The sequence below is a fragment of the Lontra canadensis genome, unplaced genomic scaffold (assembly GCF_010015895.1).
Source record: "Lontra canadensis isolate GAN:19392208 unplaced genomic scaffold, GSC_riverotter_1.0 scaffold62, whole genome shotgun sequence".
In the NCBI taxonomy this organism is placed as follows: domain Eukaryota; kingdom Metazoa; phylum Chordata; class Mammalia; order Carnivora; family Mustelidae; genus Lontra; species Lontra canadensis.
This window is the reverse complement of record NW_022631056.1, coordinates 355,495-1,294,097: the sequence shown is the minus strand read 5'-3', so window position 1 is coordinate 1,294,097 and position 938,603 is coordinate 355,495. Positions and strand designations below refer to the sequence as shown.

The following is a 938,603-nucleotide window of genomic DNA, read 5'->3' as shown; positions in this document are numbered from 1 at the left end:
TGTCCAAAATCTATAAAGAACTTAGCAAACTCAACACCCAAAGAACAAATAATCCAATCAAGAAATGGGCAGAAGACATGAACAGACATTTCTTCAAAGAAGACATCCAGATGGCCAACAGACACATGAAAAAGTGTTCCATATCACTCGCCATCAGGGAAATACAAATCAAAACCACAATGAGATATCACCTCACACCAGTCAGAATGGCTAAAATGAACAAGTCAGGAAATGACAGATGCTGGCGAGGATGAGGAGAAAGGAGAACCCTCCTACACTCTTGGTGGGAATGCAAGCTGGTGCAACCACTCTGGAAAACAGCATGGAGGTTCCTCAAAATGTTGAAAATAGAACTACCCTATGACCCAGCAATTGCACTGCTGGGTATTTACCCTAAAGATACAAACGTAGTGATCCGAAGGGGCACGTGCACCCAAATGTTTATAGCAGCAATGTCCACAATAGCCAAACTATGGAAAGAACCTAGATGTCCATCCACAGATGAATGGATAAAGAAGAAGTGGTATATATACACAATGGAATACTATGCAGACATCAAAAGAAATGAAATCTTGCCATTTGCAACGACGTGGATGGAAGTAGAGGGTATCATGCTTAGTGAAATAAATCAATCGGAGAAAGACAACTATCATATGATCTCCCTGATATGAGGGAGAGGAGATGCAACATGGGGGATTAATGGGGTAGGAGAAGAGTAAATGAAACAAGATGGGATTGGGAGGGAGACAAACCATAAGTGACTCTTTATCTCACAAAACAAACTGAGGGTTGATGGGTGGAGGGGGGTTGGGGTGTGGGGTGGGGTTATGGACATTGGGGAGGTTATGTGCTATGGTGAGTGCTGTGAAGTGTGTAAACCTGTACCCCTGGGGATAAAAATATATTATATGTTTATAAAAAAAAATTTAAAATGAGGAAAAAAAAAAGAAGTTCAACACCATTAGCTTGTAGGAAATTGTGAAGTAAAATTACAATGAGCTAATACTACATTTGGAAGTGCACAAAGAGCTTGTCCTATGGTTTCTTCTAGAAATTTTAGAATGTCGGCTTTTAAATTTAAGTTTATGATCCATTTGAGTTAATTATTTTATATGAGTTTTTGTTTGGAGTTTGGTTTTGGTGCCTTGCCTATGATATCACCTTGTCCCAGTTCCACCTGTTGAAAAGACTATTCTTTCTCCATTTTGCAAAATGGTTGAGATAATTTTATTTTTTTAAGATTTTATTTCTTTATTTGTCAGACCGAGATCACAAGTAGGCAGAGAGGCAGGCAGAGGAAGAGGGGGAAGCAGGCTCCCTGCTGAGCTGAGAGACTGAAGTGGGGCTAAATCCCAGGACCCCAAGATTATGACCTGAGCCAAAGGCAGAGGCTTAACCCACTGAGCCAACCGGGGGCCCCAGAATGGTTGAGTTTATATGTGTTGATCTCTTCCTAGAATCTCTACTCTGTTCTGTTGATCTAAGTTTCAGTCTTTTTATTAACACCACACTCTCCTGATTATAGCAGCTTCATAAGTGTTGGAATCAATTAATGTGAGTCCTTCAACTTTGTTTTAAAATTTTATTTATTTTTATCTCTTATGCTAAAATATAAAATCCACGATTACAAAGTCAGACATAGTCTATTTTTTTTTCTAGTCACTAGAAAAATACTAGGCAAATGTCAGATGCTCAGAGTCTCTGTTGAATGAAGGGTAACATCTGAAAAGTCTTTATTAATTGGCATCACCTTAGGAATAAAGATTCTTATTATCATTGCAATTCCTTAGGTATATCAAGAGTCTAAAATTTCTTAAACTTCTGAGATTTTGCACTGGGTGTTTTGAAGCTTTTGTTTATTCATTTTTTATAGGATTCTTTTGGCAGTCCCTATGACACCTTTGGTTTCCTTCTCAGAATATTTTTAAATTCCTAAACTATAATATTAAGAATAAATAGGAACACAGATATATTGAAATAAGAGTCTAAAATAATTTTTAAATTGCAAGGTTTAGAGACTCCTGGGTGGCTCAGTGGGTTAAGCCTCTGCCTTCAGCTCAGGTCATGATCTCAGGGTCCTGGGATAGAGCCCTGCATCAGGCTCTCTGCTCAGCAGGGAGCCTGCTTCCCCCTGCCCCTCTGCCTACCTCTCTGCCTACTTGTGATCTCTGTCTGTTAAGTAAATAAATAAAATCTTTAAACAAATTGTCAGGTTTATTAATTAGTACCTCATTATTAAATATATTAACATGCTTTAGCAGAAAGATTCTAATAATTATAATTACAAATTAGCAGTAACTATAAAATAAAGTATATATACAATATCTCTAATGGGATAGGAATAGAAAAAATATGTATGATTTCTTTTGGTAGCAAAGTATTGCAAATACTGCTAATTTTTGCTATCCATGCTTACAATTGAAAAAAATAGTATAAAATATCACTTGGGGACTAGTGAAAACAAATATGTAATCCACTCCCCCATCTAAGTTCCTGGATTCCTTATTTTCTAACCGTGAAGCTCTTGAACAACTGAAGACACCAAATTAAGAAACTCTCCTTAAAAGACTTTTTTTTTCCAAATGCTACTCATTTTCAGTAGTAGAGAATAGTCTGTAAAAATTTAGTCAGCAACAATGAAACAAATGAGCAAACAAACCAGAAACAAAATCATCAATATAGAGAACAAATTGGTAGTTGCCACAGGGGTGGGGGCTGGGAGAAGAGAAAAGGTGAAGAGATTTAAAAGGTACAAACTGCCATTTATAAAATAAATAAGTCACAAGGATGAAAAGTGCAGTGTAGGGAGTATAGCCAATAACATTGTAATAACGTTTTATAGTGGCAGATGATGACTATATTTATTGTGGTAAGCATAACATTATGTTTAGAATTGTCAAAATCACTGTGATGTACACCTAAAACTAATGCAACATTTTATGCTACCTCTATTTCAAATAAAATTTTAAAAAAATAGCAACAATGATTAAATGATCTTAATGAGTATATGTATATCTCTCTACCTCTATATTTCTCTCTCTCTTTATATTCATGTAACACTCTATAGGAATTTTGCAAAAGAACACAAATTAGCAAAAATAAAATTTATAGAAAATTTTCTTATCATGAGTGAATCAAAGAGAGTTTTCTGCTTCTACAAAATGATGTTTGCTTTTAAAATAAGTATCTTGGGACCCTTAGCTATTTCACAGAAAAAAGATCTGAGACAGTCTAGTACTCAGGTTCCTCAAGTTGGCTGCAAAATAGTTCTCTTTAAAGCATCTGATAGGATGCAGAGATAAAGAGCCAAAGGTAAGGGGAAGGTCTGCCAAAAGAGTCTATAGAATTCAAAGTATTTGCAGAGAAGTGCCCCTTAGGTAATTGATAAAAACTAGAGATATAGTACACGGAGATAAGAAACTACCAAACATAAGAGAATAAAAAATTTCTGCTGGGAAATACTGAGTTAATCCATCAGCTTGATTTTTTTTTATGCCTTTTCTATTTCACTTTCCTTCACTAAAGTCTTTATTTTGACAATGTAGAAAGGTTTACACAAACAACATGTAATGGAAAAAGTATACTAATTCCAACATTCATTTTCTAGGACAAGTTTACTTGTTACAAAGAAGGGAGAAAGTTAGCAATTTTTAGCACATTTGCACTAACCATAAGCAAACAGGCCTTTACAAAAACGTAGAAAGTTAATTCGTTTGGTTAGTTGAATGGAACTCTGGCTTTTAGTGGGAAGAAAGTAAAGGTTACAATAAACAGACAAAATGCATTTCTGCTTCCCCCCTCTATGTGAGGCTCCATGCAGGTGAAAACTCTTGCTTTAATAAAAATGTGTACACTAAAACCATTTTCTTAGTTATACAGAATGGGTTATCGAGTTGTCAGGGAAGGAACGGGTATTTGATGATTCAAATATTTACCAGATGTTTTACTTGGTATAAACAAATGTGTCCTGAATCATATTACCTTTAGGATCATAGGAAAGACACTATAAGCAGTTTACCCCAATTTCTTGGATCACTAGGCATCACAAACACACACACACACACACACACACACGCACAAAGTCTCAGGCCACTACTCTTGCTTGTGAGCCTAGGAATCCCCAAAGAAGTGCAACAAAAATCTAATTTACTACCTGGTTGCCTCTAGTTCTCTGAAGTTTCCCCGTACTGTCCGTTGCCTTGCTGTCTATGTCACTTCTGCTCTGCATGAACCCACCTGCCGTGGTGAGCTCACTTCTGCTCTGCATGAACCCACCTGCAGTGAGGAGCTCACTTCTGTCCTGCCTAAACCCATCTGCAGTAGTCTGCTCCATGAACAGAGCTTTCCTTGAGCAGACTTGGGTATTGCTGGACCTTGACAACCTTAGGGAAACTATTCCCTCTGCAGTCACAACTCTTGAGTTCATCATCATCTCTGCCTATTTCTATGTTCCATCTCTCTCTGGAAGACAGGAAAATATATTCCCTTCAATGTATATGAACTTTTTATTAAAAAATATATTTAATTAATTTATTTATTTGACAGAGAGAGAGAGAGAGAGAGAGAGAGAGAGAAGAGAGAACACAAGAAGGGGCGCTGCAGGTAGAAGGAGAGGAAGAAGCACGCAGCTCCCTGATATGGGAAGCTCAGTTCCAGGACTCTGGGATCCTACCTGCGTGGATGGCAAATGCTCAACTGACTGAGCCACCCAGGTGCCCCATATATGACTTTTGTAAAAAGAGATTACAGAGCAGAATTGTTTGCCACCTCCGCCCCCTCCCTGGTGATACAGTCTTTTTACCCTATCACGTAGTCTTCTCGTCCCCAAGATGCCAGAAGTTAGAATATTGACATGTTAATGAACAGCCTTGCATTCTACCCAAAATGACTGTTTCATTCTACCAGGTAGACCTTCTGCTCAGTCTGGGCCCCAGACCATTAATTTTTCATTAGTGATTTTTTTTCCTAAGGTATCTCATGATCTTTTCCTATAATGTGTGTTTTACAACATTCTATAATCACCATTCTGTCAGATGGGATTTGTGTCTTTTTCTCCTGTATTCCATGGACATTTGTGACTTTAAATCTGAGGAAATAGATAAAAGTTTATAAAAATATTAAGCATTTATAATAATTAAGGAATTTGTGCTTGCCCAGAAAATCATTTGCTAACCCTTAGCAGTACGATCCCATTGACAGTGGGGCCAGCATATCCCAAACTCAACGAAAGCTCAGAAAGAGCAACATGGTACACAGCCCCCTTGCACATACATCATCTCCCTAATGCTCACTATATGTTAGTCATGTTTAGAATTACTGATTTATATTTTATAATAGATCAGGATAAATTGAAGTCACATAGGAAATAGCAAAGTTGGAGTAAAACAGGTATCTATAAACCCCCAAACAGATATATCACTACTCAAAATGTCATTGGAGACTATCAAGACTGGTACAGTGTGGCAGATCCTTTTTCCTTTTTAGCCCCAGCATATGGATAAACACTGTCGAATGAACTCAAGTCTGAGAGATTTCTTTCCTGTGTGAAAATCAACAGCTCTTCATTTTGGAAACTGAGAAGGAAATATAACCTTCCTTATTCCTCTTACCTCTTAGACAGACTGTTCACACTCTTTTCAGGATGTTGTGGGAAACAAGGTATATGGTTAGACCATAGTCTCTCACGACTACCATCAACCCCTCTCCAAATCCCACATTTATTGCTGACTGACTGTGTCATTTGAGATCAAGTATTTAACATCTTTGCCTACATTTCCTTATCTGAAACTGGGGATCATGATAGGGAGTAATTTTTTATTTAATTTTTCATTTATTTAATTTAATTATTTAAATACAATTAATTTTATTTAGTTATTTAATTTATTTAATTTTGAAAATTAAGTGAGATATTACCTATAGCAGGCACTCAAGAAATAATAGGTATCTTACATTTGAAAAAATACATAATGCATTGGTTAAGTCAGAAAGTCAAAGAAGAGGCTGAAGAGTGTGTTTTAACTCCAGATATGTTTATTAAGTCATTACGGTAACAATGATCACAAACTGTGATTGATCTCTAGCTTTAATGAGCTAATACTATTTTTTCTAGTAGTGTCATTACTTACAACTATAGACGAAGATGTTTGAGGACAGAAGAGAAAGTGATTTATAGTTGCTTGTGAGTGAGCGGATAGACAGACTAGGAAAATAGGGCTGGATTGCAGGGCGGCATTAAGAGGTCACATGCTGTTAGAAGTCCTGAATTTAAAGTCAGATCAGCCAGCAAGGCTTTTTATTCTTTTTCAGCCACATTCAGCTGCATGCTTATAGTTATCATAAAGAAGAGAATTGAACCAAAGTAGACCTTTTACTATCAGGGAGCAAAGAATGGAGAGACCAGGTGCATCAGTTAAATAAGCGAGGTCATGCTATTGAAAATAAAATAAATATGACTCAGCAGCTTAAAATATCCAGTTAAAAAAAATTCATGTTTATTTCTTTCTCTTGTTTTGGTTCCATCATTGTCAAGATGATTAGTTATATTCATGGAGGCTGAACTTGATAGTTTCAAGGGTCACTCAGGACTCATTGACCAGAGCTAAGCCAAAGGCTCCACCTCATGGCAAAGCAACCAGAAAATGAAATCCTACCTGAACAGGAGAAAATCAGAGTGTCTGGTAATGGCACTGACGCTTGTCACACTTTACAAGTGGAGGGATCATCAGTATACGTGTTGCTATTAAAAAAGAAAAAAAATAAAAAAACAAAAAACAAAAAACCACCACCACCAACAACAACAACAACAAAAACTATGATAGGATCTGTAGAGGACTAAGGTTCAGTTAGAGAAGAGTTAAAGAAACAAAGGGTAAGTGATCACAGAATCTATAAAAAAAAGTTTTTTAAAGAGATGGGGGGCGAGTAGTGAAATCTAATAAATGTTTTAAGGGGAAAAAAGTGGTTTAAGGCAGAGATCAAGAGGTGGGTTCAGTCTGAGAAAACGAGGAGCAAGAAACATAATTGTCCCTTTTCCTGTTCAGTTTATAAGAACTACAGGTAAAAGATCTTAGGTTAAAGCCAGATATCATCTGAACCAAAAAGGCAAGTAAAATGATGAAGGAAGAGTTTAGGGTTAGAAAAGTTTTAACTGCTAAGGGATCATGTGATTTAGAGGACACAATGGCAGGATTTCAGAAATTGGGGAGAACAGCAGACAGAGTCAGATTAAGCAATGTGCAGATCCATATGGGAATGTGTTTCCAGGGGATGAGGCATGACTGTGGATTTCTGGGCATCTTATGATGCTTGATGAACAAAGAAAAAGGGCATAATGAGATTTGTGTTTATGTTCTCCAAGACTGATTATAGTGGTGATATTTTGGAGAGAGAAGAAAGAGACTCCAGGAGCACTTGTTGGCTCCATCTATATCTGTAACATCTTCACCACTGGAAGTGTTGAAGAAGTCAATGGAGTCACAGGATCGTACTGACAATTGTTTAAAAGATTTGCACAGTAGCAGCAACAAATTCAGACAGTAAAAATCCTAGAATGCATTTAGTGTCCCATGTAAGGTAGCCTTTCAGTTTACTAGGAAATCTGATCTGAGTTTAATTTTCTATATGGATGAAGACCCTAATAAAAGTCCTAATTAGCTTGACATTCACTTCTGTGAAATAAGTAATGGGTATATACATAATTAGATGTTGAACCAGAGAAATTGCTGGAATTGTGTGTATGATTTCATTGCTAAAGATTTGTTACAGTGATGAGGTTTTTGCCTGTGTGGTTTATCTAGCAGCATTGTTGAGTAGGTAATTATTTTAAAAAATAGATCTATTCGACTAAGGGATTAGAATGAAAAGCTATTAAAGAAGATAGTGATACAATTGGTTTCTGACCCAATAAATGGTAACTTGATAAAATAAAAATTTTAAATCACTTAATTTATCACATACCTTTTTTTTAGTTTCCTGTAATTTAAAAGCATCATTTTCCCCATCTTTACTTTTAATGAACACCCTACCGATTAGATCAACCTGAGTGCTTTCTCTAAATTTGAATTAATAGATGTTTATACAATAAACTTCTCTATTGCATATTTCATATGACCAATTAAAAAGTCTGCTCTAAAAATAAAAGGTTTGAATTAAGCAACTTATAAAAGACCAACATTTTTATAGTAGCATGAAGCAGAAGTAGTATGTTAGTTTAAAATTAAGTTTAAAACTTTCCCTATAAATAATATAGAAAGGGATATGTTTTATTAATATGCAGAAATGGATATCCAGAAAATGTTTCTAAAACTAATAGTAAAAGAACAAAACAATGAATAGCAATCATCCTGGCTTTATAGGGAACTGATGTATTCAAGTCACTTTCTATTTACCACTAAACATCAAGCCACAGTGAGGTTGTGGTTAGCAGTAAGAAATCAAGGGATAGCACCTCTTTTGTACTTCCAAACCCAAGATGAGATTAAACCTAACAAGCATTCTGGGAAGAAATTTAATCTGCATTACCTCTATGTTCAACCTTTTTATTTTTATTAAGTATGTTTTCCCTGATGAACTAGTTTAGCTTATAGAGTATACCTTAATCACCTTTAAGTAAAGAGTATAAAATTTGAAGCCTAAGTTCATAGACAGCTCAAATGGAGCATCTGAAATGTGCAAGAAAAGAAAGTTCTGGTCAAGAGGGTCCATGTACCAGGCTTCCAATCTATTCTTTATTATGGAAGTTTGTGCTCTAAATTTGTAAATGAGATTCACTGCTAGAAGTGATGATGAAATTTGAAAAGCAATAAATATTTTGACATTCACACTCTCAAAAATCAATTGGAGAATTTTAAGAGGATTCTAAAGATTTTATTTATTTTGATATATGCTCCTCAGCCGTGGTTAACGTGGTTGCCATCTCTTTCCTCTGGGACAGGAGCCATCAAGCCAATGAACCTGCAATTGCAGAGAAAAAACTGCTTTGCTGATTTTGTTTAGGAGAATAAATATCTTCAGCCTTAGACTTGATTAAGCTGTAGATAGTTTCAGAATGGAACAGTTCTCCTTGGCTGAAATGCCTTCAATGCAATAAAATCATGATTTCAAGAGTTGCTGGGCCATTTGTTGATTATTAAGTCACAATTTCAAAAGCGATTCACTGATTTAGATGAGAAAAACTCCTTAGGATACATACGAATTACAAAACTTCTCCCCTACAGGTGTAGTTCAGATTCAAGTGAAACTAATTGGACTAAAAGAAAATGTTTTCCTCAAAACTGATGACATATTCTTAAGGCTTAAGTTTTGGGGTGGGGAGGAGGGGAGCTTATGAATTCAAGAACTACCTGGAAATTTTTATGAACAATTCTGGCCCATTTTGGTATGCTTTGACTCTGTCTAACCACTGGTTATATGGATAGAAGTCAGAAATACATTCCTGATTTTAAATTCCTCAGATTCTTAAACACTCCAATTCTTCAACAGAGATACTGGCAAGTACTTTTATTCTCATTGGCTTAACAACAACAACAACAACAACAAAATCCATCAGTAATTGGCAATAGGCCTAAAACTATATCACTGCTAAAAGAGTACACATTTTGAAGAGTAAAAATTATATTTAACATTATATCCCACATAATTTATTTCAAGTTCTGCAACATGGCATTCCAAGCCCATCATGATCTTTTCCCTTGTTTTCCGAACTTGTGTCTTCTATACCTTACCTTATAGTTTATATTCTAGCAATTCAAGTTTAAATGGGTCCTGGAATCCAATCCACCCTGCTATTTTCTATTCCTATATACACACACACACACACACACACATACATATACATACACACACACATATATACATATATATGTATGTATATATTCATATATAAATAGAAAATTATATTTATACATTTATATTCATGAAATATAGAATATAATATATAATTATATATTATTTATCATATATTAAAATATATTTACACATGTATATTTATAAAATATTACATTATGAATTAATGTTTAAAATACTATATTTATAACAATATTAGATCTATAATATATAATATTATATATTAATCAGGCTTGGAAGATACACTCAACTCCAATCAATAAAACATAAACTACAGAAAAGACATGAGGCACAAAAACCAATGAAGACAAAGCCTTACCGAAAATACCAAATTAAGGCAGAGAGGAAAGATTATCATCCAGCTGTTTGCTAAGACTTTTCACTGACTTGCCAGATTAAAGCAACCACATGTGTGGTCCCAAAGAAGCCTGGTAAGATCAAAATACCTATGGAGAAGTCTAGACAAAAGATGTGTCTCAAAAAGAATTGTGGGTGTGACTATTGACACAAGGAGCTGATCGAAATCAAATAGCTAAATGCCACCAAGTTTTTGGAAGTTGTATTCTGAAAGTGTCACCAGCTAGGTTTAAAAGATACTGTAACTAACCCGTGAAACAATCCTTAAGCTCTCAATCTTCCAATGGCGGAAACGGAAAATTACACAACTGCCATGATGGACATACTCTGTGATGTGCCTTTCTGATGGGGCTAAGAAGAGGGAAGGAAAAAGAGAGAAAAAGAGGGCAGGGTCAAATAAGAAACAAGGAGGGGCGCCTGAGTGACTCAGTTGGTTGAGCATCTGAGATCGTGATCTCAGGGTCACCCTGCGTCCAGCTCCCCATGCAGCTGGGAGTCTGCTTCTCCCTTTGCTCCCTCACCCACTCATGCTCCCACGCTCTCTCTTGATGGATAAACAAAATCTTAAAAAAAAAAATGAGAAACAAGGGTCGGCGATTTACTACACAGGAATGAGTAGAATGTGGGTCTAATCAGGAAACATTCTGTTTGTCTAGTAACGATGGACTTGCAATACTGTGACACAGAGATTAAGTCCTCTTCTTTCTCTATCTAAATGGGTAGGTTTATTTGGTTACAGTACTCCAGTTTCACCATAAAATATTGGGTGTGGATGAGGAATATACTTGTGTTATTTGTTCATTTGTCTTTAGATCAAAAGGAACTTTATCAGGAAGTGATTTAAATCATGAGATATAGACCTTTGCATCTTATGCCTTAATTAAACTCTTTTGGGGAAGTATTGAGTACATTTTTCATGCAGGAGAAAAGCCCAGTATATGGCATCAAAGTGGAAATTGAAATAGTTGGTGTTATTTTTTGAATATGTGCTTTTTACCCTCTAACAGTAGTAACCCTATCTTCCAGAAAGTGAAGTACACTTTCCCACTCCAGTGTAAGGTATGAATAGGTAATTTGTTTTAGCCAATGGAATGAGCATAGACATGACACACAAGATGACGGTTCAAATTGAATCTTCAGGTACATCTCTGCAGTATATTTGAGACCCCTCTTCCTTTAAAAACAAATTATCCCAGTAGCTGGTCAGTCTTCACACTGTGTTCTGGAACTAGAAGATGCATGGAGCTAATCTGAGTCCAGTCAAGTCTGGCTTAATAGAGCAGAGCTCAATTAACCCAGAGTTGACCTTACCTCCAGCAAACCTGTAGAGCCGATGTTATTGTAGTAAAAACAAATGTTTCGTATTACAATAAAGAAACAATAATCAGGAAAAGCCTTAACAAACAGGTGCCATCTATATAAATAAAAGCGTGAAGCAAAATATATTTGAAGCAAATTTAAGAGAAATTGCAAAGTCAAGGTAGTAGGAATAAAGTTGGCTTGTTGCAGAAAAAATAAAAGAGTTATTCTGATTACAGAACAAATTGTATGATAAAGAAAAACAAGATATGGACTGAAACTCTATGTAGATTGGTAAGATCCACCATCTCTGGGGCTTTGTTGTTTTTTTTTTTTAAGATTTTATTTATTTATTTGACAGATAGAGATCACAGGTAGGCAGAGAGGCAGGCAGAGAGAGAGGAGGAAGCAGGCTCCCTGCTGAGCAGAGAGCCCGATGTGGGGCTCGATCCCATGACCCTGGGACCATGACCTGAGCCGAAGGCAGAGGCTTTAACCCACTGAGCCACCCAGGTGCCCCTCTCTGGGACTTTCTGACTGGCATAATAATTTAACCCAGCTCAGCCAGTCTATGTTATAGCAATGTGTTCTAGTTTCTGTCGTGTCTATGCTGTGAGAGCTGTCCTCCCAGAGTGCACCCAATTTTCATAAGTAGGCTCTAAAAAAGCAAGGATATTTCCAAGACTCTTACATTCACATTATGATTTGTTAAAAAAATATTAAAATCTTTATTTGTTAAAACATATTCATATCTTAATCTGTTAATGTGAAATCCTTTAAACTTTCATTGACTCTGAGTTCACTACCTATAAGAATTGGTCTCAACATTAATCTGAATGTAGAAAAAAAGCAATCAAATGGCAAAAAGCAACATTTTAGTTACTTCCCTTACATAATTGGATTTTTACTGCAAAATACTAATATATATTAATTTGTGTAAAACAGTAGTAGTTGTAGTAGTATTTTATTCAATAAGAGAATAGCACTGTCAGCTACTGAGAAAGGTTATCTTTGAACTATGTGACCTAATGAACTGTGGTCCAGAGGGTAGAGCCATCAGTAACATTTCTTTCAGTCTTGAGTCATCAGAGCCAGTGTTTTGGGGACATGAGTTTATTTCAAAATGACAGGTGAGCTTTGTAACAATTTTTCTTTTTCTGTTTCTTAGAAATGGTGATTTTTCAGTATAGTTAGTATTTTTTTATCTTTTCTAAATGGTAAGTAATTGGCAATAGTGAAATTGATGCTCGTTTTTATTTAACCTATGAACTCTCTGTGTCAATAGGTGACTGAACTATCTTCCACATAATGCAGTTTTGTCTGTTGCCACAGAGTTTTAACATGAGCAGATATAAAAGTATTCAACAGTGTGCCTCAATTCAGTAATCAGTGATTCATTGATTCAATTTGGTATTTTATTTTTTAATCCCAACTGAATGGCATCAGTTCCTTTGATTAAGATGTCACTTTACAGAAAAATGAGGCATTCATATTTTCTTTCCCTGAACAGTATAATTTTGAGATTGGCTTAGCAACCACATTCATAAACCAGTCATATTTCTTTAACGTTAAATCTCATACTTACATCGTTATGCATTTAAAGTAATTTGTTGAGCATTTACCTAAACACTGAAAGTTGAAAATGTCACTTGGTTAGTTTATTTGACTTAGTAATATAAGTTAATATTTTCATTCCCTAATAGCTGTAGGAATGCTGACAATACTGACTCCATCTTTGGCCCTCCATCTTGTTCGTGTTTGCTCAATACCTCTCTTGCGACTACTGTTTTGGGCCCCTTGGAGATTAATACACATACCTTAGAAACATCTACCAGGGTCAGATGAGGGATGCTTGCTTGGACCCTGCATAAATTTGTTAAGGTTTATATAGACTCTCCCCTTCCATGCACAGAAGGTGCCATAAGATCTGATTAAGAATTAGCTGTCAGGTGCATTCAAGCTTTTGGAGAAGCATGTGAATCCTTTGATCTCACAACAGTGCTCTTTTGTATGTCTCCTCACTGTATAAAATTTGTGGACTAAGGTCTGGACTTGTAGAGAATAGTTGTGCAGCTACCTAGATCGTCACCAACCCTATCCCTCCATTAGCAAATTAAGTAAATTACCCTGAATAAAGTTCTGTGTAACATGTATGGAATCACCTGTTTCATTTTCTGGTCTCAAAGTGTCTTTCTTTTCATTTTTGAGGTTACCTTACTGCCCCTCTTCTGACTAGACAAAGTGACATTAAAGTTTTCAGGAGACTTTCTGCAAATGCAAGAATGCTGCTGACTCAAAAAAGATGTTTCCAGGTACCTGCTCAATTTTCTTTCCCTTTATCCCATTTCTGTTTCCTTGGAGGAAATATATGGAACTCCAAGTATTATTATTCCTATTTAGAGTCTGGATGCTTGGAAATTTAAAAAATTATAACCTTATCCTAATACTTGTCATATACTTTAGAACTTCTCAAATGCTATTTAGACCCTTTAAAGTCTTTCCTTACTTGTAGCATATATTATGTAATCTCAAAGTTCCTTTAGAGATTGCTCCTTGTATTACTCTGCAATTCCATAATTACATTCCACACCCCACAGCTGCATCCAGTCCCTTTGATCTTCTTTTGATTTCCTCTAAATTTCATGCATCACAGATCCTCCAAGTACTTGAAAACCTTCCTACCCTACCCCTCTTTGTCTAGACTATGTCCCCTCAATCTGTGTTTCTCAGGACTTACATCATTTTTGTTCTGAAAATTTTTCTGAAGTTCTGGACTAGATTAGATGCCTCTGCTAATGCTCTCCCAAAAAGAGTATATCCTCATATTATATATTCTCATATATAACTATATATATATAGTTATATATATATATATACATATATATACTCATATATAACTATATGAGAATATATTCTCATATTAATTCTCATATTCATATTCATTCTCATATATTCTCATATTAACTCATGCATTTATCTTTAAAACTATAATACAGGATAACCTATTCTTTTTGCCAATTCCTTCTTATTTATTTAAATTTGGGAAAAATCATGTTTCTAATTAATTCACCTGGTACTAGTTATTCAAGTTGGAGAAAAAGTGTCTATGGCCAAATAAAAAGATGACTGAATTCTAGAATTACAAAACCAAACATGACTCAGGAGAAGGTCTAACATGTAGAAAAGAGACATGTGATAAACTCTCCCGAGTATTTTTAGAATGTCTTACTCCGTTTGAGAATTATATTTGCACTGAGTGCAAGCTCTTCACTAGCCCACTTTAATTGCCTCTCTCAGAAGATATTTGGTAATTGCAATGCATAGGTCAAATAAACTCCCTAGTACATTCTTCAGCACTTTTAGCAGGCTTCCTGCAAGTTAAATACAAGTATCAAATAAGAAATTGCAGTATCAGGCTTTCTTTTTTTTCCTAATTAGAGAAGAACTTTTTATGACCATTTTAAGTATTGCTATTTCATTTGTGATCTTGAGTTAGCTATTGCTTGATAACTCTGGTAGAAGGAAAAAGGTCATGGCTAACTTTGTATTGGCATTTAGCCTTTGTCTTGTCACAGCAGGAGCCATTGCTCTCTGCAATGCTTAAAGAAAAGAAATCTGTGGCTTTTATGATGATTGAGAAACTATAAAATGCCTAGGTGGAGGAGTTAATTGGGAATGAAAGGGTTTAAAATCTCTCAAAGCAGATCTCTTTGGGGAGGTCATTTTCAGAAGGTTATAGATTTATAGATCTCTGAAGTGGTTTTTGTTTTGTTTTGTTTTTTAGAAACATATTCTTTTAGAGGTACCTGGGTGGTTCAATCAATTAAGGATCTGACTCTTGATTTTAGCTCAGGTCATGATTTCAGGATCCTGAGATGGAGCTCTGCATTGGGCTCCTGCTGGGCACAGAGACTACTTAAGATTCTCTCTTCCTCTCTCCCTGCCCCTCCCCCTGCTCCCACCCCTTGCTCATACAGGCTGTCTCTCTCTAAGAAATAATAGTAATAATAATAATAAATTAAAATAAATTTAAAAATAAAAGCATATTCTTTTAGAAAATAGAGAACCAGCTAAAAATCCTGAGGATCAGAATTACAAGGGATCTATTAATGAATAAGAAGTAATTTCAAAAGTTCATTAGGAAATCTAACAACTTCTGTTAAAATAGTGTTATTTGCATGTATTTTACTGAAGATATGATGAAATAATACTAATTTATAGCAGGCATTTTGTATTTGGTTGTTTCAGTCATTTTTCTCAGTTTATATTAAATAGACAGTTATTATTACATTTTTGTTTGTGATTAAATAGTATTCAGAGTAGTTATATAGATTATCTTCCAGGGAGAGTCAGTTAATTTTGTTCCATTCTCAACTCAAAATGTGAACAAGATATCGTTGAAACGATAAAACAAAATTCAATTCATTGAGTAGTCCAATAACTGTAGGATCTTATGCTAACCACAGAGAAAAGAAAAAGAAAAAATAAATTTACGTAAATATTTTCTACTTTCTGGTAGCTTATCATCTACTAGAGTATAAGTGGCAGTTTCAAAAATTAGTTTGCAATAATAGGTGTCTACTGCCATGTCTGGAAAAATGCCACCAAAATAACCTGCAGATAAAGCAAAGCCCAAGTTTATCACAACTGCAGTATAGGGAGCCACCGATTGCACAGAGTTCTAGGAGCATCTCAGAAGGAGATATCCACGGTAGTATATTCAAAAGGTTTTGGAGATCTCATTTAGAACAGGTCTTCTGTAAGACAAATATAAATTAAAAATAGAGGCTTAATTGGCCCTGCTGAAAATAAGGAAAGAGATCTCACTCCCCCCCTCTTTTTCTTGGACAATTTATGTTAGAAACTTAGAAACTTGTTATTTGAAGTACTTTCTTCTCTCTTTGACATGTATATAAATCCCCTTGAAGACTAGATTGTCATTTTGTTAGTATATGACCTAGAAATGTCTTTCTCAAGGAGCTGGGAACTATCTCTTTAAAATGTGATGATCAGGGCAGATAGCACCTCTATCTCTGTAGGACTGTAGAAGCTCAACTTCTGTGGCATCTCATTACGAGTTGCAAAACTATTTCCTATCATAAAGATATTAGACATTTGTTTTTCTTCTGGATAAAGCAAATTAACTCACACAGATGGTCATCCTGATTATAAGGAAAGGTTAAGAACTATGTGTGACAATGCTGTTAAGTCCTCTGACTTGAGGGTCAATCATTGCTTATCTTGAAAACATATAAGTAATGGCTTGTATCTGCATGGGTGTATAAAAGAGTGAGATTTATTTTTGTCTTCACAATCTCTTAGCAGATTAATTGTAATCCATAATAGGTTCTGATTTAATTAGTGTTTTTTCAATAATGAATGTGTTTTGTTCTCCTCTATCTTTGTAGAAAAGATTTCCAGGTTGGGACATTTTGTTTGTACTTATATTTGCCCAACACTTCCAGTGCAGGGGTTCTGTTTGGGGCTGGGTAGAGATTGTGTTATAGTAGTTTAGGATTTGTGGGCACAGTGAAAGAATGGTTTTACGTGAGTCTTGATGAGTAAAGATTTGTTTGTTCAGCTGACTTGGGCATTATTATACTGAGAAGGAGCTATTTACTCTCACAGGGGCAAGTAAACTAGCCCGTTTTTCAGTAAATGGATATCCAATAAATTCCCTAACCAATTAATAAAGTTGTTACAATATCCTCTCTCTGGGTAAAATATTTCTGAAGTATTAAATTCATATTAATTGCAGGCAGTAGAATATTAAATTCACATTAGTGTAGACAACAAGCTGTGTGGCTATAAATGATTTCGATTCTCATGTAGGAAATTGCCATTTAAATGGTATAAGCCAAATGTCATTAGTGTTCAGACTAAAGGGACATCATATTTCAGTTATGATGAGAGAAAGCATGTTCACAGTTCTGTTGGAGATATGACTATTCTTGAAGACAAGAAAAAATTTCAATAGGAAGGCATGAGTAGTAAAGATGTTCTAACTAGAATTAATTGAAAGCATGTGAAGCTATAATCTGGGGAGAGAAAATGGATATTTAGCTCCATTGATTAGTAGCCAGATGAGGCTAGAAAAAGAGATTGTGAAAATTCTGTTGACCTTAGGGCTTCGGTTTTTACTTGATAAGAATTGGGGGCTGGGGGTGGGAATCAATCAACAAATGATTTAATAAGACTTTCCAATTCAGTAATATCACTGGAGAAAGTATCCCAGCTAGAATGTTTTAGGTGCAGGATACATTATTATCAACTCTTTTTTTTTTTTTTTTTTTAGATTTTATTTATTTATCTGAGAGAGAGAGAGAGAACAAGACAAAGAGCACAAGTCTAGGGAAAGGAGGAGAGGCAGAGGGCAAGGGAGAAGCACATTCCCTGGTAAGCAGGGAGCCCAGAGGCAGAGCTAGATCCCAGGACCCTGGGATCATGTCCTGAGCTAAAGGCAGATGCTTAACCAACTGAGCCACCCAGGCGCCCTTTTATTGACTTTAATTATCCAGTATTTACAGATGTCTGGAGCAGGTGGTTCAAGGGTTATTTAACCTTTTTACTATTCTCTTGTTGACAAAATCGTTTTCCTGAGGATTAAACCCCACATGCTTATATGGCCAAGTCCAATCTTAGACATAAGAAGGTGGTTTTCTGTTTGTTCATCTCTTTCTATCTCTTTCTCTTTTTTAATCAGAAAAGCACACCTTTCCAGAAATCCCCTCAGAAGACTTCACTCCAGATTATAGGATTGGAACACATGCTCACACTTTTGCTACAAAGGAAGGAAAATGAAAATAAGTGGAAAGAAAAAAAGAAGAGTGAGGGCAAGAAACTTCTTCCACAAATATCAAATTACATTACACAAATCTGCAAAAACATTAAGAAACATCATTTTGCCTGAAGAACAGACAGAATGGATGACAGACAACTTAAAGTGACAGTCAAGAAAAAATAGAACAAATGATAATGATTATATAAAATGTCAAAAGAGTTGTGATGATAAGCTAACTAATTAAAAAAAGGTATAACCCAATCTCAAATTATATTATGGCATAAATTCCAGAATGATTAATATAATTAATTATAAAAATGAAGTTAAAAGCTGGATATAAGAATATATTTTCAATTTTAGGATCAGTTTATGTCACAATATAAAAATGATATCATAAAGGAAAAGAGAAATCACAAATAATTTAAACTACATGACCAAAATAAAGCACCAGAAAAAATGTAGATGAAAATGCTCTTGAAATACTTGCCATTTATTTTATGAATACTTATATATCATTGCTAATTTAAAAATCATTTTCAGAATTACTTTTAAAAACACATATAGTTGCCCCCTGAATGGGTAAAAAGGAGAAAGAAAAATGTAAAAGAAAAAAATGTGAAAAGAAAATTACTAATAATCAATAATTGTAAATTTGAGCACAATGATGTTTTCTACCATATCGTCAAAGAAGAATAAAAATATACAAGAAATGTTAAGAATGTTGGAAAGTTGGTCTTTTATATCTTGCTTGTTGAAGCAAAAAATTAAAGTATGCCTCATTTCTAGAAGATGGTTTGGTAATATATATTGAATTATTAAAATATGACTTGACTTATTATTATGGTCCATGGGTACTGAGTAATACTGTGTAAAAAGTACTATTTGATGTACTTTATTTTTTTTTTTAAGATTTTATTTATTTATTTATTTATTTATTTGACAGAGAAAGAGAGAACAAGCAGGAAGAATAGCAGAGGGAGAAGTAGACTTGCAGGCTGAGCAGGGATGTTGTAGGTCTCAATCCCAGGACCCTGGGATCGTGACCTGAGTACAAGGCAGATGCTTAACAGACTGAGCCACCCAGGTACCCCTATGTATTTTCCATATAGTAACCTGCATCATGTTTACAAGTCTATAAAATAGGAATCATTCTTATTCACTTTTACAGATGAGGAAACTAGCATTAAGTGGTGGAACAAATTCAGGTGACAAGTTGACAAGTGTTGGAGCCAGATTTTAAAACCACGGTGTCTGTCTCAAGTGCTTCATACAAATAAATGTCATATTACTCTGCTTCTGTAATTTTAAGAATCTTAAACAAAAGAAATTATAAAGATGTCTGTAGAATATATTTATATAAGCAATTTTTTAAGTAGTTTAACCTCTGATATGAAATAACTGCCCAAACAGAAGAATTTTGCTTAAAATGTTTACATTTCTCAGGGTGCCTGACAGGCTCAGTTGGTAGAATGTGTGGCACTTGATCTTGGGGTCATGAGTTTAAACCTCACATTGGGTGTAGAGATTACTTAACAAAATGTTTACATTTCTCAAAACTGTTAGTAGTGATCCTTTTCTTCTGGCTGATGATTAAACCCACTCATATCCTTCACTTTTAAGATCTTAGGGAAATGACAAAATTCAAGTTCTGAGAATGTCTGATTTGTAGTCTGTTTTTCTTTCTCTCTTTCTTTTTCTTTTTTAAACAACAGTTTGGCAAATTCTTGACAGTATGTGGAGAACCATGGATCTCTGGGACAGAGGAAGTAAACTATAGGAACATAGATTGTTCAAATTGTATGATTCTATGCCCTACTTTCAATCTTCCTTCTTTTCTCTCCTCACCAGCCAAAATATTTCATTACAAGTTTTGTTTCTGTGGTGTTTTCCATTCAGCAAGCATTAGGATTTGTGTTACATTTGTTATTTTGGGTAGAGATCATAGACTGAGTCTGTCTGTCTATTCTGTGTTAGGCTAACCTCCTCTTAGAGGATGGTTAGACAGATGAGAGATGATACTTAGATATAGATAGATAGATGATAGCTAGCTGGATAGAAAGATGATAGAGGAGACATGAAGACAAAGAGAGAGAGAGTCTCTGTGTCTCTATCCTCAGCTTAACTTATCCAAAAACAAACCAAGAGATGAGAGAACAGAACTAACAATTCTGGTCACTTGTTTTCACTCTTTTTTTCTTCTATTTTCTCTTTTCTTAATCCACATGAAAGGGGAAAAGCATTATTTCTGCCTTTTCTCAAGAACAAACATTATATAACCCAACTGATACAGGTTTTGTACTCTGCTGGAATTCTCTACTCTGAATTTTTCAGACTGGTTCTTCAGGAATTTGGAATATCCTTTTTTTTTTTTTTTTCTGTCTGAACGTGGATTTCAAACTGTTTCCTCACTAAAGGGATCAAGTACCCCATGTGTTTTGGGATGTTATGCTCAAGATTCAGCCACCAGTGGGATAAACTTTAGAAGGGAAATTGTACTTATTTCTGTTATACAGATGTATTAATAGTAGACAGACATCAAAGCAACAATATTTTTTTTTCTCTTAAGTACTTTTGGGGGGTTAAGTAAAAATTTTTAAAATGGCATGCAAAATATGTTAAATCAGAACAATTAAAAATCTTATGATATATATTTGAAACTGGGAAGAAGAGGGGGAGCCTATAAAATTACACTACAAGTCATGCAATAGTATTTTCATAAGGATTAAGTAGAAATTCAGATAATAGACTAATTAGCAAATAAGGAATGGAAGATGTGGTTACAGCAAAATGAAATGGACTCACACACTAAAATTTGTCTAAGAGTTTTAACCACAGACAAGGGAGAAGAGTTGTGTAAGAGAAATGTTGTGCCAAATGTCCACTTTCTCTAAACCTAAACTAATCACTGTTTTTACTTTTGTCTTCAAGGAAAAAAAAAAAAAAGAAAAGAAAACATTTGTTCAAAAGCATTAGGATTTGTGTTACATAAAATAGCCATTCTTTCTAATTTTTATAATTTTTATTCTTAGTCCTATCACTAAAAAATCTGATGAAATTGGAAATATGGTATTTGAATATTTACATTTAAATGATATCTTATTCTTGATGAATGGATAAAAAGATATGGTACAGATATACAGTGGAATATTATGCATTCATAAAAAATGAAATCTTGCCATTTGCAATGACATGGATGGATCTAGAGAGTATTTTCCTATGTGAAATAAATCAATCAGAGAAAGACATTTATCAGTGATTTCATTGATACATTAAATTTAAGAAACAAGGCAGAGGATCATAAGGGAAGAGAAGAGAGGAAAAAATGAAAAAAGACAAAACCGTAAAGGGAGAAAAATCATAAGATACTCAAAATCTTAGGAAACAAACTGAGGGTTAAGGGAATGGAGAGGAATGGGAGGGATCGGGTGGCTGAATGATGGACATTGGGAAGGTATGTGCTATGGTGAGCACTGTGAATTGTGTAAGACTGATGAATCACAGACATTTACCCTTGAAACAAATAACCCATTACATGTTAATTAAAAAATAAGTTAAAAAAATAAATGATAATTTATACCGTTAAACCGATATATTTCTCTCATACGTGGAACTTGATATCAACATGTGAAATGGACTCTATGGGATGTTGAAGATTAATGGTATAGAAGATAATCTGAAAAATAGAATTCTGCAGTTTAATTTTATGTTGAAGGACTTTCTGAATCTAGTCTTGTTTGTGTTTTAGTTGAGAAGTGGCATTATATTCTACACATGTGGAGCACATTTTAGAGCAATATTTTCCTTTAAAACAGTAAGAGATACATAGAAATCTATGAATCATTGATATATGAACATGGTTAAGGAAATTAAATTGTCCATGACTAAATAATTATTTAAAAGTGTGCTTTTAGAAAAATCAGAACATGACAAGTTGTAATTATTACCTTTTAAAAATATCACTGTATTTAGAAAAATATACTATGGTAAAATAACCATTAGTTTTACAGACAAAAAAGAACTAATGCTAATAAAATATATATGTAGACATGTTATTTCTAACTAGATATTTTCTTAATTACCTTTCTTAATGACAACTTTGGATTAATTCAATTACTCTTTCTATTTCAAATGATGTCTTTTGATCTTTTTAAGTCTAGAGATGAAGTGGCTTCCTTTGAGATATCAGTATCAATAAATATATGCCACAACTTATTAACTCAAATTAAGTGAAAGAAGAAGCAGACAAATGGAAATTTAAAAATTCAAAGATATCTCCCAGTTCATCTATGCATATCTTACTGATTTATATTGAAGAAACTCAGGCATCTATCTGCTCTTAACTCACAAATACTAACAAAAATAAACATAGAACACGAGTTTAAATTATACAGATGAGGAAGCTGAGCTATATAAGAAAGAAGAATGTGAATGTCAGAGAAAAAAATCAAAGCTAGAAGTACTTATCTACTATCATTGCTCCAGAGAGTAGAGTGGTGGCTGCCAGGGACTAAGGGGTGAGACAAATAGGAGATGATTGTCAGAGGACTAACTTTTAGTTATAAGGTGAGTAAGTTCTGGGCATCTAAGGTACAGCATGGGAGTATGGTTAATTCTGTATAATTGAAAGTTTCTATGAGAGTAGAGCCCCAATGTTCTCACCATAACAACAGAATGGTAATTATGTGAGGTGATAGCTCTGTTAACTAACTTTGTTGTGGTAAACATTTCCTGATATATATGTGTATCAATTCATCACACTGTATAGCTTACACACACAACATCATACGTCAGTTACATCTCAGTAACACTGGGGGAAAAGCTAAGGAGATAGCAGTTTCAAGAATCTCCTCAGGTTGTTGGTGCATAAATCAAAAGAATAGACATACTTGATATTTGGATTCTTAATTCATTTAAGCTAAAAAAGAAACCACTTCTATAGGGGGAGGAAAGTGTTTTGTTTGTTTGCTTGTCTGTTTTCCTGATACTTATACTTGAATGATATGTCTCTAAAGAATCCCTTGGGACATAGAGACATAAGTCCTGAAAATACTGTATTGAGTTCCAATTACATTTTTAAAATAACTTTCCTCAATGAAAGACAATTTTCCAAAGGACGAAATCACTTATCAGCACTCCAGTTGTCTGATTTAAGTGTAAAACTAAGACCACCTGGAGAAGTGGTTATTTGATGAAGACCAGACAACTGTTTCAGAACTAACCCCACTATCAAATTTTATAAGTAATACGTAATTTCCTGGTCAAATGCGTGGATTCAATCTGATTTCTCTTCCATTTTTCTTTATACACTTATTTTTCAGTACAGTCTCTGATAGATTTTTTACTTTGGAATGTTTATTCCTTCTTATTCTTCAAAGGTGCTTATAGATTTCCCAAGTTACAGATGAGGAAATAGATGTCATCTGAAAAATAAATTACCTGAATATTCAGTCAAACAACTGCATGTGGACAAAGCTTGAAAGAATCCATTTCCAGAGAATAAATATACAAGTTCTTTGCATTACCAATTTTTTAAAAAAATACTTTATTTATTTATTTGAGAGAGCGCAAGCATGAGAGCAGGGAGAGGGATAGTTGGAGATGGAGAAACAGACTCCCCACTGAGCAGAAAGCCTGACCTGGGAACTGAACTTAGGACCCCGGGATAATGACCTGAACCAAAGGCAGACACTTAACCCACTGAGCCACCCAGATGCCCCTATACTACCAATTTGAGGCCAAGTTTACCCGCAGCTCCAATACTCCTTGGTTATAATTTTACAATCTCATTTGATCATGCTTTAGGCAGAAACAATTTATTTTTTAATATTTTGTGATTTATGGTACTTTAAATAATGTGTAACAGTACACATTTAATGAATTTTATATGAATATATAAATGGTATGACTTAAATCAATCACTATCTAACTGCCTATAATTTGGTTCATCCATTACTTAATTATTAATAACCCATTCATGTAAGATTTCAGCAATCAGAATAAGTCTTCTGAATGGGTATGTTTTGTCAATGAGGATGACTTCAGGTATAAGTAACAAGAAAAAAAAAAAATGGATGAAAGAGTAAGACGACTTTTTATCTTGAGTAACAAGAGCCATCCAGGGAAGGATGGTTTTTCTAGTGATTAATTTATTGGCTTAGTGATATTATTAAAGACCTGATATAATTCTTCTCTGTCATTCCTAGTATATTTCTGGAAAACTTTATGGATATGAGAGAAGCAAGGAACCTCCAAGTAATGCATACCAACATTCCAATGTGTAGAATGCCATGATGTGTCCAATCCCTGGCAAAGGGAATGGTATATAGATCATAAATCATCCCTGAGTTTGGGGCTTGATATTGGCTAACATAAAGAATAGCAAGATAAAACTTTTTTGCTGGAAACATAACTAAAAGAATCTGCTGCCCATATTTACATTGTATTAATTAGGAAAATATTTTAATTTTCATGGAATAATAGAATTCAGAACCATTGATAACATTTTTTATAGATAGAACAACCTGCCTTTTGAAAATGTATCCATAGTTCTATTGCTACTCTTCTATGTCCTGTTGGTTTGGAGTTATCTAAAACTCATGTTTGAGTGTTTCAAATTTTTTTTTAAATGATCATTTTTTATTTCTACTGCATTGATTTCTGCTCTGATCTTTTTATTTCTCTTCTCCTGCAGGGTTTAGGCTTTATTTGCTGTTCTTTCTCAGGTTCCTTTAGGTGTAGGGTTAGGTAGTGTATTTGAGACCTTTCTTGGTTCTCGAGAAAGTCTTGTATTACTATATACTTTCTTCTCAGGGCTGCCGTTGCTGCATTCCAAGGATTTTGAACAGTTGTGTTTTCATTTTCATTTGTTTCCATGATTTTTTTTTTCATTCTTCTTTAATTTCCTGGTTGACCCATTCATTCTTTAACAAATCAATGAAAGTAGGAGCTTGTTCTTTGAAAGAATTGATAAGATTGATAAACCTCTAGCCAGACTTATCAAAAAGAAAAGAAAAAAAGGACCCAAATTAATAAAATCATGAATGAAAGAGGGGAGATCACAACCAACACCAAAAAAAATACAATTATAAGAACATATTATGAGCAACTATATGCCAGCAAATTTGACAATCTCGAAGAAATGGATCCATTCCTATAAACCACCAAAACTGAACCAGGAAGAAATAGAACACCTGAACAGACCCATAACCAGTTAGGAGATTGAAGCAATCATCAAAAATCTCCAAACAAACAAGAGCCCAGAGCCAGGCGGTTTCCCAGGGGAATTCTACCAAACATTTAAAGAAGAATTTATACCTATTCTCCTAAAACTGTTTCAAAAAATAGAAATGCAAGAAAAACTTCCAAACTCATTATATGAGGCGAGCATTACCTTGATCCTAAAACCAGACAAAGACCCCATCAAAAAGGAGAATTACCGACTAATAACCCTGAACATGGATGCAAAAATTATCACCAAAATACTAGCCAATAGGATTTAATAGCATATTAAAAGTATTATTCACCATGACCAAGTGGGATTTATTCCCGGGCTGCAAGGTTGGTAACATCTGCAAATTAATCAATGTGATGCAATACATTAATGAAAGAAAGAACAAGAACCATATTATACCCTCAATAGATACTGAAAAAGCACTTGACAAAACTCTTTCATGACCAAAACCCTTCAAAGTGTAGGGATAGAGGATACATAGCTCAATACTATAAAAACCAAGTATGAAAAACCCACAGTGAATATTATTCTCAATGGGGAAGAACTGAGAGCTTTTCCCTTAAGGTCAGGAACATAGCAAGGATCTCCACTATCACCGCTGTTATTCAGCATAGTACTATGGAGTCCTAGCCTTAGCAATCAGACAACAAAAAGAAATAAAACACATCTGAATCAGCAAAGAAGAAGTCAAACTCTCACTCATTACAGATGATATGATACTTTATGTGGAAAACCCAAAAAACTCCACTCCAAAACTGCTAGAACTTGTACAGGAATTCAATAAAGTGTCAGGATATAATATCAATGCACAGAAATCAGTTGTTTGAAACCAACAACAAGACAGAAGAAAGAGAAATTAAGTATTCAATCCCGTTTACAAACATAAGATACCTAGGAATAAATCTAACGAAAGAGGCTACGAATCCGTACTCAGAAAACTATAGAGTATTCATGAAAAAAATTGAGGAAGACACAAAGAAATGGAAAAATGTCCCATGCTCATGGATTGGATGAACAACTAATGTGAAAATGTCTATGCTAACTAGAGAAATCTACACATTTAATACAATCCCTATCAAAACACCATCAACTTTTTCAAAGAAATGGAAGAAATATTCCTAAAATTTATATGGAGCCAGAACAGACCCCAAATAGCCAGAGGGATGTTGAAAAAGAAAGTCAAATTTGGTGACATCACAATTCCAGACTTCAAGCTCTATTACAAAGCTGTAATCATCAAGACAGTATGTTACTGGCACAAAAACAGACACATAGACCAATGGAACAGAACAGAGAGCTCAGAAATGGACCTTCAACTCTATGGTCAACTAATCTTTTACAAAGCAGGAAAGAAAGTCCAATGGAAAAAAAGAGAGTCTCTTCAACAAATGGCGTTGGGAAATTTGGACAGCCACATGCAGAAAACTGAAACTGGGCCATTTCCTTATACCACACGGACTCAAAATGGATGAAAGACTTCAATATTAGACAGGAATCCATCAAAATTCTTGAGAAAAACACAGGCAGCAACCTCTTTGACCTCAGCCATAGCAACTTCTTCCTGGAAACATCTCCAAAGTCAAGGGAAGAAAGGGCAAAAATGAACTACTGGGACTTCATCAAAATCAAAATCTTTTGCACAGCAAAGGAAACAGTCAACAAAACAGAAAGACAACTGACAGAATAGGAGAAGATATTTGCAAATGACATATCAAATAAAGGGCTAGTATCCAAAATACATAAAGAACTTATCAAGCTCAACACCCAAAGAACAAATAATCCAATCAAGAAATGGCTGAAGACATGAACAGACATTTCTGCAAAAAGGACATCCAAATGGCCCACAGACCCATGAAAAAGTGTTACACATCAGTTGGCATCAGGGAAATACGAATCAAAAGCACAATGAGATACCACCTTACACCAGTCTGATTGGCTAAAATTGACGAGTCAGGAAAGGACAGGTGTTGACAAGGATGCAGAGAAAAGGGGGACCTCCTACACTATTGATGGGAATGCAAGTTGGTGCAGCCACTCTGGAAAACAGTATAGAGGTTCCTTAAAAAGTTGAAAATAGAGCTACCCTCAACCCAGCAACTGCACTACTGGGTATTTACCCTAAAGATACAAATGTGAACTGAAGGGGCACATGCACCCAGATGTTTACAGCAGCAAAGTCCACAATAACCAAACTATGGAAAGAACCTAGATGTCCATCAACAGATGAATAGCCATCAAAAAACTCGAAATTTTGCCATTTGGAATGATGTGGATGGAACCAGAGGGTATTATTCTAAGTGAAATAAGTCAATCATAGACAATTATCATATGATCTCATTGATATGAGGAATTTGAGAAAGACAGAGGACCATAGGGGAAGGGAGGAGAAAATGAAACAAGATGAAACCAGAGAGGTAGACAAACCACAAGACACTCTCAATCTCAGGAAACAAACTAAGAGTTCCTGGAGGGGAAGGGGGTGCAGGGGGCATGCCTGGATGAGGTACATTGGGGAGGGTATGTGCTATGGTGAGTGCTATGAATTATGTGAGACTGATGAATCACAGACCTGTACCCCTGAAACAAATAATACATTATATGTGAAAATAAATAAAATAAAATAATCAGTTTTTTAGGTCCAACTTTCTAGATTATGGAAACCAATTCCAAGCCTTCCTTAATTGAGTCCATCAAGGTTATTTTCCTATCAGCTTTTCATGTAAGGGGTTAAAGGGAATCATCACAAATGCTTTTATAAAATACAAAGAAGGAAAGAGAGAGAGAAAGAATGAGAGAGAGAAAGTGAGGAAGGGAAGGAGGGAAATAACTAAATTGCAGGAAATTTTGTCTTTTTTATTTTTTTGCTAGAAAAGGATATTTAAAATAAAAAGTTAAAATCATTACAGAAATCATATGTACATTCTTTTTACCTATTTAATCATTCTGCCACTATAACTGAGTGCACATTAAATGCTTACCATGTGCCAAGCTAGTGTTTTGACTAAAATGATTAAGATATATTTGCTTCTCAAATCCTTTAGCTATTTTAACATTTATTTCAGTAGAAGCTATATTTTATTTTAAGAAGACAATGATTATTTAATGAGGGGGATCTTCAAGTATTTTTTTTTTAACCAATGTTATCACAATCTAGGAAAAAATGTTTATAAATAAGAGAACACACATATCTTGTTTTGGGCAGTATCTACCAGCTATGCATTATCCCAAAAGAATGAGATATGAATTTAGAATACCTACATTATGTCTAAATAGAAAGCAAGGATGTTGTCTCATTGCCAACAGAAGTAACTTAAAAGTGAAATAATTTTTAAAAAATACAGAGGACATATACACTAGCCAATTCTATGTCTTTGTTATCAAAAATGTCTTTGAGGATATTAATTACTTTCCCTGCTCCATTTACCCCACCCCCAGTGAAATATAATGATGGTTGGTATAAGGCAAAAGGATCATTGACACAAATCTAAATTTCATGAAGAAATAACATTTTATTATGGCAAAAATAAAAATAACAAAGGTATTGCTATAAGACAGAATAATTGGTTACAGTGTGACTGAAATATGAGGCACTTGGTGGAGAGTTGAGGATACATGGGATTCCATTAGAATTGGTAGACAGATTAAATTATGTGTTATCTTTTGTCATGAGTCATGTAAGAAACAATGAAGTGTGTAGTGTGGATTACTTCCAAGAGATTTGGAGTAGGAATTGGAATAGTGCTTTGAATCCTGGTGCTTCGATTCACTCATTTATTTCTTATTTATCTTTTATCAATATATCTATTTATTTATTACAATGAGGTTACATGGTTATATAATGAGGTTATAATGAGATTTTAACACATTTTTAAATGGAATATGTTTAATCTAATTTTGAGTTATTATTTGCAGGTCAAATTTTCTTTATTAGCTATTTTATTTATTATCATCAGCAATAATTTTTTCAGGTGAAAGCAAAACTCTGATACTACTAAAAAATAATGCGTAAGTCTTTTGGGAGAATCTTGTTGGGAAATTTGTTTCCTAACCACAGCACCTCTTCCTTGAGATTCAGGATATTGCTGATATGCTAATTTTGAATGATTATCACTCACAGAAAGATTGAAGTCTCTGAATTACTAACTGTTCACCACTGACCCTGGGGCTTGAGTTTCATATGTAGGTTTAGGCACTCTTTTTTTTTTTTTTTTAAGATTTTATTTATTTATTTGACAGAGAGAAAGATCACAAGTAGGCAGAGAGAGAGGCAGAAAGAGAGGAAGGAAAGCAGTCTCCCTGCCTAACAGAGAGCCCGATGCGGGGCTTGATCCCAGGACCCTGGGATCATGACCTGAGCAGAAGGCAGAGGCCTTCACCCACTGAACCAACCAGGTGCCCCAGGCACTCTTTTATCCTGTGTATTTCTCAATACTATCAGTGAGTATAGTCCACTGGTTCCCATTTCAGGCTCCTTGGCCTCTGTCAGGCTATCTCTGGGGATGACCATACTTATAGTTTCTGAAGGCTTTTCAGGCCCTGTTCCACCACAACACCAAAGGGCTCTTCTAGACAATGCCATTTATTTCCCTCCGATTGATGTGATGTCATGCTCTCCCAGGTAGTTCATAAGCTGAGCTAGAGCAGGGATGGACATTACTTGGGTGATTTGGAACATTCTTCTAACTCAATTCAGAGCCCTCACCTGGTCTCCATTCCCCCTCCTACATGATGATTTGTGCAAAAGTAGTGTGGAATGTCAGCATTGAAAGAGATTACAGTTTAAAAATGCCATGATCATTGCCTAAAAAAAAAAAAAAACTAAGAAAATGAATATGTCATTGAAGATGTATTCTTCTACTTGTACTCTGTAATATCCCAGTGGTAAATATAACTTGACCAAAAAACTGTTTTTCATTCAAATTGTCCTGCAGATTCTGAATAAGATTATATGTGAGATCATTATCAGTGAACCAAAGTCACATATCTTTATTCTATTAGTTATTTTATTTAATTATTTGAGGGAGTCTTTTGAAACCATTATGCATGGATGTCACAATGAATGATACAGTATCAAAAGTAATGATGTAGGCATCATTAAATAAATGGCATTCAAGTACTGCAGAGGTGAAAAGATCCATATAGTTTTCATTCAAAGAGACTGAGAAGAGCCATTCCATTAGGTGTAGTAATAACATTGCTACCTTTTTTTCTTACAGTGGAAGCAATGAAATTAGCAAGACATGGCACAAAATACAATAAAGAATGAGAATAGATGGTCTCTGAGCCTGAATAAGAAAAGATGGTTTAGTACCATACAAAGAATCTTCCTGTGCACTATGGAAAAATACATAAATACCTCACTTCTGTCCTATTTCAACTCTTCATTAATAAATTACTTTACCTCACATGGGTTTGTTCATTTTTTACATATCTTTAAAAATCAAACTATTTGTAGAAATATAGGGTCTCTGTAAAAATTATCTGCTTATAGCTTCACATACCCTTGGGCCAGCCCAGAAATATGGTATCAGTATAGTATACCAGAATAATCAAATGATCTGGAATCTACTTTCTAATGTCTAGTCCATTCTTCACTGCCATGAGATTTGAGGAAAATTAATCCCTTTGTGTTTCTTTTTACCTCTTCAGAATGTATTTCTTTTGACTTCCCTTATATCATTAGTATGGTGTGAACAATAATTACCCACATAGAGCAAACGTTTACTAATTGTTGGCTATTATTATTACTACTAGTCTAGTGCTCCATAAGTATACTGCTAATACTATACTACTGCTACCATATTAGTAGAAGATTGTTCCTTGAATTAGAGAGATAATAAGGGAAAATTTCCTGGAGGCAGAAATGTTTGAGAGAATTTTAAGAATGCATTCTGAAGTATTTAATATTAATTGCTGTTTTTGAAACTCCTCTATTGTCCTTCATGTTCAATAACCTCTGGTATGCACACAGCCTTGAAGGGTCCATGATTCCTGAAAAAAGATGGCTTGTGGGAAGTGGCACAATATGGAGATGAATTACTTCTGGGGAATGACATCACTTAGAAGGTGAACTACAGGTACAGAAGAAGAAGGGGGAAAAAAAAATACAGAAGAGTAAAAGAAAACTTGAAGTAGGAATTTAGAGCTTGAGGCCCTGAGGAGAAATATGTAGGCAACCTTTCCTCCACCTCCAGGAATCTCTAAGGACTTTGGAAACGAGTATCTTCCCTTGCACCCACCATATATGGAGAGTCGATTTATGACAATTTTACCTAAATAGAAGAAAAGGTGACAAACAACTTGGAGAACTTGGGAATGCACAACAACTTAACATCTAGTTATAAAGAGAGTTTCCTGTGTTATAGGAGTGAAGAAGTCTGCTTAACTCAAGTCTCCACTCTGAAAATCAATGAGGCACATTATATTCTACTCACTGGAATAACATTTTACTCATATTGAAGATGGAGTCGTAAATTCACTTAAGCTTTTTTAAATAATTAAATCTGATATTTAACCACATCTTTGTTTCATTAGTGCTAATTTGTTCCTTCAGTAAAATCTCCCAGAACATTATTATGTGGCTACCACATCCAAGCTTCAGCATTTCAAGGTTTTAAGGTTTTAAAAGAGTTCATCCCTAAACAAGGTTTTCATTATAGCGCCTACATGTAAATTAACACTTTTGACCCAGCTGCAACCTGTCTTCTGACTACCAGCATTTTACACACCATTCATTGCCGATTCACAATCTCTAGTCTCTGATCAGCATTTCCATGTATGGTCTCTCACCTTGACATTCTATCCTGGTGGAATCTCTTCAGTCATCTACCCTCCTCCATACTACTTCTGTGCTTAAAGGGCACTTCCAGTCTTTCTTCATCAGACGATATTTTGTAAAATTTTGGTGTAATAATTTAGTATAAACTCATAGCACTTATTCTCTAAAATGCTACTGGAACTCATATTCAAAATATTTTCTAAGGAGAACAGATAGTGCTGACTTGTGTCATCATTATTTTTTCTGTGCCTAAACATAGTGTATTCCTTACTAGATCCTGATCTCAGGAGGATTATGTCCTTGTCATATACTCCTTTGCTTTGCACTGTGCTCAGCACATAACAACAATAATGAAGGCCTCATCTGATGTTTTCAAAAAAATTAGCAATATCATACACATTTAGGATAGAGATAAGCAATAGGGTCACTGAAGAAATTTTAGTGATACATAATTTAGATCTAATTTTTAGAAAATGAAATATAAATTGGAAGTTATGATACAACACAAGTATATTTTAGATTAACTATAAGTTCTTTAATAATTAAACTGTATAAACACTCTCCAGACATTTCACAGTTGACATGATAAATGCCTGGCTAAATCAATTAATAAATAAACAACCTAATAAAATGCTGATGAACAAATATTAATCAACTGGAATACAGATTAGAAAAAATACTGGTAGTCACTTAACTGTGAAAGAGTGCAATTTTGAGCCTGGAATCTGAGCTGTTGGCTATGAAGCATTTACAAAATATGTCAAATATAAATATGAGTAACAATATTTTGGGAAAAAAAAGTTCCATATTTGCTGAATTTTTCCTATGATGACAAAGGGCTGGTAAGTATCAATTTAACTTAAAAATGTTTTCTTTAATATATAAGTAATACCTTCAAAGCAAATAAAGAAGAAATACCTCTGAAAGAGACTTATGCTATGGAGAGATCATTTTAATAACCAAATTAGGAAATTTTTCATTGCATGTATTTTGTTATTGAAAATGATGTGTGTGTCAAATGTATCACTTACTAAAACTCTCATTTATCTAAACTTTAAAACCATATTATATAGACTGGTGAAATTCTAGTGCCTTAAGAGTTTCAATGTGTTTTGCATATTTTTATAAAATGTAATAATATAAATGCATAGTAGCAAAATAACTCACACCATTAGCTATTTAAAGTATCTGATACACATTAGGGAAAGTAAGAAATTCCATAGTTAAATTAAAACTGGAGCCTTTGTTGAATATTATGTGGTTTAAAATGAATATCTTGGGGCACCTGGGTGGCTCAATAGGTTAAACATCTGCCTTTGGCTTGGGTAATGATCTCATGCTGGGATAGAGCCCATGTCCCACTCCCAGCTCAGTGGGGAGTCTGCTTCTCCTTCACTTTCTGGGCTCTCTCTCTTTCTCCCTCATTCTCACTCTCTCTCAAATAAATAAATAAACTCTTAAAAAAAAAAAAAAAGAACACTTGCTTTACCATGGGCAGAGAGTAGTAAATTGTTTATTTATCTCTGTATGTAATTCCAACATTTATTTCTGAACTATCACAACCATTAGGATAAAATACCCAAATAATCTGAATTTAGAACCTGATTTTTTACTCTCTGCATCACAAATTCTTAAACAAATTCTTAACTTTAAGTTCTAGTAATAACAAAGCACATTATTTCTTACAAAACATATTATCATTCATTCATTCATTAGCTGATTAATATATAACTTAGTAATACATTTAGAACAAACTACTTAATTGCATTAATAAAGTAAAAATTTGAAGCAAGCATATTTCATCTTGACCTGACACTTTAACATTTTTATTTTATTCTCTTTCTATTCATGGCAATAGTAGTCCCCACTTTTTAGAATAATAGCACCTCTTTATATATGGGAAGAAACATTCCAAGATCCCCACGGATGCCTGAAACTGTGGATAATACTGAACTTTATGTATACTATATTTTTTTCCTAAACATACATACCTATGATTAAGTTTAATTTTTATATTAAGCAAAGTAAGACATTAACTCAATAAAACAGAATAATTATAACATCATACTGTAGTAAAAGTTATGTGAATGTAGTCTTCTCCTCTCAGAATATTTTATTGGATTGTACTCACCATTTTTCTCCAGATGAGGTGAGATGATAAAATGCCTACATGAAGGGATGAAATGAGGTGAATGATATAGGAATTGTGATGTAGTAGTGTTAGGTTACCATTGAACTTCTGAGAATACATCAGAAGGAGGCTCATCTCTTTCCAGACTGCAGTTGACCTTGGGTAAGTGGAACCCCAGAAAGCCATGGATAAGGAGGAACAACTGTGTATAATAAAACCTTATGTTATATACATACATAAATGCACAGTGAACTGCAAAGATTTTCTGTCAATCATCCATATTCTGAAATAATGTTTAGCACCCCCAATATATCACAGAAGATAATGTTTATGGAGTGTACTGTTTTATACAACTTGATACACAAATCTGAAGAAAATTCCTTGCATGGAATTATATTCCAGTTTTAGCTCATTGTAAAGCTCTTGCTTACCCCAGAATCTTGAGGATTTCCAAGCAAAGTTCAGGTACTCCATTAACATATTTTTTCAACTGTACTTTCTTGAAAGCCTGCTTATATTATTACTAGCAACAATGAAAGGAGCTAAAGCATGATAAGTGTGATCTTAAAGAAATAACTTTCCCTGTTTCCAACCTACATGTCTTTAAGAAAAATCTAGTATTTAGAGATAAAACGGAATAAAAATTTTATAAATTTGACCTTTTCTTTCACTAACTCTCTTTGATAATGATGGCCTCGCTCTGTTGGGCCCCATTGTCCTTAGGATTTGACAGAAAATTGTTGTCTGAATTATGTGGTATTGATTCTAAGATACCAGTTGATACTTTTAAGAAATAGAGATACAATGCTTTGGCTAAATAAGAGGATTTTTTTTTCCCCAAATATCTCAGATGATGTAAAAAAAAAAAAACAAAAAAAAAACAAAAAAAAAACCACAATCCCTGTAAGTGCCTAGCTGCCATCACAAATAATTCAGTCATTACATTTGTCCATGATTCTGTAGGTTTGGGAGCTATGTCAATACCATAAATCTATTTATGATAAAAATCATTGTATCTCCTGTTATGGATAGAAAAGAAATCAGAATAAAAGTACAATGACCACTGACTGAACAATCATATTGGCAAAACTGAGAGTTAGAATCATGTATGATACCCTAAAGTAAAAAATGTTCGTTCATTATTTAATATACTTTTGACTGCGAGTAACACAAACTTCAACTTAAATTATGTCTTAATGAAAAGATTTACCATCAGAACAGGAAATGTCATGGTCAGAGTGTAGTGACACCCATAGGGTATGCATGGTCCTGGGAAAATATTTTGGCAGGGAACACATCAGTATGAACAATTTGATTTTTTTTACAACTGTGTTAAACTGTCATGGCGTGTGTGAGGTATAGTGATTTACTGATGACTGTTTATCTTAATGGTAGAGAAGAGGACCATAAATATCTGTTCATTGTCCAAGAGTGCACTTGAAGATTTTTTAGTGTCCAGCCACTATCTCTTCCTGGGCAAGGCCATCAACCATCTCTTTATGTACTTTGTTGTCATTTGTGCCCTTTCTGGGTGTATTAGGTCTCTACTGCTGCAAAACTGGCACAAACTTAGCAGCTTAAAAATCAAATTTATGATCTCTCAGTTTCTAAAAATCACAAGTCAAGACACAATATGATTTGATTCTCTGCTGAAAGCCTGGATGGAATGAAGGTGTGAGCAGGGACTGTCATTCCCATCTGGGCTCTGGGTTGTCTTTCAAGCTCACTAAACAATGATGGCAGAGTCATTTCTTTGTGATTGTAGGACTGAGATCCCCATGGTCCTGCCAGTTGTTGTCTACAGGCTGCTCTTAACTCTTGGAGAACCCCTGGATGGAAATCATTACCATATAGCTCCCAGACAGTTCATAGAATAGATGTTTGTTTGCTTTTTTCCATCTCTTCTTCAGCCAGCCAGATAAAACATTCAGCTTTTAAAAGCTCACCTGGTGATGCCTGGCCTACCCAGGATAGTTTCCCTTTTGCTTTAAATGTATCATTATCACAGGAATGATATCTCCGTATTTCCATAAGTTCTATCCACATGTAAAACTGAGGGATGATAAAAGGACAAGAGTCACTGAGGACCATCTTAGCATTCTGCCTGCCTCACTGTCTAACTTTACATCCAACACGATGAAAAAAAGTAGAGAAAAATATGACAGAACTACCACTCACACCCCTGTGACTCTTCAGAAGTGATTTGTATTAAAACAACATAGATTTTTTTGCCCTGTAGATCCCTAAAACCATTTACTTAATGTTGGCTTAACCAGGACCCATGATGTTGCACCATCTGTGTGTTACCCACAAATCCTGGCCTGAATGCCTCCTTCAAAAGTTGTTACTGGGCTTTGTTGAAGATGACCCCAAAGATGTCTCACCAAGATTATGTAGAAAGAATATATGATGGTTCATTTTTTGGTCATGTTAAATATATATTACCCTGAATTCTGTAACAGTAAATCAAAACAGTACATTTTTCATCTGTATCTTCTCTTGAACTCTTCAAGCCATAATCAATGTAGTTTTAGAATTTTATGTCTTTCAATCTTGACCCTCCCTTATCTGCCTTCCATGTACAATCACCAGTGGAGAGGATTGGATAAGAGAGGATTGTCTGACCCTTATCCACATCTTGTACATGTTAGGTCCCCTTTTCATTGGAGCAATGATCTCAAAAACTCAGAGGATACAGGTGCAGCCACCCCTGGAGGATTGGTGGATACATGCCAGGGCTTGCAGCTATGGTGCAGCAATTACCAGGGTGCCTACATAAGGTGTCACACAGAGTAAGGGATTCCCATTACCCCTATAGTCATCCAACGCTAGCCAGAGGCAGTGCTTTGTTGAACACATGCTCTCTCACTCACAGCTCAAGCCAAACCTCAAAGGTGAAAGTAACTAGTTCAGAGCCCCACATTTGGAGAGTCGGACACATGATCCATGTCACCCCCTCTCCAGTGAATCTGTAGAAAAATAGAGCCCTAACCAGTGGGAGTGACTGACTCCTGCGTTACCCATCTGGAACCCAGCCAGCCATAGGACTCCTTATGATCTCAAAGGGAGGAACCCTGGAGCTCCTCCAGGCATCTGGTTGACCCCACTAAAAGGTTTGTAAAAGTGTCAGAGAAGACTTTAAGGGGAGAAAAGGACTCTGGACTCATGAAAATCCTTTTCAGCGTCCATGGTGCTGAAGGAAGACCATTGAAGACCCTGGCACATCCTAGGCACTGGAGAGGCTTTACAAAATTTCAATGAGGGGGCAAGAGGCTGAGGCCAGGGCTGGAGCAGATAACTCAAATGCTCTGGCCCTGGGATGGTGAATGGCTTATTTTCTCCTCTACTGGCCCTTTTCTTGCCACTTTTGGTTCGTCCTAGAAATATCTTCCTGACAATCTATGTAATTACCTCATTGCTGACCTTAGGGAAAAACCTGCATGTTAATTTTCTATAACCAAATGGACCATCAAAATATTTTGCTAAACAAAGCCAATCTTTCTCCATTTCTCCAATTCTGTTGTCACTTTTTAATCTCCTGGCTATATTCACTTGAACGTTTCCCACAATATTTCATGAGTGTTACGGGAATGCAAAATTTTTGTTTTGTATATGGCAGAGACTGACTGCATAACATGAAGTAGCCAATTTCCTGTCATTTTACTTGTTCAAAAATATCTCAAAATCAAATTTCTTCCCTAGCTGGATTTCGTAATGACATATGACTCTTAAATCGGATTTTATCATAGCCTCCAACATAAATCTGAAACCCATATTAGTAGCAAATTCCATTTGTATTCATTGGGTCTATTATTTTACCTTTAGTCATAATCTCACCCAAATCATTACCTAGAATATACATAGGGAAATATTTGAGGTTCTAAAGTCCTCCAATTCTATAAAATCCTTTAGGAGCTTATTCATATTTTTAACAACCTCTCTTGTCAAGAAATTCATTTTACTTTCTCACACTTTGTTGAACTTGTCATTTTCTCCTTTAAAAACCTCTATAAACCTTTGCCTTGGTCATTTTTTTGTTTTTGTCCTTTAGTTGAACTACACATATATGAAGTACAGTTAAATAGAAGAAGGAATTATCAATTTTAAATGTCTTCAGATTTGGTTTAATGATAGTAACCTGAATAAAAATGAAAAAAAAAAAAAGTTCAGGATTTATGATGTTAGGAAAGTTCCTGCTCTCCATTATTATTCTTCCCCTTGAAAACTAACATCGTATTAAATAGCTGCAAAAAATTTATGTTAAAATTGCATTATACTTTAAATCAGAAAATTATGAAGCTATAATAAATTTTAAGAGTTGTATATATCTAAGATAAGCTAAAATATGCAATTGTTTACATTGTTTACATTTATATTCTAAAATAATATTTCCTAATTTTTCTTGATTAAAATTGACACAATCTGGGGCACCTGGGTGGCTCAGTTGTTTAGAGCCTCTGCCTTCTGCTCAGGTCACAATCCCCGACTCCTGGGATCAGGCCCTGCATTGGGCTCTCTGCTGAGCGGGGATCCTGCTTCCTTCTCTTTCTGCCTGCCTACTTGTGATCTCTGTCAAATAAATAAATAAAATATTTTTTAAAAAATTGACACAATCTGTCTTAAATAAATAAAAAAGATTAAGTGAATATGTATTGGCTGCTTGGATTTACTTCTTATTAAAACTAAATGAGAAGGAAGTTTTCAAATCCAAAGATCTTGTTCAATAAGAGAAACAAATTAAAATCCTGAGATCTTATGTGATTTGTGCCCTTGATTTTAGATGTAATTCAAATCAAAGAAAAACCCAAAAGTCTAATATTTCTGTCATGACCAAATAAATCCAATTATCTAAATAAATATGTGCACAGATGGTGTCTAAATATATATGTTGAATAAAAAAAGGAATTAATGTATCATTTTCTGCTATATTGACAAAAATATTATTACTGGAGTTAATGGAAAGAGCATGACATTCCTAGTTCTCTTTGTTCCCCAAGATTATTTACTTGTATAATTATAACAACCATGACATTATGATCTAATTTCTAAAAGAACTGAAGCAAGATTAGTATATTTGCATGAGAAATGGGAAATCTAAAGTCTTTAGGGTGAGAATAGAGGGCTAGAATACAGCAAGGGATATGAGTGAAGCAGAGTCATGAATGTGGGAGATGCCACAGGACAACTAGGTCTACTCCCCACAATGTTGTCCAGCCTTGGTATACATCGAGGAAGATTGGGAATAAATTCAGTTTCTATAAATTTGTACATGTCAATGACCAAGTTAGGAATACCACGTGTTGATTATAACTTTTCCTGTTAGGAAGAAAAGAATGCCTTTCATTATAATGACTGAGCTATAAATAAGCATTTGTTACTGTTGTGACTCCTCATTCTGCCTGGGTCCCTAGTCCTAAGTTTACCATCACCGTGTACAAATAAGGAAAAGAAAGATAAATAAAAACAAAACAACAAAAATCCTTAAAACTTAGGTAAACTAGAACATCTCATGGGTAACTCTCAATTTCCTGGAACAAAATAATTACCCAAACAGGAATTGCTATTTTTGCTATAGAAAGCTCTTGAGAATTAACTGTGAGAGAGGTAAGATACATACCTTAAAACAAGATTTAATTGGAAAGTTCTGAGTCAAGTTGCTAGGGGTTGTGCATAATTCATGGAGTTGATACCTTATTAAGACTGTTTGCAACAAGTTCTATGTGTTTCTTCTCTCAGTGTAGTGGTAGAAAAATTTCTTTTATTATTGCTATTATTGGTTTGGAGCCTTAGAAGACTGCATTGGGGTTTTTTGGTGTTTTGCTGTTTGTTTTGTTTCTGTTTTGTTTTGGTCTACATATTTTCTCTCTTCACCTGACTATTGAAGGTGTGAAAAAATGGGAGGGCGACAGTCTAAAAAACAGAGTGTTTGGAAAGGAAAGGGAATAGAGTTAGCTAGAGAGGTAATCAGGAACACATCTAACAAAGGTTTATTAGAAACTTATTAAACAAATAAACATATTTGAAATTATTGTGATACCAAAACCAACAATAATAAAACAATAATAAAAATAAATAAATAAAACAAGGAAAGATGAAACCTGGACTTCGTCTACGAAGAGCTATTTTACTGGTGAGAAAGGAAAAAAAAAAAAAGCTTAGTCTGTGGAGAAGTACAGGGATATTGTCAAATCTGTTACATTAAAAAAAAAATCTGTTACATTGCTGATGTGAAATGTTGGGATTTCAAGAGAGCAAGGCATCGGACAAGTCAAGCAGGAATTCTTAGCAGCGAAAGTTAGGTGATTATTGAAGGAATCACTCCCAGCAGTTCCATGGGGAACATGATCATATAATTCATGGTTCAAAGTAGGTTTTGAAAGTGAAAGGAGTATTATATGTTAGGATAAGAATAAACCACAAATATCTGTGCAAACTGCAAACTTATCACATAGCAAAGTGTCAGGGCCTCAGCAGTAGTGGTAATAATTGAAATTATATTATCATCATGTCATCATTGCCATCTTCACCATCATCATCATCATATCTTGTATTGCCTTAATTTAGATGTTGCAGTCATCTGTTTTATTTGTTATATACTTTAACCTTCATAGCTACCTGATGATAGGCATAATTATTACTATTCTTCTTCTTTTCCCGGGAAGAAAATAGTGACATTGGGAGAATAAATAAATTTGGCAAATGTCATACAGCGGAAAAGTGATAGAGCCAGAATCCAGGTCTCCATTACCCCCAAGGTCTAGTTAACACTGTGTCATATAACCCAACTCCAGCAAGGGAGTCAGCTGAAACTTATTTACAAATTCCATGCTACAAAGAATAGAGGCAGATAGAAAAACTGCTCTAAGGCAGGGGTGGGAGGAGTGTTACAAAATTAAGAACTGAATATGCACAAATAGAAACACAGTTCTCAGTTCATCAGACATAATAGTTTCACTGAACTCTGCAATGAATTTTTTGCCAAAATAAAGAAGACTAGTGAAAAGTTTTCTTAGAAAAAGAAATAGTCCAAGTAATCATAGGCCATTATTTTGGGCCAAGGCCCAGAATAGCTGCAAAGAATACTACCTTGAAATTGTATCTTCTTTCTCAATCAAAGAGATCTCATTGATCAGTAATAGTACTACCCAACTACTGATTTTCCCAAATACTTCTTGAATGCTTCTTTCTAGCCAAGGTAGTATATCAAAAGTTTACCAAACATTTCTACTCATTTTATTTCTCTATTTTCTTGTAAACAATGGTTCATCTTTTATACAATGTTTCATCAGACAGTGTCTCCCCAAACCCCTGTCTTGCTCCCATCCTTGTCATTTCCTAGTGTCTTGTGTGTTCTCCCTCATAGGCCTTTTCTGACCACCTTCTACTTTCACGTACCAATAATTGTCTTAACTATGATTATGATTGTAACCATATAACCTTATTGCATTCTCTCTTTTTTTTCCAATTTATACCTCCAATTTGAATTTGTGATATCTGTTTAAATATGTTAAATTATTGCAGGGCTGGGAATATTTTACCCATCTTTGTACTTCCATCACCATCCCCACCAAATCCAAACATTAGAGCATACATAGTAATCATTCGGTAAATATTTGTTGCTTTCATTTGTGGGTGTCCCTTTCATTAAGGATGTTCCTTTGGTTTATTTTCTGCACTGTTTTCTTTGGTTCCTCTTGTTCTATCACACACACACACACACACATATATATACATATATATATATTATATATACACACATATATATAATATATATGCACATATATATATTTCATATGTATAAATGCCATATTTATGCAACACAGATGAATTAGGGAGTCTTTATAGCAGGAGTAACAACCATTAATGTGAATGTTTCAGAAGCAATGAAATGAAAAGAGTGCATTATCCTCATTGAACAGGGGCGGATTTACAAGTAGCACTTTCCAACTCATCATTGTGAGATTTGCATTTGCATTACATGACCCTGGATGTTTGGTAGGAATAATTTCCTATTCATTGCCTTCTCTTCATTCGTGTGTCCATTCAATAAAACTAAGCATGCATCTGGATTAAGCTTTGCGTTTGGAAACCAACAATGCCCGCGTAAAAGCTCAAGTGGACAGACATTCCCCAACAAACTCTTTTTTATGAAAAGATCAATGACATATTAGGCTGTACAGAGCTGAAGGGTCTTAGTATATTCTGGTTTTTAACAAGCAACAGGAAAATTACAAACTAAATCAATATGTCCAACAAAATGCCTGCTCATTTGCTACTGACATAGGCTATTCCTGGAGATCCTTGTACAGCTCTTTTTTCCTACATTTTGTTTTCAGAACTGACACATGGAAACTTAAGGACTGAAATACTAAGACTTCAAAGCTCCCACTCTGTGTGGGAAGCATCTTTCACCAGCATCAGGGATGACACAATCACTTTCATCATTGGACTGAATAATAAGCTTTCCTCCAGGGGGCAACTCCTTGGAGGAAGCTCCCTGCACCCATTATGTCAGACTACAATTTAGCAACTTGAGGGATTATGGCCCACTGGCACATAAGGCATTCGTATTTTTCTAAGGCTTTTGTCCAAGTGATAATTTTAAGGCTATATTTTGAGATTAAAAAAGAAATTGTCACTGAAATTTATATTCTGAACACTTGAAAAACACTGAGTCCTATAAAATAATATTGTTTTCATGCTAAAATGTTGCTTTAAATACAGATTTTCCTACAGAGAATATAACAACAGCCATAGAAAAAGCAAACTGTGTCCCAAGTATTTGAAACTAAAAGGAACATTTAAAATTTTGCTTTTAGCTGAATACAATAGAAAAAAAATGATACAGTACTGCTTTTAAACATATTTACCTCACAAACAGCCATTAGGGAAATTAAGAGAATTTTCTGGATGTTGTATTAGGTACACATTTTTGAATTACACAAATACAGTTACTGCCTTTAAACAGCTACTTTCAAATATATTATTAGCCAAAGTTCTCAATAATGTAGTCTTTTATGGACATTGTGATACATGCTTTCAATTAAGCCTTTTATTCAGTCTACCAAAGCATTGCAATCTTTGGTATAAGCTTGTAATCTTTGGTATAAGCTTAAATCATTAAGAAATTGGTTTCCTTTACTTTCTTGCAACATAAGCCTACTGCCCGCAAACCACCCTGTCAAACTGGAGAACCTGACAGAAATGGTAACTATAATACAAGTAAGAGTGAAAAGTCACCTACTCCCTGGCATGAATGGGTATTTTGACAGTGATACAAAGTATGAAAAGGAAAAAAAAAAGTAATAATTCATATAATTTTGGGTGTTGAAGCTGATTTTTTTTATGTTATGTTAGTTACCATACAGTACACTAGGTTTTGATGTAATGTTCCATGATTCATTATTTGCATATAACACCCAGAGCTCCATGCAATGCATGCCCTCCTTAATACCCATCAGTGGACTAACCCATCTTCCTACCACCCTCCTCTCTGAAACCCTCAGTTTGTTTCCCATAGTTCATAGTCTCTCATGGTTCATCTCCCCCTCTGATTTCCCTGCCCCCATTCATTTTTCCCTTCCTTCTAATGTCCCCCATGCTATTCTTAATGTTCCACATATAAGTGAAACTATATGATAATTATCTTTCTCTGCTTGACTTAATTCATTTAGCATAATCCCCTCTAGTTCCAACCATGTAAATGCAAATGGTGGGTGTTCATCCTTTCTGATGGCTAGTACTCCATTGTATATATGGACCACATCTTCTTTATTCATTCATCTATTGAAGGGCATCTTGGCTCCTTCCACAGTTTGGCTATTGTGGACATTTCTACTATGAACATTGGGGGGTGCATGTGGCCCTTCTTTTCAATACCTCTGTATCTTTGGGGTAAATACCCAGGATTGCAATTGCTGGGTCATAGGGTTGCACTATTTTTAACTTTTTGAGGAAACTCCATCCTGTTTTCCAAAGTGACTATACCAACTTGCATTCTCACCAAAAGTATAAGATGATTTAAATAGAATGTCACTGAGTTGATGCATAGAGTTTATGGCTGGTGTATGTAGTAGTAGCAGTAGCAGTAGCAACCATAGTACTACAAATATCATGGTAATAATAACCACAATAAAAATTATTTTTTCATCCATCAGTGTTACCATCATCAAAATCATCACCATAACCAAACTGAAGACATTTTCCATAAGCCTATGAAACCACTTACTCAATAAATTTAAGAAGGCCTTGATATTCAAATATTCTTACTATCTTATATTAAATTCACTCCAATTGAATATAACATTTGAAATTGTTAAGTACTCGGTATCTGATTGTGATGGGAATGAGCTAGCTCTGAGCATGAGATGACACTAAGGGGAGGAACCATGAAGACTTCAAAGTTTTGCTTAGAATTTTAGATCAAAATTTAGACCCGGTATGTGTGACTTCCCCTTTGTCCCTACCATAGCTTCCTCTACAGGCTTCCAGTGTATGAGATTTGAATATTTTTAGATTAGGCAAACTTTTATGAGACTGCTATACTTAATGGTTTTATATACATACATTTTACATACATACACATATTTATCCCTAATAATAGAAAGACTGAAATAAAAAAAAAAAAAAACACCTTGAAGGTTCCTTTCCATTTATGTAAATCTTATTGAAATAAAACTATATAAAAAACAAACTGCAAATTTTGACACGATGAAAGCTCTGGTGAGATAATTTCTCAGTGGTTAGACCTTGTTCTATTGTCCATATTATCAATGAACAATAAGAACCTGGTTTCAGAGTCTGTCTTTATCAACTGCTTTATGTCTAACACCTGGCCTGTAATAGTACTTAAGGTAGAACTATTTAATGAACAAATAGATGCATGCATTTTCCTTTTAACAGACTCGTGAACTATTTTCAGGCATAGTTCTAAATGCTTTACTACAATGTTACTATTTAATTCTTGTAACAACTTTATGTGAAATGAAACAACCTTGCCAACACCTTGCTTTCAGATGAAGGGTTTTGTGAGTCATGAGAGAGTAGTTTCCTTTGTTAAGTCCCCCATTTTGTTTTGGCAGGATTTGGAAACTCATACACATACAAGCAAGGTTAAGTTTAAAAAGAACCAATCTAGGAACCTAAATATAAACAAGTGCATCTAAACAGTAACAAAATACAACTGCTCACAGTGACTACTAAAATCTGTCACTCAGTAATGTCACAGTTTTGTTAGTTTCTCTTTTAACACTGACCATTTGAGTGTACTCCTTAATTAAGATGTTTAAGTGTGAAAATAACAAGTTATTCCAAAGGTAAACCATTATGTTTGGCAATAGTTTTATTTTGATAGGCATTGAAGTTTGGAGTTAGCAAGGAACTTAGTAGCCTATCTATTCCAAACACCTACACAATTTTGGAAAAACTTCAATGACTTATTTGAAAACCCCACATCTAGGGGCACTTGGGTGGTTCAGTTGGTTAACCGTCTGCCTTCAGCTCAAGTCATGATCCCAGGACCCTGGGATGGAGCCCAGTGTTGGGCTCGCTGCTCAGGGTGGAGCCTGCTTCTCCTACCTGCCGCTCTCCCTGCTTGCACACTCCCTCACTCTCTCTCTCTCTCTCACTCTCTTTCTCCATCAAATAAATAAAAATCTACTAGAAATAAATAAATATAAAGCAAAAACCACACATCCGGTTGTAGTATCTTGTTATGAGTCCCCCAAATCCCAGGCCTATAACCTCATCAATTAAAATATTCTTGGAAAATTGTTAATGTCTACTTAGCAGCTAATGACTGCCTTCTATTTGTCTATTACGAAACAACTTTCTTATTTATTTATTTATTTATTACTTTGGAAACGTAAGTTTCCTGGGATTTTTTTTCTTTTTAATTTTTGCATCTTATTGGTTTTTTCTTCTCTCTCTGTCTCTATCTCTCTATCTCATTTTAGATTTCTCTCTCTACTCCTGGGAACAGTGTACCCTATACTTTCAAAACTACTAACACTGCTATGTTAGTTTGTCTGGTCGGCGACCCTTCAATCTTAGAGATGTGGGCAGAAAAAGGAACCAGTAAGAAGCGGTCAAGACCAAGCATCACCTATATATTGATGTGAGGCTTCACATCTCTAGTGAACCAAGGGCTTTAGCTAACATTAGAGTTTTTGGAGCCCAACAGAAAGTCCTCTGAAGAGGTACTACCACTGAGTTCTATAGACATTGTCACAGATTTCTATTCTCATTCAAATTGAAAGCTTACTGATTTCTAGCTAACTGGCTATTAAAATGGCAATTCAGAATACACTCTGCTAGTTGTGTTAAATGGAACCAACTACAGGTGACCCTGCCCCCTCCTCCAGCTCCAACAAAGAAAAAGATTTTTATTACCTTGTCATTTTTTTTTAAGCTTTTTAAAATTCATTTGACAGAGAAAGACACAGCGAGAGAGGGAACACAAGCAGGGGAAGTGGAAGAGGGAGAAGCAGTCTTCCCACCGAGCAGGGAGCCCCATGCGGGGTTCAATCCCAGGACCCTGGGATCCTGACCTGAGCCGAAGGCAGACACCCAACAACTGAGCCACCCAGATGCCCCTACCTTGATTTTTATCTTTGAAAATATGTGTTTTCCTTATTGTAATACTTTCTATTCATCAGATAAATAAAGTTAAATGCAACATAGATTAAACAAAGGTTTTATATTAAAAAATGGTCAAAGTTAGCAAAATCATTTACTCTCAAGTTTTCTAGCCACCATATTTATGGATGTTTTTTCTGATTTTGTTTCAGTCTAAAAGAAGCATGATAGTTTTTTTTATTTATCATTTATACAATGACTGCTGTTTTGAATCAATCATTACCATTCTTGGTAACAGATTGAAAACAGATTGTTGTGTATGAATAATATTCAAATTTAATATTTTAGATAAGCCTCATTTTGTCTAAAAGCTGATAACTAGGGAAGTTATAATTAGAATATAAGAAAAAAAGTGTCTTATAATTAAGGTTAGGCTGTCCTTTAAATTCATATCCATAATATTCACATGCATTTATTAATTTCAGATGTAATTGGAAGGCACATAATTAATGCAATGGCTCTGAATATTTATCAAACTACCACCAATCATCATAGTTTCTTGATGATGCTCTACAACACACTGCATGGACATCAATAAGATACTAATTACGAATTACTAATTATAATGACTCCACAAGGCCTAAAAAACAGCATTACCGTTTACATTAAATTTAGTTTTATTGACTTAATTATTAAAGGATGAGCTGTTTCAAGCTGTAAAATTTTGAACTGATATTTTAAATTACTTCTGTTATAATTAATGCCAATTCCTCCAAAAGTAGGAAACACAAACAAAAAGATGCTAAGGATAAAAAGGTCGCACAAATTAACACATGCTTGCTTACTAGATGCCATGAAGTGAGATAAATGTTAAAATACATTCATACATTTTTATTTCAGCTCTTAATTAAAAAACACACACAGGCACAAAGAAATATGGAAGTAATGACCTTTCAAGAATTTCTCAGAAAACCTTTTTACATTCCATAAATGCAAACATACCTAAAATGTATTAAAACAATAATAAAGACCACCTCTGATTTTTCTACTGGTATTATGTAAAACACTGTTGTAATTAATCTGCTTCTCTCCAAGCTTGAAGTCCCCTGCTATGCATCAGCAAGGTGATCATTCTCTAATAAGTCTTTTCACATTATAAACTCTAGAAGAGTAATCTTTTAATCAATTAAATTATGTATTTAAGGAACAATTCAAACTTAATTAATTTCAGAACTCATCAGATGAAACTTGGTTCAGAAACACAGGCGAATCCAAATTGTTTCCAACTTCAAAACATTACTTTTAGCTGGAAACACATGTTAATTACTTAGGCATGCCATAATTAATATCTTAATTAATTTTTTTCACATTCGCACTGACAAGTGGTATACATTTGTAAATGTAGACTTTGTGTTAAAGGACGCTTATGTCAATTCACATATTCAAGCCCCTTTCAAGGGTGATTAATTCAGGGGATCTCCAGCTAGGAAACCCTAAAAGGCTGTGGGTGGAAAGCAAAAGCAAAATAACAAAACAACTTCAGTACTGACCATATTTCCTGACTTTATTGTTGGTAGTTCTATCACTATCAAATTTAACAAATATTTTCCAGAACTTGTGAAATAAAAGAGGCCTTCCAGTTAATTTGGAAGGTGCCAGTGCCCTTCATCATCCACAAAATGGAGGAAAGTTGGAAAAAAGGCAGACAGAGGCAAGGCACACCGCCCCAACCCCCCACTCCCCTACCACCATCCAAAGAGGAAACTACCCTTAAAATGAAAAAGACCCCATCCTGTATTCTACAATACCCTGAAAAGAGCCCTCCACCCTTTCCCAAGTAAACAACTATGTGGTAAGTAGATAAACACAAGGGCAAAAACTGGATTGGGTGACAGGCACATGGAGGTTTAATCAGATTAAAATAGCCTGCCAACATTCTCATAAAAGTCCTAGACTTAGAAACTCCACCAGCAACTCTCTAGGGTCCCCTTCCTCTTCAAGAGCTTTGTACTATTGCTCAATATATTTTGCTTTGCTGCCCACCCCACTTCATCTCTTCATCTGGTCTACCTCTTCAGTCTTTGAATCATCCTGACCAAGAACTGCAGGCACTAAAGGAAAAGAAATCCTGAAAGATACATAGTTCTGACATTGCAACAAAAGCTACATTATCTATTGCCTGTTTGTGTTCTTAGTGATGAACTCAGACTAAGAATAACAGTGTCCTGTATTTTGGATTGAAATAAACAAGTTTAGTTAAAGCTGAACTCACTAAATACTAGATTATAATATAGATTATTTTTTTTAAAGCTTCACTGAAAATTTTCCAAGGAAACTAGTTTTTCCCAATAAATGTCACTGATATCACCTTTCAAAGCATAAAATGCTTCAACTTCATATACTCTTTGAATCCTATATTGCCTATTTTTTTTTAATTTCTTATCTCTCTCCCATATGGAAAATTTTACTTTATTTGAGGTCAGTACTGGAAAACTTCTAGAACAGTACTTTCTGAGAAGTTCTGAATATACCTTTATTTTACCCTAGAAAATCTTTCCTGCTGTCTCTGAGGGCAATTTAGGATGAATGGTGTTGATCAAGATGTCCTTAATATCCTCCACAGTTTAACTAAAATTTAGACAGGCTTCTTCCTGCCTTTAGATCCCTGACCTTTTCACAATGGACCTTACAGAATAGAGGTAGCCTAAACACAGAGAAAAACATTCCATATCCAATGGCCCTAATCACAAACTCAATAAACAACCCATCAGCACACTCATTGATCAACATTCCCTAAGACCCTCTGAAACCCTGCCCCATAAGGTTAATGAGGTTGAAACTAGCAGAAAATTTCAAGCTTTTTTTTTTTTTTTTTCCTTCAGGAAACTACTTCTCCTTTAGCAGCTAGTATATCTTTTCAGACCCCACTAACAAATCCACTAGCTGTCTCTGCAGAAGCCCGAACTCAAGGTCAGCCAATATACTTCCAGCCTATGAACAAGCAAGGCCCTGCATTCCCTACCAGAGATAATCAGCCCAAGACCTGTTCCAGTTTATACGGGCTCTTGGAGCAGGCCTTAGCTCCTCTCCTTATCCTAAGATAACCTCCTGAAATCAGGCACTAACTCTGCCTAGTTCTAATGTCTCCAAACCAAAGTGAACATGGGATGTACATTATATATATGTTTGCTCAATGTACATGCTCCATCTTTTCTCATGACTAGTCATAAGTTTCCCTGCCCCTTTCAACAATATACACGTAATCTCAACCCCTTATAAAAACTTGTTTTCTCCCTTTTCTGGGAAGCAGAGTTGAGAGTCACCCTCCTGTCTCCTTTGGCTGCCTCTCAAATAAAGCTTTTCCTTGCTGGATTCTTGGTGTCTCAGTGACTGGCTTTGCTGCACACCAGGCAAATGGACTTAGGTTCAGTTCCCCTAGTTCCTTTCCATCTAGCTCATCCCAGTCCTTAAAAATTTGATCATTCGTTGTTCCAGCAGAAATGAGCTCAGACTTAGTTATGGCCTCTCTCCCCTACTACAATAGTCTCAGATAAATTCATCCTTGCCAGGTTAACATTGTCTGGTGTAATTTTCTTTGACAACCTTGTAAAAAAGGCAGTGATGTTACTGTACTTATGCATACAATGTTTGAACTAGGATGTACAATATGAGAATTTGAGGACTTCTCGGTGGTCTATAGTTATAAACAATGATGGCTTCTAAGGGTGAAGGCTTATGCATTCTAACGATCTGAGTTGTATTAGTTGTTGATACTGAAAGAATGAGACTGAGAAATATAGTAAAAGATAACAGAGATGGTCACAAAGTAATAAATATGTCAATTAATAGAAATTATCTGCATTAAATTCTCATAGGACATTTAAAATCTGATGAATGTGAGCTTAACAGAGACATGTATGTCAGATAAAAGGGCCTGGCTTTAAACTAATTAACTGGTCTATTCAGTTACTGTAAATTACTACACGGTAACAACCCTTCTTTGCACTATATTGTTGATAAATGGGTGCTTATAACTAATTATTTTTGAAATTAGACGCTTGTCCAATGTTTCTTTTCAACAAACTACTCCTAGCCTATATGGACCTGTTCCCCCTCTCCTACCCTATGTTTATAAATGCAATTACATCTAAGATTTCATTTTCTCTTTCAAATTGTAGGACCCATTGTATTCTGATGTTAGTACTAGTAAAGAATTTTGCTCTGTTGGCTCTGCAAAGGTCATAGAGATGCCCATGGGTAGAAAAAGAAGAATCTTCAATGCATCTATATATAGTTTTGAGGTTATCTGTTTGTTTGTTTTACATCCAATAACATCTATATCTCCTAAAATAATTAGAACATTAAATTACAATTTGCTCCAAAGTCCTATAAAAATATTGTTCTATTTACTACATTATGTCCTTGTATCTGTACATTTATTTTTCCAGAATGACTTAATTTATTCCTCTTACAATCATATTGAAGAACAAAGTGATTTTTGAGCCTATAACAAGTCAATGCATAATTCCTAAAGACATCCTCACGTGATTATTTTTTTATCACCTAAGTATAAACTATCTTCCACAGAAATTCAGCAAAGAATTAGGATAAAATATTAATGAAAACCCCAAGGAAAATATATACCAAAATATTACAATAAATAAAATATTGGAATCAAAATATCAAACTGAAATGTCTGACTCCAGATCTCTTATTCTTAACCATTCTTTTCAGGAAAGAGGAGTAAGAAAATGGACTTTCCTTCAAAAAACTTAGCAGTATGAGATGAAGATAATGTGTAGAGGTTAGTGATTCAGGCTATTTACAGTTTAGGAAACAGTAATAACAAACTAACAACAGTGGTAACATCATCAAGACTAATAGTTGTGAAAATAACAATAGCTAATATTTGCTTTGCACATGTATGCAGGGTGTTTTACTAAACACTTTCCTAAAATATTTAACTTATTTTTTTAATTTAATCCTTCTAAAATCCATATGAGGCTTACAGATGATAAAATGGAGAAAATATAATGTAGTTTGCCAAAAGTCCTAACTGTGGTAAGTGATGAAGACAGCCAGTATTTTTTTTTTAACAAGATATTGATCTTAGGCAGGGGAAATGTCTATCTTTATCACGTTTTTCCTCAAGAGTTCATATTTGGTTGGGCAAACCACCCTTTTATGTGTAATTATTTTTTTTCTAGTAGAGAAAAACAAGAATTCATGAACTTGTGGAATGCTATAGACACAGGCTATCACCAAAAGTATAAGGAATTCTTCTGATCTTGCCACACACACACACACACACACACAGACACACACTCACTCACTCATTCAGAGTGTTAATTTTATGGGTTAACTTGCCTGGACACAAGATGACCAAATTAATCATTATTTCTGGATTTGTCTGTCAGGGCTTCTCAGAATGAGATTTACATTGGAATCTGTGAACTCAACTCAGCAAAGTGGACTATCCTCCCCGATGTGGGTGGTCATCATGGGATCCAATGAGGACCTGAACAAAACAAAAAAGCTGAGGAAGAAGGGATTAATTCCTTTTCTTTTCCTGCATCACTGGTGAAGTGGGACTTTTCATTTCATCTCTGACCTGGACCTGCAGACTAGAATTTACACCATCAGTTTCCTAGTTTGCAGACTCAGACTGAGTGATAGTACTGGCTTTCCTGGGCTTCCAAGTACACACAGCCGATCATGAGACTTTTCAGCTTCCATAATCATGTGAGCCAATCCCTCATGTCTAATCTCTATCTATCAGCTACCTATTTGTCTGCTCTTCCATCTCTTATTGATTCTATTTCACTGCAGAATCTTGACTAATACTTTCAGGCACACATACAACATAGCAACACACACAGACACACGTTTGGTATGGATTCTTATATCTCCACACTTGAAGAATTTAATTTTTAACGTGTAGCACCTACCAAAGTGACATTCAATAAATACAAGTGCAGATAGAAAAAGGCAGCTGAAGACCAAACATAACTCAGTCAAGACTAAAACACCCTCAGTGACTCTATGAATTGCAGGTTTGTGATGCTCATCACATACTCTTTCCCCTTAAATGTTTTGGAATGTTCTTTTAAAGATTTTATTTATTTATTTGTCAGGGAAAGATAATGAGAGAGAGCATAAGCAGGGGAGCTGCAGAGGGAGAGGGAGAAGTGTGCTCCCTGCTGAGTAAGGAACCCATTGTGGATTCAATCCCAGGACCCTGAGATCATGACCTAAGCTGAAGACAGAGGCTTAATCAACTGAGCCACCTTGGCACTCAAATGTTTTGGAATTTGTTCTGAAAATATGCAGATAATATAGGCTACAAAAATTTCTTCAACAGTCAAGTGTTTAACTTGATCCAGTGCATTTTAGGTCCTGTTTCAGTTTTAGTTGTCTTGTGTAATGTTAGAGAAGGAACTACTATTTTTTTTCTTTCTTATGAGAGATCTATGACAACTGTATTTTGAACTGCTTCTTTCTTACTGTTAGAAATGCTTTTTTTGTCTTAAAGAGGAGTTATAACTTCCCTTTCCTATTCTAAAGGTACAGACTTTGATGCACTGTGTTAGTTAGGGCAGATCTTTCAGAAGTGGAGCTTTCTTTTGAACAAGCACGAGCTGAAGGGGCATGACCATGTGTCCTCAGGAAAAATGGTCAGATATGCAGCTGATGGTTTTCATTTTAGTGGTCCAGCTCTGCAGCTCTTCCTTAGAAAATTATTCTCTGAAAGCTTGACTGATTGTTACTTTTTATTTATCTCACCCTAATTCAATAGAATTCTAAGAGTATTTACTCTCTTCTCCACGAGGTTAAATAAAGCAGACCTTATATTAACTGCACATGTCTAGGAAAATATCAAGTAAGCACAATCCATGAAAATTAAGACTAAACATCTTGTTTTAAAGTATATGTAAATAGTTATTGGAGTCAGTATATACTTAGGCTCAAAAAATCTTCTAAATAATTTTGTCTCTGGTTTAATTTGTAATTGCAATTAAAAATAATGGTTGTTCTCCATAGCTTCCCACTTAATAGCCTCATTTTTTCTTTTATACTAGAGAGAAGCGAACAGAGAAATCCTGTTTTACAAAATGAGCTACCAAATGCCAGCTTCTCCACACTGTATACTCTTGTCACCTTCGTATGCTGGGAGTGATGTGAGCAGCAGTGGTTTAAGAAATGTTGATACAATTACACTTCATTTTCAAGTACATATTACAGTTCTTTGTGGGGACAAGTTTTTCTTATTTGAAAATGCTTGAAGATAGCCAGGCTGGCCAAAATGGTAAAGGTTCATTGATAATAAAACAATGTAAAGAACACCTGCAGATCTATGGCAAAAAAGGGTAGGGAGGGAGGAAGAAAAAATTAAGAATTTTACAGAGAAGGATTTAGTGTAGAGTTTTAATTTGGAAGCAATAAATGTCATACTTTCAAGCAAGGATTAATTTTATTAAAAGATTTTTACATATAGTAATTTCCTTCCTGACTAGAAAATATGAATATAATAATTATATAAAAGTAAAAACATACAAATAAAACTCCCAATTCATAAGCAGATTTCAGAATCCTTTAACATACAAGACATTTCTTTACCTATTACATATAAACTAATCTGACCTTTCTAACCTCTCAATGAATGTTCTTCATATTCTTATCTAATTCATGACCCTAATTTAGTCCTAATATGAGTTGAGTCCTAATATGAGTTTACCATGTTAGAAAGTCAGTTGTTTTTTTACTGGTGTTGTTTTATTTTTGTTTGTTTGTTTGTTTTGTTTTCGTGACCAGCCATGCAGAGTGAACTGTCTATGAAATATGTCTTACATTTAAAACTTCAGATTAGAATTTACTAAGGAATAATAGAATCTTAGCAGAATAGCTTTGGAATATATATTTATTCTTCTTATCAAGGTCAATTTTCTCAAGGTCTTATGAACAGATGAAATTCAACTTACAATGGCACAGACAGAAAGTTATCCTATTTTTTGAGATTTTGTTATTCAATTTTTGAACAGGCACAAATGTACATGGAATAAAAATCAAAGGCACAAAAGGGTCTACAGCAAATATTGAATTCCCCTTATTTATATCCTACAGCCTCCAGGTCCTAGTATCTGAGATAACTATTATTACCAATTCTTTATTATTTTACTTGAGATAGGATGGGAATATATAAACCTAAGTACGATCTTATTTTACATGCTTTTTAAAACCTAGAATCATAGCTTAGATATTGTTTGTTATCAGTATATAGAGACCTATTTCATTTGTTTGAAAGGAAACATCCTACTCTGTTAAAATGATGTACTTTAATGTGCTCAGCCATTCTTTACAGAGAAGCATTTAAATGTTTCCCAAATTCTTTCCCTTTAGAGACAAGGTTGCAGTGAATCTTTCCCAATTTGGGTTCCACCAGAAACAGAACCTGAGAAAAGTTCTTAAGTCAAATAGTTTGTTTGATAGGGATGCCAGAAACACAGAACAAGAAGTAACAAAAAAGAATCCGTGTTTTAGGAAACTGGCTGTTGTGGGCCATTGAAACTCAGTCTTGCTGGGAATTCTGGTGCAGGGAGTAGAACATTCCTTAGTTATTCCAAATCAGGGGCTGGGAAGCCATAGCACAACTCCTCATCCAGCCCATCACCTTATCTCTCTAGCACTTTTGGATTTCCTTATATATGGTCTGAGCATGCTCTTAAAGATGTAGAGAAGATATAAAGAAGGAACTGAAATGATCTTCAACATTATTCTTATTGATACCTTTTTGTACAAGGACTGGGGGTATGTCTGCTTTTAGTTCGCAAATGACCAATATACCAGCAATGTGTGAATCTTTCACACATATTGTCCACCTATAAAATTTTATGATATTTGACATCATATTTGCATATTTATTATATTTGACATCATATTTTCTAATAACTCAAAAAAAATGGTATTTTACTTCTGTTTTTGTTTTCTATAGTTCCATTAAGGTTAAGATTAAGCTTAAAAAAAAAAAAAAGCAGCCTGAGTCATTTTATTTGACTTTCTATGAACTATCTATTCACATACTTACCAATTTTAAAAATCACATCATTGATCTTTATCGTTTATGACAAGATCACCACATATTGAAGAAATAAAGTATTTGTTATATAAGAATTATATTTGATAGGATGTACTCAAGTATTTTGAGTTTCAGGTATTTAATACTGTGCAGAAAAATAGGATGATTTTTCAGAAATTGATAAGTTCATGGAAATTTTTCAGTTTTGGACAGAAATAATCAAATCTATACTATAGAAAGTCTTTTTTTTAAGACTTTATTTATCTATTTGACAGACAGAGATTATAAGTAGGCAGAGAGGCAGGCAGAGAGAGAGGAGGAAGCAGGCTCCCTGCTGAGCAGAGAGCCCGATGTGGGGCTTGATCCCAGGACTCTGAGATCATGACCTGAGCCAAAGGCAGAGGCTTTAACCCACTGAGCCACCCAGGCGCCCTATATTATAGAAGGTCTTATCTATTCGAATTGTCTCCAACTTCCATGATTTTTTAATATACAATAAGATTTTCCATGCTATAATTTTTAATATTAAAAATATTTGGCAATTTAACAGCAGGCTATTATAATAAAGGCCTATAAGCAGGATGAAAGCATAAATATCACTGGAGACAAACTCAACACAACAAAAGAAAAGAGGATGGATAGAGGGTTGTGGCCTACAGAAACCTTAGAAATCTCCATGAAACTTATAAGAATTCAACCATGGCTTGGTTGGAATAACATTTAATGATCAGGAAAAAGTTAATTAGGGCATTTCTGGTCTAGGAATGACATGAGCAAAACCATGGCACTAGAGATAAATATTTTGTGCCTCTGGATCAGTGAGGAGACCAGTATTGACCAATCTTGACTATATTTATGTTTTGGGCAAGAAAAGGTCATTGGAGATTCTAGGGTCAGGCAAGAGAAAGGTGACTAAAGAAAAGCTTCTCAACTCTAACCTGGTATATGTATACAGTTATGATGAGTTATACTCATCAGATAATGATGAGTAAAGTTTGGCAAATAATCTGCTTGAAAGAATCACTGAAGTTCAAGTTGCTCTGTAATACACATACAAAACAATAAAATTGGTGCCTTTTGAGAACCAAGAACCATCATAAAGGATCACATATGGGGATGATCACTGTATAACTGTATTTTCCAGCATTACTTGCAAGGAGTACTTGAAGAACATATTCATAGAAGAGAAGAATATTAAATATATATTTGTCAGCCTTTAATTATTTCAGTATCTCATTGTAAGTGGAAGAAACTTGTTAAAAACTTAATACCAAAGCTTAGATTTAGTACCTTTATACTGCTTTGTTTTTGCAGACAAAGAAGTGCAAAACTTTATAACGCAGATTTTGAGATGAATGGTTTTTGAATCTAATTTTGCCTCTACAACATCCAATCTGCAGTGAGATTTTAGGAAAATTTTAGTAAGTTCTTTTCATTAGAAGATGAAATATTAACAAGAACATTAAAGGAAATCATAGTACTCCTCCCCTGACAAGAGGCAGAAGTCAACCACATTGGTCCTAAATGGCTAAATGAACAGATCTCCTTCTCTTTACTGAAGTAGCTGTGACTGACATTAACTCCTCTTGCCTTAAAACAAAATCATGGAGATGTGATTTCCAGGGAATCTCAATTTGCTGTCTCATTAATTCTCATTTTTATTTGATGAGTTCCTAGGAACTAGTTCCTCTGCTCTGTTCAACAATACTATTCTCACTTTTGTTTGGCACTAGTGTTAGCACTTAAAACTTTATGCCACATGAGCATTGATGAATGCTCATGGAAATAAATCAATTCATCAGACCTGTAGCAATTGGATACTCAGCATCAATTTTCTCTGTGGAAAACTACTGGGTTTGGTAACGAAGGACTACAAGAGGCAATGTAATGAGATTTACAGTTTATTTTTCTCATTCAACCCATGACTTCTCTTGACATAGAAGTCACAATATTGAGAGACAGTGTTTAATATAAAAGTGACTTTATCATAATATCGTATGGATACTCAGGTCAAAGTTCTATTGACAATGCAATAATTGGAGAGAAACAGTGATAAGATTTCTTTATTTCTAGATAATAAACTTCATAAACTTGAATTAAGAAATATTACAGCTAATATACATCACTTAAAATCAAACAGTTGTAGGCAATTAGTTTGATATCAAATAAGATCGAAGAACTTTTATACAATCCTGGTATGACACATATTGTTTAGTAATCATCAAACCCATTTTCTCTTCTTTCTGGGCAAGCTGACAATTTTCCTGCTTTTCTTGTAGTTAAGAAGAGTAATATGACTAAGTTCGAGCCAATGGGATGAGATCTGATGTGACACACCAATAAACTTCCCACAAAGTATCAGCCATGGACACACTTCCATCCCTTCATCATGACCTTGGTCCTGATACACTTTCATTTACTTCTTTTTTCTCTTATGACATAGCTATCTGCAGCCGATGAGGCAGATGTGCAGTGATACTAATCCCCAGTGAAGTTTCAGCAGCACTCTCCTGGGTAAAATCCTAGTGAGTCCACCCCAGTGATCCCAGAGGTCATTTTTGATGGTTCACTCACCTGTACCTTAGAGGCGTGTTTCCTGTTTGCCTCTTCCGACCTCAGTTTTCCAACTGCCTGTACCAAGAAGGTATGTTACTTGCTTGCCGGTTTTGGCTATGGTTCCCTGCCCACCAGACTCAGCCACCTATACCCCAGAAGTATGTTTTCCTGTTTGGCCAGCAACTGTAAATTAGTTCTGGCCTAGAGCAAATCAAATTCTCCATTATCCAGTAGGGCTGCAACCATACTGTCTCCAACGAGATATGAACTCCAGACTTGACAAGGGGCCCATCTTCCAAGTTTGTCCCTTCCTTGGGTCTCTCCTTCTGCCAAAGGATATTCTTTGGAATTTTCTTTACCCTTTGTAGTGAATAATTAATTATATATTACATACCCTGTTCAGATTACTCTGTGGTTTCTGTCTCCTAATTAGGCTCTATTGATACAGTAGGATTAAGTATCTAATTAAGTATTCCATTTTCTGAAATACCCAGACACAATTCTACACAATCCCCCAATTGGCAGCAAACATATCTTTTCTCTACAGATAGGAAATTGCCAAATTCTCCACTGGGATATCTAATGAGCTCCAAAGACACAAAGACCCCGATAGGTGCATTTCCCCAACTAAATAGGCCAATCACATTACCCTAGAGTGAGGCTCTCAGAAGACAAGATACATCCACAAGCTCAGAGTTTAAAATCCGTTATTTATCCCTCACTTTAAATGCAAGCAAACAATGAAGGATTACCAGATATCTGAGGGAAACCTCTAAAGGAAAGAGAATAAAACAAAAAGAAAACAATTTGGATGAAGTAGAAATTATTCAAAGAATGGAAAGACTTAAAAAAAATAACATTGATAACAGAGTCAAAAGATATTGTATTGCAACCATGCAACAAATTTATTATTTAAAAGATAAAAAGACACTCTGATAATTGAACCAACCATAGAAAATTAGAGCAGGGATGGCAGAATTAATAAAAGTAACAGATATATTAGAATATAAAGTTGGAGAAATCTCCTTGAAAGAGAGCAAATTATAAAAATAAGGAACGTAAGGACATGGTATGATCATTAGAGGTCTACTCCAGGAAACCCAATAGCTGCATATATGCCATTTCTGGGGAAAAACAAAACAAAACAAACAAACAAACAAAAAAACCCCAAGAATAAAAGAACCCAGAATATCACACATAAAATAATTAAAACAAAATTTTCCCCAAACAAATACATAATTTGGCATGCCCAGCACATGTTTGAAAGTAAAATCACATCAAAGCACATGAAATTTCAGATCATTATGGACAAAGAGAAAATTCTATAAGATGTGGGAAAAAATAGTAACATACAAATGATAAGGAAACACAATGGCTACAGTTTCCTTCATTGTTACAGCAGAAGCCAAAAGCAATGAGACAGTGCCTTCAAAATGTTGAATAAAAATTATCTTCAACTGAGAATATTTTTGAAAACATTAATACCCCAACATGCATCAGGAAGGAATGACATTTTTATCTAACATCCTCAATTTTTTTTTTTTTACGATTTGCCCTTTTTTAGATGGTTCTGACAAATGTTTTCCACTAACACAAAGGAACAAAGGAAAGAAAAGGCTACCTTAGGATACATAAACTAGAGATCTAATTGAGGCCCCAGGAAATTTCAAGATGCCATCTGTGCAGTTGGTGTAGAGAACTCGTCCAGAACAGGGCAGCCCAAGTGTTCCAAGAGAGGACTTTAAAAGATGAAATTGATGGAATATGTGATTGTTTCCATGGTTTAAGAAGTGATTTTGACCTGAGTGAGTGTAGTAGAAAGTATACTTTGAAAACTGAGTGAAAAAAAAATAAAGAAGGGTACTAAAAAATTACAGGAATAATGGGAAAATGTTTAGTAAAAAGTCAAAGTAAGCATTCTTTGCTACATAGTTATTTAGAAATAAGATTTGCATTGTGTTCATAAAGTAAACATTGGTCTACCACAAATTATCATGTAATTGAATTGAAAGGATGAGAGCATTAAAGTAGGTGTTGGGAGGGAAACATGGAATTAATTCTTCATCTTCTACGTTAGAAATCAGTAATATTTAAACCTAAGAAAATCAAAATACAATCACATAATTTAGACATAAAGAGATATAGTCAAAAAAATAGGGAGCTAAATGAAATGAGACCTTAGAAGAGAGGGACAGAGGGAGTGGGTGGCAGAGACGACTTTTTTTCATAAGAAATTTTATAGTTATTTTACTTTTAAACTGTATGTATAAAATAACTGCCATATAAGACAGTTTAAAGTATTAGTGTCACTGTTTTAATGGATTGAATTTTAAAAGCATGTATGAGCTACCTTTTTAGTTTATTTCATTTTTCTTTTTTTCATAAATTATGTAGTAGTGGTTTAGAGAAATGAAGCTTTGATTATGTTGATAAACTAACTTGAAATACCATGTAAAATGAAATATTGAGAGAAAAATATGTGTGGTATAGGGACATTTTTGTTATTTATTATAAACCTTCTTTTCTCTATAATGCAAATAAAAATTTATTTAGAGCATGAGGTTCCTTAAAGTGTTATCTGCATGATTAAAAAAACCTCTTAATTTTCCCTAGAAAATATTCAACTTTACTGGAGTTTTAGTTTTTGTAACAAATGTCTCCATCATTTTATTATTGGTGAAATCTAGTTTCTTGATAAACCACATATTGTTTTCAAAGAGTTTTCTTTCCAATAAAGATTTCATGTCTTTGCCTAAGTGCTCTGGTTTGAATGAAATGTTGATGGTGTTTCATAAATTGGAACCATAAAGATTCCTTAAGAGTTCAGCTTAATGTGTTTTCACGTCCATTAGATAAGTCAGTAAATAATAATTCTGTAAGGGATTAATGGGCGTAGCGGGTAAACCAGCATACTATTTGCTAATCTCCTGAAATTGCTGATCTAGAATTCTATTTATATATTGTCTCTAAAATTACTCATGTCTTTGAGTTTTTATGTTGTCTGGCCTATGAATTAGTAGACTGTAGTTGAAAGTTTTATTTTTTGGGGGAGACAATGTCAGGAGGCGATAATTTAAACATTACAGACATAAATGCTACACTTGTCAAGATACTATTTGATATTGTGTTCCATCTATTTCACTTTTCTTTCAAAAACAATGAAAGGGCTCTCAACGTGTTACTTCAAATTTAAATGTGACTGTAGACTAAAAAAATAAAGAGGTAGTTTAACTGAATTCACTTTTATATGTTACACTTAACTTATGAAATGGACCTAATTAAGATGACTATAGGAAAACAAAAGGTGTGGCTTTTGCCAATTGTTCTCTTTATAGCTTCCTGAACATAAACTTTTTGTCTCTTCCCTGGCTATATATTTTCTATCAAGTGGGTATGCAATTATAGCCCCAATCATGTTCTATATTTTGTATAGAACAATCATGTTCTATATTTCCCTTTCCTAAATTCTGGAAATGACTATCTTATGCAAGTCTGACAAGGATATCTTTTTATAATCTCATTTTAATTTTTCTACCAATCTATGCATTGATAGCACTGATATATAGAACCAAAATATGAGCTTACTCAGCTATCTACACACAAGTTTGGTGTAAACATTTTAATATAATTAACATGAAATATATAATAAATATTTTTTAGAAAACCATACCAATTTGTCCATCAACAGTTTATGAATGCTTATTTCCTATAGTCACAAGACACTAATAGTTATAATATTTAAACATATTTCTAACATGATAGAACAGACCATTGAACCCCAGCATTGTTCTAATTTGTAATATTATACATTTAACCATTATATTCTTAACTTTATTTCAAATGAAGGTTAATATAATGCAAAGTAGAGGTGGTAAAACTGAATCCCAGAAGTAGAACATCAAGTTCAGAGCAGGTAAAAATCTTTCTATACTTACACTGTTTATCATATCCTAACATAGTATTTGGCATATAAAAATTTCATTTTATTGCTATCTTCACAATGTTCAGTACATTTCTGAAGATAATGATGTAACACAGAGTTTAATACCATTGAGTCAGAATATGAATTCATAAACTTCTTTAAAGGTTGTTTGATTTCTCTAAAACTCAGCTTCATCTATAAAATGTTATAAATATTATATATAATATTTAAAAACTCATGAATATCCTAGATTTATAGGACTGAAGGAAAGTAATAATATGAAAAATTCTGGGCATGATGCCTTAGCCAATGTTGATTAAGACTGGAAGTCATAATATATAGAGTACATGATACTTAAAGCAGAGAAGTATTATTCCAAACATTGGAAAGACAAGCAAATCAAAAAGGAAACAAATATTCCAGATTCCTTCAAGGGACTTCTCTAAGGCCAATGGTCATAAATTTCAAAGATTTTAGAATAATAAAATGAAAATGATTCTAGAAATGTGAACTTTTTTACAATTTAAGAGACCTAAAATATTTCTGCTTTCCTTTTCATTTGATTTATTTAAGAGGTTGGATATGTTTTTGTCAGGAATCTTCAATGTGGATTTCCCATATATGAAAGGAGACTGCATCAGAGTAACTCCAAGAAATTTTAAGTTGATTATGTTTTTGAAGTCTGCTAAATTCTTTTAAATATCTCTGTACATAGATGTACCCCATATATCAGTTCAGGGTGGAGATTAAGTTGGGAATAGATGGATGTGCGTGACAAATGGCTACATTACAAAATGGTTTTGCAAGATAAAATTATGTATTCTGTGTTTCCAGATTTTTAAGTCTATTCTCTTTAAATAAAAATAAACATTTAATTTTATCCAATTAATACCACATAGAATACAGAATTCCAAATTCTCTGTCATTATACTTGGATTTATACTACATGAAATGTAGGTATTTACAACTTTTGGCTAATGATAACTGTGACAATTCAATTTTGAACACAATTGTCCATGTAAGGCATTTCAGAAAGAGATAATGGATCTTGAGATTTCAGAAGCTGTTGGTCAAATTTGCTGAAAATTCCGATTTAATAGTACTAATCACTATAAGCAAGAGTTGGAGGTTTGGAGTTCTCTTGAATGACGTATATATGTCTCAGAGGTTTATCTGAATAGGGAATCAAATACAGTTTAGGTCCAAATTCTGTAGACCCAAATATGAAAAGGTCTGGCTGTTCACTAGAGAATGGGCAAAATAAACACACCTGCTAGCAGAGATTAAAGGGCATGTCGCTTTGAGAAATGAGTATTAAGGACCTGGAAAGTTTTCTGAAGATGTTAAAATGTATACATTATGAAATTTGGAGATAAGCCTACCTTTTGGGTTTTCTTTTAAAACATAGCTAATTTTGCACTGTTCCTTCTGAGAAATTTGTTGGGAGTGTGGCTAACGAAGGTGCAGAGGGAGCACAGGAATGTCCTACTGTTCACTGGATAGAACCGTTTATTTACTAACTCCACTCCCAGGACGGCTAATATACTTGTATTACCATTTGGGAGACACGTTCACTTCATAATCTGCCTGCAAGATTTTTTTTTTAAATTTTTTTGGTTTATTATTACTATTTTTTTTTTTATGGTGAAGAAAATGTGTGAGTTGTTCCTTTAATTCATGCTTTTTTTTTTTTTAATCCAAAAGAACAGGTCTCTCAATTTGGTACTCAAAGACTCTTTTATCGACCCATGATTTATTTTTTTTCCCCGTACTACAGATGTTCTTGTTTTTCTATAATGTTTCTTTCAGCAACCCCCCCCCGCACTATTTCACTCATTCTGTACTCTTTCAGCTCTCATATTGATCCTTAGTCGTTCTCAAAGGTAAATCATCTGAAATCTAAAACTTGTTGGCAGCAGAGACAGCATTTTTTAAATCTACAAGAGTAGCACTTTAAATTTTAGAGGCTTCCCTCCCCTTTTGAGTAAGAGTAAATCTGGTTGATGTCAGTTTTAGACTGCTCATGTTAAAGTAACTTGGAGAACTGCATTCAGTAAGCATTTTTGATGAGAATGGAGTTTTCTTAAATCCATTTTCACAATGGATAACTTGCAATGTACTCAAACAGCAGAAACTAAGTGTTATTCTCTAGAGGAAATTAATTATTTAGGTTGGAAGAACATGTAAAAATATTGGAACAAAATTGGTTTCAAAAAAGAGAAAGAGAGAGAGAGAGAAAATGATGATGTAGTCAGATCCCAGACCGCATCTAGAATAGAGCTTGACTCTGGGACATTTTTCTCTAATTCTCCAAGCTTTAATATTTCCAGCTTTAGAATTGAGAGTCAGATCTGCTAATTAACAAAAGTTCTTCCAATTCAAAACAATCTAGAATTCCAGGAAATAATCACAAAACTTGTGTTGATATTGATTCATTATTGGAAATGATGAATATTATAAATTATGTTTACTTACAGAAATTCATTATATTAGTGTTAAAAATAAAACAAAATATACCACTTAAATTCATTTTTAGTACAGCAAATGTTCAAAGTTAGCTGAACCTTCTAATATGTATACCTATCTGTATAGTCATGCATATGTGGGAAAGTAGCCCCCCAAGAAATCATTAATTAAATTATATTACAGTTAAAAGGAGAGGCAAAATATACCCCAAGACACTGATATTTTTTAAAGTAGTATTGAATACCATAAATTCTAAAAGATGTTTGATTTATGTTTTAGGTATCCACTGTCAAAAATAATTTAATGTTTCAGAATGGAAAAATGGTAGTGGATAATTAAAGCAGATAAGTACTTCTAGTTTCTTGAAAAATACCTGAATGTAAAGATACATCTAATATAAAATGGAATCCCAAATGGTAATTTTACAGACCTGTAAAGGAGGTCTGTAGAAGAACAACTGTTTCTCTATAATACCATGTATGACATTTATAATTCAAAAGATTTCATGTAAATTTTGATTCTGAAGCATTGAGAAGCCTCACAGGAAATTTGAACTTGTTATTTTACACCCAGACTTCATAGATCTACAGCTCTCACTCAAGCAAACTTTGCTTAAGCCAATCTTCAACGAGTATTCACTTAAGTAGGAGTATATCTGTGCTTCTGTTTTAAAGTGTAATATTTACTCAAACTATAGACATTATCTCTGATATACAACTCTAACCTCTGAAATCTTAAGCAGTCACCGTCATGCAGCTGATATATTATCAAAGGATATATATGAACATAAGCATCTTAACCTCCATGCTCTTCTTCACTGAGCTGCACTGCTTCCGATGCACAGATCTAAGAAGAGCAGAATTTTCAGCATATATAACTAGGAATCCATATTGAAGTATAGCTTGGTATAGGTCATAGATGAGTTTATAAAATGTAAAGATGCATCAAGTGAAAGGTATCTCATTTAATGATTGTTTTTTCTGTCCCCAGACCCTCTCTCCCCTGTGAGAAAGGTAAGGGAAGTTTCCCCACGCAGAGTACCAACCATTTCTCAGATATCAGCAAGTGTGCAAACATATGGCTCAATTCTAACACTATCTACTCAGAGATACTATCAGAATCAATAGGTTAAGGGTTCAGTCCTACAAGGCTGACCTGCACCCAACCCGACTTCAGAGGCCAGTCACAAGCCCCAGGCTATCACCGGTGCTTCTGATCGACTGGAGGTTCCAAGGGCCTTCTCCTTAGGTTCTTTTAATTTAATGGAGACACACAGAACTCAGGGAATCACTTTAACACATTTACCAGTTAATTAAAGAATATGGTTAAAAAATACAAATCAACACCCAGGAGAAGAGATGCACAGGAAAGGGGATGGGGAAATGGCACAGAGCATCCATGCCCTCTCTAGGCAGGCCACTCTCCCTGAATCTCCACGTGTTCTCCAATCCAGAAGTTCTCTAAACCCAGTTCTTTGGGGCTTTTATGGAGGCTTCACTGTATAGTCATCACTGATCAAATCATTAGCCATTGGTGATTGATTTCTCAGAGTTCAGGGAGGTGGGACTTAGGGTTCCAACCCTGTAGTCACTTGGTTAGATCTTCTGGCAACCAGCCTCCATCCTTTGGTTACCCAAGGGGTTCCAAAAGGTCACTCATTAAAATAACAAAAGACAACATTATGGTCCATATCACAGGAATTTTCAAGGGTTTTAGGAGCTGTGAACCTGGAACTATGGACCAAGACCAGATACATATGAGAAATATATTTTGGTCATCTGAATGGCCAAATATAGATTTCTTATGAGTCACAAAATCACAGATGGAAAACTCAGAAGCTCTGGAAATAATGGAAGGCATGTAAAGGAGCAACTAAAACAGAAAAGAACATCAAGTATATTTTCTCCTTCCTCTTTCAGGTACAGTTTAAAATGAGCCATGTAATAAATGAAATGTAAGAATGAAGGAAAGATCAGTGCTAACATATAGTCCAGTCAGTGGTTATTTTTACAGCTGATGATATTACTCTGAATTCTACAAATGATGTTGAAGGTGTGTTCTTTGAGAAACAGATAAAGCCAAAGGGTGACTTCTTCTTCAATTTAGAATAGGAAGGCAATGGAACAGGGATTAAAAATATAAGAGAGGGAGGAAAAAATTGACGCACAATTTCCCAGAGCAGGCATTAACATCCAGAACTTCGGTTTCTGGATCTATTTTTAGGGGAGTAACATGGAAGGAAAACATGAGTGAGAACTGGTGAGATAAAGGGGAGCAAATTCTGAATTGTTTGCACTTGCTGTGGGTGACTCTGTTCCATTATTTAAAGCAGTGTCTTTTGTTATGTGAAATTGTCATGACAGTGTATTGAGTAATCCTTCACAAATGAAGAAAACTCTCTCAATGAATATTTAATATTTCCCTTGAAAAATGGAAAATCCTTCTGAAATACATTGTTTTGATTAAACCAACAAGTAACCATCACAAGAAAAAAAAAAATAGGAGCGTCAAATTTCCATTTGATGTTTGCTTTAAAAAATGTGAGGGTATAAACTACCAAATAACAGATATGTTAGCATGGGTGTCATTTTGTTTCCATGATTATGCTAAGAAGGTTAAATGAGGTGTTCACTTTATTTGATAATTACCAGCAGTAAACATGACATAGTTATTAAAAAGTCAGGAAGATTATACATTAAATCTGACATGCTTATGGAATACTAAAAGCATTTTCACCCTATATCTGAAATGTGTTTCTCTTGTATAAAAGTTTTTTAAAAATACACCGCCTAATCTTGTTTTAAATGACAATATGTGTTCTACAACAATCTTTCTCATTTTTCCTTGATCTAAGAATTAAAGTATTTATGTACATAAATCAATGGCACAGTGTCATGCAGTAAAGTTCTGAACAGAGGAAAAGAAATGTGCTTTTATCCTTAGTAATTGCTACACGTAGGTGCTTTGGACCCATACAGGTTCATCCTTGGATAGTGACCCTCATTGAGTTCTAAGAGAGCTAGATCCATGAAAAGAAATCATCTATTGCCAGAGCCACAATGGATTGTCCTAGGTAGTTGGAACAAGCCAGAGGTGAGTAGCTATGGGCTGACATTATCATATCAGTGCTTTCTCTCATAGTGTTGTAAGAATATGGAGCTCATAATTAATAGGACTCGAAAGAGTCATTGAAAATTCTCCATGTAAAGAACATTGGTAGGGCAAGATGGTGTGGTCAGTCAGCACAGGCCTTTAACACATACAGTGCTGAAGAGCTTCCCTGGGGTTCTGTGAGGTCTCTTCTTGTTCTATAGCTTGAGGCTAGGAATTGTGCTGATTGTGCTGCTAAAGCCATACATTCTTTTCTGCATTACATTGGTTTCCTTGCACTGAATTAAAAAAGGTAATCCTATTGTGTTTCTTCCTCTTGGCCTGAAAAATCTAACCAATTATATCAAAAATATCAAAAAAGTTGAATTAAGAATCAGAAGAGCTAATGTATAACCTTTTCTCTACTATTGAGTAAGGAGGTAGCATGAAGTAAGTCATTAAAATCCTTTTGCCTCAGTTTTCTTACTTATAAAATAGGGCTAATAGTAAATGCCTTCCTTACCTGCCCTATGGAAATGATGCAAATAAAGTATCATATGAAAAAATGTTTTTTAAATTGAACATATTAAAAGGAAATTAGCTGAACTATTTTATGGAACTAGAAAGGACTATATAGTAATTTCACCATCAGATCAAGAAACTTTTTTGTATAACGACAAGAGAGTAAGAAGTTATTTATTTTGTTTTCTATTTAAAATGCATATGATTTGTTTACGTGACAAATTTTTGAAAGATAAAACATAAGATAAATTTTAGGAAAGAAAATCTTCTCCAACATAAATTCTAACCAGACTCATTTTTAAGCAAAAATAAAAAGAATGTACATATAGAATTTAATTTTATAGTTTGAATTAGGAACACATTATAAATTGTACATTTCACAAATAAATTTAGACTTTTGATCTTGGGTGACCTTACAACTCTGGCTTATACAATGGCATCCTACTTCTTTACAGGGAAACTTTATCTCCATTCAGATGAAAAATGAGCTAATACAATTTGGATCAAAATTTCCAAGGCTTTGAAGCTCTGGGCCTATTGGAACAGGTAAGACAGAGTCATGTAGACTTTATGTGTTCCACTATGTAAGCCATTGTTATGTTTACTGAGAAACCATAATGGAATAAGTTAGTAATCATAGATTATTTAGAACAAAATTGTGATTTAGAGACATGCAATCATTATAGATAATAAAAGTGAACACATTAATGCTTCCTGTGTAACAGACATTCTTCCTAAATGCTTTACATATATTAACTCAATTCTCATAGCAATCCAATGAGATAATACATTAGTTCCCTATTGCTACTATAATAAATTACCATAATCTTGATGGCCTAAAATAACACAAATTTATCTCTTAAAGTTCTGGAGATCAGAAACCTGAAGTGAGTCCCATGAGACTAAAATCAAGATGTCAGCAAGGCCAATACCTTCTGGGAGCTCCAGAAAAGAATCCCTTCTTTGCCTCTTCCAAATTCTAGGAGGTACTGGCATTCCTTGGCTTCTGGTCACACCACTCTAATATCTGCTTCCCTTATCATATCACCTTCTCCTCTTCAATAGTCAAAATCTCCTTCTTAGAAGAGTGCTTGTGATTGCATTGGACCTACTCAAATAATCCAGTATAATCTTGATATCTCAAAATACTTAATCACATTTGTAACATTTTGTTTAACATGTAAGGTAACATATTCACAGGTTCTGAGGATTCAGAATTCAATATATGTTGGGGGAGGGCATTATACTGTCTACCACAGATAACTTACTTTATAAATAAATGAGAATACTGAGGTTTAGAAAGAGATCAAATAATTTGTGTAAGGTTATTTAGCTAGTGAAATGGTAAAGTTTGAAATCCAGTACAAGTTCTCAGGTTCTTGACTACCATGTCATTCTGGCTAATATTTTATTTATTTATTTGACAGACAGAGATCACAAGTAGGCAGAGAGGCAGGCAGAGGCGGGGATTGGGGGGAAGCAGGCTCCCTGCTGAGCAGAGAGCCTGATGTGGGGCTTGATCCCAAGACCCTGGGATCATGACCTGAGCTGAAGGCAGAGGCCTTAATCCACTGAGTCACCCAGACGTCCCCATAATCATCACTTCTAAACAAGGCTCTATGTCACAATCTTGGGTCATGCCTGAAATGGTCTCACTGAGGGTGGATGAGCTAACTGTTTTTTCCTGTCTGCCCTCATTAGTGTGTATGTCAGCAGTCCCTAGACTTCGTTGGTGGCACAAATATCTCCCTGGCTCAGGTGTCCTTGACAATGCGGAGCAACCCAGCCAGACTTCCTGTGATGCCTTTGCCACTGAGAGTCTATTTTTGTGTTCCTCTAATAGCGGAGCCACATGTTCCATATTCTCTGCGATGTTGTTTCTCTGTCTTGTGTGTGTGTCCAAATCACCTGGGGATTAGTATAAAAGTGACTGTGTGGACCCACAGCAGTCCCACTCAATCAGAATCTCCCAATGGTGGGCCCAGCTAGAGTTGTTTGATCATTTTTTTCTGCTTATTCTGACACACACCAAATTTTAAAAATCACTTTAGGTTTAATCTTGAATCATAATCTAAAGTATTTTCTCATCATTTTGTTTCAGAGGGGACATTTGCAAAGATTTTAGAAGGCTTTTTTTTGTTGTCACAAGTGAGGAAGGCTACCATCACTTAGTGCATGGAAGCCAGGGTTATTACTAAACAACCTACAGTGCACCAAACAGCCCCCTTATGACAAATAATTATCTAGCCCCAAAGAAATCTGTTTGAAAAGGATGTGAAGAGATGATGAGGTATCTATTTTTTAACCTAGATCCAGTCTTCTCTGCAAATGTACTTCTTCACATTGGTATTTTCATTTAGCTTTGACTTTGAAGTTAAAAAAAAAAAAGGGTGAGAACAGGGACACAAAAAGTTGAAAAATATTTTTATATGTATAGGGTTAGAGATAATAAGCTGTCCATATTAATATTTTAAACATATTTTATAAAGAGTAATACTATACTCATTTCTCCCCCAAGAGCAAAAAACCCTCTAGGAAATAGTTGAGCAATCCACGCTTCCCTGATTATAGTTCACTGCCATTGTCTGAGTGGTTTCCAGTCTCTTAAGATGATAAACAGCAGATTGAGCGTGAGCATCACCAACTTTTATAACCATTAGTCATTGCCAGAATACCGAAGCTTGACTTTTAGTCCTGATTCTGTTTATTCCCTACAAGCTGTATGTCCCTGAGAAAGTTAACTAACCTCTCCAATCCGCAATTCCCTCATCTTTGAATGACTGGTGATTGTGAACTCCAATATTATATATATTCTTGTATCTCCAAATAGCAAGAGACTGATAAATGCATGGAACTCCCTCTGTTTCAAGGGAACTTGTTTTATTGAGAACTTACTAGGCACATGGGCACTGTGTGAGTATTTTATAAATATTGTCCCATAACCCCACATTTTTACAACAAATCTAAGAAGAAAACAATATTTTGTTTGTTTGTTTGTTTGTGTCTGTTTTAAAAGGTCTATACATGTTCTTACCTTCTACATTGCGAGAGGACAATCTGTAACAGTAAGAAAAGAAATCTTTGTACTGCCGACATTCCTGTGATAAGACAGAAGACACTGGGATTTTATGTCCTTTGCCACTTATACTGTTAAATGCTGAGAATCTCCATAATGATTATTTTTATTTTGAACAGCAGAGTTTAAAGAACCTAGACATATAAGGAGGGTAAAGCTATTAATTAACTCATTCAATAAAAATTCAATTATTGATTTGCAGTATTTGGGAGACTGGAAATAAACAGCCAACAGAGCAGAAGAAGCCCAGGTTTTCTGAGTACTAATATTCTGGTGGCGAGAAACATTCATTCTCCTGGAACCAGAAAACAAGAGTCACCTCACATCCCAGGTATGTGTGGGAGCCTGGGAAGGAACTTGAATAGAGTGTGGATTAGGTTGATTGAGTCTGTTTATTCTATTTTATTTTATTTTATTTCTTTTCAGTATTCCAGCATTCATTGTTTTGGCACCTCACTCAGTGCTCCATGCAATATGTGCCCTCCATAATACCCATCATCAGGCTCACCCAACCCCCCATCCAACCCCCTCCAAAACTCTCAGTTTGTTTCTCAGAGTCCACAGTCTCTCATGGTTTGTCTCCCCCAATTTTCCCCAACTCACTTCTTCTCTCCATCTCCCAGTGTCCTCCGTGTTATTCCTTATGCTCCACAAGTAAGCGAAACAATATGATAATTGACTCTCTGTGCTTGACTTATTTCACTTAGCATAATCTCCTCCAGTCCCATCCATGTTGATACAAAAGTTGGGTATTCATCCTTTCTGATGGAGGCATAATACTCTATAGTGTATATGGACCACATCTTCCTTACCCATTCATCTGTTGAAGGGCATCTGTGTTCTTTCCACAGTTTGGTGACTATGGCTCTTGCTGCTATGAACATTGGTGTACAGATGACCCTTCTTTTCACTACATCTGTATCTTTGGGGTAAATACCCAGTAGTGCAATTGTAGGGTCATAGGATAGCTCTAATTTTAACTTCCTAAGGAATCTTTACACTGTTTTCCAAAGTGGCTGCACCAACTTGCATTTGGTCTGGATTATATACATAGATTTGTGTTGGGTTTAATTGTCCAAACATTATAGCTGAGGGAATGGAGTTTTGGTAATTGTGGATTATGAAATTTGCCCATGGATGCCCAGTTATTATTCAATTCTGTCTGATCCCCAAATCAGGGTCCTAATGACCTTGCTGCACTATATTGAATTGTGATGAGGAATAAAAGTGGAAGTTAAACTGATTGTCTCAATATTACTTTGCATATCAAAAGATGGTCTGTGCTTAAAGAGATGTAGTATGGTTTGTAATTAGAAAGTTCATTATTAATTGAATAGTACATTTCATTGTGGGTTCCATTACATATTTCAGCTTTCTCCTTAGTTGATTTTAACTACCGAGTGTGTTTTAAATGAAAGAAAACCAAATGAATAATCCACAAAAATAACTGTAATGCCTAAAGTTAAGTAGTACCTACCAAATTTCAGGTACCATCATAGATACTGCATATATATTTTTATTAAATTTTACAGGAAACCTGAAAGGCAGTATAATTGGTTTAATGTTTTTGTTTGAGATAATTGATATTTTCTCCAAGTTTTTACAAATAATACCAGAATTAAGATCCGTTCCTAGGTCTATAGTTTGCAAAAGTCAAGAACTGAAGTTTTAGATGTTGAAATATCTGTGTTTTTTTTTTTTAATTTGTATTTTTTAGATAATGTCACCACTTTCAATCTGAGGGACAAAAATGAAAATTAATAATAATGAAAATATAATTTTTATTAGAAATTTACAAAAATAAATGAATACTCAATAAAATGAAATATCACTTTTCAATTTTGTTTAAGGTTATACTGTTTATATATCTGAAGTTACCAAAGCTTAAACTTACACTGAGAATTTCGGGACAAGTGTGCTACTGCGTCTTCTTAATGGCCAGAGTAATTAAATAATGATCAAGCATTGTTATTGACAGAAGTAGAATTCAAAATAATATATAAATACAAATATATATATATATATGTGTGTGTGTGTGTGTGTGTGTGTGTGTATGTGTATGTGTGTGTACATATATATATGTATATATATATATATATATACATATATATATATATGTAAAAAGTGTCAAGGTGCATACAGCCTGGTCACTTAACTTCCCTAAAGATTACTTCCTGTGTATGACTTGATTTTGACATTCGATTCAAAATCATCTTATTTTTAGACATAGCATTGGTGGTTGTTTTAATGGAAGTAATGATAAATTACTCTTATTCGCCTTATTTTTAATTCTTTTAGGTTTATAGAAAATCTGGATACCTGCAATACGTAACTTTTTCTTTTTTTTTTTAAATAAAGCAGTAGCTGCAATTCATTCTTTGCAAAAAGATGCCACAGGCAAAGCTATTAAAAATCTCTGTAACTCCACACACTATACCTGTTTGTAAGGTAGATCATTAAAAGGCAATTTGCTAGATGTGAGTTGAATTGCAAGACAAATAATGTTTACAAATATGAGCCATTAAATTGAAAACCACTCATAGTGTTCTGCCATATGACATTGAATCTATAAATATAAAACTTAAATTGCTTTTAAAGTATAACCAAATTTTGGGGGATGAAGGGGCAATCCCCTGCAATGTAATTGAAGGCAAAAATTTATAAGAGTCAATAGGAAAATAGACTTGGGGAAAACTATTACTTAAGAAAAATACTTTAAAGAGGAAACTGTATTTATAGTTTGCAAGTGTGGACTTTTAGTGAATTTCAAGTAGTCTTAGAATAAACGTTTTCACAAGTCATGTCTCTATATTCTAAATACTAAGGTGGGGAAAAGGAGCTAAAATAAAAATCACAGGAAATTGTATGTATGTATGTATTATTTTTAAATCAGGAGAAATTTTTAAATGCATGATTTTATTAACAAACTTTCTTTCAGTTGTGGATACTCTCTTCAAGGAAAATATATATTTATCTTTATATACTGGAATATCATTTAATAATTATGACACATTGAATGAGCAAAAGAAGTATTGAGGAGAAAAAAATACAGGTATGAAAAATCTTATCCCATTTTCCCCACATGTTTCCCATCAAATTAGTTATCAGTTTAAAGTGTTTTTATTTCCATGTTTTTAAATTCAAAAGTATCCTTTTCATTACAATGGTTGTTTGTATGATCAAAATTGTTGGGAGGATAGAAACGGGGATGCTGGGGGGCTGTAGTAGGAGCATCTGGTTTCCACAAGGACCATGACCTCATTTGCACACTATTCTCCACACAGAGCAATCTATATACAGTCACCTGCTTGTTCTGTGTTGGAGAGGAAGAATTTTTCTCTACTCCTCAAGATTCTTCTGGCTATTTTAAGAATTAAATTGATATGGAAGACATGAACAGGAGAAAATCACATTTAATTACTTACATATAGGGCTCCACAGGAATATGAAGCCCATGGGCAGTCACGCAGTTGAGGCTTTTATATGTCATCCTGAGCTAAGGGGAAGAGAGCAGGGGTTTGGGACTTCAAAGGGAAGGAGGACAATTTACAGGAAGAAGAAAAGAGTGAATGTTTGGTAAACATATTTAGCTGGGCCATACAGAAACAATGGGACATACAGAAAAATGGAACATAGAGAGAAATTTTAATAGTTTGCCAAGTTCTTCCTCATCTACCACAACTAGTTGATATTGCACTGTAGCTATTTGCAGTGATTGCTCCCTTCTTGGAACAGGTCTTCTATCTAATTCTTTTAGGCAGTTGGTAGTGAAGGCAAAATGAAAACCATCTTGAGACTTCTGTTTCTCTTCTTTCCTTTTTTTTTTTTTTAATATTATGTTACTCACCATACAGTACATCTTTTTTTTTTTAATATTTTATTTATCCCTTTGATTAACAGAGACCACAAGCAGTCAGAGAGGCAAGCAGGGAGAGAGGAGGAAGCAGGCTCCCCACTGAGCAGAGAGCCAGATGCAGGGCTCAATCCCAGAACCCTGAGACCAGGGCCTGAGTCAGATACAGAGGCTTTAACCCACTGAGCCACCCAGGCGCCCCTCATTTGTTTTTGATGTAGTATTGAGACTTCTATTTCTTAAAGATGACTGGCCCCAATTACCATATGATCTCACTGATATGAGGAATTTGAGAAATAAGGCAGAGGATCATAGGGGAAGGGAGGGAAAAATGAAACAAGATGAAACGAGACAGGGAGACAAACCGTAAGAGACTCTTAATCTCAGGAAAAAAACTGAGGGTTGCTGGAGGGGTGAGGGTGGGAGGGATGGCATGGCTAGATGAGGGACACTGGGGAGGGTATGTGCTATGGTGAGAAAAAATAAACAAAAATAAATATATAAAAATTAAAAAAAAATAAATAAAATGGTTGACCCCAAATAATCCACATGCCAAAGAGACACAGTGTGAGGCAACAAATTCAGTTCACCTACACTTTCTCTTTGCACAGGCATTTCTGTTGTATGTTGAAATAGCCTAAGCCTGTGTGCATTTCTCTATCTCCTGTTTAGAGTTCAAGATAATCTCAAAATTATCCACTTTAAAAATCTTACCTCTTCCAGTCTCTTCCCATATCAGACCTGGTTAAATGCCTCTTACCAGAAATTGCATAATACCCAGTTTTTAGACGTATGATAACAGTTATCACACTGAAGTACAACAACTTTTTTTGTGAATTAAAATCAAAAGCCTTCTAAAATGAAAAATTTCTTGAAGATGAAGACTACTTTATATCAGAATCACCAGCCTGGCATAATAATTGACATTTTGAAGATACTTGTAATTTTAAGATTAGTGACATTTATTTCTGCCATGAATGTTGTTGCTTTGAAATGCCTTTAATAATATACAGTTGTATATATAGACAGACATCTATTTGCACATTATCAATTGTATAAGCAATACATATTTACTATATATATGCACCCACATATACATACTGCATATATAGTTACATATATTTACATGTATATGCATACATATGTTTCTGTGTTTATATAAAATTAAATGAGTATATTTCTTCCAAACTGGATATTTTTTTTTATTTAAATTAGAATATCTAGCATATTCTTGTTCTTTGAAAGGAGTCCACGTGACAGAAGAAATCAAAGCTATGGTTAAAATTCATTTCTAAAATGTTAAATAAATTTTTAAAATGCACCATGACTAAAATAAAGATTGAGTACTCACCTAGATGAAGCATTATATGAATTATTGTTTTGTGTTAATGAACAAATTTATTCAGTAGGATGAGATGTGTGGGAAATTGCCATTCACTATAAAATTAATGAAACAAAAAATTTCCCTTTGCAATCTAATGCATCTTAAAACTCAACATAGATATTGAGATTCAAGTTTTTATTAAGTGCAGCTTGATCAAGTTTCAGCATGCATACATCACTGTTGTCCAGCAGTAATTGAAGATTTTGTTGCCTACACTACTATTATCAGGAATTTCATGTGAATAAGAAAATGAAAAGAATGAATATGAGGATTGATATAGGACCTCTGGAGGGTGCCAAGCTCTTCCTTTTCATAAGAACTTATTTTCAGATGCCTCATGAAGGTTAAATGCTTTTCAAAACTTCATTACAATTTGGATTTTGGAAAGCTGATCCTGGAAATAAATGTATAAATCAGATCTTCTTAAGCCCCACGGTAAAGGAGATCTCTGTGAGTATCCTGTGCCTCGTGATTGTGGAAGCTAACACTGACTTATAGGTAGGTGCTGAGAAGGAAATCCTCATTAAACATATTCAATGAAGTAAGATTTGCTTATATGAAAGAAAATGGTTGAGATTTCTTTGTTCTATTCTTTGAATGTGTGTGTAAGTTTAAGTGTGTGTGTGTGAGTGTGTGTGTGTGTTTGTCTCCATGGGCTTCATGTTTGGGTTAATATGTATAGAAAAGACTGAATTTGATTTTCAAAGAGCTGGAACAAATAATCCTAAAATTTTTATGGAAATAAAAGAGACCCTGAATTGCTAAGGAAATGTTGAAAAAGAAAAACAAAACTGGGGGCATCATGTTGCCTCATTTCAAGCTTTACTACAAAGCTATGATCACCAAGACAACATGGTACTGACACAAAAACAGACACCTAGACCAGTGGAACAGAGTAGAGAGCCCAGATATGGACCCTCAACTCTATAGTCAAATAATCTCTGTCAAAGCAGGAAGAATATTCAGTAGAAAAAAGGCAGTCTCTTCAATAAATGGTGCTGGGAAAATTGGACAGCTACGTCTAAAAGAATGAAACTTGACCATTTTCTTACACCATACACAAAGATAAGCTCGAAATGGGTAAAAGACCTCAATGTGAGGCAGAAATCTATCAAAATCCTAGAGAAGAACATAAGCAGTAATCTCTTTGACATAGGCCACAGCAACTTCTTTCAAGACATGTCCCCAAAGACAAAGGAAACAAAAGTGGAAATGAACTTTTGGGACTTCATCAAGATCAAAAGTTTCTGCACAGCAAAGGAAACAGTAAACAAAACAAAGAGGCAACCCGTGGAATGGGAGAAGATATTCACAAATGACACTACAAAGGGCTGGTATCCAAGGTCTATAAAGAACCCCTCAAACTCAACACACACAAAACAGATAATCACATTAAAAAATGGGCAGAAGACATGAACAGCCACTTCTCCAAAGAAGACATACAAATGGCTAACAGACACATGAAAATATGTTCTTCATCACTAGCCATCAAGGAGATTCAAATCAAAACCACATTGAGATACCACCTTAAACAAGTTAGAATGGCCAAAATCAACAAGACAGTAAATAATAAGTGTTGGAGAGGATGTGGAGAAAGGAGAACCCTCTTACACTGCTGGTGGGAAGGCAAGTTGGTGCAGCCACTTTGGAAAACAGTGTGAAGACTTAAGAAATTAATTTCTTAATTTCCTTAAGAAATTAAAAATAGAGCTACCCTATGACCCTGCAATTGCACTACTGGGTATTTATCCCAAAGATACAGATGTAGTGAAAAGAAGGGCCATACGTACACCAATTTTCATAGCAGCAATAGCCACAGTCACCAAACTGTGGAAAGAAGCAAGATGCCCTTCAACGGATGAATGGGTAAGGAAGATATGGTCCATATACACTATGGAGTATTATGCCTCCATCAGAAAGGTTGAATACCCAACTTTTGTATCAACATGGTTGGGACTGGTGGAGATTATGCTAAGTGAAATAAGTCAAGCACAGAGAGTTAACTATCATAGTGTTTCACTTACTTGTGGAGCATAAGGAATATGGATGACATTGGGAGAAGGGGAGGAGAAGTGAGTTGGGGGAAATTGGAGGGGAGACAAACCATGAGAGACTGTGGACTCTAAGAAAAAAACTAAGGGTTTTGGAGGGGGTGGGGGGTTTTGGGTGAGTCTGGTTATGGGTATTATGGAAGGCACGTATTGCATGGAGCACTGGGTGTGGTGCATAAGCAATGAATTTTGGAACACTGGAAAAAATTAAATTAAATTAAATTTAAAAAAAGAAAAGACTGGATTTGATCTTATATTAAACACACAAATTAAAGATAGGGATAAAAGTATGATTTATTTACCACATGCAAGTATTTGGATATTTGTACTAAAATGGTAGTGGATTTTACTGAGTATATATGGAAGATAAAGGCTAAATTGGTGTCAGAAAAAATCTGATTGCTTATAAAAAATGGTTGGTATTTCAGCATTGCTCCACGAAGTTAAGCAAGAGTTCAGCTTGTACTCTGGAAAACAGCATGGCGGTTCCTCAAAAAGTTGAAAATAGAGCTACCTTATGACCCAGCAATTGCACTACTGGATATTTACACTAAAGATATAAATGTAGTGATCCAAAGGGGCATGTGCACCCAAATATTTATAGCAGCAATGTCCACAATAGCCAAACTATAGAAAGAACCTAGATGTCCATCCACAGATGAATGGATAAAGAAGATGTGGTATATATATACAATGGAATACTATGAAGCCATCAAAAGAAAAGAAATATTGGGTGCCTGGGTGGCTCAGTGGGTTAAAGCCTCTGCCTTCGGCTCAGATCATGATCCCAGGGTCCTGGGATCGATCCCCACATTGGGCTCTCTGCTCAGCAGGGAGCCTGCTTCCCCTCTTCTCTCTCTGCCTGCCTCTCTGCCTACTTGTGATCGCTGTCAATTAAATAAATAAAATCTTTAAAAAAAATGAAATCTTGCCACTTGCAATGACATGGATGGAACTAAAGGGTATTACACTTAGCGAAATAAGTCATTCAGAGGAAGACAACTATCATATGATCTCCCTGATATGAGGAAGTGGAGATGCAACGTGGGGGTTTGGTGGGTAGGAAAAGAATAAATGAAACAAGATGGGATCCTGAGGGAGACAAACCATAAAAGACTCATACTGTCACAAAACAAACTGAGGGTGACTGGGGGGAGGGGAGTAGGTGGGGCTATGAACATTGGGGAGGGTATGTGAGTGCTGTGAAGTGTGTAAACCTGGTGATTCACAGACCTGTACCCCTGGGGCTAATAATATATTATATGTTTATAAAAACATAAAAAAATTTTAAAAAGAGTTCAGCTTGTTGCTCTCCATCATGTAGGCCATGATCTTCTTCTGCATCAGTAAGAATGAGCCTTTCATTTTCTTGTGCCAACCCACAGTAAAGAAATAAAAGAGAGAATGGGTTACCTCATTAATATTCTGTCCATTTCCAATGTGTGGGTTTTTTCTTCCCAAACCACCAAGCAATTCTCAGACAGTGGGTGGGTGTCTTACAATTCAACTCAATTCTGATTCTATCTACTTGGAGATATCATCAGATTCCACAGCAGGGGCTCAGTCCTACAAGATGTCCCCACACACTCTCAGACAACAATCATAAGTCCAGATTACCACCTGTGTTTCTGACCAACTGGCTACAGATTTCAGTTTTGCATGGCCCCATCCTTAGGTTTAATTTGCTAGAGTGATTCAAAGAACTCAGGGAAACATTCTTCTTACTAGATTACCAGATTATTATAAAAGGATATAGCTCAGGAACAGCCAGATAGAAGAGATGCATAGAACAAGGTTTGGGGAAAGGGTACAGAATTTCATGTCCTCGCCAAGTGTGCCACTCTCCCAGCACCTCTACATCTTTACCAGCCTGGAAGTCTCCAAATGTCACACTTTGGGGCTTTATAGATATTTCCTTACAAGGGCATGATTGAATAAATCATTGGTAGTTGATTCAACTTCCATCTCCTTCCCTGGAGGTCTAGGGAGGGACTGAAATTTCTAACCCTCTAATCATGTGTTTGGGCTCTGGGCAACCAACTCACAAACTTGGGTGGAATCCAAAAGTCACTTTATTAACATAATAAAGGACACCTTTGCCCCTCTCCTCACTTAGGAAATTCCAAGAGTTTTTGAAGCTGGTGCTGGGGACTGGAATGAAGACCAAATATGTATTTCTTATTATAAGTCACAATATCACGCTCATACATAACACTTCAATGCGAAGGCCTGGAAGTGAAATGATCATTTCGGTCCACCCCCAGTTGGCCTGAACTCATTTATGTGACCATTCTTAACAGCAAGGAAAGTTGTGAAGTGCCCAGTTTAAACTCCAGATGGGAGGTTCATTGATTAAAAGGAAGAAATGGAGAATGCATGCTGGAAGGTATGTCACTGTAATGTCTGGCCGTTTTAAAAGTCTCTGATTTTTGTATGTGTGGGTTTTGTTTTGTTTTGTTTTGTTTTGTTTTGTTTGCACTCTTTTAGCCTGTAGTCTGTTCCCACTCAGAATCTCTTGGAAGAGATTAAAGAATATCACTCCAAATCGAATCCAGAATGTTATTATCTGATTATGCTACAGTCAGTAATCTAAAACACTGTTTCTAACTGTACTTCTGTTGTCTTGTGTGACTCAAGTCTTAGAGACTGGCCACGTTTAATTGCCTTTTCAGAGTTACCAGTTACAATGTTAAACGTATTATCCAGAATGAACTTGTTATACTTTCTATTATGTTTGGACAGTTAGTATTAGTATTATAATCAGGATTTATAGAAAAGATAAACTGGTATAGAGGATACACTGTTTCTAATATGTTATATGTAATATATAAAAATATATATGTAATACCTATATCTAACACATAAGAAATAGTGTATCCTCTACATCAGTTTATCTCTTTTGCAAATCCTCAATGTATTGCTGTTATATATAATTAATGTTTATAATATTAATATTAACTAATAGTTAAATATCAATGCATTAATAATTATGCAATTAAAATGATACATAATAATTATAAATATAATATTATATTAGACAAAGAATGAGAGAAAGAGACAGAAAGATAGATTCTGGGAGATTGAGAGAGAGACTATCATAGATGCAGACATAGAAATAGACATATCTGTGAAATTAGAGTCAGGTTAAAAATATCCCACTTAACTAAATAACTTACAAACACCTTTTTGCAAATATTCTACTGAAAGCTACTAGTTTACTCAAATGTAGCCACTAATTAGTGTTATTCTATGTTACTCTTATAGTGATTTAGTTTTCTACATCCTTAAACCCCCAAGTGTCTATGTTTTGTGTTCAAACATTTTAATTAGTTTTAGCTAAAAACATCCAGTGTCCTAGAAAGCTGGAGTTTGAAGAAGGGCTTATGAATGTGGTTGGCAGAACAAGATTTAAGGCTCAAGGACCCTTGAGGAGACTGGAACCTGAACTAAGCCAATAAGGAATGATAATTGTGGCAAGAAAAGAAGAAAAAAATGAAAGAAAGGAATGGTGATAGTGAGGTTCAATGCAAATCCAAACCATTTGTAATGCTTCTTGCTGTGACAGAAAAGTCTTCTCTAACTTAAATTATAAGAAAAATTTCCTATTCCTAGAAGTGCAGCTGTACGTGTTGAGATAATTTAGGTTTTGAGGATTAACTCATTTAGTCCTGTAGTGGCTCTAGTTCTACTCCTCTAAGTTTCTCTTCATGAGGCTACTTTATTTTTAGGTGGAACAACAACAACAAAATAACAGCTTTTAAAAGTTCTACATGGGGTGCAGGAAGATCCTGTCCAAAGTAGGATGATAAAGAAGGACTTCCTTAAAACCCCCAGCAAATACCTTCACAACGCACTGCCACAAACTGGACCATGAGCTCATTCTTGAACCAAACATGCCCAACTGTGACCTTACATCCCAGTTTCCCCAAAAATGTTACCTGTTTTCTTTCATAATTAAATAGTGTCCCCTTTAATTCTTAAAAATGCCTTATTTTGGATAATAAATTATGTTGTTGTTCTACCTAAAGTCATACTGGTCAAATCCTGAAATTTGAGATGTGATCAGGTTTTATTGGGGCGTATGTGCAATATAAAGAAGGGAGGGATACCCTGTGAAATCAGGGTTCTTGATGAAAGAGGAAAAATATGAGTGTCTGCAAGAAATCCACAGTGTCCTATAAGGTATATTTTACTGGGTTATGGGCTGAATTGTGTCCCTCCCAAAACACAGATTGATATGATGAAGCCCCAACTCCCAATGTGACTGTTTTTGGAAATTGGGGCACTAGGAGGTAATAAAGGTGAAGTGAGGTCTTGAAGATGTGACCTTAATTCAAAAAGACTAGTGTTCTTGTAAGAAGAGGAATAGACACCAGGAATCCCTCTCTGCTCACCGTAGTAGAAGCTCTTTGAGGATGAGAAGTTGGCTGTCTGCAAGCCAGGAAGAGTTCACCAGAAACCAACCCTGATGGCACTTTGATCTTAGACTCCAGAACTGAGAGAAAACAAATTTTTGTTGTTTAAGCTACCCAGTCTCTTGTGTTTTGTTAGGGAAATCTAAGCAGGTTAATATATCTGCTATATATTTTTTTCTCTACTAAGAATATGGAAATTTACCTATGGTGCTGGGCACTTTCAACTGTGAATGCTTAGGGGGAACATGGGTTCTTCTTTTCTACTTTTCCCCCTTCATCTACCTCTGCATTTAGAATTCTTTGGTTCTTTAATTACAGAGCTAAATCCTCAATTCTGCATGAAAAGGCTAAATGTACACTTGACCCATAGTCCCCAAACTTATAAAATGCCATATGCCGTGTATATATTCTGGAATAATTGTGACCCATTTTTGATTTCCCCTATGGCCCACTTATGAGTTGACTGAGGTGTGGTAACTTGGATGGGCTTGGCATAAATTTCATCTGACTTATAAAAACAAAATTAAAACAAGCAAACAAAAAAATCCAAGAAAAGGAAAGTGGGTTTTTTTTTTTTTTGGAGGAAAGCTTCTAATATGAGATCAAAGAATATTAAGGAGAGTTAAAAGAGGTATGTTTAATCAGAATTATAGTGAAATTCATGGTGCACATTTTAGAGAGAGTTTTTTTTTTAAGATTTTATTTATTCATTTGACAGACAGAGATCACAAGTAGGCAGAGAGGCAGGCAGGGAGAGAAGAAGGGAAGCAGGCTCCCTGCTGAGCAGAGAGCCCAATGCAGGGCTCCATACCAGGACCCTGAGATCACGACCTGACCGAAGGCAGAGGCTTTAACCCACTGAGCCACCCATGCACCCTAGAGAAAGATTTTATTTTATTTTTTTTAACCTAACCTCAACTTGGGTCTTCCTTATGTTTGTTCAAATGTACCTACTTCTCTCATTTTTTCCCTTCCTAGTTGGAAATCCTTTTTGATAAAGAACAGGATTTCCTATATGCTGTATTTGTCCTTAAATAAACAGAACTTCAGGTTAAATTCCCTTAAAGCTGTATTAGATTTGCTCTACATCAAGTTTGTTATTAAGACACATTTACCAAGATAGTAACTATCTAATCTAGGCATTCATTTTAAATTTAATGTACAAGTTCTAAAAAATGCAAGGCATGAGTGGGTAGAAGATTTATGCTGGATATATACAATGAGACTGGACTGGGACTGTCACCATCTAATTGTTAAGACAGCAGTTCATTGGTTTCTAAACATTTTGTTTACACACCGCTATTGAGGATACAGAAAAGTATTTTTAACATGCCCAGGAGGATCTGAGAGAGCAACTTGGAATGAAATACTTCTGGAGTAAAATGTGAATATTCACACTAAGTATTATGAAGATTGTAAGGTTAATTCAAGTCAGCTTTAGCTTCTGAAACCACTTGGATCAGGTTGAATTTGTAGCTGTCTGAGTTAACAGAAGTTGTTTTTACTTTCTGGAGAGTTTTGGATTTCAAAATAGGACGAGAGGTTAGAGACCTGTAATAATCTTCACAACTCAGTTTTATGAGGAGGAGATTGAGATACAGAGAGTAAAAACAAAAACAAAAAAACAAACAAAAACAAACAAACAAACAAACTCAGGGTTCCACAGCTGGTCCCTGACAGAGGCACAATTCAAGTCCCTGCATTTCAGATTCTTTAAGTCATCTCTGTGAGACAGGTAACAAACCAAGAGAAATCCTACTGTCTCATGGGGTGAGGAAGGTGTCTTAGTGGAGGTGGCATTTGAGCTTTACTGTGTTGGATGTTTTTAAGTGCTTTACTGACTCAGTATTTTTCCTCACCAAGTAAATAAAAACACAGTCAGTATGGGAAAGAAATTCAACGTGATCTAGACTTTTGGATGAGTTTGGAGGTGACAGACAGTTGGAAATGGGACGAGAAAGGATGAGGGACCAAGTCATAGACTCTATACATTCAACTCTTGCTTGGAAATCTGACACAATCCTGAAAGTAGCAGAAATATGATTGAATGATGAAATGGCATGTTCGGAGTTTTGGAGGATTAATGAGTTAACAATACATGGATAGAGAGAAAGGAAGGAATTAACTGAACACCTTCATATACCTAATTCCAAAACAAAGCAAATGAGTAATGTACAGTCCCCATTAAACCCTGCCCCCCCAAAATCAATGCATAAGTTTACATGAATTTTTTTTTCTATTCCCTTTAACAAATCCTATCCGTACTAAGCTTCCAAATATTAAATTATGACATGATCTTGTCCTCGTAAAGCTGGGTACAGTGTGTAGTACAGATTGTGGTACAAACATGGCATGTCCTCCTTTAAACTGTAAGTTTGGAGCTAATTTGAAAGAAATTTTTATAAAATTCTAGTCAATGTTTGGTATTTAGTTAATACTTTGGTTAGTTTAAGAATTCACTATTAAAGATTTTAGAAATGATATTATGGGGAAGTGTCTTGAGATAACTGGTTATCTTATATCTGGTTATATTATAAGCTCCAGGTTGTAATCACAGGGCATAAACGCAACCAGTTGGATTGATTGGAGGAACTTATGTAAAGCTATCACTCACTGAGTCAAAACAATACACTGAGTTACCTAAAAATGTAGTGTTTGTTTATATTTACAAAGTAAATAGTAAATATCCTTTCTCAATATATTGAAGTAAATCAAGATTGAGTACAGAAAGGGAGTCAGGCAAAATAAGGTGCCAAAATCTATAATGAAATATCAAAATTGTAGGAGTTAATAAAAATGTGTTAGCTGCAGGTTACAAGTCACTGTTGCTTTTGTTATCGGTATATGAGAAAATTGAATATAGTAGCACTCAAATAACACCAGGATAATTAAAGTTCTGTCAGGATCCGTATTATAAAGCCCCATCTTTTATTCTCAACCATGTAACTTGCCCCAACGAAATTTAGGGCACAGCTGAAGGCTAAGAAACTAGCTTCTAAACGGACACCTTGGGTAAAAGTGCACACATTACATATGTTGTGTGTGCATTTATCTATATATATGAATCTCTGTGTGTGCATATCTATGCATGTATATACATATATTCTAAAAAATAAAAAAATAATTTATTTAATATAATATTTTTGAAAGTTAATTTACTGTGAAAACTTCAGGAAGTTTAGTCAGTTAACTAGTAGTCATCCATTTGTCTATGAGCTACTCATACTGAGCTACATACTGAGCTACTGTTTTTTTCCTAGAAGCATTTATTTTTTTGTGTGACATCACTTCCCTCAAATATTAAGTTTATTTGCAGAAATTCATCTTACCTAGTTTGTAATTATGTTTTATCGGATTCTACATTTAGCTTCTATTTATCTCTTACTTTCCCCACCAACTCTAAAGAGTGTTTTGAATTTAAATATTAAATTGCAAGGGCTGTTCAACATTTTAAAGGTGCAGAAAACATGCCAATCATCCACAAAGGCTAACAGACCTTTATTAAACATAGAACTGACCCATCTCATAAGTCATGCTTATGTATAACTCATTAAAGGATTTTTTTCCTAAGTCTCAAGTTTATTTTCATGTTTCCAGTCTTCTTTATTGCTCTTTATTTTACTGATTAAAAAAAAGAAATGCCTGGAGTATAAAAAATATAAATTTTGTGATAAAAATTGATATGGACATACAAGGTAAAAGACAAGTTATAGGCTAAGATTTTTTTTTTTAACTTTTTTATCTTCTGTCTCAGCCTTTACAAGGGAATGATTGGAAAGGGAAGAGTAGGAGATTTTTCTTGCAACGTCTTAGAGTCATAATGTGTTTTTGCAAAGTTAAACTGCTTGACTATGTTGAAATTTAAGTGTTAACTAAATATAATTTCCAAATGAGCATATTTATACATACTATCCATTACTAACTGATGTACATTATTAAATAAAAAGCATTTCCAGGCACCCTGGCATGAATTAAAAATATGAATGCTACCCTACTATTTGTTATTGTTCTAAATGGTTACATAAATACGCTAAAAATCTTTCAATGATACACCTTGTTCTTCTGAAAATGTTTCAGTTTTGTACAAAATTCATAAACTATGTCTACTGTTAGAAGAATAAGAGTTTGTAAAACAGTCTATTTCAAAGATGGTTCTCTATCACAATAGTAACAAGATTTCTGTCATAGAGAATGTATCTCACTACTATTAATAATAACAGTCTCTACTGTAAATCACATTACTGTGTGAGAATTTAACATTTACTATCTCTAATTTTCACAGAAGTGTCCTGTTTACTAAACAAGTTCAATAATTTCAATCATGATACTATTGTTGAAAATCCATTAATACACAAGCTATTGTGCCAGGTTCAGGAAAAACTAAGTGATGGCACAAATATTTCAGAATTCTTTGACCTCAAAAAACCTATCAACTAAAGGAGATAGACAAAAAGGATGTCTACCAATTCAAAACACTCTCCTTATGATGCATTAAATATTTTAGTATCCTCCTAGCTAATTATTTCACTTTTATTTATCAAAAAATACAGTTTACATGATATATATGTATAAATGTGTCCAAATTTATACACAAACTTAAAATTATTTTAATTACTTTTAATATAATCAACAGAAGGATCTATATTACCCAAAAAATGGTAATTTAATTATATTTAATATCAAAGTTTTAAAATTCCATATGATTTTCTTAGAGAAAACAGGGCACCAACATTCATGGTCTATAATTAGGGTTGCTAAGATAAAGAATCACGATTGAAAAGGAACTATATCAAATATAATGACCCTTATTTCCACTCAGAAAGTAATCATTATTTCCAAGCTACATTGGGCTGAATTTTTTGCTAACAAATGTGATAATATAGAACTCTATGAAAATTAATGTTGCAAAGAGAGCTTCAAAAATGATCTCCTCAAAAAATAATATTAGTGCATTAAAATAAAAAAATTACACATTAAGTTCCAAGTTAAGCCCTCATAGCATTAATACAAAAATAGGCTGTGATATATATTTTTTTTCCTTTTAAACCTTTTTTCAAGTGTTGGAAGATGTTTAGAGTAATGTATCTATATACCAAGATTAAGATCACAATGAAGCTCATTTATCAGAAATGTTTAGAGGGATTTCAAACAAATAAAGCAAAGAATTTCAGAAATAATATTTAATTTCCATTACCAATATAATACATCCTTTTTTATTGCTATTGATTATTTCACAATTTTTTTTTTTTAATTTGAGTGTTCAGACCATTATGGGACTCGGTTTGATTTTACTTGCCATCATGTTGTGCTGGTAACTTGCTTTTCTTTGTTTTAGAACCACTGTTTTCTTGTTCTTAATTTCTTTTTTAAAATTTTACTTTAGGGGTACCTAGGTGGCTCAGTGGTTCAAGCCTCTGCCTTTGGCTCGGGTCATGATCTCAGGGTCCTGGGATCGAGCCCCACATCAGGCTCTCTGCTCAGCAGGGAACCTGCTTCCCCCTCTCTCTCTGTCTGCCTCTCTGCCTACTTGTGATCTCTCTCTCTGTCAAATAAATAAATAAGAAATCTTTTAAAAAATTTTACTTTAAATACTTATTAAATTTCGTTTGGAATATTCTGTTTGATTTGGAAATGAGCCAGAAAGATACCACTCTGGAAAACAAATACCTTTCCATATTCTTTACTACATAACTTCCCACCTGTATACATAAACTTTTGTACAGGTGGTTCCTGCTCTTAGATTATTCTAGAAGAAATGAAGTATAAAGTAGTGAATGTTTTGCATTAAAGACACCAGTTTTATTTATTTTATAAATATGCAGAAAAGGGGGAGGCAGAGAAGAGGCCATGGTGGTACATAATCAGCAGCATCATGAGCTGTTGGGATATGATAGTCTCTGCTGTAAGGTCTGTATTTACTCTCCATGCACTAGCATAGCTGTGCTCAGTGACCAGTGTTCATTCTGATTTATTGATGCTCCATTCTAACTGGTTGGTACCCAGCTGTACAAGTTGTTAAATATTTTAAATATCACCCTTCCTCTGCTGGTGAACTTGGGCAAACTAATCCTTTCTCAGCTTCAACTGTGAAACAAGAAATTTGAACTGATTAGTCCTCCAAATCCCTTTCAGTCCTTACAGTCTATCACTTGGGACTTAACTCTACATGATGAGTAGAAGTCATGATGCAAAGTGAGAATGCCATAGAGCAAAATTTTGAGAACACTGCAACTTGACCACTGGGTTAAAATATATAACATCAATTGTTAAAATAGAAATTGAGAGTAGGCACTTCAGGGTCTTGTGGAGATGATTTTCTCAATTAAACAACATGGGCCTGTATGGAGATGGAAGCCAGCTGGTTTTGTAAAACTAAGCCTCTAGAGTATAAAGACTAATGTTAAGTATGCTCTTCTTCTAGAAGCTTGCCTAGCAACTGCAGCTTTCTTGAACAGAACTACAGAGCCAGAAATTTCCAAAATACTAAATCTACACATTTCTCTTTGTGGTTTATTAAAATTTTTGTTTTAGTTAAAAGGTGGACAATGACTCTAACTGCCTTGATTAATACAGTGGATATAAAAACACTTCAATAATGGAAGTATACTAAACAAATATTAGTAAGTTGTTATTTATCATAAAGTATCATGCTTTTGTTCATACATATATGAGATACAGCCTTTACAATATCACAAGCATTGTGATAATGAACTACTTGTACTCAAATCTTTTTGGCAAGTTCTGCCTCTGGGAAAATCTAGCCTAAGTCAGGTCAGTGTGTGTGTGTGTATGTGTGTGTGTGTGTGTGTCTGTGTATGCATGCTCATATGTACATGCTAATATGTTAGAGCAGGTTGGGAGGTGAGATGTAATACATTCCAGATGGCTGGAATACCATACACAAAATGATGGAGATAGAAAACAAAGAGAAGAATTCTAACAATACCTAATAATTCACAGAATAACAGAAGGACATAACATACAGAGTGGTAAGAGAACATCCCTGTAGTGGATGTTAGAAGCAAGAATATAAATAGCCTTCTATGGAACAGTGAAAGGAATCTGTACTTGCTCATGAAGACCACTGGGAACTTGCTTGGGTAGAAGGGAGTGGGTACAGAGGAATTTGTTTGGGTACAAATCCTATTAAAGAAGTTTTGTGTATTCTTTTACAATAACAAAGAAGTCTAAATGAGTTAATGAGAAGATGATAAAAGAGTAAGATACAGACACAATAGTTACAGAGTTTTTTAATGTCCAGTTATTTTATGTTGATGAACACATATTGGTTACCAATGGGAGAAAAGCAAAACTGAACTTCTGCTCTTCCATCATGCAACAATAGAGTAATATGACTTATACTGCCCTGTCCTCCATTTAACTGATCCTTTCTTCTGTTTGGTCTAGTGTGTTGTTGAACTGCTCTACTGAGCTTTTCCTCTACTATACTGTTGAACTTCTCTACTGAGATTTTTGTTTAGCTCTTGTATTCTTCTGCACTATGATTTCTGTCTGATACTTTCTAATATATATATTTTTAAAGATTTTATTTATTTATTTATTTGACAGACAGATATCACAAGTAGGCAGAGAGGCAGGCAGAAAGAGAGAGGGAAGCAGGCTCCCTGCTGTGCAGAAAGCCTGATGTGGGGCTCAATTCCAGGACTATAGGATCATGACCTGAGCCGAAGGCAGAGGCTTTAACCCACTGAGCCACCCAGACACCCCTATATTTTTATTTCTTTGATGAAATTATCACTTTGTACATTTATTGCTCTCCTGACCTTGGTGAGCATCTTTATGACCCTTATTTTGAACTCTCTATTGAGTGAATTGTCTATCTCCATTTCATTTAGGTTAGTCTCTGAATAGTGGTATTGTTCTTTTGTTTGGAACATATTTCCCTATTTATTCTTTTTGACTCTCTATGTTGGTTTCCATGCAGTAGGTAAAAGAGTTATCTCTCCTAGTCTTGACAGAATGGTCTTGTGTAGGAGTTGAATCTTGTCCATCAGCTTGGCCTGAGATTTTGATTGTCTCTCAAACCTTGGTGATTTGTCCAAGCCATTTTTTTTTGTTTGTTTGTTATCAGAAGTTTCTGATAGTTGAGATGTACTAAAACCCATCATTGTCCCAAAACCATAAGAAATGCCCATCTGCTTGGTCAAGATTCCAGACATAATTGTCTCATCCTTTGGTTTTCCAATGCAGGCAAATTGGAAACCTGACTTTCAAGCAGCAGTGGACATGAGATAATGCAATCTAGCTCCTTTTCAGGGAGAAACTAAAACTGGGTGTGTGTTCACTCATACTGAGCTGACCCAGAGGGAATAGTTGCAAAAAATTTTTGTGCTCCATAATAGAACCACCTCTTGGTTTGGGTGATCCTGGGAGACTGTGGCTGCTGAACCTCATCAGCTTCCAGAGCTCAGTGATTTGGAATACAGTTTCTCTGATTAGGTGAAAATTGGGGTGCTATATATGTGGACAAGCTTCTTCTAGGGAGAAACTGAAGACTTGGTTATATTGTTGGATAAATGTGTATGTAGGGTAAGGAAGAGACAATGGGGGACATGTCCACAGCTCATCCAGGCTCCAGGGAAGATCCCAGCCAGGTCCTATGTGCAGGGTGATTAGAAACTCGAACTTTTGCCAGCAGCTGGGAAAGTATTCAGTCCACTCATTTCAAGAAAAATTGGGAGATGGAGCTTTTTGCCTTTGTCCTCTGTGCTGAGCCTGGGTGGGTAGTTGCAGAGAGTGTTTGTGCACTCATTTAAAACTGCCTCTTTTTTGTTCTGTGTGACTCAGGAATGCATGCCCCACTGCCCATCAGAGATAGGTAATTGTGGGGAAGGCATCATTTGGGTGACAGTCCCAAGTGTTGCATTACTGAATTATTAAATGTATGAATGAGATCTTCCTAGGATGAACCTGAAGATTCAGTCTTACTGTTGAGCAAGACAGAGGGAAGATGGGGCCAATTGGCTCCTTTGCATTCTTGGAAGGATATCAATCAGCAATAAGTTCAGGCTAATTAGAAGCTGAACCCTCAAACAATAGCTAGTAAGGTATGCACTCAAACTCTCCCATGGAAAAACTGAGAGATGGCTTTTTCTGTCAGCTCCCTCTGCACGGATTCTGGAAGCAACAGCCAGAGGTAGTGCTTGTGTGTCCCTTTAACAACTGTTTATGTGTTTGTCATTTTCCTGTGACACTCATGAATACAATCCTCACTGGCTAAGAGAGCTGGGTGATTTGGGGACCTGTCCCTTAGATGGCAGCCTTAAAAGTTGGGGAGTTATATGTGTGGTCCAAACCCTTTGCTTGTCAGGAGTTGGGAGGGCCAGGTTGTAAGGCACTGTGCTGGGGTAGGGTTTATGGAGAGAATGTCTTATTTATTTCTACTTGTTTCAATGTGGGCATTTTCTCAGTGTCAGTGTGTAGGAGCCATTCAAATCTGGCTTCCGGATTTCTCTCTGTGGAAATTGCACCATGTGTATCTGTGTATTCTGTGCATCTATGGGAGGAGGGAAATTCAGGAACCTCCTATGTTACCAACTTAATGGCATCACTCTCTTCCCCTTTTATTGAATACATTTGGAAAACTGTGGAATATTGTTTCCTTTATTTCAGTAGATTTTCCAGGGAAATATGAAAAGAAAAGGAAGAAAATCCTCACCCTACTAGGATGCCCAATGCTATTAATAGTCCCCCTAATTGCAGCCTTGCAGCCTGTACTGTAATTATTGTTCATAACTCTCCCCTGCATCATCAAGATAGGTTCGTGGCAATTCTTATCTACCTAGTTTGCCATGGCCACAGGTCAGCCTCCATTCTGCATATTTTACTACTTTTCCAACAAACTGTAAACTAAAGTGCAGTAAGCTTTTAATATTTCTTTTTTTTTAATGTTGTGCATACTTTGTCAGTGTAAAGATGTACAAGAGCATGGCTTTCCTCCAGAAACCAAGAAAGAATACCCTTCCTCTCATATCAGCTACACCACACTGTCTCCTTCGAATTGGGACTCATCAAAGAGTACTGGATGGAGATCCTTGGTATAAAATGTCTAGTTGAAATTCAGATATCTACTTAGTTCTGAAAAATTACTGGGACAGAGCTGACACTTAAATTTTTGTGAACAATTCCATTATATCATTAAGATATTTTTAGGCTGAGATTATTTTTTTCTTAAATGAGGCAGTAAGCAAAAATCTTAGTGTGCCGTGTAAAAATGTATTAATTTTAACATGGCCCTTTGTCTCTATTTAAATATTATATCCATTTATAAATGGGTTACTGAACTGATGAGAGAATAAGAAATGGCCTCCCAGATATTCAGACATATAACCAAGAATGAAAATCAGTGGTGAAATCAGGGGTGCCTGGGTGGCTCAGTGAGTTAAAGCCTCTGTCTTCAGCTCAGGTCATGATCTCAGGGTCCTGGGATCAAGCCCCACATCTGGCTCTCTGCTCAGCAGGGAGCCTGCTTCCTCCTCTCTCTTCGCCTGCCTCTCTGCCTACTTGTGATCTCTCTCTCTCTGTGTTGAATAAATAAATAAAATCTTTAAAAAATATATGGTGAAATCAAGATAATTTCAAAATTTAGCGTGAAAAATAATTGTTTTAAAGATTTTGAATCAAATATTCAAAGTCTTTGGAGTCATATTGAACTCATATTTTGGGTAAGCCTAAAATTATAATGTAGCAGATATAGTATTACTTGATTTTTTTTTCTTCAGAGTCTCTCTGTCACACCCTTAAATCTCCAAGTCTGACATTTCTGCAGGGAGAATACATTAAAGTCCCAGAGTAACATCTATATAGAAGAAAGAGAGCCTGCTTCGAACACAATGCTAATAAACTCGACATTTCGCTTGTCCATTTTTCGGGAACACTCCATTCCCAAATCTCCTGTTCATAATGTCTTCATTCTAAAATAGTTGATACTCTACTTCTGCCATTCACTTCCCACTTTTCTCTTAATTATCTAACCATTAAAAATTTGATTGAACAATTATGCATAGCTTCAAGGGAAGTGCGCATGCGTGTGCGCACACACACACACACACACACACACACGCACATGCACACCAGCACCCTTAGATAAAACAAACATTTGAAATAATTATGTTATTCTCTCAGCGTGTAAAACTGAAATTAAAACTCTATTGGTTTGCTATTCTTTCTCAGTTTTTTTCCCCAGAGTGTTTAGCATCTCATTCAAATTTATGAGCCCAATATTATTTATGTTATAAGAATTATGCTAAATATCAGTGATTGAAGGTACCACAGTCAATGTTGGAATTCTGGGATAATATCCTGTCAAGTTATCTTTAAGGTACTCATGATATTAAGAAAATCCATCCTATCTTTATTTTTATACTTCTCAGAAAGATCTAATATAGAATCCAAAACTTCTACTATTATCTTTCACTTACTGGTATTATTTCTACCTATGGGCCACACAAAACAAGTCTCCTTCTGAAAAATGTTATCTGTTCAGATATTTTCAAGGTACTATGATTTCTTATACTAACATTTTCTTTTCAAGATGATATCCACAATTCCGTGAACTATTCTCATGAAATACTTTCCATACTACTTGTGATCCCTTATGCCATGTTCATTCTTTATGGTCTCATATTTTTCCCCTAACATTACAGTACCTACAACCATGTTAGTTTTCTTACCACTTATTCATTGTCTGTTTTCAAACATTGAAATAAGTTCCCTGCTAAATGAAACATATCTGCCATCTTCATTATTAAAGTCTTAAAATATACCACAATTCTTGGCACATAGTATATTCAATAAATATCTCTTATATGAATAAATAAAAGGATGACTCTTGTAGCTCTAAATGATCTTAGAAAATAAGCACTGAGTTTAAGCCTGTTGCTTGAGATATGGTTCTGAGCTACAAGAAGATGTGTGAATTGCTTTAAATCATACAGTTTGCAGTCAGGTTTGTAATAAAATGCAGGTCAGTTAATTCATTCCAGGGCTTATTGCTATTTTAACAGATGTCTTTACCCTGACAACTGGAATCTGCATAATCTCGCTTATATTGTGACATTTCTAATTAGACATGATTTTTACATATTATTCCATGCAGCCTGCATAGGAATTATAAAACAGTTCTCATGATTGAAATATTTTAAATGTAGTCCTCTAAAATTATGTCAATTTTTAAAGCAATTGATGTCCTTGTTGCCTCATACTTGTGACTAGCAAGCACTCCACAATTTTTAACATCAATTGGAGTTTGTGCGTTTTCACACTTCATTTATCCCCATTAAGATGATAGCTGTTGGTTTCATCCCATGTTTCCAGAATATTGAGATAATTCTAAATCTTTAATGCTGACATCTATGATATTAACTAGCAATTTCACATTTGTGTTTACCACAAATTTGATTAAAGTGCATCTATGCTTAAGAATGCAAAACAAGGTCTCCAGGGCTGAATTTGATTCATGTAAGTATCTTCATTAGCCAGTACAGTTATTTTTTAAATGCACAGGAAAGTATATTAGTTTTCTAGGGCTGTTGAACCAAAATGCCAAAAAGCTGGGAGGCTTAAAACAACAGAAATCTCTTCTCTCCTAGAGGCTGCAAGTCTGAAATCAAGAGGCTGGCAGGGCAGTGCTCTCTCTGATGACTCTAGGGGAGAATCCTTACTTATTTCTTCTAACTTCTGCTATTTGTCTGTGTAGAGGCGAAGGATAAGTTGCCCTAAGTGTATCACTTTGGCATATTGATTATTTTAAATAAAAGTTATCTAAGAGACATCTGTGAAGAAGGAATACTCAGACCCTCCTCAATCCCCCTGAAAGAAGGAAATAAATCTCCATGTGAAGTTACCCTCCCTGAACCAGGACGTAAGGAAGAGATGGATCCCTTACCATTAGAGACAGGGACTTTAAAACAGAGAAGGCTATATATGCACTTTTCACTTTTACCAATTTTCTTCCACAGCCTAAATTCTGTTTAGAATTCCTTACTAATTGAAGTCCAAAGTTAAGTTTTTATTATCCTATCTATTCCTCACAGATTTAGTGTCTCTGTTTAAAAAAGCATAAGAACTGCCTGTCTTGGTCCATTTCTTTAGGTCTTGGTGTCATTGTTGGACTTCCATGGACACATATAAAACTTTGATTTATTTCTCCTGTTAATCTGCCCCGTGTAAATTTGATTCTTAATCCAGCTAGAGGAACTATGGACAGCATAACTTTTATCCTTCCCTGACATCTGCAATCCTTGTTGCCTCATGGCTCATTAAATACATCTCTCTAGTCACATGGCCATCTTTTCCCTATGTGGCTTTACTTTGTCTTTCCTCATGGTGTGTCTGTCCCTGTGCTCAAATTTCTCCTTTTGAAAAGTATGCAGGACATATTGGATTGGGGCCAAATCTAATGACTTCCTTTTAATGTAACTACCTCTGTAAACCCTATTTCCAAATAAAGTCACATTCTGAAGTACTAGAATTAAGGACTTTAACATATTTTCGTGAAAGGGACACAATTCAACTTATAACAGAAAGCATTTAGATTTGTGATCTCTACTCATAGTTGTGGATATATATTATGCTATTCATCATATTATACAGATTATGTCATGCAAAACATACATGTCATACATGAAAGTCCTAAGTGGATATATGTCCAAACATAGACTAAGTATGGTGTGTTCTTGTATATGGTATGGGTATGTATATGTGTGTGGGGGTGTATATATATATATATATATATATATATATATATATATAAAAGCATCAAGTCACAAACTTTTTGGTCTACATAAAAAAAAATCTGCTTTGACAAAAGCTAGTGGTTAGCAATTTAAGGTAGTTTTTCAGCACATAGGATTTTTATCTGATCAACTTAATTGTGAAGTTAGTTTATAGGACTTCATTTTACACACAATAATATCACAAGTCCTCATTCTTCTTTTCAGTATGATAGCAGATTTTAAAATGGAGCAAAAAGAAGAACCTGTTATCATCACCATGCTGAAGTGCTGAGATGACATAATGCCAAGCAATATTTCTATAGATCTAATAACATCCAAGAGAAAACACAAATTTCCTTTAAATGTCTCTGAGGTTGACAGAAAATAGTTCATACATGAATGTGACCAAATTCAGATATTTTCCAGCTAAAGTAATTTTCGTATTTCTCTTATTTATAGCTTAATATTCAAAATAGCAGAGGTCATCAACTTGCATATATGTCACAGATAAAAAGATAGAACGACAGTATATTCAATTAAGAGATTTATATTCTTACCAGTGATAGACATGGGAAAATAGAGCAAGAGGGATCATCAAATTCTAATTTTTTAAACATAACTATACATTTGTCTAATCAATCTGTGGAAAGTATTTTAAATAACATATGGGTTACCATGGGATTTGTTATGATAGGATGAGATATAATATATAGTGGAATTCTTATTCGCTAAAATCGCTAAATTCCAGACTTACTTTCTTACTTCATGATCCATTAAAATCAAAGTGTCAATCTGATTTTACTCCTGGAAAATGGTTCCCAATTCACATTGTTCAACAGCAGCCTCTGCTGGCTGCAAAGGTCACCACTAACTTCATGTTGGTTGGATTTCTGCCACCTTGTAGAATCTAATCATCATTCTAGAGTGTGGTGTTCAGATGGAGGGTTGGATATTATGGGAAGAAATAATGGATAATCTAAAGGGCTTGAGTGAAGATTTCTTTAATAGTTCTAGTTTAATTTCACACCTAGAGAAAAATGAGGTCTTTCCATTCAGGGTTTCTGTAGTATTGCTTATGTCACATACAGTAACCGGCTTGTGGATGGCTGTATGTTAGAAAGCCATTTATGACCGTTGTCTCAGAAACGGCTACATTATTTATAGATATGAAACATAGTTTTATATGATGAAATAACAGGCTTTATAAAAATGATTATAAGAAAGAAAAATGCTCTATTGTGTACATCAGTATTTAAAAGGTACACTTTACAGGGCGCCTGGGTGGCTCAGTGGGTTAAGCCTCTGCTTTCGGCTCAGGTCAGATCTCAGAGTCATGGGATCAAGCCCCGCATTGCACTCTCTGCTCAGCGGGGAGCCTGCTTCCCCGCCTCTCTCTCTGCCTGCCTCTCTGCCTACTTGTGCTCTCTTTCTGTCAAATAAATAAATAAAATCTTTTAAAAAAAAAGTACACTTTACAACTAATGGTGGTTATCACACAAAGAGTAGAAAATTTGAAAAGATGTCTTGAATCTCTTTCTTATTTTCAACACATTAACTTTGAATTCCAAATACAAAGTCTTAAGTATTATCCTAAGGCACAAATGATGTTTTTGATGTGGTATCTCTCAATGTAAGTAATAACTATACAGCTTACTGATAGGGATTCCTTGCCAACATTTTCTGACATAGACGATTGGTTTTCTAATAGGGATGTTCAGCTTGCCATATTTAAAATTTTGCCTCAGTAACACTTTTTCTACAATGAAGTTACATTTATTTTAAGGAAGCTGAACTTGAAGATTTACTTTAGTCTTGGGAATTTTTATTTAAGGAAAACAAATTTAAGCATTCAGTATTCAGGAAAAGAATTTCTTCTTAATGCAGCATAATATTCATATTGCAGAGATTAAAACTTTTCTAGCTCTATCAAGTTATCATCTGGTTAGTTACTTCTGATAGTTTGAAGAGTTATAGTAGTAGAATCATTGTTTCTTTTAGTACCAGGGAGATATATATATATATATATATATATATATATATATATATATATATGTAAATTTTGTTCAGCAAATATTCATTCTCTCTTCCATCAATTGTGGGTGAATTTATTACCTTGCCCAGTGAAGTATGATTTGGACTTGAGCCTTACTTTTGCCAATGGATGGGTTTATATGCCTACAAAAATGTGAATACATTTGATCAGAGCAGAGTTCTTCAGTAAGTTCACATATTTTGGCTTACTTCTTATGCTTTTAGGATATATTAAGCACTGTTCCTTTAGCCAAAATAACACATTGTGAGGACCTGAACCCAACCTCTAACTTCAGAACCTAGCCAAGCAAAACTTCCCAGACAAACCCTTTCTAGGTCAACTGAATTTTTCTTAGGGTTTCGCTAAATCTATCTTTATTGGTGCTGTTTGGTCATTTCCTATCCACCTGACAGCAAATCAGCAAGCACCATTCAGAGTTAATATTCTTACAGGGGTAATTGATTCTGGTTTTCATGGAAGGGTGGGTAGTTGCAACACAGTAGGAACAGGAAGGTGTATGGCTAGACCTGAGCTGACTCTTTGGGTCTTTTCTTGGCATATTTACATTGGGTAACAATCATAGTAACCATAGATTGACAATGGTATGGAAACCAGGGTCTCAATCCCTTGAGAATGAAGGTCTGGTTTATCCCATGCAGTGAGCAAACTACACCTGACCAAATAGTAGAAGAGAACATGATGAGTATTATTTGTAGCCTCAGTACCAATTGCAACAGCGACTACTATGGATTTTCTATTATTTTTTCTCTTATAAGGTTTTTTTTTCCCCCTAAAGAAATTATGCTTCACTGCCATCATGAAAAAGAAGCATTGTTAGCACAGAGAGAATTTATTGTGAGAAACATGTGGATCTGAGTGGCACAAAGGATGAACTTCTACAAACACTGTCAGCACCCTTCCACTAGTGTGGTACATTTATCATAATTGATGAACAAATAGTGATATACTTTTAGCTCCAGAGTCCACATTATATTTGTATTGTATATTCTATGGGTTTTGACAAATGTATAATGACATGTGTTCACCATTACAGTATCATACAGAATAGTTCCCCTGCCCTAAAAATCCCCTCTTCGCCATCTATTCATTTCCCCACCCACCGCCCCATTACTGACAACTGGTCTTCTTACTGTCTCATAGTTTTCTTTTTTTCCAGAATGTCATATAGTAGGACCCACATTCCCCTTTTATTAAATGCTGAGGCTGTTATCACAACGAGCTCAGAGACTTGAGGAGTGCTGCATTTTATCTTGGGATGTAGAGTTAGTCCCTCAGGCTGAGTCTTTGGGTTCTTGGTATGAACCTTTGTTGAAAACTACAAGTGGTAGGAGAACCTTTCTCGTACTTCCAGCAAGTAAGTTATTCATAGATTTTCAACTGTTTTCTATTTACCTTCAAGAGATACTTCAGCAGCAGTTGAAAACATGAACAGCTTGCCCCAGACAGAACAAAAATTGAAAAAAATATATATATATAGCCGGGGCGCCTGGGTGGCTCAGTGGGTTAAACCTCTGCCTTCGGCTTGGGTCATGGTCTCAGGGTCCTGGATCGAGCCCAGCATCGGGCTTTCTGCTCAGCAGGGAGCCTGCTTCCCTTCCTCTCTCTCTCTCTCTGCCTGCCTCTCTGCCTACTTGTGATCTCTGTCTGTCAAATAAATAAATAAATAAATAAAATCTTTAAAAAAATATATATATATAGCCATAAATCTACCAAAAATTATGTGTAGAAAGTCACAATTGAGAGTTAGAGTTAGGTAGTAGGCATAGGAGCTATAATTAAACAGGTCTTTAGGTTTGCTTTCAAATTCAACCTTTTCATTACTCTGCAAGTTAAATATTGTGATTAACCATACTATTTCTCCTAAAAGGTATTTTCCATTAATCTTTTCTGGAGTAGTTTTCCAATATACCCTGTAGCCACCAACTTGAATTGGCCATAGTTGTTCTGCTACATATGAGGCACTTCCATTTTTTAAGGGATTACATGTTGCACTACTTGAAAACATGATCACTATTTTTATTATTACTTCATCTTTGGAAAAATATAACCACCAAATTGCTATCTCTCTCTCACTTCTTTCTCTTGGTATTATAACCACAAGCAAAGCAAACAGATGTTTAGCTCACAAAAACATGTAGAAAATATGCTAGGCCAAGAGAAACAACAACAAACATAAAATGCAGTTAACATTATTTTCTCTAATCCATTGAAGGTGATTACCTCAAAAGGGACCTGTTAATGCTACTGCTACATTTCTAGGAAGTTGCTGATTGATTACTTATTATATAGAAAAATTGCTTTTCTTTGGTCATACTGAATCTAGCATAGCACCAGTTATAGATCAATGACCGACTTTCTGTGATACCCTAGCTAATATGGAATAGTGTGTGATTTGAAATTCAGTTACTTATAACATTGTCATCAGTATTATCTGTTATTTCCGCAAGAAAAAAAATACTGCATTTAATACTACTAATTTCTGAAATGAGTCAAGTTTAAAATAATCCTGAACACAGTTTAAAAAAAAAATTAGAGGTAGTCACAAAAATGAACAATTTTATACACTCTGATCTTGTTAGGGGATTAATGTTGTCTATCTCATTTAGATTGCTTTTGGGTAATTATTGTGTTAGCATGCAAGACCTAAAGTCTAAGTTTAGAAGGTCTGTTATTGATAAAGGAAATATTGTGAGATAATTATTTGAATAAAAACTTAAAGTATGAATATCAGCTATTTTTTAAAGATTTTATTTATTTATTTATTTGGCAGAGAAACAGAAAGAGAGATACAGCACAAGTAGGGGGAGCAGCAGGCAGAGGGAAAGGGAGAAGCGGGCTCCCCACTGAGCAAGAAGCCTGATGTGGGGCTCGATCCCAGGACCCTGATATCATGACCTGAGCCAAAGGCAGATGCTTAACCCACTGAACCACCCAGGAGCCCCAAGTTTTGCATTTGTTTAAATAATATTTTCTTCCATTAGTATTTTTTTCAGTGTCTTTTTCTTATGATTATAACTGTGTCTCTATCATCTCTATCCATGTACATATGTATGTATATATCATCTTCATTGCAAATTGCATGATATATCATCTCTATCCATGTACATATGTATGTATATATCATCTTCATTGCAAATCACTCATATGTTGAGGTATTCATTTTTTACTACTGATTTAAATTAACCCCTTTAGTAATTATTAAAGCTTTGTACATTATAAATGCTGACTGTTTTCTCCATTTTTATTTACTTTTCAAGTTTGCTCATTCATCAGTATTTAAAGCACAGAAGTTAAAATGTTTGTGTGGTCCAACCAATCAATCTTTTCCTTTATGGTTTCTGTGTTTGGTGGTAAAAAGTGGTTTTGAGGCAAGAGTTTTCATTTTCAATAAACTTTTATTGAAATTAAGTGCTTGTCCTGTTTGAAATTTCAATCCAGTTGTGGAGATAAAAAAATAAATGTACATTCACACAACATTAAGAAATGTTTTACCAACAGCAATCTACAAATAAATGCAAATTGATACAGTGCAAATTGAGAACATATGTGCTAAGAATAAAGGAATGGGTAATTGAATAGAATTTTACAAAAGAGGGAAAATGGAGATAATAAAATGCACAGGGCTTTCAAAATTTTCATGACATCTTTTTCAGTGCTTTTTCTATGCATGTATGAATTATTCCACTTTGCCTATCTTGAAACAAGCTGGACATTGTTGAACAAATTTTGTATACTTTCTGCTAGGACACAAAGAGTTGCAATGCTATAAATACTTAAGTAGAAATGTTATTTTAAGCATTCTTCTATGAGAAATTGAGAGAGTTGAATATGGACAGAAAAGAAAAATTATTTCTCTTACCAACCATGAACACACTCCACACCACCTAATGCAATTATACCTACCTGTCTGCAATTCACCACTCTAGAAGCTTAGTTTCAAAGGTAAACATATAAGAGAGAAAATTGTGAAGGTGATGATAGTATTATGAAATCACCAATGGAATAAAAGCCACAAAATAAGAAAACAGAACTGCTTACTTTTACTTCCAAAAATATACATGATAATCTAGTTGTCATCATTGGTGTCTGATGCTCATTTGACTGGGAAAAAAAGAATTGCAATTTTGGAGAACTATGTTGGTGAAATCTTCTCAGTACTTTCTAGTTATCACTTGATTTTGTTCTAATGTCTTCCAATGATTTCCTGGGGGTTGTCTGTGCTCTGCCTCCCTCCAGCAGTCTCCATTGCCCACTGCTAATGCCAAATGAAGCAGGAAGAGGTAATGACATTGTTGACAGTGGCTTATTTTCAGTTTCTGTGCCTGCTGTATACTTTACCTTTTAATTTTCCTACACTTGGACTTTGAATGATTCTATTCAAAGCCATAATTTTTATTCTTGATTAGAGTTTCTGCCATGAAGACCTAAATTCCATAAGGTGAGCAGGACAGGGCCAACCTGGGGGAAAAAAATCTCATGATGGCGCATTCATGTTATTTCTTTAAACCAAAGAAATTAAAATTATGCTTCTCCTTCTTATTAGCTAATTAGAACACTTGATAATGAATTGAACCCACCAATCATAGTCATTGGGCTCTCTGATCACCGTGGAATATGCTTCTCACGCTGACCTCTCTCCTCTCATACTCTCTCTCTCTATCAAATAAGGAAAATCTTAAAAAAAAAAAAAAAGATACTATTAAAAAAAAAAAGATAAAAATTCTCCTAAACCACAATATACAGTTTTGTGGTATTCTTCTCAAAAGCAGGATGGGAAACAGAGTATGAAAGGACATCTGCTTTCTTTCTTAGAGTAACATGTTTTGGTTCCACTGATTGTCCTTTTTTTTTAAGATTTTATTTATTTATTTGACAGACAGAGATCAAAAGTAGGCAGAGAGGCAGGCAGAGAGAGAGGGGTGGGGAAGCAGGCTCCCTGCTGAGCAGAGAGCCCGATGCAGGGCTCAATCCCAGGACCCTAAGATCATGACCCGAGCTGAAGCCAGAGGCTTAACCCACTGAAATACCCAGGCACCCCCTGATTGTCCATTTCTAAGATGTGTAACTATTATATCAGAGTTCAGGGTTTCTGACAATTCTATGAAAGCTGCTTATTTCTTTCTTTATAATCCTTCTTCATACAGTATATATGTTTTTTATGACCCCACCCCTACCCCTTGACAGAACTGCATTTAAAAGGGAAATATGGATCCACCAAAATCTCTTACAGTCATGTAAGGTGATAACTTACTTTCAAGAAGCAACATACCATAAAATTTGTCTCATTGTCTTGTGTGTTCAATTAGAAATGTATCTTATTTTAGAATTTAAAAAAAAGTGTATTGTGTTTGTTTTTGCAAAATTATTTTTTTGACTCATACTATTTATCTAATTTAACCGTGTATGTTTTAAGATTTTGTTCTCTTATTCATTTTGACTCAGGAATTTCTTCTGAAAAATGTTTCCCATTTTGATAATGTCAATGAGAGCATAATATCTTACTACATTGTGATAGGATAAAAATGAAGGAAGAAGGGAAAATCTTTTCTGGACCGAATATTTCATGTAGTTTATACTCATAAAAATAAACCTCAGAGGACCTTAATGTTGCTAAAACCATTGTGAAATTATAATTGGTCACAATTCTTTATTCTTAAAAATCTTCCATGCCATCTTGTTTGTTGTAACCGTGCAATGTGACTCCAAGTAGAGTAAAGAAAATTAAAAACTCAAAACAAATGCTTGGTAAATTAAAAAAAAATATATCCTTAAGGGCCTTGGAAATATTTGGAAGAGGAAGAAACATGAACTATTAAGTAGAGGTAACAAAACCATTACGTTACAAATTTATTAAAAAACTACTAAATTGCTATCCTTTCCAACATTTCTGTTTTGTCATGATTAATATACACCATCCCCTCATTACCCATAAGCATTGGTCTCACCTTGAACCAAGTCTCACATAGGACACTATGGAATAATAAAAAGTTATTCACCGTTAAGGGGACAGAAGACTGAAATAAATATAAATAAACTTTATAACAGTAACTCCAAATTTTGAAATTCATGTTAGTGTAGGATAGTCATTGTATGGAGTTAAAGAATCAGTTGTGCTGGAATTGTTATTTGGGATCAGATACAAATAGAGCCCTTAGGAAATTTAAACATTCTTATACTTGATTCTTTGTGATTAAACTTAACCTGTCTTTTTGGTCTTATTTCTGGAAACTATACTCTTGAAATCAAAGTTCCATTTAAATTGAAGTCCCGTCTATTCCTGGAAAAACTCTATGCCTGCCCCCACCATTTTCCTGTGCTGCATTTTCTACAGGCAACTCTTTCTTTCACTCCCTACAACCCTGTAGTTCCTACTTAAGCTACCAGTCTGGTATTTCAGAATGTTTCTTGAGCCTCCAAAGCCAGGAAGTTGCCATTCCCACTGCACCCTCTGATGGTCATTTCCATATCCACCTTAGTTGATTAATTTAAGCCAACCCCAGTATATTCCATACTCTACATCATGTGCAGTTTCAGAAAAAGACATGTGATCTGATTCTAGACAACAGAACCAGAAGTAATTCTATTGAAAGACTTCTAATAAAAGTTTCCTCATTCACAAAAGAAAGTCACAGGAAAATAAGAGTATCTCTTCCATTTTTAAAACTCACTCTTTTTGCTTCTGCCATTACTGTTGTTGATGTTATTTTTTTTACATGATTTCTGGGACTTCTGTACTATCTTTTTTAATAGCTTGAGGTTGAAATCAACCAAAATGGTGGAATAATGAAGACATGAGAAGAAATTAAGTTTCTGTCCACATCGTGGTGCCAATACATCAGCCACATTTTAGGTCATTTTTAGAAGTTATTATTCCTCTTGTTTATCCAGCATCTGACTTGCTCTGCATATTTGCAGAATCTTCCACTTTTTTTAAAGAAGAGCCCCAAAACTCACTACCAAATCCAAAAATGCCTTATGTTCTTTTCCTTAGCCTTCCTTGTGTTGGAAGATTTTTTCCATGGATTTCATCCCTGAGCAGCTGGAGTCCCTTGAGCCAAAGTATATAGTCAATTTTTGTGTATGGAAACAGTCCAGGATATTTAAGTTTTTTTCCCCTTTTTTGGAGGAGATTTGCTTATATCCCAAGACAATATATATAGATATGTTTTCTCCCTCACTCTCATATCTCCTTATATTCTGCAATAAAGATAATATTCCTGTTGCTCTTTCTTTCTCTGGAGGGGAGGATAGACAGGTCATGAGCAGTCCTACATAAGATCAGAATTTTCTCATTCTCACATTTCCTTCCTGTGATGCACCTCACAGCATATGCAGATAACTTCTGGCTCTCATTATATTTCCCTGTGGGAACTGATGTATAGGGAACAAATATGAGTGATAAATGGTGCTTGTCTCTGACCAAGGAGTCATCTGCATTTTAATTAGCCTGCCACAGGTATGAATTCAACATTCTGTCCCAACACTCAACAAAAAGAATGGACTCAGCATGGCAGCATGGTCCTTGACATTTTTTCTTTAATATTTATTTATTTATTTGAGAGAGCATGAGTTGCCCCCCTCCCCCAGAAGGGACAGAAGAAGGGACAGAATCTCAAGCAGACTCGCAGCTGAGTGTGGAGCCTAATGTGGGGCTCCATCCCAGGAGCCTGAGATCATGACCTGAGCTGAAATCAAGAGTCTAATGCTTAATCCACTGAGCCACCCAGGCACACCCCGGTCCTTGACTTTCTATGGCAGGCTAACTTGTTAGTTGGCAAATGGGGTAAATGTACAGACGCTTTATTGTTTTCCGCATCCTTGACATCTTATGGTTAGGGTTTAGTCGCATGACTAAATCCAACAATTTGATACCTTATCCATTTTCAACTGGAAATGTTCATATGAAAATCAGGTACCGTACTGAATTTCTAGACACAGCAGTTGCATTTTCCAGCATCCGTTGGTAGTTGTGTCAACAATGTGAGGTGTCAGAACTCTGCCTGTTGGTGTTGGCAGCCTTGGGATCCTACTAAAACATAAGTCAGCTCATATCACACAGAACTTTCTCCTCCTGCCAGACGATTTGTTATTCTCCATGATACTCTATGATAAACCAAAGTCTGGTTTACTTCATCGTTTACTTTCTATGTCCCCACTCTGGAATGTAATATACATGAGGGAAAGCCTTTTATATGTTATTACCTCCATCTGCACGTGATAGACTCTCAAAAATATTTCTGAGGGAATGAATACCAAGAATTTGGAAGAAATTAACATTGACACACTATTTTTCTCTTGAGGAAATCATCCATTGTGTGGAGTGAGTAGTTTTTTTTCTAACATCTATAAATGTAAAATAAAATTAAAATACCTAGAAAACAAGTGGAAATGTGACCATAAAGAATAAAATATACTGATACATACAATTTGTAAACAAATTTTAGTATGCAAATTGCCACTATGATTAGCAATTGTGTTAGTTACCTAGCTGCACAATGAATTATCCAAAAACTTAATGGTTTAAAACGATAAACATCATCTCACACATTGTCTGTGGGTGGGGAATCCTGGAGTAGCTTAGTTCATGGTTCTGGTTCTGAATTTCTCACAAGGTTCCTATTAGGATTGTGGCTGTGGCTGCGGAGATCTGAAGGCTTGATTATGGCTGGAGGATCTGTTTTTGTGATGGGCTCATTTCCAGAACTGGCAAACTGATCAGGCTGTCGGCAGTTTTCAGTTTTTCACCATTCAGTGCTATCCTTAGGGGTGTTAGGGATGACTTAAAATGAAGCAGCTGAATTCTCCCCAAAGGGAGGGATGCAATAAGCAAAGACATCAACATCCCTTTTATGATTTAGCATTGAAGTCATATTCTGAGCATTACTGGGGCAATACTGGAGGCTGGCTTCCACAGCAATAATGAAGTCCTACAAAAGGCTTACCTTCCTTCAAGGAAAGTATAGATATTTAGAACATTTGTAAGATCTGTAAAACATTTTTATTAATAGACAAAGGAAATGACCAGGCAGGCGAAATAAAATAAAGTGTGTAGCTTTGTGATGTTATAAGAGATTCTTAATTTCTCTAGGCATCATTTTTTCTTTAGGCACAATTTAACCAACAGAGAGATTGAATTAGTGATATATTCCTGCTGCTATTGGTGGGTGCTGGAAGGTTATATAACAAACTGACCGAAACTTGAGACTTCCTCACACACAGTGAGTGCTCATGTTATTATTTACTAATTTCAATCCCTGGCAGATGCTTTTTTTTTTTTTTTAAAGGAATTGTAAGCTCTAGTGGAGCCTAAATGTATGACCATTTATTAGATGGCATCCATCGTATCTTTACACTTTGATGTGTCCAAAGAATTATGTAGATCCTTAGAGAATGTATTGAAGAGACCTTAAAGTGTTGTGTAAAGTAACATATATTATGAAAGTAATAAATGCTCTAAATTGTATATAGTAAATTATGAAAGTACTTTTCTTCTCAATATATAGAAGGACTGTGAAGAAAGAATATGTTGGCTAGAGCAGCATTTATTTTGGCCCACCCTCTATCCGACCAATATTTATCTGCCATTTTTACCTCTTATATACTGCATTACTTAGCACCTGCTAACCTGAAGATAAAGAACCACACAATGAGAGGTAAATGGAGGTTTCCCTGGGATCAGAGAACTGCATTTCAGGGAGCACAGATTCAGGTAGAAACCCAGTGTCCAGCTGACAGAAAGAAAGTAAGGGGTTTTTATGAGGAAAAAGAAGGGGGACAATTCTAGGAGTTGAAGAAATGGAAAATTTTTTTCTATGGGTGTTAAAAAGCTTAATTACTCTGCGTTATACATTGATTGACTACCGATTCTCTCTTTAGAAAGTCCGCAAACATCACCCTTGTGATCAGGATGTCCCTCTTCCCTCTGACTTCTCCAGCAGTTGCTTTAGACAATTGTCATTTTGCCCAATCCAAAGATTTTGGCCCAATTCAAACAAAGATGGCTATGGCTACAGAAGTTTCTTGGCAGGTGTAGCTCTGACTCTGTTTGAAAATGGCTTGTCATGTCAGTATTTCACACTCTACCTAGTGCCTACTGAGACTATTACAAAACCTTGTATGCATTCCCATTAATTAATTAATTAGTTAATTAATTTGTACCACACCCCCCATGGGGCTTAAACTCAAGACCCTGAGATCAAGAGTCCCACGCTCTACCAACTGAGCCAGGCAAATGCCTCTGCATTTCCTTTTAATTTTCTGTTGTCAGACTTTTTTTTTTCCTTGCTTTGTTAATTCCTTTTTTATTAAATTATAATGTATTATTTGCCCCAGAGGTACAGGTCTGAGAATCATGTCAGACTTCTTAAAACTTGCATTTGTTACTATCATTCTGAATTCTTACTGAGAGAATTGCTCTATATGGTTAACCAAAATTTAAATTTGTACCCTCATTTATGCTTAGTATGGTATATATTGTTCTCTAAGCTATTCTCACTTGTGTCCTAATGTGCTTAAATGTTCCAAAATATTATAAATATTTTTAAAACAATTGAATGTCTTTAATTTTACTATTATTAAAAAATGTGGTTCTTGTGTTTTCAATAATAAGAACAATTTTTAAGTTGCTATGATTTGTAATAAGAAAGATATGTTGAGTCTTTATCCCTTCTGGCATAGAGCTCCAAAAATCCTTGGAATTTCTGAATTTGTGAGAGAGACAAAAAAAGTCTTTTGTTATGTTAATGAGACAACTTTTAGATCTCCCAAGGATGAGGGCTTTGAGGAAGCAACCAACTGATTAAATGGCTGGAACTTTGAGTGCCATTCTCCTAACCTCTGGGGAGGGGAGAGGGTCTGGGCGTTGAGTCAGTGGCCAATGGCCAATGATTTAATTAATCATGCCAATGTAATGAAGCTTTTATAAAAACCCCAAGGTATGGAATTTGGAGGGCTTCCAGGTTGATGAACATGTGAAGATTTGGGGAGAGTGGCACTACCAGAGAACACAGAAGCTCTGTGCCCTTTCACCATACCTTGCAATATGCATTTCTTCCATCTGGCTGTTCCTAAGATGTATTTTTTGTAATAAATCAGTAATCTAGTAAGCAAAATGTTGATGTTGTGTGATCCTCTCTAGCAAATCAATAGAATCCAAAGAGGAAGTGATGATGGAAATCTGCAATCTATAGTCAGTTGGTCAGAAATACCAAGGAGCAACTTGGACTTGTGACTAGTGTTTGAAATTGGAGAGAGGGGAGTCTTGTGGGGATCTGCTGTCTGTGGAATCTGATGCTATCCCTGGGTAGATAGTGTCAGAGTTGAGCTGAACTGCAGGACACCGAGCCAATATCTTGAGCACTGCTTGTTGGTGTGGGGAGCCCTTCCCCTACCACACACACACATTGAAATTTGTGGTGAAAATCCAAGACAGCTGTCTTAAAATAAAACAGATAATCTAGACTTTTTGTGTCATTTTCCCTCCTCAAGAAAGGGGCCTCCTCAGTTTGAATGGGTACCTTCATTTGAATCAACAGTCTATGCGAATGAACAGTATTTTATAGATTTATGACTTCTCTTAGCCCTACACAAAATCATGCAATTGAATTGAAAATTCTACATGCTTCAAAATAAAGTGAATAGAAAATTCAAAACTTTAAGGCTTTAAAAAAAAATTAAAAAGCATTCACATTATAGGGGCACCTGTGTGGCTCAGTTGGTTAAACGTGGCTCTTGATTCTGGCTCAGTTCATGATCTCAAGACCTGGGATCAAGCCCTGCTATGGGCTCTGTACTCAGTGGGGAATCTGCTTGAGGATTCTTTCTCTTCCTCTCCCTTTGCCCTTCCCCCTGCTTGTGCACCTGCTCTCTCTCTAAAATAAACAAATCTTAAAAAATTTTTTCACATTATATTTGATGTCTAATCCACTGCCTGTGACTATTAGATATCTTCTGGCAGTAAAATATTCCAGGTTGTTCCTTCCCACTGGAAATCTATTCTTATATTATTTCCCTAAGATTGCATTTTTCAAAGTTTAATCTTGTTAAATTTTTCCCAAACATTTTTAAATAAAATTTACTCGTTATAAAATTACTTAATATTTTATGAAGTCTGTTTTACACACCTATAATATTAATCAAAATAAAATTTGACTGGAATTAACAAGAAAGGGGCCAAATATTTTCCTTTTCTTAGAAACAAATAGAAGAAATGAGGTTTATGTCATTCCCTATGTACTCATGAAATGCTGCCCTACACAACTAATCATACAGTTCACACCACACCCTTTCTTTTTGGATTGAATCCATATACCTGGAGATTAAACTGGTCAAGCATTCAAAGGTGCTTGGAAAAAAACACGACATTAAGCTATGATTGTCCACACAAATAAGCAATTCATGAAACCAAATAAAGAAATAAATCTACTTTATAAAACACATTGCTAAAAAAGACTTTCTTAGTTTTATATAATAGATATTTATTTTGTGTTCAAATTTAGGTTCACTTGGAAGTTCTCAATATCCTGAATATAATTCAGGTTTTAAAGTTTTGCATACAAAGAGCCAATATCTTTTTTTTTAAACCATTAAGTTGTTTAGTTTTTTTAAGATTTATTTAGTTATTTATTTTGAGAGAGAGAGAGCATGAACAGGAAAGGCAGAGGGAAAGATAGAATCCCCAGAAGACATTCCGCAGACAGGGAACCGGATGTAGGACTCAGCCCCACCACCCTGAGATCATGACTTGAATGGAAACCAAGAGTTGGTCGCTCTACTGACTGCACCACCCAGGTGCCCCAAGAGCCAACATCTGTTTTAAAAAGGTGGTAAATATGCTTTATATGACATTCTTAGATTCCATGCTCTTTCATTTATAAAATATATTGCAATTATCTATTTTCTTTTTCCTCAGCTAAACGTTCAGCTCCATGATGTCCAGTATATATAGCTATTCATTTGTTATTTCTGTATTAAAAGTGCAAAGTAGTTATAAGTAGTTGGTAACATTATAGTATTCTAAACTTTCTACAGAGTGATTTCCAAGCATTTGAGGTTATGAAAGAATAGTAGACATTTGGGACTAGAAATGGATTATGAGATTCAATGGACTTTCTAACTTACACAGGATGCCAATTGTATCAGATATTTTCCAAGGTCATACAGCTTATTAATAAAAGGCAAGGTGAAAATGCAGCTCACTTATTCAACAAATGTGCAGAAAGTGCTATGCAACAGGTACCCTGAATTGGTAGCACTCATGGGGTGTAGTTATAAATTAACATCATTCTTTCTTCTATTTTTTAAACCTTCCAAAAGTGAATATCCTCCCCTTAATCCTGATTGAAAAACTAGAATGATTCCATGACATTTTTTATCACTATTAAAGAGCAGAAAGTCAGTTGCTTTATAATGAAAATACACCTTCAATTCACTAATTAAAACCATCCAATACATAGATCAATACTGTAAGCATCATTCAATGATGATTTTTTTTTCCCCAACTAAAGCCAGCTGTGGTGGGTTTCCAGCTGCCTTGAAGTAGAACTATGGTTCTTCGACTGCCAGTTATCATTCACCAATTTCCCTTTCTTTTTCTGCTATTTTAACCCTTCAAGAACAAAGAGGTTGGAGAGATAAGAGGTGAAGAAATCAAAAAGAGTTAATTCATTGGTACTATGAAGGATGGCTTTGTATTCTCATGAATAATAAATGTTTAAAGCTTCTCCTTCATAGATATTATCTGAGTTCTCTGCTAGTTCCCTCAGTTTTCGTGATATGGGCTTGGTTTTTCTTTAAACCAGTCACCCAGATGTACACACATTAGCATATTCTCCCTGTGAAACAGGCTACAACCTCCTACTGTTGGTATCCTGTCTCCCTGTAGACTATCTCTTGTGCTGACTTCCTTATGGTGGTTGCCTCACCTGGCCCCAGAAATCCACATATTTGTTTTGCCACTGGTGTGTAGTTACTTTCAAGGTTTAGATCTTCTTCCTATTGCCATTGGTCCCTACTTTTCTCATGTATGAGTCAGAATCTCATTCTCTGTGCCTTTCCAATGACATAAAGTATATAATAAGCTCCAGGAAGGACCTAGTTGAAACCCCTTCTAACTAAGCATGAAGTTAAAAAAAGAATCCCATCCTTATATCACTTTTTACTTTGGTAGAGAACAGATTAAGACTCAAAACAATTCCTATCAATCTGGCTCAAAAATCTTCCCTCAATATGTACTCCCTCAAATACTTTGCATCACAGATAGGAGTAATCAACAACTTACCAGTAACCCATTTTAAAAATCCATATGAACCAGCAAATATTTCAAGATACAAAAAATGTACTTACCGTAAGTTTGAGTTTAACTTTTTGTTATAGCAGTTGTACGTTAAACATTGCCATGGAGAGGTAATGGTGAACTAAAAGATTTCTGGTCCCTGTACCCACGGAGCTTAGTTTATAGAAGGGGAATTACCATTATTCAAATGATAGTAGTAACAACTGCAATAATAAAGTGTGAAATTAGATCTGAGTAAGTGCTTGGAAGGGGAGGTAAATGTTGCTGTAAGTCACCCCCTAAAGGCTGTTTGGACCAATAAAGAGGTTGGTTTAGGCTTCTGTAAGTAAGAGGCCATTTAGTGGAGGTCTGAAAGTTGAGTACAAATGAACTTGATGAGAGAGAGTGGAATTTGGGGAGAATTAGGGAAAACATCTTGGGCAGAGAGAATTTCTCATTCAATGGTTTAGTACTGGGACAGACAGAAACAGGCCAGTGGGCCTGGTTTTGGAGTGAGGATTCCTGAGAGCAAAACTTGAGGTGAGAGATTCTTACAGGGAACAGAATATGCAAGGCCTGATAGGGTATGTTAAACATTAATTTTTAATTTTAAATGTAATGTTAATCCATTAAAGAGTTCTAAACTGAGAGTAGAAGTGGATGTTAAAACTGCTGTTTTAAAAAGACTATTTTTTAAAAATATTTTATTTATTTATTTATTTGACAGAGAGAGATCACAAGTAGGCAGATAGGCAGGCAGAGAGAGAGGGGGAAGCAGGCTCCCTGCCAAGCAGAGAGCCCGATGTGGAACTCGATCCCAGGACCCCGAGACCATGACCTGAGCTGACGGCAGAGGCTTAACCCACTGAGCCACCCAGGTGCCCTAAAAAGATAAAGTTTCAAAAAGGTCTTGTGGGGAAAAGCATACAGACATAGATGACAGATTAAGGAGGTAATCTCCATGTGAGATTTGTTTCAATGAGAGTGAGTTAGAAAGATCTTCCAAAAACAAAACAAAACAAAACAAAAAATTGGGGGAGTCGGGGAGAAAGAAAGAAAGATCTTCCAACTTTACGGTAAAGCTTATACCCTCATTTTTCCAGCATTAATTTCCAGACTACTTGGTGGCATGAATGCTAGACTGGTTATAATTTTGGCCAAGTTCAAAAGACAGATTTTATAAAATAATAGGTTATGAATGTAACCCACCAGTGAAACTTGCTTAATGACAATGCAGAAATTTCCACTGATTCTACACTTTTCAGGTTCAAGTATTATCTATAATACTTACTAAATTCAATGTTACTTAAATATTGAAGGAGGCTCACCTTAGATAACTAAAAACAAACTGAAAGGGTTCTAACTTTATGTCTTTATTACTAAATGTTTGCACAGCATATGATAAGGCAATAACATGCATCTTTGTGCAAAACACTGTTTCTACAGTGATATTTTAGGAAGCCTCAGCCACCCACTCTTAATCCTTGCAGACAAGGACTTCCATGACATGGATGCTTTCTCTCACTGAAAAAAGATGTAATCTTCCACTGGTCCCCATCTCAGAATTTATATTCCAACCTTGATGATCTGCTTTTGGTTCCCAGACTTACCAATTAGTTTCAAGCTTCTGCAACTTCACAAGTCCATTGGTTTGAAAAAAGACTGTTTCCTTTTCATTCTCTTGGATTCAGGCTTCTCATTCTTCAGCATGTGGTGTAGATCTACCTTAACCAGAAAGCCTCTGTATTTCTTATCGCTATCCCAACTCCAATCTTCAAGGCAGGATTATATATCCTCCTCTTTTCTTCCCTAAAGTCCTTTTTCTTCCCTAAAGCACTTGTCATATGTAATTACAATTTTATTTTTGAATATCTAATTTTCCAACTATAAACTCTTTGATGAGATTGTTTTTAATTCATTTCTGTCTGCCTAGAACTTAGTACATTGTGCACATGATAAAGTCTCAGGAAATATTTGTTGGAGTGAACTAAACTGACATCCCATAACATCTTTCCAGGAACCCTCAAAATGAAAACATTTCTTTGAAAAACATTTCTTATTATGTGTATTTTGATCCTAATGGTTATTGTTGAATGCGATCTTACATTTAGGACTTGTAACTTGCCTTTGACACTAATTAGATTAAATCAGTTAATAAGGCTGCCATGGCATATTTATAGCAAAACACTGGAAATAAGTTATTACCCCAGTAGAGCTATTTCGAATTAATCTTATATTTTCTTTAGCTTGTTCTTCTTTGGAAATGCCAAATAAGGCAATTGAGTGTTCACATTTTTCAGAATGCATTTTAGGAGCAATTCTAAAGTGTGAAGTGCTGAAATAATATACATTTATCTTTTTTCTCTTATCTCAGATCTCAAAATGCTAATTTACCATATTGAGTTCTTGGGAGGTAGCACTATGGAAATGTATAAAAAATAAAGAATATAAAATTTTTCTAATAATTTGCTCTTTGGCAAACACAGTTGAAATTATCTTGAAATCCTGAAAGTATGTTTTGAACAACAAACCTCACAATATCAATATCCTATATTAGTGTACATTTTATAACTGGCAAAGTCCTTTCAAATATATTATTATTTCATTTGTAATAATATTTTGGGTGCTTTGGGTTATGCTAAGAACTGAAACTACAAAGATAAATGTGACACAGTCTCTACTTTTCTGGAGCTTTCACTCTCATTGGAAGAACAGATAATGGATGATTAGAATTAAGGACAGTAAGTGTATTGAGTAAAGGGAGGTGACACTAAGTTTTCTGTAAGAAATTCAAGGTAAGGTAAACAACATTACTTTCTGAGTGATAAATGAATTCATGAAAAAAACAATAGTCTCAAAGCCTGAAGACATAAGCAATATATTTACTGAATGTAAGTATCAGACCTGAAGAAAGAAAATGTTACTCAGAAGAAAGGTCAGCCAATGGAAAAAATTAAGATACAAGGGGATCATAGAAGCTAATGCAGACAGTTTTTTATTTTTGTTTTTTAGAGAGAGACAGTGAGAGCACACAGGTCTCTATATAGGGTTCAATCTCATGACTCAGTTCATGACCCTGAGATCATGACTCGAACCAAAATCAAGGGTCATATGCTTAACTGACTGAGCCACCCAGACATCCCAAATGTAGACAGTTTTAATCAAATACCTATCCATGGGAGTGGGCTTACCTAAATTAAAAAAAAAAAAAATTACTCTAGTTCTATTGTTAAAATTTATTATATCATTAGGAGTTGTACAAGAAGTTAAAGTCAAATAACTTCCAAGAATCCACCTCCATATATAAGACCACACCTCTTACGGGTATGGGTATGGAAGCCATTAAATGTTTTATTCCTTTAATTTTTTTTATTATTATTTGAAGATTGCCAAGCAAACTTTAATTATGATGTTGTTTCTCTCATAGATATATACAGGACAGAAAAAATAGTGCTAGTTAGGCTGAATTAAACATTTCCATCTATGTGGAAAGGACATCTCTTTGTGTTAACAGATGGCATTCTGATGTGACTTCCTTTAATGTAAATCTACCACTAGGAATGGAATTCCAAAATGTTCTAAAGAAATCAAGTTCCAATGCCTGCAAGACAGGACTGTGGCAAATTTTGCAATATAGAAGAAAGTCTAGATGTAGAAGTTTGAGCAGAATTTGGGAGAGAATGCAGGAGTTCATATTCTGGATTCACTGCCTGCTGTCTGTGTAACCTTGGAAGATTTACTATCTGGAGCTCAGTTTCTTTATCTATTAAATGAAAAACAATTATGTTATTTACCTGATAGAATTGTTGTGAAGATATTCAGCTGCTTAAGTAGAATGGGATTTAAGATAGGGATCAGTGCATTTCACAATCACTGATAAATCCAAAGCAGAGTGTTCTAAGGTCTGGTTAGGACTTCCAGAAAAATTTTAAGAATGGGTGCCTCTGTGTCACAATCAGGATGTTGGGGAATCAATAAACCATCAGTGTAAACATTGGGGTACAGATGGCCCTTCTTTTCACTACATCTGTATCTTTGGGGTAAATACCCAGTAGTGCAATTGCAGGGTCATAGGGAAGCTCTATTTTTAATTTCTTGAGGAATCTCCACAGTGTTCTCCAAAGTGGCTGCACCAACTTGCATTCCCACCAACAGCGTAAGAGGGTTCCCCTTTCTCCACATCCTCTCCAACACACACTGTTTCCTGACTTGCTAATTTTGGCCATTCTAACTGGTGTAAGGTGGTATCTCAATGTGGTTTTAATTTGAATCTCCCTGATGGCCAGTGATGATGAACATTTTTTCACGTGTCTGATAGCCATTTGTATGTCTTCATTGGAGAAGTGTCTGTTCATATTTTCTGCCCATTTTTTTTATATGATTGTCTGTTTTGTGTGTGTTGAGTATGAGGAGTTCTTTATAGATCCTGGATATCAACCTTTTGTCTGTACTGTCATTTGCAAATATCTTCTCCCATTCCATGGGTTGCCTCTTTGTTTTGTTGACTGTTTCCTTTGCTTTGCAGAAGCTGTTGATCTTGATGAAGTCCCAAAAGTTTATCTTCACTTTTGTTTCCTTTGCCTTTGGAGATATATCTTGAAAGAAGTTGCTGTGGCTGATATCGAAGAGGTTACTCCCTATGTTCTCCTCTAGGATTCTGATGGATTCCTGTCTCACGTTGAGGTCTTTTATCCATTTTGAGTTTATCTTTGTGTATGGTGTAAGAGAATGGTCGAGTTTCATTCTTCTACATATAGCTGTCCAGTTTTCCCAGCACCATTTATTGAAGAGACTGTCTTTTTTCCACTGTATATTTTTTCCTGTTTTGTCGAAGATTAATTGCCCATAGAGTTGAGGGTCCATATCTGGGCTCTCTACTCTGTTCCACTGGTCTATGTGTCTGTTTTTATGCCAGTACCATGCTGTCTTGGTGATCACAGCTTTGTAGTAAAGCTTGTTTTATTTTTTATTTTTGTTTTATTTTTTTATTTTTATTTTTGTTTTTATTTTTGTTTTATTTTTGTTTTTCAACATTTCCTTAGCGATTCAGGGTCTCTTCTGATTCCATACAAATTTTAGAATTATTTGCTCTGGCTCTTTGAAAAATACTGGTGGAATTTTTATCGGAATAGCATTAAAAGTATAGATTGCTCTAGGCAGTAAAGACATTTTAACAATGTTTATTCTTCTTATCCAAGAGCATGGAATGGCCTTCCATCTCTTTGTGTCTTCTTCAGTTTCCTTCCTGAGTGTTCTGTAGTTCCTCGAGTACAGTTCCTTTACCTCTTTGGTTAGGTTTATTCCCAGGTATCTTATGGTTCTTGGTGCTATAGTAAATAGAATCGATTCTCTAATTTCCCTTTCTGTATTTTCATTGTTAGTGTATAAGAAAGCCACTGATTTTTGTACATTGACTTTGTATCCTGCCATGTTGCTGAATGGCTGTATGAATTCTAGTAGTTTGGGGGTGCAGTCTTTTGGGTTTTTCATTTAAGAATCATGTCATCTGTGAAGAGAGAGAGTTTGACTCCTTCCTTGCCAATTTGGATACCTTTTATTTCTCTTTGTTATCTGATTGCTGTTGTTAGGACTTCTAATACTATGTTGAACAAGAGTGGTGAGAGTGGGCATCCTTGTCATGTTCCTGATCTCAACGGGAAGGCTGCAAGCTTTTTCCCATTGAGGATGATATAGCAGCAATGGCCACAGTTGCCAAACTGTGGAAAGAACCAAGATGCCCTTCAACAGACAAATGGATAAGAAAGATGTAGTCCATATACACTATGGAGTATTATGCCTCCATCAGAAAAGATGAATACCCAACTTTTGTAACAACATAGACGGGACTGGAAGAGATTATGCTGAGTGAAATAAGTCAAGCAGAGAGAGTCAATTATCATATGATTTCACTTATTTGTGGAGCATAACAAATAGCATGGAGGACAAAGGGGAGATGGAGAGGAGAAGGGAGTTGAGGGAAATTGGAAGGGGAGGTGAACCATGAAAGAATATGGACTCTGAAAAACAATCTGAGGGTTTTGAAGGGGCAGAGGATGGGAGGTTGGGGGAACCAGGTGGTGGGTATTAGAGAGGGCACGGATTGCATGGAGCACTGGGTGTGGTGCAAAAACAATGAATACTGTTACTCTAAAAAGAAATAGAAAAAAAAAACAAACCATCAGTATAGCTCTTGTCTCCAGAAATATACCATTGCCACTTCTGTCAATGGATTAGGGACACACTGCTTCCACATTTCATTCTAGAACCACACCTTCTCTGTTAGATCATTAATTGTGAATGGATAGCCCATGTAGTACCAAGTGGTGGCATTCTGTCTTTTCATAAATAAACTCTAAATTTAGATTTTATGAGATTGGATCTGATTGACAGAACCTCAATATATCAATAACCCTAGTTACAACGTGGTCTGGGGAAGGCAATTTAGCAAGACATAGGTTATTGCTATAGAGTATGCCAATCTAATGTAGTAGATGACACTGTTCTATCTTCTTTTAATTTAAAAAATTTATACATATTAGGTAAGCAAAAGAGGTCTCCTAACAGTGGATGCATACAAATGGATTTTTAAAAAAACACATGAACAAACAAAAATACTGATTGGAGCTAGTAGCGCAAAAAAAAAAAAAAAAAAAAAAGTTGTTAGGAGATCCCCAACAGTGAGGAGAACTGTAATTAAATTGCTGAATGGAGATCTTATGGCATATTTATTTATTCCCAAGCTACTTCTGTTTTCTAGAAGCTACTTCTCTTTGCTACTTCTGTTTGTATAGCTTGAGGGCAGAATTTAAAACATGAAATGATGAACTAGAAATTCTGTGAAGAAATCAAGGCACAGTGAATCTTATAACCATAGTAAGAACATAAATTTTATCCTGTGCCATTATTGAGTTACTAGAATTATTTTAAGTACATAGAACTAATCATGTCTGTGTTTATAGAAGGACAGTCCACAACTATATGAAACATGATATGGGTGGGAATGGGTGCTCCAAGCAGAAGGCAGACAAGACAATGAACAGGAAGATGAGCTGGGTACTTGTAAATCACTAAATAAAAATGATGAGAATATGAGGAAATTTTATAGCAATGTTAATGGAAAGAAGATAGTTTATGTATTTAGAGGGTATAATTGTATATCTAAAAATACTTAAGAGTATTGGGAGTAGATAATTTAGATTTAGAAAAATATTTTGCATTATAGAACAATTCATAGCTATAGGGACAGGTTTGGGGAGAACATGATGAGTTCAAGTCCACATATTTAATATACTGACCTTCCTGAGGGTCTTCCACTAGCATATATTTCACATATAGTTAATTACATGGACAAGTGGTACCTGAAGAAAAGATCTGCTTCAGACATAAGTATTTTGTAAACCTTTACACAGAGGCAATAAATGATGCTATAACTGTAGTTATTATTTAGATAATTTAAGAAAGGTCTTACATATCAAGCTGTGTAGAGGCAGTAAAATACAGGATAGAAACTTCCAGAAAACCAACTTTTCAGTCCACTAAAGGAGCCTGCAAAAAGACATAAGTCATGACCAAAGCTTTGGCAGAAAATATAAGAAAAACCCCCAGTTCAGTGACTGAGAATGCTGAACATATAGAAAGGTCAAAGATCATATTGACAAGCTATTTATGGGAATACTCCCTAAGTCATTGGAAACATTGGTAAGAGTATTTAGAATAAAATGACAAGTGAAAAAACTGGAATTTATTGAGTTGAGGATGGAATAATTGATAAGGGAGTAAGAACGGTGAAAATAAATCACTTTCCCAGAAAGTCTGGGAGTAAAGCAAGAGATATTTGGTGACATCTGGTTAAAATCCAGGATCATAGAAGCAAAAGCAAAAGAGCTGTCTGGTTGTGTGTGTGTGTGTTTTCTTTGCCTGTTTGTTGATTTACTTGTTTGTTATGCTGGGAGGTAATGAGTATACTTACACAATTACACTATAGGGACAAAAATGGTAAAGTATATTTTTCATGGTGTGTTTTGCTGGGTTGATGCTGCTTTGTCTCTGGATTCATACTTTGGATGATCATGGGTTGGAGGAAAAAATACTTGGAAGGAGGAGGAGAATCTAAGCATTTGATTTTCATTGGAGAATGGATTGAGCAAACAGTAAAATCACCAGAAAGATCAAGAGAAAGGGAAAAAAGAATAAGCTGCTTCAATTTTGAGAATTATTTTTGCAGACAGAAGCCAGCAGCCAGGTTACACAGTAGAAATTATGAAGTGAAATATCAAAAGGCTATATTAATAAAAACTCTTTGTGGTGTAATCTTTTTTTTTTTTTTTGCCAAATTTTAAACCTTTGGGGGTAAGATTTTATTCACATTTTAAAAACATGACATAATGAGATTTCTCTAAGGGAGGGCAAAATTTAGTCAAGTTATAAAAATATGATGATAAGAAAAAGACAAGAAAGGAGTGAGATTGAAAGAGCAACTCACATTTAATCTTTGCATGAAATTTCAAGTGGGATATGGTCCTGTCTGAACTACAGATGAGAAAGTGGTGACTAGCACAGTTGTAAAAAAGCACAACTAGAATGAAAACACAGATTTTTAAAACCTGTGAAAACTCCCACATGTTAACTCATTCATCACTGTAAAAGAAAAAAAAAAAATACCTCTTTTTAGAAGTAACAGAGCAAAGACTATAATGGGGCCCAGAAAACCTGTTCTGTTCTTTTTTTTTTTTTTAATTTTGAAAAATAAAACAAAATTTTTCAAGCTTTACTCTAAATCTTTGGTTTTCAGAAACAATAATTTATCAAAAAGAGAAGTAAAAACAAATAACAAAGAGCTTGAGTAGAGCAACTTTAAAATGTGTATGTGCTATGGTGAGTGCTGTGAAGTGTGTAAACCTGGCGACTCACAGAGCTGTACCCCTGGGGATAAAAATATAATATATGTTTATAAAAAATAAAATTTAAAAAATATATAAAGTAAAATGTGTATAAAGTAAATTTTCTGTGAAATGAAGAAGTTGCACAAAGGTCTTTCATAGAATGAGGAAATATTGTTCATTTATTAAAACACATGCATGGAGCTTATTATCCTATGTTCTCCTGACTTTGCAAACATTGATTCATTTACTCCTTATCTGTATCTATTTATTTATTTTCTTTTATAGGAAAGGAGATTCAGCTGTATTTGAAACTAAGAAAATTTAATCGAGGGAATTGAATAAGAGCGGAACAACTAAACAAGGGAAGGTAGAATATCCCAATTAACAAAAACAGAAACCTGTACCAGTTTTCAAGTGGAAGGAAAAATGAGAGGAACAGGGATTGTCAGAGCACCTGGCCCAAGTCACCAACAGAAGCTGGAAAAACAGATCCCTCCAGTGGTAGCTAGTATCCCTGGAAAGCTGTAGACATCCAGGAAGCGATGAACTCAGGGAGGGTACACATTGGTTCTTAGGGAAACCACAGAAGCAGAGGGAGTGTTGTGGGCTCAATTATGTCCCCAGCTGCCCCCCCCCCAATTCATATGTTGAAGTCCTAGGCCTCGGTTCCTCAGAATGTGACAATATTTGAAGATAGGGCCTTTAAAGCAGTAATTAGGTAAATGACATCATACAGGTGTCCATATGAGAAGAGAAGATTGGGACACACAAAAGAGATACGACGAGTGTGTACATATGGAGGAGAGTTCATATAAGACACTGTGCAAAGGCAGCCATCTACATGCAAGGAGAAAGGCCTCAGAGAAAATAAACCTGCTGACACCTTGATCTTAGACTTCTCACCTCCAGAACTGAGAGAAAAATCTGTTGTTTAAATTGCCCAGTCTGTGGTATTTCGTTATGGCAGTCCTGGCTGACTAATATAGAAGGCCTAGACATGTACTCTGACAACTTCTTTCCTCTAGCTGGAAGGCCCCTGTCTCTTCTTCCCATGGGCCAATATTGCTGGAGAATGAATGTGAGGCCTTCAGGAATAGCGCACTTGTGATATAAAGCAGAAAAACTGAAAGCACAGGGATAGCATGTGTTGAAGCAACCCTAAGTATTATTCTAGCTTCTTATCCCATTTTAAAGGGAAGACAGCGCTTCAAAGGCTCAAATGCACCAACCTACTCACCTGAAATCACAGCTCACTATGGTTCCAAAACCCCTGCTGTAACCAGTCGCTATGCCGACTCTTGGTTGATTTATGGGTAACAACCTTCCTTTGCTACCCATTTCACCATTTTCAGTGAGAACTTGGGCTGTGGCAAGGAATATAGTAATTGCACAACACTAATGGTAACACAGAGAGAGCGTCAGGGTTTTGTGTGTGTGTGTGAGAGAGAGAGAGAGAGAGAGAGAGAGAAATAAACCCTTTGGAAGGTAGTCCTAAACTGATTCAATTAAGCTAAGTGTTTCCAAGTGTTTGAAATTATAGTATCACATTTAATCTTATGCTTTGTTTCTTTCTAATCCTTTTTTAGTATGTACCATGGTAGTATGCATTTATTTAAATTGAAATTGTGCGGGAAGGGCTGAGCAACAGCATACAAGACTATTGAAATTAGACATGCTGTGGGGATAAAAATTATATTGTTTAAATTGTATTGAAAGACATTTCATCATTTCTTTCGACATTTCTTTCATTGGTTAACCAGATATCCATTCTTTTGCTTCTGTAGACCCATCTGACTGAAATTCATCAGCCTTAGTTTTGCCAAAATAATTTAAGGGAAAAACTAATAAACTGGAGAGGATTATATATATATATATATATATATATATATATATATATATATATAAACACTGACAACCTAGTTTCGCTACATCTAGTCCAAGAATTTGGATGGCTTACAAACAAGGCACCTGTTCTAAGTGTTAAATCCATTAGCTTGCTCATAACAGACCATCTGAACCCACTCTTCTGTGATTTCTCAGAATTAATCAGTCTCCTAAGTCATGCTTGAGTGGCAGTGTTATTATCAATAACACCAATAATTTGGCAATCATACTTTAAAGTATTAAAAAAGACATCTAAAATATGCTGAATTTTGCCAGACAAATAAATATAAATTTTCATTGGAAGGTATGTTGTGCATATTAATGGAGACTTCTTCAAAGCCCATGTTCCAACCAGTTATATCACTGTGGGCATCAGGATATTGCTTTATAAATTGTGCTCTTGAGCAAATCAGTAGCCTACTAAATAAATGATTTTTATTACTTCATCAAAAATCATTTTTTTCTGCAGTGTTTCTCTTCTACCAGTATATAATTTGCAATATATTCTTACATCCATTTAAAACTTTCAGACTCTGAGGATTTCTGATAACTGTAATAACCTTGAGAGGAAAGCTCAAATGGTCTTTCATGTCTTAGGATCCTGAAGATGTATCGCCTTTTTAATAGGATCTCTTGGCTGTTTTGCATAATTCATGGCTCACATAAGACTTTAACAAGGAAAAATGCATAGTTTATATGATGTTTTGCTGGCATCCTGCATATTGATTGTCTATTATATTTCATGTCTTGATTGCAATATTTTTCTGAAATAATTCACTTTTAAGTGGTAGAACTATAATACCAAGAGTGACTCAGGAATCTGTATGCTAGAGGTTTTCCTATTTGCATACTATTATCCTTTTTCATTTTGTATTACAAGGTAGAGGCATTTCTAGATGCTATACCAATATAAGATATTAAGGGAGTCCCCTTTCAACAGAGTTTCATGGTCTTCTGTTACCAATACTGGAAAATCAATGTTTTACTAAATCTTACTCAAGAAACTCCCTGGAATATAAACATCATTTAAAGCAAAGCTCAGACTTAGTGAATTATTAATCATGTTTAGTAAACCGTTGTTACCTCCTCTTAAATTTTAATTACAGTGTGATGCAAAAAAAAAAAAATCATGCAACAAAAGTCAAGATAGAGAAATAATTTTTTCACTGATAGTTTAAAAGTGTATCATTTCTCGTTTTCAATTTAAGCAATCAACAAGTAAAAATACAAGTAGAAAAAGTTTTTAAATAAACTTAAAGTTTCTATAATCTAATTTTACTAGTTTAAAAACTTAAGCTTACTAGTTTGTGGTTGAAGTAACTATTCTTTCCTAATCATTTTATTTATTCCCATTAGTAGAAAATATGTAAAAACAATGTTAAATCCATAATTGTCTGTCCTGCTCTAGCTCTTTGAGTTCTGTGGAATTCTGTTTTCAGAAAAATTTATCCTGAGTGACAGAAAATAGGGAGATGTTAAATAAAGGCTAATTATTAGGAGATTTTTTTAAAATAGGGAAATTAACTGTGTAGATGTATGTAATTCAGTCTTCATTGAAATATATCTAAGTATATTTTCTAGGTCAGCCAATTGAATTGAATCTATCCAAATGGCCAGTTAATTCATCCTTTATCTATACTCTTCAAGTACAACAGTGCAATTGCTTCATCCTTTGGAGGTAAAGACAATCATAAACATAAGAGATCCAGGGAATCTGTGCAACGAGACAGTTAAAAAAAAATCACTGAAAACAGTTATGGGTTCATCTTTTATGCAGCTGTTTGATTTTCTTCTTTGTTCAAATGGTTGTATTGTTAAGTAGAGACAGCCTGAGATGACATGATTATATGAAAATGTGTGAGAAGTGAACAAATGTTCAGAGCCAAAGACAATGCTGCCTTTCTTCCCCTGTTTTGGCATATAAGAAGAGCACATTTTGACCTCAGTACAATTTTTGAGATTAGTACAATGACAGTGGAGGTAATATGCAAGCTTAACATGTCGAGGAACAATTCCAGGCCAATCATTTTAAAAGTAACTCTTTTTAAATTTAATATAAAAAAAATTAAAACATTCATTGGATTGGGAAGATTAGTTATTATATCAATATAATAGAATCTCTATTTCATTTGTCTAATATGCTTTCCCAGGGTAGCTTTATGGATTATCACATGAAAATTCACTGAGCTCCTTTGGGAAGTATAAAGGGAAATTCAGCCTGAAAATCTGATATAGTTATTTTAGATCTGTTTTAAAGCTGTGGTTCTCCACCAGGGGTGATTTTTCCCTCCAGGGGACATTTTACCATTTCTACAAATATTTTTGGATTTTGCACCTAGGAAGGTGTTACTGCCATTAGTAGGTAACAGCCAGAGATGCTAATCTACATCCCACGGTGCACAGAAGAGCCTTTCCATGATTATTCAGCACAGGAGATTGAGAAACCCTGTTTAAATGAATTAAAAGTGGAGGTGCTGCCTATCTTTACAGAAGGAAAAGTTGCTCTGTGGAATATGAAAACCTGTCTCCCCTCAAAAACCTTGTTATAGAATGTGCTCCGGTGTCTATATAATTTCTAAATCAAAACTGTATCTCTGAAAAATGTCTATGGATATGGACTTGAGAAAACAAATGATTATATGACTTTTTCTTTCATCTGTGACCAAATTATGATTTAGAGGTAAGGTTGAAAATTTCTGAATTATTGCTGCCAACCAAATATAAAGAAAGCATACTTGTAAAAAGGACACTATTTATGATAGGATAAGGTAGGGTGGGTTAATGTAAGTGGAAGAAGGAAAAAATAGTAGATAAAACAAGACATTGGAGAAGTATATCCTTAACATTTTGAAATAAATGACAATGATGGCAAGCATGCCTTTTGACAATGCCCAGTCTGGAAATACCGTGAAGATTTTTTTTTCTTTTTTTACAGAAGTTAACGGTACCTCAATCCAATATCTTAAGCCTTAATGTTTGAAGTGGTAAAAGTAAGTGTATCTACTAGCTAATGTAGATATGCTTTGTCACATGAAGGAGAACAACTATGTTAATTATTTCTAACTTTCAGTATTCTAACAACATGTTTGTGGAGCACTAATGTAAATGTCGCCAAAGGATATACTTAACAGTCTACATGACGTGTTCTAACTTTGATGGACCAGAGGAGATAATGAAGCAAGTGTGTATTTGTACATTAGGTAATTTTTAGGTTAAATATCATTATGGGTTTTCCTCTCCTTAAAAGTAGAAGGACATTTTAACAATATCAATTCTTCTAATCTATGAACATCGAATATCTTCCTATTTGTTTGTGTCATCTTTAATTTCTTTCATCAGTGTTTTATAGCTTTCAGAGTATAGGACTTTCACCTCCTTAGCTAAGTTTATCCTTAGGTATTTTATTCTTTTTGGTGAGGTTGTAAATGGAATTATTTTCTTAATTTCTCTTTCTGCAACTTCATTATTAGTGTACAAATATGCTACAAATTTCTGGGCATGAATCTTGCATCCTGAAACTTTGATGGATTCATTTACTACTTCTATGTTTACTATCATGTTATCTGCAAATAGTCACAGTTTAATGTCTTTATCAGTATGGATGTCTCTTGTTTCTTTTTCTCATTTGATTGTTGTGCCTGGGACTTCCAGTACTATGTTGAATAAAACTGGTAAATGTGGACATCCTTGTTAAAAAGTCCACAAGAGACAAAACAATCCACAGAGTCAGTGTAATTCTTTGTCAAAGCACTAACATCAATTTTCACAAAACTAGAAAAAATAATACTAAAATTTGTATGGGACCACAAAAGACCTGAAATAGCCAAAGCAATCATGAGAAAGGAAAACAAACCTGATTAGAGATAAACTACAAGTCTGTAGTAATCAAAACAGTATAGTACCAGTACAAAAATAGACACTTAGATCATTGAAACAGAATACAGAGCACAGAAACAAACTCATGCATATATGTCTAATTAATCTATGAAAAAGGAGGCAAGAATATACAATGGAGAGAAGGCAGTCTCTTCAACAAATGGTGCTGGGAAAACTGGACATTTGCATGCAAAAGAGTGAAGCTGGACCACTTTCTAATGCCATACAAAAAACAAACTCAAAATGAATTAAAGACCTGAATGTGAGACCCAACACCATAAAAATCCTATAACACAGGCAATAATTTTTGTCACATTGGCTGTGGCAACATTTTTCCAGATATGTCACCTAAGACAAGGCAAGCTAAAGCAAAATTAAACAATTGGAACTAGGTCAAAAATTAAAAAAAAAAAAAAACGTTTGCACAATGAAAGAAACCATTAATGACAAAAAAGGCAAATTAATGACATATCCAACAAAGGGTTAATACCCCAAATTTGTATAGAACTCAGACAACTCAAAAAAACAAGCAATCCGAATACTCTGTAATATATACATATATGTTGTAACTTTAAGAAAAGATAGTTTTTCTCAATAAAACAGGAGAACTATTTTTTTTAAATTTAAAATGAGGTCTTTTATGTTCATGAAGTGTTCCGGAATAAAAAGAAAGTTCTAAGTCAGCCTTTCCAAGGCTCTGGTGTCCCAAGATAGACTCTTGATCAATAAACTCTGTATATATTTACCCAAAACTGTGGGGAAAAAAAAAAAAACAAGCAATCCAATTTAAAAATGAGCAGGAGATATTTTTCCAAAGAAGACATACAGATCAACTTACAGGTGTCAGAGTGGGGGAAAAAACAAACAAACAAACAAACAAAAACAAGACAAAAACAAGTGAGGTGAGGATGTGGAGAAAAAAGAACTCTCATACTGTTGGTGGGTATGTAAATTGGGGCAACCACTAAACATTAAAAATGAAATACCATATGATCCAATAACTTTGTTACCAGGTTTTCTATCTACCCAAAGAAAATGAAAACACTAATTCAAAAAAATATATGTAACCCTATGTTTCTTGAAGCATTATTTATAGTAGCAGCCAAAATCTGGAAGTAACCCAAGTCTTCATTGATAGATGAATAGACACACACACACACACACACACACACACACACATCAACATATATATATCATCTATGTAAATATATATGTATATATACATATATGTGTATATATAATAGAATATTATGCAGCCATATATTATGCAGCCATAAAAAGGACAAAATTCTGCTATCTGTGACAACATGGATGGACCTGGAAGATATTATGTTAAGTAAAATGCTAAGTAAAATAAGTCACACTAAGAAAGATAAATACCATATTATTTCACTCATATGTGGAATCTAAAAACAAAACAAACAAACAAACAAAAAAAACCAAAATGAATAAAGAAGCAAAAAGCAGAATCAGACCTGTAAATACCGAGAAGAAACTGAAGGTTATCAGAAGTGAGTTAGGTGGGGATATTGGCAAAATGGGTGAAGGAGAGTGGGAGAGAGAAGTTTCCATTTATGGAATGAGTAAGTCACAGGAATACAAGGCACAGCATAGAGAATATAGCCAATGATATTGTAATACCGTTGCATAGTGACAGATGGTACTACACTTGTGCTGAGCATAGCATAAGCTATAGAGAAGCTGAACCACTATATGGTACACCTGAAACTAATGTAACATTTTGTCAACTATACTCAAATTAAAAAAAAAAAATTAAGACATAAGAAGAAAGAAGAAAGCCACATTATTGCTTTCAGTTTTCAAAATGTTTCAGCTTTTTTTTTTTTTTTTTTTTTAAGTAGGCTCCACACCCGGTGTGAGGCTTGAATTCACAACATCGAGATCGAGAGTCACATCCTTTACTGATTGAGCCTGCCAGGCACCCCTCAGCAATGTTTTTATTTTAAAAAAATAAGAATATGTAACTGGCCAAGTTAACCCAATTGGCAGAATGTTTTAAATTTACAAAGTCATCTCTTTAAATAACACTACCATTGAATCAAATATAGTTAGCCATTCAACCTTTTGATTACTTCTTCATAAAATTAAATCATTAGAAATTAACTTCCTACTGCTGATGGGGCATCAGCACCCGAAACATGTGTGTGTAACCTCTGCCATCCCTCTGCCATACTAAACATTAAGCTTGGTTTAGTATGTTACTCTCATTGTCTTGAAGTTTGTAACAATTGATTTTCGGACAAGCGGCCCTGCATTTTCACTTTCCATCAGACCCTACACACTTATATAGCCGGTCCTAAGGGTCACCCTGGGAGAAAGGAGCCAGGGAAGAGCTGTCTTTGCTGTAAAGGACACTAGCAGAGAAGCATCCATAAGGAGAGGTCCTCATCCTGGTGGCAGAGAGTGACTACCATAGATGGCGTTAACACTCATCCTGTTAAAACATAACCTCCACACGATTGTAAATTTAGGTCAGAAAATTCCCTGTTAAGGATACTGTCCTGAACACTGAAGGATGTTTAGAAACATTCATGGCCAGGGCGGCTGGGTGGCTCAGTCGGTTAAGCACCTGCCTTCAGGTCAGGTCATGATCTTGGGGTCCTGGGATCGATCGAGCTCTGTGTTGGGATCTCTGCTCAGTGGGCAGTCTGCCTGTCCTTCTCCCTCTGCCCCTCTCCACTGCTCATGCTCTCTCTCAAATAAATTAATAAGATTTTTTTAAAAAGAAACATTCATGTCCTTTTCTGATTTGATTCAAGTAACAGCAGCCTCATCTCCTACTCTTAATTTGTAACCACCAAAAAAATCTATCATCCATCTATCATCTATCTATCTATCTATCTATCTATCATCTATCTATCTTCAGGCATTACCAAATGTCCCTTGGGAAGCAAAATGCTGTTAATTGTGAAGTAGTGTCTTCTATGTTACAAGACCCTTGTATTCCTCATCTTATCCCCAGACAGGAAAGAAAGCCAGGTGCATAGCAAACTCCTGACACCCTTTTCAATTTATTATTCAAACCAAACCAGTTCTGGAGTTAGAAGGATGCTGTTAATAATTACACTGGGAAAACAGATTTAAATCAACACTGTGTTGGTCAGTGGGGAAAATCAGTCACATGACCTATAAGCCACACACAACCGAAGATGACCTGAGAAAGCCTTTTACCTGAGCTGAGTGCCAAAGTAGAGACTGAGTGAAAAGGACAATTTACAACTTTTTTTTTTCTTTTTATGCTCATATATTAAGTAACTGGATCCAGTTTCAATTTCAAAGTGTTAAGAGTACTTACTTGAACTGTAGTGTATTAGAGAGTTGGAGAGCATAACAGGAAGTAATCTTCAAAATCTTGTCATTAGCTTGTAGAAGCCATTCTAGTACAACAGGATCTGAGGTTTTCACAGGACATAACCAGAAGTCATTTGATTCCCAGGTTCACACATATGGGCAACATGCTTCTCTGGCAAACATTTACCTTAATTTCTCTCCGACCGTCGAGAAGTTGGTAGCAACTTTGGACATACTATTTTCTTGTAATTCTCCTTACCTCTTCATATTGGCAAATATATTTATTGTTGTTTTGTTTTGTTTTCCTGAAGACTCATTTCTAGGGCTTAATTATCCCTTTTCCCACCCCACATCTCTTTAGGGGCTAAATAGTATTGCCAGCAGAGGTGAAATATTATGTTGCAGGAAAATGTTATTGATTTTCACAATATCCATTGAATAAAAAATAGTATTTGACAAAGAAAGCAGATGTCTGCATAAAGTTAGAGCAGTGACAAAGCAGTGAGAATTTTATCAAAAATAAGATACTAGGGGTGCCTGGGTGGCTTAGTCTTTTGGGCTTCTGTCTTCAGCTCAGGTCCCTGTTTAATGGGGAGTCTGCTTCTTCCTCTGCCCCTCACCCTTCTTGGACTCTCTATCTCTCTCCCCCATGCTCTCTCAAATAAATAAAATATTTAAAAAAATACGATACTAGACATCAGTTTCCTTTATTTGCATACCTTCTTTTGCCTCGATAATTTAAAGCATGAATAGAATTCTTTTCTACTCAAACAGTTCTTTATCCTGGTCAGCAGAGAGTGATGTCAGAAGTTCAGTAGTAAGAAAATAATAGTGTAGGGGCACCTGTGTGTCTCAGTGGGTTAAGCCTCTGCCTTCGGCTCAGGTCATGATCTCAGGGTCCTGGAATCGAGCCCTGCATCGGGCTCTCTGCTCAGCGGGGAGCCTGCTTCCCCCCTCCCCACTCTTTGCCTGCCTCTCTGCCTACTTTTGATATCTGTCAAATGAATAAATAAAATCTTTAAAAAATTTAAAAAAAGAAAATAATAGTGTAACATTGTTCTTTTGTATAAAATTATCTTGATAATTTTATATTTCAAGTAGTGAAAAAAATGTCTTAAAAGATTGTTATTTTAGTGTAATTAGAATTCTTTGTTTATCACAGTAATAAAATTATTTTTAGTTTACTATAATTTTAACTTATTTTTTCAGTTTTACCTTACTATAGTTTATACTAAAAATAAATTACTCATTCTAATTACTATCATATTTGTTTTTTAGGGCAATGGATTTTTTACATGTTGAACCTTCAAAAATAAAATTAAATCTTGACAATATTCATTTTTATTTTGTTGTTCTTCATCTAATCATAAATGGTAACTATCAAATGGCTTGAAAATTAAGGCTTTGCTTAATTTTTTAAAGAAAACTTGATTTTTTTAACAGGAGAGGTACAGGCAATGTGCAATATTTTTAATCAATCAGTAGACTTGAAAAAAAACATATTTTTAGCCCAAATCAGGTGATTGATTTTCTTTCCAGTTATAGGTATCCCCTGCTTTCTGAGAGTTTGCTTTATGCCACTTGCCTTTTACAAAGTACCCACATTAATATAGTAATAGCTTTTTTTTTTCAAAAGCAGAAATCCTTTTTGTATTTCTTTTGATTAGTAAAAAATAGGTATTCATAAAAATGAAGCAGCATAATGTGAACTTCCAGAAAGTGGGGGTTATCTTTCAGTTTAGGAACATTTCATTGGATCACTCTACTTTGCTCAACTTTCAGATAACGTGAGAAACCTGTTAAAGCTATAAAACTCAAGTGAGCTTATCCTAACCCCCACAAACTCTATTTTATTCACTCTAGTCTATTCCTACTCTTAACTCCTCAAGTGACAATTTCTAACTCTTCCAAGTTCCACTTCAATATGTTCGAACTCTACCTATGCCTAAATCCACCCTTCTTTCTTCTTCTTGCTCTACTTCTTTTTCTTCTTTTTTTTTTAGTTTTGTTTTTATTGTTTCTCTTGTGGACAAGTTTGGCTGTCCCCACCCTCAAACTTTTTATGGTACATTTATATGGTAGATTTGACAATTCCTTTTAAAAATTTCATGTTTAGTTGGATTTTACCTGTCCTATTTGCAGGATATTTAGAGAAGGGGGCATTGGAAGGGGTCAGGTAGACCTCAGGATTTTCCAGTTAATGCCTCCCTTTCTGTTGCTACACTGATGGACTGTTTCAGTAAACCATGATGCACCCATGTAGTCCTCCTTCCTCTCTTCCCACCTCCCCTGGTTGAGGACAGCTTCTTGTCCAGTTCAGAGTTACCTATGATTCCCCTTGCTCCTGACTCCAAGGCACAGACCATGCTTATCTTTAGGGTGAATAGATGTGCTGGTACAAGCTGGGATTTTCCATCTCCAGGCTACATGTGTCCTTTAGGAGCCTTCTCACTCTACCTTGTCCAGTGTTCCTACTCTGGTTGACTTTGGCCCCATTCAAAATGATTTCCACTTTGGGTGAGATTCTTCCCTTCTGGGGAATATGTTTTTACTAACTTTTTCTGAGATCTGCCACTGCTAAGACCTCCTGACCATTCCTATTCTTCCTTGCTGCTTTCGTCATAGTTTTGAAAGTCTTCCCACAAGGGCTCTACTACTCTGGGTGGATATGGGATGACTCAAAATTAATGTGAATCATGAGGACAATCTCAGTCTTCTAGTTTTGCTGAAAAGAAGCTCAGCTTATAAAGCTTTGATTTTCTGTATTTTTTAAATTATTCTGTTCAATTTAAAGGAAGAAAATCAAGAAGCATCAGAAACAAATTTTCTCTGTAATTACACCCTTAATGGCTTTTTAAAGTCAACCACATAATAAATTCAATTTTTATATCAATAAATGTAAAGATCATGTTCACTGTGAAAGTGAATGTAATCTTTCTTTCTCTTTTTCCCTCTCTATGTGTGTGTCTCTCTCTCACTACCTCTCTATTTCTCAAGGATGGCTTGTACATTGCAAAGAACGATAAACAACGAGATAATAAATACTGAAGATTTAGATATCCCAACAAAAAAAAATCAAGAATGTTAAAAATGCAATAAATTTAAATGTCATTGAGCATTATTAAACCAGAAAAATCTAAACATTCATATTTTAGCTATGGAAAAAAGAAAATTTTTCAATATTCTCTGTTTCATAAGTATTATAAAATTATTTTTATTGTGTGTATCTTTTAAAATGTTTTCTAATTTGGCTTAATTTAAAATGTCATTTAAATTTACTTCTCAAACATATTTTCAAGTCAATGTGCAAAGCACTGAGTTAGATGCACTAAATATTAATAAACTGTGCCAAACCTCAAAATGAATTACCAATATGAGAACATATACAGGATGTAGGAGATAGTATATGGATTATTTTTTCACTGTATATTTTCTCTGCTCCACAGAAACAGACTCTACATAATCTGAATTACTTAGAAGAAGATTTTTATTGTTAGAATTCTTATTAAACTACTGAATCTGAAAAATTCTTTTATGTTTTCTAAAAAAGAGGTTCAGATTCACCATGCTAGGAATTATTTTGGTCCAATATACTGCAGATTTTATTTGCTTCTTTTTTTTTTTTTATCAATTGCTTGTATATGCACACTTCTGAGAAAGTGTGGCCTCCAATATGTGGTCAATAAATAGTACAGATTTGCAATCCCTTACTCAAAATCTTTGGGGTTGAATGTGTTTCAAAATTCAGGGTTTCTATATTTTAGTAAGATAGATTGTCAGAGATATGATATTTACTGCTTGACACATCAGTAGGGTCTTGGCAGTACACAGTAATGTTTCTGAAAGGAAGTGGGTGAAACATACACACATTAATTGGAATTAAAAATAGCAACACAACACAAAGAAAACCTTCTAAATAGCTTCATTATAATTCCAACCATATTTTGTCATTCAAATGAGTTATAGGAAAATTCTGATTGCAAAGGTTTTGGATTTCAGAATGGCAGATGAAAGTTAAGACCTGAGGTGGGAGACCATCTTTGCAGTTCAAAACACCTTTTGACACAAGACTAAAGAGTTATTGGAGCATTTTAAGTGCCACCCATATGTCAGGAAAGAGTACTTCGCTATAGATGTGATAAGAATCTTATAAGAGGAGATGAAGAGGAGAAGGGAGTTGAGGGAAATTGGAAGGGGAGGTGAACCATGAGAGACTATGGACTCTGAAAACCAATCTGAGGGTTTTGAAGGGGAGGGGGGTGGGAGGTTGGGGGAACCAGGTGGTGGGTATTGGAGAGGGCACGGATTGCATGGAGAACTGGGTGTGGTGCAAAAACAATGACTATTGTTACGCTGAAAATAAATTTAAAAAAATTTTTAAAAAAGAATCTTATAATTCTATATATGAGATTTGGGCTGTTTAAGCTCTGCCTTTGACTTGGGAATTTGCTTTTGCTGAAACTGCAAGTCTTCTAAGCAGCCAAAACTAAGTATACCCACTAAGTATAAAGTGGTGTTTCATCCCTTGCAATTAGGTTTATTTTTTGCAAAGGAAGTTTGGTTAATAGAAATAAAACAATTTACACCAGCATGAAGCTGTATGTATTTGAAGTGTCAAATGAGTGGTAAGGATGATGAATTTTAGAAGAGTTTAGAGATTTAGAAAAGATAGAGACACCAGTTCTTCCAGTCACCTTCTCTGCTCCCTCATAGCCCTCAAGAAATGTTTAAGTCTGAGGTAGAGAAGCATTTGGTTATGGTAATAGTTCTCAAAGTTCTGTAGTTATAGCAATATTTGTCTTTGCTGATTTTATAAGGATGCATATGGGGTGAGTGTGTTTCACACAAATATATGTGAGAGAAAGAGAAAGAAAGAGGACAGAGAGAGAGAGAAGGTCGTGAGTCTTTTGCACACATCCTAGGAGATTTAAAAAATAATGCTATGTTAAATGATTATGATATACATTGTGGACATATTGAACATTTTCCTCTCTTCCACTTATTAATTCATTAATGCATTTATTCATTTATCATTTAATTGCTTATTGTGTGTCAGATATGGTGCTAGGCACACAATAAATCCTGGAAAAATATGCTGACTATTTTTTGAATATCCCACATGCCTTTTAGATCAAATTGCTGTGTAACAGCAAATAGCATTTGAGTAGTATATCCAGAAAGAGTCAAATTAAGTTCAATTTATGGCAGAAGGAATATTCAATACAAGACAGTTATTTGTCATTTTTATGCTTTCCAATTTTCTCATAAGACATAAGTTCAAGAAGTCTATGTCCATTAATATTGCAATTCCTAATTATCTATTCTTTTCTTGCCAGAAAAACAACTAACTTTTCCTTATGGAATGTACTTGACAGCAAGTTAGGTGTTTATGCTGAAAAACAGCATCTGTTCATTTTGCCAAATGAAAGCTATAGCTAAATTTCCTTTAGTTACAGACATCCATGTTAATTTCTTTTATACCCTATATCCTGTGTGATATCTTTTATGCTGTGATTATATGTTACATGTTTTGTTTATTATATACATTCTGATTCAAACAAAAAGTTAGCTTAAAAAACTCCTCTTAAAATTAAAATACTGCTCACATAGTATTTGTTTCAAAAATACCTATATTTCATATTTTAGGACTTTCCGTATTTTGAGCCCCAAATGAACAACACACTTAAGAGGGTTTAAAGAAGAACAATGCTGGTGCTATGTTACTCAAAGGTCTATAGTTTTCAGCAAAAGATCTGTAGGAACCCACAGGTTCCATCAATACTCCTCCAGGGCTTAAGTGGAATACAAGGCTCTCTTAGCTGGGCTTACTTACAAAAGTTTTCAAACATTACTAATAAAATAGCATAATCTTCTAAAAACAACTATATCTGCATATTTTAAAACATATTTTTTTTTTACTTTCTTTACTTACTGTTTTGACTGAGGACAATATACTGTGAATATGTATCCTTTTTCTAAAGATACCTGGTACAATTGTGATTTGCCATCTCTACTAGTCCAGTAATCCCTCAGCAGTATCATTGGAGCAGGATTAGAATTCCTGTGGAAAATGGCTAGCTCCATATCCTCCATTCTGAGCTTTCAACTTGCTTCATTTCAAAATCATAAGTAGGCACACACGTCATGTATGCATGGATGTACACAAGTATACTAGTATTTTATGTTTTGCATAAATATTAAAAAGATTACAATGTTAATAAAAGTTTAAATATATATTGCAATGTAATTTCAAATTGAGTCATTATATGAATATTTTAAATTTTTTCAAGTCAATCCAAAATCACTAGAGATAGTTGGTTTTCCAGCCAATGCTATAATAAATAAAGCTGCTATAAACTGGACTCCTGAATTCTTGACTGTGTATACATGATAACCTTGAAGTTGAATTAGTGAATATTAAGCATTTATATACAATGCTGAATAATCTTCCTGTAACACTGCAAAAATCACAGTTATGGATACATTTTTTTTTTAAAAAGAATAGAGTGTACAACACTGAGTTAAATTCTGAAGAATGGACTTTGGTGATAATGATGTCAATGGAGCAACATCAACAGTCACAAACGGTAGGTAATGTTGTTAACAAAAGTTGCTATTTATGTATCAGGGCCGGAGGTACATGGGAAACCACTGCATCTCCTGCTCAATTTTGTTATGAACCTAAAATTGTTCTAAAAATAAAGTCTATTAAAAAATAGCAAAAGTGAAAATATTACCAATAAAAAAATTAGGAATGTAACCAAAGCCATGTGAAAATAACAACCATTATCCTTAAAATATCTTATTTTAAAAAAAGAAAAACTGAAGACATCTATCTCAAGAAAGTAAAATGAATAATAAAATTAATAGTAGAAAGCCAGTGGTCAGGATGAAACTTTTAAAAATGTGTAATACAATGAAGTTGCAAACTGGAAAAATTGAGGAATGACACTATCCTTAATTTCCTGAACTCTTCTCAGTGTCAGACCTTGTTCAGTGTTCTGAATACCTATTGCTTTGAATCCTCAAAACAGCTCTATGAGGCTGACACTTATTTCCATTTTACATAAAGAACTAAGACTTAGAGAAAGGAGGGAGTGCCAAGGTCAAACAGAAAGTAAATAGTGGATGTGGAATTTCAACCAGTTCTACTTGAGCACGTGCTCTTAATAATTAAATCATAATGTCTATAATATACAAATCTAGTGCCAATTTTTTTGACTTTTTTTTTACTTATTTTTAGTGTTCCAGAATTCATTGTTTATGCATCACACCCAGTGCTCCATGCAATACATGCCTTCCATAATACCCACCAACACGCTCACCCAAACTCCTACGCCCCGCCCCTCTAAAATGCTTAGATTGTTTTTTGAAGTCCACAGTCTCTCATTGTTTGTCTCCCCCTCCAATTTCCCCCAACTAATGCCAATTCTTAAGGCAATCAGTGAAATTCAATAGTTTCTGGATAGGTAGATGGGAGAAGTGTATAAAACTTTTCTGTGAAGGATTACATAACTCCAAAGTATAGACAAAAATTTGACATAATATGAAAGGGAAAATAGATACACTTCACCATTTTAAAAATATATTTCTCTCTGATTAAGCAGATAAAAAAACTAACAAAGGCATGTATATTAAATTCAACATAATTAGAAAACAATTCCGTTATCTAATAAATATAAGTAGATTATTATACCCAACAATTTAAGACTCTTTATTCTCAAGCAAAGTTAGAATAATTTTTTTAAAGATCTATTTATTTATTTATTCAAGAGGGAGCACAGAGGGAGTGGGACAGAGAGAATCTCAAGCAGGCTCCCTTCTGAGTGCAGAGCCCAGTACTCAATATCGGGAACTCAATCCCACCACCCTGAGACCATGTCCTAAGCTGAAATCAAGAGTCCAATGCTTAACAAATTGAGTCACCCAGGCCCCCAGAAAAATTATTTTTTTTAAAAGGCCCTACTTCAGAAAAAAAATATATGAAGTACATATATATTAAAAAGAATATGTCAATGGTGAGATATAGCACATTCTTAAATAAGAACTACAAAAATCAAATTAAATCTCATAGTTCATCATAATACTGGACAAGATAATTCTAAACTTTATATGGGACAGTGAAAACAGCTAAAGGCCATGAACAGAGAGCTCCTGAAGGGGCAGAAACAGCATGGCTGGCTTCTTTGAAAATTTTTTTGGTTCATCATGGAAATAAAGGTCCAATTTATTAGAGGCACATTAGGAAGTCAAAAAGGTAACCTAGAGTTTGACTGTCTAACCAACATAGGAAACCTAGAAGCTATACTAGGAAAAACAAACAAACAAACAAACAAACATATGTAGCTATGTAAAATATAAAACTTTTGTAAGACAAAAATATATGACAGACAAACCCAGGATATAAAAATAAGAGGAAAGTTTGACATTCAGCATATAAAGGGTTAACAGCTCTTTTGTACATAGGCATGTGTATCTTGATAACAAAATTAAATCCAATATAATATAAACAAAAAAATCATATGAAAAAAATTACTAATAGGAAAACCAAATAACCAATTAACATATGATGGCAAATAGTGTGTAATCTTCTTAATGGGTCAAGGAAATAAAAATTAAATTCACAATGGAATACACCTGTGCAACCAGCTGATTACTAAAAAACAAACAGTACAATAGCTTCCACATTTGGAAGAGCTGGTGGGGGTGGAGTTGTTCTAAATAAGTGTAAAGCAACAAATTTTATACCCAAACGCTTAAAATTTGTATCAAAGGACTACACAAATCTCTATGCGACTCATAACACAGCATTTGTATTCATAATAACCACAATGGACAAAACAGAAAGACAAATGGAGACAGAATGTAGGAAGAAAACACTTTACTACACCTCCATAAGTCTATGGTAAACCAAATGAGATAATGTAAAGACTTAACAGCAAGTCAGATCTAATCCTAATATATTGTATTATATTTCTTGAAAACATAAATTAGACATTCTTTTCACTTATACACAGAGCATTTAAACAATGTTATCTATTTCTACAAAGAAATTTTCAACAAATTCTGAAAAGAAGAAATAGTACAGAGAACATTCTTTAATCTCAATAAAATAAAACTACTCACAGATAACAAATCAGAATTTTAAAAGCCTACCACACATAAAAATTAAAAAAAAAAAAAAAACAAAGCAACAACAACAAAATTTGTCTTCAAACAACTCCTAGTTCAAAAAGAAATCAAAAGTACATTTTTACTTGGGATATAACTATGGTAATTATTATGAGATCAATGAATAATTCTAAATTTTATATTAAATTAAAAAGAAAGTTTAATATTTTAACATATATCACAAAAGCTTAAGGAAAAACCATAAAATAAAGAAAGAAGATGGAAGAAAAATATTAAATTGCAGAAAGTAACAGATAAGGGGAAGAATAGTGTTACACTTAGTAATTAAATCTTTAAGCCAATTCTCTGGATAAAATATTTAAAATATGTAAACAGCAATAATCAGAAATAAGGAGGAACATATACAGTACACATATAGAATTAAAAAGGGAAAATAACCACTGGTACATTGAAAATTTGAAGAAACTAAGGAAAGACTTTGCTCAAAACTATGAAAATAAATGAGATTAGGAATGAGACAGACAATTGAGTGTAAACATTTATCACTATAAACATTACCAGTGCAGATAAAACACCAAATAAACAAGTAGTCCATTGGAAAAAAAAGATAAATTTGTTCCCAAATCTTCAAAAACCCCAAGGGCCATAGAGTATTAATGGGGAATTCAAATTTTAGAGAACAGAAATTTCCACAGATATTGAAATTATTTCTGAACAGAAAAAGAAAAGTTTGTTTCATTGTTTTCTGAAATTTGCATGGTGCCATGCCTCAACTCTTCATAGATGTTGCATAAAAGGAAGACAACAAGCCAATCTAATTTGTTAACAGCCAAGGAAAAATACCATGTATTAGCAAACATAATCCTGAAATATATGAAAATAATAATAATGAAACATGACAAAAAGCAGTTTTTCCATCCTTAAGAAGGCAAAATCATCTATTTAGTGAGGAGTACATATATTATTCTATAAGTATTATTCATAGATATATATACATACATACATGAATACTTATTTGATATATAATTTAATATTTATATTATGAATAGATGTTAAATATATAACATGTTAAGTAAACAAAGTTGTTAATAGGAAATCAGGAAAAATTATTAACAAAATATGAATAGATAAATATTTCTGCAACAAAATAAAATTAGAAAAATATGATAGTAGTGTGTGGGCAGACAGATAAAACAATGGAATGTCCAGAAATGTACTTAAACACCTATAAAAATTTAGTATGTGTCGGTCAGGAAGTAGTCATTTGATTTATAGAGTGACAGTCATCTGGGAAAAAAAATGTTTGAATCCACATTCATTGTAAATGGAAAATAAGTTTAAAGACAGAAAATAGATTCATAAAAGTGACAGAAGAAGCCATATGATGACTGTTTTAAAATGACGTAGTGGATGAGATCTTACTATGAGCAAAACTGAAAAAAACTTTTTTTGTATTATTTGCTTACATGCAAAGAAAATATTTTTGACCTAACAAATATCACAAAATCTCCTAGATCAGAAAACAAATACCATAAGAAAGACAATTTTTTCAAATGGGGAAAAGCATTTACAACACATAGCTAAAACAATATATAGTTGTCAAAATGTCCTTCAAAATACCAAGAAAAAAAACTTGGTAGAAAAACTAGACAAACTGGTAAAGAGTTCTGAAAAAAGGAGCTACAATACATTCAGTAACAATTGACTGGAACAAAAATCACTGAAGTATGGTTTTCTACTGGTCACATGGGCCAAGATGCTAATGTTGAATAATATGGGTCAGCAGGATGGGAAATAAGAGTCACCCCCGCCCCCATGCTGCTGGGGAGATTGCAAAGTATCAAAACTGCATGGGCAATTCTCTTTCAAAATAACAAATATACACTTTTAATCAGGAAGATCCAACTGTGGAGTGTTTAGTTCCAATATATTTACACATTTTGAAATGATATATAAGCAAATAAACAAAAATCAGGACAAAGTGATAAGGATTTAGGGATATGCTGTGCATAGTCCCAGAAAAGATAGAGGAAAGTGAAGAGAAAATTGGAAGAAAGGAATTCTAAAAATATCATTAAAGAAAATAGTAAAGTGAAAACTACTCTGTTATGCTTGTTTCCATAACAAAAAAAAAGAAGAAATATCTAGCTAGGTTGTTAGCTCTTCTTGCATGCACATAAAATATCTCTGAAAAAAATATGAAAGACTAATAGGATGGGTTCAGTAGTTAGTGTGGGGAAAACTGAGTAGCTAGGGTCTGAGAGGGGACTACCCCACCTAAGGTAGGAAGAACTGCCATGATAGATTATTTTTTTAATCTTTGAATTTAATGTGTTACCTCATTAAAATGGGGGGGGAGCCCAAGTAGTTGTCAAAAGATTTTATCTATCATCACTTCTTTATTTTTCTAGATTGATGGCTAATGAAATGTAATAGAGAGGATCCCCATTTAGGTGACATTGAAGATTAATTATTGTTTGATGATATGGTATGCATTCATTTTAATAAGAATATGTTCCTAGTATTTCAATTGCTTTATTTTGAAAAAATAACGTGCGGATTGGAGAAGAGGTAGAAAACAGCACCTGCAGATGTTGGGTCATGTAAGGAGACCCAAAGTCACTTGGAGACACATGAGCCCAAGGGTAGGCAGGCTGACCTCTAGGTCTCAAAGCCTTCTCACCACGTGGAGGACACACCCAAGCTCATGGACTGCAGCAGCCAGAGGACTTGAGAAAGGAGGCAGAGAAGAGCACAGCAGAGCTGAACCTGAAAGCTAGGAACTCTCTGGGCAGTGGAAGCTGAAGAAATTTAGAGCCAGAGTTGGAAAAACAATCTGAAACTCCTGATCAACTGACAGGCATATAATAATCAGATCTAAAAGTCATATTTCTTAAGGAATGATGTTCGTAGTGACCAACCATCCACTCATTCATCCTTTTGAGCAAAGACTTGTGTGCCAATAAGACTTTACATTCTGGCTAATTAAGTAAAAATTGACTTTTTAAAAATAGTTTATTTATTTGGCAGACGGAGATCACAAATAAGCAGAGAGGCAGGCAGAGAGAGAGGGAGAAGCAGGCTCCCTACTGAGCAGAGAGCTTGATGCCCGGCTGCATCCCAAGACCCTGAGATCATGACATGAGCCAAAGGCAGAGGCTCATCCCACTGAGCCACCCAGATGCCCCTAAAAAATGACTTTTAAAAAATATTTTTAAAACCCTTTTTTAATAGCTTAATATTTCATAGCTTTTCAGACTTGGCCTCTAATACAGATTCCCCTGTGATTTTAGCTATAAGTTCCCTAAGTTGATACTATTTTTTTTAATACTCAAGTGGAAGAAAAATCACTAAATCTTTCTTATATCATGTGACTATTTTTTTTTTCAATGCACGTATTTTTTTTCACTGTTCGTTTTTTGTTCTTGATATAAATATACTGTTCTATAGTAAGCTGTTAGTTGTTTGGCGGGATATTTGAAGGCTAACTTCTTTGTTTTCTCTATCACGTGAATTAATACAACATACACCAATCTGGGGTATAATATGTTAAGAGAATTACATTTATTACCTAAGAAATGTTTTGTGACTATGTGCATGTATGAGCCCCATATTTTGTATATTGAGAAGCAAGTGTTAATTCCTGAAAGGCAGACAGCTGTGAAAACATTTCCTTGCTGTGATCAAGTTCTCTTCACATCACTGATTTATCTGTAAAGATAAAAAGGAATTCCAAATCTATAGAAGATAGGAATCAAATGGATATGTTTAAAGCTAAAAACAAACAAACAAACAAACAAACAAAAAGAAGCCTCATAAATACATTGTTTCAAGGGTGCACTTGAAAGAAACAGAGGTATCTTCCCTAAGACTTCCTCCTCTGCTTCATTTGATAGACTGCTTCTCAGAATATCCTTTCCTCAGGAAAGAGCTGTTTGGTTTTTCCAAGTTCCCTTTATTTGTCCCAAGTTGCTCATTGTTTGTTTGTTTGTTTGTTTTTTATTTTTATGAAATGCTCTTTATCATAGGCAGTTGATAGAGTGTTCACAGCCATATTTGCAAGGTCACAAAGTTTCCATTCTCTTCTGAAGAACCTATCCAAAAAGAAAGGAAGGGGTTTTTTTGTTTGTTTTTGTTTCTGTTTTAATACAAACATTTCTAACCTGTTTATTTGTAATAACAAAACAAGCCATAGTGAAATAACTTTTCTTACCCATAGTTTTGATTATAAAAATTGTGACTTTGTAATAGCCTAGCGTCCCCTTTGAATTGCTATACAATTTAGAAATAAACTTGCCTTTCACAGTTCTCTTAATACTTCTTTTTTGAGCTAAAATATACCCTAAAATCTGTGATTCAAAGATGCTGAGTATTAAATTTTAGTTGAAAGTTTTTAAGAGTATTTATGAAAATCTTCTTAAAGAGATTTAATAAATTCAATAGCCAAAATGAATAAGATTGCAAAACAAAGAATTTAAATGTTCATTTAAAGGCTAATTTTAGCTACTTCTGCTTAGTTATATTTCAAGTATCATTTTGTGATACTCAGCATTTCATTTTGGTATAGTTTTTATTGGTAATTATTTATTGATTTAGCAAAGTGGAAAACCAGGTAGGTTCTTCACTTATAAAGAATTTGGCTAAGTCACAAAATAGTATTCTCACAGGATAATTATTATCAGCCGTATTAGCCTGATACATTTATGGAAAACTCTGTCTCATGTCTGAAGTTTTACAGATGATCATTCTCACATAGGAGATTCTATGAAACATGCGTGGCTGAGCATGGTATAAGGGCACTACTTGGGTTATGGGAACAGGTATAGGGATATTAGCTATTTTAATGAATCATCACAGATTATCTGGTGTATTTCAACATGTTTTACTGACAAATTTTTACATATGGAATGAAATAACAAACCAATATACATTTCTGATTTTTTTTTTAAGGTTTAGGTATTTATTTGAGAGAGAAAGAGAGAGAGAGAGTTGAGGGAAGGGCAGAGGGAGAGGGAGAAACTGAAGCAGACTGTACACTGAGTGGGGAGCCCAACACAGATGTGGATCGTTCCCACAACCACAAGATCATGACCTGGTTTGCATAAGATAATTCTCGGATTACTAAAAAAATACATATGTAGTAATATAAAATAAGAAGTACAATACTGTCAAAGACTTTCCAAAATGATTTTTCCCCAGATGTGATATATTCAGGGAGATATTTTCTCCCTAAAATCCAGGTATATTGAATTTCCTCACACATTTACCATTTGTAAAGATCTCTTCATCCTACTTACTTCCAAAGATGATATTTGTGAAGATAACTGGAACATCAATGTATTCATACTAACAAAAACATCTTTTTGAGTAAAATAAGAATCTATGAGTCTACACTGATTTAAATAAACAAGTTAATTATAAATGGAAAGAGTAAAGTTATTTCTTAAGATAAAATAAGTAATAAGTATAGAAGGAATGACTGAAATAGCAAATCTCCATTTGGCAATTGTCATAGTTATAATTAGCTACTATATGAAAGTTAGATGAGCATTGGGATACTTGAATAGTCTAAAAGAACTTTTCAACAGATTTCTTATTAATTATAAGAAGGAAGAGTAGATAAAGCTAACACACAAACTTAACATAGTGATAACAGTTAATATTCCCAGAAATGTTATAGATTGCCATGCAATGAGAGTAACACATCATCAGTTCTATGATATTCCTGCCAAAAATGCATAACCTGCATCTAATCATGAGGAAATATCAGACAAATTCAAATTCAGGAACATTTTTACAAAATGACTGACCTATATTCTTCAAGAATTTAAGGCTGTGATGATCAAAGTAGCCCTGAGGACATATTTTAAAATGAGAAAAACTAAAGAAACATGGTGATCAATGCAAGGACTGATCAAGGATTAGATTTTTTCCCCAAACAGCATCGATGAGAAAGTGGGTGAACTTGAGTGGGATGTCTTGGTGAAGGGTTTATGGGACTATTTTCATACTATACTTGCAATGTTTTATTTACTTTTTAAAATATTTATGTATTTATGTATTTATTTATTTTAGAGAGTTGAGGGGAGGGAGAGAATCTCAAGCAGACTCCCTGCTGAGCATGGAGCCCCATGTGGGGCTCCATCAAATGACTCATGAGATGATGACCTGAGCCAAAATCACTAGTTAGACACTTAACTGACTGAGCCACCAGGGCAGACCCCAGCTTTTTATTAAGTTTGAAATTTCACCAAGACAAAAAGAAAAACATTGTACTGATAACTGCTACTAATATATAAAGTTACTCCTAGCCCCTTGGAGAATATATTATTAAAATAAAATTAGAAGATTAAGGTCTCATTGTTATTTATCTATCAATCTTTTGTCATACATACCTGTGTTCTAAATAAAATATGTATTCTAATTTCTTGACTAGATTAACAGACACTCTTACTGAGGAAAATTAGAATTTTTCTGTGATTAACTACAGAGCCAAGAATCCAAAGGAAAATGTATCAAATTCATTTCTGCAAAGTATATTTTAATGAACTAGTCATCTGTATCATGATGCTATCAGACTGTATGTCTATTATACATGAAATAGACTTAATTATTTTTTCTTTAAAATTTTGAAAGATTCAAGCATCATTGGCCAAATAATTATCTATCATGACAACATTCTTTTAAAAAGCATGAAGTAGATTTTATTGCATCACATTTAAAACAGATTTTGAGACAGATGACATGATACATAGTGTCATTGCTCTAATTTTGATAATGAGATAAGAGAGGTTATCCGACACAAACTTAAATTATCTCATAGCAAATAAATGACCCTTATGTTTCCAACAGGTCATCAGTTATTAACTTTAAGATAAATATGAAATTATAGGAGATTTGTCATATTACTTTCTTATGGACTACCTCAAGTATAGAGACCTGTAACAACTTAAAAGGACACAATAACATTTAGGTGTGTGTGTTTATTGTATAATAAGCTTCACCCCATGAAATTTTACTCAGATCACAATGAAATGTATTTTATTCACCATATCAGAAAAAGAAATCACCACTAAACAGCTTGAATGTTATGGTCATTCAAATTTGTTATGGCTGAAAAGAAAAGGAAAGAGGTTTTCTATGCAGTCATGTTTTTCAATTTCAGTAAAACAAAATGAGATTATATTAGTTTTATGAAAACACCTGAGTTCTGGGCTACAGGTCTTGTTTTCAAGCTTAAGCATAGGTGGGAAGTCATTTACAGAATATCGTTATCTTATGCAGTCTACCAAAAATTGTGAATAAAAGGCTGTGCAACAATTTAGCTTTAGAAATCTGAACTGTCCACTTCTTGCTGAAGTTTGAGATGAACATCTGGCAAAGGAATTACAAGTCAAAAATTCCAGTGATTTCTTCCATTAATTTGTAAATATATAGCAACCAAATGGAAGGTATTTATTTAGAGAACATCTCAGTTATTGATAGTGACGAACTGTATGTACTTTCCAAAAATCCATGTATAGTCATAGTAATGAGCTTCCATGCTAAAGGCAAAGCTATAACTTGTTTGGACTATCTCAGTTTCCCCTGTGCATGTGAGAAGACTCCATTTCATCACTCCCCTATCAACAAGATGGGGCCAAATGGCAAGTTCTGGGCAACCTAATATGGGCAGATGGGCTGTAGCAAGCTTTCACTCTTAGCCATAAAATATCACACATTCTTACATTCTATCTCTTCGTTTACAGTGGCAGGGTGGCAAGAGCCAATATTCCATAGACCCAAAAAGTGGAAGAAATTTCCTTCCCTGAATCATCCCTTGAAGAGAGAGAGGCCCAGGAAAATTGTCTGACCAAGAACATCTATATTGGACTATGATGTAAACTTAAATTATGTTAATCCATTGATATTTGGGGTTATTTTTTTATAGCACTCATCTAACTAATACAGCTTTTTTATTTTAATGATAAGGTTATCTTGAAACAAATGATATACAAGTATGTGTGTGTATTTGTGTGTGTGTGTCTCCATGAGTGTGCAAAAGTAAGCCAAATTGTATAAATTCCCCATTGTCAAACAGAGTAAATGGATTTTCCCTTCCATTTGTGTGGTTAATTTTTTTTATTATTTTTTAAAGATTTTATTTATTTATTTAACAGAGAGAGACAGTGAGAGAGGGAACACAAGCAGGGGGAGCAGGAGAGGGAGAAGTAGGCTTCCCATAGAGCAGGGAGCCCGATGCAGGACTCGATCCCAGGACCCTGGGATCGAGTCCTTGATCATGACTTGAGCCGAAGGAATCATGACTTGAGCTGAAGGCAGACGTTTAACGACTGAGCCACCCAGGCACCCTGCAGTTAATTTTATAAGAAAGAAATGCAGTCTATGCAAAATATCCTGATTGTGATTTTTTTAAATTTTTTTTAAAGAAACTGAAATTCAACACAGATTTGGCTAAGCTTTCTGACCATCTGTATCACTAGTGCCATGTAATCAGTGGTCCTAATGTTCATAACAATGGCTCTGGGAAGGTACAAGATGCTTAACCCTTGGGCCAAGATTTTATCCCAGGGATAAACTACAAAAATTGTAAATCCAATGGACCAAATATTATTTTTAGATATGAATGCCCACGTGGAGGATATAGAATTTAATCTGTAGTGGGAGAGACTTGGCAGGTCCCCTCTACACACTGGTCATTCGGAGAACAACTTCAGGTCTGTTACCACACTAAAAGAACAGACAGCAAGTATGTAGAAAGCTTGGCAGTACAAAAAACACTTTACATGAACCATCTGACTGAATCCCCGTAACCAATCCAGGACTAAGAAATCTGATTATTATTCCTGGTTTATGAGTTAGGAAACTAGCCAGAAGGCCACTATTCTGAGACTAACCTAGAGGGAGAAGTTGTATTGAAGGTATCCTCAATACTTCATTCATGTCTGATAAACAATAATCACCTGGAAGGTCTTCTTTGCAGAGCAACGTAAGCAAGGATTTCTCATGTGTCCTCTGATTCCAAGCTTGTCCTGTTTGCCAATAGCACAGATGTCTCCAACAGGGAGACCCCCATACTACTATTCTAGTAGTATCTCCTTCCTGGGTCTCTTGCTGTGCTCCTTCCCTGCACCTCCAAAAAATGATAGCCAAAGATACACCCTATAATGAATAACTATCGTACTTCTGAACTGAGGAAACTGGAACCCAAATACACTCTTATTAACTTGTTGTAAGTACATACTGGAAGAACCCAAGCTCACAGATAAAATAAGCCAGTGCTTTGCACTTTAGAAGATGTATCTTGGCTTTCAAACCTTCCTACTCTATCCCAACCCCATGGGAGTATGGATTATATTCTAATAGTAAAAGATTAAAGTAAGAAAAATTAAGAGTTGACCTCAGCTGTCAGTTCCAAAAATCAATGTTCACACCCACCCAATCTCAAAATGCTGCTTCAGCCTGGTGAGGAGAAATGGTGATCTCAGTGGAAACTTCAAGATAAAAAGAACACTATGTTGTGGGAGCTAATCGATAGCTTTCTGAGGAGGAGTAAGTCATTCAGCTGAGCTTTAAGCAGGATCCTTCTTCCTGTCAAAGTTTTAAGAAAGGGGATTGAGGATTATAAGTAAAAGTTATACCTTAAATGCAGCATCTCAAGACTTTGGGCATGTGGTAGCTCCCTTTGCTTTGATAATTAGGGAGAGAATGACAGGATGCAATTCTTTTTCAGCTCTGTTTATGGAAATAAAGAAAAGAGGGTTATGCTGTTAGTAATTAGGGGACACCAAAAAGAATTGAAATAAATCTAATGGCTATATCAATATAAATTACACATGGGGGATTTTGACTTACAGATCAAGTGTTATATTTCTTTTGACACATTATAAGTATTAATTTGTGTTCGTTAGTTTTGACAATAACTTTATTTTTATATTACCATCCTTTCTACAATATAGAAAATGGTCTTCAGCCTTATTCTCATCCAATGAATTCAACATCCAATTACTTACAGTATCTTATTTTCCTTGTGTTAGAAATGGATGGGCATATATTTCTACATCAATATTAAACTGTATCAGAAGGTGAGGTGTTCAATTCAAATTGGAAGGATTTCCATTATTAGTTTATTTCCATTTGAAGGGTGGAGAAAAGTTGGAAAGAAGTTAAAATTTATTTTGACTTTGAGAATTTTATAAATGTTACCTAATTTAATTCCGATGATAACACCATATACGATAGATATTGGTGTCTTCTCTCTCTTTTTCCTCCCTACCCCAAAATTTTAGTTTAACTTTAGGAAAATAAAACTTTAATAATTTAATTATTATGTCCATTGTGACTCAGAACTCTGTCTGATTCCAAAGCTACTGCTTTATTTTTCTTTATTTAAAATAAATAAATAAGAGCATTCATCTGGGAGCTATTCCTTACAGGATAATATTGAGAGAAATTGTCCAATCTGCTTAGAAGGGGTAACTTTCCTTAAATGTAACTAATGAAATATTCTTCTTATGAATACAAAGCAGGGTGCTGGGATCAAGCTCTGCATCAAGGTATCAGGCTCTCTGCTTCTCCCTCTCCCACTCTGCCTGTTTGTGTTCCCTCTCTTATTGCGTCTCCTCTGTCAAATAAATTTACAAAATCTTAAAAAAAAAAAAAAGATGCAACGGGATTTTGATAATTTCTTAGAGTTTTTTGCTCCTCCAATTTTTGTCAAAATGCTCCTGTTTGCCATTATGGATATACAATATGTAATTAAATTGTACCTGCACAATGTGGGTGACCTGAATTCTGATCACAATTCTATGAATTGTGATCCAAATTCTGATTCAGCCTTGTCTCCCATTATCTCTTTAAGCAGTGTTCCAGAGAGTGTAATCTGACTTGCCCCTGCCTGAAAACCTATAGATTTTTTGCTCTCCCAGAGGAAATAGTTACATATATGGTTTCTCATTGTCTTAACACATCTTAGTTCAGGAAATGGAATGTCCAATCCAAGACATTAGCTAGTACTGTGAACCTGATTTAGTTTCAGATCTTCCTCCTTTTGAGATTAGGGCCTGGTGGAGGGTAAGAGACGGCTGAGTGATGTAGGCAGACACGACAGCTTCTTGTGTTTCATCTTCCATGAGCTGATCCTCCTCTCTGCCCTCTCCTCCACAAAAGCTAACTAGTTAGTTTACCTGTGCATCAGTCTTGGGTGAGTGGGAGCAGGGACTGGCCAGTGGATAGCAAAGATCTTATCTGAACAGATGCTGTTATGAATTGGTTTCTCCTTCTCTGGATCTGGCAAAGGTTTCTTTGGATGTTGCCTGCTCGTGCTCCTTTCTTTTGCAATTATCTTACTTTGAGTGGTGGTATCTCCACACATTAATAAAGGTGGCCACTTGTGACAGTTTCCTTAGAAACTGGTGGCTACCTGTGGTTTCTTTTGGCTGAGATTTCCGCATCCACCTGGATAGCCATCTTGAACATGACATAAAGCAAATGCTTACCAAATTGCTTTCACCAACATGGGATGCATCTGAATCATAGGAAATGCATACCCTTTGCCTCAATACTCTGGAGAATTAGTCCAGTCTTGGGTACTAGGACTCTCTTGGCTCTGCCCTATAGAAGGCCAATGTGTGGGAGTGAGCCCAGGGAAAGAGACAGGAGTTTAGGTGAAGCCCCTCCACCCTTGTACTTTGAGCTGAAGGAAGGAGTAGCAATCGCTTCTCTTTCATGGGAGATCAAAATGGGATTAACAGCATATCTTTCCACCAAATACCTTCCTCAAAAGACCCTGCTGAACTTTAAAATGTTATTTGAACAAAAGAAATGTGTTCGAGGGTCATGAAATAAGTTGTTAGACATTTCCTTTAAAACTCTGAGTGTGTTGACTAATTTTGAACTCTTATAACTGATGTTAGCTCCTCAGTTTTAAACTCAGGCTGGAAGTTTTGAATTTATGCACTATGTTACAAGCAATTGAAGATCTTCCCATTTGTCAAAATACCACAGCTATCCATAAAAATTTAGATCATAAATAGGAAAAGCAGAGAGTAAACACATCTGATACCTGCTCTATATTAATGTGAAGGGCAATTAGATATTAGATCTCAACAGCACACATAAATACAAAGTGTGCAGGTCAGGAAAACAAAGAACACTCTGGGTACATTTAACAGGAGGGAATATAATGTAGGGAATTTTACACTTACACAGTATTTTGGAAGAAATTGGGGTCCCAAGATCTGAAAAACACTCTGGCATATTATCTCAACTTCCTATGGAATTAAAATGAGTACTTTGCTTATCTGGAAACAGATAGGAAAACCTCAGATTTCCATGCACTTACCTGCAGAACCCACTGAAGAAGAATGGCTTTTCACTTAAGGCTACTCAACCAACAGGGTCTCAACTTAGAGCGTTCCTAAACTGATTAGCCTGTGTTTACAGGGAAAAGTACAGAAGGGGTTGGGAAAGGTGTAAGTAAAGAGCCGAAATCCCTGCACAGAGATATGCATATGATTTCAGTTGCTAGAACATCCCAAAGATAAAGTAGAAAATATTCTTAAATGTAAAATGACAGTAGTTGTGAAAAACTATAACAATCTCAGAAATATATGCAACCTCAAATAAATGTACTACAATGCCTGTAAAAATAATGCCACGTAATATGAAAGAATAAAATTGAGTTCAAAGAAACTAAGTACCTTGGTTTTTCTGAAGGAGAACTGATGATGTTGGGAAACTGTTCTTTCCAAAAACATGCACATTGATTAACCTATTGTAAAAGCACTTATTTCTCTAGTAAAAGTGACCTTCCGAGAAAACACATTTTCAAACTGAAGTTTTACCCATCTGAGAGATGATAAAGATGGAGGCTTTGTAACATTTTTTTATACTCAACAAATACATCAGGAAGGCTCTCAAATAAGAGGCAATAAAACCCCTTAGCAGAAAATGACAAGAAACTTCACCCTGTGTGTGTAGCCCAGTGATTCTGTAGACTAGCAACACTTGGCAGAGAGTCATTAAGGAGCTCCAAAGTGGAAGGTAGCAAAGGAAGGTGTTACAAGCTAGCCCAGTGCACACTTCATTCACTGGATCACTAGGGGTACACAGAGGAGCTCCTGATGTACATCAGAGTATAGTTCCAAAGAGTTTATTTCACACACACACACACATATACACACACCATATGGCATTTTAGAATTAAGAAATCCAGATTTTTAAAAGTTATTGCCCTGAAAGCTAGAACATTTTGTATTCTGTTATTCATAATATTAAACTGAGAAACTGGAATTAGCAAGTATAAAGCCAAGTGAAGCATATTATTTATTGCTCTCTTTGAATGGTAAAAGGACTTAGATTTCACCCAAGATTCTAATAGTACCATTTCTTCAAAGAATGTGAAAAGAGCTTTCAAATACAAAAATGTGGTTTTTCTTGGGCTGCTGTTATCTTTTTTTTTTTTTCCCCCAGCATGGATATATAGCTGAGATTGGGGGAAAAAAAAAAAAAAAGGAAAGAAAGAAAGAAAGAAAAAGCATTGATTCTGACAGATTTTAAATATTTTTGCCAAGAGCTATATTTTATAACAACATGTATGCAAAATAACAAATATTATAAGAGTTAACATAATAAATATTCTTTGCAGCTGTGCTTTTAACCAATGGCAATTTCAAAGTAGAGTAGATGACCACAAAAACAAGATTTCAAGTACAGGGTGCTCACTTGTTCTGTCTTCTCATCTTACTGGTTTCTTCTGTTTGTTACTAGTTTCCATAACTCACTTTCAGTTAGTTCTTTCTTTCTTTTACTCCATTCCTTCCTTTCGTTCTCCCTTCCTCCCTCTCTCCCTCCTTCCTTCCTTCCTTCCTTTCTTTCCTTCCTTCCTTCCTTTTCTGTAAGCTAGATCTTTGTGAAAGTGTTGGGATTTTTCTAGGATTGCCCACATAAAGAGGCTTGCATTTCCTGGAAGAACACTGAATATTAAAATTCAAGTTTTCAAGAAAAGTCTGCCTGTCTGGTAGCTGATTAAATGTTATTTGTGAACTCAGGCACCTTGTTCTCCTTTTGGTGGGTAGATTGAGAGCTGGCATCATTTATGATAAGATCAAGTGTGATATTGCCACTCTGCGACTGAACACTGCAGCTCTTACAGAATCCTGTACATTTAAATTCCCTATGTTCTCAGAATGTCCTGGAGATAATAAACTTAATAATTTTATTAGAAGGACCTGTCTGAAGCTGATATACAGTCTAAGGACACATTATTCAATAAATATTCAGTGAGGGACTGGTCTGCTCCAGAATCCGTACTGCGACCTAGACATAGTATGGCCTAGAATAAGAGATGGTTTTGAGGAGATTAGCATCCTCACATAAATTTCCTCTACTGAAACAAATTTAATGGACTTGACAAAGACCACAACCATCACGTATTCTCCTGAGTTGGCAATTCTGCAATAGAGGCTCATTTATTCATTCTTCTGACCAATACTATCTTATCAATGTCAGGTTTTAGAATAATCCTAATTCGAATAGTCTTCTCTTTTATATTGTGGGAGGGGCAGTAAATCACATGTTCTTTCTAGACCTTTTAATTTGATCACTGTACTTTCTTCTACTACTTAAGGGTTACTTAATATTTTTAGGGGTTATATCTATGGATATTTTTTAAAGTAACATATAATGTATTATTTGCCCCAGGGGTAAGGTTTGTGAATCATCAGTCTTACACAATTCACAGCACTCACCATAGCACACACCCTCCTAATGCCCATAAACCTCCCACCCCGCAACATCCCTCAGTTTGTTTTGTGAGATTAAGAGTCTCTTATAGTTTGTCTCCCTCCTGATCCCATCTTGTTTCATTTTTTTCCTTCCCTACCCTCCACGACCCCCCACCCTACCTCTCAAATTCCTCATATCAGAGAGATCATATGATTATTGTCTTTCTCTGATTGACTTATTTCGCTCAGCACAATACCCTCTAGTTCCATCCACATCATTGCAAGTGGTAAGGTCACTTAATTTTAAAACACCAAGGGCCTTTTCTGTCATAAACACGTCCCCTAAATCCCAGTGTGGGGTGTTCTGTATCCATCATCTTTCCATCTTGTGACTCAAACCTATTTAACGATACATGAGGAAGTTTGGCCCTGTGCTAAATCAACACTTCCTGACAAGGGAATAAATAAATTCTGGGATTGGAAAGCTTTGTCAGCTCCTACACAGCGTGGATTACAGTAGGGACAAGGAGAGCCTTGTCAGCAATTTGCCTGACCTAGCCCATTCAGATGTGACGCTCCTTCCTCAGCTTATCTACAAGAAGGGGGCATTCAGACCAGGTAAAGGTATATTTACAATCAGAAATTCTATTACCAGATATTGCATAGGACCCAGGCAGGGAGAAATGGCACTTTTGTTGGTATGAAATGAAGAGCAGGTCAGCAGGTCTCCCAGTGTGACAAGGCACTCTCTTATGACATTGAAGAGGTGATGGCCAGGTGCTTGAAGTTATCAGATGGGAAACAAACCCAGCTCTGGAATATTTATTTCAGCAGCACAGACATACTTAAAACCAGTTTCTTCTTCTCACAGGAAGAGAGCCAACTAGCATAGATATCTGCTTAAAGTAATTTTTGTTTGGTGAGCCTGGATGGTGGGGTCAGTTAAGCGTCCCACTCTTGCTTTCGGCTCAGGTCTGGTCTCCATGTCCTAGGATCAATCCCCACCTCGGGCTCCTCGCTTCGTGGGGAGTCTGCTTCTGATTCTCTCTCTCCTTTTCCCTCTTTCCCTCCCCACTGCTCTTGATCTCTCTCTAAAATAAATAAATAAATCTTTAAAACAAAATAAAGTGATTTTAGGTTCTGTATACCAGCGATTAAAGAATGAACTCAGTTCTATCCTCAAACCTCAAGGCTAATGTGCTAACAGTCTCTTCCCTTATATAAACTATGTCCCAAATTCAGATAAAATGTTGTTCTTACTTTCATTTTTATACATAAACACACACACACACACACACACACACATATATATTTACTCATACATATACACATTCATAAGCAACAATTCACATATTCAAAATATGTTATCTGCACCAATATCCCAGAACCCAAAAAATGAATTATAATTTACTTAATTCTACATGAATAATTATAGTTGGATTTCAAATATTATGGCATTATTTTCATACCAGATGACATTTTCATTGTATTAGGAGTAGCCCTCTTCAGACTGTTAGGAATCTGTGTAATGTATCTGCAGTTAAAAACCAAGTTATTTCAGGTTTTTTCAAATATATTTCAGGACTCCTCTCTGGTTCCCTTGCTGTTTATGAGGTTTTGGCCTTGTCTGGTTCTGTTTTGTCTTTGTGGCCAACTGACTTATCCAGCTTCATGAAGCAGGTGTCTATGTGTTTACTCTATATTGACCCACAGCTGAAGGATGGCAAAGAGAGGGTGGAATAAAAGCATTTTTCATATATTGATGAAGATATGGACTGGAGAAACAATAGCGTACAGATCAATTTGTGGCTGAGAAATCTAGAATTGTGTTTCTATTGTTAAGCAGGCAAAGAAGAGAGAGTTTTTCAGAATGTTTTGTCAATAAAAAGGGATCATGACCCAAATCAAACAATGCTTCATATTTTCAACTAAAGCTGTTTGGCCTTTAAAATATTAGCATTAAATACATCTGTTGCTATTTTCCAGTTATTAACATTTTGGGGGGCCATGTGCACTAAGGGTTAAAAATACTAGAACGTATGCATTCTCAGAAGGAATAGGGGTCTTGACTGTGTGGTTCACACTGACTTCATGATGTAATTGGCCTGGGCGTGCATCCCAGGCATGGCTAATTTTTCAAAACTCCCCAGAGTCTTCCAGTGTGGTGGAGTCAAGGTTGAGAACCACTAGAATAATGTTTCCAAACTTTAAATGTGCATCTCAATCTCCTGGATATCTTGATGTACTGCCAATTCTGATGTAGTAGGTATTGCGTGGGTCCTGAAAGGATGTCTTTCCACAAAGTCCCTATAGGATGTGGTTGCCAGTGTGGCAGGAACTACGTGTTCTGTAGCCAGGGGTGAGATGATGTGGCAGCTGTGATTGCAAAGTCAGCAAAATGCCAGTTTTAACAGTGGTTATAAGGCCTAATCTCTCTCTCTCTCTCTCTAAGATTTATTAATTTATTTGAAAGAGAGAGGTGGGGAGGGGCAGAGGGAGAAGGAAACTTTAGCAGACTCTGTGCCCCACTGAGTGCAGAGCCTCTCGTGGGGCCCAATCTCATGACCCCGAGATCATGACCTGAGATGAAACCAAGAGCTGGCAGCTGAACTGACTCCACCAGCCCAGCACCCATCTAATCTTTTTCAACAATGTTATACAGAAGCCTCAAAAGTTCCAATTGCCAATTTTTGTTTGTTTCTCGAATGGACATTTACATTGTTTTGCCACATTGGTCCACAACTGGTTATGTGATTTTCATTCATGTTTCTAGGATCCAATGATGAACAAATAATGCTTTCTGAATCAAGTCACATGTCTACCTAGACATTTTGGAAGATATTATAAGGCTCCACATACTGAATGTGCTGTCAAGTAATAATAGGATGAAAATTGATTGGTACATCTTAATAGAAGCCAGTCTATTAGGACATTGTTGGGGAGCATACTCCCTAAATAATCATTACATGGAACACCGGAAAACATTACTAACCAGGATGTTTATTATTTTCTCTTTTAAAAATATTTTCTAAAATATACAACGAAAATACTAATCTTATTAAATTCTGAAGCATTTCAAACACTCTATGAATGAACAAACACCAGTCACCATATTATTGAGTTCAGAATTTTATCTGATAGTTTCATGGTCATAACCTTTCAAATACATCAGAGATTTACTTTGGATTCATATTGTGAGACTATGTGGTTTAATATAAGCAATAACAAATATGGTAGTTCTTCATCCATCTCTTTAAACACTTTTTTAACCTATGTTATGTTTTTCTAGGAGCAAGACCTAGGTTCATATTTGTTGTACTTTGGCAAGTTGCATCTTGGCAAGTTCTTTTTGCTACTTGATTCAAATAAGATGTGTTCAGAAAGTGAAGTTTCATGCTATCTGTGCAGAATTCCTTCTTTGTTAGTGGTGTGTGCAAAGCCATCTGTTCTCTTTAGAGCAGCAGTGATGACTTGTGTGGGACAGTGAGTGCTTGTCAGCGCCTGGAAGATGGTCCTCTGCATAAATCATTATCCTGTCTTTATGTCTCACAAGCAGTGAACCCTTTTTAGGCTGCATTTCTGGCTGAGGTTGGCATGCACTGGGGGAAGAGTATCAGAGTCAAGGAGAGTTGCTTATTAAATTACTCATCTCACTTTTACAGAACAGCTGCTAAACCAAACTGGCTAAAATATCTTAGTAGTTATCCATGGCATATGTTTGAATACAGATGCTCAGTCTAAGCAATTCAAAGAGCCAAGGCTGTGGAGGTTGATAAATGCTCAGCTTTTAGATACAAAGTAGAGGTTAAATGGATATGTCAAGATGCTTACTTAGCTTGCTTGCTACCTTCCGCTGAAGAATAAATGGTGGCAAGCTTACCACTAAGCTATTTCCAAACCTAGCATGTGAAAAAAAAATTAATGAAAATATTCATCTACTGCTTTTAATAATGCTTTGGCCCCATTTTATTTGATTAGTTTTTAAGAAGTAAAAACAAACAAACAAACAAAAGAACCTCTTTAAATTCTATTCAAATCAAGGCAAATCATAGAATGATATGTTTATTCATGCAATAAGATGGGCAAATGCATAAATCCCTAGTATTTCCTATGGGATTTACGTTATTGGAGGCAGACAGTTCACTCCAAAGAACTATTTATTAAAGGTTGATGCATTAAATTATGACTTTCATGTGCATGGCCTTGAGATATGACAGTTTGCCTTCCAGAACTTGAAATCAGACCACTAGCCAATTCTCATGGGTCGCTTAGCATCCATTAAATTACAGCAACTTTTAGTCACAACTAATCTTGAGGTGTTTGAATTAGTAACCTAGACATGAAATGTTTCATAACTCATTACAAGTCTCTAATCAATGAAGTGACTCTGATTCGAGGAAGGAAGCATTGTTTTTTTGTTTTTTTTGGTTTTTTGGGGGGGGGGTCAGTTCCTATGTGATTCCTAAGTTGATTTTAGCTACAAAAAAGAAAGAGTATTTAAGAAAACCTAGTTTTCTCTTTGAACTGTTCCTTCCTGCATAAAGAATTGGCTCCATTAAAGTCATTATTATTTTTAGCAAATTAAGAAAATATTGATGATGATGCTGGCATCGACTGTCTCAGTTTGAGTTTGAATTCGATTTCCTGAAGGGTCTTTATTAGGAATTCTATTTCCTGCTGCCAACTAGATGATAGGCATTTGATAGAAAGTCCTGTTTTTTTTTAAGATTTTTTAAATTTATTTGACAGAGAGAGACAAAGTGAGAGAGAGAACACAAGCAGGGGGCGTAGGAAAAGGAGAAGCTGGCTCCCCGCTGAATAGGGAACCTGATGCAGGGCTTGATCCCAGGACACTGGGATCGTGACCTGAGCCAAAGGCAGACTTCTAACGATTGAACCACCCAGGCACTACAGTCCTTATTTTTAATACTAAACACACACAAACATGTTCAAAGCTGCAGCAATTCCCTAGGCAGATATAAGCCCATGCAGCCTTTAATATATTCGTTGATAAGCTGGATAATTAATCACTTTTATTCATATGCTCAGTACCACATTTACCACTCAATCCACAATACCACTACTAATTTAAACAAAATTCTGCATCTGACATCTTTTTCATATGCAGATTCAGTTCATCCTCAATACTTTATATCAAGAAGGAGAATAAAATAAAGCTCAGGAAAAAGTTAAAATAATCCATGACTGCATTATTCTTCAAAGGAATTCTTAAGCCATCCTTTGAAACATTGTGAGAAATCCCTTTGTGGAGAGTGGATTCATCATATCTTCAGGTTACTGAGATGACAGAATGTGTGGAAATGTGACCCTAATATTAGCAAGAAAGATCAAAGTAGAAAATTAGAGTCACGATGGTCCACTCTTCTGCTAAAATATTAAAAAACATGATCACTTTCAAGCACTAACATTATGATCTAAGTTGTTAGAAAGTAGGCAACACGTAAGACATAAAAAGGCATAAAGCCTTGTCAAAGTTTGTTTGTTTGTTTTTTAATTATCCTATGCAATTTGGAAAATGTCACCTGGAAACATACGGTGTCCAAGACTGCCTCATCTTTTCCATTTGTTAGGACTGTTGAATGAAGAAGGCCAGGTATTTGTGAAGGAAGCACTTTCAAGTTTTAAATTATCTACGAATTGGAAGAATGTTCCCTACTCCACACCTAACTCTATTTCTTAATGTTATGTAGACATAAGCTGAATGGCTAAGTGATGGACTTGGCCATTCCGTCCCCTATTCTTTTCTCAAGACCAGAGAAATGTCTTTGCCAGCTATTAACAATGTCTGTTTAGCTTATTCTCTGAATTTCTTTTAGTTCCAACTCTTCTCTCAATTACTAAGAGGTCTACAGTCTATTCTCTGAAGTCTGCAGTTTTATGCTTTATACAAAGCTATTTATTTCTCCCTTAGCTTACATGCACTTATTATTTAAAGCAATTTTTAAAATATAAATATTTCCTTTACATTCTGTGCAACTTATTATTTTCTTTATTATTAAAATTCATAAGTCTATGGATTATATCCACTCTGTTTCCATATAAAATATTGTATGATTACAAAAATAACTTTTCTAAAATTTATTGTATAATTCAGTCTATGGATGTACCATAGTTTAAAGTATCACTTTTCTGTTGTTGAAGGGTTTTTTTTTCTTTTTTATTTTGAACTTTCATACTTTGAAATGTTGGAATTATGAGCAATGTGAGGCAATGTGTCTCAATCTTCATCTATCTCTCCAAAGATTATCTATAGCGTTTCTTTTAAATTAGTTTGTGCTTTCATTAGTTCATCGAATCTACCATTGCCAAGATGACCAAGAAATTATTTCAGATCAGTTAAACATCCTTACTTGAAACCGCGATTTAACTGACTTTTCTGAAGAATGGATTCCATTCACTTAATTTGTCTTCTTGAATCTCCCTATTCTTCTGAATATTCAATGACTATTATTTGCTCTAAGTGTGCATAGTTCATTTAAACACATAGATGCAACCACAGACTTATTTTCTTCTCCTCAACTATTGAGGTTTCTTTCCATTTAGAAGAAAGCAAAAGATTCTGACTGCATTAAATATCACCTCAAGATGTTATCACCCTAGAACTGCTTCTTTCCTAGTAATCCCCTTTCTCTGGTCCTCCATATTCTAGAGTGTCTGGTTATCAAGTATCTCTTGCTCAGTCTTATATCTACTCATAGCTACCCTATGGCATCTGATTGAGTCTTTATCTTCTGGCTTGCTTTACTAGTTTCTTTTCCATTTTAAGGTAAAACATACAGGACATATAGAAATGTGTGTGTATCATAAACATATAGCTTGATGAATTTTCACAGTGAACACAACTGTGGCAGGCAAAATGTCAATTTGTCCCTGCGATTCCTGCCTCTAGTCAACAGGACTGTATAATTCCCTCACCTTGAGCATGAACAAGACTCAAGCAAGGGAATTTGATGGGATTCACTCCTATGATTAGGTTACTTAGTTGATGTGATTAAGGTCCAAAATCAGTTGTCTTTGAGCTAATCCAAAAGGAGATTACCTGGGTAAATCATGGGTAAATACCCATTCAGAAAGGCATCTAAAAAGGATCCAAGCCTTCTCTGAAGGGAGAGATTTTAAGTTAGACTTATTTCTCTACAACCTTAAAGAACTGAGTCAAGTCACCATATTGTAACAGGGCCTGTGGGCAACCTCTAAAAGGCCCCAGCAGACAGCCGAGAAAGAAGAGACTCCATGCTGTACCCCAGGTAACTGAATGCTGCCGACATCCCCAGTACCTGAGAAGAGGATCTTGAGCTCCAGAAAGGAACACAGGCCTGCCAACACCTTGACTGCATCCTGAGCCCTAGAGTGTGGACCCTGTTAGGCCCTGCTCTACCCATGGAAATCATGTGATAAGAAAAATTTGTGGGAATTTATTACACTAAACTTATTTGTGAAAATTTATTACACTAAAATGGAAGACTACTACAACACCCCTATGAAAAACAGCCTCATCAAGCACAACAGATTCATCACTACAGGAGTTCCCAACATGCCCCCATTTAGCCACCACACCCTGAAATAGTGTGATGATGATCCTGATTAACACTATGGGGGAATGTTTCCTATTTTTGAACTTCTAGTGATCACAACTACTCACTGTCACTATTTATACCAAACTTCTTTCACTCAACATTATACTGATGAAATTCACGTTTTCCTTGTAGTGATAGTTCAAGTATTCTCACTTTTCATGGTATTTCATTTTATGAATACACTACAATTTATCCATTTGACAACTGACAGGAATTTTGGTTTATTCTAATTTTGGGCTGTTAGGCATAGAATTCTTCTACGTGTCTTTTTGTGAATATGTGTGCCTTCTGGGTGTACATCTAGGAGTGAAATGGTTTGTTACAGAGTTTACACATTTTAAGCTTAATAGAGGATGATTTAATTTTCACTGCCCAAAGCCAATGATCATCAGGGACCAGAGATTAAACTTGCCTCTGAGACTTCTGAAAACATGGAGGAGAAATAATTATTTACTGGGAAATGATGGTTAGACAACGAGGAGGGAAAGATGGGTTAAGTGTGACAAAGAGTAAGGCCCAAAAGATGTATTTATGTTGAAATTCAGGTATAGATAATGCCCATTTAGTTTCTGGACTTAAATTCATCTCAACAAGGAGGTCCAGCAAAATAAATCATAAATATTTTAAAATTCTTATCTTAATTCTTATTTTTGATCAATTCTGAGCCACCCACGACAGTTTCTTACGATTCTTTATTCTTGTTACCCCTCTCAACCAGGCAAATATTGAAAACTGTTAGTCCAATAATGTATCTGACATTTCTACTGATTTAACATTTTCAACAGTAACTGTTTTCCTATTCCCCTAAAAATAAATTCATATGCAGTATCTATTCTAGTCAAATATTGTAAATTTCTGAATGCATGTGTCTTATTGATCAGCAATATTACTTATTGTATTTAAATTACTTTAATGATCATCCTGAACTTATCTATAATGGAAATTCCAATATTTTGAAATACAGAATAGTAGCTAAGGGGATACACTCTTTAATGGTTGTGGTGGTAAATGTTTGATTTCCATAATTTATTATAAAAAATCTGACTTCTTATATTTTGAAGTTTTACTGGTATTTCAAAATTTTCTTTGTATTTACTTGAATTTACTTGTATTTAAAAATTCTAAAGTTCTCCTCTTAAAGTAAAAATATGGTTGGAGACCAAGAACAGATTACTAATACTTAGTGAATCTCACAAAATCAGCCACACTAAGCTTTCAGGCTTACTTTTCTAACAAGTTATGGAAAAATAGATTCAATATTCCAAATGCTATCCTAGTTTAAAACTTGAGTATATCTGAATTTGTGTCAGGTACTAATTTTATCTCTCAACTCTGGATCCTGACTATGCCAATTATCTTTCTTGTTCTTAGTATGAATCTATAAAAAATTTCCCCCAATAATATAATATTTCTGTAAAAAATTTCTCATTAAATAAAACTTGTGTGTACTTTGAATCTTTAGTAAGTTAAGATGAAAGTATAATAGAATATCTGCAATCGGGGCACCTGGGTGGCTCAGTGGGTTAAAGCCTTTGCCTTTGGCTCAGGTCATGATCCCAGGGTCCTAGGATCAAGCCCCACATAAGGCTCTCTGCTCAGCAGGGAGCCTGCTTCCTCCTCTCTCTCTGCCTGCCTCTCAGCCTACTTGTGATCTCTGCTTATCAAATAAACAAATAAAATCTTTAAAAAAAAAAAAAAGAGTATCTGCAATTGATGTTAAAAACAAGTTCATTAAAGCCATTTTTCTTATCCCAAAACAAACTAAAAGTGGCTTCCACTGGCAAAATAACAAACAACATCTTATAGCGAAAGAATTGAAGATTGCAATGACTGTGAAAGAGAATTCAATTTGCTTTCATCTGACATTTATAGATTTATTATATTAAAACATTTTGTGATTTTTGTGAAAAAACACAAAGACTATAACTATAACAAAACATTTGCCAAGATATTTACATATAAAATCTCAGTTTCTCTCAATTGTAATAAATTATCATGAATTTAATAAATTCAAATTTTTCCTCTCTGTAGGAATTTTTTTAAGTTTTCCATAACCTTTCTAAGATAAAAACATTAATTATTAGTCAAAATGGCAATTAAAATCCATAGCATATCATATCATTGACATGGCTCAATATACATTGTGGGATGAAAACTTACCCCTATTTTTACAATAAAAGTAACTAGGATAATATCCTGCATCTGACTTTTGATTTTGGCTCAGGTGACAATCTCCAGGTCCTGAGACCCAATCTGCATCAGACTACTTGCTGGGCTGAGCATTGAGCCTGCTTAAAATCTCTCTCACCCTTTGGCCCTCCCACACCACCCCCTCACTCAAAAGAAAGAAAGGAAGGAAGGAAGGAAGGAAGGAAGGAAGGAAGGAAGGAAGAGAAAGAATTCTGTAAACATATACCAACTTTTACACGTAGGCCTCAAGTCACTAATTTCCCACTTTGACTTAGATCAGTTTTTCTTATTTGTTCTAAATCTCAATGAATTTGGGGAGGAATTTTTGATCCTTTCTAGCAAAATGGAACACTGGAAAATAACAGAATTGTGTCTCATAGTACAGGTCTAATTTCATCAGTTTCAATGACTTTCTCATTGGATCTCAAGATAGGACTTGCATTTGACTCTGCCTAAGTCTGTCCTTTTCACAATCTATGGAATTATTTATTTTTGCACTGTTTTGGAGAAACAAACAAAAAAATCCTAGTTACCTAAACTTATAAACAATAAAAAGTGTGAGTTAGCATCTATGGCACAAAGGGTTTCCCTTTACTTAAGCCTTTAGAGACATTCGAAGGCGCCTGGGTGGCTCAGTTGGTTAAGCGACTGCCTTTGGCCCAGGTCATGATCCCAGCGTCCCAAGATCAAGTCCTGCATCTGGCTCCCAGCTCGGCGGGGAGTCTGCCTCTTCTGCTGACCTTCTCCCCTCTCATGTTCTCTCTTTCTCTCAAATAAATAAATAAAACAAAAACAAAAACAAAACAAAACAAAAAACACCCTTTAGAGACATTTGAATTTGTCAGGAAGAAACTGTTCTATAATAGATAAAGGGGTAGGATGGCCCCCCATTAATTTAAGTGTTCACAACAAAGTTAGATTCCCTTTATGTTTTAAAATGTACAGCTGCCCAAGGAAACATATCCATTTTCTATATTCCTACCTTCATCTTAATACGGTAGAGAAGAAGGAAGGTGTGATGTGTTATTATTGAGGATATTACACTTACTATTTTTTAAAAGAACCTTAAAGTGTCCATTGTTGTAACAAATGCCACTGCTCTTTGTTTTCCTACTTGCTTGTTTGTTTTGCAAGGGAATAATCAAAGAAGGATGGGTACTGGGCTATCATCTGTTTATTGCATAATGTAATTTACAATTTAGGACTTTTTATAATCTTGATTTAGAGAAATATGTGTAACCATGACTTGAGAGCCACTAAGGTCCTAATTTTAAGGTGCTACTTTTATTTTATGAAGTGATACAGAAGTTCAGGCTGGGTCTGGGCACTGGGTCTTCACTTCTCCAACCTAGGGTTATTATTTGCATCCCTTCTGGGATATCCTATTCCAAAACAAAATCCTTTCATTAGGAATGTCTTTCTGATGTCACTCCTAGAAGGACCCATCCACATTGTGTGTGTTCAAATCTTTCTCTCTCTCTCAGCAACCACTTACCCCTTTTTCTTATTCATCTTTGTTTGTTCTTGTTTTCCAATGTAGTGCAAAATTCTTCACTTAAAGTACGTTGACTCTGGAAGACATTGTTTGAATCCTGGTTCTCCAAATTATTAGACAAGTGTTCTGTAAGAGCATCTGACACTTGTTTTCTCATCTGTAGGAGCATGATACAAAATATGACCTATAATGTTGCTTCGAGGGACAGATGTCCAGATGTTCAGTGCATTGTCCCTAGCATGTGGCTTAAATTCGAAGAATGCTTAGCAAATGGTACATTCATTTCTTACTACTTCCTTGTCTTATATTCCAATTATCTGAACTTTTGTTATTATCTCCTTTATCTTATATATGTTATATGGTTAAAAATTGTAACAAAATGGTATAAAATATAGTAAGGGGATTTTTGTTTTGTTTTGTTTTTACATTTGTTTTGTTTTGTTTTAGTTTGGTTTTGGACAATTTTTTTTTGTTTCTACATTCAGAGACTTAGCCCCTAGGATTGTTCTGGAATGACTGACAGAGTTTTCAGTTAATTTCAGGAGATAGCAATTTAAGCCTCTTAGCTGCAAGATATTCTTTAACCCTTTGGAACAGCCTTTTGAAATTAAAGATCAGATTGTTGCCAGAATATGATTTTTTCAATTTTGGAAAGAAGGATATAAGAAGAATTTAAAGGATTCAGTTACCTTTATTCTACCCTTTATTCTACACATTTAGAGTAGGGTGTAGAGAGCTATGAGAAAAACTAGACGGGTAAATAAGTAAGGGAAGATGATATAAACAGTTTTCAAAGTAATATCAGGGAAATGTCTCACTAAAGTAAAAATTTTAAAAAGGGAACAAGAGAGAGTCAGATAGTAGCCCCGAAGGAAATAAATTTGCTATCAACAAATTTCACCTTGTATTTTACAGATGATCAAACTGAAGATTAGAGAGTTTAAATTGTTTGCACAGAGTAATTACAGCAGATAATATCAGAGCTAGATCTGTAACTCGAGTTTCTTAATAAATTATCCTTTGTCTTTCTTATCCGTTCATGACAGGATCAGCAAAAGCCAAAAGCCCTTCAGTTATTACCCTTATTGCTAAAACTGGAGAATGCAGGACTATGAAATACAGACTGAAATGATGACCTATCAATAATTTCTCTAAGTCTGTTCCAAGTGATAGCAGGTCCAATGAGAAGTTTAATGGGAAAAAAAAAAAAAGTATCTTTGGCATCTAAAACATTTAGAAACACAGTCCTTGGCAAGATTCTCTCCTTGGCCAAATTTTTGGACAGGCTCTTCTGAGCTCTCTCTCTCTCTCTCTTTTTTTTTTTAATATTTTATTTATTTATTTGACAGAGATCACAAGTAGGCAGAGAGGCAGGCAGAGAAAGAGAGGAGGAAGCAGGCTCTCTGCTGAGCAGAGAGCCCGATGTGGGGCTCGATCCCAGGACCCTGGGATCATGACCTGAGCAGAAGGCAGAGGCTTAACCCTCTGAGCCACCCAGGTGCCCCTGAGCTCTCTTTTTGATGAGGGCTTCCATGCACTTCATTGTAGAGTTTAGTTCTACCAAGAATCCTGTTAAGTAAGTTTTGTAAAAATATCAACGCCTCCATCCTTGGTATCTGATCTCCCAGACAGGCCTTGAGGAAGAATCCTGTTAGGTAACTATTGTCAGAATGCCTCCATAACTCTGATGCTTCCTGTCAGTAATTTTCCATCCAGCATCCCCACCCTGCTCCCTGTGTGCGCATTCCCACTTGTTCATGCTGTATTCAGTGCAATACTAAAGTCGCTGTCTCCCAATTACTATAGTACTTATAAATAATATCTGCTTTCACAACTTGAACATCTATCCTCCTCTGGTTTTCTTTGACATCCCAGTCCTTATTTGTGTTAGTGTGTTAAGGGATCAGAGATCCCCAATGTAAATAAACCATTCAAATTGATATAACCCCTTGACTATTATAATTAACACATTTTTGTCTATTTTATGCAAATATTTAATTGATCTAGATATTTTTGTATTACAGAACATGTTTTGATCATTGCAGTTCTGTGTCCATGCCTCGTGATTTGTTAGTTTTTTTTTTAATATATTTATTTATTTGACAGAGAGAGGGGTTTTTGTTTTGTTTTGTTTCATGCCTCGTGATTTGTGGGAGTCAAACAGGAGCTAAGATTCAGAGTAAGTTACCATTTGTCTGAATTTTGGTCCTGGTAATGCTTTCCTTAACATACTTGGAGTTTTCCTTGAACCCATAAACTAGAGGATTAGGGTCCTAGATTTTAAATTTTATTTACTGAAATATTTTCATTGCAAATATTCATATAATTTATTATGAATAAAATATACCCTCTCAAAATCATTTAACAAGTCAACCCTAAAGTACATGGGTAGTGATTTGTATATTATAGTTAGAGGCAACATTTTAAAGCAAGTCTATGGGGAGTTATAAATGTGTAGAACCTCCAGGCTGACCCATAAAGCTAATCTTCACTGATTTTAAAAATACATTTTCCATTGGAGCCATTAATATTTAGAGTTTATTTTCAAATGGTCCCATTTATCTGAGTATTTTCAAGTGTCTCTGAGATCACTCTGTAATAATTCAAAATCATTCAAATACAGGCCCTCTAGTGTAGAAATAGTGACATTACTTCTGGTTTAACCTTGTATTGGTGCAGTGGAAGGAATCTTAGATTAAAAGCAGGACATGGTCCAAGTTCTTGCTTCCTGTGTCATCAATTAATGACTTGGAGTCTCAATTTCCTCACTCGTTAATGTTTTTCTTGACTCACTAAATTATGGATTTCAAAATCAACCAAACATGTAAAAGTTCTTTTAAATCCCACAATAGTCTATAAACTTCGGTTGGCATTTTCGTTATAGTGCTACATGTACATGCCCCTTCTATACTCTGTGAATACCTTAAGAGACATTCTGCTTTGAGCAACATATATCCCACATTTTATCCCCAGCATCTGAAGGGATATTAAACATACCAACAGAAAGTGAGTTAGAATTGAAACAAAAGTGATTAAAATACATTTCCCAGGACACACACACTACAAAAGAAGTATATCCCATGAATATCTGTATCTCCACTGAGATTCAAACAAAATGACATCCGTTAGAATATGCTCAGTGAATTCAAGTTGAACTGAGTTGTGAAAGGAACACAGACAAGAGACAATGAAAATGGTGTGGTATTAGCAATTGTGGTGACTTTTTGATATTTCTTACCTTCTTTAAAACCCAGGTCAACTATTCTTTATTTCCAATTGTAGAGGTCTCACCAAAGGAACAAATAAACACTCATAGATGCTTTGTCATTTTAAAGTTATTAAAATAGGTACAAGGTTCAGAATTCATATAGGGAGTGAGATTGTTTTTGAGAACATAGATATTAAGGATCTGATCACTCCTGGGTGTCATAAGTATCCAGAGGGTGGTTATCTCATTTCCATTTGGATAGCTTTTTGAAAACATAAATAATATGTATCCTTAACTAGAGGAAAAATACAGCTATCTAGATATGCATTGTCCTATATGAGAGCCAATAGTTACGTGAGGCTCTTTGAATTTAAAGTATTGGAAATTAAATAAAGTGTAAAAATCAGTTCTTCATTTCAAGTACTCAATAGCCACATGTGGCTAGTGGCTACTGTTTTGGATGGCAGCAATTCTAGAACATTTCTATCATTGAAGAAAGTTCTGGAAGACAGTGCTTGTCTATTTTTTTTTAAAAAGGTAAAAAACACATACAGTACCTCATGTCCATTCTTTAATCAGGTTGTAAAATTTTAATAATCCCACCCAGAATTTTAGTTCTTAAAATCTTAATCATTTAACTTTCTAGTCATTTATTGATCCTATATATTGTGCATTGTTTTGTGAAAAAAAAAAGAAAAATGTGAGACATATTTATATTATTACATACAAAAACCATAGGCTCCGTTCTTCTCTATGTATTTTACATCTGGGTATTCAAAGTTGTTTTTTTTTTTCCTAAAAACTGAGATAAATTTTGTTAAAAAATGCCTAGAGAAGTCATTAGTACAATACTGTAATTCAATAAACATTTTCTTCCCTTTAATCTCAAAGGAAACCAGCACCATCACCAACAACCAATGAAACTAACAATACACACCTGAAGGTTAAATATCGAATATCCATTCTTTTAAAGTCTTTTCTTCCATAAATTTTGCTATATTTTCATAATTTTGATGCCTTGAATGTATACCTAGGAAAACAAAACAATTTAAATTCATTTGAAAGGGTTTACGTAATATCCTCCTTAGAGTTTGTTTCCTGTCTTACTATCTGCCTTTACCAAATACCGATCTTTTCTTTATTAGCTTTGGTATTTGTCTGCAACTATCTGTTCAATTATCAAACTGTTTGAAATAGCCCGATGATCAGCTAACTGAAGACCCTTCCATACTCAGAAATTCTCTCTTAAAAACATTGAGGATATACAGCAATTTCAGTTTGGTTGCTTATTGCCACATTCATGATTTCTGCATACTTTTTATTACTATATCCTGTTCTGCTAAAACAAATAGACAGCTTTCTGTTGAGATTTGAAATGATGACATCAGCTCATCTGGTTCCGGTAAAAAGGTAAAGGACACTATAAAAAATTATCCTATTACATGTCTGCATGAGAATACACAGACACATGCACATACACACACACTACACACCCAACATATTTTTTTCTTTTTTAAATATATTTTAATCTTGAAGAATTGGACATTATCTTTTCTCTCCTTTTCAGTGGCTTAATTGTCCCAGTCTTACTACAACGAATAAGCTGCAAGTCATTGGTCTGTTAAAATCAATGTTCAACACAGTGTTGCCAAATCTTTGAAAAGTTAGTGACCTTAATCTTTGAGTGAATTGCTGACTTTAGACTCAAAGTTTTTTCAAATGAACACTTGTTTATCTTGGCGAGTATTCTGCCTTTCACATCACCGGTATCTACCTTTCTACAATTGGAACTAATGTGGGTCTTTGATACATCACACTTGCCACTCTTATCCAGGCGAAGGTTTTTCTTCTTTTGTTATCATTTGTCTTCATTCTTCAAGACAGTTCTTTATCCAGGTAGCTGTCTTCCACATCCCTCCATAACAGCTGACCTTGTAGATTTAGTTTTCTATCTGGTCATTTAGGGAACGATTTGTACTGTAGGAAAATTATGTCCCCAGTTTTCTCTGACAACTGTATTATTTTATCAAGCAAAATACTATCAGGTTTGTCAGGTGTGGTTGTCTTCCTGTGATCCAGGCTGATTTTCTTTAAACAATTCATCACTCTTTGAATGCTGCTTTCTCAGCTCTGATCAGCATTTCCTGTTATTTTCAGTGTACCTGAATTTATTATGACAGAGAAATAAAATTTGCAATTCCCTTTCTACTGAAAATACTGGATTTTTCTCCAATAAGATATTTCTTATATCCCTTTAATTTGTTATTGTAATAACTCTATGTTTTGTTCTCTAAGGGTTTCAGAACTGGCAGACCATTTTCACATACATTATCTCATTTAAATTTACATATTTAATATGGGTTACAAGATAGTAGTAAATGAATCAATTTTGTTAAAAAATCATTTTCAGGAAAAAATAAACATCGTTACATGTTCTTTATTTAATGAAGGACCTGGGTGGATGTTACATTTGGTTAAAAAGAGAATGCAAAAAGTAAACACATTTATAGATCAGGAATATTCAAATTATTATGTATTTGGAGGCAAAGTTGGGTTTCCCTAGGGTGGAAGAGAAAAGTCAATTGAACCTCTTCTAGCTATGGTGGAATTTGCATGCTAAACAGTGACTTACAAGTTATGATTATAAAATAGCTCTAAGGTAATAAAACACTAGAATCAAATAACTCAGAAGGGTATGCTGTAGACAGTGCATAGTTTTCCACCAGAGCACAAATATTTTTCTATACTTTTCATAAATTAAATAACAGTGCTTGGTAATAATACTAACTTCCTATTGAACACACATAGGAGTAAATCAAAATAACTGCTAATATGGCACAAACTAAATTTTATCCTGAGTTTTAGGTGCAAAGCAAATATTCATTAACCTGTGTTTTTAATTTAATTTACTGTTTTCATTAACAGAGGTCAGAATAACAATGGGATTCCAGAAAATGCTCATGGGGAGAGCTTTCTAGATGATGTACAGCTGCATCCTTATGTGTCCCAAATGAGTAACAGATGGCACATGAAGAAATTGATAACTTTAGCTTATAAGGCATCATGGTAGAGACTGGGCAACAGGGATTGTGGGTAGTCACTGCTCCTCATAAGCAACCCCATTTGTATCTCCAAGTGTGACCCCAAGGAGCAAGGTCTGAGGTTTCCCTCCTCCAGATCGTGCAGGCAGTGTGTACATTAGGAAGATCCAAAATCTGATGTTCTGTGCACTTGTGGCCAAAAACGTGCTCAATTGTAGTATCTTTTTCAGCAACTACTTGCCACACTTAGTTCTACCCTTTCGAAACAAGAGGCCTGTGTGGAGCTATAGGGAGATTCTGGGGTCCCAGTACACAAGTAGCACTGTGTACAACTGAAGCGGCAGGAGTGTACTGGGGAGAGAGGTGGGGCAAAGCCAGCCATGATCTCAACTCTGTGCCTTCATTGTGTAGTACTTCCGTTCACTTGCAGCTATTCTATTTTTTTTTAAAGATTATTTATTTGACAGAGAGAGAGAGAGGTCACAGTAGGCAGAGAGGCAGGCAGAGAGAGGGGGGGAAGGAGGCTCCCCGCCGAGTGGAGAGCCCGATGTGGGGCTCGATCCCAGGACCTTGAGACCATGACCTGAGCTGAAGGCAGAGGCTTAAACCACTGAGCCACCCAGGTGCCCCACAGCTATTCTATTTTTAAACGGTACACAACTCAACCTCGTGATAACTTCTTTATTTCCATATGCATATTGTCCTTGATTAATTTTGAATTCTTGACTTGTTAAAGTTTCATTTGACTTGAAAATAATCCACATTACCATGAAAAATTTTGGCATGTCCTTGGTGTGTAAGAGAAATGCAAAAGCTAGAGATTGTGTAAATATAATGTCAACTAATTTACACTGTTCAAATTAAGTTTCTTATCAGTGGGTTTTACCAAGTCACCTCACTACCTGATGTCCACCTCGCATGATACTGTCAGACTGACGGAGTCAAATATGGTCATTCACCTATTATGAAAACCATCCATTAATTTTATTATTATATAATATGGAATTGTAGTGAAGAATACAGTTCATAGAATCTTGCTGCTACAATTTAATATCTATATGACTCTGGGCAAGGCATTTAATGTTTATAAGACTTACATTTCTCATACATGAAATGGGAGTAAAAATAATATCTGCTTTAGAGATTTAAGACAGTTGAATGAGTAATGTATGCAAAGCACAATAACTTAGAAAGTTAAATTAGAAAAAAAAAACAAAACTTTGCTCTGTAAATTAAGTATAATTTCATTTACTTGTTTCCTAAATCTAGTCAGCTTCAGGCACTTAAAAAGAGGCTGGCATTTTAAAGACTTATATGAAAGGGCACTGTGTTTAATCTTTCTCTTAATAGGCACCCTGTTACACTTAGATGAATAGCTGATATGAAGTTTGACAAAATTAAGTTTCAAAAATCTCTAGGCAGTTAATTGATGATCATAGATAGTCAGTGCACTCACTAGGAGCAAAAAGAAAAGACACTCTTGGAATAAAGACCAAATGTTTCTTATAAATAAAAAAGGAATGACAGAGGGAATGATCAATTCCTATTGCTACCAACCCTTTATGAACAGAGAATTGACAAATTTCTAAAATCCCTTCACCTCTGGTCTTTTAAAACTGGGTTTTGAAAGCATAAATTCCTCAAGTCAAAACAACAATGGAATGGTGAAACCTCTAATACACCTAAGAGGAGTTTAGGCCAATCCTCATCCTCCATTTTTTTTACGAGGTGATGAATGGGGACCTGCTTAATTGTCAGGTACAGAGCATTTTCAGAAGCCTTTGATACATGGAAGGGTCCCCAAGGTCTTGGTCAAAGGATGGGACAAAAAGGGAGGTTACATTGTGTTACCCGTTGCGAAATCATTTTCCAAACAAACAATTAAGTTCCTAGGTGTTACCATTGATTAATTTTTAATAAAATTTCTGAACTCTGTGATGAACTAAATGAAAGTATAATAATATGCCCTAGAAATCCCACAGACATAGGACCTCTGAGATCTACACAAAGTTAAAGACCAGAGGATGAATCCAGGGTCTACGGAGACATTGTTCCATTGAATAAAATTTGGTACCCAGTGTAATACTGCATTTTTGACAGATAAATTCAGTCTATGTCATGTTTCCCATAAGATCAGTATGCACATTTTTAGAAAGTAGACTTTAGCATCACAGAACAAAACAGTCTCTAAGTTTACAATTCTATTTTCCATTTGAAACTTATACAGGCTTTCTCACACAAAGGAGAAATATACGCTTCACAATCTTTTAATCTTGGTTGACTTTTATTGCAAATGTTTTCATTTCTGCCATTAAAATTTTTCATCATTCTATGCACTTTCTTTTGTGTTTTCACATTTTATACTTTAATGAATCTTAACTGTTCTTTAAAATAGTCTGAGTCATCATTTAAATTTGGCCCCTGTGTTTATTGATATGCTGCTGCTCTTTCAAATTTAGTCTGTTTTCTAAATGGTAGTCATAACTTGTGACCACATACCTGCTTCTTAATAAAATTTCTTTAGTTTTGCGTTATTTCTTGCAACCCACATTGTTTTTTTTCTTTCCAGCAAATTATTTTCATTTTTATGTTATGATTTGCCATGTGTTTTTGATAAAGTTCAATTTCTTTATTTTCTTAGTTTTGCTGTTAATTTATCCCTTAATCCAAACATATAATAAAAGATCATATACTTTAACCTGTTCCACAAGTTTTTTTTTTTTTTTCCCCTTTTGGAGTCTCTGCAGCTTAAAAACAAGCTGATATCTTTATTTCCATGAGAAGCAAGCATTAAAGAAACATGTATATTTCCATGTTTGATTATAAACCGAAGAAGCTAGAGCTCTTGGTATGCTAGTTATGATCATAACAAGAGAGAAATTTTATACTAAGAAATACATGGAGTGCCTGGGTGGTTCAGTTGATTAAGTGTCTCCCAGGGCCCTGGGATCAAGCCCTGCATGGGACTCCCTGCTCAGTGGGGAGTCCATCCTCCCTCTGCCCCTCTTCCCACTCATGCTCTCTCTCTCTCTGTCTGAAATAAACAAATAAAGTCTTAAAAAAATATATTCAAACTACTTTTCAGACTTAGAGCTTAAAATGTTCCATTTGTATAGAACTTGTTGTAAGGAATAACTCTGGCAAACTCAATTTTGTTATTTAAACTCTTCAATTCTTTACATATATTATCCACCTTTTTGATATTCTTTACACTAGTGACATAAATATATATGTAGGCATTTTACCCTCAATTTATCAAAGTTATCCCACTTCCTCCTATTTTTCATTATTCCCATAAAAAATATGTGTCTTACTTACATAATTGCACATTTTTTAATAATTGCACATTTTTCAGAAATGTCAAATGCTCACTCACAATCAGCTCCAGTTGCTGAATTATAGGGTGAAATGCCTCAAAGGAAGCCCCAGAGATCCCCCTGTTTATGCTTGAGCCCATCATTTCATGGTGGGAAAATGCGTCAAGGGAAAGCATATCAGATTCAATAGCTAGTACTGGAAGATTTTAGAGTTATCTTTAATATTATCTAACAATTCTCAACATGTCTATAACTGAGAGAACCTAGAGACAAATATTTAATCTGCTTTCAAATTCCTATAAAACCACTAAACAAACAACTCTATAACTGAAGTTCTGACATTGATAATGTCTCAGGCTATATGTGGTATGCCTTCATTCTTGTTTTGCAGTTTTGTTTCCATATATATGTATTTTTTTCTGAAATAGAGTTGTAACGTATTAAGACAGAGAAAGTATTTTTTTGAAGGAGTGATGGTTGAGAATTTCCGGTTGGAATAGGTGGGACAAAAGAAATAATTGAAGAAGGTTATAATGTTGGGAATTATTTTAGGAAGTTGGAAATAAATACGTGTATGTGTATTTGCATGTATCTAAAATATAACATGTGGTATAACATGTCATAATGTTTAGAATGTTCAAATTGGTTACTGGAAATAACTTAGTTTTGTAAACTATAAATAAACAAAAGGAAGAATGATGCCAGATTAATTTTTTAATTACAAATGTGAAGCTAACTTTAATTTAAAATTAAATAGTTTGGCATTATTCATCACTTTGGATTACCTATGTTCTGGTTACACTCCATTCCTTCTGATAAACAAAATTTTACTGAATGCTGAATTTTGGAGTAATTGCTTATCAGTCAAAACAATTGAAAAGGAATGTAATCTATTACATGGAGAGATGAATTAGCTGTTCCTTGACAAACCATTTCATGCAGGTATATTGAAAGCATAATACAAACCACAAAAGAAATTAAAAAGAGAGAAAGAAAAACTCTATTTAGTTTTTGTGTAATGACTTCACATTACTGATTGCTTCCAAATTAAGTTTTTGGTACCCCCTACCTTCCCCACTTTCCCCACCTTCCCCACATGGAAAAGCTGGCTAAACTTCTCAGGAGGTGGGGGGCGACGGGAACCACTGAGGGTGGTGGGAGGTGGGGAGAGTGGAGGGTTGAGGGAATGAGGGGTGGGGCTGGGGGAAGTGGGAGGTACCGTGGGGAGGGATCTTTTGGAAAGCAGGTCTTTTCCAGTTGTCCAGGCATAAATAGTTCTAGTATTTTAATTCTGAAAGTAAACGCAGAGACTCAAGTCCTGGTGGACTGCAGTGGCTCATACAATCAGCAGTCACTAAACGATCACGCCTTCTCTAATGTTGGCTGCCCATGGCAACCACCTGTTCTGTCTGAATGATGGAACATCTAGGAGCATGAACGGGCAACTCCCAAGCACAACTTGCGCAAAGGGAATTGGCTCTCCAGCTCTCTTCACTATAATTGAATGCCCTGTCTCTAAGTCAGTATGTAGCAAATGCACCACCTGAATGTCATGAAGACAGAGAAACACCTCTTCACTAGTAATCTGCTGTACATTTTGTAAAATGGTTCAAGTACACCAATATAATTTTTCAGCAGGATTTTAAAAATAGAGCACTGGCAAAATGGTGTTCAAATTATGGGGACCCTTCCTTGATGCTTGATATAGGTAGTACTGTATTTGAAACTTTTTCTGTCTTTTTAAGTATGTACAATAGTTAATTTGAGAGCAAGCTGTTACATTTAAAAAATTAAGAATATACTTCTTATTCCTGCTTTCTTGTATCTAGGTCATAGTGAATAAGTATTTTTTTTTTTTTTCAGTAAATTGCAACTCCAATCAATGGTTTTCGGTATTTATTGCATACCCACTCTGTGCCTAGGATTTTTTCCTAGGTAATACTGAAGAAGATAGCTGTGTTTTTCATCTTGACTCTATTTTCAACAGTCATGGCACTGCACTATATATTTATTCATCAACTATTTAAATTCAACTAAGACATATGCTGCTGACAGAAACTAGTAATCCCCTTTATCAATTCTTTGACATGTTTTTGAACGTTCACTTAATATTTTTCACGGATGTACTTTTAAATCCCAAGCAAGTAATCAGAAAATGCTTATAAACTTAGACCAGCTATACTGGGAAAGGTGCTTTGAGCTATGAAAGGAATGCTCAGCTGGCAGACTGGCTGCTTGGTATCTTGAGCTGAAGTGAAAACAGGGCTGAGACCAGGTATGTCATGGAGGCTTGCTGAAGCGCAAATCCCGGGTTAGGGTGTTTCTTTCCTACGTAAAAGGGATAGAGCACAAACGGTCCATTACAACAGAAAACACTTTTGATGAGCTCCTGCTTTTTGTTTGTTTGCTTGTTATTTTTTCAATAAAGAGCTCAGTGTCATGAGAGAAACCCCAGAATTCAGGCAAAGCTGCTTGCTGTAAGGCAGAGGGATGTGTAGGGACAGGACAGGCGAGACAGGAGGATGAGAAGTGGACTCTAGTTACCCATTGGAACTAGAAACTCAGGATTTAAGTTAGCACAGAATGTATTTTGCAGACCCTAGGTGGATTTATTTTTATTTTTTAATTATTTTTAAAGGTTTTATTTATTTGAGAAAGTGCGCAAGAGGGAGAGAGCACACAAGTTGGGATGAGGTAGGAGGAGAGGGAGAAGCCGATCCCGGCTGAGCAGGAAACCCTAAGCAGGGCTCCATCCCAGAACTCTGGAATCATGGCCTGTAGCAGAAGGCAGGCATTTAACCTACTAAGCTACCCAGACACCCCTAGAAGTAGATAAAAATGTCTACCCCCTATTGACTTATAAACAAGAAAAAAATATACATATATGAGAGATGGGGGGGGAGAAGGACATGTAATATACATTCTGATTGATTTGTAATATCTTCTTCCGTACATTTCAATATAATGTCTCTATCTCTCTATCTCTCTACCTATTTAGGTAAAAGTTCAATACAGTATGCTGGAGGAAAAACTTATGAAGGTGACAATTTATTTCCAGTATAATTAGTATATTCATTTAGAGTACAGTGTGAAGTTATCTCGCATTTATTCAGGGGATACTAAGAAATATAATTTCATATAAATTATCCATTATATTCTGATAGTATTTTAATGAGATACATTAGAATTTTACAAACATGGAAACTGAGAATACGAGGCTCTAAGAAATGATATTAAGATCATATGGTTGGGGTGCCTGTGTGGCTCACTGGGTTAAGCCTCTGCCTTCGGCTCAGGTCATGATCTCAGGGTCCTGGGATTGAGCCCCGCATCAGGCTCTCTGCTCAGTGGGGAGCCTGCTTCCCCCTCTCTCTGCCTGCCCCTCTGCCTACTTGTGATCTCTCTCTCTCTGTCAAATAAATAAATAAAATCTTAAAAAAATTAAATAAAAAATCACATGGTTAATAGTAAGTGGTATTCATAGGAATTAAGAAAAATATTATCACTGAATGATAGAAAAACCAGAAGGGAAGATGGATTCATGAAAAGGATCAGAGATATGCAATATAACTATTTCAAAAGAAGTATTATAATTATCATAAAATTGATTTTTGAAAGGTGTATTCAAATAATTTACCTTTTTTAAATCACTCACAAAATTATTTTTTGAGAAGGTTTTAATAACATTAATTGAAAGTTCTTTGGGAAGGGATGCCTGGGTAGCTCAGTCAACCACCTGCTTTCCACTCAGGTCATGATCCAGGAGTCCCCGGATTGAGCCCCTCATCAGGCTCCGTGCTCAGTGGGGAGTCTGCTTCTCCCTCTGACTTCCCCCTCCATCTCATGCTCTCTCTCTCTCTCTCTCTCACAAACAAATAAATAAAATCTTAAAAGAAATTAAAAAACCATCTTGAGGAATTTGGAAGAATGATTTCCAAAAGGGGTTCTGAGAGTCTCATATCTGGATTAATTCTAAATAAACCAGAGTTCTTGTTTTTTGTTTTGTTTTGTTTTGTTTCTGTACCACTGTGAAACATACGATCTATCTGTTCTGACAGAATATGCCAAAAACAAAAACAACAACAAAAACAAAGAGCAATTAACCTTCATGACACATAAGATATTATTTTCATAAGGTGTGGCGTTAGAATTATTTTAAAAACATGAAATCGATAAGCACCTTTTAGAAACTGTTAAAGGGAATTTAGAAATTCTTTTTATTGTTCAATGGCTGAAGCTCGTGAAAGCAACAAACCAAACAAACACAGGCTTTCCCTGTCTTTTGCCTGGCTTAATACTAAATTATGAGTATAGTAAAATGTTGCAATTTCTATTTTGTTATACCCCAAGGCAGGGATAAAAAGTGAATTGCCTGAGTGCTAGGTATTGTTTTTTACATACATTTGATTTAGGGAAAAAATAAAGTCTGGATAGTGAGTGCCCTTTGCAGAAGTGACAAAGGGGCTTAAAGGAGGGTTTCATCACCTCTAAAACAATAAAGCCAAATGATAGCCTGGGAATACTGCAAACCAATATGTTCTTACAACAGGGCAGGGAGATAAGCCCTATGTCCCAACCACACTGAAATTCAAACCCTAGCGGAGCTGACTTTACCCCTCAAATCTCTTTCTCTCACTCTAGATTCCAAGCGGTTTAGAAATTGCTCATGCCTTTGCATTTTACTGGAAACATTCAAAGTAATTACATTCAAAGTGAATTTTTAAATGAGAGTGTTAAGGAGTGAAGATATATGGCACAGTTTATTTTTTAAAAACCTCAATAAGCTAAGCTATTTGTTGTTGTTGTTGTTGTTGTTGTTGTTTTCCATTCTTAGGTGTTGGGCTGAGTCTGAATATTAAATCTACTACTTATAAATAGGATGAAGAATGATGTCACTTTCGTTCCTGAGATAGGTGGGTAACTTGGGCTCCCTCTGGTGTCTGCCTAGTTCCTTCTTAGGTACCTAAAAGGGACAGAAGAAAAGATCAAAGTTTTAAAATATCAACTTCTATAACAAAGACAATGATAAAAAGAGCAAGAATAACATACATTTTTATAAAGCCTTCCATAAGAAGTGAGCATGACTTTTAGATTAATTTGAAATAAGGAAATAGGCATTCTTATGATAGACACTTATGCACAGACTGCTATTTAGTGAAAATGAAAACAGAGACCAATGTGATTTAGGAATGGTCTTCAGAAATTTTGCCATCAAGTCTGAAAACTGTAGAAACAAGTTGTTCAATGCTGAAGGAGTCAGCGCTTAAATTTATATTTAATATATAAATAATAACAGAGCTCATTAATATCACCTATATTCAATCAAAATTATTTTTACAAAAAACCACCGATGTTTATGTCCAGAAAAGCCTTTATTTAAAAATAGAGACAATTGGGGCGCCTGGGTGGCTCAGTGGGTTAAAGCCTCTGCCTTCAGCTCGGGTCATAGTTGGGTTAAAGCCTCTGCCTTCAGCTCGGGTTGTGGTCCTGGGGTCCTGGGATGGAGCCCAGCGTCGGGCTCTCTGCTAAGCAGAGAGCCTGCTTCCTCTTCTCTCTCTGCCTGCCTCTCTGCCTACTTGTGATCTCTCTCTGTCAAATAATCTTAATAAAATCTTAATAAAATCTTAAAAAAATTAAAATTAAAATTAAAATAGAGACAATTTCAGGAAACATTAGAAAAAATTCACAAGTTTTACGAACTTTATAAAAGGCTGTTATGTGACTTAAGAAAGGTAAAAAAGAGAAGATGTGATCAGTTATAATTATATGGAAGACACTCCATATCCTGATATTTTACCTTGTTAATTTCATTAAATTCTGGTGTGTATAAGTACATTTAAATCTACTTGACTTTGATTTACCAGTTACACAGTGCTAGGACTCTTTGCTCCATGTGTGTGTGTGTGTGTGTGTATATATATAATTATAAATACATGTAATATGAATTACATATATCTATGTGATCATGTTATATATTAATAAAATTATGCAACTTTATATAGATTAATAATGTTATTATGTGTATAAATTATACATTAAAAATATATATAGCCACTGATATTTTCTCACATGTGATTATAAATTAGATTCTTGGGTCCAATTTCAACATGTTTGTTGGGGTGGGGGGCTTCCCACACAACACCAAGCATTTCTCAGAAATAAGCAAGTCATCTAAGAATTCAAGTCCCTTCTGACTTTACACTGTGAAGATAACATCAGATTCCACAAGTTGAAGTTTCAGTCCTATAAGACTTCCCTTCCTCCACAACCTCAGGTGCCATCACAAGCCTGAGATGTCACCTGTGCTTCTAACTGACCAGCCACAGATCGAAGGTTCCCACAACTTCCTCCCTGGGTTCAGTCAATTTGCTAAAGCCTCAGAGAACTCATAGAAACATATTACTTTCTAGTTTACAGGTTCATTAAGAAGGATATAACTCAGAAACAGCCAGATGAAAGAGATGCATAGGGCAAGGTATAGGAAAAGGGCACAGAACTTCCATACCCTCTGCAGGGCCCACTCTCTCTAGAGTTCCACGGGTTCATCATCCCAGAACCTCTCTGAACCCTGTCCTCTCGGGTTTTTATGGTGGCTTCATTACATTGGCAGGACTGATTAAATCACCACCTACTGGTTATTGATTCAAACTTTCAGGTTTTTCTCCTCTCCCCAGATTTTGGGGTCAGGAGTGGGACTAAAAGTTCCAATCCTCTGGTCATAGTTGGTTCTTCTGGCAAACAACCCGCACTTTAGGCAGATTCTAAAAGTCACCACTTTAACAGAACAAGAGACACCTTAATCCAATTTCAAAGGTTTCAGTGCTAGAAACAAAACAATGACAAAGACCTAATATATATATTTCTTATTACACATAGTAATATCACTGATTATCATTTTTGTAGTGCTATTTCAAAAGTAAATAATTAGGGGTTCCTGGGTGCCTCAGTTGTTAAGAATCTGCCTTTGGCTCAGGTCATGATCCCAGGACCCTGGGATCTAGCCCTGGAGCCCTGCATCAGGCTGCCTGCTTTGCAGGAAGCCTGCTTCCCCCTCTCCCACTGCCCCTGTTTATGTTCTCTGTCTCTCCTGTCTCTCTCTCTGTCAAATAAATAAATAAAATCTTTTAAAAAAGTAAATAATTGAAGTTGGATAAAATATGCAGGAAACAAAATATACTTTTCTAAATACAAATACAATTCTAGAAATAAATATACTATTCCTGCAAGAATCAGGAAATCATTAGTTTAAAAAATTATTCAGCTCCAAAATAGAAAGCACCTATAGGAAAATAATGATTGGGTGATGACTATCCTGTGATTAGGTAAACTATGCTGTGGTTTCACTGCCTTAGCATTACAGGACTAACACCCTGCTGGGACCTTAAACTGAGGCTAGTCTCCTCAGGCAAGAACTCATCCTAGGTAACAATCTGCAGTGGCGAAGAAAGATAAATTCCAGGTATCACTCCCCAGCACCCCCTATGATCAACAGTCTCCTTTGCCTTCTGTAGTGACTCCTTTTATCTCCACATAGATAAGTCCTTTGTGTAACTTACCAAAACTCTGTTCTTTTGGTTTGATTCAACCAATCTGGCCATAGCCTGGGAACCCCAAACCACTCCATGGTTAATAAATAAAGGGACCTTAATAAAGGCATGTGCTCCATATATGTATTTATAAGTACATACCTTCATCTTTCATAATTACATCTCATATTACTATAACTTACTTGACTGCCATATTAGATATATAGAACCTCTTCCTGAAAGAAGGGTCAAGCATATGCAGAAATTGTTTGATATGATAGAAATAATCCACCAGTCGAGTCCTCTAATCAAGGTTAGGGAAATTTTGAAATTAAAAAAAAACAAGCAAGAAAACAAAATAAAACAAAAAAATCAACAACAGAAAAGCCCAGAATCTGCACTTTTGTCAACCCTTGTCAAATATGCTTCAAGACAGAAATCTATAGCTCCTTTGTACAACAGTGACATTTTTATCTTTTATTGTTGCCTTTAAGTCACCTTATAAGAAACACAGACACAGACACACACACACACACACACACACACACACACACACAGGAGGAGTGTCCTTTCTTCCTTTGAGAATATAGTGTATTATGTATTAAAAAAAAAAAAAAAAACACAAGTTTTCCTCCATGAGATCTGTTTGCTTCTGACGTTGAGTGAGAAAATCAACTCTGTTAAGGGCCTATTTAGCTAGAGCGATTCCATTCGGTTGAACAGCCATTTTGTTGTTTATGCAGTAAAACTTAAACTGCCCCCCGCCCAGGAGACTTACTTAAAAACTTACTTAAAAGCAAGTCTGGGAAACCAGTCCCAGGTAACAGAGCCCAAATACAAGAGCAGGTCAGGCCAGTTGGAGACATCCAATCAGTGGGGGCACATACTGTCCCCCTAGCTACCAAGGAGTGTGGGCCCCGCCTTTTGGGTGCCTTTTGGGCACCCATTCTGACCAAGGTGATAGGCTAGTTCAAATAGCTACTATAGGGTAAATTGTAATTCAATTGACCACCCGTGTGTGACCTAGTATGACTGTGCAACTTTCTCTGTGTGTTACAATCTCATTGGCCACCTGTGCCTGGCCAGACTCAACCGCATGGCCTTTGCCCTTCAAAAGTTAGTCTGTAAGGCAGGGAGGGGTCGCCCTCTCTATAAGAGGCGGCCCCGAATGGTCGGTTTGATTCTGGATGCTTGGTGCGAAATAAAACTTTGTTTGACCTTCGCTTTGTATCAGTCTCGCTCCTTTGACCACGGACCTATCAACTCTAGATCTCTCTAGCGGGAAGAATTGATCTGAGTGTTGGCTTTGGTCCTCCCTTTTCCTATGGCTGCAGCACATAGGGACAGAGAGGAGCTCTTCTTAGCATCAGGCCCAAGTCTGTGGTGTTCCCACTGACAGGGAGATACAGTGAGAGATGTGAAAAAAGAGTTTTGGAAAGAGGGAGCACCTGGTTGATGATCAATCTTTTTAAAAAGCCCAGCTCTAAAAGCTTTTATCCTTTTATGGTAAAAGGAACTAGTCTGTTGGAAGGAGCTGCAAACTATAATCTCAAATCCCCACACTTTCTTTTGCTCATTTGAAATCCACGTGACACGCAGTGTACAACTTCATGTACTGGGACTCAATTTCTGTATGTGTGTAGATTGGAGAAGTTGTATAAGACATTAGATTCTCAGGGAAGGAAAGGAACGGAAAGGTAATTTATTCATCTTTCATGGACCACAGATAAGATAAATCCTTTCTGCTTTCACTCTAGGTTACCATGTGGAATCAACAGGGGCCATGACAGCAGAGAAAGGACTAGAGGAGAAATTATCACCCTTGCAATTCTTCTCCTGTGCCCAGGTGTGAGAGACAGGAATACAAATATAGAAATAAGTTTCCCTGACAATTAGTAAAAAACCACCATTCAGGCAGAAAGCTAAGGGCCTTATCATTCTCCATCTAGATGTTGACATAAATTGGCAGTTATTTTTGCCTCTTTGAAAAAAAAAACATAAATTATGAATTGAATATATGCCATATTTAGTTGTATTACTTTTGGTAGCTCCATCTGTCAGGATAATACTGCCTTTTACTTCTAAATTAAAGTTTTGTACTTTGTAATTCTATTTAGAAAAAAACTGCTTTTTATCAGACATAAACACATTTCAAGGGAGAAGTATGAATTTTCATATAAACTGTCATGGTGTTTTCTCTAAATTTAAGAAAAGAAAAAGTGCAAAAAAGTAAAATAATGTGTGTTAAGTTCAATAAATCTTCAGGTATTGATCAAGTGATGGCATGCCCATTTAAAGGAGGATATGTATAACTCCTAAAAGTAGATTTAGTATAGAAGCAAAAAAGGTGGCATCACTAATTATTCTAATTATTTTTATTTCAAAAGGGCATGAGAAAAGGTCCAGAAGGTTAGATAGGCAAATAAATGGTGAACCAGAATGCATTTTTCTTTCTAAGTAGATAACCCATCTTCTCCAAAAGTCATAGTTATGTACGATCCCAAACTATAAAATCACATCCAATTGTTTGTTCCAAAGTGTTACCTATAATTCAGCAATCAGCACAGGTTGCAGATGACTTTTATCCACATAGCAAATAACACCCAAGGAATAGTTTTCAGTGTGTATGGATTACCAAGATTTTTAAAAGATATTACTTCATTTGTATCATAATTTTGTTGAAAGGGTAAAAGACCCAGTGGGTCCCATAATATAGGATATAGATCAAAGCACTCTGTCCTGAGTCCATTACCCAAAGATAAAAGTGTTGAAATGCAGTTGTTAATGTATCCAATGCTACTATCATTCTGATATTTCAGATATCAGAGTAATGGGTCTGGAAAACCAAACCAATTATGAGCCTTGGATGGGCAATCAACATCCCACTGGGAAGAATACAGGGTAGAAATCGCTTCAGGTAAGTGTTCAAAATAGCAGAGGAGAAAAGGCAGGTACATGCAAGTCACAACAAAATACCAGATTTTCTAGCAAATGCTTGAAAGGTATCCAGTGATCAATAACACCATGACGTTACTCTCAACACTAAAGAGTGGGCTAGCAGTCTTTGACTTACTTTCTCTCTAACAAATTACGAATATAGAAAAAGTTTATTTTTAAGAGCAATGTATAAAATACCATTTGAAGCATGGAGGTTTCTGCTTATGCCCATGTCAGAAAAATATGTTTATTATTTTTGGTTTAGGAGGGGGTAGGTAGCATTGTAAAAACGGTACCACACACTATGGGCGTGATTCTGAGCACGCCACTTCATATCTCCGGGCTTCTGTTTCAAGCTTCCTGTCTTGTCTCAGTCCTGCTGAAGGTCTTGCAGCACTAGAATCCTATAATCCTAGGGCACGCTCTTTAAGTACTCTCAATGGCCACAAGGATTTAGGAAGACAACACAGGGCACATGCATTGCCTAGAGGGCTGGATCTGCTTCGTGAGTCTCCACGCCAGCCTTTTTGGGGAACAAAACAAAAGAATATGGCATGGGAAGCATGTCTTTCCTTCTACCATTTGCACCTCCTTCATTTCAGAGTTCACTGCTTTGTTCTTGTCTGTTATAGACAGAACGCAAACTCTGGAGACACATGGCATTTCTGTGTAGGACAGAATGACCCCAAGTATAGCACATTCTTTGCCAAGCTAGAATTGTTCCTAATAATTCTTCAAGATTAAAAAGAATCTCACTGCACAGAGGCCCATTTTGCTAATATTAAATTGATTTCTGTAGATGATTATTCAACACTTAGTGGAAATCCAACTGTGCACCAGGTGCTGTCGGAATACAAAGTTAGTCACATTCCCCACCCAGTGGGCATAATTACAATCCAAATTAGACAGGTAAATCAAACCAACACAAACAATGACAGCTTTCCTAAATGCAGTGGTCATTTCTGAGAATGAAGGGAGCTTTAAGGTCAAAGGATGGAGAACCCCACCTCCTGTCACTTTATCAGGCCAAGCATATCTTGAACGCCACTGCTTTTTAAAGATGTTAGAACAAAAAGAGAACCAATAACAGATCTGTGGCCGTATTCAAGATTTTTTTTACCAAGTGAAAAAATACAAGGGATAGAGTGGTCCACTGGAACATAATTTATGTTAGTGCCTCTTTAATTTTGTTTGCAGTATTCACAAGGAAGCATTCTGTTTGGATAATTACTCATCTTCATGAAGATCGGTAATTTGGTTCATGAACACTTCAGAAAATTACTCAAAATGTTGCAAGGAGAGAATTTCCTACAAACACTCAGACCTATAAAGTATAAATAAGTGCTTCTTTCATCCTCTTTCTACCAGAATATTTTAAGAAATTTCTTCTAAGCTTTTCTGTGGTTTTAAGTTGTTCATAAGAGTTTCTTTTTTTTTTTGGCAAAAAGAAAGCCAGGGATTTTCCTTCTTTTATGTGTATAATTTATTATACCTCACACTAAAAAAATTATAAATGTTATGACTAAGGGGAAATTAAGTATATGCCAAAGATACTTATAAGTGATAAATGTCTCCAACATGCATAATAAATAAAATTTCTTAATCTCATGTCTCTACATATATACAGATGTGTTGTCATTAACACTTATTTAACAGCACATTGGGTATTATTTATTTGTAAGTTATTTTATTCTTTCTAATTGTTGACAACCAATAAAATAATAGTTTTAAAAATTATAAATCCTATATAAGTTTATGTATGTATATATCTATTGTATATGCCATAATTAGTCTGTCAAAACTTGATAATTACGATTAGAAATCAACAAGACAAATATTGTCAACCTTTTTGATGTTAACTTCTCCACCTAGTATTTTTGTTAATTTAATTCAATTGTTTTCTCATTTAGGTCATCTAAGTAATCAAAATTGTACTTCATGTGGAGAATTTTGAAAATTTTCTACTTTTTCCCTTTTACAACATCTCTGTTTTTCTGAGTCTTTAGTAAATGGCTTAGAAGTTCATTATATCTAAAGGAGATGGGGGCGCCTGGGTGGCTCAGTGGGTTAAGCCTCTGCCTTCGGCTCAGGTCATGATCTCAGGGTCCTGGGATAGAGACCCGCATCGGGCTTTCTGCTCAGCAGGGAGCCTGCTTCTTCCTCTCTCTCTGCCTGCCTCTCTGCCTACTTGTGATCTCTGTCAAATAAATAAATAAAATCTTAAAAAAAAATAAAGAAAGAAGAGGTTGTAAACGGATTGAAATACAGACCTATGCAGTCAGGTATGAGTCCAAACCATAGTTCTGACACTTCATGACCCTGATCTTCTCCTGTTGCCAGAGCTTTCCATCCTCTAGCTTCTCATATATAAAATGGGAATAATAATGTGTGTCATGATGTTTCTGTGAGGAATAAATTGTGCGATGCATATCAAGGGCTTACCTCAGTACCTAGGGCATATTAAGTGTTCAAAGTTTACCAAATTGCTAATGGATCTTGTCGGAGGAGCTCATGGAAAGGACATGACCTCTAGTTGATACTCGGTCTGGACTGGGCAGTCTGAGGCTCCACACCCTCTCCCCTGTCCTTGGAGTATATATTCTACTCACCATTATCATGGTGGGGGCCAATTTCAAGGATGCAGTCTTGAGAGAGCAATATGATGTTGAGACTATCTGAGTGATATATGCGATAGAACCCTGTTAAAGATGCTACATTAGGGGCGCCTGGGTGGCTCAGTGGGTTAAGCCGTTGCCTTCGGCTCAGGTCATGATCTCGGAGTCCTGGGATCGAGCCCCGCCTCGGGCTCTCTGCTCAGCAGGGAGCCTGCTTCCTCCTCTCTCTCTGCCTGCCTCTCTGCCTGCTTGTGATCTCTCTCTGTCAAATAAAAAAAAAAAAAAACTTAAAAAAAAGATGCTACATTAAACTTTTAATATTCTGGCATGAGTGGGTGTAGAGATCTGCTCATCTTGTAGTCACCAAAGATAAGCCTCATATATACATCCCCTTGTTTATTAAACCTGCCACCTACCAATCTGAAGTGGCCTCTTTCTTTGTTTCTCCCTGCCCTGCATGGGGGAGAGTGGGGGGAGGGTTGGTTTCAGACTTCAGCTGGGAAATCCCCAAGGTTGCAAAACAACACATGTCAATATTAGCATATTCTCTAGTGCAGATAGGATACATACTTCATATTATACTAGAAAACACAATTAATGGGTATTTTCCTTCTATAACAATCTCTACTCTATGCTATTTTTCTCATTACATTATAGCCATCATGCTAAGGGTTTAGTCATTTAAATTATAGGCAAATCAAAATTTTCTTTTTAATAGATATCTAGTAAGCACTTACAATAAAAAAAACAATACTTTTTAAAAAAAGATTTTATTTATTTGAGAGAGAGAGAGAGAATAAGCACATGCAGAGGAGGGGCAGAGGGAGAAGGAGAGAGAGAATCTCAAGCAGACTCCCCACTGAGTGCGTAGACCTGATGAGGGGCTTGATCTCACAATCTCATGACCCTGAGATTATGACCTGAGTCCAAACAAAGAGTTAGACACTTAACCAACAGAGCCAATCAGGTCCGTATGCTACAGACAGCACAGAAAAAGGGGTCTACTGTTGAAAGCTGATAGTACAATGCTTTCTGAACTATCTATGTTAAATAAATCTTACTCTAACTTGTGTATTCTCTCTTTGCATTATACTTAAAGAGTTGATTATAGCCAATTACCTGTTATTTATTGAGCATCGATTTTGTTGATCACACACATGTAGAAAAAAATATATAAACTAGTTATTTGGGAATTTTAGCCAATAAATTGTCATCCTGTGATGATTTGGCTCGGGTTTGCACTTTTAAATCAGTTTTTGGCATTGGTAGCTATAGTCACTTTGGTAATTAGAGATGAAAGTTGAATTAAGAAGAAAGAATCTATTAATATATAATAATGGCATCAGAGTAACCAATAAATAAAACTGTTCCTCTGAAATCATTACAGTGGAATATAACTTTTAAAAAATATCTTAACAGGCAATACTCTCACACTTCATTTAGGAAATAAATTATAGAATTATATTATGTAGTGATTAGGAAATTGATCTTGCATTTTTCCATTTTTAAGCATTCTGTAGCAGAAAAATTATTACTCTGGATTCTAGATAGGGTTTTGCTCTAGAAGCTCAATGAAATTGGGCCAGTCATTTAATCTTAGTATCAATATTTTTCATTTGTAAATTTAGAGAGTCAGACTCATACATTTCATCCAAACTTTCTCATCTTTTTCACTGAGTATGGAATACACATGATGATGGTGTGTAGAACAAAATGTTTAGTTTACCACTTGTTTGTAAGTAAAAGGAAATCCAGGCCTAACAGGCTTATAAACAAATTACGTTTAGTAGGTCTTCTGATTTTTAAAGAAGAAAAATGTCTTATAAATCTACCAAATAATATATACAAGTAAATGGAGTTAAGACAGAAACATTGAATTAAACATCACTTTGGCCTTTCTAATATGGAATGAACCTGATTTTACTATATTGTACTTAGGTGTTACTGTGATACTTTCTTGAGACACCACCTGTAATTTGAAGAAGATCTACTTAAAGGTCAAATTTTCTGAACATTGATTTTCTATCTTGTATGAACAATGAATTTTGAAGTTACATTTTATGACTACTCTTTAATATTGCCATTTGCTAATTTCAAGGTGCATTAGGTATAATTATTTTTTTAATAAGGGCAGCAGTATAAAGTGTATTCAAGTATCAGGCTTCATGGAAGTTGTCGTATTCCTGCTTCCTCCCTACAGCATTTTCCCCTCTGCACCCCTTATTAACACCAGTTTCTCAATATCACAAAGATTCTTAAACATGACTGCTCCATTTCAGGGGTGAGTTAAAGAACAGATTCTCCAGTGTTTTAGGACACTGTTGCTTCAATTCTGATGAATTAAATAATTCCAATATTCATTTCAGAATGACCCCAGACCTTCAGGACAAGGATTGTAGCTTAAGTAGGAGCACTTGCTATATTCCCCTTTCTGGGAGCTGGTCTTGATAGCTATTCATCAGTATTATTATGGAAACAGTTATGAAGTCAGGGGAGGGATGGAGCCCTAAACTGGTGGGTGAATCCAGGCAAGGGGTAGTTTCCATGGTAGGAGGCATGAGATGATTGTGAATTCTCAGAAGATCTGATTTGAAGTGATAAAGAAGGGATGGAGTCAATACCAAAGCTGAGAAAGACAGTATAAAACGGGCCTGCAAAGCTGACATGCTAAAAGGAGAGAGGTAACTGTAAGCCAGAGTAGAGAAAGCAAGAAAGACACTAAGGTTGTGGGTGAGTCTGGAGTAATTCTATAGAAAGATCAGAAGCCACCAGGCACATCTCCATTCTGGTTTACCTGGGTTCATTTTCTTTTCTTTTTTCATTTGTCAGAGAGAGAGAGATCATAAGCAGGCAGAGAGGCAGGCAGAGAGAGAGGGAGAAGCGGGCTTCCTGCTGAGCAGAGAGCCCTATGCAGGGCTGGATCCCAGGAACCTGAGATCATGACCTGAGCTGAAGGCAGAGGCTCAACCCACTGAGCCACCCAGGCACCCCACCTGGGATCATTTTTAATGATCACAAGGGACCTACATCCCTGATGTTACTTGAATGGCTATAAATCGGTATGAATGACATTATTCTCAGTTTTGTTTAATATAGGGCAGAGTATTAAGTATATTGAAGCAGGGCTCATATCAATTAATGGTAAAATACTTTTCAAATAATAACTCATTGTAGAAAAATAAAATTTCTCCAAAAGATGATTAAAGAAACTTTGAATTTCGCTTTGATCTTAAATGTGGGCTACAATCAAAAAGCAACAGATATACAAATAGTGCTTATCGTCATTGTCCTTCTCTTTAGTTATCAGTTCTTCTCCACTGTTTTTACTTTTACACATTCATTCAACATACGCTTACTGATTCCATGTCACTCTCTGGGTTCTAAGCCTTGGAAATCTAACAGTAAACAAAATAAATGATTTCTTCATGCTTTTTATCTTCAGAAATGTCTCTGATGGGTCCTTCTGGAAACCAAACCAAGTTTTTACTTTTTCTTGATGCATTTTCTTATCTATGGGTTATTTCCTCAACAGCTTAGTAATCGAAATAAAAAAACTGATAAAATTATCTTAGCATTCTGGACATATTAACAGTTTGTTAAATGAGGTCCAGATCATAATGTAAGTAGCCATGTCAGCAAACTGCTAGCAATTTCTGCATTTTTGAGCATGGGCCAGACATGTTTTTGTTCTTATTTTATTTATTTCATTTTATTTATTTATTTTTAATTTAATTTAATTTTTTTTCATGTTTTCATTCTTGAAGGGATTCTGATGATGAATCTATTTCAATATGGAGATATAAGGCACATATACATCTGTTTTTCTGGGATATCTCTGACTTAATGAAGTCATCTCTGTGTAAGTTATTTTCATCTTAAATGTTGAAGACATTTTAAAGAGTAAATTGAGTACATAATTAGCAAACTAGATGTTTCCAGAAATATAATGTTTGTCTTTTTGCTTTTTTAAAAGAGATTTATTTATTTTAGAGGGATACTGAGAAAGAGAGAGAGAGGGAGAGTAGGGGAGAGGGGCAAAGGAAGAGGGAGAGAATCTCAAGCGGATTCTTCACTGAGTGTGGAGCCTGATCCCACAACCCTGAGATCATGACCTTATCTAAAACCAAGAGGAGGCTTAACCAACTGAACCACCTAGGTGCTCCTGTCTTTTTGTTTTAATGAAGATGTACTGTGCTGACTTTATTACAATAGTTGGTTCTTAGAAGTTGTTTTCCCTGTGTCCCAAAATCATGCCATTCCAAGACATTAGTTTATAGGGAGACTGAAGGACAATGTGTCAAGTCAGTAGGACTTGCCAGACTGAGCTTCTTATAGGTTGTTTTGCTCATAGAGTTATATTTAAATAAAGACATTTTATGTAATGAATATGGAGCCCCCTTGGGGTTGCTTTATTAAATGCATTTTTCCCTTTGGGGTCCAGCATATAATATCATTTAAATTGAGGGAAAAAACTTTGGAAATTAATTTTCCATTATAGTTACTGCCTTTTTTTGGACCACAAAAGGTCACATTATATCTAGGGTCAAATTTTGTTCTGGAAGATGAAAATTTCACTCAGAAGTATTACAAATACTTCTGAGAAGAAAATGGGACAGGCTTTTGTTTTAAAGAAGCAAATAGATTGCTCTTTTTCTGGGGATGCAGGCAGTCTAAGAAAGACAGTTTATTTTATTTATTTTTATTTTCATTTATTTATTTGAGAGCGGGAGTGCATGAGCAGGAAGTGGGGAAGAGGGAGAGGGAGAAGCAGACTCCCCAGTGACCAGAAAGCCCAGTGCAGGGTTCAATCCCAGAACCCGGAGATCATGACTTGAGCCAGAGGCAGACGCTTAATCAACTGAGCCACACAGGCACCCCGAGAAGGACAGTTTAGAGCAGGATTTCTCACCCTGACATTTTCGATAACTATTCACTGTGGAGGGCAGTTCTGTACATTGCAGAATGATAGTGGATGCCAATAGCACTGTCCTCCCAATCACGATCATGAAAAGGGCTCCAGACATTTGTCAAATGTTCCCTGGAGATCTAAATAGTCCTCAGCTGTGAAGGACTGGGTTAGAGAAATTCTTGGGAAAGTAACTGGTGCCTAAAACAACTCACAGCGCTAAGAAAGAGAATCCATTAAGGGGACTCAATTGGAGAGAAGTGTCCCATAGTCTCTAGAATGGGTATCTATTTTTTCAAGATACACCTTTTTTCAGAATGGTTTAAGTTGATAACAAAATAGAGAATGAAGTAATGATTTCCCATTTACTCCCTCCACCCATATATGCGGAGACTCCCCTGTTATAAATACCAGTCATGAGAATTGTACCTTTTTTTTTTTGTTTTTGAGAATTGTACATTTTGACCAAGGATGAAGCTACACTGTCACATCATAATCACTCAAAGCCCATAGTATACCTGAGCGGTCATTCTTGGTGTTGTACAGTCTATGGTTGTGGAAAACGTATAATAACATATAACCATCATTATACTATCACACAGAGTATTTTCATTACCTTAAAATGAAATTTGTGGTCCACCTTTTCATCTCTCCCTTAACTGCTGATCTTTTTTCATCATCTCCATAATTTTGCTTTTTCTAAAAAGTCATATCATTGAAATCTGAACAAGAGAAATTAAAACTATTTGGTTACTGACAATTAAAGAGTTTTTCAATACTTACTCTAATAAAGAAAATGAGAATCTGTGAATCCTGAAGGAGAAAAATAGCATTAAAAGGACCTAGGATATTAAGGAGAAGTCCTTCAGTTCACCTTAAATTGGACAGTTTTTCTAGAGTCTGGTATTTTAATTGAAGATGATTAAAGAAACCATAGAATAGAAACTCTCAAGAAATTCACAAACAAAATATAAAATATAAATATAATAAAGTTATGATAATGTGAGTGAAGTGTTTTTAGGTTTTCTTGATCAGAGGATAAAGTATACATTTAAGAAAACAGTGTATGCAATATAAATCCAGTACCTACAAATGGTCATTTATTTTTATTTTTATTTTTTTTTAACATATAATGTATTATTTGCTTCAGGGGTGCCGGCCTGTGACTCATCAGTCTTATACAATTCATAGCAGTCACCATAGCACATACCCACCCCAATGTCCATCACCCAGCCACCCCATCGATCTCACACTCCTCCTCTCCAGCAACCCTCAGTTGGTTTCCTGAGATTAAGAATCTCTTATGGTTTGTCTCCCTCCCTGGTTCCATCTTGTTTCTTTTCTTTTTTTTTTTTTTAACTGAGTTATACAACTTCTAGCAGGCTATGGATTATAACCTGAACTGTGTTCAAAGCTTTATGGGCAACGATATTCACACTGCAGTGTTTTTCATTAGAATAAAAATTATAGAAAAACACTAAATGCCTGTGTAGGAAAATTGTTAAATATATTAGGGTGTAGTTCATGCAATCAAATAATTAAATTTATATTCACAAAAATTAATGACAATGTAAAATACTAATTTCCAATATGAAACAAGGTGAAATATGACATGTTAAGAAAAAAATTTTGTATGAAATATTGAACAAAATGGGCCAATGTGTTCAAAGGTAGTGTCTGTCCGGTTGATAGGGTATAGACATTTCTAATTTTTTAATTATCAGAATGTAGGAAGTTGGGAATAGTAAATGAATATTAATTGGCAGTAAAACATGTACAGATGTATTGTTTCGTTTCTCTATCTTATTTATATATTGCCAGGTCAATTTCTTCCTTAGGTGTTGAGTTCCTCAGTTTTAGGTAGGTTATCAAATCTGTAACAGATATTAAGTACATATTCATTTAAATATGAGGACTAATGATTAAAAACAGTTGTAGGGAAAATGCATCATTACTTTTTAATGAGTGAGGATCATCTCATTAACATAAAATACAAGTGTTTTTAACCTAAATAATTCACATTAAAATAAAAGAATGTGTATATTCAAATAATGTGCATTGGTTAATTATTAGGGACACTAGTAATGGTTTGTGGACATACAAGAGGGAATCTTGTTGCTACCAGTATTTTGCCTATTAGTAGCAGAATTGCTTATCTAACTTGAAAATTAACAGAAACATAATTCTATTAAGGAAACAACCAAATAATCCTATGCAGTGAGAGATTTTCAAATTTAACTACCTATTGTATTTGTCCTGCCAAAATACATTTGGTTAATGTTCTGTTTCCTTTCAAACCTATACCTGTATGGGATCACTTGCCAGATATGAAGGATTTGCTGTTATCTAGGATGTAATAACTGCCCTCCATAGGATAGGATTTGTGTAGACATCACCTTGGTAAATACTACCTACGGACAAAAAATATGATTTCTGAGTGCTGTGATCAATATTTGGGCAACCAGCTCTTCCCATTATGATCCTTGTCATATCAAGCAGGTTCATTGCTAGCTACTGCTTGATTCCTTTTTCCTGACTCATTTTGTCCCAACTCTATTCTCAAAGTTGTGTCAATCACTGCTTTGTCAAGGTGTTACAGGTCTGTTACCGTATCTGCTTTGTCCATCATTATATTTGCCAGGAATGCCCTGGCAGAGAAAAATATAATACTCCTTGGAGTTAAGAAAATATTATTCTGGCAAGTGGCAAATTATAGGCAATTATTGCATAATTTCAGAGCGAAGTGAGCAGTTATTTGCCCAGAGGGAACATGAAGTAGCCATGAAGGAAAATGACCCCATGTATCTTGAAAGAAATTAAAAAGTAAGAATCAGTGACAATTAGGGTGCCTCAAGTGTCATAAATCTCTCCCTTCTGTTTCTTAATTTCAAATAGGATGGCTAAGAAAGTAAAGCATTTACAAAGGAAGGTGTTAAAAATCTAAATTCTACTGCTACAGTAGCTACCGTCAGATGCTCACAAATAGCCTGGCAAACCATCTAAAGTGCTGTTGAATCAAGAAAGTTGAAATTATTTTCAAAGCCATGACTGTTAGAAAAAGTGGCGTTAATGGAGAAGGAAAAGCAGTAGCAGGATAATCTATTTATAGAGGTTTCAGGCTATCTGCCTACATATACAGTGATTTTTTTTTTTTCCTTTGTGGTAATAAAAAAAAGTCAAAACAGGCAATTTTCTAGACAAGTAAATGAATGGGTATAATGGTTTATGACATTTCAAAAATACAAATGAACACACAGAATGTCCCATTTGCTCATAGTATGATCTTAACACATGTGAATTCTGTTAACAGAGACTAAACAAAAATGACATCAGAAATATGCAAACCAAAACAATGTTTAGATCCTGCCCACAACCCACCATTCATGCCTGGGATCTATGTGTGGATTGAAGACCTGCATGCCTTTTGCAAGAACCGGTTACAGATGGAAGAGGTAGACTCTCCCAGAGAAGATAATTTCCACACATAATGTGCCTTATTGTTTTCTATCTCTCTGCTACTCCTTCATGTTCATTTTATTGATTCCTTTAAAACAAATTTATCTGCTTTCATTTAACCATGCATCCAGTCCTGTTGATATTTCTTATTACTCGCTCTTCATAGCTTCCTGAATCCTGTTCAACTTTCTCTTACTTTTATAAATGGAATAACGAAACCCCCAGCTAAACCTCTGAAACACTTCCTCAGGTAGATGGACACTATGATCATTTGTCTTCAGTGTAATTATAAGTCACATAAAGGAGGGAGGATGCATTCCTAGACCTTTTATCTCCTGCCCAGTACACATAGCTTAGTCATGTTCAGAGATTTGGTACATTAGGTAATTAGCACTCAGTGTCTGCACGCGAGAAGCAAGTGTCTGCGGTGGGGAGGAGGACAGTGGGCGAAGGTAATTTTTCTACAAGTTGTCCTCACACTGGCAATCTGTTGTGGAGCAGACCTGATCAAGGCAAATGTCGGGTTGTGCATCATTTTGTCAGTGCATTGGGGAATGGGTGTGCTTCTGATGGAGTCCTGGAGGGGTACTTCTTCTTTTGGCTAAGAAGCAGTTTAAGCAAATGTGGGAAGGTTTTCTTTGAGTGTGTGTCACCCTGCTATCGAGACCTCTTGGCAACATAAATTCAGGGTAACTGTGCATACAACTCCTGAGAGCCTGTGTTGATAATCTTCCCGTGGGTTCACAACTCACAGCTTACGCCTCAGGGATGGAGGGACAGCCATTCTGGCTCTTCCTGATCATGCATGTCCGGGCTTCTATTCTGAGAGGTTGTAATTTCTATTATGCTATTTTAGCATAACATGGTCCCAGACCCCTTTTCCAACTCCACCCAATATTTATATTTTACACTGTACTTTTTTCAAATTAGACTTCTCTCTGTTCTCCACACAAGCTGTGTGCTTTCACATCCCCAGGCTCTGTTTAAGCTCCTCTCTGTCCTACCCATGTCTCTACCCATCTAATTTCTCCTCTTTCTTCAAAGCTTCCTAAAGCCTTTCTCAATCCTCTATTCAGAAATGATTGCCTCCTCTTGTGCCCCAATAACAGTTTTTCTCTTATGACATTTTCACAGCCTGATTTATATGATCGAATCTTGTGTTTATTCTTGATCTATTCACTAACACTATTAGCAAATTGAGGGTAGGACCAATACCTACATTGCCTTTGTATATTCCTGAGTACCAGTGCTTTATTTTTTTCATTGTTTCCATACACACAGGTACACACACACCTATACACACACATACTTACTTTCCCTTTCTTTCCCATTCTCTCTCACATATAGTTTGTACATGGTCTTATAAATCTCTACTCAGAAATTTCATTAATATCTGATAGATCATTGCTACCTTCTCTCCTCCCTCCACCATATTCTAAGAAGAATTAAGAGCTAAATTAACTTAAAGGGTACCAGTGAAATTCTCCTCTGGCATGGTTCAACTCTTTGTCTGAAGTAAATGTAATTCGACTTCCAAAAATAAAGAGGGAAATCTAACCGTCAAGATTGACCGGTGTTTGTGTGTGTGTGTGTGTGTGTGTGTGTGTGTATTTGTATGTCTTGCACTCTTGACCACTCCTGGTGTCACACTGAAAATTTCAGGTTTTGTAGTGAAGAGGCTATTTGGCACAAGTAGTATGCATTCAAATTTCTTCAGCGACCCCGTGTGTGTGTGTGTGTGTGTGTGTGTGAGTGTTTGTGTGTGTAGCATGTCTTGACTCCTTACAGAAATCAAGAACTGGTGAGAATAAAGGAGTCATTTTCACACCTATAAATGTGCTGTTTCCACCCTTTTCTGCAAAGAGCTGACAATGACCTTACTTAAGTACAGTTGGTGCCTCTCAGATTGAGGAAAGGGTGTGAGGAGGGAGCTTTGACAAAAGAACTTCCTAAACGCATTTTCCTAAATATACTACTATAAAACCAAAGGAAAGAGGAGGTTCTCAAACCGAGAGGTTCTGAGAGAGCCATTGGTTACACTTCAGCCGTCACGGATGTTGACAGCTGCCTTTGCCTCCACTCATCTCAAAAACCCATTCTAGATGCCAAGTAAGTGAATCTTCTGGGTAAGAAGATTGCATTCTGCCTGAGGAACACAAATAGCAGACAGTAACTCCTCTGTCCCTGTTAGCTCCTTTCTATCCCTTTGGACTCCCTGAAGCAAGAAAACCTGCATTTCAGCATCAAATCCCGGTGTGTGTGTGTCTGTGTGTGTGTGTGTGTGTGTGTGTGGCAGGACGGTTCGCGCCGAGGGGGGGGGGGGGGGGGGGCTGGATTCTGAGCTCTACAGTATTTCTATTTCCTCCTACTTCCCACTTCTGCATCCTCACTAATAAGGAAATGGCCAGTGGTCTCGCGGGGTGAGAGGTGAGGCAGTTGAGCACCCTAAGGAACCAGAACAACTGTACAGAAGAAAGGATCCATTGTCAGTTCCAGCCCGGCGCTCTGACCCAGGCCGACCCACCAGGGCCCCGGGGCCAGGGAGTGTCTGCCGCTTTCTCGCTCTTACCGCAGGCCTTGACATCGCACTGACAAACCTTTTTTAGCCTTCCAGGAGAAATAAGGGTACACCCCAACCTTCAGAGGAGGAGAGTTAGTTCTGGGAGCTCGCCACGGCTCCATCACTCCAATTCACACGCGCGCACACGCAGGTGTGTGCACGGGTGCTAGGCGGGCTGGGGACGAATCCCCCCGCGCAACTCATCTTTGCACATTTCCAGGACCTCCCTCGTCGCACTCCTCTCGGGGACCTGGCCGGTGCTGTGCTCTGGGGACCCAAGGCGGAGCTCGCAGAGAGGGTCTAGGGGAGACTTCGGACGTGTCCAAGGACGCGGCTAACGCCGACAGCCGAGTTTAACGCAGCCGCTCCAACATCTCGCCCCCTCCCCAATCTCTCTCCCTTAAGTACCTGCTCTTAACGGCAGTGGGTCGACGTGGATGAGAAACACCATACACATCCTTCTCCCTACCCTCTACCACCGGAGGAGACAGGCAGTGTAGACACTAGAGGACCACTGCTTCCCCTTCACCGCGGCGGAGTGGAAAGCGTGGGAAGCGGGCAGCCTGCTGAAGGGTTCAGCGAGAGGGAAGGCCTGGGAGAGACAGACTCTTTCCCCTCCCACGCCCGTGGAGAAATGAAAGCGGCAGCATACACCCCCGCCCTCAGATTCCCCACTCCCGCTAAATCCGGGCGCGCGTAGAGCCCGGGGCAGGCTGGCCGCCCGCAGCACCAGCATCAGCTCCAGCTGCCCACTTCCGCGAACCGGCCGGCGGCGGTGCGGGCGCTCCAGGCTGCCCTCCCTCCTCGGCCCAGGGGCGTCTGCCAACGCGCGGGTCTCCGTCAGGCTGAGCGTGCCGTCGCCACTCGCAGACGTGCTCGTGCCAGCCCGACCGCGGCGGCCACTCCAGCTGGAGGCACCGGGACCCGAACCCGCTTTTCCGAGCTCGACTGCGGACGAATCCTGGGGCCGCGCGTCTCGGGAGAAGCGGCCGCCGTGCGGCGCGGAGGGATACACCTCGGCCGCACCTCCCCTCCCCGCGCCCCCGCCCCCGCCTCCCTCCCCGCCCGGCTCTGCTGCCGCCGCGGCGGCCGCTGCTGCTGTTGCTGCTGCCGCCGCCGCCGCCGCCGCCGCCGCTGCTGCCTGGATATAGTGCGGCAAGGAGCGGAGCTTGCAGTCACTTTGCGAGGAGGAGCGCGCGGGCTGCGGGCGGCTGGGGCACCCCGGGAGCGGCGGCGGCTCTAGCTGAGGCGGCCGTGGCAGCGGAAGGTTCTCTCTCCAGGGCTGGACTTAATAACTTTGGAACTGTCCTCCAGTGCCACGTCCTGAACATGAGCCTCCTCCTCTCCTTCTACCTGCTCGGGTTGCTTGTCAGTAGCGGGCAAGGTAGGAGTGTGGTGCTTGATTGCATTTACTTTCCCTCCCCCTTCCACCCGACCGAGAGGGGCAGAGGGAGGCACAGGAAGAATGAAATGAACGAACTAAAGTTACAGTTACGGTCGTTGTTAGGATTATTTTCACTGTTTATTTTAGCTGCCGCTAAAAATTGTATCTGTTCTGTGGAACCCTTAAATTAGAGAAAACACAGAATTGGAGATTGGCATCGGTGAGCAGGAGATCGAGGCAAACTGCTTCTTTTTCTGGGATCTTGGCTTGCTCTGATTTTCATGATCAAAAATTGGATGAGTATGTTGGTGTGTATTAACAGTTAAATATATGAGGCTGAGGAGGGAAAGGGAACGACGATGTTTTACAGAAGCAGCAAAAACTATCAGCATTAAACTCGTTTGTGATATATCTCTCGTGTGCAAGAAATTGAATTCTTAGAGACTCTTTTTTTCCCCTTTCCCAAGACCCCAATCCCTGACTAGGAAGTGAACGATGATGGTTTATTTCTATTGAAACTAAGAGAGGGGCCATGGATGTTGTGTGTAAGACGGCAAATGGATAAAACTAGGCATGTGTTGCAGTCATTCATTTTCAGCACCCTCCACCCTTGTTAATCCATCAAGGTTGAAAATTTTTATAGCGTCAGATTGTAATTACACCTGTAAGGGATGTTTTAGCTTGTGGAGAACTGGTGAGATTTTTATCTCTTGAGGGGGGGGGGAATGAATAGCTTACTAGAAAAACCTGAGAGAATTTGTGGAAGCTACCTCTATCTCTATAGAGGTAGATCTGAATTTATCTTGCTTTGTTTGGATAGTTCACGTTCACATGAAATATATTTATAGTAAATGGAAACATTTTCAACTGTCCAGACAAGTTTGGACATTTAATTGGGAACACAAAATGCTAAAACATGCTTTGGTGGAAGTCTTTAAAGAAAAAAGAAAATAGCTGTAATTTTGTGATGTGTAATAATTGCATAGAGTGTTATATTATTAGTATGGCATGAAAATTGTTTTTTGAGAAAACATAAATTACAAGACAAGTTAAAATATCTCTCTCCACTATATTCAATTCTAAGCATTTTCTAGCCTCTTCGGTGTTGCTCCTTTGGTCCAGCAGGGGGTGGTAGAACTCCATTTTAAAGTCAGAAATGGTTGTTTCTGTTCTTCCACACTCACTGGGTCCTTCTATCATTCTTCAGCAGGGCTTGACATTTTGGATATGAAGCCTTCCTTTCTCTGCCCTCACCTCCCTAAAGCTATATAGTGTTAATGGCTGATGAAACATGATTGGATGCAGATTTTATGCTCAGAAATCAGAATGCAAATACTGAATGTTGCTGTAGTTTATAAAGTGTCTTGGTAAGATGCTGCTCATTTCCCCTTGATAATATAGAGTATGCAAAATTTCAGTCATAGAAAAATTGCAGATATATCCATCTGAAGCTGATAGTAGCCCAGTTAATTAAATCACTATTATAGCAAAGATCAACATATACTTTATGCCCTACAGATATGTTGCTTTCATTTTTGCAGAGCTGCTGATTATGTTTAACTGTTCATTTATAACATAGACAGGTATTAGTGAATCCTAAGAAGCAGTTCCTGAAAATTGCAGTTAAAATACCACTGCAATTAACTGAGTGTAGCTAGTGTGGAGTAAGATGGGGACATAATAGAAAGCAAGTTTATGCAGACTTATGATTACATTAGGGCTGGTTTGGAGAAGAAATATATCTCAGTGGTGGAGTCTGTGAATTTATATTTATAGACACTAAGTGTGTTGGAATTTGGGGGACAAAAGAGAAATCTAGGAATGTTTAAATATTATACGCAGGCACAATTTAATTTAGATCTGTATATGTGACATACCTGAAATTTGTGATTCCCCTAATTTATAATTCAGAAAGCAGGGTAATTGTAAAGAAGGGCTCTAAAACTAAAGCATGCTTGAAAGGGAGCCTGTATTCACTGTCATGAAACAGGGAAGGAGGGGAACATCATTCGGAAGATCTCTCTATCTAGTGTGATTTAAAAATGCATGGCACTCATAGAGGCATAGATGCACATCAGAGAAACTTAGCTTTTGTGAAACTGAACATGTCGTACTTCTGTGCCATGTCTCTTAATGAAGTCAGAGATGCCGGGAAACAGCAATCCTGATCTTGGAGTCTGATTCTCCTATGCCAGTATTTTGTCCTCCAATTAAGGATGCAGAAGCAAGTATCAGACACACCACTGGAGCAGTTTTTGAAAAAAAGGGATCTAGTGTAACTCATAATTTTGTTTATTCTCTTATAAATGGGGCCATGGAAAAGCCTCCAGTTCGTGATCCCTGGGCTTACCTTAGAAATACTAAAATCCCAGCTTGCTGATTTATGTTTCCAACAATATACTCGCAGGGGATTTTATGAAGCATGATTGAAGCTATTGCTTTGGAAAGTGGTGTGCAGTTAGACTGGGGAAAGGCAATGATGATGTATTCCCTTTTAAGTAGTCAAAACGTTTTGAACTGCAGCAGTTGAGCAGCAGAAAATGACAGAAGTGAAAAACTGAGCAACTTAAGTGGATGCCAATACCATAATTAGCTAACAAGGTCTAATAGTTCTAACTTTCAACACAACATTATTGTTCTACTGTAGTGAAAGCCTTTTTTTATTACAGCAGGAATACGCCTTTAAAAGTCTCTCATTTCCACTGCAAGATTAATATCTAATGAAGTAAGGTTGGGATTTAATTGTCAAGTCTGAATTTAATTGTCAACTGAAAGGAGATTCTATAAATCTTAACTTCTGCTATTATTTTTCTTTGTATTCAAAACTTGTTCACAGTCTCCGTCATCATAAATCTCAAGTAATAACCTGAGTCTGTGATTCACAGTGTATTTGCTGTTTGGATCTATGTAAACCCAATTGCCAAACTGTAATACGTATGTTGCTGCTTTCCTGAAGCTTTATCACTTTCTAAATTTATTGTCCTCTCTTTTTAAAAAATTACTCAAGTGTGATTAATAAACATCTATTAGTGGATGCTTATTCATCCAGTATGATGAATGCTTCTGTATCAAACATAAATAGGATTTTTGTATGACACTGTAAGGTAAGAACAGAGCTCTTCATCTCTTTTGCAATCCAGTTCAACCATACAGTTAGAATACTTACCTAAGCCAAAATCATGGGGAGGGGGAGGTGGATTGCCCAGTTAATTAGTTGAACTTAAGGCTCTCTGCTTACATTTTCTCTTTCTGGTGAAGTATTAGTAAGTCATTGTTCGTTAGAGACCTGTACCTTCTAAAAATAAAGTGTGGGGGTGTGTATGTGTGGGTGTGTGGGTGACTGCTAGTTTCACTTCTACAGGAAGTGTGGGTGTGTGGGTGACTCCTAGTGTGTGGGTGACCGTGAGTTTCATTTCTATAGGAAGGTCTCCACGAACCTGTCTTCAGTATAGGCTGTTCACAGACAGCCTCTCTCACGTCCGTTTTAATCTACTCTGCTCGAATTCTTTGATATCAGCCTCTTTTGGAACATTTCTATTGAATCAACCCATATGCATTTGCACTTAGAGAAGACAGGCTGTGTGAATTAATACTGTTATTGTCAATGAGCCACCCAGAGGATTTCCTTTCCTGCTTTATGTCAAAGGAGTTAAACAGTGCATTTGGCCACTTCAGTTTCTAATGCTGAATTGGAGCCCAGGAGAAGAGCAAGAAGGGAAGGTGGTGGGCCCCTAGGGGGTCCAGGGAGTCTTTTCAATGACACAGTGGGCTAATGTTCTTCCAGAGGTAATGTCCCATCAGAGAAGCAATTAATGGAAGAAAATAACCTCATTCAGTACAAAAAGAAAGTCAAACTTCATATAATTTAGTAAATAAAATGGCTTTCTTTCATACACAGAGCTAGTTTGTAATGGGACTGAGAAATGCGCTATAGAAATCGAGGCTGATAACCAAGCCTAACAGTGTCATTTGTTTTTGTCTATTTCCTTGGGAGGCAGGAATGTGAATGGAAACAAGGTTGCCAATCAGAAGGCCCCAAGGAACTAGTCTGTTGCTCTCTCTGGCTTTTGACATTTGGGAAATGATTTTAATTTTTGTTTTCAGAGTCACTCTCATAGCAGTGAACTTTCGAAAGCGTGAAGAAAGGGATTGATAAGTGGTAGCACAAGTTTGAATTGCTTTTGTTTTTGTTTGTTTGTTTTTGTTTTGGTCCAGAATTAAATGAGTCCTCTGGGTGTTGGTGTATGCAAAATTAATTTAATAATTTTAATATTCTGATAAAGGGGTATCATTGTTTTTCAAATTTTATTAATCTAGATTCTAAATTCCCTGTGCCCTTAATACTCTCCCAATTATGCTGAAGATGGACCTATTTAAAATATTATAAAATAGCTTTAATTTTCCAAATCGTATGCTATGAGAACACTTTGAGATACCCCCAGTGCTTGTATGCTTTCATTAAATGTAATCTTCCTGAGCTTCATAGAGCCAAGGTATCTTTAATTGTTCAGCAAATAAAAGTGCTTCTATATGGCATTATTTAAAATATTTTAATAATTTTTAACTATTTACAAAGTTATAGTTATAATAGTGCTGATTCCAAATGCCTATCAACGTACTTCCTGATGTCACATATGCACTTGGGCCACTAACAGTTCATCAACCATTACAAGGCATTTTAGAAAGCCTTGATCTAATGCAACAGACTTGTCTGAGTTTAAATAGTTAAGAGGTATGATAAGGAAGTTTAAGAGTATTTACAAGCATAACAATCAATAGATGACAGTTTTAAGGATTTCAGGTCAGTTGGTCAGAATTTTCTTGGCTCCATTTTGTTATTAAAAATAGCACGAAAGCGGAGAGAACGTTGGATTTGAAATCAGAAGATTTAGACCATTAAGTCTCTTGACTTTGAAAGAGTAACTTAAATTCTCAGAGCCATCATGTGCTTATTTGAAAATCTGACATAATTATCTCCGATAGTTGCTATACTGCCATGAGAGCAATTGTGATAATAGATATGTGTAGGGCTCCTATAAAATGTCAACCCTGTTATGCCAGAGGTATATTATAAATACAGACAAATCTGTTGTGGTTTAAAAACATTCCATTTATTCAATTTTTTAAAGTCATCACAAACTTCTCTATGAATAAAAACAAATATTGAGGGGGGCAGAGATAATTTAATTCATTGATAATGGTGGCTCATTCATCATTTACTCATTTATCAAACATTTATTGAATGCCTATAGTGCCTCAGACACCTTATTCAGCAGCATTCCTAAGAATGGTTATATAGATTGTGCGGTGAACAACTCCAGGGGGCGCCACTCATGGTTGTGGTGATAGAATGCATATTTATTTTCACAATTTTCCAGCAGATGGCAGTAAAGAGTCTTGAGGAATGGGTTTCTTATTGTATCGCAGATCCCTTTTATGGGCCAGCACCAGGTTGATATGAGTCTGGAGAGGCTTAGGGTGGGCACACAATTAGGATAAGTGATTTACTAAAGATCCGAATAGTAGCGAGAGCTCTGGTCTCTAAACTCTTACTTCAGTTCTCTGAACACCAAACTTCTGCAGCGGTTTAAAAATATTAACATTTCTTCAGCTCAAAATAATAATAATATTTAAATTTTGTGCCATTTTGTCAGTTAATCAATTAACAAATACTTGTTCAGGGCTTACAATGAGTATAATGCCACCATTTTGTAACCCCATAGACCACTGGCTCAAAGTGCGTTCACTTCCTTGTAAGCAACGATCAGCAAGAATCCAAGGGACTATTAACTATTTTATGGTGGAAGAAATTGAAATGCAGAAGAATTACCTGATTTGCCTATATCAGTTATAGTTGGGAGTTATCTGGATTTAAGATTAGATTTTCTCATTTCTAGTTCAATGCCTATCTTTTAACGTATTTAATATTTTGTTTGAAAATTTGCAGGTGTGTGGAAGGGGTCGTGCATAGAATCCAATGCTGATAGTTGAGAAGGCAAAAAATATAAAAGCCAATTAAGCATACGAGGTATCAATAAACTGGTCAACAAAATGTTGCAAAATGAGAAAAGATATATAATTAATTAAAAATTAAGGGGTTTAAAGAAGCCCTTAAGAATTCGACACCTAGAAAGAGCTAAACTTTGTTGAATGTTTGCTAAGTGCCAGGGTCTATTGTAAGCATATTACATTGGTTTAAGTAGCTTAAAATGTACAACAGCCCTCTAGTTATTATCATCTTACTACTCCCCTTTTACACTTGAGGGCTGTGAGGCACAGAAAATTTCAATAACTGTCTAAGGTTGCATAGCCAGGAAAGAAACATGGGAACTCAGGACATGTACAAAAGACTTGCCCTTTTAACCAGGGCACTACCTTGCCATTCACTGAAGCAGAAGGGGATTCAACATGGAAGAGGGAGAAGATAAGACAAAGAGTTCACAACAGGTGAGCATATTGTGAGAAAGGATGTCCTAAGTGTTCAGAGGACAGAAATAATCCCATTCATTAAGAGTTCGGAAAGGTGAGTTGTTGGACTTGATTATGGAAATATTGATGGGACTTAGCGGCATGAAGGCCTTGAGTCAGGCTAGGTGTAGATCGTCAGGAGCCATTGTTTCGGCAGGAAAAGAACATGCTTAACATTTTGTTCTGTTTTGAAGTCTCCTGGCCAGGCATGGGGCCTACCAGAGGGAAATGAAAAAAAGGAGTTGAGGGTTCATGTCTTATGTTTCTTTGGAAAAAATTAATGAATCTTAATAAGGCATTCAATTTGGGAGGTTGAGAGGCAGGTGGTACCTGAAATTTTAAGCCTTTTCATGGAAAGAATGGTTATCTTAATAGAAATAGGGAAATAGATAAGTAAGACCACTTCTTTTAGGTGAGAACTGTTTTGTTTTGCTTGTTTGTAATTTTCTACATTGATATGTTGAGTTTTAGGTACAAATGGAGTCTAGATGGAAATGTCATCAGTAACTTTGGAAAGGCCAACTGTTGATCTTTTCATTTCAGAATATTTCTCCACTTTTATTTAACTTTGTTCTCTTGTTCTTCCATCGCTGTTTGTGCTAATATTATTTGATAGGTGTGTGTCTGGAATTTTGAGTAAAATTTCAAAAGCATTTAGGTCAAATTTACTTTTATTATATATTCTTCATTCATTTTCACTGCTTATGTGTAGCTCCCCCCCCCTTTTTTCTCAATTCTGGGGAAACAAAAGAAAACATGAAGAAATAAGAAAATAAAAAAAGAAATGAAAATCGCTATACTAAAATCAAAAACCAAAAAAAGTTTGATATGAAATATACAGACGTGGACAATCTTTCCGTTCATCTTCAAGGGAACTAATATTTCTGAGTGCCTCCTGTGTGCCAGGTGGACATTCTCACTCATTGTCTCCCTTGGTCCTGATAAAAATCACCTTTGATAGATGATGTCTTGAGACGGAGAGTGTCGGATTGGCCTTGCGCTATTATGTATGTTCTGTGGCTGACACCCAAAGTTGCCGCTAATGTGCATCCTATGTATTGAAGATACAATTCTGTTTCTTTGTGTGTTTCTTGGATACAGGATTGGTTAATAGGGGGCTAATGCAGGAACTGTGTTGTTCTGTGTACCACTTCTTAGCCCATTCATTTTTGAAGTGATCAAGAGCAAGCTTTTTCACTATTAAAGAGAAGGCCTTAGCTTTCTCTGAAGATGTTAATAAAAAATATGAGAAATCAACTCAAATGCTTTCCTTTACTGAGAGGATTTGTTTAACAGTTTAAGAACCATCTTGATTTCCAGTGTAGTACATATCTGGGAATACTGAGAATGCTGCTAAGAAAACTGGAAATCACTTTCTCCTTTGTTAAAATGATGTATTTGTTTTTACCTTTTTAAGGGCTACACCCTGGATCATAGTTTTCATTTTAAAGTGAATGCCCTTCAGGCCTTGTATCTCGAAAGAAGATGCAAGTACTAGATACAAGCATCGTTAGAGCTTTGACTGTGCTAGTATTTTCATTAAGATTGTTATGTAGTTGTTAGTGCTTGGTTACACATTTCTGTAGGTTTGGAATGTTCTGACCTCTAATCCTGTCTTTTCCTATAAGCCATGATATTTTTTACTGCATAATTTTGCAGACACCAGCGTTTTCCAGGGATGCAAATATGGTGTTAGCATAGAAATGCATGCCACCACTTGTAAAATAAACTGATGTAATAAAGCTAAGACTTACAGTAGAGTACATCCTAATTTAAGAAAATAAGCACACATATACTTTGTTTTAAGTATTAATGAGTGTTGTGGACAGTTTTTCTAATATTGTAGCTTGTCCATTCTCAACCATTTGTTTAATAACTACGGTACTACTTTTTTCTGATTACTTTTATATTTATTGCCCTCCTTAATTTATCTCTGATTATTATCATTGACCAATGACAAATATTGAATATACTGTCTGAGCGGAGCAGTTGCAACTTTATATTATAGTAATAGCATTCTGTCATCAATGAGAGAAATGTGAAACACAGATTATGTAAAAATTAAAATATAACATCAAGTATATGCCATAATCTGTCAAAGTACAGATTACAATATTGAAGTAAGTACAAATACAATATTGTACAAAGTACAAATACAATATTGACCTGTTTTATTTAAATTTTCTGTATTTACTTATGTAAACCATTTATAATTCTCTAATGTTTCTAATGCCAGCTGAAATTACGTACATTTTCAATCCTGTTCATTTTTTTTAAATGCACTTTATCTCACAGAATCACTGGTTTCGTCCTACCTGTTGGATAGATTATATACTAATATTTTAAACTAGGTTAAACTTTGGAATTATCAAAGGGTTAGAGTTACATTGTAGAATTTAATGATTTCAAATGTATATATTACATACTAAGACGTACTAGGTAACAACAACTTTGATGGTCAACTTAAATTTACCTACTTAAAGTCCCACAATTACCCTGAAATGAAGGTAGTATTCCTGATTTAGAGAAGAAGAAAATGAACCTCTAAGAGGTCAAATTACTTGTCCAAGAAGAAAGACTTGAAAAATGGTTGGCTTAGGACTTGATACAAATATTTTATTCTAGATGCAGCATTTTTCCTATAACAATGTCTGTGCTTTTACAGAAATATATTTTACTCCTATTAATTGAGCAGTTTTCATAAATAACTTAGTCGTACAGTAGATAATTTATGTTACTCTGCTCTTCAAAGTTCCTTTTGGACTGTATTTACAGGATACATGCCGTTCATTTTAGAGGACTCCCTTTCACTTGACTTATTTGGGAGTTCCTGACTTAGAACTGTTAAGACTTCTACCTTTTATACACTTGCAGGATCCTGTTTTCTTAGCCTCATTCTTGTTACTATGTACACCAAACACTTTTGCACCATTTCTGAAATTCCCAGATTTGGGCCCTGTGTCAACAAAGCTCATGTATTTTACAGTTTTCCTAACTTTCTTTGCTTGGACAATTCCTATTGTTTTTCTTCAAAACTCAGCTTAGCCATTTCATCACTGAAGACATCTTTCTTACTCTCAACAAATATACAGTAATCCCTGTAAGTGAAAAGTAAAAAATACACACACACACACACACACACGCACACACACACACATATACACACACACACAGAGTAATCCCTGGCCAGTGTGCAAGACACGAAACACCCAGTCATGGATGGTAATATACCCGAATTCTGCATGTCAGACTTTACTGTAACTGTACGTGACCTTCTGTCTGAACTCTCTGAGAGCAAGAACACCTTTCCATGCTGGCTTGCCATTAAATACAATGTACTTGGTTAGAGAGTTCCCTGTAAATTCTTATGTGTATTCCTGAAACATAGTAGATGTTTAGTAAATATGTGCTAAATGAATATTTAAATATTATCCAGCAGGAGTAAAACAAACTATTTAAAAATATATTTAGTTTTGACTGCTGAGAATATATTATCTGTCGGTTTGGGTATTTGTTTTAAAAATTTTGTTTATATCACTACTGCATGTGATAGGCCTTCAATAAATATTTGAGTATCTATAAAATAATCCAGTCAGAAGGAAAGAAACGATGACCTGTTTTACCTCCTGAACTAAAAATAAATTAGGGAATAAAGCAGACTTTTAAATCTTGGTATAAGATTTCTTATTTTGAAGCCTTATCTGGGATATAGGAGACCATTACATTGTTGAGGTTTCAGAGTCTTCACTACATAGAAATAAATGAGGGAGATATAATATGTTGATAAGGGTATAATTAAACGGATTAGATATTGTCAATAGTAAATGTCTGATATGTCAATAGAGCAAGTATTTAAAGTCCTCAAAAATCAAGATAATCCCTGGGGTTAATTAAAAGTTGATTATTCAGTCAATGATTATTGGAAGCCAATTCTAAACTGTATGTATGGGAAGACAAGCACGATAAGAGTATTTTGCCTTATTTTTTCATAGGCACTTGGATTTTGTTTCTTTAAAAAAAAATGAAATTCAGTTTAACCTAAAAACATGCTCTCTTGTCTGTTAGCCATGTTTTGTCATGATTTTATGATATTTTCTATGTCAGACTTCAGTGGTAAGAGCGTTTAAGTTAATTGGACAGAATACATTTTCAGGTACTCCTGAATGTCTTTATCACATATTTATTTGTCTCCCTTCCATTAGCCTACTAATGTTGCCAGTATTTTGTAAGCCACTTCTGACTTGAAACACAGTTTGTAATTAGAGATATGACCACTGCTTCTGATTCATCCATGTTTTACTTTCATTTCCCTCCTCAAATTTCACATAATTTATAAACACTTTAATTGGTTATCCATTTGAGTCCTTTTATTTCATAGCCCCCTCATAAGCCCCAAGGTAATGCATTTTACCTCTGTGGGCATTGTGCGTGGTCTGCAGTTTAGCAACAAAACTCAGCACAGGTTATTAAAGGATATTATGCCATTCTCTGTGCTTTACTAAAAACTTACACAGCCATATCCAAAGTGGATAGGAAGTGTTCAACTCTAGTATTCTCATGATAGTTAAATAATACTTTGTACAGAATACTTAGTACAGAATCCTGAATAATTATGAAGTACCCTAAGTTGCTAATGCATTTTCTTTCTAGTCCTTGTTCCGTTTCTATTGCATGAAACATTTTATTAAAAATACCCTCCATCCTACCCTGTGCATTAATAGATTATTTGGTGAAAGATGACTTCTCAAGGAGAATGTCCCTCCGTCTTGCTAGGAAAATCAAAGGATTGACATCATTGGGGTGCCTGGGTGGCTCAGTGGGTTAAGCCTCTGCCTTCGACTCAGGTCATCATCTCAGGGTCCTGGGATGGAGCCCTGCATCGGGCTCTCTGTTCAGCAGGGATCCTGCTTTCCCCCTCTCTCTGCCTGCCTCTTTGCCTGCTTGTGCTCTCTCTCTGTCAAATAAATAAATAAAATCTTTTAAAAAAATAAAAAAAAAAAGATTGACATTATTGACTATGGTGGGGAAGGGGACTTACTTGTTAGTTACCTTTTCCTTCTCTCTTCCTGTTTAGCTGCCTCTCAGAAGGCATCTCATTTAGATGTCTCCACGTCTCAGGTGATGTACCTAAACGTGGATGTGTGATAGGAGAAGGGAGGTTGTCCTAAGAAGTATAAATTGTCTTTGACTAATAGTGATTCCAGAACACATTCTGACTCCTGAGCAGAAAAGCATACAGGGAGCTAAGAATGAGAAAGGAGAGTAAATACTGTTAGTAAAGATCAATCCCTGTTTTATTTCAAGGGTAATTCATCAGCTAAACAGTAATGAGAGAAGGGGTGGTAGGGTCAGACTTTGAAGAGCTGGGATAAAGTGTGACATGCCTGCAGAGGAGAAGGAGATGCCCAACAAAACAAAGAAGGACTACAGACATCCTTGTGTCCTCAGTAAACACTGTCTGTTTGTAAATATTGAATGAATTAATTGAATGAAGGAAGCATAAGAGATAAACAAAGCCAGACACTAGTTACAATGGTTAAGGACAGATTTTAATCGGTAATATACCATATTGGAAAGGAAGTTTATTACTGTATTCAATAAGGTAAAGAGCCTAGTGTGGCCTGAACTTAACTTTGCTTTGTACAGAGGTGACCCAGCATTCTAAAGGCACAATGAGGGAGTAGGGAGGAAGGTGCAGGGGGGCTCAGTGGAGGCAGGGAAGTGAAAAATTACAGAAAGCAGGAAGGAGTGGTTTGGTCTGTTTGAAACCCACCTGGGTTTTTTAACTGATGGTTAGCAAAGTTAGGATCCTACCCTCCCACAGAGGTTGGGAGATAAGAGTCCCATCTTGAGGTATGGACTGAAACAAACAGAAGGTCTTTTTGCAGCCTTGAGTTTTCTCAGGCACTTTAAGTCATCCCAGGGATGCCCCCTTGAACTGTTAAAAATTATGTTAGTACTTCATTCAAATCTTTATAGGTAAGGGTTGAGACCTAGTTGAGAAGAGAGCTCAGTGGAGCCTGGTTACAGTTTGGCAAAGGGGAGAATGTCAGAAAAAAAAAAAAAAATCTGTTAGTCACCCTGCCAAGTACTGGGTTATCTCATTTTTATATTGACTACATATATAGGATTTCTGAAAATTATTTTACAGATGAGGGAACTGAATTTCATAAAATTTAAGTGGCATCTAATAAGTCAAGGACTTGAAATTTAAATTTAGTTAATATTTGGTTCTAAAACTTTACTCATTTCTGTGACTGAAACATGGTGCCTTTGAAGCGGCTAGGGATAGCTGAAGGGAAAATAGAAGTACTAGGAGTAGCTTTAGTTTCAGTTTTTTACCACTCTTTCTGGCTATTTCTTTTGAATAGCTAAACTCTAGGTGAGTGACTACCAATTAGCAAATGAGTAAATCTTTTAGGGACCTTAAACATTAATAAGCACAGAGAACCAACAGGATTTAGAAATACAGGGTTCATGGTGGTTGTAAGGTGGGGCAGTTTGATTGTTCAGGTTAGTGTAATTCTTTAAGGACTATATAACTTAATATTTAAATATAAGCTATGTTTTTAAATGGCTTCTTTTATTATAAAAACTGGAGTCATGAATAATTCAGTAAGTCATCTGTTTGTGGTTGACTTACTGAATACTTTCATAATAAAATTACATCAGTTCAGGATGTTTTTCTGGTCAAAGAAGAAAAGGATATGTTTAAACGGACTTAAAAATAAAAATCTGTGATAGCATGTAAGAAATCATCCGGAGGCAGGTTGGGACTGCATGTTTCTCTTTAGTTTTGGGTATTTTTCCTTGACTTCATGGAAGAAAGTTATCTGCAACAGTTTCATGTATCACGTTCTTCTCAATAAAATCTGAAGTTAGGAAGGATAATTAAATATGTCACTGGCCTTGTATTATGAAAAAAGGTTAAATTCTCCTGTATGATCCAGGAGACTTTCCTCAGTTCTCATTGGCTAGAATTGTGTCATAGGATCTCCCTGAAACTAATGGCTGGTGAAGAGAATACCATCACCATGATTTCACCTGATGAATCAGCTCCTTTCTGTTGCTGAGGAGAAGGTCAACCTCCCTTGAAGTATCTGATCCTTCCATCAAACTCAGTGTTCATTTACTGAAGAACGAGGGAGAGGAAATAGGGTGCAGTGTGTGGTCTGGTGTGACTGCCACAGAAGAGTTGAGGGGCCCTTTTTGACAAGGAATGTAAACTGTGTCACAGGTCAGTATTTATTAAGCAGTTACAGTGTGCCATGTCAGTGTACTTTGTATGTGTGATCTGATATAATTCTTCAGACTTACTTGTGAGGATGATTCTGTTTTAGAGAAGGGGATGGGAACAGATTTTGAAGTGTTTGAATGACCTGTCAATCTCACAAAGCTGCCCAGTGGTGACGTTGGGATTGGAACACTGGCTGGCTGGCAAGAGTCCTCTTTCCCTGCCAGGTCCCTGTAAAAGGAAACCGCTAACATTGGGCATAGTTTTACTATTGTTAAGGTGAAGAATGGTAGGTAAGGATACTAACTTCCTTTGTGAACAGGGTGTATCTTGGGAAATCCTGAGAAAGCTGTTACACTTGATCTTACTTAATATCTGTGTTTACACATCTTTTACTATCTATCATTTTCTTTTTAAATTGTACAGATAATGAAATTAAGAGAAAGTGTGATAAAACAGTTTACCCAAAGTCACATAGCTATGAAGGAGCTTAGTGGGATTTGAATAAAGGCATACTTTGACTCTGAGGGCTCAAGTACTTTCCACTATACAGTGTTTAAGGACTGTGTATATGTATGGCAGGGCTGGGGTAGCAGATTTGGGATAAAACAAATTACATAAACATCACTGGTCTTCCAGAATCTTATGATATAAAATAAGCTAATTTTTTAAAGGAAATCTATTTCATTTTCATTGTTTCCCCCCTCCCCCACCCTAAACCCGACAGGTGGATAATGTTCTCAAATTTAAGGGGGCCAAGGAAAAGTATTCTTTGAATTCTGGAAGAGATGAATAAAAAAATAGAAATAGAGGCTAGGATCTCCTTTAGAAAGAGAAGTGGAAACTGAAAACAAAGAATATTGGTTTGATATTGACTGATGAGACCGGCTAACTATGAGTAGAAATAACACTAATCAGGGTGTTAATCTACTATATGCCTAGACCAAGATATGAACCACACCAGTTCCTGACCTCTAGATGGTTTCTTCCTGAGACTACACAGTGAATTAAAAGGCAGGATAGTGATTAAGATGCTTGGGGTATAAAACCCTGTGCGTGCTCTGCAATTACTTTTTCTTAGAAAGCCATTCTGCTTCTTCCCACCCCTCACCCCCATGCCATGTACTCTCACCAGCACTCTTTTTTATGAATGGCCAAATATATAAAACTATATATATCTATATATCTATATATCTATATATATATATATATATATAGTGTGTGTGTGTGTGTGTCAGAGTGTGTGTGTGTGTGTATATCTACATATACATATATATGTAAAAACTTAGGAAAATCATTTCATCATTCCATGCTGAGTCAAAATGCTTGCTACATTTATTCCATTATTTTCATTAGGGCTGAAATTCATGAATATTTTAAGCGATTTGTTCTTTGCTGCTTTTTGCCTCTAAGAAGGAAATGTACTCCACAATAAAACATTGGACTTATTATTCACACTTAGTGTAACTGAAGACTAATTAGCTAGTGTTTAATTTCTCAAGACTACAAAACAATATCTGTTACACAAAATGAACAGCTAAACAGCTCTCCCACCTTATTTTTTTAAACAAACTCTCAGCACACAAACATTCATAATTTATGATGTTTTCCATCAAAACATATTCCCTGAATATAGATAAAATCAGCATTTGGAGCATGGATGCTTTGGTTCCAGCTCAGGGACTGTGATTGAAATGCATGCACATGCTTGAAAAATTCTTCATTTTCATTTTCCCCAATTTCTAACTGAAGACATGAAGGCTGCTAAGTTTCTAGCAGTGTTATGCTCTCTTTTACATTGCATTGTACAACTGAGTTACAACATCTGTTTCAAAGCTGCTGAACAAATTGTTTAAATTAATTTGTAATATCACAATGAGGACTGGATCGTAAAATTGTAGATACACATTTTCTTGTATCTGTGTTTGATTGCCATGTCCCTTTTGAGGATTACTAAGTAGATAATCTGCTTCTATTTCTGATGACAGAGAACAAATTCATTTGTGTAAAGAGCTTTTGTGAGATATGTTGCTGATGTTTTTCATATAAAGAATTTCTGTATTTGCAGGTATTCAAGACAACCGAGTTTACTTATTTGCAGCCAAGTAATAGTGTTCAAATTAAATAGTTTCTGTTAACTTTATCATTGACTGGTTTATGGTTTTATGGAAATAAAAAGTATTTTGAGAGGAGCTTTCCTTTTTCAATAAATGGTATTGAATGGTCCCATTTTAAAAGATGTCTTTGATATTCTTTTAGTCCTTATGGTTTGGTGACAGCAGTCAAAATTGTTTCTAAAGTGTTCAGAATTCACATCGCGTGGCTGGTTGTTGAAACGTTCTGCCTGAATGGTTGGGTACTAAATGAATTCATGCCAGCCCATGGCAGTTCCAGTCATTGAGGCCAATGGCTGCTTAGTGCTGGGGCAAAACTCTTTCCCATGCACAAGTTGATAGTGGTTTCCTGCGAATAAATTTGGATCCTGTGGCCCAAATGATGTCTTCAAGAAATAACTCAACATCTGTGTTTTATTTCCAGCTCTGTTCCATACTCAGTGAAGCCCAGATCTCTACTTAGAGCTAAATATCTTTACATTCCCTTTCGCGTCAAAGCAAAAGTTTTGTTAATTTTACTTGCAAACATTTTTACTTTGATTTGTGGGCATGCAAATGCTTTGAGCCCTCAAAATAGCCTTTCGTTTCGGAGGCTGTGTGGTGAAAAGCACAGAGTCTGAACTCTGGCAGATTTGAATTCAAATCCCACTCACCCACTTGTTTAATAAGAGATCACAAACAAGTGATTCATTTCTCTATCCCTTCATATTCTCATCTGTAAAATGGGAATAATAATAGCACTACTTACATAGTAAATGTTCAATTAATATTAGCTATCATTATTAATATTACTATAAAGCCAAGGTTATAATTATACATTTTTTATAATTTATTAACCAGCCTTCCTTAAAAGGCTTCTAAAGCATTTGGCTCTATGGAAAACAATGCTGTGGTAAAATGTCAGATTTTTTTTTTTTTTTGAGCTAATTATTAGTTTTGGAGAGCTGTGTTACCACTGTGCCATTGATTACATTCTGTTTAGTTTTCCCACCCATTGCAAAGAATGGATGGAGTCAGTTTGGCATTTGGGACTTTTATGGTATCTAGGGCCTCTTCTTCTTCTTCTTTTTTTTTTTTTTTAAGATTTTATTTATTTATTTGACAGACAGAGATCACAAGTAGGCAGAGCAGCAAGCAGAGAGAGAGAGGAGGAAGCAGGCTCCCCATTGAGCAGAGAGCCCCATGTGAGGCTCGATTCCAGGACCCTGGGATCATGACCTGAGCTGAAGCCAGAGGCTTTAACCCACTGAGCCACCCAGGTCCCCCCAGGTCTCTTCTTTTCTTTGTCAGCTGTTTGTTATTGTGGTGTAGGGCCTCACAACTGAGGTAGAACGAGGAATTAAAGATAATTACACCATTTATTATGTGACCAACTCAGAACTGTTTAAATCCTGTATCTAGTGCCAAGCTCTGTCTTGCTCTCTAGGAGTTTCCTCCTCTTCCCATAACCCTACTCAGACTCATGTCTGGGGTTAGCTGGAGGTTTATTGTCCTTGTTTGTTTCTCTACTCTTATCCATCACCTGTTTTCATCTTTCCCAAAAACTAGCTGCAGTTAATCTCTTTTAAGGGAATGGGAAACTGTCCGTAGAGCAGGTGCACTCTTTCCTTCTCCGTGGATCATGTTTTATAACCTCTTTGTTCTGAGTCATCAGTAATTGATATTTAAAGGGACACTTGTTGTGAAATACTCTTTTCTTTCAAGTGACTGGATTTTAACTCTCAAGTCCTTGCATTGAAAGCTACCGATTCTGCCATGCTCTACTTAGAAGTGCTATTTGAAAATCAAAGCTGATGGTGACATGTTGGCTCTCCACTCTTGAACTCCATGTCAAGGGCTGGATGGCTCAGCAGACCGAGGGCAAAGCCCTGGGCAGCAAGTTCAGAGAGCTGCAAGGTGATACTCAGTGGGTAGACATATCAGAAGGAAATGGAAACATGACAGAAGGGACAATGAGCAAATTATGATCATTGTGTTTACATAAAGTAGAAGGATTGATTTGATCCCCAACTAGAAATTCCAGAATAATTTTCTAGAGGTAGTTTTTAGACCCTTTATAAGATGATAGTTTTGAATTCTCTCAGTTTATCATATAAAATGAAGCTCAAACCTTCTTTCATTTGTGAACCCTTTCTTGGTCATTCCAAACTACCTTTCTCCATTATAAATTACCAGAATATAGATTAGTACCACCCATTTATAATCTCATATAGTTCTGGGTTGTAAATGTTTTGATTTCACTAATCTTACCTTCTAATCAGATTCTAAGCTTATAGACAAAGGCTTTATGTTATGTGATGCACATACTGGATGCTCATTAAAGGCTGTTGAAAATAAATGAATGATGCTCTTACAGTGCTATCTATATTTATAATAAAAGTAGAGATTTAAAACCGTGACAAAATGAATTTGTGTTAAATGAAAAAGACAAGTATCTGGCTTGAAATTAGTACACCTTACTGATAAATGTTAATAGAATATTTGCTCTTTTTTAAAAGAGTATTCTTTAAGAAGGTATATATATATACATATATATATATTTAAAGATTTATAAAATAAATATATTCATAGCCTCAAAAAATATTTATTGACTTAGTGAGAGAGAGTGAGCATGAGCATGTGGAGGGGTGGAGGGAGAGAGAATTCTCAAGTCCTGCTAAGTTCAGAACCCAATACAGGGTTTGATCCCATGACCCTGAGATCATGGCTTGAGCCAAAATCAAGAGTCAGGAGCTTAACCTACTGAACCACCCAGGTGCCCCAAACATATACTTTTATCTGCTTGGAACAGTTTTGGTGGGAATATAATTAAACAATCCAAGTTGTCTCTAAGTTCTCTCAAAATATATACTGAAATATTAAACTCATGTCTTTTTCCTCTTCATATTAATTCAGTAGTTTAAGTTAGCAATTTAATAAGGAATATTTATACTTTTCCTGCTCAGTGATCTCTCTTACAAATTTTTATAGAAGATAGCAAGTAAATATAAACCCAGAGCCTTATCTTCTGGTATATACCTTAGTTACTTATGTGCATTTCCTACCTACCTGTTTCTCCCCCACCCCTGACTTTTAATATTCCATACCAAAAGTCTATTTCACTTATAAAAAATATGGACTGACTTTTCAAATAGCACCATCCAGATAAATATTTGAATTATTTTGTTACTTAAAACTATTATATTAGTAACACTTACACCCAAGTGAATTCATTCTACTAAATGTGTCCAAAGAATACTCTGTAACACATATAGTTTGAAATAATTGTAAAATATTTAAACATCATTTTTTTTCTAAATAGTCCATTTGTGTTCATGTAATGTTATAGAGTATTGACAATTTCTCAGTAATCCATTTTTGATTATTTTTAATGTTTCACTCTGATGAAACAAATGTCAAAACTCTTATAATCTCTTTTCAATTTGATTTCAACGGGAAAAAGTTTAGAAAATTAAAAGTTTTTTTTTTAATTTGTATATGATTTGTATATAAACATATAACTTAGGATAATTACATAAGCAAAACTGCAATAACAGAAGCACACTGAAAGTTAAGTAGGAGAAACTAGCTATTCTAAAATGTCTGTGATTTAAAATAAAATATACCTAAATATTTAATTTACTTTAAAATGTGTTAGAATTTATAGCCTGCAAGTGTGAAAATTGATCTGTGGTCACACTGAGAGATACACGCACAATGGTACTCCTAAAAACCTAAATAAGAACATAAGAGGGAAGAAAGGTAATAGAATAAAAATCAAAACTAGCTATGTTAGTGCACTTAAAGTTACATTTTAATTCAGAGTTTTATAGGTAAAGGGCAAGATAGGATATGTGATTTTTTATTATTAAATTATCAAATTATACCATATTGTTTATTCAGAAGAATGATTACAATTGATTTAATGTATACTGTTTATTCAGAAGAATGATTAAAATTGATTTAATGTATGACTTTTGAGGTCAGATAGTTTTAAACAATTTAATAGATGATGAGTCCCATAATAGTGTTAGGAAAGATCCACATATTTTTTAACAGTACCATTTCATATAGCCAACCTTGGAAAGAGCCTAGGGCAGACCAGATTTTATTAATCTTATATCATTTTCTTTTACTCGTAACGTTCAGTGATTCATTAGTTGCATATAACACCCAGTACTCAACACCACACATGCCCTCCTTAACACCCATCACCTGTTTATGCCATCCCCTCATCCCCACCCCCTTCTATAACTCTCAGTTTGATTCCTGGAGTCCAGATTCTCTATGGTTTGTCTCCCTCTCTGATTTCTTCTCATTCAGATTTCCCTCCCTTCCCCTATGGTCCTCCATACTATTCCTTATGTTCCACATATGAGTGAAACCATATTATAATTGTCTTTGCTTGACTTATTTCACTTAACATAATCCTCTCTAGTTCCATCCATGTCAATGCAAATGGTGGGTATTCATCCTTTCTGATGGCTGAGTAATAGTCCATTGTATACATGAACCACATCTTCTTTATCTATTCATCTTTTGAAGGGCATCTTGGCTCCTTCCACAGTTTGGCTATCATGGACGTTGCTACTATGAACATTGGAGTGCATGTGCCCCTTCTTTTCACTATGTCTATATCTTTGGGGTAAATACCTTGTAGTGCAATTGCTGGGTCATAGGGTAGCTCTATTTTTAAGGAATAAAAATAAACTCCATAATGTTTTCCAGAGTGGCTGTACCAGCTCCCATTCCCACCAAAGTATAAGAGAGTTCCCTTTTCTCCACATCCTCACCAACACTTTTTGTTTCCTGTCTTGTTAATTTTTGCCATTCTGACTGGTGTAAAATGATATCTCATTGTGGTTTTGATTTGTATTTCGTGTCTCTCTTAGCCATTTGTATGTCTTCTTTAGAGAAGTATCTGTTCGTATCTTTTATGTTTATTGACTGGATTATTTGTTTTGTTTATTGACTGGATTATTTATTGACTGGATTATTTGTTTTTTGGGTTGCTTCTTAGTTTTCTTGACTGTTTCCTTTGCTGTGCAAAAACTTTTTATCTTGATGAAGTCCCAAAAGTTCATTTTTGCTTTTGTGTCCCTTGCCTTTAGAGACGTGTCTTGAAAAATGTCGCTGTGGCCATTGTCAAAAGAGGTTACTGCCTGTGTTCTCCTCTAGGATTTTGATAGATTCCTATGTCACATTGAGGTCTTTCATCCATTTTGAGTTTATCTTTGTTTATGGTCTAAGAGAAGGTCCAGGGTTCCACCTGCAAATTACTAGAACTCATACAGCAATTCAGCAACACGGTGGGACACAAAATCAATGCACAGAAATCAGTTGCATTTCTAAACACTAACAATGTGACTGATGAAATCTATATCATTTGTGTATATATAATATAAATAAAAGAGATAAGCATTTTTTAGTGTTTATTGTTTAGTTTTTATTTTTAGACAGTTCAGGGATACTAGATTTTTTACATTAAAGCAAGGTGTTAAAACATAAGTTTGAGTGATAAATAATGAAAAGAAAAAATCACAAAGGCATTTTTTAGGATTGGGCTTGTATATCTTGTACTCATTCCTATTTGTCAAATCCTTGCAGCCACGGAAAGCCTATGGGTAATAAAAAGATATATAAGCCCTGGATCATTTTCTCAAGGGATTTACCATCTAGCATCCGTAATAATACACTTATTCCCAAAGCAATAATACAAGGAATATGTGATATTTCCATATAAGTGACAAAATGTGATATCAGCCTGTGAATGCAATTTGATTATATGGGTGCCTACCAAGTGCTGAGAATTTGATTGAAATAATACCATGCAATGAAACTCTGACTCAGGAAATCAACCAGTTTTATTCTGCCACCCACAGCATACTTGTTCCTTTATGGGACCATTATTGCTGGGGTCAGGTACCTTGCTTTTTGCTCATGCACTTCTCCCTGGAGCAAAGAAGATGGTTAGGTTTTATGTTTTCCAAGAATTCCTATTTAAAAAAAAAAATAGACCAACTTGAAATATTTATTGATAAGAGAAAGAGTTGCAAATTATTTTTATCAATAATCTGATTTTACAAGTGGAAAGAATAAAAACATCCCTTAAAGGGATAAGTGACTTGTTCAATTATTGGCAGCCAGCAAGTAACATGGCTTGATCTACTTTGACTGTCAACGTAAGTAGAAAAAGTTTAAATAGTTCGTATTAGGGGATAAACTGTGTTTGGCCAAAATTTTCTAGGCTTTTAAAAATTATTTTAAATGTGTCAGATTGTTTCCACTGTTTTATCCAAATATCCATGATAGTCTCTTATTCCAAAGGGAAAGGATTTAAAAGTTAAAGAGTAGAACTCTTGTAATATGTTCTTTCTCTCCAAGAGTGGCAATACCTTTATATCAGAGAAGACGTTTCCAGGATACTGAGTATCCCACTATTTCTTTAATATTTTATGAATAATTAGAGGAATTCAATTCCTATCTTTTTAAATACTAAAATCACTGTTAATAAAGATAAAAGTCTCTACTGCACCTGAAGTAAGTGTGTTAATTTTACTTGGAATCAAACCAGTATATTTTATCTTCCAGGAATTCTGTGATGTAAATGTTTATTTTCTCACAAAAGGGGACATTTTAAAAGAAAAATAACAGAAATACTGCCACACTTCCAAGGCAGAGAAGGTTATGTTGGTAGGATGGAGCCAATGAACTGGGTGGGTATACTAGAGGTGTGAGCTACTGTGAGTCAGAATGAGAGAGCAGATCAAGAGGGAATTAATTTGTGAAGTGCATCCATGGGTATATATGAAGTCCTGGCCAAACAATGTTGATCAAATTGATAAATGTCTTTGGGCAAATTATGTGAAAATAGAGTTGAGGAACTTCAAGAGCAGTCACTATTTTTTACTAAATTGTGAATGATAACAGGAGATTGGGAAGAACATAAGCCGATTTCTATTGTGGAGTCATTTAAAAGGTTAAAGTCCAGAAATAAGTTTAATGAGAGCATTGAGAACTTGGGAAATGTTGGTGTAACATGGACTCATCCTGAAAACATGGTGATGACGGTTCAGAGAGGGACTCATGGAATGCTTGGAAGTAAGCCAAATTCAGGCTGACCGTTTCTTAACATTGTATTAAAGGCCAACAGAAGAATACTTACCTGGAGATAGCTAGGGTCTGTTTGAGAAAAGCAAGAGGTTGGAGAAGAAGGTGTAAAAACATTTTGAAGTTTGAAATTAAATGCTCAGAATGTAAAAATCTCTTGAAATCTTAGGAAATCCAAGATCAAGACACCAGCAGATTCAATGTTTGGTGACACCCCACTTCCTAGTTCATTGACAGCTGTCTTCATGCTGTGTCCTTATTGTTAAAAGGGACTAGGAAGCTCACTTCAGCCTTATCTATTAGGGCACTAATCCCATTAATGAGGACTCCACCTTCATGATCTGACCAAGTCTCAAAGGTCTCACCTGTTAATCTCATCATGTTGGGGTTTAGGATTTCAACACACAAATTTGAGGCAGAAAGCTCTGGGGGAGGGTCACAAACATTCATTCTATAGCCCTGTTTAAGCATGACAACTTTCTTTTTTGAGTCCTGTGGGTTTTGTTTTTTTGCTTTTTTGTTTTTTTGTTTTTTTTTAATTGACTATAGGCAGTCTGGGGTATTACTGTATATTTTTCCATTGTTAGATATTGTGAGTTTCCTTATGTGTTTACTTACTTTAAGACATCTTTGGAGAATCAAGTGTTTACCAGTCATTTTGATAAGCATTATGACATAAATTAGTTTAGAGAGATGATTAAATAAATAAAACTTTTGTCTTTTCCCTCAGGGAGCTTTAAGTTTTCAGTAGAGAAAACAGTTAAGCAAACACCTCCAATAAATTATTCTAATTATAACCAAACTCTCAAATATGGAAACTATTTTTGAACATGAAATAATCTTGAAACGTAATTTCATCATATTATTTGACTAGTCTGCTTTCAACTTTAGAATTATTTCTTCAAATGTGGAAATGAGAATGTAGCTTTATTTCAAGCTTTGTAGCAAGGGAAGAACTGTGAATAAAAATACTTTTTCTAGCTTAACACATATAGTGAGTTCACATTACAGATGTGTCACATTCCAGATGTGTCAGAAAATGGACACATTGTTTGAGCCCTCTGTTCTTCCTTTTAATTACTCTAGACCATATTTTGTGTTATGTATATCACTTCCCTAATTATTCCCATAATTTTACTATACCAAAGTGAGTTCTGAATATAAATATGTAATTCTTTATGATGACCTTTTCTCTGAATTATATTTATTTCTTGTTTCTAGAATGAATGAGGTTGTTGCTAAAATATCTCCTATGCTCATTGGCTTGTTGATTGCTTGATGATTTTGACATTTTTCATAGGTAACAAATTTGTTGTTTTGATTCTTTAGAAATGATATGAGTCTCCCAATTCCAATTGAACAAATAACGTTAAACTCCTAATCCTACTCAAAAATTTATTTTGTGTTAGACTATTTACTTATTAGGTTCTTTAATGAAGCCTGGCCAGCTCTTTGGAGTGAAAACCAAATACAGTGATTCACATTTCCCAAACAGACCTTCAGTCTAAATGATTTTGAGTCATATTTGAGGTCACTTTGTTGTTGTCATTGTACTTAATCTTCCCAGCATCTCATTGTTATTGCCAGAAAACTTTGGTGTGCAGCCTGCATGTAATCAGGGACAGAAAACTGCAGCATAGACTACTTTAACTGAATTAAAATGAGGCAGGGCCATACGATATGCAGACTTACACAGGACAAACATTAAATTTGTATACAAAATGCCCTAATAGTCTGTCTTTGGTAATGCATACATATGTATATATATCTATAATATACTGATAATTTTAATTAAAAATCAGTATTGCATATGAGGATACCTGATGGTACTTGATATTCTCCTGGAGCATAGGGAAACAAAATGTGTGTGTGTGTGTGTGTGTGTGCAGGATGTTTAATGTTGTCATACAATTTTTTAAATTATCTAATCTACAATCAGATATATAATCCATGTTTTTCATAGGGACAAATGTTAAAAATTACTTTTAGTATTGAAATCAAGTATGGGAGAAACTAATTTCTGAGAGAATTCATTTGAATGAAAATATAGATCCTCTTGGGCTGCCTTGGAGTATGGGCTTAGGGGAATGAGTAACACGTAGCTTCTTTAGAAAGGTTGTGGTTGTCACCCATAAATACAAATCAACATGCTTTGATTTTAAAAACAGAAATTGTTCATTAACCAAAGGTATGCTATTGTACAAATGTTTACAGTTTGCTTTCCCCATCTATTTTGACTTCCTACATTGCTTCAAACTTTGTTATATTTTTCAGACGAAATCTGTGATAGTGGTTAAGGTATATTTTAACTTCATCAGAAGCATTTAATGCAATCAGAGAACAATAGATTCTTTCTGATGTAAAATTCTTAGTTGTCATGTTGCTAGTGTGCTGTTTGTGACTAGAATGCAAAGTAGTTTTAATCCATACATCCTTTTTTCTGTGCTGGGATGCCCGCCAAATCTATGTCTGCGATTAACTTTTGAGGTTGTCAGCTCTAAACCAATGTGGGGCAGGAGATCTCAGGACAGTGGATTTGTATCTAATGCATATTGAACCATAGTGTTCGCTTTCAGAATGAGAAAACAAATAATTATCTTCGTAGGCTAAAAGTTTGCTTGACACCACATTTCCTTTTTTAAATTGTCCTATGCTTTTAATCTGAATATTCAATAAATTTCATGTAAAATGGTGGAATTTAATAAAAATTATGTGTTAAAATTGTATTATGTAATTATACATGTTATTAGAGTAGCTAGAACTCCCTCCTTTTTAGCTGGAGGTGAAAGTCCGCAACATTTAAGAACAATGTTACCTGATTTGCTTTAATTCTTTGAATGATTAGTTAATATTCTAATTTGAATGTTAGTTGCTTTAATTCTTTGAATGATTAGTTAATATTCCAATTGTCACTTAGTGAAAAAATAACGGTTGGGTTCAAGACAATATTCCTGGGTTCATATCCAACATTGACTTAATTTCTCCGGGCTTCCATGTTTTCATCTATATAAATCTACTTCCTTTTGTTCCATGCTTTGGGGGTATTCACCTCATTAGTACTGAGTAGGGATGGAAGGTAAGAAAATTCACATTAAACGAATACAACTACTATATCCTAGTTTCTGTCAGACACGTTGAATGAATCCTAGTAGCCAATCTATGAGGAATGTTCATTTTATATAAATTCCCAATTAAGAAACTAAGTCTCAGAAAAGGCAAATCACTTTTCCAAGGTTGTCCAATTAATAAGGGAAGAATCTAAAATTCAAAAACTGTGATTGTCTTATCTGCTTTCAACAATCTTGTTCATATGACTGCAGATAGCCTTGACTCTATGTACCTCCGGCCACAGCTTCAATTCTCATTTCTTACTGCCTTCATGATGATGGAAGGGAGGAAGTGATATTGAACATTTGGTCAAAGGTCTGTAAAAATACAGTTATTGTTGTTGTTTGGGGGGGGGCATTAACTATCCCAGATCCTATAGTAAGAATTAGACATATATAATCTCTCTAGAGACTAAACATAAACTTATAGTGTAAATACTATTACTGAGCAATTTTCAGAATGTGAAAACAGTGCCCAGAAGCTTTAAGTGACTTTTCTAAATTTCAAGACAAGGTAGCCTAACTTCAAAGGCCATGTCTTTGACTACATGGTGTTAGTTTCCTTTCACTGCTGTAAAAGATTACCACAGAGTTAATGGCCTAAGCAATACAGATTTTTTAAAATTTCAATTCAATTTAGTTAACACAAACTGCATTATTAGTTTCAGGGATAGAATTTTGTGATTTATCATTTGCATATAATACTCAGTGCTCATTATATCACATGCCCTCCTTGATGGCCATCACCCTGTTACCCCATCGATGCCTCCATCCCCCCCCCCCAGTAACCCTTAGTTTATTCCCTATGGTTAAGAGTCTCTTATGGTTTGCCTCCCTCTGTTTTTATCCAATTTTATTTTTCTTTTCCTGCCCCTATGTTCATCTGTTCTTTTTTCTTAAATTCCCCATATGAATGAAATCATATGGTATTTGTCTTTCTCTAACTGACTTATTTCAATTAGCATAGTACCTTTTAGTTCCATCCGTGTTGTTGCAAATGGCAAGATTTCATTCTTTTTGATGGCTGAGTCATATTCTATTGTTTGTTTCTACACGTGTGTGTATCTGTGTATATACCAAACATCTTCTTTATCCATTGCTCTGTTGATAGACATCTGGACTCTTTCCATATTTTGGCTACAACTATTGTGGATATGGCTGATGTGAACACTGGGGTGCACGTGCCCTTCACATCACTATGTTTGCATCCTTTGGGTAAATACCTAGTAGTGCAATTGCTGGATAGTAGGGTAGTTCTAGTTTTACCTTCTTGAGTATCCTCCATTCTGTTTCCCAGAGTGGCTGCTCCCGGTCACATTCCCACCGATAGTGCAAGAAAGTTCCCCTTTCTCCACATCCTTGCTAACCTCTGTTGTTTTCTGAGTTGTTAATTTTAGCCACTCTGACCCATGTGAGGTGATATCTCTTTGTGGTTTTGATTTGTATTTCCCTGATGCTGAATGATGTTGAGCATTTTTTCATGTTTCTGTTATTAAGGAATGTAGATTTATTATCTCACTGTTTTGGAGGTCAGAAGTCTCCGTGGGCTAAATCCAGGTGTCGGCAGGTCTGTGTTCTTTTTTGAGGCTCTAAGTGAGAACCTGTGTCCTTTCCTTTCCCAGATACTAAAGGCCATCTGCAGGTCGTTGGCTCATGGTCCCTTCTTCCATTGTCAAAGCCAGTGGTGTGGAATGTTCACATTTCTCCCTTTCCTTCTGTCTCTCTGTCATTGTATTTTTATCTGAATCACCAACCCCCCCCCTTTTTTTTTAATAAGGGCCCTTGCTATTATTATGAGTCCATGTAGAGAACTCAGGGTTATCTGCCCATCTAAAGATGTTTAATCATTTCTGCAAATTCTCTTTTGCCATATAAGGCAGCATTCATAGGTCCTGGGGATTAGGATGAGGAAATCTTCAAGGGCCATTTTTTTCTGACCACAAGTATATTTTAGAATGCGTGATGTTAAAACAGATAAACTGAAGAACATAGTAGTCCTCTCTATGAGGAGCTTAAAAGAGATTATCCAGTATTAATTGATTAGTAAGGGAAATGTTAACACATTTGAATTCTGCATCCAATGTTGTTTAAAATAATGCACAAATATAAAGATACAGTGGACTTCAAAAGCTATATAAATTGTATGACAAGAAATTCATCACAATGATTTTAATTGATAAAATTAATATCAATACATTAATTAATTAATACACCAGTACACATGAATTACCTCTCTTGAGGCGTGGCAACTAATATGTATCATTAGTTTTACCATGTATTTTTTCAGTCATTTTTAATTTTGTATTTGCCATTTTATATTGAGTTGTTTTATAATCTGCTGTAATGATTTTTAAGGACTAGACAGGGTATTCATCCTAATGAAGAAAATGCCATTCTGGGACATGGTGAGTTTTAGTACATTCCCCAGAATCACGCAGCTAATTGGTAATAGAGCCTCACCTGCTCTCTTATTCACTGGACTCTCACTCTTACATGATTGCTGCTGGGTCCAAACACTTCCCAAATTCTGAAAGAACTTAATGAGCCCTTAGGCTTCTAATGTTATACCTATTTAGGTTCATTTGTATAATATAGTAACTGGCAAGAGTTAGTCATCTTTGTTGTGATCTAGATCATCTTGATTTTGGTGGGAGAAATCTGCATCGTATGATACTCTTTTTTTTTTTAAGATTTTATTTATTTGACAGAGCGAGAGAGAGAGATCACAAGGAGGCAAAGAGACAAGCAGAGAGAGGGGGAAGCGGGCTCCCTGCGGAGCCGATGCAGGACTCAGTCCCAACACCCTGAGATCATGACCTGAGCCCAAGGCAGAGGCTTAACCCACTGAGCCACCCAGGTGTTTGTCCTATGACACTCTTAAAGTAGGCCTTTCATATACAGGCAGTGCTGGTCTATGGAACTGGCAAGTGAACTAGAGTCATATTTAATGGTCCCAAAAAAGCTTTTGCTAAGTTAACTGATCAGTGTTACCTCAATACGTATTAACATACTTTTTATTAAATATATTCTCCCTCTGTCCCTCTCTCTGTCTTTCTCTGTCTCTGTCTCTCTCTCTCTCTCACACACACACATAACACACACAATTTCATTGTCTTTATTTGTAAAAGTACATTTTGGCTGTCATCATACAGTCTGTGTATGGTTTCAGTAGATTTTTTGTTTTTGTAGTCTTCATACAGAGATCTTATTTTAGATTGTGCTTCATAGTGGAGGAACATTAAGGTAAAAGTGGTTTGCTAAATTTCAGTATTGACTAGATATTTTTAAACTTAGCAAAGATAAATTTTAGTCTATTACTCTCTTTGATGTGATGTCGGTGTAATATTGAGCGTACTAATTTAGGAAAATATCAAGCTGTTTTTGACCCTTCTAAATTAATTTATTTAACAAAATTTGTTTCATTCCATTTCTCTCCATAGATAATTTTCTGTAGGAAGTGATTTTCACCTAGGGGCAATACATCCTAGCCAGTGATTATGGAAATGGAAATAAAACTACAGCAGTTAAAATATTTTTTATTTATTATTTAGTAAGGAAATTAAATTACAAGTTATATTTACTTAAGCATAATATATAAAATGGATATTTTAAAGTCAAAGTTTTCTATGTGATTTCCTTTGTTCATATAGGCTAATGCATCTCTATGATTCCTTCTTCCAGAAAACCACTGGCATTAGTCTATGAATTATAGGGTGGCTACATATTAACACCAGAAAATGTTATTGTAACTACTAGAAACAACATCAGCAAATAATCCTAATGTCTATAGTTCCTCAGTTTGAATAGAAAAATATGTGTCAACTATAGCAGATCAAAATAAACCTCTCAGTACTTCACATCCACATTCTGTATTTTGCCTTAGTTCTAAAATATGGATTAGCTCTTAGTGGTTTTTTTTTTTTGAGGAATATAATTACAGTGTATTATGAAACTATAACAGAATGTTATTTCACTGAAGTAGTCAAGTACTAATTTACTGAAACAATAGAATAGTCAGAGACACAGTTATTAACTTATTTCATGAGGTAAATTAACTGTTATTGGTAGCTAGGAACAAATTCATCAGTACTGTATTGTGACTTGAATTTCTTTTTCATAAAATACATTTAGAAATGTATCCATGCACCTTGGCAAAATTCTGTTCTGTTGTGTTTCTGGTAGTAACTTTAATTCCTAACAAACCATTTGTTAGTTTCCTTGTTTTTTTAATACAAAATTCATAATGTACACCACATTGTGTTCAGGCACATGGGATGATAAACTGTTAAGTGAGCATAGCTAAGATCATGGTATCAGAAAAAGAAATGTTCTTATCTTTCTTACATGTAGAATGATAGTGATTATAGAATGTAATTTTCAGTAGTAGTCCATGCCTTCTTGTAACTTTGTAGGTACGCATTCTCCTAAAAGCTACTAAACCAGTTAAAAATATCCAAGCAAATGATTTTAAGGATGACATTTAAACTCTTCAAAATGGGAGCGTGAAATTGAATGATTTATAACTGATTATTCACTTCAAGTTGTTTCTGTTCCATGTATTTCTTAAATAATAAGAAATGTGAGGGATTTATTGGTATTTACAGGCTCTGTGTTAGGCTATGTGTCCAATAAGGTACGACAGGAAAAGCACTGATTTACTGATTTGCAACCTAAGATTAACTGTTAAATCTTTATGATTCCCATAAATGAAAGTGTAAGAGAACATTATGGAGATATTACTAGAGCTTGGATTTTGTCAATTAGAAGTTCTAATCTAAAAGTGGGGTGGGTGGAGGAGAATTTTGGTTTGAGGGACTGATTCATTTTGACACATAGTTCTTTATATACCATATACTTGAAGTTGGTACTTCATGTTTACTTGATTAAAATTGGAAACCATGTAGTAGAAGGATTCAATTTTCTGATAATTTAGATCTTGTGATAATAGAACTTCTCTATTTGAAAAGCAGAATGCCCATTTTAAAGACATATTAATGCAGATAATATCATTTGTCTTGGGATATCTTATGAATTGTTCTGCTTCTGCTTGTAAGATTATAAAAAATGGGAGGAAAAGATGTTGAAGAGGGTCTCTCCTGTTTTTTAGCTTTAATTTATGGTTTATTTTGAGTTGTTTCTGTTCACAATTGTTCACAATTGTTATAAGATTTTTCCTGCTGCTACTGTTGAATTACCGATCGGCATGGTCCAAATCTGAATTTGTTTTAGTGGCTGACAAGATTGATTTTTATTAAGAATACAAAGATTAAGACACAGATCAATCAGCATGCTAAGAACCATTTAGTCATTTCCCCCCAAAAAGAGTATGTACAGATCTACAGAAGTTGTTTCAGCTGAAATTTTTGTGTATGAAAGAAACTCATGGATTAATTCAATATTTTAAATGATTTTATTGTCTGAAAGAAATAAAAATTATAAATTGCTCTTTGCCGAGAGAACCCAAATCCCGATCTTCTACTATCACTTCTGAAATTTCCTGATTTATTTAATCCCATTTTGACTGTGGAGTGAATGCACAAGCGATCTTCATGCTCAGTAGGTTTCAATTAGGATGGCTCTGCACAGGGAACACTCTGACAAGGCAGAACATCTTTCTTCTCCTGGAAGACATTCTTTCAATATTTATCATCTTACAATGTTAACCAGACCACTCACCTTTCCAGCCACACAATCAGCGTATGTTTCTTGGTCAGAGAAACTAAGACCTATCACTATGAAGTTTGTTTATGCCATTCTTCTCCATAAAGAAATGTGCCCCAGACTTGTTCTTTTGCAGTTTCTGACAGTTCCTTTAATTAAGAAAGCAGATGTAACAGGTGCATTAATATAAATTTCTTCTTCAACAATAATGGTTTAGTAAGGGATTTTTTTTTTTTTTAGAGGGAACAGGAAATCTTGTAGATAAGTAATGTAACTTGAGGAGAAACTCAGGGTTATAGTAAAATATATGCATATGTTAAATTAATATTTTAATAATCATTTTGGTTTTTGATGTGTGAGCACATTAAAAATTAAAATGAGAATATTTTCCCAGCCACTCCATAACTTTCTGCTGTGGACATATGCAAATCACTGAGTTGCCAGAGGGTCACTTATGGTATTTTTCTCTCAAGTGCAGCACTAAATGTTAGGATTGCTTGTTGATATCTAATCCTCAGTTAACATCATAAATCAGCACTTGTCAGATCAGGGAAGCATATTAACTAGAGTTATTATATTTCAAAACAGTTAGGAGTGTTTTTTATTCTGACAGCTTCCCAGAGAGGAGAGTCTGTGATGAGTAGCTGTAGATATTTTACACCGGTAAGGAGGCTACACATTGCCAGTTATTACTGTTAAGGGCAACCTCAGCTAGCACATCGTAATTCTCTCTAGAGTCCTCCATTTTAATTCTTGTCACGCCACAAAGTTATTTACTCCTTTTACCAAGCTAAAAGCTGCCAGCCGAGTGCAGTTTTATGGAGTTATAGAATTTTAGAAAGGGTCTGGGTGGGGAGAGGAAACCTACGGGTACCTTATGAGTCTTCCCTTTCCTGTTGAAGATGCTGATCCCTTTTCATTATTGAGGACTTACTACGCTCTCGCTGCTCTGGCCGCTAGAAGATGTTTAATTTGCTTCCTTCAGATTATACAACTGACTTCTGTTCTAGCTTCCAATTCATTCACTTTCTGTCTCTGTCTCTTTCAGTGTGCTGGTACCTACAAAAAAAAAATTGCTTTTGCAATTTTAATGTATTATTTTGCGATAAGCCAATGGAAACCTCTCCATAGAAATAGTGCCATATTGTACAAAAAGTATTCACAAAAATTAATGTAATTTATCCAGATTAAAAAAAAGAGAGAACTATCAATTGAAAAACAGTTTTCTTTCTTTTTTTTTTTTGAAAAAACGTTTTCTGATAGATGCATATTTACAAAGGGCTGTAACAGTAAGAGAGGCAATGGCTGCAGAACACCATTCTCTTTCTATAAGAATATTACAAAATTACTATAGCCAAGAATAAGGTGAGGCTTCTGGAAAATTATGACAATAATAAAAAGTCACTTGGTGAAGCTATGCTGTGATGTAAAAAGATGCTGTCACTCACTCTTATGTAAATAAATGGCTTTAAATAAAACAACTGTATGCTTAGCTAATGACAGAGAGAAAGTAGATACATAATTCTTTTTCAATTCTTTGAGAATGATTTTCAGAAGAGATAGCTTAGGAGCACTGACGGTAGAGTGAGGTGAGTAGTCTTTAAGAAAACAATTACCCTAAATGCTTTTCATCTTCCTTATTCCAATAGATTATTATCACAGAATAATACCTGAACCTAGGTGAGAGCATTTTATTCTGCAGTCTTTGATGTAGTGAAAGTTGCTACGAAGGTGTGAACTTCTTGAGTTTTTCACAAAGTAGATACAACAAACTCTATGTATGTGAACTTGACTTGGATTCTGGAAAAGACTTCAAAGGACATGAGATAGCATGCACGCATGTGCATGTGTGCACACCTGTACATAACATGTACAATCAAACATTTAAGCTGGAAGAGGGAAAATGGTGATTGTTCAGAAGTTGTTTGACTTTGTGGTTAGTCATTGGACTGATTGAGTACGGGAAGTTTTTAAACCTGATGTATCTGAATGTGAGCTCACCATTTAGTAGCAGCTTACCTTGTGGGTAATATGGCGAAATTGGACAGAAGAATTTATTTGTAACAGGTTAAATGACTGTGTCAACCTTCATTAATTTTAAGCACAGTGGAACAACTTTTGAAGATATTTACACATTTTTTTCTTAAACAGTAACACATATACAAAGATAAAATCTGTTTAAACAGATTAAAAATCTAAAATTTGGAAAGTGACTGGAGATTGTTCAACCTGACCCTTGTAGGGGGGATAAATAGACATAAAACTCTCCTTATCTCATGGGGTAAGCATTTGCTATTTCTTGGAATTAGAAGGAAAGTGAGGTTTATCTCTCTAAACTTAGAAGTAAATGTTAATGTACAAAAATCTCAGGGATTCATCTTTTCATGTATCTTAAATTATTTGAGCTTGAAGTTTTTTATCTATAAATGAGGAATGTTGCCAACTACAAAATGAAGTGTGAATTATTCCCATCAGATCCTTCATCTCATATAGCAGCTGTTATATAGGTTGACATTAGGTACCAGAAATCAGCTAGGTTCTAGAGAATGAGAAATTAAGTTGGGTAGGTAAAAGGAATGCAAGCTCTATATAGATCTTACTTTCTGCAAGAGCTGTCCTTGATCAATAAGTTTAAATAACAACAAACTTAATTTTCCTAGAGAACGCATTACTACATTTTTTCTCTTTAAAAACTTTATAAAAAGGCAAGAGAAACAAAATAAAATGCCTGCAATCCAGATGTCAATATCAGTATTCAGATTTATTTTAACACCTGCCATCAACATAACTTATCCACAATTAATGTTTGTGACATCATTACGCCAAGAAATGGCAGGCATCCTTTTCATTAAGAGATAGAGTGAAGCACATTAAAATTTTCCAGAGTCAGAACGTACGTTGATTCAAATTGGGCAGCACAGACTCAACGTGGGGTTAGGAGGACTCTACTAATGAGAAGGGAGAGGTTTTTGTAGAGAAGATGTGGAAACAAAGCATGGACATTGTTTGACTGGCTACAGTTTTGAACAGGTCCCTTATTTGGGAAAGCCTAGTTGGCTATTTGTGACTGTGACTGGGTGTTCTTAATTTTAATTTTCTGAGATTTAAGTTCATTGACTCTGGCTTTGGTTTTGATTTACTAGGCTACCAAAGGCTTTTAGAACCACCTCAGCCTCCTGGCTTCCTTGTTTAACTACTTTAATATTTTTGAACATGTCAAATGGTAATAAACTTACACATATGAATTATACCCAAGTAGACAGTTGTATATGAAGCCACAGTCTGATTAAGGAAACCGATTCTTCCTTTCCCTATCTCATGCCCTCTATAAATGGCTAAATTAAAGTCCATGAATATCACAAACACAGTAATTGGATTTATATGGGAAGTATAGTTCAGTGGTTAAAAACGAGGGCTTGGGGCACCTGGGTGGCTCAGTCATTTAAGCATCTGACTCTTGATTTGGGCTCGGGTCATGATCTAGGGTCATGAGTTGGAGCTCCTTCTTGGGCTCTGTGGTGAATGTGGAGACTGCTTAAGATTCTCTCCCTTCTCCTCTCCTCCTCCCTTCCCCTCTCTAAAAAGCAAAACAAAATGAAATAAAAACCAGGGCTCTGGACTCAGTATAGAAGTCTAGTGACACACAGTAGAATCTAGGATGAATAATTCAATTTTCTGTAAAATAAGAGTGATTATAATATTTATCCCATGGGATTATTTTGAGAATTAAATGAGATAATGTAGATAAATTGGATGGTACACTTCTGGCATCTAGTAAGTAGATTTTGTTTTAAAAAAAAATTGCTTAGAAGAAAAGTATTATATGCAATGTTAGTAATTTGTCTTATTAGGGTGATGCTGTCAAATTATATTTTAATTTAAAAGGTAAAATATGCCTATCAGTCTTTGAAAAGTTAGAAATAATATAAAACCGTAAGTCATGGAACTTAAGAACAGGTTGTACTGGAACATGCTAATTAAGTATTTTGGATTAATTGATAATTTTGGCTATTTTAGCCATAGGAAGAGTGTTTTTTTCCAAGTATTTTATTAAAAAACTGCATGTGTGTGTGTTGTGTGTGTGTGTGTGTGAGAGAGAGAGAGAAGAGTGTGCTTATTAATGTGAAATTTCACTGCAAAATATATTAGTACATTTTACCTACTAAAATGTGAATTTTAGTATGCCCTAAGGGTATACTTTATAACTGCTACAATCTTAAAAAAAAATGTAAACTTGTTGCAGATTTATGCTGGAAGGACTTGATCTTTCTTTTCAAGGCTGTGAAATAGCTTGAATAGCAATAGAAAACCAGGGTTTGTAATAGATGGTCCCCATTACTCTGCTGGTTTATCTGATATTTCTGTATTACATTTAAGATCTGTAAGCTTATGATGACGACCGGAGTGAGGAAATGCAAGCCCACTCCATCCCACTGTGAATGCCACTTCAATCTCCTATTAGATGTTGTGTGCCTTTAAAACACAGACAAAGGTGAGAGAAATGCCATAGAACCAGTGCTTCCTTTTGTGTAAAAAAGAACATAATAGTACTTGCTGTATGGAATTATTATGGATATTAACGGATTTAATATAAATCAAAGTCAATATACAAGACTTGTCTTCTAGCAGGTAGAATTAAATGTTAGTAGCAATGAATAAATCAGTGTTTCTGTCATCAGATTGGCTTGCGCTGAAAATCGACAAGTAGGTTTTAGGGCAATGATCATCTGAGACATCAATTTATTTCAATTTAACATTGCCACATATATCACAAAGTATCAGCCACGTTCTCTTCTTCCTTGCCTATCTGCAGAAGTACTGCATTTTTTCAAGAGCATGACCATTCTCTTTGAGCTATTTGGTATACCAGCAGTGAGAACATTCATACCAGTTAGATAGTCTTTACAACCACTGGATCCACATTGTCTAAGTTTAAATTTTGGTAGTATCGCTTACTAGTTGTCTACCTTTGGAACAATTACTTAGCCTCTCTTTTGTTCATTTTCTTGCCTGGAAAAGAAGGATAGCTATGGGTCCTCTCTCCTAGGATAGGCATGAGGACTAAAGGTAATGTGTAATGAGTAAAGCACTTAGAAAAACTCAGATCTCAATAGATATTATCTATTGTTTTCTGCATCATGTAGAGCTATATCTCATGATACTAGTTTGTACGTCTGTCTTCTACAGGAGACTCTGAACTCCTGAACAGTAAGGAAAATGTTAGTTATCTTTCTGTATTTCAAGTCTATCCTAATTTCAAGCAAATGGCAGAAAGTTAATATTTTGACAGTTGTTAGACTTAATTTTACAAGAGTTTTCTCAAATGCAAATTCCCTGGTTTTGTTTTGTTATTAAATTCTAAAAAGCTTTTATGTATTTATTTGAGAGAGACACCACCAGCTGGGGGAGGGGAGCACAGAGGGAGAGGAAGAGGGCCAAGCTCAGTTTCTTTACTTAGCTTATGCCCTTATAGATATTATTTTTAATTAAACTGAAAAAATCAATAAGAATAAAGTGTCCCTGAACTATAGTATCATGCAGACATAGAACTAAGAAATGAGCTACAATCACTTTTTGATGCTGGCAAAAAGTCTAAACCAAGAGATGAAGCAGAATTAGTTAGAAAGGGAAATCTGTATCACAGAAGACTGAACTATGCTAATAAGAAGTGGAAAGGAGGAAGAAAGCATATTTTAAAAGTTGCCTTAAGTGAAAAGATATAGGGGCGCCTGGGTGGCTCAGTGGATTAAGCTTTTCTGCCTTGGGTTTAGATCATGATCTCAGGGTGCTGGGATCGAGCCCCACATCGGGCTCTCTGCTCAGCAGGGAGCCTGCTTACCCCCCCTTTCTCTGCCTGCCTCTCTGCCTACTTGTGATCTCTCTCTCTCTGTAAAATAAATGAATAAAATCTTAAAAAAAAAAAGAAAAGATATATATATATATATATAATTTTATGTGGCATGATTTGAAATTTAAATATTTAGATTTGTGAAGAGAGAATCTAATGGCATTTTGGATAAAATTTAATTCTGGTCCTCTGGTGGGGGGAGAAATTTATAAACACATTTTAACAGGGAATTTATCCATTCCTGAGTGGCTCAGTTAGTTAAGCATCTGCCTTCAGCTCAGGTCATGATCCCAAGGTTCTGGGATCAAGCCCCACTTCGGGCTTCCTGCTCAGCAGGGAGTCTTTTTCTACCTCTGCCTCTGCCCCTCTCCAGAATCCTGCTCTCACTCTCTCTCTCTCACAAATAAATAAAATCCTTGAAAAAAAGTAAACTAACCTCTAAAGGAATTGAGTTGGTATTTGCTTCCAAAACATACTACAACTTCCTAAATACCATTTGAAATAATCTATCTGCATTTGTATAGCTGCTTTATGAAACAGTCTGTGTCCTTTTACAGAAAGGTTTTGTGTTATCACTTGTTTGTGCAAGTTAGAGAAGCTGTCACTAAATAGTTTTGTTAGATTTGCTTTAAATGATAATGATTATATACTTTAAAATGCACTGAGGAAATTTCTATTTTTTATTGGGGTATTTAAGACAAAGCTTGTAATTCTTCAGTAATTTCTTTGATATGATTACATGAATTTTGGTTAAATAAATATTTTTTCTAAATAAAAACTATTTGAAAAAATAGAAAAATATGCTTGAAAACAAAACTAGTTTTGCTAATGGGTTGTCATTTGGATTCTAAGTATTCATTAACCAGGAGGTGGCTAATGAGCAGCTGTTTAATGAGCAACAAAAATGAATAGACAGGTTTTTTTGGCTTGTTTATTTTACACTGACTGAAGGTATAGTTAATGAAATAAAAAAACCTAAAAAATATCCAACTTGATATGACTCAATGGAAAGATATTCTAATAATAGAATTTAATATGGTTTGGAGACTTTCATTAGAATTTCAGGAAATTATTGATACAATTTTAGAGATAAATGAAAGTAATACACAAATAACATCTAAAGTCATAGAAACAAATGTAATCAGCTCATTTCAATATATTATGCAATGTTTTCTTGTCCTTCTTTGTATCTCATTAGGTCATTGCCATGTTACTGCTCCTTTACTGGGGTAGGAAATTCTATATATCCGTGGATTCCTCCATCTTGGGTTCAAGTTTACTTACCTGATATTTCTTATACACTATGCATCTCTTATAAGATAATCATAAGGCTACTAGAAAAGCAATAGAAACATTTTCACACACATTTAATAGTAAAATATTTGGAAGATCGATTAAATGGGTTTGCATTTTATAAAACGGAAAATCCCAATCTTCAGATAACTTTTCCATTTTGAAACAATGATTTCTTTCACTTTCTTCTATTTGGTCTATCACTTAGAACTAATTTTCAGATATAGATCTCTTAAATTTTGGTTTCCTAAGTGAAATTTTTAAAAGAAGGAAGTTGTTATCCCTATACCTTAATAAAATTTCATTTTCTGGTCCATTTGGGCAAATATTTTCCTCTTATTGGCCATTAAACACTACATTTTATTAATGATCAGTTGTAATTTTACTTTACTTCCCTACAGTAATCACCAAAGCAAAAATTACAGCTTTTCTCTGAATTTTACCTCATACCTGCTGGTCAAATCAAATTGTTTTATTTAATCCCCTCCTCAATCTAAATATGAACAATTTGGGGAGTAACACAGTTGAATTAATCATAGTTTATCTCTAATCATTAAGGAAATTTTACAGTATTAGGGTAATATATTTTTTCTTTATATTTAATTTATATACCGATGCAGCTAAATGATACAGATTAAATACCCTATAATGATCAAATTCAAATGTAATTTTTCATGTCCATAAAATACCACAACATTAGGTTTCTAATTACATGTTTGATTCTTTTTAATGGATTTATAATTGATGGCAAAGACCCTTCTGAATTGCCTAATAAAAAGAGCATGAGAATTGGAATTAGCTACTGAGTATCACAGCCACTTCTTCCTCTGTGTTACTGTAAAGAATTTATCTGTGTGTTACTATAAGGAATTTATACCCTGAAGTCTTCATTTAATATTGTAGTTACTATTACATGAAATTATACATAGAAATGAGCTTTTGAAAAGTATAAGTTAGTGTATGCAAGTGTAGGTATTAATATTGGGGTAGGAGTGTTTGAAGACTGATTATTACTCTAGATTATTAGATACACAGTAATCTTACAGGTCTGTTTCAGGTCAAGTGACTGATTGAATGACTCCTTGCATTGACTGACAAGAACTTGCAAAATTTGGATGTTTATCTAATTCACACTGAGTACTGTAAAATGCAGAACTGGGTTTATTCCTCATGAATCCATTTTAATATGATCATTGCTTAATTTGTATTTCACAAACTTTCCCAATTTATGACAGAGGTACAAAAGGGAAAGTTACAAATTTTTTTAAGGATACTCTGGAGAAACTATCATTTTAGAATCCATGTAATTTAATTATGCCAAAATCTGCTTTTAGCAGGATTTAAGATTTACGAGATTATGTGCTACTTGGGTAACTATTTTTTTTGGGGGGGGTGAGGGGGAAGATTATGAACAGTCAACAGAACTTTAGGGTCTCAAATACTACCAGTTTGGCCAAAATAAAGAATATGCATTGATTCATATTGCTTTCTGTGTTCTTCCTTGACCCCATTTGGTTCCTTCTTTTTTATTCCAGCTCTGTGTTATGCCAACCCCACTTAGTCTAGTATATCACTCTTGGATTTGTAACATGTTTATTTGTCTTACTAGAATGCAAGATATCAAAGTGAGAGACTATGTCTTTTTTTTTTAATATTTTATTTATTTATTTGACAGAGATCCCAAATAGGCAGAGAGGCAGGTAGATAGAGAGGAGGAAGCAGACTCCCTACAGAGCAGAGAACCTGATGTGGGGCTCGATCCCAGGACCCTGGGATCATGACCTGAGCTGAAGACAGAGGCTTTAACCCACTGAGCCACCTAAGCGCCCGAGACTATGTCTTTTTGATCTTTGGATTCTCTATAGTAAGGGACTGAAAGATCTTTTAATACTAGGTGTATTACCTTTTTGGTGCCTCACTCTCTTGATCAGGGAAATGAAAATGAACACATTTTGGAAGTCCCTCTGTGATTGTAAGAATTAATCGGTCAATTTCCTAAGTCACTGGTTGGCATACATAGGCATTAAAAATGTGAGTTATTATTGGTTATCATTATTGTTCTTTTCTTGCAAGTTGTAGAAACTCTGATAGTGCTATCCAAAATGAATCTGGCTGGGAAAATTGTTAAATATTTATTGGTAATAGTATGAGAAACTTGATTTCTTTTTATCAAGTGACTTTAAATTTGTCAGTCTTCATACCAAGTAATCTGGGCCCAGCATCACTTTGTCTCCACTGAAAGGAGAATTTGTACCAGCTGCAGAGAGGGCTGTTATTTTTAATTTTTTTTAATTTAAATTCCAGTTAGTTAACATACAGTGGAATCTTAATTTTAGGTTTACAGTTTAGTGAGTGAGCACTTCCACACAATACCTGGTACTCATCACAAGTGCCCTCCTTAATTCCCACCACTTATTTAACCCGTCCCCACTGACCTCCTCTCTGATAACCACCAGTTTGTTCTCTAGATTTTTGTCTCTTCAGAACTGTTTCAGTTGTAGATGGTCCCATGCCTAAGGTCACTCCCTTTTTCTGGATCTGTCTATCGCCTATAACCAGTGGAGGTGGTATATGAAGGTTTGGCCTTTATTTCCCAGCTTCAGAAACAGTCTAAAATACCCCTCTAACTCCAGAAATTCCTATGGGTTTAGCTGAAGCTGTCATTAGGTCCACATTGCAGTTTGATATCTCTCTCTTCTATTTATTTATTTAGAGAGAGCGAGAACTTGTAAGCAAGGAGGGAAGGAGCAGAGGAAGACAGAGAATCTTAAACACCCTCCATGCCCAGTGTAGAGCCGAACGCGGGGCTCAGTCTCACAACCTGGGAGATCATGACCTGAGCTGAAATCAAGAGTCAAATGCTTAATCCACTGAGCCACCAGGTGCCCCAGTATCTCCTTCTTCTTAATCCTGTACCTCTTCCTCCATTTTCACAAGTGTTGATCCCAAGAGCACTCCATAATAAACATCCTAAATAAACACCCTAAAGCACCTCAGAGGCTGTTTCCAGAAAATCCAGCCTGAGATACCCAGTGTTATAACTTTTCACATAGTGGATGTTTAAGAAACAGATATAAAATCAAGCTGGAGAACAAAATTAAAGCATTCTATCTTCAGCATCCAAAGTTTTTGCAACTCAGCTTTCTTAGGGCATGAGGCTGGGCATAAAGACTGGGCATAGGAGTTTTGCTCAGTGTTGTAGCTTTGGTGGTACCTAGCACAGGGTCTGATGCCCTAACAGGCTCCTGGCAAATACCGCTGTGTGAAAGAACAGGCAGAATAATTCTTTGACTTTGTAACATTTGCTGTTTAACAACTTCTGTTGCCCACTCTTCTTCCAAGTCAACCCTTTGGGTTCTCAGAAAAGTGTAAGAATATCTTTATCTCTGTTACTGCAAGACAGTTACTAGTTTCCTGTTTTGCTGCTCTTATGGCAAAGATGTAACAGAAACAGCGGCTCAGGTAATCAGCCTCAAAGATAGTTCTCCATTATTGTTATTGCCGATATCAGGCTAGCCTCTCCAATGAAAGGACAGAATCTTTTAACCATGATCTTAGCAAGCTCTCTAACTGGGCACTCTAACCCATGATGCCTTTTTCTTCAGGGCATTCCAGAGATTTTTGTCCAAGTCCTAAAGTAGGGGTGACTTATAGCATCTTTCTGTCTAGCACAAAGAGATTCTGTGGGGCCTCTGCTGGACAGAGTCTAAGGAGTCGTAGTTTATAGGGAGCATTGAAAACCTTACCTTCCCCCAAAACTGTAAACTCCATCTTCCTTAGAATGAATTTCTTCCCTGGAAGACTTTTTGTCCCTTAGGCAAATAGACCTCTGGTGGCCCACACAATAATCCTGCCAACCAGACAGGCTCAGACAGGTTAGAAACCCTATAATGAACCTAATTTAGGTTCCAGCTGGAGTTTCCACTATAATTAGAAAGTAAATGATTGTATAGTATCTTGCTTATTCTTTTCCTTTAAAGCAAAAATTAAAAAAATAGATAATATTAGACTATTTAGCACAGAACTCTTGGCTTTCTAAGGAAGTTTAGAGAAAATAAAGGGTTCATAAGCTTCAGATGGTCAATTCTGATTTTTTTTTTTGTATTTTGTTGTGCTTCACTATTCTCTACCATTTTTCACAATTTACTTACCTTTAAGGGTATGCATATAATTTCTTTTACTTAGAGCAGACACTTTATTGAATAGCAGCAAAAAAAGAAAGCAAAAAGCAAAAAAAAATGTGATGTTTGTGTGTGTGTTCTATTGTGAAGATGTTGAGAATCGATTATTATAATTTTATAGAATTAACAAGTTATATTGATAGGCCTAATTTAAAATTTAAACTTTGCTTCTGAGTATTTATATGGTGGTTATATATTTGAAAGTTGAAACAGAAAGTAAATCTGTAATATAAAAATTGGGGGTGGGCATCAGGGTATATTCTTTCATGTTATGTGTATTTCCAATAATTTTTTCTTACAAATTCTGATGAAACTCAGCTGTGAAGTATGTGGATAAGAAACTGTTTTAAATAGTTGACTTTTAATAATTTCCAGTTCTTTTTATGTGTTTTTCCCTGCTTAGATTTTATTTATTTGTTTGACAGAGGTCACAAGTAGGCAGAGAGGCAGGCAGAGAGAAAGGAAGGGAAGCAGGCTCCCTGCTGAGCAGAGAGCCTGATGCGGGGCTGGATCCCAGGACCCTAGGATCATGACCTGAGCTGAAGACAGAGACTTTAACCCACTGAGCCACCCACGTGCCCCTCATTTTAACTTTTTTACTTAATTTGTACATCTTACTACTAATATATCCCTGTGGTCTAACTTCTTAGATTAATATAAAATGTTAAGATTATAACTTTGATTCAGTACATGAAGATATACTACTCATATATACTAGCTTATGATGAGTATCACAAAATATTTAGGGGCATGGTTTGTTAAATCCAAACACTAAGTTTGGATCATTTTCTTTTAAGATCCTCAGGAAAATGTGTATCACCAGCACTTTAATGTAAAATGAAACAAAGATACCAGCTACAGGAAAGAAATTCATGTATCATATTTCTTTCTCTAGCATTTCTTAAATTTTGGACAACCCAGCATTGTTACCTGTTATGTTTGGTATATATTTGATATGTCTAGATAAACAGAGAAAAGAGTTAAAACAGGGAGGCTGGGGCACCTGGGTGGCTCAGTGTGTTAAGCCTCTGCCTTCAGCTCAGGTCATGATCTCAGGGTTCTGGGATCGAGCCCCACATTGGGCTCTCTCCTCGGTGGAGAGCCTGCTTCCCCATCTCTCTCTCTGTCTGTTGCTCTGCCTACTTGTGATCTCTCTCTCTCTATGTCAAATAAATAAATAAAATAAAATAAAATAAAATAAAATAAAATAAAAAAACAGGGAGGCCACTGGGGCATCTGGGTGGCATAGCTAGAGTGTCTAACTCTTGATTTCAGCTCAGGTCATGATCTCAGGATAGTGACATCGAACCCCACTTTGGGCTCTGGGCTGAGTGTGGAACCTGCTGAAGAGTCTCTCTCCTCCCTCTCTCCTCTCTCTCCTCTGTATATGTGTATATATATACACATATACACACATACATACTATACATACATACACATACATACATACACACATACATACACATACACACACACATATATAATATGTAAAATAATAAAACAAAAAATAAAAAAAGAGAAGCCACTGAAGTAAGCTAAATTACCTTCCAAACACTTAGACATCATCTGTGTAATCACCCTATGAAACCACTCAAATAATGTGTGTGTGTGTGTGTGGTTATGTCCACTGGGCAACTTAGTAGGATAGTTTAAAAAAACTTTATCATCTCTCTTGATCTGGCAAGAAATTATCTGATAGGTCATGAGCAGGAAACTATACTGATGATTCCCTTTACTAAAAATAATGATAGTTTCAATGTATTAATAAGATATGTTTTAGGTAGAGGATAATGATGGGGAACCTGAGGATAATTTGAGAGCAGTCCTGCTTGACCAGTGTCGTCTTAGTCTATGTTCATTAATTTGAAGTAGAATGAACTCTCGGAAGGACAGATGTTTCCTTAACTGTGCATAAGTACGAAAGCCTATCACATCTCAAAACAAAATGGGAAACACTGTGGGAAATGCTGGTAGAGGTTAGTGGTTATGAGAAGGCTCAGGAGCCCCCCACGTGGAATTAGACTAATAACCTCATCACTCTGTGCCTGTTAGTTACACTTCCTAAGCCTTAATTTCCTCATTTGTAAAATCATTATAAGAAGCCTAACTCACAGACTTGATAGAAGAATTGAAAGAGAAAATCCAAGTTAATACAATATCTGGACTATCCCATGCTCAGTAATAATAAGCTCTTATCACCATTATTATTATACTTACACATCCCTAAATGTGTATTACACATTTCTATGGGACTAGAAATCCATTACAGTGAATAAAAGATAAAATAGTCCACCTGTTTTTAAAGTACCTCATTTTAAGACTATAATAGTTTATATCCAATAAACTATTTTCTCTCTGGGGATAGAAATTCTGGCTTAGGCATTTTTAATTACACTGTATCAACTACTGCCTGTGCCCATAGTTTAAAAACAAAACAAAACAAAACAAGAACAAAACAATAACAAAAGCCAGTGTGTATATATTAGAAACCATACAAAGGCTGACAGGATTCATTTTAAGATTTAAACATGGAGTCAGGTTTTTGTATTTATTGACGAAACTTCCCAATAGTATATACCTTGATCAACAACATGTATTGAATATATTTGTGAAGAAAAATGGCAGAAACATTGTGGAATTCCAATAGAAATTAATGAGGAAGTAGATTTTATTTGACTTTCTTATTTTCTCCTATGGTGTAATTTTATTTTACATTTGTAGAACTACGTTACCCATTCTTCTAGCTCATTTATCAAGTTGCAAAAATTCCTCAAGAGACAAATGAAAATAAATAGGTAATTGCTAGTGGAGAGCAAGTGACAGGGATATGTGTTGTTTTTATCACAGAAGACTTCTCTATTGCTACTTCTCCTATAGAAAAAACTGATCTGAAAGGCAAACAGGAGTCTGTCCTGTTCAAGGTAACTAAACTCACCAAATTGTTGCTGCTATAGAAAGTTGGAGGGTAGCTTTGATTTATACCTTTAAAAATTGAGAATAAACAGAGATAGAAAAGGATATCATGATGAAAAGGCCAAGGGCAACCTGCAGATTTGGGAAGGGAACACTTCAGTAATTGGAGCTGGAATCATGTAACAGTAAAAACACCAAACAGTAGACTCTTTGTACTTTTTTTTCCTCTTCCATCTATTTTTTTTTGGCATTATATAACCTCTCGAATAATATGTTGGAATGAATACTTTTTATTATCAATAATCCTACTCCTTTGAGAAATACCTTTGAAGGAAAGTTTCCTTGCTATATATTTTTCCCTAAGGGGGAAAAAAAAAACTTAAATATAATTGTTGCCTCACTATGTTGTACACTTGGAACTAATATAATACTGTATGTGAAATATACTGGAATCAAAAAAAAAACCTTAATAAGGACAACCTTAAAGAGCAAAATTTATAGAATTAAACTTAGGATAAACATATATATATATACATATATATATATATATATATAAAAGATGTATAAATATACAATATTTAAACTTATAACTATTGGAAAAGATGTAAGTATCTAAAACCAGATTTAAAAGCATACTTCTAGAAGGAGTTAAAAGGCTCTCTTTGTAAGCACTTTAAACTTCACCTTTTAAATGTTGATGAAAATATACAGAATTTACAACAGCAGTTATGTGAAAGCCAAAAGATGGCAGGGAAGAGGAGAGGGTGTGATTGCAACAAGTACAAAAAAACTAGAGATGTAATAAAACAATGGAATTATTTGTCAGTGGATAAACCAGTTATATATTCTGCTTGCATAGTTTGAATGGTTTATCACATAATAGCAGTTCCATTTGGAAGATATCCTATATATAACCTGAATGTAATCAAGGTTTCCAAACTTCAGAGGAGTAATCTCTATGTTTATTGTACAGTACTTGAACACTTATATTCCACAAGTGTAAGTGATCCCCAATCAGGACAAAATATTTACACATTCCACAAATTGTGATTGTTACTTGTCATCTCTCATCTGAACTTGCTTGTAATTTCTCCCCAATTATAACTGGTCTTCTTGGGAACATCTCCAAGCAATTGATGCTTTTACATTAACCAAGGCATTTCTGAAGTTGTCATTTTTAAAAGACTCTTTCCTAAGGGTTGAAGATAATATAATGCAGTGACAACATTAACTAGCAAAAAAAAATAGGGTCACTTGCCTCTGCTCCTAGAAGCTTTAGGCCTTTCGCTTCCCTAGGGCTTTTTGGGTTTGCTTTTTTGTTTGTGTGTGTGTGTGTGTGTGTGTGTGTGTGTGTGGTATTGTTTGTTTTGTTTGTTTGTTTGTTTTACAGCCATTTCTCTCATGTGACCCTCATCTTCATTATGTGATACTCCCCATATGGTAGCCTTACCTACACCAGACCAGAAACTCCCAACTCCTCTCTCCTCTCTCTATCCAGACCTCAGCCACTGGGAAGAGAACATGATATTCCTGCGAAGAATTTCCTGTTCCCAGTCAAAAAGACTTCTCTATAATTGGATGTAATGCTTAACACTTCATCAAAAACCACCTGCACCAGAGATCAGTAATGCTCAGGAACTCTTCTTGGTGGATTGATGACAAATGCTTAAGTAAGAGAATGTAACAAAGTGGTCCCCAAGTACCTTTCTCTCCTACCCCAAAAAATCTAGCTTTCCAAAGGAAAAAGAAAAAAAAAAGATAAACTATTAAATAGCACTTTATTCCCATTTTCGGTAGTTCCTTTTCTTTTAAAAAAAAATACCATTGACTCTATTCCCTATGCTATATTCCCACTTTCAATAGTTTAAATTTCAGAAATACATGTAGTTGAGTGTGTGTGTGTGTGTGTGTGTATTCTGTGATGTTATTTCATTGTGCTCATGGATACCTAAGAGTATTCACATTATTATGCTGAGAACTCCTCAAATACCCATCTAATCTATAATAAAACAAATTATATTTTATTGTCAATTTATATTAAGGGCATCACCAAACATTTGTTGATACACTCAAAGAAAAATTGAGAAACATATAGCAGTTGGCTATAGGGTTAAATTATGTCAAGGATATGGTTTCCAGAGATTTTGAAACACTATTTTGTCAGCCATACATTCAGGTGTTTGTGGAAGCAGGCTTACAGTGAAATTCACAGGAATTATTATTTTTTAAAATTTCACTTGTATATTGACTCACTAGGTCATGTTTTTCCATGTTCACTAAAAACAACAAAAAATCATTTTTTTTTGTTTTATAGTCCATTTTTAGTGTTTGTTATAGGAAAATAGCTTTTCCATTCTTCACTGCATTTCTTACTACAGCCAGCCAAATACAGATGTCTTTGTATTAATTTGCATTACACTAAAGATTATACTGTTCAGACTCTCTCATACCTTGTCTGAAGGACCATCCAAGTCATTGGTTTCCAATAATTGTTTAAAATATGACATTCAAACTTGACTTTAATAACCCAGATATTCCTTGACTATGGGTGAGTTATTTTTCCCTCTCCTCTTCTACCTCCCTCTCTTGCAGGTGACTTGCCCATTCTCCCTACCTTCCTTTGGCATGGACATTATTTCTTTTACAGCAACTTCAGTTTTCATTAGCTATTTCATTTACCATATCACACATTTGAGTCTTTTCATGTTTGAAATGAAGAACTTTTTATCTTACAAATGTCAGCTTCTTTGCATTTTTGTATTTTTTGATCTAGTGCACAGCATTTGAAATGTAAGGGAAATATAGATGGAGGCAGGGAAAGAACCTTATACTATGTCAGTTGATTCAGAAGAGAATATTTAAAGTCAAAGTTTGAAGCTAAATAAGTCAGAAATTTGGGGATATTAATAAGATATGGTATTGGAAGAAAATAGTGTGAGCAGAGATAGAGTGTTTCAGAATTTCAGATTTGACTTTGGTTAGCTTAATTTAAAACTTCAATGAGATATCACCTCTCCCCTATTAAGATGGCTATTATTAAAAAAAAATACATTTGTTGGGCAGGATGTGGAGAAATTGAAACCATTGTGTACTGTTGGTAGGGATGCAAAATGGTACAACTGCTACAGAAAACAGTATGGCGGTCACTCAAAAATAGAACTACCATATGACCCAGCAATCTCCCTTCTGGGTATTTATCCAAAAGACATGCAATTAGGATCTCAAAGAGATACTAATATGCCACTGTTTATTGCAGTGATATTCTAAATATGTAGAAACAGCATATATGTCCATCAAAAGATGAATGGGTAAGGGATATATAACGAAAGATCATTCTGCTTTAATAAAGTAACAAATTCCGCAAACATGCGACAACATGGGTGAACCTCATGGAAAGACAAACACTACATGATTCCATTTACATGAGGTATCTAAGATTGTCAAACTCATAGAATTTAAAAAAAAATGGAATGGTGGTTTCTGGGAGCTGAGACAAGGGGGAAATTGAGAGCTACTAATCCAAGAGCATAAAGTTTCAGTTAAAGAAGATGAGTAAGTTCTAGAAATCTGCTGTACAACACTGCACCTACAGTGAACAATACTGTACTGTAGTATTAAACATTGTTAGGAGGGTAGATCTTATACTAAGTGTTCTTTAAAAAATCTATTACTTTTAAAAAGTTTAAGTGAAATTAATATTTCATTCTAGACTTTGAGATGATATATATGGGAGTGTTTTGTAAATAGGGACAGAATTAAATGATCATACTATTAGGGAACATTTTTAACCTAAGAACCTTTTTATATTTAGAATACAGTGGTCTGTTGTGTGTATTAATGCAGTCTTTATCTTTTACATAGCATTTATGATACAAGCCATATTTTATTGAGAAGTTAAAAATGGTTTTGCACAGTATCCTCTTTGATTTTAAATTAACCTATTATCAAACTCTAAAGTAGTGGTTCTTAGAGATGTTTTGTTCCCCAGATGTAATGCCTAGAGATATTTTTGGTTGTCACAATCGTGCAAGAGTGTGGGGATGTTGCTAGTATTTAGTGTATGGAGACCAACAATGCTGCTAATCTTCTGTCTTGAATGGCACCACCACCATCAACCAAGAATTATCCAATGTAGATTGTCAGTAGAGTGGAGGTTGAGAAATTCTGTTGTAGAAGCTAAAAGGTTGTAATGTCTAAATGATTATTTTTGGTGGTGTGTTTGTTCAGATGTGGAAATGCTCAACTTAATGGATTTTGCATAATTATAATTGATTATGTGAAATATACTATACACATGTCTGAACTATAACCTGATTATAAAATTAGGGTTGAATTTGTACATGCTTGACATATATTTGTAAAGAGTTACTATTACAGATACACTGATAATGGTATATTTATTTCATTGGTCTTAAATTTAATAAGATTTCTTAGGCAATACCCAGTTTAAAGAAGTAATAGTTTGATATATTTCAACTTACCACATCACTGAAAATGAACAAAAGGATCACATCATCAGTGAAAATCGTTACCATAGTCAAACAGTTTTAATACCTATTCCAGCGTTTAATGACACATAAAGGTATTGTGTTATAAATGCATTATTGTATCTGTGTATGTATGTCTACACATATTTTTCATCTAAATCCCCTAGGTTTAGAACATTTTCCTTAAAAAGTTTTATCTGAAGAAAAAAAGTCAGTTGATATATGTTTAATTGCCCCTTTTAAGTTTCTATCCAGATGTTTAAATTTATTCTGAAGAAAGCAGTTTCAGGCATTAAAAGATCGGAAACATTAGTTTCAAGACACACAGGAACATTAGCAATATTAAGTGCCAAGTAAAACTGCCTATCAGGAAAGATGTAATCTATCACACCAATATTAAGAAGAGATAGAAAGTGACAAAATTGAAATACTGTGATATGTCTGTTTTCTCGTATCCACACCTTAATGGGGGAGGGGAGTGAGTAGTGTATATATATGTACATGTACATCTGTGGATACAGGTATCCACTACTTTTGGAAAGCTCATATTAAGCCATTTAACTTTTACAAAAGACCTACATTATACCTGTTTTTGCTAACTGAAAAATCCAAAAAGGATTCTCACTGTTATAAAAAAATTTTTTTTTTGAAAACCAGAAATATCTTTCAGCATATGTTTTGCAGCAAGTCCTTTGTTATCAGAGGCAGCGCATACCTCAAGCAGCAAGAGTGGCCTCGCCAACCTCCTTCCCTGGAAACTACACTCAGCATCTCAGCATCAAGCAGCCATAGCTTGAATTGTGTCTGTGAGCATCTATGTTCTATCTCAATTTATTTTGTGCATCTGTTAGCAAGATGCATCCTAAGGCATTGGAAAAGCCTAAGAAAGGTTATTTTTTGGCCTGGGAAACATAAGAAAAAAATTTTTTTTTCCATTTTAAAATTAATGGTAATTGCGTCTTTGCTTTATATCATTTTGGCTTATGGAAGAGTTCATAGAAATGCCCTACTTTCAGAGAGCAGGGGAGACAAAGATAGAGATATAGATGTATGTATGCTTTCTTATTAGGAAAAGAAAGAAGGTTTTTTGCCTGTTCAGTGGAAAACTTCAGTGTGACAAACTTGAGCACTAGGACAAACAGAGGGGAAGACATGGGAGCTATAAAATGATGAGGAACTGCTTGACGGAGTGTGCTCATGAATGGAGGCAAGTCATCTAGGGTCCTGGTGAGATTTGTGGGTAATAGACATGTGGCAAGAAATGCTAAGAGGGTTGGGAAAGATCCAAATGAAGATGGACCTAAAATTGAGTTTTTTTCAAGTTTTTATTTAAATTCCAGTTAGCTAACATACAATGTAACGTTAGATTTAAGTGTAGAATTTAGTGATTCATCAACTTGCATATAATGCCTGGTGCTTATCACAAGTGCCCTCCTCAATCCCCATCACCCTTCTAGCCCATATCCCACCCACCTTGCCTCCAGCAGCCCTCCCTTTGTTCTCTATAGTTAAGAGACTATTTTTTGGTTTGCATCTCTGCTTTTCTGCCCCTATGTTCTTTCCAAGGGATCTTCTTGGCTGACTTCTCCCTCTTCTTTCCAAGGTATAAAGATGCTTACTGGAAAAAGAGGAAGGAATAAGTATAAGGTTTGAAAAGATGGGAAGGTTCAGAATAGCTATGAATAGAAAAGATACCAGCTATAGGACCTAAGCTGGGCTCTGAAGAGTTCTGCTGAATGGTACCAATCTACATAATATGCAGCTACTGTGATATTTCTGTCCTAAAAGAGAGTTAAAGGCCATATTAAATATTAAACAGTCTCTTTCAGAGTGTTCTTGAAAATATAGTCTTAGTGTCATTTCATGTTATTGCTGAGGCTTGGCTTGATTATTAGTTGGCTGCTGTTAACAACCACAGTTTTAGATACATCATTTTTTCTATTGTAAGGCATACTTTTTTCCCCCCAAGTTCTAAAGATAAAGAACATAAAGAACAAGATCATTTAAATTTAGATGCATTTTATACTACTAGACTTAGTAAATGTTGATGATTCCCTTCTTAACTGAGCTGAAGGAGAGCTTTCTTATATTAAAAAGATGAAACTCTCAATAGATAATCTGACTAGAAACATTTAATTCATTCATTCAGTGATGAGTTAGAATTTAGGCAGATAATTTCCCTGATGCTGGAAGAATGAAATATTTTTAACCTTTTATTTCTTTGAAATGTATACTAACTGGCAAAATAATAGAAATTAAGTAGTTACTGGTATTGATTGGATTTTAAAACACAAATTTGGTTTGATGTGTGGTTGTGCCTTAAAGATCTATTTATAGTCCTCTATTTGGGTCTGGACTACTGTTATTTAATTCTGTTAATTTATTAAATATTCATGATGTATTTAAAATAATCTTTGTTTACAGTGTTCTGATACTCAATTATAATAATATCACAGATATAATAGTAGCACTTTACTGTAATAGCAATTATCATCACATTATATGTTCTGTATTGGAAAGCAGGGATAATAGAGAGTAGAGGGTGGGGGAGAACCTACTTTACAAAATAAGGATTGTCCAGACACCTTTACTCTAGATGTTCCCACTCTCCTCACTCAAATGATAAAGCAGAATATCACTGATATGTTTACTTGGTTATCAGAAGTGGTCAAATGTAAAGTTAAAACATTAATTGAGGGAGGCATTTTTGTTTGTTTGTTTGAAGTGAGGAACATATCTCGAAGGAAAGAGAGGGCTTTTTTATTTTTAATTATCAGTATATACATAAATGTAAAGAAAGCTGAAGGATGGTAGTTGGGTATACATAAAATTGTCACCATCTGCAAAACACTCATGGCAACATCTCAAAATATTTTTTGTTTTTTGGTTATTTTTTCTTCAATATACAGAAATCATCATCCCCATGTAGAATGTCATAGCCATAGAACATCTATTTTAAAAACATCAATAAATCACAAAAAATAACATCTGACGGTAAATCACAATGTATACACAGTTTCATTATCCCACTATAATACTTACCCAACAAACAGTTGGCGTCCACTCAGTGCTGTATCTTAGTCAGGGATACAACATGCCTGCCCTTTCAGGACTTGATGACTACAAAAGAAGCAGAATGGAGACAATTACATAAATAGGAAGAGCATTGTGATAAGTAGGAGTAGAGACGGTATTATTTTATTTATAATGATACTGAGACTCAAGAGAAAGCATTTGGCTCCAGCTAGGTTGTTAGACTGGTAAAAAGTAGAATTTAAGTTCATATGTATTTTATTTCTGGTTTTATAGCCCATACTCTTTTGGAGATTTCATAGTATTTACATTTATTTAACTATGTTTTAACATATTTAGTGACATTTTTTTCTTTTAATGAGTGTGCCATAGGTCTGTCAATTGAGAATTTTTTTTTCCAAAATTATTTTACAATGATCTGGTTTACTTTGTATAATGTTTACTTGCAATATCTTTTATATTTACTATAAATGAATTTAGTTGGAACATTTCTTTGATTGATGGCCTGTGAAGTTATGTGATGTCTTAAAACAGAGGCTGTTGCTATATCAAACCAACAGTGAGAGATTGATTTGTATCCCTCCTTAAATTCCTATGTTGAAGATACCTGACTACCAATATCTCAGCATGTGACCTCCTGTGGAGACAAGGTAGTTATGGAGCTCATTGTGTGAAAATGAGATAATTAGAGTGGGCCCTGATTCCAGTGTGACTATACCGCTATAAAAAGGGGGAAATTTGAAGATAAACACCCAAGGAGAATCCCTTGTGAAGATGAAGGCAGAAATGGAGGTGATTCAGCAAAATCCAGGGGCCACCAAAGCTTGCCAGTGAACTGTCAGAAGCTAGGAAAAAGGCGTGGAACAGATTCTCCCTCAGAGACCTCAGAAGGAACCAGTTTCTTGATCTCAGACTTTTGGCCTCCAGAACTGTGAGACAAGTTGCTGTTGTTCAAACCACTAAGTTAGTAGTATTTTGTAACAGCAGCCCTGGCAAACTAATACATCAACTAATAAGCAGATGTTTTGAATGGGAAAAATATATTGTTTGTTTTTATATTTATACTAATAAAAAGGTCAATTGTAGCTTGCCTAGAAAAGAAAGCCCTCATATCGGTGATTGAAAATAATCTTGTAATCATTTTCAGAGAACAAAAATAGTATGCTTATTTGGATTTGAAAAGCTTACTCTATGTCAGACAGAACAATGATTATATATAACACACATATGAAGGAATATGTACGAAGGAAACAATACTGTTTTGAGTTCTCAGAATGTGAGGCATTTATATTTTCAGATCCTTGCAGTGACTGTTAACCTTACATTATAATTTATCACAATGAAATCTAACCTATGAAAAGAGAGCATGAACATTGGCATAAAATAATAAAACTTCAGTATTTTTTTTCTAGTCCAAAGTTATCCTACTTAACTATTTCCTTTTACCCACTGCTGGCAAAGCTAGTTCTATAGTACATACAAGTAAATAGATTTATAATCTCTGTGAATCACCGTTGAATCTTAAACTTGCCCGTCAAGTCAGAAAGCTATCTATCCTTACAGTCTTAATACTGTGGAAAGGATGAAATGTATAAGTGTGAGGTTTAAAAATCACATATAAATTTAAGTGTGTGAGGAAACAATAAATTTCCCAGTTAATAAAATAGCTACCTTAATATGTGTCAGGGGCTCCAAAAGGAAAAAAGAAACAACATAACAAAAATAAGCCAAACAAAACAAAAACCAAATCTCATGCAATAAAATGTGCTTTGTAAATTATTATCAATGCTTTTTATAATATTTATTAATGGTAGTATCCATTCTAATTACTATATTTGCATTTTAATAGCTTTAAGAACTTAATAATTATGAGGCACATTGTTAAGTTTTGGAGATAAAATAACTAAAAAAAGCTTTTTATATCAGTGGAGTTTTTGGTCTGCAGTGGGCATGGGATATTTGCATAAATAATTATATTTTGATTACAGCCAGGAAGAAAGCAAAATTGAAGGATACAATGAGAAATAATAACAGGCAATTTTTTTGGTTTAGACGTGTAGGAAGAGACATGTTGTTATCTGAGATGTGAGTGATGCTAGAGATTCCTGGCGAAGACTTGGGGAGCACAGATGTCCATAGAAGGAATAGGACCTGTGAAAACAATGAGCTGTGAGATTTTTAACACATGCTGGTGATAAAGATCAGTGTGACTATAGTCTAGTGGATGTGGATTGCTTTGAGCTGGAGATATAGACAGGGATAAGACTACACTGGTCTCTGAAGGACATGTTAAAAACTTTGCTACTAATCCAAGCACATAACCTTAATCATCCTTCAGGTCTCAGTTTAAGCTTTGAATATAATAAAAGAAGACCCAGTGTGTTTGTCCCAAAGAACGATGTTAGTCTTTATTCTGCTTCTTAAAAAGACTGACCTAGCACTTTCATGGAATGTACTGTGTGGAAGACTTCTCAGATATCATTTCCCCAGAGTTTCTCAGTCACAGCATTCATTAAAAATTGCACTCCTCCTCTCTCATTGATGTATTGATGCAGTTCCCACCTTATGGTCTCCTGTCATTTATTTCCTTTTTCTCCACCCAAAGCATCCTGGCTTCCACCTACAAAGCCACACTAGTCATTTTAGGAATTGCTTTAGGTTCAGAACCCTCTGAGAAGTGTGGTTTCTCTGTCACTTTGATTGCTTGTTTATTAGAAATTCATATGGACAGTTTCTGATAAAATTCTGCATCCTATGAGAAATGTTAATCTCAGGTCTCCAGACATCATTTTTAGTTTATTGTAACTTTGTATAGTGGTGGAGCTGTTACTGTATTTTCCCTTATGTTAACTTAGGCATCAAATCTGTAAGATCTCCTTCAGTTGACTGCCTGATTACCCACCATCACCTCTTTTTTATTATTCCCTTTTAGAAATAATAGAATAATATAGAAATTATAGGCCAACAGTACTTCTGTACCTTGAGTTTCATTTAATACAGACATTAACTTGAAAATCCCAAGTCCCATGTACCCTGGTTTTTCATTTTAATCATATGAACACCAAACACTGTAAGAATTTAAGCTTTACTGCTTCCATTTATATCTGAGAATCACAAACACCCCCTAATTAACAACAAAATAAATGCTTTAAACAAGTCCACAGCTGAAGCATCATAAACTTGTATGCATACTGGCATTACATGAACGTTTTTGTTCACTTTTGAATGGGTGAATCTTCTTTACAGAGTGTTTCTACTCATGTAAATAGTTCTTGTTATTAAAAATGGTGGCTTAAAAGGTTATTCCTTTATTCTTGTATGACAGGGTGTCCAGAATCCCAAATCTTTGAGGATGGCTATTACTAGTTAATTCAATATTCATAGTTTAAAATTGGAAAGTGTTAATTATTATTCAAGGTCATAAAGTATTTGTTACTTTGATGGAAATATGTGCTATGACTAATATATTTGTTATTAGACGTTTATAAAATGGTTTATATGGAAGAGTTGTATGTCAATAAATTTGGGCAAATTAGACAAAGGAGTGTTCTATTTCATTTCAAAGATAATTTTAATTCACTAACTCTTAGCTAGATTAATGCTCCTAATAAAAATTAAGCACTCCCCAATGCATGGCATGTGTACCAAATGACCTCATTAAATAGGTATATGGAGAACAGATGCCTCTATGACCTGTCTCCAGATTTACTGAGGAGGGAGTGTCCTTGCTTTAGTGTCCCTATGATCAGTGAATGAATCTCCAATTAGAGACACAAGGACGACATTTCCTCACGGGATGTTCTCTATGCAGTTTAGCAAAATTTGAAATGTTAAACAAGATTCATCTTTTGCTGATGAATTTATCATCTTCTTTCCAAGTCAATAAATGCTTGATTAATAAGCAGATTTTAGTCTTTGAATATGTTTTTTCAGTCAGATACCCTTTTCAGGCAATGGGCATGAGTCTTTAGGTTCATTTTTGTAAATATTACCACATTTTAAAACGATATAGGATTTGAATTATTCTGTACATAATATTGATCACTGTGAATGCACTGTTTTCCATAACATACATATGCCCTTAAGGTGTCTAATCAAACCATTATTTGTTTGTTGTTACTGTAATTGCTTCTGCTACCGTGATTAGTTTTATAGGTTTCTGTTAGCTACAAAATAATATGGCTGTTAAACCAATTCTTGACTTTGTGTCGTACTATGGATGGCACCTCCATGTATAGGAAAATTCAATGTAGATATAAAAATCGTAACATTGTAAAATTAATTTTTCTAATGGTGTATTTTAGGTTGTTGGCTTTTCTGTTGTTCTGCCTTCTACTTAAAAATCAAAAGGAAGGGATGCCTGGGTGGCTCAGTCGGCTAAGTGTCTGCCTTCGGCTCGGGTCATGGTCCCAGGATCCTGGGATAGAGTCCCACATTGACCTCTCTACTCGGCAGGGAGCCTGCTTCTCCCTCTGCCTGCTCTGGCTGCTGCTCCCCCCGCTTGTTCTCTCTCTGACAAATAAGTAAATGAAATCCTTAACAACAACAACAACAACAACAAAGTAACCAAAAGGAAATGTAGCGTGATTTTAGAGTCCGTTATACATTTAAAGTATTACAGGTGTATTCACATCGAAAGCTCTAACAGATACATGAAATGGGAGCTAAGTTTGATGATAAGGATTTAATGTGCCCACAGCATTGTTAGGTGGTCTTAATGTTCCTATAGAAATCCCAAATTACTCTGTTGATTGAAAGTGCTCATTTAGTCTTAGCACTTTGAGAGAACCACAACATAAGTTACCCATCTACTGAGCATGTTACTTAATGTTATCTAAATGTTACCTTGCTATTGGAAAGCTTTAGAAATAGGTACATTAGCTAAGTAGGCTTATATACACTTGGAGCATACATTATTAAGAAAGGAGCTGTCTGCATAAACAACTCCTTAGTAAAATTGTTTGGTATGTTTATCAGCTCAAAAATTTTTAAATATGAAAATTTACTAGGCAGCACATGTAAATTTGTTAAGACTTGTCAAATGTAATTAACTACCTTTAAAGCTGGCATGTGAGGGAGAATAATACTTCAATTAAAAATGCATTACTGAAAAATCCTTCTTTAGGGAAAGATAAACTCTTTATAAATGTATGTCAGGAAGGAAAGTATGCTATATTTTTATATAAAATAAGAGAACTAAGTAAATGAATATTATGAGTATACATTTTATAATATATTTGTGATACACATAGAGAAAGAAGAATGTTGATCTTAAAATATAGATACTTGTTTAACATGGGAATGATGGGAATTGCCTTAAGAATGTGCATTTTCTAATAATAGGTCACTCTTAATACATGTGGAAACCTTTTGGGAAATCTGAACCTTGATATTACTCATAAATTAAAATCCAGAACATTCTGTGTACTCCTTTGCATCATAATATTTTTCTACAGGCCATTCTTCAAACACCGGCAAATGCTTTACATAATATAACACAGTTTTCTTATTTATATTAATTATATAAGATTATCTTATATTACTTGGAAGAAAGAAAAAAGTAGACTTCCATAAGTTACTTGAGAAATTAACATGATATATAGCGAACAATTAAAGGCAAGGAACATATCTATAGAATAATTCTATTTTGATAAACCCAAAATTAATATATGTATTTGTATATATGTTTGTATAATGATAGGAATTTTGGAATGTACCACATTGACTTGTGAATTAATCTTGGCTATAATAGGGAGCTAGGATTGTGTATATTGGGATATAGGGTGAGGAGTTGTTTCAGGAATACATAAAGGATAAATAATTTCTTCAAAAATGAGATGTATTTGTCAAGCTTGCTTTCTTGATGAAAGAAGTAACTGAGGAACTTGGCTTTCATGTATCTAATATATTACTTTAACTTTTCAGGTTATAATAAGTTTCTATAAAAACAATGTCTATATGTATTTAGACACCCTTCACTTCATCATCCTGGTAAGAAAGGATTCCAATATAAGCATCTTAACTAAATCCTAGCAAGATGAAATGTATATTTCTATCATCCACCTACTGGTGCTTCATTTTCAAGAAGATTAAGGTGAATTAAGTATTAGTGATGAGGAGTTTACATAGTATTGATATGTAAAGATCTCCACAAAAGTTATTGTTTTATTTCCTTTCTTTCAGTTCATCTATAGTAGCCATCCTTAGAGGTCAGCAGTGATCTGATTTTTAAGGTCAATATGAATGAAATCATATGACCTCTCTTGGTAGCTTATTACATTTGCAAAGTTAACTTTGCTTTCCATAATATGGGTTATTAAGTGAAGAGTGAACTCTCTGTCTCTTAATTATAATGTCCCTAAGTGTATATATATGCACTTAGACAAGTAGTGATTCACCTTAAGTCATTATGTTGAGGATAATGTGTAACAAACTTGACATATTTCAGAAAATATAGAAGAATCTTTTTCCTTTTGGCTTTTAGTTTAAATCATGCTTTCAATTTTAAAGAATTTGATTTTATTAGTACTACTTAGGATTCTTTTTATCAGAAAAATACTAAATATTACAATTCAATACAACTTTGGTTTGAACTAAGAACCTCTAATAATTTTGGAGAAAAGTAGATGGAAGAGATCTTAAAAAAAAAGGCATTTAAAATTTATTAGATACTATTTTCTCTCCTGGGAGGTAAGAATTTGGATATCTGACTCTCTGTTTCTTCTTAAAAAATAATGAAAAATCATTGGTTGTAACAACTATGATTGATTTTTATTTCAACTTTTTTAAAAGTAAGTTTTAATTTGACTCTTTAGGAAGGGGATCAAAATGACTCCTATCATTCAGTGAACTGAATGGATCAAAACAGAGTGTTTCCCAGATGCATATAGAAACATTCTACTCCACATTCTTGAATTATTATATAACATATGCTGGAGAATAGGCACTCAGTTATAAGTCGAATGAACGATAAATGGTACCAAGCTAGAGTGGGTGTTGAGAAATATTGGATTAGATAGATATATGAGATTTATGTCTAATTTTATTTTCACTGTATCACTTTAAATGATTTCCTTTTTAATATCTAATTTCCTTTCAGCCATTTCAACTAGAAATAGAATATATCCTATAAAATTATAGATTTATAGATATTTGGGTTTTGTGATGGCTTATCTCATTTAATCTAATGTCTTCAAGGCACATCTATATTGTAGCATATGTCAGAATTTCCTTCATTTTATGACTGAGTAATATTTCTGTGTGTGTGTGTGTGTGTATAATCTATATATACACACATATATTGTATGTATTTACACATATTGTTTATCCTTTCAAATTTTATCCATAAATTTTTGAAGTTTTTTGACATTGCATTAAAACCTGTCATATCCAGGGCGCCTGGGTGGCTCAGTGGGTTAGAAGCCTCTGCCTTCAGCTCGGATCTTGATCCCAGGGTCCTGGGATTGAGCCCTGCATCAGGCTTTCTGCTCAGTGCGGAGCCTGCTTCCCCCTCTCTCTCTGCCTGCCTCTCTGCCTACTTGTGATCTCTATCTGTCAAATAAAAAAATAAAAGTAAATAAAAAAAAATTTAAAAAACCCTGTCATATCCAATTTGTTATTCCTCAATCAGAATGCATAACTCAGTGAGTGTATAATACAAAATTACAGTGAATATGGTATGATAACTCAGCATTTCCTTGAGAACCTGCACATGCTTACTTATGTACCACAGAAGGGTTGGGTCTCTGATATTCTTTTTTTTTCTTTTTAAAGATTTTATTTATTTATTTATTTATTTGACAGGTCAGAAGTAGGCAGAGAGGCAGGCAGAGAGAGAGAGTGGGGAAAGCAGGTTCCTGAGCTGAAGGCAGAGGCTTTAACCCACTGAGCCACCCAGGCGCCCCATCTTAGGGTCTCTGATTTTCACTGCACATTTAGTATACCCGAATTGAACAAGTATTTAAGAGATTCATATTTATCCCACTTAGTTTTGTAAATTATCATTCAACAGTTCTCTCCCCACTCTGGCATAATAGAATGGCAGCCATTTTGTTGGCACCACTCCAGGTGATCTTCCCCTAGTCTGTCAAGTGCAGGCATTTATAGGTTACTTAACATGATCAATAAGTTCAATATGTGCTTATATTTCTAGTGTTTGTGACCACAGCGTGTTTTAAGCAGGTTCATCTTTCCTATTTTATAGAAAAGGGATCTAATTGAAACTTTGAGTATTTAAGTGACTTGCTTAGGGTCAAGTGCTTTTATTGGAGTCAAGAATAGAACTAAGACCTCTTGGTTCTCTAGCCATAGCCCTTTCTCCAATATAGTGTTCTTTGTGGTTTCTCATGTATTATTTTTATTACAAGTTTGTTTGCTTAGTCTTGGTTTGATATAATCACACTTCCATAATTTTGTCTTGAAATTGTCACGTAGCTAAAGCTATGTTTAATGCCTTATCTCCCTAGAAAAATATCCAAGTATTCCTGTCTGAGATATATGATACATACAGAAATAGAATTACTTGTCGTAAATTTGCTGATATTACAGAAAAGATAACATATAATTTAAAATATTTTTAAATAATTAATACAGAGATAACTTGAGGATATGCTTTAATATTCAGTATCAGGTGGAATGCAGTTTTCATCATAGACTCCAGCTCAGTTGACTGGAACTTCTTCCAGTGGGTCAGGATCTGGACTTCATCAGTGGGTCAGGGTCTGGTAGATGGAGAAGGTGAGAAGCATGAGTCACTGTTTGCTTCTGGAGAACCATCCCTCCGATTAGATGGAGTTTAGCTAACAGGTGTTCTTTGCTGCTTCCTCCCTCTTTACTCTCTCTTCATTTTGGTATTAATAAAATCAGATTAAAGACATTTTCTGTGACAGGATTGATTTGGGGGAAGCACTAAAGAATCATGTGCTATCTTTGTTGGTGATGGTGATTGTTTTATGTGTGTATATTACATATAAGTTCTCATTTTAACAATTGCTAATAGAGCCACATTCTCTTACCTGAGTCATGTCTTAGTGACAGCATGGGGGCAGATTCATTATATACTGAGATAGACTGATATATAACCAAGAGCTCAATCCTACAAATGTTTGTTCAGATGACTAGAATCAGTAAGTTTTGTGGGCAGTAGCTGATAGGTAGTACCCAGTGAACATAAGCAGGTACCATACAGGATTACATGGATAGGTTTAAAGCCTAGGAGACACAATAATTCTGTGTCAACCATGATGGCAATTGACAGCTTCCATTAATTCATAATCAGTTCTGAGTGTGGTGCCTTTGGATCTACCCGTGTTACTGCCCAAATGAAATCAGAGGCTTACAGATAAGCCTTACTTTGCTGCAATGTAGAGAGATTTTGGTCAATATGAATGGCAGTTCCTTGAATCTTCAGCATGTTGTTCAAGTAAACCTCTACTTTATCCCAAAGTCACAATAATCTGGTATAATTGCTCATGTTCTAAATGCATGTAGATTTTCCTTTTTGCAGGATTCATTCTTTAAATCCCATATGAACACAATTCAATATAGAAATATAAAATGAGAGAAACTTAACTAAAAAAAGTGAAAACCTTCTCTAGAGATAAACTGAGAAACATGTTTAAAAAAGTGAAAAACTTTGTTGCTTATGATGATGTAGTTTAAGGATATGATCATGAAGATCAGCATTTTCAAAAGAATTTCGATAAAAGTGTAATTTGTATTACAAGGGAAATGGACTGAAAACATTCTTCTATAGTGCTTTTATGGGATTTTTAAAAGCTGACTATGCATTTAATGCTGCACATAGTGAAACTTGGGCTCTTATAATTTACTGAAAAGAAAAAAAAACAAACAAAAAAACTTAAACAAAAAGGATGCTTTTAGTTTCTGTTCTAATCTTTTTGAGTGCTTTGCTAAGTAATTATTTCAGACTTATACTTGCAAAAATTTGTTAGAAAATTAGAGCCATTTTTTTTTACGTTTTCTTTTGTGCACATTTCGCTTTGCCTAGTTTTTTCTATTAAAGATCTTTATAGCTCTGTCAGTTAAGTTTGAGACATGCCATTCCCTCTTCCTTCCTTTCTTTCCTAAATATCATTTGTTTTAAAACTGGGTCAGTCTGCTTTGATTTCATTTCCTTGCTTTCTGAAGATTATTGATCCCAAAATGAAGAAGCTCCCTGACATTCAGTATTATATATGATTCGTAAAATAGCTTTTAGTGTCCTCACAACTGGCCATGTGGTATGTAATGTTCTCCAGGTCCTAATTTTCTCCTTTTTTTTTTCATGCACAGTGCGGGGAAAACCTGCTCAAAAGGGTTCCTTTTCCAGGAGCAAAATGGGCAGAATCCCATAAGACACAAATTTCTTTTCAGCTCTCTTCTTCCATCTGGTTAGGGAGGCTCAGAGAATTAAAGGAGGAGGACTCCTTTGCAGTGAGTGTATTAACGGAGAGTGTGAGGTGACCATAACCTTGGCCGTATTGTTAAGGCTAATTTCTTTCCATAATTAGAGATTGTCAGGGAAAAGGCAGCAGCGTTGAGTAGAGAAGTCATAAAAAGGAGATCTCAAATCCTAGTACTCAACTTCTCTTAGTTTCAGATTCTTATTTAGAAAAAAGAGGGAAAACCCCTACCTTTTTTTTTTTCCTAATAAATATATATTTATTAGAATGGCTAAAATCCAGAATACTACCAACACCAAATGCCAGCCCCTTCCTTTTAAGGAAAATTGGTGAGAAGATATTGTAGATAAAGTGCAACTCATAGATTAGTTTTTCCATAATTTGCAACTCAGGTGATGATTACTAAAGATAGATTCCATGTAGCACTGGAATTGACTTAGTGCTTTATTTCATCCCAGTTTTTCCACATTAGATGATTTAAACCTAAGCAAAGAACACTTCGGCCTTCTGTTGCAGATTCTAGGTTGGATTTTTTTTTTTTTTTAATTTTTCTTAATAGAGTAGGCCCTCAGTTACCTTTCAAAGATAATTGAAGAATTATTGAAAAGGAATCATCTGCTGGTTCTTGTACAAAAATAAAAAAGACAAACCCCTGTTTTGCTCCCCTCCAAGTACTAACCAGGCCTGACCCTGCTTAGCTTCCACAATTGGACAAGATCGGGCGTGTTCAGGGTGGTACCTTGTTTCTCAATTTGTATCTATCTTCTTTCTCAATTTCAGATTATTAAGACTCATTACATTTTGAGACTATAACTTTTTTTTAAAGGATAATTCCCATATGTTATCAATGTTATATAACCCAAAAAGGGAATAAGAACCTTTGCTTTCATATACAAATTTTATAAGTAAAAACGAAAGAGAATTACAGGAAAAAAATCCCTTTCCTCCTGTATAAAAAATAAAATAGTTCAAATACTATTTGAAGTATTTGAAAAATATATTTGAAGGAGCAGGCACAAAAATGTTAAGATAAGTTTGAGATGAGCTTTCACTGATCCCATTGCAAAGGAGCTACAGGTGTACTTTAACTGACCTTTACTAATAGACCACAGGTCAATATTTTATGGCATACAGCCTTATTCATTTACTGGAGCACGATTTTATTCATTTACTTGATTTAGAGAGAGAAAATGTTCATGTGATTTTCATAGGCCAAATTGCAACTAACTTCTTAAGGTTTTGATGAGGTCCAACAGTGAATTTTGAAGATTATAATTTAGAGAATACTGTAATCAAATGTTGGTTTTAAGGGAACAGGAATGGTAGCAGAATTATCTTATAGTGATAGTAAAATTGAAGTCAGTAAACTTCTAATTCATATCACTTTATAAACAGGGCTTAATTTTCAGTCAAGATGTATCTCATGTAAGGGGAGTGTATTGTTCTATGTTAACATACAATAAAATAGAAGTATTTAGTATTACTACCTCTTGTTTAGACTCGGTTATTTTTAGGGCCACATATAATGTGCTTGTGTATTTTAGTGTTTCTGTATGAAGTTGAGGCTTGGCTATATCTGTGTTTTATCATGTAAAACAGCATGGTGCTATATGGATTCAGCCTACTTTTATTCTGAATAATTAATTGTAACTTCTGACTTTTTTTTTTTTTAATCTTGGATCATCGTCTGACCATTGACATAAGTGGCACTTTTCTTAAGTGTCCTGTTTCACAGAATATTTAATCTCTCACCATAATGGTAGCTAAATTTAATTTGAAAAGTAGCTAGCTCAATTAGTTTTTAGTAAAGACTTCATTAAAAGTGATACTAGATGTTACTACTACTTTCACTACTCTGATTATTACACCTAATGATACTGCAGTTAACAATAGTTAAAGGGCTTTGTATTTGCCATGCAATGTTAATAGTACTTTTGGGTCTTATCTGAGTCTCTGCTGTCACCTGAAGGAGTCACTGGACTGATTTGTTAATGTCATCTTTATACCCCATGCTCCATTGTAGTAGAACCGTAGTTTGTCCATCTCCTTCCCTGCATTCCAGCTCTACTAGATGCCTTAGATTTTCACAATTCACCAGTCTCTTCGGCCTCTGAGCTTTTGTACTTTGCTTCGACTGCCTGATAAGCCCTTCCACTTTCCCTGGACCTCTTTCTCATGATAAGGGACAAATATCCAAGCATATGCAGTACAGAAGTCTCCCTAGCTTCTCCTAAAAGTCTGAATGGGAAGCCTACTGTTTGCTCCTTCCAGTGTTTTCCTTCTGCCATCAAAGCAGGGCATCTGTTGATTTGGCTGTCTGATTGGCTCCTTTATTCCCTGAGGTCAGGAGTCTCCATTATAATCAGTAGTAGTGACGGTAGTAGTGGCAGCAGTCCTGGTAATAATAGTGGTAGTGGTAGTAGTAGTAGCAGTTTTAACCGTAGTAGCATTTGTATTTCCAACTTTTTAGTATAGCACCTGGAACTCAGTGCAGACCTAACGTTTGAATGGATGAATGAATGGAAGAATCGGTAAAGTGTTATCTTTGTGGTAATTATCATTTTCATTTTATTGGGGAGAAAGCTGAGGTTTAGAGAGGTGAAACTTTTTGCAGATTTATCAGCTGAACTTGGAATCTAGATTCCTATGAACTCTAAAATCCGTTTTTTTATTTAGTTGAGATTTTGATTGAGATAATTGTAGATTCAGTGTTGTATTTGGGTTTTCCAGAGAAACAGGACCAGGGAGAGGTGGATGGACAGATGGATGGGTAGGTAAGAGTTATAGCTAGAAAAGATTTATTATAAGATACTACCTCACCTGGTGATAAGGCTGAGAGGTGTCATGATCTGCATATTGCAAGCTGGAGACTCAGGAGATCTTGGTATTATTTAAAGGCCCGAGAGCTGGAAAGGCAATGATGTAGATTCCAGTCCAGGATGAAAACCTAAGAGCCAAGAATATCAAGGGTAGGAGAAGATCAGTGTCCGGCTAAACAAGCAGAGAGGAAATTTAACCCTTCTTTGCCTTTTCATCTGTTCAGGCCCTGGAAGGACTGGATGGTGCCCACCATATGGAGGAGGGCCATCTGCTTTACTGAGTCTGCCAATTCAAATGCCAGTCGCTTCTAGAATCCCCCTCACAGACACACCCAGATATAATGTCTAACTAGCTATCTGGGGATCCCTTTGGACCCAGTCAAACTGACACATAAAATTAACCATTGTAAGAAATTAGAGAAATTCCTTGTAAATTTTGTCCAGTTTTTCTCAATGGTAAGATTTTCCAAAACTCTGGTATTATTATAACTGGGATATTGACATTGGTGCACCTAGATGATTCAAATTTCTGTTTTACTTTTACTCATTTGTGTGTATTCTGGGTGTAATGAGTTTTATACAATTTTATCACCTGTGTAATTTCCTATGTCAACCAGCCTGATGGAAATACTGAATGGTTCCAGTACCACAAGGATTTTCATATTATACTTTTAAACCACACATATTTTCCTTCCCCTCGTCCCTGGTTCCTAACTCCTTGCAATCACTAATCTGCCTTCATTCCTAAAATTCTGTTATTTCAAAAGTGCTATATATATGGAATTATATAGCATGTAATCTAAGATTCTTCACTTTAAAATACTGGTCATCAATAAAGTAGTTATAATAATATTATTAATGATTAACTCTCATCTGTGCATGTTATGTATTTATCACTGATTAAAAGGTTATATCATATCTGGATACTTCCTCTCCATGTCATAAAGACAGGGACTGTCATTCCCCACCTCCCCACCCCTCATTCTGCTGCTTCCCAGGTGACTTGTACAGCACACATCATGTAGTTGATATTCAATAAGTATTTGTCTAAAAGAAAGAATAAATTTGTAGTTAAAATGGTAGAGTTTTATACTCTGGGTTTATATAGTAATAAAAAGGACCTTTTCATCTTTGATAATCATTGCTCATGTAATTAAAATATTTTTATATTGAGTTAAAATAGTTGGTCACTGTGCTGGTGTGATTTCACAGATATTAGAGAAACCAATGCACTATGCTCCTATGTCCACTTCTACTTCAGTCAATGGTTAAAGTTCTTCCATTATCACATTATTATAGGATTCAGAAGGCTAAAATTTAATCTTTTTAAAAAACTGAATGCTGATTGACATACAGTATTATATTAGTTTCAGGTATACAATATAGTGATTCAACATTTGTATGCATTGCAAAATGACTGCTATGGAAAGTCTAGTTGCCATTCATCATTGTACAGTATTAATACAGTATTACTGACTGTTCTCCATGCTTCACATTGTATCCCCATGATATTTCTTTTACAACTAGAAGTTTGTACTTCTTGATCTCCTTCATGCATTTTGCCCTTCCTCAACCCCCTTCCCTCCGGCAATCACCGATCTGTCTTCTGTATCTAAGAGTCTGAGTTTTGTCTTGTTTTTATTGGTTGTTTTGATTTTAGATTCTACATGTAAGTGTGGTATTTGTCTTTCTCTGTATGACTTATTTCATTCTTTTTTATGTCTGAGTAGTAATCCATTGTGTATATATATGTGTATATGTAAACATCACAACTTCTTATATTGGTTGTATGATTTGCAAATATATTCTTCCATTCAGTTGGTTGCTTTTTCATTTTGTTGACAGTTTTCTTTGCTGTTTAGAAGCTTTTAAGTTTGATGCAGTCCTATTGTTTACTTTTGCTTGTTTTCCTTGCCTTTATAGTCAGATTAAAAAAAAAGTCACTAAAACCAAGCTTATAGCCTATGTTTTCTTCTATAAGTTTTATAGTTTAAGGTCTTCCTTTAAGTCTTTAACCTTTTCTGAGTTAATTTTTGTATATGGTATAAGATAATGATCTATTTTTATTCTTTTATATGCATCTGTCTAGCTTTCCCAGCACCATTTATTGAAGGGATTGTCTTTTCTCTGTTGTGTATTCTTGCCTCCTTTTTCAGATATTAGTTGACCTCATGTAATGGGCAGTATGGGCATTTTAATAAGATTAATTATTCTGAGTTATGAGCACAGAATCTCTTTCCATTTATTTATGTCTTCTTCAATTTCTTTCATCTATGTCTTACAGCATTCAATGTACACACCTTTCACTTCCTTTGTTAAGTTTATTCCTAGGTATTTTATTATTTTTGATGCATTTGTAAGTGGAATTGTTTTCTTGACTTCTCTTTTTGATAGTTTGTTCATGGTGTATAGAAATGCAAAGGATTTCTGTATATTAGTTTTGTATCTTACAAATTCACTAAATTCGTTTATTAGTCCTAACAGTTTTTTGGCGGCATCTTTAGTGTTTTCTATATGTGGTACCATGTCATCCACAAATAGTGAAAGTTTTATGTCTTTCTTTCCTATTTGTATGCTTTTTATTTCTTTTTCTTGCCTAGTTGATATGCCTAGAACTTCCAATACTGTGTTGAATAAAATTGGGTAGGATGAGAATCCTTGTATTTTTCCTGATCTTAGAAGAAAAGCTTTCATCTTTTCACACTTGAGTATGGTATTAGCTATAAGTTTGTCATATATGGCCTTTCTTATATTGAGGTATGTTCCCTTTATTCCCAGTTTCTTGAGATTGGGTACATTGATGTTGAATTTTATCAAATTCCTTTTCTGTATCTATTAAACAATCATGTTATTTTAATATTTTGTTATTGTGGTGTATCACATTGGTTGATTTCCAAGAATGTTGAACCATCCTTGCATCCCAGGAATGAATTCCACTTGATCATGGTGTGTGATTCATTATATTGTTGAATTCAGTTTAATAATATTCTATTGACATTTTCTGTGTCTATGTTCCTCAGAGATATTGGCCTGAAATTATCTTTTTTGTTGTTGTTGTATTCTTGTTTGGTCTTGGTAATAGGGCAATGCTAACCTTATAAAATGAATTAGGAAGCATTCTCTCCTCTTCAGTTTTTGGAAGACCTTGAGAAAGATAGGTATTAAATCTTTGAGTGTTTAGCAGATTCACCAGTGAAGTTGTCTCATCCTGGACTTTTGTTTGTTGGGAAGTTTTTTTATTATTGATTCAATCTCCTTACTAGCAATCTGTCTATTTGGATTTTCTGTTTCCTCTTGATTTTGTCTTAGAACACTGTACATTTCTGAGAATTTATCCATTTCTTCTGGGTTGTCAAATTTATTGGCATGTAACTATTTATAGTAGTCTCTTATGTTCCTTTGTATTTCTGTGGTATAATTTGTAGCTTCTCTCTTATTTCTGATTTTATTTATTTGAAGCTTCTCTTTTTTCTTGGTGAGTCTAGCCAAAGATTTGTCTATTTTGTTTATGTCTTCAAAGAATCAACACTTAATTTCATTCCTTTTTTTCTATTCTCTTTTTATTTTCTTTATTTTCATTCTGATCTTTATTATTTCCTTCCTTCTACTAAATCTGGGCTTCATTTGTTTTTCTTCTTCTAGTTCCTTCAGATGTAAAATTAAACTGTTTAAGATTTCTCTTATTTCCTGAGGTAGGCCTATATTGCTATGAATTTCCCTTTTAGGATCACTTTTTGCTGCATCCCGTAGATTTTGGTGTGTTGTATTTACACTTCATTTATCTTTAGGTATTTTATATTTTTTCTTTGATTTCTTCTATGATCTAGTAGATGTTCACTAACATTTTTAATCTCCATGTGCTTGTAGTTTTTTTTTTTTTTTTCAGTTTTCTACTAGTAATTTATTTCTAGTTTCATGCCATCATGTTTGGAAAAGATGCTTGATGTGTTTTCAGGCTTGCATTTATTGAGACTTGTTTTGTGGCCTCACATGTGACCTAACCTGGAGAATGTTCCATGTACACTTGAGAAGAATGTATATTCTGCTTCTGTATTCTATGGAGTTCTGTCTGATCTAATGGGTAATTTAAGGCTGGTGTTTCTGATTTTCTATCTGGATGCTCTATCCATTGATGTAATTGGGATCTTAAAATCCCCTTTTACTGTATTGCTGTCAATTTCTTCCCTTAGGTCTGTTAATATTTGCTTTATATATCTTGGTGTTTCTATGCTGAGGATATAAATATAAATATAAATATATATATATATATATGCATATATTTATAAATGTTATAACTTCTTTCTGAATTGAACCCTTTATCATTATGTAGTGACCCTCTTTGTCTTATCCACTTCTATAGTCATTTTTTTTTAAATTTTTAAATAATCTCTACATCCAGTGTGGGCCTCAGACTCACAACCCTGAGATCAAGATTTACACAATGCTCTGAATGACCCAGCCAGGTTCCCCTCTACAGTCCTTTTTAAAGTCTATTTTGACATATTATAGGTACCCCAGCTTCTTTTTGTTTCCATTTGCATGTAATATTTTTTCCACCTCTTTACTTTCAGTCTGTGTGTATTCTTACTTCTGAAGTGAGTCTCTTAAATTTAGACAATATATGGATATGAGATGTGCCTTTCTTTCTTAATCCATTCACCCATTCTATCTTTTGGGAGTCTATTTATATTTAAAATAATTATTGATAGGTAGATAGGTACTTGCTGTCATTTTGTTAATTGTTTTCTGGCTGTTTTTGTAGTTTCTCTCTGTTCCTCTCTTTATCTCCTACCTTATGGTTTGATAATTTTCTTTATGGTTATATTTTGATTCTTTTTGTTTTCATTTTCCCTTATGTATTTACTGTAAGTTTTTGTTTTGTGGTTATTGTGAGGTTCACATATATCATCCTAGGTATAGAAGAGTTTATTTCAAGTGATAGCAACTTAAATTTCAACATATTCCAAAACTCTACCTTTTTATTTTCCTTCCACATTTTATGTTTTGATGTCACATTTCATATGTTTTTATTTTGTGTTTCTTAACTAATTATTGTATTAACTTTACTACTTTTGTGTTTTAACCTTCATAATAGCTTTATAAGTGATTAATGTACTACTTTGGCTATATATTTACCTTTTCCAGTAAGATTTTTACTTTCATATATTTTCTTGTTATTAATTATGGCAACTCCTTTTCAGCTTAAAGAAGTCCCTTCAATATCTCTTGTAAGATTGGTTTAGCAGTGATAGACTCCTTTAGCTTTTTCTTGTCTAGAAAACTCTTTGTCTTTCCTATGATTCTGACCTTGCTGGGTAGAGTATTCATGGTCGGAAGTTTTGTTTCTTTGGTTTGTTTGTTTGTTTGTTTGTTTGTTTGTTTTTTCCTTTCAGCCTTGGGAATATGCCATGCCTTTCTCTTCTGGCCTGCAAAATTTATGTTAAGCAATCTGTTGGTGACCTTATGGGGTTCCTTTTGTATATAGCAATTCCTTTTTCTTTTTTTTTTTTTTTTACATTTTTTTTTAATTTTATTTTTTATAAACATATATATTTTTTTTTCCCCAGGGGTACAGGTCTGTGAATCTCCAGGTTTACACACTTCACAGCACTCACCATAGCACATACCCTACCCAATGTCCATAACCCCACCCCCCCTCTCCCAACCCCCCTCCCCCCAGCAACCCTCAGTTTGTTTTGTGAGATTAAGAGTCACTTATGGTTTGTCTCCCTCCCAATCCCAACTTGTTTCATTTACTCTTCTCCTACCCCATTAACCCCCCATGTTGCATCTCCTTTCCCTCATATCAGGGAGATCATATGATAGTTGTCTTTCTCTGACTGACTTATTTCGCTAAGCATGATACCCTCTAGTTCCATCCACGTTTTCGCAAATGGCAAGATTTCGTTTCTTTTGATGGCTGCATAGTATTCCATTGTATATATATACCACCTCTTCTTTATCCATTCATCTGTTGATGGACATCTAGGTTCTTTCCATAGTTTGGCTATTGTAGACATTGCTGCTATAAACATTCGGGTGCACGTGCCCCTTCGGATCACTACGTTTGTATCTTTAGGGTAAATACCCAGGCAGTGCAATTGCTGGGTCATAGGGTAGTTCTATTTTCAACATTTTGAGGAACCTCCATGCTGTTTTCCAGAGTGGTTGCACCAGCTTGCATTCCCACCAACAGTGTAGGAGGGTTCCCCTTTCTCCGCATCCTCGCCAGCATCTGTCATTTCCGGACTTGTTAATTTTAGCCATTCTGACTGGTGTGAGGTGGTATCTCATTGTGGTTTTGATTTGTATTTCCCTGATGCCGAGTGATATGGAGCACTTTTTCATGTGTCTGTTGGCCATCTGGATGTCTTCTTTGCAGAAATGTCTGTTCATGTCTTCTGCCCATTTCTTGATTGGATTATTTGTTCTTTGGGTGTTGAGTTTGCTAAGTTCTTTATAGATTCTGGACACTAGCCCTTTATCTGATATGTCGTTTGCAAATATCTTCTCCCATTCTGTCAGTTGTCTTTTGGTTTTGTTGACTCTTTCCTTGGCTGTGCAAAAGCTTTTGATATTGATGAAGTCCCAAGAGTTCATTTTTGCCCTTGCTTCTCTTGCCTTTGGCGATGTTCCTAGGAAGATGTTGCTGCGGCTGAGGTCGAAGAGGTTGCTGCCTGTGTTCTTCTCAAGGATGTTGATGGATTCCTTTCTCACATTGAGGTCCTTCATCCATTTTGAGTCTATTTTTGTGTGTGGTGTAAGGAAATGATCCAATTTCATTTTTCTGCATGTGGCTGTCCAATTTTCCCAACACCATTTATTGAAGAGGCTGTCTTTTTTCCATTGGACATTCTTTCCTGCTTTGTCGAAGATTAGTTGACCATAGAGTTGAGGGTCTAGTTCTGGGCTCTCTATTCTGTTCCATTGATCTATGTGTCTGTTTTTGTGCCAGTACCATGCTGTCTTGATGATGACAGCTTTGTAATAGAGCTTGAAGTCCGGAAAGCAATTCCTTTTTCTACTTGTTGCCTTTAAGGTTCTCTTTTTATCTTTAACTTTTGACATTTTAATTATAGTGTGTGTTGGTATGGATCTCTTTGGGTTGTTCTTATTTGGAACTCTCTGGGCTTCTTAGATCTAGATATCTGTTTTTGTAGGTAGTTTTCAGTCATTATTTCTTCAAATAAATTTTCTGCCCCTTTCTCTCACTTCTCCTTCTGGGACCCACATAATGTGAATGTTATTCTGCCTGATATTGTCCTATTGGTCCCTTAAGATATCTTCATTTAAGTATTTGTTTCGTGCTCTCTCTGGGTCACTTCCATTGCTTTGTCTTACAGATTACTGATTTTTTTCTCCTTTGTCATCTAGTCTGCTGGTGAACCCCTTTATGTATTTTTATTAAAGATTTTATTTATTTATTAGAAAGAGAGAATGAGCCGGGGTGCGGGGAAGAGGGAGAGGGAAAAAACAGACTTCCCACTGAGCAAGGAGCCCCATGCAGGGCTCTATCCCAGGACTCTGGGATTATGACCTTAGCCAAAAGCAGATACTTAACCAACTGAGCCACCCAGGCAGCCCCTCTAGTGTACTTTTTAATTCAGTTATTATTTTCTTCAGTCCTATTACTTCTGCTTGTTAGTTTCTTATATTTTCTATGTCTTCGTTGAAATTCTCTCTGTGCTCATCCATTGTTCTCTCAAGTTTGGTGAGCACCTTTATGACCATTACTTTGAATTATTTATCAAATAAATTAGTAATATCTGTATCAATAAGATTTTTTTACTGAGGTTTATCTTGTTCTTTCATTGGGAACATACTCCTTTGTAACCTTATTTTGCTTGACTCTCTGTGTTTGCTTCTATATGTAGACAAAAAATCTATGTCTCTCAATCTTAAATGAGTGGACCTTCTATAGGTGATGAAACTTTGTTGAACTTTATGGTAGTTGTAAGTTGACCCTTGAATCTTTGTGATTGTCTAAAGTGCCTAATTTATTCCTGATATGTCCCCATTGTTGGGTCTTCCAATACCCGTCAGTCTTCCAAGGTGAGGAGTCTTTTACCATGAACTTGCTATTTATAAGGAAATGCCTAGTGGTAGAATTGTATGTGCACAGCAGACCACTGTTCAAAATGCATACTGCATCTTCAATGGTCAGGAAGGGTTTATCCCATTTTCCTATGCTACTTCATTTGTTTGTACTACAAGCCTGAGGATGCATAAGGTGGCTTTGGAGGTGCTGCAATGATCAGAGCTATCAAAGAACAATGCAGGATGCTTTAGTGTTGCAGCATGTCACCACCTCAAAAACTTTAATTAGCCATTTTGAAAGATTTACATAACAAGATGTGTAATGGGGGTTGTGGTAGTGCTTAAATATGAGTCCTAAATAAAATGGACAGTTAATTCAACTAGAATAGTGAATAGAGCAGTTTAATTTGGTTTAAAATATCACACTCTATGCCTCAAGAAGTTCCCAGTTCAAGTGTATGTATGTTTGTGTGTAATTTTCTTCCTATTCTTAGTCTTTTAGTTTTAGTAAAAACTAAGTTTTTACTAAATTTTATTCAATGTGCTTATGTTATACTGATTTTTTTTTAATTTAAAAGATTTTATTCTTAATTTTTTTCAAATACAAAAATAAATCCATCCTTTTAATAATGATATTTACCCTTTTATGTACATATCTAACATTGTAGTGTCTTCCTGGCAAGACAAGTATTTATTGTATGACAATTTAGGTTGCCACTGACATTTAGATTATGCATTGCTGTGTTTTCCCTCTTAAATTCTTTCCTGATAATTGCAAGGATTAGAAAGGAAATTTCAGGTTTGAAAAGAAAGTATACTTTTTGTATTCCTTTGAGGGTTTGTGTTGCTATCTTTTATTTACTTCCTCAGGTCCCCTCTACACTTCTGTACCCTTCTCTCCCCCAGAAACTATTTTAGTCTGTTGGGATTGGCCAATAAGGACTCCTTTCAAGAGACAGAAGGAAAGGGGGTCTGAGTATTATATATTCCTTGACTTATTCTTTGAGACCGTGTCCTACCCTAATGCCACTGTTTCCCTTCAAACAACTCATCCCCACATCTCTTCTGGATTTGGATAGCTTCTTCTCCATTGAGGAGACAACTAGTAGCAACCACTCCACCCCGGCTAGCCCTGGTCCTTGAACTTTCCCTTATTGTTCCCCTATTCCTTGTCCACATCTTTGTAATTAGTCCCATTGCAAATAAAGTGTTACCTTAATTTGAGTGTACCAGCTGTATCCTGTGGGGACCATTGGGAGATACAGCATTTTGGGTAGCATAGACAGGATGTGGAATCCACTGAGACAGGAAATTGTGAGATTATTGCATAAGGTACTAAGAATGCATCTGTTTGGATTCTGGACTGAAAAATCAAATGAGAGTCTTCTGTTTGTTTTTGCCCTTTGTCTTTGGCTTTTGCATCATTTCTGACAAATCTGATCTGTGTGTAATCAATAATTGTGCGATCACATAAGGACTCAATATAACTAAGAGTAGTATGTCAGAAATCAGTCGTGTCCTCAAATTTATCCTATCTGAGTATCATTTTTCAAATACATTTAAATAATCTAAATTTATATTAAAATAAATATCTCCTCATTTGTTTTATATGTTGACATTCTTTAAAGTGATGTGGAACTGTAATTATATTGCAGCAAGAATATGACACTATATTAAATAATAATTAATACTTTATTTTGTATATGAAGTTAATAGCTTTCAAACAGATAAATAAGATCCGTATTAGCAGTCAATACAGATATTAAGTGTATTACCCAGATCACTTTAGAAGAAGCTTTATCTTTTTTTCAAGCTAAGCAGATATCAATAAAAATTTAAATAATGCAAAGCCAATATAATAAATATTAAGTTATGCCAAATTTTTAAATTCATGTTTCATTGTTTAATGAACTAATATCCCAGTATCAAATAAAATAATCTTCAAGAACTATATTTAAACTATAATTCCTTTTATCAACTCTAAATTTTCAAGAAAGAGTTATGTTGTAATTCTTCACATTTGAAACTGAATTAAAAACAGAATGTCCATGTTGTTACCTCATACTTTCATATTAGAGGAAAACTCCAAATCACGTATAACAACCCTTGTGATCAATCATGTTGTATTCAGACAACTATTAAGATAATCTGATATTGCAGGGGTTCATTTTGTGATTAAATTTTTTCCTTCAGGATCAGCTTTGGGGATTTTTTTTTAATTGAGATATAATTTACATGTAATTTTATGTAAGTTTAAGGTGTATATGTGCTGATTTGATACATTTATGTATTGCAATATGATGACAACCATAGCATTACTTAATACCTTTATCATGTCACACAATTATCATTTCTTTTTTGTGGTGAGAACAATTTAGATCTGGTCTCTTAGCAGCTTTGAAGTTTATAATATAGTATTGTTGGGCGCCTGGGTGGCTCAGTCAGTTTAGCGTCTGCCTTCAGCTCAGGTCATGATCCCAGGGTCCTGGGATTGAGCCCTGCATCAGGCTTCTAGGATGCCTGATTCTCTCCCTTCCTACCCGCTTATGCTCTCTCTCTTTCTCAAATAAATAAAACTCTTTAAAAAAATAATATAGTATTGTTGACTATAATCGCTATGCTATGCACTAGATCTGCAGAACGTATATATGATTTTAACAATAAGTGTTCAGTGTAACTGTTAGTTGAACACATGCATTCATGGCCAGAGACCTTATAAGTAGTGGTTTTTAAGCTTTAGGGATCATAGACTTACAATTGGGGTAGCTAGCCATATTATCGTCATCTTTTGTTTTTTGTTTGTTTTGTTTTGCTTTTTAGCAAAAACTGGCTGTTCAAAGCCTTCCACTCAATACAAGGAGTTTAGAACTAGAGGCATTATGCTTTGGAAGAAAATGGAATCTTTATTTGAAAATACAATAAAAAAATTACCCCAATAGAGAAGTATTTGGAACAATTACTGTTAATAAAGGAACCTACCTTTAAAAATAATTTTGTTTTCTGAAAAACTATCCCCAATAGCAGTTTGCTATTCTCAAAGTTATGGTGCAATTTAGAATATAACTGCTTATTTTGGCCAGAAAACTTCTATGAGGTTTTTTTTCTCCCTCATGTATCTATCCCATCTGCTGGCTATTAGTGGCAATCAAACCCACAATAAAGAATCACATTAGAAACCACTACTTTTTTTTTTTTTCTGTTAGTTTTCTGAAATTCTCACACTGTTGGTAATGATGCAGACTGAATATTTCTCTGAACATCTATTTGTAATTGAAGCTGGATACCTACATCAGAATGAATTGTCTGAAACTGAGATTTGAGCATGGATGCCCATGACATCTAAAACAACTGTTCTCTGCTTGCTTTCTTTTTCTCTACATTAATGTTATTCAGTTATTATGCCCCTCCCCTCTCCCCCAGCATTCCTCACTGTGATCTGTCATTGCTGTTTACATAGCATATTTAAGCTGACTGTCCATGTGTTCCTGAAAGTCAACTGACTTTATATTTCAATGTGAAACATGCTACTAATTATTTTTCTTTTGAGTTTATAAGTGTATCACCTGTGTGCATTGCAACTCCTAGTTTATTTTTAAATATTTTATTTATTTGAGAGAGAGAGAGAGAGAGAGAGCATGAGCAGGGAGAGAAGAGGGAGAAGCAGGCTCCTCACTCAGTAGGGAGCCTGATGTGGGACTTGATCCCAGGACCTTGGGATCATGACCTGAGCCAAAGGCAGTTGCTTCATCAACTGAGCCACCCAGGTGCCCCCCAATTCCTAGTTTAAAAAACTTGCCATCCTCTTTACTTATTTCATCCAAGAGACCATATTCTAAATCAGGGGATAAATATTCAGAAGGCAACAGGCATCAATGTAGTAACTGATGGGGTCCATGATCAAAGGAGCAAGACTCGTACAAAGCGAAGGTCAAGCAAAGCTTTATTTCGTGCCAGCACCGAGAATCAAACGACCGGCCGTGGCTGTCTCTTACAGAGGGAGCAATCCCCGCCTGACCTCACAGACTAGCTTTTATAGAGCAAAGGCCATGTGGTTGAGCCTGGCCTATGAGATTGTAACACACAGAGAAAGTTGCACAGTCATGCTAGGTCACACACAGGTGGCCAGTTGAATTACAATTTACCCTATAGTAGCTGTTTGAACTAGCCTATCACCTTGGTCAGAATTGACGCCCACGTTTGATGCCCAAAAGGCGGGATTTACATTTTTGGTGGTTAGGGAGGTTTTATGTGTGCTTTACTGATTGGCTGTCTCCCCCTGGCCTGACTCGTCCTTGCATTCTGGGCTCTGTTATCTCCACCTGACCTGACCCACCCTTGTATTTGGGCTCTCTTGTCAGGGACTGGCCGACCATATTTTACTGGTTTCCCAGACTTGTTCCTAAGTAAGTTTCTCTGGGGGGACAGGGTCAATTTAAGTTTACTGCATAAACAACAAAATGGCTGTTTTACCGAGATGGAGTCGCTCTGGCTAAATAGGCCCCCTACAGTAACAATAACAACTTGAGCAACAACAGTGAATGGGCTGGAATGTGGGGATTGGAGGAGAGGGTGTGAACTGTTACTACCCTCTTGCCCCTTTCTACTCCAGGTCTGGTCTGGACCTGCATCATTAGCAGCCCCTGGAAGGCTGTTGGAAATGCACTCTCAGGTCCTACTCCAGACATTTTCAGTCACAATCTGCCAACCACAATTTCCCAAGTGATGTATATACACATTAAAGGTCCAGAAGTACTGCTTTTCCCTCCCTTCTGAAACTTTCTTTGTGTCTTTCTATCTGCTGTTGTCAGATCTGCTATCGTTTTTTGAGGTATGTGGATTTGTAATGTGAAAGTTCTTAATTTTCAAAAATTATATAATTTGCTTTTTGTTGTTACTGTCATTTTTTTTTTTTTTTTTTTACCCCTCTACTTTCTGGGACCAATAGAACAAACTGAAAATATCATTAGGTTTGAGAGGTTACCAGTTTGCAAACTGTTCCAAAACATGAAATGTCAGAAGTGAATATGGGCAGCCTTATGATATTTTCAGGAAACATTAGCACCTAAATAACCAAACAAAACTATTAATAGCAAAAAAAAAAAAAAAAAAAAAAAATCAAGTGTTGCCATCACTAGATATGCCAACTTTTATTTAGTTTTTAATAAATGGCCCACATTTATGTTATCTGTAATGCTGCCTGCTTTCACTCTTCTACCCTGTGTATTGTAGTCTTATAGCAGCTAGAGTGACCCTATTAGAAATGAAGTCAAAACTATCAGTTTCTTCAGTGGCCTCTGTCTTACTCAGGAATAAAAGTCAGCACCTTGCAAGCCTTTTGAAAGACTCTTGGTCCAGTTTCTCTTGTTTAAAATTATGTCCAGTCACCCTGGCAAGCTTGCTACTCCCTCGGCCACCTAGAAAACTCTGCCCCAGTGCCGTCTACCCAGATATGTGAGTGCCTTCCTCTTCAGCTACGTGAGTGCTGCCTCAAATGCAGTTTTCACAATGAGGCCTTCTCTGATGAAAACTGGAAACGGAAAGCCCCTCACCTTCCCTTTAGCCCCTGGCCTTCTTTGGTTCTTTCCTTGAGAGCATTCACCACCATCAGACTTCTGCAAATTGGTTTATTTTATTTGTTCATTCTCTGCCTCTCACCACTTGAATGTTCATCCTTTGGGGAGGGACTTTCGGACTTTTGTTCATAGGGTAGCCATGGTGTGAGTACAAGACTTGGCACATGTGTGGTAGGCTCTTAATAAGAGGCCCACGTGCTGTGAATGGATTACACCCTTGCTTAAAATTTATGTGATACTACTCCCTTGTCTATAGGTTTTAGTTTGTTTGGTAATAGTACACAGTTGAAGATTTTATTAAGAAAGTGTGTAGTGCAGGTATAACACGCTTAGAATCTTTTTTATTCTATAGGTTATATGTATCTGTGAGTTATTTATTCCTCTGTTATGCTGAAAGTTTTATGACGATATTACTTTACTTTTAAATGTGTCCATAACATAATATCTTCTTTAATAAAATTCCTTCAAATTGTGAGTTCTAAATTCACAATAACATCTCTATTCTAAGTTGCATATTTGAGCTCTATTATTTGTTTTGAACAAAATGCAACTTCAAATAAAATAGGAACTCTCATACAGTATAATGAAACAAGTCCAGTTATCCTTAAGAAAAGTGTTTTTTTTCCCCCTAAATCAGAATGGCAATGAAACAATCTTATATAATTCTTCCTTGAAATATTTTACATTTTACTGAGAATAACAAGTGTGATTCCAAGTGCTATTCAGGGATCATCCTAAGAAAGATTTGAAACTGTATATTACTTTTCTCAAGTGCACTAACTAGCCTCATAATTATCTGACACTGAACAGGTTACCCTAGATAGAATATCTTAAAAGGCACAGTGTGATTTATTACTATAATTAAATTTCAACGTTCAAGAAATGATGCTTTTAAAAATAAAGATTTTTTATTTTTCTTTCTTTCTTTCTTTCTTTTTTTTTTTTTTTTTTTTTTTACTTTTTATAAAATCCTCCAAAGATGTACATAGGAACACCTTGAAAGCTAATATTCATTTATGTATTCTCCATCAATTAAGGCATTGGTCTTCAAAACCTTTGTTTTTAATGCATAAATGAAGCCCTCACAAACTAGATGTTTTATAAATATTTGATAAGTAACAAATGAATTCACTGAAAAATGAATTCGTGATCAACATATGTATTTGTCTATAGAATAGTTAAGTTCTTGCACTGAGTTCTCAGTGATAGGTGGGGAACTTGCCTGTCATGAGAAGGGTCATGAGGCTCTTTATATAAAATGGGTGGTTGGTAGAGCGTCTCTTGACTGAAGAGTTCATTGAAATGTACTCTCTGAAACATTGTCAAATGTTTCCACTGTGATAGATAAAATAACCTTAAAGGGAAGAATATTTTGAGTTTACATCCAATCTACTTTAATGACAGAAGATTTTTAGTAGCCTTTTTACAGTTTCTTTTGAATTGAATTTCAATTTATGTATTAAAAATAATTTTAAATATTTATTTTACCCTTATATGCTGCAAAATAGATGGTGATGCTAGAGGAATTTTCTGCACTAACAATTTAATAAATTTTAGCTTTTAATTTTGGTAGAACTATCCATTAGCATGTATAGGTATTTTTATTATATAAATAATGGCAACACATAGTAGCTACCTGCTTTGATGCTAGTAAGAAGATAAATGCGTAGCATTTCTCAGAATACTTATAGAGTTGCTAGGTTAAATGAATATCAAATTAATTGATTGAATATTTCTATTTTAACGTGGAAAAGAAAATGTGAGACAAAGGAGTGATACAAATTGGGAAATTTGGATAGGAACTTGAATCCCTTGATTCTCATCTAAGCCATGTATATACATGTAATACATAGTTACATATTGCACACATGCTCTAGAGACATTAAACTGATATATAATTCAATTAGTATATAATAGAAAATAATACTTTATATCTCTTTAAAAATATGTTGTTTTTATCTTCATTTATATAGTAAAATTTTATTTAATATTATATAAAATAGTAAAATGCAAAAATAACAATGTCAGTTACAAGTATTCAGAATTTTTGTAGCAATGAGTGGAATATCAGTTACTTGACATTGCCTACAGTTTTTGTAACCTTTTAATAACTTTCCATAATGTGTCAAGTCCAAAGTTACCAGAAAATACAGGAATTGGAGGAGGATCAGGAAGGTAATTGGTCATACCCAGGAAAATTAATCAATAGGAATAATAAATTGGGTCAAGGTTTAAATGATGTGGTGCTCAAAGCAGGTATGGCGTATGAATAACAGGGAGGCTGAGATTCTGGTCTGCCTCCTGAACTATCATTTTGCCTCTTCACTCTCTCCTTCCCTAGAATAGCACAGTCTTGTTTTGGGAACTGCCTCTCTGCTTTCTTTTGTTAGGGGTCTAACGGACATGCTATTGTCCATAATGCTATTGGATGCTGCTGCCAGCCTGGGAATGGACATGTGCTGTAAACTCATCCCATCATTGTTAAGGGTATTTCCAAGTGGAAATGGCAGGAAAGAACCTATTTCTCTTGGGATCATGTGGTAATGGGATGTGTACTTGAAAGGCTCTGTAGATGACCCTTCAAGGGAAACCAAGCAAAAATAATAACAAAATTCTTGATAGCATATAGGTCTTTGCTCCACTAATCCTCTCCTTTCCTGTGATGTGGTTACGTGAGCCAGTAATTCTTGCTTAGGCTGAAACTAGGTTCATTCTTTAGTTCACAGCTTGATTTCTGATTAAGGCATCTTCTGTGGCAAGAACTGTTCTTAATAGTGCTGTTTGAGGGCAGATTTTATGTTAGTATGGGCTGTACTGAACCCACAGTTTTAGGTACAGAAGAAACAGGAAATAAACATAATATAAGAAAATAGAACATAAAGATGAAAGGATGATAGCAGGCATCAAATTCAGTATCTGTTATTATGGAAAAGGAAGCAAAAAATCCCAATATTTTATTTTCAATGAGATGTCCCAGCTCATTTATTTAATGAATCATCATATTGAGCCTCAGATCTGGAATCCCACAACATTTCATAGAAAGCTACTCCTTTCAGAACTCTCCCATCGTCAAGCAACAGCCTTAACCCAAATAAAAAGGAGACATTCATGATCAGAATATGCCCTCTACCTAGGTCTCAACCCATCGAGGTCTGTTATACTTATTTTTGAACAGGACTCTAGCTTCTAACCTTGATCCAGATCGGAATAGTTTAATATTTTGGTTCAATGTGTGTCTCTTTTCTTCCAGCCTAGCATTCAAATTCTCTTCTCAATATTCTTTCTGCTTTGGCTTTGGTTTGGGAAGCATTTACGGATCTTTAAATCACAAATTTTCCCTATGGCTTTGACCACAGGGCCAGTTGTAGGACTGTGTGAGTGTTGAGGGAAAAGGAGACCCAAATATTTTGCAGTATTCTTGACTATATGAATAATTTGAGTCCCCAGGTCTGCATATCCAGACAATTCTGGTGAGCCAATTTTATAATTTCAGAAAAGAAATTATAAAAGAAATCCCACACTTACCAGAAAGAGTGATGTTTTTATCAGGTCACTCTCTTGAAACCTAACTTCCCACTAGGTCCCTAGGAGATTACTTAGACACAAGTTCAGAGACCTTCAGGGCAATTAGTTTGACTTCTTAAACAGGTTAGAAGAGAGTATCATGAAACACAGAAATGTGGGAAAGGAATTAATTCATGTGGGTCCTGGTCTTAGCTCAGAGGACCCCATCCAAAAGTCCCTTCCAGCCACGCTCAGTCTTACACACCAAATGGAAACTTAGAAATTTTCAAGAAGGCACCAGGAAGCCTGAGGTCTCTGTGATTAGGACCTCATCAGGGGCCAAGCTTTTCAAATCTAAAGAAGGTATACTTGGCTTACTTGTCTCTCTTTTGGCTCCAGTCATGGTTGTACAAAGATGGCTTTCCCTTAGCCCAGAACTCATTATACTCCCATCCTCAAACTTCTGACCTTCTAATATTTTATGGCTATGAATAGCATTGCCAGTGATTCCATTGCCCAAAAGGATGACTTGGAATCATCTCCTATCCATTTATCCTCCCATACCCAGCCCATCACAAATCATGCACACTGGACATCTTAAATAAAATTATCTTGGATGTCATCCACTAATGTCCATCTTCACAACCTCCTTCATGGACCAAGCCATCAGTGCTATAATCACTTCATAATTGTTCACATCCATTCTAGTCCCTCTTCTAGAGAGAGAATCCTTTTTTAACTGGAGGCATGATTATACCACATTTTTACTGCCAAAAAATTGATTTAGTCACCTCTCAGTCTTAGAATGAAGTATACCAGACTGTGGTAGGGACAATTCCTTTACTGTGGCCTGCTTTTGTATTGTCTCCTCTCTCCCATCTCTCTCCCTTAGCAGCATCTTTCCCTGTGACTGATGTTGGTCTCTAGGCTCCAAAGTGCTATCTGTATTTTGGTCCTTTGTACTTCCATCATTTGCACTTCCTTTGCCTAGAATGATCTTGCCTTCCTTCTTGGCTTCATACATTTCATCTAAAATGTAATTTCCCCAGGGAGATCTTTTTCTAAAGGAAATGTCTCTGAGTGGGTCAGATGCATTTTCTCTAAATTCGCCTTGCACTTTGCACTTCTTTATATTTCTCGTCAAATTTGCAAATTTATATTTATCTTGTTTCCAGAGATATGTTTATGTTCCCCACTGTGTCAGCTCCATGAAAAGAGATCCATTTCCTCATTTTGCTATAAATTTTATAATTGACCTCTTAGTATTGTGACTGACTCTGTAGGTTGAATATTGGAAAAAAAAAAACAACACAACCTGAAAATTGAAATTTATTGATAGATAATGAAATTGAAGTGTTCATTGATGAACTTATATGCACAAATATACATTTGATGTTAACTTATAGAGAAATGGAATTGATTTAAAAGCATACAAACAACAATGAAAACAAATAATTAGATTGTTCAAAAAGCAAATGTATCCAGGAAGAAAAAAGGAAGGATATGCCCTGAAAAAGCCTACAGGAATGGTAACATAAAGAAAATTACAATGTTTGGACTTTTTTTTTTTTTTCCTTATCTGAAAGGTAAGGAATTTGCTCAGTCATTAAGTATGTTCTTCTAGAAAAAGTATTAGAATATCAAGTATATTTCAAAAAAATGAGATTTGCTTGAATGAAAAAAATTCAGTGTGGTTTTATAAATGGCACTTATTTCAGGGTTTTAAATTGTGTTTTCTGAATGAGTGAATATAAGCTTTGTTTTGAACTTTAAAAATGTGTACTACAAGGTAGCTTTCTGCAGGGATATTAGTTATGGCATAATTTGAGGGCTTATGTATAGATGTAAGTGAATATGTTTAAAGACAATTCCCCAAGGGTAGGTTAACTAAAAGATTTGAGAAAATTCAAATTAAACACTTCTAATTGGCAAAATTTCCATAGGGATATTAATCATAATCAGTGAATAATAAAGAATATTGGTGCATATTAGAGACATAATGATTGACTTCTAAGAGAGTTTTAAGTTTCTCTGAGCAATGATATTCACTATTAAAAAGGAATCAGTTCATTAGCTTTCTCTAGACAGACTTATTAATAAACAACTGATTAGTTACATATGATCACTTTCCTGAAGTAGAACTTTAGGCTTGAATGTCTTGAGAAATATAAAGTCAAGGGTGCTTGGGTGGCTTGGCCAGTTACTGCTCAGGTTATGATCCCAGGTTCCTGGGATGAGCCCCATATTGGCTCCCTGCTCAGCAGGGAGTCTACATCTCCCTCTGCTTCTCCCCCTGCTCTTGCTCTTTCTCTCTCTCTCAAATAAATACAATCTTAATATATATGTGTGTGTATATGTGTGTGTGTATATATATGATCAATTCAGGTTAGGTCTATGTTTTAAAAAGTGAAGTGTATACCAGTTCTAAAATGAGAGTGTTAACTTCATTGTCAAAAAATATAAGTCAACAAATAGATTCTTTCAAAGCATGTATGCTCCAGTTTAATCTTTACATTTGGAGATAAAATTTTTGGTATAGATCACATGAGTGCCTTATTAGTCACAGAAGAAAAATTAAGGCACATATCTACACATAAGACTTTTGATACAATTGAAGCAGTAGTGTGACTAATTATTATGGCAAGCATATAAAATATTCCATACGTTTTTCTAAGTAATCTATCTGTTGAAAGACATAGCTACCTTCACCTTTAGCAAAAGATAAGAAAAGGGGGGAAAATATGAAATATATAGACAGTAAGTGCATGTCCAAAAACTAAATATGGAAGCAAAATAAAGTGAAACTAAAAAAGTAAGATCCTAAAGGGAGAAAGACTGATAAAATACTTCTCAAATATGCCTATTTCTACAAAGAATGAAGGTATCGGGTACTTGTGAAAATATAAAGACAATAGACATGAATATTATAAAGAAAAATGTCAGTGAATGAGAAAATATTAAACACTTGTGTGTCATTTATTAAAGAAAATCATGTTAATTTTTATCCTTTGTTTCAAATTTCTAAGTATCAGCTTTCCCATAGTATCTTTCAGAGAGCCATGATTTATCATTTTTTTAATATTTCTAATCCAGTACAGTATCTGATATAGAGTAGAACTCTTTAAGGATTGGCTGTTGACTAGTACGTCGTCCCATCAGAAATTGACAGATGTACTTTTTAGAATAAATGGAAGTAAGAGACAAGAGCGAAGAAACTAATGAGGCAGGTATATATGAAAGTCAACAGGAGCAGAACATCTGTTCATGGGAAACTGAAAAGTCCTTAAGTATCCGATGGGAATAACCATGAGATTCATTTACCCTTGGATTTTGTCATTGTCTTACCTTAAATTTTACCATTACCTCTTACTGTTAATTTTATTTACTATGTTAGATAACATTGTCACAACAAGAGTATTTGCCAGGTTGTTTCAAAGTTTGTTATCTCAGACAGAATAGGTAAGATGTTGACTTTAAGTGTATTAATTCATTTTACATTCCCAGTTGTTTAGTATGAATTGTTTAGTATGAATTTCTTTTTGCATTTTCTTTCTTTTCTTTTTTTAAGATTTTATTTAATTATTTATTTGTCAGAGAGAGAGAGAACACAAGTAGGCAGAGTGGCAGGCAGAGGCAGAGAGAGAAGCAGGCTCCCCACTGAGGAAGGAGCCCGATGTGGGACTCGATCCCAGGACCCCGGGATCATGAACCGAACTGAAGGCAGTGGCTTAACTGACTGAGCCACCCAGGTGTCCCTCTTTTTGCATTTTCACCATGCAGTGACTATACTGCATATGATTTCACTATGCATACGATGATAATGATCTCTCAACATGCATTTACGTGGAAGTGCAGGGCCATAAAATGACAGTGCAACATGCATCTACGCAAACAAGTCAATGGGAAAATGATGATTGTTCTGTTACATTTAAGTTTTTTTTTTTTTTTTTTTTTTTTTTTTTTTTTTTTGTCAAAACATTAAGACATCTCTTACTTTGGTCATGAATACATAGAGACATGAAAAAAATAGTAAAACTAATATTTATTTAATACACTGTAGTTTAAAGCATTAGGCATATTAAGAATTAAAGGAACTTCTTTGTAAAATCCTTCTCCAGAGTTGTGTGAACAGTGCTTGGCTTCTCATTGTATAATTCATGGTTACTATCTTTTTCGGATGCCTTGGTGACTTGTCATATTTCTTTCTAAGTTTAGATGAGCTTTCCAATACTTTATTCTTTGCTCTTTCAATGTCGTGAAATATTTCTGAGAGTTCCTTTAATGTGATGTTTTTGTTGGCATCACTTCCTTTGGAATATCTTCCTCCTTTTTTGTCAAAATCAGTTTTTTCATCTATGCCAAGTTTTGCCTGAGCTAAGTTTCTCTGGCTTCCTGTCTAGAGCCTCTGCTGTGGTAGCGGTAGCTACATTCCCAAGTAAGTTATTTATTTTATAACTCCATTTGCCTTTGATGTAAATTTTACTTCACTTCAGCACTATCACTCTGAGTTTCTTCCTCAGTTTTTGTTGGCCAGTTCCCTCATTCATGATCCATTTCTGTTAAATGTCATAAGAGTTCATCACTGAGAAACAGAGAGACAATACAACCATCGGCTTTGCTTTTGGCTCATGAACTGGATAGGCTGATGTGATCGATCACCAACAGACTATGAAAGAGGTGACATTATTCATCATTAGTCATGATGAGCATCTGTTATTTACATAGTAATCTACGTGCTGAGGAGCTAGCAGCCAGGTGTGGACCTAATGCAGTTACAGTCAATATGCCATTGTAACAATATACCATGTTGTAGAGGCTGATATTATTTAATTGAACTGTGGTAACCAAAATTCATTTTGGTAAACCAAAATACACTTGGAACTGTGGAAAGCAAGGACTACCTGCATGTTTATTATTTGGCATGAATATTGAATAGTTTTTTGTGTGTGTATGTGGACATATATGTAAAATTATCTTTTTTTTTTCCCATTTTATGTTTCATTTATTTTCCCTAAAATAAAAATATGTGAGTTTATGGAAATAAAAATAGAGCCTAGTAAGACTAAGCACAGGCCCTGCATCTTCCATTGGCCTGGAGGCTTAAGGTCTGTTTCTTCTACGTCTCAGGATTACTTTTTTTTTTTTTTTAAGTTTTTATTTAAATTCCAATTAGTTAACATATAGGGAAACATTAGTTTCAAGCATACAATACAGTGATTCAACACTTCTATACAACACCCAGTGCTCATCACAAGTGCCCTCTAATCCCTATCACCTATTTAGCCCATCCCCCTACCTACCTTCCCTCTGGTAACCGTCAGTTTGTTCTCTATAACATGGAGGTTCCTCAAAAAGTTAAAAATATAACTACCCTGTGATCTAGCAATTACACTACTCTGTATTTACCCTAAAAATACAAAAATACTAATGCAAAGGAATCCATGCACTTCCATGTTTATAGCAGCATTATCTGAAATAGCCAAATTAAAGGAAACAGCCCTAGTGTCCACTGACTGATGAATGGATAAAGATGTGCTACACATACACAATTGAACATTACTCAGCCATAAAAAGAACAAAATCTTGCTATTTGCAACAACATGGATGGAGTTAGAGAGTATTATGCTAAATGAGTAAGTCAGCCAGAGAAAGACAAATACCATACGATTTCACTCATATGTGGAACTGAAGAAACAAAACAAACAAGTAAAGGGAAAAAAGAGAGAGGCAAACTAGAAGACAAACTTTTAAAATTATCCAATATTAACAGAGATGTCATTTAAAACTTCTCATATCCTATTTTAAATAGACTTTTCTATATTTTTAAGTGCACTTAGGTTTCCATGATCGTTCTACTTATGTTGCATTAAATTGAACACATAGTAGATACCTGTTCACTCAACAGTAAAAACCTATCTGGCTATTTCAAGGATGCCAAACCTGTGTCTGCAAGGAAGAGTCTGCAGACCAAAACACTAATTGTTTTACCATAAAGCACTCTGAGATTGATTCATTCTAACCCAAGCACAGAAAAGCAATATGTAACTCAACTTAAATGTTTGAACTGATAACAAAAATATAACCATGAATTGGATGAATATTGTCACATTGGGTTTTGTGATACATTCTTTCACAGATAGGAATCCCAGCACAACTTTCAGCTCTCACTTGATGGGTTTGGACAAAGAGCTAGAAATAGAAGGCTCTACCCTCAAAGAGGAAGTGAGTACATGTTCTCACTGACAGGCCCCTCGAAAGGCCGGGTGCCGGACACCTGAAAGCACATATTCTACAGCAATATATCCCATTGTGGTAGCCTTTAACCACCATGGCACTTGAGCTCTTGAAATGTGGCTAGTCCAAATTGAAATGTTCTAAGTGCAAAACACATGCTGAATTTGAAGGATTGCTATGAAAAAATAGTGTAAAAATCTCAATAATTTTTGTATCAGTTATATGTTAAAATAGTATTTGGTTGTATTGTTTAAATAAAATATGTTATTAATATTTCACCTATTCCTTTTATTTTTTTCAATGGGGCTGCAGAAAACTTAAAATCACATTATGTGACTTACATTGTAGTATTGGGGTGAGCATGACCCCAGAACCATAATGAACTAGGTTCAAATCCCAGCTTCCCAATTTCTTCGTCATGTGAGAGGGGACCTGGCATATAACTCTTTTGTTTTGTTTCTTTATCTGTCAAATGTAGAAAATAACAGTTACTAGAATATAATAAAAAAGTTTTAATAATAGGTATTAAGCACTTAGATATTTGCCTCGTATTTACTTAAGTGCTATGTGGTAGTTACTATTGTTGAGTATTGACCACCAGAGGAAAGGCATTGAATGTGTCATTTCTTTTAAGCTCTTTTGTATGTTTGTGTTCTTACAATCAGCATCCTTTACTCTTTTTAGACATGCTGCTGTATAAGTGGATCAGATTACATTTTCTTTACATCAGCCATATTGAGACATCTTTTCCAAGGAATACACACGGGACTGTTGACAGAGTTGAAACACAGCCCAATTTCATCACCATCTTGTTTATATTTCATCACAAGCATATTCACACACTATTCCACTTTTTGGTTCATTTCTGTGTATAGTAATTGTATCTATTGTGTATGTGTATATGTCTGTGTTTTAATTATTCTCACTTTCCTTACCAAAGGATGACTTTTTTCTCACACTGTGGCAAAATGATGGGAGCTCTTTCATTTTTTATGGGAGAGCTCTTCCTTGCTAAGAAATGATTATACTATTTAGTTTCAAAAATAAATTTTTTTCTCACTATGCCTCTGTACTTGTTTTAATTTTTAATTTTTATTTTTCTCTGTTTTTATTTAAATTCCAGTTAATTAACATACTGTGAGGGTACTGGATGGCTCAGTAGTTAAGCATCTGCCTTCAGCTTAGATCATGATCCCTGAGTCCTGGGATCTAGCTCCACATTAGGCTCCCTGCTTAGCAGGAAGCCTGCTTCTCCCTCTCCCACTCCCCCTGTTTGTGCTCCTGCTCTCACTGTCTCTCTCTCTGTCAAATAAATAAAGTCTTTTAACATACTGTTTAATACTGGTTTCAGGTGTACAATTTAATGTTTCAACACTTATTTATAACACCTGGTGCTCATCATAAGTTCAAAAGTAACTTAATTTACATGTAATGTAAAATTAAATTTTCATATGTAAATATTAAGTACAATTTTGAATATAAGAAGGTTTAATACTAGTGTGTAGTTCTGTGGTTCCTTTTATAGTCCCAAGTAACCACAGGTGTTGTATAAACCACATAGATTTATAGGTTATAGGCTCATTGACATGAATTTAACTTTCAGATATATTTTTGAAAAATACTTTTAATATAGAAATGATTTCTAAATGTAGGTGACAACTAGATTTCTGTGGTAAATCAAGGATAAATTGTATTCATATCTGTTTTATGTTAAAAATTTTCTGTTGAGATATTTTGAGAAAATAATTCTTTTAGATATCTGTAGTATAATTTTTCATTTCTTCACCATAAGTAATGTGCTGTATATCAATTTGCTTTCTGTGTTTTATTTAGTGAGCAGTCCTTGTACAACCAGAATAGCCATAATCCAAAATAACTGTTCCTCAAACGTAGGCTTCCAATGACATGACTCTGGTATTTCTATATCCTTTTCTTTTTCTCAGTGTCTAGTCTAGGGCTTATTCATAAGCCTAGACACTGAGAAAAAGAAAAGGGTATAGAAACACCAGAGTCATGTTGTCTAGGGCTTATACATAATTCCTAGACATTGAGAAAAAGAAAAGGATATAGAAACACTAGAGTCATATCATTGTAGATATCCTAGATATCCATAAGTAACCACATTCGTCATTCATTATGGTCAATGAGAACACAAGGCTTTAGTGTAATTTTTAATCTCAGTTATGAATTTTTTCAGTTTGAAACATTTCTATCCTGATGTTATTGTTTTCTCTTAAAAATATACCCTCTTATCCTAACTCATTTTATGTCTCATTCTTTGGTTGGTTAATTTATTTATTAATATCAGATGATAAACTTCATCTAGAGCTTTCCTAAAGTCTATACTTTATGAATTGAATTTGAATGTGTTGAGGCAGTAATAACCTCAAAGTATTGTAATGGGTTTGTTAAGCATGAATTCTCCTGCCTGAATTCATGTTGGCTATAATTAATCAAATTATGCTTTACCAGGTGTGCATTTTCTATGCTCCCTAAATACATTTCCATGAGTATAATTCTACAGCAGATGTTAACCTTTGTCACTCTTAATTCATCTTCTGTTGTTCATTTTGTATTACATTCTCTGATTTAAGTATCCATTTAATGAAATAATAATACTCATTAAGTAATAGAAGAGATTATTTATTCCAGTTGAACTTCTTAGTTATTTTAACTGGAATTTCCCAAGGATTAAATCTTAACTATGTCCTTAAACTCTAAATTCTTACAGTCAACAAATATATAAAATGATTACTGTAAAATAAATTTCAAGTTTTAGAAGGTTATCATTCCTACATTTTTCAACCTTATTTTCACTTACAATCATGTGGACAAGGGAAATGAGAATCTCTGTAGTAGCATTTACTCAGATGAAGAAGTATCATAATCAATCCCCAGGAGAAGATAGTTTATCCCTGAGTTCTACATTGGGGTCTGCAGGTAATGAGAAAAGAGTACAATTAAAGCTAGTCTTAAAACATGTCTAATTAAAAAAGCAAAGAAAACAATTTAAGGTATTCATCATCTCCTACACAAAAAGCACTATGATGTATGCCATCAATCTTTAATATTATCCTAAATTATTATTTGGCTTTGCAGTGTGGAAATAGTTAAAAGCAAAAAAACAGTATTCTCTTCTATTGGTAATTTTAAATAGAACACAAAATGTTTTATCTCTTTAAAATTGTTATCTTTTTGAAGGTGCAAGTGAGGAGTAAAAAGAAAGTGTGGCCTTAATAAAATACAAGTAACAACTACTGCACTTGGGTGGCTTAAACAACAAAAGTATTCTCACAGTTGTGGAGGCTAGAGTCTGGGGTCAAGGTATTGGCAGAGCTGGCTCCTTTGAGGATTTTCTCCCGGGCTTGTAGATGGCCTTCTTTTCCATGTGTCTTCACATCATCTTCCCTCATCTGTTTTTGCCTAATTTCCTCTTCTTATTAGGATACAAATTTCATTGGATTAGGGCCTATTCTAGTATGTCTTTGTAACTTAATTACCCCTGCAAAGATCTTCTCTCCAAATATGGTCACATTTTTGTGGTATAGGAGGCTAGGATGTCAACGTACAATTTTTTAAGAGGGCCGAGTTTATCCCAAAACACCCTGGAAAATTTTAAATTTAAATTTTTAAAAAAGCACATAAAATATTTTTGACTTTGTTAAATCAGAATTTGTATTTTCATTTTATTTCATTTGTAGAAAGATTTAATTAACAAGATATATAATTAAATGTTATGCTTCAAATAAAAACTAAAGAGAAATTTCTGGTGAACGATATAGCTTATAATGTCAAAATATTCCTTTGTTCTGAAATCTGCAGTTTTTCTTGATTTTTCCTATATTTGCAGGAGGCAGAAAGTACTTTAGTAATTGAATGCACAGTATAGGGCATTCAAAGATTTTTTAAAGGACTTTATTCATTTGGGAGGGAGAGAGAAGAGAGAGAGAGAGAGCAAGAATGCAGGAGCGCACAAGCTGGGGAGGGGCAGAGGAAGGAGAAGCAGACTCCTGCTGAGCAGGGAGCCTGATTGAGGGCTTAATCCCAGGACTCTAGGATTATGACCTGAGCAGAAGGCAAACATTTAATCAACTGAGCCACCCAGGCACCCCAACAGATAGTTTTAATGAATAAAAATGGAATATGGTTCTCTAGATTGGAATCATAAATGGTGTTACTTTTTTTTAACTACAACATAGATTTTTTTTTTTTGGTCTATTTTTCTCACAAAAATATACACCATACAAATATTTAAATACTAATCATTATAATTATATAAATTTATACTCATCTTTTTACATTTATTAGAATTATAACATTTTAAAGTGTAATTTAAATGACAAAGAACAAGTAAATATTAAATGAACTACTTTAAATTTTATTCTTACAATATATGTCTTTAAGGTTTAATTTTATAAAATTGAAAGTACACATATATCATGTAGTTCTAAACTATTTTTAATTTTTAGTACTTTATGAATAAAATTTTTGTTAAGTATTTTCATTTTAATTTTTTGGTTTTTGTAGTTTTTGGCTTTTATAGTATTGAAGTCAATTTTTGGAAAACCTATTATTTATAAAGATGTGCATTGATGATATAAATGCAAATTTAAATATCTATAATGCTATAATTTCAATGCTATAGCTATATTTCTATTAGAAGTATTAGCTTTTTTCTGTATATATCTTCATAATAGACCTATTATGTAATGTGATTAATTTCTTTATGTATCTTCATAGAATTAGCCTTATTATTCTTACTCATATCTGACATTATATTAAAAATATTCAAGTGGATTCCAGAACAAAACAGGGATGATCCATTTTTAGTATGTTACCATAGATTAGATATTAAACCTATTATCAGATTTATTGCTAACAGTTGCTCTATTAGGGAAGTAGTATTATCCCCATTTTACAGACAAGGAAGCTGAGGCTCAGTGGATTGAGCTGAGGAATTGGTTCCATTTTATTCCAAAGCTGAAGTATTTTCTGTGATGTGCCCTGAGCTGTGAGAGAATGTGCTTCGTAACTCTCTCTGTATGTTCATTAGCTGTATCTGACTGCAATGTAAAGACTGACAAAAAAGAATTGCCTTTGAAGTTGATTTCAATATGGAAAACAGTTTTTGTTATTATTTTTTAATTTAAATTCAATTAATATGTAATATATTATTCATCTCAGAGATAGAGTTCAGTCATTCATCAGTCTTATGTAACACTGATTGCTCATTATGTTGTGTGCCTTCCTTAATGTCCATCACCCAGTTACCCCATCTCCTCACCCACCTCCCCTCCAGCAACCCTCAGTTTGTTTCCTAGGATTAGGAGTCTCTTATGGTGTCTCTGTCTCTGATTTTGTCTTATTTTCTCTTCCCCTCTCTTCCCTTATGATCCTTGTTTTGTTTCTTAAATTCCACATGTGAGTGAGATAATATGATAATTGTCTTTCTCTGATTGAGCTGTTTCGCTTAGCATAATATCCTCTAGTTCCATCCGTGTTGTTGCAAATGGCAAGATTTCATTCATTTTGGTGGCTGTGTAATATTCCATTGTGTATATGTACCACATCTTCTTTATCTATTCATATGTTGATGGACATCTGGGCTCTTTCCACACTTTGGCTATTATGGACATTATTGCTATAAACACTGGGGTGCAGGTGCCCTTTCAGATCACTACATTTGTGTCTTTGGGGTAAATACCTAATAGTGCAACTGCTGTGTCAAAGGGTAGCTCTATTTTCAACTTTTCGAGGAACCTTCATACTGTTTTGGTATGGCTGCTCCAGCTTGCATTCCCACCAATAGTGTAGGAGGGTTCCCCTTTCTCTGCATCCTCACCAGCATCTGTCCTTTCCTGACTTGTTAATTTTAGCCATTCTGACTGGTGGGAGCTAGTATCTCATCATAGTTTTGATTTGTATTTCCCTGATGATGAGTGATGTTGAGCATTTTTTCAGGTGTCTGTTGGCCATCTGGATGTCGTCTTTGGAGAAGTGTCTGCTCCTGTCTTCTGCGCATTTCTTAATTGGGTTACTTGTTTGGAAAGCAGTTTTTTAAATCTACTATTGCTCAGAGGCCTAAAATGGCCTCATCTGGAGTGCTAATTTTAAGAAATTTCCAGAGGCTGATGAAAGGAAAATTTCTTGTCTGAAATGTCCAGGTGTAGGAAGAGCTAGGGGATAAAGTTTGGTGAGAGTACTTACAGAACGGCAGGAATCAAATGGGGAACCCACACCCAGGTGGACTGGCCATCCATGAATTTATCTGTTCACCTCTATGTCAATAGGTATGTATGGATGAGCCTTCAGACAAGGGGTTAGACATTTTCCAAAGGGTCAAGGAGGCAGAAAGAATGAAATGAAGTGAGAAAGTCATACCTGAGTATCAGTAATCAGAATTCTAAACCATAGAAAGATGGATGGTAGTGAAGTATATATTCTTTGCCTTTATTTATCATCAATTTTGGGGTAACCTGGTTCAGCCAAGCTACATTAAATGTATAAAGTAAGAGTACAGAAATGAGCTCTAAGGAAAGGGACAGTTGATAGCTTAAATCATTTTCAAGCGCCCGAAGGAATATTGGTGGTCTTCCTCTATTTCTTTCCTTGAACCTAAAGTTAATGGTAGATATCTCAGTGCACCTAACCTACCTGTCGTATCATTTTTACTTCTGTGCTGTTGACCATAACTTAGTCATGACACTTCTGCTTATCTTGCCTTTTTTTTTTTTTTTAATGCTATCCAGCCTCTTATTGCCTATATTCTAACTTGATTCCTTTGCTTTGGCTGTAACTTGCCATGATTTGGGGTTTTTGTTGTTGTTGTTTGTTTGTTTATTTGTTTTTTAGCCTCCTTTGTCTTCTGTTGGCCAGAACAGACTAAGGAATTAATCAATTTTTTTTTTATAGCCTTTCTCCCTCTAGCCCTTGTCCCTCTCTCCTTCCCTTCCTTCCTTCCCTCTCTCCTTCATATTTTTCCATTTCTCAAACTTGAGTCTAGTTCCTCTGACTATGGGCTTTTGTTATACTTGGCATCTCATTCTGCGTAGACTGCCTTCTCTTTCTCCTTTTTTGTTTTTCTGGCCTGTGACTGCTAGTAAATCTCCTTTCTCACCTCTGCAGGGCCTAGACACACAGATACATATCCATTTTCTTGGGAGCACACTTCTTTTAGGCATCCTTTTGCCACTTCATTTGTCTTAATGTAACAGATGTGCTTCCCCAGGATTCAGTTTGCTCAGCCTAATAAATTTGATCTGTGACATTGACTTACTGACTAAGCCCTAAATGTCCCCAACAATATCCTCCAATGAAATCTACGTAACATGGTGACATTTAAGGACACACTAAGTATGTAATGTATGATATTCTGAGGAGGTAGTTATCTAATAATGGTCTAACGTGAGTCTATAATATTTACTCTTTAACAAATATTTCACAAACATTATCTCAATTTAGCCTTTTACGTGAATAAATAATAAATAGTATGTGTCAGTTTTCCTTAAAAAATAATATATAGAAGCATGCATACCCCTAAGCATTACAGATAATAGACAATAAATATATGTTGTTTGCACATGGGAAAATATGTATGAAAATACAACAAATGCTTAATCATAGTTAATTATAAAATGGAAATGATGTTTCATTTCTCTTGTGTTTCTCCTTCTGTGATTGTGATTACTTAGATACTGCTTTTTTTATTTTTGGAAGCCTGAGCCATGCATACTACCCTACTTATAATGAAACATGCATGTTCTCAATGAGTCAAGGCTGACTCAATATAATCAAGTGATTTTCTGACTCTAGCGTCAGACTTCCTGTGTCTGAATGCCATTTTCAATGTTTCCTGGCTGTTTGACTCTGTGCAGGTCGTTGGACCTCTCCATGCCTGTTTGCTAATCTGAAAAGTGATGATAACATATATAGTTTATACCGTTGAGGATTAAACAGGATAACGTGAAGCACCTAGTAAGCACTAAATAATTGTTAATTTTGATGATTCCCTTTTTTAATAGGTACTCATAGCTTCAAAGCTTTCTTTTATTTCAAATATTTAATCCTGATGTCATAGGGTAAAACATGGGACAATTGTGGGACAAGTAAAAGAAAAGTTATTTATGACTCACGAGCTAATACTGGTAAGTAATATGTTCAAATGTAACCATTTTTCCAAAAAGTTAGAATAGTGTTCTCTGACTTCTGAGGCAACCAATGGAACAAAAGCAGCAGAAAGGAAGAATGAACTTAGATTGTTGCACAAACAACTAAATGATCCAAAGTAAAAAAAAAAAAAAAAAAAAAAGTAATTTAAAATCATTAGTTTTGTTATTCCATTTTTATTTTTTGAGTTTACACACGGCTGCTACCTGAAACCACAGGTTTGACAATGATTAGTGGTGTTTACCAAACATCTCCAGCTTTCACCTTTTTGGGGTATGTTCCAGGATTGTATTTGCCTGCTTCTGAAATTAGGCCTCACATGTAACAAATTTTGGCCAGTAAAGTGCAAGAAGAGGAAGTGGTCCCCTTTTTTTGCTCTACTCTGATGATCCTGGAAGCTCCAGTCAAGACAAAGCTTCCATCATCCTAAAACTGTGACCATGATCAGAGAGCCCCCTGCTGACCTTCACCGGAGATGAAGCAAGAACAAAACATAAGCCCTTGTGTTAAAATAGGACACTTTGTAGTTGTAGGTAACTACACCATAGCAGGCCTAAGCTGGCCTGATTGTCACAACATTTATTTAAGATTTAAAATCTAAGTGTGTTGTATAATATGCTATGATATAGGATATGATATGACATGATAGAACACTTTTTATTAGAAACACTATTTACTTAAAATTCTCAATTTGAAAGGTGGTAAGAACTTGACAATTTAATTTTTTAATTCCTCAAAATATAGTACTTCTCAGGTGGTTGTGCATGTATGGTGTGGTTCTAGTGTATTACAGAAAACTCTGAACAGAGCAGCTCAAGGGAAGTGAATTGGACATTTAGTAAGATTCTTTGGCACTTAACATATCCATAATTCATGGATATGAACAAAAACAGTTATAATAAAAATTAATTTCAAGTGAAAAATATGTGTAAATCATGTGGTAAATTTTTGAAGGAAAAGCATAAATGAAAATAGGGGAAATGAGGCATCTACATTTGATGGTTTTCTAACTTAATGATGCTGTGTTATAAAAATTCTAGTAGAAACTATCATTTGTGTATTGTGAAAGAGTTTGAAAAGGTCTTTCAGTGAATCAACCTGTCTTTGGTTTGGGGTTTTATTTAAAATGAGAGTAAGAATGAAAGAAGGAAAGACAGAAAGAAAGAAAGAGGAGAGAAAGGCACCATTCTCTGCCTGTTGCTATTTTCCTGATAGGTGTTAAGGCAAATAAAAAAAGACAATCCTTATATATAATTACGTAGTATATATGAGTGTGTTATCATACATTCTTTTGTGATTTTGCCATTTTTTATAAAATCTGTCATAAATAGTTTTAAGTCTCATCATCTAATGCATGCATTCTTGTCTTGTCTTTTTATCAAAGGATTCATTCTTGTGAATCAACAAGGCATAGACCCAGACCAAAGAGAGCTTTCATCGTTTTTAAGAAAGTGACGCTAGCTTACAGTCTCCTAGGAAACTCAAAAATTCAGCAGCTGTAGAAAGCCCAAGTTTTACAAAACAGCTATTATTGGGGGTAAAATCTTCCAAAGAAGCATACCCTGCAATCTCACCTTATTTTTAAATTTAGTCTAAGAAATACTTATGCAGTGTTAATGGTTAGCCATTTGTTACAAGAAGAAAAAAATGAACAAAACCCAGATTTGGACAGTTTCCATATTCCTTGATCTGTGTGGAACTGCAATTAAACTCAGGAAACTTAACAAAAGGCTGATTATTTGAAGGGAATGGTCGTCAAACAAACACAGAAAAAAAATACAAATCCAGTAGGCACGGACAGAATCATTAATGAAGCAGTGTAATAGCAATTAATTAGGAGAAATGTATATCCACCCCAGAGAAATATGTATTTCAAAGTATAAAATATAAAAATTAACAATACATGAAATAGCCAATTTCTCTCCATGAAATTAAGAGCTTGAGCTAAATGAGCTTCAAAATTGCTATGGAGAGAAAAAAATTCTACAATACTGTTTTTTTTTTACTTTTGTGAGTGTCTAGCATGCCCTGTTTGTTATTTACATTCCCTTTTGGATGCTAAGAGAGCAGTATGGTAGAATATTGCTTTTAGAAATATGTACCTGTTTACATTTCCATGCTGCTATGGAAGATGGTTGTACATTTTGCCTTCATGGGAATTTTAAATTTTTGTAATTAGGTGAACACTGTGTAATATTAGGCATTTCATTCGTGTGTGTTAATGACTCCTTTATTATCATTGGATCTTGATGAGAAACAGTCCTACTTTTAAGAATGAAAAATTAAATTCTAGAACCATTTCCTTGACAACAACAAAAAATAACGTCTGAGAAAATAAACATGCTTGTGGAATTTTCAGCGTCTTGATTCATGCTTGCCACTGTGGGGTAGAACAACAAAGAAGAATGTCTGACATCCAGCAGATCTAAACAGAAAAGAAAAAAAAAAGATTTTTAATATTATTTCTGGGACTTTGGAAAAGTTCAGTAACTTCTCTGAAATTCAGTTTCTTTATATGAAAAATACAGACATTGTAATTACCTTAGATGGGTTTAGGAATTTTTTTCTTTTTTTTGAGATACTATCCTAAGGTGTTTTTGTTTGTTTGTTTGTTTGTTTTTTGTTTTACTTCTTTATGTTAATGACATTTCTCTTTTTTTAAATCTTTTTTAAAATTTTACTTTTTTTATTTCTTTCAGTGTTCCAAAACTATCTTAAGTTTTTAGTAAATGTTACCACCCTTTCCATTCCACCCTCTCCCTTCCCATAGAGACTTAAGTAAATTCTTAAGCAGTTGCTATAATCTGATATATATGGATATATATCATTATCATATAATATATATATTCTGATATTTATTTTTATATGTATATTAGTGTGCTTTGTATATTTGTTTGCCAAATGCAAAATAAATAAGATGGAAAAATAAAAATAAGAAAAAATATTTGCCATACATGTTATATAATAGTTTTCATATCATCTCTATATTTTTCTCATAGTTTCTTATATATATATGTATATATATATATATGCACATATATATTTTTTTATGGAGATATTTACTACTTGCCATGCATTTACTTTAGGAATGGCATTGAGAAAGGCAGACATATTTATATTTTTATATTTATATATATTTATATTATATTATATATTTATATTTTATATATTTATATATTTATACTTATTTATACTTATATTTATACTTATTTATACTTTATACTTATTCAAAGGGACATATGCATTCCAATATTTACAGTAGCATTATCTGCAATAGCCAAATTATGGAAAGAGCCCACTGTCCATTGACTGATGAATGAATAAAGTAGAAGTGGTGTGTGTGTGTGTGTGTCTGTGTGTGTATGTGTTATATATACAGATACACATATAATATATATATACATATATTATATATATATGCACATATATAATGTATATAATACATATATAATGTGTTTGTGTGTGTGTGTGTGTGTGTATTACTCAGCCATAAAAAAGAATGAAATCTTGCCATTTGCAATGACATGGATGGAGCTAGAGAGTATTATGCTAAGCAAAATAAGTCAGAGAAAGACAAATACCATAAGATTTCACTCATACATAGCATTTAAGAAACTTAACAGATGAACATGGGGTGGGGGAAGAGAGAGAGAGGCAAACCAGAAAACAGACTCTTAACTATAGAGAACGAACTGGAGGTTGCTGGAGGGGATGTGGGTGGGGGATGGGTTAAACAGATAATGAGGATTAAGGAGAGCACTTGTCATGAGCACCTCGTGTTGCGTGTAAGTGTTGAATCACTAGATACTGCACCAGAAACTAATGTTATACTGTTTGTTAACTAACTGGAATTTAAATAAAAACTTTAAAGACTCAAGAAAAATTAGAATGTTTAAATTCTTTTTCAAGATGGTTGCATTTGAACTGAAGAACTGAATGATACATTAAAATCAACCATGCTGTAATCTCGAGAAGATTGTTTCAGGCCAAAAGAACAGTTAACGCAAAGTTCCTAAGGAGAGAATAACCTTGGAATGGAAAGGAATAGGAAGGAGGTCCTGTGACTGGAGTATAGATAGCATGGTATAGTAACAAGCCACCAGTGGCCCTTAATGGTCCCTGCTTGTGTCAATGTAGCCACATTGTACTGAGTTTGGTTTATATACACAACAGAGTATGGCAAAATTGATGGTATGTTACTTCTGAGATCAAGTTATAAGTAACACTGTGACTTCTTTCTTGAATCAATTTTTTTTTGCTTTCTCTTGGATTTCTTGTTCTGGGAGAAACAATGTTGTGAGTAGTCCAGGAGGGATGTTTCTGTAGAGAGGAACTAAGGACTCCTGCTACCAACCAAGAGAATGAGCTTAGAATGAATCCTCTAGCTCCAGACAAGTCTTCCGAAATTGCTCCCCTAACAGGCAGATTGCTCGCAATTATTTGAGAGCCAGACCTGCTTGGTTAAGCTCCTCCGAGCTTCTTGACCTTCAGAAATAGTATGGAGAATTAACTGCTTATTGCCTCAAGTACCCATGTTTGGGTGGGGATTGTTTTTATGCAGCCATAAATAATAAATACACAGAAGAAGCGTGCTTAGAAATGAAGTACATGATGTAAGATTTCATAGACCTTGGTAGAGTTTGAATTTTAAGTTATTTTTTAAAAAGCTTAAGTTATTAAGTAATTAGAAATTATGAAATATATATGCCAAGGGGTTTGACTCTGTTATAAATAAAACTAAACTGATTCTTGAAAACACAGTAATTTGGAGGACCATAAGAATTCATCAGGATGTCACGTTAATAGGAGTAATACAGATGTGTGTGAGAAAATGATTAGAATTGAATAGAACAAATACAAGTGGAGGTATTTGGGTTACAAAGGTGATGGAACTGGCAAGAAATGCTGACGATGGGGATATCCTTAATATACATGATTACTTAAAATCCATGAGAAAAATAAAAGGCAAGTAACTAATGAATTTATAAATGACAAAAATGTATTTGCAAAAGATGCTCAATCTCATTGAGCAAAAAAAAATCAATAATAATGACATTTTTCATCCTGTAGATTTCAAAAGACTGATAATACTCTTCATTGGCAAGACTGAAAAACTTCAGTCTCATTTATTGTACATATGAGTCTAAATTGATATAAACTCTGTAGTCTGCAAAGCACATATAATTTGTTGTAGGAAGTCTACTTCTAGGAATTTATTCTAATGAAATTTTGCAATATTAACGAATACTCACTGTTCATTGCAAGATTATTTATGTTGGTGGAAATTTGGAAGTAGTTTGTAGCCTCACCCTTTTATCTGTAGTGAATCATGCTTATGGCGTCATGTTAAGCAAAATAAGGGTTTCAAGATGGTGCATTTATCATGAATTCATGTGTGTAAAACATTTGTGCCATTTTTCCATGGTGTGTGTGTGTTAAAAGATAATAGAAGAATGTTCATTTGGAGAGATTTTTACTTTCTTTAGATTTTTCTCTATTAAGTTTATTTTTGCTGACATGGTTTTTTTTCCCGATGATATTGTATATAGGCTTTATTTTTTAAAGAAGTTATAAGCTCCCGGAAATATTGGGAAAAAGAAAGATTTTGTGTATACCTTGCAAAATATGCCTTACTACTTCTCCCATTAATCCCCCACCAGAGTAGTACATTTGTTACAGTTAATGAACCTACACAGACACACCATTATAACCCAAAGTCCATAGATACCCTTGTTGTTGTACATTCTATGGGTTTGGACAACTGTATTATAGAATATATAGATATAGATACATAGATAGATATAGATATAGATATAGATACAGATATATATTGCAGAGTATTTTCACTAAAAATCCTTTCTGCTCTGCCTACTCATCCTTCCCTCCCACCTAACCTTTGTCAACCACTGATCTTTTTACTGTCTCCAAAATTTTATCTTTTCCAGAGTGCTATATAGTTGGAATAATACAGTGTGTAGCCTTTTTCAGATTGTCTTCTTTTACCTAATAATACGTATTTAAGGTTCCTCTATGACTTTTCAATGTTTTATAGTTCATTTCTTTTCAGCACTGAATAACATTCCATTGTCTGTATGTGCTACAGTTTATTTGTTCATTCACTGAACGACATCTTGGTTGCTTCCAAATTTTGGCAATTATGAATAAAGCTGCTACAGACATCTGTGTGCAGGTTTTTGTGTAGACGTAAAAGTTCAACTGCTTTGGATAAATAAACAAATAAATAAAGGGTATGTTTAGTTTAAAAAAAAAAAAGAACTCCAAAATGTCTTACAAAGTCGCTGTATCATTTTGAATTGCCATTAGTAATGAATGAGCATTCCTGTGACTCCACATCCTCCTCAACATTTGGTGTTGTCAGGGTTGTAGATTTTTACAATTCTAATTGGTGTGTAATGGTATTTCATTGTTGTTTTAACTTGCATTTGTCTGATGAAATTTGATGTTGAGCCTCTTTCAATATGCTTATTTGCCATCTGTATATCTTCTTAGGTAAGTATGTATTAATGTGTTTGGCCATTTTTTGGTTGTGTTTTTTATTTTCTTATTGCTGAATTTTAAGAATTCTTTGTGTAGCTTGGGTAACAGTCCTTTATAAAATGTGTCTTTTACAAATGTTTTTTCCCAGCCTGTGGCTTTTATTCTCATTCTCTTTATAGTGTCATTGGCAGAACAAAAGTTTTCATTTCACTGAAGTCCAGCTTATCAATTCTTTCTTTCATGGACTGTGCCTTTGGTTTGACATGTTAATTTTACAAATGCAAATAATCCAAAACTGTGGAAAAAATAGAAGAAACTAACTGAAGGGAAAGTACTTAAAAATCTTAATCTATATCATATTTTCTATTGTAACAAGTAACTACAGAAATAATTCTATTGCAGTAGTTATTTTCCCCTTCAAGCATTTTCTTTGTAGTGATACTTTTGGATTTTCCATCATCTATTTTATTTACTTTTTCAAGTCTTTAGAAAACTTTCTTTACATTTATTGGTTTTAATTAGAGCAGAAAAAGTATAAGAATAATAAGAAAAAAAATAGAACAGGATTGATCATTGAGGAGAAAATAAAACATCAGGACATGCAGTTTTTTAAAAGGAAAAGGAAAAAGAAATAAAAAAGGAAAAGGCTACATATTTGTTACAGATTTATTACAGATACCAAATTTCCTGGTTTTTAAATAAATCATGGGCCAGTCACAGATTTTTCATAGAAATTGCTAACATGATGATTTTGTTATGTCAGTTTTTGTAAAACAATTTAAATGGATAAAAACTATTTCCCCAAAATTATTCTTAGATTAAATTGTAGTTTATTCAAGATCTGTAGATCTGTACTTCAAGAATCTTACCCACCAAAATACTGCTTTATAATTTTGGCTCTTGGGTGATCAAGAATCAAATCTAAAATCAATAAGAAAGTTCTGCTTTCCACATTTATTTGACAGTAATTTATCTTGTTTAGGGATTATTGGAGGTCTTAAAATATCTGGCAGTTTAATCTGGCAATAACAGCCATAATAATGTGTTACTTTTGTAATTACTAGTCTTATTTGTGCTTTACATACAGTATTTCATTTTATATCTACCGTAACTTGGGGTAACTTTAATGACCTCCATGTGAGAAATCAGACAACTGAGGCTCGGAGGGGTTAAATGGTTTATCCACCATTATAAATCTCTTAAGTAGTAGAACAAGAAAATGATTCCAGAGCTTAGAATGAAATAATGTCTCCAAAAACATAAATCAGATGTTTTTTCCATTCGAAGATTGTATACTTATTCACACAGTTTTCAAAATGTCCCATTTGGTTTCACTATTACACAGGGGCAGGAAATTCTTTCTGAAAAGTGTTTTTCCACTCCAGTCTCTCCACCTACATTTTTCACTCTGTATAGTAAATATTTCAGTTGCCCTATTTTCTGTGTAATTTTTGTTTTGAATATACTTGTTTTATTAATTCAATTAAAAATAGCTTTATATATAAGTCTTAATATACTCTATTTACTACATATAAGCATTCAAGACAGGACTGTAGTCCTAAAGAGCTTACATGGGGATACAAGGCATGTTAGAGAAATCATTGAACAGGAAGAGCAACTTGTAGTCAGGTGCATTCATTATTGACAACTTGGGTCTTATCTCTTCAGCACTACCCAATGGATATGATATGAACTGACTTTACTTCAACCTTGATGTCATTGCTAAGACTTAAAATACATTTATCAGAGTATGAATTACATATCTGTCTTCTTTAATCTGGTCACTTCAAAACATTCATAAGATACTACATGGATATAATCTGGTATTGTTCTGCAGTTCATTAATATATTCACGAGTATATGAAAATGCCCAGTATACATTATTGCACATAATAAGTGGAAGTATATTTGTTCTATGTATAACACCTGCAACATATGAGTGACCATGAAGTTTAATTATTTAAATCCTATGTTTTTTTAATTTATTTTTTGTATATTATGTCTCAAAAATGGCCTTATGTTTGAAAAGCTGAATTGTTTCACCCAAACATAATCAAGTATTTTTAAAAAGCAATTTGGCTCATAAATACTTGATTCTCTCTCTCTCTCTCTCTCTTTTATTTTTTTTTAAGATTTTATTTACTTATTTGACACAGAGAGAGAGAGCTCAAGCAGGGATAGCAACAGAGGGAAAGGGAGAAGCAGGATCTCTGCTGAGCAGGAGCCTGATGCAGGAATGGAGCCCAGAAGCCTGGGATCATGACCTTAGCTGAAGGCAGATGCTTAAGCGATTGACCACCCAGGGGACGCTATACTTGATTCTTTTTCATTAAAAACATTAAAATGTACTGTATGCTAGGCTTTAAGTCTCACTCAGGAATTCTACAATGTGAGGCAGTATTTTAGACAGCTGAATTTCTTTCACAGTTTAATTTCTGTTGTAAAAATTGAAAAACAGTGATGTAGAATACATCTGGCCATCAGTGGTCCTTTTAATTTTGAGGATATACTGAAGCTGTCACACTGCTGTCCAAATCATTGTCAGAAGTGAGTGTGCTAATAGAAAAGCTCTGGCTATGAAATGAAGTATTGTGATTTTATCAAGCAGGGATATATAATCTATATAATCTGTGGGTTTTGAGGCAAATTGATTATCAAATTTTAAGAGTGGACCACAATTAGAAAATCCTACAGTAGATTTTTTTTTTCAATTTCTGATTTATTGTGAAGACTGCATAGAATTTGGAATATGAATATTTCTACCTAGATCTAAAATTCCATACTCACATAGCTCATGGATATTCTCCTTGCTTTCTATTGGATTTGGAGGACTATCTGACATACAAAATACTGAAATTCAGGAATTTATAATCAAACTCAGAAATCATATGCTTTTGTTTTCTGAATCAGAGTGTGTGAGTGTGTATATGTATGTATGTATGTGTGTATGTATATATAATTTATATAATTTATTTGGAGACTCCATGTTTCCCTACTACAAAACTATCATTGAACATTTGAACAAGGACAAGAAAAACAATTTATGACTGAATATTGGCTCTACTATTTATAAATGGAACAAATTTAGTACCTTAGTCTAGAAGCTTCAGGTCTTATTCCAGTACATACAGATAATAACTACAGAATTGGTGAGATTATCAAAAAGCTAGGGGAAAATGTGTCTGGATATTGTGGATGTTTAATAACAACAATTGAATATAGAGACATATCTAAGTACTTATCATGAAAAATAGTTAATGTGAATATTATTTCAGAAAACATTCTTTGTGTACTTTTTTTTTATGTTTTCATTCAAATTCCAGTTAGTTAACGTACAGTGTAATATTAATTTCAGGAATACAATATTGTTATTCAACACTTCATACAACACCTCATGCTCATCACAAGTGCACTACTTAATCCCCATCACCTACATAATCCATCTCCCCACCTACTTCCCTCTCTTGTCCATTATTTTTAAAAGCAATGAAATTAATTCTTCATAGAATATAGTTCCAAGCAAAGGATTATTCTCCGAACAAAAGAATAGGCTTACTTTCAAGTGAAATAGGATATTATAATATCCATCATGTTTTCCTTTCTAATCAATCTTTCTACATTTTGAAGAAACTCAAACCTAAATGAATAATAAATTACAGTAACTGTGTTTTTTCAAGTTCTGATTATTCTATTTTACTTTTCATGCAATACTGCTCTTCTAAAATATCCAGTTTCAGTAAAGAGATCAAGACTAGAATTGTGCATTTGGAATTGAAAGCGCAGAGTTGTTATTTAAAGCTGCAGGACTGGATATGATCCATTAGAGAGGGAAAGTGGAGGGCGGAAGAGATTCCAGGCTGAGCTCTGGGACATTACAGCATTTGGAGGTCTTCAGGATGAGATTAATCTCACAAGAGACATCGACTGACACGGAAGAGAAAGAATAGCTCCAAAAGCCAAGTGGAGAAGGTAATTCAAAGAAGGAGAAATTGAATCCTGTTACAGATGAAGGCAGATTAGATACAGAGCAGGGAAAATCTGCTCACTGGAACAAGAATAAAGTCAAAGTAGGTGGTTACAGAAATCAGGTGATTGGTAAAACCAGTGGGTAGATGGGGAAGGTGGAAGTTCTCCTCTGATTCTATTTCATTTGCAACATCCGAGTCCCATTCATCTGATAAATGTGAAGATGTGGAAGGGAATGTTTAAAGTGAGGAAAATGGAGAAGGCATGGAGCACTCCACCAGAAAACTCAGAACTCATTGACTAAGGAGGGTCTTTGTCTTCTCATCGGCCTGTGCATTTTTAAAAGCAAAACTTGAGTCTCATGACCAGTAGGTAAAAAGTGCAATGGATGAATTTTGCATAGTAGATTAATGTTTATTGCGTGAATTACTCAACCATTATTTTAATGAATCACATAATCCAGGCATACCTCCTTGTTATTACGTTTTGCTTTATTGCCCTTTACCGATAATATGTATTGACAAATTGAAGGTTTGTGACAACCCTGTGTTGAACAAGTCTGCTGGTGCCATTTTTTTCCAGCAGCATTTGCGCACTCTATGTCTCTATGTCACTTTGGCTTTTCTCATAGTGTTTCAAAACTTTTATTATTATTATTATTATTATTATTATTATTATATTTGTTATATTGATCTGTGATCAGTGATTATAATTCACTGAAAGCTTAGCTGATGGTTAGCATGTTTTAGCAATAAAGCTTTTTTATTTTTAGAATTTTTTTTTAAAGATTTTATTTACTTATTTGACACAGAGAGATAGAGATCACAAGTAGGCAGAGAAGCAGGCAGAGAGAGAGGGGGAAGCAGGCTCCCCACCGGGCAGAGACCCCAGGATCATGACCTGAGCCGAAGGCAGAGGCTTTAACCCATTGAGCCATCCACGTGCCCCAAAGTTTTTTCTTTTTTCTTTTTTTTAAGTAAGGTATGCACATTTTTTGAGATGTAATGCTATTGCATACTTAGTACTGATTACAGTATAGTGTAAACACAACTTTTATATGTCCTGGAAAGCCCAAAAATTCACTTGGCTCACTTTATTACAATATTTGCTTTATTGCAATTATCTATAGTTATATATCTACCAACTATAGTTATCTCTAAGGTAGTGTGCCTGTAGTTGTATTAAAGGATGTTTTATTAATATGCTGAATGGTTACACAATTGTGATTTGGTACAGACATCCCATTGTCATTTTATTTACCATAATTTTGTCATACAAAAAATTCAAATTTTTGCCTTCTCTGTTAAAACAAAATACTGTATCCTTAACAATAGAATTCTTAATTCTTTCTTTTTTTAAGACATAATACTCTATAATGATTCATTATGTTTTATTTCAACTCTGCCACTGTTCTCTCCCTCACTCTCTCTCTCACGATATATATATTTTTTCCTTTTTTCCCCCTAAAGCATATTTTGGGGTTTTTTTCCCCCCTTACATTCTGCTCTGAATTCTCAATTTTGTGTTTAGGTGTTTTTTTGTTTTGTTTTGTTTTGTTTTGTTTTGTTTTTTTGCCTGTGGAGAATAGAGAGGCAGCTTGAAAAAAGTAACTATTTTCTAAAAGCATGACCCATCCTTCCCATTCTTCTCTTACTTACCTGTTTCTATTATAACTTCTACCAACAGTGTTGCTTTCCTTTTTGAAATAAAGTTGAACCATCACAGGCAGCCTGAATGTACTTTAAATATACCTCAAAGGAAATTGAAATGTCTCCGTTCCTTCTTGTACCTTCAAGGCCTGCAGTCACTGCTCTCTGGCACTTACTTTGTGGCGCCCTGATTGCCAGATGGTATCAGTCCTGATAACTCCATTTAAGAAGTGTAGGGAGAGAAAACTTTATCAGTTTGTCACCATCAGGCCTTACCACCCACAAGCTAGTGGTCAAAGCTAGAAGAATAGTGCAGATCAGAAAGAATGCCCCAAAGCAGATTATTATAGGAGATTGGGCAGGAAGATTGAACAAGTTGCACAGGATTCCTCTTTTCCCTCTTGAATCAATAACACGTATTGGTAGAAGCATATCTTGAGGCCTCCTTAAACTACTTAGGGTTAAAATTAGCTCCCTAAGATTAGAAAGAAGGCTGTGTGTTCTGTGGCTTTTCCACACGTGGACCTGAAATGCAGTGCCTCAGTTGCTGTCCTGCACAGAGCCATTTTTTTCACCAAACTTCTTTGCTATGAGTTAGCATAAGGTGTTGGGTCTTTCAGAAGTTAAGACCTTCACCAGTAGTTTTCAAAGGGAGGATATCCTGCAAATCCATGGACTAAAACTTTCAGGGGATTGTGAATTAAACAGTGTTTTCGTAATGATGCTAAGGCAGTAGTTGGCATTTTTCGGGGTGCTGATGTTTGCTCTCATGGTAGAAAAGCAATGGTGGGCAAAAATTCTTAGCAAGAATCAGGACTGTGCCACAAAATTATTCTAGTGGTCCTTTTCTTCACTATCACACAACCACAGGGAGAAGAAAGCCAATTTCATTTAAGAATGTACTTCAGTAAGCAGTGAAATATAATGTTTTACATCTCAACACTTGACTACGCATCTTTTCAATATTTAGTGTGACAAAATTGCAACTACATATAGAGCACTTCTGCTGCAAACAAAGATATAATTATCTCGAGGAAAAAGCAAATGTGGGTTATTTGAGTGTGAGCTGAACTAGCTATTTTTTTTTAACATGGGACATTATTCTTACTTGAAAAAGCATGACTGACAAAATGTGGTTACTCAAATTTGGGTTAGCAGACATTCCTTTTTTTTCCCCTAAAATGTGCAAAGCAAGCCTGTCATTTCAAGGAAACTACAAACAGTATTTGTTGTCATTCGTATAATCTGTGCTTTTAATCAGCTAATCTTAAATAATGAGATGTATACTGCACTATGAATATTTGATATTTTTTCCCTCCAGTTATTTATCTAAGGTTTTAAGACTTAAATTAATGCCTCTTTCATTTTGATTGACCTTCTAGTAATCCAGTATTAATGCTGGTTTCAACGAGGTATAGGCATATTGTTAGGCAGTCGATTTTAATTTGAATGACCTCAACGTCATACTAATTGCTGTATTTTAGAGTTAAGACAGTCTGAAAGTTTCATACCGTCTGAGTTATAATCGCCCATGTGAGTTATAATCACTCATGTGAATCAGCTGATTTTGTCATGTCTATTTTAGCCCCCGTTTCACTCCCTTGTTTAATCTGTGCTTCTATAATATATTCTTACTATTTAGTATGTGAATACTCATGAACCAAAAGAAAAACATCTCCCGATTTATATTCCATAACATTTGTTAGAAAAATGATAAACTTTTTGAGTATGCCTTTTGGATTATACCTGACTGCCCAAAGTCCTCATTCCCTACCCAATTTTTGGGAGAAGAGTGTGGCCAGGTTCCTCAAGAATATTCAGGCATATATACACTTGAAAGTAACATAAAACATCTGATATATCATTTTTCTTTTGATATTAGTTTTTAAATGAGCCTTTGTTCTATACAATACTTTATTCTTTAAATGGAATGTGGGTTGCTATGAACAATATTTCATTTTCCTATATGGTACTTTTAGAAGCATCATTTATAAGTTGCAAGTGGTTTTGCATGAATATTTTTCTAAAATTGTTTGGGAATACAAGTGTGATCATAGACTAATGAAGCTCCTGGGATATAACCCTTAGTTTACAAGGGTCGGTGTTAATGCATAGCCATGGGGACAGGTTAGTAATAAGGGTGGATGTGTCATTGGTGCCAAAAGCTGTTTCTTAAAACTAAAGAGCATGGCAAACAATATAGCTTAGGCTATTTTAATGATGCCGAGAGTACTGAAAAAGTGGTTTATCAAAAACTGTCACAATGAACCCCTGAGCAGGCTTCTTAGGGCAAGGGTGGGAAACTGAATGACAGACCAAACAGCTCTGCTTTTTTTTTTTTTTTTTCCTTCTTTTTAATAACCTGGTTACTCCTTTTGTCTATTGCTTTCATTTGAAGACACAGTTTTCCTACATGAAATAGTGTGAAAAAGATGCAAGGAAACCATAATTAATGACTGCTCCTGCAAGTCGTTGTTACATTTACTAGAAAAATTGTCCCCTAATATTAACTAGCATGAAAAAGAAAACTAGCATAAGAAAATTTCTTAGACCTTTTTCTAGTCTGTCCTTCTAGCTTTTCCCTTTATTGTCTGCCCCAGCTCTGAATGCTCAGTCACCACTTAGCACCCTTGTTGTTTAATTAACATACAAACATGCAAACTCAAGGTGCAAATTTTATAGGAATTAGTTAAGTTAAATAGAAACATAAAAGTGTCAAATTTGTTTTCAGTGTCCTATATCATTTAATTCTGCACTGCATCTCTTCTCAACAGGTAAAATATTAGATTCATTCTGGTCCTAATGGCCAGATCAGTTGTTAAAACAAACTGCTGTTCTCACAGGTAATTAAGTCCCATTGCCAGCTTCTGTGGATAGGTTCATGGAATGTTTCTATATTCAATGTTCATTTTCCTGGGGACAGAGTTTTTCAAGAAAATCTTACATAACATGACTTTTCCCAGATTGCTATCGTGTAATTCTATATTCTGAATTAAGTGCCTTCGTTTTTTGGGTACTCATGATTCTAAACCTTCCTTCCCAACAATTATACATTTTTTTTCCTGAATAAAGTTTACTTTTGAATTCAGAACCACGGAAAATGTGTGTGTTTGTGTGTGTGTGTGTGTGTGTGTGTGTGTGTGTGTGTGTGTGTAGTTTGCAGTGTTTTCTATGGAGAGGAGTAAAATCTATTTGAATTGGCTCAAAGATGTTGAACTGTTACCTTGTGAGATAACAGGAAATTCGTGAGTAGATCTGGAGTTCAGGATTCCGGCTCCAATTCCTATAGATTCTCTTCTTTCCTTTTTCATGGGTTGGGTCTTTCCTTGGTTAGACTGGTTCCAGTTTGGATACATAAGTTCCAGGCATCATACCTAGAAACAGTAATGTCCAAAGGAAGAGACTATATTTCCTCTTCTTTCATTTCTTACCTGAGGATCAATTAATTAATTTTCAGATCCTCCCAGCAGACATCTCTTTTACCAGAAGTGAGTTATATGCCTTGTATGAACAGATTATCATGATTGCTTGGATGGATAATCTGGGGAAACCACCACTCTGACTAGTATAGCACCGTTGGGGGAAATAGTTGTTTTCTAGAACATTGTTAGATTGTATGGGACATGACATACAATAAAGAAAATGTACCCTTCAGTACTTTGTAAGTTTATTGATACACATAATATATCGTGCCTGGAGCGAGCTGGTAAAGTTGTTTTGGCATACTGACCTTCATTCAGTTCATTCAGTATCTTTCAGTGTTAAGTCCTTTCCTATGTTGACACTCTGGGACACTCCTTTTGTCTATTAAAACTTAGATTTTAAAAGAACTGTAGTATTGTTTCATAGCCCTAAGTTGCATATTAAGCAGTAATTGCTCTTCAGCTAATATATTTTTGTTATTGCTGGAATCATTCATAGTTTATAAAGCGGCAGAAAATGTGCAAAATCTAATCAAATGCATCTTAAAATAACTTTTATTTTATTATTATCCTATTTAATAAGCCAATATAGAAAATAATGCAAGTCTCTTCACTTGTTTCCTCAGATCACTTCCTTGAGAGATCTTGAAGAATCTTCCTAGATCTTCCAAATTGCTTCAAGTCCCTCTGTATTTTTTTTTCTATCGTTTAAACACCAGTTGGGTAGTCATTGATTTGATGGCTTTCACCTTATTGAACTTGGCCCATTTAGCATAGTGAGTGCTGCAAGAAATAGTTGTTCACTGACTCAAAAAATATATGAATGAATGAATGAGTCACAGAAATAATTAAAATTGCAAGGCAGTGTCTTTGAAGAAAAGCAGAAAACCATCAGGACTACTCTCTGTACAGACTCTGCTCTTCCTTCATTTCATTCAACTTGTGAAGATTTATTGAGGATTATGGAGCTGGTCCTTAGTTTTTAAAGGATATATCACAGTTTGTGGTCCACATTTATATGTATGTTTCCATGGTGGTGTTCCTCATTTGATTTCAAGTTCTGTGAAAAAAGAACTGTGTCTCGTTTGATTGACAATTTAAACAAGAACATAGCTCAGTATTAGGCACATACTAAAAAACTTAATCCAATTCTGTTTAATGATTGAAGTAATAAGGAGATTAATTTATATGATATTCATGACTTGTACTGACGGAATTAGAAATGACTGCACATTTATTTAGGAATAAGTTTTCAAATCTTACTTTTTAAAAATATTTTATTTATTTATCTGAGAGAGAGAGAGAGAGCCTGAGCAGGGGAGAGGCAGAGGGAGAAACACACTCCCCACTGAGCAGGAAGCTGGATGTGGAACTCGGCCTCAGGACCCTGAGATCATGATCCGAGCTGAAGGCAGATGCTTAATCAGCTGAGCCACCCAGGCATCCCTAACTTTTCAAATCTTAATGGAATGACCAGTGAACACTAAATTGGAGCAAAATCCTCAATTTTCTCTTGTCAAAGTACCTATCTGTTAGAGTGCCTACTGAGACTCAACAAAAAAATAAAGAGTAAATTCTTGTGATGACACTATTTGGTATGTTTGTTTGTTCTTCAGAGTGACAATCCATCACCCTTTTTTCATGCTCCGTACCCTTGCTTGGTTAAGTGGATCATGTCATCAGCAGGAAAGGAGTTCAAGTTGTCACTGCCCATGCCTAACCATCTGTTCTAAGGAATTATTTATCACAAACAACCACCAAGGCATAAAGAAGAAGGATATGATTCAAACTGAAAGTGAGTTGAAGTACAGGTGCCTTAATAGTGTAGGAATGGGAGAGGTCTTTCTGTCTTCCTTCAAGATGGGTGACTGGAACGGGGCCCTGAAGACTTAACCAGTTCAGACAAGCTAACAGGAAGGAACATTGTAGCTGGAGAGAAGTAGAGAAGTTAGTAAGGAAGAATTCTCCAATTCCGTGTAAAATCTGAACTGATCAGTAGCCATACTAATTAGGAAAACACTGAAAGAAAGGCTTTTGCATTATTTTTATTTCTTCTCTTCTTCCATCTCTCTCTCTCTTTTTTTTTTTTGTTCATCCCCTCCTTCCCTCCTCTCTCATTTTTCTTCTCCCATCTCATTCTTATCTTTCCCTTTCCAACATTTCCAGTGGCAAGTAATCCCTTCTTGATCCCTGCCCCCAAAACACACACTCTTGTGTCTGTTACAGTTGTTTGAAATAGCCTGCTTACACTCTCCCCACGCTCACTAATTTCTGATATAAAAAGATCAGCACTTCATTCCCAGTGTTTCTATATGACAGTGTTTTTTAGGAACCCAATTATGTTTAACTATGTCTATGTTGTGCAAGTTCTTAATATTTTGTTCACTCTTAAGAGTTTTGGATTAGTGAGTACTATTTTATGGGTACCTTGTTTTGTTTTGGTTAATGGTTCCTGTTTGTGTCACTTTATTTTGTTTTGTTTTGAGCATTTTGTAGTCTTTTTGAGAGTTCAACTGTAATTTTTTATTTGGAAGATCATGATACTACATTTGAACTTCATTCAGAGCAAGGTAATTGGGCATTTTCCTTCAGTTTTAATTCTCTTTTTATATGTTCTTTTTAGCATAATGATTACTTCACAGTAACATTATAGTCTTCTTACTTTAATTAATGTCACATCTCAATTCTAAGTGCTTGTTTTCAGTCCCAGGGTACTAATTTCATATCTTGTTTCTTAAATTAGCTGACTGTAAGCTCAGATTTCTGGTGGTTATGATAGTCACATAGCTATTCCCTGTTCCCAACAATAAGAAGAAATTACTGTTTTAATGAAGGATTTTCTGCTATTCTGTTAGGTATTTGATTTTAAAAGAACTGTACTATTGTTTCATAGCCCTAAGTTGCATATTAAGCAATAATTGCTTTTCAGCTAATATATTTTTGTTATTGCTGGAATCATTCATAGTTTATAAAATGGCAGAAAATGTGCAAAATCTAATCAGATGCATCTTAAAATATATTTTATTTTATTATTATCCTATTTAATAAGCCAATATAGAAAATAATGCAAGTTTTTTAGAAGCCTTAAGAAGATTTGTTTATGAACTCTATTTTTTCTTTGATAACAGTGTCTAGGAACAAAAGAAGAAGAGATACTCTAGAAACATCTTATTTATACTATATCTAAACTGTTAGAAAAAAAAAATTCCAAATGCGGGTTACAAATACTGAAATTTGTATTTTTTATATTTATTCCACAGAAAATTTTGAATCTCAAAACATAAATAGATAAGATTTGTATTAAAGTAAACTCTGTTGTTTGTGTTCAAGTATAACCTTTTTAATTTGATTTAAAATTTGCAAAATCCCATTGTGACTTTAACCTGCCTTGGTCCCTAAGCAGAGATTTTTCTCTATTACCTCAGTGTTTGATTTGTTGCCCAGTGAGTAGTGATGATTCTATTGCAGCCCCATCATAGTTATAGTTGCTTTAATAAATATATTGTCTTTATCTTTAGTTAGAAAGTTTTACCTGTTGCATTTGTCCCTTATGTGCTATAGAGAATGAAAGATGCTTTTTTAGGCTTCATTATTTTATTAGGGTAAATAATGCATTTCCTGAACATAGAGATTTTGTTTACATTAATAACTTTTCCAGAATTGTATTTAAAAATGAAAAGTTGGAAAAGAAAGTGATGTCCCTTGACTGTTGGAAGTCATACCATGATAAAAAATACAAGTGATAATGATGAAGAAGAAAATAACATTAATTTAGAGATAGAAAAGGAATTTCTGTGGTGTCACTGTGTGTATGTCTGCGTGTGTATCTCCCTAGGACGTGGTTTAAAGATGATATTGGAAGTGTGAGGTGAAAGTAGGAAATGTATTTGTAGCCAGTGGAAACTGTTGATGCAGAACTGCTGCAATAAAAGGGAGCTTGGATTCAACAGGATGGGGGAAAGAGTAGCCTGGTCCTGCATGGAAAGGCATATAATGACCTTTTTAAAGGCAATGAAATTTTTAAAAGAAATTTATTTTTTATTTTTTTTTAAACTGAGATGAAGAATTTTTTTAAGATTTTTTTTTTTTTTTAATTTAGTTGACAGAAAAGAGAGAGGGCGAGCACACTAGCAGGGGGAGCAGCAGGTGGAGTGAGAGGGAGAAACAAGCTCCCTACTGAGCAAGAAACCTGATGCAGGGCTTGATCCCAGGACCCTGAGATCATGACCTGAACTGAAGGCTGACACTTAATTGACTGAGCCACCAAGATGCCCAAGAAATTGACTTTTTTAAAAAAGAAATTGATTTTTACTTGTATACTGTGAAGGACGTTACTGAACATATATTTTTACTTTATATGCCTGTTGGGTTTCTCTGTTTTTCACTGATCTTTGATATGATTACTATCTATAATGTTGCTTTCTAATATTCCAGAAGTTTCTTTTCCTTTTATAAAAGGATGAAGGATTGTGCCCTGCCAACATTGATTTCAATGATTCAGATTTTTACAATGAACATCACAGATCCTTCCTCCTTTTCCCTTACCTTCCGCCTTTTTGTCTTCAAGCTGTTTATTAAAAATTATTATTTAGGGTGCTTGGGTGGCTCAATGGGTTAAGCCTCTGCCTTCAGCTCAGGTCATGATCTCGGAGTCCTGGGATCGAGTCCCACATCGGGCTCTCTGCTCAGCAGGGAGCTTGCTTCCTTCTCTCTCTCTCTGCCCACCTTTCTGCCTGCTTGTGATCTCTGTCAAATAAATAAATAAAATATTTTAAAAAATTATTCTTTAGATTGTATTTAAGATAGTTATAATCTTCCAAGCACATGAATTGATGCTCAGAAGAGAACAGATGAAATTACTAGTCTTATTTAATATTTGCTGTTTGATATAAACTCCATACAATGGAAAGAATATTTTGGTGTCATAATTTTATATTTAGTTGCATATCACAGCTAAAAATTTGAATAACTTTGACAAGGCTCTAATTATGATTGGTAAAGTTATGAGAGTTTATTTATTCTGTTGTATTTATTAAGCAATTAAGATATGTCCAAATATTATTAAGGATGCAAAAGTGATTATGATCCTTCTTTTAAGTCCAGAGCTCTTAAAGATAAGAGAATCCATTCTAGACAGTTTAAACAGAAGAGGACTTATCATGGATTATAGCTTTCTCACTGAAGTGTTTTGAGAGCTGATGGAAAAGGCTATATATATAGGCTAAGCCTTCAGGAATGCCTGCCAGAATCTTGATGTTCAAGTGACCCACCAGTGGATCTGATGTCTCCATCATGATGTGCTCTATGATAAATCAAGAAGCTAATATCTGATTTATCTGCATATCACATTGCTTCAGAAGAGGTGATGAGATAGGTTGAAGGGAAAAAGACAATTCATTGAGCTGAATCTAAAAGAGTTATTATACCTGATTCCAAAAACAGCTACAAAATCTAAGAGTATGAGCTTGAAAGACAACACATTCTGATAAGCACTTGAATCACTTGGGTTTTATAAGGAATTAAAACCAATTACTATTATTAGTGGAGGTCTGATAATACTTACAAGTTATGAAATATGATATCAGAGTAGCAAACATTGGTAGACTAGGAAAAGAATCAGCCTTTTAGTTAGAGAAATTATGTCCTATGATTGTCCTTGCATAATTTAATAATAATACAGTATTTTAATGATGATGACACATTTTATTAAACTTCTTAATATAACCTGGTAAGGTGATTACATGAGATGCCACATGGTTCAATATAGAAAAAAGATCCTATTTTCTGTATATAGTCAAAGCTACTCCATAGACTATATAAAGCCTAATTTTCATAAGACATGCAATCTAGAGCCTTAATCTTAGTAACAGGCAGAGGAAAAATAGGTGTGAATTCTTTGTCTCACAGTGCATTATTTCTCCTTATATTAGTTGTGAATTTCCACAATAATGTTACACAAAAAGCTATCCCAATAATTACTGAATAAAACATCAGCTATTTAGTATTTCTCACAATTCTGTGGATTGGTTGAGTGATCTTTCTGATCTGAGACTACGTTGGCTAACTTGGGCTGGGCTTGCTCAGGTGTCTCCAGTCAGGTGGTAGGTTGACTAGAAAACTAGCTGGGTCTTAGCTGTGCTAGTCAGTTTTCCTTCACTTGGTCTCAGATTTTCTAGCAACACAGTCCTGTGTTCTCAAATCAGAGGCAGAATCCAAGAGTTTTGGAAGCATGCCAGACCTGCTGAACCATAGGATTAGAGCTGACACACTGTGACTTCAGGTTCATTTTGGTAGCCTAGGAAAATTATTAAAGACTATCCCAGAAGTAAGAGGAAATAAACTACAACTTTTGTAGATATTGCAAAGCTGCATTGCAGACCATTTACCATACTCTCCTATACACATCTTAGAAACAAATCAAGCAAGCTCATTATCCTCAATGAGTTTTCCTCAACTGCTTCTCCCTTATTAAAATAGCAACTCAATCTCAAATAAACACAACTCTAAGCAGTATATGTATTGTCCTTGCCAATAAAATTACCCAAACACTAGTAAATTTTAAAATTTATTGAGCACACATTATTTAAAAATTCGGCTATGCCCAATACAGAATTGAAAAACAGAATCAAAACAACCCAATTTCTAGTATAGCCTGTAAGAATCATGGAAGTTTTCACATCATCTTAAATAAAAAGCTTAACAAAATGAAAACAAAAACAGAGACAAAAACATTTCTTAGATCTGTGAGAGAAATGAGGCCCCCCAAATTGAAGATAGGTGTTTACAGGTGGACACGGAATCACAATTTACCTGAGCAGAGTTGAAATGTCCTCAGAAACCAATGTTGAGGTAGGGAAGCCTGAATTGTAATTGAAGAATTGCTGGGGGACACCTGGGTGGCCCAGTTGGTTAAGGTCTGCATTTCAGCTGAGGTCATGATCCCAGACTCCTGGGACAGATCCTCTTGTAAGACTCCTTGCTCAACGGGAGTCTGCTTCTCCCTCTCCATCTGCACCTCCCCCTGCATGTGCTAGCTCTCACTCTTTCTCTTAAATACATAAATAAAATCTTAAAAAAAAAATGTTGGAAGCTCAGTGTGGAAGTTTCAGAGATAAATAATGCAGAGAAATCCACTCATCAGGAAACATCCATATTTCTGTGAATTTTATTTCCTGGGTTTCTACCAATTCTCTTTCACATGGTCTCACAATGAATGTCAGGGAAAAATGCCCATGTGCTTCTACCACAGGGGGAGAGCAACAGGAACCATTTTGAAGTAGGCCAGAACATTCTGCAGTTCTTAACAATGTCTATTCTCAGGAAAAGTATTAAAATAGAGCTTAACATGCTGGGGTTTTATTGGAGCCTAGCTGACTTGGGTGAAAGGAAATACCCAACTTCTGCTCTGTTTACCCTTCCTTGTGGGAGACAGAAAATTCCCAACTGTAGCCCATCTAGCATCCTGCCCCACCTAAGAGTGAAGACAGCCTAAGAAGCACATATGAAGTCATAATCTAGAGGCACAAGATCACTAAAGACTGAGATCTAATTATAGGATGACAGAATTCTACCCTCCCCCTACATCTTACCATCACCTTACTAATGACTTCTTTACATCATTCCTTGTAGCTAGTACATTATTGCTAGCAATCATGAAAAAAATTACAAGACATACTAAAAGTCAGAAACATAATTTGAAAAGATAGAGCAAGGGGCACCTGGGTGGCTCAGTGGGTTAAAGCCTCTGCCTTTGGCTCAGGTCATGATCCCAGGGTCCTGGGATCGAGCCCCACATCAGGCTCTCTGCTCAGCAGGGAGCCTGCTTCCTCCTCTCTCTCTCTCTGCCTGCCTCTCTGCCTACTTGTGATCTCCGTCTGTCAAATAAATAAATAAAATCTTAAAAAAAAAAAATAGAGCAAGCATCAGAAACAGACTCCTATATGGAAGGGATGTTGAATGATCAGATTAGATATTTAAAAGAACTTGATTAATATGCTAAGGACTCCAGTAGATAAAGTAGACAGAATGCAAGAACAGGACAGTGTAAATAAACAGAATTCCTAAGAAAGAAATAAAAGGAAATGATAGAGATAAGAAACTCTGTAAGAGACATGAAGAAATGATGAGCTTATCAGTAGACTGGACATTGCTTAAAAGAAAAAGAATATCTGAGATAAATGAAAACCTCAAAAACTGAAAAGCAATAGGAAAAATGACTGGAAAAAAAGAGAAGAATGTTCAGAACTGTGGGATAAGTACAGAAGGTAAAGCATAAATGTATTAGAGATATCAGAAGAAGAATAAAGAGAGAGAATGGAAGAAATACCTGAAACACTGAGTGAGAATTTCCCCAAATTAATATCAGGCACCAAAGCACAGAACCAGAAGCTCAGAGACACCTAGCAGGAAAAATGCCAGAAAAATGACACCTAGCCACATTCAAACTACAAAGAAACCAAAGATAAGGAAAAAAAATATGAAATAAAAAAATACCTTACCTATACAAAAACGAAGGTGAGAATTGTATCTGATGTCTCAGAAACCATGCAAACAAGACAATGGAACAAAATAAAGTGTTGAAAGACTATTTCCTACAGTCAACAAAACTAAGAGGCAACCCATGAAATGGGAGAAGATATTTGCACATGACATTACAGATAGAGGGCTGATATTCAGGATCTATAAAGAACTTCTCAAAATCAGCACTCAAAAAACAAATTGCCCAGTCAAAAAAATGGGCAGAAGTCATAAACGTACACTTCTCCAAAGAAGATATACAATTGACTAACAGATACATGATAAAATGTTCAACATCACTAGCCATCAGGGAAATACAAATCAGAACCGCAATGAGATACCCCCTTACACCAGTAAGAATGGCAAAAATAACAAAACAGGAAACAACAAATGTTGATGAGGTTGTGGAGAAAGGGGAATCCTCTTACATTGTTGGTGGGAATGCAAGTTCGTACAGCCACTCTAGAAAACAGTATGGAGGTTCCTCAAGATGTAAAAAATAAAGCTACCTACTACCCAGCAATTGCACTACTAGGTATTTAAACCACAGTTACAGATGTAGTGAAAAGAAGGGGCATATGGACCCCAATATTCATAGCAGCAATGTCTACAATATCCAAACCGTGGAAGGAGCCAATATACCCTTCAATAGATGAATAGATAAAGGAGATGTGGTCCATATGTACAATAGAATATTATTCAGCCATTAGGAAGGATGAATACCCACCATTTACACTGACATGGATGGAACTGGGGGGCATGGGGGTAGTTATGCTAAGTGAAGTAAGTCAAGCAGAGAAAGACAATTGTCATATGGTTTCACGCATATGTGGAACATAAACAATAGCACGGAGGACCGTAGGGGAAAAGAGGGAAATCTGAAATCAGAGAGAAATCAGAGAGGGAGACAAACCATGAGAGACTCTGGTCCCGGGGAAACAAACAGGGTTTCAGAGGGGAGGAGCATGGGAGGATGGGGTAACAGAGTGACTGGTATTAAGGAGGCCCCGTGTTGTGATGAGCCCTGGGTGTTATAGGCAACTAATGAATCATAGAACACTACATCAGAAACTAATGATGTGCTATACAGTGGCTAAGTGAACATAATAATAAAAAAATAAGCTACATATGAAAGAAAAAAGTGTTGAAAGAGAAAAAAAATGAAAAAAAAATAATTTTGAACCATGCAAAGTAGCCTTTAAAAGTAAGGGAGAAATAAAGACTCTGATATGAACAAAAATTTAAGGAATCAGTTGCAAGTAAGTGTGGCTTGTAAGAAATGTTAAAAGAGATTGTATAGAGAAAAGGAAAATTATATAGATCAGAAAGTCAGATCCACATATGGGAAGGAAGAGTATGGAACATTTATTTTTCTTATTCTTAATTGATCTAACAGTTAATAGCTTGTTCAAACAATAACAACAATATATTTGAATATGTATGACCATATAGAAGAATGTGAAAAGATGTTCAACGTCATGTCACTAGGGACTTGCAAATAAAACAATAAGGAGATACCACTACACACTTTGTTGAATAGCTAATATCCAGAACACTGACACCACCAAATTCTGGCAAAGATTTAGAGGATTTTACATTCGCATTTGTTGCTGGTGGGGATGCAAAATGCTCCAGCCACTTCGGAAGATAGTTTGGTGATATCTTACAACACAAAACATACTCTTACCCAATGACTTGGCACATGTGCTCCTTAGTATTTACACTATTTATGTAAATTTATGTCCACACAAAAGCCTGCACACAGATGTTTATAGTAACTTTATTCATAATTGCCATTACTTGATAGCAATCAAAATACCCTTCAGTGGGTAAATGGATAAATGAACTGTGGTACGTCCAGAAAATGGAATATTATTCAGTGAAAGATATTTTATTACTAAGTGGAAAAAGCCAGTCTGAAAAGACTATAATATTGTATGATTTTCAGCGTAGCAGTAGTTTCGGCAACCTTCCTGAATCCGCACCTCTGCAGGAGGCTGCAGCCAGATCGGCGCGCGGGAACCATGTTTTGCCAACCAGTATGACAATGATGTCACTGTTGAGAGCCCTCAGGGAAGGATCCATCAACTTGAGTATGCAATGGAAGCTGTCAAGCAAGGTTCAGCCACAGTTGGTCTGAAATCAAAAACCCATGCAATGTTGGTTGCACTGAAGAGAGCTCAGTCAGAGCTTGCAGCTCACCAGAAAATAATTCTCCATGTTGACAACCATATTGGTATCTCAATTGTGGGACTTACTGCTGATGCCAGACTGTTATGTAATTTTATGCGCCAGGAGTATTTGGATTCCAGATTTGTATTTGACAGACCTCTTCCTGTGTCTCATCTTGTATCTCTAATTGGAAGCAAGACCCAGATACCAACCCAACGATGTGGCCGGGGACCCTATCTGTTGGACTGCGTATTGCTGGTTATGATGATATGGGCCCTCACATTTTCCAAACCTGTCCTTTTGCCAACTATTTTAACTGTAGAGCCATGTCCATTGGAGCCCATTCTCAATCAGCTCATACTTAACTTGGGGAGACATATGTCTGGATTTATGGAGTGCAATTTAAATGAACTGGTTAAACATGGTCTACCTGCCTTACGAGAGACACTTCCAGCAGAACAGGACCTAACTACGAAGAATGTTTCAATTGGAATTGTTGGCAAAGTCTTGGAGTTTACAATTTATGATGATGATGATGTATCTGCATTCCTGGGAGGTCTTGAAGAAAGACCACGGAGAAAGGCACAGCCTGCTCAACCTGCTGATGAACCTGCAGAAAAGGCTTGATGAACTGATGGAACATTAAGTTACAAGCCAGTCTACGTGTGTATTATCAAATCCGTAAGAATGCAGGAACACATACTGATGACAGTAATCTATATTTTGAACCAAAAGATGCAGGGTGGTCTTATGGTATGTTTTAGGAATCAGTCCAGATGTGTTTTTCCTAAGCAACTTTTCTAAAACCATATAATGGTGTGCGTTTTCTTTGAGAGGGTCTATATAATCATTTTCCAGTAAGTATAGTTATCTGTACTAATATTTTTATATGAAGAACATAGTGTCTTTGTGGTTTTAAAGAACTGTGAAATAAAATTGTTTCACCTGAAAAAAATATATTGTATGATGTGCTATACAGTGGCTAAGTGAACTTAGCCACTGTATAAAGGCAAAATTTTTGACACACTAAAAATCAGTAGGTTCTAGGTATTAAGAAAGAGAAGAAGATGAATAGGTAGGGCAGAGAGGATTTTTAGGGGAGTATTCTGTATGATACTATTATGGTGGATACATAACATTACACATTTACATATACATTATACAATTGTCCAAACTCATAAGATGTACAACACCAACCCTGCCCTGAACTCAACTCTGAATAATTTTGGACTTTGGATAGTAATGATGTGTCAATATGACCCTGCAATTGCACTACTGGGTATATATCCCAAAGATACAGAAGTAGTGAAAAGAAGAGCCATCTGTACCCCAATGTTTATAGCAGCAATGGCCACGGTTGCCAAACTGTGGAAAGAACCAAGATGCCCTTCAATGGACGAATGGATAAGGAAGATGTGGTCCATATACACGATGGAGTATTATGCCTCCATCAGAAAGGATGAATACCCAATTTTTGTATCAGCATGGATGGGACTGGAAGAGATTATGCTGAGTGAAATAAGTCAAGCAGAGTCAATTATCATATGGTTTCACTTATTTGTGGAGCATAACAAATAACATGGAGGACATAGGGAGATGGAGAGTAGAAGGGAATTGAGGGAAATTGGAAGGGGAGGTGAACCATAAGAAACTATGGACTCTGAAAAACAACCTGAGGGTTTTGAAGGGGCAGGGGGTGGGAGGTTGGGGGAGCCAGGTGGTGGGTATTAAGGAGGGCATGCATTGCATGGAGCACTGGGTGTGGTGCAAAAACAATTCTGTTACACTGAAAAGAAATTAAAAAAAAAAAGAATAAGTAACACTTAAGTATATATATATGCATATACATATATGCATATATATATATATATATTCATCAAAGTTCATTAATTATAACAGATATATCACTCTGGTGGTGGATGTCCATAATGGGGGATGTTATGCTTATGTAGCAGGAGGGAGCATTTGGGAAATCACTGTACTCTTTGCTCAATATTGTTATGAACTTAAAACTACTTCATATCTATTTAAAAAATAAAGAGTAAATGGTATCTACATTTACCTACCTTTAAGACCTGTTTGATTTTTTTCTTCTTTTTTCACTCCACCATCTAGGATTATAACACACTAGTTACTAAATTTAACCTTAAGTGCTGTTGCATGATGTGGTGAATGTCTTGGGATATTTTTATCTTGTTGCCCTATTTTTTTGGCAAATATCTATGATGGGTGTTGCAAATAACATGTTTTCCTCTATATGATGAAATAAGTAAATTAGAAGAGCTAAAATATATTGGATTTTTTATTAATCACCTTAGTTAGTATTTACAACAACATTATAATTTAGATGGCATTGTTATCCCATTTTACAGATGATGAATCAGAGGCACAGAAAGAGATCACATTTAAGTTCATTCCTGGGGCACCTGGGTGGCTCAGTGGGTTAAGCATCTGCTTTCGGCTCAGGTCATGATCTCAGGGCTCTGAGATCCAAACCTGCGTAGTGGTCCCTGCTCAGTGGAGAGTCTGCTTCTCCCTCTTCCTCTGCTCCTCTCTCCACTTGTGCTTTCTCTGTCTCTCTATCCCTCTCTTAAATAAGTAAGTAAAATCTTAAAAAAAATTAAATTCATTCCTGATTATTTTCAAATTGCATTCGAGTTGATTACCTTTGGCAAATGTAGGGACAAAGATTACCCAAAAAGTGACACACCAGGTTATGTTGCCCAAACTTATGCTGTTTAACACAATGCCCTTCAATCATTTACAGTGAAATTATAGTGAATTCTTGTAAAATACTTAGAAGTTAACACTATCTACGCTCATCATTAGATAATTTGGATTTTGTCTGGCTTACATAAAGACAGCAATATCAAACAGCATTTATTACTTTGTTACTCACCTGAGATACTTAAGACCTTTCAGGAGTTAGTGTAAGTTTCTAAAATAGTAACTAATCATCAATTTTAGAAGGTTATGTTTGCTAATTGAACTAGAATAATAGAGTAAAATATCATAGAGACATAGAATTAAGGAAGAACCTTATGCTCACAAAAAACCTTGAAACTTACATAAACCCATTGCATTGAATTTCTGAACCATGAACCATACCTAACAAGTGGTTTAAAACTTATATATTGTAGTTATTTTAAGGACAGTTTTTTCTTCCTCTAGGCTTTCTTTCATATGGTATGACACCATTCCTTCAGTTACCTGAGTTCCTATGCTATTCTGCAGGCATCCTATTAGAATTAAGAATAAAACTTGATCCTGCTTCTCTTATGAATGGTCCTAGTGAGTTATTAATGTCACCATTTTTACCTTGGGAAAAAGAATGTAAAGCTAGAGGGTGAGTCTTGCAGGAGTCTGTACCAATTCCCTCCAACAGTCACGGTTGCTAGGCAGAGCTCATAAAAAGTAATCCCGGGCACACAGGTTACTTTATAGCCAGAATGTCTTTAATGCTCAAAGCCAGATAAAAAGAGACAACTTGGGGATACTTTGGGCATTCTCTCCATGAGAGAAAGCATGAGGTGTACACTTGGCTATCTCTTAAAGGTCTGACTTCTGATCTTGGGGTTATGGGGTCGAGCCTGGTGATGGACTCTGAGCTTAGCAGAGAGTCTGCTTGGGATTCTCCCTCTCCTCTGACCCCCACCCAATAAATAAATAAATCTGTAAAAAACGATAATGAATACTAAAACCCTCACTTTGTAATAGTTTCATTACATATCTCTATTAACTATGCTCCTTAGGTTATTTACATCTATTGTATATCTATGACAGAAATACTATATAATTTAGTATTACTCTACATCTTCTTTAAATACCACATTTAGTAATGTCACATTTATGGCTGTTTAACTACCATTGTATAAGACCTACTATGCAGTTATTTCCCAGTGAATTCTTACTATTTCTCTATGCAGGATCTTCCTTCAACTATATCCCACCCTGGTGTGGGATTTAGTTAATCTGACTGCTTTGTGGAAACCTTCTTTGAAATTTCTGCATGGAGATTATATATATATATTTTTTTTTTTTTTTAAATCAGGCTATTTCAGCTAAAGTAGAAACCACATATTCTTTTCTTTGTGAATGAACCCCTTAGACTCCAAACAAATCTGGTTTTCCAGAATTGTTGAACTGGCATGAAATCAGCACAGCACAATAGTCTCTAAATTGAACTTGAATGAACTTCATATTTCATTAATTTTCAGATTTGATAGAAAGAAATGATGGAAAAAGAGATAAGCAAACATTTCATTTTTTTTCTTCTCCAGTGTATCAAATTTACCCAACAACAAAAAAATTATCTGTAAAGCTTTTCCTTTAGCACTTACTCTGTTTGTGCCAGAGATCTCTAAGCTTCTACTAATACTGTAATGTTAGCTAACATGCTTTCAAAAATTGGCCACATCCAATTATGTTTATTAATCAGAATGTTCTATTAGTCTCATTTATAAAGGGTATTTTTCTTAGCAAAACATAATGAAATAATTGCCTTTGACAGTGTGTAGTGAGGGAACTTTGACTGGGGTAAGTGCTATGAAAAGATGAGGTCAGATTTGAGATTCACTTGTCATGTTGTCATGGAACATTAAAATATTTATGGAGAAAAATGTTCTTTGAGTTAATGTAACCTAATGAAAATAGTTTTTAAATTATTATGGTACCTTCTCAGATTGTACATCCAAATAGATTTGCTTATTCATTAGGGCTAAACATACATATGCACATATGCTTACACACACATATACATACATAAACATAGATGATTTTTTATTCTTTGTTCTATATGTTTATATTTCTATTACAGTTACATAATAACCAAAATACGAGGATATTATTAAATATCTTTAGTAAGCCCCATATGCGTGTTTTATGTGGGGTATGCATGCATACATTTGTATTGTGGTTGTATTTGTATATTATTTGTGGACAACCATATATTTGATGTATTTGTTGAAGCCCACTTAATCTTAGGAAAGTGAAATTTCACTGGCACCTCTATGGAAAGAGAAGGTCCTCTTATCATGAAAAATCTTACCATATGTATCTCGTATATATATATAAGCTTTATAAAAATTAATGACCTCATAATAGAAATATTAGCAATTAAATAAAATACCATTTTTTTTTACTAAGTAGTCATATTGAAAAAAAAATCCAAATATATTTTTATATTTCCAGGGTTATTTTTCTAACTGGTATATGCAGGCACTTTAAAAGTCATTGTCTTATTTTGTAAATTTAAAGAAACTTTTTTTTTAATTTTAATAATGTATTTATTTTATTTATTTATTCATGAGAGAGAGAGAGAGAGGCAGGGGGAGAAGCGGGTTCCCCAAGGAGCCTGATGTGGGACTCGATCCCCGGACCCTGGGATCATGACCTGAGCTGAAGGCAGATGCTTAACCATCTGAACCACCCAGGTGCCCTCAAAGAAACATCTTAATCCTCAGCATAATGGTACTCTTCCTTTCCAGAAACAAACAAAATGTATATCAAAGAACTGCAGGGGCGCCTGGATGGCTCAGTGGGTTAGAGCCTCTGCCTTCGGCTCAGGTCATGATCTCAGGGTCCTGGGATGAGCCCCACATCAGGCTTATCCCATAGCAGGGAGTCTTCTTGTCCCTCTGCCTCTCTCTTTGCCCCTCCCCATCTACACTGGTGTTTTCTCTTTCTCTCTTTCTCTCTTTCAAATAAGTAAATAAAATCTTAAAAAATAAAACAAAAAAACTGCAGCTAAATTTTACTGCTTCAAGTATTTCAGTTTAAGAACTTTCAAAAAAATAATGATACATATACAACTTCACTCAGTATTTCATCTATATTTTCCCATTATAAAAAAAATAAGAATCAGTCATTGATATATAAGTACATCAACTTATAATGTTTACATGATTTTGTTTTGTCTATAACTAGTTTTGGCCTAAGGAAATTTGACCCTTAAGAAAATTATTACACAAATAATAAGTATTCAATAAATTGAATACTTTAATGTAGATTTACAAATAAATATCAGAAAACAGTCATCCTCAAGTAGAAGAAGAAGGCCAAAGTGAAACATTTGGGAGTATGGTCAAGTAATTGATTATATTTTTACATAAACACATTTAAATTAAATATAACTGCATTTCTGTCTAAACATGTATACTTTGTAATAAACTGTCCAAACTCTACTTAGAGAATGTGCAGTGATATTAACAACTGGAAACTTGGCTGGCATTCAGCTCACAGATGGGATCGGTATTTTGTGATGGCAAGTGTGGTATGTTTGCCATCCCATGTTACTACCTATCATTTCTTTTCAGTCAGAAAAAGAACAGTATGCCAGGAGTGAAGTGGTGTCACCACACTACTACCTACTACATCTGGGATGTGAATTTTGAAGAAGATGAAATCAGACAGAAAATAAATTGTGAATGGTAGACTGTGAATATTACTGGCTTTGCTTATTGTGTTAGTCAAAGAAGAAATACAGAGTGAATCAGGTTTTTGCAGGAATAATTATTTTTCTTATATTTCAGGGACAAGGCCATAAGAGTAAGTTAAAGTCTTTAGTTCAGAATTGAAATTGATGCATGCCTGGTATTCACAGGAGAATTATCTAAGATTATACATGTCACCATGACTTCCAAATTAACATCTGATAGGGAAAATTCATCAGTATGCAAATTGAGAGATGGGGTGACTGATGCAGTGAACTCTTCATATAACATGTACTGAAAAGATCAAGATCTCTCTCTCTCTTTTTTTTTTTAAGATTTTATTTATTTATTTTACACAGAGAGAGAGATCACAAGTAGGCAGAGAGGCAGGCAGAGAGGGAGAGGGAAGCAGGCTCCCCACCGAGCAGAGAGCCCAAGGCTGGGCTCGATCCCAGGACCCTGAGATCATGACCTGAGCCAAAGACAGAAGCATAACCCACTGAGCGTCTCAGGCATCCCACAAATTCTCTTTTTAATTAACAGTTGAGACATGAAAAATAAAGGATGAAAGAAGATACAAGTTGAGAATTCTATATTACCACATGCAAAATTTGAAATTTATAAAATCCTATAGAAACAGATCAAAAGTGCATGATAATATAGAGATGCTTTTTAAACATTTGGGTTTTGTTTTTTTTTTAACGATTTTATTTATTTATTTGACAGATAGAGATCACAAGCAGGCAGAGAAGCAGGTAGAGAGAGAGAGGGGAGGAAGCAGGCTCCCTGCGGAGCGGAGAGCCTGATGCAGGGCTCGATCCCAGGACCCTGGGATCATGACCTGAGCCGAAGGCAGAGGCTTTAACCCACTGAGCCACCCAGGTGCCCTGGTTTGTTTGTTTGTTTGTTTGTTTGTTTGTTTTTAAGATTTTATTTATTTGACAGAGAGAAAGAGAGCACACAAGCAGGGGGAGCAGAGGGAGAGGGAGAAGCAGGCTCCTTGCGGAGCAGAGAGCCCAATAAAGGGCTAGATGCCAGGACCCTGGGATCATGACCCTAGCTGAAGGCAGATGTTTAACCATCTGAGCCACCCAGGCACCTGCTTTTTAAACATTTGATTTGATTGTGGATGAAATACAAAATAAATATGAAATATTTGGATTTTTGTAAGACAAGAAGTAAAAATGAGTTGAAAGCATATCTCAAGATAAAAAGTGGTTTGATATAGAAAGATAGTAATGAAACAGAAGATCAATAGCTAAATGAAATCTAGCCTTTGAGATGGTGAAGAACGTAATTATTACTGTACAAAATTGAACCAAAATTGTACAATAAACAATACAGAAAATAAGAGGGAAATGTTAAGGGGACACTTCAATATTTTATGGATGTGCAAGACCAAAATAAAAATAACTAAAGAATAGGGGATAGAAATTATTTAAAATAAATGCAGCAAATGCTGCACATATGTGTAACAAATACTAAATTATAAGATGTACCTAAATTGCGGGGCACCTGGGTGGCTCAGGGGGTTAAAGTCTCTGCCTTCAACTCACGTCATGATTCCAGGGTCCTGGGATCGAGCCCCACAGTGGTCTCTGCTTCGTGGGGAGCCTGCTTTCCCCTCTCTCTTCTTCTCCTGCTCTGCCTACTTGTGATCTCTGTTAGTCAAATAAGTAAATAAAATCTTTAACAAAAAAAAAATAAATAAAAAAAAGATGTACTTACATTGCTTCTTGAATAGCAGTCACCAGTTTTGCAGATAGATAGATTTTATTTTTTTTAATTTTTTAAAAAATTTTTAATTCATTTATTTGAAAGAGAGATGGAGTGAGAGAGCATGAGAGGGGAGGTCACAGGGAGAAGCAGACTCCCCACGGAGCTTGGAGCCTGATGTGGGACTCGGTCCCAGGACTCTGGGATCATGACCTGAGCTGAAGGCAGTCACCTAACCAACTGAGCCACCCAGGCGCCCGGTAGCTGGATTTTAAAACATGAATTTGCATATGCTGTTTATTGCAGATCCGTTGATCACATGAATCTGCATGTCACAATTTTAACAATCTCTTAAAATTGGTAGATTGAAAATAATTTAGATCAGTTACTATATAGTTTCCTTTACCAAACACCTTATTAATTTAATTAGAGCAAATCAGAAGGTTGAAATAACAATTTAACTTGTCTTTTTAATTTTTAAGCTGCCTATTAATTCTGCACGCTGTAGAAAATTTAACATAAGAAATTATCAAAAGAGTGGTAAATATATTTTATATTTTATATATACTATATATATACAATACACAATATATACTGTATATATACAATATACAGTTTTTAACAAAAATCAGCTATATAGCTTCTATAGTCCTGGTTTGGGAAATGCAAGGTGGATTTTGGACATAGAAAATCCAATCATTGTACAAAAATAAATGAACATTTGCCTGAGATTTAAAGGAGTATTATCTATCTATCTATTTATCTATCATCTATCTATTAGAGATTTATTTTATTATTTTAAAGGAATGTTATCTATCATCTATCTATTAGATATTTATATTATTTATTATTTTAGAGGTGGGAGGGGAAGAAGGAGAGGGAAACAGAGCCCTGAGTGTAAGGCCTGTCCCAGGGCTCCATCCCACGATTCCTAGGTCATGGCCTGAGCCAAAATCAAGAACCAGACACTTATAATTGACTGAACTAGCCATGCACCCCAGAATATAATTTCATTTAACTAAGAATATGAAACCAATGTCTTCAGAATAATGAATATGTTTTGTTAGAATGGACCTCTCTACACTTTATAAATTATTGTCATATATGCACACTTATAAAGATGTTAAATAATGAAGAAACAAAAAAATGAATATATAAAATAAAACATTAAAATAGTTAATAAGGTCTAAATATGTTTTAAACCAGAAAATTGTGCATGAAATGTCTTTTGGGTTATTTCTTGAAATTTTGTGCTCTATGGAATAATGCTAGCATAATAATTTGCCAGGAGCGAGCACTTTGTAACTCAATGTTTTATACAACTGGAAATTATGCAAAAGTTATCCTGTTCATTGTGGGGAATAAATATTTTCAAAAGGATTTTATTAAAGATACTTAATAAAATATTTAGTGGAATACCTCTTATTTTAGAGTGTTTTTAGTCAATATTGACCAACCATCTAAATTGCAGAATAAGGTATATCCCAAACTCTTATTGGGCTGTGTAATTGTTGCTCATAATTTTTTTTAAGATTGATATATATAAAAGCCTCAACCTCATTATATGAAAAAGAAGCATATATAATTATAACTAATCCCAAATATTACTTGATAACCTATGGGGGATAGTCAGTAGAAATGAGTTAATATGTTTAAATATTAACTGATTTAACATGGTAAAACATCATTGCCATTGAATACTACGCATAGCTGAAGAAATACTTTAATTTTACTTGCTTACTCTGTACTATAACTTTACTTTTATGTAACTTACAAGCTATTGTGGTATTCTTTAAAGACATTAACTTATTAAATCAAAACTGTTGAAAACATGTTCTTTCAAAGGCATTTTTTTTCTTAGAGCCATTTTAAAAGAGAGGAAAGTATAGAGAATATCCCTTTTTCCCTGTCTGCACACATAGATAGCCAACCCCATGATCAACATCACCTACCACAGCGGTACATTTGTTACAACAGCTGAACCTACACTGCTACATCATTATCACCCAAAGCCTGTAATTTATCTTAGCGTTCATTCTTGGTGCTGTACATTCTGTGGTGCTGTACGTTGTGTGGATTTGGACAGACATGTAATGACATGTATTCACCATTATAATGTGATACAGAGAGGCTTCACTGCCCTCTGTCCCGTTTATTCCTCCTCTTAGCCCCAACCCCTGGCAACTACTGATTTTTTTATTGTGCCCATACTTTTGCCTTTTCCAAAATTTTACGTAGTTGGAATCATACAATAGGTACTCTTTACAAACTGGTCTGTTTCAGTTAATAATATGGATTTTAAGATTTCTCTGTGACAGTTCATGACTTGACAGCTAACTTTTTTTTAATGCTGAGTGATGTTCCGTTTTCTGGAAATACCAGAGTTTATTCATCCATTTACCTGCTGAAGGGCACCTTGGTTGCTTCCAAGTTTTGGCAGTGACTAATAAAGCTGCTATAAACATCAATGTGAAGTTTTTTGTTTGTTTGTGTTTTTTGTTTTTTTGTGGACATAAGGATTAATTTTGGGGTGTCAATATCAAGGAGCACAATTGCTGGATCATTTGGTAATAGTATGTTTGATTTTATAGGAAATCACCAAACTCTCTTCCAAAGTGGCTGTATTGTTTTGCATTCCCGCCAGCCATGTATAGGAGTTCCTACTGGTTCATATCCTTGCTAGTATTTGTTGTTGTCAGTGTTACAGATTTTGACTGTTGTGATATATATGGGTAGTATCTTTTTTTAATTTCTTTAATTTTTTAATTTGCCTTCCCCAGATGACAAGTGATGAGGAGTATCTTTTCAAATGCTTATTTTCCATTTGTATGTCTTCTTTCATGAGGTGCCCATTAAGGTTTTTAGCCCACTTTTTAGTCTGGTTGTTTGTTTACTTATTTTTGAGTTTTAGGAGCTCTTTCTGTGTTTTGGATCACAATCTGTTCTTAATCTTGTCTTTTGCAAATATTTTCTCCCTCTCTGTGGCTTGTCTTCTCATTCTTCTGACAGTATCATTGACAGAACAATTGTTTTTAATTTAAATGAAACCCAGCCTGTCAGTCCCCCCTGCCCGACCATGGATCATGACTTTGATGTTATATCCAAAAAGCATCACTATACTCAAGGTCATCTAGATTTTCTCCTATGTTAACTTAGGAGTTTTATAGTTTTTCATTTTTACCTAGGTCCATGCTCCATCTTGGGTTAATTTTTGTACAGGATTTGAAGTCTTTATCTAGATTTGTGTGCATTTATGTGTATGTCCAATTGAAAAGATAATCCTTTGCACCATGGTATTACCTTTGTTTCTGTGTCAAAGAACAGTTGGCTGTGCTTATGTTGATCTATTTCTAAGCATTCTGTACTGTTTCAGTGATCTATTTGTCTCTCTCTCTTTTTTTTTTTTTTTTTTTTTTTTTTTTTTTTTTTGCTGATACTAACTATATCAGCAAATGTTGATTACTATAGCTTTATATTAAGACTCGAAGAGGGTAGTGTCAATTCTCTAACTTTGTCCTTCTTCAAAATTGTGTTGGCCGTTCTGGGTCTTTTAACTTTCTGTATAAAAATCAGAATCAGTTTGTCAATATCCACAGAATAACTTGCTGGGGGTTTTGCATTGAATTTATAGATCAAGTTGGAAAGAAATGACACTTTGACAATATAGAGGCTTCCTATCCATGAACATGGACTATCTCTAAAAATTTAGTTTTGTCTTTTTTGTTTGTTTGTTTGTTTGTTTTAAGTCATTAGAGTTTTATAGTTTTCTTCCTATAGATTTTACACCTATTTATTTAGATTTATACCTAAGTATTGCATTTTGGGGTATGCTAATTAAAATGGTATTGTATTTTTTATTTCAAATTCAACTTGTTCATTGCTGGTGTGTAGGAAAGCAATTGACTTCTCTGCATATTAACCATCACTACTTTATTCTTTTTTGTTACATTACTTATGATAGTCAAAAAGTGTTAACAACTCAAATGTCCATCAGTGCATGAGTGAATAAATAAAATGTGGTATATCCATGGCATGGAATATTACTTGACAAAAGCAGAATAGTGACTTTATAACTACAGCATTATATATATATAGAGAGAGAGGGATAGATATAGATATATATAGATATATATATCTCCACATCAGTCTTTATGCTGTACTCTTTTAAAAATTATGTATTGTGGGGCACGTCAGTGGCTCATTTGGTTGGTTGTCCAACTCTTGATTCCAGCTAGAGTCCCGGTCTTGTGGTTGTGGAATTGAGACCCACATCTGGCTCTGCACTGGGTGTGGAACCTGCTTGGGATTCTCTCTCTCCTCCTCTGCACCTCCCCATCCCCGCTTGCACATGAATGTGTACACGCACATACACACACTCTCTCTAAAAATAAAATTAGAAAATTTAAAAAAATTAAAAATTGTGCATCGATATATAATCTGTGTAGAATTATGCCATATTTTTTCTAATTAGAGATCTGTTATAACTGCAATTCTATATATATAGATGAATTACCTACATAATAGTGCTGTATGAAAAACATTAAGTTATTATTCAGTTTATATTCATATTCATATATTCAGTTTGTATTTCATTCAGAAGCTTTTAACTTAAAAATAAATGTAATAAAAATTACCACTTAAAATATGCTTGTAGCATTAAAGATGTTATGTCTTGTAGTAACTTCGCCTAATTTTTCTTTCTCTTTTTCTTTCCTTGATATTCATTTCATCTCTTATATTTCATTCATTTATTTCAATATATATTGAACTCCCACTATGTGCAAGATCCTGTGCAGGATCTGAACATATAGAAGTGAAAAATATAAAATATATATCAATGTAAATGGGTATGTAGGTATATTAGTTTCCTATCAATACTGTAACAAGATGGGTATAAGTTAGTAATTTAAAACAACACAAGTGTATCATTCTAAAGTTGCTGGAAATTAGAATTTTTAAATTAATCATAAGGAACTAAAATCTAGGCATTAGCATATTTTCCTTCTCAAGGCTGTAGTGAAGAATCCTTTTCTTTATCTTTACTAGTTTCTAGAAGTTACCTGCAAGCATGCGCTCACAGCCACTTCTGTCTTTAGAGCCACCTGTGTGGAGTCTTCAAATCCTCTCTTGCTCTCTGTCAGTCACTCTTGGTCTTTCTCTGATTCTCTCTTTTGCTCTAACCTTTGGTTAGTCACATGGTCTCTGACTCCCTCACCATCCTCTTTCCCTTACAAAGCGCCTTGTGGTCAAAATGGATCCACAAAAATAATCCCCAGTAATCTTCCCATCTCATTTCAAATCCTAACATAATCCCATCAGCAAAGTACCCCCCCCATGTAAATTAACAAATTCATGGGTTCCAGAGGTGCCTGGGTGGCTCAGTGGTTAAGCTTCTTGAGCCTTAAGCTCAGGTCATGTTCCTAGAGTCCTGGGATGGAGCCCTGCATTGGGCTCCCTGCTCAGTGGGAAACCTGCTTCTCCCTCTCCCACTCCCCTTGCTTGTGCTCCCTCTGCCACTCCCCCTGCTTGTGCTCCCTCTCTCACTCTGTCTCTCTCTGTCAAATAAATAAAATCTTAAAAAAAAAAAAAATTGTGGGTTCCAGAGATTAAAAATGAACATCTTCAGGGGAGGGGGAGTTTTTCTATCTATTGCAGGAGGTATTTCTATATCTCTGTTACAACTTCCATTTATAATATATGGGTGCATATTGAATGAGAGAAAAAAAAAAGTTCAATATTCTAATATTAGATTTAACAGAGTCCCTGTACATATTAAAACAGATTATTATTGAAGTCCATAAACATTGCTAAAGATTTTAACGGAAGGCTCTTTTTTTTTTTTTTCCCCTAAGATTTTATTTACTTGACAGAGAGAGAGATAGGGAACACAAGCAATGGGGAGTGGGAGAGGGAGAAGCAGGCTTCCTGCCTCGGAGCAGGGAGCCTGACTTAGGGCTCCATCCCAGGACTGGGATCATGACCTGAGCCAAAGACAGATGCTTAAAGACTGAGCCACCCAGGTGCCCCTCGAAGATTTTTTATAGAATAAACACAGATTTGGTTTTATATGATCAGCATAGATAAATGTCTATTTTTATGAAAACATATTGTTATAGAATATAAAACAGAGACAAGTACATAAAGCAGAAATTTGTACCATAATTAGTATTTTTTAAAGGATCACTTATGTAAACACTGTGTACTAGAGAATCCTATAAGACGAGAACTCTGTCAGCACTGTGGAAACATTTATATGTTGGGGCAACTGGGTGGTTCAGTAGGTTAAGTGCCTACCTTCTGCTCAGGTCCTGATTCTGGAGTCCCAAACTGGAACCCAGCATTGGGCTCCCCACTGAGAAGGGAGTAAGTTTTCCCTCTACCCTTTACGCCGCTCATGTTCTCCCTCTCTCTCTCTTCTCTCTCAAATAAATAAATAAATAAATAAATAATTGCATGTTGCTCCCAGGGTGTAATCTTTAGAGATAACTACTACCCTACCTTCAGTAATCATTTCCTTGATATTTTTAAGCCTTAGACGTATGTCCCTAAACAATATATTCTTACTTGATTTTATAAGTCAAACTACATTCTATGTATTATGATATGTCTTGCCAGATTATATTTGTAAAATCCACGCATCATTTTGCATATAAATCGGGATTTTTTAATGTGATTTTGTACATTGCACAGGTTTCATTTATAATCCAATAATCTTAGAGTGAAGCCTATTAAAAAGTATAGATTGAAATAACAAGATATAATAAGCATGATGATAATAATAAAGAATTATGTTGGCTTTCCTATCTCATTACACTTCTATCGCCAGTCTATACAACATGTTCTTTAAGTCTGAAGCAGCAGCCATATCTGGGACATGCACAATTTCTGTGGCAAAGGGAACAAGAAAATGGGTTGGATTGGGTTTTGTCCTTTAAAGCTTATTCCAGAATTTCCACTTATCATAACCCAAATAGGTCACAGACCCATATGGGATTTCAAGGAAGCAGGGAAGTACACTTACTTTGTGTAGCTTGAGGGGAGAGACCTGGTTGGATCTCATGGACTACACTAATCGATTCTGTGACTGCTGCATTAATTAGTCATAAATACTCAATTTGTTATTTCTGCTACAAAATCATACTCAAGTACATGGTCATCATGTATAAAGTGCATTATTAATTTGTAACAATTTTGGGAAAATGCAATTAGCAAGTTAAAGTTTTGTGAACCTGTATTAAAATGTGGGTAAAACATGATGCTTGTATAGTAAAATTCAAAAGATAGAACATTCCACTAGCAGTATTGTGCTAAAAGTAGGACTGTATATGCCAGAATATATAAAGATGATCTTACCTTAAAAAAATCATTTACAGGGGCACCTGGGTGGCTCAATGGGTTAAAGCCTCTGCCTTTGGCTCAGGTCATGATCCCAGGGTCCTGGGATCAAGTTCTACATCTGGCTTCTTGCTCAGCAGGGAGCCTGCTTCCTCCTCTCTCCCTTTCCCTGCCTCTCTGCCTACTAGTAATCTCTGTCTGTCAAATAAAATAAATAAAATCTTAAAAAAAAAAAAAAAGAAAAAAAGAAAAGAAAAAAATCATTTACAAAATTAGAACTTTGGGAAACTTTTTTATAATGTGACATTTCACATCATAGCATACTTTTTAAAAATGTTAGTACTTTAAAGTGCCTATAGAACATTTTAAATCAGGTGAGACTTTTGTGTCATTCAGTATGACTTAGGAAAATGTTGATAGCATAAAGATGAGCTCCTTTTAGTTGCTTCCAATCCTTAGAGGATATCCTTTGAAGACAGTTGTCAGTTTGGGGGAATTTGTATGTGTGCGTGTGTGTGTGTGTGAATGCATTGAGATTCTTTTCAGTGCTCCTTGTTATGACTTATTTTCTTATTTTCTTTTCCTTAATTGGTGTAGGGTATTAGCAGGAAAGTGGCATCACAATTTGGTATTGATATACTTGGCAAGAGCTTTTACAGCAGTGTTTCCTTCAACTCAGCTCACTCCAGACGTCAGCTTATTGTCATCTCATCTAAGGTCTGTATTCCTCTAACAGAGAAACACATATGTCCCCCTTCCAAACTCTGATCAAGCAAGGCATTTCTAAAAGCAAGTCCTGCCACATGCTGATGCCTTATCTTGGGAACAGCTTCATTTCACATTCCCTAAATGTTTGCCAGCACAGACTTCATTAATTGTTAGGCTAAGATGTCAAAGTGAAATTTCCCCCGTTGGTTTGCTTTGAGCTGACACAGGTATTAGAACTCTCCCCAATCCACTCTGCAAAACACCTTTACAGCACTTCTCAAACCTTGGTGTAATAGTGAAAAACAATTAAGGAAAAAAACAAAACAAAACAAACAAACAAAAACCAGGGACTTAGTGATAGATGTGTTTGACTTGCCTTTTCTATACCTCATTTTCATTATCTGTAAATTGAAGATGATAGTGATAAGCATAGTTCCCAAATCTTAAGGTCTAGCTTTTGTTCAGTGTCTTCATTTGCCTACCGCATCATAGGAATGAATTAAAAGTAATTGCTTCTATCACTTTACTAAATGTGTCCCACGCCATTTTGTGAGCTACATGAGACTAAAGGTTGCATTTTTTTCATATTATACCTACCAAATCTACAGCAATATTGCAGACAGAATGCAATCTTTATACGCTATCATTAGACTATAACAGATAATTGCTTTTAGCTATGCCATATTCATGAAAAAAGGTTTTTATAATGTTGAAAATATTCCTAATAATTAAAGCACTGTTTTATAGCCAAACGTTTTAATGCCAAAAATATGTTGCATTGTTTCAACATTGACTTTTTATTTAACATTGTGGTCATTGACTTTAAGTGATAGTAAATATCTCTGTGTTTATAATGCAGTCATTATATACTCATATTTTCCATAGTTATTCATCACGTTGTTCATGCTAGGACATTTTCAGCATAGAGAATAGTTATATAAAGTAGTGAGTTAGATGGTGGCCTTCCCCAGAACTTGTAGAGTTACCTACCTTCTTTGGAAAAAAAGGTCTTTGTAGATTTATTAGTTTGCTAGGTCTACCATGACAAAGTGCCACAGACTGGATGACTTCAAATACACATGTTCATCTTCTTACAGTTTTGGAAGCTCAAAGTCCAAGACTGAGGTGTCAGCAAATGTAGTCTCTTATGAGTCCATCCTCCTTGGCTTATGGATGGCCTCTTGGCTTAGAGATGATCTTTCTTTGCTATGTGTGCCTCCTTAGTGTCTCTCTGTGTTTAAAAATTTACTCTTCTGATAAGGACTTCAGTCAGATTACATTAGGGCCCAAATATATGGCCTTATTTTACTTTAATTACCATTTAAAAAAATTTGTTTAATGCATGTGTCAAAGAGAGAGAGACAGCATGAGGGAGAGCACAAGCAGGGGGAGGGACACAGGGAGAAGCAGACTCCCCGGCAAGCAAGGAGCCCAATGTGGGACTCAATCCCAGGACCCTGGAATCAGGACCTGAGCTGAAGGCAGCCACTTAACCAACCATGCCACCCAGGCATCCCTAATTACCATTTTAAAGACCATTTCTAAATATGACTACATTCTGTGGTACTGGGGATTAGGCCTTCAACATATGAATATTGTGGAAACACACTTCAGCCCATAGTAGCAAATGGAATTGAACTAAGGATTTTGATACGAAGATTATCTGGGTGGGCCCTAAATTCAGTGACAGGTATCCTTCTAAGGAAAAGGTAGAGAGGGGGATTTGAGATCAAGGGAAAAGAAGGAGGCAATATGATAACAGAGGCAGAGATTGGAGTGATGTGCCCACAAATCTAGCGATGCATATATCCACCTTAAGCTGGAAGAGGCCAGGAACAGATTTCCCCCTAGAGCCTTAGATGGAGTGGAGTGTGGCTGTGTCACATTTCAGAATTCTAGCCTTCAGAATTGTGAGAGAATACATTTCTTTTTCTTTCTTTCTTTCTTTCTTTTTCATTTCTTTGCTTTAAGCCATCAAGTATATGGTAATTTATTATGGCAGCCTCAAAAACTAATACAGATTTGTTTATGTCTCTTGTTCTTGGCATCTGTCCCTGAAGATTTAGAATGGTCTTTCGTAAACACCCTTAATCCATTTAATTTTTTCTGTAGAATACAAGAAGGGAATTAATATATAAGATACACAGTAATATACATATATATACATACATGATTGCAACAATCTATAGATGTCTTTATTTCATATTTTGTCTTTTGCATATGATGTAGAATAAAAATTCAAGAAATTTTAAATTCTTATTTTTAGCATCTCCACGATGCTAGAGAAAATCAGGATTGTTTGAAAATATGTGTACAGAAAAGAAGTCTACAGTATAAATTTATAAGGATTTGCCAGTAACATATATACATATGCATGTATCTATGTATTAAAATATTTAAAATGCCAGTGCATAATGAATATTTGCTTGTGCATGTGAAAAATACCACTGCCCTTGTTTGTTAAGCTCAATTTGCTAATGTTGTTAATTATAAAATTTTTTATCTAGTATAAATAAATCTAAAATTATTTGCAGTTTATTGTTATAAAGATTTGCTTTATTGGAAGTACACCAATAACTTCCATTTTAAGAAAGTATTCACCATGAACAGGTTTTTCACTGAGGAAGATGATGTCCCCAAAATTTAGGACATAGTAATAATGGATTCTCAGATTTACCCAGAGTTTCTTTTTAAAGAATATTTCTCTATGACTGGAATAAATTGTCTGACTACTATTTAGAAAATAGGAAAAATATTAAAATCCCCTTCTAAATCATTAGAATTGGTAGAATGCTGTTGCTTTGTATCAGTTTCAGAAGTTGGAGATTAATAAACATAAGGAAAAACGAGTCTTGAAAAATAAATGGTACTAAAAATTTAAACACAGTTTTGTGAGATACAAAGATAAATTATTATATTGCAATACCTGGATATCAAAGATAAAAGTTTCTATTTTAGTCCTGTTGGCTAGAGCATCTGAAAACTCCATAGGGGGCCTCTGGGCACAGCAACTACATTCAGAACGCCAGACTTTCAGTAAATGATTCTTAGCGAATATAGAACTGTTAACAGAAACATGATCATCTGTATCCTGCCATTAGTGCTGTTTTCCTTTTGGGCCTCAATAAATTATCAACGCGATGTTAGCAAGCAAGGTGTATTTTAATTTTGAAAATTCAGAATAAAAATCACATGAGGTGCACAGGTTTTTCTTCAGTGTGAGTCTCATCAGCTGCTCTCTCTTAGTGGCATCACTGGGGTCCGGAATCTTGGACTCTGATTACAGCCGATGCTTTTCTTGGAAGGTCTCAGCAAGAGCTTATATTTTTCTTTCGTGTTCTTTTTTTCTCACTTTGGTTCAAACCGCCTCCCGGAAAATCTTGAAAAATCACTTTATTCTTTCAATATTTTTAATAGGTTACGATTTCTGAATCCACAGATTATCAGGAATGCCCCCAATTCAATTTAAGGATTGTTAGATCAATTAGTTAATAAAAGATCTCTGCATTTTGCTGGTGGCGGGAATGCAGAGGTCATTCTGGGACGGTCTATACTGAACAGCCGAGAATGGAAAGCACGTATTTTCTTAATTTAACCCTGACTTGAGATACGCCCTGCCTTGAAGGCCTTTTGTAAACTATCCACAGGGACAGTTTATCTCCAAGCCTGGAGGCAGCAGAGTCTCTCCATGGAGGGAGAGATGGTTTCTTAAACAAGGCTATTTCCCCATCTTTGTACATTTTAGTAAGTTTTACTTTTTTGATCCTGATAAAATTGGAGGACATGATATTTCATCATTTCAAAATGTATAGGGTATTTGTGATATTTTGTAATAGTATTCATGCAAACTATTTTTCAGGTTTTGTTGCTAGAAAATCTGTAGATTGGATATAAGGGTGCATGTATAAAGGTGATATGTTGTCGTTTGACACACTTCTCTGCTTCCCGTAAATTGTTCTTCCATCAGGAGACACAGCCTGTCTGGTGTCTCCTTGCATGATGCTAACAGCTGCTGGTGATCTTTGCTTCGATCCATTAATTCACATGCGGTTAAAAATGATGCTATTTTAATTCCATCATTCTTTCCTCACTTATTAGCGGATATTTTTATAAGGAAAAACATCACTCAGGGCTCTAGTGATTAACTGTACATAATAAAGGAGATAAGAGCCACTTGAGCCCTGACAGGACAAAAACAACCACATCGGTTACAAGCACACATTTCTTCACCATGGACAGTTCACGCCCCTATCACCACCTGTTGCTCCCTTTTCCCCACACTGCTCCCAGCACAGTTAGGATGTACGGATGCCCCCAAAGTATGAGATGCTTTGCTATGATACAGTTCTGCTTTCCTGACAATGATAAGTAGAACTATTAATTATAGTATTAGTATTTGCTGAAAGCCCTCTAGGACTTCTGCGTAGTTAATGGGGGAAGATTTCAGAATTGTGGGCCATGAGGCTCCCCTGACTGTATTTCCACGATTGTGATTACATGATTTGAATCTAACAAGAGCATTGTACCATGGGTGAGACTGGTATCATCATCTGTGCTTTACAGATGAGGAACTGGGGCTTCAAGGTCAGCCTGCTCATGGATAAGAGAGCTGGGAGGACAAGAGGGCTGGGAAGCAGTAGGGCTAGGATGGACGTCCAGGTGTTCTACTCCGGTGCCAGTCTTCCTCAGGGCTTCCAGTCCTTTCCTTCTCCTCATTCTCTTCCTTTCCTTTCACCCTAAAGGTCACTTCCATTCACTTGTAGAAGGAAAAAAAAAAAAAAAAAAAGGGAAAACATCCCTTTATCAACCCATAGTTACCCGTGGAATCAGAAAGGCAGAATAACTACTTGATTCATTCCTGTCAATGATTAGCTTTCAAAATAAAGATTTGCTTGTTTAGAACCTTTATGAATGAACAATTAGTAGTTTTATAAACATCATTATGAGCTCTTGGATATAAATACATTTGATGGCTTTCTACCCAGTCAGGTTATTCTTGTCAATATTCACATTTTCTCAACTTCTCCTCATGGGAACCTCTTCAGTTTAGCTAAATTCTTCAAACACAGAATATAGTCTGAGTAAGTCTGGTAGCTTCCAGGCTCTCTGGAATAACGGTGTTCCAGGTTTAAGTTACGTAGCTCCTTCCACACACTAGAAGTCAGTCAGAGCTCCAGAATGAACTACTTACTTTTACTGGGCAACTGTATCTGGACACTGTAATCTGGGTGTTGGGGAGGTTTATGACTACATGACACCGTGTTTCTGCACACTTCAGAGAACAGAGCTATGAAAATCCATAGCTGATAGATCTCTGATCTATCTGACATAGATACATAGATGAAATAAGTCAAGAGTCTGTACTCAGTTTTCGAATTCAAATTCAGCTATTAAGGGTTTTTGCATAATCGATTCATTTTACATCTTCAACTTTCTGCTGCTTTTCAGCAATATTAGAAATGATTGAATTAGAGTAACATTTGCTTTATTCCACAATGTACATGAGTCTTAGCAATGCAAAAAACAAAAGAACAACCAATAATGAATGCTGTAAAAAGTATAAGATTATGCTTTGATATTTTTTTCCGTCTTTAGGTTCTGTCTCGCTATAAAATAGTCCAATTGCTATGGTTAATGTCGCTTGGAATCATTCATCCATGTGTGTTTGTGTGTGTGTCTGTTCAATAATGAGACACATGTTTAAGTTCCCTTTTTCATTTTTCCTTCTTTTTTTATTTCTTTTTCATCATATTTGTATAAAATATTTTGCATGGGTTTTCACTCAAAGAGCAAAGCAGAGAAAAGTGTGTATAATATGAATGTATTACTTTTCTCCTTTTTTTTTTCATTTTTGATACCTGGGGATCAAATCATAGTTATATACAAATGAGTACTCATGCCTTTGTTGAGCTATGATTTCAGAGATGTAGCACACTTTATTCAACTGGTTCTTCATTGGAAAAAAAAAATTTGGATTATTGCTAGTTTTGTTGGGTCCCACCCCATCACATGGAGTGCTGCCATTATTTGCTTAGTTTTCAAAAAATATTCTTTTCAAAAATACTTTTGCTAGTGTATATTTTAGATATATTCCTAGAAGTTATATTGCTGGGTTAAAAGGTAAATAATTTAAGAATTTGTCGCATTGTTTGTTCACAAGCCCCATGGGTGCTTTCCAGATATACTGGGAAACTGGTCCCTATACTCAGAGGGCACAGAGAGACTGAGGAAAGAGGCAGGCCACTCCAGATTGGTGTATGTCAGGTTTCATAAGCAAGGAAATTTGCATACAAGGTTTGTCCTGGGTGGCTGCAAGACGAGTAGATCTCCACACCCACCTGCCAAGTCTTAAAAGTTTACATAGAGTCCTTAACTGGGTTCGGTCAAGTGTACCTTTCAGGTGGTCTCAGCACCACATTACTGTCTCAAGGCCATGTCCTTTAGGCAGCCTGTGGGATTAGGCAAGGCAAGCAGAAGCACATTCCAAGGAGAGGGGAGGGGATGTCAGACCTCTGATTACCCAGATCTAGTTCTGGGTGGTCGCATCTTCTAATGACCTCCTCCAATGCATATAATGCCAAATTATTCTTCATAGTGATTTTATCAATGTGTCATCCCACCACTAATGTATGATGGTTAATATTTAGTTTCCTCCTAGTTAGTGGAATATGTTGTTACATTTTTTACTTTTTGCCAACCATAGAGGTGAGAAAATGGCATTTTAGTTTCTGGATTATTTCCATTTCTTTTTCTAGGATGTGTGCTTTTTTTCCTCTATTTTTTAATGCTGTTGAAGATTTTCTTTAACTTTAGAGCTCTCCATTAAGCATATTAGCTCCTTGATATTTTAAGGTGCAAATATTTTTCATAGTTTGGCATCCGTCTGTTTACTTACAGTGTCTTTTGCTATGAAAGTTTTTAAATGTAACCAAGTTTATCTCAAGTTTATTTCCTTATTGCTTCTGGATTTTGAATTATAGCTTAAAATAATTTTTCTTCCCCCTTTTATAAAAAAGGCAACCAAGTTTTCTTCTGTTATGTATAAAGTTTTATCCTTTTACATTTAAATTTCTAGCCATTTTGGAATTTATCCTCATGTATGATCTGATGAACAGATGCAATTTGATATATTTTCCTTACTGTCTCCAGTCATACACACACCTACGTATTTAAGAACACATTTTTTTGTCTTTTTTCCAATAAGCCATTTTCTCTTTTTGCCCCATATTTCTTCTATCTATTCTTGTACCTAAACACAGTTTAAAGTATTTAAAATTTTTAGCATACTATGGATCTTTTCTTCCTTTTGCTTATTTTGTTTTTCCTCAGGATGTTTTGGCCAATCATTACTTCCATTTGTTTGTTTTTTCAAATAAACTTTTGAATCCTATTCTTATGCTTCAGACAATTAAAAATGTGACTTTACTGGTATTGCCAAAAATGTTTAACTTATAAGTCAAATCTTTATGATGCGGGGTCTTCCTACCCCAGGATACAGTATTTGTTTTGTAGTACTGTATATTACTTTTATGCCTGTGATCATTTTTTTCTAATATTTCAAAGTAAAATTGTTTTATTATATGCCAACATTATACAGTTGAAAGGCCAGTAAAAAAGAGGAATTTAAAATAAAATATAAAAATTATATATTAAAAAAAAGAGTTCGAGACATGTATATAGCAAGCAAAAGAACATTGCTGAGAGAAATCAAGACCCAAACACATGCAGACACACACCATGATCATGTATTAAAGGACTCAGCAATATTAAGGTGGGACTTCTTTCCAAATCGACCTATACATTCCACTTAATCCCAATCTTTATATATAATTAAATATATAAAATATATAATCTTTCATATAATTAACATAAATTATATATAAAATTTATATATAAATTATATGTGAAATTATATGTAATTAATATAAAATTTATATTTTATAAAATGTTAAAATATATGATTTTATATTGTTCTGCATATTGTATAGATTATAAATAAATATGTATTTTTAAAATTTAAGATTTCCATGGGGCGCCTGGGTGGCTCAGTGGGTTAAAGCCTCTGCCTTCGGCTCAGGTCATGATCCCAGGGTCCTGGGATCGAGCCCCACATTGGGCTCTCTGCTCTACAGGGAGCCTGCTTCCCCCTCTCTCTCTCTGCCTGCCTCTCTGCCTACTTGTGATCTCTGTCTGATAAATCAATAAAATCTTAAAAAAATAAATAAATAAATAAATAAATAAAAATAAAATTTAAGATTTCCATTCATGATACATCTGTGAATTTCTTTTTCCTTACTATCATACAACACAGGAGAAATCCTCCCCAGTTCAGATCAGCACCTGTGCTCCCAGCTGCCCACGTGCCTCCATCATTCCTTTTTCCCTCTTTTTACATTCATAGATTTAACTATAAACAAGCAAGAATACAAAATCTAAGATGTCTTGATTAATGAAATTCTTAATCAGTAAATGAAATACAGGTAAGTCTAGAGAAACAAGCAAAAAGCAAGCCAACATTAGTGGAAATTTTCTTGAAAAGTCAAGGATTGGAATGCGTGTGAAGAGCAAACCAATGTATGAGAAGTTGAAAGAAAGAATGATCACTGAGGCTGGAAAAACTTTATTGCCACTGATAAGGATATTGAGCAATCCTTAATTTCTAGTAAGAATTCCAATGCATTTTGATACATCAGTGATTTTATTTTATGATTACTCTGCTAAACTTTTTTGAAATTTCTTATCACTGAAAAACAATAAAATCTTTGGTAATGACAAAGCAAAAGCAGAATGGAAGGCTTGGAAGCTAATGCTAATATGAATTGCAAATTATTTTTACAATAGCTTCATTCAATATGACAAGAAAAACAACAAACATTTTAAATTGTGTTACTTGTTTTTATTAGTAAGATTTGTCACCCTACTGACTATTACTTAGATATTTTTAAGTTGAGTAGTTATGAAATGGAGTATAAATTATTAACAACTTACTGAAATTTATATGTGTAATCACAGTGATGAAAACAATCTTTATGTTCCCCATGTAACCAGGCACTGTTTTCTACAGAATTAAATATTGATGAAAACTATTTTGACTTTAGTTTTGTTATATGAGTTTATTCTTCTGTTATTCTCCAGTGGTTTAAGGTAGTTTGTAAATCTGTATGCTACAAACAAGATGAAGCCAAAATAGAAGAGGGTAAGAGGATTTTTGCAAAAGGAAATTATGAATAGTAAACTATGACCAACACAAGAGAATTTATAAATTAAAGATTTATCTATAAGAGGTTTATGATCTCTAGTACGCATGGAACAATTCAAGACACTGAGGATAAAAAAGATGAATAAATAAGATTTTTTTTAACCTAAGGATTTTACAGTCTAGTATGAAAGATAGGCAGTGGCTCAGGTGAAGTGTGATACATTCAACAATAGCAGTGTACTTAAGGAGCTTGGGAAAATTGTGAGGACTATGATTAAATTTGCCTGAGGGAAGCAAGAGAGCCAGGAAGGCTTCACAGAGAAGCAGGCTTATAGACAGTAAAGAAGGCAGTATCTTTAAATAGCAGCTGTGCCTGGAAACTTTTGCAGTGGAGAGGCACATTTTTCTATATTTAAAAAAAAAATAATAATAGATAAAGGGAAAGTATGAATTGAATAAATTCTATCACTGGATGCTGTTATAAAAGTATTTAAAACGTAAGAATAAGCCTCTGTGATTATCTAAAATAGTCATAATGTATTTTTACTGAGTAAAATATTTCTAAATATTAAATTTCATTTAACTTTATTTTATGAAGATAAGCTCTTTCTAAGGGTAAAATCACAGCCTTAGTTTACCATTAGCTTATATTCAGGTTTCTATTGTTAGTTTTGTATTGACTCTTACATATTATAAAAAAGCTAACTGTCTTTCTGACATGAATATGATCTGATCCTTTCCAGCAGATGTTTAAGCCTTTTGTGATGATCTTAAATACCTCCTGTGGACTGAAACTACCTAAAGGGTTTAAGCTTCAATATTAGGACCACAGAAATGAAGGCTTTCTCTATTTTAAATATTGTTGAACAGGAAGGGGTCATGCACAAGCCTAGTTTGGCAGGAGAAGCAATTACTGATGCTTCACAATTGTATCACCTTTCTTCCATTGCTTTCTATTTCTTCTGGGGGCAAAAAAAAAAAAAAAAAGAAAAGAAAAAGAAAAAGAAAAAATTGTCCTGTAAGAAGATACTGTTAAAATGGAGATTTTTAAAACCCAAAAGAAGGCAAATATATAACATTTCATTCCAGAAACATGTATTTATTTATTATTAAAAGTGGAGAATTAAAAAAAAAAGTGGAGAATAATGCTGGGCTGCAGTTTTCTTTGTGGGAAGCTGTTTAGTAACTTCAGTGGGAAGTATTCTCGCATGTGCATAAGTTGTCATAGTTATTAATGGTTCTGAGAATTTCCCTGAGATTTCCCAGTATATCCATTTAATGCTCAGATTTTTGCATACACTTTGACTTGAATTTATTTACTGATCTGCAGATAATTATTAGAGCAGAAGTAGAAAATTTGTGATTCTAAAGTTGTACATCTCATACAATATATACTATATTTTTTGTGCTAGTAATGCATACATACTACCTTTGTTGTTTGTTTTTTTGTTTTCAAATGAAAATCTACTTCATCTGCCAACACTCTGAAAATCTGTTTTTCCAGTTTCAATATCATAGAGCTTTGTTGAAACCAACCGACCATGTATATTGGATCCATTTCTGGAGTCTATTATGTTTGATTAATCTATATTTCTATTATTCCAATACCAAACTATCTTGATTTCTATAGGCTTATATAAATTAATGAAATTAGGTATTATGCACTTTCTTATGTTAATTTTTCAAAATCGTTTTAATTATTCTATTTTTCTTTTAACTTTAGAAAATTCTTGAAAATTTTCTCAAAAAAATGTCTACAGAGAATTTTGGGGAGATTGTGTTGAATCTATAGATCAATTTTCTCAATTTATTTTATTTACTTATTTATTTTTAAAGATTTTATTTATTTATTTGACAAAGGGAGAGAGCACAAGGAGGCAGAGAGGCAGGCAGGAAGAGAGGTGGAAGCAGGCTCCCTGCTGAGCAGAGAGCCCTATGTGGGGCTCGATCCCAGGACCCTGGGATCATGACCTGAGCCAAAGGCAGAGGCTTAACCCACTGAACCACCCAGCCGCCCCTCTGGATTTATTTAGATCTTTAATTTTTCTCAGAAATTTTTGCTACTTTTAAGTGTTCAGGTGTCACACATATTTTGTTATTCTTCTCCCTAAGTATCTTATGTTTTTATACTACTTTAAAAGGTATTGTTTTAGGGCACCTGGGTGGCTCAGTGGGTTAAAGCCTCTGCCTTCGGCTCAGGTCATGATCCCAGGGTCCTGGGATGGAGCCCTGCATCGGGCTCTGCTCAGCAGGGAGCCTGCTTCCCCCTCTCTCTCTGCCTGCCTCTCTGCCTGTCAAATAGATAAACATCTTTAAAAAAAAAAAAAAGGGATTGTTTTTCCAGCAAAGATATATTTATTTGCTGATATATAAAAATGCAATTAATTTTTGTATATTGACCTATGCTCTGCTGACATATTTACTTATTAATTTTTGTAGTTTTTAATGTAGTTTCTATAGGTTTGTTACAAATCATCTGTCAATTACATAGTTTTACTTCTTACAATATTTTTAGTTTCTTACTGTATATTTGTCATCTCTTTTTTAAATATTTTATTTTTTTGAGACAGAGAGAGAGCATGTTGCTTGCACACAAGTTGTGGGGGAGGGGCCGAGGGAGAGGGACAAGCAGACTCCCTGCTGAGCAGGGAGCCTGATGCAGGTCTCCATCCCAGGATCCTGAGATCATGACCTGAGCAGAAAGCAGATGCTTAACCAACTGAGCCACTCAGGCACCCCTGTATACGTGCTTTCTTGCCTTTATTTTACTGCTTGGGAACTCCAGGACAATGTTGAATAGAAGTGCTTGAGAACAGACATCCTTGTCTAATTCTGATTTTATGGAGAAAACATTCAGGTTTTCATCCTTTAATATAATAATGTAGGTATTTTGGAGGTATTCTTTATTAGATTAAGGAAATGTTCTTCTGCTCAAATACATGTGTGGCAATGAGGAAGGTGGAATGTCCAGAGTGTATGCCTAGTGTTTATTTTTCTTGTCTGATACCTGCTTATACTTTTATAACTGAGATAGAGAATACTTGACACATAAAAATTTGAGGGGATGAGATCATATGACTTTTAGCACATAAGGTTGGAGAAGACTGCTTCAAGTTTGGGTAGATATATCTATCCTGGCAATTGGATTCAGATTTCCCAGATAACAAAACAGTATAAAGCATAGAATAACAAGGTAGATAATACCATAAAGAAGTAAGTAGCAAATTTCATGTGGGGGGGGCACCTGGGTGGCTCAGTGGGTTAAGCCTCTGCCTTTGGCTCAGGTCATGATCTCAGGGTCCTGGGATCAAGCCCCGCATGGGGCTGTCTACTCAGCAGAGAGCCTGCTTCCCCCCCCTCTCTCTGCCTGCCTCTCTGCCTACTTGTGATCTTGCTCTCTCTGTCAAATAAATAAATAAAATATTTTAAAAAATTTCATGTGGGGAATTACATCGATAAAATAACCCATTTTTTTCTAGCATATCATTTATATCTAAAAATGGGAGAATTGTTATTGAATGAAAATTTTATACATTTTGACAACAATGCTATATGTGAATGCTATTTGATGACAATTTGCACAAACCAACTCTAAAAAGTATTTATCAAGGAAATTAAATATGGATATCATATTATTTGAATTTGAAGAAGTATTTTAATTTAGTGTAAGGATGCATAGTGGTCACAAAAAAGAAGTCTAAAAAATAGGTCTGTGTCAGTAAGAGATGTATGATGACAAATCGCATTCTGTCTGAGATTTGCTTTAAAATACTGTAGGAAAAAAGCCAATAAAGGAAGGAAATACAAAACAAGTAGAAAAATACTGACCATTCTTGAAGCCATATGTTCTAGTTTTATCTATGTTTGACAATTTCTATGATATTAAACTCAAATGTGCCACTTAAAAGTAAGTTTTTGATTATAGATTTTAGAGAAATATACAGATATACTAATACATGTACATATATATGTGTTATGTATATATATGACACTTTCAGTTATAAATTATATGAAATTGTTATGAAATGAAATACAGAATTAGAAGACCAACAGCAGATATCTTGAAGCTAACATTAAGGTAGTTGGAAAAAGATCAGATACAGAAGCCATACAAACATCTGGAGAAATGATAGTGAGAGGGGGCTTTCACTATGATAATGAAAAAAAAATATATGAAGAAAGGTAAAACTTAAGATGCACCACTGTTTTGGTAAAATCCAAAGATTTGGCAACTGCTTCAAGTTTGGGGGCAAAAGAGGGGGGGACATTCAGCTTTGAAACCAAAGTTTTGAACTTGACTGTAATAATGCTGTCAACCAAAGTAGCAAACAGGGAAAGGATTGTAGCCCTAAGAGGAAATTGGACGGATGGATATGATCTAATTGTCAGATGGTATATTGAAGAAAAGCCACTTCAGAAAGTTTTTGCCAGATGAGTCCTCACCGCAGTGAGTGACAGCGCACTATCTCTTCCCTACACACTCTGATTTTTGAGTCTGCTTAATGTTGCTATTGAAATGTTTTTGTTTGAATATATTTAAAAATCGGACTCATTTAAATTTTGACATTTTATAGCAACTCATAAGCATGTTGAAATTGCTTATTTGTATGTCTATACCTTGTGGATATTTTATACTTCCTTTTTACTTTTTAAAAAATTTAGTGCAAAACACTATAGTCATATGTTAATCACAATTATTCATGATATCACTATGACTGTCATGCTGTGTTTTATTCTTCCTTTTTGTCAACTTCTGGCTAAATAAATGATTAGTGGCATGATGAAATTTAGACATTTACTTTGGCTTTAATATATGGTATGAACTCCTTTTTTGAAATAATCAAAATCAATAATCAGTAAAATTTATTTAAATCAATAAAATTTTAATAGAAATTATTATAATATGCAAAATATGCTGAACAGTTTAGATAATTTAAACATGGATTTTGTAACTGCAGCACAATTTTTTTTTGTTAGATTCTTCACAAAATAAGGTATTGATTCTATCCTTTAAAACCATGGGGACTTTTTTTTTTTTTTCATAAAAAGATTTTAAAAAGTATTTTAATCCCAAGTGAAGGTGCATGAAACACCAGGAAAATCTTGGGAAACACCCTTTAAAACAGTTTAAAAATATTTATTAACTAATCTAATTTGGTATGTAAAATGACCATATTAAACTTTTGTTTCCATATATAGAGGAGACCTTCTTTCTTTAGGTAAATTATCATTGATAAGGTTGTAGTAATCTGCACACTTTGCTTCTTACCCTTGGACTCAATATCTGAAAAGTGCTCGGAGACCACTCCAGACCATACTGAATCTCCATCAATCTTTTCAGACATTTATACACAATGATGTCAAAGATAAAAATGGTCTTGCTACTATACCATGCATCTTCTATAATATTTCTGTCTCATACTATAAATAATAAGGCATTTTTCTTCTGTTTAATGGAAACAAACCAAAATTAGGGAAATTCCAAATTAGTAGTATTTTAATTCCAAAGGAATAAATTTATTTCTGGATTCACCTAAATAGTTCTGACTAGATGGCAATAGGATGGCCAAGTACAACAATATTTTGACAGTAAGTCATTTCACAGCAAATATTTGCCCTTCCTGTTTGGTCTGGATATGGGTAACATGTATGACAATACAAGTGCGGTATAGCATGTCAGGAACTTCTTGATAATCCTATCAAAGTGATACTAATTTGTTGCTTGTTTCTTTACTTCTAATACTAAGTCATAACTACTGAATCAGTTGTAAATAGACGACACAAATAGATGCATAGTTCTATGGATAGATATATAGATATATAGATAAAATATAAATGTGGATATGGCTGTAATTATAGAGATATGTCATATTATCTAGATAGTATCTTTTTGTAAACATTTTCCAGAGATAACAAAATGAGAACAACTGAATGTATCAAAAAGAATGAAGAGTTTCTTCCAAGAAACCACAATCATAACTGTATACAAAACTATAAATATGATATAGCTGTAATTTATCTGCTAACAAAGACACTAGGGAAAATCTTATCCAGGGTTGGCTAAGATTGCATCTATCCTAATAAGGACTTATTGTCTCTTTTTCATTCATTTTCTAAGTCCCATCTCTCTTCTCTCCCAATTGCCTAATACCTCTTCTTTTTATCAGAATCCAAATTATTACTGGTAGAAATTTCTGCAGAAAGTTTCTGCATCCACAGTCTTTCATTTTAATTCAGAGGAACAGCTGTATTCCTATGGATTTTTTTTTCCCCACTTTTCTCTAATAGACTCTATAACATGCCTGCTGCATGTTCCTTATTCCCTGGAATGGCTTCTCTACTCATCTGTGGGCTCTTCGACTCATGGCTGTATCTTTCACTCAACTGATGTGTTACTCACGGCTGCATTAATAGAAAGGAGTTATATCCTGCCCAGAATTTTGGCAGGAAGAGTAATTCACCACTTGAATCTGAGCTAAAATTAGCCTCCACATGGGTTAGAAATATGAACACCTTGCTATGTCCTATGCAATACCATTGAACATTTTCCCCTGGCTGCTGCACTACAGATCTGTCTCAACTATATTTTTTACACACAATGTTATGGATTGCGGTAGCTCTAAGAGTTGGCAAAAATTCTGCTTTTGTACTATCACAAATTATTTTGAACACAGAAGAGTTGCAAGTCTTTAGGATGCTATGGAGGCTTACGATCGCAAAACAATTACATATTTAAATTTTAGAGAGTAATCGTATATCACCATATTTGTACCATCATCATATTTGTGCATTGCCAAGTAAATGAAAGGGGAGAATCAAGTACATTACACTTGATCATGTGTGCCCTGTTGTAAAATCTTCAGAATGAGAACTTCCTTTATACGGAGTCATCTGCGTTTTTAAAAAAGATCTTCATAAAACATGCAAAGAACAGCTGCCTGTACTTGCAGCTGCAAGACAGAAATATTTTAGTACACAGTTTCTATTTGTACAGAGGCAGGTGAAGGTTAGCTGGATCCACTCTAGGCAAAACGGTGAAGTCTTTGAAGTTTTGCTGTCGTTCTTGTTGTTTAATTTCTAGCTTAAATTGAGCGTCCTTTACAGCACCTTCTTCCTGTAAATGCAGGCGTGGAAAACTTGGAGGGGCTCCTCACTCTCTCGGACATGGATATTTGTACTCAACGGAAGGGAGCCAGTTAGGCTGAAGTTCTGGGTTCTGAACTGACCTTGATCTGGGTTTGCATTTCACCTCTGTAACGCTTACCAGCCCTGTGATCTTTGAAAGTTTAGCTTCAGTGTTTTTCATGTATTTGTTTACTCAGAAAGTTACTGAACGATGATAGGCATAAATATAAAATAACAAGCCTAGCTTCTTGGTAGGCATAAATATAAAATAACAAGCCTACCTTCTTGGCTTATAAGAATTAAAGATAATAATTGCTTTAGAATAATGAATTAAATATATTTGGAATATAGTATGTGCTGGATATAATTTTAATTTTCTCCTCTTCTGTGTTAGTCTTAAAGTTATTTATAATTTAAAACTCATGCACATGATTTTATATACACGTGTATGAATGTATATATGTGTATATATATTGTGTGTGTACATATGGTATATGTGCATTTTATTCCACTTAATTTTTACAATGTGAATATTTTGCCAAGTAAAAAATATATATATAATATATATATTATATTTACATATATAATATATATATAAAATATTTAACTCTAACATTGGAATTGGATTGGATGAATGATATCTACAAGGAAAGAAAAGGCCTCCAAAATGTAGACATTTATTATTATTGAAGTAAGGAACAACTGAGAAAAGGCAGTTTCCACTTACTGTGTGTTTCCAAATATGTTTTGCCTTTGTGAACCCTAATTAGGTTACCGAGGGTTTGCCTCACCATTTCTCATTATCAAGTCCTCTAACTATATGCATTGTGTATTTTTTTTCTACCAGATTCAGTTGTTATTTTTATTTTATTTAATCTTCACCATGTGAATGGTGAATTTAGTGTCAACATGTGAAAATTGGAAAAAAAAGATAGTATGTGAAAATTTAAAATAAGCATAAACAATAGCTCACCTAGTAATATCATTTATCCATCTATTTTCATGATATAAAAATTGACTTAATTATCATTTCCTTGTTGCAAAACTATTTTTTTTAAATCCATGGTTATCACAGTCAAGAATTTTACAAAATTTAGTTTCTAGTGAATATTTTTGCTACACAACAGATGAAGCTATATTTCATGATGGCTCTTTTATGAAAGATAAATATTTTATTTCTTTCCCAAACAAGATTCTAAAATCTTACAATATTATCTAAATATTAAGTTCAAAATATTAATATGTATATTAAATAGTTAATATTTCTAAATATTTAGTTCAAAAGAGTGTAAAATATTAGTTGAACAATTTTAAAGGTGAAAAGCAAATTTAAGGCAAAAAGTTATACAGACTGTACTATGCCCTCATTATCAGTAAAATAGAATAAATCTGATTTGTGCCACCATTTCTTAATATCTTACTATTTCCTTTTTAAAATTTTAACTCCATAATAGAGTGTTGTGTGTACAAGAGAATATGCATAAGGTAAATTTTCTAGGACATCCTTGTGAAGTGCGAAACAAAGCTCCAACATCATTACTTTTTAGTCCTTTCTTGCAGTAATATTTTTCTTCAGTTGTTCGTGTAATCTTTTAGTCTTGAGATATATTATACTGAATGAGCACTGAAACACTGAGAAATATTGGAATGATTTTTTATTCTGTTTAGGCATTGGATTAAAAAGGATTCTGGCTGCAAATGCGTAAGATCACTTCATGCTATAATAAAGGAGCCCCTGAACTGATTGAGAACTTTGGACTATCCACCTATGTACAGGTTTTGTTTTGTTTTGTTTTTTGTTTTCCGTATAGGTTTTCTCTTACTATCTAGCGTACCTCCATTAAAAAACAGAAAGAAATTTTCCTATCATCAGTTTAGACAAAAGAACAGCTAGATCATTGAAAACAAAATTATAATACATGAATATGCAACAGATTAGATAGAAAAAAGGATCAGTAATCTCAACACACAGAAGGACTGAGGAGTTAAAATGCCTATATGGCACTTGCTGCATTTTTTTATTTATATAATTTTTCATGTACTTGTTTGACAAATATGAATTAAGCCCTTATGACGTCCAAATTTTAGAGTAATTTATTGGTAGTTAAAGTTATTTTTAGTATATTCACAATTAGATGATCACTAAAAATTTGTTGCAAATGATAGTATAGTTCACTATACTCGATTTATGACAACCTCTTAATTGTGGAGGTTAAATGATCTGAGTGAATGTATCCTATTATGTATTATATATTAATATATTTTAGTGTTTACTGTAAGGGCCAATTATAAACTTGAAGGCCATAAGCCAAAAAGAAGAGCTAGCAAGATAGAGGCACTGCCATATAATTGATAGTTGAAGCATTCAGACCCCGGGAAGGCCAAATGAACAGAGATTTGCAGTCATTCAAATCAGGCAGCATTCCAGGTCTATATGACAGATGGCAAAAACATTTGTCCCAATAGTGTGTTTAATGATATTAGTTTTGTACTTTAGTATTTTTAAATTAACTTGGATTTTGCAGTCAGTTGATATTTGTTCAAGAAGTTTCTATCAGGGGCACCTGGGTGGCTCAGTGGGTTAAGCCGCTGCCTTCGGCTCAGGTCATGATCCCAGGGTCCTGGGATCGAGGCCCGCATCGGGCTCTCTGCACAGCGGGGAGCCTGCTTCCCTTCCTCTCTCTGCCTGCCTCTCTGCCTACTTGTGATCTCTGCCTGTCAAATAAATAAATAAAATCTTTAAAAAAAAAAAGAAGTTTCTATCAAGTTCCTCAAGGTTGGGCACACAGGACAATCTTTTTCCTATAGGATTTGCATATATATTTATGTTAGGAAAAACTTTCAATTTACTTTATGGAATGTATATTTAGGATATATGGTTTTAAAATGTTGTCCACCATTCTGTTTCAGCCCCAGTTGGTGTACTATGATCTGTTTCTGACACAGACCACCTCCTGGAGGTATTGCAGACCCCATGAAGGAAGGCCTCAGGGCTGCCCTCTTTTGTGAGAGGAGTTGCAAGTGAGGTCACCAGTCCATCCGTTCTTCTGAGGGCCTTAATTCAAATACAGAGCTTTTGCATGACTCCCTTAGGTTTGACAATTTGTTAGAATAACTCATCGAACTCAGAGAAGCACTCAACATTTATCATTTTATTATGAAGGATACAACTCAGGAAGAGCTTAATAGAGAGACACAGAGAGTAAGGTCTGGAAAAGTCCCAGATAGTGTTTTGATGCCCCCTTTACTTAAATCAGGACAAGTCACCATCCCAGCACATTAATGTGTGCGCTAACCAGAAGCTTCACTCTATGAGGTCCAAAGTGGAAGTTGGACTACTTATGCCATGACTGATGAAATCAATAGCCCTGTGACTAAAAGCACTGGCCAAATTCTAAGGACTTAGAATCTCCTTCCCAGGCACCAGGGAAGAAGGTAATCAAAATTTTATTATGTAACAGCCACTATTTAATTTACATGGTATTTGAATTCAAGGAGATCTCTGAGGACTAGAAGTATGTAGTATATGGATACAGTTTAGGAATAATTCGGTTCCTGAGAATACATGATAGAATGTAAGAAGTAAAAACATTTCATTTTTCATTTGTTTCTCATTGACTCTCTGCATTATATTGCTCAAAAATAATTGGGATTTTGGCAGGATGAATTCTGTGACTAGAATCTCCTAGTGTGTCTCACTGAATTTATGATATATTTAGAGATATTTATTATAATACTCATATTTGCATATCATTTCTTATACTACTTTAAAAAACTTACCCCACATCCAGTTGAAAAGCAAATTTAGAGAATGATTTATTTCACACAGATATTCATCTGCACCACATTTGAAATGTAATCATATTTTCACAAAATAAAATTCTGGGACGTGATTTCAGAACTATTTCATATAATGAAGGACAATTCTCTACAGAAGTTTTAAAAAAATATTCTTCCTGTGAAATAGGAAAATAAAGTGGGTCATATGTCTGAAAAATATACATAAAACATAGAGACGAATGTTTGCTGATTCACCAGATTGTACATTTTCATGAGCAGTTGTGCTTAAAACTTTGTTTAAATACCAGTTTAGCAAATTACTAGCATAAAATATCATAATTTACATATAACTGTAGGCTGTTAAGGGATTGGAGTATATTTAGATCATCAGAAACTCTGCATGAAAAACAAAGGTCCTCTCAAGTTCATATACTTTCTCTCCTCACACTTAGCTTAAAAGCCTAAATTTTGCATTACTTTGTCCCAGTCTTACATTTGACATATATATGTAACTGATTACAGGTATGAAAAAGAAGAAAAAAAATTCTTGGTAATGATTGGCATGTACCAAGATGCAGACAAAATCTTGTAAAAACCTGTCGGATTATCCCAAACCCTAGGAAGCAAGTAATTGTTGTTTCTAAATGTTACCGGCATCAACACTGATCTGAAATATATCCTTTATTGATGAAAAAAAAAACAGGTTGATGTTTAATCTGTCAAAAAGTATCATGAATAAGTAGTTTAAGTTTTTCACTTGGAAGAAATTTGGCAGTTCCTGTGAGGAGATTAAACTGCTTTTATGAATAGATAAAAAAGGGAAGTCCCAATTGCTTACTCAGTCCTTGTGCTTAAAATAATGAAGTGTCCAATTAGCATATTCTTTCATCCCTTTTCCTAAATAGTTATGTTGAAGCAAAAAAGAGATGTTTATATAATCATATATTTCTGTCCTTGATGTATGGCACTGAATTAATGATGTCAGGATACAGACTAAGAAATAAACTCAATTCCCCTGAAGAAGCTTACACTCCAGTAAAAATAAAGATTAAATGCATTATTTTCAGTGGTGACAGCTAAAATCAAGGTCAGTGATTACCTCAGGAGAAAGCATGATTTAAGTGCATCAAAGGCCATTCACTAGAAGAGAAAGATGTAGGAAGATAGAAAGGAGAATAAAACTCCTTCATTGGGCAGCTTATGCCTGTCTGGTTCCCTTACTATGCTAAATGTTTTGTATTAATAAGCACACTTTCTCATTGAAGACATTTTGTTTTGTAAAGTGATATTTTATGGTTTTATTTTACTTTTATTTTTTTTAAGATTTTATTTATCTGTCAGATAAAGAGAGCAAAAGCAGGGGGAGTGGCAGGCAGAGGGAGAAACAGGCTCCCCATAGAACAAGGAGCCCAATATGGGGCTCCATCCCAGGACCCTTGGACCATGACCTGAGTTGAAGGCAAGTGCTTAGCCCACTGAGCAGTCCAGGTGCCCCTATTTTATGGTTTTAATTCCTTTCTTTATCTCTGTCTCTCTCACACACACACATTCTGGAAACCCAACATTCTCATGTGTTTTTAGTTTGCTTAATTTTTTCTTTCATCAGAGAGACACAAAACATCCGAGAGACACAGTCATAAATGTGAATCAAATGTAATATTATTGATCACAACTTATTTTAAAGCCATGCAAAGCCAGCAAGAATCGGGCTGGACCAGTACTTGATTGCACCCATGTTTCCGTGGGATATGGGCACCAGCTCTGAGTTACACAGTGAGACCCTGCTTACTTCTTTCCACCTTCCTGGCAAAATTTTTGTTAGAGAAGGCAAAGGATGGGCAGTTACTGAATCATCACAGGTTTGAAGCATGGCAAAACAACAAGAAATAATAATGTAATAGGTATGCAATAAGTATCTGATTGCTGAATTTGGGCTCAAAAGGCAGGAAGAAAAATTATCCCCACAGAAGGTCATGCTTGGGAGGCATTTCAACTTATAATTAAAAAGAAAATTAATGCAGGGGGCACCTGGGTGGCTCAGTGAGTTCAGGTCAAGATCTCGGGGTCCTGGAATTCAGTCCCCTGTGGGGCTCTCTGCTCAGTGGGGAATCTGGTTTTCCCTCCCCTCCATCCCTCCCCCTGGTTCTGCTCTCTCTGTCTCTCAAATAAATAAATAACTTCTTTAAAAAATTAATGCCAGAAGTCAGCTTTTTAGAAATGTCTTCCTGCCACTTTTATACAGGTCAACACATTCTAAAGGCAGTTCCCTCTTTTCTGTAATTTTTTAGGTTGATACACAGAGCGGTCTGCTTCCACTGTCTTTTGTTTCTCATGAAGGGAAACACATAAAACCACCTAAGGCACTTTTTTTTTTTTTTTTAAAGTGCAGGGAATCCCTTATAAAAACTTCTGTGAATTATCTACTTAATCATTACAAAAACCCTACAGAGAAGTTACTGTTATTACTCTTCTTTTACACATAAATAAATTAAGGCCAAACAAATTTAGGTAAATGAAAGATATGAGTCTGACATTGCTCCCAGAGTCTTCTGATCTCACCCTTAACTATTGCTCACCCTTAACTGGGACCAGAGAGGGACTTGATAACTCCAGTTTTCTCCTGACCCAGTATCCCTGGGTTAGATTATTGCAGTGAAATGAAAACTGAAAATGTTACCTGCATCACTGCAGGTCTACTACTGGGGGAGTCTGAGCTAACATGCCAACACCCAGAAGTCTCCAATTGTATTTAAACTTGAGTGGACAGTTGCCACCAGGTGGCGCCAAATACAATCAGAAATAGATGGATAAACTTGCATCCCAAATTACCAGATTCTTGAGGTAAATTCAACCCTATAATGTTTTGCAACTCTGTAGTTTACAGTATTGAGAATTTTTTGACTTTACATATTTGTGTTATAGTGGGGTTTTCTATATTTGATCAGAAATTGAAAAAAATCCAGAAAGAAGAACATTAAAATTTTATGAATGATTGTAAGTACTTTTATAGAAAACTGTATTTCGTCATTTGAATCAGTATCTGAGACTTGCCAGGAGGTTTAAAAGCTACTACTCTAAACAGATGAAATGATTGAATTTGCCTTATAATAGCTCTGATTAAAAAAAAAGAAAGAAAGAAAGAAAGAAAAAGTAGAGTTGTTGCCTGAAACTCTTTAATGGGAAACACAGTCCCTGAAGACTACCTGTGCCATCTTTGGTCAAATCACGGTTAGAAAATGCCCACTGAGCAGTCCAGGTGCCCCTATTTTATGGTTTTAATTCATTTTGGGGGGGGGTTCCAGGGGGTGGGAGAAAAAGCAAGGTGCCGGGGAAGAAGGGGCAGAGAGAGAGGGAGAAAGAATCTTAAGCAGGATCATCAACCAGTATGGAGCCCAAGGTGGGACTCCATCTCATGATCCGGAGATTATGACCTGAACTGAAATCAAAAGTTGGACACTTAACCATCTGAGCCACCCAGACACCTCAGAAAGTGCTCTTATAAAATCGAACCAAAATCTACATTTAAATAACTTTTTCTTTTTCACTTTTCTTAGTTCTAATTGGAGGGTATTATAAAACCAAATGAGTCTTCTCCAATTTAACTTTTCTTCAGATACTTAAAAAAAAATAAACATTATAATAGTCTTTAGAGCTATTTCCAAAGCAATTTATCACAATTCTTTTGCTTCTTAGTCATGGATTTATTAACTCATTTATTGAGGAAATATGAATTCAGTGATTTACTCTGTGCTTGACCCTGTGTGAGATGTCAAATGGTCAGGGGGTCAAATGGTGAGTCAATCAGACAAAACCCCTGCCACTGTGGGGTTTCTATTCTAACGGGAGGAACACAATTCTCAGATAAACATAGTGATTACAGATCGTGTTAAGTTCTCTGAATATAACGGGGAAAGATTTCAGATCGTATAATGGAAATAAGATGATCCTGTTCTTATCATGTGCCAGGCACCATTGCAAGTACCCTTCACCCACTATCACATTTAATTCTTACAACATCCTTGTTCGTGTTTGTTGCCTAAACCACCTTTGATAATTCACTAGCTAGAACTTGGAGGGCTCAGAAAAGCTCTGGTATTTGTGCTATGGTTCCTAAGAGTGAGCAGATACAGATTGAAACGGGCAAAGAGAAATGGTGCGTAAAACAAAGTCCAGGAGAAGCCAGGTGAGTTTCAAAGTGTCTCTTCCCAGTGGAGTCACACTGTGACACACTTAATTCTCACATCAGTGATGTGTGTCCATACATGCAAAATGCTGTCAGTTAGGGAAGTTCAAGCATTGGTATCTAGAAATTTTATTGAGGTCAGTCACATAAGCATGCAGTACGCCCATGACTGCCCATAGCTGCTAAGACTCCTGTCCCCTCCCAGAGCAAAACATTCACCATAAATTACACAGTTTGTCCAAACTGGTTCCACATGGTACAAAACCACTCTTATCAGGCAGATCTTTCCAAGAGCCAGAAGATTATTGCCCAAGAAACACCCAGTTTCTTTCTTTCTTTGGAATGTGAATGCTTAGAACAACCCTGAGTCTGCTGAATTAAATTTGATGTCTCAGTTCACTTACCTGGTCCGATCTTAGGCTCTCCTATTGTAAAGCAATTATACTGTTTTCTGAACATTTAGTATAACATTTGTGTTGACATCAGACAACAAACCAATGAGAATTACAAATGTATTTGCTATGCCTTCCCACCAGAATCAGTCCTTGCACATATACCAGATATATTATGGACAAGCGTCTTTGAAATTGGCCATGATTCAGTTATTTCTGGGTTCTAAGTCAGTTGGAGACAAGCCAGTCACTCCATCTTAGTCATGGACTAAGTATTGAGACTGTTTGGGGACAATAATCATTTAGTTTGAGCCTTCCTTGTCTTTCTAAGATAGGGCCATCCTCTGTGGCATTTCAGATCCATTCTGGGATGCCTGCTGCTTTATTCCCACTGGGATTCATTGTTTTTTTTTTTTTGTTTGTTTTGTTTTTCTTTTTATAATTATGCTTAATAGCTTTCTGCCTACAAAAATTGAGGTGATAAGGATTTGTGCACAGCACAGTGTGGCCTGTCGGGCGTGCGGTAACCTATTTTGTCTGCATAATCAGGGACCTTTCTAAGCATTTAGCCATCACTGTTTATAGTTACATAGTGATTAGTGTGCTAAGACACCTCATACCCTGATGGCGTAGTAGGGAATAGTTTTAGAAATTTCTTCCCAAATGGTATCTTTTGTAGTAGATATAACCAGAAAATGGGAGCCAAAAGGTGCTGGTATATTACTAGAATTCCACTCAGTTATCAATGATCAGTCTGGATCATCAGCTATTGTATGACCAAAATGCCTCCCAGTACAATGCAACTCAGATTTATAGATTTTTGTTTGAACTTGTTACTTTCCGAAAGTAGGGATTGTTTTGGAAAACAAATAGTTTCACCCTTTGGGGCATCTGGTATCTTAACTTGTGCTACAGGCCCTTCTTTGGAATATGTAGAGTTTGAACAGCCCAGGACTGTGGAGCTCACCCTCTACTGCCCAGATAGCTACTATTTGTATCCCCACTTGCCAGTTTAACTTGGATATGAAGTTAATAACCTTCTCAAAGTCCAATGATGCAACTTTAGAAAGGTTGATCGAAGAAGGGAGGAGTGACATTTAAACAAAGCCTCAAAATGAAAAGGAGCTAATCTTAGAAGGAGTGGAATGGAAGGCACTCCACATTAAGGAGTAACTGGTATAAAGTCCCCGAGATAGATGAAAACTCTGAATATTCAGAGGATTGTAGAAAGTTAAATGAGGACTAGCACAGTCAAGAGTAAGTGAGGGAGAATGTAATGTGAGGTAACATTCAAGAGATAGACTACAACAGATTACGCAGGGCTTTTAAAACTTTTAGAAGAGTAAGGGATGATATGATGATATTTACTTTTCAAAAAGAGTCATTCTGGGACGCCTGGGTGGCTCAGCTGGTTAAGCGTCTGCCTTCGGCTCAGGTCATGATCCCACGGTGCTGGGATCGAGTCCCGCATCGGGCTCCCTGCTCAGCAGGGAGTCTGCTTCTCCCTCTGCCTGCCACTCCCCGTGCTTGTGCTCTCACACTCTCTCTCTGTCTCTCTCTCTCTCTGGCAAAGAAATAAATAAAATACTAAAAAAAAAAGTTGTTCTTTCTTAAAAGTGCTGGATTATGGTAGAGGAAGAAGAGATGATAGATGGAAGTAGTTTGCAGTTCTAAGGAGAATGATGGTGAGCAATGCAACAGAAATGAATTCAAGTTAATTTTGGGGCGATGAAATCCAGAGCACATGGAGATGGTTAGGATACGTCAGTGAAAAAAATCAGGCATCTAAAGCTTTGAGCTTTATTACTAAGCTTATTTACGTTTGTTTGAGAGAGACACAATAAATATAACAAGTGAGCTAATTATGTGTTAAATATGTAGGTAATATGGAAAACAGAACACGACAAGAGAGATTACAAGCAGAGGATGAAATGAAGCATGACCTTGACTGGAGTGGTCACTATGGTCTCTTTTGGAAAAGTGGCACTGGAGCCATCCATCTATTATTTCTCCAGATAACTTGATCCTCTTCTCTCAACTCTAATTTGCTCCTACTTGTGATGTATTTCAATAACAATGTCAATTTTCTTCACCTGGTTGAGTTTCTAGTTGTAATCCGTACAATAAAATTCTATTTTGTTGCTTTTCCTTCATGCTTCATGGGTCTCTAAGCAGCTGTTTATTCTTCACCATACTACATCTCTTCCTAAAAGATATTTTTGGTGGAATGGAATCATTCTGATTAATTAGAATATTCCATTTCATCAAATTTTGTCACTACCAGTGTAAGAAATAGTCACTTGCTTTGCCATAACTTGTTAAATACTCTGCTTTAATTGTTGCTTTACCTCCCACTGACATTCTTAGTTTCATTTTTTTTTCTCATTCTCTCTCTTTTTATTTATGTATTTATTTTTAATCTAACTAATCTCTACAGAAGTGGTTTTCAATTTTGGAGGGGGGACTAAAGTATGGGAAGGAGACTTGCCAGTGAGTGGGTGGGAATTAAACTGAATGTTTTTGTCCAGTTTCCAGAAAGGCCTGCCAGTCTTACCTAAGACAGAATGACACCCTCTCTCTCACTCTCTTCTTGAAGTTTATTATGCCTTATAATAAGGTCATCAAAAGGCATTACTCATGATTAAATATAGATTTTGAGATAGAGAAAAGGTATATCTCAAAGAGATAGGATTTAATTTCACATGACAAGTAAATCTGTTTTTAGTTTGAGTAATTTAGAAGAAAGATACTGCATTTCAACAGATTGTCCTTAAAAACCTTATGAGCTTCCACTTTTGAAAACTAGAGAAAAGAAGAACAAATTAATCCAAAGGAAGCAGAGGAAAATCAATAATAAAAATTGGAGCAGAAATCAATGAAATTGAAAACAGGAAATCTGTAGTGATAATCAACAAAGCCAAAAGCTTTTTGGTTAGAAAATAGATAAGTTTCTAGCCAGGCTAAGAAGAAGAAAAAAAGAGAAAAACCAAATTGCTCATATCAGGAGAAATGAAAGAGGGGCTATCAACTACAGATGTCCTGGATATTAAAAGGACTAAAAGAATATTATGAATAACTCTATAATTAATTACAAATTTGAGAATCTAGATGAAATGGACACATTCCTTGAAAGTCACAATCTGCTATAACTCACACAAGAAGAAATAGATAATCCAAAGTATAGACATTAAAACAACAATTAATAACCTTCCAGAACAGAAAGATGGAGGTCTACATGGATTCACTGGTGAATTCTATCAAACATTGAAAGAAGAGATTTTACCAATTCTTAACAATCTTTTCCAGAAAATAGAAACACAGGTAATTGCTTCTAGTTTATTTTGTTAGTCTTGAATTACTAAAACCAAAGTCATTACAAAAAAAGAAAGAAAAAAAAATCACAAGCCCAAAATTTTCACTAAAATGGTTGCAAATATTTCTAATAAAATGTTTTAGCAAGTTGAATCCAACAATATGTAAACAAATTTATACACCATGACCAAGTGGAGTTTATTCTCGATATTCAGAGTTGTTTCAACATTTAAAAATCAGTTGATGCATTTCCTCACATTATAGGCTAATGAAGAAAATCTCATGATTTTGTCCATAGATACAGAAAATATTTTGACAAAATTCAACAGCCATTCATGACTAAAATCTCTCTGCAAACTAATAATAGAAGGGAATTTCGTTTCTTTTTTTTTTAATATTTTATTTATTTATTTATTTATTTATTTGAGATAGAGAGTGAGAGTGAGAGCATGAGCTGGGAGACAGAGGGAGAAGGAAAAGTAGCTCCCTACTGGGCAGGGAGCCTCATGCAGGGCTAGATCCCAGGACTCCAGGATTATAACCTGAGCCAAAGGCAGATGCTTAACTGACTGAGCCACTCAGAGGCCCCTGAGGGGAACTTTTTAAATCATATACAAAAAACCCTACAGCTAACACCACACTAAAGAGTGAGAAACTTGAAGCTTTCCCACCAAGATCAGAAATGAGGCAAGGATACTGCTTCTCATCACGATTTTTTTTTTAAATATTTTATTTATTCATTTGAGAGAGACACAGTGAGAGAGAGCATGAGCGAGGAGAAGGTCAGAGAGAGAAACAGACTCCCCGTGGAGCTGGGAGCCCGATTCGGGACTCGATCCCCGGACTCCGGGGTCATGACCTGAGCCAAAGGCAGTCGTCCAACCAACTGAGCCACCCAGGCGTCCCTCTCATCACGATTTTTAAAATTGTACCAGAAGTCCTATCTAATGCAATAAGATAATAACAAAAAGGAAGTAAGGTGCATACAGTGTGGGAAGGAAGAAAACAAAATTTTGTTCTCAGTTTACATGATTATCTATATAAAAAAATCCAAAGGAACTGATGTAAAAAGCCTCCTAGAACTAATAACTGGTAATAGCAAGATCACAGGATACAAAGTTAAAATACAAAAAATGCTTTACATATCAGCAATAAACAAGTGACATTTGAAATTAAAAACACATTACTATTTACAATAGCACCCCAAATACTGAGCTATAAATCTAATAAAATGTATACAAAGTCTATAGGAGGAAAACAAGAAAACTCTAATGAAAGATATCAAAGAACAACTAAATAAATGGAAATATATTCTATATTCGTGGGCGGTAAGACTCGATCTTGTCAAGATGTCCGTTCTCCTCAACATGATCTATAGATTCAGTGCAATATCCGTCAAAATCCCAGCAGTTATTTGGTGAATATCAGCGAACAGATTCTGAACCTTACGTGGTGAGGCAAAAAACTTGGAATATCAAACTCAACATTGAAAAAGAACAATGTGAGAGGACCAACACAACTCAACTTGTTTTAAGGCTTCCCAAAGAGGTTCTATAATCAAGACACTGTCGTATTGATGAAATAATAGACAAATAGATCAGTGAAACAGACTAGAGAGGCTACAAATGGGTCTGTGTTAAGTAGAGTCAACTATTCTTTGATGGAGGAGAAAAGGCAATACTATGGAACAAATACAGCTTTTTTTCACAAATGGTAGAATAACCAGGCATCAACATGTGGGGGGTGGGAAATGAATCTAGGCACAGACCTTACACCCTTCAAAAAATTAACTCAAAATGGATCATAGACTTAAATGTCAAATTTAGATTGCAAATCTATTAAAGTCCTAGAAGATAAAATAAAAGAAAACCTACATGACTTTGGGTATGGTAGTAACTTTTTATTTTATTTATTTATTTATTTATTTATTTATAATAATGTTTTAGACACAACACTAAAGGCAGTATCCACAAAAGGAAGAATTAAGCTAGATGTCATTAAAACTAAACAAACAAAAAATAGAAAAGACACTGTCGGGAAAATGAGAAGACAGGCCACAGACTGGGAGAAGCTATTTGCAGAAGACATAATTGACAAAAGGTTGTTTGCCAGAATACGCAAAAAACTCTTAAAACCCAACAGTAAGAAAACAGACAATGCAATTAATAAGTGGACAACAAGCATGAACAGAAACCTCACCAAAGATGACATACAATGGCAAATAACTATATGAAAAGATGTTTAACCTCTCATGTCCCTAGAGGATGCAAATTAAAAAAATAAAACAAAACAAAACAAAACAAAAAACACAAGATACCCCTACAAACCTATTAGAGTGGCCAGTTTCCAAAATACTGACAAAACCAAATGCTGGTGAGGATGTGGAGAAAAAGGGATTCTCATGCATTGCTGGTGGGAATGCAGAATGGTACGGGCACTTTGGAAGGTAGCCGTTTGGCAGCTTCTTGCAAAACTAAACAGTCTTGCCGTCTGATGCAGCAGTCACACTCCTTGATACTTAACCACATGATTTGAGAGATCATGTTTACCACAGAAACCTGCACCTGCATTTTTGTAGCAGCTCTATTCTTAATTGTCAAAACTTGGAAGCAAGTAAATGTCCTTCAGTAGGTGAATGGATTAGTAAACTCTGGTACACTCAGACAATGGAATATTATTCAGTGCTGAAAATAAGTGAGCTATCAAGCCATGAAGACACATGGTGGGAACTTAAATGCCTATTTCGAAGTGAAAGAAACAATCTGAAAAGACTGCATGCCACATTTTTCCAACCATACAATATTCTGAAAACAAAACAAAACAAACCAACCCAACCCAGAACCTTGGAAGGCAATAAAAAAGATCAGTGTTTGCCAGGTGTAGAGGCAGAGAGAGGGATGAACAGGCAGAGCACAGAGGATTTTTAGGGCAGTAGAAGTATTTTGTATACCACAATGGTGGATACATATCCTTATACGTTTGCCGGATATCAGGAGTGAACTATAATGTAAACTATGGGACTTTGGGTGGTGATATATCAATGTAGCTTCATTGGTATAAATCTACCACTTTGCTAGAAAATGTTGACATTGTGGGAGGGCGTGTGTGTTTGTGAGAACAGGGGGTGTAGGGGACCTTTTTCCATATTTTCCATTCAACTTTGTTGTGAAACTAGGACTACTCTAAAATAAAGATTATTTATTAAAAGAAGTCTTGTGTGATCAGTGTCAAACTTCTTCATGTTATTTTAAAGATCCTTGGACACATCTTCAGCTTTAAATTTTGATATTGTAATAGATTACATGGTCAATTAGACGAGGGTGTGGTAATACATTTATAATGTGACACTTGCAGGTTCTGCTGTGATTAATTGCTATGCATTAAACATTGGCCGAGAAACCACACTTAGTAATGATCATGAGATTATTACTATTTGAACAAAGTTCTAAACTGGAAGAAGACAAAGACTTGTAGGATGTTTTCTTAGGAAACTATTTCAAATTACAAATATCCATGCTGCAATGCCTTGTAGATGGCGAGTATTGGTGATAGGAATCTAGGAATAAAAACAAAACTGTATTGAGCACTCCATGAGACTACACAAGAATAATACTAGTTTGTCCTGTGATATCCCTGTTTTGTAGGGTATGTTTTGCCCTGTTGTGACACTGAGGAACTTGTGAGGCACCCAGACCTAAAATAAATTGCTTGAAGTCACACAGATAGGAGATGTTGGAGTCAGATGACCATGCTCTTGCCTCCAGAGTATGCCTTGTAGCTATTTTATGATCTTGTCTCCCACCTTCCTCTTGACTGTCACTGACTAGAAATGCAAGAGTAGTGAGTTTTAAAGAAAATATTTCATTCTGCTGTTTTCTAGGTCAGTAGCCATTTAAGAAGATTGATGGATAAAGAGGAACAAAGCAACACAAAAAATACCTCAGAAATATTTTCTGTAGCTTAAAGGTTGTGGAGTACAGTTGATTGAATAACAAACTATTTTAATGGAGAATGCTAATGTGGGTGGAGAGAAAGGTTGATATTAAATCAGTAGAATATTGCTTTGGTAGCTAGAGTAAACGCAGTTGTAGTAGTTAGCATAGTATATTCTATATATATTTCCATATTGCAAGAACTACTTCTTATATTTTTAAAAAGCCTAATCATTGTGAGCAAATGAGTCACTTTTTATGTCTTTTATTCCCCGATTACCTTAATAAATCAGCATAGCCCAGACAGAATGTGGCTTTTCCACATATTTATTTGCCTTACCAAATATAGATGATCTTTTTTTTTTTTCCTAGTCTAGCGTCCTATTTAAACTTTTTTAGCAAGCTTGCATTTGTTTCCAATTGTTTTCTGACAGAATAGTGACAAAGTCATCAGTTTGGTAAATTAGGAGGAAAGAATAACAGATTTTCACATCTGGAGCCTCAGGCTAAATTTTAAAAAAATTCTTCAGACATCACCTTTATTTAAGTATTTATCAGTTTGTGATGTCTTACAAATCACTTAATAATAAAATTATTTTCTTCTTTGATACATTTATGTCATTTTGATCTAAATTAATCTTTAGGAGAAATTTTTGAAGTTATATATATGTGTGTGTGTATATGTATGTATATACATATACATACATACACATATACATGTACATATACATGTTCATGTATATACATATACATACACACACACACACACATATATATATATATTTCTTATTCCTATTCACTTTCTATCTATAAGTGTGGAAAATTGTCCTGTGGAAAGACACCTTGAAACAGTGGCTTCTTATTATATACTTTATATACACATTGCATATTGCACAGTTGAAGTCACATATAAATATATAATCAGTTGGTTGCCATTCATAATGTTTGACACAATTATATGGAAAAAGCAACTGCATTGGTTTAAAAGTACTCCAGCATTTAAGTAGGTATAGTGTTTCCTCTCACTAACTAAATGGCACCATCAATTTCGTCTATAGCTTCAGGCAATTCATTAATACTTTAGTAGATGAATATATGACATTTAAAATATTTATCTAACTGAAAACTGAAGACATAAACTGCATCTAACATGCTATTGGCTGAGATTTTTCATAAAATTTATAGACGTTGTAAATCACTTTTCATATATATCTCATAATGCTGTTTTCCAAATGTGTATTTTATAAAGAAGAAATAAACAATGAAGACAAAATATATTTGTTTAATCCACTTCTCCTACTTGATCTTCTGCTGCTTTCAATTTTTACCTTGTAATATTATTTATGAGACTCAATAATAGTGGACTTGACTAATGGTTACAGTGTAAAATGTATCTTCACTTTGCTTTCTTGCATGGGGATTTGAGAGTGCAGAGTGATGTAAATAATTAATATAACACAATGCCTAGAGCAGGGTATTTAAGAGTTGTACAAATGAATGATAAAATGATGGCATTTTGCATTATTTGTTTGTGAACATACAAGAAAACTTCTCTGTTGATGTAGAGATGTATCTCAGAAAGGAACTATTTGTACCTCAGGGGTTAAGTTTTTACTCTTCATTGGAAAGAAAGTAGATGAAGCTCAATGGAATTAGGTTTGACAATGTAATGAAGAGTTATATATATAGTACTATATTTTAGAGTCTATACCAGAGTAACACAAACTTCATTAGAGACATATTAATAGAATTTTTTTTCTTCCATTTCCAAAGTTGTCAGTGACATTGACCCTGGTATCCACTTAGATGTGCACTATGGAAATGAAGTAAAACATGATGCATTTAGTGAACATTGACAAATCTAGTAGAGAATGACCTGAAGAATATCACTATGAAACATGCTAAGTTGGCTTTATTTAGTGGTGTCTTTAGGTTTCCTTGGAGTAAGTCAAGAGCATAACTCCAAAGGCAATGCCATGAACTTCTTTTGTAAGAGGCCTACACAATTTCACGTGAATGCACTAACATTCTGGGGTATGAAATCCTGCATTTTTTTTTTTTTTACATCCTTGGAATAATGAGTGTATGCCTAGATAAATAAATATCCCTGATACTTTCAAAGTACCTGCCATAATTATCACTTCCTATCAGTCAGATTTCTGAAAAAAATTGGCAGATAATCTGTCCACAGTCACACTCTCTAGCAAGCCTAATCATATCCATGTGGCTGGTAAGTAGCATATTATAGGCTTGAAAAGTCATGAGACCTACAGTTGACCTGTAATTTTGAAATTTAGAGGTTTAACCAAAGCTTTTCCCCAATTAATTCATTCACCCCCCTATTTACAATATGTTTTGTGGTAGAATTGCCAGATTACACAAATGCATATACAGAATGCCTACTTAAATTTGTATTTCAGATAAACAATGTGCAATTTCTCAGTACAAGTATCTCCCATGTAATATTTGAGATTTATGTATACTTTTAAAAATCAGTTTTTCTCTGAACGTTTTATGGATGTCTAAATTTTTTAAAAAATATTTTATTTATTTATTTGACAGAGTGAGATCACAAGTAGGCAGAGAGGCAGGCAGACAAGGGGGAGGATGGGGGACAGGCTTCCTGCTGAGCAGAGAGCCCTATGTGGGGCTCGATCCCAGGACCCTGAGATCATGACCCAAGCCAAAGGCAGAGGATTAACACACTGCACCACCCAGGCACCCCATGGATGTCTAAATTTAATCAGTTAACTCTTTATTGAGACATCTAGGGGCAGATGAAGATGGACATCATTTCTGCCACGTGACCAGCCCTGTTTGAGAGATAATGAACTTCCCACAAAAATCTGCATTTCTGGAAGGCAATAAGCATGAATTTCATTTTAAAATTTAATTCATTCAGCATATATTTATTGAGTGCCTACTAGATATAAGGAATTCTGCAACGTTCTTGGTAGTCAAAACATAAGATCATTGACTTTAGCGAGGGACAGTTTAGCTAGGAGACATAATAAGCAAAATGGATCAGTAATTATAAGTGGAGAAAGATGATACGAAGTAAATAAAACAGTAATATGAGATAGAAGAGGGCCATCTTCAAATAAAGAGGCAAGAGAAGGGCTAGATGAGGGAATGACCCGAACTGACGCCCTAAAAATAAGAGTGATCTGCATTAGTCATATGGAAATCTGAAATAAGAGCATGCTAGAGAGTGAGAATTCCTATATAACACTGTCCTATATCAAGAAAGGACTTCATATGGAATGTAAAGGAAAAATTTTTATGGAACACAGTGAAACATTTTACTGAAAAATTAAATAGGTCCTTGCAAGTCATAGTAAGAAATTGGATTTTTTTTTCTTTTGTTTTTCTTTTTAACTTTTTAAAGTAGAAAGCCATTGGATTCCTTAAAGGAGAAAAATAACAAACTTTGGATTTGATTTTCAGAAGATGAATTTAAGTAACATAGGGAGAATATAGGGGAGAAGAGAAAAATACAAACTGAGGGACAAGTTAAGATGCAAATTCAGTAGTCTGAGGGGTGCATGGGAAGACGGCAGACTTAGAAAACCAGAGTGGTACCAGTAAAAATGACAAAAAGTGGAGAAATGTAAGGTTCACTTTGGAAGTGGTAAGTGCATGTAAGACCTGCTTAGTTGTTGGGACTAAGAGAAACAGCGATAAAGGATGACTCAGCATTTTAGCTAAGAGTGGTACCAGTGCACTTAGAGAAGGAAGGCCATTGGAAGAAGAGGGTTATGAAATAAAATCAAGTGTTAATTTTTAGTAGAGATAAATGGACACACTCTATGGTAGGTATCCTAATTATTTTTTTCTTTCTTTTTAAAGATTTATTTATTTGTTTTGAGAGAGAGAGAGAAAAATCTTGTGAGTTGGGGGGGGGCAGAGGGAGAGGGCAAGAATCTCAAGCAGACTCCCCACAGAGTGTGAAGCACTTTGGGACTCGAATTTAGGACCCTGAGATCATGACCTGAGACAAAAATCAAGAGTCAGACATTTAAGCAACTGAACCACCCAGACACCTTCTAATTATTTTTTTTGTTTGATTCCTACAATGAAATAGCCCAACATTTTCATCTAATAGTCGAAACAACAAATTTAACTACCCTCCCCTTATTTTCTAGCAGACTAATTCTCTGCAGGAAATTTGGTTAAAAACAGAAATATCTAAAAATTAACTTTCCTTAAATTTCAGAAGCATGAAGCATGTTTAAGCATTACATGGTATTCTAAAAAAAGAGCATTGAGGTAGCTGTGAAATGATTCTGAAAAACCCCATTTTCTCAGTCAAGAGATAACACCTGTGAATTACTTGAGTTTGAAGATATAAGCTATTTGTATCACTCTGTTACCTTTTCTCAGTCATTTGTATAGAGATTTTAGATTAAATCAATCATACTTCGTAAGTGTATTGATGACTTCAGTGCCATTTCCAGTTTATTTGGCTAAAAGTTACCATCAGAATAATTCACAGAAAGTTCTATAACCATAAATATTGAGAAACAGGAGTGTCACTTAAAAAATCTATATATAATTGAGATATCCTTCTAATGGTGATGGATAATCATAATTGAATTTCATTATTAGCCATCTGTCTTTCACATCCACTTGCTGATTTGATTTTCTAATAAAATCATTATAAATACCAATCTGGCTTTTAGAAACACATTGAATTTAGAATATTTCCATGAAAATGTAATTGGGCATGATATATTTTGATAATGTAACATACTGTCAAAAGATAAACTGAGTCAAATTTTTTAGGAGTGTATTTGAACAAAAATTGATTTGAATTGGGCAGCATCCTGTTTAGCAGAGGAGCTCCTAAGAGCTGCACACAATGAGAGACTTTTATAGGCAAAAAAAAAGCATGTTGCTTATTGCAAAGTTACTTCTTTTGGGGGGATAGGAGGGGTCTATCAGGCAGATTATTTAACTAGTGCTGATGATGTGATTGCTGATGGACTGTTTTAAGATTCCACTTCTGGGAGAGCTGAAACTATAATAAACTATAATTAAATCTTAGTTTGGTGACATGGGACTCTGCATAAACTGCTCATTTTGGGTTTGTTATCTTAATTTTGACAATTTTCCTTTTTGATCAGCCTCTCAGCTTAAATGGGGACATGTGATTAAAACTGGAAGGTATTAGTGCTACTCCCATATACTGCTCTGGAGTTCTCACAGCTCCTGCTGGATCTCTGTGTGGTGTTCACTGGTCATGATGTGGGGTTCACAGTCTTAACTCACTCATACTCTTTGTTCCTTTCCTGGTCTTCTAGTCATAGGGAGATCATTTGCTTGTCAGTTAGAGGGTTGTGAACAAGCATTTAACGATTTTGAGAGAATACAGTATGCCAGGGAGACTATTATGATTACCATAAGCCAGATAATTCCCAATGTCTAGAGTGCAGTTGGGAGCCTTGATCCTCAAAACCCAAAAACAATCACAATCAAATAAGTCAAATGAAGACCCCATTCAAGGAGACACTTTCTTAAGCCAACTTGTTTGTTCATTGAACTCATTGTAACTGGGTTTCAACTTCCCTAGATGTGTTAATTCAAGTGCAGCAAGGGTCTTGGCCAGAGCACAGATACCTCCTTACTCAGCTAAAAGATAATCAAGGGCTCTCCTATTATTGAGAACAGATATGGCCAGAGAGTTTAGGGATTTTAGTTGGGCCGTTATTGCTTTCACAGCAGATTCTGCAGTATCTTCAAGAGTTAAGAAGAGATTCCTGATCAGAGTCTCATTTGTACTTATTCTTGCCAGGGGAGTAAGAATCTGCCAAGGGAAGTGAATCATGATTGCCTCCTGATAATTCCTGGCTTGGGACACGGAAGGTGGTAGCTGTCGAGGCCAGTAGAATTTAAGTATCTGTATACCACACAGGTGATTTTATTCTGGTTACCCTGGCCTTGTGTCCCTTTCTTTGTACAGACTCTTGACTCAAGTCTCCCCAGGTTGGGGGTTGTTAGCTAGAGAACCCCAGGATTAGTGAGTTGGACACAACAAAGAGGGGACTGAGTTTGTTCCAGAAGAACTGAGGCATTAGAAATCAAGAGAAATTTGTTTCAGGAAAACTACAGGATCACCATCAAAGTGGCAAATACAGCAGTGGTGTAGCGGTTGGGTTACCCTCCTTTGCAATGACCTGAGACATGTGAACAATGGCATTATCTTTCCAGGCCATAGAAAGGCAAACATTGTCCAAAAGAATCATGAAGACCGTCATGATGTAAGAATCAGAAGGGTGTTCAGAGAGTGAAGGAAGAATAGAATAAAACATTCTTGATTCAGCATCTTGGGAGGAAGCAGTCGATCTTGATGTCAAAAACTTCCCTTTGATTCTGAGGTCTCCAACATTTCCACAGGACCAGATGTACTGTGCCATATTTTGGGGGTCCCCAAACTGATGGTTTGTCATGCCAAGATCTGAGGATACAAAATGGAACAAACAAAAAGTCAATAGTTATCCCTGGGAGAGAAAGGATCAACTGCATAAGGAAAACTGAAAGCAAATCCATGAGTCCTAACTCAAATATCTAATTCTCACAAACTTCTTTTTTTTTGGGGGGGGGGCAGGGAGGGTTCTGATTTTTTATTGTTGTTCTGCCTGCATTCTGAATTTGGGAAGAAAGGGATAATGTGAAATACTACCTTCCTCTCTTGATCAGGCACTGGTTAGATTTGGGAGAGCTGACTTTGGCAACAGTTCTCAATCTTTGCCAGCTTCTTCTGCTAATTTTTCCAGAATCCCATCTATAGGTTGTAGAGTGAGTGGAGTGTCCCAGTGGATTTCATCCTGGTCACAAGAAACTGTAGAAGAAGAAAAATAATATTTCCTCTACCTTTTATGTTGAGTACTTGGCTGAGACCCCTTTTTTCCTAGGCACCTCATAAATGGATGAGGTTACCTGGGTTAGAATTTCTCAACTGTGGCCATTGTAATTCAAGGTTATCTTTGGTAAGGTTAACCTGTGTGTATAGCCTTTGAACAAAATTTTATTCCCCTCTAGCCTCACACTGTACCGAGTCTGGTTTCTAAGTCAGACCCAGTCTGATCCTGACTGATTTCTGGACCCAGGCTCGAAAAAGAAATGTTCTCAAATAAAATCTGAAAGCACATAATGCAAAAAGCACAGAGCTAGATCTGAGGGGGACTTACCCCGTAGCCTTAAGAGTCAGCAGGAAAAGCAGTGAGCAGGGTTCACAGGTACCTCAGCCTGGTTCCTCAGTGCTCCAGTGAGCCTCCAGGGGTCTCTTTCAGTTCCCCCTTCTGACACCAGAACTATTAAAAGATAAACTGAGGCATATTAAAAATGTTAAAAACTTATCTGAGCAAAAATTGATTCTAACCAGGTGCATCCCGTCTAGCAGATAGAAAGTGCTACAGGACATGAAAGACTTATAGGCAGAAGGGAATGGGAACAAGGAAGTTACACAAGGCAAAAAAAGCAAGTTGGTTATTGCTAGGGAACTTTCCTTTAGGGGATGGCAGGGATCTATCAGGCAGATTACCTAACTAGCTCTGATTAGGTGATTATTGACTGGTTGAAGATTCTATTTCGGAGAGAGCTGAAACTGGAATTGGGGGTAAACTTATTTAGAGGAAGAAAGTAACATAGCTTTTATGTAAATTTATTTTAATTTGAAACAAAAAAATTAAATGTATTTTTCAGAATTTCATTTTTTATGCAAAAGGTTTGAAATTTTATATATTAAATATATTAATGGCTTTTGTGATAAATTCTGTTCCAAGTGAAAATATATCACATACTTTATTTTCCAGCTTTTATACAAAATCATGAAATTGTTGTAAACCAAGGTTTAGTTAAAGTAGGTAGTTTATGTGGTATATTTTTCAACATTTAACTGCACTAGATAATTGTTGTACTAGTTATTTATTGCTCAGGATTATGAAGCTGTTTGTTGATGTAATGATAAGAAGGAAAAACAAGCAAAAAACCCATAACAAACCTTAGAAATTAAAATCTTCCCAACATCATTCTCTATTACAAACAAAAATTGCACTTAAATAGGAATATCTAAGCCATATTACATATCAATGCCTATTTATCTCCACTTTTTCTAGTTATTTTATTGGCACAACTTTAATGTGTTCTTCATAACACAATGCCAACCACATTGACAGAGGAAGAGAGAGGGAGAGGGAGGGAGACATAAGGAGAGGGAAAGACAGATGGATATATTGTGGGAGCTATTATGAAAATTATCTCCTAAACAACTCTTTCTTTATTCCATTCCATTCCATTCCATTCCATTCCATTCCATTCCATTCCATTCCATTCCATTCCATTCCTTTCCTTTCCTTTCCTTTCCCTTCCATTCCTTTCCTCCCCTCCCCTCCACCCCCTCCCTTCCTCTCTCCTTCCCTCCCCTCCCCTCCCCTCCCTCCCTCCCTTTCTTTCTTCTTTCTTTCTTTCTTTCTTTCTTTCTTTCTTTCTTTCTTTCTTTCTTTCTTTCATCATGTTTAGCTTTATCAGAAACTTAAAGGAAGACCATGTAGTGCAGAGCCCATGTTTACCAGTTTTTGGTGTTAATGACTTATTTCCTACAAATAAGTTAATGTTAATCTTCATCTGTTTTTCCTTTGTATTCCTGTGACTACTTTCTAATTATATTATATATATTTTTAAAGGTTTAATCTATCATATATCTCTGACTCAAAATTTGTGTTTGTTCATATTGTTTCTGAATGACTATAGAATATCTAGAAACTTACGATTATCTTCTTCATAGGTTATCTTGGGCTGTTGTAGAAATTTACTAATAAGGATTACCAAATACTTTTTAAATGCTTATTATTTCACATGAAGAACAGATAATAGTAATAGTGAATCACGTAGCTGTTTTTATTTCATATTCTATCAAAATTATTTATCATATATATATTTGAAGCCAATAAAATGAAAGGAAATCATATATTACTTCAGTTTTTGTGAAAGACTTATTTTGTATAACATATATTAATATAATATATTAACATATCTCTCTCTCTCTGGCCCTTCCTTCCTCTCCCTCTCCCTCCTTCCCTTTATCCTTTCCCTCCTTCCAACAATGAATGGGACATTTTCCCCTCAATGAAATGAACTGTACTCCATCTTCCTTGTCATACTGACCATCACTGCTTTTATCCTGGGATAATATTACTGATAGGTAAGTTTATAATATAAAAAGAGGAGTATTTTGCTTTATAATGCCTGACATGTATTTTGGGAAAACATCTTATACATGTTTACAATTCTGTTTTGGGTAGGAATGGATAGGAATTAAGTACTACAAATTTTAACATCATTATTTTGAAGTTAATAACTTAAGTTGAAAATCAGTCTTTTATATCTGATTAAAGACAGTAAGGACAAGAATAATAAGGGTATTAGAAAATGAATTACTTAATAAAGGGCATATTATTGCTGTTTTCTTCTTGTAATGGTAATTCACATAAAATTTTTCTCACTAAAGCACCCAATCTCAATGCATTATTGCATCTTCACTTTCATTTCAGATAGAACAGTTATAATCCTGAATTTGGCTAGTGCCCCTGATTTTCCTTTTCTGAAAGACAGAGAACAAGATAGTGAGGAGGTCAGGGGGTAGTGGGAGCGATGGAGAGAGGGAGGCAGCATGTGGTATTTCACATGGCAAACATTAAGCATAGTAAGCACTGCCTTCTTTTCTTTTAAACTAAAGATTTATATTTATTCAGTTAATTTCTGATTTCTCTGTTATTCCCTCTACAATTTTCAATTCTTATATAAACTATTCACTCAGCTCAGGAAAACTTTAATTTTCTGAATTTTTATCAGTAAGACAGACATTTTTCTAAGAAAGAACATTAACACAAAATAATACTGTATTTGGAGTCCATACTCCATCACTGGGGTTGAACCTATCACTGGGGTTTAAAGAGATGAATTAGACATCCTTTTAATCTCATACCTCAGATTTCCAAACAGACATTTTTAAAGCGAGTTATGATCTATAATCTGTCTTCACCTGCATTATTTTATGTAATCATTTGGTTTAAACTCTTAATATGGTATTATATAATTCTTTAACACTGGTATAAATTATTTAAAATAATAGTATTATAATTTTGTTGTTTCAAATAATACATTTTTAATATTTAAAAATAAAATTTAAGGATTACCTATTGTCCTTACCTATGAAATGGCCTTCTTATTCTTAGGGCTCACACTTGAAAAGCATACGTTCTGCCTACAGACCAGTGTCAGATACTGGCATAGAGAAGGGCAAAAATTTGTTGCAAATGTCAGGTATACCTTACAAATATTTATCAGTTGTCTTAGAATTGGTGAAGGCAGATTCAGAGATGAGGGACCATAATATCTGAACATTGCTCAGTCTTGATGATCTCACTCATATCCTGATAAGTATTTTTCAGGGCTGCCCCTGAGTTCTTAGAATGTTTTCATAAAATTAAGGTTTGAAATGTTTTTTCCTTCTAAAAAACTTTAGAGCTTTTGTGTCTTAAAAACTATTAGGAAAGTACACTATTTGCTGATAACATTATTAAATTAATGTTTTCTGATAGTTTGCTTGATATATTTCTCTGACTGTATATTTGAAAACAGTACAAAATCATATATACCTGACAAAGACTGATTTCCCCTATTTCTCCCTTCATAAACAGTTTTGTCTTAAGAAGTTATTTTTTTTTTTACTGTAAAAATACTAATGAGAAATCCTAGTCAATTCTAAGATGACATTCTCCCAAAATGTTATGGGTGTTAACTATAATTAATTCCAACAGCTGTTGTCTTCTTTTATGTGTGGCATTTGTCAAAAAGCCATCCTTATACTTTTGGCTTATTATGGTGTATCTGGGAAATTTTATTCAAATTAGAAAGTATATTTACTTCATGATAGAAATAAATATCTCTGGTTATTACATATGTTATTTCCATGAGAAATATGTAATTGTTTTATTTTTTTAATTTTTTTTTCAAGTTTCAAGTTCTTACTTAAATGCTAGTTAGTTAACATCTAGTGTAATATTGATTTCAGGAGTAGAATTTAGTGATTCTTCACTTATATACAACACCCAGTGCTCATCACAAGTGCCCTCCTTAATCCCCATCACCCTTTTAACTCATCCCCCAGCTACCTCCCCTCCAGCAACCATCAGTTTGTTCTCTATCCTTAAGAGTCTCTTATGGTTTGGCCTTTTTTGGAAAATTTTATTCTCCTATGTTCATTTGTTTCATATCTTAAATTCCACATATGGTATTTTCTTTCTCTGACTTATTTCACTTAGCATGATACCTTCTAGCTCCATTCATGTTGTTGCAAATGGCAAGATTTCATTCTTTTTGATGGCTGAGTAATATTCCACTGTATATATATACATGCACCCACATATATATATACACATACACACACACACACATATATATATATAAACACACACACACTCACACACACACCACCTCTTCTTTATCCATTCATCAGTCTTTGAAGATTTGGGCTCTTTCCATAATTTGGCTATTGTTGATAGTGATGCTATAAACATTGGGGTGCATGTGCCCCTTCAAATCAACAGTTTCATATTTTGGATAAGTACCTGGCAGTGCAATTTCGGGGTGGTAGGGTAGTTCCATTTTTAACTTTGAGGAACCTCCATACTGTTTTCCAGGGTCGCTGTACCAGTTTGCATTCCTACCAATAGTACCAGAGGGTTCCCCCTTCTCCACATCCTCACCAGCATCTTTTGTTTCTTGTGTTGTTGATGCTAACCATTCTGACAGGTGTGAGGTGTTACCGCATCATTACTCATCATCAGGGAAATACAAGTCAACACTGGGACATTATGGGCTAATGCTACTGTAGACTTCAGTGTCGGAGCTGCTCCTGGAGGCATTATGGTATCCACCACAGAGGGACCACTCCTGTGTTATTTCAGTTATCTACTGGTGTGTAACCAAAACAGACCAAAACTTCATTAAAAAACAACAACAACAAAAACCCCACAATTTATTGCCCCTCATAATGTTGTTGGTTCACTGGGAATTCTCCTTCATTGTCAAATGGGGCACCTACAAGATTCAAAATGACCACTGCTGTAGCAGGGATCCAGCTGGAGTTTGAAGGCAGGGACTTCATTAGTCCTCCACATTGACTTCTTCTCAGCACTGCTTGGGCTTCCTCAAAGAATAATGGCGAATTCCCAAGGAGGAATGTTGGCAAAAGCTGTGCAACTCTGAAAATCCAGACCCCAAAGTAACACAGTATCACTCCAGCCACATGCAATTTTTTCAAAAGAGTTTGTGGATTGAGACATAGGAAGGGAAGTAAAATGGCTTTTCTTCCCCTGGACTATGAGTAAATACAATTTATTTACTCAACAAATGGTAATTAATTGCTTGCTATATTAAATATCTTGTAGACTTTGAGTGCTTAAAGATTATTTCACTTATTTACTCTTTGCCTTGTTTCACAAAAGGTTAACATAAATATGGTAGCTTGTGATAAAACACTCTAAAACAATATCACAAACAGAACAATACCATATAGTAAGCCATCATCCTAGGAAGTAGGAAGAAGGTCATATAGAGAAATATGTACTTTGCATTGATTTCAGAGGCTTCAAACTATAACAAAGCCGTGGGCAGTTCAGGAACATTCTCTTAATAAAAAGCTATCAATATGATCTTTCTTAGAAGTGTGTGGTGGGTGTATGCACATGTGTACTTTAAAAGAACGTTGTGGTATTCTGCAATCATGTTAACTCTGTGAAAGTAGCATTTTTCTTTTTCATGTCCTCCTCTGTTCATGGGTACTTCAGCTTCAGTTTTGTTGAAAACAAACTATAATCTTAAACCTAGTTCACTGATACAACTATACATTTTCACATTAGAAAAAAAAAGATTGAATTACATTTTATAAAGATACAAACTCAGTTTTGTATGCCCTTTCTACATATTATTCCCTGCCATTGATTTCAATGCAATAAGGGAATGTGCTGATAGAAGGAAAATTACTTTTGATTTAAGTTCTAAAATCATTTTGTCCTTTATAGAACACAACTATATAGTTTTTCTGTAAATATGTAGTAGTTGAATGTGTCTCTTCACAAAATTATGGCTTTGTAGCACATAATCTTAGCATTTTATGCAAGTAAAAACCTATTCTGTTCTCATCTTACAAGGTTTATTTAATAGAAGTGGAATAAACAACTTTGATGTGGAAATATATAATTTACAGTAACTAATGCTGTTTTCATATTTACCTAAGCCTTTTTTTTCCCTGTGTTGCAATGAATAAAAATAAAATAGTTATTTCACAGAGTACATTTTATAAGAATGCTGATGACTGTGATGGCCACATACCCTTTGTATATGACTGCTCCCCAGTCATACCCATTCTTGTATTAGGGCCTTTGCACTTTCTGAAACTTCTACTGGAATTTTTTTTCCAGATACTTTTGTAATTTGGCTTCTTCATCCTTTCCTCAGATCTTTACTGAAATGTTTCCTTCTCTGTGACAATCTCCCAGCCTTCCAGTATTTCTTACCCCTTTTCTGTTTTTTGCACAATACTTGTCACAATATTGTATTAATTATCAATCTGTCCTCTCCCTGTTCCATTAGATGTAATCTTTGTGACTACCAGGAATATTTTTTATTTTAATATTGCTCATGAGTATATCCCTATCACCTATAATAACTACTGATACATAGTAGCACTTAGTAATTTTCTTGAATGAATGAATGGTCATTATTGAAGCAATGATAACTCAGCAAAGTAATAATGAGATATTTAACATACGTACTTAACTGAACTTCACATATATGGTCTTATGTTGATTCTTTTAGAGAATTATTTAGTAACCTTATGACAAGTGAAATTCCCAACAGCAATAGAAATATGTATTAATCTGCACTTTGACACATCTCAGTAAATGTAAGAAACATATATAATGTGAAGTTTCTGGACAATATAAAAATGTTTTAACAGTTGGTTAGGAGTTAGTGTGATAGCTATTTTCATAGTAATTTCAGAATACATATTTTTTAGCCGTTCAGTCACTCTATGTCTTTTGATCAGAGCATTTATTCCTTTTACTTTAAAGTAATTATTTACAAGTATGTACTTAATTGCAATTTTGTTACTTGTTTTGCAGTTGTTTTTGTATTTCTTCTCTGTTTCTTTCTTCTCTTGTTCTTTTCTTTTGGTTTTTGATGTCTTTCTTTAGTGTTATACTTGGATTCCTTTTTCTTTATTTTTTGTGAATCTATTATAGGGTTTTGATTTATGGTTACCATTAAGTTCCTACATAAACGTATTATGCATATAGCAGTATTAAGTTGATGGTCGCTGAAGTTTGAACCCATACTTTCCGAATACATATTTTCATAGGATAAAAATCCCTATAATTTTCTCTGGTCTTGGATTGTAGAGACAGTAGCTTCAATTTTGATATTCATCTCCATTACACCAGCTAAGTAACATCTATAAATTTTGCCATGTGTCTGTTTCAAAATGTTCATTAGTGCTTTGCTCTAGTTGAATTGGCTTTGATAAAATTTATATTAGCAATCTTCACCAACCCAGTTTTGTTTTAGCTGTTCAGTTTGGAATATTACTTCACACACAATTGCTATCATAGTCCTAATGCACTGGAAAGTCAATATTGTTGTGATTTTGATGGAGATTGGCACTCAACAGTTCGACAGGCTGGGCAGTATTATTTTTATTATGATACATGTACGCCTTGTCCAAATCATTTTGGTCACTTGCTCAAAATGTACTATGGAACATTTGAAATAATCTAATAATAATTTCTCTAATGTGAAAAAAATAGTCCAGAAAAAGTGAAATAATTTTTGTAATAATCTTTAAAATTAAATTGTAAAAATGTATTTATGATATTTATATTAAATAGTGCAATACAGATAATAATTCAGTCAACCAGCATCAACTGTGCATATTTCTGTGATGCACTAGGTGCTAAAAATAAGGATATAATAACAGGTAGCAGTTCTTGAGAAGTTACTGTATCTTTGGCACTGTAGTCTTATTTTATATAAATTGCATTATGCATCCTGTACTCCCACTGTATGAGGCAGGCATTAATTTATTATTTCCATTTTACAGAAGAGGAAATGCAGGGACACCCAGGTTAAATAATTTGCTTGGGTCATTCAACTGATAAATTATGAAGCTAGGATTCAGATGCCTGTGGTTTGACAGTAGAAGCCAGTCTCTTAACCCCAATGCTATGTTGCCTCCCACATAACTGTGAATAACCAAGCCACAGCAGTTATTGTCAATGAGAAAGAGAAACAGATCTATCTTTAGTGTGCAATGAATTTTATGAGAAGGGTAAGTGAGGGATGTCCTAAGAACGTGTTGGAGCAGCCAGCTTAAGGAGCTTTGGGTGGCAAGGACATAAGTTGAGGAAACTTTATGAGAATGCAGACCTAGTTTGTCTTTTCATTGTTACATTCCCCAGCCTGGCCATGACAGCACTTTGTGGAAGGATGGCCTAAGCAGATGGGACATCTAAACAAAGTCTTAAAAACCTAAAGTATGAAATATGGAGGATTCTCTTTTGAATTTTTCATATGCATGTGAGCTGAGATGAGCTGAAAGTACTTGTTTTAGCTCATGTCAACTTCTTAATCTGTTGTATCTAAAAGAATACCAGAATCATTACTGACCAGGAAGACTTAGGTGGTCAAAGTTCAGTTTACTATACTGAGACCAAAGTGGAAAAATAACAAAAATGTAAATAAAAACCAAAGTAAATCCTACTAACTCCAAAATATGACATTTTCATTTTAATGATACAGCAATTTAATAGAAGTATAGAATTGGATGCTAATCACCAAATTTTGAAGTTTCTGACCATAGTAGGAATTTACCAGAATATTTATTAACTAAGATATTATAGTAGTAGAAAGGAGAAAATATTCATTGTCTAATACATAGATACCCATAAAAATATTACAAGAAGAATGTGCTTCAGCATTTTTTTTTCAGTGCTCTGGAGGGGTTTTACTATTATTGTACAATATTTGTGTATTTTGTTTAAAATGCTTTTAAGAGAGGTAATTTAGTTTATTGAGGTCATACTGTTGACAAAACATACAGTTAAGATTAGGAATCCGGAGAAGAGAATAAAATTAGGGAGTCAATTTCTGTGAGATACAGGAAATGCTAATGACTTGATATGCCAAGGGAGTGCTTTAAAGTTGGTATTTGCAAAGAAAAAAAAAAAGAGAAAGAAAAGAAAAACAAGAAAGTATCTCAACTTGAAAGAGTACTTGAACATTCTTGCTTTAACTGTAGAGTATATTTTGGTATTTGAAAAGTGGATGGCATCTTGTCCTGGTTCTCAAAACAGGCTGCTTCTTACAATCACCATGGGAATGCTTAGAAATATTAATGCCTGGGCTTCCCCTCTAGATTAAGATTTAATTGGGCCTGGATGAAGACCTGGTCATGAATATATTTTTTAAAGCTCCCATGTGATTCTAAGGCACAACTGTTGTTGAAAACCAATAATTCAGGGCTTCATAGCAAATTAAAGTTGAGAGGATTATTTGTTGGGAAGAGTTAATATTCACTTAACAGTGTCTTTATGTGATGGCTCTATTTGTTGCCAGTTTTTCAATCTAGTAAATACCAAGAGTGTTAACAATTAAAGAAATTGTTCTTCATTTCCAAGGAACTTCTAATGAAATGAATCAATATTGAAGTGCCCAGGCTGTTTCTAGGAAGAGCAAATGAAATGTGTTCTTTGGGAAAACTATTCAGCAAGTACTGTCATTTTAGCACTTCTCTAGCCCTATTTTTACAAAAGGCTGTTAAGGTTTCAAGTGGAGGGATAACTGTACACAGAGTACGCTTAGAGATGCATTTGTCAGAGGCGAGAGAGGAGTCAGCACTAATTTGGTCAATGTGGACAAATGACACCATATTCTCTGTACGAGGAGAGTAATACGCAAAATATTATGTAAAATATATATGCAAAGTAGTGATGCATTTTTCAGAAATTGTTCCATGTAGCAAGTTAAAATGGTGGCTTAGTCTTTCACAGTTATTAAGTCTGACACTTAATACGCTCATATACATTCAGATATTTACATTAGTGTTTCTGTTTCCAAATGTATACATGTAAGTTTTTAAGAATGCCTGCCAGAAAATCGCATTCATCCGTTTACTGTAGATATGGTTTTGTTCCATGCTTGCTACTTCTGACACTAGATGGAGATTAGCTAAAACTCATGCTGGAGGGTAATGACACTCATATAACACGTGGTCATGAGCCATTTTTTATTCAGATACTCAGCAAATTTATCCTTGACTAACTTGCTCATCATATTTCATTTCAAGTTTATCCTTTTTGACTCTTAAAATTGCTATTTTCTTCTAAAATTGTTTCTACCTTACTTATAAAAAATTACCTTTGCCATTATATCCACTAAACCTCCATGGGACTATAACTATTAAAGTTAATTATTTGCTTTTATCTTTAAAAGTTTGCCTTATAGCCACTTTGGAAAGTTGTTTGACAATATCTTCCATAACTTCACTTGTATTGTACTATCTATCACTCAGCTTGTCTGGTCTATATATATTGGCAAAAGAACTGAAAAAGTTAAGTTCATAGTAGCACTATTTCAGTTAACTCCAAATGGGAAAACTATGCCAATTGGTAATAAAATGGAAAAAATACATTATGGTATATTCACAGTAATTATTATTCAGCAATAACAAATAGAAACCTAGAGTTACATGCATAATATGAGTCAGTTTTCCATACATCATATTGATGAGAAGGAATGAGAAATATATAAGCACATAATATACAATTATATTAACTTACAATTAAAAAAAACCTATTGTATTATTTTAGAAAACAGGATAAATGGTCTGGGGCAGGTGATGAACTACAAAACAACACAGACAGCACAGATTCTGTTGTCTTTCTTGATGTAGACTCTAGTTATTCTTAGTTGTGAAAATTCATAAACATAAAACTTCACAATGTGTATATTTTTTGCCATGTCTGTTATACTTTAAAAAATGTTAAAAGAAACATCCAAAATTTTGCCAGAACCTGAGCTGGAACCCTAAAAGTATCAAAATAAGGATAGCTGGGTTTTTTTTTTTTTCTTTTCTCAGCATTTTCTGAAAAATAACTTAGAATACAGACAAAAGTATGCAATTTGTAATTACCTCAAAGAGCAAAACGTGCTTCTGTTAGCAAAGCTATATGAACAATATTTGGAAGCCAGATATGCTCACCAGTATACTACCAGTGCTGCAAACGTGGGCAACAATTGAAAATTATTTTCTTAGTATTAACCCCTGTCATTCTGGAACAGACTAGGTTGAGTAACTATGTATGATGGAGCGGGAAGGGTATAGTTTATTACTAATTGCACTAAAAATGAGGAAGCATTGTTATTAGTCATGGTTAACCATCAGTGATCATGTAGTGTGTGTTTGTGAGTTTGTGTGCGTTAAAACCAATTAAATTTTTTTAAAAGTCTGGAAATGCTGTACTCTGAGAACAGTTACGTAAAACAGTAAATACTGTACTCCACAAGTTTAAAAATGTACAATTTTCCATGTGTTTATCATTTTTCCTTCTCTTATTATTCTCAAATGTATTGTTTTTAGGAAAACTCTTTAAAGAGTAGGGAAAATAAATTATTATTAATCCCATTATAAAGAGAAGCAAATCAGGAGCCAGATGGGTTAAATGACTTTCCAAAGGTCAAAAGGGTAATAGTTGTTTGAGTAAGTACCAGAATCGGTGTCTCCTAATTTTTTTTGTCTATTTCTCTAATTAACTTGAAATATACGCCTAGATTGGCCAGAAGTTTATAGAACATGATCTCTGTTAAAACACATTTCAGATTATATTTGAAACTGGTTCAGTTCAACAAAATAAAAGAAAAAAAAATCAAGATTTTTTGAGTTCTATGACATCCAATTATATTTACAATTTCAGAAATTAATTGCAACTTAATAAGTTAAAAAATACATAAGACTACAGTATCTCATACCACTAATGTGTTTATTTCAATGACAATAATTCATTTTATCCTGTTTTCCGTCAATACAAAACAGCAATAAATGTGAACTTTAAGAAATTATATTGTAAGAATTTTGAATTTACCTTCCCCTCCAGTATAAAAGTTTATAATGTGAAAAGAATTATTACTTGGACACAAATCTTGATTATACACAAACATCCATCCTCAGTAATATGTAGGCTGTGGGTTATGAAGGACTTTGAAAGGAGAAATCATAATTTTCTCTCTTTTTTCTTTTTTCATGATGTCATTATAAAGTCAAGGACTAAATAAATTTTTTGATCCAAATATAACTATCATATGATATAAACCAAGCAAATAGAAGGTCATGACACAAGTGGCTCTCGTTATTAAAACTTTATCCCTTCCTTGGGATTATGCCATATGACTTTGTATAATTGTTGTGTCTTGGGTATTCATTAAACCTGTCTCCCTGGTGAATGAGCACATTAGTGAAATAACACATCAAATTGTCATGAGAGCTGAAATCAAAAGGGTAGATTATGTCACCATGGTCAAATAGATAATATCTGTGAAATTCTGTACTTCAAACTTTATAAAAATACATTTCTAGACAGCTTTATTACTTAAAATAAATGCGTGTGCTAACACATAATATTAATGGTGTTATTAAGAATAAATACTTGGGCAAATATGGAGGATATTCATTTACTTCTCAAATTCTGTGTGCTTTACAGGGTTCAAATGAAGCACAAATAAAGGACTGGAAATTGAGTACAAAAGTTATATTGAAAAAAAGGAAAATATGAAGGGAATAACTCTTCAGATATTGGACTAATATAGCTATTAATAGATTTAAATACTTGTGAGTTTTAGTAAATATTCAGTAGTGTATGGAAATCAGAACAAAGTTTGGAGATAATTATTTTTCATGTTCAATGATGGAATAAAGGTATAATTACTACCCATTAAGGTCCTTTAACAACTGTATTTTGAAATAAAAATGAGTTATTTCATATGGAAGATTGAAATATTTCTGTAACTGGCTGTGCTTTAAAAAACCAGAAATCTCATTTCATGGTGTTTATCTTTAAAGGAAGCTCTTATTAAAATAAAGCTGGATATAATTCTGACTAGAGATGCCCCATTAACAATGAGCAAGACGCTGAATTAAAATAAGTGTTTGATAAGTAATTTCATAAGGGCCCTTGGATTTTCCAGACACAAAGCAGTACCGACATTTATGCTCTTTGCTGATGGCAAAAGTAAACAAAGCCGTGAATTGCGAGAAATGACAGGGATGATTGCCTCATGCGGGTCCCATGGATCACAGAGACACATGAAGAGATAAAAGGTTCTGTCCAATGGTGAATAGTTTAGTCCATTTAAAAAATAAAAGCATATGAAAGCTGGATACATTCACTGTGACTTGAGCAGTAGTTGAAAAACAAAAGAAATGTAAACCTTCAAAGTACAGAGCCTTTTTGTCAAGTGTAGGGTCCCCTGATACACAAAGTATAAAAAGGAGGGCTGATTAAAATGGGGCAGGTGTCTTGGAAACCAGCCCAGAAACTTATGAGAAACCTCCAGGGATCCCAAGCCTTCAGTAAAACACATGTGCATTTTAGATTATACAATGTTAGACCCAGTAAAACTTCAGTGTTTATCTAATCCCACTCCTTTATTGTACAAATGAGATATTAAAGTTCTTCTGGTTTGGGGGTTTGCCTTTTAATCCCAAGGAAGTAGTCAGAAACTTTTTGTCTTCTGAAACCAAATCAGGGGTATTAAAACCACTTGGTTCTTAAAAATTTGCTCTGTTGGTCCTGTTTTAATAGCAAATCATTTTTGAAGCAAACTTTTAAATATATAATAAAAAATAAGAATAAAAATGGGTCATCTCTTACAGAGTGGCTTTGAAGTTAATAATGAAAATTAAAAAAAAAACTACTTCTAGATAAGATTAAAATATTTTGTAAGTAAGGGTGTCAAGGATTACTAATTGGACATTACAGTTTCCAGACTTGACTGAAGTCACAAGATTTAAATGGTATCATAAACCAAATTAAGCAAGATTCACTTTTTCAAAACAGTTATTTTAAACCTGGCTACTTTTGGATTACTCTTGAATCCCCAACCACTAAAGGTATGAAAGTGATAAACTATTTGATGTTGTGGTGGAAAGGTATTTTTGAAGTGTTTTTCTTTGGAGAAAACTGCTAGGAATTTACTCCTCTCTGTGCCAAAGGCAAAAGTGTGGGTTGGTTCTCCTGTCTTCTCTGATCAGCCTTTTATGGTACCACTTAGAGATATGACCCTGGCAGTCAGGGAGACACTAATATTGATGTTCACCTAGTCTCTGAATTTTCTGTAGGAGAGGTGGGCAAGCGGGTAGTACTGGTGATGGGATAAAGGAAGTAGTTGCTAAATTGCAGTCATTATGAACTTCTAGAGTTACCCAAGAGAAAAATGCTTATGTGTTAATAATGACCAGATTTGGGCCATGCAGAAGAGATGCACTGGAGAAGAGACGGTTTGATTTAGGCTATATGCAACTGAGGCCTGAAAAATGACAAAACGGAAGCTGGGAAGAGACCATTGGTTTCCTCGGTGTCAAAAAGTGAGCAAGCAGCTGCTGGAAACGTTACCTCAAGTGAAGACAGGTCTCCAGATACCAGCAAAAGTGGCCTGTGAATAAATAAATTAGTTTTAACTGTTTCCTAGTTTCAGAAAGTACAGGACCATCTCCAGACAATGAGAAGATGGTTTACGTCTCTTATCTACCCACCCATCCACTGCTTTCTGGAACTAGGAAATAGTTAAAACTAATGTATATCCACAGCACACTTTTGCTGGTATTTGGAGACCTGCCCTCCCTTGAGGTAACTTTTCCAGCTGCTGCTTGCCTGTATCAAATGAGACGATGGTTTACCTCTCTTATCCACCCACCCACCCACACTCTACTCCCTTACCTACTCCAACCCACAGGGTTTCATCCAGGGCCAAGGGAAGAAATTTCCCTACCAAACAAATTTGAAATGAGGCAACAGGAGAAAAATAAATTTGCTTTATGATTTTTGTTTGAATCTTGTTTTTTTTCAGTATTGTAGTTATTGATGTAAGAATTTATCATTGATAGTAATAATACATTTGGTCCACGCTCCTAAAGCTTCTGGATTCTCTTCCACTGAGTGAATGCAATGTGTACGTACGTACGTACATACGTGTGTGCGTGTGTTTTAAGAGCCTAGCGCAGGAGGTTAAGAGATTAAGAGAACAGATTCTAGATCAAGACTAGCTGAGATTACGTTCCAACTGTACCACTTACTAACAGTGTGACCTCCAGTAATTTATTTAATTTCTTGGTGCCTTAATTTGCTTATCTGTAAAATGTGTGTAAGAAGAGTACCCCCCCATAGGGCTCTTTCAAAGAATGAGTAAGATGAATAACTCTCAGCACATGTGAAGTACCATAAAATTATTTATTATTGTGAACACTGTTATAAATAAGAGTGCTGGTTAGCTGGATATCTTGTTACTGACAATGTTAGGTCAAAGGTCAGACGTATTTACATATTTATTAAAAACTGTCAAACTATGCTCTGGAAAGCCATTTACAAATGATCTCCCTTTAGATTTAAAAGCAAAAGCTACATATAAATGGAGGCCTTGTGAAGGGAAACATCAGGAGGTTCTTTTAGCGATGACTAATAGTATATAGAGAGCCAGCCGCTTTGAAAGTTATTTGGGAGAAATACACAGAACAGGTGGACTGTACGACCTCTTTGCCCTGTGAAAATTAGTATTTGAAATGACCCGATTCTCAACCTGAGAATTTTCAAAGTGACAAATTATGCTCATTTGGCTTGTAATGATGTCCTGATTATAGGCTATAAGACCAATGATGGATTTCCTTGACTTCTTTTCTTAATGTTCTCAAATCCTGTTGTGACCTTTTTATATGCAAGCATGTAGCAATATTTTCAGAAACAGTTAAAGGTTTCATAATTATATATTTAAATATGTACTGTATGTCATAGGATAACCTTACATGTTTTATTTTAAATCAGCCTTTCTATATGTGCTTTAATCCTTATTTATTTATTTTTATTTAAACAAATGTGTGATGAAAGCAGCTTTAGGAATTAGTGAATATCTCTTGTCTTTGGTAAGAGATACTTTAGGTATACCTGTATAAAAATATTTTTTTAAGATTTTTCTTAAAAAGATTCATGTATTTATTTTATTTTATTTTATTTTATTTCTTATTTATTTTTTTTAATTTCTTTTCATTGTAACAGTATTCATTGTTTTTGCACCACACCCAGTGCTCCATGCAATACGTGCCCTCCCTAATACCCACCACCTTGTTCCCCCAACCTCCCACCCTCCGCCCCTTCAAGACCCTCTGGTTGTTTTTCAGAGTCCATAGTCTCTCATGGTTCACCTCCCCTTCCAATTTCCCTCAACTCCCTTCTCCTCTCCATCTCCCCATGTCCTCCATGTTATTTGTTATGCTCCACAAATAAGTGAAACCATATGATAATTGACTCTCTCTGCTTGACTTATTTCCCTCAGCATAATCTCTTCCAGTTCCGTTCATGTTGCTACAAAAGTTTTAGAGACAAAGAGAGATCATGAGCGGGAGTGGCAAGAGGAAAGGGAGAGAGAATCTCAGGCCAACTCCATGCTGAGCATAGAACCCATCGCAGGGTTGGCTCTCACCACCCTGAAATCACAGCCTGAGCCAAAACCAAGAGTTGGACACTTAACCGACTGTGCCATCCAGACACCTCTGTTTTAAGATTATTTTAATATTATTTTCATTAGTACATTCTTAGTATTTATTGAGTTTCTGTTGTGCAGCAGGCATAAAGCTAGGTAAAGGAGATAAAAATGTGAACAAAAAGCAGACCAGGTCAGTATCCTCACGATGCTGACAACTTAGGGATGAAATGGACTGTTAACAGTCTTACATTTGTGACTTGCTGGCATTTTGAGGGATGAATTAGATCACCTGGGGAAACTTAAGAAGAGGCTTGGTTTTAAAAGCTAAAGAAAGGGATGCCTGGGTGGTTCAGTCAGTTAAGTGTCTGCCTTTGGCTCAGGTCATTATCCCAGGGTACTGGGATCAAGCTCCGAATTGAGTTCCCTGCTCATCAGGGAGCCTGCTTCTCCTTCTCCTTCTGCCTGCTCTCTCTCACTGTCAAACAAATAAATAAGATCTTAATAAATAAATAAATAAATAAAAATAAAAGACAAAGAGAGAAGAAGCCCATGAGTGAGAAAGAGAAACAAGAGAGATGGGATGGAAATTCTGAGTGCTCTAAAATGGAGAAGAGATTGTTTCCAAAGGGAGATGGTGGTAAAGTCCGCAAAGGCCACCGATAACTTCTGTGTGATGTAGAAACATAGAGGTTATTGGAAACCTCTTCAGAGCCTGTTCACGGCCAGAGTAGCCGCTGAAAGTGAACTGAAGAGGATTTAAGAGTCAATCAGAAAAGGGAAACGAAGACAGTGCAGCAACCATTCCTTACACAAAGTTTAGCCGAACAGAATGCAGAGAATTGGGTTGTTTGCTGGAGGGAGATGTGGGCTCAAGGTGAATCTTAAAGACAGTGGGTATCAGAGCATGACAGAATGAGCCCTGCAGGGCTGAAATGATGACATAGGTAAGAAACCCGAGAATGAACGAACGATGTCTAGCATGGGAGGAAGGCGTAACGACGTTACAGGTTGAGGTCAGCAATACCAATCTGTTGCTAATGGGAAGAGACTTGAGAGGGAGGAAATTTCATGGGCCTGAGCACCAGCCTCAAGGTTTTATGTGTATCCCTTAGTGTGGTGGGGCTGGTGGGATCCAGTGATAGAACAAAGTACACAGCTTAAGGGGAATAAAGGAATTCTTTATATTCTTACAAATAACAGGCTGTTTCTGTTTTTTCTTCAGAGTAGCTGGTTTGTGTGAAATAGTTAGCTTTGAATTCAACAGATATTGACCTTAAACTTAAGCTCCTTTTCTTGTTTATGCCAGTTACCTGAAATAATAATTCTATTCTCACCTCTGTCTTTCATTCCAGTCCATCTGAACAAATACGTCTCTATCACTCATGTCCAGGCCAGTCTGGGTACCTAGTGAACTCTCAAATTTCAACTGGATGAATGAATGGATTTTACGTGTGTAATACTTAAAGTGTATTTGGTTATTTCCTTCCTTATTATATTCTAAAATGTCCTGTAAAATATGACCTGTTTGAACCATTCTAAGAGGAAGAAAAGATAAAGCTTTTTAACCTACCACTGGCAGAAAAGTTAAAGAAAATACAGCCTGTCCTGGGAATAATCATGGCCATGACAGTAAAAATAAGCTTGGAGAACTTCAAAGAACAGCTGAAAATAAGTGAAGAGGATATATATACTTGGTTTCATTTTCATTACAGTTAATATCTCAGATTTTATTCAGAAATTCTCAATAATAGTTATTATTTCAAATGTAGAGGTAGATATAGTTGTTACAATTAAATATTGGTATTGAACTTAAAACATCTTTATTCATCTTAGTAATGATCTTGTAGTAAATTATGTTAATCGTGATATGTGTTTCTCTTTCATATGAGACCACAATTTTTCAAAAATAATTTAAAAAGAAAGAATAATATATGATAAACAACTCACATGTAATCTTATCGTTTGAAATAAGTTCCCAGTGTATAATTTTTAACTTTAATAAGACAAAGTCTGACTTCAGTGAACAGTTCTAATTTCTCGTTTATTAAAACTATAATTGTAATTAGTGTATAGTTTTTCTTTATCATATGGTTGATCATTTCTTTAATTTATTGGAAAAGCATTCCAGGTTGGAATGAATTTGAATTATGGCTATGTATATACACACCCATACACACGTAGGCACTTGACAATCATATGAGATATACACATGTAGTGCTATTTATAATCAGAAATACTGAGTTCTTACAATATGCTAGGACTTGACTGAAGCTCTTTACATCTATTAATTCATGAATTTTCATAATGGGTAGGTATATCTCCCATTTTAAAGACAAGAAAACTGAGACAGAGAGATACAGAGTTTAACTAACTTGTCCAAAGTAGTTTAGCTAGAAAGGGACAAACAGCCACTCCATTATACACCCAGGTGTTTCTACAGAGCCCAATAGAAGTAGTAAATCTTACTGGTAGTTATATTAAGAATTTACAAAAAAAGGGGTGCCTGGTGGCTCAATCGTTAAGCGTCTTCCTTCAGCTCAGGTCATGATTCCAGCGTCCTGGGATCGAGCCCCACATCTGAATCTCTGTCCGGGAGGAGCCTGCTTCTCCCTCTCCTGCTTCCCCTGCTTGTGTTCCCTCTCTCACTGTCTCTCTCTCTCTGTCAAATAATAAAATAAAATCTTTAAAAAATTAAAAAAAAAAGAATTTAGAAAAAAAAATTTACAAAATTAAAATAATTACAAGCTTATATATAACTGATTTCAATATTTTGGAATATAAATAACCAGAGTGCCTGGGTGGCTCAGTAGGTTAAGCGTCTGACTCGATTTTTGACTCAGGTCATGATCTCAGGGTCAAGGGATGGAACCCCGTGTCAGACTCTGTGTTGGGTGTGGCACCTGCTTAAGATTCTCCCCTTTGCTCTCCTTATGACCCTCCCCCCATAAAATAAATACATAAATCTTTTAAAACAGCAATTAATTAGAGCTGACCCCTACTTTGAAATGGAGAAGACTGAGACTCCCGGTATACCTGATGATAATGAGAGGGCAGAAGTGATATTGTTAAGTTGAGGGTGAGGGAACAAATTTCATAGCACCCATTGAGGCAATAAAGAAAGGGAGAACATTAACAAATATCGTTCATTTTTATTGCCATATTTCAGTAGAAAAACAGATAGAAACAGAAGGAAATAAATGTATAAAATTGTTAAGATGTAAGAACTATAACATTTCGCTTAGCGTCCTAAGTTTAAAATAAAAGAAAAAAGAATAATCTGAATTAAGAGTATTCCACATTTATGCCTTAAAGGAAAATTTTGTTCTACAGAAAAGACTTCCAGTATTTACCTTATTCTCAAAGATCCATATAGAAATACAAGCATAAGAACCTAAAATAATCAGCTAAAAAACAGAGTCAACAGGGAAAGTAAAATAATTAGGTGACTGTGCATATTTTCTTTTCAAAACCACTATATTTTTGTTTCTATGATAACATGACATTCTCTCTATAGTAGATCATCCCAAAGGCATGCAATTCTAAAAATTAACATGAATACAATATCATTAGCAAGAAGTAATTTTTTACAAGAGTAAAATCGAGATCTGGAATGTGGAGCACATTTTGTGTTTCATATAAAATGATAAAAAAGATAGACAAAAATATTCTGATGTGTGTTTGATCAACTAACTCTTCAACATGTATTTTGACAGCTTGTGCAGTGTTGCAGATCTTGCTGTAACTGTAACGAACAGTTCAATGTGTGAATATAAAATGTTAGACTCCAGTAATATTTCCTTAATTTTATATTTTCAGAAACACCAACCCTAGGAGGGAAGTGATTGAATGAAAAGTGAAACTGTGAGCTACATTGACCTTATAAACTTGTAGTGGGGTTGGAAAGACTTTTTTTTTAAGATTTTATTTATTTGAGAGAGAGAGAGAGAGAGCACAAGCAGTGGGGTGAGGCAGAGGGAGAGGGAGAAGTAGACTCCCTGATGAGCCAGGAACCAGACTGGGGCTAGATCCAGGAACCCTGGGATCATGACCTGAGAGGAAGCCAGACACTTCATTGACTGAGCCACCCAGAAGCCCCTAGACTTTAAAATTTTGATAGGATTGATAACCATGTGGTTTTAGATTATTAAAATAATCAGATCTAATGAAGTATTTCACATTCTCAATCGTCTTAAGCTGCATGAGAGTGTGAAGCTTCTGTGCAGCTAGTTGATCTAAGTTCTAACTAATCACACTTTGGCTTGAGTAAGGTCAGAGGGTGTGATAAACACAGACAGATACCACTCGGACCCCCAAGGAAGGACTTGTTCCTGCTTTCTTTGAGATTTGTCAGGAGACAGACTTCAACTGTCATCCCACTTAGGGGTTGCCCCACTGTAGAGTCATTTCACCCAAAGTCATGGCCTTGTTGGAACAGTGAGGATCTGATGGCTAAAGTGGGCATAAAAAGACTTGAGCATTTCAGCCCAATACAAGGTAACTCTGAGGGACCATTTAAATTCCACAGGTCCCTATGAGGATTGCTGAACCCATTGGACCATCTTCTGGCGTTGCAGTTGAATTTTGTTCTCCATAATGCTGCGTTCTTCCCTTCCTTTCTGAAGGGTTGACTTCTGAACACTAAATATTTTATGGAGTCTGCTGCAAAGAGGTTCCAAGTTATGACATAAGGATATAGAGCTCATGACAAAGTTACCATCTAGGCCCTAGGGTTATAGGGTCAAATTTTATAGAACCTGTCTCAGTTTGTTTGGACTGCTATCCTGAAATACCACAGACTGGGTAGTTTACATATAGCAGAAATTTATTGCTCATGGTTCTGAAGACTGGAAAACCAAGATCAGGGTGCCAGTATGGTCGATGAGGGTCCTCTTTCTGTCAGCAGACGTCTTACATCCTCACATGGCTGCAGGGCAGGGATCTCTGTTGGATCTTTTTTTTTTTTCTTTTTTCTTTCCTTTTTTTTTTTTTTTTTTTTTTTTTTATGGACTATAATCTCATTCATGAGGATGGAGACATCCTCATGTCCTGATCCCTCCCGAAGGCCTCACCGTTACATCGATACCATTACACTGGGTGCTAGAATCCCACTATGTGCATTTTACAAGGATGAAAACATTTAGACCACGGTGGGAGCCAAATGGGTAACTTACTGAGTGAATTAGCCTAAATATAATAGAAAGTATGGCAATGATACCCTGGGGACCAGAAATTGGAGAGCACAAGCCTCCTCTAAAAACAAACAAACTTAATCAAAATATAATGTGAGCCAAACAAAATATGTTTTATAGTGAAAAGGGAAGACTCACCATTGCTAAATCTCCAAAGCATAAAGTCATGTGTGGCAAGGGAGGGAGGATAGAAATCAAGCAATAGTCAGGGATTTCAGATCTTAAACTCCGAATAACATGTGACATTTTCTAACTAAAATATGACTATACAAAATCTGAGGCAAATTATTTCTGTACTTTTCTGTATAAGAAATATACTTTGCCAAGTTTCTTCCTGCTCCATGGCTAAAGAGTTGTCAGCATAGAAATGATGAAGGTCAGTGAGATGCATACAGTAGACTGAGTTGAGGAATTTGCCAGGAAAATGCTGAGAGAAAAATCAAACCCTCTCTTGAATGCAGTTAACATGGGACTGAAATATCAGTTAGGCTTGGTGAAGTGGAAGCATTGCACATTTGGTGAAAAAAAATTCGGTCTGAAGGTTGTCTCCATAGTTACTACAGCTAGGGATAGGAGTGATACTTTCCATGTCTTGGTCTTTTTCTCTGTTAAATTACTCTAATATGAATACTTTGCACTTTGCCTGGTTCATAACACTTGTGAGGATCATGGGAGTTCATGTATATGAAAACACTTTATTAGTGTTTATTGTTTCATCCCCCCCACCCATATATGTATGTATTATGTATTCTTTAGAATTTTTTCAGCTGCTTCTCATGTACCCATGGAGAATTCTTTTTTTTTTTTTTTTAGATTTTTTTTTGTTAGGTATAATTTCCCTTTGGAGATCTGTCCTTCTTCAACTTTTAATATCATTAACTCTATTCTATTTGCATTTTAATGTAATTAAAGTCATTACAAGTTTCTATTTTGCATATACTTTGATTTAGCATAACCATGCAGAATACAAAGAAAAATAGTACATTCTTTCAGTTTAGCCAGAATGTATTTTGCAGGGAAGCAAACTATATAAAAAAAAACGAGTTGAATTAGCACCTTCATACCATGAATAAGAGAATGACCTTATAGAAAGTGAATTAGAATGCTTTGGAAGTTATAAGGAAACCTGCTGGTTCACTTAATAAAATCAAACATTGGTCATTCAAGGCTAGCAGTGGAGAAGAAAGAATTTTCACCATTCTGACTTCTGTCCTCAAGATTAACTTTCTTCTCAAGGTCTGTTAATAATAACTACTGGTCTAAAGATATGGAGCAGAAAAAGTCATTGTATTCTTTAAAGCTCCTGCCTGTGGCTGTAAACTTGCTTGTGCTCCTCTATCTATTATATGCAAATATACCTCAATCAATAGCTCAGAGCTCCCCATATAACAAATACTTGATGCATAATTTCTTAATGAACATAAATGTCAGAGACCAAAATAGAGCATTAGGAAATGTTTTTACTATTATTCAGGAATAAAACAAAAGGAATGAAAACAGAGAAAGTTAACATTCCACCTTTAACCTTGAACTTAGTGACCTTATTCAGAAGATGGCCCTAATAAACTGGATGGCCTCCCTTCATGATCTCAATAGAGAACAGGAATAAAATAAATTAACATATATGCAAGAAATGCACATATATTTGTGTAGAGACTGTTTGCAGTATAATAGGATAAAGTATTATGTCAGATAGTTTGTAAAAGCTTTATTATACAAGTTCATCTTTTTATTATATAATTGTCTAAAATGCCTAGAAAATACTTAAGTCATAAATTGTTTACATCATATCTTGTGTCTCCTGTTAGAAAACTTCAAGGCTAGGGCCTGGCCCTTTGGCATTTAAACAGTGACTTCATGCAGTCTGGCAAACAGCCATTGAAAAAGAAAATAAAACTCTAGGATAATTCAATTGTTCATAATTTTTATTAGTGTACATATTAACTGACTATACTTGTTGGCCACTACATCAAGACTGATGTATTTTGAGGGGGTTCTAATAAGAAAATGTTTCAGTTTGTGTGTGTGTGTGTGTGTGTGTGTATGGGCTGTTTCTTTTTTTCTTTTCTTTTCTTTCTTTCTTTCTTTTTTTTTTAATCCTCAAGGAGGAAGACCTAAAAGTAGAGGAAGAAAAAACAAACCAAGGTAGGATAGAAACTAGACTGACTTAGCTGTTAGATCCAAAGCTATGCCATGAACTCCTGGCTTGACCCCTAAGTAACCGTACCATGAAAGGATAAGTAGAACATGTACTTTGAAAAGAGGTGCTTTACTTTGGGAAACAATGAAATGAACTTACATTGGCGTCAACACTTAGTTCATACCAGGAAACACGGCCTGATGCTTCTCAGAAGTCGCATGACTCATGTAGCCAATCAGCCCTCAGGAGTGGATTCTAAGAATTCCAAATGAGACAAAACCATCCCAGTAAGAAAACTGAAATCTTCATTTGTCGTTCATTAGTAGTTTTTCCAGCTATTATATTTTCCGGTTCAAGAGATAAGAAGGATAGAAAACAGTAAATGGCCAGATAAAACTGTCAGGTATAATTTGTAAAGCCTTAGAACTTTCTGGTCACTGTGGAACAGGGAACGGGATGCACAGAAAATGCAGATCACATCTTTAAACAATGTACTTGGTGTTTAATTTATAATGCTATCTTCTATTTATCAGGTTATGATTGGGCTAAATTAGTGACAAGGTTTACAATGTGATTATTCTAAAAATAATCTTCTAATTAATGTGGTCCTTCACTTCTTTGAATCTCAAACTTCTCAACAACATTTTGATTCTTCGAGAAATAAAATTAGTCTTTTAAATATGTGTGAGTGCACGCACATGCACAGGCATGCTTATCTTAAACTTCTCTAACTTTAAACTATAAATTTTTAGGTTCAGTAATAATGTGTCTATAGATCTTTTTTCTACAACTATATCAGAGTGCATAGTAATGAGTAAATGATTGAAGAATACATTTTATGATTTTGTGTATATTTCCACCTCCTAAGCAGTTTGCTGGAATAACATAATGCAATTTACTGTTGCTTGTTGATACTATAGGTGCAGATAATTATGCCACCTCCACAGTAAAACAATATCCTCATTTTCATTCCATTTCTTTACTGTACATGCTCATCGTTTATTTTATGAGTTGATATTAAAAGATGTAGGAACTAAGACTATCAATGTGAATATTGCCTCCAGTTTCAAGGCTCTTGTTTTTAGACTGATTGAATTAGTTAATCAGGACCTAAAGACAAGGACAACTCCCCAAGTTCATGATCTTGAGTTATTCCATTCCCACTCCCTTTTAGCCAGGAATACCTCTTTTTAGTGAGACAGAGGTCATCTCCTATAATTATTAGATGAAGGTCAGAATTCTAGAACAAGTTTCCCACCTAAGGATCACAGCTCAGATAACCTAAATATAGCTTGGTAACAGCAAATGACCACATATCTTTCTCTGACAGTAAAAGGACAATAACGGTATCTTCATACAGCCAATTAATGGAAAGAGAAACATAATCCAGAAGAAAGAGAAAAAAACCTGGAAGATTCAGGCACTTTCAATATCCACTAAATGGCTATCTGTGGTCCTAAAACTGGATAAACAATGTAGTTCACCCTCAGTGGTTGGTTGGTTGGTTGGTTGATGATTGATTGATTTCAGTGTTCCAATATTCCTTGTTTATGCACCACACTCAGTAATCCATTAAATATGTGCCCTCCATAATACCCACTACCAGGCTCACCCATGCCCCCCTCCCCTCTAAAACCCTCTGTTGGTTTCTCAGAGTCCACAGCCTCTCATGATTTGTCTCCCCCTACAATTTCCCCCAATTGACTTTTGCTTTCCATCTCCTAATGTCCTCCATGTACTCAGTTGTTTTTAATATACATTTTTAAAAAAATCTTTCCAACAATTGCAGTGAACTAGATAGTGTAAGGCAGTGATTCTCATCCTTGGAACTATACTTTTTAATCCCTTAAGGAGATATACCCACCCTCACATTTTCTGTTCCCACTGATTGAAGGCAGCAGCTCTGGATCAGTTTCAGAATGGTAACTTTCTAGAATGCGTACTGTTTTCCCACCTTTTCATCAGAGTATTTGGAATGTAATGATTTGCTTCTCAGGTCATCGTTATGAGTACCAGTTGTTTGCCTCCAATTATAGAGGCTGCTGAATTGGGCAAACTAACTTGGGGTCCAAGAATACCAGTGGTTTCATACATTGAACTTTATTTAAATATAATTATTATTTTGGAACTCTATTTTAACTTATATTTAATATTATATTTATCTATATGCAATATATAAATATATAGTTATATACAGTATGCATAATACATATATAATACTTGTTCTGTACATGCATTTAATATTTATATTTTATTTAAATTTTAATTCAAAGACAGAGTTATCAGACTGTCAAATAATCATTGACATAAAAATTTCAAAAAGATGGGAAAAAAAAGTTAAGGATTCCCATGTAAGAATAATTTGACTTTTAAATTAATCGGCTCCTCATATCTATGGTCTTTATTTCTTTTGTTGTTTTTGTTTTCTTGTCTCTCTCATGAATAACTAGCTCTAAATCTGCTTGTTTTATTTACTTATTCCTGCGTATTTCACTTAGGAAATGAAAAACTAGACTTTGTACTCTAGAATAATTTTCTGAAAGCTCATAAGAGTCAGCTGTACAAACTTTTCACACATGGATTAAATAACATTTATTTTGCCAGTTTCAAGTTTTTTTGCAGGGTATCATTTCATACATACAGTAAATGACCTCAAAGTTAGTTTTAAATTGCCCATAATGTCCTCCGGCAGTATGATTTCCTACAGAATAGAAAATTCGTATTATTCATTCCTGAATCCCAGGAGTCTAGAGCATTTCCTAACATATGGTAGATGTTCAGTTGATATTTAATGAATAAAGGAGTAAAAAAAATGAGGTGATGCTGTCCTGTTGTAGAAAACCAGGAACACACAACGGTGTGAGGGTTTCACAGGTGACTTTACTTGGGATAATCCTCAGTATCTGAAACAAATAGAATTTAATGGCTTTGCTAATTCCTTTAAAAAATGTATTGATATTGATAAATTGATTTTGTTGTATCACTGGGATTCAGAATTGGTTTATAAATGTAGAGGCTTATTTATACAAGTCAAGTTTACTAAGTATTTATCTTATGAGTTCCTTCTTTGGACCATGCCAGTTTAAAATCAATTAATTTTGTGTTTCTTCTTATTAATCAATAAAAGATTTTGACATTGTTATAGAATATTTGACATTTTTTAACACTGAAAGTCATTCATTTATTCATTCAGTAAGTGTCTATTGAGTACTAGAAAGTATTGCCTAATATAGGTGGCTACTTTGATCTCTTATTACTACAATTCTCCATCTTCAATTTTGAAGTGTGTTTACTTACCGAGTTGGAACTGTCTCATCTAAAAGTGATTTTACTACTATTTCCTGATTCTTATAATTTTAGCTTTAAGCTTTGACTTTGACATCTATTACTTCTAACATCTAAGCATGACAGTTATTCACAGAGCCATGCCAACATAATAAAACTATGAAATGTATATTTATGGTGCTCAAGATAGTTACAGCTGAAATTATTCTTATGGGAATGTTTTATCTTTGAGATTTCCAATAGTTTTGTTATATTTGGTAATAAACACATACTCTATAACCTTGTGGTACATAATTTATATAAATCAATGAGGATAGAGAGATTTCTTTGGAAGCCTGTTTTGTTCATTTTTTTTTTCTTCAATAACATTTTCAAACCTGGAATAATTTTAAAAATTGGAAAAGAGACCACACTGGAAATCGGATCTGGATTCCAGCCAATATTCTGATAAAGAGTCCTCTAACCTTGACACTAAGGTTAAATGGACCCTTTAGATTGTGTCATGAATATTTGCATAGACTGAAGTGAAATTATCCAGTTTATTTGAGATAACCTTTTTCAGATTGGTGATACTTCTGCTCTCTAACATATAGTAAAAGGTTTTAGAAAAATTGGTTTGTTGCCAATTTATTCATATCATTGCATACAGCCATCTGGCAAATATTTCCCTTAATTGCTTTTTGGGGTGTTATGCATAGCAAGGAACTATTGTAGCTCTCTCCTGACTACAATTTCTACATTAATATGGAACTTGATCCTCTGATGACAGTTTCTTCTATTTTCCATTTTTCCTTTACACCCTTTACTTTCTAAATTTCCTTTTTATAGGCACATGCATCATTCTTTCTAATAATAAACATGTGAGATATTTAATGGATGTTTTGATAAAAATTATGTATTCCTATTCATGTTCATATGTACAGATGTATAGATGTATGCACACACATCCACTAAAAATTCTGTTGGGAAGACACCATTTCTTGTTCATCCAATAAACCATTAATGATGTGGATTTGTAATATTTTACCTGCTGATGCAACTTAAATATATTTACATATTAGAACTGAACATTCACTTTTTTCCTATATATACATTCATACATTTTAATAAAAGTGTCTTATAAAACCATTCAGTGGTTTATAACTGAGTGTTGTAAATATTCAGTATATCAGAACTATGTACCTTTCAATGGATCTTTAAAATTTTCAGTGGATCTTTTAAATTATATTTTAATTTGCATTAGTGCCTGGATACCACTGCAGACTGATTGAATTGGAGTATTTTGGAATATGGTCTAGACGTGTAATTTCTTTTTTTTTTTTTTTAAGATGTTATGTATTTATTTGACAGAAAGACAGCGAGAGAGGAAACACAATGAGGGGGAGTAGGAGAGGGAGAACAGGCTTCCCACAGAGCAAGGAGCCCTACATGGAGCTTGATTCTAGAACCCTGGGATCATGACCTGAGCTTAAGGCAGATGCTTAACTGACTGAGCTGCCCAGGTGCCCTTAGATATGTAAATTCTTTTAAGTTTCTCATGTCATTCTGATGGACATTAACTTGCTTGAAACCTACTTTTTATGTAGATTATATCTTGTTAAAATCTTGTTTTAAGTTTAGAGAATTTTTAATAAATAATGAAAAATGATGTTATAAAGCCTTTTTTTTCATTTAAAATAGAATAACAATGAAATACAGCCAGCATAATAAATAACCTATATTCATACATTTGACTACTTGAAAGGAATTTCCAAACTCCTTAATTTTTAAGGAAACTTTAAAGTTTCAAGAAATTTTAAGAGTACTCTTGCAGTTTATCCAATTTTATGTTACCCAAAATACTTTCTGTGCTTTCTTGGACATAGTAGATGATTAACAACTGTAAACTAAATGAATGAAGGCTGTTTAGAAGAGTTATATGGATGATAGAATGATGGTTATCTTGTGTTTTATAATGCTTTAATTTGCAATGTGTTAAATTCCACATCATAGTTGTAAATTTGTATTTATATGTATTAATAGGCTCAATTTTATGTCTTGATAGGATAGATTTTCACAGTATAAAGTTGAATATAATGGCTGTCTGGGTAGCTCAGTCAGTTAGGTGTCTGCCTTTGGCTTAGGTCATGATCCCAAGGACCTGAGATAGGGTTCCATGTGCCTGGCTCTCTGCTTAGCAAGAAGCCTACTTCTCCCTCTGCCCCTCCCCCCACTCATTCTCTCTCTCTCTCTCTCAAATAAATAAAATCTTTAAAATAAATGAAAAATAAATACAAAATTTGAATACTATGTCTTGGAAAATTCTATTATAACTAAACTCTTCAAACTACATTCCATAACTATATAAATTACAGATATATATGGAAATATAAAAGTCAGACCACTTTATAGTTGATTCACATAATTATTCTTAGCTAATTATGCTCCACAATGCTGCTATGACCTTAACAGACAGAGCCCTGAAGCATGGTAAAATGTCACATAGCCCTACTAAGTTTGAACACTTATCAGAAATACTATATCTAGGGGCACCTGGGTGGCTCAGTGGGTTGAAGCCTCTGCCTTCAGCTCAGGTCATGATCCCAGGGTCCTGGGATCGAGCCCCGCATCCGGCTCTCTGCTAAGCCAGGAACCTGCTTCCCTTCCTCTCTCTCTGCCTGCCTCTTTGCCTACTTGTGATCTCTGTCTGTTAAATTAAAAAAAAAAAAAAAAAAAGAAATACTATATCTAGTAAATTCTTAAGACATAATTTTTTAAATCCATTTTTAAAATACTGATTTTTTATGACTTCGTGTTATAGATGTTGTTATATGCTTCTGCAACATAAAACATCATGCTTAATAATTTTTTTTTATTTTGTCATGATTTAGAGCCCAAGTTATTTTAAATTTATACCTTAATTTCTCAGCATATAAATTGAAGATAATGTGGCTGTTTTTGTAATGATTATTAAATAAAAAGATAAAAGCACTGATTCATTCAATAGGAACCCAATGGAATAATATAGAGTACTGCTTGGTTTGGATCTGTAACATGTGCAGTTAACTCAGATTATTATAGATATTAAATAATGTCTTATTAAAATTATGAGAGGATAATTTGCATATGGATGAGGAGATAGCTAATGTCTCTTTCTTTAGAATATACAAGGTATTTATAGATGCCTAAATAAGTCAAAATCATATTAATAGACATCTCTCAGAATTTTAGCATTGTCTTTAGAAAAATTTTTAAAAAGATCCTATGATAATTATTGAATATTAAAACCAAATGGGGGCTTTTTTATACCAAGCAGAGTTTAAATGATATTTGATACTTAATGAAACACACTTGGTTTTAGCTTTGACAAAGAAAAGTTCTGGGTCAGGGAACTTGGGCCATTGTAATAAGTACTATGAGTGCACTGTAAACAGTGATTTAATGCATGTTAAATTATTCCTCTTATTTGAATTTCATCATCTTTAGTTTTCCTTGTATTTAGTTTGTAAACTCTAGATTTAATATTTGTGTGTTTTTAAGTATTATAATTTATAAACAGGAGACCTAGAAAATATTTTCCTTTATAATCCTACTATATAGTATATTATACTATAATCCAAATAAAGACCCTGTAGTCATAAGGATGAAGCAATTAATTCTTCACAAGGGTAGTGCTGGAAAATTTTGCCAAGATACTGTCATTATAAGAATTCTCATCTTGAAGAATGAGTACTGGTACGGTAGTCCAAGACAGGGCAAGAGAAAGGATAAGGAAGTAAGACATATAAAAAGGCAAAAAACAACAAAACAACATACTACAAGAGGGAGTGATAGAAATATAGGTAATTGTTAAGGATCTTTTGTGCTAAATAAGAGAATTTGGATTTTAATACGTTGTCACTAAATCCAACACATACAAAAAGCAGGGGAATGTAAAATAAGCATTTATAAGTCAATTGTGTTTATATTGACTTTTTGTAAATTAAATCATATTTTACATAACATCAGAACCCTATTGATTAAGGCCTCCTGGGAAATAAATGTTTTGTAATGAAAATAAATTGCCCTACTGGTTGTGGTGAGCACAGCATAACAACCAGAGTTGTTGAATCACTTTGTCATACACCTGAAACTAATGTTTAATTAAGTTATGTTTATGTTAATTAATTTATGTTAAATTAATGTTTAATTAAACTAATGTTTAATTAAGATTAATGTCAACTATATTAAAAAAAAAGAAAAAAGTATAAAGTATAATGCTAAAATAAGTTGAAAACGAGTAGTGATCCTCATTTCAGAAATATGTAACCTGAAACACGTATCTGCTTATGAACTGTTTTATTATCTGCCTTGTCTACTGAGTAATTAGATACAAAACTTGTAAGTATTAGAGAACCATATCATTCATGATGGACCTCTGTGCCCCAGGAAAAGATACTACCCCACAGAAAGCAACAAATTCCAAGTACTAGTAGCTCCCATAATGAGAGTGCACTGAATGCAGAAATCTAAAGTCTAATTTCCCTGTGCCTTGGCTACTTTATCAAGAATCAGACCTTCTTTGAGAATTTTGTCATGGTAATTGACTATTTGTTGACTTAATTGTCTTACTACTTTATTTTGTTTTTGTTTTCATTTTTGTTTTCTTAGTTTTATTACATCAGAGACTGTATAGGAATTTTGCATCGAACTTAGAACCTGCTAAATCAGATGGCTTGACAAAATTTATAATTAATCTAGATTTTTAGATAAATTTGATGTAACATTGTAAAAAAAATAGAAATCACCCTATAATTATCTAAAAAAAAATAAAATAGGGGAAACAGAGACAAGATCTATTTTAGCTTATATAGTCATATTTGTTTGCATGCATATAACACACAGCACAGGTAAACCAGAATACTGTTATGTTAAAACACCAAGTGTCCCATTAATTGGGGAAAATTTCAGCAAAATTGAGGTTTAATTTAAAGGGTAGGAATGAATGTGTGCAAGGGGGAGTTTTGGCAGTCAGGAATAAATGGTGTGTTATCTATGCCAGATGTTTTGTCTGTGTCTTTGCACAGTTTTCCTGTGACCAGACACTAAAAAAGATGCAACTTCAGTGCTTAATGGAAACTAAAACCATTCTGTTGAATCAATTATACCAAGCCAGAGGATCAAGTCTGGGTCTCTAGCTCAAGGGAGCAAACTGGATTGTCAGGTGGGGTTTGCCTGCAGAAAGCTGAATAAGAACCTGATTATTATGAGCAGTGCACAAAGTTATTATGAGTCTACAAGTAACTAACCTGTAGGGTATCCTGCAGCTACAAATTATGTTCGTTTATTCAGTAACCGTTCCAGATACTTATTGCCAAGTTAAGGCTGGCATGAGAACTTGTCAGCTGGTAGGACACTGAGTGGATATGATGGTAGAGAGCTAAGCCTATCAGTGTAAAAAGACCTTCCCCAAATGGCAAAATATCAAATAATTCATGATCATAGAAATAGGTTGACTGCAAAATTATCACAGTTAAACTGTGATAATAATCATAATGGGATACAAGTGTTTTAATCTCTTCTTGTTTATATACATTGTCAAGAAGAATTCAACCGAAAGCTGTAACACAGTGTGTTTCTTAAGAAAGGTATGACTGTCAGTTTTCCAAGTTAAATAAGTGAAACTGTGCCTCTGAATTATGAAACAACTAATACATTATTAATTTTTTTGTGACTATGAACTTAAGTAACCAAATTAATAGAAGTGCTGTTAGATTGTAAGCCCCTTCGAAGTTGATTACAATTAGTTGCTAGGAAGAATTTTCCAAAGTATATTGAAAGTATAACAAGCTATAAATATTTCCAGAGCATAAAGTGGGAAAGAAAAATTTTTAGAGTGTGGAAGGTAGCACTGGACAATGGTATGTGACCTTGAATCAATTGGCAATGAATAAAATAGGACATATTAAAGAAACATTTTACTTATCACTTCAAACCATTTAAATGTCTTCAGACTAATAAAATGCAATCTGTATGAGGCAGCAGGGAAGGATGGAATTGTCCGTCTCTGTTGTAATATTAATACCAATTAAAAGATTTTGTAATATGAAGAGCCTGGGTAGGCAGACATCTATTAAACATCATGATTTTATTCCTAGTCCATTTTTAAATTAGAATGACCTTGGGTAAAATACTTAGACTCCTTTTTATTTTAGCTTCTTTATGGCAAAATGTATATAAGTTTTAGCTCTTATTTAATGGATATATTTGACAATAGATCACATTTTGATTATAAGATAATATGAGTGCTTGGAAAGTGGTACAGCTGATGTGGAAGTTATTATAGAAGAAAACTTAAGGAAAAAATCTTGGACATTCTCACCTGTAGCTACTTAGCTTATGGGCAAAGAGAAACACAAAAATAAGTAGCTATTTAGTTCTTAAAATACTTAAAATTTGCAGCATTAGTTTTCTTTTTTTTTTAATTCAACGGAAATTCTAGAACTGAGAAATATAATGTCTTTTTTTTAAAAAGATTTTATTTATTTATTTATTTATTTGAGAGAGAGATGGTGAGAGAGTGCATGAGCAAGGAGAAGGTGAGAGGGAGAAGCAGACTCCTCGTGGAGCTGGGAGCCCAATGTGGAACTTGATCCCAAGACTCCGGGATCATGACCTGAGCTGAAGGCAGTCACTCAACCAACTGAGCCACCCAGGCGCCCTGCAGCATTAGTTTTCTTATAGATTCATTTCATTTCATGCACAGTGTTTTTATGTTCAACTAAAATTACTTAAATTTATAAGTATGTTTTCCCTTCCTGTGATTTATGTTGTTGAGAATGGACCTTGAGAGTTTCACCCTTAATAAACAAAGTTTGAACAGGATTTTAAAAAAAATTGATTCATACATTGATACCTTGTTTATGTTTGGGTTTAACATAAAAAAAAATTCCTAGTCTATTATCTGTATCTATGTTGTATCTCCATGTGCTTGCTTTATTTACCCCCTGAAATTTGTGCTCTCAGCATCCTATCCAGAGGTAAATTTGAGAACATGAAATGGTCATGGGCAGGAATTAAGAATTGATTCCCATTTCAGGTGTTGACAATGGGTTTAGATTGCATTTGAAAACATAGTGATACATCTGGTGTTGGAGGAGCAGGTCTTCATCATGTGAAGCAGGAAGACTAGAGAAACTTTTCAGCCAGTCAAGAGAATGGATTTGTGTACAGATACATGGGTCATCGCAGAAGCTGACTGCCTTTTAATTCCATTTTGTCATAACCTGCTATCATAAATGCTTTCGCTCTCCGCTCTATTAAGAGAAAATGTGTGCTCCAATACATGAGATCAAAGAGTGAGGACTGGAGGCGTCCTTTCATTGGAGGACTGAGGGGAAAGAACAGTGACAGATACTAGAAGCCCACTATTCTCAAAAAATGGTGAGGCCCACTCATCTCCAACCCCCACAAAAGCAGCATAGTGTCATGGCAAAGTGGTTGGAGTAGAAGATTTTGAGAAACTTATCCAGAACATAGCCTCTGAGGAATAGGCTGGGATTGGAAGTGCTGGCTAATATTTGATTATAAATTCAAGAGTTGATGTCACTGCAGTGGGTTTGGATGAGAACACAGAAAATAAACAGTTGGTCCCTCTGCCACAAAACAGTTGAAATGCTATGATAGATCAAACTTGGCCATGCAATCCATTGTTTTCCCTTATCTCCAATCGAGTTCATTTTACTTTGAGACATTTTATTCGTTGCTGAACATCACCATTTTGGTATTTACTGCACTTAAATTTGGTAATAGATTAGAAATATATAGAAAATAAAAATAACTGTTCATTACCACTTACAATAGTTCTAAGCCATCATGTCATTTTATGGTCGTAACTTAAAGTTTTAATCACCTAAGTTCTACAAGCTAAGGGAATTACAGGTGACCCTTGAACATAGGTTTTAACTACATGGGTCCACTTATACGTGGATTTTTTTACAGTACAGATTGTAAATGTATGTTCTCTTCTTTGTGATTTTCTTAATAAGATTTTCTTTTCTCTAGCTTACTTTATTGTAAGAATATAGTATTAATATATATAACGAACAAAATATGTGTTAATTGACTATTTTACTCATAGGGCTTCTGGTCAGCAGTGTGCTGTTAGTAGTAGGTAAATTTTGGGGGAGTCAAAAGTTACACGCAGATTTTCCACTGCACAAGGGGTTAATACACTAACTGCCATGTTATTCAAGGTTCAACAGTGATTTCTTTAACACTTCTTCAAATAGTGAGATATTTAAGAGCACTGGGCCACTCCATGACTGGTTTATTTATGAAATACAAATCCTTAAAAATTGAAGAAAAATAACACACTTAAAAAACTCTCTTTCCAGGGGCACCTGGGTGGCTCAGTGGGTTAAAGCCTCTGCCTTCGGCTCAGGTCATGATCCCAGGGTCCTGGGATCGAGTCCTGCATCGGGCTCTCTGCTCAGCAGGGAGCCTGCTTCCTTCTCTCTCTCTGCCTGCCTCTCTGCCTACTTGCGATCTCTGTCTGTCAAATAAATAAATAAAATCTTAAAAAAAAAAAAAAACTCTCTTTCCAGCTTGTATTTGTGAGCACAAATCTATTAATCAATAGGCAAGGTTGTTGACTGGAAAGAGAGGAAGCAAGCATTCTATCTTGAAAAAGGGCAACCAGAAATAGATTATAGAATAGGTCAGCTGGACAGTTGCCCAGGGCTATAATCTGTAAGGACTCTTAGAATGCCTTTGAAAGACAATAAAGTGAAGAACATCTTATTTACCAGAATTCCCCTAGAGGGAGAATATGTTTTGTAGTTGAAGGGGATCCTTTGATAAGTTACTAGTGGTGTTGGTCTAAGAGGGAAGAGAGAGAGTGAGGAGGATGGGAAGTGGGGAGGAGGATGGGAAGTGGGGAGGAACCACCAAACGGGACACTAAGGGGCCTTCTATATAAGAGAGGTACAGGGCTTTTTATTTTTTTTTATTACTCTCCCCAAACATAGACACACATGTGTGTACACACACACATGAGTTACTAATATCAGGAATTGCTACCAGGAGTTCTTTCCCATGTTTCATAAGTCACTAAATAAATTTTAGTAATCTTAAACTCTATGCTAAATAAACCTAAGTATCAGATATTTTTTTTCTAAATTATGCCTTTAATTTCTTAGGTTCAACTCCAAGGTCAACACCATCCTTTCCTCAAATGTAGGCTTAGCAATTGATGGGCAATTTCATCCAAAATGAATGAAAACTTCTTGCTTAACAGTAGTACATCTGATTTTATTGTAAAGCATTTTTATTATTAGAAACCGTATGCTGTCATATTCACCAGACATTGTGATAAATCATTTAGGAGCAAACTTTATTTAATCCTTACAATAGCCATAGGTAACATGTATTATGAGCCAGAATTCAAGTCCAATTCAAATCTGCCTGACCCTAGAGTCCTTGGCACCTTGGTATTTTCAATGTATTTCAGGAAATAGCCTTAATTTAGGTACCATAACCCATACTTACACTCTTTACCACCTAGTGGGTTAGAAAGGATTATTTGTTTTGTGTTAAGCTATAGAAGTTAGCTAGATAAAGAGAGTAAAATACACTGAAATACCTTATAAAATCCATGTTACAGAAAGGGCAGAACACATCTTTGCAAAAAGTACTTGGGTCCAAGATTGAGATGCTGTTGACTTCCTCTCTGCTGTAGTCCCTGCTTCTTTCCTCATGTCCCTTTCATTGTCTTCTCTCTTTGAAAATGAACTTCCTTTGCTCCATGGTCCTATAGTAGAAATATACTGTCACCTTCAGCCTATAAAATGCTGGTCTGGCCTGATTATTAACCTTCGTAGATAGAGCCTTTTTAGTGCTCTTTACCCTGAGTCTTTATACATTTATACTGGGGGAGATTCAGAGCAAATGGATCAATTAGACATTGTCGTTGGGGATTTAAAATGATGCAGTCACTCTAGAAATTAGTTTGGTAGTTTCTTATAAAACTATATATGCAGTAAACCATAGGACCCAACAATTGCATTCTTCAGTATGTATTCCAGAGAAATGAAAATGTATATTCCCATAAAACCTGCATCCGTATGTCCGTTGCAGCTTTATTTGTAGTAGCCCCATACTGGAGTTAGCTCAGCTATCTTTCAGCTGGTGAATGGTTGGGGCGCCTGGGTGGCTCAGTGGTTAAAGCCTCTGCCTTCGGCTCAGGTCATGATCTCAGGGTCCTGAGATTGAGTTCCGCATCGGGCTCTCTGCTCAGCAGGGAGCCTGCCTCCTCCTCCTGTCTCTCTCTGCCTGCCTCTCTGCCTACTTGTGATCTGTCTGTCAAATAAATAAAAAAAAAATCTTAAAAAAAAAAACTAGGTGAATGGTTAAGTAAGCCATAGAACATACATGCATGGCATACTGTTCTGTTTAAAGGGGAATGGTTACTTTGTAACAAGTTGGTTGAATATTGGGTCATTGTGCTGAATGAAGAAAAGTCAATCCAAGAAGGTTGTATACTGTGTGATTTTCTTATCTAAAATTTTTGAAATAGCAAAATTTAGAAATAGAGAACACATTTATGATTCTTAGGGTTAGGGATGTTGGTGGGGCAGGTGAAAGAAGAGTATGTGTGAGAAGAAAAAGCAAGAGGAATGTTCCTTGTGGTGTTGGAAGCGTTTGATATTGTTAGTATTGTTATCAGACTATTATGGTGGATTTACAAAATTATACAGAGAATAAAATTGTAGAGAGCTTAATAGATATACACATATAACGCACATACCCAAATCACTATAAGCTAACTTGAGGAAATCTGAATAAAAGAGGTGACTGTACTAATGACAGTATCTTATTTGTGATATTATACTATAGTTTTGAAAATGCTGTCACCAGAGAAAATTGGGCAATGTGTATATGGGGTATTTTTGTATTACCTCTCCCATCTTCATTTGAATCTTCAATAATCTCTGCTAAAACCTCAACTTAAAGATGCACTTAATTAAGTAAATACTTGTCCCATGAATGAATAAGTGAATCAATCAGTGGACAGTTTCTAGCTGTATGTGGATATATAATGACTTATGACCTTTTAAATTTGTTTATTAATAACCTAAAATCATTTCCAGACTTCTTAGATACATGGATGACAGCTATAGTACATAGAAGGGCAGGAATTCATCTCATGTGAATGGTACAAACTTAGTATATCTAACTTGTGACTTTAGTATTAAGTTCGAACTTGCGAATTATTGACCAAAGGTAAAACTACAGTTTAAAATACTTTAAAGTCATAATTTTTGGTAATTGCTTCCCAGTCTTCAACTGATTTATAAATAACTGTTACCTCATTTAAAAAAGGGTATGTAGTTCATGACCTCATGAAATATACTAGGAAGCAATATTGTTCAAACTCTGAGTATTGCATGCTGTCTTAAGAACTTTCAAGATAAAAGCACTGAGGCGATGCTATTCGGAATAGTGCTTTTGAGATGTGTTCACATTACAGCCTTTTTACACCTTTTACAGAAAAAGAATCTTATTTTTTTGTCTAGGGTTCTCCATAGGCTCATTCCCATTTGAAACACATCCTGTAAATCTTTAGGTTTCATATGAACATGGCTACCCAGGATGTTAAAATGTCACAGCAATGTACAAAAATAACATCAACTGACAACATAAAATGATGAGGTGTACACCATGTTCAATCAAGGAGTACTTATATGGTTTTTTGAATAGATTTTTTAAAACACTGCCTAATGTAAACAGATGTACAATATTAGGAGCAATTATTTGAAGGACATTTCAGATAGTCTACAAATGGACCCCTTGATCAACTCAAATCAACGAAACTGAGTAATTGACAACCACATTTTGACAGCTGCACTCAATGTACATAGGCACCTGAAATCTTTGTGATTTGTTTGCGAGGACAATATTTGAAAATCACTTTCTACTTTGAGCTCAACCTGCTAAGATGTACCAAAGCTAAATTCTGAGTGTTTGTTTTATTTTCCTTCCTTCTGTGAATGAATTTCACTTACACTAAAGATGTGTAGGAAGTGAAGCTCATGGTACTGTGTGGGTGCTTTTGTGCTTTCCACTTATTTTGTGTAACTTTTCAATTTCTGAGAATTACAGTCTTTCCAAGTAAAGCATTTTATGAAATATGCTTGTGGAGTCCAGATTGTTGAAACAAGTATGTTAATTACCCATGCTTTACATTCTTTAGTAATGTCAGTATTTCTAAATAGCCAGCTCCAATTTTCTTTCCATGATATCTCATTTCTGTGAAGTACTTATTAAATTACACAACGCTTAGTGAAAAGTTAATTTCAGTAAAGTCACATATTTAATATGGATGCCACGACAATTGGCAATGTAACTACACTGTCTTAAGATTTGAGTTTTTTCTCCCCAGTCCAAAAATTATTTTTAATTCCTGAGAAACTCCTAGAGAGTTTTATTTCTTGATACAATACGAGCTATCCTCTCAGCACAAGATATTATGAGGAAGAAAAAGTATTTGCAATCAGGTTTTAGACCTTGAAATTTATTTGGGTATTTGCATTAAAGAGTATCAACAGAATCATGACTGCCTCAAGTAGAGCAAACAAGTTTCTCAAGAAAAGGAATAATGAAATTAAGATTAGTTTGTTAGGGCGACTTAAACTCTGATATAATTAATTTTAGTTTGAAGTAGCACTAAAACAAACTCTTGGCAAGAGGAAGGTTTAACTCTGGAAATATGCTGATTTTAGAAGGCTTGAATATATTTAACAATATGAAACATTGTGAAAAGCCTGTACTAAAGTTTTACTAATAATTATGTTTGTGAAGATCAAAACCTACAAAACAACACCCTAAGGTCATGGGAAGATTGTAGAGTATAAAGAACTTCTATAGAACCAATTCAAGTTGTTAAAGATATTCTAAGAGAAGCTCCATGAATGTAGTGAAGTTATGTGCTTCAGATTTTCCGTATGGTCATTTGTTCATTTTTCTACAAAGAGTAATACATGCTGTGTCAAAAACTTTCAGGATAAAACCATTTGGGCAATGCTATATGTAACAGAGCCATAGAGATATACTTGGATTAAAGCAGCAAAACTTTGTTAAAGAGGTGTTTGAAGAACACACTTAAGGATTATTTTTAATGTAGTGAATTCATTAAACAAAATTAGTATTTCTTAAATCTTTCTATAATAAATAAATAAAATAGAATTTTTACATTTGTTCATCCTCTGCAAAAGGAGATGTGTGTGTATGATATATATATGTATATGTGCATATATATATATATGTATATATATATATAATATATGTTATCAGATATTGACGAAGTTTCTTCCCATGGAGGAATAAAAGAAGTCACTCTGATAACAAAATCTTTTATCTCTTTTTCCTACCTCTTTCCATTTGTATGGGAAGAAATATAACTTCTTTGGCAAAATAATTCTCACCAAACCTAGGAGCAAATTCAAGCTGATAAAATTGAATGATAATAAAATAATTCTTTTGATAACAGAAACAGGCATTGTCCCTTTCCCAGGCTTTTGGGTCCCAGACTTCTATATCCAATTTTAGCAGAGATAGTCAAGAAGTATTTAATGATTTTTGACTGTGTGTCAGAGCCTGTGCTGCAGAATCAGGAAAATACCAGGTAGTCTAGAGCTAGGTACTTAATTATCAGTCACTAAGAGTTTATAGCACCTGGGAAAGACAAAAGTAACAAAGAACAGATGTATGAAAAGCACAAATTGAATAAAAGGAATAATTGGGGTAGGGGTGAATAAAAATCAGAGCATCTGTAAGATACTGCTGGGTGTTATGGGGTCATAAGTTATCACCTTTTTCTTCCTCTGTGAGTTACAAACCAACGGAAAATAAACATGGAGTTGACAGATGGAGAACTAAACTTTAGCTTCATCACTGCTAACACTGGTTTGAGGGACATAACCTAGATATAGGACCACAGCCTGGCTTCCTAATACTTATTCTTTCTTTTTCTTTTTTTTTAAATTTTTATTTATTTTTAAAATTTCTTTTCAGTGTTCCTAATACTTGTTCTTTGAAATGAACTTATCCATCCATAACTACAGGCCTGTTCCAGTAGGATAACTGTAGGATTGGAGGACACAGCAGAATACGCAATCCTACCCAGGACAAGGCTGAACCACACACACCCAGGTCCTTCTCACCACCTTGTTAAATCCATCACACTGTTCTTCACTTATTTAACAATGAATAAGAAGACTGAGAGGAAAGGTAAACCTGTGTTTTCAGAACATGACCCTGCTGAGAAGTGGAATGGGAATCCTTTTCTTCTAGAAATGTGAAGAGCGATATTTTCAGGCTCTCCTCTAATCAGACATATGTCGGAAAAACCTGGATAGCATAGACCAGTGATACTTTAGCCAAATCAGAAAAGAAAGAAGTCCAAATGTGTTTAGCAAGTGTGTGTTGGTAGAGCAGGCAGTTTGGAAAACTTGGCTGAAGTTGGCTTTATGATCACAAGGCAAGTGATAATTGGCAAGCAGAAATCCCCCAAAGAAATAAAGCTGTTTTTTTGTTTTGTTTTTTAAACTTGGAAAAAATACTGAAGTGCAGACTGACGACTGATAGCACAAGGGAAATCCCGAGGGTGTCCAGCAATTTTCCTCTGGTTAGAAAATACAACTTCTGCTGTGAGTGAATACAGACAGGCAAGAATTAAAATAGAGAGTGAAATATATGACACCCAGTGCTATTAATAATAATGTAACGTACCACCAGGGCATTGATAGTTCAGTATGAGCAGCATTTGGGGGGAATCACTGCTGAGGTAAATTACGTACAGTGGTCTCCATCTGTGTACAAACTCTAGAGCACAAAGTTGGAAGACGTCAATGTGAAAGACAACCATCCATCTGGCCTTGGAGCCTAGAAATACTAAATACCAACTATTTGGTATTTAGTTTTAGTATTTGAATTTAGTATTAATACATGCTAGTGATACTGAATTCATATTTAGATAGACATTTTTATTTCTCTGATTTACTTCATCATATCACTGTTGTGAAACTGGAGGTGTGTAAGGCACAGTAAAAATGAAAAGAAAATCTTAAATATTGTTCCTACGAGTGATAGAGAGAACTTTAAAAATAATCCGCCAAGCTTCTCATCTTGTGGTTATTCAATCAAACATGAATGTAGGTATTGCTGGGGAGGGATTTTGCAGATGGAATCAAGAATGCTCATCAACTGACCTTAAAGAGGAAGATTATCCTTGTTGGAATATAACCACATAAGCCTTTAAATCAGCAGAAGAGGGGCACCTGGGTGGCTCAGTGGGTTAAGCCTCTGACTTAGACTCAGGTCGTGGTCTCAGGGTCCTGGGATCGAGCCCCAAATCGGGCTCTCTGCTCAGCAGGGAGCCTGCTTCCCCCACCGCCCCCCCCCGCCCGCCTCTCTGCCTACTTGTTATCTCTCTCTCTGTGTCAAATAAATAAATAAAATCTAAACATAAATAAATAAATAAAAATAAATCTGCAGAGGAAAACAGAAGTGTCAGGAGAAGAGAGAGGCAGAGAAGAGATACAGCAAAAGGAGAGGTTAGAGATTTAAAGCATGAGGAGGACTCAAACACATCTGCTGGCATGGAAGATGAAAGAAAGGAACCACAGACAGGGAATGTAGGTGGCCTCCAGAAGATAACAATAATTCCAGGCTAAAAGCCAGGGGGGAAAAAATGGAAACTCAGTTCTATAACCACATGGAACTGAATTCTGTAAACAACCCTAGAACCTCCAGAAAGGAGCCCAGCCCTACCAACATCTTGACTTTGGCCTTGAGCAGAGGAGAAGGTCTATGCATTATCAATACTTCTGAGCCACAAAAACTGAGAGATAGTAAATGGGTACCTTTAAGCCACCAAGTTTGTGGCCACTTGGTACAGCTGCTACAGAAACCAGATACATCGCACAAGTGCATTTAGAATATGCTCTTGGGTGGGGCCTACTTGTGCTTTCAAGCATGACCAGTACGCTGAACCAAGAGCAATCAAGTGCACAGAAGTCTTAATCACCAGATTCTAGATAGCACGTGCTGAAATAGCAGTAATGGAATTATTTCTTACTTTTAAGATTTGCAACGCAGTACACTTTCAGAAAGTCCTCGTGGAGTTCCAGTTCATTGCTATTCAGACTTCCGTACTGTGGATTTGCACTTTGGAAGGATATTCAGTGCTAGAAGTTGTATGGAAATAAACCAAGTATGTGGCCTAATCCTAGCCTGCAGGGCAGGCCTGCTCAGCTCTGCTTCCTCACTCACTGCATTGCTTACTTTTTTAAAAGAAGAGCAGGAAGCTGTCCTAATACTACCTAAATATCTAGTACAGTTTTGGAAGTAAATTTGCTTCCAAAATTTTCACAAAGGTAAAAAAAACAAACAAACAGTGGGTGACAGTAAGAATCATGTTGTGTGTCATTTCTGTGAACCAAGATACCATTTGCTTACTTTTCCCAGACATACCCCAGCATATCAGTACCCACAGATTATGGACAAAATTTGGAAGCATTCAACCCCTTGATATGCAGAGAAAATGAGACGAGATCTTTACAGGGACATTGTTTTTCATATCACATGCTATAAGCTTTTATAGCATAAAGTAGTTTCAAAGTTTTGAAGATCCTGTTATAGATACCAGTTATCATTAAGCCCCTGAGGCCCAAAGATTATAAATGGTTTGTCCAAAATCAGCACAATGAAGGTTTCCTTTTTGATTTTTTTTTGCTACTATAATGCTCATTAAATTGGTCTATATATCTTAAAAAGAGAGTAACAACATTTATGTGGGTAGCTCATAAGCAAAAATAATGCCCAGTTGCAAATAGCAGCTGTAATAAAATGAGAATTTTTTTCGTAGTAGTTTCTAAAGGGAAGGCCCATTAGCTAATACCCTGATATTTTTATTCTGTGACTTTCTCCTACTAGAAATCAAGAAAAACCACTCTTTGGAGGACACACAGCCTTCTACTTTTTCTTCTCCCTAAGAAACTGTCGATGTCAGCTGTTCAACTGGACAGCACTGGTTGTCAGCTAGACAGCTAATAATTACACTGGTAGTTGTGTTAGGAAGAAAAAATGCCCCCTCCCTCACCAAAGATGTCTCTGTCCCTGAAGCATATGAATATGTTTTTGCGTTTCAAAGCAGAGGAAATGAAAGTTGCAGATGGAATTAATGTTGCTAATCAGCTGACCTTAAAATAGAAGCATTCTTCCCTAGTCCCTTCAGAAAGAAACACAGCCTTACTGATACCCTAAATTTAGCCCAGTAAGACTTGTGTCAGACTTGTGACCTATAGACAGTAACTTTCTCTTGTTTAAAGATACTAATTTTGTGGTAATTTATTATAGCAGAAAATATAAAGCTAATACAAAGTGAATAGTTGCATGTTATTATTTTCGTTTTACTCAATTTAAAACATTTATTCATTTCAGTCCCTTCAAGGAGCTTTACCTCCTATCATCCCACTCTGTCTTTAATCCTTTTCTACTCCATCTGCAAAATCTATTTTCATTCAGTGATCCTTCAAAAAAATTCCCCTGTACATCTCAAAATGTAATATGTGTAGGAATCCTCATCTTATGTTAAAGTGTAGGTTCTTTTTCAGTCTGACCTGGGGTGGGGATTCTGCATTTGTAACAAGCTGCTGGACTGCAGATCATACTTTGCTATCCTGAGTCAATGAGTCTGCCACAGGTGGAACTACCTTCAAACTGCAGGCTGAGTCATACATAATTATCTCTCTATATTTTTAAAGAACTTTATAATAAACTATATATAGATATAGATCTTTATATCTATATCTATATATAACAGGCATATTTTTGGAAAATTCTTGTGTTTGCTAGAAATTCTAAAACTTTCACTTCCATATTGAGAAAATAAATGGGTTTGAGTGGTTTAGTAACATCATCAAGATTAGAGTTACTCAAGTTACTCATGAAAATCTCCCAAAATATTATGCTACAAAGTATCCAGTGTTCCAGTGAAAAATGAAACAGTTTGGTTACCATTCTGAATTGTTTATATAAAGAGCTTTTGATAATTAGTGATTAGTGTTTGGATATCTGTACTAGAATATGACATTTCTTTTACATTGTAGCTTTTTAATTGATGTACTCTCCAGAATTTAGTACAGATTACAAAATCAACTGAATGTGTCTGCTATTATGACTAAGTGCAAAGATAACCGCTTCCCTTTGAAAGTCTGCATTTATCTTCACACATAGTCATTATCTCCAAGGAGAGCTATAGTTGGATGGTGGTGAAAGAAATAATAACTTCCCAGTAATTCCAGAAGATGATCTAAATAGACCAGTATATATCACATCGTGGTTTCCAATCATCCAGGGAACATTTATAAACCAGTATTTAAGCCTCCTCCCAGACCAGCTAAAACAGAATTTCTGGTGCTGGACCTAAAGCACTAGTATTTTTTTCAAAGCTCTCCAGGTTGATTCCAGCGATCTGTCAGGTCAGGGTTGAGTTTCATTGGTCTGGAACTGCACTAATATAGTAACCACTAGCCACATCTGAATATTGAGCACTTGACATATTTGTAGTCCAAATTAGGATATCCTGTAAATGTAAAAACACACCAAATGTCGAGGGCTTAACATGAAAAATGAATGTAAAATATATCAGTAAATTCGATATTGATATATTGAAATGATAATAATTTGGAACTATTGGGTCAATAATATGTTCTAAAAATTGATACCTCCTTTTTCTTTTTAAATTTTTTTAAAGATTATTTAGCACACATTGGGGAGAGGGGGAGAGGGAGAGAGAGAATCTTAAGCAGACTCTTGCTGATTGTGGAACCCGTCACTGGGAGGGAGGAGAGTGCTGGATCTCATGATCCTGAGATCATGATCTGAGCCAAAATCAAGAGTTTGATGCCTAACCAACTGAGCCATCTAGGCACCCCTTTTCTTTTATTAATCTAGCTTCCTAAAAATTTAAAATTATGTGGCTTATACTTATGACTTGTCTAATCCTTCATCTTTTTAAAATTCAATTATCCAACGTTATGGTACATCATTAATTTTTGATGTTATGTTTAATGATTCATTAGCTGCATATAACACCCCATGCTCATCACTGCACATTCACTTCTTAGTGCCCATCACCCAGTGACTCCATCCCCACGTCCACCTCACTTTCCGCATCAATTCATTTGTTTCCCTGAGTCAAGAGTCTAATTCTTCTATTCAGTGCTCATCTACAAAGTCATATAGGCTTCTAATCTTAACTCACAGAGCACTTCTCTCTTCTGATGTTACTTCACTCTGTCTTTTACTATATGTCAAACTGTTGGTGCTCAAACTATCCTATGGCTACTTTAGTAGACATTGAGTGAAGCAAGTCAGCTATCATGGACATCTCCAAGATTTTCCTTAGAGAACTTTTCTTCTAACTATTCCTCAATTAATGTGTGGACTCCATGATTGATGAGTTCACTATTTAATTGTTTATGGCCAGTAAAGTTTCATTGCATATCTCAGTATGATATATATCAATATTCTACACAATTTTTTTTCTGGAAAAATTCTCCGTTTAAACATAATAACTGAAGAAACACTGATTATTAAGTATTGGTGAAATAAAATGGGGAAAAGTAATTTTTATTTTGAAAAGTGATCATGGCTTCTTATATAGAAATGGAATATGGTAATCTAAAATCATTTGTATAATAACTACATGTGTTTTTTCCCCACTCTCTTCTTTATCTGCCTTTTGGTTTCTTCTCTATTCTTAAATCCACTTGTATATGTAGAGGAATGGAAGAATATAAACCTTTTAAGACTGTATATTATTAGGTGAGCTAGAAAAATTATTATTCTTCTGTTGGAAGAGATTACTTCTCCAGTCAGCCCCTTTTCATTTTAGGAGAAAATTTAAGGAAATATTATATACTCTTTCATTCTCTTTTTCACTTTTTTTCTACCCTTTATCTTTTGGAACATGAAGCTCTTTGATCCATCTGAAGCCTGGCTGTTATTCTCTGTATTTTTCATTACTTCTACTCTTCACTTTTAGAACAATAATCATTTTCCAATGAATACATGACATATGAGAGTTTAAAAAATATATTTCTACTAAGAATTAAAATTATGTGCATCTTGGGAGTATATGTATATGCATGTGTATGATACACACATACATATTTATTGTATTAGTCATAGATCTCCACAGAAACAGAATCAGTAGGATATATGTGGGAGACAGTTCAAGACGGTAGTATAGAAAGACCCTGGTCTCATTCACAGGTACACCAGTTCTACAGCTATATATAAAACACTTCTCTCTGAAAAAGACCTAAAACTTAGCTGAATGGCTTCTCCACAATGAAGGATAAAAAGGCCATATCAAGATAGATACATGATGCAGAGATGAGGTCTCACCAGAAACTCCACCCCTTGTGTGGTGACACACAAGCAGGAGGGATCTCACAAATATGGGTCATATCCCTGAAGAGCAAAGATCTTGAGCCTCACATCAGGCACCCTAAGCTTGGAACCTACACCAAAGAGATGAGCCCCTAAAACATCTGGTTCTGAAAACCAATGGGGAGACCCAGAAGGCTGTAGGAAACTGAGAGTTGTCTTTTAAAGGGCTTGTGCAGACTCACCTGCCCTAGAACTAAACACAAAAGCAGAGGTTGAAAAGTGTCTAGAATACATGTAAAAGAGATTCATGGGCTAATCTTAAAGCATTTGTTGGGCAGGCAGGGATCATTTGGAACTCTGGGGATGCAAGTTTTGGCAGTTGCAATTTTTGTACTCTTTCCACCTTGCTAGTGCCCCTTGTCCTACCCCTGTGCTATTCTTGGCCCTCCCCTGCTAAAGTCAACAAGCAGGCTTGCCCTACCACTGTGCTCTTATCCAACCCTGCAGAAGGCCAACAGGCATGCCCCAGCTGGGCACTTCCTCATGACTCCCCTCTGCTAAACTTGGCAGACAGGCTTGCCCAAGCCCACAGCCCCACCAAAGCCAGTGAGTTAGCACAATTGACACAGGGGACCCCCTTTTGAATGCCTAGCTCTGGTGGCCATAGGAGCTTGCATTTCTGGGTCCCAGGACTGAAATGGGGACAGTTCTTGGCAGATTACCATCCTTGGGTCACTGCACAAACACAACTATCTTCCTGTTACCACTCCCTCAAGACTGGGAAAGATAGCTTTTTTGCCTAATACATAGAAATAAATACTGAGTTCAAACAAAATGAGGAAATAGGGGAATATGTTTCAAACAATAGAATGAGATAAAACCCCGGGGGTGGGGGAGGAAACCTTAATGAAACAAAGAAAAATATTATCTAATAAAGGATTCAAAAGAATGATCATAAAGATGCTCACTGATTTCAAGAGAAAAATGGACAAACACAGAAAACTTCAACTAAGACATAGAAAATATAATAAAGTGCCAAAGAGAATCACAGAGTTAAAGAATAAAATGATTGTACCGAAAAATGCACTACAGGGGATCAATAGCAAACTAGATGAAGCAGAAGAAAAGTTCAGTGACCTGGAACACAGGACAGTGAACTTCAGAGCACCAAAAAGAAAAATAATTTAAAATGTGAAGATCCCCTAAGGGACTTCTGGTACAACATCAAGTAGAACAACATTCATATAATAATGATTCCAGAAGGAAAAGAAAGGGACAAAAAACTTATTTGAAGAAATAATGGCTGAAAACGTCCCTAACTTGGAGCAAGAAATAAACATCCACATCTAGGAAGCTTAGAGACTTCCAAATAAGAGCAACCCACGAGATCCACAACAAGATACATTATAATTAGAATGTCAAAAGTTAAAGATAAATACAATTTTAAAAGCAGAGGGAGAAAAACGACCTGCTACATACAAAGGAACTCCCATAAAAGTATCAGCATATTTTTCAGCAAAAACTTTATAGGCCAGAAGAGAGTGGCTAAATATATTCAAAGTGCTGAAAGCAAAAAAATTTCAATGAAGAATACTACGCCTAGCAAGGTTATCATTCAAAATTGAAGGAAAGGTAGCAAGTTTTTTAGGCAAGCGAAAACTGAAGGAGTTCACCACTACTAAACTGGACTTACAGAAATATTAAAGAACCTTCTACAAACTGAAAAGGAAAGGTACTAATTAGTAATCAGAAATTATATGAAAGTAAAAATGTCACTGATATATATATATATAAATGTATATATATAAAATAAAGGTAGTAGACTCATCACTTTCAAAGCTAACTTAAAGGCTAAAAGCCAAATGAAGCAAAATAACTATAACTGCATCAATTAGTTAAGAGATATAAAGAGTTAAAAACATATAAAATGTACATTGGGGAGGGTATGTGCTATAGTGAGTGCTGTGAAGTGTGTAAACCTGGCAATTCACAGACCTGTACCCCTGGAGCTAATAATACATTATATGTTTATTAAAAAATTTAAAAAAAAACATATAAAATGGGACACAAAAACCAGTAAATATGTAGAGTATAATGTGCACTCAGACTTAACTAGCTATCAACTTAAAATAGACTGGTAAATATATAGGCTGATATATTTAAGCCTCATGTTAACCATAAAGCAAAAACTTATAGTAGATACATAAATGATAATTAGAGTAGAAACTAAATATAACACTAAAGAAAGATATCAAACTACAAGAGAAGAGACCAAGGGGAGAAGAAAGAAACAGAGCACTAAAAATAGCCATAAAATAGTTAACAAAATGGCAATCAGTACATACCTATCTATAACTTAAATGTAAATGGACTAAATTATCCAATCAAAAGGCAGAGAGTACCTGAATGGATTAAAAAAAGAAAAAGAAAAAGCAACATCCGCTTATGTGCTGTTTTTGAGAGACTCAGATGTAAGGACACACACAGATTGAAAGTGAATAGACGCAGAAATTATTCCATGCAAATGGAAACCAAATGAAAATTAGCGTAGCTATACTTATATTAGACTGAATAGGCTTTAAAACAAAGACTCTAATAAAGACAAAAATGGCCATTACAGAATTATAAATGAGTCAATCCAGCAAAAAAATATATTTTCAAATTTTGTAAATATTTAAACACCCAATATAGGAGCACCTAAATATTTAAAGTAAATATTAACAGATCTAAAGAGAGAAAGCAACAGCAATATAATAATAGTAGGGAATTTTAAGACTCCATGACATAAATGGATAGATCATTCAGATAGAAAATAAGAAAATGTAAGTTTTAAATGACACATTAGTCTGGATGGACTTAATGGATACATACAGAACATTCCATCCCAAAGAAGCAAAATAAACATTCTTCTCAAGAACACATGTAATACTTTCCATGTCAGATCATATGTTAAGCTACAAAATAAGTCTCAATAAATTTAAGAAGGTTGAATCAGATGAAGGATCTTTTCAAAGCACAATGATATGAAATCAAAAATCAATCATAGAAAGAAATGTGGAAAGGTCCACAAATATGCAGAGATTAAACCACATGCTACAGAAAAACCAGTTGGTCAGTGAAGAAATCAAGGAGAAATCAAGAAATACCTCAAGACAAATGAAAATGAAAATACGATATAACAAATTCAGTGGAATATAACAAAAACAGTCCTATGAGAAAAGTTCATACAGGTCTACTTCAAGTTCAAGAAAAATATCAAATAAACTATTAATTTTATTATAAAGGAACTAGAAAAAGAGGAGCCATGAAGCCCAAAGTTAGCAGGAGGAAGAAAACAAATACAGAGTGGAAATAAATGAAATAGAGACAAAAAAAAAAAAAATAGAAAAGATCCATTAAAATAGGAGCTGATTTTTTGAAAGGATAAACAACATTGATAAATTAGATTCAGAAGAAAAAATAGAGAGAGGGTTGAAATAAAATCAGAAATGAGTTTGGAAAGTTATAACTGATACCTAAGAAACACAAAGGGATGACACTAATGCAAAAAATCATATGCCAATAAATTGGACAACCTAGAAGAAATGGATAAATTCCTAGAAACATATAATCTTTCAAGACCAAATCATGGAAAAATAGAAAATCTGGATAGACTCATCACTGGAACATAAAATGAATCAGTAAGCAAAACCTCCCAAAAAATAAGTGTCCATGGCCAGAACACTTCACTGATAAATTCTATAAAACATTCAAAGATGATTTAATATCTACCCTTTTCAGTCTCTTCCAAAAAATTAAAGAGGTGAAATGCTTCCAAACTCCTTTTATGAAGCCAACATTGTTACCCTGATACTAAAATCAGACCATGAAGACACAACAGGAAAAAAAAAAAAAAAAAAAAATTACAGACCAATATCCCAATGAACATAGCAAAAATTCTAAACAAAATATTAGTGAACCTAATTCAATAATATATTAAGTGTATTTAAAAGATCATACAGCATGATCAACTGGGATTTATTCCAGGAATGCAAGGATAGTTCAATATTCACAAATCAATCAAAACAGTGTGATACATTGTGATACACACACAATTTGTGATACAAAATGAAGGGTAAAATAGTATGATTATCTCTATCTCTATAGGTGGAAATAAAGCATTTGATAAAATTCAGCATCCATTTATGACAAAAATTCTGAACAGAGTGGGTGTAGAGGAATGTCCATTAACATAATTAAAGCCATATATGACAAGCTCATACCTAACATCATATTCAGTGGTAAAAGTTGAGTTTTTCTCTAAGATTAGGAAAAAGACAAGGATTCCTATTCTTTCTACTTTTATTCAACATGGTTTTAGAAGCCCTAGCAAAGCAATTAGGCAAGAAAAATAAATGGGATATATATATATATATATATATTTATTTATTTATTTATTTATTTATTTTATATTTATATTTTATATTTATATATATATTTTTTTAAAGGAATAACTAAAAATGCAACTGTTTGCAAACAACATAATTTTTTATGAAGAAAATGCTGAAAACTACACACACACACAAAACGTGTTAGAAATAGTAAGAAATTCGGTAAAACGCAGGATACAAAATTAGCATACAAACATTTGCTTGGGAGTACCTGGGTTACTCGGTCGGCTAAGGGTCTTACTCTTGATTTCCACTCAGGACATGATCTCAGGGTCACGAGATAGAGCTCTGCATCAGGCTCTGTGCCCAGCAGGGAGTCCGCTTGATACTGTTTCCCTCTCTCTTACCCCCTCCCCAACCCTCTCTCTGTCTCTAAATAAATCTTCACAAAAAAATCTGTTGCATTTTTGTACCACTAACAATGTCAGAATGACCATTACCAAAGAGTAAAGAAATAATGAGTGTTGGCAGGAATGTAGAGGAAAGGGAACCCTTGCACACTGTTGGTGACAAAGCAAACTGATGTAGCCAGCCAAAAAAAGTATGGAAGTTACTCGAAAAACTAAAAATAGAACTACTGTATAATCCAGCAATTCCACTTTCAGGTATTTATCTGAAGAAAATGAAAACAGTAATATAAAAAGATATGTACTCCTGTGTTCATTGCAGAATTATTCATTATAGCCGAGATTTGGAAACCTACTGTGGCCATTGATAGATAAATGGATAAAGAAGATGTGATGTATATTTAAATGTGTATATATTTATTTTTTATTTTTAAATATATTATAAATGTATTTTTATATAATATACAAATATTTATGAATATATATTTATATATTATATATAATAAATATATACATAAATACATATTTATAAATATTTATGTACTATTTATATTTCTTTTGCATATATATATATATATATAGCTAGATAGATATAAAAACTATATAATAAAGGAATACACTCAGCCATAAAGGAGAATGAAATTTTGGTTTTTGTAACATTGATGGGTCTTGAGTGTTTTATGATAAGTGAATTAAGTTAAGACAGAGAAAGACAAATACCAAATGATTTCACTTATATGTGGGATCTAAAAGCTTTAACAAACAAAACAAAACAAAACCAGACTCACAAAGAGTTGGTTGCTAGAAGGGAGGTAGTTTGTAGGATGGGTGAAATGGTAGAAGGGATTCAAGAGGTACAAACTTCTAGTCATAATCTATATAAATCATGGGGATGTAGTATACTGCATGGTGACTATAGTTAATATTATTGTGCTTTCTCTAATGCAACTTTATATCATGACAGGGGAAACAAGACTTATCATAATGATCATTTCACATTGTATATGAATATCAAATCATTATGTTGTACTCCTGGAATTCATTTAATGTTACATGTCAATAGTATCTCAAAAATAGGATATACATAGGCATATTAATGAAAGAGATTTATTTTAAGGAATTAGCTCATGTGATCATGGGAATGGAAAGTCTGAAATTTGTAGGACAGCCTGTAAGGTTGGAAACAGAGGATTAATGTGTTATAATCTTGAGGCAGAATTATTTTGTTTTTTGAGACTGTGATTTGCTCTTAAGATCTACTAATTGAATGAGGCCTACCCACATTATTGAGAGCAGTCGTCTTTACTTACATTAACTAATTATGAATGTTAGTTATATTTACAAAATATCATCACAGCAACAACTAGACTAGTATTTGATCAAACAACTGCTATTATAGGCACCTAACCAAGTGCACATATTATATATAAGTATATATAAAGTATACATATAAGTATATATATGTGGGTCATTTAGAAGGATTTTTAGTAAAATAAATGAAATTTAAAACTTAGTTTTACAAATTTAATAGAAAATGTTTTTTTTCTTGTTAGAAAAACCACATATTTGGGGTAATTTATCAGTTAGGAAGTATAGAATTAATACAAGTACTGAAAAGATGTCACTTTTGAATTCTCCATATTACACAGGTCCATTAATACAGAAAATAAGGGCAGTACAGATGAAGGGCATCCTATCAGCTTAGGGGAAAATATGTAATAATAATGATTTCAGCTCACTAAACAAGTTTAAAAGTTCTAGCTTCTAATCATTTCTTTCATTTAAAAATCATGGCTACATTAAGTACTATTCATTGGACTGTGAAGTAGCTATAATGCATTTTTGATATAGTCTTACTATATTAAAATGTCAACTAGGTTTTTACATATTTGGTCTTCTATTAATGTATTTAGTGTATTTAATTTCCAACTTGGTATTGTTTTCTTGCCATATTCAACCTGGCTTATTTCTTTAGCATCATTCATAATTTTAACACTTTGACTTTACTGAAGTTAGAAGCAGCGAATAAGTTAATAGATCGATCTGAACAGTTATATAATTTTATCCACTAAAACATTTAATTTTCTTATATCTTACTAATGCCTATTAGAGCACATCATAAAATTCTTTCCATTAATTCCAATTGCACAAAAACTAATTGAGTGAATACAGTGGAAGGAAAATATAATGAACTAATTGGTATGCAAATCATTAGCAAAGTGAAGCTAAAAGATTTAAAACTGGAATAGCTTCATAATTCTTTTAAAGCAGAATTTCATATTATACATACTCAAACAGAATCCCATGTATTTTCAAAATTATCGTGAAAAATGAGAGAAACGATGTTGTTCTTAAATTGATGGCCATTCTACCTCTTTAACTCCCCGTCTCTGACTGAAATCTGTTGATCTAAGGAGTAAGCTCCTTTACTTTAAGTCGTGATGTCATTGTTGCAATACTGATTAAGCAAGAAAAAAAAAAAAGGGCCTGGCAAATGTGAATTTAGGTCCCTCTGATAGTCAATGATTGTAACTTAGTACTTCTCAAATTTTAAGAAGACTTATCTGTAAAATAGGGAAAATAGCATTTTGTACATGGTTATGATCAAAGACAATTCTGTATGTAGCTGACCCTTGAACAACAACATGGGTTTGAACTGTGCAGGTTCACATATTTTTTTCAGTAAGCATATAAATTTATAGTATTGATAAATACAGTACTGTAAGTATATTTTCTATTTCTCATAATTTCTTAGTAACATTTTGTTTTCCCTAGCTTATTTTGTTGTAAGAATACATAAAAATACATAAAGCATACAAAATACCTGTTGATGGTTTATGTTACCACTAAGGCTTCCAGGCAGCAGTAGACCACAAGCAGTTAAGGTTTTGGGGAGTCAGAAATTGTTTGTGGATTTTGAGTTGTGTAGGGTGGAATCAGCATTCTTAATTCCTGCATTGCTCATGAGTCAACTATAATTACTTTCTGTAATAAATATTCAATCTGTCATGCCTATACTAATATACTAATATACATATAAATGACACATTTTTATTATACTGTTGATGTAGATTAAATACATCCTGGTAAGCCATCTTTACAAACCTTATGTGTATACATGGACATGTCCTTCTCTCTGATTATTATTTTAAAGAATATTCTTTATATCCTGGTATATAAAATTATCTATCATATATTCATCTGTGTTTAGTGGTTTAGGTATATCAATATCCGTAACAACCTCAGTGAGGTAGACACTCTACTCCCCATTACTGATAAAGTAACTAACTGATGTTCAAAGAAAATAAGCATTTTTAATTGCTCTAGATAGTAGTCACAATTGATGTGGAAGACTGTCTGAACATAGAGCCTGTAGTGCAGCTCAGTACTTTATTTTTCCTATGTTAGTTGTCTGTTCCTCTTCAACATGACATCTGCTTCTATTAAGCCATTGACATTATTCATTCAAATATTGCCAATATCTAAAACATTACAAAACCCAAGTTTCCTTAATCTTATTTTATGTCATAAAGCTACTGGCACTGTGGAAGCTCTTCTCCATTTTAACATTCTGCCATCCTACACCCCCTTGGCTCTTGCCTTCTGTCACTGGTAGTCTCAACTTATAGCATATAGTGGTAGAAGAGGAGTGGACTATGGACATGGACTTGGATTAGAATCCTATAATCTCAGGCAAGTCACCTATTTCTCAACCATGTTTGCTCATCAGTGATTAATAATGGTACCTGTCTTGCAGGGATATTATGAAGACTGAATGGATAACATTTCTAAAGCACCTAACATAGTTCATATGATACTTCAAAATTTGGTTGCCTTACCTTACTAATTTATTTTTGAGAATGGGACCATGAGACATATGGGTTTTCTAAGGTTCTGCCATTGAACCCTCTTCTTCCATTCATTGTATTACTATTGTACATTTCATCTACACTCATGTTTCTAAATATGACTTTACATTTTCCTACCTCTAGTTATTCTGTTCTTATGTTCTAGGTACTCCTTTCACTTTTTCACTGCTTACTTTACTGTTGCTTTAATCTCTGCTCTATTTCTTTCATTTTGTGTCACCCTGTATACTCCATTCTCAAAATACTCCTTATAATGTGTATATTTTAATTTTCAAGTTCCAAAATGGCCATCAACTCTCCATTGCTGTCCAAAAAAATTAAAACATATCTGTCAAGATGTTAAATGTATTTGAAAATCCCCCTGAAATCTCTTTCTAGTAAACATCATATATTTTGTCTATTCTTTTTTTTTAATATTTTTCTTTTTTTCTTTTATATATTTATTTGGCAGAGAGAGAGAGACAGTGAGAGAGGGAACACAAGCAGGGCGTGTGGGAGAGGGAGAAGCAGGCTTCTGGCTGAGCAGGGAGCTCGATGCAGGGCTCGATCCCAGGACACTTGTATCATGACCCGTAACGAAGGCAGACACTTAACGACTGAGCTACCCACGCCCCCCTACGTGTATATTATTGAAATCAAACACATTATTCAAGACAAGTGCTTCCCCATAACTAAAGTTATTGGAGATTTTTCTAAAGAGATGATGTCCTCATTACACATTTTTATTTATTACATACTTCGTTAAAAACTTTCCCAGAAGACTTACTCTAAAATTCTTTTTTTTTCATTTTATACAACACTATGCACATGCTGTATCCACTTAGCTCCTGTACTATTCACTAAATTGTCTTGATTAGATGTCACACTGTGTTGTCACCTTTATATAATTTCACACATGATTCTTGATTCTAGAAACAATATTGAAAATTAATTAACAAAATTCTAGAATAAGAAAAATACCCAAGCAGTAAAGATAGATTCAATAGGGGCGCCTGGGTGGCTCAGTGGGTTAAAGCCTCTACCTTTGGCTCGGGTTGATTAGGGATCGACCTTTTTGGATCAGGGTCCTGGGATCGAGCCCCGCATCGGGCTCTCTGCTCAGCAGGGAGCCTGCTTCCCTTCCTCTCTGTCTGCCTACCTGTGATCTCTGTCTATCAAGTAAAAAAATAAAATCTTAAAAAAAAAAAAAAGATAGATTCAATACCATTTAGTAGTTTTTAAAAAGTCTGCCCTACTTTTCAGTTTTCCCCTCTCATGTCTAGGAGAACCATTAGACACATCAATACCATGCTTTCAAAATCCTGACTATCCTGTTTTATTCTCTAAAAGGACACATTTACTTTCTCATTTCTCAACAAAACTTTGAATTTTTAGGTATATAAAGGAAATAGTGAAGAGGTAGAAAAGAAAACATTGCCCTTCTTTCTTTCAAGCCAAGTATACAGTCTTCAGATCAGTAATAGCCACCTTGGAGAGTACTAGAATGAGGTTTTTGTGAGCCATGCAGAGCCTCTAAAGGATTTATAAAACAGGAGAACATAAAATTTGAATTAATGCTCCATGCAATGTTATATGATGTATGGAAAATTTTGTCAGTACCATTGAAACAGGCTTGCTTTGCAAGTTCTTTTCAGACTAGAACTTGAGTGAGACATACAATTGGAAAAGATAATAGTTATATTAATGAGATTCAGAAACTATGCTTTATCTCAAAACACTGCCAAACTAAATACAATGTAAACAGAAATAAAGTGACATGTTTAAGAAGAAGAAAGCATAATCTAGACACAGAAAATGAAGCAGAGAAAGCATTTGCAGTCATCACATTCCAAACACAATTGGAGAGATCTGAAATATAGCCCATTGGAAGGAAAAAGCAATCACTGAACACAGTGCATGACAGGGTGGGGGAGTGAGAGATTCAGAGTTCTGTAGAACATTTGTTATCATAGTAAGTGCTTTTCTTATGAAACCACTGATACTGAGTTTCCAATCTAGCCACACAAATGTGAGCAATTGGAATGTTAGCACAGAAAGTCAAAGACAAAATTTTCCCCCATAGGTGTTACCAAATACTACAAAGCCTTGATGACTTAAATGTTTTTCATGTTTTTTCTCCTTTGTGAATTGGATATGAATCTTTCCAAGGGAGAAAAACAATCTTATTTACTTTAACTGGCGTAGGGCTCCTTCCATTCTGCCGCAGATGTTACTGAATTTCCATTGTGCTTAAGATGTCTTAGTTGTATCTGGAATGTATAGAACATTTAAAGATAATCTAGGTAGAATGTAAACAAATGTTTAGGTACTGTTATCTCATATTTTCAAATAGATGTCCTTCACCAAGGAATAAATTGCTTCTGACTTAATTTTGAGTAAATAATTTTTAAAGAATTAATTACTTGTGCAAATACTTCTAATCTTTATAAAAACACATAGACATATGTTAAATATATTTTAGAGGTAATGTATAGTTTTATCCATAAAATTCATTTAACCATCTTCATTTTATACTTTGAATTTTAATTAAATCTAAAGGAAATTTAGAAAAGGAGATTAGCATTTACATACAGTGGCAGAATTTGGAACAATCTAATTTTTAATATATGATTGGCAGGCAAAGATGTGACCTGGACAGATACCCTTGGGGAGCCTTATGGGAAAATAATAGATTTTTAATTTTTTATATGCACCCATTTTCCGTAATATCATTTCTGTTAAATATTTTTAAAGTGACTAAAGTTGATGATGAAACAGAAAAGTTCCTAGGACATTACCTTTAAGCTAAAATAATAAAACATTATCAACTACAGTAGGAATATGTGAAGAACTCTGCTTTCATTATATATTTACTATATATTAGAATGGCAGCCACAAAAGTCTCATTCCTTACGTAGCAGAGTAAATCAACTTAAAAACCTTAGAAAATATTAGAATCATCTGTCATGCATTATTTATTTTGAAAGTGAAGAAATTCACATATAAGAAAGTTTACAGACTCACTCAAGCTCACATTGTTAAAGTCATAGTTGACCATTTCTATCTTAGTGTACTAATTAAAACAATACTGAATAAGGGCTCCTGGGTGGCTCAGTGGGTTGAGGCCTCTGCCTTTGGCTTAGGTCATGGTCCCGGTGTCCTGGGATAGAGTCCCACATCGGCCTCTCTGCTCAGTGGGGAGCTTGCTTCCTCCTCTCTGTCTGCCTGCGTGTGATCTCTGTCTGTCAAATAAATTAATAAATAAAATCTTTTAAAAAAATACTGAATAATTTATTAAGGTGTCAGAATATATATGTATAACACTGATACTAGATATAAATCCATTAATTATTCCTTTTAATTTTCTTTTTACATCATATTCTACTTAATTTCTTAATCTTTACCTTAAACTTTAAACTTTATTTTAAAGTTAAAATTATAAATATACAGCAAATCAAAATGGAACTGAATTTGCAATACTGTTATTTTCCAATGACAATATTCCAGTGTTGATTTTAAATGAGGTCAACACACTAAAGAATTTACAGGCGTCCTTATCTACTATCATGCATAGTAATATTTAAAACAATTGTGTTCTGGGATTTTTAGAATAGAACACAAAGAGAAACTGAGAAACTGGTATCTGAAAGATACATTAATATAAATTGCTTCTGACTTAATTTTGAGTAAATAAAATTCAAACACTGAAAAAATAAAATTAAATTAAAAAAAAAGAATAAAACACACACCACAAATTTCAGAATAACATTTACAAAGTCCTGACATAATTCCAACTGCAAATAGTAAAAACATATGAGAGTATAAGGATTTAGCATGAGAATTTCAGGACAGGAGGATTTCAGGACAGGATAGGAGGTTTTTGTGGACTAAATGCTGTATTTACTGTATTTATGCATAACTGTACGTATTCCAGAAATAAAGATGTATAAAGAGAATAACAAGAAGGCGAATTCCCTGATGAGGTCACTGTGTGTTTGCCTATGACCATCTGGAGATATATGTGTGCATACATACATATGCATATGCGTATACATATACATATACATATACTCTGAGCAATTGTCATTCAGAAAGAACTTGCTCAAAAACAAAATATATATATTCATATCTGAAAATAATAAAGAGTAGAACATTTGGGTCTTTATAATTGAATCACTTTAGAAAGGGCGCTCTTAAATTCACTAACTGAATGATATATGTTTTTGTTATATAGATTTGGAAATTTTCACATTAAGTTACAGATCGTAAAATATCCTTCATTCATTTCAATGATAAAAAAATATCTTTAAACTTTTCATCCAGGAAAATACTATTCCATGGTATCTGTAGCTTGTATCCCTACAACTTTATAACCCTTCCAGATAATATCATCACCACACTAGTCAGTCAGTGTCTGAGAGAGGTCTCTGCTCAACCACCATTCGCACAAGTTTTGTCCTTCACAGGTTGCCTTGACCAAGGAAGGCCAGTTAGAGATAAAACCCAGATCTTGTTCTGCACACCAAACTCACGACCTTGGTTCAGGACCACATCAGCTGGTAGGACAGGGCAGCTCTTTGTCATTTCTTTTCTCAGGAGGTGCATCCTTTTTAAAATTCATAAACCTTGAGTGACAGCTGCTGTCTGTGGATACTGGCCACTCAGGAATATTTATAGGTACTCCAGGAGCTATACAAACTGTACTGTGCCATTCCCTGTGTATAGAGAGATGATTCAATTAGGAGGCATTCCTTGGTTATCCCCTCATCATATAGAGTGTCCTACAAAAAAAATGAGAAGACTGCTAGTTACAATTATTTGTGATTCTTCACTCATTCAACAGATACTCATTGAGAACATACTATTCTGGGTATATCTTAGTGAATAAATAGATAAAATACTGGTACTCATGGACCATCTATTCCACTAACTCTAAGGAGATAATAAAGATATACAAGTAAGTTGTACAATGTGTTAAATGCTGGCAATTATTATTAAATAAAAACAGCAAATTAAGCAAGTTGGAGTGGTCAGGGTCAGGGTCTTTCAGCAAACACTGAAGATAAGGGAGTGATCTGTCTTGCTGAGGGACTGACAAAAGATCTTTGATTTTTACTCTGAAAAGTTAAAGCACTGATAAAAATTTGATTAGATATGTCATAAGATCTAACTTATGTTTTTAAGTAATTAGTTTTTAAATAAACAATCTTCCTGCTGTGTTGATCAAATTTCTGTTTTTTTAAAGTGATTACACTTACTACACTATTGATAATGGAATCAAATTTTGAAAGAGGAAAAGTACTTAGGACATTATGGCAAATATCCAGGGTGAGAGAGACGTGACTTATGAGAGAATTTTAGCTGTAGAAATGGAGTGATCATATACTAAATGTCATTGCAAGGTGAACCTGTAAGGATTTTCTGATTTATTATGTGTCAGTTGTGAAGGAAAAAGAGGAATAAAGATTATGAAAATTATCAAACCATAGTATTTCCCCATCAGAATTAGCAAACCATAATACTTCTCCATCACTTTCTCTATTCCATAGGGAAGCAAGACATTTTCTGCAATTCCATTTATGTCTAAAAATCTAAAAGATTTTTACCATTTGTCCAACTCTACAATTTTATTATAGAGAGGAATGGAAGCTAATGATGAAAACAGTATTAAACATTTGCCATGGCCAAATAATGGCCGTCAGTCAATAAATATATAAAAAGATAAAGAGCTGGGAAATGCAGATGAAAACAGCAGTAAGACACTATTTCAAACATGTCAGCTTGAAGGAAAAGTAAAAATATGTTAATGCCAAATATTGGTAAGGATATGACGAAGGAGTCACTCTCATATATTTTTGATGGGAGTGCAAAACAGCAAAAACAATTTGATTAAAAAAATCTGACGATGTCTTGCAAAGAGGAAGTCTCACATTTACTTTAACCCAGCACATCTCCTCCTAGGTATGCGTACTGCAGATTCTCTTGCCCATCTTCTCAAAGAGACAACAGCAATGTGCAGCGCATAGTACTTTTTCATGGCCAAACAACTTCCACAAAGAATTACCTTGATGTTTATCAACATGCAAATGCATGTATTTCATTATTTATACAATGGGATTTTATTATTTCTCTATTGTTATTTAACAAATAACCCTAAAATGTAGCTGCTTAAGACAATGTGCATTTAATTATCTTACAGTTGCTGTGGGTCAAGAGTCTGGGCATAACTTAATCAAGTCCTCTGCCTCGGGATCTCTCATAAGACTATAGCCAAGACGTTAGCCAGAGCTATTGTCTCATCTCAAGACTAAATCTGCTTCCAAGCTCACTTAAGTGTTTGTTGGCAGGATTCAGTTCCTTGTGAGCCGCTGGGCTGAGAGCCTCAGGTCCTCAATGGCTGTTAGTGGCCTCCCTTACTTCCTTTTTATACGGGGTTCTCCCTGCAGCAGTTCACCGCATGGCAGCTGACTTCCATCAGTGCTAACAGGTTAAAGAGTAAGAGAAGGTGTGGAGAGAAGCCAGACACTTCGTGATCTAATTTCAGAAGTGGCATCTCGTTGCTATTGGTTTTGATTCGGGACAAGTCAGTAGGAAGCAGGGATCATTGGCACACGTGTTAGAAACTCTCTACCACAGCTTCTAAGAGCAATTAAAATACAGAATAATTAAAACATATGATCTAATGCTGCAAGTACCAGTGTCTATGTGTAAACCCCAAACACTTAATAGTACATGTTAAATGAAAAAGGCAGGGTACATAAGGTTATATACAGTTTAGTACTACTTCTATAAAGCACAGATATATCTGATAGATGATAGATGATTGATAGATAGATGGATGAAAGATGTAAAGAAAACACGAACACTCTATTCAGGGCAGTGGTTTCTTGTTTGTGGGACAGGAGGGGATAATATCAGGAAGTATAAACTTCCTGATATTTAACTGTTTTTGGAAGAATTTATTTCATACTCTGGATGTTAAGTATAATATAATTACCCAAATATGTTTTACAATACTTCAGAAAAAAATTGAGAACCTGCATTCTACTTCAAAAGGGATTCAACCGTATCATGGAACTTTATGTACGGAATGAATGGAAAACCCCTGGTCCCTGCTCTAGGGATAGAGCGCACAGTGCAAAGTCTGTCTGGCTCATTCTTAGCTCCCTAAACCCTTTATATATGCAAATTCATCACATCTTCCCTGATTCTTGAAAGCAAGCCTCCAAAATTATTTGAGTCTCATCATGCTCCACTTACTCCAGATTGTTTGAATCAACTTGTTTTCTTGATCTGCTTTTGCTCTTGACCACCTTGTGCTAAACTATAAATAATATCAGACATTTTTTGTGTGTGTGTGTCCCAACACTTGTTTCTAGACCGACTTTCAACACTGGGTCCATGGGAGTACCATACACTCCTTGCTATATCATGTTTCTCTAGCTACAAATGCAATCGTAGTTTATGGCAGTTTAGTTTGGATAAATAAATACCTAAAGATACTTTCTAAATTTAAGTTGACTTCAGCCAAAGATCCATAGTTTTCTCCTATTTTAAAGGGACTACGGAACCTGTCTTGGGGTAAATCGCTATCATTCTATCTATAAAATGCCTTCTTTTCTTTTCTTAGTTTTCAGAGTACAGATGATTTTTTTTTTTAATAGGGAGATAAATTTCAAGAATTAAACAAAAAAATGAGAATGACATGTAATGTAACTTTATGTAGAGGAGAATTTTGTATTTAAAAAAAAACTATTTTAGATTCAGTATAAGTAAAATATTTTATAAGAAATTCTGTATCCAGTTTTGTATGATTGGGAATATATCTATGTTTTGTTGATAAATATGTAATTCAGTGAAGTTAGATGAAACATACTTCTTTTTTTTTTAAGATTTATTTATTTATTTATTTGACAGACAGAGATTACAAGTAGGCAGAGAGGCAGGCAGAGGGGGAAGGGAAGCAGGCTCCCCTCTGAGCAGAGAGCCTGATGCAGGGCTCCATCCCAGGACCCTGAGATCATGACATAAGCCGAAGGCAGAGGCTTAACCCACTGAGCCACCCAGGTACCCTGAAACATACTTCTTAATTAAATTAAATTTGTGATATAACTGAAGACCCAAATAGTAGAAAATTTCTGTAATACTCAATTGTAATCCTGAAACCAAAGCCAGACAAGAGTAGCCCAGGAAAATTAAATCCTAGGCTTATCTTCCAAAACTACGAAAGAAATAAAATAAAATATTAATATAACAAATACACACACACACACACACACACGGCAGTTTTTTTTTTCCAGAATGCATGGGTACTTTAACATTACAGAGACTATTAATACAATGCTCAATGCTCCACATTACTAGATCAAAGAAGAAACAAACAAATAAGTGCATATGATTATTTTAGTTGATGTAAGAAATGGAAGAATTTAAAACTCATTTATAAGGACTGTTAGCAAACTGGGACTATAAGGTAATTTTCTTAATCTGATAAATTGTATTTACCAATAGAAAATAGGGCAAGTATAAATAATGGAGACACTTAGGTCATATCTTCTTTAATTAAGAAGTAAGATAAGTCTCCTGCCAAGTCTTATTTATTGAATATAATGTTAAAGTTGTAGCGGACACACTAAGTAAAAAATTGAAAGGACAGGAAAAGAAAGATCTATGTTACTGCTTGCAGATGACCTAATTGGTGACAGAAAATTCAACAAATCAGACTAAGCATCCTTCATCTAGGGACTAAAGAACTCTGATTTATTCCCATGATACAATAACATTAAATATTAGTAAAAACAACAGAATTGTATCTTCATGAATCACTATGGATAAAAACTTTAAAATACAGTATTCAGTGAAATGCTAAGATGTTAAAACTGTATTTATTTATTTTTTTAAAGATTTTATGTATTTATTTGACAGAGATCACAGGTAGGCAGAGCAGCAGGCAGAGAGAGAGAGAGGGGGGAAGCAGGCTCCTTGCTGAGCAGAGAACCCGATGCAGGGCTCGACCCCAGGATCATGACCTGAGCTGAAGGCAGAGGCCTCAATCCACTGAGCCACCCTGGGGACCCAAAACTGTATTTAAAACAATACAATTGATTTAAAACTTTAAAACACACCAAATAGTATGTGGTGTGTCTTCAAATTATGTGCATGTGGCCTAAGGACAAAACTGCTCCTGGGAACCATCTCCTACCTTGGGGTTAGTTTTTATTCCTGGGAAGGAAGAAAGGAGAAGAAGTGAAAGTTGAAAATTTTCTGTATCTGCTGCAACCCTAACACTCTGTTTTATAAAAAGTACAATTTGTATAACATATGGCAGAACATTATATCTCAGTACTGGATCATAATTGTTATTTTGTATTTTTTTAATATTTGAAACATTCTATTACTATTTTTAAAATATAAAACAAGTGATTTTTCATTATATATGTTAAAATTTTTTTAATTATTTTGTATATTTAAAATATGAAATACATAAATTATTACTTTTTTGTATTTCAAAATGTGTGTGTTTGCATACACATACACATGTATTTGTGTACTCCTATGAAAAAGCTTGGCTTAATCATTATGGTGGACATTTGTCTTTTCAGTCACTTTTACTGCCACTTTTGACCAAAAACATATTGAACTTAGAGGGTTTATTGCCGTATTTGAGGAGATTTTAAATTATCAAATAAACTTAAACATTAAAATAATATACTTTAATGTATTCTCAAATGCTTATCATGTTATTATCTTAAGGACTTATGCTTGAATTGCTAGGTAGATTACTACAGATCCTATTCACTATTAAGACACATTTTCCTTGTAATTGACTAACCTTGTTCATGTCAGAATTTTATAATAAATTCTGAGTAATAAATAACAAACTGTAAAACTATTTGTAAGAAGCTATCAGTTTCGCCAAAAATTAGTTTACTAGCTTATTCTTTAAACATTATAGTACTAATTACTATATTTCTATTGGTTTCTCTTTTCTCTATTCTATATTCTGCCTACCTCAATTTATTTAATCTTGGTAACAACCTATGCCACTACTCCTACAGAGGAGGAAGTGAAAGAGTCTGAGGTTACTTGCCCGAGGTCACAAAGCTGGGAAGTGGTACATTTGGTATTTGCAATCTGATAATCTAGCTTTAGAGAAAAGGTCTTATCTCATTATCTCATTCATTCTGTGTATCAATCCTTTCTGTCCATACTATATATGAACCTATTGCATAACGAGTTCGACAAATTAAATGAAGGCACTTTTGTATTAGTCAGTATTCTTAAATTGGGAATGTGGAAGCAATACAGATTTTTAATGCTCTAAAAATTAAATGAACTATCTCAGATGTGTTTATAAGCTAAGGGACTTAAATATATCTGAATAATCCCTTGGTTGGTGGTATGGAAATCAAATTAAATCTTGAACAAAAACAATCAAATATGATATATCTAACATTTTCAAGCATGTATTATATGCCATGGAACTTTTCTAAGAGCTCTAGGTATATTGATTTATTCAAAATACACACACACACACATGCACACTTACACACACACACACACACACACACGCCATAATTATCATTATCTTCTACAATGAACAATTTGAAGCACAGATATTTTAACTAATTTGTCTGAAGTCTCCCAACTATGAAGTACCAGATTTGGATGATCAGACTGGGGTCCGTTAGTAGTCATCAAATGAGTTATTTTGCTAAATAAACAAATAAACTTAAAAAATTAATAATGAAACAATATGCTGTTTTATTTTAATAAAGCCAGAATTCATTAATAAACTAAAAGAATATCTATTATGGTTATTTAGTCTATATAGTTTTAAAATGTTATTATTTTAAAAAAATTTTCTGCAAACATTCTTTGGTTCATTTCTTTCTTGACCTCCAGGCAATACTTCTCCATTGCGGTTGATGTCCTGCTCTCTCACTGTGATGCCAGCATTGTTTTGCTTTCATATCTTTTCTCTTTCCCTTCCTTTCCTTATACTTAATTTGTTTTTAAACAACTGTGTCCTCTTTTATTTTTATTTTTTTTTTATTTTTTGAAATTTTGGTTGGTAAAACAGCTTCAGATTTGGTTTATTTGAGTGTCCTTGCTTAAAAATATTAAAATTGGAAAACTCTGTGGCCCCAAATAATTGTTTTTTTTTTATTACGTGATTTCGCTGGACCATGAAATCCAAGCCTGTGGCCTAAAGATGTTAAAGCCTCATCTTCTAATCACAATGTGCTTTGATACTTAAAGTACAAATATTATTTTGTGATTTTTTTTTCTTTCCTCTCTATCCTTTTGTTTCCCACTCTCACTTCATTATGATGAAAAATATTAAGTCCACCTTATTCATCTTTGTTAAATTTTTATTGCTGGTAAGACGCTTATCCATAATCTGTCTTGAAGAATTTTGTCAAAATTGAATTGTGTTGTTCTTCAAAATGATTCCAGGTGTCTTGGGCTCAGAAAATTGTAAAACCACAGATTTAATGAAAACTTATTTTGGCAGGTTTATAATTTAAGAATGTAAATATTACATATAATATATTTAGTTGGTTCAATAAGATATCCGAGAATACCTATGAAGTTCAGAACTATAGATACAGTGTTCTTTTCCACTTTATGCACATATTTTTAGGTGGATAGGATATTTCACTATAGCGAAAGAAATGAGACAGATGTGTATAATAATTTGTGCAATTATAAAATATTTTTGAAGACATTATTCTAATGTGTGCTGGGTGCTAAAATTTTGACATCCTCACAAAGTTGCCAAGCAATTAAGAATAATGGCAAGACTAGAAATTGGAAATTAATCATTGCTAAAAATGTAGAAGTGGTATATTGATTTGTACTAAGAAAAAATTAAAAGTACAATGCCAAAAGTACCTAGTTGTCTAACTATTGCAGCTATAGAGCTGATTTAGTAGATGAAGGGGCAGTAAATTTAACCGAACTTTTCATAAAACAGAGATGTTCATGGAACATCCAAAATATTGCCTAATAAATTGAACTGCTGTAGAATTTATATGACAGTTGTCCCTTTTTATAATTTAATAGGAAAAGTTCTGACAAAAAACTTACAGGAATATATGTATTATTATTGTATATTTCCTGGGAAAACAGTATGAGATACGCACTTTTGGAGAAAGTAACAGACTATAAAATTAAATGTAAGTGCCAAAAGACTTGGCTTATTTTAACTATAATTTTATACTATAGCATGAATGCATATTCTTGTAGATTATTGATGTTCAAGAACTCTACTATATTTCATGGTTTAATCAATGTCAGAAATTATTAAAAGGGCAAAATTTCGGAAGAAATTAACACATCTTGTTTCTGAAAACTTGAAAACATTAACTGATTGAAATAAATCTTGTATAGGATCATTTTGTTTGATTTGAGAAACAATCTTGTGAAAATACTATTTACAGACTTTATGTAGTTCATATAGTTTCCAACCAAAATGATCTTACCTTTCCAATTCTTGGGAGGCCAAGAATTACAAAAACTGATGTCTATTTCCATACATATCTAACCTCTTTTGGGGGGTGTATAAAATTACAGTTTTTCATAAATATTTCAAATGTATTTGCATGTTCAATGCATACCTAAACAGCAAACACAGAACATGTTATGGAATTTTCTTGTGTCATTATAAAAGCCAACTTTGTTCATTTTAATGAAATTATGTTGTCTTGAAATTGACCATTTCCCTTAGAGCTCTCAGGTTTCTTTTACCTTCTAACTTTGAAACACTCTTCTGCATATCTACCTCATCCTTCTTGTATGCATAATTTTATAGATAATCCAAACCCTTTTGGGGACATCTGTGTGGCTCATTTGGTTAAGCATCTGACTTCAGCTCAAGTCAAGAGCTTGGGGTCCTGGGATCTAGCACTGGGTAGGGCTCCCCGCTCAGTGGGGAGTCTGCTTCAGGAGTTTCCCTCTGCACCCCCAAACCCGACTTGAGCTAATGCTGTTTCTCTCCAATAAATAAATCTTTAAAAAGAAATCTTAAGCCTTGAACTAGAGTGCAAACTCTGTGACAATACAGGATCCATACAGAGGTTCACAAGGGGCTTTCAGATGGTCGATGGTACTAGATTCCTCATACGCAGTAATCTTAGCATCACTTAAATATAAACCAGTCCTGCATATCTGAAGTTTCTATTACACTCAAATTTTATGACATAAATGTAAGAAAATAGTTTTGAGGAGATAATGTTACAAATACACATTTATATTTAGTTGCTACTGGAAAACAAACTGAGATTGATTTGATGACTTAAGAATGATGTTCTACTAACTTACAAGATTAATGTTAGTCTAATTATAAAGTCTCTGAACAAAATACTTTCATATCTTTAAATTGGGAGAATCAGTCAATGATTATTGTGAATAAGTAATACAGCTATGTTAGAGTATTGCTTGGGTTGTCACCTGATGCCAATCATCTGTTTGGTATCAGAAGGGCATTTAGCTTTTCTTCTGGTGAATGGGTTTTAGAATCCTTAGACACAGAGTCAATGATCTTAGGAAAATTAAACTTCTTAGGTGGAAAATAATATCATTTACCAAGACTAATTTTTGCTAGATATGGAAGGATATATTTCTCTGCAGGTTTTTTCCAGCTTTATTGAAGTATCGTTTGACAAAACTGTAGGATATTTAAAGTGTAAAGCATGATGATTTGATGTCTGTATACATTTAAAAGGATCCTGCCCATCAAGTTAATTAACTCATCCATTGCCTCACATATATATCTTGTGTGTGTGTGTGTGTGTGTGTGTGTGTGTGAAAACATTAAGTTCTACTTTCTTAGCAAATTTCAATTACGCAATATGGTGTTATCAACTGTAGTTACCATGTCATGTACTGGATCTTCAGACCTTATTTATCCTTAAATTAAAAGTTGTTACCCTTTCCCCAAACTCTTCTTATCTCCCTCTCCCCCAGCCCCTGGCAACCACTTGTTTACTCCCTACTTCGGCAAGTTCAACTGCTGTTTTTTTTTCTTTTTTTTTTAATTCCACATGTAAATGATACCATGTTTCTGTTCTCTACCTGGCTTATTGCACTTAACATAATGCTTTTCAGGTTCATCTATGTAGTTGTAATGGCAATTTCCTTCTTTTTAAAGGCTGCATAACAGTATAGTGTATGTGCGTGTGTGTGTGTGTGTATGTGTGTGTGTTCACCAGATTTTTAAAATTTGTTCATCAGTCAGGGTATACTTAGAGTGTTTCCATACCTTGACTATTGTGAATAATGCTCCTATGAACATGGGAGTACAGATGTGTCTTGGAGGTAGTGATTTTATTTCCTTTGGATATATGCTCAGAAGTGGAATTGCTGGATCATATGGTAGTTTTCTATTTTTAATTTCTTAAGGAATCTCCAAAATAATTTACATTTTCTCTCTAGTACTTCACATTATCAACAGTGTACAAGTGTTTCCTTTCCTCGACACCCTTTCCAGCATTTGTTACTGTCTTTTTTTAAAATATTTTATTTTTTAAACTTAATTTTATTTTTTGATAAGACACATCATTACATTATCTCATCATGGTTTAAATTGTATCTCTCTGATACTAGTGATGTTGAATATCTTTTCATGAACCTCTTGGCATTTGTATATTTTCATTGGAAAAATATCTCTTCAGGTGCTTTACCCATTTTTTAACTGGGTAATTTGGGTTTTTTTGTTGTTGAGTTGTATGTGTTTCTTGTGTATTTTGGATATTAATTCCTCATTAGATATGGGATTTGCTCTTATTTTCTCCCATTCCATAACTTGCATGTTTTTTAATGAAGGATGAACATTATTTTAAAAATATTTTAAAAGCGATTTTATCTTTTAACATCATTCCCTGATGTAATACCAAGAATGTTTCAATTTTACATAAGATCCTTTTCATCATTAACCCACCAGTCAACTCACTCTTATAAGTATTAAGGATTGCTTGTCGTCAAGACACTGATATCTAGTATACTTAAATTTAAGTTGAAATTGTTTTAATATACTTTGTGTGGCAGATGAAATTTTGACATCACCAACTATGGAAAAAAATAAAATGTAAAACCACAGGAAGTTATATATGCTTTTCCTTCTTCATGAAATTAGTAATTTGAGTTATAATACATATTTGTCTTGCTATACCAAAAGGATAAATTTTATTATTATTTTTTGTATTCAGTAATGGAAGTTAAATCTGGTAATCATACCAAATAACTATCAATATACATACCTTATCTTCTGAAATAAGATATAATTTCTATTTAGTGTAATTGAAAATATATATTTAATAGCATAAAGTTCATAATTTCCACATACATTGAAAATAAATTAAGACTTACGCTTAAGTTGATGCATACATCTACTATTTTAGAGTACTATGTAGTCGTTATTTCACCTTAAGTCATAATTTCTTTGATGATAATTATGAATGTTTCATTAATATACACCCCTACTAAAGAAAAAGAAGATCTGAGGTGTAGTTTTTTAAATACTTACAGAGGTTTTACTAATAGTCTAAAGTACACTTATTAGTATTGGAAAAAATAAAAATCACTCCTTAAAGGATATTCTTGCAGTAATTTATCTGTTCATTTATTAACAATATACTTTGTACCAGAGAAGCACCCTGCCTGGGAGGTTCCATGATTGGTACAGGAATAAGGCCCTCATGAAAATTTATACTCTACATGCAGTAACAAAGTGAGCAGATATGTGTGGTGATAGGAAAATTACAAGAAACTATTTGAGCATGTAATGAAAGTATCTTAGTTCAGAGGCAGGACCAGGAAAGACTCCCTATAGGAAAAGATACTAATAAGCACTGACACATCTTTTAAATGGGCATATACATATAAAAGAAATATAAATCAGAATTTGAATGAACTCCTCTTAAGAGTGAAGTATTGACTTACTCCCAAGAAAAAAATTTTCTGTTAAAATACTCTGTAAAAATAAGATGCTGATTTTCAATTCTGTAATAACTTTCTTAGTGCTGATATTTCTCATTTGCACATTATCCATGGTGTGAACCATATATTAACTTTTTTCCAGCATTAATGAACTCTTCGCTCAAGCTTTCCCTAAGAGTTAATGAGTATTTGGAGAAGTAGGAGCTTTTAAGAGGAGTTGAGGACCCTTGATCCATATGGTCATTACCTTACAGGAAATGCCTGACCAACAGGTCATTATTGCTGTTATTGTGCTGAGAATTTAAATAAATGATGAATAAATTGCTCAGTAGATTCTTTTGCAATTCACATAGATATTTAGTAAAAAGCAAATTGCAGCTAATGGTATTTTAGTTCCATATTTTACTTTTATAGTTTCTATGTTTATAATGACATAACATAGTTTATAATATTTTCCAATTTTAAAAGTGAGACATTGCAGCATAAGAGTTTTCAAGTAATTTCCAGGTATCCATCTGGCAAGTCAAAATAGGACATCAAATTCAATTATTCAAACACCTTTAGTGTTAGATAATTTTATGGCAAGTATACAGGAAAAATAAGTGGTATTTAACATGACATATTTACATGTTTTGGTAACAAAGAAAAATAGCTTTATCTTTTTGCTTTTTACCAATTTAAACTTTTATTAGAACTTAATGAAATATAAATGTTCACATATTTTACATTTTAGGTTGGGCAAGTAAGAAATGCTTGGGATTGAAATATTTCCAGAGACTTTCAAGGAAATTTAATTCATTGTTTATTTATTCTTGGGTTGAATAATGTCAAAATTATTTATTGTTTTATCTATAAATTAAATTGACCAGCATTGAAAAAACTACATCAGTAAATGGACCTAGCCCACTTCATTATTTCTAGAAATTCTATTAAATTAAATTCATTAATCATGAAACTCTCCAGAGATATCTAAAATTATGAACTGAAAATGGTATGAGTGCAAGTAAGTGGTCAATACATTTCCAAATCAATAAGGACCCTTTGTATTGAATATAACAGAAAATTCAAATAAAACTGGTAATATAATGAGTGGAATTAATTGACTCACCTAATTAAAAGTATAGTGGTATGATTGACTGTAGATGTACATTTTTCCAGCTGCTCAAACTCAGCAGAAAATCCACTCCTTCATCTGCCCATTGCTGTTTGCTTAGTTCCTTTTCTACATTCAGATCTTAGCTCAAAGGTCAATACAATTTAGGACCACCTGTCATCAACCTCAATCTTTATTGGACTAGAGGAAGTCCCCTTGTTATATGTTCTCACAGCAACTTCTATTGTTTTCTCATTGTATTTATTAGTAGTAATAAGTATAAGTGTAGTTGTAATTTCCTTATTATTAAAGTTTGTAATTAATTATTTCCTTGCCTGGCACATCTTAGGTGTGTAGTCTGTAATGAATGCTGCAATGAAATCAAACACCTATCACCATTCTTAACACATAGCATGACCATGAAGATCAATACAGTCTGCGTTACTTTCTCTTGGCCTTTGTTCAGTGTTTGTCATTGCACTGCTCTCTGCTGAAATTCTGCCTTCCATGAAACTTCCCTGATTCTCAAAACAAAACAAAAGAAAAACTAGTTTCTGTTTTTGAAACCCCATGAGATATTATCTTTCTTTTAACATTGGTCATGATCAAATATCCATTAGTAATTTGAGGATGTGTGTTATTTTCTCTACTAAATCATTAAATTTGGAGAGCATGCATCGTCTCATGTTTCAGTTTTCCATGGTGGAAAATTCATAGCTATAAATAAATATACTTGAGTTGATAAATAAATTAAAGAAGACCTCCTCTTAATCTGACAGTTTGATGTTATTTACAACTACTAGTGTTTCCTCAAAAATGTGAAAGGGATCTATATTTTTATTTGTATAGTTAGTGCTTTATAATATCATATCTAATCCAGTTTGTGCAAATTACCTCACATAAGACTGCCTTCTTTTAAAAGAATTATCCTCTAATAAAAAATAAATAACAAAATAGATTTTTGCTATATGATGGTCTCTCCATATCCATTTGTACGTAAAATGGAATGAGATAAACTCAGTTCTCTTTTATGATACCTTATATTTCATAAGCATAAAATACTTACTAGGTAACTTCATTGGTTCTCTTTCGCATGAGATAGAATCTCAATAACATCAGTAGATAGGTAAGATCTAAAAAAATCAAAGTTTCGCTAGATATATACAGACAATGTAGGTAGTTACTGAATCCAATATGTATAAGATGAAATTGTTTCTGTAGGTTTTCAAACAATGGTTCTTTAAAAAATATTTTGTGGGTTTTTTTTTTAACTATCTAAAGAATATTTATAGCCATTAATTAGTAGAGGTGTTGATTTTGGTAAGTGAGAGTAAACTGTTTTCAAAATGTATTATATCTTTATTACCTAGTAGTTTTGCTTTTATTTATGAAACTTGGTTATTTCTTTATAATTCTTAAATCATATGTATTCAGATACAATAATTATTGATATAAACTATTAAAAGACCACTGTTTCCTATGTTTGTAGGCATTTTCATAATAAAATCTTTAAACTTGGAAGTATTGGGTTTAAACTTATGACACTGTGGTATTTAAAAAAACTTTTATTTTTTCCAAAAAATATTTATTTTTGAAAAAAGGAGAGAGTATGAGAGAGAGCATAAGTAGGCGGAGAGGCAGAGGAACAGGGAGAGAGAGAATCTTCAAGCAGACTCCACATAAGTACACAACCCAACATAGGGCTTGATCCCAGGACCCTGAGGTGATGATTTGAGCTGAAATCAAGAGTTGGACACTCAACCAACTGAGCCACCTAGGTGCCTAAAACTCTTTATTTAGAATTGTTTGAGGTCACAACATATTGGATGACCTAATAAACCCACATAATAATAGCAAACACTCAGTTTCAAGCCATACCCACAGAAATCACTGTGTGTGTATTCATTTTACAAACAAAATTTGTAGTCCTTACATTTTCCCTATTACCTAAAATATCATTAAGAATAACAGAATCTTTAACATAGACACTTTGGCAATGTGGAGGTGTAGGACAGGAAAAGGATGTTAAATATGAAGTTCTGTTTTAGCACAGTTCCTCCGTCTTAATGTGTCCATTTTCAAAGTTTCTGTCTTTCTATTTTTTATTCCCTTAAGGCCAAAGCTGTTAACCTTAGAATGCTGTCCCTTATTTATGTTTCTATCCCTGGTTTCTCTGCTTTCCAAGCCATTAATTACTGATTGATAGTTAATCCTATTTCTGGAGGCACATGGTTGGTATTTTCAGGAGAGTGAACAGAAATAATACAGCTGTAATGGGCATGACTACCTAATTCCATAATCCTTTCATTAGTCAGGCATCTCGTTTAGTAGAGTACTTAATCCTGCAGAGAGCCCAGAGGGATCAGCTCATACTGTCACTGTGGTTTCGAATTTTTTAAGGGTTCATATCATTACATCTGAAGAAAAGTTCTATCTAACTATGTTCTAGAATAAACTATGGCAGAAGGTAGATCGAACATAAAACTTTTGGCGTATTTAAATATTTCATAACAAATGATGGTACAGTGATGGACCTTGTGCCCACTATTTTCCCTTTTAGCATTCCAACTCCGAATTCTCAATTGCTGTATGAATCAGAATCCCAATTTGCTAACTTCTGATAGTCTTCATTTAAATGCTCTCTTAGCTTGCCTTATAGCCCAAAGGTTATATTGAAATAAAGGATTTCTCTCCCAGATTAAGAATATACATTTTGTATACTGTTTCCCACTTTATCAAAGCACATGTTCTACTGAGTAGTAATCAGTTCAAGGTTTACAGTTCTCCAGATTAATTTGAGACTTGTCTTTCCATAAATTTTAATTAAAGGAAAATTCTACTTGCTGGACATTTTATTATCCTAATAAAGGACATTACTGCAAAAAAAAAAAGTTAAATTTCATTCATCAAATCATGCAGCAAAGTTATGGTGTAAGTGGGGTTTTTAAAATAATATTCATATTTAGTGTTGTTTCAAAGTTTTAAGCATTATAAATACTGAATTTCAGGCAATAAAAAAAATAGGATAACATTTTTGGAGGATCTTCCAATCCTTTGAAATATTTTATTTAATGCATTTAAATTCTTAAAACTAAACCCACAACATCATGATAAATTTGCAAAATGAATTATTTTCATTTGTTATAAAAGTTTGCCATATGAATTGACCATGAGAACAAAACATACAAAAATTATTTAGATTTACATATTTTTGCTTCCTTTAAAATAATATTTATTTTAAGATTTTTTAAAATTATTTGAGAGAGAGAGAGTGAGCACATAAGCAGGGGGCAGGGCCAGAGGGAGAGGGAGAAACAGATTCCCTGGCAAGCAGGGATCCCTACATGGGTCTCGATCCCAGGACCCCAGGATCATGACCCGAGCTAAAGGCAGACACATAACCAACTGAGCCACCCAGGCACTCTTAAAATGATACTTAAGTTCTCATTTTTTTCTTAGTCTAACAGTCTTCTGACACTGAACATTGGAAGTTTTACAAATAACCTTTTAATTGTAGAGTGTATTTTTTAACATAAAGATAATAGAAGACCAAATATATTATCATATGTCAAAATACGAAAGCAGATTAAGATGAAATCATAGAAACATTTAAAACCACGAACATTTTAGTTTCGAGTTTCAATTTAACTTTTTTAAAGATTTTACTTCTTTATTCGACAGAGAGAGACACAGCGCGGGAGGGAACACAGCAGAGGGAGTGAAAGAGGGGGAAGCAGGCTCCCAGCCAGAACAAGGAGCTCAAAGGGGGTCTTGATCCCAGAACCCCGGGATCATAACCTGAGTCGAAGGTAGACGCTTAACGAATGAGCCACCCAGGCGCCCTTCAATTTAATTTTAAAAGGAAGTTTTTGTTTTCATTGAGTAAAATCAGGGTGTGTCAATATTTTTTCCTCTTAATATTAGCATTTCCTAACTCAGCCCTACATAGAATTACCTCTGAAGAGGGTAAAACATGTAAAAAGAAAATGGAATCTTTAGTCATTTTAGCAACAAACATTAGGGCAGTAGTCTTTCTTGTAATAAGATGGCCATTTTCCCCTGACATAATCAACTGGCAGTTCAGGGAGTTGTTTACCTCAATTTCCTAGGGTCGCAAAGTGGCAGCTCCTCAAATATGTATTATAATACTGATAAAGGCTTCAATCGCGTGGCATAATCTTCTCAGAGCAATTCCCCTTGGTGGGTCATTAGAGCAAATAATGGAAGCATTTGTAATCTCTAGATAAAATTGGACTAAATGAAATTAGATTCCCAGTTTCCTTCATATGAGAATATTTCCTAATGTTGTCTGCATTTATTGAGCAATAAACTGGGGTGTTGACATTGTACAAAAGAGAGACAGAGACCTCCCTCATCTTCCTTTAGTTTTGCCTCTAGAATGTTTGTTCTTTAAATTAAACATTTATGCAAACTGTAGATTCAGATGCTGTGCAAGCCCAAAGCTAAAAGGGCTGGTGAGGAGTTTTTCCCTGAGGCACTTGCAACCCATATATATATTCTTTAAAGTTTCCGTATGCAAAGGGAGAGTGTGCATGCCACCACAGCCATCTTCAGGCAGCACTCATCCAAGGAGACATCTGGAGCAGAAAATTTTAAGAGGGGAAAAATGTGGTTGATGGCAGAAACAGTAGGCAAGCAGTCTGTTAGCTATAATCTATATATAGGGTATTACTTTGCAACCAGCAAGTCTTCATAAAAATTAATGGTGTACCTGTGAAGACCTTACTGGGTAATCTTGATAATGGCTCAGTGTCATGATTGTTCAGTTCTAGAGTGGTACTAGGAGAATGTAAAGCTTTCTTCGTTTAAGCATTGAGTTTGCAGGTATCACATAGATCATCTATCTAATTATTGAAGCTTTTTTAAAAAATATTTTTTTATTTATTTGACAGAGAGAGAGATCACAAGCAGGCAGAGAGGCAAGCAGAGAGAAGGGGAAGCAGGCTCCCCGCGGAGCAGAGAGCCCGATGCAGGGCTAGATACCAGGACCCTGAGATCATGACCTGAGCTTAACCCACAGAGCCACCCAGGCGCCCCTAATTATTAAAGCTTTTTGCAAACTTGTATGTGATGTGTTCATGACCACAAATTTGGGACCATTCGGGAATAACTTGTAGACATTTGTTCCCAAAATGGTGGGAGTTTTTCTGTTCTTGCAACACATTGTTTCATTGGTCAGTAATGAAAGATTTGACAGCCTTTACATGAAAATATTCTAATGAATAAAATATATGTGACTTAGTTTCAAAACATTTTATAGAATAATGTATTAAAGAATAAGGTCAGAGATACTTTAATATTATATATATAAATTATGTGCTAATAAATATATACTAATATTATAAGTAATAAATACATAAACTAATAAAAATAAATTATATTAGGTAATATAACATTTTTAAAATTCCAAACAGCACTTGTTTTAGGAAAATCTTTGACTAATTTTTGCTGTCTCTGTCCCTGTTTCTCTCTCTCGTGCACACATATGCACACACATACACAATGAATGACACCATCACCTAGCTTCCATTTCCTCTAGAAGTTGTGTTTTAGCTAATACATATTTTTAATGTTGCAAATTGCTTCTACTGAAGAAGTGTTAAAAGAATAAAATAAAACTGTTTTAAATGGGACTAGGTCAAACACCCAACAGACTTCTTTTAGCCGCTTATGAATTGTAAACTATTCCCATTTATGGTGGTATATATACCTAAAAAGTAATGTGCAAAAACATAAATGCTTTCTCCCAAAAATTTAGAAGGTTTTAGTGATTGGTGCACTTAGGTGGCTTAGTCATTAAGAGGCTGACCTTTGACATCAGTTCAGGTCATGATCTCAGGGTCATGGGATTGAGCCCTGCCCCTGTTGCAGGCTCTGCCTGGGCATGGAGACTGATTAAGATTCTCTCTCTCCCTCTCCTTCCCTCCCCCGAGCAGCACACATGCTTGCTAGCTCTCTAGTAAAAAAAGGATTTTAGCAATTAAAATAATACTAGCATGAAAAAGTATTTCAGATTAATTTGCTAAAATATTTATAAAAAGCAAAATTCTGCAATTCTGCATTAACTGCTTCTAAAAGAAAATTGGCTTTTGTACTACACTCTTGCATATCCAGTCTATGGAAAGACTACTTCGTTTTTCTCCTTCTTTATCTGACATGTGGTATGGTGGAAATTATACTTAACCTAATTCTTGTTCTGTCACTAATTATCTAAATTGTCTCTGGGGAAATCTCTTATTTGAGTGATAATTTATCCTTTTGGAAAATTGTGCTATTTATAATAGTTTTTAGATTTATATTTTTATATCTACCATCTCATATTCTTCTTACATCAGTCCTATGAGACATCATATCACTTAGGTTAACTCTGTACCCCATTAAGATGTCAAGAATTGTTGAGGGTTGAAAATGAATATAGGCAAAATCTATCTTCTGTATGTCAACTCTCATTGGAAGGAATGAGAATAATTATTCCACCAGATTGTGAGGATTAATTCAATTAATATTTATAAAACTTTCAGAACAGTCCTTGGCACATGTAAGTACCAAACAAAATCGCAGTTATTATTATTGTTGTTGTTCTAAACAGCAGCATCATTAGCATTATCATGACACAGTTAAAACTAAGACCAGATCTCTTACAGGACTGTATTACAGTGATTAGATTAAAACCCTATACAAAGGAGCACCTGGTGGCTCAGTTGGTTAAGCGTCTGCCTTTGGCCCAGGTCATGATTCCAGGGTCCTGGGGTCCAGCCCTGCATCAGGCTCCCTGCTCAGCAGGGAGCCTGCTTCTCCCTCTCTCACTCCCCCTGCTTGTGTTCCCTCTCTCACAGTGTCTCTCTCTGTCAAATAAATAAATAAAATCCTTAAAAAAAAAAAAAAAAAACTATGTAAAGGATATGGAAGTTTTTTAAGAACTGTAACCTTCTTTTTTGTATAGTATTATTAATAAGTTCAGAGCACACTTTGGACCATAATGTGTCAAAAATATCTTCAGTTAAACAACAAAAAAATGTTTTTTTAAAAAATATACTGTGCTTTTGGAAATTATTTTTGCTGACCTTAAAACAATCATAGTTTCCTGATGGTTTGTCTATGAGAAAAGGCTTTTAGGACACTGTTCTAAATGACGATAAAAGTATCATTTCATGATTTTTTTAGGCTGGTCCTATTTACTTAAACTTCTAAGTTCTATGAAGTGTTTTGCATTAACTGTTAGTTTTCATATTCTATAAATTATGGAATTAAAGCATGTATATGCAGATTAACTTGGCCAAGCTCACTGAGGGTGGGTGATGGAGTGTACACTGTAACCCAGATTTATTCTGCCCAAGTCGCGCATGCTTTACCCCACTGCAGCAGTACAGATGGTGGAGAGGGCTCTAATGACAAGCTGTCTGGAAAGTCTTGCCAACTCCATTCATGTGAAGCAGTTGCCAGGTTGTTAAAGTGTTTATTCCAGGTAATTTAAGGAGCTGAAATAGAGACTGATTTAATTTTTTAAAATGTAACCCGTGATTTGGTACAAAAACTTACATACCTCTCAGCATCCTGTTGACCAAAAATGTCTGCTTAGAGGGTACTGTGATTGTGATTAATAAAGTTTGGTCCTGAGAATTCAAAAACTGTCTTCATTGCTTGGTTAGCTTCCCCACTAATTGATGGTACAGGAAAAAGAAAAAAAAAAAAAACCCTGCTAATTGCGAATAAGGTCTGGCTAGAAATCTAGGTTGAGAGATTAAAGGATAATGTCATTAAATAAAGATTTGGAAATTATTAAAATAATGTATCTCAGAAAAAGACTGTGAAATTAACTCATTCATTCAGTGAATTTATACCACATTCTACAACAATTGTTGAGCACCCATGAAGGTCCTGGCACTTTTGGGTAATAGGAATACAAAGACAACAAAGGAAGTCTATTGATAAATGTTTACCGGTTATTTGTTCTTAATATTTAAGTAGCAGGTAAGGCTTTTGTAATCACCATTAAGGGAAAGAAGTGTATAAGAACTGACTGAAGTTTTTCTAGTCAGAGAAGAAATAAGAGTAACAGGAGAAATGGAAGAAAAGATATAGGAGAATTTATCTGTATTTTAGACCTTATTTCAAGCAAAACCAGATGAAGTATCAGCTAAGGTATCTTAAATACCTAAATTAGTACTTCATACAAAGATAATTGAGAGATAAAGCAGGGGATCTTGAAAGAAATACAGAAAACCCATAGGGCAGATGGTTCCAACGTTTTAAAAACCAAAGAAATGATCTAATGTCAGTGCATGAGGGCAATGTTCACATGAAACTCAGTGTCCCAGAGGTTCAATATTTCTATTAATGAAGAGCAAAAATCTTAGAACTGTAGGAAGGAATCATTCAGAATGCATAGATATGTTCTAGTCCATTTGAGAAAGAGAATTACACCTTGAAAAAAATCATAAAATACTGTTAATTCTTGTAGGGGAAATAGTATAGCTCATAAAGTTTAGCAGAGGTTCTATTATTACTGATTGAAAAGCGTTTAGGGCTATAATACCTTTTTTTTTTTTTTTTGATTTTAAGAAGTACAGACATGCTTGGGCTTACCCGTTGATGAGAATTTATTTTACTGTTGAGATATGTTGAAAAGTAAGTCTTCAAAGCTGTTTTCTCTATTATAGTTGGCTAGCCTTGACTTTGGTCCTGACACGTGGTCCTGACATGGGTAATCACAGTAGTACCATCATATGAACTTTGTGGCTTAAGACATAACTGAAGCCGTTTGCCAGCACTCAAATGCTGATTAGAAGATGGAAATATAAATTACTTGCAAATTCTATAGCTTGTCCTCTAGAACACACATTTCTGGGAAAGAATAGAGGAGAAGGGATGGGTATTATTTAAGGAAAGTAAGGTAGAGCCTATTTTACACATAAAAAAAAAAAAGACAAAAAAAACCTTATGGGGAAAGAGAGCAAGGGTTCTAATTCCAAGATGCACATCTGAACCACCTAAGGAATGCTTTTTCTGTCCTTTCCCTAAATTCTGTTTTAATTGATCTAGGATGGTCTCCAAACATTGGTATATTTTAAAAGCTGCCTGGGTAATCTTATGTAGAAACAGAATTGATAACCATTGTCAAGATTAGAAAGACTATTTTTCTGCCTACCTATACTAAGGTGAGACTAAGTCACAGTTGGTGGAAAGCTCTAGAAGGACACAGAATATCCTATTTTCTGCATTAAAATTTATAGCTAGCTAATCAAAAGAGTCAATTCCTTTTGTGAAAGGAAAATTTTCCTTTCTAGAGGAAAAAACAAAGCTTAGTGAAAGGAATAGCAAAACTAAAAATCGGTTATTGGAAATGTGTACTTAACTTAGTTTTGAAATCAAGTACACAGCTATACAGATTCTAACATCCCATTGCAGACTCTCAAGCACAAAAAAAAAACAACTTAATTGGTTAACTGTCTTCTCAGCTTCCCCCTTGAATTGAATCCATGACAAATGATATGTCTGTTCAATAACAAGCATTGCCAGGAAAAGTCAAAATTCTTCAAATCACAATTTATTTATTTTTTTAAAAGATTTTATTTATTTATTTGACAGAGATCACAAGTAGGCAGAGAGGCAGGCAGAGAGAGACAAGAAAGCAGGCTCCCCACTGAGCAGAGAGCCCGACATGGGGCTCAATCCCAGGACCCTGGGATCATGACCTGAGCCGAAGGCAGAGGCTTTAACCCACTGAGCCACCCAGGCTCCCCTTCAAATCACAATTTAAAATAAGTTGAGAATATCCAGTATCCAAGGAGAATACCACCTATAAGACTGGTGATTGAAATAAGGTTGAGAAACATCTTGGACCATTCCTTACATGTTTCTCCAAGTTTCCATGGGCCAGCCTGATCATCTGTTACATGTACATCCCATGTACATTCATGTACATTCATGTACATCCCATGTACATTCCATGTACATTCATTCCTTCAAGCTTTAAGCTATTTTCTCTGCCTAGTGCCCTTTCTCTTCCTGTATCAGGAAGAGATCAAATACCATAAACGTGTGGACTATTCACTATATACTGAATTCACCACTTCCATGGCTGGGAAAATTAATGACTCCTTTTTGCTTCCATGAACTTTTGCAATTTTATCACACTATATTTATATCTGTGTAATTCCATGTGTGAGTGTGTGAGTGTGTGTGTGTGCGTGATATCTCCCTTATTTGTGGGGTGTAAGTTATTTGAGAACAGGAATGTGTCATTTTCCTTTGTCATAAGCCTAAGTGTTTTCCCTGTTGTTAGATTCACATGAAAAGTTGTTCTATCGTGAAGATAGACTTGTAAATGGTAGCCTCAAAGCCAAATAAGCCATCTCTTCAGTAAGATTGCTGGGATGAGGCATGAAAATAATTTGGATTATGGTATATTTTTTCTTGGATCCAAATGACCAGAAACTTTAAAAATTTAAACGTTTAAAAAAAAAAAAACCAACCATGTACCAAAGTGTTTCACTGTACTCCTCTCCTAAAATCATGTTGCAAAAATCAGAGCTCATAATATTGGTTTATTTTATACCATTTATTTCTCTGGTATTTTTCTTATGAAAACATTATTTGCATTCTTCCTCTCTCTTTTTCTCCTCTTCCTTCTGAGAGAGGGAGAGGAAAGAAGGGAGAGAAAAAGAGAAAGGAAGGGAGGGAGAGAATGAGAAGGAACAAAGGAAGCATAAAAGGAAAATAGGTAGATAGGTAGATGGTAGGAGGTGAGAGGTGAGTACATAGATGGTAGATATGGTGGTTTTTAAATAAGCCATAAATTCATAGTTCTCCTTTCAAGTGATGGAGCCTTATTTTCTTCCTTTTAGAGTGGATTGTAGTTAATGGCTCACTTCTGGCAAAAAGAACAGAGCAGAAATGACAATGTGCTAGTTTTGAGACTAGGTGATAAGGGCACTGAGACTTCCTTCCTCACTTTCTCTGTCTTGGATGCCTCACTGTGGGGGGGGAATGAGCTGCCATGTCCTCAGGACACCCAGGCAGCCTGTGGTGGAACTGATGTAGCCAGGAACTGAGACTCCCTGTTGCCAGCCCCGTGACTAAGTTGTTTTGGAAGTGAATCATCCAGGTGACATCCCAGCTGCAACCATATGAAAAGCCCTGGCCCAAACCACGCAGCGGAGCCGTTTCTGGTTTCTTGATTGCAGAAACTATTACATAAATGTTTGTTGTTTTAAGTTTTTATGTTTGGGGTAATAATGATTTGCATCACTAGATACTATAGTAAATTAGAGATAAATTGATGGATGAAAAAGTAGAAATTTAGAAGATATGTTATTATAGATTTATGTTTATAAATTCATAAATATATGCATTAACAGAGCTACAGCTAACTTTTTTTTATAAATTAGTTTGTCCTGCAATTTGTGTGTGTGTGTGTGTGTGTGTGTGTGTAACAGTCAATTTCACAGAAATCTGCAAACTTTTCCTTTTTCTCACCTATTTCCTATTCACTACATTTTCTGGATATTCACAATAACTACAGTGAATTAAAGGAAACAAAATGAATCAGAGAAAAGCTTCCTTATGTGGTTCAAATTTTTAAAATTTAAAAATGAATTTTTTTAACTTTTGTAAATAGCTAGTATTGACTGATATTTCCAGCACCTCATTAATTTATACTTTTAGTGACACCGTCATTATCTTTGCTCATTTGAGCCACCTTAGCTTATCTGCCTAATGTTAGCTTTTCTGTGATTGAATTGTCTAATTGTCTATTTTATTTTCCCTAGTGCATTTAAACTCGCTACGGTATTGATCACCACCGCTGATTTAAACATCAAACACGGGCATTCAAAATTTACAGAATAGAAAGCTATAAGTCATGACCTCCATCTACTTTTTGGAGAACAATGAATGTAAACCTTATTTGTAGATGGGGAGACTCAGAATTCTCAAGCCACATAGCTAGTATGTAACCGGTATGTGAATTATGGGTCCTCTTCATTGCCCTGTCTCTATAGCAGAGTTTAATGTGTTAAAGAACATTAATTAAACAGAGATATTATAGTTATTTGATACTTCAAAGAAATCTATTGAAGACAAGAAGAAAAATTCAGAATGAATCTTTGAATTTGGTTTAAAAGTTAAAATCTGTTTTATTTTGGAAAACTTGCATTTCACTAACCGTGTCTTTGATGAATGAAAATCTATCTAGGTATTCCTAAAATAATTACTGCACAAGTGAAATATAACTACCCTGTAATTTATGATGAATTATTTTTTATCCCTTGAGGAACTCTGAGTTGAATTAAATGAGTCACCATATAATCATATTGTTTATCGTAACCAGGGCTTGTAGATTCATATTGCCATGTAATTACAGTATTAAAGTATAAAGTAGGACAAATGCACATTTATACTTATTCACACCTGCTTTTCTTCGATCATCCTGTTCAATGTGATTAACTCAGAGGAGAATGCTTTTACTATTGCTCATTACTGCACAGAGGCTTTCTTTCTTTCATTTTTAAGAACATGAGTTTAAACTGTTTAAACCTGAGTTTAAACAGTAAAACTGTTTAAATGTGCGTGCGTGCGTGCGTGCGTGTGTGTGTGTGTGTGTGTGTATGTGAGAGAGAGAGAGGGAGGGAGAGAGTGCGAGCTAGGTCCTTGAGATAAAGACCATAGACCGTATTATCTCCATGTAGATTATTAATCCTCCAGGAGCGAGAATCTAACTTGCTGACCCAGCTGCTTTGTTCTTTCCTGCTCCTTGACTCCTGCCTCTCATGGAACAGCAGTCTTTTTTAGACAGCGTAGTTGTTCTCACTCCAAATCATAATCTCTAAGTCCCTTCGCTTTGCTTCCTATCCACTTAACTAGTTGTCATTATCCTTTCACGACTTAAAGAATATCATTTTGCTACTCATAAAATAATTGAGTAACGTTCTTTTTTTTCCTTTATAATCTTTTAGTGCTCTTCTAAATGTTTTTTGACTCACAAAACAGACCATCATGCCTGAGAGTTCTTGCTTTCTTATGAAAGTCCACTAAAATTTTCAGCTTTCTTCGTGTACGAAAATGCTTTGCTCTTAAATCAGAAACATAAGGTTTTGATTAAAACTTTCAGGTACTAAGAAAAAGAAAATTCAGGTTGATTGGCTCTGTGAGTTAAAAAAAAATATCTTGGAAGTCAGATAATGCTAATTTCCGAGAAAGCCTTTATTTCTCCTGATCTTCTCGCTCCTTTTATCTTTTCCAATAATGTGGTAAAGAATAGTAATAATAATAATAATTATAATAATAGTAATAATAATAAATCAAGGTGATAAAGTAATGTTACCTAGGAGGTAACTCAAAAAGGATGTAGTTTTTTTCTGTGTCTGAACCACTTATTCAATAGACCTGTACCCCCAAATTTTCATGTGGGATTCCTCAAGAGAATTGTTTTATAGAAAGTGATTTGACTAATTCTTTTAAGTACAGTATATTGCTAATATCATTATTGATGCATTTGAGAGGAGTTCATAGGTTGTGTACAATGCCTTGGGCACTGGAGTTTAATTCTCCTGTAGAACTGTGATTCAGAAGAGCTGTTCCACTCCCAAGGTACCAAAAAATATCTGTCGGCCCCACCTTCCTCTTTATTTGGTTAACCAGGGAAAGTAATTAGAGTTCTCATTAGGTCCTCTATCTTCATTTATATTACAAACATATACTCACATTTCTGAAATTTGGATGTGTTGTATAGTCAATGTGTACATTCACTAGAGAAGTATTTTCTTTTATTCCTGATACCCTTTTGCTAAGATGTTGACCTACCTTACAACAAATGTCTTATTAGGGTCAAGAAAATTGAAGACCTTCTTTTTGCATCTCATCAGCATCCTCTTACAGATTTATTTTTCTCCCTCAATCTTTTGGGGACTAAAATAGAATGTCCCTGCAACAAACAATATTTTTCTCTAAATAAAATATTATAACAACTGTTAAAATTTAAATTGGATGAAGTATTTAGAATTAAATTGTTTCTTCTGTTAAATTCTTTAAATCTGTAGTCCCCCCCACCCATGACAGGATTATAGAATGAAATGACATTAGATGTAGCACAACCAAATCTATTTAATGGTTGTAAGAGTAACGGATTAATATTGCATGGTTTTCCACCAAGTATACCATGCCTCTCCACGGTCTAGCATTTGAGTGATTTCAAGAACCAGTGCCCTGAGGCTTTTTTTTTTTTTTTTTTGTGCTGTTGGATAATGTGCAGTAATAGGTTCAGATAGACTAATTTGTGGCTAAGTGATAGCTAATATATCTTCCTCCCAGATAGTATTTAACTTGATTAAAATGGACAGGTCAACATAAGGCATTTCAAGTGGGAATTTCAAGCACCATTGAAAGCTAATTGGGCAAGACAAAGCTTATAAGGAAGAAAGTATACTTGGAGTCACCAAAATTCTAAATGGATGCTAGGAAAAATTATATTTGCATCAAATTTGATACAAGCTCTTTGGTCCTGCTCAGTGCATTCTATCAAGGGAGCTGCTTACTTTACCTAGAAATTTAACTTTCATTACTGATTAGCAAATTGGAAAAAATTCCAGTTGACTTATATAATGGGACCACATGTGCCACATGTTTCCAAATTTGCATTTGATGGAGAGTGATTTTAAAAAATATAAAAATTATCAGTCTTTTTCTAACATTTTTCCAAAAAGGAAAAAGAAATTAAGGAGGGCACATGGTGGGATGAACACTGGGTGTTATACGCACCTGATGAATTGTTGAAAACTACATCTGAAACTAATGATGAGCTATCTGTTGGCCAATTGATTTTAAATTAAAAAAAAAAGAAATAAGCAAACATATCAAGATATGCAGTACATAGGTCAACAAGTCTAATGTTTATACAGAGACCCTGGCAGCTAACTGCATTAGGAAGAGAGGAAAAGCAGAGATCCCCACAGACCTTAGCGTGAGGGTTCTCCCAGAAGACATTCAAGTGCACTTTTTTAAAAAATTTTTTTCTTAATTTATTTGAGACAGAGAGAGAGAGCATGTGAGGAAAAAACGAGAGAGAGAGGGAATGCTCGCACACAGGGGAGGAAGGGCAGAGGGAGAGGGAGAAGCAGACTCCCTGCTGAGTAGGGACCCTGAGATGGGGCTTGATCCCAGGACCCTGGGATCATAACCTGAGCCAAAAGCAGATGCTTAACCACCCAGGCACCCCTCAAATTCACTTTTAAAACAATATTGTGGGCCAAACAAGACATTTCTACTGTCCGTCTTATAACCACCAAGTATCAATCTGTAACCCTTGAGAGAAAATTTCAACCCCAAACTTTCTTTTAAATTATAAATATGTTTTTATTTATACTAAATTTCATCCGGTGTAATTGTAAGGGTTATTTTATAAGATGTACAAATAACTATTTAGCAAATTCCTTTTCTGGTGAGGTTATATTTTATTCACAAAAAAAATCTGATCATAGGTTTTTCTCTACAGCTGATCTAATATTACATGATTATAATTGCTTGTCGCTTATTAGATAATATGTCCTTCACAGGGCAGAACTAGATTAAACTAAGTACATGATTCTTTTTAACACCTGACCTGCCTGTTCTCTTTTATGGGGAAAGAATTAATGCAACATTTTGTTTTGTTTTGTTTTTGATTATATGTCATTAAAAAAGCTAAGTTCGAGGCACCTGGGTGGCTCAGTGGGTTAAAGCCTCTGCCTTTGGCTCAGGTCATGATCCCAGAATCCTGAGATCGAGCCCCGCATTGGGTTCTCTGCTCAGTGGGGAGCCTGCTTCCCCCCCGCCCCGCCTGCTTCTCTGCCTATTTGTGATCCCTGTGTGTCAAATAAATAAAATCTTTAAAAGAAAAAAAAAAAAAAGCTAAGTGCTCTTTCTCTTCCTCCAACATTCATTAGCCAGAATTATTCTTAACAGATAACTTTATCTAAGATTGAGTCTGACTCTCTTTGTTTTATAATCTATCCAAATGTATTCTCTTTTTTTAAAGATTTTATTGATTTATTTGAGAGAGAGAGAGAGAGAGGGCATGAGATGGGAGAAGGTCAGAGGGAGAAGCAGACTCCCTGTGGAGCTGGGACCCCCAATGCAGGACTCGATCCCGGGACTCCAGGATCATGACCTGAGCTAAAGGCAGTGGCTTACCCAACTGAGCCACCCAGGTGCCCCAAATATCTTCTTCACAAAAAAAAAAAAAATAAATTAGATTATGGAAGATACCGAAACACGAGATGCACAGGAAAATCTTTCAAAAATTAAACCAAATAAAACAAAATAAGAGCGATGTAACTACTTTCATGGCTTAAGTATTTGTGCTATTTTATATCAAATGGCTAAACAAATAAAAATATCCCCATACCCATGCTCTCTTACTGTGTACTTAAATACAAGGAACTACACTGGATGAACTACTCGCCAGGATCAATTATAAAATGAAAATGAAATCATCATCTGTCTTCCAAAACTACTTTTTCTTCTCTCCTTCCCACTCATCCTCTCCTCACTTCCTTCCTTCTCAGTCCTTCCAGAGACATCATTTTCCTACCACTCAGCCAGGTCCAAGTCTTCCATTTAAGTTCTAGCATATACTTATGTTCAGCCTATTTTTGTCACATTAGAAGCATTACCGCCATCTGGACCTAAATTTTCAAGTCTACCAAAACCACTGGAAAATGGCTTTTTCCCCCCTTCCTTGCATTATTGGACATATTCTTTCTATGTTCTGGGGTATTTTTCTTTCTCTCTAATTCTGATGGGTGAATAAGTAAGTCTTTTGACCATTTCTTCTAAAGTCCTTCCACAACTCTCAGTATTAATGTTGCCTTCTTTTTGCTATCACACTTTGCTTATGCAAATTTCCTGCATTCTTTCTTGAACATTAATATGGTTGGGTTTGGCTCCTGTTTCCCACTAAATTAAATTGAGCATTATCTCATCACCTCTTCCCCTCTTTTAATGTTAGTTTTTGTTATCAAAGAGAATGTCCAGAAACATTGAGTACTAAAGAATCTGTTCATGGCATTGTTTTGCAAAAATTCCTAATGGAGCATGAATTTTTCATTTTCTGATGTGTCCTTCATTTATTAATGATGAAGTTAATGAACTGATGCAGTTACTTAATTTGAAGTGCAGCTGATTTATTTTTGTAATCCCAATAGTACCTAGAACCATTCTTCTTTTATATGGTAAATTCTTAATAAGTACTATTTAACTGAATCTTCCTAAACTCAACCAGTCTTTAGAAAATTGTTGAGTTCTGGGGCACCTGGGTGGCTCAGTGGGTTAAGCCTCTGCCTTCAGCTCAGGTCATGATCTCAGGGTCCTGGGATCGAGTCCTGAATTGGGCTCTCTGCTCGGCAGGGAGCCTGCTTCCTCCTCTCTCTCTCTCTCTGCCTACCTCTCTGCCTACTTGTGATCTCTCTCTGTCAAATAAATAAATAAAATATTAAAAAAAAAAGAAAATTGTTGAGTTCTTATATTGGGAAATTATTAAAACTAAATTATCTATACTTTCAAACTTGCAGGTATCAAGAAACAGCTTAGACACTGGGGTTCTAGGGCCCATTAGGCAACTGACCAAGATTTCTGAAACAGGGTTGTTAGTGATTATGAGCTCAGTCTTTGGCATTAGAACTCAGTGAGATATGTTAACTCTCACCTGAGGATACTAGAAACTTTGAAACACAGAGGAATTATAAAATCCAAGACCTTTACTGAATTCCCAAATAAAAGAATAAAAAAATAGAATGTTAAAACAGAATAGTCAAACCAAAATCATTGATCAGAAGCAAATTTCAAAACAAGAAGTCAACTTCAGGAGTCTGAAAACCAAGATAGTCCAAATTTTAATTTCATTATATTTGTTCTGTTTGTCTTACTTATTTTCCTAAACTGTGTGTCAAACAGTACATTAAGCTTGTCACATTATTAGTCCTTTTAATTCTTAGAAAGACACTATGAATTCAGTGGTATTCATCTGTCACTTTGTAGATGAATAATCTGAAACTAGGAGACATCAAGAAAACTGACATTTCCCAGCTACTGGATGGCAAGGCCAGGATAGGTTAATCAAGTCTGATGCCAAAACTGAAGTCCTAATCATTCATAATCCTTAGAAAACTTGACAGAGAGCCTGTATTCAAAACTGTTATTTGTGGATTGGATTTTATTTGGCAGATGAGTCATGTCTGTGAATAATCAGAAAATCACATGTTGGTCATTTGATGTTGTCTCTTGCTGCGGTTCCCACCTCTAGAACATCTTTTGGAAAGAGGTTGGGCTTAAAGACTAGAACATAACCAGTCATCTGGCCCATAATCTTCTTTTCATACACGTTACTGAAATTGACCCCATTCTACTATATAATATGCTTCACTTCTTCAACTGCCCAGTTTAGGTTTGGAGTAAAGAGTTAAAACAAAGCAAGATACCTCTAAGGCAGGATAAAGATACATGAAGTGTGTATGGGGTGTGATAGAACCCCTTCAGTGATTCCACAAGACTCAGGGTGGTAGGTCCTCCATTTGTGACAAGGTTGGATTTGTATAGCTGTTGTGAAAACAGACATTATTCCCAGTGTGCATATCCTTTTTCTATTCATTATTAATGGTTAGCATATATATTAGGGTTTTTATGATTTTTTTTTTCATCACAAGAGTTTTGTTCCAAGTGAAATCTTGGGTAAAATAAACCCAAAGCTATCAAAATGATATTGAAAACACAGCTAGGATGCAACGGGAATGTTGGTAGCCTGAAGTCTTTTGAGGGGTCATAATACCTTTCTATGCTTTGAGAAGGCTGGTCATGGCCCTCGGCACTAGAATCATACTTTCCTGTACTGCAGAGAGCTATAGCTTACCTGAGCTTCCAGACTTCTCAGGGAGGTGTGCCCTATTTACCAAAGAGACTGGAGTGCTTTTTGTGTCTCCCTTTGTTCAAGACTTTCCCTCCCAAGATCAAAGTCTGGCTGCTCTAATCAAGCAGGGCTTCACCATGCTATGAACCCTCTATGCTATCTCTGCTTACTTCTGCATCCCTGATGCCATGGCCAGCAGGAAGTCATCTGCTGCTAGCATTCTACGCTATCCTTCAGCTGATGATGTTTTAGCTTATGCGATAGACTTCCTTCCAAAGTATTTAGCCAAAAACACTTTATCAAAGTATTCTGAAGAATGCTCCATGTTTTCTTTTTTTTTTTTTCATAGCATGAGTTATTTCCATGATTAGTTTTTTTTTCCCATAGCACTACTTATTTCTCCTATTTGTCTGACTCTCACCTGCTCAAATGTAAACTTCACAAGGGTAGGGATCTCTGTCTGTTTTCTTCACTGATGTAACCTGACTGCCTAGAATAGTACTTAGCATATAGTAGATTCCTTATAAATAGTTGCTGAATGAATGTGGCCCAACGTATTTGACATGGGCCCATGCCCTGCATACTCTAGGCTATGGTAGTTAGGCCTAAGAGGCTCAGGGTGCCATACACTTTCAGTAATTGCCATCATCATCCTCCAGAATACAGTTTCATTGAAAAGTTAGCCCTCAAACATGATCCCTAGTTATGACTGACACTAGATGAGGAAGTACTGAGGTAACTGCCTTTTTAATATAGGTATACAGCTCCACCTAAGTCCGTGCTTAAAGATGAATTTTCTCTAAGGTAGGGTAGACTGGGTTAAGATATGGCTTAATCCTGGCTGCTATAACAAATTACAGTAGCTTGGGTGGCTTAAAGAGCAAACATTTATTCCTCACAGTTTCAGAGGCTGAAAGGCTGACAACAGGGTGACAGCACAGTCAAGCCTGGTGAGGGTCCTCTCCCAAGCTGTGGACTGCCTAATTTTTGTTGTATCTTCACAAGGTAGAAAGAGAATGAAAGAGCTCATTAGAGTCCCTTTCATAAGGCTACTAATTACATCATGAGGGGTCCTCCTCTCACATGATCTAATTATTTCCCAGAGACCTCACTTCATACTACCATCACACTGGCGTCAACATCTGAATTTCAGGGGAACACAAAATTCAGGGCAGAACAGGATAGGGGCATAAATAAAATTTTCAGTTATTAGAATACTCTAGATGTTTCTGGGGATCTGACTAGTCCCTTCCTTGCATACAGAGATCAATTGTTTTAGCTTGATTGTGTAAAGCTGAGTGATGGACTGCTTATACCTTCTTGCATACACAAGGGCTTTTGGGTGTCCTTGATTGTTGGAGGGTTTCCTACACTTAGAGACTGAAATAGAGTCCCTCCCCCCTCCACCTGTTGATGACCTAAAATGCAACCTCTATACAATCATGTGCATTTTTAAAGGAATGCCATGTTTCCAAATGCAGAGAACAGATGCTCACACAAGTCCAATCTAAAGAACAAGTTACTATATTTCAAGTATATTATAGTTCCTCAGCTCGGAGATTCAAGGACTAAACTGTTAATGAACCTCTAGAAGAAGTCACTTCCGTGTGTTGGACATACCAGTGATCCCCATCCAGAGGAGATCCTATATACCTTGGAAGTCCAGCTTCATGAAACATTATAGAAGTTATCGTGACCTTGAGCAGTGCCTACTCAGTAACACTAGAAAAGCAGTAGTCCTCTGTTCTTTACCAGGAACATCTTTGAAGATGTCATTGTTGTTCCCTTCTTTGGCTTTCCTGCACTGGACCTGCAATCATTCATCTTTTTAATCAAGCTGCTAGTATAGAATAGAGCTCTGCAGTGATTTAGTATGTCCTAGGAATCATTATCATAGGCTTTCTGTATGTAGGAGGTGAATTTCACCCTGTTCCAGTTTTTCAGATAAACAAGATAAAAAGAAACCACTTTCCTGGGATTGCCATTAAACTGTAAGCTCTTTGGCTTGTAAAATTAAGTGATAGATTGAGTTGGAATACAACCAATTTCTCTGCAGGTTAGGAGCAAAGAGTGGTCATGGAGTAAGCGCAGAATTGACAGCCAGGCACTCCCTTCTGTCTCTTAAGTGGAGAGTCAGGTAAACTGCATATAATCTTATCCCCCATTCTGTATAAAAGACAGAAACTTCAGGAACCTTTGAAGCTATATAAAATGTCCAATGGAATTCTTGTGGCTGTGATTAGAGCAGATTACTTGTCATCTGAGATTGTAAAGGCTCAAGAAATCTAACAGTCTTCTAAATTTTTAATAGACCAAATGGTACACCAAATAAAATCAAGAATCCAGGAACCAGAGATGAAGGAGAAAGAACATAAAACTGTTGATTTTTTCTGAGCCAGCTACACTCCTGCATAAATAGTGGGGAGGAGGAATCCACTTATGTAAATATTCAGTGATTGGGGGATTCATAGATATATGCATCATCCTGTCATTTTTGGGTCAGATGAATGTTTTGGGCTCTGGTCAGTTTCCTGACCCCTTGGACTCATGTCTAAAGGGACTAACTGATGAGTTTTAAAAGCACAGCTATAAGGCAGAGTGGCATAAATTTAGTTAATACTGAAAAAGTAGACAAAGTTGAATATTATTTATGAGTTATAAAATATGTAGTTTTACTGTTACTGTTCTATTTTAAAGTATGCATATTCAAAATGTACTAATAATTATAGGTATTCAGGACGTACTCTTTCTTTACTTCTGTTAAGGTTCTAAGCTAGGTCACAAAATATGAAGGTATAAAATATTTTTATCAGCTCCCATACTCAGTACTCGGTTGCATGAGATGTAGTTGGTTTGAATGAAAAAAAAAATAATAACGAATAGGTTAGTGTGTTATTTTCGGTCTGAAACCTATCATAGAACTCACTGTTGCAGTAATAATCATCTTTCTTTGCAATCAACAAATCAGTCAAATAGTGTATATTCAGATTTGTTTCTTTCATTATTTACCTGGTATTAAAATAAAAAGGTCTGATTCTAGGAAATCTTTTAAAAATATAAGTTAAAATAAGTACCCTGTCTTTCCCGGGAGTGGGAGTGGGGAATAGATTTGCACATTTTTATTTGGTAAATTTATATTTAGATGTGTTGATTTTTTTAAAATATCCAACTCGTGTATACATTCATTCTTTAAGACATGAAATAGACACCTGCAATATTCCAAGGCATTTAATAAATTTAGTAAGGCATTGTCTTTTCTCAGCAAAAATTCGAATTAGAGGGCGCCTGGGTGGCTCAGTGGTTGAAGCCTCTGCCTTTGGCTCAGGTCATGATCCCAGGGTCCTGGGATCGAGTCCCGCATCAGGCTCTCTGCTCAGCAGGGAGCCTGCCTCCTCCTCCTCTCTCTCTCTGCCTGCCTCTCTGCCTACTTGTGATCTGTCTGTCAAATAAATAAAAAAAAAATTTAAAAAAAAAAAGAGTATGAAGAAAGCAATTCTTAAAAAAAAAATTCGAATTAGAGATATGGCTGTATAAACAAATAATTATCCCTTAAATGTGGTAAGTTAGACAGAATGGTATGCTGAAGAGCAAGACACAAAGTGACAGAGAGAGGCAGACAACCTAATTCTGGAGGGTGAAACAGAAGGGAAGAAAAAGGAGGCTTGCCATGTTGAAGAGGAGGACTGCATGAAAAAACGACCTGAGGAGACTTCTGATGTGTAATTAACAACTTCAAAGGGGTCCTGTTGGAGAAGGAGCCATACTTACATGTGACAGAATTTGGAACATAGGGTACCCTTAAATATTTATTATTATGCTAGTTTGGTAGAAATGAGTTACTTTGATACTATTATAATTTCTCTTAGCATTGATTTAGAAATGTGGTTACTTCAGGTGTATTTATTACATTATAATAAGATTTATAATAATTCTAGTCCAGGGGCACCTGGGTGGCTCAGTGGGTTAAGCCACTGCCTTTGGCTCAGGTCATGATCTCAGGGTCCTGGAATCGAGCCCCCCGCATCAGGCTCACTGATCAGGAGGAAGCCTGCTTCCCCCTCTCTCTCTGCCTGCCTCTCTGCCTACTTGTGATCTCTGTCTGTCAAATAAATAAAGAAAATCTTTAAAAAATATATAACTCTAGTCCATAGTTTTCTGCAAGTGGTGACTGAGACAATAGCTTTTTGTGTTCATAGGGATAAAACTTAAAATTTTGCACTACATTTTCTACCCCTCACCAGGGTAATGAGTATCCTGGAAGTGAGCACCAGAAATTTTTGTATTATTTGTGTATGTGTCAGCAAATTCTATAGTCTACTGTAGAAAGTCCTTCCTAAGGGAAGAAATCTTTAGTACCTCAGTCCACATTATTGAATTCAGGCCTCTCTGATCTGAATGTCTATGCCCCTCCAAAACTGGGATGGTAGCATCTTAATGCCCAAGATGAAGATGTTACCAAGTGGGGTCTTTAGGAGGTGATAAGGTTATGAGAGTACAGCCCTTGTGATCGATTAGTGCCGTAATAAAAGGGACTCCAAAGAGCTCTCTCCCTCTTTTCACCCTGTGAAGACACAAGAAGTAAGCAGTCTACAGCCTGGGAGAGGTCTTCACCAGAACAGGACCATGCTGGTGCTGTTGACTTCTTAAAATATATAAATTGTTTATTTCATGAAACTATAAACTTTTCAGCTTAGGGAAATAGGTTTCTTGTGGTTATATAACAGCGAACTTTCTATATGTGCTCAGGTGAATCTTAGTGATCCCATGCATGGTTATTGAGTGAGCCACTGAATGAGTAAATAATTGCATTTACCTTTGAGTTATAAATGTCATTTTTATTCTAGTAGTCATTGTGAGTTACCCTGTGCTATTGAAAACCTTTAAAATATTATGACTCATGCCTTATAATATTCTTTCAAAACTGTTTGTTTTAAAGGAATGTATTCCTATAAAAATATTTTGAATTCTGGGACGTAATGTATTCATGTTATAGTAATTTTATGATTTACAATGAGCAAAGGAAATTAGTATGGTCTTACATTAAGGATGGCATCTTTCAGGGGTCCCTTATAATAGTGCTTCTAATTTAAAACATTTTTGTTCCTAAAGTTGAGGAAGACGTGTTCTTTCTTTTCTTCGCACCATTTCATACTAGAATTTGCAATATCCTGACAGGTTTCACGTTTTCTGACAATGTATATCAAGGCGTGCTGATAAGCACTGTGAGTATTGAATAGCCAGCACCGTGATTCAATTCAGGCAAGGAAGGCAGGTGAACACTGGTGTAGCTGGGCTGTGACAGATGTTTGATTTCTGATTTGTCAGGCTTATGAATAAGGCTTATACTAACTTTAATCTGGAGAGAAAGTCCATACACTTGGAGTAGACAAAGCACTTAACATGGGCATCCAGACACTTAGGAATTAGGCTCAATGCAAACACTCTTCTTAATTTATTACTGCATAGTATTAGCAGTGATTCAAAATTTTACACTATGTTCTATCCTAGTTTCATCAAGGCAGCTAATAAGTTACATGTCTAAGTGGTGTCTATTGAAATAAACTTGGATTGGATGTAGAACTTGGACTTAGCTGCCACTTCAGGATATTTTAGTTTTAATTAAATGTCACACTCACCAAAAGTGATGAGTGAGCTGTGCTTGGTCCGGTAACGAACTCTGGGCCTACCTACCACGTAAGCAGAGATCGCATCACTTCACACTCAGACGACATTTTTCAGACTAATTGGCATAAAGGGATATTTTTTACCTTTATTTACATTTTAAGAAAAATGATTTATTTTAAAATATGGGATAGATGGTCTTATTGCTTCCAGGCTTATAAATATTCAAGTAATTGTTTTACTTTTATTGACAAACTATTTTGCTGAGTATGTTATGTATTGAAGTTTATTTAAATTTGAGTTTCAAAAAATAAATAGACAAATTTGGAATTTCAACTTCTATATCTTATTCTAAACTTACTATGTGTTACTTAATTTCAGACAATGTATTTTGGGAAAAAAGTTTGTCTGTTTTTACAACAAAAATATATTTGAATCTGCATGAACTTCATTTCACAAACATTTCCTCTTTGCTCTGATTTATTCTGATTTCTTGGTAAGCCCAGGTTTTTAAATGCTTGACATGTGGGAGAATCTCCATATGTAAGTGATTGATTTTTGCTCAGGGCTGTGATTCTATGACATATGAAAGTGTTATGACCATAAAATATATTGCCTTACCATGATAGTCTTCCCAAGCTCATCATTTCTGACATTTCTTTACAGATCTTCTCATTTTCTTTTGTATTTCTTTCTTTTTTATCCTTATTTGGCCTTTCTTTTCCTTCACATATTCTCTTTTGAACACTGATTACTTTTTGAGTACCAGTCATTTGGATGACATTTTTGTATACTTCTATTCACAAGTAAAATGCATGTTTGGACTGATACACAAATACCCACAATTACCGGATAATCCATGATAGAAAAACAGTTTACTCAAAAGGCACTTAATATGTCACTAATTTAATTTATGCAATTTTTTCTAAATTTAGCAAGGCCTAGATTCTCAAAAATAGAATAGTCTACAGAGAATAAAAGTAGATTAAAAACTGTTATTTATTCAGTTCAGCCAACAGAAACATTCATGGAGAAATATGAATAAGAAATTTTCATTTGCAGGGCACCTGGGTGGCTCAGTCAGTTATGTGTCTGCCTTCGGTTCAGGTCATAATCCCAGAGTCCTGAGATCGGGTCCTGCATTGGGCTTCCTGCTCCATGGAGAACCTGCTTCTCCCTCTGCCTCTTGCTCTGTCTCTCATTAATAAATGCATGAAATCTTTTAAAAAAGAAAGCAAAAAGAGACATATTCACTTGGTTTTGTTTCATTTTCTATAATATCACTTCTTGTATGCCCATTTTTTAATGTTTCTTTTTTTTAATTCAAATTAGTTAACACGAAGTGTAATATTAGTTTCAGGTGTATAATATAGTGGTTCAACACTTCCGTACACCATCTGGTGCTCATCACGGGTGCAGTCCTTAATCCCCATCACCTAATTCACCCACCCATCTACCACCCTCCTCCCCTCAGGTAACTATCAGTTTGTTCTCTATAGGTAAGAGTCTCTTTCTTGGTTTGCCTCTCTCTCTTTTTTTTCCCTTTGCTCATTTGTTTTGTTTCTTAAGTTCCACATAAGAGCAAAATCATATGATATTTGTGTTTCTTAGACTGACTTATTTCGCTTAGCCTAATATTCTCCAGCTTCAGCCATGTCATTGCAAATGGCAAGATTTCATTTTTTTAAATTTTATTTTATTTTGTTTTTTTCAGTATTCCAAAATTCATTGTTTATGCACCACACCCAGTGCTCCATGCAATATGTACCTTCCTTAATACCTACTACCAGGCTCACCCAACCCCCCACCTCCCTCCTCCAAAACCCTGTTTGTTTCTCAGAGTCCACAGTCTCTCATGCTTTGTCTCCCCCTCCAATTTCCCCAACTCATTTCTCCTCCCCATCTCCCAATGTTCTCCATGTTGTTCCTTATGCTCCACAAGTAAGTGAAACCATATGATAAATGACTGTCTCCGCTTGACTCATTTCACTCAGCATAATTTCTTCCAATCCCGTCCGTGTTGATACAAAAGTTGGGTATTCATCCTTTCTGATGGACACATAATAGTCCATTGTATATATGGACCATATTTTCTTTATCCCTTCATCCATTGAAGGGTATCTTGGTTCTTTCCACAGTTTGGCTAGTGTGGCCATTGCTGCTATGAACATTGGGGTACAGATGGCCCTTCTTTTCACTACATAAGTATCTTTGAGGTAAATAACTAGGTCATAGGGAAGCTCCATTTTTAATTTCTTCAGGAATCTCCACACTGTTCTCCAAAGTGGCTGCACCAACTTGCATTCCCACCAACAGTGTAAGAGGGTTCCCCTTTCTCCACATCCTCTCCAACACTTGTTGTTTACTGTCTTGTTGATTTTTGCCATTCATTTTTATGGCCATGTAATATTTCATTATATCTATCTATCTATCTGTCTATCTATATCTGTATTTCACATCTTCTTTATTCTTTATGGACACTTGGGCTGCTTCCTTAACCTGGCTACTGTAGATAATGCTGCTATAAACATTGGTGTGCATGTATCCCTTTGAATTAGTATTTTTGTATTCTTTGGGTAAATACTTAGTAGTATACACATTGATTTATTATGGACTTTCTTACAAACCAAACTAAGTCAGAGAGGATGCAGAACAGAAGCAGAATTGAGAGAAACTTAATGAAGAGTGAGTTAAATTTTGTGAATTTTGTATCAGTGAGAGGAGAGGGTGAGAGAACCTTAGAAATTTCAATTTTTTTCTGGCAAACTAGATTTAATAGATAGTAAAGCCATAACTTAAGATAGAGAATAAAGAATGGAATAAAACAGGAAGAGAATGCTTTTGAGTTTTGATATGCTGATTTCGAGGGTTATAAAAGTTTTTTTTTAAGTAAATCAGTATAATAGGCATTAGCAAATATGTTTCTATTTCTCACAAATTATGAGAGGGAGATATATACAAGTTTTATATACAAATATATATGATTAAAACATGGAAGAGGGGATGATGGACAAATGGAAGCTGAGTTCTGAGTGCTTACAATGAAGCCAGACTACACTGAATATTTAAAGAATATTTATGTGAAGTTTATAGTGAAGTAAAGATCACAAGCACTGAGCACAAATTTTTGGATTCAAATCTGGCTTCACCATATATTGGATGAGTGACTTTTAGGATGGAATTGATTAGATGGGGTCTGTAGCTTGACAGGAAAGGCCAACTGAAACAGAAGCATTAAGGAGGTAGACCAGTTTCTTTTAAAAGGACCCAGGTGATCTAGCAACTGGTGTATTTGTTTTGCTACCTTAGGATGGGAAAATTGAATTCAAATATAAAACAACAACAACATGGAGTTGAAGAGGAATTACACTAAAAAGTTTAACTTCATCTTTGTAAACTTAGATGAAAGAATTTATTTAAAAATAACTTTCAGGGTGTGGATGGCTCAGTTGTTAAGTGTCTGCCTTAGGCTTAGGTCATGATACCAGGGTCTTGGGATCTAGCCCCACATCGGGCTACCTGCTGGGTGGGAAGCCTGCTTCTCCCTCCCCAACTCCCCCTGCTTGTGTTCCCTCTCTTGCTCTCTCTCTGTCAAATAAATAAATAAAATCTTCAAAATAATAATAATAATAATAATAATAAAATTTTCATAAAATATTCATAGCCATCAAATTTCCTAAAGTATTTGAAGATAGTCTTTCTTTCTTATACTTCCAAAGTTCTGAATTTTCTTAAACATTTTCAAAATCTAGTTAGATTACAACAACAACTTAGACTGTTGTAATATGGTGACATGGGAATTCAATAATAAAAAAAGTAAGTAATCTATGTACCTAGTTCTCTTAAAGCAGATAAGTTTTAAAATGTTTTCAATCAAAAACTGAGAAAAATCATACTCATTTGGCATAAATAATTTATAAGGACTTTCAGTGAGTAAGATTCCTTGAGACTTTCTGTAATTAATAGGTAAGTGCCTTAGTTCTCCCAGCTCCCTGGATGTGGAAGCCAAGGAGTAATAGTGATTGCGTGAAAAAATATTACAAGTCCTTCTACCAAGATAAATCAGTGCCTTAAGTTCTTTCTGCGTGTCTGTTGAATTTTAAGTGAATCCAACTCTGCTTTGTGTCAGGCATATAGTAGACTGATTAAGTTGTCAGTTTTTAAACCTCTGTAGGTGATAAACTGGCCATTTTAAATGCCATTGTTAAATGTTGTATCAAATTGCAATGGGCCCTTGGGCCCCTCATGAAACTTAGAAATGCCAATGACTTCATTGTATTTATATTCCTATAAATTAAAAAAGCCTCTTTTGGATATCTGCTATTTGATATGCATGGTTAAATTATTAATTTAAGCTTTGTTATGTCAGCAGTTACCTTTGTTAAAATGTTCCCTGTGTTCTATTTTGAGAAATAATTTTCATTTAGGAAATAAACTGCAGTTCCATATGTTCCCTCCATTAGCTCTTCTCCTGATATCCTTTTTCACTTTGGTGACCTTTGTTTCACTGAAGTAGAAAATCTTAACGTCTTTGACTTTTTCCCTTTTTACCATTTTTCTAATTGATCAAAGAGGTAACTCCTATTATAATCTTTCCTTGTTACATCCATTGCTGTCTTTCCATATTCTTTGCTACCAGCTAATGCAGATACTCAACATAGCATACTCTGAAATGCTTGTCCCTTTAATTCAGTTGTCAGTCATCCTATCTTCTGCCTAATCTTTATTAAATGCCAATTTTGTCATGTCAGTATCTATTTATAAATAATTAATGAAGAAAAATTTAAGGTTTGATATTTACCATGGCTTTTGAGATCCTCTGATGTCTTTTCAAAACTTTCTCCAATGATAATATATTACCAATATTATACATGAAGTTAACCTCCTCTATATTGATCTCTAGCTATCCTCTGAATGTTCCTTGAATACCTCTGCCTTACCTGGAATGTCCAGAAGCACATATATTCTTCATATGTCATGGACACATTCACGTATTCACATATGTCTACCCTCTTTCTGTCTACTGCAATATCTAGCACATCTTATTCAAGTTTTTTTGCCCTCTGTGGAGGCTTCCTGATTATAAATCTCATGATGGCCATATTTGATACATTCCATCTTGTTTTATCATTTTTCATTTTATGTAGTATTAATCTTTCCAAATAAATTATAATTCCTTTGACATTTGGAACTGTGGCTTAATATTTTTATATACCATTGCATTTAAAAGAGTGATTTACAAAATGCAAATAGTTAATAAATACACTAATTTTTATAGATAATTTTTTATTTACCTAACTCTACTTTAAAGGTTGATATTACATGGATTTCTTTGAAATTAGTTCACAGAGGTTACAGATTTATCATGGCTCCACTTTTCAGTCTGTAGGTTTAAGCTTTCTCTTACTTTAAGACTCTATCATGAAGAGGGGTGCCTGGCTAACTCAGTCAGAAGAGCATGTGACTCTTGATCTTGGGGCTGTGAGTTTGAACTCCAGATGGCTGGGGTGTAGAAATTACTTAAATTTAAAAAAAAAAAAAAGAATGTATTGTGAAGATACTGGCATTTTTTTCAACGATTCAACCCTAATTCTAATACAAAAAGATGATTTATTGATTAATTTATAAGGAATGCCATGATTTAGTCAATGATGGCCCTTATAGGCAATGAATCATTGAAATACTACACTCTTCACAGTTTTCTTTAAAGTTATTATATCTATTCCAAATACATGAAAAGTAAAACATCAAAAAGGGGTTGTTCAGCATCAGTGAATGCCATTTTATTTTCAAATTCCAGTCCTAAATGGAAATTGTAATTAGAAATGCTTTTTATTTTTTTCTAAATGAAATAAAGGCCTCATATTACCATCCACTTTCATTTTTTTGTGTGTAATTTGAAACACCAAAAATGGAGAGATTAACTAGGTAGGTATCATATCAGCCCTGTCCACTTTTCTCTGAACACAACTTTTGACACTACAAAACTTTAATTTTCTTCTGACATTTGGGTCCAAAATGAGACTGTTGGATGTGGCCACAGGTCAAGAATGATTACGAGAAACTCTGGATGTTAAATCACTAGAGCCATGATTAAGACATGACCTTAAATTTTAGTTATCCAGGTTTTTCCTAATATGCACAAGTTTTAATGTATCTGTAGAGGTCAATTAGAGCACATCTAGCCTTTGGGAAATGTATTAAACTAAAGAATTATGTATTTTCTTTATATACTTTAATACCTGAAGTATAGCAATGTATTTAGTCACCAAAATGTCCGTGGAAAGTATGGTCTTGATTAATGGGTGAATTGATCGTTTTTACTGAATGAAAAATTAACCAAGTATTTTAATATAAATTAACTAATTAATTTCAGGCTTATTTTCATTTTATTACAATGAATAGGTTATCTATTATACCCATCAGCAAATCAGTGTAAAATTACCCAGAATTATATTTAACATTTAAAGTGCTTACATCCTTTGTCTTTTCTATAAACTTTTCCTTAGAAAAACAAATTTACTACAAAGACCAAAAATGGAAAGTGTTTAAATAATAATCAGCATACATTTCTCAAACTGTCTGACATCCTTAAATTCTTTTTAAAACAATGAAGTCATTGCACAATTTGATATTGTCAATAAAGTCAGTGTTCTGTACCTGCTGTACAATAAGCTCTTGGTAAGTGTTTATCCATTGTTCTGCTATGTATTCATATGTTATCAGTTTAATTAAAGGAGAAACAGAAGTGAGGTTGATGAGCCTTCACTTTTAGAAATTTACATTTAAATAAGGTAGAGAAGTTAATATAATTAGCTGTTATGTAAGTTTCATTTGTTTAATGAAAATGCCTACTGATCAAAGATATTTATTTGTTGTTACCGTAGAGGAGGCTATCAAAGAACATCTTATAAAGTTATTGATATTTTACTCTTGCTTTGAAGATAGGATATAGCCAGCCATGTGGACAAGTGAGACAGGGAGAGAAAAGCGGAGGAAATAGTTTGAGGGAATCTACATTGACAGGAAAGTAAAGGAGTCCATGGAAAAAGGGCAGGGATGATTCATTGTGGTTGTCTGTAGCTTCACAGGGTTGGGAGAGAGTAATCGGAAATAAACTTGGAAAGGCAAGTTTTCTTTCGATTAAAATTTGTGTAATAACTAATTGGGCTAAGCAAATCCACTTTGAGGACTTTTGAAACAGGCAGGTGAAATTAAACAGCTTTAAAAACTTATCCATGCAGCAGCCTGAGAAAAACTTCGTGGAAAGAGAGATTGAAGAGATAAGAGTCACAAAAAGAAATATAGAATCCGATATATCACTATCTCAGATTAAAATAAACATCTCACATTAAAATTACTGAGTACATGTATTGGGGGAGAAGTGTTGGAAATAAATAAGAACGCAGGCAAATGATATTTCAGAGGCTCTATCTCCAAGACTTGAAAATTGATTGATGATGCCCAAAAATGGAATATGAACAGTGAGCAACTTTTGACAGAAGGAAAATAGATTCGGTTTGCACATAGAAAGTTTGAAATTAAATTATGCTATCTGACTGAATTCTAGCTGAGGGTTGGAAATCACAGGATTCGGTTTTGGAAAAGTGCATACTGAAGATCCCAAGAGAAAAGGAAAAAAAGAAAGAAAAGGGAGGAAAGAAGGAAAACGTGGAACAGAATGGAAATTCCCTTTTTATTTTCAACCATATAATGTCTTTTTTGCCTCCTTCCCTTCTATCTGTTAGAAGATCTTTAAACAAAAACACAGTGCCACTCGTGGGGCTCACAGCTCAGTGGCAGACAAACATAACCTCCTTCCGAAGAACTATATCATTAGCCCACACTGCCCAAGATGTTCATAAATTAAGCTCTCTTCAACCTAAACTCTTTAACCTAAACTCAGATCTTTTCTATCTCCCCAGATCTTTCTCAGTTTATAAAACCCCCAAACACATGCTCAGAGTTGTGGATCCCCAAAACCTCAGCCATCTCTTCCCATTTAACCTTATTGTAGGAACAGTCTCAATTTCCTTAACTTCTGCAATTTGCTTCTGTTGCCCCATTACACTTAAACTAAATGCACTTGAAGGATTAGTTATGCTTCAAAATGAAAAGTTCTCATCTGTGAATGCTCACTGGAACTGGCCTTGTTTGTAGCTTGTAGATACTCTCTAGTCCCCTGGTTCTCCTCTTTTTCTTCCTATTCTTTCTAACTTCTGTGCTTTTCTTAACCTATTTCTCTCTGAAATCTCAGATTTACTTGACCACTTGTTGAGCCCCTGTCATATGCCAAGTGCTCTTTGAGAATTAAGGAATTATGAATAAAAATAAGACCCAGAACTGAGAGAAGAAAACCATATAAGCCAGCCTGTTTCCCAAAGAGGTATCCTGCAAAACAAGGAATGTGTTATTCAATGATGGGGAGTATAAAGAAACGGATTTTAAAGAGCTTGAACATGTCCAACAAGTCTTCCTTGATCAATAGTTTCCTCTTCTCTCATGTTTTTGATTTTACCTTTCATTTCTTTAAATGTTTTTGATATAGTTGAGTCTAATTCCATTTTTTGAAACTTCATGGATCTGTTTATCCTTTTGAATGTTTTAGTTGACTCTTGCTTTCAGTGCCTTATTTCACTTTTTTTTTTTTTTTTGGACAGAATATGAGTTTCCATTGAAGAGAGCTTAATTTATGAACATCTTGGGCAGTGTGGGCTAATGATATAGTTCCTCGGAAGGGGGTTATGTTTGTCTGCCACTGAGCTGGGAGCCCCACGTGTGGCACTGCTTCTTTGTTTAGTATTTCAGCTTGGAGTTTCCCAAATGTGTCTATAATTAAATTCCCAAACCTGGGATATGGCAGAGTGTGGTTAATCTGTTTAAACAGAAATAGTTCCCCCTCTTGCACAGGCTAGGAGAGTCCACTCTCCTTATCACTGCCCTTTTGCCAGTGGGCTGATTTATTCTATACCCTCCTTATACTAAGGGTGAATTTTATTCTGCTCCCGTGTTACCTAGTGTGCTATAGCACCCCCTTTTACAGACAAGTTTTGATCCTATCTTTATGAAATCTCTGCACCTTTTGCTTACTACAATCCACAAATTTCCAGTATCACTTTATACTCTGATTTTTAGATTGTTCTTCTTCTTCTTTTTTTTTTTTTTAATCCCTTGATGCTCCATTACTTTTCTGAAAGGCCAGCTATAGGCATCTGGAAGTAAGGGATGGTGGGAAGGGTTTTGGAGTGTGGTCACACTATCTTGCCTACCATATTATTAGAAATATAAGTCTTTCAATTTGTATTAAAATATAATTCTAAGTATCCTCTAAAATTTTAGAATATTCAGCTATTTTATTTCAAATCGGACAAGCTTATTGAACATCTTTGCTATTTTATTACCATCGCCCTAGTTCCTTCACTTAATTTATTTATCTTGTGAAGATAGTGTTATTCACATTTCTTATGCAGTGTTTTTCATCTTTTCATGGAAATATTTTAGTAGGTAGTCAAAATGCAGTTTGTATTTTAATTGTTATGATGACAGTGTAGGATTTCGAATGAGGTTCCAAATGTTGGACAAACATTTTGTAGTCATTGCCCAATGTGGTGGCACATATACAACCAAGAATGTAAATATGGAAGTGAGTATAAATTGACTCATTTATGTGACAAACAAATTTCAACATGTTATAGTAAATAAGTCCTGTATTTGATCTGGTTGTGAATTGTATACTAATCAAACAGACATAATGTTGTTAGGTTATAGATTGCATTTTATAAAACTTTCATTTCTTTTTATAGGTAATAAAAATTTACAGGGAAAATAATTGCTGTTTGGGTCATGTCGTTTATAGATCATGTGATAGAATCTTAGAATTCATGTTGAAAGCCATATTTAATTATGATTTAAATATTTTTTTCAGCTCTTCTTCAAGTGACAATTTCACTTAGCAAAGTAGAGCTTAGTGTGGGCGAATCTAAATTCTTCACATGTACAGGTATGTATTTGTACAGATATTTTCAGATGATAACTTGTTTTATGCTTTAATTATTTAATATTATATATTGGCAACATTTAAATGGTGAAAAATAATCCTCTGAAATTAAGACCTTATATTATCATTGGGTTTATGAGGTTGGGAAGTGTTAATAACCATATTTTGTATGTTAAAAAATATGAATTTTATTTCTGTTAATTTCAACTTATTACTTTTGGCTGCCAAACTGGCTCATTTATTTGAAAATAACATCAAATATAATGTATCCACAATAACTTAAATAAATTCAAATAGTATTCCTGTATAAACAGTAATTTTAGGATGAATGTAAATATTATAACTGAATTATCTTTGTAAATATGCAATGAATAAATTAGATATGGCACACTGCACTGTAGTTACACCTGAATGAAAACTTTGGGACAAAGCAAATCAAATCCATCCTTATGAAGAGTGAATTTTTTAAAAAGTAGATATTTAATCAGCAAAACTTTTGCAAGAATGTTGTGACTATTAATCAAAAGTATCATATATCATAATACCTGTGGGAAATTTTATGGACCTCATTTACTTTAATCATGCACATGCACAATTTTTTTCAGAAGACATTTAAATACTTAAGCAACAAATTCTAATTCAGAGTACTGTGGAGCTCACAAATGCACACATTCGACTTCTCTTTATACTCATCAAATTCATTTTTATGCACACAAGCCTTCATACCTAAAGTTTTAAATAATATTCATCTAGAGCCAAAATTGCTTTTTAGCGTATTTTAAAATTGCTTGTATTCCTGAATATGCCTAAGTAATTCAAAACTGAATTAAAATAGGCATTTCTGACATAAAATGCATCATATAAGTCTTGAGAATTGCATGGTTTATTTAAATTATTATTAAAATGAATAAAATAGAAATAATCATAACATTTATAAATAACATATACTATGTTATGCATATTACATGATATGTAGGTATAACGTTACATTTTATAAAAAACTAATAGAAGCCACGGTTCTTCCTAAAAGTCTAAATTGATAGGTCTGTGAATGCTTATTTTTGCATATTGACAAATAGGCAGAGAACAAGTGAAATATTGGTTCAACATCATTTATTATGTCAGCAGAGCTTTGTCATAAGAATGTAGATCATTGTTTTAAATCTCATCCATATTTTGTATACACAAATACACAAATGCACACACACAGCTCAATTGTGTCATATATTCACAGAATAATGAAGTATTTTGAAATTGGAATTGTATTATTTTCTTACATTTGCATATCACAGTGATTTAAATTATATAATGTTATTACCTCTGTAGGTATTTCATAAGGTCAATTAAGACATAATTTAAAAGAATGAATTCATATCATTTAGTGTGCTAAGTTTTGCTCATAAAATAAGGCAAAATAATGAAACATTTCTTTTCCTTATATAAAGATGTATAATCAAGAGCCATACTGTTGTCATGTAAGTGGCCTTATATATATGAAACTGAGTAGTAAAACAAGAATCAAAAAAAACGATGTGGGAAACCCCTGCAGATCAGAATGCTTTCATCTGTTTTTCCTACTACAATGCTGACCAAGTTGCTATGACTCTGAAATGTCTTGATATGCTAAAACATAGACATCTAAACTCAGTAAAATAAATGTCTTAAATTTACACTGTCAGGGGGTCAGACCCTTAGAGGGCTAAATAAGAGTATGTCATAAATAGCAAATGAATTTGTATACTACATTTTTAAGAAAATAAAAACTTTAATGTTATTTATCAGTATCTCCAGTAGTCTAATCTTAATAAAATAACATGGAGAGTTTCACTAGAGATTATTATTTACTAGAGATGTCATGAAAAGAGAATCATGACTGACTGCTCTATGAAAATGCGGTATAAATTCTCCATGATAATGAAATTTTATATCATATTATTAAGTAAGAAAATGGCCAAAATATTTCACAGAGTGTTCAATATAATTTGCTGTATAAAATGAAATTTTGTATTGTTCAAATTCAAAGTGCTGCTCATTGAAATTATTCATTTGAATTTCTCTGTGGAGAGGGAAATCAAAGCAAATACCTCCCCCAAATGAGTCATCCCATAACCACTATGGTTTTATGGTTCTGTCCAGAAAGAACTGAGGATAACATAACTAAGATCCATTTAAGATATGACTAAACCGTCTTTTACACTTTTTACTCATGCATGTCTAATTTGATATGGAAAGCACAATAATTTGTTTCTAAAGCCATTTCTTTGGGAAAAAATAAGATGGAACAATGTTTTTCAAAGTGGTCTTGCAGATGTTAACTTTATGCATTTTACCCTGATACTTTTGAGTTAATACTGTATACTGCTTCCACAAATTATCTCTCAAGGAATTAGGTGAAATACATCCTTCAGGTGAGTAAAAGCAAACATTGGAAGCTTCAGCTTTTACGAAGAGTATATTAACCTGGATTCTGAATTGGAAAACTTAAATAAATATTTACCCTGTAATGATTTGGTTATAATTGCCTAGCAGGGTAAGTATTGTTTCAATGCATTCTAATTATCATATGATTAAATAGTTAACAGTTTTAGATTAAAATGATGAAGCTGTTCATTTCAGTTGAGAAAAGAGATTAGGGCTCCATTTTGAAAAACAGTTATTAGCCTTATCTGTACAAGTTTAACAACTTGGGAAATTAATAATAAATTCAGTATTATCAAAAACCAAGGTTTATTTTGTATAGGATTTACATTGTTATGAACTTTGCTTTATTGGGGAAAAAAGTGCTATCTCCTGACCCTGGCAAAGAGAATTGGGAACAGGTGAAATCATGTTAGTAATTGTGTTTCTGTTCAGATATATCAAACATTTTTAATTTATGTCTGACTCAGTGGCCAAGCCAGTTTTATAAGTTAACTGTAGTAATAATTAATAAATTGCTATAGTAAATTTTCAACTATCAGAACTTAAATACCATGCTGTCAGTTTCCTGTAGAACTTTTGGGTTTTGCTTATACAAACAGGACTGAATTCTCAACATTGGATAAATAAGGATGAACATGTGTGCTAACATTTGTGTTTACTTTGAATTTTGTAAGATTTTCAGACTTCCAGCCTTCTCCTATTTACATTTTTTCCCCAAATTGTTAAAAGTTGTCACATAATAGTAAATGTCAATGCCAAAACAAACACTTGCAACAGATTTTCAAACATATCTTGTCCGTGGATCTTTGCAGCAATTGGTGAACCTGAGAGTATAGATTGGTATAATCCTCAAGGAGAGAAGATAATTTCAACACAGAGGGTAGCAGTGCAAAAGGAAGGTGTCAGATCACGATTAACCATCTACAACGCAAATATAGAGGATGCAGGGATTTATCGTTGTCAAGCAACAGATGCCAAAGGACAGACACAAGAAGCTACAGTTGTTTTGGAAATTTACCGTAAGTCATGCATTTATTAATTGATTAAAATGTGGCTGTGAGCAAAAAAATGCATTTAATAAAAACTGACACTCATGAAAAACTATGTGCTAGACAATATCCTGAGACCATTACAAATATCAGCTTATTTCTATTTTACCATAGTGTATCTCTAAAATAGAATAGATAATAAGAAATAGTAGATTGTAAACACATAGATGGAGCCATTTCCGTTGGTTAAATAACAGAGATGAAAATGATTTAATATTCTCCAACCATTGAAAATCTTTTGGGTGAGTAGAGAACATTATTTAGTATTATGAAATTTATAAGAAGTACTTTTTCACACTAAAATAAAAGGTCAGGACTAGAACAAATGAAATTGCATATATGATAGCAGTGACCAATCTAGAATGAGAATGGAGGAAGGGTCAGTGAACAGGAGTAAATACAGAAAAACTGAAAACTCATCTAGTGGAGAATAATATCTGGCTGGATTTTTCACCATCAGAACTTTTATTAATAAAATTTTCCACGCTTACACTTCATCTTAGGACTTGAGATTGACTGCCTTCTACTTTCTTTCCCCCTTCTTACATTTAAGAATCATTAATCTTTCTTTCTTTCTTTCTTTCTTTCTTTCTTTCTTTCTTTCTTTCAAGAGTTATTTACTTATTTTAGAGGAGGGGAAAGGGCAGACAGAGAAGGAGAGACAGTCTTAAGCAGACTCTTAGCTGAGCAGGAAACCTGGCACAGGGTTAGACCTCATGACCCTGAGATCATGATCTGAGCCCAAACCAAGAGTCACATGCTTAACCAACTGCACCACCCGGGTGCCCCAAGAATCATGAAACTGTTTAAGAACACATTAAAGCCTGTTGACCCCCTAGGCTTGAAACCAGGCTCTATCACTTCCTTTTGTGGCTTTAGCAAATGTCTACCCTCTCTGTCTTCAGTTTTGTCGTCTATAAAATAGATCTAATAGTATTGACTACCTCATACATAAAGCTGTTTCAAGCACTACATTAATTTTTAATATTATATAAAGTTTTAGAACAATGCCTTACAATTAATATGTGATAGTATTTCTACTACATTAATGAAAAATATCTGAAAAATTATAAAATTTTTAAAAATACTAACTCAAGGTACCTCTTTCTTAAAGTTTTGTTATTATTACTATTACTACTATTATTGTAGAAACAAGATATGAAAAAAAAAAAAGGCAAAGCATTCCCACAGCATGACTTCATCCTTGATCTCCAATGCAATTTGCTGGCACATTACTGACGTTTTTCCTGATTTCGACTTTGCCCCTACTCCTGTTAGTTTCAAAACTCCTAAAGAAAAAGATGGTATAGCTATTTATATGATCCCCACTGTACCTATTTCATAAATAGAAAAAAATAAATTGAAATGATCATTTCACAGACATAGTATTTGTAAAGATTTTTCATTACTTTGAGTGATGAAAAGGAAGGTGCCTGATATTTTGTTTGTAAACTAAAGAAATGACTTTTTTTTCCTAGCAAGAACAATGAATTACTTTTGTGAAAATTTCTCAACAAGCATAAAGACCCATATTCTTTCATTCATTTGACACACTTATTGGGTGTCTACTACATGACAGGCAATATTCTAAGTCCTAGATGCTCAGTAAAAAGAAAATGTCACTGGCACTTGGTGCTTATTATTTTAGTAAACAGAAAAACACAATGAATGAACTTAGACAAATACATGGATGCTAGATAGACATGCTATAGAATTCTATAGTGAAGAAAATTAGTGTGGTAAAGAGAGGGAGAGTTGAATTGGGAAGAGAGAAGGTTATTTTATCTGTGAAGGTCTAGCGGAAATCTGAAGGAATTCAAAGGAGCACAAGGCCCGAGGATGGGAACAAACCTGGAGTATTCAAGGGATTGCAAAGAAGACAGTTTGTCTGGATCACAGGGACTAGGAAAAGAGAGAAGAAATCAGGATAAGAATTGTGGGGCTGACTCCAGTTCACACAGGACCTTGTACGGCATTATGTGGACTACGAATTTTCCTCTCAGGGAGATGAGAAGTTCTTGAGTAGAGGAATTCTTTTTTTTTTTTTTTTTTAAGATTTTATTTATTTATTTGACAGACAGAGATCACAAGTAGGCAGAGAGGCAGGCAGAGAGGGAGAGACAGGTGGGGAGGAGGAAACAGGCTCCCCGCTGAGCAGAGAGCCTGATGTGGGAGGACCCTGGGATCATGACTTGAGCCAAAGGCAGAGGCTTTAACTCACTGAGCCACCCAGGCACCCCGAGTAGAGGAATTCTTACCCGGCCTAAGGTTTTAAAAGATCTAGCGTTAGCTGATGATTTCATCATCGCATTAATCAGATTTTGGAATATGTTACTGGGAGAAGAGAGAAATAATACTTTTGTGGTTTGTTTTACTTTCTTGAAACAGAAAAACTCACTTTCAAAGAAGTGGTATCTCCTCAAGAATTCAAACAAGGAGAGGATGCCGAAGTGGTTTGCCGCGTTAGCAGCTCACCTGCCCCTGCTGTCAGCTGGTTGTATCATAATGAGGAAGTCACCGCTATTTCCGACAGTTAGTATTTTGGTAACTCCCTAAATTATATGTTCTAATAATAGTGCAATTTTTAAAAAGACTCATTCTACCTGACTGCGTGTAGAAATTTTATTTTTTGGATTCCAAGCATCTAACAACTTAAACTCTGAAGTTGGGAGTTGGCAGATAATGGACCTCGGGCTCAATTCAGCCCCTCTGCTGTCTTTGTATGGTATTGTGAGGTCACAGCCAAACCTGACCATTACATAGTAGCCAGGGCCGCTTCGGGGACAAGGTTGAGCAGCTGTGACACAGATGGAGTGGCCAAAAAAAAAAAAACCTACAATATTTATCATTTGGAGATTTACAGAAAAGGTTTGTTGATCCCATCTTTTTAAGAAAAAAATAGTATAAACTGTATAAGGATAATAAGTAAATGAAAGACTCAATCCTGATGCATTCATATTTGACACATTACAGTTCAAACATCATCCTCTGGACTCATCTATGTAATGTTAAAATAATATCTGTGTGAACCCTCTTTATTATTCTGACGGTGTTCTTTCAAAGACACCTACATATTCTAAATATTATGGTAAGATGCATATGGATAATAGATGGAAAAATGCATTCATTCAAATTGTCTTCATAATTTTGATTCAGACTGAGCTAAAATTCCAGAATAATATGACATCTGAAATTGAAAGCATAATTTGCTTACATTATGCTACTTTACCATTGTGCATTGGGAGCAGTTTCAATTTAGAATATTTTTCAATGCACCTGCATTTGCAGAGAGTTATGAAATAATTGAATCTTTTCAAATACTTTCCATCCTGGATGATTCCGTTGTGTGTTTCTAAGAGCTAAAACTTATAGCATAAAGGAGAGAAAGCAGATAGTATCTATTTTTGAATATGTACAGAGGACATGTCATAATCACGTTTAATAGTCATTTTTTAAATTTTGAGACAATTTCTCTCATCATAGCATTTTCAGCTCTTGTCACTTATTGACTACCTCTCTCTTTTTTTCTATTATAATAAATTAGTAAGAAATCATGCTTTATTTCCTCTTATTTTATTTCAGGATAACTACTTTATATTTCATTAGCTCATCACATGAGTACTTTGTGCAATGTATTTTCAGCTATTTTTTCCCTCAATAGTAAAGAAAAGGCAGTTCTTTTATAGTAGTTAGATGACAATGTCTAAACATTTTCAGATTGCCTCATCTTAGGCTTCAAGTGTACATCTGGTTTATTGTAAACCTTAATTACATGAAGGTTTTGAAATGAATTATAGTTTTTAAAAGACACAGAGAACAAAAGCCTCAAAGCAGAGATTGATAGTTAAGTGTGACGGTAATGGAGGAGCACTACTCTGTGCTATTGCTCACAGTTTTTCCCAGTATCCAGGGACAAGATGATTTGAAGCTGGAATGCCATTACGGCTCTACTCTTTCCTTGGCCTGGCAGCTTTGAATTTTCTAACAGCTCTGTATCTAATTCAGATTCTCTCTCTGTAAACAGTGGATTATTATTTCCAATTTCAACAATAGTTGTGAGTTTCAAATAAGACTTGCACATAATAAATATTTGTTAAATGAATGAATTAAATATTTGCGTACTTATCAGTTTTGCCACACAATGACATTTATCTTTCTCCTTCCTTCTCATTGAGTTTTTAAATCTTGAGAATCAGTGTTACCAGAATGATATGCACTCAGGTTATAACTAGAATAAAAAAATTGAATGTAGAGGAAAGTGACCAGTCTAGAGTAAACCTGGCTCAGAGTTGCATGGCAAGCAAAGAAAAAAAAAAAGGCACATTTTTTTTTTCTCCTTTTAACTTTAGAATATAAAGTATTTATGTGGACTGTGAGGAAGGACAAACTTTTCTAACCTTTTAATATTGGAGAAACACTCCACATGGTTCATTGTTGAACAATTTATGCATTCATAATGGATTTACAAGAAATAATATTCTTTACCTGATTATACTTTCAATGGCCCCTTTATTAGAGCTAATGGAAGAAGATTAAATTTATAACTATGAAAGGAACATGTAAGGGGATTTGAAATAATGTAGTGTGTCCAGGTAACTTTCTGAAGCTTTAACGTGGTATGTGAGTAAGGTTTGCAGGCTCCAGATGACATAATGAAGGTTTGAAAATGTCCATCTTATTAGCCATGCTTTTGGTAGCAGCTGTATGGCAGATATTTATAATTGAAATCCCAATAGGATATTTGAAGTGGAGGTTTTCCATGTTGTTTGTTGAAAGAAATACATCCGCTAAAGAGAATTCAAGCATTTAGGGAGTAAAGGTGGCATTTTGTTACAAAAGTTGAATATCCCAGTGGCGGGATATGCTATTCCAGATGCTCATTCGACCTCAGCCAGTTTGAAAGTTGTCCCTAAAATATTCTAAATGCTTTGATCATTGACCAATGAGGTACCCTGTTTCCATCAAAAACTATGGGCATAATAATATTGTTCAATATTCTTTTTATGTAACCTACTTCCAGTATAAGAATTCATTCAATTTTGAACTACGTGTTGAAAACCTAGTACGTGCCCTCTAACGTGCTGGATGGTGGCTAGTCCTAGTTAACTAGATAAACAAGTTCACTGCCTTCAAAATACTAATGATCTAGTAGGAAAGATTAATAGAGAAATGAATGAAAACAAGGTATACTGAGGTCTATTAGAAGGAAAGTGCAATAATAGAGAATGATAAAGAAAGAACATCTCAACTTGGGGGGTTTTGTAATTTTATTTTATTTTATTTTTTTCAGTGTTCCAAGATTCATTGTTTATGCACCACACACAGTGCTCCATGCAATACGTGCCCTCCTTAATACCCACCACCAGGCTCACCCAACTCCCCAATCCCCTCCCCTCCAAAACCCTCAGTTTGTTTCTCAGACTCCACAGTCTCTCATGATTCATCCCCCCTCCAATTTCCCCCAACTGACTTCTCCTTTCCTCTCCTAATGTCAACTCAACTTGTTAGGGCAAAAGAAGGTGTCCAAGATGCCTGCTGAAAGAGAGAAGTAACCCTTAATTATGAAAAAGAGGTTAGCCAGGCAAAGGGTGGTGGGAACTTTTCAGGAAGGGGAAACACCATCTGCAGCAGCCCAGAGGTGAAAGACATCATGGATGGTGCTTTTCAGAAACTAGAATTAGTTCATTATAATGAGAATTTATGAATAAGTGCAACTAGAATACTTATACTAATAGATAAATATAAACCAGGATTGATCATAAAGACTAATAAGAGAGGAAACTAGAAAGGAAGGTTGAGTCAAATCATTATGGCCTTGGCATCTCTGTAAAGGAATCTGGCATTTATCCAAAGAGAACATCACTGAAGGATTTTAATCAAGGCAGTGACATGACCTGATACGAATTTGAGAAGACTGTTAGTACTTCATTGAGGAGAATGGATTGGATGGCAGTCAAGACAAAACTCCAGGCACTGTTAACAGTTCAGACCCTAATGAAATAATTGCTGAAGGAGAAGGAGATTTAGACCAAGTAATGATAAAGGGGGAAGTGACAGGACATGGGGTTTGATTGAATATGCAGATGGAGAGAGATGGAGAAATCAAGGATGGCTCAAGGAATTTGACTTGGGCAAATAGTTCAATATAAAGACGTGAAGACAGACCTGGAGAGACCATATGAGAAATTTCAGGTGGAGATAGTAAATGAAACTTTAAATTTGCTGAAATTAAAATACTTACAATCCTTCCCATATAGACCAGCTATATCTGGTCTACCAGTAAGCACTTTCATAGTCATATAATGGTCTGATCTGAAGAAAAATTGTGTCTCAAAATATAGATGGTGATTGAAGCCGTAAGAATAGATGAGACCAAACTTCAGTGGCTGGGGAATGAGAAGAGAGCTAGAAAAAAATCTGCTTGAAGGAGCATAAAGCAGATCGCTTGTTGAGTATTATCTTATCTCACTTATTTTTCTGACTGCAATAATGAAAATTTGGTTTTTAATAAAGTTCTGTATAATCAAGAAAAATGAATAATCTCTAATACTCAGATAGTTCTAATGTCCATTGTTATGTGTGGTTGATGCAGTGATCTCTTCAAGTGTTTTCTGCCATTTGATAGCTTACTAACATTATTCCGTGGACTTTACATACATACCTAGAATTTGACATGAGATTTTCATGTAGTTTGTTTTCTGTTTTGAAACATTGATATGTATTTCAATTTAGCAGGTAACTACTGTTTTCCTAATATTCTAATAGTTTTCTCTCAGCCAGTAGAAGTAATACATTAAAATGGCCATTTGAAACTAAAATTTTACCATTAGAAGAAACACTGATTTATTCCCATCAAATTATGTATTATATACATTCAAATGATTTTCCTTGTAATATCAAGTATTGCCTTCCTGATTAAAATAATTCTTCCCCTTACTATTTTTTAACTAAATACACTATAACCAATAAAGAACATTAGAGTTAAATGATGATACATATTTTAGCAATTTAAAAATATAATATTACAGTTATCAAGGAATGATTATATGCATCCCAATCTAAATTTGAACTTCTTAAGTTGATAATTGCTTCCCACCCTAATTTCCAGCCACATGCTTGAATAGATCTTTTCATTGACCTTGAAACATTCTAAATTTTTTTAATTTTATTTTTGAAACATTCTAAATTTTTATGAGTTCTGAGTTACTCCAGGACTTCTTGTGAGTTTAAATTTAAAATTTCTTGCAGATTCTTTTTCTTCAAGCTTCCTTGGAGAAAAGGAAAATTTACCAGGGGAAAGCATCTACATAAATATTTGTGTCTCTCTTCTTAGGGTCAACTTAAAGAAGAAATAAACATTATGGGAAAGTTTGTGGAGTAATCCCCCCTTGTCTACGGGGGATACATTTTAAGACCCCCAGTGGATACTTAAAACCAAAAATAGTTCTAAATCCTATACTGTTTTTTCATTAAAAAAAAAAAAACTATGATAAAGTTTAATTTATACCTTAGGCATTTAATTTATAAATTAAGAGATTAAGAGCAATTGCTAATAATGAAATAGAACAATTGTAACAATATGCTATACGAAAGTTGTGTGAATGTGACCACTGTCTCTCAAAATAGCTTATTGTACTTTACTCACCTTTTTTTCTTTTATGACATGATGATACAATGCCTATGCAATGAGATGCAAGAGGTGATGTAGGGTTAGGCCTATTTTAATCTCTGATAAAATGTCAGAAGGAGGATCATCTGCTTCCAGACCATGGCTGACTGCAGACAAATGAAACTGTAGAGGGCAAAACCATGGATGGGGTGTTGGGGGGGTTTACTGTACTTCCTGAGCTGATAAAATCATGTCTGCAGCTTTATAATCAATATTTTCCATCTCTGGGATCCTCTGAATCTACTTATTTCTACTCTTTGTTTATTTTCTCTCTTGCTTACCTGTAGGGAGCATAGTCCTCCCATAGTCTGATCACTTCCCTATTTGTATTTGTAGCCCAAAGTAGAATTGCTATGGCATTAAGGAATTGCATTAAGGAATCGCTATGACAGGTGAACCCCAAACCTGAATTGAACCCCAAACTGCCTGATATCATAGCAGTTTATTTCTCAGTTATACAGAGTCCAGTTGACAGCAAGGGTGGGGGTAAGAGTGTACCCCACACATCCATTCAGCACTCCAGGCTGAGGGAGGCTCTAGCTTTTACTCATGTGGTTTCCATGTTTGCCCTAACCCATCAAGCCAGCAGATAGGGAAAGAGCAGTAAACCCTGGAATAGGTCCAAAAAGTAACATTTAATGGTATAACAGTAAATATCCCAGAGATAAGCACCTTAAACTAATGGGTCCAAGGGGTCAAGCATGTATCTCTTATTTACCAAAGTATCTCAAATACTATAAACACCAACTAGATGATGTCCAATGATGTGTTAATTAATGAAATTGAAGATATTGCTTTTGCAACATGTTTTAAAATAAGACTAGAAGTCAGACCATTCTTTACTAGAACAGAAGGGAAAAGGTCTTAACACTGCAACAAAATTGCGATGATTAAAAACTTGGGCCAGACACTGTGGAAACACTGTCAGACTGAGATGCTGGCTAGGCTAGTCCGATTATCTGACGCAATCAACTAATGCATGCCCTCTAACAGCTTATTTTTAATGTGTATTCATGTGCATATACTCACACCTAAAATGAAATCTTGAAATAAAATTAAGTCTAATCTGTTCATTCCTGAAGTGGATTATCTGCATTTAGAGAAAAAATTCAAATAAGTTAGAGATATGGCCACTTTATATGTCCTCTATGTGACTTGAATATTATTGTATCATTTAGCTGCCTCCTCGGGGTATGCAAAATTATTAGTTTAATTATTGTGTAAGGAAGGCTGTTCAATCAATTTTCTAACCCTTTTCCGTACTCAAGTTGCTACAAAATGTCTTCATGTCTGCAATATCTAATCTCTCAACATTGTTCTTTTGAGTATCATTTCTGCATTCAAAGTACCAAAGGGAAAATAATAGCCTGACCATTTTATGTGGAAATAAAGTCTCAAATGTGTTTTAGAAAAAAAGGTGTAACAAGACAGTGTGGACTGGAAAAATTGAAGCCATGAAATTACATTTTACTTTCAAATTCGAATTTGTTTGTTGATGAAAAGTTTGATAGTGTCAGACAAGTGCCATATTTTAACTCTTGGCAATTTAGAGCACACTGGACTCTGCTTTCAATTACTGGTATCATTTCCTCCCCTTTGCTTACTTTCCAGATCGCTTTGCTATGCTAGCCAACAATAATCTGCAGATTCTCAACATCAATAAAAGTGATGAAGGTATATACAGATGTGAAGGAAGAGTGGAGGCTAGGGGAGAAATTGACTTCCGTGATATCGTCGTCATTGTTAATGGTAAGCAGCGAATAATTTGTACCTATTTTATTATGGCATGTTAGCAATATATTTATAGAAAGGGCAGCCAGTGAATACGGCGCTCCTAATATACCTCTTCTCTACCTGGAGGAAATCTCCTCACCTCAGTGATAGCATCTATTACATTGTGTGTAGCCTCAATGGCAGGATCCGTGACTTACGCAACACCATCATCTTTTTTACAAAGAGTCTTGTAAGAGAATCATTGCCTTTTGCTGGCTTTGTAGCTGTTGAAAGAATGCCAAGTGAAACATAGTTAAGTATCATACTAGATTTTACTTTTAAATTGCATGAATCCCATGTTGCTTAAATGAATCTATTTAATAATTTTGTAGGTTTTCTTAAATTTAAAGTTAATAATTGTTTCCACAAGGAGATTAATAACTAAGTTTATGGCATCATGATGACATCTCTTCTTCCAAACTAGGCTTCTCCTGCTATATTTCCTGCCTGTGTTAACATGACATTCTGTGAGGCCAGAAGATATTTTAAGGTTATCCTAGTTGTCTCTATTTTGGTAATCTAATCTGTAAATGACATGTCACCTCATTTTTTTAACATCTCTTAAATATATTCTACCATGATGCCCTCCTTAAGAGCGAAGCCCTTTCATTTAAAAAAAAAAAAAATTCCCCCTTGAATTGCTACAGATTGTCTCCTCTACTCTCAGGCTCATGATTTCTACTTTTATTTATTTATTTTTTTAAGATTTTATTTGTTCATTTGACAGAGAGATCACAAGTTCACAGAGAGGCAGGCAGAGAGAGAAGGGGAAGCAGTCTCCCTGCTGAGCAGAGAGCCAGATGCGGATTTCTATCCCAGGACCCTGAGATCATGACCTGAGCCAAAGGCAGAGGCTTCACCCACTGAGCCACCCAGATGCCCCATAATTTCTACTTCTTCTCCATCTGACCATTCAACACTTAAAATTATCAGTGCTTCCCATTACCTTCAAGACAAAGTCAAAACTGCTTTTTTTGGCATAAGAAACCTTTTATGATCACCAGCCCCTCTTCCTTAACATTCAGCCATGAGCAGCCTATGTTTCAGACATATGGAAATACTGGTAGTAACACGACACAAATGTACTTTTAGTTTTTTCTTCTGCTTTAAAATAACAAGTTAGAGGGCACCTGGGTGGCTCAGTGCATTAAAACCTCTGCTTTCGGCTCAGGTCATGATCCCAGGGTCCTGGGATTGAGCCCCACATTGGGTTCTCTGCTCATGGGGAACCTGCTTCCTCCTCTCTCTCTGTCTGCCTGCCTCTCTGACTACTTGTGATCTCTGTCTATCAAATAAAAAAAAAAAATCTTAAAAAAATAAAAGAAAATAACAAGTTAGGGGTGCCTATGTGGCTCAGTCGGTTAAGTGTCCAACTTTTGATTTTAGCTTGGGTTATGATATCAGGGTTGTGAGATCGAGCCCTTATCAGGCTCAATGCTTAGTGTTGAACCTGCTTAAGATTCTCTCTGTCCCTCTCCCACTGCCCCTATACCTCTAAAAAATAAAGTAAAATAAAATAACAAATTATTGATAACTATAATGACAGGATTCTATAAGCAGAATGTCATTTGTTCTTTTTAGAATAGGCAAAATATAAAACGGAGGAGTTAGCCACATGTTTCCTGTAAGTTAGGGGAAGGATGGAGAAATAAATTTGTGTCTTCTTCTGATTCCTATCTTCATCCTGCCGTGAGCTATTTCTCCAGTTTCTTGAAGACTGGAGAACACTAGGAATCTCATATAGATCTGAAAGAGTTCTTTGGCTGAGTAATATTCCACTGTGTACATGTACCACATCTTCTTTATCCACTGATTTGTTGATGGACATCGGGGCTCTTTCCATAGTTTGGCTATTGTGGACATTGCTGCTATAAACATTGGGGTGCAGGTGCCCCTTTGGATCACAATGTTTGTATCCTTTGGGTAAATACCTAGTAGTTCAGTCATTGGGCTATAGGGCAGCTTTATTTTTTAACTTTTTGAGGAACCTCCATACCGTTTTCCAGAGTGTCTGCACCAGCTTGCATTCCCACCAACAGTGTATGAGAGTTCCCCTTTCTCCACATCTTCACCAACATTTGCTGTTTCCTGACTTGTTAACTTTAGCCAGAAATCTTATCATTTGCAACAACATGGATGGAACTGGAGGGTATTATCCTGAATGAAATAAGTAAATCAGAGAAAGACGATTACCCTATGGCTTCACTCATATGTGGGATTTAAGAAACAAAACAGAGGATCATAGGGGAAGAGAGAGAAAAGTAAAACAAGATGAAATTAGACAGGGAGACAAACCATAAGAGACTCTTAGGAAACAAACTGAAGGTTGCTGAAGAGACAGGGTTGGGGGGGGAAGGGGATGAGGTAACTGCATGATGGGCATTAAGGAGGGCATGTGATGTAATGTGCACTGGGTGTTATATGCAATTGATAACTAAATACTACATCTGAAATTAATGATATACTCTATGGTAATTACTTGGATTTTTAAAAAATAGCAAAAAATAAATAAAAACAAAAGTTCATCGTTCTTTCACTAACTGCAGCAAAGGTAGTTTGACCACAAAGTTCATGCTGAAAGAGGAAAAGAATATGAAAACTCTGTTGTCATTTTCTCTCCTTCTCGAAGTTTATAATTAATTGAGATTAGTGGATAATATAATGGAATAGACCAGATGGTATGACATAGAAATTAGGCAATCTGGTAGAAATTACACATGCTAATGGAGGAGACCAAAGGGCCAAGGCTTCAGAGGAGATTTCTTTTTTAGAAGTAAAGAGTCTGGTATTTATTATGAGTACTCTAGTCCAGAGGTTTTGACCTTCAACACAGGGGGCAGATTTCAGTGCATGAAGAATAGGTTTAAAATAGAGGTGTGTATCTATATATGTATCTCCATGTATTTCTATTACCAATAAACATCTCTAAGCTATTTCTTTCTATCATATATAGTAAACAAAGATAACTTACGCTGTTGAGTTTAACTATTAACAACTCTTTACTGTGCCTTATTTCCAAAATAGTTTATGTTGGCATATAAAAGTGTATTTCGTCACAGACAAGTCATTGTCCTGAGTATTCTTTCATGAAAATGGGAATTATTAGTTCTTACATGTCGAGTTTTGGAGGCAATATATAAATTTTTACTGCTATATGTTTTATATATGAATATGCCAGTGTCAAATTATGCACATATTTTTACACTAAAACAGTAACTCAAGTATGATATTTAAAAGGAAGTATTGGGGCACCTGTGTGGCTCCATTGGTTAAGTATCTGCCTTGGGCTCAGGTCATGATCCCAGGATCCTGAGAAAGAGCCCCACATCAGGCTCCTTGCTCCACGGGGAGCCTGCTTCTCTCTCAGCCTGCTGTTCCCCTGCTCAAGCTCTCTCTCTCTTTCTCTTTAAATAAAATATTTTTTAAAAAATAAGTGTTATTTAACAGACACAACATGTTCTCCCCTTATTAACTACTTTGTTATTGTAACTTCTACCTTCATATATTTAATACGTGTTCTAATCTGTTTCCATACTAGTTTATCAGTGAATGTTTATACATGATTATATGTGTTTTGAAGGAGGCTTTATTTGGGTATGAGCATGTTCAGTTAACAAAGTTTGAATCTTCAAGTCCATCATGGTGTGCACTCAAACTGGGATATTCAGTTCTGCATGTCTGTTCCTATTATGTCAGAGTTTACAAGTAGATAACATGGGATTGTGTTCTTTTGTGCCACTCAGATCAATCACATAGGTGGTTTTCTGTTCTGTCTGCATCACACTGAGCCTCCCAAAGGCAAATCATTCTCCTTCCACATCCGAATTTCCTGTAACAGAATCAACTACAGATCCTAATCTGCCCTTTACCCAAACACTGCTTTATCTCCACTTCTAATTAGTCACATTTTCTCTTTATGGTTACCAATTCTCCAACCTTAGAATTCCTGGCACCACTTTTCTTCAAAATAACAGTGTTCACAAAAATCAACCATTGATTTATTCCTCTTCAGGAAGATGCAGTTGGACCCTGTCAAGGGAATGCATTGACTGATGCCACCAGTTCGTCTGTGCTTTGCTCTCACATTCTGCTTTTACCTCAGCCAGAAAAAAATCATTCTCCTCCAGTCTTATTGACTCTTGTGCTGCTTACTGGCAACTGGCTCCTTTTAAATTTTGAACTCTCCTTAAAAGTATCCCCCTATTAGTTTTCTCCTGTAAAACCTCTTGAGGACATTGCAATGAAAAGTTGAAGGGTCCAAAAAATAATAATAAAATAAAAGCAGTAGCTTTATCCATGTTATCTTTTCTTTCTTCAGTTACAAATTTGACTTGTTCTATGACCTTTTCCTCAACTTATGTTGAAAACCCTCTCTCTTAATTGATACTGATTTTTACCCTAACTGATTTGGATTTTATCTTGGACCTTCTTTACTTGTCTCCTTCCTCCTCAAGTACACTGGAATCCTGAAAGAAGGCTCCAGGCAACTATTTATGGACATTTCATTTCTCCCTTATAAAATCTTGGGTCTGGAAGAAGCTCTGCTCTTTCTTTTATTTTTTGCTCTTTGAAAACTTCTCCCTCACGTTTCCTTTCTTCCAGTTCATACACTTTTGTTTCAATAATTAGTTGAAATATATGTTTGGTAGTTTCCTCTGTGGTACCAATAATCCTAAATATTAGGAATTTTTTTTCTTATCTGCCTCTATGACTTTCTTACTATATTTCTCAATTCCTGTGTATAGTTTTTCACAAATACCTATCTCTCCTCACTTAAAGAGGTTATATGTTACTGCTCATTGACCTGTGGATTATGGTGCTTCCAGTGGAAGACTTAGAAACCCACCCAATTGATGACATGACTTCTTTTGGCCAGTGGCTTATAAGCAAACACAGTAGACACTATGACTGAACTCAGGTTGCTAGAAGAATCACATGTTTCTTACTATGTTCTTTCCTTCTGACATAAAACTAACATGCCACAAGGAGAGAATTCTCTTTCACCTTGAACACCATGATGAAGACAAGTGAAGCAGAGTTCCAGCTCATCTGCAGGTGCAGACACATTACATAAATAAGAAATAAAGTACTTTTTTTTTAAGCCTGAAATTTAAGGGTCATTTGTTATCACAGAAAAGCAGACAAATGCAATGCCAGTGGCTTTTTCCTATTTAAAATAAGCAAATTAAATACTGTCTGACCTAGGGGTACTTTTGAAATTACTTCCCTAATATGGCACAGACATCTTATAATCCTACTTTCCCCTGATAATGATTTCTTATGATTTTTCTATCACCTTATCTAAAATATTAGAATTTCAACTTAAGACTTTTGACTGCAGTTTCAAATATTAATAGCATAAAATAACATAAAATAATCGACTTTGCTAAAATCCTTTATTGTTTATGGGGAAGCTGAATACAAAACATATACTAAAGGAAAATTTTATAGATATTAATGGACTATTTTATAATAAAAAGGGGTACCTATTGTAGCTGAAGGGGATACTTGGTATTTGGGATAAATCTATTGATGAAAAGGTGTTACCTTGTAGAAGAGAGAGAAGAGCAAATAAAGCAGCATCTGCAAATGCAAAAAGAGGTATGATGTGAAAAAACATCCAATAACTTACTGTTACTGGAATGTGATATTTTGGGGACGGAGTAATGGTAAGGTTAGATAAAGCTGGAAAGTAGGTAGCCAGGTCATGGAGGACTATGGACTCTCTTCTATGAGGCTAAGATGAACTGACATAGAAGAACAGGGAAACTAGAGAACAAGGAAGTCGACAGAAGGATGGAGGGAGGGAGAGCAAGTGAGTTAGTTCAAGTGAGAGATAATTAGGGCCTGTGCTAAAAGACAAAGAAATAAAGGAGAAGACAGATAATCGGGTGATATTTGAAGCAAATACACGTGTGTCACAGAGGCTAGAGCAATCAAAGTTAATTTGAGGACTTTTACTTTTACTCTAGATTTCCAATACAATAAATGCAAACAAAAGTGACCAACAAAGTATGAACTGAAATATATCTGCTGAATTTGACTATTATGAGATTACAAGAGACGTTAGGGTCAATGATATCATTTGAGTAGTCTAGAAAAATTCATACTGCAATGTCTTGAAGAATGCACATTGTACATTGATTTAAAGAATGAAGGTAGCAAAGGCACAGCATTTGTTACCTCAGCTAATTGGAATCAGATGTTAAATGGGAAACATCACAAGGTTGAATTAGACTAGAGGAAGTGGTTGGGGTTCTAGGACACTTATAAGGAAGATATTCCTTGCACATAAGGAGAATATCTTTTATGTTGAGCCTGGAGGAAGTGAGTCAAAAATGAGCTAGGATGTGGTTAAATTAATTCAAGGATAGGTCTGGTTGATAATTTGAGAGAAATCTTGCCACATGACTTCCATATTCTATTTTCAGTCATCTGGCTTCCTTCATCTGAAAAACATTGATGTGTTCTGGATAGTTCTCAAATATTTCTCCATAGTTTTATGTGTTTACATCTTCTCTTTATTGGATTTTCAAGTAAGCTTTGTAACATACCTTAATTTTTTTCACGAATCTTCCAGTGGCTGCTGTCCTTTTATTATACCTTATTATGTTATTACATATTTGATAAATTGGCTGGCTATCTTCTCTATATATTCCTGAACTCGTTTACTAGATTATTATATTATACACCCATCGACATGTACATATTATTGCATGATATCCAAAATCTTGGATACATTTCTTTAAAGGAGAATTAAAAATAATTTCTCTTTTTAACCCATGCTCATTCTCCATCAGGTTCCTGGCTCTTAGATAAGTAGAATGCTCTCTAAAACTACTCAGAAAATGTCCATATAAATGACAGATCTGGAAATAACTTTTAAATTTAAAGCATAGTCAATAGAGAGTTATTTTTATAAAATGCTCTTTTAAAGTATAATGATTCATTATTTTTCGAGTCTTTTGTAAATTTGTGGAGAGCGATCCACTAATTGCCAATTCAAACTTGGGATAATGGAGGCAGGAACAATTGAGAATGGATGAAAAACACCTAATAGTATAATTTTAAAGCAATTGTGTCTTTAGTCTTCCTTTGAACATTAAAATCAACAGTAAATGACAATGGCCAGAGATATTTGTGCAAGTACATGTCAGAATAGAGAGTGTACTTTGTTAATGCAGAGGCGCTCAGGCGGTGATTTTTGTATTCCTACCCGTTTTCTAGCCATTTTTTAAAATTAAGAAAATTGGAAAAAGTACTTTCCTGTTTTAAAAATTTTCCTCTTTAAATTTTATGCAATGTTATATAACATAAAGGATATATAGAAAAATAAAAGACTGTGAACTAGCCTCTTGTGTATCAATAATACGACTGAATTAACCATTCAGAGCAATAGTTTAAGTCTGTTTAATTACTGTAAATTATGATGGAATTCTTAACTTATAGCAATAATATATAATATATAAATCACCAAAGAGTCAGTAAATAAACACTTGTCAAAACCAGAATATTTTCTGATATTATTAAATATTTTTACCCCTAATGATCCCATTAGGTATCAAAGATTAGAAGTCTGAGACTATAAGGGAGAATTTACTTTCTTTTTATTCTTATCCAACGGTATTTTAGAAATTTCCATAATAAAGAAAATGTGATGGATTATATTAGCAGAGAGTCCTGTTCCCCAGCCCCATTTCTTGAGTTGGGCCAAGAAAGAATGCAGAGCCAAACTCTTAAGCGAGCAAGCATCAAAGTGAAAGTACTCTTAAGGTTGGGGAGTGGGCAGTTGTCAAGGTTGTCTTTTCTTTTTATGTTTACAAAGTTCTGAGTCATTGCTAAGGTGGTCTCTGACTGAGGTTGCTTTCAATCATCTAACAAACTCATCCTACCTGTCAGGAGCAGGAGTTTTTGGCTCCCTAGGGTCTTACGCAGCCTTCCCCTTCAGGGAGGGAGGTGAAAACCACAATGTAAATGTATTATTATGAAGTTATAGGTTACTATAGGACAGGAGTTATAGGGAAGAATGTATGCTAACCTACTGGGGTCTTTTCCTGCTGTTTGGAACTTGGTTCCTGTTGGGTCCATGGTCAAAAGAACGAGACTGATACAAAGCAAAGGTCAAGCAAAGCTTTATTTCGCCAAGCATCCAGAATCAAACTGACCGGTTAGGGCCATCTCTTGCAAAGAGGCAACCTCTCTCTGCCTTACAGACTAGCTTTTAAGGGCAAAGGCCATGTGGTTGGGCCTGGCCATGCACAGGTGGCCAATGAAATTGTAACACACAGATAAAGCTGCACAGTCCTGCTAGGTCACACATAAGTGACCAATTGAATTATACTTTACCCTAGTAGATATTTGAACTAGCTTATCACCTTGGTCAGAATTGGCGCCCAAAAGGCGGGACCCACACTCCTTGGTAGCTAGGGAGACAGTATGCGTGCTCTACTGATTGGATACCTCCACCTAGCCTGACCCGCCCTTGTATTTGGGCTTTGTTAGCTGGGACTGGTTTCCTGGGCTTGCTTTTAAGTAAGTCCCCTGGGGGGGGTGTCAGTTTAAGTTTTACTGCATAAACAACAAAATGACTGTTTAATCCAAGATGGAATAGCTCTGGCTAAACAGGCCCTTACAGTTCCCACCCATTTTTATCATTTCCAAATCACCTATTCCCTGCTCATATCCAGCTAAAGTGCATACTCCATTAGGTAGATAGATGATAGATGATAGATAGATAGACAGACAGATGGATCACCTACAAATATCTAAGGACATTTTTCTTTATCTTTCCTCTCAAATAATTAGTGTGAATAGTTAATATAGTTTCTTCCTTTTATTCAATCTGTATTTTTTTTTTCCTCAGAATTTTCTAAGTACACTTAAAGGGCATAATATTATATTTGCAAGGGTATAGAGAAGCACACATTTATTTTACAACCTATTCCTTTCTATTTCTGATTATAAGAGAAGGCAGAATTATCCCACCGTGTGAATCAGATCCTGGCTCTGAACTCAACCATTCTCTGGATGGCAGTGTCCTGGATAGGTAGAGATTGGTCTTTGTAATTTTTCTCTAACACTTGGTTAATAAGTGCAGAAGTGAACACTACCATTTGTGAAAGCAAGAATGAAAATTTCAAGAAATCTATAGAGGACACAAGATACTGCAATGATGAAAATATTTTACATTTTATGGAATAAATCAGTAAAGTAAAAGACACCATCAACATACTATCTGGCATTGTGCAGATGAATGACATTAAGGACAATTAGTGTCTAGATTTCATTCATGACATTCATGAGTTCTGTTCTTCAAACTGGGTTGCACCAAGGGATTACCGAGGAAGCAGTGTCTCTAATTCATATTGCAAGTTACTTATGACCAGTATCTCTTGCTTTCACTTTTTTTTTTTTTTTTTTTTTTTTCATCACACCCAGTGGTTTTCAATAAAAGTGTAGGTGGCCAGAGCATGTGTCTTTTTAACAGTGGAAACAGTTAAGAAACATAAAGAGTTCCATTTAAGTTAGATATGAATTAAGTAAACACCCAGTTACAAGTAAAACTAGTTCCCTGTACTGAACACATTTTGAAACACAGTATGGTCTGCCCCTTTATGAAGGTACATGTAGTTTTACTAGGATAAATGAGTGTGCAATCTCTGTGTCAAAGTCTTCTGTCACAACAACACACACACACACACACACACTCACACACCTTAGCTTGATTTCTATTTCCCCTATAAGACTTAGTTCAAGTATCATTTCTAGCAAGCTTTTCCCAATTTTACCTGCCTTGTTATCTGACTTCTTCACCTTGAGATCTCATACCATTAGAAAATTTTATCTCTGTAAAATTTGAAAGGACTCACCAAATTCCATTCAGTATGCTCACATGAAGGTCTTATTTTAAAGGAAAGAGGAATGTGCAGCAACAGGAAAAGAATGCAGGGAAACATCAATGAGGCCTCCAGGACACAGTCCCCCTGCAGGAGTTCCTCCAGGGCCCTGTTTGCACACAAAGATGCTCTTTGCCTTGAACCACCACTATCTGAGTGAGGAATCTCTGAGAAGCTCTTAGCTCTCAGTGGGGGTCCTTAAGTAATTAAAGCAGGTTTTACCAATTGGTTAGTCCAGGTACAAACTATTAGTGTAGAAATGTTTGCGGATTCCTAGGGGAGTTTCTGGTTCATCATAAATTCCAAAGCCTTTATCTTTGTCCAAAGTCAAATAACAGACATCCAAGCATCCCCAAAGGTATTTTCGAACTTTTTCTGCAGAGCTATTAACCAACTCCATCACTACAACCTCTCCCTCAGTGTACGTTTCACACTAATTTGAAATTATCTATGTGTGAAATTTTTTCAAACTAGACCGTTAATGCTTCAAGAACAAAGGTAATATTTTATAGCATCAAGAAATACCTTAGAGTTTTGGATATAAAAAGCAGTTAACTTTTAGAATAATGTCTTCAGTTTTTAATTATTTTATACTAAAGTAACATTACCCCAATCACAGAAGATATTTTAATTCAATAATTATCATGGCTTACCTTTTTTTCTCTTTAAAGAATAATCCAAAATAAATCAAATTATTCTAGTATTACCTTGAGGACATTATACTACCCATTATACGACCAATCTACTAATCCAATTTCAGTTATCTTGCATGTATTTTAACAGACTTATTGAGTTTTATATGTGTATATATATATATATATATTTCTATATAATACATAAAATGTATTTAAAATGTCATATATATACATATACATATGTACATATATGTATGTGTGTGTGTATATATATATATATATATATATATATATATATATATGAATGCCAGGTATCTAATATGAACCAATCACCACAATCAAGATAATAAATTTAAGTGAATAGACCTATTACCCACAAAAGTTCCAAGAATTTATGTAAAAGTAATCTTGCAGGGGCACTGAGTAGCTCCATCTTAATCAAGAGGTCTTAATCAGGTCTTAATCAGGTCTTAATCAAGGTCTTAACCAAGACCTGATCAAGACCTGAGATCAAGCCCCTCACCAGATTCTCCGCTGGGCATGGAGCCTGCTTAAGATTCTCTCTCCCTTACTCTCTACCCCCCTGCCCAGCTCCCCCTCTCTCTCTTTCTTTAAAAATAAAATAAAATAAAAGTAAAATAAAAATACAAAATAAAAGTAGTCATCCAGTATATACTCTTCTAAGTGACTTTTTTCAATCAACAAAATTATTTGGAGACTCACCATGTTGTTTCTTGCAAATAATACTTCATTTCTTTGTATTGCTTAGGAACATTCAGTTTTAGGAATATTTCATGAATTGCTTATCTATTCACGCAAATGACTATTTGGGATCTTCCAAGTTTTTGGCTTACAAATAAAACTGCTATAAAACATTTGTATATATGAGACTTCTCGTGGGTATATTTTGTTTCTCTTGGGCTAATACCTACAAGAGTATGACTAGATCATGTGCTATGTATATGTTTAAACTTCTTTTAAAACATCCACCAAATCATTTTCCAACGTGGTTGGGCATTTTATATCCCCCAAAGCAGTGTATTGGCCTTTCAGTTGCTCCACATTCTTAGCAAAATTTCCTATGGCCCTTTTAGGATTAGACATTTATTAAGTGTTTACTAGTTTCACATTTGAAGATTTAGTTTGCATTCCTCTAAGGACTAAGGAAAGTCAAGCATCTTTTCGTATGCTTGTTTACCTTGTATCAGTTTTCTTTTAAAATCTTTAATCAGCTTGCTTTACTGGATTATTTTCTTCTAATGGAGATTTCAATTGCATTGACCCTAATCTTTCAGGGGAAATACTCACTCTTTCAGTGTCAAGTATATGGTTAGCTGTTGGCTTTTCAGAGATGCTCTTTATCAGGTTGAGAAGCGACCTTTTCCTAGATTGGTAAGAAATTTCATCAATAATGATTTCTGGTTTTTCCAAAGAGTTCTTTTCTGAATCCAAGATAATAACATAGTTTCCATTTTTTAAATTGATTAATTTGGTGAAATACATCTTTTGATTCTAGAATGTTAACTAACCTTCTATTTCCATGTGGCCATAATGTGCTATTCTTTTATATAACATGGGATTTAATTTCCAAAATCTTTGTTAAGAATTTTTGCATCTGTGTTCTACAAGATATTATTCTGCAGTTTTGTTCCTTTCCTTTCCTTTCCTTTCCTTTCCTTTCCTTTCCTTTCCTTTCCTTTCCTTTCCTTTCCTTTCCTTTCCTTTCCTTTTCTTCTTCTTTTTTATTTTCCCCCAGTTTTTTCTCTTGTTATGCCTTTCTCTGATTTTGATACCAGAATATTATTGGCCTCATTGAATGAATTGGAAAGAACTTTCTTTACATTGTGAAAGTTTGTGCTAGGTTTAATTTTCTTTATTAAATATTTAATAAAATTCATCATTGAACCCATCTGGCTCTAGAGTTTACATAGCAGGAAGATTTTACACTGCTATTTCAGTCTTAATAGATAAAGGTTATCCACTTCAAGTTATCTATTTTTTCTTAATTGAAATTTGGTGGTTTATACCTTTCAAAGAATTTGTCCATGTCATCTAAGTCGCTGAGTTTATTGGCATAAAACGATTCACAGTATCCTCTATTATCCTGCTAATATCTTTAGAGTCTGTAGCCATCTTGACTTTTCAGGTCCAATATTGGCAACTTGTATTCGTTCTCTATCTTCTCCTCTTTATCTTTCTTTCTCTGTCTTTTGTTCTCTCACTTTTTTCCTTTGTCCCTCACTTCTCTCTCCTGATCAGTGTGGCTAGTATTTTACTAATTCTATTGGTCTCTTAAACTGATTCACTTTAGTTTTCCATTTGTTTTCCTTTTTTCTATTTTATCAATTTCCAATCTGATCTTTATTTCTTCTTGCTTATTTTAATTTGATCTTCTTCTCTATTTTATTTAAGTAAAATCTGAAATTTGAAATCTGTCTTCTCTTCTAATGCGTATATTAAATGCTTGAAAATGCCCTATTTGTACTGTTTCAACTCTATTACACAACTTTTAGTATGTTTTTTATATTTGCCATTCAATTCAAAATGCTTTGCAATTTCCTTTATGATTTCTTATTTGCACTATGGGTTAATTTAGAATTGTGTTATTTTGTTTTCAAATATGTGGGGATTTTCCAAATATTGTTCCACCATAGTTTCTAGTTTGGTTCTAATGTAGTTAAAGAAACCACTTTCTATGATTTAGATCTTTTCAAATGTATTTCCAGTGCAGTAGAAAAGAATGTGTGATCTGCTGGTTTGATTAGAGTTTTAATAATAAGTAGCCAAGTTAGGGTCAATTGATAGTGTTGAACAAGTCTTCTTTATCCTTCTTAACTTCTTGTCTTCTTGCTCTATTAATTATTGGAAAGGGCTGTTTAATTGCTAATATAATTATAGATTTATCTATTTCTCCTTGCAGTTCTATTAGTTTCTGCTTCATGTGATTTGAATTTCTGTTATTATATGCATAAAAGTTTAGAGTTATGTCCTCTTGATGAATTGACATCTTGATCATTAGGACATTAAGCAGTATATATTCAGTTTAGTGTTTTGTTTTTTTTTTTTTTAATTTCTCAGTTCTGACAGTCCTTGGCTTTGTATCAGAGAGTTTGCATAATTTATATTAAATGTCTTATTGATTTAGTTGCTATTTGCTTTCTATATATCTTATCTGTTCTTTGTTCATTTCTTCTATTTATGATTCCTTTAGATTTTTGGAGTATTTTGTATCAATCAATTAGTTTTCTATCTTGGCTCCTTAACTATAAATCATTGCTATGTTATCTGAGTAGCTGATTTTCACAGTCCTTCATCAAACAATGTTGTATTATTCACACATTGAATAACAGTATTCCCTTTCAGCTTTTGTGTAATTGTCATCATGTGTTTTACATCTATATAAATTATAAATCCTGTATTAGTTTTCCATCTGTGGTAACAAATTACCACAGTGCTTGAACAACACAGATTTATTACTTCATAGTTTCTGTAGATCAGAAATCCAAGCAGGCTCAGGTTGTCACAGGTCCACAATCAAGGTATTTGTGGGATTGTGCTCCTTGCTATCTATTCTGAGGAAGAATCTTTTCTAGTATTCAGTTTATTGAAAGGATTTGTCCTCTTTTTGTTGTAGAACTGAGGTTCTATCCTTGCTAGATATCACCCAGAGGTAGCTGTCCTAGGCTTTGAGGGACATCTCTGGTCCTTAAATATGGCCGCCTTCCTGCAGTGCCAACAATGGTATAGTCAATCCTTCTCATACTTGGGGTATTCTGGCTTTCCCTTTTGCTGCATCTCCTTCTCCCTTCTGTTTTGTATTTAAACTAGAGAGAGTTCTCTGTTTTTAAGGGTCCATGCAGTTGGTCTTACCTGGATTATCTAGGATACATTAGGATACTTTTCTCATTTTAATGTTTATGATCTTAATTATTATCTGCAAATTTCCTTTGCAATTTAACATATTTATAAATGGCTGAGTTTATGGCATTGATGGAATTGATGGCATTGACATCTTTACAGAGGAGAGGGACATTATTCTCTATTATTCTCTACTGCCACTTCTCTCTCTCTCTCTCTCTATCTCTCGCTCTATCTGTATTTGTTTAAATTGTCAGTGAGCTTTTAAGGAGACTTTAATAAGGAAAGCAAATCTTTTATATGTGAACATATTGTTACCATTTCTAGATTTCTTCATTATTTTGTGTATATCCATATTTCCTCTGGTATCACTTCCCAAATGCCTGAATGACTTCCTTTAGCATTTCTCACAGGGCAGGTCTGCTAGCGATGATTCACTTCACCTGCTGTATACCTGAGAAAATTCTTCATTTTGCCTTCATATTTGAAATAAAATTGTTGAATACAGAATTCTAAATTGAAAGTTTTTTTGTGAGGGTTTTTTGTTTGTTTGTTTTTCCTTGTGGTAACTTAAAAATTCTCAGCCATTATATTTGGCCAGGATTACTTCAAATGAAAAGTCTACTCTTATCTTTATTTTGTGCTACTGTACTTTAAGTGTCCCACCCACCCAGTTCTCCTAGATTCTTGAATATTTTTTCTCTTTTTCACTTGTTTTAGGCAATTTGGATATGATATACCTTGGTGTGGTTTTCTTCATTATTCTTGTACTTAGATTTTTTTTTTTTTTGGACACACTTGGATTATAATCCTTATCAAATTTGGAAATCTTTCAGCCAATAGGTCTTCACATACCACTTTCTGTCTCACACTCCTTTGGAACTCCAAGTTCACATAGACTAGGCCACTTGAACTTACCCACATCTCTCAGATGTTCATTTCCTTTTAGTCTTTTTTTTTTTTTTCCCTCAATGTATCACTTTTTGGATAGTTTTTGTTACTTCTTTCAAGTTATCTTTTCTTCTGCAATGTTTAATCTACTACTAATCCAGTATTGTGTATTGTGCTTTTAGATACTGTAGTTTGAAGATGTATAAATTTGATTTTTTAAATATCTTCTATGTCTGTATCATGATCAGTCTTTGCTCTAGATTCTTGAACATATGGAATGTAGTTATAGTAACTGTAATATTCTTGTCTGCCAATTCTATCATCTGTGCCATTTCTGGGTCACTTATGGTTGAATTTTTTTTTTTTTCTCCTCATCAGGTCTCATATTTCCTGCTTCTTTTCATGGTGAATACTTTTAAATTAGATGCCAAAATTTGTGGATTTTACTCCCTTACTGTGCTGAATATTTTTGTATTTATTTTAGGTCTTTTTCAGGAATCCAGATGAATTACTTGGATACAGTTTCATCCTTTCAGTTCACACTTTTAAGTTTCGTTAAAAGTGTGTGTGGGGGGGGGGGGGGTACAAAATAGTCCAGAGCTAATGTTGCCCCACTCTTGAGGTAAAATGTTTCTAAATTCCTTATTTGACATATTTTACAAGGTGCTTTGTGGTTTTTTGTTTTATTTTGTTTTTAGTTTTTTGTTAATTCTGGCTCATGGGAATAAAACCCATCTGTGTCTCTGTTTGAGCTTTGCAAATTGTTTCTCCTGAATCTTTTAGGAAGTTCTTTCCCTGGCCTCAGTTGTTTCCTTTCATGCAGCAATACTCATCTGGAAGACCCCAGGGAAACTCACTGCAGATCTCAGAAGTTTTCACTGTGTACCTATCTCCTGTCTGGGACTCTGTTCTGTGTGCTTTGCTTCCCCTGACTGCCTTTCCTGCCTCAATTCAGGGAGACTTCTAGACTCCAGCTGGGCCCCTCCTCACTCTACTGCAGCCTAGAAACTCTCTCTAGACAATTGGCTAGGGTAGTAGTAGGACACACTCATTTCCTTTTATTTTTCAGAGATCACTGTTGACTGCTTTGTTGACTGATTCAGAATATCTTGAAAACTGTTGTTTTGTACAGTATGTTTGATTTCTTGTTTCTTTCTTTTACTCAGTAGGATAAATCGGGTGCCTCTTTCTACATCTTGGCTGGAAGCTGACATTCTGCTGTACAATATTTCAACATAGTAAACAAAATTCTGCAGAGACTGATAAGGATTGGAATAATGTTAGCAATATGTTTTGCTTAAGGTGATGTTGCTCACTCATACCTAAATCCTGACCTCCAAATACCACAGTCTCCTATTCTGTACTGAATTCAAAATCATTTTGTATCTACCTATCTGTGTCTAAATTTCACTTTTGCCTATATTGTCCACACATTTTGTTTTGAAGTTAATTGGGTTTTCTTAATTAATTAATTTAATTATACTCCAGTGTTGACACTGGACTGTTGATCGCAGCATATCACAAAGAGGCTCTGAAAGAGCCAAAGCCATGGACTGAAACATGGCCAACATTCTAGGCCAGCAGGTCCATGGCTCATAAACAAGGAAGACTATAGGAGCTGTGAAATCTACAGTTCACGATAGATAAAAACAAGCAGCAAGAAATAAAGGGATTTTCAGAATTCATTGGGTAGATCAGAGTAATGAGTTAAAGAAAGGAGCGAGTTTAAACGGTAAGGTAGAAACAAGCTCACCTTAAACAGGAGTCGAGACTCCCACAGAGTGGGAAATTTCTGAGACTTTCCTGCTTCTGAACAATGAGAAACTAACTTCTCCAGGAATCATGGACTGTTTTAGTATGTCACCTTATTGAATCTGGTGGACAATCGTTATACATCTAATTATAAATTAAATAATACCATTATTTATATTATACAATGATAGTATTTTAATACAATTATAATTTTTTAAAACCTCACCATGTAATTTTTTTAAGTTTGCATGTTTAATTTATATTAACATAGAGTAAAATTCAGTTTTTTTAAAATTTTCACTGATTAGTTTGATGAATTTTAATGTATGCATAGATTCATGTAACCACCACCATCACAATCAGTAAACAGACTTATTCCACCATCCTCAAACACTTTTGTTTTTCCTTTTGAAGTTACATCTTCCTACAACCTCTAAGCCTCACACAATCACTACTTCTTTCCTTCACTATAATTTTGTCTTTTCAAGAATGTCATATAAATTGAATCATCTAAAATCTAATGTTATCTAGGGTAAATGCCTAGGAGATGGGTTTCAGGGACATGAGGCAAGTGTGTATGAGAAACTGCCGAATCATTTTCTACAATGGCTGTATAATTTTGAATCCTTTCTAATAATGTATAGGAAGTCATGTTGTTTCTCATTCTTACCACTGCTTGATTTTGCCAGTTTTTTAATTTTTTTTTTTTTTTAAAGCTACACATCAAAATAGGTGGATAGTGAAATCTCTGTAGTTTTAATGTGCATTTCTGCAGTGTGTTGCCATGGCCACTGATAGTGCACACCTTTTCATGTGCTTGTTTCTCATTCCTGTATCCCTATGTCCTCTTCAATGAAATGTCTCTTTGCAGTGTCTGGACTGGATTTATTTTTATTGGATTATTATTTTTTTATTGGATTGGATTGGATTATTGGATTATTTATTTTTTATTTTTTTTTCCATTACAGTGTTAGGGTTCCTTACAAATTCTATAAGTGCAGTTTTGCTTTCCAAACAGCCTCTTTAGTGATGTCTGTTCACTTCTTTTCACTTCTTTTTCTTATTGTTGAATTTAGATTTTCTTTATACAATTCCTTGCTCAGAGATGTGATTTGCAAGCACTCTCCCCCATGCTGTGGCTTATCTTTCACCCTCTTAACAGTGTAATTCAGAAAGCAAAGCCTTTTAACTTTACTTTTAAGGAAGTCTGAGTACTAATCTTTTTCTTTTATGGACCATTCTTTGGTGTCATTTCTAAGAACTCTTCACTTATCCCCAAGTCACAAAGATTTTTCTCCCAAATTTTCATGTAAAAGTTTTATACTTTCACATTTTCAGTTTAGGTCTTTGATTCATTTGGGGCTCAAGTTTTGTATGAGGGATAAATTCTGTCCTCAGTTTCATGTATTTGCATATGGATATCTAGTTACTTAAAAATAATTGCTAAAACACTATTATTTCTCCATTGAAATGCCTTTGCACTTTGTAAACTAAAATTTTAAAACTTTGGCCGTATAGTAGGAGTCTATTTCTATCTCTCTCTCCTGTTCCACTGATCTATGTGCCTATCCCTATGCCATATTCCCCAGCTGCATAGCTTTATCCAGGCCTTAAAATCAGAAAGTATGATTTCTATAACTTTGTTCTTCTTTAACAAGAACGTTTTGTAAATTCTAGTTTCTTTGCCTTCCACTAAACTTTAAAATCATTCTGTCTACAAAATTATATACTCCTGGGATTTTTTTATTTTTTTCTCCTGGGATTTTAACTAGAATTGTATAGTCTTGATAACAATTTTGTAGTATCTGACATTTTTTTCAATGTTGAGTCTACAAATATGTGAACGGGGTTTGTCTCTTCATTTATTAAGGGTTTTTATTTTTTCATTTCTTTTTTTTTAAAGATTTTATTTACTTATTTGACACAGAGAGAGAGATCACAAATAGGCAGAGAGGCAGGCAGAGAGAGAGGGAAGCAGGCTCCCTGCTGAGCAGAGAGCCCAATGTGGGACTGGATCCCAGGACCCTGAGATCATGACCTGAGCTGAAGGCAGAGGCTTTAACCCACTGAGGCACCCAGGTGCCCTTTTTTTTCATTTCTTTACTTTGTTTGTAATTTTTAGTGTTCAGAGGCCATACATGAACTTTGATTAATACCTAAGTGTTATATTTTGGATCTATTGTATATGGTTTTATATTTTTAATATAACATTAAATATAATATAAATAGTTATAAATATAAATATGTATTTATATATATTTAATTGTTCATTGCAAGTATGTATTCAGAAATATGATTTGTTCTGTATTTTTCTCATATCTCATGACTGTTAGGTGCATTTATTAGCTCTAGCAATGTTTATAGATATTTGGATGTGCAGTGAAGACATCAGTGCATCTGCAAATTGGAAGAAGATAATTTTTTCCTTTCTAGTTCCTTGGTTTTTATTCTCATTTGTTGCTTAGTACTGGGTTGGCCTTCAGAATGATGTTAAATAGGACTGTTGAGTGGGGACTTCCTTACTTACTCCCAAGCTTGGAAATAAAGTATTCATTCTTTTACCTGAACATCACATGGATTTGATTTGTTTTCAGTGTGCGCTGTTTTCCATTCTTCTATTTCTTCTTCCCTGCCTTCTTTTGGATTATGTGAACATTATTTAGCATTCTATTTTATTTATTGTGTTTTTGGCTGTATCTATTCTATTTTTTTGCTCACTGCTATTGTGATTGCAATGTACCTATTAATTTGGGAACCAATATTTTACTGTCTCAGTTGAAATGTAGAAACTATAGCACCATCTAGGTCCTTACATCCCTTTTTTCTTTGTCTTAGTTGTCTTTTGTTTTATATCTGTATTAATTGAAAATCCCTGTACTCAACATTAAAGTTCTATTTCAGTCATAAAACATACTTTTACAAAGATATTTACCATTACTCTTGCTCTTTCTTCATCTGTGAAGTTTCCTCTGATAAAATTTCTCTTTTGACTGAAGAGTTCCCTTTTCCAGTTCTTTCAGGATCAAGTCTTCTGCCAGAAGTTTTATTAATGATAATGATATGTGAATGATAATGTTTTCATTTTACCCTCATTTCTGAAGGATATTTTTGCTATACATAGAAATTTATTTTGACATATCTCTCTTTATGGCACTTTAAAAATATTGTTTCACCTCTTTTTGGCTTCTATGATTTCTGATAAGAAACCTACATTTATTTGAATTATTATTTTCCTTTAACTGATACTTTTTTTTTTGTATTTATATGGCTTTAGCTTTTAGTCATTTGATTATGATGTTGACATTTTTATTTTCCCAAACAATCTGAATTTTCCCAAATTCAGGCCACATATTGTGACCAGACTTCTGTAGATTGTGGATTAAAAATCAGTTACATTTTCAAAAACTTTGCCGTAGTTTCAGATCTGTATACCTGTACCAGTGTCCATTTCAGTGTCTGTGTGGTGGTTCAGCTCTCAGTTCAATTCTCAAAGTCTTGGTACTGTTTAAGATCAGATCTACATGTGTCTGTTGGCCATCTGGATGTCTTTGCAGAAATGTCTGTTCATGTCCTCTTACCATTTCTTGATTGGATTATTTGTTCTTTGGGTGTTGAGTTTGCTAAGTTCTTTATAGATTTTGGATACTAGCCTTTTATCTGATACATCCTTTGCAAATATCTTCTCCCATTCTGTCAGTTATCTTTTGGTTTTGTTAACTGTTTCCTTTGCTGTGCAAAAGCTTTTGATCTTGATAAAATCCCAATAGTTCATTTTTGCCCTTGCTTCCCTTGTCTTTGGCGATGTTCCTAGGAAGATGTTGCTGCGGCTGAGGTCGAAGAGGTTGCTGCCTGTGTTCTCCTCAAGGATTTTGATGGATTCCTTTCTCACATTGAGGTCCTTCATCCATTTTGAGTCTATTTTCGTGTGTGGTGTAAGGAGATGATCCAATTTCATTTTTCTGCATGTGGCTGTCCAATTTTCCCAACACCATTTATTGAAGAGGCTGTCTTTTTTCCATTGGACATTCTTTCCTGCTTTGTCGAAGATTAGTTGGCCATGGAGTTGAGGGTCTATTTCTGGGCTCTCTATTCTGTTCCATTGATCTATGTGTCTGTTTTTGTGCCAGTACCATGCTGTCTTGATGATGACAGCTTTGTAATAGAGCTTGAAGTCCGGAATTGTGATGCCACTAACTTTGGCTTTCTTTTTCAATATTCCTTTGGCTATTCGAGGTCTTTTCTGGTTCCATATAAATTTTAGGATTATTTGTTCCATTTCTTTGAAAAAAATGGATGGGATTTTGATAGGAATTGCATTAAATGTGTAGATTGCTTAGGTAGCATAGACATTTTCACAATATTGATTCTTCCAGTCCAGGAGCATGGAACATTTTTCCATTTCTTTGTGTCTTCCTCAATTTCTTTCATGAGTACTCTATAGTTTTCTGTGTATAGATTCTTAGCCTCTTTGGTTAGGTTTATTCCTAGGTATCCATATCACTCAGCATCAGGGAAATACAAGTCAAAACCACAATGAGATATCACCTCACACCAGTCAAAATGGGTAAAATTAACAAGTCAGGAAATGACAGATGCTGGCGAGGATGCGGAGAAAGGGGAACCGTCCTACACTGTTGGTGGGAATGCAAGCTGGTGCTACCACTCTGGAAAACAGCATGGAGATTCCTCAAAATGTTGAAAATAGAACTACCCTATGACCCAGCAATTTCACTCCTGGGTATTTACCCTAAAGATACAAACGTAGTGATCCGAAAGGGCACGTGCACCCGAATGTTTATAGCAGCAATGTCTACAATAGCCAAACTATGGAAAGAACCTAGATGTCCATCAACAGACGAATGGATAAAGAAGATGTGGTATATATACACAATGGAATACCATGCAGCCATCAAAAGAAATGAAATCTTGCCATTTGCGATGAGGTGGATGGAACTAGAGGGTATCATGCTTAGCAAAATAAGTCAATCGGAGAAAGACAACTATCATATGATCTCCCCGATATGAGGGAGAGGAGATGCAACATGGGGGGTTAAGGGGGTAGGAAAAGAATAAATGAAACAAGATGAGATTTGGAGGGAGACAAACCATAAGTGACTCTTAATCTCACAAAACAAACTGAGGGTTGATGGGGGGAGTGGGGTTGGGAGAGGGGGGTTGGGGTTATGGACATTGGGGAGGGTATGTGCTATGGTGAGTGCTGTGAAGTGTGTAAACCTGGCGATTCACAGACCTGTACCCCTGGGGATAAAAATATATTATATGTTTATAAAAAATAAATTAAAAAAAAAATCAGATCTACAAATGCACGGCTCAGGGCTGAGCCCAAGATTTCATGAATAACTTGATACAGTTGCTTTCCTAAGTTCTTTCTACCCTGTGATGCCTCCCATACTTCCTGTTCTGCAAGTCTCCAATTTACTACAGTCCCTTATAGTAAAACTGAGGCTTTGAAAAATAAAAATAAAAAATAAAAATAAAAAATAAAAACTGGGCTTTTATCTGTTCCTCACTGTCACAGATGTGCCTTTATTGAGGGCCCACTAGCTGGAGGAAAGACAAGGAGGGAAGCAATGGGATTAACTTTGCCCTCTTGAGACCACTGCTCTCCTGACTGATGAGGAAGAACATCTTCTCTCAGAAATTCAGGCACTTGTAGGCTCTCACTGCTGTGCCAGGGGAGCTCTTCTCCCTGAGACTGAACTGAAAGGCTTCTCTGGATCTCTGTCAGGTCATGTTAATTATTTTTAGAGTTCCTAGCTGCCTTCAGTCCAACCAAGGTGTTCTGAAGAAAAATATATATATATTTTTTTCACAGGTTTTCTTATACTATTTCAAATTCTGGTATTTTTCTAGTAATAATATGCCTGCTACTATTTACGTTTCAGAATCCTCAAAGAGATTATCCATGTATCTTCTCCTAGTGTTAGGGAAGAATTAAGTGACACAGACAGGATGCTTTGGGGTTACTTTCATTATACCAAAACTGGAAATCTGCAATATTATTTTTAAACTTGTTGACATGTATATGATCAGGAGTTTTTGTTCTTTTTTTAAACTCAAAATGAATATCTTTTCAATAATGAGATAACTGAAATGATTTACAGCAGCTCGCTTGATTGATACTCAATCTGTCATCCTAGTGTGCCTCTGAATGTTTAGCTCAGACATTAGGATAGCTCAGCCTACTTACTAACTTTTGACAGGAGTGTATTTAAGACCATATGTATCTACTTTAGTAAGCGGGACAACTTTAAAGGACTTTGTAGGGGATAAAAGGAAAAGAGGCTGCAACTCTTCTTTCTTTCTGTCAGTCTATCACAGATGAAAATTATATTGGTCTAATAAAATTTGTTCTTTTTAAAAATATGTAATAGTAACTTCCCAAAATTATGAGCTATTTGATCATTTGATGATTTGTTCTGATATCTATACAGAAATCATAGTAAACCGAACAGTTTTTAGTACCAGGGTAACCTTTTCCTCCCAACATTTTTGTTATCATCAGCATTACCTTCATTTCTGGTATATAAATGAACCAAAGAAGAACCTCCTTCTCCTATATTAGTCCTCATGTTGTTTTTTTCTTCCTAGCATGGAAAGATGGAATCCTTCCACAATTAACTCAAAACCTCATTAGCACCAAATTCAAATTTTTGCACATCTCTTGTTTTAAATATAGCCAAAATATGCATATCTTAACCATTTAGAATCCACCTGCTTTGCACAGCTTGCAGAAGTACACCCACCTTCTGCTAACTGTAGAGGAGACAAACTATGGGCCAGCCCAAGGGACTGCTGCCCTCTGGAGTTCTGCTGTGCTGCTGACTGAAGTCACCTAGACACAGAAGCCTCTTTCCCAAATCCGCCTCTCCCAGGAGTTTCCTTGCCCCCTGGAAGGTGCCCCTTACCATACCTACTGTCTCTGGAAGGTCTCCTGCTAGGAAGAATTCACCCTCTTATGCAACCTGTCCAAACACCACCCAAATAAATACTATTGTCTAGGGCATGCCACCATGATCAGTCCTAAAGTCCTCCAGCTAATCACATTTCCCAACAGATTCACTTCTCCAGAATTTCTCAGATGTGATCCTTCTGGAGCACCTGGGAGGCTCCGTCAGTGCCTTCAGCTCAGGCCATGATCTCCGGGTCCTGGGATGGTGCCCCCATGCCTCCACTGCCCTTGGACTCCCTGCTCAGCAGGGGGTCTGCTTCTCTTTCTCTCTCTGCCCCTCCCTTCTGCTCCTTCTCTCTCAAATAAATAAATAAATAATCTTAAAAAAGTGATCATTACTAACTTTCTAAGAATGTGTTCAGAACCCTTAAACGTTAAGATTAATTTTAAACATACACTATGGCTTTAATTTTAAATTACTTTTCTTGGCAGTTTTATAAGACTTCTTTTTAAAGGCTAATTTGAATTAACAAGTTGTTTTCTACCTCATTTTGTACCTCAGGTGACATCAAAAGTTTTTGCCTTAGAACTCCTCATATTTGTAAAATTATTGGGGATTCCTCAAGGTTTTGTTTATGTGGGTTATGCCTATTTATATATATCATATATATTTCATATTAGGTGTTGAAATGAGAAGTTTTTAAATATTTGATTAATTTATTTAAATTTTAAAATATTACTTTAGGGGTGCTTGGGTGGCTCAGTCAGTTAAGCGGCTACCTTCGGCTCAGGTCATGATCCCAGAGTCCTGGGATCGAGCCCCACATTGGGCTCTCTGCTAGCAGAGAACCTGCTTTTCCCTTTCCCTCTGCCTACTGTTCCATCTACTTGTACTCTCTATCTCTGTGTCAAATAAATAAAGCCTTTAAAAAATTATATGAAATGTTACCTTATTAATTGTTAAAAATAATAAGTATGCTAATCCAAGTAACATGTTAAAGAAAATAATGACATTTTGAAAAATATAGTAAAACAGTGGCTACTTTTTACATTAAAAAGTACTGTTGCAATATAGTTGACAATGTCATATTTGTTTTAGGTGTATACCTTAGTGATTTGATAATTCTGTACATTACTCAGTGTTCACCAAGATAAGTATAGGTCACCATCTGTCACCATAATTACATAATTATTACATAATTACATAATTACAATATTAGACTACTTTCCCTGCTCTACTTTTTATCTCTGTGACTTATTTATTTTATAACTAGAAGTTTGTACCTCTTAATTCCCTTTATCTATTTTACCCAGCTCCCTACCCATGTTCCCTCTGGCAATCGCTAGTTTATTCTCTATATTTTAAGAGGGTAAGCTTTGTTTGTTTACTTCCTTGTTTGTTTATCTGTTTTTTTAATATATTTTACATATAAGTGTAATTATATGACCTGTGTCTTCTTAGTCTGACTTACTTCATTTAGCATAATACATAATATCCATAGTTGAATGGGTCTATCCATTCAACTATTGATGGACACTTGGGTAGTTTCCGTATCTTGCCTATTGTAAATAATGCTACAATAAACAAAAGTATGCATATATATTTTTTTGAATTGGTGTTTTCATTTTCTTTGAGTAAACACTCAGTGGTGAAATTACGGGATTATATAATATTTCTATTTTTAATTTTTTGAGTTAACTCCATACTGTTTTCCATGGTGGGTGCACCGATTTACTTTCTGACCAACAGTACCTGAGGGTTTCCTTTTCTCTATATTTTCACCAACACTTGTTATTTCTTGTCTTTTTGACACTAGCCATTCTGACTGGTGTGAGGTGATACATTGTGATTTTGATGAACATTATGGTTTTGATTTCCCCAATGATTAGTGATGTTTAGCATCTTTTCATGTGTCTGCTGGCCAACTGTATGTCTTCTTTAGAAAAATGTCAATCCTGGTCCTCTGTCCATTTTTGAATCAGATCGTTTGGATTTTTGGTGTTGAATTGTGTAAGTTTTTTATATATTTTGGATATTAACCTCTTATTGGATATATCATTTACAAATATATGAATATGTCTCCTTAGGCAAGAAAAAAAAGCAAAAATAATTACTGGGACTAGGCCAAAAATAAAAAGCTTTTAATTTTTTTTTTTTTTTCAAATTTGACAGAGAGAGAGAGATCATAAGTAGGAAGAGAGGCAGACAGAGAGAGGGGGGTGAGCAAGCTCCCTGCTGAGCAGAGCACCACACTGGGGCTTGATCCCAGAACCCTGAGACCATGACCTGAGCTGAAAGCAGAGGGTTAACCCTCTGAGCCATCCAGTTGCCCCAATAAAAAGCTTTTTTGCACAACAAAGGAAACCATCAACAAAACAGAAAAAGCAACCTTTTGTTTTATTTTTTACATTTTTGTAAGTTTCTCTAGTGTGTACTGTAACAGAAGACAGGGAGATTCTCATATCTGTTGCTGCATTCAGTCTTCTGTGATATATTTTTGAACCTGAGAAAAGAACTCTTATAAACAAGGAGATGATAGAATTTTTCCTCCATTACCACAGTCCAGTAATTGGGATTGTGGGAATTGTGAGAATTTTGTTGCAGGAGAAATCCATATTCACACAGATAGGTGGCTGGTAAAGGGAAAGCATCGTAAGACCCCCTGAATGGATTCTGAGGACTTCTGGGCTTCTTGAAATATACTTGGAGTACTATAGAATATTGTTAATCACAGAATGTACTCTGAAGAGCATAAAAAGGGCCATGCTTAATCATGAAAGTATCCCTCAACATGTTTAAGACTTCCAGAATTTTTTTTTTTATTTTGCCCTGAGTTATTTTCTATATGAACTTTATTCTTTTATTTAGTTATCACCTCTTACTGTCGAAACAAGGAGAAAATCAAAGTAGTGCTTTCCATGCTTCCATCTGTGATTTTTCACTTGGGTGTTCTTTAATAAGGGTTCTAATGCTTATGGACATTCAGCTATGAATTAACTTTAGGAAATTACCTGAAAATTATTTACTTCAACTTTTATTTTATTTTCTTATTTTTTTCATTTTATATATATATATATATATATATATATTTTTTTTTTTTTTTTTCTGGTTAGAAAAATAATCCATAGTTGGGGTTGAAAAGTGTGTAATGACCACTGAAGGCAATTTGCCTCTTCAGTCAAAATCATATATACGTTTACTCTTTGAGATATCAATTTTACTTCTAGATAATTAACTAGAGCATTGATTACAGTAGATAAAGATTATAATAGATAAATATTTGGATATTCTCAGGTGACGTAATACATGCCCAATAGAAGACTATTACAAAGAAGACTGTAATTTGAACAGGAGTGAAGAATTTCTCTATGTAGTAACTTGAATATATCCCTTGCATATATTATTAGTTTGAGAAAAGAAGCATGGTACAGAAAAGGGTATATTTTGTAAGAGAAGGAGGAAATATAAAAAAACTGTGTGTTATTATTTGCATAAAATTACAAGCAATTAATTAAGAGGTTAAGGAGGAAAGGGGTAAGGTACTGTCAAGAGGGGAAGGTCAAGAATTTTAATCAAAATGTATTTCACGGGTGCCTGGGTGGCTCAGTGGGTTAAGCCTCTGCCTTCGGCTCAGGTCATGATCTCAGGGTCGTGGGATCGAGCCCCACATCGGGCTCTCTGCTCAGTGGGGAGCCTGTTTCCCCTCTCTCTCTACCTGCCTCTCTGCCTACCTGTGATCTCTGTCTGTCAAATAAATAAATAAAATCTTTAAAAAAAATGTATTTCACTTTCTGTCTCGATAATTTTGACTACTCTAAGTACATAGTAAGCGGAATCATAGAGTATTTTGTCTTTCCGTGACTGGATTATTTTACTTGGTATAACATCCTCAAGGTTCATCCATGTGTAGTATATGTCAGAATTAACTTTCTTTTTAAAGCTGAAGAGTATTCCCTTTTGTGGACGTACCACAGTTTGCTTATCCTTTCATGCATTGATGGACATTTAGGTTGCTTTCACTCGTAAAATATTGTGAATAATGCTGCTGGGAACATGAACATTGCTGTACAAATACCTGTTTGAGACCTTGCTAGCAATTCGCCATGTCTCCTCTTGGAAACTCAAATCTCCAGTAGACTGCAGAGATCCAAGACAGTTACATTAGACAGATTCTGAAATTGCTGCCAGGATGGCTCTTACTCTTTTACCATCTTTTTCAAATCCACCTTTATACTAATTTCTTCTTTTTTTTTTTTCTTTTAAGATTTTATTGATTTGACAGACAGAGATCACAAGTAAGCAGAGAGGCAGGCAGAGAGAGAAGGGGAAGCAGGCTCCCTGCGGAGCAGAGAGCCCAACGCAGGGCTCGATCCCAGGACCCTGGGATCATGACCTGAGCTGAAGGCAGAGGTGCCCCTATACTAATTTCTAAGGGTCACACAGCCTTAAGAGTAAAAACAAGGAAAAGTAAGTAAGAAAGGACCGTGAATCTTAGTTTTAGTAGTCTTCTTCCAAATAGAGGATATACATGGGAATTTATTTGGTGACATATATTTTGCCCAGATCTGATTATCAATGAGTTATGCAAGAATAGCTTTCTTGGGGAGCCTGCTTCTCCCTCTCCTTCTGCCTGCCACTCCTCTCTCTCTGTCTCTCTGTCAAATAAATAAATAAAATCTTTTAAAAAATTATTTACTCCACCTCAATAGCAAATCCAGAACCAATGAGGTAGTACATATAAAAATGCTCTATAGTTTGATCAGTGACTTACAAATTCCCTGAATATCCTGGCATCAGAGCTAGTGAATACCTCTGCAGGTTTTGAATGCTATTATTCTTCAGAATAGTTCCGGAATTACTCTTCAAATTACCCTATAAATATGCAATGGTAATATTGTTCGACAAATCCACACTCTAAGTAAGAACGCACATTTCATGAGCTGAGTCACTGTATCATAAATTGTAAACATTAAGATTTGTCAGTTCTTACAAACCATCCAGCATATGCAGTTTATACTACAGAACAGAAAATTATGATAAAGAATAAATAATGTGTTTCAGTAGTAAAAATAGTAGGACAAGCACTGGAGCATGTGATTCCCCATTTTGAAATGTTTCCATTTACACAAATATAGAAATTTACCCAAATGGAGAATTTTTTTTTAAAGAGTTCATTTACATTGTAATTATCTAATGGGTTAAAATATTTATTGTTGTAATAAAAAAATAGTCATGTGCTATTGCAACTACATTTATTATAACAAAATGAAAGGCATTACATTTTGATTAAAGTTTTCTTTTCTATAATTACAAAAGAAGTAAAACAAGGTACAGAAAGTCAAATTTTAGTGTACTTAAAATGCAGAGTTAATGTCTCAAAAACAGTCCATCCTACTGTAATACTTGTAATTACTATGTTACTTTAGAGACAGCATGTCAGATCATGTCCCTTGTATCTAAATTCATAAAGTCAGAAACTTGATTTATTGTGCTTAATTGGTAAGATACATATCAATTCCTATCCCCACCATCAATGACAATAATACAGCATTAATGCTGACCTGAATGCTATTGTGGAGATATTTAATTAATGTCACACTTCTAAATGCCTGTCTGGTCATGTTGTTTAGGATGTATAAAAAACAATTCTATTAATATAATTAATTTTAGGAATATCATTTTGTCAGATTCAATTGAAAATCATTAAAGTGTGCATTAAAATAAAAATTTATGCTGTGCTTTGATATTTAGCATCTATTATGGATACTATTGATTTATTTATTGCAAATGGTACATTTCAGTAACAGTTTCAACATGTCCAAATGTGCAGCATATATGGTTTTTGCAATGTAATTAGTTAGAAATTGGGGAAGCTTAATTTTAAAATTGAATTGTTCATGAAAATCTATTTCATACTCTCTATGGCTTGAGCAGTTTCTCTTCATAAAATGTTCTATAGTTGTGTGAAGAAATTAAGTGCAGTTAATCAGAAAGAACATTATCGTTTGACACCTAATTTGAAAGCCTTGTCTTGAAGCAGTGAATGATTGCTTATAGAATTACATATGCTGATGAAGACCCAAATAGGAAATCCATTTATGCTCCAAGTAGATCTCAGTGTTGCTGTCAGTCAGGGTGGCATTGTCTGTTTTTCTGTGAGAAATATTTCATAAAAGTATACATATAAATTTGTTAAAATGTCTAGTTTCTCGTTTAGTCTTAATTGATGGGTTAAAATGGTAAAATAACACAGGTGTGTATTATTTAATTATTGTACATTGGAATGCAGGTCAGTGGTCTTAAAGTCATTTTACTGTGCAACCAAGTCCATCTTGTTGATGTAAGTACAGAAGTAAGTGATCAAGTTCTAAAGCTTAGCATTTTAAGAATGACAACAACAAAAACTAAATAGTTCTAAGGAAGTCTCAATGGTGTTGATGAAATGTTTTTTATCTCTATTTAATCTATGTTTATGTCTTTTTTCAGTGCCGCCAGCAATCACAATGCCTCAGAAATCCTTTAATGCCACAGCAGAGAGAGGAGAAGAGATGACGTTATCTTGCAGGGCCTCTGGCTCCCCTGAGCCCTCCATCTCCTGGTACAGGTAGGTGTTATACGTGTACATCCTTCTGGCTTGTATCCAGAATCAATGTCATGGAAGAAAATTTCTGATCTTATTTTATCAAGAATAAAGGCATTCTTTAAAATTTTATTAAAAGATTGTGGTGGTTTTGTTTTCAGTTAAATTGGTTAGATTAAATTGTTAAAGAGATTAACAGAGTGAATTAACCCAAGTCAAAGGCCCACTAATCAGCTGGTTATTCTTTGTATAAGGCATGTTTCTGGCCAAAGTGTGCCCAGAAGCCCATGACTAATTCAAGCACGTTAATGTTACTTCTAGAGAGTATCTAGAAATAGGAATGCTAGTATTAATAGCATCACCACTGTGTGTATATAAAAATCATATTTTATTAAAATATTAAAATGTAATTGTATGTTTTATTTATGTACCATATTATTCAGGAAAAAAGCTAATTATGTACAGTTAAATTTCCATAAATGTAGTGTCATTTTTTAAAAATTTACTTCATCAAAAGAATAAACTCTCTATTCTAAATCTGTTCCTTGACAGTTTACTTTTATATATTTCTACAGAATTTTTAAATGTTACTTGATTTCTATTAACATCAAACAGATATCAACATATTTCATTCTTTTTAAAAATTTTTCATCAGCTTTTTATTAATTGACTTATATTATTAAATATTTTGTCTCTAATTATTTAATACTAATTTGATTCTGTCCATGTTTTTTATTATGTTCAGTTAGCCACTGTATAGTTTTTGATGTAGTGTTCAGTGGTTCGTTACTTAAGTATAACACCCAGTGCTCATCACAGCACATGCCATCCTCAATACCCATCATCCTGTTACCCCCTCCCCCCACTACCTCCCACTCTGAAACCCCCAGATTGTTTCTTGGGGTCCGGAGTCTCTCATGGCTAATTTCCCTCTCTGACTTCTCCCCCTTTGGATTTCCCTCCCTTCTACTATGGTCCTCCATGCTATTGTTTATGTTCCACATATGAGTGATACCATATGTTGTCTTTCTCTGCTTGACTTACTTCACTTAGCATAATCCCCTCCAGTTCCATCCATGTTGATGCAAATGGTGGGTATTCATCGTTTCTGATGGCTGAATAATATTCCGTTGTGTTTATATACCATTCATCTGTTGAAGGGCATCTCAGCTCCTTCCACAGTTTGGCTATTGTGAACATTGCTGCTATGAACATTGGGGTGCACATGCCCCTTCTTTTCACTATGTCTGTATCTTTGGGATAAATGCCCAGTAATGCAATTGCCAGGTCATAGGGTAGCTCTATTCTTAACATCCTGAGGAAACTCCATACTGTTTTCCAGAGTGGCTGTACCAAGCTTCATTCCCACCAACAGTGTAAGAGGGTTCCCCTTTCTCCACATCCTTGCCAACATTTGTTGTTTCCTGTTTTGTTAGTTTTTCCCATTCTAACTGTTGTAAGGTAGTATCTTATTGTGGTTTTGATTTGTATTTCCCTGATGGCTAGTGATGTTTAACATTTTTTCATATGTTTGTTAGCCATTTGTATGTCTTTTTTGGAGAAGTGTCTGTTTATGTCTTCTGCTCATTTTTTGACTGGATTATTAGTTTTTTGAGTGTTAATTTTGAGATGTTCTTTATATATCTTTATAGATCTTGGATATCAGCCCTTTATCTGTAATGTTATTTGCAAATATCTTCTCCCATCCCATGGGCTGCCTCTTAGTTTTATTGACTGTTCCCCTTGCTGTGTCCAACCTTTTTAACTTGATGAAGTTCTGAAAGTTCATTTTTGCTTTTGTTTCACTTGTCTTTGGAGACATGTCTCAAAGGAATTTATTGTGGCCAATATCGAAGAGGTAATTGCCTTTGTTCTCCTCTAGGATTTTCATGGATTCTTGTCTCACATTGAGGTCTTTCATCCATTTTGAGTTTATCTCTGTGTATGGTATAAGGGAATGGTCCAGTTTCAATATATTTCATTCTTTTGGGTTGTGGCTCTAACTGTTAAAAAGGAGACAATTAAATTTTACAAATGGACAATCTTAAAAATGCATCTTAGTTACTAATTCTGGTTACCACTCAGGCATAACTACAGATATTTACAGAATCTCTTCTATACTTCATGAACCAAATAGTTTAAGAATAATCACAAGAAAACAATTAGTAGAAATATATTTGTATTGACAAAAATTAGCCATAGTGAGGATTAGATTTTTTAAAAAACTTTTTCAAGAAGAATAATTACAACCCAATTCCCTTTTTTTCTATTAATTCCTGAGCACTTACTGATATTCTGCTCCTTTCAAACTCTTATCCATTTAATACAGCACATAGCAATAAACAAGATATTTCTTCAAATAAGGTAAATAGATGTTCTTTGCAAACATTAATTCCTTTGTGACATACTGTTGGTATTTTCCAAAGGATTACAAATCAAACATGAACATATTCACCCCAGATAATGATCATGTATCTCTGAGACTTCTGGTTTCTGGTGTGTACCCTTAAGAGTCAATATTACATCTAATTGCAGCACAGAAAAGCTCTTAGATCATTCATTACAATGAACAAATATTGTTCTAGAATCTCATTCTCATCATTTTATCTTTCTAGGGAGACTTCCTTCTGTTTAGATTTCTGTCTTAAAGTTCAACATTTGTTCAAAATTCTCATATTTAAGTGGATACATAATTATCATACAGGCTAGAATAAGTCAAATTCATAGGTTAATATAGTAAGTCATTTAAATCTGTATTTTTTATCTTTACATCTTCATATAGCATTTGTCTCATCCCTTTAATGGTACAAATAATTGTTCCATTCTCTAGATATTTAATGTATAAAAGCAGAATGGGAGTATATGGTAATAACATAGAAAAAATTAAAATTAGTTTTTATTTTGACATTTATATATGTCATATTTATATATGTGTATATACAATGTGTAATTATAATGCTTATTATTTTTTTCTTAAATATTTGGAAAATTTTCCAGTGAAACAGCCTATGCTAAGACTTGTGTAAAGGTTTAACTACAAATTCGAGTTCTTTCATAGATCTAGGTTTATCCCAGTAATATCTTTGACTTTAGTGGTCTCTGGTGATATCTATCTTTCCAGCAATTTGTCCATTTCATTTCAGTTGTTTTTACTAGCATATAGTCATTTACAGTATTTTCTTATTATACTTAAAATTTGTGCATTATCTATATTGATCCTTCCTCTCTCATTCTGATAACCTGGTCACTGGTTATTTGTTCTGCTCTTTTTTCATCCCGATCAGTCTAGAAAAATGTTTATGAAAAGAACGATCTTTTCAATGATCAGCTTTTGTTTCACTTATTTTCTTCTTGTTTTTCTATTTTCTAATTCATTGATTTCTGCTCTTATTTTTATTTTTGTCTTCCTTTTTTTTACTTTTTGTTTAATATTCTCTTCTATTTTTAGTGGCTCAAAGTGGATACATACATCATTGATTTCAATCATTTATATTTTTCTAATATAAGCATTCATTTTTCCCTTTAACAATGCTTTAATTGCACTGTACTAATTTTAATATGTCACAGTTCCATTTTTGTCCAGTTCAAATATATTTTTAAAAGATTTTATTTATTTATTAGAAAAAGAGAGAGCGTGCATGAATGCAAGTTGGGGGAGGAGCAGAGGGAGAGGGAGAAACAGGCTCCCTGTTGAGTGCAGATCCTGATGCAGGGTTTGGTTCCAAGACCCTGAGATCATGATCGGAGCTAAAGGCAGGCCTTTAACTGACTGAGCCACCCAGGCACCCCTTATTCAAGTATTTAATTTTTTTTTCTTGTAATGTTCTCTTGTTTGTTTCAAGTTTTATTTACATTACAGTTAGTTAACATATGGTGTAATATTAGTTTTAGGTATAGAATTTTAGAGATTCATCACTCATATATAATAGCCAGGGCTCATGACAGCAAGATACCTCCTTAATATCCATCACCCATTTAACCGATTTCCCCTCACCGCCCCTCTAGCAACCTTCAGTTTATTCCCTGTAATTAAGAGTCTCTTTTGTGGATTGCCTCTCTCTCTCCTTTACCTCCCTATGTTCATCTGCTTTGTGTTTTAAATTCTATCTATGAGTGATATCATATGGTATTTGTTTTTCTCTGATTTATCTCCCTTAGCATCGCATACTCTAATTCCATCCACATCATTGAAAAATACAAAATTTCATTTTGATGGCTGAGTAATATTCCATTGTACTATTTCTTTATCCAATTACTCTATCCTTTCATAAGACTATGGACATCTGGGTTCTTTCAATAGCCAATAATTTGGCTATTGTTGATTTTGCTGCTATAAATATCAGGATACAATTGTCCCTCTGTATCAATTCTTGTAACATTACTTTTGACATTGGTTATTTAGAATGTTGCTGATTTTTTTCCAAATATTTGGGTATATTTCATATGTATTTCTGCTACTAATTTAAAACTAAATTCCTTAATTGTTAGAAAACATACTTTGTATGATATCAATTTACTTAAATTTATTAGGTCTCACTTTATAATATTTTCAAATGTTCTGTTTGCACTTGACAAAATACATGTATGTGTATATGTGTATATATCTATACAGAGATAGATAAATAGATAGATATTCCACTATCATATGGAGTAGTCTCTAAATATCAAATAGGTCAGCTGGGTGATTAGTATTATTCACATCTTCTATATCCTTACTGATTTTACAACTATTATCTCTTTCTGTTCTCAGTTCTCTCTGCTTTATTCCATGTCTTTTGAAGCTCTGTTATGTGTTTAAACATTTATCAATGTCAGTATTATAAACATTATTAAAGAAGTTGTTTAGGAATAAAATGATACCAGATAGAATTTTGAGTTCTTTTTTCTGTTTTCAAATTTTATGTCTTTAAGTTTATTAAAATATATTGCTATATTTTCAAATTATTGATTTTTTTCTTTAGCAATATTAAACTGCTCTCAAATTTACCAGAGTATATTTCATCATTCTATTTTTTATCTCTATAAGTTTGATGAAGGACTTTATTTTTGAGGCAAAATTGGTATAAGGTATTATTAGTTTCAGGTATACATCATAATAATTTGATTTTCTGATACATTACAATGTGATAACAACTATAAGTCTAATTACCATCAGTCACCATACAATGATTTCTCTTCACCCATTTCACCCATCCACTAACTGCCTTCCCCTTTGACACCCACCAGTCCATTGTCAGTATCCAGGAGATTGTTGTGTTTGTTCAGCCTTTTTGTTCTTTAGGTTTTACATGCAAGTAAAATCATACGGTATTCATCTGTTACTGTCTATTTATGTCATTTAGCATAATACTTTTAGGGTCCATTTGTGATGTTAGAAATGGCAAGATTTCTTTTTTTTTCTATGGGATTTTTCCAGTTTTCTTTTTGTAGTTGATTTCTATTTTCCTATCATTGTGATAAGAAAAGATGCTTGCTATGATTTCAGTCTTCTTAAATTTATTGAGACTTGTTTTTGGCCAAATGCCACTTATCGTGGAGAATATTCCATGCACACTTGAGAAGAATGTGTATTCTGCTGATTTTCGATGGAGTGCTCTGTATATATATATATATATATATATATATATATATATAATGTCCATCTGGTCTAATGTGTTGTGTAAGGCCAATGTTTTCTTATTGATTTTCTGTCTGGATGATAGATCTATTGGTGTAAATGAAGTATTAAATTCCTCTACTACTATTGTGTTGTCAATTTCTGCCTTTAGGTCTGTTAATACTTGCTATATATATTTCGGTGCTCCTATTTTGGGTGCATAATTATATATAAACATTGTATCTTCTTTTTTGAATGACCCTTTTATCATTACATAATGCCCTTCCTTGTCTTTATATTATATTTGTTTTGTTTTAAAGTGATCATTTTGTCTGATATAAGTACAGCTATGCTAGCTTTGTTTTCATTTTCATTTGCATGGAATAGCTTTTTCTATCCCTTCACTTTAAATCTCTCTGTGCCCTAAGATCTGAATTGGGTCTCTTATAGGGAACATATCAATAGGTCTTGTTTTATCCATTCACCCATTATACGTCTTTTTGATTGGAGAATTTAGTCCATATGCATTTAAAGTAATTATTGATAGGTATGTACATAGTGCCATTTTGTTAATAGTTTTCTGGATGGTTTGTAGCTCCTCTTTCTTCCTTTCTTCTCTTGCTCTTTTCCCTTGTGGTTTCATACCATTTTTTAGTGTTATGTTAAGATTCTTTTCCCATTATCTTTTGTGCATCTACTATACAGGTTTTTGCTTTGTGAAGCACACATATAACAGACTGTCTGTATAGCAGTTTATTTTAACTTGTGAGCATTGTAAATTTTGAATACATATTAAAGACTCTAGATTTTTTCTCCCCTACCACATGTTTTATGTTTCTGATGTCATATATCTTTTTATTTTGTGTATACCTTAACAAATTATTGTAGTTTTAGTTTGTTTTACTACCTTTGTCTTTTAAACTTCATTTTAAAATTTTAAGTGGTTAATCTGCTCCTTAATATATTTGCCTTTTCCTGTCAGGTATTTACTTTCATATGTTTTCTTATTATTAGCTAGTACTTTAGCTTGAGGAAGTACCTTTAACATTTCTTGCAAGGCTGGTGTAGTGGTGTGAAATCCTTTAGCTTTTGCTTATCTAGAAAACTCTGTCTGTCATTTATTCTGAAGGATAGCCTTGCTGGGTAGAATACTACTGGTAGGAAGTTTTCCTTTTAGCACTTTGAATGCACCATGCCATTCTCTTGTGGCTTACAGAGTTTATGCTGAAAAATCAGCTGATAGTCTAATGGGATTTCTTTATATGTACCAAGTTATTCTCTTGCTGCCTTTAATATTTTCTCTTTTTCTTTAACTTTGACATTTGAATTATAATGTGTTATGCTGTGTAGCTCTTTGGGTTCATCTTTTTTGGAACTATCTGTGCTTCCTGGAATTGGATGTCTATTTCCTTCCCTAGGTTGGTTAAGTTGTCAGCTATTATTTCTTCAAATAAGTTTTTTGTCCCTTTCTCTTTCTCTTCTCCTTCTGGGACCCTATAATGTGAATGTTATTCCACTTGATGTTGTTCCAAATGTCCCATAAGCTATCTTCACTTTGTAAAATTATTTTTGTTACTATTGTTGTTGTTCCTTTTGGGTGAGTTCCACTGTCCTGTCTTCCAGGTTGCTGATCTGTTCTGCTTCATGCAAGCTGTGGTTGAAATTCTTTAGTGTATTTTTTTTTTTCAGGTCAGTTTTTCTATTCTTCACCTGCATGACTTCTGTTTGATACTTTGTTATATTTTCTGTCTATTTGATGTTCTTACCGTGTTCATCCATTCTTTTTCCAATTCAGTAAGCATCTTTATGACCACTACTTTGAACTCTTTGTCAGGTAAATTACTTATCTCCATTTCAACAAGGATTTTTTTTTCCTTTTCTGGATTTTATGTTGTTCTTTTTTGGGGGGCATATATTCTTGTTTTCTCATTTTGTTTTTCTTTATATTTCTGTTTCTGTGTATGAGGTACAATAGCTATCTTTCCCATTCTAGAAGGAGTGGCCTTGTGTAGGTGATGAAACTTTTTGTTCAACCTTGCCCTAATTCTTGGATGTCTCTTGAACTTTGTGTTTACCTACACAGTCTGATTTATTCTTAACTGGTGAGAGTACAAGTGTGGAATGAACAGGTTGGCATAGTGGGGTGCAGGAAGATATAGCATGTGGGCAGGGTGAGCCTGCTGCCTTCAGAGAGGCTATGGGGGAACCCAGAAGGACCCCAAGATAGGAGGGAGCTCACTGGCAATAGTAGGGCCACCAGAGCTTGTGGAAAGGGCAAATCAGGCAGCTGCATCAGGGCTATAGGATTACAGCTACTACAGGGCTATGTGGGGCAAGCCCTACAGTACTAGCAAGGTTGAATGAGAATGCACAAATGGTGCCACCAGCATCTTTTCCCCTGGAAAATGTTCTACCAGACACCTGTGTCTCCAGCACATGCTAACGAATATCCACTGCATATAGAACTGTGCTTTCCAAACTACCTTTATTGTTTTGTTTTGAGATTCCTGGGGTAAGTCTGTAAGACCTTTAAAAGCAACCTTTTCATTTCTCACAGCCTTTTGGATCTCTAACATATAATCCCTTTTGCTTTGTAGAATCAGATATTTTGGGTGTTCATCTCTCCAGTGTCAACCCCAAGGGTTGGGGTGCCTGATATGGGGTACAAGCCTCTCACTCCTCAGGGAGAAACTCCAAATTTGTGATGTTCCTCCAAATTGTGATTTGCCATGTTGACAGTAGGAATTTTGGCAAGATTATATTTCTGCTTCTCTTACCTGTCTCAATCCTTTATCCTTTGTTGTGGAGAAACTCTTAAGCTAGTTTTCCTGTATTTTTCAAGGGGAATTGATCCTTGCATAGCTGAAGATTTGGTGTGTCCATGGGAGGAGTTGAGTTCAGGATCTTCCTACACCACCATCTTGAACTTCCCCTCCATTTACTCAATATTTATTATACATTCTATGATAGAGGACTTTCTCTTTCCTCTTACAAGCTTATAGCTCATTTTTACTTTCTTGAATATATAGAATATATTCTAATAGTTATTTTAACAATCTTTTCTCCATTTCTATCATCTGTGTCATTTCTGGATCTTTCTAATTTATTGAATTTTCTCCTTGTTATGTGTCATATTTTCCTACTTATATACTAGCCTGGTAATTTTTGATTGAGTGCCAGGTATTAATGATTTTATGTTTTGGAGTACTGGATAGTCTTGTACTCTTACTCTGTTTTTAGATGTAGGAGGTAACTTGGGATGTGTTTGATCATCTGAGGATTGATTTTAGATTCTTTTAGTGGATCCAGAGCAAGCTTCATCCTGGGGTCAGCTTGGTTCCATTATTGAAGCAATATTCTTCTAAGGAGGTGACTTAATGTCCTGCATTTTAGGTCTTTTTACCCTGAGTGACTGAGAAGCAAATTATTCCTGGTTCTGGGATTGCTGTGTTTTATCTTTTCCAGTGGTTCTTTGCCTATGTTGGGAAAGCCTTTTTGGCATGGAGTCACAAATCAGTAGTTAAAGATTGGTTGGAGATACACTGCATATCTCTCTTCCCTCTTTCTTGTACAGTTGTCTTTTCTTATATTATCTGGTTCACAAATTCTATCTACTTTAACCTCCTCCAACTGAGAACTCTGCCTGGCTGTGCTTGGGTTCTCCCCCTACAAGCTACAGACTTGAAACTCTCCTCACATAGTAAGCTATGGTGGTCTTAAGAGGTCACTATTATGAGCTACTTTTTTATTAGTGTTTAAAAACTGTTAATTAATCAGTGCCTATTGTTTGCTCTTTACAATGGGAGGGTAGATATGGTCCCTGTTACTCCATTATGCTTAAAAGTGGAACTATCCTCTCTTCTTTATTATCTCCACTAATTCCCTGATTCTAATCCTTATTTTCTCATGCCTAGAAAAGGGGTACTTAGAGAAGTGGTTTACATTTTAAAGTATAGGCTTACAGAATTCCATCAGAATTCTTTGGGAATCTTTTTCAGACATGGGATTCCTCAGAAGTAGAGTGTGATTAATAGCAAGTGTATTCTATATCACAAGTTTATTAGGAGAGTGGTGTTAAAGAGCTATTACTTTGGTTATATCTCTTGCTGATATCTTTAAATTGAGCTTTTGAAGGAACGATAGTCTTTACACACAGATTTCCTCTAAATCTCTTCACGATCTCCCCATTCACTTCAGATCCCAAATCATACTTTTTTTTTCCCCATGAAAATTTCTGGAGTATTTTACCCATCATCTTTTTCCTTCTGTCCTACTATAGTATATCCCTCCTTGTCCCTACCTAACACAAAAAAAGTTATGATAAATTCATTAATGGGTTCTATCTTATCTTCAGTTACTGCTCTTAATGCCAATCATGTTACAAATTCTTCATGATAGGTAGCCAGGTCTCACTCATTTCCTATACTTCAAACATTTGGCATGATATTCCAAATGAGGTAGGAAAATAACTCTCTTTGTCAGAAAGAACATTAGAATTTAGTTAATCTACTGCTTATATTACTATGTAAATCTAATTTTCTTCATCTATGATTTCAGGGGTAGGAAAATCATATTTACAATTTTAGTTCTCTAATATGTGAATGAAGGTAAGAAGGACAATGGACATATGAGCTAATTGTGAGTTTTGAGCCAAGTTGAATATATAAGGAAAGTGTCTTATAGGCCATAAGTTGCTTAAACTTCTAGAGTATTATTATTATTGTTATTGTTGTTGTCCTACAAATTATTACTTTCTAATGATTAGAGTAAGAAATATATTGTATCACTAATTGCTATGAAAATTCTACTTATACATTATATTCTTGACAAAGTTGTTGAAACATTATTTTTGGATGTTATAAATTTTAGATTAATAAAAATATGAAAAGAATATTAAAAAATACAGAGAAATACTATATAGGTAGTATTAATATTTTATAGACTACTTTTGCACTCCACTCTCATGCAATTTTTGTACATTTCATGATATCTTTAGAGATGTCAATAGAAATGGGAAAAGTGGATATTAAATGAGCCATAGAAGGATAAGTATTATATTAGGATATGTGCCAATGCTTTCTGGAAAGTGAAACCAGAATTCACTGGAAAGATCATTTAGGGTATTGAAGAAATGTTCTCTCTCATTCTAGGAAATATTTGTTATAATTGTTTCAAAGATTTTTTTCTTTTCTTTTTTTTAAATTTAAACTTGTGTGGACAAATATATATCCCATCCCCTAAGGACAGATCCTAAACGTTTTACATTAGTGGGCCTTACAATCAATTCAGTCCTTCAAAATACCATTATAAGAAATAGAAGGAAAACTAAAGGAGAAAGAAAAAGAGAAGGAGGAAAAGGAAATGTAAATAAACTAGAACAGAAGGGAATAGACAGTATAAGAAGGTTTCACATATATTAAGGAGAATTGTAGAAATTACTTAAGATTTAAGTATGTTTAAGACATTTCTTACTGTAAGTTATAGAAAAAGTTTGAAAGACTTTTTTAAATAGATAACAAAAACTGGAAATGGAGGAGAGTGAAGACTGTTTCAACTCAGAAAGAACTTGGAAAATATTGAAAATTATTTATGTTTAAGAGGAAACATATTTAAGAATGAATAATGAATTAAATCATCATACTCAGGATAATTTCTCTAACTGCATTTGCCCATAATTGTTTCATTTTACCCTCTTATTGGTAGTGATTATTTGCAATATAAATTGGTAAAATATTTAAATTGAGTTTATTTTGAAACTGCTATAGAGGATGTTTCCATAGAAAGTCTCTTAAATGTATCCTAGGTACCTAGCAAATAAATATGTGTTGACTCACCGATACAAAAAAGTGTATATGGAATTAAAATCAGCAGCACAATTTTTTTTTTTGCTAATAAAGTAAAAATTGAACCAATGTGCTTATTTTGCCTAAGATCAGTGTTAAGATTTCAACATAGCTCAAATATTATTCTTGATTCTGAGTTTAAGCAATTTTCAATTATAATTTCAATATCTAGTAACTTGAATTTTACTGGATTACTAAAAGTATACTTGTGATTGGAATATAGCTTTGTCTATCCAAATCCATGTAATGATTGACAACTACCGATCAAAAAATTGAATACAATCTCCTCCTGAGTTATGAAGTCAGATTTATGAAGATCAACCTCTGCTTTCTTCTTTAGGAATGGCAAGTTCATTGAAGAAAATGAAAAGTACATACTGAAGGGAAGCAATACAGAACTCACTGTCAGGAACATAATTAATAGTGATGGGGGTCCTTATATCTGCAGGGCCACAAATAAAGCAGGAGAAGATGAAAAGCAGGCATTTCTCCAGGTCTTTGGTAAGTATTATAGCATAGTGGTTAAAATTATGATATCTAGAGGGAAGTCTGAGTCAAATTCTACTCTGTCACTTATATGTCATTAACTTTCTAAAATTAAATCTGTTTTCTCATCTGAAACATATTTTAGCATTGCAGCTACCAGATAGAATTATTTGAGGAATTACATGAAATATGAATGTATATTCTTATAAAATATTGGATGACTAATAACAGAAGATGGAAGAAAATTCCTTTAAATTACACATAACTGGGATCTGTTATAACTTATGGATCATTTATATTTACATATATATATATACATACATATACATATATATATATATATATATATATATATATAGGTTGGTCTTCATAAATCTTTATGTGACACATGTTGAGATTAGTTTTACTTTTAATATACTTCAGAACAACACATCTGTAAGCTAAAATTAGGAAATATTGACCTGTAACCATAAGAAATTACTTTTCTTCATTCTATTAAAAGGGTATATAATATGAATATCTTTCATATTTACCAAAAGCTGTATTGTTTTCTTTGGGGAACTTACAGAAAGTGGATAAGGAGTAAGGTGTTTGTTTTTTTTTAATTGATTTAGCTTCCATTATGTTTGTAAGAAGAAAACCAGTTTTACTTGTGTATTTGGAATATGTCATTGTCTTTAAAAAGCACAACACAAAATTATATGCATTAATAACATTTAATATGTTTTCTCCATTTTTCAAAACACTGTTATCAAAATTCTTTCACAACAAAAAGAGGAAGTGGGAAGAAAGGAAGGAAAATTCTGTGAGAGTAAGAAGGACCATAGTTCATGTAAAGAAAAGAGTAAATAAACTTAAAATTGTTAGAAATCATAAAAAGTTGTTAACTTATTCTAACAGTATTCACCACTTAACAAGATTGTTCTCTTTAGAACCTACACTAAATAAATATGACTCAGTATAAAAAATTATTAATTACTAATAATAGTTTCTGAGATAATCCTAAAGAGTAGATATTCTCAATTTACATCAGAGAGCCATTATGAAATACTAATCATTTTTTTATTAAGATGGCAGTGAGTGAGAACAAAGAGATAAAAGAAAGATTCTAATATTTTCATCTTTTCAAATGGAAAATACTTCATGATATGCTACATCACTGTTGTAATCACTTTTTTATAGTAACACTAAACAAATTTGCATTGTGCTTGAAACAAAATCGAATATATATAGTAGAAATCCAACTAAATCCATTAAAGTCAATGGAATAAACACTGAATTGTTAAAAATTATACATTCCATATTTCCAATATTTGAAAACTAAGTTTCCAAGATGAAAAGCAATTTATTTATATCCCATGATCAGTTGCATTTAAAGATTAAATAAAGTGTTACTTTTCTGAAATACCATGTGCTGGCTTTCATCCCTTTTAAGTTCTACCATGTAAAAATTTAAGAAATGCAGATAATACTGATTTTATAATTGTAAAGATCTGTGGTATCATGCAAATTTGTGGATGGACATATTTTTAATATAATGATAATTTAAATTAGCAGACATAATGTTTTCTCTCATTACTGAAGTCATAATTACAATGAAATGATTAGTTACAATGCCTAAAATTTTGTTAAAATAAACTGAAGTAAAAAATAAGTTAATTGGCATAATGTAAGAATCTAACACATATATACTTACTTCATAAATATTTTAAATATTGTGCATAATTTTACTTACTACATATTCAAGATACAATCATCATTTTCCTTCTTGGGCGGAATTATTTTTAAAACTTAAGAGATAATCACTAAATAAGCAGATGTTACACATGAACACTTACACACACATAAACTTAAAATCACCATGTGGCTTTAAAAGAGGAAATTTTAATTTTGTAGATTTAAGAGAGGGAAAAATAAAGGTCTTTTGAAATTACAAAGTTTCAAAAGGAATTATAATTTGTATGTTGGCTTTTAAGCCACTTCAAATTTTTTTTTATGATAATCGATGAGAATTATTTTCTAAAGCTTTTCCCCCTGTACTTTGTGAGTCTCTTGGCACTCCTTTAATGCAAAGTGTGCTGCTGTAACTGTTAAAATCTTAGTAATTCTATACTGTACTAATGTGAACTTAAGTGCCCACTGCGGCTTTTAAGTCTGAATAGTGATATTTTCCTCCCATACAGATTGAGTAATGTATATATTCTTTACAGTACAGCCTCACATAATACAGCTTAAAAATGAGACTACGTATGAGAATGGTCAAGTCACACTTACATGTGAAGCAGAAGGGGAGCCTATACCAGAAATCACTTGGAAAAGAGCAGTAGATGGCATCACATTTTCTGAAGGAGATAAGGTAAAAGGATCTCAATATATAGTGATTTTCAATACCATTGTATTTTCAGAGTTTTGCACATTACTAAATCTCACATTGGACTTCGGTTTACCAAGTAACTTGTAGGAATGCAAGAAATGGTTGAATTTTTCAAAAGGTAATGCTACCACACTCAGCCCGAAAATTAGTGGAGAAAAAAGTGAAAGTGTAATATTTAAAGATGTTTTTCATTATGTCACAAAATTTTAGGTTGTTGATATTCTTAAGTTTTCTTACAGGGAATTTGGCATACATGGAATTTATAAGTTATTGCAATTTTAGCTCCCCACCTCATGCTGTGAAAATGAGAGTCATCCCAGTTGACCAAATTCTGCTGTCATCATTAACTCTTTACTCTTTAGAATTGTCTTGTGCAGTGCAAAGTTAGGTGTCACCTTCACGAGGTGGGGATCCTGGTGATGAGAGCTGAAATGATGGGGGGACTACTGACTGATGATCAGTAGACGTCTTTATTTCTTACAATCACTTCTTTTATACCTTCCACAAGATCCGATGACAAACAAGATATAGATTTATGTGCAGGGTGTTGGCTACATGCGAGATGTGATTTACGTGCAGGCAATCAAGTGAGACAAATGAACAACAGGGATTATCTCTTAGCTTTAAATGACAGGAGCAAGTTAGAGATTCTCCACACTTATCAGATCTATCTCAAGGAGGACATGAAAACACTCCAGGGATCCTCCCATGTTTATTCTGGGCCCAGGAAGACTCTTGCCCTCCATCTCCTGGAGTTTTCTCACAGGGTTTGACGCGACCCCAGTCACACTGGTGAGTATCTGGGTTGTGTTTCAACAGTTAGGTTTGCTTTCATGTAATTTAGAATCTAATAAAGAGAAATAAACACAAACAGAACAAAATACAGTACTTTGGTAATTGTCAGTCGCATGTAAATGGGCGACCTGTCACCAGAATACATTTACATTACTAATTAATAATAGATTTTCATTATTGCTCTTTTTAATAATTATTCACACAAAACTCCAAAGTATGGACAAAGTGAAACAGAAAGAAAAAGATAGTGAATTAGTGATAAAATGAATTGACATTTCACATGTGTAAAAGAGGGTAAGATTAAGCTTACCAATATCTTTTCTTAATATTAATATTAAGAAATATTTCTTATATTAATATTAATATAAAGGAGAGAAACTCCTTTAAGCTTTTCATTAATTTAAATCAAGTCCTTCAAAAGACAGTGATTTCTACAATTTAAGTACCTTAAAATTTGAAACCAATTTATCTTAAAGACAGTTTCTATCCCTCCAACTCATCATGTAGTTTTGAACAACATGCTAACTCCATAAATTGACAAAACAGCCATCTCCCTAGCTATTTACTATTTATTCTTTGTAAGAATTGTATCCACATATATATGTATATATGTATGTATCATATACATCTATATAAGATATACATGATATGTATTCCTATATATATATCTATATATCATACTTTGCTTCATTTCCTCCTCATGATGGCATTTTTAAGAGAGTATATCTTTTTTGGTAATAGTTAAAATATTTTGATATACTTATTTTATATATACAAATTAAAAATCAAATTTATAAAATATCTTCTGGAAACCCAGAGAAACCATACAGACTTTGCTTTAACATTTTCTTAACAGAAAATCCTAAATATTATTAAGGCACAATTGTCAAATCTGAAAGGAGTTATATTTCCATAAAATTATTTTAAATTATAAAAAAATAGATATAAAAGACTGTAGGTAATTGTTTTCCTGCCAATTTAGTACATTTCTTTAGATCTCTCAAGAATAATGATTTTCATGTCTACAAGCTCTTATTAATTATACCTTCATATTCCTAACTCATGCTTTCCTTATATTCTTGACCACTGTAAAATTCCTAAAAGTTCTTGTCTTTTTTTTTTTTTTCACTAGTAGCTGTTGATCAATTTGATGTGAAGTTACTTCAAAGTATGGGACAGGAATTTGCATGTCATCCCTATGCAGGGGTCTTACTTATCTTCTCTGTATCATTCCAATTTTAGTATATGTTCTGCCAAAGTGAGCAAGCCAGCACCTGAAAATTCTCACCTTAAAATAGTGTTTACCCTTCATTTAACGGATGTTTCCTTATGTGTATACCAAAAATGAGAGATGCATTATATCCAGTTATTTTATTATGAAAAGTTATCAAGTGACCAGAAGGCTGTGACATTTTTTTCTATTGTAAACCCTAGGCCACCCAAAACTATATTAAGAAATTTCTTCTCTAGTAGTTATGAAGAATAATCAACTAGTTTTGTTTGAAAAGAATCATCTCTATTAAAATACTCTTTTTATTTTTTATTTGGTTTATTTTCTACAAAACAATTATAGAAAACCATATATGCTTTTGTTTTTCCAAATGTAACTTCTATCCAGTGGGTAAAGAAATGAAGGTTATTCACTTCCTATCATGACATTTCTCCTAAATTATTTTGATTCATATCTTATTTTCTGCATAGTAAGCCTCATTTCTCATTACTAGTTTCTTCAACAACTAAAATTCAAAAACTGAATGGTTGACCTGAGCTTTGAAGTAAGACATACCTGGTTTGAATCTCAGCTCTGCCATCTGCCAGTATTATCTGAACTCTTATTAATATGAGTTTCTTCATCTTTAAAATGTGGATAATAACATTTACTTCCATTAAAGGTAGAATAAATCTGGAAGTAGTCCTAACCCTTTACATTTTGTAAATATTCAATAAACTTTATTTTATCTTTGTTATATTATTTGTCATATTACATAATTTTTAAGGCATAGTTTATCTTGTTTGTTATTCTGAATAAATTCTAGTTGTTAATAGACTCCACAAAGTCTGGTACCTGAGGTTTGATTAAACACTATCACGGAATATATTCAGATCATATCTCTTGTCATGGAAAGCATGAGATTATATTTTCCGCAAGAATCACTTGGAGAGCCTGTTAAAATGCACCTTCTAGAATCCCACTCCCTGATGTTGATTTAGTATGTCTGATACAGGACCCAGAAGTACCTATTTAATAAACTCATAAGGTTGGTATCACATGGATTGACTTCAGGCCATACTCTGGAAAATAATTCTCTAAGTCATATGAAATTTAACATCTAATCCTGTCAACAGAAAAGTGCTCTTAACAGATTACTTGGCACCTGATAGAGGCTTGGAAAATATGGAACAAAACAAATCAAAACTTCCCATCATGTATACACTATCAATGTTTTGATGAAACTGCTCATTCTGTAGCCCATAGTGAAATAGCATCAGTGTAGTGTGCTCATACTAAAAACTTAATCCCAAAATATGGCAGTGCACTTAGCACATATGTTCATCAGTGTAGATTTTCAAAGGATGGGGTCTCAATTAATAATATCCCCTTTCCTTACCTAAATTTTCAATCACTAGTTAAGACAAAAAAAATAAATATAGATAAAATGTCATGTGACTTAAACCAGCAGGTAAGTGAATGTTCTTATACCGAACCAGAGAATTAGATAGACTTACCCAGCACAGTCCTGAGTAGCATTAGACCTTGTAGCCCCCCACTGTGAGAGAGTAGATATCACTGTCAAGGTTACCATCATGGCTGAAAGCAAGGGAGAACCTCGGGTCTCTACAGGAAGGTCCTTTCTGAAAATAAAAGAAGAGAGAAGCTAAGAAAAACATATTCAGTATGATCAGTATGATACCCTCATAGTTACTTACCCATCAAACATCTGCCTGGTTCTTATGGGGAAGAGTAATTAAGGAGTTGGAAAGTCCAGAACTGGTATGTTCACTAGCTCCCTTCCCATGGAATAAATGTTAGGAATCCATGAGAAGTGTTTACTGCCCAAAAGAGCCTTATGTTAATAACATCTTAATAAGCACTGTATATACATTTTCACAACTTAACTTCTGATATTCTTACTGCATGCTAAATGGCCCCAAAACAAAGTGGAACAAAACAGCCATTTTCTTTTGTTCATGATTTTGTGGATCAGGAATTTGCAGAGGCTCAGCAAAGGGGACATCACAAGGCACTTCAACTGTGATCACATGTGTATGTTTTCTGTATCCATAGTTTTGTAGAACAATTGAACTATGTATATTAGTATACCATAAAATATCTTTGCATAATATGGCATCCTTCAGAAGTCACAACAAAAAGTGGGGTCCTTAAATACATTTAAACTCATGACTGTTTCATCCAACCCACTATAATGCATCTTATCTATATTTAAAATAGTGTATGAAATTTTAACAACTTCAGAAAATTTCAGAAATATGTATAATATGTAAGAAAACGAGTATTCACTTGCTTCAAAAATACTTTCTTAGTATCCATTGTTATTTCAAAATAACATTTTGTTCATCATTTTATTGTTAAAGAAATTTCACCTTTTTCACTTTTAGTTACCCATTTATTGAAAATTTCTAGACAGTTTACTGCAATTTAAGTATTATTTATGATTCTCTCTAAAAATATTGATTTACCAGGGTTATCCAGAAATTCATTACACTTACAGATTAATATTAGCACTTTATTTTGGAGTCATCTTAAAATACAATTGTTTATAAAAATCAGAAATCCCTAGCTTCTTCGTTAAATGGATACTATACATATAATCTTAATAATATTTAAATGTTATGTAATAAAGTTTAGGACAAAACCAAAGCTACTGTTTTAGAATATAAAATAGCCATGAATTGAAAGTTATAAATTGTTTTTTTAATTAAGAAACTAAGCAATCTAATTTTTTATACTAAAATCTTTATTTAAAAAAAAACCCTGGGGCGCCTGGGTGGCTCAGTGGGTTAGGCCTCTGGCTTCTGCTCAGGTCATGAGCGCAGGGTCCTGGGATCGAGTCCCACATCGGGCTCTCTGCTCAGCTGGGAGCCTGCTTCCTCCTCTTTCTCTGCCTGCCTCTCTGCCTACTTGTGATCTCTCTCTCTGTCAAATAAATGAATAAAATATTTTAAAAAATTAAAAAAATTAAAAAAACCCTACTTCTTTCACAGAGTTGATCTACCAATTATGTAAGATTAAGTTTCTGTGTTTGACAGAGTGCCTGGCATTAATATCTGTCATCTATTTTGAACCAGTTTCTTTAGATCATTCCTTCTTATCATTCTTATTAATAAATGTTAGTATATGTAAGATTATAGGTATTGGAAGTCATGCAAAACGTCACACAAGTCAACATTTAATCCTAATTCTGTCACTTTGTCCTTTTGACACTTTGGTGTATCACTCACTATATTACTTCTTATATCTGACCTCAGTTTTTGCATGTCTAAATCAGGATAATAAGATAGCCCTGAAAAAAGTTTCTGAAGATGAAATGAAAGTCCATATAACAATATCCTAGACACAAATCAAACATTTTAAAAGTGTTATTTTCTCTTGTCTTTGGATATATCCAGTCTTCAGATATTTTATGCATGAAAAAATGATCATATAGATTCCCTGTTGATGACTGCTGTCACAAAGGGAACCAGATAAATTCTTTGAGCATGGTCATATGTTCTGTATGAATAACACAAGAACAGTAGGATGGTGTAACAGTTGTTACAGATTGTGCTTCCATGACATAACTGTATGTAGAATTTACTATAAAATCACCTCTAGCAATATCATTTCCGGATCTTGTAACTATGTATCACATTCCTCGAGGAAGCTGACAGTGTCCAGCATCTGCATTTGAGTATTCATCTCACTCACTGTATGTTTGCTGTCAATTTCCATCCCTGCAGGGAAGCGTAGATGAGGGCTCAAACTTTCTATCCTGGGTGAGGATAGACTCTAATGCTAAAGAAAGGCTGGTCCTTCTTCTTATGAGACATGAAATATCACAGATTTCTTTCCGCTCTGTCTTCTCCCCTACCCCCAAATTTTCCTCTCTAGGAAATGATTCATTTTTTGCCTTCTTTTGGGCCCATGTAGACCTCCCACATTACATAGTGATACATATTGATTCTAAATAGACTCTTTCACATTGTAAGAAAGGCTAAACAGGTCATTAAAATGCGAGGGAAAAAAAATGCCACACTCCACAAAGCAAAGTTACTTCACAGTGCCTTGTCCATAAATTTTCCACACTAGGATTTCATAGTCATCTGATAAACCCAGTGTCTTTTAAACATGTTTAAAGAAATATTGTTACTTGTTATTTTAAGAGTAAGTGGAAGTAAAAAGATCTACGGGGAGTGATTTTTACTTCTAGAATTCTTACAAAATGGTAAATATAACAGCATGCAAACCTGCCTATATGAATAGAATGTTTTATATAATAATTACAAAGTGCTTATAATTTTGTCTGGGAGATGACATCTCACATGTGCCACTTATCTACTCTTTTAAGATAGAGAATCTATAATTATTTTACTCCTGTTGTACTTGTCCTGCATAGTAAATTATAGGCCTTCCTCTACTGGAAATTAATCCCACCCTACATTGAATAAGAAGTATTTAAAATGTGTAGCAATAAGTTATAACTATCTTAAAGCAGAATTTCTCAAGCTTCAGTCATTTGACAGCTTCCTCACTTTTTCCTTTTTTTAAATTTAAATTCAATTAGCCAATGTATAGTACATCATTAGTTTCAGATGTAGTGTTCACTGATTCATCAGTTGTATATAATACCCAGTGCTCATCACATCACATGCCCTCCTTAACGCCCATCACCCAGTTACTCATCCTCCCACCTACCTCCCCTCCAGCAACCCTGTTTGTTTCCCAGAATCAAGAGTTTCTCATGGTTTGTTTCCCTCTCTGATTTCTTCTCATTCAGTTTTCCCTTCCTAACCCTATGATCCTTTGTTTTGTTTCTTAAATTCCAGATGTGAGTGAAACCATATGATAATTGTCATTCTGTGATTGACATCCTCTCTTTTGTAGTCATGTGTTTCCTGTTATATAGTTTTTTAAAATGAATTAGTTTTCAGTTTATTCTAATCCTGCCCCAAAATACCAGTAGAATCAATATACTAATTATACTTTTAAATATCATTAAATAAATATAAAACTATAAAATAATTGTTTTCCAAAGTCATATTAAAGCTAGCATGCAAATTATTCTTTTACATATCTTACTCTGTGGATAGCTCTTATAGCTGTAAATTAGTAAATAATTTCAATTAGTAAACAATTTAAAGAGCTATGTACAGCTATAGCATATACACAGATCATACTTATAAAATAACTGCTTTTCAAACATACTTTGAATTATCATGCTACAAAATTTATGAAATTTTGGGCACTGTAGCACATTCAAACATATTTAGATTAGTACAGAAAGCCATTCTCTGTCCTCCTATTGATGGGACCAGGCACTTCCTTCCAGTAAATAAATGTGTTTCATTATTAATGAAAGGCTAAAGAGATTACAGATCATAGTAACAGAAACTCATTTAGTTTCAGTCCTTAATACCAAATGGTCCTTTCCAAATGATGCCAATAAACTCAATACATAAAGCAGAGTGGTTAACCTCAAAAACAATTTCTTCCTATTTTTGCTGAAGTGAAACATCACATTCTAGTCATGGTCTGAGTTTAAACCAGTTCAAAACTTTGTGATTAAAATAATAGGATTTTCTGTTCTTTTATATTCATTTTGAAAACTGTGTCTGTGTCCAAGAGAGCAACCTGATTCTACATTAATTTTCGTATTTTAAGTCCATATTGCTTTTTGTTACTTCACAACGATTTATTTAAAATGAAATTTAAGATTAAAAAATTACTAAGCATGAATAGTTTAACATTTAGCTTTGCACATACATGTACTGAAGACATAGTTGTACTGAAATGTTTCTTTCTATTTTAATAGCGCAGAAATGGTGAACAATTTTCTCCATGTATTTAGGCACTGTGATCCGGGCGATACTTGAAATGCTCTTGCAGACTAAAATACCGGGTCAAAGGGATTTCTGGCAATAATAAAGATAGGCAGTCTGTCATACAACTACTTGAACAAAACATGATGTTTTAAATTTTATAACAATTTAAATATCTCAGCATATATTTATTATTACATAAATGTATTCATTATTAGATTATTGTTTTATGCTTTAGGATATTATTCCTTATTGTCCGTGTACAGCTTTGGACCTAGGGAAATTTCCCATTTTAAAAAATGATTTATTTAAATCCCTTTAATAAAAGGCAGAAGGTAATGGTGTGAATGTTTCACATCACATGAAAATCACATGAAATTTTCAGTGTTGAAAATTCTTAGATCTTTTATATTTAAAATGTGAAGATTACATTAACCTTTTCTTGTGTTTTTCTTTTTTTAACTCTAAGGCAAATATGAATTCTTGAAAAGATAAATTTCATAAAATGTAAGCAGTAAAATAATCTTTAAAGTGATAAGATTTTATATGACTAATGTTTTCTTTATCACTTACCCAAATTCATTTAACAACTATCAACAAATACTACCAAGAGCTGTTATGTTTGCATGAACCATGTTAGGCACAAAGAATGCAGCACTGGAAAAAAAAAAAAAACAACAAACTTTTCTGCTTTATGGTGCATACAACTTAGGCGAGATGGAATCAAAGCATACTTAAAATCAGTAGTCTTTTCCTTATGAATATGCAATTTTGAATTATGCAATTTTCACATCCAAAATACCAATTTTGAGAATGTAAGTGAACTTTTACAAGACTACAGATATAGCTTTGGTATGTTTTTCTGTGCTATCACAGACCCAGTTTAACTTGTCCTTCTGACTGGTCTGTGTTCATGCAGGTTGGAAAGTCGGTCTGCTCTCACCAGAATATCTCCAATCAGGTTGCTCCAGGCTGATAAAAATTGCTTGACTCTGATTTTAAAACAAAAGCAAAAAGAAAAATAATGGTAAAATTGGCAGCACCTTTGTATTACGATGAAAAAATAAGATTTTCAATTTCCTTTTTCTCTTTAAATAGAAATTAACAAAATGAAATCAACAAATCCACAATTATGGATTTAAAAAGGAGAGACTGTGGAGTTTCAAGTACCAGCAATTTATTATAACATTCTAGTGAAACGAAAAACTAAAATATGATGACATATTTATAGCATCATCTTTAAGTATGAAGGACAGTATATAAGTATCTTTTATATATCTTTTAAGTAGCTGTACTTCCGGGCAAATTTTTTACAGCTGATTTTTACTGCTTTTATGATGAATTTTATTTCTACCTTTTACCGAACTTAGAAGATGCATTTTGGTATGCAGTCATGGGCAATTTTTAGTGTCTGATTCTAAGACCAAAAAACAAACAAACAAACAAACAAATACAAAAACACAGGAACAGAGAGGTCAAGGTGAGAAGTACAATGTAAAAGAAAATAGGCATATAAAATCAATAAAATGTTTTAGTAAATAATTTAAAGAGCAGTGATGATACATTTGTTCAACTATTTTAAAGACATCCATACATATAGTTGAACTAGCCATTTGCTTAATGTGGGTAATCATATGACAAATGAGGGGAAGTTATAAAAAGGCATAGACTTTCCATGAGTCAGGGATTACAGATAATGAAATTATTACATTTCAAATAAGAGAATGCCCAGTCTGTTGAATTTCTCTAGCGTAATTTGCAAAATCATCAGTGTCCAAAAGGAAATCCCTTCATTTGATGTAATGCTGCATCAGAGGATCTCAAAGAGCTAACCATAGAGTAAGATATGTAAAAGAATAATTCGCATAACCCGTGGGTTCCTAACCATGTTAGCTTTGGTATTCCCAGTTCATATAAAACGCAGTCTAATGAATTAGTGTTACATAGTTGTTATAACATCAATTCTTTATTGCAATTCTGAGATTTGCCATTTACCTGCTCTCTCATATCAGGTGAATTGCCATATTTTTCAAAGGTACAGCTCCATTATTTATACAGTGAGTCCCCATCAAATTCTACCATTTCCTTATTCTATAAATCTCTTTATCAATTCAGTAGGTAATCACACATTTTAATATACAGTTTTTATTCCAATGCTAAGTCCTTCTTAAAATTATTTACTAATTTTCAGTTCATGACTTTTTAATGGCTTAGTATAGTGAGGCAGTGTATTTGTAATCTCCTCCTTCTATAAAGCTTTTCCATATAACTCAGTTATAAGGAAAGTTAAGACTACTTTGGTAATATCTTTACATTGGGAAGAAAAAGTCAATTTTTGATTGTAGAGAAGAATGCCAAAGAATATACTCCTGGAACCTGTAGATTTTAATGCCTGTATTTTTTTTCCCCTTTGTAGAGATAATGGGCTTTTCTGAGGGATTTTGTATTTGAATGACATTTTTAAGGTCCTCCTAATGCATTTTTTCATACTAGTGCTCTGAGAGCAATATTATAGGTCCCTGCTGGGCAATAGGTAAAATGGATACTTCTATTCCCTATCTGATGTAGGTGGTAGAATATAATTAGGCAGGTTGGAAATCTTCCTGGATGCTACTGAGCTTGCTGAGAGGTGGGTTTTCAATCATTTACAGCTTCCTGAAATTTCTTCTCCAGCCCACAGCTTGAATAACAATTATCAAAGAAGTCAAGTCATAAGTTCAACATATCCTTTTAAAAAACTACTTTTGAGAAAATTCTGTGAAATATTTTAAAAAATAAATATGTCGTTCTTTAAAAAAACATTATTTATTAATGAACTAATATTTTTAAATGTCTTATAAGAATTTCCACTTGAAGGAAACTGTCATCAGGTTTGTAAGATGATATAATAGTAGTTCACAATTTTACAGGAATTGTTTTGTGGAAAAGTGTTATTTATACACTGAAAGTGATTTTACCACGGCTTTGTAGCAGAAAGTATTTTTCTTGTGAATACTTTATCCTACATTGACTTCAGTTGATACTTATTTCTTCTTATAAGCAATCTAGTGATATCCCCTGAAAAAATATAAAATCATATAGCTTATAAGGAAATAATGAAGATGTCAGTGAAAATTAAGACTTAAAAATAATTTTTCTGATATTTGTAACTTTGGTATTTTCTGAATAATATTAACTAAATTTAGAAAACAAGATGAAGCAAATTGGAATAAAGGTATGACAGCTATGTAGTCATTTGGGTGCAATTTAAAATAATCCATATAAAAAATAAATTCAAGTTCCTATTTAATAGATACACCATATCTGTGAAAATATTTAAACAAACATCTAGTAAACAGCTTGCATAAAAATAATACATCTGATGTAATTCATTGCCAACTTTAAGCATGAGACAAAAACAGGTGCACAAAAGAATGTTAGCTACACAATAATTAATGAATAAAATTGAATACATTTTAATGAAAATTATCTTAGCATAGTTATTGCAATGCCTTCATTGCACTTGATTGAGGAGTTAACAAGTAATAAAGTTAAATGATATATTAAAAAAAAGTTTTCAATGATAACTCTGTTCTGCCATCTACTGAGCAGTTGTGTTTATGATGAGCGTTGAGGGTGGGACAAAAATGTTTTAGATGTAAACCAGCCTTGGCTATAATGTTGCATTTTCATGATCTGCATTTTGGAGCAGCATTATTACTGTTGCTTGGTAATACACAGAAAGATCTTATCTAGCTTTCTAAATCTCTTATTCTCAAATTCCAGATTTTTAGATGCATTTTTTTAAAAGATTTTATTTATTTATTTGACAGAGATTACAAGTGGGCAGAGAGGCAGGCAGAGAGAGAGGGGGGAAGCAGGCTCCCTGCTGAGCAGAGAGCTGGATGTGGGGCTTGATCCCGGAACCCTGGGATCATGACCTGAGTTGAAGGCAGAGTCTTTAACCCACTGAGCCAGCCAGGCACCCCTTTTTAGATGCATATTTAATAGTGCATCTACATTTAAGAAAAATGTATTTGTGCTCTATCAAATATGTAGAAACAATGTAATTCTAATATTTGTGGATCCTACAATGTTTTCCCCTGACCTAGACCACCCATTTTGCTCACCTTTTTTAATCCCCATACTAAATTTCATTGTCTATTATTATAATTACGACCTCATATGCACTCCTCAATCTTTTTTGGCTTCATGAAATGTTTCTGGCACAACACCACTCATGGTTTAATTAACCTCCACATCTATTCCACAAATGTGTTAGAACATCTGAGCTTACCTGGAGGAGAAAAGCCTGTAATCATTCCGAAAGGCCTCTCTTTAAAGTTGTGGCCCATATTCACTGTGTGTTCTCTGTGTTGTGTACCATTCATCCCACATTTTCCTCGCCCATTTTCTTGGCCAGGTTTCCATCCTGAAATTGGCAAATTTCCTCTATCCCCAAAGGTTTGTTGATGGTCTGATTTCTATTTTACTAAGAAAATAAACAAATAAAATTTGAACAAATTCCTACTACTACATCTACACTCATACATAACTGAACCTATATATTACCCATGAGTAAAATGTTTGAGTTTTTATGTGAATCCTAGTTGTACCCTTTCTAATATGTGATGGATTTCAGTCCAGTAATTCAGATCCCTATTCTCAACAATATTTTTATTCAATACCTTATTTATCATTCCTGTCACCTTTCAAAAATATTCTATCATTTTTTTCTTTTACGGTGTATATATCATATATAACATATATATTTGATATGTATATCTGTAACATATACACATACCTACTACACATACCCTTCATACATGAGAATATATGTATGTATATGACATATACACAGTCAGATGATAGGTAGGTAGATAGATAGATAGGCAGGTAGATAGATATCTCACAGCTTCCACATACCATTTGATTCTACATCCTGCCTATTTAAATAAAAAATGTTTAACATTGATCTAATTTTCTTCCTCCAATTATTTCCTGGATACAAACTTTGATCATGTCACTCCACTGAAGCTCTCTGACAAGTTTACCAGTAACTTTCATCCACTTAAACTTAATGGCAAATTATCACTCTTCTTTTTTTTTTTTTTTTTTTCTGCCTAGTAACAGCAGTGACCCGATGAAATTATCTCTTTCACTTAAAGCATGTTCTTTGGCTTTCTGTATGTTCTTTGCTTTTCTTTTGCCATATTCTCACTCCTTTCAGTACTCTTTGATTAGTCTTTACCTTCTAATTGATCTTTAAGTGATGGAGGACCCCAATATGGACCCTGTTCTTGAATTCCTTTCTCTATGCTTTGTCCCTTGACTTATTCATCTAGTTTCATGGCTTTGATTATCACTTGGATCCCTTAAGCTCAAAATCTCAACCAATGGACCTCTTCACTGAACCTTAGTCTTCTACATCCAATGGTATACCAGACAGCTTCATTTGCATATTAAAAATAGCTTAAAGTGAAAATACCCCATACAATTCTGTACATTTTCTTCACATTTGCTTCTTCCTCAGTCATCCCACCTCATTAAACAATGGCTTTTACAGTTATATAACTGAAATTCTTGGAGCTGTCTTTGATTCTTGTCTATTATTACACCAATATTCTTCTTCTTCTTCTCCTTCTCCTTCTCCTTCTCCTTCTCCTTCTCCTTCTCCTTCTTCTTCTTCTTCTTCTTCTTCTTCTTCTTCTTCTTCTTCTTTTTTTTTTTTGGCAAATCCTGTTAGCCCAATCTTAAGTATATTGAAAATTTGATCATTTCTTAACACCTACCTGTTACTGTTCTGGTCCAAGCCATCATAATTATTTGTCTAGATTATTGCAGTAAGCTTTTAAGAGGTCTCAGTGCATCCACCATGCCTCCCATTAGTCTCATTAAAATAACTAGATTGCTCCACTTGAAACAACACACGTAATATCACTCTTTTGTTCAGAAGCTTCTAGTAGTTTCTTGTATCATTTGGAAATTCATTCTATGGCCTACAGGGCTCTATAGGGTAGGCTACTCTTCCAATTTCTATTATCTCCTTTTTCCCCTTAAATCCCAATTAGTTTCAATCAAGTAGATTTCATATTCCTCCATCAATCCTTGGATATTGCAAGTTTTTCAGTGGTGTGTCCACTTTATCTACCTAGAACATTAACTGCAAATAACAAGTCATAAATGTAGTGTTTTTCTAAAACTATCCAAAAATTATGGATCAATCTTTACAGTTATGTATATCAATGTGTATATATATATATGTAATATATATATATGTATATCAATCATTAGATAATAAAAAATTAAGAATATTATCATTAAAGGGAAATCTGGTGGAGCTAAAGACCCAAGAAGCAGAGATGGTCTGGAAAATTATACTACCTTTGCTACAAGACATAAAATTGATGAGGACCAGTTTTCATCAAGCCTCTAATTGTGTGTCAGAATATGCAGGCATAAGAGGAGGTCAAATAATTATACTAAAGGGCAGAGTGTTGTAATTTTATGAGAAGGTACTAGAAAAGCATACTAATAGTGAATAAATAGGTAAAGTGCTATCTCAGGGTGCTGATCAAAACAGCCAGCCAGATGTGTGCTTGTAATACAGGAAGAGATGGATAAAGCCTCAATAAACCTCCAGCATCTCCTGTATGGTTCACACGGGAAAAGTGTGCAGTTTAATGGCTTGGTTGTCTCCCGCTTCTATACATACTGCACACGGGATCCCCTTAATTATCACCTTTTCTATCATTTGACTCTAAGTATATTTTAATTTACAGATAAACAAAGTATTACTTCACTAAGCAAAGGATTATATCAAATCATCCGAATGATTGACTTATGGATATGCTACTACTACTTTAGCATTACATGTCTGTATTATTAAAAATTTGTGCCTGTATCATCACAGTTCCAATGACTCCAGTGATAGATACAGTGAACTTCAGAGTTGAATGCGAATGTCCACAGAGTAAATGAACTCTCATGTTTTAGACATAGATTAAGTTCTTAACTGGTTTTGAACTTCGTAACTGAATGTGTTTTCTCTTGCTGCTTTTAGGATTTTTTCCTTATCTCTATATTTTGTAAACTTAACTACAATATGTCTTGGTGTTGGTCTGCTTTTGTCGATTTTGCTGGAATTTCTCTGTGCCTCCTGGATTTGGATGTCTGTTTCCTTCCCCAGATCAGGGAAGCTTTCAGCTATAATTTACTCAAATAAACCTTTTGCCCCTTTTTCCCTTTCTTATTCCTCAGGGCTTCCTATGATACAAATTTTCTTATACATTATGGAGTTGCTGAGTTCCCTAAGTCTATATTCGTGATTCAATATTTTTCTTTCTCTCTTCTTTTAGCTTCATTATTTTCCATAATTTTATCTTTTATTTCATGTATTCATTACTCCACATCTTCCATCCTTATGGTCATTATATCCAGTTGGTTTTACATCTTAGTTATAGCACTTTTTATTTCTGCCTGACTAGTTTTTAGATATTTTATCTCTGTGGTAAGAGACTCCCTGTTGTCCTCTATGCTTTTCTCAAGTGCAGCAGGTATCCTTTGATTATTGTTTTAAATTCTAGATCAGGCATATTACTTATATCTATTTCAATTAGATCCTTGGCCTGTGACCTTTTCCTGTTCTTTCTTCTGGGATGAATTCCTCGTCTTGGCATTTTGTTTAGGTCTCTGTCTTCTTCTGTGTGTTCAGAAAGCCTGTTATGTTTCCTGCTCCTGAGAGTAATGGTTTTATTAAGAAGGAGCCATATACTGTCAAGGGCCTGGCACTTCAGTGAGTGCCTTGGGTGTGTGCTGTGGACACTCTTCTGCTGTGCTTTGGCTGCTGTTTCCCTCAGATCAGTCTTCTGCAGAGTTTCCCCTTGCCAGAAGTGGGAAGTGTTTGGACTTTGGCCAGACATCTGTAATAATACAGACATGTAATGCTAAAGTAGTAGTAGTATATCCATAAGTCAGTCATTCAAATGATTTGATATAATCCTTTGCTTAGTGAAGTAATACCAGTTTTAACTAGGTGTATTCTGATCTGCTTGTTATAAAAGAGATTTGATGCTATTTACACTAGAGCTGAAGCTTTGCAGAGCTCTGCGGTCAGTAGATACGGTACGTCTACTCAATGGTGTGAGGAGGGGGTAGTATGAGGGGGGAACATGGTCTGGAGAGAGGGGAGTGCTGTGCTGCTTTTCTGGGGGATGGGCCTGCTATGCTGGTTCTCAGGCACACTTGCTCAAGAAAAGCAGAACCCACAGAGCTCAGGGAGCAGGACTTGGCGTAAGCAGTCTAGGCAGCCAGCATTGGTGTTTTGCTGCTTACTGAGAGGTGGGGGAGAGAAATGGTGTAGCTGACTCTTTTGTCCCCAGAGAGGCAATGCCACCTCTCCCAGATGTGTGTGCTCCAAGAAGGGGGAACCATCTCTCCCATTATGTCTAGGACATCCTCAGAGAGGAGGGCTATCCTCCTCCTCCACGGGAGCACTGCAACGCCCTCAGGGCTCCACACCAGCCATGCTGCACATCTCTAAAACTTCAGTCTTGGAGCCTCAGCTTCTCTCATTTTCCTAGTCAGTGGCTTTGGGGAAGAGTTTTCCTTATGCAATCCCTTATGTGCTCCTCCTCCTCTCTCTCTTTCTCTCTCTCCTCCACTCTCTATGATCAGGGCTCGCTCTCCTCCACAGCACCTGTGATTTCTCCCCCAAATCACATCTATGGATGTGGCCTCTTCTCTACCTCTAGTTGTGCAGTTTGTTCTGTCAGCCCTCAGACCAGGTTCTTGGGTACACAGAGTGATTTGTTATTTATCTAACTGTGTTCAAAGGACAAGGCAAGCCCAGGGTCCTCATACAACTCTGCCACTTTAGCTCCTACCAGTCAAGTACTTTTTAACTTGTGGTATCAGTCCAATAAAGATGATGTTGAAAGTGGTGTGTTGTATACCTAAGAATTCTCATAACTATGACAAAAAGTGGTCCCTAGAGAGTAAATGCACTGCATTTTCTGATGTTAAGTATGGAATTAGTAGCAACTTAAAATACTTGTTGGGGTGCCTGGGTGGCTTAGTCTGATAAAGGTCCAACTCTTTATTTCTGCTTGGGTCATGATCTCAGGGTCCTTGGATCAAGCCCCAAGTTGGGCTCCCCACTCAGTGAGCAGTCTGCTTGTCTCCCTCTGTCTCTGCCCTTCCCCCCATTCTCTCTCTCAATAAAATACTTGTTAGAGCTTCTCTTTTATAATGGATAAAGCAGGGCTTGATTTACACTCTGGCTTTAAACAACAGCAACAACAAACACAATTTATGACATTATGGGCAGCACATTGATCCCTGAGAGAAGAGAAACAAATGATGTAAGTCCTGTGATTGCTCAAGCATAATGTCTGGAGAGAGTTTCCAGGCTACGGCAAAGGGATGAATAGTCTGGTTGTTTATCTTAGCTGAGGGGACAGTGTTCTGAATTTGAGTGATCCACGTGCTAGAATTCTTTGTATGGGGTACTAGAGAGGAGAGAGCTCTGTGGAGAAGAGAGGAATTTGCACAGGGAGAGGTCCAGAGATCTTCGGCATTTTCCCCTAGATTCTTCAATTGAATACCAGTAAGTGTATGTGTGGGAGAAGACTATTCACAGTCATAGAAAGAACCACTGGAACACTGAACAATGTTCCTTTAGTAATGTGACCAGATTAGTCCTGAACTAAAGATTGCTCCCAACTCCCCCAACAAAATTTAAAATTCTCAGAAAAATAAAATTGTTTTCAAGGAATGTAATAGTGTCTCAGAGAAGAGACCACACATATCTAAAGGAATAAAAAAAAATAGTGTACTCAGAATCAGCATCGAATAAAAAATTATGAGATATGCAAGAGGCACAGAAATATAACCCATAGTTAGGAAAAACAAATCAATCAATAGAAACAGATCCATTAATGACAAAGAAGATGGTATTAGTAGATAAGAACATTCACATTTGTATTTTTTACATATATATATATACTGTATAAAAGAAAGCATGAGCGTAATAAAGAGAGACATAAAGTTATAAACAGATTAAATGACAGTTCTAGAGTTCAAATAATGTCTGAAGTAAAGAAATGAGATTAACAGCAGATTAGATATTACAGAAGAAAAGATTAGTGAAATCAGAGAACAGTGTAACTTACTCAAATGAATACAGACAGGAGCAGACTAATATGTTCTTTGAGTAGTTTTTTTTTTTTTTCTTTAAGTATGGACTGAAGAAGACTTAAGATAGGGCCCTTATTTGTCCCATTAGATAGAACAAAGAAAAAATGTTCCCAAAATATTTTTGGTTTCTTCATATTAAAGTGTAAAAAATTCCATTATATAATGAATATCTTCCATGGATTTAAATAACAATATATTAATGGAAAAGTATAATGCCTGATTATAGTTAGTGCTTTTTGAAAATATAGTATATAACAGGTACTTTTTTAAGCACTTCGTATAACTTTATTGTACTACTCCTTAGTGTTGTACTTCTTGCTTTTAAAACTTCTTTTATTTGTCTACAATTTGAGCTGGATTACCATACTTCTTAAACTGGTTACATAACTGATTATAACATTTCTCATGTATCTAGAACAGAGCTTGCATAATCTTATATGATTCTAACCAGACGTGGGAAGAATCAACAAAGAGTAAATACTGTGTATTAGACAACTTGTACTGTGATAGCTCTAGCAAAGTGAATAACATTTAAATCTCATTGTCTTTCAGTTAAAGAACTTTATGGATTTTTAAGTAGGTTGAAGCAGCAGGCCATAGACTTGACCTTGGGTTCAGATCTCTACATTGTTGTAACAGTCTAGGAAATGGTCTAAAGGAAAGTTCCATCTTGACTATGTTGTTTAAAATTTTCTTTGGTGAAATATATGATGTAATTAAAAGCAAAGACAAACAATTATAGTAAAATTAAATCTCATGTCTATTGCTCACCTGTAATAGTTACTAATATCATACGATTCCAATTCTAATATTTTTAATGTTGTGCTTCATCTGTTTCCAGTGGGCTATCTTTGTGCTAAACAGCAAAACATTTACATTTTGGATTAAAAAAACATGAAACCAGGTGACCTATGGATTCTTCATTGCTTTATAATCATGGAATCTATGCATATTAGTGATTACTCACATTACTTCCAGGGCAGTATGATATAATAACATGATATCAATGTTCACAAGTTAAGTTTAGTTATGTGACAGAAGTCATTGCAATACAACTGAGTATCTTGTAATAAATGTTGACTAGGAAGGTTTAGAGTATAATATGCCTCATTTTTTCACATCTCTTTTCTGTCTTCTCATGGTTGTGTGACATGAAACTAAATTTTACTTTGATAGAGGATGTAATCAGAGTTTCTTCTTGGCTTCTTTATTTCTTATTGATTTTTTAATAAGCAGTTCTTACATTTCTTATTTTCCCTTATGAATGATACACAGGAAAAATGGGAATCCAGAAAAGGTAGTGACCATCCTATTTTTCTTGGTTTCTTAACCTTGAAGAAAACACCGGAATTTTACATAGCTTGAGATCTTGAATCAGTTCTATTTTCTAAGTCCTGAATTTCCATTCTAGCCCCATACTTATTATTTAATTTCATGTGTTCTGAATTTTCTGAACAACCCTGATATTCAATATTTTGTTTTATTATCTTTAGATGAAAATTCCACACACAATTGCACAACAAAAATATAAGTGTCTTGTAAGACAGAGTAGTCAACAGCTATGTTAGAATTATGGTCAAGCACATTCTCCTTACTTGGATTTATTTTCTTGGAGCTTCAATCACAATGAGGAGCCATAATAAGTAATGGTAATATCACAGACATGGGGTCAGGTTACTTTAAATGACTTAGACTAGTGTAAATTTGAAGGAGGTGGTGCATAATCATTAGAATCTTAAAGTTTTAAAACCACTGAATGGTATCATAGAGTTCGTATCAATGTAACACTTACAAGACTGACCCCTGACACCAAAGTCATGGTCTTTGAACAGGAAGGTCATCCTGATGAATAGCAAAGTCAGGAATACAAAGCAAGCCATCCACAAATGTAATGGAAATTACAGACAAATTCAATATCTAGAGTTTTATTAATAACATTATGGGTATAATAAAATATAAATCCCATTATTCTGTAATTTAATTATTTATGTGTGAAATGTTTTATCATTTATCAGTAGGAATTTTACTCTCCTATAGCAGTTTTTTCATCCTAATTTTAATTTTGCTCTTTACTGAATATACTACATATTTTTCATTGACAAAATATTATAAATAATTAGGATGTAGTTCATGAGATTGTAAAAAAAGTCCAGGAATAGTAATGCACTGGTGAGTAAAAAGAAGATAGGAGAGTTACTATTTCTTTGTGAGAGTAGAATGCTTTTAGCTATCACAATGAAATGTATATATATAAACTTATATATTTATGACTTAGATCCGGATATAAGGTGTTTTATGATAATTTATTTATCATGTACTAACAAGTCCTAAGCTCTATAAATATTCACTCATTTAATCTGCACAGCAATACTATATGAATGTTGCATTCTTATACCCATTATATAGAGAAACTGAAGTACTACTTTTTTTTTTTTTTTCCTTTCCAGGTAGATTTTTTTTCTTTTCAGCGTAATAGTATTCATTGTTTTTGCACCACACACATTGCTCCGTGCAATCCAAGCCCTCTCCAATATCCACCACCTGGTTCCCCCAACCTCCCACCTCCCGCCTCTTCAAAACCCTCAAATTGTTTTTCAGAGTCCATAGTCTCTCATGGTTCACCTCCCCTTCCAATTTCCCTCAACTCCCTTCTCCTCTCCATCTCCCCTTGTCCTCCATGCTATTTGTTATGCTCCACAAATAAGTGAAACCATATGATAGTTGACCATAAGATCTCCATTCAGCAATTTAATTACAGTTCTCCTCACTGTTGGGGATCTCCTAACAACTTTTTTTTTTTTTTTTTTTTTTGCGCTACTAGCTCCAATCAGTATTTTTGTTTGTTCATGTGTTTTTTTAAAAATCCATTTGTATGCATCCACTGTTAGGAGACCTCTTTTGCTTACCTAATATGTATAAATTTTTTAAATTAAAAGAAGATAGAACAGTGTCATCTACTACATTAGATTGGCATACTCTATAGCAATAACCTATGTCTTGCTAAATTGCCTTCCCCAGACCACGTTGTAACTAGGGTTATTGATATATTGAGGTTCTGTCAATCAGATCCAATCTCATAAAATCTAAATTTAGAGTTTATTTATGAAAAGACAGAATGCCACCACTTGGTACTACATGGGCTATCCATTCACAATTAATGATCTAACAGAGAAGGTGTGGTTCTAGAATGAAATGTGGAAGCAGTGTGTCCCTAATCCATTGACAGAAGTGGCAATGGTATATTTCTGGAGACAAGAGCTATACTGATGTTTTTTTTTTTTTTTCTATTTCTTTTTAGAGTAACAGTATTCATTGTTTTTGCACCACACCCAGTGCTCCATGCAATCCGTGCCCTCTCTAATACCCACCACCTGGTTCCCCCAACCTCCCATCCTCTGCCCCTTCAAAACCCTCAGATTGTTTTTCAGAGTCCATATTCTCTCATGGTTCACCTCCCCTTCCAATTTCCCTCAACTCCCTTCTCCTCTCCATCTCCCCTTTGTCCTCCATGCTATTTGTTATGCTCCACAAATAAGTGAAATCATATGATAATTGACTCTCTCTGCTTGACTTATTTCACTCAGCATAATCTCTTCCAGTCCCATCCATGTTGCTACAGAAGTTGGGTATTCATCCTTTCTGATGGAGGCATAATACTCCATAGCGTATATGGACCACATCTTCTTTATTCATTCGTCTGTTGAAGGGCATCTTGGTTCTTTCCCCAGTTTGGTGAACGTGGCCATTGCTGCTATAAACATTGGGGTACAGATGGCCCTTCTTTTCACTACATCTGTATATTTGGGGTAAATACCCAGTAGTGCAATTACAGGGTCACAGGGAAGCTCTATTTTTAATTTCTTGAGGAATCTCCACACTGTTTTCCAAAGTGGCTACACCAACTTGCATTCCCATCAACAGTGTAAGAGGGTTCCCCTTTCTCCACATCCCTTCCAACATATGTTGTTTCCTGTCTTGCTAATTTTGGCCATTCTAACTGGTGTAAGGTGGTATCTCAGTGTGGTTTTAATTTGAATCTCCCTGATGGCTAGTGATGATGAACATTTTTTCATGTGTCTGATAGCCATTTGTATGTCTTCATTGGAGAAGTGTCTGTTCATATCTTCTGCCCATTTTTTTTATATGATTGTCTGTTTTGAGTGTTGAGTTTCAGGAGTTCTTTATAGATCCTGGAGAAACTGAAGTACTTCTAAGTTAAGTAATTAACTTCAGGTCACAAAGGTTGTAGGTGACACTATCAGGATGCAAACTTTCCAGTCTGATTCTGCAGTCTTAGCTGCTGTGTTATACTCAGGTTAGCAACACACCCAGGCATTAATATAAAATAAGCAGTTCACGTTCTGAAAACCATCATTTTGATAATTGTTAGTTGCAACCTACCTTATATAATATTTTAAAATTGAAATCTCTGAAAAGTTTATTCTACTTTCACTTTATATCAACATTTCATTTATTAACATTTCAATTTTAAATATCAGTTTTAAAGTAATGAATATATAATATGAAACATGCAAGTTATTATGCAAGTTATTAAAATATGGGTATATATAATAAAATATGAATATATACATACATATGTATAATTTATAAACATAAAGTAGTTTACTAATGATAGAGAATATTTACCATCTGGGGCTCTGTGACAGGAACCTAGAAATACTCTTCCTTTTTTCTTTCATCACCACTTCTCATTCAGTCATTTACTAAACACTGTTGATTCCTCCTCAGAACGTTTCTAGAATGTATTCACTTCTCTCCATCTCCACTATCACCACCTTTCACCAGCACCTTATCAGTGCAGTATGCTTCCAATGGGCTACCCTTCCTCCTCCTAAATTCCTCTTCACTCCACAGGGTGAATGATCTCTTCAAAGAGCAAATGCATTTGCCCTGCAGGCCTACAACCTTTCATATCCTTTTCCAGTAGCTTCTAGAACACCTAAATTCCTTCCTTTGTCTTTAATTATGAGCAGTTTTATTTACAAATAATTCATAGAAAATGCAATTCATTCATTAAAATGTGCAATAAAATGTGTCTTAGTATATTTGCAGAGCTGTGCAATCATCCACAGAATCAATTTTGGAATATTTTCATCATCTCAAAAAGAAATTCCTCCCTTCTTGGCCATCACTTCCAACTCCTCACACCACCTGCCAGCCCTAGGCAACCACCCATAAACTTCTGTATCCATAGATTTGTCTATTCTGGAAATTTTATATAAACGGAAACAGTCAGTATGTACCCTTTGTTACTACCTGTTTTCACTTAGCCTAATGTTTTCAAGGTTCATCTATATTGTACCCTGTGTAAGTACTTAATTTCTTTTTATTGCCATATAATATTCCATTATATGAATATATTACATTCTATTTATGCATATATTAGTAGATGGACATTGTGGTGCTTTAAGTTTTTGGTTTTATTAGTAATGCTATTATGGACATTCACGTATAAGGTTTTGTGTGCATGTATATCTTTAATTCTCTTGCGAGTATAATTGCTGAGTCATATAATAAATCTGTGTTTAACATTCTGGGTAACTGTGAGATTTTTTTTTATCCAAAGCACCTGCTCCATTTTTCATTCTCACCCACCAGTTGTACATGAAAGTGCCACTTAGCCCACAGCTTCACCAACACTATTATCTGTCTTTTTGATTACAGCAAGCCCAGAGGGTGTGAAGTGGTATTGGATTAACCAATTGGATTAACATTTTTATGGTAGCTAATGACATTGAGCATCTTTTCATGTTCTTACTGGTCTTCCCTTGACCTCTGAAGCTCATTATAGCAGCCTTGTCCCTCTCCAGCCACTTTATCTCTTACCCCTCAACTTTATATTGAATATTCCAGTTCTCAAGAGCTTCTTTCATTGTTTTGAATGTGCCATTTTCCCTTCTGGTTTAGGCCTATGCAGTTCCCATTTCCTTCCTCCTTTCCTTTCCTTTTTGCTTGAGCAGAGCTGACTTTGTGAATGTAATACGTGCACAGTTGCATAGAGCCTGACACTTGGAAGGACTCTGCGTTTGCTTCAATCTATTGCTGTGGTTGCCTTGAAATTCACAATATGTTTTGGACAAGAGACCCCACATTTCATTTTGGAGTAGGTCTGGCAAATTATGTAGCCGGTCTGGTGCCTGGCTGATCATTATTACTTATCCTTCAGATCTCAGTTTAGACAGAGATACCTGCAAGACATCATCTCCCATCTCTGTAGACTGTCTTCTGTGTGCTTCCTGAACTTCTTTCATACCAGCATGTATTATGATTTTTCATCTCTTTCCTCTAAGCCCTTTGACCTATGAGACTAAAGTCTTTGCCTTTCTGATCCATTGTTCTGTCCTCAGAAACCAACATAGTGTGTATCACATAGCTTCGATTAGATATGTAGATCAACCACGCAGTTATGGCTCAGGTGATGGGCCACAGAGGGAAAGTAATTTCTAATATGAACTCCAGGGCCAGACAGCCTCGACATCCAGTGCTATCATTTGTAAGCTGTGTGGAGTCTGGATATTTAATGTTTCTGTTCCTCAATTTCCTCATCTTTAAAGTGTGAGTAATATTAGTCCAAATCTCATAGTAGTATTACTGGGATCAATTGGGATTAAGTGAACTAATAAATGTAAAACATTTAAAATACCGCCAACTACCATTGTTACCTGCTATCACTGTTTTATTCAGTTCCTACTTGTTGAGTAAATTATTGACACTATGTACAAAGAGAGGAAGAGGGTACTAGAATGTAGGGAAAAATTATGTAACTTAAGAAGTTACATTGTCCATATTACTCTTCCTTACATGAATTTGCAATGCTAAGAAGAAGGCAGTTGTACAAAAGTTCAGGTTAGGTAATCAAAATAGGAAGAAAATTAAGAAGCTGAGAGCAAGCTCAGAGCAAAGAGAAATTAATGGTAAGAGTAAGTATAGGAATCTTATAAGGAAGGAAGAGAATCTTTCTTTTAAAATTCTTTGCAGAAATTATTCAACTTAACACAATGTTAACACAATTTTGAGAGGTTAGTTTGGGTGAATTAATGCCAGTAACCTTTGGAAAGTTTATTTAATTAGTGGTTATGCTTTGACATTACCACTAAGTATTTGAAGCTGTATTTAATTTACAGTCAGTAGAGATATAACACCATTACAAAAAAGCAACCAAAATGTATAATAAAGGAGTGCATGTTTTCTGTATGTCTGGATTCTTCTAGGGTTTGGCATGCTGTCTCAGCTTGCCCATCCAACATCAGGGGATCCCATGTGCCCTGACTTTCTTCTCTGTGCCTGCCTGTTTCTCTCAGTTCCTTCATATGACTTCTGGGGGGATAGGCTTGGAATTCTCTCACAAATCTGCTCTTCTTTCACGATTTTCAGGTCATAATACATACCTCAGTTTATCAGGAAACATTCTTCTAACTCTACCCCACCCCTCCACTGACTCAACCCCAAGATAAAACTTTGGTATTCCTACATGGTACTTGTCAGTATATTTGTATTATTTTTATAAATTATTATCTCCTGAACTTTTATTTACCAAAGGGTAAAAATTATTCAGATTTGCTCAACATGTATTCCCAGTGCCTGGGTGCTTCTTGTACAATAATTCCGCAAGAAAACAATTACTGGGTAACTAAGTGACAGGATTCACCAATCTCCCAAAAGACCAAAGAGGTTAATGACAACAGTATGAAGAAGAAAGATGGTGAATACTGTCACCTCAAATGTGTTATGTCCTACAAGTGGGTTCTAAACTTGGCAGTAAATGTCTAGTCAGGTCAGGTCACAAAAACAACCTATAAACACGATACCTTGTATAATTTCAAATGTCCCACAATTAAAAGGGGCAAAAGAATATTTGTGTTGGAACCAAACTCCAGAAGGTAGTTATCATATAGGTATTTCATCAAGTGATTCTTGGAAAGACAGTAAACTCTATAAATGACCATTTTTTTCAATAAACTCTATAAATAACCATTTTATAAAAATATTGAAATACTATTCAAATAAACAGTTCTTAAACTGACCTTCTGGAAAGGCAAAAATATAACATTAAATCAAATTTCAAAAAGTGCCTTTCTGTAAAGGATTAGAGAAATAATGTATATAGTCAGGCACTTTACTTTCTAATCATCTTACCTAATGCATTGATAGAACCTGAAAATACTAGATGGACAGCTAATATGCCCATTAACCTGTCTCAATCAAATATCAGATGTCTTAAATGAATCTTCAGTAGGTGGTGAATCAAAGCCAAGATATAAATTAATTTTCTTTCAGAAATGTGTAATGCTTTTTTGTAGCACAAAGAGAAAGATGTCCTTTAAATGTCAGATATGAGAGGGAATGACTTTGGGCTTCTAGTGTAAGTATTTGAGACAAATGAATGTTATAATTATTATAGAGCCAGTGTCAATTCTGAAAATGACTTACGATTTCCCAGGGAATCACACACCTTCCCAAAGAAATTCTGTTCTTCCTATTAATAATTCCAGATACATTGAAAATAACTTTTCAATTCCAACATCTTTACTAATATCATACTAATTTTATAGACACCAATAGATTTTTGTAAGTCAAATACCATATCATTTATAATAGTTAATAACATGAAGACCTATTTATTTTCAAAGGACTATTTTGCCTTTCAATTCTGTGAAAGAATGGTATTTTTCCTAATAGAAAAATGAAAAATTTGTTTTGTATCATTAAAATGGTATTTTATCCCATTAATAAAGATACTAAATGTAAGTTTTTAACTCATAGTAAGTAATAGCTGGAGGAATACTTTTCCTTTACTACATCTAAATTTCACTATAACTTAATTTGCTTTAAAGATATTAGAATATAATGTTTCTGTCCTTGGTACTAGTCCAGGTGACTTTAACATAAAGTACCATAAAAATAAAAATGTTCTCACATTTGTCCAACTATAATATCACCCTACAGGATGAATTCTGAAGTTCTAATAAGATTAGAAAAAATAGTGTGTCCTAGGAAAAGTACAGACTTCAAAGTAGTACATTTAATAATTATATACAATAGTCAATTTTTTTACATAATTTGATATTTTCCCAAGAAATTAAGGGAATGATGAGAGAATCCTGCCATGTAAATATGGAAGGGGGCAAGGGGGAAAGGTTGAGGCAGGGCTGTGGAGGGTACTTATGGAAATGACAGTAATTCAGATTAATTGGAAGTCAAATTAATAGTATCCAAATTGTAAAGTGTGCTCAGACAGAAAAGTGATGTCTTAGAAAGGCAAGGAAGTTATTCAGAAATCAATACAATGTTAGTCATTATTATAGAGCGGTGGGAATATGAAATCTTCATGAAATTGTTATGAGAATTAAAAGTTTGCTTTTTAAAAAAAACTTATTCTTAGCTACACAAAGAAATAATTTCTGCATCTGCAGTGGGACTTTGCTAGAGAAACATAGGGAATCACATAATGCTGATGGCTTTTGCAGAGTCAGGGAATCTTTTTCGGTCACATTCACCCTGAATGTGATTGTTGTTTCTGAAATCCAGAGATGCCCCTTAGTGTTCCTCGAACTCAGCAGCATGACTAAGACTGCAAATATGTGAAGCAGAGAGCAGAGACGTCCATGGAAACACAGTTGCTAGACGTTGAAGATGATAATTTTGAACACGATGATAAACTGACATTTATCATCATTTAAATTATAAACAGGTAAATGTTCAAAAACTGATTCAAACGGGAGATGTAGTCCAGCATGGGGCATGAGAAAGAATCTGTACCATTCACGGAGGGGAAGACCGCAGGAGTAGAGTCGGTCATGCTGGGTGAGGGAGTGATATGTTCGGATCTCTACATGCTGGTTTGAGAAACATCAAATGGGCATGCCCTGAAAGAGACATCTCTTGTTCCATAGCTCTCCAAGGAGAGAGGGATCCTGCCTGGAGGAAGAGTGACTAGAGATCACAGCTGCTAGTTTGGGAGGGGATGAGGGTGTCTTAAGCAGAGTGCATTGGTTGCATCCATGACAGAAACCAGGGGTCCCCAGGGAGAGAGGAAGCTGCAACCCAGACTAAAAAGTAGTCAGGAAAGAGACACTGGAAGAAAAAATAGGAGAGTATGGGTGTCCTGAAAGCCAAGGGAAGTCTGCGCTTAAGGAAGGAAGGGTAGTTCCCTAGGGTCCAATGATAGAGGTGCGATAAGGTAAGGAACTACTAACACATTTATATCAGAAAGTAGTTAGTTACTTTGTATAACAAATTGGCCATTCTGCTTTTGAGTTTACTCATTCTAATTTTAACTTCTGTGAGTTTCTGCATTTTTTTTCTTTCCTCTCAAGTAAGTAATTGGGTTGGCAGACGAACATCTTAAATATTGCCAGCAGAGAATGCCTTCTGCTTGAAAGCCTCACCTTACTATTTTTTAGCAATACTTGAGAATTGGGGTACATATTTTTGGCCTGATTGGGGTTGCATAATACATTCCCAGCATGTTTTTGTTTCTTTGTTTTTGAAGAACATTTTTACGATAATGATAGTAAATGAATTATGAGTGACTGATTTGGTTGTATAGTAACTGCATGCCTGTATAAAACTAGAAAGCAAAAAACAGTGATCATAGTGCATCCCAATCAAATTCATGTTTGAAAAAGAGCTTTAAAATAGTCTGTTGATATAAATAAAAGAAAATAAACACGTTTTAATAATACAAAGTACATGTATTGAAATTTATTTGAATTTCAGTTATATAGAAACTTAAACAACCATTATATTATTACATAATAACTTACATATTTCAAAACCCATGTGTGCCATGCAGTTTTATTGAGGCACAAAAACCTCAAATACTGAAAACAATCAATTCAATAATAGTAAAGTACATGTTACAAGTGAATTATAAAATGCAAATTTCACTATATTCCCTGATTGTACAAAATAAAATTCAGTAAGTAAACTATCTCTGTCTTAATATGTGTGCTATAATGGTATTTAAGTGATTTAAGAAAATAATTGTAGGTATACCAATTAGGTTGCACACAAGAATTCTTATTTGAAATGTAATCTATAGGCTATTGGATTATAAGCAAGTCCTTGATTTGCATCAATATTCATGGAGCAGGTGATTAATCTTTTTCATGTTGTTTCCATTGACTTTCTAAGAAGGACTTATATAGTGCTGTTTTTAATAATTTATCTGTTATGAGTAATGTACTACATAGGCTTATGAGCAGTGCTGTTTCATTCATTCCAAAATAACTATAAATTCTTCTTCAAGGCTTTAATTTTCATACATCTTGATACATTGTCTTTACACGGTGAAACAGGAAACTAACGTGAAGGAGGAATATCATTTTCACTGGGGGGTTTCAGCCAGAATTGAATAGGCATTGTTGTTCTGTTATGTTTGCAAGAAGCGTAATTGGAAGCCAACAAAGCCCTTTCTAGAAGAACATGCCAGCTTTTTAAAAAGCACAGAGTGCACTAAATAAAAGGGGTTGATAAAACACCTGTTGAAGTTTTTACTACATGTTAGTGTCCCTGTAAGCAGATGGGCAGGTACAACAGAAAAGCCAAAATCATTAAGTCATAAATACAGAAACATTGTTTAAAAAAAAAAAAAGTAATGCAGGTAAGACGTTATTTTCATTTATCATATATGTGATAAACACCCTATGTTTGGTCATCATTTCACACAAAACAAGCGTAAAATCTTTCTTTTTCCTGAATCGATGTAAACAGAGCCCAGACGGCCGTATCGAAGTCAAAGGGCAGCATGGAAGCTCGTCACTGCATATTAAAGATGTGAAGTTGTCAGATTCAGGGAGATATGACTGTGAAGCTGCGAGTAGGATTGGAGGGCACCAAAAGAGCATGTACCTTGATATTGAATGTAAGTCATTTTCCTTTTGTATGTTTATTAAAACAATTTTGTCTGCTTTGAAAAATACGAATTTTAGTAAGATCCTCCAAATACCTCTGTAGTTCATGATTCCGTATTTGACGGATAGCTCTAGAACTAACATGGCCATTCAAAGTCAGTTATTAGAGACATCTAGTGGATGTTATAGGACATTTCACAGTGCTATAAATTTTAATGGTTTTGATACTGCTTATTCAGAAAATTGTGATTTTCTTTTTTGCAGTGTTTAAGCCAAACACAGTATATTATTGAATTGCTTTAGTTATCAGTTATTGGTTAATATCTCCTTAGAGTTTTATCTGTTTACTTATAATATTAATGGCCCTGTGTTTCACCTGAGTAGTTTTTTTGTTGAATTATTTTAATTCTCATAAGATATGAAGTAGTGTTTTTACAATGATTGAATAGATCAACATTCATATTTTATCAGAATAATGCTTGTTGTCTGTAAGTGGGAATTATGACCTGAGATTTGGAGAATATGAGGGCTGATGTAAATGCACAATCCACCTGATATCATTGAGTGGGATTTTATGTCATATATATGTTCATAAGAGGGAAGAAATTTAATATTATTTTCAATAAATATTCAGGAATCATCAATGTTGGAGATTCTCTGATGTTCAAGAGGACATAACTGTCATAGTGGGAGTGTACAAGATACTCTGATCGACAAAACATTCCTATTGGAGAATTTCTAGTACGTTAATATTGATAGAAGGTGGTGATCACTGTGATATAAGATTATTTTCTTTTTGAGAATGTCTCTAGAAAGCAAATATTTCCTCAAGAACAGACACAAATAATCCATATTATTTTACATATTCATAAGTGTTCTTATTAAGAAATTCATGGAAAGGCCACTTATACAATTGCAAAAAATTGTGGAAGATATTAAATAATTATTTCACAAAGCACAGGTTTCGTTTGCTAAAGTTAGAGAATCTCCAAGAAAGTTGTTTAATTGCCATCGTATTTCTTAAAAAAATCAAAGAGACGAAAAAGCCATGTTATTCAGGACACATAGAGAAAGAAGTGATGCTAATAACTAATTTAGCTTTTTTCCTAATAGTGTTTTCTGCTATTTTCTCATTATTTTATACATACATATATATAAATAAGCTACATATTAATATATATATATTTCTTTTTCAAATCATCAGCACTTGTAACAAATTAGAACTATTTCTCAAACTTTCAACACATTTGTTTAGATTTTGTAATTCAAAATATGTATTTGAATCCAAAATTTACTTTATTATTTTTTTCTTTTTCTTTAATGTGAATCTACTTGAGCACAAATTTAAGGGTGCCAAAACATGATTTATATTAGAGCTGTCCAACCTGTTTGGAGGGCAAGTTCATAGACTACTCCCAGCCTCTTCTCACTGTGCTAAAAAAGTGGTAGGAATCATATTCTCTTAATAAAACTTTTTTTTAAAAATTTTTACTTATTTATTTTTTTAAGATTTTATTTATTTATTTGACAGACAGAGATCACAAGTAGGCAGAGAGGCAGGCAGAGAGAGACCTGGGGAAACAGGCTCCCTGCTGAGCAGAGAGCCCGATGTGGGGCTCTTTCCCAGGACCCTGGGATCATGAGCTGAGCTGAAGGCAGAGGCTTTAACCCACTGAGCCACCCAGGTGCCCCTCTCTTAATAAAACTTAATTTAGTTTTTTTTTTCCTTTGCATTTTGTAAATATTTAAAAGCTTATTTGACATATCATAGAATTATTACTAAATCACTGCTGTAGGTACTCAGAAACGTGGAGCTCGGGAGAAATGAGCACTGTCGATGTTTCCAAAACCCAGTGAGGCTTACTGGGTCATATAGGCAATATTGGGTAGCTGTACCAGTGCTAGGATTGATGTTAATTAGTTGTGTGACCTGCATCCCTGGGACCTCAGTTTCCATATATGTAAATTAGGAGGGTTGAAGGAAGAAATTCTTAGGGGTTTCATAATAACTAACCATTTAAAAGTACATAGCCACATCCTTCAAAAGTGTCCTAGAACTTCTGAATTACCCTCCATGCATGCCTACCTAAGTTTTAATTATGAAATAAATAAAAAAGTTAAATTAAGGTCTATAATTTCTGTGTCTATGTTTTAAAACCTCATTGAAAAGAATTTTAAAAAACCATACTAGATCAAACTTAGGGTGTTTTCATTGATCTGTTTAAGATCTAGAATCAGTACTGAGTGACTGTGGACACAAAATAAATAAAACAGAGCTCATGCTTTACTAGAACACTGGGATTGACAGAGATTTAAATCAAACCTCAACTTGAATTCAAATTTTGAAGTGATGGATGGAGGAAAATATCAAGATAATGTGAAATGCTGATATAAAATGATGTGAAATTTGTAGTTATTAGTGTTTTCAACTAGATAGAAAATAATGGGGTAAACACATGATTGTATATATCAGTACAGAGTGCATGTTCTTGTGATCTTTTAATAAAATAAATACTTTAATACAAAAAAAAGTACTAGGGCACTCTGTTTTTCAAGGATTGATACTATGAGGTACAAGTTGCTTTTGATCGCAGAGGTATTCCTCCTTTGCTTTAAAGGTTTAAACATTGGTCAGCCTGTTTAATTTTCTGAAGTAAATGTTTAGAATAAAGCTCATGAGCAAATAGTACCTCTTATTTAGGAAGGATTTTTTAAAAACTTGCTTTGCAAAAGAATGTTTTGAGAATTCTTTGAACAGTCCTTGAGATTGTTGTTTCTTGTTGATTAGAAGCTGGTTAGATAAAACTATTTCAAAAATCATAACATAGTTTTTTTAACTATTAAACCATTGTTTAAAATTAATTTTTGTTTTTATTTTATTGATAGCTTTCAGAGCACGTGATCAATTTTTCCTTTTTTTTAAGATATTAAATACTTAATTTCATTCTTTAGTAAACATAATTAGAACAATAAATATCCCCTGTTGACAACTTTATTGAAATATATTTGGACCACAGTACAATGCCGATTTATGAAGGGCAAAATGTGATCAGTTTTGACATATGGTTGTGCCTGCAAATCTGTTACATCATCTAAACAAACATTTACATCACCTCCATGAATTTTCTAAAGCTCCTTTGTAATGTATTTATTCATTTACTCTCCCTCCCAAGCAAATGTTAGTCTGCTTTCTGGCACTATAATTTAGTTGCACTTCCAGAACTTTATAAACAGAATCATACATTAATTTTAATTTTTTGCTAAGCACTTTCAGTCAGCATGCGTTGATATGTTGAATATGAATCAAAAATTTATAATGTGTTCTTGTCTTTGCATTGTATGGGCAGAACAGACTTTGTTTATTCACCTGTTGATGAGCATTTGGTTATTTTCAGTTTAGGGCTACTACAAAACACTTTTGTGTACATTTTTGAACATTGTGTGGACATGGTTCTTTTTTTCTAGAATAAATATGATTCTTAGAAGAGCAAAAGATTTAAATTTTGCTCAAGTCCAGCTTATCAAATTGAACTCATATGTGATGTTGTTCACGTTCCTTCTAAGCAGTCATCATCTAAACAAAGGCCACAAAGATTTACGTCTAGACTTTCTTTTTTATTTTATTTTATTTTTAAAGATTTTATTTTTAAAGATTGTTTTTTAATTTGTTTGACAGAGAGAGCACAGGCAGTGGGAGGGACAGAGGGAGAGGGGAAGCAGATTTCCTACTGAGCAGGGAGCCTGATGCAAGACTGGATCCCAGGACCCCCAGGGATCATAACCTGAGCCTAAGGCAGATGCTTAACCAACTGAGCCACCCAAGCGCCCCCTAGGCTTTCATTTAATGTTTTGTTGATTTAGATTTTGCATTAAATCTGTGATCTGTTTTGGATTCATTTTTATGGAGTCAATACATATTATTTTTTCATACATCTATCAAAATAATTCAGCACTATTTTTGCAAAGACTTTCCTCTTTCTAACCAAGGATTTGCCAATACTGTTGATATTTACAAAATACTACCTTTGGGTTTTGTTAATTTACATTCTTTATCTATAAATCTATTTTCTAATTTGTTGGTTTCCATTTTATTTTCATTATTTCCATTCTATATATTTTGGACTTACTTTAAACTTTGGTTATAAATTCTTGAAGTGAAATATTAGGTTATTACTTTAGATATATCTTATTTTCTAATATAACCATATAAAACTCTAAACTTCCCACTAAATAATATTTCAGCACCCCCCCCAAATTATGATATGTTGTATTTTTGTTGTCATTCAAATAGTTGAAAATATTTTCTAATTTTTTCTCGTGATTTCCTCTTTGGTCCATATTTATTTGTAAGGATTTAATCTCCAGATATTTAATGTTTTCCTAGATATTTTGCTGTTATTCATTACTAATATCATTTAGTTCTGTTTAAAAATACTCCGTTGTGTGATTTTTTAAATTCTTTTTTATTTATTGAGATACATGTCACCGCAAATGATCTATCTCAGTGACTACACAGTGTGTTTAAGAAGCATGTGTATTCTGCAGTTATAGATTGCTGTGTTCTAGAAATATCAATTAGATAGAGGTAGGTGACAGTGTTGTTTGAATCTTCTGTCTTTACTGACTTTATTTATATAGCTGTTTTATCACAGAGAGCAGAGTGAGAGGTGTTAAAACCCTCCTCCATGATTGGGAACATTTCTCTTTCACTTTAATCCTGTTGATTTTTGCGTCAGGTATCTTTAGGCTCAGTGAGGCCATGCCCATGTATAGCTTGTTAAGTTGTTTTTTTTTTTTTTTTTCCTGCTAAAACCAGTAACAACAAACTTAATTGCTAGAAACCACACAACTATGTTCTCTTTTAGTTCTGGAGGTCAGTGGTTCAAAAGGATTTTCACTGAAATGAAATGTCAGTAGGGCTGTGTTCCTTTGTGTTCTTTTGTGGAGATTGTTTTCTGTCCCTTTCAGCTTCTAGAATCTGCCCACATTTTTTGGCTCTTGGTCTGCTTCCATCTTTAAAGCCAGCAAAGGCAGATGGAGTCTCTCTCACATCACCCCACTCTAATTCTGCTGCTTTTCTCACATCTTCTCTGTCTCTGACTTTTCATTATAGGAGACCCCCATTGGATAATTCAGGATATTCTTCTCAACTCAACATCTTTAACTTTATCACAGCTGCAAAGTTCTCTTTGCTATAGAATAACATGCTTACAGGTTCCAGAGGTTATGATGTGAATATCTTCCGGGGGGGGGGGCGCGGGGGCAGGTCATTGCCCTCTCTCCCACACATGTCTTCCTCATGAATTATTTCTTTCATTTTCTCCAGTAATCATTTGCTTTAATATATATTTATCTAATATTCAGATAACTACTCATACCTCCCTATGCTTACTGTTTATACACCCTTTTTTCATTTTTTTACTTTCCACCTAGTTGCACTTTTATGTGAAATTAAATTGTGTCTTTTTAGGCAGCATATGACAGAGTATTGCTTTTTTATTAATTCTGTCAATCTGTAACTTAACATTAATATTTGAAGTAGGAATCTGCAGGAAATGGGCCAAGTAATAAATATTTTAAATTTTCCTTATATGGTCTCTGTCACCTAGAAACTATCTTAAAAACTTGTGCATTTCTCTCTTACAACAGTTAAAAATGTAAAAACCATTCTTAACTGTAAGCACGCATATACGAGGTCCTTGGACTATATTTTGTTCATAGTTCATAGGCTAGACTATTAAACTGAATGCTGTATTTGATATGATTTCATTCAGGTATAAAATTTTGTTTTCTGCGTTTTCCCTCTGTGTTTTCATATTCTATATGTTTTTTCTGCATTATTTTGAGTTATATGAGATATTAATGATTTATTTTAATTTGTATGTTGGCAATATACTTTTGGTATTATTTTGCTTAAGTGATTCTCTAGGAATTTTTTTGTTCCTATTGATTTCAGAGGTATTACATCTACATTCACTGAAATCTCACCATAATTTATGATAAATTTTGTATTGAAGAGTCATACAGGTTTTTAGGAATTGAAGACAAAATATTTTAGGGGCCCCTGGGTGGCTCAGTGGGTTAAAGCCTCTGCCTTCGGCTCAGGTAATGATCCCGGGGTCCTGGGATTGAGCACCACATCAGGTTCTTTGCTCAGCAGTGAGCCTGCTTCCTCCTCTCAATCTCTCTCTCTCTCTCTCTGCCTGCCTCTCTGCCTGTTTGTGATCTCTATCTGTCAAATAAATAAATAAAATCTTAAAAAAAAGAAAATATTTTAATTTACTTATCCATCTACCACTTATTTCACTCTTTCTTCATCTCTAAAGACCCAATTTTTTTTTTTTTTTTGATATTTTACTCTTTCAGCCTGAAGAAATTTCTTCTCCATTAATTTTGACCATGTGTGTTTGGGATAGATTCTTTTTTTTTTTTTTCCCCCAATCTGGAAATATTCTCCTCATCCTTCATTCCTGAAGGATTTTTTTTTTTTTCCCCCCGCCTGGAAGGAATTATGGTTTGCCATTTTTTCAAAGGCTTTGTTCCACTGTCATCTGACCTCCTTGGTTTCTGATGAGAAATTCATGATGATTTGAATTGTGAATTCCTCATATGCCACATGTCGTTATTCACTAGCTGCTTTCAGGTTACTTCCTTTATCTGTATTATTCATTGTTTTGATTGGGATGGGTTAGGTGCAGTTTTCTTTGAATTATCCTGTTTGGGGTGTACTGAGCTTCTTGAATCTGTAAATTTATATTTGTCTATATCTATTTGAGCATTTGGGGACATTATTTCTTATTAGTTCTTTACTAATCTCTTTCTCATCTCTTGGGCTTAACTTATGCATGTTAGACCTTTTGAAATTACCTAAAAATAATCTCTGAGATACTGTTCAGTTTTATATATTTTAACTATTCACCATTCTTTAGATTAGATAACTTCTGCAGTTTTAACTTCAAATTAACAGAACTTTTATTCCATCATCTCCTTTTTGCTCCTAAGCCTTAATCAGTGAGTTCTTTAAGATAGTATTTTTTTTCCTGAATTTCTAATGTTGTTCTGTTTTATATTTTCTGTTTCTCTGCTGACTTTTTAAAATTCTTACTCATTTTACGTATTCTCTCCTTTATTTCATGGAGCATATTTAGAATAGTCACTCTAAAATCTATAAATCTAAAATCTGATAGACTCAACATCTGGGTCATCTTGGAATGCATGTGTTGATTATCTTTTGGGGGGGTGGGATGGGGTGGTTGGGTGATAGACATTGGGGAGGGTGTGTGTTATGGTGTGCTGTGAATTGTGTAAGGCTGATGAATCACAGACATGACCCCTGAAACAAGTAATGAATTATATGTTAATATAAAAAAAAAAAAGAATTGGTCATGTTCTTCTGGTTCATTGAATGTCAAGAAATGTTGGTTTGAATCCTGGGTACTGTAAATATTATGTCGTGCAGACTCTAAGACTTTTGACAAACATCTGGAAAAAATGTATTAAGAAGAGATTCCCTCCTAAATTCTGTGCTGCCTACTATAAGCGGTGACTCAAATCTCAAATAACTTCTTAAAGCCTTTGCTATATGAGTTTGTGCCTGTCCCATGCATTCAAAGCTCAGGACTTAGGCTGATTTTTGTGACTTATATGAAGAATTACGGCATCTCCTTGTATGATCCCTATTTGGGATTGCCCCCTTCCTACTCATCCTGTATTGGCTTCTCCCAAGGAACTCTGAACTTCTGGACAGATTTTAACTCCAGTATCACCGTAAGGCACCTCAGCGATGGCCTGCCCTCTATACAAAGTCATGAGAGAGAAAAAGAAGTGGGAAAGTAATTTTAATTATCTTCCACAATCTCATTGATTTTGTTTACAGAAGCCTTAGGTAGTGACTTTTGCTATTGTTTTTGTATTTTTTGTTTAGTTTGACTCATCTCTGGAGCTTTTAATCATTACCAGTAGGGGAGATGGGCAATCACAAATTTATACTGCCATTATGGAAGCAGAAATTTCTATATATTCTTCATACAACCTTAAATCATAAAAATACTTATTTTCCCTCATTTCTGGAATTAAGATACAAATGTTTTCATTTCAGTTTTTTTTTGGAGTTTTTAGTATATCTCTTCCTTCTACTTTTTTTTCAAATTTCATTTTTGGCCTTTATTTTTTATAAATCATGTATTTGCAAACAAAGCATTACTTCAATCAAAGATTATTTAAAATGCAAAGTCCTAAAAGGAGTTGAGTTTCTCTTTCCCTTTTCAGTATATTGATATTCTGTGCAGTCAATTTCATTTATTTCTACACAAACCTTAATTATCCTGAAAAGTGTATTAAGTTCTCCATGTGTAAATCACTTCAGATTTAAATTAAGAGACAGGATAACTTTAGCTGAGGTTTAGAATTAGATGTTCAAAGTTTTTAATAGTATCCTTCAGCTATAGAAAGATAATTCTACTGATAAAGGCTAAATTTTAAGTAAAACAGAAGAAAATGTCTTATATTTGAAGATGAATAAACATACATAATTGTGCATTCCATTGACATTTTTCCTTCTTCTTTTTTAAAAAATCTCCAACTGAAAGGAGCTTCTCCTGTGGTTCTAACCTACACAGGGATGCTATATACAAGATGTCGCTTCTGGTTTTCTCCTCATGATGAATATCATTTAAAAAATCATTACAATTATTTGTAAGTCCCTAGACGTGTACCTTCCTTTTTGATTAATCCAAATTTTTATACTATTTCTTCATATACCTTAATGAGAATTCTTTATTTTTCACAATTAAAATTACTTATGATTTCTAGGACAATACAAAATATGTTGGGAGCCTAGCCCACTTTTCCAAACTTATACTACATTTAAGAATAAATGTTAGCTTTAGCATGCTAAAATTTTCCCATCCATGTGTCTGACCTCTTCTCTATGCTATAATCTCTTACAATTATATAAGATTATTACCTCTTGGATAATATAATTTATCAAAACTGAATCATAAAAATGCTTAAAGTTGATGAAAAAGATGGTGGAAAATTCATTTATGTTAAGTTATGTAAATATGCTGGTGAGAGATGAATTTTAAATAAAAATTAACATAATTATTAATCTTAATTTCATTAATTACTAAAGTTCAAATTTTATTCTTGTGATAGAAATAGAGGAAATGGCATATCAGTATCATCTGTCTACAGTTAGGATTATCTTGGGGATTATTAAATGGTCATTTGGAATATGTAACCATGGTCTTCATTTAAAATTTAGTCAGCCTGCTCTTCTCTTTCAATTATTTTCCTTGTAAATTAGTGTAATTTTATTACGAAATTTGGAACTTTTTTTAGACTTACGATACCACCACTGTAGTAAGTCTTATATTCCTTCATATAAAGATTAGTGGACATTTTGATTGGATATTATACCAATAATAAGTATTGACGCTATCTAATAAGCTTATTTCTTGGTAATTGAAGCCTGTGTTGTTATAAGATAGGACTTTTATTTAGCAGCTAATTTATTATACCACTGAAACTCTTAGAACCTGACATGTAATGCTAAGAGAAGTTATTTTGTAAATAAATATTTACAAGTTAGAAATGGTAAAAATATTTTTATTCTGCATCTTTAAATCAAGGACAGTATAGGGAACTGTGAAAACTACAAAATCACACAATGTCATAAAACACTGATCAAAACAGTCTTCCCTGCCTTATTCAAGCAGCTAGTCTCTGATTTCTAAAAAAGAGTGAAAAAGAATCAAGCCATTTATAATTGATACCAACCATATTTACTATAATAGCACTAAAGTTAAGGTCTTTAGATTCAGCCCCCCCCCCCTTTTTTTTTTTTTAAATTCAAAACCTCTTTTATGTTTCATCTGAAACAGATTTCTTGGCTTCCTGCCAGTTCAATTTCAACATTTCAAAGGCATTACCTTACTATTAAACATAGGTTGAACTAAAGTTCCAATTTGTAAAACAAAGGAGGTAACAGGCATATGATATGTGGTTTAATGCAATAAGCACCGATTACATGTACATTTGATTAAAATTAGTATTGTGACAATCTACTTATTGCATATTACCTGTTAATTAAACTTAATTATTTTATGTGATAATTTTAATTTAACAGTTACATGGTAACAATGCATGTTAAGAAATATTGAATTTTTCATTTACATTTTTTTTTCTCATCCAGCTTTCTGCACCTGCTTTTGTTTCTTGTTAGACATAATAGCAATGTTTACGTGCATTTTCTCCTGTGGTGTAAAAGCATTAGGAATATCAGAAACCTTTTAAAGATGTGGCAATATTAATTAATCTTATAACAGATGCACATTACTTCCATATTTACATGCCTTTCCTAGAACTGAATTTGCTTTATCCCATAATACTTTCTTCACATTTTACAGTCTCCAGATAACAGTGATTCTAGCAGCATGAGCTGCTGCATGTCCAGGATAAGGTAGATAAGATGTAAAAGGATTTTAATATTTTAAAAAATATATCTTAGTAAATACTTTGAAATTAGAAAAATTTCCTGGTCGTGGCAGACACACATTTGTATCTGTGATTGAAATCTTGTCTTATGATCCCAACTTTTATACTCACCGTAATACATTTAAGCTGTTCAGACTTTAAAGAAGAGGGTTCATTTGTAGAAATAAGTTGGTTCTAATGCTAACAACTGTTTAGGTTTTATATCCAGTATGAAAATTTCAAGGACAGTCTCTGAGAGAAATATAAAGCTATCTCTATCTGAAGAAGATAAGAATGGCATATGAAAAGAAAAAGGTGAAAAATCTTTTACTGCTCAGGTGTATTTTTTTAACCCAAACTTTACATGTATCCCCTGGGAAAATTCGAAATACCAAGCTCCTCAGGTAAAGATACCATCAGTTACTCGAGTCTATCTCTCATAGATACCATTTGATTCAAATCAAATCATTTTGTTTAAATGTACTTCAGAGATTACGATGATGAAAAGTTGTTAAGGAATTTTAGGAAATATCCAACTCTTGAGAAGATAAACCTAGAAATGAACAAACAAATATTAAAGAAATAAAAATAGTCATATTGTATAACTACTGTATTTATCACTGCCTCTTGGCATCTGCTTAACTGCCCAGAAATAGTGAGCTCTGCCTCCAAGTCATCACAGCTTTCTGTCCTTCCTCTGGACTGAAGACCTTGCCCCAGAAATCCCAGTTCTCCCTAGCAAGTGAGTGTCTTAATGTGAGCTGTGATAACAAAATATTGTAGACAGAATGGCTTAAATGCAACCATTTATTTCTCACCATTTGGCAGTCTGGAAGTCCAAGATCAGGGTGCCAGTGTGGGCAGGTTATGGGGGAGACCCTTTTTCTAGTTCTGTCCTTACAGGGCCTTTCCTGGTTGCAGCTACACTGAGACACTTCCTATCTCTTCCTCTTTCCTTAAGGGCATTAATCCTGTGATGGGATTCTACTCTCCTGACTTCTACAACTAATCACCTCCAAAGATCCCCACTTCCAAATCCCATCAGCTTAAAGATTAGGCCTTCAACCTGGGAATTTGGGGTAGGGGAGGGAGGGTACACAAACATTCAGTGCCCAGCAGAGAGTTTTCCAGATTTGATGGAGATCACCTGAGAGGTGAAACTAGTGCAGAACGTCACAGAGTGAAGCCTCCCACCAAGATCACATCATACCAAGACTTGACTGACTTCACTGAGTTTTATGTCTTGAAGATCCTGAAAGATATGCTAAGACCCTGTGGCCGACTGCTTACAGCCTGTCTTAGTCCCTTTAGGCTGCTAGAACAAATGCCACAGATTGGGTGGTTTATTAACAGCAGGAGTTTTTTTTGCATGGTTCTGGAGGCTGGAAGTCCCTGATTAGAGAGCCAGCATGGTGGGGTTCTGGTGCAGACTATGGCTTCTGTTTCTGTCCTCATAGGATAGAGAGCAGAGCTCAGGAACAGTGTTCTCTCCTGACTCCCGCAGGGCACTGATCCCGTTCATGAGGTCTCCACCCTTATGACATCATCAGCTCCTCATGCCTCCCAGTGCTGTTATGTTGGGGAGCAGGGTTGTTACATGTGAATTTGGTGGAGATGAGGCACAGACATTCAGTTCATAACAGTGCTTCTCCTCTTTCCTCCTTTCCCTAGGAAAGGTGCCAGTAGACTTACCTTATTGGATTTGCTACTTTACACCTTCACCCACAAATACCATGGCCACCAAATGTTATGATACTGAGTCTTGGAAAAGGCCAGTCCAACAACTTGAATCCAGCCAGCCAGAATTCTGTGGCCATAAATCCTTTCATCCTCTGAATTCTGTCCTTTGATCTCAGTGGAACACTAGCAAGAACATGATTTTCCCAATATTATCTATGTATTCTTGATACCTATCCCCTGACAGAAGTCCACTTTTGTTTGTGATGATTTAAACTAGATAGTAGTTTTCTAATATATTGGGCTTTACAAAAATAATATTTAAATGTAATAGTATTAGCAGCCATTCTTAGATTTTAATGAATCTGCTGGATCTAATCGTAGGAAATTAGTCATCTAAATGATCAAAACTTAAGTTTCCTGATTTGTAAAATGGGAGAGATGGATCAAAACTTGTTATTTTATGAACTTAGGCATGCCGAGGTTAGAATATTAATTGTGTATTTTTTCACCCAACAGTATTTATCGGGCATGTTCTACAATCCAAGCACTTTTCCATGTGTCGAGTATAGAGAATTAAACTAAGCAAGCAAAAATGACTTTATGAGCCTTACCCTCCAGCAAGCAAAACAGATACTAAACAAAACAAAGTAGCAAAATCTGTAATATGGGACAGTGAAAAGGGCCAAGGAGAAGAAAATAGAGCAGTGCAGTGAGATTCATCGCAAAAATTGCACATAATAAACACCCCAAAACTCAGTGGCACTTGGTAGTAATTCTCCTGCTCAACTGGAACCAGCTGATGCAGTCAGGCTTTCTGTAGGGGGCTCTGTGTCAAGCAGCAAGGCTTAACTCCATGCTTTGGATCCAGTAACACTTGTAGCCAGGCGGAAGAGGTGACAGCTACAGGGATGAAGGCATTTCCTTGTAATGGCAGAAGCATGAGAGATCAAACCCCCTAACAAAGCTGCTCATGTCACATCCAGAAAGTCAGGCGGCTAAGCCTATCGCCAATCCAACAGGGAGTGGCCTCCTATTGGGAGGACTTTGGGAGCAAATATCTGCTGCATAAATCAAGCCATCTCAGAAGTGTCTATCTGAATGAAAGATCATTTTAAAATGATATTCAAGTTTATGAAAACATGTATATTTACATTTCTCTCTAAATTGCTTCAGAATTGTGTCATCACATACTGAATAAAAAAAACTGACATAATTTTCACTACATTGTTTTAAAGATGTTAAAGAAGTAAATGGTATTAGTGTATCTTCATTTAGTGACCTTCATAATAATTACTCAGGTTCACAATATTGTATAACATTTGAAGTAGTATATTATTAGTGCTTTTCAAAGATGCAAAATGACTGACGGGATATGCAAATATTTCAGTATATCCAGGAAGCTGGAAATTACTTATATGGATCAGCTTCGGAACTATCACAAAATAACATGTAATTTAATGCAATTATAATTAAAAATGTGTCATAGAAACTATACAAATGGGCTAATAAAAAAACACACACAATCCTTTTAGAAATGTAATATCATCATAGTATTTTGAAGAAGAAACTAAGATCAGATCATATTGATTCTGTATGCATACAATTTCAAAGATCTATGTAACTCATTTGCCTTACTACACTTACTCACATAGATCACTTTATTTCATATGTTTTAGGTCCTCCAAAGTAAAAGTTACTCTCTGCTCTATTATCGCTGATACGAGAAACCATTTATGCTCCTCTGATGAAGATGAAGGCTTGATAAGAGCAATTCATCTCTTTACAATAATTATGTTTATCACCCTTGTTATCTTAAAATGCTTCCTATGTAGCAGGATTTCAAACATTACTTGTTAGATACAAGTAATTCAGTGATAATCCTGTTTGTTTAAGAAATCTTTGATTTATCTTGGGCTTGCCAAAAAGTCTTCTAAAGATTGTAAGAACAATTATCAATGTAGTCAGCCCAATAATATAAAAGGTATTCTAATTTTTGATAATTTTATTTTTTTCTGTGATTTTTCTCAGATTTCATGTGATGAATTTCTGCTCCCAGTTCTTGCGAGTAATCAATGCTAACAATTGATTTGACCATTTGTCTTGCCCTAAGCAACAGTTTATATTATGATTACTTATTTTAACTATTTTTAAAGAGTGTTATTTTAGACTTTTATCCAAGAATAATGATTAGATATGTAAAAATTCCAGATCATATCCTAGTAAACCAAGATGATAATTTCACTTGAATATGTACACATTTATTTTAAAATATTATTTAAAGTTTTTTTATTTGCAGAATGAAATATTCTTTCCTAGAATGAATAGAAATGTTTCGACTATAGCATAATATGCCCAAAACCAAAGCCAATTATTCCTAACATCTCTCTTTTTCTAAAGTGAGGAGAAAAAAGGAAGAAAGTGAACGAAACACATATTTTTGATTTTCCAGAAGCTCTCTGGGAAATCCCAAAGTTATTTAGATATGTAATAGATAGCTTTAAATCTTTTTTTTTTTTTTCTGAATTTAGAGATTTATCTTGGGAAAGCAAACCAAAAGCCTTTCCTAGATTTGTTCACCTGCTTGGATTAAAATTGTAGGTGACTGAGAAACTGATTACCTATTTAATCAAATGGATAATAAAATCATTTAAAATAAACATAAAGGGAAAAAAATGTTTCCTTGATCATGTCTTTTTTATATAGTGGTATTCTTCATTCAGACTATGGTTTACACTGTGTTCTTAATCCCAGAACCTGAGATCATGACCTGACCCTAAGGCAGATGCTTAACTAGCTGAGCCATCCAGGCAGCCCTCAATCTTATTTTCATTTAATCTCTCTACTCCTTACATCCAATAATATTATTATATAACTGTTGATTATTTGTAATACAGATTTTTTACATAATAGTATAGAACCAGATGCTTGATACTTATTGACACATTCATTCATTAAACAGATACTTATTGACACATTCATTCATTAAATTAGTATTTATTTAATGCTTACTGTATGCTAGGCAGCATATTGCCCCTAGGGAAACACAAATGAAGAATGCACATATTTTAGCTCAAAAACAAAGAAAAAGCTAAAGATGGAGACCCATGTCAATATTACTTTAGTAGAGGCTGTACAGTTTTTGTTTTTGTTTACTATGATGCAATGCTCTGAAAATATATCGTACATTATTCATTTCCAATCATACTTGAGTTACTTTTATTCCATTTGACTTAAAATATTTTGCTTTGTTATGTAAAAATAATTTTTAAATGATAGCTATTCACCTCTTTAAATAAAAAGGTGTTCTAATCAAATGCACATCAAAAGTATAAAATACAGGGGCCCCTGGGTGGCTCAGTGGGTTAAGCCTCTGCCTTTGCCTCAGGTCATGCATGGTCTCAGGGTCCTGGGATCGAGCTCCCCATTGGGCTCTCTGCTGAGCGGGGTGCTTGTTTCTCTCTCTCCGCCTGTTTCTCTCTCTGCCTGTCTCTCTGCCTACTTGTGATCTCTCTCTCTCTGTCAAATAAATAAATAAAATCTTAAAAAATAATAAAATAAAATACAGGAACACCTGGGTGGCTCAGTGAGCTAAACGTCTGCCTTCAGCTCAGGTCATGATCCCAGGGTCCAGGGATCAAGTTCTACATCTGGCTTCTTGATCAGCAGGGAGTCTGCTTCTCCCTCTGCCAGCCACTCCCCCTGATTGTGTTCTCTCTCTCCCCTCTGACAAATAAATAAAATCTTAAAAAAAAAAAAAAAAATATATATATATATATATATATATATATATATATGCCAACATAAACTGTAGTTAAGCAGAAAGAAATTGTGATCTAAGTCCAATTAAATAATACTCTGGGGGTGCCTGCGTTGATCAGTCAGTTGGGCTGCTGAGTCCTGTTTTCAGTTCAGGTTACGATCTCAGAGTCATGAGATCCAACCCCACCTTGCATTCTGCACTCAGCAGGGAGTCTGCCTCAGAGTCTGTCCCTCTGCCTGTCCCCCTACTTGTTCACATTTGCACACTCTCTATCTCAAATAAATACATCTTAAAAATAAATAATCAATAGATAAATAAAAATTAAAACATAGTATGATTATTTGAATATTAAAATATGTGACAATTTGATACCATTTTTTATTTAAAGGAAGCTAGAAGAGTTTTACATAATTTCCCACATTTCAGCCTTTCAATTAAAAGGCAATAAATATAAAGGTAAAATAGTGATGATATTACCTGATGTAATTGCAACTTAATTTGTTCATTACATAAATTACTAAACATTGCTTGACCGGTCATAAGCACCATATTAATTGTTATAATCATTATTATTTCTAATGTTGCTATTATTATTGTTGTTGCTATTGTTATTGTATTATGGCAATAATACTGAGGGTTTCTGGTTTTTGTTTTCCATTACTGTGATCCAGACATTCCTCTATGCATGTAATAAGCAACTTTCTAGAATGCACAATCGTGCACTTTTAGATATAATAGTGAAAATGTTTTAGTTTGTTTTTGAAATTTTTTAGGTCATCAGTGTTTGATAAGTTCATGAACGGAATTAAACTTACTGCATATAAGACTAATCACTTAAACATCAAATTGCATCACTAGATTAAACAAATGTACTTTTTACTTGATAGGGCTTTCTTTTCCATTCTAATAGTAGTGACAAACTCCAAAATTGTTTGACATCAATAAGCATAAATTACATAAATTTCAGAATGTACTACAGTTAAGGCAGATTCTGAAGAAGCTAACATTATCATTATTTATAAAACAATTTAATGCTGCTATATCTGTATGACCAATCTTTCTTCTTTTGACAGATCAGAAATTTTTCTGTCACAACACGTATTCTGTTGTTGTGCTTTCCAGTTCCCAAGCTTTGTTTCCTAAATTTCTATGTAAAATTGTGCATAATAATATAGTTCTTAAAATACTGTAGCTTTATGGAAAATTCAATTATATAGAGCAGCCATAGAGGAAAAAAAAATAACTATATGTAGTGAAATGTTTTTATTAGTATATTTATGTATGATTTAAGGGAGGTAAATATTAAGACAAGGAAAAGAAGAATAGTAGTACAAAGAATATTCACTGTACTTATAATCAAGCTTTTCTTATTATCAGCAATAATTCTATAACTGATATCAATCAAATTAAAGAAAAACCCAGTGTGTGCTAAGAAGTTCTATATAGGCATTATCTTCATATGACACTTATGACTCCAGGGTCATAAAATATGCTAAGATTTATGCATAACTTGGTTGCTCAACTTTAGTACAGAAAATGCACATCCAACACTATGGTGGGTTAATTGGCAATAAGCACACGTCTAATTTAGTATTCCACATAGCCACTAGAATTCCCATGGTACATGGACTGAGTCCAGTTAATTGCCATAGCTGATTCTGCCTATGAGTGAACATGCAGTAGAGCTGGATCTATGAAATTATTAATTGAATTATCCTCTAAATGTGCCAAAGGATATATTAGTTTTTATTCCCTTGGTAGTTTCCCTCAGCATAAATCAAATGTGAAAATTCAATGACTGAAAAAGTGTCAAGGTATTTTAGATATTAAAAAAACATGTGCAGTTAATTCCTGGTTAATTTAAGAGGCTGGCTTCCTCACAAAATAAGCAATAAGAATCTATGAAAGACATTGTATTACCACAGAATTAATGCTGCAGTATAGTCCTAAATTCTGCCATACTGGGAAAATGAAACACATGTCGGTGTACCTTTCCTTCTCTATTAAATGCAGTGATGATATTCAGAATCTGTACTTACCTGGATTTTTACTCATTTATTTTACTATTATTTACTGAACATCTACTGAATGTCAAATATAAATTCAGGTGCTGTACAGAACTGTGAGAAAAGCAGTATTGTCCTCACTCTCATGGAATTTGTGCTTTAATTTGGGAACTGGAAAGCATTAAGATGAAATGTATCAAAAAGTGACCAGACAGACAGGAAGCTAGTGCAAAGTGTGGACAGCAGGGAAGTAGGTTAGGGATAGTGAGTGCCTCAGGATCGAAGTTATCTTAAATAGAGACAAAGTAGACACAGAAATAGGCATGGGCCAGCTAATGCGGAACCTTATAAATCTTTATACAAGTTTTTGATTTCAGAAGTGTGAAAAGGATCTTGTAGAAAAGATTAATCAGGATAGTAACGTTATCTTGAAATAGAAGCTGGAAGGCTGGTGAACCAGTAAGGACCAGCCTTCTAAAGTTAACCAGGTAATGATGATGGCCTCAACCAGGGACATTATAGTGACAACTGAGAGAAGTGAATGGTATTTTTATATACTGTGATTTACTGGTGAGGAATGAATGTCAAATGTTTAAGAATATCTTATTTATCGTGGTTCTTAAAATCTAACATTAAAGAAAAAAAAATTGAAAATGTTATACCAGAAGATATGACGATTAGAAGAGAGGATGGTATTTCATGGCAGTACACAAATTATTTGGAGAGTATACAAGACAGATTTTCTATAATCCCAGTACTGTTTTAGAGGGGCAATACGTGTTGTGTCATCAATATGATTTTCAGGGACAGATTTATTTTTCATTGATTGTAAATCTTATGCTCTTCAGTTTGATTCACAAAATGAGTAGTGTACAGTGAGTTTGTGTAGTGAGTTGCCTGATTCTATTATTTATGAACCTTTGGAAATTCAGGTCAAAGGTTTTTATAGTTCAGATCCCAGAGCCTGTGTGTTATCTTTTGTTATCATTTTCAGCCAGCTCATGAACAAGCAGAATTCAGGAATCCAGGCGGGCACTCAGCAAGCTGTAAGGTTTTAGTCAGGTCACAGGTACCAACCACAAATAAACTGTGTTCAGAAAAAAAGCCTTCAGAGCCTGAGAGGGAACAACAGGAGAATGTGAAAAGCTTTCATTGAGCAAATAGCCAAGGAGGAACGTTTGGTGCCATGTCAGGAATGCCGTGATGAGCGCTGGCTGCATGTTCAGCCTGAAGTCTCAGCCATAAGGCAAAAAAATAAAATAAAAAAATACATTTACCAAACAAGAGTAACTTCACACCAAGTCTGAAGGCAGTCTGAAAAGTTTCTTTAATATCTCCCGGTAGGCCTGGAACATACTTTTCCTGATCCCCATTTTGAGGGAATGACAGATTTAGATCCTGACACGCTCTGCTATTTCTTCTTATGCTGACAACTTTAAATTAGAGATTGAGTCAAGGTCATGGATAGAAGTGTGGTTGAAATGTCCTAGCTCAGCTGCCATGTAATTAAATTTAAATAATTTCTCTTTAGACATCTTTCCATTGTGATAGGAGCTAGGAGAACATAGTTCTTTGATTTTTAAGGTCTGTGTTCATTTTACATCCAGTTTTACATATTCTCCTTCTCACAGTCAATGCAATAATGTTTATAGTCTTGTTAATAATCTATTCATAAGTAGGAGATGCAGGAGCCTGAAAATCAGGTGCTTCCTGATATTTTCACCACCAAGGAACTCACATGATTTTCTCTCATGCATTCTTCAGTTTTAGAGATATTAACTTATTAAAATGATATTAATAAAAAGGATTATTCTTCATTTTTATTATATGCATACATATATGTATGTAATTACATGTATGTGTGTAAACTCCCAAACAGAGGCTTTTATAAATATGAGATAATTAACATTATCCTGAAGGATTTATAATTCTTGCCAAAAGCAAATTTCATCTCTATATAATCCAATGCTTCTTTATATATGGTAAATATTATAAACCTATCTCTATATTTTTAACTTGTCCAAGTCTCTCGTTTTCTGTGTTATGAACTCCTAGAGGTTAAAGAAACAAATTCAACTCATAATTCTATAAAGAAAAACAGAATCAAAAACCCAAAGCTCAAATTAATAAACGGAAAATCGAGGTGACATAATTGTGATATGGCAAAGTTGGGACCCAAATCCAATGGCAGGCCTGACGCTATTTCTGATATATATTTATAAACAGCAAGTGCAAAATTCTGTCTTTCACTGTAGTTCAGCCACTATGTGTGTGTGTGTGTGTGTGTGTGTGTGTGTGTGTCCAGATTCTTATAGTCAGTCTTGATTTGACAGTCCATGGGAAGCATTTAGGACTGTATTCATCGTATTTTATGTGCTCAAAAAATGTTAGAGGTAAGGGGTCATGATGTTCCAGCAGTTTTCTTTGAGCCCTCCCCCCACAATGTCCTAATTAGGCTCAGAGCTAATACCTTTGAGACAAGAACCTTACCCATTGCACTTCCATTGTATTTATGTGCATGTACATGTACTTATATTGCCTTCATTAGACTTACGTATTTCTGCATCTGCCTGACCCACTAGAATGGATTCCCTGTTGACATGAATCGCCCACATTTTAATAGTAGTTAGCAGAGACACACAATAATAATTTGGGATAATGAGTGCAGCAGCTATCTTTCCCAGAGCAGTGTATTCGGAATTTTTATGAAGAAGCCTTAGAAGTCTGACTATTTTCCCACAAGCTCAAAATATGATTTAATGAATAGCTAGGTCGGTGAAACCTTTATACCTAAACAATTATATCCACACTTGTTAATGGTTAGCTTTGTGTCAGTGGACATAAATTTTGGTATTTTGACTGGAGATGTGCAATCAATTCAATGATTTAAAAACTGCAGTGTTTTGTTTGGCCAGGCACCCTAAATATTATTTAAAATGTCAAACCAAATACAACTGAACCATAAATAAAATGTTAATCATTCACAGTAGATTGTAGAATATACTTGAATCTTAAACAAGTTAATGTACAAGGTATTGTTTATGGGATCTAGTACAATATATGATATCACAATATTGAGTATTGAAGATGAATTTTGCCCTTTTGATAAACTAAGGAAAAAATATGATACTGTTTTTTAACTCTCAAGCATATTACCACATGTGCAGTACCTTAAGTTTTTAAAATATGAAAATGAGGCCACTTATGATTTAATTCCAAATAATATCTCTCAACAAATAAAATAGATAGCTTGAAATTTCCTTGAAATGATGCACATCTAATGTTCACACTAGAACACACACACACACATATAAAGGTCTGTAAGTTCACTGAGACTAAAAAACATAAAAATTAGAATTTCACTGTTAAGAAAGGTACCCGTATTTTTGTTTGTTAGTTTTGTATATGGAGAATATTTTGCAGTTACATTTAGTATTTTTTGCTATATCTTATGAATTATATTTTCAGTAAAAAAACTCCCTTACTTTTCATTATATTCTAGAATATTCTTTTATTAGAGGCATCATGTACTCAAGAAAAATATATTTAGGGGTGACTGGGTGGCTCAGTCAGTTAAGCATCTGCCTTCAGCTCAGGTCATTATCCCAGGGTCCTGAGATGGAGCCCCATATCAGGCTCCTTGCTCAACAGGGAACCTGCTTCCCCCTCTCCCTCTGCCTGCCACTCCCCCTGCTTGTACTCGCTCTCACTGTCTGTCAAATAAATAAATAAAACCTTTTAATAATATATTTGGACATTAACAAAATATCTATAAATTGTAATGATCAGATTCAGATATGAAGGTATCATACTCAAAATGGCAATTGCATAGCACATGTTAGGAATTATAATGATGGAAGCAATGTAACACACTTTCAACTCTTAATGTTTTGAAAAGGAATAGCAACTTGATTGAGCTCAACTTGGGAAATTCCTATGAATTTTCCTGATGTAAAAATTACATAATAAGTTCACTTTTTTGAATGATTTATTTATTTATCAGAGAGAGAGAGAGAGAGCGAGTAGGGGGGAGGGACAGAGGGAAAGGGAGAGAATTTTTTTTTTTTTAAGATTTCATTTATTTATTTGAGAGAGAGAGTGAGGGAGAGCATGGGAGGGGAGAAGGCAGTTGCTTAACCAACCGAGCCACCCAGGCGCCCCAAGAGAGTTTCTTAAACAGAATCCTTGCAGAGCTTGGAGCCCAATGTGGGGCTTGATCTCAGGACCCTGAGATCATGACCTGAGCTGAAGGCAGAGACTTAACCCACTGAGCCACCCAGGCACCCCTATCTTTGACTTTCTGATATTAAAACAATGGATTAACTTTTCTCTCTGTTTACAATTTTAAATAAACTTATAATTTATTATTTTAGCTTTTGGTATCTTGATGCTGAAATTGATGAAAGTGTATCTGTGTTATTTCATATTACCTCAAATTATAAAATAAACTTGAGAGAACACAAACACTTCAAGTAGGTGGAGGACCTTGAGCATTTGTTCCCCAGTACCCAGAAGGGAACACAGGATGAAATCAGGAAATAGTTATAAGATGTAAATTCTACAACAAAGCAATATATACTTTATTGTTTTGTCCTTGTTCTTATTTTCCTCCTTCTTTTCCACTTCTCTCCTCCAACCCTCCTTCATTCTCCCTCCTCCTCTTTCTCCCCATTCCAGGTTTTGTTATTTTTCAATTCTTATGTAAGGTTAACTTTCCTGCATTTTTACCTAAGCAACTTTTATTCAAGGATATGTCGCTAAAATGTGATTCTAACCATTAAACCCTTAGTGCAGAAAATAACTGGCATGCCCCAGAGTACATTTCTTCTTACCTCTTAGCTTCTCATATATCAGCAGAAAAATTGGAAAAGTGACGATGATTTTAATTACCTCATTTTATTGGCATCACCTAGAAATAAGTGAGTGTGCAAATGTGCACCTGTTTCCAGCAAAATTTTTCCTAAACTGTGCTGCATGTTTCCTTTATTGCTTGAATACAGCATATAGGACTAATAAAATACTTCCTTGATTACTTGGTATAATCATTTTAAATGCTAACTTCACTATTAATGATCTACAGAAACCACTCGCTGAAAATGTACTTAGTTATTAATAGAAAAACTGACACAGTGGTATGGTTTCCTAATGCAATCATAAACAGCCAAAAGACTATGGGTTGGCTCGCCGCCACCTTCCCAAATATCTCGGAATCAGTTTCTTGTATGTAGAACAAAGATTTGCATATGACTCTCATGTTCCTTTTCAGTTATTAGGTGCCATGAAATCTGTCCAGTTCTGCAGAACTTGAAATGACCATGTGCACAAAAGTATTACAAGTTTAACTTTTTCATAGGTAAATACAATAAATACAGAGATCTCCTCACATAATGAGAATGTGGGGGAATTCACACACAGTTGGTTATAAATCTTTTATATCTCCCTGTCTGAAAGTCTGACTGGGGTAAATTTCTTTATTGTGTGATTGGTTTTCAAAAATTGTTTAATTCTGGAGGACCTGGGTGGCTCAGTCGTTAAGCGTCTGATATACTCTATCATATTTTGTCAAGGAAAAAGTATGCTGACACTGAAAAATGGTAAAGAGGGCCATATTCAGGTCTATTGCAATGGGGGGTGGTCAAGACTGTTGAATAGGAGAGAGAGCTTAAACTCAACTCCAAATATAACAAAGACAAGCGGGGACTTAAAGCCAATGAGCAGAATGACAGAAGTCAGTGGATGGAAAATTACTAAGAGAAACTTTATTACATTTCAACTATAATGTGCTTCTTGCTAAACGAGCCTGACAGAATTCTTGCTAAAAGCAGGCCATGGACAAGGGCATTAAGGGAGGATAATAAAGGACTTGATCAGATTTCAGAGATACTCGGATATCAGTGGAACAATTCCCACTGAATCGACTTAGCATGATTCTTTAGTAAAGGAAGAAGCCGACTAGGAGAGGGCCTGAGGACAAAGCCAAGTCCTTAGAGAAGGGCTTATGGAAGCGTGACAAAAGTTTTGTCAAGGAGGGCATTGTTGCCACGGTCCTTGGTTCTCATTGTGACCAAAAGCTTTCTGAAACGATTCCTTTCCTTTTCCATCCACTAAAGGACATATTTCATCTTGTCACGAGGCAGATTTCTCTGATTTTTTCCTCTACATTTTGCTCACAAAAATGCTCTTCCAATAGAGTTATTTCTGTTCATTGAAATTTGTAGAATATTTTATTTGAACTTGAACGGAATTTGGGGGACATACAATGCCTTGAGAGACATTTCCACTACTTTATGTGCTGTTGATGCCATATTCTTCTCTCCTCTTCCTTCCCCCTGCTGTTTGGTTAACTGCCAAAGTTTATTTCCTCTGCACAATATTTGAGGCCTTTCATGATGTGAAAGGCCTACTTTTTAAAAAAGATCGACACTCTGAAAATTACTATTTTTGATTTATCAACATGAAATATGGCTACTGGTTTTTAGCCTGAAGTTTTCACATGTTGCCTGTGCCAGAGTCACATCCTTCTTCAACCAGTGACCCAACACTCTTTGTTGGGTTTTATTAACATGCCAGTCTTGTGCCAGTGAACATTGCTGCCTTGCTATTGATAGGGTATCTACAAAACATATAATGTAGAGGAATTTACTTTATGTATTATTGTAGATAGACGTTATCAATATTTTCTTGCCTCGCTCCACAAATACATTTTTTTTAATGTGGCTTTCAGTATAGCATGCATTGCCTGTAAGCATGTTTGCATTCAACATCAGTGATTCCAAATTAAATTCCTACTGAGATCATCAGGCAAACAATTAGCAGCAATTGCTTGCTTTTGTAGAAAAATCAAATCTTGCCCTATGTTTATGGTTAAATTATAATACTATAACACATATTCATGCAGATGCTACATCATGGACAGAGTACACTGTGAGTCAGCTATTAATAGTTCCATTAGAATGTATGATTTTCATATTGGGCTGTATTTATATGCAAATAAATTATCCATAAACCTTTCCTTAGAATATTAGAATATTAAAGAGATTATGTTTCATATTTATTAAGAGTAATAAAATGTTTTATAGATAGAGCTAGAGATGTAGATATAGATATAACCTTAGCTTTTGACTCTGAATATCAGGAAGTTTGGTTTCTCTTACAGTTACACCCCTAATTAGTTACACGTCTTTAGAGTTTTCACTTAATCTTCCCAGGCTTTGGGAAAAATTTTTTTTTTCTTTTATCCTTGAAAATACCTTCTGTTAAATTTAACCAAACTGTTGAATTGAAAATTCATTGACTTCTCAATTTCAAGTAAATTCAATGTACAGTTTTTAAGAACCACATAAACATCACACACAATGTAAGCTATCAGGTATATAATTGTGACCAAGACATATCTTAACCCATAAGAGTCAGATCATTTGGTGGATCCTTCCACTGCCTATTACCATGCTGAGGGAAAACACAGAATCTGTGGGAACACAAAGTACAGAAGCTCAGTCACAGCTGAAGGTCATGGAAAAGCTGTGTTTAGGAAGTGTGGAGCCTAGTTTTGAAGGCAGCCAGAGGAGAAGGACAGGCACATTGCAAGTGGAGGGAAAACCATAGGCAGACATGTCTGTGTAATATTTAGCACACCTGAGTGCCAACATGTGTTATTACTTACTCAGACAATTCTCTTTTATGGGACGTTAAGCTTTTTTGAGTTTTTGTTAACATAGCGATGCATTAAAAGCCTTTTATATAAACTTCTAATATTTCTACTTATTTTCTCTGGAGAGAGATCTATGACTGGATTGTAGAAGCAAAATTATAAAGCTCTTTAAGTTTCTTTTTCTTTCTGAGGAATTGTTCAAATTCTATTCCCTTCAATAATGTATGATAGGATCCACATCACCAAAATGTTTCTAGCACTGAATGATATAACTTTGTTGTTGGGTTGAATGGATCTATAATGAATGATCTTTGGTTAAAATCATCATGAATTCATATCCTAGACCTACGATGTAGTGCTGGAGTAAACTTGACAGCTCTTACTCCAGATCCTTCATGCTTACAACAGGGTAATACCTTCCTCACAAGGTTATTGGAAAGATAGAACTCAATGTATAATCTCACTGTCTTAGATAGAAAACAGTCAATTAATATTTCATACATCTGTGTGAGATTGACATTATAAACATACACTAAAACAAATAAAAGAATTTTTCAATTACTTGTGCATTTGTACTACAGATTAAAATTCTTATGTATCTTCTATAAAATCATATACAACAAAATTGGTGTAGCTCATTTTTAAGTACTTGGGGTGAGTAAAACAAAACATTTAAGTTAGATTACTGAAGTTGATATTCTATGAGGTGATATTAAGTTTTAAGTAGTTAATATTAGTGACAATAATAATAAATATCAGCAACATTTTAGCTACCACTTTATGTAAAAATTTTAAAGATGAATTCTTTCAAATACTTATGCTGTTAACTACTGAGACTCAAAGAGGCTATGGTTGATTGGCATTTGTGCTACGTCATCGTTCTAGAATAGAGCAAGACTAAAAATCATGTTTGTGGGTCTTCACAATTAGATAATTTCAATAAGGTAATATACTAATATTGTCTATTTTCTCTGAACTGTTTTTATAGAGGTCAGAGGTAGGCTATGGAGAATTGGCCAAGCTTCATAGGAGCTGATTAATCTTCAAGTCAACTTTGCGGATTAAATTAAATAATCTCTGGTTTAATTGAAACTGGAAATGATATTTCAGGAAACACTTGTTTCTTAATTGTGATATTGACATTTCAACTTAGATTTTATATCTGTTTAAAAATATCTCATAGAAGAAATTATATGAGTAAGACAAGATTTTATTTTTTTTGAGTAAGACAAGATTTAAATATGACCCAAGACCACCGATTTTGTTATGCTAAACTCACACCTTATTATTAGAGGTTTGTTCCAGAAAGAGATTTCACATATGTAGATACCTATTAATTAACTGAGTAGATAATTTTTGTCAGGTTATCAAAAGCAGAATTAACTCTGAGCATTAATTTTTCATACTTTAATAATTGGCCAACTTTTAATATTTGTATATTAATTAAAAATTATTTGATTAAACAGTCAAATAACATATTTTTATGAGTTCTCATGTCACATATTAAATACATGACAGAATTTCTGTGGCTTCTTTTTGCATTCAAGCAGTAATTATTGTTGTACATACTAATCAAGTGATTATTTATCTTAAAGAAGAGGTCTATAAATGTTATATTGTTTTGCTTTACAGATGCTCCCAAGTTTATATCAAACCAAACAATTTATTACTCTTGGGAAGGAAACCCGATCAATATAAGCTGTGATGTGAAATCTAATCCACCAGCATCAGTCCATTGGAGAAAAGAGAAATTAGTCCTTCCAGCTAAAAACATCACTAATTTAAAGACATATAGTGCAGGGAGAAAGATGATATTAGAGGTAAGTGTTCATGTACATATGAATAAGTTGTATTATTTTAGCAGTCACCTATTTTAGAATGCATATAAAATGTTAATATAAATACAATTATATAATATACATTTATATTACATAATATATATATATACACATACAAATTTTATTGTGTCTCTTTCATGTGTATTTACTTAAAAAGGAAATTTTGTGCATTTAGATCATGGACCATTAATGATTAATAATATCTCACTCGTATAAAAAAAAGTCTATGGTAAAAGCCATTATTTTTCTTTTTTTTCTTTTGGAAAAAAGTCAGTTATATCAGGAAAAAATAGGGTGAGGGAATTAGTAATTCATCAGTTATTAAGGACCAGAAGTGTTGCTGATACTAGTTATTGATTTTGAGATTATGCCCTCCATCTAAGATGCATACATAACTTTTTGGTGGGTGCATATTTACAAGTTTCTAAATAAACCAGATTTACTTGTTCAATGCCTCACTTCATTTTATATTTTAAATTAAGATTATAGATAATTGTCTTTATATTGCCAAGTACCTGGCCTTTTAATTCTGTTTGAATACAATACCTTTTATTTATTAATTATAGATTATGTGTGTGTGTATGTGTATCGATTCCCAAAGTTTTTGTGTCTATGATCACAATCATGAACCTTCCAATTCCTCATGTTTTCAGTACAATTGGGAAGCTCTCTCAAATAACCTTATTTAGCCAAAAAGATGCTATGTTTTTCACTGTAATTCAATTTACATTCATTTTAAAAATTCATGTTTTAAAATAACATTTGACACTCAATGTGTTAACTTAAAGGTGTTCTCATTGGTGCCATATTTACTTTTCTACCTGGTAATTGGAATTCATGAAAAATTTGGTTGACAGAAGGATTTAGCCATCACTTCCCCAAGTATTTGGATAGCTGACTCTTTGCTCATTAAATGATTATCTTTATCTGTATCTTTCTTTTTGATTTTGTATTTTATTTTATTTATTTATTAATATAGCCAAAAAGATAAGAGGGTAGGACTCTAAAAGGAACTATTGTTTTATATCGGTTTTCTAGGCCTAGGGCAAAAAGGCTTTGACTATCACTTACATGCCCAACAAATACATATACTGTAAAATATTAATAAGGCAAATATCTGTGCACACCACCCATTCCAAAGGATTTAAACACCTCGGGATGGGTGGTGTCTAAATTTGTTTGAATTTAAGTTGGTTACTTTGTAACTTTATTAGAAGAACTATTGGGAATTGACACAGAGGTCAATTTCACAAAGAAACTTGGTTAGATTTAACATAAAATTTACGTTTTTAACTAGTTAAAAAGTGAGGTGAGGTTTAACTTCAGTTTGGGGTACTTTGTTCAGGCTGCCATAATGAAGACCACAGACCAGGTAGCTTAAATAAAGTAACCTCCTTCCCCCCACATATTTCTGTAGGCTCTAAGTCCAGGATCAAGGTGCCAGAGGGCTGGGTTTTGGTGAAATTTCTGTCCTTGGGTTGCAGGTGTGCCCTCTAACCATGCAAAGAACAAGAGAACTGTGGTGTCTTGTCTTCCTCTAAGGACATTAGGGCCCATGTTTATGACCTCATTCAATCTCAGCTACTTCCTTAAAGACCCTATCTTCAAATAACATTAGAAGTTAGGGTTTCAACATATTTATTTTGTGCTGGTGACACAATTTATTCCATAACAGGTAGATTTAAGTTCATTCATGTTTAAATGACTAATGTGTAATTTCCGCTTTGTTCATTTTACCACTTTTCAGTTTCTGGGATAGCTCTAATTCCCCGTAGTCAGTATTAAGCAATGACATTTAAATATTTTAAACATTTTATATTTAAATACTTTATTCATATAAATCTCTCACGTTATTTAATCTTCTGCTTAAATGGCATTCTTCTCCACCCCAAAGTAAAAACTAAGTGGTTTTTGTTTTTACAGACCACATGATTTATTGGTTAAAAAGCATTGACCTTGGGATGCCTAGGTGGCTCAGTTGGTTGGGCAGCTGCCTTTGGCTAGGGTCATGAACCCAGGACCCTGGGATTGAGTCCCACATCTGGTTCCTTGCTCAGCGGGAAGCCTGCTTCTCCCTCTGCTTGCTACTCCCCCGCCTATGCTCTCTTTCTCTTTGACAAATAAATAAAATCTTAAAAAAAAAAAGCATTTACTTTGAACATACACTTTTTATGTATATACTATTTTTTAAAATTAAATTAAAGCCCTGAATAAATAATTAATGGGTAGCTAATACAACTTAAAATAAAACAAAATGACAATAACTACCAAAACAAAGCAATGATAAGTATTACAGATTTTAAATTAATAGCATTCATATTTGCTTAGGATAGTACATTATTATTTTTTTGCATAGGAATTATTATAATAGTCACATAATTGCTAATTCTTAAGAACGTATAATACAATATATAAAAATACAGTGTGCAGTTGTTAACAAATTGGTCAATAAAGGATTTCTTAAATTGGTTTTTAAAGTTTTTCCTTTTTCATTGAGCAAATATGTAATTCAGTCTTTTAAATTTATGAATTTTAAAACATAACAGAATATTCCATAAATCCTTTGGATTGGTGCTAATAAAATAATCTGTAAAAATCATCCTTTTTTTTTTCTTCTGAGCACTTCCTAAGGTAATAAGGTAATAAGCCAACATTTTAATATATGGGCAACCATTGATGTAGGAACTTTCTAATAGGTTGATTAGAATAATATTGCACTTTTGATCATCTGTGGTGTTGTTCTTTATCTTAAGTAAAAGGCTAACTATTAAACATATGATTTTCTCACTATGGAACACATAGAAATAGGAAATGAAGTTTATGAAAGTTTAGGAAAACAACTAAAGAACTCCTTTATTAGCATTGCACTCCTAGCTCATATTTTGATGTTCAAAATTATATTTGTTGATCAATATATTATGTACTATTAAAGCCCACCATCTTAACTAATCTTAAATTATTTTACCTGCATATTAAAATGTGAAAAAAGTGGAGTCATATGTAGGTGTTCCTAGCACTTCCTGGATAAATATCAGCAATAATTGGTATATTTTAAATGTGTGAATATTTTTAAACTGCTTTATAACATACCTTTGCTGTACAATTTTTTTTATATAAAATTACCTATCATTTTATTGAACTGGGATGGGTCATAAAGGCACTATTGAATGCTGCATTCACATTGCTTTCCTAGGACACATCAGCTATGCAGCAGGGAACATGATTTGCCAGGTTATATCTAAGTCTGTGGGCTTTTTTTTTTTTTTAATAATCTGTACTACTAGAGGTGTTTTCTGAATTTGTTAATCATACAACATAATAAAGAAATGATTTCAGATAAAACTGTAAAACTTTTATCTTTGATAGGTCAACTTCTAGGAACAGAAAACAAACCAACAAATGAAAAAACCCTGAATTGAGCCTTTTAAAAGTTGTTCCAATGAAACTAGCTATTTAAAATACTTGCTTAATATTGAGGGGCTGCACAATAGTCCTGATTCTTTGTCATGGCCATCCTGTCTGTATTTTATCAATTCAGTGCACATTGTTCCCTATGGACTGTACAAATAACTCTCCTATGCCTGCAAAATGTAGAAATGTTGGGGGCAGTTTCCTTTCTCACTAGTAAAATTATGGCCAAGTCAAGTTAGCTTGGTTTATTAAAAGCTGAATGTAAGAAAAATGAATGTTTTAATCACTCAGGAGTACTTACAAAAAAATGGTTAAAGTCTCTACTTCTTAAACTTACGATCTATTCCTAGATAGACAGCTAACCAGGGAATGAATGGCACAGCTTTTTTGTGCGTTTTCAGAATTATCATCTTCAATGGACCTCAAAATTGCACTTTTAGTTAAGAGCCTCCCATTACCACAAAATCATTTTCCCCCCTTTTGGGATAGAGTTGAAATTAACAGCAACTCTTGTAAGCATATTCTCTCTTAATAATAGTTACTGGGATTGAAAATTATATCTATTACTATCATCAAATCTCTTTTCTGAATTGATACTTCAGAATTTCGGTACATTAGAATTACAGGGTTGGCCCCAATGTTCAGCAATAAATTCCTGGAAGGTTAACTTAATTACGGATTTCAAATGTGTAAGGACTGAGGTCAGCTGTTTTCCACCTAAACTGAAAGAGAATGATAGGAATTGAACAGAAATGGAGGCAAGATACTATTATTAGCCATCAAGATAATGTGCCTGTCTACAGGGATTGCTACCCAAGGGCAACATTTTCTAGCAAAATACATACCTGGAAAGATTCTTTTTCTTCCTTCCTTCCTTCCTTCCATCCTTCCTTCCTTCCTTCCTTCCTTCCTTCCTTCCTTCCCTTTTCTTTCTTTCTTTCTTTCTTTCTTTCTTAGGATAAGTAAGTCCTCATCCTTCATTAATATTTTATATTCAATAAAATCATGAGAGGGGGAAATGAAACCTGATATATTTCCAGCCTTTCATGAACTTTAAATCTGCTTGACTTTAGTCTAAAAGAGAAAACAGAGGGTTAATTAACCATGCTTTTGGTACAGTGTTCTGTTTTCAAGCTCATGTCTGCAGCAATTGCAGAATATATATTTTTCAAACTGTGAGCCACTTTCTGAGCTTTCCATACAAAAATATCTAATGACTTTTTCTATTCAATAGATATAATAAAATGATGGCATTTGTCTACCAAATAAATTAATAGTTAAACTATATTTTACCTAGTCCTGTGAAAATATAGGTCCAAGCATTACATCTTAAAAGGCTGTGATGCTTACTTGACAGAGAGAAAGAATTATGACAAGGATTTGTGAATAATTGAACAAGTGTGAAAATGGTGGGCATACTAGAATCTATTTTAAAACTGCCATGATTTTGTTTTAAAATTGTTAAACTTCTATTATTATGATTATTTTAGATAGCACCTACATCTGACAATGACTTTGGACGATATAATTGCACAGCCACTAACCGTATAGGAACAAGATTTCAAGAATATATTCTTGCTTTGGCTGGTAAGTATAGCACAATAATTTCTGAGATCTCATAAAATATTTCTATAAGCAAATAGCTTCATTTTTATAAGTCATGATATAGGTTATTATTAGGAAGAATGAACCAGTGCTTAAAAATTTAGAACAATTGTGTCTGACAGATAGTGAGCAATTAGAACATATTTACTAATCAAGATTGATTTTAAACCATGATTCTGATCACCCAACTTTATAAGTGAGCCATCTACAAAAGAAGTAAAAAAGGTATGTCTTAAGAAAGCAAATTATAGGGGCGCCTGGGTGGCTCAGTGGGTTAGGCCGCTGTCTTCGGCTCGGGTCATGATCTCGGGGTCCTGAGATCGAGTCCTGCATCGGGCTCTCTGCTCAGCAGGGAGCCTGCTTCCCTTCCTCTCTCTCTGCCTGCCTCTCTGCCTGCTTGTGATCTCTGTCTGTCAAATAAATAAATAAAATCTTAAAAAAAAAAATAAAAAAAATAAAAAAAAAGAAAGCAAATTATATTTTATGTTGAGTAAGAATCCTATCAAAAAATTTAAAAAGACATCTTGAAAGAAAATAAACTAAAATTCACCTATTTTAAAATCCTAAGCTTGAAAGTACAAAGAATAGCTTATTTTTAAGGCAAATAGAAAATTTAGAGTTATATAACTTTCAATGAAAAGTGTTTCATTTTATATATGAAAACATTCTAGTTCTTCCCCAAAAGCTTAAAGATAACAAAATAATAACATGCAGATACAATGCATTTTAACTAGAAATTGTTATGTTTTTAGTTATATAAGTAAGTTATATATAACACACATATTTATTTCTAGAATTTGCATTATGTTTTACGAGACCGATTGGAAGTCTGAAAGTATACATTGGAGTATATTTCGCATAGCTCAGAAGATACAAAACATGATTTTTGCCTTTTAGAACTACATAGAGAAATATCAGAAAATTATTGTAATTTTTTTGGATTGTTATGTTTTAATAGAATAAGTAGTTTCCACAAAAATATTTTAAAATGTTTTCTAAGTAGAGTTCTAGTATATAACTATAATTTTATATTAAGAAATATATTTACTTCTGTTGATATGTAAAGTCATGCCATTAGTTAGAAAGACCAAAAGGGAAATTTAAAAGTTTACAAAGCTAATAATACTCAAATTATTATGTAACTGAAATCTCTTTCTCTCCAATTCAAGTTTTGCTACACTAGAGAAGGGAGAGAAGGCGTTGTGCAAAAGAGCTTAAGGGAAGAAAGGAGGAAGGAAAATATTGAGATAAGAGGGAATTTAGGGAGAAAAGGAGGGAGGAAGGAATTAAGGAAGAAAGGAAATAACAACTATATATCATTTACCATGGAGTCTTCAGAAAATTAATCTCAGAGGTGCCTGGGTGGCTCAATCTGTTAAGCCACTGCCTTTGGCTCGGGTCATGATCCCTGGGTCCTGGGATGAGCCCTGCATCTGGCTTTCTCCTCATTGGGGATCCTGCTTCTCCCTCTCCTCCCCAGTAGTGCTCTCTCTAGCTATCTCTGTCTCTCTCTCTCTCAAATAAATAAATAAAATTTAAGAAAAAAAGAAAAGAAAATTAATCTCAATGAAAATCATAGGACGTAGACTATCCACATTTAGGGATATGAATAAACCATTACACAAGCAATTAAATTCTAGGAAAATGAAATGTGCTAAGTCATATAAAAATTCACTGATAATAAATTGAAGTGAGCATGATTTTTACTGATCAAAAGCATTCACTATTTACATTAATTCCAAGCCTCAGGAAATTAGGCATATTTTCTTCTAATTAGTATGAACTTTTTTCTAGATAATAACCAAATATGTGATCATTATATGTATATACAGTTATATTAATACTGATATACAATTTTACATTGCTTTCTTACAAATGATGTAGGTTTGTATAGGTAAACTTGCTAATGACTAGATTTTTAAAATTTTTAAGTACTTATAATTCTGGAAAAAATACAAAAAATAGAACATTATATTCATGAGATTTTGATATCTTATTAAATTCTCAGGAAATATTTATTGTCTGTATACCTTCATATCTAACAGTTTTGGTTTTTTTTTAAAGATTTCATTTATTTATTAGAGAGAAAGAGAGCACACAAGCAAGGGGGAAGGGCAGAGGGAGAAGCAGGCTCCCCGATGCGGGGCTGGATTCCAGAATCCTGAGATCATGACCCAAGTCTGAGGGCAGACACCCAGTGGACTGAACGTGAACCACCCATGTGCCCACATATCTGACATTTCTTACTGTGACATTTTCACTGAAAAAATATATTTGATACCTATCCTCCTAATGAAGATACTAACTTAATGAGTTTCCCTCAGCTTAACCATAAAAAAGAAAGAAAGAAAGAAAGAAAGAAAGAAAGAAAGAAAGAAAGAAAGAAAATGTTCCCTCAAGCTAAGAGCTAAAATGTTATTGGAAATATTTCTTGAATACTGCAACTTTCCTAGTGTTTCAAAATTTTGTGACAAATACATACCTAAAATTTGTTTCAGAAAGAGATAGATTCGACTGAAATTGTAACAGAGATATAAAAATAAATTAGGCCCTGAGCCTTAGATGGGAAACATATATTTAAACATCAGCAGTAATAAACATTATTCCTTTGATGGGACCTCTTTATCTAATGCTTACAAAATTTAGTCTTTCCTGAAGAATTTGAACAATGAAAGTGCAATGTGATTTTAAATTAAATGTAAGAGAAATGTTATGTAGAAATTTAAATATTTCAAAATAGATGTCAGTATCATAGCTCAGTATCTCATTGGCCTATCTGACCCTAGTAAAAGGCCCAGATCATTTGGCATGTGTTATTTTATGTTGTAACAGATTACTTTGATTTAAAAGGGCAATGAATTAAAACAGCAGCAACTGCACATGAAATTATGTGTTATATATTCTGAGAAAACTATAGGAAGAAAACACTTTTTAACTTCCTTTGTTTCAAAATCTTTTTTTTTTCTTTTTTCTTTTCCTTCCTTTTTTACCTCCTTTATAATTAAGTCTTACATCTGAGCACAATCGACATCTGTATGCAAGTGGGGGCGCAGCCTATCATAGGGCATCAGACCCTTAGCAGAGTTAATAGACTAAAAGGGGGTTCAGTGGTCTAGTGTGGGGTGTTGGAGTCTGGGCAGGTAAGAAGCATTTGCATGTGGCAAGATAGAAACAGCAACCCAGAGAGGAATGTTGGACCCAATCAGTGTAAGGGGTGGTCCAAGTAAAGTGGTACGGTAAATGATGGATGACTAATGTCTGCAAGCACATAGGTGACATCAGCAATTATATAAAAATAACAAAAACTAGAATGACTCTGGGATAATGGTTGGGTATTGGAGTTATTGGTGTGAAGTCTGGTTTTAATGTATGTAGGTAGATACAGAAAGGGGAAAAGAAGTAAAGGTGTATGTGTGTGTGTGTGTGTGTGTGTGTGTGTGTTCAGTCATTTCCACAAGGTATTTCTTTTTGTCAGGAATCTTACTTAGAAAGCAATTTCTGTATATGTAAATGATGAATCACTAAATTCTACACCTGAAACCAATTTTACCAATTCTACACCTGAAACCAATTTTACTGTATGTGGTAGCTAACTAAAATTTAAATAAAAACTTGAAATTTAAAAAAAAAAAAAGAAAGAAAAGAAAACAATTTCTCAGCCAGCTGTATCCACAGAGAGGACTTGAGATCTCCAGCACCTCAGCAGCAAAGACCAAACATGGCTGGCAGACACATTTTGGTTTCTAAATACTAAAAGTAACTAAGGCTTCTTATAAAAATGGCTGATTCTAGGAGTGGGACAAGGAAAGTACAAGATAAGTCTGGAACAATGTGTTTTGCTAGAATGAAAAGAAATTTTAAAAAAGCATCCATCAACCATTTTTAACAAATACCATAATACAAATGAATTCACCTGAGGGGCATCAATGGTTGCTAATGCAGGTATATGTTGAGAAAAAATTTAGCAAGTTAGATGACAAAAAAAAAAATAAATCAAAATACTTTTGAAGTGTCTACCCCCAAATTATTTTTTAATTACAAAGGGAAAATAGCAACATTATAGTTGTAAGCCTACTAGATCCCACTTTAATTAAGTGACCAAAATTAACATCACCAGTAATGAGAAAATTAAACTTGAATGCTACCAGAAATAGGCAACGAGAAAAACACAGAATAACAATTATAATTTTCCTGCCAAAAATGCATAATCAGAATCTAGTATGAGGAAAGGGAAGGCAAATCTGAATTGACGTGCCTCCAAAGTGTCAAAGCCATGCAAAGGAATGATTAAGGCAACTTTCTATATTAAAGGACAATAAAGATAAATAACAAATAAGTGCCATGCCTGCATCTTTTGTTATAAAGGACATTACTGGGATGATAGGTGAAATTTGATTGTAGTCTTTGGATTAGATGGTAATTTAATTGTTTTCTAGAGTTTATGTAAGAGTGAGATTTGTTATGGTAAATACACACTTAAATTGGCACCATGTCAACTTACTCTAAATGGCCCACATTAAAAAGATAAGATCTGTGCAGTAGTCTTACAAATTTTCTAAAAATATGAAATTATGTTTTTAAAAATAAGTAGGGGCATCTGGGTGGCTCTGTTGGTTAATTGTCCAACTTTTGAAATCATCTCAGGTCTTGATCTTGGGGTTGTAAGTTCAAGCTTTGCGTTAGACTCCACACTGGGCGTGGAGCCTACTTAAAAAAAAAAAAAAAAAAAGGGAAACTAAGGCCAACAAACAAATACCTAAATATAGCAATTTCAGAAAAGCAACATAACTTGTGAATATAGCTAGCATTCTTGATTAAAAGAAAATCTTTTTTGTGTGTGCATACATCGTTTCTATATGTGATCTTATAAATGGTTTTAAAATAGTTAAAAGAATTTTTGCATACTAAATAATCATTGATTCACAGAAAACTGGTGTTTTTGAATATAGAGGTCTAATTTTTACTCTAAAATATAGTAATTTTTTAAGTATTTTTTTTTTAAGATTTTATTTATTTGTCAGAGAGAGAGGGAAAGAGAGCGAGCACAGGCAGACAGAATGGCAGGCAGAGGCAGAGAGAGAAGCAGGCTCCCCGCCGAGCAAGGAGCCCGATGTGGGACTCGATCCCAGGACGCTGGGATCATGACCTGAGCGGAAGGCAGCCGCTTAACCAACTGAGCCACCCAGGCGTCCCTAAAATATAATAATTTATTTAGACATCTTTTTAAATGTTTTAGTAAGTATGATAATAGTACTTTTTTTTTTAAAATTTTATTTACTTCTTTGACACAGAGAGACACAGTGAGAGAGGGAACACAAGCAGGGGTAGTGGGAGAGGGAGAAGCAGGCTTCCCACCAAGCAGGGAGCCCGATTGCCTCAATGTGGTTCTTGATCCCAGAGCCCCAGGATCATGACCTGAGCCAAAGGCAGATGCTTAATGACTGAGCCACCCAGGTGCCCAATAGTACTATTCTTAACAATGGTGGTCTACTCTTCATTTGGCAGGATATGGAAGTGTATGGTACAGCAATGTATGGAAATTGGCATATAGATACCACTTATATTTGTAAGCTGGATATTTCATCTCTATGCTTCCCACTTCATTTGCTTTTATCTCTGCTGGGAAAAAAAGCTTGATAAAGTTCTAGCAAGAAGACACATTGGAGTGGTTAGCTAACTTGAATCCTGAGTAGTCATAGACATAATTCTCAAAGTAGCTCAAAGACATACATGAGAAATTATTTATACTTATTTTACAGAAAAACGACACATTCAGAAAATAGCAAAAATATGTAAAAGCTCAATTTGTTATTGTATCTATTATGATGATGATTTAAATAGTAAGTAGGATAAAATATTGGCTAGGTCAAAGGTCTCTTATGAGTAAAGGGTCAATAAGGCAGAGTCTTTTTTTCCTCTGGTGCTACTTCCTACATGATCTGAATTGGCCAAGTCCTAACTTTAACTCCATTTTTTTTTTACATTCTCACAATTAGTATCAAGAAACTTATGTCCATTTTTCAAATGATTTTTTAAAATAAATTATATTTAACTGTGCTTGAATTAAATCAGAAAAACCATGAACAGGGTCTTCCTCTTAGGCCCTGGCTTCATATTCAGGAGCAAGGATTGGTTCAGTCCTCTTTGGTTTAATTCTATCTTTAGAAAACCACAATATATGGGAAATATCAGATATTTCCCATATGTGTTTGATAACCAATTTTTCTATATTATTTTTTTATTAAAATACCACATATAAATACAATTAGATGAAGAGAAGGACAGAGAGGTTTTTTAAAAAAGACTTCTTCAATAGTTTTTTTTTTTTTTCAAGTGCACTTCTTAGGGTGATAATCTTTTTTTTTCTAGCTAGAAACATATTTTCTTTTTTGATTTAAATACTCATCTTAGAGAAAATTAAAAATATAGAACACATAAAGGAGAATCAAGTTGTAACAATATAGTTACCAATTATCATTCCTTCCTTACATTTTTCTACTTCTAATAGTCATGATCTGACAAGGTAGTCTATACGTATTTATATGTGTATTTTTTGAAGTTTTTCTCAAAAGACTATTAATCTAACTGTTGCAGATTATCAAATGATTTCATTCATAATTTTAACTTTCTTACATCATTTCATCTCTGTTATATTTAACTCTTAACTGTAACCTTTTTCATATTAAATCTTAATATGATGAGCTCCCAATTGCCCTCATTAGTTGATAGGCTTTCCTGATAAAGTCACCTTTTCCTGGGCACTTTTAGGGGAGGTACTCTGCCGTAAGCTGTCAGGCAACACATCTCACATTGGGAATGGGTGCTTCTGTGCTGAAGGGGGTTTCAGTGCTCCACAGAAGCCACTCCAAGATCCAGCTGAGAAGAACTGTGTGAAGACCAAATGAGAAAATGAATTCAAAGCCCCAGCACAGGGCATGTACTCAATAAATACTAGTGGGCTACTATTATGGCCAAGTTCTAGTTCATATTGATCACTTTTCTTTGGGTAAAAGTCAGTTTGTTAAATGTCTCTTTAGATATAATGCATAGGTCTAGGGAAAAACAACAACAACAACAACACATAGATCTGGTAATTGTAGACCAATGCAGAGTAAAACTTGATTGTATGGTAATGACCTCCCTTATACTGGACACTGTATTTCTATTAAAGGTTACAAAATTTCAGGTCATTTTGCCATTTGTTTCCTTTAGTCCTGTATCTTTTTCACACAAACTGCTCTTAAGTGAGTTCTCCCATGCTGTGCTTCACAATTGATTTTTATTTTAACCTCAGTCAGGACCCTTTACTTACCTCTATTAAATCTCATCTTGTCCATCTGGACTCATCTTTTTAACCTACTGAGACCTTGTCAAATCCAATGTTTTAGCCCTCTTTCCAGGATTGATTTAATTCAAAAATACCATAAAGTATGGTCATCTGTATTTTCACCTAAGTCATGGGGAAATCTATCAAGTCATTTTTGGGAAGAATAACCTGTTTACAGGCTAACCTGGATCAATTGAACAAAATTCTGTATTTATGGAATTATAGACAATCTGCACATCCTTATAACTGAATCATATTTGATCCAGACCCTTGTTACATAAAACCTGAAAGCAGATTAAAGTTGGTTCATTTGGAAACAAACTTTCCTCAACTGAATATAAAGCCAGGTTTCTCTTACATGATCAGTTTTAGTAACTAGTCTGGAAAAGTCTATGTCTTGCTCTCTTTTTTCCAAAACTATGAGGCAAACTTTTGTGTGCCTTCAGAAACTATGTATAACATCAGCTTAATTTTGTAATTCCCTGGTTCCTCTGGAAGAAAAGGAAATTAGGATAGCTAGATATTGTTTTCTAGGAGCCCCTCCTTGCATCAATTTTTAATCATTTTTTAGTTCACTCACTCACCATGTGTATCATGAGTTTCTAGTAAGTACCAGGCACTGTTTTCGACTTTGGGAATCAGGAGATGAGTAATATATGGCCCCTGATCTTTACACTGAAGTTAGAGTACAAAAGAAGGGTAGAAATCTACATTTAGAGAAACATGGAAATTGAAAATTGGCCCATACCCTATACCATATTGAGATCAGTCTCTATAATGTTACCATCATAAAAGGATCTTTCTGCTTTGTAACTAAAAACTCCAAACTTCCCTTGCCATATACATGATAGAGACGGATGCAATGAAATGAAATGAAATGCTCGGGAATACAGAATGGAATTCCCTTCGGAATTCTTGGGGATGGTTTCAAACAGGTGTCAACTTCTGAGTTCAGTCTGAAAGACTGAGTAGAAACAGGTTCCTTGAAAAGAAAGGGTGAATTGGCAAGAATCAAGGGTACCATGTTGTGAAATAGCATGGACTGCACAATCACGGGAGACTGGAGGCCGTATTGTGTGAGGACATCAGTGGTGGTGATGAGAACAGGAAAATAATGAGGTGGTCAAATTATGCATGTCCTTAAAAACATTTAGCATGTTTGCATTCATCTACATGTTTCATTTCCATGTTTCTCTAAATAACCTAAAATTTATAAGTGTAAACTCAAACATCTTAACATCTTAAGGTAATGTCCACTGTTCCAGAAAGGGAGATAATAGAATGTATATATTCTTTATACACATATATGTATATATGTGTGTATGTATGTGTCTGTGTGTATAACAGGAAGACGGATTACTTTTCTTTTGATTTGGTGGGTGTCAGTGTAAAAAAAAAAAGTAAGCTTTTTATTTCTGTAGTGGAAAATAATTCTTATCTTAAAAAAAAAATCATCCTGACCTTATAAATTCTTCTGGCAACCACATCAATTCTTTGCCCTCTACTCTTCCTTAATAAAAAAAAAACTTCACAAAAGAATTGATTATATTTTCTGTACCTAATTACTTTTCTTTCATTCTGTCACAAACTCTTCCGGTTGGGTTTTTACCTTTACTGCTCTATAAAACCTATTATTAAGGTTCCGTTGAGCTTCTTCATGCTCAATCCAGTGGCTCATTCTCAGTCCTCATATTTCTTGATCTAGTGGCAGAATATTACCCAATTAATCACTTCTTTCTCCTTGAATCATCTCTTCAGCCTCCAACTTAGCTAGCATGTCAGCATGCTTTTCTTGTTTTCCTTCCCCATTGGGCTTTCCTTGATATCTTTTGCTAGTTGTTATAAATCTCTGACCTGTTAAAAACCACTGTCCCTCAATTTTTGGATCTTTTTGTTTTTATATAAACTCATATCCTTGATATGCTAAATTCTTATGGATTTAAATACCACCTGTATTCCACCTATAACTCCAATATATATCTTCATCTTGGATCTTTTTCCTGAATGTTACACTTTCATAACCAACTGCTTAATTCCCTTTCCCTTTAAATGTTCTATAGGCGGGGTGCCTGGGTGGCTCAGTTGGTTAAGCCACCGCCTTCTGCTTAGGTTGTGATCCTGGACTCCAGGATCTAGTCCCGCATCAGGATTCCAGCTCCCTGGGGAGTCTACTTCTCCCTCTGACCTTCTTCCCTTTCATGCTCGCTCGCTCTCTCTCTCTCTCTCAAATAAATAAATAAAATCTTTTAAAAAAATAAATGTTTTATAGACAATGCAAATGTCCAGATGTCCAGATATCCAAAACCAATCACCCCTACCTACCATCCCTTGGCATTCTTTCCATATCAATAAATGGCAATCGCCACTTTTCAGTTGTTCCTTTTCAGTCATCCTTGAATCTACTTATTTACTCAGGCCCAACCCCTTGATGTGTCGTGTTGATTCTACTAGCAAGGTATTTCCAAAGTCTTCTTGGTTTCGTGAAATCAAATTCTATATTTTAGTTGTTTTATTTCTTTGGTTTGTTGGTTTGCTTCGCTCTTAATATAGATTGTCACATAAATTCCTAAATTGGTCTTCCTGCTTTGGCAAGAAGTTTCCCCCTGGTGTATAGTTTAAATAAACAACAACAACAGGAGGAATTCTTTAAAAACAAAAACAAACAAATAAACTAGTTAAAAAACATGATTTTCTTCTACTCAACGCATTTTGGTGGCTTAACGTTTTATCCAAGTATAAAGCCATAGTGATTATGAAAGCCTATGAGGCTTCACAATGTTCCTTCCTACCCTGCCCTCCTTGACTTCTCTGTCCTCTGTCTCCTTTTCCCCCACCTTAGCTGTACTCCACTGCCCAGATCATCCCCCTTCTTTAAAAACCCAAGACATAGCTCATCTTTTTACTTACTATTTTCTGTACCTCGCATTTTCATGAGTTTTTTTTTTTTTTATTCCTTTAGGTCCTTGGTTAAATATTACCTTTTTTAGCAAAGATATTCTTGTTCACCCAATTTCTTTTTTTTTTCTTTTTAAAAATTTTTATTTAAATTCAATTAATTAACATATAGTGTATTATAAGTTTCAGAGGTAGAGTTTAGTGATTCATCAGTTGTCTATAACACCCAGTGCTCATTACATTAAATGCCCTCCTTAATGCCCATCACCCTGTTACCCCATCTCCCCACCCACCTCCCCTCCAGCAACCCTCAGTTTGTTTCCTAGGATTAAGAGTCTCTTACGGTTTGTCTCCATCTCTGATTTTGTCTTATTTTATTTTTAAAACTACAACACTTCAACTTTCATCCCTATCTCCCAACTATCTCCCATGCCTGCTAAATTTTTGACCACAGTATTTACAGTAAATAATTTATATATATATAATTACTTTTATCTAAATACAATGTAAAATTTACATATATAATTACTTTTATATAATTACAATGTAACCACCATAAGAGTAGGGATTGCTATCTCACTTTTGCCTCCAACATAAAACTGACTGACTTGTAGTAAGTTTAAATGAATTATTGAATGTATAAAGGATTTTGTATGTTTTATTTAATATGTTTGTTAGTCATAATGGAAATGCCCCATTAATAATGGGATATGGGAGTCCATGACTTGTGAGAAGGGTCAATACTTGAGTATTACAGAGGGAAATAATTTCCACTTATACCTCAGGCGTAAATGAGAACTTCAATGGAGAATATTAGAAGTAGAAATGATCTCATTAAGGAGAGATCCCTGGATTACCTCAGGTTAATCATTGGACTTAAAAATATAGGAACGAATAAAACGAGAAACAATTATTCAGAGAGTTAATATAACCACTGTACAAAGAAAATTTTAAAGATGTGTGATCAAGTGTTGTGAAAAGATCAGTAGAATGATGCTTTAGATTTGGCAATTGGAGAAAACCAGATAGGTAGTGAAATAAGAAATGTATAAGGTTTTAGATGTGTTGTGAATTTGCTATTATGCTTAGATGAAGTTTGTAACTGAAATAGGAACAATAGAGACAAAATCTTATTGGAAGGAAGATGGTCACTCAGAGCAGAAGCAGATGGAACCCATCTCAGCATAGTCCCCAGATGCATTCAATTGATATGACACTGCACATTATATGGCCTTGCTGAATCCAGAAGGTCAGTCCTTTATGAGACAATCCCTTAATATTTGAGTCTTTTATCAGATGGAGACTGACTAAGAAACCAAGCAGAAAAGAACTGAATATTGAGAGTTGAGTGGTTATAAAATCATTGAAAAGACAGAGGAAATGGAAGACAAGAGAGTCACCAGTCTTCTGGCTCCAGGGGTCAAATTAGCAAAGTGCAATTCAGAGGTCAAGTCTGCAACTGCTAACCAGAAGTCAGGAAACCCTACTGCCAAGCTACCCCTCTGTTGACCTGACAGCCATACCACACAGAAACCTGTGAATAGGCTGTGGAGTAGGGGGTCCAGCTTCTCCCTCCATTCACATCTGTAGGGCCTCTTGTCCAGATGAACCTCCTCAGAAAAGTGGGAGTGGTCTTCCCTCCCCACCAGTATTGTAAACCACTTACTTGATATCTCACCCTGAGTGCCTTCATAGCACTTAAAACCATACCAGCAAGTAAGTATGCAAAATGGAAGATTTTGTCTTCCATTTCTTCTGATAAAGGGGAGTAGCTTAGATGATAGAAATGGATGTGATGCATCAACAGAAAAAGTCTAAGACATGTCTGTTACCTAGATTTAAAGCACCATTCTGGCCCAATACTCACTTGAATACTTTCCCTTTAGGAAAGGTTGACAAATATCAAACTCTTCCAACTGATCTAAGTTTAGCCATACCCACATCCTCATCCATGGGGAAAGAGCTGAGTCAGTGACTCTGAATCATACCTTTGTCACCAGCTTCCCAGTGTTTGAGAAAAACAGATTCCCAGGAGTAAAGATGTTAGGGAGGAAATTAGGAACAGCCTGTTGAAATAGCAGGACAGGGAAGCAAAAAAAAAAAAAAAAGTTTATGGCCTGAGAAGAGAGTAGAACTAAAGAAAGTGTATCATGTGAGAGATCTTTATAGTTCATGGTAATAAGATACAAGAAAGACTAAAAATACAAAAGACTAAAAACACAAAAGGGAAGAGAAGAGCTCTCCGGTGATGCAGTGATCTAGAGAAGAGAGAAGTTAAAGAAATTACATTCAGAGATGTAGGGTTTGGCCTTCAAAACAAGAGGAAGGCAGCCTTCCATTTTAGGTTCATCCAGAAGTGATAGGGTACAATTTTTTTTTTAATTTTATTTTTTATAAACATATAATATATTTTTTTCCCCAGGGGTACAAGTCTGTGAATCGCCAGGTTTACACACTTCACAGCACTCACCATAGCACATACCCTCCCCAGTGTCCATAACCCCACCCCCCCTCCCAACCACCCTCCCCCCATCAACCCTCAGTTTGTTTTGTGAGATTAAGAGTCACTTATGGTTTATCTCCCTCCCAATCCCATCTTGCTTGGGGGGTTAAGGGGGTACGAGAAGGTAGATAGGGTACAATTTGAGCAAACTTGCTTGATGACTTCTATTTGTTGGTCTTCATATTGAGATCGATTTATATTTGCGAAGAATCGTGGATGCAGTTGAGGAAGAGTGTGCGAGCTAAAGCACATGTGCAGAGCTAATCGTTGTTGTTGCTGTTGTCTTCAACAGACTGTATTTCAGCTTAGGCTATAGCCAGAGGAGTTACTGCTCTGTAATTCCATGATTCATCTCACTTTAAAAATATTTCTAAAACATTTACTCATCCAAGATTTCCTATGCAGTCTCATATTCATGAGTTCCCTTCCGTTTCTTCCACATGTGTACCTTTGGATATACACTTTTAGAATTTTGCTTTATAGAGTGTATCTTTACTTTGGGATTCTTTTTTTTTTTTTTTTTTGTTAGAGGAATATGATACTTAATGTATTATTTTGAATCCGTTTTCAGACATCTCTATCTATATCTTATTGTTGTGTTTTTTTTTTTTAATAAAGCTCTTTGTACCATGTACTTCCACTTCACTTACTAGTTCCTCTTTTTTTTTTTTTAAGATTTTATTTATTTATTTATTTATTTATTTATTTAAAAAAGAGAGAGAGAGCATATGTGAGCAGGGCAGGGAGCAGAGGGAGAGGGAGAGTGGACTTCTCACTGAGTGTGAAGGCCAGGACCCAGAGATCATCACCTGAGTGAAACCAAAATACTCAACAGACTCAGCCATCCATGCGCCCCATAATTCCTCTTAATATTTTATTTTATCAGGATTAAATTCAGAGAAGCAAGTTTTCTCATTTTTTTTTTAACCTTTCACAAGATAACATAATCACCAAGTCAGACTTTCTGGAAGTTTTCACTTTTATACTTTGATCAAGCTGTGGCTTTAAGCATATGTATAAATATCAAAATCTTTATCAACATTATTTATACTCTGACAGCCTTTTTAAAGAAAAGAAAAGTGAAAATGGTATTTGTAAATTTCCAGTGATTTATATCTGCCAATTTATCTTCACGACTGCAACTTTAGTATTGTCATTATTACCCCTTTTTTTGATGAGGAAACGAATAACTAATGCATTTAATTTAATTGCATACAGCAATTCCTACAACAGTCTGCTAAAGATTGTTTTCATCCTGCTCCTAGATCATGGCCCCAGTTCTTTGGTATCATACACCATCCACATCTCTAAGCTGAACCTCAATGTTATTATATCTCTTACATTACATTTAATTAAAATATTACACTCAAGGTCAAATAAGTTACTTTATATTGTTGAATTTACTTTGTTCCTTGGCTTCAAAAAATTCTAAGCAGGTATTTGTGTTCTCTGAAGCCAAACTGATGGTATTTTGTGTCCAAAAGATGTTGGGTTATACATAAATTATTAAGACATTTGGATTTTTACTCCTAGAATATGATGTTCTTTCTTAAGGTTCTATGCAGGATGATGTATTGGATAAAAATAATTCTGTGTGTCTAACACTGAAAAGAAATAAAATAAATTGGAAAAAAAGCAATTCTGTAAGTCTGTAAATATGTCATAAATAAATAATGCCTCAGTTTAAAAAATAAAATATTGATATTGTGGATATGCAATAATGCAACAGAAGGGATATGGTTATCAGGAAGGGTAACAAAATGACAGTGACAATATTTGCTAAGTACATCTCAGGTCTGTCTTGTATACTGCATTACTTAATCCTTATAGCAAACTTAGCAGTGGGTATCATTCTAATTTTCACTTTAGAAAGAAAAATACTGATGAAAAAACAAAGGATTTGTCTAAGATTGCAGTTCAAAAAAGTAGCAAGGTCAGACTTTGGATGCATAGATTCTGATGATATATATCCAAGCTCTCCATCTAACTTTTTGCTGGATCTAGTAGAGGTGAAAAGAAAGAATAAAGAAACACATGTTTGTACAATTGTTTTATTCATTCTGCATTGGGTGGCATTCATTAATTATTGAGATGGAAGGTGCTAGGAAGTAGTTTAGAAAAAATATACTAACAGTGATGGAAGCTTTGTATATGGAATCCGATATCCACAAGACCCATTGTAAACATAGGTCCGTGTTTGATAGTCTTTGACAACATGATTCTCTGTTTGCATAGACCCAGTGAGGTCAGATAATTCAGGATATTGAAAGCCAGACTGAAAAGCCCAAGCCTGATGTTATAAAGAAGAGGAAGCTCTGAATACCATACCCAGGGAAGTGACGTGATTAGAGTGGTGCTTTAGAAAGATTGATTTTGCATTTACATGCCGTATGGATTGAAACTTGGTGGGATGTCCAATAGGAAAGGAAGCCAAGAGCCACTAATGGCATTGCAGGTAGAGGCAGATGAGATTTGGGCTTAGAAGTGGAAACAGGAAGGAAGAGTAGAACACAAGAATTATGATGTGGGAATGATGAAAATAACTTTGTGACTTATGATGTATAGAAGAGATAGACTTGAAGATGAACATGATTATAAAACAATTGAGAGTGGAGGGATGAATCAGAGATATTGGTTCTAGGCTTATTAGACCCTTTCCACTTGAATAGGTTTTGTACCTTTGTATACTATTTTTAATTACTGAAATTTTCAATTCATCATCTATTTCCTGGGGACTGAGTATAGTCCAGTCACTTTTCTCAATGTTGCATATATGTATGCATGCATATGTGTAAGTGTGGAATATGTTGGTAGTAAGTGGTTGGACATCTAAAATCAGGAGGTAAAAGAAATAAAAGTATTTAGGGATATATGAGAGCTGCAAGTCATAAGCATGGTTTTCCTTTTAGTCAGTAGCAGAAAGAAGAGACCAGCAAAACATAAATGCAAATGAAAAACCAGGGTAAGAGTCAGCCTGTTGGAAAATAGACTATCTGGCTAGAAAAACATACCCTCTGGCTCGAGTTTTGGTAATGGTTCCTTTGTGCTAAGAAAAAAAGCTGCTTATTTCTCTGTAGTTGTATCATGTCAAGGGCACAGGTTAGCTATTGATGCATACCTCTGTGATCAGAGTAAGAACCAAGGACCATGTCCAATCTGAATGTGTGGTCAAAGGTGGAGTCCAGGATGTATCACATCTCTCCCTTCCCCCCTCTTTGTATATGGAATCCGATATCCACAAGACTTTAGCACCTTTCCTTTTCAAATGTATCCTTAAACTGAAGATTATAATTGCTATGATGTCCAATTTAGACCTGGCTCATAGTAGAGCATAAATAGGCTTTAAGTGAAGAATTGGCAGTCCAGTTATAAGCAAACATGGAGTCGGTGTATGTTTTGTTTTGTTTCTGCAAACTTTAGGTCAAACCTACAGATTAAAAGAATGTACAGTCATAACCTGGGGATTAAAGAAACATGAAACTATGGTAATGTTTATATATGGCATCTTTCATAGATTTTTTAGGACATTTAAAACTTTTATTTCCAGGTAAGATTTTAATAGCGATATGATTTTGGGTTACATCAATATTCTTCACATTAATCTCCAAATCTTAAAGTTATTCCATAATGCACTTAATAGGATATCCAAATAATTTACAGTTACTAATTAAAGTTGAAATGTACACTGTTGCATTTCTCTACAATATTCATATCTAAAAGGCTATAAAACTGCCTTCCTGGTTCTTTCCCAGTACCATTTATAAGGCGTATTTTTATGTGATCTATAGTGCTCTCTTTCAAGTCTAGCAAATGAGGCACACTTGACTTTTGACAGCCATTAAAGATTTTATTATGAATGTTTGATTGTGTCAGAACAGGAATTTACATTTACTGTATTATTTTCAATCAAGTTTTTTCTTTTCTTTTTTTAAGATTTTATTTATTTATTTGAGAGAGACAGAGATAGTGACAGAGAGCATGAGTGGAGAGGAGAAGGAGACGCAGGCTCCCTGCTGAACAGGGAGTCCCATGCAGGACTCGATCCCAGAACTCTGGGATCACCACCTGCGCTGAAAGCAGGTGTTTCACTGACTGAGCCATCCGGGTGTCCTCAAGTTTTCTTTTGTTTTTGTTTTATAAAATTAATTTCAGAGATTGTGTGTGTGTGTGTGTGTGCGCGCATTTTTTTAAAGATTTTATTTATTTATTTGACAGAGAGAGAGAGATCACAAGTAGGTAGAGAGGCAGGCAGAGAGAGGAGGAAGCAGGCTCCCTGCTGAGCAGAGAGCCCGAAGTGGGGCTCGATCCCAGGATCCTGAGATCATGACCTGGGCGAAAGGCAGAGGCTTAACCCACTAAGCCACCCAGGCGCCCGTGTGTGTATTCATTTTAAAGATTTTTTAATTTATTTTAGAGTGAGAGAGCAAGAGGAGGGGCAAAGGGAGAGAGAGTCTTAAGTAGACTGCGCTGATTGCAGAGCCTGGCACAGAGCTCAATCTCAGGTCCCTGAGATCACCACCTGACCTGAAACCACGGGTCATACGCTTAACAGACTGCACTACCCAGGCACCCCTTACTTATATATTTTTATAATATAAGTATATATTTTAAGTATATCATATGTAAATTTCCAACTTTATGATTGTTTCAAATATGATATTGAAAAGAAAGAGAAGAGGGCCATCTGGCCGACTTAGTCACTAGAGTGAGTACGTGACTCTTCATCGTGTGTCATGAGCTCAAGACCAAGGATGGATGTAGAGATTACTTTAAAAAAAGGGGGGGAGGAGAAAAAGAAACTGGCAGATAGAGATCCCTTCAGTGTTTAACGTACCTCTAATTCTTTATGTTTCTGGAGTAGAAGTTTCATTAATTTCCTCGTGAGACTTTTTTCTCTCTTATTTTCTCCTCTTGCCTCTTTAGCACTTTTGATAATTATTTATAAAGTTTTGTATACTGGAAAAAACAAAGTTTCACTCAGGATACATTATTGAACTTGAAATAATGTAACGGATGGACACAAAAACATACAAGACAGACTTTCTAGCTGTTTTTAAAATGTAAGGGTTTCACATAAAGGTTTATTTTACTTAATTAATACATAAGCAAAACTAGAACAGGTAGTTTACAGTTTTATTTAGTTTATAAGGACACTTACTCTAAACTTGACACTTTCCCCAAAATTGTTAATATAATTTTAATGAACAAAAAAATAAATCTCACATCTTCACAAAAGATATTTGTACTGATGATTCAACAGAGTCTTTGTTTCTTCTTATTTTTTTTTTATAAAGATTTTATTTCTTTGTTTGACAGAGATCACAAGTAGGCAGAGAGGCAGGCAGCAAGAGGAGGAAGCAGGTTTCTTGCTGAGCAGAGAGCCCAATACGGAGCTTGATCCTAGGATGGGGCTTGATCCTAGGGCTCTATGATCATGACCTGAGCCGAAGGCAGAAGCTTTAACCCACTGAGCCACCCAGGCGCCCCTCTTCTTATGTTGTTTTTTAATTGTACCTTCAGTCTCTGTCCCTTTCTCTTTCTTTCTCTTACACACACACACACGTACACACACACACACACACACAGACATACACAGGGGAGCTTGTTTTCCTTGAATGCAAATAAAATCCCCATATTGTATAGAAAAGGCAGAAGTAAAATTAATGCCTCCATCAATGGAATTTGATAGCAAAGATTTTACTCTTCATTTTCTATAAAGACTGACTAATGTATACTTTCTTGCAATTTGAAAACATCATTCAGCAGTTTATGCAAGCTATCTCATTCAAATATATTAAGTGACATAGGGAACAATTTTCCTTTATTCCTAATTGTCAGCACCATTAAGCCTTAATAATGGCCACCCATATTACCTGGCTTATATTTCCTTTGTTTTTGCTTTCCTGTAGATGTGCCATCCAGTCCCTATGGAGTGAAGATTATAGAGCTGTCACAGACCACAGCCAAGGTTTCTTTCAACAAGCCGGACTCCCATGGAGGTGTACCTATTCATCACTATCAAGTGGATGTCAAAGAAGTGGCATCAGAAACCTGGAAAATAGTACGCTCCCATGGAGTTCAAAGTGAGTCAATGATTTCAAAGTTTGTTGGTTAATTCAAGCTGACCTTCAGTGTTCTTGTGTGATGGGGTTTTCGTTTTTCTTCAATGTGGACTTTCTTTTTCTTTTAATAAAGTAGAGTTGGGAAGACATTTCCACTGCCCTTTTCTTGTTAGGAATAATTTTAATACAGAGTAGGAAAGTTTTCATCTTTAATAAAGATGGAAGAGTTTAACAAACTCACCGAAGTTCAATTTTTGGAGAGAAAATTTAGTATGTAGAATTTTGGTGGTGGAGAAATAACTACTGACATGTCAGATTTGATGGCTGGATATTCTGAAATATGTTTTTTTTTTTAATTTATTTGTAAGATGTCTTCCATAAGTAGAAAAGTCATGTTGTAAAAGGTAGAAATACAGACATGTAAATTGTAAAAATCTTATATATGTATATATGAAGCCATCTATAAAAATTATCTGTCTACTAAAATTTATTTCAAAACTGTGTTTTGAAAACTCAAGTTTTCCTACAATTTGTGGTCTTTCAAGTAATGGAATAAGCTAATTCTAAGAAGTTAAAACAATTTACAGCATTTCTTTTCACATACAGCATTTCATCATTGTGAAAATGTGATTTGTTTTCCCATTATAGGAAGAAGCTAAATTAGGAAATGACAATTAATTACAAGAGGGAGACTGTTTGTTGGAATATAGATCTACATTGCATAGTCCAAAAGGACAGTAAAGAAAATAGTGAGGAAACTATTGTTCTGTAGTGTCCCTCCTCTGCTGGCACTGTCCCTGGCTTGATCCTAACATGCCTGGTGTAAGGGCTCTGTAAAAGGCATCAGCTGTTCTATGAAGAAAAGCATGAGCCCTCCTGTGAAAAACTGTCCTAGTGGACAGCAGAGACAGAACAGATAAAATCATTCTAGTTTTACCTGTGTCAATACCCCCTAGTTCCATTTTTACTGAGAGTAACTACAGGTTTTTGATAGAAGTGCCAGAAATATTCATTAATCTGTCATCAGTCATTTACTACACTCTTCACATAATACCCCCAGACATGTCCGCTCTTACCGTATTTTGTGGTTTTTTTGTTTTGTTTTGTTTTTTGGGGTTTTGTTATTGTTGTTGTTTGTTTGTTTGTTTAATGATGAGAGGATTTGGATAGGTACTGTTTTTTTGTGCAAATGCTATGTGTTTCAGGAGAGAAGACAGTACCCCAAAAGAATGAGCAAATGAGTTCTGAGACTTTAGTGGAAGAAGCCATTATCCTAGATTAAAGAACACTATTTTTTAAGAGAGTAAACAAGAGAAGTGAAAGATGAGAGACAGAAAGACAAATGAATTATTTCGGACACTACAGAACACTCCAAGTGTGTGCTTTGCACAACCATGAAGAAAAGTAAGGATAAAACTGAATATTAGAGAAATTAAACTTGGCAGAATAATCTTGCCACACCTCACCCCTCCATCCTGGTGAAGAAGTTTAATAGATTCTCCCAAGACTTCTTACAAAGCTACAACACAATTATGGATTTATAATTGCCTTGATCTGATGGAGTTGTTCATGTTCAAAAACCTGTTTTGTTACTCCGGGTATCCATGTTTCAGAAGCAGATTTCTATGTTTATAAAACTTATATATAAGAAAGAACACAAATCAGTTCATAGTTCATAAATATTTATTTTATTTTAGTCGCCGTGTTAAGAACTGAAAATAAATCAATACTTTTTGAGCACAAACTGAAGAATTTGGTATTATCAATATCTTCTATTTTACAGAGGATAAAGCTGAGGACTATCTATATAAAGGAGAAAACTGAGACTATAAAGTTTAGCTTCTTATCTGAAAGGTAATATGGGTAAATAATAGAGCTAAAATTCAAAACCTAACAGGAAATCTGATTCCAAAGCCATACTGTTGACAGTTATGCACCTTTTCCCCCTCTATTCAATTAAGAGTTAAGAAAGTGGAACAAGAATTACTGCCTTGTAAAGTCTGAATATGACCCATTTTATAAATATATATATATATGTGTGTGTGTGTGTGTATAAAATTTGAAAGTATGTTATACAATTTAAATATATTTATATATAAATAATTTTTAATATTAAAATATATATAATATGTAATGTGTGTGTGTGTATGTTTGTGTTTGTTGGCAATACATTTTAGATAGCTAGTGGAAGGAGTTATATAGGGAATTTAGGGAATAATCTGCCTGACCAAGTTAAATATGAATTAGAAAGTTGAAATATCACTATTATTTAAAAGTTTCTTTTTAGAAAAGAAGAAAGCAGGAATGAAGGGACAAGAGTGGGGAGAGAGAGAAAAAGGAAAGAAGGACAACCTGTCAGGATGGCTAAAGTTGGACATTTTAAACATGTTTCTTCACTCCATCCCATATATGTATGGTTGACTAGACTACAGGGTCCAGAACATGTATGATAGACATTGTGTACACGTGAGTTGTGATTATGTGATGTAGTCATTGATGGTTTCAAAAGGATTATAACTGAGAGAGAAATAATTACATAGTTCCTTCAGTGGAAACATTATGCTTCAATGCAATACAAAGATATAAGAACAATTTAGTAAAAAATTATTATAAAGGATCTAAAGAATGTGGGCCCAGTACACAGCTGTCTAATGCAGCTTGATTTAAGGGTGAAAGTTCAATGATTTGGAGCAGAGGGCAAGCTTAACAATAGTGAAAATATTAAAAATTGTCTTCAACTTTATAATTATCCATACATATTCTGGAAGGGAGATCTGTAGCTTTCATTCATTTCTTTAAAGAAAAGTATCTTAAAAATGTTTTTTTAGTTTGACTTTATTCTCAAATTATAGTTTAGCTGAGTATATAACTCCAGCTTGATCATTACTTTCCTTTGGTGATCTAAAGAGTATTTTACCCTCTTCTGTCTTCCCTTGTTATTTTAAAGTCTGCTGGAAGTTGTCCTTTCTTTGTAAATATTTTGACTTTTTTCTTAAGATGGTTTTGTGATATCTACTTTAATTTGGTATCTTGAGGTTTAGTTACTTGTCCTAATGTAGAGCTCTTCATTTCTTCTGTTTGAGGGTCTTGGTATTCCTCAATCTAAAGATCCATCTCTTTCATCAATTCTGGAAAATGTTATTATCATTACCTTGCATATCTTGAATATGAATATTATTTCTTCCCTCATTCTCTCTATTCATTTATTCTGATAATCCAAGTTACATGCTACATTTGTTACTTGAGATATTAGACTATCGTATCTCTTTACCTAGATTTTTTTGTTTCATTCCTTTACTGTGTTATTTTTGTTCTACTAGTTCACTAATTCATAATTCACTTATATCTCCCACTAAAACTCTCTATCAAAATTTTAATGATCATAGTTTTAATGTATATAAGTTATATTTGTTCATTGTATGTTTCAGCAGTATCTCACTTATGGTGGTTTGTTTAGTAGTATATTTTATGATTTAATTGTGATCTCGTATTTTGTTAACCTTATTACTAGGATCATGCAAAGCCTGGGGTTTGGGGGCTTCTTCCACAAAAGATATTCTTTTGCTTCAGGTAGTTGCCCTGGAACTTTCCAAAGGTGGAAGTACCAGAGCACCTTAAATTAATTTCTTCATTTGAGATTTTCTGTGCTATGAGAGCCAGTTTATAGTTACTAATTTTCAAGAAGTTTTTATCCAACCCCCTTTGCCGAATTGGGATTTGGTTCAAGGCCAAGCCAAACAAAATTTTTCTAACCCACAGTTTTACTTTCTTCTAAGGACTTTGGCATTCCTGGGTCCATGAAGGGATCCAAGTCTCAGATCTCCCTCTTTCTTCTTTCCCCAGTGAGGACATTCAAACCCAATCTTCTATATTACAGATCTGTGCAAAAGCTCTCAGCTATTTGAGTATCAGTGAGATTTTCCACAAGACTGCAATAATTGATAGAAAAGCAATTACATGATTGCTCCTCTAGCTTCAGGTCTCCCCATTCACATCATTTTTTTATAGAGTTTGACTTCCTTTCCTATGAGATTATATGTGCATTTAAAAAGATTTTTTGGAAACAGTGTGTATAATTATTATCATATTTAAAAGACTTGATTTTTTGGTTGTGTAGGTAATCATATTGAAATTCTGAAGACATCTATTAAAGCACATACATAGTTTTGAATGGTGAAGAAATGCTTTTTTTGTGCCTTTGTTTTATAGTTTGAACTGATGATTCATCTTAAAGTTTGAGTTCTGTAAGCATAGCTGTACTCATTGGCCTTGAGGCATTTGTTAGAATACAGATTTAGGTTTATCTGTGAAAAAGTTGTCATGGTTGTGAATATTTCTGCTGTGACTTCTTACCCTCGACATGGTTTTATTTATTTATTTTAATTTACATGAGTTCAGTTGACATTCATTTGTTTTTCTTGGCTCATAAATATCTATAATTCATTGTATACTGTTCATATATCTACTTCTACCTAGAAGTAAATATCTGTTCTTGCTTGATTGTTTCTTGCATAAGCAAGAAAATTTTAGCAAAAAAAAATTTCTATTAGTAGATTCTGATTCTAAATAACTCATTAATTAATTTCCTGTGAATTTCACCTGCTCACTCTGCACCTGGCCCTAGGTCTAGGGTGCATTTGCAGTCTAGACAAGTTATTATCTTCTTCAAGGTTTAGCTGAAGTCTTACTGATCATCCCAATCACTGATGTGATACAAAACTAAATTTGAAATGGAGAGAGTTGTGAACAAATCTGATATCAACAACTTGAATTATTCAAACTTCGAATGTGAGTCATTCTGACATTTAATTTTGAGTGAAAAATATGTATCACAGGTGTAGCAAGACTTTTTGATTGGGAGGGATATATGACATTTTCATTACCCTATCATTTAACACTTTGTAAGCATGTTCTATATACCTCATTGGGCACAAATGAAGAGAAGATAATAATCTTGCAAAACAGCTACTCATCTTTCAGTATTCAAAATAAAAATGAAAAATTAACATTTTAAAATATCAAGCTCTTTTTATCAGAGCATAGAACAATTCTCTCAGATAGCATAATCTATGTCTTTTAATTTGTAAAATGTTTAGCCAGCTAGAATCACACATAGACGTCTTTTCAATCTCAACCAAGATTATTACATGCTATGCTTTATTTGGGTCTAAGGTTATAGTAGAATTTCTCTTTGTTCCTGAAAATAAGGGAGATAATTTTTATTTGAAAATAGTGGCATTTCCTAAATGGGACATTCATTAGAAACTTATTCAAATTCTCACCATTTTTACTAATCAAAGAATGTAATAACTGACTACAATTTGGAAATAAGTTCACAGTTGGACTTTACAGTTCTTTCATTGCATAATTTCACTAAACCTTCAATATGGCTTTGCAAGATGCAATTGCAGTGTGTATATTTTAATCTGCAGATGGTAATTTTAACATTACAGCATTTAGTTTGCAAATGTTGTGATTAAGGTTATGTACGTGCTTCATCATTACATACAATGCCAAACTTTTTACCCAGGTTTTAATTTTAGTTCAATTTTAATTAAAATCTGAAGGAAAAAAAATCAACTTGTATGGGAGAGAAATCCATTTTCAGCTTTGTGAAGGAGTTTTTCCAAGTCCGTTTTGAAGTACAGGTTTAGATTTTTAAGTCATATGCCTGTGCCTGAAAGGTCCACAAACTGATTTTAAGCAGGAGCTTAAATTGGAATAGAATAAAGATTAATAGATCAAATACTAAGAAGGATTTCGATGTTAATTCCCAGTACCTTCCTTTGTCTCAAAGGGGTAGCCCTAACTTCAATGGCACCAGCTGTTCTCTTGGAATAAAGAAATCTTTCTGGTTTGAATATTCCCAAATCATGAGCTTAATATTATTTATATAGATTCAGGATGAGGCTCCACATCAACAATGAAAAGTTTATTTATTACATGCATGGAATTTCCCTGTACAAACAGCCTGTTACAGCACCTCGTTTCTCCATGTTTTAGTTTTTCACTAGGAATCACCTCCATGCTCTGCTATCTTCCCATCGGCCCCAAACCCCAGTCACTTTCTCTTAGTGCAGCTGGCTTGATACAGCCTACAAAGTGTGCTTTTACATTATTTGCCTCAGAGAATTGTTTAGCTTTTAAAACTGGACATTAATGCCCTTCAGAGGCATGACAGATTTTGGCACAATTTTTTTGTAATTTTTTCCCCATCGCTTTGTATTAGAATTTCTTGATCAAATGTTAGCATTTTTTCAATCTTCCCGTTTCCAGTGTTTCCTCATTGTCTCTACTTTTATCTTTTACTCTACCCTAAAATTTTAACAATTACATTTTTTGATTTACCTCTCTGGTCTTAAAATTGTTAAATCATATATGCAATATATTCTCTTATCTCTCTGATAATTATAATGACATTTCATTTTCAGAGTTATTTTTGCTCCATGATTTGGTTTTCTTTTCCTAGACTTATTTTGTTGTTGTTGTTGTTTGTTTTGTTCTTATTCACATTGGAAACATTCTCCAAGTATTGGTAATCCTTGCCTGAATATGTGCATTTAAAAGTAAAAAAGCTCTGTGCAAAAAGCTCTGTGCAAAAACAGGGTTTTTTAACCCTTGACATCAGATGGATTCCTAACTTCCCCATCAACAGAGATCTGTGAAATAGTAACAATCTTAAGATATCATTTTGAGGCTGTTCAGTTATTATTGGCATACCTGGCTACCAGAGCACCATGGAAAAGTAGCTTCTGTCAGATGGTGTTATATGCTTCCCACAAAGTTTGCCCAGCAAATCAACTCCATGCTCACTCATGTTTAGAATTCCAACGTACAAAACTTCTTCGGTCCGACTTATCCAGATAATAGACCTTCCATCTTCTGTTGAGGTGAGAGAGAGGAATTCATGTTCTCTTAAATCTGAGGAAAGGGCAAGAGAGTACAATTGTTTAAATGTTTGAGAATCATCCAGTTTTGTATCCTTTTGGACTTAAAAATTATTGAGACTTTTCTGAAACTTCTGTAAGTCTAATTAGTTTACCATCCCTTTATCATATCATCTTCAGAATTTTTTATTTTCTGATGTAACATTATATTTTTATATGTGAGTTTTTTCAATTTTTAAAACAGACAATATTAAATTAATTTGTTTATATATTGATGACATAGTATTGAAAATTACACTTTTAAGAAAAATGAGCATATCAATGTTACTAATGATTAGTACCTATAATTATCTAAGCTTTCTGTTCTGTTGAGCAGCTTATAGGCAAAAATATTCACATTTTTCTTGGAAACTGACTAGCTTCACATGCACATTCAGTAGAAATTTTAGATATAGATCGAGCTCCAAAATTTGGCAGTTTTCCCAACAATACCCAGGATAACAAAGACCATCGGATATGGATACATATGGCATAAATTTGCATATATTGTATAATATACAATCACAAGAAATATTTACATAGACTATGATGTAAGTGGAACCCCACTGAAATTATTCAATAAGGCAGCTCTGCCTATTGGTAGATATTTTTACATTGTGTAAAAGAACCTGTTAAAATCCAAAAGGTAATTTAATACAACCAGCTCCTTATTGAAAAATATACTATTTTATTTTCACTCAAAATTTTTTTGTTCAAAAGCCCACTAATCATGCAATAGATTTCAGATTATTCAACAGCTTCTGGATTCTTCAGTGGTAATTGAGGAACATACTGTATATAAACAATGCTATATAAACAGAGTGAATAATAATGTAATAGAGCAGATTTATTTCTATTAAATTATTAACTAATTTTAATAGTGAAAATATACAGGGTTGGGCTTCTTTTGTTATGAATTGTAACTCAGAAAGTAACATTGTCATTGGAACCACTTTATTAAAGTCATTGCCTATAAATGTTTTCTGTGATCATTATTGTATTTAAAACCTTTTTGCTTTTGTTCATACTTAAAAAGAAGGCTAGTGATTATTTAAAATGCAGAAGGAAAATAATGAGAATGAGCATCATATCTCAACTAAAGTTAGAGTAAGCCCACACATGTATTGCTTCAAATGCGTTGCTTTCAGAAATTTATCAGGAATTTTCTATGTTGTGTTATGGTGCCACTAAAAATAACAAAAGAAATAATTGATATGCCTTTGTTACTTAAAACTTTTTAACAAAAAAATTTTTGATGTTGCTTTTGTTTTTTTGGAAATGCACCTCAGAAGATGTCCCTGCATGACAAATGACATGATCATCCTTTTAGATCTTTGTCTTCTGCTTCTCCTGTCCATCAACCAAACACAATGTTCCCTTTTACCAACAAAAAGAAATTTCCTTGTTTTTTTTTTCCTTTTACCTTTTTGTGTGTTTTTGTCTGTGTTCTTAAAACACATATTATCATAAATTTTCTTTTGTTTGGTGATATATTGGCAGGCATCTTTTCTAATTAATGAGTGAAGAGTTCATGTGGCCCAATGACATGAACATAATAGTTACTTCAGGTGTGCAGTGCTATAACATACCAGGTCTCAACAAACTTTTTGGCTACCAGCTGTGATGAAAAGGGTCTGAGAGGGTTTTGGGATTAGATTGTTTGTTTTTTAAGTAATCTATGAGACATAACTCTTTTCTGATATAGTAGGAATGTTTTTTTCTGTAGAAGGATTATAGTTTTTCTATAGTTTACCAATACCTAAAAGTTAATATAACATCAATTCAAATTACACTTAAGATTTTTTTTTTTATAATTTTATTTTTTATAAACATATATATATATATATTTTTCCCCCAGGGGTACAGGTCTGTGAATCTCCACGTTTACAAACTTCACAGCACTCACCATAACACATACCCTACCCAATGTCCATAACCCCCCCCCAACCCCCCTCTGCCCAGCAACCCTCAGTTTGTTTTGTGAGATTAAGAGTCACTTATGGTTTGTCTCCCTCCCAATCCCAACTTGTTTCATTTACTCTTCTCCTACCACATTAACCCCCCATGTTGCATCTCCTCTCCCTCATATCAGGGAGATCATATGATAGTTGTCTTTCTCCGATTGACTTATTTCGCTAAGCATGATACCCTCTAGTTCCATCCATGTTGTTGCAAATGGCAAGATTTCATTTCTTTTGATGGCTGCATAGTATTCCATTGTATATATATACCACATCTTCTTTATCCATTCGTCTGTTGATGGACATCTAGGTTCTTTCCATAGTTTGGCTATTGTAGACATTGCTGCTATAAACATTCGGGTGCACGTGCCCCTTCGGATCACTACGTTTGTATCTTTAGGGTAAATACCCAGCAGTGCAATTGCTGGGTCATAGGGTAGTTCTATTTTCAACATTTTGAGGAACCTCCATGCTGTTTTCCAGAGTGGTTGCACCAGCTTGCATTCCCACCAACAGTGGAGGAGGGTTCCCCTCTCTCCGCATCCTCGCCAGCATCTGTCATTTCCGGACTTGTTAATTTTAGCCATTCTGACTGGTGTGAGGTGGTATCTCATTGTGGTTTTGATTTGTATTTCCCTGATGCCGAGTGATATGGAGCACTTTTTCATGTGTCTGTTGGCCATCTGGATGTCTTCTTTGCAGAAATGTCTGTTCATGTCTTCTGCCCATTTCTTGATGGGATTATTTGTTCTTTGGGTGTTGAGTTTGCTAAGTTCTTTATAGATTCTGGACACTAGCCCTTTATCTGATATGTCTACACTTAAGATTTTTATTCCAATGTTTCTTTAATCCATGTTATTTACAGTAGCCTGGGTGACACTGGATTACCAAATAGTTTATTACTCAGTTTTACTGTTTTAGAAACAATTTTAAGTAATCACTACTTAAGATTAGCTCTAAACTACTGAAGATTTTAAAATCTTAATATATTCTAGTGCTTTTAAAAATTCTCTACAAAGAATATTTTCTACAATTACACTATTTCCAACATAAATGTGTCTGAAGAAAGATGGTTATCATTTTAATGACTATATTTCACATGGTAAAAGAGAAATTGACTATAAAAATCATCTATTTTAAATACAAGGGCAATAAACTCTTATGAATTTCAAAGAAAGGGGGATAAAAGTAATCCATGTTAATTCTGTATTTTCAGTGAAAGGAAATTTGTTCTAATTTGAATATAATGGGTAGAATTCTGTGTGTTAAAAATGAAAACAAGAATACCTTGGACTGTTTTCATTGTGCCTGTTAAAAGAAATGAGCTAAATCAGAAATTTATATTTAATAGCAATCTTACTGAATTTAAGCTACATAGATCAAAACATACGGGAAATATACAGGAAACAAGGCTAGGAGAGAAATTGAGTGAAATACCACCCTTAAGTAAAATTATTTGTATGCTGGAAACTTCCCCACATATCCCAATATGAAGACCCCAATTCATTCATAATTCTGTACTTAGCCTGGTCTCTGTTATAATGATAAAAAGAGATTCTATACAAATGATTTTTAAATTTTTAATAAAATTAATGAACTCATCTGTATGTATATAATTTTACAAACCAGAGAAATAAGTGGTATGAAGAAATGAAATTAATTTATATAAGAAAGATGTTTGTGAGTAGTGAGAAAAGAAACATGAATATTTCATGAGTGTTTTATAGATATTTAATCCACAGGAAAAAGAAGTATTCATTGGTTACTAGAAACTTAAAAAAATAAGAGTCCATCTCACTGCTCAAACATACACATTTTTGGACACTTTAATATTCAGCATAAATATGATTTTTCCTTGAATATAACTCATAAATTTTTCTTAATTCTAGCGAAGAATCACTGTGGGGGTGACCATTGTAGTTATTTTAATACTGAATTTAACTAATAGGAAATCTTAGAAGATATGTTTAAATTTTATACCCCTAAAGTTTTTTAAACCATGCCTAAAATAATTCACCTTACTAAATAAACATTATTTGATTTTTTGATTGTTAAAAAGTTCATCACTAGGAACAGCATTTTCTGTATTATAGTATATAAATATTCTCAAAGTTAAGGAGGAGTACAGAGCTTTTCCGTTATGTACTAAGTGGCTCTTAGATTCTTCTATTACTGGGAAGATTCTAATGCCTTCAGTAATGCCATCATATAGGCAGGATGGCCATCATGGACTGGCATGATCATAAATGGTTTCAGAGACTGACAGTACTCTGGTTCCCAACGCTTTTACATCATGTATGGACCATGCAGTCAATGTTCTTACTTTTCATACTCTTACCATTTTCTGTGTTCGTTTTTTTTTTCTACATATGCAGGTCTGATTAACATTTTACACTAATGATGTACTGCTTTGATTTTTCTCACTGCCCTTTTTAGAAATCACTAAATATTATCACATGGTTTCACTTACTTGTGGAGCATAAGGAATAACACGGAGAACATTGGGAGATGGGGAGGAGAAGTGAGTTGGGGGAAATTGGAGGGGGAGACAAAGCACGAGACACTGTGGACTCTGAGAAACAAACTGAGGATTTTGGAGGGGAGTAGTGTGGGGGGTTGGGTGAGCCTGGTGGTGGGTATTAAGGAGGGCATGTATTGCATGGAGCACTGGGTATGGTGCATAAACAATGAATCTTGGAAAACTGAAAAAAATTAAATTAAAAAAATCACTAAATAAATACATAGCCCATCAAAGCCTGCCCACTCACTGTGGCATACACACATTCTATATTCTTATGGCCATGCTTGAGTTTACGTTATGCTGTCTACTCTTTCCTACCCATCCATCAAGGTCCAATATAAATTTGACCTTTTTGGTAAGGGTTTATTTATTTTTTAGTAGAAATATTTTTACATTCCTTTGAAATTCTATAGTAAATATTGCTTATACTAACTAGTATTTGGCAGCTTCTCACCTCATAACATAAGTATTAAGATACAAGTGACATTTATCCATCTTGATTGCACAGCTGAGAGCCTGTGTAACATAGTGTATGGACCTTTGAATCTTCTACATCACCTGAGATGAATAAATGGATTACTTAATTATTAGGTTTGCTTTTACTCAAATAAAATTATATAGCTATTAACTCTTCCCAAACTTCTGTGAATTATGACGGTGTCCAGGCTAAATTAAATGGAACCATCTAAGCAAGTTGTTGTTTTTCCCTTTCTTTGGCATTTTCAAAGATTCTATTAGCTTTTCTGGGTGCTAATATGATAGAATAAGCTGTTCCATAAAACCTGTTACTAGCTCACCTAAGATTAAAGAAAGAAGACCTCCTTAGGTCATAGAACATTCCGATGCAGTTCTGGAGATTGGGCAGATCAGTGGACAGTTAGGATACTTATCACATCATAGAAAAATTAGTGAGCTCTGTAAAACTGCTTCAATTTAGATCATTTTACTAGAGATCTTCATCCTCACAGCTGAGTTCTGTGACACAGCCACACATAGCATGAACTTTGGATTTGGAGTTTAAGACATGTGATCTCCTGTCTAGGGTAGCATTGTTTTACCCCCTCATTTATTGGTGGGGTTGCTTATCCTACATATTATATCTATAAGACTTTGAATACTATTGACATTTTTAATAACATTAAACATTCTTATACATGGATTTGAGATATATTTCCATTTATTAATATCTCCTTTAATTTCTTTCACACAATTTTTGCAAAAATATTTTGTAGTTTCTGTTCTTCAGATCTTACATTTCTTTCATTGAGTTAATTTCTAAGTATTTTATTACTTTTGATGCCATCAAAAATGGAATTGTTTTCTGAATTTTACTTTTTAGATTGTTCATTGTTAGTGTACATAAATGCAACTGATTCTAGAGTGTTGACTTTGTATCTTCTCATTACACTGAATTCATTTTTTTAGTTCTGAAAGTTTTTTGTGGAACTTTTAGAATTTCCTACATATAAGATCACATCATCTGTGAACAAAAATAAGTTTACTTCTTTCTTCCTAATTTAAATGCTTTTTAAAATTTTTTTCTTGCCTAATTGCTTTGGATAGAAATTCCAGTACTATGTTAAATAGAAGTGGTAAAAGCAGGCATCCTTGCCTTGATTCCTGATTCTGGAGGAAACAAATTTTACTCTTTCACCATTAAGTATGATTAACTGGAAATTTTTAATATATGGCTTTTATTATGCTGAAGTATTTACGTTTTATTCCTATGGTTTTTTTAGTGTTTTTATCATGATAGGGTATTAAATTTTGTCAAATGCTTTTTTTCATCAATTGGGATGATTGATATATATTTTTTCCCTTTATCCTATAATTGTGTTGTATTACATTGTTTAACTTTTGTATGTGAAACATCCTTTTAGGAATAAATTCTTCTTGGTCATGGTTTACAAACCTTTTAATATGCCACTGAATTTGGATTACTAGTATGTTATTGAGGATTTCTGTATCACTGTTCATAAAGGATACTGATTTGTGGTTTCTCTCTTTCTTTCTATCTTTCTTTCTTTTTTTGTAGTGTTTTATCTGAATCCAGTATCATGTTAATGCTGGCTTCATAGAATGAGTTAGGAAGTGTTCCTTCCTCTTCATTTTTCTTTTAGGAATTTTTGAGACAAAATTGTATTAGTTTGTCTTTTTCTTTTTGTTTAAGATTTATGTATGTGAGAAAGAGGAGTGGGGGAGGCACAGAGGAGAGAGAGAAAATCCTGGGGCAGGCTTCATGCTGAGCTATAACCCTGATGCAGGGCTCAATCACAGAACCCTAAGAGCATGACCTGAGCCAAATCAAGAGTTGGACATGACCAGCTGAGGCACCCAGGCACCCTGGTATTAGTTTTTCTTTAAATGTTTGATGAGAATTCATCAGAAGCTATTGAGTCCAGGGTTTTTCTTTGTCAGGAGATTTTTGAATACAGATTCAATCTTTGTATTAGTTATAGGTCTATTGAGATTTTCTGTTACTTTGTAATTTAGTCTTTGTGTAGCTAGGTTTTGTGTAACTAGAAATTTGTTCTTTCATCTAGGTTATCCAGTTGGTCAGCATACAATTGTTCATGGTAGTCTCATAATCCTTTTTATTTATGTAGCATTTGTATTAATGTCTCCAGTTTATTTTTATTTTTTTTATTTTTTTTGTTTTTTTTTTTTTTTTTTTTTTTTTTTTGTCTTAGCTTATGTAGCTGAAGTTTTTTTTTAACTTGATCTTTTTTGAAGAATCAACTTTTGGTATCATTGATTATCTCCATTATTTTTCTATTCTGTTTCATTTTTATCTGTCTTAATTGTTCTTATTTTCTTAACTCTGCTGGCTTGGAGTTTAGTCATTTCTTCTTTTTTTAATTCTTTTAGTTGTAAAGTTAATGTGTTGTTTTGAGATGTTGCTTGTTTCTTAATGTAAGCATTTAGAGATATGAATTCTTCCTGAGCCCCACTTTTGCTGTGGCCCATTAGTTTTTTATACATGATGTTTTCATTTTTATTCATCTCTAAGTGTTTTCTAACTACCCTTGTGATTTCTTCTCTAACTCACTGGTATATTTAAGTATGCAATGTTTAATTTTCATTATTTTGTGATTTTTTAAAATTTCCCTTCTATTAATGATTTCTAACATCCTACTGCTATCGTTGGAAAAGTTATTTTATATATAACTTTTAAAGTCCGTTGAGATTTAATTTGTGGCCTAATATATGTTCTACCTTGGAAAATATCCTATACGCAGTTAAGAATAATCTAGTTGTTTGGACAGTATTCTAAAGTTAGTTGGTTTATTTTGTTGCTTAAGTCCTCTGTTTATTTTCTTATCTTCTGTCTAATTTATCTGTCCATTATTGTGAGTGGAGTATTGAAGACTCCAAATATTATTGTTGAGTTATTTCTCTGTTCATTTCTGTCAGTTTTTCCTTCATATATATTTTGATGGCCTATCAGTAACATGTGTGTGTTTATAATTGTTATATCTTCTTCCTGTATTGAAACTTCTATTAATGTAATTTCCATTTTGTCTGCTCAGATGCTTTTTGATTTAAAGTGTCTGTTTTCTCTGATATTAGTATAATCAGCCTTGGTCTCTTCTGGTTACTATTTACATGGACAATCTTTTTCCATCCTTTTGCATTCAATCTATTTGTCTTTGGATCTAAGATAGCGTATAGTTGGATAATATGATTCTAGTCATTCTGCCAATCTCTGTCTTTTGTTTGGAGAGTTTAATCCGTTTACATTTAAAGTAATTACCAATAAGGGGAGGACTTCTGTCATTCTGCTACTTGTTTTCTTTATGCTTTACAGATTTATTTTTGTCCTTTATTTTCCACATTACTGTCTTCTTTTGTATTTAGTTAGTTTTTTTGTGGTGAAATGTTTAAATTCCTGTCTCATTTGTTTTTGTGCCTGTCCTATAGCTATTTTCTTTTTGGTTACCATGGGAACTGCATTTAACATCCTAAATTTATAATACTTTAATTTGAATTTATACTAGCTTAGCTTCAGTAACATACAAAAACTGCTCTTTTATAACTTCATCCTCATCCTTTTTGGTTGTTGGTATCAAAAAATTACATCTTTATGCATTACATGCCTAAGAACATGAACCAATAATTCTTTTAAATATGTTAATATCTTAAATTCTGTAGAAAGCAAAATTTGGAGTTACAAACTAAAGTTATGATAATATTAGTTTTAGAATTTTTTTAAATGTAATCTCTAAAGTCATGTAGAAAACCACAAGTACAGTTGCAAATCATTGTTCCAGTAGTACCAGCTTTTGTAGTTGTCAGTGTAATTGCCTTTATTGAGATCTCTATTTCTTCATATGACTCTGAGGCATTGCCTAGTGTCCTTTTACACTGCAAGATTCCTTTAGAGCTTTCTTGCAGAGTAACAAAGTACTCATTTTTTGTTTGTCCAGAATGTCTAAATTTATTCCTCATTTTTGGCAAACAGTTTTGTCAAACATAGCACAGTTTTTCCCCTTTAGCGCTTCACATAAACCATCCCTCTGCCTTTTGTTATTGCCTAATGTTACTGTCTAATGTTACTGAGGATGCCATATATATAATGAATTACTTCTCTCTTGCTGCTTTCAAGATTCTCTCTTGTTCTTCAGCTTTTGAAAATTTGATTATAATATATCTTGGTGTTGGCCTTTTTGAGTTCTGCTACTGTGAAATTCATTGAACTTCTTGGTTGTTTACATTTGTGGCTGAAGTTTTCAGGCATTATTTCTTCAATTATTCTCTCTCTTTCTTTCTTACACTCTTCTTGTGAGACTCCCACAGTATGATTATGACTCACTTAATCATGTCCCACTGGTCCTGTAGGCTCTGTTCATTTTCCTTCAGTCTTCTTCTTCTTCTTTTTTTTTTTTCTTTCTGTTTCTTAGATTCAAGAGTTTTCATTGTCCTATCTTTAGGTTCATTGGTTCTTTCTTCTGCTCACTCAGATTTACCTGTGAAACCTCCTAATAAATTTTTCATTTTAATTATTGTACTTTTAAGCTCTACAATTTCTTTTTAGATTCTTTTTAGATTCCTTATCTTTATTTTGGTCATACCATTTTTTTTTATTGTTGTTTTGTTTGTATTTTTTCTTTGTCCACATTTTCTTTTAGTTCTTTGATCATCTTAAGATGGTTGTTCCAAGTTTTTTTCCTAAATATCTACTGTGAGATATTTTTCAGGGAAGGTTTCTGTTGATTAAAACATTTTTCCTTCAATGGGCCATAATTTCCTGTTTCTTTGCATGCCTTGTGATATTTGTGTTAAAAACTGGACATTTGAATTTAATAATATGATGATAACTCTGGAAATCAGTTCTCCTCCTTCCCCAGCATTAACTCTTGTTATTCTTGTTTATTGTTCCTTTTAAATTCTTGCTGTTGTAGGCAATGTCTTTGCCAAGGATTAGACTCATGTTAACTTAAGGTCTTCTCAGGGCACTAGTTCTTTAAATCCTTAGGAAGTCACTTTTGCCAGAGGAGGTAGGGCATGCAACAGTGAGGAGCGGTACAACAACAATGGCTGCCCACCTTCATGTCTGCATCTCTGTGATCAAAAGCGGGAATCAAAATCAGAGCAAGGGGGCGCCTGGGTGGCTCAGCTGGTTAAGCAACTGCCTTCACTCAGGTCATGATCCTGGAGTTCTGGGATCCAGTCCTGCATCAGGCTCCCTGCTTAGCAGGGAGTCTGATTCTCCCTCTGACCCTCTCCCCTTTCATGCTCTCTCTCTCACTCTCTCTCTCAAATAAATAAAATCTAAAAAAAAAAAAAAAAAAAAAAAATCAGAGCAAGACCCCTGGTATTTGGAGGAGAGTGTCCTTTTTTATCCCCCTGATTCCTACATGCTGAGTGCAGGCTGCTCCAAGAATGTTTGTGCATCTGCCTTCTACTTGGCTGGGGTGGGAATGGGAAACTGCTACTAGCTAACAGCTGAAATTGACCAAAATTTACCACAATTTGCCACCCATATCCTCCCCTAGAAGTTGAGAGCCTTTAATAGACTCTAAGTTTCCAGAATATTTACATCAGGTAGGCAGATTCCGCCAGTACAATTGTTGTTTAGGTGGGGAGAAAAGATTCTTGGTGCTTCCTCCTCCACTTCCTTCCTAGAATCCTCCCTTTCCATTTATAATTCTTCATGTTCATTGACACTAATTTATAGACATTCATTCCTTCAACTTTAAAATTCAAGATTCAGATGACTTTTTTAAAAGCTTTTATGAGGGAGTCCAGTGAAATTGTTCAGATAAACATCTTCAGTTTATATGAAATGTTTGTAAATAAGTGAATTACACACGTGAATATTTAGTCATATAATTATCTGCCTCATAATTTAAATTCTCTAAAAAAATTCAAAATTCTCTAAGTCAAATAATTTGATACCTTTAAAACTAGCTGTATAGAAATATATTTTCATAAAATACTCAAAATATTTACACATAATTTTTTGTCACAAATTGTTTTGGTATATGATATCTGTAAAATATGAAAGGCAAGCATTCACAATAATTTACCTGAAACACTTAAAGTTGGATGGAAAATGAAATACATATGTATTAAACAAGATAAAGAAAGGATCATATATAATCCAAAATATCTGAATAAAGTAGAATGTTTCTGTGTTCTGAAATTCGTTGAAAAATATCAAGCAACTGATGGGAATTGGTGGAGATGTCTGGATTAACTACAGAAAAGCATAGCGTTTTTAGGTGAAAATTTAAATGCCATTATGAGTTTAAAAAATAGTATATAACTTCCTTGAAAATAGAGAAAGAAAACTTTTAAAAAGTAACTAGGGGGAAAAAACTGCCCAAGTTGCCCTTGGTTCTGAATCTTATATTTTAAGGGAATCTCTAAGCTGTCTGTATGGTTTGGTGTGTTGAGATAATAGAGAACATAAATAATAGAGCAAAACCAACTCACTCCTCATTATTTGGAAAAATGGCTAAGAATATATGGGCTTGTGTGGGATATATGAAATAATCTGTTTGATTTGTTTTAAAAATAAATAAAACAGAAAAAATTGGCCAAAATGTATAATAAACAGAACCATCTGGGAAATGCCTCTCTTGTGCAGTGAAAGGACTCAGAATCAGAACTCAGTGATCAGATAGTCTGAGCTGACTTTGCTCTGAATCTCTCATCATTGCATTTATGCTTTTATTATAACGTGCTCCTGTAAACTAAAGGAAAAAAAAATCAGAGTGTATTTATCTTATGGTGCTAGGAATTTATGAAGATTATCAGCATGCATTTATATTGTGCTTTCTGATGACAATCCAGAAACACATAAGTAGACTATTCTAAAAGATTGTGTTCTCTGATAGCTTAAATTAAATCTTAAAAGGCATATACAGTATTACCATTTTTGTTAGCTTATCATTTCTAGTTTTATATGTAATTAATGTCTTTGAGAAAAGAATACTTCTTTCTACATTTAGGTTTATGAGAATTTTTTTTTTTTTAATTCCTTTCTGTACTCTGGTTTTCTAGGCCAGGATACAGCTGCAAGAAGATGAAAAGATTTAACTCTAAGACAGAATCTTGTTTAAATCTAAGCTTTGCTACTTAGTGGTTGGTTGATCTTTCCGAGCTGCCCTTTATTTATGAAATGTAGACTGCAACCAAACTGTACTAGTCTAAGTATGAAATGAAATACTGTCAAATGGGATTTGAGTTATGGATTTTTTTTCCCACTAGCAAAATGTTTTTCTTGAAGAAAAAAAATGTGCTTTCAGTGTTCAGCAATACAAGAGTGAGGTCAATAAGTGATAAAGGATACCAGCTATAGATTTAGCAGTGTACACTTTTGCTCAGTTTCTTTTAAAGTGATGTTTTATTTAGCATATTTTTTAAAATATCAATTCAAAAACTCTTTATTGAATTCTTACTTTGCATTCAAAATGTGTAGGCTCTGTGAGGGATGGAGACTCTCCTTCACACTCTCTCTCTCTCTCTCTCTCTCTCTGCCTCTCTGTCTCCATGTTTGTGTGTGTGTGTGTGTGTGTGTGTGTGTGTGTGTGTCTGTGTTTCCTGCTCACCTGATTCTTATAATAAAAAGTTTCCAAACGGGAAAACAATAAAAGCTTCCAAATACAAAAGTAGGGACCATAATCAGTAACAGAAAAATAAATATGTATGCTGTTAGGAGGTTATATTTAAGGTTTATAAAAAGCTTAAAGTTTCTATAGGCATGGTGTGGGGGGTGGTGGCATTTAATTACAAAAGCTTAACTTAAACTCACAACCCCTGCCAAAAAACCTAAACAAAACGGAAAGCTACAAAAAGCTTGTAGCCTTAAAAGTTTTGTGAACACAGACATTTCGAGAAATTAGTCTATTTATAAGTGAAAAATAATACTCTGTTTACATTTAATCAAGAGAGTTCGTATTTTACAAAAACTTATTGTTTTCGACTATAGAAGGAGATGTTTGATAATTACAGATCTATCATATTTTATGTACTAAGTGGATCCTGAAAACAAATATCATTTGAACTTTTCTTGGATGAATAATTTTATATGCTAAGAAATAGATTTGAAGTGAAAGAAGTATGAATTGTTTGCGGAAAAAAATTCTTTGATGAAACTGTTCTGTTTTTAAATCAAGGTTTTTATCTAGAGTATACTTCAAAAGGATGCCATTTGATTTCAAGAGACAGTATGCACTTCTTGTGTAAGATCTCATGTCAGTTCAAACTCACTTGTTAAATTGTTTATTTTTATGCAGTTTATACTCATGATGAAAAAGAACACAAAAGTAGTACAATAAGGAAAAAATTATGAATTTCAGAAGTGATGAGCAGTGGTCTTAAAATATGCCATCAATATACTCTTTTGAGTAAAAGCCCCACACAAACCACATAATTATTTGATTAATTTTTCTTCCTGCTTTTCATCAACACATATCAATATAGATTATATATTACACAGAATCTACTTTTCAAAAGGAAATAAAAATCTAGCTGAACTGAGGTGATTGTTTACATAAACTTCTTAAAATTTAAAGGCACTGCACTGGCATAATCCCTCAAGTCATTCATATGTATGTGGGGAATAACTGAAGTGAAAGTACTAGAAAACATTCTACATTATGGATAAAATACACTTTTATTTAAACCTGTTGCAAACTCCTGCAGAAGGCAGTCTGATAATTCTCAAGAAGAAGAAGAAGAAGAAGAAGAAGGATAAGAAGGAGTAGGAGAAGGAGAAGAAGAAGAAATAAGAAGAAAGAAGGAGGGGGAGGAGAAGAAAGGACTCCTGGGTGGTTCAGTCAGATAAGCATCTGCCTTCAGCTCAGGTCCTGATCCCAGAGTCCTGTGACGATTCTTGCCCAGGGCTCCTTGCTCAGCAGGGAGGTTGCTTCTTCCTCTCCCTGCCCCTCCCCCTCTTTCTGCTCCTGCTTGAGCTCTCTCACTGACAAATAAATAAAATCTTAAAAGAAGAAGAAGAAGAGGAAGAAGAAGAAGGAGGAGGAGGAGGAGGAGGAGGAAGAAAAGGAAGAAGAAGAAGAAAAAGAAATAAAAGGGGTTTTTGGCTTATTTTCATTGTTAGGGAACAAAAGCTGAATCTTGGGTGAGAACCTTCAGGGATTTTATTATATTTACAGATTTATCTGAGGAGATCAGCAGTAAGTGTAATCTTGAATGATGAGTCCCATCCTAGCTAAGCCTTGTGATTTCTTGTCTCAAGGTTCCTGACAGCCTGAATAAGTGGCCTTTCAGGTGGCCATTCTACCTCCGGGAGTCCTTACCGGCTTACACTGACTGGCTAGAAAACCCCATGGAGAGGTCTGAGGTTTAAGAGAGCCAAAAGAGCATGGCTCAATTTCATCTCACTTTAGAACTTTGCTCAGCCTAATTAATTTGCAAATATGTAATTTATTTTGCTCGAAGAGTCATAAATAGTCTGTAGCCTCTGCTTCTCTTGACAGCTAAAGGGATGGTATTTACAATATGTAATCTGAACGAACTAAAACTTACTTTATTAACTTCCTTTAATGAACTCTGATTCCCCTCTTAAAGGGAAAATGAAACTTTAGATTTTTCTCTCTAGCAATACCATCTCCATACTTGCAAAAATAATGTAAAAAAAGTTTCTGTTTTCCTTCATTTGCCAGTTTCAATGTCATTAGTTTTATGCATTTCAATATTTGCTATACTTCTGCATTTATAGCCAGATGACAAAATAGTCGCTTATGGAACTTGATTATATTTAAATCAGGCAGAAACATTAAATTAATGAAGAAAACCAGATTCTTTGCAGAACCTATACCTGTTGCCATGTCACAGAAAAATTCGTGTTGGTTTATAATTTTCAGAAAAATTGCATTATGATTTCCAAATCATGCTAACTGAATATAACTGTAAAATAATTTATGCCATTTGTCCTTAAAGAACTTGTAGTAGTTTGTAATCTAGATCTACTCTCACCTAATTTTTGAGTTTGAATTTCTAACAAATTATAGGAAAAGAACCGATCCCACACCTCAGTTTGTGATTCTTTTGTTCTATTGTATGCGCACATTTGGGAAAAGAAAGCCTTCCATTAACTAACTTCATAATTTGAGGTATGAGTCTTTTATAAAGTGTGCAGCCTTTCATATTTCAGGTGGTAGTTTGCTTTCAGGCTCTACCTTGGGTGTTCAAGAACCCTGTGTTTGGTAATATGCCAAGAAATTGTGGATGATTTAATGTATGTATCCTCTCATTTAAGAAAGGCAAGTCAAATTACAGATCCGGGCTTTGCCTCCCCTGAATCTTTTCCTTTCCCTCTCTTTAAATGGGTCCCAATTTATGGAGCGCTTTCTATTTCACACAATAATCTTTATGTTCACACAATGTTAATAAGCTTCATCATAAGGGTTATTGTAGCAAAACCCTTACAGTCAGAACTCAAAAGCAGACTGACTTCTTCTTGTGTATAAACTTTGTAAAACTTGTTTCAATAGGTTTACTTTCATGCCTCTCCCCTGTAATTTTGCCTCCACAAGGCCCCCTCATCCACGTTACCCTTGACTGTTGTAGCCCAGTGCTGTAATAGCAGTTCAGCCACTACTTCATCTCTTTGCCTCTCTCCTCCACAAACATTCTGCTGTGAAACTCAGTCAGCAGAGGGGAGAGTCTTGATACGGAGAACAGAAGAATATGAGGAAACTTGGAGAAACGTGATTTTCTGATTTGCTTATAATGTAATTAAAGAAATGAGTTTCTCTCTGGCAGAGACAGAGGGACAACTCAACACTCCTCACAAGTCCTGTGAAATGACAGAGGAGGAAGAATGCCGACCAACCGTTTAAGCCAGGAAAAGCTTTTACTAGAAACATTCAGATAATCCAAGTAAAATGTGGAAGGTTTTTCTAGGGGGAGGTGGGGGTGTTTTAATTATTTAATCTAATAGCCTCCATTTTCCTTTTTCGATATGCTCTCATAGTTTGCTAGCTCTATTATCCATTTTTAACCTGAAAAGATGAACCATCTGATCTCCACACTTTTGATTTCCAGATGATTTTATTTACAAATAAAGTCGTGTGATTTGAATTCTACTCATTTTCTTGCTGAGTTGTATCAAAGTAAACAAATGAACAGAAACATTACCAATTGTTCTCACCTACACGGCTGAGTTACAGTGTATCAATGATCTTAAAATGATGGTAGCAGTTGCATCTTTAAGTCATAGAAATATGGGGAGGCACATAGAACATAGCAAAGTTGTCTGCAGCAGGAAAGTCATCTATAGCAATCTCTCATGTATCTGTGCAAATGTTGATATTTATAAATAAGTATCCGAATACAGAGTATTTTCCCATTAAAAAGAGTCGAAGTGAACAACTTTTGGGCTATCTGTTATTTTGCATTGCTTCAGTCTCCATATAATATCCTCATTTGCATAGATCATTGATGTGTGGTGATGATTATTTTACAGAGCACAAATTATTTTATCTCTACCTACTTTCAGTTTATTTTTCTACTTGTGTTTCTATGACACTTAATAAAAGTGTCTTCGTTGATGAGATGGGAGACTCACTCAGCTCTGGGACAGTAGGATCTCAGTCAGTGGTGGGATTAGGCTTAGAACCAAATGACTTCCTTCATGACTTTAAAACATGCATCACAACAGTGTCTTCTTGCAAAGTTTTTGTAGTCAGACTAACACTTGCATGAGTCCACTATGTCCCCATGCTGCATCAAGTCATTCTCCATTAGGGTAAAGGCAGGGGCAATCAAACACCGACTGCTTCATGACATCACATTCAAAATTCACTGGTGCGTGAGGATATTGACTGTCCAAAAGGTTAAGCATTTTTATTACAAGCCCTGATGAACAAACACACTTTTATAAAGCTTTAAATATCTCTGCAGAACAGTAAGCCTAGTTCACATTGGCTTTAAATTTGTTTTATTTATTTATGGCAAAATTGATAAGATAGGATGACTTTTAAACTCTTGAATTCCTTGTTATACTGACCTTGAACAGAAACTTTCTTTCAAGGACAGTAGGATTTCAACTTCTCAGCATTTTAGCTTTCAAAGTTTTCATTTGATTCCCTCCTCCTTTTCCTTAATCTGTATGATCTAATGCACTAACCTTTCAATTGTAGTTATTTATTTTTCTTGGATTGATATTACATATATAGATTGATTCCAGGTCACCAACCAACTGGATGTGGGTTTCCTGAAAAAGCTTACAGGTTGTTAGCGTGGCAGCAACACTTGGATTAAGCCTTCATATTCCCATTTATCCTAGTAGCTTCTAATCAGTTGGATATACCTGCCCATCAGACTTTCCCACATGGCCTCCCTTAACATTGACATCAGGTATTATAATCTGAGGCTTTTCAAAGCAATGCACTCTCAAAAGCAAGGTCAGTTTTCTTATGAGATAGAGAAACTGAGAAATACAGATGTCAATTTTGCCAACTGGAAATATATCCTTTCTGCTGGCTTTAGAACATCTGTACTGTATTAAAAAAATTCTGTTTGATATCTGGGAACTTTTTTGCCATTAATAATGATCTAATATATATGACAAAATATATCAGATACATGTAAAATATATATATATATATATATAATTTTTATGTATTTTAAATTCTGCATTTTAAACAAAGAAAATTTCTTTACCATGAATTCATTTTTTCTTTTCTGTAGTTGAGTAATTAATTCAACCAAATTAAGCAATTATAACAAAAAGCTAAAGAGATGTCATGATAATGAATATTAGGGAAAGTATGAAACAAAAGGAGGTATCAAAACAAATTCATTAAGTATATTCATACAATGTGGAATAAAAATGTTATCTAAAGAATCTATATTATAATGCAATTAGTTTTCAGAAATACGTTAATAAATCATAATTTTATTGAATGTATACCATCGTCAGTCATAGGTCATATAAAAACCATTTCTCTGCAAATATGATCTTGGTTACCTATGATTTAAACTTTTAGTTTATGACTGATTATATCGTGTATTAGGAATTGATCATTTTATTTGGAGTGATTATATAAGCCAAACATAATTTCTTTCTGACTATTTGTTAAGGCTTTACCACTTCCACTAGTAAATTTTTGTGCTATTTAGCAAAAGCAGTAAGGTTGGAGGAATCTATGGAATTTTGTTAGCTTCCTCAGAGGAATTTGTAAAGGTAGGATATTTTAAAGCTACCATTATACCCAAAATTCTTTGGCAGATTGAAGAAGTTGGCATGACCTAGGAGATATTTCTAATCACCTTCACATCCCTATACTTTTTCAGATGCTCTCTTCTTAGTGTCATGTTGAATCCAGGTCCGATGGGAAGTATAGAATTAAAAAGAAATTCAGAGAAAAAATAGAGGAGGTGACAACCTTCAAACCAGCATTAAAAATAATTTGATCTGATTTAAGATTATCAAATAAATTATCTATTTTGGTTATGGAGTCAGCTTTATGACACTTTTCTACCATGAGTGGAACACCCCATACCCAAGACCAGAGTTCTGTATGTTTAATTCCATATCTCCATGAAGTTGCATAGAAATAGTGGATTTAGAGTAGATAAAATATTTGGGATGCATACAATAAAGATGTTTTGTTTAGATCATTCTTATTTATTGAATATAGTGTGAATGCATCATGAAAGAAGCTATTAAATTTCTTCTTTGGTAATAACTGCATGGAATCCACAGGCTAAAATCAAGGTGAAGAAGGGCAGTGTTCACAAATCAACCCCTTCTTATATGTATTTTCTGTTTTTCAGGTGTTTTCTGGAAAGATTTACATTGAAATTATTCACTCAACTTTGTAATAGGTTGGTTTCTTTACTTATTAAAATATATTAACCATAGATATATATAATATGCTTTTTTTCATCTTCTAGCGATGGTTGTTTTGAGCAACCTGGAACCAAATACAACTTATGAAATCAGGGTTGCAGCAGTAAATGGAAAAGGGCAAGGAGACTACAGCAAAATAGAAATTTTCCAGACATTACCAGTCCGTAAGTAATCATCTCTGTTTTGCTTTCTGTTGCCATTCTCTTCACTTGCAAACTTAAGACATCTTAAAATTCAGAGATGTGTTTCAACACTTTGGGGAAGTGAATTACATCTTTGTTGAAGTGGTTTCTGAAATTGTGGCGTCTAAGTTTTATAAAAATAACTTTGCTCTGAATGAGGCAAACAAAGCGCACACACAATAAATACAGTAAAACTGCCCTCAGGAAGTTGTCCTCATCAGGAAGGTGTCCTATTTATTAATAGTCTGGTTAATTGAATTATAGTGCTCAGACCATAATCTGTGAGAAGGTAAAAATAGTGACTATGTAATATGTCCAATATTTCATTCTTTTGATGAGACATGACTATTGCCTTTATCCCATAAATTCTGTAGGCCCAAAGTGTGAGAAAAAGGCACCACTGAATTAATCCATTTTCATGGTGACTGCAGAAGATTAACTATTGTAGCCTTGTCCCTGCTACTGTCCTCCTTTAGGGGTATTGTAAGGCTGTTGAATTACATAAAGTGAAGATAAATTTGAAAAGACTTCCATTTCCTTTATGCTGAATAAATTATTTGATGATGTGAGGAATTTGACTGTGACCCAAGAAGCGCTATTATAAAATCTGGGCATCACCAAGCTTGATATGTACACCTAATACAGCAAATTGGCGAGAATAAATTACCTTACCCTAATTTGTGACCTGCTCTTGGTTCTCACAGAATCTGTCATATGTCCCCTTTTCTCCATTTCTGATGCTTTTATCTTGTTCAGTCCCTCCCTGTTTTCTCTCCAGGACAACTATTGGTTCATATTAACTCACAGCTACACTTTCAGACTAGAATGACTTTTCACAAATTTAAGCAGATTTGTACCTTCTCTACTTCTAATCCTCAACACCAGCCTTCACCTTCTGTCCACACCCCTTTTGTCCACACACACATTTGCATGCCTGCCCTCCTCATACCTCCTTCCTCAGTGGCCTCGATGTTCTCGGCGTCGGTAAGTGAACTTAAGTTTGGTCAGACTGTTTTCCTTTCCCTTTTCTGTCTTGGTTCCTCTCTCCATGTCACTGCACATCAGCACCCAAAGAGGTCAAGACCAGTAAGACCGTGGCTAACCACTCCAACTTTGTCTCCTCTTCAATTAGGCACTGTCCTCTTCTTTTGTTCGTAGAACACCAACCTAGGTGCTTAAAACAGAAAACCCCTCTCTTTCACTCTTTTTTTTTTTAAATCTTTTCTTTTTAAATCATAATGCTTCTAATCTCTTAGTGTACTGCTATTGATTTGCAGACCTCAGTCCTAGACATTGAAACTTTAAGGGCCAGGTCTAAGGGTTTTTTGTTTCTGTTTTTGTTTTGTTTTGTTTTGCTTTTAATTGTAAATATGCATTTTAGCTGCTTCGCAATTTTTTATAAGATTTATGTATTTATTTATTTGACAGAGAGAAAGAGAGAGAAAGAATGGTATGTGAGTGGGGGAAGGGGCAGAAAGGGAAGGAAAGGGGTGCTGAGCACAGAGTCCCATGTGGGGCTCAGTCCCATGACCCTGAGATCATGACCTGAGCCAAAACCAAGAATCAGATGCTTAACAGACTGGACTATCTAGGCGCCCCTGTAGCTCTTTCTCAAGATTTTTTTGAGGTTTAAATGAGATGATATATGTAAAGTACTTAATATGTCATAACTACCCATTATTACTTTCTTGATTATTATTTATATTATTACTTTGGCATAAACATTCCATTGTTTAACTACTAATAGAAACTATTATTTTAATCAATTCCTTTTTGATGAAATTTACATTTGTTCTGAACTTTCTTTTCGAAGGAAGTAGCAATTGTAATGGAATCACAAATTTGGTATATTGTAAAGGTTAAATATAGACCTAAATATTTTAAATTTATATGTTAAAACATTTGTAACTGAAAATACAGTTCCTGCTGTATAACTATTATCTCAAAATGTTATTATCAAAATAATATGGTTATAATATTATTAAATAAATGCATACTGTATAACACAGACATTCTAAAATGTTATTTAGAAATGATAGTAAACTACCTGAGTATAAGATCCATTTTATAATATTTAGATTTTCCCACTGTCTCTTGTTAAGTCTTTTTAAGAAATTATTTACTGGTTTTTATAAACATTTAATTCATTTATTGAAAATATGTTATATTGAATATGGATCATTTCATATCATAATATCCGCACACTAATTTAATTAATTTTAATGAAGAATCCCTCCAGAATACCTCTATTAATTTGTTTCTGTATGGCTGTAATATACAAGGCTATTTTATTATATACTTGCATGTCACCATAGCCCATTGGCATATTTCTTTAACTATATGCCTTTTTCAAATAAACTACTCATTTCATATGGCTATAAACACCATATTAAAAAAGATAACCTGCTGAAGGAAAAAAACAAACACAGATTCTCCAAGTTTGGAGTCATAAAATCCTCTTCACTCTATTCTGCTTAGTTTGTCTTGACATTCTTCTGAGTAGACCCATATATACTACAAGTTTCTGGAGCCTTGCAAACTAAAGCATGTCTCCTGAAAGTTCCTTAGTATTACTATATTCCTATCTATAGGGAATTGAAGGAAAAAAGCATAGAGGATGCCAGTGCATGCTGAAAGACATCACATAAGTGACACACAGCAAGAAGTTCCCTTTCCTTGTTGTCAAGCAGTGATGGCACCCTTCACATAGAAAGCTACATTTCACTAGATCCCTGTTCATATTAAACATATAAGCATCTTTGTTATAAAACCACCTCCATGGGATGAATCACATCAAAGGCAAATACGTCCATGATGTTAGAAGAAAAAATTACATATTGGAACACATGTCTATTGATTAGATATCACAAAATTTCTGTATTCAAATCTGCATCTACTTTAAAAATACTCACTAAGGGGTGCCTGGATGGCTCAGTCAGTTAAGCATCCAACTCTTGATTTTGGCTCAGGTCATGATCTCAGGCTCCTGAGATTGAGCCCACATCAGGCTCTGTGCTCTGCATGGAGTCTGCTGAGATTCTGTCTTTCCATCTCCCCTGCCCTGCCCCCTCCCTCAAAACAAATAAATAAATCTTTTGAAAAAACACCCAATAAAGCTGATATGTAATTGCTAAGCCATTATCTTATTATCTTTCCCAGTAAGTATATATTCCACGTAGTCTGATAACAATGTTTATATTAAAACATATGTACAAAATATTTACAGAAATTAACATGAATAAACAGGATTGCACACTATTAATAACCCAAGAAATAAATGTTTCACTTGTATAATGCAATGCTATTCTCAGAACATTTGCACATCAGTATAAATGATATTTTGGTTCCCAGGTGTCACAATTTTGTCATGACACTTCAATATTTATGTAGATTTATGAATATTGCTGTTTCTTAGAGAAGAAAGGGGAGAAGGGATCAGTGGTTTTATCACAACAAAAGGCAGATGGAAAAATGGTAAATTTAGGATCACATCATTTTTTTTTAACTACATGACAATGTTCTCTTTATTAGAATGAAGTTTTTCCAGGTATCTGAGGTGTGTGTAAAAACCAAGAATGTTGTATTGCTTATTTAGGTGAACCAAGTCCTCCAGCCATACACGGGCAGCCAAGCAGTGGAAAGAGCTTTAAACTAAGTATCACCAAACAGGATGATGGAGGGGCCCCTATTTTGGAATACATTGTCAAGTATAGAAGTGTAAGTACCTTTTTATTATCATTTTGTATAATTTTTTCAAATTGTATTAAATTTGCATTGAATTCATAGACATATTAGGCATGAGTGTATATTGACAATGATAAACAGTACTCATAGAAATTAAACTAATTGTCCATTGCTGAAATTCATCATGATAAATTGTGAAATACTTGTCTTTTGTGTGTGTGCATAAAATCTAAGCATTGATCATCAAAAAATGCCATGTATTCATCTTGTGATTTCTATACTTAACATTTCAGAAATGAAAATATTTTCCTTATTTTTCTCACAAGTTTGACAGGATGTTTTTGCCTTCCATTCTGCTTGATATTAGTAACTTCAAGCTAAGCCCCTCTTCTTAATTTTAGTTATTGTATTGTAAGTAATTAGTTATTGTATCAAAACGATTTCATTTTTTATTCTTATGAATTATTAGATTATTAATGCCTTAAATTAATAAGCCTTTTGATATGAATTGATATTGATATTTAGTCATTTGATTAAAACACAAATTGCTCCAAACAACATTTAACAAAGAATGGCCACATTGAACTTGTGGAAGAAGGATTAGTTCTTTTCAAGTTTAATTAGCACTAGCTAATATGGGACTTGGGATAGCTAAGAGCTGCCTTGGGACTTAAGGATGTAGAGGTGGAGGATATCCTCTGGTTGCAGAGTAATGAATAAAGTAACATAGTGGACTTTATCTTTGGCTGAAAATTATACCTAATGCCACTTAAAGTGGGTTCTCTTAACATTGCCCTAAGTGCTATGGAGTATTTGTGTCTCTTATGGAATATGTTAAAAGTGAAGCACAATTCTAAATTAAACTGTGTGAAATTTATTTATTAACATTTATGATTATCCCTATAATACAGTATCAATTTTACATTTATGTTTATTGGACACTTAGTAATACTTCCCAAGTTTATTATATTTTAGCAAATAGTGTTTTAAGTAATCGTTCCCTAATAGTCTATAAATGAAGCTGTTTTCCCACAATTTCATAATTTTCTAAATTATAATATATATTTTTTTAATTTAAACATCTGAGTTTTAAAGTTTTGTTAAAAGAGGAGCTTTTCTTAGGAGTTTGATTTTTGAACAGCATACTTAAATAACTAATTTTGGATATCAGTCTTTAAATTTAAAATTAATATTCCCTTTCTAGGACCCCTCTTTGTTGCAGGTTTCGTTCTGGGAATGGTGAGCAGCTGGGGGTGTTTTATGGCTAACTGTCTATGAAGGTTTCATGCCTATTCCCCAAATGGCCCTGAATGGCTCACTAGTCCTACTATGAACATGATGGTTTCATGCTACTCAAGTCAGGTTTCATGACTGTTCTTGTTGGACCATCTGGAAACTCTTTGGAAGGAAAGAGTCTCTAAAGATCATAGGCCTGAACAGAATCATGAACTGGACTGGAAGAACAGACTTCATTGCAGATTGTGGCCTATAATTAGACAATTTATGGCAAAAAATACAGGTAGATGATAAGAATTTATTAGGCAACCCCAGTAAAATCCCATAGTGAACACTGAGATCCAATGAGGAATTATAAAAATACATCTAATATATTTTCTATTAATATAATTTGTACCTAAAACTAAAAGCAATGTTTGACTTATCCTTTCTGAAGAGTTGGATATTGGAAATAATACCAGTGCTATGTTGAGTTCAACCAGAATCATTTATTTCAACTGATGATAGCAAGTATTTATTATTCCTATTATGATTTTTCTTCATATACTAGTGGCTTTTATTAATACAGCATTATTTTTGAAGAATGTATGACTTCTTCAGCTATAAAATCAGGTATCCAAAGTATTTTTCTTTATGTTCTTTCATCCTTAGCACATTGGCTTTTATCTTCATATAGATTATCTTTAATTTTAAGATGGTGGATTCACATCCACATTTAGAATGTGAAGAAACTAGAAAAAACAAAAAGGTAATAGGCTGTTTAAGCTGAATTTGTCTTTCTCTTCCAGCATTACAGTACACATTTTCTAAAAACTCCACTGAGCAAAATTAAAATTGTGTCCCATTAGACAGAAGTATTTCTCAAGACTATAACTAAATGAAAAGTGGTTATAGTTGAGTGTTGGGTCAACTTAACAGTAGGGTCTGTGTTCTGTCACAAATTGTTAAAATAATTATCTTTTTTATTACAACAGCCATCTCTGTCCTCTTGGGCTACCATAATAAAATGCCATAGTTGCTTGGCTTAAACAATAGAAACTTGTTGTCTCACAGTCTGGAGTTTGGAATTCCAAGATCAAGGTGCCAGCCGGTTTGGTTTCTTCTGTGGCCTCCCTATCTGGCTTGCAGATGACTGCCTTCTTGCTGTCATGACTTTTTCTTTCTTCCTTCCTTCCTTCCTTTCTTTTTTTTTAAATAAATTTAATTTTTTAATTCAACTAGCATACACTGTATTATTGCTTCAGTGATTCATCACAGGTAGAGGTGAGTGATTCTTTAGTCTTATATAATGTCTAGTGCTCATTACATAACATGTCCTCCTTAATGTCCGTCACCCAGTTACCGCATTCCCCCACCACCTCCAGCAACTGCTAGTTTATTGCCTATGATTGAGTCATGGCCTACTGTCTGTACTCATATATCCCTAACCTCTCTTTGTCTTCTTATAAAAACATCAATCTTATTGGATTAGAGTTCTACCCAAATGATCTCCTTAAAGCAGTATCTCCAAATAAAACCACCCTGGAGTTAGGGATTTAACATGAATTTGGGGTGGGAACACGATTCAGTCCATAACAATCAGACATGAATCCTGTGTATCTGAAAGGACCCACTATTGGCATTTTGAGTAGCATAATAGTGAGCCATCCAGAAACCGACCCTCTATTACAGAATGTTTAACATCCCTGCCCTCACTCATTACACAGCCAGTTGTGTCCCCAGTCATTACTGAAGCCAAAAATGTTCCCTAGATTAGCACTGCATCTGTTCATAGCCAATTAGATTCACAAAATGGGAAGAAAAAACAAACAGTATTTTATATATTCAAAGGGAAATTATATATTTTATAATAATGAATTCATTTTATCATTTTATTGTTTTCTATTTTTATTATTTTAATTAATAATATAAACCATCATTTAAAATGCTGACCAAATTCTTTAACATGAATTAGAATTAATTTCTTATGAGAAGTTTTGTGTGAAACATATATGGATACAAATAAGTTATAGTGTTAAGATTAGAAAACTTGGAGTAATTCAAGTTTCCATAAAGATGATGAAAATAGTTTAATATTTTGGCAGAGTTGATATGGCTTAGTCTTAGATTAAAATTTGAACAAACTTTTATTTCCAGTAAATTTGTATCTTGCATTCTTTTTCTCTTCTCTTCCCCGTCAAACCAATAGTAGTGGAGCCCTATTTTTGTCTATTCACTCAACATCTGTGATTCCCCTACCAGTAAAAGAAAAGTTTTGGTCCCTTCTCAATTCCATCTTACTTCTGTAACTTTCTAACTTGAAAAGGTGCTGGCAGATTTGTTTTTAAACATCTCAATGAAAATAATTGGTTGGATAATTAAAGCATAGCTACAATTGACTGACAATTACTGTGTTACTGCTCTCAGACTTGATAGCATTTTAGGATGGATAAATCTGTTTTAGTAGCAGGATTTTAGGCTCCTATGGCAAGATTTATTAAAGCAATTCCTCTCCATCCTTTGTACTTCAAGGAAGGCATTTCTCCATCTTGGACATTATAAATATAAATATAAACCATTAATCAAAAATAAAGGAAAGGGGCGTTGGAGACATAGTTACAGGATGAATAAGTTAGTGGTATAAATGGCACAGAATAAAGAATATAGGCAATGATATTGTAATAGAGATGTGATGTATCTGGACAGATGGTGCTACACTCATGGAGAGCCAAGCAAGATGTATAAACTTGTCCAATCACTATGTTGTACACCTGAAGCTAATGTAACGTTGTATGTCAACTATACTAAAAAAAATACATTGATACTTTTCAACACCTTTTAATGGCCAAACTGAAACTTACAGAATGTGGGTGATCTTGTGGGCGTAGGAAACAGATATCAGAATATAAGACTTAAAATCTAAACAGTTTTGCAGCAGTAAGTGTTGAATAGAAATCTTCCCGTGGAAATTATACTGACCCCTCAACTCTCCCATCTCACATCATTTGGCTAGCTCTGTGCATCCAAAGGCCAACCATTCTGATCCAATTTATCTTTGCCATATCATTTATGGTATGCCTTCTACTTCAACACTTTAAAATAATCTCTATATGTCTATTCTTTTTTCTTTCCCTTCCTTCTCTGCCTCCTTCATCCTGCAAACATCATGCTCTACAGGTCTAATAGGAAATTCCATGATTCAATGTAAGTTCTATGAATGTGGTGAAACAAGAGCAGATCTTGGGAAGGAATAATTTTCTCCACATTTTCTTTCTCAACAGATTAGTCCTTCCCATTTAAAAATTTGCATTATAAGGTTTGTCGGCTAGATACTTAGTCAGTCTTTGCTTTGATGGTTGCACTTGTATTGAAATAGTAACTATTTGAAAAGGTTTTTAATCATCTGTTCTCTTTGTATGATTCCAATCCATTTCATATGTTAGTTCCTCAAACTGCATGAATTCCACAGTAAAGTACAATTGAGTAACTCAAAGCATTATTTAGAGATATGCAGTGCATTTTTTAATTGTATAATCTCTATGGTAAAGACATAGGAGAATTCAGAAAGTAAGCAACATCATAAGGATTTTAAACTTGATTGCTTCTGGGGCACCTGGGTGGCTGCTCAGGCAGTTAAGTGTCTGTCTTCAGCTCAGGTCATGATCCCAGGGTCCTGAAATCGAACCCTGAATTGGGTTCCCTGCTTATAAAGAGGCCTGCTTCTCCTCTCCCACTGCTTGTGTTCCCTCTCTCGCTGTGTCTCTCTCTGTCAAATAAATAAAATCTTAAAAAAAAAAAATCAATAAACTTGATTGCTTCTTTGACCGTTGCTTTCAACTCTCCATGTGCGTGGGACTATATGTTTTACAACCTGGGAACAACAATATTGAGATAAAATATTCTTTATGAAAGTGTTGATTGCTAGCAGACATTGAATCTAAGTCTTAAACCTGCATTTCACCAGGATGAGGAAAGACAAATTATATCCTAATATAGAGAATATGTAATACAGATCAGGAACACGTATAGAGCACATGACTTTGTTCAGTTACACATTAAGAAGACAGAATTTATAAGAACAGAGCTAGAGTAGTGAAAGAATTAGATGTCTGTATGGATTCTTTGTGAAAATTAATGTCTCTAACAATAAGTCAGTAGGATTAAACCATGTATTTGGAGAATAAAGACAAGCTTATTAATTTCATAATGTATATGGAAAAATGAAAGAAATTATTTTATGTACAGAATATTTTCCATCTACTTTGTGTTGTAGAGTCAGTGTAACTCCATATAATTTAATAAATAGCTTTTTACATGCTTCCATGAGTTTTTCACTGTTTTCTCCCTAATTTGATGATAGCTGTGGGATCATAACTATCACTTAATGTTGGCACATTAAATAAGTCTCTGGAGCTAAGAAGGACTAAAGAAAATTAGTTGCTTAAAATCACTTGTGAAGAAGGTACTTTAGGGACTAGCAACAGTGCTCTAGCATACATTTCTGAGTCTTAATTGACCTTCTTAAGCTATCGGGAGTCTGGATGGCTGTATCTCAATGGCCACAGGAAAAGAAAAGATAATTTTTTAAAGGGTCTTAAAATAATACATACATAAAATTGAGTTCTTCTTGTTGAGATAGCTAATTTTCTAATTAATTATTAATAATAATAACATTTCTGATTTACTTGTGATTAGGTGGGCATACTAAAATTTATTTAAAACCATCAATATAAGTTTTGAAGCATTTTCAAATAATTATGGACATTAAAGAGTTCTAAGCTTTCTGATAATTTTTCTTTGGCCTAGTGAAGAGGATGAGTTTTATTCATTCTGGTATGGAGATCTTCAAAAAGACTATTTGTTGTCTGAATGAATAAATACAAGAATCAATGAATAAATGAGTCTGTGTTGAGCAATTTTACATAATTTTATAATTAGTTTAATAAATCTAATTAATAATGAATGCAAGAGAAAAAAAAAAAAACAATTGTACTGAGTAAATTTTTATGGGTTGAGAGAACGCAGAAGGTGATGGATAGGAAAAATTAGATTCCAGTTGTCCCTAAAGAGATATGTGAATGATGGAGACTAGGAATAGATTAAGTAGGATCTATTTTACAAAGTTTTACCAAACCTCAGTATATGGAACAAAGGCAATTTGAATGATAATAGAAAAAAAAGAAATCAGAATTTGAGTCAGCTGTATACTTCAATTAAAGAGAAAGAAATTAGAATTTGAAACTTCAGTAAAATCCTCCATATTTTGCATCTTTTGAAATCAAAGCTGAGTGTGTGTGTGTGTGTGTGTGAGAGAGAGAGAGAGAGAGTTGCTAAGTCACCTCTCTTATGTTCAGAGTAATAAATGGAGCTGTAGAGAATTCTGGGGCCTTTTGTGAGGTCATACAAGTAGAGAATAGCTGAACCACGCTACCAGGAAATCCAGGAACCAGAAACTGCCTTATGTGGAAATAGAAAATCTTAAAGTATAAAATAATAGAGTCACAGAAACCTTAAAATTCAAGTTAGTACAAGCTAACATCCTCTTATGTCCACTGTTGATTCTATTTTCATTTAAGATGATATTAACCATATATTCTCTGAGACTTCCAAAAGGATTACTGAATTAATTCTTATTATAAATACAAACAGTCAGGGAGTCCTCTACAAATAAGAAAACCAACACCTCCATCTCTTCTCAGCTTTCCTCCCTAGACAGATGATAGCAAATATTTCCCCATATGCTGATATTATCATTTTAAAATAACTGATAAGGAGAGGTCTTAACTGTCATTTGGCCCTGCTATCTATTTTCTGAGAAAAAAGATTGCTTAAGAGAAGCTATATCAAAGCAAAATGACCATTTTTCTTTTAGTAGCTGCCCTTCAACATTTAATTGGCTTATTAATAATAGCCCTATTCAGCAAATCATCTCATTAAGTTACCTAGGGGAACATTTTGCAACTAGATTATCTTAAATAGTTCCCTAGGCATTTAAACTCTGTAAATTAGGCACTCTACAGATGCATAATTGAGATTTTGATACCTAGGGGAGTATTTGGTAACACCCACTTTAATTTTTTTCCCTACTCCCTAAGAAAAGCAATTAAGGGATTAAAAAGCCTCCTTGTCTAATGTTGAATGGAAAATTAAATTGACTTAAATGGGGGGAAATATTAGAACTCCCTTTGGTTCCTTATGCCATCAGTCCAACTATCTAAAATGATGGAGGGGCTTTTAATGTATCACGTTAAGAGCTTCAACAATTAAGAGTTATATGATGGGTAATTCGGAAGAGACTATCTACATGTCTTTTGCTTGTCTGGAAGTTTCACTTCAAATGCTGATTTCCCAGAAATAGTATTTTTGGGGGATTATGTGAAGGACATGAAGTCTCCCCATCACTGTGAAGTATAAATTTTATCCTTGGGTAATGCAGATCTCAGCTGTTGGCTCATTTTCTGGCTCTTTCAGCCACATCTCCACTCAGATCCAGAGCAAAAACTCAATTCTGGATTTTCACCAAGATATTCATTCTTACCAAGCACTTCATAATTACTTAGGACTGATGGAATTACTGGGAAAAAAGGAAGGCCATGGGGCAACTCTTTACTGCTTCATATACCCTTTGTCTTTATCTAACCTTTCACTTCTCCTGTTTCTCACCCCCTCCTTCCTGTACATGTGTATGTATACACATACATATACAGACACAATATGTATACACATATATATATACACATATACATGTAATATATCATCTAAGATTGTTTTTGAATAAATATTTTTAAGCTTTTTTTTTTTTGTCAATACCCAAAAAAAAGTTTTTTTTTTTTGTTTTTTTTTTTTACATTTTTACATTTACTGAAAACAACAAACCTATAATAATATGTATCTTTCTACCTCCCAGTGTTCGTGCTTATTTCCGAGATTTTCAATCATTGTGCTTAATTTTGGATCCAAACCTCGGGGAAAGAATCACACTTTTTCATTCACTGTTAGGACAAATGAAAAGTGACACTGGAGTTTATTTCCAATATGAGTGATCTCACTTCCCCAGAGGCCCCAGACTCTATTAAGTTTCCCTGTTTCATGCCCCCAGAGCATTCTTGGTTTTTCAAAAAGCTCATGTCTTTCTCCTGGCTGGTATGAACTCGAGTATTAGTGTATTGTACACTATTGTGTTCAGAGTTCTAGAACTGCCCCTCTACCCAGTAAAGGTGGAATGAATAATTGATGGTGAATTGATGAAGAAGGAAGGTGTTGGGAAAATCATGGCTGTTTGGTACATCAGTCCCAAACATTTCAAAAGCACTCCTCACTTCCTTTCTTAGACTTACTAGTCATTTAGTGATGTAGGCAAGTTATAAGTGTCATATGGCCTCTTCAGTATACTTCATAATACCTTAAAATAGGATTGGGCAACAATTCATAAACTTAATCCATTTCTAATTATCAAAAATCAAGGAAATGCCTTTGTTTATATGGGAACTTTAAGTGATTTTCTTAAACCCATGGCTTCATAGCATTAAGGGTGCTAATATCTTTAGTTTTAGATGAAATATCAAAACAGGCTAACTGAAGACTTTGTAATAAAAATTCTATGTAACCAAAAATAATTAAGTAAGAAAATAGAGCAATAATATGGTATCAAAATAATAATGTCTTCCTGTCTCCTTTTAATGGACACTTTATGTTTGTAGTACCATCAATTTAATGCAATCATGCGTTTAACTTCCACAATTTAATTTCAGAGAATAAATCCTCAATTTTCACCATAAATGCTGAAAACATTGTTATGCTTTATAGTCAAAGCAACATTGTACAATATTGGCTCAACTGGGCTGGGCACTGAGGTTAAAAAGATTGATCTGTCTTTCCTCTATCTATCTATCAATCTATCTGTCATCTATCGATCTCTCTATCTATCACCAGGCTCTAAGTTATTTATAGTTTTATCTCTGGGAAATTGAGATTTGTAATTATAAGTGATAATTTATTAAAAACATCATTCCAGCAAATTATTATTTTATTTTCATATAGTTATTATAGAAATATGTTCTCCTTAATAATAGCTGTCATTTGCTAAGTGCTTATGATTCCTAAGGCCTGGACTACCCAAAGTACTTGGTTTTCTTCATTGCTCCCTCATAAAACTGACTGATACAGATGTTACTATCATTTCTGTAATAGAGATGAAAGAAACAAGGTGAAGAGACTAAGGAATGCCCCAGTGTTTAAATGGATAACGTGGCACAGCTAAATGTTCACATTGTTTAGGTTAGTTTAAGTCATTAAATTGTGTAACTTTATTTTTTTTAAATTGTAGTCATAGTATATTTTTCAGATAAAGGGTAATTCAAATATGTGATATAAAACATTTATTTTATTTTATTTATATATTTTTAAAGATTTTATTTATTTATTTGACAGAGATTACAAGTAGGCAGAGAAGCAGGCAGAGAGCGAGAGGAGGAAGCAGGCTCCCTGCTGAGTAGAGAGCCCGATATGGGACTTGATTCCAGGACCCTGAGATCATGACCTGAGCCAAAGGCAGAGGCCCAACCCACTGAGCCACCCAGGTGTCCTAAAACATTTATTTTAGAAAAAGGATCAGGATTTAAGTGTAGATTTTCAAGGATAGAATGATACATTTTATTTTCTGACGCTAATAACATTTTTAACAGGTAATATTTTTATGAGTCTAAAACATCAGAATAATAAAAATACCCATAGTAATTTAAATCTGTAAAAAATATCCAGCCTCTATTTGCAAGACGTTTTATCTTCCTTCCCCCACCTCAAGCCTTAAACAATAGTCTCTGGCATTTATTTTATTTTTTTTTAATTTTATTTATTTATTTATTTATTGATTGATTGATTGATTGTGCAGAGGAAAAAAGATTTCATCTGGACATCTAGGAATTTATGAGGGTATATATCTTTAATAAATTAATAACTAATATATTTATTTTCTTTTCTGACACCTTTTATTTACCATTTTAAACATAGAGAGAATTCGGAAAAATACAGCAAACACTCATATACTCTCCATCAAGAGTCCACAATTGTTAACATAGTGCCACATTAAAACACCTTTCTCAATTTATTCCCACACATGGATACATCCTCTTGCTAAAACATATGATAAAAACATCATGACACTTCATTCTTCAATACTCCTTCAACAAATATTTGTGAATTCAAGGAATATTCTCCACATAACCATAATACTATAATTATACCCAAGAAAATTAGCAATAATTTCATAATAACTTACTTTTTCTTAATATTTTTTATTATGTAGGGCACCATACAGTACATCATTAGTTTTTGACGTAGTGTTCCATGATGCATAGTTTGTGTGTAACACTCAGTGGTTCATGCAATATGTGCCCTCCTTAATATCCATCACCAGGCTAATCCATACCCCCAACCCTCTCCCCTCTAAAACCCTAAGTTTGTTTCCTGGAGTCCATAGTTTCTCATGGTTCATCTCCCCCTCTGATTCTGCCCCTTTATTTTTCCCTTCCTTCTCCTAATGTCTCCACACTAACCCTTATGTTCCACAAATGAGTGAAGCCATATGATAATTGTCTTTCTCTGTTTGACTTATTTCACTTAGCATAATCTCCTTCAGTTCCATCCCTGCTGATGCAAATGTTTGGTATTCATCCTTTCTGATGGCTGAGCAATATTCCATCGTATACATGGACCACATCTTCCTTATCCATTCATCTATTGAAGGGCATCTTGGCTACTTCCACACTTTGGCTATTGTGGTCATTGCTGATATGAACTTTGGAGTGCATATGGCCCTTTTCACTACATCCATATCTTTGGGATAAATAGCCAGTAGTACAATTGCTGGGTTATAGGGTAGCTCTATTTTTAACTTTTTGAGGAACCTCCAAACTGTTTTTCAAAGTGGGTGTACCAACTTGCATTCCCACCAACAGGTTAAGAGGATTTCAAAAAAAAAAAAAAAAAAAAAGAAAAGAAAAGAAAAAAAAGTTTCCCTTTCTCTACAACCATGCCAACATTTGTTGTTTCTTGTTTTGTCAATTTTTGCCATTCTAACTGGGGTAAAGTCGTATCTCAGTGTGGTTTTGATTTAAATATCCCTGATGGCTAATGATGTTGAACATTTTTTCACGTATCTGTTAGACATATGTATGTCTTCTTTGGAGAAGTGTCTGTTCATGTCTTCTGCCCATTTTTTGACTTGATTATTTGTTTTTTGGGTGTTGAGTTTGAGAAGTTCTTTATATATCTTGGGTACCAGCCCTCTATCTGTAGTGTCATTTATAAATATCTTCTCCCATTCCCTGGGTTATCTCTTAGTTTTGTTGACTGTTTCCTTTACTGTGCAGAAGCTTTTTATCTTGATGAGGTCCCAAGTGTTCATTTTTGCTTCTGTTTCCCTTGACTTTGAAGACATGTTTTGAAAGAAGTTGCTGTGGCCGATGTCAAAAAGGTTACTGCCTATGTTGTTCTCTAGGATTTTGATGAATTCCTGTCTCACATTGAGGTCTTTCATTCAGAGTTTATCTTTGTGTATGGTGTAAAAGAATGGTTGAGTTTCATTCTTCTGTATATAGCTGTCCAATTTTACCAGCACCATTTATCGAAGAAATTGTCTTTAACCTTTGGATATTTTTTCCTGCTTTGTCAAAGATTAGTTGACCATAGATTTGAGGGTCCATATCTGGGCTCTCTGTTCTGTTCAATTGATCTATGTGTCTGTTTTTGTGTCACTACCATGCTGTCTTGGTGATCACAGCTTTGTAGTATAGCTTGAAATCAGGCAACATGATGCCCCCAACTTTGCTTTTTCTTTTTCAACATTTCCTTGGTGAATCGGGGTCTTTCTGGTTCCATACAAATTTTAGGATTGCATACAAATTTTAGGTTCCATACAAATTTTTCCAGCACTTTGAAAAATGGCATTGGTATTTTGATCAGGATGGCATTGAATGTATAGATTGCTCTGGACACCATATAAAAACCATCTATGAGACGCCCACAGCAAATATCATTCTTAATGGGGAAAAGCTGAGAGCCTTTCCCTTAAGATCAGGAACATAACAAGGATGTCTACTCTTTCCCCTATTGTTTAACAGAGTACTGGAAATCCCAGCAACAACAATCAGACAACAAAAGAAATAAAAGAATACGTATTCAAATTGACAAAGAAGAAGTAAAACTCTCTCTCTTCCCAGATGACATGATACTTTATGTGGCAAACCCAAAAGACTCTACTCCCAAACTACTAGAACTCGTATAGCAATTCAGTAATATGACAGGATACAAAATCAATGCACAGAAATCAGTTGCTTTCCTATACACTAGCAATGTAACTGTAGAAAGAGAAATTTGGGAATTGATTTCAATTATGATAACACCAAAAACTTTACGATGCCTTGGAATAAACCTAACCAAAGAGGAAAAGGATCTATACTCTAGACACTATAGAACTCTTATGAAGGAAATTGAAGAAGACACAAAAAGATGGAAAAACCTTCTATGCTCATGGATCAGAAGAATAAACATTGTTAGAATGTCTGGCAATTATTTTAATGGATATACTAAGCTTTTTCTGTAAACTATGTTTCATTTTTTTCTGTCCACCTGGCTACTAATAATGTAAAAATGGCCAAACAGCAAATTGATACCTGTGAAATAAAAATAAAATCCTAATGAAGGTGAATTATCACCACTGAATTATCAAAAATTAATTATGAAATCATTCTTTGGGTAAAATTTAAAAAAATACAGAATTTTTATAGAAAATTGTTAGAAATGACTTCATTGATAAAGTAACTTTCTTTATCCCTGTAAATGATAAAATGTCATTTTTTGAAATTAATAAAATCACTTTTTTCTACCTGAAGATAAATTATATTTTTTAAAAATCATAACTTCAATGTATTTACAAAATATATCTTATTGCTCCTACAGAAAGATAAAGAAGATCAGTGGCTAGAGAAAAAAGTGCAGGGAAATAAAGACCACATTATTTTGGAGCATCTACAGTGGACAATGGGGTATGAAGTTCAAATTACAGCTGCCAATAGATTGGGATATTCAGAACCAACAGTCTATGAGTTCAGCATGCCACCAAAGCCAAACATTATTAAAGGTAAGCAAAACTATGTACTTTCTTAGGTGGCTATACATATGATATCATCTTTTTATAAACTCCTCTGGAATTTTTCTTAATACTGAAAACATAATTTTATAGAAGGAAGTGTAAATCCTGACTTCTAATCATGGTTATTGTGACATGTCTTACTCAAGATTTCTCAAATTGTTCTTGCCATGGGGTATCAGTTAGCTGGTAAATGCACTTTGACAGCTTTGGTAGTCGAAGGGATGGGGAGAGAACAGAAAGAGGGGATGGAGGGTAAGAATGAAGTATCAAAATCCAACATGAAAGATTTCTATTAAGTCCAGAAAATCTTTTGCAAAGAAGATGTCTCTACCAAACACATGGAGGCTGGTCCTTCACCTTTGGAAAAATGTGGTCAAGGATAATGATAAGCCCATCCATGACTGATCAAGCCAGTTGATTTTGGAAATACAGACTCAATCACATGGTGAGGCAGAAAAACTACAGATGTACCCCAGAAAAAAAGTATAACTAGGGTTTCAAGGAGGCTCACAATATTTCAAGACACTTGACATCAGTATTCACAGTGCACTGGTGAATTCTATCTTTATTAAGTAACAGTGCTTGCATCATTATATGCTAGTGATGCTATAAAAGTCCACAGGAAGGATATTAAATTTTTTTCAGATACATGCTATAGAGGTAAAGATGCAAGAATTTGTCCAGATTCATTGTCATATTTAACTCTGTAAGTTGTCACATGGATCATATTTTAACATCCATCATTCCTTTAAATATAATATGTAACATTTACTGATGAATTTTATACATACATGTATGCATATATGCAATATACATATACTCTTCATATGTATATATGTAGAGATGAGAGCAGCATATTCATAAGCGTGACTTATTGAAGTCATATTATATTAGAGTGTCTGTATTGTTACATAACACTGTTGAGACTGGGAAAAAATAAAGTGTGTTAGTTCAGACATGCTCTTTAGCCCTCTTGTGAGTTCAAACTGATATTAATCTCATTATTATGAGTTTGTGACATAGTACATCTTTTTTTCCAAATTGAAAGCATCTTTATACACTTAATCTTTCTGTTAAAAAATAATTACTATTGGGGCACCTGGGTGGCTCAGTGGGTTAAGGCCTCTGCCTTCGGCTCAGGTCATGATCCCAGACTCCTAGGATAGAGCCCCGCATCGGGCTCTCTGCTCAGCAGGGAGCCTGCTTCCCCCTCTCTCTCTCTCTCTCTGTCTGCCTCTCTGCCTACTTGTGATCTCTGTCTGTCAAATAAATAAATAAATAAATCTAAAATAATAATAATAATAATTACTATTGGTTATATGTATATTACTATTGGTTAAAAGTAATTGATATTTGGCTTTGTATTGCTCATATTAATTAATAAGTGCTTCCAATTACAATTTGAAATTAGGAAGCTGGGAGCATCTAGGACTAATACTGATATGTTGTAATGGAATTTTAAAAAATTTACAAAGTATTTGTGCATTTGTTATCTCATTATCTCATTTGTATATCTCTGAATCTGAATTGAACAAGGAAGAATTATACTCATTTTACAGATGTAAATTTGGAAGGTTAAGGGATCTGTTTCAAGGTCAGATCTACTTTAGTCATATGACAAATCCAATACCCTTAATAAGATGATACACCTAAGAGTAATGGTTGAATATACTATCAAGTTCATTGCCTCTGTTAGTTTTAAACATCAGTAACTACCTCTACAAATACATCTTATTTTTGCAGTAATTATCCTCTATGCAGATATCAGCAACATGATATAAATATGATTCTAAATCTGAAGCAGAATCTTCAAAGGAGGATTGCAGTAGTGAACTCCATTTTCTTTAATCTTTAATTCAGTTCATATGTGTGGGGAAAAATAATTATTTTTATCAAGATAAAATTAATCTTGCATGAAGTTGGAAGACAACATTTTAGTAACATTTTATAGGTAATAGATTGTGAAAAAAATAGACTTTAGGTAGGTTACTTCCAGAGTCCCTGTTATTTTTTATAAAAAATCATTTTTGAAGGATGCCTGGGTGGCTCAGTCAGTAGAACGTCTGCCTTTGGCTTAGGTCATGATTCTGGGGTCCTGGGATTGAGCCCCTTATCAGGCCCCCAGCTCATCAGGGAGTCTGCTTCTCCCTACCCTCTGCTGCTCCCCCTGCTTGTGTGTGCTCTCTCTCTCTTTCTAATAAATAAATAAAATCTTAACGTAATCGTTGTTAATAAAAACCAAAAGTAAGTATGGACAAAAGGGTAAATAAGAATATATGTATATACATATATACATACATATATAGACACACACATACATATACAGGCAAAAAAATACCTAAGATATATTATGTTACATTTACTATAAAACATATTTTGTTTGAGTTTCAGAATCAGATTGTGGGCAGTACCTAGAAGATAAGTGAAAAGAATTATGGTTTATAATTTCAGCTTAGCTCTTGTTACTTAATTTCCCTAGATATGCATTTCTTTATCTCTAAGGTAGTTTCTTCTGGTCCTGTTATATTAAGATTCATTCATTTGTTCCAGATATTTATTGGGGTCTTACTTTGTGAGAAGGACAGACATGGGTTCAGAGGAATGACCTGTGAAAAATACAGACTGGCCTCTGCCCTCAGGGACTTTACAATCTAGTAGGGAAGGTAGGCATAAAGCCTAGGGTTAGAATAATGACCAAATAATTGCAACTAATAGATGTGCTCGTGCTGTATGCTACATGAAGGGGTTTGGCACTTGTACCTAACTTGTGAGAGGGTGGAGTTCGAGAACAGTTCCTTAGAAAGTCCCTTTCCAAAAGAAACTTAGAAGAAATGAGTCTTCCAAGGAAAGTGTCATATATAAAAGTGGCCTCTGCCAGGGAAGTAGATAAAACATGGTTGAAGAGAACCTGGAAGTGTGAACAAAAATAAGGATGAAGAGGGATTTGTGGCCCAGATAATCCAAAGTCTTCTGAAAATGACATAAACAATCTTAAAAAAAGTTCTTAGAAGCAATAAGAAATCATTTGAAGCAGGGATGCTATATGAGTAGATAGACATTACAGACAGATTAATCTAGCTCAGATGGTGAAAGGAAGAGATGGGTGAATAGAACACTTGGAAAAAAGTGATAGCAGGAGCAAAAGAGAACTGTGAGTAAATTCTGGACACAGTGTAGATGTAGGTTAACCTTACACGTGTAACATATTGTATTCAGTAGATATTGATGACTTTGAGTTTCTTGCTTGGATAGTGGGAACACTGTTGGCATCATCTCTCAGGATAAAGAATTTGAGGAGCAGGATTTGGAGAATAGGATCAAACATAAGATCAGTTTGGTGGTCTTTACGTTTGAAATGTCAAGTAGTAGTTATATGATTGTGTATAAAGATGAGAAGATAGCCATAGATTGGAAATATATATTATTATGTTAACAGGTTAACAGGTGAATGGTATCTGAAACCTGGGTGAGGATAAAATTAGACATTGAGTAATGCCTAAGCTCTATGAAAAGGAGTCGACATCTAAAATACTCATAGATGTCTCCCTGGTACCTAGAAGGGTGACTGGCACAGCACAGGTATTCAAGGAGTACTTCTTGGGTAACTGAGTAGAGGATGAAGAACTGAGTCTCAAGGAACTAAGATATTGTACAGGAAGAGGAAACCACAGCAGCCCCTACCCCCTCCCTCTGAGACAAAGATGTCGAGTTCCTGGCAAAAGAGAAGACTGTAGTATCTTGGAAGCTAAGAGAGAATCATCTTTCAAGAAGAAAAGCTGTAAATCTCATTTGCCACTTCAGATGCTGCTGAGAGGTCAGCGGAACTCAATGGAAAGAGATGTGAAGTGTCCTTCATACATACAGCTTTGCTGAAGTGGCTGAGAGAGAAATTAGGTAGGAGTGGGCTGAGGATTTTATGTGAGGTGAGGAGGTTTAGATTCCATGTTTATTTAATGCTTGTAAGAAGGTTTTCTATGAAGGTGAGCAGAGTTAAAAAAAAAAAAAAGAAACAGTGTTAGAAAGACTTTTAGGATGAAAAATGCTCGAGTGTTTCGTAGCTGATCATGCAGTCAAGAAGTCAGAAAAAGCTATCTGAGAAGGTAAAAGAAAGAATTCCTCCTCTCTAAACTGGGCAGCTGATACAAAGCAATAGCAGCCTCCTAGAAAAGGGGAAAGAAGAAGAAAAGATTATTTATAAAAATGTTACAAAATAATGTCTAATTAACTGTAGCCATGGACTCAAATCCTCAATCCACTGGCTACTCAAGCCTCACGGAAAGCCATGTTAAAGACATGCCTTTATAGTTCAAGCATTGTTCTCTTTAGCTCTAGAATTTTTGGGGGCAATGTTAAAGGCTGTAATGGGTGATGATGAATTTGGGAGCCTTTATGTCCATGATATCCTACAGAGTTAAAATAATGTACTGATAAAATAAGGAAAATAATCTGCATATGCTGTCATCAAACTACTCTTGTGTGATTTCTTATTCCATTTTAAAGTAAATATTATAAATTCAAACTCATATCTGAAATAAGTTATCTATAATAAGCTAGCAGGTCTTAAGTCTTTTTATTCTAGTTTTAGAAGATGTGAACTTTACAAGTTAATTTAGTTTTAATTCATTTTTGGTAGCATGCCTTGTAAACTGTCTAAATAAGTTTACGGACTTTTGAATTTAAAAAGCCATTGCTTATGTGCATTTAATATATTTAACTTTTGTAAGCAACAAGCTAAATATAGAATACATGTAATCATTGGACCAAAGAACTATTTTTTTTAACAATATGCTCACCTTACATTCATACATTACATTACATACATATATATATTACATTGTATACATACACATGCACACACACACACACACACACATATACACAATATATTATTGACAATACTGGCTTTTCTATGTATGTGTATTAGAGGATACCACACTTCTCCATAGTTTATTATTCCAATTTAAAAAGTACTTCATGATGAAAAATATTTTCTCATTTTCTTTTATTAAATATGTGTTTATTTTGAAAGATGTGTTTCTTGAGTTACATAGAACTGGAGTGCAAAATCACAATCCTGTTCTTTTTTGGAATATTCATAACAGCATAATGCCATCTCACTTTATTTGCAATGAGAATATTGAATAGTTATGACAAATTCTTTTTTTTAACTTTATTTAAAATTCTTTTTTTAAACTTTATTTTATTTTTTCAGTGTTCCAAGATTCATTGTTTAATGCATCACACCAAATTAATTCTTATAAAATAATTATAAATCTATGGAATAATAGTCTGATAAAATGACATTTATGGATTTGTTCTGTAATCTTTGTGTCTAAAAACACTAGTACTTTGGTGGTTTGTCTATACTCTAATGTTTTAAAAAATTCTTGGTGATAAATTTATTTTGAAAAACATTTTCCACCATTTCTTTTGGTTTATGACAGGTTTAATACTGTCTATTTTAACAAAAACAACAACAAAAGACCTTTATTTTTTTTTCTTTTAGTAACTGCTTCCTTTCTCTGCTTTTGTTACTACGAATTGAACACGTCTAATTTTAACACTATCAATATAACTTGGTGACAAATAATTCCATTCATACATTGTTGAGATCTGATGATAAAACTATTCTACCATATGAATTCAAGCAAGTAATAATACATCTATAGGAGTTCCTCAAATTTAAGAAGCTAAGAAAGAATATACAAATCACCACCACTACATATGTTGTTAAAATTTTTCAGGTTTTTTTTCTTTTGTCTTTTCATGGTCATTTTGATTATACTTCTAATGAACTGAAGAGTGAAATAATTTTGATAACACTCCATCTAGTTCTAAGCAATACTAGTATACTCTTAAAGTTCTGAATAACCCAACATGAACAAAAAAAACAATATATTCAAGTCCATGGCAAATACTAAAATGCCTTCTTAAAGTTAAATTTATTATCTGTTCAGAATATGAGTAAGAACAATTCTAAAACAATGGTGAAATTGAGTTTCAGTTAATTGGAAAGAACTTTATTTTAACTATCTGGAAATCTCAGTCAAAGCTAAATATTAATACTACACCCAAAACAATATTTCTTTGAATTTAGCACGTAATGAAAAAGTCAACATATTTTTTCATGATTTATTTGTTCTCAAAGTTATTTTTAAAGAGGTACAATGACAGGGGTGCCTGGATGGCTCAATGGGTTAAGCCTCTGGCTTTGGCTCAGGTCATGATCTCAGGGTCCTGGGATCAAGACCTAAACCTGGCTCTCTGCTCAGCAGGGAGCCTGCTTTCCTCTCTCTGCTTGCCTCTCTGCCTACTTGTGATTGCTCTGTCAAATAAATAAATAAGATCTTAGGAAAAAAATAAAATGAAATAAAAAGGTACAATGACATATGTCTAGAGTTTGCCTTTCGTTAGTTGGATCAGGACTCCTTCTTTCTATTCTTATGGCCAATTTTCGTTGTGTGAATATGTAATTTTCATTGATATTTCTTAGTAGTTTATTCACTATTAAAATATAACTACTTTAATTAAATATTTCTTCTAAGATACAATGGCAGCGAAAAGTACTATCAGTAAACATTGCAGAATAAAATGAGTTCATATCTACAGTAGCAATGTGATTTTACCAGTACAGTAGCACAGTGAAATGGCAGATGCCTTCTCAGTTATTAGTTGTATCTTCATTCGAGAATAATTAAGGTGCCTACATTTGAAAAATTAATGACAGAACTACTGTCTGATTTATGTGTAGTAAACATTATTAATATTGAGTATTAATATTGAGGCTCAGCTATGATTTTAATATGAGACAACTATTTAGAAATGTTTTATACAGATTTTAGCCATTCTTTGTCTTGTATCAAAGTAATTTTTTTGTAGGTAATTTGTAATGGCTTTGTGTAAATCTTGCATTAATTATTTTCTCTTTTTTTTTCTTTCCTACTGTCACTTTTTTCTTTTTTCTTTACTTTCATATTTGTAACCTTACTCTTTTCTTCCTTAATTATTTTATTCTTACTCTATTTTCAAAAACAATTTCCGTCATGCAGATAAATGCTGTGAAGCGAATACAGGTGAAAACAGAAGCCAGTCATGGCAGCTGAATGCTGCTGGGTTTTCTTTCATTCTAGCCATAAGTTTGTTTTGGATGTTTTAATGTTGTTGTTATATGATATTTCCTTTTATGCCCCGCAAATTTATAAGGCTAATCTGAAATTATGATAAAAGGTTTTCTATGGTCCAACTACTAATGCATGTATCTTCACCCATGAACAATTAGCCTATTTTCCCTTCCCCAAATTGTCAAACTTTAAAGTAGATAATTTGTCAGAAAATCACTGAAAGAAAGAGAATCAGGATTGTTTCTTCCAGGATACAGTTCACTGAATAATTTGCTTCATTCTAAAGTTTCCTTTAATTTCTGAAGTTGACCTTGTTAAATATCATGTCACTTTTACTTGAAACATAAGCATTTGCTTCATCTAATCTCTTTTATTTGATTATTTTGCAAATCTAATTCAATATCCATGAGCATACCTTGTACAAATAGTAATTTTATTATGCAGAATTGTGGATCTTTTATATTGGTTTAAAATGTTATCCTTTTAAATTTAAGTTTCTAACTTTATGGACATTTATAAAACTTCATAGTGTTTACCATTTAAATAAAACGTAACCCTGATAACTTTTATTATATTAGATGTGTACCCCTATTGTGCTGCCTATTTTTCTTTTACTGACCTAAAATGTCATAAGGAATAAAAGTGGAAGAATTTCTTCTTTTAAATTTGAACACCAATTTTAAAGTATCCATTTTTCATTATGTGAAAATATATCACTGCAGTTGTTCCAAAGTAAATAATAAATTAAGTTTTAATGTGTTTAAAAAGTTGCACCCTTTTCACTGGATAAGGATTGTACTGTGAGCTGGCATCAGCTACTCTTACCTACTTCTTGAGAGAAGATGAAATTGAGGTGAGAAGGAGGTGTTGCTACATTCCATTTTTCAGAGGAAGCTGGATTTGAGGGAGTATCATGAGTAATGATTTCAATTTTGACATTTTCATTCATTATGAAATAAGAAAAGTGTTTTGTGCTTTTTACTCTCAAACACACTCTTGCAAATGATTCTTAACAGTCATTCAGGACAATTAGAAAGCAATCAGATTTATGTATATCACAAGAGTGACCATACCTATCTGGTAAATCAAATGATTGGATTCTGGGCTTTGAGAGTCCCTCATCAAAAACTATTTATTTTGCTGCATGAAAGCATTTTCTTATTCTTTAAAAAAAAAAAAAAAAAAAGCTACAGGATCCTATTACGTAAGATGTAACGCTAGACTTCTCCTTAGTAGTCTGTTTTATCTTTTCTAAATCCTGCTAAGCACTTCTGTCCTTTCTTCTGACCTAGCAATGGACCCTTTAGAATCCAAAAATAATCCATCCACAGATTAAACACTTTTCTATTTCCTTCCCTTTTCTTCTGCTGAGACAAAGGGACTCCCAGACTTGGGCACGATGGAACTCTAACCTGCTTATGGAGAATGTTTTGTTTTTAAAATCACCATAGCAGGGGTGTCTTAGTCAGTTAAGCATCTTCCTTCAGCTCAGGTTATGATCCTGGGGTCCTGGGATTGACCCCACATTGCTCAGTGGGGATCCTGCTTCTCCTTCTGCACACCCTCCACTTGTGTTCTCTCTCTCTCTCTCTCTCTCAAAGAAAGAAATAAAATAAAACAAAATTACCACAGCCAACTTTTTTTTTTAATTAAAGAACTAATTATAACTGCATGTTATATTCCAGGAGGTCTGTATTTGGAGAAGATATGTAGACTGGTTGGTTACTAATAACCAGAAAGTGCTGGGAAAGAAAAGAGTGCCAATAACTCTTCCAGGAAGTTTTCCTGTTCACTATAACCTGCCTGAATCTTTCCAATAAGAGAAAGGCTTCCACGAGATTCATGTAGAAATTATTTTGACATAGTATATGATAGAAAATGCTTTTGTGGAGAACATGGAATATGGATTTCATAAGATAACATAGCTGATTTTAAAAATTTAATATTCTATGACTTAAGGTCACCAACAGTGATATGACAAATACTCAAAGTCAGGTTTACATGGTACTTAAAGTGATATTTTGACAGTTGAGAAAATAATCTAAAATCAAAATTTTGTCTCAGAATTATTTACATTTAACAAATTCTTCACTTAGTTTTTATAAACACTTAATTACAGAACAAGTTTTTAATCCTGAAATTAATAAGCAATGTATCACTTGACCAAATGTTTATGCTTAGAAGAACAGTTATTTTGCAGTGCTGAGAAATGTGTAAATTCTTGAAAATAGATCCTCAGACATCTTAACATACATGTTCTGTGCTTTGGTTTATTTCTACAAGAAATAGGAAAGCACAAAACTCTGAACAGCACAGCTATAACATTTCGATAATTGAGACCTTAGAGATTATGAATTACCTTCTTAGATTTTTTTAAAAATCTTAATAATATGTAAGTTTTGTTACTAAATTATCATTTTTATTATCTGAGTTTTAATTTTGTTATATGCAACTATGTAATCTGACGGTGCTGTTTAGTCTAATTAGTATCTACCTGTGGGTATAAATGAATGTGAATGTTGGTAAACAAAACATAAAAATTCAACTTCTTTTAAGTCTCTCCTTCATATCATCCAGTGAATTTTTTCAACCAATAAATTCTTAAATAAAATCCTGTGTCTAAGATGTATAAAATATGAACTTGTGTGTTAAGGTGAGTTTTCTGTTAACCATTACATGTAATGTGTCTGTGTCTCCAGATATGTAGATCATAGCTCTAAATGTTAAATCATTCCAGAAATTTGAGTATCCTCTACCAGTTACTAAGTTAGTTGATTTTTTAAAATTTCTTTCCTTTAGCCAAAATATCTCAAGTATTTCAAAACATTAAATAAATAAATATATTTTAGACACTGGATTAAACATTTATGTATATAATTTCAGTTAGACATATAAAATGAATAGATACATGAATAACTTAATTGAAAATAGTTTTCACTATTTAAATATACAGCAGGTTTTTTTAAATTAAGAATTAAAGGGGCACCTGGGTGGTTCAGTGGTTTAAAGCCTCTGCCTTCGGCTCAGGTCATGATCTCAGGGTCATGGGATCTAGCCCCACATTGGGCTCTCTGCTCAGCAGGAAGCCTGCTTCTTCCTCTCTCTCTGCCTGCCTCTCTGCCTACTTGTGATCTCTGTCAACTAAATAAATAAAATCTTTAAAAAAATAAAAAATAAGAAATAAATTAAGAATTAAAAATACAAGTATGTACAGAAGTTCATAGGTTATACAATTTGGGTCAATTTGGAAGCCATTATAATTTAACTGAAATATATTCCATGTAAGAATGATGACTTATCATATTTAATTTAAAACTGAAATAAGGAGAATTCTACAGTAGTTTCAACTTAGAACATTTGGATTTGTGATTAGTTATAGTCAACAAAAAAGTGTGCAAGAAGTAATTAATCTTTTTTGGGACAGGATGAATTCTATTAGACATCTGAAAACTATTGTATTTATTAATATGGTATACCTAAACTGGGAATGGAAAAATAAATTTTAAATTTACAAATGATTTTAGTGATTTATGATAGATATTTATATATCAACAGTAGAATCATTAAGTATGTTCAGGTCTAGTTTTCAAGAAGAGTTTGCTCATGTTACCTATAACAACACTTTCAGTTTTGAAGTAGTTAGGAAATCTCTCTAGTCATGTAAAATTATCTGAAAATTTCTACCTGTTTGTTTTTGGTTATGACATTAGCTGCATTAAAAACTTTAAAGAGTGTGTTACAGTGCTACCTAAATTAAATGTTATTTATAATTTTCTTTAGCCCTTATGTATTATGATTTTACTTATCATGAAGGTTGTATCCACATGTGTCATTTAATGTATTTTATTATGACTCAAATCTTGAGGTGTAATATTCTTTAAACAACCTTTGAACAGGTACAAATTAAGTAGGTTTTCTCTTATATTAGCTTTTTTCCTTCCTTCTTTCCTTCCTTCCTTCCTTCCTTCCTTCCTTCCTTCCTTCCTTCCAATTTATTCTTTCTAATATTCTCTTTCCCTTATATTCTTTTTATTCCCCCTCTTTGTCTCTCTTGCTGGGTTATTTTCTCTCTTTCCCAACCCCCTCCAGCCTTCCATCCCTTTCTCTCAATTTCTGCCCATGAATAAATAGGATTTATTTTTTCTACTTCTTTTCCATTAATCACTGTTAAATCTTAAAGTCGTACAATTTGTGCTATGGATATATGTCCTAAAACCTTCAGAAAGACTAATTCATTGAAGGGACAGCTCAAATTTGCATATTTTAAATTATTGGAATGCAAATATTCTACAAATAGCCCTTGAAATTATCTCAATATGAATTGAAATTGGTAAAACTTCCATTCCCAGCTGATTATGTTGTAAAAAATAAAGAGAATTATTTAATCAATGTTAATACTTGATAGTTTATCTTAGAATCCAGAAGGTATTACCACAGTAAATTTTAGGACCTAACTAAAGAAAAGAAATCTTTCTAACCTCTCCTTAACCTGATCTCTTCTGTATTACCATCTAAGTAGGTAGAGTTAACATTTAAAGTTACCACTTTTTTTAACTTTTAAATATAAAGCTGTAGTATTATCTCTTTTTAATTTATTGTAGTTAAAAACTTGATGAAATACATAAAGGTTATAATAGCATCTTGACAGCTTCTCAATTTTTACCTAAGGCAAACAACTTCAGTAAACTTAAATTTAATTGTTCTGCCATAAAGACAGAGATAAGAGAGAGTGATATCAATGCTGTGTTTTCCAAATACCTTTGGTTTTATTATCTTACATAATATGAGCCAGATAAAGATTTTCTGATAGTAATCCATTCTTCTTTTATGGCTATTAATTGATTTTTAAGCCTGAATTGAAAGAAAAATTGAAACAGCTAAGGAAAACAGATATGTTCAAGAGTTCTATTATTATATCTGTGCTGATCTGAACTGCAACTGATGTCCTTATGGCTCTGTTGGTAGACTATTATTTTACCTAATTTTTAAAGATAGGTTGATTCAAGTAGACTCAAATTTCATTTTAAGTGTGAATTAATTAAATGTATTTTCAGTTATAATGTAAAGTTTCTTAATTTGTATGTGTTCAAATTCAATTAAGTTATTCTTTATCATTCCATTTTAACTAATGAAAATGCAAAGTAACATATTTATAAACATTGCATAATATTAAGAGATAGCATCTTTTTCTTAATTATACCATATTTATTTTTATTATATACTTGTACTAAATGGGCACTATGAAATAAATCTCCTAGTTAATATTTATTTAATTGCAAGCAATTAAAAATTACTGTCTTAAGTAATCTCCATGATTCATGAACTTCTTTAAGAATATTTTATCTCACATCTTACACTGATTTTATGTATAACACTTGTGTTTTAAAGTGACTATTTCTGATCATTTTAACTGCATTTGTTTTCATCATGGCTTATTTTCTTGAAAAAAATGTACGTTATAAATGTATTGTCTTCAGTATCATCTCTTATTTAAAACCCTCAACATAATATCCAGCACTATGTGTAATCCTATGCATGTGTTTCATAGTAAATTAAATGTCATTTTATTTTCTGTACCTCTGTGTCTCCATTGTTGTAATAAAGAAAACTGAGGAAAAGCTTTGTTATATGTGTTTTCTTTATTACTGGTACAAATCTTTTCTGTCCTTGTTGTGTGTTTTCATTCCTAACTTGATCAAATCCAATATCACAGTGTAATAAACATACAATCATTGAGTGACTTCTATTTGGGACAAATAATTAAGATTCATATTGCAAAAATAATTTAGAAACACTACTAAATAGTGTTTCTTTCATAGTAAACTAGTTCCAAAGTCTTCTTACAAACTTCAGTAACAAGTAGGAGACCAAAATAGTCAGATTCTATCTCAATAAAACACAGGAATAAAGTTAATAATTTTAATAATGCAAGCATTGTTAAGTAGTTTCCTTTGCTAGCAAAAGTTTAAAAAGGCAGATGTAAATGCTTACAGAGATTTTTCAAATCTCTTTGATTAATGTATTACTGTAATTCAGTTTAAGCACCATGCGAATGAAATTGTAGAAAATTCCTAAGTTTTGCTGCTCAACCATGGACAAGGTTTGAAACAAAAATGTTTTTTTCTTAAGTTCTGTTTCTTAATGTGTACTATGCCACATCCTGTGTGGAATATTTCCTTCATTCCTCATAAAATCCCTCTGAAGTATCATTTCTCCCATATTTTAGAGGAGAATAGTGAGGCCTAAATAAATTGAGTAATTTACACAAAAAGTCATAATTAGCATCCAGGTCCAGGGCTCTTAATAAAACATTTTATTTCTCTCTTTGTTTTAGTACTGGACCTGGGTTCAAATGATAATTCTTTAATATGTAAATTATTCAATTAGTTTTATAAAGTAAAAAATTGCTGACTTAGCTGTGAATGCAGAAGTCTCTCAAATAATTATATCAAGTGCTGCATTGTCAGATAAAAATGAAATAGTATAGAAATTACAAAGGTGAAAAAGTTCATTTCAAGATTTGCATTATTTTAAGGCACACTCAATCTTTCTTATTCCAGAACAGCCCACCCTCAAATGTATATATTAATCTATATATCTCCCATCAAAACATATTTGTATACATTTCAATTAGTTTTTATGAAGTAAATAATGTCAATGTAATATCTGTATTTTGTTATAATTTTTAAACTTCTTTCAATTGATTCAATAGTTAATAAAGTTTTGTACATTGGGAGAGAAAGAAAGTTAAGTTTTCTTTGTTCTTGTTTTTGTTTTTCCTGAAACCCGTTGAAAGTGAGCTGGTATCAAATGGGAAGTATCTAGGGATCGTTGGATATTTGTATAGTGATGTCATGGTGACTTTATGTTACTCTATTACATATATATTACTTCATTGTTTGGGGTCACTGTGAGAAAGCTAAAGAGATTTGAGTAAATGTATTCTAATATTCTAATCAATCCTGTTATCTTATTATGTCAACAAACTGAGGATCAGAGAAGCCCAATGATGACTAGTCATTGACTCAGCATTCCTTCTATCTTTTTTTTATCAAATTACACTGAATCGGAGATAGCATAACTCAATCCCTAGTCTACAATTTATATGGTCCTGTGTCTTTGACCTAGTTCCTTTGATTTCTTCTTGATTGCCTCATAAAAAATCAATGTGGCTCAGGAAAGGCCATGTATTAACCAGCCACAGTTCCTTCCAGTAATCATTCAACAAGTCAGCTTGTTATAACCTTTCTCACTTTAATTCCTACACACAGAGCTGCTTTCCCATGATCAGTGTAATAAACTCACATTCAGTTTACAGCCCCAAAAGAATATCAAATTAAATGTAATCACTTTATGATTTTTACACATTTTCTGAAAACATCTTATAAAATTACCGTTTTACATTGTTCATAGAAAGATCATTTTCTAATAATATGAAGTAATATTTATACATACTGGCTAATAAAAACATAACTAGATGGTTTTATACCAGCATCCGTCCCTTTCATTTTAAGAAATCAAAATAAACAGCTTGGAATCAGAATTTGCATCGTGGCTATATTCTTCCTTCTCTACTGATTTCTCATTTATTATTACAAGGAAAACTAATTAAAATATTAAAAAATTCATATTATAATAAATATAGATTTTTTTTTTCCTGCTTAGGTAAGGTTAACAAAAGTAAAAATCAGCTCTTCAAACTAGCATTTCTGTTTGAGAAATGCATGAACAACTTTCAATTTGCTATTGTTCCTATATAATTTCACAGAGGCTAAACTGGATGTATATGTTACATGGAGGGTTAAGTGCAAAACTCTGATGTTCTTCAAAAATTATAAGAAAAATATTCTCTTTGCAGTGCTTATTGGTGGAAAACAGAAAAAAAATATTGTGGCGTTTTTCTATGCTAGCCAGAGACTTACTGTTCCATCAGATGGCTCAGACATGAAGGAAAGTTTATTTAAGGGAATAGAAATATTTCTCTACAGCAGAGTCTGGTCTAATTCATTGGTGGGTCCCCTCCTACCAAACCACAAAGCTAAAAATGTTTACAACTTTCCTGTGTGTCAGTCATCACTGAGGATGCCATTTTTTTTTTAATTATTAAAGGGCGTGAAAGATTGCTTATCGAATTTACAGACATTCCCAGTCAACCCAGGCAACATAACCATTCACTGGAAGATTTTAAAGATACAATTCTGTATTTTTTTTTCTCATTCTTAGATAGACTTTACCTTCTAGAGAAGTTTCAGGTTCACACCAAAATTGAGAGGAATGTCCAGAGTTCCTATATAATGCCTGCCCCAATACATGTATAGCCCCCCCCATAATCAACATGGGAAGTGGTACATTTGTTACAATTGGTCAACCTAGATTGACACGACTGACATCATTTTTACCCAGAGTCCAAAGTTGGTATTGGGATTTATTCTTGATGTTGTACATTATATGGGTTTTGATGAAGGCATAATGAAATCTATCCACCATCATAGCATTTTACAAAATAGTTTCACTGCCCTAAAAATCCTCTGTGTTCTGCCTATTCATCTGTCCTTCTCTCCTAACTCCTGGCAACCACTGGTCTTTTTTACAGTCTCTAAAGCTTCTTTTCCATCATGTCTATAGTTGGAATCATATACTATATAGCTTTTTCACATTGGCTTTTTTCACTTAATAATGTGCTTGAAGGTTCTTTCATGTTTTTCATGATGTGATGACTCATTTCTTTTTTTTTTTTTTTAAGATTTTATTTATTTATTTGAGAAAGAGAGAGCATGAGAGGAGAGAGGTCGGTGGGAGAAGCAGACTCCCTGCTGAGCAGGGAGCCTGATGTGGGACTCGATCCCGGGACTCCAGGATCATGACCTGAGCTGAAGGCAGTTGCTTAACCAACTGAGCCACCCAGGTGTCCCTCATTTCTTTTTTGCACTGAATAATATTCCATTGTCTGGTTGTACCATAGTTTATCCATTTGCCCAGGGAAGGATACCTTAGATGCATTTTTTAAATATATTGAAAATTTGCACGTCTATTTTAGAGTTGAAGTATATAATACATTATACTATTTAGATGCACTATATAATAATATACATTATAAGTGGTCTTATGTGTTTAGATATTTAATTTTAATAATGTAACTTTTTAAAATCTATAACCCTAATGCAGAAATTGAAGTCTCTAAGACCCAATGCAATGTATGTCTAAAACTGGAAATTTTTTAAAAGCTAATGTTATAAATTCTTTGGAAAATAATACCATCCATATATTCACATTCTTCATTTATTGTCTTACATATTTATAAAATTCAAAGGTATGTAGAATTAATAATTTCATAATAGATTAAACAGTTTGGAGTTTCAACAATTTAAAAATATAAATTGTAATTTAATCCTATATGGGTGTGATTCAATTTTGTAATACAGTGTTTAAGTAAAAAGGTATTTTTGGGGTTCCTGTGTGGTTAAGTCAGGAGAGCATCTGACTCTTGATTTCATCTCAGGGTCTTGAGGTCAGGCCTCTTGTGGGACTCTGTGCTCAGTAGGGAATGTGCTTGTCTTTCTTTCTCTGTCCCCACCCAACGCACCCACTCTTTCTCTCAAATTAATAAAATCTTAAAAAAAAAAGAACAAGAAAAAAAGATATTTCTATTTGTGCAAAGAATTCTATTTTCTATTTATAGAATAGCCTTTTAATATTAACAGAAAAAAAAGAATTTTGCCAGTCAATGGTTAAACCAAGAGACTAAAGTTAAATTATTCAATTCTTTAACACTAGCTGATGTCTATTTTGGTCATATTCATTCCAGTCTAAGAAGGTTTTTTTCCTATAAGCCAATAAAAACCTTCATTATCTTACAAGAAATACCTAAATCACTTTCACCAAAGAAAACTGGACACATATAAAATTTAAACTGCATATGGAGTTAGTGTGGACACATATAATAAAATTTAAAGTGCATATGGAGTTAGTGAATAAATAAGAATAAATTTCAAAAGTAGCAGTTTGAATAAATATGACATATAAAATATTTTGTATCTCTTTCATTTTTTTGTGAAAGGGTCAGTGGGTTCTATGCAGGTACACTTAGCGATTTGAAATGTCAGTGTAGTTAAGGGCATAGGTATTCTGTTGTGCAAGGACTTTAGGTATTTCACAAACTTTCATCATTTATCATTGCACCAGATTTGTGAAACACTTACAAATATTCATTTCTAAAGTTTTCAGTTATTTGAAATATTTATCAAAAAAGTGCTGTTATCTATTAGTGTTTAGCCAACTTTTTAAAAAAAATTAACACATTTTATTTCATTCTTTTTCTTATGTTAAATATATTATTTTAACTTTTTCTGAGAGTGTAACAGGTTTTCATCTAACACTCCCATGGAACAATAATAACTTTATATTTTTGAGTGTTCCTTTTTATTGGGAATTTTTCCCTAAAGATAAATACTAAAACCTTAAGGGGGATTTTGTAGATTAAAAATAAACAAACAAATGGTGTGAAGGTGATAAGCCACTTGCAATGTTATTCCACTTAAAAGTACACAGAATAATTATACATAATTATAAATATATATTATGTGAATGATAATATTTTATATTATTTTTAAATATATTAACTTTTAAAATATATTAATGGACACTCATTACCTAATGTTGAGTCAATCACTAATCACATGTTCTAGGATGAGTCTATTTCCTCACTGCTTCAAACATCAAGCAGCGATGGGCAAGCCTGGGTGCATTATGGAAATGGGCATGGAATAGGAGAGAAGGAAAACTGACCAGACATTCTAAGCCATAGCCCAGGCCTCCTCTAGCTCCCTTCCTGCAACAGGATCTACTTTCCTATGTATCTCTAAGAACTCTCTGCCATCTTTTGGGAAAAGATCATACTTGTGAGGTTTTGGTGGTGGTGGTGGTGGTGGTGGTGGTTGTCAATTTTGGTTTGGGTGATTTATTTATCTACTCGGTTGTAGGGTCCATTCTTATTAACTTCATCACTTTTATCACTTAACTCCAACCTGCACCCATCATACTCAACATCTCACCTCTAATATTTATCTATGCTAATGTCAAAACATACCATTTATTTTCATACATTTCCATGTTTGTACACAGCATGTTCTGACTGAAATAGACTCCTTTCATCACCGGGAAAGCTTCTCATACTTCAATACTTTTCAAACATTGTCTTCTCTATCATGTCTTACTTGACCACTAACTATTTAATTTATATGCTTTTCCCACCTATCTGCTCAGGCCACACTAATTTTTACCACGAGTTAAGCAAACAGTTGCACTGCATTTCAGTTTCTAAGTTACATGTCTTATTCATCTCTCCCAATTCATATGAGTCCCCAGAGTAGAGAATCGTTTGCCTTTTTTCATATTTTATCTTCACAACTGCTTGATAAAGTTTTTTAATAAAATTGTACTAGAATAAAGGATGGTCATGTATTTTTGCCCAATTTAGCCTTGGGCAAAAATATTTCTTTAATATCAAAGGACTAGAAAATATTTTGAAAAGATAGTTAATTTATAATTTTGCCTTTGTAAACAAACTTATATAGGAAAAGACATTCTTAGGAAAATGTATAGAGTTTTATAATTATAAATACCATTTATATAATATACATGTTTAAAATTCCCTTCCCATTACCAAACCAAATATCATCAATTAGCTAATTGTCTTGCCCCAAATCAAATAGTAAACATAAATAAATAAATAGATAAATAAAATAAAATAAATAAATAAATAAATAAATAAAATTCTGCCCTCTTAACCCACCTTCTCCCAAACAATACTGCCTAATAGGGAGAAGAATTTGAAGGGAAATTTTGGATTATCATTTACTTAATATATATGTCATATATATGTGTGTATATATATATATATACACACACATAAAAATAGTTATACGTGTAAAGAACATTTTAACATGAGAATCAAAATAACTAAACAAAATGGAGACACAGTGCTAAGAAATAGGTAATGTAAAATACAACTTCACTCTCCTCCAAAGAAATTTGGTAGTAAGCAAGAAACCATGTACATCAATATTGCTTAACTAAGTATACCTAGAAAAAACATGATCACCTTATTAAAATGTATTGAAAATAGCTTGAGGATTTAAAACAGATAGATGTAACCACAGTATGCCTTGTTAATATATTTGAATAATACTGAAAAATTATTGATGAATTTTACTTACAATATTTAAAATCTGAAAATTTCAGGGGCACCTGGGTAGCACAGTAGGTTAAATGTCCAACTCTTGGTTTTGGCTCAGGTCATGATCACAAGGCTGTGAGAGTTCAGTCTGGGCTCTAAGCTCAGCATGGAATCTGCATGAGTTTCTCTATCTCCCCCTCTATCCTTCTCCCCTCCCACCACATGCTCTGTCCCTCTTGCTCTCTCTAAAATAAATAAATAAATCTTTTTTTTTTAATCTGAAAATATCCTTTTTAAATTAATGTGTGGATCCACAAATAGTATTATCAAGGATTATCAAGTATTAATCTCTGACATGAACTTTCATAATTTGTTTTTAAATTATTGAGATAGCTCCCATAAACTCAATACATGCCCCTTTAATGAACAGCAAATTACTTGTAGGTGATCCTAAAAAATAAAAATATGTCAGACTGGTCACAATACACTTACAAATAGTGTAATTTCATGCAGTTATATACTTCTCTCATAAGTATAACTTTTCATTTATATATATATTTTTCAAGATTTTGAATTTTAAAATCCCAAGTTTCGTTTCCCAAAATGCAATCACTTCTAAAAAACTCTGCAGTTTTCTTTTCCCTGGTAACAATGTTCTTTCACAGCCATACAAGATATTACTAGTACTGCATACTGTTTTTCTTTACATTGTTCATTGAAAACCGCATGCCTGAGGGACGCCTGGGTGGCTCAGTCATTAAGCATCTGCCTTTGGCTCTGGTCATTATACCAGGTCCTAGGATTTAGCTCCACATCAGGATCCCTGCTCAGCAGGAAGCCTGCTTCTCTCTCTCCCACATCCCAGTCTTGTATTCCCTCTCTTGCTGTCTCTTTCTGTAAAATAAACAGAATCTTGAAAGAAAGAGAGAGAAAGAAAGTGCATGCCTGAAAATTCATGTTGTACCCGCAGATTTCATTCAGCTAGTTCACTAAGCAGTTAAATATCTGAATAATATGAACTCAAGTGAACTTAAAAAGTTCCTAATAAGTGCATTTTGTCAGGAGTCTGAATGATGTAAATGATTTCATTATCTCATGAATACTAGACGCTGTCTAAAAGGGAACCAAGATATGACAGAGAAAATGTTAGAACACAAAAGAGGTACAGTCTTTATTTTAGGGAGGAGGTTTTGATTCACTTAGAAATAATCTGTTGAAAGTTTCAATCTTATTTTTTATTTCAGTGAAGACAAATGTTTCTAAAATGCACAAAATAACCATAACAACAAAAGAAACAATAATGATAACAGCAACAACAATAACAACAAAATCTGATGATGAGGTAAAGAAGGCAAGTGAATTACGGAAGGGAATTAAAAAAAATATATATATATATTTTTATCCCAAACCAGGCAAGAGTCAATTTCATCTGTCAGTGACAATAAGAGAATTTTTAATGATTCTTTTGCTTTAATTTATTTTAACATTACTCTTACAAAGATGAAGACAGATTTTCATTTGGCATACAGTAGTATGGGAATGACCAGAAAGATAACTTGCTATATGAATAACAATTAAGAAAGGAATGATATTTAACCATGTTGAGTTCTAGTCACAGTGAAATGCACATCTAAAACCAGAAGAATGAAAATGATTTGAAACCTTAGATCTAAAACCTTAATATAGATAATTTATCAAAAACAATAATAAAAATTCACTTGTAAAATGTAAATATGAATTTACAATTATTTTTATGCATCATAGTTCATAAATGTTAGCAAAATTGAAATGTTTAAGTTTCTAAAATCAAAGAACGTTTTGGGTAAAAGTGTAAAAGTTCTATTTTTTTTTTTAAAGAAAGTACTATAAACAAAAAACAAAAATAAGAAGTTACTATAAACAAAGTGAGCATAAAGTAGTAAGTATAAAACATGAAATAATAATGCATTTGTACAGTGCTTTGGAATTCCCAAACTGTTTTCATAATATGATTCTCAAAGATACATGAGAATTATTACCCACATTTTATCAATAATGTAACAGAACAAAATTGTAATCATGATTTAGTTATATCTAATGCAGTGAGTGAACCACAAAATATGAACAATACACTGCATTGCATTGTGTCTATCAAAGTACAAATATGTCATAAAATATTACCTGTTTATAATTTATATGAAAAACATGTATCTTAGGAGGGCACACTCCATTTTTTTCTGGGTGTATGCAGAAACAATAATAAAAGTACCTTAGAGTGTACAAAGAATATAAAATCCAATTATAGTGGCTCTTGAATTTGCTGTTTGATTTTTAAATTTTTTAAAATTAATGGAAAATGGTATTTTTAACCCTCCTTGCTGAGGCAATTTGTAACAATGTCCTCCTTCTTTCTAATTAATACAGTTAAAGGGGTATTAACCAGACACTGGAAACCTTAAAAGTCCAAACCTTTATTTCAAACAGGGCAATTAAATATGAATCAAAATGGAATGGATCCATCAATTCAGGAATGAACACCAGGCACCATAAATGTAGGAGGCCCATGGTCATGACACAGAAAAGAAATGTGGTATTTGGAGAAATGGAAATATTGTGAGATATTGTGTTCAGACTGAAATATCTATGGTTTTAACACTTCCCTTTTAACAGCGAATTTTATAATATAAATAAATCAAACTTTACTTTTTAAATTTGTGATTACATCTACCAAGCTACCTGAAAGTCATGTTTTTTTCAAATATATACATTTATTTATTTATTTATTTATTTATTTCTATGTTTTTACTATGTTATGTTATTCACTATATAGTACATCATTAGTTTTTGAAGTAGTGTTCCATGATTCATTGTGTATAACACTCAGTGCTCCATGCAATATGTGCCCTCCTTAATACTCACCACCAGGCTCACACACCCCTCCCCCTCTCCCCTCTAAAACCCTCAGTTTGTTTCCCAGATTTCATGGCCTCTCATGGTTCATCTCCCCCTCTGACTTCCTCCCCTTCATTTTTCCCTTCCTTCTCCTAATGTTTGGAATGATTTTTTTCTAAATGACTAAAATACATAAATATCACATTTACACACGCCTGATTCCCCATTTAGTTTAGATGAAAGAAGATTATCAAGTCCAAAGACAAATCTCACATGATTTAGGTTGTGTTTAGTAAGTCAGTGTTCCCAGTAGGGATTAGAAAGCCTTATAATTGCATAATAAGACATTTCTCTTGAAATTGCAAAACTTACTAAAACTTGTTAAGCTTATTAAAACTTGTATAACTTTAAAAAATTTTAAAAAATTATTTTGTTGAACCTTTTTAGACCCTTGTCTCATTCCTATACTTTCACGCTCTCTGCTACACCTTTTTTTTTTTAAGATTTTATTTATTTATTTGACAGACAGAGATCACAAGTAGGCAGAGAGGCAGACAGAGAGAGAGAGGGAAGCAGGCTCCGTGCTAAGCAGAGAGCCAAATGTGGGACTCAATCCCAGGATCCTGAGATCATGACCTGAGCAGAAGGCAGAGGCTTAACCCACTGAGCTGCCCAGGCACCCCTCTGCTACACCTTTTTATTCTTTGTTAATTTGGGGGGTCCTAGGAAAAAATCATAAAACATAAATTTAATTTACCAATTTAAGATAATTCCCAAGTCTGTAAGTGACAGGTGTTTTTTGAAAACAGCTCATCTAACAACACAATGACAAACTGTGTGAAATCCTTAAGGATGGTAGGTGGTTTTTAAATTAGTGCGATATCTTTTTTTTTTTAAGGATGTATTACCCTAGCGTGTGCCTTATATAATGCAAGATTAACATTATCTTGGTGAAAGCCCTTACTATTCACTGTATGCCCTTGATAATATAAAAGTCTTACTCTTTTGTTCTTTGGTTGTGTTGTTTGGAAATTAATGAATGAAATTAAATTTTAGGAACTTGCACTTTTTAAGTAAAAAAAAAAAAAGACTTAAAAGAATGTATAAACCTAAAGATTTAGGTTAATTTTTATTATTTCGATTTTAGCGCATAACAGGAAGCCCATTTAGTTCTACACCAATTAGGCTGGTACTCAATGAAAGTTTGTGAAGCATAAATGCTTTGATAGTCTTTTTTTTTTTTTTAAACTATGCAGCCACGAAGTCTTTAGATAATCCAGATGTCTGATTTTAAAGTAGCTGGCTATCATAGCTTGGATGGAGCTCAGCTGCAAAAAGCTACTTGCTTCACCTCTTTTCAGATAAGACATATATATGTCAACATATATGTGAATAGATTTACACCCAGATTTTCCATAGATCCAGTTGATGTTTGAAAGTGTGTTACTCTGAGCAGGATGAAAGAAGTACGTGTAAGCAGGAGAAAAGTATACCTACTGTGATTTTGGAGGATATAGTACCTAGAAATGTTATGAGAAACACCAAAAGGTTTTTGGATGTCTTCTTGTCTTTAATACACTGTTTACTTACTGATATTTAGGAATATCTCTTACAGAAATAACTACCACTATTCTGGGAGGAAAAATGAAATCTCCATTTTTAGGACCTATTAGATTAAAAACGAATTTTTTTCTTCGTGTTTTTATTACTTTTCCAAGTCTGAAAGTCATTATTAATCTACTTGGAAACGATTATATGTACACATTGGAAAAATAAATAAATAAAATGCTAAATTATTTAAGGAGCCAAAAAAGCAAGGCTGCTTTTATGAATATAGCATACAGATTTTTGAAAAACTAGTATTATCAAATGTAATACATTTCATGGAAAATTAATTCAGTGTTTTAGTTGTGAGTTAATTTCTATAGCAGAAACATGAAGACATGCATGTGACAAATTTACAATGAAGTTCTTTTTTCTTAATTTTAATGCTTTGATTTTATGTATTTATTTCACTTAGGATATGATTGCTTAAGTGTTGGGGACTTGTATTAGTTCAGCTTGCCAATTTCTAAATTTCATGGAATAGAAGGTCAGGTGGGAGGGGAATTATACAAATTCAGTCAGCCTGATTCTCCTATTTGCTTTCAATAATAAAATATATACCAAAAAATAGATGTTTAAACTTTATAATTCTTATTTTTCATTAAATTCTAATATAAAATCCCCTTTTTCAAAGAATAATACAAAATGATCACTAAAAAGAGAGCTAATAGAAAGAATACATAAATAAATGACTTATATTGTTACATCATTTAAATAGTTCTTCCTCCTCTAACAGTGTGGGGAAAAAATGGACATTTTCTGTAAGAAAACTACACATTTTATTTACTATGTTATTCCTCTCTTGATTATTTGATGATCTACAAAATACATCTAACACAGGTATAAACAATATAAAGCTGAAGTCAAATAGTCTTAATTTGTACTCTCTGGACCTCAGTTTCCTTATCTGTAAAGTAGAGCTGATAACATTGTTTTCTTGTGTAATGGAGTTGTAAACATTATCATAACATATCATATATTGTAAAGCATATGTGTAAATATTCTGGAAAGCTAAAAAAGAAAAGTTGAACTTAAAATCCTTTAAATGATTGCTATGTTCAGTTTCAATTATTTCAAATATTAAAACTGCAATTAACTTAGAAAGTATTTTCTGTATGTTACTGAAAAATAAACCATTGCTAGTCCCCCCAAAAAACCTAGTGATATAATTTTACATGTAGTCATGGTTTTGTTTGTGAAAAAGCTAACGATAAGTTCATTTCCCCACCAGAATAAATAGGTGGCAGAAAAAATAAAAATAAAATAAAAACATTAGAAAATTTGGCTTTCATAGTTATTATAGCCTAACTTCATGAGCTGTTAGAAAATATTACCATTTAAGTACATTCTTAAACCAATTTAAAAAAAGCCATAACTTTCAAAAGAAAATTACAAATCTATTACATAAGCCTATTTGCTATACATTCTATTCTCTGCAATGACAAGAAATACTTGATTTTCCATAAAAATACCTTCAAGTTACCTGCAACATTTATAATCATGAGTTAAAAAGGTATAATTTTGTTTCCCTAGAAAAAAATGTAATAGCTATTTTAGTATCAGTATTCTTTTACCATAAGGTGTTTTACGAATATGTTTCTAAGAGCTTTTCTAAAGATGGAGATGAAACAGATCAATATACCAGTTTAATGCTAAAAGGTCATAAATAAAATATTTATCATTTAAAAGCTAACTAGCTAAGCCTAAGTAAAAATTACTGTATTTCCAAGAGACTAATAAATGGTTAATAAGAGAAAGTGTCCCACATTAGAGTGCTGATGAAAGAAATATGTTTGTAGACTAGTTTAACTTTAGATGGTCTTTTTTTTCCACCAAAACTCGTTTCCCTAGAATTTTACACTAGCAAAATAATAGTAGCAGCAATAACAACAACAACAACAACAATAATAATACGGCCAATACTTGTTAGATTTTTACTCTGTGCTGGGCAATAAGTGCTAGAGGTATTAGGTACATTATTATATTCACAGCAGTCTTTCAAATAACCCCATGATCTAGTTTGTGATTGTTGTTGTTTCTGTAATTTTCCTCATTTTAATAAAGTGGCATCTCAGTCTTAGAGAAGTTAGCAGCCTCACCCAAGGACATCAGGTTTAGAGCATTCAAGTAGAAATCCATTCTCTTCATCCTTAAAAAAAAAAAAAGTAAATAAAGGGATGACTGGGCAGCTCAGGTTTTAATCCCAGGGTCCTGAATTCAAGCCCTGCACTGGACTCTATGTTGGGTGTGGAGCCTGAATTGAAAGAAAGAAAGAAAGAGGAAAGAAAGAGAAAGAGAGAGAGAGAGAGAGAGAGAAAGGAAGGAAGGAAGGAAGGAAGGAAGGAAGGAAGGAAGGAAGAAAGAAAGAAAGAAAGAAAGAAAGAAAAGAAAAAAAGAAAGCAAATGAAGATCTAATAATGGGCCAGGGAGATCATCATTGATGGGTGGGATTTATTGCCTAGAACCATTCTGCATGTGAGAGGAACCTAAATGAAGTAGCAGAGAAGTGAGTAGTTTAAAGCAGAGGGTCATTCAGTCAATATGTCCAGAGGGTCTAATCCCAATCAGATTTGTAAATTCAACTCTTTTCTGAGCTTTGGTTTTTGAATCATGTGCAATATATAAAAATGAATTCCTGTGGATTTTGAAAATAATTTTTAGCTTTGCATGCAATCAAAGAAATTTCATAGGTGAATTGTCCTTATTATATTGTAATGGTACATTCAGGTAAGAATCATTTTTATTTAAAAGTGGATAATGGAATAAAATGTATAAAATGATTGTTTTAATTATTAAAAGCCTGGTTTGCTTAATATATTATTTTTATAGCATGAGACACTAGGGGTTTTTTTTCAATCTTACCTATATATATATCTTTGAAAATTGATAAATAACATTTAGACTCTCACTCTCCATTTGTATATTGGAACTTTGCAGAAAACAACAACAACAACAATTCCCATGGTTGGAAAATACTTTTGTCTCCAGTCTTCCCTCAAAGTGGGTTCATGTGATAAGAGATCAGTGCTATGGAAACTAGTAATTTCTCTAGATCTTAGCTGGGCAATATTCCTAAATATTATAGCTGGACTAATATATCTTAGCTGGGCAATATTCCTAAATAGTATGATAATGTATGATGGGGAATGGAGATTCTGAGAATGGCAGGAAAAAACTAATTTTCCTCCAACACAATCACATGTTTTTTCCTGTTTTTCTTTATCAGAAATAAAAGAATTATAATCAAAAGTATATTTGCTTGGGCATGAAAGTTTTAAGTGTGTTGATAAGATCCTTAAGGAATTCTCACCTGCAACTTCACGGAGATGCTACAGAAGCACCTCCATGTTCCAGCACAGGTCAACCACAAGGTCGCCTTGGGAAAGTGCCAGGAACCATGTCACAGATATAATGATTCTTTTTTATTTTTTTAATAAAACATGTATTTCCTGGGAATAAAACTAAAACAAATATAGATGTGAGGCTCAGTCATTTGGTGGAAAAATCAACTAGGATTCAGACAGGTGTGTCATCATTCAGCACCAGCTTGTTGACTTGAAATAAAAAGTTATACTGATTCCTTCAGATCACGATCTTTTCATTATTCAAATGTTACACTGAATTCTAAAAATATAACTTAGAAAAACTTTGTTTTGCGTATGTATTTTATCAGAAGTGATTTTTTCCAAATGAAGTCTACATCTCTCCCTGTCACTTGTATTACACACATTTTACATACTTAGTATGCTATTATGATGCTAAGTAATAAATGTATTTTATCATTTAAAAAGATGATTATAATTTTATAATGTTATGTAAGCAAAAGCTAACCCAATTGGGTTAAGAATCATTTTGAATAGGGGCACCTGGGTGGCTCTGTGGGTTAAATATCTGCCTTGAGCTCAAGGCATGATTCCAGAGTCCTGGAATGGAGCCCCATGCGGGGCTTCCCAGTAGGCAGGAACCCTGCTTTTCCCTTTCCCTCTGCCTGCCACTCCCCCTGCTTGGGTGTACTCTCTCTCTGTGTCAAATAAATAATTTTTTTTAAAGGTGTCATTCTCTAAAATTATCTTATAGGAATTCTTTTTCTTCCCTCTAGATAACACAGTATCACCAGTTTAACCTCTTTCCATGGTGCTTATTTTTGTGCCAACACAGCTGTGGCTGTGTAGTCTACACTTACCTTCAACTATAGTTATAAAACACTTCATTCATTTTCACTACCACTGTCCTTTATGCCATTTCTACTGTGTCAGTCAGCATATTCCATCCTACTCCCAGTCATCCCTTTCATGGATAATTTCTGTATTACTTGCAGGAGTTCTTGCAACTACCTGTCAAGGAAAAATGACTCCCATCATCCCCTATCTTCCCACGATATGCTTCAGAAAGGTCATAAGCATCATAGTTCTGTAAATGTTTGCCTCTCTTCTAATATGATTTATGAAAATATTAACTGAAAAAAATGCAAGTAAACTATTTGTTCTAAAGTGATGATTTTCAAAATATTTCAAAATATAGAGATTTTTAAAATGTGTTCTCTGTCAAAACAAAGTGCTTAGAGCACACATAGTTTGCAAGTTTAAGACTTAAAGCTAAGATAATTCCATATAGAACATTTACTTAATCTTCTTTTACAGGAGTTTTGACTATATTTTACTTTTAACAATGTGATGATCCATTAGTGGTTGTGACTTTCTGATAGAGTACAGCTGGGGATGTGATAATATTCATTATATTCCCTTCAGGGAATCAAGAAGGATATTGGAAAGAGAGCTACTTCAGAGCTACTTCTAAATGAAGTCTGAAAACATATTGCAAATCATTCACATGTCAATTACTTAAAATACTGTTTGAAAGCCACAGAATGGTTTCCAACAATTATGAAATTAAAATGGGCCAGTGATTATCACTTTTTCCCCATCTCTTTCGTTTAGATTTATTTTCAAAATAACTGTCTATTTTTTTTTCTCATTTGGAGCTTAGTAAAATTATTTTCTTTTATTTTTTAAGATACCCTTTTTAATGGTCTTGGGCTTGGAGCAGTCATTGGCCTGGGCGTGGCGGCTCTCTTGCTAATCCTTGTGGTAACGGACGTCAGCTGCTTCTTTATTAGACAATGTGGGTTATTGATGTGCATCACGAGGAGAATGTGCGGGAAGAAAAGTGGCTCTAGTGGGAAAAGTAAAGAACTCGAAGAAGGCAAAGCCGCATACCTGTAAGTAGCATTCGCAGCGCGTTACATTAAACGAGTGCCATAGTCAAGCTTGCATACTTTCTTCGCGTACTTTTTTTCTGAGCAGAGTAAAGAGCTTGGCTCTAAGACCCTTGTACACTGTACTGTCTGCTTGCTGAGTTAAGCCTATATGACCTTAAATATAACATGTTAGAGAGCCAAATGCTTTTGAAAACAGACTATTAAGAAATAAATCTAAAAATGGGATGCACACCAAAAAAATAATTACTGTTATGATTTAAATAGAAATAGAAAAAAAAAATAGAAATACAGACAGTGGTACAAATGTATTTATGATTTCTCCTACCATTTTTCAGTTTATACTGAATAAAAGAAGGACACCAGCAGTAATCTGAGTTAAAAACGGGTAAATTGAGTAAAAATGTAAATTATGGCAATTCCTTCAAGTGCAGGAGATACTACATAGAAGTTTCAAGGTTGTATAGAGATGTTGGATGAGCTATGCAATACATTAGTATGGATTCTGTACTTAATCTTCCAAATTTTGATCAAAAGCTGACTATATGTTAGAATTTCGCACTCTCTCTGTGGCATCTCATTCAATTAGAATATGAATTCAAAAAAATATACATAGAGCTGAATTCTATAGAAAAGTCCTTTCTCATGTAAAAGGGCAACTAGGAGGTTTAAATACTTTTTGTTTTGTTCGGTGGTGTTTTGCTAGATATTAATCTAATCTCAAAAGTACAATAGGCTCAATAAAAAAAAAGTTAGAAGGCACAGGAGAGCATGCGCACTCACATGTAATATAAACACACAATGTGTATGTGTGTTTGTATACATATACATATGTGTGTATATTAATCCTATAACCAAAAAAAACTATTCTTAAGAATTAAGAACATTTCCTCTACTTTTTAAATATTATACTCTTTCTGTAACATGTCTAAAACATACAAAAGAGTTAAAAGAATTTTATAGTCAACAACCATTTATCAACTACTTGGATTCTATAAAAATAATTCATTATATTTCTCTTTTCCCATATTTATCTGTTCCTCAATCCATTATTTTACTTTTCGCATTTCAAAGGTATCCATACACTTAACCCCTACACAGTTCAAAATTAGTTAATGTTTTCTTTAGGTAAAACTTGCATAGAGTAAAATGCATAAAATATTCTGTTCGATGAGTTTTGACAAATGTTCATATCTGTATAACCTAAGCCTTACCAAAATTCAGAAACTTAGCATCATCCTTAAAATTTCTCTAATGTTTCTACCCAGACAACTCATATTCCTCCCCCTGTACCAGGGAACTACTATCCTGATTTTTTTCATCATAAATAACTTTTAGCTTTATAGAACTTGATAGAAATTGATTGTTGTAATGTTTACTCTTTTTGTGTCTAGCTTCTTTCATTCAGTCATGTTTTAAGATTCAATCATGGTGTTCTGTTTATCAGTAAGTCATTTATTTTTATTGTTAAGTCATTTCTATTTGTTTTTCTGTACATACATTTAGGCATGTAGAACCTCGTGCCTTAATTTCTAGGCTTAGCAGTATAGGAGAATCTATTCTTTACAAGCTGCATTGTTTTGTTTGTTTGTTTGTTTTGTTTATATCTCTAAGCCTATTTCAATCCTACTACACAATTTGTCCATGACTACTTCTTATGGATTCTTTATAAGGGATATTTTCACTTCATGGGATGTTAAATTAGGTAACCTACATTTTCATTTCAAAAAAACATTAGATTCATTTCACAATCAAAATGCCACCTACTTACTTTTTGGACACAGAACATGACAAAGAACAAACAGAAATCAGGCTCTACTTCACATTTGAATGGAATAGTAATGTGTGCCATAGCAAATAGAGTGGGATCAATTCATAATCCAGTATCTCCTACTTTCCTCATTAGAACAAAGTCTGCTTTTTAATTACCTGCCATGCTTTTACATTGTTTTATTAACTAAATAAATATATACCAAACTCAATATTAGTTTCTTTTTCACAAATTGAGGGAAAAATATATATATGTATAGATTGATATATTGATTTTATTTATTTGAGAGAGAGAGAGCTGGAAGAGGGAAGAGGGTGAGGGAGAGAGAAAGAATCCCCAGGAAACTCCACACTGAGCACAGGGCTCCATCCAGACCTTGATCTTACAACCTGAGATCATGACCCGATCCAAAACCAAAAGTCAGACACTTACTGACTAAGCGACCAGGGCATTCCCAATAAGTGTTTAAGGATTACTTTAGCTACTTTTGAAAAATGAATTACTGGAAGGTTGATAGGTATAGAGGAAAGATTTAGAATCAGAAAGAGTGAGTGGGAGGATCTTGAAATACTCCAGGTAAAAAATTATATTCTTTTGGACCAAAGTAGTAGTACTGTGGCCATATACAAATGTATGGAGTCTAGAGATAGCTGAGGTAGAGTCAACTACTGTTGATTGATTTGACTTTAGGGTGAAAGAAAGAGAAATCATGCTTTTCTCTTAATTAACTGGAGGGATATTGGTGACTATGTGCAAAATAATGAGGTATATTCAAGTTCTGCCATTTATTTTTATTTCACTCTATTAATTGGTAATTTATCCATCAACACTTTGGTTTGTGGGTCCTGCTGGGTTTAATTAACCTTAAAGCCTTGGGAAGATGAAAGCATGGAGTTCATTCTGTGTTTGTTATCCATCATAACTTTTTACATCATTTCCCCTGCTTTGGGAAAATACTTTTCAACTCTTTTTCAAAAATTCATTGTTTGAATTAGAAAAATATTGTACATATTTTTTTCAAAAATATTATATAAAATCACAATCGGAAATAGAATATAGCTGATTTGATGGATTGATCTCTACTGGCCTCTAAATATGATCAGAAGTATGCTTAGACTAGTACTTTCATGTTATCACAATTACAAGACTATGCAGATTTATTATATAATATGTTAATTACACAGTTAGAATACTTTTGTTTAAAGAATATCAAGTTCCAGAAAAGAGAAATTAAAGTCAGTGGCATACAGAATGTCTTTCAGGTAAAGTTCTAGAATATTCCATTATTTGACTCTTATAAATTTAAATTAAACTTACATTTATCTTGCATTCTCTTTTATCTAATAAAAATGGTGAATGATTTCTACTTTATCAAACTATGCTTATACTCTTGTTCACCCAAGCATTATTTTGAGCTAATAAATATTTATTGAACACCTATATAGTCAAGCACTGTTCTAAGCCACAGAGATATAACTGTGAGGAAAAGCAAACTAGTCCCTTCCATCATCTAGCTTTTATTCTGCTGGGAAACACATATCAGTTAAAAAACAATCAAATGGATGAATAAATAAGTAGTTTTTGTTATAAATGCTACGTGTAAAAAAAAAAAAAGATTTTCCTGGTTAGACTTAGGTTGTAAAGGAAATAAAATATTGAAAACTAATAGAAAGTAACTAGCCAAAATGTGCGTGTGTGTGTGTGTGAAAAACTGGCTTTTCAATGTACAGAGAGATATACAAACTAGCTTCCTCTACTGCCACATGAGGGAAGGCAAATGCTGACTCCAGTCCACTCCAGCCATCCTGACTCACTTCAGAGGAGTGATCCTGAGAAGAAATTGTAAAGTTTAGAGTCCAGGGGCTCAGACTTACTAATGACTGAGGCCTAATGACAGGACTATTGAAGGCACTCTCTCCACACCCCACTTTACCACCACATTACTAAATGCCTATACTTAGCCGTTCCATCTAAACTGTACATCATGTCCCAATATCAAGAAAAACTATAAGGTATACTCAAGGCAAAAGATAAGATAAGCATCAGGGCCAGATTCAAAAAAGGGCAGGGATGTTGGAATTACCAGATCAATATTTTTTTTAAGTATATGATAAATATAGTGAGAACACTGTAGGACAGCATGCAAGAAGGGATGGGCCATATAGCAGAGAAATGGAAATTCTGGAAAAGAATCCAAAAGAAATGCTAGAGACCAAAAAGATCCTGATAGAAATGAAGAATGCCCCTGATGATCTTATTGGTAGACTAGACATGGCTGAAGAAAGAATCTCTGAGCTTTGAAGAGATCTTAATAGAAGATACCAAAACTTAAAAGAAGACAGAGGAGCACCTGGGTGACTCAGTGGGTTAAGCATCCGACTCTTGAATTCAGGTCAGGTCATGATCTCAGGTCATGAGAGAGAGCCCCATGTTGGGCTCTGTGCTGGGCATGGAGCTTGCTTAAGATTGTCTCTCTCCCTTCCACTCTCTGGCCCTCCCCACCTCTCTCTAAAAAAACAAAAAAGCAAAGAGAATAAAGATGGAAAAAAATCCACAGAATAAAGTAGTATCCCACAATATCAAATACCATAATACATTTATCCTTGTCTTTCATGACAATTTGGGTGAAACTTTCAATATTTTATCGTATTAAAGTACAATATGTGGTTTGAATTTAACTTTTACATAAATCTTGTTGTAAATGTACATTATGTTCTTAGACATGGAATGTAAATCAAAATTGAAAAATACTGACAAATTGCCCACAAAATGCTATACTTATTCATATTCCTAATAAAATCAGAGAATATATATTTCTATATAGTTTCTCAAACATTAAATATTATCAATTTATTTTTATTTCTTAATATAATAAGTGAAAGATACCATTTAAAATTTTCATTTTTCTGATCCAGGTAAATTCTGAACTTATTTGTTTTATGATTTCGCTTTGGTCACTTTATTTCTTCTGGGAATTTCTTTTTTTTTCTTTTTAAAGATTTTATTTATTTATTTGACAGACAGAGCTCACGAGTAGGCAGAGAGGCAGGCAGAGGGAGAGGGAGAAGAAGAAGCAGGCTCCCCACTGAGCAGAGAGCCCCATGCAGGGCTCAAGCCCCGGACCCTGGGATCATGACCTGAGCCGAAGGCAGAGGCTTTAACCCACCGAGTGACCCAGGCGACCCTCTTCTGGGAATTTCCTGTTCGTATTCTACACACATGTCCATGGAGTTATTCAACTTTTCTCTTACTTTCTAATTATGTAATGTGACCCTTAATTATTTGATGTTGTATTTGTTGCTAATATTTTCCCCAGTCTATCCCAAAGTTTGAATTTTGCTTTTGATGCCATTAATTATATGAATCTTTCCATTTTTATTTCAAAATTTATGAATTTTATAAATACTTATTTCTTATGTGCTTTGAGATATTTTCATTTTGTTTTCTCTCAATTTGTTTAAGTTGCAAGTTTTAGTAATGTATTTCCTAACACTAAATCCTCCTTGCCTCCTTGCCCTCCTAGAATACTGAAGACAGTTATTAAGAATTGCTTAATCAATGTCTTGCTTAATCAAAGTCCTGCTTAATTAACGTCAGGCACTATTCTAAAAACTATAGAAATTAACTTGGTGTCATTATCATCTCTGGTTTACTATCCAGGCAACAAGACAGAGAAATGCTTATGCAGTGAGTTAGTGAGAGTCAGCTAGTTTGGTCCCAGGGCATATCCTCTTAACTATTCTGCTGTGCTTGTCATTTCTTGCTTAATAATCAGTTCTAGAAACCTGCAGGAATTTGTCTAGTTTTTACCAGTCTGTACATTGTGAATTGTCCATAAACCATGGCATACATTTTTATGACAATTTAAATAAAATATTCCTTTATCACTTTTTATAATTCCACAGAAAATATCAGTAATAATTCTGATATCACTTCAAGTATGATTAAATATAATTTTTAAAGGATGGGAATTAGACTCATATAAATTATTAGTGTGCCTCAGATATTTTCACCTAAGGGCAAGTAAAATATGCATTTCAGGGGCACCTGGGTGGCTTAGTGGGTTAAAGCCTCTCCTTTCGGCTCAGGTCATGATCCCAGGGTCCTGCTTCCTTCTCTCTTTCTGCCTGCCTCTCTGCCTACTTGTGATCTCTCTCTGTCAAATAAATAAATAAAATCTTTAAAAAATATGCATTTAATACTCCTTGTAGTATTTATTGTAATAGAAGATATTGGAAACATCCTAAATGTCTGTTGGTTGGACACTGGCCAAATATATGGTGGTGTATATATACGATGGGATAGTATGTGCCATGAAAAAGAAGAGGCAGCTCTAAATATTCTAGTGTTCATTGAAAAGGCAAAATTATATTCAGTCAGTATGTACCATTTGTTTAAAAATAACTCCTTGCATTTGTATGCATATATGCTAGTATATGAATAGAAGGGATGTCTCTGGAAAACACAATTTGAAAATGTCCTTGTCTTTATGATAGGTAACTAAATATCCTGTAAACAGGAAATGGCAGGGAGGTATACTTTTCTCTATGTATCAAGATTTCTATAATATATGAATAGATCAGTTAGTTAAAAATGTAAAAGATTACTAAAAACAAAAATAAGGATTTTAAGACACCTCACCATGTTCTCTTATAACACTTTAACTTCCTTTTAGTAATATCTATTTTATCATTTCCAGTTTAAAGTGGTTTGCTTACATATTATTTTCAATAAGGAGTATACAATTAAAATCCAAATCCGCCATCTTTTTTTTTTGCATTCTGTTTTGTTTAATCCACACCCATAGATCTGCACCTGTTGTTAATATAATTAAACATAAAATCCAACCTTTTGAATCACTTTTTTGCTCAGAATCATCAATAGCCACATTTTTCCAAAGAGTATCATCATCTATGTCATTAATAGCATTGATATTATGAAGAATTGTTTAAAAGAATCAATTGCAGAATAACAACAGCAAACAAAACATCATCAAACTAAAATTTAATTGTGGTGGGCTCTTTAATTATCTTTACTACTGTAGAGATCTTGCTTCCTTGGAGTCCCTATTCAGGTTGATGAACATATCCTAATTGCCAGTTCTCACAAATATTTGCATTTTAGAGGTATAAAACGTTGTTCACCACCAATTCTGGATTATAGAGTTCTAGATTTTCTTCCATTTCTACTGACACTGACTCTTCAGATTTCGATGTGCATGTACGCGAAGGACCTACAGAGTCAGCATTTTTAAGATCTGTGCCATTGTTGGGGTTTTGTTGTTTGATTTCTTTGTTGTGTACTGCTAGTATACTTGATTTTTAAGAACTAATTTTAATGTCATATATCTACCATTACAATACTAAATATATTTAATGTGCCCAGTGCTCCATCATTACCTCCTTCCCTCACTTTGAACCCCTGGCAAACATTGATCTTTTTATTTTCTTTGTAACTGTGCTTTTTTTACAGAATGCAATGTAATTGGAAATACATAGTACATAGCCTTTTCAGACTGGCTTATCTTCCTTAGCAATATGCATTTAAAGTTCTCCCATGTCTTTTTGTGGCTTGGTGGCTCATTTCTTTTCATTGCTGAATAATATCTAATTGTGTGGGTATACCACAGTTTATTTATCCATTGACCTGTTGAAGGACATCTTGGTTCCAATTTGGGGCAATTATGAATAAAACTTCTATAAACATTAATGTGGAGATTTTTACATGGGCATAAGTTTTCATTTCATTGGGAAATTTGTTAGAGTACAGTTGCAGGATTGTATAGTAAGACTATGTACCTGAGTAGGTGAGGACCTACATTGTGTTTTTTTTGTATGTGTTCCTTAATTATAATCTGTATTATGAGGGTATCATTCCCAATGCTTATATCTCACTTTATCCTTTATCATCACTAAATCCTTTCCTTATTTTTCTTTCTTTTTGTTCATTTATTAAGGAATGAAACTTTGCAGTAAACTTTCTAATTTTACAAAAATTTCACAATTATGTAAAATTATACTTATTCTCATATTTTAAAAATCCAATAATGATGACAAGGATTTGAAATTACAAACAAAAACATCATGCATATATGTTATAATATTGTTTTATGTAAACTATTTTCTTGAAAACATGAATATGTAAAGTCAGTATCACAGTATAGTTAAAATCATTCATATAATTCATAGAAACACTTAAAGCAATGAAATGTCTCATATATAATTTTATCTTCTTTAAATTTTAATATAGAAACAATATTTCTGATGTTGTATTTCAAATTTAAAAAATCTAAAGCATATGGCTAGTTGGGGGAAAAGCTACTTCATGTCATAATTTCCGATAACATAATATTTTTTATTTATTTCCCAAAGTAAACTGCATGATCACGTTTAAAATTTGGGCTTCTTGGGGCACCTGAGTGATTCAGTGGGTTAAAGCTTCTGCCTTCGGCTCAGGTTATGATCTCAGGGTCTTGGGATCAAGCCCCTCATCGGGCTCTCTGCTCAGCAGGGAGCCTGCTTCCTCCTCTCTCTCTGCCTGCCTCTCTGCCTACTTGTGATCTCTGTCTATCAAATAAATAAATAAAATCTTAAAAAACTAAAAAAATAAAATTTGGACTTCTGTAAAACATTAACATAATTTTGATGAAAAAAATCTTAGATAAATGGAATTTCTCCTTTCTTTTTTTTTCTGAGTGAAAATTATGTGGGTGAGATGAATTTTAATGGGAAAAAAAAATTAGTGGTATTCTTAATCTGACCATGTTTGGTTTTTAGTGAGGGGAGATGGGGTTAAGTGGAGATTCTAAACTATGTTTCATAATGCATCCATTTTTACATTACATGAATAAGGCTTTTTTGTTTGTTTATTTTTCTAGGAAAGATGGATCAAAAGAACCAATAGTGGAGATGAGGACAGAGGATGAAAGAATCACTAATCATGAGGATGGGAGCCCAGTAAATGAGCCAAATGAAACAACACCACTAACAGAACCTGAGTAAGTAGCTTCAGATGCTTAATTATTTTTGGATAAATATTTATAAAATAATAACATCTTATCATTACTTGTAGCATATATTTACAAATATCATTATTTATAGAAAAGTGTTTCTTTTTCAGAGAAAATAGATGAGAATATCAAAAACCATTTTCTAGGGAAACAGTCCACATGAAAATTTTGTATCAATGCCAGAGAAAATCTACTATTCAAACATACATTTATAATTTTATGTAAAAATGTCAAAAAGATGGCACATGTTAGAGTTGGATTTTCTTACATTTATTTTACTCTTAAGAAAGTGATACTTTCAGGGCATCTGGGGTGCACAGTCAGTCAATTAAGGTTAAGCCTCTGAGTCTTGATTTCAGTTTAGCTCATGGCCTCAGGGTTATGAGATTGAGCCCTGTCTCAGACTCTGGACTCAATGGGGAGTCTGCTTGAGATTCTCTCTCTCTCCCCTTCCCTTTGTCCTTTCCCGCTCCCCCCACTCACACGTGCTCTCTCTCTCTCTCTAAAATAAAAAAATAAGGGGCACCTGGATGGCTCAGTGGTTAAGCGTCTGCCTTTGGTCCAGGTCATGATCCCAGGGTCCTGGGATTGAGTCTGGTTTCAGGTCCTTGCTCAGTGGGGAATCTGCTTCTCCCTCTGCCCTGGCCCTGCTTGTGCTCTCTCACTCTGTGCACTCTCTCTTTCTCTCAAAAACCAAAACAAAACAAAACAAAACAAAAAACTTTAAAAAAATAAATCTTTTTAAAAAAAGAAAGTGATACTTTCAAAATAGGATTTTTAAAAAATATTTTATTTATTTATTAGACAGAGATTGAGAGTACAAGCAGGAGGAGCCACAGAGGGAGAGGTAGCAGCAGGCTCCCTGCTGAGCAGGGAGCCCAATATGGAATTTGATCCCAGGACCTTGGGATCATGACCTGAACTGAAAGCAAGACGCTTAACTGACTGAGCCACCCAGGTGCCCTCAAAATGTAATTTTTATTGAAATAAAAAGGTTAGGAAATTGGCCATTACTCTGAATAGGAATCTCACAATTTAAAATAAAAAATTGATAATGTGGGGACACCTGGGTGGCTCAGTTGGTTGGACGACTGCCTTCGGCTCAGGTCATGATCCCGGAGTCCTGGGATCGAGTCCCGCATAGGGCTCCCAGCTCCATGGGGAGTCTGCTTCTCCCTCTGACCTTCTCCTTGCTCATGCTCTCTCTCACTGTCTCTCTCTCAAATAAATAAATAAAATCTTAAAAAAAAATTGATAATGTGAATATGTACACAATCTACTTTGAAAGGAAAGAATATTCATTTGGAAGAAGAAATACTGTTAAATTGTCTTTCATTTTAATGTCCACATAGGAAATGATGTTTGCTCTCCATTCAAGATTATATTATTTACCTCTTTCTATACCCATCAGAGCTCCATCATAGTGATAGCAGATATTTCAACTAAATTTGCAAAGATGATGAACATGTGCAAAGATCATATTCAGGCAACGTGAAAGTTAAAATGATTAAAGCCAAAGGCATTATTAAGGAGTGAAAATGGTATTCTATGGAATATATTGAATACAACAAAACCATGACTATAACATTTTTCTTTAAATACTGTTCACTAAAATTACTTCTAAATTTTATTGTTATTTGTTTGTTTAAGAATCGTTTTTTCTTTACCAGCATATCCTCACTTGCAGAGAAATTTGATTAGGCTTCTCATCCTAAATGGAAGGTTGAGTGTTGTCACAAGTGAAAAAAAAACAACTTGTTTCAGAAATGCCTGCTATGTGCTCTCAGGGGGCCGAAATAATTACTATTTAGAGAAATACAAAGTACTACTCTGTAGCTAAATTTTCCATATAAATCCTCAGGTCATGCCATTTAGAGATTATTACCTATTAAATGGAAGTTTACTCTGGTAGAGGCAGCTTTTACCTGGTGGGTTCTGTAGTTTTCCCTTCAGAAATTAGAAGTCTTTTCAATGAAGCAAAATTTTACACAATAAAACAAACAAGTAAACAAATAAATAAATAAAACTGGGGTACCTGGGTGGCTCAGTGGGTTAAGCCTCTGCCTTTGGCTCAGGTCATGATCTCAGGGTCCTGGGTTCTCTGCTCAGCTGGTGGCATGCTTCCCCCTCTCTCTCTGCCTGCTTCCCTGTCTACTTGTGATTTCTCTCTCTATGTCAAATAAATAAATAAATAAATAAATATCTTTTTAAAAATGTAAATAAAGCAAATTTCTATCTATTGATTAACACCTACAATGAGATGTTGGTGTGTATGTAAACTAGCCAAGAACTAGGGAGGTGTGTGTGTGTGTGTGCGTGTGTGTGTATATATATATATGTTTATATATGAAAACTAGCCAAGAACTAGGTATATATAAACTACCTATAGGCATATATAAACTTAATATATATAAACTTAAAAATGCAAACAAAACCAGACCAAACAAAAAACTAGCTAAGAAAATGCCTTTACATGTGACGGGGCAATATTGTGCAAAAAATAAAACAAAACAAAAAAGATGATCAATAACTACTCCAACCCTCAATTATAGAAAATAGTCAACAAAAAATAATAGAATCAACTGTAATTAAAAAAAAAACCAATTTAACATAAATTGAAGTAGTGAAAATTATATATGCAAAAATTTATCATCTAATAAATATTTGAAAACACTGGTTAATTCCAGTGTTATAATTCTTTGAGTAAGAGATATATTAAGCATCATGATAACCTCTTATCCAAGCTCTAAATTTCTCTATATTTCTCTATATTTTGCTGCTTAGAGGTGACACATTGGTTTTACCTTTTTTTTTAATCAAAGTTTACCAAATGGAAGAATGGAAGAACTGTGAAGACATTATTTATAATACACATAAAAGAACATGCCCTATAAGGTACAAAGTAGATGCTATTTCATTACCAGGAACGGGTCATAGTAACTTTTACCAAAACTTTTACTTTTGACTGGTTAATTTTCACATAATAGCTTTGATCTTCAGAATTTAATGGCTTGCTCTTCCCATTCAAAAATAGAAAAGAAATTACAAGTAAATTCTGGAGAAACTGGCATAGTAACGTTCACTACCCCCACTAAATGGTGACATTAAAGTACAAAATTGAACTGGAATTTGTTTTTGATGTGGAAAAAATATCTTGTCGAGGGGGGAAATCTTAACCCCAAAGCTGTGTACATAAGGAGTAATCATAAACTATTGAATTCAGAACTGGTAGAAAAAACATATCTTGCATCATTGTCATCATAGTAAGAGTTGTGAAGCTATCATTGAGAAATAAAGCAGTACCTGGGTGGCTCAGTCAGTTAAGCAACTGCCTTCAGCTCAGGTCATGATTCCAGAGTTCTGGGATCCAGCCTTGCATCAGGCTCCTCACTCAGTGGGAAGTCTGCTTCCCTCTCTTCCTCTTCCCCTTCCCCTGCTCTTGCTCTCTCAAATAAATAAATAAAATCTGAAAGGAAGAAAGAAAGAGAGAAAGAAAGAAAGCTTATTTTCCTTAATAGATTTTTTTTTTTTTAAAAGAGGGAAGCTTCTTTCTTTTTTTTTTTTTTTTTTTTTTTTTATTTGACAGAGAGAGAGAGATCACAAGCAGGCAGAGAGGCAGGCAGAGAGAGAGAGGGGAGGAAGCAGGCTCCCCGCGGAGCAGAGAGCCCGGTCCCAGGACCCTGGGATCATGACCTGAGCCGAAGGCAGAGGCTTTAACCCACTGAGCCACCCAGGCGCCGCTCCTTAATAGATTTTAATTGATAACAACTCTTAAAAAATGTACTCATAATCGATACAGAAATAACAACAAAAAATAATAGTGAAAGAGGTTAATTAAAGAAAACATCTACAATAAATGTAGAAAAGTGAGAAAGTCTTGAAATGCATACTTTCATTAAGTTCCAAAGAATATAGCTTATTCACCCAGCTTTTGAAGTATGTAACAGAACATGGCAGCAACTCTTAAGGACTTTTATTTGAAAAAACTTAGGTACTAGTAACTCATCTAATTGACATATAAAGATGCTGTCTTGTTTAGAATCCAAACCATTCTATTTTCTGTATCAATAACTGATTATCAAATCCAAGCCACCCTATAGTGAATGATTTGATGCATTTAAATCAACAGATACATTGTTTCATTCATCATTCTGCAGTACATCACATTTTTACAAAGGACAATATTATCTGATTATTTAATTATTTTTTATCATTTTGATATGACTTTAACAAATCTATTTTTTTTCTAATGATTATAGACACTGCCTTCTGTAAGACAGTAATTTAGTATCAAGGAATACCACTCAAATTGCCTTAGAAAATGAAGTTCATTATTTTTCTATTTCCTTCCAGAAAATTGCCTTTAAAAGAAGAAAATGGAAAAGAAGTCTTAAATCCAGAAACTATAGAAATTAAGGTTTCTAATGACATCATACAATCAAAAGAAGACGACAGCAAAGCATAACACCAAGATCACAAAGGCTTGAACAATGCTACACAGAGCATTTAGATTGCAGTGACCCTATGACCAAAACTATTCCATTGACCTTAATTTCTTGGGAAACTTCTAGCTTGGAATAGCTTGTACACATATACATATGATCAAATATTCCTGCCCATGGTCCATTACCTTTTGTTGTTGTTGTTATTGTTGTTGTTTATTTTGTTATGAATTTCAATATAGAGACCTGACTGGCACCAACTCTTGGGTATCAATTTGATTCTGTGATTGAAATACTGCAATTTGTTATACAGTTAAAGTGCTCTGTTTCTTTAGGACTATATATTTCATCCAACAACCTCTCCAACAAATTAGGGTTTAAGAATCAACAAAAGAAAACAAAAGCTTTGTGAGCTAAATGTATAAGAAAGCCCTGCATGTTTTTCATACTATCTTGGGCAAACAGATTATTAACATGGATTTCAGTTTAAGATGAAAACAGTTAATAAAGGGTACACTATTTTTCAGGAGAATTTCAGGGAACTTGGGCTTGAAGGAGCCATTATCTATAGCAGATATTAAAAATTGAGAGAAATTTTGGAAAATTCTTTTAAAGTTATAGTTACAGTGCTACTTCAATGTTAATTTTTGATAGACTAAAGTGCCAGATCAAAATCGTTACCCATTTGAATGAATACTAGTTGTGTGTAAAATTAGATTAGAAAGATTCAGTAAATCTCTCTCTTTATATATGCCATAATCACTCACAATGGATTACACAAAAAATGTATTGCAAGTGAAAATAATATTGATTTTTGCCCTCAGCTTCAAATAAAGTAAATTGAAATGGTAACAATATCAATGTTGTCTTGATATATTTATAGATATGTGATTACCTTTTACTTTTTAAATAATTTTATCAAAAAAAAGTCCTTAGTGTTGAAATACTTCAAACCATATCCTCAGATACATTTTTGACCATTGTTTTAGATGATCTTTATTTAAATATTCATTTCCCCAGTTTTACAGGTCAATCATTAAATGTAATCGGCTAATGGAAATTAAAATCCTGAGTGGTTAAACAAAGAAGAAAATAACATTTAAACATGCCATTAAAGTATTAGTGATAAACACCTGAATTGCCACTATCTGTTCTTCTTCTGGATGTTGTAGCTAGAAGTCATTTTAAGATTTTGATAAACAACTTTGGTTGAAGAAATTCTTTGGCTATTCAACACAAACTTTCTAATGTTACTTGTTAGGGCCTATACCAGAATACAATACTTATTAACTTCCAAGCTATGCAAGCTCCCAGAGGTAAAAGACTAAAACATGATTTTCCCTCATATGTATGGTAAAATAAATATATTTATGATTATAAATATACATACCAGTTGGGAGCAAGTTTTAGATTATTTGTTACCCTAGAGAGCCAAAGGTTTCTTTAGGCCCCATTACATTCATAATCTTTAGTGTTTTCAGGTGGTATTATAGCTCAAATATTGACTGGTTGGGGAATGCATACCAATAGAACATTGGAGGAGAGTTTTAACAGTGCAGAGCAACCTGCTTAATGTGTCTCTCTAAAGAGAAAATTTGATGAATATGTTCGATGAAATATTTATGCTACTCATCAACACTTTTATTTACAAAGTGCTAGAAACTGTCAGTCAAGGAGAGACAACCAACTAATTTTACAAACCTTTAATCATTAGCAGGACAGAATGTGTCTGTCTGCATGTTTGTGCACTAAAGCTCCAATGTTGTTGCCATAATTCACAGGATTATAGTGCAGGAATCTCCCCCTTAGTATTTTTTTCTGGCATATTCTGAGAAAAAGAATTCCTGTGCCTACCTAGGAATTTGAGTAGAAATTATCCAACTGGTCTTTTGATAGATTTGACTGTTACTATTTAAGTTATGTTTGTCTGATCACCTGTTTGCTTTATCTGACTGTTTTTTTTCCCCTTTTGTACCAATGTGCTATAACTAATTAAAGTACTTGAATTTGTTTGTGCAAAGTTCACAGGCTTAGTAAAATGTCCATAAAGCAATAGCCATGAATGCTATTTTTTCCTGGATAGGGCTGGCTTTAAACTAATAATGGTGAAAGAATTAGGAAAACTGAGAAACCAGTTCAGCATGTTTACTATTATTATATTTGTGCTATACTTCAAGAGCAGAGAAATCATAATAAAGAACAAATATTTTTGTGTTTCTTCAATTTGAAAGTTCTGTCTCTCGCATTTCTTTGGACTTTCCGTGTAAAGCAATTTACTTAAATATTTCTTTTATATATATACATATATATATATACACACACATATGCATATATATGCTATTAAATTTCTTGCCACTAATGTGGAGTAATAATCTGAGGTTAGCAGCTAATTTGAAACTAATTTTAGTCTGACTGTTTCAAGTGCACTGCTTCAGTTGTCTGAGTGATCCTTATCTCTTGTCCTTGAAATCTGTACCATGCAGGAGCAAGGCAATACTGTGATTAAAATAATAATAATAAATAATAATAATAATAACATGTGAATGGAATGCTCCAACTTACTATATCTGTAAAAGTTTCCAAATAAGAGCTGCGTGTAGTAAATTGTAAAACAAGAGTAGAACTGAAATAATCTGTTCTTATTTTTCATTCTTATTCTAGATTAAACATGCCATAGTACTGTAAAAATGTTATTTTTACTGTCTGAGGGTACTCTTAAATGTTAGTATAAAATGTCAAAAGAGTTGACTGAATATAAGTAGGGTTAAATTATCAGAACCCTATGCTAATTTAAACAAAGAAGAAAAATATCACTAAAAATATTGGTATTTCTTGATAGATTATGTGCAATTAGGCAATGACAATCTATATTCAATAATATATAAGAAAGAATAGTAATATCAGCATTTTGATAAATGTTCTGTTTCTAAAACTGGCACAAATTAATGTGTCAATGTATTTTACAATGCTCTTCAAAAGAATTTAGAATTGTGACTCCTAAAAATTTATTTATTATTTTTGTGGATTGATTTGTTGCCATTCTATTGATGCTAATGTCTAACATTAATGTAATGTTTTTCTAGTTTCCCCTTATTTTTAATATTAATACCTATAAAAACATTTTTCAAAGACTATTTGATCCAGCAAAGTTTACATGAATCTTAGGCTTTGATTTAAACATTTATATAAATAGAAGGATTTTATTAATCAAATTATTTATTTGAGCACCAACAATTAATTGTAAGTTTATAATAATACCTTTATTTTATGCTTCTTATTTTAAATAATTAAGATGTATTTGTGCCTTGGATTAGCATGACATTATGCTTTATTAAAAGAAAAAAAACCTGCAAACTTTATTGATGTATTTTGCTCATATCTGTGAGACTTAAATGGTACTGACTTATTTACATTTAGTGAATAAGCTCAATTCAAATTACTTTACCTTGAATACAAAATCTAAATATAACAAATTATACCATGGAACTTATTTTCACTCATGACAAAACAATTCTTTTGATGCACACATAAAATATATTTCATTTTGTCTATATTGTTGTTCTAGATAATAAATATTCTAGATATTGTTAAAATTGATTTCTACCATTTATGAGACAATGACAACAGATGATATTTTAAGATAAGATAAATTGTTTTAGTGTCACCTGGGTCTACATTATCCTGTTGTGCTTTTATCTGGGGATCATACATCATCCTTTATGATGGTAAGATAACCACTGATAAAAATATCTACACCAGAAGTAATAGAAAGAATTATCTCCATTTCTTAATTTAAATAATTAAATAATCTCCATTTCTTAATTTTGAAAAATATGAGAATAGCATATTACAGTTGCTTATTAAAGTTACAATTTGTTTTCATGAAGTATGATGTCCAGGGCCAATTTCAGTTGCTCATGGAGTTCTTTCTCCCAAATCATATCCAGAGTGCTTACTCAACAAACTTTAGGAGTAGATAAAGCTATTTTTTTAAATGAATTGTTTGCATTATTTATCTGTAGAGAGGAAAGATTTGAATCTTTGCATTAATCCTTTGAAGAGTTATTACATTGTCTCTTACACTGAAATTGCATGCAGAAGTATTAGGGTATGCTAAACTTAACTATGAAAGGTCAAAGAAATAAAGTACTTCCATCCTAAAATGAAAATCTTTCAAGAAAGTATTCTACTCATGGGCTTAATCATGTTCTGAGATGAAAAAATCATATGTGTAAATGGGAAACTTATAAAAGAGCCTAGATGTAGTACTTGCTGAACAAATACAATTTCCTTCCATGCCCTTACTCTCTTTTTTAAAAAAATTGCATTTACCCATGTAGATGCATCTGTTTAACAACATTATATGAGAATGCTAATAGATTATCTCCCCTCCCAAACTTTTATATTATATGTAATACTTAATATTTATTTGATAACACATTTAATATTCTTAAAAATAGTTCATTATTCACTATAGAATTTTATCAATAACTTAAATACCTTAGCTCGTACCACCACTTTAATTTTTTATATAATTTTTAGGATTTTGGCCACAGTATATTCATAATTATTAATATAAAATTGGTTATATAAATTTGATATTGTTGTTTTTTTCTAAAACAAAAACACATAACACATGAAAAGTTGCATCTGGTTTTAGCCTTCTTTAGGAAAAAATTAACAATGCAATGACTTGGAGCATTTCAAATCACAGCCAGGTGTATGAGAATAGAGGAACAAAGAACTGAGAGAATCAAGAAAGGCAAACTGAACTCCTACATTTGGGGTAGATAAGAAGGATTTTCGTGTGAAATGAGCTGGGCCAGGGACTAGGAACACTGCTTGGATAAAAACTAAGGTCAATTTTACTGATGCAAAGAGAAAGGCAAGTGAAATGCGGAGGAGATAGTTAACATAGAACCTAATATTCAATTTTGCAGGTAGGATTTTTTTCAAGAACAATATGCATTATATACAATAAATGGTACTGTTAAGAGCAAATATATTTGTTCCAATTCTTAAAGGAATGTTCATGGTTTAGCATTTTTGCCTCTAAACTGTTAGGAATATGTAAACTTCTTACAAATAAAGTTTAAAAAACTATTTTTTTTTCTTTTGGTGTATGAATTCTATGCTGTGTTCAGTATGCATTAAAACATACTTGTATTTTCTTTAAAGTGTATGTCCATTCAAATCCTATATTCTTAAGTTAGCTACCACAAAGTTTTCTTATTGTTTCAATATGGTATGTCCCTATGAAATGCTGTATATATATGTCTAAACTGTAAAAATTATACTGCAAATGTTGAAGTTTTGTATTTATGAGAGACATTGAAAGTATGGCTTACAGTATATCAAAATGGTCACTCTTCACCATTTGTATATTAATAGTAAAGATACTTTTACTTTAATAAAGTGTTGCATTTATGTTTATTTTGAATAACATCTCTACAGTGAGTGAGCTTATAACTTACATTATTTCATTTTTTTCAGATGTTTTCATTTTTAAAGAATTTCCAAACCAATCTCTATATATTAAAAAAAAAAGGAGAAGAAGAAGAAGAAGAAGAAGAAGAAGAAGAATGCTTTCTGCAATTTTGCCTTACCTTGAGTTGCAATCTTTCGATAATAAGCAGTAGGTAAAAGAAGTGGTTCTCAAAATGTGGTCCCTAAACCAGCAGCATTAGCACCTGGGAATTCATTAGAAGTAAATATGTTTCTGGACCTCATCACAGACCTCCTAAATCAGAAGAATCTGGGAGGGGGTAAAGGAGTTTGTGTTTTAACAAGCCTTTCTAATAATCCTAATGCACACAAAATTTGAGATCCAGTGGATTGGAGACACATTTTGGGTGGCAATCTAGAAGGTAAAAACTTCTAGTTCATGCTGAAATTTTATTTCTCATTATTATATAGATTATCTTCTTGCAGGACTTAATGAAATATAAAATAAGAGAAGCTAATCATTCCTCACATGCTTTATAAGGTGTTTTCCTTTTTTTAACCAGTGTAAAGTTCAACTTATTCTTAAAATGAAGAATAAAAAGCAAATACCAAATCTTCAGAAGGTAAAAATTTTCAACATAAGTCTTACAAATATCACAAAGTACATACATATGTAGAATAAAAATAACATTAAATAGGTGGTGAAGAATGAAAAAAAAAAGAATTTATATATTGCTCTTGCTCTGTCAGTACCCTATATTTAATTAAAAGGACAGTTTTATTAAAAAATACAAAATATACCATGAGAAAGATGCATAAACAAATTCTCTGATATACGATAAAAATGGATCTGGTAACTCTGTTAATATTTTAGAGAATTTCTTATATTTCTTTCTAACCTAACCCATCACCTACTATAATTTTCCTTATTTGTAATATAGGTAATGAATGTATGTATCCTAAGATTCATGTCATACATGGGTTCATTCAGAAAAATTCATTAAATTTCTTTTTAAACTTAATGAATTTTTCTGAATGAATTTTCAACACTCAAGTTAGAATGTTCTTAAATCATAAATAATGTTTTCTGTTTTATGTGAAGTTTCTTATATATGTTCTTATCCTTGGCATAAATTTGTTTTCCAAAATAAAATGTATACATTTGGATATTTTCATTTTCTTGGTAACAACTCATCTTCCACAGACAGGATATTTTTGGGGGGAAGGAGATGCAGGGGGGAGGCAACTGTATTGTTGTACTAGAATAATATTAAATTTAGTCCAAATTTAATTTATTCTGTCATTTTATTAACCCAGCAGGCTATAAAGACAGAGGTTTCTAGTATTAAGATATCTTAGTATTTGAGGGAAAAGAAAAAGATTAACTTGATGATTCAGTTCACATCAACATCTTTTCTTTAACCTTGAATTTCCACATTCACCTGCAGATCTCTTTATCTTCCTTTATCTGCCATAGCACAAACATGGTCAATGTCTAAAACTGACCTGGCAAGACTGAGACATAGAGGAGAAAGAATGATTGCCAAAATTAGTCCAATCACATCGAGGAATCAAGCAATTACATTCATTACAAACATTCTCAGAAGAATCGTTTTTAAAGTGGAGGGTTGTAGAAGGAAGCTGTAAAGTTCCCCCTTATAGAAGTGGATGGAACATATACTAGAGATCTCTCAGTGGGGGTTGGGGAAGTTTTATCACCCAGTCTGACCATGTGAAGACCCCCTGACAATTCTGGTGGAAGCACCCCCTGGAAAGCATAAACGAATTTTCACTAATTCAAAAACAAAAAGATTCATATCTTTACTCACCAGAAGAAAAGATGAGGGAAGAAAGTATCACGAAGTTGCAGTAAGGATAGAACTGAAATCACTGAAGTAATATTAGGAAACAGATAAGAGCACAGGTATTAGAATTAGAATATACCTGGGCTCCCATTCCAATTCTAAACCTATTGCCAGCTCTGAACTTTAGCAATTTATGTAAAAACTTAAACCTTGATTTCATCATCTATAAAATGTGGTTAGTTCTAAAGCAGATAATATTCATCTCTGAGTTGATGTAAGGATTTATGGAGATAATGTTAATAAAACTCTTTATACAGTGTCTACTACAGAAAATACCAGTAAGTGGTGGCCATGATTATCTCTATATCTGCCATATTTTAACACTGATTCTAATAAGTTGTATTAGACAGCTACTTCACATTCTCTAGAGACTAACCATAAATAAGCCAATTATTTAATAATTCATTAACTTATTTACTAATAGGTTAAAGTGGAGATATTGAAAAGTTGAAAGCATGGCTTTCCATTTCATCATCTTCTACTTCTGTTTCAGTTATCTTTTGCTGAATAAGTAGTCAAGCCAAAACCTAATGGCTTAAGATATATATTAACATATAAAACATGTATCAACGATATAGTATTTTTTTCATGACCATATCTGTTAACTTGACTCAGCTTGGCAATTATTTTGCTCCATATGATGTAGCTGAGTTCACTCATGTGGATACTGATTTCTAAGAGGAAACCCTAGAATGGAAGTCTTGATGTGTATGTACTTACCAAGACTCTGTTTGCATCATCACACTAGTAATTTTTAGCTAGTGAATAAACACATAGTCAATGTGTGAGTATAATGGGGTGTAACGAGAGCATGGTATATTTGAGCAATACTCATGTTATAAATATGGAAACATCCTCCTTCTGTCCCGTGGTGTTTCACATCTTTTCCACATGCAAAATTTACTTCTCCCCTTCCCAAGATTTTCAGTTGTATTTCATCAGCTTAAGAGAATTGAGCTGAAATTTCAGACTTTATTCAACTAAATAAATTTGAGGTATCAATAAGACTCCTCAGGTACCGTGTCTTGGGTGCACTTTTTCAGTATAGAGGCACTGAGAAGACCATTTAACTGTCCCCGGAAAACCCTACAGACAACTGTGAGACATGAGCAGAAAAATAACATAGACATTGCCATTTAAAATAAAGCGGGAGGAAATGGAGGAATTCCACAATTAATGTGTCTACAGAAATTTTGAAACCCAGAAAATCAAACATTACCAGTTCCTCTTGCCTCTAGCATAGTGCATTTTCCTTGGTTTGGATCCAATTCTACTCTCCCTGGGAGTGGTTACCTAATCCATTGCTCTCAGTGGCTCTTAGGATAACTCAGATACTCTTCCTTTTCTGTAGGAAATGATGTGTGGTTGTAGCTGAGTAAATTTCTTGCCTTGCTACCTGGCCAAATATATCTAGTACTTAGAAATCTATTTTCGTCTAAACCAAGTCCCGTTAAGTTCAAGCTGATACAACTCCTTTAAAAACTGAGGTTTTTTTTTTTTTTTAAGATTTTATTTATTTATTTGACAGAGAGAGATCACAAGTAGGCAGAGAGGTAGGCAGAGAGAGAGGGGGAAGCAGGGTCCCCACTGAGCCGAGAGCCTGATGCGGAGCTCGATCCCAGGACCCTGAGATCATGACCTGAGCCAAAGGCAGAGGCTTAACCTACTGAGTCACCCAGGCACCCCTGTGAGGTTTTTTTTTTTTAATGTATCAAATTATAACCCTGTATGAGACAAAATCTACGCTCTCAAATTTTTTTAAGACAGTGGTCTTTCTATGTTGGGCTACAAAATGAAGTGCTATAAAATAATGCTCTTAAGATTCTCAAAAGCCTATTGTCTAATTAAGAAAGTCTATAAGGCACTTCCTTAAATTTCTATGTGACCAAAACAAAGGACACCCTTGTGATTTTTGACCTCAAGATTATGTTTTACTGAGAATAGACTAATTTGATATTTATCCTTATGCCATTTATTGTTTTGAAAAGCTTGTGGGGCACCTGGGTGGCTCAGTGGGTTAAAGCCTCTGCCTTCAGCTCAGTTCATGATCCCAGAGTCCTGGGATCGAGCCCCGCATCGGGCTCTCTGCTCAGCAGGGAGCCTGCTTCCCCCTCTCTCTCTGCCTGACTCTCTGCCTACTTGTAATCTCTGTCAAATAAATAAATAAATAAATAAATCTTTAAAAAAAAAGAAAAGAAAAGCTTGTGACAGCTCTAAATGTAGGAATGAAAGAAAAGTCTTGGGTAAAAAAATAATTCCTCCAAATTCTGCTTAAAATTTGAGTATCTATCTTGTAAGCACATCTTTCTCATGAAAGATCTTATCATAGTTGAGAGGAAAATAAAGATAGATACCACTTTCAGTATGCTGCCTGACAATCTTCTTAGTGAGATTCATAAACTCATTAGTTTATTTTCTGTTTTGCAATTTATCAGAGGCAACAGCTTCCCTAATTGTTCTGTTAGTATAAACGTGGTTTTCTTTGTCTCCAGTGTCTTAGAGTAACTCTACTAGCAGCTTACCCACATTCAGTCCTCTAGATCCTGTCCAGTCACAAAGCTAAGGACAACTTATTTTGTGTAAGTTGTGTAAGTTGTGCGTTAGTAGTAACCCAGTTGTAGTTACAGTTTGTCTTTTACTTATCTGAGTTGTATTCCTTTCCTATTGTTGCACCAAGTAAGTTGGTGACCTTAAAAAGCAAACCCAGGACGCCGGGGTGGCACAGTTGTTTAAGTGTCTGATACTTGGTTTTGGATCGGGTCTTGATCCAGGGTCCCGGGATCAAGGGATCAGGCACCACCCTCTCCCCCAACACTGGGCTCTGTGCTCAGCATGGAGTTTGCTTAAGATTCTCTCTCCCTCTCCAACAAATAAGTAAATCTTAAATCAAAACAAAACAATCCACAAATTTATTATTCCATAGTTGTAAACGTGCCAGCAGGATTGTGTTAGTCTGGAGGCTTCTAGAATGGCTTAGTCAGTTCAAGCTGCTATAATGAGTTACCAAAGTATCTGTGGCTTGAACAACAAACATTTATTTCTTAAAGTTCTGGAGGCTGGAAGTTTGAAATTAGGGTGGCAGCATGGATGCGTTCTTGGTGAAGCTCCTCCTTCTGGTTATGCCACATGGCCTTTCCTTGGTGTATGGATTCACACAGTGAAAGAAGAAGGGGTGGACAGAGGGAAAGGGGGAGGGGAAGAGAGAGAAAGCAGTGTGGGGGAGATCTCATTTATGATTCTCTTTTTATGAGACATTAACTTAATCATGAAGGCCTGACTCTCATGACCTAATCCAAACCTCTAACCCTAATTACCTCCCACAAGCTTCACCTCTAAGTACCACCACATTGGAGACTATAGTTTCAAAATAAAAATGTGAGGGGGGATATAAATATTCAGTTAATAACATGAAGACTCCCACATTCCATGACTCAAAGTATCCTTCCATCTGCAAAGCCTGCAACGGTATCACTCAAACCTCTGTTTCTATCAACATGCCTTCTCTGACTCATACTACCTGCCTTTCTATTTTTTGTTGAAAAGTCTGTGATCATATTGAGTCTACCTGGATAATCCAATATAATCCCCCCTTCTCATAGCTTCTAACTTAATCAAATCTGCAAAGCCTTTTTTCCTCCCCCTCCCATGTAAGGCAATATATTTGTAGGTTTTAAGGATTGGGACCCAGGCATCCTTTGGGGGTTAATGCTCTGTCCATCAATCTACATTATAAGCCATTGCCAAATATAATGGTAAAGCAAGCACGTTTTATTAAACTATGATTTTTTGTGTGTTGACTTTGCTTAATTTGATGTTTTTTTTGCCATAGAGATGTGCTGAGGTCAGTTACAGCATTGCATTCAGCTAGACCTTCAGGGGAAACTCGAATGTGGAAAACGTTCTCTCATCCTCTAAGTCTTTCTCCACAGGGCTTCAAATCATCCTGCAGTCCTGTACAAAGATTTTTAGAGTGTGGTGAATGGCTTTTAGAGAGTTTTTCAGGAGCACAAATTCCAGTGTGCAATTATTTTTCAAGCCTCTGTTTGCATTACTCTTGTTAATATGACAACAACTTCCAAACTTTGTGCCCACCCAGTCACCATGAGAGAGGATTTCATCAAAAAGCATGATGGCTTAGCAGTGGCAAATAATATATATCCTAGCAAGCAGTGAAATGGCTCAAAATATTTAAGTTGCAATAGATAGAAAGAGGTTTTACACCCAGAAAGAAAATCAGAGAATAGAATGAAATAAATAATAGAGTTTATATAGGTACTAGACACCTCATTGTTAATTCCCATTACTTTTATAACTAAAATTCTGACCAGTAGAAAGATGAAATGTTTTTTCTTGCTTTTATGTATGTGGGAAGTGGCAGAAACAAAATTCAAATTCAGGTCAAGCAACTCCTATTCTGATTTTTTTACATTAAGCATCACATATCAAGAGACAACATGTATTAATGATGAATTTAAAATTAATCTGTGAATATAACTGGTTTAAACTCGAACTTTAGTTATGCTCTCCATATGTATATTAGATTTGACAATAAAGCAATATTAATAGAATCAGCTATATAACTTTAAAATATACTTGCTGATGATATACTTAAGTGTAAGGAATAAAATATTTACATAAAATATAAGGAACAACATTATAAAATATATGTTAAAGCCCGGCTATTCAAAATTCAGAGAAAAACTAATTCAAATAATCACCTACCTTATTTTTACTCTGGAGTGCTAAGGAATGTTCTTAATCCAATTCTGCAGCTTAAGAATGTTTTAAAAAACTGATTACTTAAAATAATCAGTGATATTTAAAAATCAGTAATATTTTAAAGGAGAGAACTGGCTCCTTTTTTTTTTAATGGTCTTTGTTCCATCTCTTCTTCTTGACAAGTAATTATTCATAGATCATAGATTTAAAGACAAATATTCATAATAATCTATGTTTCTTGGAGATTTCAAATTAGTCATTTTATCATTTATCCAGATTTTAAAGTATTCTATACTTTACAAATTGAGCAATAATTGTGATTTTCAATTGTACGTAACAGGTAAATGAAAAATCAAATAATGTTCAGAGAACACACTTTGTTATGGCTTGACTACTTTTAAATTTATTGAGACTTATTTTATGACACAGACTATCATCTAGCTTGGCAAATATTCCATCTAAACTTGAAAAGAATGTGTTTGGTGCTGCATTTTTGTGGAGTGTTCTATGAATATCAATTATGTCAATTTGGTTGATAATGCTATGTAAGGATTCTATATATATATATATATTTTTAAAGATTTGATTTATTTACTTGACAGAGAGAGAGAGAGGGTGAGAAAGAGATCACAAGTAGGCAGAGAGGTAGGCAGACAGAGAGGGAGAAGCAGGCTCCCCGCTGAGCAGAAAGCCAGATGTGGGGCTTGATCCCAGCACCCTGGGATCATGACCTGAGCCAAAGGCAGAGGCTTAACCCACCGAGCCACCCAGGTGCCACAAGGGTTCTATATTTTTACTGATTTTCTGTCTCCTGGTTCTGTCCATTATTCACAGAATGGTGTTAAAATCTGCAACTATATTTGTGAATTTGTCTATTTCTCCTTGCAGTTCTCTCAGTTTTTGCTGCTTTTGTTTTGAAGCTCATTATTAGATATAGAAATATTTAGAATTGTTATGTCTTCTTGATGAATTGGCCCCTTCATCATTGTGAAAAGATCTTACTTATCCCTCATAAAATTCTTTGCTCTGAAATCTACTTTGTCTGATATTAAGATAGACACAATGTTAGCTAACAATAAAAGGAGTGAATTATCACGAATAAAACTGCAATAAACATGATAGTCCTGATATCTTTTTGAAACCATGTTTTCATTACCTTGGGATATATACCCAAAAGTGGAATTGTTGGATTACAAACTATTTTCAAAGTGGCTGTATTAGTTTACCCTCTTACCAACAGTGCACAAAGGCTCCCTTTTCTCTACATCCTTGTCAACATCTGTTATCTCATGTGTTCTTGAGGATAGTGATTCTAATATGTGTGAGAGATATCTCATTGTAATTTTGATTTGCATTTCCCTGATAATTAGTGATGCTGAGCATCTATTAATGGGCCTCTTGGCCATTTGTGTATCTTTTTCAGAGAAATATTATTCAGTTCCTCTACCCATTTTTTAATCAGATTGATTGGTTTCTATTTGAGTTGTATGATCCAAAATATGGAAACAACTTAAGTACCCATCAATGGACTAATGAGCAAAGAAGAAGGATATATAGTATATATATAAAATGTCTACACACAATAGAATATTATAGCATAAGCATAAAATAGCACAGGGAAGAAGAACATTCTGTTATTTGTGACAACATCTGGACCTTGAGGGCACTATGTTAAGTGAGATAAGTAGAGAAAGACAAATACTGTATGATTTAAAATATATGTAGAAGCTCAAAAAGTTGATCTTCTAGAAGCAGAGAGTACAATGGTGGTTACCAAGGGGTAAGGACTGAGTGATGAAATTAGTACTATGTTGGTAAAAGGATACAAATTTGCAGTTAGAAGATGAATGAAGTTCTGGAGATCTAATGTACAACATCGTGGTTATAGTCAACAATACCATATTATATACTTAAAGTTGTTAAATGACTAGATACCACATTATCTAGTTAAGGTATTGTATACCACAAACCTACACAATGTTATATGTCCATTATATCTGAATTTGAGAAAGAAGTGAATTATTGCAACAAACAATGTAGATGATTCTCAAAATTATGTCTTGAGTGAAAAAATCCAGAAACAAGATAACAGGTTTTGTGATTCTTTATTAAAAAAAACAAAACAACAATAAAAAATAACCCAGAAACAAAAACAAAAACAAACAATACAAATTTTAGGAAATATAACCTAATCCATAGTGAATTAAATATCAGTGGTTTTCTGGGTGTGAGGAAACTGCAGTGCAGCAGAGGGAGAGATTACAAAGCGGTACCAGACAAATTTGGGGGGATAATACATATATTTATTATCGTAATTGTTTTGATGCTTTCACAGTTATGTACATTTGACAAAAATGGCCACATTATGTAAATACATACGTAAATTCTCTTGTTTAGTAATCATGCCTCAAGGACATTGTCAAAATGAAACATATATTTCTATGGCTCAGATGAAAATATAACAAAGTTTGTGCTCTGTAACAGTTGATGAGGTCAGGTTGTAACTTCTTCAAAAAAGAACATGCATTTTTCACTGAAGATATCAAAACATTATTAATCAAGTGCTCTTCAATTTCTAGATGGGGAAAATCTAACTACTCAGAATAATTAATGAAATACACTGTAAATCATTATCATAATTTGGCCTTTAAATTCACTTTCTTTGATATCCCATCTGAAAAAGCCTTATTTTATCCTGACAATTAAGAAAACTGAATGTCAAAAAAAAAAAAAAAAAGAGAGAGAGAAAGAGAAAGAAAGAAAAGAAAACAGAATTTCTTTCTAAATGAAGTGGGATATTTATTTTGCAGTTTGGAGACATTTTAATGTACCTATGATAGAATATTAAGTTTTAATTAAAGTGAATAGGAGTTGTAGCTTGAAAATCATATTTAAAAGTCATATTTGTGAAAAGAGTATCATTGCTTAAAACTTAAGGTAAAAAAAAAAGAAATAGGGACGCCTGGGTGGCTCAGTTGGTTAAGCGGCTGCCTTCGGCTCAGGTCATGATCCCAGCGTCCTGGGATCGAGTCCCATATCGGGCTCCTTGCTCGGCAGGGAACCTGCTTCTCCCTCTGTCTCTGCCTGCCTCTCTGCCTATTTGTGATCTCTCTCTCTCTCTCTGACAAATAAATAAATAAAATCTTTAAAAAAAAAAAAATTACCTTTGTCAGTTCATTAAGAATGAATGAGTGAAAGAATGAATGAAAGGTCATAGACCTAAATGTGAAATGAACAACTATAAAACTCCTAGAAGATGACATAAAAAAATTTAGATGACCCTGGGTATGGCAAGACTGTTTGCATATGAAACAAAAGTCAGGATCCAGGAAAGAAAGAATTTGTAAGCTGTACTTAATTAAAGTTAAATACTTCTGCTTTGTGAAAGACACTGTCAAAAGAATAAGGAGAGAAGCCACAGGGGCACCTGGGTGAGAGAGGGAGAGATGAATAGTAAGAGCACAGAGAATTTTGAGGGCATGAAAAATACTCCATATGGTACTATAATGATGAACACAGGGTTTTATATATTTTTCCAATTCTGTAGAACATACAATATCAAAAGTGAGCCCTAAGGTGAACTATGGGCTTTGGTTCATTATGATGTGTCCCTGTAGATTCATTTTTGGTTAACAAAAGTACCACTCTGGCAATTGTTGTTGATAACACGGGAGGCTCTGCATGTGTGGGAGCAGGAAATATATGGGGAATCTCTGTATCTTCTTCTCAATTTTGTTGTGAGCTGAGAACTTCTCTTTAAAAAAGTTGTAACAAAACCATACATTAGGACACAAAACAAGTACTTTTTCCAACCACAAGTGTATGAAACTAGAAATCAACCACAAGAAAAAATCTGGAAAGAACACAAATGCTTGGATGTTAAATAGGATGCTACCAAACAATGAATAGGTGAACAAAGAATTCAAAAAGGAAATTTAAAAAGTACACGAAGACAATGAAAATGAAACCACAGTAGTCTAAAATCTTTGGAATGCAGCAAGTGTTTCTAAGGGGCAAGTCCATAGCAATACAGATATACGTTATGAAACAAACAAGTCTCAAATAAACAACCTAACCTTACATCTAAAGAGCTAGAAAAAGAACCAACATAATCCAAAGCTATGGAAGGAAGGAAATAATAAATATTAATGCAGAAATAAACAAAATAGAGACCAAAAAAAAAAAAAAAAAACCACCCCAAAAAACAAAACAAAACAATGAAGAGAATAGACCAGAGGAACAAGGAGCTGGTTCTTTGTAAAGATTAACAAAATTGATAAACCATTAGCCAGATCCCTCCAGAAAGAAAGAGGACTCAGAAATCAAAATCAGATATGAAAGAAGAGAAATAACAACTGACATATGCCAACACATGAGACAACCTAAAAGAAATGGATAAATTCTTAGAAACATATAACCTCCCAAAACTGAACCAGGAAAAAATACAAAATTTGAACTGACCTATTACCAGCAATGAAATTGAATCAGTAAACAAAAACTCCTAACAAACAAAAGTCCAGAGCTTCAAAAACTGAATTCAGCTAACGTTTAAAGAAGAGTTAACACCTATTCTTCTTAAACTATTCCAAAAAATAGAAGAGAATGGAAAGTTTCCAAATTCATTCTACAAGGCCCACATTACTCTGATATCAAAACCAAATAAAAATACTACCAAAAAAGGAGAACTACAGGCAAGTATCTCTGATGAGCATAGACACAAAAAAATCATCAAACAAATATTAGCAATATATTAAAAATATATTAAAAAAGCATTCACCATGATAAAGTGGAATTTATTTCTGGAGTACAAATATGGTTCAATGTTCACAAATCAAAGTGATACATAATATCAACAAGAGGATAAAAACTATAAGACCATTTCAGTAGGTGCAAAACATATATTAGACAAAGTACAACAGCCATTTATGATAAAAACCCTAAACAAAGTAGATTTAGAAGGAACACACTTCAACATAATAAAGTCCATATATAAAAAAAAATTCATGACTGCGACTCCTGATTGTGTCAGATGGAAAGCATCTGCCTTTGGCTCAGGTCAGGATCTCAGGGTCCTGGGATAGAGCCCTGTGTTGGACTCCCTGCTCAGCAGGGAGTCTGCTTCCCCTTTTCTCTCTGCAGCTCCTCCTGCTTGTGTGCTCTCTCTTCTCTCTCTCTCTCTCTGTCTCTCTCTCTCTCTCTAACAAATAAATAAATTCTTTAAAAAAAATCATGGTTAACTTCATACTCATTGGTGAAAACTGAACGTGTTTCCCCTAAGATCAGGAATAAGACAGGTATGTCCTCTGTCATTACTTTTATTCAGCATAGTACTGAAAGTGCTAGCCACAGCAATCAGACAAGAAAAATGGATAAAAGTCATTCAAATAGGTAAGGAGGAATTACAACTATCACTATCTTCAAATGACATGGTACTATATGTAGAAAACCCTAAGGACTTCACCAAAATAACTACTAAAATTGATCAATAAATTCAACAAAGTTGTAGGATACAGAATCAATATACAGAAATCCATTGCACTTCTATACATTAATAATGCAGCAGCAGAGAGAAATTAAGAAAACAGTCTCATTTACAACTGCACCTAATATTGTAAAATACTTTGGAATAAACTGAACTAAAGGGTTGAAAGACTTGTACTCTGAACACCATAAAACACTGATGAAAGAAACTGAAGATGACATAAACAAATGGGAAGATATTCCATACTCAATGATTGAGAGAACATATATTGTTAAAATGTCCATACTACCCAAAGAAAACTACAGATTTAATTCAATCCTTATCAAAATACCAACAACATTTTTCACACAACTAGAACAAATAATCCTTAAATGTATATGGAACCACAAAAGACTCCAAATTGTCAAAGCAGTCTTGGAAAATAACAAAACTAGAGGTATCACAATCCCAGTTTTTAAGCTATACTACAAAGCTACAGTAATCATAGTAGTAAGTTACTGGCATAAAAGTAGACACACGGATTCAATTGAGCAGAACAGAGAACCCAAAAATAAACCCACAATGAGATGACCAATTAATATTCAGCAAAGGAAGCAAAAATATTCAATGGGAAAAAGACATATTTCAACAGTTGAAGTTGGGAAAAGTGGACAGTTACATGCAAAAGAATGAAAGTGGACCACATCCTTATACCATATATACACAAAAATAAATCCAAAATGGATTAAAGACCTAAATGTGAAACTTGAAACCATAACAATTTTAGAAGAGAGCACAGGGTAATAATTCTTTGACAGTTGTGTAGCAACATTTTTCTATATATGCCTCCTAAGGCAAGGAAAACAAAAGCAAAAAGAGACTATAGGGACTACCTCAAAATAAAACCTTCTTCACAGCAAAACAAAAGACAACCTACGGACTGAGAGAAGATATTTATAAATGATATATTCAATAATGGGTTAGTATCCAAACTTAACCACTCAACACCAAAAAACCCACAAATATTCCAGTTAAAAAATGGACAGAAGATATGAACAGACTTTTCTCAAAGAAGACATACAGATGACCAACACACACATGAAAAGAAGCTCAACATTACTGTCAGAGAAATGAAAATCAAAACCACAATGAGATATTACCTCACAACTGTCTAAAATTAAAAGCACAAGAAACAACAAACATTGGCAAGGATGTAGAGAAAAAGAACCCTTGTGCACTATTGGTGGGAATGCTAACTGGTGCAGCCACTGTAGAAAACTCTATATACAGAGTTACTGCAAAAAATTAAAAATAGAAGTACCATATGATTGAGTAATTCCACTACTGTGTCTTTACTCAAAGAATATGAAAACACTAATTCAAAAACATATATGCACCTCTATGTTTATTGCAGCCTTATTATAATAGCCAAAAATATGGAAATAACCAAAGTGTCCTTTGACAGATGAATGAAGAAGATGTGCTATATATACACAGTGGCACATTACTCAGTTATAAAAAAGAATAAAATGTTTCCATTTGCAACAGCTTAGATGGATCTAGAGAATATAATGCTAAATAAAATAAGTCACAGAAAAACAAATACGAAACAATTTCAATCATATATGGCTTTTAAGAAAGAAAACAAATGATCAAAGGAAAAAAGAGATAAACAGGGATGCTTGGGGGCTTAGTTGTCTAAGTGTCTGCCTTTGGCTTGGATCATGTTGGCAGGGACCTGGGATCTAGTACCCCAGCAGGCTCCTTGCTCAGCAGGAAGCCTGCTTCTCTCTCTGCCTGCCCCTCCCCCTGCTTGTACTCACCATTTCTCTCTCTCTCTCTGACAAATAAATAAAATCTTCAAAAAAGAACTAGAGGGTATCATGCTTAGCGAAATAAGTCAATCGGAGAAAGACAACTATCATATGATCTCCCTGATAAGAGGAAGTGGAGATGCAACATGAGGGGGTTAAGGGGGTAGGAGAAGAATAAATGAAACAAGATGGGATTGGGAGGGAGACAAACCATAAGTGACTCTTAATCTCAAAACAAACTGAGGGTTGCTGGGGGGAGGGGGGTTGGGAGAGGGGAGTGGGGTTATGGACATTGGGGAGGGTACGTGCTATGGTAAGTGCTGTGAAGTGTGTACACCTGGCGATTCACAGACCTGTACCCCTGGGGATAAAAATATATGTTTATAAAAATAAAAAATTAAAAAAAAAAAAAAAAAAGACTGGGTGGTTCAGTCCTTAATTGTTTGCCTTCAGCTCAGGTCATGATCCCAGGGTCCCGGGATTGAGCCCCGCATCAGGCTCTCTGCTTCTCCCTCTCTCACACTCCCATCTTGTGTTCCCTCTCTTCCTGTCTCTGTCAAATAAATAAATCAATCTTTAGGGAAAAAAAAGAGAGAGAGAGAGAGGAGACAAACAAAAGATCAGACTCTTAAATATAGATGACAAATTGGTGGATACCCGATGGGAGGTGTGTGGGCAGATGTGTGAAATAGGTGAAGGAGATTAAGAGTATATTTGTCATGATGAGCATTGAGTAATGTATAGAATTGTTGAATCACTATATTGTACACGGACACTAATATAAAACTACATTAATTATACAGGAATTAAAAAATATATACATATATATAAAATAAAACAAAGACAAAATGGAACAAGAAAAATGACAAAAATCAAAAGCATATATTACAAAAAGAAGTGGAAACAATTTAATCATTAGCCTAATGAAGAAGCAACATTTCATTTTGTCTTAATGCCACAGGTACTACAGTTGAACTGAATACTAAATGCTCTTGGAAAATCTGCAAGTTATTCTCAGAATACTGACTTATCAAATACTGATCTAGAATGTCGTAATCTTCATTTGCTTTGTCTACCTACTTAAGTTCTAACCTTAAATCAAGTCTACCCATATTCTATATTTCTCTGCTAGTTCTTACTATTTTTTCTTAATATTTAAATTATTTTTATTTAAAAGACATGTATTTATTTCTATAATATTGCATATCATTTAAAATTATTTGATCTAAATAAACTAGTTTATTTAAAATAAACTAGTTTGAACATAACACTGTATGTTAATTATTCCTGAATTAAAATAAATGAATAAATAAATAAATTTATGTTCACTATCTTTAAACAAATAAATAAACCTTTTTGGGTATATTGTAGAAGGATACTAGCTCAAGAGTAAATTTCCATCTGTAGCAAACTTAAAAAATTAAATATAAACCTTAAAATTAAATTATGTCTCATATATAAATAATTTTAGGTCATCATATTGAAAAAAAATCTGCAAAAATAGTAAACCTTACCACTTCAAGTCTTCTAAAATGGAAAAAACTGACCACATTGAATGTTGGTGAGTTGTAGAACTAACTGAACTTTCATACATTGCTGCTTAGAGTTTACACATACAACTTTTAAAGTCAACTTTTAAAAGTCATTTCTGAAAACATTTATGGTATGTTTCAGCAATTGGACTCTGGGGAGAAAATGCACCCAATAGAAATCAAAACATGAACAAAAAAGATTTGTATAAGCTTTCATAGCAGCTTTATTGATAACTGCCAAAAGCTAAAAATAACTCAAATGCCAATCAACATGAAATGGATAAAATAATCATGTCACATTGAAATAATGGAATATTACTGAGCATTACAGAAGAATGAACTGCTGCGACACATAGCAATAGGGATGAATCTCATAATCATTATGTTGAGCAAAAAGAGACATAAGCAAGTATGTGGTGTATGATTTAATTTATAAAAAGTCTAAGAACAGACAAAACTAATATATGGTGATAGAAATAAAAACAGAGGTTGCTTACTGGATTGTTTGAAAGGAAGCATAAGGAAGCTTCCTAAGATGATGCCAATGTTTTATTTGTTTTATTAATATTACATTCAATGTTTTATTAATATTACATATTAAACTTGTCAATACTGTTTGATTTTTACACTTAATTTTATACTATGCATTCCTTGCTCTGCATATAATTTTTACCTCAGTAAAAGTAAAGAAATAGGATTTTCAATATGAAAAAAGAAGAAAAGAACTCTATCCAAGAAAAATGTTATCAAAAGCAGAATTTAACAGATTCTTATCAAATGTTTAATTATTACTGAACACAAATAAAAATAACAACACAAAGCAGTAACTGAAAAAAAGCAAGCAGTTGCTGTCCAGGGCTATTACATCTGATTCTGATTCCCTGTGATTTTCTAAGTGATTTTATTTTTAAGGTTTACCTTAGTACTACAGATTACTTTGGCTCCTAATGTTCAAGGCTGAGAGGGAAGAGTTGTTTGGGAAATGATTACAACACAGTTTAAATCTCCAAAATTTATAAATGTCCATTCATAAAATAAATGATAACTTGCCTTCCTCATCACCTCAGTCCTTTTTTCTTATGTTTATTACATCTCTTCCTCCAGTTCCAAGTGTCCCTATGTGAAAGCAACACAGATAATTCTTTAACGAAAGGTTGCTGAAGATTTTAAGTAAGCACTCAGATCATGGGTTCTCAACTTGGCTGCATGTTAGAATCACCTGGACAATTTTGAACTGGTAATGTCTGAGTCTCACTTGAATCCCACCCCCAGAAATTCCGACTTAAGTAGTGTGGGATATGGCCTCATCCAGTTAAAAGCTCTTTAAGTAATGCTGATAAACAGCAACATTTGGAAACCACTGGCTGAGAACTATTGTGTGTATCAGGGACAGAAACAGAGGTCCTAATACCTTACCCCTGAAAAAGGCATGTTTTGAGCAGTAAATTCTTTGGGCTCCTTGGGTTTTAAAAAATTAATGTCAAAATATGTGTGGAAAAAGCAATGGTAAAAATGGGGACATGTCACCTGGCACAGGTAAAACCTTATTAACCAAAGCCCTAGCAAACCAAACTTCAGCCACTTTCTTGATAATGGTTGGCCCTGAATTTACTCAGCAGTACCTGGATGATGACCCCAAACTAGCTGGGGAATTATTTTGAGTTGCTGAAGAACATGCACCATCCATCATTGTCTATTGATGAAATTGATACCATTGGAACAAAAGATATGACTCAAATTCTGGTAGTGAGAAATTCAACAGACAATGTTGGACCTGTTGAACCAGTTGGACGGATTTGATTCAAGGGGTGACGTAAAAGTTATCATGGCCACAAAGTGAATAGAAACTTTAGATCTAGCACTCATTAAATCAGGCTGTATTTAAAGGAAGATCGAGTTTCCCGTTCCTGATGAAAAGACTAAGCAACATATTTTTCAGATCCACAAAAGCAGGGTGGTGCTGGCTGATGGTGTAACCCTGGATGACTTGACCATGGCTACAGATGACCTCTCTTGGTGCCGGCATCAAGGCAATCTGTACAGAAGCTAGACTGATGGCTTGAGAGAATATAGAATGAAATTAACAAATGAAGACAATAAAATCTAAAGAAGGTGTTCATTATATTCAACAACAACAAACCCAAGAAGGCACCCCTGTGGGGCTCCATCTCCAGCAGACCACAGTTTCCTTAAGGAAATGATTGGGAGTGTCCTAACCCCTCTGAAGGATTAGGTTGGGGAAGTCGCCCGAAGGAACTCATGTTCTAGTAGCTCTTTCTTAGCAGAAACTGCTGTGTATCTTTTTGAGGTGATACGTATAATACCTGCGAAGATGCCTCCATATGCTGCTCACATGCAATGCATCCCCCCACCATAAAGCATGCTCCTTCTCAAAAAAATTAAATAATAAAACAAATAAATTAATCAATTAATTAATTTGTTAAAAAAGGAGAGGGGAATGTCAAAATTAGGGGAAAAAATTTGATCAGGCTGCATTGAAAGTACGCTTTATTTATAGTGCTTATGGATGTGTCTCTCCATATAATTTCCTAGTGGTTTCTGGATATTACAAAATACATACTTGATTTATAGAAATCTACTAATAACATTTTCCTGTCTGGCATGAAGTGTGGAAACCTCATCTCCACTTAGATTCCTTTACCTTTAGTTTTCCAAAATTGAATTATAATGCCTGTTTTTTCTGTTGCTTTATTTTTTTTAATTTTTTTTAAATTTTTATATTTTAGGATTTAACTGTTGGGGAATCCACTCAGTTTCTTGAAAATGTAGGCTTGTGTGTTTTGCCAACTTTGGCATGTTTTCAGCCATAATTTATTCAAATGCTTGTTTAGCTCCATTCTCTTTCTTCTCTCTTATGGGACTATGAAGATGCATATGTGGAATCTTTTATTATAATTCTATAGGTCCCTGTGGCTGTGTTCAATATTTTTCAGCTATTTTTCCTCTCTGTTGTTCATAGTAGGTGAATTTTATTGCTCTGTCCTTAAGCTTATTGATTCTATCCTTTGTCATCCTACTATTGAGTTCATCTAGTGGGTTTTCAAAGGTACCTTTTATTCTATTTTCCAGTTATATAATACCAATTTTATTCTGATTTTTAGTTCCATAATATGAATTTGATTGCTTTACAAATCTTAGTTCTGCTCTGGGATTTTCTTTTTTTTTTTTTTTTAAATCTGTTTCCAGACAATCGGTAATTGATCATTGAAGCATTTTTATGATAGATGCTTTAATATCCTTGTGAGATAATTTATTTCAGTGTTGGCATCAGTTGACTGCTCTTATTTATAGTAAATAAGAAGTGGTCAGTCACCCTAAAGGACTTTCTCTTACTCCTCAGGCATAGATGATAGCCCACAGATTTTTTTGCTTTGTGAGTGGCTTGACTCTTTGTAGGTGAGGGGAGAAGGAAAAATTTTATCTGCCTATAGAAAGGGGAAAGAGGCTGATATCCCTGCATTCCTGAAATTGTATCTTTATTCCAGACATTTGTTATGTAAATAAAATGTCTGATGGGTGCCAGATTGTCTTCTATAGACTTCTCAGCCTAAAAGGAAGAACTCTTTCAAGGTCAAGGTTCTCATTCTTCTTGAAATCTAAATATTGAGGAACATAGCTCCCTGTGCTCAGGGCTCCTTGGTAGCTTGTCTAGAAACCCTGCCAGAGTATAATTATTTGGTCCTCTTAGAGAGAAGAAATTTTACTATTATTTTATATCAGAACAATCAATTAGATAGATGGCTACAGATCTAATTTTCATGTTATATAAAGAGTTTCAGGAGACTATGACCTTTTTATAGGAATACTGAGAAACCCAGGGAAGATTTATGTCCCCACAATTTGGAGACTGCGCTTATTTCAGTTTTTTTGTTTGTGTTTTGCGAGAGAGCATGAGCTGGAGCAGGACTGGGTGTGTGTGTGGGAGTGGGTGGTCAGGAACGGAGGGAACAGAAGGAGATGGAGAGGGAGAGGCAAGCAGACTCCAGACTGAGCACAGAGTCCCTGCAGGCCTAATCCTACAACCCTGAGATCCCTACCTCAGCTGAAACCAAGTGTCAGAAGCTCAACCAACTGAGCCACCAAGGCATCCCTATTTCATTGTTTTTACCTTTATTCTTTTAGTAAGCAGGCTCCTTATTTAGGTTTAGGCCCCAAGTCTTAGTTCACTTTTGTAGGCTAACAGTGGACCTTTCAGAGCCTTTGCAATTCTGTCTTGGTTGACTTGGTTTGTCTGTTGCAACTGGTGCTTCCCTTTCCCTTGATCATGCTGAGTGGTGGGGTGGGGGCAGGGCAGTTGGTGATTCCCCAGATTGGAAGATTAGAAGAGGGATTTGGTGGGTTCCACCAGAAATTTCACTTCCTCCTAACCTGAGCCAGCCAGAGTCTCTGGACAAAAAGGAGGGGGATCAGGTCCACATGGACAAAGAAGCTGCTAAGAGAATTGTCTTAACATTTAGCAGGAAAGAAGAATCCTCCCCCTGCTGGCTGCTTGTTGTCTGTGGGGTTCCCAACTGACCTCTTAACCATCAATGCTGTCAGAGGGATTCTCTTTTGATTCAAGAAGGAAATCAGCCTCCTTGGACTGCCTTCTGTTGCTAGGCTGGAGGTCTGAAGACAAGGAGTCTGGGTGGTCTTTGTGTGTGTTGTGGGAGTACAGCCAAATTGCCTCTATGCTGTTGTTCAGGTCTTGGCCTCTTTAACCCACTCACCTTCCTATTGCCTTGTCAGTGCTCTGTCTTCACTGTCTCTTGAATTATTTCCAGGTTTATAGTTGTACTTCGTTGAGAGGAAGAGGAGACAATAGGGAGAAATGAGTCTATGCTATCTTGTCTGGACTGGAAGTCCCTTACTGTACTTTAAAAAGGAAGTAAAAATGGATATCTAAGATGTACTTTAGGTGTGCTTTAGGGAAAGAAGACAACCTATAAAAACATGCTCTGAGAGTCTAAAAAATTTACTGTTGACACAAGCATATAAAATTGAAGGAAAAACTGATAAAAAAAGGAATTGTGACATCAGATTATTTTGTAAGTATCTTTAAATATTTGCTTTACAAAAGCAACAATGGAAAGTAGAATGTTTATTGTGCTATGTTTTGGGAAAGAAAGATACCTTTGAGAACATTATGCTTTAAGAATTGTCTTGGGCCTGCATGAAAATAGTAGCCAAAAAAATATAACTTTATAAGATTTACTTATTTAAAAATATATATAGCTTTATGATTTTTAAATGTATTAGCTTTAATGCATTTTGATGACTAAACTATTCACTACTGATATCAAGCACAACCAAGGGTTTTTTTTTTTTTAATATTTTATTTATTTATTTGACAGAGATCACAAGTAGGCAGAGAGGCAGGCAGAGAGAGAGAGGAGGAAGCAGGCTCCCTGCTAAGCAGAGAGCCCGATGCAGGGCTCGATCCCAGGACCCTGAGATCATGACCTGAGCAGAAGTCAGAGGCTTAACCCACTGAGCCACCCAGGTGCCCCCCAATGTTATTTTTTAACTGTATCTTATTATTGTCTTATTGTCATATTAATTTATGGTTTTAACTAACTGGTTTCTTTTCCATTTTCTCTTCTTTTAGCACATATCGGTTGTATGAGCCAAGAGTAAAACAGTTTTCACACTACCAGAATGTTGCTCTATGTTCAGGGCTGAGCAAGAGATGTAATCCCACGCAAAGAGATATACTTGGATTTTGGCAGGGACTATCAGGATAAGTACACTCTCCTATTAGATGAGGATGCTCATCCCAAAAGCTGGGTCCCAATCTTGTAATCACATCTGGTTTCCTATCTGAAAAAAGTAACCTAAACAAAGAGAATCAACTGATGCAAGGAAACCAAATTTAATGACATTAGTTGAACCTCTAAAAGAAGTTGTGTTAGGATGTCTGGGTGGTTCAGTTGGTTGAGCATGTGACTCTTGATTTTGACTCAGGTAATGATCTCAGGGTCTTGAGATCAAGCCCCACGTCAGGCTCCGTACTCAGCAGGGAGTCTCTCTCCCTCTCCTTCTGCCTCTCCCCTATACTCTCTCTCTCTCTCTGTCTCCAATAAATAAATAATCTTTAAAAGAACTTGTGTCAAAGCCATCCATTCCTCTGAAATTCTTGATTTCAGAAGTTAACACATTCCCTAGGTTAAGCCAGTTTGAGTAAGGTCCTTTTATCTGTATCCTAAATATTGTAAGTATATACAAGGATTACAGTGTGCTTTCACTTTTATTTAACTCATAATCTTTAATAATCTTTAATAATTTTTATTATATATATATATATACATATATATATATATATAAAGATAAATCTTTATCTCCATCTTTCCTGGAAGATTAAAGTTCAAAGAATTGGGGTCCAATTTAACTGCACAGGTTTCTTTCTGAGGTGTGGTCAGTTGGTAATGACTCTGAATATATTATCTCTTTCCGCTAGCTATTTACTTACAGATAGGGTACCCCAGGGGGACCCATGAAAATAATGATCACTCTTCATCAAGAGGATCAGAAGGAAATTGGGCCATCTGTGATGTTCCCAAAGGTAAATAATAAGTGGCTGTCAAACAAATAACAATGAGAAACCCCGGCAGGGTTTTTAATGTTCTGATAATAACAGAAGCTGTGAGTGACCTATGCTGTAACGGCCATAAATGATCATGAACATGAATGAGTCATTAAGGTTGTGCTATTCAAAATTTTACTCAAAAATAGAGGACATCCTAAGATGGGAATGAGGTTGAGGGAGAGTATACTTGTATTATGGATCATAAAAAAATTTTTCCTCAACAGCATACATTATATCAAAATTGAAGCATTTAAAAGATAATTATGCTGTTTAAATTCTTAGCCTTTCCAGATTTACAACTCTAAAAAACTATCAAATAGCTGTTTTCTGGCTCTAGCTATATGATTTCAAATGGATATTTCTTGTAGATTATTAGGTAGGTCATCAGTGAAACCAGATGTGTCCTCACACTTTGTGTGTCTTCATACTGTCTCATAGAGAGGTGGCAAACCCGGTGATAAGATTTTATTCCATGGAGGAACTAAATGATCATACTCACATTTTCCATTGTGGTTTCCCTGAAGTTGTGCTCAGTAGCAGATCAAGTACATTATTTCTTTTGCCAGCAGTGAGCTCATTTGGAAGAGAGTCAATTCCATGTCAAGGACAATAACCTTCTTTGTTCAGTCTTCCATTCCTGTCCTATTTTGCACACACACCCCCAAGTCAGTCCCATACACCATAGGCTGATACTTACAAACCGTTAAAGCCTAGTCTCCCAGCTTCCTCTCAACCCACTGTCCCAATTTCCATATGTTTCATTTATAATGGGATCTCTATTCTCATTGCCTACACCACAGAACCTCTCAGGACCTTGCCTGTGGTGATTCTCCTGTCTAAAATGTTCTTCCTTTTTTCTCAATCTGTGAAGCTCCTTTCCATTCCTATGGTCTGGCTCATGACTTAGTATTTATGCACTTCCTGTCTTGACCCAGTCACTCCTTCCCTCTTCTCCCACAGTACCCTCCCATACCTTTATTTTATTGGGTCTGATTCCTCAACAGATCAAACTGAACAAGAAGAGAAGTTCTTCATTTGATATAGTTTCTTTGACTGGTGGTTTGTTTTTTACAAGAAATCTTTCTCTAATGATTCAGTGATTTTAAAATGATTCCAAGACTATTAGGGGGGCAAATCCTTTCTAAGGCTGAAAGAGGGACTAAAGGATGTCTATGAAACCTACAAAATTATTCAAAATCATTGTGCGTGTTTGCTTATATACACAAGAAATCATCATTTGATCAGACACATTCTCAAATGTGTCCCATGGACAATAGAGGTTGAGGACCATGGCTCTAAGGATTACATAAGAAAGCTGAAGATCAAGAAGCAGTAAGGAACTGCTCTCTGTTATTTTTTCATACATTTCTTAGGATTTCTTTCTTTTTTTTATTGTGGCAAAATATAAATAATATTAAATTTCCTATTTTAACCATTTCAAGTTTATAGTTCTAAGGCATTAAATATAGCTGACCCTTGAACAACACTAGTTTGAATGGGATGAGTCCACTTATGTGTGGATTTCTTCCTATAAATACAATATAGTTCAGTAAATGTATTTTCTCTTCCTTACGAATTTTCTTCATAGTATTTCTTTTCTCTAGCTTACTTCATTATAAGAATATAGTCTATCATACGTACAACATAAAAAAAATGTGTTAATTGACTGTTTACGTTATTGGTAAGTTTTCTGGTCAACAGCAGCTATTGAAAGATTTTGGAGAGTCACAAGTTTTATGCAGATTTCTGCCTGCATTGGAGAGCCATGGTCCTCACCCCTGTGTTGTACAAGGGTAAACTCTATATTCACATTGTGCATCTTAAGTTTTATTTTCACTGGATAACATTTCTACAAAGGTCAAACTAGATCATAATGCTTTATTTAATTTGATTTTAAAAATGACCACAAAAACTCAATTATTACTAATCCCTAATAAGATTTTTAGAAATGTTGGCATGAATCAGCAGTCTCAAAGATAAAACTAAAATTGGAGTTCAATTATGGGTTTTGACATTTTAAAATAAAAGCAGTCCTTCTATGCTTTGTGCATAACACTCTGTTTTGCAATTAATGAATGATTCAAAAGACAATGCAAAGGGATATCAGCATGTGAAATACAGTTTACCTCCAATTAAATCATTAATCCATCTCTTTTTGCCCCAAACTGAAAACAAGCTAAAAAATGAAAAATGTGAATGTGAAGAATAATATTGTCTTGTGTTCTTACAGGATAAATTTAGACAAACTATTAAGGCATATATTTCTATACATTCTATTCTTGCCTGATGGCACAATTGTGTCTTAAGTAAGCAGGAATTACAAGAAAATTAATGTCCCATTTTTAGGTAATGAATGAAATTAATGATACAATTAACTTTGTTCATTTGATTAATTATCTCTTGTACTAGGCTGTGAGTAAAGTGTTCATTTTTTTTTAAAAGATGTTATTTATTTATTTGAGAGAGAGACAGTGAGAGAGAGCATGAAAGGGGAGAAGGTCAGAGGAAGCAGACTCCCCATGGAGCAGGGAGCCCGATGCGGGACTCGATCCCAGGATCCTGGGATCATGACCTGAGTTGAGGGCGGTTGCTTAACCAACTGAGCCACCCAGGAGCCCTAAAGTGTTTATTTTATTCCCAACTACACACTCAGATTCTAACTCAGAGCCTGGCACATAACCAGAATTCAATATGTTCTTGGTAAAGGAGTGTTTGTTTCATTTGCTGCACGATTGACTAACTGAATGAATGAATAAATGAATGAATGAATGATCTTTTCCTCCCCTTTTGGCCTGGCTTCTCTCCTACTAGCTTCCACCCACCCACATGCCTCTCTCTCCTCTAATTCCTTCTTATCACCAAATTTTGACAAATTCTCTGCCTCTGTTTCCAACATCTTTCTTTTTTTTCTCTCTCAGAATCTCTATTTCTTCCTGTCAATATACATCTTTCCTCAAATATATGTGATTTCATACTACAACAGAAAAAAAAAAGCCCTGTTGCTTTGTCTTCTTATAAACAGAATATGCAATAAAATATTATTGTTATGCAATATCCTTTTGTTCCTCTTCTGAATTATTCAAAAGGTGTTTTTTTTTATTCTTAAAAAAAAATCCTCCATTTTCTTGTTTGTTTTGCTCAACTCTAGATTTTTCTATCCTGTGGGTTTGGAATCCTTGACATAAAAATGGTCTATATATCACAGAAATGTAGGTGAGAAAAACATTACTGAAAGAGAGATCAATCTTACCAATCTAAGCAAAATTAACAGACATGTTAAAATCCTTGCATTACATAGCTTTTTAATGAGCTAAGAATCAATTATGAGTTTGTGTAGTTGCTTCAATTATTGGTTATTAGAAAGTGATTTTTCTGTATACCAGAATCCTGACAATTATTAAGGTAAATTTTTACACAATGAACTATACATAGACACAAAATAAAACAGATAAACTTCTTAAGCTTAAGGTCCTTAACCACATGTAAAACCAAACAATGCATTAATTATAAACAAAATCACGTTCTCGAAAAAATTTGAATTAGCCCCATTACACTTATGTGATATGTACAGTTGATTTACTGAAATTATAATGTTGATGTTGGGTTTGGGAGTAAAATTCACCTTTTGAATTTTACTTCTTTTCTTGATCATTGGTATTCACAACAATATATTCCCCTTCGAGATGTTTCTATAATTGCTATGAATATACATCCTTTACAAAATTAGTTTTTTATCAGTTCCCCAAATCTGGCAGAACCAATTAATTCAATAGTACACCCACCAAATATGATGATTTTAAAGTAATACTAGTTCTAAAGACCAGTTATAAGCTAGTAAGTGAAAGGACCATGATAATATTCTCCTGGAAATATAAAGGTTTTGTGGCCTGGTTTTTGTTTGTTTGTTTGTTTGTTTGTTTATTCAGTTTGTTTCAGTTCAGTACGTTTATACTAGTTTGTACTTTAGGATAACTTAAATCTTCTACCTCTTTCATTTTTTTCCCTCAGTTTAAATCACAGTGAAATCTTTGCTTGAGTCTATACCATTATATGATTTTTCTTTTACTTGTAACAGACAAGGTCATACACAAAAGCAAATAAATACAAAAATCACATGGCCATGTTTGTTTATGAAGTTTACATCTCATTTTACAGAATATTTTGACAATGATTTTTTCAAGATTGTCATACAACTGAAAACCCATGGTTAAAAATACAGTAGACCGGGGCACCTGCGTGGCTCAGTTAAGCCTCTGCCTTCGGCTCAGGTCATGATTCCAGGGTCCTGGGATCGAGCCCCACATCAGGCTCAGTGCTCAGTGGGGAGCCTGCCTCCCCCTCTCTCTCCACCTGCCTCTCTGTCTACTTGTTATCTCTGTCTGTCCAATAAATAAATAAAATCTTAAAAAAAAAATACACTAGACCTTTGTAGACCCATAAAACATTTCAGAAGCCTGTAGGAAGTACTTTTGTACACTAATAAGTTAAGTCCTAAGTAGAATATTAAGAAACATGTAGTGACATGCCTTCACTTTATATAGATTCTAAAACAAAGATCTAGGTAAGTTAAATATGTAACAGCATCACACCACACCATTATAATCTACAAAAGTAAGAGTCAGAGTCAGCTCTGATTCCATGGCCTTTATTCTCCCCTTCACTGTTGATCAGTTTCTCCTGTTATCTATTTTGATATATACTCAGTGACACTATTTCACTACTTTGGTAAATGCAGCTCAGCATTATGCACAAGCCACCAGCCATTTGCAAATATTATATTAAATTCCAAGTTAAAATGCACCAAAATCCTTCCAAGTGCCACTAATTAGGTGTACAATAACCTCTCAAAATTAAAAGGAAAAAAAGTGTAACTCAGCAATGCTGTCTCAGTCACTTACTTCTCTTTTTGAGTGTTCATAGTTCCTTCTAATTGAATCCCAAAGAAAGTCCTGGGATTTAAAAAAGTGGGGTAAAAAGCTCATAGAAATTTCTATACTGTGTAGATGTGCTAAGATTAATAGGACTGGGAATTCCTTGGGGTGCCTGGGTGGCTCCGTCCTTAAGGCCTCTCTGCCTTAGGCTCCAGGTCATGGTCCCAGGGTCCTGGGATTAAGACCTGCATTAGGCTCTCTGCTCCAGGGAGCCTGCTTCTTCCTCTTCTACTCTCTCTGCTTCTGTTCCTCTCTTGCTGTGTCTCTCCCTGCCAAATAAATAAAGAAATTCTTAAAAAAATAAATAAGACTGGGAATTCCCAACAGAGAGTCATAAAAAAAAATGAGGGGAATGGAAGCTTGAAATTTGGAAGAGGACAATTGCTTATCACAAACATTTGATCATTTGTTCATCATGCCATGTTGTGTAATCATTGTACCCATCTTTTCCATCATCAAAGAATGCACCATGATGTTGTTTGAGTTATTCTCCTTTATTCAATGAGTTTATCAGTTTGTACTTCATCTGTGTTTTTACTTTGAACTTCTCTCTGTGTTTAGCACCATTAGATTGGAAACTGCTATGGTGAATCTGAAATGGTATGGAGGCAATGGAAAAGCTGTAGTAAAGGCAGAAGAAAATTATGAGATATTTTATCTCAGTGGCAGTCAGTTTTATATCCGGTCTTTAATGGAAAATAAGTGAACATTCTTACCCCTGACCTTTCACTTTAAAGTGAATTACTGTTATATATTTCCATCATTAGTTTTTCCTCTAATCTTTTTTTTCTCATAGAATGCAATTGACTTGAATAAAATCCCATCTTTTCTGAATCTCAGCATGTATTCTGTTTGAGTGTGGATGGTAAGTTATTTTTTTCCTACAGCTATCTAACATGGGTGTTCTTAAATAGCTTCAGAATAAATGTTAGGGCTTCAAAGTTTTTAGTTTAGTTTTGTTTTTATCTTACCTTTAGCCTGTTGTGAGCCATTTTTCTTAAAGTTGGAAAGTCTATTCCTTTAAAATTATTTGCATTAACTAAAAACAATGTACCCTAACTTTTGCTGGTATGGTCTGTATGAATTATGCCCTAAAGAGTATTAGGATAAGTCAAGGCTATATAACAAACAACTAAGGAAGTATTGAATAGTCATAATAAATTAAAATATTTCATAGGGTATTTGAGACTAAAATGACAGTCAATTAAAAATGGAAAGATGCTATTCTATAATGTGTAATATAAGAAAAATGAAATCTTACTGTAACAGAAGAATGTTGTTAAATGTTCATAGGAACACATATTTGCTACAGGAAAGTAAATATTTGACCTCCTCCATGCTGTAGACTAGACAATCTCAGACTCATGTCACTAGTATGTCCATGTGACCAGTTTAGGAGGGTGCCAAGACATGTATGGGTCTGTAAAAGTGATATAGGGCATAAAGGGACACGTTTTCTGTGGAGAATAAACAAAACAAAACCAAACCAAAAAACAGTAAGTCTTTTTCTGCCCAGTACAGCCATGGATTATGGTCTAAGAAGCATCTAAAGTATGTAGTAGCTTCACAGCTTTGGATGCTGGATAAAGTGACTAGTGTGTTTGCTCTTCCTCCATCTGCTTGTCCCCATAAGCTGAGACAATGTCTCCCACTTATCATTTTCCTAAGGAACAGACTCAAGTATGTCCTCACAGGAGATGAAGTAAAGAAGATCTGTATGCAACGTACATCAAGATTGATGGCAAGGTCTGAACTTATACAATCTACCCTGCTGGTTTTATGAATGTCATCAGCACTGACAAGACTGGGGAGGATTTCCATCTGCTCTATGACAGCAAGTGTTGCTTTGCTGTTCATTGGATTACACCTGAGGGGGCAAGTATATGTTGTACAAGATGAAAAAGATCTTTGTGTGGACAAAAGGAATCCTTCATTTGGTGACCCACGATGCTCACACTATCCTCTATCCTGATCCCCTCATGAAGATGGATGACACCATTCAGACTGATTTGGAGACTGGAAAGATTACTGATTTCATCAAATATGGTAATCTGTATATGGTGACTGGAGGTGCTAACCTGGGAAGAATTGGTGTGATCACCAACAGAGAGAGACACCTTGGTTCTTCTGATGTAGTTTACATGAAGGCTGCCAATGGCAACAACATTGCCGCCCAGCTCGCCAGCATATTTTATCGGCAAAAGAAATAAACCATGGATTTCTACTCCACGTGGAAAAGGTACGCACCTCAGCATTACCGAAGAGAAAGACAAGAGACTGGTAGCCAAACAGGGCAGTGGGTAGAATGGTCCCTAGGTGACATGATTGGAAGTCTTTCTCCTTAACGAAAGATCATACAACAGGATAAAAAATAAAAACATAAACATCCAACTAAAATTTGTTCTACTTTTATTGTCATTATATACTGACAATTCCAAATAATGTCAGTGATTAAAATGTTTCTCAAAACAGTGACTAATGCTCCCATGGCCTCTTTCCCTTGGTATGTCAGTGATGAGGAGTCAAGACTGGAGCCTGCCATGAGTGGTATGAGAGAGCACATTTGACTACAGAACAAAAATGGAATCCATGGGCCCTGTGGTCATTTTTTTCTCTTTTCTACTCTCATGGGTTGAAAAGGAAAGAGCTGGTGGTTTTTCTCTGGGTGTTACTTACGTGGATTTCATAATAGTCCTTTTTTAAAAAAATTTATAATGATAAGAGAGGGCTAAAACTTGAAGCAAAACTGGAACATCAAGAAATTTATTCTAGGGAATTTCTCAATGTACTAAAATTTCTTAACATTTATTTTAAAATGTTTTGCTAAATTTAAAATATTTAAATTTCTAAATTAAAAATATTTAAAATTTATTTTAAATTTATTAAAATTTATCTTGAACTTTATTTCTTTTTTACTGACATGGAGAGTTTGGTAAAAAAAGAAAATTTAAAAAGTGCTTGAATCTTTGATGAAATAGTGGTACAATATTACAGATAAAGTTATGCTTTAGTTGGCTTTGGCTCAGAAAGTTTCTCATTCTCCATTTATGTTAACCCCTTTCTCAGGTTCAATTTATTTCCCCCTTTTCTTTCACATGAAAATAAAAATAGTCACACACTTCAATTTAGAAGCAGTAATAAGAAATAAATCTTCTGAGATTTTGCTTTAATTAAAAAGAGCTGTGTCTGCTTACCATTTTTTTCCCTTTCTACATGCAGTGATTCTGTTATCAAGGATGCTAATGGACAGAGAAGTGGAATGTGTGCATTTGGATATGGGTACATGGACAAGAACAAATATTAATTTAATAGTTTTATATTACTTGGGAGGCTCTATATATTATAATATTTCCCATTACAATTAGGTATTATATTCAGATACTCAATTTTTAAATACTTCTTTATATTTTCAGAAAGGCAAAGATATTTCCGGAGGGAAAAACCCATAACTGTCTTTTCTATTTTTCCCCCAAATGACTTTCTTTTTAGTAACACTGTATAGTTTTTTTTTCTCAAAGTATTTATGACTCAGAAGAATTTCAGAAGCCACCTCTCTAGATCTAGAATATAGAGAGTTAAGAGGGGATGGGTCCCTCAGCCTATTTCATATCATGTGGGATATTGAGAATATTCTTGCTGTCCAGGACAGGACCCACTAGCTACATGTGACCACTGAATATTTGCGATGTAACTAATGTGGTTAAGGACAATTTAAATTTTGTCATTTTCATTCATTTAAACTTAAATGGCCCACAGGAAGTTAGCTGCTATTCTATTGTTCAGTGTAGCATGTAGAGTGGGGCGTTTAAAATATACTTGCTCTGGAAGATGATTTTTCTCCTCACTATTTAATAATACCGGGAAAAGATACTACTTTCCTGTGTATATTTTAACCCATAAAGACTGGCCTGTTCCATGAATCAGTATACCCTGATGTTCTAGTGGCTTAACAGAACAAGTATTTGATTTCGCACTCTATGCCCAGCCTGCCTGGGGAGTGGGTAAAGGACGCTGTGGTACCTCATGACGTCAAGGGCTGCAGCTTCCGTGAGCAAAAAAATGTGGATAACTCAGAAGGGCTCCTAACTGACTCCCACCAGAGTGACACATTGGACTTTGCCTCGCAATTCATTAATCAGTGTAGTCACATGGCCCCAGGGAACCTCCCAAAAGGTTTGGAATCTTGGCAGAATCTAGAGCAAAGAAAGTGGATAGTGGTGAGCAGAAGAAATCACCTTGCTCTGTATTTCACCTGTGTGATCATGGACCCATCAGACTGTCCAACTTCCTGTTACTTCCTTCCCTTGAAACAGGCGTATTAAAGCTGATCTAGAAGTACTGTGAGGATTAAATAGCGTTATCTGGTGGAAATTGTATCACACAGAATCTGGCTCATAGTAAATGTACAATAAAAGTCAGTTCTATTGCTTTTTTAGGTCATCGTTCATTTTTTATGCTTTTTTTCCCCTTTCTACTTGCAATTTCACTTGATGTTATGTTTGTAAATTTTTTCTTAATAGGATGAGAAGATTATTCAGTGACACAAAATTAAAGGAAACATGAAATATGTCTTTTAGAATAATTGTTGACAAAAAGTATTTATTACCTAATAGTATACTTACTTGAGAATGCAGTTAATACTGAAATTATATTATTGCTATATTATAGAATATTATAGAATATTCTGTATTATAGAATATATTATAGAATATTCTACATTATAGAATTTTTTTCCATTAAAAAACTGAAAAAAAAGTGTAATCTCTTGGTTACTTTTTTTTCTTTACTCTCAGTAGTAAAAATTTCATAAATCTGAAATACTCTGCAAAATAGAACCACACAGTGTTTTCAGGCATGATGTGGGCAATTTTGGGGGGAAGCAAATGGAAAATTAACCATGTGTAATGAGTACTTGAGTAAATATTAGAATGAAATATGTTTATATAGCTAGAGGGCAAGTTCCAGCTGCTCCTAGGCATAGTTAAATTATGCATTCTTATTTTAGAGAATATGTGACCTTTATGTTGTGCTATTTTGGAAATGGCGTCTTTTCATGATTTTGGTATGAAAACGCCATGTGTGGGGTGCCTGGGTGTCTCAGTCCTTAAGTGTCTGCCTTCAGCTCTGGTCATGATCCCAGAGTCCTGGGATTGAGCCCCACATTGGGCTCCCTGCTCTGCGGGAAGCTTGTTTGTCCCTCTCCCACTCCCCTTGCTTGTGTTCCCTCTCTTGCTGTGTCTCCCTCTGTCAAATAAATAAATAAAATTGTTAAAAAAAAAAAAGAAAGAAAAGAAAGCACCATGTGTGTTCTCATTTAATTGTGTCTAATCAGATTCTAACTAGTATTTAACAGTAATAAGGCTGCTTGATTAGTGTCCTTCATTTTAGTGATGATTCAACAGTGACAGTTACAGCCTTTCAAATGAGTATGGTAGGAAGACAAAAACAGGAAAGCTCATCTTAGTTCTTGAGGCTGAGACAACTTGACCAATGTTATATCTCATTAATGCACCATGAGAGCTGAGGAGAGCTTTAGTCTCATTATGGTGAGGATCTTCAATGACTTCTGGTGAGTGTTTGATCACAGTAACATATTGTGGAGTCACCCTGACCTTCCTCCTTTTCCACCTGCTTGGATATCCTCATACCCACTGTCCTCTTCACACACCCACACACACACATACACACACACATATGCATACCAGTGCCTACTCCTTTCTGCATTTTCTTTCTTTTTACATTTCTCTGCTGTAGTTCTTAAAATGGAGACTATTACCATCCTAGTTTGGACACAGATATATTCCAGAAGGGCCTATGTTATGATGACATGGCCTCAGCCACTATTGTGTTTCATTTGAGACTAGTTTGAGGCTGAGGCACTGCAAAGAATAAGCCAAGTCTGGTACAAAAAGCTCATCCTTTAAATAAACAATCCCATGTCCCATAAGCTGCTATCTGCTGTTCTCCTACCCCACATTTAAAAACTCTATGGCCCCATACCCAAACTTGAGAAATCTGACACAGATTTTATAACGTTTTCACTTATGAAGGTTTATATCCCTTTTGGTATATATATATATATATTTTAAGATTTTTCATTACTTATTGGACAGAGAGACAGAAATCACAAGTAGGCAGAGCAGCAGGCAGAGAGAGAGGGGGAAGCAGGCTCCCTGCTGAGCAGAGGACCCCCCCCGCGATGTAGGGCTCGATTCCAGGACCCTGAGATCATGACCTGAGCCGAAGGTAGAGGCTTAACCCACTGAGCCACCAAGGTGCCCTGTGGTATAATATTTTTAAGCAATATTTCCCAGCATACAATTAGAACTTGGAACTTCATAAAACTTAGTAAATGTAGTTTTAATATAAAGGACTTAATTTTTATTTAGGTAGGAAACTGAGCTTCCTAGATGCCACTTTATTTTCTGTGTATGTTTGTACGTGTGGGCGATGTTTCAGCCCTATTAAATCACCTTGTTATGCTCATCCTTGTATTTGAAGTACTGAGCCCAGGAGACAATCACTGACAAGAAATAGCTTCTATTTCAAGCACTTTAAAATTCAATGTTGTGTCCCTAATTTTCTTGGTACTACTTCTAAAACTAATCAGAATATGTTTTTCTGTCTATCTCAAAATTAATTGTGAAGATATGTACAACCCGTGGACTCTCTCATTTGTTCCTTGGTAAGATTTTCAAATAGAACTATAGTCTTTAAAGCTAAACTTCGTGTTTGCAAAAGCAAGGAAAAAAATAAACAACTATATAGTAGAGTGGGCAATGATTTTGTAAGAAGGGATTGGTAATATCCAATGAAACATTTTAGTAAAATACACCTTTCAAACCAGTCTATCCTGACAGAAGTTTCTAGGCAAAATTACTCATTAGCATTTAATCAAGACAGTCCGGGGCCTTGCATATGCCTCCAGCAACTGTCAAGATGCTGTTTTTAAATGATGAATAAAGTGACAATGGAAACAAAGGTTCTTCATAGTCTAAAGTGTCAAATTTAGAACAGAGCATAAACCATTAGTTCTAGAATATGTGTGTATGAGGTTAATATTTCCCTGTCAAATTCCAGCACAACTTTAACATCTATTTCATGGTGAGAAGTATTTAGAACATAGATTTTAAAAAAAGAAACAGTTAAAATCCATCAATGCAAAAGATGCATAAAAGTGAGGTGTAATTGTTCATAATAATATGTATACTTTTAGCTCAATCTGTTTTACAGTAATTAATAAAAATATGAATATTTATAGATTAGATATCAGACTGGGTACAAATATTTTCTCCTTGCCTTCTCAAGGTCTCATTAAATGTCAGAACTTCTAAAGTTTTATGGAGATAAAAAAAGATTTATATTAAGTATTGTGTTCACATTTTAAATATGTTAATATGCATATAAAAGTAATATATGTCTGTATTTTTACTCTTATGATAAACTAAGGAGTGTGTGCCGGGCAAAAGTTATTTGCAGGTAACAAAAAACATATGATATCCTTGAAGCAGAAAGTATTGAATATAGGGAAATTGGTAAACACAAACATGTTGGAAGGTCTGGAAAAGCAGGCTTTAGGTTGGGCCACCATTGTAATGACTGTTGTTGAAATCAGCATGACAACTGTTGTGTGCTGATCACAGGCACTTCGTTGTTGGGACCACCAGAACTGTGGGCCCTGGAGCAAGTGGGTCTCTGCTTCCATGCTCAGGAGCAAAAAGAATGGCTTGAGCACCAGACCTATCCTCCTGTTGCAGGATTGCTGGGTTTTTGTCTCATGGAGTCAAAGAATGAATCACAAAGAATGAAGTGAAGTGAAAGCTCATTAAGGGAAGGTGGCAGCAGAAAGAGAAGAAAAAGCTCTCAGGAGTGAGAGGGGTCCCAGCAGTGTTGCCTCTGAGGTTTTTTTAGGGTGGGTCTTTTATTGAAAACTTGACCAGGAAGCTTGTGGCCTTGAGATTCTCGTGACTTCTTGGTTTGAGCCAAAACTATTGATAATACCCTTAATGACTTACTTCTTTGAGTTCTGGTCATTTTTTGTGATTACTGTGTGGCCACCAAAGACACACACTCCCTGCCATCCAGGGCCTGGTGGGCCAGTGCATCCCTTAAACTCTTGTTCACTCTAGTTTAGAGCTCCAGCCTGCCAGGAATAGAGAGAGACAGGGGTCCCCTGTCTCTCCCTGCCTCTACCTTAACCCTTTCCTTACTCATTACTCCCTCAGTTCCCATTTAATGTAATTTGTACAACCCAAATTATAAAGGAATTTAGGAAATTTAGGCTTTTGGGTTTTTTTGTTTTGTTTTGTTTTGTTTTGTTTTTGACTTTCTAGCCTCTGTGGTACAGGAAGGCCCAGGAGAGGACTGTTGGCCTCTAAGCTTAGTGATCCAATTTACCTGTCTGACACAAAATGCTGAACCAGATATTTGGAAAATAGGAGAAAAATGGAAATTAAAAGGGAGCAGATGGGCAGATTAACTGTAACACAGAGCACCAAAAGAAAGGAGAATTCATAAAAAAAAAAAGAAAGAAAGAAAGAAGGGATAATTCCTTTCGAGGTAGAACTAGAAGACACAAACTCAGAGTAAATATTAAAAAAGTAGGGTGTGACATGGGGAAAGTAATACAAGTGATACATTAAAAACTGAACTGACAATTCTGGTTGTGTCACCCTTTCTGCAACTCATAAAATAAATCTGACTACCTTTATTTTAAAGATGTCTGTAGTAGTTTCCTCTAAGGGATACAGACATAAGTTCAAAGTTTGCATTTCCTTTACTGTGGATCCAAACTTAGAGTTTGATTCAAAAGTAATAAACATTTACACAGTCACAGTATTGTAAACACCAGCAATGTGCTTTTAATGTTAGAAAATATTTATAGTTAGAAATGGAAGCCTAATTATAGTTTTAGAATAAAATACAAATACTATGTTCTTTCATAATACAAATAATAAATATTAGAAGTATAACAACAGAAAAAAAAAATTTGAAAGAAAAACTCAGGGACTAATTTCATAAAATTTTATAAGAGAGAGGGCTTGTTGGTAAATCCTGACTAAAGGTTTTATATTAAGATACAGAAGATTAGTCATAAAACTATTCTCCAGAATTAATAAAAACAATACCATTAACATAGATAACTTCTATGAATTGGGATTTAACACAGAAGAAGAAAGGCTTCCAATTTTCATGCATATGGTCTATCTTATTTATGCAATATGTTAATACCAAACCCTCTTGTTGCCATTGAACTCTGAATTATACCATGTTTTTTTCAACCAAAGTTTGAGACCTGTTTTTCCCTTTATACTGACTCCATCCACTAGGAGGCACAGAATGGATATTTCAACATTCCCTGAACTTTATACTTAGATCATTGCTGTTTTTACCTCCTCATTTATGCTGGGTTATGGTACCTATTGCTTGAATTTAATTACTGTCAATATGTGTGTGAATCCCAAGTTTTATGTCTAGCTCACTTGTTTCCCCTACACTTTGGACTCAGATGTAAAGCTTCCTGCTGGTCATCTCTATCTGGGTAACCCAGAGACATCTGGAACTCATCATATCCAATGCTGGTTCTCTCAGTTACTGGAATCACTGGTGACCTAACAGAGTGCAGGGTCTTAGTGTATGATGTGGTTTAAATTTGTGAGGTTTGGAGCCATCAGCCAAGAAAGAATTCTTGAGCTGACTTTGGTGCAGAAAGTGCTGCACTGGGGTCATGAGGAGTGGCTGATTATATGCTTTCAAGTTGGGAGGGGGTTAGGGATGGCACAAACCTCCAAGGTATTTTGGAAACAAGGTTTCCAAGACCTTGAGGGGGCTAGCTATTGTTAGGAAAAGGTCATTTATTACCATTTAATAAAACATTAGTCATGACCCTTCAGATGTTTATCAGTGGGCCATATGCTTGAGGGATGATTAAAAACATATCTGGGGAGGGGATGGGATGGGAGAGATAAAGGAAGTTTTCAAGGGAATTTTTATATGTTAAAGTAGACTTGGAGAATCCTCTGGGGTCAGGATAATGTGAAGCTAAGATTGCCCTTTGTGCTAAGCAAAGTCTTGACATCAAGACAGCTGAGTTCCAGAGGAAGCTTACTCTGCCTGTTTCAAGGACTTGTCAATGGACTGTAAGTGGTAAGGAAATTTAAGTTTTCTTTTTTTTTTTTTAAGATTTTATTTATTTATTTGACAGACAGAGATCACAAGCAGGCAGAGAGGCAGGCAGAGAGAGTGAGGGGAAAGCAGGCTCCCCACTGAGCAGAGAGCTGATGCCAGGCTCAATCCTAGGACCCAGGATCATGACCTGAGCCGAAGGCAGAGGCTTAACCCACTGAACCACCACCCATGTGCCCCAGAAATTTAAGTTTTCCTTTGCATTTGCTTCCCACATCCGTGGAAACCTCTCCCACTAAACCATTATTTCCTTAAATCAAATTCATGTGAATTTTTTTCCTTGAAAATATTTAATCTTTCTCCCCCTCTACCTTTCTTTGTATTATTTTAGGCTTTCATGTGTTTTGGTCTAGAACCCTACAGTAAAGCCCTTCTATATCCCTGTTTTCAGTACTCTTGAATGTCCCATTTTCAACAAAGCCATCAGAAGGACTGCCTAAAATGCAAATTTAACTATGCTTCTTCTCTACTCTAAAGCTTCCAGGGGCTCCCCTTTCCTACAAGATATGGGCTAAGACCGCAATATAATTATATATATAAATATATAATTATGTGACTCTCCATATTATCTATATCTTCATGCACCTTTTAAATTTCCCCTTTGTATTTTTATTTCCACAATCCCAAATAACTTGCCACATCTTATGTATATCCAGATGCCAAAATATTTCTCTTCTCCATGTCCTATTTGCCCTCTCACTACCCTGTTCCTTAAACTCCCTACCTGCTCTTAAAAGGTTTTCACGACTAGTCCTTCTCCATGCTTAGTAATGTATATCTTCTAAACACATATTATCCTGTGTATGTAGTACTCATTGCACTTGCCAGAGTATCTTAGAACAATCTCTTTTTTGTGGGTTTGTTTTTCAGATAGCCAGATTCTTGGAGTCAGCATCTGGGTCTTAATTATCTCTTATCCTGTTGGCACATCAAACAAATGCTTGTCAAATAAATTAATTAGTCAATAAATGACCTATTAGTGATTCTTTTGTCAGTGGGCATAGTATGCCTTTTCCATGTCAAAAGAGATGCTCTTGAGCTACCAGTATTGATAAGCTACCAGCATTGCTTAAAAAAAAAAAAAAAAAAAAAAAAAAAAAAAATTAGCTAAGTATCTTCCATAAAGTAATTTCCTAAAAATTGAAAATGTTAACTGGTATATTTAATGCAAATGAGGGTAAACATGGACACTTTTTTTTTTCTCATTTTGTTTGTTGCTCCCGTCCTAAGAAACGTGTTTCTTTGAGCAGGTGCCTCCAGGTGTCAGCCTGCAGGAAGTCTTTTAAAACTGGGGCACACCAGGGTAGTTTCCATGGAAGCAGAAATTAACCCCCAGGAACCTCATATGTTTTAAGAACCTTCAGGAACACATCTGGTATAGCCTCCATCAGAGAGAACAATTGAGGCAAACTCTTATTATAAAAGACAAATGGAAGGAAGAGCAGCCACCTTAATCATCATTTCCTATACTGCTATAAATTTTTCTTTGAAGTTATATGTGTTTTATATGAATATTCAGAGTAAATAGCCACACTTTAATTTTACTTTAATTTTATTTTTTAATTTATATTTTATTTAATTTATATTTTATTTATTTTTTAATTTTTTAATTTTTTATTAACATATAATGTATCATTTGCTTCAGGGGTATAGGTCTGTGAATCATCAGTGTTACACAATTCACAGCACTCACCATAGTACATACCCTCCCCAATGTCCATAGCCCAGCTGCCCTATTCTTCCCCATCAGTCTCCAGCAATCTTCAGTTTGTTTCCCGAGATTGAGAGTCTCTTATGGTTTGTTAGAGTGTTCTTTTCCCAAATCATAAATTATTTTGATTTGAACTATTATATAATACTAATATTAGATATTTAAGATGGATAAACACTTTCTTTCAAATAGTTTACCCATGATTTTGCTTTTTGCATGAGTTTTTTTTTTTAATATTTGTAAATATATTTAGTCGTATTTTCTCAGAAAAGGTTTCAATAACTCAGAAAAATCCTGGATGAAGATCGTTTCTCATCATGAAGAAAAACACTGTAGTCTAACAATTCTCATTGTTAGGAAGAATTCTTTAAGGATCACACTGGGTTTATTTAACAATCTATACTATACTTTATTTAACAATCTGCACTGTTATAAGGGTTTTGTACATATTAACTCATTTAATATAATACATTTGTAAACATGAACTCATTCAATCTTCATAGCTACTGTCTCTAATAGAAACAATTATCATCTGCCCCCTTCACATAAAAAGGGAACTCTGGCGAAGTCTGCTTAAGAAATTTGTCCAGATCATATAGTTAAAACGTCTCAAAGTCAAAGGTGAACCTTTATCCATCAAATCAAAGTTCAAGACCCTCGCCACTGTGTCATGTCACCTCTTTCTTGTTTCTGCTACAGATAAATGGAGATCCCAATTAACAAAAGCTTAAAAAGGACTGTTTAGATCTCATTTCATGCAGTTTTAAGATTTGGAAAAATGAAAAGAATATGAATGGAATGCTTGTCACAAATTCTTTTTTTTACAAGTGTTTGTTCCTTGCTCTTGTCTGAAACCTGCAACTGCTTAAACTCCCCTCACATCCTTGTATTTCTGAGATTTCACTGGGATAACATTGGATGATGAATTCTACAACATGAAAAAAAAGATTTTGCTTAATAAGCAAATCTAAAGCAAAACCAAACTCTTTCTTACCTCTATTTCAAAATTGACAATGAGAAGTACAATTAATGAAACAAGAATTTTAAGGAGAACCATGTCCTTTAACCTGTATTGTAAGTATCAGTAAAATATTATTAAATAACACTAAATTAAAAATTCCTTTTTTTGGCAGGAATATCCATTGAAATGTTCCAGGAAAAATGTCAAACCTGTGATTATTCTAAGCATCCAGACTCTTGTTCTTCCATACTACCCTTTTCCCACTAAACAGAATCATGACCCCTTGGAGAAATGAATTCATCATGGTTGGAATTAAAAGGTACAGAGTAAGCCTGGAATGCATTGCTATGTCAGAATGTAAGACAGCTTCTGAGTTTCATTGGTTCATGTCAATGACCCAGAGACTAAATTAACAGAGGATCATATTGGCCAAGTGGCAATAATTTTAGATCAAAAAAATATTGATTGAATTTGTCTTATAGTTAATATTAAAAAATCATAAGTCCATAATGAAATGTACACACAAAGATGTTAACCAACAATATTGATTAAGATGAAAAGGATAGAATACATTCTGCTGAGTCTTCTAATCAGTTATTTTTTTATCACTAAATTGTTGTGCCAGGAAAGAACATAAAAATTAGTAAACGTAAATAAAACTAAGAGGTTGTTTATTTCTACTGATTTGAAATCCTCTAGATTGTCATCTTGGGCCACACAAAGACATGTAAGTTATCTTGAATTCACTTGGATATACTTTTAAGTATCTTTGAGTTTTGTGATTTAAAAAAAAAAAATTATTTCACACAAAGAGAGATCACAAGTAAGCAGAGAGGTAGGCAGAGGGGGAAGGGGGAAGCAGAATCCCTGATGAGCAGGGAGCCCTATTCCAGATGTAGGGCTCAATCCCAGGACTGAGATCATGACCTGAGAGGAAGGCAGAGGCTTAACCCACTGAGCTACCCAGGCATCTTGAGAGTTTTATGATTTTAAGATTATAAGAGATGGGTGAAATTTTATCAGGTTTAAAGGCATTTAAACCTACCGTTTTCTTAAGGGCTTCAGGAATATCAGAGTCACTGTATAAAGAATTTAGGCGATGCTGTCTCAGCTAAATAGTCATTTAACAGGTAAAAATCCTGAACAGTCTCTGGAAATGGCACTGAGGGCATACATCAAATGGAAAAGTACTTTTTCAAGAACATCTATTATATCATAGTAAAAACAAAGTGTTTGTGACACTTGACCTCAACTTGTCCCCTCTGCTAGTAGCTTAGACAGAGCTCCTTCTCCACATAACTCTCACTCTTAGGGCCACAGTTCCAATCTGGACATGACAGGACACGAGAAATTTTTGTACTGTGTAGTTCTGTGTTCCAGAAGCTGTATTCTAGCAAGTGCATTTAGGAGTTCTGGAGTTCACTTTCCCCACTTCACCCAAAATAACAAGGCAGGCCAACAAATCTGGATTCTAATAACCCTGACAGCTCACACTTAGGGTGAAGGTTCAAGACCAACTATTTTCTCAAGACAAGGATGCTTGCTATCACCCCTTCAACAGTGTAGTGGAAGTTCTACCCGGGGAAAATAGGCAAGAAAGTGAAATAAAAGGTATTCAAATTGGGAAGGAAGAATTAAGACTATTCCCACTTTTATAAATATGATATAAGATATCCATCTATCTATGCATCTATTGAGAGAGAGAGAATTCTAAAAAATACACTAGTGAAAACACATAGGGATACACACACGGACACATAATAAAACTAATAAATGTTCTCAGTAAAGTTACGAGATACAAGATCACTATACAAAAGTTAGTTGTAGGGGCACCTGGGTGGCTCAGTTGGTTCAACATATGCCTTTGACTCAGATCATGATCCTGGGTCCTGGAATCCAGCCCTGGATGAGCCCCACATCAAGCTCCCTGCTCCAAGGGGAGACTTCTTCTCCCTCTCCCTCTGTCACTCCCCCTACCTGTGTGCTTTCTCTCTCTCTTTGTCTCTCAAATGAATAAATAAAATCTTTAAAAAAAGTCAATTGTATTTCTATAGACCAGCAATAAAAAAATACAAAAATGAAATTAAAACAGTATCATTTATTACAATAGCACGAAGAACACTAGGTTACTTAGAAAATATAGCAAAACACGTTCAAGACTTTTACATTAAAAACCACAAATCATGGATACCTGGGCAGCTCAGTCGGTTAAGCATCAAATTCTTGGTTTCCACTAAGGTCATGATCTCAGGGTCATGAGATTGAGCCCTGTGTTCAGCTCCACACTCAACAGGGAGTCTGCTTGAAATTCTCTCTCCTCCCCCCCACCCCTTCCCTTACTTACACACACTCTCTCCTTCTGTCAAATAAATAAATATATAAATAAAATCCTTTTAAAAAATCCCTACAAATCATTATTGAAAGAAATTACAGGAGATGTAAATAAATGGAAACACATCCTGTGTTTTGGATCAGAAAATGATATTGTTACAATGGTAATATCCCCCAAAATGACATACAGATTTAATAAAGTATATAGAAAAACCCCAATTTCTTCTTCTTTTATGAAAAACTGATCCTAAAATGTATATGATTCTGCAGGTATTATGAATTGTGTTCTCCCAAAATTTATATGTTGATTTCCTAATCCCTAGTACCTGCGAATGATTGTATTTAAATGTAGGTCCTTTAAAAGGTAATTAAATTAAAATGAGAACACTAGGTTGGGCCCTAATCCAATACTACCAGTGTCCTTATACACAGGAGAAATTTGGACACAGACAGACATAAAGAGAAGATCATGTGAAGACACAATCTACAAGAAGATGGTCACCTATGAACCAAGGACAGAGGCTTCAGAAGAAACTCACCTCACTGATTCCTTGATCTCAGACCAAGCTTTCAGAATTGCAAGAAAATAAATTTCTGTGGCTTAAGTCACCTACTTAGTAGCATTTGATTACAGTAGCTCCAGCAAACTAATACAGCAAAGGACATAGAACAACCAAAACAATGTTAAAGAAGAAGAGAAAATTTGGAAGACTCACACTTTCTGATTCTAGAGCTCAATACAAAGTTACGTTAAAGACAGTGTTATTTGACAATGTTATTTGACATCATTTCCTGGTGTTTTTTATGTTGTTAATCTGTATACTTCAACACTTTTTAAATACATAGTATTAGTCAATCCTTTAACGTTTGTATATTTTTGAGTAGAAGTGCCTCCTTTCTCTGTGGATCCCAGAATTACTCAACAAAGTAGGAGGTGATTGAATGTATCTTGACCTTAACCTATATATAAAATGAAGAGCTATAGCAATAGGATGTTAAGAAGTGGTGGGAAGTGGCCTCTTGCCTTCTGACCTTCTGGTTATTTAATGTCCACCTGGCTTCTTCCTGCATCTAGGGACTTCTTCTTAGTTACTGGTGGAAGCCATACATAAAAAATATATATGTGTGTATCTATATATTGTTTATTGTATATGTAGTATATACATATTATATATCTGTGTGTGTGTGTGTATGTGTCTATACATATATGTGATATTCTGACCACTTTGCCTTCCTGGGGAAATTTTAAAGTAATTTACTTTAAAAAAAATTTATTTATGTATTTTAGAGAAAGAGAGAGAGAGGACAAGTGGGGAGAGGAGCAGAAGGAGAGAGAGGAAGAGAAGCAGAATCCCCACTGAGCAGGGAGCTAGGTTTCGGGCTTTATCTCATGACCCTGAGATCATGACCTGAATCAAAACCAAGAGTTAGATGCTTAACTGACTGAGCCACCCAGGAGCCCCTAAAGTAATTTACTTTTAAAAGCTAGGCAAGTATCATTCATGTAACTTCAAGAAGTCACATGCTTTCCCTTTCCTTGACACAGAGCACAGAATATTATCATTCATTCATTCATCCATTCTTGATTATATTCAAAAGCACTCATTGATTATTCGTGAATAATAATCACACTGTCAACTTAAAGCTAAGAAACCATCTTCTTGAAGTGAAAGCCTAGTAGAAGAGATAAGCTAACATCTAAAATTGTGTTTTTAAAGCAGGCAATGGGTATTAAGAATAACTTTAGTAACTTACTAATTTAACCTTAAAGATGGTCCGCTGAAGCTATTCAAAATGTACTTTTATATCTGATTCCAAAATCTTTTTATAAATGGTATATTTTTATCATATATGAATATATGATAAGGACTATATCTAACTTATATACAAAGTAAATGTCTAGGTTTATGTGTTAGCTGAGCTTGAAAAATCCTTGATAGGGGATCATATTTAGTTCTTATAATAAGTTGATTCTGTTGTTTAATTGTGTTGGCAAAATTGTTTCACCATTTTCAGTTGTGTCAGTTATGGTATCTCCCAGTTGGTGCCTACAATACTTCATTTACTGCTCTTGTATGTCTGTTACATTGACCCGGCCCGTTCAATATTACTGCTCCGGCACTGTTTACATTATTATTCAGAGCATATATTATCCAGAAAAGTGAACTGTACCTGACTCTCAACCTAGGAAATAAACCTCAGGAGAGTAGGGCATGGACTGCAACATACTACATGTTCAAGAACTATTTATTTAATAAACCATTGACCTAGGTGACTGTGCCTTCTAGTGTCAGTTTTCAGTTCTCTGAGACTAGCTAAACATTCTCCCAGATGTTCATACTTTCGAATACTGATTTATGCTAATCATGCTTCTCCTTTGATTTGTCCCCATCCCACAGAAATAAACTTCATTTTCTTAAGTTACTTGTAATCAATTCAAGTTTTTAATTACTTCCTTTGCCCCAAAGTGAAAGTCTTATTTCTGAAAATGATGTATTATGTTGGAATTTGCTTTATCAGTGTATGTAAGTTTAATTAAAGTAGAGAAGTTCTAGGTAAGTTTTCTTGTCAAAACAAATTTGTTAAACATAGTGACATTTGGAACCACTGAAAAACAAATTATGCACTGTAATCCTTGATTCCAAGGATTCTATTATTTTTTGTTTTGCTTTCAAGTCAGTTTATTTTTAAAAACTAGTTTGAATCATTATGTCAATGTAATAGTAAATTGAAACAATCATAAATGTTTAGGGTAGTTTAACTATATAGTTTAAAATTTGTGATTATGCTATCCATTAAAATTCTAATAATATTAAATCTATTTCATGAATATAAATTATTATGAGCTCTATTGTCTTATATTTTTGTGATAATAAAACAAATGCTATGCATATTTGTTTTAGATAAAAATATTTCACAGGTTTATAAAATATATAGTATAATGTCTGAGGTTTGGTATAGAAGAATATTTACTGACTTCTGTGGATCACAAGTGGAAGAATCATTTTTATTCAATCATCAAATTCAAATTGAGTAATTATAACATTTCAACATTATGGTAGGCAGAATAATCAGGAGTTTTTTGTTGTTGTTTTTGGAATTACAATGTCAAGTTTTATCTTTGTTAAGATGATGCAATTAGATGTTCAGTTTGAGTCTGAGTTATAGAAAACAAATACATGAAATACAAAATCACAGGCAGTAAATGAGACCACTTTGTCATACCAGGGAGAACATTTATTTTAACAGAAATTTATATAATAAATATGTTTTATAGGATGTGAATCATGAATCAAACTTTTTATTCATTTTTCATTTGACCTAACATATCCAATGGAATATAATTTGGAAAGTTTTGATTTGACTTAGTAGTTGTTGATATATTTAACGTGAGCTAAAGCGAACAATTTGTATTGTTGTGTTTCTATGTAGCTTTTGTATTATACAAGATACTAATAAGAAACACTACTCTGTCTCTTCTGTTATTTCCGTTTTTACCACTATATTTTACTTCTTAATTCTCTTGTCTCAGACTTGTGTATTATCTACATTCTAGATGATATCCATCAACATCTCCAGTTATGTTTTTAAAACAAACTGACAGTTCTTCAATGTTAGAACATTGCTTTTTCTCCCCCTGAATTCCCAGGGATCATACATTTTGTTCCACTGTCAGATTCTTTTTGTACTCAATTTAATGGCAATAATGTTAACCTCTCAGAAAGAAGTTGAAATTCCTTAGAATGTTAAACAAGGCCCTTCGCAAGTTAATCTGAATTTACTTGATCAACCTAACCTCTTTCAGTGTCCTATCCCAACATTCTTACTGTCCCTCCAAAGCTAATGGTGCAAGTATTGAGCTCTGTTTCATGTCTTGAGAAATCTAGCCTAGGGTTGAAAGAGGTTGAATTTCTAGGAAGAGCTGAAGTTAGTTATCAAAGTCTTGAGTAAAGGTAAAGAAAAAGGGATCTCAAATGAATTTGAGTCAATAACTGAGTAAATAGGAGTCAAGCTTTTTGCATAGGAATAATTTAAGAACCCAAACAGAAGACGACCGTGAGGGTGCAGGCGGAGAATAGGGGATGGTGCCGTGGACATGACAAGATCTGAGTCAGCGGATCTTTACTTGGGGGCTAGTAATAGCAAACAGCAACCGCAAAATCAAAACAAAGAAAACCTACCTTACACAACTTACATAAAAGCACTGACTTTTTTTTTTTTTTTAAGATTTTATTTACTTATTTAACAGAGAGACACAGCGAGAGAGGGAACACAAGCAGGGAAAGTGGGAGAGGGAAAAGCAGGCTTCCCAACAAGCAGGGAGCCCGATGCCTGGTTCGATCCCAGGACCTGGGATAAGGACCTGAGTCGAAGGCAGACGCTTAACAACTGAACCACCCAGGCACCCCCAAAGCATTGCGTCTTATAATTGGAAATCCAAAGTGAGGTGAGAGTGAGAGCAATAGCTTAGTGATATCATTAAGCGTCAGATTATTTTCGCCATCTGCCCATCCAATAAGGGAGGACTCGAGAGCAATTATGTATGTCTGGTTTCCTTTCTTGTCACAAAATGAATGTTTATTATGACCATAACTACATGTTTCATTGTTTCTACTCAGCAGGCAACTTTCCAGAGTTCATGACCTCAGCCAGACAAGTTCAGTTCAGGTCATGTGACTGCCTTGGACTAAGGGGAGTCACCATCAGAATATCATGGATTGATTGGCTTAGAATGAAAAGGATATAGCTCTGCAGCTAAGGATGAAGGTCCTGAGTCATATGGGGCACAGGGATAGTAAATGAACAAATTAATTTCATTTAGCAATGAAAGAAAGAAAGATTCTATGTAGACCATCAACATGGCCAATACAATAAATATATATGTTATGTGCAAATAGTAAACAAATCAGATGAACGGATAATACATGACTAACAAATAAATAAGTGATTAAAAATAAATAATATGAAGAAAAGTAAAGATCCTTACTTTTAGTAAAGAAGCTCGGAAGTTTCAGAACACACCACATGGACTGTATGACATTTTGGGAGATTTCCTGTATTGTTTGTAAACAGATGGTACAGTAAAACTGGAATGATAACACCTTTGGAGTCAAACCAATATGGGTCAATGTATTGCTCTCCACCTTTTTTTTTTTAAGATTTTATTTATTTACAAATAAATATTTATTTGACACACAGCGAAAGAGAGATCACAAGTAGCTAGTGAGGCAGGCAGAAAGAGAGCAGCTCTCCCTGATGAGCAGAGAGCCTGATGTGGGGCTCCATCTCAAGACCCTGAGATCATGACCTGAGCCGAAGGCAGAGGCTTAACCCACTGAGCGACCCAGGTGCCCCCACTCTCCATTTTTTATCTGTACAGCTTCTCTTGAGTAACTTTCTCTTTCTCTGAGTTTATGTTTTTTAGCTTAAAAAATCTTAATTTTGTGTAATACTGTTGGTAGGGGAATAAAATGAAAGAACATATAAAATATATTTAACTTAAAATCATCTTCTTCCTTAGTCTTATCAAGGAATGTCCTTTTCTTGTATAATGTAAATTTCAAGACATGGGTTAAAATCATTTCATGTTTTTAACTGTCTGCTGCAATAGATTGCAAAAATGGCAACAATCATCTCCTTCTCTGTATCCACACTCCTTTGTCACATGTCTTTGCAGCTCTTTCTATCAAAAGAGAGACTCCATTTTCCTATCCCTTAAATCTAAGCTGGGCCTGCAACTTGCTTGACTCATAAGACATTTTAGACAAGACATAATGCCAGTTCCATGTGTAGGTTTCAAGACTCCCTTCACATTTCTGCATTCTGTCTTTGTCCTCTGTGCCATATAAACAAGTCTGGACCCAACACACTGAAGATGAGCGGCCCATGGACCAGAACTGAGTCAGCTCAATTTCTCAGCTGAGGCCCCAGCTATGTGCTAGTAAAGCCAGTTGCTGGCTCCTTTTCAAATTTGAAAGCTAAATAAATGCTAGTTGTTTTAAGCCAATAAATACTGAGTGATTCGTTCCACTGCAATAACTAACTAGTTCAGAGGTGCCGGGTGGCTCCTTAAGCGTCTGCCTTCGGCTAGGGTCATGATCCCAGGGTCCTGGGATCAAGCCCCACATCAGGTTCCCTGCTCAGCGGGAAGCCTGCTTCCCCTCTCTCACTCCCCCTGCTTGTGTTTCCTGCTCTCACTGTCTCTCTCTCTCTGTCAAATAAATAAATAAAATCTTAAAACAAACAAATTAAAAAAACCTAACTAGTCCACATGTCCTAAGGCACATTTATTCCTTTTGGCGTGCCAACAGTACATTGCACTTTTTAATCAGCCCACTTAGCACATTATTCTTAGGCTTGATACTGTCTTTCTTCTTCTGTGAACCATATATCCCACAGGGACAGGGACCATTTTTTTTTTTTGCTCATATTTGTAACCTTAAAACTAGGTTAAATACCTGACAAACAATAGATATGTAGTAAATGCTATTAACTGGTGAATTTAGTCTAAGTGGTCAGGTTGTAACACATTGAAAAACTCAAGATACCTCATCTTTCCTTAGCTTATCCAGATAAAGCAGCCATGACTTGCTTTATGTTTTCTCATAGCTGCAGAGGCATGAAACATCCTGAGAGATTCAGTGACATTTGCTATCCAAACATTTTTGTTCCAATTAATAGTGGTGTTTCTCAAAGGGAGTGCAGCACAAATGAGTGGTCCCAGAGACATTCTCTCCCTGGGAAAACTGAAGTGGAAAATCAAAATATGCCATGGTTTTAATGAAAAACAGTTCATATAACTCTCAGTAGAAGTGGAAAACTGGGAATTATATTGTGAAATAGAGCGTGTCAAACACAATGTGGCCATTGCTCTCAGCTATTTTCTCTGGAATAATTCAACAGCAAAATCAATGAATTGACCAACTTATCTCTTTAACAAACCTGTAAGGATAACATTATTTTACAATGTTACTCTTTTAAAAATCTCTTTCTTTACGTTTCCTACCTTTTAGCCATAAAGCAATTATGATTTGCTTTATGTATATGTTATATATGTTACCATTGTATAGGAGTTCAGTGCTTAATCACATCTACACAAATACATTATCATAATATATTTGTAAAACTCAAGTGCATAAAAAGCCATTTTTGTTTTAATGATGACAACAATCTAGGGAGGAAGCTTCAGAAAAATATTACCACTTTCATTTCATATTACAGACAGCAAAATGCAAAGAATTAATGTATTAAATTTCACAAAGTAGTTAACTAGAGTCAAATTTAGAACTGAAGTCTTCAAAATCATTGTCTTTTTTTGAACAAATTTTATTCTATCTGATTTTTTTAAAATATGAATTTTTGTATTATTTCCTGCTTTCTTCTTATTTTTAATCATTGAGCACCAGGTTATTTATTTGACTCATAGTTTTACTTTAGGGCACCAAAGAGAGTTATGGAAACTTCTAAACCTGACTTCTGATGGTAGCAACTTTGCATAGGGAGGAAGTCACTGCCTGTGAATATAAATAACTTTAAGGATGATCATGAAGAATATACACCTTTTGGTTTCTCAAATAAGTAAGTTAAGGAATTTGCAACCTGAAGTGATTCTGGTATTCTCAGTAAGTATGTGATTAGTAAGTAAGTAAGTACTCACACATGGTCAGATGTACATGTTAGAGAAAAATTATTCTTCAACTTTATCACATATTGTCATTCCTTCTTCCATTTAATCAATCTTCACACAGTGCCTACTATGTTACAGGGATCATGCCAAGTCCTAGCTTTATGGTAGAATACAAAACCAACATGGTGCCTGATTCATGGAGGCCAGACTCCATGTGAGACACATATTTTTAACAAATAGACACATAAGTATGAAATTTGAAATTGTACTTAATGTTTTGGTGAAAAGAACATTCGGGTGCTCTGTAAAGAAAGAGAAAGATTAAGAGAGAATTGCAGGATGAGCATGTGAAGGAAATGGAAGAGTGAAGTCTGAGAGACGGGTGAGACTTGGAGTTCTGAAGGGCTGCTAGAAGGAAGTGGGTGAATCTAAGAGAGCCAAAGCTAAATTTTGGGAAGGTGGGAGAAGCGAGGTCATATAGAACCTTCAATATCAACTTGCCTAAGACAATTGAGAATTCTTTAGACAGGTTTTAAGTTGAAGAATATTATGACCTAATATTTTTTTAGAGAGTTTAATATGTTTTTTTAAATATCACCATGGCTGCTGTATGGAGATGGTTGAGAAGGACAGAAATTGAGAAACAAGGTAGACAAGTTATCAGAGTACCAAAGTTAAGAGATTTTGTTGGCTAGTTCTCCTGTGGGACCAATGAAGATGCGATGAAGTATACATCGTTTTTTATTATTTTGAGGGTAAAATAATGCAATAGCAATCAAGCCATGTGATTGGTTGTGTATGTGAGTTCAGAAAACTTATATATGTCAAGCATGACTTGCAGCTTTGTTGAAAGCATGTCTTCTATCTTGGATATTTCCAGGATTCCTAGGAAAAGTTGGATGGATATATTTAGGGAGCATTCAACTCAAGACACATGCTATGACATGGAAAAACTTGAAGATGAAGAAATTAGGCTAAGTGAAACAAGCCAGTCACACAACTATTGTATGATTCCATTTATATGAGGTATTTAAGTAGTCAAATTCAGAGACTGAAAGTAGAATGGTGGTTTCCAGGGTTTGAGGGAAGGAGGGAATGGGAAGTCAGTGTTCAAAAGGCACAGAATTTCAGGTGGGGAAGATGAAAAATTTCTGGAGATGGATAGTGGCAATAGTTTGCAACAATGTGAATGCAAAGAATGTGTACTGAACTTTACACATTAAAATGGCTGAAGTGGTAAATTTGTGTAATGTATATTTTACTCCAAAAAATTAGAAAAATATTGATCTCAGCAAATCAATAAATCTTTTTACTAGAAGGAATTCATGACAAATATGAATATTTAGGAATGTATTCCACATTCATTTAATGTATAATCTATATCTATGTGTATGAACTGAAGTATAGTGTATGAAATTGTACATCATTGCTTTGCTTGCATTTTGAATTTGATTCAGCAATGCTCTGAGGATGCCTTGCATGCTCTGTGTGTCAGGTCTGAGGCACTGTCTTGTTCTTGTTAAGATCTGGTGTTCCACTTTTCCTCATTTTAAATAACTTTCACCTGACTTTCATTTCCATACCAATAAGTTCATTCTAGCAATAAAATTTTATTGTCAGTCTTTCCAAGTTTTTATTTTCACCTTTTTATGAAGACTATCAGGAGACATGAAAGAGCTTTACCCTTATATACCCATGTGCCACTCAAATTTATTTCCTAAAGTTAATCAAAAAGTTTTGGAGGATTTACTTTCTCTTATGGTTATCCAAATGTGTCAATTCAGTAACGTATAGGTGTTCTAAAAATTCAGCACCATGAAGACTGCGCTAAAGCCATTGTAATTATGAAACTGAATGCATCCTGGGCTTTTTGAAGGTAGAGAAGATATCTCTACCCACCCCCAGTCTCGCTTGATGTCTTAGCCATGATAGGTGCAAAAAAAGACTTGACTGGTAGAGAGGATATGTATTATCACCTGTCATCTTTTGACTATCCTTCTTATATTTGGCTACGCTCCCATGTTATTCAACAGAGAAGTGAAATAAGTCAAAGTCCCAGCTTTCCTTATAGCGAGGATGTGGGCATGCAACCTGTATTTCCCCACTCAGACGTCCCCATGTGAGACCTTAAGTGAGCAACACGAAGGCACAGATCTGCCTCAAGCTATCCTTTTGCTGGAGCAAGCAATGGTAGAGGTGTCTGGTGTTGGGGGACAGCAGTGGTTCAAGATCCAGTTCTTGAGCCAGAAGTGGCATCGGTGTGGGGCAGCTGTGTTTGCGGAGTGGTAGATTTCCTTGCATTAAGTGGTAGGTGAAAGCAGGAGCAACAACAACATTGTCTTCATAAAACTTTTTTTTTTTTTCTTGGTTTGTTTGTTTGTTTTTGTATTCCTTCAATTTCTTTTCCTAGAACCAGAGCCTCGGTCCTGTTTTTCTAGGTCTCATAATGATTTTATATGCCACCTACCATACTTTTAATTAATTGTATTTCTGCTTCAACAGGTGAAAACTGAGTCTAATCTTTACAACAAAGAAGCAGATTGATAAAATTGATAGAAATACTTGTTTAGTAGTTAGCCAGTTGTTAATCGATGGCATTTATCATTCATGCATTCAGTCATTCATTCACTTACTCAGAATCTACAATATCCCAAAAGGGGAGTTGGGAGCAAGGTAGGCAAAGACAAATAACATAGTACTTTGCCTAAAGCATATTTAAGTCTAGTCAAGAGAACTGGTCTGTCAATTGACAATCAATCACAGTAATAGTGAGATGAGCAATACAAATAAAAAAAAAAAACAGAGAGGGATACATGAGAATACAAGAGGAACACCCTTGCTAAGCTTGAAAGATCAGAGAAGGCTCCTGATTAAAAAAAAAAACAAACAAACAAAAAAAAAAAAAAATAAATAAATAAAACAAAACAAAACAGTGTTTTCCAAAGTTTGGTTAATAGGTCACCTGCATTAGAGTTACCTACTGGTGCTTGAACATGCCAGGTCTCTTGTCCTGTTCTATAACTACTACATGCAAATTTCTGTTTTTTCAACAGGAATCTGCACGTGTAGACAACATCTCAGGAATGTAATTTGGGTAAGGGAAGGAAATGGATCTGGAAAGTTCCCTGTTCAAAGTGCCAAAAGCGGGAAAAGCTGAATGATTACTGTCCAAGACCAAAGACCGAAAAGTATAGATAGTGTTAAGGATCTCTAGACTGACATGCTTTGACATTGATGTAAAGTGCCAAAGTTTTGTGTCACAGAGGTCAGCCTTCGAATCTTCCAGTAACTACATTGGCTGTATTGTTACAGTTGTGCAAGCTGATGTTTCCCCACTTTGACAAAAAGGACAGTGAAACCACACACATTAAAAGATGTTGAAGATTCAATGTTATTAAATGTATAAAAACACTGACTTTCAAAAATGCTTATCCTCTTTACCTTTATATGTGTTTCTGCCAAAAAGGGTTGCCTCCTTTTTGTTTGTTTGTTTGTTCGTTTTACAGGTATTGGTCTTCAGTTGTTAAATATGAATGCCAATTCACTTTATGCCATGCACAGGAGAGCAGCTGCACACATGGGAGCTTAATAAATGACTTTCAACAATAGTCGTGATAGTGTTTATACCTTAAGTCATGTGTAATATTATTGACTTCACATTACATTCCACTCAAGAAACATAGCCCATTAAGAAAAACATATGGAGATGAATTTGTTGATTATATGAACATTGGCTCTGACCTAGCTTGCAAAAAATAGCAAATGAGAGAAAGACATATTTGGCTAAATGTCAAAGAAAATATTTTAAAACATATTGGGAAATATGTTAGCAGATGTTTCTCAATGTTTAATATTGTTTTTGGTGAAGCTTACTGTTGGCATAATATTTTCACTCAGATCTAAACTGCTTTGTTCCTAAGAAAATGAAAAGTGTATCCACCTCTCTGATTATGACCCTTTGTTATTTATTTGAATAGAAGAGAGAGGACCAGAACAATTGTGCTTGAAATCACTCTTTATTGAAGCTTTCCATTTTGATATTTCATGCTGCCCTTGTTTTCTTGATTTCCCATGAATTCAGATATTATTTTCTAATTATGGCAAGACAATAACAGCTGAGCTACAGCAGTCTATTTCTATTACTGAGTTTGGTAAACAAGGTATTCATGATTTCAGCAGATGTCTCTGATTTGAGATACTTTACTTCTTTCTAAGTAGGGGTTGAGTGAGCTACAGGCATAAGTCCATCATACCAGGAACAATGTTATAATTATATAGTCAGCAGCCCCCAAACTCTAGCCATTACTCATCAAACATGAATTATTTGCTCATCAGTCATGTTGATAGTGCTCTTTTAAAATTATTTTCATTTCTTCTACCTTGTAGATTATCACATAAAACTTGAATATGACTTCGTTGTTACTTAACAGTAATCTCTCTTTCATTTTATACTATTGCTGTTAATGTGATAACTACATTGCAAAAATGCTTGTTTACCAGTACTTGTTAGGGGTCTTTTTGCTTTAAGGCAAACATTTTTTTTTGAAGATTTATTTATTTATTTGAGATGGGGAAAGGGCAGAGGGAGAGAATTTTCAAGCAGACTCCCTGATGAATGTCCAGCTCAATACCACAACCCATGAGATCACGACCTGAGTGAAAACCAAGAGTTTGATACTCAACCCACTGAACCACACAGGCCCCCATAAAGACATACATTTACATGCATTCTTATTGTCTGTGATTATTTTTTAGACTCGGTGCTTTTATTATAGACTGTAGACAAAGATATGTATTTTTGCTATGTTATACAAAACCTTCCATGATTTGATATTAATCAGGCTTTTATGGATATATCACATGTCATATCCTTTACAAATCCCACACTCAAGCTGACATGAATTCTTTATAAGACATGTCTATATTCTCTTAGCTTTATGTATTGATGACTCTGTTTCTTCTCCCCATGAAAGATACCTTTTGCCTATATTTCCATAAGTTCCTTCTTTAAGGACATTGTAAATAGAATCCTCTGTTGATGGACATTTAGGAGACTTCTAATATTTTGTTATAACAAGCAAGCTTCAGTGGACATTCTTGTACATGTCTCCATATGTGTATGTACAAGGGTTTCATGGGAATATACACACATACATAATGTATGCTTAGCTCTGTCTGGCTTCCCAGAGGCCTTGGTAGAATTTGTGACAGCCCCCAGATGATTCATCCTATGCTGGGAGGTAGAGGTGGACTTCCCTTTCCCCTGCTGCACTTTGCTTGTTCTCAGTGGAGCTACATGACACCAGTGGAAGCATGCCATCCACTGCAGGCACACGGAAATCTCCTACATGTATACCATGTTCAGGGAGCTGTTGGTGGAATTCTGTCCTGGTGGGAGGCAGCAAGAACTGAAACAGGAACTACTGAAATTTTTTTCTTTTCTTTCTAGGGAGATTTATGTGAGCCTCCTTTTCTGAGGGCAAGAGTTGAGGCTGGGTTGGCCAGGGGCCATGGGCCCTGGCTCCACAGTTGACCATTCACCAGGACTGAACATTTTAATTTTGAAATATTTCACAAAATGTGATACCAACAATTTCATTGTGGTTTTAATTTCCCTGAATACAAGAGACATTTCCTAAAATTCTATGATTACAGAAATAGATAAATTTTATCCATACAAGAGTAAAACAGTGTAATCCTAACAAAGGAACTAGAGCACATTATAAGCATGGATTATTATTAACAATTAAAATATTGATTTTAAAAAGGTATGTATACTTATATAACCTACTTTTTATATAGTAGGATTCCACTTATATAAAATCTAAAAACAAGCAAATCGAGCCTATTTATACTTCTGGATACATTTATAAATAGGAAAAATTGTTATTTCTGGGAATAGTTGTTAAGGACTCACTGTAGAGGGGGACACAGACTTCATTTGATTCTGGAATAGTTTATCTTATTGGTGGGCTCACCAATATTTTATTTTTTCTATAGCTTTTCAACTCATAAATATTTTTATGATTAAAAATATGGATTACATATAGGTGATTGCTATTTTATTCTCTGTTCTATCATTGTTCCTTATAAGACATGGAAGAGAAAAAGTGAGCTGTGCTTAACTCCATTCCATTGTTAACCTACCTGAGCTGAGCCACCACAATGCATTGTCTATATTGTTGCAATTGCATGACAAATTGTCTCCCTGGTTCCTTCTCTACCCTTCCTTTATACAGTCTATTTCATTTTAAAAATTGCCATTAGTTCTGCAAATATTTAAGTCAGATCATATCATTTTTCACCTCAAAAGCTGGTGATCAGTTCCTATTCCAATCAGAATGACAAATATATTTCACACAATGGCTGTAAGATATTAAGTCTCTCAGCTTATCTTTTACTACTCTATGATCAGAAATACAGGAGAATACTTTAGGGCATTTATTCTAGATATCTGTTCTGCTTGGAAGACTATTTCCAAAGACATGTGCTTAGCTAATCCCCCCACCTCCTTCATGTCTTTTTTCAGATCACACTTTCTCAAACTGGTCCACCTAAACAATGAATTCAATGCCCTAACTTGCTCTCCAATGACACTACCTTGCTACAGATCTCTTCTCATTCTATTCCACTTTCCCCGTTTTCAATAGCACTTGTCAATTATAATATGCTATACAATTTACTTATTCATTTACTTATTTCCTTCCATTAGAACATAAGTTCCCCAAGGCAGGGAATGATCTCAAGTAGCTAGCATATGTGGCACTCAATAGATATTTTATATCATGAGGCCTAAATAAATAACCAAGAGAAGAGAAAATTTCCAAATTCTATCTCATACTCACTCAGGGTAATTTCTCATGGAGGACAAATCAGGACAGTTGGTGGCATTAAATAAATTTTTTTTTCTGTGTGTATGTTTGTGTATTCTTACAACTTCATTTGGCTAAATTTATCAGTAGTCAATATGTGTATGATGACACAAGTCCATGAAGATATTACCAGGTGCCGTATTAAAGACCCAAGTTCCAAGAATTCTGAACTTTCATGAGAAAAACCCACAATAATATTATGCAGTAATCATGACAAGAAGTATTAGCCTTGGCTTGTCACTTTACTTCTGACTAGAACTCAAAAAAATGTTGACCCTAAAACAGTGTAGAAAATATACACACTTTACTTCTTATTACATTGTCTAAAATAAATCTTGTAGCCATACCTAATTTGATGAGAGTGAGAAAATACAATCTTACTATGTTCCAGAAGGATAAGCAGAAATATTTGGAACCATAATAATGACCACCTAATTGGCCTCACATAATTCAAGAATTTCTTTTTTCCCTCATGCCCACCTTAAATATTTTTTCTATAAACAGCTGGAGAGGAGAAAAAGGCTCAAGTTATGAGTACCTGGTATTAGCCAGATGAAACAAAAGACTTGTACATCTCTGAAAGATCCATGCTTATTTACTAAAGACCAATGCTAATCCAAAATATTACAACACTGAGTACTCTGGAATTTACCTTTCAGCTAGATTATAATCTTTTGCTAGATTACTTTATAGGTAAATATTATACGATGGCATCTAACCTAGAGGTTGCCATTCCTGAATTCCTCTTGTAATTACTCTGAACATTTGTTAAAGACAGACCTTTTGGTATCACTTTAGGAGATCAAGACTGAGTAGATCTGAAGTGAACATCATGGATATATGTTTAAAGTGAATATCTCCTCCAATGGATGCTGGTGTTGTTATATGGAGACTAGAATTTATACCTCCCCCCCCAAAAAAAGTTAAAAGTCTCAAGCTTTCCTGACTTCCAGAGGACTGATTCAGATATAGCCTGGGATCAAGGAATCAGTATTTGTAACTAGTACCTCAAGTGATTCTGGTCATCTGACAGGCTCTGTAACTATTAACTCAACCTATTGTTATAGAGGAAGGAACTGACAGCTAAAATGAGTTGATCCCTTGTTTTTGAGGCTACATAGGGCTGTGCAGTGCTGACACTAGAACTAAAGGATGATAAAGAATACTCAAAATCAAAAAGTATAGAGGTAATCTAGTTGCCTGAGTTAAAAATGAGAAAATTTAGATACAAAAAACAAAGCTGTTTACCATCAGGGCAAGGAGTTTGCAATTCCTGAGTCCTAACACATTGACCACAGGACATTTATGACTAATTATGACATTGGTGCCTGCCTGCCTGCCTGCCTTCCTTCCTTTCCTCCCTCCCTCTTTCTTTTAATGGTTTTCTATACTACAAAACTATTCTCAATCATTTGCTTGCTAAAGAAAGAGAGGAAGATTTTGAGTCCTGGGCATCTGTCCAGAATGGCAGAGATCATTCATAGGGAACCAGGAAGTGCCGCCTTGGGGCCACAGCCTCTCTTGAGCTCAAGCTGCTGCCTGTAGAGTCATACTGTGTTTTCAGCAAGCTATGACATCTCAGCTGTCTGCCATTTCCCCCTGAAAGCTGCTGTTGCCCAATTCTTGGTGTTTTTTTTTTAGACCCAAGACTTCAGCTGTTCTTTGCTGCTATTGAAGGAAAGAAGTGTCCAGATTGATTTAGTTGAGTATTTTTGTTAAGCTTTGTGAAAAAGTAGTAAATAAATAATTGACATAATAAAATTTAAAGCATAAGAAAATTTGTGATGTTGTTAAAATCATCTTTTCTTGTCCATAATTGTTGACTATAGCCTAAAGAAATAAATTGGAATCTCTAAGATTTTGCACCTAACTGTTATTTCTAATGAAGAGATTCACAAATTGTGACCACCACATCCCAGTTCCTCAAGCAAGACAAGAAGGCATCACATGCTTGTTAATAGGTATCTTCTCCTCCCATCACTGTGCATTTGTAAAGATGTTAGCAACTCTCAAATGCTAACTTCCAGTGTATTGTTCAGTTTTTTTATACCCGAGAAGCCATAGGAAAACACTACAGTGAATAATAATGAGTCTTCAAAAATTAAATTACAGAAAAAAGAAATGTTTAAAATGTTAATAAACTTCTTTAGTTACATCTCAATTTTTTTTTAAAAGGTTTCATTTATTTATTTATTTGAGAGATAGAGAGAGAGTGCATGAGCAGTGGGGAGGAACAGAGGCAGAAGGAGAAACAGACTCCCAGCTGAGCAGAGAGCCTGATGTGGGACTCAATGTGGGACTCGATCCCAGGACCTTGAGATCATGACCTGAGCTAAAGGCAGACACTTAAACAACCGATCCACCCAGGTGCCCTAAAATTGTCTCTATTTCTCACTTTTAGCTTCTGCAGAATAAGCACACTATTAAGTGAAATCAAATTTCTGGGTCATAGAGTGCTTTCTGAGGGATCAGAGCCGTGCTGGAACCTTAAACACATTCTCTGAGCTCTTGTGCCTTTGCTTCTCTTTTTGCAGGCAATCAGGTCTATTCTAGATTTTTGTAGACTCAGGCCTTCAGTTAAGGGAAAAGGAAGTTACTGAGGAAAGGTAATAGTAAATACTCATTCACAAATCCATCAGTCTACTATAATTTGTACCAGAAAATAGCCCCTTTAATTTTATATACATTATTTCACAATGATTGATATGGTTATTCTTTTTTTTTTTTTTTTTTTTTCTGTTCATAAATATTTTAGGAGCACCTGGGTGGTTCAGTTAAGTGTCTGCCTCTTGATTTTGGCTCAGGTCATGATATCTGGGTCCTGGGATTGAGCCCCATGTCAGGCTCCCTGTTCTGAGGAGACCCTGCTTCTCCCTCTCCCTTTGCCATTCGCATGGCTTGTGCTCTCCTGCTCTCTCATTCTGTCAAATAATTAAATAAAAATATTTATTAAAAAAATTTTAGTTGGTGTTTCTAATAGAAAATGATTCAAACATGCACATTTAATGTCTATGGTGCAATAACATTTGCAAAACTAAAAAAATGTCCATAATAAAATTTTAATACCAAGTTTGACAATTATTACAGGTTTTCTGCTAACAATTTTTGCTGTTTCAAGTGGAAAAGAAAATAAGAAAGGAAATTATTAGGAAAAAAGATTACTTGTGATTTTCTTCTGAAAAGATGGTGAGAATAAAAACTGATGGTCATGTTTTACTGTGATTAACCTAGCAGCAGACCCATTATTTATAGTTTTCCCCAAGGCTATACTGTATGTTAAGCCCATTTTTATCAGAGTGTCTTTATACAATTATTCTTAATTATTTTGCCATTTTGTGGAAATGACTAATCCATGTGTCCTAAATGAAAAATATCTGTACAATTACCTAACTGCATTTTAAATCTTACCTACTGTTCCAAATCAGAGACTTGAACACCTGATGCCTCTCTGAATTAATACTATAATTTTACACTACAAAAAAAAACTATCAGAAGTGCCAATTTAATTACTGAAAAATCAGCCAGTTTTCCTTCCCTTTTTTTGCTATAGAGAAACTTTATCTGTAACATAAAAAAATATTCAGATAGAAAAAATATTCTTTACCTTACATAATTCTTAATGTTTTGTTTTTTTTTTTTTTAAAGAGAGAAAATGGAGGGTGGGGAGGAACAGAAAGAGAAGGAGAAGGAGAGGACCTTAAGCACACTCCATACCCAGCACGGAGACCATCTCAGGGCTCAATGTCATGACCCTGAGATCATGACCGCAGTCAAAATCATAAATCTGGTGCTTAATGGACTGAACCACCCAGGCACCCCTCAACATCTTTATATGTTGGCCAAAAATGGACTAGTTGCTCTCAACTAAAACAAAACTCCTTCTGAATGACTGACAACTTTTGTAGACACAGCTGCAGTGTATAATGACGGTAAAATTGATTACTTAATTTTCACTGTATTCCTATTACAATTATAAATATATTTGGAGAAAGGTAATTTTCATAAAGACAATCATTAGTCATTCTTTCCTTGATTCAATCAGCATTTGTTTTATTTTAAAACACCAGTGATGCATTTACTTCAGCCAACAACTAAGTAGCATTAATCAAGAATACTTTGCACTATAGAGCTTCTAGAATGCTCTAACATTAATATAATTAAGAATTTCCAAAATCCCCATGAATATGAAGACTTCTGATCCCCACCATTAGAATCTTGTCCTCAAAGAGTTGGAAAAAAGATTAGACAGATATCTTTACTTTTAAAAATTGTTCCAAATTGATGGTTTAGGGAATTGTATTTAGAGAAATACAGGTTTTAAAATCCAGTGAATTAAAATTAAACTTTAGTTTTTAAAATCTGAAAGAGTAATTCTTCTATCACTTGAAGCCGTGACTTTTTTTTTTTATGGCAAATAACTTTGTTACCTATAGTTTCTGAATAATTCTAATCAAAAGTGTTTATTACTTTGCACTTCCAAAACAAAGATTAAATTTCATGGACCTGTGAAAAATTTCTAAGTGGTAAGTAGTATTTATATAAATAAAATATTTAAATTCATTTAAAATGGAGGGAATTATATGTGTGTGTGTGTGTGTATTTTTAAGAGAGGCGGGGGGCATTGTGCAAGTGCTAGTTGGGGGGGGCAGAAGAGGAGGGAGAGAAAGAATCCCAGGCAAGCTCTAAGCCCAGCACAGGGGGCTCAATCTCACAACCCCGAGATCATAACCTGAGCCGAAGACAAGAGTTGGAGGCTTATCTGTTTGAGCCACCCAGGCACCCCAAGGGTTTTTTTTTCTCCTCGTACATTCAATAGCTCTATTCTTAAATCAAACTTGTATACGATATAAAGTTAACTCTCAGAAAGCAATCAATACTTATTTACCACTTGGAAGTATTTTAAAGAAAAATACATTTCCAGTGTGTAAATTTGGGAGTAATGCTCGCAATGGTCATATTGGGAAATATTTAGTTAGGTAATAAAAATTTCATTCTTTCTTAATTTCCAAAGGTAGGGATTCATTATAATAGGATAGTTTATTCTTCAGTTTTTATTTATGTTCTAACTTTCAGTGCTTATGATGTCATAACGAGATATCTCCTCAAAACATTATGATCTCCTCTACACTCAAAGGGTATAATGGTAGATGGGAGGGAAGAAAATAGTAGAAATTGAGCATTAAAAAAATTGGTCAGGTCCAATCATTTGCTCCTGCAGTTTCTACTTTCTTCTCTTTATTCCCATTTCCTCCATCCTTCTAGTTTTTCTGTAATTCTTTGCTCATTTGGAGCTCTGCCTCATCGTGAAAAGAACACAGTCCACTAACCTACTGGTTTAGGAGGAAGAGGAAGGACCTGGAAACCTGGTTGCTCTGTTCATTGCAGGCACAACCCATGCTTCCTCAGCCTGCTTGAAGAGCTCCAGAGAGGAAGAGAGACCACTGAAGGTCCACGGAGCACCTGGCCGGCTTGCACCTATGTGCACTATGTTAAATGATCGCTACTCTGAACCACTGAGTTCTGCCTAGTCTGTGCAGCAGCAGATAGCACAAACATGGGGAGGGGCACAGCCACCAGAGGTAGAGCTGATGCAGGAGATGATGCCACTGGGACATAGAGACTTGTGAGAGACTTGTGAGGGACACAGACTTGTGAAGGAAAAAAGATATGGATTTTTAGCTTACGTAATTATGGAGATAAAAAGTTAGGGAATAAACAGTGAAGTTCCATAAACTTTCATCCAAACTGTTAGGACCAAATGTGTATGGAATATTGAATCTGCAGACCTTATACAGTTATTAGGATGTAATATATGGTATATTTTGTAGCATTCATCAGCAGATTCCAGGACAATGTCTCACAATACATTATTCTGAAGCAAAACAAATAAATAGTCACACTAAATAAATCCTATAAAGTTCATTTCAGTCAGGTGACGTTTTGCTTCCAAGTGAGTTATTAAAAATATTTTAGTTTTTAGAGCTTCATGAATTTCAGAACTAGAGATGAAGTACCTGATATGTTAACATAGTAGAAAATTGCAGAAGTATGAAAAATTAGAAGAACCATTGTATTGGATGTAAAGGCTAAAACCTTGTTGGACCAGCTAAGATAAGAAAATAAAATGAAAAAATAGATATGTTTAGTGAAAACTCCAAGCTATTGATGGAATAGTTGAGAAAGGATACCCATGCTTCCCTCTGTAAGGAATTTAAGTAGGAATTTACCCTCAGCCCCAGTTCATACTCCTTGTAGTACTGTTATTTAAAAAAAAAAAAAAAGGAGACGATAGTTTACTGCCTTTTCCATACACATAATCAAAAAGATCTGCAAGTCTGAGCACAGTGTATAATGTGGAATAAGAGAGCCCTGTGAAAGGTGGGTGAGTAATTTCACACCAGCTCAGTTGTATGGCCACAGTCCCTGAGAGGCTTTTCCGCATGTGTTTTAAAGTAGTCTCTTGGGGCACCTGGGTAGCTCAGTCATTAAGCGTCTACCTTTGGCTCAGGTCATGATCCCGGACCCTGGGATTGAGCCCCGAATCAGGGCTTCCTGTTCAACAGGAAGTCTGCTTGCTTCTCCCTCTCCCACTCCCAGTCCTCCTGCTTGTATTCCCTCTCTCACTGTCTCTTTCTGCCAAATAAATAAATAAAATCTTTAAAAATAAATAAATAAACAAACAAACTAGTCTCTAGCTCGTGAAAGACACAAAAGCCTCATTATGTCCAGAAAAGTAACTAGAACTGGCAGAAAACATAAAATTCTGTGGCATCTAGAGGTTCAAACTACAAACTTATTACTGCCCAGTTCAAATCCATCTGATAATTTAACAGTATGTTACAACTTAATTCACATTGGCACTGTTTGTATGCCAGCAAAAGAACTAGATACGAGGCCCATATTTCATGGTCTTTAATCATATTTTTAAAATTCTGTAGATTTAAATCCCATCTTGCTATAAAATGCATTATCATTACTATTATTGTTAATAATATCATTGGAAAATTTAAAATTCTATAGAATTATTTTGAAATGGCATTTAATGGGATAGCATATAATCTTAGGAATGTTCAGATGCCATAAGTGATAATTATTTTTTGGTAAATAAATGAACATGGAAAATTATGAGTCTCATCTTATTATGGTTCATTTATTGGTTTAATAATGACATTTTATTAACTAGGTGAATGAATGATGAGTATGTTTTTAACCATTTATTAATACTGGACAGCTGAAAATTTTTTTTTGGTATTTAAACAGGCTATGTGTATTTGAATGCCCATGTTTTTCTCTTCTTAATTTTCAGTTTGGTTCTTCAACATTTTTGTTGATATGGTTGAAATGTCAAATTTTTATGTATTAGTAAAATTTCCATGGAACAAATAGAAAACTTTTCAGTCCATGATTTGTATTTATTATTAAGTTTGCTTTCATCAAACTGGTGTAAACTTTTAAAAACTGTATATTTCCATGCTTGCCTGGCAATAATAATTTCTAACCATTCATTTCTATGTATAATTTTTTTTTAAAACCACTTTGCTGAGTTATGACTGACAAACGTAAAGGAGTATATATTTAATGTATACAACCTGATAAGTTTGGGGATAAGTATTTATCTATGAAACCATCACTATAATCAATGCTATAAAAATATCTATCATCTATTAAAGTTTCTTCCTGTTCTCTTTATTTTAATTTTTTTCATAATTAAAACCATGTATGATCTACCCTCCTAGCAAAATATAAGTAGAGAATACAATTTATTAATTACTGGCATTATGCTGTAGATATGTAATCATCTATGTACAATGTTTTAAAGTCATGTCTATTCAGAATTTTGACTATGTTAAAAGAGTGATATCAGGTATAAGGCTCATATATTAAAACACTCAAAACACATTTGATATTAAAATGTGACTAGTGTATATTTACTCTCATATTTCCAATTTCCCCAAAGTTGTTAATAAATGAAAAGGCTCTCCAATTTTTTTTTTTGTAAAAGTTTGAGAATATTTTTGGATTCTTTCAAAATATAAAGGTCCTAATAAGTTAGCTATCCTGATACTATTTCATAAATGCTATTTCAAAGAGATTCTAGGAGTCTGTTAAAATGAACTTAGTTTAGAAGAGATTTGATCTTTGTAGGAAATTAATTACATGGGATATGAATCATTCAAAATATCAAGTACTGAAAAATAACAATTCTAATTTTTGAAGTTCAAAGATGTATCTTCCAAATAGATAAAATAAAGAATAGCAACATAAACAAAAGTAAAAATAAATTAAGATTTATCTAACTCTGCAGTGGAACAAAAGAACAAAACAGGAATTATGGACAAATACATTATTATTGAAATCTAAGGATAGCATTTTTTTAACTTACAAAAATTATTTGAAAAATCTTAACATTTTTATTTCTAATATAAATTTTGACTTCAGATGGATATTTTCCCTAAAGATGTAAAAATAAACTTTTTCATTGAGAATATATCAAAACTGTATTTCACATTTTATTATATCTGATTATAATCAATTGAGACTCATAAGGTACTATTAAATGTTAATAAATGACACAGACTCTAGACTCTTAGTTGATCAAAGTCTCCTTCTTGATCAATGAACAATGAGAAAAGCAAAGAGCTAATCTTGATTCCCCCCTGCTTCTGAGACAGAAGTAGCTCTACTCCTGTTCCTACTTTAGTAACTTCATGCAGAGACCACAGTTCATTTGAAGTTGTTATCTAGAATTCTTTCCCTTGCGGCACACCCGGGTGCCTCAGTAGGGTAAGCATCTGTCTTAGGCTCAGGTCATAATCCCAGAGGCCTGGGATGGAGCCCTAGACCAGGCTCTCTGCTCAGTGGAGAGGCTGCTTTTCCCTCTCCCTCTGCCCGCTGCTCCCCCTGCTTATACTCTTTCCCCCTCTCTCTGTCAAATAAATAAATGAAATCTATAGGATTCTTTCCTTTGAGGAATGCTTACCTTCTGAACATGCTTTTGTGACTCAAGGCTTGTGAGGGGAGGGTTAAGAAAACACTTATCTGTGACATATTTGTGAGTTAGTAGTGCTATTAAACTAAAACTTTAAGAAGGTAAAGTATGGATTTCATACAAATACAAAAGTAACGTGTCGAGTGTTTTAACTCATTAATTCATGTGAAAACTAGGGGAATGTGAAAATCAGTTGAAAAGAGAAATTTGAAGAACAGCCACATCTATATATTCCAAAACAAATTTGCTAAAAGTTGCAAAATTGGTTCATATTGTATAGGGATATAAAATGCAAATGCGATAATTGGGGTCATATTTTCCACAGAGAAGAAGTCAATTGTATTTCCACTAAAAAAAATTATACACTTTGCAATGGATAAGAATTATTTCCCTTTCCATTCATTTTCTACAAGTTAACTTTGGCACTTAGAGTCATAAAATTATCTATTCAATAGAAGGGCAATCAAAGGTGAAAACACAGAAAAAAATCCAATAACCCTTGAAGGACTACTCAACAGTGTCTAGAACTACAATGAAAGGAGACCCAGTAATCTTATTTGTCATTTACATGTTGTGGAAATTTTTTCCTGAGAGTCTTCTATTTGTGCCCAAGGTTGAGAGGTTTTCTTGACTTAACATTCCAGTTTGGCTACCTTTATGCTTTCTAATTCCCCAGAGTCAGTAAACAATTAATTGTGATGTTATTCTAGAATCTCCCACTACAGAGATTTCAGTGTAAAAATCAAAATATTAGTTCACAATTTTGCTTTTACCTCAAAATACACTGTCTCCTAAATTTAAATAAAAATTAAATTTTGAGAATGACATACTTCCAAAAAAAGTAAAATACTTTTAGGAATAATGCTAAATGGAGTCAAACATTCTCAAACACAGAACTGGAATTAAAAAGGTAAATTTTAGCCATCTGCCCTTTCAGCTCTTAAGTAGGACCAGAAATGTGACTGGATAACTCAACGGGACAGCAGCGTGTCATAATATAAAAATGGTGGCTAGAATTAATGGAAAATAAAGGACTGCATTTCAAACACTAAGCATTAATTGACACATGCATTGTTTGACTTAAGTTGCATCCAGATAAATAGTTGGGGATTAGGACATGAATGCAAAGGGGAATACAAAGATGTAGAAGTAAATATCCTCAAATCCTCAGGTACTCATAACTAATAGTTTTTGTTGTTGTTGTTGTTTAGGAAATGGTAGAAAGTTATTTCAGCCCTAGGTCTCTTGGATTGCAAACCTAAAGATCCTTAGCAATACAAAGCACCATTAAAAAAACAGGCAGCTGGGGGCCCCTGGGTGGCTCAGTTGTTAAGTGGCTGCCTTCAGCTCAGGTCATGATCCCAGTGTCCTGGGATCCCAGTGTCCCTTCAGGGAGCCTGCTTCTCCCTCTCCCTCTCTCACTCCCTCTGCTGTGTTCCTTCTCTCGCTGTATCTCTCTTTGTCAAATGAATAAATAAATAAATAAATAAAATCTTAAAAACAAAACAAAAGAAAGCAAAAAACAAAGCAGGCCACTGTTCTTCCATCATGAGTGGCATATGAATAAAAGGGGTTTTGTATGATGGGGGAAGCATTTTAGCTGTATAAGTAGAGAGTGGTGACAGTAGCAAAAGAAAAAAAATCTGCATATAGTAAACATTACTTTCAAGAGAAAGGCACAGAATACAATAGATTAACTAGAATAGTTACATCTCAGAGTAAAGTCTTTACAACAGTCTATGCTTGAGCCCTTCCATAACTCTATAACTTCTGAGAATTCTGGACTCTACAACTTTCCCAAGTTTGTGTCTTATCCTGCTGAATCGATTTAGCTATAGCAATTCAAAATAAAATGCTTTATTTCTAGAGCAAAATAAAGAGATGAATAATTTGAGTTCCTATCTTTAGTTGTCCTTGGGTTGGACTGCGAGCATGGGGGAGAGTCAGGTAGAGGAGTGTGTGGATGCATGTGTGTGTGTGTGTGTGTATGTGGATGCACGTGCCTGTGCACACACGTGCATGGGCGTGTACACACAGAATAAGAAACAGAGAGACAGCCAAAAAGAAGGGAGGGGAAGAGGAGGAGAACAAAAAGAAGTAACAGGAGAGAAAAGAAGCAGGGAAGGCAGGGAAGAACGCCAGGTTGGGCTTGCAGCAATACCTGGAATTCAACAGCAGAAAAGCCACAGGAGTTCTGATACGGCACAGAGTAGCTAAACATGCTTATACCTAGAATCACAGCCTCGGATACATCTGCAGTGGGAAGAGAGGAGGAAGGACATCAAACCTGTGCCCTTTGGGTCAAGGGTTCAAGTTATGAGAATTGTAAAAATGTTCAGGGTATTACATAAGTGTGCTGTTGCTATAGTTAAGTATGTGCTTTTAAACCCCAGTGAAAAAATCCTGCTCTTTTCTTTTCCTTCTGTTTTTTTTGCCCTAACTTTTATGAAGTGGGTTGCAATCTTCTTGTGTCTTTAATGCCACTTTCCTCACTCCTCGTCCTCACAGCTGATAGTTTTAGATTTTGGAGACTATTTCACTAAGAAGGATAACTCTGTGTTATGAAATAGTTCACCGCCAACCATCGTACCACCACCACCAGCTGCTGAAATATCTGGCCTCTTCTGCACCTACCAGCTCCAGGAGAACTGATGGAAACTTAATTTGTAGAAAGGATTTTGGTTGAAAACAAATTGATGAAAATAATGAATTGGTCAAAACAGAATACTTAAAATATTTTCCCTTTCATGGAATGGTAAATTTTAATGGACAGATGACATTTGTGTAATTTAATTTGCCATCAGCTTTTTAGCCATTTGTCTCATATACTCAATTATGTCATTTTATGGCTATGTTTTCATAACATTTTGAATATTATTTCCAGCTCTAAGCATTGCTTTGAAAACAAACTTGTTGAAATAAATGCAATTGTCAAAGTTTGTTTAAATAAATTTTGAGCAACCCAAGGTAATATGAATTGTAAAAACATTAATAATTCTGTAGGTTACACTTATATACTTTTTTTTTTTTTTGGTTCATTTAATCATTTGAGGCCCATGTTTCTTATTTGGCCATAGTCATACTTTTAAAAATGACAGGAAAATATCTGAATAGTTTTTCAATTAACATTTGCTTTGGTTTAGTAAAATTATTATTTGCAGTTACATTAAGAATTGAATTTCCATTGTTAAAAAATATATTCAGGATTGGGAAATAAGCAAAAGGTTAAAACATGCCAGGTGTGTAAATAGAATACTATTTCTAAGTGGAACTTAAAAATCTTTAAAATGAACCAGATTTCTGTGTTGGGTATTTAATGAATACAAATTTATAAAGCCAAAAGATAACATCTGAATAATATTTTGTACATTCAAAACTACACCAAGGACGTTAAAAATAAAACAAAACTCACATTGATACATTCCCACACTTTTTTTCTTAACAAAATATAGAAAGGAAGTGTTGAAATTCCTTTCAATACAAAAAAAAAACCCCAAAACTAATATCTGCTCAGTGAATTCAAATTAACTGATGCCTTTGTCCTCTGGTTATTAATAGGGCTACAGGAACAAATTCTACAATTCTATGAAGTGTTCGAATACTAACACTTAAAACACTTTAATCATAGGAAACAAACTGAGGGTTGCTAGGGGAGGGAGGTGGGGCATGGGGTAAGTGGGTGATGGACATTAAGGAGGGCACCAGATATAATGAGCTCTGGTTGTTACATAAGACTGATGAATCACTGAACTCTACCTCTGAAACTAATAATACACTATTTGTTAACTAATTGAATTTAAATTAAAAAAAAGATCAACTAATAAAGAAGGCAAAGATAAATGTAAATGTAATAATGTAAAGAATGTAAAGTATGCTAGGAAGATGCTCTTTATTGTATAAAATATACATAACAAAATAATAAAATTTACCATTTTAAACACACAATTCTGTCTCATTGAGTGCATTTACAGAAGGCATTACATCACCACTATCCCTCCCCAGAAATTTCTCATTATCTAATACCCAAACTCTCTACCTATTAAAAAATAACTCCTCATTCCCTGCTCCCCACAAGCCCTTCGGACCTCTACTGTACTTTCAGATCTCTGTGAATTTGACTATTTTGGGTACCTCATAAAAGAGGAATCATGTAATTATCACGTTGTTGTCTGGCTTATTTCATTTATCATAACGTTTTCAACATTTATTTATGTTGTAGCATGTGCCAGAATTTCATTCCTTCTTAAGGCTAAATATTCTGTTGTATGTATATGTATCCCATTAATTTGTCCATCCATCTGGAGATGGAGATTAGGGTTGCTTCCACTTTTTAGTTATCGTGAATAATGCTATATGAACAACGGTTGCAAATATCTGTGGGGGGCAAGAGTTAGTCAAAAGCACAAAATTTCCTACTGGTTTGAAGGTCATTTTTTTCTTAAGCATTTGCTTGATTGCTCTGGTCCTCTCATTGTTTTGCAGAGACTCTATAAGGTTCGTAAAGCCAGTTTCTGGTTGTTTTGATGTTTCCATGAGGGAAAAGGGGCTTGGGGCCTATTTTGTTCTACAAGAGAAACCTTTAACCAGAATTGTCTCAGCAATTTTTTCTTAACCTAAAAATGAAAATCTTGTGATATTGAAAATAGCTTACCTCACATTTAAAATATGTGTTACACTTTCACGTAATTCATGGTGCAAAGATATAAATCCAGCATACTGTTCGTACACCAAAGAAGTTCCCAGTAGATGGAAATAAGGTCACGTATTTTGTTTTTCAGCAACTGTGGAGGTAGGTGAGGAAAATACTATTATCATTGTATCACATATAAGGGAATTTAGGTTTAAGGACAAAATGTGATCTACATAACTCCTAAATGGTGAACTGAAAACTTGAACACATGTTGTGTGATTTCTTCCTGTCAGAACATTTTCCAACAGTTTCTTTAATTGGATTTTTCTGTTTGTATTTATACACTCAAATGTTTAGTCAAAACTTATCTGCCAATTTCTCATGATAGCTGTGAGGGTATGTTCAAGGGCCATAACCATTAATTGTATGATCTTCTTGGTATTCCTGGGCCTTAATAAGTTATGGAAACATGAATATCAATGGTATTTATGGTTTGTTAGTGGGATTGGTGGTTTAAAATAAAGTTCCCATGGCCTCTGTCTACTCAAAGTTAAGCACTTCCCCAAGTTTCTGCTTGTAGATTTGGACGAGGGCCTGGACCACAGGCAGGGGAATAGTAGGTTAGGTTGGCTTGGGAAACCGTGGATAAAATAAAGCAAGAGATAATTAGATCAAATCTAAATGAAACCTCAGTGTAACAACATGACATCGTATATCCTTCCTTACTCACTTTACAACATAAATACGAATAAATACACCTCAGCAGAAAATGTTTTTTGTTTTCAAACATTCTTAGGCTGAGATCAATCAAATGTCTTATAAAAACCAAATTCAGTGGCCTTCCCATTATCATTTTATTTGATACCTCGTGGTTTCTGAACCAGTGTTTGCTTTGATTCTTTTTTTTTTTTTTTTTCTGGCCACTTCTCAGGATAAGCTGCTGACTCTTATTCCTCTCACACACCAGAATTCACTGATATTTTTTCAGGCTTAATTTTGTTACTTTTCTTATCTCTCTTTTCATGATCTGCCTGACGATCTAATCTCATTATCTCAACTGTGATCTACTTACTGATGTTTATAGAGTCTTTCCTGAAATCTAAATCTGTAATTATTCATTCTCACATTTATTCATATTATGGACTCATATTTTAAGTATTCGTCAGACATCCTTTTCAACAGCATCTCCTCAGTATTTCTAATTTGATGTCTCCAAGAAAGTTAAATTTAATGTGCTCCATAGGGGCCCTATTCTCCGTACTTCCAGTGCAGTCCCTTTTCAGATTTCCTTATAACTATCATTGATATCCTCGACTTGCTTAACCAAAACCCTAAATTCCTCTTCTCTTCCCACCCTGATTGAATCCATATTGATATAAGTCTCCATCTTCTCTCTTTTTCTTTTAAATAGGAATCATTTGCTTTATAGAAAATATGAACTTAAAACAAACAGCTATTAAAATTAATTTGAACCATGAAGGCACAAACAAGCTGAATCATGAAGATATTACTAAAAATGTGTAAAATTTGAGTACAAAATTCACACTTGAGTAATGAGAAGTTGACTAGTGTCCATAAGTTACAGAAGGTGCTTCAAAGATGTTATATCTTGGAGCCCTCATTCAGAAGTTCTTATAGAACATGTTAGGATAACTATAAACAAATTAAAGATCCATCTATCCAGAGGCAATGTGTTTGAACTTCTGGAACCAATTCTTAAGTTATTCTTCCTGAGGTTTCATTATATTGTTTTAAAATGGCACTGGAGAATGAATAGATGGAAACAATAAGATTTTACAAGAGTGAAAGCATTTATGAAACCATATAACTGCCAAAGAACATATTTTAAAGCATCTTAAATGGTTTGATTAATGAATAATTTAAAAAGTCATTGTAGCTAAATACTCCATGTTAAATGACCTTTATCACTTGGGCATCTGATAAAGAGAGGTTCAGCTTTAAACAATACAAATTGAATTAGAAATTCACATGCTTATCCCAAAGTCATTCATTTTATGAACTGATTACCTCTTTTTTTCTCACCATAGATATCTTTATGAATTTTCATACAGAATGAGCCATATGATGACTATGAGAAATTAAGAAAGGAGTATTAGAGGAGGAATCTTGTGATAACCCATCTATGCCTGAGCAAAACTGCCTGGATCACTTGAAATTGCGTGTCTAATTTCTGCATGTGTCAAAAACTTCCATGTCTGTGTTTTTGCTCAACGACTTTCCTGGTATAGATTGACTTTTCTCATTCTATGTCTAAATTCTTATCTCTCAACAACTACCTCAGGTCACAACACTGTAAAACTTACCCTGATTCTCTTATTCACGATTAATACATCATCACTTCCATGCATTCTTTCCTATAACACTTTATCTATAATGTGATTACATGTATCAATATTAATGTGCATTACAACTTGTTACATATATGAATATGAACCCCATATAATTAGTAATATTCCCTTTCTACCTAATAAATTTTTAGCTCATTGAGGTCAGAGACCGTAACTTTGGCAGTTTTATAAGTCCTTGGAAATGGCAAAATGCCTTGAACATAATAATAGCTCAATATTGTTGACTTAATTGAATGTACTGCTCCACAATATTAATTTACTGCTTAAAGAAACTGACCTGGGAGTCCAAAACTTTTATAATCTAAATTCATCTTAATTATAGCTATATTTTGGTATTAGTCCATACAGGTATTCTGAGGTTTAGTTTAAAAATATCAGTTAAGAAAAAGACTATTATATATATATATATATATATATAGTATTTTTTATTTAATGCAAGTATATGTTTATATATTTATTATTACTTCTATGTCAGTTAGTTATAAGAACAGCAAAAATAAATGTCTAAAAACCGCCTATGCATAAACAGGAGAAAAGCTTTCTTACATTCTTTCTGGATATTAAACACATTAAGAATCTTCCTGTGGTGATGATCTCTCCAGCTGGACATCTACTAGAATAGAAATGACTTTAGTTTAATTAAAGTTCCTATTGACATAGTTGCTTCCAAAACATAGGGTAATCCTTGTGGAACAAGCAGTGGCCATCCTACTTATTTTCATAGCTAGGGTTTTATTCCTGATATCCACCGTTCACCTTACTTTAACAAAAAAAAAGCACCTCCAGTGGGCTACAACTCTCTTTTACAGTTCTACAGATTGGAAACATGGATATTTATTGCAGTTAAGGAACCAAGAATTTTAAAGAGGCACTTTGCCAAAGCTGGCTGATAAATGACCTCGTTCTCCTTCAAGTTTATTGTCAACACCATGCTGTGCTGGCATTCTGAGATGCATGATGTGGTTCATGTCTTTTCTGCATGAGCTTCAGAGTCGCAGCTCTCAGCAAAGAAGTGTGCTTAAATGGCTGATTTTATTTGTTTACCAAAGACTATCTCTTTTATAATTCATAAAAGTATAAAAATACTATTTTAAGCAATTTCTGATAATTAAAACTTAATATACCAATACACCGATGTTCTTCCTCTGCTCAGGCTAGGTGGGCTTGATCAGTTTGCAACCCATGCAACTGCATGGAATCCCACACACGTCAGAGCCCCGTGCTTGGTTTCATGTTCTGTCATCACTGTCCTGAAATTCTGAGTTATTTTTGAACAAAGTGCCCATGTAATTTTATTTCATTCCGTTTTAAAATGCCTGTGGTATCATGGTTTAGAATGAATCAAGAGGTTTTGGTTCCTGATACTGACAGTTATAAACCAATTAGCTGAAATTTATTTCTGATTCCTTGAATTGGCAGTTTCTGTACTATGATCTAGAAAATTGTAGGGCAAACTTTGATTTTCTCAGTAAACTCCACATCTTTTCTTTTTTTTTTCTCTTTTCCTATTGAGAGATTAGACAGAAGTGCAACCTCTGAAAACATTTAATACTGTAGCTAGTCTTGTTCAAGTGCCGGTTGAAAAGAAAGGATGGTCCACTTTTCTCTGGACATAGAGATGGGGAGGGTAATTTGAAGATGATGAGGCAACACTGAGGAGTCCACACATGAGTCAAAACACTATTTAGAAATCAAAAATCAATAAAGGCCAAAGCTATTGGAACAATGGCAGGTAAGTAAAAGTCTGTTAGTGTTCAGGACCCAAAACATTTTATTTAGAGGACTAAAGAAACATTTGATTTGAATGCAGTTTAAAAAAAGGTACTGATCTTGGCTGCTTGATATAAAGCACAGCAGGCTTTCCAGAGGATTATAAGCTACTGAGTGTTAGAATTTTTCTTTTTTAAGATTTTATTTATTTGTCAGAGGGGGAGGGGGAGAGAGAGAGCACAGCACGGAGAGCTGCAGGTAGAGGGAGAAGCAGATTCCTTGTTGAGCAAGAAGCCTGATGTGGGACTCGATCCCAGAACCTGAGGATCATGACCTGAGCCAAAGGCAGATGCCTAACTGACTGAGCCACCCAGGCATCCTGAGTGTTAGAATTTTAAATCACAGACGATTTTTATCTTTGCATCTGAATACAGAGTATTACTGATTATAAAATATACAATTATATTATGTACAAATTCCAAAATATTGTTATAGTGGTTTTGAATTTATCAAGGAAATAAGAAACATTTGTTAATATCAGCTTTCAGGTTATTGCTATGATCTCATACACAGTTGTGTAAAATTGTTTGATTAGAACTGGGTGTATCCTACAGACATGTTGCGCTTTATTGGAATTAGAAATGGCCCAGACACAATGCCATTAACAGGAGTTCAGTGAAGTATTCCATCATGAACAGTCCTAGAATATTGGTAAACATTGCTCAGCATCCAAATTGAGCCTTAGACTCAGTATCTCATTATATAAGTGCAAGGCGTGAGTTTTATGTGCCGAAACCATGTCAAGCACTATTAAACCCACAAGGGTATAGAGAAGGAACAATACAGACCTCTTGGAAACTCTCATTATTGCTCTCAGTCAGGAAGCTGGAGGTATACAGTTTCAAGAGAGAAATGGAATAATTTTTCAAAGCTGTCACTGATCAATATTCTAAATGCACAGTTTTTAGGAAAACAACACAATATGCGTATCAGTCTGGTTATCAAAGTCATATATCAACATGGCCTGTGCTCATTAAATTTGTACTTGAATATAAATGTTTGAATATGCATTTTTATGTAGAAAAAAAATCTTTAAAAGAATCTAAAGTGGATTCAAGGACACACTTAGCAGGTGATGATTTACTAACTAGAAATATGACATTTTGATGATCCCTCAAATCTGTTTCCCAGAAGACCCATTGCCCTTTTAAAGCTGCGATGTGTCCTAATGCCTCAGTCACACCTGGGCCCTTCTGAATGGATTTTTTGAGTGATAGAAATGATACAGGTGGCATCAGTTTTCCTAAAAGCCAACTTCAGTAACTTTGAAGGCCTTGGCATCAGTGGGAGAAATACTGACCAATTTTCTACAGAAAACAGAAAAATATCTTTTGATAACCAATGAGATCATTAGGGTTCTCATCTTGCTCTGAGAATTCTCTGATTTTCTTTTATCCTTTAACAGGAAGAAATCTATTCATTCTAACATTATGTTAACAATAGAGTTCAACATTTGATATTTCCTTCTCCTTTAAATAAATAGGTACTGGGAATGAAAGTGTGTCTGGTTGGCTGAAAATGGTTAGGATGAGCCAGTACCAGAGGCTAGAATACCAGAAAGGTAAACAGGAAGGATAGGTATCTCTCCCGATACATTCCAAGCAGAATGAAGGCCACCAGAAGGCAGAGTTTGGTTTCAAAGCAAATACTGAAGGGAAGAAGACAGTATGATATAGAACACCCAGTGGAGCAGGGCTATCCTGGGTTAAAGTCATGACCCTACATTTACAGATAGCTTATGAACAAATTACTATTTATTTGTTACAGGATTTCTTCTCCTTTAGTGCCTGAGGTTCTTGGTCATGCTGCTTCAAAGAAGGAAGAGGTAGACCAGATGAAGAGTGGTGGGCAGCAAAGCAAAGTTTATTGAGCAGTACAAAGCTCCTGAAGAGGGAGGGAGCCTATGAGGGTTAACTCTGGAGTTTCCAAGTCTAGGGGTTTTTATGGGGCTTGTTGGGGGAATGTTTTAATCTGATTAACCCTCCAGTGCTCGCTTCAGCAGCACAGATACTAAAATTGGAATGATTAACCCTCCATAAGCCTGTCACCCAGTCAAGTTTTTGTCACATGGGAAAGGGTGGAGGGCTCCTTCCATGGTGGTGTAAAATCCTTTTAAGGGGGGCACCTGGGTGGCTCAGTGGGTTAAAGTCTCTGCCTTCAGCTCAGGTCATGATCTCTGGCTCTCTGCTCAGCAGCAGGCCTGCTTCCCCTTCTTTCTCTGCCTACCTCTCTGCCTACTTGTGATCCCTGTCTGTCAATTAAATAAATAAAATCTTTAAAAAAACCCTTTTAAGGGTGGTTTCCTCTTAGGGTGAGGCCCCTTGTCCCTGCCTTCCTTTCTTCCAGCTACCCTCCATCCTACTGTTGAACAGCACTTTACTCCTTCGGAATAGAAGAACGGCAACATCTTCATAGACAGTAAGATGGAAATTGAATCATGTACTTAAAGCATCTGGTAGAGAAAGTTGTACTTTGTAATTGCTCCTAAATTTGGTTATTGTTACTGACTTCTCAATGAAAAATATTCCCTATATATCAAAATTAAAGGAAAATGTTATCTCTTTTTTTTTTTTTTTTTGTCATTCTGGAGTGAAATATTTTGATTCTAGTTCTCTTCTTTTCTGTAACATTTTAGTAAAGTGAGTAATAGCATGGATTCTGGACCTACTGTGTGTTCAAATGTTGACTGTATCACTTTCTAGCTGGGAGACATTGGGCAAGTTGCTTTCCCTTGATGTGTCTTGGTTTCACAATATAAGAGTAATATGAGATTGAATTCTAAGTTGCTATGAGGACTAAATAAGTTAATCTTTAAATAGTTTATAATAGTGCTTGGCATATAGAAACTTTTATGTAATAATAGTTATAATTTTTCAATAAAATTATTTTGATGGCATTATGAGATATTCAGCTACATTCAATGTTATTAACTATTGCATACTCTTATTGTGCAGATTTTTCATATTAAAATATTTATTAAAATTATGTAAATTAATTAAAATATTGATGTTATGATGGCTTTAAATTTCAGTATCAGTTTTGGAATTAGTAAAATAGTTAAGATTTCTTTAGGCTCTGAGAACATATGGCTTCCAAAATTCATGTATATACACGTAATGCATGTTTTTATTTTATCTGATTCCCTGTCAGATGCAAACTTCCTGTCTGTACTAACTTTCTTTGTTTTCAATGCATATTTGAGCCTTGATTCAAATGTACTTAACATCAATTACTATTATGTTTCCCATTGCCCATTGTTTAAAATATATACTCTAAGCACTCTTCAAATGCATATAATCAATTTAGAGTTTCCCGCCTTTTTGAATTTCAAAACAATTTTTGAAATGTGTTTATGTGTGGGGGTGGGGCTCTTTGCCAGAAAACCTGGGGTTAGCCCCATATGAATGATAATGTGAAAAGGAAAGCCTACAGAAACTAAGGTGTGACAGTCACAGCACTCAACACACCCTTCCATCTCTTCCTGCACAGATTCTGGGGTAAAGAGCAAAGGTGTGGTTCAACATTTCCAATTCAATGTTTCCACAACACCTCAAAGTCAATATGGATCTTTTGACTGATGTCTTCAATCAGAAAGGTTTGTTTTATTTTGTTTTGTTTTGTTTTTAGCCTTTCACAGAGAAAGTCAAGTTATTCCCTGTTAAAAAGAAATGGTATTCTGAAATAATATCTTCAAAGAAAGTTTGAATGTTCTTTTATTACCTGAATAAAGAAAAATTAATGAAGAAGTGATACAGGTGCAGAAGGCTGGCTGAGGACAAAGCAAAAGGCTGACACCTTGCAACCTCCTCCCACCCCCACTCTTGAGTGAGACATATGTGACATTCTTTAGGAATCTCCCACCCATCTTAATGTTAATACTTTGCTAGAGGGCAAAAGGATCTTGGCAATGGCAAAGCCTCTGGTATCCAGTATCCTTGTAGGTCCTCTTTATCATATGAAAGTTCTATTGAAACCTCCCTTTTCCTTACTTCCCCCAACCTCATGGTACATAACCTGTGGTCCCTCACAATCCAGGGCAGCAGCTCTTCCTGCCCACGGGTCCTGTCCCCATGTTTTAATAAATCACTATTTTGCACCAAAGATGCCTCAAGAATTCTTTTTTGGTCATTCATTGGATTTGGACCTCACCCCACTGAACCTCACATATATTCTAGAACTTCATCAGAAGGATTGAAAAAAATATGTATATAAAATGGACTTGGAGAAAACAACTATCCTGTTTTAAGGCTTTTGGTTTTTAAGCATTGTGTTAGTTACATGACATCTATTTTGTTGTTATTTAATACTTAAAAGAGTTCTGTGAATTGCATATTATTAACCTTTCTTGGAGGGGAGAAATTTGATGTAGAAAAAAGTTAAGTAACTTATACACCTGAAAATAACTTCTTACTAACATTTCAGTATAGTATTAAAAATGTCTTCATAGGTTGATATAATTATGTATATAAGGTATGTTCTATTTCCTCCCAGGAAACCCAAACTCAAATGCTCTCAAGGTTCTAACAGAAAGCATTTAGGATTGATGGAGAACTTGGTCAGCTGAAGATTGTTGTGCCTAGAAATACCCTACTTAAAAGTAAATAAATAAATTGTATGTTATATGATCTGCTTGCATGACATGTACAGAATAGGTAAATCTATAGAGACAGAAAGTAGATTAAGGTGGTTTAAGGCTGGGGGTGGGGATTGGAGGTGATAGCTAAAGAGTATGGGGTTTCTTTTTGAGGTGACAAAAATGTTTTATACTGATAGTGGTAATGGCTATACAACATTATATATATACTAAAAAACATTGAGTAATACACTTTACTTTTTTTGAATTTTTACTTTTTTTAAGATTTTTAATTTATTTATTTGACAGAGGGAGAGACATCACAAGTAGGCAGAAAGGCAGGCATAGAGAGATGGGGAAGCAGGCTCCCTGCCGAGTAGAGAGACAATGTAGGGCTCGATCCCAGAACCCTGGAATCATGACCTGAACCGAAGGCAGAGGCTTAACCCATTGAGCCACCCAGGTGCAGCTATTTTTAAATTTTTAAATGTGAGTATAGTTTGCAGACAATGTTATATTAGTTTCAATACAGTTCATACAAAATAGTGATTCCACAACTCCATACCTTATGCTATGCTCACCATAGGTATAGCTGCCATCTGTCACCATGCAAGATGGTTACAATACCATTGACTATATTCCCTATGTTGCATCTTTTATTCTCCTGACTTACTCATTTCACAGCTGGAAGATCGTATCTCTACTCCCCATCACCTACTTATCCAACCCCTAACCGTTTTCCTTCTAGCAACCATCACAGCCGTACACTTCAAATGGATAAACTGTGTAGTATCTCAATAAAGCTGTCACAAAAACTTAAGACAGATGATGGGGTGACTGGGTGATGGACATTAAGGAGGGCACATGTTGTAATGAGCACTGGGTATTATACAAGATTGATGAATCATTGATCTCTACTCTGAAACTAATAATAATACATGATATGTTAATTAATTGAATTTAAATAAAATAATTACTGGGAGAAAAACTTAAGACAGTCACAGTAAATTAAAGCACAAGTCTTCAATTTTGTTAAACATATGTTCAGTCAGTTTTGGCAAATATACATCTTGTTCTCAGATATTACAGTAAGTAATTAAGGGAAGTATTTATGCCTATTTTCTGAATGAAAAAATTAGCTATGATTTTAAATCAAGACCAATCAACACATTTTTTTTTCCTTTAGCTAAACTCAAGTTCAAGGGGCCAAAAAAAGAGAAATAAAAAATTGGATTTCACTAAGGTTGTATTTTTAGAGAATACAACAAGCAAGAGAAAGGCAAGCAAGTTGATGGAGTATGCAAATAATTACTTATGATCAGATTATGGGCATTTTGGATTTATGGGTAATGATAAAATCAAAGCTTTGTCATGAGAATTAATTGTGGAAGGGCAAGTTCCTTAGAGAAGAAAAGATCCAGGAAGTAAGAGGCTTGGGGTCTTGGGATAATCACTGTAGATACTGAAATCACCTAGAATTTTCTATGAAATGTCTTGAGGAGAGGACCAGTGGGTGAGGAAATAATTTTAAAAGTAAGAGTAATAGGTTTGAATGATTTAGTCACATAAAATTCAAGGAGTTTTAAAAATAATCTTTTTTTCCTTATTCCTCCCTCCCTCCCTCCTTCCCTCCCTCTCTCCCTTTCTTTCTTTCTTTCTTTCTTCTTCCTTTGGCAAATTTTCAATTGTAATCCTATTGCTCCCTCTTTGAGATGTTAATCGTTTCCCAGCCCCAGTCCATTTTGAACCCAGGAATGTCTTTCTCAGGGACTTGGGAGCCATTCCTTTGAAGTGTAATTATCAAGAAAGATAGTGTTCCTATTTCCTGGTCTTTCCAGTAAAGTAGGAGTCTAACTACCAATAAGAAGCAATTAGCAAACACAGATGCCCTCATCACTTTGAGAGACCTGCCCCCTTTAGCACCCCCCCCATACTTTTTCATTGGCTGTTCTCAGTGCTCAGAAATGCCCTGGACCTTTTGTTTCCAAAAGGTTAAGTTCACTTTCTCCTCCACTGCAATAGTCTTGAATAAAGTATTCCTTGCCTACGTAAATCTGTGTGGTATATTTTTTGAAGACAATTTGTGAGCAATTACATTGTTTGCCAGCTTAGAAAGGAGACTTTAGGTATGCCTCATTAGAAAGTTCTGAGAAAAGAGTTCTTGATGGGTTATTAATGGTCAATGTGAGCTTTAACCACAATTACCTCTGTTCACCTTGCATGCACCTTAATATCACTAAAGGAGACCTTGGCAGGAACTGGAATGCAAGTAAAGTTCTACCAAAACCTCTTCACCTTATTATAACACTTATTTCAATACTACCAGTTCCCTAAAAACTGAAAAATCCTATATAAATATTAGGGTAAAAGGTATAACCCAGAAGTGTTCTAAAATAAGAACCTTGGGTGGCACAGAAATCTTGGGAATGAAACATTGTCCTTAGCCTTCCATTTCTTGCAGAAAGTGAGAAGCCAGGATTAAACTCAACTAGCACAAGCTAGAAACAGCCATTAGACAATCATATTATACTAAGTCAGTTGACAAAGAGGCATGCAAGTTTAGTGCAGAGTGATTAGTGAGAAGGGATGGAGACAACAGAGCTACATTCAAAATTAACTATTTGTTTCCTCAAATATTGTAAAAGAAATATGTTTTTTCTTAAGTCTTCTCTTACAGATTCTACCTACATGTCTGTAGGGAAAAAGTAGAAGGAGAGAAGACAGAGAACTTGTTCAATCTTCATGTAATATATTACTGATAAGTCAAAAACATAAGTGTAAAATAAAAAAAAAGGTGAGTAAAAAGTCTTTATAAAATACTTATGTACAGTATATTTGTTCAAAAATACTTTAGCATTTTTACAAAATGCATGATTTTTGCTTTGCAGACCAAAGAAAGACAGTTTGAATGTTTCCACTCACTCTCATTCCTTCCAATCTGTTGTTGAATCAAAGTCATGAATCAGTGTTAGGTATTTGAAGTGCTTTCTTTAAGTTACTTTATATTCTTCTTGATTACTGAAAACATTATTTTAAGAAAAGCCCCATTTTATGTAATCAGCGGTAATTTTGGAGCTGTAATCTTTTTTCCTAGGTATTTGCAAATACATTTGAAACTTCAGGGATTAGTTTAGTGGCATTTTTGTAGACAATATTCTTTTATCCTTTTCCTGCTACACAATTTCAAAGTGCTCCAGGCTATTTAAATTAAGCAAGGTAGTCTTCAAAACAGCCAGGAAGCTCTGAGTGTGTCAGTTTTACGTGAATGTATGTGCACTGGAGGGGGAGAACTAAAGACATATAAGTTGCTTCATTTTATTTTATTTATTTTATTTTCATTTTTCCTTTAAAGGATCTTGAACTCTGAAGCTTGCTGATCTACTACTAGATTCAAATACTGTGTAACCATTATTTAGCAGTGTGACTTTGGGCAAATTAAAAAGTTACTTAACGGGGCGCCTGGGTGGCTCAGTGGGTTAAGCCTCTGACTTCAGCTCAGGTCATGATCTCAGGGTCCTGGGATCGAGCCCCACATCAGGCTCTCTGCTCAGCAGGGATCCTGCTTCCCCCCCACCCCACCTCCGCCTGCTTCTCTGCCTGCTTGTGATCTCTTTCTCTCTCTGTCAAATAAATAAATAAAATCTTAAAAAAAATAAAAATAAAAAAAGTTACTTAACAACAAGAACTCTCATTCATTACTTCTGGGAATGCAAAATGACACAGCCATTTTGGAAGACATTTTGACAGTTTCTTACAAACCTAAATATACTCTTATGTATGATCCAGTAATACTGCTTCTTGGTATTCAGCTACCTAAAGAGGTTGAAAAAGTATATCCACATAAAAACCTGTAATCAAATGTCTATAGTAACTTTGCTCATAATTGCGGATACTTGGAAGCAACCAAGATGTCTTTCAGTTGGGGAGTGAATAAAAAAACTGTAGTACATACAAACAGTGAGCTGTTATTGAGTAAAAAAGGAAAGAGATATCAACTCATGAAAAGACATGGAGAAATGTAAGTGTAAGGGATCCCAATTAAGAACCTAGGGTGGCACAGAAATCTTGGATATAGAACATTGTCCTTTACCTCCCATTTCTTGCACATAGTGAGAAACCGGAGCACAACACATCAATAAGTGAAAGAAGCCAATCTGAAATGGCTATATATACCTTATGGTTTCAAGTATATGACATTTTGGAAAGGATAAAACTGTGAAGAAGGTAAAATGATTAGTGTTTTCTAGGGGAGGGGGAAGGATGGATTGGCAGTACACAGAGGATTTTTTTTTAATTTTTTTTTAATTTTATTTTTTCTAAACATATATTTTTATCCCCAGGGTACAGGTCTGTGAACTGCCAGGTTTACACACTTCACAGCAATCACCATAGCACATACCCTCCCTAGTGTCCATAACCCCACCCCCCCCAACCACTCTCCCCCCATCAACCCTCAGTTTGTTTTGTGAGATTAAGAGTCACTTATGGTTTGTCTCCCTCCCAATCCCATCTTGTTTCATTTACTCTTCTCCTACCCCCTTAACCCCCATGTTGCATCTCCTCTCCCTCATATCGGGGAGATCATATGATAGTTGTCTTTCTCCGATTGACTTATTTCGCTAAGCATGATACCCTCTAGTTCCATCCACGTCCTCGCACATGGCAAGATTTCTTTCTTTTGATGGCTGCGTAGTATTCCATTGTGTATATATAACACCTCTTCTTTATCAATTCGTCTGTTGATGGACATCTAGGTTCTTTCCATAGTTTGGCTATTGTGGACATTGCTGCTATAAACATTTGGGTGCACGTGCCCCTTCGGATCACTACGTTTGTATCTTTAGGGTAAATACCCAGTAGTGCAATTGCTGGGTCATAGGGTAGTTCTATTTTCAACATTTTGAGGAACCTCCATGCTGTTTTCCAGAGTGGTTGCACCAGCTTGCATTCCCACCAACAGTGTAGGAGGGTTCCCCTTTCTCCGCATCCTCGCCAGCATCTGTCCTTTCCTGACTTGTTAATTTTAGCCATTCTGACTGGTGTGAGGTGATATCTCATTGTGGTTTTGATTTGTATTTCCCTGATGCCGAGTGATATGGAGCACTTTTTCATGTGTCTGTTGGCCATCTGGATGTGTTCTTTGCAGAAATGTCTGTTCATGTCCTCTGCCCATTACTTGATTGGATTATTTGTTCTTTGGGTGTTGAGTTTGCTAAATTCATTACAGATTTTGGACACTAGTCCTTTATCTAATATGTCGTTTGCAAATATCTTCTCCCATTCTGTCAGTTGTCTTTTGGTTTTGTTAACTGTTTCCTTTGCTGTGCAAAAGCTTTTGATCTTGATAAAATCCCAATAGTTCATTTTTGCCCTTGCTTCCCTTGCGTTTGGCGATGTTCCTAGGAGGATGTTGCTGTGGCTGAGGTCGAAGAGGTTGCTGCCTGTGTTCTCCTCAAGGATGTTGATGGATTCCTTTCTCACATTGAGTCTATTTTCGTGTGTGGTGTAAGGAAATGATCCAATTTCATTTTTCTGCACATGGCTGTCCAATTGTGATGTCACCAACTTTGGCTTTCTTTTTCAATATTCCTTTGGCTATTCGCAGTCTTTTCTGGTTCCATATAAATTTTAGGATTATTTGTTCCATTTCTTTGAAAAAAATGGATGGTACTTTGATAGGAATTGCATTAAATGTGTAGATTGCTTTAGGTAGCATAGACATTTTCACAATATTTATTCTTCCAATCCAGGAGCATGGAACATTTTTCCATTTCTTTGTGTCTTCCTCAATTTCTTTCATGAGTACTTTATAGTTTTCTGAGTATAGATTCTTAGCCTCTTTGGTTAGGTTTATTCCTAGGTATCTTATAGTTTTGGATGCAATTGTAAATGGGATGGACTCCTTAATTTCTCTTTCTTCTGTCTTGTTGTTGGTGTAGAGAAATGCAACTGATTTCTGTGCATTGATTTTATATCCTGACACTTTACTGAATTCCTGTACAAGTTCAAGCAGTTTTGGAGTGGAGTCTTTTGGGCTTTCCACATATAGTATCATATCATCTGCAAAGACTGATAGTTTGACTTCTTCTTTGCCGATTTGGATGCCTTTAATTTCTTTTTGTTGTCTGATTGCTGATGCTAGGACTTCTAGTACTATGTTGAATAGCAGTGGTGATAACGGACATCCCTGTCGTGTTCCTGACCTTAGCGGAAAAGCTTTCAGTTTTTCTCCATTGAGAATGATATTTGCGGTGGGTTTTTCATAGATGGCTTTGATAATATTGAGGTATGTGCCCTCTATCCCTACACTTTGACTAGTTTTGAGCAGGAAGGGATGCTGTACTTTGTCAAATGCTTTTTTAGCATCTATTGAGAGTATCATATGGTTCTTGTTCTTTCTTTTATTAATGTGTTGTATCACATTGATTGATTTGTGGATGTTGAACCAACCTTGCAGCCCTGGAATAAATCCCACTTGGTCCTGGTGAATAATCCTTTTAATGTACTGTTGAATCCTATTGGCTAGTATTTTGGTGAGAATTTTTGCATCTGTGATCATCAAGGATATTGGTCTGTAGTTCTCTTTTTTGATGGGATCCTTGTCTGGTTTTGGGATCAAGGTGATGGTGGTCTCATAAAATGAGATTGGAAGTTTTCCTTCCATTTCTATTTTTTGGAACAGTTTCAGGAGAATAGGAATTAGTTCTTCTTTAAATGTTTGGTAAAATTCCCCCGGGAAGCCATCTGGCCCTGGGCTTTTGTTTGTTTGGAGATTTTTGATGACTGTTTCAATCTCCTTACTGGTTATGGGTCTGTTCAGGCTTTCTCTTTCTTCCTGGTTCAGTTGTGGTAGTTTATATGTCTCTAGGAATGCATCCATTTTTTCCAGATTGTCAAATTTGTTGGCGTAGAGTTGCTCATAGTATGTTCTTATAAATGTCTGTATTTCGTTGGTGTTAGTTGTGATCTCTCTTCTTTCATTCCTGATTTTATTTATTTGGGTCCTTTCTCTTTTCTTTTTGATAAGTCTGGCCAGGGGTTTATCGATCTTATTAATTCTTTCAAAGAACCAGCTCCTGGTTTCGTTGATTTGTTCTATTGTTTTTTTTGGTTTCTATTTCATTGATTTCTGCTCTGCTCTTTATGATTTTCTTCTCCTTCTGGGTTTAGGGTTTCTTTCTTGTTCTTTCTCCAGCTCCTTTAGGTGTAGGGTTAGGTTTTGTACCTGAGACCTTTCTTGTTTCTTGAGAAAGGCTTGTACCTCTATATATTTTCCTATCAGGACTGCCTTTGTTGTGTCCCACAGATTTTGAACTGTTGTGTTTTCATTATCATTTGTTTCCATGAATTTTTTCAATTCTTCTTTAATTTCCTGGTTGACCCATTCATTCTTTAGAAGGATGCTGTTTAGTCGCCATGTATTTGGGTCTTTCCAAATTTCCTCTTGAGATTGAGTTCTAGCTTCAGAGCATTGTGGTCTGAAAATATGCAGGGAATGATCCCAATCTTTTGATACCGGTTGAGACCTGATTTAGGACCGAGGATGTGATCTATTCTGGAGAATGTTCCATGGGCACTAGAGAAGAATGTGTATTCTGTTGCTTTGGGATGAAATGTTCTGAATATATCTGTGATGTCCATCTGGTCCAGTGTGTCATTTAAGGCCATTATTTCCTTGTTGATCTTTTGCTTGGATGATCTGTCTATTTCAGTGAGGGGAGTGTTAAAGTCCCCTACTATTATTGTATTATTGTTGATGTGTTTCTTTGACTTTGTTATTAATTGGTTTATATAGTTGGCTGCTCCCACGTTAGGGGCATAGATATTTGAAATTGTTAGATCTTCTTGTTGGACAGATCCTTTGAGTATGATATAGTGTCCTTCCTCATCTCTTATTATAGTCTTTGGCTTAAAATCTAATTGATCTGATATAAGGATTGCCACTCCTGCTTTCTACTGATGTCCATTAGCATGGTAAATTCTTTTCCACCCCTCACTTTAAATCTGGAGGTGTCTTCGGGCTGACCGAGCCTGCAACTGGTTCAAGGTAACCCCGAGCTTAGAGCTCACTCCTCAGCTCTGTCTCTGTAGCCGGCTTCCCCGTTCTAATTCCTGTAAGCTCTGCGACACTCAGACACCTCCAATCCTTCTGTGACCCTATTGGATCTGAGGCCACGCTGATCCCGCGTGGGCTTAACCCGGTTAAGCCTCTGGAGCGATGTCCCTCAGCAGAACAGACTTTTAAAAGTCCTGATTTTGTGTTCCATTGCTCTGCTGCTTGCTGGGGGCCGGCCCCTCCCCCCCGCGGTCTATCTTCCCGTCTCTTTGGATTCACTTCTCCGCCAGTCCTACCTTTCAGAAAGTGGTTGATTTTCTGTTTCTACAATTGCTGTTCTTCTTCTCTTTGATCACCTGTTGGATTTGTAGGTGTTTGCAATCTTTAGATAAGCTATCTAGCTGATCTCCCGCTACCTGAAGTAGTCTCAGCCTGCTACTTCTCCGCCATCTTGACTCCTCCCCCAACACAGAGGATTTTTCATGTGGTAAAATTATTCTCTATGATTCTGTAATGGTGAACAAACGTATTAATTCGTTTGTCAAAACCCATAGAATGCACAACTCCAAGGATGAACTTAATGTGAACTATCTACCTTAAGTGATAATGATATGTCAATGTAGGTTCATTTTTCTACAAATGCACTTCTGTGCTAGGGGATGTAGATAGTGTGTGAGGCTATGTATGTGTGGGGCCAGGGGGTATATGGCCATTCTCTGTACTTTCTGCTCAATTTTTCTATGAATACATCTCTAAGTTATGTTTATGAATTAAAAGAACGTACTTAATCTCTCTTAACTCAGTTTTATCAAATGTGGAACATAGGTAATAATCACACCTATTTCATACAGTAGGTATAAAACTAAATCAACAGATAGCATTTGCTTAGAATGGTGCTTGTCTTTTACCACCCACATGCTAGCTGTTACTAGTGGTAGTGTATCTTTTAGATTTACTATTTCTTCTTTTCCATTTCTATGATTTTTTTTTTCAAAATTTTATTTAAATTCAAGTTAGTTGACATATAGTGAGTGTTGTATTAGTTTCAGCGGTAGAATTTAGTGATTCATCACTTGGGTATAGCATCCAGTGCTCATCACCCAGTGCCCTTCTTAATGCCCATCATCCAATTAGCCCATCTCCCCTCCCACCTACCCATCGGCAACGCTCAGTTTGTTTCATATATGTAAGAGTCTATCATGGTTTGCCTCCTTCTCTTTTTATTTATTTTATTTATCCTTCCTTTCTGTTTTTTTTTTCTTAAATTCCACATATGAGTGAAATTATATGGCATTTTTCTTTCTCTTACTGATTTATTTCACTTAGCATAATACACTCTAGTTCCATCTACATCATTTCAAATGGCAAGATTTCATTCTTTTTTGATGGGTGGGTAATATTCCATTGCATAGTTATACACATCTTCTTTGCCTACTCTTCAGTTGATGAACATCGGGGCTGTTTCCATATTTTGGCTACTGTTTACATTGCTACTATAAATATTGGGGGGCATATGCCCCTTCAAATCACTATGCTTGTATCCTTTGGATAAATATCTAGTAGTGCAATTGCTGAGTCCTGGGTTAGTTCTAGTGTACCTTTTTGAGGAACTTCCACACTGTTTTCCAGAGTAGCTGCATCAGTTTGCACTCCTACCAATGGTGTACAAGTTTAACTTTTTCTCCACATCACATCCAACACATGTTGTTTCTTGTGTTGTTGATTTTAGCCATTCTGACAAATGTGAGGTTATATCTCATAGTGTTTTTGATTTGCATTTCCCTGATGATGTGTGATGTTGAACATCTTTTCATCTGTCTGTTGGCCATCTGGATGTCTTCTTTGGAGAATTGTTTGTTCATGTCTTCTCCACATTTCTGGACTAGATTTTTGTTTTGTTTTGTTTTTGTTTTTTGGGTATTAAGTTTGTAGGGTACTTTACAGATTTTGAATACTAACATTTTATTGGATATGCCATTTGCAAATATCTTCTCCCATTTCCATAGGTTGCCTTTTAGTTTTGTTGATTTAGTTTTGTTGATTGTTTCCTTCACTATGCAGAAGCTATCTATCTGATGAATTCCCAATAGTTCATTTTCTATTTCTGTTTCCCTTCCCTCTGGAGATGTGTCTAATAAGCAATTGCAGGAGCTGAAGTCAAAGAGACTACTGCCTCTGTTCTCCTCTAGGATTTTGATAGATTCCTCTCACATATTTAGGTCTTTCATCTATTTTAAATTAATTTTTGGGTTTGGTATAAAAAAGTGATGCAGTTTCATTCTTCTGCATGTTGCTCTCCAATGTTCCCAACACCATGTGTTGAAGACACTGTCTTTTTTCCATTGGATATTCCTTCCTGTTTCATTGAAGATTAGTTGACCATATAGTTGATGGTCCATTTCTGGGTTCTCTGTTCTGTTCCATTGATTTATGTGTTTGTTTTTATACCAGTACCATACTGTCTTGATGATTACAGCTTTGTAATACAGTTGAAGTCCAGAATTGTGATGCTTTCCTTTTCTGCATTGCTTTGGCTATTCAGGGTCTTTTTTGGTTCCAAATCAATTTTAGAATTGTTTTTTCCAGCTCTGTGAAAGATGCTGACATTATCTTGAGAGGTGTTGCATTGAATGTCCCATTGCTTTGGGTAGTATAGACACTTTAACAATATTTTTTCTTCTAATCCGTGAGCATGGGATGTTTTTCCATTTGTTTGTGTCTTCCTCAGTTTCTTTCATAAGTGTCCAATAGTCTTCAGAATACAGAAATTTTACCTCCTTGGTTGGGTTTGTTCCTAGGTATTTTATGGTGTTTTTCGTAAATGTAAATGGGATTGATTTCTTGATTTCTCTTTTTGCTGCTTCATTATTAATGTATAGAAATGCAACAGACTTCTGTGCATTGATTTTTATCCTGTGACTTTGCTGAATTCCTGTACCAGTTCTAGCAATTTTTGTTTTGTTAAGTCTTTCTGGTTTTCTACATAGTGTACCATATCATCCATGAAGAGTGAAAGTCTGACTTCTTCTTTGCTGATTTGAATACCTTTAGTTCTTTTTGTTTTCTAATTGCTGAGCCTAGGACTTCCAGAATTACATTGAACAATAATGGTAAGAGTGGACATCTCTGTTGTGTCCTGACTTTAGGGGAAAATTCTCAGTTTTTCCCAATTCAGGATGATATTAGCTGTGGGTCTTTGTATATGGCCTTTATGATTTTGAGGTATGTTCTTTCTATTGCTATTTTCTTGAGGGTTTTTATAAAGAAATGATGTTGTATTTTGTCAAAAGATTTTTCTGCATCCATTAAGAGGATCATGTGATTCTTATCATTTTTTTTTATTAATGTGGTGTATCATGTTGTCAGATTTGCATATGTTGAACCACTCTTGCAGCCCAGGAATAAATCCCATTTGGTCATACAGTCCAAAACCTTTGGGATGCTGTAAAGGTAGTCATAAGAGGGAAATACATAGCAATACAGGCCCTCCTCAAGAAGCAAGAAAAGTCTAAAATACAAAATTGAACAGTACACCTGAAGGAGTTGGAAAAAGAACATCAAATAAAACCTAAATCTAACAGGAGAAGGAAAATAATAATTACTAGAATAGAAATAAATTTTATACAGATCATTGAAACAAGGAGCTGGTTCTTTGCATGGATTAACAAAATTGATAAATCCCTTACTAGACTTTTCAAAAAGAAAAAAGAAACTACCTGAAAAACAAAATCATGAATGTAAGAGGAAAAATCACAACCAACACCTCAGAAGTACATTCTTTGTTCTTAATAGTCATCAACCACCCACACTTAATCTATGAAGTAGACTAAACAGAAATTCTTAGCCTTTCTTTACATCAAAGAATTAGATGTAAAGAAAAATAAGTAAAGTAAAAGAAAAATAAAAATGTAGATGTAAATTAGATGTAAAGAAAAATAAGTAAATGTAAAGAAAGATAAGATTAGATGTAAAGAAAAATAAGATAAGAATTCGAATAAATTCTATAGCATCATAGGTCAGACTGAAAGTAGGCCTTCTGTCTCTTAGAACAACACTTTTTCGATTACATACTTTAAGGACAGCTTTACTCTCTTAAAATTATAGGTAACCCTTCACAGTACAGTATTAATGGAAAATTCATGTGTGTGAGAACCATGCAAAGCAAGGAACACTTGCATTGAGGAACCCAAAGAACTTGTTTATGTAGTGTATACCTCTTGATGTTTACCTTATTAGATATTTAAACTGAGAAGTGTAAAAATCCAAGACACACAAGGATGTGATTCATTATTCTTCAGACTGATGATACTAATAAGAAAATTACACTGTATGCTCCTGGGAGAATAAGAGTGAAAGGTAAGTAAACTTTTAGTCTTTTTTTTTTTTTATAGAGAAAATAAGTCAGTTTGACCTTTTAGATGCCAATGAAAATGTCCTGAAACACCTAGTACTCCCCAAACCACAATTTCAGAATGACTTCAACATACAGTATATCGTGAGACCACTTTGTACATGGCTGTCCCTGTCCTCAGCAACCTCACAGTCTCCCTGTTTCTTAGAGAGAAGTTTTCCATATCCTGCAAATTATCTTTCAGCTTTAACATTAATTTAATATTGGGCAACTTCTGAGTCTCTATCCCCTCCATATCCATTGATAACTTTCTTGTATGTGTATGCTCCTTTGGAAGAGAAGGCCTTAGAATCTAAGAGCTTTCTGCCTGTATGAAACTCTCAGCTAAATTCATGCACAGCAAAGCCTGGGATAAGCAGCAGCTTTGGTCTTAGCTAAAGAACCAGAGAACCCTGAGCTGTGAGCAGGCTTCAGAAGCCACAGAGGTGGCCCAGGCCAAGCTGGAGGATGAAGTGGCTGTTTTGTTGTAACCAAGTAAAAGAAGACCAAAGAATGAGGTATAGAGTTGAGCAGGGCAGGGCAGTGTATGAGCCAGCTGAGTCCCATCCAGAGGCTTCATGAATAATCAACAATGTGGAGAAACATTGGTTGGCTACTTAATGCAGTTTATACAAGGTAATTTCCTTTGTTTTTAAAACATCATGAATGTCGATGAAATGCCCTTTCATTTCACATTTAAGCTATAAAATGTCACCGCCATTTCCAGTTTATTAGATGATGTGTTTCTTTAAAACTTTTGGTTTCACAAATACCAAGCTCTATTGTTGCATAAGGTCAGAATTATTTTATGCCTGCTCATACGCAGCTTGACAAACTAAATCAATTTTTGGTCTTTAGGAGAATAGAACTGCAACTAAGAGTTAGATTTTGTATACATAGCAGTTTTTCATAAGGGATCCTTATACTGAGTGATGTGATATGTACTGAAACATCTCCCTATCATGGGCTTTCACACACAAGTTGACATAGGATATGCTGATTAATTATTGGATATCTTTACCTGTAATTCTGCATTACCTGGAAATGTTTATTGAACTCCTATTTTGCTCAGATCACTGGACTGATTGCTGGGTATAAAAAATAATATAAAATGTAGCCTCCCATAAAGGCATATCACGGTCTTGGTGAGAAAACGCACATGCATTCATAAACATATGTGGGTGGATACAGTGTAGTTATAATAATGTAAAGTAAATGCTAAATGTCAGGTGCTATAAACCAGAAATGTAAGAGGACAGAGGAAGGATCTCTGTTGGAAATCTTTTTTTATCAACTCAATTTTTTTAGGAATGTACCTCTTCCCCCTCAGACCATGTTAATAAGAGGATAATGAACCCCAATGAAGTGTACATGACTCCTGCTTGTTAATTAGCATATTCTTCTCGCTAGCAACACTGCCTCACTTTGGACCAATGAAAATCTGCTTCCTGATTTGCTGGACCAATGTTGATGGAACTATTTTTGTGCAGGTTATAAGCTAATAGGATTAAATCATGGGAGTCCTCCTGACCATCTTTGTCACTCAATTAGAAGAGTCTTCTGGGAATAAAGTTTAAGACAAAGAAAGCAGTATTGAGAGATGCAGAAAGAGGGGTATTTCTGGATATAGTCATACCTAGAGTTTCTTCTATCCCTGGACTTTTCCAGGGATGTTGGACAAAAATTTTTTTTTAATTATTATTTTTTTATTATTAAAAAAAATTAAAAGATTTTATTTATTTATTTGACAAATAGAGAGTACAAGTAGGCAGAGCAGCAGACAGAGGGAGAAGCAGACTCCCCACTGAGCAGGGAGCCTGATGCAGGGCTCGACCCCAGGACCCTGGGATCATGACCCAAGGGAAGGCAGCTGCTTAACCGACTGAGCCACCCAGGCACCCCCCAAAATTCTTACTCTTAAATCAGTTTGAGCTGAGTTCATGAAACCTGCCACTAAATCAGTCCTGATTCACACTGGAGAAATAATCACTTGAAGACTGAAATGGCCCTTTCTTACTCTCTCTCTCCCAAATAAATAAATAAAATCTTAAAAAAAAAAAAAAAAAAAAGACTGAAATGGTCCAAGAGGGCTTCTTGGAATGATTTGAACAGAATCCTGAATGTCATTTAAGACTCAGTTGAGAGGGAAGGATGAAAAAGGATAATTAACATAGGGAAAATACAAAGGGCAAAAATCCATAGTGGGGAGTTTAAAGTCTAATTTTGTGTAATATAAGCTGGCTTCTTGTATGGAAAGTTTTGTATGCAAAGTTTAATGAAAGGGAAATGACTTAATTTAGCAGAGGTAGCAGTTGGTAGATAGTTTTAGGGTCACTCATATTTAAACAATGGAACACAGAACTGAAATTTATGAAGGAAAGCTATAAAAAAGAATCCAAATAACCAATAGAGAAGGAAAAAATATATGTTTTATATATAGATATATCTCTCTGTATACGTATATATCTATATCTATTGACATCGTCATCATCTGTATCTGTATACATATATCAAGAATATGAATTTTTGTCCCGTTACTGGTCCTGTAAAATTGTACATGTGATAATATCTCAAACCATTTACAGACAATTGCCAAAATTTCTTCCCAGCTTTAATTACTGTTTCATTTCATATTTATTTTAGCAAAAATTACATATTTAGGTGAATTTGTAAAAAATAAATGTTACCAAAGTTTATAATAAAAACTGCCTTTTTTCTGCTTGTTTCTTTTTTTAAAATTATTTATTTATTTGAAAGAGAGAGAGAGAGAATGAAAGAGAGCATGAGAGGGGAGAGGTCAGAGGGAGAAGCAGACTCTTTGCCGAGTAGTGAGCCCAATGTGGGACTCAATCCCCGGGACTCCGGGATCATGACCTAAGCTGAAGGCACTTGCTTAACCAACTAAGCCACCCAGGTGCACCTCTGCTTGTTTCTTGATTGTTTTTCTCCATCCCCAACTTCATCACTAGAGAAAAATACTTCCAAGTTTTCCAGCTGTTTCTTTATAAATTAGCTTCATATTTCTACATAATGTTTATACTGTTTCATCTTAAATTTTCAATTTCAGACATTATCTATTGTCTTCCTGCCAAGTTGACACCCACTTGTACTTCTCAAATAGAATCTTGATTTTTGGTCACATTATGAGTCAGTATTTATTTAGACTATGTAAATATGTAGCTTATGTCAATACTGTTCTCCACTGAATCACATGAGACTAGGAGTATGATGCATTTTTTTAATCAAATAGTCTTTTTGTTTTGTTTTGTTTTGTTTTCTGCTCCATCAAACCTCTTAAATAATTTTTAGGAATATTGTTTTCCAAATGCTCAAATACATCACCATAACCTATCAACTTCAGTTTTCTTTCTGGATCTTTCTGGAGCTCTCCCTCTTCTCAATCTCAACTTCAAGCTTCATGTCTTCAGTCCTATTTTCAAATTAACTAAGGGTTCCAAGTGCTGAACTTTCTAGGCTTTGATGGAATCACTTTGTTCTGGAATTGTTCCTTCCCTTTCTCTGCTAAGTCAGCTACTGCATCTCTATCTGCTGATGTTAGAAAAACATGCCAAAATCACATTAAGGTTTGTACATATTTACTTTCACTTAAAAAAAAAAAACAAAAACAAAACTGGGGCTCCTGGGTGGCTCAGTGGGTTAAAGCCTCTGCTTTCAGCTCGGGTCATGATCCCGGAGTCCTGGGATCGAGCCCCACATTGGGCTCTCTGCTCAGCGGGGAGCCTGCTTTCCCCTCTCTCTCTGCCTGCCTTTCTGCCTACTTGTGATTGCTCTCTGTCAAATAAATAACTAAAAATCTTAAAACAAAACAAAACAAAAACAAAAAAAAAAACTTCTATGTTTTAGTTTTAAATAGGAGAGGAGATAACCACATATGGTCAAACTACCTTGATTATCTAGAAATTGCCACATTCACTTTGTTCCCGTCTCCATATATCTGAATTTTATATTCTGTATTCTCTTTGGAATATGAAAATTTTTTTCCCCAAAGAATCTTTGAAAAAATTTTAAAAGTTTCTTTTATCTCTTAAAAAATCACTTTTTGGTATTTAGTGTTATCCCCAAATGCACTCATTTTTGTCCCTTAAATTCACCATTTATATTCCCCAGAGTCCCCACATTTCACTTTTTATTAAGAATTATAATAACTCAAAAGTGATTTTCAGGTCCCTATGCTTCTGCTAATAGATTTTAGTAATGTCCCCGACTTGCTTTATAGTCACATATAAGGGTACATCAATCACTTTGAAAACTGATTATAGAATAATGCCTATACTTTAAGAATCTCTTTAAAGTCAGTGGCCCGCAAATATACACAGGTATCTTAATAAGTTTATAGGCATTTGTCCTTAGAAAACAGTTACCCCAGAAGAGTGTAGTATATTATAACTTCAGGTGTTGGCAGTTTGAAACATGAAAAGTTGAGTAATAATCAGTTCCAAAGCTTTTTTGCAATCTAACTGATGGTCCCATGCTGCTGGATAGTTTCCCTATCAATCAACTACAGATGGCAACCCCAACTCAATACAATAGGTATTGATTTCACCCACAGACCTGCTATGGGCCAGAAATGCAAATTTTGCTTATTTATTTATTTATTTTTTCTAGAAATGCAAATTTTAGATCAATCCTTCCATAAATCTTTTCTTTTCCAATGAAAGCAAAAGCAAAAACAAAACAAACACCAAAAACCTCACATCTAATTTAGAAAAAAATTTGATAGATATACAGCTTATTTTTAGCTCCTAACTATGGTCTTGTATGTCTTTATTCAATGATGATAGCTCTGAGTAAATTCCTCTTAACCTGTTTGTGTTTAATTTTTTTAAGAATTTTGAAGTCTTTCAAGTGCTTTTGACAATTACCTAAATTCTATCTCTCTGTGCCCACTGGACTCATTTATCAGGGTAAATTCTAGCTGTCCATACTCATTGGAACCATTTATCAGAGAGGGACTGGTAGCAGAAAGAGAGAGATTCAGTCAATCCTCATTATTCTTAGATTTCGTATTTACAAATTTGCCTCCTTGCTAAAATTTATATATAACCCCCAAATCAGTATTCCCAGCACTTTCAAGGTCATTCACAGACAATGCCCAGAGCAGCAAAAAATGTGATTTGTCCCCAGCGCACCTCCACAGCTGACATGGACCAAGGCCACTCTGGCTTCTAGCATCAGCTCTTGTATTCTAAATAAGCATCCTTTTCGCAGTCTGTTTAGTACTATGCTTTTTGCTTTTTCGTTTTTGTTGTTGTTGATGATGATTTAGCTGTTTAAAATGGTCTGCTAGCTGGTGTTGAAGTGTGGTCTGAATTTCCTAAAGGCAAGAAGATTATGATATGCTTTACTGATAAAATACATGCATTAGATAAGCTTCATTCAGGCATGACAGATTCAGCCCTGCGTTCAGTGTTAACCAATCAGCACTATATATTAAATAAAGTGTCTTTAAACAGAAACACACATTTAAAAAAGTTATGTATAAGGTTGAAGTACATGTTGTGACCAGAGTCTCACAGTACCTAACTCTGTATTTTCCCTAGGAACAATGGTTCCATTCTTGCTGTATCAGTCTTCACAGGGATTTTGTAAAACATAATTATCAAGAATAATGAGGGGGCACCTGGATTGCTTAGTTGTTGCTTAGCATCTGCCTTCAGCTCGAGACATGACCCCAGGGTCTTGGGATGGAGCCCCTCATGCAGCTCCCTGGTCAGCAGAAAGGCTGCTTTGCTTCTCCCTCTCCCACTGCCTTATGTTCCCTTTCTCTCTGTATCTCTCTTTGTCAAGTACTTAAATCTTAAAAAGAAAAAAAAAAAAAGAAGAAGAAGAATGAGGACAGACTATATTTACATTAACCCCATGGATGCCTGTTCTGATTGGAAAATCTTGAGGTAAAAGATTATGCAGGTTTCAAGTCAAAGATGGATAAAATAGGTTGACCTTGGTTACTTTTTACTATTATACAAAAACTCAAGATAACAAAATCAATAGTTCTATTTTCATTTGCATTTGTTCACTTTTCTTCCCAAAATGATTAAACAAAAAAATAGGTGATATAAACAAAATTTATTTAGTTATTCATGAAACTGCAGTCTTCACTCTGAGAACTACAAAAGGGTAGGAAGGCAGGAAGGTTTTAAAAGAAAGAATAATGAACAAGGAAGGATGAATAGAAAATATCTGACTGCTGGGGCCACATAGTGACCCTTGTTTGGGGTGAGAAGGAACCAGGAAGTAAGTATGAGGCCCAGAGTTAGGTTTGTGTTTGGAACCTGGCTGACTGGATTATAGAACTAAATTTCTTGTCAAGCGAAGTATCCATAGGGACATGAAAGTTATCTGAGTTTCCGTTCAGGAGCAGCTCCATCTTGGGCCTAGAAAGTTATTTCAGCACTTCCATGGAGCATAGGAAAAGGGTGGGGGGGAGAATGACTCAAGTATCTTTGTAGGAACAAAGCTATTTTTTTTTCTTGTATTTAAGGCATGAACATGTACATAAACTTAAACTGTCTTTTATATTAATTTACCTTCAAATTTATGTCTTTTGTTTCTTGATACTTATAATTATAGCAATATCCGAACTTCTAAACCCCAAATACTGAGAGGTTCTTAGGTAACTGTCTGGTAAAAAGAATTAAATTTTTATAATATTTCTGTCCTTTTCTTAAAAAATTCTAAACTCTCAGTTCTATAGAATCACATATTGTGATATATGAAAGTTCTATAGAATCACATATTGAATGTAAACTACATTATTAATTGATGCTAATTCTTCACAAAACTGAGTGGATTTAACTATCATAATTCATCTGCAATATCCAAATGATCATTTCAGTTAAAATAAAACAGGCCATAAATGAGTGTTTCAAATTATTTTGCTATGCTCTGATTTTTTTTCCTCACTAGGAATTACTGCTTGAGCAAAATAAACTACAGCCTAATATATAGATAATAAGTGTGATTTATACAGTCATGTGGGTTTTTTTTAATGTTACTTTGAATATTTATGTACTTGGATATATTAAAATCAGAGTCTCTTTTTTGTAACTCTACATGCAAATATTTGATTATATGACCCTAGCCACCACACGAGCCTTTGAAAGTTAGCTTGTCAGGTCTATTATCAGTAATTAAGATAAGACTGCCCTTATCTTGCCTCCCCATTTCTGCTTTAGTTGCGAATTTTTTTTTTCCCCTAAAAAATATCTTCCCAGTTGCTGAGGCAGAAAAACTACTTTATTTCTACCTCAGTGGAGCTTCTGTTTTGGAGGTTGAAACACCTGCTATGCATATATTATGTAAAGAACATACCAACCATTTAGAATGAAAGTTTGAATATAAGTGCCAGACATTACTGAAACCTGATTCATAATGTGCTTATGTATCATTTTCATTGTTTTACTATTTTATTCTGTAGAAGCAGGCAGGCGTATGTATCTGTAGGTGTGTGCTTGTGTAATTAATGGATGAGGGTAACAACTAGTGGTTAACATAAGCAAATAACCTTAGTTAATTACCTGTGCTAACACTATTTGAAAAAAATTCTGTAAAAATGATGCAAAAATGTCTAGTCCTTATGTTTCTGCTTCATTCTATTTGCATTGAGTTATCTGCATTTAATAGGGATGCTTTTCAAATAGTCTTTTTTTCTCTAACACAGGACTGAAAATGGTCTGCACATTTTAAGGACTTGCAGATGGATTCCGCAAAGTTCAACTAAAATAGAAAGTGGGCACTAGAAACAAGTGAAATGTGGAATTTGACCCATTGCCCAAAGCTTTTTAATGACTCTGTGATCATGAGGTCTCAAGCAATTTACCCATCCCAACCAGCTCTTTAAGACTGATATTTATATATGCCCTGGTCTTTCTCATCTCCTTTATCTCCTCATTTTTTTTTTTTTTTTAAGGTAGCAGAAGGTACTATCAGTTGTTAGCAAACATTGGAGATAAGGTCCCATGTTTGAGCCTCATTAAAATCCCCCCCCCTTTTTTTTTTAATCCTCCATTTTTTTTCCTTGTCTTTTATGACAACATCTCTCTTCTGGTTTTCCTCCCACTTTTCCACCTTAGCTTGCCCAGTCTTATACATATCTTCTACCTGGACTTGGCAACTTTGTCCTTTCACTGGTTAATTCTGCACTACTTTGAAATAAATTTTTCCATATTAACTGTTTTTTTTTTTCCTCGTTCTACCTCTATGACTTCCAGCCCTGGTTGGATATTCTCCTTGAATATCCATACTCTTATGTTCAAACACTCACTTCAGATTGCCATGTTATTTCCAGATACCTTTTCATCTCATGCAAAAGTGAACCCATGAATTCCCATCTACAAATTTTTTGTAGCCCAAATTTAAAGTGTACTAATTGGCCTTCCAGTGATCAAATTCAGAAGAGCTAGATTTTTCTAGCTGTCTTTCTTACTCTCTTTACCTAATTGATTATCAAGTTCTATTTATTTTACTCACTAAATATATTTATAATATAGTAACTGTAGGAGCACCTGGGTGGCTCAGTGGGTTAAGCCTCTGCCTTTGGCTCAGGTCATGATCTCAGGGTTCTGGGATTGAGCCCCACATTGCGCTCTCTGCTCGGCAGGAGCCTGCTTCCTCCTCTTTCTCTGCCTGCCTCTCTGGCTACTTGTGATCTCTGTCAAATAAATAAAATCTTTAAAAAATATATACTAACTGCTTTCTAAATGTTTCACACCTTTTGGGGCTCATGTTGTTATCACTTCTTACCTAGATTATAGCAGTAACCCAGTAACTGGTTTCCTTCCTCCAAATTATTTTTTTCTACATATGAAATTAATATTATACAACATGACACCAAAAGCAATGGACAATCAGTAAAAGATGTAAAGTTGAATGTGGTTATCCTATCTGTGCTAGAAAGCTATCTGCTACTAGTGAAGCATCACCACTAGTGAAGGAAGACTCTGGTTTGAGGTAGTGTTAAGGGCCTGAGATTAGGAAATACTAATAGAAATGAGAAAGGGAGTTTGATAAGTAAACACATTTCAGTGTGGTACTTGTGGTCAATAGGATATGATGGTGAGGAAGAGGCCTGTCAGTCTGAGCAAGTAGAAAAAACAAAACAAAACAAAACAAAAAACAGTTGTCTTTTTCTAAAAAAAGAAAAAAAAAACCTGATTAGATTTAATACAATATTCTTTAGCAATGTCTAAGAAAATCATAGTATCCTCTTTTTCATCAATTAACCACTGTTTGTGTGTGTGTGTCTGTAAGTATATGGGTGTGTGAAGGCACATATGTATGTATACATAGGCACATACATATTTATGTACACACATACATACACATATGTGTACATATACACATAGGTATGCAGATGTATTCATACATGTATATATACATTTACATAATCTGTATATGCATATATATGTATACACACAGACACACACATAATACATATATACATATACTTAATACATAGATTATGACAAAAGCATTTGTTTCTCTTGTTCTTCTTCAGTGATTTCTTGCTTTCTAGGGTATATTAAATGTGGGGAATATGAATCAGAAACAAATTGGTCAATAATGTCTGAACAGATCAAATAACGTTATCCAGAAATCATTTTCTTTCACAGGCTATGTGAACTGTTAAACCTAACCAAGATCTATTAATTTCTTCATACCTTTTTGTATCTGATGATAGTTGATGTTACAGATGGTAAGTCAAAAATTGTGAGTGTAATTTTTTTTCTAGGCTCAAAAGTCACTAAATCATCTTTAGTAAGTTATTTGGCCCAAATTAGTTCTCTGAACATCCACATTTGAAAAAAATCTATTCAAGTATCTAGCACTAATGAGGCAAAATGAAAACAAACTAGTTCTATGACATAGTAATTGTTAAGCTAAAGATAAAAAATTGTACAGACCTTGATGCTTCTGTTACCTTTCTTTTATACTGTTACTGTTTTAGTTAGTTCCTGCTGCTCTAATGAACTGCCATGGGTGGCTTTTAAATAATAACAATTCATTTCTCATATTGCTGGATACTGAAAGTTCAATCTCAGGGTGCCTGCATGGTCGGGTTCAGGGGAAGGTCCTTTTCCAGAGTGCAGATTGCTATCTTCTTGAATCCTCATTTGGTGAACAGAGGGTGAGAGAGCTCTCAGGGGGCCCTTATTTATAAGGGCACTAATCCCATTCATAAGGGCTCTACTCATGACCCAATCCCTGCAGGGTCCTACCTCCTAATGTAATCACCGTGGAGGTTAGGATTTCAACATATGATTTCGGTGTGGAGAGAGACACATTCAGTCTTTTGCAGTTAGAATTTTTAATATTTCAAACTTGTTAGTCTACGTGAATTCCTTTCACATTTTCATCAGTCATCAACAGAGTGAGTGATAAATTTAAACAACTAAATTTACATTTCTCATTGTATTGACATTTCTCTTCATAGAACAGTTTTGTGAAAAATAAGATTTTTGCAATATAATAAATATTTCATAGGAAGTAATAAAATTTCTCAATTCCAATAATTATTTTGAATATTCTTAACAGAAATTTTAGTAAAAAAGAAAATAGATTTCTTATTTAAGAAATATATATAGCTTCACTAGTTTTTTACTCTAAATCTTTTTTATATTGTTCCTACTTGCTAGAGATACATGTAATCTATAGTCACATATAGAAACATATTAATATTATTTTTATTTTAAAAGTAATTATTTTCCAAAATACGGAGGTACAAAGTAATTGAGCATAATAATCAACGAGACCATAATTTTTCTTATATGTATGGGAAAGTTATTTTATCATAGTGGAAGTGTGGCCAAATCTGGCTTTTAATTATATAATTATTCTATTATATATAACTGGTAAATAGAAACCAGATCAAATAAGAAGGGCAGTTTTTTTTTCTTCTATTTTCTTATCTCAAAACGGAGAAATGCCAAGACATAAAAGACCAAAAGATAAGAATCCATGTATACTTGGGGGCACCTGTGTGGCTGTCATTAAGCGTCTGTGTCTGGCTCAGGTCATGATTCCAGGGTCCTGGGATCTAGTTCATATCGAGCTCTTGCTCAGGGGGAGCCCTGTTTCTCCCTCTCCCATTCCCCCTGCTTGTGTCCCCCTGCCCTTCTCTCTCTCTCTCTCTCTCTGTTAAATAAATAAATATAATCTAAAAAAATCTGAAAAAAAAAATCCATGTATACTCCATGGTTAGAGCTCTCCAATTTGAATTTCAATCCCTCCACTTATAGGTACATGATCATGAAAAATTCCCTTCCTCATTTCAAATGCAATGTCTCTACCTCTAAACCAGAGATTAGTATAATGCTGTCACAGGCCTATTGAAAGTTTACATGAAAAAATTCATGGAAAATATTTGTTACTCCACGATTTTTTAAAAGGTAGCATACTATAAAAATATGTAAAAGTTGTAACTTCTTTAAAGATCTTGAAAGACAGCGTAAATAAGGATATTGAACCAACAAAATTCTACTTCATATGAACAAATGAGTGTTTTCAATGTTACTTCTTTCAAGCGCTCAAATTTCCCTAAGTATGTCTAAGCCACCGCAATCAATACTTAATTTGACTTTAGTTTACATAAGAATTTATATAAATGAAATAAACTAGATACACTTTTAAGTAGACAGCTATTTTATATCTTAGTTTTTAATAATTATAAAGCATTTAATATCCAGTATAAGCTAAATATTGGTATTTTATTTTCTTTTTTTGTCCATTTTATTTTATTTTATTTCATTTCAGTGTTCTAACATTCATTGTTTATGCACCACACCAAGTGCTCCATGAAATACATGCCCTCCATAATACCCACCACCAGGCTCACCCAACCCCCCACCCACTTCCCCTCTAAAACCCTCAGTTTGTTTCTCAGAGTCCACAGTCTCTCATTGTCTCCCCCTCCAATTTCCCCCAACTCACTTCTCTCCATCTCCCAATGTCCTCCATGTTATTCCTTATGCTCCACAAGTAAGTGAAACCATATGATAGTTGACTCTCTCTGCTTGATTTATTTCACTCAGCATAATCTCTTCCAGTCCCATCCATGTTGATACAAAAGTTGGGTATTCATGCTTTCTGATGGAGGCATAATTCTCCATTGTATATGTGGACCATATCTTCTTTATCAATTCATCTGTTGAAGGGAATCTTGGTTCTTTTCACAGTTTGGTGATTGTGACCATTGCTGCTATGAATATTGGGGTACAGATGGTCCTTCTTTTCACTACATCAGTATGTTTGGGGTAAATACCCAGTAGTGCAATTGCAGGGTCATAAGGAAGCTCTATTTTTAATTTCTTAAGAAATCTCCACACTGTTTTCCAAAGTGGCTGCACCAACTTGCATTCCCACCAACAGTGTAAGAGGGTTCCCCTTTCTCCACATCCTCTCCAACACATGTTGTTTACTGTGTTGTCAATTTTGGCCATTCTAACTGGTGTAAGGTGGTATCTCAGTGTGGTTTTGATTTGAATCTCCCTGCTGGCTAATGATAATGAACATTTTTTCATGTGCCTGTTAGCCAATTGTATGTCTTTTTTGGAGAAGTGTCTGTTCATGTCTTTTACCCATTTTTTGACGTGGTTATCTGTTTTGTGTGTGTTAAGTTTGAGGAGTTCTTTATAGATCTTGGATATCAACCCTTTGTCTGTAGTGTCATTTGTGAATATTTCTCCCATTCCGTGGGTTGCCTCTTTGTTTTGTTGACTGCTTTCTTTGCTGTGCAGAAGCTTTAGATCTTGATGAAGTCCCAAAGGTTCGTTTTTGCTTTTGTTTCCTTTGCCTTTGGAGACAGGTCTTGAAAGAATTTGCTGTGACCCATGTTGAAGAGATTACTGCCTATGTTCTCCTCTAGAATTTTGATAGAATTCTACCTCATGTTGAGGTCCTTTATCCATTTCGAGTTTATCTTTGTGTATGGTGTAAGAGAATGGTCGAGTTTCAGTCTTCTACACGTAGCTGTCCAATTTTCCTAGCACCATTTATTGAAGAGACTTTTTTCCACTGTATATTTTTTCCTGCTTTGTCGAAGATTATTTGACCATAGAGTTGAAGGTTCATATTTGGGCTCTCTACTCTGTTCCACTGGTCTATGTGTCTGTTTTTGTGCCAGTACCATGCTGCTTTGGTGATGATAGCTTTGTAGTAAAGCTTGAAATCAGGCAACCTGATGCCCCCAGTTTCATTTTTCTTTTTCAACATTTCCTTAGCAATGCGAGATCTCTTCTGGTTCCATACAAATTTTAGGATTGTTTGTTCCAGATGGAATTTTGTTAAGGATAACATTGAAAGTATAGATTGCTCTAGGAAGTATAAACATTTTAGCAATGTTTCTTCTTCAGATCCATGAGCATGGAATGGTCTTCCATCTTTTTGTGTCCATCTATGAAAAATCCACAACAAATATCCTCAGTGGAAAAGCTGACCATCTTCCCTTTGAGATTAGGAATATGACAAGGATGCCCAACTCTCACCACTCTTGTTCAACACAGTACTAGAAGTCTTAGCAACAGCAATCAGACAACAAAAAGAAATAAAAGATATTCAAATTGGCAATGAAGAAGTCAAACTCTCTCTCTTTGCAGATGACATGATACTTTATATGGAAAACCCAAAAGACTCCCCCCAAACTATTAGAACTCATACAGCAATTCAGTAATGTGTCAGGATACAAAATTAATGTACAGAAATCAGTTGCTTTCTTACATACTAACAATGAAAATACAGAAAGGGAAATTAGAGAATCAATTCCGTTCACTACAGCACCAAGATAAGATACCTGGGAATAAACCTAACTAAAGAGGTAAAGGATCTGTACTTGAGGAACTACAGAACATTTATGAAAGAAACTGACAAATATTGCCATTTTAAAATAAAGCAGTTACATCACTCCTTTAAACACTTACAATGGAATCAAAATAATGATTTAATATCCACTATTATCCATTTTCTGGACTATATCAACATTGTTTTGTTTAACCATCAGAAATTTTAAGTTTTTTTCCTTGTAAAAACAGTATCATCCAACTCGCCACACTAAACTTTTATCATGAAGTGATCTATTTTATGCTAGGAAAAGTTTTATTGATTTAATTTTTTTTGTGGCCATAAGCCTCTCTAAATATTGAAAAATTCATTTAGGAGTATTGTTATAGCAATTATTACTGTCTATAAATTATGATGATATTTATTAGTATATAACTGATATAGACAATATAAATGTATTCATATTTTCATAAATAACTTTTACACATTAAAGTGAATTTTATGTAAAACATCACTTTATGAAATATGTTGGAGTTTTTTATTATATTAAATATAATATCTATGAATGAATCACTTATTGTTAGAATGAGACAGAGTTTACCATAATTCTTTTCTCCTTATTTTTTGTTTCATTTTTATACATGCAGGTATTGAAATACCTTTTGCATATAGATAAGTAGAGAGGAATAAGAGTACACTTATCGTGATGAACACCAAGTAATACAGAATTGTTGAATGACTATATAGTACACCTGAAACTAATATAATACTGTATGTCAACTATACTGGAATTAAAATAAAAAAGAAAAAGAAAAAAGAAAGAAAGAAAGAAAGGAAAAATTGCTATAAAAAGAGTATTCCTCTAGCAATCTTTTTGAATTATTTGAACTCCTCTTAGAATGTATGCAAAAGTCTTGCTCTAATTCTTCAACATATGTCCTTTTTAAATGACCTATCAGCTTACAATTCATGTAAATAATCCTTCAATTTGTTTTAAAAGAGTTAGTTGAAAACCAATGGCCTTCCAAATTTATTTATTTATTCATTTTAAAGATTTTATTTATTTATTTGTCAGAGAGAGAGAGGCAGTACAGGCAAGGGGAACAGCAGGCAGAGGGAGAAGCATGCTGCCCACTGAACAAGGAGCCCAAAGTGGGACTGGTTCCCAGTACCCTGGGATCATGACCTAAGCTGAAGACAGATGCTTAGTTGACTGAGCCACACAGGCATCTCAGCCAAATTTATTTTTATCATGTCATAAGAATTCTTTATTTTCTCAAAAGCCATAATAAATTCTGGTATTATGAAAAATTATCACTAGAAGTTTAGTGTTGGGAAGGAGGTAATTGATTTTTAAAAAGAGGGAGAATTTTAGTATACCGTGGTGGAAAATTGGACCTAAAGCTCCATCAAAGACTCTTAGGAGAGATTTAATATAAAAGATGTAATTCTTTAATTTGAAAATTAATTCCTTTAAGCTATCTGTAACCACATACACTTGAAAGACTCCAGATACTTCAGAGGCACCCCATAGCCAAGTGGTAGACTACTGATCTGAGGAACAGCACCACACTGGTTAACCAAACAGCATCACAAAGGATCTTTTTGGCTGCCTCTTTCAGATTTCCATTCGTAGGCTCCCTTCTAAGTAGAAATTCTGGAGACTCACAGGGAAACTTAAAAAAAAAAAAAAAAAAGTCTTTAAAAGCAGCTGATGTATAACTTTTTTTTTTTTTTTTTTTTTTAAATCTTACCTAAATTTGTTAGGGCCTTCCCCCCTCCCTTCTTTTTTTAAATCAAGGCTGGATATTCTCTTGGGACATAGTCTCTTTTGTGTACAGAACAGTTTCTTATTTTAATTTCCTACATAATTTAAAACTTGATGAATTGATTTCATTAGCACATTAAATCTGCACAGCACTTACATTGCCCATTTCTCTTAACACAAACTAAAGTAAAAAAATAACCTCTGTTGTTGTTTGAGATTTCATTTGGGTAGATTGGGTTCTGACTGATTGCCTCATCACAAGTTGCATTGATTAAGATGAAAGTAGCTACACTTCTTACATCTTCTCAACATCTTATTTAAAGCTTATTTCAAACTTTTATTCATTTTAGAAATTGTGTGTTATACATACTTGGAAATAGTTTCCAAAAATTCTTTACGACTTTAATGTATTCACAGGCTCTTGATTTTCACCTTGCCCACACTAACGCCTTTCATCCAGGGCAATTTTTAAACATCAGCTGCATTCTTTATCAAGTGAAAGTTGCATACAGCTGATAAAAGCAAAGATCTATGGTCCATTTCTAAAAGGAAGAGATAGTTTCTCTGTCCTAAGGCCTGTACTGTAATTGTGGACAGATTCATTTTCATTCAATTGGATAGCCATCAAAAAGGGTAGGTATTAATCAAAATACCACAGTCCAAGATCTCTAAAAATAAAACTTAAAGAGTACCTTACTGGTTTGAGAGGCTAGATTCTGATACTTTCCACAGCGTTATGTTTTAAATGTCTAAGGACATTGAAATTTTTATTATTGTTACCGACAAGGGGAAATTTTAAACAATTATATGTAGATTAAAATCCTGATATATTTAGGGGCACCTGCATAGCTCAGTTAGCTAGGTGTCTGACTCTTGGTTTCAGCTCAGGTCATGGTCGCAGGGTCATGAGATCTACCCTCCGGGTTGGGCTCTGTGCTCAGCCAGTAGTATTCTTGAGATTCCTTCTCCTGCTTATGTTCTCTCTTTCTCTCTCTCAAAATAAATAAAATCTTAAAAATGTTTTTTTTTTTTCCCAAAGTCTTTCTATTAGAAGAAAAGCCCTGATTATTTATCATGAAAAGATTCATGTCATACTATCACATCATAAAGAAAATACCCATAAACCATGGCAATCTGAATAATTGAACTTTCACTTTCCATGTGTATTGTGGAATAATACTGAACAATAATTAGGATTAACCAAGCATTTATTATATACTGGGCTCTAGACTAAGAAGTTTAACTATGTTATGCCATTTAATCATAGCAACTCCATGAAGCATTCATTTTTAAATTGGCACTTGACAAAAGTGTAAACTGAGGTTTACAAGATACCAATAAATCTAGGATTTAGACCTTTAACCTACATGACTCAGATCTGTGTGCTCAAAAGATTTGGCTACCTCTCTGAAAAGGAGACATATTTTATTCTCCTTAGATGGCCTAATATTAAAACGGAAGATAAATAGGATGAAATAGTTACAGGGATTAAGACATACAAACTTCCAGTATAAAATAAATTATATCCCAGAGATGAAAATTACAGCATAGGGAATATAGTCAATAATACTGTGGCAATGTTGTGTCACGGTGACAGATGGTGACTGCATTTATCATGTTGGGCACTGAGTAATGTATAGAATTGTTTAATCAATGTGGTGTATACTTGAATCTAAGACAACATTGTATGTTAAGTATACGTCAATTAAAAAAGGGAAAAAGGAATTTAAATAGAAAGGAAAAGAGATAAATAGTACAAATAATTAAAAGGAGTATGATTTTTTTCCCCTCCATGTTTTATGGGTGGGGACAATAGATCCTTCCTGAGATAAGAAGTCTGGGTAGCATTTGCTCCATCACAAATTCAGTGTTGTAGTGGTTCAATAAGATGTGACACTTTTGAAAGTTTGTGTCAAACCTGATGAAAGAGAAAGAAGAAAATACACTGTTTTTGGAAAGCAAAACAGAATAGAGAATAAATATTGACTATACCTTTTTCTTGAGAATCCCACCACCCCCAATCATGATTTGTTGATTTACAGCAGTGACAATTCTTTTAGATATTTTTCTTGAAGGTCAGTCAAATTTATCCACTCAGTTGGGTTAGGATTTGGGGCAGTTTCTTTTCTATTCATGAAGCCATAATCTTACTTCCTTGGGATAAAGTTTGTGGATCAGTAGAGTCATGATGGCTGCAAGGGTTGGGACTCTATATCATGTGAGGGAAGCTCTCGGCACAGAGAATTTATAAGACTTTAACACGGCTATTGTTTCTGTAATGAGCAAGAGTAACAGAGAGAGACACTGTGGAAATTCATTGGTACTGAAAACGCAATCAGTAAAGCAATATGCCAGAACCCATTCCTCATCAAAACCAGCTAACTCCATTTTACTTCTTGACTTGGGATCGTCAATCCCAAGCACTTGCTGAGTATCACGCAAGGCAAAACTATAACCAAAGCCTCTGCCCTTCTAAATATGTAATCTACTTACTCTTTTCACAAAGAGAGATTTTACACAGAGCTATTTTATTGTTCTTCAAAATATTTAAAACAATATTTTCTGAATAAAAATATTTCATACAAACGGTGAGATAAGTGTTTCTAGTGAAAAGGTATCCAATGTTCCTTTCCCCAAACACCTTACTTTTTGTTTCTTACCCCATTTCAGAGATGGTCTGGTAAGAAAATACTAAACAGCTGTTTCATTGTGAACTTTGGTGTCAAAGATCAAGTCAAGTTCATACACAGTAGGGACTGCTGTTATCTAAGATCAGACCATAATCATATGTAATTCAAAAACCAAACTCAGTAAGATGCTGGGACTGGTTTTCAAATGAATTAGCCAAGTGGCTTTAATGCTGACTGTTGTTATTCAGCAAATGAGGGTTTAATGGGAAAGAAACATAAATTACACTGAAAACCTACCCTGCTGCCCACAGTATAGGTAAATTATGATTTAACTCCACCCTAAGCAGTTTAGTTCAAAGATCTTAAGAAGCTATATAAGGGACGCCTGGGTGGCTCAGTTGGTTGGACGACTGCCTTCGGCTTAGGTCATGATCCCGGGATCCCAGGATCAAGTCCCACATCAGGCTCCCAGCTCCATGGGGAGTCTGCTTCTCCCTCTGACCTTCTCCTCGCTCATGCTCTCTCTCACTGTCTCTCTCTCGAATAAATAAATAAAATCTTAAAAAAAAAAAAAAAAGAAGCTATATAAAATGCTAGCATTGATGGATCCAGGGATCACATACAAGTTTGACTTCAGAATCTATTCCCTTCCACTGACCTAGAATTTACTGTCTTATTAATTTATCTCTTGTAGGGAAATATGGGATATTGGAAATATTGTTATGCAAGTATTCTCTCTGTGTACAGACAAACAGCAACATACATTCATGTAGGTTTACTATTACCTGGTTGCTATGCCCAATAGTTTTACCATGCAACCATTACATACAATCTGCATTCATTCATTTATCCTACCCTATCATTTTTAAAAAATGACAAAAATGACCATGAGTATACCAAGATACTATTGAAAAGGAAAAGAAAGAAAAGTTATTTTAATTCAGATGCTGCATTAAGGATGCATGCCATTGTGTCCCCTATATTCTTTTTTTTCTTTGTATACACATATATCATTTCTGAACTTGGAGAATCTCTTGAAGTTAAAGGGTGTTTCATGCAAGGTGAGATAGATGGGTCTGTCGAAAAAGTTAAAAATTAAGATGGTTATTAATTTTGGCCCCGATTCTCACACTACATTTGTAGGAGAAACCTAAGCCAACACCATAATTCTCATAAGGTAGAAGTTCAACCAGAGTGAGAAATTGATCATATACATGTTCAATCACTAAACCTACATCTTGACAGAATAATGATGTAGATTTCCCATTTCAAAAACGGTATTGCATACCAAGTACAAATTCTAAATTTATGCCAGAAACCTTGAGTTCAATAATTTAATATCAGTGTTACCTAGTAATTGGAACTAAAAAGATTTAACATGCTGTCTTTTAGTTTTACTTATGCAAGGGAAATTATTTACATCACTTGTCTCCAATTATGTAGGCTGACTTCTAAGGGCAGAGTAGTTTTTCAGAGCTGCCTCTAGGAAAAGAGAATAAACAAAAAGATAAATTTGGTCTGTAAATTCTATCTTATAGAACCACACTGGCTAATACAAAAATTAAAAACTGATTTTAATAAATATTTTATGTTATTCAGAAAAACCAAGATTTTATACTATTAACACCTCTATTAAGACCTAAAACCCTTATTTCATACTCCATTGTCATCTTGAACTTGTAGGAATCTGAAGATTAAGCATGTCTTACAGAGCTGTAAAACAAACAGAATCCTTCAGGGTTGTTCTTCTACCCTTGAAGTCAGAAGCTGATTTTTCAAACACTGGTGTGAAGAAATTAAACATAACCAGAAGCAGGATAGAACAATACTGTAGAGATAAACAAAATCCCTTCTGCTGTACCAATTTTGCTATGAGTGATTCAAAGGAGAAAAGTTATAGAGCAGAACATGGTTGTTATGAAATTGCAGATCACTCCAGCAAGAGAGAAATGCTGTGGGTTTATAACCATATTTGAAAAGACTTAACTTGATTTTTTCCAGAATTTTTAAATGGATGTCATTAAAACTTTACATAATTTAGATTAATGATAGTATGATTTTTTTTTCCTTGAGAAAAACCCAAACACACTTGAGTTATTAAGCATTTACTAGTTGATTGAGAAATTTAACTATTTAGTGATGATTTATTAAAGTATGGGCTTTTTGTAGTTTTTATATATTTAATACAATTACCATTTTGGCCCAATTGATGTAGCTACTGATATAGCAAGTGCTACTGGATTGAAAAAGAAATGAGAGGGAACAAAGATATTGACAAACTCAGAGAAGTGATTTTTGGTTGAGGTAATAAAAATAAAATGTGAAAAAATTTAAAAAAAATAAATAAAATGTGATTACATGGAATTTGTGAAAAGAAAATCCTTTTCAAGGAGTTAACAAGTAGTTCTAAAATATCAGCTTTCAGGATGCCTGAGTGGCTCAGTTGGTTAAGTGTCTGACTCGGTTTCCACTCAGGCCATGATCTCAGGGTCCTGGGATAGAGCCGGACACGCCAGTACAGAGTCTGCTTGAGATTCTCTCCCTCTGCTCCTCCCTGCTCAAATGCATGCACATGCTCAGGTATGTGGGCCCTCTTTCTAAATAAATTAAATCTTTAAAAAATATATCAGCTTTCACCAATACATTTTTTTCTACAATGCATTTTTTTCTCTAGGTGTCTAATAAAGCTGAAATTAAAATCTTATTAATAATTTTCCTATCTATTGTTATAACCTTATAAAATATTTCATATAAAGTTTCTTCATATACTTCTTAAATAATCCCAAGACTTTCCTAAGTAATTTAGGATAAATTTGAAGCCACCACTCTATTCTTTTTGCTATTTCCTGTGTATATGTTTCAGTTAGGGATTTCTGGTCTAACTAAAGCTTACTGGATGGTAGCAAAAATACATTATATAAGAAAGTGGAGATTGGAATCCCAAGGCATTGATACCTAAGTAGAAATATTTTGACAATGAATGTGTAGAATGAACAAGGATGGATAATAATGAAAGCAATGCTGAAATGATGAAAGACTGGTGTGGGAAATGAGGAGACTGTAGAAGTCATGTAATTAATGCTCTGCTTTCATGCTCAGTTTCTCTTACTGGTTCTAGTGTATGTCTGTTTACACCCCTGTTTGGATTGGTTGTATGCAAATTCCCAAACCCCCTTTGTCAGTATTGGATGTGCTAGACCTGCAGTTCCAATAATCTCTCTGGGTTCTTACTGATAGGAAAATTAGGTAAATAAAGACTATGGATGCTGGTAGATGTGATGGCTCCCTCCAGACCTAGTGATAACCAGAGCTGGGATGTAGAGTCATAAGTCACATATTCACAGGACACACGGGCCACGGGAGGAGGGGAAAGAAATTTGACAAAAAGGGGAGTTTATTGTCCTATTAATTATGCTGCTCTTTCCATTTGAGGATATGCTTAAATATTTCTAGAATGTAGAGATAATTTATAAAAGAGTATGGGAAGAATCATAATTGAAAAAAATACAAGACAAAAGACTAAGAATATTATTCACATTCGACGTCTCTAATTTCAATTTTATGGCCTTGTATCAAATAAATAAGCTAAAAAAGATGAAAGGGAATTAATGTGTAGAGATAGTAAATATTATTTTACATGTATTTGTTTTTAAGATAATATTTCCAACTTGGCATAGTTGGGAATATGGAATTGGTTTTTGAGGAAAAGTGAAACAGATAAGGAGTTGGCAGTAGGTGGTCAAGACGTCAGAGTTGAAGACAAAAAGTTTGTGTTCTCTCCTGCACTTGAGCATATAGAGAAATGAACAGAAGACCAAGAACTGAGCCTTAATTGGCCTCACCATACATTTCTCTTACTCTATCCAAGGTTCCAAAGCCTACATTCTTCTTCACGTTTCACTAAATCAGTCTAACTTGGGCATCAAGAGATGGATTTCGACATTTGGTGTAGTAAGCCACTGAAAGCAAACAGAACCAGAACATTAAAGAAGTATACAGAAACACAAATAGTGAGGGTTTGAAGTTAAATTTTCACTTATTATAACAACTACAGCTTATTCTCTTGATATGAAGAGAAGCAGGCCTTGGATTTGATGCATTTGTGTTTTCAACGTTAAGCATTCTATATTTTATATGTAAATATATATATTAACTACAAAAACACATTGAAAAAGACTTCTCCTTAGGAAATCTATAATTCAGTTTGGAAGAGTAAGCATATATGATTCTAAAAATATGAGATGTACAGAAACAAGTAATTTTTACTAAGAGTTTAATAAGAATTATAGGCATCCAGAGTACATGTATTTAAATATGTACGAAACAATTGAGAGAGACTCTACAGAATAAAATGGACATTAAAGAATATGTTAATTAAAAAATGTGAAGTAAATGAACAAAGCATCAGAAACAAAGTTTCAGTATTCATGATAAGCTTGTGATTTGATCATGATGTCAAATACTTACCTCCTAAAATACTGAGAGAAGAAAATAAGTTCTATTCTACACTAACACCTTCCTTGTCAGTGCCCATGGATCTGACCTCTCTGTTCCTTTCAGCCTCCTTATGCTTCTCTTTCAAGTTTTGCCATTATAACTTACCAAGGGTGCAGGTTTCCAGAATCCCGACTTTGCTGTTTCCATGTTTAGAAATTATATCTATTTTGTGTTTCTAAAGTGTTAAGGGGGCAGCTCCCTGCTGGCTTGGTCTTTTGTGAATTTCCACTGCTATGACATTTCTACAGGCTCTTCCTCAGTCATTTTGTATCAGATAGTTCAGTCTGAGATTTCATAGAATATTTCTGGAATTAAAAAGTGCTTTGTAAGCAGTTTCTTAATAGCAAAACCAGCTAAGAAATACAACAAAAGAGTCTATTTTAAATGACGTTCTTTTAAAACCTGTCCTGAAAGTGATTACTGTCTCCATGTAGTAACAAATGAGAAATGCTAATAAACTTTAATATGGAAGCAAGGGAAGATGCGGAGTGAGATTAGCCGCAGAGGTTCTTAACTGGTAACAGCAGATTGGTTTATTCTTTAGACTGTGATTACTGAACACTGGAAGGGTGGCCACAGAAATACTAAACATCCACCTATCAACATAGCCCTTTACATTTGGTTTGATATTAGAACTCCAAAAAAGTGTCAATAAACGGTGGAGGACATGATGGAATGCATTTAGATAAGATTCAACAGATAAGATAAAAACAATCTTTGTATTCAGTGGTTTTCTTTTAAGATTTTATTTATGTGAGTGAGAGAGAGAGAGAGAGCGCACAATCATGAACAGGGGGAAGGATAGAGGGAGAAGCAGACTCCTCGCTGAGCAGGGAGCTCTATGTGGGACTCCATACTAGGACCCCAGAATCATGACCTGAGCAGAAGGCAGACACTTAACCAACTGAGCACCCCAGGCATCCATATTCAGTGATTTTTAAGTTTGAGGAATGTTATCCGAGGTTCCTAGACAAGAATTGTCTTATCTTATTTTGTTTTAATTCAATTCTGTTCAGAGTCCTCTCCCTGGAACTAATTATGTGCCCTCTCTTGGAGGGTATGGTAGAAGCAAAAAGGAGCTGGACATATGTGTTAGAGCTTTCCAGGTGGTTAGAAAACAACCTCATCTTTCACTAAGTGTTACTGCACAGTGTCAAATTGTGGACTACTGGGTGCAAATAAAGTCATCAGCCATCTTTTTCATTTATTTCTATTTATTTATTTATTTATTTGACAGAGAGAGAGAGAGAGACCAAGTGAGAGAGGGAACACAAGCAGTAAGAGTGGGAGAGGGAGAAACAGAAGAAGGCTTCCCTCCAAGCCGGGAGACCAATGAGGGGCTCAATCCCTGAACTCTGGGATCATGACCTGAGCCAAAGGCAGATGCTTAACAACTGAGCCACCCAGGCACCCCTTTTCATTTATTCCTAAATCCTCAGATAGCTAAGTCAAGATGTTACATTGGGAAAAAAATGCATTCATCTCTTCTTAATGTTTGTTAAAATGACAGCAAAGAAATACATAAAATAGAGCTATGATGTCTCTCTGTGACATAGGGATTAGCACATGAGAGATTTTCAATAAATCAATGGAATTAAGAGAGGAGAGGTGAATGCTGACTGAAAATGATAATGAAAGCCCACATGAAGACATAGCTTGAAAAGACTCAGATATGGGAAGTCAGTTCAGAGAAGGGAGGGAGTCCTACCAATAAAATCCTGGGGAAGTTCTGGATGAAGGAGAAGTAAATACCATGTATGGAAATAGTGAAAAGTGAGGCACAAATCATAGAAGTTAATGGGAAAAATGCAAATAGAGTATATTTCTCCTTTTACTTTATTTTCCACTTTAACCTTCAAAAGAAAAGAATAAATCTCCCTCAGCAGAATGACTGGCTCTCTATTCACTGATCTAACCTGCCACCAAAACAGAACTTCTGTGATCTTCCCTTGAGATGTCAGCTGGCAAGCAAAAGTCACAATTATTTTAAAACATGAAAAAGAAACTCTAAAAAAAAAGGGGAGGGTGTTTTTACTTTAGTGTTATTAGAAGGAATTGAGGGACAAAATATAACTAGGGAAAAAAAATAAAGCTTAAGTCTATTCTTGGAAAGACTGAAAGGAGATATTGCATCCATGAAACAAAGACCATTTTGAATTCACTAAAATTAACAAGAACAGTAGGGTTGGATGAGTAAGCCAAGAAAAAACCCAGCAACAAAAAGAAATGAGAAATAGGCAAGAAAAGAGAAAACCTATAAGGAGATTCCATACCAGATTTAAGAAATTTCCCAAAACAGAGAATCCAAAAAGTAGAATCCAAAAGTAGAGGAAAATATCAAGTATTAATATTGTTCCTATTAGTGAATAAGGATCTATGCCTCTGACCAAAAAGGCCTATTAATTATTCAGAACAGTTCCTGAGACAACAACAAAAAGAGGCAATGCACAGACAATATATAACATTGTGGGATTTCCAACTTCTTAGGACCAAAATATAGCACAGAGTATCCAAACAGAAAACCAAAGCCCTGGAAATAGTAACAATTATCAAATTGGTAGCTGGTATTTTATCAGTAAGAAACTAGAAGACACTGAAACAATGATCTCTGAAAAAAAAAAGATCTACATTTCCATATTCCTCCAAACAATATATCCAGTGAAGATAGAAAAAGAGTTAATAGGTGAGTAATGAACGTTTTATAAAGAAAACATAAATAATGAATACAGGAGAAACAAGAACAACTACTAGGGAAACAGTGCAGAAAACTCCTTCATTGATTTAGTTCTAAGGTTCTGGAGAGCAGTGTTTCTTGGTAAAAATGAGGCATTGATGGGAAGGATATAGGACTGGACACTAAAAATTTTGGGGATGGGGTTCCTGGGTGATTCAGTGGGTTGAGCCTCTGCCTTCGGCTCAGGTCATGATCTCAGGGTCCTGGAATCAAGTCTGGCATCGGGGTCTCTGCTTAGCAGAGAGCCTGCTTCCACACACACACCCGCCCCCGCTGCCTGCTGGTGATCTCTGTCTGTCAAATAAATAAATAAAATCTCAAAAAAAAAAAAAATCTTGGGGATAAATTAAAGGCATTGTGTGTGGTATGAAAAGCAGAGATATAACTTATACTTGGTGTCATCAACATTCTCCCTGAGGGGCTTGGAGTTGTGACATTAAACCCAAAGTGTAAAAAGTAAAATCCTTGCTCACCCTCTGCTCAATTTTGAAGAATAGTCAGAGTCTTAGGAAAAGGAAGTGTTTTCTGTTGATATGCATTCTTCAGAATCATTTCATGGACACTGTCTAGTAGACTTACTATGGCTTTAGCACAGAGTATAAACCTTACCAAAGTTAATGAGGTAGGAATGAGATTACAACCAGCTGAGTAAAACAGATGTAATTAGGGGAAGGTCACGTGAGGGGGACACATGGAAACACAAATGTCTACTTTTTTAAAAGAAGAATTCAAGAGGCACTGCCTGTGCTAGAGGGAACAAAATCGGGGCTGAAATCTTGAGGTGGTAGAAATGGGGCCATTGGGTACAGTGGCATAAGCAGAGAGAAGGGCTATATACACATGAGCATTTGGAGCACAGGGAATGAGGGAAGTGGCAAACACCTATGATTTTTTGAGAGCTTTTTTCTGGGTCCAATCTTTTAGAAAGTTTTCCTGGTTAAGATGCAGAGCAATGATGTGCATAAAACATCAATCACTGTTTTACATAAAAATAACCAAGGTTCAAGGAGATTAAGTAACCTGCCAAGCTTATGCAGCTGTAAAGAGATATGACCTGGTTCTGAATGCATTTCTACTGCTTGCAAAGCTCCTACTCAATGCACTGGACCAAACTTCTTTCTCCAGAGGTCACTTCTTTAGTAAAAAGTGCTGGGGCATAAATCTAAACCTTCCAGCACTGATTGACTTGCTGATTCAGAATTCACACCCTGAACCAAGTACTGTTGTGTTCTCTGAGAGTAAAGGAAGAAAAGAATGATCAAGGATTAAAAAATAAATAAATAAATAAAGTCCATGTTCCATGCTTTTTATCAAGACTTGAGTGTAGCCTGAAGTACCACTGCTGTTACAATGATAGGAAATCATAAAAGCTAAATCCAACCATTAACTATACTAAAACCTTGACGTATGTAATGAATTCCCCAAGCTTTGAGACAATGGAGATACCAGATTAGTCCAGAGAAAGAAATGAGACAGCATTTCCCTTTAAAAATGTGTTGGTATTAATGTAGCCTTATGAGATAAAAATTATGCCTTTGTGTTTATTCAGAAAACTATGAAAAAACATGTATTTTTTACTGACCTCTGTGATTTAATCTATTTTCTCTTATTTGTGAAAACATATGGAAATGAGTTTTGTTAGTAATTCCTGATCTTACTATTTTTAAGTGATCTTTTAGAAGTAAATGTTTAAAAACACTACCTGTTATTTCTGTATTACAATATTTAGAAATGACTTAAAAATACATTTTTTTTCATCCTGTGATACGTGGTATTAACACAAGTTGTGTCTAAATGCCATACGAGAACTTTCTATCAACATTTAAATGTCAGAGTATCTATTTTATTTCAACAATGGAAATAAGGACATCCATTTTTTTTTTAAAGTACTATTCAAAGGAGTCCATATGTTGTTTTGACTGTAGCTGTTGTGCTTCAGGTTCTTTTAAATCTCTATATGAATCAGTTCTGGAATGCAGTTTGCTTTGCTAATTGTCCTCTGTCAGTATTTCACCTGCAGGTGACAGATACATAGTTTTGTAGAATTTTTTTGTAGAATATCCCTATTCAGATCAAGAGTTTATGGGAGAAAAAGAAAAAGAGTTTATGGGAGATAGGGAGAAAAAGCATGAGAGACTCTTAACTCTAGGAAACAAACAGGGTTGCTGGGGATAGGTGGGCGGGGGGTTGGGTAACTGGGTGAAGGGCATTAAGGAGAGCATGTGATGTCATGAGCACTGGGTGTTATATGAAACTGATAAGTTATTGAACAATGCATCTGAAACTAATACTTATTATATGTTGGTTAATTGAACAAAATTTAAAATGTTTATGGGGATAAAATGCCAAAATACAGTTGGTTTTATCATGCTAAATCATTCAAAATAATATCTATGATAGTAATTTTAAATTTGTCATCTACTTTGCTTTTGAATATATAATAAACATCAGTAAAATGAGTGACATTTTGATCATCTAATGTTTAACCTACAAAACTTCAATTTTATGTATACTTTAAATATTGAGATGTAGATTGTATATTAAAGCTATGTGAAGATTTTCTTTCAAGCTGAAGTTTTATTTAAAATGCAAAAAAAAAAAAATCTTTAAAATGCTGATAAATAAAGCAAAAGGATACAGTGGCCTCTTCCTCCTGGTCACTACCTACCCATGTATGGAGTGGTAGATAGTACTTAACGTGCGGGCAGAATTTCACAGTAGTTTCCTGTTAGATTATCTGTGCCTAGATGTTTGTCAGATTCTGTGTGTGATCTGAGTTTGTTGTCGGCCTGTGAGGTTGAACACTCTCTGGCTTGATGCCCAGACTCTCATCCCTGTCCCTGGCCATAACCGTAGCTTTAGCGTGCATACTTCTTTCCATGGCAGGATTTGCAGTAAATCTCTTCTTCATCATGCATTGCCATGGTTGTGGTATCTACATTTTTCCTGCAAACCATGCACAAAAAGCAGCTGTGATGGCAGCTTCTCCCATCACACTGCATGTCTTCAGGGTGGTATGGGGTCCTTCTATAGGTTGCACACTTGTTTCCACCTCCCCAGACTGGCATTTCCAGTGGGAGGCAGGACCATGCACCCCGGGGTGGAGATAGCAAAGCCAGATTGGGGGGAGTGTGCTGCATACTCCTGAACCTACATGCAGATTTTTGGTGTTACGTAAATTTGACTGGATTTGGAGTGGACACTATGAATTTATTCTTATTACATGTTATCCAATTTTAAGCCTCAATTTGAATAAGAAGTTTTGAAACAGAAACCATTACTGTGTGAAAATCAAAATGCCATTGAAGAGATTCAAAATACCATCTCCGGTTTAGCTTGTGGCTCAGAGGAGTGGACGGAGAACTATGGGAATGGGTCCTTGATGAAATATTTTTGAAAGGAGTGAAGGAATTTGGGAGGACAGGGTTGATTAATCAATGGTCCTCTTTGGGACATTTGAGTTTGAAATGGCTTATCAGATCACCTCGTGGTGCCAAAGTCTGTGTATTTCTTTGTGGCAAGGCGCTAAGGAGGATGTAAAGAACGTGCTTTCCCCTGCATCTCAGAGTGGTGGTAGGAACTGTGGAGGGCAGTTAAGGACAAATTAGGGGGAAAGCCCTCTTTTCAAGCAATTTAGGTAGAAGAAGAATTTCCAAGGTGAATATTCTGCATCCTATGTGTGTTCAGCTACCTGATAAGTTTCATTACCAACATCAAGCACACACACATCTAAAAAATGACGAAAAGTTTATTTCAACTAAATAATGCAAGAATAGATTAATCACTATCACTACCTCATACAAGTACAAGCGATTAATCATTAAAATAAAAAAAGACAAACTCATTTCACCCAGAAACTACGCTAAGCAACAGCAAAAGGCAGAAATTATAAAAGCAAAGTTAATAGTTTGACTATACATAAATATAAAACCTCCATATAATGAAATATACCACAAGAAGTGGTAAACAAGCAACAAATTCTTAAAAATAATTGCTGTAGGGAAGTTCTATTTTTAATTTCTTGAGGAATCTCCTCATTGTTCTCCAAAGAGGCTGCACCAACTTGAATTCCCACCAACAGTGTAAGAGGGTTCCCCTTTCTCCACATCCCCTCCAACACATGTTGTTTCCTGTGTTGCTAATTTTGGCCATTCTAACTGGTGTGAGGTGATATCTCAATGTGGTTTTAATTTGAATCTCCCTGATGGCTAGTGAAGGGTTTGAAGAGGTGGGGGGGGTGGGAGGTTGGGGGAACCAGGTGGTGGGTATTAGAGAGGACACGGATTGCATGGAGCACTGGGTGTGGTACAAAAACAATGAATACTGTTATGCTGAAAATAAATTAAAAAATGATTAAAAAAAATAATAATTGCTGATAAGGGCACCTGGGTGGTTCAGTTAACCTTCTTGCCTTTGGCTCAGGTCATGATACCAGAAGATTACAGGGTTCTGGGATAGAGCCCAGCATGGGGCTCCCTGCTTAGTGGGAAGCCTGCTTCTCCCTCTTGCTCTGCCTGCTGCTCCCCCTGCTTGTGCTCTCTCTGTCAAATAAATAAAATCTTAAAAAAATAATTACTGTATATATAAGATAAAAGAGTTAACAAACAAAACATTTAAAGATCTCTTAATAAATCAGTAAATAATAGACAAACTTTCTAGTAAAAAAACTGAGCTATGGTTAGGCCAGACGATACACTAAAGAAAAACTTAAGAAGAGTATATCCAATTTTTTAAAAATCTAATCGGTGGCCCAAGAACTACAAATAAAATAATAATTAAAAAAACCCAACAAATTAAATGTTTCACATGTTTAGAAAATATTCCCTTCAACTAGGGGTTCAAGTTTAAATTTGTATAAGCTTTTTGCTGGGCAGTTAGTTGAAATAAGTTTATATTACATTGAACCAGCACATTGAAGATGTTTTAGAAAGCCTTGGCCGACAGTTTAATAATCACAACATTGAATACAGTGACAAAAATTAGAAAGCAGTTAATGTCTAGCAGAAAGTGATTGATTAAATAATCTATTAAGTGGAATATTAATAAGTAATTAAAATAACATTATAGATGAAGTAGACATCTGTTGTAGCTCCTGGAATTACACCAATTTGACCTTTTTTTCTGAGTACTCATACTAATTAGCCTTTGTGAACTACCACCCCCTTTCCCTGCCACATGCAGAATGGACGGAGTCCTGATGAGTAAGGTCCAGATGCCCTACACTCTCCTGGATCTTGAGTGGAGTGACACAGTCTCCCAACACTTAAAGCTGATTAATCCTGACAGAGGCACATAGGATCGACAGTCCCTTGGTCTCTGTTACTTATCTGTCCTAAAGACATGGGTTTTTTTTTAGCTTCTCTGTAAGTTCTACAAGCCAGTCCGTATACTTGAGACCGTTGCTTGCTTAATATACCATACTTGGTTGTTGTTGCTTGCTACCAGAGAACTTGAAATAAGTTCGATATATTTATCGAGGAAATATGGTCTCCAAATATTGGTGATTATAGAAAGAAACCGCAGCACAACATATTCATGTGATTATATTTTTTTATTTTTTTTTCCTTTTCTGTGTATTTTCTCTCCAAAGAAACAAATGTATTTTAATATTTAATTAATAAATATAATTAATATATTTAACTAATAAAATATAAATCATAACAATATATGTTTAATAAATTTGGTTTAAAACATAATACATATTGGACATTATGGGTCCAATAACTGTATTTGAATCTACAATTATCTCAATAAAAGTTTCTATTAAAATGCCTTATAAGTATGGGGCCCCCAGGTGGCTCAGTTGTTAAACATCTGCCTTTGGCTCAGGTTATAATCTCGGGGTCCTGGGATCAAGCCCTGCATTCAGCTCCCTCACCCTCTCCTGCTTGTGTTACCTCTCTCACTGTGTTTCTCTCTGCCAAATAAATAAATAAAATCTTTTTAAAAATGCCTTATAAGTATATTAAAGTTGTCCAAGTTCATTTATAAATAGGTAAATGCAAATTGAAACATGAAGGAACCATATTATGCATAATAGATTGTCAAAATAATAAAGTTTGAAACCTAGAGTTGGTAAGGGTGTGTTATTTCATAGTGTGTGTATACCAGTTTAATAGAGAGGTCCTCTGCTCAGGATTTCACAAGGCTAACATCAAGGTGTCAATAAGGCTGAGTTCCGTTCTGGAGCTTGGGATCCTTTTCCAAGGATCATGTGATTATTAGAAGAATTCTCCTTGCTATTGCATGAGTACAGTATTGCTTTTCTTGATGGCTGTCTATTGAGAGCTCCTCCTACATCCCAAAGACTATCCAAAGTCTTCTGTCATGTGATCTTTCTCATGTCCCTCTCATCATGGCAGTTTACTTCTTAAAGACTAGCAGACTCTGGCTTTACTCTTCTAAAATGGGGTCTTATATAATAAAACATAATCAGAGGAACGACTATCTTATCATTTTTGTTATACTCTATTGGCACAACAAAGTCAAAGTTTCCATCACACTCCAGGTGAGTAGATTTTTCAAGGGGGTAATATAAAGGGGGTCATTTTGTGTATGTCCACCATGAATTACTTTATAATTCTTTGTCTCAACATCTCACTAGACCTGCTTTTAAAATAAACATATTGGGGGATGGGGTTAACAAAGTCCAATTTATTCATATTAGATTCAGTCTTGCAAATTGACCGTGCTGATCACAATGAACAAATTAAATATTTTCAGGTCATTTGAACATATCATTGTGGAAACATGCATGAATCCAACTTAATATAAAGTACTAAATTCAAGGAGTGTTCAAAACTATAAACTATCTTCATCTGAAGATATTAACTTTGCATGATCCTCTCTAAGGTGGGGGAAAAAACCCTCTTGAATTGTCCAGAAAATCTTTGATTTGAGTGTATAATGAATAAATATCCTTCAAAAAAAGAAATTTTGAGTTATTTTTGGAAGTAGTTTGAAAAAAGACAAGATTCAATCAATCTTACTTGAGGCTAGAGAGAGATTTTGGTTAAAATAATGCAGGATATTCATATCCATTCTATATTTATATTTCCCTGAGCTAAAAATCAATTTAGCCAAAAGGATCATGTTTATTTATACATGAAGAAGGATATGACATAAAGACAAATATAATTCCTAACCTCATGTTTCACTCTTTCAGAATAAGCATAAAATATATAAATGGAACATAAATTTGAAAAAAAGTTAATATTTAATAAGAAGTATAAAAATTTTTGAAGCAGATAAACTGCTTTAAGGACTTATGTAAAATAAACTTAATGATTTTCAGTTCTAGCTGGGAATGTGATAGAGCAAGGATAGGATAAGGTATACTCAAAGAAAGATGAAGGTTGATATATTAATTTTAGTGCCTATAATTCCTCTAATCAAAGTTTTATTTTGTTTATTTAACAAAAATAACTTGACTTCTTAATTTTCTTTATTTAACTATTGTCATTTTTAATTGGAAAAATTCTAACAGTTCATCCTTGTAGAGCTTAGTTTTATATTTTTATTTTATTTAGATTATACAACTTAAAGCCAGAAATTTGACATACTAATTATTTTAATTTATAACTTTTCCCCTGGATTTTATTTTGGTATGTAAACATGTAAACTTTTAAATCAATATATTTGTCATTTTTATGCTAAGGATGCATTTATTAAGTATTACTTGATAAGTAAATACCAAGTAATTTTGCCTTAAAGTACGTGTGCATGTATTTTTTCTCCCGAAAATTTTGCAATAAAGCTAAGTAAATTTTTTGTCTCTTTGAATATGGATTAGCAAAAAAAAAAAAAAAAAAAAAAAAGATATAAAATGTGAAGAATGAGGGTCACCTGGGTAGCTCAGTCCTTAAACATCTGCCTTCGGCTCAGGTCATGATCCCAGGGATCTGGGCCTCCCATAGGGCTCTTTGCTCAGCAGGAAGCCTGCTTCTCCCTCTCCCACTCCCCATGCTTGTGTTCCCTCTCTTGCTGTCTCTCTCTCTCTGTCAAATAAATAAATAAAATATTTAAAAAATGTGAAGAATGATACTATTGAGTGGAGTACTTATAGTATGCATAGCTAGAAATAGCTGCTTTTATAATATTATGTTGTCCATTATAGGAAATAATTTTTTGAGAACAAATTATTTAATACAAATGAAAAAGTATTTATATTTAAGATTAACTACAATAAGAGTTTAGTCACCAGGAATTGAAGAAGATGATACATTTATGTGGTATTGTACAGATATTCTATACATATGTATACTAAGACTGAATATTGATTTTCTTTTAGAAACAGTTTACAAATGTGTGAACCAGGATTCACTGTATATGAATAATTTTATTCACATAACTTTATGATTGAGATATTCTATGTGGAAATGTCCAGCATGGTATAATTATAACATAGTTAAGTTTCTGTAACACTTTCAACCTATAATGGCTGATAAGAAGTGTGTGAATGACAATACTAAGCTCCCTGAAAGGATACCAAGTATATGTGGTGAAAGTTTTAGTTCAGCTCCAGGCAGCTACACAAAAATGGTGGAAGAAACAGAAGTTCAACATGCAGAGGACCATTTTCTAGGAAGACAGGGTGAGAATTCTTGAAGTGTGTTTTTGTTTTTGTTATTTTTTTTCCAGAGAGTCACAATGCTTTGCTTTATTTTTTTGTTTTGTTTTTGTTTGTTATTTTTTTTCAGTATTTGACTTATTTTTTTAAATTTAATTTAAATTTTTTTCAGTGTTCCAAAATTCACTGTTTATACAGCACACCCAGTGCTCCATAGAATAAGTGCCCTCCTTAACACCCACCACCAGGCTTACCCAACCCTCCCCTCCAAAACCCTCAGAGTCCACAGTCTCTCATGATTCATCTTCTCCTCCAATTTCTCCCAGAAAGAAACTATTTGCGCAGGAATTTGCAAGGAATTTAAGAGGTACAATTCCAAAAGCATCTCATATATACTCCATAGGGCTGTAGCTTCATTTAGGAAGACTTTTGGGTTGACCAAATGTCTCTGTTGTCCAACAATCAGGTCCATCTCAAGACAAAGTTGTGCTCAAACTAGGAAAATCTATGGCCAGGGCAGAACTAGGGAGGGTCACCCTAGTTTTGGTTCTGACTATACAAACTAACTTAGAATTTTTGCAAGAAAAATGTATGCCCAAGCTCCTACAACAGATTCCATTTAAATTGATCTGGGATGAGTCTCCAGTATTGTTTTTGTTTGTTTGTTACATTTCTACTGCTGCTCTAATAGATGGCCACAAATTAGTGATATAAAATAATACAAATCTATTACTTCCCAGTTCTGTAGTTCAGATGGGCAGGTACAGCATGACTTGGCTGATCCATTTCATTAGAATTTTAAAAGACCAAAAGCAAGGTGTCAGTAGACATGTGCTCATATCTGGAAGCTTTGGGGATGAATTCCTCGCTCATTCAGATTGTTGGCAGAATTCAATTCCCTGCATAGGTAGGACTGAGTTCCTTGTGTCCTTGCTGGCTATAAACTGTGAACTATATTACTAGATTCCAGAGTCCTCTTATGTTCCCTGGATCATGACCCACTGAACTCCATCCCTGGACTAAGTCCATTCCATAAATCAAATCCCTCTGAGCAGCCCTCGGCCTCATCTCTACTGTCTGTTCTTCCACATCCATCTGACTCTTGTCCTTCCTCTTCTGATCAGAAGTGCTGTGCAATTACATTGAACCCACATGGATAATTCAAGACCATCTCCTTATTTTAAGGTAAGGTAATAACCTTACTTTCCCCTGCCATATCCTTTCATAGCAGTACCTAGATTAGTGTTTGAATAACCAGGGCATGGAAATTTTGTGGGAATATTTTTAGAATTCTGCCTGCTCTATTTCGTTTTAGGTTCTCTGAGTAATTCTATAGTGCAGTCAGAGTTGAAAAATATTTGTAGTGATGCATCCCTCCTACCCTCTTATCTGATGTTTAACACTTCCATCCCTCTATAAGAGCCTAGTATAACCACCATGGAGAAAAATTTGAAAATCTTTCTGGGACTTCTGGTTTCAGCACTGACATATAAAGAGCTTAGGACCTGTATTTCAATCCTATTGCTTCTATAACAAGTTTTTACAAATATAGTGGCTTCCAATAGCACAAATTTATTATCTTACATTTCTGGAGGTCAGATGTCCAAAATCAGTCTCACTGAGCTAAAGGCAAGGTGCATGATCTATCTATTTTGTCCACAATTTTTTTCCCAGATAAATAAGGCTGTAAATCAATAAACAATTTTACTTCTATTCAGGAAATTTTTACAAGCTATTTTTTTTTTTCAAGCAAAGTGCGAGCTCACTTGGGCAAAGAAGTCTCCCCTCGGACAACAGGTTGTAACCTGGCCACACACCTTGCTTGTTAAACACCAGTTTACTCTCAAGACCCTCGACTCACTGTTTCCATTAGTCTTAGATTATTACATTACAATCTTTGCCCAAACCCAATTAATTTTTCTCTTTGAAGAAGGGAAATAATTTAAAGTAATCTGAAACACTTGCTTTATCTCAGACCCCAACCACCTGTAAATGTCCTCCTCTGACAATTCCCTTCTGAGACACTGCAGAGACTCTTAAGTTTCTCTTACTATAGCAGGACTGCTAAACTTTACCCAATGAACAGATTATTCTGTTGGTTTTTTGATGGTATCAGCAGTCAACACTTGTCTTATGATTTGACAACCTGCATCCATTTTATACACTGTTAATGTAGAAATGTTTTATTTTGCCACTTAATGAAAAAATAGAGTCTCTGAGAAGGTAAGTGATTTGTACCATAGCACAGCAATCAGAGACATAGAGTCAGGTTCTAGTCCCTGGTTTGACTCCAACTTATCCAATGTGTGTGGTCACTTCAATGCTCTATTACTTTCTTCTCTATACAGTTAAGGGTCTTGAGAAACCCACCCACTCCTAATGCAATAGAATAATTCATCTTTATCTCTCATTTTCACCATCCTCTGAGCCTCTGTCCTACATTTTCAACCGCTGGCGGGACTTTTCCACTTGAATGCATTTCCATCATCCGACACCATTTAACTGACACCATTTAAACTAAGCTCTTCTACACCAAAAATGTAATTCTCCAGACTTCATTATTATACGGAAATTTGACAGTGGTTTTAAAAATCTTAAGTATACATTTCTTGTCTCCCCATTAACATTGTAAATGTCTTGAGGAAAAGGATCGAGTATGAGACTTCTCAACACTCTCCTCTCTGCTAAGCACAGTGCGGTGTGTGAGGCATTCAGGGAAAGGGAGCGCAAAGGAGGGTATCTAAATTGCACAGTGAAAAATGATTGAGCTATAAGTCATTTTAATTACCACATTAAATTAAGTTCAGTGTGACATTTAAAATTACAATTCAATTGGCTTCAATGGTCATGAGCTGGCATCACCAGGGGTGCTCAGAAAAAAAAAAAAAAAAAAAAACAGAGGTTCATATAAAGGATAATTACTATACCTTCACCCCTAGGCATGCTGCTCTCGGGTTTCTGGCCCCACACAATGAATGAGTTCTTGAGGTGATTCAAGGGAGGAGAAGAAAAATTGAAACAGAAAGGTAGAAACTTCTCTTTATTATTTGTGCTTTCTCTCAGCTGAAATTGTCTGCAGAAGAGGGACATTTCCATTTTCAAGGATATTTGGAAAGGAAGCACAGTTTAAATAGGGAAGAGAAAGCGGAATGCTAGAACAGGCCAGGAGGATTAAGACCAGCAGTGTGATCACAGGAAGAAGCCTTTAAAGTTTCTGAGAATCACCTCGGTTGACTCCCACGCAGATGATGTAAGCCAAGACAGTTCTCCATTACTTTAAGCTTGCAAATCCTCTCTAAGGATGATCAGCAACAAATATGATAAAAACCATGTACAAAGGAGTGCAATACTGTCAGACACCAGGGTTCTAAGTCCCAGCATTGGTAGGGAAGGGAAATCGGGAAATCGAACGTAAAGAATTTTTCTCTGTGCAAGAGTCTGAGAGAAGATTGAGACATCATCTGTTCAGTCAGGGGTAAGTCTCATGACACAGCATTCATTTTCATTCAGTTTTATTCCACAAAATCTTAGTAAAAGTCATGTGCTAGATACTATATTCATATTATGGGCATACAAAGGAAGTGAATACATAACATATGTCCTCAGCGAGATGCATTCGTTTGTAGATATAAGCCTCTAGTGCTATATGGGAATTCTACATTTCTCCATGTTCTGTTCTCTGATCCATGTTCCTGGATGATTTTCTACTTTGTCCCATCTTCTCAAACTTTCCAAAGCTCCTCCGCTATCCTTACTTGCAGATGATCTTGCTTCTTATTTCATTGAGAGAATATGAGAAAATTGAAGAGAACTTCCACGTGTCCTGACACCAAATTCACCAGCCTGCTCACAGGGTTAGTATACCAGTTTTAAATACCACCTGTTCCCTGAGCACTTCCAAATACTTAACCCTGGACCTAAACTTTCCCCTGAACTCCAGACTAATATACCTGGGAGCTTACTTACCATACCCACTTGGATGTCTAAAGAGGCATCCAAATTTTAGTGTGTCCTAAAAAGGGAGGGGATAGTTTTATTCTTCCAATTCCTTATGCTCCAAATCTTGCATTTATTCATGGCCTCTCTTTTCATCTGATGTCACCAATCTTAATTTTTATTTATTTATTATCTATTTATTTGGCATAGAGAGAGAGAGAGGGAGAGCATAGGCAGGGGGAGTGGAAGAAGGAGAAGAATGCTCCCCACTGAGCCGGGAGCCAGACGAGGCTCTCAATCCCAAGACCCTGGGATCACACCCTGAGCCTGAGGCAGATGCTTAACCGACTCAGCCACATAGGCTCCCCTGCTGTCATCTATCTTTCCCATCAGTAAATCCTATCTAATTTATCTTTGAAACACCCCTAGAATCTTATCAGGTCTCACTGTTCATCAGCACAACCCAGGCTTGCCACAGCGTTGTCCTATGTGGATTATTGCCATAGATCCTAACTGATCTCCTTTACCAGCTGTCTCTGTGTCACTGTATTTTTTGTGATAACACTAAGGAGTCCAAGAATTGTCCAAGAAACGCAAACAGACTTCTCACTTGTTTGGCAATCAAATTTGTCCATTAAGAAACTTCTCTGTATTTTCTTTGGGAGTTGGCTGCCCTGATTTATTCATCTTACATATTGGGCAGGATAATCTTGAGCCCCACTTGTATTCTTACTCTGGAACCCCCCCCCCCCACACACACCTCCATGTCAGGTGAAAGTCTGGCCCCTCCCCTCTGACTCTCCCTTCCCTGCTCTGCTCTGCCTTGCTGGCCTCTCTGCTTTTTTCTCGAATATGTCAACTTTGTTCCTACTGAAGGATCTTTTCTCTTGTGTTTCTCTCTGTCTTGGACCAACCTGTGCACACACTGTATTGAGACCTCCTCTAGGCTCAGTTTTTACCTGATTCGAAAGGCTTTCTCTCATACCCATATGCATTTCCATTCACGTATTCCCTTTCTTCCTATGGTATTTTATTTTTGTTCTCTGCAAAAATACCACCAGCTAACTTTTAGAGATGTAGCATGTGTTTGTTGTCTGTTTCATCCCACTTGAATATGAGCTCTGTGAGAGTAGAAACTTGACATAACTGATAATATTCAGCATTTGGTATTTGTGCCTGCCTTGGAGTGGAGCTGCGGTTAACTATATTTTGAGTAAATGAAGACTATTTCACAGTTGGGTGTTTCTACTATGACTAGAATTTCTATCTTTTCCTTAATGTAAGTATAGTTCCCCTGCAGACCATCAAATATGGCTGATGTTTCTGTAGTTAAGAAGATGACTAGTAAATGTTTGTGAGTAATAAAATAAGTGAAATTTTATGGTAGGACTAGGCGCTCTAATGTTTTACAATGAAGACCTCTGATTTGATACTGTGTGGCTTTTTGTCAGAGAACCATGTGTACATAACACAAACACACCCAAACTCCAAAATACCATAAATTTAACTTAATCTAGTGAATCTCAAATTCATTTAAGTGGCTTTTAAGTACGAGTGACCTATGTTTGCCACCTCACATGTTTCATTTTAATAGCCCATAATCCAGAGACCCATACTCTTTTATTTTTTTCTATTTTATCGAGACTTTATTTAAGTTCAAGTTAGTTAAAATAAAGTATCTTATTAGTTTCAGAGGTAGAATTTAATGATTCATCAGTTGCATGTAATACTTAGTGCTTATTACTTCAAATGACCTCCTTAATGCCCATCACCAAATTACCCCATCTCCCCATCAACCTCCCCTCAGCAAAGCTCAGTTTGTTCCCTATAGTTAAGAGTTTGTTATGTTTTGCCTCCCTCTCTGTTTTTATCTTACATTACTTTTCCTTCCCTTCCTTATGTTCATCTGTTTTGTTTATTAAACTCTACATATAGTAAAATCATATAGTATTTGTCTTTCTCTCACTGACTTATTTTGCTTAGCATAATATACTCCAGTTCCATCCACATTATTGCAAATGGCAAAATTTCATTCTTTTTGATGGCTAAGTAATATTCCATTTTACGTATATACCATATCTTCTTTATCCATTCATCAGTCAATGACATAGACTCTTTTAGCTCAAGCATGTGAACATGATCACCCTGTAAAGAACCCTACATCACAGTCCTACGAGTGTCTGTGCTAATGTAACACTCATTCTGTCTCCTTCTCCTCTCCCTTGTATAGCAGCATATGACTTTTAAAAAAATTATATTTAGGGGCGCCTGGGTGGCTCAGTGGGCTAAAGCCTCTGCCTTCGGCTCAGGTCATGATCCCAGGGTCCTAGGATCGAGCCCCACATCGGGCTCTCTGCTCAGCAGGGAGCCTGCTTCCTCCTCTCTCTCTGCCTGCCTCTCTGCCTACTTGTGATCTCTCTCTGTCAAATAAATAAATAAATAAATCTTTAAAAAAAATTCTAAAAAAAATTGTATTTAATTCATACTCTATTGATTTTCAGCCAATTTAAATGTAAACTATTATCTTTGGTTTATGTCACTGGTGGAATGAAATCTATTTTAAAGTATGATTTATAAGTGCAAATCAGTTCTCAAAAGATAGCACGCGTGGTGAGATAGTATTTGGAGGTATTAATTAGTACTGTGCTACATGTATTGTCCCTTTTCCCCCAATCCTCATTTATTCAACAACATTGTTAGTTTCCTTATGAATCTAAAATAGAGAATTTATCCTCATATATGCTACACAGGTTTGAAAATTAAGGTTCTCTTTATAATAAGGAGCAAATGTTTCTGTAATATTATAATAGTATTGCCACTTGCAGCTTTGCAAATTTGATTAACTTTTGGCATTTCTATATGGAAATGTTTATAGAAAACTACTTTATTCTTAGGAATAAATTCTTAGGAATGTAACAGATTAAGATTAATTTAAGTTTTCCCAATGAATGTCTGATGTTCATTCCTCAGTGATGTGAATAGTGAACATATTTTCCAAGATCCTGGGGCATTGCAATGTTATTTACATACATACAGATTTTAATACAATTATCTTGTTTCATTTATGTTGGCAGTTTCTTCAAATGGTAAAATATATACTTTATAAGATACCTGATTTTTCTTCCTATTCTTACACTTAATAAGGACTAAATCAGGTAATCTAGACTGTGACTTAATTGCACTACTGAACTAAAGATCAATTTTGGTCATCCATTTAATCCTGCAGAATTATGATTTACTCCCAGTGAGGTTTAATAAAGAAACTCTGTGTGTGGGTGTGTGTGTGTGTTCATCTAAGCTCAATATATTTAATATAATTTTATATTAAAAAGGTCATTTTGATAAAACCACTTTGTTATAATAAATATTTTCTTGCTCTGAACTGCCATGTGGAATAGAAATTAAGCTTCTTTGTAAATATGTTATCTGTAGTATCTATAGGTTGGTATTTCTAGCATGGTGTTACATATGAAACATAATACCTATGTTAGTAGAGCACAGACTTTGAAGTTGATGGTTGTCATGGAATCATTCATATTATCTTGGCCTAGATGAAGCAACAAACACTTATTCTTTTTTTTTGTTTCCTTAAAGATTTATTTATTTATTTGACAGACAGAGATCACAAGTAGGCAGAGAGAGAGAGAGGAGGAAGTAGGCTCCCTGCTGAGCAGAGAAGCTGATGCGAGGCTTGATCCCAGGACCCTGAGATGATGACTTGAGTTGAAGGCAGAGGCTTCCAGGTGTCTCCAAACACTTATTCTTAAAATGTGTGGTTGACGTTAGTGTTGGAGTTGGAGGACAGGTTAGAGTGATGCTAATTGACCCATATGAGAACTGGACTCAAGAACTTAGTTGCAGTAAATGCCAAGTGTCATTTACTTTATTAGCTAGCTATTCTCTTGATATTATTCAAAATCTGCATGCATTGCACATCACAACTGAAATGCATTCACCTTTGGTGTTCAGCAGGAACATGTCCTCAAAAGGTATTTTAGGCAGCTTTTTTTTTTTTTTTTAGATTTTATTTATTTATTTGAGAGAGAGACAGTGAGAGAGAGCATGAGCAAGGAGAAGGTCAGAGGGAGAAGCAGACTCCCCATGGAGCTGGGAGCCAGATGTGGGACTCAATCCTCGGACTCAGGGATCATGACCTGAGCTGAAAGGATTTGCCTAATCAACTGAGCCACCCAGGCATCCTAGGATGCTTTTATAATATGTACTATATAAATAAATGTAAAATTATAAATGTCTGTATGTAAAATACTTTAATAGCCCTAAGTATATTTTCTAAGGATGACTTATATGATGAGAGTCCCAGAAGAAGCTCAGTTTGTAGAATCTGTGAGTTCATACATGTCTGCACAGATTTTGGTTCATTAAAATCATCCATGTGCTTGAGAGAATGATGAAACTCATGGGAAACATGTGACCAGATTTGTTGAGACTGTCAAACTCTTAAGGCCTAGACTCTCAGAAAGACATGAACACTAAGAACCTTCTCTAATACCCTGGGCAGTATATTAATCGAAGGAAAGGGAAAGGAAGGGAAGAAATCCCTTCTCTTCTTCCATCCCATCCCCAGAAGAAAGTATTAGAATGAGTATTAGGATAGAGGCAGCTTATGAAGGCCAATGGAAAGATTTTGAGTGCAACACTGAGGAATATTGCTTGAATTATCTTTCAACACAGCCCTACTAAGATAATTTTTCACAAGGACTTCAGGAGGGAGAATATGTAATGAACTGAACATGTAAATGAAATAAAATAATTGCAATCTTAGTGGGTAATGTAAAAAATGACAAGGACAGAGTACTCTGGATTTTATATAATTATTTTCATAAATAACTATTATCTTCATTGTTGACTCATTTTTTACAGAAATATTGCCATATTTCTAGTTGCTCTTTCACATTAACTATTGCAGAATGTAGGCAAACGAAAAACCCTTTTTAATTATAAATGTGAATTTAAGAATGTAATGCATTTAATGTAACACTCTTTAATAACATTGATTATAAGATATTCTTTAGTGTTGATCATGCATAATTATATAATGGTTACACACATATAGAGGTACTATATATAGCAGACATTTATTTTTTTAATTTTTTTAAAGAGTTTATTTATTTATTTGACACAGAGAGAGATATCACAAGTATGCAGAGACAGGCAGAGAGAGAGGGGGAAGCAGGCTTCCTGTTGAGCAGAGAGCCTGATGCAGGGCTTGATCCCAGGAATCTGTGATCATGACCTGAGCTGAAGGCAGAGACTTAACACACTGAACCACCCGGGTGCCCCTATAACAGACATTTAATAACTATAAATGCACATGGATTATAAGCAAATAAATGTTATTGAAATGCATTATTAATAAAATTGATAAAAAATCCTTAGTCTAAGTAACGGTCTAGGTAAAACTGATTAAAATCAATATACTTACAGACAATCTGGTTAATTAGTGCTATAATTTGCTTTTGCCTGTGAAAACCCAACTATAGACATTATAGCCAAAGATTTTTTTGTAAAAGCTGTCATACTGAATAAAATCAATCACATTTCTTTTTTTTAAATTTATGGATTAATTTAATGGTTATTTAAAAAAATTAATGTGTCTTAATAAATAGGAACAACTTAGATTATCCCATAAATATGTTTATTGATATGAGTGTAAGTTGCATTTATAGAATCACAAAATATTTTCTAAAGTTAAAGTTATGATTTGTTTAACCAACTAAATCTTGTCAGCTTTTGCTGTATTTATTGGAATTACAGTAATTCTTGTCTTCCTTCTCTCTTTTTACTTTAAATAACAGGAGATTATTTTTGCTATATTGTAATAACTATGATATCAGTTTAAGTTTTGCCTGGCCCCTCTTACTGCAGTGGTGTACAGTTCTCTTTGTTGGATGCACTGGTGCAGCCAGTTTGTCCCTGACAAGATAGCTGACCTAGAAAGTACTTCTTTCTAGGTCAGTTAGGGGACCCATGTTAAGTGGAGTGGTTTAAGAAGGAATCTACCGATGCTGTAGATGTTTTTCCTTGATGGATTACCAGTATCTATTTTTCCTTTCATGATGAAATAGTCAATGATAATCCAAAACTTTGAATTGCTCATGGAAATGCATCTTGATTAAAGAACAGATAGATTACAATCAATAGTTCACTCAGGGTTAGAGGCAGCTATTAAGTGCTCAAATTATTTCCTGAGGTATAACAAACCACCTAGAACTTAATGGCTTACATCACCTCCATCTCCTCATGACTGCTCATTTTCCATATCTTGAATTAGAACCAGACACAGAGGGGATGGCTTGTTTCTAATGGAAAGACTCCGATGACTGGAGAAAATTGAATATCTGGAGGCTCCATTACTCACACATCTAATGCCTGAGTGGGAAGGGTTCCAAGGCTGGGGTCAGCAAGGAAGATAGACAAAAGTACCTACAGATGCCTGTCCTTGAGGCTTGAACTTCTCCCAGAATGGAATTTGGATTATGAGACAATACATCTCAAGAGGGACCATCCAGAGAGCAAGTGAAACACGATAATCAGGTGGTAGTTGCATGACCTGTTATAAATGAGCCTCAGAAGTGCTATAGCACCATATCCTCCATACTTTCTTGGCTGAAGCTACTCTTAATAGACTGAGCATCAAGGAGTTTGGAGCCATGTTTGAAAACTGCCATTGGCTCTGGCGAGAGTAGTGAGAGAATAAGCCAGGTGTAGTAGTTCCTTAAAGAGAACAGGAAAGAGTCTGAAGTCATGTCTGAGCTAGAATATATATTTTTTTTATTTTATTTTTTATAAACATATATTTTTTTCCCCAGGGGTACAAGTCTGTGAATCGCCAGGTTTACACACTTTACTGCACTCACCATAGCACATACCCTCCCCAATGTCCATAATAACCCCACCCCCCCCAACCTCCCTCCTCCCAGCAAACCTCAATTTGTTTTGTGAGATTAAGAGTCACTTATGGTTTATCTCCCTCCCAATCCCATCTTGCTTCATTTACTCTTCTCCTACCCCCTTAACCCCCATGTTGCATCTCCTCTCCCTCATATCGGGGAGATCATATGATAGTTGTCTTTCTCCGATTGACTTATTTCGCTAAGCATGATACCCTCTAGTTCCATCCACGTCGTCGCAAAGGGCAAGATTTCATTTCTTTTGATGGCTGCAGAGTATTCCATTGTGTATATATACCACCTCTTCTTTATCCATTCGTCTGTTGATGGACATCTAGGTTCTTTCCATAGTTTGGCTATTGTAGACATTGCTGCTATAAACATTCGGGTGCACATGCCCCTTCGGATCACTACGTTTGTATCTTTAGGGTAAATACCCAGCAGTGCAATTGCTGGGTCATAGGGTAGTTCTATTTTCAACATTTTGAGGAACCTCCATGTTGTTTTCCAGAGTGGTTGCACCAGCTTGCATTCCCACCAACAGTGTAGGAGGGTTCCCCGTTCTCCGCATCCTCGCCAGCATTTGTCATTTCCGGACTTGTTAATTTTAGCCATTCTGACTGGTGTGAGGTGGTATCATTGTGGTTTTGATTTGTATATCCCTGATGCTGAGTGATATGGAGCACTTTTTCATGTGTCTGTTGGCCATCTGGATGTCTTCTTTGCAGAAATGTCTGTTCATGTCTTCTGCCCATTTCTTGATTGGATTATTTGTTCTTTGGGTGTTGAGTTTGCTAAGTTCTTTATAGATTCTGGACACTAGCCCTTTATCTGATATGTCGTTTGCAAATATCTTCTCCCATTCTGTCAGTTGTCTTTTCGTTTTGTTAACTGTTTCCTTGAGTTAGAATATTTAATCTAACTAGACAACATCTAGGAAAAATGTTATCTTATAGGGTTGAGATATAAGTAAAAGGATGTATAAGAAAGAGTAAATAAAGGTAAATTCTACATTTTTTGTTTTATTTTAATCCACATAGCATATTAGAAAAACACTAGAATTATTTATTTTACTATTTATTATAGCATCAGGGTGATCCTTTTTCATTCAAATATACATTCTTCTATAAATTTGTTTAATGATTTTTCTTTTATTCTGAAGCTTCCCAAGCAAATGCTAAATGAAAGGGACATTGAAATATATTACCTATACATTTAATGTAAAACTTAAATAACAAATGGATGAATATGGACATACACACATACATACATGCATACATAAATAGATTTTTTTTTATAAGGTAGGTCTTTTAAACCTTATTTTATACTTTCAGAAAATATTTTTATTCTGAGTTAATTCAGGAGAAATTTTAGTTCCTTATTTCACTTAGAATAATTCATAATCATTATGAAAACATTCAAAATCAGTCATCACAGAAATACTATGAGCCTACTACTCCTATCTATATACTGGGAAAAGTAAAAATCTATATTATAGGTATTAAGCAGTTAATATTGTGGAAAAAACAGATTCAAACATGCTGATAAAAACTAAGCTTTTAAAAGGAATAGGTTAATGTGCTGGTAAGTGTCACTTACAAATGGGTAGGAAATGAAAGTTATGGGCAATAAAAGTCAAAGCTGATTTTTTAATCTAGTAATATGAAACACTTTTATCATTACACTTAAAGTCTGTAAGTGATAACTTTACTGCATATGAATACTTATTGGTACAAAGAATTTCAGGAAAATTTTGAAGATGATATAGTTCATTAGACAAATTGATTATGCTTAATTATTTTCTACAAATACAAAATTCAGGTTCATAAGCATAAGAGAAGATTAGTCCCAATGTATACAAGGGAGTGTTGTGCTTATTTGGGGTGATTAACTTTTGTGAATAAAATATACTCAGCATGTAGTAGATGCTCAACAAACTTAACTTATTCATTGGATGTCATTATTTAGGCTTTATGTAATTTATATGTTTCCTTAAACTTATATTCTTCTCATTTTAAAAATTTTGCTGTCAAAGTTTTAGAGATTATAATTGACCTTAAATATCATTAATTCTGTCTTCAAGGATTTTGACTTACATTTTATGAAATTCAAAGCATTATAATTCTTTGAAAATTTTGATTTTCTTGCTACCTTACCTTTATGTTTACCCATAATTGATCTTTCTTTCTTGACAGCATTTTGGGGACATTGAGTGGCATCTGAAGGGAGTCATGACAGCATCTGCAGGAGATTTACAGCACTTAACCTGTCAGGGACTTGTCCTTAGAATTAAAGAAGAACAGGATATCTTTAGAGCTCAGGTCTCATGCTTAGTTACATTCAAAATATCTTGTAAAATTAGTTTCAATGTCAGCATACTAATGCCTATGTCAGCTTTTTAAAAAAGAGTGGCAATGATATACAGCCACCTAACTGACTGGAGACTATAAAATAGATGGAGTGGTCAGATTTAATCCTACGTAACCTTTTATCCAATGACAGTAATTACTTATTTGAACCTTTAATTCATTTAAATTTGCTTGAACTTTCAAGTGACTACCCACATATTTTCCCTTTTGACAGATAAAATTAAATGACTAATATGTAGAACAACCTACCTAATGTTATGGTGTGATTGACAGTTAAAAAAAATCATAAAGCACCTCTTTTCCAACTTTGAAAAGTCAAATGTTTAATAAGATCAATTTATATTTGTTACCTTATTACATTGATTTACACAGAAACATCTTCTAAACTAAAAGTTCACGATTAGGAAGGAGATTCCAAGAGATTCTGGAACACATGGAAATTCGCTGTATATATGATCTTTGCTTGCTAGAAGTTCAAAGTCTTCATCATATTTTCAAGTGTGTCTGTGACTTTGGTGAAGTTATGGTCACTACTTAAATGGTATTTAGAGCATTTGTGGAACAAATGACAAAATGACCCTACCAAAAAACACATTACAAATGCTCCAATGAAAGAATTCTTTGGAATGTACTTACCCCTAATTTATTTATCTTTCATGTGTTTCTCAGAACTGGCGGTTGTTCATTCATTTTTGCCTTATTACCTATTCCCCAACAACTCAAATTCTTGCTTTTTTATACCTTTTCACATGAACAACCTAAATGTCTATAATATATAACAAATGTCTACTCATGGTTAGAAACTCAAAACATTATTACTTTCAGAATAATCTTCCTGCTAGCAGTAATTAAAGCTTACTTTTATTTTTTCCTCCTCTTTTTTCCTTTGGTCTTAGTCTAGAATACTTGATAGAAACTTACTAAACCCTACTAAAAGCTTAATTTTCCCTGTTTAAAAGTGTGTGGAATAACAATACTGAGAACTAATACTGCCTGCAGACACAGCATGTCTATTAGAACCAAGAATTAAAGCTGCCTACATTTTATTATTCGTTCCAGGAAACTCTTTCCCTAGAAGACAAGTCTATAAATCAGTAAATAATTTCATTGTTTTTTGCTGGAACTTCTCAGAAATCAATTTATCTGAAGACTAACCTGGTCAAATGATTCCCTTTTCAGGGCAGCAATATGCTCATCTGGGCCAAAAATACCCTTTATAGGAAAATAAGTTGTCCAAACCAGCAAACCATTCAGTTTTGGAACAAACCATTGTTTGTTCACACTTATTTTTAAGACTCTCACTGAGTCCATTAATCTCAAAAAAATTACTTCATAAGACTGGCTCATTTCAATCAGATGTCCACATTGAAATGTCAACCTTAAACTCTCCAGTCCCAGACACTGCACACCTATTGGTATTTCCCCCATGGCTTCACCACTAAGATGCATCAGATTGATGCCTTGTAGTTGCAGACAACAAACTTAACTTTACATGATCAACTCTGGTCATCTTCTGGAGATCTACAACCAACATTCATAGAAGTCCTGGCAAGATAGAATTGAGTCCTTTTACCACTGTTGTTCAATTTTCTATCATCTATTTCCTCCCCCAAGAATAAGAAATGCTTTTCAACAATTCTTTAATTATTTAATACAATTTGCACATTTTTATCGTTTATAAAAATATGTCCTATTAGTGATCACACTACTAATTATCCTATTTTTCCCCTTTCCCATGCAGTACTATGACCCTGTCAAATTGAAACTTTCTAAATACAGCAGGTTATAAACCCAACTTTGGTTGATAAACAGGCTATTCTCATGATCTTTTGGGGAGTCAAAAGTCTAAGCTGCCTGTGTCATAGTAAATGTAAAAAAAATGTGTAAATGTGAAAAAAAAAAAAAAACAACAACAAAGAAACTCTTTGTCAGTCAAATAATAAGTAGTCTTTTTAAAATTAAAATTTTCCCTAGTTGTTACCAAATCCTTCACCAGGCTATAGTGTTTTTCTTTTTATTGCAATGCAATGTATTTTTAGCTAAATATTATTCATAATAGTTCACAATAGAATAGGAATGTCTTTATCTGTTTTTAAACAGTAATTAAAGAGAGTATGTTTGTGAATGTCTTCTGGGTTTCCAGATCTTATTTTATACATTATCTTTTTCCCTCTATACAACATAGATTTAATTTTTTAAATTTCATGTTATAGTTCTTAGGTTATTAATTTCTAATTGTACAATCCACACAAAGTTGAAGTTCAGTTCTTTCCCCAAATGAATGCTGTGTTAATGCCTTGACAAATGCAATTACCTTATCTGTCTGCCTTCCATGGCTTTTAACATAAAAACTTACTTATTTTTTAAACTTCAAAGATTTATTTATTTGTCAGAGAGAGAGAGCACAAGCAGAAGAAGAAGCAGCAACTAAGAGGGAGCAGCAGGCTATCAAGCAGCAGGGAATCCAACATGGAACTAGATCTCAGGACCCTGGGATCATGATCAGAGCTGAAGGTAGACACTTAACCAACTGAGCCACTCAGGCATTCCCATAATATGTTTTGACTAAGCATAAGAAGCATCATCTATAGGTGGATTAAAGTCTAATTGTGTTTAGGTAGACTTCAAGAGACCCAAGATTCATCCCTGTTCCTGATATTCAGTGTTGAGCTATATCTTCCCCTTTAGTCATTTGCTTCTGACCAAGAGTACACAGTAAAGTTGAGGAGATGTCACGTCCCAGATTTTTTTTTTTTATTTTTTTTTACAAAAGACTAACTTCTGTATTGTTAGCACACTCTTCCAGTTACTTTCTCAGTTTGTTCTTTGATGAGGCAAACTGCCATGTGAGAGGGGCCCCATAAGGAATTTTGAGCCACCTGGGGCAAACAGCCTGCAAGGAACTAAGGTCCTTAGTTCAACATCCCACAAATAACTGAACAAGAAACACTAAGTGAACTTATAAATAGTTTCTTCTCAAATTAGAATTCAGGTGAGACCGGGTACCCTGGTCCTGGACCTTGTGTATAGCCTCCTGGGAGGGCTCAGCTGACCCACAGAAACTGCTTATAAGTATGTGTGTGTTAATTACAAAATTTGGGGTAATGTGTTATTCAGCCGTTGAAAATTAATGTACATGTTCTAAGATATGTTAGTTAGAACTTTCTTATTTTGTGGTTACCTTTTTTTTTTTTTTTTAAGATTTTTATTTATTTATTTATTTATTTGAGAAAGGGATCACAAGCAGGGGGAGTGGGAGAAGGAGAAGTAGGCTTCCTGCCAAGCCAGGAACCTGATGGCAGGCCTTGATCCCAGGACCCTGGGATCATGACCTGAGCGGAAGGCAGTGGCTTAATGACTGAGCCACCTAGGCATTCTAGTTTTTGTGGTTACTTTTTGATGTCTTTCAATTTTATTCTTTAAGTGCAAAGATGATTTTAAAAATAGGCCTGTATATCACAAAGTTTTGTGATTTAACCATTCAGAAGCCATAAAAATCTTTTTTGTTTTGTTTTGATTTTTTGTTTGTTTTTGTAGCAGATATAACTCTTACTGATTAAACAGTAAGTAGAGAGAGGTTTTTATTTTTGGTTGCGTAGTCTGTGAAAGAGCACAGGGAGGAGTCCTGAGAGCCAGGTTTGAAACAAAGCATTCTTAAACATACACCAGGCTGTGAGGAAACCACTCAAGCTCCTGCTGCCCCACTAAGCTCTAGGGGAAGGTGCCACAGACATAGACAGATACAGGAAAGGACTCAAAATTAAAATCACTACCACTTCTGAGAGTTGGATATGTGCTTATTTTTTCCAACTACAGTTGACCCTGGTACCGCGTAAATTTTAGGGGCACTGGCCCCTATGCAATTGAAAATTCATTTATACAACTATTGACTGGCCCCAAATTTAATTACCAACATCCTACTATTGACTGAAAGCCAATAAAAGTGAATTAACACTTATTTTGTATCTTATGTGTATTAGATACTGTATTCTTATAATAAAGTAACTTAGAGAAAGGGAAATGTTATTAAGGAAATCCCAAGGAAGAGAAAATACATTTACAGTACTATATTGTATCTATTGGAAAATGTCACATGTAAGTAGAACCACAGAGTTCAAATCCATGCTGTTCAAGGCTCAACTGTAGTCCCTTCCAAACTGAAGTCTCTCTTGAGTATATCTGATTGGAAAACCAATGGCATATATCTGAATTTTGACTCCAATAGAGGTTGATATTTTCAGGCTTTTTGAGATCAATCTTGAGTTGATGAGACTTAGGAATCTGAAAATTCCCCCAGTGTAACCAGTATTTGAAGAAATAAAAACACAGGCTTTAAAGAAGTGAAAGTGCATGTCCCGAAGCATGTATTTTTTTGTTTAATGAGAATCTTCTGTGGGAAACAATAAGAGGGATTGAGCACCATCTAAAAGCAGGAGATATCACACTAGCTACAAAACTTTAATATTATGAGTGCAATTCAAAATTTTCCCACATTTCCAATTGTTATTTTTGAGATTAGAAAGGAAAAGTCATTGCACTCAAAATCAAAGGAAATTGCAATGATTAATAATATATACTTGGAAAGTGATTTAATGATACATTTTGGAAAGGGAGAGGACTGAAGCAGCATGGTAAATTTACATCTGAAAAAATATTTAAATGTTCATATTCTTAAAAGGAAAATTTCAGGAAAAATAAAGTATACATATGAAAGATTTAAATACATATATGAAAATAAAGTGAGTCACGGTCATTCTCAAAATATGAGTAAAAAAGAATAAAAAAAGAAATATTACACTAAAGAAGTAAAAATTGTTAAAGTCATATTTTGATGGTTTAAGTTACAGATATCATAAGATTCTGTTGATTATGAATGGGCAGTTTTCCCTTATTGCTAGGCAGTCAAAAACATAGTTGTCATCTACATAATCTGGCATGTGATACAAAATATTCAAATCACATCTAGTTTTCTGGTAGTTTTTAGTGAGGATTGTACCCTACATCTTCAAGACTTGCACGGGTTCTCCTCACATAGTTCCAAATATTCATTTTAATTTTTATACTTAGCAAATTATAGTTTCCTGTGTACTTTTCTGGAATTTCATTTGAGTATAAATTACTTTAGGGCACAGAATGAGTGTCTCATTCATCCTTCTATCCATATTGGTTTCCCAAACCTGAAGCTAAAAATCATGGATGCTACAGAGCTTTTTGTGGGCAAAAGAGAGACTTGACATTTCACATACATTTATTTGACAGACTAAACCATGTCAATCTATGAGATAGGAATACTAAAACTTTTTTAAATTAGGAAGTCTCCTGGAGGAAAAATTAGTATTGAAGAAGTGATATTTTGAATGCTTTACATTTTAAGATGTTGATTAACATGATATTAAAATGGAAAGATGAACTTTAGTAATCAATTCTTAAAATAGCATCGAAGAAGAGAGATCAGTATTTGAAATTATTTGGTATGCATAATAAAGGGCCTATTTTTTTCTTATTATGCAATAAAGAATTTTAAATATACTTTACACATTTTGTCTGAACTGTTTCTGTCATTTGGCAGTAAATATTTTAGAGTCCTTTCTGCTTTAAAACAATATTAATTTTACATATAGGTTATGGATCTAGAATGCATGTAGGAAACTTCTCTCTCATAAATGCTGTCCTTAAAATGCAAAGACCCTTAATTAGCTCATTCATGGTAGTCATTCTTTAATAAATATTGTAAAATATAGTTTAAAATATACAATTGTTACATTTATTAAAATTGTCTTATTTCAGAGAGGATGACTATGTCCTGATCTATTCATGCACATATTTATTTAAAAACTTCAACTGTAACTATATGTCAATAGTCAACTTCCAAAAGACAACACTAAAATCAAATTTGGGGCACCTGAGTGGTTCAGTTGGTTAAGTGTAATGACTTTTGTTTTTGAGTGAGGTCATGACCTCAGGGTTGTGAGATTAATTCCCACAGGAAGCTCCATGCTAAGTGTGGAGTCTGCTTGGGTTTCTCTTCATCTCCTGTGCATGCTCGCTTTCAATAAATAAATAAATATTTTTAAAAATATCACTCCAAATTTATTGCTTATCACAGTAGGAAACATTATTGCTATTATAATCTTGATAGTTTACAGTGAGGAGTAGTCAAAGTCACAATATTCATAAAAATTTTGGATTAATTTAAATTGGATTTTTAAAATTAGACTCCCAATCAGGATTCGTGATGTAATAGTTTAAATATAGTGCTCAGAATGAATCAAGAATTTTCAAATAATTTTTTAAAAATACAAAAATCAATTGCTCTGAGACGAGGACTATTATGTTGACTAGTGTTTGGATAAAAAGATATACAGGAAGCTACTTAAATAAACAATAATGTTATTTGCAGCCTCATCTTTCTGGCTGATACCTTGGAATAGTAAAATTAATATGGCGTAGGTTTTTTGTTTTTGTTGTTTAGATTTTACTTATTTATTTGAGAGAGAGTGAGATTGAGAGGGGGAATGGGCAGAGGGAGAGGGAGAAACAGACTCCCCACTGAGCAGGGACACCCCCCCACCCCCGATGCAGGGCTTGACCCCAGGACCCTGGTTTGTGACCTGAGGCAAGGCAGCTGCTTAACCAACTGAGGCACCCAGGTGCCCCTGACATAGATTTTTAATTAGTAAACTCAACTTAATGTAAACAGTGGGCTTTGTAGTTATAGATGTTTTCCTCTTGAACCAGCTATCTTAATATGTATACCTTATGGAACCAACTGTCTATAAGAGTAGAAGATCAGACCTGTGGCTAGGTCAAGTCACACAGAGGATACACAGGACCAGGCATATATTTGCTGGGCCTTATCTATATATGGCCAACATGAATTATAGTAACTCATCAATGAAGTTTTAAAATAATGAGTAGAGAAGAGGCACTGGCATATTTGTTTCTTATTCAGTAAGTGCCTGTGAAGATTTTTCCAGTGTTCAGGCATATCTCATCCTATGTTGGTATAAGGATACTTAAATATGTGTATTGTGTGTGTGTGTGTGTGTGTGTGTGTGTGTGATCATCAAATGTAGAGTCGTTGGATAATATCTTGTTATCAAGATTGAAAAAAATGCCATGGTTTTCCAGAATCTGTTTGCTTTAAAACTATATAAAGCTTAAAAAAACCCAACTATATAAATCTTGCCTCACAGTTTCTTGACATAACTTATTTAATGTTGGTGACATCACTGCTCATGGTTCTGTGTCATACATTGTGTTACTTTGTTGGTACTGGCTTCTCCTGACTGCCTCAGTGGTTATTACCATACTTCCTTGATGATAACGAGTAATGCAGATCTTATTAAGGGTACAAAAGAGGGTACACAAGGTCATTTGCTATCTACTCCCGTTTTCCTGGGACTAAGTGTGGTACTGAACCCAGTCATTTAATACTACTGTTATAGACCTTTGGAAGCTCAGTTTGAGTAAGGAATTTCTTCATCTTCATTGTCCTTGAAGCATTTTCTTTTTATTCTAGTCCACAGATTCTGTACATAGACCACTTGAAAACCAGATCAAATCAAATATCTTTTTTTTTTTCATTTCTTATATACTTACAGGTTCCTTTAAACTGGGTGTAAGACTTGGGTAGAAACTGGAATCACCATCACCTTCCTGTTTAGGGTGGGAAGAAAGATCTCTTGAAAGTACTAGTTTTGTTTTTTAATAGCTTTACGCTGTTAGAGATTATGAGCTTTCTCTCTTTCTTCTCTTCCTATCTTCCTTTCTTTCCTTATGTGACTAATGCTATAGTAAAACATGTCTACAAAATAAAAGACACTGATTAAAGATGGCAGAACAATATCATTTGTCAAAATATAGTTTTGAGAAAAATTACCTAAAATTTGGAAATAAGACAAAATTGAATATTCACTATGTTTTCTTAGTGTTAAAATTGGACATGTTAGGGGATTTTAGATTTATTTATTTATTTTAGAGGGAGGAGGGGCAGAGGGAGAGAGAAAATCTCTAGCAGACTCCCCAGTGAGTTGGGAGCGTGATAACATGGGGCTTGATTTCAGGACCTTGAGATCATGACCTGAGCCTAAATCAAGAAGAGTCAGATGCTCAATCAACTGTGAGACACCCAGGAGCCTCTAATTGGGCATATTTTAACAGGTACTTCAAAGAACCATTTGATTCTCAAAGTATGGTCTACGGGTCCTGAGGAATCCCCAAAATCCTTTTTTTTTTTTTTAAAGATTTTATTTATTTATTTGACAGAGATCACAAGTAGATGGAGAGGCAGGCAGAGAGAGAGAGAGAGAGGGAAGCAGGCTCCCTGCTGAGCAGAGAGCCCAATGCGGGACTCGATCCCAGGACCCTGAGATCATGACCTGAGCCGAAGGCAGCGGCTTAACCCACTGAGCCACCCAGGCGCCCCCCCAAAATCCTTTTAAACATCTATGAGACCTTAATTTTTCCTACTACATAGTGGGTGAAGCTAAATTTTCTTCATGTATTTCAAATTAAATAATGTATTGTATCCTATTTAATGCAGAAGCAGAAATAAAAATCCTGTAGTTTTTTTCTAATATTAAAAGATTTGCAAATAACTGTATAATAATGTCACATTTTTGACTTTTTGTTATGGAAATATATTTATTTTTCAGAATAATATATGTTATTTATAATAATCTCAATGGATTTATCATTTTTGAGTGAAATAATAAACATTTTTAAAGATTTGTTAGGTTTAATTTCTAAAATGGTAAATTTCAGTATATTGAACCTACAAAAACAAAATTCATTAGTCCTGAATTTTTTTTGTATTTTTCAATAATTTTTCATATAAAAGATTACTGAGAAAAACATCTTAAGGACTCCAGTTATAGGAGACTATAGCTGCTTTAACCTATTTGGATAGAGGTTATGGGACTACACACTAAGTTATATACTTCTGTCTGTAAGAAAAAGTAATTCAAAATATATGGTTTAATTACCCACTAAGACACATATTAACCAATTTAACTAATTTAGCATCTAAACTAGCATTATTAGCTTTTTAAAACTTATTATTATGATTTTTTTCTATACGTAATCAGTTCCTGCTCTTAGAAGCAGCTTTACCATCTTACTGGATCCTTCATTTATAAGTTTATAAATCTCTGATATGGTTAAATCTAAAACTGGACAAGAGCCACATTTTTAACTTTTTGAAAATTTACTTTGACAGCAGATTAACTGAATTTTATATTTTATGTGAGTGGGAAAGATCTTATAATACACACTCACAACCTTAGTTTTGACCCATAAGGAAATTAAAACATGACATTTAACAAGAATGCCTGAGTCTCTGATAGCATACCAGGAAAATATAGTTTCTTCTGAAATTCAGGTTTATTAGAAGGTGGAGTTTTTCAGGAAATGAAATAAATTCCGTCTTCACAAAATTCAACTCCAGAAGTCTTGATTACTACTTGAATTTACTAAATAACATCTTTGAGTCAGGATTGGTTAAAAGTAGTAAACTGTATTCAAAGCTAAATGTATTTTCAAAAATTAGTAGTAGAACATGCAAATATATGACCATAGAATGAGGAAAGCTATAGATTTCTTTTGTCTCTCAGTAACACACAGTTTAAATTTACACATTTTACAACAAATGTTTTGAACATTTGAGAAGTGCACAAACATATAAAACCCAGATGAATAAATGTGATCATCTCTAGAAATTACTATTATAACAAGAAATCTTTAAAATTCTGATATTCTGGTAATTATGATATTTGGTCAAATATTTTTGCCAGGTTGGACAAAGTTTATTTATATTGCTTATGCAAGTACCACATATTCTGGAAAACCAATAAAAATAAAGAAAATCTGTATAACAGCAAAATATCATATTTTCTTTAAATATACAATTAATTATGTAATGAGCATAGGCCATGAGTTAGGTACTAGAAGTTCTGAATAAGTATGTTATCAAAAATATTTCTTTAATTATTTAGAAACTATATTATTTCCACCACTTTTATATTCATAATTGGTCTAAGCATTCATCTGCTTAGGTGAGATTGAATGTCATGATAAGTCTTTTTGAACTTATTCAGGTTTTGAAAATAATTAAATAGCTAAATAAACTTTAACAAATATCAAGAAATATTTTCCTCAATTTTTGAATTATTAAATAATGAGCATGGGAGGTTTTATCTTACCTCATGAACAAGGGAACAAGGGAAAGAAGAACGGAATTTGTTTCTATCTTGAGAGATTTACTCTAGACCTGTTATAATATGATACATGAAAATATTTTAATATGTTTTAAAATTGGAAGAAGAATTAAATATTAGTAATTCTAATTCATTATTTCATAAATTAGAAAACTAAAGCCAAAGTGCTTCAATAACGTCACCTAAAAGTAGACTCAAATTTATTCAGCGGCAGGACTGAGAGTAACACAATTTTTATGACTCCAAGTCCAATTGGTTTACTACCAACATTGTCCTATGGAAAAATAAAGCAATAGAAAACAGAAAAATCGTGCTCAATATCAGTGTCTTAGCAAAATGGATTATTGGTAATAACAGTTAGAAGAAATAATCTCCTCAATCAGGTTTCTGTGTGACCTTCCATTATAAGTGATGGACTTATAAAGGAGGTTAACAACCTTCTTAGCCTTTACTGGAAGGAGCTGCTATTCACTTGCCAATCATGGAAGCAAGAGGAGATGGCTAAGAGAATTAACATAGGAAGAAGAAAAGACAACTTGAAAGCAGATCAAGAAAATAATAATGACTTAAGTAAAATAGAAGAATATATACAGCATGAACCTGAATATATACTCTGCATGAGATAAGACCCCTCAGGAAATTAAAAACCACTCAGAGATAGAGCAGAGAGCAGGATGGAAGGATCAGTGGGTGCTGTAACCAACACAGACTTTGAAAGACTGCATAAACTGGAAGATGGCTGTGATGGTGGTGAGTAAGGATTATAATTAAAGTGAAAAGTCTACAAAATGAGAGATGAAAATCATGAGGTTACCAGAAATGCAAGAGGTTGCTAAAACTCCTTTTTCCTCCTGGATTTTTGTTTAAAAGAAGTAGCTGTTTACAAACGAACTGGAGTTCAAGTTGTTCTGAAGGTGAACTACATGTGACTGAGCTGAGTGAAGAATCACGAAGATCTAGAGATAACATCTTAGAGACCTCTTAATAAGCTCAATTCCTTCAGCAATATGTTCAGCTGAACAGTCATAGATTTTTTTTTTTAATAGCACAAGACAATATTTTTCTTGACAATTTTTGGGTGTAGATTTCACAAGGAAATATTGAAGGTATTTTTTAAAGTTACCTTTAACGTGTATGTTTTTATCACTCCATAGGAAATGTCTCTATGTCATATTTCATTTTCCCTCAAGATTTAGCATAGGACAGCAATGGTGAGAAGAGATTAATAATGCCTTTAACCCAAGAAACTAGAATATTGCAGGTCTTGAAGGTAAAGGACAATCACAAAAGTCTTGAAGGTAAAGGACAATCACAAAAGGTAATGGCAATGTGAAACTACTGGGCACTGCAAAGAAATTAAGAAGAGCAAAAACTGAGAATTTACTCTTGAGACATTAGTGGGACATGTATAAAGAGATATCTGAGAGAGTTGGAAAGATTAAAACAAACAAAAAATAAAAACAAGTGAGAAGACAGGATTGAAGTACTGATTTCTTTATTCCATGAGATTAAAGGCCATTGTTGCCCTGTGGAAGCAGGCTCCCTGATGAGCAAAGAGCCTGATGTGGGGCCCTATCCCAGGACCCTGGGATCATGACCTGAGTGGGGGTGTGGGGCGCAGAGGTTTAACCCACTGAGCCATCCAGGCACCCCAAGGCATTCACTTTTTATTAAGCCTGGTTCACACATGTACAAGGAGATTGTGGTACAAGGGACTCTGGTTTGGGAGCTAGGGATTGTAGGTTAAATCTTTTCTTCACTCTTTCCAGCTGTTTCTTATTGAGCATGATCTATAACTCTTCTTGGACTTTAGTTTCCTTATTTGTGAAATGTAAATAATAATACCCACACTTCTGTACTAGCAGTAACTTGAAAATTAGGGCTGCAGTTTACGTAAGTTCTCAATTCAGGGTTATACAAATACAGATTTTATGGAGTGATTTGACTACAAACTACATTTTCCACTGATCTTGGAACTTTTAAGCCAGTATTGATAAGGTGCGTTGGGTCACCAGTGAACTCCATGTATTTCCTTGATACTTTAGTAGACAAGACTAGAAGCTGAAACAGTGAAGACAATAGTCAATGCTCCTGTGTTCCTTGGGTGAGGCATAGTAAAGTTAATGTAAATAGGAATTTGGCCACCTATCACACATCTAGAAATAATGGCTAAGATAGAAGGAGATGACTCATTTAAAGATGAGGAATGGAACATTATGTTGACTGATAAATAATTTTCAGCCTTAAAATAACAATCTGTCAGCTCAAAAAAAAAATCTCCATATCTAAAAAGTAAATTAACATTTTTTGAAAGGATCTCTAAACATCCCAAGTTTGGAAAAAAAATAATCTATCATCCCCCATTTATATGTAGGGCTTCCAGATAATGGAATTCAATACCCTTAAAGGGAAAATTCAGATTAAAGTTTCATCTCCTATAAACTAAATCTTTTATCCCAAAATGAAAGTGGTGAGTTTTTCATTGAAATGTGGTTTCTTCGATATTTAGAATTCGATTATCTGGGAGAGCTGAATGAAAAGGAGCTTAATTGCCAGAGGACAATGTGTAACAGGGAATGGAAAGGAATAAGATATTTGAGTCATGCATTTTTCCCTCAATTTCAGTGGATCTCTGTTGTTATGATTATCTTTAAGCCTCAAGGTACTTTTTTCCTTGTATATCATAAAATCTTTAATTAATCATTTGCTGGTGCATATAAAAATGAAATGAATTATATTCAGCTCTGAATTATCCATAGTAATGGAAGAGTCACATATAATTTAAAAATTATAATATGGAGGGAATTGGTAAATTTTTTTTTTTGCAATACAGTTAGATAGACTCTGTTCAACATTCACTTGCTTACCCCATGGATACATCTTCAGCTAATTGTTGCTCTGCTTTTGTATCTAACAACTTGAATTTCATTCCTTTAGTCAGGTTCCCCAAAATCAAGAAGTTAGGAAAAGCAGCTTATCTAAAAAGAAATATAAGCTCATGGGATTTTGTAAAACATGATTCGTCACCATCATGTATGCCATCTTTGGTCCCTGTCTCAATACACTAATGCTTTGTGAGAATGGCTTACTAAATGAATTGCATATCTCTGTCACTAGAAGATATAATACTCAATAGAGGCCAATATTATCTGTCAATATTATCTGCTTTTAAAGAATAGTTGCAGTACCATGCTGTCTTGGTGATTACTGCTTTGTGGTAAAGCTTGAAATCAGGCGACATGATGCCCCCAGTTTTTTTTCTTTTTCAACATTTCCTTAGCAATTTGGGATGTCTTCTGGTTCCATACAAATTTTAGGATTGTTTGCTCTAGCTCTTTGAAAAATCCTGGTGGAATTTTGATCAAGATGGCATTGAAAGTATAGATTGCTCTAGGCAGTATAGACATTTTAACAATGTTTATTCTTCTAATCCATGAGCATGGAATGGTCTTCCATCTTTTTGTGTCTTCTTCAATTTCTTTTATGAGTGTTCTGTACTTTCTTGAGGACAGATCCTTTACCTCTTTGGTTAGGTTTATTTCCAGGTATCTTATGGGTTTTGGTGCTATAGTAAATGGAATTGATTCTCTCATTTCCCTTTATATTTTCATTGTTAGTATGTAAGAAAGCAACTGATTTCTGTACATTGATTTTGTATCCTGCCACATTACTGAATTGCTGTATGAGTTCTAGTAGTTTGGGGGTGGAGCCTTTTGGGTTTGCCATATAAAGTATCATGTCATCTGTGAAGAGGGAGAGTCTGACTTCTTCATTGCCAAGTGAGATGGGGGAAATTGGAGGAGGAGATAAACCATGAGAGACTGTGGACTCTGACAAACAAACTGAGGGTTTAGGAAGGGAGGGGGTGGGGGGGATGGGTGAGCATGGTGGTGGGTATTATGGAGGGCATGTATTGCATGGAGCACTAGGTATGGTGCATAAACAATGAATTTTGGAACATGAAAAGAAATAAAATAGAAGAAAATGGAAAAAAAATAAAAAAATTAAAAAAAGAATGGTTGTTTTTCTTATGCTTTCAAACTCTCTATTAAACATTTTACTCTCTCACACTACAGTGACCTTTGCTTACACAAGCTCTTATCACACCTGAGCAATACTTTAATCTATTGATGGGAGTTTTCCTTTATTTTTTATCTGATAAGTCCTTGTTCATATTCTTGAGCACTAGAATATAAATAAAAGAATATTCAGTTGAGAGAGAACTGATTTCCTAGGTATTTACTTTTAAAATATGTAGTCTAATTGACAGAGTATTTGATTTTTAAACTCATATATATTATATATATGTAAAGGATCAGTCTCTTTCTGACCTTCTCATAATGAGTTATTATAGGAATTCTAGTTCTCTCTTAGTGTGTGTAACATCATCTTGGGTTAAAGCTGACACATTTAAAATTCCCAGATGTGGAATGTGACAATCATGATTTCTAGTAGGTTTGTTTCCAGGCATTTTGGACATGTAAATTTTCTTTGGAGAAGGTGAGTATAAACACCTGGCAAAATTCTCTGATTGGAGCAAATGACACTTTACCTCAGCCATCAACATCTTTTCTCTTTTGTAAATTTAAGACAGGAGATGAATGGAAAAAAATTTAAAACTAGTTCTTTGGTAATTAGCCATGACTGGTGCAATTCAAATTCACAAGTTAATGGCAATTCTGAATTGGTTTACATTACTTAAAGCAAAATGTTCTCACTTGGATCTATCATCCATTAAATGAGACATATTAATAAATGCTATTTTAAAAAGCAAAGCTTAATTGAATACAAGATACTTATAGAAGATAGGTTCATCGTGCTGAGAGCAATTTTTACTGCCTGCTCGAAACGGTGTATTCTCAAATTCAAAGGAAATGAGAGGTTTTTAGAAACCACACTCCAATTTCTAAGATGAAACAGATACAATGGCCATTTTTTTTTCCTATCTCTAAGTGACAAGCAATACTAACACATCTTTGTCTGCTTCTTTGAAAGATTGCCCTGGGTTCAAATATATATCCCAGTAAAAAGTCTATAATATATAAAAAACATGTAACCTTCCCTTCATAAGGAGACAATAAAGTTTTTATCTTTTTGGATATATGTGAAGTTCTTACTTCAGAAAGTATACAATAGACAATACAAAATATGGAAAATAGTTTCATACTCTTTCATTCTATGCAAAAAGGTTTTTGGTTAAAATATTTCTGAATTTTAAAAAATTCCAAACATTTTATGTTTATATATTATGAAGTGATTTATCATATTGTTCAATTCGACTAAGAAAGATGGAGTATACAAAAATACCTGCTTATAAGGTGCCTGGGTGGCTCAGTCATTAAGTGGCTGCCTTTGGCTCAGGTTATGATCCCAGGGTCCTGGGATGGGGTTCCCTGCTCAGCAGGAAGCCTGCTTCTCACTCTCCTACTCCCCGTGCTTCTATTGTCTCTCTCATTGTGTTTCTCTCTGTCAAATAAATAAAATCTTTAAAAAAAACCCCTGTTTATAATAAGCAAAGTATGAAAAAATGTATAGTAAAATTAGAAATAGGTGTTACCTATAATGAAAGAAATAAAATAGAGGGACTTCTGTAAAAATTAGGCTTCTTTAAATAGTCTTTGTTTTGTAAATTTTACTTTGGAACTATGCAAATATTTCATATAATTATTTAACAAAATTAAATAAAAAATTTAAAATAATACACAAAAGTAAAATGTAACAAATGCATATAAACATGCATAAAGTTGGTCAAATCCATACAGGTGGGCATTATGCCAAACATTTTTAAAATACAGAAACTTGACTAAAATTTGTAGTAGAACCAAAATAACTATTGTGAAAGTATTAGTATTTTTCAAAATTTGTATTGCTTAATGTGGTGTTGATATTTCCATTCTGAGATAGTTGTATGTATCACAAACTATATAAATTGAGCAATTATATAATTTTTTAAAATTATGTCACTCCTGATGTCCTAGAAAAATGACCTCCCCATCAAAAGTAAAGGAGATACAACTATAAAGTAAAGCAGATTAAGTAAAAGTCCTATAATTTGACAATTTATTTATTTACTTATAATTAGAATCCACTCGAGCATGGAACCAAGTGTAGGGCTTGAACGCAAGGACACTGAGATTGAGACCTGAGCTGAGATCTAAAGTTGGCCACTTAACTGACTGAGTCACCCAGGAGCCCCAAATGGGAAACATTATCATGACTTTGTTATATACTTTATCTTGAAAATCAGCAAGCAACAACAAAACTTTTCTAGCACTTTCTATTGAAAAGACCTAGAAACAATGGGCTATACTCTAATAGCATCTCTAACTAGTGCCCAGAGAGGTCTTCCACAAAAATTAAGCCAGGATATGGAGGAGAAAGGTCTTACTCTAACTAAGGCTAATATCTATGGATAATATCTTTTTTTGTAAAGCTATTATTTATTAATTTGACAGAGAGAGCACAAGCAGGAAGACTAGTGGGCTGAGGGAGAGGGAGAAGCAGACTCCCTGCTGAGCAGGGAGCCCTATATGGAATTCCATCTTAGGACTCTGGGATCATAAGCTGAGCAGAAGGCAGATGCTTAACTGACTGAGCCACCCACTCCCCTAACATGGATAATATAATACACAAGATGAGTCTTTAATGTCCTAATATTAGATAGCAAGGAAGATCTGGAAGAATGCTAGGATACTGTAAAAAAAATGTAAAAAAAAAAAAAGAAATGCAGGAATCTAAAGGAAGCTTCCACTGGCCAAGGTGGCACATATTTAACATCTCCCAAAATAAATCCATTAAATGTGTTTACACCCATAAGTTAATTAAGTTTTTTATAAAGTCATTTTTTGAAGCTTGAAGAAAGACTGTGTTGAAAGTTCCTAAAACAAATCTGGGGCCATCACGTTGCCTGATTCAAGCTATATTACAAAGCTCTGATCACCAAGACAGCATGGTACTGGTACAAAAACAGACTCATAGATCAGTGGAACAGAATAAAGAGCCCAGATATGGACCCTCACTCTGTGGTCAACAAATCTTTGACAAAGCATGAAAAAATATCCAATGGAAAAAAGACTGTCTCTTTAATAAATGGTTCTGAGAAAATTGGACAGCTATCTACAGAAGAATGAAACTTGACTATTCTCTTAGACCATACACAAAGATAAACTCTAAATGGATGAAAGACCTTGATGTGAGACAGGAATCCATCAAAATCCTAGAAGAGAACACAGGCAGTAACACTTTCGGTGTGGAGGCCAGCCACTTCTTTCAAGACAGGTCTCCAAAAAGAAGGGAAACAAAAGCTAAAATGAACTACTGGGACTTCATCAAGATAAAAAGCTTCTGCACAACAAATGAAACAGTCAACAAAACAAAGCAACAACCCACAGAATGGGAGAAGATATTTGCAAATGACACTACAGATAAAGGCTGGTATCTAAGATCTATAAAGAACTTTTCAAACTCAACATCAAAAAAACAAATAATCAAGTCAGAAAATGGGCAGAAGACATGAACAGACTCTTCTCCAAAGAAGACATACAAATGGCTAACAGACACATGAAAAAATGTTCAACATCCTTAGGCATCAGGGAAATACAAATCAAAACCAAGTTGAGATACCACCTTACACCAGTTAGAATGGCAAAAATTGACAAGAAACAACAAATGTTGGAGAGGCTGTGGACAAAGGGGAACCTCTTACATTGTTGGTGGGAATGCAAGTTGGTACAGCTACTTTAGAAAACAGTGTAGAGTTTCTTCAAAAAATTAAAAATAGAGTGACCTATGACCCAGCAATTTCTCTACTGGGTATTTACCCCAAAGATGCAGATGTAGTGAAAAGAAGGGTCACATGCACCCAAATGTTCCCAACAGCAATATCCACAATAGCCAAACTGTCAAAGGAGCTGAGATGCCCTTCGACATACCAATGGATAAAGAAGATGTGGTCCATATATACAATGGAATATTACTTAGCCATAAGAAAAGATGAATACCTACCATTTGCATCGACATGGATGGAACTGGAGGAGATTATGCTAAGTGAAATAAGTCAATCAAAGAAATTCAATTATAATATGGTTTCACTTATTTGTGGAACATAAGAAACAGCACAGAAGAAATCAGGAGGTGGAAAGGAAAATTGAAGGGGGGACGTCAGAGAAGGAGGTGAACCACAAAAGACTATGGACCCTAGGAAACAAGCTGAGGGTTTTAGAGGGGAGAAGGGTGGAGGAATGGGTTAGCCCAGTGATGGCACCATATGCATGGAGCACTGGGTGTCATATGCAAACAATGAATCATGGAACACTATATCAAAAACTAATGATGTACTGTATGATAACTAACATAACATAACAAATAAATAAATAAATCTAAAAAATCAAAAGGAAGAAGTACTTAGGTTTTTCTCTTAAAAATTGTATGTGCTACATACTGAGTAATCAAGTAGAAAATTATGAGAAACTACTTTTTACAGACATTTTCCAGGTAATACATAAAGAATGAATAATTGGATTAGAATTTTTTTTTGCAATCATCAGTGAAATACTGGGTCTATGTATTAATCACCAATAGCTGTTAACATCACACACACACAAAAGACAACCAGAACATATGTGTTGCCTGATGTAAATTATGTGTCTCTTGTTAAAAAACAACAACATAGATATATTATATCTTAGATAAACTTATATAAACTTAATTTTGTTTAAAAAATCCAACCTGAATTTAGGATCACCTACCAATGTATACCATGAACAGAGAAAGCGGTTTTATTACTTCTTAGTAACACAGTCTACAAAATCCACAATGTGAAAAATGCTATAGGAAGGAAATGTTTAAAAACAAAACAAAATGGAAATAACACTGACACCAAAACAGTTTAATCAACAAACGAATGAAAAAGGAGAGAAAAGGGGGAAGGAGGATAAAGAAAGAGAAAGAGAATGAAAGTCTGTAAAGAAAAAGGAACTTTAAAAAAATAAAGAAATTTACATATATTTTAAGGCACTGTTAAAAGAAATTGTGACACTGATTTGATTAGAGTTTGAACACTGACACTAAATATTAAAGGATTTGCACATATTTTAGGTGTATTAAAGCTACTGTAGTTATATTTTTTAAAAGGCTTACTTTTTACAGGTACATACTTAACTCTGTGAATGAAATGTTTTGATGTACCTAATTTGCTTTATAATAAAAAATAGAGGTGGGAGTGGGTGGAGGTATAGATGACACATGAATTGAGAAGAAATACCACCGTAAGTGGATAACTCTGGCAGCTGAGTGATGCACACAAGGGATCTATTACGTTATTGAAACTCCTTTTCTTTCTTGCTTTCTTGCTTGCTTTCTCTCTCTCTCTTTCTCTTTAAATCTTTTTAATTAGCTGAAGTTTTTGATTTCTAGAGTTAAAAACAAGGTTAACATTTAGAGAAAGTGAGAATGAGCACTTAGTTTAACTAAGCAATTTTTTAGTGCATTTATTTGGAGTAATTTAAGACACATTCCAGGGCACTGAGTTGGTTGAGCGGCCAACTCTGGATTTCAGCTCAGGTCATTATCTCAGGGTGCTGCGATTAAACTCCATGAGGCTCTGCACTCAGAGGGAGTCTGCCTGAGATTCCCCTCCTCTGGCACTCCTCCTGCTCATGCGCTCAAATAAATTAAATTAAATTAAATTAAAAATAAAAAATAATTTTAAAATAATTTAAAAAAAGGACACTTTATGCTTTTGAGAGCTGCACTGTCCAATATAGTATCCACTAATCATATGCAAATATTGAGCACTTGAAATGTGACTCATATAAATTGAGATGTAAATAGGTAATAAATTTCATATATAGTATAAAATGTGCAATATCTCATTTATAATTTTTATATTGATTGGATTTTGAAATGATATTTTGAATATATTGGTTCATGAAAATATCTTACTGGATAAATTTTCCTCGTTCTTTTAATTTCTTAATGTGGTTATAAGAAAATTTAAAATTACATATGTCATTTGTAGTATGTTCCTATTGTACAGTGCTGTTCTAGATAATATAGTAAGGCAAACTAAATAATGCTACTAAGGGCTCTTGAAAAATTAGCTTTAATGTAGAAATATACTTGATTTAAATATGCAGAAAATTATAACTGGCTAAGGCATTTAAGCCATCAAGAAAAACAATAACAAACAACAAATTACTTATTCAGCTAGCAGATGTACTACAGAGAAATGAAAAAAAAATGAATAAATTCAAAGTCTGAAATAAAATACTCCCTGAGCATAATTTCCTGAATGTTTTCATTTAATTGCTTAAGTGTAGAACAATAAAAGATACTTCTGTTAAATGTTATTTATAGAATGATTGGTCATTATTGTGCATAATCACAATTGTAACTGGGAAAGTTTTATTGCATCTTAGAGAAATACTAATAACTATAATATCCAATTGCTCCAGAATTATGTTTAAATATTTAGTGTTGAATTATTAAAAATTTCCCTCTATATTTAGTATTTTCTTACAAGTTACACCTGACAGATGAAACTGCAACATTTAAGATGATTTTGTTAATCAGTCATTTTATTTATTTTATTTTTATTTTTTATACATTTTTTAAAGATTTTATTCATTTATTCGAGAGAGAAAGAATGAGAACAAGAATGAGAGGGGTAGGTCAGAGGGAGAAGCAGGCACCCTGCTGAGCAAGGAGCCTGATGTGGGACTCAATCCTGGGACTCCAGGATCATAAGCTGAGCTGAAGGCAGTTGCTCAACCAACTGAGCCACCCAGAAGCCCCAGGAAATTTTATTCTCATAAAAAACTCAAAGTTTATTTGGAAGAAGAATAAAGTAATACATACATGTTTAGACAGAATAACACCTTGACCATATCCATTGACTTTATTTTTCAAAGAAAAGAACTTTTAGAAAATATCATTATAGATAGTTATATAAATTTCTTAAATTGACTAAAACTCATCACTTCATAATGAATCATGTATCATTACATGTATCTACCTACATTAAAAAAAAAAGGTCTAACTCCTTTCTCTCAAAAAGAATAAAATTCATATTGCTTTTTATTATGCTTTCTCCCTGTCTACTTCTTTGTGCATGGAGGTCATATTGGATTTGGTCTTAACTAAGTCTGAATCTTAATTCTATTATTATTTATCTGCTTTTTGCAAGTTCTCTGACACTCTTACTTCTGAGTAGCTATATAATATTGAGATTATATTATCTATTGTGGTTTGTTGAGAATATGTGAATCTGAGAGATGGAATGTTTTACCAATGTGACATCCAATTCCATACAAAATTGAGATAAAAGATATTGTAATAAAAGTTATGAGAACGTGGTTTTGCTCTCTCAAAATATCTTATTGTACTGTACTCACCTTTCTCTTGTAATGATGTAAAATGATTCAAGGCCTACAGAATGAGATGAAGTGAAGTTGATGGTATGGACATTGTGATATAGTAGCCCTGGGCTACTATTGACCTACTGACCATAAATCAGAGGAAGGATCATCTGCTTCAGGACTATGGTCTATTGGCAGTAACTGAAACCTCATAAGGGGGGCTACTATAGTCAATATCAATTTGTTTGTCTAAAACTTTTCAAAGATAATTTACTAATGGGAAGCAGTGGTATGCCAGGCACCTCTGGTTTTACTACAAAACAGATAGTACAATTCTTGTGTTTTCCGTGTATGAATGAAAGTCTTTACAAGTTAGAGGATGGTCAGTAGTATTGAAATCACATAGTAATGATGTATGAGGTCCTTGCCTTATGGAAGAATATCAGACAATAATAGATGACTGAATATGGCATATGTAAATGGAAAGAGAATATAAATGTGGACTTGTCTAATCCCCAATTATGTAAATAAAAGTAAATTTGAATATCTATCAGGATTGTGTTATAAAATGGAGGGGGATAAATTCTACCGTTTAAACTACCTCAGAAGACAAATTGCCTCCCTTATATTTTATTCTTTTTTGGACGTGACTGTACTACTTAATAGAGTAGCTGAACTAGGGAATTTTGTGTAGGCTGCATGACTAAATAGAAAAAGCAGGGTCACTTTTTTTTTTAATCCACTGAGTACCAGCCTATTATTCTATATAGTTTTTTGAATGGCTCTTTTAAAATTTTTCCATCAAGTATTTACCCCTGTGCATTGCTAAAGGACACAGGGAATGTATTTATGGTAAATTTAATTTTTAATTCATTTTAAAAACTTAATTCAAAATGATTACCATATGTGATTCCTGTATTTTCTTAGGAAAATTCTCTTCCTAAGAAGTAATAAAACTAGAAAGAACATTTCAACTTCATTTACATCAGCTTCTCACATCATTCCCCTTTGGCACAATCAGTATAAACGAATCTCAATCTATTTTGGTTTCCATTGGCATAAAAAAAAAGGACTAGCAATTCCTCTCTGACAGCCAGCAAAAGAGAAAACACAGAAAACCAGTTCTTAAAATTTAAAGTGCTCTTTTTTCTTGGCAGTTGTAACTGTGACTCACAGTTCAGGAGTGTGGTGAAAATGTAGGTGTGAGATATCATTGTAAAGTTGCTTGCTTAAGAACATCAACAATTTCATGTACTGAAGACTGCCTTAAAAAAAAAAAGATAAGCAAATCTAGAGAAAGTTCATTTCTTGTTCTAGGTAGTTTCTCTAATTTCTGCAGGTATAATCCTAAGTAACAACACAGGATGTTTTTCAGAAAGAAAGAAAGAAAGAAAGAAAGAAAGAAAGAAAGAAAGAAAGAAAGAAAGAAAGAAAGAAAGAAAGGAAGGAAGGAAGAGAGGAAGGAAGGAAGAGAGGAAGGAAGGAAGATGGAAAGAAAGATGGAAAGAAAGACAGACTACATTAACCATATTAAAGAAAAGAACTTTATTTAGGAGGGAAATGTTGATTAAGAGTGCCTTCCTGTTATTTCAAGATTCAATACAATTTTCTGGATTTTAAATTACAAAGCATCAACTTGAGGAGGAACAAAAAGAAACTTCAGTGCCAAATCAGACCATTGAAAAGAACATATCCTCCCAAGAATGATGGTCTATAATTAATGCCAATCATCTGAGGAAGATTAGAAACTATAACCAGCCCAAAAGAAAAGTATAGTGATTTCCACCCACTCTTTTTATAGAGAGAAACTGTCATTAGATTCAGTGGAAAAGCATCTTGTGGGGTAGAAAGGATGATGATGGTGGTGGTGGTGGTGATAGGGATGAGGATGATGGAGACAGAAAACTCCAGGGCAGGTTAAGTAAGAATGGTAAAAATAATCAAAGACAATATTCATTTTAGGTTAATAATTCATTTTTCATTAAAAATTATTTTGATAATTATTTTTTATGATCTTTTATTCTCTTCAATGACTTTCATTTTCTTCTACCTGTCCTGGCTAAACATTCCTTAGATTATGAACAAGTATTTTCCTTTGTGTTCAGTGCTTCTACTTAGCTCATGATTAGATTATATCTGGGTGAATTTACTCAACTGCACATAGAGTTTGCAAAATAAGTTTAGTTTCACACCTTATTTAGGCATTAAAAACACTGCCTCATAGCTCCTACTGTATTTTTCTGATTAGCTCAGTCCAGAACCCTCCACAATAACATATTCTACATTCTTTTTCAATTAACTATTCCCATGTTAACAATCCTAAAACTTAGCATTTTAAATCAATAATTTCTTATTAATGTGTCTCATAGTTCTGCAGGTTGCCTTGGATCAACTGAGTAGTCAATTCTTGTAGTTGCAGACAGATAATGTCTAAGGATAGATCAGTCTGAATTTTCTTTTTAAAGATTTTATTTATTTATTTGACAGAGAAAGACACAGGGAGAGAGGGTACACAAACAGGGGGAGTGATAAAGGGAGAAGTAGGCTTCCCACTGAGCAGAGAGCCTGATGCTAGGTTTGATCCCAGGACCCTGGGATCATGACCTGAGCTGAAGTCAGATGTTTAATGACTGGGCTACCCAGGCGCCCTGATCATTCTGAATTCTTAAGTGTGATGGACATTTAAAGTGGGTACCTAACTCAGATGTTTGGTGCTTTGGTGCTTCTTTTCCGATATCTCTGTCTATGGTATCTCATTTCCTCCTCATGGCTTTGCCTTCTGAGAGCCTGCTGGATTCAGGGTATCAGTACTTATAAGAAGCTGGCTTCCAAGAACAGGAATCAGAAACTGAATGCCCAGTTAAAGTCTACATCAAGAACTGGCACAGAAACTTTTTGCCTTTATTTTATTGATGAAAGCAGTCAGTAGGTCTTCTCAGATTCAGAAAAGTTAAAAAATAGATTTCAATTATTTATGGGAAAGTGGTAATGCAACAATGCTGAAGAGTATATAGGATAGGGAATACTGTTGTGTCTCTCTTTACATAACTGTCTGTCATCTATTTACTATTTCTATAAATATATGATCTTCATTCCTGCTTCCTTCCTTATCTGTACACCAAAACTTGATAAATGCTCTCACTTTTACTTCACAGAGAACATTTTTTAAAAGGTTTATTTATTTATTTGACAGAGAAAGATCACAAGTAGGCAGAGAGGCAGGCAGAGAGAGGGGGAAGCAGGCTCCCTGCTGAGCCCCAGTGTGGGGCTCCATCCAAGGACCCTGAGATCATGACCTGAGCTGAAGGTAGAGGCTTAACCCACTGAGCTACCTATGTGCCCCTTTACAGAGAATATTGAAGATATAAGGTGAGTGAAACCTCAAATTTCAGCTCCCAGTTCTGTAAGGATTTTTGTACCTGCCCTCATCTTTCTTCTTTTCCTCCTATTTCAATGGGTAAAGATCTGCTTGCAAAAAAAGTAAACTCTTCATCATGTCAGCTGTGGATTTTATCCTTACATTCCTTCTTGGTACCTCATGATGCCTCTTCATCTCTTCTCTTCAAGATCTTTGGTTTCACTCTTTCTACTCTTTAACTCTCTCTTCATATAACATGACTCAATATCCTCCATTGTTAAAACAAACAGGCACGCATTGAGCAAAACATAACAGAAGTTTGCCTGTGTTCAATGTACTCATTCAATATCTATGAGGATATCATCCTGCTTATCTTTCAGTTTTACCACAAAAATTTTTGAAAGAGTCGTGATCATTCCCTTTCTTTGTATATTCACTATTCTAAAGGAGCTTGTCAAGTGTCAAAACAAATTCTCTAGTCCTAAGTCTAAAGGGTACTTTTTAGCTGCCTTTGACAGAGTAGACCGTTTATTCTAGCAAAAGCGTATTGAAGTATTGCTGTTTCTGCCTCAATGTCTCACAACAATTTTAGCGAGATAGTTCTTTCTGAATTGAGTTAAATTTGCTCTAGGGGCTCAAGAAGAACCTGAGGACAGAATTAATGACCATTTCCTCCAATGGCTTAGTTAGATCAGGTGTCCTGTGTCCAGCTTCCTTATCCTTTAAGATGAGTTTGTCCCAGAAGTTTCTTCACCATATTAATAAAATTCTAATTGTCTATCCCTACTAGCTCATTGGAGAATTTTGAATCACAGTTTAAGCTGAGCTTGTACCAGTAATGTACTGGAGGAATAAAAAAAATACTTTTTCATAAAAAAATATTGGATAATAGTAGCTCTATTATCTCTAATAGGTATTAGTTATCTCTAATAAAATTTCAGTTTCTTAAGAGAGACTGTTATCCCTTTGTAACTAATGTATTTGGTCCCAGGACAACACAAAATTTAACATCCAATACTGAATAGGGAAATAAAAATTAAAAGTCCACCAGTAATGATCTTTTTTCATGAGTTGTTTAATATTTAGCCACAGGAATAAATTCTAGAATTATGTTTATAAGGGGTTGATATCTGAAAGGTGGATTAAATCATTCTTTTCTTGCATAGGTAAACAAAAATTTAACTGTGATAGGGTGAATCACTCTGACCTCTCTCAACTCTGATTTAATGCTTTGCTATAATTTCAGTAGATGGAAATAAAAATGGAAAATGAAATTTGGTACATTCTCTTCTCTGAAATAGAATGTGGTTTTAAACTTTTTTTTTTTTAAATAGAATTTAGAATATAGGGGGGAAAAATGAGATCAGTTGGCAGGTTATTCAGAAATATCAGAAAGACCAAATATTTAGGGTCCTGAACAAGGTTCAGAATTCTGAATAAATTAAGATCTTCACTGAATGATATTGGGCCGATTAACCATGTTTATGGGAACTGTGATGGTTAATTTTATGTGTCATCTTGACTGGGGTGCAGGATGTCCAGATATCCGGTAGGTAAACAGTAGTCCTGGGTACCTCTATTAGGGTGTTCCTGGAAGACACTAGCATTTGAATAGTGAATTGACTAACACAGAAATGACTCTCCCCAATGTGGGTGGCCATCATCCAATCCCTTAAGGACATGAATACAACAAAAAGGTAGAGGAAGGTTGAATTCACTCTTTGCCTGAGTTGGGACATTGCTGCCCTCTATTCTGGATCTCAGGCCTTCAGACATGTACTAAAATCTGTATCATTAGCTCTCTGGATCACAAGCCTTCAAATTACACCACCAGCTTTCCTGGGTCTCCAGCCTGCAGATGGTGATTGTGGGGCTTCTCAGGCTATATGAGTCATTATCTTATAATAAACCTCATTTTATATTTATATAAAATCTGATCCTATCAGTTCCATTTCTCTGGAGAATACTAGTACTAGACATCATTGGCAGAGGATGTTAATATTTTGCTAATTGTTACTTATATTCAAGGATCAGCCGCAATATTATAATATATGAATAACACTTCTAAAATACTTAGTTTTTTTTTTTATTACTGTGCCTCTAAGATGCTGTGCATATGAATCTTTAACAGGAATGAATCAAAAATTCTAAAATCCATTAAATTCTATATCATTATTTGTGTGAACAATGCCATATCACTTATTCTATTTAAAATAGGATACTCTGATATACTGACAGAGTCCACAAGTGCTAGTGAACACAGGTGTAAAGATAATCAAGAAATGAACAGCATAAAAACCTCATAAATGACAACAGAACTGTGACATATTTTTATGAAAAGGAAATTTGGAATATGAAGAAGACAATGATGCAAAATATGAAAAATAATTTATATACAGTGTTTTGTGTTTTCACATTGCTTAAAGCTACCTCCTTTAGGAATATAATGACATCTATAAAATGTATAGCATACACTTAACAATATATTCCTAAATACTACACATATATACTTAAAGGTCTTAAACGTCTTCAAAAAGTGTGAAGACTGTGAGGATTTTTTTCTAATATAAATTCCTTACTATAATTCCTTGCAAGGAATGTGTGTGTGTGTGTGTGTGTGTGTGTGTATAATCCTAGATATAATATACATATTAATACATATAATATATAATATAAATCAAATTAAAGTTATTTTGTTTGTATGAATATCTAAATTTGTTCTATGGCTAGCCTCAGGTCACATTTCTGTAAGACACAATTTTAAAAATGGATCATACGGTGAAGAGTGAGTTGTTTGACCCTCTGGTAACTTCTCTTAAGTTATACAATAAAACGTATAGAGAACACAAAAGTTATATGGGAAATAATTGATTGGATAGGAGAAGAAAGATATAAGGCAAAATGAAGCTTTACCTACCTAATTTATATTTAAATTTTATATGGACCAGTTATGTAGCAAGTAGGAAAGCTTAGGTTATTGGTAAAGGAAGTGACCTTCAGTTTCACCAAAGCCAATTCTTTCATCTGTATCCTCAGTTCATTCCAGGCCATCTTTGGTGATTTTGTTCTTTTTTTTCCTTATTCTATCCTGCTTGTCAAAACTTTCTCCATGAAATCCTTTAACTACAAAGTCCTCAAGATTTTCTAGCCTTCAAAATACTTTTCCCTTGTCACCACTACAATGTAGTGTCTTCTCTTTTTCATTGTTACTGACATCAAATTTCCCTGCCAGTCCTTGAACTCATGGCTGCATTTTGATCTCACACCCTCTTAACACTAGAGCAATGACTCCAAGATAGCAATTTTCACAGAATTTTCAGAAACCTTTTCCTCCTCAATTACTCAGCAGCCTTTTGTAAAAGGATACACTTTTCTACATCAATAGTCTCTTCTACAGTGTGGATGCAAACTCTAGAGTTGAGATGTGCTCACTCTAGAATTCAGACCTGGATGGAGATACTTGGCACTCCAAAGAGTCTAGGTTAGGACATTTGTGGAATTGCTACTGGGAGCCACTTTTCATAAGTTGCTTCCTGGGAAATAACTAACCTAGGGAAAGAGAAGATTGAAACCCACTGATTTAAAAAAAGGATGAAGATTCAGAGTTTAAACTGAGGATTATTCAAAGATAATACATCTCTTACCTGAGTCATTTGGCTCTAAGTCATAGTCCCATAGAAATCATCAAGAGATGACCAGGGCTTGAGAACAGAAAAGCAAAAAGAAAGCATTTCATTGGTATATTCATGAAAAACTGCTTGCCTTTGCAATACCAAAGGAATAATGACTGACAGGAGATCTTTCCATTTCACAAACGTTTAGAACATTTGTTCTGTATATAATTTATATAATTTATATAAATTATAGAATTTAGAATTTATATAATTCTAAATTTATATATTTATATATTATAAATTATATATTTTATTATTTATATAATGTAAAGAATTTATAAAATTAATGTATGAGAGTCCTTCATGTTGTGGTTTACAGTACAAGACTATCCACATACATTTTTGGTATTTCTTCAGGGAACAGTTACTCAAATAAAAAAATATTTGTATCATTAAACTCAGCAATCTGACTCCTGAAATATATCCAACAGAAATAAAAGTGACAGTATATAAAGATATATGCATAAGAATATTTATCCCAGAATTATTTCTAAATAGCCAAAATTAGAAATAGAGTTCTTATAATCAATAAAAAAGTAGGTAGACAAAAATGTTGTAAGTGTGCCATGGTAATATACATCATGGAAAATTATACAACCTTTAAGGAGAAGAGATCTTTTTTGTTTCAGTTTGAGAGAGACTTTTTAAAGTTGTTTTTGGATAGGACATCAAAGTGTAGAAAAAATTGTATATCATTTCAGTATTTCAAAAAAGAGGATGAATACTAAGCGTGATGGTAAATTTTATGTGTCAACTTAACTAAGTCATGGATATCCAGACATTCGGCCAATCATTATTACAGATGTGTCTGTGAGAGCATTTCTGGAAGATATTAACATTTGAATTGGTAGACTAAGTAAAGTAGATTGCTCCCTACTCCCACCTATGTCAGTAGGCCTCATCTAGTCAGCTGAAGGCCTGAATAAAATAAAAAGATTGAGCTTCCCATGAATGAGAAGTGAATGAGAACTGAATGAGATGAGAATGAATGAGAACTCCTCTTTCCTGATTACACTGAGCTGGGGCATTGGTTCTTTCTTGCCTTTAGACTGAAATGGGAACATTGGTCCTGTCTGGGCTCTTGCATTCTTCCTGGAACTGCACCTTCAGGTCTCCTGGGTCGCTAGCTTGCTGACTATAGATCTTGAGATATTTTAGCTTCCATAGTCGTGTGAGCCAATTCCTAATAATAATATATATCCCTTTAGTTCAGTTTCTCTGGAGAACCCTGAATAATACACAGTTGATGCCATAACACAAACCATCGGACCACAAAATCTGGTACACACAAATTAGAGCCCAGAATCAGAATTTTACTAAGAGAATCTAACCAGAATTAGATTTTACTAATAGTTACAAGGATATAAGCAACCACAAGGCACAAACAATGCAGGGAGATGTCAGGCACAGCAACAGAGCTCACCAGCTGCTTTCTTACTACATCAAATTATGTTGTAGCCCAGATTAATATGTGAGGTTTCTAAGAAATGATACCGGTCACATAAATTATACCCCAAAAATCTACCTCAGTCATAAACCATGTCCATCATCTTCAGATGGTCACAATCTTACATGACATTTCCAGGGGAGTGTGTTTAGTAGATGCCATTAACTTGTTTGCCAGGAAGCCTGTCATGACCAGGTTTACAAGCAGCATAGATCATATCATCTGACTCTTATTTCCTGGGAATACCAATGATTTTCCATAATTGAGAATAGATGACAGATCTGCTGTTTTCACCATTTACTTTCTGGATTTTGCTATGGGTTATGTAGCAGTTGAAGCAGAGACATGTAAAAGTAAACAAATAAAGTTTTATAAAAAAGGAAGACAATCTATATGAAAAGTCTTTATTTGTATAAAATAGTTATGCATTGGTTACGTGTTTCAAAAAGTTTCTTCCCTCATAACACTTGTTTAAAATGTCTTGCATACTGTAGATACTCGAATAATATATATATATGTATGTATACATATATATATATGTATATACACACATATATTTTAAGTTTTTATTTATTTATTTGACAGACAGAGATCACAAGTAGGCAGAGAGGCAGGCAGAGAGAAAGAGGGGGAAGCAGGATCACTGCTGGGCAGGGAGCCGATGCAGGGCTTGATCTCAGGACCCTGGGATCATGACCTGAGCCGAAGGCAGGGGCTTTAACCCACTGAGCCACCCAGGCGCCCCTGATAAATATTTCTTATAAGAATGCAGAAGTCTACTTACATAAATAACTTACATAATCAAAAAATTTCCTACATAATATATAATAATATAATGTTATTTTAAAATTAAATGTTGCCTCACTCCCCACATAAGTAATTCTATTGAAAAATTTCAATGGAATATAGAAGAATAAATTTCATTAAAAGAATTTGGGCATCTGATTTGCCAGTGAAAACTGATGTGAGACTAAAACAGACAAAAATTCTCAAATCTTATTTCATCAATTGCCTTGAACATTTGCTATGAAAATTGAAATCATGAGCACTATCGTTTTTCTCATTTTCTTAATGCACTTGGAAATCCCATCTTTGATTCACATTGTGGATAGTCATTGTTTTCAACATAGTCATTGTTTTCAACCTAATTGTCTCAAAAGGTGAAAGTTTAAATAAAGGTCCATGTTTATTGACTAAAATTTTATAAAATTGAAATACTTCTTATATTGATGTAGGAAACAAAGGAAACAAAGTATTAAATTTCCTTAGTACTTACGGCCCATAGACAAGTCCTTGAAATAGGCAGTGTGACCTTCCTCTAAGAACTCAGCTGTCTCAGGGTGCCTGGGTGGCTCAGTCAGTTAAGCATCTGTTTTCAGTTCAGGTCATGATCCCAGGGTCCTGGAATTGAGCCCCACATTGGGTTCCCTGCTTGGTGAGGAGCCTTGTTTTCCCTCTCCCCTGCTTATACTCTCTCTTTCTCATTATCTCTATCTCTCAATTAAATAAATAAAATCTTTAAAAGAAAAGAACTCAGCTGCTTCAGTGTTGATACTTTGTAAGGGTAAAAGGCAATCTTAGCTTAACATTATCATGACCTCCAAGATCCTGTAAGTCTTCTTTAACATATAAAAATTCCTTTGGAAACTTCCTTTATCTCTACCTCCCAAGATATATATTGGCAATCATCCCCCAAGTATATGGCCCACTGATTTACATCTGAAGGGTCTCATGACTAAGGTTTTATTAGACAATAATAAATAACCATTTCCTAAGAAAAACTAGCCCCTCAAGATCCTGAAAACCTTGCTTCCAAAATTCCTTAGAGACTTATGCTATCCCTAACCATCCCCAACTTGACAGTATATAATTCGTTACTCCTCACCACCCCAGGACAGCTCTTTGTGTCCATGGCTCCTGTCTCTGTGCTTTAATAAAATCACCTTTTTGCAACAAAGACCACCCAAGAATTCTTTCTTGATCATTTGCTCTGAATGTGATTTCCACATCAATATTACCTGATATAAAATAAGAGAAACGTATGCAAACGTTAAGTTACATAGAGCAATGTTACACAAAGCAATGCATCTCCTAAAAAACAGAGTGTAGAAAGAAAGAGGTATTTTTCAAAATTAGTGGTAAAACAGTGCAATGATATTCAAAAGCTCATTTCCTCCTTTACCTCTTTCTCCACTTGCCCCTCCTCCTTCCCTTTTTTCTCCTCCTCTTCCTATTGTTTTCCTCCTATTTGTCAAAGTGTTCTTCTCTGTGTTCTAGCCTTCACAATTTTCTGTGATTGGGTGAAATCAATCCTGAGATGTGATGAAAAAATAAGATAAAAACTTAAATATTTTGTATCCGTTTGAAAAAAGAAATACCAAATTAGGTAATTCAAAAGAGGTATTTTAATGTAGGGAAAATTGTTTCAAGGTTGGTGGCAGGTTGGGAAGCCAAAAGGGGACCATTCAGATGCAGACAGACCAGGCTAGGGGAAGCAGTACTCATGGCAACCTGGAGAATTGGAGATGGGTCCCCTTGAAGTTGAAGCTGAGACGTCTCCAGAGGAACTATTGCCCGGCTGTTGCTGCGACCTCTGGGAGGGAGGGTGCCTGGTGCTGGTCCTGGAGGACTGAAGGATCTGGAACTGGAACCAACAGCTGTCTGGCCAGATGTTCACTGTGCGGAAAGGCTGGTAGGAAGGGCATGCAAGTAAAACAGAATAGTTCCTTTCTCCACACTTCTTTCCTTCTGATCTCCATCTTGTTCCCCTAGTAAAACGAAATAGTAGAAAGCCAGAAAGAAAGGGAAGGGCTTGCTGAAGTCCTCATATCACAAACCAAAGCAAAAAAGAATGGTCTATGTTTGGAGTTAAAAGACAGCAGATGAAAGAATGGCACCATCTTTTGATGGGTCAATAATTCAACACTAAAACTCCGTTACCCAGGTTAAGGGTAAACATATTTCTTCCACGGTGAAGAATACTTAAAGTCCCGGGAGACAGTTAAGGGTGCATTGTATTTTTCAAAGCATGTTTCATTTGTCACATAAACTATGTATGAACTTAGATTTTTTTTTCCTTTTCACAACTATAAAGAAAAGATATTGGAAATATTTTTAAAGTGTGCTTTATTATTTGTGTCTTTTGCAATTCTTTCAAGTTATGATGCATGGTTGTTCATCCTGAGTAAATGTATGTATTTCAATAGAGGCCACATTGATGGACCAGTTCAGACGTTCACATTTTAAGTATTCCCCATATTACTTCTATATGAATCATGATTCATAAGCGTTGAGAAAATAAATATGAAGTTTAAAGTGATATTCTTAGCTTTTAGGTGTATGTGATCTGTTGCAAAGTAAAACTTATCTTGTAGCTTATGTCCAAGTTAACAAATTTCCACCAGTATAGACCATGATTGGACCAGTTTTTTTCTTTACTTTTCTTATTTTTCTTTTCAAGGATTACTCACAGAAATAGAGAACTTCTGGAGAATACTTTAGTTATGAAACTTCTGAGGACATTTCAAATGTAAAAAATAAATTATGTTTACTTGATGAAGGAACTGAGGTATAACAAATTATTCACCTGCAGAGACCACATCTGGAGTGAGAGAACCCCTCTGCATTCCAGATTTTATAATGTCTAAGAAATATTTGTACTACTACTGTACTAAGTTCTGTACTAAGTACTTTGCAAAAAATTATTTCTGGGCAACAGTATACTCAGGCTTTTATACAAGGAATCTGATTTATATCATGTCAGATTAAGGAATTAACTTTACAGATCATTATTTAACCTCACTATTAATTTAAAATGTTTTCCGCTCTCATAGCCTCTTCCAAAGTTCTCAATTTATAAATTCTCTTTGCCTACCTGTCTGTTGAACAAGTATCTGTCAGTTGGTGATGCCATTATTACTATCACCAGATCAATATTCAAATTTATTCAAGGAGCCTGCATCCATTTGTCTTCAAACTATTGGCATGGGATGTGTTATATTTAAACACTTAATTTGATATACTGTATGAAATAGTAAAAAATTAAATGGGGTTGCAACCTATCAAATATATTTTCATGACCTATTCACTTACTGTACTTTATCAGTGAATACAGAATATTTAACATGAGATATAGTAATTTTTATTTAGGAAAATAGGTTTTCCCATAGCCTTGCTAGTCCTTGAATATTCACTAGGTTATACCTTTTGCATAACGTTTAAGACCGGGGACCTGATTCTCCATCAAAAAAAACCCCAAAAAACAAACAAAAAACAAAACAAACAAACAAAAAAAAACCCAAAAACAACAACAACAACAAATCTCTCAGAGGGCAGTTTCTTATCTGTCCTGTTTCTCAATGTTTTCTCTTTGCCTGAAAAGTGCCCAAACTTAATTATCTCTCATTACCTTTATGTTGAATGAATGAAGAAATTAATGAGTAATGCACTATTCTTTTGTATGAAAACTGCTCTGTATGAAGGAATATAGGCATACACTTGATAGTTGATCATTTATAGAAATGTATATTGACACTTTATATTATTTTATTTAGCATTGAAATTACTGAGATCATGTTTCATTAACATGATTTATAAAATTAAAAAAAACCATAATATTAAGCTAACCTGATGCAAGATATGCTTTTAGAGTCCTGTATCCCATCACTGCTGTACACCTTTGATTTCAACACAGCCTCAATGGCAATATCTGGTAGGCTGACTGTCCCACCTGCAAAGTCATGTTTCTCTGCCTTACCACAAGAGACCTTTTTCTAAACCTGGACAGGGTCACTCAGCATTCCTGAACGTGCTGCACAAAAGTTCAAGTAGTTAAGACTATTGGGAACAAGGTTGTCTCCTTGGGGATGGGAGTCAATGGAAAAATGTCCCAGTCTCTTATCTTATGCAGGACAGTTCTAACATCTGCTCTATACAGTTCTTTAAGGATCTCCAAGGGATTCAACCCCAGATGTTCATATAATAATAACAACATGTCACCCACAATGGTGGAGGAAGGATGTGGTCAGCTCTACATGGGTCCTTTAGGTTGCTGTGTATGACAGCATATGGCAGACACCCCATGCCTGTTTCACTTTTATCCTTAGGTTGCCCGTGTCTGCTTCTGAATCTTTTCCTTTGCTGCCCTTTCTGAACCTCTAAAACCCAGACATTTTGCCTCCACATATTGTTCTAGTTTCTACCACTTATATCCTTTTGATACGATAAACACTTAGAATCATAGGTTATGGACTTGGCTTTGCTCAAATTTTGTTTCAAATTTCCACTGCATTTTTATTGCTTCAGGCTACCTTGGATTTTTCCTCCTTCTTGATTTGACAAATTTCACAGGACGTTCTTCATTTGTTTCTGTCTGTCCCATGTGCTGCAAATTATGTTTCTTCCTGATTTACTGTGAACTTTTAGAAAATACTCAGACATAATCTATCACTCATTTGAGATGAAAAAAATACTTTCAATTTCTTTCTAATTTTTCTCACTGAGGCGTATTGCTCATATGTGAATAGATTTAATACATTTAAGTGCATATATCTCTAATGATTATTTTAACTATAGCATAGTTATTAATAGCACAAAACCATTAATTCTTATCAAGATATTTCTGATTATAAACTTTGACAAGTACAATTTTTTTTTTAAATTATGTAGCAGTATGACTAAACTAACCTTTGCCTAACTTTCCAGGGGTGTTATGAATTGTTGGCATGTGGAATTCAATTATTTTTCAAACTGATAGTGAAATACAAATTAATCTACTACATCATCATCTATTTTGAAGACAGAGACTGCAACATTTTCAGTAATACAGTACATGGACTAATTGTTGGCAACATTTCTTCTTACTCTCATCTAAACAAGACTGTGAAAGCTTAGGTCATCCTTTATTTCCTAAAGGCCATTATCCATTTTCAACTACAAATCCATTTTTAAGACTAACAAGACTAAGAAGGAATTACCCAGGCATGGCACATTTCCATAAGTATCCTTTCTATAGTCCCACAGGGGTCATTTCTCATTGCACTTAGTAGAATGTGACCCGTCAATGGCTTTTATATTGTTGGTGCCCCTTTTTCAATGCTTATACCATGGAAGAGTTGGCAGTGTCTCTCCAATTTCTAGTTCCAGAATTACTTTCCAAAGCATACTCATAAACTTATCATTTGAGTATTTAAAATGATGCAATCAAAATTTTTCATCCATCCATGTGTTTATTTATCAAACAGCTATTTATTCAATCCCTACTACATGTCACAATTCGGAAATATTTGTAAACTGACTGTTGGGCATTATTCCTGTATTTTTATGGAAAACTATGGAACACTCATAGAAAAAAAGGGTGGAAAATGAGAAGAAAATAAAAAAATTAAAAATTAACTCATCCTATTACTTTTTTCCCCTACGGTTGCAATAGATTGTATCACCAAATCAAATATTAAATAACTTGTCCAAACTTAGCAAAATCAATTACAAACCAAATAATAAATAAATTAAAAAAAAACACGAAGATCTCTTAATTGTTTATCCAGTGTTTTTTTCTAATTATCCAACACTTGCTGAATTCAGGCTGAATTAAATTGATACGATCCCATTATTTTAGTCATTCATTCATATAACAAATATTTAGTGGGTGCCTATTGTATGACAAAAAAACTATCATACAGGGGTGCCTGGGTGGCTCAGTGGGTTAAAGCCTCTGCCTTCGGCTCAGGTCATGATCCCAGGGTCCTGGAATTGAGTCCTGCATCTGGCTTTCTGCTCAGCAGGGAGCCTGCTTCTTCCTCTCTCTCTCTCTCTCTTTCTCTCTCTCTCTCTACCTGCCTCTCTGCCTACTTCTGATCTCTGTCTGTCAAATAAATAAATAAAATCTTTAAAAAAAACTATCATACAATCTTGTCAGTACAGACAAAAATCCCTATTATTGTGACTATTAAATAAATAAATAATACAGTATATCAAAAGATTATATGTACTATGGAAAAAGACATGCCACAGATTAAGGGGCATTTAAAGTGCAGAGAATGAGTATAGAGACAGCTGAAACTTGAGAAGTTAATAATCTTCATTTAAGAGGTGACATTTTCTTTCTTCTTTTCCATTCTTTTCTTTCCTTTCTTTTTTTTTCTTTTTTTAAGAATGGAAGGTTGTCACCTGTTCCTCCTCATTTGGATGTGTCTGGACTCTTGGAAGCTTGACTAGCCTACCTTCTACAAGTGGACCTTGAGAGCTTGTTTGCAGTTTGCAGCAGGGGAGCACAGCTACTCTTATATCCTAGACTTAAGAATGGTCCTCCTCTATGGGGGAAGATTGTCCTCTTCGATGGAGTGTGCAGCTTTGGGAGGGACACACAAGGGGTGAGGGAGGAAGGGGACACCTGCCTAGCCAGCCAGATCAGCCTAATCTACACTGACGATCAAAGGGGTGATAGATGTCACAGCCAAATTTCCCTCACATCCTAAGAGGTGACATTTCAGCAAAAAATTGAAGGGTGTGAGAAAGTTTACCAGGTGGACATTTGAGAAACAACATGTTTATCAGAAGAAGTAGATAGTGCAAAATTCTTAGGCTGTGTGAGAAGAACAGCTATGCAGAGGCCAATGTAGCTGGAGAGAATAAGAGAGTGTATCATAGAAAAGGAGGTCAGAGAGGCAGTGGGGGAGCTTGGACAGAAAGGGGCCTCTGGGTCATCAGAGGGAATTGGTATCTTACTCTGATAGAAATGAGAACCATGGCCAGGTTTTATAAAAGAAATGATATGACTTATGCCAATAGCTTTATTAAAAGAATCTGCATATATTGAGCTTTAAATTTAAAAGACTTTAAAGGCACAACTGTGGACAAAGGTTCAACAGTGTGGGGGCTCCTGAAGTAACCCCAGCTCGGGCTAGAATGGTCAGATTTGAAAGCTGCATTTTATGGGGAGTTCTGACTGGGGAAACAAAGAAACATTTTCCTTCCAACAAAATTATTGCACAGGAGCTCATTTCTACCCTATAGAAGAGAGGGCTCTGGTGATACCCCAGGTTCCAAATATGGGTGGTGGGACTGCCCAAAAAGTGAAATAGTGAGTATAATGTCATTCAGATAGATGTGACTTTTAGGGACCATAGTAGCAGACATAGTTCCAAGGTAAGAGAGGTTTTCATAGCTCTGATCTTGCTACAATGAGCTCAGATTGGAGAAATATGAGGAAAATTTAAGACTCTTTTCTACTTACTTACTCTAGTATGTTATCCTTCCATCTTTTTTTTTTCTTTTTGAGGTATGATCAACAATTAACAATTGTGTATATTTGAGTTATACTTCTTGATTATTTGATATGCATATACATTGTTAAATAATCACCTCACTCAAGTTAAATAACATATTATTACCTTAAGGATTTAGCATTTCCTCTTTTTTTAAACTTTTAAATTTTTAATTTTTTGGGCCTCAAACTTACAACCTTGAGATCAAGAGTCATATACTCCACTGACTGAGCCAGCCAGGTGCTCCCATTCTCTTTCTTTTTGAATGTATATGGGAAGACTCTAAAGATCTACCCTGAGCTAATTTTAAGTATACAAGACAGTATTATTAACTATAGTTACAGTGTCAATCTCTGAAACTTATTCACCTTGCAAAGCTGAAATTTTGTACCCCTTGACCAACATCCCCCCATTCCCTCTGCCCCTATCTCTGGTAACTAACATTTTACCTTCTGCTTCTCTACCTTTGACAATTGTAAATGCCACATATAAGTGAGATTATGCAATACTTGTCTTTCTGCGTCTGGCTTATCACTTAACATCATGTCCTTCAGGTCATTCATATTGTTACAAACGGCCAAATGTCCTTAAAGACTGAATAATATTCCTGTGTGTGTGTGTGTTTGTGTGTACACCACATATTCTGAATCAAAATGAAATGCAAAGCCTAAACAGACCAGTAACAAGGAAAGAGGTTGAATTGGTAATCAAAAACCTGCCACTGAAGCAAAGCCCAGGACCCGATGGCCCCAAGGGTATATTCTACCAAACATTAAAAACAAAACAAAACAGAGCAACAACAAAAAAAGCAAATATTTTTTAAACTTCTCCACAATAAGAGAAAACACCTTTAAATTCATTTTATGAGGCCAGCATCACCCTGATACCAAAACCCAAGACATTGCAAGAAAAGAAAATAATAGGTCAATATCCTTGGAACACAGTAGGAATGATCCTCAAAAAAACACTAGCAGACCGAATCCAACAGCACATTAAAAGGACCATACGTCATGACCGATTATAATTTATCCCTGAGGTACAAGGATAGTTGAACATATGCAGATCAACCAATGTCCTTAAATCTTTATACATATCATAATGTCTTTTCTGAAATCTGTGAAACCAGTTATATGTTAAATACACATATACTATGAATTTAACAGTCCTGGTGGGAGTCTATCATCAAACACAGTGTCATGTTCACAGAAAATCATATGAATATTCACACCAAGTGGGAAAGACAAACTCAAAATAACGTCAAGTCTTTTCACTTCCAAAGTGAATGCATAGCAGGTCACACATTATTGCCTATTGAGTTATAAGAATACTTCCAGTTTTCATAGATTTTGGGGTTTTATAATCCCAGATAAGTGATTATGCACCTGTATTTTATCATATGTTTTATCTCAGTTGCTGCAAATACAGAGTCACTTAATCTAAAAACAGCTTAATAAAAGAATTCAAATATACTTTGTGGTGTAGGGCCTTAAATTAATGCCCAGTATTATGTACTGTCTTGGCATCTGATAAAACAGACTGCCATGATGAATTAAAAAACAATTTAAAGATTTTTAGAACAGAAATACTTTCAGGAGCCTGGAGATTTAGTTGTCAAGTCTAAAATGAGACTATATATAAAAGCTTAAGTGGTTAGATTTTTATCTGATCTAAATTTTAATATTGACAGTTGGGAAGAATATTCTGACTATCCGTAATGTGCATCTGAGCACCGGCTGAAAAATGAAATGTACATAAAATAAAAGATATGCTTAATTGAAATTTGTTCACATTTTTGTAGTTTATGGGAGGATGTGTTTCTGGCAGGGTAAAAAACATAAAACACCTACAGACATTGTGATATATTTTTCATTGATGTCCAGAGGATGACTTCACAATGTATTTTATGTTGCCATAATTTTATGGCATGGGAGACACTTGTTTTCCATCACTTTTCTGATGTATTATTCCGAAGCCTCTGAAACAGAGAAAGTTCAGTTGCTTACCCAAAAACATAATTCACTTGCTATTAGATTTATTGAGGGAAAGAAGCTGCCTATTACATGTGTTCAATTTTTTACATTCTGGACCATATAACTATTAAATTTAAATATTGGAAGGTAGAGTCAAAACATAGTATGATAAAATATTTATTCTATTAAGGTTTCCACCCATTTAATTCAGTAAATGTTAAGAATTATTTCAATTATTCTTACTTTTCAAATACAATATTTTTATTAATATTGTGAGCAGTGAAAAGTCAACAAAAATTTCCTTCCCTTAATACATTTTTATAAAAAATACAAAAAATCGCAATTTCTTATACAATAAGAACTAATAATAGATTTATTTTCTTCCTGTTACATAAATTTGTTTTCCAGAGCCCTCTAGCAAGAAAAAGTCTCAGCAAGAAGAAGTCTCAATTTAGTCATGTTTAAAAGTCTTCCTAATATTCCTTAAGTTTCCGGGAAGAAAAAGCAATACAAAACTTTATCAAAGATAAGTATTAGCACATATGTTAAGTCTATCTCTGCCTATGTCTCTCTCAAGGTCATTATATTATGCTAAATTTTCTTTATCCTTGACAATTGTGCTCAATATTGTTCCCCATCCATTTTGGCTACAAATATATTTACCAAGTGTTACTTATTTTTCCTCAGATTTTTCAATGTTTTCTTCCTTTTTTACATAATCTTTTGCCTTCGCCACTGATACTAGTCTTAGAAAGACCCATGTGAGAGTATCGAGCATTTTTATATGAATTCTGCCAATTTCATTCTGTAGTCAAGGAATTATACATCCCATATTTCCAAGTCCTTGGAAAGAGCTGACGCATCTCCCCCTGCCACCCCAAGTTAATGCTAAAAGTCCCATCTAATTTAATGGACAGAACAGTTCTTTACAAGTTATGTTGTAAAAATATTCATTAACATTGGTGGAAACTGCTACTCAAACAGCAAAAAATGTGTCTGTAAATCTTATTAAGATTCAGACGCTCAAATAATTCAACTTAGAGTTGAAAAACAAGTGAAATTCAGCAACAAGGATTCTATCACATGCACGTTTTAAAAATGGAATTTGCTACAAATATGATGAGTTTCTGTATAACAATTCAGCTGTAGTTTTTAAAAAGTAAAAAAAAAAAAAAGGTTTTCATGTTGAAAATGATATTCACAAAATGGCACTTGATCTGCTCGGGTTACATAGTTGACAAGAAATTAAATTGGTCTTGCTTTGCCCATGAGTGTAGCATAACATGTTATTTAAGATTCTTTTACACTAGGATATTTTACTTACATAAAAATGAGATTCGGGTTTTATATTTTTTTTAATATATTTGTAATACAGAGTCTCTATATAATTTCTCCTTTTAAAATGATATTTTGAAATATCTTTATTCTAGACCATAATATGCATTTTTTAATGAATTTATTTTTGATTATGTTTTAATCTTTATCTACATGCCACTGCTTACTTACGGAACACATGTAAATATTTTAGAAACCAGATTAGTTGAAACATAATTAATGCTCCGTATGAGACTAAATGTCACTTGTTTTAATACTTTTGGAGCAAACTTTTAAATATTTTGTTGCTACAAGTTAAAAACTTTGTTATGAATTAAAATGTGTTTTTTTAAGCAGTATTTTTATATCTTTGGAAGAGAAGGGGTACTATTCATGTCAATTTTGCCTGCCATACTGATGCGATTTTTCTTTTCAAAATATACATAAGGAAAACAGTTTCAGGAAAGCTCTATGCTTAAAGACAGAAAGCCGTAAAAATCCCTCAGATGGGTAAATAATTAAAAATTAAACTAGACTATATATTGTTAGGGGTTTACAATTTTTTAAAAAGTCAGTCAAATATTCTTTCTCATAGTTGTAATTTAACAACTACATTGATGACCAAAAAGCCTTTTCTTTCAATACTTCTGTAGGAAATAATAAAGAACATCTTTAAAAATATTGGATCAGATATCACACCATAAGAGAAAGTCTTTCTCCTCAGAAAATAAATTATGCATGAAAGAAGAGGAAGATCAAATAACGGTTTAGAATATAAAACCAAAACCCTATCAACAAATTTATATTTTGTAAGGAGTTAAACTCTTTCTCTACATATTACATTTCCCATTTTTACCTCTAATCACTTATATCACTTCAATCCCATTTTTCAAAGAAATCCAATATGATTTATTTATTTATTTTTCTCATTTAAACCTTTTGCAACTGGAAGTAAGTAACTCAAAAGGTTAGTCAAGGAAATGACATTATGGTAATTTTGTATTTTTCATTGCAGAATTTTAAGTAGAGACAAACAAATTAACATTCTTAAAAAATATTTATTTATTTATTTTAGAGAGAGAGAGAGTGAGAGTGCTCAGGAGGGAAGGAACAGAGTAAGAGGGAAAAGGAGAAGGAGAGAATCTCAAACACACTCCCCACTGAGCGCAGAGCCCAATGCTGGGCTTGATCCCAGGACCCTGAGATCATGACCTGAGCCAAAATCAAGAGTTGGTTGCTCAACTAACTTAGCCACCAGAGCAGCACCCTACATTTTAAAAATTCTGTATTAATCAAATTCCAACTTGAGCATTGAATTAAAGGAAACCTCAGATGTCAGGATAGTTCTCTTAAAGCTAAGACTAGTTTCTCTCCACCAAGATTACAGATTGTACAGTGATATTTAGAAAGAAAAGGAAGATAATTTTAAGGAAAATGACAAAGAAGGGGATGTCTTTGTCTTCCCACCCCAACAGATAATCTGTGGTCCTACATTTATGCTACTTTTTCCTGGAAATGTGCAATTATTGTGAATTTTACATGAACATTGGAAAGTTACATATGTTTAACATCAGCAGGAGACAATATAGCAAAAATAGAACACAGAGGGAATTTAAGAGCATTGTTCCTATCCTGGATTTAAATAACAGAACAATGATGATATGACAACAAATCTCCCTGTCTATTCCTTTTCCACATGCAGAACACGGAAATAGAAATATTAAGTTGTCAGGAACCAGTAATGTTCATAAGAAGAGAAAGCTGTTACCACAGGGATGAAATAAGCCAGTTCAGCTAACTTTCTGCACTAGGTATCTGGGCTTCTTTACGAAAGCCACTCCAACTCTCCTACAACAACACTCAATAAGTCTGCATATGGCCCCCTTGTTGTAGAGAATAAAATTGCTAGTATGGGACATAGAAAATACTATTTGGATCCCTGGGTTTTTGTTGTTGTTGTTGTTTGTTTGTTTGTTTTATTTGCTTGTTTGTTTTGTTTTTGTTTTGTGTGTGTTTTTGTTTTTGTTTTGAGACTGGTAGTTTTGTATTATCTATACTTAAAAACATGTATTTTCGTGTCCAACAAACATTGATTTGGATATATACTCCAGGTACATGAGTGTGGACAAGTGGTTTAGTTTAGTTAACTCTGTTTCTCCATTGTAAAATTGAGAAAGCTGATAGTATTTATCCACAGAATCATCATCAGAAGTCAATTGACTAAGCACTGAATGTAATCAGCCTGTTTCCCAGAAGAGAACCCACCAAATCACTGGTAACACCCATCATTGCCTTTTTCAGGGTCACTGTGATGCTGGCATTCATTCCACTATGTCATGTTTGCCTAAGTTTTAGCCATTCTCTTAATCTACAACACTATTGTTCTTTTCTCTGTATAAATATCTATACTGGAAAATATATATTTTTTAAAATCAGTTGGTCAGACCAATTTTAAGAATGGTAATATCAAAATGTTTATGATGGATAATGGTGATTCAAAAAGGTATTTATTTTATCATTTTCTATTCAATAAAATTTTACTTAAATTATTCCAAGAAAATTATAAGCAGTTCTAGTTTTCGTCTTTGTGGCATCTCATGCTCGTATTAAAACAAACAAACAAACACCACGTATTAGGGAATCATCCTCACAATCTAGTTCATTGTGTTACTGTTTGCTCTCAGGCTTTCTAAACTGTAAGGCTTGGGGGAACTGGCCTATTGCTTACAGAACATAACTCTCAGTCACCATCAGTGTGGTCACTCTTACTTCCTTTTCCTTTTCTGAACTTTCCTATATTAACTAGCCACTTAACAGATTATATTTCCCTCCTCTGAATCTGCCCTATATTTTCCACAAAGCTCCTAGATGCAGAGTGTAAAAACAACCAAACAACCAACCAAACAAGAAACAGCCAAAGCACTGAGAATATAATTGGAGAATCACTGCATCATGTCTGAGTGCACTGTTTTCTCCTTAAGATTCAGTACTGTATTTGCTTTCCCTGGAGCTGCATCACTGATCAGGGCTAGTTTGTTATCTACTATGACACTCAGCTATGTATCTGCCACACTCATGCATCTGACATTTTTGCATTTTGAAATTTATTTTCCTCTCCAGTTATATTTCTCTCATCTTATCTTTAATACATTTTGGTCTGTGTGTCTGCGCACTCCTAGAGGTCACGTTAAATTGTTATCATATTCTCTTAGTTTCAAGCTCTTTCTTCTTCCCCTCTTGCTGTTTAATGTTTTCTGAAGAGTTAATGAGCACAGTTGATATTCTATCATCTTGATTTCAGAGTTCCTTCTGTTAAATGATTCACAGCTTAATACTGACCACATGCGTCTAGTAAGATTTCATTTATCAATTACCATTCTGGTTATCTTCAATTGATTAGAGCCTGAGCTTAAAGATTTCTTCCACATTGTCCAAATAATTAAGTCCAATTTACCTTTCCTAATATTTGTTATTGTCAGTTATTTGATTCAAATATATTTTTCAGGTTTATTTTTTCACTACTTTTATAACCTGTCAAGACCAAACTGGAAAGGGGAGAGAACTGGGTAGATGGAAACAGGGGTTTCTTTCATTCCTGCATATACTCATTTATCTGCTCAATATCCAGGATAGACCTACTATGGGCCAGACATTTTGTAGGTTCTGAAGACACAATAATGTAATGAGATTATGATGCTTTGTTTTGGAGATAAATAATACAAATGTAATTTTGTTACAGTGTAGAAATAGTGACCAGAAAAATCTAATTTGGGATATTAAATGTGAATAGAAGTAAATTGGAGAGGTGTGCAGGAGAATACAAAAAGAGAGAATGATGTGGACAAAAGATTAGAGAAAACAGAGAAAAGAGTCTCTTTGTGTAACTGATGGGAATTTTGAATGTATGAGGAGGAATTTCATGGGATGATATAGGAAAGGTCAGCTTATGATTTGCTTTCTGAATGAGATAAGAATTTGGATTATGAAATTAAAGTATCTACATGGATTTTTGTGCCATATACTGAGATTGGTAGTACAAAAAGAAAATCTTTTGCTTAGCGGGGTGTGTTTAGTTTGATCATGTTGAAATAAAGATGTACTCATGTTTCAACTAGAAATGGCAAGTATTTTATTTATGACAAATTGTGGTACTTGATCTAGATTAGAGAGAAAGTTTAGGGGTTCATTGTCATAATCATGGTTAGTAAAAGCGACACTAGTAGACATGTCACTGAGAGTGCATTTGATTTTTTTTCCGTCATGCTGAAGTCCGGAGGTAGGCAGTTCAAGATTGGAAAGTTCTGTCAGGAATCCAGGACTCATGATACTTCTCTGTTTTATTACCCACTGAACATGATACCCTTGCTTTGGACACTCTGATGCACTGTCAGACCTCCATCACTGAAGGATTTTTTTCCCAGTTATTGATGGGCTGTCAGCCCATTTTTGTCAACCAGTTAAGGGGTAGTTTCAGGAGCAAAGAGCTGCCTCTTCCCAGGTCTCAAGCTTCCCAGGGATACCAACAAGCAGTGACTGATAAGTATAGGAGTATAAACCCCATCATCACTTCAAACCCACTTTGAGACTATTTATGAAGGACAACTCTAGCTCCATAGATCTTCTGAGATTGCTGGATGCTATTATGGGAACCTCCTCTTAGTTCAGTTTCTCCCTCTGTCCAGTCCTGTTCCCTTGCCCTACATTCTACTATAGATGATCTAAAAGACACTATTAATATATATCTTGCATATCAAACTCCATTTCAGTATCAACAACTCAACCTGTGAAAGACTCTATTCACAAGAATTTCTCCTAGTCCATGATAGCCTCTTTAGCTATAACCATTATGTACAAATTCCAAACAACTTAAAGGAATAAAAAGAGAAGTTTGACTCTTATTCATTTCAGTCATTGCAAAAGTTACGCATTTTTTTTATCCCAGTGTCTAGAACTTAGTTTCAAAATTATACCTATCCAAAACTACACTTGGAAATGTCATTTTTATTTTGGTTGGCTATGTGCCCAGATAGAAGATAGAATAGTCTGTGTAACATTTTCCCTCGTTCCTTCATTATGAGAAGCTATCTTAAGCCCTGGTTAGAAATCTGAGTGATGTCTATGAATTCAGGTCATGAATCTAAAGGGTAGATGAAAAATGAGGAGGATACAGTCTTCAAACTATGGCTGAGTGCTATTAATTTTCCAAGGCAAAACATGACAACATCTTATTTGTCTAAGAATTTCTTGATGTTGAACATTTTTTTTTTTGATTGTTTTGAAAATAAATTATTTAACTAGGTGTAGATTATTTTCTACAAGTTGCATCCATGTGTTCTATTCAATATACTTTTACTGATTACATTCTGTGTATCAAGTGCTATGGTAGGCATTTCAATAGATGGAAAAGATTTGCTTGAGTGACTTTAGAACACAATTCACTTTGAACTCTTGGATTTGCTATTGTCAAAAGGGAAACAATATTTTTCTCAGAATATTTATTGCTATGCATGTTTATGTCTTATACCTTAGCTATGCTCTATTCATGAGGACAAAACATCTAGATGAAGACATATTATATAAATACATAAAGTACTACCTATGAAAGATAACAGTACATAATAGCCAAATTAGTGGCACATAGACACTGAAACTCATGTCTTGACTAGGAACTTGTGAAAAACTGAATTTACATTTTTGTCATGCCATAAGAAGCCTATGCTAAAATATATCCAGGTTTCTGTTTGCCAAAACATGATTGTCCATTCTTATTTGAAATTAAAGTTTATGCCAGCTGTCCTTACTGATTTGCGATTTTAACAAAATATTTTAACATACATTTACATCTTCTGATATTAGTGACTGACAAATAACATTAGATCAACACCATTAATCCAGACTGTCACATAACACATACTAGAAATAGAATTAATTACCAATTTTGTACATATATTACCTTCACCTTGCCAATTTCTCAGGATTTTTGATAACTTTTTCCAAACATTATTCTCAATGCATTTTGGAGCTTCTTGGTTATTGATTTTGATTTGATCTCACAATATTTTGCTTTCATGTGGTATTTCTTATTTTGTTCATGGGCAAACACTAACTATGTATTGTCCTTGATAGAAGGGCTGTGGCCTGGAGATGCCCACAGTTATCAGTTCATAAAGATTTGTGGGAGAAGTGACAGGTCTCAGGGTGGGAGCTCAGTCTTTTTTTTAAAAGGTTTGCATAAGCATGCTTTTTTGATGAAATACGCTCCCTTTGTGTGCAAGTCCTCAACTATTAAGTGTTTTCCTCACAATTTCCTTGTAATATGCCAAAGAGAAAAACACATTAGATACCACAATATAGATTATTGCGTGCCTTGCATGCTGTGGTAGAATGAATAATGGACTCCCAAAAGGTACCCAGAACCTTTTTTTTTTTTAATATTTTATTTATTTATTTGACACAGAGAGAGAGATCACAAGTAGGCAGAGAGGCAGAAGCAGGCTCTCTGCCAAGCAGAGAGCCTGATGTGGATCGTGATCTGGACCCTGAGACCATGACCTGAGTTGAAGGCAGAGGTTTAACCCACTGAGCCACACAGGAGCCCCAAGGTATCCACATCCTAATCCATGGAACGTATGAATGTTACCTTATATGGCAAAAGGAACTTTGCAAGGGAAATTAAATTAGGATTTTGAGATGAGGAGATTAATCTGAATTTTCTAGGTGGACCCTATTGTCATCATATGAATCCTTATAAAGGAAACATTTACCACAGACTATAGAAGAGGAAAGCCATGTGAAGGAACCAAAGTGAAACAGAGTCATAGAGAGAAAGAGACTGGGCATTTACTTTGAAGATGAAAGAAATGTCCACGAGTCAAGAAATACAACTCTAGAAGTTGGAAAAGGTGAGGAAACCAATTCTTCTTTAGTGCCCCCAAAGACATAGTGGTACAGTGAACATTCTGGTTTCAGCCAAGTGAAACTGATTTTGGACATTTGGCTTCCAGAACTGTAAGAGAGTGGCTTTGTATGGTATTAAGTCATGAAGTTTGTCGTAATTTGTTATAGCAGGCATAAGAAACTATATAAAAACTGCATGCTTTATCTTAATTGACCATTGTGATTCCAAACCAAACTCATTTTCATTTCTGTTTGTTGCCTTACTTTTTCAGCTAAAATTTTGATAAAGAATTATTGTATATAATCATTATTACACAGGGATACTATATCCATGATTTTGGCACAAATAAGGTGCTGTTCCCCTCATCTCCTCCCTTGAATTCTTGTACAAAATTTGTATTTAGATGTTCTTTAATCTCCTTAGGAGATTCAATAAATATACAGTTAGTCTAGATTCATTTGAAAATTTGAAAATCTCAGGCTTACATTTTCCTAGTACTTTTGTGGAATCCACAATTTAGAAATAAATTAGTGTTTCAAGGAGCAAATTCAACTATTATTTCTTTCTATTTTTAAATGATTTTTGTATTTTTTTTTCCCCCACAAGAGATATGGAGGATGTTTTGGACACTTGAAACAGAAGGAATGTAGCCTCACAAATTAAAGATGAACATAAATAGAGCTAAAATAATTACAAAAATTAGTTTTAAAAGTTAATTTGTTACACTATAACTTTCAGTATAAGATAGAGTAACCGTGAGATCCTTATGGACACTGCAACATTAACTGATGATAAATCATTCAGTGATTGACTTTATTGCCTTCTCTGAGCTCCAGTAGATATTATGGTAATTATTATAAAAAATGTTTTTCCATTTAACATTTTATGATGACAGAAATCCTTTACTTACCAATTTGAAAATCCATGTAGTCTTTCTTAGATTTTACCTTTGGCTGCCTACTTAACACAACAATTAAAGGAATATCTAATAATTTTATTATTTCTTTAATTTTAAAAGATGAAGTGATTAAAAACTATATTCTTACTAAAAGTGCTTTAGACAGAAGGCTGACCAATAGATGCCACAATCTTTACTGAATATGGTTCTCTTCTTGACATTATAATACACTTCCTTACATGGCTATGCCATTTTTTCTTCTCAATACTCTCCCCTCATTCCTCATTCCATATTCTCAACAGATTAATTTATCAGCTACATTTCTGAAGCCAGTCAGCTCAAAAAACTTTTAGATTCCTATCTCATATTCCCTACTGAACCTTCCCTTATCTACCAGTTTGTCCATAATCTCTAGCGGGAAGGGAAATTAGGGTGTTCTTATCTCATTCTCTTACGTCTCAAGGAACACTTTACCATCCCTTCCCCACTTACATGCTTTAATTCATTTTTCTTCATTAGCTCTTTCTCCCTGTTTCCAAATATGTTCCAGTTTGTTCTATCCTAAGAGTTATTATTTTCTTCAGTTCTGACCAACTCTTTCATCTCTCTTAATCTTTTTCTTTCCTTTCTCTGCAAACGTCTTGAAAATGTAGAGAACTTGTCAGTTTCACTAGTTTATTATCCACTCATTACTCAAACCCTTAAATTCTGGTTTATATTTGGGTCATTTCTCATCTCTACAACCATATCTTATTCCTGGCTGTCTCCTGTGTTGTCCTGACATTCTTTTCTGTTCCATATGTAGCTTTATTTCTAAGATTAAATTAATTAATATGTGAGGTTAAGTAAGATTATATGTGATAAGAACTCTAGCTGTAAACTACAAAATAAAAATAAAAATAATGAATTATTGTAGTAATATTATATTTGCAATAACAAGTATTGTTAATAGTATTATTATTTCACTTCCTCAGCTTAAATATCCCCTCTAGTAAATGAATTGCAAATGTGTATTCTGTTACCTCTTCTACAATTTATTCTCATATACTATTTTTCTTCAGATGTGATTTCTATTTGAATAACACATCTTTTGATAACTTAAACACAGCATATGTAAAATGTTTACTCACCTTCATTTCTTAGGAAAAAAAAAATATGAGACAGCATTTGCTTTCTCTATTTCTACCAATAGTTCTCCCAGTCAGAAAACTGACAGTTGGCATTTCCTCTGACTTAGAAGCAAGAACTCTGGATCCAAACCACATGAGCTTACTAGTTATTAGTTTTGTGGCCTTGAGAAATTTATTTATTCTCTTTGTTTCTTTGTTTCTTCAAAGTGGGGTTACTAATAAAACCTTACCTTACATCATTGTTCTGTGGATTAAACACATTGAAATATATAACACTTAGGTAAGTGTATAGCACACAGTAAGCATTATATGTGAGTTCATTATTATTATTTGCTCTCTTCCCTTATTTAACTGGTAATAATCCTGATAATTTTCAGTAGTAGGCTTTATGTTCTTACAAAAATAAAACTGAATTTAATTTGAGAAAATTGGGATCTAGTCTCAATCCCAGTACTTTTTAGATTTTTTGGCACATAGCTTAACTTTAAAAAAAGTTAGTTTTATTAAGTGAAAATGGCAAAACAAAAATGAGTGTGCTTATCTCTTCATTCTCTTTTTAGTTTCAAACAAATTTTTTTTGTAAAAATGTGTAGATATTTAGTATTGTATCTTACATGTACCTCCCTTTTGATTAATATTTTCCTTAAACGGGGCACCTGGGTGGCTCAGTGGGTTAAAGCCTCTGCCTTCGGCTCAGGTCATGATCCCAGGGTCCTGGGATCGAGTCCTGCATCCGGCTCTCTGCTCAGCAGGGAGCCTGCTTCCCCCTCTGTCTCTGCCTGACTCTCTACCTACTTGTGATCTCTGTCTGTCAAATAAATAAATAAAATCTTTAAAAAAATATTTTCCTTAAGCTATTTTCAAAGCTTATTATCTTATGATTGGGAGAAGAGACGACGGAATAACACTGTCTGGTTTAGGACCTCAGCTTCATCACCCAAGATTAAGGAACTGCAGAGGAATTATTCAATGTAGCTGAGCTTCATTTCCCCTCTATAAAATGATACCAGTATTGGTATCTCCCTGTGCAGACGTAAGGAAGATTGATTAGGTAGTCAAACAGAATAGTTTCAGGATTACAGTAAATATGCATTTTCATTCTTCTGATTACTATCATTTGCACAGTTCCATGTTCTTTTTTTTTGTTTATGATTTTACTTATTTAGCAAAGGACCACAGGTGTGCGAATAAGGGGAGGGCAGAAGGAAAAGATGAGAGAGAGACTCTCAAGACCACTCTGTGCTGAGTGCATAGCCCAACCAGGGGTTCTATCCCATAACCTTGAGATCATGACCTAAGCCAAAATCAAGAGTTGGTTGCTCAACCAACTGAGCCAGCAGGGGTCTCTCCATGTTCCTTCTAATCCATTTTCAGTATATGCTAAATAGATTATTAAATCAATAAACATGTGCCATATGGATTTCAAACAGGGCTGGATGGAATTTCTACTTTTCTTATTTTTTCTTCTTTAACCAACTTGAAGATCACCTATATTATTTGGTTTTATATTTTAATATATACAAAACCTTCAGTAACTTTTCTAATGAGCTCAGAGTTGATGTAAGAAAATATAAAACAGATGCCTACATTTACGTTTTAGAGTCAAATCATATGTTCAAGTGGCCTCGACATTTTCAATGTTTTTAAGAGTCTTTCTTTTAAAAGGGAAGAAAAACCTTGGAAATAATGTAGAAAACTCTCATAATAAATAATTATTTTTAATATAAATGAAAAATAGGTTGCTTCAATCTAAATGAAAATTGTTTTAATATCATTTCATAACAACTCAGTAATTTACTGCTTAAATAGTATATTTTTTTCTGGGTTTAAGAAAAATAGTACACGAGTTATTGTTAGTTCAGTATGCTAGAAATATGTGATCTGCTTCACAAAAAAGATAGAAAAGATCATATTTAAATTGAAAAATTATTTTAATGAATTATTCAAATTTTTATTGATTTCTAAACTTGCCTATAAATCATGCTGTATTTCTTTTCTTTCACAAGCCCATTAAATGGTATATGTTACTTAAATTATATCTCATTTATCATGCATCAGTTAGAATATCAAAAAATATATATACTGTTGAGGTCTTCCTGCATCATTCTCATACAGAGTGATCAAATAATTAAACTTAATTATTTTCTAATCTTTGCTAGGTGTGAGGGATTCCTTCTTCTTTTTTTTTTTTAATGTATTTAGTCCAGAAGTTTTCATAATATTTTATCTTCTTGTAGTAGTTAAATATTTACATAAAATATTTTTCCTTCTTTTCCTGCATTTTTCTCCTATACCCAGAACTATGAAAAAAAAATTACATTGTTGATTTTATTTACTACTATATTACAAAAAGGAAGTCCTTGTCAAGAAAACATCCAATTTAACATAATTTTGTCTCTTGCAAGTCTTAACTATTTTGTTTTATCAATTTAGTCCATGAATACTCATGTATATTTACATATGCAAAGAACAGAACAGAGATCAATATGTTTCAATAAACCAGTAACTGCTTAGAAAATTGTTAATTAACTTAGAGGTATATATGATATTGATACTGATTATTTGGTTAATGAAGAGCTTTTAATGTTAAGGTTATGAATATTTTTAATATACTTTTTCTTAACAAATATTCCCAACAAGGTAAAAATGTTATTTTGGTTTTCCCTACATTAAAAACAAAATAATAATGTGTTCCAATAAAAGGCACCAATGTTTCTTGGAGAAATGGCTGATTCCATATTTAGGTAAGGCAAGGTAGAAGATATGCAGGTAATATGTTGTTCCAGAAAGCAAGGGAGTATTCAAATTCTAATGTGAATGTGTGAAAAGGGCAAGAATCTGGCTCAAAGGTGTTTTTCTGGGACAAATTTAGGACAGACTGTGTATTTTAAGAAAAAAAAAAACACAGGAGGGAAGAAGAAAATGATTGATGTTAATGGATTTTAAAAATTTAAATAACAAAAGTTTCCTTGGATCCATAATGATATTTTAACAAAGAAGGGAAGAGGGTAAAGAGAAAGCTCTTGGTAACAGAGCAAAGCTAACATGCAGAGAAAGAATAATAGAAGATGCCTTGTCTCATCAATGGAGCTAAGATTAGATAAGAAATTATTCAAGAACAGGATATTTATAAGATATTTACAATATCTCAAAATATCACCTTACAAATTACTTATTGATTGCGAAGAGAAAAAATTCCTTAATAATGGGGAAATTTGAGGAACATCTTATCCAAGTGATTCAATTTAACAAACAGATATTGGGACACACTGACTTTTTATAGCCACCTACATATGTTATGAACAGAAATATCTGCAATAAAGTTCAATGTATTTGCAATTATGAGGCTAGATCACACATATCCAGATTGTGTGATATTCCATATGAGACACTGAATATTTAAACGGTCAAAATCTAGATCATGTATAAAAATAGAATTTTGACCCACAATCCAGAACAACATGCACAGGAAGTCAACCCATTATCTAGAATAACCAATCCAGGAAGTCAACCTACCTTCTCTCTACAAGTCTTGTAGTATATCAGAACCTTTCTTTAGCAACCAATCTGGAAAGTCAAGCAATAACCCCTGCAAAAATTGGTCCCAAATGGCCAGGACTTAACAACTGACAGCTTCCCGAATTTTTGCTCCCACTTTTAACTCGGGGATAACAAGAGAAAGTCAAATATATGCCTTTAATGAATCACACATGATATCTCCATTCTAATTAGTCCAGCTAACAGCTTCCCCAGGTAAATGCCATCAATCAGGGCATATTTGAAGCTTTTTCTTTTTTCCACTATAATGCTTCCTCATTCATGTGCCTGCCTTTGAATGTGCCAAAACACAAATGATGGGGTTTGACTCCCTTGTACAGCAAGCTCTGAGTACTAATGCTCATCCTTATTTGTGTGGTCTACTTTTTTCTACATATAAAGCATCTGGTGTGAACTCTTAAAAAATGTCAGTATCTTAAAGGAAGAATATGGGTTTTATTTTATAGTAGATATGTAGAGTATTCAGTAGTAAATTGTGTAGGTTACTTTCTACTATTTCAGTATGTGTATTATTGTGTGTGTAAACATTATGTGTGTGCTTCTGTATGTGCATTTCATTAGAACGAGATATATATGGCAAAAAATTAAAAATTAATGGATGAGCGACAGGTATATATTCACTTCACAGGTTTTACATATTTTCAAATAAAGACACGTGAGGGAAGGAAAATGTAATGCTGTGACATTATGTATAATCTATAATATTAACTATTAAGGGACTGAAGAAAATAAGAAATGCATGTTCATAAATGAGATTAAGTATTTTTATTCTTGCAGTCCCTTTCTTTGATTTTAGATGAGATGTGATCCTATGTTAACTTAAGTTAAGCCATTAGATTTTAATAAAAATTGCAATTATGTCTGCACAGTAAATTATTCATACACTACCAGAAGGTCAAGGGATCAATTTCACACACACACACAAAAAAATGAGAATTAAGTGTGTTTATTTACTTGCATTCAGATTGCAGTTTAAGTGCCAAAAGCTCTATTTTATAATTCTTGTATATTTTAATTTGGAAATAAATTTCAAGTCAGATATATTCTCTTTAGGTATTGCTTACGCCATTTAATATTATATAATTGAAATGTGAAGGAAAACAATGGAATTCCTATCCTAATCAAAAAAGTCATTTAGAAACCTATTCTGTAGTTCTTAATCTTTTAGGGGAAAAGGATCATAAATATTTTCTCTGAAAAGTTAAAAATCATGTTAAGGGGATAAGAAAACTGATGCATGATGAGATAATAAGATAATAAAACAGTTAAATGAAAGATTAGTTATTCATAAATTGTGCAATAAAAGGTATTTGTCTTTATGTTATTTTTCATTAATTTGAAAATTAAAAGAACCAGCAGGATATGGAGAACAAGCTAAGATTGGAATCAGATTGTTTAAAAGAACTGAAGGGTTGTAATTGACAGAAAATTTAATCAGCTAAAAATAATGTTGCTGAAGAAATGTTTGAAGTAGTTCAAGGGTCTGAGGTATGATAAAGAAGGGCAAAACAGTATATAAAATGTTTATTATTTCTTTGTGATGATGAGTTAAAATGTTGAGTGACCGCTGAAAATTTAGTTCTCTTAAATATCTGTTTCATAATATTTGAACTTTGTTTAGTGAAATTTCTTTTTAGAGTAGAGTTTGAACAATAATAACTTAGGTAAATCTTATTTCAAACGTTTAACAGATATTAAATATCTTAAGTTTTCTCAAATTATATATTGTGCTTTTTTACTTCATATATTACACGGTCTGATTTTTTGAGGTAATTTCTAACGCACATATAGCAATGTACACAGGAGAACATTTTACTCCTTTTCCCTCTTTGTACACAGAACACATATACTAGAACCTGGCATTATTTTTAACAGACAAGCTCTGGAATTTATTTTTCTTTTTCCTGTAAACTAAACCGTTGCCAGTTATGTATTAGTTTTAGTTGCCTTGCAATCCAACTATTTAATACACTTTTTTATATTATAATCTTGCTTTAGAAATATTAATTCAACATATAGTGAGACTCTTACATAGATAGGAGTATCACAAATCTTTAAAGCCTGAAACAACAAGAAACAATATTGTGGAAAGTCACAGAAATAATTAGTGTGGAAAACAGAAGTAAAAGAAAAGACTAATGGGACACCTGGGTGGCTCAGTGGGTTAAGCTTCTGCCTTCTGCTCAGGTCGTGATCTCAGGGTCCTGGAATCCAGCCCTGCACTGGGCTCTCTGTTCAGTGGGGAGCCTGTTTCCCCCCACCCCTTTGCCTGCCTCTCTGCCTACTGATCTGATCTCTCTCTGTCAAATAAATAAATAAAATCTTTAAAAAAAATACTAAGTTAATGTTTGGGTTATGGAAATCAAAAGACTAAGAAAAGTCTTAAATTTTGTATTTTGCTATATTAATTATTATTTTTCACAAGATGGTGATGTCAATAAAAAAATTGGAACCGATGCCAACTTTGCACAATGTGGGGTTATTAATAGAATTTGAGAGTGAGACAGAGAAGGGCTTAGAGTTTAGCCCGAAGAACTGCGAGTCCTCAAAAATGTTATCCACATTCCTGAGCTCCATTTGCCTTTCCATAAAATGGGGTTATGAGTACGAATTGCCATAATGTATGTAAATCATTAATATCATGTCCAATTTCTCAGAAAACACTGGTTATTTTCAAATATTAATGGCGGTCATTAGCATTATAGTCAAACTCTAAATATCATTTATTATCCCACAGTATTGTTCAAAGAACTTCACGTATGTCAACTCATTTACTCTTTATAATATGACTTATCAGGTCAATACTGTAATTATTTCATTTTGACATGCCAAAAATCCCAGAAAACAACAACAACAACAACAAAAACTGAGAATCAGAGTTCCTGAATAATTTATTCAAGAGATTAAGTGCTGAAGCCATACACTTTGGTCTGGTTTAAGTATCAATCATGCTCTTAAGCACAATGTTATAATGCCTGTTTGTCAAACCCATTAGCCAATGTAACCTACAACAAGGAGGTGATTGCTCCCCTGGGGTAAATATTACCTAGAAACACTGACCACCACAGGGTATGTGCTGGTTAGTTGTGCTGACAGTAGCGATGGTCAGGGTGTAGCTGAGCTGGAGCATACCCTGCACAGTGCTGGCTCAGAAAGCTTGCTGATCGGAGTGGGGGCTGATGAGCTTTAGATAAGGAGTAACATTCCTAAGGTGAAAGTGACAGAAAGGGCTCCCAGAATCTTCCCATTAGGGGTTAAACTAAATGAAAGCCTATGGTACTGTTGAAATAAACAGGATTCTTGTGAAAATTGTGAAAGAAGTTATGAAATGGAAACTTGGCTGATATCATAGTACAAAATTATGTTTAAGTTGAAGAAAGAAATAACTAAACATAACTACTGAATAGTATCAAGGAGGAGTTTTGAGTGTTTATCTCACTGGAGCTTCTGAAAATTCTTCATTTTCATTTCCATTCCTTCCATTAATTTCTCCCTTTCTGCCTTCTCTCCATTCCCTTCTCATTCTTTATTTCCAGTTTTCCTCCTTCTCGCTTTCTCTCTCCCTGTTTTCAAGTTTATTCATTTTTTAAAATAAGTACTCATTAAGTATCTGTTCTGTGAATATTTTTGTTTTCTTTCTGGGTCAATAGCAATCTTATGAGTTAGCTTGACACTGGGATTGGATACGCGAGTTTCAAATCATAAAGTTAGGTTATTCAGTCTCGTAAACTACCTCTTCATTTACATAATGAAAATATTGATTTAATTATTAAGTTAAATTTGAAACAAATATATGAATTATTTGTTGCAATAAATAAACCTATACTCTAAGGCCTAAAGGATATTACAGTCATATACCAAAAATAAAGGAAGAGTGTGTGTGTGTGGTTGTGTTTGATGAGAGTGCATGGACCCAGTGCCAATTGTATTACAAGTCAGTTCTTCCCAACAACTGAGACTTGGGCTTGCTGGCATTTTGAACTTCTTTCTGCCATTTGGAATAAATTTATCAATTTGAACTCACATTTTCTTGTTAAGCTTATTTCCTCCTGCTAACTCCCCACTAATGTATGAATCATTATTAATATTCTCTATTTTTCCATGTTGTAGGAGTGTTTAATGATTTTTTTTTTCCTATACTTGCTGAGATTTAAGCACTAACATTTGAATACCATATGCTTCTCCTCACATTCCTCCAGGGTAAAAATTTGAATGTCTGTGCTGGTACATACAAACTTTTCTTATTGTTGCCAAACACATCATAGATATTAGAGTTGTGTGCATCTTGTGTTCCAGTAAATTGAATTAGTTTATCAGATGAATGGTTACTTATTCATTTATTTTGTGAAGGAAAGCTAAAAGGCTTAGGTGATTGTAGACTGAAGGTGAATTTTAAAGGACGTATGACTTAAGCCTTGTAATATTATAGAAAATATACTATGTTCATAAATGTGGCTGATTTTTTTGTGTGATAAATATCAACGTATTTTTTGTCCTCTCAGTACCTCACTCTCTATCAGTTTTTAGGCTATTTCATAATTATTGGGGAATCGATATTTTCAGCATTAAGTGAATAAGAGTCACAGATAACCTTCCAAAGATTTCCATCCTTGAGGTGACAAAGAAGCTGGAGAAGATGCCCATGACTTTAGGACTGATGTAAAAATAGCATCAGAAACAATAGAATCTGAATGAAGTTGGCAGATAGGGAAGGGGAATGTTTCAATGACAACTGGAATGGATGCCCGACTGAAGACTAGAAGGGATGAGGAAAATCTTAGGCTTCTCATTTTGGGAGATTATTTCAAGGGTTAAATGATCAGAACAGCATCCAGGCACTGAGTAAGAACCCCAGATGGAGTGGCTTAAAATCTTCAACCCCAGCAATACGGGCACTCAAAATGGAAAATAAATAGAATATTTAGGAAAAATATATCCTGTTAATCTGCCTCTTCTGGCCTGTTTCCACCTACCTAATATGAGAATAAATACAATACCTCATAGCTACTTTTTTAGTTTTATTGTAAAACTAACAATAATGGCAATAGTGATATTAAACAAAGTTGTATACCAGTAACAGTAGAAATAGCAAAGTATCAAAGAAAAACAAAACAAAACAAAACATCTACATTGTTGCAGGATACATTGTACTAAGCACTTTCTCCACAAATTGTATTGGGCATTTTCTACTGATTAACTTATTTAATATTCACAACAACTCCTGAGGAAGGGAATATTTTACCCCATTATATAAATAAAGAAATTTTGGTTTAAAAGATTAAGCTACTTCCTCATGCTACCAAGACAATGCATATTGGCTATAATTCCCCTTCAGAGGTGGCTCTTTGCAGTCACCATATGATGTAAAGGGAAAATGTTAATCAGGTAGAAATGTTAGCTCTTTTTATAGTTCTCAAATTTGGGGACATCAGAAATATCTGAAGGACTGCTTGAAACATGGATTACTGCTTCCTTCCCCTGAGTTTCTGGTTAATTAGGACTCGAAGGGAGTCCCAAGAATTTGTATTTCTAACCAAATCCCAGGTGACAATAATGCTGCTAGTCCCAGGAAAACATTCTGAGAACCACTGTTCTAGATCAGATATGTGGAGAAACCCATAAAGGTTACAAAGTGGCCTTAGTGAAGGAAGTGTAGGTCTACATATGCTTGGATAAGGCCAGTCTACTCTCTAGATTGAACAAAACTAAACCTATGAGCAAATAATTCAACAAAGCATAAAGATCTTATGCAAATTGGTAAAAAGTTCATTTACGGCACCAAAGTGGATGATAACAATTCAACTCAAGTTGGAGTATGCGATTGGGGGAGTTGAAAAGGTGAAAAGTAGAGAACGTTGGATAGATGAGTTGATGTTTTAGCTAAGAAGTATTGAAATCCAAAGAAGGTTTCCACTAGTCAGGGCACAGGGCTTGGTTGGTGAAGCCTGAGCTACAGGAAGAGTAGATCTGAAAAATGAGGCTAGTACCAGGTTAACTAGACTGTTACATCTCCAATAAAGAATTTGGACTTCATGCCAAACACAATCGTGAATTTCCACATGTGTCTTGAGTGGCTGTGAAATATCTGCTTGTTAGTAAGATTAATTGTGTTAATGAAATGATCCTGGGAGTAGAAAAGTTCCTCAAATAGAGGTGGTAGTGTGTAAAATATAGAGAGAATGAATTTGATAGATAGTCAAACAATTAGTTTAATAGGATTTTGTTGTTATTTGCATGCAATTGGTATCACTAGAGACTAAATGATCAGAATCAGGCTCTGGCTAAGAAATTATATAGATCAGTGGTTCCCAGACTTTGGCATATTAGAATATCTGGAACAGCTTTGAAGAATCCTGATATACAGCCCATCCCCCTTACAATTAACTCAGAAGCTGTGGTAGTAGCAATAATTGCCAGCTGAGTTCAAGTGCAGACCAGTTGGGCATCCGTAATTATTATAGATAACAGTGCCATTTTCAATAGACATATAATGTGGATAAGAATGTGTCAAAAAGAATGTAGAGTAACAGGATCTGAAAATATAAGAAATGGCCTAACAATAGAATAAATGGCCATGGAGGTGATAAGAGGATTGTAGTCAGAGTAGAGGTAGAGATACTAAACCTCACACTGAACGAGACATGCCTGAATTTCTGAAACTAAGGGAAAGGAGGTAACACATGACTTAGAAATAAATAAATTCTGCACCAAAACAGAGGGAAGCTGAAATGTTCATGCCTAATAGACTCACATCCCTCTGGTAAGGAGTGGCTATGCCATCCCTAGTGACAAAGGGGAAGGAGGACATTGGGGTACAGAGATTGGCAAAATCACTTTCAACTATGGAACTGGATAGCAGGGAATGTTTAGTGGTGGGGCCCTGGTAAAGATCAGGGACATCTCAGCGGGACAAATCCTTTAGAAGAAGAGAAAAGATCATAGGAAAGTGACTGATATTGTTGCTCTGAACATGAACATTTTTCTTACTTCTGGAAACATCTTTTTAAACACCACATTAAAACTAGAGTCTGTAAAAGAGCTCTCATATACTTATATGTCTTGTTTTTTTTGGGTCAAGTAGTGTGATCCAGAATAAGTACCTGACCTTCACAGACCAATTAAAGCCCTTCCTCAAGACTTCTGTAATTGAAATAACAATAAGCACAAGCCATTCCTTCTCTAGTGTGAAGAGCTAGCTATCAACTCTGAGACTTGGACTCTGTGAGACCACTTTCTTCACCATGGAGAACTGATGGTCTGAAGTCAGAGCAGAAGAAAGGTGCCAAGGAAATAAAAACAGAAAAGAGAAATAGCAATAGGAGGGGAGTTCCTAAGGTGCTCTAGCTCGTCCTGAACTTCCTGTACTGTGGTTGTACAGTCTTTCCTATAATTTGGAAGTACACAGTAGTATCCCAGTGTCTTTCAAGATATTATTCCTTTTCTTGCTGATTTAAAAAAAAAAGATAGCTGTCTAACAAAAAATGCATGAACCCTGGGGTGCCTGGGTTGCTCAGTTGGTTGAGCATCTGACTCGATCTCAGCTCAGGTATTGATCTCAGGGTCATGAGTTCAAACCCCACAAGCGGCTCCACACTGGGCATGGAGCCTACTTTAAAAAAAAAAAAAAAAGAAAGAAAAAAAAAGTGAGAACCTTATAAACTTGCTATGTGAAAAGTACATTTTCTGATCCCCCTGCAATAAGTTGGGTCCATGCCCAGTAGAATGTGTTTGGAAATATTGTGTGTTATTTTCAGTCCAAATGAATTAGGAAGCATGAATGCCTTTTCCATTCTCTCTTTTTCTTTAAGCCTGGATAAAGACTGATCTGAGATCTTAGGAAAATGCAGAAGAAAATAGCCTAAATCCTGAATTTCTAAGTGTAAGAAAAAAACAGTTCTATGAAAGCAACACACAGCAGATTTTTATGTTATAAAAAACTAGTTCTGATCATGTTAAGCTACCAAAACTGCAGGCTTTCTTTGTTGTGGCAGTTAGTGTTACTCTAACATCCTAAATAACGAACTAGGAAAATCTGATTTGGACTTATATACATTATAACAAAGAATGCAAGCGTGGTAGTCATTATCTTATTCACTAAATATTAGCAGTCTTTAGGAAACATCATGCATTGGTCCTCTTGAGAGACCATATGACAAGATCTTGCCAAGAGTTGTCAGCAGAATTAAAGTATATTATATCCCTGTAAGAGCTTTAATTTGCAGTGTAAGACATAATTGAACTTTTTAATTCTTCCTAGTCCTCCCTTCCTTTGGTGACTCTAATTACATTATGTATTTGATCTCAAGAAGTAAGTTGTCAGCCATCTCTCTCTCTCTCTTTTTGTAAGTAGACGCCAGGTTCCAGGTGCCCCAGCCATTTCTGATTTTATATTACTATTATTTTTTATTTCAATGTTTTGTTTTAGAGAGTTTCTTTTGCTATGTCTTCAAATTTACTCATCTTCTGCAATGTCCAAATGGGTGAAAATACCATCCAATGCATCTTTTATTTTGAACACTATAGTTTTCAGCACTTACAGCTCGATTTGTGCCTTTTTAAAATTTTCCATGTCTCCCTAAATATGTTCATTCTTTCTTCTAATTGCTTAAATATCTGAAATTCAATGTCTTTATCTAGTAATTAAGTATATAAATTAATTCTATGTAAATTTTAAATCAGAGATTGTTCTTTTCATTATGGATAGAATTTTTCTACCTCTTTGTGTTGGATGCCAGGCACTGTGAAGTTTATTTTCCTGGATGCAGCTATATGTGTGTGTGTGTGTGTGTGTGTGTGTGTGTGCACATGCGCTCCTATAGATAATATTGTACTTTGTTCTAATGTGCATCAAAATTACTTGGAATCAGTCTCATCCTTTAGAGATTTGCTTTTAAATTTTGTTAACTAGGCCAGAGCAAAATATTTCTCAAGATTGAACCCAGTGCCTAATGAATGAGGATGATTTCCAATCTGGCAAGTGAGAATGACCCCTTTTCTCAGTCAGGTCTCAGTTACCATTTCCTATGATTACTTCAGGTTTTTCTTCCCAAGCCTCCTGTACTTTTTGTTACATATCTGCTAAAAACTCAAAGGCCACCATCTGCAGTTTTCTGATGTTGTACATCTCTGTAGTTGTCTCCTCTCTGGTATTCTGCTCTGTCAATTCCAGCTGCTTCTGCCTCCTTGTGCTCCCAGTCCATCTTTTCCACTCAGGGAATTCACTAAGTGGGATTCCCCACTTGGTGGGGTGATATAGAAGGTCTCTGAGCCTGAACCAGTTACATAATTTGCATGCCCAGTGAAAATGGAAAATGCAAAAGCCCTTGTTCAAGCATTATTAAGAATTACAAGGCAGTGACAGCAGACATCACACCAAATGTTCAACTCTGTGCAACTGCAGAGTTTTTGTGGCCCCGGGAACCCTGTATGCTCAAGGCAAGTATTTAGGACAATTGTAGTTTCCTGTCTCATGGATTGCTATCCTTCATTACTCAATGTCCAATGTTAAAAAAAAATTGTTTTTATATTTTGTTCTGATTTTTAGGTGTCTCAGATGAGACAAATCCTTTCTTTGTTACTCTTTCTTGGTCAAAAGTGAGCTTCCCTTACTAATCAGCTGACTGGGAACTTCTCAATTACACAGGGGTCTTTCCTATTGAGGTGGCTTCAGTATATCAACTATTTTTCTTGGATTTTATCAATTCGGTTTACCAACTAATGCTAGATGTTAAATGATATAATTTTATTTAGTATTCCTTTAAAATCTGATACCTGTATGCTTTGAAGATCTTGTATTGTTTACAAATTGAAGGTTCAAGACATCAGCGGAGGAAGTAGCTGCGGATGTGGTGGAAATAGCATGAGAACTAGTATTGAGAGAAGTGGAGCCTGAAGATGGGACTGGATTGCTGACATCTCATGATAAAGCTTGAATGGATGAGGAGTTGTTTCTTATGGATGAGCAAGGAAAGTGGTTTCTTGAAATGGATTCTACTCCTGATAAAGATGATCTGAAGATTTTTGACATGACAACAAAGGATTTAGAATATTACAATACTTAGTCAATAAGCAGCGGCAGGGTTTGAAAAGATTGACTTCAATTTTGAGAGAAGTTCTACTGTGGATAAATTGTTATTAAACAACATCATGTGCTACAGAGAGATTCTTTGTGAAAGGAAGAGTCAATTGATGCAGCAAACTTCATTGTCATCTTGTTTCAGCAATTGCCACCCCATCCTTCAGTAACTACTTCACTCTGATCAGTGAGTAGTCATCAGCTCTGAGGCAAGGGCTGCTCTAAAGCTTGCCAAACACTCAGAAAATGGTTAGTATTCTTAAATTCAGATATGTGCATTGCTTTTTTCTTTTTTTTTAAATTTTATTTATTTATTTGACAGAGAGAGACACACAGCAAGAGAGGGAATACAAGCAGGGGGAGTGGGAAAGGAAGAAGCAGGCCTCTGGCTTCCAGTGGAGCAGGGAGCCTGATGTGGGGCTGGATACCAGGATCCTGGGATCATGACCTGAGCTGAAGGCAGACGCCTAACAACTGAGCCACCCAGGCGCTCCATGTGCCTTGTTTTTTTAAGACAAAATGCTATTGCATACTTAATAGTATAGGGTAAACATAATTTCTATAAGCACTGAGAAACCAAAAAATTCATTTCACTTGCTTTATTGTGGTAGTATGGAATGAAATATCTCTAAGATATTCATGTGGCTGAATTATTATTTCTGGCACAACTATCAGAATTGTTTATTAATTGGATTTGCATTTGGTTGTGATATATTTTGAGATTACTTTTTAAAAAGATTTTATTTATTCTACAGAGAGACACAGTAAGACAGGGAGCACAAGCAAGGTGAGTGGGGGAGGGAGAAGCAGACTTCCCACTTAGAAGAGAGCCCAATGCATGGCTTGATCCCAGGACCCCAGGATCATGACCCAAGTTGAAGGCAGATCCTTAATGACTGAGCTACCCAGGTACCCCATATTTCTAGATTTCTTGATGAGTCATAGTATTCAGTGCTGTGCAAGTACCTAGAAAAAAAATAGACTTTCTCTTCATATAAACAGATATCATGGATGTCTGGTCTTGGATACTACCTCTAATGCTGAGCACACAAATTGCAAATTTTATTTTCTGCAAGAACTTGATTGGTGACACAAGGAAGTATTAGGGCTTAGTAAGAGATATTAGTTATAGAAGAGTCTCTGGGCAGTTGAGGGATGGGAGTGCAAGGAATGTGTAAACCACCATTCTTCTTTTTTTTTTTTTCTTGGAAAGAAACTAGCTGTTCATGTGAGAAATAGAATAGTAATAAAAATATTGTACAGGCCCCAAATATATGATATCCATTTTTTTTTCTGTTGATGGTTTCTATTTCATGATCACTACCTTAAAGCATTGTTATTTGAGATTATTATTAATATATTTTATCAAGGAGAGTTTGTTAAAAAATAATGACATAAAAATATACGATAGCCTATGAGAATAAACTAGGATGACTCTAGTAGAAGCTGTAAAGCTGTGGAATGAGATGAGTACTCACAGCTAACCCTACCTCTACCAGAGTGTTGACAGCCACCAGCGAGGGGTACATCACATTGTTTTCTAAGAAACTAAATGAATCGATCTTTGTACTCAATGAATGACTCATTTTTTCTTTGTTTATTTGTTTGTTTGTTTTAGCCAAAGAGGGTAAAAGCAGTAAAATTAAAATTTCTGATATGGTAACCACTAACCCTGTGTGGTTATTAGGTCTTTGAAATGTGGCTAGTACAAAATACAATCAGCGCACTGTATATTTCAGACATATTAAAAGAAAAGGTATGACATTAATAATAGTAATTTTGAATATCAATTACATGTTGAAATAATACCATTTGCATGTATCAGACTAAGTGAAATATAGTATTGGTATTAATTTAACCCTTTTTTTACTTTACCTTTTTAGTGCAGCTACTAAAATTTTATTCATTTATTTATTTTTAAAGATTTATTTGTTTTGATAGAGAGAGAGAGCAGGGGAGGGGCAGAGGGAGAGTGAAAGAATGTCAAGCAGATTCTGCACTGAGAGTAGAGCCTGATGCAGGGCTCAATCTCATGACCCTCATGTCATGACCTGAGCCGAAATGGAAAATTGGATACTCAACTGACTAAGCCAACCAAGTGCCCCCAAATTTTAAAGTAAATATGTTTTTCACACTTTATTTTAGTGGTCAGTGTTAATCTCAAAGCTCTTGAGTATTAAAAAGCATCAAAGAATAACAATGCATAGAGCATAGTGACACTTAGTTGTTTGCAAACTCTCAATTTTGTAAAGATTGAACCAAAATTTTCTTTAGTAAGGGAAAAGCTTTAAAGCTATTACTACTATTAATCCTTTCAAAATTTTATAAATTAACTATACAAAAGATAGATATTTTTCTTATCTCTTCTTTTTAGTAGCTTTGTTATTTTTAATAAAGTCTTGTTTTTCCATTTGTATTCATTTCAAATATTTTTTTATCTAATATTTATCTTCATAATAACCCTGCATGATAAGACAGAAATTATCTCCATTTTATTTTTATATTTTCCTTTTCTCCTTTGTGTATAGGGAACAGAGAACCTTAGAGAAACTAAACTCTTAGCTTAGTCATCCATTCAACATTTACAGTTAAGACTTCACTTCTTATTTTCACAAAATTGATACACTTTTGAAAAATTGGCTGTCCTCAATATCATTCTCTTAGAGTCTACATGCTACTTCTCCATCTACATGAACTTGCTATACTTCTCCATCTACATGAACTTGCTATACTTCTCACGCTCTCATTTCACTTTGGATATTGCTTTTGTTTCCCATTGGAGACAATGGCATTGCCAAGGAACTTCTTAGAAACTCTGAAGATAAGAATTCCAGCCCACGATAGACTGGGAAAGAAGACAATATTATGAAGTCCAAAATTTCTCTTTCCTTAATTAATGTCTCACATCTCAAATAACTTGGTGACAGCTCTAAACCATGGTCTGCTTCATGGGAATAATATGAAGTTCCAACTGTGCATAGTCACCAACTGAACCATTGAAGGTGTGCTTACAATTGCCTGCTGATAGTGAGATGGCAGTGGTAGGAGCAAACACCTGTCCTGTTCTAGACGACCTTATTTAAACTGTGGAGGAGAAGGGAAGCTCCTGATGGAACAAATAAGTTACCCACTTTGGGCTATCAGTATTGTAGAATACGGGAAAGACACCATTAAAATCTATCCTGTGTTTCTTCCTCTTGTATTTGTAATTTTGTCTATGCCTCCATGTGATAATTACTTTGAAAACCTCTGTATTTGTTTTCTAATAATGTTATAATAAAATTACCACAGACTTGGTGACTTAAACAACACACATTTTTTTATCTAGCATTTCTGTATGTTAACTGTCATTAGGTGTTGGCACATGCTACATTATATTTCACAGGCTTTTAAGAGAACCTTCTCCTTTTATTCTACAGCTTCTAGAGGCCATCCACATTCCTTGGCTCATGGTTAACTTATTTCATCTTCAGAGACAGTGCTTTTGCACTTGTCCCACCTTTTCCCCTAGTTACATCTCCCTCTGACCACAAATAGAAAGGTTCTCTCCTTTTTTTTTTTTTAATCACTCGTGATTATATTGGGCACAGGCTAATCCACACATCTCAAAAGCTTTAACTTGATCACATTTGTAATATCCCTTTTATCATAAAGGGTAACATATTAACTGATTGTAGTGATTAGATTATGGACACCCTTTTTTTTTTTTTTTTTGAGGGGTGCATTGCTCTAACTACACAACTTCTGTTGCTCTGAGTCTTTCCCCAGGACATACATCCATTAAAAGCAATAATTATTTTCCTTTCACATAGGTATTCTGCCAAAGAACACATTGCAATGGCATAAAAAATATCCCTGCCCATATAATTACCAAAAACTTTTTTCAAAAGCAGTTTATCTCAATATTATATCTTTAAATCATCTACTCTTCCATTTAAACCAACCAAGATTTGGATTTATATGTTAACTTGCCTATATAAGGAAAGTTGCTAAGTAGTAAGATTTACTTTGTTTTATATGTTTTTTCCTCTTTTAGCTATAACAGACTTTATAAATCTGACATTTTTACTTTGCTATCACTGACAAAAGCATTTAAAAAAATTCTAAAGGATAAATCTTATTTAAGATTCAAGATCTTATTTAAGATTCAAAACAAAGGAATTACATATCCTGTTGAATTGATACTTTTTAAAACTGGGTAAATATTAAGCCATCAATACTTAACATTTGTTCACTCTACTAGAGTTCTCCAGAGAAATGGAACCATCAAATTAGTAAGAAATATCTGTATCACTATCTATCTATCATCAATAATCTATCTAAAGAAAGATTTGTGTTAAGCAATTGACTCACACAATTAAGGGGAGTATATTATGTGTCCAAAATGTGTAGTGTTATCCAGCAGGCTAGAACTGGAGATAAGAGTTGATGCTGCAGTTCTGAGTTTAAAATCCATTGATGAATCCACAGGCTGGGAACTCAGTAGGGCTTGTATGTTGAAGTCTTGAGGAAGAGTTTCTTCTTCTTCAGGAAACTTGCCTTTTTCTTTTTCTTTTCTTTTTTTTTTTTTATGGTCTTCAACCATCGGATGAGGTGTACTCTATTTGTGAACAGTAATCTGCTTTACGTTATGTCAGTGAGTGTAAATGTTAATAACATGCACAACTACATTTACAGTTAAATCTAGATCAGTGTATGGCTATACAACTGGGCACTAACCAAACTGACAGATAAAGTTAACCATTGTCACATTAGTGTTAATTATTGTGAAATAAAAGCTTCATCTGAAGGACTCATTATTTTTATGAAGGCATTTTCATTAAATATTTTCTTACAACTTTTGATTTAGTAGATCTCTATTGAGTGCCTACTACATAGATGTTTGTAATATAATGTTTTAAGGGTGTCTGGATGGCTCATTTGGAAAAGCATGCGAGCCTTTTTTTTTTTTTTTTTTTCGAGAGAGAGAGAGCATCTTAAGGACTGAGATCATGACCTGAGCCAAAATCATGAGTCGAACTCTTCACTGAACTGAATATTCCAGAAGATCATGAGACTCTTGATCTCAGGATAGTGAGTTTAAGCCTCATTTTGTGTATAGAGATTGTCTAAATAAATAAAACTTAAAAAAAATAACATTTTGTATTTAAGTATGTAGATATCTACTAAGCACGAACACACAAGGCATAAGCACATAAAGATGAATGACATACTGATCCTGAATTCAAGAAAATTGTTGTCCAGTGAAAAGATAAATATATGTACAATCATCACAGCACAACATTTTTGGCACTAAAAGAAGAAAGACGTCAATAGCATGATTGCAGTGAGAAAGGAGTATTCATCAATACAGCCTAAAGAGTCATGCTTGAAGGAACTAGAGAAACTGGCTAGTGGACAAAGTAAGAAAGGGCATTACTGGCAGATCACTGACCAAATGGCATGAATTTCTGTTGCTGTCCCAAGAGCTGAACATGCCAATATATCTTAAATGATGGCTAATGTTAAGAGGGTAAGTGGAGTCATACTGTGAACGGCCTTGAATATCAGACCACATTTCATCTTACAGGAACTAGGGTGCCATTAAAAAAATAGCTGTTAAAAAAAAAAAAAAGGTAGTAGTTGTTAATTGAGAGAACACATCAGATTTGTATCTACAGTCCTTAAAAAGGCTACTTCCATTTGAGGAAAGGCTCTAGCTACTTGCGCCCTCCCCAGTGTTTCTAAAGAAAGACCACGTGGAGATTCTCATTCAGTCATCCGAATTTTAAAGGGCTGTGAATCAGCTTTAATTATTATCGTGACTTACTAATAACATGAACAGATGATTCTGATTTACAATGCTGCCTGAGACCATAGCAATTAAAGATGGTAAATGAGGGGAGAAGAACACCTCCTTTTCTTTGTCTATGTTGGTGTTTATACTAATGGATCTAGGCCACAAACTACAGAAATAAGATAATTCCTTGTTAAATATCTCTCTATATTTAAAGATGAAACTTTGTTTTTTTTTAAATCATGGCTGAAAAAAATAAAAAATGAATAAAATCATGGCTGATTTCATAATATTTAGATATACTGAAGAGTTCTATTAAGCGTCAGGTATATTAATAGATGGCTGTATTAATTTCTATGCTGCATAATAAATTGTCGCAAATTAATATAAAGCAAACTTTATATCATGTTATAATAATAAAAATTTAGTGTCCCAGTTTCTTTTTTTAATATTTTATTTATTTCTTTGACACAGACCAGGGAGAGAGCAAGTATAAGCAGTGGGAGCAAAGGGATTGAGGCAGAAACAGGTTCCCCACTGAGCAGGAAGCCCTATGTGGGGCTCGATCCCAGGATCCTGACATCACAAATGGAGCTGAAGGCAGGTGCTTAACCAACTGAGCCACCCAGGTGACCCTAGTATCTCAGTTAAATCCAGCTATAGAGGAACTGGATTCTCCAGGTCTTATCAGGTTAAACCCCAGGTGCTAGCCACATCTGCATTTTCATTAGAGGTTCTCCTAGGACAAGACATGTTTCTAATTTCTCTCAGGTCATTGGCAGAATTTATGTCCTGTGTCTGTAGCATAGGTTTTAGCTGACTACCAGCTGTGGTCTAGTCTCAGTTTTAGAGACGATCTATAATTTCTTGCCACATGGCCCTCTCTATAGACCTTTTCACAAATGGTAGCTTACTTTCTTTTTTATTTTTTAAGATTTTATTTATTTGAGAGAGAGAGAGAGAGCATTAAAGAGGGGGAGAAGAAGACTCCCCACTGAGCAAGGAGCCCAAAGCAGGCCTCAATTCCAGGATCCCAGGATCATGACCTGAGCCAAAGGCAGATGCTTAACTGACTGAGGCACCCTGGTGCCCTGGTAACTTACTTCAAAATCCAGAAAAGGGGAATCTTCCATTTAAGGGTGCTAAAAATACAAGAGAGATAGCCTGTCATCTTTGGCATTTTATGTAACCTGATCAGAGGAATAACATTCCATTACCTTTGCTATATTCTACATGTTAGAAGCAACTCACAGGTCCCACCTGCACACAAGGAGAGGAGAATACACAAAGGTGTGAACATCAGGAAATGGGAATTATTAGGGATCACCCAGGATGGTCTTTCACAATATTATATGCAAAAAAGTCATGTTTAAATCTTTTGGAAGCCTCCAGAATCTTCCTGAAGCATTCTGGATCAACATGTAAAAATTATTTCCAGAATACACAAATAGATCAATGTGTTAAAAAAACACTACATTCATCAAATTGTTATGAAAAGGATGAAAATGCAACTTTTTAGTACAAGGAAGATTAACAAAGATTAGTAATCTAGGAAGATTTTTAACAATAATCAATACAGATAACTATTATTTTTCCTGAGTCATATTTAGGCTATTTTACATTAGAGAGCTTTCATAATATATGTATAAGTTAGATGCATAGCTTAAAATAACAAAATACCGTATATATACATATATATATATACACATAAAAATATACCTTTAAAAATACACAGATATTCTTAATGCCTGAAAGTTCTGAAATGAAAGTCTTATCCTATTGGTAATTAAGTGATTTTATGTTGAATCATTGACAATCATAGATTTGCATTGAACGTACGAAATTCAAAGTGAAGTGTATAATGATTCCACACATGGCTACAGTGAGTTTAATAAATCAATCCCAAAGTCTCTGAAGGAGGGCAAGGGCTTCCACCTCTCCAAGTCCTTTCGGGGATGACTTTATTTCAGTAGAAAGACCGCTTTCCATAGGCACACTTAGCAGAGAACAGTTCATGTGCTGTAGCTCCTAAAGCACAATGTATCACATTACGAGAAAAGGTTCACCACAGACAATAAATGCCCCATCAGGTTTCAAAAGAGTATAGTTATAACCAGAATTAGATGATTGTGGGACTTTTGAGTATTTTGCCTCAACAGAAATATTGTGTTGCTAAAATTAACCGTTATTGGAGAGGTAATATTCGCAGAAATATAACTGACAAGTTAAAACTGTTCAGGTCTTCTCCTGGAAATATATCTTTTATGTTATTTCTACAGTAATAATCTCTGGATCAAAATTTCAATCTTGTGACTCCACCCAAGTGGAGTGAAGTGTAAATGCTAATTTTGGACAGCGTTACAATCTTTATATGAAGCATTAACCTGAATTATTTTTGTTGTTTTTTTTTCTGATTTGTATTCAGTGGTCCTTTTTGTTCTACTTAGAGAACCCTATTAAATGAAAAATAAGAGAAAAAATATATATGGTGTTTTGTGCATCATTTTGTCAGCAAGCTTTTTTGTTATTTCTTTGTATTCTGGTGTTATTGTCCCTTTCAGGACCTACCTACACAAATAAATGTTCCTGACTTATTTATATCATCTTGTGTTGATCAGCTTCTCCCACACTGCCTTTCTCACTCTTCCGTGCCCATCCTCAAAAAAAATAAGATAACCATGCAATGTTTTAAATTGTACAGTAAACACTTGAATTGAACAGAATATTTCTAAAACCTGATTTATTGAGCTCCTATGTCAGTCTTTCAATGCTTTATACAGGAGAATTCATGTTTTCAATTCATAAACATGCACTTAAGTGAAAATATTATGTATGGTTCCTGATTAGGTATTAAGCTTGAAATATTTTCTTTAATAAGCAGGTTAGAACATGCGTCTCTCCTGATAATATGTTTAGTAGCAAAAATTTAAATAATTGATTAACCAAGCGTATAAGCAAATTGCTTTACACATTATTTCTTTTCCTTTGTGGAGAAAGTGCCCAAATTGGTCCTTGAAAATTGTCTGACTCTTATCATATACAGCATGGTTTCATATTATCCTAAATAAGACTTAATACGAACTCTATTGACAATAATCTCCCAGGGCCATAGTGCCCATGGTAAAGACCATAACCTGTTGGTTCCTTCATTCTGTCATTTCTTAATGCGTATAACATAAATGCAGTGTTATTGTGTGCCAGCCATATGACACAGAGTATGAATCAGATATGCATCCTGAATGTAAAACAGATGTAATAAGAAACCACATATTGAAAATGCAAGTTCCATTTTCATTCTGGATATGTTAATATTTATGTCTGCTTGCTCACATACTTTTGTGATGGAAGATGCCTATTTCTGCTTCATCCTCACTCTGTATCCCTCTAGTTCCATCTGCCTTAGTGGTTAAACTTCATATCATATGATCCAGACCTTCCACTTCATGGTCATGGCAATTTGATCAAGATGATACATCATGAAAGCATTCAACTTACAGGCACCTACAGTTTATGCAAAATGGGCTTATAAAGATAAGAATACCTTGGGCACCTTGAAGGCTCAGTCAGTCAAGCATCTGCCTTTGGCTCAGATCATGATTCTGGGGTTCTAGGATCTAGTCCCACATAGGGCTCCTTGCTCAGCAGGGAGCCTGCTTCTCCCTCTGTCACTCCCCCTGCTCCTTCTCTCTCTGTCTCTCTTTCTGTCAAATAAATAAATAAAATATATTTTTTTAAAAAATGATAACATCCAAGGACAACTTTTGCAGAAATTCAAGCTAAACCTATGTAAAGACTTTGAGTGGTGTGTAAGATTTTGAAAGATCAATAGACTGAGGTAGTCTAGAGAAGTTATTATGGGCCATGGTTCCCTGTAAGAGTGTTTTACTTCCTATCAGTACCTGAGTCACATTGGATATTTGAGAACTGTGATAGGAAAATTGAGATTAGTTGGCCTGGACCAAATCTGTTAAGCAAGAGAATCCTCACTGATGTCATTATTTCTAAGTAAAGGAAGAACTTTATAAAGGAAGACTTTATAGATTATAGATTATAAAGGAAGACTTTATAATCCTGGTGATTGTGGGCTGAGTTTGGGTGGTAGTGGAATTGGAAAACATTCCAATCATTATTTTGTATGTGATTCATATGAGGAATAAACTGAGACTCTTCTCACCATGGCATTTGTGAGCATGAGTATAAATGGGAAAACACACGAGGAAGAATACTATTTACTATGTTGTTAGATAGTCGATCAAATTTATTATCACTAAGAACTGGTTGTTTGCTTTAGAATGAGAGCCAGAAATTTCAGTGATATATTTTAGAGTGTCAGGTATTGAGTTTTCCAATGATGAATACAATAATATCTCCATTCCATGTGTTCTTTCTACAGTGTGACTTATAATAGGATCTGTATACTCTCCCCTTGAAATTGAATGGCTTTTTGTGACTGCCTCAGCATAAGAATGCCATTCCCATCCACCATGATCTTTTGGGATGCTTGCTCTTAAAAAAACATATAGAATCCATGAAAAGGCTGTGTGCATGAGTTTTATCTAATAATTTAGATGAGATTCCAGTTGATATCTAGTCCTAAATCACCACTGTGAGTTAACCATTGGAAAGATCTTCCAGGTCTAGCTGAATTGCTTCAGCTAAACTTCTTGAACTAAAGACAAGGTTACTTGCTGAATCCCATCCAAGCCCTGACAAAAATACAGATACATGAACAAAAGGATGAGTAATAACAATTGTTCTCTTAGTCCACAAAGTTTTGTGATTTTCTCCATAGCAATGGATAAATGATACAACTAGCAACTCATTTATTGTGCTGTTTTTATTTTTAAAATTATTTTTATAAATGGGACTTCTTATTGCAGTTTCCGCTCTTATCCTAATACTGTACTTAAACAGTGCCATTGGTGGTTATATTTATTGTTTATTTCATATGATTCACAAGAACTATAAATAATATCAGAATGGAGTTGTGAGTGATGTAGGAAACTAATAAACACTGCTTAGAAATCCTAGACTCTAAGATTGGCAAACACTTTTAAAGAGGTTTGGTGTCCTTACCCCTGGATTTAATAATGGTTGTGCTTCTGATCAGACTCTTTGCGAGGTGAGTATAAAAGTGATTATGGTGGTTGTATATGATAGACCACATTTAGCAAACACTATCTTTTTTTTTTTAAGACTTTATTTATTTATTTGACAGACAGAGATCACAAGTAGGCAGAGAGGCAGGCCGAGGGAGAGGGGGAAGTAGGCTCCCTGCTGAGCAGAGAACCAGATGCGGGACTTGATCCCAGGACCCTGGGATCATGACCTGAGCCGAAGGCAGAGGCTTTAACCCACTGAGCCACCCAGGAGCCCCCACAAACACTATCTTTATAACAGATGTCATGAGTATCAGATAAATGGAAACGTGCGTAATAGAGGATGACATATTTTGGGTTGATGCTCGTTTCATCCATATTTCATTATCTTGAAAACTTTTTGATTCAGTCTATTTTATTCAGAAAGACTTGGTTTATGACACATAATTATGGATACACAGTAAAAAATGTTGAGCAAGAAATCCAGAAATATCTCTGTGACCTATACAGACTTTGTGACACATTTCATAGGAAGACTAGCTGGATTATTCTGATTATCTTTCTAAAAATTGAACTAAAAACTTATTTACATAAGGATATTTAACTAGAGAAGGACATATTGAGTTTTATGTATATTAAAGTAATGGGGGTTTTATAAAGACAAGAGATACTTTGAGCAAACTGAGAGATAGTGAGATGTCTTTAGTTTCAGGTGCATCACACAGTGATTCATCAAGTTTATACATTATACTATGCTTACCACAAGTATAGCTACCATCTGCCACCATAATATATTCAAATAAAAATTTTAAATAAAATATCTTACTCTCAGCTTAAAAAAACCTTTCATTCTGAAACAAAATTACATTTAATATGAAAAATTAAGAGACATTTTTTTCCAAAAGAAAAAAGAGAGATTGTTAGAATATGAATGGATCATACAGAGCAAGGGAGAATAAATAGACAGTAATTCATGTTGTTAAACTTACCACAGTGACCTTGAATCCAAACGAGTTATAAAGCTAATCCTGATGAAGGTTGGCTCTCTGTGAATCATGTCTTTAAATCCCCATGAAAACTGCCTCTTCCTTATTGTGCCATCCGTATTCTTATAACACTCGCCTCTGCCACCAATGAGCACAATTTCTTGCAATCAAAAAAACTAAAGAGAAACAAAAGTATACAATGGCAAATGGGTTCACAAAAGACATTATGATCAATAAGGGGCAGGTGAACCCCATTAGGATATGCCCTTGAACTGAGTCTTCAGAGATGAATAAATGTCCAATGGTGAGAGGAAGAAATACATTCAAGGCAAAAAATAGCATAGATAAAATTACAAAACTTTCAGATTTAAAGGTCCACAACGATTTTAGAACAGCTGAAGCGGGAAGTACTAAATAGGATATAGTAAGAGAGAGGTGGGAGGTAGATGCAAAAGCCTTTTGATTGAGGCACATATATATCTCATTCTGCAAGATTTAGATTTGATATTGAAGGTAATAAAAGGTTACAAAAGACTTTATTCAGGACATGACATAGCTGGATTTGCATTTTAGAGAGAACATTTCAAGGAGAGAAGGATTAAAAGCAGGAAGGTCAGTGCATATATAGTCGATAATATTAACACAGGTAAAACATGATTTTGATATGGAGATCAGGTAAAAAAATATTAAGAACTTATAATCAACTGAACCTGATTTCTGATTAGATTTGAAGAGTGTAGGTGATAAAGTCTAAAAAGATTCAAAGTGAACTATTTTCCTGGTAATGGATGAAAAGGTTAATACTGGGAGGGCGATAATAGATTCGGTCTTTGTCTGGATTTTACCTATTCACATTGCACCTCTTAACCTAGATCCTCACACCAAGAATCTTCTTGACTTTTGGCACGTTCTTGGTTTTTCTTCCTGTTAAAAGAACTCTACAGAGTAGAAGATATAATGATTATTTGCCAAATCTAACCAATCTTTCACCTTTAGTGTTGTATCTTTGTCTTCAAAAATACGGACTACAAACTGCTGAATTGACATGTCTGTTAAGGGTTCTACCCTTGACTGTCAAGTCAGTGTGAGTGAGAAGACCGATGGAAGACGTCAGGCAAAGAGTTAGGATGTGGGCTGACGTGGCTTAGCAGGTCTGGTAAGTCTGAATAATGCAGGGTAGCAAGGAGAAAAATAGAAATTATTCCTGTAGGGGGTGCCTGGGTGGCCCAGTGGGTTAAGCCTCTGCCTTCGGCTCAGGTCATGATCCCAGGGTTCTGGAGTCATCCTGCTCTCTGCTTAGTGGGGAGCCTGCTTCCCTCTCTCTCTGCCTGCCTCTCTGCCTACTCTGATCTCTCTCTGTCAAATAAATAAATACAATCTTAAAAAAAAAAAAAAAAGAAAAAGAAAAAGAAAATCATTCCTGTAATGTAAACTAAAGCTGGTTGAATTTCTTTTCTTTCTCTCTCTTTCTTTCTTTCTTGCTTTCTTGCTTTCTCTTGCTTTCTTGCTTTCCTCTTCCTCCCTTCCCCCCTCCCTCCCTCCTTCCTTTCTTTCCTCTTCTTCCCTTCCTCCCTCCCTCCCTCCATCCATCCCTCCCATCTCTCTCTCTCTTTCTTTCTCTTTCTTTCTTTCTTTCTTTCTTTCTTTCTTTCTTTCTTTCTTTCTTTCTTTTCTTTTCTTTTTCTTCTCCTTCCTTCCTTCCTTCCTTCCTTCCTTCCTTCCTTCCTCCCTTTCTTCCTTTCTTTCTCTCTCTCTTTCTTTCTTCCTCTGAATCAAACTTGTTCCTAGTCTCAAGCCACAATCTCTGCATTCACTTTACATGAAAGGTCTTGCCCTCAGATTTTCATATGACTTATCAATAAGATCACAGGACCATCCCGCCTTATCAAGGACTCCCTCCTTCAACACCTTACTCAAGTAGCTTGGCTTTTTGTCATTCATCAACCAAGAATTCTGTTGCCATTTTTCAAAGTACATAGTACTCTCTGAAATTATATTCTTTCTTCCCTTTTTTATGCTATGCATTCCCTCATTAGAATGTGAGGTCCATGAGAACAAGAAAATGGTTTTTCTTATTGACACTGTTTTCCATGTTCAATAGCACTTAAAATGATATATGTATACATCACAAGCTTCTGAATAGATTTACAAATGAAAGAAAAATAAGATATAGCTTAAATTTTGTGAGATATTTGCTTATAGATAAGAACTGAATGAGACTCTCCAAAAATAATTGTATTAACCCTGAAGATAAGAGGGGGACTACTGACATGCACTGGCGATTTGTGGATTGAGAGTAAATGACTTTTTTTTAGGATTGTAGAAAATAAATCAACTTAAAATTGATGAATAAAGAAATTGAAAGAAATAAGTTTCTATTGGGTAACAGGCACTATGCTAGGTACCTAATATATTTAAACTCATATAATTTTCCAAGAACCATGAAATGTTTTTCTAATTAATTCAGAATTATGTATTTTACAGATAAATATAAAGCATAAAGAGTTAAATTGTTAAAACTGATGTACTTACAGAACAGTGAAAAAATCACATGTAAAACAGAAAGCATATACAAAACTCAATATTGACAAATATTTGTATCTCTTTGGCATGACAAATACAAAAGTTATTTGCATTTGGAAAAATATTTTTGAAAATATTGGTCACTAAGCTAAGAAGTAACATATCTTTGTTGTTTTATACTTGTCTGCCATCCATAAACCTAGATTTGACTAACAATAAAAATTTCCACTGTTAAAATGCCTGCAGAAGCATTGTTCATGTTAAATTATAACCAGATACTCATACTTACATTGCTAGGCTATCAATAAAACAATTCAAAGTTTATAGCACAGTTGTACATTGTACCTAGTGTTGTTATTATGACATATTATGCTACCTTGTATTATATCATACTGTAATTCAGACATTAACTTATGTGACTACTATTCTTTATCTAGAAAAAAAGGTAGTATTCTCATTTCCTCCAAAAGCTATAATTTGCATATTCCAGACTACAAAATATATCTATTTCCACAGTACTAGTTTCAATTATTTATTAGGATTCTTTATAATATACTGGTAAGCATATTTTAAATTAACTTGTGAAAATAAGCAAGTATATAAATAAAATAAGCAAAGAGCTTCAAGTTAATAAAATTCTGGGACTTGAACTATGCTGTATTAATAAAGCACTGAGTGACTGGCTGTACAATAATGTACCAGATTCTTCATCTATGATTCTCAAGCATGGTGAGGTGGTGGTTTACAATAGTATAAGTATGAAAAACAATTTTGCTTTTTCTCCTCAAACTTTAAAAAAATTATTCCTTAAAGCTAAATTATTAGGAAAAAGAAATGGGATAAAAAGGAGTTGTGGGAAGTAAAAGTGATTCTTTTAGGAGTCAAAATTATCATTCATATACATCAGGGTTAAAGATAGATACATGGCACCATTGTCATCCAACACACACACACGCACACACACACACACACACACCCACCCCACAAACACATACATCACATACACACCACACCACACACACTCTAAATCTTAAAAACACTAAATTCTTATAGAAAATAAAAAAATAAAATCTATACTTAAGAAAACATAGAGTTCAGATGTAGTCCTCGTATAAATATATTCCCAAATGATTGTTTTTTGTTTTTTTTTTAAGATTATTTATTTATTTATTTGACAGAGAGAGATCACAGTAGACAGAGAGGCAGGCAGAGAGAGAGAGGGAAGCAGGCTCCCCACCGAGCAGAGAGCCCTATGTGGAACTCGATCCCAGGACCCTGAGATCATGACCTGAGCCAAAGGCAGCGGCTTAACCCACTGAGCCACCCAGGCTCCCAAATGATTGTTTTTTAAAATAAGTTCTCTGGAAGATTAGTGGTATGGGGGAAAGGTAAGGGAAACAATGAGGGGCAGATGCCAACTCATAATTAAATGGTGCCAGGTCTGATTTTATTTGCTCAATCCTTTGGTCATCAAGAATCCCCTGTGAATGAGCAATTTCATGGGTAAGAACAACTGGCAAACACTGAAGTAAGTTATTTGTGGAATTCAACACTAATATCTAAATCTGTGGGAAAAAGCCAATGTAAAATGTATATGAATAATAATGAATATAATCGCCATTAGGTATAAGTGAGTAGCCTTGATAAGGGATGCTAACATATATTACAAATGATACATTAAGTTTTAATGAGGAAATGTAATCTTTAGGAAGAGTTCCAGGAAATTTAAACCTATTATAATTAATTAATTAATGTATTTGGTTTAAAAACTTTAATCTCCATATTAATACCTCTATTGTAAGAATGAGTTGGGGATTCATAGAAGTAAAATAAAATACTCAATGTTACACATTGAGAAAGAGGATTGCAAAGCCATTTAAAAATACTGCATAGCTTATTCTCTTTATACCACACTGATATGAAATTTCATAAAACCCTAAAAAATGTGTGTTAAAACACCTTTGAGTATTGCATTCAATTAAATGAAAACTTTTTTCATGTTTTTTCAATTTCAGAGAGACTGAAGTAATTGCATAAAGGACATATCTACAGAATTAGAGAACAAAGAACAGAAAATGCTCTCTGAACTGCATATTTTAGTAGAGTATTTGCATATCTTCTATTTGTGGTTATTGGATACAAAAATGCATGGAAAAGACTTTGAAGGTTTTCAGATGAGAGAAAATACAACAATAATGGAAAGTATGATGCGCACAGAAAGTGAAGAAACAGAAGTATCTTTTCTGAAAGGTCTACACAGTTTTAATGACTGTCCTCAAATCCAGGGAAGGATTCACTTGAGAATGGCTTCCATACAGCTTTACAGAGGAAAGTAACAGCAAATAACGGCTTTGAGAGCTTTTAAGAACAGGATGCAGTGTCCCATGCTGCATCCACACTGAGCAGGATAACTATAACTAAACCATTAGAATTGAAATGTTTTCCTGTTTCTAGAATTCTTCAGAGAATAGTAAAGATGCTGAAAAGAATATATGGAAGAGGATAAAAGACTGTAGTTGAGAAAACAGAGGTTCTGGTTTTAGTTTTACAACTACCTGCATGATTTTGTGTAAGGCATTTCATTGGTCTGAATTTTAGATGCCTCGTTTGAAAAAAGGATAAGGATGGAATACAATGGTAGCTTTTGATCTTTTTGAGTCATGAGCAGTTTAAAGATTTGATGAAAGTCATGTCTCCTCTCTCCAGAAAAATGTCTTGCAGTTCCAATGTCACTTTTAATTTCAGGAATATAGTAAAGCCCCACAGTTTATTGATGGATCATCTCTAGAGATTCCTACTAGTAAATAATTTCTGGCTCAAAATCTACAATTACATGAGATTCTGGAATCACCCTTTTGTTGTTTTTCTCCTTCTTCTTCTCCTCCTTCTTCTTCTTCTCCTTCTTCTTCTTCTTCTTCTTCTCCTTCTTCTTCTTCTTCTTCTTCTTCTTCTTCTTCTTCTTCTTCTTCTTCTTCTTCTTCTTCTTCTTCTT

The 938,603-nt window shown here is 34.6% G+C and overlaps 1 protein-coding gene and 4 pseudogenes across 2 annotated transcripts; 4 read left to right on the top strand and 1 right to left on the bottom strand.

The window, feature by feature from the left end:
• The first annotated feature begins 201,196 nt into the window (after positions 1 to 201,196).
• Positions 201,197 to 715,265, top strand: NCAM2 (neural cell adhesion molecule 2). 2 transcript variants are annotated; one of them, XM_032877992.1, is made up of 18 exons: positions 201,197 to 201,510; positions 488,957 to 489,031; positions 492,262 to 492,468; positions 494,887 to 495,030; positions 501,779 to 501,916; positions 532,373 to 532,490; positions 544,246 to 544,406; positions 546,602 to 546,747; positions 576,511 to 576,661; positions 603,856 to 604,043; positions 608,963 to 609,059; positions 627,712 to 627,885; positions 653,646 to 653,765; positions 657,379 to 657,500; positions 670,641 to 670,821; positions 699,619 to 699,823; positions 708,469 to 708,588; positions 712,954 to 715,265. In XM_032877992.1, exons 1-18 carry the CDS (start codon positions 201,456 to 201,458, stop codon positions 713,063 to 713,065), a joined length of 2,514 nt encoding a protein of 837 aa, XP_032733883.1. In that variant the 5' UTR covers positions 201,197 to 201,455; the 3' UTR covers positions 713,066 to 715,265. The 2 variants fall into 2 exon arrangements, with proteins under 2 accessions (XP_032733883.1, XP_032733884.1); XM_032877993.1 differs by lacking the exons at positions 699,619 to 699,823; positions 708,469 to 708,588; positions 712,954 to 715,265 and adding an exon at positions 677,883 to 678,321.
• On the top strand, positions 323,422 to 326,544 carry LOC116879605 (annotated as a pseudogene).
• On the bottom strand, positions 548,725 to 548,824 carry LOC116879663 (annotated as a pseudogene).
• A 20,133-nt stretch (positions 715,266 to 735,398) lies between the features above and the next one.
• Positions 735,399 to 736,079, top strand: LOC116879618 (annotated as a pseudogene).
• Positions 736,080 to 746,938: 10,859 nt separating this feature from the next.
• LOC116879607 lies at positions 746,939 to 747,699 on the top strand (annotated as a pseudogene).
• The last annotated feature ends 190,904 nt before the right edge of the window (positions 747,700 to 938,603 follow it).

Coding starts and splice junctions, on each gene's coding strand:
- NCAM2 (XM_032877992.1), top strand. CDS start 201,456: ATGAGCCTCCTCCTCTCCTTCTACCTGCTCGGGTTGCTTGTCAGTAGC. Junction 609,060..627,711: donor ATATATTCTTGCTTTGGCTG/GTAAGTATAGCA, acceptor GCTTTCCTGTAG/ATGTGCCATCCAGTCCCTAT. Junction 653,766..657,378: donor TTTCCAGACATTACCAGTCC/GTAAGTAATCAT, acceptor TTGCTTATTTAG/GTGAACCAAGTCCTCCAGCC.